At 33.4% G+C, this 1,153,433-nt stretch overlaps 6 protein-coding genes, 1 long non-coding RNA gene and 3 other non-coding genes across 21 annotated transcripts; 4 read left to right on the forward strand and 6 right to left on the reverse strand.

Annotated features, from left to right (window-relative positions):
- Window positions 1-14,970: 14,970 nt before the first annotated feature.
- On the reverse strand, window positions 14,971-158,192 carry LOC118198154 (uncharacterized). 7 transcript variants are annotated; one of them, XM_085811387.1, is made up of 3 exons: window positions 158,112-158,192; window positions 154,395-154,491; window positions 14,971-22,309 (listed from the first exon to the last, which is right to left on the reverse strand). In XM_085811387.1, exon 3 carries the CDS (start codon window positions 22,143-22,145, stop codon window positions 18,720-18,722), a length of 3,426 nt encoding a protein of 1,141 aa, XP_085667513.1. In that variant the 5' UTR covers window positions 22,146-22,309; window positions 154,395-154,491; window positions 158,112-158,192; the 3' UTR covers window positions 14,971-18,719. The 7 variants fall into 7 exon arrangements, 5 of the variants coding, with proteins under 5 accessions (XP_085667513.1, XP_085667511.1, XP_085667514.1 ...); XM_085811385.1 differs by lacking the exon at window positions 158,112-158,192 and adding an exon at window positions 157,827-157,978; XM_085811388.1 differs by lacking the exon at window positions 158,112-158,192 and adding an exon at window positions 156,425-156,441.
- On the reverse strand, window positions 55,513-55,989 carry LOC146998630 (protein GVQW3-like). The gene has a single exon (XM_085810237.1). The coding sequence runs from the start codon at window positions 55,987-55,989 to the stop codon at window positions 55,513-55,515; it is 477 nt and encodes a 158-aa protein (XP_085666363.1).
- An 18,093-nt stretch (window positions 158,193-176,285) lies between the features above and the next one.
- Window positions 176,286-177,859, forward strand: LOC146998631 (THAP domain-containing protein 2-like). Its single transcript, XM_085810238.1, has 2 exons — window positions 176,286-176,878; window positions 177,650-177,859. The coding sequence occupies exons 1-2, from the start codon at window positions 176,726-176,728 to the stop codon at window positions 177,857-177,859; spliced, it is 363 nt and encodes a 120-aa protein (XP_085666364.1). The 5' UTR covers window positions 176,286-176,725.
- A 23,264-nt stretch (window positions 177,860-201,123) lies between these two features.
- MESR6 (misexpression suppressor of ras 6) lies at window positions 201,124-893,177 on the forward strand. Of its 3 annotated transcripts, XM_085811390.1 has the most exons (9): window positions 201,789-201,848; window positions 210,566-210,624; window positions 213,484-213,629; window positions 241,043-241,192; window positions 611,224-611,354; window positions 615,044-615,231; window positions 731,771-731,871; window positions 886,506-886,709; window positions 892,727-893,177. In XM_085811390.1, the coding sequence occupies exons 3-9, from the start codon at window positions 213,544-213,546 to the stop codon at window positions 893,040-893,042; spliced, it is 1,176 nt and encodes a 391-aa protein (XP_085667516.1). In that variant the 5' UTR covers window positions 201,789-201,848; window positions 210,566-210,624; window positions 213,484-213,543; the 3' UTR covers window positions 893,043-893,177. The 3 variants fall into 3 exon arrangements, with proteins under 3 accessions (XP_085667517.1, XP_085667515.1, XP_085667516.1); XM_085811391.1 differs by lacking the exon at window positions 210,566-210,624 and having other exon boundaries at window positions 201,124-201,848; window positions 886,506-886,635; window positions 892,727-892,891; XM_085811389.1 differs by lacking the exon at window positions 210,566-210,624 and having other exon boundaries at window positions 201,146-201,848.
- Window positions 357,992-669,606, reverse strand: LOC118188542 (uncharacterized). Of its 4 annotated transcripts, XR_015039640.1 has the most exons (5): window positions 668,912-669,606; window positions 475,595-475,704; window positions 474,517-474,624; window positions 448,666-448,840; window positions 434,248-434,491 (listed from the first exon to the last, which is right to left on the reverse strand). It is a non-coding gene; the product is annotated as an uncharacterized LOC118188542 (long non-coding RNA). The 4 variants fall into 4 exon arrangements; XR_015039641.1 differs by lacking the exons at window positions 434,248-434,491; window positions 448,666-448,840 and adding an exon at window positions 357,992-358,641; XR_015039639.1 differs by lacking the exon at window positions 448,666-448,840 and having other exon boundaries at window positions 668,912-669,594.
- A 19,803-nt stretch (window positions 893,178-912,980) lies between the features above and the next one.
- TRNAL-UAA (transfer RNA leucine (anticodon UAA)) lies at window positions 912,981-913,064 on the reverse strand. Its single transcript has one exon. It is a non-coding gene; the product is annotated as a tRNA-Leu (tRNA).
- Window positions 913,065-928,005: 14,941 nt separating this feature from the next.
- Window positions 928,006-937,712, reverse strand: LOC118194588 (uncharacterized). The gene is made up of 3 exons (XM_035365762.2): window positions 937,415-937,712; window positions 932,486-932,558; window positions 928,006-928,751 (listed from the first exon to the last, which is right to left on the reverse strand). Exons 2-3 carry the CDS (start codon window positions 932,547-932,549, stop codon window positions 928,444-928,446), a joined length of 372 nt encoding a protein of 123 aa, XP_035221653.1. The 5' UTR covers window positions 932,550-932,558; window positions 937,415-937,712; the 3' UTR covers window positions 928,006-928,443.
- A 15,948-nt stretch (window positions 937,713-953,660) lies between these two features.
- TRNAL-UAA (transfer RNA leucine (anticodon UAA)) lies at window positions 953,661-953,744 on the forward strand. The gene has a single exon. It is a non-coding gene; the product is annotated as a tRNA-Leu (tRNA).
- Window positions 953,745-969,302: 15,558 nt separating this feature from the next.
- TRNAL-UAA (transfer RNA leucine (anticodon UAA)) lies at window positions 969,303-969,386 on the forward strand. Its single transcript has one exon. It is a non-coding gene; the product is annotated as a tRNA-Leu (tRNA).
- Window positions 969,387-982,221: 12,835 nt separating this feature from the next.
- Window positions 982,222-991,035, reverse strand: ETHR (ecdysis triggering hormone receptor). The gene is made up of 2 exons (XM_085811392.1): window positions 990,529-991,035; window positions 982,222-986,108 (listed from the first exon to the last, which is right to left on the reverse strand). Exons 1-2 carry the CDS (start codon window positions 990,990-990,992, stop codon window positions 985,748-985,750), a joined length of 825 nt encoding a protein of 274 aa, XP_085667518.1. The 5' UTR covers window positions 990,993-991,035; the 3' UTR covers window positions 982,222-985,747.
- Between the last annotated feature and the right edge of the window lie 162,398 nt (window positions 991,036-1,153,433).

The raw sequence follows: 1,153,433 nt of genomic DNA on the forward strand, positions 1-1,153,433 counted from the left end.
ACTGTGCAGCATACATTGCTGCATATGGGCCTCCACAGCCGGAGGCCGAAGCATATCCCTGCACTGACAGCATGTCATAGTCAGCTACATCTGTAATGGAATAAGAAACATCGGAATTGGACATTTAAAGAATGGAAGAAAGCTGCATGATCCGACGAATTACATTTTCTGCTCCATCACATCAACGGGCGTATACTAATACGCCGATTTCCAAACGAAACTCTGGCTACCGGATGCACAATTGGACGGAGACAAGCCGGTGGCAGAGGTATTATGGTGTGGGCAATGTGTTCATGGAGCTCATTAGCGCCCATAATCTCCATAGAACAATCCTTGATGTCTGTGCACTACGTGAACAGTGTTGCAGACCAGGTTCACCCATTCATAACAGTATTTCTGCCAGGGGACTGTGTTTACCAACAGGATAGTGCACAATGTCATAAGGTTCGAATTGTGAGGGAGTGGTTCAAGGAACATTCCAGTGACTTTCAAGTCCCTCGTTACGCCCTCTTTGATGGCCTGGATACAGCCATAGTGCTGTTCTTTCATGACCTTTTTCAGTCGGAGAAAGAGGAAGAGGTCTGAAGGAGCGACAGCTGGGCTGTGCTTGAAAAACTCAGAAAACGATTGTTCAGCAATTGCTGGATTGTGGACGCTCCATAATGAAAATCCACCGAGCCATAGCGCCATTGCTGGATTGTGGACGCTCCATAATGAAAATCCACCGAGCCATAGCGCCATTGCTGTCAGGGACTTTCTGACCAAAAATGGCATCACACAGCTTTCCCAGCCACCCTACAGCCCAGATGTTGTTCCTTTAGACTTCTTTCTGTTCCCCGACTGAAAAGGGTCATGAAAGGACGGCATCACGGCTCGGTCCAGGCCAATCAAGACAGTGTAACGAGGAAGCCAAAAAGCATTCCATTTCCTGAGTTTCAGGGAGCGTTCAGTGATTGGCAGAGTTGCTGGGAACGCCGTGTTGATGCAGAAGGTGCATATTTTGGAAACTATTAAGTCGATGTGTCAAAATTGTGACTAATTAAAAAAAAATTTAAAAAAAAAAAAAAATCAGTCCTACTACTTTTCGAACAAACCCTGCATATATAAATAACACACACACATCGTGCCCAAGTTTTTGCAGCAGTTGTTTGTAGACTTATACTTCCAATTGCAGAAATGTTTTAAATGGCGTAAATATAAAACAATTTTTTTAATTAAGAAATCTAATTTTTTATTGAGCCTATGATTATATTTAGAAAATTTTTATGCTCATTACATAAAGTAAGACAAGAAGTTTGATTCTAATTTCAAAAAGGAGCAGACTGAGTTGTTTAATTTAAAAATTTAAGATGACTTCCAACTTGACTTGAGAGGTCGGTTAATAAATAAATCAGAATAATTCGGGATTGATTTCCTCCCTTTCAAACTCATTCAATGATATTCTTTTGTACTTCACTAGCGTGCAACCTTCTTTGATTTATAATTTTGTTACAACTCGTATACTGAAGGAATTTACACACAAGTAATTTTTAAATTTTCAAATAAGTTATGTAATTATTAAAAAATCATACAAAAAATCATTATACTGGAAATAAGTTTTATTTAATGCAAATAATGTTTAGTTGTCTATGTGCCAATACTGAAACCTGCCAGCAGTGGCGTAAATAGGGTTTGTGGGCTCCTATGCAAAAAAAAATATTTCTGGGTCCCACATCCCATAATTTGCAGGACTCCATAAAAAAAGAGGGCAGAAAGGAATCGATGGCTTTACACTAATGACTTTGGGCGTGGCTGAGTTAATTAAGAAAGAATCATATGTTTATAGATAGGAAAACGAATGATAGATTTTTTAGTCCAAGGGGGTCTTTGTCCCTGGGGGACAATTGTTTTCGTTTTGTGATTTTGCATTGAATCACTCTGAATGTACGTTTCACTTTTCAAAACGTTGCCACCGAATATTATCGCCCTGTGTTATATTTGAAGAAATTAAATAATGAAGAATCTGCATAAATGTAGGTATGTGTTTCTCGCATTGTGATAAAACAACGGTATATAGAGCCATCAAATTTTGAATGACGTAATCCTACCTGCGAATATGGGCAACTGGAAGCCCAAATTTGAAATTTGGAAGTTGTTTTATTATCGATTTCATATTTTGTAAAACTTTAACGAATTTTTGATTAACAAACTAAAGGATTTCAAAGCGAGCAATGGCAACGTTGTACAGCGTGCGAGACTGTGTATCTTAAATTCTAAAGATATACTCAATTTAAAATTATTTTCCGTTATTGCTCTTCAACGGAATTTTATGGTTTAAGTGCGAAAAACATGATATTTACTAAACAAAGATAACACACAAAATGTTGAAAAAAATGCCCCTTTGGACGTAATTTAAAATCCGAAACCTTTCAGATTTTTTTTGGAGGGGGGAGGCAGCAAACTTTCGAAATGTAAGTCCCTCTCTTTTCTGTTTCTCTATTTTTAGGTCAAAAAAGAATGAAAACTGAAGCCTCATTCCTGGCATCAGTTGCTTTTTAATCCAGCTTTGCTGCTTTGAGAGATCAGATTTTCCTTTCATCAAGCATGTATCGGGAAAAAATAAATAATTCTATACAGAAAAGAAGCATGTCATGTAAAATACAGAATTAAAATGATGTATGTGAAATATAGGACTATATTCTTATACTATATAAATATAGGGCTTTTATAAAAACTTTTATATGAATTTTGCACCAATCTAAGGTTTCGTCATAATAATTACTATTATTTAACATTTTAAAAAAATGAATAAATGACTGATTACATTATAGACTAGCGGAAAAACAGCATAACAGGAAACATGCAAAAAGAAATTGTTAATTTTAGACCATAATTTATTTAGCTCACAAATATGAAATATTAAAAATTTACAATAGATAAATAAGTAGATAAAAATAAATATAAAGAAAATCTGAAACCTTTCAGATTTTATATTACGCTCAAAGGGTCATTTTTTTCATTTGCACACACACGTAGCACTTAGGCTAAAAATATTTAAAAACAGCATATCTTTAGAATTTCTGATAGACAGGCTCGCACGCTGGAGAAAATAAATGATTTTTTCGTACAGTGTTGCCACTGCTCGCTTTGAAATCATTGAGTTTGTTAATCAAAAATTCATGGAAGTTTTACAAACAATACAAAAACAGGCAATAAAAGAAGTTCGGACTTCAAGGTGCCAATGCTCTGGTGGAGGATTACGTTATTTAATATTTCATAGCTCTAGGTACCGTCGTTTCTTCACCATGCGAGAAACATACATACATTCATGCAAATTCTTCAATGTGTAATTTATTTAAATGTAATACAGGGCGATAATATTTGATGGCAACAATATGAAAAGTGAAACAGTCATTCGTAGTGAACAGACACAAAATGCCATTTCAAGATTCATAGCCCTTCAGGCTAATAAAACCTTTTTGAAAGTAAAAAATATATTATCTAACCGTAAAACAAATATTTCTATCCCACGCAAAATTATTTGATTACACATATTTTATAAAAACATATTTCTTAAAGTTTTCCCTCTCTGTCCATTTAATTCCTCCACATCCCAAATTTTCTTCTTCCCATCAGCTCTAATTTTTTGATAATAAAGTAGTGCAGTCAAAAGTCGTTAATCCGGACTTCGGCGATTCCGGATTATAGATCAGTTTAAATCTGGTAAGATGGCATGCAGAAATTATAAAATTAAAAATATGAAACAATAATTTATGAAATAAAGAACAATTATAATTTAAAGGGTATCAAAATTTACAAAAAAAAGCTTAATATTTGTTTACTTTATTAAACATTTCTTTCAATGCAAGTTCTTTAAGTTGCTTCGTTTTTTATGTGATAATACTTTCCCTTTAATTCTATAAACAGACATAATTTCTTGTTCAGTTACAAAGTTCCGCTGTTAAAGTCCTATAATTGCTGTGTCGAGAATACCGACTAATTTGTCAATCGAAATTTTTTCGTTTTCAATAACCTCTGTGTCACTTTCTTCTTTATCGGAAGTGAATTATAATGACGAGGAATTTGATTTAAATCATATCAAAGACGGAGTACATCGAGATGAAATACTACATTTAGTAAGGAATTATAAGCCAAATGAAATAAAAACATCTGCCCTGAAGATAAGGATAGTGCTGACAGATCAACTTTCAATCCATTGCGCACCGTGGCGTTCCCCCCCCTTGCATAGCACCATGAAATTGATAAACAGATTTCGGAATGGTAGATAAACAAAGGATATGCCTTTATCCCTTTTTTGCAGCAATTCCACTTTTTGTTTAATGGACTTCGAAACATACTTTCGCTTTGTAGATCCTTTACATATTAGTTAATATATATCAGAAATTCTATTTGACATAATCGAAAGTTCAAGCTTACTTTTATAAAATTGGTCTAACAGTGCAAAAAATAATAAGCCGGATCCAATTCGAAGATTAAAAATCAACGCGATCTGCAACATTAACTGAATTAGATAATTCTAGCTTAGCTTATACCGTCCGTTATACATTAAATGCGCATTCATAAACGTATTTTGCGCATGTGCACACGCATATTCGCAGCCGTAAAGGTCTTACGCGCATACATCAACGCGACGCATGCGCAGAAAGTTTGTAGCTTTGAGGTCCGGATTATGGGTGTCCGAATTAACGACTTTTGACTGTACCATGACTCACAAATGCCCGTGCATTAATGGTATAATTGGAAAGCCCATCTGGCTACCATGGAGAAGTCCAGAGTTCAAATCCCGGCAGTGACATTGCTGATTTTTCGTACTGCGTGCTTCGACAAACTTAATAATGCCATAATGTGACTGATAAGTCAGCATAAATAAATATTAAAAAAAATCTTTCTTTATTAAAATTTGCATGTTGCTAGTTTCATTTCTGCCACATCATCTATTAAATTTATTTATACAATTCATTCCCCCACTTTTTTTAACCATCTGAACTTCGGTACATAGCAGTAACAAGCTTGAGCAAAATTAAAAAATAGCAGATGGAAATTAAACCCTTTTATGCATTTTGAGTGACTGACACCATGAAAAACCATGATTGCTTGATGCAGGTTAAATATCAAACGAAGGGGTTGGCTGCATGTTCTCTTCATATGTAACTGAATATGAGCCAGTTTTTCTTAGAAAATTTTCTTTGATGGCATCCCTCCCCTTAGGAATATAGCCCTATGACAAAATCCATAGGGAGATGTAAAGTCTGCCAGGAGGGTCGGGCTGCGTCCCTCATATCATAGCCCTTGTGTGCTTGCTTTTTCATATTCAAATAATCTTTTTTTTTAGTTTTTTACTTATTTATTTGACAGATCATTAGGTGACTATTCGCATAGCATCACGACGTATCAGCCTAAGGGAAGAAATGCTTTCTTAGAGGATTTTCGAAGGGAGACTGGCTCCCTTGTTACACATTAGGAAATCACAAAAACTTCTAAGAAGCCAGCTCGATTGGCAGAAATATACCAATATAAGGCCAAGTAAGAAAAGTAGCTGAAAGTTCTTAATTGCATCCTGTGTTCGATTCTAATAGTGTCTTGCTGTTCCCATTTCCCATTTTCAACTTCACACTTTTAAGATTATATATGTTGCACATCTCCCTATTTTCCTTGCCTCACGAAAATGCCTACAGAATTAAAATTATATGGCAAGAGCTTTGACCATATCGCGAATCTGTATATATAGGGTAATTCTAAATTGTTTTTACAAATTAAGAGGGGTGACAGTACTCATCCACATGAACAATAATTACCATGGAACATTGGGTCGCATTCCACTCTGAAAGGCATAAAAGAATGTTAGCATTCAAATCTGAACTTAAACAGTGTTGGGAGAGCGAATGAACAAAACCAAAAGTTGCGCAATCAGTTTAGTGAAAAACTCACAGAGAGTGTGCAAAACGGGTAAAACCTAAAACTTGGTGTTCAAGTGTTAATTCGAGCTCAGACTTTGATGGAAAAACTCTCATATGCACATCTTTGGTTTGCAAAGTCTCAACCTCGCAAACGAATGCAACAATTTAATTATCTAATTAAGGGCTGAATATTATATTATGACCACAAAATCTTAGTTTATGTTATTTATCATTTAATACTTTATGGCTTAAAAGTGCATGCTCATAAGGATCTCAATTGTCTTGTGAAACATATAGTCTTCCTTGATAGCTTCAGTAAAATGTTATGTGTGAAGGTGTTTTAAATTTTAAAATTGTACAACTTTAGTTGTGCTAAAACTAATTAAATAAAATGTAAGATTTGAAAATAGTCAAGCTAGCTGGTTTTGATTCAACCTGAAATTCTTAGAATACACGCATTTTCAAATAGAGTACTTAGAACAGAGAAATTAGTTTACTGTTTGGAGATGCTTTTAATTTATGGATCTGGGTAATGATTGAATTTTACTACTTTAAAAAAAAATTTAACCTTTCAGAATAGTTTTGTAGTCATAATTTATGGAAATGAAATAAAATGTTTCCATTTATTTTTATAGTATTTGCATTTCTTTCTGAAAATAATTGTTATAAATTTTCATTATTTTCAAATATCCAATTTTGATTTCATATTATTAACCATGCAGCCAATCAATTATTAAATGAAATTCAACTAATGCTAATTTCTTATAACTTATATATGCAGAATAATGCAGGCCATATATGCAGAACTTCTACAGCTATTAAAATATTGCATAAATATGAATTGTTCAATTAAAAAAACATCTTCTGTCTATTAAAACCTAAAATGCCTATCTAAGATTTCTCTAATATTTTAAAGGGATAACCATCATCTTGCTTCTCAGACAGGCACACTGGTAATATTACTGCAGTCAATATTCGTTATAACGACTATTCCATAAAAACCATAGTAGATACCCGTACCGACTTGCTATGGTTTTTATGGTTTATCTACTACCCGTACTGACTATTTCAGTACAAAAAGGCCCCAATGGCATATTAAAACTTTTTGCTATAATGGCCACACATCATAACATTCTTTTACTGTCAGATGTAAGACGTCTTAACAAGCTTCATCAGCATTAAAATTATAAAAATATATTCCCCTCGATTGCTAATTACCTTATCATGTCGAACAAGATTTCAATATCATTAAAATCTTACGTTTACATTAGGCAAAAAACTTGCAATTTTCTTAAAATTAAATGTACACTGGCTTCCAAAAATTAAGAAAAAACCATAAAAAATAGCTATAACCTGTTCAAAAATAAGTCAATCCATATAAAATTTGAATACTTTGTCAAATAAGAATTGCTGAATAAAACTGCAATATGCAGATCAGTGGTGCTGTAATTGAAATAAGTCATCTGCAAGAAACATAAAATTGAATATTTCAGAACAATCCTGAAAATTTTGCTGTGATAAGTAATCTAGGACAGCCAATTTGTAACAATGATCTCCAGGCATAATTTGGCCGAAGAACTGTAATGGAAAGCTAATGGGAGACTGGAAGCAGGGCAAAGGCAGACAGATGTCTAAAATGTGGGTCCTTCTGCCATTCATAAACTTTAGCAACAATTTCCAACCACAAATTTAAGGTTCAGCCTAGAATGGCCAACCACTACTAGGAGCCCTGATGACCGAGATTTGTTATGTGCACAAAGGAACAGAATCTCAATTCCGACCCTTCCTTATTGGAGGCACTGGAAGGTTTGTGTCAACATCAACTGCATGTAGAAAGCTTCACGAAAGTTTGTACACAAGGCAATCAGCCAATTGTATGCCACTCATGTTATGTCATAGAAGGAAACATTTGAGGTGGGCATGTCAACTGGACAGCTAACATTGGGGGGTTCTTATCTTTACATATGAGTCCAGGTTTAGCCTCCAAAGCAATAGTAGGCATATGTATATGATATGGAGAGTATACTGAACCTGTTATTATCCACCATTCATGCAAGAGGTGCATACGGAGGAGGCAGTGTCTGTGTTTGAGGTGGTATCTCTAGGTGGACACACAGACCTCCATGTCTTTCCATGTGGAACCGTGAACGCTCAGTTCTATAGAGATGACATACTTGATGCTTGTGTACACCCTTTTCTCAGGGCTACCAAACTGAGACAATCGATTTGTTTATTTTATAAATATGCTAATTTCTGTAACATTCATGACAACACTAGACCGCACAGGGCTCATCAGTGCATGGAGCGGCCAGCTTGATCACTGGACCTGAATCTTAACGAGCATGTTCGAGATGCTTTAGGAAAACATAGAGCTGCTCTCAATCCTCTCCAGACCCTTGTCATGCTTCCAGCTGCTTTTGCAAGAGCAATGGCTCTCCCTTCCTATGGAACTGTGCTTAATTGACAGCATCACACATTGCTGTATCTGTTGCATTGCTTATAGGCCATAACAAACTGAGACATCCGATTTGTTCACTTTATGCATATGCTAATTTCTATAAACATCATGATTGTCTGGTAATTTCTTTTCAAATTATTTTACATCTTGCTATGAGTTATGTACTGTGGGCCAGTATCATTAAATTCTACACGTAACTTTTTGAGTATTTGTCATTTTTCCTTAATGATAACCAGTTTGTCATTAAAAGCCTACATTTGAAATTATGTAAGATTTCTAGGGAAAAATGTATTTTAGATGTAAAAGTCAACATATTTCACAACCATTAAATAGATGAAAGTAACACATCCAATTATGAAATCCTATTGAGGATGAAAATTGGTTGCAATGTTGCCAAACTTGCACGAAGCATTCTGTCAGGAGTTTAAAGAAACAGATTGTTTTCTATTTAGTATTCAACAGATAACAAGTTAAAGATATAGCATATAAAACAACTTATATTGCTTATCATCATTTTTCCTATTGCATCATCATTAATTCTCAAAATACTCCACTCATGTTGTTCCCTAGATGGTAGATTCCAAATATTAATTTTTTTGTTTGCTTTTCAAAATGCAAGGGAAAAACAAAAATAGCAATTCACTTATACCTTTCTTTACAAAAATTAAACTGGCTGACCGAGTATTAAATACATTTTATGTAAAACTAAAGATTTTATGCTTGTGTTGTGACGTCGTGCTTATCCATGATTAACACCAAGACACAATTTTTGGTAATAGTGTTCTACACCTGCTTTGTTTTACAAGTCTTCCATTCGTTTTTTCCCCCCAGGGCAAGGGCAAAGTTTTTCAAATATTCTGGTTATTTGAATGCTGGATCATTGGGCTTTTACTGTATTTCATTTTCTTATCAGTAAAAATGTTTAGACCCATTTATATATACAGCGAAAGAGAAATTGCAAGCAATAAACTTTATCATCAGTAACAAAACATATGTACTTGTAAAAATAACATTATCTGCAATCCCAGCCAAATACTGATAAACAAGGCAGTGAAATTATACTGAAATATATACACAGCTGAACTATTTTTAATTCAGTTTTAGTATAAAATATATTAGTGCTTAATTGGATACTTTAAATTACAAGTTCTTTGGCTAATTTCATTCTTTAATTTTCTTACACTTCTATACCGAGAAAATCTAAGCAGGGTTGGAAAACTTTCACTTATCAAAATACTTTTAAATATGTCCAAAATAAAGTTAATAATTAACATGCATAGTATTTGTGTAGATAAACTTGATAATGTACAATGTATTGAAGTAAACAACATTAAATACAAATATTAACAGATTAAACATTGCTTGAATCTTCATATAAAAATCCAACATATGTCTACAGTAGACACAGAAAAATTGTATCATATGACATTTAACCACTTGCGCTAAAAAGACGTGCCAGGCACGTCAAGATGCTTTCGTTTCAAACCGCGAGCTATGTGAACACCACTTCGATAGGCATTTATCGCAAAAATGAAAATAACGTGATGCACATGTCGCCTAACAACGAGATTGTTTATTTCTCGAGTTACAGCTCTGGATTGCACTCGCAGACGTAAATGAGACACTTTACCGCTTGTTATATTCTAGCGCACGGCACCGCAACCGTGAAGTTTAGTCATAGCACAAGTGGTTAATAAGATTAATAAAATGTAATAAGAAAAATTATTCTGAAAGATCAATGGAGGTGGGGGAATAGAATTTGCTCAAATTTTATTAATTCAATAAATTTCAAGTATTGCTGGGAAACATTTTCCTTAATAAAAGGCCAAAAATTTAAAACTGGGAGATATGATGAAAAATTGGGAGAGTTGCACATATATATAGTGGTGGCAAAAATTATGGACACTTTTGGAAATTTTTATGTTTTTGAACTTTGTATGCTTATAGAAAATGTTACGTTTCGCAAAATGCAAACTTGTATATATCATTTTAAAGAGAATTTATTACTGAATTCAATACAAAACACAAAATTCAATTATTTGCAATACAAAAAAAGTTATATGTACTTTAATATAAATAAAAGACACAGTTATAATGTCTAGCTTTCCTGACCAATCACTGTTCTTGTTCTGAGAACCAATCAAATGTTAGTAACTGCCAGTAGAAGCTGACATCATGTTTACACTTGAAACAATTCATTATTTTGCTTTGTTCTGTAGAAGAACAAAAAGGATAGAAGGACAAAAACCTGTTTCTTATACACTGCAATTACAAGTAGGAATTTTTGTAAAAATTTTTAATATTTAGTCAAGAAGCAATGACATCAAATAAAAAAGTAGATTGGACACCTAGAAAGAGATTTAATATTATTGTGTTACGAGAAAGTGGTCTTTCCTATGCTGAAATTGCAAGCCAGGTGGGTGGTTCAGTGACTACACCTGGAGTCCGAAAGTTTTGTTTACGATATCAGGAGACAAATTCAATAAAAAACAAAGAAGGAAAAGGCCGAAAAAGGTGACCACATCTATTGATGACAGAAGAATAAAAAGACTATGTCTCCAAGATAGAAAAATGTCATCAGCGACCATCAGAAGTGCTCTGAATGATGCTGGTGTTTCTGTCAGTTCAAGAACAATCAGAAGAAAATTAACAGATGTTGGACTGAGAGGTAGAATTCCACAAAAAAAAAGCCTTATCTTAATTTTCAGCAACGGAAAAAAAAGACTATAGTGGGCAAAGGAACACATTAATTGGACAGATGATCAGTGGTCACAAGTTATATGGAGTGATGAAACTAAGATATCGTTATTCGGTAGTGATGGGCGAAAATACGTAAGATGTAGAATAGGAGAAGAACTACATCCTGACTACATTCAAGCAACTGTGAAGAACCCAGTTAGTGTTATGATTTGGTCATGCATGGCAGCAGATGGTATTGGTTGCCTTCATGTCATCGATGAGACACTGAATGCCAGAAAATACATTGACACTATTCTAGAACCAAATCTTCTACCTTCCATCAGAGATCTCTCTCCCAACAATGCTTCATTTATTTTACAGCAGGATTCTGCTCCTTGCCACACGTCCAAAATATCGAAAGAGTGGTTTCATACAAAGAGCATTAAATTGTTGTCATGGCCAGGAAACAGTCCTGACCTCAATCCTATCGAAAATTTGTGGCACCGTTTGAAAACTCTTGTCCGAATGAGGCGTCCATCAAATAAAAGGGAACTAATTGAGGCTATAATTGTTTCCTATCATCATGTAATAACGAAAGAAGAGCTTAAAACTCTTGCCAGCTCAATGAAACGTCGATGTGAAGCTGTAATCAAAAATAAAGGGTACCCTACCAAGTATTGATAACTCACTGCAATCATCACTATCTAATGTATATTGATAACTATTATCGTTTAACTTTTTTTGTATTGCAAATAATTGAATTTTGTGTTGAATTCAGTAATAAACTCTCTTTAAAATGATATATACAAGTTTGCGTTTTGTGCAACGTAAGGTTTTCTATAAGCATACAAATTTCAAAAACATAAAAATTTCCAAAACTGTCCACAATTTTGGCCACCACTCTGTATATGTGTGTGTGTGTGTTAAACTGAATGACACAATGCCCAATATTGGTTTAGTAGCTGATTTAGCCATCCAATAGTTTGAATAAACAGGCTAACCTTCAAGTGTGTTTTAATGATTTTTTCATGTACAGTCAAAAGTTGTTAATCCGGACTCGTCGGGACTTCGGCGAATCCGGATTATAGATCATCAGTTTAAATCTGGTAAGATGGCATGCAGAAATTATAAAATTAAAAATATGAAATCATAATTTATGAAATAAAGAACAATTATGATCTAAAAGGTATCAAAATTTACAAAAAAAAAAAAAAAAAAAAAAAAAAAAAAGCTCAATATTTATTTGTTTACTTCATTAAATATTTCTTTCAACGCGTGCATGAGTAAAGCATACATTACGCATAGTCAAAACTAGAAAATTGCAACCAGAAAACTATTTGATGTGTATTCGTGATATTTATAATGAATTTGATTTAAATCATATAAAATACAGAGTACATAGAGATGAAATACTACATTTAGTAATGAACTATAAGGCGAATAAAATAAAAATATCGGCTAAAACTCCATAAGCCAGGTAAGTTCGTGCCAAACTATTTTGGTTTTCAAAATTTGGCGCACTAAATGAAAGCACTAAAATGTGATTTTTAAACGTAAACAGAATAGTAACTTTTAAGTTTTGCAGTAGTGAAACACCGTTATTTTATGTGAACAGAATAGTAAAATGAAATGATAAAATACTAGATGAGTAAAACAACGTCCAACAGTAAAAGCATAGTCTTATATATATGTAATTCATCATAAAATAGTAGAATGCACAATTCTTGTAAATAATTATTAAGTAAATAAATGTATACACTTATCAGATCAGAGCACTGCGAAGTCAGTTTTAAACGTAAACAGAATAGCAAATTATGCGTATTCAGCATCATAAACTAACTAAAATATTCAAGTTACTATCGTCTTGGAATTCAACACACTAAACAATTTTCGTTGAAAGCTTTAAATATTCCACATCTTTCGATTGCCACATGCAAGAAACAAAACTTAAAAAAAAAAAAAAAAAAAAATTAACTAAATAAAATTAAATGAAAACATTCATAAATTATAAACTTCATTTCATATGAAATCCAACATTCTCCCACAGCTTAACCTTCTGCAAATATTTATATAAATAAAATATTAAACATATATATAACAATAATATTAAACAGTAAAACTTTTAAAAACAAACAGTATTTCAAAATTAAATTTTAAAAAAATCTGGCTACACTAAATTCACGGTCTTACAGTTACCGAAATAAAGCTCTAGGTTTGCCACAAGAAAATTTACAGCCGGAAACCACAACCAAATTTAAAATTCTCGCCAGGCTTGGCACTCACCCCGATTATGGAATTTTAACCAAAACATCTGCTCTGAAGATATGGATAGTGCTGGCAGATCAACTTCCAGTTCATTGCGTGTGGCGACGTTACCCTTGCCCGCAGAGCAGCATGAAATTGATAAACAGATTTCGGAATGGTTAGAAAAACAAAGGATATGCCTTTATCTATTTTTTGCGACGATTCCACTTTTAGTTTAATAGACTTCAAAACATACTTTCGCTTTGTAGATCCTTTTTAGATATTAATAAATATATATCGGAAATTCTATTTGACATAATCGAAAGTTCAAGCTTACTTTTACAAAATTGCTCTAACAGTCTGTAAAAAATAATAAGCCGGATCCAATTCGAAGATTAAGGAACAACGCAATCTGCAACATTAACTGACTCAGAAAATTTTAGCTTAGCCTATACCGTCCGTTATACATTAAACGCGCATGCGCACACGCATTTTCGCAGCTGTAAAGGTGTTACTCGACGCATGCGCAGAAAGTTTGTAGCTTTGAGGTCCAGATTATGGGGGTCCGAATTAACGACTTTTGACTGTATTTATTTGTTTACTTTATTAAACATTTCTTTCAATATAAGTTGTTTAAGTTGCTTTGTTTTATGGGATAATACTTTCTCTTTAATTCTAAAAACAGACATAATTTCTTGTTTAGTTACAAAGTCCGCTGTTCAAGTCCTATAATTGCTGTGTCGAGAATACCGACTAATTTTCAATCGAAATTTTTTCGTTTTCAATAACCTCTGTGTCACTTTCTTCTTTATCGGAAGCAAATTATAATGACGAGGAATTTGATTTAAATCATATCAAAGACGGAGTACATCGAGATGAAATACTACATTTAGTAAGGAATTATAAGCCAAATAAAATAAAAACAGCTGCCCTGAAAATAAGGATAGTGCTGACAGATCAACTTCCAATTCATTGCACACCGTGGCATCCCCCCCCCAGCAGAGCAGCGTGAAATTGATAAAACAGATTTCGGAATGGTTTCAGAAACGAAGGATATGCCTTTATCCATTCTTTGCAGCAATTCCACTTTTTGTTTAATGGACTTCTAAACATACTTTCGCTTTGTAGATCCTTTACATATTAGTAAATACATATCGGAAATTCTATTTGACATAATCGAAAGTTCAAGCTTACTTTTATAAAATTGCTCTAACAGTCTGCAAAAAATAATAAGCCGGATCCAAGTCGAAGATTAAGGAACAACGCAATCTGCAACATTAACTGAATTAGATAATTTTAGTTTAGCTAATACCGTATACATTAAACGCACATTCGTAAACGTATTATGCACATGCATATTCGCAGCCATAAAGGTCTTAGGTGCATGCGTCAATGTGACACATGCGCAGAAAGTTTGTAGCTTTGAGGTCCGGATTATGGGTGTCCGAATTAACGACTTTTGACTGTATAACATAAATACACGACAGCTTCTCTTTGAGAGTCTTTCATGAAGATATTCCTCTTCTTTAGCCTATAGCCTGCATGTATTTTGTCCTAGATTAAATAAACAAATGAAACAGTCATTTAATGGTAGCATCCTTCACAATCATTCAAAGTTGAATGCTTGAAGTACACTTAAATATTTATGATTCTTTAACTGGTCCCATTATAATAAACTTTTTTTCCAAAGAATAGTTTTCAGACACTTTATTTCCAAAGATTATCTTATTTATCAATCTTAATTTAAAATCAGCACATAAAATAAAAACAACAAGCAAAGTGATAGCAAATATGTGCCCCATTACTCTGATCTGTGGTTTTGTGTTAAATATAATGGCTGATGCAATTTGTACAGAGGAATGTCCAGGAAGATGATGTATGCAATAACACTGAAATTACATTCATAAGCTACGTACCATATTTACTCAAAAACAAGACCCTCCTTAAATTCCTAGAAAAAAATTAAGAACTACATATACAGATGAATATTTATTTCATTATGCAGAATTCTGAAAAACAGAATCTTAACTTTCCCTCTTCCTTCAGAATTCCCTTAGAACAATGGTACAATTAGATTAGACCCAAAGACATTGCTACTCATTTACAGACTCACCACATAATATGGAAACAAAAAGTCTTATTGGTTTTGGTCTAATAAAAGTGCTCGTCATTAGAGGGTAGGAGGAGATCTGCTGCATGCATAAACTCTGTAACTGCCACAGTGATCCAAGAAGTAAGGTACTATCCACGGAACCATAACTGATTTAATTAATCATTCGTGGTTTCACCTTAATACGGCATATACTTGGACATGCACGGCTTAATCTTTGAGACAAGCATATGACTACTAGTAGGATCAACTGAGTAGCTTTTTTATGTTCATAAAACATTCAAGCTGCACGCAACTCAAAGCCACCAGTGATAGCGCACATCTTGGAAATGCGCTGGAAGCCGCGGTTCAACTGACAGCTCCCTCTTTTATTTCTCACGCATGGAATCTTATCTCATGCTTTCAGTAGCAGTATTTGTTTTAGGCAGTATAGTAGCATAGTAAATACAGACTTAAATTGAAATTTCTCAACTAGATGTGGTTAACATAATTAGTGAGAGTTATCTAGAATATCATAAATGTGGTTATTTCCTATGTGGTTTACTGAGTATTTAAAAAGTGTAATTATTCTGTATAATATAATTAAAATTCTTTCCCTCATTCCATAGTTTCATTTATCAAAACTCCCAATTATAAGATCCTAACAAATTTCAAAATATAAGAAAAAAGGGGGGTTATTTTTGAGTAAACACAGTATAATTACTTAAATCAACAAATTAATCTAGAAATTATACTTCTAAAAATCTGTTTTAGATCTAAAATTTCATAAGTACTGCAAAGAAATAGAGCCTGATTAACATCTAGAACAAGGTCCAGACCTAATATCTCAGAATTTAGGGAACCTAAAATAATCACGTCTTACAAAATCTTGTTCTCCCAAAACAAGGAAAACGAATACTAGGGGGGGTGGAACACTTGCACCTATGGTTCCAGATTATCTTAACCAGGCTCTGATCAGAATTTATGATATTTTTTAAGACTGCTGAAATTCATATTATGGATATAAATTTTACTATCAGAAGTTGGTTATGATTCTATATAATGAAGCATGAGAAACTTTTAGATTTCATACTTAAAAAATAAAATGAAATTTCAGTATTTTACCTCAGTAAAATAGCTTTTTCTTTTGGGTTCAAATTTCCAAAGAACCATGTCAGCTATACATGCTTTATAATTTATCTTACATGCATTAAAATTAATAAGCTAAATTAATGGTGGTGTTGAGAAAGAGATAATTATTAAATATGTAATAAATGCAATAAAACATATATTTTTATGTATTTTAAATTAAATGTACAATGCAATACATATGAAAAATATATGTACAGCGAAAAATGTTTCAATTAAGCTGCAATATAAGTGAATCTTCTTTGTTTCTAAGTCACTACCTTATCATTATGACATTAAAGAATTTAGAAATGATGAACTCAAATGGCAAAGAGGAAGAAACAGAACAAATCATATCACAGTCATTTTCTCATTAACTGGGCCTGTCTAAAAGAAAATGTTAAGTTTGTTTATCGTACAGTGATGGAGAAATTATCATCACAAATCCAAACTGCCCACAAAATAAAAGCATGGCATCTCAGCAGTACTAGCAGATGATGTCTTAGTTTTTTTTTTTTTATTGCTTTTATCTGTAAATTTACATTTTGTACACAAAATAATTTAAGACATCCTACGAGCATGGTGGAAGGGGAGAAAACTACCTTAGCCTTTGACCCAAGTTCAAATCCTGGACACAGCTATTTATAAGGTGATTCCTGGTGGGCCTCTGTTCCTTGGGAGATTCTCCTTCAAAATTTGGAAAGTTAAGCAAGTTTGTACTGTCACCCTGTCAAAAGTCTACACCAATGGCAGATGTAACACTTGCACTCTTAGCCACTCTAAAATTTGTGGATTTGATCCGATATCACAGAAAGACAAGTCACAAGTCATATAATTTAATTGTATGTAATCCATAATGTGTAAATGCTGCACGATAAAAAATAAATAATAATAATAAAAAGATTGACTTACTGATTTTTTATGCAAGTTTGAACTGATGGCATTCTTCAAGTTGTATTATAAATATTGTTCTTTAACGTCATTTATAACTTAATTTCTTCACAAATGTTTATTATGCCATTACTAACAATGTGTTCATTTTGCTCCAAATATTGATTTAATTTACATAATTAAATGAATTTACTTCTAGCTTAAACTCCTAAAAATACAGGTAAATTGTTAATAGTATTTTTCTATTTATCTTTATATATATATATATATATATATATATATACAGTTATTCCTGTGTCAGTTCTCCTCAAACTGTGGGCAATGCTCCTGGTACTACCCAGTTAATTAGGAGCTGACTGTATACTTCTGCCATCTGTAGTTGCAAATGAAGCCAATAAAAGCAACAGAATGAAAAAATTTTGGAGTACAATTTTATGGTCTGTTTACAATTGCACATTTAAATAAATGCAGCATACAATCCACCTTTAGTTTCTGAGAAATATGTATCACCCACAAATTACAAGTACTTAGAATGAATCTAAATTGAATTAAATAGCAACTATTAATTAGATTAAAACCATAAAATTAATGCAAAGATATTTTATAATGGTAACAGGAATCTGCACACTACAACTTTACAGTAAAAACAACCAACATAACATTTTTATTCTACTATGAAATTATAAATTCTATTATGGGCAAGTATATTTAACGCTTCATCATTTTAACATGCTCAATATGGAATAACAACATTACACAATCAGAAATACCATAAATGAGTATGAAAAGTTTTGGCTAAAAATAAAAAATGAACAAAAACTTTTTCTGACTTGGTAAAATTACCAATTATCATTTCTTAATTAGATTTAACAGATACCAATTTCCTGAATGATAATCACCAAATTTTTAAATAAATATATTTAAAATCACAGAAAAGCTTAAAAAACAATTTGCTGCATTTCTATTTACCAATTCTTTGGTTAACCTTCTTTGCATTTTAGGAAATACTCATTGAAAGTTCAAAAGCACATTCCTTCCACTTAAAAATATTTAAATTTGAGACAAAGTACAAAGAAATTTAGAAAAAACAGTTTCAGAGGACTTATTCACAAAGTTGCATTGTGTCAAATTCAAAGACAAACACACAATTATATTTACACAGAACAGTCACAATGATGGATTAACATTACAGATGAAAAATCATTTGCACTGCCAAGTATTTGAATACCCAGCTGAAATGCCAGATTGAAAAATATTTGATATAATAAAAAAATGAATTTTCATTAGCTTGAATGTGATAATTTGTCATGATTTTTTGAATGCATTTTATAATTTACAAAGCAATTTTATCAATGCTTCTATCTTTTTTCCTAAGCTCTTCTTTGAAAGTTTGGTTAGTGTCAGTACCCTGAACCAGTTCATATGACGATTTTAGGCACTTCTCACATTTCTCAGTTTGTGTTCCGGAGGTGATATCATTTCCACATTCTTTGCATTTTTTTATATTTTCTTCTCCACTTTTTGTTGTCCTTTTTTCTTTTTTATTATCTTCTGAAAGTAAACTGTCTTTTTCAAAATTAGGACCTTTAAGCCTTTTGGAAGCATTTGTGCTACCATCAGCTGCACGCTTGGCTGCACCACTATGAACTAGATACACATGATTTTCAAACAACCTATACAGATTAAAGGTGGCAGAACAAACAGTACATTTATATGAAAGGTGAGCAGGTTTTAATGTAATTTTATGCACTTGGTTCATATGGCTAACCAGTTTACTTGCATAGACTCTTCCACAAATTGTACAACAGCCAGCATCTTTACCTTTATTTGCTAATTCTTGCATGTTAGAAGTTACAAGGCCATGAGCACCCAAAAGATGGCGCTCCAGACCTTGGTCTGTAAAAAAACGCCACTGGCACTTTTGACAATTTAATGGAGGTCTACTAATTAACATTTTTGGATGAATTTTTACTTTATGAATGAGTTGCATATGCGTACGTAGCTGTTCAAGGTCTTTTATGTACCCATCACATATTTCACACACTACCAAGCTACTAGACTGCAAGGATGAATTACCTGAGGGTGTGGATGGCTTGATAAGAGGAACAGGATATGGGCCTTGCAGTTTAGGTAGTGGAGTTATGGTGATATCAGGAATATTCTTGGGAGAAGTTTGTTGATGCAGTCCACTTCCAAATAAAGTATTAAAAAATGGTGATGGCGGTGTAGGTAATTTCTTTTGTCCGCTGTTAACAAGAGTTGATGAGAAAGGAAATTGTGAAGGTGAAGTGACTAAGTGACTGTTTCCTAGAACGGGCATTATTTGTCCACTGGAATTCACAACTTGGAAAAAATGATTAGGAGGAGGCATATGCATAGGAGGAGGAGGCATCGAAGCACCAAGTTGAGATAGATTGCTGGAGTGAGCAGGTCGTAAGTTCATTCCAGGCATTTGCATAGGCGGCATCATCTGATTCTGTATTGGCATATTATCTGTTAAAGGAGATGTTGCGCTAGGCCTATAAGAAGGTAGATGATTGGGAATTAATGGTGAATGACTAATATTAGATGAAAACTGATTCATATGCTGAAGTGAATCAGAAATAGTATCTACTTTCTTGGGACGTCCCCTACCCCTCTGCATTGAGCTCAGAGATTTTTCATATGCTTTAACAACAGCTACAGTAATAGGTTTAGGTGTAAGGGCTGGGTATTCAAAGTCTTTCGGTGGAGCTTGATTTACGCCGTTATCAAAGAATCTTTGACATTTTGTTAAATGAGTGTTCAATTTTACTTTAGAATTGCTTTCGAAAGAACAGTATGGACATTCAAAGAATAGAACAGGAGGTTGAATGCGACCTGTTTTCTTATGTATGGTTAGCATGTGGTCCAACATTCCTTTAGGGTCACGACTGACAACTTCACAAAAATTACACTGATATTCTCTACGTGCAGTAATGTGTGGTACTAATAAATGTCCTTCCATTACTATAGATGATTCAGTACTAAAACCACATGTTTTACATGCTTTAAAAGGAAAAGAATATACACTGTTTGCTTTTTTTGCTTCAGCATAATGATTTTCATGCAGCACAAGTTCTTCTTCAAGTTGAGGAAGCTTGCCTTCTCTTTTAATTTGCCTCTTCTTTATTCTTGTCATGTCCCGGTGAAACCACTCATTAACACGACTCAAACCTATTCCAATGAGAAGCTCTCCTGCAGCTGTGTGAAAGAAATCCTTAGTTTCAGTTTTAGATTCTTTCTCTTTAGGAGGAAATGTATCTGGTTCTTTTAAAAGATAAGGGGCTACTAAGGAAGGGCTTTCAATGAGAGCTTCTGTACTTCGGAGAGTAAAATCGCCTTTGACAGATATATATTTACCAATTGTTACCATATCTGTAAAAACGTCTGGAAAACCAGTTTCTTCTTTGGAAATTTCTGTATATACAAAACTGTCAGAAGGATCACTAGTTAATCTATCATGTGAATTACCCACATGGTCATCCTTATTTTCTTTTGTACAGCTTCTAAAGTGGTCAGGTTTTTGAGTTAAAAAATGTGAAGACTTTGTCAATGGAATATCTTCCATTTGTGCATAAGAATGTATGCGATCTTTGTCAAATCCAATTGAATTTAAGTGCTCATTCAATTTTTCAAGTGGATTAGAATTGGTAAAATTGTTCTCATTACACTCAATTGGCTTTAAACTATCAGGTGGGTAATTGAAATTAGGTAAATTGAAATCCATAGGTTTATTAGTAATATTTTCAACCAAACTTGTATTTGTAATTGAAGGAGATGGTGAGTGAACTGATGTATGCTTAAAAGGCTGCTCTGGTTGAGTCAAAGGAAAATTATATGGATGTGGATATTCTTTTGAACTGTTTCTCTCTACATCTTTTATTTGACTTTCTAAATCACAAACTTTGGGAAGAAATGAAAAGTTTAATGGTTGCTTTACAGATGATTTAGCTATACCTTCATGATCCTTAACTCTAGTAACATCAGGTGACAAGATTTGAGTTTCTTTTCCTGAAAGAGTGAGTGTACTATTTATATCATTTAGCCCTTCCTTCTGACTTAAAATGGATGGTTCGCTTGAACTAATCCGTGCGCTTTCAGTTTCATTTTTACATTCAGTTTCATTAATCAAATGTGTTGTATCTTCCAATTCAAGGCCTTTATTATTTATATCACTTTTTTTACTTTGAACAGAAAAATTAACAGTACTAATTTCACTCATTGAGCAAGGTATTTCACAAGAATTGAGAGATTTAATTTCTGATTCCACTTTATCACCAAACTTGAATGAAGACTGTTCTTTTGAAGAAGGTGACATTTCACATGCATTTATTTCACTAGATTGTTCAACTACAGTTTTTACTTCACCTTCAGGTGAAGGAGAACTACATTTTACATCCTTTGATAAGGAGCATATTTCTCTCTGACATGATTCACTCAGCAATCCATTTTCTTTTGTCCTAGACCTTGTAACTTCCTTGAAAAATGGTACTGGCAAACCAGGAAAGCTATCTGAAGTGGAATCAGAAACAGAATTGTTATTACTTTGAGTTGCATCCTTGCCTTTAGGTAAATTTTCATTGTTATGTTCTGCCACTTCGGCTTCAGGGTTGGTTTCAACTTCTTTAGAAAGATGAGGTTCTATTAGTTTGTTGACAGAACTAAGCAATGCACTAACAGCATCTTTCTGTTTATCAGGAGAATTTTCTGCTACTTCTCCATTAATCACAGAATCCATCTTAAACACAAATTTTCAGAAATAAATTCAATTACTTTTCAATTTTAGAAATTCTGTATAGTATATTTAATGATAATTAACTTATATACATATTGATCTTTTATGCACTAGTATCATTGCAATGCTTCTAAAATTATTTTCCATCCATATCACAAAGATTTGACCTGAAAAGAAATAAAATCATTTAAACTGAGGCATCTACAACTCAGACTTCACACATCATAAAATTTTAAGTGGAAAATGAATAAATAAATAAATAAAAATACTAATATTTCGAACAATTGAAATGCTACTGGAAACTGAAATAGGGGTGAACCCTCTTATGGCTACCACCTCAGAAGGCGACTAATTTTGCTAAGGACAATGTCACTGATGATTATATTCTTCTCTACTCCATCCAGACCATTTAAAATATATTAAGGGAACCAACAAAATGTCTAATTTTGGTATCACACTGAAATATTTTTTGTACTAAATATATGCATGAAAAATAAAAAGAGAAATTTGGTAATAACCTCTTAATTAAAGATATAAGATAAATCTTTTAAAAAGAAAAAAAAAAATCATCACATATTTCCCATGAAATACATCCATTATGTGTTAATGCCATGAAGATATTTTTCATTTTGTCACATTTTCCTGGAATTCTACATTTATAAATCTTGCCTTTAAATCCATCTAAACTTTCTGAGATGCTAGGTCTAGTATCCTACCAATTCTGTAAGAGCAAAGCAAAAAAACTAGATTTTTGAAAAATTTAAGTTCAGAAACAAGATAAAACTAACAAAGTTAAATACTCTGACAGAAGTACATGGGAAAATACTCTTATAATGAAAAACTAAAATTATTTTAAAATAATTACAGTAGCTTCTTTGTTATATCTACAGAGTATTTCAGAAACAGTGCTTTACAGCACTTATTATTTTGGTTATTTTTCAAAATCATTTCAACATTATTTCTTAAATATAATTATAACATTTTATCAATGCTATGTTTGTAAAAAAAAAAAAAAAAAAAAAAAAAAAAACTCCATATAAAAAAAAAAATTGTGTATACAAATTGATCTTGAAATCGCCAAATTTAGTACTGGATATTAAAAGAACTCATATTTCAAAAAAGGGAAGAGTTTTTCTGATGTACTATTTTATAAACTCTTCATTCACAAAAAAGAAATAATTTCAAAATGTTTATGTTTCAACTGAGCCAGCGCCTCGAGCCTAAATCTCAAGGTATTGACCATTTATATTACGCTGTAGTCTTGAATGTACCTTAACCCATCAAATATTATATATTTGTTGGAATGTACTACAGTTGTAATAGAAATCCTTCCAAAATCACGCATGCATCAAAGCATTTACACACTTACCAAAGCATCTCCAAAAAATATTCTTACAAAATGTTAATTCAATTTTAAAATGGTAATTGTAAAAAAAGAGATGAAAATGTTAACCAAATAAAGTTAAGGACGTGTTTTTTTTATTTTATTTTGGCCAAAATTAAGAACGTTTGAGGAACAAAAATACTCTTATTAAAAAAAAAACACCTTAAGGACTTCAAAGTACTTTTAAGGACTATTATAGCAAAACAGCAGCTGATATTTCAATTAGTTCCATACAGGTTCAATAGGATATGTATCAGTAGAACAGGTAAGCCAAAAAATGCTTGTTGGACATGGCAAACTTACTCCTCATCTAACCCATGGCTTTTTGTGAACAGGCATTATTTTGCAGAAATATTGCAGCTGGAATCTTTCCCAGGAATGAGAATACAATTTTATACACATACTGTTAGGATATTAATGTTCTACACACCACCACCAGAGGAGATCAACTATGACAAGTCATGACTTCCCAGATCTGAACCCATTCATGCCTATATGGATTTATCACTCAAATGTGAAGGAACTATGTAACTTAATTTGACAGAGTCCCTTAGCTTCTGAGGTATGGAAAAGGCCTCCAACGTACGTACAAGTAAACTCGATGCTATATGTTGCTCATCAAAAGTTTGTAGAATTTCACATTGCTCTGTGCTGGTACTGCTGCAAACAGAACAGTTAATATTACAAACAGCACAAATAAATAGTTCTGAGATCAGATTTGCTCCTGAAAAGCATGTGATCTTTTGTGATTTTAATTGTTGAAAACAATGTTTCAACCTTTCCCCCCCAAAAAAAAAATTGTTTTGTAAGATGCTCTTCCAAGAGGTGGAAATTTGTTTCCATCAACTAAATATCGGAAGTTCCTATGTGATACACTGGATTTTGTCATTTTGAAGTTCCAAAATTTTTAGCTCCAGTTCTGTTCTTGCTTGAATAAACTCTGCAATACATGCTCAGTGAATTAATACTTCCTTCCCTCTATCATGTAAAGCCATTCAACGATATAAAATAATTCAGGCAGCTGCAGATAAAACCAGAATGAATAGTGATGAACTGGCAACAACAAGATACTATTTAAATTCCAAAGGATTGGGCAAGCTATAGCATTCTGTACAATCTGCAGAATGCTAACATTCTTTTAAGAGAATGAATTTAAAATTTGCTATCATAACCTTAATTATCACCATATTAAAAAGACATTCAACAGTCTTTTTTGAAAATTGAAAGTAGGTAAAAAATTAATTTGTAAAGAATTAAATAGAAAATATTAGCTCCAATATTATAGCCCATAAATATATTTCATATTTTAGACTTGTTTTTAGTTCACTTATCAAGAGGTAATGTGGTTATTTTAATCTAGTAATTTAAATTAAAAAAGAAGCTCTAAAGCTTTTTTGTTCTCATATGATATTGCAATTTACTAGCAGCAGACTGAATTTTGAAAACATTCTTACGATACTTGGAAATTTTGCTTTAGATGTAAATAACAATTTAATTACTTCTCCGTATTTTTCAATATAGCTCTGAATTTTCATTAGTTTTCTAACAATACAATTAATGCAACATTTTTTCACTTCTTTCCTTTTGAAAAGTACAAAGCAAAACTCCCCCCAGAGACATTGAAAATGACACACATAAAACAGCAATAAATATATGGCGTTTGTTACAATTCGGGGGGGGGGGGGAAGCAGTATTATGCAGTAGCAGTATTGTTAGCTTATGTTCAAATGTAACATTTATGCTAATCTACTTACAAAAGTAGTCAAGCTTTGTACATAAGGCTTAAAAATGGATTCTTTAATAAGCCCCTGAGATGCGATTTATAAAATACATTTTCAATAACATAAAACATTTAGTAAGATAAGTTTACCAATCTTCCATCTCACAGGAAGTTGGGAATTGAGTGATCTGATTGCGTCTTTTTTCAGGAGGATTTGCAGAGAATCACATTGCATGTACCTCCCAAATCTGGAACACTGAATGATCTTCAAAAATGCATAAACACTGTTGTCAACTCCATTATACAAGATAACTGTATATCATATCATGTGGTTGGAGCTTGTTTCCCATATAACAGGTGAGATGCACATGGAATACTTGTGAATTCAAATCAACACCATCAAAACTTAATGATTTCATGAAATTATGATCCCTTCCCCCCCAAAAAAAAATAGCACTTTTTTCAAATCAGCATAGTTTTAATCCAATTCTGAATACAAAATAACAAACAAGACAACCAGTACAAATTAAAAGTATTATTTTAAACTTATGTTAATTTTTTTAAATTAAAGTGGATCCTATGTCAACAGCATTTATATTTTAAACATTAAATACACAATAAATACTCTAAATCACCTAAGATATCCACTTATAAAAATGACAGTATTTCCAAGAGCACAAAGAAACACTTGTAATTGACTTCACTTTTAGACAATAACCACCGCAACAGAAGACCAAAATGAACTACAGATATATATAGTAGACTTGGAGAGTGTTCCATGTTAGGAATTATAAAACATTTCAAAAAGGAAAATTAATTTAATAATTTATATTAATTATTCAGAAATTCAAAATTTATCCCTATTTTTCAAAGACCTTTAGCATTAATAATCATGGAGTAACACACAGACCTGTAGATTATTAAGTGAACAATGATAATTACCTCACTTTCAGATCAAAGGGACTAAACATAGTGCTTGCATAGAAGTTCACATTTTTGCATGAACTTTGATGTGACAAGCCAAAGAATACCTCCAAAGGAAGACAACCGCTGAGATTGCTGCAACAGATCATCATAATAAAATTTTCTGCTGCTTCAATAGAAGCGAAAACTTATTCTGAAGAAGCCTGATCAAATGCATATAAGGTACAAAATATTGAGATATATCAAATAAGATTCGAAGGTCTTGAACTCTCGAAAGCATTATGCTATGTTCATTAAGTGTAATAAACTATCTAATACAGAGGTGATTAAATTTGAACGTGCCTTTACTGGCTGAGAATCAGGATGGGTATTTTTATGTGTTTGAGCAGTTCAAAACATTAGGTGGGGTTGCCTAGAATAAGGGAATCACACCAGCTGGCTTGTTCTGCGCTTTATTTAGTAGCCCTTATGACGAATGAGAGGAGTGTGCCCATCTCTACTGAGCAAACCCTAATTATTAAGTTCCTCATCCATGTAAACGTGAAACCAATCAAACTTTACCACAGACTGCAGTTCAGGGAAGCTACCCTTTCATGGTCAAAAGTGAAGGTTTGGTGCAACAAATTCAAGCAAGGCCGTTAACATGTTATGAATCAAGGTTATCCCCATCATCCTCGCACCAGTGTGACTAATGAAAACATTGCACAAATCTGCGAGTTTATTAAACGGGAGCTAAGCTGCACAGTGTTTCAAATTTCAGAACTTGGTGTCAGCTATGGCAGTGTCCAATTAGTCATCAGAAAGCAGTTGGGCTTCAGAAAAATCTTAGCTCGTTGGGTGCCAAAGTTGCTGAATGATGATAAAAAGCTGCATGAGTTTCCATTTCTCAACTGTTTCAAACTCGTTTTGAAGAAAACAGAGAAGCTTTCTGAATAAAATTGCCACCTGTGACGAGACATGGGTCGATCATTACACTCCTCAACAAATTCGTGCAAGCATAGATTGGATAAGGAAAGGCAAAAGAAACCCTGTGAAAGCCAAGACTCGAATGTCTGTGGGAAAAGTGTTGGCCACGATTTTTAGGGATTGGAGGGAGGTGTTAATTGGTGGATTTCTTACATGGACAACAGACCAAGCAACCTACTACTGCAGTCTCTTGGATCAAGTTAGTCTTAGTATCAATGCAAAAGATGAGACTGTCCTATCTGTGAAGTGTTGATCCTCCATGACAGCGGCAGACCTCACAAAACTGGTGTAACGCAGCAAAAACTGATAGAAATGCTTGATCATCCACTTTACAGCCTAGACTTATTGCAATGCAGTTTTCACGTGTTTGTACACCTCAAAGTACTTGAAGACAAGCAATTTGAGACCAAAGATTAAATGGAAACATTCATGTACAACAGGTTAGACACCCATCCAACGTCATTCTACAAAAATGGAGTGAAAAAAATTATCCAAATGTCGGGGAAAACGCGTCATAAAAAAGAGGGCATTAATTAAAAAATAATTTGAAGAAATATAGAAGTTTCCTATAAAATACATTCTGTTTGAACAAAACACTCATATAAATATTTGATTCATTCTCATATATGATAAAAAAAATTTTAATAAAAGTTCAAAATCCAGAACCATAAAGACTAGCGATTCCAGAAATTATTGGGTCAGTCCATAAATTCGTGCGCACTTTTTGGTAAATTTTTAAGTAATACAGTCAAAAGTCGTTAATCCGGACTCGTTGGGACTTCGGCAATTCCGGATTATCGATTTTTCCAGATTATAGATCATCAGTTTAAATCTGGTAAGATGGCATGCAGAAATTATAAAATTAAAAATATGAAACCGTAATTTATGAAATAAAGAACAATTATGATCTAAAGGGCATCAAAATTTACAAAAAAAAAAAAAAAAAAAAAAAAAAAAAAAAAAAAGCTTAATATTTATTTGTTTACTTTATTAAACATTTCTTTCAATGTAAGTTGTTTAAGTTGCTTCATTTTATGTGATAATACTTTCTCTTTAATTCTATAAACAGACATAATTTCTTGTTCAGTTACAAACTTCAACTGTTCAAGTCCTATAATTGCTGTGTCGAGAATACCGACTAATCTGTCAATTGAAATTTTTTTCGTTTTCAATAACCTCTGTGTCACTTTCTTCTTTATCGGAAGCAAATTATAATGACAAGGAATTTGATTTAAATCATATCAAAGACGGAGTACATCGAGATGAAATACTACATTTAGTAAGTAATTATAAGCGAAATAAAATAAAAACATGTGCCCTGAAGATAAGGATAGTGCTGACAGATTAACTTCCAATTCATTGCGCGTTTCGGCGTTCCCCCCCCCAGGCCGCAGAGCAGCGTGAAATTGATAAACAGATTTCGGAATGGTTTGAGAAATGAAGGATATGCCTTTATCCATTTTTTGTTTAATGGACTTCTAAACATACTTTCGCTTTGTAGATCCTTTACATATTAGTAAATACATATCGGAAATTCTATTTGAAATAATCGAAAGTTCAAGCTTACTTTTATAAAATTGCTATAACAGTCTGCAAAAAATAATAAGCCGGATCCAATTCGAAAATTAAGGAACAACGCAATCTGCAACATTAACTGAATTAGATAATTTTAGTTTAGCTTATACCGTTCGTTATACATTAAACGCGCAAGCGTAAACGTATTACGCACATGCATATTCGCAGCGGTAAAAGTCTTACGTGCATGCGTCAACGCGACGCACGCGCAGAAAGTTTGTAGCTTTGAGGTCCGGATTATGGGTGTCCGAATGAATGACTTTTGACTGTATAAAAAAACATAATTTAACATTTTAATCAATTGTATATTTTCCTCTATCTACAATGTCTTGCTATCTTACAGGCAGCTTTTTTCTGTAGAAAGACTCTGGTTTTGATGCAAAAACTTGAAAGTTCATTGTGTTACATCCTGTTTAGAATTTGATTTTTTTTCCAGTAAAAAATTTTGTAAGGCCATGAAAGAAAATCACTTAGGGCAATATCTGGGTAGTAAGCAGGATGTGGCAAACGCTCCCAATTAAATTCACTAATTTTTTGCAGCGTTGTTTCAGCCGTATGCTGTCTAGCGTTATGACGAAACATCTTGATATTCACCAATTGTGGATGTTTTCTGATCGATTCTGAGTTTAGACAGTAAAGTTGTTCACTATATACTTCTGAATTTATGGTTTGATTTGGTTCTAAGAGTTCAAAATGTCCTGAACGAGGTTCATCATCAATGCTGCTTTTTCCAACCTAATGTTTTAAGCCATTTTTGGGCAGTCCTTACACTAATAGTGCGTTCACCATGTACACTATTAATTTTTATTGCTGCAAATCTGACAGATTCACCACACGGAAATAAAAAAATGTAGCACAGTACGTTTGTACTGATCATCTATATTCATCTTCTATGGGTACTAAAATGCATTCGATATTTACGAAATTTGGTGATGAACTGAATATGTTAGTCAAACGATGACAAGTTTCAACATTCAAAATTGTATCATTTTAGTAAATGCATCATAGTAAATTCACGCATACTCTTAATGCGCACAAACTTATGGAATGACCCGATAGATCATTTTAAATCTAGTAAATTGAGATGTAGAAACTATAAAATTAAAAATATGAAATAATGTACCATTCATGACTTTAAGGGAATCAGTTTTTACACTCAATATTTGCTTGTTTGTCTCATTACACATTTCTTTCAATGCAAGCTGTTTCATTTTTTGTGCTACAACTTTCCCTTTAATTTTATAGAGACATAATTTGTTCAGCTAGAAAGTTCCACTGCTTAAGTCCTGTAATTTGCATGCCCACAATTCCCACTAATCTTCAACTGAATTGCTTTTTTCTAAACACCCTCTTTGTCACTTTCTTCATTATCAGTAGTGATATTTCCATGTTTTCATTTTGCAGATTCTGCGGTTCCAGAATTAGAAACTCTTTTTGACATACCTGAAAATTCAAACTTTAATTTTGACAAAATATCTGTAAGAATAACAGCCTGCACAAAAATAATAAGCTGAATTATATTAGAAAACTCAGAAAGAAGAGTGCAATTTCCCGTGCTATCTGAACTTCAATTACACAAATCTAATTCTTTCTCCCTGCTATGCCATAAAAAGAAAAATAATATGAGCAACATCTCATTTCCAACAAATATGTTTTGGGGCTTCACTTATTGTTTAGACTACAAGGATGAATGCTAACTCTCTCCAACCACTCAAGGGCTAAAAATGTAATCATGGCCAATTCCAATCAACGTACTGTCATTGGCCATGGTGCAATTCTCGAGCCAGCAAGTATTAGAAAGTGACATGCAGTAATAATCTTTAGTTAGTTGGGAGAGAAAATGCTGTTATGTATGCTTGTCTGTTCTTGAGAGTTATATTCCACATTCCTAGAATCTGTAAGGGGGGAGAACAATATAATAATACTCTCACTGACAGTGCAGTTTACCAGTGTGCAGCTGCTATTGTACTTTTTTATATTTTTATCTGTACTTTTGCCCTACATAATTCAAAAGTAAAATCACAAAATTTTTTAGCAGCATTTTTTTTAGAATTCCAAATTTAATGTTAAGTGTTGCCATTAATTTCTTATAATCTTTACTCAATTGATTATACCAAATTTTAAGTTTTTTTAGTATCATGACTTACACAACTTTTTTTTAAAATTTATTATTATCTTTTTAACTCTACTCATTAAACATCACTTTCTTTATACTTATACTTACAAACCTACGACAGTCCAAAACCAGGAGAATTCTCACAATATTTTTTAATGATAAAAATACATAGAACAAAAATCTATATTTTTCACAATTAATTATTTTTAAATAGTATTTAGATAATGTCTGAAAGTTTAGTTACTAATTCTTCAGTGCAAGAAGTTCCAATGGTCGAGGATTCTAAATAAATATTTCTTTAAAGATAACCAACATGCACATACATATTTCAAACATTTTCTTATGTCAGTATTTATGCAGTTATGTTAGAACTGTTTCATTTCTTTCACACCCTTTTAGAACTCTTTGCAAGATAATAAATATCAATAATGTGTTCATTGATACTTACTGGCAAAGAAGCTGCTCCTTTTTCAGTTACTAAATTTAAGGTGATAGGATGTGCACCTCATAATTTGAAAATCTGAATTTTTCTAAAATATCTGCAATAAGAGTCTTCAAACCTACCATTACTGGTGCATTGTTGATAATTGCTAAGCAATTACTCAAAGAAATTCCATTTTTCTTTTAAAGTTTTAATAATCAGCTGCCTATTTGAAAGCCTGTCAAAACTCCTAAAGTAGGAACAGAAAGTTAACTACACTCAATTTCTGAAAACTCTGGATTAAGAAAAGAAACAATAATTGTTTCACAGTTTTGTATCGGTATTATTGCTTTCATCTGTAGAGAGACAGAATTGAGCTATTTTAGTGCAATCAATAACTGAAGATTTATTTTGCATACCCATTCTTTTAACAACTGCAGCTGGTTTTGTACTTGAGCATTTCTTATGAATTTCACTATTGGGAAACATTTTTCTAAATAAAGCTGTAGCATTATTTGAAATATTCAGTGGCAGGTTGTACTCCAGTAAAAAGTCAGAGAACAGGCATTCTGCAATAATAAATTTTTGGGCCTTTATTTCCCCAGAATTTAATTTTTCGTATTTTCAATACAACAGATGTTGTCCTTTTGTGTATACACATATAATCGCAGTGACAAATGGTGACTAATGAAAATGTATTACATTTCCTTAATGAAATAATAGAAGGAAAGTCATCTGTGTATAATTTTTGAAAAGTACATGAATATTTTACCTTTATCACAGACATAACTAAGATAAAAGATCATAATTTTTTAAAATATTTCTTGAAAGCATGTGAAACTCACAGCACTCTGTAGTGAGACAAAATAATAACCTATATCTTATGCTTATTGGCTAATATATCCCAGATGGCCTGGAGAACTTTAACGTTTTCAATACATATGCTCTCATACACAGCACAAGTGTACCATGATGCCTCACTGATGAAACTATAGCTTTCTTTTACAAGTAATCTACAGGAAAGACCAAGCAGTTTTAGAAGCCCAAAATCACTTTTTTTTTTTATCATATAATGAAGAATTAAGCCAAGCTACATAAAAATCACGAGAAATTTTAAGAATAAGAGTAAGTCAGGAGAAATATGTTTAATCAGATTCACAGGAGTATGGTCAGAATTCAGGAGTGTTCCACCTAAATCAGAAGATTTGGCAATTCTGCTAAAATCCAACAGTAAAATTATAAGTATTTAAAAACAGCATAGATTTAGAATTCCTGATATTGCCATATTTATTCTATATTTGCTATATTATTTTTAAAAACAACACATGACGATTGCAACGTTCTTTTATTTGAAACGTGATACGGACAAAAAAGTGAGGATTGAGACCAATAACACTTCAGGTGCTAATCCCCCCCTTGACTGTTTGGAGGTCTGGATACTAGATTATTCCAGATATTGGATGTCCAGACTTTGAGCTTTGCACAGCATTAAGAAACAATTTCCCCTTGAAAGCCCTTTTTCAACAGATAACATGCAAATGCTAAAACTTCCATGTTACATGCTTAAAAAATGCCTTTCTCTTTTTGATGTACAATTAATTCAATAAAAACGATCATTAGTTTGAATCTTGAAAAATTTCTATGTTAAGATATTTGACCCCGTCCAAATATATATATCCCCAAATGTAGAAAATGCAAATGAAATCTAAAACAAAATGAAAAAATGAAACAAAGAAGTTTTACCAAAATTTTCATTTTGCTTCTTAGCTAAAATTACTTTTAAAAGGATTACAGTATACAGGAGGAAATTTTTTATTCAAATTAATTGCTGTGATCAGGGACAAAAAGTACAGTGAATCTCTCGAAGATGATTTCACTAGTTTTAGATGATTTGGATCTTTTGTAAAGATGGTCGCCTTACAGAAGTGAATAGCGATGTCTACATTCTCAAAAATGCTGTAATTTTTAGAAATGTTTACATGAAAAGGGTTCACTGTACTTATTCTAATGTGTGTTATTCTAGAAACAATAATACATTAAGTTGATTTCAAAGTAAGTGTGTGTGTATAAGCAAACATACATACAAGGTGGGCATAAAACAAACTTCTTTAATGTATGAACCGTAGAGAAAAGTGCAATTCCAATTAGTTTTTCTTCCTTTCCTCTCTTATGCTGTCACTAGTCCTCTACAATGCCCTTCGTTGCAAATGTTTTATTTGCACTGGTAATTTTCACCATATATGTACTGTTCAAGGCCATTTATGGGTTTTCAATGACTGATCAATTTGAGCAAGAAAAATGTGGGTGTTGCTATTTGACAATTTTGAAAACTTTTTTTTTTTTTTTTGTGACAGCTTTATTGCTTCAAACCATCACAATCTCAAGTGCATACCTTCAAATAACAATATCTGAAATTTAATTTTGATTGGTTGAGCAGATACAGCATTCGACAATATATCGGAGAAGTACTTTATGACCACCGATATATGTGTATATATAATATATTCCGGCATATAATGTTAACTTTTAATGCAAAATATAGATTGAAATTTACGGGTGTGTGTTATGCATCAGAAATAAAAATGATACATTTAGAAATGAGGAAAAGATGAGCATACAAAAATTATATTTTAACATGTACCTAAATGTGGTTTATTTAAAAGAAATGACATTCCTTATGTACTTTAATAATTTCCTAGTCTGATAACATGAACAGTGCATCACATTCTTCTCCTTTTCTATCTTCAGGCACATCACTGACTTCTGTTTCATTTTTGCCATCAGTGTTATTCTGATTCATAAATAAATAATCAGCTTCCATTCAATCTAGATTGTTAGATACACTATACTTTCTTATGACTTTTAAATTATTTCAAGTTTAATTTCATTCCACACCTTTATTATCTACCCACACAATATTTTTAGACTGGCATAACGTATTTGGCCTTTTTTTCCTTTCTTGCGTTCAATGTTCACTTCAAATGACTACAGAAGGAGAAAATATCTAACTGCTGATTTCACGATTTCATTCGGATCGGGTTGGAAGAGCATCGTTACCTCAAATAATAGCCCCCTTTTCTCCAAACACTAGAATAACATTCTTGTGCACACCTGCACTGAATACAAAGCACCCTCTTTACACAATTATTTATTCCTCAAACACATATTGTTCCCCTTATCACTTAGTCAATTCCGTATACCAATGTTCGAAAGGCAAGGAAAAATCTTCGAATGAATGACTTCAAAAGTTAAGAGCATTGCACATGTATCTTTCATGTTTATTCATAAAGAAAAGGGTGCATATTACAAGATGAATATACCTAAAAACTAAAAAATGTTGGTTGAAATCAGGTGCATGTTACACGCTGGAATATGCGTTATAATTGTAAAATAAAACTGCAGGGCTCTGAAAAAATGTTTATTATCTAACATTTTAATTTTTGGATGAAGTTATTTAGTTCCGTAGCCAGCAATCATTAATGTAATCATGCCAGAAAAAAATTTAATGTAATACACAAATTTTAAATAAGAAATAACAACTACAGAAGTTTGCATTATAAAAATATATACCAAAAAGACAGTAGTTTATTAGATTTTTGACAAGTAGAAAATTTTACGCTAATATCTAGCATTTCTGATGACTAACAACTAATCAGGGTCTGTATTCGGAATGACATGAAGTATAATACTACTAAAGAATAAGAGGGGAAGAATACACAATTCCCCCAAAGCCATGCCCAAAAAATCTTCTTTCCAAATGGCCTTGACTAGCTGCAGTTAGCTAAATATCTTAACAATACATCCCATGAGAAAGCCTACAATAATTCCACTAGTTAAGTGATAATTTCGCTATTTTTCTCATATGCATTGGCTGAATTTGCAAGCTCCTTTTCTCCCCAGTGCCATTAATTCTAATTTTCCCCAGGTATCAAAATTGGTTTGTTTTGTTTTATTTGATTATTACAAAGCATACTAAGGCTATCTGCTTATGAGGAAGGATGCCTTCGTGAAGAGCTTTCTAAGGGAAACTGGCTCACATTCATTTTATGCAAGGGAAAATCATGAAAACAATTGCTCAAGTGGGATGGAAACCCAAGTCAAACTACCATTATTCAACATCTTTAACGATCAGCCACTGCTGTGCTACTAGAAATTGGACAAGGTTGTTCTTTCAGTATGTAAGTCATATCCTTCTAAACCAGGAGACTATTTTCATATGCTCAACTACACAAACTGCAGTAACCGGTGGTACGCAAAAGGAAAATAGGTGGTATGCCAAGAAACAAGTATTTTTAACTATTAAATTCAAAAAATAAATACTCCAACATCCTGTATAAGTTTTTCTCTAACACTCACAAATTTATACATGAGCTTTGTTCAATGTCAATAGCCACTCATATACTTTAGCAAAACTATCCATTTTTAATTTCAAAAATATTCGGTTAATCTTTGGATTATGGTAACTTGGGGATTTTTTGGCGACCAACCCTGCTACAGCAACCTGCTAGTTTTGTTTTGGACGCCATTTTGTTTTCACGAAATAAAGGTTTTTTTTTTTTTTTTTTTTTTTTAACTCAACATTTTTTCCAACAATCTGCTAGTCGAATTACGCGTATATCATGACTTTTATGGAACAAAAATGCTTAATCATGACGAAGATTAGGTGCAAAATTGGGAGAATGTGCAGAATCGCCCACTGCTTGCCGCGTTTTTAAGAACTGCACATACACGGTATCATCAATGTACACGTCGACCTATTTTCACTTTAAAAAAAAAAATCCCAGAATTGCACAAAAATGGCATTGCACACACTCTTGACTTTATCCATGTACACAGCTAAAGTCCTAGCTACTAACCTTTATTGCCTTACCAAAATGTTGCCAAACTACCTGTTACCATATTCCAAAGATTAGCCAAATATTCTTTTAGCCATAGATATACAAAATTTGTCATAAATGATATTTTTGAAAGGAGTACTAGAAAAGGAATGTTGTATTTAACCTTTTGAGGCCGGGGCTTTGGTGGCAGTAAAAGCTACCAAAGGACGGGGAATCTTGAACCGAATGCTTTCCCCCTTTAAGAAATCACCTCCTATTTGCAACAAAATTATATCGAAAATATAATGAAATTTATTTATCTTTTGGGTTTACTTGGAATGTTGATGAAATGGACCCTCAATCTCACTGTGTTGTTTGTGGTGAACTACTATCTAATCAAAGTATGAACCCATCATTTCTTAAAAGACATCTTGAATCTAAGCATGCTAATTTAAAGGATAAATCTGAAGAATATTTTAAGAAGAAATTATCAGAGTTCAAAAATAGTAAGCAAGTAAGGAAAAGTTTTGTTACTTCCAAGTGAAAAAGCTCTGGAAGCTAGTTACCTAGTAAGCCCAGGAATTGCTAAAACTGGGAAGGCTCATACTCTTGGACAAAACCTTATATATTACCAGTAGCTAATAATATCATTTAACATTATTCAATGAAAAAGCAGCTAATGAACTTATTAATATTCCTATATCAAATGATACAGTAAGTTGACGAATTCATGAAATGGCAAATTCCATAAAAGAGACACTTATTTAAAAAATAAAACACAGTGAGTATTTCACATTGCAATTGGATGAAAATACTGATATAATGAACTTTATTCAATATGTTCAAAATGTTTGCATACATTTCAAAGACGATAAACGAATTGCCAAAGAGCATTTATTTTGTGAATCTCTTCATGATAGAGCAATTGCAAATGAAATTTTCAGAAATTTTCAAAGTAATTGACAATTTTATGTCAAAGTATGCTATTCCTTGAAATAAGTGCATTGCTTTATGCAGCTATGAAGCTCGGGCTTGAAAAGGAAAACATTCTGGTGTTATTTCTCAAATAAAGAAAGTCGAACGTAAAACTAAATTTACTCGCTGATCCATTCATCGTGAAGCTTTAGTAAACAAAACAATCCCCAAAACCTGAAAATCGTTTTGAATCAAGCTGAGAAAACTGCAAATTCTATTAAAAGTGAAACTTTAAATTCAAGGACATTTGCAGTTTTATGCCAAGACATGGGCAGTGAACATGAAACGCTTATGTTAAATTCCAAAGTAAGATGGTTATCCAGAGAGAGTTTTAAATTGTCTTTTTGAGCTTCGATCAGAATTTAAATTTTCCTCTGTGATTCAAAAGTTTAATTGCAAAAATGTTTATTTAGTGATTTATGGTTGGCATGTTTAGCATATATAGCTGATATTTTTGGAAAGTTAATGAATTAAATTTAGGATTACGAGGACAAAGTGTTAAATTGTTTACCATTAAGAGATGGAATAAATTCAATGATTTAAAAAAAAAAAAAAAAAACACCCTCGAGCTAATAATCAAGCAATTGAATAATGATATTTTAAGCTTTTCACCAGATTTAGAGAATTTTCTAACAGAAGAATTAGCATCCAACATTAAAAATATTTGTTCTTCATTGATAAATAATTTTAACATATATTTTCCCCAAGGATTATGAAAAAGAAAATTGGATTAGAAATCCATTTTTTTTCAAATGTACCTGAAATTTTATCTCATGAAGGAAAGGAATAATTGATAGAAATTTTTTGTGATCGAACTCTAAATGAAGATTTCAAAAATAACACACTTGTTAAATTTTGGGTAAACCCAAAAAAGAATTTAAAGGCATTTTAAATAATGGTATTAAAATTTTATTGCCTTTTTGCACTACTTATTTGTGTGAACAAGGATTTTCAACAACAAGGAGGGACAATCTTATATTTGAAAAATAAATACAGAACAAAATTAAAAGTGGATCCTAATTTATGGTTAAAACTAAGTGAACACTATACATAAAAAAATTGATCTCTCTTAAACAGGCCCAAAATTTGCCCTACATTAAATTTTAGAATTAAAGTATAACTTAAATTTTGATAATTAAAATGGTTACCAATTTTTAATCTATTTTTTAATGTGTGCATATTTAATAGGTTGTGTAAATGACAAAATACTTTTTTTTTAAATATTTCTATTGAGAACCTGAAAAATAAAGGTAAATAAAAGGTAGTGATGGTACTAAAGTTTTTCAGTTTTTGTTTAGATGGTGTGTGATTGTTAAAAGGTGAACTGCTGATCTAAAGAATAAACCTCTAATTAAAAGCAGTAGATCGCATATTATATAACTTTCCCTTCAGGAAAAAGGCCACTGAAGAGTAGTATTGAGATATAATTTAAACAAAATAAATTGGTGTATGCATATATTTTTATAAAACTTCTCTGGCTGATCATCCCGCGATTTCCATGGGCGACTCAAATGTAGCAAAATTTGCTCATCCCGCGAGCATATGTTTCTCTTCCTTTATTGAGGAGTGCATCCCGTTTAACCACTGAAATAAATTATATACAGTATTAGGCATTTAGTTTACGTTTTGGCCAACAGATATCATTAGTTATCCACTAAATTGCTGCATTTGAAGGCGCTCAAACTTCACTTTTTCCGCTTTTTTCTTACAGAAATGGCTACTAGGAAATGTTCAGCGATTATCTTGATTATTTAATTGAATTATTAATTAGATTTATTGAATCTGGTGCAAAGACTGTGAAGTTGGACTTTGCCTTGATCCCCGTTTTGAACTTTATCATACTAAATTGCATTTCTAAGGTATTTTTCCCTCAGCGCTTTATATTTTCTTAAATTTTATACATTTTACTTTTTTATATTATGCAATAAATAGAAATTACCTGTAATTTGACTGAAATTTATTTAAAAAAAGATTGTTTTTTGTGATAACATCTGAAATTGGTTTTTCTGGCAACTTAGTTTCTCATGATAAAAATCTATATAGAAAAATATTTTCTAGAAAGAAAAAGTGCATTTATCAATTCTCCAATATATATAGATTTAAAATAGGGGAGAAAAAAAAAAAAAAAAAAAAACGCAATTTTGGTCTACAAATTGAGCAGTCAGAGGGTTAATCTTTTCCTAGGTAATTAGAATTACAAAATGTGCTACTTTTCACCATATAAAACTTTGATTGCAATCAGCATTAAAAAAAAAATCAACTGATTAAAACCATGAACACTTTCACCCTATATAACAAAAAAAATTTCCAGTTTGTATCATTCATACAGGTTTAGTTTTATGAAAGCAGAGTATTAAAAAAATTATTTAATACAGTTAATTTTTTTTAAATTTCATTTAGTCTTTTATATGTGCTAATTGTATGATTCTATATCCCATCACATTTTAAGAATGTTAAATAAATGGTTCGGTGGCCAAGTATACAAAGAATCATTAACACATGGAGCATCATAACAAAAAATTATATAATATGAGACCTACTACCTTTAGTTAAATGCTGCTACTAAAACTGGTTGTTTTAATCATTTCTTTTTCTCACTATTTATTGCACCTTCTGAATACGAAAGCTACTGAAATTTAAATTTAATAGAATCATTTTAAGTATTCTTAATTATTTACATTTATTTTCATATTTAAAAAACTGCTTTTGCGACATCTAAAAAATAAATAACTAAAAATGGCAGATAGCTACTAAATATATTCCCAAACAAATAACATTTAGATCTTTTTAGACTATAGTTAATTTGTATTCATTTGGATACTTACGGTTCACGTAGACAAAAAAAAATTCTGCCTTTTACGTATCATTAAAACCATTACTTCATTCAATTTTGTATAGAATTTGTTTCTTCTAATATGGGGCTAAATCTACCTGTATGTCATGGTATTTAAACTAGAACAGTGGCCTGATATGCTAATAAATTTGTGCACTTGGATACAATTGACATTTATATAATGAATTTTCTTCCTACTTTTGAAAATAATTGCAAAAAAAAAAATTGACACCTAAAATACATGACAGATAAAATAATATTACACATAACTATAAAAGTCTCAATATAATTCCCACTCACCCGTAACACAAATATACAATCAGCTTTGGAAAAAAAGGGGGGGGAATGCAGTACTGAGCATAAAAGTACTCAAACTCATTCTGTTTAAATTGCAAAACTGTTGGAATCATGCAACAATTAAACATTTATCAAGAAATCGTTTTCTTATCACATAAAAAATATATCTCCTTCTCCATACTGTTTTTATTGCATTTCCCTCTTCTCCATTAATTATAAAAACTGCCTCATAAACTTCTCTCCAAAAATTCAACTTTCCTGTGATTTTTCTCATATCTGTATAGATATTTCTCTCATAAATTAATTTTGTTGTTTTATACTTAAAGACTTTTTCTAGATTTCTTTTAAAATGTCCTTTTAAAATGATTTCTCTTCAACACATTTTCAACATAAAAGTTTTTGGCAACAACGTATTTACATGCTATCTCCAAAACTCAGCATTATGCAAAAAACACAATTAACTTAATGCAAACTTATGAAAAAGCTAACTGTGCAGAAATTACACAAAACATATAATTTGTGAGACATTTTTTTCACATTATCATAATTTAATATCAATAAAACAAAATTTGATGCATTTAAATTAACCAGGGAAATAAATCGTTTGAAAAAATGTATACACGCACACACTTTTAAATTCGGTGACATAATCTGCAACACCGCACTTTCAGATTTCAAATAATTCTAGAAGTAAAATTTGATATAGTTACAGTTTTCGGGGAAAAGGAATAACAGAAGTAAATAAAGTGAATCATAACAGAACCTGAAATTTCAATAATTTTGATAGTTTTCTGCATCATGCAAGTCTCATAAAATTTTAATTTTTCATAAAATTATACAAACAAGTCATGGGATTTAAAATCAATCAAAGACTATTTTTTTACATTTTGAGAATAAGGACAGAAAGAGATGTTTTTAAACCGAACTATCCAAACATGATAGTGCTTGAAAAAATTAGTATATATACAGCATCTAAATAAATTACCTTTGTTTCACATTTTATACAATGTAAAAACTGTACCAAATCTGACATTTTTTTATCATTATAATAACTAGTACTAATTAAAAAGCTTTTGCTCAGGACTAATGATTCTTCATTTATTAACAGTAGTAGGCCTAATTCGAAAGTGTAAAACTTTCCTTTAACAACGGAAGTTTTTTAAAACTAAATTATGTCTTCCGCCCCCTTTTTTTTCCAATATTAGCTCCGATTAGAAAAGAAATAATACTTTCATAACATAATCTCAAAGCATTCATTTCGCTAAAAGGAGACTTACTGATTACTAAAAGGAGACATAATTATACCTGCACCGATTATGTCGGGAACACATTTATAAGATTTATAATCAGTTAATTTCATAGTCTTCGCGATATATATTGTTAAATAAATATATTAATCACACAGGCCTAAATTATAATTCAATACAATACAAAAACAACGTGTATTGACACTGATCTTACACATATTAATCAAATACGAAGAATGAAACAAATCCAATTATTATACCTGCACAACTATTTTTTGATTGATTAAATACAGCAATTATATCATCGTTGCATGAGAACAGTGCAAGTATGGATATGACAATTCACTACTTGCTGATTGCAAGCTTCTCATTCAGATGTGTTATTTACATTAAACATAATACCATAATATGTAAGAACAGCATTTCGAAATAATTCTTACAGAACAATACCTAAAGTTGTACATTTTTTTTAGTATATAACACCGGCAAAATGGATAGAATGTGAACGCTATCACTCAATTTGGCGAGTGAATTTTACCGTTAGGCAACCCACCTTTTATCATCACAGCTACATACAAACAGCGGGTTTTTTGAAATACATAGTGTAAACACACATCACACAATAACGGTTACAACACCTATGTATAACCTTAAATCTTACACATTATGAGATCTACAATTCAATATTTACAACGTGATGCCTTGAGCACAAATCATTTTTCATACAAGCAGATGATTATTAACAATTTCACCAATATGGCGTCTCAAAGCATCACGTGACCATCCAATTTTTACCCTGCTATACCGCTAGATAAAAGACGAATAGCTTTTTAGAATTAAAGTCACATGATGCAGTAACAATAGTTACCCAATCAGCATCTTCATTATAATATTCATCATTTACAATAATTTCACAGAAAAAATTATTAATTTTAAAATTAAAAATTAATAAAATATTTGACTTCGAAGTTACGTTTAAACCACATTTTAATTCCGAAAATGATTTACATGAATAATTTATTTATTTTATATTATTTATTTATTTGTTATTTATTTACATTTTATTACATTCGCTCATTTTATTTTATTTATTTATTTATATTTCTTTTTACGCAATCATATGAATTATATGAATTTAAAATAAAATGTAACATATGAAGAATCACATTACAAATTCACAGAAATATGTGTTCAAGGGCACACATAAAGGAAAGAGGTTAAATTCTTCTTTCTGAAAATTTCTATATATTTTTTCTTTCGTACAAAAATGTATACAAAAACATCATTTCTCATAATAAGCAAGCAAACAGTTACATCAATTCCTGAAATATTTTTAGCTTGATAAGCTTCACAAGATATTTGGGAAGGGGGCCACCACCTTCCAAATTTACACTTTTCAGTGGCGTAGCTAGGATGGGGCAAGGAGGAGCTCTCCCGGGCGCAGCATCCAGGGGCGCCAAACTGATGTTACGAAATTTTAGAATGAAACTTTTTTCATTCTTGGCACACAGAAAGGGGCGCAAGATCTTCAGCTGCCCCCGGGCGCTGAAGAACCAAGCTACGCGTCTGACTCTTTTTATCGGTTTAATGTTGACTTTCCAAATTAATGAATTTTAGCCTTTACTACACAACTTAGCTGTTTCGCTAACATAGCAAGTTTAAGATAAATTCAACGTAAAGCGAATATTTTAGAGAACTTTTTTTGGGGGGGAGGGGGGTGACACGAGAATACACGAAACGTTAGAAGTAAGGATGGATTGAGAAATGAAAGAGAAGGTATTTAAAATTTTGAGGTACTGTATATTTTGATGACAGTGAATGAAAACGATAAAAGTTAAATAACAAGTTATAAAAAGGAACAGTTTAACAAAAGTTATTACTCTAATATTCAATAAATTTTGGTGATTTTTAAAAATATACAATAGCATCGCACTAGCGCTATCACATGGTATCATAGATTCTAATCTGTATTTTTAGCTAAATCTAGTTATTTTATCAATGACTTGAGTTCGAATCTCATATAAGACATAAATATTTTCTGTAACAATCTTTCAGAAGAGTGACACTTAAAATCTGTCAAGTCGAAAGTCCTTTCGAGAGGATGGTGGCAAATGAAAAGATATACGACGTACTCAAAGAGTCCATTCCCGAGCTGCTCTTGTTCAGAACTCTGATGGAGCTCATCAGGATGAATAACCCTCTTGTACTTTTCTATAATTAATAATAATCCTACTTACATTTAAACAAGCAAGTATTTTTAATATCCATTGAAACTCATATTTAGAATAAAATTCGATCGCCCACTTTATATTTAATATAATCATAATTTTTTAGTACAATACATGCAATCAATTCATTTTATTCAAAATTTCAGTTTCATCTATGAAAAATCTATGTCTGACTGTGGAAGCAAATTTTTTTGAGGTCAGCAAAGTAATTTAGCGACGATATGGTTAATTTTAGTAAACAGACATAATACTAAATAAATACATTTTGTAAAACTTAAGGTTATTTTTACTTTAAAATTTTAAATTTTCAACTTTTGAACACAACTTAATATCAGTTTTTAGATGAAAGAACAGATGATGTACATTGAGTATTTTAGAGCCTCATTCACTGAGCTAAAAAAAAGATTAAAATCACTATTTTAATGACTGAGCAAAATAACTGGAAACACGTCGAAAAGTTTACCTTAAAAATAGAAACCACCAGTGGAAGGGAAAAAAAAAAAAAAAAGAGTTTCTAATCTTGGGAAGGATTCAGAGAAAGCTGAGGAAATGGGAATTAATATTTTAACTATTAAAAAAAATATGAGAGGGTGCCTTTATGAAGAAATGCTCTTTGTATGGATAAGCGTTTTCAGAGATTTGTCTCTTATCTATAATACACATAAATAACATAATGAAAAATGTGCATTCAATCTTTTTCTGCGGAATCGAACTCCCCCCCCCCCAAAAAAGAAAGAAAGGAACCGTCTGCGTTCAGTGGATTTATTCGCCTGACTAATATTTATTAAGTACGGAGAATGTCGACTTTCACCGGTGAATGTCAACATTCCCATGGTCGCTTGGTGTATGTCCGAAATATTTTCCAAATACTCTTATTTCTGACTTACACCGGTTAATCTCGACATTCACCATGTACTAATGGTGAATGTTGAACATATAAGAATATTATATTCTTCTCCGTAATTCAGTCGGGAAAAAACGCACTTGAGACTTAAAATAAGAACTTAAGACATAAGAACTTAAAACACACATAGTACAAATTCAGAAGTTAAACAACAAAAATCAGCGTTATACCTACAAAATTTTCACAGGACTAGTTTCGATGGTTTTACCGAACCATCATCTTCAGCTGCAAAACCGCAAATGAACAAGATAGGAAATAATGATTAGATAAGATAAGAAAGCCTGGACAAGAATAAGCAAGTGGCGCCATCTGTTGGCGAAACCAGAACTAAAACATAATTTCTCTAAAAGCCGAAGGCAAATTTGGATTGGAATTAGGATCGTTAACTAGAACAGGAAGATTTTTATGAATGTGAAATGCCTCTAGAAAATCCAGTTCTCCAATGGAAGATGTTTTTTGAATAATTTTGGCAGCAGAAAAATTGAAAGTGTGATTTTCGGACCAACAATGTTGAGCAACAGAAGACTTCTGTGTTTCCTTTTTTCTAACATATGCCTCATGTTCTTTGACGCGAAATTTTAAGGCTCTCCTAGTTTGGCCAATGTAAATTAAACCACACTGGCAAGGAATCCTATAAATACCCCAGGAATTCATATCCGGAATGGGGTCCTTGAGTATAGAAGTTGGAATTTTATTGATGGGAGAATAAACAACCCGAAAGTTAAATTTCTGCAAAATATGTGCAACTTTATAGCTAATTGATGGAAAGAAGGGAATGACAACAGAATTTTTATAACCTCCTAAAACAAGAGTGTGCCTTTTAGTGTGTTGAGATGAGAATTTTTTAACTGCTTGATTAATAATGTTGGGTAGAAAGCCCCTGTCAATAGCTATTGCTTTTAAATAATTTAGTTCTTCATCAAGGGCTAGTTTGGAGGAGCAAACTTGAAGAGCACGGAAAACATAGGAATAAAATGAAGCTAATTTTTGTTTAGTCGGATGACATGATTTAAAGTGTGGTGGAAGGCAAACCGATGAAGGTTTACGGTAAACTGTAGTACTGAAGTTGGATGTGTTACGTGTGACCAGAATGTCGAGAAACGGAAGAGAATTGCAAGTCTCAAGTTAAAAAGTGAACTGAATAGCAGGATCAATAGAATTCATTGTTGAAAGAACTTTATTTAAATCATCTTTATTACCTTCAAACAGGGTAAAAGTATTGTCTACGTAGCGGAACCACGCCGGGAAGTTTAAAGTTTCAAACAATTTTGATTCATAATAATGCATGTAGATATCAGCCAGGATGGGACTGAGGGGGCTTCCCATGGCTAATCCCTCAGTTTGCTTGTAATATTTATTTTGGAAAACAAAATGTGTTTGTTTCAAACAGAGTTGAGTGAGAGAAATGAGCTCATCAATTTCGATGCAAGAGAAATGAAATTCGCGAAGTCTGGTTTCTAGACATCTTAATGCACCCTCCACTGGGACATTGGTGAATAATGATTTTACATCAAAAGAAACCATGAGTAAATTACTAGGAGAAATGTTTTTAACCTTTTTTACAAACTCTATTGAAATTTTTATGGTGTAAATGTTATTGTCTAATAGAGTGGAAAATCTAGAAACTAAATATTTAGCTAAAGGATACGAGGCAGTACCTAAATTTGATACAATAGGGCGGAAAGGAATACCACTTTTATGAATTTTGGGAAGAGCATATAATCTGGCACAATTCGCAACAGATGGGATAAGCGAATGTTTTAAGTTGCTTGAAATGATTTGCGAAGATTTGATCGCAGTTTTTATTTTGGATAAGTCCGAAGGTGAAGGATTTTTAGGGATCGGATTATATGGTCCTTCGTTTAAGAGTTTAGTGACACCATCGATGTAAGTGTTCTTATCCATGACGACTATCTGGCCACCTTTGTCGGCCTTTGAAATGATAATATCCGGGTTAGAATGAATTTCGCGCATTGTAGCTCTTTCTCTCGCAGTTAGATTTGGTTTCAAAGGTTTATTATTGAATTTCACATTATGAGCGATAAGATGCCTAATCATTTCTTTCTGTGAATCTGAAACTTTACTGAACTTGAAAGCTTTTTCGATAGGAGCCAAAATCTTTGGAATCGAGGGTTTACAGGTTTGTGAGAAGTTAAAATTATATTTTAGAATTCTCTCTTGTTCTTCTGAAAGACTAACATTAGAAATATTAACTATTGGCTTGATGTGTACAATGGGAAGATTTTTTGAACTACTTGAACTGGAAAACTGTAAAAGAAGTTTTTCGAATTTAACTGCAAGGGTGTTTTTATGACGGTTAACTGCATTCTCCGTTCTAGACCAAGACTTTTGTTCAAGGGCAGTGAATTTTGGATATGATTTAGCGAGTTCCAGATGAAGCTTATAGAGTTCATGTTCAATTTTGGACAATTGTTGACGTGTATCCCTTATCACGGACCGAAGTAAGGCAAGCTTGCAATTTAACAGAATTCTTGAAACGCGACTTGAAGGTTTTTGATTAGATTTGATTTGAATAAAATTGGGGATCAATTTTTTACATTTACATTTAAGTAAAAAGTCAAGATGATTCAGGAATTTTTGCCGTTTCAGGCGTAATTTAGTGAAACGATTAACGGATGAAGGCATGATAAACAATGCAGAAAATCAAACTAAATTAACTGAGCAATAATAAAGTACACACAAAACAGCAGAAAAATGCCGTCACTGAAATGAATAGAAAACAAAACGTTTGTAAGCAAAATGCATGAAATCAGACAAGCAAAGCACAATATCCAAATGTACAAAACATAATCATAACTTGAAAATTGCAAAAATGTACTCACCGAAACTCCTACAATCACAAAATGGCGGCCACACCACGTGCAAAAAAGAAAAATAATTTTGAATGTACTATGTGTCTTAACACATAGTACATTCAAAATGAGAAAGGAAAATAATAGAAGTTAAAAACTTACTAAATTATGTGATTCAAATCTTATTTATTGCAACAACTTTATTATGACACTTTGAATTGCACAAGAGGCCCTTGCTTTTACAACTGTATTTATTTGTGGAACATTTCCTTTTGTAATGACAGCGTGAACATATACTCCTCTCTTTTCGACCGACACCAGAGCATACCTGTGATTGTCGACATACACCGGTGAGGGTCCGAATGTACAAGAATGTAATGCATTATTCGATCTTTCACCTACGTATTTGGTGAATGTTGACATTCTCCGGTGAAAGGTCGACATTCTCCAATTTCGGTCTTTCACGGTAACACATCTACCAAATGGATAACGGGCGAATTTAACAGTACATACAATGTAAAGAACAACGATATGCACTAGAATTATGATTACATGAGGCTTTGATTAACACAAACGTAATACAGTTTCTCTTATATAATTCATGATAATTCTGCCGTAAATGCCGAATTCACAGAAAATCCATACAAAATTTCTCATAGAAGTTATCAAATTGCAATTGAAATAGTACTTTAGCATTATTACGAAGCACGAAGACATTTTGGCAACAAGGTGATTGCTGCAGCCCCCCCCCAAAAAAAATAAAATCAGAAACGACTGTAAAAGAATATATTATGTTAATAACTGAAGCGAAATTTTGTGCCGAGCAACGTAATATATTCTTCTTAAAACAACTTAATTAGAATATTACTAAAACTGTTCATAATCATTACTGTGATTTAGTAATATAACTTAAATGCATCCAGTGGAGTCTTTCCAAAAAATAAATAAACAAACAAAATAAAATATTTGGCTATTACATTGTGTAATGCAACCACGTCATTTACCATTCAAGTTGTTTAGTGTTGCTGTTACGTAAGATCTTTAATATAGTTTCCACGATGCTTGACAAATAGTGAACTTACAAAGTGATGCAATTCGACGCGAAATAAAGTGTACTTTAACGTTCAAATCATCTAATCAATTAAAAAATATTCAAATCATAATTTAAAAAATGAGCGACTAATGTAACTAACGTGAATCATAATAATTTAAATCTTTATTTTATTTGTAATAATATACCTAATTCATAAGATTTAATGCATTTTAATTTATCATACTGTAGTTACTCGAAAATCAAATTCCCTCAAATAAAAGATTCGGATTTTAGGAAAAAAATTAAGAAATTAAAATGTCAATATTTGGTAGCATCAGGGTTTTAATTAGAATTTATATGAACTTAGATTATAACGAAAGGCAAGCTACAATATTTTACTACGGTACAGGGGGAAAAATTACGAAAAACTAGTTACCATATAAGGTATTTCTCCCGCCTTCTTAGTATTCCTTCGTAGCGTAGTGGTCAGCACGCTCGGCGCGCATTCGAGAGGTCAGTGGTTCGAGTCCCGGCGCAGGCATTGCTCATTTTTCATCTCTTCTGCTTTGAAATAACCTAATGTCTCTACAGTGGAGCCCAAACTAAAAAAGGTGGTGAATGATGATTCTTCACGAATAGGATTTGGCGATTGGGTCCCCTAAAATTCCAGTCGCCCTTTAAAAGGGGGAGTATATATACGGTATTTATCCCACTTTCTTAGCATGCCTTCGTAGTATAGTGGTCAGCACGTTCGACGCGAATTCGAGAGGTCCGTGGTTAAAGTCCCGGCGGGGGCATTGCTCATTTTTCATCTTTCCTGCTTTCAAAAATACCTAATGTCTCTACAACCATTTATTTTCAGGCATGCCAGCGACCAATACAGTAAATTTAGGATTAAACTAAAGACGTTCGAATAGACATGGTTGTAAAAATTAGCGGTAGCTATGCAGTTTATATATACGATAATTACCTACATGGTTTATTTTATATCTAAACAGTAACTATCCTACACAGTACCATAATTAAATTCCTTTCTCTCACTGTGTAATCTCCCTTATTAAAATACCCAATTATAAGAACCTCCCAAACTTTAGAATAAAAGTATAGGGAAAAAAAATCCTATATGTAATTTTATGAAGAGGTAGATCTGGATATTATGTTAGGTAGCGCAGGCTGATGGTTATCTAGACTTTCGGTTTCGGGTTCAAATACCGGGTAAAGGATGGATGTATCTGACAGAGTGTCTTTACGGCACGCAGGCACTTAAAATCTGTCGAAATGAAAATCTTTATGATAGAATGATGATAGAGGAGCATAAAATTTTTGAATTCCATCCTTCGAGGGCGTATAGATAAAAAGGAATGGAACTTTGACAGAAAACTCTTGCATGCTTTGCTTAATTCAGTTAATTAATCCTATGGACATTTACAATATCAATGTCGTTAATAAAACATGTGTTTAATATTACGTACCACAGTACAGAATCTCTCTTAATTCTGTATACCGTTAAATGTAAATAAAAAATTTTAATTATTAAGGAATACATTTATCGCCTTCGTCTGTTTAGCAAACACAGAGTAATTATATTTGAAAGATAAATTAAAATTCTTATGCTTTACCGAAAGGTAACACTCAGACAACTGGGTTTTGCGAAGGTTGCATAGAATATAAATCCAATTGCCACCGATTACTTTAATCGAGCATTATTAACAGCAATTATCTATCACACTCTAAAATACAGCAAATGCTATCGAAAAATCCCGCGTGATTGTTATAAAAAAGTAAATGCTTCATAACAGTTCACTGGTGGTCAGAATTATGAGAATTTTCACATTTGGGTGATTACCTCCAGATAGACAAATTTTAATGAAACTTGGTACGGACATAGGTGGAAATAATACAAAAAACACACAGTACTCAGGGTACATACGGCATAATCGTGCGTAAAGCCCGTCAGCGCAAGATAGTCCAAAAGAAGCGTTGCAAAATCGAACAAAATAGGAAGCTAATAAAAGGTATGCTTTATTCAAGTCATACAGCACTTACAACATGACTTCATACTGGAAATGGGGCAGTTTATGAGACCCTGTGGCAGTCAGTCTCCCTCCTGCAGTTCTTGGAGGGTTCTGGGAGGACAAAGGATAATTGCAGTTGCCCTCACAACAGTGTCTCAGACATATTCTGTAGGATTTAGGTCTGGATGCTTGGCTGGGCATTCTCTATGGTTAATACCTTCATTTTCCAGTATAAGGTATTTCTCACTTTTTCCTAGCGTGCCTTCGTGGCGTAGTGGTCAGCACACTGAGCCGGTATTTCAGAGGTCCGTGGTTCGATTCCCGGCGAAGGCGATCGCTAATTTTTCATCTTTCTGGCTTTTCCAACTAACCTAATGTCTCTACAGTGGCGCCCGAACTAAAAGGGTGTTGGATGAGGTTTCTCCACACCCGGGATTTGGCGATTGGGTTCCCTGAAAACCCCAGTCGTCCTTTAAAAAGAGGAGTATATAAGGTATTTCTCCCACTTCCCTAGCGTGCCTTCGTGGTGTAACGGTAGCCCGCTGGGCCGGTATTCCAGAGGTCCGTGATTCGATTCCCGGCGAAGGCGGTTGCTAAGTTTTCATCTTGCTTGCTTCCAAAAAAATCCTAATGCCTCTACACCAAAAATTCCTCCACCAAAAGAGCTCACGTGGACAAGAGTTGTCATCCATAAAAATGGCCAGCTGCACTCATGAAATGACGAATATAGGGCTCTAAGTTTAGTTTGGTTTGCGTGAATATGACAAAGCCTAGAGGGCTATCCAACTCCCAGTGGAACGGTGTTTGCGACACCAGGATGCCTGGGCCAACGCCCTACCCCTTGTAGAATGAGTTGGTAGCTTAGACAATGACAATGGTTAATCAAAAAGGATATAAATCTCATAATAATTTTTTTAATTAAACATTAACTTAATGTAAGTAGGATAATTTCCAATTAGTACATTAATGACAGTAGTTAAAGATATATTAATATTTCAGATTATGAAGCTGGAGGGCTATCCACCTAAGGGAAGGGATTCCTCGTGGAGCACTTTCTATGGGAACTGGCTCGTATACACGTTATACATGGAAAAAACCACGAAAATGCCCATGCAGACTGCAGACAGTCCGTTCGTGGAATTCCAACCTTCACAGAGGTTTAAGATCTATAGAATGGTGCAGAGAACAGCGATTTCAGACAAAGCGTTAGTGAGGTAAAGGTTCTCTCCGAGCATACATCCCGGCGGAAAATTAGCTTAATTACTTATTCTCGACGTTTTCGGAGATGCAGTTGGCTCAACTTGCGTTTTTCATGTCTCGAAAGCGCGACTTAGGATATGTATTAGATTTATATATAGCATTGTTTTAATATAGGTATTTTGACACCAAATCAGACCTTTTTCTGAAATTACATGCCATTTTTTCCCCATAATCAGATTCTACAACTCAAATTATGCCAAACTGCCATGTTTTGTAAAAATCGCACGAGTAGTTTTTAAAGAATTATCTTTCAAAATTTTACCTCCTCAAAGTTAATTGAATTTGGTATATATTCATTAATATCTCTTTTTTTATTAAACTTATTTAATTCTTCCTTTCACATTTCGAAATTTAGGTTCATTCCAAATAAAATTCGCCCCCTTTTTTTTATTATTTCTAAAATTTGTATTTTAAATCATTTTTATAAATTTTTCAAAAAAATTATAACCTATAAAATTTTTAACATCATCTTAGAGTAGATGTAATTCTACGCAAACCTGCAAAAAATTAGAGTATTTATTCAACATTTTCTAAGATATACATGAATTTACATATTGGCGCGTTTTGAAATTTGGCATATTTGTTAAAAGGGATGTTTACGCACTTTGTTAAAATTATTTGAATGCATGAAATATGACTTTTTTCCCGTTCGTCTACAATGAAAAAAAAAAAAAAAAAAAAAGGAAAGGAAAATAGGTTGCTATAAATCAGTGCTCCGCAACCTTTTCTCACCTGCGACGCACAAAAAATCTTTCTGGAATTTCGTGGCACACCAAAGAGTTCCGAGTTATCAAAGAAGTGCCGAAAAAATTCAAATGCTGACACACTTACAATCACACACACAACCACACAACAGTGAAATATATAAAAACATTTAAAATAGACATTATTAAGGAAAAAAAATTGTCATTGTGTATTAAATACATGATAAAAAATTGCAAAATGTCAAATACATGTATTTGATTGCGGCACACCTATATCCTACTCATGGCACACCAGTGTGCCGCGGCACACTGGTTGCGGAGCACTGCTATAAATTAAGGAGTTCGTCAAGTGAGTTATAATGGGGTAAAGGGGTAAAAAAAAAAAAAAAAAAAAAAAAAAAGAGCCAAGATAAAGTTTTGAATTTGTCGGTATATTTCGCACCAAATTTTACAAAATGTAATATTTAGGTATAATTTGAGTCGTAGAATCGAAATATGGAAAAAAAAATTGGTATGTCATTTCAGAAAAAGTCCAATTTTGTGTCAAAGTACCTATCTTAAAACAATGCTATATATCATAGGTGTCTAAAGTGCGGCCCCAAATCTTTAAAATGCAGTCAAACGCAAATTACGAAAGTATTTAAATTTACACATTTTTATTAAAAAAGTAAATGTTTGAATTTGATTCATATATGATCCATTCGTTGGAATTTATTTTAAAATAAAACTTTAAATAAAAACATCTTAGTACTTCATGATGTATTTATTAACTGCAAAGGGTTACAGCTGAAAACAATCTCCGCAAAAACATCGCGAACGAATACGTCGCAGAGAAAACAACGCAAGGAGAAAATATCGTGGTACAAAACATCGTGGAAGAAAACATAGCAGTTCTAAAATATCGTGGTACAAAAAATCGTGGTCGAAAATACAGCGGTTCAAAAACTTCGCAGTTTAAAAACATCGTCGTCGAAAATATCGTGGTAAAAAGTAAAGTACCTACAAACCATCGCATGACAATAACACAGCATACACGCGTTTTTCAAATCGCATAGTGACATATTATGTAACTGATTTTCGTCATAACTAACGAATCGACCTCCAAAAAATTGATTGCACGCCATACATGAAAATGTTAATGACACTTTAAGAATAAACGGAAAAAAAAACAATATGTAATTTTCATTAATCATTAACAAGCAATTTTTATAGAGTAACCTCATGTCGTCATTTGTATTCCTTTTTCTAAGCTTTTTTTAGATAATTTTTTATGAAAAAATTGGATTTATGAAAAAATTTATTATTAAAAATTATTTTATAAAAAAATTTATGAAAAAGATTAATTTATTAATGACCTTTGTTAATTATTTATGCAATTTGCTTATGTAAATTTAAATTCTATTAAGCTTTTTATGTCGCATTCATTTTCTATTCAATTTTAATTTTTAAAGTTTCCTGCTTTAATTCGTTGAAATACATGATATAGAAGTAAAAGAATCTCCCTTTACTTCTTGCGCTCTGTGATCTTTATATGAACATGCATTTACAACTTTCAAAACGTGAAAACGCATGTGTATGATGTTATCGTCATTCGACGATTTGTAGATGCTTTATTTTTTACCACGATATTTTTAGCAACGATGTTTTTAAACTGCGAAGTTTTTGAGGCGCTTTATTTTCGACTACGATGTTTTATACCGCGATGTTTTAGGAACTGCGACGTTTTCCCCCACGACTTTTTCTCCGCGACGTTTTTGGCGGACACCACTGCAAAGTGACATTCAACTGAAAGAAAAAACTTGAAAATGTTTCTTTACTGGAGTTTAATAAAGGTTACCTACCCCGCGATAAATATCCTAATTTTCACAATCATGTTTTATTAATGTCTTCAGATTTTGGCAGTACCTATATTTGTGAACAATTATTTTCAAAAATGAAGCATACAGAAAACAAAAATAGTGCAAAGATCACTGACAAACATCTTGGAAATGCATTAAAAATTGCAATGTCGTCTATTGAACCCGATATCGATTTGCTTGTTCAACAAAAGCAAATTCATCAATCTCATTAATTTAAATTTTTCCATCTTTATGAAAACTAAATTATGAAAAACTAAATTTAAACTTTATGAAAATTAAATTAAACGAAACTTTTACAAATTGATAATAAATATGTACCAACACATATCTAATTCAAATTAAAAAAATTAATAATGAAAAGAAGTTAATTTCTTTTAAGAAAACAACATAGAGCTAATTTTGACCTGAGTTTGTTAAAAAATATTGTATGTGTGGCAACGCAAATTTTTTTCCTTTGCAATGCGGCCCTCAAACGGTCATAGTTTAGACACCCATGCTATATATAAATGTAATATATATCCTAAGTCGCGCTTTCGAGATACGAAAAAAACAATTTGAATTTCGTCAATCGGCCCAGTAGAACGAGAGATATAGAACTGTCCCCCCCTTGTTTTGCGCAGTGTACATACAAGGGGTGATCAAATGAAAAGGTACGAAACGACACGATGGGTACAAATGTAGACTTTATTCAAAATATACATCATAGGCCTGAGCACAACGATCCCGCTGAGGAACAAGCCGCAGGATTCCTTGTTCCCAAAATTCCTGTGGCCGTGACGAGACCCAGTCCTTCACAGCGTCCTTGAGTACGCCGTCCGAGTTGAAGCGCTCTCCTTTCAGGTATTTCTTCAGTGGACCAAACACATGGAAATCGCATAGCGACATGTCCGGACTATAGGGCGGATGGTCCAACGTCTCCCACTTGAACTTGGCCAGTTTCATGTGTGTGACTCTGGAGACACGTGGACGCGCGTTATCATGGAGCAGAACCACTGCCTCCGTGAGCAGCCCCGGTTTTTTGTTCTTGATGGACCAACGTAGGCGTTTGGAGTGTCTTACAGTACACATCGGAGTTAATGGTTTTTCTGTGCTCGAGGAATTTCACAAGTAGAGGACCTTGAACGACGAAAAAGACGATGAGCAACACCTTGCCTGCTAACGGCACAGCTATGAACTTTTTAGGGGGGAGATGACGACGCATGCTTCCACTGCATGCTGTCCCGCTTTGTCTCTGACTCGTAGTGATGGCACCAGGTCTCATCAGCTGTGACGATCCGCTTCATGAAAGCGGGTGGTCTTCCTGATACCGAAACAGATGTTTCAGTGCTAGCCCCATACGTAGTTCCTTTTGCTGGTCGGTGAGCTGCTTCGGAACCCAAGTGGCACACACCCTCCGATATCGCAACCTGTCGTGAACAATTGTCCACACGGTTCCATAGCTAACATCCACATTCACCGCCAACATTCGCAATGTGACAGATCGATCACTTCTCACTAGGTCGTCGTCCACCTTGTCGATGAGATCGCTCGTGATGACAGTGTTTGCCTGGCCTGGTCTTGGGTCATCACCCACACTCTCACGGCTTGCACGAAAATGGGCACTCCATTTTCTGACAGACTTGTCAGAGACACATTTCTCCCCGTAAACTGTCATCTTCCGGCGATGAATAGCTGCCGGTTTCTCACCTTCCGCTGTCAGAAATCGGATAACACCTCGCTGCTCCTCAGTCTTCGAATTTTGCAACGCAAACGCCATCCTGTCCTCATACGGACTGCCGCATCATTTGGACGCCGCTTTTGATAAGAGACTCTGCTCTCTCCTGCGCAAGCGGGCGCTGCGCATGCTCGGATCCCAGTCAGAGACTCTAATCTCATTCCGAGATGTCCCGCTACGTTCTCCCATGGCGGAATACGCAAATATTTAATTGTTACGTTTTTACGTCGTTTCGTACCTTTTCATTTGATCACCCCTTGTTTTTGTATGTATATGTGTATATATATCAATGCATGTATATGTGTATATATTTTTTTATTTGCGTACATTTTTCTTTTGTGCTTAACATTTCATCATACGAAAATCGACATCAGAAAATTATGCGAATAATTCAATTTTGAATGACGCGGTTAAAGTAAGAATAAAAAATAAAATCCGTGTATTTAAGAAGCTTTTTTTATTCCGGGCGTTATCTACCGCAGTGGGTTTTTAATTGTGATGAGATGGCTCTCTTTCGGAAAAAAGATGACGAAGTTAACTTATTTTACGGCAGAGCAGACGGCTTGCCGGGCCACAAGTCAACGAAAGACTGTCTCACGCTGTTGTTTTGAGCAAATGCAGTGGCGATTTGAAAATTAAACCGCTGCTCGTTTCCACTTGAACAATCCACGAGCCTTCAAGAAGAAAAAAATTCAGAAGCGCATGCTAAATGTCACGTGAAGGTCGACAACAATGACGCAATTGGTCAGCCTGTAACAAATAGTATCTGCTTAAGATGAATTTGCTGCTATGTGCCTAGATTGCTATAGGCAACGCTCCCGCACATTCCCCCTCAGGCCTAGAAGATGTCCTCCTTGAAGAATTTAAATTCATCAAGATCTGTTTCCTACCTCCCAACACCACTCTTTAACTGCAGCCGATGGACCGGCAGCATATTTCAAAACGTTATTCAAGCATTGTTTTGAGGTAAGTGAAGAACCCAATTTGACTCTCAGAAAGTTTCGGAAAGACCATTAGTACATCGCTACCTTCTCCAAGATGATCGACAAGGTATGGAAAGAAGTTACCAAGAAAGCTCTTATTTCCGATCGAAGAAGCTTTGGTCAGACGGCACTCCTAGGGGTTTGAGGAAGTGTCTGTGGAGCCTGTAATCGACGAGACAGTATGTCTGGGCAAGATTATGAGGTTTGAGGTGGATAGCAACGACATCGATAAGCTAGTGGAAAAACATAACCAGAAGATGATCACCGAAGAGCTTATGGAGCTGCATTCTATGTTACAGCAAGAAACTGTGCAGCAGATTTCGTTAGCGGATGAGCATATAACAGATTAAGCAAAGCAACATCCGGGAAAATCAGGGGAATGCCGAAAGCATGGAAAATTGGTCGCATAGTACATTGAGAAGCACGACCCTAATAAGACAGTAACTATGCGCACTTCAAATGCATTTAACGATAATATTGTATCTCATTTTCGACAAATTTTGAAACGTAGGCAAAAACAAATATCTTTAGACAACTTTTTTTGTAAAAAAAGATTTATTGTAAATAATAAATTACATTATTATACATTTATTTGAGTATTTCTTTCGGAATGGAATGGAACGCATTACCTATTGTATACTGATTCCGATAGAAAAAAATGTTTCGCTTAAAAAGTTTTTTGCATCATGATTCTTAGAGATTGTAATCTTTTCTTCGAGTCGCTGATGGATACAGAGATTTTCTGAACACACACTGCGTATTTTGCAAAGGTATTTTCCCAAAAAGGTTTCCTACAGAGCAGGTGATATAAGAGCCACATCATCGGAATCGGGGAACACTGAAGATCCTCAACTAGGTTTTCTAAGAACTGCGATTGTACTTTTATATCTTTCTAAAAGCAGAAACGTAATTTTTAGATAGAACGAAAAAGAAATTAAATATCACTAATAATAAGCTAAATATTATAAGCTGATGTGTTATTTATACTGTTAAAATGTTTTTCAGACTGAAACAGTATTGTTGATTAATTACTATAGCAAATAATAAAAATCACAGATGCATGCAAAATTCACCCGGAAATCAATAAAGAATTTTTATTTACAAAAGTTCTGCTTCCAGTATGTCTACGGAATTCTTTTTTAAAGTTGAAAATTATTATATGAATGTATAATTTTCTTTATTTCTGTTTTTAATTTACATTTAAATCCCGTATAAAATTTTTCTGTATACTCTACTTTTTTGTTTGACTTGCTGCATTTTTTTTTTTTTTTTTTAATCTTATTCTAATTTTTAACGCATGCAAAAAACGTAATTTTAATTCTATTTCTAAACGGCATGCATCTCAATACTACTGTTATATGTAATGGAAAACTTGGATATCTTTTTTCACGTGATGAATTAAAAAAAGTGTAATTAAAAATTAGAAGCTTTTTATTTTATGAATCTTAATGACAAGTTAATTAATCTTCGATGTGCAGCAAATGAAACACGGATAATACTAATATAATTAATCTAAAATTTTGCATAGTGCAAATGAAGCAAAATAATAATTAATTCAAGAATTATGTTTTAAATAGAATTAAAGGCTGTATCTTCTACATAGAGATTGGTGGAAACAAAAAAAGAAAGTAATAAACTTTATAATCAAATTCTTCAGATTACAGTTTAACACTTTAAAACGCTCAGTGCATGTAAGATTTCAAAAGTATCGGAAAAGTCAGACGTGCGTGAAGGTTGCTCAGAATTATGTCTTACATTTCGCAAAGTATTACGTCTAACGGCGGTTTCATGTTGATGCAAGTGGACAACTTAGTCCATGATATAAATAGGCTCAGCCATTCATCAATCCTGATGAACAAATTCGGATACGTGAAAGACTAGAGGAACTTCATATTCAAGATGAGAAACTTAAAAGTGTAATTAGTTGACGAAACCAGTCCGTGGCCTCGAATGATGCATCAGAAATCGACTTTCTCGCCCAAAAGCTCGTGATGGTGCGGAAGCAAACCATGTAAATACGGGGTAAGTGTAGCAATTCAGGCAATGATAAGTCTTACTAGTTATGTTAAAAGCAATAATATTAATAGCGTAAGAATGTTAACTTTGTAAATATTGATCCTGATGGATTTAGAACAGCAACTAAAACGCTAAGCAGTTAAGCAATGATAAAATTAAAACTCCGGTTGAAACCAAAAACAAATTTGACGTTAAGACACAATAACACGCCGAATAAATACTAATTCAGAAGTCAAACCACAAAAATCAGCGTTATACCTACAAAATTTTCACAGGACTAGTTTCGATGGTTTTACAGAACCACCATCTTCAGCAGCAAAACCGCAAATGAACCAGATAGGAAATAATGATTAGATAAGATAAGAAAGCCTGGACAAGAATAAGCAAGTGGCGCCATCTGTTGGTGAAACCAGAACTAAAACATAATTTCTTTAAAGGCCGAAGGCAAATTTGGATTGGAATTAGGATCGTTAACTAGAACAGAAAGATTTTTATGAATGTGAAATGCCTCTAGAAAATCCTGTTCTCCAATGGAAGATGTTTTTTGAATAATTTTGGCAGCAGAAAAACTGAAAGTGTGGTTTTCGGAACAACAATGTTGAGCAACAGAAGACTTCTGTGTTTCCTTTTTTCTAACATGTGCCTCATGTTCCTTGACGCGAAATTTTAAGGCTCTCTTAGTTTGGCCAATGTAAATTAAACCACACTGGCAAGGAATCCTATAAATACCCCAGGAATTCATATCCGGAATGGGGTCCTTGAGTATGGAACTCGGAATTTTATTGATGGGAGAATAAACAACCCGAAAGTTAAATTTCTGCAAAATATGTGCAACTTTATAGCTAATTGATGGAAAGAAGGGAATGACAACAGAATTTTTATAATCTCCTAAAATAAGAGTGTGGCTTTTAGTGTGTTGAGATGAGAATTTTTTAACTGCTTGATTAATAATGTTGGGTAGAAAGCCCCTGTCAATAGCTATTGCTTTTAAATAATTTAGTTCTTCATCAAGGGCTAGTTTGGAGGAGCAAACTTGAAGAGCACGGAAAACATAGGAATAAAATGATCATTTTATTCCTATGTTTTCCGTTTCAGGCGTAATTTAGTGAAACGATTAACGGATGAGGGCATGATAAACAATGCAGAAAATCAAACTAAATTAACTAAGCAATAATAAAGCACACACAAAACAGCAGAAAAATCCTTCACTGAAATGAATAGAAAACAAAACGTTTGTAAGCAAAATGCATGAAATCATACAAGCAAAGCACAATATCCAAATATACAAAACATAAACATAACTTGAAAATTGCAAAAAAGTACTTACCGAAACTCATGCAATCACAAAATGGCGGCCACACCACGTGTTTTAGGAGGTTATAAAAATTCTGTTGTCATTCCCTTCTTTCCATCAATTAGCTATAAAGTTGCACATATTTTGCAGAAATTTAACTTTCGGGTTGTTTATTCTCCCATCAATAAAATTCCGAGTTCCATACTTAAGGACCCTATTCCGGATATGAATTCCTGGGGTATTTATAGGATTCCTTGCCGGTGTGGTTTAATTTACATTGGCCAAACTAAGAGAGCCTTAAAATTTCGAGTCAAGGAACATGAGGCATATGTTAGAAAAAAGGAAACACAGAAGTCTTCTGTTGCTCAACATTGTTGGTCCGAAAACCACACTTTCAGTTTTTCTGCTGCCAAAATTATTCAAAAAACATCTTCCATTGGAGAACAGGATTTTCTAGAGGCATTTCACATTCATAAAAATCTTTCTGTTCTAGTTAACGATCCTAATTCCAATCCAAATTTGCCTTCGGCCTTTAAAGAAATTATGTTTTAGTTCTGGTTTCACTAACAGATGGCGCCACTTGCTTATTCTTGTCCAGGCTTTCTTATCTTATCTAATCATTATTTCCTATCTGGTTCATTTGCGGTTTTGCTGCTGAAGATGGTGGTTCTGTAAAACCATCGAAACTAGTCCTGTGAAAATTTTGTAAATATAACGCTGATTTTTGTTGTTTGACTTCTGAATTAGTAAATTTGACGTTATTTCTGATAAAAGTAATTCTGTGAATGATATAGCAAGTGCAAGCCCAGTCATGCAAGCTCAGGAATTTATCCCGTAATGGTGAACCCCTCCTCTAAAATTTGAAGATTTTCTTAATTAATTAGCCCAAACCTAAATTTGTTGAAAAGTTAAATGGCGAATATCTAAAAACTTTACCCCATTCCGATGATGATCACAAGATCTTGCGCGCCCTTTCGCAAAGTATGCGAAGCCTATCAGAGTGGTATTTAGATGCTGACACCTTCACAGCCGTGAAAGCACAGAGTGATGGTAGATTTTCCATCAGCAAAATAATCCAGCTCACAAAGAGAAGGCTCCTATGCCCTATATATGGTGCAAGTGGTTAAAAAAGAGATGACGGATAGTATTTACGACTTGCATACTCTCACGTACTTCGCAATCTCGATTGAGAAGTACATTTCGAAGAATAAGGTGCCGTACTGTCATAACTGCCAGAAGTGGCACCATTCTTCGAAAAACTGCTACGTCCAGCCGAGATGCGTCAAATGTTTCTTAAATCACATAACATCAAATTGTCAAAGAAAAGTGCAGCAACTGCCTCAGGTCACATCCTGCAAGTTACACGGGTTGTTATAAAATCCCTAAAAACAAGCATTCTACCATAAAAAAAAAAGACAGCTCCATGAACGCTAGAAATTTCTTACGTCCAAATGACCAAAAATCAGGCCAATAATTCTAAATTGAAACCCGTCGAAAACCTCCCACAGCCGGCAGAGATAGCACAAACAATTACTGATAATTTTTCTGATGATAATGTGTCTAAAAGTGCAACTACAATTAAGAAAAATGTTACAGAAAATTTAACTGATAGTTCACGTATGTCAGAAGTTTTAAGCATTTTAAAATTTACCAAGAATATCAATGGAATGTTTGGAAGGAACACCACTGCATTAATCTTAAATCCTTCTTAAAAAATATAAACAGCAGATTGAAACTGCCGATAATGTTGTTATTGAAATATATATTTTCTTATTATTTGAAGTAACTAAAAATATGTCTAAATAATTTTTACTCTCCGGCGTATTTGCAAAGCGTTATTTAGTAAATTAGATTATTTTACATTACGGAATCAGATTTATTTTACATAATTTGTCTCCCTGCCCCTTAGTTTCGACTATCTCTTCTAAAAGTATGGCATCTGTAAAGAGGGCCCCGCCCACTTACCAGTGCCTGAATTGCTATATTTATACTCTCTACCCTCAGCTAATCCTGACACTCCAGACACCAACTGGCCCAGAAGTCAGGCATCCAACTCCGAAGTTATTCATCTGAATGCTGACCGTCGAACATAAAGCTCACCTCATCGCCTCACTCTTCGAATTACTTGCTATTAATTGCTTTAATACTTCACATGTTTTTACATAGAATTGCTAGCTTCTCAGCCATCTCTTCACCTCGGCTTCTACATATCAGTAACTTATTTTTGAATTGTTGTACTATGTTATTCCCAGATTGCATTTCTCCTGTCAATGCGCGCTAGAAAAAGGTATGTTTTACAAACCAACATGCTGTACCTCAGGATAATGTTACAAAGCCTAGAAGCTTGCATCAGTGACCCTCAGTTATCTGACCCTGTAAGATTTTAAAATACAGTTTCAGTGAAAAGTTTAGGCTGCAATTATGAAATCATTCATAACCCTCTGTTCCATGCGAAAGAAACAAATAATAACAATGAATTACGACCACTTATTCCAGAGAGTTCAAGTATTTTACATGAACTGCTTGATGCACCAATGTTAGACCATCTCGGAAGAAGAAAAATAGTGAACAGAGGAAGGGAAGCTGTTTATTTTCCACAGCTACTAAAGTTAGTAACGCAACATGTCAAGTCCTGTAGCATTTGCCAGTTAATTAAAAATATTAATTATAGCCCGACCGCACACCAAACTAGCATAAAAGTTACATTCCCTACTGAAATAGTAGGAAATGGCCTATTAGTTCTTCTCTGATGTAGTGAAAAATATAACCTTAGATATCTATACGATCGCATATCATTTTTAGAAGTGGGTAGAAAGAATTTCTTTCAGAACGGCGAAAATTGTAGTTAATTCAGGTTTTCTATCAGAAGGGCGAAATTGTAGTTAATTCATTTTAAAATAAATTTATATCAAAATACGGTAATACAATTGAGATAATTTCAGACAATGGTAAGCAATTCGTAAGTCAAATTTTTGAGGAAATGAGTACGGACTTGACATAAAACATAGATGTGTGAATGAATTAGCCAATGCGTTAAAATCCGCCAAATATGATACCACGGTTATGATAGAGACTTAATATTCTTTGGGAGAAAGATGATTACGGCCCGCGATAAACTTTTTTTGTTGTTCTTGTTGAAAAGTGGTCTGCAGAATTCAAATTGGCAGACATTCAGAAATTAGTAGTTGAGGCAACAAGTAATTCGGATACAGTCTGTGCAAAACAAAAATTTTATTATGATAAAAAAAAGGCGGGAGATTGATTTTAAGGTGGGAAATAAAGTTCTGAAAACAAAGCATTCTTTTTCCTATGCACCTGACGAAAGAGTGGGGAAACTGTGTAATAAGTTTGAAGGCCCCTTTTAATTGAGAAAATCTGAGAAACGGTGGTGTATTTAAAAAAAAACAAAACGCTGAAACGTAAAAGAAAATATGCACCAGGTGAAGAGATACTATGAACGGACTCACATGCCACTAATGCCGGGAACTGCCTGGCTTGAGCACTGAACGGCAATCCAGGAATGCAGCTGATCCAGCGTCGGCGTCCAAATTACAAAATCCGCAAGAAAAAGGAAAGGATTCCGAGAATGAAAAAGAAGAGAAAAGGTAAAGGTTTATGATGCTTCAATAAGAAAACTACAGAGGATGGGGGACAAGAAGAGAACAAGGTGTATGGGATCGAGAAAAAGTTCCAAGATTCCTCTTATATCGCGACCACTCGAGTCGCATTTTCGAGACATGAAAAACGCAAGTTAAATTTCAACAATCGGCCCAGCAGAACAAGAGATATAGAAGTTGCTCAGTCACAAATTCACTAAATGGACCAATATTTTGCAATAATGGAAAGAAGTCACAAAAAGACATTTGCTAGGACGCCCTCCGCAGAACTATTAAGCAGCTTTAAGAGTAAAAGTTTCGAATCACTGTAGACAAATATTGTATAAAACGAAATATTTTATCTTCATAGGAAATGGATCCCGCTCATCCAAGCCAAAAAGGAGAGCTTATTTAAACAGTGGTCAGAGATACTCAAGATGCATTCTGAATCAATGTAATATGTTCATGGAATGAGTGATGTGCTCAGATTCAGTTTATAAGTTGATTGCCATCGAACCTCTTCTTGGACAAACATAATATCGCAATAGAGGGCAAGATTTATAATGGTAGTACAATTTTGATTTCAGTCACAACATCTCATAATAATTACAATGCATCGAGCTTTTCTCATTCATGTACTCAAAAGATTAGATTTACTAAATTTTTAAATTGCATAATCATGCAATAAACTGTTCCTATTTGTTTCCTAATTTGTTTTTCCTATTTGTCTGTACATTCAGCAGTTATGCTATTACGCGAGTACACTCGGTTTCATATCATTCCTTTTAGATAACTGGGTAGCAAGAATACGCTATCATTAGTTTGTGATTAAAACGCTACAAAACGCTGCAAGCAACCTATGATGTTACCTAATTTGAAGATTCGCTGGGAAATCATGGCAAGGACAGATTTGTTTTTCATGTTTTCTGCTCCAGGACAGAAAAAAAGCCGAAGTTTCTGTTGTGTCGTCTGAACTAAAATGTAGTGGTAACGTACCATGTAGTTGCCATCAAATTTAACGTACTATGTAGCTTCTCCCCGGGGGGGTGTCGACGTAAAGAACTCTGCGAAGCTACTGGCTAGGATCTGTACCTAGGCAGTCTCGGCCACGGGGGTATAAAATGTATGAACTTGGTGGTTCTAAAGGCCCCAGGAAAGGTCACTTATTGGCCGGCACGGGGGATCTGGCCCGTCCTGAGAGGTGCGGCTCTAGTAGTACGGGGGGTAGCGCCCTATGGTTCGCTGGGTAATGTCCCACTGCGACGCGCAGCCCGAGCGACTGGTAGGTAGCAAATTAACGACCAGTGCCCCTAGTGATACCAAGGGTGCGTCTCGCCTTCCAAGGGGCGAGAGCGGAGGTTGAACCTTCGTGCCTCATTCTGAGGGGGCGGGGACCTGCATATGCGGTTATGTCTCGCGCGCAGGGCAGCCCAAATTGTTGTTGTACCATGTAGCTGCCATCTCGAGATCAATTCGTTCATTTCTGCGAACAATGTTTCAGCATCACTTTTTATGTGTTTTCTATCTTGTTGAGCAAGAAAATGGATAACATTAAAGAGCCGCGTGTGAAAATTATATTTTTTTATAAACGGGTAAAACTGGCACACGAAAAATTTCGCTTTAACAACCACTATAGTTAAAAATGCTTTATGACAAAATGTAAGAACGAAGGAGCAGGAGAAATGTGATATCGTTGAATGACGAACAGAAGAAATATGTCAAAAAATTTTCAAAGTACATGGATGGGGGAAGGAATCATCCAAAATCTTTTTTTTTTTTTTTTTTTCTGAGTCAATATTGGTGATAAAACTCGTATTTCTGTACACAACTCTGCATACACAGCATCTTTCTATACCATTACTGCATGTTCTCCTATACCACTAAAGTCGACTTACTAGTCGTTCGAGGTCTTTAACCATAAGGTCACTGGTAATAAAGTAAAACGTGCAATTTAAATGAATCCTATCGATAAAGTAACTGAACTTCAAAATCAAGGAACCTTAACACAGAATCACTGCTAACCAGATTCTCAAACAAACGAAAACTAGCAAACTAGTAACTTCGTATATAGCGACCTGATTTTTGTGATTTCTGGTAACCAAGAAACTGTTTTACTAAAAACTCAAATCTCCATCTAAAATCGAATTATGAAGTTTTCCAAACTGGCGATCAAATATAACGGTTTCATTCTTCGGCCATTTAGATAGAGAGGAACGGTTCGTAAACTGTCAATTTTGCCTTCACAGGGATTCAAATCATGGATCTTCTAGCTGCTAGCCGGTGTGCTACCACTTACACAATGAAAATACGTACGGGCGAATGCTATAATTCCTTACATTCTCGTCACTTAAAGGGCGAATAGAGCAAAACACGAGAGCTATTCGACTAAATCCAAGTGTTGACGAATTATTTTCCTCCACATTTTACGTAGTTCAGGCCACACGACAGAGACTTCAGTTTTTCTTTGCCCTGGAGCAGAAAACGTAAAAACTAATTCTGTCCTTGGCATGATTCCCCAGCGAATCTTCCAATTACATAGCAACAGTGTTCAAGGCAAACAACACCAGACAATAACAGAGAAATATCACTAGGAGAAGCTGATGTTGCCAAACCTTTCGCCTAAATTTAAATTCGCGTTTAAAACGTACTTCATTTAGATATTCTGCTGCAGCAGACGACACATAAAAAACGCAGGTTTTCTGCTTTCAAAGCAAACAAAATTACCCAGATCAAAATAAATAATTCATTATTATTCCTACTTCCTTTTGAACGACGATCCCCGGAATTTCCGGGTATCGAAGTTCAAAAATCCCCGGAATTCCGGGGTTTCCCCGGAGCACAAACACCCCTGCGAATCTGAAACTAGATGGAATGTCAGAGCAAAAGCAGTTAGTGTTACTGTTGTTACTGTCGATAGGCTGGAAGAATAAGTAGAAATATTAGAAAAAATAGCAGAGGTCAGTTCTACGACAAGTGACACCAGAAATGAAGCTACAATTTTACTGCACAATACACTGAATTTTAATTTCATAACTTAAGTCCATTTTTAGCATGAACACTAATCGTGTGCAGCTCAGATTACAAGATCCTAAAATGAATTTTAGAGGAGCGTTGCATGATCTTGAATCACTAGCGAATGAACCTGCAGAAATTAGAGACTAGATTCCTGAAGAGGTAATAGAAAAAGCTAAATCTCTTTGCGAAAAATGGAGTAATGAATGATGGACAATTCGTGTTAGAAGACGCCGAAAAATGCCCGGAGAATTGGCTAGAGATGTTGGCCTTTCCGCAGAAAGTGAAATGTTTCCTATTATGAAAAGCATTCCTGATCATCTGCAGCATGAAATAAGTACACGATTTACATGACTAATTGATCTTAATTCCAAATTTGGATATTTATTGGACGTTGAAAATTTATTAAACAAAGATAATGTTGATAACGACCTTGAAAAGAATTGCAAAAACTTGAGTGAATTTTATAATACAGATTTTAATGAAACAGAACTCTATGTGGAAAATGTGACTGCAAGATGTGATTCTGCAAAAAAAAAAAAAAAAAAAAAAAAAAAAAAAAAAAAAAAATTGAACCTAAAACTCCATTAGAGCTTTTTTCCTTTATACAACCGCCGCCCAAACCGGTATAGTACTGAGAGGAAACTACATTGATAGCGAACACCCCAGATTCGAATTCCGGAGAGCGTAATGGCAAACCGCACATTGAGTTGCTCAATGTTAACGAATTTCGCTTACTGCGCATGCTCAGTGGTGTACCGTTGGCGTGGGAGGAAATACTGGCGACTAAGGGGGGGGCGCGAACATAGCAACTCTATACAAGCCTGTTCGTGATGTAAGTCTTATCGACTACTTACAATTGAAAAAAAGCTACGGAAATTTTTTTGTGCTTATTGCATTTCCTTCTGTTTCATTGTATTTTGGTTTATTTTGTTCATAAACATTACGCTTAATATCAGTTTATAATAATTTCTTTGAATTTAATTCAATAATTTAAACTGGATTTATTCCTTAATTTTTTTAAGTATGTACGAATGAAACGTATGGCAAATACTCGATTGTTTTTATTCTTCAGAAGTATAATTAATGAACATTCAGCTAAAATATCTTATAATGTTTCCAGTTTTGTAATCCTTCTTAAATTAATTTGCGTAGATTACAATCGATACTTATACTCTATGTAATAAAGTAACTTACAACCTAACAAATTTTAAAACCCCGAACTGCTTACGTCCAGATAACAGAATATCAACCTTATACCGTATTTATCTTCTTTTCAAATTGCGCCAAATTCTCTGCTGGGAATGCGCAGTATGCGAAATTCGTTTAACATTGTTCAAATGAATGTGCGGTCTGCCATTACGCTTCCGGAGAAGGCACGTATGTTTGTAAATGTATACTGTCTGTGCGACATGGTAGCACTCTAAATATGCGGGGAACCGAAAGCAAAGGACATCTATGTAAAGAAGGAAAGGCTCCATAGACGTAATGTAAATCAGTTTGTCTTCTACGCCGCTGGGGAAAAGGGGAAATTCGCCAAGGGATTTGGCGACGGAACCTATTGGCAAGAATTTCCCCCTCCGTGATGTACTGGACCTGGCCGACATTTTCTTCCTCCTCGACGTTTAAAGGAAATTGAGGAACACGGGTTAAGACAACACCCCCCCCCCCAGGGAGTGCTGGTTACGATGAACAAGAAAATTAGGTGAAGTTTCACTTTCACTGGCTGTTGAACTTGCATTATCTATATCGCAGTTTGATGTCTGATTTTATATCCTTCAATATGGAGGAAAAAATAATGGAGTCACACAGCTTTAAACTCTTGATAAAAGTGACCGTCGAACCTATTCGAACTTCGACATCGGCTTCGAACTTTGGCGTTTTTTAACGACAGATATTTCACGCATACGCAGCTGTTTCCCTTTTCGTTCAAAGGGAGCCCACTCCTGCTGCTGCAAAGTTTTCCTTCTTAACAATACATATTCTTTGCTTGAGAATTGGACTTCAGATATTTCTTGCTATTTTAGTACCAACTGCTAGCTGTGAACGCTCGTTCAGCAAATTAAAGTTAATTTTGGCGTATCTACGATCAACGATGGGACAAGATCACCTAAGTGACCTAGCATTTTCAAATATGGAAAGAGAACAATTTGAAATAATCGACTTTGATAGTAATCATCAAAGGTAAGAAAAATGTAAACATAGTAGTTAATTGTATTAATGTATTATATTATTACTAATAAACATATCTACTTATATGTAAGGCAAACTTTTTCACTGTTTAAAAACTATATTTTTTTAAAAAATTATATAAATATGCAAAATATGTACTATCTTTTTAACTAATTCTAGATGAACGTATGTCTGATTTTTCCATTGACACAGACACATTTCCGAAGCCAACCCTAGGTTTTTTTTTTTTTTTTTTTTTTTTTTTGGGAGGGGGTCTCAGATTTAAAGCCTGAGTCTGTTATACCAAAAAAATGTATAGCATTTTCTAGAAGTGTAGTTAGGTAATACATATTGTAATATATTTGTTAATGCAGAAGTGATCTGGCAACCACGATGAGAGAAAACAGCAACGTGGTTAGCTAGCGGCCATTATGGTGTTTTTGATTGCGTGCGGAGAGGTGCACGTATGCGATGGCAAGAGTGTCCATCCGAACAGGAATAAAGCTACAGTCCATTAAATCTTAGTGTTTGTGTTTCATGAGTACTTTTATTTTCGAATATATTGTGGTCCGTCGAGCCGGAGGAAGATTAGTGCCTGAGGATAAAGTGCTGGTTAAAAAGCTTAAAGGTGTAAATTGATAAAAAAAGTGTGATATGTTACTTCGCATTCGACAAGATAATTAAACATTAGTGTGTGATTGGACTTAGAAATTTCGGTTTCATTTGGATTACCTCAAACGGAGGTAAGTGAATTTCCTCATATATGTTCGGTATTATTAATTAACGTTAATTATGGAAGCAGTTTTAATTAAGAAAAGAATTTTAAAGTATAACAATAGCAACTTCAGATTTCGAAAAATATACTTGTGATGAATTTCAGTTACAACTTTTTGAAAATAAATGTGCAAAATTTAATAATGAGTGTTCTGTGATTTTTGATAAATTATTTGTAGTAGTAGATGAAAAAGAGTTTGACAAATATGTAACTGAACAGCAAACTGTTCAAGAGAGCATTGATACTTTGTGGGTTAAGGTTAAACGACAAAATTTAGTGCTAAAGATGCAAGTAATGTAAAGATTGAAAATACCAGTGCACAAGGTATGAAATTACCTAAATTAAACTAGCCGTCGTTTAGTGGAAATATTCAAGATTGGTTAAGCTTTCGGGATCTTTTCATTTCAAGCATTCATAATAATAATGTATTATCGGATTCCCAAAAGCTTTCGTATTTGAAGTTATCGCTTCATGGCGAAGCAGCTATAATTATTCAATCAGTCACAATTTGTGACAATAACTATAAAATTGCTTGGGATTTTTTAGAAGAGAGATACTATAATAAACGTGATCAGGTTTTCGCTCAGATAAAGCGTTTCATGTCAATTTCCCCATACAAAATGAAAGCCCGTCTTTTATTTTGAAATTAGTGGACACAGTGAATGAAAGTGTAAGGTCTCTGGAAATATCTAGACCAAAAAATAGAGGGATTCGCAGAAACATTTCTTGCATATATTTTGCTGCAAAAATTGGATGTTTCCACTCGTCTTTGGTGGGAAAGTGATTCAAAAACAAGTGACTTACCTAAATTGAGCTATCTATCTGAGCTTATTACATTTCTAAAAAAATCATGCTAGAACTTTGCAGTCGTCAAAGTCATCTAATGTGTTTAATGCGAAAAAGGGTCAACCTATTCAAAAGGTGACTGCCTTGGTGTCAAATGTTAAATGTCAAGATTTTAGATGTATTTGTTGTAAAAGTAACAATTTTCACAAGTTGTATAAATGTAATTCTTTCTTGAAAATGACTGTAAGTGAACGTCTTGAATTTGTTAAGAAACATAAATTATGCTTTAATTGCTTGGGTTTTAATCCGACTCATTCTGCAAAGAACTGTCGTTCAGAGTTCAGCTGTTCAAAATGCATGAAAAAAAATAGTTTACTGCATTTTCCCAACCAGGACATTTCGCATTCACCTGCTACCATAGCGAGTTGTGTGGGGAGGGAGGAAGCACCGACAATTAATTCTGACCCTCCTTTAGTAGACAACTCGAATCTAAACCCTGACGCCAGATGTTTTGAAATGTCATCTAATTGCAATCAAATAAACAATTCGGAATTTATTGGTTCGTCTGTAACTGCTTCACAAGTGATTTCGAAGGAGGTATTACTATCTACTGCTATTATTTATGTTAAAGATTCTTTCGGGAATTTTATTGCTTGTCGGGCTTTACTTGACTGCGGAAGTCAGTGTTCGTGTTTCACCTATGATTTCGCTAATAGGCTTGGAATAAAAGAAAGTAAAATTAACATATCAATTTCATGTTTAATTCGAAAAGCTCTATCGGTAAAATCCAAGCTTACTGCTGTGATATCAAACAAGCGTGATTACCACAGAGCTCTTGAATTCTTTGTTGTACCTAAAATTAATGATTTAGTACCAGTGAATTATTTTAATTTTTCATTTTCACAGCTTTCGCAAAAGATCAAACTAGCGGATCCTCATTTTAACAAACCCCAGAAAATAGACGCTATGTTAGGTGCAGAATGCTTTTCTGATCAAATTCATCCACGGAATTCTAATTTAACTCTTCAAAATTCTGTATTTGGATACATTGCTACCGGTGTACAAGTTGGTTCAAATTCTGGCAATACGATTCAGTGCGGATTTATGAGAGTCGAAGAAGACTTAAATTCACTAATCAAGACTTTTTGGGAAATTGAGGGTGTTACAGAATCTCTCAAAATAAAAAATAAAGAAGTAGAATGTGAGGAGCATTTTGTGAAAACCCATCAGAGGGATATTAAGGGTAGATATGTAGTGACTCTACCATTAAGGCAAGATGTTCATTTGGGTGATTCTTCGCAATTAGCCACCCAACGGTTAAATAATTTGGGGAAGAGACTAGACAAAACTCCTGACATGTCCAGGATGTATTGTGAGTTCATGAGTGAATATGAAGCGTTAGGGCATATGCAAAAAATGCAGAGTGTGACGGAAATTCCTAAATACATAATGCCTCATCGTGGTGATTATAAGGCAGAGAGCAGTACAACTAAGTTAGGAGTGGTATTCGACGTATCGGCTCCTTCATCGTCTGGTTTTTCATTAAACGACTGTTTGATGAATGGAGGTATAGTTTAAGATGACCTGTTTTCTATCTTGCCACGATTTAGAAAACACAAGGTGGCTTTCACTACTGATATATGTAAAATGTATCGGCAGATTCGTATAGATCCTGAGCAACGTAAACTTCAATGCATACTTTGGAAAAATACGTTGAATGATGCACTAAACTTTATCAATTACTTACGGTAACATATGAAACAAAATCAGCGCCTTTTTTAGCAACAAGAGTGTTGAAGCAGTTAGCCTTAGATGAAAAGGATAAGCATCCATCGGCTTCTAAAACGACACTCAACGATTTTTATGTTGATGACATTTTGTCTGGTGCAGAAGATGTCACCTCTGCTGTAGAATTGCAGCGGCAGTTAATAGCCATGCTACAATCTGCGAAAATGGAATTGCACAAGTAGTGCTCAAACGAAAAAATTCTTTTAGAACAAGTTTCATTCGAAAAACAAGAGTATCGTTTTGGAGAATCTTCACAAAGCAACGTAAAGACTCGGGGTTTAAGATGGAATCCAGAAGAAGACTCTAATACTTTTACTGTGTCTAGTTCGTCAAAAATCTGTACAAAACGCACGGTTTTGGCAGATATTGCTAAACTGTTTGATCCTTTAGGTTTCCTGTAATCATGCGTGCTAAGATATTCCTGCAAAGGCTGTGGCTTTTACATCTAGAGTGGGATGATCCACTTCCTTTCAAAGAGCGACAAGAATGGGACACATTTCAAAAGGCCCTACCAGAATTGAAACAAATCAAAGTCCCTCGTTACGCTCGTTTCTTTAATTAATATAGAATCAATTAAAGAAACTGAGCTCCACTGTTTTGTTGATGCTTCAAAGTTTGGATGTGGTGGAGTAATTTACTTGCGCTGTGTCTCTAAAACTGGCGCAATTAAAGTGACTTTACTTTGCAGCAAATCTCGAGTATCGCCTATCAAAGTAATAACTATTCCTCGTTTGGAGTTGTGTGCTGCAGAGCTCCTTTCCAAACTTGTGTGTAAGGTAATAACATCTTTGAGTTTATCTTTTGACAACGTTATTCTGTACACAGATTCAAGAATTGTGTTAGCCTGAATTGCTACATCTCCTCATCTTCTAAAAGTGTTTGTGTCAAATACAGTAGCTCGTATCCAAGAGCTAACTAAGGATTTCTGCTGGCAACATGTCAGAACCGCAGACAATCCCGCTGACCTAATTTCTCGCGGTCTGAGCCCGGAAATTATTGTTGACAACTCTTTGTGGTTTCAAGGACCAAATTTTCTGCATCAACTGGTCATTAATTATAATAGTGTTAAAAATAACTTTGAAAATTCAAATGAGAACTATGTGCTCGAACTGAAACTTATTTCTAATGTAAATTTGACAGTAACTGTTAAAAATTCTCTTTTGGATTATGTTTTAGTATTACTAATTGTTATGCTAAGTTAATTAATGTTTTTGCTTATGTTTCAAGATTTATAAGAAATTGTAGATCCAAGGAAAAACAAGTAGGTCATCTGACAGTAGATGAGGTTTCGTTAAGCGAAAATAAATTACTTTCCTTAGTCCAATATCAAAGTTTTCCTGAAGAATTCAAGAACTTAAGTAAGAAAAGGGAAGTATGTAAAAATAGTCTGTTAAAATTTTTATGTCCCTTTTTAGATGAATCTCAAGTTATTAGAGTAGGTGGTAGACTGCAGGAAGTTAACTTGCCTTTCAACACCAAGCACCCTGCTGTCCTGCCAAAAAATCATAAACTGACTCATTTAATTATGTTATACTACCATATTCGAAACTTTCATACTGGAGCACAAGCGCTCTTGCATAGTGTTAGACAAAAATTTTGGCCCATAAGTGGACGTAATCTTGCTAGAAAGAGAGTAAGAGAATGTGTTACGTGTGCTAAGGTAAAACCAGTATTGCTGGATTGGGATTGGGAAATTTACCATTAGAGAGACTAAATCTATCCTTTCCCTTTAACCATACTGGTGTTGACTTTTGTGGCCCTTTTGGTATAAAGTACACAACTCAGAAAAAGAGCGTAGTGCACAAGATTTATGTTGCAATTTTTGTTTGCCTCTTGACTCGTGCAGTCCACTTCGAGATCGTTTCAAACTTGTCTACAGAATCATTTATTTCTGCTTTGAAGCGATTTATTTCTAGAAGGGGTAAATGCGCAACCTTATTTAGCGATAACGCTCGAAATTTTGTTGGGGCTAGCAATGAATTGAAGCGACTCTACAATTTGTTGAAATACCCTGATGAATTCTTAACCAAATATCTGACATCTGAAAGAATTCATTGGAAGTTTATCCCTCCCAGGGCTCCTCACTTTGGAGGTATCTGGGAGGCAGGTGTTAAGTCGTTTAAGTTTTATCTTAAGCGTGCAGTTGGGAGATTGATTTTTACATTCGAGGAGTTTCTTACAATTTTGAACCAGATTGAAGGAATTTTAAATTCACGTCCAATATCCCCTTTGTCAAATGACACCAATGATTTAGAAGCTCTCACACCCGCACACTTTCTAGTCGGGCGACCTTTAATATCAAAAACAGAGCCTGATTTAACTGATTTTTCTGATAGTTCTTTAAAGCGCTGGCAGCGCACTACTAAAGTAACGCAATATTTGTGGCAAATGATTGATGGCAAAATGATTACATCAGTCATTTACAGCAACGATTTAAGTGGTATTTCTCTAAGGATAACGTTAAAAAGGGCACTATAGTTTTAGTAAAGGAAGACAACATGCCCATTTCGACTTGGTTACTGAGTAAAATAGAAGAGGTAATTTATGGTAAGGATAAAAAGGTTAGAGTTTGTATTGTAAGAACCAAGTCAGGTTTTTTAAAAAGACCAATAACTAAATTAGCTGTAATACCAGTAGATGTTACATAATTTCATGTATATTTCCTGAGTTCAAAAATTGTTATATATATGCATTGTATTTTAATTTAGATGTGGTGCATTTCATGTTCTGTGATTAATTATGTTTATTGCTTTTGTTCATGTGTATCAATTTAAATTTTGTAATATATGATTTGGACTATATGGTGATTTAAAACTGTTTAATTTTGGTCATTGTTAACTATGTAACAAATGCCCAACCGGGCGGTATGTTAATGCAGAAATGATCTGGCAACCACGATGAGAGAAAACAGCAACGTGGTTAGCTAGCGGCCATTATGGTGTTTGATTGCGTGCGGGGAGGTGTACGTATGCGATGGCAAGAGTGTCCATCTAAACAGGAATAAAGCTACAGTCCATTAAATCTTAGTGTTTGTGTTTCATGAGTACTTTTATTTTCGAATAATATTATAGAGTATTTTAAGGCAGATACTGCCTTTTATTATTTGTATTATATCATTATTATGAATATATTGTATATATTATATTATTCTGTGTTTTTCGGAGGAATGGGGGCACCAAAGAGGTATCGTGCCTCGGGCGTCAGTCATGCTTGCTCTTCGCCGCCGCCCCCCCCCCCAAAAAACCTACTCAAACACATTTTTATGAGAAAGAGACAACAGAATGTCAAATTATTAGCAATATTCAACTTTGATTTATTCGTGGTTTTTTTGCCCGCATTTTTATAAATCTTTCATAGACCGAAAACAATTTTACCATTTCCAGTAGTAAAAACAATGAATACACTCAAAAACGTTATGATAAGCACCTGGAAAAGGTATAAGTTATCTCTAACCCGGTTTCTATGCAATAAACACGGATGGAGGTACCATGTACCATTAAATTAGTCGACTTTCCAATGTGAATCTTTTACTAAATTCAGTTCTCATTGTTATTAGATATCTTGCTTTTCATCAAAAGATTTTTGTTTATGAAGATTTGTTTCTGTCTGAAGTGCATTTAAATACACTTGATGTAAAATATTTTTGGGATATGCATTTTAATTGTATGCAAGAAAGAATAAGCCTAACCAGCTAGCTATACGGAAAAGAGCTAATAATTTTAAACCTAAACAGAAACTGGGTGTAACTGCTAAGCTAGAGAAAGAAGAATCAGTTCATAAATTTGCTATGGAGTTGGCACTGACTGTTGTCTGAAAACTGTTCGCAACTCCAAGAACTGGGGGAAAAAAAATTAAGAAATCTGCATGCGTCTGGAACACTGGAACCGTGACAAATACTAGGGAGTGGTGTGAAAAACTTGACGCTTGCTTGATCCAATGGATCTCTCAAAAACAAGCAGAAAGCACTTCTACCTTAGGCCTAACTGTGCATGAAAAAAAGCACTGTTTTTTTTTTACAATTCTTTACACGTGGAGGACTCACTGAATGCACTTTCAGGCTGGTTCACACGCTTTAAGAAACACTAAGGCATTTGAGAAATGTGTTTGAAAGACGAAAAAAGCAAATTATTCAACAGCAGAATTTTTGTATTGAAGAATCTCATGATAACATGAAAAAAGAACTGAATGCCTTGGTCAAATTTTCATTGACGAAGAGATGAGTATCTTCTGGAAATACCTCTCAAATGAAACATTAACAATGCAACCGGAAATAGAAAATCCACGCTTTAAACTATCTAAGGCCCAGATTAACAATGAAGTTGCGATTTTTAGTTTAAAGAGTTTTGAAAATAAAATCTTTGTTTTTAATAATTTTCAGTCGTCTGTTCAGATGCAGACTGAAATTTTTACAAACCGATTCCATAAGAAATTCGTCTTACAAGTAAGCGAGAACTGAATAAAATGTATCTGCCAAAATGAGGAAGGAAAAAAAAAGTTTTAATTGACAGTGCACTATGACATCTATTGAATTACGTCCTGACGATGAGAGAGATTGTTATGAAGTTTTCTATCCAGTGTGGCTTCATTAATCTAGCCCATAGATCGAAGTATCTTACCAGCAATGAGACGCATTTGTAGTAAAAATCTTCTGTGGGTTCTACTCCAGAAAAAATAATTTTTTGGAAAAAATGAACGATTTTAAATGCTGTAACCATACTGCTAAATTGTGGAATAAAGTTAAAATTTCAGTTCAAATTCAGAACTCGAAAAATCTGGTCCCTGCTATCACAATCGTGCCAAAATATTTTTTCACCTGACGCAAAAAGGTAAACGCGCACCTCTGTAATTACCGTAAGAAAGCCGGAAGGTCAGAATGTACTAAGAAATTACACGACATAGTATAATATAACTTGGCTGTATATCTGTATAATTTTATATTCATTTACGGTAGCTATTTAAAATGCCATAGCTCTCATAACAATACTTAATCACTGCGTTATATAGGGAGGTCACTTTAAAGTTTTTGAAATACGTGCAGACGTAAGCGACAGAAAAAAAAAATATCCGTTCAGATTTGAAAATACGAATTATTTTAGCCTTGCAGACGATTCTTCATTGGCCAGTTGCAAGCAATTTACTGCAGAATAAATATTAGGCAGAAGGAAAAATGGAATTGATGGGAGTAGGGAAAAAATGACAGTTCTGGTTCAGGGAGCGGGAGTTGAGGGAGCTCCCGAGACAGGCTGGTCAGCCGTGGAAGGGAGGCTTATCTGAAAATGGAGACAGGGAGCCTTTTCGACCTGCTAATGTTACAGAAAAAAAGACGTCTGCTTAGGTTGTATTAATTTGGTGATTTAGACATTTAGTAGTTATATGATAATGTGTAAACTTGCTTATTTATATTGAATTCTTAAAAACATATATCAAGTAGGTGTTTTAAGTGACTGATACAGTTATTTTCTTGAAACAGATATTAGTATATAATAAAATGTTTCCTTAACAGTATAACTTCTTTGGAAAATAATTATTTTCTTACTTGCATTTACCCGAAGATTGAATGCCTATAATACTCCTACATATAATGGCATTCATACAGACAGTAAATTTTAAACCAAATTATAAGTTTAGTAAAATACAAATCATATTGAATACTATTTCTTAATTTGGTGATTCAGACATTTAGTAGCGATATGATAATTTGTTAACTTACTTACTTATATTGAGTTCTTAAAAACATATATGAAGTAGGTGTATTAAGTGGCTGATACAATTATTTTCTTTAAACAGAAATTACTATATAAAAAAATGTTTACTACACTATAACTCTTTGGAAGATAATTATTTTCTTACTTGTATTTATCCTATGACTGAATATCTGCGAAACTGCCACCTGTCATCACAATTATATTTTACTGATTTACCGGAGATGATTTCCTTCGTTAATAAATTTTTAGCCTTTTTGTTTTTTCTTCGTATTCCAACTGTTTTACTACATATATGATGATTATTTCCTAGGTACCTTTAACGATGATTATTTCTGAATTTAATGATTGAGTGATCCTATTCACTCAGAATTTTACCTTATTTCTTAAATCTTCTCTTCATATCAGATATACTTTCCATAATCTTAATTACATTACTCATTTTTATTATTAAATTAATTTTACCCAGAATTTTCTTTATACTTGTTCGCCATACTTTCAACTCATCTATTATATTTTACGAGTGTAATTACTAAAACACGCGTTTTTACGTGTTATATTATTCAATGTTAGATGTAATTTTTAACTTTTTTCGCTCTTTTTAACGTTAGTGATCTTCAACATAGTCATAACATAATACCTATATTTTCTGATCATATACTTGTATTTAATTTTAGATGTAACATTTCTAGCTTGTTTTGTACATTTTAACCTTCACACTATTTAATATACTCTAATTTTTAACCATTTTATGTTTTCACATTATGTACATGACTTTTACTTGAATTCTCTCATTCATTTTAACCTCCATAATTTCCAATATAGTCCAAATTTCAACATAATTCCTATATTTACACATCATATACCAGACTTTTATTTAATTTTAGTTGTAAATTTTAACCTCTTTTCTATATTTTAACGTTTTTAGTTTCCAACATACTAAGAATTTTAACTAATTTGTTATATTTTCACAAGACTTTAATTTAATTTGTAACGACTTTCATACGTTTTAACATTCCTAATTTCAAACAGGTTTTTTTTTTAGCTTAATTCCTCTATTTTCTTACCATGTATATGAATTTTATTTAATTTTAGATGTAATTTTTAACTTGTTTCGTACATTTTAAACCTTTGTAATTTTTAAAGTATTCTAATTTTGAACTTGTTTATTACATTTTCCTACCATATACACTGACTTATTTAATTCTAAATGTAAATTTTAACTCTTTTTATCGTTTTCAGTTTCCAAAATACACTGGTGTGCAAAAATTAAGGACGAAAAATTAGCATATCAGCTGAACGAAGAGGCAGAGCGAACAGAAAGACCAATCAGGAGATTAAGTAAGGTGATGTACGGTAGCACATGCGCAGATAAGCAAGATGTAATGGGGGAGTGTCTGAGTAGTATAAAGCATGTTGTCGGTGTAAGATCATTATTTCTGGCAAAGAGATTGCACGCCGTATAGCAGTTAAAATCACACCGAGTTGCTGCCTCAGCGAGAAATGGCGAATAATCAATCTGTTAGACATCAGGATGTTTTTACCCGAGGTCGAATCATTGGGAAGTTGGAGGAAGGCCGCAGTGTGACAAGTGTGGCTGCAGAGTTCGGAATTGCTCACAGCATCGTTTCACGACTTAGGAGACAATTTCAAACTACAGGAACAGCTATCCGGGGGTTTAGTAGTGGTCGTCCACGAGGAACCACACCCGCAGATGACCGGTATATTGCCTTACAGGCCAGAAGAAACAGGCGGCAGACAGCGGGAGAAATCGCTAGACACACGAACAGGCGACTGGATGACCGATATCGCGTTTTACCGGGGCCATAAGTCTGCACGGTGGTGGTCTGTTTGCACGACGCCCTGTACGGTGTGTACCTCTAACGCCTGCCCATCGGAGAAGGCGTTCTCTCTGGTGCCGGGAACACCGGAATTAGAGAGACAATGAATAGGGACGAGTACTCTTTACAGATGAGAGCAGATTCAGTCTGAGTAGCGATTCTCATCGCATACTCATCTGGAGAGAGCGGGGAAGCCGCAATCATCCCTCGAACATCATTGAAAGGGACAGGTATGACGGTGTTCTCGTTTGGGGAGGCATCATGGTAGGTAGTCGTACAGACCTTCACATCTTCGACGCAGGTTCAGTCAACGGGACCCGTTATTGTAACGAGATTCTTCTTCCATATGTGCGTCTTTTTAGAGGCGCTATGGGTCCGCAGTTCCTTTTCATGGACGACAATGCACTATGTCATCCATGAAAACACCATGTCATCCCCATTACGCACAGTAGCTGCCGAACAGCTCTTAGAGAGTGAGGATGTTGAACGTATGGATTGGCCGGCACGATCTCCGGATCTCAATTCCATCGAGCATGTATGGGATTTTTTAGGCAGACTCTTGGCAGCTCGTACCTTACCACCAGTATCGATTCCGGAGCTTCGATTGGCGCTGGAAGACGAATGAGCAGCAATGCCTCAACAACTCATTGACACCCTCATTCTCAGCATGGGCAGACGCTGTGAAACCTACCTAGCAGTCAGGGAAGATCATATCCCCTATTAAAGACCGGATGTTTCTTGCTGGACACCCATCACAGGGATGTTTCGGCCTTCAGTCGCATTGCGCTCCATGCTACTTTTTCAATAAAGCTTCTTTCCATCCCTCTGATTTCTCTTTTAGTAAGTGTTGCTTATGTCCTTACGTATTGGGGATCTTACGGTATTAAATGTGTTGATTTGGAAAGCTTTTGTACAAAGTTATATTGAAAAAACCGTCTCGTCCTTAATTTTTGCACACCAGTGTACTAAGAATTTTAACTAATTTGTTATATTTTCACAAGACTTTCATTTAATTTGTAACAACTTTCATAAGTTTTAACATTCCTAATTTCAAACAGGCTCTTTTTAGCTTAATTCCTCTATTTTCTTACTATGTATATGAGCTTTATTTAATTTTAAATCTTATTTTCAACTTGTTTCGTATATTTTATACCTTCGTAATTTTTAAAGTACTCTTAATTTTGAACTTGTTTATTACATTTTCCTACCATACCAATGAACTTTAGTTAGTTTTAGATGTAATTTTTATACTTTTCTGATACTAGTTCTCTTTCTAGTTTCCAACATACTCTAAAGTTTAACTCTGTTTTATAATTTTTGATTATAATTGCGCTTTTGATTTTACTATTTCAGCTAAATTAACATGCTTAAATTTCTTAAACATAGAGATACCAATTCAGAAGTCAAACAACAAAAATCAGCGTTATATTTACAAAATTACTGTGAAAATTTTGTAAATATAACGCTGATTTTTGTTGTTTGACTTCTGAATTAGTATTTATTCGGCGTGTTATTGTGTCTTAATCATGGAGATAGTTTTCAATTAAGCATTTTATTTTACAGCCTTTAACTGTTATTCATATCCAATTCGTTGAATAGCCCTTACTTAGTCCACATTTTAGTACTATTTTTAATTTGCCAATTCTACAGTTTATCATTCTGTAGTACCCTTACCATGACTTATCCTGCTATTTTACTTTATTATTAACTTCATTCGCATTTTCAAACTTTATAATTTCCTGCATATTCTGGTATTTCCTTTTAATTCTTAATACCCTTTATATCTAAATATATGTTTTTAAGCTCTTCAATGTTACCAATGTTCAGTTTTGAATCTTGATTCTCATTAAGCTATTTTGATAGATTCCGAATTTTTAGAACAAAATCTCAACTTTCATCCATAATTTTAGAACCATATTCATTCTTTCATGTACTCATACAAAATTTTTTCTTATTATTTTGAACTCTCAGTACCTTTTAATTCAGTAATTTGTACTAATTGTATGCATTCTACATCACTTTAAATGTCTCGACTAATTTACATTTTCACTTTACTACCTTTTCCTACACTAAATACGGATATTTCTGCCTTCATGAACGAATTTCATGTGAAATTGACGAAATTTGACGTTACATACACAAAAGAAATTTCTAAGATAAACATTTCCAGTATCGAATAAGAGATGAATGACCATCGGATTTTACCCATTGTTTACAGTTTCATCTCTTAAAAGTTTGTTTTACTGATAGGCGTTTATTTCTAACGCATAGTGTTAACACCTTTTTTTAACTTAGTCCAGTTCCAACTTAATTCACTAGACAATTTCATATTGTTACGAATTTGGTATTTAAATAGCTAATGTTAGTTGAATTGTAAATTAAATGGTTTTATTTTCCGCGCAGTGCAGCGCGTGACGAATATTAAAAGAAAGCTAAGCCGGAAAATTGAAAATACAAGAGCACGTGCATTTAACATTAAATAAATAAATATCTCTTTTTGATTTCGAGAAAGTTCCAGAAAGTTCTCGCGCGGGATTTAAAAATCTTATAAAAAGGAGGAAAACCTCTCAATTCAGTCTCATAGTTCGTACGTAACCTGCAGATACATAAAGAACTAAAAATAAGACCCATAGCTGATCAAATTCTCACCACGAGCCACAATTTCTATGCTAAAATAGAACTTTCTCAATACGAACATATCCGTAATCTGATAAATTATGATCCTACTATAGAAATTGCAGCAAAACGCCCAAGAGGCATCTTCCATAACAGCAAATGGTGAAATGTGTATATATTGTACATAGTACTATTATCTTTATTTTATCTGCATTGTATCATTTTACCAGTGTCTTTGAAACTTTATACACTAATGGACATGATCCGTGTACTTGGATCTTCAAAGCACTGATCTTATATTTGTCATTTTCGTAATCTTCTTATTGTTATATCAGAGACTTTGTAATATTGTGGATTTATGCACATGATCCGTGCACCTGGATCTTCAAAGCTCTGATTATTTATTGCTAGTGTAAAATGTTTTTCACCATTTGCTACTTCGATCAAATACCGCCGTCCCTATATGTACATAGTGTATAGTTTCAGTAACTCATGTGCCTCAGTGTTGTACAAGAACTTTAGTGTTTAATTTCTCAGACCAAGACTTCACTGAATTGTGATATCTACTATTTCAAGATGCATTGGCTGTGGACAGTTCACGGGAGGGTGACCCCCACGTGACTACCACTGTCCAATCTGTGTTGTACAGCAAGGATGAATTTGAATATTTTGTTTAGCTAATCTGTTGACCACCCACGTGACAGGCTCCTGCCAATCATCTCCCTCCACTCCACCTACATTTCACAAAATTTGACAAGTTTCGCCTAGTTGGCGCGACGTAAATCGCCTTAATTAAAAACTTAAGTACCAACGCCTTAGGGCAATTTACCAACAGAGACGGTTAAAGTAGCGGTTGGCTACTAATTGCCGCCTAGCCATTGACTCGATTTCGATTTCAATTCAGTCAGTCAGTGATTTTAGTTAGCTTGTTGTTGTTTTAAGAGTTTGTTTAGAAAACTGCTCTTGTTGATTGTAGCGAATTCGCGGATTAGCTTTCTTTAGTTGTGTTGAGTTAAGTTCTATTGAACGTTTGAGTAGTTGAAAGATAACTACTGTGAGATATCGTAATACTGCATGATAATTTGAGGAAATTTAAGCATATTTGTTGCGATAATAATAAATTTTGTTCATTTTTCATCGGACTTGTGCTTTCATTTCGTGCCGAATCCGTACGCACGCAACAATTTTTGGTGTCAGGAGTGGGGTTTTGAATGCCAATTGCAAGAGCGATGGAAGAACAATTCAGGCAAATGATGACTGCATTTACTGCTTTCCAAGAAAAGATGGAAGGGGCCGTTAACTCCGTTAAGGAAGAAATGAAATTGGGCCAGGAATCCGTTAAGGAAGAAATGAAAGCGACACAGGAACAGATGAAATTGGGCCAGGAATCCGTTAAGGAAGAATTGGAAGCGGGACAAGAAGAAATGAAAGAAAAGATGGAAGCTAGTCAGGAAAAAATGGAAGAATCCGTTAGAAGAGAGATAAAATCTGTTAAAGAGGAAATGGAAGTAGGTCAAAAGGAATTGAAGAGAGAAATTACTTGCATAATAGAAAACAAGTTCGAAGCTATGGAAGGAAGAATAGATACAGTTGAAGACAAAGTTGGAGAAATTCAAGAAAGAGTTTCTGCGGTAGAGCAACAAATTGAACAAAGAGTTTCTGCCGTCCAACAACAAATTCAGGAAAGGGTTTCTGCTGCTGTTGCCAAAGAAGTTGACACTTTAAAGAAGAGCATAGCGACAGAATGAAGCAATTCTGAGGGTTTTAAATTCTTACCTATGCCTGCTCGTCCCTCTATGAAACTATCTACATATGATGGGAAGACCTCCTGGCAAGTGTATAGGACACAATTTTCTATCGTTTCGGATGCGAATGGATGGGATTCCCAAACTAAGGCCTGTCATCTCGCCGCTTCTCTGAGAGCAGACGCAGCGGATATCCTGCAGACGCTTCCAGAAAACCAAAGACTTGACTTCGAAGCTTTATCCGGCGCATTGGAGCTGCGCTTTGGCGAGAAATGTTTAAAAGACTACAGCAGGCTTCAGTTAAAATCCCGTCAACACAAGCCCACTGAATCACTCCAGGACCTCGCCACAGATGTTGAAAGGCTGTCCCACTTCGCCTTTACGGGGAAAATCCTGTCCCTGCAGTACATTATCGATGGCATCCGGGATCCCGAAATACAGAAGGCTCTACGAATGGCGGATGTTAAAGATTTGAAAAGCGAGGCAGCCCAGCAAGCCACTCGTCGAGGCCGCCACCCAGTCAGAGCTGCTCAAGTTCAGGAGCCAGGGGATCAAGTCACCGCTCGTCTAGACGATTTAACTAGACAACTGAACGCCTTGAAACGGAATAATGATTGGTGATAAGAAACCGACCGTAAAGTGCTGGAACTGCGGTGCTCAAGGACACATACGACGAAACTGCAGAATACCTCAGGGTACGGATGTTAAGACCGCTCCTAACAAACAGCAGGGAAACTAATTAGTGGCCATCTCGCGGGGCGGAGGTTGCCAGATAATGAAAAGCCCCAGTTTAAAGCGCTTCCGATTTCTGCAGTGAGAGGCGGCAGTAATGGACTTTTCATAATAGGACATATTAATGGAGTTCCCTGCAATATGACGATAGATACAGGAGCCAACGTTACCATCATCCGAAAAGATGTGGCTCAACAATTGGGAAAAAAATCTGGACGCCGCCCTGCGTTACACTCCAGACTGTGTCCGGTGAGAAGATCGGCATCGACGGAAAAGTAAACGTTAACATCACGTTTGGAAGTGCCACTTACCATCACACGGCCTATGTAGCAGAGATCACTGATTCTTGCATACTCGGTTTGGACTTTCTAAGGAAATACAATTTTTCCTTAGACTTTAAAAATAACGAATTGCATTCTACATCTGAGGACATAGCCCTATTCGGAATTAAGGATGGAGTGAAATCTATCCACAAAATTATAGTTCAAGATGATATCACAATACCCGCAAGAACCGAGTTTTTACTTTCTGGATCCATAGTCGAAAATAGAAATTTCCGCTACGGCATCATAGAATATCCCAATAGCTGTAATAGTCCGAAAGGAGTACTAGTAGCCTCAACACTCGTCGACTTATCTAAAACGGTTATTCCGGTGAGAGTCGCCAATGTAACTGAGAAGGCGAGAGATGTTAAGAAAGGTGAAGTGGTTGCTGCATGTACTCCAGTAACCAGCCTTGAAAGAAACAGTAACATCCCAGAATACATGTCTTCAGAAAGCATTACATCGGAGTTATTGCAGAATGCGCAATTAAACGATGAAGAGAAGAATGCTGCCGATCGCGTCATTAAAGATCTTCAAGTTGTTTTCTCCCGCTCGTCTTCTGACGTGGGTCGAACTAGTTTGACACAACATAGAATTGATACCGGCGATCATCCCCCGATCAAGAAACATCCAAGACGTCTACATTTGCTAAACAGGAAGAGGTACGAACACTTTTAAAGCATATGGAAGAAGGCGATGTCATCCAGCCTTCAGCAAGTCCATGGGCATCTCCCATCGTCCTAGTCAGAAAGAAAGACGGTTCAACAAGATTTTGCGTCGACTATCGGCGGTTGAATGAGGTTACGAAGAAAGACAGTTACCCTCTTCCTAGAATTGACGACATTCTAGACACTCTTTCTGTAAGCAAGTGGTTCTCAACACTTGATTTAAAGAGTGGGTATTGGCAGGTAGAAATACAGCCTGAAGACCGAGAAAAGACGGCATTTACTACGGGACAAGGGTTTTGGCAATTCAAGATGATGCCGTTTGGACTGTGTAATGCGCCGGCAACATTCGAACGTCTTATGGAGACTGTTTTGAAAGGCCTTTCCTACGAAGCCTGCCTGATATACCTGGACGACATCATCATCGTCGGAAAGAGTTTTGAAAAACATTTAGAAAATCTTAGGAAGGTGCTTCAGAAACTGAAAGAAGCCAATCTGAAGCTGAGTCCCGCTAAATGCAAATTGTTCCGAAAGGAAGTGACTTACCTGGGACATGTCATCTCTGCAGAAGGTGTACGCACGGATCCTGAAAGGGTATCAGCGGTTAAATCCTGGAAACGTCCCGAAAATGTCCATCAGCTGAGAAGCTTCCTAGGGCTTTGCACCTACTATAGGAGATTCGTGAAGGACTTTTCTTCCATCGCAAGCTGACAGAGAGCAAGCAAAAGTTCTTGTGGACAAAAGAATGCGAGGATGCATTTAACAAATTAAAGGAAGCTTTAACATCTGCTCCAATCCTGACGTATCCTCAGCTCGACAGACCATTTATTCTCGACACGGACGCGAGCAATGAAAGTGTCGGTGCGGTTTTGTCCCAAGAAATAGACGGCCAAGAACGTGTAGTGGCGTACTGGAGCAAGTGCCTGTCTAAACCGGAGAGGAATTACTGTGTCACCAGGAAAGAGTTGCTCGCCATAGTCAAAGCTGTAGAACATTTCCATCATTATCTATACGGCAGAAAATTCCTCCTCCGCACGGACCACGCCTCATATGCCTGGCTTTTAAATTTCAAGAATCCTGAGGGTCAAATAGCCAGATGGATACAGACTCCAAGAATATGACATCACTATCTGTCATCGTAAGAGATCATCACACGGGAACGCCGACCGCCCTGTCTAGACGACCTTGCCCAGAAAGCTGCCGATATTGTTACAGGGTGGAAGCGAGATACGAGCTGTTGACTCCGGTCGCAAGACAAATTACAACATCAACATCGGCTGATCGAGACCCGTGGAGTGATGATGAAGTCAGGAAAGACCAGCTGGAAGACCGCGACATTAAACCCATGATTGATTTAATGGAGTCATCAAACAGAAAACCTACCTGGCAAGATATTTCTATCTGTAGTCCTACAACAAAACAATACTGGGCACTCTGGGATTCACTTCACATTCGAAACGGCGTCTTATACCGGAAATTCGAATTGGATGATGGGAAGACGTTCCGATGGCAACTGATACTTCCAAGATCCCGGATTCCTGATGTTCTTAAAGAACTACATAACAGCCCTACAGGAGGTCACTTTGGAATTATGAAGACCTTACAGAGAGTTCGTGAGCGCTTTTACTGGAATAATACAAAGGATGACGTGCAAAAGTGGTGCCGATCTTGCGATGCCTGTGCAGGTCGGAAAGGACCGAGGAAACGCAGCCGAGGCCAGCTGCAACGTTACAACGTAGGTGCGCCGTTTGAACGTATCGCCTTTGCCATCTTGGGACCTCTGCCACGAAATGCTGATGGCAACAAACACATACTCGTTGTCATTGATTACTTCACCAAGTGACCTGAAGCGTATCCTATTCCTGATCAAGAGGCTGTCACAGTAGCTAAGGAGATGATACAGCACTGGATTTCCAGGTTCGGAGTGCTTCTTCAGTTACATTCCGATCAGGGAAGGACTTTTACCTCGGTAGTAATCAAAGAACTATGCAAACTACTCGGCATTGACAAAACGCAAACGACGCCATTACATCCCCAGTCGGACGGCATGGTAGAGAGGTTCAATCGAACCATCCTTAATAACCTCTCATTAGTGGTTTCCAGAAACCAGCAGGACTGGGACAAGAAATTATCGCTGTTTTTACTGGCTTACCGCAGTGCTGTTCACGAGACTACCGCTATTCCCCCATCACAGATGCTCTTCGGTCGTGACCTTCGTCTGCCTTGTGATCTATCGTTTGGTCGCCCTCCGGATGCTCCTTCATCGTCTGAGAGATATATTCAAGATCTCCAGGCCGGGTTTGAAGTGATGCACAACTTTGCACGAGAGCGAGTCAACTTGGCGACGGAGAAGATGAAGACCTGATACGACACAAGAGCTACTGAACATCAATTCCACGAAGGAGACAAGGCGTGGTTGTGGAATCCGACTCGACGGAACGGATTCTGTCCGAAATTTCAATCACCTTGGGATGGTCCGTACACAGTCCTAAACAGGCTGAATGACGTCGTGGTTCGGATCCGTAAGTCTTCGAACTCTAAACCTAAAGTCGTCCATTACGACAGGTTAGCTCATTATTATGGCCATAGTGCCTAGTATAAATAATTGTAAATTGTGTAAGACCATGGTCCTTTTTTTTTTCTAAATGTGTATTTGATTTTATTTGTATTTAGTATTTGATAGCATTTGATTTGTATTTAGTATTTGATAGCATTTATTGTTCATGTTTTTTTTGTTTTGTTATTGTAATCTAATGCTTATTATTGCATTTATACCATACTTGTAAAATTGGCTTCCTGTCCAGGGATTGTACTGCCCGGGACGTGCAAACATTGGGAAGGGGGCAGTGTTACGAATCTGGTATTTAAATAGCTAATGTTAGTTGAATTGTAAATTAAATGATTTTACTTCCCGCGCAGTGCAGCGCGTGACGAATATTAAAAGAAAGCTATGCCGGAAAATTGAAAATACAAGAGCACGTGCATTAAACATTAAATAAATAAATATCTCTTTTTGATTTCCAGAAAGTTCTCGCGCGCGATTTAAAAATCTTATAAAAAGGAGGAAAACCTCTCAATTCAGTCATAATATGACGCGTTCTGAGTTATAATATGTTAAAAATATTGTTCTTACGATGTAAGAATTGTTAAAATTTTTGTGTCTATAAATAAGTCATTGATTTGCGTCCTTTTATAGGACACTACTCGATAGTTCTGATGAAGAGGACTACCGAAGCGAGCGTTCGTCCAAAACCAACAAGACCTATCATTGAAGAAAGAGAATTTCATCCTTATGGCCAAAGAAAAGAAAAGTAAAGCGAAAAAGGCGAAAACTATGTCAGATACGGAAAGCGAACAACCAAGTAAGAAGAAAGATGTTAAACCTGGTAAGGAAAAAGGAGACATTCAAACACCGAATGAAAAAGCTACTGATAAACAGACACCAGAAGATTTATCAATGGGAAATGATGAGACATCCCAAAATTCAAGTCATGTTCTGAAGAAGAAATCCGGGACCAGATTGCGAAATTTGGATTTGACGTAATTTGCAATTACTTTCATAAAAGAACTAAGGGTGAGATGGATGTAGAGACATTCACGAAAAATTTTTATTCAGGGCAGATAACTGAAAGAGGAACAGACAGCCGGGAATAAGAATGGATTTCTCCTAAGAAAACCGCGAAAGTATCAGAAAACGAAGCTCCAATGGAAGTTACGACGGGAGCAGCTAAGTGAAGTAGAAGGTATGGAAGAAGAAGGAGGAGCCGAAAAAGAGGAAACTCCACCCCCAATAGTTTTCCAGCAAAGCGAAGTGGATTGGACTAAAATTCATGAAATCCTTATCAATACCTGCAGTGAAGAATTCGAAGCCGATATGAAAATGAAACTACTATATGTTAATTTAAAGTCAGTAGACGATTACAGAAAAGCAACTCTGGTTTTGCAGAAAAGAAATATACCATTTCATACTTTCCAGTTATTCAGCGAAAAACCTATTAAGGTTGTTCTTAAGGGCCTCCCATCGACGATGAAGAAATAATCCAGGCAGATCTAGAGAGAAGGAAATTCCCGATAAGTAAAGTCAAGCAGTTTTCCAGACGAAGAGTAGACGCTATCGAGAAACTTCCGATTTTCCTGTTGGAGCTGAAGAAAACGAAGGAAGGACGTGCAATTCATGGACTCAACAATATGTTAAGTGTTAATGTCAAGATCGAGAAGTTTGCCCCGAAAAAACGAATAATTCAATGCTATAGATGTCAAGAATATGGACATTCGCAACATCTTTGCTAAAATCCTGAGCGATGCTGCAAGTGTGGACAGCACCATAGAAGTAAAGAATGCCCTCTAAAGCCAGAAGAAAAACCTAAGTGCATCTTCTGCTTACTACCGCATGCAAGTTCATACGGGGTTGCCCCGTGTACAAGAAACGATATGAAGCAAAGAAGCAGCAGGCGAAGCCAGCAGCTAAGATCCCTACGCCGGCAGATTTTCCGAAATTCATCGAAACAGAGAAAGACAGCAGTAAAGCCCAGATGAAACCTCACTACATTGATAGTGTAAAGAAAAATTTGGAAAACCCACCCACAGAGTACAAGGATATCATAAACTGGATCCAAGATCCTAAAATAAAAAAATTTCTGAACAGTATGGTTGAGCACGTTGAGAAGATCCGCGCTGCAAAAACCACGGCTGAGAAGTTTACTGCCGGGTTCAAAGCAGCCATGACACTGATGAGATTTGCTGAAAGTGAAGAGTAATCACCAGCTTAGAAGCATTTGAGGGAATTTCATTATGTTTACGATTTCTTTTCACTTTTTCAACACACAGGTTCCCGTTTACAGCAACAGAGCTCGGGGTCAGTACTTGGGTGGGTGACCACCCACGTGACTGGCCTCGACGTATCATCTTTCTTCAACTAGTGAAGATATATCACAGCTTGTACGGCGGCCAGATGCTTGAACCCTCCTTCTCCAAAGTCTTACTTGACCAACTCACGTGCATTAGCACATGTTCCTGCTTCACCTTTGTCGGTGCGGTGTAAATCACCTTAATTTTTAATTCTTCCCAACGCCTTAGGGCATATCTCCAACAGAGACGGTTATAAAGTAGCAGAGGCTACTAAATGCCGCCAAACCATTCTTTCGATTTCGATTTCAATTCAGTCAGTCAGTGATTTTAGTTAGCTTGCTGTTGTTTTAAGAGTTCGTTTAGAAAACTGCTCTTGTTGATTGTAGCGAATTCGAGGATTAGCTTTCTTTAGCTGTTTTGAATTAAGTTCTATTGAACGTTTGAGTAGTTAAATGATAACTACTGTGAGATATTGTAATACTGCACGATAATTTACGGAAATTTAAGAATATTTGTTGTAATAATAATAAATTTTGTTCATTTTTCATCGGACTAGTGCATTCATTTCGTGACGAACCCGTACGCACGCAACAATATATAGACTACTTTTTATTTCTTAGACTAAAATGTTCTTTTCGCAAATGTCAGTTTGCATTGATTTATTTATCAATTTATTTTCTTATGAACGAAATCTTGGGAAGCACTGTCATACCTTTACACAACATATATCATTACCAATATACCTATATTTACAGAAGGAACCAAAGAGAGAAAGAGTAAGAAACATTTTACCCAAATCTCCACTATAATTTCAAATAATTTAACCACCTTCATCACAAATACAGAAATTTCTTCGTACAATACTAATCATAGCAGTTAAATCATTACTAATACACATTTAAAAAGGAATAACTCATTTTCAGTAAAAAATTACACCAAAATAAGTATTACGTTTTCTTATAATTGTACACTGCTAAAAAAAAAAAAGAAATGGGACAGTGCCTCCTGTTCTACTGGGCCGATTGACAAAATTCAAACTGCGTTTTTCATGTCTCGAATGCGCGACTTAGGATATATATTAGATATATATATAGCGCTACTCTAACATAGGTATTATGACACAAAATCGGACTTTTTCTGAAATAACATACCATTTTTTTTCCATATTTCGATTCTACGACTCAAATTATACCAGAATACCAAGTTTCGTAAAAATCGTACGAGTAGTTTTCAAAATATAAGCTCTCAAAATTTTAGCTCCTCAATGTTAATTGAATTTCGCAAATATTTATTAATATCTCTTTTTTATTAAACTTTTTTGATTTTTTCTCTCACATTTCGAAATTTAGGTTCATTCCAAATAAAATTTACCCATTTTTTGTGTTTTATTTTTAAATTTTTTTTTAAAATAATTTTTATAAATTTTTTGAAAAAAATTTTGAATTATAACCTTTAAAATTTTTATCATCATCTTAAAGTAGGTGTATTTTTAAGCATATCTGCAAAAAATTAGACTTTTTTATTCAGAATTTTCTAAGATATACACGAATTTACATATTTTCGCGTTTTGAAATTTGGCATCTTTGTTTTTAGCGATAATAATGCCAAATGTGGTCTATGTATTTTTGTTACAGTGAATTGCCACAGCTATTTTTAACCTTAAATTTCAAGTAAAATTTTACGGAGAATTAATTATATAACATTTTTTCCCTCAATGATGCGTAATAAATATTTATTAATAATATATGAAAAGCTATTTTTTTAAAATTATAGATGATATTCAAATTTTTAACTATTTTTTTTAATTTCTCTCTATCTTTAAAAAAAAAAAAAAATTAATTAAAAAAAAAAAAAAATAAGAGTAAATTTTTGTAAGAGTTAATTTTTACCTTCGGCGTTTTATCGTCTGCTACCTCACTTCGTTTAAATCAAATTGTCTAAAACTGAGAATTTTCGTTTGATATTTATTTGAATTTTATGACATTAACTGCATAACTTATTTCTAAACAAACTGTTGCTTTTGAAGTGGCTGAAAGAGCGGCTGATACTAGCATCCATATTTTTAAAGCACAGTATATTTTTATAAAAACATAAGATTTAGAATAATCATTTTTATAAAAGTCAAATTATGATATAAACATGCAACCCTCTAGAGACTCAATTAATGGAAGTTCAATGGCTATGCAGAAATGATCTGCAGCTACTTAATGGCTGGATAAGTCAGCAGATGCTGTGGACAAGTAAGAATAATTATATAAACGACACCCAACATTCTGGATTCAATTAATAACGAGGATACGATGTTTATTAAATGAATTTAAGAAGTTTTAAAACATAAAAAATCAACTCATTTTTTTTATCCTAAAATGTATTTTTGTGCGTAGCGTAGTTTCATTATATCCTTAAAATTCTAATTTAGAATGTACTTGTCAAGAACTGAATCCTAATCATCAGTAATATAATATATAATTATTACGGTTATTAATAAATCCTTCTTATAAAGTACTTGCAAATATTTCAAAAAACTTTCTGTCTGAATGCAAATACTTTTCTGTTCAAATATTTTTAATTTTATATTAATCAAGATTCACACGATATTATTTATTTGCACTTCAATTCTTACTGTCAGTTCTAGTAGAAGTTACAAATCAATTATATTTAATTAAGAATTGGATTGGATTATTTAATTATGGCAAAGCACACGAGGGCTATCTGCCTAAAGGGAGGGATGCCTTCGTGGAGGACTTTCTAAGGGAAACTGGCTCGTATACACGTTACACATCGGGAAAACCACGAAAACACCCATGCAACCAGGCCGTTCGCGGGATTCGAACCTCGGACCGAACTACCAGTGATCAGCGTCTTTACCGCTCGGCCGTTCGTGGGCCTTTATGAAATGGAAGGCGATGACTTTATTTAAAATGATTGTCAGAAATACCAAAATGTTTCGAAAAGTTGGATACTTTTCAATATACTTTCAGAATGCTTAAAGAAAAAGAGAAGAAAAATAAATTTTTTCGTAAAATTTAGTATTCGTATTTTTTTAAATTGAAAACTTTTCAATCTTATATTTGATTCTTGCGATTTCAAAAATAAAATATTTGACTAAAATATGAATAACATTTTAAGAAACCAAATGTAGGATAAAATTGTGTAAAGCAATGGGCACAACGATAAAACTGTTTAAAGCAGTGTATGCAAGTCATCCTAAGTTAAAATGTCGGTTATATATCTCTCTTATTTATATATATCTTTTCTGAACGGAACATTGAAAGGCGTGTAAAACTGTGCTTTACTGTATTTTCTCTTTTAATATAGTATGCAGTTTTCAAACTCATCGTAGTCTGGGTTACAAAGTATTCTTCCGAAAGAAACGCAGTTCAAATAAATAAAATCAAATTCTGGAAAATTGACATTAATAAATATATTTAAAATGCTCAGTTCGAAGGAATAAATAGAAAATTTTAAAACAATTATCTGAAGAGAAAATGCAACACAAACAATTAAAATAAAAGTATAAAAATTTAAAAATTACCTAAAATAACGAACGAACTATGACGAAAAATATATATAAAGAAAACTATTTGAAAAAAAAAAAAAATAAACGCTGCACCTTTATTTACGCAGTTCGAATAGGTAAATAGAAATTTTTAAAACAGTTATTTGAAGAAAAAAAAAAAAAACGTGCAACTTAAACAATTAAAATGAAATTCGAAAAAGAAAAAATTACTTAAAATAATAAGTAAGTTAAAAATATAATATAAAGAATATTATTTGGAAATTTTGCATCTAATGGTTCTGTGAGACTAAAGGTGCATCCAAGAGATAATAAGAGGTTTTGTTAACAATAACAACATTTATTTACAAGAAAATATACGAAAATTTCAATCAATTAGAGATATATTATTAGGCATCTCTGCCTTCCACGTCTTACACCTTTAGTATCCTGCCTGCAACTGACTATTAGGACGAACGCAGCGCCCTCTAGTCAGAATGACTTCGTAAATACGTAATAGGAAAAAAGGAACGATGGTGACTTTTTTTCCTCTCACGGGAAAGGAAACTAGGTTGCCATATATTAAGAAGTTCGCCAAGTGAAGTATTCTTGGCGCAAACTGACAAAAAAGTGCCAACATAAATTTGTGAATTTCTCCGTAAATTTCGCTCCAAATTTTACAAAATTTCATATTTAAGCGTAATTTGAGTCGTAGAATCGAAATATGTAAAAAAATTGGTATGTTATTTCAGAAAAAGTCCGATTTTGTATCAAAATACCTATGTTAGAATAGTGCTATATATAAATCTAACATATATCCTAAGTCTCGCTTTCGAGACATGAAGAACGCAATTTAAATTTTGTCAATCGGCCCAGTAGATCGGAAGAGATAGGACTGTCCCACCTTTTTTTTTTTTTTTTTTTTTTTTTTTTTTTTTGAGCAGTGTACAGTGCTCAAAAAAAAAAAGGGGGGGACAGTCCTATCTCTCCCGATCTACTGGGCCGATTGACAAAATTCAAATTGCGTTCTTCATGTCTCCAAAGCGCGACTTAGGATATATATTAGATTTATATATAGCACTATTCTAACATAGGTATTTTGATACAAAATCGGACTTTTTCTGAAATAACATACCAATTTTTTTACATATTTCGATTCTACGACTCAAATTACGCTTAAATATGAAATTTTGTAAAATTTGGAGCGAAATTTACGGAGAAATTCACAAATTTATGTTGGCACTTTTTTGTCAGTTTGCGCCAAGAATACTTCACTTGGCGAACTTCTTAATATATGGCAACCTAGTTTCCTTTCCCGTGAGAGGAAAAAAAGTCACCATCGTTCCTTTTTTCCAAATAATATTCTTTATATTATATTTTTAATTATACCTTATTATTTTAAGAAATTTTTTCTTTTTCGAATTTCATTTTAATTGTTTAAGTTTTTTTGTTTTTTTTATTTTTCGATTAACTGTTTTAATTTTTTTTTTCAAATAGTTTTCTTTATATATATATTTCGTCATAGTTATTATTTTAGGTCATTTTTAAATTTTTATACTTTTATTTTAATTGTTTGTGTTGCACTGTCTCTTCAGATAATTGTTTTAAAATTTTCTATTTATTCCTTCGAACTGAGCATTTTAAATATATTTATTAATATCAATTTTCCAGAATTTGATTTTATTTATTTGAACTGCGTTTCTTTCGAAAGAATACTTTGTAACCCAGACTACGATGCGTTTGAAAGCTGCATACTATATTAAAAGAGAAAATACAGTAAAGCACAGTTTTACACGCCTTTCACAGTTCGGTTCAGAAAAAATATATATAAATAAGAGAGATGTATAACCGACATTTTAACTTAGGATGACTTGCATACACTGCTTTAAACAGTTTTATCGTTGTGCCCATTGCTTTACACAATTTTATCCTACATTTGGTTTCTTAAAATGTTATTCATATTTTAGTCAAATATTTTATTTTTGAAATCGCAAGAATCAAATATCATAAGATTGAAAAGTTTTCAATTTAAAAAAATACGAATACTAAATTTTACGAAAAAATTTATTTTTCTTCTCTTTTTCTTTAAGCATTCTGAAAGTATATTGAAAAGTATCCAACTTTTCGAAACATTTTGGTATTTCTGACAATCATTTTAAATAAAGTTATCGCCTTCCATTTCATAAAGGTCCACAAACGGCCGAGCGGTAAAGTTGCTGAACACTGGTAGTTCACTCCGGGGTTCGAACCCCGGTAAACGGGCTGGTTGCATGGGCGTTTTCGTGGATTTTCTCATGTGTACCGCGTATGACAGCTGGTTTCCCTTAGAAAGTTCTTCACGAAGTATTTCGTCAGAGCCTTTATCAGTCTTTAGAGGCTAAACATTTTGAAGGTATGAGATGAAAGGAAAGACTGGTTTCATCAAAAGTTTTTGGTTTATTTTATTATGACAAAGCACACTACGGCTATCTGCCTAAGGGGAGGGATGCCTTCCTGTAGGACTTTCTAAGGGAAACTGGCTCGCATACACGTTACACGTGGGGAAAACCACGAAAACGCCCATGCAGCCAGCCCGTTCGCGGGATTTGAACCTCGAACCGAACTACCAGTGTTCAGCGACTTTACCGTTCGGCCGCTGTTTCATCAGGAAGGGGAAAAAAAAACATCTTTAGGTGACATCCACATACATCACTGGATAAACTCCTGAATCTTCAAATAATTCGACTGAGAAAATCATGGGATTCACCATTTATGATACGATATGATGTTCTATAACGTAATTTACACAACCATATAGTTTAAAACCAGTCGCTCTTCACTTTAATCTGCAATGATATCGTTTTGTCTTTTCTGTTAACACAAGCTCAATTGATGGTATTTGCTGGTGTACACGTCCAAGTGTTTTCTCTTTGAATTTCCTAAATTCTTTGAAGTATCCTGAAACTACATTCGAAAGCGTCCAACTTTTTGAACATCTTGGTATGTCTGACAGAATTTCCCTGCAAATTTTTGCTTACTTTTCTCCCTAATTTTCTTCTTTCCTTCTACAGTTATTTTCAGTGCTCACACAAGAAAATTAAGATTTTTCGACTGCTAGACTTCCATACATTTTGCATTCTTGTCAATTTTTTAAAATATCAATTATATGAATTGCGTTTCAGCTAAAGACAGCTTTTCATCTTCTAGTCATTTCAGCTATAAATAAAGTTTAAAGCGAAGTTCAAAGGATAAATATTTTAATTAAAAGATTTTTGCTAAATGACAAAGAAATAAAACAGTCCAGCAGGGTTTATTCTGTACCACCGAGTGACCCGATTCTTATATCGGCTGAAACAATCTAAATCATACTAAAAATCATGTTTTTTTTTATACAGTCTATAACGCGAGAGAAAAATTAGCTTCTTAAAACATTCTTTCTAAGAGTATTAATATAAAAGATTATATTTATATATATATTTTTAAAGCTGGGACTTGAACCAAACTGTCAAACTTTTAAAGTTTAATTTACATGGTGGTTATAATTAAAGTTTCAATTTAAAATGGTCATAAACGGAAAACTACCGGACCAAATGTTATCAAACTTGGGAATCGTGTAAAGGAGGTTATGGGAATTTATTTTCCGCGGAAAAAAAAAGAGTTCAAAAACTCACCACCAGGGGGAAAATGGCGCTGTATACAATATTGTTAAATGAAATAAGACATGAAGTCATCTGTTTAAAATGTGTTTAATAGTTTCTGAAACGTGTTACAAAGCATGTTCAATGTAGCGTCCAGCATTTTCCGAAAACAAGTTAAATCATGTTACTGCATTCTCAACAGCAGCTCTTAGCATATCAGGTTTGGTTTTGGTTTGGTTTATTAGATTACGGCAAAGCACTCGAGGGCTATCTGCTTTAAGGGAGGGATGCCTTCGTGAAGGACCTTTTAAGGGAAACTGGCTCGTATACACGTTACACATAGCATATCAGGAGGAATGTTATCAGTGTATCATATTTTTCATTTCTGCCAAATTGTTTAGATTATCACCATAAACAGTGCTTTTGAGATAACCTCAAAGGCACTGTTTATGACAAAAGTCACAGAGGTTGAAGTCTGGTGGGAAGAGGGGAAGTGTTGGCCTATAAGACGTTCATTCGTGAAATGTTGCCTAAGTAACTATGCGACACTCTTGAAGTGGTGCCCAGCTCTGCATAAAAATCGTAGTATCTAAAATGCCACGTTACTGCAGTTCATGTATCACGAAACATTTTAATATTGGCTCTAAGTGAGCTGCAATCGCAGTGGTCCAGCTGTCGACTGCTCTTCAGAAAAAAATGGTTCTGTTATAAAACTAGCTGTCATTCAACAGTAAACGGTGTGAAATGACTGTTATGCAATCGAATGCAGTAGGAGAATGCAATGGAACTAGATAGATAACATGAGAGATTTCTTTGGCCCAAATGGATTAAAAGCGTTTTGAATCAGTATCTTCATGTTTTAGTGCCGAATTCAGGCTTAAAAAATTACAAATTAGCGATCTGTAAGAAAACGATTTCCAGATTGTACGCACTTATGAGAGTGATTTGCGATCTCACATTTTCTAATCGCTAATTCGTGGTTTTCACGGACGAAATTCTCACTTACAGGGATGGCGCACTCGACATTTATCGAATTTAACGTCTTTAAATGGTAATTTCTTAAGGGTATACAACATATTAAACCCGTTTAACAAAAGATTAAGTTAGATTCCGACCCATATTTCGTTTAACAATATTGCACATATACAGCGCCATTTCCCCCCTGGTGGTGAGGTTTCGAACTTCCTTTTTTTCGCGGAAAATAAATTCCCATGACCTCCTTTACATGATTTCCAAGTTTGATAACATTTGATCCAGTAGTTTTCCTTTTATGACCGTTTCAATGTGGAACTTTAATTATAACCACTCTGTATATTATTAAATTTTAATTTGAAGTTATGCGTTATATGTATACCATGCGTAAAATTTTCGCTTTTATGGAAAAATAAAAAATCGAAGCAAATATACTTAGTATAATGGACCAAAACTGAAAACATTTTCCCTCCCTCCGAAAATAAAATATTGAAATTTCGAACTTGAATTTATTGGGTTATCGAAATATTTAATTTGACTTATCTTCTAAGTCCTAATTCCGACAACAATTCCGTCAAAAATTCCGAATTACTTAAGCTAAAGTAAAAGATTTAGTATATAATCACTGTATGTTAATAAAGTAATCAGAGTGTAATAAAAATAGATTACAGAATTTACGCTGATGTAACTTTTTGTCTCACTGCACAACATGTAATGGAAGAGAAGGTTTGTAAAGATCTGTTTTTGACATGCCTCTAAAAGTAGATGTCATATTAATTTTGTCTCTTCAATGTCAAAATCTTTCCTTTGAGAGGCAACTTTAGTTTTTGGGAAAGAAAAAAAATCACAAGAAGACAAATTTGAAGAACATGCAGGACGATTGAGTACACATACTTATTTTCGGAACATAAGCGGTTCTCCGACTGGTTATTGAATAATGAAAAGATGTATTGTCATGCAATACAAAACATTTGGAATACGTTTTCTGGCTGAATAACGTAAGATTAAAAGTCATCTGCTTAATTCACATCCATTTACAAGTCAACTACTCGGGCAATTGCAGAATCGTTTTGATCCTGAGCTTGTAAGACAAACCTAATATCACTGGATTTAAACACTTCTTTAATCTTCCGAGAACGTTCCTTCTTTAGCTGATATTCCAAGAATATTAAGTGAATACAATTATTGCCAAAGAAATTGAATATTCATTTGCACTACGGCTTGGTAGTTTACTACAGAGTTAACAAAACTTAAATTCTGCTTTTCGTGTGTAAGAACACAATATTTTAAATATTTACAAATAAAATATTAAATTGGAGATTTAATTGGAGCCTCATCAGTTGCCTAGCATTTAAAAAAAAAAAAGATTGTTAAATACTAATTGTTTGCTGCTCAGTCTAACCCAGGCTGCATGGTTGGTTTTCGTAGTTTTTAGGTTCTCTTTACAAAGATTCTCTATGAAAGCATCTTAATCAAATAACTCCCATGTTCTTTCTGTGTTCCAATAACCAACTATCCTAATTTAAGCGCGATTTCCAAGTGAAGTTACTAGTAAAATCCGAATACTCATTAAAAATCATGTAGCTAGCCAATCGGGAGTAACATGAAAGATACGGCGCCAATAATTGAAATGTTGTTACGGTACGCTGTTTCTTAACTTAGATGGTCATTCCTTAATTAACTAGCCCACCAACGGCCGAGCGGTAAAGACGCTGAACACTGGTAGTTCAGTCCGAGGTTCGAATCCCGCGAACGGGCTGGCCGCATGGGCGGTTTCGTGGTTTTCCCCATGTGTAACGTGTATACGAGCCAGTTTCCCTTAGAAAGTCCTCCACGAAGGCATCCCTCCCTTTAGGCAGATAGCCCTCGTGTGCTTTGCCATAATTAAATAATCCAATCCAATCCTTAATTAAATATAATTGATTTGTAAATTCTACTAGAACTGACGGTAAGAATTGAAGTGGAAATAAGTAATATGGTGTGCAATCTCGATTAATATAAAATTAAAAATATTTGCATAAAAAAATGTTTGCATTCAGACAGAAAGTTTTTTGAAATATTTGCAATTACTTTATAAGAAGGATTTATTAATAACCGTAATAATTATATATTATATTACTGATGATTAGGATTCAGTTCTTGACAATTACATTCTAAATTAGAATTTTAAGGATATAATGAAAATACGCTACGCACAAAAATACATTTTAGGAAAAAAAATATGTTTTAAAACTTCTTAAATTCATTTAGTAAACATCGTATCCTCGTTGTTTATTGAATCCAGAATGTTGGTGTCGTTTATATAATTATTCTTACTTGTCCACAGAATCTGCTGACTTATCCAGCCATTAAGTAGCTGCAGATCATTTCTACATAACCATTGAACTTCCATTAATTCAGTCTCTAGACGGTTGTATGTTTATATCATAATTTGACTTTTATAAAAAACGATTATTCTAAAAATTATGTTTCTATAAAAATATATTGTGCTTTAAAAATATGGATAATAGTATCAGCCGCTCTTTCAGCCACTTCAAAAGCAACATTTTGTTTAGAAATAAGTTATGCAGTTAATGTCATAAAATTCAAATAAACATCAAACGAAAATTCTCAGTTTTAGACAATTCGATTTAAACGAAGTAAAGTAGCAGACGATAAAACGCCGAAGGTAAAAATTTACTCTTACAAAAACTTACTCTTAATTTTTTTATTTATTTATAAAATTTAATTTATTATAAAAATTAAAAATTTCAATAATATCATCTATAATTTAAAAAATAGCCTTTCATATAGTATTAATAAATATTTATTACGCATCATTGAGGGAAAAAATGTCATATAATTAATTCTTCGTAAAATTTTGCTTGAAGTTTAAGGTTAAAAATAGCTGTGGCAATTCAGTGTAACAAAAATCCATAGACCACATTTGGCGTTATTATCGCTCAAAAAAAAGGTGCCAAATTTCAAAACGCGAAATTATGTAAATTCGTGTATATCTTAAAAAATTTTGAATAAAAAAGTCTAATTTTTTGCAGATATGCTTAAAAATACACCTACTTTAAGATGATGGTAAAAATTTTATAGGTTATAACTCAAAATTTGTTTCGAAAAATCTATAGAAATTATATAAAAATAGAAATTTTAAAAATAAAACACAAAAAACGGGTAAATTTTATTTGGAATGAACCTAAATTTTGAAATGTGAAAGGAAAAATAATAAAAGTTTAATTAAAAAAAATAGATATTAATAAATATTTGCCAAATTCAATTAACACTGAGGAGCTAAAATTTTGAGAGCTAATATTTACGATTTTTACAAAACTTGGTATTCTGGCATAATTTGAGTCGTAGAATCGAAATATGTAAAAAAATTGGTATGTTATTTCAGAAAAAGTCCGATTTTGTGTTAAAATACCTATGTTAGAATAATGCTATATATAAATCTAATATATATCCTAAGTCGCGCTTTCGAGACATGAAAAACGCAGTTTGAATTTTGTCAATCGGCCCAGTAGAACGGGAGATATAGCACTGTCCCATTTTTTTTTTTTTTTTTTTTGAGCAGTGTACATATATGTTTGCATTACAGGAACTTTCTATGCATTTTCGAGAACTGTAATTTGCTAAATACTACGTTTTTCTAAGAGAAAAACTCCAAAGACCATCTAAATCATTCATCTTTTCCTGCAGTATTCCCACAGTACACAATAACTATCTTAGAACTATTTTCTCAATATTAAGAACTAAATATGAAATAAGCATTTTTCACTATAGAATATTTAAGGTTTTACACAAATCAGGATATATCTTTACTGATTTAAGTTATTTACCCAGAATTCCCAACAAATGTTTACAAAATGTGCGATAGAAAACAATATATTTACCTAAAAATGAGTCTTAATACATTTTTATTAGTGGGAAAAACCTGAAGTTCACTTTATATACCCTTGTTAGTATACACAGAAAGGTCATGAACTTTTCTGTAGTATAATTAGCACTCTACATACACTTAATATTAATTTAAATAATTTTAATTAACTTTCAACTAGGACTTTAAAAAGAAAAGAATATTTATGCGATACATTACACTGTAAAATAAAAGTTCGCTCTTTACAGGCAAAAGTTTTGTAAAGTTACAGAAATCAAAAAGTTACAGAAGAATTTCCTGTAATGGTAAGAGGTTGAAAGAAAACTGTAGCGGTAACAGCAGATTTGCTTGTAACATTACAGATAATGTTTCAGTAGCCGCGCGGAAGAATCACGTGACTGACTGGAAATTAGCCAATCAGGAGAAAAGTGTTTGAAAGCTAGTTGCAGAAAAAAACATGGCTGAATGCATGTTGGTTGTATAGCGCAGGTAAGTAAGAAAATGTTTACAATTACTACTTGAAATATTTTTTGTTCATTTTATGCAGATTATTCTCATGCACTTTGCACTGTTATATGTAGTGAGTAAGTATTTAAACGTTTAAGCTTTGCGATTAATTAATATCAGTGTTCGTAATGTCTAATGAGTTGAAAGAGTGCAAAATATTTATTCCAAATGCAGATCTAATAGTAGTATTTTGTCATTGTGCATCCGATAAATTACGCCTTCAACTGCCCTTATTATTATTTAAAACTAATTATTCCAAAATTTAATCACTGTTTGTGGTATATAATTGAAATGGTAATGTGGTTGTTGAAAACAAAACTAATCATTTTAGCGTTCTTTTCCAATCGTCTGACCAAAGAACGTTTGACATCTTTTTCCCGGCAGGCCTTGCGAGAAACGTTTATATAAACATTTAGAATTCTGAATGTATTGTATATATTTTTTTGCTTACTAGGTTTAGTTTATTCTTTTTCTAGGATTATCTAATTAGTTATACCTGGTTTATAATTCAGTCTAATATGTTTATGTACGAGTGTGTTATGAAGTAAAATTACAAAAACTTGAACAACGCGGTCGAGAATCTCGTTTATTCCTTTAGTGTAATAATATTTTTTTCAGTGGTATTAATTTCTTACGAAAATATTATAATTCCAAAATGAAGTAATTATATTGATTAAAAATATGCCGTATCATACTTTTCGTAATGTTTTGTTTTACTAACTAGATGCAACTTAATTATTCCATATATTTTAATATACCAATATCAACAGGGGAAAAATGGAAATGACCTAAAATATTTTTCTAACAATTCGTTAAACTAATTATAAAACAAAACTAAAATTTTGTGCATTATTTCCAAAAATATCATTTCATTAATATTTTATAAATGACAACATATATTATATTGTATAGATAACTATCATTGCATACTTATAAGTTTTTAAACATTTAATGTAGAATTTATGTTGATTTTATTTTGCCCAGTTTTAATACAGTTTTGAAGTATGATAGTCTTGTTACTAGGATAGCATGAATCTGCTAATACAAGTTTAATACATTTCTTGACAAATGTTTCTCTTATTCATGTAATATAATATATAAATCATAAAATAAGTTTTCTTAAAAATAAATTATTATTGTTTATTGGAATTTAAAACAATTCTGTATCTGTATGTTGTATTAAAAATAAAATAATAATGAATTTTTAATGAAGCATTGATTTTAGCATTAACAATATATATATATATACACATGAATAAATGGAAATGCAAGCTACTTTTCCTTACAAAACCGCCTATGAATATATACTTTCCTTTAGGCTGATAGCCTTTGCATGCTTTGCCATATTCTATCAATCCAAATGATGCAAATATGCAGAAAATTTTACTTTCTTTGAAAGTTAATACCGGAAATAAAATTCAGTGCATTTGTAAACTACATTAGTTCTCTTGTACTATTCGGTTTCGAGGGCCGTAAAAAATCGCCAAACTATTGTTGATGCCAATGCTGCCAAAAATAATTGCGGCAACCCTAATAATTGCGGCAAGAAAGGAAGTATAATAGTAGATAACAATCTATGATTGATGTTTTAATTTATATGAAAGGGTTAAAATTTAATATTATAGTTTTTATTTTTTAATTTATATGAAAAAGGCTAAACATGACGGAATGGAAGCATAAGAGTAAATAACTATTTCAGATCATTATTATAATTTATATAAAAATTGCTAAACATAACTGAATGGATGCCTGCATCGCTGTTTCGCTACCGACTTTTCGCTAAAGCATAATTTCATTTCGTTGGTTGTTCAAACGTAATTTTCTATAATGAATGACGCCTTTTCTTTGAAAATATTCTCGGTAAAGTGCAGAATCGTCCACTTATTTGTTTGCCGCTTTTTACAAGGGTAAAAACAATTGGATTTTTGTCAATTTTCTTTTACTTTTTAAGTGAAAATAAGTCGATGTGTACATAAATAAAATCAAGGGTGTGCGCAGTGCCATTTTTGTGCAATTCTGGGATTATTTTTTAAAGTGAAAATAAGTCGATGTGCACATGGATACCGAGTATGTGCAATTCTTAAAAACGCGTCAAACAGTGGATGATTCTGCACTTTACCCAAAATTCTATTGCCGACTTTTCCTCATGGGCAATTCCCAAATTGTTAAATCCTTAGGATATTAAAAAAGGATTTAAAAATTAACCTAGTATTTCAATGGCTTCTGAAGAAATATAGAACTATATAAACTTACGCAATCTGAAATCAGCGCGTACACTAGATTTGGCGCGCTGTTAAATGGGCGCGTTTGCTAGATTTGGCGCTTTTGCTCATACATTTTCGCTGCAATTTTTTACGGTCCTCAAAACGGAATAGTACCGTTCTCTTATAGCTTGGCATTTAATTGCCCAATGATTTACTAGTCCAAACTAAGGCAGAATTCAGATATCGTTCAAATAAAAGAAAATTAATAAGGTCTGATTTTTAGACCTATATATGAAGATTTATTTTTTTAAATATTATTTTAAGTCAACCAAATTAATTTCAAATTTAAGTAAGTATTCATGCCTTTCAGTAGCATTATTTTTGATATCTTAAATTAAATAACTGAATGCAATATTTCTTGTTAATAAAAGAAAAGCAATGTTATGAAAGACTAGCGAAGCAGATTTGCAAGTTCTAATTACGAAAGGTCCCATGCTTTAAGGGGTCATTTTTAAAAATACTTAATTAAAAAAAAATATTTAACGTGAAACTTCCAAACTTCACACATGTGGAATATTAATTCTATATATTTTATCTCATTCTTATTTTATTAATTAATTTCATAGCATTTTGTGTGACACTAGTAGTAATTATTAATTAAATTTTATGCTGTTTCAGATCTATGTTTTGATTTTGTTATTAATTACGTTAGTTTACATAAGATTTAAAATTATGTAAGGTACAAAAACCTTCTGCATCTATTAATATATGCTGAAGTGAATGAAATTATGCCAGTGAAATTTTTTAAAATCAAAAACAAATTTCTGTGGAAAATTAAAGTTATAAATTCTAAATGCAAACAAAGGAGTGAATTTGAAAGTTATCAAATAAGCCAAAGTGTTGGTCATTTTTTCAGTTTTGCAGAAGAATTTTTATACTTTGCAGAATGGGAATATGATGTTTGGTTTTGTTAGTATTAATTATTACAACTGAATTATTGCAACTTACATTGCAACACGTAATTTAGCTTAAAATTTATTTGAACTTAATTTTCTAATTTATTTTGATCATGTATATTTCATGTGTCATAAGTCTTTGAAATGAACTTAATTCTATTTATTTACACAATTTTTTTAAAGAAGAAAAAGTCACATTTGTTTTGCTTAGTTGCACACGAAGATACATGTTTATATATTATAGTATGAAAATCAAGGGGTAAATTAAGCAATCAATTTAATTTTGAAGGATGTGATTACAATAAGATCCTAACCAATCAAAAATATTCATGAATGAACTACTGGTAACTATCATAGTATTATTATTTAAAAGAAACCTACATTCCAATAAGAACGCTTAGTAACATAACCATTTAAGTTATCTAATAAAAGTAATTTTCATTCCTACTTCCCTATACATTGAATTTCACTCTTAGTATTGCCCATTGCTACTCCCTAGACCTCAAAGCATTTAATGCATCTGGAACTGCAATTTGTGTCTTTTTCTACAGCATGCAAGTTATCACCGTACTGCCACGAGCAATGATCTTCAGAATTATCGTATTGCGTTGCATATTCCACCCCATCCAGCTTTAGAACCAGATTCTGAAAATTAAAAAAATATTTACATAATTTTCCCCCTTTTAATGCATTCAGAAAATGAATATTCCAAGAATTTAAAATGGATTTATCAATATAATGATTGTTTTCGTCATACTAACAAAGGCAAACTTTTGCACACTTAAGGCCCCGTTGAATCTTTCTCTTCTAACTGTTGAATATTATGTCAGCCTAATACAAACAATGATCTATGATAGTGAAAGCAAATACCAACTGCCATTCACTGTGCAATTTTGCCATATCAGCTGAATGTTTACCCTAGCAAGCATCGGACCACAACCTTCTCTAATTATTTATGTATGATCTGAGGCCTAAGGATTTGCAAGAACAACAATGAGACTGACAGAAGTTCAAATTATAAAGAAGAAATGAGATAACTTATTAGATGTTGCAATTATGTGTATTCTTATTGAAATAGAGATTTCTTTTAAATAAATAATATTGTGATAGTAGTAGTTTATCCATGATTACTTTTCATTTGTTATATTCCTACTGTGACTGTGTCCTTTGGAAATTAAATTATTCCTTTAATTTTTCCCTCTTAATTTTCGGAAGATAAAATTAGTAAAAATAAGTGGGAATATGGCATCAAGAGCATTAGATATCCCCATTTTCTTGAAGCTGTTCACTATTATTGTTTCATCAATGATAGGCCATGCATCCAAAATCCACTAGCAAATCAGTTAGTAAGATGAAAATGACCACTATGCGGACAAAACATTTAGGGTAACTTGTTTTGTGAGCGCCTTAAGGAAGACAAACATTACCTAAATCTTTAAAACATATTCAGAATCCTGTGCTAAAAGAAAGCTAGGGGGAAAATGTTGTCCGAGTCCCAGTGATTCCTTTGGACGAATATGTAATATTGTTTTAGAAATTTAAGGTAATAAATATAATATTTTTCGAATGCTAAAACAGTTCGAGAAATTTATTCAAGTTCTGAATTCTGAATATAAGTATACTGTATATTATATTTAATAACTATGGTGGCTTCATTTATGAAAATATTTGAATATTGGCTGTTTTTGTACAATGAACCTTCTCTAAGCTACGTGATTCCTGAAAATTTTGATCTTTAAATGATAGTGGGCATCCTAGCGAAGTTATGTTTACTAATTAGTTATTTTATGAGGGATGCTGATTAAATTTAAAAAGTGATTGACTGAGGTAGCTTGTCGTAATGAGATGGTTCACTGTAATCCAATTTTTTAAAGAATTTAAGCTGTTCTTAATTAATTAAGATATTATAAAGAAATATGATTAAAAGTGTTATATAAGCACATGTTTAAAACATCTATTAAAATAATTTTTATAAGCTTTTTAAGAGCATGATTATGATTTTAAAAGAAATGTTTTTTTCTTTATTTAGGAGACATGGTTTACAAAGAGGAGAAAAACCATTCATTTTTTCCAAGCAGTCGAAACAAATTTTTATGAAATGTTTATTAAATTATGTTATTTTTTAATTAATTCTTTTTTTCAGGTTTTATGTAAAGTTTATGAATTAAGTAATAAATTATTTTTACTTCTGTATTTTAATTAGCATATTATTTGCTTCACAGTGTTTCACAATAAAATTATAAATTCAATAAACTTCTTAATTAACATGCTGTAATATAGAGAGAGCATAAAGTTTGTTTTCTGTTGTCACATGTTTATTTCACAATTTTGTATGCGAATCTCGAAATTCATAATATCTAGGAATACTTTTTTAGTATCACTTTCGAAATGGTAAATATTAAGCTTAGATTTATTACATATTATATTTGTAAAAAATTATAGGTAAAATTAAAATGCATTAAATTTTAAGCTAAACTGAAGTATTAATTTTAGAAATAAATTTCTTAAAGGCATAATTGTATTAAGAATTTTAAGGGAAACAAGGCTTTAAAAATTAAGGTCAGTTGGCAAAGTTTTATGCTTATTCAAAAAGCATGACATTAGGTTTTTAACGAAAGACTTCTATCTGTTAATGCAAAGGAAATTATTTGAAGGTAAGTAAAAAGTTATGCATTATTTCAAACAATAGCAGACTGTTGACAAACACTGAGTGCAGATAAGAATAAAAAAATTAGTTAGACGTTGTAATTCAAGCGTATGAACAAAATTTGAATTCCTTGTAGTAACAAAATGAAGTTCATTGCTATGTTGAATTCTTTAATTTACTGAAAATGTCATTTTTTAGAAGGAGAGAATATATTTTTGAAATATGAAGAACAGCTGTTCTGAGTTCTTCATAGAAATATTTCACAAAATGTCTTTTACTGTAATAATATGATCATATCAACATGCAACACGTTTACTCATATAAGTTAAATCTAAAGCAACATGTGTCTATTTTAGCTAAAATTACTAAAAAGAAAGTTCTAGAACATATCTTATTAACTGACACTAACATGCAAATAAAACATACTATTTTTTTCAGCTATTTTACAGGGCAAATATAAGGAGTAGCATATCAATTTGAACTTTTAAATTAATCAAAATGATAATATGAAAGGCCTTTCAATAATATCAGACATAAGTTTCTCTTCATAAAACAAAAATACTCTGCAACAGACTAATGTTACTTTTTGAAAAAAAGAACATTGCTGTTGAAAGCACATCTTTTAAATTAATGCTATTCTGAGGTCAAATTGACTAATTTAAAAAGCCATACTATTATGCTTCACTTGCATATATCTGTATAATGATATACACATGAAGATATTGTTTTACTCAAAACATCTTGATTTCAATATATTTTATTATAATAAGCGTCATTTTAGACAAAAAAAAATCTACTACTTTTATAAACATATCCTTTAGTATTATCTATGAAAAATATATTCTACACACATAATTACTTAATGGGATATTAGGAGGAAATAATCTGAAACCTTTACAGATACAACCATTGGAATTTTACGTAAGAAAAGTATCTTCTACTCGCATAATAACTTGCTATAATAATACAAGTAAATAACCTGTAACGGTTACAGATATATCTGTTGAGATTTTACATGAGAAAAACGTGTTCTTTCTACATAATTATTTGCTGTAATATTACACGCAAATAATCTGTAACCATTACAGATATATCGTTTGGGATTTTACATGAGAAAAACATGTTCTTTTTACATAATTATTTGCTGTAATATTACACGCAAATAATCTGTAACCATTACAGATATATCGTTTGGAAATTTACATGAGAAAAATATGTTCTACTTACATAACTATATGCTGTGATATTACAAGAAAAAGATCTGTAACCATTACAGGCAAAACTCTTGTAATGTTACAAAGAAAACACCTGTTTCTGTTACTCAAATAACCCATGGCATCCCAGTTTCCATGAGTTTTCTTAGTAACTTTACAGATTTTTTTTTTACAGTGTATTAAATTACTCCCACGCGTTGTTAAGGAATATGCAATTAAATATTGATGTACAAACTAAGAAAATTCCACTTAGGAACAGTAAAACTTTGCCAATACTTAAATGAAATATAAAATCTTGTAATGCATTAATATAAACCCTGAGTAACAAATCATTTCCTATAAGCAGTATACGGTAAAAAAAGAGTATTCTTATAATTTATTAAAACTTAAGAATTACGATTAAGGTAAAGAAATATTAATTTAAAACATAATAAGAAACAGTTGACAGCTAAATAAAGATACATTTCAATATAAATAAAACATTTTTTATTAAAATACATACTTACTAAAATATTTTTCTTACAAATTTGCTATTCGATCACGTAAAGGTGACAATGAAATAGTCTTTAAAAAGTCGTCATTATCATAAATACTCGTACAACAGCTAACGTCCTTATAAAGTTTTTGAGCAAGTCTTTTAAAGTTCATTGACAATATAGCTTTGTCAGTATTATTCATAGCTTTTTCCTGAGTCGTCTCCATTATACAGGGGTAGCGACGTTGACAAGTATTCCTCGTAAATAACATTGTTAACTTTCTGCATGCATTGCTCCCTAGTTAAATGTTCCAACTGCTGGCATTTTGATTGCCATTTTCTTATCTCATGCGGTAACACATGTTGAAATAGGGTAGTTTGGATAGTCTGTGTTATTTCACTGTATAAATCTAAAAGTTTATCGGTTTGATATGACTCTAATTAAAAGAATCTGCTACGAGGCGGAAACCACCGTAGGGACTTTTAAAAATTTCTTGAAGAACACATTGCGCGTTTGCAGAAAACACCGCCAACTGATTATTGGCTATGAAGGATGCTTCCGAATACTTGAAATTAAAGTTTGGTAATTTTTTCATGAAATCATACCACGTCTCAGGAGTCATACTCACACCCTTAACACATCCATAGTTGAAATTATTCGTTTCTGCAAAGTTTTGTATAAGAATCCAAACATTATTATTTCTACTTACAACGATGGAAAGACAAGACATCCGCTTCCAATAATTGATCACTTCATCATGATTTCGTGATGACTGGTAATGACGACTCAGCCAGTCGTCCTGGAGTATCTCGAGCACCTCATCTTCTAAACATTGTTTCTTACACGGAAAAGTTTTTATTCATGCACGGTATAGGGATTATGTTGTCATAATAACCAAAGTCCATTTCATCAGAAGAACGCTTCACTTGCAGAGATATAATTTTTCTAAACGTCAAACTTATTCGAATAGTCTTCACTCCGGGCTGGGATGGGATACTGTGTTTCCAGACTACATTAGTGGGGGGTTTCATCACTAGAAGCGATCCATGTTCCAGACTCAGAATGTGAGTCATATACGAGGCACGTCCAGAAAGTAAGTTCCGTTTCAATTTATCTCCGCTGCAGCTCTGCGATCGCAGTTCCGCACATGCGCAGTAGACGCTCTGTATCAAGGAGAAGAAACGCGCCCCGTTTGGAGATCGCTGTCAGTCATGTACGCTTTGTTGTGCTTGTTTACAATGTCAATGTTGATTGAAAATCCCGCCGCTTGTGAAATCAGATCTGCGATTCGTTTTCTGAATGCGGGAAAAGTGAAACCTAGTGAAATTTATCGGCAAATTTGCGATGTTTACGGACCAAAAGCGATGAGTGATTCAATGGTGAGAAGATGAGTCCGAAAGTTCAATGACGGACGTCGTGATGTGCACGATGAAGAACGAAGTGGGCGTCCATCTTTGGTTACAGAAGAACTGGTTCACGCGATTGATGACAAGATCCATGAAAACCGAAGGTTTACAATTAGTGCTCTCGCTATGGAATTTCCCCAAATTTTACGATCACTAATGCATGAAATTGTTACCGAAAAACTGAAATTTCGTAAACTTTGCAAGATTCTTACTGAGCAACACAAAACAAAACGGATGGGTAGTGCACTTCAGTTTTTGACCCGTTATGCTGAAAGCGGCGAAGAATTTCTGACACAGATAGTCACAGGAGATGAAACTTGGGTTTCTTACGACACCCCTGAAAGTAAGCGGCAATCAATGGGATGGAGGCACACTTCATCCCCAGCAAAGGTTAAGCCGAAGCAAATCTTGAAACCTCGAAAACTGATGTGCACAGTGTTCTGGGACTGGAAAGGCATCTTACTCATTGATTTCTTACCGCGTGGTCAAACAATCAGAGCAGATGTTTATTGCGAGACACTTCGGAAACTGCACCGCGCAATACAGAATAAGCGCCGAGGATTGCTGTCAAAAGGTGTTGTTTTTCTTCACGACAACGCACGACCACACACTGCAAATGTGACGAAAAACCTCCTACAGGGATTTGGCTGGGATGTGTTTGACCATCCTCCGTACAGCCCTGACCTCGCTCCTAGCGACTTTCATCTGTTCTTACATCTTAAGTCTTTCCTTGGCGGTCAACACTTGAACAATGACGACGAGCTGAAAGAAACTGTTTCCAACTGGTAGCAGACACAGGCGGCAAATTTCTATGAAGAAGGTATACAAAAACTTGTGCCACGCTATGACAAATGCCTGCAATATTTCGGCAGTTATGTGGAAAAGTAGTTTAAGAGTTTTTGAATTTTGTGCAATAAATAACTTTTCTGTAGCTGTACACAATTTACTTTTATTACCAAACGGAACTTACTTTCTGGACGTACATTGTAATTTTCTCTTGTATAATGCATCACTCGCGTCGCACCGTAACTCAGTGTGGGAATGCAGTTGAAAGGATCTAGGGAGCTTTCATCATCTCTGTGCGCGGATATCTTGGCATCTCCGTCAGGGTATTTGTTGAGCAGAACGTAATTATATTTTTCGTGGGTGAGGGCTTCCACTTCACTTTTAATTTGGTGCAACATAGGATGTCCCCGAAAAATTGTAGGTAAGTCCATCTTCATCCCAATATATTGGTGGCCGTAAATATTCAGTTTCACAGGTTGGAAAGGATACGTACAGAGTTCCTCAAAAATAGAATTTGCCTTTTCTTTACTATGAAAATCTTTGAAATAGGATAGTATTAACTGATCATCAAATATTTCGGTCATCGCGAGAATTGTAAGAGTTAAGAATGACTGCTTTGAAGTACAATTCGTCAAGATTTGCAATGAAATGAGAAATCTACTGAGATCGAATATTTCTAAACTTATTTATATAATCATTTACTGAAAAATAAGGATCATTTGATACATTCTTTTAATCGGTAATCGCCTTTATTTATTCCGATAACATCATGTTTTCCAGAATGATGTCGATATATCGAACCTTGTCATGATGAATCATCTAAGGATAAACAAATAGGGTAGCCCGTATCACCCATAAGTTGGTAAATCATCGATTAGGGAAGTAAGGCTTCTTAAAATGGGATGTGCACACATCCTATTTTAACAGGTTCTCATTTTACAGTATGTGCAAGTCATATACACAAATTAAATGCATAACAATTTTAAATTATACAAATTAAAGTTCATAATGAAATTCAGTCTCAGTCTATTCATTAAAATATACCCGGGTCAAATACTTTTGCACTGCAGTTCTCAGATGCATTCCTGTTTTGCATATCACAGTCTGAAGATTCCGTTCTTTCAGACTTTTCGTCCACAGTAAAATCTAAAACAGTTTGTTCACCACTCTGTAGTTCATTCGCAGCATGCGTATAGTTCACCTCGGTATCATTAGCAGATGGTACATGCTTATTTACCTATATTTCCTGAAAACCAGTTCCGATGTCTGCACCAGGGTCATGAATAGAATCCAATCCTTTACAAGCAGAAGTATCCGGGTTTGGAATCAAGTCCTTGTCTGCAAAACCTGCACTATGAGGCACACACATAGTTTGCAAAGTGGATGAATATTCTTGCAATACTGGAGCACACTGCTTAAGCTGCACATCAACTTCTGTCATCTCTGCATCACATGCATTTTCAGATGGTTCAATACTCGCGAACTGCGACTTCATAACTTCACTATCAGTTTTTACGAACTTAACAATCACATTTTCACTTTCTTCCACTTCAGGCACTTAAGAATCAAAATCTACTTTCCCGTCTCTTATTTCTTCATGTTTTCATTGTTTTCCTTTAATCCCGTTAGATGTTTCATCCATCAATTCCTGATCTTTCTCAGGCAGTCCATTAGCTACTTCCTTCATCTCGTCATCCTTTGATTCCTCAGATGTCACTTCTCTCATTTCCACATCGTCTTTTATGGCTCTAGTTTCTTCTGTAAGCTCCCCTTTCACCTGTCGGAGTTGCTCTCGCACCGTTTCTAGGCCGACATTTATTTCTTCTCGTCGGGTTTTCTTCTCTTCCAGTCCGGCTTTCATCTCTTTCAGTTCAGTTTTGATCTCAGCTGCCATCTCTTTATATCCAGCTTTTATCTCATCATATCCGGCTTTTATCTCAGCCAATCCGGCTTTCATCTCTTTCAGTCCGGTTTTGATCTCAGCTGCCATCTCTTTATATCCAGCTTTTATCTCATCATATCCGGCTTTCATTTCAGCTCTCATCTCGGCTAAAAAGTCCATCAAAATCTTCGCTTCTTCCGCCATGCCTTTCCTCTGCAGGCGAATTACTAGCATTCACTCGCAAATCCCACTTCTGACACCAATTGTTGCGTTTTTTTATATTTTTCTGACACCAGTTGTTACGTTATTTTCTCCTTCACGTTCGTACGGGGTTCGTAGATTTGGAATGAATAACGACGACACTTTATGAAGTATCGAAACACACTTTATTTGACAGTATTGTCAGGACAGCTCCAAAACACGTTTTACAATCGTCGAAGATCTACTATAAACACCTTGACACGATCAGCGACACAGCCTTCAGGTTATCATGCTATCATGGTGGAGACAGCTTCCTGCAAAGCAGCCGAGTCTGCTTTCCGGAGTACAGCTCCCGACTCTGCTTAATCGTTCTCGGAACTCCACATACTCTCGAGACTTTCCACGCTACAACTCGCGATGCACTCGACGACACACAGAGCACAGCTCCTGACTCTTCGGTTCAGTCGTTCCCGGAGCTCAACACGCTCTCTCGACGATGCACTAACCGCAATACACTAAGAGACTCCTTCGGTGAACTCGACGACCCACTCGGCACTCGCTGCCCGGCTGTCAACTCGATGGACTCCGCATGGATAGACTCGCTGGACGAGACACCAACTAACTCCTAACTAACTATCTCGCCCTCTCGACGAGGCACACCCTCTGAGACACACTAACTAACTGCAGACCAGCAGGGTTTATATAGCTTTCGGCTTGTGTTCCGGTACATTCTGGGCTAAACTGGTAAGAATTCATTCCAGAAGGTTCTCCAACCATCCATAGTATATCGCCAACTTTGTTGCCAAATATGGCAACCCTGCCTTCCTTGCTATTTTATGGCAACCCTAAAACTGCTTTGCGGAGAAGCCAAATTACCGCGCCTGTACATTTCGTAACAATATTAAGAAAATAGTTCTAAGATAGTTATTGTGTACTGTGGGAATACTGCAGGAAAAGATGAATGATTTAGATGGTCTTTGGAGTTTTTCTCTTAGAAAAACGTAGTATTTAGCAAATTACAGTTCTTGAAAATGCATAGAAAGTTCCTGTAATGCAAACATATATGTACAATTATAAGAAAACGTAATACTTATTTTGGTGTCATTTTTTACTGAAAATGAGTTATTCCTTTTTAAATGTGTATTAGTAATGAATATTTAACTGCTATGATGAGTATTGCACAAAGAAATTTCTGTATTTGTGATGAAGAAGGTTAAATTATTTGAAATTATAGTGGAGATTTGGGTAAAATGTCTCTTACTCTTTCTCTCTTTGGTTCCTTCTGTAAATATAGGTATATTGGTAATGATATATGTTGTGTAAAGGTATGACAGTGCTTCCCAAGATTTCCTTCATAAGAAAATAAATTGGTAAATAAATCAATGCAAACTGACATTTGCGAAAAGAACATTTTTGTCTAAGAAATTAAAAAATAGTCTATATATGAAATTGTCTAGTGAATTAAGTTGGAACTGGACTAAGTTAAAAAAATGTGTTAACACTATGCGTTAGAAATAAATACCTATCAATAAAACAAACTTTCAAGAATTGGAATTGTAAGCGATGGGTAAAATCCGATGGTCATTCATCTCTTATTCGATACTGGAAATGTTTATCTTAGAAATTTCTTTTGTATATGTAACGTCAAATTTCGTCAATTTCACATGAAATTCGTTCATGAAGGCAGAAATATCCGAATTTAGTGTAGGAAAATGTAATAAAGTGAAAATGTAAATTAGTCGAGACATTTAAAGTGATGTAGAATGCATACAATTAGTACAAATTACTGAATTAAAAGGTACTGAGAGTTCAAAATAATAAGAAAAAATTTTGTATGAGTACATGAAAGAATGAATATGGTTCTAAAATTATGGATGAAAGTTGAGATTTTGTTCTAAAAATTCGGAATCTATCAAAATAGCTTAAAAAGAATCAAGATTCAAAACTGAACATTGGTAACACTGAAGAGCTTAAAAACATATATTTAGATATAAAGGGTATTAAGAATTAAAAGGAAATACCAGAAAATGCAGGAAATTATAAAGTTTGAAAATGCGAATGAAGTTAATAATAAAGTAAAATAGCAGGATACGTCATGGTAAGAGTACCACAGAATGATAAATTGTAGAATTGGCAAATTAAAAATAGTACTATAAAATATGGACTAAGTAAGGCCTATTCAACGAATCGGATATGAATAACAGTTAAAGGCTCTTTAACTGTTATTCATCGCTTAATTGAAAATAAAATGCTTAATTCAAATCTATCTCTATGTTTAAGAAACTTAAGCATGTTAATTTAGCTGAAATAGTAAAAAAGTGCAATTTTAATCAAAAATTATTATACAAACTTTAGAGTATGTTGGAAACTAGAAAGAAAACTAGTATCAGAAAAGTATAAAAATTACATTTAAATTAACTAAAGTTGATGCGTATGGTAGGAAAATGTAATAAACAAGTTCAAAATTAGAGTACTTTAAAAATTACGAAGGTATAAAATATACGAAACAAGTTGAAAATAAGATCTAAAATTAAATGAAGCTCATATACATGGTAAGAAAATAGAGGAATTAAGCTAAAAAGAGCCTGTTTGAAATTAGGAATGTTAAAACGTATGAAAGTCGTTACAAATTAAATGAAAGTCTTGTGAAAATATAACAATTAGTTAAAATTCTTAGTATGTTGGAAACTAAAAACGATAAAAAACAGGAAAGGAGTTAAAATTTACATTTAGAATGAAATAAGTCAGGCATATGGTAGGAAATGTAATAAGCAAGTTCAAAATTAGAATAGTTTAAAAATTACAAAGGTTTAAAATGTACGAAACAAGTTAAAAATTATATCTAAAATTTAATAAAATTTATATACATGGTAAGAAAATAGAGGAATTAAGCTAAAAAGACCCTGTTTGAAATTAGGAATGTTAAAATGTATAAAAGTCGTTACAAATTAAATGAAAGTCTTGTGAAAATATAACAAATTAGTTAAAATTCTTAGTATGTTGGAAACTAAAAATGTTAAAATATAGAAAAAACACCTAAAATTAAATAAAAGTCAGGTAGATGATGTGAAAATATAGCAATTATGTTAAAATTAGGACTATATTGGAAATTATGCAGGCTAAAATGTATGAGATAAATCAAGTAAAAGTCATGTACATAATGTGAAAATATAGCAAATTAGTTAAAATTCAAAGTATATTAGAAATTAATAACGTTAAAAAATAGAAAAGAGGTTAAAATTTACACCTAAAATTGAATAAAAGATGGGTATATGATGTGAAAATATAGGAATTATGTTAAAATTTGGACTATATTGGAAATTATGGAGGTTAAAATGAATGAGAGAATTCAAGTAAAAGTCATGTATATAGTGTGAAAACATAAAATGGTTAAAAATTAGAGTATATTAAATAGTGTGAAGGTTAAAATGTACAAAACAAGCTAGAAATGTTACATCTAAAATTAAATACTAGTCAAGTATATGATCAGAAAATACAGGTATTATGTTAAAACACAGACTATGTTGAAGATCACTAACGTTAAAAAGAACGAAAAAAGTTAAAAATTACAGCTAACATTGAATAATATAACACATAAAAACGCTTGTTTTAGTAATTACTCTCGTAAAATATAACAGATAAGTTGAAAGTATGGCTAACAAGTATAAAGAAAATTCTGGGTAAAATTAATTTAATAATAAAAATGAGTAATGTAATTAAGATTATGGAAAGTATATCTGATATAAAGAGAAGTTTTAAGAAATAAGGTAAAATTCTGATTGAATAGGATCACTCAATCATTAAACTCAGAAATAATCATCGTTAAGTGTACCTAGGAAATAATCATCATATATGTAGTAAACATTGTATTATATAGTAATTTCTGTTTAAATAAAATAATTGTATCAGTCGCTTAATACACCTACTTCATATATGTTTTTAAGAACTCAATATAAGTAAGTAAGTTAACAAATTATCATATTACTACTAAATGTCTGAATCACCAAATTAAGAAATAGTGTTCAATATGATTTGTATTTTAATAAACTTATAATTTGGTTTAAAATTTACTGTCTGTATGAATCCCATTATATGTAGCAGTATTATAGGCATTCAATCTTCAGGTAAATGCAAGTAAGAAAATAATTATTTTCCAAAGAAGTTATACTGTTAAGGAAACATTTCATTATATACTAATATCTGTTTCAAGAAAATAACTGTATCAGTCACCTAAAACACCTACTTGATATATGTTTTTAAGAATTCAATATAAATAAGCAAGTGACGAAATTCAACATTATCATATAACTACTAAATGTTTAAATCACCAAATTAATAAAACCTAAGCAGACGTCTTTATTTCTGTAACATAGCAGCTGGATAAGGCTCCCTGTCTCCATTTTCAGATAAGCCTTCCTTCCACGGTTGACCAACCTTTCTCGGGAGCTCCCTCAACTCCCTGAGCCAGAACTGTCATTTTTTTCCTACTGATGGGAGAACATTAGCAGGCTATGATTTTCTATGATTTTAAAGTGGGATTAAATTAGAAATAATGCAGTCAACATCTACAGTTAGCATTTGGAAATTAAAGTTCGTCTCGTGCTACTGTATTCAGATTTCGCAGAGGTTTCAACTCGCGCCCATAATGGTGAAAAGAAAACGTGCCATGAAAAAAGTAATATACACTGCAAAAAAAGGGGGGCAATTCTATATGTCCCGTTCTACTGGGCTGATTGACGAAATTCAACTTGCGTTTTTCATGTCTCAAAAGCGCGACTTAGGATATGTATTAGATGTGTTGTAATATAGGTATTTTGACACAAACTCGGACTTTTTCTGAAATAACATACCATTTTTTTTCCATATTTCAATTCTACGACTCAAATTTCGCCAAACTACCAAGTTTCATAAAAGTCGCACGAGTAGTTTTTAAAAAATTAGCTCACAGAATTTTAGCTCCTCAATGTTAATTGAGTTTGGTATATATTTATTAATCTCTCTTTTTTTATTAAACTTATTTGATTCTTCCTTTCACATTTCGAAATTCAGGTTCATTCCAAATAAAATTCATCCATTTTTTATGATTTATTTTTAAAATTTGTATTTTTAAATAATTTTTATGAATTTTTCAAAAAAGAATTTTGAATTATAATCTGTACCATTTTTACCATCATCTTAAAGAAGACTTATTTCTAAGCATACTTGCAAAAAAATGACAAATTTTTATTCAAAATTTTCGAAGATATACATGAATTTATATATTGGCACATTTTGAAATTTGGCATATTTGTTGAAAGCTATAAAACATCAAGTGTGGTTTAGACACTTTGCTAAAATTATTTCAAAGTAAGAACGATGTGCCTTTTTTCCGCTCATGAACAATGTAAAAAGATAGCAACAGGGTGCTTTTTTTTCCCGCTTCTGCATAATAGAAGGGAAAGGAAAATTGGTTGCCATAATATTAAGAAGTTTGCCAAGTGAATTATTCTTGGCGGAAACTGAAAAAAATTGTGCCAATATAAATTTTTGAATTTTTCCGTAAATTTCACACCAAATTTTACAAAATTTAATATGTAGGCATGATTTAAGTCGTAGAATCGAAATATGGAAAATAAATTGGTATGTCATTTCAGAAAAAGTCCGACTTTGTGTCAAAATACCTATATTAGAATAATGCTATATATAAATATAATGCATATCCTAAGTTGAGCTTTCGAGACATGTAAAATGCAATTTGAATTTTGTGAACGGGAGGTATAGAACTGTTTTTTTTGGGGGGGGCAGTGTGCATCGTTTTCTTCAGAAGTACTGGATCAATCAAAGCCATCGTGCAGTCACAGCTAACTGGTACACCTCTAAGTATCTTCCAGAACTTCTTTAAGAAGTGAATGTTAGAGGACTCATGCTCCACCATGAAAATGCATCTTCTTATTTATGAAGACTCATAGTTGAGTTTCTAGAACAAAAAACATATTAAAGTTATAGAACAACCACCCTATTCATCCGATCTAGCTATGTGTGACTTTTGGCTATTTTTTAATCTAAAAAAGATCTAACGTGGACGTTGTTTTCATTCTAAAGATGAGATTCATGAGGTTATAAATGCACTTTTTCATCGATTCCAAAAAATGAATGGCTTGAGGCATTTAATCTTTGGAAAATTTTGCCTACAGATCGCCACTGATGCTGGAAGAGACTACTTTTGAGTATTCCTAAATTTGTTAACTTTAAAAACCTATATGTATCTCAAAATTTTCAGAGTGACCCTCTTATTTCACAGTACATCAACATCAAATGGAAAATATTCATCTTCTGAAGTAGGCAATGATAGAAGAATGGGCTATTTTTCTGCCAAACTTATCAAAAACCTCTCATGAAATATAAGCAGATGGTATTCACCCAAAGCTCAATCTATCAATCTTACAATAGAAAAGACCCCCCCCCAAATAAATGTGGAAAAATGATTGAGGAAACTATTATAAATTGTAAATAAAACAACATTTACTAATTTTAACATGCGTCCACAAGAGTGAAAATTACTTTTTAACCAACAGCCCCTAAAAACATCATACATTGTTTCTGTTTTTAGCTGAACTTTGCCCCAATCGGAAATATGGCTTTTTGACACTTAAAATGTTTTTACAGTACACCCCATTTCCACTTAGTGCATGAAAAAATGCTTTAAATTTTATAAAGCTTCCCAAGTCTTGTGAAAGCTCAGCACTATCTCTGGTTCACTTTTTATTTTTCATACTTCTAGTAGAATCTAAATGAACACTAACAGGAGTAAGCTTATTACAACAATATTATTGGAAATTATGTTGATAATGCTGAGCTGAAGCTATGCCACAGTGTTACTGCACTACTGAGTTGTTACATTTATGCCCCAAAATAATGTAATGCAAATAATAACTACACACTTTAATTCAAATTTCCTTTTGTTTCAAGATCATCCATGTAGAAATACTGTTCTGAGAACATGATTTGCAAATAATTAATTACGTAAAATGATGATTCAGAGATAACTGATGCATAAATTATGTTGTTTATAAAGAACTATAATTGGGACCGAAAATAACAAATATATTGGAAATAAATGTTCTACTATATTAATGTTAGGAGCAATAACATCCCATACAGAACATTATTTTTCACTTTCATAATAATAATAAAAATGTTGTCTCTGTGATGGCAACCAGTGCTATGAAGCCATTTGTGAGTAAACTTTCTGTTGTGCATGTTATTTTGGTTTCCATTATCAATTTAGTATGGCATTAGATTCTTGCTGTTACCAGTACCCAGGTTTCTTTTATAAAAAATTTCAACCTAGAAGAAAACCAAGCTCATTTGGCACAAAAATGTTCTGAGTACCAGCTGCACGTATATGATAGATATATTGATTAAAAAGAACAGACTAAAGTGAAAATGTTTTTTTTTTTTTTTTTTTTTTTTTTTTTTTGACATTCTGATGTGTTTTACATCATACAATTATATTTTTGGTAAAAATATATATCAGGGTGACCCTTGGCGAAAACTGGCGATTGGCCAGCAAAGTACACTTTCAAAATGGCTGCTACACAAAACCAAAATAACGAGTCAAAGAATTGCACAAACTTGGTGTCCATGTACACATCGATCTATTTTCATTTAAAAACAAAATCAGAGAATTGCACAAACTCGGCATTGCAAACTCCCTTGACTTTGTCCATGTACACATCAATCTATTCTCACTTAAAAAAACAGGAGAGTGATGACATCATATAATGTTAAAACAAAGTTACTCATCAACCAAAATTGAACAAAATTTCTAGCCAATCAAAGCTCAATAAACTGCATTTCAAATCACACTATGAAATAACATAACAAAGGAAAAACATGTTATAGCATATATATGCACTACAAAAAGGAAATATCAACATATCATATTTAGAAATTTTTGTGTCTTCAGTCTGTGGCACACAAAATCCCTTAACAGCATCCAAAAGCTTTCTAAAATTATCTCAAACAGAATATGCATACTGCCCTCACAACATAAATACACAAAAATAAGAGTTAAAAAAGATCCTCCGTTGTGCCATACTGTCAGTGGCATTTCTTGCATGACCCTTTCTTGTGACAAATCCATTGAAAGCCATCTGAACGATCTTTACGTTCGACCATACGCATTTCCTTCGTACAAATAGGACACTTAAAATAACTACTAAGTAAAACTTCATTTGCACACCAGTCAATTAATCCTTTCCCCCCCCCCTCTTTTGTTCCAAATCGTACAGAAACTTCACATTAATCTCATCACATAAAGCCTTATGGTGTACAGCCCAAAATAAGGAATGTGCTTCCTAACTGACATCCAACGCAGAAATAAGCCCTTACAAATATTTTCCCATCAGTCAAATTCATCGCTATCACACAATCAATAATGTCATAATAGGGTTTCCATAGCATTCAACTACTCAAGTTACTATACATGAAACAACAATATGGCGATAATCCAAGGGCCACCCTAAAATATAGACTAACCATATTTTGGTATAAAAAATAAACTGGTAGATTAAAAGCATAATGATAAGTAATCATATGAAGATATAAATCTATAGACATAGATTCATAGTCATTAGATGTTTACTTATCAGTACAGACATAATTTAATTTTGCAGCAATATGCAAATTTTATCCAGAAGCAGATATATAAAGTTGAGGAACACCTCATCAGAATTATAGGGGCCATCATGCTAAGACAGAGTGTATGACTCCTATATTAATTTAATTACTAGAGGTCCCTCGCAACAGACGACCCTTGTGAATGCAACTTACACAATCCCATAAATCTGCCAATCTAAATGCATCAAAGGATATGGAATATATTTTACAAAACCATCTGTTTTTTCAATTTTCTATATTATCAATTAAACGCTTTTTTGACAAAAATTATTTTAGACACATTTTAATTATATTTTAACTTGTAATTTCTTACTGTGTCATTTAATATATAAATATTAAATCTGGTATAACAAAAAATTATATACATATACACAGTATAAGGGCATCAGGACTTGAAGAATTTATGGGCTTAAAAGAGCAAAAATTTACAAAAAAGGGGGCTCAATATTTCTTTGGTATTCACTTAGTAATATTAAAAAAAGGGGGGATATTGTTTAGACATTGTGGCAGGAGTCATTTCTCAAGCTGCCGTGTGGTCATACTTCTGCAATGATGAAAGCAAAAAATTAATAAATAATGATTTGCCAGACTGGCATCAGAGATATAAATTATTCAGTACGAGTAAAATAAACAATGTTTCAATGTAGAATATTTCAATTTGAGATGTATGCCAAGGAAAAAAAAGGCAGCTACTGAGCCAAATTATTAATAGTACAGATTTGTGCTAATAAATTATTGCTTCTGCAATATGGAGGCATTTTATTTAGCACCGAAGTGAAATCAAGAATTGGGACTCTCCACACGCTACATCATGAAAAAACACCAAATATGCAAGTGTAAAGTATACAAAAATAATTTTTTTCCCTTAAAAAAAAAAGTTGCTAATGATTCAGAGGTTTAGATTTCAGACTTTCTACTATGTAGATATATACAATATAATTATGAAAATAAATCACTATTCATAAGGATACAAATTTTTTTTAAAAAAATGAATTTAAATACGTTCTTAAATATTTACTATGAAAAATGTAAACAAAACAAATTAATAAAACTAGTTTTACAAACCTTAGACTAAAAATACAGAAATGAATAATATCAAAAAGCTGAAATGTTGAAAATAAATTGATGAGACAATTTTGAATTATTTTAAACCTATAATCTTTAGGAGATAAAAGTTTTATTCTAAAATCATAATCACATTTTGTTATACTACTACAATTCATTTCCATAGCATAGTGATTCTCAACCTTATTTTCATCATGGTATGCTTTTAACTATTTAAAAATTTAATGGGACACTAAAAGTAAGATAAATTTAAAAGAATTGGTTAATTGATTCATGTACATATATCTTTTAAAAATAGCATACAATAATAACTTTCAATAAAATATTAAATAAAACTGCATTAAAAAGTAAACAAAATAGTTACTTAATGGTAAATTACATTTAATGCAAAATTTGATACTGGTGTTCTTTGATACCTTCATTTATATTTCAGAAGGGTCATTTATATTCTTATGCTTTATCTTCTATTATTATTATTATTATTATTATTATTATTATTATTATTTAAATTTCAACAATTTATCAGTTGAGATTAAAATATATTCTTTTGGTCCTTGCATTAATGTCATTAAAAATACCAACAGTATCAGATAAGCTAATTAGTTTAGCATACCATATCATATTTTGTCAAATATGACAAATATGCCAAAATAACAAAATCATAATTATACTGTTAAAAAAATAACATTATTTTACTTCTTAATTTAAAGGCATGAGATAAAACTAATCCTCTGGACAACCACCTAACTTCTGTGTGCAGTAGTGTCTTGTGATTTGTATTTACACTGCCTGGAATAATTGAGTAAACAGGCGACTTTTCAAAGGTCTTGATTTTATATGATTAATAATTTTAACATATTATTCCAGCAATACTTTCAACTGTGATGGTAACTGTTTTGTAATGAGTGTTTCCCAATGCAAAAAATAATGGGCAACTAATATATCCATGTTATGTTCATTTACAAAAAAAAATGTGCTATAAATTCAGTTATAGCCAGAGCACCATTTGTACAAATTCCATAAAATTTTAGTTTCTTGTAAATATAAATTGCTTTAATTGAAAATGTGTCTTTTGTTTCTAAATCAAATAATTCCCGATAACTTAAATATTAATTTTATGTGAATGAATCAAATGAATGTAGTTAAGTGAATTTTCCTGTAATATCAGTTATTTCATCAATCTGTAGAGCAAAATTTGAATTTGCTAGTGCTTCAACAGTATTTTCTTCAATATTTCAGGACACACCTATACTTCTAAAATAAATTGTGTCATTTGAAACTGGTATTTTACAAATATCAAGTTTTGCTAATACACTGATCATTCATTTTAAAATTTTATGACAAGTAGGTAATATGATTTCTTCATTTTCTGCCAAATTATGAGGTTTTAATTTAAGAGCAATTAATTCAGCAACTTCATAAGAAGCTATCTCATCTTTTTCAGGCATGCTAAATTGCTTTTTAAAAACCATTACTTGTTTAGATAATAATTTTTGAAAATCAGATAATGATTTTTGAAAATAGCTTTGGTCTTTTGATGTAAGCAAAGGGTGATTAGTCACAAAGTGACACTGGTGTTTCCTTGGAACCACAGCAGCATTTGACAGTTTACAATCCACATCACACACTCAGAAACAGTTTGATGATTTTCAGTTGTAGAATTAAATCTAAATTTTAAATTGTCATTGTACCTGTGATGAACATTGTTTGGCAGAAGAAACACCTTTACCTGTACTGGGTTCGAGCTGATAGCCTGATAGCTAACATCATCCTTACATTCATTAAGCTTCCCCCCCCCCATTTATCCATTTTAGGAGGTCCTTTGAAAATAAAAATAATTTTTGCAAAAAATTTATTAAAAATGACATTTTTTGCATATTCATTATATTTGACTATAAAATATTGTGATATTGCACATGTGAAAGCGAATATATAAGTTATAACCTAACCTTATGCCTATATCAAGCTGGCGACCTTTTTTTTTTTTTTTTTTTTTTTTTGTAATAGACTAAATTAGTATACCAATCATGTCAGTGAACGTTAACAATGAGAGAGAAGAAATGAGAGTGGAACATATCTTTTTCTTCCTTCTATGCATATACTACACATTTTGAAATTTCTTCTTAATGCATAGTGTTCACTGACATGGCCAGTATTGCTTTGCTTGGGTTAAATCCATAACTGTAACAGTCATACACATTTGAAATTTGCTGTTTTGGCACATTCAGGATTTTAAGTTCTGTTTTTCATTAAAACACCGAGTCTGAGATGCATTGAAACTTGCTCAGACAATCTCAGCTATGATGCTAGAACCAACTGAACTACTTGTGTGATTTCCCTTATGCATGGGTATTCGCAGTAGCATATCCTAACATTTAAGTGAAGGAAAACATACATGCACCACATTAAAAAAAAAAAAAAAAAAATTGCATTGCAAGAGAACAGTCACATTATATATAAGCACACACAAAATAATTTTTATTGTATGCATTTGTAAAATATAGCGGCACACCAAGAATGCTGTGGCAGCAGTACACTAAAGTATTATGGCACAATGGTTGAGAATCGCTGCCACAAGACATCATCATTTTAAACCTCCTTTTTTTTGGGGGGGGGGGTTGATTTAAACATTATAACAAGACAAATTTTTATACATTAAATTTCTGAAACAATTATAAACTTTTAAGAAGATGTTAAATAAGTTTATGAGAAGTATTAATTTCATTTAATTCAATTGGCACTTGACAAATATGTGAGTTATAAATTTTAATAAAGAAGCAATCATCCTATTGTATATAGGTCTGTTCCTTCTCCTCCTCTTTTTTCTTTATGTTGTGAATCACTGCTATGAAAATGGCCTGTTTTCTTAATCTCCTAAGTGGCTAAGAATGCTTGGCCCTGAAAATCTTAAGCTCCTCCAAATTCCATGATGTTTTTTCTATAATAATTCTAAAATGCACCCCCTCCCTCACTTTGTACTTTGACTCTTTTTCTTCTAATATACATCCTCCTTTCAATGTCTGGACATAGATATTTCAAGATAATGCCTGCATACTTAAAGGTATCATGATAAATATTTTGGTACTTACGTATTAACGCAACCAGGCCAAATTTTGAATAAATCGCCAAATTTGGCGACCCTAATTACGGCAACCCTACGTGTTATACATAGTTTTGTAAAAAGAATTTATTTGTAAAAAGAAAAAATAACACTGGGCGTGTACTACCACAGCAATGGGTTTTTGGCGGAATTTGCCTAGAAAAGAAAGAAACTTTTTTGGTTACTGTACCTAACAGAAGTGGCGTTACCCTCATGGAAAAAATTTGCGAAAATATCAAGGAAGGAAGCATCATTTATTCGGATTGCTGGAAAGGATACAATACAAGTGAGTTCGAAAATGCTGGATTTCTGCATGGAACTGTTAATCACAAATATAACTTTGTGGATCCCAATACGGGCGTTCACACACAACATGTAGAGCGCATGTGGGGCTCAGCCAAATGGCGCAACAAAAAACAGAGAGGAACAGCCCGTCATCATCTTGACTCATACCTTATCAAATTTATATGGCGCCAAGCTCAAGCTGTTAATGGCGAAGTGCTAAAAGCACTTCAATCAGTGCTAAAAGCAATAGCCAAAAGATTTCCGCCGAAAAAATAATTCTGCAACTTATTCAAATTCGAAACCGGAAGGGTTTAATTGCTATTTTATACTTTAAAACAAAATAATATAAAAAATTGTATTAAAAATTATCTGTAATTAATAAATGTACATTTTCTTTCTATTCATACTTTTTTACTCAAACTTACAAATCGCGCAAACCTGGTTGCGATAATACGTAAGTACCAATATTTTTGAATGTATATATATGGCTTGGCTGTATAGAGGGTTAAAACACAATGTTAACATCATATTTATTTTCTTGCATGCCAGGAAAATAAGATACATTTTCAATAATAACACTTATGCCTATGGAAATAGAAATTCATTTCATTGTTCATTTTACTTGAAACAGGTTGTGTTGTTACATAAATAAAAAATAATTTCATCATTAATTGTTGTGAAAAAAATGTGTTTTGCAATTGTAAAATATTTGTTGAATAATACAAAAACGTAAAAGAAAAACATACTTCAACTGTGTTTCAGTATTTGTACTTTTTTTTTTTTTTTGGCCATTAAAAAAAAGGGGGGGAGAGAGAGAGAGAGAAATAACTAGTTACCCACTAGGAAATTGTATTCCTAGCTAGTCAAATAAGTTTACATGATGAAATATAATGCAGCATAATAATGAGGATAAAATTATAATACTGACCAATGAACCTCAGTTGTAAAGCAGACAGATGCTGATATTCATAGATTTTTTTTTTTTTTTTTTTTTTTTTTAAATAATGTTAAAAGGTTAAAATCAAATTTTGTTAGAGATGATTCTAGCAGCTTTTAACTACATTTCTTTCATTTAGTAAGTAACATTTGGAAAAGATCTATGAAAAATTTAGTAAACAGTTATTTTATAAAGCATATTTTAGTGTTTTGTTATAAGTAAAATAAATTAAGTATCTTATTTCAAGGAGAGTTTTATATTTGGGAATATGGCTTTTACTAAAGCATCCAAACGTGAGGTGCAAATACTTTTTCCCCTCTTCCCCATGATGACAGCTATACTTACCAACTGGCAATTCAGAAATAGCTTTTCTGTTTCTTTTGTTGGAATTTAAGCTTAACATTGTCAACTGAGCTGCTCCTATAAAATGACTCCAAAACTTTGACAAAGAAGTTGGTAGGTGGTAACTTGACATTGTTATATTAGTACATTCCATAACCATTGACAGTCTGTTTGCCTAAACCAGCAGACTAACCAAACTGCCTATAACTAGCACCATTTTGCCTATAGTACTTGTGAGCTAAATCATAAGAACGGATATTTAAAACCAATATCCAAGAATTAATTTTAAATGATTTGGTATAAATTAAATTTCTAAATAATTTATACCAAATGTCACCTTAGAAATGCCATCGTGATACAGAAACAGCAATGAAAGATACTGTTGGAAATCAGATAACGGAGCATATAGCACTGCGAATGAAATCAATATCAAGAATGTAATGCTTTTTCAATTATCAAAAACAATGGGTACTTGGGTACATTCCTATTGACGATGAAAATTGATAGAAATCCTACCAAGCTTGTGCTAATCATTCTGGTAGAAGTTTGGGGGGCGAGCAGGACACTGATCTTTATTTAGATAATCAGTATATATAAATTCAAGTTCATAAAAACTAAATATGAATTCAAGGCTTTGAGATGATCAAATTCATTAAAACATGCACCCAGGCCCGTGTCAAGCCTGATTGGTGCCATCGTGCAAATCTTTAGCACGTGCCTTTATGTAGTGACAATATTAATGGGACATTGCTTACGGTTAAACATTTAAAATGAAGCATTATTAACATAATAATATGAAAAACCAAAAGAATTACATTTTATCTTTTGTATAAATATGCAAACATTTTGTGCTTTGTTAAAACCCACACTCAAACAAATTTATTGAAGAATTATACATAGATTTATGTTATAAGCCCTCTAACCGGTATAGTGGTTAGCGTTGCTGATTGCCGTGCTGAAGAGCCCGGGTTCAAATCCTGCAGAAGACATATATTATAATGTATACTGTCCGTGCAATAATAATAATGTATAATGTATACTGTCCGTTTGTAAATGTATACTGTCCGTGCAGCATGGAGGAACTCTAAATATGCGAAGCGAAAGTCCTCTCGAAAGGTTGTGGTAGGGAAAGAGGGCTGGAGAACGCTCGGACTCATTCCACACCAGGGTGCTCTCCATCAAAATTGGGGGTGAAACTGAGCTAAATCTCACTGTCATCTGTAAGGTTCTCAAGGCCGTTGCCAACGATAGGTGTACATTGAGCTCCTTGCCACGAGGAATTTTGCGAGCTTCGGCTGATTATAGGTCAGACATGTAAGCATTAATCAACAACAACATGTTATAAAAACGTCACACTGCAAGGGAAGTGAAAAAATATATTCAGTGCATTGGATACCAAATATATTGCTGAACACTTTTATCTTAAAATTAAAAACGAATTAATATACATATCTAATGATTTTGAACTGAATAAATTGTTGTTCACAGTATAGTTTACAACAAGGTTCAAACTGTGATTACAACAAGGCACAAAAAAATGCTCTAGGGCTGATATCTAGGGATATATCCAAAATTCTTTTCTGCACACCACTATGTTGTTGACAACAATATAGCATCGTTTCAACCGGCGATACTACATTTCCTCCAAAAGTTTGCTAAGTTGCAATTCATGTACAGTCAAAAGTTTTTAATCCGGACTCATCAGGACTTCAACGATTCCGAATTATCAGTTTTTCCGGATTATAGATCATCAATTTAAATCTGGTACGATAGCATGCAGAAATTATAAAATTAAAAATATGAAACCCTAATTTATGAAATAAAGAGCAATTATAATGATTAAAAAAAAAGTATTACTAAAGGGTATCAAAATTTACAAAAAAGAAGCTTAATATTTATTTGTTGGCTTTATTAAACATTTCTTTTAACTTGTGCATGCATAAACCATACATTACGCATAGTCCAAATTAAAAATTGCAACCAGAAAACTATTTAATGTGTATTTGTGATATTTATAATGACGAGGAATTTGATTTAAATCATATCAAAGACGGAGTACATCGAGATGAAATACTACATTTAGTATGGAATTATAAGCCGAATAAAATAAAAACATCTGCCCTGAAGATCAACAAACAAACGTGCTGACAGATCAACTTCCAGTTCATTGCGTGCCACTACGTCCCATCCCCACAGAGCAGCGTGGAATTGATAAACAGATTTCGGAATGGTTAGAGAAACAAAGGATATGCCTTTATCCATTTTTTTCAGCAATTCCACTTTTTGTTTGATGGACATCGAAACATGCTTTCGCTTTGTAGATCCTTTGGCAGCTCCAGAATCGGAAATTCTTTTTGACATAATCGAAAGTTCAAATTTTATAAAATTGCTCTAACAGTCTGCAAAAAATAATAAAATAATAAGCTGGATCCAATTAGAAGATTAAGGAACAACGCAATCTGCAACATTAACTGAAATAGATAATTTTAGCTTAGCTTATACCGTCCATTACACATTAAACACGCATGCATAAAGGTATGCACATGTGTAATGCGTTTACGCATGCGCAGAAAGTTTGTAGCTTTGAGGTCCGGATTATAGATCATTTCGGATTATGGACGTCCGGATTAAAGACTTTTGATTGTATAAGATTTATACTATTTATATCGCTTTGATATTTATCAGTTAATGTTTTTTGCAGTTTTTGACATAAGTTGAGCTGATCTTGTAAATATATGTAAACAAAATTACTTACTGCCGATGCTTACGTAAGTGTACAGGGACGCAATATACGCGTTCTACATATTGCTTAGTCCTTATTTTGTGTTTACTGTTGCAATCATAGTAATCTGTGCAACATTTATCTCTTTTGTGATTTTTTGTTTTGGTGATTGCTTGTTGTTATTGTTATTCTACATAAAAAAAGATAAGTGCAGTTACATATTATGTTAAACTTAGGTTAGCTTTTTAATTCAGAAACATGATGATTTGAGCATAATTACTCGAAAAATAATTTTTTTACGCTTTTAAAGTTTCTTAGATGTATCAACTGGCGTAGAATAAATATATTGAAGAAAATGAGGATGGAAGTGATTATAAATGTTTAATTCATATGATAATGATTCTCATGAAGTGATATAGATTCCGAAAACGAAAGTAAGAATGACATAAATTGCTTTATGGGAAAAAAATTATATGGAACGATAAAAGAAATGAAGATTTTGCCCAGCGAAAAAGCACACAAAAACGAAAATGCACTGTGCAGAATATGAAAAATATTCATATGTGGAACACTTTGTACAAAGTTTTGCTAGCATTTGTTGTTGTGTTTTTTCTTGGTGTCTATAGTGATAATAAAGAATTGATGCTGCATAACAACAGAGCTAAAGTATCGACACAGAGATAAAGTATTTTTAATATAATATATAAATTTCTATTCCTTTAAGAAATTTTATTTCATAAAAGATTTGCAGAAATTAAAAATTTTAATAAGCATATTTTTTCATGTTTGATCCTAAAATTTACTATTGGCACAGTTTTTTTTTCAAAAACCCCAAATCAAGTCTTTTGGACATAGTGCGCGCATTCGTATAACTCATATGAGCGTGCGCTTGCGGGTTAACATAATATGGTGTTTGGTGTATTTAATTATGCCAAAGCACACTAGGGCTATCTGCCTAAGGGGAGGGATGCCTTCGTGGAGGACTTTCTAAGGGAAACTGACTCATATACACATTACACATGGGGAAAACCACGAAAACACCCATGCAGCCAGCCCGTTCGCGGGATTCGAACCTCGGACCGAACTACCAGTGTTCAGCGACTTTACCGCTCGGCCGCTGGTGGGCCTTAACATAATATGTAACCACACTTACCTTTATTTTATGTAGAAAAACAATAATGACAAGCAATCACAAAAAAAGATGAATGTTGCACAAATTACTACAATTACAACAACAGACACAAAATAAGGATTAAGCAATTTGTCGAATGCGTCTACCCTTACATATGCATCGGCATCAAGTATTTTCACGTTGAAATAAGACAGAAGAGAATACCGCTGACGATTGCTGTTTCAGGACTCTTGCCCTCGAAGAAGACGAACTCTTGCTCTAGTCATAATTTTCGGTCAAGCCAGACAGTGTGCTAGGAGGAAGGGCGCACAGACCTGGCAAGCTCGAGGCTGCCTAAACAGAGTTAAACAAATTGCCTTAAAGGCAATCCAAGAGGCCACTGGCCTATCGACCGAGCCGACAAGCTAAGTCTGAATCAACAGGAATACTCAGCAACTCGCATTCCACGTTCCTGTTCTGGAGGGATTGTAAAAACATTTGCCATCAACAGGGGCTCCAACCTCGGACAGCAGAACGAAATCACTTAAACACTGTCAGATAGATTGGACCACTAATCTGGCCTGCTAACGCTATGTCATGGTATACAGATGTTGGCTTTAGGCGCCCCCAGGGGAAAACCAAGGAAGGATATGAATATGTAGTTTTGAGGCTCCAGGCGCACACTGGAAACTTCAAGCAGTTTAAAGGGTCGCTGAATTCGTCAGCTCGACTGACGGGGGTGTTTCGTCCCGAGCAACCATGACTATGTTACTATATAGCTCTACTGCAACCAACAGAACGGACAAGACAGTACCATACGGTCCCTGTCGAGCCTGAAACAGCAATCGTCAGTGATGACTGCACTCCTGTGGAGACATTTTAAATACCCGTGGCCGAGACTGCCTAGGTACAGATCCTAATCAGTAGCTTCCCAGGTTTTACTTGAGTCGACCATCGGAGGGGCGATCAAATAAAAGAAGAATTTTCATGTTCATACAGTCAGCAAGATGAAATGCTTGTTTTAATGATTGCCCGCCACCTTTTTGACTGAGAGCCATCGTGGGCTTCACGACCATGCACCTATTGTCGACGTGAGCCTGCATGCACCAAACATTCATCTAATGGCATAAACATGCACCTAGTGACATTTAAAATGGCATCAAACAATTAACTTATTTCATTCATTATAAAAACTAAACTGGTTTACCAAAGATTAATCTTGGTTACATTTAATTCAGCAGACTTTTTTTATTGTGTGGTAACATCAGATTACCCATTACTGACACTAAATCAGCCTGTCTGGCAATAACTTTTGTTTGTCAAAGAAAAAAGACTAGTATGTAATCACAAAATAACATTAACAAAGTTGTTTCTTTAAATGTAATATATTGAAACAGTGCTTCTTGATGTGTTCTGTATTTTAACATTAACAATCATAATTTTTTTTTTTTTTTTTTTTTTTTTTTTAAATTTTGAATCTTTTGAAGATAATTTGGCTATCCCTTCCAACGATTCACCTTACTTTTTTTTTTTACCCTTGTCCCCCTCTTCTGTTTCTATGATACAGAAATGGACTTTATATTAAAATTTATGTCTGCTATATGACATTACCAAAATACCTTACAATCTTTAACAGTCATTTATCATATTTAAAATGCATTGCATCTATGAGGTATTACAATACAAATTCCAAAATCCAGACATCCATAATCCGGAATGATCTAACATCTGGACCTCAGAGCCACAAACTTTTTTTTTTTTTTTTACTGCTTTACGCATGTGCATTTCCGCATTTTTTCCTTCCGTAATAAAACATGCGGAGATTTTCACTTAAAAATTCCACTTCTTAATTTCACTTAAGCACTAAATAAAATACCTCGTTATGAAAAAACAATCATGTAAGGATAAATTTGTGGGATTAATAATTTGGCTCCGTAGCTGAGTGTCTGTTTGGCATTACGTCTCAAACTGAAACATTCACCTATTTTATATCCCTCTCGCCAATCAGGCAAGTCATTATTTATTATATTTTGTTTTCATCATCACATGTTTATCAATACATGAAAGCTTCAGTAATAACTCATGCAATGATGTCTAAACTTTTTTTATATTAGTAATTGAATAACAAGAGTATGGCAACCTTTTATGCTAACATTATGCTTGGCGATGATCATAGACTTTTAAATGCTCTAAGAAATGTTGACGAGAAAAAATTCAAAAAAAAATATTTTTTTTCATATGCTAAAAATAGATTTTGTTAATGAAACTCAAAAGATTACATTTAGTGCTATTTTGATTAAGAATAACTGATATGTTATTCACCATAAATACAGAAGTGGCGGCATTTGGATGGCAGAATTTAGGAAAGACAAAATTTTTGGAATTTGGGGAAGCACCGAGCGGCAAAATTAAGGGATGAGAAATTTTTATGATTTAGGAAAAGCACTGGGATCCTTTGTACTTTGGCCATGAAAATTTAGAACTTAGGAAAGCACTTTGTAGCAGAATTTAGGACCCGTAGACACTGCACCAGGCGATGTTGAGCGCCGGCCCTAGACAAAGTGGCCCTATATGTGGGAGTTTATTTATTCAGATCTGGGATTAGTTTTAAGCATGTGCAAGAAATAAACGTAAGTATAGTAAATAACTAATACAATTCAGGCTTAATTCAGTACGCAATAGGAGCAAGACAAAATTTAGTGAAACAACTTGGATTTCGTTGCCAATCTTCTGATACACAGCCAATAATGTATAACGTATGCTATTAAGCTAGAATAAAATTATCTTTACTGATTCTAAGGCATTTTAATTAATGTAGCAGACTGCGCTGCTCCCGGATCTTCTACTGTTATTATTACGGCAATTTTATAAAAACTAAGCATGAATTTTCTATTATGTCGGAAAGAGTTTGCAATTCTGGAGTTGCCAAATGTTCTATAAAGCAAAACCATGTTTCGATGCCCATTAAACAAAAAGTGGAAATGCTGCAAAAACTGGATATAGGCATATCCATCTCAAAATTGTGTGAGGAATATGGCACTGGAAAGTCCACTGTATATGACACAAGAAAAAAGCAAAAAGGAATTTTTTGAATTTTTTGTGGGAGCATCTTAAACAATTTACATTGAAAGAAATGTTTAATAAAGTAAACACATAAATATTGAGCTTTTTTTTTTTTTTTTTTTTGTGTGTGTGTGTGTAAATTTTGATACCCTTTAGATCATAATGGTTCTTTATTTCATAAATTAAATTTCATATTTTTAATTGTATAATTTTTGCATGCCATCTTACCAGATTTAAACTGATGATCTATTATCTGGAAAAATCCCAAATTCGGAATCGCCAAAGTCCCGATGAGTCCGGATTTCGGACTTTGTACTGCATTAAGACACTCATTTACATAAGAAAGATTATAAATTCTATTTCAGACAGCTTGAAGATTAACAGTTGCATCTAGGAAATGTGAAAATTCTTTAATTTTGAAGAAATGAACCTTGCTTATGTTCATACACTTCTTTTTTTCTGTGTTGATATTAGAACAAAAATCCTTTAATAAAAAGAAAAAATTAGAAATATCAATGAACAAGAAAGCTAGATTTTAGATCAATATTTCACATATATTTAGAAATCAATAAATATTCTGAAATATGTATGTGAAAAAGAAAATAAAGGAGAAAATATTTCTCACTTCATGACAGGTACTTTGAATTGTCATCAAGCAGCATAATTTAATGTCAGTTACAGATAAACATGATATTACAACACACTTCTAATATCTGTGCTTTCATTTGATGTAACCGTGGGAAAACAATGGCAATAAAACGTGAAAAATTGTGATAAGAGGATATCATTCAAAAAGGAACATAGTTCAAGGGCTGTAGAACTGCACTGTAATTGTACTCAGATTCATTTAGAGCTGGCCAAGAGAATTAAAATATTTTAAATGAGGAAAAGAACAGCTGGATATGGACAACCCAAGAGTAATAGATTTAAGCAATTACCTGTGGAAATATTGTACCAATAGTGCTCTAAAATAGAGCTTCTAGTAAAATTGAAGGAAAAGCCTTTTTACAAAGCAAAGAGAGGAAGTGGCTCAAATACTTACATAGCAGTGGCTATTAGATGAACTGAACAGAAACATTTACAAATGGTTTACTGTAAGAGCTGCAAAAGACATGTGGTTCAGAATTCTACAGGCACAACTGGAATAACTCTGGCAGGGTCTTTTCTAATTTGTGGTAGCCAGCTTTCACAGTACAGTTAATGGGATAATACTCAAGTACTAAAATATATAGTTCTAATTTTAAAATAAAATGATTAATCATTACGGATTTTTGATAAAAGTGTTAATATTCAGTGCTTAAATTGTGCAGGAGCCCACCTGCACAATTTTTAACATAAATTACTTACTTCTCAATACTTCTCAATTTTTAACATAAATTACAATTCTAGCCAGAGCGCTAAATAAGATGAGCTCCGGTACTTCTTTTTATAAAACTGAGCCACGATTTTAAGGGGAAAAAATTAGAACTCCCATCATTTTAGTTTAACAATAAGCAGATCTCGCAATACTCTATTTCCCTAGAAACACGAACTCATGAGAACATGAGACATTCAAGTAAAGTCCCCTCACTCACATGAAGAAACCTTTCCTTTTAAGAAGGGCAATAAATCTGCAGGAGTTTGTTTAGGAACGTGTAAATTTCTCACCATACCATCATATCTAGTGTATTGTTGTCGATGGTTACAGTTAGTTATCTTCACAGGAAGGAAAATTTGTGTTCTTAAATGTGCATTAAGTGACAGCGTGTACAATAAGAGTGAAATACGGAGATAAATTGCTCAAGCATGTCCTATACATCATCTTCCCACAGTATCCACTAATGTAACCAAATACACCAGGAGGGGGGGGAGCAAAAAGTGTAACCAGCAACTTTACATTCATCCTTAAGAGTCAGATTCAGGACTCATTTAACTCCTGACACACATATGCTTAATGGCTATAAATACACTGGTGTGCAAAAATTAAGGACGAAGTCAAAAAATTAGCATATCAGCTGAACGAAGAGGCAGAGCGGACAGAAAGACCAATCAGGAGATTAAGTAAGGTGATGTATGGTAGGTAGCACATGTGCAGATATGCAAGTAGACATAATGGGGGAGTGTCTGAGTAGTATAAAGCATGTTGTCGGTGTAAGATCATTATTTCTGTCAAAGAGATTGCATGCCATATACCAGTTAAAATCACACCGAGTTGCTGCCTCAGCGAGAAATGACGAATAATCAATCTGTTAGAAGACATCTGGATGCTTTTACCCGAGGTCGAATCATTGGGAAGTTGGAGGAAGGCCGCAGTGTGACAAGTGTGGCTGCAGAGTTCGGAATTGCTCACAGCATTGTTTCACGACTTTGGAGACAATTTCAAACTACAGGAACAGCTATCCGGGGGTTTAGTAGTGGTCGTCCACGATCTCTATGATTGGCCGGCACGATCTCCGGATCTCAATCCCATCGAGCATGTATGGGATTTTCTAGGCAGACGCTTGGCAGCTCGCACCTTACCACCAGTAACGATTCCGGAGCTTCGATTGGCACTGCAAGACGAATGGGCAGCAACGCGTCAACAACTCATTGACACCCTCATTCTCAGCATGGGCAGACGCTGTGAAACCTGCCTAGCAGTCAGGGGAGATCATATCCCCTATTAAAGACCGGATGTTTCTTGCTGGACACCCATCACAGGGATGTTTCGGCCTTCAGTCGCATTGCGCTCCATGCTACTTTTTCAATAAAGCTTTATTTTAACCCTCTGATTTCTCTTTTAGTAAGTGTTGCTTACATTACTCATGTCCTTACGTATTGGGGATCTTACGGTATTAAATGTGTTGATTTGGAAAGCTTTTGTACAAAGTTATATTGAAAAAAACCGTCTCGTCCTTAATTTTTGCACACCAGTGTATATCAGCAGAGAGCTGCGGTCAAACAGAACGTTCTTTCTCACCAAGATTTCCCTCATTTTATGTTTCCATCCACTCACACCCTCATTCTGTTTCGTCCTGTTTTTAGCATTATCTGAATTTTCATTAACTATAAGTATATTTAATTTTTGTAATGTAAAAAGAACTTTTCTCCCTATGATCAGAGCTAAAATTGGGCCGGAGCCCACTGGTCCCGGTTGCAGTGCTTCTTAGTTTTTGTAATAAATCATAATTCGAGCCGGAATGAACCGAAGCCCTAAATAAGAAGGCTGTGGCACTTTTATGTAACTGAATAATGATTTCAGTAGAAATTTTATCTCGAAAATTTTATTTTTAGCAATAAAATTATATTAAAAAATCGCTTATTAAATTTATCTCTTTACATTTAATTTAATTTTAATTATGTAATTACTTTAATCTTTAATTATTGCAATAAATAATAATTAATTATCTAATAATTATCAATTAAACCATAATTAATTAATTACATACTCATTGATTAAATAATTTATACACATTAATTAAATAGCTGTTAATTAATTTGATAATAATTAACCATTTAATTTTAAAATTATTAATGACTTTAATAGTCATTTTATTTACTCTTGTTCCTCTTTGCTGACGGTCTTCCTTAGGGCTCCAGTACTTCTAATTTTAGAAATTAAGCCCTGGTAACTAAATTCTAAATTAACACTTGTATGCATAATTATCATTTAAGAAAATACAGCCACTCACTATTATGTATATAAAAATTAGATATTTCTTTAAATCTTTGCAGTCAAGTTTTGCCCACTTAGCATTAATTACAACTATCGATATAACAAGCATAAGATTATAAATAAGGATACTTTTTTTATAGATCTAAAAAATATACATAACCCTGAATATGTATTAAGTGCATTAATCCATTTTAGCAGTATAAGTATATAAATTTCATCTACCTTGCATTACTTAAAGATAATACCCCCCCCCCCCAATTTGAGATCACTCTCTGTAATGCTCAAATAGTCAAGTGTTTAAAACTGCTCTAACATTCAGAAATAGTTTTAGTTTCTTCAAAGTTAAAAAAATTTGAACTGTTGGCAGCATATGTATTTTTAATTTTAAATTTGTCCACCATATAAAATGCAGAATTATTAAATGATGAAGAATACGTATGTATGTGTGTCTATTCCTTGCATTTTAGAAAAACAGTTGCACCTAGAGATACCAGATTTTGAATCCTTGTATTACCATCAATATCAAAGCCTGAATTTTTTCATTTCAATTTTTTTTATTTATTTATTTTATGTTTTGTGCAAACTTAATGGCATTTTGATTAAAAAAATCAGTGATTTGAAAGGAATCTTTTGTCACTCAACAAAGCTTTATGCTTCAAATTTAATCAGAACACTCTGTAGTCTAAAAGAAATGTTTCCATTGCTGAATATAAAATAGTTTTCATTTCATACTACAATGTGTTGCTATTTGTGAAAGTGTAAGTTTTAACTTTCTTTCAAACTGAATGTGTCTTTTACTCATTAACACACTAAGCAATTTAAAAGCAATAAACATAATTCTTCCTCTGTACTGTTATTAATTACTAGCTGGATTCATTAAAATCATTACATATTTTTTCTTTTTTTATAATAACTATTTTAGGTGGCTAGTTTGCACAAAAAGGCAATTATCTATGTAAACTGATATTTTCTCTCCACGGGAAAATTTATCTGTCTATTGATCATAATCTGAAAATCAGCAATCTAAAAAAAAAACATTCACTATATTTATTCTAAAAGTGTATGAATCTAAAAGTTTGTTTTGAAATAACTAATTAACCTTTCTTTTTTGTCTTTTTAATTAAAAAACAATTTGTTTATCACTTTTAAAACATAATACATAATGAACCTTATTATTGTACCAGCTATGAAAGTAGCCAGTATTTTTTAGAACACAAATAAACAACACTACACTTAATAATATTACAGTAGAACCTCATTTAGCAAAGGTAATTGGGATATTAGATGAAAACTCAGTAGAAACTGATTTTTAAATCATGCCCATTTATTTTTCAACACAATTTTCTGACACTGTTTATTTGAAATTCTAAAATTAAATACAAAAGTTAGGATTAATGTTTTATCAAATGCTTTTTACTACTAAATAAAGTTTGTTTCCTTCAATTAAATAAATAATCTATTCAAAATCTTATTTTGTAAACAAAAATTTTCAGGAAAAGACTGAAATGGATATACGTGAAAATTTGTTGCAAACTGTGAAATTTTTCAAATTTTTAATTACATTTATGTATACATTTTAAATTGTTAGCCTTTTTTTCTATGACAGCCTTACAACTCCAAAACTGGAGTTGCCAGCTGTCACACGATTATGACAGTTTTTGATCAACCAAAGATCCTTAGGAGAGCATCAGGACATTGCTCTAAGCCAAAGAGTTTTGCTCAAGATTTTAAGTAAAACTGCTGAAAAATGGTAGTTGGACCTTGGTTGAAATCTTCTGTATTTTCCTCCACATACTATAATGCAAATACATGACAACTTTCCTTAAAAATTCCTTCACAAAGGCATTTTCCCCTCTAGTAAGATAGCTCCTATGTGCTCTGTCATAATCAAAATCATCCCAAACCAAAACTTTAGCATAGATAGTTTTTACATTTTCACTTCATCATCAACATCAACTTCAGTATCACCAGTTGTTACCATTTCTAAGAATTATACCACAGATAATTTCTTTGTCATTCAGAAGCTGAAAATTTGTTTCACTCTTTTCTATATTTATTCATTCCAAAAAGTCATTCTTTTATTCTTTGAAATGCATCTACTTATTTATTGTTAGTCAACACTACTTTCATCTTTAACGTATGCAGTAATGCAGAATAATGAGGCCATTAAACAATCCATCAATGATAAGAAAAGCTAAAATATCAATCACTGATAAAAGTATTCATCCATATTACTCATCTTTACTGTACCCTTTCTAATGTAACATTTCCCTAATAATTTCTTTAAATTTATTGTTGCCTCTGTTAATACAGATATTGGTTGATAGAGACCAGTTAATGGAGGTTCTACTGCACTTTTTATAACAATCTTTCTCTAACACAGGCATGTGAAATTCATGGGCTTGATGTGGTCAACATTTTACAGACCTCAGTTTATCTTGAGAAAATAACAAAAATATGTATAGTATATTAATAAAAACTGAAATTCCACCAAATATTGAGATCTGCATGTAATCTCATTCGCTAAAAAGGACTCTTGAGACTCTTTTCACAAAAATATTTTCTTAACCAACATTGTTGAGAAAGTGCTAACTCATTCGCAGATGGAATTAACTTTTTTTTGTGGACTGGAACATACATATCATATACATTCACTACATTTACATGTTACATGCATTTACTACATTCACATGTCATTTGCATTCACTACATGCTACAAGTTTCATGAAAGTATAAGTAAGTATCAGTATTAACTAAAAATGAAAGCTTACAATTACATCAACAATTAAGTATTAACAATGACATGAAACTGTAATAAAACTGTGAGAAATTATTTTTTGAAATACCAAATGCATACTTTTACTCATAAAGAAGTGGGAAAAGCTCTGATAAGGCAGAATACGAAGAAATCCCGTCAGTTTACTTAACTAAAGCTCTAAACTATATAAACAAATTAAAACATTTTAGGTTATAATTTAATAATTAAGAAGATGGCTCATTTATGACATTTAGCTCAAATTATTTTAGATAAAGAAATGATTAATCTAAGGCAGATTTCATTGGATGAACATGATAATAAGTTTTTTTGCAGTTCTATATAAAATCTATAATGCACAGCTTTTATGACTTTACAAAAAATATCTGCTTTCCAAATTTTAAATTTCATTTGCTTTTATACATTTGAAAGGTAAGATTTTTTTTTTTTTTTTTTTTCTTAATTTTTTCCTTTACATTATTTCTTATTTATCTTTAAAATTAATTTGTAAATTTATTAATATAACATTTCTAATAAACCAATATACAGCACTTCTTTCTCTTCAACTATTTCCAAGAGCCTTTCATAAGCTGAATCTACTCCTTGCAGTCCTTTTAGATGACCATTTCCACAGAAGATAGAAATCATATAGAAGTCGGAATGGTCATCTTAGTAAAGGTTCATTATTTATACAGATAAAACCAATTCAATATTGCACAGCATAAGCATGTGGATTTACACTATGAAAAACTAATATGTACTTTATAGATATATATAATTTTGAATTAAGTATAATGTGATGTAAGGATCTTAAGTTTTACTAACGTTTATTTTATTTTAAATCTTTACTATCACTTCTTATTTTCTACTTCCGGCCAAAATTATAAGCGTGAAGGATTTTATGCAAAGTTGTCTGGCGAACGCCAAGTATTTAAGTGTGGCCTTTTTGCCAAGCAGGAGAGAGGAAGCAGTTAGTCGAAGCAGGCCGCTTACCTTAGAAGTTACGCAGTTGCTATTTGCCTTCCAGGCCAGAGGTTTTAATCCTCTTGATAAATTAAACGTATTGTAGTGTTCACAGTCTCTGTGCTACATTTGATTGTAGGAGGAAGTGTGGCACACGTAGACAGAAACACATACGTGTTTGGTGTTCTTTTACAACACATGTCAGAGAGCACGGGGAGAGATAATTAAAATAGTCATGAATGAAATAAGAATGTTAAGAGAAGTATATTCTATATGTTAATTGCAATGTCATTCTGTAACATTTCATTAAACTAGTTTTCCTTCCAGATCTCTGGAAGGAACCAGAATTGAATAAAGCTCCTGTTTAGATGCAGTACAGATGAAAAAAAAAAAAAAAAAAGATTGTTGTATATCCTGGGAGCTGCTATTGTAACAAATTTCTTTCTTTTAAATTTTCTAGTTTCTAGCTAAGTTATGATTGTAAAAGGTTGGCCTCGCGTTAGTTTTTAGAGCTAAAAGTTTTCAACAAGGTCGTTTTAGACCTCAGTTTCAAACAAATTAACTCTGGCGGGAAGTATGTAAGGATCTTAAGTTTTACTAACGTTTATTTTATTTTAAATCTTTACTATCACTTCTTATTTTCTACTTCCGGCCAGAATTATAAGTGTGAAGGATTTTATGCAAAGTTGTCTGGCGAACGCCAAGTATTTAAGTGTGGCCTTTTTGCCAAGCAGGAGAGAGGAAGCAGTGAGTTCGAAGCAGGCCGCTTACCTTAGAAGTTACGCAGTTGCTATTTGCCTTCCAGGCCAGAGGTTTTAATCCTCTTGATAAATTAAACGTATTGTAGTGTTCACAGTCTCTGTGCTACATACGCTTCCTGTTATTATAAGGCCAATCTTATTCTAAAGTTAAATTAGAGTTTAGTTTTATTTTTATACCTTTTACGTTAGACCCCGAGTGGAGGGTCATTGTATTCCGAAGTACGGAAGTCATTGTATATAAAGAAAAATAAAGGGTCTTGTATACCCTTCGTCTGTATCCTGTCTACTTACTACAATTAGTGAACATAGCTTTAGTAAGCTCTCTGTTCCTAGTCAGGTCATTGTATGTTTCCGAAGAAGGTTAGAAGAAACATTGAACCTGATAGTGGCGCCCAACGAAGAATAACCATGGCCGAATTTCAAGAAGAACCTGTGATGCCTGCAGAAACGGCTCAGAATCCAGAAATGCCAGCTGCCGCTCTGGAAGGATTTGGGTACATCGTCCAGACCATGCGCGCTTCGATGAAACCAGAAGCAACGTTTAATGGAAACTCACAGGTAACCAGTTTTTTGGAAAAATTGGATGACCACTTCATGCTCTACCCCGTGCACGAGTTTCAAAAAGTTACCTTAGCTACCAGCGCTTTGAGGGGCCAAGCGCTTAACTGGTTCAAATGTATCGGCAGAAGTCTCTTGGGTCAAGCAGGAAGTCCCACCTATACTTACGAAAATTTCAAGACTGCCCTACTAAAAGCCTTCCCTGTTGTAAGGGATCGTGCGAAATTAGAAACAGAACTTTTCAGTATATATCAACAAAGAATGGAAAACCTCTCGAGCTTTATTTTAAGAAAAATTCACGTTTTCAAGCTCTTGTATGGAAACCGTCCGGATCCTGAAATAATTCAAGTGATTTTCCCGAGGTTACTACCCCAAGTGCAAGACTTTATTGAATTACGAAATCCGACTACACTGGAAAAGTTATTTGAGCTAGCAATGCAGTTTGAAAGTAGAAGAACGGCGGACGTCGAAAGAAGACGCCAATATGAACAGCGAAACCAATTTGGTACGCCAAGACTACAGCAAACTCAAGCACATGGCTACGGAGAAAAAGCGAATCAGTGGGCAAGGAAACCCGAGCATTCAAAAACAGCCGGCGAACGTCGACAGTTCAATAGCAACCCAGGAAAAAAGTCTCAAGGCCAGTGGAGAAAGAAGGAAAGCACCGAAAGGAAAAATAATTTAAACTAAAACGGATTTCTGCTGACGAGAGGGTGCGGAAATCTGAAGGCCACGAAAACCTCTCTTCCTACAAGTTAAATACAGTAATGGTGAAAAATTTAACTCTTCCGAAGATTGAAGTCTTGGTAAATAATATCCCGGCCACCGCACTCCTGGATACCGGCGCGCAGTGTTCCTGTGTGGCAGAAGTCTTTTTTAGAAAGTATTTTCGCAAATACCGCATATATAATGTGGATAATACAACAGTATTACCGGCGCAAGGAGAACAATGTAAGTGCGTAGGTAAAGTACCTTTGTACATCCGTATCAAGGACGAACAAGTAAAGGTGATGTTTTTTATAGTAAAGAATTTGCAAGCAAATTTAATCCTAGGAATAGACTTTCTTTCAGACGCACAAGCTACACTGGATTTCAATGCAGCGTCCCTTAAGCTGACGATGAAACCAGTGCGTGTAGAAAAGGTTGAACCGCCAAGGTTAAATCTTGACCACCTGCCTAATGACGAGCAAGATAGAATCCGACAAGTGGTAAGTGAATTTGCTTCCTTATTTAGTGATATTCCAGGATTTACTCAGGTTACTAACCATAGTATTGACACCGGAGATGCATTGCCGGTTCGTCAAAAACCATACCGGTATGATAAGAATAAGGAAAAAATTATAGAATGGCATATTACCGATATGCTACGTAAAAAGATCATAACGCCTATCTCAAGTAGTTATGCTAGTCCGGTGGTTTTATGTAAGAAAAATAATGATTATCCTTTGGAGCATCCAAAAAGGTGGAGATTCGCTATTGATTACCGTAAATTAAATTCCATAACGAAATATCCGGTATATCCGTTACCGATCATAGAAGAAATTTTAAGGAACATAAAATCAACCAAATTTATGACGACTTTAGACTTAACGACTGGTTATTTTCAAATAGGGGTGAGGCCTGAGGACGTGCCTAAGACTGCTTTTATAACCAAGTCTGGCACTTATGCATTTTTGCGTATGCCGTTTGGCCTTTCAGGGGCCCCGGCAACATTTCAGCGATGCATGGACATTGTGTTAAGACCTGTTCTTGGAAAGTCCACATTTATCTATTTAGACGATATCATTATTACTAGTGATAATCTCGACCAACATATACAGGATTTAAGACAGGTGTTTTCTTTATTAAATGAGGCCGGTCTAAAAGTTAATGTCGAAAAGTGCAAATTTGCAGCCCCTGAATTAAAATATTTAGGTTACAAAATACCGCAAGAAGGGATCGAGACAGATGAATCAAAAATAATCGCTGTACAAAAGTATCCGACTCCAAACACTGCAAAGAAGCTCTCTTCTTTTCTAGGACTTTGTTCATATTATAGGTCCTTTATAAAAGATTTTGCGGCTATCGCTGAGCCATTGTTAAAATTAAAAAGGAAAAAGGCAAGATTCTCGTGGACGGCTGAAGCCAATAGTGCTTTAGAAAAATTAAAACAAGCATTAACGCAAGCCCCTGTGTTGAAATTTCCTGAAAAGGATGAAAATTTAGAAATTTCAGCGGATGCTTCGGATTATGCGGTAGGAGCGGTACTTTCGCAAAATCAGCAGCCCGTGGCATTTTTTAGCCGAACTTTAAATCAAACACAAAGAAACTATTCCGCGACCGAGAGAGAGGCACTTGCAGTTCTGTTAGCAGTGCAAAAGTTCCGAGTCTATTTTGGAAAGGCGCCGATAACAGTATATTCTGATCATGCGGCGGTAACTAGATTGTACTCTGGGAAAAATTTATCCCCAAGGTTAATAAGATGGGCACTCAAGCTGCAAGAATATAATCTGGTAATCAAGCATACCCCCGGAAAGGAAAATATCGTAGCAGATGCCCTATCACGAATTAAATTAGACGAACAGGGTAATACCGTAAAAGTTGCAATGCTGACAGCGTGTACAATAAATTCCCGAGAAACTGTAATAACTGAACTGGGTAAGGATCCTGAGTTTGGAAGTATTTATGAGTATTTGAAGGATCCTGAAAATTTTAGCCACCAAGATATTGTGGCGATAAGAAATAGGGCGGCCCATTACGAACTAATAGATGGTCTATTATTCTACACAAAAACTACGAATTCCAACAACGAATTTCGACCTGTTATCCCAGCTAGTCTTAGATTAAATATCCTGCAAGAGCTCCATGACAGCCCTTTAGCTTCTCATGCTGGTATTCGAAAAACTATCCAACGCGTACGCGAGGCAGTCTACTTTCCTGAACTGCAAAAGTTAACAAGGGCGTATGTCCAGTCCTGCCCAACATGTCAAGCCATTAATTATATTAATTTCCGCCCAGCCGGGTTTCTAAATAGTATTAAATCCGAATTTCCAAATGAAATAATCGGCATCGATTTATTGGGCCCTTTCCCAAAAAGTCAGTTAAACAAAAGTCGTTATCTCCTTGTTATGGTTGATCATTTTTGTAAATGGACCGAAATTGTTCCCTTAAAACGAGCCTCAGCGAAATTAGTTACTGATTCTATTTTAAATAAATATATTTTAAAATACGGGGCGCCCCTAAAAGTTATATCGGATAATGGTCCTCAATTTGTAAGTAATATATTTGAAGACATGTGCCAAAAACTGGGCATACGTCATTTAAAAATGGTCCCGTATCGGCCGCAATCAAATATAGCGGAACGGGTCAACAGAAATATAGTGAAAATTATCCGTAGTTATGTTAAAAATTTTCATAAAAGCTGGGATAACTATGTCAATGAATTTGCTTTCGCCCTTAGGACCGCAAAACATGATACAACAGGCAAAACTCCTGCTGAGTTATTTCTAGGCAGAAAGGTTATAACACCGTTAGATAAACTATTTTATGTGCAACAAAGAGCCCCAGAATTTAAAATGGGTGATATAGAAAAACTAATAAAAGAAGCAAAAAAGAATACGGAAGTAGCACAAAGAAAACAAAAATTGTATTATGACTTGAAACGACGGGGAGTAACTTATAAAGTAGGGGATGAAGTACTAAAAATTAAGCATTCACTTTCTTCAGCACCAGACGATAAAACTGCCAAATTTTTTCCACGCTTTGAAGGACCATATGTTATAGAAAAAATAACTCACGCTGTTGTAGTGTTAAAGGCAAGAAATGGTGAAACCTGTTCCGAAAATATTGATCAAATTAAACCCTACTTCGATCGTAATAAAATGATAATCTTTTCAGATCTTTTGCAGGATCCGGTACGGCAGACACCGCAGGTACAAGTTGCAGAGGTGGGAAAACGACAAGTACAAGGGCAAGCAAATGAGAGACAGAAGCAAGTGAAAAGAAAATTGCCCCGCGGAAAAACTGAAGGTAAAAAGAAAAAGAAGCCGTTCCACCGTCCAGAAAACAGAGTGCACGAACACCCCCAGAATGAAGAAGGGAGAAGGACGACGTATGTGGAAAGGACCGGGAGAAAGGACGGCAACTATAACCCGGCTGTGAAACGGAAGATTGACTCATCCGACAGAACTCTCCGCAGCAAAAGTCGCCGAACTGCGGAAGGGCCATCAGCGGCGGAGGAAAAAGTACAAGAAAAATTTGAACGGCCAACAACGAGGTCCAAGCAGGATCACGACAGAAGTTTCCCGGTTCCACCAAGACCAGCTGCCTTCAAACGGCCAAGACCACAAGCAGAGCACAAAAGGAAGGTGTTCAAGGGTGGCCGTAGTGGTGAAAAACGGAAGCTTCCAGAGGAAAGCACTGAAGGGCGAGCCCGTACAAGAAGGAGGATCAACCAAGCTACGGTCTGCAGCACCTTTAAAGACTAGGCCCAGAAAAGGATGTCTGAATATTACTAAGATAAGTAAAATTTTATGTTACTTTACAAACTTAAGTTAATCTTTCATTCTTACTGCAAGTGGCAGATTTCAAGAAGTTTTACCTCATGCGAGGTCTACCTTTATCGCCAAAAGGGCGAGAAATGAGTTGTGACCGATTTTCTTATTATGTTTTTCAATTACTCGCGCGTAAAACTAAAGTTGATGTATAATAGCGTTGTATAAAGACTTAAATATTGTAAAAAGTTATTGTATAAATTTTATTTAAAACATTCTAACAAGAAAGAAGTTTTAGTCTGAAAGACTTTTTGAAATGTAGTATTATTTCAATGTAGAAAGAATTGGCACTTGCTTTGAAAAGAATAGAAGTTAACAATGTACTACTAATGTATGTTTTCAAATGTGTAAAATTAACGGCATGTTGATATGTTCTTGTATACATGTGAACTGTTATTTTGAATGTTAAGAAATACCGTGATATGGTAAAAGTGAAAGTAATGTTAAAAATTTGTTATTCGTGTGACTGTAAAGATTAAATCATGGTGAATATGTGTTAAAGGTTGAATGATGTAGTTAGGCTCTCTGACGCTACACTTTAGAGTTAGCCACTTTCAAAATAGTACCTCAGGGTTTAGAGTTGAAAGTAGGGTGTGTTAAGAGGTCTCGTATGTTGAATTTTAACACGTTAGTGTTTTGATTGTAGGAGGAAGTGTGGCACACGTAGACAGAAACACATACGTGTTTGGTGTTCTTTTACAACACATGTCAGAGAGCACGGGGAGAGATAATTAAAATAGTCATGAATGAAATAAGAATGTTAAGAGAAGTATATTCTATATGTTAATTGCAATGTCATTCTGTAACATTTCATTAAACTAGTTTTCCTTCCAGATCTCTGGAAGGAACCAGAATTGAATAAAGCTCCTGTTTAGATGCAGTACAGATGAAAAAAAAAAAAAAAAAGATTGTTGTATATCCTGGGAGCTGCTATTGTAACAAATTTCTTTCTTTTAAATTTTCTAGTTTCTAGCTAAGTTATGATTGTAAAAGGTTGGCCTCGCGTTAGTTTTTAGAGCTAAAAGTTTTCAACAAGGTCGTTTTAGACCTCAGTTTCAAACAAATTAACTCTGGCGGGAAGTATGTAAGGATCTTAAGTTTTACTAACGTTTATTTTATTTTAAATCTTTACTATCACTTCTTATTTTCTACTTCCGGCCAGAATTATAAGTGTGAAGGATTTTATGCAAAGTTGTCTGGCGAACGCCAAGTATTTAAGTGTGGCCTTTTTGCCAAGCAGGAGAGAGGAAGCAGTGAGTTCGAAGCAGGCCGCTTACCTTAGAAGTTACGCAGTTGCTATTTGCCTCCCAGGCCAGAGGTTTTAATCCTCTTGATAAATTAAACGTATTGTAGTGTTCACAGTCTCTGTGCTACATACGCTTCCTGTTATTATAAGGCCAATCTTATTCTAAAGTTAAATTAGAGTTTAGTTTTATTTTTATACCTTTTACGTTAGACCCCGAGTGGAGGGTCATTGTATTCCGAAGTACGGAAGTCATTGTATATAAAGAAAAATAAAGGGTCTTGTATACCCTTCGTCTGTATCCTGTCTACTTACTACAATTAGTGAACATAGCTTTAGTAAGCTCTCTGTTCCTAGTCAGGTCATTGTATGTTTCCGAAGAAGGTTAGAAGAAACATTGAACCTGATAGTGATACAAAATATATAATGAACTAGTAATCTTTTTCCACTCAAAACTTCTAAAATCTGAAAAATTAGGATCCTGGCAGTTAAATTATTTTTCAAAATGTTATTTGAAAAAAAAAAAAAAAAAAGGTGGGACACAAAAACAAAACACAGGGCACAACTTTATCTGGGCAAAAAAAGAGGACTGGGAAAAGACCAAATGTTATGCAGGAACCTTAATATTTTTAATTTTAACTGTTAGGTGACGGGTTTCATTCAAGCAACAGGTTGAATTAAATTTAATTTATGGATTTTCACAGAATTATCCCATTATTTGCCTAACCCTGACAAGAATCAATGGTCAAAGCGATATGCTGGCAAAGTAAGCAACCTGGAATTTTATGAAAATAGTCTTACCTGGCAACCCACAAATAGTTCCATGGACATTATGCCATCATGGAATTCAGCTTTTGAAATTCAACAGTCTTCTTTGTGGCTACTCCTCACCAAATGTCCTTACAGCTTTTACTGAATTCGTAAATTTTTCTATTTTTTTTTTTTAAAGTTAAAACAGGTTAATGTGTACATGGAAGAAGAGCAAGAAAGTAGTTTATTAACTATTCTTGGGCGATTGTGATAATAGTTTTTCCAAATTTGTGCAATTTTCTGATGTTTTTTAAAGTAAAAACAGATTTATGTGTACATGGAAGAAGAGTGGGAAAGTAATTTATCAGTTGTTCTTAGGTGATTGTGATAATATAATAGCTTTTTCTGAATTTATGCAATTCTTGACATTTTTTAGCAACAATATCTTTTTCTGAATTTGTGCAATTCTCCGATTTTTTGTTTTAAGTTAAAACAATTCAATCTGTATATGGGAGAGGAGCAGAGAAAAAAGTGTTTTATTATGAATCCTTCTTGCACTTTTAATTCAGTTAATTTATTACTGTTTTATGTAATTTTCAGTTTTTCTTTATGGATGTTTCTTTCATGTTACTTCAGTGTTTCATCATAGATGAGTCTTGCATTTTTAATTTGTTGCAATTTTCTGTATTTCTCAGTACATCACCTTCTTTTAAAAATAGCAAAAGTTTTCGACATCTCAGGTTAGTGAAAAATTAGTTGCCAAAGATTGGCAACTTGTTGCCAATCACTGTGTATTACATTTCCTCAGAAATATCATATTTTGCCCAACAGCAGAGAATGCAAATTCCATGAAATTATATTTCTTAAATGATCAAAATTAGAGCCTGAAGCTGAAATTGTACAACTCCCAGATTTTTTTTAAAGTGGAAGCAGATCACTGTGTAAAATTAGTTGCCAAAGATTGGCAACTTTGGCAGGAAAGTTGTGCGGTTAATTAAGAGTACCATTTTTACCTTAAAAACCTTCTGAAAACACTTATGCACTGTTGGCATAGGATACTTTATTTGCATCAGTGTGCAATAAAGAGGAAGGTTAGGAAATCATCACAAAAACATAGCTTTTGATCCCAGTCCTAGATCATTGCAAATACTATCTCAGTGTTAAAATATAACCATTCTCATCCTTTTCCGTAATATATATTCTTTTAAACTGCATACATAGATTTGTGCATATAATTAAATGTCTTAACATTAATCTGGTATTATTTCTTCCTGGCTGTCTACATAGTTCTTATGTCTTTAAAATTATAGGATATGAAGAATTAATTATTCCTTTTGATTATCTGCATCCTCTATCCCCTAAAAAATGTTCACAAAGTAAGATCAAACAAACCCAAACAGGCAACCCATGATGTTGCCAAAGAGAATTTATATCGAAATCCAGGTGATAATATTCTATCTAAATCTATTTTTGATTCTAAGCTCTAAATATCAACAGTCTACTGAAATAGAACACAAACATTTATTACAGTTACAAATTTGGACATAGATTCCTGTGTGTGTGTGTGTGATTATGGCAAAGCCTTGAGGGCTATCTGCCTAAGGGAAGGGATGCCTTCGTGGAGGACTATCTAAGGGAAACTGGCTCGTATACACGTTACACATGGGGAAAAACACGAAAACGCCCATGCAGCCAGCCCGTTCGCGGGATTCGAACCTCGGACTGAACTACCAGTGTTCAGCGACTTCACCGCTCGGCCGCTGGTGGGCCAGACATAGATCCCTAGCTCCAAGGATGGTATTTAAAACTTCTATAGATCCTGATAATTCTAAAGGAGAAGCAGGACATTTGTCAGCTCTCTTTTAATGCTCTAATGCAATTGAATGAATACAACAGTGCTACTGCTGCCAATTGGCAAAGTGAAACTCTTGGAGCTCATACACCAGATACGGTTGCAAAAGTAGCAGCAGAGCTCATATTTCCACTTTTAAATCTGAACAATAATTTTTCTGATTAGATTGCTAGTTTTTGCATTAAGACTGTTTTTTTTTTTTTTTTTTTTAATTTTTGTGATTAATCATAATGGGACTATGAGTGTTCTGGTTGATAAAAATAAAAGTATTACATTTCCTCAGAAATATCATATTTTGCCCAACAGCAGAGAATGCAAATTCCATGAAATTATATTTCTTAAATGATCAAAATTAGAGCCTGAAGCTGAAATTGTACAACTCCCAGATTTTTTTTAAAGTGGAAGCAGATCACTGTGTACATGGAAAGAACAACAGCATGTGAATTGCAAAATTTGTGCAATTCTTTGATGTTTTTTAAAGCAAAAATAGATGACTGTATACATAAGAACAACCAACAATCTGCACGCATGCACACACACACACCAAAAAGTAAATAAATAAATAAGTATTTTTTTAAAAGAGTAAATGTTTTTATTACAGATTTTTTTTTGCCTTTTTTAATTTTAATGATTCTTTGTACTTTTATTGAACTCTGCCACCATTTTCAAAATGGCTATTGCCTTATGTGTATTACCTTGGGAAAAATTAATCACCAATGATGACATTTTGCAGTAGAATGCAGATAGTTAGAAAATACCGAACAAACCATAAACACCGGGTGAGTGAATTTTGCTCTGTTTCACATTCTGTTGCTTAAAATAAATAAAACTACTGAGATTAAAAATACACTAAGCATATACTCTTATATCTCACAGTTTAGAATCATACATATGATTCTCACAGTATGTAAATCTTTAGAAATATGCTGGTATATCACAGCTTTACATAAACATTTATCAGGCATTAAATTAAAAAATATAATATACCTCAGGATATTAGCTTTATTTTTCTTCTTCCTGCATAGATATGGCTAAAATGATAGTGGCATTGACTTGTATGGTCTTTCTTCAGAATTTTCAAAACCTAAAATACAGAACAAAGTTTACATTAAAATAATACGTATAAAATGGTACTTATATAATATCCCACCAACCTTGAAACTATTGTCAAGCAAAGCGGTTTACCACCATTTATGAATATTTGTGGGTAAAAACACACTCATAATATTTACACTTTCAATTAATGTAATTCTAAAGGATTTTTGATAAGCTATGTTTTGTTTTTATGAACAAGTACATAAACTAACTCTTATTGCTGGTTATCCTTGCAATTTGAAAAAGAAAAAAAAAAAAAAAAAAAAGATTAAAATTTGGGACCTGAATTTCTACAGAATAAGCAGTAGGCAGTAGATTATCTTTAAAATTATGGGATCCTATCATCCCCCCCCCGAAAATGTGGATATGATATGGCCAACAAAAGAATAATAGATAAAAACAATTACCATAAAAAAATCTGCAGTCATAGCTCTGTCTAAACAGAGCTTCCGGTAAAATGAAGGCAATTCTACCCTTATTACTCCTACTAACAAAATAATAGAAATCGCTAAAAGCTTTTTTTACAAAGTGCAAAAACAAAGAGAGTCAAATACTGAGTGTTTATTAAACGAAAAGGCATCAATCAGTTCCTTCAGAACTCTGCTGGAATGACTGCCTGTAACTTTGACAAGATTTCTACCAACTTTCACAGTCAATGAGATAATACATAAATATCTTAAAATTAAGTAATTACATGAAATATGTTTATACTCATTACATTAAATCTGTAAATTCATTAGACAAAAGCTTAAATAACTCAAAATGAGATAGCAATAGCAATTAAGCTCAAGAAAAAGGCCTTAGATTATGTAATTTATAACTGATGATATAATTATGCAATTGTAAAGACAGCAGTAACAATTAAGCAGGATAAAAAATTTAATTCAAATAAAATTTCATAAAAAATATTAGAAAATGTTATTTATAACAACTGGTGAGAATAGAGCATGGTTGACTGATAAGATGAGATTTCAAAGAATTACTTTTTCTTATTACTACACATGGTTCAACTATATGGAGTTCATAGTGTTAATTATAACAAGTCTATTTTCACAAACTTTTCATCAACTTTCTGCATTAGGTTATCATTAATGATGAACAGTCATCTATTTTGTCCCTTACCATTATATTATATCTAAGTTTTCCTCAAATTTGAAGAAGTGTACTGTTTGAAATTGTGAAAGAAAATTTAAATTATCAGAAATTGTGCTCACATTGACAATCAGAAATGTTTATGAAATCAGGCAGCAGATTTCTATGAAGATAAATTTCAGAAAGTGGTTGTATAATATGATAAATGCCTTTAAGTAAGTGGAAATTATGCTGAAAAGTAAATTAAGACCCAGGCTTTCATATAAAAATAAAATTCTTAAAAACTGTTCTTGTTTTTATTAAATAACAGAATGGTTATTTACTTCAAAAAGAAGCAGCATATAATTCTTACTACAAATAATATCTAATACTCAAATTAATAAAAAAGATGGAGTTTGTTATTTTCCTGCTTCCTTTGTCACAGCATACATTACTAAAAATAACATACAATATTCAAAATAATAGAAAAGAGTTTGTTATTTTCCTGTTTCCTTTGCTATGGAGATCCTGTTAGTTATTTTAAATTTAATTCCTTACCTTATAAAGAGGAAGATTTTCATGCTGATTAATTTAATTTTATGTGATGATGTAAGTATTTTTTAGATATCAAAATAATTTATGTTTCATACTGTTGAGTAAAACTTTCTATCACATACAAAAATTCTAGAGTAGAATAATACAAAATTAATATTTCTATACTCACACAAAGTTTTAAATAATAAATCTGATTAAAAAATAGAATTCAAACACTGGTCATAAAAATCTTTAAAGAAATCAAATAAAATTTAATAATAACAACATTTTATTTTGATCACTGCACACTACCTTACCTTTAGCTATACTGCATGCTGCTAAAAATACATACCTAGAAATTTAAAATTAATTATTTCCCAAGATTTAAAATGTTTGCTTATAGCACAAAAATAGAATAAATTTAAACCTAAAATAATATCAACAGATTATGTGCATCAAATATTTCTTCTCCATGGTGAAACAAATAGAACTTTCATAGTTAGCTCAGTGTGTAATAGTTGAATGAACCAATCAATTGGCTCAACTAGTAATGAGCCAATCCAAATACAGTAGAATTTTCATGAGAGTTCACTCTCTATGAAATACTGATTCACTCTCTATGAAATACTGATTCTGTAGGTAACAGTATTTCTTGTAACACAGACATTAGATCAAACATCACCTTCTTAATGTAATAATATTTATCTTGTTCATAATATTGTCCACATAAATTACAAGTCTATCCCCATCATACATTAATAATCTTGTATCTTTAATATTTTTAATAAATGCATGATTTTAAAATTATTCTCAAAATTATACTGTTTGTAAATAAAAACACAACCTTTCTACTGATTTCCAAACATTACTTTATTATTAAGATGAACAAACCTGTCAGTCATTAGAAATAACACAGGTAATATCAAAATGATAACATAATAACTGATAGCTGATAGCATTTAGCTGATAGCTAAATGATAACTGATAGCATGCTGATGCAAACTGATAACATACTCTCTGAGATAAACTCTGAGACCAAATTTCCACATTATTTAAATGTTTATAAGCATATTTTTTTTACAAGCAAAAACTTATTAACATAATAACCACAATGTAAACATAGAAAAGTACACAAAGATACAATAAAAATATAACTAATTAGTAGCTCAGATGTTTCATATCATATGTTGCATAATTTCTGTTTTGCACGCGCTTTGTAACTGAACGTTTTTGTACCCTATTCATATTACTTTCTACACAAGTAATTTCTCATATGTAGTATTTATTGTTTATCAACGTCTTAGTTCTTTCATTGTAGTTACATTTGTTATTTAACGTCCCCCCCCTTTTTTTAAGGAGGGAGGTTATATGAAACAAAAAAAAAAAAAAATAGTAATCTAGATATTATTAAAAACAGGTTTAATAAACAGAATGAAAATTTAATCCTAACTTAACAGTATATGTATATTTCCTGCAATTTGTACAGAAAGTTTCTTTAAAAATTTGTGATTAGTTTCTTTAACTAAGAACAGTGCTTTTAGTGAGCTTTCCCAATAATGTATTAATGCTTGAAAGGAAATGTTTTTATCGCAGCCAAACCAATACAAAGGAAGACTGGCCAATACAAATGACAACATTCATGTTTGCATAAATTATTGACGGACAGACTGAAATTTTGAGCGATCAGTGATATCAACGGAAACCCATTTTAAGAAATACCTAGGAAAATGTGTTTTGATCCCAGAAGTGATGAAATATTTGCTAAAATATCGGCTACAGCTTACTGATTTCACAGACTGAAACTTCGGTCGCCATGGCAAAGTATTAGTATTGCCAATCTCGAAGTAAAAAATATGACAAGACTAAAGAACTTATTTCGTTGTCTCCGTCAAAGCTTTCTTAACGAAGAATGTCCACGTTTGTTTGTTACACATTATGTATGTTACACATTACATATTATTTCTTGGAGATTAAACATAGCGGTCTAAAACGAAAGACTCCTACTCTTGGGCTCCTACTGAGAGTTATCGTTTAGAGATCTCCAGGGTTCCAGAAATAAGGGGCGCGCTGAGGCGTATTTCCAAACCCTACCCCACTTTTCGAATTTTTGACGTCATGGAAAAATCGACTAGTTTCGCCTGGATGGTAATTCTTGAGCATGCGCTGAAGGGCGAGAAGTAATGTAAACAGAAGTTTGGCTTGCGTTTGTAAACAGTATTAAAGGATATAGTTTCAAAGTGCATTCGTTTATGTACTTGCATAATTTGACTGTTGCTGTAATAAGAAAACTTCATTCAGATAAAATTTATTTTAATATTATTATCTGGTTATAGGATTATACCAAATGCTGAATACTGTAGATACTATTGTAATCTTCACATAACCTTTCACATTGGATTTTTCCTTATCATTGTAAAATATATTACATTATAAAGATTAAATCAAAGCAAATTACTTTGTTAGAGTAATTAGAGATATGAATGTTCTAACTGGGTTCCCTTTTTATGACTTATTATTTATTTCCGCTTTGAAAACACATTTATATATAACAAATATTTATCTCTGCTGAAAATTTTTTGTTTGTTTAAACTAATAATGTAATAAAAACAATTGTAAATTGTTAATAATGTAATAAAAACTCACTAATCTAGTGCTTCGTAGATCTATGGAAATTTCCTGTTATGTTTTTACCACCAATCCTCGAATTCCATATCACAGATTATGTTCTTACTGCATTTATATAATATTAACAAGACATAGTGCACAATAAAAATTAGGCTTTATTTAGGAACTTCGCGCACACTGCCCGACAGCCTGCCTGTTTCGCTCTGCTCGCTACTCGTAAGAAACTTCTCCTCTAGGGTTGCCACACTTATCGGAGGGCGCAAGGCGCGCTCCTTATCGCCATCACCACAGAGTTTCCCCCCAGTTCCTTTAATGGCTATTCAAAGGAACGACATAGGTTATGAAATTATTTCAGAGTATCCGTGCTGTCGGGTACTTTTTTTTATGATTACAAAATTAAAATATAAAATTAGAAAAGATCAAAATGAAATTCAATATATAACAAGGTATTGACACATATAATAAACATGAAATAACAAGAAATATGTTAAGATATGAATTTAAAAAAATGTTTTAAATTGTTATGTAAGAAGCAAGTTTCTTAGGGAAGTGAACATGTCTTCCCGATCTGGTGACAGTTTGTGTCTTAGAGAGTTCGTTTGCAGATTTATTCTGCTGAACTGTCTTTAAGTCTTTATTTGTTTTCAGTTCAGGCAAATTAGAGTCCGAAAGCAAATAGGCTGATTTCACACGGTCTATAGACACAGTAGATTTCAGACCGTTAACATCAATTGTGAAAGTTTTGTTCGTTCTAGAAAGAACTTTATGCGGACCTGTATATGGTTGGCACAGAGGTGGCTTTACTCGATCGACACGTAAGTATACATGCGTACACGACTTTAAGGTAGCACTTACGTAACATTTTTCTTGGCAATGTGCAGATGTTGCTATTGGATTCAATTGTTGCATTCTATGCCTAAGATTCGTGATAAATTGTGTGTCATACGGAGATATCTTAGATGACGTTATCATATCACTAGGCAGCTTGAGAGTTGTGCCGTACACCAGTTCAGCACAAGATGACTGTAGATCTTCCTTTACGGCTGTCCGAATACCAAGCATAACAACTGGTAGTGTTTCAGTCCAGTTATTGGTCTCGTGAGCCTTGAGAGAAGATTTTAAATGTCGATGAAATCGTTCAACAATGCCGTTTGACATTGGATGATAGGCTGTTGTTGTGATTCTGTTCGTACCCAAAATGCGCGTGAATTCTGCAAAAAGTGCGGATCTCATTTGAGAACCTTGGTCTGTTGTTATGATCGATGGGCAGCCAAAACGAGATATCCAACAGTTGAAGATGGCTCTGCAAATGGTTTCCGTTTTCATATCCGGGATGGGTATGGCTTCAGGCCATCTGGAGAATCTATCTATTAGAGTCAAAAGGTACACGTTGCCTTCTGATGGAGGTAACGGTCCGACGATATCCATATGGATTTCTGAAAAACGTGCATCAGGAAGAGAGAATGTGCCCAGTGGTGCTTTAGTATGCCTAGTAATTTTCGATTTTTGGCAAGATTCACAGGATTTCACCCAATTTTTGATATGACGTTTCATATCGGGCCATACATAACGAGAACAAATAAGCTTCGTAGTAGCTGCAATTCCTGGATGTGACAGATTATGCAGATGATTAAAGATGAGTCTGCGAAAGGAATTCGGAACAAATGGACGAGGAATGTCTGTTGATATGTCACACAGAATATTACCATCAGAATATTGGCCCGGTTTAAATTCCAGTTTCAAAGATGATCTGTTGTTTTTGAGAAGGTCTTGTACCTCCGGATCATGCCGTTGAGCTTCCGAAAATTTTTTAAAATCCAAAAATGGAGATTTTGTTATGGAATCAATTTCGATTCTTGAAAGAGCGTCAGCAACGACGTTTTTTGAACCTTGCACATGCCTAATATCAGTAGAGTACTGAGAAATAAAATCTAAATGTCGCAATTGTCGAGGTGAACATTTATGAGGGTTCTGTTTAAAAGCGTATATTAACGGTTTTTGATCCGTATAAATTATAAAATTTCTGCCCTCTAACATGTGTCGGAATTTCTTAATTGCAGAATAAATTGAAAATAATTCCCTATCGTACGCGGACCATTTCTGTTGACTTTTATTGAGTTTCATAGAGAAAAATGCTATAGGTTCCCATGTTTGTTGAGACAATTGCATAAGTGTGCCGCCTATTGCGACGTCTGAGGCATCTACCCAGATACTAAGCTGGGCTCCGGGAATAGGGTGTCTCAAAAGGGTAGCCTGAGCAATGGCATTTTTGGCAGCAATAAAGGCTTGTTCAGCATTCTCGTTCCAATTTAATTGTGGGGATGTATCCTGAACACGAGAACGAGATTTCTTTTTATTAATATAGCCTTCTAACAATTTTATTAAAGGAGAAAGAATATGTGCTGCTTTAGGTATGAAACATCTATAAAAGTTAAACATGCCTAAAAATCGGCGAAGCTGAGTGAGAGTGGTAGGTTGAGGAAAATCTAAAATACATTTGACTTTGTCAGGAAGAGGTTCAATTCCGTTTTCACTAAGGTGAAAACCTAAGAAATCAATAGATGTTTGACCAAAGGTGCATTTTGAAACATTTATGCAAAGTCCATATTTCTGAAGTTTGGAAAATAAAGCTTTCAAATGCCTGCAATGTTCCTCAGAATCTTTAGAGGCTATGAGCAAGTCATCGACAAAAGCGTAAACGCCTTCTAAATCCCGCGTGACTTCATCTATAAAACGTTGAAAAGTCGCAGATGCATTGCATAAGCCGAATTGCATACGGATACTTTCGAATAAACCGAATGGTGTGCATATGGCGGTTTTGTGGATGTCGGCTGGGTTAATTGGTATTTGATGGTATGCCTTAATCAGGTCGACATGACTAAAAATTTTAGTACCGTGCAATGCAGCAGTAAAATCGGCTAAACATGGAATAGGGTATTTGTCTTTTATTGTTTGAGCGTTCAATGCTCGATAATCTCCTACAGGTCTCCATTCCAGACTTCCCTTTTTTGGAACCATGTGAAGTGGGGATGCATAATTGCTGCTCGAAGGTCTCAAATGCCCCAATTGCATCATAGTTTGAAATTCTTGTTTTGCTATTTTTAAGCGATCTGGAGCTAACCGACGAGGTTTTGCAACCACAGGTGGACCTTTAGTTATGATATAATGAACGGTGTTGTGTTTAACAGGTTGGTTAGGATCTGGTAATCTAGTAACTGAAGGAAATTCTTTTAAAATTTTGTGATATGGTGTATCATTAAATACAGTTTTTACTGAATAAATGCTTGCATTTTTCACGCAACCGACGGTTTTAAAATGCGTTTTTAAATCTTTGAGACATTTGTTTCTGAGATCAGGCACCAATTCAAAGAAATGGAGAAAATCTGCTCCAAGAATGGGTGTACTAACATTTGCTATAAGAAAAGTCCATGTAAACTGTCGTCTTAATTTGAAATCCAAAGAAAGTGTTTTTTGACCATAAACATGAATAGTAGAAGAATTAGCAGCGAAAAGTGTTTGTTGGGACGAATTCCGTTTTTGAGAATTATTTGCTGGAAGTAAGGACACGTCAGAGCCGGTATCGACCAAGAATGAAAGGTTTGTTCTACGGTCACGAACGAACAGGCGACGTGAAACTTGAGGCAAAGAATAAGTCGCCTCTATTCTTTGCTGGTTTCGTTTCCCTGCCATGAACAAGGTTTTGTACATTTGTCATCTCTACACTTTTTCCTAAAACGTCTATGATACCAGCAAACAGAATAATCTCTCCTTTTGGAATTGCTTCTTTCCTTATTGCGATCTCCGCGATTTGGCGAGCGACCACGAGAAAGAGAAATGCGATCAATACGTTTGTTTAATTTTTCTATTTGTTTAAATAATTTATCCTCAAGAGACTGGTCGACTGTGCGAGAAACGGCACAAGTCCCTGGGGTTGGATTTACTTCTAAAATTCTGTCGGCAATTTCTGCAGCTTTATCTACAGTTAAATTGGACACCGCTGCCAAAATAGACTGAACAGTCGAAGGCAAACATTGAAGGAATAATTCTAACATTAAGTTATCAGGAACATTTAAAGATTCTGCTCGACGTTTCATATTTCTAAGCAAATCGGAAGGTTTTCGAGAACCTAATTCTTCTCCAGATAATAATTGGCGAATTTCTTGCTGAGAAGATTCTCCTGAACGATTTATTAACTCAGTTTTGAGCTTTGTATATGGATCAATAGGGTCTGGTTTCATAAGTAAATCCCGTACTATTGATGCAGTATCTGGAGGAAGATGAGCAACTATATAATTATATTTAGTAATGGATTCTGTGATAGGTTTGGGGGTGGCAAGAGCAAAGGTACTTTCACACATAATAAACCATAAAGATGGGTCTGATCGGTTATAAACCGGAATTTGGACGGCATGAACATCAGACATTGTGCAAGGTTTTTAAGCCAAAATAAAAGCAAAAATTTTAACTAAAGAAAATGAAAATAAATGATAAGTAGAAAACAGAATTATAAAATGATCTATAATTACTACTCATCTGTGATCCGGAGGACGAAAACCGATGTAATCCATTACTTCTGGTTTGGAGATCTTGAGTGATGGCTTGTAGTCAAAACCGAAAGTGCTTGAGAACTGTTCATACGATTTAACACAGTCCGGGTTACCATTATGGAAATTTCCTGTTATGTTTTTACCACCAATCCTCGAATTCCATATCACAGATTATGTTCTTACTGCATTTATATAATATTAACAAGACATAGTGCACAATAAAAATTAAGCTTTATTTAGGAACTTCGCGCACACTGCCCGACAGCCTGCCTGTTTCGCTCTGCTCGCTACTCGTAAGAAACTTCTCCTCTAGGGTTGCCACACTTATCGGAGGGCGCAATGCGCGCTCCTTATCGCCATCACCACAGATCAATATGACAATAAATTCAAAATGTTTTGAAAACAATTCTTTAATCTTTAGTTTGTAGTAGATGAAGTTAAATGGCACAGAGAAAAGATATTTCAATAAAAAAGTTCTCTATGTTAATTCAATAGCAAAATTATTTCTATTTCAGTGAGAAATCCGCTTTCAATGTTTATACGATGGAAAAATGTAACATAAGCCTTTTGGAAGTTTTAAATATAAGGTAAAGGTTTACTATACAATTTTACGAGAGATACTCAACAATTTAGTTTCATTCCTTTTAAATTTGCATATTCTTTTCCAATAGGTAACTAAAATTTTTGGCAAGTTAGAGACTTAACACACAGTATTCCGTCACTTAAAATATCAATTAATTGTTCTTTTTCATTTAGAGATACATTGGAATTGAAAATACCAAAGGAAAAATGGGTCACGGATCCAATCTAATTCCTTATTTGGAAATTTTTCAAAAAGTTTTCTGTCAATTTTATTATACGTTGTTTTAAACAAGAAATCTGTATTATTTTCTCTAGTAAATTCTGAAAACATGTTTCTGTTGTTTTTGTTCAATTCTTGCCAAAGTATTAGGCTTAGTTTTAAAAGCTTCAATATTGGTGCTCAGTATTAAAATGTTTAGTTTTTTAGAAAATGTCTGTTATGAAACTAAGTTTTCTTAACTAATCATTATTAATGAATGAACTTGCTGATGTATGTTTCTTTTCTTCCAAAAATATGTAAACTGGGTAAAATCCTAGTATATGGTGCAGCCTGCATGTTCCTAAAACGTACTCGCCGTACCCCCTGCTGTGACAATGCTGAATCACTATTGGCTGACCGACTTGCTACGTAAAAAACGTCACTTGTTTGCTCACGTGACAAGCCGATTGCATGGATTCTGAACTGTTGTGAAAGTGTAATTTGTAGTTTGCTGTATAAGGCGTAATAAATTTTGTATGCATATACAATTCTGAATTAATAATAAACCGCTAAAAGGTACAGCTGGTAAAGAATATAGAACACAAACCTTTTCAGACATAACGCTTGAAGTATTTTATTTGGACGGCATAAGATATGTTTACTAGACAAATTTCGGCAAACAAAATATATAATTATGCAAAAAAATTTCGTTACCGGAGCATAAAAGTATTTATTATTGTACTTTAGATTTTCAAATATCATGGCATGAAGGGATTTTTTATTTATTTTTTAATAAAACAAGATTGGTTTTGTATTTTTGAAAATTTTTGACAGAAGAACAGTTTAATCTTTTAATATTTCATTGGTATGTTAATATTTTCTGGAACTAAAATTAAAAAATGGAGGACTGTTAATATTTGCAGTAATAACCGATATTCTGAAAAAGAATATTGTTTTAGATAATTTAAAAATATAGAGCAACTTCTGATGATGTCTGTCTTTTAAAAAGGTACAAAATGGCAAACTAGAACACTACTTTGTCATTGTCACAAGTAATGTATCAAAAAACATTGTTTCAGTTTTGGATGTGGGTATTCAGTTACATACTAATTTATGTGAATCGTAGGAAAAAAATAAGCATTCAAAAACTTGGAAACGGTCATTATGATATTTCTAGGCAAAGTTTGGCATGGTGAATTAATAATTTCAAAAAGTTGTGTAGTGGATTTGTCATTCGGAAAGCACTTTGCAAGGTTGGAATGTGCTCAGAATGTCATGGTATGCCTTGAATAATAAGAATTACCAGCAAGGGTCAGAATTCAATAGAGCCAGGATTGTTGCCTATAGAGTGTGTGGATTATCGTTCTGTGATATCGCCCGTTGCACTAGTCGACATCCAACCACTGTTAAGCGAATATGGCATGTATGGAATGCTGCGGATTATACTGAACGGCATGCAGGATCTCATTGCCGTCCCATGATTAATATCCGAAAGGACAGGCATATTGTGAGGTCAGCCCTCCAAATTTACAACCACATCACAGACCATTAGTCAGAAAATGGGCATATTTGCAGCATGCCCAGTATCTGCTCGTACGGTGTGTCAACGTTTGCATCAGCATGGACTATCAGCACAGTGTCCATTACTTTAGCTTTCCTTAACAATGCAGCACAGAGAAAGATGGCTACTGTGGTGTTTCCAACAACAAAGCTGGATATAGGAGGGGTACAATGTCGTCTTTTCAGAAGAGTCCCGTTTCTGTGTGCATTATTTTGGTGATCGTATAAGTGTATGGAGGCTCCAAGGAGACCGCACATCTCCTGGTTGCATTCAGTATCAGCATAAGAACCCTAATGTGATGGTATAGGCAGCCACTGAGCACATGGCACACACATCTTTAGTTCGGATCGATGGTAATTTGAATGCCAGATCTGTACATTTGTGACATCTTACATCCAGGGGTTGTGCCCTATCTTTGAGGCCTGCCAAATGCAATCTTCCAACAGTATAATTCAAGACCGCATGTTGCACATTGTGTGCTGACCTTCCTCGGTATGCAGTGCATTTGATTGCTGTCCTGGCCTGTACGGTCTCCAGATCTGTCACCCATTGGAAATACCTGCTCGTGGTTTGCTGAGGACTGGCCTAGCAACCCTCTCCATCTAATACGATTGATGAAGTGTGGCATGGACTTGAATCAGAATGGAATGAGATGCCGATTTCTGTCATTCAAGTGAAATTCTACTCAGTACCTAACTGGATAAGGGCCATTTTTAGCTGCCAGGTGGAGCAGTTGTTTCGACTGATTTCGCACCCTTGTAAACCCCCAAGCTGCTTACAAATTTAATCATTTTATCTTCATGCCATACTATTTATGCACAACAAATATTTTTTTATTTGCTTTCCTTCATGCTATAGCAATTTTAATGGCTATTAGTGTATTATTGATTACCTGTTATCTAAGAGACTTCAAGAGTAAGTACTTTATATAGTTTATAAAACTATTGCATATTTCTGTATAAAAAATTATTGATGCAGGATAGATAGCGCCTAAAGACTTCATGCAGCCATCAATGGAGTTGACAACACATTCATATTAGATGATTTTCTTTTATACTTTTCCCAACCACCAGTAGATTGCAAATAAAAAACAAAGTGACTTACAATTACAACATAGCCAAACTGTCCTGAAGTAAACATTAACAATATATACAAAGCCAAAATAATTATATTCGCATAATATGTGCATGACACTTTGTTACTAATAAATATCAGAGTGTCTTGGATCAAATTAATATTTGAATATATATTAATTAGGGATATCTTTGAAGATATAATTAATAGCATCATTACAACAAGGTAAAGTATAGTAAAACCACCCACTACTAGACAGTTACAGGATTACTATATATGTGTACAGTGGTTCTCTGCTTCGAAATCAGGAACTCTCTATTTAATGGGGTATATCTGATAATGTGAAGTGTGCATTGCTGGAGGCTCGACTTACATTATCATCATGTTGGGAAAATATTTTGCATCATGACATAATTTATGTGCATGATAAGATACATAAAACTGTTTTGAGTGATATCAGCTGTAAATTTAGAAAGACACTTGGTACACTCCCTTATTAAAGTGGCTTTTCCATAGGTCTTAGGCATTGTTTAAGATTACATAAAGCAGTCAAGTTGATTCATGATGAATTTCTAACTCTATCTCAGATTTTATTATACTTATGAAAGCTACAGATCGTGTTTAATAAAAAAACACCAGAAATAATCACTGTCTTATTGACTAGCCATTTAGTCGCTTTCATACCATTTGCCATTGTGCATAATGATATAAAACTAATGCCTTAGTAGCATTGCTCAGTCAACATCATGATATTCATGAAATTTTCTAAGGGATAAATCAAACAAAAATGTAAGCAAAAGTCTTCTAAAAGATTATCTTCCCTAGAAAATACCAGCCAGATTTAAGACAAAAATATAGCATGTCTTCTGAGAAGAAAATAATTACTTACAAAATCATGTTTCTAACACTAATAAAGCACCTAATTATATATTAAAATTTCAAAAGATCTACACAATTGATATTCAACTAAGTCTTGTATATCTATTATTTGGCTTCATAAAGTAATATGTTGTCTAAAATGAAGTAGTCATATCAAAACAATATATTTTTCTTAATGATGGTTATATAAAATTTCTTAATAGAATGGTTTTTCTGAGTAAATGAATTAGAGTTTAAAACAATAAATATAATAGTGCTATAATAAAGCTTCGTAGGACTAAGGCTGGATTTCCTGCTAATTTGTAATTTAGATTTTTTTTCTGCTTTGTGAAACTTTTCTCTTCTTCATAACATCATGCTTTTAATGTACCTTTAAAAGCTAATTAATTAATTTTGACAAGTATTTTGCTTGAAAGATGCTCTCATGGAAGCTACTAAATGATATTTGTCTCATACCTGCTTTTCTGAATAGAAAATACATGAAAGACCAAGCCAGCCATGACCTGCTTGAGATCAGTGTACAAATGTTTTGTGTCTTTAAATATGAAGCTAGGTTAAGTGATGTATGTTTAGTAAAACTCTTAATCTTTATAATAAAATATATCATAAATATATTATACCTACATAAATATGTATCACAGAACATTTGCTTAGATACAGCTAGGATAATTTCTCTTGTTAATGTTATTTTGCACAGATTTTTTAATCAAAATTGTCTCTAAAGTAATGTGCTATAGATTTGTTTTGAGATTTAGAATGATGTCAGACAAAACTGGACAAACTTTATATTTTCCTAGATCCAAATTTTCCAACTTAATGGAAATAATACTTATTCATCACATGAAGTAAAATTCTGAGAAGGAAAAAAAAAAAACTTATGAAAGTATTTTAATGAACAATTAATAACAAACAGCAATACCGGTTTCTAGGAAATGATGATTTAAGTGAAAGAAATATTAATTAGAAAATATGCAAACTGACATTTAACATGTATGTTACAAAAGTGCATAAAAGATAAGTTAAGTAAAATGTGTTTCATCAAAGAGTAAAATTTTCTATTAATGATTTACTATGAATAAATTATTAGTAGTTATGTGTACATTTGAGAAAGAGTATGAAAATCATCAGTACAGCGAATATGTTCTACTGATATTATCACTTAACGCAGTTACCATTTGACTGTTAATAGACAAAAATATAAAAATTTCCTCAATTTATTTGCAGAATGACTGTGGATGAATCTAAACAACATAGGAACATTTCTTTAGATCAGGGGTTTTCAACCATGGTATACAAAGAAGCAAAGTATTTTTAACTATTAAATTAAAAAAATTAAAACCCAACATCCTGATTAAGTTTTTTTTTCTAACACTCGTAAATTTATGTGATTTGAGCTTTGTTCAGGAGTGGTGGTGATATTAAAGGTTTTCAATTTTTGTTTAGATGGTACGCGTTAGTCAAAAGGTTGAGAACCATTGCTTTAGATTAAATATTAGAAGAAAATGATAATTGCAGTTTGTCTAATTTGTAGATTTCCACAATGATTTAATATTTTGGGGGGTTAACATTAATATAAATAACTGTTGTAATCTTAAAACACTGATGGCCCTTAAAAGCATAACATTATTGAAGACGGGAGATAAAGCCATATTTATTATACAAATAAATTTTAATACATGGTTTAACTGTACATGTGTAAGCAAATCAGTTAGACTTAAAGTACATGGTTTAAAAAACAGTTAAACTTGGAGTATACCACCTCGTACAGCCATTGCATGAAGATAAACAGATACTGGATGTGCACCTAGAATATGTGAGAAAAGTAGATTTCAGTTATTACCAGTTTTCAGCTGATGTAGCCATGGGTAGACTGTGGTACGTTAGTTTTTTTATAATCATAGGCCTGATATATTCACTGGATAACAGATCTGATGAAATCATAGATCAAGGGATTAATAGATCAATAAAAAAAAATGGTGGGAATTTAGGATTTGTTCTCTGTTATGTGCCATACATTCCTTGTTGATGACTAGTTCTAGACAACCTCTAAAGATAGACAGCAGTGAGCTTCGAAAACCTCAGAGTAATAATAAATGATTCATCAGATTTTAAAAACACTGCCTTTTCATAAATGGTATACATACAATAATCAATTTTTGGAAATGAACTAGAAACTAAAAAATTACCTCGCATGCTACATACATTTTATGAACATTGATCACATAGCACACTTCCAAATGGCTATTGATTTCACATTTTTTCTATGTCTTGCTGCCCATTGCACTCATACAGGTTGCCCTGCCACCGATGAGCATTAAACGTGAAGGCAACTGGAATGTAATGGACCATACGATTACACTTGGTTTCAGACCTGTATGGGCATGCATAATGCATGACATAATGCATTTAACGTGAAATTAGCATTAAACGTGAAGCAACTGCAAGCATTAAACGTGAAGGCAACTGGAATGTAATGGACCATATGATTACACTTGGTTTCAGACCTGTATGGAGATGCATAATGCATGACATAACGTGGCATTTTTTTGATGCAGACCATGAATGTGATCCTTGATGGTGTTGATGTATTAAGATTCATCTGGAAAAAATTCATTTATATTATTTATCCTTCTATTTGCAAAGTTTTATGCACAACTATAGCTGTAGTCACTTATAATGTTCTAACGAGGGTTTGGTTAGGTTACTTGAGCATGGCAAAGCATCTAAGGGCTGCTAATTTTTTCTACTAAAGTTAGCTGAAACAATGGTCACTTTAAAAAAAAAACTACTTTAAATTTTTGCTATGTAGCACTTACTTAGCTCTGAACTGAAGAATAATATAACTGTAAAAGCCATACATACAGATTATGTTATCTTAATCAATGAGTCAAACTAGTGAGTTCATTCACCAGCTCAGGTAGGAAAACCAGATCAAGTAGGATAGTGCTTTTTTTTTTTTTTTAACATAATTAAATATAAAGTACAAAGCATATGTGCTTTAAAAATGATAATTCAAATTGTGACAAAGGTATCTATTTATTATTAATACATGTCAGATTTTTAGAGGTAGTTATTTCCCAGCAATGATGTCTGTGCGTTTTCTTTGGTGGTAAAATAAAAATCTCATAGATTGAAATAATAATCATTCTAAAAGCATATTGCAATAGTAAAGTTCTGATATATGCAAATAAATCATTATGTGGAAGAAAGAAAATTGGTTTGAGGGAAGCACAGCTTATTAATTTTTGTTCATCACAGTTCACAAAGTGTATAACTTACTCAAAATAATTCTAAAATGATGAATTTTGGTACTTTCTAATTTTCTGAACCTCACCAGAATGCTGTGAAAAAGTATTGATGGTCTAAACCATGATGCAAAGAAAAATTTATGTGGCTACACATGTCACTAAAATCATTTATATCACAACCCAAGTATACACATAGCATTCTCCCATACAGCACTTCTCCAGATATTTTCACCAGTGTGGTTGCAGATTATGATCCCTCCTATGGGAATTTCAGTACTTCAGCATTCGGGTGGAACACATACCACAGTTTCTGTTGTCTCTGGTAAAATCTTTGGCGATGTTGCTTTCTGCATGCATACAACATAAAAGGCTTCACATGCCTCTCTTTCCTTTCTCATTTTAGGATTCTGGTGCCAAAATTTTGCAATTTTCTGTTTTTTTTTTTTTTTTTTTTTTATTAAAAAGATTTATAGGGCAAACAACGGTGAAAAAAAGCCTAGAATTGTGCGTGTCTTGTATTGAAGAAGAAAAATGTAAAACAATAGGTGGTGGTGGATGCATCGTTGAAATAAATTTAAAGATATGCAAACAAACATCCCTCTCCTAACTCGCCAACAAGTTTGCAAATGCTCTTCAAAGTTGCCAATGAGTTCATGACTTACCACATCTGTGGTAAGAATGTAAATTCCATATATTTTATGGTTGTTGTTAAAGATGGAATTAAACACAGGAATTTTAATTTAATAACTTATATTATTATATTTGTTTCCCTTAATGGGAGAGCAAACATAAATATTGGTGCAAAATGTAGTTTAAAATATTAATGGTAAATTTAAAATACATTCAAAATGCAATTTGTCACACTAGATCATCACCATCTTCAAAAAAAGAAAAAAAAAAAAAAAAAAAAAAAAAAAGGTAATGAAGTAGAAATAGATAATGGAAATGACACTGTGTATTTTAAAATATAAATGAAAATTTAGGATAATCCAAGCAATGTTTATGTGTCTAAAAAGTATATTCCTTACTACCTAATGCATACTAAAAGTTACTGATAAAATTAACTGACAAGTTACTTTTAAAACAAGAATATTAAGAGCGATTCAAAGGTTATATTTAATTTAATGGACAGTAGGCAATGTAGGCATATATATTTTGCTGTAAATTGACTGGCAAATGTTATTCAGTAAAGGCAAAGATCTCACGTGTGCTTTCTCTATATAACTACTTTGATCTAGTCCATCATTAACAATATTTTTCCTGGGATTCCATCTCAGAGTGAAAACTGAGATAAATTTAGGTGTATAATTGTAAACTTTCTAATCTTGTTCTTAAAAATGTGGTTGTATCACGATAAAAGATTAATAAACTATGTTAAATATTGTTTTTCCAACATTTCATTAGCAAAATGCTATATGGATATAACCCTCTCAAGCAAATAACCCATTTTCCTTCCTTTGTAATGATCCGGTATTTCTCAAGTGTGTATTGCATAAAGTGAAAATAAAGTGAAAATATATATTAACATATGAATTAATTCAGTTGTACATAAAATCACCTCTGACTTAACTGATTTTTTTAAAGGATTAAAACATAACCGCTCTAATCCGAACACGTATGGCTGAGTACGAGAAGCTTTACCACGTGACAAAACAAATGACGTCAAAAGCTCTATGTTACGTCTAAATTCTAACCAATAGCAGCGAAGCAGCTCTCACAGCAGGAGGTACAGCGAGTACGTTTTAGGCAAGGTCCGTAGAAAGAAAAGGTTAGCTCACTTAGAGTAAACAAACGAAAAGCCAGCGACTCGTTCGGCTGTGACGTCACTGAAGTTCACTGTAGCATCTCCTAATAGTAGTTTCGTATTTACTTTTGAAAATATTTTCTGTTTTACATCGAAAAAGTAAAAATTCGAATATTTGGAGTCGAAACTTAACTACCTAAAATATTCTTTACTGTGTAGAATAAGTCTTAATTACGAAAAGTTCTCTCAGTAATTTATTGTTTCACCGAAAGTCTTTCAAACTTCCTTACAGAATTTGCTATTCAAGGTTCAGCTGTTTATACCGTTACTCATTTTAGCTTCAACAGACTGAAAACCCACATTTCACAAGAACTGGAAAATACGTAGTGATGTTTAAATTTTGCAATAGAAGAAGTTCAAATTAAGAACATTTATTCTATAAAGCTGTAGAAACTTGACCCTAATGTTTGGAATCTAATTTGGCTGAAATTTAAATTTATTTTAATTTGCTAAAGCCTACTTTGGGTCCATTTGTTTCTGCAGTACTTGTTTTATTTAGAAATCTTAGTTTACTTGTGGATTTTTTTTTTTCAGATTAACTCGCATAAGCTTTTCCTGTAATATATGATTAATTTTAATAGATAAAAAAGAAATTGCAAAAAATTATAAGTCACTAGATTCTAAAGCATGTTTGTAATTTCTTGATGTAAAGCAGCAACAAGAAACATGGACAAATGAACTATTCAAGCTATAACTGAATGGAAGTGTAATACTTAATCAGCATACTTTTAAATTCAGCAGCTGCATTATGTAATTCTATATAAAAATTGAGACTACATTTAATCCTTTGAATTTTACTTTTTAGCAAGCATAAAAAATAAAATTTTCCAAAAGTATTCAGATAGAAGATGTTAACTTTTTATATTAAAAATATAAGTAAAAGATATTAAAAGAATATTTGCATATCCTCTATTATTTTTTTGTTATTAATACTGTATATTTAGAATTTTATCTTTTAGGTTTCTATATTTATTTCACTTATGTATTATTTAATGTATAAAAATAATAACGAAATGAAGCGTGTAGTCATTTTCTGAATTGTTATCCTCATTTTTTATTTCAGGGAAGTAAATCCTAGATATTAATAGGACTAAATGCTGTATGTGTTTGTTTTGGTATTAAAAAAGACATTTTTTATATAATAACTTAAATATTACATTTCATTTAACATATTCAGTTTATCCATTTTATGAATAAGAAAAATTAGAGTTTATCAGTTTAGTTGGGGACAAATATTATTCATACACAGATAAATGCACTCATTAAAACATTATGCAATTTATATTAACATCATTTGACTGTCATTGTACTTTCTGTGAACACATGGAAAAAGGGTGGATGTTTATTTAGTATGATGACCTGTATACAATATCACCACAGACATAATGATAACATTTGTAGATACCAACAAATATATTTTGCACATTTTGCTGGTAAATTTATATAATTAAATGCAAAAGTCAAAATTGGTACTAAATTTTAAACACTACATTCAACAAAATCTTAGTAAATATGGATCTTAATTTTATAAATGAAATATATCATGATGCACTGTATAGTCAAGGAATGCATATTTTAAAACTATAATAAATAAAATATTTGCTTAAGTCACATTATTCATTCATAATACAAATCATCACAAAGTATAAATACAGATGGAAAATGAAATTTTATATTTTACAAGAATTTTGGCATATTTGTTTTTTAAACTTTTCTATATTCTTAAATTATACATTTAGTCCTTCTTATTACTTACATGTATCCTGTGTATTACTGATATTTTAATTCTGGTATGTACCTTATTAACAGTTTAAGCATAATAATACAACTTAATTTGCTTGCCAACTGAATTGTGGACTTCTAATATGTTGTTGTCTGTACTCTGCAATGTTGTTAGTCCTTCTTATTACTTACATGTATCCCGTGTATCACTCATATTTTATTTCTGGTATGTACCTTATTAACAGTACAATAGGCTCAAATTCTAAGTAATTGACGAGGCCCATCAGCTGAACACTGGTGGTTTGACTTCAATTCCTGGAGAATGGGCTGGTTGCATGGCAGTTTTTCCATGTGTAACAAAAGTTAGTTAATGCAGTGAGTTACATACACATTATTTAAAACTATTTAAGCATATTTGGTACTGTGTGTATTTTATGTAATATTATTTATATCTATCTCTACTCTACATATTTTTATTTACATTCAGTTTAACAACACTCAAGTATAGCTACATAGTCTACATGTTACTGTGTACTTTGATTATTATAAAATGAGAAAGGTCTAAACACAAAGAATTATGACTACCTGATACTATACTAATGGTACACAATGTTTACAATTACTTTTTTTAAACACTCAGTGCATTTATGTACATAGCATCACTTGCATTTAATATATTCAAACTGAAGTGTAAAGTTTCTGTACATGTAATAATGATATTTATAATATTACAAATTGCATTAGTATATTGCTGTTTGTACATATATAGTAATGCTATATATTAATGCTATTTGCACTTACAAGCAATGCATAATGTAACATGCTTGCACATAAGAGTACTGAAGGAATTGTATCAGATATTTTCTTATTTATTGTACATAATCGTACATACGGTATTTTATGTATGGAGTGTTATTACATATACTGTATTTGTAAGTATGTGCAACATCTCACCAATGCCCACTGTGGCCCAGCATTTAACTTGCTAACACTGGTAGGTCAACCCAGGTTCATATCCTGATGAATGGGCTGGCTGCATTTGAGTTTTCATGTTTTTCTTCACGTGTTATAGGGATAAAAGGCAATTTCTCTTAAAAAGGAATACACAAAGGCCTCCATTCCCTCGATGGACACCCTTGTATGCATCAGGGAAAAACATGCAGATTACTAAAACTATGTATCTTTAATAGATTTGTACTTATACACCCGTGAACTCGCTGTATTTTGTGAATTTTGATTTTAGCCGTAGATGCATTTATAACCAGTGTAATTTCAATCAATGCGATACTGTATCTTTAGTATCGCATTAACTAGTCGCATTAATTAGTTGCATTAACTTGTGATCTAGTCAAATTGTAATAAGCTAACATAGATTTAAATTTCCCTGTTATTCATGATATAGTGTTTTCTTTATTATGCATTTCTAAGCTTATGGTATTTTTGTTTACATTGGATTACTGAAAGTGTATGTGATATTATATAATTATATGCTATGTAATACTGTATTCCTTGCAGTATATGACATGTTTTGATGCTTTTTACCTCCATAAAAACTCTGATCGTAAAATCTAAAATGATATGCATAAAAACTAGGACTTGTATGCCCATGTAACTTTTTTTTTAAATAATTCATTAGCTGCTGTCTGGTCTGCCACTTCAGACCCTGGTCATGGCTTCCATGGAGATATATGTATCACTAAACATTTCTGTTCAACATTATGCAGCCATAGCTGGGAGTTGCTTCAGTAATAAAAATGTTGTTACTTGATGAGTAATGGTTTATATTTATATGCATTTGTCACAATTCACAACAATATTGAAGACCGCTGGCATTTAAATATACCTAATACAATGCATAAAAGTTCTACATATATTAATGAATCAATTAATTTAAGTAACCCGAAAATTCAAAATGAACTTATATCACCACTATTTAAACATTAAATCAAATCAAAACACACTATAAGTTTCTATACCTATGAAATGATACATTTTGCTGATTATTTTTTATTTTGCCTGCATTATTGGTGCATAATGCAATCGCGCAGTGTGTACCAACCATTATACTATATAAATTTAATTATATTTGAGAACGAAAAAAAAAAAAAAAAAGAACTAATGAGTTTCCACAGTCGATCATAAGCTTACGTTCAGCTTAATGCGGAAATCTCTGTTGGTCTGAGGAGAGAGAACTTCAGTGACGTCACAGCCAATAGACGGCGAGAACGCATTTTCGTTTGTTTACCCCAAGTAAGGCTACTATAAAGGGGAGCTGAATCATCATCCATTTTGAAGCTAACTTGTTGGTATTCGCTATTGGATTAGCACTGATTTCTTGACATATTTGTGGATCGATTTCGACCTAATTTTCAGAAAAATGGGTGGTTGTGCTGCACCAAATTGTTCGAATCAGTCTAAAAATAACTTTAGGATGTTTCGTTTCCCTAGAAATGAAGAAAGACGAAGAAAATGGATAGTTAATTCTCGTCGAGATCAATGGATCCCGGGCCCAGGAGCGTATCTTTGTGAAGTAAGTTCAGCTTCGTATTTTTCCATAGAATGTTAGAAAAATTACTCTTCTTGGTACTTTAAAATATTTATTTTCATTTAACTGTCACTTATTGACGATCAACTGATTTTATAAGTACAAAATCAACTGCGGAATGTGTATGTGTTTGTGCAGTAAAATATCGTTGTTTCTTTTGTTATCGTGGAAAGTTTATACCGTTTGTAAAATTTGTATCATACATTTCATGTAAACTTTGTGCTCAGTTAGAAATGTGATGTGCCTTTTTCTTTTCTTTAATTTTACTGTACGATTGGTGATTTAAAGTAGCATTCTATGTTTTGATTCTGATGTATTGTCGCCAAATCGGATAGTTGGCGCCAATGTTAAAAACCGGATGGTATGATCCAAATAATAAATGATTTTGTTTTTTCTTTATAGTAAGATAAATATATTCTGTATTTTTAGACATTTTTAAGAAGTTAAATATTAATTTAAATATTCGATGAATCGTTTTGATCCCATTATTATCCTTTATTGTAGTAGTAAATCTTAATGTTGTATTTTTAACTATAGGTACTTTAAATTTATTTTTAGTGTGTAAGCAGGAAATATGTTTTAAGTAGTTTTACAAACATGATTACTTTTTAAAAATTTTGTTCTATTTTCATAAAAAAATTTAAATTTATCAGAAAATTACATTCTTAAATTATTATAATATATGTAACTGTAATTTAATACTAGTGCTTTTGATTTTAATGTTAAATTTCATGCATGCTTTTGTTAAATATGCAGGTACATTTTGAAGAAAATCAATTTGAATGCTCTAGGCAAGATGGGCGTAAAAAACTCAAGCCCAATGCTGTGCCAACACTTTTCACTGTGCCTAATCCCCCACAACTGTTGACCCCACAGCGTCTAAAAGGCATTGGTTTACCAAAGCACCGTTCAGTTACATCCAATTTTTGTAATGTATGTGTTTTTTATTTTTATGGTTTTTCATAAAAAAATATGTTTTTATTACATTGACACTATTCAGAACCAAAACTTCTACCTTCCATCAGAGATCTCTTTCCCAACAATGCTTCGTTTATTTTTCAGCAGGATTCTGCTCCTTGCCACACGGCCAAAATATCAAAAGAGTGGCTTCGTACAAAGAGCATTAAATTGTTGCCATGGCCAGAAAATAGTCCTGACCTCAATCCTATCGAAAATTTGTGGCACAGTTTGAAAACTCTTGTCCGAATGAGGCGCCCATCAAATAAAAGGGAACTAATTGAGGCTATAATTGTTTCCTGGTATCATGTAATAACGAAAAAAGAGCTTAAAACTCTATTTAGCTCAATGAAACGTCGATGTGAAGCTGTAATCAAAAATAAAGGGTACCCTACTAAGTACTGATAACTCACTGCAATCATCACTATCTAATGTATATCGATAACTATTATTGTTTAACTTTTTTTGCATTGCAAATAATTGAATTTTGTGTTTAGTATTGAATTCAGGAATAAATTCTCTTAAAAATGATATATACAAGTTTGCCTTTTGTGAAACGTAACGTTTTCTATATGCATACAAAGTTCAAAAACATAAAAATTTCCAAAAGTGTCCAGTGAGGGATGAAACTAAGATATCGTTATTTAGCCTCATTTTGCAATGAAATACCATCTATTTGTAAAGGCTCTGATGTAAGTTGATAACTAATGTATAATTAAATTACTTCCTTATATGCATTTAAAATGTTCTATAAAGTAATTTTTTGGTAAAAGGAATGTAATTAATTTCATCAATAGTTGCAAATTCTCTATGTAAATTTCAGTTTTGTTTGCAAAAACAACCTTTAGATTCATCTTGCAACCAAATTATAATTAATTTTAATTAATTTCATCAGCATTTGTGAAGGCTGTGATATAAGTTGATAATTTGTGTTATTAAATTGCTCATGATTATGGAGATAATCGATCCCTTGAAAAGCTGGAAATAAATTTTAAAAATCTATTTTTAAGTGAAATAAATTTTAAATATTAGAAAATAAAACAAAAATAATCTAGAAAATGCTGAAAACAATAGAGTCAAATTTAAAAACCCACCACAGTATAGGAAAAGAGACCTGGAACTTGCATTTTTATTTTGTGGATTTATTATCTGTTTAAGTTTGACATTTAATCCAAAGGGGCTTTGTCCCTGAAGGACTATTGTTTTCGTTTTGTATTGAAACACTATAAACGGCTGCATCACTTTTCAAATTGTTGCCACCAAATATTATCACCCTGTACTATATTTAAAGAAATTATATAGTGAAGAATCTGCATAAATGCATGTATGTTTTTTGCATTCTGATAAAACAACGGTACCTAGAGCTGTTTCTAAAATTAAAAAATATATTAACGTAATATTTACTTATGTTTAAGAAGTATGAATGCTATGAACAGTCCAATGTATTTATGCTTTTTTATAAGTTGAGTTACTTTGAAAATGGTAATGATTATTTGTATTTATTTTTATCCGATCAGAGTTTATAATTTCTTTCACTTCCACATATTTCATATATTATAATTTCTTTTAGGTTCATTTGCCACAACCTTCAGCTTCATATTTTGGAGAAATAAATTTTGCTGCCGAAGTATCTGATGTAAATTGCCATTTTGCACTTCTAAAAAATTTTAATAGTTTTTTAACATCTATTCGTAAACTGTACTATGTTTTTTTAAATGTTTCCATCTTCATAATCATGCACTTTATTTCATTTCACTAGTGGTTGCAAATGTGTACATTACAGTACATCTCAGGTGTGTTTGCAACAACATTTAGCATTACCTTCTGATTAAATAACAGCTGCTAGTAAAGAATCTATTCTATGTTTTCATTTGAGCAGCTATTAAATGTCATATGTTTTACATATATTAATGAATTTTTATACGATTTCTGAAATATGAAATTGTTTGTCTTATGGTTGCTAAACAGCTGTACTATATCTGGCTGTTGTGCTATGGAATTATTTTTGAATTTTGAGTGTTAACAATTTATTATCTATTTATGAATTATAAAATGTTATGTAAAATAATTATTTCTTAAAATGAATGTGGTTTATATTATCTGTATTTCTAAATTTCTTATATATATATTTCAGGTTTGTTTGCAAGAACAAGCTTCAACTTCATCTTGTGATAACATGCCATCTATTTGTGAAGGATCTCATGTAAGATAATTAGTGTATTATTAAATTGCTTGCTTATAGAAAATGTTTCTATTAACTTTTTTTGGGGGGGGGTAAAAGGAATGTAATTAATTTCATCAGCATTTACAAATTCTTTGTGTACATTTCAGGTTTGTTTGCAAAAACAGCCTTTAGCCTCATTTTGCAATGAAATACCATCTATTTGTGAAGGCTCTGATGTAAGTTGATAACTAATGTATAATTAAATTACTTCCTTATATGCATTTAAAATGTTCTATAAAGTAATTTTTTGGTAAAAGGAATGTAATTAATTTCATCAATAGTTGCAAATTCTCTATGTAAATTTCAGTTTTGTTTGCAAAAACAACCTTTAGATTCATCTTGCAACCAAATTATAATTAATTTTAATTAATTTCATCAGCATTTGTGAAGGCTGTGATATAAGTTGATAATTTGTGTTATTAAATTGCTCATGATTATGGAGATAATCGATCCCTTGAAAAGCTGGAAATAAATTTTAAAAATCTATTTTTAAGTGAAATAAATTTTAAATATTAGAAAATAAAACAAAAATAATCTAGAAAATGCTGAAAACAATAGAGTCAAATTTAAAAACCCACCACAGTATAGGAAAAGAGACCTGGAACTTGCATTTTTATTTTGTGGATTTATTATCTGTTTAAGTTTGACATTTAATCCAAAGGGGCTTTGTCCCTGAAGGACTATTGTTTTCGTTTTGTATTGAAACACTATAAACGGCTGCATCACTTTTCAAATTGTTGCCACCAAATATTATCACCCTGTACTATATTTAAAGAAATTATATAGTGAAGAATCTGCATAAATGCATGTATGTTTTTTGCATTCTGATAAAACAACGGTACCTAGAGCCATCAAATTTTGAATGACTTAATTCTACTGTGAATATGGACATCTGGAAGACCGAATTTGAAATTCGGAATTTGTTTTAATATATATTTTATATGTTGTAAAACTTTAACGAATTTTTGATTAACAAACTTGAGGATTTCAAAGCGAGCAATGGCAATGTTGTACAGAAAAGACACTTTTATCTCCAGCGTGTGAGACAATGAATCGGGAATTCTGAAGATATGTTCATTTTAAAATTATCTTGCAATATTGCTGTTGAACTGAATTTTATAGTTTAAGTGTGAAAAACTTGATATTTAATAAATAAAGGTAAAACACAAAATGTTAAAAAAAGGCCCCTTTGGGTGTAATTTAAAATCTGAAACCTTTCAGATCTTTTTTGTTTGTTTGTTGTGTTCCCCCCCTTCTTTGATGATTATTCATATAGATTTTTTCTTTATTCCAGGATGTTCTTTTAAGGAATTTTATAAAACAGCAGACTGAATTGATCTCGCTTCTGCAATGCCAGAACAAAATATTACTGAAAGAACTTACAGCAACCAAAAAAAAAAAAAAAAAATGAAATTAATGTTTTAAAAAAATGGCATAGCACTGAAATTCAACTTCATCACCTTCAAGTACAGCATGAGGAATTGCTGAAAGGAGTGAAAACATTTCTTTCAGATGAACAAATAGCAATGTTGAAAATTCCTCGTAGAAGCATTGCAAAATGGTCTAATGAGGGAATAATAAAAGGCCTCAAAGTTAGATTTGCCTTGGGCAAGCATGGTTATAATTACTTGCACAGAATAGGTTTTCCGTGCCTTCATACAGCACTTTAAATAAAAGACTTCAAGGTCTTGAAATGAATTTTGGAGTCATCAGTGAGATGATTGAACCTTTGAAAATTAAAGGAGAAAAAATGAATGCTAGTGATAAAGACTGTATTTTATCATTGGATGAAATGGAGATTTCTGGCAATCCTGATTTTGATATTTCAAAACGTAAATTTATGTAAATGTACATTAGGAAATCAAAAGGGTGCAGGAAATCACTATTTAGTTATTTTACTAAGAGGTTTGAAGCTGAAATGGAAGCAAGTGGTTGCCCATGAGATAACTGGACATGTAACAGGATGCCAGCTGAAACAACTTGTTGTCAATGTTATCGAAGCTGTCAATTCTGTTGGATTTAATGTTGTTGGTATTGTTAGCGATATGGCAGCAGTAAATAGAAGCCTGTGGAATTCTTTGGGAATATCTGTTTCTCGAAGCCAAACAAATAATTTCACTACTGAAATTAAGGGCAAAATTATTTATGTATTTGCAGATGTGCCACATCTTTTAAAAAATCTCTGGTCTGCAACTCTTAATCATAGTATAAAACTGCCCAGTTATGTTTGCAATAAAGAAAATTTGGTTACTTTGCATGTATCTGCAAGATTTATAAAAGATATCTGGATTACTGAAACAAACCAAAATTGTGGTTTGAGAACTATGCATCATCTCAGCAAAGAAGACCTCTTCCCCTCACATTTTGATAAAATGAATGTTGCTTCTGCTGTGAGGTTTTTTCCAATTAAAACAGCTGTGGGATTGGAGAAGGCAGTAGCTTTAAAAGAGATAAGCCCTAATGCTCTTACAACAGCATGGTGGATAAGATTTATATGTCAGTGGTTTCAAATGCTATCCTCTAGATGTAGAAAGAACTCAATTTCTGTGACAAATAAAAGCAAAAAAATTGAGTTACTTTTTGAATTTATTAATGTTATACAGCTTATAGAAATTGGTAAAGGGTGGAAACCATTGCATACTGGTTTGATTCTTTCTGCTTTATCAGCCATACAGTTAGCAGAGGCATGTTTTCTGAATGATTTTCAGTTTATTTTGACGAGCAGATTGACACAAGATGCTCTAGAAAATGTATTTTCTCAGATACACAGAAAAGCTGGTTTGAGGCCAAGTGCTTTGCAAGCTGTGAAAGCATTAAAGCTTATCTGTTTATCTCAGTTTATATCTGACATTAAGAATTCCAGTTATGCTACTGATTCAGATATTTACTTATTAAACTATGTTAAGATGAATTTGAATTTCTGAAGGAGAAAAAAGCTTTAGAGCCTGTTACCATACCAGAAGTTTCTGATGTATCTCTACAGAATCTCACCCTTAGTGAGGAAAATAACGTCTGTTATATTGCAGGAGCTGCAATATATTCTGTTTTGAAAAATGCTTGTAATTCATGCTCACAGTTTCTCTTAGTTTGTGAGCAAAATACTCCTTCCATTGATGAAAATAAGCAGTACATAATTAATTTTGCAAATTTAGGTGGGCTTAAATGTCCTTCTCCAGAAATTTTTAAATTGTGCCTTCTGTGTGAAAAAATAATTCAAAATTTTCGAGATGAAATAATACATGGAAATGTAACTATGGATGTGGAATTTGTTAATATGATTTGTAAGAAAGCAGGCGAGGTAAATATTCCCTCCTGTTGCAATATCAAAACAAAGATAATAAAATATTATTTGACTGCCCGTGGAATTGGTCTCAAGAAGCTTCTTCAAAATAAAAGGCAGCAGCGGCAAAGTTTTGCATTTCCTGCTTTTAAAAGGAAGAAAGTAAACTAGAATCTAATCAAGAGTTTAAGAAGTTTTTGCTGTTCAATTCTGTCTGTAAAAAAGTAGAGTAGTTGTCACTGAAAAATTGCTGTTTGTCTCTTCGAATAATAATTAGGCCCACCAACAGCTGAATGGTTAAAGTTACTGAATGCTGGGAGTTCCATCTTCTGTTCTATTTCCGAACAGGCTGGCTGCATGATTGGTTTTTTTGTGGTTTTTCCCCATGTGTAATGTGAATACAAGCCAGTTCTCCTTAGAAAGTCCTCTACAATAGAAGATCTCATAGTCAGCTAAATCGGATTTACTTTTGTGTGACCTTAAATGAGGCATCAATTGTGAATCTGTTTTGGCATGTTATTAGGAATTTTAAATGAAACATTTATTGCTGTTGTGAAAGAATGATCAACTGATGTTTACCTTACTAATCAATGTCTTATAGTATTGTAATGGCTTGCAGGATTTTTCATAATGGGATGTTGCATATGTTTTACTCTTCTTTTTTACCAAATAAATAGAGTATGTTCCTAATCAGACATTTCTTCTTTTGTACCAGGGTTATATAGTATGATGTGATAATTTGGATTTGTTTATAGAATACATAACAGTATTTTTTGACATTCTAATAGAACCAGTGTATTTTATTTATTTACTTATTGCTTTAAAACAGATTTTGAATCAAGGCTTACTTCCCACCCCCTTTGGGTATGCACTTAAAACATGTTTAAGCTATATTTATAATATATCAATGAGATACAGTGGATGGACAAAAATATGGAAACACCTTGTGAAATGCATGTTTGAAAAGAAAGATTGATTTTAATGAAATGTAGGTGGTGCTGGCGTTTTTGACTACTGACGCCACCTATACAACTTCGTAAATGTGCTAAACAGTTCAGTTGTTGTCGGAGTACTGTTATGTGAGGTTGTCATTGCATTATGTCAGAGTTAACAGACTTCGAACGTGGGCAAATTGTTGGAGCACGTATGGTAGGTGCTTCCGTAAGCAAGGTAGCCGAGGTGTTTAGTGTTTCAAGAGGTACTGTATCGAAGATTTATTCTGCATATTTGAAAAGCGGAAAAACATCATCTGCTAAATCACAGGGCGGACGAAAGTGTGTCCTGAGTGATCGTGACAGACGATCATTAAGGGCAATTGTGACGAAAAATAAGAAGACCACAGCTGCAAAAGTTACTGCTGAAATGAATGTTGTGTTACCGAACCCTGTGAGTACCAAAACAATTAGAAGGGAGCTTCATAAACAGGGAATTGCTGGCCGTACTGCAATTAAGAAGCCACTCATCAGTGACGCTAATGCCCGTAACAGGAAAAGGTGGTGTTTAAGTCATAAAGCCTGGACTATAGAGCAGTGGAAGCGAGTAATATGGTCTGACGAGTCTTCTTTCACATTGTTTCCCACTTCTAGCCGAGTTTACGTCTGGAGAACGCCATCTCAAGCCTATAATACAGACTGTTTGTTGCCAAGAGTGAAACATGGCGGGGGTTCTGTTCTGGTTTGGGCAGCCATATCGTGGTTCTCTGCTAGCCCCAAATGAACTGTGTCAGGGCACATGACTGCCAAGACTTATGTGAACATTTTGGCCGATCAAGTTCATCCCATGGTACAAACTTTGTTCCCTGATGGTGATGGTGTCTTCCAAGACGACAAAGCCCCTGTTCACACAGCTCACATTGTCCAGGTCTGGTTTTCTGAGCACGAGGATGAGTTGTCCCATCTCCCCTGGCCACCACAGTCACCAGACCTGAATATTATCGAACTTTTGTGGTCTTAGGTTAGCTCCTTTAATGGAAAAAGAACAAAATAAAAATGATATACCTTGAAAACAAGAATACTATGTGAATAGTGTTGGCTAAAATTTATTCAGATGGTTTTTTGCATTTATTCAAACATCTCCGCATATAAATGAGAATTAATTATATTATATTAGTTTTAAAAGTAAAACTAATATAATATCATTCTATATAAAGCTGTTTGATGTATAATGGAAAAAATTCAATTACTGCAGTATGTTTTAATAAAATTTGAATATAATAGACTGAATTGCACTACATTAGACCAAAAAGCAAAACATTTTTATTTATTTATCTTTATTTTCACTATATGTGTTTGTCATATGTTTGTTACTAGAGGACTTATTTTATAGATTTGAAGCTAAAGAATATTTTTATGTTTTTACTTATGCAAATTAATTAATAAAAAGAACTGTGATTTAAGTATTGTCTTTGCTGTGATATAGATTGAATCTTATTATGTTATGGAATTATCATTTAAATATTCAGATATGTGTAATATTAAGAGCATATGTATGTAAGTATAATTTTCCAAGTATAATAAAAAGTAACCATCAACAACAAATAAACTTATAAGTAAATAGTATCTGTAAATTCTGTATGTAAAGGTATTATTTTTATTTTTATTTATTTGTGTGTGTATTATTTTAATATTGTTTATAGCTAAATAAAGAACAAAATAACAAAAAAAAAAAAAAAAAAAAAAAAATTTTAATGGAATTTTTTACTCTATTAAATCTATGAATCCCACAGTCATCTGAGCATTGAAGTAATTTTTATAGCATTCTGCACTTCATTCTAAAAGCATTATAATTTAAAGGTGTATATCTTGAATCAGTATTTAAAATCATAAAGTGTTTAGCAGCTTTTTCTGGAAACACACACAAAATAACATTTTTAACAAATTTGCTACAGTAATAGACGTTTGATTCCATGTGAGCAAAATTCAAATAACATATTAAAAATAAAAAACAAAAATTAAAGATTAAACCTTATCCTAAATTAATGGAGGTTGAGGGATTTCCCTCAACCATATTAAGAATGTGGTTGAGGGAAAGCTCTTGTCAAAAAATACATTTTGAGATAAATAACATTATGCGTGTATTTAAAAGAAAAAATTGAAAATTCAATAAAGGAATTCAAAAAAGAAAGCATTTTTAACTAAAAATACAAATTTGAAATATGATATGTGAAAATGTTTTAGAAACTTTTAAAATAACTTGAATCATACGAGAAATTTGGCAATTAAAAAAAAAAAAAAAAAAAAATATGAGAAAGAATCTGTACTGCAGACAAAAGAAGGGGAAAAAGCCACACATCTTTATAGGAGTGCAGAAAAAAGCTGAAATTCGGATTCGCTAGAATGTTAAATTTTAGCGGACAGCGCTAAAGAGCCAAAGTTGCCGCTCCACACCTAAATTGCAACCCTAAAGCTTAGATTCAAAATGGCTGACGAGTCAGCCTGTATCTCTAGTAGCTCTAACCCCAAGTGAGCTAACCTTTTCTTTCTACGGACCTTGCGTTTTAGGAACATGCATGCAGCCTTGGCGCGACTTTGAAAATTATTGCCAACACCAAAAATGATCCAAAGAACGTCTATATACAGTGTCTCAAAAAAGTGATGGGACTCTTGTGCTTTACAAAAGGAAACTGCAATAAAATAAATTTAAAAAACATGTAAAATTTTTTGTGGGTGTGTTTCATACTTAAATTTAGTAACAATTATTACATAACATACATTTTCTCAAAATATTAAAATATTAATTTAATAAAAATACAATTGTTTAGAACGGAGCAGAAAATGGCTCACTTAAGTGATGGGACACTACGTACTATGCAACAAAAATCGTCTGAAGTAAGCAATAAAAATATCTTTTGGGGTATTTATTTTTACTCAAAAACAATTGCCAATAATTTATAAAATCGTCTGCAGTATTTCTCTCCAGTTTGTTTTGGAATTTTTGTGTTTTTTAGCCTTGTGCAGCCATGAATGCTAAACGAAAAGAAACTTTGCCTGGAATTTGAAAATTAGTTATTAATTTGCATATTGAACGTGGAAAATCTATTAGAGAAACTACTGAAACAGTTAACTTCAGTCATTCAACTGTTTTCAATATCATTAAACGATATAAAAAGAATCATATGATTCAGGATAAAAGAAGACCTGGCCGACCATCAAAGCTATCCAATCGAATAAAGCGAATTATCGTTCGAAATATTTTTATAAAATCCAAGAATGAGTGCTCCTAAAGTTGCTGCTGATTTACAAGCATTATATGGAGTAATTGTTAATTCTGAGACTATTAGAAGAGTAATTCGATCTACTGGATATCACGGTAGAGCAGCCAGGAAAAAATTCTTCGTAAGTGAAAAGAATAGAAAACTCAGACTGGCTTTCGCAAAATCCAACATAAATAAGAATTCTGATTACTGGAATGAAGTTATATTTGCTGATGAGAGTAAATTTAATATATTTGGTTCTGACGGTAGAATCTTGGTGTGGAGAAAACCCAGAGAAGAATTTCGCAAACAGAACTTGGTGCCAACAGTAAAACATGGTGGAGGAGGAGTTATGGTATCGTGCTGTATGTCGTCCGCTGGAGTTGGTAATCTTGTGTTTATTGACAGTATAATGGATCAGTACAAGTATATTGACATTTTAAATCAAAATTTGAAATCTTCAGCACGAAAATTGAACCTTCATAACGATTTTAAATTCTACCAGGACAATGACCCCAAGCACAGTGCTTTGAACGTTAGACTCTGGCTGCTGTATAACTGTCCTGAAATAATAAAAACACCCCCACAATCTCCACAATTAAATCCCATAGAGAATATTTGGCAAGAATTGGAATCGAGAATTCGCAAACACACCATTTCTTCAAAACAACAATTAAAATCGGTGCTTCAAGAAGAATGGGGTAAAATCACTCCAGAAATCACAAAAATATTAGTCGAATCCATCCCAAGAAGATTAAATCATGTTTTAAAAGTAAAAGGAAATCCAACAAAATATTAAAACCTTTTAAAAAGTAAAATTTTTGAATAAATATTTGATGGAAAAGTGTCCCATCACTTAAATGAGCCATTTTCTGCCCCGTTCTAAACAATTGTATTTTTATTAAATTAATATTTTAATATTTTGAGAAAATTTATGTTATGTAATAATTGTTACTAAATTTAAGTATGAAACACACCCACAAAAATTTTACATGTTTTTTAAATTTATTTTATTGCAGTTTCCTTTTGTAAAGCACAAGTGTCCCGTCACTTTTTTGAGGCACTGTATATATTATACACACATAGTATGTGTATATACACACATAGTATACATATTAAATACATAGTAGTATATATATTATATACATAGTATATACTACGTTTAACTACATATTTTCTTTGAATGACCCGTTAACTACTCATCGTATATGTCCCGTTTTTACTGCTCATCATAAAGTCGCCAAAAGTAGTCAAATTCCGTGTGCACCGGATACTGGGATTAAACCGTAAACTGTATTTCTCAAATCGAAAATATGATTCAGTATTTTTCTTTGTGAAAGCCAACTGTGGTAATAATGTCTCGTACACAGAACTTATCTCATTACGTCGTATTAAAAAGAGACAACTGTTTAGGATCTTGCCTTTTAATGTAATTAATTGCAGTAATAACCCTGCAATATCTTGTGCAATTCTTCACAATGATGTAATATTATATGGGGAGCAATTTTTATTACTAACCCTCTTAGTCTTTTATAATTACCTGTTAATGCTGCAGCATAATCAGCACAAACTGCGATATAGTGTGTCTAGGCAAGATTATTCGTTTCAAACTATCTGTTCATAATTTCAAACATTTTCTCTCCAGTTGCTTTTCCTTCCCAAATATTATAACATAAAAAATATTCTACTGCATCGTATTCAAAAACGTATCTCAGATAAACGATGAATTGAGACATTTTAGTAATGTCGGTAGTTTCATCAAGTTGTATAGTAAAGACAGGATTTTGTATTCTATAGTGTTGGATATGATAGAAATTTGGTGAGATACGGTATCTTTTGATAATGCTATTGTTTTTAAATCATTACTACATTTTTCTGCGTGCATAAATGATGTTATTTTAATTCCTGAAGGAAGAAGGAGCGATTCTCCAATTGTATAAAGTTTTAAATTTTTTGCTAAATATGAAACTTTTAAGGATGCCTGTAAAGCCTTCTCAGGAACTGTTGTATATTTTTTCAAAAATACATTTTAATTTTTCATGCTCTCAGCTCATTCCTTAAAAAAAATTCTTCAGGTTTATTTACTAAATCTTTATGTTTAGTTTCTGAGCTACTTTTCTGTTTCGCCGGTGCAAATCTCACCAAGCAGACTTTGTTGGCTACAATATCTAAATGAAAAATGTTAACAAACGTTAGTTCTAAGAATTTTTATTTTGAAGGCATAAACATTTTAATATGGTTTAAAATTTTATAAAAAGCCAATAAATTTGCAAAAAGACATTGAGAATTTACTATGCTTTCATGATTCAACATCCTGATTCGCCGGTTCGTATCATGTGACCTCATCTCACGTAAACTACATTACAAAAATCTAATTCTCTCAACAATTATATATGTTACGGTTAAACACCGAAATCTGGAGAATGTCGACTTTCACCGGTGAATGTCAACATTCACATAGTCACTTGGTGTATGTCCGAAATATTTTCCAAATACTCTGTAACAGACCTATTTAAGTGTAACTGAACTATTTTATTCACGCCATGAACTCATGAACTGTAACCGAACTATTTTATTTAAACGCCATCTCGTGGCGATAGGAAAAAACGTCAGTCGACCTCCAGCCGCCATGATGATAGATTGCTATGTTATGTTATTCTCAATGTTTGATGTTCCATTTCGTTTATGTTTCATTTTTATATATATTCCTTTTGTTTGTAACCGTTCCTGTGTGCTCTGTTAATAAATCCTTTTAAAGCTAGCCGGCATTAGTGTCTATTGAGGAACGGCTACATCACATTGGCGCCCAACTAAATTTGAATCCAAAATGGAGCAACAAAATGTTTAGAATTTCTGTTTGGCTTTAACAAGCTCTTACTCCCGAATTTAACTTTTAGTTGCTGGATATCGTCTCAGTTTCTTTTCAGGTGTGGACTACTGGTCAAATATTCTGGAAACCAATTCTGGAATTAAAATTGTCATACCGTGCTGCTAGCACATCGAATCATCAACTGGACAATTTCAACGGAAAAGATAAGTTTCGTTTACATTATCATTTAATCTGAGTTTAAAGTTCTTTTAAACTGATTATTTATTATAAGCTGCTTCTTAAAGCAAATGTAAATTCTTTACTGAAATCTCATTTATTGATACTACATAAGAGTATTAAACGAAAGCAAACAGCTTTCTGTTAACCAAACGTTATTTCTTGAATTGTAATTTGTTATTTTAAAATGTTAATTCACATAGTAAATTAGTTTGTGAATAATATTGTTTCACTGAATACATGTTTTGATGTTAAAGTTTGAATATATTCATGGACGTTGTTCATTAGAATTTATTAGTTTCGCTTCTGCATACAGCAGCAGATGTTTTCCCCCCGCGGAAATGTTTAGACTAGCGATGATTTATGATGTGTCTACGTCAAATCTTTTATTATTTTTATTTCCTTTGAGTGCTGTTGTTCCTTATTAAATGTTTTATTCTACATAAAATAAAATATTGTACTTGTTGATTTATCTTTCGACGAACATTTTGAGAAAATGATTATAGTGTAATACTTTAAGAAAATACGATTGTTTTCCTTTAATGAATGCATGTCTTGAAAATATTTCTTGAAGCGAAAGAAAATAATTATGAATAAAATCGAATGACTATTTAAATAAAGTAAAAGAGTTACTAAGTGTGTGTTGCTTAATCAGCTTAATATTTTGTTAAGATTAAGATTTCGAAGAATTCAGCTTAAATATAAAAGCTTATGGTAAGACATTTATGTATGTTTTGCTAAGTAGTAAACAATTTTTGAGCAATTTATTATATGTTATTTTCTTGATACAAGTTGAATTTATGAGTGCATTTTATGATATTTTTACGACTCCGAAATAATAAACTTTGTGAGTAGTATTGTTTACATTTATAAATACTATTTAATAGTGGTATATTAAATGTACGAGTAACATTGTTTACATTCATACATGCTGTTTAATAGAGGTATATACATTTTACTTAAAGGTATAATTATTAATTCTAAAATACTGTATTGTGAATAAAATCGAAATAACAACAAATTCAACTTCATCTTTTCCCTCCCCCCTGACCTCTCATATAATTATGGCTTACCTTGCCAAAGCACGAAAAGAGGATTTAAAAACTCTCGCTGCAGAACTGGGTTTCACTGTAAACGACACTATGCGAGTAATAGATCTTAAAGATCTTATTGTCAATTCTGACACTTATGATGAGGCTTTTACCAGGAATCTTCTGGAAACTTTAATCGAAACTAGACAACAAAAACAACGTGAAAGCAACGATCTGGAGACACGTCAAAGAAAAGAACAAGAAATTTTATTTGAATTGGAACGTTTAAAATTAAACCTGGCAGCTGCTCGCTCAAACCCTAACTATGCCGCCTTTGCTTCAAATGCAGCTATTGGAACAAATATTCAACACCTAATCCCTAAATTTACAGGAACTTCTGACATTGCAACCTACCTGCAAATTTTTGAAAGACAATGTGAAAAAGTTAATATAAAACAAATAGATTACATCACTCATCTCCTACCTCTTCTGCCTATAGACATTTCGCAAATTATTTTAAGAGAACCAAAAGACAAATTAGAAGATTATTCTTACATCAAGAAGATTCTGCTACAAAGATTCAAATTAAATGCTGAATCATTTCGAATTAAACTTACTACACACCAAAAACACCCTGGGTCTTTATGGAAAGATTTTACTTACGAATTAAACAATTATCTCGAAGAGTGGCTCCATAGTCTCGATGTTACAGACTTTGAATCACTCAAAGACTTGGTCCTGACAGATCAGCTTAAAAGAAGAGTCAGTAGTGACGTTAAGGAGCATTTTATTGATACTTGGGGAAAAATAAAGAGTTCATCTGAATTAGTACAGAAATTGGATGATTATGAAGCTGTACGTGTTAAAAATACGAACTATAAAACTCAACTTCCTGGCAGGCGGAACTATTCTTACAAACCGACTAATCCATCCAAACACAAAGTAGAAAATCGAACAAGTGACATACAGGGAACTCATAAAACCTTTTCAAATCGTGTTCAGCAACAAACAAAGGAAAAGCGACCTCCTTTAACATGCTATGGGTGCGGAAAAACTGGTTTTATCAAGTCTAAATGTCCAGATTGTAACCCCCCAAAGACTTCAAATTCATCAAATTTTGGCACTATCCAAATCCGATCCTGTTTATCTTCCACTCGGACTGCTGTATTTCCAATTAGTATTGGTGGTGTTTCCGGTACAGCTTTTGCCGACACTGGTGCTAGTCACTCAATTGCAAGTGAATCCCTCTATCATATTCTGCAAAAACAAGATGCAGTATTTGAAAAGACAACACTACAGGTGTCTTTCGCTGATGGTTTGGTATCTGAAAAAGAGGTACTTCGCACCGAACAAATCATTCTTCTCGAAGGCAGAGAGTTCAAAACTCCGCTCCTTGTGTTGCCTGATGCCAAAAATAACTCGACTCTGTTAGGAACTGACTTTCTTCAAAAAGCTAAAATTGTTTTAAATCTTGCTGAAAATAAGTGGAACTTTTCTGATGAACCTCGAAGAAAATATAGCTTCGTGAAACCTCATCAATCCCAAGTACTGGAAGAAACCCCAGTTGTTGTAAACAACTGCCGACTACGAGAAAATGAAGGACAGCAATTAACTACAGCCCAACGGCTTGCAACTGATGCATTGCTTAACAAATATCACACTGTCTTCAAAGTAGGGGGAGAAGCCACTAATCAAAAGCCATCTGGTTTACTTCAAATTCCAGTCTATGCTCAACGTTTTGAGACCTTGTCAATTGATCTTTTCGGTCCCCTTCCTGAAACACCGTCTGGTGAAAAATGGATTTTTATTGTGCAGAACTGTGCTACGAAGTGGACAGAACTATTTGCTTTAAAGGAAGCCACGGCCAGAGAATGTGCCACTATTCTTTTGGAGGAAGTTGCCCTTCGATTTGGGTTACCCAAGAAAATAATAAGTGATAATGGTACCCAGTTTACTAGTGCTGTTATGCAACAACTATGCTATATCTTGAACATTGATCAAAGTCTTACTCCTGTCTATCACCCACAATCTAACCCAGTTGAAAGGAAGAATAGAGATCTGAAACCACGTTTAGCAATACTTGTTGGTAACGACCATCAGTCATGGAAGGATAAACTGCCAGTAATAAGGTTTGCTTTGAATACAGTCAAATGTGATTCAACTGGACATTCTGCTGCTTTTCTTCAATTTGCACGAGAGTTACGAACCTTAGATGATGTAAAGCATGATATAAAAGCCGTAATTGAGAACGATAATTTTGTTCCCGAAATTACTCCATATTTGAAACGGTTTGCAAGAAATGTACAACAGGTACGAGAAAGAGTCGAAATGCATCAAGATAAGCAGAAACGATATGCTGACAATAACCGAAGAGAAACACCGAAATTCGTTCCTGGAGATAAAGTTTGGGTCACCCTCCATCCAATCAGCAAAGGTCCACTGAAGAAAACTGCTAAATTCATGCCCAAGAGAGATGGTCCTTATGTGATAGTGACTACAAGATCTCCAACCACTTATGATATTGCCGATCCTTATGAACCAGACAAAATTCTCGGCAAGTATCATGTTTCAGCCTTGAATCCATATCAAGATCGAAATAAGTGTGGTGATCCACGGTTTGAAAATGGTTTCTGAATCAGAAGAGATTCGTGCACTAACCTAGTGCTTCGCATTAGAGAGTAAAGAACATCTATGATATAAAAATATACTTTTATTTACACAGCGAAAACGCGCAGCAACATTATTAACGAAAGCTCATTCTCCTAATAACATACTTCTTTTTACACTCCGCTTGCGCATGCGCAATGACAATTACCAAAGGAGCTTGGCAGATACTGCCATCTGTTGGATAAACTATTCGCTACAATAAGTTTCAAAACTCAGCTCGTGTAACTCCAGTGGTTCCCTTAAAGAAAAGAGGACGCCCGAAACGTGTAATACCACCCGAATCTGCACCTGTTGCACAAGGTGCAGGTGACGCTAAATTTCCTGCTTGTCAAACTGGAGCCCATTCATCTGATTCTCCTCCCGCTGCACAAAGTAGACAAAGGTCAGTTCCTGACTTCTTGCCGAGACGTCTACGAAGTCAGAGGGGGAGGATGTAACAGACCTATTTAAGTGTAACTGAACTATTTTATTCACGCCATGAACTCATGAACTGTAACCGAACTATTTTATTTAAACGCCATCTCGTGGCGATATGAAAAAACGTCAGTCGACCTCCAGCCGCCATGATGATAGGTTACTATGTTATGTTATTCTCAATGTTTGATGTTCCATTTCGTTTATGTTTCATTTTTATATATATTTCTTTTGTTTGTAACCGTTCCTGTGTGCTCTGTTAATAAATCCTTTTAAAGCTAGCCGGCATTAGTGTCTATTGAGGAACGGCTACATCACAACTCTTATTTCTGGCTTACATCGGTGAATGTCAACATTCCCCATGTACTAATGGTGAATGTTGAACATATAAGAATATTATTTTTCCTTCTCCGTAATTCATTCGTGAAAAAATGCACTTGAGACTCAGAATAAGAATATAAGAACTTAAAACACACAGTACATTCAAAATGAGAAAGGAAAATAATAGAAGTTATAAACTTACCAAATTATGTGATTCAAATCTTATTTATTGCAACAACTTAAACTGTTATGACACTTTGAATTGCACAAGAGGCCCTTGTTTTTACAACTGCATTTATTTGTGGAACACTTCCTTTTGGAATGGCAGCATGTACATATACTCCTCTCTTTTCGACTTACACCAGAGCATATCTGTGATTGTCGACATACACCGGTGAGGGTCCGAATGTAAAGAAATATTCGATCTTTCACTGACGTATTTGGTGAATGTTGACATTCTCCGGTGAAAGTCGACATTCTCCGATTTCGGTCTTTCACGGTAACATATACATTAATTTCAACTTAAATCTTAATTTGGATTACAAGTTTAAATGCTAGAATTATTTCAATTTGTACAAATAGCTTACTCAGAAATTATGTAAAACCGCAGTGCTTTACTTCACTAATGCATTCTCATTAGAATTGATGAATTTAACCCTTGATTTTTCCTTTTCTATATTTTCACCTTTGGGTGAGCGATGTGATTGCATTCTAATTGACCTAATTACTGCGAATGCTCTTAACTATCTTGTAAAAATTCTATGTAATCGTATGCCAGTATTGAAAGAAACAATCAATCTGATAAGAAATGGATGTGACTTGTTTTGAAAATGAGGCGTAAAAGGTAACCAGCGAAGATATTCTGTTTGGCATCAGTTGTATCATTGTTGTCGACTTTATCGTTTGTGTTGGCTAAACAGAAAAGTACCGTTTGTTTTTAAATGGGTTTTTAATTTCACAGGTTTCATGCCTTCCATGTGCCAAGTTTTCACTGCATTTAACACACAATGGATATTCATTTGCCATTGATAATGCAACATGTAAAACATTGTATAAAATAAACTCTTCATAAATAGTTTTCTCTTTATTTGATGTTGGTCCATCCATCCCGTTTCTCTTGTGAACATTGGGTATCTATTTTGGGCCATTTAACCATCATGAACAAAATTGCAACTAAAACAAAATTTGTTTTATTATCCTTCGAGACACTACTGAATTTTCCAATACTTAGGAAATGTGCTTATTTGACAACAAATTTGATTATAAATAAGAAACATAGTTTATAAATGATGCGTATTGCAATTACAAATTGCATGCAAGATACTACTAAGATAGCCAATAAAACCAAATCTTAGCTGTGCGTATGCAATTGTTTTGAAATTCGATTCGAGCTGTTTAGAAATCATCAAGCATAGCACACAAATCAAGTGGAAAGCAATAAAACATGGAAATGTTTAATTTAAAGTTCCTGACAAATGTTAAAAAACATCCAAAATTATCTGCAAATTCCGTATATCTTTCATTTGTCAAATAAATTTCTTTGAATTTGGTGACCCACCACAAATTTGTTCATGACTCCCAGGTTTAAATTTTGTAAAAATCAATACAAATTATCAATTGCATTTTGAAAAAAAAAAAAAAAAAAAAAAAAAAAAAAAAAAGAATGATTTCAGACTTGTCTTCAACAGAACAGCATGCAATAGAGTATTTTCAAAATTACGGGAAAGTACGACTTATGTGAAAATGGATAAACATTGGCTGTCTTATGTGAAAGTGAATTACGGTTTAATATGTTATGTCCTTAGCTTGTGTATTTTGATTATCTAAATAAATACAGAATGATCCGTTTTTTTAAGCTTCTGCTGGAATAACTGCTAGAATATCTATCCCATTTCAGATGAACAGAAAGCAAGTGTTGTATTCTTATTCAACAATTACAGTACTCTCGCATAATACTTACAAGGAATGAGTTAGGTTATTTAACTAAAGTGCAATCAATTTTATTCCTTATTTACATGAATGATGTAACACACAATGCTGTGCAGGCTGGTGACCTAGTGATGATGACTCTTAATGCATCTCTGCATTCAGGCATACACTCCTTACAAGACTATAACCATGCACTAGAATCTTAGCTTCAGCAGATACATTTTGCTGTGCTATACAATCTCTGTTGGTCCTAAATTCTAAAAACTTTTCCACTCCTAAATTCCAAAAATTTTGCTACTTGATATTTCTGTAAATTCCAAGATTTTCCACACCTGCCATAACCAAACTGGCTATGGCCTCAGTTATCAAATGTTCTAACAAAGTCAAATATTGCAACGTTATTATAGACCAGATTTTCTTAAACTCTGGATCGCAACCCCCATCTATAGCAGCGGGTCGCAAAAAATTTTAGTTTTGGTATTTCGTAAACTTAATATAATTTTACAACTACCCAATATTTTTACACGATGTATCTGAAAATATAAAAAGATAAGACAATACAGACAAAGAGAAAAACAATGTTTCAATGCATTCTTTTTATAATATAAATGTTCATTTTACTTGCTTTGCAGGTGACGCTGTCATTTAGTCTGTTACTTAAAATTTTCACATTGTTTTATGTCTTAAAATGAGAAATTAAGATAATGACCTAAAACTGCAATATTATCGTACAGTACAAGTGAAAAAATTGACAGTTTCACTCACACCCGTGTCGGATTTTCGCAATGCTTTTCAAAAATATTTTGGGTCCCACAAAATTTTCATAAATATTTTGGGGTCGTGAAAAAAAATATATGATAAAAAAGGGTCACGACTGAAAAAAAGTTTAAGAAGCCCTGTTTTAGACCATCAGTTTCTTGACGCCAACTGATTTTTTTTGCCTGTTTTGTTTCTCAGCCGAATTATGTTTCTGTGGGAATTTTTCTATATTTTTACTGCTTCAGCTGAATGGAAAAACATGCTAAAATGTTTCAAATAACTATTAGGGAAAGAGGATCAAATACCCCACATTATTATTATCTCTATTTATCTCCTGTTTTAATTCTGAGTTGAATTATGTTTTTTTATAGAATTTTTCTGTATTTTTACTGTTTCAGCTGAATGGAAAAACACGCTAAAATGTTTCAAATGACTATTAGGGGAAGAGGATTAAATACCCAACATTATTATTATCTCTATTTATCTCCTGTTTCAATTCTGAGTTGAATTACGTTTTTTGATAGAATTTTTCCATATTACATATTTCAGTTCAACAAAAAATCAACTTTTAAAATATTGAGGAAAAGCATGTATTAAAATGTTTCAAAATGAAAATGTGAGATAAATGAATATATAAATTAGTTTTTTCTAGGAGTGTAGGAGTTTTTATATATATATAAAGAAATTTAGAACCAACTTTTCACAAAGACTGAAAAATTGAAGTTCAAATGATCTTCATAAAATCCTATAAATGTAGAATAAGAATACTTTAAAATGTAAAAATTAACACGTTGACTGCAGTGCACATTTTACGTGATTTGACCCATGACGCCAACTCGACATTTTTATTATGCGATATATATTATGTTGAAATATTATCTGCAGAACATAATGTTATATATAATCGTGCTTAATGCATTTTTCATGCTGGGAGTCACCGGCAAGCCCCAAAAATCTGTAGATTATTTTTGCGATTTGTAATTAAAATTTTTACGATTTATTATTCTTCAAATCCTTATAGTAACAATGGTACTATTTAAAAATTTATCAATATCGATATTTATTCTAATTATGTATTTTACTATTGGTCGCATTGCCAGTGGCACCCACGGCGCTGTAGCCAAGTCAAGTGTTGGTCACCAGTGACCCCCCACGTCAGTCAACATGTTAAAATAAACCATTACAAGAAAAACCAAAAAATAGTATAAAAAAACAAGAAAGGCGGGGAATCCAACCAACCTCAACATAATATCGTCATATTGTATTTCTTTGTCTGTGAGTTGTGCTGGGGTTAACTGTTTTAAATCCAGAACAGGTGGGTGAGAAACAGAATCTACTTCTATTCGGGACAGTGTGTCAGCAATGACATTTACCCTACCTTTAACATAGTTCATATCAGTGGAAAATTGTGTGATAGAGTAGTATATCCGAAATTACCTGATAGATTAGTATACTGCCAAAAGTTCGTAGTCATATGTAGACCAATTCCGTTGACTCTTGTTTGATTTTAAAGAAAGAAATGCTAGTAGCAACGTCACATGCATCGGTCCAAAGACTGAGTTGAGCACCAGGAATTGGATGTCTTAAAAGGGTAGCTTCTTTAAGAGCTTCTTTAGCTACTAGAAAGGACTTTTCGGCTTCCTCAGGCGACTGGAGAGGATTTTCAGTTTTTAGTTTTTTTTTTAGTTCGACAGAATGATTGCTTTTTCTTAGAATGACCTTTGATGAACTTAATTAAGGGGGACAACATGTGCACAGTATTTGGCACAAATCTACGATAAAAATTGAATAGGCCAAGAAATCTGCAAAGTTGTGTTAGTTGTTGGTCTGGGAAATTTAGAAATTACATCAACTCGATCTGGAATATGAGAAATACCTTTCTTAGAGATTGTAAATCCTAAGAACCTAGGATTCTAAATCCTTTAACTCAATATACACTACACTTTGAGGATTTGTTTGATAAACCATAATTATCTAATCTTATAAAGAGAGCTCGTAGAATGTTCAAGAGATGTTCGTTGCTTTTTGAGGTAATGAAAATATCATCAATAAATGCATATACACAGTTTAAACGTCGCGTCACCTCATCGATAAACCGCAGTGGCTAATCGCACCGACGGTGCGAATAGCTAACAGGCTATTCACATCACCTACATATGCGCATGCGCACAATCAGCCCACATACCAGCGTTTTACGCCGATTTCCGTAAGGCAGGCTGTAGTGAGAGCAAAGATTGTTAACCCTAAGTCAGCAATAGAAAGGGTTGTTAATAGTTCACCAGCAAGAGAATAATTTGCAAGTAATAATTATCAGTTGCAAAGACGAGGTCAATTTATATACATGATAATGTTCAGAAAATGATTAGATAAAATAGGGATTTAATGATGGTTCTAACTGCAAGCGTAGACGAGTAATTAGTTAAAAAATCTTTAGTGTATTGACAAAAAAGCTACAGAAATTACTTAAACTCTTTTATTTAACAGAGGAATTTTTATGCAAACTTAGACCTTATTCTTATAGCATAAGACTATCAGAATTTATTATTCAATTAGAAAACTCACTGAAAATGATAATATTCTTATATATTCATCACTTTTTCAGTATCCACACAGGTTTATAGGTTCAAATGCCATATTTCAAAATCAAAGTTATTTATGAAATAAAACCATACAAAATATGATAAATCATTTGTGTGTACAAATTTTTAAATCAAAATCTCTTACATTTAATTATTTCTGTCTTTTAAATTACATCCAATTATTTATTTCAATTTAATTGATTAATGTGTTTGTACTAATATTTCAAAGTTCTTTGAAGCACTTTTTGTGTTCTGAAAATGTCAAGTGTTTCCATAAAAAAATAAGCAGGCATACAGAATAATTAATTTAATAGTTGATATAATCGCTTTTAACTTATTTTATGTCTAAATTTTCTACACAGAAATTCTCTGTCTAATTTTTAGTATCTTTTATCGGACGAAATTTTTCAAAGAGGAATGAATTAAAGTCTTGATTGCGCAAAACACATCTTTAAAGCTAAATGTATTCTAAGAAGTACAAAAAATGTAAACAAGATTCCCTCCCCCCAAAATCAGTCATTTAAACTATTCAAACCGTTCAGGAAAAGGATAAACATTGCGAGCATAAAAAATCTGCCCTTGTTTATATATACTTTAATAAAAGGAAATGTGTTCCTTCTTTTAATAAAATAGGAACCCATTTTCCTTTGTAAACTTTTGAAAGTCGCCAACGTTTAAAAAATGATAATTTACGCCAAGGTAGAAACCCGCCTTCACTAGAACAGTTCGCGTACGTAGAATCCGTTCCTTTCGATTGGGTTCTATTGACGTATCTGACAACTCAATGCGCATGCGTGGTTAATGTTGGAGCGAATAGCTTAAACGGCAAACCGGTGGTGCGAATAGCATCGGCCTCGATAAACCTTTGAAAAGTGCCTGATGCATGGGACAAACCGAATTGGATAAGGAGACACTTTAAAAGTCAAAATAGTGTACAGAGAGCCGTTTTATGACATCCTCCGGAGCAATCGGAATTTGATAAAATGCTTTGACTAAATCTGCATGGGAGAAGATGTTGTACTCATGGAGTTCACTAGTGAAATCAATAATACTAGAGATTGGATACTTGTCCTTTTATTTGCTTATAATTTGTCCACCCAAGGAATATGCTTTGTCCAACACGGAAGCAAAAGCAGTAACAGTTCATTCTTCAGTTTTGTAAATAAGCATAATTGTTGAGAAACAATATCCTGAAATATCTTTGCTGAGAAAATTCGAAAAAGCATTATCTGGTACATAACTATTCTCAAATTTTCATGACATAAAATTAAAACTATTTCTTGAAAAACTCTTCTATTACACAAACCAAATGTTATTAAACCATACCTTCTGATTTTGGATTTATGTATCTATGTCTCTGCAAATGTTTGTTCAACTAGCATACCTGGTGGTCGAGATCCAAACTATTAAAGCTGTCTCTTCATTGAATATGTTCTGTAACTCGAATGGCAACGACAAGTGAAAACTGAATTCTCTAATGCGGGAACTTTAATGTCATGAATGGAAAAAAGCAGAAGACAATTTTACCTGTTGTTATCGTGGAAGATCATAATGACGTAAGTTTTAGCGGTACCATAATCATTTGTTTATATTTTAATTTGGGAAAAGCTAGTCATGTTGAGCGTTATGCTTATTTAATCATTGATTTTTTAAAATCATAATTCACTTGTTCTATCATCTCTGACAGTTCACCTATTCTGATATCTGATGTGGTTAACTCTTACTCAACTTATCTCTTATTCAATATCTATATTTTTTGTTACTTTTTTTTGATTTGTCATCACAAAATTCAAAAATTTTGGTTGAGTGCTTAATTAATTACTTAACTATAATTCTGACTATAATTCCTACTATGTGCGTTGTAGCAGTGTGGTTATTCTGAAGTTGAACTGCGGTGCTTAACCACCAGGGTGCCTGGGCGCCATAGCCCTACCCCTCATCGAATAACATGATAAAAGTTTCGAATTATGAGAAATGTAACTGAATGTGCTAAATAATTAAATGAGCAAGAGTTTAAATTCATAATTGCTAATAGTTAAATACATATTTTTTCCTTAAGTACCTAATTACTAATCCATACATAATTAACTATTTTTTAACAACTATTTCAGAGAAGAATACATGTACACACAAGAGAAACAAAATACGAAGTGCGACGCCTTAGTGCCACTAGTAAAAAAAAAAAAAAAAAAAAAAAAAGAACAATATACAATAAAGAATTTGAGCAACAATTTGCATAACACATATACAAAATTACACATTACTAACATTTAGGATCGCCCTTGGGCGCTTACTGAAATTGGGGTCCCTAGTATCATAACAATAGTTAACAACCACAGGATTATCCAGAAGTTCCTGTTTATCATAAAATGCCCCAGATAGGCGGCAATAAAAATCACAAAGATCCTCTATTCTTAGCTCTTTACGAATTTGGCTATTCCGAATGTACCAGGGGGCATTACATATCATGCGCAATACCCCGTTTTGGGCAGCTTGTAACTGCCTTCTCAAACTTTTGCACGAGTATGCCCAGACGGGGCATGCATAACTAAGAATTGGACGCAACATGGTTTTGTAAATGAGCAACTTATTATCAATAGATAGAACACTGTTTCGAGCAATTAAGGGGAAGAGTGAAGCTTTACTAGCTCGAAACTTCCTGAGAATATGTGTAACGTGTGGGTTCCATGTAAGAGATTTACTGAGGTCCACACCATACATTTGCAGGTGAGTCGGGAAATTCTTCTTAGTAGTAAACAGTATGGCATGTGTCTTGTCGACATTCACTTTGACTTTCCATTTGGTCAGCCAAGTCTCTAGCGAGTGGATGTGGTGTTGTAGCTGTTGTATTGCTGAACTAACAAATGCACTTGGTTATTCTGACTATGTTTGTTTAAGCAGAAAATGTTCTTGTGCAATGCCAAACTCAGAATCATATTTCCAGTATCAGCAGACCTTGATGGCTATGCTGAAGTATGAATACCTATTTGATATTTATTATTGTAATGTTTACTTTATCATAAAAAATGTTTGGGTAATAGGGGTAGAGTAGACTTTAAGCTACCCCTTGTATTATGGCGAAGTTGCTGTTTGATTTATCGCCAAGTTGTTTCATTTATGGTAGCCTGAGTAGTTGAATGTTATGGAAACCCTATTGTGACGTAATCGGGTGCATGATTCTGGGAAATGTTGAATCATGGGATGTTTTGTAAGCGTTTTTGTGGTGTGTGTTGGTTTGATTCTTTAGACGGTAGAATGGTCGAATGTAGTAAGATTAATTTGAAGTTTCTGTACGAATTGGAGAGAAAGGGGAAAAGAGCTTTGACTTGCGTGTAAATGAAGGTTTACTTAGTAGCCATTATAAGTGTCCTGTATGTAGGAAGGATATGCATCTAGTTGAACGTAAAAACCGTTTAGATGGATTTGAAGGAGTTTGTAGGAAGAAAGGTTCAGATGGTCACTATGTGAAGCATTCGATCAGAAAGAGTACCTGGTTTGAAAAATGTCATTTGAGTATGAATGATATTTTGATTTTTACGTGGCTCTGGGTGTACAAAGCGAATTCGAAAAACATGGTAAGTGAATTTGCTTTTGGTAGTGCTTAAATGTATAACATGTTGTTCCTTTCTTATGTTATTTTATTGAGATTATGTATTTTTTGTTTGCCTATATTGTAGAATTCGGTGCTCCTTTGACTTTTTAAGTGAAAATATATCGATGTGTACATGGACAAAGTAAAGGGAGTGCGCAATGCAAGTTTGTGCAATTCTGGGATTTTTTTTAAGTGAAAATAGGTTGATGTGTACATGGATAAATTTAAAAGAGTGCGCAATGCCATTTTTGTGCATTTTTTTAAAGTGAAAAATAGGTCGACGTGTACATGGATAAAGTCAAAGGAGTGCGCAATGCCATTTTTGTGCAATACGGGGATTTTTTTTAAGTGAAAATAAGTTGATGTGTACATGGATACCGAGTTTGTGCAATTGTTTGTCTTGTTATTTTGGCTTTGTGTAGCCACTTCGCAAGCCAAAATAATGAGTCAAAGAATTGCACAAAATCGGTATCCATGTACCGCCAAAAATTGCCAAGGGGTACCCTAAACTATACTTTTACTGGGTAATAGTATATTTACGGGTACCCCTTGGTGAAAATTGATGATTTTTGGCGGTACATGGATACTGAGTTTGTCAAATTCTTTCTTGTGTTATTTTGGCTTTGTGTCACTGCATACAAAGACAAAATAACAAGTCAAAGAATTGCACAAATTCGGGGTAAAAGTTTACAATTGGATGCCCTGTGTTTTTTGGCGATTCTTTTTTGACGCCAAGATTGGTGCCAGGAAGGCAAAATTTCAAGATGGCTGCTACATAAAACCAAAATAAGAAGTCAAAGAACTGCACAAACTCTGTGTTCATGTACACATCAATCTGTTTTCACTTAAAAAAACATCCTAGAATTACACAAACCAGGCATTGCACAATGCCTTAAATTGTTCATGTACACAACAATCTGTTTTCATTTAAATAAAATCAGGAAGCTAAAACAAAGTTAAAACTGTCATGGTAACCAGAAGTGAGGTTTCATTGCCAAAATTTTTAAAAAATTTTCGCTAATCAAAGGGGCACCCGATGCTACACTAGAGCCAAATATCCATGTACACATTGACCTATTTTCACTTAAAACAACATCTCAGAATTGCACAAACTAGGCATTGTGCACTCCCTTGACTTTATCCATGTACACGTCGACTTATTTTCACTTAAAAAAACATCAGAGAATTGCACAAATTTGGCATTGTGCACCCTTATGACTTTGTCCATGTATATATTGATAAATTTTCACTTAAAAAGTGAAAGGAGCAGCCAACTCTAGGTAAAAGTGTATTTACGGAACATTCAACTACTCAGTTTACCATAAATGAAACAAGAACTTCGCGATAATAGAAGGGGTACCCTTCAGTCTTCTGTAACCAGCATTTTACATTACAATTATCAAACATTTTGTAAAAATAGATATGACATACATTGAAGTCATTCTGATTTACAATCAGTAAATAAAAATGCTAATATCTTGCAATCAATTGCTTGATATCTGTGAGGAGGGGGGAGTAGGCAAAAAATTTTTAAAATGAAAGTAAAAGCTTTTTGAAAGATTCACAAAAATTTTTACGAGAGATTTCTCTCGTGTTAAAAATTCACAAAGCAATGTGTTTAATTAATTAAATGAGTATTAACACAGGGTTTGCCCATCTTATTGATTTCAACATCATTGCAACATCATTGAAGCAGGCTGTATCATATAGAATAAAAAGGTGAATGTCTGCAGTTTTGAATCTGAAAATGAGAACTAGCTGCTTGATTTTTAGGAAAATTAAACTGTGGCAGTCTTGCATTAAAAATAACAGTTTGAATTTACTGAAGACCTCAGATTGGGTAAAGTCATATGATAAAAACTTTGCAGTAGTTATTATCATTTTATCACAAGACTAACTGGATTTATTGGATTACATGCTCCTTCACTACATGGCCAGTCCAGTCTCAGAATAGGTCCAGGGGTTCAACCCTTTTCCCTGCACCTTGGAGAGAACTGGCACCAGTCGCCATATGGCAACGCTGGTCGTCTGTTTCCTACCTACCAGTCTCTTGAGCTGCCCGTTGCAAAGGGACATTACCCAACAAATCTGGGCTATCAGAACCAACTGCTCTAGGACATGCTAGACCTATGGGCCAGCCAATAAGTTGATTTTCTAGGGTCTCCAGAACCACTAGGTTCATAATTTGTATACCGTCATGGCTGAGACTGCCTAGGTACAGATGCTAGACAGTAGCTTCGCAGAGTTCTCTACGTTGACCACCCCTAGGGAATCTACAAGACTAAGAACATTCAAGATTTCAGAAATTGCAAGTTACATTTTAATACTCTGGTTATTTCATTCTCAATTAGCATCAGACTTATCTGTGCATTTGCAAAGGGAGTGCAGAGTTACAATTGGATGTGAAACACAAAAGAAGAAAAAAAAATGTTAAACAGAATTTATGAGCTATACCTACCTAAAGAAAAATTTCTGGTGCTTTCCTGTTAAAACCGTATCATGCATTTTTGGCATCATATCATTATTTGGTTGATCTTTACAATATGGTAACTGGTAGTTTGGCGACATTTTGGAGGCGATAAAGGTTACTACCTGGGACTTTGGTAATAATGTGAGCAGTACTCAGTTCCGATTACGCATTATTTTGCGTGAGGGAAATGAGAGATCATGGGATATGTCATGTGATATTAATGGACGAATTTCGGTTCTTTAATCGGAAAAGGGGGGAAATCGGGGAAAAAATGTGGAAATTTTGTATTTCGCTTTATTCTGTGTTGTGTGAAACAGTATTGTTTAATTTTTGGATCCCATGGCCCTAACTAAAGTGAATTCGAAATGGGTATTTAGGCATTGTGATAAAGAGAAGTTTGCTTTTTATTTAGCGGAGGAAGTATGGAGGAAAAATTCGCAGAAAAAATCTTTCAATAATTTTATTGAATGAATTAGAAAAGTGTATCCTCCACGTAATCAAGATTCTGAAGAAGATTAGGTAAGTTAGTATTTTTAATTATTTGAGGATATTATTTTTATGCATTGTTCTAAATGTAAGGTGGAAAGGAATTTGGTATTATTGGGAAAATTGTTATTAGCAATGATTTAGTTTAAAGTAATTAGGATTGTAAGGTAATTTTTATTAATTTAATGTATGTGCTCATTTATATTTTAAGTAGTGTTTTTGAATTTAATTATATTTTAATGAAATGATAGTTATTTTATGAATTTTATGTTTGTAGGAATTTGGTATACGTTTAAGTTGAAATAAACGTGCATGGAAATAATTTAAATATTTGATACTAAGTATTTGTAATGCTTGCGGTATGAATTCGTTGGTGACGTGTATAATGTAATAGATGATTTAGAGGTAAAAGTTTTTGGATATTTTATTTATTTTATATGTGGAAATGTTCATATTTGTAAAGGGTAAATACATTTTCGCGATCAGGTAATTTCATATATGTTCTTTTTACCGGGTTTAAAGATTGAGAAAATTGTCATGTATTTTTGTGAAATTTTTCTAATTTATGAGAAAAAAGCAGTGTACATGGATATAGTGAAGAGTGTGCGCAATGCCATTTTTGTGCAATTCTGGGATGTTTTTTTAAGTAAAAATAAGTCGCCGTGTACATGGTTTATGTGTATGTGTTATTTTGAAAAACGCGTAAGGAGTACGGTATTGTGCACTTTTTCCCAATTTTGCAGTGAATATTTGTCATGATTAAGCAGTTTTGTTTGATGAAATTTCTAGCATAAGTGTAATTCGGCTACTAGATTGTTGGGAGAAGTGTTCAGTAGATAAAAAGAAAAGAAACATGTCTTTACTTCGTGAAGACAAAATGGCGGTGGGGAAAAAAAAATAGAGGGTTGCTGTAGGAGAGTTGGTTGCCAAATTTTCGCCAAAAAATCGCCAAGTTACCATAATGTAAAGATCAACCCATTATTTCTTTTCTCGTGCATATGGTGTGATACTAGATAAACAAAACAGTTAAAAGCAGTAACAAGGTTCATTCTGTAATTTCATGACAAAATCCTCCTAAAACCTATTATGAGGAAATAACACAACATATATTATTTGGTTTCGTGAATAGATTTTCATCAATTTCCAAAATTATGTTATATCCATTGATTTTAATGTTAGGCTGAGATAGCGAGAAACTGGCGTATGTCTCTTTTATTTAATTATTCCTATCAACCACTCATTGCAATTAATTTGAAGCAAACTTTCGTTCACAAAACTCAAGAGATGTTAACTTTTACTCCATAACTAAATGAATTATATGACAGCAAGGAAAAAAAATGCACGATCCAACTAATCATGTTTGCATTCAGACATCTATTTCTTCCCAGCATAAGCAAAGGTTACATAGATATTCCAGCGTTGAGTTTTAATTCCATGAGGTGACTATTCACACACAGTTATTCTTTGCGTAGAACATTTCTTTCTTAAAGAAACAAGATAGCTGCTGCTTCATCTGTTTCCTAATTCTCCCAAAAAACTTACTAAGATGTTTAGGTGGTTATTTGAATATGGCAGAAAACATGGGGGCTCTCTGCTAACAGGATAGATGCCTTTGCAGAGGGCTTTCTGAGAGAAAAAATTCATATTCATGTATTCATGGTTACACATGAAGATCCCCCCCCCCCAAAAAAAAAAAAATCATCCAAATCCGTTAGCTTGGGTTTGAACCTAGGATGAACTACCAACATTCAGTTGCCTTAATCACTGGATCACTGGTAGAACCTGATTAGATAAAAAATATTTTTATTCAAGTGATGGTTATAAGGAAATTATTGCCAGGAATGAAGCCGACCCAAATTGGTAATACCTCACATGAAAGAAATAAGCTGAAACAAAAAAAGCACCAAGTACTGTGGCTTTAAAATAGTAGTGCAAAAATTTTAACACTTCACATATGTTCCATAATTATGAAATCTTTTCTTGAAACCATGTATATTTGTGAGCAATATTTTTTTTTTTTTTTTTTTTTTTAATATGGAGCAGACAAAATGTAGAATAACAAGTATTTCATTTTAGCATCTTGAATAAGCTTTTCACAGTAACTATCATGTCTGTCAAACTAGGTATTTATTTATTGGAGAAGTCAGACAACAAGAATCAGCATAATATTTGTAAATTTACAAAAAATTATGCTGATTCTTGTTGTTTGACTTCTCCAACAATCATTATTCAGCATGTTATTTTAGCCTAAATTATAGGTATGCATTTGTATTAAAAAATGTCTTGGTGTTCATGTTGAAGTTGATATTACAACTTATCATGCTATCATGTCTGTTAAACTAGGTATACATTTGTAACAGTAGCTATCATGTTTGTTAAACTAGGTATATAATTGTAACAGTAGCTGTCATGTCTGTCAAACTAGGTATGCATTTGTATTAAAAAATGTCTTAGTGTTCATGCTGAAGTTGATATTGCAACTTATCAGGCTAAGCAATGCTATGCTTGCTTGAAAATGTCTTACAAATACATTTTAACTAGATAAAGCATGTAATTGTTGTGCTAACAGTTGGGCCACTTGTCAGCTGCTAAAGTTGGTGTTGAATAATCTGTTTCATTCTTCCCCCCCCCCTGAATTGTAGATTATGACCCTGTGTTGAAGATATTTTTTCTGTTTCATAAAAAGCTTTAAAATTGCATTACTCTGTTTATTTGATTGTATATATTTATTTGTTACATTAAGTATAATATAATTATATATAATTATTAGGTATTATTAAAAATTTATATTTTTTGTATTAAATTAACATTATTATTTCATTTTTGTATTATTTTAAATCTATTTTTTCTGTCCTTTGTTTTTCTGAGAGAAACATTGAGAAAACATTGATCATTAGAAATGGCAGTTACATGCATAATGGGTTGCATAATGGGTTACAGTGCTAAAAGATGGGGCAAACCTTGGTCTACCTGCTAATTGGTGTCTGGTATCAACTTTGAAGGGGACATTAGTAATTGTCGTTGCCCTTTGCTCAGTGTACACAACCTTGGCTAGAAGATATGATCTTGCAACAATAGTTTTTTTTATCCATATAGATCTTAACTGATGGTAGATTTTCTTACAATCTTAATGCATAGAGGATGTTTATGCAATTTTAGAACTAATTCAGGGCCATTAAATTAATGTTTAATATGTAAAAAGTATTTTTTAAAATATTCAGTCTGATAGCCTTTTTCCAGATTATTAGTTTGTATTGTGACTTCCATAATAGAAAGGGCTTTTCATAAATTTGATTTCCATTTCTCTTTCACTACTTTCCAGAGTCCATCAATCATGGTGGGCTTGTGTTTAAAAACAGCTCTTTTTGAGAGACCAAAGGTCCATGGGTGAAACATTGGGGGAACTTCAAAGGAATATGTTGGCAAGGTGTAATGCAATACCTACATCAGTTTTCATTTTTTCAAGGAATGTAGTAATACTTTTTGAAGTACAACTTGTTGCTCTGTCTTGAAAATGTTTCACTGTGATAAAGAAATTGAATTTCTTCTGTAAGTATTGTGCATAAAAATTTCTTTTGATAATACATTGAGTTGATTAACAATTTCCCCCCTCTTTTCTTATTTTTAATTTCCCATGTAAGAGAATAAGTGATATTCATAAACCCCTAAATTTCTTTGCATTAACAGAACCAAATTTTTATATTTTTTCTCTTTGTTTTCAATAGCATATAGATCTTTTGTTGCAGCCATTTAGGTAAACCTGTGCTTCATCAAGTGTCAGAATGTATGTATTTCCATTTATTTCCTGTTAAATAGTACTTTTCATACATGGTTTCATAAATTGTTCAATGTTGTGCCATCTTGCTTGGCAAAAGTTGGCTAACATTATATTTTTTAACTTTTTATAGTTGTAAATCTTGGCCTAATATTTTATTTATTGTTACTAAAGATGTATTTAAAGATTTTTGCAATTGATTTCTGAGTTGGCGAATTTAACATTAGGAACAGTATTCTTTTTTCAGATATTCATTTGAAGCCTTCTTTCCATGTAGAAGTAATGATTGATAATTTTTCCCTTTCCAATTAATGGTATTTTGATATTATTGCAAACATCTTGGTGCAGTTTGGAAAATTTTTTGAAGACAAAAAGTGATAATTTCAAATTAGAGAGAGTTATTTATTTTATAGCATACATATTATTAGGTACATATTTTAATTTTAATTTGATATTTATCTTGGAAAGCAATATATAAAACTACTTAAAAAAGTGGTATCTCTTCCATGTAACTAATTCAGTTTACCACAGTCTTATTGGCCATTTCTAACTTTTCTAAGCAAAATTTCACATTAATGAATTCTTTACTCCAGCAGTATATAAATCTGATTGCTGTAGTAAATGGTAGACTACTATTCTTGAATCAATTCCGCTTTGATTACAGATGTGTTCGTAACACTTTTTCATGTTGCATTTCGAAAAAGGTCGTTTTCCAAAATACATCATCAAACATGAATCTGAACGTTTCTGCCTTTGCAGCAAAATGTTATATTCCTGCAAAAAATTTACAGAACTTTCTTCATTTGCAGGTAAATCCCACAAGAATGTATTTCAAAATTCGGCTGAAAACCAAAAGTATCGCTATTTACGTTTAGAGCTTCTAATGCAACTAAAACAGCATGTATAAAAATGCTTATTCAAACTTACAGTTATCGATATAGTTACCCAAAGAATTGTTATGTGCATGGTTGCTACAGTTTGGCGACTCCTGCCAAGGTGGTTGCGATAATACCAAAGTACCCAATTAATAATGTTGCTTATTTTGCACTTAAAAAGTTTAATACCATGTGTTTCACAATGTTTTTGTATTATTGAATTGGAATATTTCTCATCAGAAAGGGCAACAACATATCCTTCAATCCACATCTTGTTTACATGAGACATTTTGACAGAAGAATTTATTTAAACATAGTAGATAATATTTCTCATTTCAAATAATGAACCGTTGCCTGAAATTTCTACTCCGAAATATTTGCTTTTTTAAAATTCTTTGTTAAGATCATTCCCAAAATATGTAAACATGAAAGATCCAATAGATTGCATACTTCTGAGTGTAGGGTTAATTTGTCTTTAAGGGTTATTTGGTCTTTAAGATTTGACCATATTGATAAAGCAAAATTACATTCTTTATCCATTGGTGTGATTTAATGTGAACTGTCACACTGCAACTCTTGATGTCATCAGTTGATGGGCATTATAATTTTGGCATATTGTGGACTCAGTTTTGTATTTTGCTGAATAAGTTACTTAGAAGTACTTAATTGTATAATTTTATATGGTACTATCATTAAAATTTTGTTACTATTGAGAATTCTTGTGACGTATTTATGAAGTAAATATGTTAATCTGTCACTCATTGTCCTGATGGTGGGATTTGTGTGATAATTTATTATCAATAAAATTTGTGTATTAAAAGTACTTGTACATATCTGAAACGTTAACTACTGTTGTTAAAACATACTTATAACAGTATCTGAAAATGTACCTTTTTGGTACTTTGTACAAAAGTGAGGTCAAAATGTGCTGAATCTGAAAGTTAGACTAATATGTATCTGGCCAACAGGCAATCTCACACTGTCCTGTATGAAAGTGGAGCAACAGAGGCCTCAAAGCCGTATCACATCTAAAGGAATTCAAATCTCAGAATTTAATGACACCTTGTCATAGTTGTGTCAAACATTTATAATGTTCAACATCATTTGATATTTATTACCTGTACCTTTAACTCCAGTTTTAAAATTCATCAGCATATTATGTTGAGGAATTGCCACTTTGTTTCTTTTGTAAGCTTTTCATTCTCTTCTTTTTTCAGATTCATTTTCTGAAAACAAAGTAGTTTTATCAAATTATAAAAATATTTCATTTTGCTATGTAAAAGTTTTCAGTACTTTTTGTTATGCAGAAATATATTGATGTGTGTGTGTATACACACGTATACATATGTATGTACATACAATACATGCATACATAAACACTTCTTAATCCAGTCCCGATAACAGGAAAGTATCAAGTTTTTGTTATTAAGTGTTTGGGTTAATCTTTGAATTATGGTAACTTGGCGATTTTTTGGCGAAAATTTGGCGACCAACCCTGCTACAGCAACCTGCTAGTTTTGGACGCCATTTTGTTTTCACGAAGTAAAGGCATGTTTTTTTTTCCTTCTTCTTTTTTCTTTTTACTCAACATTTTTTCCAGCAATCTGCTAGCCGAATTACGCTTATGCTAGAACTTTTATGGAACAAAAGTGCTTAATCATGATGAAGATTAGGTGCGAAATTGGGAGAAAGTGCAGAATCGCCTACTGCTTGCCGTGTTTTTAAGAATTGCACATACACGTTATCCATGTACACGTCAACCTATTTTCACTTAAAAAAAAAAATCCCAGAATTGCACAAAAATTGAATTGCGCACACTCTTGACTTTATCCATGTACACTGCTAAAGTCCTAGCTAGTATCCTTTATCGCCTTACCAAGATGTCGCCAAACTACCTGTTACCATATTCCAAAGATTAGCCAGTGTTTGTTTAATATGTGTAACTGTAAAATATTTACTTCGTGTATAACCAGATATATATCTTAAATTGTAGGTCCTTTATCATATTTATCGAGCAATAGGCTCTAAACGCCTCCCATTCAGTGATGGCACCATGATTCATTTTGATTCTCATCCTGATCTGATGATCTCCAAAACTCTGAACGCAGAAAAAATATATGAGAAAGATCATGTTTTCAAGTATGTATATTTATTTTTAGCATTTTCAAAGTTTCACAATTAATGTTCTGTTTTTAACTTTAGAGTTATATTTATTTTCTTTGGATAGTAAATTTGATCTTCTTTGCAAAGATTTGAGAGAAATCAAATATCTCCTAAACTGAATCTTAAGTTTACAATTAATTTTATTACAAATCAAACAATTAATTTGGTAATTAAACATATTTAAAATAATGTCTTTTTATGTTGTTGTTATTGTTTTATTGGTGAAACTAAGTATTTTTTTGTGAAAATTTTGGTGAAATGTTTACTCAGCGTACATTGTCATAAATATATGTATTGTAGTATTAACACCTATAAGAACACATGTTCATTATAATGCAAAGGTACACATGCATTTTGACTGTGTATGCATTTTTAATGTTGTTTACCTATTTTACTATTTAAAAAACATTGTAAGGCAATAAGAAATTAAAGAACATTTAAATTAACAAAGATTATTAAACTTGATTGATAATAAATGTATATCAATACTTTTACAAAAGCAGAAAACTTTTTGTTACCAAACATTGACATTTTATATACTGATGTAATGTTAAGTTCACAAACTCCCTCAGTTCCTTTGCTCAACCAGTGTTGCCAAAATCAGAGCGTAAAAATGCTCATCGGTCAAACTGACCGATGTGCATTTATAGCTGTTAATTCCAAGCGAGAAACTAATTCTTTTGTTATTTTTAATTAATTTTTGACATTATAATCTTAATTTGAGTTTTAAGCTATAAATAATGCAAAAGTACGTGTGCAAATTTTTTGAATCTGTATAACAACACTGCTTACTTCATCCCCTTTAATCTTCATTTTACTATTCACACAGCGGTTTTATTTGACTGCAAGATCTTAGTCTGAAAATTTTTAAATCTAATAGCTGGTGATGGTAGAATTTTAAAAATATATTGTTGCTTATCTGATATGTTGATATGTTAGACGTCCCATGTATAAATCAATTAAAGTGAAAATTAATTTCATGGTACTTCTGACTTCACAGCAACTGTAAAATGTATTAAATGCAACTATTTGCTACCAAAGTTCTAGTAGTATATGATTATAAGACTTTTATATGTAATATCTGTTGTAAATCCAAAAACCATATAATATGTATGCAGAACATAACTCTTACCTTTCTTTGAGCTCCTATTTATTCATTTCCAGAAATATTTTCCACAGTGTTGTTATTATAGCTTCTCTTCTGAAAAATACTGACATGAATTACATGACATAAATAGCTGTGAAATGTGTGAAACCCTACACAAATTTAAAACACAGTAGGCTATTTTCATTTTATTATTCATATTATTGCCTGTCTCTGCAAGAAGTTAGCTATTTTTAGCACATAATTGTTTTCTTTGCAATAAAATATTTTAAATGAAGTTTAAATAGTACTAATACTTAGGCAATAACATTGATTTTTCTCATGATTATTGAATTTGTATTTTGTATAAAGGTTGTTTTGCTGGTTTACATTTGGTCACATTTGCTGCAAAATGCTAGTTTACATTTTTCAAGGAAGATGGCAATTTTTAAAATTAAATAGTACATCTAAGAATAAAAGTAAATCATGTATTTGGGATATAAAATTATGAAAAAAAAAAAAAATGCCCCAAATCAGCTTTTACTACTAAATAATGGCTATTATGTAAAAACGATTAGTATAATGTGTATACTAATCATTTTTACACAATAGCCATTAATATTATACTTTATACAATATATAAGCAATACTATAAATTATATTTGTGTATATTTTTATTTTATTTTATTCAAGACACTTTTTAAAGTATTTGGAATTCATAGCACTGAAGGAGAGATTAATTTCTCAAATGAATACTCCATTGTATTTATATCATCTATGCTTAAAATTGATTAATCTTGTTAAATTTTTCTATAAGAAACATATTGTCATGGAAAATTTAAAATTAGAAAGAAATTAATTTAAATTGGTATGGCCCTTCAGCATGGCAGTCAGCGATGCAACCACTATATCAGCTGAGCATCTAATTTGATTTTTATCAAGTATCTATCACCTTAACATTTTTATTATATACAGAGCATTTTAACTTCTGTCGTGACTTTCAGAAGTTATAGGGCATACTGTCGCTCTAAAATATTTTTGGATTCATATGAATATATGAACTATTTTATCTTATTATTCATGCAAATATAGATTTCTTTGTTACAGGGTTGTAAAATAGAATTTCATATAAATGTTGCAAAAAATCAGTCTTATGAGTATTAGGAAAATTTTTATCATAAAATGAAAGATATCCCTGAATTCCATGTATAAGTAACATGATGATGAGAAATTTTCTAAATTTTATGTTTGTCTTAATAAATTGTCATTAAATTGAGATGAAATAAATATTAAAAAACTGTCCTTTCATTTAATATAATTAGTATTTAATTATCACGGGCAATTTCAAGAGTTAATTTTTTAACATGTCGTCGCGGCGCGCAATGAACTGGAAGTTGATCTGTCAGCACTATCCTTATCTTCAGGGCAGACGTTTTTATTTTATTCCGCTTATAATTCCGTGCTAAATGTAGTATTTCATCTCGACGTACTCCGTCTTTAATATGATTTAAATCAAATTCCACGTCATTATAAATATCATGAATACACATCAAATGGTTTTCTGGTTGCAATTTTCTAATTTCGACTATGCGTAATGTACGCTTTACGCATGCGTGCGTTGAAAATGTTTAATAAAGTAAACAAATAGATATTAAGCTTTTTTTTGTAAATTGTGATACCCTTTAGATCATAATTGCTCTTTATTTCATAAATTGTGGTTTCATATTTTTAATTTTATAATTTTTGCATGCCATCTTACCAAATTTAAGCTGATGATCTATAATCCGGAATCGAAGTCCCGATGAGTCCGGATTAAAGACTTTTGACTGTACTGCTTTATTAGGGCAGTTCTGTTTGACATATAAAAATATATTACCCTATCACCTTTGAAGTAATATTTATCAGAAAATATTCAGTTGTTCCAGTGTACCTGATATTCCTGGAAACATTGGAAGAAGGCTTCTTTTGCTACTTGATGTTAACTGGAAACATTGACCTCCTTGAATTATCTTGAAAAGAAGTAACAACAGGTTCAGAAGGAAAGGAATCTTGCAAATAAAGTAGTTGTGGCAGAATTGAAATCTTTGATCAAAGAAATGCTACTGTCTGGTCGATAACCAGTCCTGAAAATGTGACATTGTGGCTTAAGGTAGAAAAATGCCTTAAATTTGCTTGCATTACAGCATGAACTCCATTCTTCTGGATGATGTTGTTTCAAACATTCTTCTGTAGAAAGTACGTAGATGCCATCTAATGGGTATATTCAATTACTGCAAGTTTCACCCATATGGCAGCTTTTCCATGAACATTTTGAACAGTGGCGTACAGAGAAATATTGGCTCATAAATTTAATTTGTTCCTGAAAATAGTTTGTCATCTAATATATTCATAGACTGAAACAATTTTTCCCATAGGAATTACTATAAAAAGGAATTAATCCATGCTTGGGTTCCAAATGATTGCTTAGAAAAGAGTTCTTTGTATTTATATTTGCAACGCAAAATGAGTGGAATTCAGTAAATCTGACATATACACTGTATTTACATATATACAATATTTAACACAATCATAAACATGAAAAATAGGAAGATGAATTAAATTTTACTATATCTTCATGAAAGAAAGTTGATGATGTAAGTAGAAAGTGGTTAAGAAGCCAAAAGAGCAAAATGTTATTGTTGGACAGAAAAATTATATTCCATAAAAATTTCAGATGACTGCTGTCTTACTGTTTTTTTCCCTTGCTTTTCGTTTTCTCTTAGCATTGCTTATTTCTACTCAAGAATCGCTGAGCTTTTGTCCCATTAAAAATTTATCCACCATAAATGGTTTCTGTCTATGATTTAAAATGTTCCTAAAGCAAAACAGCACTGCCATTGCAAATATTTATGTTGTGGCTTACTACTGTTTCATAAGGGTGAAAATGTTTTATGAACTTTTGCATCTTACCCCATTTTACACAAATTTTGAAGATCAAATAACTAGGAATGTCTTCTCTTCCATCATCTTATTAAGACATTTCCTCCACTGCATTGGAGTACCATTCGTTGTTGGCTTACTTGTCTGTATCTTGAGATATTGTTCATCATCGAAAGACATTTGTCAGTAGAAAAATTGATTTGTTCAATGTCTAAGGCGTTTGTAAACCAAAGTTCCACTGTTTAGTTAAGACTTAAAATATATTTCTGAACATGATGTTAGTTGTCATAATTTTCACTTTATGAAATCTACTCTTAAATAGATTAATTGGTACTTTTGTGTTTCGCTGGCGCAAATCTTGCCAGGCAGACTATTGATGACAACGTACAGTATACACATAAAAAATGTTAGTTCTAAGAATTTTTTATTTTGAAGGGTTAACAAATGTAAGAATTTTTTATTTTCAAGGGATAAACATTTTAATATTGTTTAAAATTTTGTAAAAAGACATTAAGAATTTACTATGTTTTCATGGTACAACATCCTGATTCGCCGGTTCATATCACGTGACCCCAAATGATTTCATCTCGCGTAAACTACGCTACAAAAGTCTAATTCTCTCAATAATTATCTTCATTAATTTCAAGTTAAATCTTAATATGGAATACAAGTTTAAATGTAAGAATTATTTCAATTCATATGAATAGCTTACTCAGAAACTATGAAATCACAGTGCTTTACTTCGCTAGTGCATTCGCATTATAATTGATGAATTTAACCCTTGATTTTGCCTTTTCTATACTTTTGCCTTCGGGTGAGCTGTGTGATTGCATTCCCATCGACTTAATTACCGCGAATGACCTTAGGGCATAAAATTTAACTATCTGTGTAAAAATTCTATGTAATTGTATGCTAGTATTGAAAGAAACAATCAATCTGATAAGAAGTGGCTGCGATTTGTTTTGAAAATGAGGTGTAAAAGATAACCAGTGAGGATATTGAATTTGGCATCCGTTAAACCATTTTTTGCGATTTTATTGCCTGCGCCGGCAAAATGGAAAAGTACTGATTAATTTTGTATTAGATGATATGTTTATTTATTTTGAATTTAAATTAGGACAATATTAAATTTATATTAAAAGGCATTTAAGTTATCTTATTCTCCTCGCCTATTCACAGAATTTATATATTTTTCAAAAAGAATTTCTCTGTTGTAGTCACAGTATGTATAATTTGGCATTGAATTTTATCTCTAAAAATTCTGTTTTGCTTTTAAGGGCTGCAAGTATAAAGAGAAAATTTTTATTCAAATTCTTTGATAGAATTGCATATAAAATTTCATAAAAGGTAATTTTTTTCTTCATAATTTTCTTCATGGTTGATTATTTCTATTAGTCTTTTTTATATTTATAAACAAAATATGGAATAATGTTTATATACATAATGTAGAATTCAAACACTTAATTTCATACATTGTGTACAAGAGGATTATTCTTATGTTTTTAATCTTTTCAGTACACTTTTTTAAAATCGACTACATTGTTTTTGAAATATATGTATTGTCTTTTGGTTTAATTTTAATTGTCATATGAATTTTTTCTGGGGGGGAAAATCTGTATGTTTTAACAAAGGTTTTTTTTTTTTTTTTTTTTGTGTGTGTGTGTGTGTGATATTTGTTTATTGTTATTTTTTTCCTTTGATACTTCTTTAAGATTGTTACTGAAGTTGCTGTTTTCATCTTTATAAGATGCTTTTCAACATGCACTTTTATTTATTTTACAAGTTAAAAATATGGATATCTTCTTAAAAAGATTTTATTTTATATTCATGTTTTTTTCTTTGTGTGTTGTTTTTCATGTTTTTTTTGTTCAAGAAACCTAATTATTCTTTTTAATTTTCTAATTCATTCCAAAATTATTTTCGTTTTAGAGATGCATATAAATGAAGCCTGCTAATTTATAGGAGGGTTCACTAATATTTACCATCTCTGTGATCGTGTTAAAAACGATGCCAATTTGCGGAAGCAAAATGAAGAAATAAGATGGAATGCGTAGTCCAGTTTTCTAAATTCAACTCTGAAAAAAGTATATTTGAATATAAATCTTGGGTTTTCATCCGCAGAGAACCCGTTGGCGCCATTGCATTTTTACTCGCCAAGCTCGCAGTTCATCGATGATGAGCCGAGCCGTAAACGTGATATTTTGTAAATGTGATTTTTAGTGCATGTAAATTCAAGTTAGCAGATAAAACAATATATTAAGCATATGGTAGTAAAAATTCACAGATAATAAGCATGTAGATGTAAAACTAACCGGTTAAACGTGATGTACGAAAATAAATTTGTATTAAATTCAAGTTAGCACAGAAAAGAATATATTACAGTCAAAAGTCGTTAATTCGGACACAAATAATCCGGACCTCAAAGCTAAAAACTTTCTGCGCATGCGATGCGTTGACACATGCGCAAAGGCGTTTATGCTTGCGCATAAGACCTTTACGACTGCGCATATGCGTGTGCACAAGCGCAGAATACGTTTTCGCGTGTGCGTTTAATGTATAACGGATGGTATAAGCTAAAATTATCTAATTATCTATTTCAGTTAATGTTGATGATTGCGTTGTTCCTTAATCTTCGAATTGGATGCGCTTATTATTTTTTGCAGACTGTAAGAACAATTTTATAAAAGTAAACTTGAACTTTCGATTATGTCAAATAGAAATTCCGATGCTGGAGCTCCCAAAGGATCTACAAAACGAAAGTATGTTTTGATGTTCGTCACACAAAAAGTGGAATTGCTGCAAAAAATGGATAAAGACATGAAGAAGGTGACAGAGAGGTTAATGGAAATGAAAAAATTTTGATTGACAAGTTAGTCGGTATTCTCGGCACAGCAATTACGGGACTTGAACAGCGGAACTTTGTAACTGAACAAGAAATTATGTCTGTTTATAGAATTAAAGAGAAAGTATTATCACATAAAACGAAGCAACTTAAATAATTTACATTGAAAGAAATGTTTAATAAAGTAAACAAATAAATATTAAGCTTTTTTTTTGTAAATTTTGATACCCTTTAGATCATAATTGTTCTTTATTTCATAAATTATGGTTTCATATTTTTAATTTTAGAATTTCTGCATGCCATCTTACGAGATTTAAACTGATGATCTATAATCCGGAAAAATCAATAATCCGGAATCGCCGAAGTCCCGATGAGTCCGGATTAACGACTTTTGACTGTATTAAGCATAAGACAATATATAAGTATTTATAATGGAAATAAAAATTCATTAAAAATATAAATTAGTATTAATATACTGAAATTAACCGGTTAAACGTGATATATGAAAAAAATTGTCTTAAATTCCAGTTAACACAGAAAACAATATATTCCTTACACCAGCAGTGGTTTGCTAATTTTGATGACCATGGTGATGCATCAAACTATTCTCTCATCTTAAATAATCAATAATATATTTTTATTTCAATTTAATCATCTATTTATGTCACACCTGCCATCCACTGAAAGGTTATTGTTAGAAAAGCATTAACAATATATTATCTTGTTAAAATTTTATGCCATAAAAATTGATTTATTCTCAGAATTTTAGATGACAATAACCAATAATAAAAATAAAAGCATTACTTAATTATTTAAAATGCACATGCACATTTTTGTGGTCTACGAAAACAAATTATTTTGGACGTTGGAAACCTCATGGTTCTTAGAGCTGTTAATAATTAAGAACACAACGTGAACAACCGTGTTACAAATTAGCATTCACCCCTCCTTTTATCCCAAACTGAGAACCGGCATCTATCTACGAAAATATTTCTATCTATTCGTTGTTAAAAAATTCAGAAAAAATAATAATAAATAAGAGAAGAATAATATAAATCTGAAAATGTGAACAACGACAGTGATAATTCAACAATATAAATGCAAGAGGAATGGTTGCATACTTCGAACAAGCGAATAGGATATATCTGATGGGTTACCAGGTTTGAACTACTATCGCCAAAGTTGGCGATGTTTACATTTACCGGGTTCTCTGCGGAAGTGCTTCCTAAATCTTTAATGTACTTCTCCACCTCAATACATTAAGTTTGTAGAGTGAATATGTGTTTTCAATAAAGATTTTAGAAAGTACATTTTCTTATTTTCATTACTTTTAATACAAAATTTCTCAAAGATATTTTTATTATTAAGATTGTGTGTATACTGTTTCTTCTTACATTCAAATGTGCTTACTTTTTTTGACAGTGTTTTGTTCATTATATGGAAGACAATACAGTATAAAGTCTGAGATCTGAAATCATTGTGACTTCGATGATTCCGGATTTTGAAAATTTCCAGATTGTACATCATCAGTTTGAATCCAGTAAGGGGACATGCAGACAAACAATATTTAGACTTATTGAAGTCAGAAAGAAAAATGCTACCCCCACATCTGAAATGTGTTTCTATATTATCATTATCAAGTTGTGTTTTCTATATTATCATTTAATCTCAAACAATTTCAGAAATATATAGCCCTGGTACTGTGTATTAATTTGTTGAAATGTCCTGATTAAGAGTCCAAGATCTGGAATCTTCGGAACCTCGGAGATTCCGAATTTTTTTTAAATCATCAATTTGAATTTAACAAGATGATGTGTATACATGGCAACATTGGGGCTTCACTTATTGTTCAAGTTAAATAGAAAAATACTAACCTCTCACAACCACTAAAGGGTCGAAACTGTGATCCTGGCCAATATTAATACGATGTCAATCAATGTGTTGTCATTGGCCACATTGCCACTTCCCTAGCCTGCAGATGTTTAAAAGTGTCATGCAGGAATCTTACTTAGTCCGACTAAATTTTGCACTTTTAGCACAGCTGCTTCCTTTTGTTGAGTATTATGTTAGCCATTCTTAGACTCTGTAAGTGGGTAGAGGTGTTTTTTTATAGTATTTATTCTGAAAATCTGGATATTTTATCATTCCGAATATTAAAGAAATATATTTTCAGTTAAACCATGTTCAAGGCAGATTAAATTCTTGAAATGTAATTTACAAATATGTTATAAACTTAGTGCAACACAGCATACATCCATGTTTCACAATACCAAGTTATGAAGGGGTGAAATCCATATATTAAGGATGTAAATGACACAATTTGCACACACACACTCGAACACACACATGCATATACAAATTCACTCTTTATATATATATAAATATATAAAAAAAAAAGAGTCTGGCTCATCAGTTGCTTTCACATCATGCATTCAGCCCACATGCAATTTGAGCCACTGTTGTAGTGTATATAGTTGTCTGCACCCATAATAATTTGAAACTCCGTGTATAAACCAATCCTTCCTTAATAAGCTTTTTGAGTTGAAAAATATAAGAGAAAAATGCATGTAACATGAAAGTTTTGTGAGTTTTGTCTCACTGTTTTATTATTGCATAATCTTCTGGAATTAAGCAATTAAAATATCTGATTTGGATGAAACAAACTGATTTATGTAATTATTACTTTGCAAAATCATAGTATTAACCTCCTCCAAAATTAACTTCTACATTGCTATCTTGCAATTGTATAAGTTTCGCAGCCACAAATAGGCTTATTTTTTTGCTTTCCTAACTTTGACATTTTAACATATTTTAAAAACTGCAAAATGGAATCCTTGTATTCATGGGTATGAAATGCAGGCTATCATGTTCAATATGTATAGTGGTGGTTCCAACTGCCACTATACATACTGAACAGAATAGTGAAATAGTGGTGCCAACTGCCACATTAGTAGGACCAGGTTTGCGTCCACATAAGACAAAGATGTTTGTAAATGTATAGTGTCTTTATGGTATTTAAAATACTATCAGACAAAAATTCGTAATAAGTTATTGCTATTGAGATGACTAGAAAACCCTTTGATTTTGTTGTCTAAGGTATTCTTTATTATAATTGTGGAGTTTATTATAATTGTTATTATAATTGCCATCTGGTAAGGTACCCAAAAGCCTTGGCTATGGACAGGTATGTTCCTCCTCTTCTCCATGAGGAAGGAATTCATGGACCTTATTGAGAACTCTCTCAATAAAACGTATTATTTTATATAAATAATAGTATTATCTCAATAAAAGTATGATTTTATATAAAACTAAATTGTATTGTTTATTGAATATAATATTTTAGAAAATTGTCATCCATGTTTAGAGTTAGTGTCCAACTGCATGTGAATGCTGTTCTGCTGCTCTTGATTTCCTTTTTGAAATATAAGAGACAAATATTTTTCAATCAGTATTCTTGTTTATTTTATTCTATTGTCAAGTAATTCCATTTTGTGGTAACTGAGAATAGGCCATACAAGTGAAAGTTTTTTAAAACTTTGTCTGCTAAAAGTGGACTTATGAGTGGAGCAGATTTTTAGGTTTGTTAACCGAGAATGAACAAATAATTGCAAAGGATTAAAAAAAATTATTGGAATTTTCAGGATTATACGGTATTTAGCGTAGTCTCTCTATATTTTTTTAAACTGAGAAAAAAAGTGTCAAGAATATATATATATTTTTTTTAAGTACACATTACTTTTTAAAATTTTATTATTATTATTATTGTAGTCGCTTATGATATGTTGAACATTTTCTTGATTTACTCTTCTGGGGGGAAAAGGGGGGGGAAGGAGCAACCACCAAAAATAAATCATTAAAAATGCAAATGGTTAAATTTTCAAGGCCAGTCAGTGAGTGTTAACTTTGGTCATTTCTGCTGCGGAATTAGCGTCGTATAAAACAGGGAACAATTACCTACAGTTTACATTTGTCGTTGTCGGTGCTGGAGTTCCCCGGAGCATCAACCAATAATGCCGTTATGACACTGTCAAAGACTTTATAGACAATTGCACGACTTCGAACGTGATCGCATAGTAGGGATGCGTGAAACAGGCTGGTCATACCGAGCAATATGCCGCTATGTACACTGTGCAGACACGACTGTGTAAAACTGTAGGCATCAATGGTTGCTGCAAAGGTATTAATTGGCAGAATCAAGGCGAAGGTGCACGAATGTGAGATGCACAACAGGTCTGAACTGCCTGAACGCCATCATAGTTTGTTAGAGTGTACAGTGTAAAGCCTCATAGCACCTGGGGCACCTTCCATCGTCTCATGGTGTTTGCTGAAGCGAGGTCGCGTTATAGCAACCTTTAAGGATCCGTTCAGACGCGATTTTTGTTTTCATAAGGTTTTGTGGTTTAAGGCATAAAATCATAAAGTTCAGTCACACCTGTTTGACAGAATTTAAACTGTAATTAATCAGGGAAAAGAAAATTATGCATGCGTAGATGTGTAGCTGACTCGGGGTAACTCTCGTCAATGTTTGCTTTGCTGTGATTGGTCGGCTCTTATACCAGGTTGTCATAAACCAGAAAGGCAACATTTAGACAAAATCCGGAAACCGTTTTTTGTGATGTAGCAAAGATTGGGTATGCACCTTATGATTTAAAACCGTTCATTTGAAGGAAGCGTTAGATATCTGCTTTTAACCCTACAACATTTTCAGAGTCATCTGGAGTGATGTCGTAGTCGATCATCAGTGTCGCAGTGGATTACGTGATGCCAACCGGCTGCAGCCTATCGCATAATGTTCATAGCCGATCGCATAGTTCCGTTTTCATGGAGCAGATGACTGTTGTGTCCATATATGAAGGAGCCAGTGCCAGTGGTGCTAGTCTGCTCTTGTTTTACAAGGGCACGTTGTTATTACTCCTGGTATGATGATGCGGGATGCTATCTCTTACAACAGCAGGCCTACCCTATTCATCCTGCACACAACTTTAACACTAGAACCGCGGAGCTTGTCAATTTGACCCAAACCGATGGTTAATTTGTCACTACGCGAAAAGTATTGATTGGAAAACAAATTCCTTCCATGACTTTTAATAATTTAAGGTAAACAATAATTTACCGAATTTGAAACTGAGTAACATAAATAAATTTCTGATTATTAACACTTATACATAGAACCGCGGAGCGGGCCAATTTGACCCGTAAGAAATGTTTATGCCTAAATGATGAAAAACAGATGCATTTTCTCGGAAGTAAATGTAAAGTATATCTGCTTCATCCTCTAATTCCTAAAATGGACTGCACCAGGAAAGGAAATTGTGTGGTTTCCAGTCAAGGTTCGAAACATGAACTGCATCCGAATACAGTAGAAAATTGTAACGAATATTTCGAAAGACTTTTTGAAGTTGCTTTTATTCTATATTTAGTATAAGAATAGATAGATTTTATTCTATATTTAGTATAAGGATAGATGTCTTGAGAAGTGTTCAACACTCTTCAGGAAACTTTGGAATATTTACAACAGTTACCTGAAAATGATTTAGAAGATGATGATAATGATGACAGTGTTTTGATTTGAGTAGCAAGGATCAATACCTGCCTGCTAATGAAGAAAATTTGAATTCAGATGAAGAAAATGAAAGTTATGATGACTCTGGCAGTGCCCTAACAATCGCTGGACCTTCTCATCGGAATAATGATGATAATTTATCAGATAAAAAAAAGAAAAAGAAAAAAGTTTAAGAAAAGACTGCATACACTCAAGGAAATCCGAAAAGAAATCAGCAGTAACATTAAAGGTTGGAAATCATGAAGTTGGCAAAGATGGAGCAGTTTGGAAATGTCGTACAATTAGGAACAAATTATAAAGGAAGAAAAGTAAAATATTTTGAAGGAAGTTCGGGGCCCAAGACCGCATGATAAACTCAGTATTATACACAACAGTCCGCCAAGTGCCTGGAGACTTTTTATAGATGAAGGGAAATTGAAGCATATAAAGAAATACATTGAAGATGAAGCTCATCGACAGATTCTTGAAAATGAATGGCATATAACAGTAAATGAATGCGTTCATAGCAATTTTATATGAACGTGGTATATATTGCATAAAAGGACTTAAACTGGAATTTGAATTTGGAATCAAGCTCTGGTTAACTGAAGATATTGACTCAAAGTATCTAATAATTTTCCGTATCTTGGAAAAGATAATCAAAGTCCATCCAATGTTTCTCCTTCTGAACATATAGTACTGCGACTATTAAGTCCATATGAAAACAAAAATAAAAATGTCACTGCAGATAACTTTTTCACAACACTGAAGCTTACAGAGGCATTGAAATCCAAAACCACTACGCTTGTGGAACTGTAAAACGCTGAAGAAGAGAAGTACCAGTATTTGTAAAAGTGTCAAAATCTGCATTGCCTGCGACTACTGTACTAACACATAAAGACACCAGTCTAACTGTTTATCAAGGATAAAACGATAAAAACGTTTTGTATCTAAGTAGTCTTTATCCAACCGTAGAAATTATAGATAGTCACAAAAAATTAACTGATACAATTGCTTACTACAACGCAACTAAATTCGGTGTGGACGCGATTGACCAAATGGCAGTGAAGTATATTGTCAAATCTGCTTCACATAGGTGGCCGGTGCAGGTTTCTTATAATATTTTAGACCTTGGTTGCTATCAATGCCTGGGTTTTATACAAAGCTGCATCTGGAAAATCTATCAGTAGATGGCAATTCATTCAAGACTTAGTTGAAGGACTGAGAGAAAAGTTTGTTCTCTCCTGACAAACAAACAAACAAACAACAACAACAACAAAAAAAAAAAAAAAAAAAGGTGGCATATGGGTCTATAGCAGACCACTACAAACGAGGGAAAACCACAAGTTAGGCGTAAACCAGCCTGATGCCACAGTTCAAAATAAGAAAATGAAACCTACGATATTTATTCAAAAGGCAAGCACCCGTTTATGATAAATGTACAAAACTTATTACAAAATTGTGTGCATAATGCGTACAATAAATTGTATTTTTAAAAATCTGTAAAACTAATAAGTAACTCGTAAAAGTTTTATTTTTTTCTCTAAAATTATGTCTAAATTTATTTAAATGATATCAGTTTTTCCATCAAAATTAGATAAATTATGTTTTATTTTGTTTAAAAGACATGTTATTACACATGTTATTAATAAAACTTTAAATAATATTATTTTCTAAAAATTTAGGTGTAATATCCTTTGATTTATAAAAAATATGTAACGTAAATTCTGAGAAATGTAACTGAGAAATTGTTACATAAAAATAAAATGTTTTAGTTAATTAAAGTATTCACTTGTGCATATTTTTAGGTGTTTTCCATCTAGGGTCAAAGTGACCCGCACCGCTGTTCTTGGTATATCGAAAGCATTGCGGTTATAGCAAAGAATATGTATTGTCCGGTCTAGACATAGACGTTCGTTGGTTATAGTGGTAACAAGTGAACGATATGTTGATGGCATCCTGCGGTCGTCTGCGTAACCCTTCTTGGCATGCTATTCTGGAGCCATTTTCCACTAGGATAATGCTGTACTCTATACGGTTCGCATATCTGTAGACTGTCTCCCAGCTACTGATACACTTCCTTCGCCAGCAAGGTCATCAGACCTTTCGCCAGTCGACGTGCATGGGATATGGTAGGCCGCCAGATTCGAGCATCTCAAAATACTGGAGATCTGGAGCAACAGTTGAGGAATGCCTGGCAGAACATGTATTGCAGGATGAGATTAGGAATCTTTATCACTCCTTACAACAACGTCTACAAATATGCATCGCTGCCGATGGGGGTTCACCAATTACTCATTTAAATATTCAATGCGCAACTACTAGCCACTGGTGGGTTCTATGGCCTTGACTTTTTATTTCATATCATTACCTGTGTATGGACTTTACTCATATTTAATTTCAATAAAAACAGTCACTTTCTTAATCGTATGTTTTTTTTTTTTTTTTTTTCAAAAAGAGAGAAAATAAGCAATGCATTTGAGATTAAAATTTAGAATCTCATAAATAGTGTGTGCTGTCAAGGGTGCATGTGTGCTATACGTATTTGCAAGACCATCAAGGCAATGTCGAAATATGAATTTAAACATTTTATTTCATTTATTTATTTATTTTTAATTGATACGGCATTTTGCTGATTTCATTAGATAAATACCGCTCTATACGTTACTTGCAAAGCCTGCGAAAGCTAAATAAACATATTTATACTAAATAACAGAGCATTAAATAAAATAAATTTTTACCTAAGGCATCTTAAGTCTGTTGTAGATGAGAAACAGAATAATAGGCAACTTGATTAAAAATATTTGACGCGTTATTGTTTAAAAAAGGATCAGACTTTGTAAGCTGTATAAAATACATCGGCTAAAAAAATTCTTTTTTGTTGGAAGTGAAACAGTAAATGGGTATAGAATACTATATTTACTCTAAATTAAAAATTTGTGCTTCCTCATGAGAAACATAATCTAAGAAAAAGAAATAACTTATTTGGCTAATTTATTTCATCAGAAGAGCAGAAGTTAACTGCGATCATGTAATTATAATCGAAAGAAAACCAGTTTTATGGCTTCTGAACTGTTAGAGAAGAACTCCCCCCCTTTTTTTTTGCTCTCATCATTTTGCATATTTAGCGATTGATCTAATAATTTCATGTCATCTAATATCATACGTACTGGTAGTAGTTAAATCATTAAAGTCAAACCTATGTCATCATGGATGATGATACAGAATTTTCTCAAGGGCTACCTAATGAGATAAAGCACTGAAATTAAATTTAATTTGTTACTGCTTCTTTAAAACTTCATTAGCTCTGGTTTTTCTATAATTGTAGGTCAATAAATAATCAGGCAATGAATATTGTACAAAGAGGAAAATTTGCATCTTTAATTCGCGCTACCTGTAAGATACTGCCCTGTAAGGCAAATAGTTGTAACCACATTTATTAATATGAGCATGAAGTACATCTCTGTTTAAGGCAAATAGTCGTAACCATTGTACGTGCGCTTGTGGTAGAAGATGGAAGTAGCAAGATTTGAATAATATGTAATCTTGTTCCTGGATGTAAAAAGAATATATCCCACAGCATTTCATTGGCCATTGCAACATGATTTGGTCAAAAACAAATTATTTATGGAGTCTCTCGAATCTTAATTCTGAGGGTTCGTGCATTCCAAGTGACTCAAATTATATATATACTTAAAGAGAGTAACGTATCCTTGGTCTTGAGGCTCCCATAAAAGCCCAAGCTACTCTTCCATTTCATAAATCTACCTCTGTCTATAATCTATAACCTTAAGTCTTTTCCTGGATAAAGAGTAGACAAAATGGTTTCGAGAAGGATTGGCCAAACGATCAAGGTATCCTCAAGCTGCAGCTATACCAGGAATGGCCAAACTTCAAGACGATGGGAGCTGCATGATAGATTTTATGAAAGTTCGAGAGCCGCAAGTCCAAATTTATATCGTTTTAAAAATAATGAGGCAGCTTTTGAATATAAAGAAACTTTTGAAGTAAATTAATGAATATGTGGTTAACATGATTACATATTAATATGAATAAATACATCTTATGTCTACTATTTTGTGTTTATCATGTTAAGTCCCAAGTAGATAAAAATTTGTAACTCTTGCAGTGGGCAACTAAGTGTTCTTTCTTAAGCGTAGAGAAACCAAATATTTTCTTCTGATTTCCTTTATACCTGTTCGATTATAATTATTTTTCTTTTATTTCGATAGAAGTAAAATGAATAGGAAACATATTCGTTGGTCTATAGTTACATAAAAAATGTTATCTGAGTAAATTACCAATTATTATTCAAAAGGAAATTGAGTGTTTTTTTTTTTTTTTTTTTTTTAATTCATGAGCAGTCCGATTAGAAAGGATAAATTAAATGATACACGTCAACGCTCATTGCAGAAAAACTGTTATTCGAGAAAGAATATTTATTTAAAAACAAGCTATTACATTATGTTGTTCAGGCTTTGGCTTAAAAAGTAAATTTGTTTCTTCATACAATTAATATAATGACCAACATACTGAGATCATTCGGATCTTTAGAATCTAACCTAAGAAACAGTTAAACATTCCCCCCTCAAAAAAAAAAAAAAAAAAAAAAAAAAAAAAAAAAAAAAAAAAAAACACTTTAGAATAACTACTTTTACTGAATTCACCACCCCTCGAAAAAAATATATGTATATATGATTGCAATTTCAGTGGTATTTGAATAATTAGTATCTCTCTCTCTCTCTCACAAGATTGCAATTTCAGTGGCGTTTGAATTATCAGTATCTCTCATAACGGCCCTGACTGATACAGTATTTCAGCATGACATCCAGCGGAATCTTCCAGAATTTTTTAGTACACATATCTGAAAACTACTCTCAAATGTGAATGAATCACTAATGAAGCAGCGGTAAAACTACTGGGAGACAAGCACCACAGGCATAAGCCTGTATGATTTCCAACCAAAAGTTAACCACAATTTAAATAGCAGCTCTTCACACCTCACACAGTATCTGATAGAGCATGGCCCATATTTGCCCTATCTTCACAGATTTCGCCTAAGAGACAGTGACAATGTATTTGTGGCAGTACTGGTGACCCAGATCACTATCTGTTTGACTGCTCGCGCACAGGAAATTCACGTTTAAAAACACCAACTGAAATCAATATGCCGGCATGGTTCAAAAACACAAGAATAAATATGCGCTCAGCCGCATTAGAGACTGCACTACCATTGCTAAAAGCACTTCTTTCCTTACCTTCTTTCCTTAAACACCGTCCCCTCAGCAGCCCGCTCCGTACATATATTAATTTACTTAATGTCTTTTTTTTTGTTGTTTTTTGTTTTTGCTATTTTTAATTATATTTAATATTATGATTAATCCGGAACTCATTTAATGTATTCCACAATTTGTAATGTATTTGATCATCTTTACATCTGTACCTGATTATTATAGCACATCCTTAATATAACTGTATGCCTAACATAATAAATAGTGAATGGTGATAATAGTGAAAAGTGTTACTCTTAGTCTCAGCAGTCCCCGCCATGCACCTTCTTTCCATGTTCTGGTCCTTATTTCAATGTTTCTCGTTTCTTGGCCAATCCCCGGAGGACACAGTACATCTCCCCCAAGCTCTTTATTTATATTTATTCATGTATTTAGTTTGAATTCCATCGACGGGATCCAACAGGCTGAAAAGCACCTGACCCATTGGGCCAGCTGTTCCGTCGATGGTGAAACGAAAGAAAGTAATTAGTACACTGCGCATCATTGAAAATTCTCGAAACTATCTCTCGAATCGTCCCAATAATTTTGGACATAGATAATGAAGTTCAGGCGCATCACTGAAAATTCTGGAAGCTGTCTCTCGAATCGTCCCGATAAGTTTGGACATAGATAACGAAGTTCATGCGCAGCATTGAAAATTCTGGAAACTACCTCTGGAATTGTTTTGATAATTTTGGACATAGATAACAAAGTTTATGTGCATCATTCAACATTCTCGAAAGCACCTCTTGAATCGTTACCATAATTCTGGCATACATAACCTATTGCTAATAAATCTAGTAGCTCATGCCGGGCTATATAAACGCTACATCGAGCACATATTCCACTGCCTACCAGCCGAACTCTTCAAACTCTAACTTATGTAATTATCATGAAACTCTATCTTATATAATAATTCCTTGGTAATCATAGGCAGAGATGATAATTGATTTTATAAATGGTTGTGTATGCTGAAACATTTGGAGTCGTGCAAAGAATCACTGATTTGACAATTCAAATTTTAGTCAAAATGTTTAATTCCCATTTTATCAAATATTGTTATTCCACATACAGATCTTTCTCCTTAATCATCAAATCTTCATATCAATAACGTTGTATCAAGCAATGAGAGATCAACAGAACACAAACAAACGTCTCTCTTCTCCAAAGTTTCGGTCAAAGTCAGCATATTGATAATGGTCAAATCTCTTTAGCTTGTTTAGCTCTTTAGCTTTTTCGATTTATTGTATGATGACCTTCTTTCTTTCTACCTCGCATTAGGTTAGAGGCATTTTGCTGCACAAGGTTAGAGTCGCCGGTAATTATCGCACTAGGTTAGAGGCAGTTTGCTGCGCGGCCACATATCTAAAAATGTTCACTCCTTAGTATTGCCGCTCTGCAACTGCACCGGTTGCTCCGACTCCGATGCATTACATTTAATTACACTTTTAATCTATTGATATTTTTTGTCTTCATAATTTTCGATCATCATACACGTCTGGCACGTCCTTCATCAAAGCTTAGTAACCAAAGGAAAAGTTGAACAACGATCCACTGCTTAATCACTACAAACTTCAGGCAATAATATGAAATTTTGCTCCCGTAAAAGTTTATTTTTAATGTCTAATCTTTTATTTTCTACAGTATCCTCCTACAGATTCCATTTCAAACTCCGAGGTTTATTTTCTGTACACAGGTTAGGGATCGACTGGTGTGAATTTCCGGAACCGACCATTTTTGGGAGGAGACCCGGGGTTCTTCCAAACCACTGGCTGGACTTGTGTCCTGCCAGCTTCGATTTGTTTGGTATATAATCAGACTTTACAGGACTAGAACCATAGGTCCATCCTATGGTAGGTGCGGGCTTGGTAGGGACCGTACTGGTACTGTCGTGTCCGTTGCCTTCGCTGTGGGGACGCTCTCATGTAGATTTAAGCGCTGTGCCGGGGGGGGACGGCTCCCCGCGCAGCCCTCAGTGTGATGGATTGTGGCAGTGAACACGAGAAGTCCCTGCGCGCTGTTCGGTGGGTTGGCGCCCCGCCGGTACAGTCAACTAAGGAAGGCCTCTGCATCATGTTAAGGTCGCTCTGGAAGTAGCCAGGTAATGTTGCCCGAATTAGAGTTAATGTACACAGGTTAGGTAACCCAATGGAACGTTGAACTATGTAACCGTTAGACTGACAATAATTTATTTTAAACTTTCTTCTGAATTATTTTACTTAGAAATTCAAGACGAGACGATAAGTCATTTGACTTCCGTTGCGGGTCCACCAGTTAGAATATGTTGGATCCGTACACCTGTCTGACAAGAGCTTATAGGGTTCCTCACTCCTTTTGTTTAAGGTTAACGTCGAGGAACCTTATGAACTATGTAGCGATTTATCGCTTAGTTCAAACAACTAAAGACGTAGACTCCAGAAGGCTTAAATACCCTTTATTTCACTCAAATAAGAATAACAGTCGGCCTCTTCTCGGGCTTATAAGAAGCCTCTACTCGGCCTTTAACTCAGAACAATAAATAAAAAACTAAACTTTAATTAACTAAACGAAACTTAGCCGAAGCTAAACACAATTATCTAACGTAGTTTGTCTTTTAATTTAAACTAGCCGGCTAATCAAAAGGCACGTAATAATACGCCGAGCGTAACAGCTTCAAGAATGACTTAGCCCGAAAGCAAACACGCGTTACTTAAGGATTCCTAGTCACTCTCTATCGAAGTAAGTTGAACCTTCCTTAAATACTTCTTCTAGCTCATTTGTATTCAACGCGATTCTAAAAACTCATTCTGGTACGGAGTTGTAAGTGGAAACAAGAATTGATAGGAAAGGGCTTTGAAATTAAAATAACTGTTATAAAATTAAAATATACCTTACAAGCTTAGAAACTAAACTGATGTGCAGACGTCTGCCATGTTACAAAAGGCTTCCACAACGAACATCTGTGCCTGCCCATAGAAATATGAAGAGTTACGCATTCATGTTATATCTGCATTTGCGAAATAAATTCATTATAGTAGTGACAGATATGTTTTCATTCTGTAACATTAGTTTTGATTTGCAATGTATTTACAAAACAAAAACAAAATAAAACAGTTAGGTTGAAGAGTTCGACTGAATAAAAGTAATACAACGAATAGCAAATCTTCCAGGTGAATTACAAGTGTTGTAGACAATGGGATCACACAGGAATGTAAGCAGGTACAGTAGACTCCCGATTATCCGCGGGCTGATTATCCGCGCCTGTCGCACAAAGTTTTTTTTTTCAAGCGTAAAGTAAAGAAAATGTTCACAAAACTGAGCGAAACCTTAAATTTGCTAACATCGTGCTTATTTATAGCAAAAATATCCCGGGCCTTCTCGGAACCTTCCCCTCTGTAACGATGACACTGCAAGGATGAGTAAGTGATTTCTTACTTATCCTTGCAGTGCCCTCTCCACCGCCCTCTCTCGTCTTAATCTTACTGACACGTCCACTTCCTCCCACTCGCTATTGTTAGTTTAAGCCTGATAGTGTTTGCGAACCGGTTGGAGTTAATTTCTTATCTTTTATTGTGTTTAGTGCGTGTGCCTTTTGGTATTGTGTTTTTCGTTACCGATTTAAAATGTCAGGAAAACGAAAGAAGGTTGTGTTGACGATTGCGCAGAAACTAGAATTAATTTCCAAAGTAGCAAACGGTGCTACAAGGCAGCAGACGGAAACAACAGTGCGTGACATTCTAAAGCAAAAAGACCAATTGGTGAACTTTGCATCAATGTCGGACAGTGCTTCCGCAATGAAAACGCGAAAAACTATGAAGGGTTCTACCTTTGATGAGCTAGACACGGCATTGACAGAGTGGTTAGGTCAAGTTCGAAAAGAGGGTACTCCTGTAAATGGTCCTATCATTGCGGCGAAGGCAAAAACCTTTTTTGAGTTGTTATTCCTGAAAGGCAATTTTGATGCATCTTCTGGCTGGTTGACTGGGCCCACCAGCGGTCGAGCGGTAAAGTCGCTGAACACGGTAGTTCGGTCCGAGGTTCGAATCCCGCCAACGGGCTGGCTGCATGGGCGTTTTCGTGGTTTTCCCCATGTGTAACGTGTATACTAGCTAGTTTCCCTTAGAAAGTCCTCCACGAAGGCATCTCTCCTCTTAGGCAGATAGCCCTCGAGGCTTTACCATAATCACACACAGGCTGGTTGACTCGTTTTAAGCAGCGATGTTTAATTAGAGAAATTGGACTTCATGGGGAGAAACTTAGTGGTGATCAACAAGCAGCTGACGATTTCCACCATGAATTCCACCATGAAGAATTTGTTTTAAAAGAAGAGCTTTTGAACAAATTTACAATGCCGACGAATCGGAACTTTTGTGGAAATGTCTTCCCACTCGCACTTTAGCATTTGAAAGTGAACGCAAAGCGGCGGGTCATAAAAGCAGCAAGGAAAGGATCACTATCATGTCTTGCAGTAACGCTACCGGTGGACATAAACTTAGACTTGTTGTCATTGGAAAGTGAAAAAAACCGAGATCTTTTAAAGGCACAAGGATAGAAAATTTGCCCGTTGATTACTTTAACCCCCCCCCCCAAAAAAAAAAGATGGATGAACCGAAACATTTTTCAAGAATTTTTCGAAAAAATATTTGTTCTTCAAGTGAGTAAACATCTTAACTCGAAAAAACTGCCTGAAAAAGCTGTGCTGTTGATCGACAACGCACCTTCTCACCCAGCAACAAGCGTGCTAAAGTCTTCTGATGGACATATGTTTGCAAAGTTTCTCCCACCCCCCAAACGTTACTGCACTAATCCAACCCATGGACCAAGGAGTCATTGCAACAATGAAGAGAACATACCGAACAAGCTGCTAATGACAAAAATTGAAGAAGGTTATGATCTGAAAGAGTACTACACAATCTTGGACAGCATCTACGGTATTGCATCTACATGGTACTCAGTGAAACCGTCAACTCTCATAAAATCACGGAGAAAACTTATGCCTAATGTTGAAGCCAACAACAATCTAAGCCCTTTGAGTTGTGAAGAAGAGAATGAAGATGTAGACACGCCCACGGCAACTCTTGCCGATATGGTGAAAACAGTTCCGGATGGTGAGAACGTCGATGCTGAAAACATTAACGAGTGGTTGGAGTGGGATGTCAACGAACCTGGCTTCGAACGCTTGACAAATGACTAAATTGTGAAGAAAGCAAGGGGAGAGACCGAGAATGGAGGACAGCGAAGTGAAGACGAAGAAGAGCCCATTGTGCAGATGCGGAAAACTCACGAAGCGGCTTTGCAACAAGTCGACGGACTGCTGAGCTATTTGGAAGAACAAGACGACGCGGAGTTGGCTGAGAAACTTATGCTACGAAAAATGCAATCTCGGATCAAGAGAAAACGCTTCCAAAGCAAGAAGCAAACACAAATGACTGATTTCTTCAAAAAGGTGTAGTTTTACGGTTATGCTTTTGTAATTACATAATACATTACAGTATTAAAACAGTACATATGTATTAATTTTTCTGTGTATCCTTGACGCCTTTCGTAAGTATACAAAGCACGTTTCTGTTTTCATTAACAAAATGCATTTTAGGTTAGTTTTGAGTGATATACTAAAATATTAAGCGTTAGTTAAACATTTCCTGCTGTTTATTTTACGTTTTATTGCACATAAAACGATTTTTCAAAGTTCGAATGACTGTTTTCTCTACCCGTTTTTAGCTTTTTTCAGATTATCCGCGATTTTTGTTATCCGCGGCGGCCGCGCCATCCAATTTCGCGGAAAATGAAATCTATCGAATTTTTAGATACATAACATCATAAATTAAATTAGCGATGAATAAAAAAACGTGGCACTGCATGATTTCTACTTCAAATTCCATTTGTATTAAAAAATTAAACTATATTTATTCAAAACAAGTTGAGTTTCAGATGCCAAAGCATTGCAAGTAGCCACAGTTAAGCTATCGGAGAGCCGCAGTTTGGCCGTATCTGAGCTATACCATAGGCATGGCCAAATCAGGGCTCACAAGCAGCATGCTATTCCTTGGCTCCTCTCATGTGACTTTCTAATACTAAGAACTAGTTTCATTTTTTAAACTTAATTATATTTTGAAACAGAAATCATGCAGCAACACACTGTTTCATCAGTTTATAATTTAATTTAAATAATATCATATATGCATAATTAATTTAATCGATTTCAAACTCTCCGTTATGTCCTAACTACCACAGTAACAAACAAAATGGCAAAAAATACCGTTTCTGCGTGTAACTGCAATAGCCGCATTACTCTGATGCAGCCACGTTAACATAGCTGTAAGGTAACATAGCCAGTGGGCTAATGCGAATGATAAATATAGGTGATTTATAGAATAATTTATTATATATATTTTTTAATTTTATTTTACGCAGTTTCTCCTTACAGTTTTACATAATTCCTCTGTTTTTCAACAGAGTCAACAACAATCCAGAGTCACGAAAATTTTGCTATTTCTCGTAGAGCACTATATTTATTTAATTCTCGGATTGCTTGGGTGATCGTAAAATAATCCTCTTTCAGAGTGTAATAAAGTCTTGTTTGGAATGTGTCCAGATCCCTACGTAATGTAATTATGCTTAATGTGGCTCTTTAAAAAATTCAGCTGCGGCTCTCGAACTTTTTTGAATTCTGTTATCGGCTTCTCTTGTCACAAAGTTTGGCCATACCAGCCTGCCTAGAATGTACATAAAATGTAAAAATTGTTGAAGACTTCTCACTCGCAAACGATAACTTTTACCAAACTAGTTGTAGTAGGTTTGAATTTCGAGACTGTGCATGTACTTGCACTCAAACACATTAAGGCAGATGATTTTCCATAGATGTTAATGCGCAAGCTGCTGTTTCTGCAGTAACACAACATTCTTATTGAAGATGAACAAGTCACTGTTAAATTTGAAATGAGACAAAAAATAAATCTCAGAAGAGCATAAATTTTAAATAAAAGTTTATCGATTTTGAGGGCGTTTAGGCATTTGATATGTGGCCGCCCTTTTCAGGAGGAAAATTTTTTTGCAGACACTAAATTTGTAGGAAAATGAGTAGGCTGAGCAAAGAGGTAACGAATATAGCGACTTCTGTTAAAGAAAGCAGTAACGAAACTTGAGAAAGCTAAGCTATTAGATATTACTTACAAAGTTAAGAGTTTAATTTCAGTCCTTTCCAGCACTTTCAAAATTTTAATATATTAGTATTTTTTCGCTTATATCAAATGTTTTTATTGGCAGATGGGGCTGTTTTCACTTTTTTCCTTTATGCTTTTATAATTTTATAAATTTGATTCTTATCTCTCTCTCTCTTTTTTTTTTTTTTTTTTTTTTTTTTTTTACCATTTCAAAAATTTTTCTTCTGAGGAAGAGGAAGCTATGTCGGATGGTGCTTGAATTGGATAGAGTTTTTATTCAAAATCTACGCCAGTTTAAGGCTTACTTGTTTACTTAATTTTATAGTATGGCTAAGTCTATATCACACTGTACAACTAGGACTTTTATTGACGAAGCAAAATGTTTATATTGTTGTTGCTTTTCCTCCTCATTCTGACGAAGTCAGAGAAGGTCCGAAAGACTCTTGGCTGTAAGAAAGTCGAGCAGAAGAAGGGAATTGGTATAAATGTCTTCCCTAAAGAGGTCCAAACAGACCAAAATATGTTCGGTAGAAGCGTGACGTTCTTGGCATAAAGTGCACGTGGAAAAGATTTTTATGCCTTTATGTGACCTTTATGTGCCTTTTGTTGTGTGTGGTTAGCATGTCCTACTATGGCAATGGAAGCTCCATGGTTGGAATGCTGGGCAGAGCGTAGTTTGGTTTTCATGTTTCCTGCCTCCAAAAAATATAAAAGTAATATCTGTAGTGGAATCGGAGCTAAAATGTGATAGCTTTTAATTCGTCACTTTCTGAATTTGGTCGACTGGATTTCGTGTGTCTCTTACTTCCCTTTTTAAGAAAGAAGAAAGCAAAGAATGATCACAATCCCGTGTGCGTACTCCTGCAATGTAAGTGGTTAATACACTCAACTAGCGCTGGAAGATCCGTGGCTCGAATTCTGATAAAGACACCATTTATTTTTCTTGTTTCTCGTTCCAAAAACGCAAACAGTCTCTGTAAGATGAGAGTCAAACTTAGAAATAGCGAATTTAAGCTCAAAATACACTCATGGACAAAAAAATTAGCGCACCAAGAAGGAGTCGTCAAAATGAAACGAAATTTTACACACGTAATGACTACTTTGATATAAGTAAATGATAAGAAAATCAAAGAAAAAGGATAATTTATTTCAGAGAAAAAGGCAAAAGAACGGAGGAGTTAATACTCCGTTGGACCCCTTCTAGCGCGAATGCACAATGTGATACGATCGAGCATTAAGTCATACAAGTTCTGTATGATGTCTTGAGACATTTCGTTCCATATTTGCTGTAACCTTGCCCCTAGTTCTTTCAAACTCGTGGGATGCCCAATTCGTTGTCCCAAATGATCCCAGATATGCTCGATTGGAGACAAATCTGGGGATCGGGCAGGCCATGGAAGGGTAGTAACATTGCGGAGACTGTCTTGTGACACCCTTGCCGCATGAGACCGAGCATTGTCTTGTTGGAAAATGGCTCCTGGGAGTCATTACATGAGTGGCAACACATGTGGTTGCAGGATTTCATGAACATACCGTTGGGCTGTCATGGTGCCACGGAACAATACGTAGGGGTGACCGTGTATTGTAGGCAATGGCACCCCATACCATTACACCAGCTGTGGGAGCGATGTGTCGCTGTACAACAAAGGCAGGATTGAGGCGTTCACCACGGGCTCTTTACACACGAACACGATTGTCATTACTGCCGAGATTGAATCTGGATTCGCCGCTAAAGACGACCTGGTTCCATTCAGCTGCAGTCCAGTTTCCTCGTACTCGACACCACTCCAAACGGAGGCGTCGATAGGTAGGCATCAAGGGCAGCACACGTAATGGGCGCCGAAATACCAACTGTCTTTCAGCCAGGCGCCTTCGTATGGTTCGAGAAGACACGGGAGCCCCTAGTGAAGGTGCTACCTGGATGGCGGCCGATGAAGCAGTTGGCTGTACGCGTGCATTTCTTACGATGTGGCGGTCTTCTCGACAACTGGTCTGTCGAGGGCGTCCTGCGCCTGGTCTTCGTGTACATGACATCTCTCGGGTCCACTGGTCCCAACACCTCCTCACAACACAATCAAAGCGGCCTAATTGACGTACTACTTGCCTAGCTGACCACCCAGCTTCCATCATCCCGACGATTCTCCCTCTCTCAAACTGCGACAACTGCTCATATTGTCTTCGAACACGGCGTAATGGCATGTCAACCTCAGCTCTTCCTTTGTAAATGATTCAACACACTCAAACAGGTTTTGGCTACCTGTTTTATACTCCATAGAGTACGATGTTCAAGACCCTCTACCGGCTATGCGTAATGCGCAATCACGCTGCATTTCTAATCATTTGCATATCTCCCCGACATGTAACTTTCTTGCAAGTTTCGTTACTATCCCGCAATTATTTCTTGGTGCGCTAATTTTTTTGTCCATTAGTGTAACATGTTTTTCTAACTAACATTATTTTATGTATTTAGTAAGTAAAAAGTATCAGTTATTATCAACCCTAAAATAAGTTTTATGTGAGAAACTTTTATCAGAACAGTGCTTTTCTTCATAGAGTATCCCTCTGTTATTACTCTTATTCTTTATTACAGTTCTTTGAGTATCGAAAATTGGATCATGCCAGCCTTATACGCCGGACATTTTTCTACTGTTGTGTGGATGAAACCAGAATGGGCGACTCAAATAACAAATGGTACTCATCACTTCAAAATTGGACATCATAAATCTTCCAAGGACATCAAGTAAGCTTTTCATATGAAAATCGTTTGCATGAATCCGTTTAATTGAAAGAATAAATGTATATATATTGTGACTGTTACTGTAATAGCTACCATGTAATTTCATGGCAAAGGAGGGGAGGAAGAAAGTGTTTATAAGGATTATAGCTTTATATGGGAGATTTTCGCGCTTTCTTATTTGTATTCATTCTTTCACTCTATTGTTTTATACAAAGCCTGTCCCATCAAAATAAATGCCGTATAATCGAACAAAGGAATTCCAACGTTACTGTCATTCTTTATGGCAATGGAACATATAATCCTCGTCGCAGTTACCTAAATGTTATCAAGTTCACAGTTTCTGCCCAAGAGTAATGTCCTTTAAGGAGAGTTTTAAGTTTGGGTAATAAAACGAATTATAAGAGAACCAAATAAAGATTGTACGGTATGGGAAATCTTTGTGATATATATATATATATATATATGTAGAATTCTCTTTTAAATCAGAGCATGAGAGCTCACACGTAGCATTTTAAATATGCTTTTATTTAACGATAAGAAATAAAAATAATAAAGATAAACTAAGTAAAGATTAATTGTTGAATGATAATGATGCACAATCACAGACAGTCCTTCACACAGAGTTCCTCCGGCGTTGATAGAATACATTAGTAGACAGCTAGTTTTAAATAATATGATCATCTAAAGTCATAACAGCTAAAGGTGAAAAATCAAAAGAAGAATCAAGACTCTAGGCGGCTCGCATCCACGTTTGGAAGCTATCTACTGCTGTCTGGAATGCTCCGCGCTGCGCTGTACTGCGATGACGTCATTGCTGGCAATTCTAATTCAGCATTGGGCGTTGATGATTCCCACAGCTTCGGCCAGCCTGAAGAGGCATCGTTCTCGATGTCTGTTGAGTGGACATCACTATCATGTACCTGCAAAGATAATAATAACAATAATAATAAAATAAAATTAATAAAAAATAGAAAAAAGAGTATCAGGTCCTTAGGTTTTGAGCTGATACAAACATCAAATCAATTTGACCATGGCTTCATATGGTCAGCCGCAGTAGATGTCAAATTCGATCCTTTATGGCATCCTACTTTTTCGACTTCATATCTGTCATTTGATCTAACAGCTATGATTTTATACGGTCCATGAAACTTTGGTCGTAGTTTCAAGCCAGTCCCATATTGAGTTCTCTGGATAGCTACCAAGTCGCCAATCTTGTACATTTTCGGTTTCTTACGTTTTTTGTTAAATTGCTTACGGTTTTCTTCTTGTATCTTCAAAATGTTGTTTTTAGCATCTTCTCTCATTTCATCACGTTCTTGCATCAATTGCTTTAGATATTCTTCATTCAATATTTCACTAATTCTCAAATCTTCCTTATGCTTCATTTTCGTGCCTATGAGAAGCTCAAACGGTGAATATTTCGTACTTCTCGTAGTTGTACTGTTGATGATTCTCTGTACATCTGGAACATACTTAAACCATTTCGTTGAATCCTCATGTGATAATTTCGACAAAACAGGAATCAAAATTCTATGAATTCGCTCAATCTGTCCGTTACCTCTTGGAATACCAGTAGTAATTTTGACATGTTCTATTCCTTCTTCAATACAATAGGCTAAGAATTCTTTCGATGTAAAGGCACTACCTCGATCTGAAATGATTCTGGCTGGATTTCCAAATACAGTCTGTTGTTGCTTCAATTTTGAAATAACTTCTTGCGTAGTTGGTGATTTCACTGGATAGAACCGAGTAAATTTCGTAAAAGCATCGACAACAGTTAGAATATGTTGGTATCTCTTGTTCGTTGATGGAAGAGGTCCAATAAAGTCGATATGGTACGTACTCAAAGGAACGTTTTCTTTCGGTACAGGATGAAGAAATCCTGCTTTTCCTTGCTTCTTGTTGTACAGTATACATTCTATACAGTTAGCAATTACCTTTTCAACTTTACATTTCAATCTGGGAATATAGAATTCTTGCTCTACAGCATTCACAGTCTTATCTACAGCAAAGTGACCTTTTTTATGTATCTTCTGTATGATTTCGTTCTGTAAGGATTCTGGCACTACTAGCAGATCTTTACCATTTTCAAATTTATACAAAATATCATTTCTCAGGAAGAATCCATTTTCTTCTCCCTTCTCAACTAAATTCTTGATCAGTTTCACATGTTCATCTTCATTCTGTTGTTGTGCTAACCGAATCTTCTCAGTTACATCGGATGTGTGTGATGTTAAAATTAAAGCATTTCTACTTAGAGCATCAGCATGTTTCATTTGGCTTCCTGAACAATGTACAATTTCGTAATCGAATTCTTCAATAAACATTGCCCATCTCGCAATTTTGGGAGTTAAATCTTTATCTAAAGTTTTCTGAGAAGCACTACAATCAGTTACAATTTTGAATTTAGTCCCTAACAAATAGTTTCGAAATTTCTTTAGAGCTTCTATTACTGCAAGGGCTTCTAATTCATAACTACAGAGTTTCTCTTGCTGCGGGGAAGTCTTCTTACTCATATACTGGATTGGGTGATAATTACCATCGTCAGACAATTGGTGTAATACCGCACCAAAGCCTTGACTACTAGCATCAATATGAAGTTCTAATGGATATCCTTGCCTAAATATGTGTAGAACAGGTGCTCGAGAGAGAATTTCTTTTAATCTGCAAAAAGCTTCCTGTTGTTCGGAATCGAACTTAAAACCAATACCTTTTCTAAGTAAGTCACTAAGAGGTTTAGCTATTTTAGCATAATGAGGAATGAATTTACGAAAATAACCTGTTAGTTCTAAAAAGGTTCGTAGTTGTTTACAATTACGCGGTTGTGGAAAGTTTCGAACAGCAACAGTTTTGGAAGGTGATGGTCGAATAGTTCCGTTTTCAATTACGTGTCATAAAAATTCAATTTTACGTTTTAAGAATTGACACTTTTTGAAATTTATTTGTAATCCGTATTCCGAAGCAGTTTTGAATACTCTTTCTAATTTGTCTAAACATTCAACTTCATCATTAGCCGGTATGACTATATCATCCATATAAATAATTAGTACACCTTCATTTAGCAAGTCACGAAATACTGAATAAATATACCTTTGAAAAACATTTGGACTAATACATAAACCAAAAGGAGCTTTAAGAAATTCATAAATACCATTGTGTGTTACAAACGCGGTATATTTGGTGAAATTTTCCTCTATGTCTACATGGAAAAAGCCATTTTTCAAATCTAGTGTCGTGAAGACTTTTGACTGTTCTAAACGATCAAGTATTTCCGGAATTAAAGGCAGTGGAAATTTGTCTTTAATAATCTTCTTATATAATTTCCGATCGTCGATGCATAATCTTTTAGAATTATCACGCTTGTTACACAAAACAATAGGGACCGCATAGTTAGAGTTGCTAGGCGTTATTATTTTTTCTTTTAGCCATTCCTTAATTTGATCGTCAACAATTTTTTGTTCCGCGAAAGACATGTATCTTCTATTTTGACAGACAGGAATTTCATCGCATAAATTTATTTGCATCATGAAGTCAGATTGTCTATTTTTCCGAGGCTGGTACGAATTAATTAAATTACACAGTCTTTCTTTATGTTCTGCATTTGAAATGTGCGATAAATCAATCTCGTTGACAGAAATAGCATTCACCAGATGTGAAAGGTAATTAATTTCCGAACGACTTCCGCTTTCGGGGTTTTTGTTTACATTAACAGAGACGCCAGACGACTGAGAAAGATCATAAACATTCTTCAATGACACAGCAATATTCAAATTTCGCATAACGCAACGAACGTTAGAATTTCGAGATGACTCAGCAGTTACCAAGCTTACATTACTTTTATTCCGATGAGAAATTATTTGAAGGCCATTCTCGGTAAAAGAGAAGTTAAACTGATTCAATACATCCAAACCTAATACAATTTGATTACATAACGACTTAACAACATAAATTTTCGTACGAAGTGAAAAACTATCAATTGAAATATCAGAAATAAAAAAGCCGATGGGGTACGTTTGCTTTGATTCAATTCCGTTTAATGTGATATCGCTACAATTTAAACTAGGAGAACCAATCTGCTTGTGTAACTCCACGCTGCATATCGTCACATCTGAACCAGTGTCAACTAGACTATCAACTAAATGATTATTTATTTCTATAGTCTTCATAATTCTATCCTTATCAAAAATTCGTTGTAATAAAGCATGTTTCTCGGGGGTCTGCTCTGGACAGTCATTTGATTTATGCTCAAAAGTTTTACATTTAATACATTTTATACCCTTCGATTTGTTTACACAATGCGATGCTCGATGCCCAAATTCCTGGCAATTAAAACATTTGACCTTATCAACGTTAGATTGATTTCGGTTTGATGACGCAAGCTTACTTCTAACTTTAACTTAAGTGTCTACTTTCGGTTTCGGATTTTTAAACTTATCATTGTCCGATCTCATTCTATCATAAATTTTAAGCCTTTGTTTAAATTCAGTTATTGTTTCGCAACCATACAGTATAGTTTTCCTAACCACAGAATCGGAAATACCATCAATAACATATTTAATTAATGAAGCATCTTCAATGTTACCTCGCGAACACATTTCTTTCATTTTCAAAAAATACTCATCTAATGATTCATTAGGCATTAATTTACGTTTACATAACATTTCATGCAACTCAGCAGAATTAAAAGCTTTACCATATTCAGATTTCAAAGGCTTTTTTAACGTACACCAATCATTAACTTTAGGTTCACTCTGAATAAATAGTTTCGCTTTACCTTTTAATGCTTTTTTAGCAAAAACTAATTTATGCAAATCACTCAATTTCAAAGAATTTATAACATCTTCAAATTCATCAATCCATTTATCAACATTTTCATATGCATTACCATGCAACATTTCATATGCATAACAATACTTTCAATATCCTTATATAAAACTAATATGAGGTTTAAAATGATCTTGAATTGGAAGCTGCATACTGTTATTTACTTGAGACTCATTAAAACCAGGATTGTCTCTTTGATTACCATCAAGCAACACTTCAGAAATTTTGTTAACAGTTTCATCTTCAATATCACTATTTTCTTCATGCAAAATATTTTCAAATAATACAGATAAATCACATAGGAAAGAGACAATTCGGGTTACGACTTCCGATTTTGAACCTTCTGAATTTATACATAGTACATTGCAAACTTTAATTAACTCATTCAAAGTAAAACTATTCTGCACTGTATCTATTTTTTTTATTAAATTCTTCAGAATCTGGTTTAAATATAAAACCAGAAAATTCACGTAATCTTTTCCGGTTATTTCGATCTCCATCAGTATTAAAACTGAGCTTATGCAAACTTTTGATTTCAGAACTTTTACTGTTCTTTAAGGGGACTCATACACCTTAAACCCCTCATGATCTTCGAATATGTGACTGTTGCAAGAATTAGAATATTTTATTTATTTTAAAAGCAATTGCTTCCAACTTTTTACAGCTGACTACATAATATGGCTGATTTGGAAACTAGTAACCAGAAAGTTTGTGTTGCCACAAATATTTTTGTAATTTAATCCTCTTTGTGACAAAATATTTCGCCGTGTTTCCACCTTACGCGCATGATATTTTAAAAATGGCTAATGGTAAATACTTGAGATTTGATGGAATTCTTTATATGGGCACTATTTTCTAACTGAACCAACAATCTGATGAATATTTTAATATTGAAAAATTTTATGGGCGAAAACATTAAAAAATGTTTTAATAAAATACATTTTATAAACTCAACTCAAAATAAAATAAGAATTTAACATGAAATTTTTAGAATTTTAGGTTCACAGTAGTTTCCAAATGTTATAAAAGCTATATATTAAATATAGAATCAAATTATGAAACAGAATGTTGTAAACTGTGCGCGCAAGTTGGAAACATGACGAGAAATGTTGTCACAAAGCGGATTAAATTATAAAAATATTTGTGGCAACGCAAACTTTTTGATGACTATTTCAGAAAGCAGCTATATTATGTAGTCAGCTGTAAAAAGTTGGTAGTAATTGCTTTTAAAATAAATAAGTTATCCCAACTCTCGCAACAGTCACCTATTCGAACATCTTATTGGTTTTAAGGTGTATGAGTCCCCTTAAAGCTGCTTCCAATTCTGGAATTTCTACTAACTTCATATTGGAAAGAAAGTTTTGTACTCACCCGACAGATGATCGTCTTCAATAAGGGTAATCCACGCTTTATACGAGTAATCCAATAAAATCGAATAACTTGTGAAAACAGTTCACTCGGTTAGTTCAATGCACAGTTCGTAATGTCACTCGCACACTTTCGAGTTCGAGACAGCAAAGTTGGTCGCCATTTTCTGTAGAATTCTCTTTTAAATCAGAGCATGGGAGCTCACACGTAGCATTTTAAATATGCTTTTATTTAACGATAAGAAATAAAAATAATAAACTAAGTAAAGATTAATTGTTGAATGGTTCATGTAATGATGCACAATCACAGACAGTCCTTCACACAGAGTTCCTCCGGCGTTGATAGAATACATTAGTACACAGCTAGTTTTAAATAATATGATCATCTAAAGTCATACCAGCTAAAGGTGAAAAATCAAAAGAAGAATCAAGACTCCAGACGGCTCGCATCCACGTCTGGAAGCTATCTACTGCTGTCTGGAATGCTTCGCGCTGCGCTGTACTGCGATGACGTCATTGCTGGCAATTCTAGTTCAGCATTGGGCGTTGATGATTCCCATATATATATATATATATATATATATTTGAGGCAAAAAATTCTCTCGTAGATAATGATATGTTACTTGAAGCATTGTCAGAGTGAAGGAACTGTGTGTTATCGGCTTTGCAATGGGTGCCTACTATTGTTTTTGTCAAGCGGTCGATTTCCTGATACTGTAATTATTGGTTTAGGAAGATTTGAAAGCAAAATTTACAGATATACGAGCACTTGCAGATACAAAGCTATTTTTTTCACTTTCGTCAAGGTCTTTTTTCTTTAAAATTGTGCCATTTTTTCATCCAGCTCGATAAGATGTTCGACCGTTTGTCGTTTTTCTTCTGGTACGGTGAGAAATTTTTTTACTAAACTCCATAAAAAATTAGAAACTAATGATAAAAATAGCCGCTGGCAAGAATACAGAAAACCTTTCCCTCTTTTACTGTTTTACTGGCGATTTTTCATAAACTTTGCTTGTAAGGTGCTAACTCAGCCTTTCGCTTTTGGGAAATGGAAAGATAATCTCGAAGCAAGTTTAAGGCACACTATACAGCTTTTATGATACTGTTGGAGCATTTTGCGAAGCAGATCACTCGAAAATTCATATTTGGCGATGAGTTTCAGTTCTAATAGGGCCTGTGAACAGTTTGACATTTTGTACACAAATGAGAGGGGCAAAAAATTTGTTTGTTCTTATAGCGCCTCTAAGCTGCGGCTTGCACAGAACAACGAGAAAAAACTTTTAATTCTAAATAAGAGAAGAATATTTCTCCTGGAGGTAAATCACGATAAAGGAGACAGTTTACGTCATACAGATTAATCGCTTCTTTTTTGGAAGATTTTCGAAAAATTTATTTTTTTTTTTTTCCAGATGTTTCACACGTATTTTTTTAAATAAATGAAATAACATCTGGAGTGCTAAATTTAAGTCTATATAGGGCATTTCTCCGTAAGTCCAGCCCATATGATGTATATTCAGAGATACGCTTGAAAACGTTAGTGGCGTTTTCTTATCGAAATCTTCAAAAGTGCATTGGGTGTTGCAAGTCCCATTTGCTACGATACGTTTGATCATCTATGGAGAAAAGATGTAAGTTCTGTAATAACAAACTGTCCTGAAGTATGCTGGAAATCTTCGAAGTCAATAACAACAGGTATGTTCATTCGTTGACTGTCCTTATCGTAACCAGTTGTAATTTATTATTATTACTATTTGTTCCTTCGCATAGAACAGAAAGTTATAAACGATTTCATTATTTCCAGCTCTGCTTCCAATCCTCGTTATGCCGTAATGTTCAAAGTGATCGGGATGTTTCAAATAAGCTTAGATACTTTTTAAATTATGAGTCTGCTTGGTGTTCTGAAATAGTTTCTCGTGAATTTAAATTTTTTGAAGTTAATATGGCACATTTTAATTCTTTCCTCTCATCATCTAGCTTGATTTTTATGGGGCATCCTCCACAACAATTTCTTTCCCTGAAGCATGTTTAATTTTTAAATTGTAACTTAAGAAGCAATCTAATGAGACTGTGTGTTAATATTTCCCCCAAAATACAGACGTACAGTGGCCACATGATTTGTATATGCGATAATTGAGCCAAAATAAACTCGAAAATTTTGAACGGCCCAAAGACTGCTAATCTTTCTCTGGGTAACAGTACAGTTTCTTTGCATTGGACCAAGTGCTTTGCTAAAATATACTACTGGCTGTCCATTTTGCATAAGCACGGTTTCTATCGCGAATTCGGATCATTTGCGACGATTTCCAGTTTACCGCCTCCTTCAGTAAATTTTAAGAGAGGTGCTTGGATTAATGCTGCTTTACGGGTACTTGGATTAAGGCTGCTTTACGGGTACTTGGATTAATGCTGCTTTAAATTTTTCAAAAGCCGTGTTTACTTCTACCAAATAAGTGAATCTAGTATTTTGCAATTCTAAATTTAATAAGGGTTCTTCCATGTGAACAAAATCTTTAATAAAAGTGCTATGACAGGACCATAAGCCCAAAAATGATGTTAATTTTTTCGCCTTGTCAGATAGTACGTAATTTTTGATAACCGCATTTTCAGAATTTTCCATTTCTGTTCTGCACTTAAATATCTTATAACCCAGGTATCGAAGTTCTTTGGTCGTGAATTTACATTTTGCCGTATTCACTTTTAAACCTGCATCTTTTAGAAGAGAAGAAACTTTGTGCAAATCTCGAATGCTTTTATCAATTGTCTCACTTATGACTATTATGCCATCTAAATAGATTAATGTTAATTTTCACTGGCTGATTGAAACGTTGCGTGGGTCCGCATAGTCCAACCGGCTTTCGATGGAAGGCATAAACCCAGATTTGGCAATAAATGCAGTTTTTGGTACGCTCTTCACTTTCACATATGTCTGAAAATATCCAGACGTGAGGTTTTTTTGTAGATTTAATTTTTGGTATTATTTTTTCAATAATACCTAAATGACTGCATCAAGGGACTGCTTAGGGATAAACAGGGTATAGTTATACTATTTCGTTTTTTGTAATCAATAGCAAATCGCCATGCTTTAAAATTGCTGAATGAGATACTATTTTTTCCCTCATAGTATTACAGAGGACGACGAATTAAGGGGATTATAATTTTGTTCTTTAGTGTGTTCTCAATATGCTTTCCTATGTTATCCTTTTTTAATTTGTCGTAGCCGTAGGATTTTCTTCTGCAAGAAGTGTTATTTTCAGTTTCAATCGAGTGAAAGTGGAAACCCAGATAAACCTCTGATTTAGTAATAAATGGATTTTTCGGCTCCTCCTCCGATTTCGTACCTGAAAATATCAAGAAGTGATATGTAGCATGTTCATTTATTTTGTAGATTTAATTTTCCTTATTATTTCTTCAGTTATTGGTAATGAATAAGCCGGATATTTTGCTACTGTTTAGTTTTCTGTAATCGATAGCGAATTGCAGGCTTAAATTCTATCCCGGCAAATTTAAATTCTATTCGCGGGCCGGATAGAACCTTATGACGGGCCGGTGTTTTCCCGCTGGCCGTGCTTGCCCATTCTTGCTCCAGGTCTAATAACAATAACCCTGTCTAAGACTATAAGCCTGTCCAATAACCCTCTTTAAGACATGCACATGGAGAAAACTACGAAAGCGCCCATACATGCGCTTTCGTAGTTTCGTAGATTTTAACCATCATTCACCGGGATTCTAACCACGGATCGAGTTACGAGCCTTCAGCGACTTTATCGCTCAACCGCTGGCGGGTCTTGCCTTGCCAATGGAAAACTCAAGAAATACAATAAACCGTCGCGAAACGCGGAACTTTCGGAACGCGATTTTGTGTATACGCGCTATTTTAATTGTCTCTAATTTGCTCGAAGAGAAAATTTCAGTTATACGGGGTACAGGCATATTTACATCGAGTCGCTCAACCGGTATAGTGGTTAGCGTCGCTGACTCCTGTGGCGAAGGCCAGGGTTCGAATCTCGGCTTTGTTATACCTTACTTTTCAATTGTATTTTTATGTGCATGTAACTTTACTTATTGCTGTCATATTGTCGTCGTAATATATTTTAAAATTATATCTTTGAGTGTCACACTTATGGACTCCTGAACTCTCCGGCAATACTGGTGTTTACTTTTTTGTACGGAATACTCCGCACTGCCTCACATCTTGGTCTTACGTCGTTCAGCCACGGTCGTAGTTGCTTGTCTGTTTCTCGGTCACACTTTATTTTGTACCATCACCTTTTTCGTTCAACATTGTTTGAATTATGTAATAATATAGATGATATGCCAAAATCACTTTAGAAACCACATGCATTCGAAAATCCGCCACAGTTCGACAAGGGTAGCGCTTCGCGCGCGGGAACCTTTCTACAAATGCAAATGCATATTTGCCTGAACCGAGAAGGCATGGAAGTTTGTAAATGTATAGTGTCGGTGCGGCATGGCGGCACTCTAAATATGTGGCGAGCCGAAAGTCCTCTCGTGTGGTTTGGTGGAAGGGGAGAGATATGGGAGACTCCCGGACCCGTCCACCCGAGGTGCTCTCCGTCAAAATTTGGGAGTGGGATTGATCCAAATCGCACTTCACTTGTCAGGTGCTCAAGGCTGTTGTCAACGACATGCTTAATCTTGCGCTCCTTGCCACAAGGAATTTCGTGAGCTTGGGAGCATAAGCAACAACATATTTACATCTTTGATAATAAAACACTAGGCGAAAGAAAGAACGAAACTCACATGAGAACAAGTAAATTCATCAACAATGAATACTTGTTGAAATTATTAACTAGATCAAGCTAATTTTCAACCATGCACATTTTTAACAAAATTACGCAAACTCTCACTTTTGCGTAATTATTGAAGCTATTTGATATAAATTTAATATTTCAATAAAGTAATGATAAATCTGAATATACATAATATCTTGAAACTGAATGTGTAAACTAGACTAAACAAAATTCAGCCACGCAATTCTTTGATAAAGATATTAAATAATAATGGTGCTTCACATTTGGTTTTTGGACAGTTTTTTTAAATTTATTCTCCCCCCCCCCCTCAAAAAAAAAGTACTATATATTGAAGACATTATTACTTCAGTTTTTTTACATTCCATGCAATATATAATAAAATGAAACCATGAAAAATGTACAGAACGTTTTTTTAGTAACTTTGAATGAAAAACATTGAATTTATAAGGTTATGCATAAAGTTCTTTATATGAAAGTATAAACCAACGACAAAAGTTGACCGGGATATTGGGATATTTAATTTCAAAATTTGCAGATTTTAATGTCATTTTCAGCTTGCCGCGAAGGATCAGTTAATCAAGTTACAATAATTCGAGGAAATAAATGAAGTGAAGGGAAAAAATATAATTAAATACTTCCTACAAAGAAGTCGTGTGGTGTCCTCATCAGATTTTTTTTTATGTTTATGAAAAATATTGTTCAATGCTACATAGCGAGGAATGTGTTCAAATCCATGTTCCTTTTGAATACAGGCCAACAAAATTTTATAAAATAGTATTAAAGCAGATACAAAGGAAAGGTTTTGCAACTAGAGGTCGAATGACATAATCACTGAATAACAGCTCTTTCTGAAAAGTTGTTTTTACTCTTTTCGACAGAAAAACAAGATTTTTTTTAGGAGTTAATCTAGTATATCTGGAAATTGAAGATGAGCCATAATTCGTGAAAAGTTTTTTTTAACAAATATCGTACATTACAATAGTACTTTGCAGATATGTTACTTTTTAAACTCTTAGTTCTATTTTATGCCATTAGATGGCAGCAGTGCCGTGACATTCAAATCGACAAAGCTTTGGATAGATTTACTTATCCCACGTTCAAATTAAAATTGTAAGGAAGTGACAGCTATCCATAATGCAATAGAGCAGTAATATAATTGGACAGAATTATGGTCTCTGATCTTCGCACGGCAGCATCCTGTATTCTGTTATCCATTTATTACATACGTAAGCCGTTCAGAGAGAAATATAGATTTTATTTATACAATGAAAATAGTTTAACACGAAATTGAGGGGACTGAAATATTTTTTCGAGTTAAAAAATATTAAAAAAAAAAATTAAGTTTATTAGAGTACATTTTATTTACATAGATATGTATATATGCATGTATTAATTTAGAAGTCAAAGAACACAAATCAGCGTTATATTTTCAAATTTACACAGTGAAAATTTGAAAATATAACACTGATTTTTGTTGTTTATTTAGAAGTCTTAATTGTATCCTAATTGTATCTTATCGTGTTATTGTATCTTAATATGCATGTATTTATTTAGTAAAAATCAATGAAACAAAAACATCCACAAGAATTTAATGAAATTTAATAAATACAAAAGTTTTAAGTTTTTTGGAAAAAAAAAAAAAAAAAAAAAAAACATTGAGTTTTGGGAAAATAATTTGATATTTTTCTTTGCATTGTCTTTTTTTAGCAACAAATTTATAACAAATTGTTCAATGTTGTCCATTTTGTTATTCATTTTGAGTCTAGATAACTGCACATACTTTTTATGGTGTTCCTCATTTCGGATGACGTGGGAACAGGAGCTGCATTAGTCATTACATTTTCGTCGTCGGAATTTGCATTAATGATAATTTTTTAGCTTTGAACAAACTCCAAAATGTCTTTGTCCTGCCATAATTGGTGGCTGTACACACATTATCATCAACTACTGCAGCAAATTCTTCCGATAATACAGTAGGACAGTCCACTGATACAGACACTTTCGCAAACATTCCATTAAGTGTCGGCCCAGTTTTAATTCGGCTCCTTCTCCATTTCTTTTGTTGCCAAATAATCTGATACTTTTGAGAATCGTACATGACGGAAATGATTTTCATTTGTCCTTGGAGTCACTGAATTCCATGCAGACTGCAACATACGAACCAAACTCACTAAATTTTACTCACACTGCGATATACTCGTCACCGAATTCCAAAGCCAACTGATGAAAGATGAGATGTTTGTGTGGCGTTTGTAGGGGTGGTAGGTGAACGTAGCTTAGATAAACAAAACTGGCTAGTGTCACAGGCTATTCGGAGGGTATTTCAAAGCAAAGTTAGCCTCCTTTCTACGAAACATGTGAAAACCACCTCTCTTTCATTTCACACCCCGCTTAAATCTCGCCTGCGAGGCCAGTGTTTTCTGTATTTTGTTCATTTCCAGAAAGGATATCTTTTCGAGTTAAGAGAAACAAAATGCATGAAAATACATAGCAGTTTGTCGGGACCGTTGCATTATTTCGTGTTAACCGATATTTCGTCTTAAGCGTTTTCGCGTTAAACGTATTTCACTGTATTTAAATTCATCTGTTGCCAGTTTATTTATTTATTGCTTCTTTCCTTTTGTTTTTCCTGTTAATATGATGCTGATATAGGAGCGATGTTTAGATGATGTTACATAGCAAGCGCTTAACATTTAAATTTACTCATTTTTTACCCTTTTCTCCCCCACGTCCATGAGAGAGACATTTTAATGCATAATTACGAAATCCAAAGAAGAAAATGAAAAAACTTCTACATATAATTTATGACGTAGTTAAAACATACGATGTTTAATGCATCTGCAAAGTAAAAGAAGCATTTCTTTCTTTTTATTTTTATTTAATTTTTTTAAGATCGTATGTATGATTAAATGAGCGTACTACCAAAGGAATATACTAGATAAAATAAATGAATAAAAAATATAAAGTAAGTTTTTATTTAAAATTCGCCCACCAGCGGCCGAGCGGTAAAGTCGCTGAACGCTGGTAGTTCGGTCCGAGGTTCGAATCCCACGAACGGGCTGGCTGCATGGGCGTTTTCGTGGTTTTCCCCATGTGTAACGTGTATACGAGTCAGTTTCCCTTAGAAAGTCCCCCACGAAGGCATCCCTCCTCTTAGGCATATAGCCCTAGTGTGCTTTGCCATAATTAAATATACCAATTTTATTTAAAATTCGTAAAGTAACTAATGAACTAAAAGAAGAAACTATTTTATCGTATTGTGTAATAGGAACAATAGATTAAATAATTCTCTTTAACATATTTCATCTACAGTTTTATATAACCAACATATTGAAAAGTAGTTTACGTCTAACGAAAATGCTGCAGATACACATTTCACTAATTTTGTTAACTACTTTGGGTGAAAGGTGGCTGCTTCAACCTACAGTGAACAGCATTTCTAACCTCACAATCCTCAATGAGATTAATAGCATCATTTCTAAACTGCATAACAGAAAAGCACCGGGACATGACAAAATTTCTAACAATATACTCAAAAATCTACTCAAGAAGCACATTTCCAAGCTCTTCGAAATTCTGAATGCTTGTTTATTCCTGAATTGTTTTCCGGTGTGGAAGTATGCCAGTATTATTTTAATTCCCAAGCCGAGGAGGGATCATACACAAGTAGAAAATTATAGGGTGATAAGTTTACTTCCGTCGCTCGGAAAACTTTTCGTACGTATTCTTTACACCCGATTAAACCCAGTACTCAGTTCACTGCCTAATCAGTAATTTGGATTTCGTTGTTCACTATACTGTCCTCTAACCCTATACTGTCTGGGCGGCTGTATATGCAGTATTTTTCAAATGCAAATATAGGTCTTGCTTCAGTACTTCCTTCTGAAATTATTGCACGAAATTAATGCTTTGCGAAAGTTGAATGTTTCAACGAAACCTTTTTCAAGTCAAAATGGCTTAAATTTAAGAAGCAATTATAATTAATTTACGTAGAAAAGACATTGAATGTTATTTTTTTTATCGAATTATACCAGTTGAAATCTAGGATGATAATAAAAGCAGTAGTAACGTGTTAAATAACAGAGAACATAAAGCGACGTAGTTTCGCCTTTCGAAATCGAAAACAGAGTGAACAAACCGAAAGGTGTGAAGGTAGTGGCATTGATGATGACACGCTGAGCCATCGGAGATTCGGTAATATGAGATACAGGCTTACGCTGTAGAAGGAAGATAATAAAGATCATTAATCATTGTCTTATGATCATTTATACCTATTAGATAAATTTGCAAGCTTGCCTGGCTAAATATCGAAAGTCTGGCTTTTCTGTATAGTTTTTCGTAGGGATGGGAACATCTGGCAAAAATTGCCTTAAACATATTGCCATAATGATAATTAATTACACTTTTCCTGTAATTATTGCATAAAACGAACGCTGAATCCTGCTTTCGCTTTTTACTTTTTTTGTAAAACTGAAAATCTGGTTCGGATTTCTTTCATTAGTTGAGTAATTTTTGTCTTTCGTAAAAACAAAGTGATGTAAACTGCAAGCTTAAACCTAATTAACTACCTTTTTGCCCTTGCTTAAGGGGTTAGATAAATAATCCCAAAATCGATTTTTATGACTTTATATTAAAATTCGAGTTTCTACCAGCACTTTAAAGCAAACTCCGTGTGAAAATACGCCCTAGAACTAAAGCTATGTTAAAAAATAGTTCTAAGCTTTAGCCATTTAACTGGAAGTTAGGAATTTCTTTGGAAATTACTAAACTGTTAACTTCCAGAACTATACATAAATTGCTTCTATATACGATTTTTAACAAATATATTGTTGCCACATGTTAAGAAAGTTTGATTATTAATCTATTTATATTTTTACTCAATTTAAGAAAGTAATATGCTAACAAAATGCTAAATGTTATTTCATTTTCAATTAAGATTTCATAAAAATGTGATTTTCCTGCCTGCACACGTGATTTCTTTGCGCTGGTTAATTACAGCTGACGAATAGTTTAAATAATGTACCTGTATAAAATGATATTTTATTGTGCTTTTGACTTAACGTTTAGATCGGTAATTAAAAATTTGAAATCATATGAAAATTTTGAAGTATCACTTTTCATTCAATTAAAATTACCGTGATTAAGAATACTCTTTGCACATGTAATTCTGCATACAAACTTATATATTTTTATAAAGAAAATAACGTGACTTTACAAGATTTGAAAGAAATTATGATAATGTTTTTAAAGTTTTCTCAAGACTATAATTTTCCTTCTTGTGCGCATGATTTTCCTGAAATGATCAGAATTTTAAGAAATGTTGACTAATTCTGTAAACCTAACGGAATGTAAAAGCACCAACTTTTTTCTTCTCTCCTGAAAATTTTAGAAATTGCTCTTAATTTAAATAAATAAATAAATAAAAAAATAATAATAATAATAAAAAGAAAATCTGAAAGCTTTTCAGATTTTGTATTACACCCAAACAGCGTTTTTTTAACGTTCTGTTTGTTACTTTTATTTATTAAATATCATGTTCTTGGCACTTAAAAAAACATAAAGTTCAGTTGAACAGCAATGTCACAAAATATTTAAAAACATCGAAACAGCATATCTTTAGGATTTCCGATACACAGTCTAGCCGCGCTGGACATAAAAGTTTTTTTTTTTTTTTTTTTTTCCCGTACAGTGTTGCCATGGCTGGCTTTGAAATCGTTGAGTTTGTTAGTAAAAAATTCGTTAAAGTTTTATAAAATTTGAAAAAGGTAAAGAAACAAATTCAAAATTCGGGCTTCCAAGTGTTCATGTTCGGTTGGAGGACTACATTATTCAAAACTGGATGGCTCAAGGTACCGATAATAACTAAAAGATTTATTAAAATGATTGTTTTGTTTAACTTAGTCGTCTTGTAGTACAATTAAATAAATACTAGCCACCGCTTCTGAGTTTTCAAATAAATTCAAATATTTCAATAAATACAACTCACAAGCTAACTATCCACTATTAATACTCAACTACAAGCTAAATAGGATTATAATCATGCACCATAAGAAATGCAAGCCGCCCAGACGGTGTAGTGGTTAGGGAAGCCTACTGCGGTACCGAAGGGTCCAGGTTTGAATCCCGGAGAAGGCATGGATATTTGTAAATTTATAGTATCTTCCGTGGCATTGCGGGCTATCTAAATATACGGCGAACCGAAAGTCGTCTCGTGTGGTTTGATCATGGAGGACTTCCTACCTCCATGGGTTTGGGACATGGAGGTAAGAAAGGAAGGAGTGGCCAACCGGCACTAGAAGTGAAGCACTGCTTCGAAACTTCGGTCACCAGATGGGGTGTTCTTTGTTTACATTCAGAAGCTCGCTTGACAGTGATCTGATAGTATTTCGACGCACGACAGTTCCACACAAATCGAAAAAGGGACACTTTCACATGAAAGAAACATTCAAAGTGTGATAGATAATAGCAATTTGTATAGTTTAGTGACATTTACGCAAAAATCACATCTTGGTTATTTTTCGATAACTAACAATAGCGATTTTGATTTTGAATTTATTTCATAAAATTCTAAGCTGTTGAACTACAAAAATATAAATTTTAACAAAAATGTTATGCTTAAAGAATGAAAAATACCTTATGGTACCTTTAAAATTATATACGTCTTTCGGTACCCTTGATAGAGTATTCGCTACTTTTATTTTATGTTCCAAACGCCAAAATGTTTTAAATAAAATAAATTTTTTTCACATCCATATATTATTGTAACATGTACCTTTTAAAATTTTTAAGAGGAGAGGCTTTACTGTTGCTCATTTTAAACTCATCATTTTAATTTTATATATCTGAAAAATAATCCCTTTGGGCTTACACGTTTTACTTATTTGGGTTAATTAAAAATAAAATATAGTGAATGCACAGAAATTAAAGATTTGCACATACCGGAAATGAAAAATATGAAATATGTATGGGTATTTATGCATGTGCTTGCAAAAAGCATGTATCTGCCTTTAACAAAATGCATAAATATTCATTAAATTATTTATAAATGTATTTGAAATGAAGAATTTATTCATTTATAAACAACTGTGAAAAAATCTAATTATTAAATGTATTTAATTTATAATGATTATAAATGTTATCTAAATATATAATAACCTTAATATTGAATTGTAAACATAAATTGAAATCCTGTTGACAAATACGTTATAAAACTATTTAAGCAAGAATTGTTCGTATTGGAAAGCAATCTGTTAAAAGGTATTGTAAAGCAAATGCTATGAGATGCGCACTTGAGAAAGTAATAAAGAGTTTTGGAATATGTATTGTTGAAATTAATGGTAAAAAAATCTGATAAGTATAATTAAAAGAATTATTCCCCTTACATTTTATAATAACTCAGTTACAAGTTTTAAATAATACTTTAAAAAAAAATAGTTATTTTATTCCCTTTCAGAAATGTTCAGAGAAAGTCAAGTACTATTTAAAGTATTTCGCTAATTCTCTAATTTAAAATGAACCGAACAGAGCATTAATTATTTTTTCATTTAAAAGATGCCTCAGAAGCCAAAAAATCATGTCATATTTAAGAAAGTATTTTAGGAAGAAGATCTATAAATAAATAGAGAAGAAATAATGCATAATTTTAATATTAATAATACAATAAACTTTGATCTTAATTTTTGTACCTTAACCGAATAAAATCGAATTACTTTAATTTTTTTTTCTAATATAATTAACGAAAACTTGTGAAAATATTTCATTCAAATGAAACCATTCTGAGAAAACTGTTCTGCGAAAAGTATAGCATTTAGTTCCCTTCAGAATGAAATGTTGTTTAAAAATATGTTGTTTTCATATACTTAGAACTCTGAAGTATTGTAGAAAAAGAAAATATATACAATTATATGTATATTTACGACGTAATTACAAAATATTTACATCCGATCGCGTCAAAACCCATTGAACTTAATGGTAAATGACCCAATGTTTTGGTCACCACGTAGGGATCGCCGGTGCTTCAGAGCAGGGTATGGGAGAAACTTGTTTAGGGCTACTCTATCTTACTTCCTACCTCCATGCTTTGGGATGTAGGGGAGAGGGCTTGGAGACCTTCGGACATCTCCTCCCCCCGGGGTGCTGTTCCTCAAAACTGAGGTGGAAGTAGAAGTCCAACCTCTTTGAGGCTCTGATAACCATTCTTGCATGAAAAACGTGAACTAACAACATAAGAAATACGAAAATTTTTCTCATCAAATATACAAGTTGGATAGATATACATTTCAGGCTACTCAACTGGCTGATTGCCACTGTATTCACTCAAACTGCAGATTCGCTTGCTTTTAAACTTTATCTAATTTGCATTCTGGTGAGAGTTGCGAGAAGAAAAGAAGGCAGAGCTATGAATTAATATAAAAATAACGTGTGAACAAATAAATAAACCTTATACAAAGTAGATGTTCATAAAATAGGCGCTACCTACCTATTATGCGTTGTTAAATTTATCCATGCATATTTATGGGGAATCCTAAATGATAATCTAGATTTGCGGAAAATCTTGTTTTTTTTTTTTTTTTTTTTTTTTTTTTTTTTTTTTTTTTACGTGTGTGTGGGGAGAAGGGTTTTCATTTCCGGATGATCGAGGTTCAGTTCTTATCGTCTTGCTCTTACCTGTATTCCCCATCTGCGAACATTTTCTACGGAGGGGTTATTCGAAGATCATTTAAGAAGAAACAGTGAAAGTGGCGAAGCTCTTCCTACAAAATAACTCAATCAGGACGAGTCTATATCAAAATAATAGCAATGAAAAAATGCATTGCAAAAATGCTGTTAACTGGTTTAGCGGATTTAAAACCGTGAAAACGACAGATGTTTAGACAACGCGGAAATTTCCGATCTCAGAAAAACTAGTGTTCTAAAAGATTAAAGCAGCGTTTAGTGGCAGATTACGTCGTATGCTTCGGTCACGTGTTTCCTCTACGGCCCGAAAGTTCGTGGGCTCTTTCATGTGTGCTGGCCCCTCAAGGTGTAAGTTGGTGTATTAAGGGGTACCAAATGGGGAATAAGTCAAAAAAAAGTACGAGGGGCCCCTGGGGAAAAAAAAAAAAAAAAGAAAAAGAAAAGGCGGTTCAACGATCTGTGAGCAGGTGGGGGCCCTCCGCCGTTAGATTGCTCCGTGAAGCAGCAGACGTGGCTTGAAATTCCCCCGGACCTCCCAAATGCGTTTACTAATCTTTAACTATTATTAATTATATTCCCTTTCGCCGCCACTAATAATGCTGAGTGGACTTAGTGATTATTTTTATATATTCTATGTAATATAATGGGTAAAATAAAAACATCCCCCCTATTTGCTTTGTTTTTCGTTTTTTTCATTTAAATTTTCTTAAATTTATCTTGGCCAAAAGCATGGCTTAAAGACATTTTATATTGTGTTTGCAGGATTGCGTGAATTTAATTTTACAATTGTACTTCTGTTATTCAACAAAGACGATTAGAATTCAATACATTGCGGAACTGAAAATGTGATAGATATTGTAAGCCAGAATCCAGTCACAGTCCTAATCATTTTAAGTCAAATCAATAATTTAAATCCTTTCTCAATAGCACCAAATCAGGTAAAACATTTACTAAAGATCTTTCAATCAAATTTAATAACATAGAAAAAGACTGGCATTTTCCATTGATTTTAAAAGTCCTCAATATAAATATCAAGTAAAGCTTTGTTCAGGAAGGCAGAAAATATTTTTTCCCTACATGCAAATATGTGAAAACCGAAATTTCCCGCTTTGTTTAAAATGAACGGCGGTACCTTGCTCTGTCAATCTTATTGCACACGAAACAAAAAGGCAGAGGTTCTCGAATTATGATTTGTTGATCAAGTATGATTTACCGAATATTATCAAACATAAACATCTGAGATATAATTTATTATCGAGGTTTCTCCGAATTTAGCATTTTTCATTTTCTTTGAATCTTCAAGGAATTTCCGTTGTTTTGAAGATTCCGTCATATAATACTAAGTTATTTCAAAACGCCGTATTTCTTAAAATACCGCATATAAAAAGCACATGTTTACCTGAAATGAAGCAAAAATATTTCAAATTTTAGTCGCAAGGCTATAAGCGTTCGGTATGTGTTTTTCTTGGTGCGCGACACGCGTCCAAGTAGTGCTGGAATTCTGGCACGTGTATTAAAAATATTTCCCGCCAAAGCACTTGTGATGTGGTTCTGGACCTTTTCTAATGATGCTAGCAGATGTGTTTTCTTCCAAATAAAGGATGTCGAGGGAGGAAATAGCGAAAAAGAATGACATATATATCCGAAATCAACATTTTATTCAATTTGATTTATATTGTCGGAAAAAAGAGATCAAAAGTGTTATGCACCAGGAAGACTGGCGCGGAGTGGAATTGGACCTTTTTAGATTTATTTCGAATTACACAGAAAGGATAGGATTACATCGCAGCTGTGATGCTTTCGAACGTGTGGAATGAGATATAGTACGTGACCTTTGATAAAAGGCCACGTTCTCAAAGGCCACGTATAGTATCGCTTAGCTACAAATGTCGCTCACGTAGAGGTGTACTAAAATTTTTAGTACAAAGGGATTTGAATCCCGAAGGACTATTAGTTTCGTTTTGGCATTTTGCGTCGGACGGATAAATGTCGGTTCACTTTTCAAACTGTTGCCATAAAATGTTAGAGTCCTGCATTATATTTGAAGAAATTAAATAATGAAAATCTGCATAAATGTATGTATATTTCTCACATTGTCATAAAATAACGGTACATAGAGTCATCGAATTTTGAATAACGTAATCCTCCAACGAATATGAGCATGTGGAAGACCAAATTTGAAATTTGAAATTTGTTTTATGATCGATTTCCTATTTTTTAAAACTTTGACGAATTTTTGATTAACAAACTCAAGGATTTCAAAGCGAGCAATGGCAACGTTGTGCAGAAAAAACATTTTTATCTCCAGCGCGTGAGTCTCTGTATCGGAAATTCTAAAGATATGCTCGTTTTAAAACTATTTTGCGATATTGCTGTTGCACTGGATCTTATGGTTTAAGTGCGAGGAACATGATATTTAATAAAGAAAGGTAACACACAAAATGTTAAAAAACGCCCCTTTGGACGTAATTTAAAATCTGAAACATTTCAGATTTTTTTTTTTTTTTTGGTTTCTTCCTTTCCTGCTGTGTACACCACACTGCAATACACGCATTGATTTCGGATATGTGTGTTGTCTTTTTTCGTTACGTCTTTCCCAAGCACCTATGTTGTTGGCCGCAGAATATCAAGCTTGCGGCTGACGTGATAAAAGGCTGCGTATGAAATGTTTCGTTTGAAAAATTTGGCCATCCGGGGACTACTGGATGTTTACAAGTTCTTAAACTATCGATACCATCTCAGATTGCGTTGGTTGCTTGATGGATATGCTATCATACTGACTTCAAAATACATATTGGAAAATGACTATGCATAAACACTTTGAATATTCTGAAACACAAAATGCTTTTGGCTGTAAACCCGCCATTTTCAAAATAGAATTCATATTTGCTACGGGACGTTTCGCCAGAAAGTTTGCATGCGCTAATTTAAATGTTTTCTCTCATTATATGGTTATCACGAATATGTTGGATCCATAATTTTGATTTGAAGACCCGATGGATCATTTGTAATATCCCCGTGAAGTGCTAATATACTTCTCGTTTCAGACTTTTGAACACATTTGGAAACGGTAAATGTTATCAGGTCTTTGGAATTCTGGGAAAATAATTTTATAATTCTTATTTTGCTGCTGCTAATGATATTAATAATAATGCTCCGTCTTTTAAAGCGCGGTGAAAATTGCTATATTCCCACACGACTAGCAGGTTCAACACTAGCAATAAAATGTTTTCATTCTTTCGTGATTGCCATTCTGTCATTGACACTTCATTCATGGAAAAATTCTTTTTGACTTAAATGGACGTTAGCCCAGAAGGGCTACTAATTTCAATTTCGGCATTTTGCGTTGAAAACTTTAAATGTCCTTCACTTTTCAAATTGTTGCCACCAAATATTAGAGCCCTGCATCATATTTCAAGAAATTAATCAATGAAGAATCTGCATGAATGTATGTATACACTGACTACCAATAAGTATTTGGACACCTATGCAAATGACGATATCTGCGGTCCTAAGGTACGTCACGGACTCCGCCGGTATATATCGTGTAGGAAACAGCATCGGCTTTAGTCGCATGCAAGATGCCTCGCAGTTCGGAGCCCTCTGATTTCGAGAAAGGTATAATTATCGGGTATCACAAATGTGGCCGATCCTTAAGGGACATATCTAGCGATCTGAAGTACCCAAAATCGACAGTGGCCTATGTGATTAATAAGTGGAAGGTAAGCGGTGATTGTCGGAATGTACCCCGAGTCGGCAGACCAAGGAAATTGGGAGACAGAGACCGACGAGTGCTGTCCAGAGAAATTAGGAAGAACCGCACCCAACCGATGGCCCTCATCCGCGAGGAGTTTAAACAGGCATCCGGGAGTATCGTTTCAATGAATACCATCCGTAAGGAAGCACATCTGCTTGGTTTTCATGGTCGTGCTGCTGCCCATAAGCCTTTGATCACAAAGTCCAACCGCGCTGCTCGGTTAATGCAGTGCAAAGCACATCGAAATTGGACCGTAGATCAGTGGAAACGGGTTCTTTGGAGTGGCGAATCAAGGTTCACCCTTTACCGTTCGGATGGCAGGGTCTGGGTTTGGAGAACGTCTCCTGCCAGAATGCATTGTGCCAACAGTCAAGTTCGGCGGAGGTGGAATTATGGTCTGGGGGTGTTTCTCCTGGTATGGGCTGGGACCCTTGGTCCCCATTCATGGTAAGCTCAACTCCGATGACTACCGCACTATTTTGGATGACAATGTACTTCCTACGTTGTGGCAGTTTTACGGGTTGGACCCTTGTTACTTTCAGGACGACAATGCCAGTTGTCATGTTTCGACGTTAACTAAGGCTTGGTATGGTGCCAATAGAGTTCATCGAATGGACTGGCCTGCCCAGAGTCCAGACCTGAACCCTACGAGAACCTCTGGGACGAGTTGCATCGCCGAATTCAGAGGTGCACTACCCGTGCAAAATCGGTGAAGGAACTTCTATGTCTTCTCCAAGCCGAGTGGAAGAAAATACCACTAGCTGTCATACAAAGACTTAAGGAAAGTATGCCCCGGAGGGTCCACGCTGTAATTACCTCTCGTGGAGGCTCTACCAACTATTGATTTTGAAAAAAGTTAGTTTTTCTTTTCTATCACAGGTGTCCAAATACTTATTGTTAGTCAGTGTACGTTTCTTGCACTGTGAAAAAACAACGGTACCTACAGACATCAAATTTTGAATAACGTAGTCCTCCACTCGAATATGGGCGCCTGGAACTTCAAATTTGGAACTTGTTTTATTATCTATTTCATACTTTGTAAAACCTTTAACGAATTTTAATGTTAAAAAATGATGAATTTTTGAAACAAACTGAACGATTTCAAAGCGAACAATGGCAACATTGTAAGGGAAAAAAAAAGGATTGTCTCCAGTGCGCGAGACTGTGAGTAGTAAGCGGGGGTACTCGGGCGGCGGAAGTGACGTCACAGAAAAGGGGCGTGGGCAGTATCCAGAGGGGCCTGGAACCGGAGACACCAGCGCTACCTTGTATCACGTGATGGAATGACATCATCAAACATTCGTTTTTATTCTGTGGCAAAGTTTTTATTTTTGTAGCAACAACCCTATTTTTTCAAAGTTTTATTTTTGTGGCAAAGACGATATTCTTTATGCTTGTGGCAACGGTCGCTTAAACCACGTGACGTTAACTATTTTCCTTATTTACCAATTTTTTCCTTTATTATTTTAGTTATTTAATCTTTTTTATTCATTATTTTTTAATTATGTTTCATTATTTAATTATGAATCATCCTTTTTAATTATTTAATCCGTCATTATTTTTAACTAGTTTTAATTGATTCCATTATATTTTAATCCATTTTAATGAATTTTAAAATAAACACCACCGCCGGGATTCGAACTCGCTATTTCTGGGATGGGAGTCTAGCGCTTTACCGCTCGGCTACCCGGTCCACTTATCAGACTTGTTATTTGAAACTCTATTTGGCCCATTGATGACATAAAGCTGAAAGTCTGCGCATGCGCTTTGACATGAAAACCGCGTCACATATTTCTTTTTACACGACGGCTAGGATTTCTTTTGGCTTCTTAATCATTACTTTATTCATTGCTGTTTTAAATGTAAGATTTTCCCACAGTTTAATTTTTTTTATTATTAAGATATTTTTAATTGTTTTCATTTTTCATCTCATTCTTACTTTTTTTAAAGTTATTAGTTAATTTATTAATTTTTATTTCATTTTTTTCCCTTTCCCAAACAGAAATCTTATTTTTAACTTTCGCAAATTAACGTTTACTTCCACAAAAGTGAATTTAAATTTTCTATTTACTTTTTATCTTGCAAAGTTTATTTTTTTATATTTAATTTTCTTTTTGGTTTTACAAAAGTAATATTTATTTTTACGAATTCAATTTTTCCTTTTCACTTTTTTATTTTGCAAAAGTTTTTTTTTTTTTTTTCCCCAAAATTTTTTCCTTTTCGTATTTTTACTTTACTTTATTTTAATTTTTTGTTTAACTTTCTTTTTGGTTTTACAAAAGTAATATTTTTATTTACGAATTGAATTTTTTCTTTTCACTTTTTTATTTTGCAAAAGTTTTTTTTTTTTCCAAAATTTATTCTTCTTCGTATTTTTACTTTACTTTATTTTAATTTTTTGTTTAAACTTTTTTTTTGGTTTTACAAAAGTAATATTTATTTTTACAAATTAAATTTTCCTTTCCGCTTTTTACTTTTAAAAAAAGGTGTTACTACATTTTTAACTTAATTTTTTTTTACATTTTTATTTTACCCTTAACTTTTTCCCTTGTTTTAAATACAATACGATGTTACATTTCCATTTCTCCAAAAGTAAACTTACCTACATTTCTCTGTCTTTGAAATTTTAAGCTGGAATTTACATGCATATAACTTCAATAGATAATATTTTCTGTAACATTAAGCTAATATACACAATGCTCTTTCTATATAGTTTAACTGGAATACTACATTTCTTATTTTTTTACTACTAAGTTGGAGATACTCAGAACTTTTCCTTCTAATGCATTGTACTAACTATTAATGACTGTATTAAATTTTTGGCCAATTATACAAAACGTTTTTGATTCCCTTTTACACGTCTTACTTTTATTCAAAGGATTCACCAAACTATGTCTGACAAATGTAATTTTTACACTTTCCATCTACACATTTTCCCTTGTTTTAACTTATAAAACATATTCATGCTGTATTTCTGATTCCTTTTTCCCATAATAAATACAGACTTACACATGTTTCTTTATTGTAAGACTTACTAACTTTAAACAAATCTTATAAGGAGCAATAAATTTTCATGGTATGAAGCCCACTCAAACCAATGCAGGGAGCATTTCTACCCAGTTAAGTTTAGATATGTACCAATAGTACTTCATTTCTTCTTATTTTACTCTACAGACATATATACATATATATTCAGAACACTCCCTTTTATTCAGTAAGATTCATATATACTACTAACACAAATTTTGCTAACTCTTTGAAATATTTTACAAAAATATCTTGTATTTTCTTTCACACATCCTACTTAAATCACCAAACATACACTCAACCTTGATTTTTCCTTCATGTGAAAACGTCACTCGGATTCTTAATACGATTCCACCATTTACCGCAGATTTTTATAAACACTACTCTATTTGAACTTATCACAGCCTAACTCTCTTAACAAGGTGCAGAAGATTGAATTATATTTTAACTACAGAGAAGAATAGCCACATTGTAACGTATTATTTTAAATTTGAATTATAGTCACATTTTGTGAAGGAGAACTTAAAGTCTATAATGCACATGGAATTAATATTCAGCCATGGAAATGAAACTTTATCGCCTTTCTCCCAATTTGAAATATAAAAATTTGTTAACTTGGAATATTTTTAACGTATTCTTTTAACTGAACTGTACTCTTAAGAAAAATGCAGTATGGAATGCTTAGAACACTCAGGGCCACAGTTTCTCATTTCCCCACGCATTGACCAAAATATACATGTACTTTAAAATCAGTTAAACAAATTCAAATGTTAGTATTCAAAGAGGAATATTTCACAAATTAGATGAAAAAGAGGTACACAATGAACTTGAGTGATAAATACAGAAGAGCATGTAAGGTTCGAGAAAAAGATGTATTCGTGGAGAACTTTTTAAGATGAACTTGCTCTATTTTTGCACATGGGTTACATTTTGCATTTCAGATTAAGGAAACATTCAAGATAATTCCTGTATAACTAGGGATTTTCACATGTTAGTAATGTAATTTATTAGAACAGTCGCAGACATATAGGACAACTATGCCATTTCTACGGAAAACAGTTTTCCCAAGCCAGACTTTAACAGTGAAATATAAAATGGAATAAGAAAATGTCCTATTTCCAACAAAATTAGTATTTGAGTATGCAAAAACATGAACAAGAAATGAATGTTTTTCTGAAAATGTTCCGAATGGGATAAGTCAGGAGACTAGTTTCATGAACAGAGCATGAAAAATAATGATGAATTTTTAATTTTATTTTGTTTTTAGTACATTTACTTATGCTAAAATCTTCCATTTGGTTGACTGTACTTTACATTTAGACGCAAGTTGATAAATCAGAGTGATTTTGTGTTTTAAAGCTTCAGATTCAGAAATATTACAACTTCAGAAATAATACAACTCAAAAGCAAAGAGATTAAAATGACAAGAGAATATACTGTAAGCAAGCACGTGATAAATGACTTTTTTGGGCCGATTTTCATGAATTCATAGTTCGGTAGCAAAGTTTTAATGCACTCTATATGAACTATTTTTTTCAAATATCACTGTTTTCCATTTACATAGACGTTAAGGAAACATTTCATGTTAATTTACCTTTATTCATGAGATTTATCTACGTATTTACTAAATTTTTGCATTTTGTTTATAACTATGCCATTTCTAAGTCAAAAGGACATAAGAGAACATTTGTTTCTTGAAAATGTCCATATTTTTTACCCAACTGTTATTTCTTTCATAGCTTTGAAGTAACCTATTAAACACATAGTTATCCTATATTGACCAGACAGCCGTTGGTCTTGCCAATGTCTGAGGGAAGTCTCAAAGCTAGAGAATTTAAGTAATATTTTACCAGTACGGAGAACTTCTTACGTCGTTTTTGATGATAATTGACCGAATTTAGTAGTTCATTACTAACCTAGGAGCCTTTAACTATTTTTTTTATTCGAAAAAAACACACAGAAATTATCATCAAGATTTTCCATATATTGTACTACTTTTCATGCCATTACATTTCCAATGAAATTTGATTCATTGTCAGATAGTTAAATGTTTGTTATTTTTTCGCATACGAATGCATTTCGTGTCTCACATACGCTCATTACATATGATTTAACAAAATTGCAAACAAGTTGGAAGTTAAATGAATATTTCCTGAAATACTGTACGTTTCATTCCGGAAAGTTTACATGAGAATTTTCATTTTGAAACCTCTAATGTTTCTTTTTCTGCATTCAATGTAAATTTTGAGTATAAAATTTTCAGTTGTGACGGAAGTTATTTGTGGGTGGTTGTGATGTGTTCGTGTTTTCATAAACCGTTTTTTGTGAAGTACCTTTTGAAACTTTGAATATTACGGCCACTGCAAATCATTTAATTTTTCAAATATTTTTCTTATTTATCTTTTACAAGTCCTTGTAAAGATTTGAGAACAAACTTTTATTAAATAGTTATATGGTATGATTTAATAACTTTTTACACGTTTGGAAGATTTAACTTCAACAACACTACCACACCGAATCAGAAATTAAGAAAAGAAATGGAATTTTTTATCTTAGTATACTACAGGAATAGATTAATTTTCTCTAGCACTGATGTATTCGAATGTAGTAGATAATGAAGACTTTTAACACAGATCATACAGACTTTGAATATTTTCTCTAAGTCACCAAAAATTGCATTGTCATAGATTTTTCTCATAAAGTCTATTTCTTTCTTAAAAGAAGTTTATATACTAATTTCATTAGATACATATCTAAAAATATCTCACATTCATAAGAAAATCAGCGCCTGTTTCTTTACCAAATTTGTACTTTATGACTTCATTCTACTGAAACGAAAACATTCATAACTTATTGCGAAGAAAAATTTTATACTTTTTGATTAATTTTCATACCACAGTATTATCTTTGAAAATTTTTTTCCTAGTCCACTGCTAATATATTGCTAATTTTCGTACGTGACAAAAAAAAAAAAAAAAAAAAAAAAAAAAAAAAAAAAAAAAAAACTCAGTTTAGAAACTTTTCTACTTAAAACCTTGTATTGCTGAACCGGGGCCATGCTTTCATTTTTATCACATATCATGCGAATATTTTAAAAAAAGCATATTTTTTCCTTCTGTTAGCACAATTTTAACCAACATTTTACTATTACAGAAACTTCTTTAGTAAAATCTCAAGTGTTAAATTGAACGTTTCATTACTAATTTTGAAGATTCTGGATATATCATACTTAAAAGTTCATAACCGATTAGCAAAATAATTTATATATGTACTTCGTTGTGCTCTTGGTTAATTTTTAAATCGTTGTTCAACTATAACACTTGATTTCTAGTGAAGTATCGAAATGATTACTTACTTTCCGCTTTATCCAAGGAATTTCGTAGACACACGTGTTCAGAAAATTTTTCTAACTTACCAGTATCATTACCGAAATAGAAAACATGCAAAATTTTCCTAAAAATTTATATATTTGTTTTTTACAAACATTTACACGAATACCCACATTTAATTATTTAATGTGTATTTTCCTATATCAGAACTAAAATTTCGAACGAAAATTTTTAACTAATGTTATGTTCCGTAAAATTTTTGTATTTGTGATGTCATCTTTTTTTCGCAAACGTTTTCAGAGTGTGCTCTCGGTAGTCTTTTAGACATTTTGAAACTGTTTTCTCTTTGCTATTGGAAACTATTTTGTCTTTGCTGTTGGTATATGGCTATGAATTCTCGGTACTTTCTTGGTTTACCTTCAACTTATGAAATATTTAAATACTTAAAAATATATTTGTAGATCGTTTATGTTGACACTTGTGATAGATTTCCTGGATTAAATTTTTTTTGGAAAATGTGTTTTATTTTAATCATGTGAATGAAACTGATGTTTTCTTAAAATTTTATTATTCAGAGAATTAGTCAATTATGAAAGAATGTCTGATTTGTCCTCTTTTTAGTCAACATTCATATGAACTTCAGTATTCCAAATCTCTCACGTAACTGTAATTTTTCCTATTGGTAGTAAGAAGACGAATGGAATACATGCAGGTTATGTAGACATAAGGTAAAAATCTGGAAGTTGAGAAATTCTTCATATCTAGGCAATTCAGTAGAATGTGAAAATATTCATCCTATTCGAAGCTTATTTTTGGAATTACATAGCATATAAAGTGTAAATTTAATAAAAAGAGATATAAGGAAAATCAAGTACTCTGCAAAATCTGAACGATAATTATTCAAAACTAGTTATATGGCGGTTTTTCATAAAAAGTGGTTCCTGCGGAGGAAACACGCCAGCAGTCTCCTAAAACTTTAAGTGAGCACCTGATATTTGCTCTTACAAAAGTAAAGTAGAATTGTAAATTCTACGTAAGAGCGAAGATCAAACGCCCACTTAGAGTTTTTGGAGACTGCTGGCGTGTTTCCTCCGCAGGAACCACATTTTATGAAAAACCGCCATATAACTAGTTTTGCATAATTATCGTTCAGATGTCAACATAACCTGCATGTATTCCATTCGTCTTCCTACTACCAATAGGAAAAATTACAGTTACGTGAGAGATTTGGAATACTGAAGTTCATATGAATGTTGACTAAAAAGAGGACAAATCAGACATTCTTTCATAATTGACCAATTCTCTGAATAATAAAATTTTAAGAAAACATCAGTTTCATTCACGTGAATAAAATAAAATACATTAAAAAAAAATTAATCCAGGAAATCTATCACAAGTGTCAGCATAGACGATCTACAAATATATTTTTAAGTATTTAAATATTTCATAAGTTGAAGATAAACCAAGAAAGTATCGAGAATTCATAGGCATATACCAACAGCAAAGACAAAATAGTTTCCAATAGCAAAGAGAAAACAGTTTCAAAATGTCTAAAAGACTACCGAGAGCACACTCTGAAAACGTTTGCGAAAAAAAGATGACATCACAAATACAAAAATTTTACGGAACATAACATTAGTTAAAAATTTTCGTTCGAAATTTTAGTTCTGATATAGGAAAATACACATTAAATAATTAAATGTGGGTATTCGTGTAAATGTTTGTAAAAAACAAATATATAAATTTTTAGGAAAATTTTGCATGTTTTCTATTTCGGTAATGATACTGGTAAGTTAGAAAAATTTTCTGAACACGTGTGTCTACGAAATTCCTTGGAAAAAGCGGAAAGTAAGTAATCATTTCGATACTTCACTAGAAATCAAGTGTTATAGTTGAACAACGATTTAAAAATTAACCAAGAGCACAACGAAGTACATATATAAATTATTTTGCTAATCGGTTATGAACTTTTAAGTATGATATATCCAGAATCTTCAAAATTAGTAATGAAACGTTCAATTTAACACTTGAGATTTTACTAAAGAAGTTTCTGTAATAGTAAAATGTTGGTTAAAATTGTGCTAACAGAAGGAAAAAATATGCTTTTTTTAAAATATTCGCATGATATGTGATAAAAATGAAAGCATGGCCCCGGTTCAGCAATACAAGGTTTTAAGTAGAAAAGTTTCTAAACTGAGGTTTTTTTTTTTTTTTTTTTTTTTTTTTTTTTGTCACGTACGAAAATTAGCAATATATTAGCAGTGGACTAAAAAAAAATTTTCAAAGATAATACTATGGTATGAAAATTAATCAAAAAGTATAAAATTTTTCTTCGCAATAAGTTATGAATGTTTTCGTTTCAGTAGAATGAAGTCATAAAGTACAAATTTGGTAAAGAAACAGGCGCTGATTTTCTTATGAATGTGAGATATTTTTAGATATGTATCTAATGAAATTAGTATATAAACTTCTTTTAAGAAAGAAATAGACTTTACGAGAAAAATCTATGACAATGCAATTTTTGGTGACTTAGAGAAAATATTCAAAGTCTGTATGATCTGTGTTAAAAGTCTCCATTATCTACTACATTCGAATACATCAGTGCTAGAGAAAATTAATCTATTCCTGTAGTATACTAAGATAAAAAATTCCATTTCTTTTCTTAATTTCTGATTCGGTGTGGTAGTGTTGTTGAAGTTAAATCTTCCAAACGTGTAAAAAGTTATTAAATCATACCATATAACTATTTAATAAAAGTTTGTTCTCAAATCTTTACAAGGACTTGTAAAAGATAAATAAGAAAAATATTTGAAAAATTAAATGATTTGCAGTGGCCGTAATATTCAAAGTTTCAAAAGGTACTTCACAAAAAAACGGTTTATGAAAACACGAACACATCACAACCACCCACAAATAACTTCCGTCACAACTGAAAATTTTATACTCAAAATTTACATTGAATGCAGAAAAAGAAACATTAGAGGTTTCAAAATGAAAATTCTCATGTAAACTTTCCGGAATGAAATCTACAGTATTTCAGGAAATATTCATTTAACTTCCAACTTGTTTGCAATTTTGTTAAATCATATGTAATGAGCGTATGTGAGACACAAAATGCATTCGTATGCGAAAAAATAACAAACATTTAACTATCTGACAATGAATCAAATTTCATTGGAAATGTAATGGCCTGAAAAGTAGTACAATATATGGAAAATCTTGATGATAATTTCTGTGTGTTTTTTTCGAATAAAAAAAATAGTTAAAGGCTCCTAGGTTAGTAATGAACTACTAAATTCAGTCAATTTTCATCAAAAACGCCGTAAGAAGTTCTCCGTACTGGTAAAATATTACTTAAATTCTCTCTAGCTTTGAGACTTCCCTCAGACATTGGCAAGACCAACGGCTGTCTGGTCAATATAGGATAACTATGTGTTTAATAGGTTACTTCAAAGCTATGAAAGAAATAACAGTTGGGTAAAAAATATGGACATTTTCAAGAAACAAATGTTCTCTTATGTCCTTTTGACATTATAGTTATAAACAAAATGCAAAAATTTAGTAAATACGTAGATAAATCTCATGAATAAAGGCAAATTAACATGAAATGTTTCCTTAACGTCTATGTAAATGGAAAACAGTGATATTTGAAAAAAATAGTTCATATAGAGTGCATTAAAACTTTGCTACCGATCTATGAATTCATGAAAATCGGCCCAAAAAAGTCATTTATCACGTGCTTGCCTACAGTATATTCTCTTGTCATTTTAATCTCTTTGCTTTTGAGTTGTATTATTTCTGAAGTTGTAATATTTCTGAATCTGAAGCTTTAAAACACAAAATCACTCTGATTTATCAACTTGCGTCTAAATGTAAAGTACAGTCAACCAAATGGAAGATTTTAGCATAAGTAAATGTACTAAAAACAAAATAAAATTAAAAATTCATCATTATTTTTCATGCTCTGTTCATGAAACTAGTCTCCTGACTTATCCCATTCGGAACATTTTCAGAAAAATATTCATTTCTTGTTCATGTTTTTGCATACTCTAATACTAATTTTGTTGGAAGTAGGACATTTTCTTATTCCATTTTATATTTCACTGTTAAAGTCTGGCTTGGGAAAACTGTTTTCCGTAGAAATGGCATAGTTGTCCTATATGTCTGCGACTGTTCTAATAAATTACATTACTAACATGTGAAAATCCCTAGTTATACAGGAATTATCTTGAATGTTTCCTTAATCTGAAATGCAAAATGTAACCCATGTGCAAGAATAGAGCAAGTTCATCTTAAAAGGTTCTCCACGAATACATCTTTTTCTCGGACTTTACATGCTCTTCTGTATTTATCACTCATGTTCATTGTGTACCTCTCTTTTATCTAATTTGTGAAGTATTCTTCTTTGAATACTAACATTTGAGTTTGTTTAACTGATTTTAAAGTATATGTATATTTTGGTCAATGCGTGGGGGAAATGAGGAACTGTGGCACTGAGTGTTCTAAACATTCCATACTGCATTTTTCTTTAGAGTACATTTCAGTTAAAAGCGAAATGTGTTTCGTACTTTGTAAAAATTTTATTTACTTATTATGTGGCATGCTCATGATAAACAAAAATGTTATACATGTGCGCTGGACTGCGTGGTTCCATTGTTTAATTAAAATAATCCTTTTAAAAAAAGTGTGGTCTTTCTTATGACATATTCAAAATGCGTTAAAATTTTTTAAAGTTGGTGACTATAGTAGATCATTATATGGACTTTCTGTCATTATTACCTATTTTGTATAATTATTTGTGTGTAATTTTATTTATTATCTATGAGAAGTTATATGTCAAAAAGCTGTAAAAGTTCATTATTAAGCAATGTCAGTTTGAAATTTCTATCTTAAAATTATTTGTGTTAGGTCTTTTATGTTAATTACTATGTTAGATCATTATTTGGAACTCTACTCAATATTTCGTGTAATGTATCATAACTATGTAGGAGTCATTTGTCAGGTATGATAAATTAAATTTCGTTCTCAAAAGCCTGTAAGAGTTCTGTGCTAAAAAAATTATTGACAATGTGAAATATGGGTATTTTTCAGTTAAATTACAATGAATACGTTAAAAATATTCCAAGTTAACAAATTTTTATATTTCAAATTGGGAGATAGGCGATAAAATTTCATTTCCATGGCTGAATATTAATTCCATGTGCATTATAGACTTTAAGTTCTCCTTCACAAAATGTGACTATAATTCAAATTTAAAATAATACGTTACAATGTGGCAATTCTTCTCTGTAGTTAAAATATAATTCAATCTTCTGCACCTTGTTAAGAGAGTTAGGCTGTGAGAAGAGTAGTGTTTATAAAAATCTGCGGTAAATGGTGGAATCGTATTAAGAATCCGAGTGACGTTTTCACATGAAGGAAAAATCAAGGTTGAGTGTATGTTTGGTGATTTAAGTAGGATGTGTGAAAGAAAATACAAGATATTTTTGTAAAATATTTCAAAGAGTTAGCAAAATTTGTGTTAGTAGTATATATGAATCTTACTGAATAAAAGGGAGTGTTCTGAATATATATGTATATATGTCTGTAGAGTAAAATAAGAAGAAATGAAGTACTATTGGTACATATCTAAACTTAACTGGGTAGAAATGCTCCCTGCATTGGTTTGAGTGGGCTTCATACCATGAAAATTTATTGCTCCTTATAAGATTTGTTTAAAGTTAGTAAGTCTTACAATAAAGAAACATGTGTAAGTCTGTATTTATTATGGGGAAAAGGAATCAGAAATACAGCATGAATATGTTTTATAAGTTAAAATAAGGGAAAATGTGTAGATGGAAAGTGTAAAAATTACATTTGTCAGACATAGTTTGGTGAATCCTTTGAATAAAAGTAAGACGTGTAAAAGGGAATCAAAAACGTTTTGTATAATTGGCCAAAAATTTAATACAGTCATTAATAGTTAGTACAATGCATTAGAAGGAAAAGTTCTGAGTATCTCCAACTTAGTAAAAAAATAAGAAATGTAGTATTCCAGTTAAACTATATAGAAAGAGCATTGTGTATATTAGCTTAATGTTACAGAAAATATTATCTATTGAAGTTATATGCATGTAAATTCCAGCTTAAAATTTCAAAGACAGAGAAATGTAGGTAAGTTTACTTTTGGAGAAATGGAAATGTAACATCGTATTGTATTTAAAACAAGGGAAAAAGTTAAGGGTAAAATAAAAATGTAAAAAAAAATTAAGTTAAAAATGTAGTAACACCTTTTTTTAAAAGTAAAAAGCGGAAAGGAAAATTTAATTTGTAAAAATAAATATTACTTTTGTAAAACCAAAAAAAAAGTTTAAACAAAAAATTAAAATAAAGTAAAGTAAAAATACGAAGAAGAATAAATTTTGGAAAAAAAAAAACTTTTGCAAAATAAAAAAGTGAAAAGAAAAAATTCAATTCGTAAATAAAAATATTACTTTTGTAAAACCAAAAAGAAAGTTAAACAAAAAATTAAAATAAAGTAAAGTAAAAATACGAAAAGGAAAAAATTTTGGGGAAAAAAAAAAAAAAAACTTTTGCAAAATAAAAAAGTGAAAAGGAAAAATTGAATTCGTAAAAATAAATATTACTTTTGTAAAACCAAAAAGAAAATTAAATATAAAAAAATAAACTTTGCAAGATAAAAAGTAAATAGAAAATTTAAATTCACTTTTGTGGAAGTAAACGTTAATTTGCGAAAGTTAAAAATAAGATTTCTGTTTGGGAAAGGGAAAAAAATGAAATAAAAATTAATAAATTAACTAATAACTTTAAAAAAAGTAAGAATGAGATGAAAAATGAAAACAATTAAAAATATCTTAATAATAAAAAAAATTAAACTGTGGGAAAATCTTACTTTTAAAACAGCAATGAATAAAGTAATAATTAAGAAGCCAAAAGAAATCCTAGCCGTCGTGTAAAAAGAAATGTGTGACGCGGTTTTCATGTCAAAGCGCATGCGCAGACTTTCAGCTTTATGCCATCAATGGGCCAAATAGAGTTTCAAATAACAAGTCTGATAAGTGGACCGGGTAGCCGAGCGGTAAAGCGCTAGACTCCCATCCCAGAAATAGCGAGTTCGAATCCCGGCGGTGGTGTTTATTTTAAAATTCATTAAAATGGATTAAAATATAATGGAATCAATTAAAACTAGTTAAAAATAATGTCGGATTAAATAATTAAAAAGGATGATTCATAATTAAATAATGAAACATAATTAAAAAAATAATGAATAAAAAAGATTAAATAACTAAAATAATAAAAGAAAAAAATTGGTAAATAAGGAAAATAGTTAACGTCACGTGGTTTAAGCGACCGTTGCCACAAGCATAAAAAATATCGTCGTTGCCACAAAAATAAAACTTTGAAAAAATAGGGTTGTTGCCACAAAAATAAAAACTTTGAAAACATAAAATCTTTGCCACAGAATAAAAACGAAAGTTTGATGATGTCATTCCATCATCACGCCCCTTTTCTGTGACGTCACTTCCGCCGCCCGAGTACCCCCGCTTACTACTACTGTGTATCAAAAATTCTAAATATATGCTGTTTTGCTGTTTTTAAATATGTGATATTGCTGTTGAATTTAATGTTATGATTTAAGTGCGAAGACTATGATATTTAATAAGCAAAGATAACACGCAAAAGGATAAAAAAAAACGCCCCTTTGGGCGCAATATAAAATCTTAAAGCTTTCAGTTGTTTTAAGTGCAAAGGCCGTTAGCTCAGAAGGGCTATTAATTTCGTTTTGGCATTTTGCATCGAAAACTTTAAAAGTCTGAATCAATTTTCAAATTGTTGCCACCAAATATTATCACCCTGTATTATATTTAAAGAAATTAAATAATGAAGAATTAGCTTAAATATATGTATGTTTCTCGCACTGTGATAAAACAACGGTACCTAGAGGTATCCAATTTTGAATAACGTACGTGACCCGATTAAAGGCATCTGAAAGGCCAAATTTGGAATTTGTTTTATTATATATTTCATATTTCCTGAAGCATTTATGAGTTTTTGATTAAGAAACTCAACGATTTTAAAGCGAGCAATGGCAACGCTGTATTGGGGGGGCATTTTTTTCTCCAACGCGCGAGACTTGTATCGGAAATTCTGAAGATCTGCTCATTTTAAAATTATTTTGAGACATTGCTGTTGAACTGAATTTTATGGTTTAAGTGCGGAGAACGTGATATTTAATAAATAAAGGTAACACACAAAACGTCAAAGAAAAGCCCCTTTAGAGCGTAATATAAAATCTGAATGCTTTCAGTTTTTTTTTTTTTTTTTTTTTTTAATACGTTTTGTAACTGAAATAGCAGTAGTTCGTTTCCAGTCTTGAAAAGTGTATTTCGTCAGTGGTGTCAAAGTCAGATAACATGCGGGTCAACATGATCTGAAAGTAGTTGACGGGCCGCAGTAGTCGTAGCAACAACAGCAATAATAATAAAGTAAAATAGAATAAAATAATAATAATTATTAATAAAACAAATTTTTTTAACTAAATTTAAAAAATGACTGCACTATTGTAAAAACACATATATAAATGACGGAAAATGTTTTTCTAAATTTTACCTGTTTCCTGCCTTAAATCTAAAGGTTGGCATCTATAAGAAATTTCTGTTGATCATAGTTTGTATTACAAACACACTGGCAGTTAAATGCTAAAGTTTTCAGATTGACATTTATTCAAATTAATTGTAACATTTGGAGTTCCACCCTTTTATCTAGCAACTAAGTGTGGAGGAACCTAATGAACAGCTAAGCGAATAATCGCTTTAGTTCAGGAACAGAGAGGTAAACTCAAGAAGGATTAATTACCATTTATTTCTCAAAGTAAGAGTTAAACAGTCGGACCCTTTGTCAGAGTGTACAGCAAATCTTCCACTAGGGCTTGAACTCAAAATAATAAGACTTAACTAAAGAGATATAGCCGAAGCTATCAAGATTTCTAAGTAGTTGGCCCCTAAATATCGAATAAGCTAGCGAAGCTATTAAGGGCCTGTAATACGGCCGAGCGTAGTAACAGCTCATCAGAGAGAGAGAGAGAAAGACGTAGCCAAAAGGCGAACGCGCTCTAGTCAGAAACTCTGAGGCTCTCTCTCGAAGTCAATGGAACTTCAACTTAAATACTGATCCTTCTCATTTGCATTAAACGCGATTCTAAAAACACATTCTGGTAGGAAATTGTAAACTGAAACTAAGAAGGATAGGAAAGTAGCTTTAACTAAAGATAACTGTTAAAAACTTAGGATAAACTTTAGAACAAATTAAAGTAACGGCTAAATAACTTGTTTTTAATTTGAACTAAAAATAAATATGTAAAACTTCCCAAGAGGGACAAAACTTGAGTATAAATAATGACAACCTATTGTCGTTCTTTTATTTATTACATTTTTCTACGACGCACACAGAAAAAATGCATATTTGTGTCTAAATAATTTCTTACTGCACCTTCAGTCACAGTACTTCTTGTCGTGTCGATTTTCATAGTTTGAAGGAAAATGACTAGAGAGTATCTTCATTATGAAGATATATCTAGTCATTTTTCTTCAAACTTCATACTTCAAACTTGTAATAATTAATTATAGAGAGTATTTTCATTACGAAGATGCTCATCGGCAGTGTGGTTCTTTTCGTGGACTTGTTAATTTTCAACCACGGAAAGAAAAACTGTTGAGATGTAAATCTACTCCCAAACAAAGCGTTTGCTCTTCCTGCAAAAATTTGAAATAACTGTGGATATTTATCTTTGGACAAGTACTAATAAAGCAAATCATCTAAATACAAGTTACTAATAAAGTAATAAACAAAGTAACAAGTTAACCAAATCCGTATATTCAAATCTTTGAATAAAATTTATAGTACAGTTAATGAATATTTAATTAACTCCATTTGTAGATTTTCTGAAATGTTAAAAACACATTCGTTTCTGATAATGAAAATAATGTAAAATTTTAATAAAGTCTTAAACTTTTTCTTCAAATTATTAACATAATAATGCTAATCAATTTACAGGAAATATATCTGAAAGCCTCATGAGGCAGTTTGAGACCACTTCACTACGTTATTTTGATGTATTGTTAAGTCTCGTGCCTCACTACGCTACAAATGCGAAAGAGATGTGGTTGATAAGAAACAGGTGTAGCTTTTGCTCTTACAAGTGGTCTCCCGGTTTTACTAATTTGTGAAGGCGCAAAAATAATTTGTAAAATCGAAAATTTGTCTAAAGAATTCTTTAGAAAAAGGCAATACACGTTTTGAACCAAAGCAGCAGTAGTAAAAAATAGTTTATAAATGAGAGGATTTATAAGAATGCGAGTCTGCTGTTTATGTTGTCTCAAGGATGTTTGAAGTAATTTTACCTGATTAGTTTTTCAGATTTGTCTTAGAAACAAGGCTCATTTCGAGAATACTTAAATGATCCAAATCATAGTTCAACTAATTACCATTAAATAACCATTCGTATAAACTACGTTTAACTTTTAAGTTGCATCAAAGATTTGGAAAGTTAGGAGTTCTTGGATTCCTATTTTATTTGTTCTATGTGATCTGCAGCAACTGTCGACTTTTCTCATATATTGATTATAATACTTCAGTGTGTGCATTCAGCCTTACACAACACGTATATATATGGTATGGTAATCAACTTCATCCCAAATTCGGTGTATCGTGTCGCTGATGACCTGTTGGCCACGCGTTTTATGATCGCAAATTTCCTAGGTAGACGTGAGCAGTAATGGTAGGTAAACAGTCTTTAACAAACTCTCAAAGAAAGAAATTGCACCGTCTAATATCTGACGTAAGGGAAGGCCAAAGGATATAGTCTTCATCTGCAACACGTTCGAATTAGCATTGAGGGAAAAAAAAAAAAAAAAAAAAAAAGTTGGAAAGAATTTTTACATTACTGTGAAAACGGGGAAGAGCTCTGCTTATTTTTAGGGTATCTGCCGGATTCACGCTGATAGGAATAAAACTAAAACGGAGACCACAGAAAGGAATGTGGCCTCACGGCCCTTCGTTGTGTGTAAAAAGTAAACTGATAGATAATACTGCGTGAAAACTTTGGGCAGTTGGCTGCTTCTATGCGGTGTGCCAGTATAAAGTGAGAAATAAATTTGTCATTTAACTTTAAATTGCACCATTCTTTTGTCTGTGCCTTCATACAAACCTGTTCGTATGTTTATCTTTCTATGCGTTGTCTCTCATCTATTTTATAAGAAAATAAAACGTCGCACGTTTAAATTCTGTGTTATTGTTAAACGTTCATCGTGACCATTTACAAAAGGTAATGTACCATACTCATCAATTAATTAAAATCAAAGGACTACCTTTTTTTCTCTGAAATAGGAAGGCTGAATTTATTTGTCGGATATGAAAGAAAATAAAATTTGTAATTGCCTTCCCGCTGGTGAAATGTAATTTTCAATTTAAATGTTTTCGGTTTTGAACTGCGAAAAATTTTCTTCTGTTGTTGCTTGCGTCCTTTCTTTTCTTCCTTTTTTTTTTAACCCTTAAGGGGCGGTATCCCAAAAGGACTGTTAGTCTCAAAACGGCATTTTATTGTGTTTCATTATAAACGGCGAATCACTTTTTAAAGCGTTGCCACCAAATATTATCGCCCTGTATTATATATAAAGAAATTGAATAATGAATAATCTTCTTGAATGTATGTGTTTCTCGTATGGTGAAAAAGCGACGGTACCTAGAGCCATCCAATTCTGAATAACGTAATCTTCCACCCGAACATGGGCAGCTGGAAGCCCGAATTTGAAATTTGTTTTATTATCTATTTCATATTTTGTGAAATGTAACGAATTTCTGTTTAACAGGCTTGACGATTTCAAAGTGAGCACGTAATATTTTTATCTCCAGCGCGTGAGTCTGCCTATCGGAAATTCTAAAGACATTCTGTTTTTAACTATTTCGTGATGCTGTCCGTTGAATTGAATTTTATGTGCTTTGGGTGCGAAGAACATGATATTTAATAAATAAAAGTAACACACAAAAAGTTGAAAAAACTCTCCTTTAGGCGTAATATAAAATATGCACCAGCATTTTAGGTTATAATACAAAGAACAGAGCTATTTATTTTCTGATTTCCACAGATACGCCATGAATGTTTCTCGTGCTGATGCTGCCGAGCAAGAGTTATATTTTCACGAATCTTTCATACGTGCAACATAAGTTGACCGCAGACGGATAAAGATTTCCATTTGCAATGCGAGCTGTTTTTACTGAGTATATAAACAGCGTCTCATCTTAGGATTATGTTACTACGCGAGAACTTGTTGCAATAAGTAAATTCACTCCTTTTGAAAATAATGCTTTAAAATTAACTCGCTGTGTAAAATCAACATGCAGTTGACAAAACCTACGCAATTTTGTACGTGTTTGAAAGAGATTTTATTTTCAAAGCCTGAAGCTAATATCTTACTTTGCGTTATTGATAAATTAAGGTTATGAATAAGAAGCCAGACTGATTTGAGACAGTGTTTGATGGGACTGAAAATGAAGCTAAACTAATATTCATATAGAATAATAGATCCAGTGAACATTTCTGTTGAACAAGTTGTAGCCCAGTGAGAAATTATGATTACATAAGGGAATCCTCTACCGCAAAATGCATAAGAATCGCTAAATTCTTTATGGTACGAAAACAGTTTTTAATTAGTGTAATTTGAAGAAGTAACGATAATAAATGAATTATAATAATATCAGATAAAAACTTTTTAGAGTACGGCAAAACGTACAAGGGTACCTGCCTAAGAGAAGATATGCCTTCATAGAGAACTTTCTGAGAGAAACTGGTTCGTAATTATGTTACACATGGGGAAAACCAAGGTCAGTAGGTTAACAAGGTATTCCCAGTAGTGACATCACTTACATACAAAAGCGAGAGAAACGGAGACACAAAGGAAGTAGGAAGAAGTTGCTTTTTTCGCAGACTAGGAGTCAATGATGTCATACAAGAGCAAATCTTATAGTATAGTTACTTGGGGATAACCATGAAAACGCCTATGTGACCAGCTCCTTGTCCGGGATTCGAAGCTGAATCGGCCTACTACTATTTAGCGGTTTTACTCACTTAATGGCCTACCATTGAGCCTTAATGGCCTACCATTACTCACTTAATGGCCTACCATTGATGGGCCTACCATTGAGAACTTTATTAACCAGCTTGATTATTAATACTATTGCTCTAATAATTATAACTCATGTATATTTACAAGTTAACTCGTCTCTGACCACATAAACTTTGTTAACCTTCGCACATATGCATACTAGTCGGAGGCTTTCTATTTCTTCATTTGTAACCATTAATTTTAACTATAATTCTAATCATCATTTTTTTGTCACATAAGAGCTTGCGTCGTCTTTAGAAACCATTGGCTCTATAATATCTTCAGAAACTGATATTTAAGCCCAAAATCGTCTGCTTCCATTTTTTATTTATTTTTTTGGGGGGGGGATTTTTGCTTGCTCATGAAGATTCATATCAGGTTTTTACAGTTCTTTTAGAAACATTCCTTTTACGAATACATTATGAATGGTTTTTTTATCGAGATCTTCTTTCACAGCATGGCTAAAAGGCGCGAAACGTCTTTATTGCTAATGCTGTTACTCATGTTGTTGTGTCTGTGATGAAAACTATCGAAATAATGCCGTGGACGAAGGTGAGAGCCCTGGCAATTTGCATAATATTATCATAAGGCACTTAACTCATATAACTCTGCCGTTTAATTTTTCTATCGCTTCGTTAATTTTTATTTTAAGTTATTAATGCACTTTTGGTGTTCAGATAATGATCTGATAGACTTTTCCTCTTTAAGTTATTTAAAAAATTTCTTGTCAATCTGATTAAAAAGAGTGAATGAATGATTACAGTAATCAATAGCATACACTGGGTGCAGAAATGAATCACATTTCTCTAATTCAGTAATGCTAGGCAAGTAACATTAACAGTAAAAAAAACCTGCACTTAATGGGAGCCAACAATAATATGAATTCTTCTTCTACGAAACCTGTGCTCAAGTTACTTAAGGTTTTATAAATGGAATTATCCAACATCAATTCTTTTTTAAACAGTAAGCCGCAGCTGTAATCTCAGCTGCGTCTGATAAGCTGATAAATGACGTCGATGTACCTAACAATTAACGTTTGATCAGTGATCCATGACTGTGATTTATCCCCTGTGGTCTGGTGGATAAGACTGTTGAACACAACTAACGGATAAATAGCCACGGAAATTCATAAAGTATTATGAGAAATGAGTCAAATGAATCTTTTAACTTGAAAATAATGTAGATTACATACCAATGTAACCTACGTTATTTTCAAAAATTGCATGATTTATTTGACTGCAAAAGCTGCTGAAATTTCTTTTTGAAAGCACATCCGAACAGTACAGAATTAAAATTTTTATTCAAGAGATAATCTAAAATATTTTCAGTTTGCTTTCCAGTTACATTTGCTGTGTGGCAGTTTTTAGATTGCAGTTGCGAAGGAAGTTAAGCAAACTGTAAAATAAAGGTTACAATGTTTTTAACATTATTAATTTCTAGAACTCTAAATGTTTTCTCACGGAAACTCAAAATTTTGTCGATCACCATTTTGGAAATGCTACGCTAGCTATTCTTCTTATTAAAAAAAATTACTTGATAAAGTTCAGGTAAAGTGTAAATATTATGTTCTTTTTTGTCGTTTGCTATATAGAGTCTCTGAGTATTCTTTGCTAACGTACAGTTCAGATTCTACGTCGAAGACGAAGTAGCGAATTCTCGCTATGTCTTGAAGAATAAAGATTGCAGAAGAAAGGTTTAAATAACCTTTTTATTTAAACATAAAAAGGTAAAACAGATGAAACAGATAGTACAACAGATACAGATGAAACAGATAGTATAGATAGTAAAACAGATGCTCGCACTTCGTGCTCACATTTCACCACCACTTGTGGCTATTTAAATTAACGGAAACTAAGAATGCTAATTCGCATTAAATTTTGAGATAACTAAGGATTGGCTTCTTAGTTTAACTAAGGCTAAATCCTAAGGCTAAATCGACTGCACACAAAAGCCGAGCCGAGAAATATCAGTATAAACTGAAAAGTGTCGAATACCGGCTAGAGAGCTAAATTAAGACACGCAGTATAAACATCGGAGCTAAATCCGCTACTACTCTCTTTGAACTCTTGAAACGCAGCTTAAATACTGATCCTGAAACACATTTAAATTTGAATACTACGTCATACAAATATACATTCCGGCAGGAAACTGAAATCAGGAGGGAAAGGAAATAAAAATAAAAATAATTGTTTAGAATAATATAAATCTTTACAGCTGCAACATCTTTATTATCGCCTACTTCATTCTGGCTTCGTATAGATTCTGAAGTAAGTTGGCTGATTAAAGTATTATCTTAGGCTTGATTTTTTGACCAGATTTATTTTCCTGTATGAATTATTTGATTCTTCTTAGATCAATGGATTCAAACCCATTCGAAACGAGTTTTTACAGAGAAGACAAGTCAGCAAAACCAACGTTTTTTCAAGCCACGGTAAAGGGCGAGTTTCCATGGATCAATCGAACAGTTTAAAAATTTTTCTTCTAGGAATTTTTATCTTAGGCTTGATTTTCGACGGAATTTGTTTTCTTGTATGAATTATTTAATTCTTCTTAGATTAATGGATTCAAACCCATTCGAAACAAGTTCTTACAGAGAAGACAAATGATAAAGCAGTAAAGCCAACGTTTTTTCAAGCCACGTTAAATGGTGAAGTTCCATGGATCATTCGAACAGTTTAAAAAATTTCCTTGCCAGAGATATATTAAAAAGGTATGCCGCAAGGTTTTCATCATCCATTCTCACAAAACATCAAAAAACTTAACTGTCTCCTCTCAGATGGAAGGAAGGTGTTCTCATAGTAACTTTTGCTGTTCCTGTGGACATGTTCTCTCTTTTATCTGACCCGAAAACACAAAAGGCAGATACTTAACAGTATTTTATCAAAATGGTATCCATCTTCGAAAATGTAAGGTTTAGATCTTAGAAGTTTTGTGCTGCAAGTAAATGTTACACATATAGTTTTCGTTCACTAGTAGGTAAGACCGCTGATCAGTGAAACTGCATGGGCATTTTGAGACTTTGTAATAAGGGTTTTTTTTTAAAATTTATTATTATTATTATTTTTTTTTTTTTTACGAAACCCTCTAGCCATGCGCCACTGAAGTGTTGCCCAGTCTGTTGATAGTCCTAGGCTACTGACATCCATTTTACACTACTAGCTTTCAAAGACTTTACCAGTCGGCCGCTTTTCGGCTATAGGAAATATACTTCAGTAGAGAATTTTTTTGAAAATTAGTAAATCATGTGGCAGTCACATATGATAAAGCAGAAACCCAGACGTAGTTGGATGTGTTCAGTGGTTTTAACCTCTTGAGCATTTAATTCATGCCCTGGCAAACGGCCCGGGAGCAATGACTTTATTTCTTAAAATAAGTTTTTTTTTGGTTGTTTCTTTTGATGCTTCATTAGGTAAAATGAATGTGAATTTAAAGTACGTTTTTATTGTATCAGTTTGTTAGCTCTTTTATAACCTGTACTTTTTGTTCAAATCAAGAAAACATTTCGTAGATCGTACCTTGTTTATAGATAGTTCAGTAGAAATTGGTAACACATCGAGTTGAGTTACAACTTGAGATCAAACTTCAATCTGCAGTGTGGTACTGAATTAAGAAAATAGCAGAGTCATAAAGGATTCTGTAAATTTTACTTTGTTAGACAAGTTCGACAAACTTGCGGATTTTGCTCGAAAAATATTGGCTATATTTGTATTAACTCACACACGTGAACAATCATTTTCTATTATGAACTTCAATAAAAACGTTTCACATTCAAGCATCACCGATGATCATTTCTAGGAATCTCCACTACAAGATTAATACTTGAAATTTATGGAATGGTGCAAGATTAAAACAACATAGTCCTTTTCATCAAATTGTTGATTGTTATAAATTTATTTATTTTTATGTTAGAATTCATTTTCCCTGAAAATAACAATTAGTATCAAAATATATAATTTAATTTCTGTGCCACGATGTTATTTTAGCTTTTTTAGCCCAAAGGGACGTTAGCACACAAGGGGCTGTTAATCTCGAAACGGCAATTTGTGTTGAATCACTTAAATGTTATTACTATCTTAACAAATCACTTTTCAAATTGTTGCCATCAAATAGTATCGCCCTGTGTTATATTTAAATAAATCAAATAATGAAGAATCTGCATAAATGTATGTGTGTTTCTCGCATTGTGAAAAAAACAACTGTACCTAGAGACATCAAATTTTGAATAATGTGATCTTCCACTGAATATGGGCATCTGGAAGCCCTAATTTTGAATTTGTTTTATGATCTATTTCATATTTTATAACACTTTAACGAATTTTTGATAAAGAAACTCAACGATTTCAAAGCGAGCGATGGCAACACTGTACGGAGAAAAAAACTTTTTATGTCCAGCGCGCGATACTGTGTATCGTAAATTATAAAGATATGCTCATTTCAAAATTATTTTGCGATATTGCCGTTGAATTGAATTTTATGGTTTTAGTGTGAAGAATATGATATTTAATAAATAAAGGAAACTCATTTGGGGGGGAAACGCTCATTTGGTTGTAATGTAAAATCTGAAATCTTTGAGTTTTTTTTTTTTTTTTTTTTTTTTTTTTTTTTTAAAGTTTTATTTGGCCTTATTTTTTTTTTTTTTGCTACGAGGTTTAATCACTTCATAATTCATGTAGATTTGAGGGGCAAGCAGTTTTACTATAAAGTTAGAAAATTAGCATATAGCCCGTATGCGAGAGTTGTGATTTCAAGTAGAGACTGCCTGCCTTGGAACTTTCATCTTGGCGAATAACCACTGCCTTACATTAGATTGAATATCTAATGATAAGATAAAATTGGTTTGATAAGTTCGATTTTCTAATTGCCGTTAGCAGTTTTTTCGGTGAATCTTTTAGCCTGTGTTGGAATAAATGAGACAGTACTTGTATATTGTTTATAGAACAGTTTTAAGGAAACTTATATCTGACTGAACCAGATCAGAGTGACTGGTACTTTCGGGTCGTGTCAGTTTAGTTTAACTAATCCCAATTTGGTTTGGCTTATGTGATTACGGCAAAGCCTCGAGAGCTATCTGCCTAATCGAAGGGATGCCTTCGTGGAGGACCCTTCTAAGGAAAATTGGCTCGTATAGCTTTACGAGCTAAAATATGTTACACCTGGGGGGGGGACACGAAAACGCCCGTGCAGCCAGCACCTTCGCGGGATTTGAACCTCGGACCGAACTATCTGTGTTCAGCGACTTTGCCGCTGGGCGCCCAAGTGGTGAAGTAGAATAAATTTAAAATTAACATATATATCTATATCTCTTTGTTTTAAAAATTTCATTATTGTAATGGAGATAACTCACCCGCGGAACTCACGAAACACAAATTTAACTTGTAAAGAGCTAACTGAGATTAGTTAAGCCCGAGATAAGTGTTAAAAATTGACAGGTCTGTGGCATGTTTATCTCATATTGATTATTTTAAATTCTTACAGATGTACTGGAAGTCCATCGAAATATCTGAAATATCTTTCTTAGCATTAAAATTTCAACAGTCTGCGAACAATTTTTGAGGAATGCTTCATACAATTTTTTTTTTTTTTTTTTTCCTGCTAACTGACGGCAACAAACGGAACATATGTTATATCGTCACCATGTAGCTTAGCTGAAAAGATTATAACAGCACTCATATTTTTGAGTAAAATATTCTAGTCTTCATTTTACTTTAGCTTTGCATTTAATTCGATAAGGTTTTAAATAACTTCCAGTATCTTGAATAAATGAGAAACGTTCTGCTTCATTTAAAGCATTTTAACTTCTGTTTGTCGTAAATTTTAGCCCAAATGCGCGTTACCCCATAAGGCCTATTAATCTCGAAATAGAATTTTGCGTCGAATCGCGTTCCGTTATGAATATTGAAATTTTCATACAAATTATTATCATTAAATTTTTATTAAATTCATAGTTCAAAAAATTTCTACACTTGTTAATTTAAACATTTTGTATCTGATTAAAATTTGTAATTTTTAGTGCAAATTTTATTTATATTATCAATAAGAAACGTTATTGGTTGTTTATTGCGTTCGTTTGTAAAACGATTCTTACATTTTTCCATTCTCCAGATTTTAAATTGCTGATTTATTTCATATTGAAAACAAAAATTACTTATTCTTCATATAACATGCTTTTTTTGACTATGACTATGACTTTAATTTTCATTTTGTGATTTACTTTTCATTTGAATTTAAGCAGCGTGCTTTTAAAATTTCGACCTATCAGGATTGAGCTGATCAAAGCACGATTTGAGTTAATTCCAATTTAATCTTTTCCCTAAAATTAATTTTCTTAGTTGCGCATTGTTATCTCGGAAAGAAAATAATTTTCTTTTGCAGTTGTCGAGATGCGAACCCTATGAAGAATATGTCCTGGGAAATGTAAAATCGATTAGCTTTTCTTTTTATTCGAATTTAGTTTTTACGCATCTTTGATTTATCTAATAATTAAAATTCATTTATTTATTTTTGTTTTGAATTTAAATCTTTTTCCACAGAATTTTGTTTTTAAATTTTTTCACTTATGTTAATTGTATTTACTTATGTCATAAGCTTTTAGTGAATGGTTTCATAATATGTTTGTCCCAGATGTCCAAAATTATTTAAGTGAAAAGGGATTGCTTTTTAAAACTCTTCTATTAATTAATAATGCACCTGGTCATCCTGAAGATTTACAACATGAAAATGTAGTTGTTTACCAAAGAATATAACTTCTTTATTACAGCCGTTAGATCAAAAAATAATTTCAACTTTTAAGGCATTGTATATCAAGCTAATCTTCAGGTATATTTTAGAACAAATGGAGAATGAGAATCTCTTACTCTTACAGATGCTTAGAAAAAATTTACAATCTTAAATTGGTGTATTTAATTATGGCAAAGCACACGAGGGCTATCTGCTTAAGGGGGAGGGATGCCTTCGTGGAGGACTTTCTAAGGGAAACTGGCTCGTATACACGTTGGACATGGGGAAAACCACGAAAACGCCCATGCAGCCAGCCCGTTCGCGGGATTCGAACCTCGGACCGAACTACCAGTGTTCAGTGACTTTACCGCTCGGCCGCTGATGGGCCTCAATCTTAGATTGTGTTAAGCATGTTGGACTGTCATATACTCCGATTAAATCAACACTCAACGCCTGCTAGAAAGCAATATGGCCGGACGCTGCTAAAGATGAGAATGATTAGATTACCATTACAGCATGAATATTCTCAGATCACTAAATTGGCCAAACAATACGAGGAGAAGTTTTTGAGGATTTAACTCAGGCAGATATTGAAGAAATAACGGTTGATGAAGGAACTAAATGAGGATGAGTTAGTTAACATGATTCATGAAAAAATTAAACATGATGGAGACACTGATTCTGATGAACAGCAATTTAAACTAGTTGCGTTCACAGCAAGAGTCATCAGCGTAGGACTTGAATTGGGAAAAAAAAATACGTACTCATTTTTTACAAGATGACACGAATATTGAACGAGCTATCCGATTCCAATGGAATCTTAGTAAGTGCTTAAATCAATATGAGGTAAATAAATCAATATCACAAAGATTTAAGAAAAAAAAAAACCTAGCCAATTGTTAATTACGGATTTCACTACAAAGTCTTGTCGATCTGAGATCTTCCCTTATTCCTCAACCATTGAAGCAGAATCTTATCAAGAACGCTCAACTGATGAAAGTGACATTATACCAATCAAGAAGAAAAGACTAAGTTCATGAAAGTGATGACAGTGATTAAACTTATAATAATTATTTTGAATGATCTTATATTTTCTTAATTTAAAATTAAGTTAAATATGTACTTCTATTAGCTACATATATTTGTTATTTTATGAACGAAGTATAACTTTATTTATTTTAAGATGTCTTACTTTTGTTTTTGTTAATAAATAACTAAATTATGCACATTTAATGTGTTTTCCTTTTTACACGGTTTTACATAGCAAAATCCAAGATTTCGATTTACACGGTTTTGTACGGAACCTATCTTCCGTGTAAATCGAGTGATAGGTATATATAAGGGCGAGTCAAATGAAAGTGAGCCAACCCCTCCTCAGCAAGAATGGTTCGGTCCATCATCTGCGGCGCATGCGCGTAGCACAGAGACAGCCTTCATTTACGAAAGTGGCGCGAAAGTGTGAGGTTAAAGTTCTTTAAGGCGCTCACTGGGTTTAGCTCTTTAAGGCGTACTTTAGTTCTTTAAGGCGTACACTGGGTTGAAGACGGTAGCGTGACATAATGGACACTCCAAAAGAGGAACAGCGTGGTGTGGTCAGGTTTTTGACAGCTGAAGGTGTTTCCCAACATGAAATTAGTCGCCGTATGACTGCTGTGTACGGTGAACATTGCATCGCATTGGCCACTGTGAAGCGTTGGAGCAAACGGTTCAGAGAAGGACGTGAAAGTTGCAAAGACGATCCAAGACCGGGCCAAAGCCACCTTGCAATCACCCCCGACACAATTGCACAGGTTGATGAGCTGATTAGACAAGAACGGAGGATAAGCATCGATGAACTGGCAGAGCGTGTGAACATCAGTCACGGTTCGGTTTACACTATAATTCATGATCATCTCGGTTATCGGCTTTTGTGTGCTCAATGGATGCCCAAGATTTTGAACGACCGCCAGAAGACGGAGAGGTTCGGCGCTGCTTTGACTCATCTCATCCGGTATCAAATGAGGGTGACGACTTCTTGTCTGCAATTGTGACCGGAGACGAATCATGGTGCCACCACTACGAACCTGAAACACGCCGGCAAAGCTTACAGTGGAAACATTTGAATTCACCACCCCCGAAGAAAGCAGAGGCTGTCATTTCCTCGGGAAAGGTGCTATTGACTTTTTTTTCGATTGTCAGGGGCCATTACTGATTGAATTTGCTAAACGTGGAGAGACTATCAATAGTTCGCGATATTGTGCAACGCTGGATCGGCTGCGTGTCGCAATCAAGAACAAGCGACCTGGAAGATTGACGAATGGTGTGATCTTGCTACACGACAATGCTCGTCCCCACGTCGCTGATGTGGTTAAGACACAACTGGCAAAGTTCAAGTGGGACACGCTGAAACATCCTCCATACAGCCAAGATTTGTCGCCATGCGACTTTCACATTTTCGGGAAACTGAAAAAACATCTCAAGGGTACCAGATTCGTGTCGGACGACGCCGTGAAGGAGTCGGTTACAGACTTTTTGAATCGACAGCCCAAGGAGTTTTATGAGACGGGGATCACGCGGCTCATTTGTCAATGGGATAAATGTCTCAATGTTCATGGAGACTACCTTTAAATAAAGTACTCTGTTTGTCATATATTCGCATTGACTCACTTTCATTTGACTCGCCCTTGTATATATACACTCCATCCTATTACATATATATGTCATAATTTCGAAGCACTGTCGCGATGACTGAGTGGCACGGCGAGAAGAAGGAGTTGATACCAAACTAGATTTAACCAGTTAACATCTTTATTTGCAGATACACTAGAATAATTCCTTGTAGACAAGATACTGTGTAATCAAAGCAATTACGATAATTTCTAATATGCACAGGGTAAAAAGATGCGGCATCATTTCAGGCAGGGAAGTATAGGCGGCGCAGAGTTGTTTGTATGACAGAAGTCAGGAAAAAAGAAAGCTTAGTGCTCGTGACTCAGTATTTATACTTCGTAGGTGCAGAAAGTATTCTAAGCTATGATTGGTCAATATTAGTTTTAGTTACCTTTTTCAAGCATCGTTATGTAATTTGGAATGATCTCGAATTTGGGAGAACAAATGAATTTAGGGGGAAAGCATATAATCTAGAATTTTTAATTTTGAGGTTGCGCATTATTTTTAAAGCAGCTATTGTTTTTTTTATATCTTATATAAAGCAGCTATTGTATTTTGTTTTTATCTTACTTATATATATATATATATATTGTTACGAAATGTACAGGCGCGGTAAGATGGCTTCCCCGCAAAGCAGTTTAAGGGTTGCCATAAAATGGCAAGGGAAGGCAGAATTGCCACATTTGGCGAGAAATCGCCCATTTGGCGACAAAATTGGCGATATACCATGCACGGATGGAGAACCTTCTGGAACGAATTCTTACCGGTTTAGCCCAGAATATTCTCGAACACAAGCCGAAAGCTATATAAACCCTGGTGGTCTGCAGTCAGTTAGTGTGTGCCTCGTCTAGTGAGCTGATAGTCATTCAGCAAGTGTCTCGAAGTCTAGCGCCGAGGTGGTCGTCGAGTGCATCAAGAGAGTCTTTTAGTGTATCGCGAGTTAGTGTATCGTCGAGTGCATTGCGAGTTGTAGCGTGGAGAGTCTAGAGAATACGCGGAGTTCCGAGAACGACCAAGCAGAGTCGGGAGCTGTACTCTGGTGCTTTGTAGTGAAGCTGTCTCCACCGTGATAGCTTGATAACCTGAAGGCTGTGTCGCTGATCGTGTTAGCGTGTTTATAGTAGATCTTCGACGGCTGTAAAACGTGACTTTGGAGCTGTCCTGATCGGTATTGGCTAAATAAAGTGTGTTTCGATACTTTATCAAGTGTCGTCGTTGTAACAATATATACCAACATATTAGCCAAAATCAAAGCAGGTTTAAATATTATATTCAGTCTAATAAAGGAGAAATAAATTAGTACAAAAGTTCTGTAAAACTGGAAGAAGTACTAAAAGAACCACTGTTAAGCAACATAAGTAAATGCAATTAACATAAGTGAAAAAACTTAAAAACAAAATTCTGTGGAAAAAGATATAAATTCAAAACAAAAATAATACATATATATGTAACGAAAGCACAAATTTTGAAAGCACTGTATTGAGAGTTAGTTCCACGCACTTTTTCTGAAGAATTTGCAAAATGAAGTAAGTACCATATTTGGATACTCGATGATATCTAACTTTAAGACGATGAAATTGCAGCTACTTTTCCCATTGGAGTGTTAGGCAGCAGGTGCACAAAATGACATGATATAAAATGAATGATTTGGAGCTTGGCGGTGGCGTAACAGATGAGTAGCGAAGAAACTTGGCACGGCAAACATGTCCGGATTCAAGATGACTTTATTATTGAGGAAAGAAAGTCGGGATTCGCAATATTTGGTTAACATACGGACGAGCGTCTTATGCGCTCTAGTACATTTTTGTTAGATCAGCACATATTCCTTGAACAAAGAAGTTAGCCGCAAAGCTTCTGGCCAGGAGGAAAGCTTAAGCGAAAATGACGCATCAGTTCATAGAAAGAAGGGAGAGAGTCAGTTTTTACTTATGGTTTACAATTCGGTGATTGGTCATTAAGCATCTTCATTAAGGGTTACATAAGATGGCATGATTAATTTGAATGACGCAGTTTAGACTTAAGCGCTATTTTTAGGACAGATAGATGAGGTTCCCAAATGGGAAAAAAAAAAAAAAAAAAAAAAAAAAAATGAGGTTATAGCGAATTTAAAAGTTTGCTTTCATATTTTTTTATCTCATATATATATGTGTGTGTGTGTGTAAGAAAATTAGGAATATGTAAAGGATTAAATTAGCAACGTAAATTTCGCTTCTCAATTCAAAAAATAATAGCCCCGCTTTGCACTGCGTCATTTCTAGATTAATCCATGTCATATGACTCTTACATAATTCTGTTGATGTTAACTAACTCCCAATGAACTAAAACTCAAGCAACCAATAGTAATTTTACAGCAATATTAACTATCCAATCAAAATGCATTGAGAACCAAAACTAACTCATACTTTGAATTAAGATTTTACCCTGAACATAACGCACTTGCTTTCTACGCTTTCGTGTAGCTGGACTGCAGTCTGTCTGCTCCTTCTATCTTATTGCAAATTTATTTAAAATGTAAACCTTTTGGAATTGGCACATTTAATGTGCCAACTTGATTGTAGCCACAACATGTTTGCTGAAATAAAGACTGAAGATTTAATCTGCCTTCGCCTCCAATTTCCTATTCATTATGGATCAACACTTCTACGCCGCCAAAATTCTGCTCGCCATTGCTTCTGAGTTTTAATCTATTACACACACACATATATATCTATATATATATACGTATATATACATATATACACTAGCTGAAGTACCCGAGTTGCCCGAGCTTTTCGCAGTGAGAAGAGGCTTCGTTTAGAGGGACAGCGGTGGTTTTCCGAAATCTCATGTAGACATTGATTTTCCTTTTATTTGGTCCCTGGTGAATTGTGCAAAATTTTACTAAGCTCGAATACAACTGTAGATTTTACTTAAATATGTTTTGCATTTGTCTGCTCCGAACGTAAACAAACAAATTCTCCATGACGACTCTTGAGCAAATCACGTATAACTGCTATGTGAAAAATATATTATTTCCAAGTTAATGGTGTTTTTAAGTTAAAACCTGTGTTGCACACAGCCCTGGTGGATCGATGTTACGTAATAGTATGATAAGGGATCTTTTATTTAAAGTGAGCTTGTGTGGCGGTGTTCCTAGAAGCTCAAGAGCATTTAAAAATTCTGTCATGCAAAGCACGGCTTGCTTGCTCTGTATTCATTACTAAGTAGAGGGCGGAAATGTGACAAAGTTCTCGAGAAGCATTTCCTGGATAAGCTTTATATAATTATGAATTAGTATCGATCCGTCGATCGATTATTTGAAGAGGTGAATTTTGCTTTGTTATCCTTTAATCTTGTCCTTATGCCCAAGGGATAGTAGTTCGCGATGCTGACTGCCGTACCGAAGGGCCCGGGTTCGATTCCCGGAGAAGGTATGAGTAAATGCATAGTGTCTGTGCCGGAAGTCCTCTCGAGAGATTGGTGCTAGAGGAAGAGAGGTGGGAGACACTCGGACCCGTCCCCCCGGCGTGCTCTTCATCAAAATAAGGGGCGGCATTGGGTAAAATCGTATTGTGACCCATATGGTGCTCAAGGCTGTTGTCAACGAACGATAGGCACAATCTTTCTTCCTTGTCACGTTGAATTTCGTGGGTTTGCTCTCTGATGTTACTATCCATCGGGTGGGATAAGTCACAAACAAACAAAATGAAATGAAGTTTTGTTCTGTTTTATCTGTTTAATATCATATTTATCTTTTTGGTTTTATATTATGTTTTATGATCGAGTTTTTATGATTTGCATTGCTTATGAAATTGCGCACAGAGCACTGTCATTACGTGCATAGATGCTTTTTTTTTTTTTTTTTTAAACAACAGTCATCTATAGTACAGAACATATCGATCATTTTACATTAATTCTTATCAGGGAAATTGTTTGGGTTTACGAACATTTTGGTTGACGAACGGCTTTCAGAAACGAACCAAATTCGTGAATCGAGATTTCACTTTATATGAGTTTTTATAACATATGCAGATTTAAAATACAATCCCATTTGATATTTTTTAAAAGGTAGCTATTTCCAAACGCCCAGTGTTTGATTATGTTATATTGAATCGAAGATATATGTGCGTGTTTAGTTTAACTTCTAAGAAAAGTTTAGTTGTTTCTTTTATTATATCTGGGGAATAAAAAATACAGGAGTTTGTAGACTTTGCCCTTCTTCCCGCTTTTCTTTTTTTTAATCTGCATTTTCTGTTTTCAAGAGGAACATCTATCCTCTTGTTTTGACAGCAACCGATGGTGGTAACCTCTCTTCCAGAATGTTAACTTCAGCCTTCAGTGCAGACACCTGATGGAAACCTCGTATTAACCCTTGCGCTCCATCTGTCGTTTTATCCTATGTGAGATTCATTCTGGAAGGAAATGGTAGGGAAAAAAAAAGCACCCCTCGGAACTTTTTTGGGGTGAATGTTTCAAAAAAATACATTTGACTCGCATCCCCACAGAGGTGCTTGTCTCGTTTATTTGTGCGGCAACAACCCTTTCCATGGGACTTTCGTTTTTTAATCTCTTCCCCTTTCTTTTACCCGTTGTTATGTTCTTTCCCAGCAGGGTGAATGAGAAGGCTCCGTTAGGGATGGTTCCTGTGCTCCCGGAGAAAAAAACAGGGTTGAAAAACCTTGTGTTTTTGAATGATGTTAAGGGTCGAAGCCCTGGCGTTGAACTCTTTCGTACGTTCTTGGACAGTGCTCCCCGACTTCCTCTCGCTTTTCCGTCATGCCTGCATTCAGCAGTCTAGGAAGCTGAATTTGGTTTTTCAGCTGACTTAGAATCTTGTGGTTTAGGGTACTATTTTATAACAGCGATGTTCGCTAAGCGCGATGAATTATCAGATCAAGATAGCGATGCTGAATCTTTTAATATCGGCATACAAATCAGACAAAAAATCAAAAAGATTCCTAATTTGATAATGCTTGTACATCATCTTCAATTTGTACGAGGTGGTTTGCAGAAGATAGACAAACTCTCTTTACTTTAGACAAAATGATTTGCTTTGTGATAACTAGGCTTAGCAATTATAAATTGAACTGAAAGAAAATGTATGTGATCCTTTACATTTGGTTTGACTAACAGCAGTTAATGATCATCAGTTAATGATACTATAATCAGTTAATGATACTTTCTCCCTCTTTCCAGCATGCCTTCACGATGTAACGGTAGCGCACTCGACGCGTGTTGGAGTGGTCCAGATTGTGAAGGCATTGCTCATTTTTCACGTCTCCAACATCAAAAATCCTCATTTTTTACGTCTCCAGTATCAAAATCAAAAGTACTGAAGACTTTACAATACATTTATTGAGAAATCTTAATGTCTATGTCTAAAGCTGTAGGTGGGTATTCTGTAAACTTCAAGTCTAAGGGAAATTTTATGGACTAAAGTGCTACTTGAATCTCAGTTTAGACTTTTAATGTTTAAATTTTTTCTTTAATTATTATTTAATTTTCTTAGTTCTTTTTTTAGTGATATTGTGCTTTATTTATTTATTTATGATGTTAGTTCTATGACTTATTTATGTAAACTTCGTAGTATATACTTTGTGGAAAACTCATGGTAAACTCTTGGAATAAGCTCAGCCCCTAAAAAACGGCAGAGCTTGATCTTTCTTAAAATTATTTTTTCTTTGAACGCATATAATGCCCCCGTGCACACGAAGCTAAAATTAATTAAATGATCCATGCATTAATAAAATAAACAGACACAGAGAACGGCAGTCTAGACTTTACGAAGACAGATTATTTCACTGGCCAAGTTACGCCTAGCTTTTTAAAATCGTTCTGCGGACATAATCGAGGGCTGTCAAAAATAGGACAGAAAAATATAAAATATTCCATATCATGAGGTATTTTTTTCAAACTTTAACGTAAGCTATTTGATCTTAGATTGAAACGAAACATGTAACTTTCAAATTGACGGTGGCCAGATAAAAACTGAGGTATTTTAAAATTTTTTAAAAAAGACTCGGAATGTGTTCTACGGTTAGGAAAAGTAAAAAATATTTTGGTCGGCTCAGCATTACAGGATGAAGTGTATCTTCATTTCAGTTAGATAAATGCTCGTTATGTTAAAAAAACTTTAGCATCTTCCGCTAAGAAATCAGCTCTTTCATTGCTATAACTGCCGTGATGACCACACACATATGCATTCTCCTATCTAGTGAATTGCCAGCTAAAAGAATTTCGATGACAGTTTGTTTCTGCTCGTAATACTGGTCAGAGGTGGAGAGAAGAAAGGGAATCGGGACATGTAACTATCTTGAGGATGCTGTCGCATTATTCTTAATCAACCTGATGGCAAGATAAATGCAGAGAAGTTGTGCTTGGAAAACTGCGCATTCATTTTGAATACGGTGCTTCAAATAGCGAACCTCAGATTGGTCTCAAAGAAGAATTAATGCCACGCCAACTTTATTGTTCATTTTACTACTACCTGTAAAACAAATAACATGGAAACATTTTTCAGCAGTCTCTTCAAAGAAATTTATGGACTGTAAAGCTGTTGGATGAGGAACTTCGCAAAAGGTTACATTTTTATTTGTGCTTTCTTAAAAAATATCATTTCACGATGCTTCGAAAATATTCTTCTTCTACTCAGTTTCGAAATTAGTAGTCAAAATCGATTCGCGCTTGACTAGCAGGCAGGATAAATCAATAACAGACTTTTGCTGCTGAGAGTAGTGTATATGGTTCTTCCTACTTGTTTATTAAACAAGGACTTAATCAGAAGCGCAGGATTTAATATCTGCATTGTTGATCATTCAGATGATCAACCATCCAGAGCAATGGTAATCTTACACATTTTCTTGACCGTCTTTGGAAGCCATGGACTGTCATTTCCATCAGCTGTTATTAACACTGTAAGCGTTTCTCAAGCAGTTTTGTGATGTTTAACGCAAAATTTATTTGTGTTACGTTGCGTGACAGTTTACATTTTTGGTTTTTACGCGGTATTTGAACTCAACATTAAGGAACTAGAAAAAACATCACTCATACTGCGTTGAAGGTACTAAACCTTTTCCACTTGAGTACCTTTCCTCTTCCCTGATACGTGAGTCCCAAACGTAATGGTACAATATTGTCACACAGAGCGTAAGAATTTCATTCTGATTACTTCTCAGACAAGCCTCGTATTTTTATTTGATGCGGAAGAATAACCTCATTAGATGCAGTATGGGAAAGGAAGCTTTGATTTTCAAAGCAATTTGAGTAGGCATACGAACGGCATAAATATTGATTCATTGTTAGAAGCATCAATACACGTTGCGAAGAAGCTAGAAAATGTTAAAAGCATCTGGTAAATTGTTGTGCAAAATTTTTGAATATGTAATTAAAGTTTTAGAAAAATGAAATTCTTTCACTTTTAAATAATAAATATTTTTAATAAATTTAATTCTTTTACTTGTACGAAGTAAAGGAAGTATTGTAATTCGGAAAAATTTCGGGTATCATGCTTCAACGAAAATATCCATTTTGACCGCTCCTCAATCCATTCGAAAGGTGTTTTTATGTGGTATTTGTACGTATAAACAGAATAAAGGACTGTAAAACAGACTGTAAAATGGATTCAGAAGAGTTTCGTTTTCTCGTGACGTTTGTACGTACGTGTGTAAATATGTATCTCCATAACTCAAAACCGAGTAGACTTAGAACGCTGAAATTTTGTATATGGGACTACTATAGTTATGTAGTTGTGCACCTCCCTTTCTGCTTGCAATCGGTCGTTGAATTATGTTCTATGTTCCGATTAAGGTTTTTATGTTTTGAGTTAATCTACACGCAATATTTGTAGAATTATCAACGATGAGCAAATGTAAACTTTCATTTTTGTGCATCAAAAAATCTGTCTTCCTGCCTGCTGGCCGAAATGCTTGTTTTTGCGTAGAAACTCTAATTTTAATTGTAAAAAAATTTGTTTAATTGTTTTTGGTCGTATTTAGTGTTTTATGTCTTTCTGTATTTTTCAATTTTTAATGAAGATGTTTTGAGTTTTTATGCATTTTTTGCCTTGACGCGAAATGAGATCTGAATTGATGGAATGAGAAATATATCGCCAATTAATTTTGGGGAAATAAGTTTAAATGAAATGCAGCAAAAAATGTGTATAATTTAGTAGACCGTATAAGGAAGCCATGTGGTGTCGACATCAGATATTTGTAAATAAGTGAAACGAACTGTTTTAGGTAAATAACCATTTGGCTTAATCTACCTTTCATCTAATAAGAAAAATGCGCAAAATTGCCTATCCCACGTTTAGACATAATCGCTAGATCATTTCTTCAGTTTTTCTTGGTTGTGCATAAATTGGATTATTGTCAGCAAAATAACAAACGACGTGTCAGTGACGAAAAGCTTTGAGCAACCTAGGTAACCATAAGATTAACAATTCTTGCCGTTGTCGCCTGTTATATTTTTTCCAAACTAAGTTTTAAAATTTTGCTTTGAGAAGGGGGTGATTATTGTTCGCTATGAAGAAATTTAAAAAGTTTCCAATTTTTTTTTAACTGAAGCTAATAATTTGAACCTTGTATTTCTTCTTACTAAATAATGGAGAAATGTTCTTCGATTAGTAGATTTGTACGGACTCAAATTATATAAAATCTTAAATTCTGACTCCATAAAAATAGTCAGACAACTTATTGCCCTGTCCTAATCCTTCAGAAAAGTTATACCAAGTCAGGAGAAGATTTAAAACAAATCCTTTTATTGAATCTTTAACGTTTTGCAAAGTATGCTTAATAAGAGTATCGTTTAGTTTAAATATCACGCTGAATAACAATGAAACACAAAGTCCAACATTAAGAATCAGCCAATCATTAAGAATCAGAATTAAAAATTTCTTTCAGTTTCCATAGTTTTTTAACTACCTTCTTCAACTGCTAAGTGCAAATGAACCAAATAAAGGGTGAAGAAACATGAGATAAGGATAAAGTACGATAAGAAAAGTTGGACAGAAGTTAAGCTATTGGCGTCATCTATTGATGGGGAAAAAAAAAAAAAAAAAATTCTTAAAGGCTAAGGTAAAATTGAATTGCAATTGGGGTCATTAACTAGAACAGAAGTGTTTTTTTCGGGGGGGGGGGGGTAATTAGCTAACAGATACGAAGCAATGCCTAAATTTGATACAATACGGCGGAAAGGACTACCACTTTTATGAATTTTGGGAAGAGCATATAAGATGGCACAATTCGCAACAGATGGGATAAGCGATCGTTTTAAGTGAGTCGGAAGGATTTGTGAAGATTTGCACTTACCACTTATCCTTATCTTATCTTTCTTCACCCTTTATTCGGTTCATTTGCACTTAGCAGCAGCTGAAGAAGGTTAAAAAAGTATGGAAACTAGTACTGCAAAAAAATTTTTAAAAATTTACTCTGATTCTTAATATTAGACTTTGTTTTTGAAGAATACCGTTGTGAATTTAATATAGCACCAACGTTTAATTTCACACTTAAATATTTTAAAATGTGAAAATTCCTTACTTCCTTAATTATTAAACAACTGCTGATTTAAATCTTGGCTCAGACCCTCGACTCACGCGAGCAAAACACGGCTGTAAAAACAAAGGTTTTAGCATATATTAAAGCCGATTCAAGTCAAATCAGAAGCTGAGCGAAAACTATTAGTGGGACGGTCAGTGATCGCTGCCAGAAGCTCTCTCCTAATTAAAAAAATTCTGTTATGCCTTTTTCACTAATTTGCATCTTAGTGAAATGTAGATAAGTTTCATTGGCTTCTTTTAGTAGCCGACGAAACTGGAAGTGATAGTGCACAGAAAATAATAAGATAATTGAACATAACATCCTGCAAATGTAGAAATTCAGACTTCTCATGTTCGTAAAATTCTTCTAATTCTTCTCACCAATTCAAATTTGAATTTTTACTGTGCACTGAACATTAGTGGTTTAAATGATTTTTAACACCTTGATTGCCATATGCATCACTGATAATTCACAGCGGCTTTCGCTACTTTTCGGAACCGTGTGTATCGAAATGTGATTCACAGGTTTTTGTATTGTTTGAAGTTATGTGAGTCACCGGTCCTTCACAAATACACAGATTTATGCGGCTAAAATTATTACTCAAAAGAAAGTTGTTCCGCAAAAACTTGCTCTGTATTCTCGATTTCCGACTTCTGGAAGGTTTTTTTCCATATATTTTTATTTGATTTTTAATGTATAATATTAATGCAGGAACTTTTAAGTAATTATTGTTTATGTGGAAATAAAATTAAGAATTGAATTGATTTTTAGGATAAATGATACGAGAAAACGCTACAATTACAAAATAGCCCCGAAAAGTATTTTCCCGATTTTGCTGTGGCAGTCAATGTGTTCATTTTACTTTTTCACCCAGGATATGCATTTCGAATGAGTTTCCAGTGCAAAGCTTGATGCACTTTTCCGGGTTATTTCTGCTGCACATGCAAGGGAATTTCAACAGCTTTTCCATTTACTTATTAAATGAGCTGTATATCTATTTTTTAACCATGGTGCAATATAGAATTAATATTGTAGGAACTATCTTCAAGTATTGGAATTTTACAGCTTCATATTCATAGCACTGCAGATTCTCACTAGCATTAATATAATTATCTTTGTAAAGGTCATTTTCAGAAGTCATTTTTTTTTTATAAACCTTGCTGCAATCTTTCAGTCTTTATTATTATGCATATTTTCAAGTGAAGATTTAGGAAGTAGAGTGTACTCTCGATTATCCGGATGCAGACTATCCGTTCATGGGGCGTGCCCACGTTGCGCATTTACGCTATGCGCGAAAATGTGTAAAACACAAATACGCAAACACGCGCAAGTCCGAGCATGTTCTAAAAATTGCTGAGCTGCGTTTTTAGGTTTAGATTTTTTTTTTTTTTTTTTTTTTTTAGTCCAAAGGGATTTTAGTCCCGAAGGACTATTGCTTTCGTTTTGGCATTTTGCGTCGGACTCATAAACGTCGGTTCACTTTTCAAACTGTTGCCACAAAATGTTAGAGTCCTGCATTATATTTGAAGAAATTAAATAATGAAAAATCTGCATAAATGATTGTCTATTTCTCGCATTGTGATAAAACAATGGTACATAGAGCCATCGAATTTTGAATGACGAAATCCTACTGCGAATATGGGCATCTGAAATCCCAAATTTGGAATTTGTTTTATTATAGATTTTATATTTTGTAAAATTTTAACGAATTTTTGATTTACAAACTCAATGCTTTAAAAGCGAGAAATGGCAACGTTATATAGAAAAAAAAAATACTTTTATCTCCAGCTCGCGAGACTGTGTATATCGGAAATTCTAAAGATATGCTTAATTTAACATTATTCTGCGATATTGCTCTTGAACTGAATTTTATGGTTTAAGTGCAAAGAACATGATATTTCATAAATAAAGGTAACACTCAAAACGTTAAAAAAACGCCCCTTTGGACGTAATTTAAAATCTGAAAAATTTCAGATTTTTATGTCTATTTTCATATTTCGTATTTTTTTTTTTTTTTTTTTTTTTTTTTTTTTTTTTTTTTGTACGATTACCTCATGCAATTTATTCTCCATGTGCATAGTTAAAGGCATCATCTCGGTTGATGATTGGAATTTTTTTAGTCCAAAGGTGCAGTTTGCCCTTTAAAATTAATTTCATTTTGGCATTTTGCGTCGATTCACGATAAGCGTTGTTTCACTTTTTAGACTACTGCCACCTAATATTATGTATGATATTTAAAGAAATTAAATAATGAAGAATCTGCATAAATATATATATGTTTTTCGCACTATGATAAAACAACGATACCTAGAGCCATCAGAATTTGAATAACGTAATCTTCCATAGAATATGGATATGTGGAAGCCCTAATTTGAATTTGAAATTTGTAACACTTAAACGAATTTTTGATTAACAAACAAAACGATTTCAAAGCGAGCCATGGCCACACTGTACGGAGGGAGAGCGGAATTATCTCCAGCGCGCGAGACTGTGTATCGGAAATTCTAAAGATATGCTCATTATAAAATTATTTTGCGATATTGCTGTTGAACTGAATTTTATAGTTTAAGGGGCAAGAACATGATATTTAATAAGCAACGGTAACACACAAAATGTTATAATTTTTTATACATAATTTAAAATCTAAATTCTTTAAGTTTTTTTTTGTTTGTTTGTTTGCTTCGTATGTATTTTTAAGCATATTTTTTCTCCTGATTCTTTTAAAAATTTATTTAAAATTTCGGAACTAAAAAATGAATAAAGAACGCGCTATAAATTCTAAGCGTAAGAAATTTGTATGCCAGTAAACCAAATAACTGAAGTTGCACGCCAAAATATTGAAAATGTAAAATTCTTCGAAACTGTCGATCGAGAAAACATCAAAGAATGGTTCGATGGCGATTCGTCTGAGACAGACTTTTCAGTGCTTGTGTAATACGGATATCGTTTCAAATGTTACAAGAACAGAAAAATGGAGTGTAATACTAAAAATAAAAACGAAGAAGACACTGACGATTACATTAGTCTCGAGACAGCAATGACTTTTTTTTTTTGGAAACTCTGTTGACTGTCGACTGAAGGCTATTCAGATATAATGATAAAATAGCACTTCGAAAAATGTGCAGTGAACTTTGATAATAATTTAGACAATTTGACAATAAGTTAAAAATACTTAGTTTCAAAAACGAATTACTAATTTTTTAAGAAACACAACACATATAATATGCATAAAAATCGTCGTTTGGATTATAATTGTTTTTAAATTATCCGTGACCTGGTTTTCCGGTATTAGCACGAATGATCAAGAGTACATTACGATTATTTTTTAAAAAACAATTGAATGAAATTAGAGAAATTCGACAAGTATTTGTTAAAGGCACAAAACATTTTCTAACTCAAGATGTTTAGGAACAAATATATTTCTGTGTGTAATATATAGGAGATTACTGATATTTAAAATTTTCGTGCAGTTGCAGAAACGGACAGGATAAGCTGCATTTTAATATTATTTAAATCCCAATCAAGGACAATCAAGGAAAATTTTTAACTGTTCATATCTCTTAGAATTAAGCATTTTTTTTGTTTAATTTAAATTATTTCTCCCTCTACAGCCACTCTATTTTTGCATTGAGAATTTTAAGTTATAGTCTTTTAAATTAAAGTAATAATAAAAATTAATTGATAAGGTAATTTATTAATCTGGGTTAAGTAATTATTAGTCCAAAGGGGCTTTGTCCCTGAGGGACTATTGTTTTCATTTTGCAATTTTGCGTCGAATCACTCTGAATGTCCATTTCACTTTTCCAACTGTTGCCACTAAATATTATCGCTCTGTATTATATTTAAAGAAATTAAATAATGAAGAATCTGCATAAATGTATGTATGTTTCTCGCTTTGTGATGAAACAACGGCACCTAGAGCCATGACGTAATCCTACTGCGAATATGGGCATCGATTTCATATTTTGTAAAACTTTAACGAATTTTTGATTATCAAACTCAAGGATTTCAAAGCGAGCCATGGCAACGTTGTGCAGAAAAACATTTTTATCTCCAGCGCGTGAGACTGTATCGGAAGTTCTAAAGATATGCTCAGTTTAAAATTATTTTTGCGACGTTGCTCTTGAACTGAATTTTATGGTTTAAGGGCGAAGAAAATGATATTTAATTAATAAAAATAACACATAAAATGTTAAAAAACGCCCATTTGGACGTAATTTAGAATCTGAAAACTTTCAGATTTTCTTTTTTTTTCCTTTAAATTTATGTAAATCAAATGAGCCGAATAAAAATATATGTTGAAGAATATTATGGATTTAGTGAGTTTTTTGTGATTTATGTAACACTACATAGTGCATTTAATAAATTTTAGGGCTAATTTTTTAAAGAAATTCCAGGAAACTTGCAAACTATAATTGACAGCATTTATTCTGTGACCTCTCAACTTGCTTTTTTTTTAAAGTAGCACCTGCTTTTGAGCAGTATTTTCTATGCAATTAATCGTTTGCTTTGATCCAGTCAGTATATGCTGTCAGATTCCAAAGCTGAGCAACTGATTTGATATAGACGGTAGATATTAATCCCGATTATGTGACTGGAGATAAAACTTGGTGTTACGCTTATGATCTCGAGGCAAAGCAGCAATCATCTGCTTGCACTAGAGGAGATTCAGCGGAGTAAGGACCGTGCACGTGAAAGTTTTTGAATAGAAAATTGAAATTTACGAGGAATGATCGATGGTGGGTTTCGTATTTTTTAAAGATGTAATGGACAGACTTCTGAAGAGAATTCAGCTCCATAGGCCAGAAAAAGTTCGAAGATATAACTGGTTTCTGCTGCATGACAGTGAGCCGTCATAGAATTTCATCTTCGTCAAGCTGTTCCTAGTAAAGAAAAGTATCATAATTCTTAGCCAGCTTCCCTTATTCACAAAATTTGGCACCTGCAGACTACTTTCTCTTCGCTGAAGCGATTACGTTATACACTGGATCGTGTTACTCGTAAGCGTAAGGAAAATAGTGATATAACTATACAAACAACTGAAGATGAGGTATGTTGATAACACTGCATCAAGAAAATTAAATGAAAAATGTAAGGTGTAGCAGTGAAATAATTAATACCAGATCTAATATCACATTTAGTCTATTTTTATATCTAAATTTGGATGACAATAATAGGTGAGAATGTTGCTGATATATGTTGAATTTCGAAATAGAAGTTCATTTTGGCTAATTCTGGAAAGTCAAATTTTATGTTTCTCCAAAATTATTTTATGAAATTCCCTTAAATCTACTTCATTATAGGGTCGATAAAAATAAACTGAGCGTGACATGTATGTAAGGTAACATACAATACCAAAGAAATTTGAGTGGAAAATGTATCTGATTTATTTCTCGATCTTGCAAAAGAATTCTCTCCATTTTCCCTCTGCGGACTGTTGAAGAAAATTACTTAAAATAAGAAATTTCCCATGCAGCTGATTCTAAATATCACACATTCAGTTTTCCTATCATCTTTTTTGTAGTGTCATAGACCTTCAGGTATGCCAAATGTAATAGCTTGTGGAGATAAAGAGTCTGTTTATTTATAACAACGGGACCATTATAATTTAGTTTTTTATTTCAAATTATTTAATATAGATATTAATTCTTTTGAGTGCTTATGGGAAAAATTTTAAAGTTTGCCTCGTGCATGACGTGATAAAAAATAGCGTGTATCACAAAGGCTTTTCTTTTAGTTTCTTTTGTTTTGTTCTAGCTGAAAGACTTTAATCTAGCATTAAGCCTTGTCAGGAATGAATTCATGAAATAAATTCATTTTTTCCCTTGACGATAATTGTTAAATTCACCGTCAAATAATGAAAGCATTTTTTTAATCCTTTATTATTTGGTGAGTTTATTTCTAACTGTATCATTTTGAAGAGATGTTTAATTTTTCGTGCAAGTGCATAAGAAAGGAATTAAGAGAATTAGGAAATGTGTAAATATGTAAACAAATACACAGTTGGCTTTAAACATTATAAGAGAAGACTGCTTCTGCCTGCTTTGAATTTCTTCATAAAAAACTGCAAGAAAAGCAATTTTTGCATATTTTTAAGACGATTTTGCTTTGTTATAAAACAAAATGTATGCTTAGAAATTACTTTTCTAACTGCAACTATAATTTTGAAAATATAAATTATCGTCTGCTATTTGACAGATTTGTTTTCACGCAAAATGTCGCTTTTAAAGACGCAATGGAAGAGACTATGTGTATGTTCTTTCGGAAGAAAATGATTCGTACCTAGTTGTTAAAAAACGTTGTGAAAGCCAAAGGTTTTCGATATCTGAAGCTACGATAGGTAATGTTGTCAACAACAAAGGAAAATAACGTCAAAATTTAGCTTCAAGTAAAAAAATGGTTCCAAACACGTATCCAAGGAAAAAAAAAAAAAAAAAAAGAATGTTTCGAAATTTGCAAAATTAAGATCTTGAATGTTAAAAGAAAATCCTCCAAGTCAAAGGACCAGTTGCAAAACCATTAAAATGTTCAGTGTCAATTGCAAACAAAGTGATGAATGCTGATTTGAATTTTAAAAAGGCGAAAAAACATAATGTGCATCGTCTTTCTCCACGGCATATCACCGAACTCAGAACGCGCTGAAAAATATTTTATGAGATATATTTATCCGGACAAAAATGGAAAATTGCTGTCATAATAGACGAATCTTGAATGTACTTAAATGACTGCAATAAAAAGAGATGCATTTATTATCATCAAAGAAGAGAAAAAAAATCTTTTAAAACTTGGTTCAAAGAATCTAAAGAAAGTTTTTCTAAGAGATTTATGATGCTTTCTGCTTTTTTATATAACGGAAAATTAAAAATAAAGAGAGTGGAAAAAAAACGTTAACATCAACTCCACGTATTATCAAAAGCACATTTTCTACTCAATTTTCAAATATGAGATACCTTCTCTTCATGCACAGTGTGATCAATGAGTACAACTGCTTCAAGAGAAAAGCAAGCACCGACAGGTCAAAATCTGCTGTTAATTTCCTGGAAAAAAAAAAGGGGGGGAAGAAGAAGCGGGTATTAAGGCCATAACCCTTCATCCATATACCTACTAAATCTCCTGATCTATCTGCAATGCATTTTTGTGCTTTTGGGCTTTAAAGAGGTTTGTCCAAACGTCGACCTACAACCTCCTCAGACTTTGAAAAGGTTTTCGAGAGCAATGCTATAAAATACCTCTTCCGATACTATAAAAGGCTCCATTGTCTTTGAAATTACGATGTATAAAGAAAGCGAAGAATAAGGGTTATCAAATTGAAGATTTACAACACAAAAATTTTAGGTAACTTATTTCTGTAATTACAGTGAATATCGTCTAAAAATATGCGAAAAAGCCTCTGTATATGTAGTGTATTCTTAAAAAGTAGTATGTTACTATTTCCAGACACGAAGTTTGTGCAATAAATTATTTAAACAGGTTTATATATTATGTTTCGTTTATTGCCACACAGGCATCGCATTCTTAGATAGAAATAAAATCACATTTATCATCTGACACATTTTAGCCATCATGTGTATATGCTGTGACATCACGAATATAGTTGTCATTGACTTAAACTAAAAGATTTTGAAATTTTGAGTAGTGAGTCATATTTTCATACATGTTTATAATATGTAAGATTTTTCATTCAAAAACGGGAAGATTTATATTGTATCTGTGTAATAAAATAGAAGAAACGTATGATTTATATTCTTACAATTTTATATTAACGCAATAAAATATACATCCAGTGTATTTTGAAATCAAAACTCCTTCAAAATATCTGACTACAGATGCTATGATTGCAAAACATGTAAATTCGACAAATTATTTTGTGAGTGAAAATTATATTACAATCAGTTTAAAATAGTAGATATTCTTAGAAAGCTTCCGTTAGAGCCAGCTTTGATCAGAACAAATTAAGTGTAATGCTATCTGAATTTTCCTCCTCACGCCGTGATAAATAAAAAGGTCTTAAGAAAAAAATCTGCAAGGAAACAAAATTGAATTTATGCATGAAATACTTTAAATATAAACAATTTGAAAAGAAATACATATTTTTGGAGAAATATTGTATCGCACATATAATATGCTGTTTTTCTTCCTTTCTAAACATCATATACGTCTTATATAGCTCTTTAAAAATAAAATTTTGAAAATAAATAAACCAATAAAATAAGGTAAACACACAAGACATAAAAAAATCTGAAAGCTTTCAGATTCCATATTACGTGCAAAGGGGCGTTGTTTTCATTTATATACACCTACACGTTTCGAGAGCATTCGGGTGCTAACGCCACTTTGGTCTAAAAATATTTAAAAACAGTTTCCGATAGACAATCTCGCTCGCTAGACATAAAATTGTTTTTTCCCGTACAGTGTTGCCATTGCTCGCTTTGAAATTGCTGAGTTTTTAAATCAAAAATTCGTTAAAGTTTTACAAAATATTAAAAACAAAATAAAACAAATTCAAAATTCGGGCTTCCAGGTGTCCATATTCGGATGGAGGACTACGTTATTCAAAATTGGGTGGCTCTAGGTACCGTTGTTTTTTTCCAATGCGAAAACATGCATACATTCATGCAAATTCTTTATTTAATTTCTTTAAATATAATACAGGGTTATAATATTTGGTGGCAACAATTCGAACAGTGATTCAGATGTTTATAGTGATTCAACGCAAAATCCTGTTTTGAGACCCTTCTGGGCTAATAATATTTTTAAAAATGTTAATGTATCTATCCTGTATCTGTTATTGTTGCATTAAAAGAAAAATTTTTAACTTAACTTTACGTCAAGGTTTGTTTGTTACTGAGGTCTTTTAGTTACCTTTCTTGTAAAATATCTTCAATATATCTAATTCTTATACACGCGGCAATCTTACATACAAGTTCATGCACATTTTTAAAAATGAAGGATTATATCATATCGATGGATGTATCATGTGTCCTATACTGTGTAATATTTGCTCCGTTCATAAAACACTCTTATATAGTATATAACCACGAATATGGTGCAAGTCCATATAGGTGAAAGTAAAATAATTAACTAAAATCCTCTTAATTTTCAATACTGTTCCTTCTCGCTTCACTTTCCTTCGGAACTCCCTTGGAATGATTTCGGAAAATCAAGCAGTCTCTCTGAAACATTCAAATAGTATTCGATTTAAATAAATTAATTAAATTTCGCGTGTTTGAATTTAAGGAAAGTTCTGACTTTATGCGGTATATGAACATTCTTAGTGATTTGTCTGTTAAAGTGAAATGAATTCAGAGGTTTAGTGGCATTGCATTTCAATCGTTGTTTCATAGTATTTTATTGAATTGTTTCCAATAATTACAGTGGGATGAATAAGTCTTCAATGAAAGCAATATACTGTAGAATATATTTGGTTAGGATAGATTTCCGAATTTCAATGTTTCTAATGTTTTGAAAAATTCATTTCATTCCTAAATTTGCTCTACTCTCTTGGAAATGTTTTACCCCGAGTTAGTGGTTTTATTTAATTTGAATTTTTCGAAGTCTAAATAATTTTTTTTTTAATAATTCCTTTCAACTAACTGGAATTACTATTAAGTTATCAGTTCTTTAGCATAGTTTAGCATAGTTGCCAATCCTTTTCTGTTACTTCTGGCTCACGAGTAGTCGAATGAATAAGGTAATTAAACACTGGTAGTTTGACTCAGGTTCATATTCCCGAAGACTGGTAGTATGGACCCTTTCGAGTTTTCCTACGGTCTTCTTCATAGTTTTCCCCAGTGTTTTGTCTACTTTTGGTCCACGAGTAGCCGAACGGATAAGAAAGTTGAACACTGGTAATCTGATCTTGTGTCAAATTCTGGTGAACGAATGGTAACATGGGTGTCTGTTTTCTCTGCTTATGTTTTGCCTCGGCTTTCTTCGTGGTATTCTTCAGTGTTTTATCCACTTTTAGCTTACGGGTAGCTGAGGGAGTAATAAAGCTGAATACTGGTAGTTTGACCCAGAAAATAGATATTAACATGAATATTTTCCTGGTTTTCAACGTGTGTAATAGGACTTCAAGCCAGTTCAGCTTAGAAAATCCTCCGCAAAGGATGCGATCTTCCGCAAAGGTTCCTCATGCGCGATTTGCCGTAATTAGTTAAACAAATTATAAACTTTTCCCCGTTTACGCTTTTCTTTCATGTCGTCTCTAGAATCTTTAACTGTCTTGTAGATCTTGTAAATATTGTCATTTGTTTTAGCCCAGAAGAGCTATTACTCTTAGAACGGCATTTTGCTTTGAATCGCTTAAATGCGATGTATCACTTTTCAAATTACTGTCACCAAATATTATCGCCCTCTACTATATTTAAAGAAAAACTGAATAATGAAGAATCTGCATCAATGGGTGTATGTTTCTCACAATTTGAAAAAACGACGTGCTCAGAGCCATCAAATTTTGAATAACTTAGTACTCCACCCGAACATGGGCACCCGGAAGCCCGAATTTGAAATTTAGAATTTGTTTTATTGTCTATTTCATATTTTGTAAGTATTTAACGAATTTTTGATTAAAAAAGTCATCAGTTTCGAAGCGAACAGTGGCAACTCTGAGGGAATAAAACATTTTTATCTCCAGCCCTCGACACTGTTTATCAGAAATTCTAAACATATGTTGCCTTTTAAATATTTTTAGCCCAAAATGGCCTTCTCTCAAATGCTCTTGAAATGTGCATGTGTCTGTAAATTAAAAAAAAAAAAAGTCTGTTTGGTCGTGATATAAAATCTGAAAGCTTTCAGATTTTATAATTATTTATTTACGTTTTCTCTTTCTTTATTTTTGGTTGCTTAGGTTGTATATAAATCTTGTCTTGTTTTCCACCTACAATGCCCTGCCAGAGAAGTTTTTAGTAGAGCGTTTTCTACCTTCTAGCCACATCGCTGTTTAAAACCCATTCTCACGATAAACTTGATATTGTTGCGTGCCTGCTAATGCTCGCCGGTGACTTTAAATAAGGGTCAACTCTGTTAGTTATTTCTGTACAGCTTCCGCTAGTTCTTAGTTAGTTATCATTAGATTAGTTTCTTATTTTCTGTCTCAAGTTAAAGCCCAAGAGGAGACTTTTTGTAAGCACGGGAGGAGCCAACTATAAATACTCTTTAGTAAAACAAAAGGGTAATTTAACCCTTCTTTGGACTTGCTCTTACAGCCTTAGAAGAAGCCATTAGTCTTCATTAGTCATTAGAACTTCAGAAATAAAAATTGAAAAGAAAAATAAATAAATAAATAAAAGGAAACTTGTATTTATACCACTCTTGAGTAAAATATCATCTTTTCAGTCATCACAGATGAATTCATGGACAAGGTATAGTGGTTTCCCCTTTTCCACCGCTAGTCTTCTTTCATTGTAAAGCAAACGACAGTCTCTGATAATTTTGTAGGGATTTTAAACTGTTATTGAAAGGTAAAAGACGAATTCTATATGTAGAATTTTACTAACGAGCTTCCGATGATTTTCATTCAGAAATTATTAAAAATTTGAAATCGGGACAATCGGACAGTAATTTTACGGGGAATAAATTTACTTGGTGTTCCAGATGCAGTATTAGTGTCACAACCAGTAAAACTTGATTTTTTAAAAAAATTGTTATGAAAATGTTGTTTTACCTATGATTGACGTTGCAACGAAATTCCAGCTGGAGTAGCTAACAAATCAAAACATTGTTTTAATTTGTAATGAATTAATGAATTTAAGCATAGCATAGAAATAGCTACTTTCTGGTTTTCTGCAATATATTTTTTATTCTTTTCTCCCCCGCCAGTGGTCGGCACTAGCCTTATAGGCGTTGGGCACTACTAAAGGCGGAAGCGGTGGTCACTTTATTATAGAGGCACCTAATAGGTCGGTCACCGTTGCATTCTATGAAGCCACAGACAATTTAATTCATGTCTTCTCCGGGATTCGAACCTGGGCCCTTCGATACGGCAGTCGGAGTCACTAACCACTTTCCCTTCTGGACGGCGTATTTTTGATTTTGATCTGAGTATTATAATGACGAAGATCTTGGAATTTTTAATAAGTCCTGTAAAACTGTAGTTAGGGAAAAAAGCTGTGATACTAATTGTATAAAGAAATGCTATATTGAGTGACGAGAAATAAAAAGTGATACTTTAAATTTTATAGGCCCAAGTTCAAGATACTTATTAGTTATATACGTAGTTGTAATTAGTTCATCTGAGACACTTTTATAGATAATGAAAGTAATTTTTTTATTGAATGTAAATCTGCAGTATATAAAATAGTAATTTTCCTTATATGTGAAAAAACTACAATGAAAAAATGTTCGTACTTTATATCGTTGACCTGAATTTTTTTTTTTTTTTAATCTAAAATATATTTTAGGCGTTAAACAAGAAAAAAGGATGTTTTTTCCTCACCCCCTTTTTTTTTAACCTGTAATTTAAAACGTCAACTTTCCGTACAAAAAATGCAAGGCAAAGATATGAATGCATTTTTAAATTTTAAATTTTCCCGCTAATTTACGCTTCTCGAAATATTCCTAAATTAATGGATATGCATTTTTTTACTTCATCCATTAATGCGCGAATACATATACGCACTCATACAAATTCTCTCCTCTATTAGATCTTGAAAAATTATTTTTTTATGTAATGGACTTAAGTTCCCATGGCAACTGCTGCTCGCCCACTCTACAATAATTGGCGGATCGCTCCCGCGGGGCGTGTCTTGAAAAAAGACCTAGCGACATTTTTTCCCTCTTTTTTCTCCCCCCCCCCAAAGCCGAGACGCCTTCGAATCAATACACTTGGTAGTGGTTTTAAATTTCGAGTGGGAGTTGGAATTGTGGGTCCGCCTCTAACCCTTCCGGCTTCAACCACCTCACGTGCATTTTAAAGCAGTTTATTAAAAAACCACGCCTCTGCTTTTTGTCTCTCTTACGCCCGTGCCTACTCTCTATTCCTTTCCAACCCTTTTGGGAAGAAAAAATAAGAGAGGGAATGCAAAAGATAACCATATTTTTTTTCGCTTTAATTAGGGATGCTGCCGCAGCTGGTGCTGCTTAAGTATTTCCAAGATATTTTTTCTCCTTCCATTCTGAAAAGAGTTTTGCTTCTTTGCCAGAGGAAGATGTATGTCTTTTAATTTTTTTCTTTAACTAATTCATTCTTTTATTTGTTTATTTATTTATTTTTTTCGCGTCTAATTCTTCGTTTGATTCTTTCGCTCGCCTGCGCTTTTCATCGGAGTGGTTCTAGAATCTCTCAACTCTTCTCTGTGTTCCTCGCCGCATCTTTTTTCCTCCGAGATGAATTTTCTCTCTCCCGGATGTTCAGTGTTCCAAGTAATGGATGGCGCTATTAGGGAAGAGCATTATCTTCTAAATGTGGGAGGTATATATCGATGCCATGATAATGCTATTTGACTTCTATCAATATTATGTGTACACACACGCAAACACATACATAGAGAGAGAAAGAAAGGGTAAGAGCAAATGTAAGTGCGGGAGAAAAAATTTTTATGAATATTAAATTATGATTAAAAGCATACCTAAGCATATTATGCTGTTATAAGCAGATCATAAGTTAGTGTAATCTGGTGGGAGAGGGTGGAGTACGAATTGCAAAGAATAACATTCTATTCAAGCGAAAAAATTCTTGTAAATGTGTTAAAGTGAAAAATTGTTCGTATGTTTGTTATTGAATCATACTAATGTTAAATAATAGATTTATTCGAAATTATATTGTAAGTAATGGGTTTGATTAGGCAAGTAAGGAATGGGCTTGATAGGACCGTAGTTCATTAAATTTTGAAATTTTAGGACGAATCTTCCAGAAAACTTGAAAGACAGCTACTTATCGAAAAGTTCTTAATAACAAAAGCCAGTGTCATCATTCACAACGCCTCATCATAAAGGTTCCGGTAATTTTATGCAAGCTGTCCACTGTTTGAAAGGACAGACCTTCATAGGAATGCCACAGCAAGAAAATGCCCACATACGAAAATCAGTCTATAACTTGTCAAAAGCAAACTTCGTAAAGGTGCTGGCACTTTTATCTCGGGGCATTATTATTCAAGTAAGATTTTAGTTTTCTGTTTTGGTTAGCAGAGATTGGCAAATTCTTTTTGCATAGTGGTGTCCCTACGGTGAATGTGTCCATTATAAAAAAATGTTGCCTTTTACAGTTTAGAAATTATCTTTGTAAATGCGCAGCCACCTTTATGAAAGTTTCTCTTTTTTCGAGCAGTGCCGACTTACTTGAATGCACTGTTACTCTTATGTGGGGCATTATGAAGACATTTCTAAAAATCAGTTCTGCATGTGTTTCTTATTTCCACATGTGTTTCATACATTTACAGAATCACGAGTTACAAGTAAAATATGAATCACATGACATCAAGTCGTATGAAGCCATGCTTTCATGAAAAGAAATAAACTTCAGAGTTACTGTAATATCATAGGCAATCATGAAAATCAGGACTGCGAAGTTGAAGGCAGGAAAATCTCTATCTCTGAACTAAAATACAAAAGAAAAAGCTATTTACGATATCAAATTCATCAAAGAAACGTCATTAATACACTATCGTCTCGCACAACTCCCGAGAACTCGTTTCCAGGAGGCGAACATTTATTTCCCTGTGCAAAAAATCTCATTGTGCAGTGCACGCTCCCTTTTTATGCTCGCGGGAAAATGGAGTGTACACTTCCGACTTTCTTACATTAAGGGCATTGGCTGGAAGGAACATTCCTGAAACATCCTTCACGTTGTCTGGCTTTAAACGACGTGTGAAAAATCTAAGTTTGTTAGTCCGCATGCATGTAGAGCACATTAAAATTCGTTGTCTTTACAGGACATCCCAGCAGGATAAGCTTTTGGGAAAGGGGTGGTGTTCTTCGAAACAATTTGCTTCCATCAAGCAGGGTATATATCATTCTATATGTGGTCTCAATCATACACATAAACAACAATATAATGCACCAGAGTCCTCCTGCTTCACAACCTTGAGGCGACAATATAAATTCTATTCTATTAAGCTTCTGACATCGCTAACATGTAAAAAGACTTTTAGTAATTTTTGTCACTCGGGCTTGTGAGAGCAAGCCTTGGAGTGTTCTCTTAACAAACCCAGCTTTTGTTCCTGACCACCGGCGAACAGTTGCGGTTGCATCTTTTAGACTATTGATGGGACGCATATAAGCATTCTGTTCCGCGCCACGCGCATAAGGAAAAATCCATGCTTGTGTTTGGACATATTTTCCGATGACATCATTTTCTTTGGCGCAATGACGTTTAAGACGGAATTTTTACGGTTTTGTTTTCAATGAATGACATGCATGAGTAATACGGAAGCGTGAAAATTATCGTTTGTTTCTTTGAAACGAAAAAAATTTAGCTGCAGCGTTTTTCAAATGGCTTCCTGTTTCATGGAATTATAAAATTACAAAATCTTTCAAAGATGCTGTTAATATCTGAAGCACTCTTAAGCGCTTAGATTATATAAATAGCCGAGTTCATGAATTTAGTGCAAAACCCGAAATACGGCGATCTCGATCCAATTATAAAGGCATTGTGTGCTACTAAGTATATTATTATTATTGCAATTTTGCTGTATTCTGTTCCTTTCTCATCGCAGAAAATATTTCCTTTGAAAATGTTATGTTATTTCCATGTTAATGTCCATGTCATTTCTAATAATCTGTTGCCTTGAATGAAAGAAAAAAAGGGCATTCCGTATTGTCGCTGAATTTAATACACGTGTGTAAGAAAAGAAATTTCCTTTTCTGACAAACACTATTATGCAAAATCGTAAAAAATGTTCCACTTTAAGAAATGGGCAGTGTTCATAAAGTAATATTATTCAATGTAATATACGTATCTCTATTTCTCTGTTCCAAACCTATATTAGTCTAACTTCAAAAATAAATTTTTCGTTTTCAGACTGATTACAAATATTGTGAATTACTGTGTACTATGCTAGCTGCCAACGTCGTTTTTGCTATTTCCGAAAACTAACTTGTCTCGTGCTCTCGGAGATTGCATCTGCAGAGAATGGATATATAATGAACATGAAATAGTGAATTAATAATCACAGCACTTTTAATGTAAAGGGCTTTAAATTACGAATATCTTTATTAAAAATATTTGAACTTAATATTAATACACATTTACGGAGTTAGCACAAGAAGAAATAATATTTTTTCTCTCTAGGGAGGGAAGAACACTACATTTTTTATATTAAATTCGCCACACTACAGTGTTCTAAGAAGTGTAATCGCATAGCATCAAAAATACAACTCACATAATAATCTTTTCGGTACGCATATTTCACAAGTGCACATCAGCGTAGCCACTCAGGGAGGGGTTTCGAAAAATGGACCAATGGGCTTCTATTGCTCTTAGGACGCTAAATCTTCGTGCATGTGAGCATATGTTGTTTATGTTTTAATTTTGCATTTGTTTCCCAGTTATAAATGTACGGCGTAATAGTAGAAAATCTCGTAGTACTTTCGTTTTAAGTGTTTAATTAATTGCTGACATTTCACTTTCGCGATTTTTATCACGCATTATTATTTGGATTGATGGTCACGGCATATTATGGCTCTTTACATGAAGAAAATGACTCAGACTCACGCTACAATTAGCCTCGAATATTAAGCATTTACTAACACCTGTGGTTTAACAGAATTCAAGTGATTAGTTTTTTTTTTAATTGAGCTAAGAAGGACTGAAAGTGTTTGCTGAGTATTTCTTGTGTAGACAGTATATTTAAGAGTGAGCAGTTTTTAAATGTGAAATTTAACACACTAAATAAATACAAATGCAAATTAGTGAAGTTCACTTTGAATAAAATTCTGCATTGGCTGCTACTATAGAACATCTTTTTCATGTAGATTGCAATAAAAAGGTGCTGACTTCTATTTACATATATAATTGGTGTAAATATTTTTCTCATGTGCATAGTTTTATGTAAAGATAGCGTTTGGGATCAGATGTTCATCACATATTTCTTTCTTCATCTTATTTACCTTTTATTAAGTAATATTTCAGATGGATATTTTTGGAGTGTCCAATATGTGTTTGTATTTATTTCAAATTTTTTCAACCAGATAGTGAAATCTTCACAATTGTTTATATTTGATCTAAATTCGCAATGAAGACTTTCAGAAGAAATCGACGTTGCTTTAATTATTTTGTACAGAAAATTGCGTGGCAAAGTATTTTCAACCCTCTTGCTTAAATCTTAAAGCACGCGAAAGGTCATGTGACGTGACAGAAATATTACTGTAGGCCCATTGGTCCAGCCTAGAAGCCACTCCCTCGGTGGCTACACAGATGTGCACTTGTGAAATATGCTTTCGGTACTGCTCTGCTATCAAAATGTAAACAGGGGGTATGGAGGTGTACCCTCGAGCCCAAGCAAAGTCAAGGCGTTCTTAAGCGTAGAGCATGGACTTTGTAAGAGATAGACTAACCCAGTGGGCGGGGCGCGCGTCACCCACATGTCCGCAAGAAAGGCTAGGGACGATCTGGTTTATTTTAACTCTGAAACCTATGGCGTTTGTATCATATAATTGTTTTTAATTATTATTAAATATGATACGTTGTATAAGTGATGAGGTTATGAATGTCACAGTTTTTTCAAATAAAATTTAATATATTTCTTTAAGGCACTTTTTACTGCATTTTGCGCATTCTTTTCACGCGTAATTCTTGTATAAACATCTTTACTTTGGTAAAACAGTAAAAACTCTAAACACAAAATTTATGAACTTACTTTTGAGTAGAAATTAAATAAAATTAAATACAATTGATATTACGTGATGCTTTGAAATAAGTAAGGTAAAATTACTATTAAAATGATATATATATATATATATATATTTAATTTAATGAACACTTTCAGGCAGTGATTTTCAAAACTATAATAACATTACAAAACGATCATTTCTTTGATTATATCAGCGCTAAATTATTAACATTAAAGTGGATTATTATTTTAGTAATTTATAAAATTTGGAGCATAAAATTTTTTGAGTGTAATGAAGGGAAAGAAAAAGTAAAATAAAATCTAGAAGCACTCAGATTTTATATTACGCTCAAAGGGACGTTTTTTAACGCTTTGTGTGTTACCTCTATTTATTGAATATCATGCTCTTCGCACGTAAAACACACAAAATTTAATTAAACAGCAGTATCACAAAATATTTGAAAACAGCATATCTTTAGAATTTCCGCGCTGGAGATAAAAATGTTATTTTTCTTAGAGTGTTGCCATTGCTCGCTTTGAACTCGTTGAGTTTCTTAATCAAAAATTCGTTAATGGTTTACAATTAAATTGATTAAAACAAATTCGAAATTCGACCGTTCGGTTAGAGGATTACGTTATTCAAAATTTGATGGCTCTAAATACCGTCATTTTTTCACAGTGCGAGAAACATACATGTACTCATGCAGATTATTCATTATTAAATTTCTTTAAATATAAAGCAAGGCGATAATATTTGGCGGCAACAATTTGCAAAGTAAAACGGCCGTTTGTAATGAAGCAGCGCAAAATACCGTATCGAAACTAATAGCCTTTCTGGGCTACCGCCCCTTTGGGCTAATAAATTAAATTCGCAGTAAATAAAAAAATCTTATGCAGAACTAGAATTAAATTTAAAAAGATAATCACTATAAAATGTTAGCACAATCAATTATTACTGTTTACAATTTTGATATTAGAATTAAATGTATAAAAATTATTAAGGTGTTAAAAGTGTTTATCACTATGATGTATTGTAAAATATAATTGAAATAAAACTCCTTTATAAAAAATATGCTATAATATTCACCTATAATCTTAAAAAAGCAACACAGAATTTTAGGAAAAAACTTTAGGTATTTTAGTATTTTTTACTTATTTACACCAATAAAAATTATAAGAGAAAATTCTTTGTTTGAAATTTTCGATTAGTTCAGATTTAAAATATTATTTTCTAAAAGAATTAGTTACAAATTTCCTTACAGCATAGGAAAAGCTAAAAAAATAGCTAGGCCTGAAAGCGTGCAACAGCTTTACAATTATTTGGAACGTTACTTATGCTTGATAAATATGCTAAATTTTTAAAAATCAATTTCAGTTTCAAAAATAAAAAATATCTAAAAATTATAATTTGTGAAATGAGGCGCTACCAACTTTTTCTTGACAATTATACACACTTCAATAGCCAACCATTGTATGTTTCTGCAAGTCGTCCCTACTCCTTCGGGTGTGATCAAGGTGATAGCCGGGAATGCGTCAGAAGCAGGGATAAATAGAAGGGCTAGGTCATTCCTTTGTTCGACTCCTCGCCGACGCGAGCCTTATGAAAGGGGTTAACTGGAAGTAATCTGATGTGTCTGTGTTGCACCTGCTCTGATTTTGCGCGTTTAAAACTATAGTTTCATTCAGTTGCGAGACGATTTTCTGGAGGTTGCATATCCCAAATTTTGTTTTCTAATAATGCAAATATTTAATAATTTGTATATATATATACAAATTATTAAATATTTGCATATATATATATATATAGAGAGAGAGTTTTAGTCAGTTTTCTTTTAAATTCTATATTTAAAGTATCCTTTATGTAATATGGCTTCTTCTGCTGTAGCAACGTGCCGTAACACTTATAGAAATACGAAAGGAAGAGATATTGTAGTTCATGCTTTCCCAGAGAACAATTTGCTTTTGTCGAAATAATGGATACATAAATGTCGAAGACAGGATTCTATTAATGTGAAAAACGCAAGAATTTGCGGCCAACATTTTCTGTGCAGTGATTATGAAGATGACATGAGAAATCGCTTGCTTGGATTGCCGCAAAAGAAACTGTTGAAATACAATACTGTGCAGTAAGTAAATTTAACGTGTGCAGTAAACGAAATAATACCAAGAAATCGAAGACATTTGAAAAGAAAACTAATGCTGAGTGCTTTTGAAAGACTACACGAATTAAGCCCAAAGAAAATTTATTTTGAGACCGAGAACGAAATTGAAGCTGACAATAATAAATCAAATGTGAATGATTTTGAAATAAAATTCACAAGTGATAATTCCCTAAGTGACAATATCCCTGAATGACCTAAGTCTAAAGATAAACAAGAATGTATTGATGATTTGAAGAACAAAATAATATCCTTAGAAAATTGTAGTCAAATATTGAAAAATAGAGAAGAGAAAAATTTTATAGAATGTTTGCTCAGCGACAAAGAAGGTGGACAACATCTAAAAAGAAAAATTTGTAACGGAAATTCAGAAATTAAAATCCCAAACAGCGAAATTTAGGAAAAAACAGCACATATCGAAGAATTTGGAAAAACGTCTAAAGCATATTTTTACAAAGACGCAGATTAACGCATTGCTAGAAAAGAAGGAAAAAATCAGGTGGACTAGTAAAGATATTTCACGTTGCATTGTCATAAGAGCTCTGTAGAATACGTTTCTTAAATAGAAATGCATATGTTTTTTCCCAAAGAAAAGCAACCCAAAAGGCAATAAAGTGGATTGCTTCGAATGTGGTAGCCAATAAATAATATTTCAACAACTTGTAGTTGCATTGTGACTGTACAAGTAAGCATATGTAATATGTTTTGATTTGAAGTATTTCTAGATGACATTTTAATCCCTCTTATTGACTGGGTACGGCTTCTGATTAAAGCATATTTCATTTGAAATATGCTTTAATAGCGTAAAGCATATTTCAAATGAGAACTAATTTAAGTTATTGTTAAAGTTATTTTTATTGTATCCTGTGTTCTTATTGATTCGATTTTGTGCTAGCTTAGCATTCTAGATGAAATATAATAGTATAACATTAAACTGATTGGCTTAAGAAAACCTGCCTCCTTAAACCCCACTTTTGAAAAATTAAATAATTTGTTTAGGTACTGTGAGTAAAGTTGTTTTGTCTAAATTAAGATAACAATCTTACATGCATTTATTTAAATGTAATATTGATGTAAGCCTAAGTTACAAAATTATTTAAAAAAATATATGTTATTATATTGAATCGGGCGAAAAATATGCCGATGTAAAATTTACAGTTAGGCTGAAACTCAAACTTAGATTAGCAGAAATTTTGAAAACTATGCGAATTTAAGGTTGTTTTTTGATTAATTTTAAATAGCTGTTATTATAGTTATCTTAGAAGCAGTAGTACAGTTCTCTTAGTTAACATGCAGATAAAGAAATGATTAGAAATAAACAGACATTTAACGAAAAAATCCCTGCAAATTAAAAAAAAAAAAAAAGGAACTTTATGCTAAGAGTAGCGCATTTTATCTGTTATTTTAAAATTGAGTAAGTACTATTAAATTTTTTAATGTTCAGTGTAAAATGAATACTGCAGTAACATTGTCTCTTCTAAATTATAGCTATCTTTCCCACACAGCTCATTTTAAACGCTGGTTCTTCAAATTTAAAACGCTAGTTTCTATGCAGTCAATTGAATCTCCGCGCTCAGTGTCATCATGGCTACGTCATCACTCCCCACTGCCTGTTTCAGGGGGAAAAGCTCTATGAGCTAGCCCTTCTCTTTTAAGTCTTGGTCAGAAGAAGGAGAAAGGCCATTTGGGTTGGTCTATTTCTTATAAGGTCCATGGCGTAAAAGAAATGATGTCATCAGAAGCCGTACCCAGTCAATAAGAGGGATTTTTCCTATGTGTGTGGTGCGGTACAGAATGCTTATATGCTGACAGGACATGACTGTCTACAGAATCATTTACTTCGCATTGGACTAGCTGATTCGCCGTTGTGTGTTTTATGTGATAGTGGACGGCCAATGACGGCGGAACATTTGGACAAGTATGAAGCACTGACAATTTTTTTTTTTTTTTTTTTTTTTTTTTTTTTTTGTAGATTTCAGCGCTATTGGCAAGCAAGGAACTTAATGGCCTAACGGCCAATGTAACTGGCATTTGACAAATAAATAAAAATAAATAAATAAATTTTATTTTCGGTTCCTGGTCTGGATTCGATTTTGTACTCGAATGGTCAGATACGTAGTGACCACCTTAGTAACCTCTGATTTGCATCAAAATGAGAATTTAGCGATGTGACAAGTCGATCATCTGTGTGGATTACAAAAAACCGACCATCGAGGTAAAACATCAAATTTTTTTAGAACGTATATTACGACCGCACACTCTCGTTCAATCGTGCTGTATGTTCTCTCCGCGGTACCTACTAAGATAAAGCTGTAAGGTATTTTCTCTTTTCTTTCCGCATGCTTTCGTTGTGTAAATGGAAGTATGCTCGACGCATATTCGGGAAGGTCCGGTATTCGAATCCCGACTCGGGTTCAAATTCCAGAGAAGGTATAGATGTTTGTAAATGTATATTGTCGATGCGCCATGGCGATTCTCTAAATATGCGGCGAGAGGAAAGTCCTCTTGTGTGGTTTGGTGGAAGCCCCTCGGACGCGTCCCCTTCCGGGGTGCTATCCATCAATATTGGGGCGGAACTGAGCTAAATTGCACTGTCACCTGAAAGGTGCTTAAGGCTGCTGCCAACGACAGGCGTACTCTAGCGCTCCTTGCTAGATCTACGTAAACTAGTGTTCCTTGCTAATTTCGTGGGCTTGGGCTGACTATGTCAGACAAATGAGCATAAGCAGCAACAACAACAACAAACACATGGAGCACTGGTTGTTAATTCATTAATTTCTCTTTTAAATCTGTGAATCCTCTCACAGTTTTTGTTCCAGAAAATCACTTCCTTCTTAGCCTTTTCGTGCTAAGTGTTTGTTAGGGAAGCGGTTATTCTTCGAGTAATCTTTCACATAACGGTAGTATTAGTTGACAAGGCCTAGAAACGTGACGCAATTGTGCCTATGTCGTGGGGGCTCGTGCACACGTCACGCATGGAGGAAACGGCGAAAACTCTTCTGCAGCTAGCCCGTTCGTCTGGGCTCGAACCCATATCGAACTACCAATATTCAGTAGTTTTAAACACTCGGTCATTGCTGGGAACTTGGAGAGAAGGACCTGCTTAAAATATGAAACTCTTACTAAGTTAGAGAAGGTAAAATGATTCAACTTCCCACATACATACGTATCTATGCAGACATCTCTGCGCTAATTCCTCTCTCTCACAGCTAGTAAGTATATCACGTCGAACCTAGTGATTATATCAAGCTATAACAATGGTAATCGGATTGCAAAAATCCCGGAGAGTAGTCATATACACAAAGAGTATCCTTGGCGAATCTTCTTAAGAAAAGTCACGTGGGATTAAATTTGGAAACCTGGTGGCCACCACATTAACGCATTATCTCCTCTTTTTGTGCATTTTATCCATTTTTGTTGTAAATTTTGGTTGAGATGCTCTCGCTGAGTATTCATTGTCTAAATTTTGACCTTGAATACTCTTGTAAATTAACTCAATAGTGATTTTTGTGTTAATAAGATGTAAAACTGGTTGAGAGAATTCATCACCGTTTTCATTTTCAATTATAACACTAATTAGCTTTTCTATTCTAAGAAAATTATTTCTTTAAGGCATGGCTGTTCGCCATATTATTAAAGTTACACACATGCAGCGTTTGTCGAAAACGCATGGAAAAAAAAGTTCACACGTTTGTACAGTTATTAGTTTATTTTGAAGCAGAAGACATGACGACGAAAGTATGCAGAGAAGAGGAAGAAAATTCCTTATACACTTCCTCTTTCAAAGGGCGACTGGGCTTAGGGAACACAGTTGCCAAATCCTGGTGATGACGAGCTATTGTCCACCACCTTTTATTTTACGCGACACTTATTCAGTGTTCAGATTTTTTTGAGGCAGAAACGTGAAAAATATGCGATGCCCTCGCGGGAACTCGAACCTTAGACCTCTTGAATACGCGTCATGTATGCTTCCAGTTATATCACGAAGACATACGGAAAGGAGGGAGAATTATGTGTTTACTCTCTTTCAACGCTTTAAAATTTGGTATCATTTATGTAGTTTATCTGTTATGAATTCTCAAAATATTTCACAGAATCCTGTCCTGAATATCCCTCTTTATTATGTAAAATCCTATACACAACCTTAAGTTATTATAAATGGAAGGGATGCACTTTTATTTCATATTCAAAATTAGACTAAATTCAACAGGATATTCGCATTTGTTAATTTTGCCTAATTTTGAAAAGCCCTTAGTACGCAAAATTTTCGAAGGACAATGTAAATGTAAAATCTTTACTGTTTCTACAAGAATCAGCATTACTCTTGATTCGCTTACAGTTTTTGATCTCGCATTACTAGTGGACATATATCTACTGTACATTAAGTCCTTGGTAATCAAAAATAATTTATGCCTAAAATACACTCATGTCCATAAATTAAGGATAATGCAAAATCAGGCAAAGGAAGAGTTAGAAGCAAAACAATTTGACTTATTCGTAAAGCTTATTTATTAAACAAAAGGTAAAGAGCAAAAAAAGATGCTATATGTTTGATATTATTAAAAAAAATTAGCGACTTTTTCTCCATGTAGCAAATTACAAAAAAAAAAAAAAAAAAAAAAAAAAAAAAATTACAAAAAACCAATATTACATGTTTGGCATGATTGTTAATACATTGTATGTCTTCCAGATGATGCAATACAGTCCGTACAACGCCTAGGCATGCTGAGTATCAAATTATCGATCAGATCTTGGGAGATATTACACCACTCAAAAAGCAATGCTCTCCGAAGTTCCGGTAGACATGTAGGAGGAGGTTGACGGGTTGCAACTCTTCGGCCAAGCATGTCCCACACGTGCTCTACTGGATTCAAGTCCGGTGAGAATGCTGGCCAGTCCATACGGGTGATATCCTCCGATTGAAGGCATTCGCTTACGATGTTTGCACGGTGAGGACGGGCGTTGTCATCCATAAACACAAATTGTGCGCCCGTGGCGCCCCGAAATAAACGTACATGTTGTTTCATAATGACATCCCGATAGATTTGGCTTGTCATGGTTCCAATCTGAACATGCAGGTCAGTTCTGGAACCCAGAATAATTCCACCCCAAACCAGCACTCCTGCGCCACCGTAACGGTGTCGTTCAATGATGTTTTCTTGGTGGTAACGGGTACCTGCCCTGCTAAAAATGCCCCATAGAAACCAGTAAAACTTTTTATGGAAACCCATAAGATCTTATGGGTTTTTATTGACTGTTACTGGTTTCTGTTGGTCTCTGTGGGGTTTTTTTTTTACTGGTTTCAAAATGACCCATAGAAACCAGTAAAACTTTCTACTGGTACCTATAGAATTTTTGATGGTCTCTACTGACTTTTACTGGTTTCTACTGATCTCTGTGGGTTTTTCTTACTGGTATCAATTGACAACCATACAACCAACATCAATGGCAGAACTTTGTACTGGTTTGTATAGGTTTATATTGACTTTTACTGGTTTTCTTACTGGTATTAATATAATAATAAATTTTCTGCTGGTTGATATGGGTTTATGCTATTTTTTTATCTGACGTTAATAGACTTCTTTCAAAGAATAAAATTAACAGAATGAAAATATGATCTTTTTAAGACCATCAGAGTAACCTGGAAACGCAGGTGGTCGTTTTAGAGAGGGTTTTTACTAAATATGCTTATTTATTTGATTTAATTTTTTGCGGAAACAATAACAGTAATCATATACACCACACACAACGAGGTCTCTCTAAGGCGACTAGCCGCAAATAAAAATTCATCGTTGCAAGTGGTCGCCTTAGAGAGGTGATTCTCAATACCAATATATACTCACGTTCTCAGAGATACGTTTATCTTTTAGAGGTGGTCGTCTTAGGGAGATTGCATCTACGGAATGGATCTCTCTAAGGCGACCAGACACACTTGCAGAATTTTCTTTGTGAATGGTCGCCTTACAGAGGGAATATTCAATACCAAAGTATACTTATGTTTTCAGAAATACTGGTTTCTTTCAGAGGCGGTCGTCTTAGGGAGGTGGTTTTTGCTACGAGTTGGTTCTCTGAATGCACACACATAAGCACTTACATTTCTGCTATTACAAAAAAACACCGGTATCAACCAACATCTCTTTAACGCGAACAAGTTCATTCACAATCGCAAAACTTATCTCCCTGTTAATGCTGACGTGAGAAAAAAAATTCCCTTCCCTCCCCCACTCTCAGAAGTTTCCCAAACAAGCAATATGGCGCCGCGCTAGGTATTGTTGTGCGATGGTGGTGTTATTTTCTTCGTGGTTGTAGTAATGCAATATATTATTTACTAGGATTTACTGTATTACAAATTTTACTATGTTTTACTGTTTAGAAATTAGTAATAAATAATAAAATACCAGCACTGACTATGAATATACTACTAAAGCCATGCACGTGTAATCGTGTCTAATGTTTGAGAGAACGTTGCTGATAACTGACTAGTTGTGAAATGGAGATTCTGTGCGTGAAATTGATTTTCCATCTTTACTTTTAACCTGAAAAACAATGTGCTTAAAGACTGAAAAGTGATAATTTCAGACTTGATAATTTGGTTCAGTGTGCAGATGCAGAAATATAGTTTTTGCATTCTACTGAAACTGTATTTTGGAAAATTTATTTTTTTGATTACAGTTTAGAAATACTTTTTTAAAGCTTGTTCATGTAGATGCTTTATCATTTGAATATTATGTACTAATAAATTTGAGCATACCTTACTTAAAAATGATCTTGCATGATTCAATTTTTCAACTAATGTGATGTGGCCGTAAAAAAAGAATGTTTTTCTTTTATGTTTTAAAAAATGTACTAATTATATTTCGCGAGCAAAAAAGGTAAGTTTTATTAATGAAATAAACATTGAAATATTTAATGTGTTTATTACTTATTGAATGAGGTAGACTAGACATACAAGCTTAAGGAATCTTTTTTTTTTCCACTACTAAAATTATGTGAAAATTTAGATGATCATAGTAGCTTACATTGTTTTTTCTTTTTGGTCTATTTTTCTTTACAAGTATGAGACTAGAACCACATTTTTACATTAAATATTTGGTGCCATTTTGTTAAAACATATATAATCATATTTATGCATACTTTAATTTTCATTATTATTAGTTTGATGAAGAAAATTTCAAATGTGTTTTTCATAAATTGCTTTTGAAATAGAAATAGATTTGTGAATAAGATTTATGTAATATTAAATGTACTAGTCTTGGGAGTATAAAAAGTGAATTATTTATTTGAAAAAAATTACATTAAGTTGAAACCTCATATAGTGGTTATTTTCTTAAATGACCACCTTTGATAATGGCACATTTGTCAGGACAATAATTAAATAACAGGACTTAAAAAATCATTCATAGTTTTGTCAGGCTACAGGAAACTGGCATTATCTCGAACTGTGGAGTTGATTATTTTAGGAATGTTTTGCTGTATAATGCTACTTCGGTGTAGTAATTTTTACGTGGGTATGAATTTTGCAGAAGTAATTGAAAGTTTTTACGAGACAATTAAAACAAAAGCTTTTCGGATCATGAGTCTTATAAGGGCACTGTTATAGTATTGCTTTCAAATATAGTTAGAGTAATATTTAAACATTATTTTCGGAAGCACTTCTACAGAGAATCCGGTTGTTCTCTGCGGATGAAAACCCATATAAATAAATCTCTGTACAGCCTTATACAAATGCAGTTAAAATTACTGTCATTACAATTAAGCGAATATAGCTACATTTGTTTACAAAAAGTTATTGCTAAATACTGCACTATATAAATTTCATTTGGCATTGTAATTTCAGAAAATGCTCAGTATGAGGTATTTTTATATTATATAATCTACTGTCAAAAACAATAGCTACTTTTTCAGTACTTTAAATTTTACTATTTAGAATTTTTATGGTTCAAAATAATATTTCTATACATTTTCTAAAGTATTCTTTCTACAATAGAAATCTAAATAACTTACACCTAAAACACAGGCTCAAATTTTTTCCAATAATGCATCGCTTTAATTAAATTTGTTCCTTTGAGATGATATATGAAAAACCTTGTGTAATAATAAATTATTAATATGTATAGGTAAATGGTATTTTTATATATTTTTTCGGGTAAAGTGCAGAATCGCCCACTTATTTATTTGGCACTTTTTACAAAAATAAAAGGAATTGGATTTTTGTCAATTTTCTTTTGACTTTGTAAGTGAAAATAGGTCGATGTCTACATGAATAAAGTCAAAGAAGTGCACGATGGCATTTTTGTGCGATTCTGGGATGTTTTTTTAAGTGAAAATAGGCCGATGTGTACGTGGATACCGAGTATGTGCAATTCTTAAAAACACTCCAAGCAGTGGGCGATTCTACACTTTCCCCATTTTTCTATAGGAATTTAGTTTCATTAAATTAGTTATTTAGTATAATTATGTGTATATGAGTATATTCATACTTATTCACATAGATGGAATTTTTACAGTACGGAAGTTGATCTTTTTTACATCAAGAACTACATATAGTATAAATACCCATTATGTTATAGATTTTATTTATATAAAATCTGTGGAAGATTATATAGCACTAAAAGTGAGATACGGAATAAAACATTATACGCTATGAGATATTTCCTTAATTCCCGAACTGTGCGTTGAGAATTGGTATTTGTTGAAACTTGTAATTTTTTTTTAATTTGTTTTGTTACAATATAATATTTTGTATTTTGGGTATTTTTAAGTTTATTATATGTTATCTTCATGTTTCATTTATCTTTTGAGAGATACAGGTAACATTCAAAGTATTGTAATAAGGGATCGACACAGTGTTTGTATATTATTATTTCTTCACTACATTATATTCTAGGATTCATCCTTTCTTCCACGCAAAACATCTATGTGTATGTGTGTCATAATAAGCTGCAGGGTGTTACTATCATTGGTAAGCGAGCTTTAAGGGGATAGCAAGTATGCTAAATTTAAACTCTATGTTAAGTTTCTAATTTGCAAGTCCCATATTCTTTTTGCTTGCTTGTTAATAAGGTTTCTCTTCCTGAAAATTTGGGTTTCTTCTAGTTTTGTTTTTTAATTTTAGTGCATTGTAGGTAACTTAAAATTTAAGCAAATGCTAGAAAGTACCATCCTTTGGCAATGCATTTCTCATTAGGTATCACATTGTTAAACAAGCTGATGTGATTAAATACAATTGTTTAATTTTCCAATTAAAGAACTGAAATACAAATATATGCAGTACTATATGTATATATTTATAATGAAATCAATAATATATATGCAATCAAAGTAATGATTCGCAACCATCAAATGAAATGATATTATATATATATGTAATAGATTCTGTAGTCGAATACAAGCAGCTGAATCCGTAATGAACAGCAAGAATTTTGATGGCTTAGAGATGTTGAAACTCCAATCCACAATGAATAAGAAATTTGGCAGTCGAGGTAGATTTAATTCAACTTTTCTTTCAGGAAATATGTTGCAGCCACAAACAAGTTGGCACATTATTTATGCCTATTCCAAAAATTAACATTTTTGATAAATGTGTAGTAAGAAACAAGGAGCAGACAGACTGCAATCCAGCTAGGCCAAAGCGTAAAAAGCAAATGCGTTATGTTAAGGGTGAAAGCTTAATTCAGACCGAGTTAATTTTGGTTCTCGATGCATTTTTACTCGTATTTGATAGTTAATACTGCTGTAAAATTACTATTGGCTGTTTGAGTTTTAGTTTCTTTTACAACGTCAAATTATGTAAGAGTCATATGACATGAATTAATCTCGAAATGATGCAGTGCAGAAAGATTACTGTTTTTAGAATAGAGAAGGAAAATTAATTTTACGCTGCTAATTTAATCTTTTGCATATTCCTTATTTTTCTTACACATATATATGTACATATATCATTCGATGGTTGTGAATCATGACTTTGGTTATTATCTTTCTATTCATTTTATTTTCAGAATTATATAAAGGTAGTTTAAAATTTTGTAAAGAGAATTTATACAAATATTTTGTAATTTGTTTATAGATATTGACGTGCATTAAGAAGGACAGGGGCTCGTAGGCTTTTAGATATTTTAAAAATTCTATTTATTCGCATTGAGTTTTATTTAAAATTACTTTACATGCTTTCTCCGCCATTCAGTTCTGTACATTTCATCAGTGCTAATTATGTACTTCTGCTGGTTTATGTTTTTATGGAATTTTGATTTACAGTTCTATTTTTGTGTATTGTTTTTTATAGGGTTTCTGTATATGGATACCCATTTCTATGTACGATTTTATGTATGGATACTTCACTATGGTATAATGCTATTGGTTCTGTTTATGGGTTTTTGTTTACTGTGTTGTGCAGCGATTTTTCCAAGAGGTACCTTTATTGGTCAAGAGGTTATTGGTTTCTACGGGGATTTTTGTGTAGTGGTTTTTACAGGATTTGGCGTATGGGTGCCTGTATAGGTGTACATGCTTTTGTTTACTGGTTTTTACAAGGCATAGACCTACGGAATATCCATTTTTTTAATGGAAATTTGGCCAATGGATATGCATATAAAGTGCTGATTTTTGGCTATGGGTTTTTACTGGGATTTTGTTTATAGTGCCTACAGTCCTACAGGTTTCTACAGAGATTTGGCCTACTCGTATCCTTACAGTCGTACGGGTTTCTGTTTACGGGTTTTTTTATGGGTATTTGGCCTACAGGTACCCGTACAGCCGTGCAGGTTTCTTTCTATGGGTTTTTACGGGTATTTGGCCTATGGGTACCCGTACAAGGTTTCTTTTTATGGGTTTTTACGGGTATTCGGCCTAGGGGTACCCGTGCAAACGTACGGGTTTCTTTTTATGGGTTTTTACAGGTATTTGGCCTACGGGTACCCGTACAACCGTATGGGTTTCTTTCTATGGGTTTTTACGGGGATTTGGCCTACGGGTACCCGCAGAGCTGTACGGGTACCCGTAGGCCAATTCCCCGTAAAAAAATTTTATGTGTTTCTACAGGGCATTTTTAGCAGGGTGGAGCTCTCCATATGAAAGTCCGGCGAGAATCAGACTGCAAGCTAAACCTGGACTCGTCGGAAAACATCACACAAGCCCATTGTAGCGGTGTCCCCAATGCGTGCTCTCTACTCCAGGCTAACCGCAGGCGACAGTGAGTTGCAGTAAGTGGAACGCTTCTGACAGGTCTACGAGCATATAGACCAATCTGCCCTAAGCGTCTGTACACGGTCTGCCTTGAAATTGTCGTACCAGTGGCTGAAGAGAGCTGACGAGACAGATCTGAGGCTGTGCTCCGCCTGTTTCTTTTGGCAGTAACTGCCAAATACCGGTCGGCATTCGGCGTTGTAACTCTGGGGCGACCTGTGCTGTAACGTCTACTCACATTACCATCATCTTGGGATCGTTGCCAAAGCCTGGAGAGACACTCTGGGCAATTCCAAGTTCGTCTGATACTTCCAGTTGGGTACGCCCACATTCCAAACGGCCGATAATTCTACCACGTAAAAAATCTTCCAAATGCGTCCTTTGTGTCATAACTATTCGGTTATTGCACTGGAATGCTTATAAAGCGCCTGCGAACAATTTTACTTCTTTGCCTGTATTCCTTATGTATCACTCTCTTACACTCTCGTCGTTGTGACGTACCATCGGTGTCATCTGGTTACTTCCTGAAATTTGCATATGATTCTTGAAGATGTGTGTAGTGATTTTACAGGTGATATATTTATTTTAGAGTTCGATTTCCGCGTGACTCCGAATTATCCTTAATTTATGGACATGAGTGTAGAATCAAGAAATTAAAGGTGCTCTTATATTGTGCCTCGGCTTTTTAAGATGAGGCATTGTGTCCGACAGTACTTGACTAGCAGCTTGGGAATCAGTAAAGAAAGCCACATTTTTCTTCAACCTCGTATTTAAAGTCCCAGAAGCAGAAATCTCGCTAATAAAATTCACTTAAAAATCTTCAGTAGCTTAAAGAAGAGTTAGAAAACTCCTGCACTTGAATTTCACACTTTAGCGATTGCAGGTGCATCAGTACAAATACAAAGCTATTCCAGAAATGGCTATCTTTCATAAATGGCAATTGCCATCGCAAAAAGGTTTCACCTCTATTTCAGAATTTTTTTTTTCTTTTTATACAGAAGGGAAGGCTCAGTATTTGCCCTAGCAACTTTTATCTCTAACAAGTGTGTGATGACTGCCTGTAAAAATGAGATGCATCAAGTTCAGTACTGATCATCATCTGGGCAACTTATAAGAACGAATTACGTGTTTAACCAGTTGACAAGATGTTTGTAGTTATTGCTGTAGTGATAATTTCTCCTGAGTGGTTTTTCGCTTCAAATTAAAGCTGCCCTGTTTCGTTGATCAGACAAAATTTCGACACCGGTTTGCAATTCTATTGATTGTATCGGAGTGGATTTTGATGCTCTTGTAATTCAAATGAAGAGTTCAATTTTGGATAACATCGATAAATAAAATACTGTCAGAAGCTATACCAAAGGTTCAGACTCATAATCAGTAGCAGATCTTGCAAAGTCATTAGATTATTTTAAAGAAGAAATGAAAAATGATGTGCAATGCCATTGCCAGGACTCGAACCTAGTCCTCTAGAAATACATGCCGATGAGTTACCGTTACACCACAAAGGCATACAGAAGGGAGGGAGAAAATACAGGGGTGTTATGCCCCCCTGGAAAAGTCATAAAATCAAATCGATTAGGTGGATGGGGGGCTGCGCCTCTTTCTGTACAGGGGTGTTATAATTAACCCTTTGGCCTATAACCACGAGTCTGACTCGTGTTAAAGAATTTGTGCCATTAACAAAATCCACGAGTCTGACTTGTGGTAAAGAATTTGTGTCATAAACAAAAGCCACGAGTCTGACTCGTGGTGAGGAATTTGTGCATAAAATTCCGCGTATTATTATTAGAACAAGCGAATGGAGTTATTCTACATCGAATATTTTTCCTTTGATTGTAACATCAGTATTTTTTTTTTTTCAGTTATTTCTGACGAAACTGGATGATCTGTTATTTCAGTTCCCTGTAAAGCTTCGTTACGTTCACATATTTCAAATATAATTTCGTATAAAAAATTAAAAATCTCTTATACCCATCATGCCAAATTCTTATATCCATCATACCAAACTCTAATGCCATCATGCAATTATTTTTATCAACTGATCAATTGATTATGATTACACCCTAGACGTCTTAAAATAACTATTTGTACCTAAACATCGTTTATTATTTCAAAATTCCTTTCGTTACACTGAAATATATATGTCCTGAAAAGTATACATTTTACGCCAGTTCGGGTACACGGCTGAATGTCACGGCACGCGACCGACTTTCTTTTCTAGTGTAGCTTGCGCAATTGGCAGATATCGTGAAGGCCAAGGGGTTAAAGTAACCCTATTCAGACCCCTCTAGAATCTATTCTAGTTATTGAATTTTGATGAAATTTGGTATCCATGTTATATGGACCATGGGAAAACGATTTCTGCAATAAAAAAATATATATAGAAACTCAAGATTCAAAAATAAAAGCCATCAAGAATTTCCCACCTCCCAACACCGCCAAGAAACTTTCTTCTTTCCTTGGGGTATGTTCTTATTATCGGTCATTCATAAAAGATTTTGCTAATATTGTTGAACCCTTGTTAGTAATTAAAAGAAAGAAAAGTAAATTCACGTGGACAGCAGAAGCAAATACCGCATTTGAAAGGTTAAAAGAAGCGCTCATCAATGCCCCTGTTTTGAAATTCCCGGAGGGGTACGAAAACCTGGAAATTGCAGCAGATGCGTCAGACTCTGCTGTGGGTGCGGTTCTCATGCAAAATGGCCATCCTTTGGCATTTTTTAGTAAAACTTTGAACCCTACACAAAGGAATTATACAGCTACAGAGAGAGAAACATTAGCCGTATAATGGCTGTACACAAATTTCGAGTTTATTTCGGCAAAGCGCCAGTAACAGTCTTTTCGGTTCATGCGGCTGTTGGTAGACTTTACTCGGGGAAAAACCTAACGCCCAGGTTGATAAGATGGGCTTTAAAACTTCAAGAATATAATCTCATAATTAAATATAAACCGGGTAAGGAAAACAATGTAGCTGACGCACTTTCTCGTATAAAACTGGACGATGAAGGAAATGAACTCAAATGCGCTGTGTTGACTTCAAAAATTTTAGATTCTAGAGAAACAATTATTGCTGAATTGAAAGCTGATCCTGGATTTGGAAGTATCTATGCATATTTGAAAGACCCCGAAAACTTTGAGCACACAGATATCGATGCGATAAGAAATAGAGCAGAAAACTATGAAATAATAGATAATTTATTATTTTATACGAAAACAACAAACGAAAATCTCGAGTACAAATCAGTCATCCCAGCCTCGCTTCGATTAAGCATTTTGAAGGAATTGCACGACGCGAAAACAGCGGGTCATTTAGGGGTCAGAAAGACTTTAAAAAGGATACGCGAGGCGGTATATTTCCCGCAATTATACAAAATAGTAACTGCGTATGTCAGGTCCTGCAATGAATGTCAGTTAATAAATGATATTAATTACAGCCCGGCCGGGTACTTAAATAGCATTTGCGCTACATTTCCGAATGAAATTTTAGGCATAGATCTTCTTGGTCTTTTCCCCCAGAGTGAAATAAAAATCGTTTTCTTTTAGTAATTGTAGATCATTTTTCAAAATGGACAGAAATTGTTCCACTTAAACGCGCGTCAGCCAAAACAGTCACAGATGCATTCTTACACAGATACATTCTAAAATACGGTGCACCGATAAAATCATTAGCGATAACGGTAAACAATTCGTTAGCCAAATATTTGAAAATATTTGCACTGGCCTTGGCATACGCCATATCAAAATGGTTCCGTATAGACCACAGGCAAACATAGCAGAAAGAGTTAATAAAAATATTGTAAAAATAATTCGAAGTTATGTTAGCACACATCACAAGCGCTGGGATGGCTACATAAATGAGTTAGCTTATGCTTTAAGAACTGCAAATCACGATACTACGGGAAAAACTCCAGCAGAATTATTTTTAGGACGGAAGTTTATTACGCCATTAGATAAATTATTCTTTGTGCAACAAAGAGAATTTAAACAAAAAGATGTGCAAAAACTTATTGACCAGGCGTTGAAAGCTCGGATAGGGCAAGAAATAGACAAAAATTATACTATGGTAGAAAACGCCGTGAAGCAGTTTTTAAAGTTGGGGATAACGTGTTGAAGCGGAAATTTTCTTTATCAAGTGCCCCAGACAGTTTTACTGCAAAGTTAGTTTGTGAGCGTCAAGAGCTCGCATCTGTAATTTCTAAAGTTGAATAAAAAGGGATTTAAACCCTTCTCAAGACTTTATATACTTTCCAGTTCATAGCAGTCACCACTATTGTTGCGTGCAGGTTGGAAGCGCGCAATATTACACACTTAGAAATTATATGTTAGCCAAAAATGTATATTTATAAATAGAAAAATACAAATTTAACATACTCATAACATTAATGCAGTAGAATACTTAAAAGGCTATCAAATTTTATTTATAATTAACATTTTTAGTTTTTATCTATTTCAAAAGAAAAAAAATAACAAATCTTTTAATCACATCATATCTAATTTGCTGTAGCAGTTTAATATAGTCAGACGTTCATTTTCATTAAAGGTAAATGTGTAGGCAGAACTAGGAAATAATTGTCAGGACAAATTTTGCTATTTCATATACTTGGAATTATAATTTTTGCGCCTGACTTTCTTGAACGCCTGATTTTATCTGCGAACAAGTACTGTTATTGCAGTTATCTTATTTTTCTTATCTTTTTAAATTAAATTCAGCTGATTGCTTTTTCAGCACGCGGATTTCTCGCTATAATGTTAATTCAGGAATACGTATTTTTTATCAAAACATTCTTTCCCTAAGCGAGCGTTCATTGCTACTTCTGCCGCCATTAATTTTTGGTGTTAACACCTGATTGCTCCTTTTTTACCACGTGACCCAAAGGCATCCGCAGACATACGGATAGAAGTTGAACATTGTTGAACTCCATCCGTACGTCATCCGTCACCGCACATCGACCGGATTGCAGATGCCAATCAAAGTGAAGTCGCTCGCTAATTGGAGAAACGCATACGCACTGCAACACATACGTAGCAGTGGAAACGGGCCTTTAGGCCCGTTTTAGTTAAGGCCCGTTTATTAGTGGATTTGTTAGCATGAATAATCGGCAGTAGTGTTATCAATTACATATCGTAACTTTTTCGTCCGACAGACCAGTAAAACATGTTTTATTATTAATTTCTATAAACCTTAGAAAGATTATGGAAACTTAATATTTTTTAATATACGTTATTAAAATCTGTCATTTATGTTATTGTTTGATGGGTTAGACTGCTCAACTAATCGACCCTGAAATTTCCTAGTTTCACCCCAAAATTGGTTTCGGAGGGGGGGGGAAGTTTGAAAGCTTTCAGATTTTGTATTACGTCCAAACGTGTGTTTTAATATAATGGGTGCTAAAAATATTTTAAAACATCATATATTTAGATAGACATATTTCTGATAGACAGTCTTGAGGCGCTGGAGATAAAAATGTTTTATTCTCTACAGTGTTGCCACTGCTCGCTTTGAAATTGCTGCGTTTTTGTATCAGAAATTCGTTAAAGTTTTACAAAATATGAAATAGACAATAAAACAAATTCCGACTTCTATGTGCCTACGTTAGGGTGGTTATTCAAAATTTGATGTCTCGTACCGTTGTTACTAGCACCGTTGTTTTTTCACAGTGCAAGAAACATACATCCATTGAAGTAGATTCTTTATTTTTTAGTTTCTCGAAATATAATACAGGGCGATAATATTTGGTGGCAACAAGTTGAAAAGTGATTTGGACATTTAAAGTGATTCGACTCAAAATGGCCCATTTGAGCTAAAATAAATAATAATAATAAAACCACTTCAATGTGTGTTCTCTACGTGTCTAGCCAGTTTTTCTAAAAACGTTTTCTACAGATTTCTCTTTCGAAAAATGACAATCTTGAAAGCAGATTGAATCTTAATTTTCACTTCGTTGGAGAATTTCGTCACAAGATTTGAAAAGAATGAAATATATTTTAACTAGTTTGCTCGTAATGAGTTTTCTTCAAAACAACTGTAGTGGCTTATTTCCTAAAGACGCAATTATAGATGCAGTATGCTTCCAATTAAAAAATGTCAAAAAAAAAATTATGGCGTAGAATTTTATGAAATAAATTTTGCATGGCGAGGCGATGGGTTGTGTGCATGATAAAATATAACTTTTCATCTAACCAAATTTCTAATTAATGAAATATTCATTGTAATTCATTAAGTAGTCCTTATTTTTAAGTGCAGAATATAAATTGTAATATTATTACTCACTTAGTAGATCATGGTACCGACTTAAACAGGGAATTCCTTGATTTTGAAGGGATTCGTTCACATTTTAACAAACTTTAGCAAAATAAAATACACATGTGAATTTAGTTATATCCCAAGACTGAAACACGAATTCGGTCAACACCAATATGTTATCTCAGAACAGTGCAACCATACTCCTGTTTTACTAATGCATTCTTCATCAGGAATGTGATAGAACACCTAAAGGCTGTCTAAGGCTTGTTGTCCCCCATGCCCCGTCGGCATACTTTTCTTACTTCTACCTACGCCACTGACAGTAATCCCAGACCCTCTCTTACTCCTTCAAAGAAAGGGAATTTTAAGTATTAACGTATTCCAGACCAGGAGAAAGAATAGCAGTTTACTGGACGCCTACACATCAGGAAATTGCCATATGTCAAAATGTCATATCCTTGGTGATTAACAATTTTGATTTCAAGAATTTAAAGTAGAGAAGGACTATTTCAGTGAAAAACTGCACTTATTTTTTACTAATTTTTACTTGCACTTATTACATAATGGTCTTAAATTTCGCAATGTAATTTTTGATAGGTTTTGCGCAGAATTTTCAGTAAATATACGAAAAATTATCTAGTACGGAAGCATCTTATGGGTCCACTCTCAAGTTTGGCCATCCGTCAACTGCCTCCTAAACCGGTTGTGTCTGCACATTTGATGTAGAAGCTGCTCAAAGTGAAATGAATGACGCTCAACTGAAGCAAGACTGAAAAGGCATCGTGAAAATTCATCAAAAATCAAGATACTGTGAAATATTTTCTTTGATTGCTTTAGTAATATGCATCATGAATTTCTAATAACTGGCAATAGAGTTGGTTGAGTATTTTGTGGCGTTTACATGATGCAGTACACAAAAAGCAGCCTTAACTATGGCGAGATAAGGATTTTCCCTCTTGTTAGAGGCCGTATCATTCATTCGAAACATTTCGAGAGAGCAACTGTTTGGTGCAATTTTTCTGCTTTATGACATACTTAAGAACCATTCACCACTACCTCATTGTGGACTTATTATGTAAACAGGAAACTGGATCACCATGAAGGCCGTATCACACATTCAGAACATTTGGGAAGAGCTGTTTACTCCATATTTTCTGCTTTCTTGCCTGATAGAAAACAGCCAAACACCTCGGATCACTTTGGAATTACCATGTAAAGGGAAACTGGTTCTCCATTACAAACACAGACAGAAGAAAGAGAAGTCCCATTCAATTTCTTTAGTTCATTGTTAATTGGGTGAAAACGTACAATTTAGAACTTTCTAAGGATAGCAGGAAAAAATTACGCGTCTTTCTTGGTATGCTTAAGCCGATAGAAAATTGTTTGAAACATTGTTCATCCGAAACAAACGAACATGTGATAGCATCCAAATGCACCTGTTCAAAAGTTCTTATTCGCGAGTGCAAACTTCAAGTTCACTTAATATGGTACCGCTTGACTTAATTCCACAGTTCAACTGTAGAGTCATTAGGTTGTTTCGAAGCAGGAGACATGAAAAATGAGCAATGCCATCAACGAGACTGGAACCTAGACCTCTCGAATATGAGCCGAGTGCGCTGCCGTTACACCACGAAGGCATGAACGAAAAACTTGCCGTTTCATGGATCGCTATATTGGGACGATTGATGCAATGAAAGAAAATTCGCTGCGAATACTGAAGGTTTCCTGAAAACGAAAAATAAAAATTTGTTTCGAGGGCTGAAGGGAGGGGAGGAAGTCGTTAGCATAAGTGGTATTGCAGTCGGATGAGGGATTGGAATAAATATTGATCAATAAACTAAAATCTTGTGTTTTATATAATCTTTCTCGATACATTTTTATCATAGTTTTTTTTTAATTCACTATTACGGGTTATTATAATATCATACAGTTTTAGCTGTCACAATATGCTGTTTTAGCTGGATAGCTATTTTTCCTCTATGAGAAAAATGGGGATGGGCATAACATGTCATTGTGTGAAAGATGTTCGCCAGCTACTGCCCTCTATGTGAAAAATGGTGATGTGCATAATATGTCACTGTGTTAAAGGTGCAAGACATTAAAGTAAAAAACTCTTCCCCCCCCGAAGTTCCATTATTGTTATCTAATGGGCAAAATTACACCTTTAGCTTTCTTCCTTCAGGACTGAGTATCAGACGCGAAGTGCAGGAATTGTAAATGAAAAAAAGAATCTTAATTTTTTATAACTATAGTTTAATTAAATTCTGTTTAATTAGTTCTGAAAAAAAGATTAATGTAATGGCTAGAGATTTCACACAGCGCACTGGTGATTTTTTAAGAAAGCTAAATTGCCAACGTAAAACGGTTCATAAAAAAGTCCAAAAGTTCCGATAAATTGGGCGATTTAAAGATTCCAATAATGGAGAGTCCTGAAGAATTAAAAAAAGGCAGGAAAAAGAAAGAAGAAATTCTTGCGGTTGATGGCGGCAGTTTGACACGTCGTGTCTGTACTAAGAGTAATTAATTATTTTCTTCTCCAAAACAGAAGATTTAAAGGAATCATTTTTTTCTGTTTTGATTTCGTTCAGTATTAAATGCAGTAATATTTTAGTTTGTAGGATTTAATGTTGTCCGACAGGTACAAATATGGAATATGAAGTGATATTTCATGTATAATTAACATTTCGATTTCGCTTTGCCACTAGGAATAATTTATAATCATATCAGTGTTATGATTAGTTTTTTAATTTTTTAAAATATGCATACTGTATTTTAGGTAATATAAACCATTAGCAAAAAAGAAGCCTTACTATCTGGAGCCGAAGCATTAGATACACACGATTTTGGTAATTTATAATCCAATAGAAATGCTATCAGACAAAGTTCTGAGCATATCATTCGGAAGTAATCGGAAACATTCGGCATTTGCTTCGGGGCCAGCATCATTATCGCTGAATGTTATGTAGCAAAAGTTTGTAGAAGAAAGTAAAAACATTCATAGTCTTATGATATTCCTTTCACCTGCTGAACACACAGTTTAAAATTAGGCAAAAAAGTTACTTTATTTTGTCTTAGGTTTTGAATAAAGCTATCAATTCTAACACCTTTTACAGGTATTTTTTTTTTTTTTTAAAGTAGAGATAAATATGAAGGCTTAAGATTTCTTATAATTCTTTTCAACTCTTATATCTAGATATTTGTTGTACTTTCGTGTGGCTAACCACGAGAGGACGGAGCTTTCGCGTTTTATGTCTATTCCTTTTCTTGGCGCATTGTTCACTTTAGATTTAGATATAATGCAATGACATAGAGAAGAATGTTCTTGTGTAAGCAAAAGGGATGAAAATAATTTTAAATAAAATTTTCATGGCATGGATTCAAGCCCACTTACTGGCAGCAATCGTTACACATTAACAATCGTTTTGTAACAAACAATTAGAATCGTTACAAAACACCGCAGTTGCTTTCAGTAGGAGGAGCGGTTATGAGAGTTTGTTGTTCTTTCGGTTCATTCTGTTGCCTTGTTCTGCTTTTATGTTTCTTTCTCCGCTTCCTCAATTTTTTTCACACCGATGTAATATAGGCATGGTAGAAAATACAACTACAATCAGCGTTAAACTTCCGAAGTTTACCAATAAATACATTTAAAGGCGATGACGTATTTGAAATTTATAGTGTTTTGGCTCAATGCGAATCTGCTGTACATAACAGTGTAAGATGTAGACAAATTTAATTACCTCAAATTCTCATTATCAGACACAGCTCTAGTGTCAATTAAAGGCTTACCATTAATCGCCGAATATTACGCCAAGGCAGTAAATATTCTGAAAAAAAGATTTGGGAAAAGAAATTTTAATAAACGCCCCTATGAACTGTTTGCTGAATTTAAAGCCATAGAGAAGAATGGATATCAAAGTGTTACATGGCCTATATGATAGTTTAGAAATTGAAATTAGAAATCTGGATTCCTTTAACGTTCATTGGAATTCTTACAGCTATTTGTTGTGCTCACTGTTAATGAGAATACTTCCTAGTGAATTATTATATATTATGTATTATTATTATAGTTTAATCGATCGTTAACTTAACAGAAACCAAAGTGACCAACATTTTGGAATTTCCAAAGAGAGCAGACGAAAGTTAGGAGCCTTTTCCAAACGTCGCCAACTTAAATATAAAACGAACAACAAATGTCAATAAAAATATCACACTGCCTTCAAAAATAAACATTTTGTTACCATCAATATATCAAGAGGTGACTGTACAATTTGCGGGAAATTGGGAAATGAATCATTGAAGCCTTCTACTTATGTTTGCGCAATACCAATTCGAAAAATGAAAGAAACTAAAAATGGCTGGATCTTGGATCTTGTACCTTGCTGGTACAAGGAGCCTATAACGCACAGAGTGTTTTCACTCGCATAGTGAGGAAGGCCATTGGTATGTTAATAGTGAAGAAGCGTAAGTCGCGAAGCCCTTAGGCATGGAGTGGAGAGTTGAAATGGCTGGCAGATGCTACTTATGATTTCCCAGTACTATTAGGATGCCCACACCTTAGGACCGAAAACGGAAAAGCGAAAAGAATAATGACTAGGGTACACCCCAATAATTGATTCCAAACAACATCAACAATTTTCAAAATGCTTCAAAACGCCAAACATACTGAGCTCAGCCCATGAACTTTATTTATGAGCTTTTGACTTTGGAGTGAAAGATGTGAGCTCAGTACAGATTTACCTGTAACAAATATCCTCACATAATCATACATTACAATATATTAGCAAAATCAAATCCCATATGTTTATATACCTACATAAAAACGCAAAAATTACAGTACAACGATCTCCAAAATGTCAACTCTATTATATTTATGTAATCCAATATTGTAATGAGTGTACTCAACAATTTGTGTTATATTATGTAACTTTTCCTAATTTTATGTTAGTATCCTCTTATGTATAAATGTAACAACTCCGACGTAAAACTTCAGTGTTCCTTAGGAGAAAAAGAGTAAAGTCTATTCCAGTTGGTTAGTGTATTGGGACAATACCTGCTCGATTCTGTATTGAAATCTCTGGTGCTCCATGCACTTTTACCTTTTTACCTGTTTATTATTTCTGAAGGCTGATACGTCACCCCGTTGCAACTCGGATATGTACTGTATTCATTAAGGCATACTACGAATTTTACACGATAGTGAATTGGAAAATAAAGGGAAAATAAAAATGAGTTTAAAACAGGCACAGTGATGGCGTTGATTTTGGAAAGAGGTAACAAAAATAAAGTTTATTTGCAAACCGAAAATGTTATAAGTCAGAACGGAAAGAAAAAGGAAAGAATTTTCTCATATAGCAAGCAAGCATCATGACAAAAGTATCACAACGATTGAGATTAAATGTTATAGAAGAAGGAAAACTTCAGATTTACACCTTTGGCTCTAACTGAGTCTATTGTTTCAGGGGTAGCCAAACTTCACTACGATAGGAGTCGCATGGTAAACTTCATGAAAGCTCGTGTGCCACATCTGGATTTTCCAAGAGCCACAAATCCATATTTAAATTGCTTCAAAAATAAGGAAACATATCAAAGAAATAAATGATGATTTCATATTTTTAAGCAAGTAATATGGTTGCATAAAAATGCGAAACATTATTTCTCCTGCTTTGTATTCAGAAACGTATGTCCCATCGAATTATGAGTGAGTGAGTGAGTGCACCGCTATGATGGCTTCCGACCACGGACATGAACCAAACGGAATTATGATTGAATTATGTTGTTTTTATCTTCCGGTTAAGGTTTTTATGCCTTTAGTAAATCTGTATGCAATATTTTTAGAATTATCAACAATTTCAAAGTTGTTTAAGTGCCGCTAAGCCTTTATTTTGATGGCGGCCATTGATTGTTTACATTTGAAACAGCAGACTAGTGGATTTGTTGCCAATCTAGAGAAACTTAGCTTCGCAACGACAAAGATAACGCCTTCATTTATTATTGCGAATTAAATCATGCTTAATCCTTTCTGGAATTTTTTCGAGGAAATAAGTGTTTAAGATTTACTTCGTAATTTTTAATATAGATATTTTGAGTTTTTATGTATTTTTTGCCTTCTCGCGAAGTGAGAACTGAATTAATTGAATGAGAAATACTCAATCGTCTGTAAAAAACTTTTTTGTTTTGTTTTGTTTTGTTTTGTTTGCTTAATTTCTTTTATACATCATTCTAGCTTTATTCTAGTATTTGAATAGAACATGTGGCAACGATTAGATAATTCTATTCGTTAAATGATGTAAGTTTTGTGCATTATGAGTTATAATATGAACGAAATATAATACTGTTAAGTGAATCTAGCGCCAGAGTGTCGCTATGATAAACAAATACTAGAGTGAATTTTAAAGAATGTATTTATTCTATTGTGGTTTATGCGCTGTCGGCGAAGTAGATTTAATTCAATCCAATAAGTTTAAATGAAATGCAAGAAAAAATGCTTATAATTTAATATTCCGTACAAGGAAGTCATGTGGTGTACACATCAGATTTTTCTTAAATGTTAACTCTACATTGTGTTTTAGAAAAAACTAAAGCAAGTGATACGGGACACAGCACACAGCAAAAAAAAATATTATTTAAGAAATAAAAATTTTTTTAGAATAAGTTATTAACTTTGCTAGGCTTTTGCATGAAAATTAATAATTTTATTTTTCCACACCCTTAACTTGAGAGCCACTGAGATCAAATCTAACTTTAAAGGATTGAATTAATTCACTAGATGCGAACTGGATTATAAGATTTTTTTCCTAAGGTTGAGATATTTGAAGCCTCATATTTCTCGAATCTTCAGAAAGATTTTAAATTCTAAATCTCGAATCTTAGAATTATTTTCATCATTCGAATCTTTTGAACACTAACCTAAAAAATCGAAGTAATCAGTACTCTGCTCACCATTGGAAATTTCGAAACTATATCTTGAATTTTTTCAGTAATTCTGGAGTTGTTGCTTTGGTCACATATTTCATCTGTATACTAGTCGAACTCTCCAGCAGTGGATGTTGAATCTTGGTTTTCAAACACAGCCAAATCAAAATTAATGATGCTGAAAGAAAAGGTACTAATGACTACTGTAATAAGTTATTTCACAAATACAGGTGTAAAATTAAAGTTTAGTTCTCCAAATTTCTACGGACATGCACAAATTTTCGTTGTGAAAGCATCTAGCACGGCAGAAGTCTACACGATTGTTTAGTTTCTGAGTTCCTGCTACAGAGATAGATGTACTTATCCACCCTATTCTAACTGTTCACTTAGTCTCATAAAGACAGTACTTAGTTTTCCTCTTGCCTTTTAAAGTTCTAAGTAAAATAACACCAATTAAATAGTTTAAAATAAATCTTCTTTATTAAATGTCAGACTAACGGTTACATAGCCTATGTATAAAAAATAAATTTACTCAGCTTGTGTGAACTTCAGCAACAACAATTCAAATAAAATTATGATTATAATTACGAGACAAAGTGACAAAACAAGACATATGGAAGCTTTGATAGAGGCTGTCCCTAACAGTTATGGCTAGCAAATTAAAGACAAATTTAGTAACACAATTGCTAAACGAAATAATAGCGAGACGTCAACTGTAGCTGCCAGAGTATTTCTGGTAAGAACTCTGTGCTTAATAAGTGAACTAATCTGAATATTGATAGGACCGGACGGAAGTAGAAATGAAAATAAAAGCAAATTAAATAAGACAACAGGTTAATAAACATAAATCTTTCCACATGCGATAATATAGCTTAATCATTCGCCTAACCGCTGCTTTACTTGCTGCAAGTCATGATGAGAAGTGAGAATAGAATCTTCTCCTTCAAGTACCTCCAAGAAATAAATTACAAGAATGTTTGAAGAAAAAAGCTCTAAAGTAGAGAAAGCTGGTTGCTGATAAATCAAACTTTTCCTGTAACGTCAAAGTCCACGTGAGCCTTTTATTAATAATAACCTCTAGAAACCTTACATTTTTTACACGGTTCACATTTGCTCCAAATTAGCAGAGATTCTTCAATGCTATTTTCCGAATCTTGGGCCTCCTTACCAGTAGGAGCTTGTAGAGTCCAGGTGGGTTAATTTCTATCTGTATACTGGAGTAGCAGGAAACTACACAGGAGAAGAGTTCACGTACCCTTTATTAACTCTTTAAAATTTACGATGCGTCAACTTGACGCTAACAAATTTCGCCTCTACTTGGGCGGTAACTGAAATTCAGACAATTGAAACTAAAGTTGAAATATTAACAAGTGATAAAATTAGTCTACAGGGCTCAGCGAGATATCCGAACTTGAACCCCCTTCTAAGCTAGAGGCAGCAAAGCAATGCAATTAAGCCACTTGAATCAGCAGTGAGCAAACATACCTACGGCAGAGACGGCAGCTAGAGCCTAGCTAGAGCCTAACTCTCTCTTTCTCCTACCGAAACTTGGCTTTTAGCTACTTCCTTCAAAATAGAAAATTTGCATTCGTTCACCCGCGCTACAACATTTAACTATTCTGGCACTGACAATTAGGGGAATAAAGGCTTATAGGAATAAAACTTTAAATTATTACTTAAAATAAATATAAATCCCTACAAGCTTTTAGTCATATATACTAGATTCTCCACCAGTCCTCAACATCTAAAACAAAATCCTGGCGTTAGGAGAGCATGTTACTCATTCGGTCTTATCCTTTTTATACTCAGAACTCTCTCAGTCTATCTGCTTATGCAACTCAGATTGTTTTCTTCTTCAATTGCAGTGCCGTAATTATCATTCTTTATACTGTAATAATGTTTCAAAATGTAAAAATAACAGTTTTAAATGCAATAATGCTTGAAAATGTTAAAATAGCCCGGCGTTATTTATTGCATGTCTTTTCAAGCGTTTTGGCTGCAAGAGGAAATTTTTTAAGACGTTATTTACTCCCTAGAATCTTTCAACGCCTCCTTTGAATTGTCTGTCTGCAAATTTCCGAATCAATTCGCACTTTAATTGCAACCAAACATTGCTCTGAGTATGACATGTGTAATTAAGATTACCTTGTACATGCGTTGTAACAAGAGCTTTACACGTAGATTTGATGCCTGACTTAACAACGGAAGATTTTCTTCTGTATATGTCGGCTAAGATTATTAGAAGGTTTTTGAGAAAGATGTACAAAGGAATATTTACTTGAAATTAAAAATATAAGCCTTGTTCGGAGAGTTAATGCCGTTACAAATCTTTTGAAAGAATTTATAGTATATGAAGAAAGGATGAGATGGAAAGGTAAGGACTTGCACTGTCCTTTTAGCTGATGGAAACCATCTTCTTCATCCTGTGCTATTATTGTTATCTTTAGAAGTTACTTGAACTGTAAATACTGGACACAGTGAAAAATTATGAACAATGAATTATGTGAACATATAAACTTTTAGAACTAAAAACATTTCTCCTTTAAGATGACTTCAGTATTCAATTTAAATTAGTGCTATTTTAGTCTGACCCTTTGATGAACCATGAGTTCATCGAGGGGGAGGATGTTGCAGTTTGATGTAGCTGGCTATGTGAGGGCGCAGCCTTTTCATTTTTTTTTTTTTTTCTTGCCGCATTTTGGATTTTTATTTAATATATGATGGCAACGACAAAGAAAAAATAAATGTTCTAGTGTAAGCAAACGGATTGTAAATAGTTGTAAATAAAATTTTCTCTGTGGTAAAATGGTAAAAGAATTCCAAGTGTACCCATGGATTTCTTGACGAAAAGGTAAGCAAAAATAATGTTTCCAAATATTGTTAGATATTGAAATGAAAATTCAATAAATAGAACAACATACAAATGCAAAAGTTATGCAGCAAAGTTAAACTCAATTTATTTGAACTCTTCACTTTGTTTGAACGTATTTAAGGGGTAATCAACAGGTAAATCGCATCTGTTTCAAATTACAAAAGTATTTTTAAACATTCATTTTTTTACCTTCAATTTAAGTATTAACCAATGTTTTACCTTCGTTCCTTAATGTATTGATCTCATTCATTCTTCTTTCGTCCACCAGCGACCGAGCGGTAAAGACGCTGAACACTAGTATTTCAGTCCGAGGTTCGAATCCCGCGAACGGCTGGCTGCATGGGTGTTTTCGAGGTTTTCCCCATGTGTAACGTGTATACGAGCCAGTTTCCCTTAGAAAGTCCTCCACGAAGGCATTCCTCTAGGCAGATAGCCCTCGTGTGCTTTGCCATAATTTATTAATCCAATCCAATCCATTCTTCTTTCGGATTTCTACGTACAAATTAACCTTTTTATACGGAGGAAAAGAAAGGGATTCACTGTTTTGTCCGTAAGAAAAAGGACTCTTTTTCTGAACATAAAAGATGATGGAATATTGTTTCTTCATAGATTTTGCGCTCAAATCTCTTACATTTGCCATTGCTGAAACTTCGTGATGATCATGCCTAATCTTCGAACTGGTAACTATTAGCCAGTTTTTTAATGTTGGGATTTTTTAGATTTTCATAATGTGTTTTCATGTCTGATACTGATAAACAGGTTTTTTTTCCACCCGAGATTATTAATTTTTATATAAATAATCTCTTTTACTCTCGTTTTCAAAAGCTCATCGAATTTTTTTCCTTAATCTTTTTGATTACCATTGTTCATGAATATTCGTCTTAGTAGAAAGTATACAATATTTAAGATTAATACCAAAATTAGAGATTTTGGTGATCGTCTTAATAAATGTATTTGGTAGCCTTTGTCGGACTAGAGAGTGATTGTCTTAGAGAAAAATATTATAAGTGCCAATATCTGTGTTTATACATGTTCTCAGCTATATGAATCACTTTTAAAGATGATTGTTTACGGAAAGGATTTAGGTCTGTTTCCGCGATTCCTGTTTCCGCGTTTTTAAAAAATCTTCCTCTTTGCGCGAAATCGGGGAGTACAGTTCTCCTCCCAAAGTTCCTCAGGGGATGTCAGGATGAGTCATTAAGAAGAGTTGGGCAGTTCCTTTGTGAATAAATTAGTCATCGTCTTGACACTGTTATAGACTGAAGACGTGTTTTAGTTTAGGCTCCTCTCGAAATCTTTAGTTTCATTCCACTTTAAAATCTTTAATATTAGCGGTTATTTTTCGTATCTAAATCAGTATGGATGTTTTAGAGATTATTGAAACTATAAGGAAAAAGCCTTTAGCCCTTTACAAAGGTTATCAATATCGAATTCGGAATAGAAATAAGGAAAATGTAGTTTATTGGATTTGCATAAATGATTTGCATAAAAAGCTTTTCTCTCAAATTTATACTATCTATGTTGATATTGGAAGTACCTATAACGAGATTAATGTTGTTCCTGTGTTGCTTTGCTTACTTCCTGATAAGCGAAAGCAGACTTATGAGAGATTATTTCGTTTAATTAAAAAACATATTTCTGATTGGGATCCTAAAGAAATTGTGATGGATTTTGAAATTGCAGTTATAATTTCGCTGAAAAATATTTTTCCTTCCTTAAATATAAGAGGTTGCAATTTCCACTTAAATCAGTGTCTTTGGAGAAAGATTCAAGACTTGGGACTTGTTAACGAATATAGGCATAATGAAGAAATTAGAACTCATCTCAAAATGTGCGTGTCCCTTGCATACATACCCGCGGAATGTGTCGATGATGGTTGGCTGTGCATACAAGAAAGTTCACCTCGTAATGCAAGATTAGAGGCATTTTATGATTACTTTGTTGAACAATGGCTTGAAAATGACGTCGTAACTATACAGATGTGGAATTGCAATGAGAAATTGCACAGGACAAATAATATTGTTGAAGGATGGCATCATAAAGTTAATTCTGTTATTAGGAAAATCCATCTTAAAACTCTAGAACTGATAAAATTTTTGAAAAACGAAGCTAAAGAAAGTGATTATTTTATAGCTCGTCGTTATGCAAATTTAGAAGGGAAAAAAAGGAAAACAAGTGTAGTCAAAAAAGAGGAAAGAATCCAACGTATTATGCAAGAATTTTACTCATCATAAAATATAAGAAAGTGCTTATTATCTCTTTCTTATCTACAAAAATTCGATTAAAAAATATGAAAATTTTCTAAAAATAACTTAATAATAATTTAAAAAAAAGGGGGGGAAGTGACTAACATCACACAACTTTTAAACACGCCAGTATTTTTACTAACAGTCCTAAGCCTGGAAAAGTGTGAAGGAAAGTTGAATTTTCTCTGTTATTAAATTGATAATTTTAGTTATAAGGTATTTTCTGCCTCCTTTCCGCATGCCTTCCTGATTAATTGGAAGCATACTCGGGTGTGTATTCGAGAGGTCCAGGGTTCGAGACTCGGGGAGGGCACTGCATATTTTTCACGTTTGCTGCATTGATTAAACCTAATAACGTCACACTATAATCAAATTTATTACATTTTTTAATCGTAGCATGCATTTTAAGGGATTATAAGAGATTTCGAAAGCACGAATTTTAAGGGATTATCAGAATATCGCAATATTTGACGAATACTGAATTCTCCACTTTTTAAATATCTATCGTCAGAGTAAACTAAAGTCGTTTGATATTTGCCTTAAAGAAGCTGATTGTACTTACTCTTCAGTTACAAATGTTGAACCAGTGTTTCCGAAGTTTTTAATATTGCCACCATACGAATAAATTAAATTGCGAATCGCATTTACAGTTGGAATTGAAAGTGACTCACAAAGTACAGTTTCTCTTAAAAAAGAAGCTTGATGAATAGGAGATTTAGAAAAAGAGCATTAATAATTAGCAATTTCATTATATACAAATACAGATGTGTATATAAAAATAAATGATTTAAAACATACTCTTTAACTATTTATATTTACTGTCAATAATTACTAACAAGTATATACATATAAATAATTATTTTAAATTAGTATGATAAATATATACAATCACTGCTGAATCGTGTGCTATGCTTCTGGAATTTCTGAATTAAATCTTTGAAACTAACAAATTTACCTTTGACAATTGATATTCCGATGAATGCAAGTAAAGCAAGTCCATTCAATCGAGATTCAGATGCTATATGATTCAGATGATGTACTTCTGAATTATGACTTAGACAATTTACAGCTAGGAGAAAGAAGCTTCTTTTGGCTAGGACAGAGCTCTCTCAGAAGCTGACTTGATATTCGAGGTATATTTTCTTCTCATCTGCCTTTCTTTTCGCAACGAATATATATTCTGAGATTTTATTATAATTCACCTTTATCCAGAATTTCGGAAGAATAACTGTTTTTACTTTAGGAAACGATCTTTTAGTTCATTGCCAAAATCATCGCAGAGCATGAACATCTCTCCCCTTTTAAATACAGTACTCCATTTATGCAAAGATATACAAAGACTCCGTAAATATCTTTCGATTATTTCTTTTAAAAATTCTTTTTTTAAATCTAAAAAAATTTTGCTTTCCTACATTTCGGAAGAGGCCAACGCCCAGTCGGCCCCCCATTATGGAACCCCTTTGGAAGGGGGGTAATGAAGACTGATGATTTCGCGCAAACAGGAATCGCGCAAACAGGAAGACACCTACGGAAAGTGGTCGCCATTGAGGGTGTCTTCCTGTTTCCGCGAAATCATCAATCTTCATTACTCCCCTTCCCAAAGGAGTTACATAGTGGGGGGATGACTGGACATTGGCTTCTCCCGAAATGTAGGATAGCAAAACATTTTTAGATTTAAAAAAAAAAAAAAAAAAAAAAAAAAAAAAAAAAAAAAAAATCAAAATAAATACTCGAAAAATATTTACGATATCAGCTATTTGCATGAAGGAAGCTAATACTGTATTTAAAAAGAAAGATAGAGATGTTCAAACACTGAGATGATTTTTGGCAATGAACTAAAAAAATCGTTTTTTAAAGTAAAAAATAATATTCTTCCGAAATTCTACATAAAGGTGAGTTACAATAAAATCTTTCAGAATAAATATTCTTTCTAAAACAAAGTTCTAAAATGATGTTCTTTCTTCTAAAACGACTTCTGCTTTGGTCTTGATTGCGCCTTTGCAACTTTTAATTCTTTTACTTATACAAGTCCAGTAAACTACGTATTTCTATACCGAATTCGATATTGATAACCTTTATAAAGAGCTAATGGTTTTTTTCCTTTTAGTTGCAATAATGTCTAAAACATCCGTATTGATGAACATAAGATGTGACAATAACATTTAAATAACATTTCTAATATTGTAGCAGAATTACAAACAGAATGGAACTAAAGATTTTGAGAGGAGCCTAAAATAAGACACATCTTCAATCTAACGAAGACTAGCTTATTCACAAAGAAGCTGCGACACATCTCCCGATGAGCTGTGGGATGAGGACTGCACTGTCCGATTTCGCGAGAACAGGAAAAATTTTGGAAAACGCGGAAAGAGGAGTCGCGGAAACAGAACTAATTCGCAATTGAGAGGGTTCACCGAATTTCTTTTTAATCTGGTGATAGATCGGTAGACAACTAGATTTGCATTTTATCTTTTAGCTAATTATACTCTGGTTTTAGTAAGAGCCTAGGTTACTTTTCTCGTACAAAATTCATTGATGAGATAAACTTTCATTCATTCACGGCATATGAATGCTGTCGTGACTTGTCTACATCACCCGAAGAACTTACGTCCTCCGATGTGCTGAGCTTAGGGCGCGCCCTGTTTTGGTCGCCTGGGGCCTTCTCCTCGACTTCCATTAATCTACTCTGCGAACAAGAGGGTGTCAACACCGTCCATTTTCTCTCAGGTGTGGATTCGAGAATTTCCCTTCCTCCCTGTTGATGACACGAAGTAGTTATTACAAGGCGTATTATCATAGACAAGATTTTCATTTTCTGATTGGCTTTTTATTTTATTATTATTCCTTTTTTCAAGTAGCTGGTGTGACAATCGAGACGCCCATCTGGGTTTGTCTGCGTCTGTGATGGCTTGAAGGGCCTGAATACTGCATGGGAAACCTATCACCTCAGAAATGCCACCGGAAATAAGCCATTAGCGTGGATAATTTTTTTTTTTTTTTTTTGTTTAAATTTAAAGCAATAATCTGGGTGTTGAAAAATATGTCTTAAAAACCCAAGTACGCATTGTTTTCGATTCATGGTCATTCTTGATTCATCAGTCGATGAGCAGAACCTGCGCACGAATTGGAAAATATGTAAAGTAAAATGTAAAAGAATACGAGAAGAAAATGTATAACACGGAAAAAAGCGCCGTGACTAATAGAGAAATTATCGAGTGAGTTCTGAATGACATTTTATTTATTTATTTATTTTTTTTTTTTTGTTTCATATGTTTCATCATCTTCTTCCCCCAATATTTCATTCCAGTCTCTTTAATCAAAGAACTCAAATTTGCTCAATAAATTTAAATCTTATTACTTCTAGAATTTCTGTTAAAAAAGCGAAGTCTCTCTCATCCTTTTTTTTTTTTTTTTTTTCTTTCTTTCTAAATTTTGTTTTTAGTGAAGGCTTTAAAAATGTCAATATTTGCATATTATACCCAACCTCTAAGCGAACTTAAGATCATACAAAAATGTCCATCAAATCAATTTTATGATGAATGGTTTTGATCCTGTATATCTGTAAATGGAGTTGATTCTTGACAAAGCAAATGTTAAGGGTGCAGATCGATCAGGCCTTTCGCATTATTTCGCGTATTCTTTTATTTGTTCAACAAAATCTACGCTATTGATAGATAGTCTTAATGGCAGTTAAGGCAGCATTAGATTCTAACAGGACCAGTCAGAATACCAATGTCATATGTATCCAAGATAGTCCTTTATATCCCTTATCTAGATGTGAGTCTATAACTTTTTTTTAATTTAGACTCAATTAATGCCGTTATGGCTTCTGCAGGGCGGACGTCATACTGCAAAGGCTTTTCCCGGCCAGTAGTCCTTAGTAGTGTAAAAAAAAAGTCTTAATGGCAGTTGCATATTTCGTGCGTTATACGTATTAGCACAGCTTAAATTGCGCCGGCTTCGGTAATTCTCAGTTTTTGGGATAAATCATAATTCTAGCCGGAGCTCACCGGAGCCCTAAATGAGCAGGCTCCGGCGCTTCTTTCATGTAACTGAACAGCAATTTCAGTAGAAACTTGATCTCGAAAAGTTTATTTTTTTCAATAAAATTGTATTGCAAATCGCTTATTACAGTTTAATTTATCTCTTTACATTTTATTTAATTACTTTAATCTTTAATAATTTAACCATTTTAACAATAATTAATTAACTTTTATTTAATTAAATAATAACTGAGAGATATTAATTAAACAATAATTAATTAATGTGGTCATAATTAACTATTTAATTTTTAAAAATTATTAATAATTTTAATAGTCATTTTAGTTATTTATATACTTATGTCCCTCTTTGCTGACGGTCTTCCATAGAACTCCGGCACTTCTAATTTTAGAAATTAAGTGCTGCGCATTAGATGATGTATTTATACTGTAAAGTAAGTTAAGAGAAGCTGTTTCTAAGAAAATCATGAAAACCGAAATTTTATTTACATAATTGTGTTATGTTGTAATTACTCCGACCCCGTCCAACAACCTACTAGAGGAGTCCTTGAAATTAGAAGCCCTCAGAATGTCAGAGGCCAAAAGAATTTCTTCAAGAAATCCTTCATTGTAAGATCCAAGCAATCCAGAATACGATGATGGTGGAATACGTAAATCTTCAGTATTTGCAGGTAGGAAAAATCTTTTGGCCCAACTGAGAAAGAACCATTTCAGATGCCGATTCACAATTAAGTTTCTAACCATTTATTTTCGAAGACTGTGTTTTAGAATTGCGAAGCTTTCTTCCTTGCTTCGTTTTCCCTCACGACATTTTGTACGACGACATTTTAGTCTTGCGCTGTTTTCTCCGCGATGTTTTCGGTGGAGACTTCGAACATTGCATCTCAAAGGTTTATTTTACCATTAAAGTGATAATGAGTTTAGAAAGAAATCGCCAACACTTAGTAGAATTTTATTCTTATTTATTTATTTATTTTTTATTTTTGATATATTTCATGGGCATTTTTTTAACTTTAATTTTCTGTTTCAAAACTTTTTTATGCTTTTTGAAAAACATAAAAATTTATTTTAAACTTTTTGTTATTCATGTAATTTCCCCTTATTTTAAGATTAGTTATCTCAGGAATGATGTTAGTGGAAGATTCATTCATCCATGATATCAGATGTAGTCCCTTGTTTACGACTGTTGGATTATTGTTTTAGACTTTATGATACCTCGACACCTGCACGCATTTCTTTGGAACTCCGTCTCGAATTTAACAGCTACGAACTCTTTTGCATAACAGCATGCGATCGGATTAATGCTTACAGTGTAAAGGAGTAAGGATGCTAACATTTAAATGCACGAACTGACATCAACAGGGTTGAAATACAACAGGTTTGCTATATGTATTTCAACCATTCTTTATGGCTCAGTTTGTTTTTAACAGGACTTTGGTGTCGGTAGGGAAAATGACCGATTCCTGGAATTTTAAACTTAAGACTCCGACTCCCTCATATATATGTAAGCATATACACATATGTTACATTTTTTTTAATAAAAAAGTAATAGATGCTACAGAAAAAAAGATGATGCCATTTTAGATTATTTATATTAATCAGCATTTATTATGAATTGGAGGAACTGACATCGAACGATTAATTTCGGCAAGATCTTGTTGGATAGAAGACCATAGATCCGATTTGATAAATTTCAGAGCTTAATAGTCTTTTCACACTAACTCGAGTAGTAGGAAGAGCTGTTAGGGCTACTTCTTTTAACTTTTCAGGATGGGTTTGTATAAGTTCTAAAAGAGGTGTCTCGCAAGAGCGATTTTATTCGTCTATTTCTTCAAGGGGCTGTGTAGAAATCTTCTTTGCATTTTTTCATTTTTGTATCTAAAAGCTCTTGGTTCTTTACTTTCATTCGCTTTGCCGTAGCCTTTTCAATATTACCCAAATATTTCTCAAAATCGAATTTATTATTGTAAGGGATGATAGAGACTCGGTTGCGGTGTCTGCAGTCTGACTGTCTTAATTTGAATACTCCATTTGTTCTGAGGATAACTTCATACTTAGTAAAAGTTCGTAGATGGCATTCTTTGCCTTTTTAATTTGTTTGCCATCCAATAATATTCGGTGTTTTGGATCTACATATATTGAACCCAGCAAAATCTCGTTGTCCAGCAAGCAAACTAGTTTCTTTTTTCTTCATTGAGGAAATGATTTCTTCTGCAATAAGCCTTCTCGCAGAAACAAGCCTCCTGTTAATTCTTCAGATTGTGGCTTTTTTATAGCTATAAGAAAATAGAAAGAAGAAGATTAGAGTAGATAGAAAGAAGAGTTTCCAATTCTGCAAGATCATTTCACAGTCTTTCTGTTAATAGAGCATCAGCTTATCTACATCTTCTACAAAAATTCTTAATTCTAACAACCTTTTTATCATCAAATATGTACTTCCCCATCGCGTTGCTTTATCAATAAGTGCTCCTTTTCCTGCTCACCTCCTCAGAATGGCATCCATTTTAGGAGTTCTTTCTGCTATTGCTGCTTGCTTAATTTACCAATGAGATTTATAACTAAATGAAGTAACTAAATTAATCAATTTAATGAATAATGGCAAATATCACATCCCTCATTTATTTATTAATATGTCAATAAAATAGAAAATAACTAAATATTTAGTAATGTATATAGTCCATAAATAAAGTTAATAACTCCATTTGTCATTATTATTTTTTTTTTCATTTAACTTTCATTTCAAATTCGAACTGTCCAACAAAAACTAAAGTCGGAGTCGACCTGTTTTTAGGGACTTCAACTAAGACTTTTTTTACCCCAAAATCTGCCTAATTCCGATTCCAACTCCATTACTCCACAGCCCTGTGTTAAGAAAGAATACACTGCAATTATTCTGCTTTCTCAGTCTTAATGATCAATCAACAAAGTCAATTCGAATCATTATGCATTACAGAATTGATTTTCTAGTGAGTTTGGTAATCTTTAAAGAGCCGAGCAGGTGATGAAATTCTGTTTCCGCATTAAAATATGAATGCAATATAGATGTTCTACATTTCATTTCCTAAATTGAAATCCTTTTCTCTCTCTCTTTTATAATCACATCTAATGTATTTAATAGTTATGTATCACAATCGAATAAAAATGATTTGGTAGTCGGCATATGCCAGGCGATATCTTCGGAACAAAGAAGCTCTTTGCGAAAGTAACCCAAAAATATGCCACAAATTGGAGACGGGGAGGGGGGGTTGTGGAAGACCTTTGCGGAAGAAGCGTTTGCCACCTGACTCTCCCTCCCACATTTTTTCGGCCTGTCCACCCTCTGAATCAGGTGTTTTCTATGGGTGGAGAGCGGATGTGGGATCGACCTATATTTCTAAATCTTGCATTTTTATTATTTAACGCAATCATCTCACAGGAAGCTGTGAATCATTTCAAGATTCTGTACTTTAGCGCCTCAGAGTTAAAAAACAGAGTGATTCAAAATGGTTGACCTGATTTCACATATGCATGATTTCCTATCTAGTAGTCGTTATTAATTTTATATATATCAAATGGAGAAGGATGTAAAGAACTAAGACATTCATCCTCTCTGCTTTTGCGGTGTAATATATAGCACATGTTCGGTTCCGAATTTGCAGCCGGACAAGAAAATATGGTCTGTTTTCCGATCATAAATCTTCAAAAGAAGTCTCCCGTTTTTATATAGAATGCCACCACTGTGTTCATAAGAAGTGTCTGAGGAATGCTTCGTTTAGGTCTGTGGCAGTGGATCGATGGTTTAGCTTTCCATGGTTGGGCTTTTAGGTTATAAGGTTTCTACTCTTTTGCATTAAACAATTATTTATAATTTAATTATTCAGTCTTTACTACAACTTCTCTCTTCTGTTTTCTTACCAGAAATGTAAATGAGTTAAAAAGTATTTAAGCTGAGGTTTTTAGCTTGTAAGACAGAGTATGTTTCTGCCTCTGGAGACTACATTACTCATTTTCGCCAACTCTGATAAAATTGTAATTATTCGACTTCGCGCTATAGCTGCCATCATTAACACCGGTGAGAAGTTCTGAGCCAATTTAGATTTACATTAAAATGTGTAGTCTTTGATTACTAGGTTAAGTTTTAAATTTTGTATTTGACTCTTACTATAGTTCCATCGCCATAAGTGGTGGCTGGTATTGTGAGCACAAGAAGAACGTTTATGTTTTGAAGTCTGTTAAATAAAAAGGTTTATTTTAAACCTTTTCAAGACTTTGCAGTTTCCTTCAGACGCTGCAGTTCATTCTAGGTCTTTAGGAGATTGGAACTAGCGTATGCTTGCTACCAAAGAAAGCCAAATTCTATAAGGTCATGGATTTTTACACCATTGACTTTTTCAGTTGTGGTTGTAATGATGCAGTAGTTCGTGCCATCTTTGAACATAACCTCTTAATGATGTCAAAAATTATTTTTTTATTAAGAGTAAAGAGTTAACATTGCTCATCACATACATTTGGGAATCCTTTTTTGTCAGATTTTTATAGCTATTAGCTTTCTAATCTTCATAGAGTTCTTTAGTACATTAGAAAAATCAACAATTCTGTAATGCTTTGGTACTCCAAAGTGAATGTTGGCACAATTACGTTTAAGTTAAGGAAGATTATAGTCTTCTATAAATGCATCCTAGCCGAGTGGTTCTTAAATTTTTTTTTTTTTTTTCATTACAGTTAGTCTTGACTAAAAATTTAACATACGCTCAAAATAAAATTTCTTAAAATACAAGCTGTTAAAAGATGCTATTACTATTTGCAAATTACTATTTTTTTATTTACTGGAACACATAATTTTAATAAAATTGTTTTAAACGGGACAAAACCGTTCTAAAAGATCTGCTTTAACATCTTTTACTGCTTTAACATCGTATTTTATTGACAATTATTCTATTAAATATAAGAAAAGAAATTAGCTTTATTTAAAAATGCAAAAAGAAAGTTTATCGTTTAAATTCTTTTAAAATATTCAAATTTAAAAGTAAGAGAAAATATTAAACTCGAGCATAATTTTTTAAATCAAAATCTTTAATTCTTATACAGTAACTAACATATTATGAATCCTTAATTTTTTCAATAACATGTTTTGTGTCTACATACTAGGAGATAGCATTCTGTTGTTTGATTATCCAACTGAAACTCTTAAAGTTAGGTCTGCTTTCAAGTTTCTTTTGTTGCAGTATTTTATATCAGTATCAATGTTGCAGTATATTTAAGTACATTAAGGAAGAAAAAACATTTTCGAGTATGTTTGTTGAGAAAGCGTAAACGTGATGGCACGTTTAGTGGTTTGACTAATTTTGTTATTCTAATTCTGTGACTAATTCTGTAAAACTTCAAAATCTTTTAAATACATTTTCTTGAAAATGGAATTCAGAGTTTCATAGCAAAGCAGTTCGTTTCATTCTTTCGAAAGAACTTCGAACTGGAATCTTTCTCTCATAGTCTTGTATCCGGAATTCTTTTTATAAATTCTTTGAAAAATATTCCCCCCAAAATTTGATCAAGCCGGGTGGCTTGACGGGTAACTCATATATTATCTATCATATATACGACAACATATTGTAGTTTATACTTTGCTGAGTTACAAAGACATAAAATTCAATAGTTTGGTATTTTTACAAAACTCAAGACAAGATAAAAAAATTCGGTACACAGCGGAAATAGAATTTGTGCAGCTGAAACATGTTTGAACTTGCGCAGTTTTTATTCTCTTACAGAGATACAAATAGCTCTTTCGTTTTCCAAGGAGTTTGGTTTACTGATGTTTGGATGGCAGGAGTTTGGCTCCTGCAACTCTACACGAGATAAAAGAAAGAATGTCGGTGAGAACATTAATTTCAATTAGTTAATTCAAATGTTTACCGCTAATAACACTTGCGGTGGGCAAATTAATGTCAGTTAGTTAATTCAAATGTTTACCGCTAATAACACTTGACGAAGTTTTAATAGTGATCTATAAATATAACTTACTATCTGTATAAAGTTTTTGAGATCTTCCAATTTTTTAACTGATTCTAAATGAAATTTCATGCGCTTTCATATTTACAGAAGGTAAAGAAGGAAACTTTTTTTTTTATTTAGGTTTTATTTCAGCTTCCTCTCAGTTACAAATTTCTAGTAAATTCATTTTCGGGCGTTCACGTTTCGTATGAAAACATTCTTTTAATAAAAATGTTTTTATTGAATGTAAAGAGCGTAGTATCCGAAAACTTTTTGCGTAAGAAATTTTTCATTCAGTGTAATATTATTTAAACATACGTGCTGATATTTCTGTTAAATCCTAAGCGAAGAAGACTTATCATCCGTAGGCCGAAAGATATTTCGATTATCATCATAATGACCAGAAGCAGCTGTAAGGATCTTAAGTTTTACTAACGTTTATTTTATTTTAAATCTTTACTATCACTTCTTATTTTCTACTTCCGGCCAGAATTATAAGCGTGAAGGAGTTTATGCAAAGTTGTCTGGCGAACGCCAAGTATTTAAGTGTGGCCTTTTTGCCAAGCAGAAGAGAGGAAGCCGTGAGTTCGAAGCAGGCCGCTTACCTTAGAAGTTACGCAGTTGCTACTTTGCCTTCCAGGCCAGAGGTTTTAATCCTCTTGATAAATTAAACGTATTGTAGTGTTCACAGTCTCTGTGCTACATACGCTTCCTGTTATTATAAGGCCAATCTTATTCTAAAGTTAAATTAGAGTTTAGTTTTATTTTGATATCTTTTAAGTTAGACCCCGAATGGAGGGTCATTGTATTCCGAAGTACGGAAGTCATTGTATAGAAAGAAAAAAATAAAGGGTTTTGTATACCCTTCGTCTGTATCCTGTCTACTTACTACAATTAGTGAACATAGCTTTAGTAAGCTCTCTGTTCTAGTCAGGTCATTGTATGTTTCCGAAGAAGGTTAGAAGAAACATTGAACCTGATAGTGGCGCCCGACGAAGAATAACCATGGCCGAGTTTCAAGAAGAACCTGTGCTGCCTGCAGAAACAGCTCAGAATCCAGAAATGCCAGCTGCCGCCCTGGAAGGATTTGGGTACATTGTCCAGACCATGCGCGCTTCGATGAAACCAGAAGCAACGTTTAATGGAAACTCACAGGTAACCAGTTTTTTGGAAAAATTGGATGACCACTTCATGCTCTACCCCGTGCACGAGTTTCAAAATGTTACCTTAGCTACCAGCGCTTTGAGGGGCCAAGCGCTTAACTGGTTCAAATGTATCGGCAGAAGTCTCTTGGGTCAAGCAGGAAGTCCCACCTATACCTACGAAAATTTCAAGACTGCCCTACTAAAAGCCTTCCCTGTTGTAAGGGATCGTGCGAAATTAGAAACAGAACTTTTCAGTATATATCAACAAAGAATGGAAAACCTCTCGAGTTTTATTTTAAGAAAAATTCACGTTTTCAAGCTCTTGTATGGAAACCGTCCGGATCCTGAAATAATTCAAGTGATTTTGCCGAGGTTACTACCCCAAGTGCAAGACTTTATTGAATTGAGAAATCCGACTACACTGGAAAAATTATTTGAGCTAGCAATCCAGTTTGAAAGTAGAAGAACGGCGGACGTCGAAAGAAGACGCCAATATCAACAGCGAAACCAATTTGGTACGCCAAGACTACAGCAAACTCAAGCACATGGCTACGGAGAAAAAGCGAATCAGTGGGCAAGGAAACCCGAGCATTCAAAAACAGCCGGCGAACGTCGACAGTTCAATAGCAACCCAGGAAAAAAGTCTCAAGGCCAGTGGAGAAAGAAGGAAAGCACCGAAAGGAAAAATAATTTAAACTAAAACGGATTTCTGCTGACGAGAGGGTGCGGAAATCCGAAGGCCACGAAAACCCCTCTTCCTACAAGTTAAATACAGTAATGGTGAAAAATTTAACTCTTCCGAAGATTGAAGTCTTGGTAAATAATATCCCGGCCACCGCACTCCTGGATACCGGCGCGCAGTGTTCCTGTGTGGCAGAAGTCTTTTTTAGAAAGTATTTTCGCAAATACCGCATATATAATGCGGATAATACAACAATATTAGCGGCGCAAGGAGAACAATGTAAGTGCGTAGGTAAAGTACCTTTGTACATCCGTATCAAGGACGAACAAGTAAAGGTGATGTTTTTTATAGTAAAGAATTTGCAAGCACACTTAATACTAGGAATAGACTTTCTTTCAGACGCACAAGCTACACTGGATTTTAATGAAGCGTCTCTTAAGCTGACGATGAAACCAGTGCGTGTAGAAAAGGTTGAACCGCCAAGGTTAAATCTCGACCACTTGCCTAATGACGAGCAAGATAGAATCCGACAAGTGGTAAGTGAATTTGCTTCCTTATTTAGTGATATTCCAGGATTTACCCAGGTTACTAACCATAGTATTGACACCGGAGATGCATTGCCGGTTCGTCAAAAACCATACCGGTATGATAAGAATAAGGAAAAAATTATAGAATGGCATATTACCGATATGCTACGTAAAAAGATCGTAACGCCTATCTCAAGTAGTTATGCTAGTCCGGTGGTTTTATGTAAGAAAAATAATGATTATCCTTTGGAGCATCCAAAAAGGTGGAGATTCGCTATTGATTACCGTAAATTAAATTCCATAACGAAATATCCGGTATATCCGTTACCGATTATAGAAGAAATTTTAAGGAACATAAAATCAACCAAATTTATGACGACTTTAGACTTAACGACTGGTTATTTTCAAATAGGGGTGAGGCCTGAGGACGTGCCTAAGACTGCTTTTATAACCAAACTCCAAACACGGCTAACTTTTTAACTCCAAACACGGCAAAGAAGCTCTCTTCTTTTCTAGGACTTTGTTCATATTATAGGTCCTTTATAAAAGATTTTGCGGCTATCGCTGAGCCATTGTTAAAATTAAAAAGGAAAAAGGCAAGATTCTCGTGGACGGCTGAAGCCAATAGTGCTTTAGAAAAATTAAAACAAGCATTAACGCAAGCCCCTGTGTTGAAATTTCCTGAAAAGGATGAAAATTTAGAAATTTCAGCGGATGCTTCGGATTATGCGGTAGGAGCGGTACTTTCGCAAAATCAGCAGCCAGTGGCATTTTTTAGCCGAACTTTAAATCAAACACAAAGAAACTATTCCGCGACCGAGAGAGAGGCACTTGCAGTTCTGTTAGCAGTGCAAAAGTTCCGAGTCTATTTTGGAAAGGCGCCGATAACAGTATATTCTGATCATGCGGCGGTAACTAGATTGTACTCTGGGAAAAATTTATCCCCAAGGTTAATAAGATGGGCACTCAAGCTGCAAGAATATAATCTGGTAATCAAGCATACCCCCGGAAAGGAAAATATCGTAGCAGATGCCCTGTCACGAATTAAATTAGACGAACAGGGTAATACCGTAAAAGTTGCAATGCTGACAGCGTGTACAATAAATTCCCGAGAAACTGTAATAACCGAACTGGGTAAGGATCCTGAGTTTGGAAGTATTTATGAGTATTTGAAGGATCCTGAAAATTTTAGCCACCAAGATATTGTGGCGATAAGAAATAGGGCGGCCCATTACGAACTAATAGATGGTCTATTATTTTATACAAAAACTACGAATTCCAACAACGAATTTCGACCTGTTATCCCAGCTAGTCTTAGATTAAATATCCTGCAAGAGCTCCATGACAGCCCTTTAGCTTCTCATGCTGGTATTCGAAAAACTACTCAACGCGTACGCGAGGCAGTCTACTTTCCTGAACTGCAAAAGTTAACAAGGGCGTATGTCCAGTCCTGCCCAACATGTCAAGCCGTTAATTATATTAATTCCCGCCCGGCCGGGTTTCTAAATAGTATTAAATCCGAATTTCCAAATGAAATAATCGGCATCGATTTATTGGGCCCTTTCCCAAAAAGTCAGTTAAACAAAAGTCGCTATCTCCTTGTTATAGTTGATCATTTTAGTAAATGGACCGAAATTGTTCCCTTAAAACGAGCCTCCGCGAAATTAGTTACCGATTCTATTTTAAATAAATATATTTTAAAATACGGGGCGCCCCTAAAAGTTATATCGGATAATGGTCCTCAATTTGTAAGTAATATATTTGAAGACATGTGCCAAAAACTGGGCATACGTCATTTAAAAATGGTCCCGTATCGGCCGCAATCAAATATAGCGGAACGGGTCAACAGAAATATAGTGAAAATTATCCGTAGTTATGTTAAAAATTTTCATAAAAGCTGGGATAACTATGTCAATGAATTTGCTTTCGCCCTTAGGACCGCAAAACATGATACAACGGGCAAAACTCCTGCTGAGTTATTTCTAGGCAGAAAGGTTATAACACCGTTAGATAAACTATTTTATGTGCAACAAAGAGCCCCAGAATTTAAAATGGGTGATATAGAAAAACTAATAAAAGAAGCAAAAAAGAATACGGAAGTAGCACAAAGAAAACAAAAATTGTATTATGACTTGAAACGACGGGGAGTAACTTATAAAGTAGGGGATGAAGTACTAAAAATTAAGCATTCACTTTCTTCAGCACCAGAAGATAAAACTGCCAAATTTTTTCCACGCTTTGAAGGACCATATGTTATAGAAAAAATAACTCACGCTGTTGTAGTGTTAAAGGCAAGAAATGGTGAAACCTGTTCCGCAAACATTGATCAAATCAAGCCCTACTTCGATCGTAATAAAATGCAAATCTTTTCAGATCTTTTGCAGGATCCGGTACGGCAGACACCGCAGGTACAAGTTCCAGAGGTGGGAAAACGACAGGTACAAGGGCAAGCCAATGAGAGACAGAAGCAAGTGAAAAGAAAATTGCCCCGCGGAAAAACTGAAGGTAAAAAGAAAAAGAAGCCGTTCCACCGTCCAAAAAACAGAGTTCACGAACACCCCCAGAATGAAGAAGGGAGAAGGACGACGTATGTGGAAAAGACCGGGAGAAAGGACGGCAACTATAACCCGGCTGTGAAACGGAAGATTGACTCATCCGACAGAACTCTCCGCAGCAAAAGTCGCCGAACTGCGGAAGGGCCATCAGCGGCGGAGGAAAAAGTACAAGAAAAATTTGAACGGCCAACAACGAGGTCCAAGCAGGATCACGACAGAAGTTTCCCGGTTCCACCAAGACCAGCTGCCTTCAAACGGCCAAGACCACAAGCAGAGCACAAAAGGAAGATGTTCAAGGGTGGCCGTAGTGGTGAAAAACGGAAGCTTCCAGAGGAAAGCACTTAAGGGCGAGCCCGTACAAGAAGGAGGATCAACCAAGCTACGGTCTGCAGCACCTTTAAAGACTAGGCCCAGAAAAGGATGTCTGAATATTACAAAGATAAGTAAAATTTTATGTTACTTTACAAACTTAAGTTAATCTTTCATTCTTACTGCAAGTGGCAGATTTCAAGAAGTTTTACCTCATGCGAGGTCTACCTTTATCGCCAAAAGGGCGAGAAATGAGTTGTGACCGATTTTCTTATTCTGTTTTTCAATTACTCGCGCGTAAAACTAAAGTTGATGTATAATAGCGTTGTATAAAGACTTAAATATTGTAAAAAGTTATTGTATAAATTTTATTTAAAACATTCTAACAAGAAAGAAGTTTTAGTCTGAAAGACTTTTTGAAATGTAGTATTATTTCAATGTAGAAAGAATTGGCACTTGCTTTGAAAAGAATAGAAGTTAACAATGTACTACTAATGTATGTTTTCAAATGTGTAAAATTAACGGCATCTTGATATGTTCTTGTATACATGTGAACTGTTATTTTGAATGTTTAGAAATACCGTGATATGGTAAAAGTGAAAGTAATGTTAAAAATTTGTTATTCGTGTGACTGTAAAGATTAAATCATGGTGAATATGTGTTAAAGGTTGAATGATGTAGTTAGGCTCTCTGACGCTACACTTTAGAGTTAGCCACTTTCAGAATAGTACCTCAGGGTCTAGAGTTGAAATTAGGGTGTGTTAAGAGGTCTCGTATGTTGAATTTTAACACGTTAGTGTTTTGATTGTAGGAGGAAGTGTTGAACACATAGACAGAAACATATTCGTGTTTGGTGTTTTTACAACACATGTCAGAGAGCACGGGGAGAGATAATTAAAATAGTCATGAATGAAATAAGAATGTTAACAAAAGTATATTCTATATGTTATTTGCAATGTCATTCTGTAACATTTCATTAAACTAGTTTTCCTTCCAGATCTCTGGAAGGAACCAGAATTGAATAAAGCTCCTGTTTAGATGCAGTACAGATGAAAAAGAAAAAAGATTGTTGTATATTCCGGGAGCTGCTATTGTAACAAATTTCTTTCTTTTAAAATTTTCTAGTTTCTAGCTAAGTTATGATTGTAAAAGGTTGGCCTCGCGTTAGTTTCTAGAGCTAAAAGTTTTCAACAAGGTCGTTTTAGACCTCAGTTTCAAACTAATTAACTCTGGCGGGAAGTATGTAAGGATCTTAAGTTTTACTAACGTTTATTTTATTTTAAATCTTTACTATCACTTCTTATTTTCTACTTCCGGCCAGAATTATAAGCGTGAAGGAGTTTATGCAAAGTTGTCTGGCGAACGCCAAGTATTTAAGTGTGGCCTTTTTGCCAAGCAGAAGAGAGGAAGCCGTGAGTTCGAAGCAGGCCGCTTACCTTAGAAGTTACGCAGTTGCTACTTTGCCTTCCAGGCCAGAGGTTTTAATCCTCTTGATAAATTAAACGTATTGTAGTGTTCACAGTCTCTGTGCTACATACACTTCCTGTTATTATAAGGCCAATCTTATTCTAAAGTTAAATTAGAGTTTAGTTTTATTTTGATATCTTTTAAGTTAGACCCCGAGTGGAGGGTCATTGTATTATGAAGTACGGAAGTCATTGTATAGAAAGAAAAAAATAAAGGGTTTTGTATACCCTTCGTCTGTATCCTGTCTACTTACTACAATTAGTGAACATAGTTTTAGTAAGCTCTCTGTTCTAGTCAGGTCATTGTATGTTTCCGAAGAAGGTTAGAAGAAACATTGAACCTGATACAGCTTCACTTTGATTTCGTATTCTTCGTCTTTTAGCAAACAGTATTTATTTAATTGGTTATTTATCTATCTTGACCCATTTAAGAAAAGTTTCCTTTTTAGAAAGAAAAGGGACAAAATTTCAAACTTCTTTCTTTGTAGACCGGAAAAAATCCAAAACAAATTACAAGGAAATATGTTATTGCGAACTCTTAGTGTTGCCAGTTGTAGTAACTGTTTGTCAGTAAAGCATATATATGTCTTGTTGAGTTTTAAACTTTATTTGCACAGCAACCACCATTCGTTTCTTTGCATCTATGCTCAAAGGTTTTGAGTATAAATCTTATTATAAAAAACAACAGGGAATTTATTACCAGAGCTATGCGTATTCTTCTTTCCAGAAATTGCTCAAATCGGTCTTTCGTAATCCCAAACACATTACTTGATTGAATCCTAAAATGCGCTGTCTCAAGATTTGCCAAATGCTCAAAAAGCAAATTACAATTTATCTTTGCTGCATCTATTCAAGCCAGTTTTATAGGAATGTAAGTATTCATGGATATGATAGATATAACAAAACCTAGTTGTCGCTTGCCGAGATCTTTCAAGAAAGAAGCCATATCTCTCTCTAACTGACCGCAAATCAATTGAAGCACAAATAGGCTAAGCCATAAATAAAGGATTAAATAAACAAACTGTGAGAAAAAATAGAGGAAACTAAACGATCGCATCCCTGTATGCTGCTGGCCGTCTATTCCTTTCTCCGTGATCTTCTATTTTGTGGAATGAACCCTTTCCACAAATGCATTGACCTTCCTCCCTTTAACCCTCGAAACGTTCGATGAACTTTTGAGGCTCCGGAAAGGATGCTCTGCACCCCATGGGAAAGGATTGGGGCAGAAATGTCGAGAGGGATAATATAAGGGGCATTTTCACTATAGGAATGGAGGTACTATTTTCGAATTGCGATTTCAGTATAAACTGGTCTCTTGTTTGAAGAAAAGTCATCTTCCAAAGAAGACTCCATCTTGTTATTAGTACAGATTAGTTAAGTAAAAACTAATCATCAGGTAATATTTTTTTCGAGGCTTGTTTTTCTTTCTGTCGTTTTAGATTTGTCCATTTGAGTACGATTCTTCTGAATTACGACTTCAGTTTGAAGGGCCCAGTGGGAAAGAGGCCTATGGCACATGTCTACCGATTTAAAAATTTTTTGCGCAATGAGGCAGCTCGTTGTGGAAAAAAAAATCGCCTGTTAATTTAATAACACTGCAGAAAATAGAAGAATGCTATATTCCTTTTTCCTGTAAAATCACGATTCTGTGGCACGTGGCTCTTGTCCATTTAGTCCTTCATTTTAAATCTTATTTAGATTTCGTGAACAAAGTTCCAGCTTGCTGTTATGAGATACTGTGTTATGATGGATACTGAAGGCAAGGTTCGTTATAGGTATAACAATGCTTCCTTATCCGCGGGCAAATTATTTCAGATTCTAGAGCCCTTATTCTGGGCTAGCTGGATTCGTTTATTTAGTTTAGGCAAAAAATCTTAAGGATATCTGTCTAATATAGATTCCCGTTTTGACTGATAATGCAACAACATATAGAATCCGACGGTCCATATATCACTTTTCCAACTACCTAACTCTCGAGAGGACTTTCGAATAGAAAGATTTTAATTGGTTTCATTTTCCCTGTTACCGTAGCCACAAATGTCCATACCCTATCCGGTGCTCGAGTCCGGGTTTAATAATACGTACACCCCATGTCTGCTAATTATCATCTCTGATGGCTTTACCACTGTAAAGGAAACCCGAATAATATTGACATGTATATTTGTATAACATATATATGTACGAAAATGTTAGCTGCTTAACTACATAGAATAAAGCATCATAAGTATAAAATAAAGTAATCATAAACCAGTTTTTAACTTTACATTGTAGAGGGTGTCTAGAAGTCTTGTTATCCGGAAGTTCTGTGTATAGACATGCATTTCATGTCTGTTTGACTAACACTGGTTGATTATCTCATTTAGCAGTGCGTTACAGCTTAACATTGTTGCGATGCAACATGATGCGACGCCATAATCCTGTGCGAAATTTTACGAAGCTTCTACGTCGACCAAATGCTTTCCTAACATTTACTTTCGACTCTTCAGATGTCTGATAGTTTAGTTGCGGTACATGTTCTTTAATGATACCTGATATGGTATCATGTCATAGTGAGAAATCGGGACTACTGGTAGAACAATCACTATAACAACATTCTGCCTAGAACGTTGAAGCGATATAAAAAGGCAGATACAAGTGACAATTTTTTATTCGGAAATCGCGTTTACTGGTTGTTTTTCGCGTTGGAGATCATGTTGTGCCTTCGTAGGAGAGTAAGTTTCAGAAATGGATTGCGGATTATCATTCCGCGCAACTGCTCCTCACGTTGGTCGATATCCAACAATTGTTGAGAGAATGAGAATGAATCCGAATTTGCAATCGATGAATTCAGAAGGGCTACTACTAGTGACGTGCAGGCATGTCATCAACTTCTGCCTACTGCTGCCCCTTGACTTGTCTGCATCGCTTTTAGGGTTCGTACAGCTACCTTTAAGTTAAGCAATTAGGTATGTGTCCAGTTTCCTAACCCAAGGCGAAAGTATCTGCCCGTACGAAGTTTACAATCCATGGATTGTTAACATGGTACACATTGTTTCGTTTTCTCTTGATGCTACTGTACAGGAATCAGTGCATACAATATTGCGATCAACGAAGTACATGGATCTTCTAAAAAAAAACATAGGTAGTTTTGAAGAAGATTTGGCAGAATGAAGAAATAATAGAAAATTTTCTTCTGGAGAATTGATGTAGAGTTATGATGAATGTAGAACAATATCTGTTAACATTGGTAAATACCAGGCATCCCATTTCATCGTAAACTGAATTGAACTGGACGCTCATCGATGCATGAATGGCGTGAATTGGTATTTTTCTGATGAATTCCGCCTTTTGCGTACCGCATTATGATAGTGTGTGTGTGTGAAGTAAGAGAACGTTGGAAGTTTGCTTTCTTCATCGTCATATCGACTCAGGCCCTGGATTAGAAATATAGAGTGCCACTAGATAGACATATTGTTCAGCTTTACTTTGCGTGACCAGAATGATAAGCCACCATTGCATTACTGAGATTTTAATGCTTGTATTTGTGCCATATCTTCGGGACGTTCGTCGGCCCATCTTTCAACAGGAAAGGGCGAGATGACATGCTGTCCTGTTTCCTGAATACACAAAATGTTCGACTCCTGCTTTGGCCAGCGTGTTCTCGAGATCTTTTACCAACTGTGATCAAGAGTTTCCGAAAGATTGGCATGGCAACATCTTCTAGTCTGTACTGCCGATGATCTCATAATAATTTCATGCCGTTGATCTCATACCGATGATCTGCCAATGATTTCATGATAAACCGCATGCCGTAATATTCAGTATCCACAGCTGCCATCTGAAGTCTATTCGACGTCATGTTTATCCGTATAACAACTGCTATTGTTGCCAGATTCGGATGCTCGGAGTACTAATTTCTGTATGTTTTGTATCTCCAAATTACCTAAAATGTTAATTATTTATCTTTCCATTATAATATATTTGTAAAATGAATGTAATTTTTTGAGGTGCTTCCTTTCATAATGTATAATTTAATCATGTGACCTTACACTTGTTCATTTTCATTTCAAGCAATAAGTTCTTGTACTGTCAGGCTCTTCTAACATCGTTATTACCATGTTTTTTGAATCGATAGTGAAAATGCGTGATGTAAAAAACAGCACCGTATGCAATAATTTTTATTCCAAACAGCAACATGTTTCTGCAGAAACACATAAAACGCTTATGTGAGCTTCCGATTAAAATGTAAATAAGGTAGCCTAGACACAATTTTTCCAATTAAAAATTAGTGCCAAAAGAACTGGATTCTGCATTATGGCAATGCACTTGCTTCCAGTTTAGTGGAAAATAAGTGAAATATTTGCCATCCTAAAAACATGGCAATTCTCCTTTATGTCCCTTAATCGTTAGATATAGATGTACATGACTCTTCTTTCCTTTTCGTAGGAAAAAAAAAAAAAAAAAAAGGGAAAAGATTTAGCACCATAAAGTCCAGGAAATATCGCTGGTCATTCTGAATGCTCTTACAAAAAATGACTGTTATGTGTTTCTAATCGTAAGAAAAGAACTGAAACCGATGTTTATATTTCAATGAAAGCTATTTCGAAGATATTGGAAGGGAATAAGATATCAAGTGCGTTGAACAAATTTTCATAAGGAAATTTCACGAACTTTTAGATAGCGTCTAGTACTTCCTTTCTCTTGTGCGTATGAAAATATGATATTTTTTCATGCGTACGGAAATAATTGTGGCCTGGCGACCCAGACGGTATAGTGGTTAGGGGAGTCTACTGCGATACCGAAGGATCCGGATTCGAATCCCGGAGAAGAGATGGATGTTTGTAAATGAACAGTGTCTTTGCCGCATGGGAGCGCTCTAAATGTATGGCGAGCCGAAAGTCCTCTCATGTGGTTTGGTGGTAAGGAAGAGGGGTGGGAGATCCTCTGATTCCCCCGCCCACACACAAGGGTTGCTCTCTCTTAAAATTGAGGTGGAAATGGAAGTCCAACCTCCTCTCTGGCAACCATTCTTCTCTGAAATATATGGACAAGACAACAATAACAACAAATTGTGGCCTGTTCTCGCGTGCTGCGTGTTTAAAAACGATGTGTACTAAAAAACGATTGTTTCTTTATTTTTCAAAATTGTTTGGGCGGCGTAAAAGCGCCATTAACCCGTATATTGAATCTTCGGATACGGAGATTAAGTTCGGATTAACTTCAAGCTGTTGGTCAGAGTTAGTATAATTTTTAGCATTCTTAATTTATATAAATAAAATTTTTCATCAAAGCATCAAATATTTTTCAAATGTTTTCTCAAATCTTAAAGTTGTGAGAGAAGTACATTATTAGAATTTTTTGAATAGGACATTCTCCCTCGCATTTTATGCATATAGCAACAGTCAATTCTACTTTTGTTCATCATATGTGTGACTTCTTGCACGATTGGGCTAGAATTAACATTTATTTTAGGTGTATAAAAATATTAATTTTAGTGCTTAAAACATTTACTTTAGTGTTTAAAACATTTATTTTAGTATTTAAAGCATTTATTTTAGGTGTCTGTTCTATAAAGTGATAAATATAATAATAAACGTCCCATCATTAGAAATTGTTGCCTATAACTTTCACCATTAAAATTGGCCTTGATAACCTTTCGAAATAACTTTTCCAATTTAAGAAATTTCTTGTCATATTTTTTTTTATTTATTAAGTATGAAGCACTTAAATTCTTTTAAGTTACGGAATGAGAGTTTCTTGTTTTCTGTATACTATTGCTATTATAAAAATATCAAATATTTAATAAACGAAACTTAAGGATAGATTACTGGATCAAGAGTCTCTCTTATGATGACTCTTCACTCATTATTATAGGGCTTCAGACATTAAGTCTCATAATGAAAGAAATTCATTTACAGTTATGTCACATCTTTCCAAGAAGTAGCAGTATATCTCTACATACAAAAAATATGAACTACAGTAGATATCCACAGTGCGTTTAGACATAAAACAATGATATTCTGTTTAAAACTATTCATAATGTGATATATACATGCATATATTCATTATGAGATTCAACCAGAAAGAATCGTATTTAATTATTTTAATATTAAAATAAAATATCAGTGTAAAAAGAGGAAATTGTCACAAAAATTAAGCAGGACAATTATTGTAATACTATTTTTTTTTTTTTGCATGATTAATCGGAATAATTACTAATGTTTGTAACTGAAATATAAAATAAATTTTTGTTTAAAACTCCTTAAATAATTAATGAACTAAAAGTTAAAAAAATTATCTTTTGAGGTTGTAGAGACATTAGGTATTTTTGGAAGCAGTCAAGATAAAAAATTAGCAACCGGCCTTCGCCGGGAATCGAACCGCGGACCTCTGGAATACGATCCCAGTGTGCAGACCACCACACCATGAAGGCATCCCAAGAAGGCGGGAGAAATACCTTATAATATAAGGTCACTCTGAAACTTTTGAAATACAGCTAAAGCAGGGATAATCAACCTGGTCCAGTGGGCGATTTAAGCTTTCACTGGTGGGCGGTAGAGGTTTATGTGTAATAATGAAGATCACGAAAGATCGAAACATATTCACACATACATGAATGTATACCTATATTCATGTATTATGTATGTATACCTATATAAAATATATGTAAAAGTTCAGTTCTCTACTTGACCTTTGCTCCTCGCGCAGTGTATTCCTGTTTCCAATACATTTATGCGGCTTTGTCACTTCTGTTAGGTGTTATTCTGTGCTTGCTGTGTTATTCTGTGCTTATTCTGAGGAACATAGCATCGCGTTTAAATTTATGCGTTGTGGAGTAGTCCTCAATCATAAAAATTCGTTCTGCTCTTGGAAAGACTTAGCTGCGTCTTGCATCAAACAAACGGTTTTTAAAGCGAACAGCGTAAAATCCAATTGAAATTTCAAGTGACATATAACAGTACGTAGGTGTCATCCATTGAAACAATTTACCATTAATATGCTTTATAGAATTTCAACAGCTTTTGAAAGCTTGACATGTGCGGCTTTTGGATCACCATGTAATTCATAAGGATTTCACTGAGGCATTAGAAGAAAATATCTTAACTTATACCGCATTTTTGAAATTAATCGCGCATTTTCATGCCGATAAAACTTTCTGTGAAGGTGATTCAAACCTCTGTCATCTATTTACTTTATACACTTGACGACGTAGAATTAGTTTGAAGAAAACGTCTAATGATAAAACGAGTTAAGTCTTGGCCCGAATGATGTCTGAAATGTTAACGGAAGCAAAGAAAATAGGTCATGTTTTGATTCCGAGTCACTTTTGACCCTGATTTTTTTGTTTCAATATGCATGGCAAATGATTCTATGCAACTATGTGACTATGGTGAAACATATGTGTTCACCAATTTAATCTTGAGAATAGACAGGAAAGCATGTCTCGGGAATGGGCTTCTTCTCGTTTAAGCAAAATATATTGGGTGCCATCATCAACCAACTGGCCACAATTTTCTGTAATTCCAACTGGCTTGCAACGAGATTTATTATCTTCAATTTGGAACGAAAATTATAAGGTATTTCCTCCAGCTTTCCAGCATGCCTTCTTAATGTAACGGTAGCACACTTGGCCTGTAATCGAGAAGTCCAGGTTCAAATCCGGGCGAGAGCATTGCACATTTTTCACCGTACCCAGCATGAAAACATCTTAATAACTTAATAGTGGTAAAAGGTGGTGGACGGTAATTCGTCATCGCCAGGACTTGGCGATTGGGTCCCCTAATTCTCAGTTGCCCTTTTAAAAGGAGGAATATATAAGGTATTTTCTTCCTCTTTCCAGCTCTTGTAACGATAACACTCTCGGCGCGTGTTCGACAGGTCCAGACTCGAGCTCTGGTGAAGGCATTGCATGTTTTCCACCATATCCAGCATAAAAACATCTTAATGATTCTACAAATTCATAAGCGAGTATTATGCACAGCCAATAACAAAACTGTGCTCTGAAATAAACATTAAACGAAGACAGGAATTCCAAAGGAAATTTTCTACATCTATAAAAACGCACCGTCATCTATCGCTGCCAACGACACGCTCTAATATAATTGCTAGAAAATATTAGTTTAAGCATCATCCATTATATTAGCCATAATTTGCTTCAACAGACTTTTTCTTGTTTAAAAACGCAAAGAAAGACTTTGGCGGGTTGCAGTGTTGATAATAATGTCTGTTTTTTCGAAAATGATAAATGCTTATTTTTCTATTTTTCAACCAGGCATCAATTGCACCACAGAATGTGCTTTGGCATGAGAAAGGGTTATAATGAAAAAGGAAAAAAATAGATAACAATTTAACTTCCCTAGCGTTGTTTCTTATATCACATTGTACGAAATTCTTTATTGCTGTTTGGGACTTGTTTCTCCAATTAAAACGTAAATGAAATTTTTATCAGAAGCATATTGCACTTGATAAAAATTTTGCTGCGGCTTAGCTGCGAAAATTCGGATAACCGTTCTTTGATACGCTGATAAAATAATTCAGAAAATATTAATGGTTGTTCTCACTAAATTGGATCTGGGGCTGATATAACTGAAAACTGAGAAGGATAAGTACTGTTAAAATGAAAAATGATAATAATAATAATGATGATGAAAAAAGTTATATTAAAAAAATCAGAAAGTATTTCAGATTTTATGTTACGCACAAAAGAGCGTTATTTTCATTTACACATACATGTATGTTTCGAGAGCATTTGTGCTGAAAAATATTTAAAAACAGCGTGTGTTTAGAATTTCCGATAGACAGTCGTGCCGGCTGGAGGTAAACATATTTTATTCCGCACAATGTATTGCTACTGCTTGCTTTGAAATCGTTGATTTTCCTAATCGAAAATTCGTTAACGTTTAAATAATATGAGACAGATAATAAAAAAAATTCGAAATTCAAGATTCGGGCTTCCATATTCGGGTGGAGGGCTACGTTATTCAAAATTTAATGGCTCTAAGTGTGGTTGTTTTTTCACAATGCGATAAACATACGAACATGCGATTCATGTAGATTCTTCATTATTTAATTTTTTAAATATAATACAGGGTGGTACTATTTGGTGGCAACAATTTGAAATGTGACCCGTTTATAGTGATTCGACGCAAAAGGCCGTTTCGAGACTAATAGTCTTTCTGGGCTAACGCCCCTTTGGGCTTAAAAAAAAAGGGGGGAATTAACGAATCAGGTGAATTCTGCAAGATTTAAAAATTTCATACTTTTTCGTGAATACTTAACAGTGAAAATTCGATTTTGCGAACTTGAAGAAATGTGCTTTAAACATGACAATTGAGTATTTCTCTATAGACCTGACAATAATTTAGAACAGCGATATAAAAATAAAAATTTGAAGAATATTTGAGCTTTTTTTTTTTTTTTTTTTTTTTTTTTTTTTTTTTTTTTTTTTCCCTATATTTGTGCGATCTTTTGAAGATCTGTTATAGCTACTAAATGTTCTATGTTTTCATTCCCCTCCCGCAGTCTTAGCAAGCTAGAATGAATGTAATTGACATCTCTCCATCCTTTCTTATTGGTAATTAATTAAAAGCGATTTAAATCTACTTTAACTGCGTTTTACGATTACTTTTACGATTAAATTGCGTTACGATTTAACTGCGTTGAAATGAATGCAACGCAGTTATTATTATGAAAAGTTATGTGAAATTGTCATATTGTATATGTATTTAATGTACTATATGTCCATATGCATTAAATACGTTATGTTGTTTTCTTAAGGGGAAGTATTTTGTCTAGGATACTCAATAATAATTCAACAGTTATGGTTATTTGATGAGCTGAAACATTTGGAATATAGTTAAGTCTCTTCTACAAAGGCCCATCTGTGGCCGAGGGGTTAAAGATCGCTTAATATTAGTTCGTCCCGGGTTCTAACCGAGGCAAACGGGTTGACTGCATGGCTGGCTTCGTGGTTTCTTCCATGTATAATTCTGAACAGAAACCAATTTCTTTAAAAAGTCCTCCACAAACGTATGCTTTTTCTAAGGAGATGACCCATGTGTGCATTGACATATTCAAGTAACCAAACCTTTCTATAAGGATTCCACTTATGTCTTTGCCTGAGATTTCGTGGGGTAGGTCCGCATATGTTCTTGCTGTTAAAGTTTTACAATTCACATGTCTAAAACTCAAAGGTCTTGTAAATCGGGCTTATAATATTTAACCGCAGCATGCGTAATACGGTTTCTGTCGCCTTTGCTTTTAAAGAAAGATTGACATAGGAAATATTATTTTCAAGCATTCTATTACCATGTTTTTGAAAGCATTTTATCTCCATAGTAAATCTACATAAATTAAGATAAATTATGTGCAGTTCAGGGCGGCTTTTGCTCAAAATAACTCCACACATTTTTGCTTTTCGTTAATCCATGATGTGTTCCCATACAAACTGCAATCAGTTCATTAGCGTTTCCATAAAACTGCGGTGTCAGCTTCTTTGTCCTCGAGAGCCAATTTAAATTGTGCCTTGGGGCGAGGCGCACAATACATTACATTTAGCAAATATTTAAAAGTATGTCCTTAGATAATAAACACCCGTTTGTTTTTAAAGCTCTTGTGATATTAATTTCAAATAATCTTTCTGTGAAGGTAGTCCTAAGGCGATTAGAAGTATGAAGGTACACAAAATTCGGAAATTGGTTAATAAACTTATTCGAAATAATAAATTTATTAACATAGCTGCTCGTCACTACATTTGGCCATCATTCCCACTCTTTATGAATTATTTGCAGGAAAACAAATATTTGCTTCTAAATCGAATGAATTCTCATTTTGTTTTCAACATGTTATATTTACAGATGAGATGTGGGAGTTTAAGGGACTGTGTAGATAGTCAAAACAGAAAAAATTTAGAGATGAAAAATTCCTCTCATGATCATGAAATCTTGTAGCGTAAGAAGATTAATGACTAGCCTGTAATATGGCTGACAAAAATGCTGATCACTTTTTTTTAGTGGGTAGAATGTTAGTTTTGTAACCAGGTTTGTTTAGATGATTGCTGTTCTAATGCTGCTTCATCTAAGTTTATTCAAAAGAAGCAAATATTAGTATGGTTGCGTCCGTACGGGTTCGTAATAGATTGAATGCATGCAAGTTTGATGATAGGTTAATAAAAATTTATTTTATCAAAATAAACACTTCAGAGTTCTGGTATTGTCCGCAGAAATACTCGTACAGGAGTTCACAGTATCACAGAGTACAATCAGTAGTTACACATCAAACTACTAAGAACGTTAAAAACAACGCAATGCAAAAGCGTCTAAAGAGGAAGTTATCTCGGATATCTCAGTTCGCGCGGAACTAACAACTTGCAACAACAATAACTAAGCAACTGAGATAAATGCTTTCTCTCTTCGGCCTTAAATAGTTTGTAACCGGCCTCCGAGATATTTCTAGTACTTTCTGCTTCTCGAAATTACTGGAAAGCAATACGAAAGTGGACGGTTACAGCCAACATAACGGTCAATTATATTTATTCAATTTCAATACATGTTCTGGTGATACAGGGATCGGCCGAATGTCGCGAAATTTTGCGACTTTTAGCGATTTCTCACCAAATTACCGAGATACCCATTTAATCAATCTTAAGTGCACTTGCCTTTGTAGTCTTACTATTTCCGGCATAGCTTCTCTTTATATTTTTCATATTACAAAAGAAATACAACAATTTTACTTATATTTCTACTAAAATTAACTTTCTAAGTACAAAATTCGTAACAGTATGAAGTAAATAAGAAGAGAATTGAGTGAGAGAATTAGTAATTACCTACGCTGTTTTTTTTAAGCATGTAATCATATCTTTCGGCTTGCCTCTTTTCAGATTGTGGTAGGTAGGCAGTAACTTTCTATGATTTGTTTGAGTCTTCGACCACTTTCGTTTGAGGAAGTAATTTAGTTATTAATTGACGCCAGAAATACTGGCGAAACATTTTTGCAATTTTTAGTTTCTTGCTTATACGAATCTAGTTCGGCATGAGCACTTTATTTTATTGTGAAGTTTTGAGCAGCAAATTTGATATTCAAGTTTTTTCTGTTGAATAACGGATCCTCAGGTAAAAACTCGCCCTGAACATGGAGAGCGAGCAGCAAGTCTGAGACAAACTGGTAACTAAACTTACGCGTAACTTGTTCACGCAAAGCGTTGTCAGAATATTATGGTTTTGACCTTAAATAAATATACTCTGAAATCTGAACAATTAAATGTCAGCACTAAAGAGGATATAAGAAACATTCGGCGATAAACTTTGTGAGGGTGTGATTTGTATTTAATCATATTTCTGTGCTTATTTATGTGTAATATTTCAAGTATTTTCATTCAAATGTATATAACTATAAAGCATGGCTTATGTTTTACGGAGGCTGTTCGCACATTTTTCAAACGACTTTTATTGTAGTTGCAGAAATGTTTTACTTAAAATTTTTATGTTTTAAATATTCTATTTGATAACTCTTATTCTTCATTATCTTTCTACACCGTAATTTCGAAGACAATAAAGCCTTTCATAGTATTTAAAGAGGTATTTTATTCCATTGCTTCCGAACAGCCTTCCAGACGTCTAAGGAGGTTGTAGGTTGACGTTTGGACAATTCGCTTTTTAAAAGTCTGAAAACGCAAAAATTTATTGGCGACGGATCAGGAGATTTAATACGGATCTGAGTGAAGAGTATGGCTTTGATACCCGTTTCTTCTTCCATTTTTTCCAAGAAATTAACAGTAGATTTTGACGTGTGATTTTGACGCCTGCTTTGTATCGATGCATTTCTACTGATTTATTACACTGCGTGTAAAGAGAAGGTGCTTTATATTTGAAAACTAGGTATAAAATATGTTTTTGATAATATGTGGAGTTGATCCTAATATTTTTCTTCACTCTCTTTATTTTTAATTTTCCGTTATATGAAAACTCAGCAAAAATCATAAATCCCTTAATGTTTTAAGTTTTTTTCCTTCTCTTTGATGAGAATAAATGGATCTCTTTTTATTGAAGTCATTTAAGTACACTTAAGATTAATCTGTTGTGACAACACTTTTCTGTTTTTGTCCGGATAAGTGTTTGTCAAAAATAACTCTGCAGCGCATTCTGCGTTCGGCGATATGTCATGGAACAAGACGATGCATATTATTTTTTTCCTCCTTTTCAAGATTCAAATTAGCATTAAACATTTTATTTACGGTTAACAATGAACATTTTAATGATTTTGCCACTGTCCTTTGACTTTTCGGATTTTCCTTTAACATTAAATATCTTACTTTTGCAACATTCCAAAATTTCGTTTTCGCCTTGGATACGTATTTGAAACAGTGTTTCCACCTGAAGCTAAATTTTGACAACGTGACCTATCTTATCTTTAGATATCGAAAAATCGTGCCTTTCATAACATTTTTTAATAACTAGATATGAATAATTTTCATAGGAAAAAGCACAAACAATAGCCTTCCATCCATTTCTTCTTTAAAACGACATTTTGCATGAAAACAAAATTCTGAAGTAGCAGGCGATAATTTAGACTTTCAAAAATATAGTTGCATTCAAAAGAATATTTTTCCAAGCGGAAGATTTTTTTTAGCCCAAAGTCCTGTAGGGCTATTAATTTCGTTTTGGCATTTTGCGTCGAAAACTTTGAATGTCAGTTTCATTTTTCAAAATGTTGCCAGCGAATATTAGACCCTGTTTAATATTTAAAGAAATTAAATAATGAAGAATTTGCATAAATGTATGTATGTTTTTCGCATTGTGATAAAACGACGGTACCATCAAATTTTGAGTAACGTACATTTCCACCCGGATATGACCGTCTGGAAGCCCAAATTTGGAATTTGTTTTATTATCTGTTTTATATTTTGTAAAACTTAAAAAAATTTTTGATTAACAAACCCAGAACACTATACGGAGGGGAGGGGGGAAACAACATTTTTATATCTAGCGCGCGAGACTGTATGTCGGAAATTCTAAAGATATGCTCATTTCAAAATTATTTTGCGATATTGCAGTCGAACTGAATTTTATGGTTTAAGTGCGAATGACATGATATTTATTAAATAAAGCTAACACACAAAATATTAAGAAAGCGCCCCTTTGGATGTAATTTTAAATCTGAAACCTTTAAGATTTTTTTTTCCCAGCAAAACCGTCTAAAAATGTACGAACTGTCTCTGTACACGGGAAATACTCATGAAATGCAAAATAAATTGAAATGTGCATAAGTGTGAAGCATAAACTATGTTTTAATTTGAAAAATACATCGAACCCACAGTTTCGGACAATTTTAGTCATCTCTTGAAGATGATCGTCTTACCGAAACTGCCAGTCAATGATGGCGATTATCTATTTGTGTGATGGATTTATCGAATGCAGAGCTTTTAGAATTCGCTAAAGAAAAAATGTTAAAGAATAGTATGTCGGTTTATTAATAACGTTGTGTATCTAAGTTGCGAATTCTTTACGAGGTAAGTAACGAATTTTGTAGCAAAAAGATCTTTTATAATACTATAAATAACTATTTTGTACTTAGTTTATTAAATTACTCCTAAGTAAATAATGTTTTAAATTGTGAGAAACAAATTCTTGAAGTAAAACAGGAATAAATATATAAACTTAAATAAGACTGTAAATTGTAAATTTTGTTTAAAAATTTAAAAAACACTCAATACTTATTAAAGTATTTATCTATCAAAGTATTTTAGTTGCTTCAAGGATAGGCCACCAGCGACATCTTGAACTACGCATTCAAGAAAGGAGAAATGTTTAAATCTAAGTTTACTCATTTCCGATTTTTGATTTGTTTTACAGAGAGAGAGGGTTATAAATGCATTGGAATGTCAGTTTTGAAATCAGTCGATATCAATAGCACGAAAAATAAAATCTGTAAGTTTTCAGATTTTATATTACGCCCAAAGTGGGTTTTTTACTTTACTTACACATACACGTTTAGAGAGCATTTCGACTAACGCCCATTTGGGTTAAAAATATTTAAAGATTGCATATCTTTAGAATTTCCGATAGACAGTCTCGCGCGCTAGAGATAAAAATGTTTGATTCCGTACAGTGTTGCCATAGCTCTCTTTGAAATCGTTGAATTTGTTAAATAAAAATTTGTTAACGTTTTACAAAATTTCAAATAGGGAATAAACAAATTCTAAATTCAAAATTCGAGCTTTCATATTCGTATGGAGGACTACTTTATTCAAATTTTGACGTCTCTCTGTACCGTTGTTTTCTCACAATTCGAGAAATATACATACATTCATGTAGATTCTTCACTATTCAATTTCTTTAAAATATAATGCAGAGTGATAATATTTGGTGGCAGCAATTTGAAAAGTGATTCAACGCAAAATGCCATTTTGAGACTAATATCCCTTATGAGCTAACCCCCTTTGTGCAAATAAATATGAACTGTTTTTGCCTGATTTCAGCATTTATTTATTATGCAATATTAGCTGCTACTCAGGCAAGGAATAAAAACATTAGTATAAGCAGTATAAAAATTGCATAAATCAATTAACAATGCTGTTTCATAGTCCAAAGTAAACGTATGTGATAAATTACTCTGAATGCTGAATAAACAGCTTCCTTTGCTTTACTGTATTCAGTTTAACAAAGAAACAAATTAAACTAATTTAACTATTAACTGCTTTGTTCCAAGAAGATAATTATAAAAATTATGAACCGGAAATATAACTGTTTGATTTCTGTAGTACTTGAACGGCTGATTTTGAAATTGCATATTTCGGTGGTTTCCGTTCTGCATATATTTGATTAGCTTCTTTTTGGTATCAAAGCGATCGTCTTAAGGAATACTACTTTTATTATTAATACCGACATATGTTCTAAGAAATGTCCATTTTCAAAGTCGCTTCTCTAGGGAAAGGGCTCGTTTAGGGTAGAGAATGTTGTTCATTATGTACTAAGAAGTTAAATTTCTGTCAGACTTGTCATCGTCTCAAACTAATCGTTTGCGATCAGTTTTCCATTCGAATATAGTCTTGATTTTTAGTTTACTGGTGCTTTCAAATTGCGAAGATCTTGTATATTTCCTTCCAGTAAGTCATAAGGTGGAATTTATGCTTTTCTTTTGATTACGAAACAAATTAGAATATTTAATTTTGACATTGTAATTAAATGCCAGGAGTGCTTCTATTGCTTCTGTTCATCTTGCATTGTCAAAGTTTCTTAATTATATTTTTTTTCATAAAATTTGCATTACTTTATCTTCAGATTAAATTCTTTGCCTTTTTTTTTAAACCAAATTTTTTGATGATGCATTGAATTTTATTACTTTGATGAAATTTGATATTACCCTTATTGTCACTTTCATGGGGGAATTTTTCAACGAGTATTTTAAAGAAGTCTTCTTCAATTTAGAATTATATTCATTTGGCATTTTTGGTTGATTCAGTTTTGCCGCCACTAGCGACTAATAATTCTTATCAACATACATAACTATGTACATACGCATATCAGCTTCATTCCATGAGTTGTGTGGATCTTTTTTAGTCGTACTTCCTTGCCCGATTCTGAGAATTACTTTAAAACGGCATTCATCTTTTGCTAGCCGAGTTTGCTACCGCGTCTAGAAAAGTTTTAGCTAAAGCTTGTTAGGAATTTGCTTTATGAATTTCCGGCATTAATTACTTTAAATTATATTTTGTGTTAACTTAAATCGTAAATACCATAAAAACTGAGATTGTTTGTAAGCATAAGCCTTGCAGATTTTTAATATGAAGTTGTAAGGATTTTATTTTATTTCGATAATTGTTATTTTTATTTATGAATAAACCTTTCCTTTACCCTCTTATTTTCCCATCTACGTTTTCCTACAAGAATGAGTTTTCAGTATTATGCTTAATGTAAATATGGTAAAAACTGGTATTTAAGCTGAAGTCTGGGTGACTTCAGTAGGAGAGCGTGTTCTGCCTTTCGACCACGTTGTAGCTATTAGTTAAAGCTTGCTATTCTACGGCCGTACTTAATATGCGCCTGTTAGTACACTCCGGTTATCCTTAATTAAGGGCCAACTCTGCGAATTTGACTCCGCGCTGCCTCGGCTGATCAAATTTATCTAGCACTCGTTTAATTTTATGTTTTCTATTTTGAGCTAAAGCTCAAGTGGAGGCTTCATCTACACCATAGAGGGACCCTCTATAAATATATTTTGAGTTAAAATAAAAAGGGTATTTTAACCCTTCTCTGGAATCGTTATTTACGCATAAGGGCTCAGCGAATGGTCGCTAGATAGTTCTTCAGTATTCTAGCTTCCAAGGAATCTATCTGTTTTAGCTAAGATACTACAAAGTTTTAATGAAAAGGTTGTTCAAACCTTTTCCTGTATTGGAATCTATTAACTCGAAGGGGCTATATGTCGCCTGACATCTCACAAGGAACCAAGTTTGGTTTGTTAAATTGGTCACTCTCGATAGTTTCAATATTTTAGCGATTTCATTTCGGTAAAATACTTTTTTCTCGGTATTCTTTCCTTTTTCATAGCTTCTCAGGACTACTGTTCCTTCTAATAGCCTTTTCAAACATAACTGGGGTCCTGAGTAGGAACAAGGAGTTTACTCAAAACTATGTTCGTGCGAGTGTAGAACAGACAGTATAAATGCAAAGGGTTAAAATTATCCTTTATTTCTCACAGCGTACAGCTGATCCTGCACTTCGGGATACAAAGACCAGCACTGAAACCAAGGAGGGTTGAAGATGTCCAAACGCCCATCTTCAACCCTCCTTGGACTTTGGAAAGTTGCTCGAGAGCGATGGAATAAAATACCTTTTCCGATACTACGAAAGGCTTGATTGTCTTGAAAATTACGAAGTAGAAAGACGGTGAGCAATAAGAGATATCAAATAAAACATTTAAAACAAAATTTTAGGCAAAATATTTCTGTAATTACAATGGAAATCGTCTAAACAATGTGCAAACATCCTCTGTAGAAAACTGTACGTACGTCAGGTAAAGGTAACAATATTTTTAAGATATTTCTGTTTTGCTTACAAAATTGTGAAAAACGTAAAGGTTATCAAGACTTGATCAAAATTGCGTTTATGAGATCTCAGTAAAAAATAAGAAAAATCGAACTCATTAGAAGTCTGCGAGAAGATTTCAATTTTTTTACTTACTGAAGAAAATGAAGAGTATCTATATATATAAAGAAGGATGTATGTGTGTTTGTTCGCGATTAACGTAGTCACTACTATAGCTATCGTCACCAAACTTTCTACAGTTCTTTTTTGGATCCTAGAAAAAGTCGATGTCCACCACTTAAAAAAAAATAAAATAAAAAAAAAAATAAATAAATAAAAAAATAAAAATATAATAAAATCAGAGATATTAATTAAAAACTCTGAAAACGATAATTTTCGCCCTCATTTTACGTAGTGGCAGCAGTCTCACGCTGGAGATAAAAAAAACGGTGGCTACAGCGGAAGTGGTTAGAGCAGACACATACGATTTAGTGGTCAGAGCGGACACTTCGAAATTCGTTGTGGTTAGAGCGGACACATCTTTTCCGCTCTAACCACAACGAATTATCCATCTTAGAACAAATAAAAGGTGCAGATAAATAAGTAAATAAATACTTTTAAAAATCACAAATATAATTTGAAACAGTATTTTAAGTGGAAAATCTCTTTCGAGTGGGACAACTTTATTTTTACCGAAGTTTTCTATTTTTGCACCTGCTTACAAGGATAAATACATTTTTGCCAATCAAATTTAATTATTTATATTTGAATTGTTATGATATTATAGTGCGAATGCATTTTAAACATAGCGAAATGTAATAAAAATAAAAACTTTTAGAGAAATATTTAAAAATTAATAGTATAATGAAGGGTGTGAAAAAATTTTAGTATGTCTGGAAAACTGTATTGGATTTTGTGGAAAACTGCATTTTAGAATCAAATAAATATTAGAACAGGTGCAGTTGTCATAAAATTAATTAGTTTGATTAATGTAAGTAAAAATAAATACTAGAAGTAAAATATACGAAACAGATACAAGTAAATAAAAGAAAAATAAATACAAGTAAATAAATATTAACTAACCTTTGTTATAAAGGCATAAATATCATTTACTATTGGATTGAGTCCAACCTAGTTACAAAACTTTCAGTTACCTAGTTACAAAACAAAAGATTTTAGACATTTTTCTAAATTGTTTGATGTTCCGAATTCTTTTAGAATGTTTTCAATTCTTTCATCCAATTTTACATATGCTTTTTTCCTTTTTATTCCAGGGTCGCCTAATTCTCCGGCTTTCAAATTAAAAGACAATTTTTTTGTTTCTTCTTTCAGTATTTTAACTAATAAGTGCACATTAGGCTGCTTTCTGCCAGCGGTTGCATTTAATTTGGAATTCCACCCTTCAGCAGAATTATTTGTCCTATGATGTTGTTCATATGCATTCCATATGCATTCCATACTTTAATGGGCATATTTGGATTGTCCATCCACTGCTCGACAAAATAATCAATGGATGTGGTACGTTTGTCAATGCTAAAAGATTTTCCCCATAAAATGCTCTAAGCATCATCTATGTGTTCTGTTGGCAAGTAAGCTAATGCAGAAATCATTCTGAAGACATTTCTTATATCTTCATTTTCTTTATGTTCCTTTACTAGACCCATTTCTTGTATCTTACGCCACAAACATTGATTAAAATTAAAGTTACAACCAGAAATAGTTGAACTGGGAAATTCTAACATAAGCTATTGATGCTTGCGGCTTCAAAATCCAATTTTGTAATCTCCGGCTTCTCCTTAGGGCACCAACATTTCACTCCCTGAAACATTGCAATGTAAGTTTCTTGTCTCTTCAGGTTCTCTTATCAGGTTCTTGATTGAACTTTTGGATTTTATTACTATGATTTAGTATAAATTCCAGTACCTCTGAGTTATATGACTTGAATGTTGCTCGAACAGCACAATACTTTGCTTTGGACAAAACATTTAGTACTGCATTATGGAACATAAAATATGTTCATTTACACTTAAATTTGGACTCTAGAGATCAGACTTGATTCTTTCATGACTATATACTTCATTTCAATAGCGTGCAGATTCTGAATGGGGTGCTGATCCTTACTGTTCATTTACTTGGGTTTTTCTATTATATATGACTGACATTTATCTATGATCTTCTACTTTAAACGTTTTGCATTTATTGTTACCATGTTTGTTACTGTAGGCGGCTGTCAATTCCTGTCTTAACTATTCTGGAAAATTTTACTATAATAACTTCAGATGCATTTCTTCAACGTATGCAATATATCCAAATAACTCTGTATATTGTACAAATGTAAACTTTGAAATCTGACTTTGACATTTTAGTGCCCGAGTGATATGTTTTGGCCCCGACCTAAGGTTGTGGCCAGTAGATAGTAGATGGGTTTATCTCTGAGTAACGTATTCCGTTTGTTGCCCTTAGGCTAACTTAGGTCGGAAGTTGCTCAGTAGGTCAGTGTTGTCTCTTATCAGGCAGAAATGCAGAAAGCGCTGGATAAATGTTGGTCTCAGTTTCTGAGTTCCTTAAGTCGACGTGTGTTGTATATATTTGAGCAAATTGTTTCGGACAACTTTTAAATGCTCCATCTAAGAAAAAAGTCTCCATTTTACAAAAGATACCTAGATTCTTCTCCTCCAAATGCTAAAATCCTGTTATCTTGGTCAGTTTTAAAGTCTAAACGAAGAAAGGTTTTTTTTCCTCCATTAAAAAACATAAGTGTATCGTTTGCAAACTGACTGTCGTCGGCATTTTAGAGATTTTGGGTAGTTCCCAAAGCCTTTCTCCTCTTCTTACATAAAACAGTCTTGGAACTGGAGTATATCGGCGTTTTAATAACGAAATCATAATCTTTGATATAATCCTGAAAGTTCTTCTTGAAATATCTGGGGAACGGGAACCAATGTTTCTTCTTGGACTCTTTTTCTGTAAGTCTCTAACTTTCTTTTAACTTCAAACTCAGCAATGTTGGGCACGCAGGAATGTTTAGTTTCCGTCAGTACTTCGTATTGAAAATTTGTCTTTACATTTCCTTTACAACGATGTGTCTTTTCTTTCTTTTTACATTTATTTTTTCGATGAAAACGGTGTGGGTAATCATCTACAACTAAACATTCTTTTTCTTTTTTTGTAGAGAGTAATTTTGAAATGGCTATGGTTTCTATCACAGATTTTCTCGACGCTATAAAACGACATACACACTTCATAAGGATCAAACATCTACTGAGAAATTGAGAAAAACCTTTTCTCTTAAAAGTATCGGCTTTTCTCTACAGCAAGTGCAAAGCTCGAAAGCACAACAGATGACATGTGACTGGGGAAACAACGCAATAGGTGCAAAAATGTCCGCTCTGCCCGCTCAGCTACTCTCACGTGTCCGCTGTAGCCACTGTCCGCTCTGACCACGTAACCAAAAAAAAAAAAAAAAAAAAAAAAAAAAAAACTGCTTTACTTTGAGAAGTGTTGCCACTGTTCGCTTTCAAATCGTAGAGTCTGTTAGTAAAAAAATTCTCTAAGTTTTACAATGAAATAAAAATAGCTATACCAAACATTAAATACATTATTTCCGATTTCCAAAATTCCTGAGTAGCCATTTCGACTATTCCCATCTTCGTACGACTTTAATCAACCGAGATATTAATTAAAAACTCTGAAAACACTCATTTTCGCACTGCTTTTTTCCGAGTGGCAACAGTCTCAGGTGTTGGAGATAAAAATGCTTTATTTCGAAAAGTGTTGCTACTGCTTGCTTTCAAACCGTAGAGTTTGTTAATCAAAAATTTGTAAGTTTTGCAAAATCTGCATATATGTATATAAAGAAGAATGCCTGTCTGTGTGTTTGTTTGTGTTATTGATTTCTGATCAAGTATGATAATTTTTTTGCCGCATTAATCGACTAAAATTGAATATAGGTGAAATATTTTATGGAACTTGAGCATTTTACAATCATTTGATTAGAAAGACGAAAATATTAAAAATTGCGTGCCATTGTTGCTGATATAATCAGAGAGAATTAGTTTATGCTCTTGAAATTATTTATGTGGTTCCATATCGCATCAGACTGAAAATTTATGACTATGAATCGTATTTTTTTTGCATCGCTATTAGAGAAGGATTACAGCGGTATCGTTCTCTCTGTTGTTAGATTCATTACTCTCAGTCTAACTTAACTGGCATCGGGTATTTCCGCTAGTACAATATATAGAGAGCGGCAGATATTTCAAGGATATTCGCTGCTAATTCATTTATGGTAGCTCCTAAAGGGTGTTCTAAGTAGCCAGTAAGCTATTAATTTAGAGTAAATAGAAGAAGTGTGCGTTTTGAAAATTTCTTGTATATTTTTAACCGCGAAAGGAAAATAATATTTTCATGCGCGTAATGGTTTTATCATCGTGACTATCTGAAACCAGAATTTGAAAGAACTTCACCTTTTCGTTTGTTTTTCCTCGCATCTAGCTCTTAAAAGGAGTAGCATACTTTACAGGTTACCAACTTCATTTTTTAAGAAACATTTTGTGCAGTGGAAATCCAGTTAACAGAATTAATTGGGTTATAGCTCATTTGTATATTTGTAAAATCTGGAGAATTAAGGTGTACTTTTTTTTTTTTTGTAAATCTTCATATTTATTTATTGTAAAGTTTTTTCTTTTATCGTGTTATATTTCATCAAAGATACGGTTGAAGAAAAAATAAAATGCTTTGATTTCCGTAAATTAAAGTAAGAAATGCGCTTATTGCTACAAAACTGCGAATTTTTTTTTTTTTTTTTTTTTTTTTTTTTTTTTTTTTTTTTTTTTTTTTTTTTAATTTGCGTAGACGAGTATACCAAAAGAAAGTAGATGATTCCATACCATAAGGCCAAAATCCTTGGGCGGAGCTGTAAATCAGGTAACACTACTCCCTATTTGTTGAGTTTATTTTCAGAAAAGAGCACTTGTGTGTAAAGAAAAGTGCTTTGAAAAGTGTATAACGAAGCAGTGTCTTACAAAGTGGATTAAAGAACAGTATCACTATATTTAACACTTGTTTTTCGTTGTTATCTGTATCCTGCTTATTTATCGAATATTGTACACCAATCTACATGTCATATACATTCATCTAAATTAATGCAATACTTTCTAAAAAAAGTAGTACTTTACTTTATATTGCATTTAAGATCTTTTACCGAGACCTGTTTGTTTTTTATTGCGTGAAAACAGGCTAAAATCATGTTCTATCGAAATAAGAAGTGTTGCCATCTCATGTGCCTGAAAAATATACCTCTCATATTACCTGATAAAAAGAGATCTTTTAACTGACCAATTATCAGTCTGATGATGCAAGCTTGCCACCTACGATGGCATGGTATCAATAAATAAGGAGTATTATCAATCTTCCTTATCCTGATCTTCGATATAATTAAATATACTATTAAAATCTGTTCGCGTCTGTCGAGAAAGTTTCGTGACAAAAAATTATTTACGAATTGGTTATTGCTTGGAAAGAATTAGTTGATTTTATTCATACTGAAACGTTTTTGTGCATTTTCTTTTCAGGTTTACATAGAACTTATCAATTTTGCTTTGGCCGCAGCCCTTTGCCTGAGCATGTTTTTATTTCCTGGTTTCGGAACAAAATATTTTTTAGCATTTGCTTGTTGCTTGGAAGGAATGAAATGATTTCATTTTTACGAGTACTGAAATGCTTTTATACATTTTCCTTAAAGGCGTTCTTTGGCCACAGCTCGCTAGTCTATACTATTAAAAATCTGTGCACGTCTATCTATTTGTATGTTTGTTTGTAATATCATCTCTTCCGGAACGACGGAGAGTTGAGATTCGAGAGAGGTACTTCCGAATTCCAAAAATTCGTGGGAAGCTATTTCGACCATTCTTATCTTCGTACGATTTTATCAGCCCAGATGTTAATTAAAAGCCCTGAAAACGTTACTTTGGTAATAAAACATTTATTTACAAATTGGTTGTTTGTAAATCCTTTTATAATGATCCTTTTTCTCACGAAACAACAATTTACTTTATATGTTTGTACATTTAGCTACTTTATAAGGCATTTTTCCCGCCTTCTTGGTATACCTTCGTGGTGTGGTGGTCTGCACGATGGGCGCGTATTCCAGAGGTCCGTGGTTCGATTTCCGGCGAAGGCGTTGCATAATTTTCATCTTTCCGGCTTCCAAAAAATACCTAGTGTCTCTACAACTTGCGCATTTTCAGTTTTCATCAGCGCTCACTGAAGGAGTGGATTATGTGAGCATCTACCTGGGATAGGAGAAATGCGTTAATTTTGGAATGCAACATAGAATTCATATTGCATAGAACTGACACCCTCTTTGCCCGCACAGGATTGACAGGGCAGCTCAAAACGGTGTCTGTCCTATATAGGTACCATAAAAATAATAATTAGGGCAAATTATTTCCACCTTGATTACATGCTGCTGTTAATTAAAAATCTGTGTCTACATTGTGCAGTGTTCATTGTGCAGTGTTCAGTGTCGATCGTACGCCTGTGACAACTGTGTAAAGGCTAAAAATTTGCATTAATCCTGTTGCGCATTATTGCATCACTTCTTTTATTTTATCGTGTGCCGCTATTGTGTCGGTTCTGCGCAGTGTGTATTCTACGAATGTAATCCGTCAACTATAAACATGCAATCAATTGAGACTGGGTTAAATATTTTATTTAAACCATTGTCTGTATGACTTATATATGCTGTTTTTCCTGTGTTTATTATTGCGTGGATGTTTAAAAGCATATAATATAAATTAGTTTTTACTTCCTTGTACGAAGTAAAAAGGAAGTATTGTAATCGCGAAAAACGTCAGGCATCATATTTCAACAAAAATATCCATTTTGACCGCTATCGAATGCATTTTAATGATATTCTTGCGTAACATCTGTACGTAAGGACAAAATAAAAGACTCTTTTCCCCCAAAAAAAATTATAAAACTGATTTAAAATGAATTCTGAAGAGAAATTTTCGTTGCGTCTGTGCGTATGTACGTATCTCGCATAACTCAAAAACGAGTAGCCTCAGAACATTGAAATTTTTTATATAGGATTGCTATAGCATGTAGATGTGCACCTCGTAATTTGGTTGCAATCGGCTGCACCAAAAGTATATAAATATATGCACTCGTATATATCCATTCTGTTACTCGACTCAATAATCTCAGTTTTTTTATTCTTATATGTTTGTAAATTTTGCTTTAAAAATGATTGAATTATGTTGTTCTTATCTTCCGGTTAAGGTTTTTATGCCTTTGGTAAATCTGTATGCAATATTTTTAGAATTATCAACAATTTAGAAGCTGTTTAAGGGCCGTTAAGGCTAGTAATTTTTTCCATGGCGGCCATTGCTTGTTTACATTTGAAACAGCAGAATAGTAGATTTGTTGCCAATCTAGAGAAAGTAAGCTTCGCAATAACAAAGATAACGCTTTCTTATGTTATTGCGAGTTAAATCATGCTTAATCCATTCTGGAATTCATTCGAAGAAATAAGTAAGTGTTTAAGATTTACTTTATGATTTTCAATACAGATATTTTGAGTTTTTATGTATTTTTGCCTTATCGCGGAGTGAAAACTGAATTAATTGAAGGAGAAATACTGAATCGTCTGTGAAAAACTTTTGTTGATGTTGCTGTTTGCTTAATTTCTTTTATACATCGTTTTAGATTTATTACAGTATTTGAATATGTGGCAACGATTAGATAATTCTTAAGATGATATAAATTTTGTGCATTATGAGTTAAAAAATGAATGAAATTTAACGCTGTTAAGCGAACCTAGCGCCAGAGTGTCGCTATGGTAAACAAATATAGTGAATTTTAAAGAGTGCATTTATTCTATTGTGGTTTATGCGCTAATGACGAAATAAATTTAATTCAATCCAATAAGTTTAAATGAAATGCAAGAAAAAAATGCGTATAAATTAATATTCCGTACAAGGAAGTCATGTGGTGTACACATCAGATTTTTTAACACTTTACTTTAAATTTCTAAATTTCAGGTTATAATAAACAGGGCGGATTTATAACGATGTGTCAGTAAAGTAAAGGTCATCGCCCACAGAAGCGTTCTGTGAGGACACGAAGGTTCAAATTTAACGGGAGCATTGCATTTTTTCAACATATTTTCTTAAGTGTTCTGCTTTTCTATGTCAAAATTTCAATATTTTATTGCTTAATGGAAATTTTAACACTGAAAATTAGTTTAGATATTAACTTTCCCTAGGAACGTTGTTTACTGCTATTCAAATGAACTGTTAACTAATGAACTGAGCTAAGAAAACAAGAAAATAAATGTTATTATAATATTAATTTTGTTAATAATGGTGCATTCTGAAGGCTATGAGAGAAGACTCAAAGAAAAGCATATTTTTTCTTTATTTCTAAAATGTTAGGTAGCAGTTTATCTGGTGTATAAATTAACTTTTCATAATTAAAAATTTTATTTAGTTATCTATGCTATTAAAAATCTATGCGTGTTTGTATGTTTGTTCGTTTGTTTGGAACATCATACGCTCCATAACGGCAGGGAGTTGCGTTTCGAGAGAGATACCCCGGATTCCAAAAGTTTGTGGGAAGCCATTTCCACCATCCTCATCTTCGTACGACTTTAATCAGCCGAGGTATTAATTAAAAACTCTGAAAACCCTCATTTTTGCATTCTTTTTTCCGAGTGGCAACAGTCTCGCGCGTTGGAGATAAAAATGCTTTATTTCGAAAAGTATTGCCACTGCTCGCTTTCAAATTGTAGAGTTTGTTAATCAAAAATTTGTAGGTTTTACAAAATATGAAATAAAAATAGCACTGCCAAACATTAACACATATTATTATTATATGAGGTAATATTCTAACGTGGAAGAAAGCACGCGGCGGAATGTGACGTCATTGTATGTCGAAAAGTTTTCTTTAATGCAAGCATTTTTAATAAATGGCTGCTATTGGCATTTTTTAAATTTCCGGTTAGGATTATTGACACGATATGTTATTGCCTCGTTAATTCATTTATTGATATTGATCTATCTTATTTCTGGCCTCAACCTCCAAGGGCCGTTACCAGTATAATGAAAATTACAACCATTATACATTTGCTAGGTTTAGAATTAATAAAGATATACATTAGTACATTAGCACACAGGGGCGAAAGTCAAACAAAATGAAAGTTTATGAGTTTGTGAAGTCTGTACGAAGGATGTTCTGCGTCTTGCGCTGTGCTGGCGTGAGGGCAGTTAGAGGACAGTCATGTGATCTTGAGAAGATGCCTATTTGGTCAGCTTCGAAGTAAGCAAAGTTCATTAAAAAATCTTAATTAAGCTAGAAAATTGCTTAATTTGATATAAATTTTTGTATTTTGCTTTAAAACATTGTCCATAGGAAAAATGACTTATGAGAACCAATGCAGTGCAGTTAGAGCTTGAAGCATAAAATCATAAAATAAACTAAGTCCAAAACAGGTAAAATCTTAAGTAAATAAAACTATTTACAGACTTACAAGTTGAAGAATGATATATACAGAATGAGGATGAGTTGAAATAATAAGTTGCAGTAGTGGAATTGTAGTAAATTAAACTAGAATTCCAAGTCAATACTCGTAAAATAATCGAAAGCGGCTATGCGTACTTCGATTTTACCCATCATTGATTTCGCAGCTCTGAATTTTTGAAGGAATTCTTTCGCTTTATTAATGTGTACTTTAATGCATAAAAAGATAGAAGTTTCATTTTCAGTATTTGAATTATTTTTTGTCCAAGCTGATTTATTTGCATTATTTGGTAGCGTGGGGAAGTCAGCGGCTTTAAGTTGGAATTTATTGCTTTCTTCTGCTTCTTTTTTGGCTTTCGCTGCAGCGATGGCTTTTTGTATATTATTTGGATGTTTAACACAACCCTTATAAATCGAGACGTGATTTTCTTCACAAAGGGCATAGCAAGCAGGTTTATTATCCTCTTTCATTTGGGTACAGGTATAAGTTTCATGAGGTATAGCGCATTTCATGCACCTCGCTGAATAATGAAATAGCTCCCGTGTATGCCCATATCTTTGACATTTGTGGCATTGCACGGGGCCTTTTCTGGATTTATATGGGGTGATAAAGACATCTAATCCAGTCAGTTTCGTTATGTCATAAACTTTTTTGCCTTCAATATCTCGTTTGCATTCAACTTGAAAAAATGGTAATTTAAGAATATTTCTATCTCTTACAGTAGTAAGCTGACGAACTTTAAGAACAGGAATACGTTTTTGTTGAATTTCTTGTTTAATTATTTTAATTACCACTTTTAGTGAATTTTCATTATTAGCTTTAAAGCTGTGATATTGTATCCCACGCTCTTGTAGGAGGCTAATGATAAATCTGAAGTGATCAGGATCATAGACTCGGATAGTTAAGCTTTCACCTTTCATGTTTCCTAAATAATGAGTGATACCATTATAAGGTATTTCTCCCACTTTCCTAGCGTCTTTCGTGGTGTAACGGTTCCAGAGGTCCGTGGTTCGATTCCCGGTGAAGGCGGTTGCATATTTTTCATCTTTTCTGGCTTCCAAAAAATCCTAATTTCTCTACAGTGGCGCCCGAGCTAAAAGGGTTGTGGATGATGATTCTCCACACCCAGGATTTGGCGACTAGGTCCCCTAAAACCCTAGTCGCCCTTTAAAAAGAGGAGTATATAAGGTATTTCTCCCACTTTCCTAGCGTCCTTCGTGGTGTAGTGGTTCAGCACGCTGGGAAGGTATTCCAGAGGTCCGTGGTTCGACTCCCGGCGAAGGCAGTTGTTAATTTTTCATCTCTTCGGCCTCCTAAAATATCCTAATGACTCTACACCATTACTTTCAATTTCTTCCTTAAGTGCATCCCAATCCCCGGTGAAATCATCGAGAACAGTTGGGAGAATGTGTTGGCTTTTTATTTGAGGATTCTGATTCACAGAAATTTCCTCGTCCATTTGATCATCATCACTAAGATTAGCAAATTTTTTCGACTGAGTTGGTTCATTTTGATTCTCGTCCGATGGACGTTTAACTAAGTTACGAGGGGAAACAAATCGTTCGCTGTCAGTTAGGGTGCGTTTTTTCTTGTTAGTAACTTTAGAAGTGGAAGGAACATTTTTATCAACCTTTTAATGCAAACTGTTTTCTTTTGTTGTTTGTGTTAAGTTTGATTTCTTTTTGAGATCCTCAATCAAAAGTAGAGTATTATCAATTTCTTTCTGCACCTCTTGCCAATATTCGGCGCGGCGTCTTTTATCATCTTCGGGACCTTTACTGTCCTTAAATTTGGCCGTCTCAGCAAAAAAAAAACCTTCTGATATTTAATTCACTAAGTTTTCTTTCAAGTGACTCAATGGTTGGGATAGGGACAGAATTTAAATCTGTCTTATCCTTGTCCATGATGTCTACCGTCGTCGTCTTAAACCAAGCAAATGTTAGATGGCATAATTAGCAGTATACTCATCAGCTTTCAAGTTGAACAGGTCCATATCGTAAGAAAAGCAATCAACAAAATAGCGGAGCAAAGAAAATATCAATATTCAAATTCAAACTAATTGAATTGAACTAACTGACTGTTATTGATATTGAGAAATTTTTTATATTATATTAAATTTAAATCATGACGTCATACGTATACGTATTAACCTGAAATGTCAAAAGTTTTTGTTCCTTGGCTTGGCAACAAAAAAATTATTTACGAATTGGTTTGTTGCTTGAAAAGAATGAACTGATTTCATTCATATTGAAATGTTTTGATACATTTTTTTCCTGTTGTACATTGAAGTGATAAATTTTACTTTGACCTCAGCCCGCGTATCTGGCGTGCCTGCCCGCTAGTATTGTTTATTATTTAAAACGTTGTTTATTTGTATGAAAAAGAAAAATAAGTGCATTATTGTTTGGATTCTTGCAATAAATCCCATTGTAATAAAAAATACAATGGCTGCTTAAGAACTAGTGTTAACCCTTTGTTTCGTTTCCTCTGAAACGTTAAAATACGGATATTGGTGCCTACGTTTTGTATTGTTGTGCATAACTAATTGCAAGAACAGCTCTTTTTCCCTTTCTTGAAACTCACTAATGCTAGCAGTGTATAACGTAATAACTTAGTGTTTTTCTTCTGTAGGATCTTCTGAAGAACGAATTTCTTCATAATATCATTTAGAGCTTCTCATTTTGTTTAGATAATTTTAACATTATCAGCTCCTTAATTAATAACATATCGAGTCTTGCATTTTTATTAGTGTGTAATTTTGCAGTCATCAATAGCTTTACATATATCCACCGCTATTGTGAATTTCCAGTTGCAGGCAAAAACTTCGTGGGCGAAAAACGTCGCGAAGAAAATAACACAAGCCGAAACGATGGTCGTACAAAACATCGGGGGAGAAATCATTGCAGTTCTAAACCGTTATCTTCGAAAATAAAACTATTCAAAAAACACTGTTGTCGAAAATATCGTGATAAAAAAAGCACCTACAAATCATGGCATGGTAACATCACAAACATGTGTTTTTCAGGTTTCAAAAGTTGCAAATGCATATTTGCATAATGAATTGTGAGCTCAAGGAATAAAGAATATTCTTACTCTTATATTTCATATTTTTAAATAAACTAATACATGCTTGTTGGAAAAGTAGGAAGGAAACTGAAGCAATCGAAAATTGAAAATGAGTGGAAAACTGGTGGGAAAATTACCAAGGAAACTTAAAATTTTGTTGGAAATTTTAAATATGAGAACTTTTTAATTTTTTATTAAAAAACTATTATTGAAAAAATTACACATTAACATTATAAAAGCGATTAACTAATTAATGATATATATTAATAATTATATAAGTTTAAAATCCTATAAATTGCTATAAGCAGCATTAGTTTTCTACTCATTTCCAAATTTTGAAAGTTTGAATTTCCTTCTTACCTTTTCAGCAAAAATTTATTAGTTAATTCAAATGTATGAAATATAAAGGTAAAACTATTACTCATTTCTTTTTGCTTTCAAAGATCACTAGGGGGATATGCATTTACAACTTTTAAAGCCTAAAAAATACGTATCTGCGATATTACTGTCATGCGACGTAGTAGGTTTGTAGGTGCTTTATTTTTTACCATGATATTTTCGGCAAAGATGATTTTAAGTTTTTAAACCGTTTAATTTTTAACCACGATAATTAACCACGATGTTTTCTCCTTGCTTCCCTTTTCTCCCATAATGTTTTGTATGAAGGCGTTTTCGGCCTGTGTTGTTTTCTCCGCGACATTTTCATCGCAATGTTTTCGGCGGGCACAGAATTTCCAGTATGAAATATGAAAAGATGGCTGAGATGACTAAATGAGAAAAAATTAATGCTACAAATGGTCTTGCAAATGTAGTTTTAAAAGCCTAATAGTAAGCTGCTTTCCATCAGAATCAGCATAAACTAGTAAGATTTTCATAAATTTCGATGATTTTCAAAAATATACCTCACTCATATCTGCTGAATATCATCCAATCATGTTTTGGATGGGTTAGAACTGCAATGATCTGGTTGAGAGCTTTCTCCAATGATTATTCTGATTGAACAGAAGAATAGGAAATAAAGTTTAAATTTAAATTTTATTCATGTTTTTGTTTATATGTCTGTATTATTTAGTAGCATCTAAATGCATTCTTTATTTTGATTTTTTTTAATATTTTAAAATACTTTTTTTCACTTATCTTCTTGAAGTTGTTGGGAGTGTAGTAGTGGTAGTGAAGTAGTAGAAGAGTAGTAGTGTGAAAATCGATACTTTCAAAAATTTTGGCAGAAAATTATTTGTAAATTTTTGTTTCTGAGCCTTTAACTGGGTTGAGTTGCTTTGAAGTTCTAGGGAGATATGGAAACTTTTAAACAAATTATGTTACAAAATTTGAAGTTAGACATTTAAACTCCATTTCCTTTTTTACCATACAAACGCGATTTGGGATTCATTTTCTTCTTCAAAGTAGTTATCCAGTTATGCATTATAAATATTGTACATGTTCCTCCACAAAGAAAATCCAGTGCTTTATAAAAGGCCTCGAAAAAGAAAATGTGAAATGTATTCCGTAAATAAGCTTTTAATTTCAAACCAGTCGCAAAATTTACACGGCAGTCCAAAGAAGTAAGACCTCTTGTAAGGTATTTCTCCCACCTTCTTAGCATGCCTTCGTAGTGTAGTGGTTAGCCCGCTCAGCACGTATTCAAGAGGCCCGTGGTTCGAGTCCCGGGGAAGGCGTTACTCATTTTTCACATCTCTTGCTTCGAAATAACCTGATGTCTCTACACAGTTTTTGTTTGATATGTTTAGCTGGGCCTGAAACTGAATCAATGAGAAGTGGCTTCTGTTAGGAATTTATATAGACTTCATGATATTAAGGATTCCAGCTCGTCCACATTGCAAAGGACTCAAAGAATATTCACATTTTGTATAAGCGAGAAATTTGAATTCTACAAAGAATGTCTGCTGATGTAATCTGTTAACATGCATTATCTAGATGAAAGCCTTATGTTATGCCGAAAATATTGTAGCCCTCTATCAATATTCCAGGGTACCGTCATTGTACCCTTTATGCATATTAAAGAAGGTAGGTTGTCGGTATTGAGGAGACATAAAGAAATGTCTCTACATTCACTAGCTGTATGACGTTCAATAGTGACCGAAGGACTACTCCAGTTGACAAGTTGTATCTATATTCTTAACGAATCATCTTCATTTTTGTGAAATAATCAAACTGAAGTGTTATGTTTAACAATGAACCTCTCGTTTCTTCAGATAGTTCTGATGCGATAATTATTTTACATTATTAATTTTTTAGTCATTTACGAAAGTGGTTTGATAGTAATAACAATCTCTGCGAAGAACGACTTGACATAAACCTCCCTCAATCCAACAAAGAGAAATTGTTTGCCTCGATATTAGGGCATACAAAAGTTTCTGTATGTGCCTCAGAAAACTGCAGATTGTAAATTTTGAAGTCGTTATCGCATTTGTCAATCCGTATGACGTTCGTCTTGACGCTCCAGCGCTGATGTACCTCAGAATGTAGCCTCTGTATATCCTCAGAATATTGCAAAATCTGGATTCGGGGTCGTTTTTATGTGATTTGGATGTATCGCTTTATGTGTCATTCGCCATGTTGCTCCACTGTTAATGCGACGAGTCACATTTCCTTTCCTTAACTATTGCCTCAAAATTCGACTCACAATCATTGTAACTTACTAACTTAAATAACACATATCTTTGCATAAAGAAAATAAATATTTTCTTTTTTACAAATGAAAGGTCCTTGTCTTCCAAAATCTTCGATTTTCCAATGATGATGGTCCATTTGTCGTTTTAGTTTTGGATTGGGAAGTAACTACTTTATAACAGGACATCACATTCCTACACACGTCGTCTTGCTTTCAAACTTCCTTCAAAGTCTGAATCATGTACTAATTAATTTGTAATTTCTTTTACTGTGGCTAAACTTTTAATCAAAAAAAAGTGTGGCAAATTTGTGTTCATTTTCAGAATCGCTACTTTCATATTTCAATTGAAGTATTTATTTATTTATTTTATTTTGTTTTATTCTTCCAACTCTTGAAGGTCTTCGTTCATAAGGGTGCAATAATTTTTTCGTAAATCCTGCAAGAATTCCGTGGAAATCGGGCAAAACCGTACGCCTAGTAATCGTTACTCCTTCTCATACCATTACTCTTGCATTACCGAAAACGTCATGTTCCATAATGTTCGAAGGAAGATTTCACGTTCCTGTCTCCCTCCAGTTGTAAATAGATTTAGAATTAGATGTTAAACTCAACCTTGACTTATCAGTGAAGCGAACATTAGACTGTTTATGTTCATTCCAATCCTAATGTTTTCTGCACCAATTAAAGCGATTCTTCTTTTGTTGCGAAGACTTTGAAAAACATATCCGTGGATTTTTGGCGTGTACATCATTTTCATTAAGCCATCTGTATATAATTTGCTGCGTAACAAGAGTTCCAGTTGCGGCTGCAAGCTCTGTACTTAACTGCCGAGCAGTAGACTTCCTGTTACGACTTGCAGGTATTGTCAGATAGCAATCATGAGGAGCAGTTGTTATTCGATATGATCTTGTCCAGGTTTTCTTGCAACAGCCCCAGAATTCTGAAATTGTTTCTGTAGCACAGAGACTGGCTGTCTTATTTCGCACCTTACTGCTTTCATGATTGTCTGCTCTGCATTTAGCGGCCGATGATTCACAACTACGCAGATTCTTCCAAATCATACCTCGGAACCATAACAAACCTTTTGAGTTCTTACCCACTGAAATCAAACGATTTGTTACAGAAATTTCCCCAGATCTTCATTTTGTAAAGCACTTGATTCAGAGTCAGATTAACTCCTCGATTCGTACATCAGAAATCGTTTGATCTGTGAACGTTGAATTGGATAATGCTAATTAGGCTCATCTTTCACGCGTTTTCTGAAAAAAAAAGGGGGGGGGAATTATGTTGATTGAATATTTCATGAAATACCATCGTTTTTGTGTATGGAAAAATAAATTTGAACATGAGTGTATATTTTGTTATATCCTTCTATATAGGCACTTATTTTATATAAACCAAGTGCTATAAATGGCTAATATGAAATTAATCGTAGAGGATATCTATCCTGATATCTATATTTTATACTCTAAGGTGAACACAGAGCTTATTTATTATCTTTGTGATGATGAGCTTAGTTATTATCTTTTATGTGATGATGAGCTTAGTTCTTCTCTTTTATGTGATGATGAGCTTAGTTCTTATCTTTTATGTGATGATGAGCTTAGTTATTATCTTTTATGTGATTTTATGTGATGCTCTCATTTACATTCTGATAGCGCATAAATGAAAAAATTATCCAGCGTTTAACAGTTGTTTATAGTTTGGTATACATAACATTCAGATATATAATGATACTAAATAGTTTTAGTTCAGAACTTCTGCTTGAGATGAATCGACTTTATTTATTTACTGTTTTGCCATATATCATCTGTTTCTTCCTCTTACTGCTTTTATTATGTTTAATTGTCGTTTTTACTATTCCTTCAGAAGAAAAAGGATTAGAAAATAAAATAGGAAGCCATTTATTTTTTAATAAAATATCCAAAAAGTTAGCAGCCCACCAGCGGCCGAGCATCACTGAACGCTGGTCGTTCCGACCTGCGTTTGAATCCAGGCGAATGGGTTGGCTGCATGAGCGTTTTCGTAGTTTTCCCTATATGGAACGTATATACGAGCCAGGTTTTCTTAGAAAGCCCTCCACGAAGCCATCCCTTCCCTTAGGCAGATAGCCCTAGTGCGCTTTGCCATAGTAAGCTAAATCAAATCAACTAACATGTGGAGTTGGTATAAAGAATTAACCACCATATTCGTGAATTAAAATAAAACAACTATATAGTTGCGATAGTCTGTTCTGATGCCAAATGCGGGCAATAAAATATTCTGCATTTTAGTGTAATTAAAATTTTAATGACCAGTTTATTCACTTCTGTTATTTTTTTTAAACTAAGGCTTCTAAAATATCCGTATGAAATATATTAATTAAATTATATTCGCCACTCGTATATGCCTTTTTATATTAAAGTCAGTTTTAATTCAACTACAGTGGTGCTGATGCAAATTTTTCCAGATGACAGTGAACCAGTATTAACTTGAAATGTGATTTTCATCAGACAAGATAATATACATTTCTATAATTGTACGGATATTCCACAGGAAAAACATTCTGCTACAAAGTTAGTACATAATTTTTTGATGCAAGTTGTATGGAGAGGACTTTCTGGTTTATAAAAGTACAATAATTAACGTTAGATTTGATAGTCTGAAAATGTTCATTTTGTTCAATTGAACAAAAATCATTTGCTAATTCAAAATAATTCAAATCATTACCCCAACCATTTGAGGTAATTGTTTTGCTGAGATTCGAATATATCTGCAGTATGATAGGTTTATAATAGGTTTAGCATATTTTTAAGGTTCGGTGAAGGGGACCCTAATCAGTGTTATCTTAGTGTAATCCAGTTTTCTCAGATATCGGGATTAGTTTCAAAAAAATTTAGCTAAAACTTAAGAAGAGAGAATAATAAAAAATCATTAAAAATTAATTAAAGAAAAAATAATGCAGCACATTTTTTTTTTCTATCTTATCTCATTTTAGAGTTGCAGTGATTAAGCGTGAAAAGAAATGGTGGGTTCAAAAGGGAAGAAATTCTTTTTACTGGTGCTTAGATCTAACTTTTGGCTTTATTTTTTGTAAAATGATTTTAAAACGGAATTTTGAATTAATTTTAAAAATTAGAATTTATGTTGAACCATTCACTTATTTAACAAAATGTTTTCCCTAGTGACACTGTTTGTTACAGTAACTTCAACTCATAAAAAGGTTTGAACAACCTTTCTGTTAAAGCTTTTAACTTAGCAAGTGCGCGATTTGCTTATAGAGCAATCCCCGATGCTTGCAGGATTTAAACTAATTTAAAATTTGAAGTAATTTTACGCCAGAAATCCACAGAGCAAAAGACTAACGCCCGTCTAAAGTAATTGACAGAGCTTGGCGAAAAAATATAACAACGGTCACCGTCGCTGCCAGAGCTGTGTCTAACTTTCACGAACTCTCTTCTCAGTCTTATTTATATCCTGGTGTGAGCTGAAAAAATAGATGTGCAATACAGATAAAATAATAAGATAATGGGTTAAGTTACATAAGCCTTACAAATTCTTTTACAAAGGTTGTTAGCACTTTTTTTTTTTTTTTTTTGAAAATTTTGCTTTTTTATAAAAGCAAATCGTCTGCTTGGAAATATTTTTTAACTGCAGCTATATTTTTGAAAGTATAAAATATCGCCTGCTACTTGAAGTTTTTGTTTTCATGCAAAATGGCGTTTTTAAAGAAAGAATGGATGGAAGGTTATGTTTTGTGTTCTTTCCGAAGAAAATTATTTGTATCTAGTTATTCAAAAACTGTGAATATATATGCTGTGAAAAATATGCTAAATGAAAGGGCAGTTTCAAGGTCATTAAAATGCTCAGTCAACTGTAAACAATGTGATTAATGCTGATATGAATTTTAAAATAGCGAAAAAACATAATGTGCAGAATTTTTCTCCACAAAATATCGCCTAGCGCAGAACGTGCTCCAAATGTTTTATAAGAAATAACATATTGTCACAAAAATGAAATTTGGGTGTATTTAAATGACTGCAATAAAAAGAGATCCATTTATTACCATAAAAGAGAAGGAAAAAGTCATGGTTCAAAGAATCTGAAAAAAGTTTTTCAAAGGGATTGACTGTTGCTGGCTTTTCATATAAAGGCATATTAAAAATAAAGAGAATAGAGAAAACCGTTAAGATCAACTCTACATATTCTCAGGAATATATTTTATACCCAATTTTCTAATATTTTCTTTACCTACAGAGCCATCAATCAGTAGAATTGCATCAAGATAAAGGAAGCAGCTATACATCAAAGTCTACTGTTAATTTCCTGGAGAAAATGGAACAAGAAACATCTATCAAGGCCACACCTTTTACTCCTCTCCCTATTAAATGTCCTTATGTATCATGCAAGGATTTTTGCACTTTTAAAAAGGGAATTGTCCAAACGTCGACCTACAACCCTGCTTGGACTTCAGAAAGCTGTTCAGGTAAACTGGGATAAAATATCTCTTCCAATACTACAAAAGGCTCCATTATCTTGGAAATTATGATGCAGAAAGATGATGAAGAATAAGATTTATCAAAGAGAACATTTAAAACACAATTGGGGGTTAAATATTTCTTTAAACGCAATGAAAATCGTCTAAAAATGTGCGAACACCCTTTGTATGGGTGCAGCGATTTTATAAAAAATATTTTCTCTTGCAAAAAAAGTAAGATCAAGTACCTAACTATAACCCTTTGAAAAGCAAATCATCATAAACACGCTTTGGGTTTAAAAAATAAGTACGGGTATGATTCATTCAAACTATGTGATAACTTATCCAACCAAGGCAAAATAATTTTAAGAAATAATGTGATTTCTGGATACATTATTATTACCTTAATTATTACTTATTCTTATTCCGTTACATGAAAAAATACCCTATTTATGTTTTCTGATTATAAATTGCTTCACAAAAAGGCTGATTGAATCTTTTTGCCTGTTATTTTGTTCTTTAGAATCTGCCAGGCATTCAAAACTATTAAAAGAGCAAGTAGATTTTTCCAAATGGCAAGGAAAAATTATATTAATTTAAAACGTGATTGTCATCATAATATGCAATTTTACGGTTCTTCGAAACATTGCACTATTAATGCTAAGTGATAATCATATCGAATGTAACTTTTGATGCACTGGTATGGGTTTATAAAAACGCCTTTAATTTTGAAAAAGTACTTTTTATGCGGGAGTGGGAAGGAGTAGTGCTTTTTATTTTTATTTTTCACTTTTGAAGCTATAAAATAGTATTTTCTTGTCTTTAGATTTATTAGCTCAATGAAAAATACAATAGGAGAGAAATTTTTCAATAATTTTTTTCATTCGGACATAGCTACATCTATAGTATGCCTTAAATGAATGTCTTTTTTCCTGTTGCATTTCACTGCAAATTAACGCGTGTGGAAAAATGCAGAATTGCATTATACGATTGTTTTCGTAAAAATAAAATTTCCTTTCTAGTTTGAGCCCAAAGATATGATGATAGGCGCATGTGAATTGTTGAGTCGTCTGTAGTTTATTATTGACTTTTCTTTGTGCGTGAAATCTGAATTCCATCCAATTGTTTTGACACCATCAACAATCCCCTTGCTCTTTATAATCTGCGCTTTGGAGATGACGCTGATAATTAATTATGATTCCTTTGAGTTCTCTGTTAACTTCCGTATTTCGTAATTCTTTATTCTCGCTTACTGTGATTAGACTTTACACCGGCGCGAGACGGCTTCCGCCCAAGACTGAGCCGCACGGAATTGAAATGCCATCTCGGCAAATTAAATAATTGGTTGGCAAATTTAAGCGATAAATTTTTAGGTTTAACCAACAATACTATGTAATTTTATTCTGTTTTTACATTATACAAATATATTCAATCAATAAAGTTTTAATAAAAATCTAAGCGCTTGATTTTTACTTCCTTGTACGAAGTAAAGGAAGTATTGTAATCGTGATAATTTTTGAGTATCATATTTCAACGGACATATCCATTTTGACCTCTCTCCATGTAATTTAACGATGGTTTTGCGTGACATCTGTACCTAAAGACAGAATAAAGGAATCTTTTTCCCAAAACAGGTTTAAAAATGTATTTAAAGTAAATTCAAAAGAGATTTTTTCGTGAAGTCTGTTCGTATGTATGTCCCATAACTCAAAAGCGAGTAGCCTCGGAACGTTGAAATTTTATATATATTTTAATCTGTTTTTAACTGTTTTCCTATTTTTCTATATTTTTCAATTTTTAATAAAGATAGTTTGAGGTTTTATGCATTTTTGCCTTGTTGCAAAGTGAGAACTGAATTAATTGAACGAGAAATATATCTCTAATAAAATTGGAGGAAATAAGTTTAAATGAATTGCAGGAAAAAACGCGTATAATTTAATAATCCGTACAAGAAAGTCATGTGGTGTGCACATCGGATTTTTTAAAATTAGATTTTATATGTTTGCAACTTTTTTTTTCCAAATTAATGCTAAATGTTGGATAAATGTTAATAATTTCTGATGAATTCTTATATTCGCTTAACGCGATTTCGCTTAGTGCACAGTAGTGAACAGGTTAATTAATAATGTTTGTGAGATTTTCTATTGCAAAACAAACAAACAAAATTTTCTAAACAATCTATTAATACATATAGAATAGAAACAGTATGCATATTTATAACATATTCCATGCATGCCGTATATAAACTTCATTGTCATCGCACTAGCGACATCGGTGTTACAAAATTCAAATTGAATATTCTTATCACTTAATAATAATATGTAATACTCAGAGGTATAATATGTAATACTCAGAGGAGCTATTTTTTTCCCACATATAATAATTGCTTCACTAAAACTCTTTCAAATAATCAATAAATAAATATTAATTTTTTGGAAGTTGTATGAGGAACCTTAAAATCGAAAAATTAAAAAGTTAAAATTTATTTTAAAATTTTTTCCATTTTGCGGACTTTTGGATCCATATGCGGACTTTTGGATCAATTGTAATTATTTCTAACGCACGATTTCGCTTAGCGCGTCTTCATTGACGGGTTAATTACCCAAGCTTTCTCTTTTACTGAATAAATAATTAAAAATGGTTAAAATTAAAAGTCTTGCAAAAGGTATGTGTTTAAAATGATGTTATAACATGGTTTAGAGTTTTGGTTTCGAAGGAAATAACTTTTTTAAAAAACGAGAGGGCAAAAATTTATAAATTTATCAAATTAAACTTGTATGATGAATGTAGAATCCAAGGGTTAAAAGAATTTTCCATTCCTCGGAATTTCATCAAATTTCTTTACAAATTACTTTATAAGCAAAAGGTACAATTTGTTTCCTCCGTCTTTTGCTTTTAGTTGAAAGCTCTTGTATTCTAAATGGATATTTTTGCGAAGAAAAGGCCTCAGCGTGGGAGGTAGAATTCTTTTCTTACATCTTTGTCGGACATTTGTTCCTTGAACAGAAAATTACATAGGCAGTTAGCGGAGGTTTTCGATCTCATGCAAGCGTCGTCCGTTTGTTGCCCTCTCTCATCTCAGCTGGGATCCACTTTGGGATTAACGAACTCCGCATCCTTCCACCTGCCCCCGAGGGTGGCTGGGGGCCCTCTCACCCTTATAACCAGGGCCCAGAATAGGAGATGAGTGGTATGTAAAATCCCCTCTTTGGCCGTCGTGGGAAAAGGCCCGTCTTACTCCTTGAGTACGACAAAGAAATGCGAAGAACCGCTTCGAGTCAAACTTTGGAGTTTGTTTCACGTACTGCCTTTCCTAAAAAAGGGTAGAGGAAAGGGGGAAAAACTTAGCCTTTTTTTTGTTTTTGTTGTTTTTTTGGAAGTGTCGTTTCCCACGTAGAACGAGTAAAGGGTTTCATTTAAGTTTTTTACTCCCTTTAGAAAGGAGAGGAGGCAAAAGATTTGAAAAGAGGTAAAAGTTTGAAATTTTTACGAGAAGCATAGATTTTTATCGTTGAATACTTGAAGCTCTTTTAGCTCCGTTTGAGAAGTACCTTTCAGTGTCGGTATATAGAGATGGACAGAAATCTGAATACTAATTTATACAACATATTTTTTCAAATTAAGTGAAAGGGATACGTATGTTCTGTCCGAAAAGTGTGAGTTTTAATTTTAGTACCGCATCAACTTCTCAAGATAGTAAACATTTTGTAATATTGAGATCATATGTAGATCCTTTTAACAAATTGTTTACAAACCCTTGTTGCGTCTTCCAACAGCTGTTAAGAAGAGATTAACAAAGCGAAAATCTCGACGGTAGATACCCACTGGTGTTAATCAGGTAGGCGAAATTGTTTAACATTTCAAAAAAATCTGGTTTTTTGATGAAATGCATAAATGAAATTCATGACAGTAAATTGTGTCTGTGGCTAGGTTTTGTGAGACCCTTGATTCATGTTGCCTTTGAGACATTGACTCAATAAGAGCCGAAATTAATATTTATTTTTAAATCCACTTTTCCAAGTAACTGAAAAAAAATGGTTGTAGGAAGTTTGCTTTTCACCAATGGATAAGATCTGAATATTGATAACTGATGATTTGAGGTCTTCATGTTTTATCTGTAAATACGAAATAGCTCATTCAAAAACTTTCGGAAGGAATGCTCTCCTTAGGCTGATATTCTGAAGTTTCTTTTCCTGTAATCGGCTAACCAACCGATTAACCAGCTAATCTAACAATAAATTTGTTCATTATATAAAAGTAAACGCTTATACTACTTACCATCTTAGATTTTCTTGTTAGAAAGTCTCTCAAGCCGGACCTTGAAAAACTTTCTTTTCTCAGTGGAATAACTTTTGAAATCTTCATCTGTTCTTACAGAACAAAAAATAATTTCCGTCATTTTTTTTCTGTCAGAATTTGGTTAATAAATTCATGCTTTATTAATTGTATCTGTATTTTGGCATTGTTTACCTACAAAAATGGCTTATAGAAGCGTTTATCTTTCAAGCCTTCATCTCAAGCTGATGTTTTTGCAACAAGAGATGGACGCGATACGTGAAGGAAGATTCAAGTTAATATCGTGATGAATGATTTTGAAACGTAGTTTGTCGAGATACTTTTAATCCATTTCTCTTATTTCTCGAGCGAAGCATTCTTTTTAAGAGTCATTTAATGAAAACTTTTATTTTTATGTTTATTATGCATTTATTTCAAAGGAAGATTTTTATTACTTTTTTTCAAAGAATTAAGATCCGAATCTTTTAATTTGCTCCGTTTTGTGGCTATAAAATACGAATGGCCTTCTGGAAAACACATTCATCTACAACATAATAAACATAATTTTAACACATTCATCTACAACATAACTTCTCAATAGGGGCACTATTGACCCACTGAATACCGATAAAATTTTAAATTAGTCAGTGATGATTAGAGGGTCGATAATCGAACATGTACTGGCCGTTGATCGACATAATCTTGATCTTGTTGATTATAAAAAAAGAATTTATTACCATTGTAATATCCTAGCTAAATTAGAAATCCTTGAGAGCTAGAATGTTGAAGAACTATGTATCGACTATTCGCCGAGTTCTTGTAAGTCAGAAGTCCAAAGAAGGATTAAATTTATCCTTTATTCCAACTCTAAATAAGTTAATATATGGCCCCCTTCTCGGGTTTACAATAAGCCTCTTTTGGGGCTTTAACTCAAGATAGAAAATAAAGAACTTATCTAAGACTAACTAAAACAAACCAGCTGAATCTACACTGGATTAACTGATAGAGTTGGCCCTAATTTAAGATCACTGGTGTATAATAGCAGGCACGTAACAATACGGCCGAATAAAAACACTAAGACTAGCAGCAACAACGTAGCCGAAAAGCAGAACTCGCTCACCTACGCTCTTTTAGTGAAGTGACTCAGACTTCAGCTTTAATGCTCGTTTCTACCTCATTTTCATAATTCATAATCCTGAAAACTCATTCTGGCAGCGAGACGTAGGTGGAGAAGGGGAAGGTAAAGGAAAGGCTTGTACCAAAATAAAAATAGCTATTAGAAAGGTAAAATAAACCCTACACCGTGATAGAATTTTTCGTTGAAGTTGACAACCTATGGCCACACAGTTAAATTTTAAAGACATACATTCTACTTGGGTGACAAATATTCAGTGTTCAGCGGCGCAGGAAACAAACTGCAATGAAGAGATATTAATTTCATTGAAACTAGAAAGACTGTCTTCAATTTTACTCTTTAGAAGTAATTATTTTATTATGATGCAAGAAACGTTGATTGCATTACAGGAGGGTGTTCAACCACATCGGTACGCCAAATTGACGAATTTTAAAGTCATCCGAAATTAATGTCCCCAAATAAAAGTTGTTACCAAACCAACATTATTGATTTCCCCCTCTTTTTCCTTACTAAAATCCAGCTTTTGTCGAGTCAATGATTTACTTCGGGAAGAAAGAAGTTCTATATTTTTGAGCGAGATGGTTTAAGAATTAAGTTTAGCAATATTACACCAAGTATTTTAAAATATTACACTTATACATTCGATTTTAATTACAATCGAAGTTTTGTGCAGTTGGAATCCCTGATTTTGTTTCTGAAACGTGCTTATATTTTTAAAATAATAATAATTTTTAAAAAATCTGAAATGTTTCAGATTTTATATTATGCTCAAATGGGCGTTATTTTAACGTTTTGTGTGTTACCTTTATTTATTAAATATCCTATTCTTTGCACTTAAACCACATAAAATTCAATTTAACAGAATGTCACAAAATATTTAAAAAAAGCATATCTTTAGAACTTCCGATAGACAAACTCGCGCGCTGGAGATAAAAATGTTATTTCCCATATTGCGTTGCCACTGCTTGCTTTGAAATCGTTGAATTTGTTAACCAAAAATTTTTTAAAGGTTTACAAAATATGAAACTAATAAAACAAATTCGAAATTCAATTATTCGGGAGGCGAAAAATTCAAAATTCTAAACATTCCGGGTACCCTTGTTGGTGTGGATGATTACGTTATTCAAAATTTGGTGTCTGTAGGTGCCGTTGCCTTTTTACAATGCGAGAAACATACATGCATTCATGCAGATTCTTTATTATTTAATTCATTTAAATAAATACAGAGTGATAATATTTGGTGGCAACAATTTGTAAAGTGATTCAGACTCTCATAGTGATTCAACGCAAAATACCGTTTTAAGAGTAATAGCGCTTCTGGGTTAACGCCGTTTTGGGTTAAAAATAATAATAAAACATAAATCTAATAAACCAATTTTTTCCCGAAACTTTTGTTCATATTCTTAGTTTAATTGTTATCTGTTAGTTATTTATATGCAGTTATTTGTATTATGATTATGTTGTTTGCTTTGCTATCGAAAAAATTGTGAGGGGGGAGTTAGCGAAGAAAATCATTCTTTCAAATGAGTTTGCTGTTAGAAGTCCAAAATTACATTTTTAACAAAAAAGTATTTTAAAAGCAATAAAAGATGTCAACACTCATTACCTTCCGCCTAGATAAAAACATTTTCCTGTTCAATTCTTTATTGTTAATTATTACTATCTTCAGTTCTCACAATAATTCCTGTTACGGAATTTCAGATGCATCTGAATGTGCATTATGTAACGGTATCATAAAATTTCTTTCCTAAGCATAAGTTTCGTGATTTTAGCATCTCAGGAAATGTCTGTAAGGATAACTCTAGAACTTGAGCTAATTATAATATAATACTTAACTGTTGCTTATTTCTTCCTAATTATCGAGATTTAAATCTGTAATCGTTGTTTTTTATCGTTTAAGCAATTATTTTCTTTCTTCTTTCTTTTTCTGTATTTATATAAATATACACTGCGCTGTAGTATAACGTACGAGGGTTACTCTGAAGTTTCTGAGATACACACAGATTTTTAAAGTTATACTTACGAAATTTTGGGAGTGTTAAAAGTAGTCTCCTCCAGCATCAACGCGTTTCAAAACATGGTATGTACAAAACATGGAACATCAAAACATGGTATGTACGTTTCATAACCAGTTATGATTTTAGAAATAAGGCGAGGGAAACCGTCTTTAAGTAATTTTGTTAAGTTTTTCTTTACTGATTCTGACACGATTCTCTTTTTGGTGTTCTGTTAAATTATGGGGAACGCAACTGCAAATTAGTTTTTTTTATATGCAATTCTTCATGAATAATTTTATGTATGGCAGTATGTATGTTAAGTTCCTTCTGTATCATTTGGTAGGTGCACGATTATCATGGATTAATATTTTCCGTATGACAAGCACATTATCCAGGATTACTGCTGACAACGGCCTTCCTGTGTGTTTTTCATCCTGAAGAGAGTTGCGACTTCTGTGAAATTCTGTAAACTATTTGAATACATTGGTGCGAAATGAATCTTCGTTTCTAAATGTTAACTGTAGACGTTGAACGCTTTTTTCTTGATTTACTCCCTCTTTTAAAATCATAGAAAATCACAGCGCGATAATATTCTTGCGTCCAGATGTCACATCCTCTTGCCCAGTGGGGTTTTTCCTTTTGCATAACATTTATTCTGCGCTAAAGTACTGCCAGTGAGATGAATTTTTAAAAATTCGAAAATGAGTAAAAGATGATATAAGAACTAGAAAACGCGAAAAGAAAAATGATAAGTAGAAATAAAAGCTGAAACAATGAACATGTTAAAATGTTCATTGTTTCACCCCTCTTATTTTATTTTATTTTTAATTAGAAAGAAATGGCCATTAAAACTCTTCTGGAACCTGTTGTATGTTTTCACATAAAACTTACTCAAAGCTAATGTGAGAAAGAAAAAGCATTAAAAAAAAAGTATAAGAAGAAATAAAAGGTTGAACAATGAACGTGTTAAAAAGATTTTCTTTAATTTTTTTTTAATTAGAAGAAATGGAAGAACTCTTCTCGAGCCTGTCGTATATTTTCACATAACAAGGAGTATTTCTACTATTCTTAATCTTAGCATAAAAAGCTGGACTCTTATTAGATACATGAGTTCTGGTATTTAAAGTTCGCTGTCCAATCAATAAGATTCTTCTACCGAGGAGACAGTTGAAAAACACTAAGAACATTTTGTTGTGAGACAAAGATACTTAAATCAAAATTCTAACTTTCTAATTTGAAATAGTTCCTTAAGTCTTCATTTTACTTTGTTTATGCCGTCCAACCAGGTTAGTGTTTAGCGACGCTGACTGTCGGGTCGAAGGGCACAGGTTCGAATGCCGGAGAAGGCATGGATTTTTGTAAATGTATAGTACCTGTGGGGCATGCGGAGAGCCAAAAGTCCTCTCGAGAGGTTGTGGTAGGGAAAGAGGGATGGGGGAAGACGGACCCGTCCCCTCCCTGGAATGCTCTGCATGAGAATTGGCGATGGAACTGAGCAACGTCGTAGTGTCACCTGTATGGTGCTCAAGGCTCTTGCCAACGACAGGCGCAAATTTGCCACGATGAATTTCGTGAGTTTATTCTGATGTTACGGTCAGACAAGTGAGATTAGTCGCAACAAGAAGAACGCAACGCATTGTTTATTTCCGCTTATCCTCTTAAAACTAGTAACTGTTCATCATAAATAGCTCTGAATTGCGACATTTCAAAATTAATCCTACTGTTATGATTCTTACGTAATGCTAAATGCTATTGACACGGATAATTACATAACGCATCAGACAATGATAATCGTACATTCTTGAACTGAAACCTTTAATTATGTGTATATTGGAGAAAAGTAAATATTTAAAATATATGAATGCTGGGTGCACTTGCTATGGAAAATCATTATTTCGTTATAAAAGCATACCTACCTCATGTTATTTTTGATAATGATAACAAAAAAACCAATAACTTATTGTTTAATTGATTAGTTTAGATGTTTATTTTAGCACTCCTTGGTATTAAAAAATTCTTTCGAATTTTGTTTTTATTTACGAAACCATTAGGGAAATTACATGGAACCCCAAGGTACAGTTTATAGCTTATGTGTAGAATACAATTTGTAGTAACATGTACAGCATTGAAATGAAAGTGAATATTATTGATGTTCATCATCGAATGGAGGTCAATATCTTATAGGAAAGTATTTCAAAATAGGTGAGTTATGAAGCCCTAAGATAACTGTACTGAAGTTTTCGAATTTAAATATAAGTTTTATAGAATTCAAAAAAGCTCTGCTTCCCCCTCACAAAACTGCTTTTGTTTTGGCCTTCGTTCAAACATCGATTTCATGTTAATCGGTAAGTCTTGAAATTCTCATTAATAACAATAATAATTATCATTGCACCGCGACATCGCAGGTGTTCAATCAAGAAAGATTGTGTCATTAATCAAGAATCTTCTACAGTAGGCAACCGTACAACAATAAAACTCGAACTCGCAGAAAGACATTGACCAAAGCGAAAATAATTGTACAGTTATAACAATAGTGAAAAGGACCTTCCAAAGCGCACTCCAGTTATTGCAGATTAATTTGAAATATTCTTGAATAATGTAAGTAGTGAAAGCTTGTAAAAGCATCGCACTACGTGATTTTCGGTATGTTGTGGTTCGTATTTCAAATCATTTACTTTATGTAGCTTAATGTAGCCTTTCAAATTTGTGCCTCGATGAATAATAAACAGAGGCGATAAATATTGAAAAAATATAGTGCTTTATGTTGAGCCAGTATGGTTTAATATGCATTGCTATGACAAAGAGAGCCCTGAAATTTAATTCTGAATATCATGATACTTATATTCGGGAGTAAAAAAGCTCACAAATCTTTTATTGCCCGATACTGTTGGTCAAACAATCATGTTTTTCTTTTTTCTTCAGCCGAAATTATTTAGAAAACGTCTTTCATTAGCGAACTAGATTTTCTGCAGACATTATACATCCATAAAATTATTTCAGTTCTTATTAATGACCTCAGCTCTAACCCTTCTCAATGTAGCTTTTCAAATATTCGTTTCTTAGTTGCTTTTCATCCAGTTTTCACCAGATGGCAGTTGGGGCTTTATTTGATGTCATTGTTATTTTTTAGCCTTACGAACTAAGACCTTCCAAATTACTGCTTTCATCGTCAGAACGGTGTCTTTTAAATTTTTTATAAAAATATTTTTTAAAATTATATATTATTATTATTATTATTATTATTATTATTATTATATATTTTTATAATTATAACTGAGGAAATTTTTAACTTTTACAAACAATTGTTCTAACTATATTTCTTCATCAACAATTTTCCAACTGTTTTCTCAATTTCATAACAATACTGGTAGCATTTTCGATCGCCACTTTTCAACGTTCAAGAGTTTTAATTAGAATTTCCAGTTCTTTTCTAGATTTCATTGATGTTTGCATTTCAACACTTTCTTCTTATCCTTTCATTGTCAGTTTCTGCATTCTTTTAACGCTTTCTATAACAACGTAGTCAATTTTTACACATATTCTCGCCAGTTGAGATACATTCTAAAAATGGATCTTCCTAACTTCCCTCACTGATGTTTGAAATATTAGCTATAGATTGCAGTTTCTCCAAACTTCTTATATGTAAAAACCACATTTTTTAACTATGTCAAGTTAACTGTGTTATGTTATCACAGTTAACTTAACACAATTAACTGTGATATACATGGCCCTAGAAGAGTTAACAGTTTTTAACTGTGATATACATGGCCCTAGAAGAGTTATCGAAATAGTTATCCGCTATGAAATTCCTCCTTCTTCTTCCACAAAATTGAATTCTGTTTATTAGTTTTGAAGATCTTTCATGTAATGACATTTAAAAGCTTTTACGGCCCTGGCCTAAAAACTCAATATTAGAAGTTATAGGAACAGACACTAATATTTTTCGGATAAAGATCGGACATGTATGTACTGCACAGTTATCTAATTATTAAAGATAATTTTTCATTTTCCAGTTTGCTGTCCCATTTCAAAGGAAAATCAGCAAAAATACTTCTTATTATCAACAAGTTCTTGTCCTGTAGTAAGGTAAATTTTTGACTTCTTTCAAACATCGAAGTTTTCTTTTATCAGTTATCAGTGCTATCTTCTTAATTGTTGGGTCTATATATTGCACGTTAATAAATCATTAATTCCTTCCTTCACTTTTTTAAACCATCTGCTGCTTCACTTTTAAACATTAATGTGTATTCTGCTGATGTTCTACACGCAGTCCAGTTTCATCTGCATTATAAATTTCATGTGGTTTGTAATCATTTAACAGAAAAGATAAAGCGTCATTTATCTAGTTGTTATCTGCTGCATGATGATCTGCCTCCTCCTTCTTACATTGCAGTTTAGGAAGAAAAATGTTATATTTCTCTCTTTCTAGCTTACCAGCCATCTGTCAGTCGACAGAAAATTCTTTAGCGAAATCATTTAGCGAATTTCAATGCTTTTATAAGGAAAAGAGCCCCGGATATAAGAGTGTCATGGATTGAAACAATTTTTTAGAAATGCACGTTCAGTATCTTTTCAGTATTAGCCCAAAGGAACGTTAGCTCGGGCTATTTATTTCGTTTTAGGATTTTGCGTTGGTTTGTAGATACATTAGGTTATTTCAATGCAAGAGAGATGAAAAATGAGCAATGCCCTCGCCGGGACTCGAACCAAAGACCTCTCGAATTCGCGTCGAGCGTGCTGACTACTACACCACGAAGGCATGCTAAGAAAGCGGGAGAAATACCTTATAGATTCACTATTTAAATTATTGCCACCAAATGTTATAGCCCTATATTATATTTAAAGAAATTAAATAATGAAGAATCTGCATGAATGTATGTGTGTTTCTCGCATTGTGAAAAAAACGAAGGTACCAAGAAAGGAAAGAGTCACCAAATTTTGAATAACTTAGTCCTCCACATGAACATGGGCACCTGGAAGTCCGAATTTGAAAGTTGCTTTATTATTTATTTTATATTTTGTAAAACTTTACCGAATTTTTGATTAGCAAACGAACTGGTTTATTTGATTGTGACAAAGCACTTAAATGCACTACAAAGGGAAGGGATGCCTTCCATATACATGCTACGCATGGGGAAAGCTACGAAAGCGATCACGAAGCCGGTATCCGAATTACCAGTGTTTAGAGACTGTATCTTTCGGTGGTTGGTGGGTTCGGTTTCTGTATATCCGAAGTGGGATAGAAAATTTTAGCAGTCGGAAAAGCGAAACAATTTTACGTTTATAGAAATGTTGTTAGCAAATCAAAACCAAATGTTACGTGATGCTTCGCGGAAAATAATAATGGAACGTGAAAAGCTAAGATATTAGAATTTTAAAAGCCTTGAAAAATTGTCATTTACTAAAGAAGAAAAATTTTTGTTAATTTGCACAAAAGAAATCCAATTTACGTTACATTTGTTTTCCCTTTGCTCCGCTCATTCTTTCCATATTAAAGTCGTTTCATTCTTCCGACTGCTGAAATTTTCTTCCCCCGTTTCTGAAATATAGAGACCTATGTCTGATTATTCTCGAAACAGATTTTAAAATCTACCCCAACATGAGGTTGCTTTTGTGTCCAGCCAAACGTGCTGCCGACTAAACGTCTTTTCGGTTAAATGTCCTGTCGACTAAATGTCCTGTCGGCTGAATGTCTCTGTCGGCTAAGTGCCCTTGTCGGCTTAATGTCCGTGTCGGTTACATGTCCTTGTGACTAAATGTCCCTGTCAACTAAGGTCTCCTGTTGACAGGGATAGTCTGACCTTAGTTGACTGATTGTCTCTTTCGGCTAAATGTCCTGTCGGCTAAGTGTCCGAAACCATATTAGAATATGACAAAGCACACAGAGTTATCTGCCAATGGGGAAAAGATGCCTTCGTGGAGGACCTTTCTAAGGAAAATAGCTTCATATTCACGTTACACATTGCTTGATTACACTTACTTGGATTGGTTATATATGCAGACTACGAACTATGTAGCAAGCCTATTCGCCTGTGATCGTACTCAGATTGACCTCCCTGTTTCAGCGTTCCTAACACTTGGGTGCTATTTGGGGGGCCTGTATGTTTAAGAATAAAGAAAATTTGCTAACTCTCTCTTTTCAAATCACTGATTTGTTTTTCACTCGAATTAAAACTTTTTCAGTAGTGCAAAGATTCTTTTTCATTTCTCTCCTGCCCCAATCAGTAGTCTTTAGTTACTGTTAAAACTAGTAAGAAGACAAGTCGGAATCGAGACAAATTTTGGAAACCAGAAGAAAATGCTTGATTTTCTGTCTGAGAAATGAATGTTCAAAAGCTTAAATCTGTGTGTTAAAGGAACGTATTTTTCTATACACAACACAAGAACAACAACAAATATTTATTTATTTTTATGTTAAATAAATATTTAAATTGTAAAATGCGATATCATTTAATTTATTTGAAGCATTTATTTGAAAGAAGAATTGCTTTTTCACAAATAAAAAATGCTATGAGTGCTATTGTGGCTCTTTATAAATCTACCTGCGATTCTTCAGATTTCCCAATTTTTAACATGCAAATTCTACTGACCTAAAGTTTGATCACCTGTGGTACATAAATTTCACTTTGTTTACCTGTTGAACCTTTGTGGGGAAAACGTGTTACTTTTTGTGCCCTTTTCGTGCATTAGTGGAGCCTTGCTAGACAACACTGAACTAGAATTTCGAAATTATTTTTCACTTGTTTATTTATTTATTTATTTATTTATTATTATTATTATTATTATACTAATGTGCTACACAGTTTCCGTGATACCACCATTTAGTGAGATTAAAGTCTTTCGAACTTTTTCTGAGACTTTTCCCGCGCGTATCGAAAATAAATGGGATCATTGCCCGCCTCCGCCTGCCTTCGCGCTTTCACCAAACCTGCGAATTATTCTTTCACGTAACCCTCGAAGCGTGACGGACGTGACCACCAGAAGCAACTTCTTGCAGCACGAGTGCTGCCCTCCGGCCCATTTCCAAGGAGTTGTTGATCGTGGATACCCCTCTCCGCGCCGCTTACGGTAGCAAACGAACGCAAGCAAAGTAGTCACGTGAAGCCACTTTCAGTGAACTTCACGATTTGGAAAGCGTTCAACGACCGTTCGATCTTTCACTGTGACACCAGTTTCGGATCGTATCTGCTTAATACTTCTTTATTTATGTCCGTTTTCTTCTTTATTCGTCCATATCTATGGGTTGTATCGCTTTCTATTTATGTACCTATCCATACCTATCTATTTTAGTTATCTATATTTCTATTTATAGCTCTATATCTTCCCTAACTCGATTCATCTTCTTCTCCCGGCTATTTATCCTTTCTCAATATTCATTTATTAGTTTATTACTATAATGTAGTCTTCTGTTAGTAGCTTTTTGTTACGCAAATGCTTTGGTGGGATTCAAATTGTACATGCTTCTATTATGTTGCCAAAATAAATTTTAAATAAAAAAGATTATTAAAGGCTAAATTGCTTCCAAATGTCTAACAATTAACTGTTCTGCATAACCCAACTCATATTACATAGTATCCCTTTTTCTAAACATAATTGATATACCTTGCTTTTAGTACACAGCGGCAGTTTTGCTCAGAAGGGCTATTAATTTCGTTTTGGCATTTTGCGTTGAAAACTTTAAATGACCGTTTCACTTTTCAGAATGTTGCCACCAAATATTATCCCCCTGTATTATATTTAAAGATATTAAATATTGAAGAATATGCATAAATGTATGTATGTTTCTCGCACTGTGAAAAAACAGTCGTGCCTAGAGTCATCCAGTTTTGAATAACGTAGTCCTTCACTCGAATATGGACATCTGGAAGCCCAAATTTGGAATTTGTTTTATTATCTGGAATTTGTTTTATTATTTAACGAATTTTTGATTCACAAACTCAACGATTTCAAAGCGAGCAATAGCAATACTGTACGGGGATGGAGAAAAAAAATGTACCTCCAGCGTGCGAGACTGTGTATCGGAAATTCTAAAGATATGCTCTTTTTAAACTATTTTGTGATATTGTTGTTGAATTAAGTTTATGGTTTAAGTGCGAAGAACATGATATTTAATAAATTAAGGTAACACACAAAATGTTAAAAAAACGCTCCCTTGGGTGTAGTATAAAATCTAAAAGCTTTCAGACTTTTGTTATTATTATTTTTCCCACTAAACGAGTCACTTTTACTAATGCAATTTATCAAAAAAAATTTTTAATATATCACTTTTATCGTATAATAAGTAATGCTATCCCACTATGCAGTTCTAACGCAGTACAATTTTTAAACGAATTTTCTGGTGACTTTTTCGCGCATTATTTTCATAACTGTAGTAAAAAATGTTTGCATTTTTCATCTTTACATTGTTAGCATGATTAATATTCTTTTCTAATTGTTTCTTATTTCATTTCGCATTTCTTTCCAAATAACAGGTAAGATACTATTAAAGGTTTTTTTTTTACCTCTCTATTTTTTCGTTGACATCCATAGGAATGAAAATTAAATTAAGTAACACGTGAAACTAGTGTTTAGGACTGGCAACACTAGAGGTTGGTTGAGCCAGCTGCTCAACAACCTAAGGAGTTGTTGAGCAGCTGTGCGCTGTTGTCCTTTTCACGATTTACTATAACTGATCTGAATTTTCTATTAACATCTAGTGTTACGGTGAGAAAGTTGGAGCCCAAGTTATAGGAACAAAGTTTACTTTGACATTTCAGTGTTGTTCTGGTACTCATCGAATGTATCATTCGCTCTTGCCACATACCTATATGGCGCAAAGTTTGATTGCGTTCTTATAACTTTATATTAATATGACATTGCTGGTTGTAATGGACAGAATTTTATATTTTCAGTTTCACTGTAAACTGTATGTTTAGAAACAAATAAACGTTTATTTGAATTTTATCTTTGTGTGTTATTGAAGTTCATTGTATATAGTTTAACTAGTTTTCAAACAGTAATTATTCTTCTATACTAGATAAGGTCATGCTGTGTAAAGAAAGCGCTAAATTAAACCATTAACTGTTTAGGAGTAACCAACTGTACCTTGAACTCAAGAAATGGAAGTGTTAAGCAAAGAGAAAAGAAAACAAAAATGCTAAGTGAAACGTAAATATTAGGCTTGCAGTTCGTTGAATTCTGAAAAACATTAATTTTTTAAGTGACATTAGCGCCACGTTTTAATTTTTCATTTCCATTTTCGCCGACAGGTAGAACTATGCTCATATGCACTTTGCTTCTCCCGTTAACTACCGCATAAAATGGCTGTCGCTTCTTGCTGCTGGAAAAAAGCTGTGGCAATTTTGCTATTCTTGAGGAAGTTAAGTGCATTATCGGTAACTTTAACCCCCTCCCCAAACTCCATGTTTAGATTGAGTTACTAATACAATGCATAAGATCATTCCTAATAAAATAACTGGCAGACTTAACCCAGGAATAGTGTGACCGGTTTCATCCGCTGAGGAGATTTGCTGTCATTTTTTATATGCATTGTGCTTATAATTTAAAATATTTCGCTTTTTTACTTTCTTTAATGGTGTATCATCTTAATGAAAGCTTATGAAAAGAGAGATTAAAATATGTAATGCTACAAATTTAGATGATAAATGCTGTTTAAATATAAGTATCCATGAATAGATCCTAAACGCCGTGCCTATCAGAGTAATAATAGTATTTTTAATATACGTATATCGCTATAACTCATATTTTCCTCAGGCTTTCAAAGAAAGTAAATATTCATTCAGAAACAAGTATATTGTGAATCCAGAGAGCTATAGGCCTGTTAGCCTACTTCCATGTGCTGGCAAATTCTGTGAAAAGACCTTACTAAACAGACTAGCGAAACATATCTGTAAAACTCCCGGATAAGCAATGTGGCTTCCGAAAAGGGCTCTTGATAACAATACAGTTTGAACGCATAGTTGACTTTGTTAGCGCTTCGATTTTAACAAAAAAGTGTTGCTGCGCTCATACTAGACGTGGCGGAAGCTTTGGATTGAGGGACTTATTTAACCCCTTGACCTACACGATATTCTAAACAAGAAAGTCGGTCGCGCGCCGTGCCATTGAACTGTTCAACAGTGTACCCAAACTGGCGCAAAATGTATATCAGTTTAACGAAAGAAATTGTGAAATAATAAACGATGTTTAGGTACAAATAGTAATATTAAAACGTCTAGGGTGTAATCATAATCAATTGATCAGTTGAGAAATAATTTATTATTTCAAAGTAGATAATGAATGAATAACAATTATAAATAAATACTTAGTTAATTTAATGAAAATTAGTAGTCTTCAACTGTATGGTATCTTTCAAAACAATGAGGTACATGTAACGCAACGCGACAGTTTTTACATTCCCACGTAGTTTCGCACCTTTTCCTATGTTTCGTACGTACTTTGCATGCTCTTCTTGGATGTTTTTTCAATGGCTAGGGATCTATGTTTCGGAAAGTGACCCCAGTGGTGCGCCCTGTAGCCTAGTCGGTATATCCCCGTTCGATAATGGTTCTTGTTTCTTATAATTTTGTAATGGCACGGTTTGTAATAATCTTTCAGCTATTCAAAGTCTGTAATCAGTGTAATTCTGTTTCTTTGCCATACTGTTTTTGTTGTATAGAATGTATGAATTCAAAAGTGCCATATCGCACCTATAAAAAAAGATTTTTCGATACCCCTTCAAGAATTTTCTCATAACAGAGAAACTCGCTAATAATTGATCCTGGCGATCAATACCAATCATTCCCACGTTATAATCTATAATATATTTTGGCTTGAAAATAGGGCTTGGATGACTTTCGTTTTGCGCAATCATTTCTGCACTTTCGTGCTTTGTTGAAAGAATATGGACTTTTCGTTTGTCCTTCCACTTCAACGCGAGTATGCCATTGCAACTTCTTATTATACAGTCTCCTTTTCTTAATTTTTTGCTTTAACAAAATCTCGCGGCATATTTTTTTCTTTTGCAACGTACTGTCCCAAGAACGTTTGTTCCATTTCTAACCAAAGTTAGAAGCAATTTAGGCGAAGAACACCAATTATCTATATGTAAGGTATATCCTTTATCTAATATTGATAGCAATAACTCCATCACAACAGTTTCGGATGCATTGTACTCAAGATTTGTCTTATCGTTTCCTGAATATATTTTAAAATTATAGCAGTAACCCGATGTTGACTCGCAGAGTTTATGAAATTTAATTCCAAACCTCGTCCTTTTTGAAGGATTGAATTGTTTAAAATACATACGTCCCTTAAATTTCATCAGTGATTCATTGATCGCAATATGTTCTTCCATTACATATACTTCTTTAAATTTTTCATTAAAATAGTTTGTCGCAGGTGTCACTTTACGAAACTTATCCCTGTTGTCAGTCGCATCGTTATTTGCAAAGTGGAGAAACCTAGTGATTTGTAAAAATCTTCTTAGTGGCATGCATTTTCGGAATATGGGTGTTTCAATAACGGCTCTTTTACACCAGTTCATTTGGATTTTTGTTTTCTTTACTTGAGCCATTATGATGCATAATGGAAAGCATATTTTAATTTCATTGCGATCTACTGGCATCCAAGTTTCATCGATAATCCTGCTTGTATGTGTATAGATTTTTATTTTTTCTGCTTACCGATTCGTTTCCTGAACAATAATATTCCAAAACACATTATCGAATATTATATTTAAAAAAGTCTAACTCTTTTTTACTTCCACATAATTGGTCTTGAATTGCTGCTGTTATGCCAGGATTTTATGTATACTTTCAAATTTTTGGCTTGTTATTTTTTTTTTTCCAAAACCATTGCGCTGATAATTGCTGATAAGTGCTTTCTTCATCATCGGAATCATCTTCAATTATTAATCTTCGTGCACGTTTTCTTACAGGAAACATAATATCACTGTCCTCACTATCATATTGAACAGGATCTATCGAATCAGAATCGGCAATAGTTCCACACTGCTTTCCACCACTTCTTTCCATTAGATTTCCTTCTTCTTGGCATGATGGGTATAAGAGTCTTTTAATTTTTGATACGAAATTATGTTTGAAACGTGTGAACGTAACGAAGCTTTACGGGGAACTAAAGTAACAAATCATCCAGTTTCGTCAGAACTGAAAAAAAAAAAAAAAAAAAAAAAAAAAAAAAAAAAAAATACTGACGTTACAATCAAAGGAAAAATATTCGATGTAGAATAACTCCAATCACTTGTTCTAATAATAATACGCGGCATTTTATGAAAAAATTCCTCACCACGAGTTAGACTCGTAGCTTTTGTTTTTGACACAAATTCTTTACCACGAGTCAGACTCGTGGCTTTTGTTTATGGCAAAATTCTTTACCACGAGTTGACTCGTGGTTATAGGCCAAAGGGTTAAAAGTTAATTCATTTCGACCTGGAAAGGGAGCTGATTCTCATCATCTATGCATTTCTACTTAACAGATCTTTCACAATCAAACAACGAACTGTAACCACTTAGAAAGATAATTCATGCTGGTATCCCACAAGAGTCAATTCTTAGCCTTATTTCATGCCTTTCTTACATCTACGATTTTTCAGGATTTAGAGATAGTATAAATTATCGGCTGGCTTGCTATTTGAACGACACCAAAATTTTATTTAAATCTTGAAGCCAAGAACACGCAAAAGGAAGAATACAAGATAAAATTTCTGACGTGGAAGCATAATGTGAGAGATGAAAGATTAATATCAGCGCAGAAAAATCAAAAGTGCTTATGATTCGTAAATGCAGGCAGACGGATACTATTATAGCAAATATCAGATATTTTGGCAAAAATGTACCTTCGGTAAGAGAGGCGAAGTACCTTGGTGTAAAATTTACCCACAATTTCTCTCAGCAGAACCATTTTAAGGAGGCTGTTGCTAAAGCATGTGGCGTGGCGTAATTTTCAAACTTAAGCCTGCTTTCTTGCCTATAATTCGAAATAAGGTCTTAACCACAAAAAGCATTTTTACAGGTAAAAAACTTGATGCGTTTCAAAACAAACTGCTGCGAATGATTATCAACGCCCCGTGATTTGTCAGAAACTGACAGATTCATAAAGAACTTAAAATCCTTAATATCCATGACCAAATCCTGAAAACAAGTCACAATCTTTTTGAAAAAATGCGAAATTCAAAGTATTCGCACATAAGAAATTTTTAGATTATGATCCATTCCAACCTTAGAAAATGCTGCAAAAAGACCCAGATTAAAATGGTCAAGTTGCAAAATTAAAAATAACAAGTTGTGTATTCTGTTCTGTCCTTATTAGAATTATTCTGTATCTGTATCTACATAATTTTATTAGTTCACCTGGTAAAGCAGGTACAGGCTTTACTTATTTCTGCCAAAGCAGAATAAGAGACTTTGAGTATGGATAATGTGAAACTACATTTTTCTGTGATTTGCATGCCTAGAAAAGTAGGTTTATAAACTTTCCTGTAGAGTTCCTGACATAACACGGCTTATAGCCTTTGTCACCTTTTACTGTAAATAATTCATCATTATCCTACATCCTTAACTTTGTGTTATATCTTCAGTTATCTGTATAATTGCAACGTGCATTCCACTTGGGTTAATAAATTGATCCTCAATGACCTCATGAAAACTGTATCTGTTCCTCGTGTCATTCAAATTTTTCGCCACTCCAACAGCTTATTCATTGATGATGTCGAAGAAAACTTCTGCTTCGTGTCACCAGATGAAGGGGTTGGGTTGGGTTATTCAATTATGGCAAAGCACACGAGGGCTATCAGCCTAAAGGGAGGGATGCCTTCGTGGAGGACTTTCCAAGGGAAACTGGCTCGTATACACGTTACACATGGGGAAAACCACGAAAACGCCCATGTAGCCAGCCCGTTCGCGGGATTCGAACCTCGAACCGAACTACCAGTGTTCAGCCGCTGGTGGGCCATCCACCAGATGAAGGCATAAGGACACTATTCCTTACCTCATACGCTCGTTATTTTATATGTTACCATCGCCTTAGGGCAAAGCCCCAAGGGGCAAATGGTACTTAACAGGTGCATCCTCATTTTTCAGAGGCTTCAAAATAATTTACTTAGGGTTACTGGTTCATTCTACTACATCAGAAATGTACACCGTACAAAGATCTGAAGCTGCCTACTGTTCGTGAATTTATCAAAGATCAAAATGAAAAATTTACTATAAAGTAAGTTTAAATACCTCACTTAACTTTGCAGATAATTTCATAATATATCTACATAATATGTAATTAAGTAATTGTAGCACTATGTAATTGTAGAAGAAAATTTATACGGGAGATCTTATGCGACTCGCATTCTTCTCAACTGTGTGCAGATAAGCATTCTTTTCCCCTATGTATTTTATGCCATTGTTCTATGTTTATTATTATGCTAGGTTTTAGTGCAATTTTTTAGGGTTCTTGTGTCTCCTTAAGCACAAGTCCCTATACATATATTCTCATCAAGTTTCTGTCCATTTATCCAGCAATTTATTTTGGATTTAGTGATCTTTGTCCAACTAGCAAAATGATTTGTACAGGTGCCATACTCTATAATGAGTTAAGAAATTTATGTTTTTCAACACTTTCGAAACTCAGGCTTTTCGGACAATTTTCCTGTATTATTATTATTTTTTTTAGTCCAAAGGGATTTGAATCCCGAAGGACTATTAGTTTCGTTTTGGCATTTTGCGTCGGACTCATAAATGTCGGTTCACTTTTCAAACTGTTGCCACAAAATGTTAGAGTCCTGCATTATATTTGAAGAAATTAAATAATGAAAAATCTGCATAAATGTATGTATATTTCTCGTATTGTGATAAAACAACGGTACATAGAGTCATCGAATTTTGAATAACGTAATCCTCCAACGAATATGAGCATGTGGAAGACCAAATTTGAAATTTGAAATTTGTTTTATGATCGATTTCCTATTTTTTAAAACTTTGACGAATTTTTGATTAACAAACTCAAGGATTTCAAAGCGAGCAATGGCAACGTTGTGCAGAAAAAACATTTTTATCTCCAGCACGTGAGTCTCTGTATCGGAAATTCTAAAGATATGCTCGTTTTAAAACTATTTTGCGATATTGCTGTTGCACTGGATCTTATGGTTTAAGTGCGAGGAACATGATATTTAATAAAGAAAGGTAACACACAAAATGTTAAAAAACGCCCCTTTGGACGTAATTTAAAATCTGAAACATTTCAGATTTTGTCTTTTTATTTTTTATTTATTTATTTATTATTTTTCCATAGGCAGAGTGTCTTCCATTCTTTCACCAACCATCAGTTACACTCCTCTTCTGGGAATAACAGAAGCATAATTTAGTTACGCTAGAGAAAATGCTAATAACGGCAGTCTAACAAATAATCTTAGTATCCAATTCCGGCTTTGTAAAACATATTTTGCTCTTTAAAGAACAGAGATCTATATCTGCTCGCCATCGTTATCCATAAAGTTTTATTCAAAATCTATGCTACTTTTAGACTGATTTTCGCCTAATTTTAAATTTTACATGGGCATGTTTCTCTTCGAACTAATTTTAAAATGTTAAGCATTTTAAAAATACCAAAAAGAAAATTCGGTGGCGTATATCATTATTAATATTACAGTTAACGTGCCAAAAATAAATCTGCGTTACAACAAACTGTGCGTCAGAAGGGGCTTAAAATATGTGCCATTTGAAAGATGCTGATCTTTTCCGAATGTTTACTTACAATTGAGCAAAATTCTGAGATAACTAATATTAATATACCTGCTTCGGAGAAATCACGGAGAATTGCAGTTTGAAAATACAATAACATAGTTGGATACTGCAGGGTAACGTAGTTGGATACTACACAAAATGGTCTTCTTAAGCTGGCTAAATATTGTAAATGGCGCGTTTTTAACGTCAGCTAGCAAAATGGCTGAAGTCGGAATAATCTGTGACAGACCTTGCGATAAGACAACTGCCAAAAGTACTAATATTAAAACATTCAGAACCCCTGACTTAAATATTCTAACATATAATTTGGATTCTAGTTTGGACTAGGGAAAGAAGTTACAGTAAAGGCTTAAATCATAATTAATTGGTTAATTCACATAATATCCTGACACGTTGAATGTTTACTAGAATGTGCTTTTGATCACTTGCATGCCATCGTGTTTGAAATGATTTTACTATTGAAATATTGAAGCATTGAATAAATGTTTCACGATCATTTACATGTTGTAACATTTTAAGTGTTTCGCTATAGCTTTTCCGAAGTTTAATATAAAATTCAATTACACTTATACCATTTTTTTCGCAGAGGTATCTTTCTTATCCGCCACGATAAAATGTGGCACTTGCTTCTTCTTGCTGTGATTAAATATTAATGGTCATGGCTTACCAGCTGGATTTCCAAACGGGTAATTATACTACAAGGTTCACCCTTCCCATCCTTAGGCAGATAGCCCTAGTGTGCTTTGCCATAATTAAATACACCACACCACACCTTACCCTTCTCATCTAGAAATCTTTGAGCGCATGACGTCATTGGCTGATAGTCTGGTCCAAACAAGTACTGCCTTGGAGAATTGAATGTAATTGTCTCCTCGTTTCTCTCACTCCTGTAAGTGAAATGACGTCTTCAAACTCCAGCGCTGAGAAGAGCCTAATGTTGTCTGTCTACTGACTTTGGTTCCAGACACATCGAATCGCCTTCATAAAACTTCGCTGTAACTATGACAATGGTCTTAACGAAACTCAGGATGTCTATACCTCATTTTTTCAGTTAACCAGACTGGGGAAGATAACCGCTCTAGAAGCATGAGAGATATTGTTTTTGTCATGTTAGATTGACATCGTCCGATGCTGGACTGGTGGAAGGCACATATGTATAAAAAATATGAAGAGTGCTATTTATCACTGTTTGAATCAATGGGACAGTCTTAAAACTTTTCAATCAGCTAATTTTTGCTTTAATATTAATTAAGGCCTTTTTGCCTGAAAGTGGAGTTCCTCTTGCTATGAAACTTTTCATTAACTGATGTAGTAGGACGCGAAGGAAGAATCGTCATTACTTTATATTGGAATAATTTCTGTGCATTCCTCGGACTCGGAAAATTATTGATCAAATGACATCAAATAGCATATAAAAACCTAAAAATTATTGTATAGAAAAAACTAGAATATGTGTATACTGACTGTACAGCTTTCATAAAATTGAAATGACGTAGTTATGTTAGTTTCATTTAACCAGGATTGAGAAAGTGAATATAGCATCCAGCTGGACGCTTTATTCACCTAAGACATTAGAAAGCTAAAGAGGTATTGGTGGTAGCATGTTAGGTTGATTTCGTTAGGTACTGGCTTGGTAGAGGCTACTACAGTCAAAAGTCTTTTATCCGGACTCGTCGGGACTTCGGCGATTCCGGATTATCGATTTTTCCGGATTATAGATCATCAGTTCAAATCTCGTAAGATGGCATGCAGAAATTCTAAAATAAAAAATATGAAACCGTAATTTATAAAATAAAGAACAATTATGATCTAAAGGGTATCAAAATTTACAAAAAAAAAAAAAAAAAAAAAAAAAAAAAGCTTAACATTTATTTGTTTACTTTATTAAACATTTCTTTCAATGTAAGTTGTTTAAGTTGTTTCGTTTTATGTGATAATACTTTCTCTTTAATTCTATAAACAGACATAATTTCTTGTTCAGTTACAAAGTTCCGCTGTTCAAGTCCCGTTAATTGCTGTGCCGAGAATACCGACTAACTTGTCAATCGAAATTTTTTCGTTTTCACTAACCTCTCTGTCACATTCTTCATGTCTTTATCCATTTTTTGCAGCAATTTCACTTTTTGTTTGTTGGACATCGAAAATTACTTTCGTTTTGTAGATCCTTTGGAAGTTCCAGCTTCGGAAATTCTATTTGACATAATCGAAAGTTCAAGTTTACTTTTATAAAATTGCTCTTACAGTCTGCAAAAAATAACAAGCGGGATCCAATTCGAAGATTAAGGAACAACGCAATCATTAACATTAACTGAAATAGATAATTAGATAATTTTAGCTTACACCGTCCGTTATACATTAAACGCGCAGGCGAAAACGCATTCTGCACTTGCGCACACGTATATGCGCAAAAGTCAAGGTCTTACGCGCACGCGTAAAACGCCTGTGCGCATGTGCCAACGCGGCGCATGCGCAGAAAGTTTTTAGCTTTGAGGTCCGGATTATGGGTGTCCGAATTAACGACTTTTGACTGTATAGAATTATGCGTAAAGAAAAGATGAAAAGTGCCTTTAGACGAATTAAGTAGGCAGCAGGTTCACTAGCATCTACTCGTTTTATATCTGTCTGCTTCCTTGTTGAAGATTATGTGTCCTGGTTGGTGTGAAACTTGAAATATGCCAATAGCTTTAAATTTCTCGGGAAATTTGCATTCTCCCTTGCAGCTGCGCAGTGCTGAATATGTTTAAAGTACAACGCTGTGTAGTCCCACAGCAGAAGCCAAGAATGTGTGTGTGAGAAGACTGTGTGTCTCCCGATGTCCTGTATCGATGTGGCCATTAGCGGTAATTCTCTTCAAGCATGGTGCGATGATTTGATATGTGTAATCATGACATACAAAAGTTCAACGCTGTGTAGTGCCACTGCAGAAGCCAAGAATGTGTGTGTGAGAAGACTGTGTGTCCTCTCTATGTCCTGGTTATCGATGTGGCCAGTAGCGGTAATTCTCTTCAGCGTGGTGCGATGATCTGATATATGTAATCCTAACATTAAAAAAAAAAAAAAAAAAAAAAAAAAAAAACTGTGGAAGATTCTAATGGAAATAAGAATCTAGCCCAGTGTCCCAGACAGCATTTATATGAGGTATCATATGGAATTGTTGCAACCAAGTGTCTACCGACATACGAGTCAAGTTAGGCACCCGTTATCTCTCTTTCATCTTCTCCATGTTTATTCCTCACATGTCATTGACATATCCTGTTCATCGATTTTTGTTAACCTCAAGGAAAGTATCCGTTAAAGTTTATGTTTAATTTATAACACGTATATAGCATGTATGCTAGTACCCAAAATATATATAGTATAGCACGTGTGCTTTACCAAAATAGCACGTATGCTATTTTGGTAAAGAACCAAATCTCACACTAAGCCAAAACTTTCAACGTCACCCCAGATTAAAATACAACAAAAGGCTTAGTTTCATATTTTTTATGGTGTTGTCCTTTGTTGGGTGTTAGAATATATTGCAAATTTCTGCTCTTTAAAATTAAAAGTTGGACGCTATATTCACTGTAAAATTGGAAAACTTCTTCGGATTTCTTTCAGTTAATAATTATAGATACTAATGTAGAATGTTTTAAAAAAAAAGACAAATGGTATAAAATGAACATTTAGAAAGCACAGCAAATCAACGCCCTAGGGCAAGACATTTGCGAGCCACAATAGCATGGTACTGCAGACAATGTACTCAACGATTAGGTATTCGCAGTATGTACACATTCTGTAAGCGCTTCTGCTTTACGCACACCTTACTATGTCTCATATGTTTCTTCTGTGTGCAATATTTGCATTTATGTGCTCTACGTGTTTCCATATGTATTCTATGTGTCATGATATGCATTCTGGTGTGTGTTTTGATGTCTTTATGTTACGTAATTACGAGTATGTTTTTATGCTTTTACGTTTAATTTTGTATATCTATGTGTTTCAGCTTATAGGAGTGTTTTAATGCTGTCCTTTATATTCTTTTTAAGTTACTTTGTGTTATTAACAACGTCCTATGTAAAAACTACTTGACATCTAGCCCCTGTATGGCCATGTAAACTCCCGGTGCAGCCTTACGGGGCTCCAGCGAGTTGCTTCTTCGAGATAGTGGAGGACGTGGGACATATGCCTGTTTACCTATGTTATACGCCAGGCGTCCCCGTCCTCCGTCACCTGTCACCTGTCTTTCTCTCTTCCATTATTGCTGTTATTCTTATTAGATAACCTGCTCAGCATGCATTCTTTGTTAATGAGATGCTGCCTTGATTTAATAATATGCGACCTTCCAATGTAAAATGTTTCACACCCTTATGCTAAAAATAGGAGAAAAGCCAAGCCATGAAAGAAGTGCAAGAAAAACAACTGAACACTGCACTTTGCTTGTCTAGCTGATGTTTATTTGCCGAGTAAAGTAGCATAATCACGAAGGAATTTTTTTATGCGCTTTCTTTTGCTGTTTCATATAATAAATGTAAATAAAATATGCTTCGATGAGCTTCACCTGTAGACAGAAATTACTATCAGCCTCAAGAAAAGTTTCTTCATACCACCTTGAAACACACGGAGGCGAACTGCGAAACTGCTGCTGAATCACATCATCGTCTCTTGGTTCTTGTGCGCTAGAGTTTAAAAAAATAATAATTAAATAAATAACTTACAGGATATTAATTCATTAAACTTTTTTAGATGGCGAATATAACGATTATTCTATACCAAATGAATACTTAAAAATATCTGATATGCACACCACATGACTTTCTTGTAAGGCCTACTAAATTATACACATTTTTGCTGCATTTCATTTAAACCTATTTCATCGAATTTTATTAGAGATATATTTCTCATTCAATCAATTCAGTTCTCACTTCGCGGCACGGCAAAAATACATAAAAACTCAAACAAAAATTATCGTTAACGCGTCAATTTAATTCAGTTTTTAGTATGGTAGGTATGCGTCAGAAAATGCTAAAACACTTTTGTTTGTACTTACCAGTAAACAAACTACTTTGTACAAAATCATACGAAGCAAAAATCTATACCATTAAAATCTATGTAGAATTCTATCTTCATTCGAAATTGTAAAATACAGAAAAACATAAAACACCAAGTATAGTTAAAAACTCTTTTTTTTTTTTTTTTCCAATTCAAAGTAAAGTTTCTACAAGAAGTTTGGCCAACGGACTCGCAGACGAAATTTTCCGTGCACAAAATGGTTGCCTAGTTGGACCTAGCGCCACATTAAACTGGTGATAATTATGTAATTATTGTATACAAAGTAACTAAAGGCGTAACAACCTTAACCAGAACATAACAACAACATAATTCAATCACTTTTAAAGCAAAAACTGCACAGCTTACTAACATATGAGAACAATAACAAAACAAAAACAAAAAAAACCACTCACTGAGCCGCCTAAGAGGTGGTACACAACCACCCTCTTAGGCGTTATATATATATTTCCCTCTTAAACGTATATATATAAATATATATTATATATATATATATATATATATATATATATATATATATATATACAGTTGACGCGGCAAAAAAAGGGAGGTGCACAACTAGATGTTATAGCAATCCCATATACAAAATTGCAACGTTCTACGGCTAATAGTTATGCGAGATGCATACATATCTAAATACAGACGTCATGAAAAAAAAATCCCTTCTGAATTCATTTTACAATCAGTTTTGAAAAAAAGAGTCTTTTTTTCTGTCCGTGCGCACAAATTACACGCTCGAATCTGAATTTTCGAATCTGAATAGATTCGAGAACCCTCAAAATGTATATTTTCGTTGAAATATGATACCTGAAAATTTTCGCGATTACAGTACTACCTTTACTTTGTACTAGGAAGTAAAAAGGGGGAAGTAAGTAAGTAGTGCCGTAGATTTTGTTCCATACATATCATTTTTTTTACTTTTAATGTTATCATCTGCTTTATTTAAATAAGTATTTAATTTGTGCTTAAAAATAAACATAAAATATAATGAGATACTGATGTTTCAATTTTTAATATACCCTTATATAAAATTAGCTTATACACTCATGTCCATAAATTAAGGATAATGCAAAATCATGCAAAGGAAGAGTTAGAAGCAAAACAAATTTGACTTATTTATAAAGCTTATATATTAAACAAAAGGTAAAGAGCAAAAAAAGATGCTATATGTTTGATATTATTAAAAAAAATTAATGATTTTTTCTCCGTGGAGCAAATTACAAAAAAAAAAAAAAAAAAAAAAAAAAAAAAAACCTATTTACAAAAAACCAATGTAACATGGTTGGTATGATTGTTAATACATTGTATGTCTCCCAGACGATGCAATACAGTCCGTACAACGCCTAGGCATGCTGAGTATCAAATTATCGATCAGATCTTGGGGGATATTACACCACTCAAAAAGCAATGCTCTCCGAAGTTCCGGTAGACATGTAGGAGGAGGTTGACGGGCTGCAACTCGTCGGCCAAGCATGTCCCACACGTGCTCTACTGGATTCAAGTCCGGTGAGAATGCTGGCCAGTCCATACGGGTGATATCCTCCGATTGAAGGCATTCGCTTACGATGTTTGCACGGTGAGGACGGGCGTTGTCATGCATAAACACAAATTGTGCGCCCATGGCACCTTGAAACAAACGTGCATGTTATTCCAGAATGACGTCCCGATAGATTTGGCTTGTCATGGTTCCAATCTGAACATGCAGGTCAGTTCTGGAACCCATAATAATTCCACTCCAAACGAGCACTCTTGCACCACCGTAACGGTGTCGTTCATTCATGTTTTCTTGGTAGTAACGGGTACCTGGAGCTCTCCATATGAAAGTCCGGCGAGAATCAGACTGCAAGCTAAAACTGGACTTGTCGGAAAGCATCACACACGACCATTGTTGCGGTGTCCACAATACATGCTCTCTACTCCAGGCTAACCGCAGGCGACAGTGAGTTGCAGTGAGTGGAACGCATCTGACAGGTCTACGAGCATATAGACCAATCTGCCCTAAGCGTCTGTCCGATAACTTCAAGAATAATCAAGTTATCCGGAATCTACAAATTATTCTAAAGAATGCTGTCACTGAAATGGCAAAAGTAAGAGAAACGCGATAAAATAAACCTCATAATCAGGCAAAATTTGGTCGAGTGGATAAGACCACTGAACATCGGTAGTTCGATTTGAATCGGTATGCCTTTTTACATGCCTTTTTTCATGCGTAGCGTGAATGCGAGCTAGTTTGTCTTAAAAAATCTTCTGCAAAGACATCCCTTTCTTAGTTGATAATCTTAGCATGCTTTATTTTTCTTAAATCAACTCACGAACTAGGCAAAAGCGAATGATTCTGTGTTGTTATGCTAACGAAAGAAGAGAGCGGGTATGGCTTTGTAAAATTTCGAAGACAAAAATGGAATATAAGAAACACATATCGAACTCATTTCCTAGATACGCTTCTCTAAAGCAAGTATCTGGTAATGTATAAAAAATATTTCATGAAGTTATGTGATCAAAAGAAACCTCTTCTTCTTTCTCTCTCCTTTCTAACACAAGAGCTATTTGCTGAGAAGGCAATCGCCACCAGTTAAAAGTTACGAAGAGCATTTTTAAGACATTTTTTAAAGTATTACTTGCGGCTAAACCCGCCAGATGAGCGGGCTGCAACCAAAGCAAAATTTGTAAGTTCTATGTACCCCTGAAAAGCAAATGTATGAAAACATTTCAATATGAAAGAAATGAGTTCATTTTTTCCTAGTAACAACTAATTCGTAAATACTTTTTTATTTCCAAACCAGGAAACAAAAACTTTTGGCACTTCAGTTTAATACGTATGACGTCATGATTTAAATTTAATGCAGTGTAAAAACTTTTTGTCAATATTCAGTAAAGGAATTAACGTGACAATAATATATCGTGTCACTTACACTAAACTGAAAGAAACAAGTTGGAACAGCAGCTATTTATTTAAAATGCTGACATTAACGAACAATTTTCGACATACAGTGATGACGTCACATGTAATTGTGTGCTTTCTTCAACTTCAGCATATGACCTTATGTAATAATAATATGTTTAATGTTTGGCAATGTTTTTTTTAATTCATATTTTGAAAAACTTATAAATTTTTGTTTAAGTGAGCAGTAGCAACACTTTTCGAAATGAAGCAATTTTATCTCCAAAGCGCGAGACTGTATCCACTCGAAAAAATGAATGCGAAAATTGGTGCTTTCAGAGTTTTTAGTTCATGTCTCTACTGATTAAAGTCATATGAAGATGAGAATGATCGAAATGGCTTCCCAGGAATCTTCGGAATCCAGGGAGGGGGGTACCTTTCTGGGAAAGCAATTCTCCGCCGTTCCGGAGGAGACAATGCCGCAAACAGATGTGCGCAGATTTTAATAGTATAGATTTTAGCTGAATATGAACTTGTACAAACTAGTTCACTGGTAAGTACAAACAAAAGTTTTAGCATTTTCTGACGCATACCTTTAGTATTAATAATTGAATTAAAGCGCAATACATTGACAATTTAAGAATAATTTTTATTAGGTTGTAAGGTATATTGATGTGCCAGATTTCTAATACACAATTACATCATTAGTGCAATTAATGATAGCCATTTATAACTCCATGAACTTTCCAGTTGTAGCTATTTTTCATTAGTCTTAGTAATGAGTTTGCTGTGCTTTAACTAATTTTATAATTATCGTTTCTATTTTTTTTTTTTTTTTTTTTAATATAGGCTCCTAATATGATCCCCCCCCCACACCACTTGCTTCCGTAAAGCACTTTCCTTCCCAAATGTAAAAGGAAGGTGTTAATCTGTAATTTATATAAAATAGATAAGAGGTTCTCGTCTAGTATGTGCTGTTATATCTGGGAAGTACATCTGTTGGACATCCTGTCATTTTTGTCCCACTTTCGCATCTGTTGAGCTGGAAAGCTGCGTTTTCATAGCCTCCGGTGGAGCTATGAAAGGACGAAGATATCGGCAGAATACCACACCGAAAATAATAGTCTATTTTCATCCGAAGTTTGTGTAATTGCCACGAATGTGGGTTTCTGAACTAGAAATGGGGAAGAAACTAATTATGGGGTTTCCGGACAAAGATTTTAATTACTTACAAATACAGCGATCTTTTGTTTTACGGTGCAAATGCGTTCCGAACGGTGATGTGGTAAATCGAATCAGTGTGAAACGAATTCATTTACATCGCATCCACAAATGTCAGTACCCGCCTTCTACTTTCGCAACCGTTGGTCATAGACATGTATTTTCAGTACAGAAATGTTTTAAATGACGCAAATGTTTAAGGTTTGACACTTTCAAATGTAAAGGAATTTTTTGTAAAATTCTGTAACAAAATTTTTATAATTTTTTTTTATTATGTATTTTGTAAAGGCAGAAGAGAAACACGCCAAGGGAAACATAAAATTAATCACACAAATCGATTTCGAGGGCAAACAGGTACAAATCCCTCATCATCAGGAACAAAGATAGTCTTGCAGTTGTCTTAGCTCCTGATGATGAGGGACCTTTATCTGTTTTCCCTCGAAATCGATTGAAATCTTGACTTAACGCAAGGTTGTTTTGTTAATAATTTTATTGTATCTTGTATCTTTAAAAAGTTAAACTTTTTTTTTCCTTTAATTTTATAAAAATTTCGGAATGTAATATTTTATACCTCCTTCCAGTTTGTATACTTATACGTAGAAAGTTTTGTACTCGTGATTAAAAATAAAGCACAAAATTGGATTGGTACGACAAAAACTGACTGAGATATCTAAATTCAAAATTTGCGATTTTTGAGGCTATGTTCAATTTACATTGAAAAGGGGGTCGACTGATAAATAAATTAGGTAAAATCGAGGTTGATTTTCCCCCTAAAACGTCATTCATACTGTTTTGTGATTTACTAGTGTCTTTAATTTATAATTTTGTTACATTTGGTATGCCGCAAGAATTTTCACATAAGTCATTTACCTGTTTTCAAAGTCAAAAATTTATATTATTATTATACAATTAATTATATAATAAGTTATTAATATTTTCATGAAGTTTTTAGAATCGTAATCTGATAATCATACAAAAAATTCATTAAACTACAAATATTTTTCATTTTTAATAAATGCAAATCATATCAGTTGGCGATGTCAGTGTTTTCTAGAATACGACTTCTATAAGATTTTGTAAATAAGATCTCGATTTTGAACAAATAAATTGCATTGATTAATAATATTCACAACAATCTGTCACGTAATCTCTTAAAACCAGAAGCTTTTTTACATTTTACTTACGTACATATACTTCACTCTTCAATTTATGCAAGGTCCCTAAATACGTATAAAATACCTGATGTTTAATATTAAATATCTAGGTCGATTTTTTTGTCGTACAGGAGTCAAATTTTTTGTTTTTTTATGCTTTATAACAAGTACAGAATTTTCCTAAATATAAGTGTAGGAAAAGGAGAAACGTTTAAAAAGTTAAATTTATAGTTTTTTACAAAACTGATTTCTGTAAATTTAAAAATGCCAAAACATGAATATTTGCGTCATTTGAAATTTTTGTTCCCCTAATGGCACATTGTGAACAATTACAAATGTAACCCAGTCCGTTAATCTATACAAGGCGAGATGTAGTGGTTTCTTTATTATGGATGCACCTAACAGGTGGGCCACCATCGCCTTTCCTATGAAGGGGACGGACAGTTACAGCCATGCCTTCTCCGGGATTCGAACCCAGGCCCTTCGGCTGCTCTGACCACTGTACCGACTGGGCGGCTTTGAAATATTTATTAAATCGAAGTTATATGTTTACGACCAACGGTTGCGAAAAGACAGGTCAGGTATGGATACTTTTGGTCGGGTAAGAATTTTGGTATAAAGTAAAAGGTGAATATATTAATTTATTTAATTACATGGTCTCAATATGACTAAATTTAATAAAAATATTTATTTTCATGTTAAATTAAGAAAGGAATTGATAATGAAAAAGAGAAAAAAAAACCTGCGATCTAAAATTTTCAAATCTGTAATTTATAAAAACGCCTAAAACGCCTAATTTATATAAAACGCCTATATAATCTGTAATTTATATAAAACTCCATGATTAAAATGTTTAAAAAATTAATATAAAAATTTCCGAAGTATAAAAAGTTACACAAATTTACCAGTTAAAATTTCTTTTATTTTCTTTCTGTGAGGCATAAAATTGGTTAAAAGAACAACAATATAATTATTTCGTTAGTAAAAATTAAGGAATTTTAAAATTTATTTTAAAAGGCCTAAAAGAGGTTATTTCTTTGCTATCGCTGCTAAGATTAAAAATTTTAATTTTAATTGAGAATATATAAATGATTAGATTATCTCCTAGGAAATGTGATGAAAATTTAGATAGTTAATTTTCATATTTTAAATATACTTTTCTTTAAATGATTGTAATAAATTTTAAAATTTTTATTAACTCAGCATTTATTTAATTAAAAATTCCAGTTTAATTAATCGTATTTTCCAGTTTTGATATACTAAATTTTCTTCGCATTTTCTAGGAGATAATCTAGATATATAAATGTAATCATCTATAATCTATAATATATAAATGTAATCATATATTTATATTCCAATCTAATAATATAATCTAATAATATCAATCCACTGCCATATATATATATATATATATTCCAATCATATATATATATTCTTTAAAAAATAGTAGTAGTATATACTATATATATATAGTGCAGTATATCTATATAAATGTGTGTGTGTGTGTAATCTTTTTATTATGTATTAATCTATAAAACCAAGGAAACTCTTTCACTTTCTTATCCATTTGTGTAACACATTCAGTTTCTTCCAACAGCTTTTATTTTGCATTGACAACTTGGCACAAGAGACTAACTAGTATTGCCTGACGCAAGAAGCTAGTATTTGGCTAGGCGTCATGTCTTTCTTTTAATTTAAAATAAGAGATGTGTGACTAACCCTTTCTTTCAAACCTTTAAATGAACTATTAATTTTTCAATAGAGTATTTACTATTTCGGGGTCACTTTAAAGAACCTAGTAAGGTTTCAAGTTTGAAATAATGTAAGAATAACCAGAAACTGAGACACCAGAGACGAAATCAGTGAATATCGTTCACAAAATGGCACTTATCTACTGTCTGGATGCAGAGCCTTCATTTGCTAGAAGAAAATCGCAAAATCTGAGAAACTCAGCAAAATTAAGTATGCCTGTATATCCGCACAAAGATCATGTGATGTGTCTTTCATAATGTTAATATTTTACATTTGCCACTGCCACAAATTTTGGATTGGAATTTTTTATTCAGTATTCATTGCTTGTAAAAGCAATGACGTCTTAGAAACATAATATAACTTTTTCGACAAATTTTGTATAAGCTAGATAGGTTTCTTTTCGAATAATATTTTTGCCCTTTGTATAATCTTTGTTACGCTTGCGGAACCCAATACCATTGATGTCTCAGGAAAAACCTTTAGCTATATAAAAATTAGTCTATTTGTCACTGTTTATTATTCTATTCATTGCTATCTAAATTTACTTATCTCTTTTTATTAGTCTATTGAACACTATTTATTATCGTTTTTCATTAGTATTTATCTTATTCGTCACTATTTATTATTTTTTCACAGTATTTATTTTATCGATTATTATATGTTATTTATATAAGTATTTTTTTTATTCATCGTTATTTATTATTTTTTCATCAATATTTATTTATTAAACTCTATTCACTAGCCTATTCATCATTCTTTATTACCTTTCTGATCAGTATTTATTTTATCCATCACTATTTATTATTTTCATGGGTATTTATTTTATACATCACTATTTATTATTTTTTCATTAGTATTTGTTTTATTCATCTCTATTTATTAGTCTATTCATCCCTGTTTATTACTTTTTCATTCGTATTTATTTTATTTTTCATTATTTATTAGTCTATTCATTCCTGTCTGTTAGTATATTTATCTCTGTTTCTCGGGAAACATTAGGTTTTAAGAAAACCCTACGGTATCCTATGGTTGGTTGAGAAATGCTAATAGAAATTTCAAATATACCTTTCAGTTTAACTCTCTTCTTGATTATACAATGATTTTTTTTTTTTTTTTTTTCCCTGAGGAAGGCGGGAACAAGAATTTTGAAAAATCTATCACTCTACCACCAGGAATGGAGTCCGAGATCTTCCAGTTCCCAGCTGCAGTTGCTAGCGATTACACCACATAGACACGTGGGAGAAATGTTTTTAATCCTTACGTCCTCTCCCCCTCCATTCCGCAGCGTTGAAGGAGACGCTGTTGATGCTCAGTTGACCAGAATAAAGTAGTATCGAGTTATCATCCATTGGTATTATTTCGGCAGTCACTATAGAGCTATTACGGTTTGGAACAAGGATTCTTTAGCTATGCCTTTCCCGGGAATTGAAGGCGAAATCTTGCAAACTGGCAGCTAAATATGTTGAGTAGAGCACTACAAGGTCTGAAGCGAACAATCTTTAAACCCTTCATAGCTGAAATTATTAAATTCTGATATTAGGCTTTAGCTAAACGTTAAATGATGCAAATTTTGTAACTGCTCACAAAATAGCAGGTAAAATACTTTCTAATGCGAATTCTGCTCCAGTAACTGTAGTGAAACCCTATTTACTATAAGTTATGTTCTATAAGTTCCTATGGGTTCCAGTGGATTAATTGAACTTCCTGAGTTCCAGTAGTTTTACTGAACTATCCGGGTTTTAGCAGTTTAATTGAACTTTCCGTATTTTGGTTGTTCAACGCTAGGAATTAATTAATACTCATATCTGCGGGTTCCAATTATTTAACTTTTTGGGATTCCTTAGTCTAGCTGAAATTTATGGATTTCGGCCGTTCAGTGCTAGGACCTGTCTGAGTTACAGGCATTTAACTGAACTTTCTGGGTTTCCGGGATTTGGCGCTAGATTTAACTGAACTATCCTAGTTTATTTCGTGATTTAACTGAACTATCCGAGTTCGAATAGTTTTTTTTTAACTCTGTAGGTTTCGATCTTTCAGTACTAGGAAATAATCATTTTAAATTTTGGTAATTAAACTTTCTGAATCGAACAATTTAATTGCACTATCTAGCTTGCAGTAGTCTAGCTCATGTTTCCGAGTTTCGATAGATCAACGCTATGAATTAACTAGCGGTCAAAATCTCTGATTCCGGTAGTTTAACTTTATAAATTGTAGTTGTTTAGTTTAACTATCAGTGTCCCAGATTGAACTCTCTGAATTTCGTCAGATCAAAGCTAGAAATAAACCATATTTCAAATCTTCGGGCTCTTGTAATTTATATTTTTAGTGTTCCAGTAATTTAAAGGAACTTCTGGATTACAGTAATTTAACTGGTATTACTCTGCTTCTGAGGTTCAACCTTAGGAATTAATGATTTTTCATATCTCTGAATTCCAAAAGCTTAAATGAACTTTCTGGGTTACAGTAATTTAACTTGTATTTCTAGATTTGGATCATTCAACTCAAAGAATTAATCACCTTTCAAAATCTCTATTCAAACTTCAAAATTCCAAAGAGGTGGAACTGATCATTTTTTCAGAATTTCCTATTGGTCAGTCGTCGCTGCCTTTTAAAATTTGAAACTGGAAAGATAGTATTTTAAATTTTAACGAGAGCTAACTTAACATTTCTTTCTTAATGTTATTTTTAATTGTAGTATAGCCACTCACACATCAAGAAGTGGTAACCTAGCTGGGTGCTTATTGACTAGACCTGCTTTAGATATTTCTTGGGAATATGCCAGAATTTCTCTCCTCTACGACATTAAACGATCGATGAAGTTTCGCCAAATGCAGAAGCAAAAAAACAAGAAAAAAAGATATAAAATTTTAAAAATAAACTCTTTTTTTTCCGAGGGGGGATAAAATTTAGCACTCTCTAGCAAGCCTGACGTCACCGCTGAACTGCAGCGCTGCCATTGGTTCACTACACCAGCGGAGGAGAGGAGGACTGTCCTCAGTTATTACAGGTGCGTTTCCATAGCAACGGCATCCTTGTCGTCTTCCTCTTTTTCTCTCGTTTCTGCTCTGTTTCTTTCGTTTCTCCACCCATTCGGCTAGTAATAAATACCGCGCGCTGAGAAAGTCCCCCTCCCAACCACTGCAGTTTTTTTCCTTTTTCTCCCCCTACTTTTTTGTCGTCATATTTATTTCATATTGCAGTAAATCGCGATATAGGATGCTGTAGATTCTGCACTTTTCCATTCTGTCATAGAAAGAAGATGAGTAGAAACTACAACACTCGATTCGTTTTGACGTGAGCTTGCGAGAACTAAGTAAAGAAATATCGATCTTTTTTAAAAAGGCTGTAGTGATGATTTTAGCATTCCACTGGCCATTTTCCTTCCTATCGATTGAAAAATCAAAAGACTCTTTACCGAAAGACTCTTTACCCCCCCTCAGGTAAAGAGTCTTTCGAACATGTGTAGCACATAGTAGAGCCGTTTCTTGAAAATATGGTCGTAATATTGGCCATTTTTAGGGTGGGAGAGGAGGTGCGGGGAGGAGACAAGATGAATAGAATAAAAAATATTGAAATTATATATATATATATATGTGTGTGTGTGTGTGTGTGTGTGTGTGTGTGTGTGTAAATGAAAACACGTGTAATTGAAATTTTAATTAGTTATTTTATGTACATTTCTAAACGAAGAATTTTAATGTTATCATAATAATTTTAGTTCATATGAAATATTATCTTAATTTAAATTATGACATTTAGTATAAATGATCTTTAATTCAGCTTAAATTATGCATAAATAATTTTCCTTTTTTGCAGGGTTTAATATCGATACAGATTTTGAATTTTTCATAAGGAACTAACTCTCAAATATGTCCTGTTAAAGTATGCTTTAGCAAATAGCGTAGGGATAAAGCAACTGATGCCAGAAAACTTTTTGATCATCAGATTTCGTAGTCTATTTTATCTTTCCAAGCGACCCATCTTTATTTCACTGGATGGCTTCGAACCCCGTCTCTCCATTCTGCGAAATGCCACTTCTTTCGTTTTCGTATCGTATATTCCCTCGTATCCCAATATACAGCTCCAAATGCTACCGGAAAAACTACATGACTTTCGAAGAAACTATTCAAAAAAAAAAAAAAAAAAAAAAAAAAAAAAAAAAAAAACCTGAAAGTTGTGTTACCTTTATTTATTAAATATCATGTTCCTCGCACTTAAAACATAAAATTCCATCCAACAGCAATATCGCAAAATAATTTTTTAAGTTTTGGGAAGAAGGTGGGGAAATGATATAAGTAACGGTGAAAGGGTTGCCTGGGGCAAAAAAGAGTTGAGATCCCCTGTCTAGGGCAATAAGACCTTAAAACTATGCATTTTAGGGGATTAGCTATGTACTGCAAGTATGTATAATTAAAGTCTCTATAAAATACAGGGGCTCTAAAAAATCTGTAATTGCATTAAATTAAAAAATTATTCATTTTCAATCATTAAAATTATTAAGTTTCAATTATTAAAATAATTGAATTCTTATTATGATTAAATATATTAATAAGTTATAATAATACATTAACAAGTTTCAATTATTAAAAATAATTAAAATAATTGAAACTTATTAATGTATTATTACTGATAGTATGCATCTAATCATAATAAGAAGCAACCATTCAATTAAAATGCCTGTGCCATTTTTAGATCATAAAAATATTAATATCATGTAATATTTTGTAGCTACGTAGTATCAGTATGTTTTGTGTATATTAAAATGCATATATGTATAAAGTATAATTTTGAGGGTTCAAACATTTTAATATGAAGTGACTTTTTTTAATATTTTTTCTATTAAATGCAATATTTTTCTTTATTTCAAATACTTATGTATTAAATTCAATATTTTTTTGCCTTCATAATGACCACTTGCATTTTAACTCTTAACTTGTATTTGAGCTGTTGGGCCAATGTAATTGAGTTGTGTTTGAGCTTATATTTGAGCTGTGTTAATGAACTTCATATTAGTCACTTGTATTTTAGCTTTATAATGGCCAGTTGTATTTGAGCTGCTTGTATTTGAGCTGTTAAATTACTCTGAAAAACACTGATGCTTTGCCTCGAGCTCTGTACCTGGCATAATATCGAAGCTTAGCTGCTTTTACCTTGTATCGTACAGAAATGTTTTAAAAGCCTGCGAAATCGCGCATACAGAATTTTTACCCCTTTCTCTTTAGAAACTTTCTCCAGAACAGAGAAGAATCTAGTCTAATGATTTCCTTTTACGAAAATGTTACATTACGTTACGCTATCACTGCATTAATCCAGCTTGTCAACTATAAAACTGCCAGTACTGAAGTTGTTGCCAATTTTCTGAGAGAAAATCTTTAATCTATCTAATTGGCGAACTGCTGATTTTGATAGTTATTGCCTATATTTTGTTGGGAGGATCTTTAATTTATCTTTCAAAACTCCGTTTTCTTTTACATCATTGTCAAAACTGAGCTATTAAATATATATATATTACTTTTTAACAATTTGTGTCTTTATTTCATTCTTAAAGATGCACGTATGTGATATAATAAATTATATGCTGAATTAATAATCGCTATTAGTGCTCTTGAACTGAAAGTATTATTATTTATTTATTATCTCATTTACTTTATTAGTTTATGCCGTATATTGTGTAATTGAGCATAGAATAATCGTTAATCCTAAAACTTATGATGAGTTCTGAAATTTTTGAGGTTTTATTTTTTGAAAGAAAGTTTTATTTAGTAGATTAGAAAGCACTCAGTTTTTAGTTAGTAGATTCGTTTTTCAACTTAAGGTATTTCTCCCGTCTTCTTAGCGTGCCTTCGTAGTGTAGTGGTCAGCACGCTCAATGAGTATTCCAGAGGTCCGTGGTTCGAGTCTCGGCGTAATTAACACCACATGCAATTATTAGCCCAAAGGAGAGTTAGCCCAGAAGGGCTGTTAATCTCGAAACAACATTTTGTATTGGTTCACTATAAAAGGCGTATCACTTTTTTAATGGTTGCCACCAAATATTATCGCCCTCTATTAATGAAGAAATTAAATAATGAATCATCTGCATGAATTTAGGCATGTTTCTCGCTCTATGAGAAAATGTCGGTACCTAGAGTAATTTAATTTTGAATAACGTAATCCTCTACCCGAACATGGACACCTGGACGCCCGAATTTTGAATTTCGAATTTGTTTTATTATTTATTTCATATTTTGTAAAACTTTATGAATTTTCGATTAACAAACTTAACGATTTGAAAGCGAGCATTGGCAACGCTGTGCGAAAAAAAAAAAAAAAAAAAAAAAAACATTTTTATCTCCAACGCTCGAGACTGTCTATCGGAAATTCTAAAGATATGCTGTTTTTAAATATTATGTGATATTGCTGTTGAACTGAATTTTATGTCATTTAAGTGCGAAGAACATGATATTTAATAAGTAAATGCAATACACAAACGTTAAAAAAAAAAAAAACTCCCTTTGGGAGTAATACAAAATCTGAAACCTTTCAGATTTTCTCGATTTTTTTTTTTTTTTAACCCTAAATTTATCTTATTCGTTATAACTTGAGAATAGAACGAGTAACGGAAGGGATGAAAAAAAAAAATCTGAAGTTATTGCAAAATGTGAGAAAAAAATTATGCTCATAATATATTTAATAGTAGGAAATACTTTAAATGCATTTTAAGAAACAAATTACATAGATAAAACGCTAAGACAAAACTGAAAAGTTCAAAATGCGATATATAATCCACATATACCTGTAAGTATAAGTGACAGAACCTAGGCGAACAGGCTGGCTGCATGACTGTTTTCGTGTTTTTCTGAGTATGTAATGCAAAACGAGTTGTTTTCCGTTAGAGAATCCTCCGCGAAGGCATCCATCTCCTTATGCAGGTAGCCCTCGTCTGCTTTGCCATATTTAAATAACCTAACCTAAATTGTAAGTGTAAAATGAAAATCACTTGGATGTTCATTGTACATTTTGCGTGCATTTATTTACCTAATATTCGTGCATCGTGAATGTCTTATGAATTTTATTACATTGTAAAAGTTTAATGATGAATGAAGAAGATAATTTGTAGAGACATTAGGTTATTTCGAAGCAGGAAACATGAAAAATGAGCAATGTCCTCGCCGGACTCGAACCACTGACCTCTCGAATGCGCACGAAGGCATGCTAAGAAGGCGGGAGAAATACCTTATATATCTCCCCTTTTAAAGGGCGACTGTAGATTAGGGGACCCAATCGCCAAATCCTCATCATCACCACCTTTTTTTTGTTCGGGCGCCACTGTAGAGACGTCAGGTTATTTGGAAGCAGGAGATATAAAAATGAGCAATGCCTTTGCCGGGACTCGAACCACGGACCTCTCGAATACGCGTCGAATGTGCTGACCACTACTCCACGAAGGCGGGAGAAGGTAATAATAAATATAGTTTTTTTTTAAAAAAAAAGCATATTAAAGCGCAGCTATTATTACAAACAGTTGGGCCACCAGTGGCCGAGTGGACCGCTGAATACTGAAAGTTTAATCCGCATTCGATACAGGGTGAACAGATTAGCTACACGTTGCCTGAACATGTTAGTTTTCGTAGTTTTCCTCATATGGAACGTGAATACGATCCACGAACCAGTTTCCCTTAGAAAGTCCTTCACGAAGGCAATCCTTTCCCTAGACAAACAGCCCTTTGTGTCCTTGCCATATTCATTTAACCTCTTCTATTACACGCTGTTATTAAACGCGGTTTTTTTTTTTTTCCTCCAGTCTTTCCAAAATGGTCTGGCAAATTCATTGGCCTTTGTCTGAAGTATTTGTCAAGATATTTGCTGGTTACGGCTTCTTTGAATGGCGAATCCTTTCAGTGCTTCTTCAACACCCCTATATTCCACATTTCTCAGCATTTTATTTACGTTTAAATTTCTTCCATAAGCAAAAGTTATACAGTTTCATTTTTTTCCCTCCCTTCTCATGCGGTCGTGCTGGATTTTTGTATTAACTGTATTTCTGGTATATATCGATTCGACTGCATCTATTTGTATTTTTCGAATAATATTCATAACTATATTCAATGTCTAAGCTTTACGTCTACATCTCGCTGTGAGGATAAACTTTTGACGCAGAAGCAGGTGGCAGAGTCAAAGAATATGACAGAATTTTACTGGAAAAAATGGAACTAGAAGATAAATTCATCACCTGTTCGAATCATTAGGTTTTTTTGAAGCAGTAGATGTGCAAAATGTGCAATGGGCCTTGCCGGGACTCGAGAACACAATCATTTTTCCCAAGAAATTGCTCAAAAACAAAAATTCGATAACCTTTTAAAGAATAGCTAGTGTCTCGCAAAAGAATTAAAGAATGCAAAATCAACTATTGTTAGGATAGATCTTGGAGAACATTTATACTTAAACAAAATAAACCATAAAGATAAAAAAAATTTCATTCCCTAAGAATTTGCGGAGACAGTAATGAAGATTATAAATATGAACAAAGATAGAATTGGAATTCGGCACGGAGACTCAGATTTTGGACTTTATATGTTTTTCTTATATATATATATAATTTTTTTTCTGGACAGTCCCATTTTTTGATCATACGGGCGGCTTCTGCCGGCTGCGAGGATCGGCGCTGTGCCCTTTTTAATGATAATGATTTACTACTTCTTCCTTAATAACGAAAATTTCAAAATTGCCGCCTTGAAGTGTTCTATCTGATGGCTCAGTCAAAGAATTTCAGCGGAATGAGAGAACCCGTTCACCCTTTTTTTTTTTTTTTTTTTGGTTCAGTGGTCATGTGCACTATGTGCTGTCCTAATTTACGCTTATTGTATATAAATTCTTCAAGAGGTCGATATAACACCTGTCTCGCATAACTTCTGTTTAGAGCATAGAGAAAAGTGTCGGAGAAGGTAAAAGAAAAATAACGTAAGATATTTTCCTTTACGGGTGGAATGCGGATTCTAATTAATATCCTAAACATAGGTGATTTTAACTGTTAATAATTTTTTTTTTTTTTTTTTTTTTTTTTTTTTTTTTTTTTTTTTTGTTAAAACTGCAGAAATTCTGGAAAAAATATGAAAAACGTTTTAATCAAAGATGTCCATACCGTTCATGATATACTATTTTTACATTATTTAGAAGTTCGTTATCACAGTATAATACAGCATTAAATGTATAAGAAAATGGCGGGACAATATTCAGCGATTCGTTATAACGGGGTTGGACATTCGTATGTCAGTTTGGTGTTCTGTTACAATACTGTATGTTTATACTGTACTTTTGTATTGATACGATGCTGTGTTTTACAATCTACTAAAGAACACTCCGCAAATTATGTAAGTAAATAACAATTTATTGGATTACTTAATTTGTGGTGTACATATCCTTTCTGGAAAATTTTCTAGGCGCCCATAGCAGAAATTGTTTTATTGACTTGTAGAGGCATTCGGTATTTTTGGGAGAAGCAGGCAAGATGAAAAATGAGCAACCGCCTTCGCCGGGAATCGAACTACGGACCTCTGGAATACCGCCCTAGCGTGCAGAACCACTACACCACGAAGGCACGCTAGGAAGGCGAGAGAAATACCTTATATACTTCAGAAGAAGGGTTGCCGAAGCATTACAGAGTTTCAACTTCTACCTTCCACCCTAGATATGAAGGAGAGCACGTCGGGAGGTGATATTACTGTCAGACAAGTGAGATAAATCACAACAAAAACACATTTAAAATATCCATGCTTTCTCTGAGATTCAAACCTAGACCCTTCGGTACGGTAGTCAGGGTCACTAATCACTATCTTTTATTGGGAAACGGTTTCCCCCATGTGTAACGTGGATATGAGCTAGTTTCTGTAAAGTTCACCACGAAAGCATCCCTCCCCTTAGATAGCCTTCGCGTTTTTTGCCATAATAAAATAAACCTAAACCTTTTGTCATTCCGAGTTCTAAGCAATTAATTCTCAATCATGTGTCTCCATGAATTTTCTTCACGAAGGCTGTAGAGACATTAGGTCTTTTCGAAGCAGGAGAGATGAAAAATGAGCAACGCCTTCGCCGGGACTCGAAGCACAGGCCTCTCGAATATGCGCCGAGTGTGCTACCGTTACACCACAAAGGTATGCTAAGAAGGTGGGAGAAATACCTTATATACTCCACTTTTTAAAGGGCGACTGGATATTAGGGGACCCAATCGCCAAATCCTGGGGGTGGAGAATCATCATCCACCACCCTTTTATTTCGTGCGCCAATGTAGAGACATTAGGTTAATTGTAAGCAGGAAAGATGAAAAATGAGCAATGCCCTCGCCGGGACTCGAACCACAGACCTCTCGAATACGCGCCGAACGTGCTGACCACTACACCACGAAGGCATGCTTAGAAGGCGGGAAAAATATCTTATAAGGCATGAAATTTTGTGGATTCGACATATTAAGGCTTAGTCAATATTTTTACAACGTAGCTGAGCAAGAGCGAATTATTCGCACCGAAATTTTTTTGTCTTCGTATATTATTCGTCTAATCTGCTGTATCTATTATAATGCTGTCTTCATGCTTCTCTTTGGGTAATGCTAAATGGAAATGATAAAAACTAAATACTGTGATAAAAAAATTTTTCATATGATTTTTAAGACTTCATAAATATTTAAAATTGCATTTTTTTCTGTATAAATAACCTAGGAATTTGACAATTTACTGGTCCTCTTTAAATTGTACCCTGAAATTTGTAATTCTATCATACCTTCCTTTTTTTGTTAATCATAAACTGTATCGGATAGTAGTAATCCCGATCATTAAATAATGAAGAATTTGTGCGTATGTATTGCATGGATGGATGTTCCTCGCATTGCGCAAAAACTGTGACACCTAGAGCCACGCAGTGTTGAATACACATAGTTCTTCACCACAGCATGTGCTTTTTTGAAGTCCAAATTTTGAATTACGAGTTTTTTAAAATTTATTTATTTTATATTTTGTGCCAATTTAATGAGATTTTATTTGATAAATTCAGTGATTTAAAAACAGTGTACTGCCACTGCTTATAATGAAGCATTTTTATTCTAATCGCTAATCCGCTGCCGTTCTGCAGTGTAAGCCTTTCAAATTTAATTTGTCTGTTACTAGTTAACAAACTGGATGATTTAAAAACAATAAGTTATTTACGTAGTTCTTTATATGTACTTTTTTATTTTTAAATCTGATTGATTTAAATAAAAATTACTTTAATGAGATACATTCCGCAATAGAAGAAGAGGAAGAATGACCTTGTGGGGTTCCACCCTTTTATTTAACAGCTAAATGTGTAGGAACCTCCTGAACAGTTAGTGAGTAATCAGTTCAGGAACAGAGTTAGTTCAGGAACAGAGTCGTAAACTCAAGAAGGGTTAATTACCCTTTATTATTCAAAATAAGAGTTTAACAGTTGGCTCTTTTCTCAAAGCGCACAGCAAAGCCTCCACTTGGACTTGAACTCAATAAGAAATAAGACTAAAGAGATATAACAGAAGCTATCAAAATTCCAAACAGTTGGCTCCTAAATATCGAATAAGCTAGCGAAGCTATCAAGGGCCTGTAATACGGCCGAGAGTCGTAACAGCTTAGAGAAAGACGTATCCAAAAGTCAGAAAACGCTAGTCAGAAACTCTGAGGCTTTCTATCGAAGTCTTACTCATTTGCATTAAGCGCAATTCTAAAAACACATTCTGGTAGGAAATTGTAAGCTGAAATTAGGAAGGACAGGAAAGTAGCTTTAACTAAAATTAACTGTTAGAAACTTAGGATAAACCTAACAAAACTTGTTTGTTTACATTCGCCATACATAAGTCACGTGATCTCTGAGGTCATCTACATTGCTTGTTTACATTAGCTATATGTAAGTTACGTGATGTCTGAGGTCATCTGCATAGTTTGGTTACATTAAGCTATACATAAGTTACGTGATCTCTGAAGACATTGGAATGTATCTCATTGTCTTGCCTGGCCGCACTCGTGTAATAATTTATACACAAATTCTTTAGTATTCGTGACGTGTAGTCATCCAGTCTATCCTATATCTGGTAATAATATCGTTTTAATCTTCTTGATAATTTCGTGTTTCTTTGAGAAAGATTCGCGTGGCTTCGCTCCAATGGTAGAAAGAAAAAAAATGGAATTTTACTACAGAAATAATACTTATGTTTATTACTACAGAACGACCATCGTGTCGCCTCTCATCAAATTCTTTAATAAAACCAAAAGTAGAATAAAATGGCACAGCTGATATCGAAGTTGTCAGTATAAATTGAAAATTGCAATAAAATAACCAAAAATAACAAATAATTGAGCAGTTCAGAAAGATAGAAATAAGCTGAGCCATATTTCATATTCCGTATTTAATTGTTAAACGATGTGATACGTTTGTGCGTTAAAACACAAAATGCTTAAAAACAAGTTTATTAATTTCCAGCCTTTTTGAAGCATATTTAAAAGTACTTATCACATTAAAGAAATTGTACAATGAGCTGCTTTAATGCAGTTCATTGTATAATTTCTGTTGCGTCTAAAGTCTGAAATCATTCATCTGAAATGATTCCAGTCTATCATTAGAGTAGAACGACTTACTAAATTAATGTAATAAAAATGCAATACTTTTGACAGTTGATACTTCTAAGATCTCGGATCCCGGACGCCCTTAAAGAACTATATAGCATCCCTACAGGAGGCCGCTTCGGAATAATCAAGACCTTGTAGAGAATTCGAGAGCGCTGCTATTGGAGTAACGCAAAGGATGACGTGCAAAAGTGGTGCCGATCTTGCGATGCTTGTGTGGGTCGGCAAGGACCGAGAAAACGCAGCAGAGGGAAGCTACAACTACGAGGAAGTGTAGGAGCACCTTTTGAACGTATCGCCTTTGAGGTCCTGAGACCTCTGCCACGAACTGCTGCTGGCAACAGATACATCCTCGTTGTCATTACTTCACCAAGTGACATGAAACGTATCTTATTCCTGATCAAGAGGCTGTCACGGTAGCAGAGGTAGTGTTACAGGATTGATTTCCAGGTTAGGAATGCCTCTTCAAGAACATTCCGATCAAAGAAGAAATTTTGCATCGTCTGTAATTAAACAATTATGCAAGCTACCCGCATTGACGAAACACAAACGACACCTTTGCATCCCCAATCAGACGGCATGGTAGAGAGATTTAATCGAAGCATCCTTAATAACCTCTCGTTGGTGTTTTCCAGAAACCAACAGGACTGGGACAAGAAGTTACCTCTGATTTTTACTGGCTTACCGCAGTGCTGTGCACGAGATTACCGGCTATTCCCCATCTCAGATGCTCTTCGGTTGTCACCTTCGTCTACCTTATGATCTCTTGTTTGGTAGCCCTCCACATGCGCCTTCATCGCCTGAGGAATACATCCAAGATCTCCAGGCCTGCTTTGAAGTGATGCACAGTTTTGCACGAGAGCGAGTCAACTTGGCGACGGTGAAGATGAAGACCCGATACGACACGAGAGCTACTGGACATCGATTCAACGAAGGAGACAAGGTGTGGTTGTGGAATCCGATTCGACGAAAAGGACTATTCTAAACTAGTTTAAAACCCTAGGATGGTCCATACACAGTACTAAACAGGCTGAACGACGTCGTAGGCAATCCACCAGTCTACTATACCTACGTAGGATCCGTAAGTCATCGAATTCTCACCCCAAAGTCGTTCATTACGACAAGCTAGCCTTTTACTATGGCCATAGTACGTAGTATATATATTGTAAATAGTATAAGACTATAGTTCTATTTACTTCTAAACCTATAAATTTATGCATTCATTAATTGATTTAGTATTTGATTTAAGTTATTTATTGCAATTATTGGTTATGTTGTTTGTTATTCTAATGTAATGTTTATTATTGCATTGATACCTTATTTGTTAGTTTGGCTTTCTGTCCAGGGATTGTACTGCCCGGGGCGTGCAGTCCTTGGAAAGGGGGCAGTGTTACGAATTTTGTATTTAGATAATATTAGTAGAATTTGAATTAAAATCGTTGTGTTTCCCCGTGCGTTGCAGGGCGAGTCAAATTTTAAGAGAAAGCTACGCCCGAAAAGTAAAAACACAGGAGCACGTGCATTTAACATTGAATAAATGGATATCTTGGTAATTTGTATTGAAATTTAATAAATGTAATTGAGTACTATGTTGGCTGTAACCGTAATTACATCCTCTTAGTGCTTTGCAGAAATCTTGAGAAGCAGAAATTACTAGAAAGTTCTCACGACCGATTGAAAGCTTTAAAAAGTTGCTTAGTTACAGTTATTGCGAGTTGTAGTTCCGCGAGAACTGAGATAAATCGGAGTTAGCTTTCTTTTTAGATAACGCTTTGCACTGCGTTGTATTTTGATGTATTTAGTAGTTTAAAGTTTAACTACTGATTATACTGCCTACGAATATCTCTGCGGAAAATTCCAGTGCTCTGTTATATTTCTTTTGATAAGAATAACTTTTATTAACATTTTATCGGACTTGGAAATTCAATCTATTACTAATCCGTACGCAAGCAAAAAATATGCTATGTTGCTTTAACATAGCAATATATGTATAAATTTTGATATAAATAGATTACATAATTTAATGTAAATAGAAAAGTTAAATTTTTTTAACTTTTTCTGTTGAATTGTATATGGCGTAAGTGCGAAGAAAATGATGCTTAATAATAGAGCTGAAACGAAATGGGTTTGTAAGAGTGGCTGAGGGCGGACTGATGGATTGCCAGCGAGAGATTACAAAAAGCTTCTCAACCACTTTTGGGCCCTTTTTAAAATCTGAAACCTTTCAGTTTTTTTTTTTTTTTTTTTTTCCAATGTGCCGTTAGACCAGAAATGCTATTAGTCTCAAAATTGCATTTTGCGTGCAACCACTAAAAGCAAAAACACTTTTTTTTTTTTTTCGTTGAATCACTTTTCAAATTTTTGCCACTAATTATATTTGCCCTGTATTATATTTAAAGAAATTAAATAATGAAGAATCTGCATGAATGTATGTATCTTTCTCCCATTTTGAAAAAGCAAGGGTAGCTAGAGCCATCAAATTTTGAATAAGGTAGTCCTCTTTCTAAACACGGGCACCTGGAAGCCGGAATTTGTTTTATTATCTATTTCATATTTTGTAAAACTTTAACGAATTTCTGATTAAAAAATCAACGATTTCAAAGCGAGCAATGGCAACACTCTACGGGGGAAAAAAAAAAAAAAAAAATATCTGCAGCGCGCGCAATTGTGTATCGGAAATTCTAAAGATATGCTGTTTTTAAATTCCAAATGCTTTCGAAACGCAATGTGCGTAAATGAAAAAGAGGGAGAGGGGAAAAAAGAAACGCTTCCTTTGGGCGTAATATAAAATCTAATAGCCTTCAGATTATGTATTTATTAGCCTACAATAGGGCATTTTCTTTTCAGGTGTACATAGAGCTTATAAATTTTGTTTTGGATGCAGCTTGCCGTGCATTAAATTCGAAATATGCTCATGTTTAGTGGAGGATTACGTTATTCAAAATTGGATAACTCTATGTACCTCTGTTTTCTCAGAATGCGAGGAATACCCATATGCAGATGCAGATTCTTCATTATCTAATTTCTTTAAAAATAAAACAGGGTCATATTATTTGGTGGCAACACGCTGAAAAAAATTCGCCGTTTATAGTGAACTGTTGCAAAATCCCATTTCGAAACTAATAACCCTTCTGGGCTAAGGCCCATTTGGGCTAAAAAATAGAAAAATGTATCCCAACACTTGACAATGCGTAGGCAATTCTATACATATCCTACTGTACTGCTTTTAAAATTTTTGTGATTTTGCTGTTGAATTGTATATTTCGCAATTTCAAAGAAAATAATGCTTAATAATAAAGCTAAAAACGCAAAAAGAAGTGGGCTAGTGGGAATGAGTGTAGTAGCAGAGATTGCGAGCCTTCCGAGAGCGCAAAGAAAACTTTAACAAATCCTTTGGGCGATTGTTTAGAATCTGAAACTTTTTTTTTTTTTTTTTTTTTAATTTAAAGTTTTTATTTTTATGTACTTTTTTTAAGCGTCTATAAATAACATACATGTAAGACATTGTATGTAACCTCTTACTAAACTGTCGTTGAATTCTTAACAAATTAACTGAGAAGTTATTATAAAGCAAAAAGAAACGCCAAAACATTAATCGAATCTTTCTGTTCTCTAAAAATTCTTGTATAAGTTAAAATATCGGGCAAAAAATAACTAGAACCTTAGCCTAAGGTAATTACGTATTTCTAATTATAATGTCTGACAACTGTAAAATAATTTTATTTTAATTTATTTATGTATGAAGCTATTTGGGGAAATTTGATAACAGGCTTAGAAATCTGCTCAAAAATAATATAAAATTCGATATTTGTACTGAAACAAAAAATTTGATAAATTTTTTTGCTCGGTGTTTTTAGTTACCCGTCCAGCGTGTAAATTTCCTATTTCTAAATCTTACAATTGTATTAAAAAAAGCACAATGAGTATCCATTTTTAAAAATAAATTTTAAATACTTTTATACTTTACTTTATTACATTGTGTGTACTCCAACTGCGCGAATGAAACCCCGCCTCGTCTTGGTATAGTCCAACTGCGCGAATCAAAATTTCTTCCCCCCTTTGTCTACAGGGTTACAATTTCACTTTTCGAAGCCAATTGTAGCCAAGAGGAAAATAAAAATAAAGAAATGGAATTACATATCACAAGAACAAGTAAAGAATATCTAACAAACAGGCTAATTACTTGAATAACAGTAATAAATGCGAGAGCTAACAAAGAAAATAAAAGGTATTGGTAAACATACATATTAGCATTACAAACCATTCGTCGCAAATACTTTCACATTTTTAAGATGACTATTTTATTGTTTCTAAATTGCATTAACGAAGGCATTCCTCCCCTTAGGCAGATAGCCCTCGAGGCTTTGTCGTAATTAAATAACCTAAATTGCATTATTATTATTTTTTTTAACCCAAAGCGACAGTTTTCCCAAATGAGATATTAATTTTGATTTGGCATTTTGCGTTGATTCACTATAAACAGCGTTTCACGTTTCGAATTGTTGCCACCCATTACATCATATTTATAGAAATTAAATAATGAAGAATCTGCACGAATATATGCATGTTTCTCGCATTGTGATAAAACAACGGTACTTATAGTAATCAAATTTTGAATAACGTAGTCTTCCATTCGAATATGGGCATCTGAAAGCCCGAATTTGGAATTTGTTTTATTATCTATTTCATATTTTGTAAAACTTTAACGAAACGAATCTTTGATTAAAATCCTTAACGATTTCAGAACGACCAATGGTAACACTGTACGAGAGGGAGGTATATATATATATTTCTCGCGCGGGAGAGTGTGTATCAGAAATTCTAAAGATATGCTCATTTTAAAATTATTTTTTCGACATTGCTGTTGAGCTGAATTTAATTTTTTAAGTGCAAAGAACATTATATTTAATAAATAAAGGTAACACAGATAACTTTCAGATTTTTTTTATTTATTATTTATTTATTTATTTTAATGTTTTTCTGCTTTCTGCTTAAGTTTAACGAAGAGTTACAATTTTGAAATACAAGGCTATTATGATACAAGAAAATTTAAAATAGTCTGCTCTAAAAGTTGCTGTCACGATTGCTACGGTTTAAATATTTCAAGTAATTTATTTTTAAGCTATTAATTTCCCACAAGTTTAATCTTCTCGATTTGCATTGCATTTTTAATATCTGCACTGATCCATACCAAACTATTCTTTACTTGGAAATTGCTAGTTCAAATTTGTGCCGCTAGGTGGAGCGACATGCATAATATTCGAGTTGCTTTTCGCATTCTTGGAAATAGGAGAGTCGCAGAAAGACGTACGCGCAAGCTAGTGATGAGAAGATTTATTTTATTTTACTCTTTCTTTGTTTCCTGTTTCGCTCATTAATTTTTGTCTCTCACGAATGTTATAGGTATGTTTTGAACATGAACATTAAAAGCAAGCAATCGGTAATAACATAGAATCAGCTCAAGATTTATTGAATAAATTCCGAAAACGGTATCTCAAAATCACAGTTACACTGAGCACAGTTAAAAATACACAGGAAAGAGGAATAAGCCATATTATAAGAGAAATATATTATTAAAAAACTGCCTGTATTTTTATCCTGTTTAATCTGGAGAATAATTTCAATTGGTTATGCAATTTAAATCCGTATACAAAACGAAGAAAACACACTGTAATTAACAGAAGAAAGACTTAAAGAAGACGAACGTAAATTATAATTGGTTTAAGATGTCTCTTCTAATATTATTTTCTTCTCAGAGCCGTGTTTAAGCATTTTTTGAGGCGAAGAAGTAAATTTGCATCCCTATATACAATCAAATTAAGTGTATCTCTTGAATTTATATTCAACAAAGTTAACCGTACTAATCCTATCATAACTCTTATAGTATTTGTAATTATAACATCATGTACTCAAAAAATTAATATGTGTTAATATATAAATTAATATTCAAAAATTTATAATTTCTGGATAAAAATATTTTGAAAGTTCTAGTTTGGTGAATAGCAAGTAACACTGAAATAATGTAAAAAATATTGCATCAATATTTAAGCTTTTTGGAATATAATTTTTCTTGCTTTTAACGAAGTAAATTCAATAGTATTTGGGAGGGGGATCTATTAGTCTCGAAACGGCATTTTGCATCATTAAAAGCGTTGTATCACTTTTGTTGTTGTTGCCACCAAATATTATCACCTTGCGTCACATATAAGGAAATTAAATAATTGAGAATCTTCATGAATGCATGCATGTTTCACTTTTTCACTAGTTTGAAGTTGGATATTAAAAGTTATCTCCTATACGTTTTGATACCTTGATTTTGGATGTAAGGTTAAAAGATCTCTCATTTCTATATTTGAGGTATATAGAGAAATATTTTTCTTAAAAGGCGATTCTTTTTATCAATTGATTTTTGACAATGTGATTTATGAATTTTTTTTTTTTAACTTCTCTTCGTATTCTGTTGTTATATTCATTTTTAAAGCTAATTTTTCACATTTTTCAGGAATATTTTCTCCCATTTTCGGTAAATAGAGATGGTCTTTCTATTATTTTTGTTTGTTAAACTGAATATGGGAAAGATTAAAAAAAGAGATATCTTCGTGGAGGACTTTCTGAGGGAAATCGGAAATTTCTGATGGAAAACATTTGTGTTGTATTGTAACATCAGAACACCCGTGTTGGATGAAAGAAAAGATGGGTTGTCTTTTAAAATGTTTATTTTGAAAACTTAATAAGGAATTCTTGATTAAATATTAAAATAATTGAATCATTTCAGCCATAATTCATTCAAAGGCCGCTCACGCGGCGACGACGCTAAAATGCGTTTGCTTTCACTCGTCTACAGCATGAAAAGGTTTTTTAGCCAAAGCCCTCTCCTCGTTTTGTTAAAAACCTGGAAAGCGAATAATTAGTCCCTTATGTCCGGAAACCGCACTAGGTGGGTTTCCGTTGCACCTTTCTTCCAAAGGTCTGCTGTCCATTCTATCCCTGAGAAATAGATAGGTTCTCATTAAGCACCTGGAAGTCCGAGGGTGCATATGTCTGAACGTCACGGTATGGAGAAAATAACGAAAACCCCCTCGCAGCCAACCCATTCGGGACCAAAGACCAAGAAAGGGTTCTATTACGGGGCTCTTAGGCATGTAGCCTTTATCCCCACATCGTCAAAGAATTATCTTTATCACCGAAAGAGGGTTCCGCAAAGAGGTAAATTTAGTGCCAAAATGTTAATTTAACAAAAAGAGTGAAAAAAGGTAAAAAGACTGAAGGACTTAATTTAGTAATTTTGGTGTCGAATAAGGGGCAGAATTAATTTGGAGGGGTTACATCATGAATTTTGAAAAGCATCTATGTTTCCTTGATCAATGGTCATGTGGTGTTTAACAACACGAGAGCGAAAACACTCGCGAAAAACTTCGGGTCTGGGGGAGGGGAGCCAACCCATTCGCTGGTATTTGATGTCAGGTTAATCTCTCTATTATGCCTGCAGTTACTATGTACTGTTAAAAATTTTGATTGCAAGCTTTTGTTTTTTAAATTTAAATTTTCTTTTAATACTAAATTCCGCGAAAACAAGCATAATTTTTAAATTGATTTCTTTAAGCGACTGTTAAATACAACCTATTATTTTATCATATAATTTCTTATATAATTTTGAACTTTATATAAATATAAAGTAATAGGAGAAAAATGTAATAAAAATATAAAAATCTGAAAGCTTTCAGATTTTAATTTACGTCCAGAGGGGCGTTTCCTAACGTATTGTGCGTTACCTTTATTTATCGAATATCATGTTCTTCGCACTTAAACCATAAAATTCAGTTCAATAGCAAAATCACAAAATAATTTTAAAATCGGCATATCTTTAGAATTTCCGATACAGAGTCTCACGCGCTGGAGATAAAAATGCCCCCCCCCCTTTCAATACAGTTTTGCCACTGCTCGCTTTGAAATCGTTGAGTTTGTTAATCAGAAATTCTGTGATCTACTTTTTAACCATTAACTGGTCTGGTTCCTCTTCCCCCTCTTTTTTTTAAAGAGAGATTATTATTATTTTTAAGGCAACCGTTCTGGTTCAAAAGGCCCATTTTGGCTTAAAATGTCAACTCCCCCCTCTTAATTTAACATTTTTAAAGGCTACGTTCTCGTCTATCAAAAACGACTTTTCTTTCCTTGATTAGAAGTAGAGACATACCAATTTTTCTAACAGAGGACAAACCGGAAGTTACTGTCTGCCACACCGGAAGTCAGACTTTAAAAGGCAAATTAAAGATGAAGTTTTACCCTTTTCCTGTGTTATTAGTCCAAAGGCATTTGAATCCCGAAGGACTATTAGTTTCGTTTTGGCATTTTGCGTCGGACTCATAAATGTCGGTCCACTTTTCAAACTGTTGCCACAAAATGTTAGAGTCCTGCATTATATTTGAAGAAATTAAATAATGAAAAATCTGCGTAAATGTATGTATATTTCTCGTATTGTGATAAAACAACGGTACATAGAGTCATCGAATTGCGAATAACGTAATCCTCCAACGAATATGAGCATGTGGAAGACCAAATTTGAAATTTGAAATTTGTTTTATGATCGATTTCCTATTTTTTAAAACTTTGACGAATTTTTGATTAACAAACTCAAGGATTTCAAAGCGAGCAATGGCAACGTTGTGCAGAAAAAACATTTTTATCTCCAGCGCGTGAGTCTCTGTATCGGAAATTCTAAAGATATGCTCGTTTTAAAACTATTTTGCCATATTGCTGTTGCACTGGATCTTATGGTTTAAGTGCGAGGAACATGATATTTAATAAAGAAAGGTAACACACAAAATGTTAAAAAACGCCCCTTTGGACGTAATTTAAAATCTGAAACATTTCAGATTTTGTTTTTTGTTTTTTTAATTCAATAATTTTAAGCATTTCAACATGTCTGGAGTATTTTTATTACGAGTTTCTCATTTTCGTTTAGCAGCATGCGAATGGTTGTGTATATATGCCGTGTAAGGTTAATCTGGAAACTTTTAAATGCGCTTTTTGATTTTATATAATCATTTATGTTTACAGCAATCATAATAACTTTAAAAGTTCCTTATAGAATCATTTGAGTTTTTTCACACAGAGTTTGTGCATCATTATGCATGCTGTAGAGTAGGAATTAAAAAATTAGCAATATAGCATTTAAATTATAATTTTTCTTTCAATAGTGTAATTTGTTTTAAAATTTTCGAGTGTTGACTAACATATTTGGCTATATATTACTATATTTTCGTATTACTAGAATATTTTCCTATTATTCTACTTCACTGTGTGCTTATAGTTAATATACTCGTATATAACATGAGCCGCCCAGCCGTCGTGGTTAGCGTCGCTGACTGCTATGCCGAAGGGCCCGGTTTCGAATCCCGGAGAAGGCATGGATATTTGTAAATATATAGTGTCGGTGCAGCATGGTGGCACTCTAAATATGCGGCGAGCCGAAAGTCCTTTCGTGTAGTTTGGTGGAAGGGGAGCCGGTATAGTAGCGATCTCTTGTAGTTTGGTGGAAGGACCCGTCTCCCCGCCCGGGGTGCTCTCGATCAAAATTGGGGGCGAAACTAAGCAAAATCACACTGTCGCCTGAATGATGCTCAAGGCTGTTGCAGGCGTAGTCTAGTGCTCCTTGCGACGAGGATTTTCGTGGATTCCACGAGGATTTGTGGGCTTAACTGACTACGTCAGACAAGTGAGCATAAGCACCAACAACATATAAAGTCAAAAATATGTTTTTATCATCGTTATTTTCTTGTCCGTGATGGCTGATGTTTTTGCTAATTTCAATTTAAAATTTTCAGTTTTGTGCAAAAATTTCACAAAATAAGGATTTTTCCATCAATTTTGCATAGTGATTATATTTAATTGCGAGTGCAATGCGATAATAAAATAAAAAAGCTCATAAATTCAAATATAACTGACATTTCGAAAAATGCTGGTTGGACAACTCTATATATTTGACAAGAAGTGGCAAGAAAGCACTAGTATCAGAGATAGCATTTGTTCTTTCTACACCAAAAATTCGCGTGACTGGTTACGAGTTAAAAAATACGATACAGTAATTTCATTTATTTGTGTCACCTTGACAAATCTTTATGAACTTGGAAACGTGGAGTGTTTGTGTCATTCACTGCTAAATGTTGTACTTCTTTCATTAAAAGGATCTGTTTTTAAAATGCAAAAATTCGAGCATGCCAGCGTCGTTGCTAAGCCACTGGCCTGCTACTTTGAGAAAAACGTGACTAGTTTTATGCTTGCTTTCTTTATAGTAAAATTGTGAATTTACTTGGCGCGAGAGAATTCATTTGGCATATGTTTTTCCTCTACACTTTTTGGTATATTAAAATCATTTTAGTAAAAATTACATATACATTTTTAATAATTTTCCCATAATACGTTAATTAGTTACACGCAAAAACTTTTCACTTTAGAACTAGCATATTAAATTATTTTTTATCTTTTGTAGAGACATTAAGTATTTTTAGAAGCAGGCAAAATGAAAAATGAGCAACGCTTTCGCTGGCAATCGGACCGCCGACCTCTGGAATACGCGCCCGGCGTGCAGACCACTACACCACGAAAGCACGCTAAGAAGGCGGGAAAATACCTTATACTTTCTTTGATTTTTTATGGGAGGTGGCAACTATATCTTGGTTTTAAATTACGGTTTTAGTCTGGGAGAATATGTTCTTTGTACATAACGTGGTAACGTTATAGCGTTAAACCAAATTTAGAATGGAATTCTTTTTCGCGAAGGACGACTTTATACTCTAGAGGTACTTTTAAAGTGAAATGCATTCTGACGTATAACTGAAACGATTCGAATTTAATGCTTATGGTAAAGACTTCTGTATTTTTATATCTGTCTACCAGCACATTATAGAAATCTAAATATACTTTTTTAAAATATACGTTTATAAAGACACTGAGATTATTTACATATTTTTGAATGATCTTAATAAAATAATTTAAGAATCTTGAAAGTTTCGAAAGCATTGTTTTGAAAGATTGAAGAAGAAAAATGATTGCTTAGGTTTCGATGAAAAGAATTATAGAAATCTGAAGGGTTCCGAAAGATTTATTGTTCATCATTTTGAATCCAAATTATCGTTTATTTTAGAAAACAACACATGGAAATAATGTCTTTCATTGAAGGTTGTAATTTTCCTATTTACCGGAAAAAAATGCTTTTATTCTTTAATAATAACAAATAAATAAACGCAGTGAAAATCACGGAATTAATATTTCTGTAAGCAAAATAAGTAATATTACTCGTGATAAATGGAAAAATCACAGGGCATTCCTTTTATATGGAGGTGGGGGGAGATAATCGAAGTAATTACGTAATAATTATTTCACAAATAAAATTTCTGACCTGAAAAAACAACTACACTAAATCAAAGGACAATCACAATGTCTTTAAATATTGTTACGAATTTTGTATATATGTAAATAATTTTAGTGAGATTATATGTGAAATTGTAGTATTTTTTGTATAATGTATTATAAAATACTTGGAAAAAGCGAACTTTAGCGGGAAAATAAGATTACAGGAGCAAGTCTATTTAACTCTGAGTAAATGGCTATCTCGCAAAATTCGCGAGATATCGCCAAACTGGCGACGGTTTCGGCAAATAATTTTTGTCGCCAAAATTGGCGATAAATCGACAAAAGTCGCCGAACTTGACGACCGTATGGCGACATTTGGGTCCGGTCCCTGTATAACTGTAATTGGTATCGTGTTTGAATAACTGTAATTGATCCATATATGTAATTGGTATCGTGTTTGAATAACTGTAATTGATCCATATATGTAATTGGTATCGTGTTTGAATAACTGTAATTGATCCATATACGTATCCGGCCCTTCCAGTAATTTCGAGAAATGGAGATATAAAGATTTCTCGGCAGCCGGGGTAAAACCCAGAGAGAGCAGTTTTTCAGTTCAGAATTGACTAGGAGAAGTATTGGGATATCTCCGTGTGAGCTTCGCTCTTTAGATGCACAGTGCATTGCGTTGTGTTTAACGTTTTTAATACTTTGAAGTGTAATTACTGATTGTTCTCTACGATACTGACAACAGCCCTACGGGTATTTTTCTGAAAAGTTCCAGAAAAGGAACTTTACAATTCCAGAACTGTAAAGTGTTCCTTTTGGTAAAATAAATTAAAGCTATCATCAATTCTTAAGCATTCAGTTTATTACGAGCCCGTTTGCACGCAACAGTATATATCTTTATATGTGTATATATATATATATACAGAGAGAGAGAGATTTAGAATAATTTTGAAGTCTCAAAAGCTGAAATGCCATCGTCTGTTTGCAGCTTAGGCGTTTTGCTGAACGCAGAGCATGTTGTAAAACCTTTGATCAACGTTATTTAGTCGTTAACAAATGAATTACAATGAGTCCACCATGCGCGTCCGATCATTGCAAGTTGGAATTTCGATTTCCCCCCCCCCTTCTTCCGTTATTTATCTTATGTTTTCGGCGAACTTAATAAAATTTTTTTCAAAAGATTTGCGGTTTAAAACTAATGTGTTGTCACTTGGCAAAGCGCAATGTATTTATTTGTCTTTCTAAATTAATCAGCATAATCAGTAGTTTAAAGAATGTAAGTTTCCACTGCTTGAAATATTATATTTTTTTCTTATATACCCAGGGTATTGCCATTCGGCAAAGTGTAACATATTTAATTTATCTTTCAAATATGATTAGTCTCTAAACTGATTAACAAACTAAATGCTTAAAAGAGACAAACGTAGTCCTTCATCTGTGTAGACAAACGTATTCCTTCATCTGTGTAGACAAACGTAGTCCTTCATCTGTGTTGTTAATAATTACTTCTAGCTAGGGTCATTGAAATCGTTATCTATATTTACTTTTTTGTAATAATTATTTTAGACAGCTTATAAGGTATTTCTCCCGCCTTCTTAGCATGCCTTCGCAGTGTAGTGGTGTGCACGCTGGGCGCATATTGCAGAGGTCTGGGGCTGGATCCCCGGCGAGGGCGTTGCTCATTTCTCCTGCTTCCAAAATTACCTAATGACTCTACAGTGGCGCCCGAACTAAATGGGGGGGTGATGATTCTCCACACCCAGGATTTGGCGATTGGGTTCCCTAAAAACCCCAGTCGCCCTTTTAAAGGGGGAGTATATTAAATATTTCTCCCGCCTTCTTAGCATGCCTTCGTAGTGTAGTGGTTTGCACGCTGAGCGCGTAGTGGTTTGCACGCTGAGCGCCTATTCCAGAGGTCCGTCGTTCGATTCTCGGCGAAGGCATTACTAATTTTTTCATCACTCCTGCTTTAAAAATAGCCTAATGACTACAAGCTAATGTATTAAAAGTATGAAATTTTGAAAATATTTCTTATTTAAAAAAAATTGAATATTTTAGACTAAAAGAAAATAACTAATTAACGTGCAATACACAGATTTACGTAAGTATTTCTTCTGTGCGATGAAAACAAAACGTCAAAACCGCACTCTTTCACGCTTCTGAATGCTGGAGAAAGTCCAAAATATTTACCTCTCATTTAAAAACGTAAACAGTCAGTTTACAATTCTTCTCCTTCCTCTTCTTTTCACTATTTTTTAAAGCAAACTAGATATCGAAAACTGGTTCTTTCGAAAGAAAAAGAAAACTGAAAGGAGCAAGCAAATGCGGAAACCAAACTTCTGCACACAGCGCATTTAAAATTTCTTCAACTTCACGCAAGAATGACCGTTTCGTCAACAAACGAGGGGTCACCGAACCTCCTCCCTCTGCTACCCCCGAGCGATGCCATCCACCTACCTCCTCCCCCTTCCACAGGCGTTCTCTCGACAATAGGAACGCGCGCGCGTTCATGTCAACCCTTTTTGACGCTCGCTTCTGCCAGCGTAACACTATCCTGGGTCATAGGGGGAGGGTTGTTACACTCTCGTGCGTTGATACCGTCGAAAAGCACCCACACCGAGTTGCAATGGGTTCGACACACTTTGTACTCGCTTGCTGAGGTCGCACTGCATGAATTTTGAGTTACACAAACGAAACGGTTCGAAACACAAGAACTTAATGACCTGATTCGAAAGCAAATTGTAAATATAAACACGGGTAGGAACGTCACGTTTGACGTCATTCCTCGTACGAAATATTCCCAAACGTCGCGTTATCTCTTACTGCAGAGAAGCTGTTGCTGATAGAATCAGATCCGCTAAAGCTTTCCGATTTTATATTACGCCCAAAGAGGTGTTTTTTAACGTTTTTTGTTTTACCTTTATTTATTAAATATCATGTTCTTAGCACTTAAACCATACAATTCAACAGTAATATCATAAAATAATTTTAAAAAAGCATTCATTTTTTTTAATACAGAGTTGCTATTGTTCGCTTTGAAATCGTTGAATTTGTTAATCAAAAATTCGTTCAAGTTTTATAAAATATGAAACAGATAATAAAACAAATAGGTAATAAACTAAATTCCAAATTTGGGCTTCCAGACGCCCCTATTAGAGCGGACGACTATGTTATTCAAAATTTGATGTCTTTATGTACCGTTGTTTTTTTTTTTTTTTTTATGTCTCTGTGTTTTGTCTTTATTTATTGATGTCTTTATTCTGTCTTTATTTATTTGTTTGATGCCTCTATGTACTTTTTTTTAATGTCTGTATTTTGTCTCTATTATTTGGTTTTTTGATGTCTCTATTTATCTAATTTGATGTCTCTATGTACAACATAAATACATTCATGCAGATTGTTCATTATTTAATTCCTTTAAATATAATGCAGGGCTCTAATATTTAATGGCAACAATTTGAAAAGTGAAACGCTGTTTATAGTGAACCAACGCAAAATGCCAAAACTAAATTAATAACCTTTCTGGGTCAATGGCCCTTTTGAGCTAAAAAGTTTGTTAAAAACTTTTAAAAAATTGTTTTTTTTTTAATCTCAAATATCACAAAAGAAATCTGAAAGGATTCAAATTTTAATATCTCATCAGCGGTTTTCTTAAGGTTTTTATGTTTTCGATAACCTTGCAGTTTACCATTGTGTTCTTGGACTCACTGCTGCTAACACAACTTTTTTTTTCCCCTTTTACCCTTATTAAACACTGCTTGTTTCAGACTTAACGCCACATAGAACTAACAGCAAAATCACAAAATGTTTAAAAGTAGTATGTGTTTAGAATTTCCGATGCATTTTTAAACGTTAACATTCATTAAAGTCATTTCTCGGTTTATCATATCAATGTTAATTTTTATTGCTAAGCTAACGTATACAACTTTTTGTCTTCTCAACTTTATGCATTAAACATCACTTTCTTAGCATTTGCACCACATTATACTGAACACCACAATCACAAAGTAATTAAAAGCTGTTTATCTTTAGGATTCTCCACTGAGTGTTAAGTGTTCCCATACATTTTTTATATTCCGCTGTATTATTTGTTTTTAAATAATACATGGCCATACATTCCCAAAAGTATACTCCTACAAAAGCAAAACCTTCCTCCTCTAACTGGTTCCTCTCTTTCGTCTATGAGGTGTACAGAGCTGCTAGTGCAGTTTTTCCCTCAGTGTCGTAAAATATTGCGGGTATGTACGCGTAACAGATCTCTGAATGCAACTGTGTCGTTACTCAGTGTTTTACGATTTTATTGATAGTATAGCCGACCAGGTATTTAAGTCTGATAATTTAACAATTTGGATACTATGGCCTACCAGATAATTAAAACCTTGTTTGTAAATGATTAATTGTTATATCCCTTATTGACCAAGACAAGTAGTTTATTGTTCTAGTATTAGTTATATCGTCATAAATTATGTTAAAATTTCCAAACGTACGCCGCAAGGATTGACTGAATAAATTTTTATTTTCATTTTAATTTGTACTTTATGATGATAGTGAAATAATTGCTAAAACCCATGACTGGCAAACAGGTTAAAATAACTCTGCGATTAGCTTTAAAGTTAAATTTAATTACTCACCACAGAAGTTATAATGTTCATGAATTTTCTTCTAATCCGGGAGCCTAAACCGTAAACATAAACGAAATATGCCACAGCATGCTAGTATTACTTATAAATTTGCATAGCATCAGTAGAATCTATGTGCTAATTAATGTAAAGGCTGGCAATAGGGCAGTAACTTTTAAGGTTTGCAGGCTGCTTAGGAGGAAATGAGAGGTCCGAAAACTGATTACGTGGAGAAGAATTCATTTCTCATATCCTTTGATTGCAATATTTCGATTTTATTGGTTCCTATAACCCCCTCCTCTCCATTTGGAAACTCTTTTAGTTAAAGACAGAAAAAAGGCTTCAGCAAGGTACACATTCCAGGAGTGTAACACCGTAATTGAGTAGATAGGTAAACTCTTCACAAAAGGGAGACAGTTCTATATCTCCCATTCTACCGGACCGATTGATGAAATTTAATTTGCGTTTTTCATGTCTCGAGAGCGTGACTTAGGATGTATATTAGATTTGTATGTAGTATTGTTCTAACGTAGGCACTGTAACACAAAATCGGATTTTTTTTAATGACATAGCGAGTTTTTTTCAATATTTCGATTCTACGACTGAAATTGTGCCGAAATATTAAATTTTGTAAAATTCGATGAGAAACTAACCGAGAAATTTAAAAATTTATCTTGGCGCACTTTTTTGAGTTTGTACCAAGAAAATTCGCTTGGCGATATTCTTAATTTACCGTAACCTATTTTCTTTTCCCTTTCGTTGTGCATGAGCGAAAAAAAACGTTCATCATTCAATTTTCAAATAATTTTAACAGAATGTAAACCACATTTGACGTTATTATCGCTTATGACAAATATGCCAAATTTCAAACAGATCTGCACTTATATATAAATTCACGTATATCATGGGAAATTTTGAATAAAAAGCAAATATTTTGTAGGTATGCCTAGAAATACACCTACTCTAAGGTGATAGTAAACATTTTATAGATTATAATTCAAAATGTTTTTCGAAAAATTTATATTAAAAAAAAATTTTAAATAAATCAGAAAATATCTGCGAATTTTATTTGGATTGAACTTAAATTTCGAACCGTGAAAGAAGGAATCAAGAAAGCTTAATAAAAAAGAGATTTGAAGAGCTATTGTTAAACGTTTCTCGTGTGATTTTTACAAAATTCTTACCCTTAGGCTCTACATGGAAACAGAGTTGCCCCGTGAAGGTCTTTTTAAGAGAAACTAGCTCGTATCTATGTTACACATGGGGAAAACCACAGAAACGCCCATGCAACCACCCCGTTCGCCGAGACTCGAACCCCGGAACGAACTACCAGTGTTCTAAGATACCTAGGTTAGAACAATAGTATATATAAATGTAATATATCTCTAAAGAAAAATGAATTCGAGGTGCAAAGATTTTCTTTGGTATAAGCAAAATACATTGTTTTTCCAGACACATCGCAAAGAATAACACTTCTTTATAAAGAAGGACTGGTTTCTATATAAAGAAGAATTCTTTATAAATATGCATGGGTTGAAGCTGTTGCACATGGCGCTTCGACGAAGCACCGCGTGCAGCAGATTTTACAAACTTGCTTTAACGACGATGTGATGAATAAGCATCGGTGAAGTAAAATATTAATTTATTTTTTAAGAATTATAATTCTACATTAATTCAGATAACATTCCTCGTCTAGTTCTCCTAAAAACTAACAAATACTGGACATGGCGATGACGGAAATTAGTTAAGCAGTGTCATTGTCATCGGTAGCGTCAGTGAAATGATTATTCTTAATCGTCGCCGGAATAAACGAACGGTCCTCCTTGTGTTTTAAGTGACTGACAGCTAGCTATCATATAACCAAAATTTTGTGTTTAATTTAATTCGTTATTTCCTTTACCATCCTTGATCTTCTCTAATGAATACTTTCACGTGTGAATGAGTGATGTTTCTTCAATACTGTATAATGTATTTCTCCCGCTTCCTAGCATGCTTTCGTAATGTAGTGGTCTGCACGCTGGGCGTGTAAAACTAATGTCTCTACACTGGCGCCCGAACTAAAAGGGTGGTGAATGAAGATTCTCCACACCCAGGATTTGGCGATTCGGTCCCCTAAAAACCCTAGTCGCCCTTTAAAAGGGGGAGTATAAGGTATTTCTCTCGCCTTCCTAGTATACCTTCGTAGTGTAGTGGATTGCACGCTGGCCACGTATTCCAGAGGTGCGTGGTTCGATTCTCGGCGAGGGCGTTGCTCATTTTTCATCTCTTTTTCTTGCAATTAACCTAATGTCTCTACAAGTGTTACAAAATTCTGAGTAAGTACGCAAAATTTTCTAACTTTTCTTATACAGCGCAACTTTAACGGTTAATATTCTTGGTACTAAAATTTTTCATAAAATTTTCTAAATTACCATTAAATAAATTATGTTATTGTTTTACCAGTTAGAGAAAATTAAAAATCTATTTTTCTAACTTTCTTCTATTTTTCTAATGTGTAGTGAAAAATGATAACCTATTGTTTTAGTTAATTTTTATTTGATTCTTCACCATATGTTTCCAAAAGAAAAAATACGCTGCGAAATAAAAGTACTTTTTTAAAGTTTGATTTATAAAAATGCCAGCAGTTATGACTATAGGACTGTCATTGTACCTTAGATAAAAAGATTTGTGGGACTATTTCTTGCCCGTTAAGGAAAATTCGCAGACTTCCGCTGCTTGGGATTTATACTAATAAGTTTGCAAAAAATTTTTCCATCCCAGACTTGCATTAATATTTCAGGATTTTAATTATGCATACAATAAACGAAGCAATAACACAAATAATTGGTAGGTAACTAAAAAAATTATATTACACATTTCTGTTTATTATTTTGCACATTTCTGTTTATTATTAGTCCAAAGGGATTTGAATCCCGAAGGACTATTAGTTTCGTTTTGGCATTTTGCGTCGGACTCATAAATGTCGGTTCACTTTTCAAACTGTTGCCACAAAATGTTAGAGTCCTGCATTATATTTGAAGAAATTAAATAATGAAAAATCTGCATAAATGTATGTATATTTCTCGTATTGTGATAAAACAACGGTACATAGAGTCATCGAATTTTGAATAACGTAATCCTCCAACGAATATGAGCATGTGGAAGACCAAATTTGAAATTTGAAATTTGTTTTATGATCGATTTCCTATTTTTTAAAACTTTGACGAATTTTTGATTAACAAACTCAAGGATTTCAAAGCGAGCAATGGCAACGTTGTGCAGAAAAAACATTTTTATCTCCAGCGCGTGAGTCTCTGTATCGGAAATTCTAAAGATATGCTCGTTTTAAAACTATTTTGCGATATTGCTGTTGCACTGGATCTTATGGTTTAAGTGCGAGGAACATGATATTTAATAAAGAAAGGTAACACACAAAATGTTAAAAAACGCCCCTTTGGACGTAATTTAAAATCTGAAACATTTCAGATTTTTTTTTTTTTTTTTTTATTTTTATTTGCATTTATATATCGATCAGATTTGGGAAACGTATTCGACATTACTGTTTTAGATTAAGATATTAAGATTACCATTTAATTGGACGTTGTTCTCATATAGTACATGCAGGTTACTCAGACACACATACATACACAGATATCCGTTATAAATGAACATATTTAAAAAAAATCTGGTGTGGACGCCACTTCCTTATACGGTCTTATACGACAAATTATACACAGTTTTTGCTGCAATTTTATGTAATATGCATATTTTGTTATAAAAACTTGGCATGTGACAGAGTCGTGTATGTTTTAAAGATTAAGTCCCAGTTGGATCACTTTGACTATCCTTATTGAATATTTATAACTTTTCCGTTTTGAAAACACTGAAATCACTGAAAGCATTGATATTTATTATTAAAGCTAATTCTTGGCATTTTATTCTTCGTCCTTTAATAAAGATTTTGCTGAAATAAAATTTGCTGTAGAAAATGTAGTTCTTTTAATTCAGTATAATGCGTTATAATATGCAAATCAATATATTTTTGGAAAAATTAATTGTTGTACATACCTGATTTAATTTTTTTGTAAAGTTTGCAGCCAAAACAACTGTCATTTTCGCCTACTTCTTCATGTAAACACGCCAAAGTGACGTATATCTGCAGTTATTTAATTGGATCTGAAAGAGAGAAGTGTAAAAATTTTATGTTTGATGCATATTGTTACGAACTTTGTACATAGATAGATGATGTTAGTGCAGTTATATGTGAAATTAATGTATTTTGCTGTGTAATGTAACACGGGAAATCGCGAGAGAGAAAGTATGTCGGAAAAGTAAGAATATAGCGACAAATCTGTTTTACATTAAGTAAATGAGTATCTCGGTAATTTGGCGAAATACCGCCAAGCTGGCAAAGCTTTTGGCGAATAATTTTTATCGCCAAATTTAACGACAAGTCGCCAACGTGGCGACCATATAGCGAGATTTGGGTCTGGTCCCTCTATCACCGTAATAGGTATTGTAATTGAATAACTGTAATTGATCACTACATTAGCTTTAACTGTGATTCAGTGAACTAGTGCCTTCTAGTAATTTCGAGAAGCCGAAAGTACTGCAAATATCTTGGCGGCCGGCTGAAAATTATGTTAGGCCGGAGAGAGAATCTGCTCTCAGTTATTGTTGTTAGATGTTAGCTAAGCCTGAGTTCCGAGTACTATCTTTGGTTTAGCTTTGCCCTTTAGCTGCGCTTTGCACTGCGTTGTGTTTAACGTTCATAGTAGTTTGAAGTGTAACTCCTGACTGTACTCTGTGATATTGTGAAGAGCTGTATGGCTCTTTTTGTGGAAAGCTTCAGATCTGTGAAATGTTTCATTTGATAAAATAAATTTAACCAAACTATCATCGTAGCTGTACGCATTCAGTATATTACGAATCCGTACGTACGCAACAATATAAATTTGTATTCTGTTATCTCATTTTTAACACAATTTCAAGATTTGGAAATTTGCCTAATAGTGAATTTTAGCTGAATTAAGTAAATCTGTTTTAAGTACGAATAAATTAACATGTAAAACGGAACCAGATGTTTTATTACAGCATTACTGCCAACAAATAGTGATTATTCAAACAGTGATTTTGTATGTCTTACCGTCCAAACGAACCGCTTCTGGTGAGGACATCCCTCTGTTTCTGCACAGTAAGTATGTAACTTCCATTTGTATTTACTTCAGATTTCAGAGATCGGAACTTGATACTTATCTATGAAATATATGGGAAATAAATATAAAACATGACTTTTACAAATACGAATAAACATAAAATAGGAGTTAATACAAAAAATATAAAATATTAGCTAATACATACAAAAATTATGGACTAATTTTCTAAGCTAGTTGCTCAAAGAACGTAAAAAACGAAATACTTTTTTGAAAAAATCCACGATTCTTTTATACACATGAAAAAATATATATAATATAAAAAAATAAATATATATATATATATATATAATAATAATAATAGTTAAAGGCCTAAAATCCATATACAACCTTTATTTCCACAATCCTCGGTCATTATCATATACTAAACGTTTTAAATGATGTAAATAATCATGATTTGCACTAATTTTTTTAAAAAATGGATTTTATAAAAATTATAAAATTTAAAACTTTTTTGTAGTCTCTCGATCCCTACACTTATGTTTACTTAAAGTTTATATTTACTATAAAAAACAAAACGCGTAAAGTTTCACGACAACCTACATAGCAAAAGCAATGTCCGTCTCTTAACCTGTAAACATCAGGAAATCTTTTTCTAAACTGAAATTTCATTTTTAATGAAGTACAACAGCAAATGTTTAGGTGTTTAGTTCGTGTGCGACCACTAAATATGAACTCAACTTCTAAAATTAAATATCTTGATAAATTGGTTCCAGCCGAAAACATCGCGGAGAAAACAACGCAAGGCGAAAACGTCGTGATACAAAACATCGTGGGAGAAAACATCGCAAAGAGAAAACATCGCAGTTCTAAAACATCGTGATACAAAATATCATCGTCCAAAATAAAGCGGTTCAAAAATTTCGCAGTTTAAAAACATCGTCGTCGAAAATATCGTGGTAAAAAATAAAGTATCTACAAATCATCGCATGACGATAACATCGCAGACATGTTTTTTTCAGGCTTTAATAATTGTAAATGGATATTTCCATAATGATTTGTGAGCGCAAGATGGAAAGAAGGACATTCTTTACTTTCATATTTTTTATTAACTAATAAATTTTTGCTGAAAAAGTAAGAAGGAAATTTAAGCATAGAAAATTAAGGCAATTTATAGCACTTAATATAATTTTAAACTGACATAGTTAACTAACAAAGGTCATTAATAAATCATTTTTTATAAAGTTTGTACTGGTAATTTTTCATTAAAAGTATAATCTAAAAATGTTTAGAAAAAGGAAGCTACGTAACTGCATGAACTTATCTATAAAAAATTGCTAATTATGAGATTATTTTCTTCACTTTTGTCAATCTAATACTCTTAATGAAAATTATTTCTTCTTCTGCTTCAGTTTATTCTTAAGTATTAAGTTTCCTTCTTACTTTTTTAGCAAGAATTGATTAGTTAATAAAAAATACGAAAGTAAAAATTATCTTTCTTTCCATCTCGCGCTCACAAATCATTATGGGAATATCCATTTACAATTATTAAAGCCTGAAAAAAGCAGGTTTGCGATGTTATCGTCCTGCGATGATTTGTTGATACATTATTTTTTGTCGCGATATTTTCGACGACGATGTTTTTAAACTGCGAAGTTTTTGAACCGCTTTATTTTCGACGACGATATTTTGTACCACGACGTTTTAGAACTGCGATGCTTTCTCCCACGATGTTTTGTAGCACGACGTTTTCATCTTGCGTTGTTTTCTCTGCGACGTTTTCTCCCGCGATGATTTTGCCGCGATGTTATCGGCGGACACCCGTGAAACGTATTAATCACTATTTACATCCGGGAATTTGTTTTCCTGGTATTACCGCAACCATTTTAGTAGAAGTCGCCAAACTCTGGCAACCATGCCCACAACAATGTTTGAGGTAAACATATCCATTGTAAGCTGCAATCCGAAAATTCACCGAATCACCTTTTTTCTTCTCTAAAAAATCGTCAAACTACCCGAGGTGATTCCGCTAATACGTAAGTACCGTTTTCCTTATTCACAGCAGTTTATAGAATTTGAGTTCTAGAATACGATATGGGTACAATAATATAATACACAACATCACATGTGACAATACATTACGCATACTTGCATATACCGTATCAAGCGAGAGGGGAAACACGCCAAAGTAAGGCATAAAATTAGGCAAAACAACAACTTGTCTTTGGCGTAGATTTTTAATTAAGACTTTATCAATGTATAGGTTGCTTTTCATCAGGAGCAAAGAAATCTGTAGGTTTCTTTACTCCTGGTGAAGAGAGAGCTGTACTTATTTGCCCTCGAAATCGATAGCGTCTTAATTAAAATGTACGCCAAAGTTAAAATTTTTGCTTTGCCTATTTTATTGTATATCGTACATTTATTGCGTATAGCACTGGTCTCAGACTCAAATTACACGCGCGCCGAAGGCACGATTTGAAAACGGATCGGAATGAATTTTAACAAAATAAAGTGTTTTAACTAAATTAAAAATTTTATTTACTAAATATTTATTAAAACATGAACAAACAATAATAATACTGATGCAAAAAATTCTAATTCATACTTATTTTCTTCATGAAATCTAAATGTCTTCAGAAATTTTAGAAAGTTTCTGGTATTTACGCCTTATAATTCAAATGTACTGGCAGCTAAATATTAAATTATCAGACTGACATTTATTTAAAGTTATAATGTATAAGTTAACCACTAAATAACATATTTTAAATTTAAAATAATTGAATTACAAAAGCTTCCCAAATGGGCTAAAACTTTAGATAAATAATGGCAACGTTATTAATTCTCTTTCTCTCGACACATACAGAAAAAAAATATATATACAAATTTGTATGTAAATAGTTATAAACTTCTTTTTTCTTACTACAATTCTTCCTGCTGCAACATCTCATGGCGTTTCGATTTTGATAAAGATTGTAAGCCTTGGAGAAGAATTATTATAAACTGTCTCCATCCCAAATTGGATGCTCAACGCTCAATAGTTCTTTTCTTAGACTAGAAATTTTCAATTGTGGAAAAAACTGTTCATATATAAATGCTCTCCCAAACAAGACGATAATTCTTATTTCAAAATTTCGTCTTAATGTCCTTTTGATATGTCCGACTAAAAATCAATTAAATCTGTATCTTTAAATCTTTTAATATTTATATCACAGTGTAAATTTCATTTGCAAATTCTCTGGGGCGTTACTCACGTTCGTTTTTGGAAGTAAAAATAATGTAAATTTGGACTCCAAATCATTAAAAGCTTAAACTTTTCCTACAAATTTTTCTCATAGTAATTAAAGTCATAATAATTTAATAATAATGTCATAATAATAACAAGTTATTATGACTTTAGGCAATATTGCAAAGATATTGTGTCTTCTCTTTGTATAGTAAGCTATTTTGTTATTTCAGTCGGCGCTGGTTAGGTGTCAACTTCGTCCTGAGATACTGGTTGTTATTCCTCCATTAGCTACTTTTTGCGGTGAATATAAATTTTTTCAACCATCTCAAAATATCACACACACACACAAAAAAAAGGGGGGACTCTCCACCGACTATACACTAGGGAAGCGAGTTCTTAGGGCACAGTCCACATTATATCGAATAAAAATTATCAATATTCTTTTCGTTGCTATCCTCCCTATTTTTTATATATTCTTATCGTAGAACGCTAGACATATTTCTATTAAAAACACCCAGGAACGTATTTCAAATGTTGCCCAGGGCGAGGGTTTGGCGCGTAGCTGCAGCTATTTGCCTCTGTGAATCGATACACCGATCCAAGTCAGATTAATACATGGAAGAGGACGGAAGCCAAGTCTAATTCAAGCTGTATGTATGCGCCAATCCGGGCTCTTTGCATCTATGCAACGATCCAGGCTAGACTAATACCTTAAAAAGGATGGAGGGCTGACCTAATTCAAGCTGTATCTGTCCATCAATCCAAGCTAGACTAGTGCCTTGAAAGGGATGAAGGGCAGATCTAATTCATGCTGCACCTAAGCAACCATCCAGGCTAGACTAGTACCTTGAAGAGGATGAAGGGCAGATCTAATTCATGCTGCATCTAAGCACCCATCGAGTCTAGACTAGTATATTGAAAAGAATGAAAGGCAGATCTAATTCAAGCTAATCATCGATCCTAGTTTTCTGCATCTGTACATTGATATGGCTAAGGCATTACTTGAAAAGAGGTGGAGGTCAGATCTAATTCAAGTAATGTTCTAAAATTTGGTTGGCCTTGTCCATATTCTTCCTGATCAGCTTATTGTATTTTTGCTGAAGTTTCACTGGTCAAAATTAAAAAAAGACAGTTGAGTCTGCAGTTGAAGCAGAAATCAACTGCAGAGTATATATACGTGTAGCAACAATTAGAAATAAAGAACAAAAATTTAAATGCTCAAAAAGTTAAAAAACAAAATGTTCACAAGCTTTTGCAGGAGCATTGTTCAGCAGCATTTTCAGGAGTTCAACAAATGTTCAGCAGCTTTTGCAGGAGCTCAACGCATATGAGTATGCGTTCAGCCCTTCAGGAATACTACCACTTAGTGCAGTTGAATTGAAGTATATTGTGACCTTTCATTAAACATGAGTTCGCCAAAGTGACTGCAATAAGAAAACGTCTAATTATTATGGAATAAGAAAACGTCTAATTATTACTGAAAATGGGGACGAGGGATGTATGAATCTGTGACTATGTTCAAAAAAGGTTTCCGTGAGGGGTTTATGTCTGTTGCAAGTTTGTCCTATAGTAGGTAACTAAAAATAAGAAAAGCAGAAGAATTAATAAATTCATCATGCTATCAGGGAAACGCTTTGTGTCCTATAATTACTGGAGAAATAGCATTTTTCTCCCATTAGTGACTCTCAAAGAGTAAAACTGTCCCAAGGAAAAAACAACCTGTCATATTTTGAAACTACCATTCCCTTCCTTAAAATAATGAAAACCGGGACTGGTATTGCATGTTATATATTTTCATCCTATTCTTGAAAAATCTCATGCTGTTTTACTTATGTGCTTCAGATTTGATGAAAAGAGATCTTTTTAAACGCAAAACCGACCACGATTGATGGACACTGAAAAGCACTTGCGCAAGAATGAAAAACCTCTGGACAGTATCAACTCCTAGTACAGGTGACATAGGCAACAACCTAGGATGCCTATTTTCTGAGGACGCTAGTTAAGCTGTCCTTCCAAGCGGCAAATAAATAAAAGTACGCTTTGCTTAGAATTATTAAAATAATTTAATTTGAACGGTACCCCAACTGTACTGATCGTCTACGTCTAGGGTCACAAAAGTCAAAAGTGCTGGAATTGGCTCTGCTTCTTGGATCTTAAAATAAGCTCTTCTTTCATAGAAAACATAATTAAGATTTATAATCTGGGGGGGGGATCTGAAAGGCTTCGGATTTTAACTTACTTCCAAAGGGGCGTTTTTTTAACATTTTGTGTGTTACCTTTATTTATTAAATATCATGTTCTTCTTACTTAAACCATAAAATTCAGTTCAATAACAATATCACAAAATATTCTTAAATTTTGAGAATATCTTTAGAATTTCCGATACACAGTCTCGCGCGCTGGAGATAAAAATGTTTTTTCAGTACAATGTTGCCATTGCTCGCTTTGAAATCGTTGAGTGTTTTAATCAAAAATTCGTTAAAGTTTTACAAAATATGAAATCGATAATAAAACAAATTCCGAATTTCAAATTTGGTTTTCCAGATGCCAGATATTCGCAGGAGGGTTACGCTATTCAAAACTGGATGGCTCGTTGTTTTATGAGAACGCGACAAACATACATACATTGATGCAGATTCTTCATTATTTAATTTCTTTAACTATAATACAGGGCGATAATATTTGGTGGCAACAATTTGAAAAGTGAAACAACGCTTGTAGTGAATCAAAGCAAAAAGCCAAAACGAAATTAATAGTCCTTCTGGTCAAATTGCCCCTTTGGACTTAAAAAAAAAAACATAAGATTCAACTTTTAGATAATAATTATTCTCATTTTTAAACATTAATTAAAAGACTCCCGAAATCGTTCAAAATTGTGTTAACACCTTCTGTAATTGTTGGAATGTGAAGATTAGATGCTGTTAATGGGAATTATTACGTAATACATGACGACGCTTTCTTTTTAAGAAATTATGAGATGATTTGTAGCATTAGAATTAAAATAAAATTTAAGGTTTGGCAGTTTGTGCTTTGTCCGGGCACTCCAACCGAAAACCACTTTCCCTTGAGCAGCTACACCTTTGACTGGGTTTGAATTTTTAACAGAATCCAACCCACACATCTAACCCGAGGGGCCATCCATCTCCTGCATCTTCGTCCTTTTCTCACGCGTGAGGAGAGAACACAAAAACATCGTGCTCGGATTCTGGTGGGGCGTTTTCAACAACGAGGCAGCGCTCACTTATTCCTGTACCCCTTCCAAAAACCGGATTTCGTAAGCCGAAGAATGGAAGAGCAGCATGTCCTTGAAGAAGTCGCGAAGAGTAATAACATGGAAAGGGTTCAAGAAAAGGAGGCGGGAATCTTCTGGCCTTGGGGCGAAGCGAACTGGTTGGCCCTCGTGGACTCGGTAACCCTTTCCCGCCATTGCGGGTCGTTGCCGCTTTTAAAGAGAGGCTCACCTGTTGAGCGCGTTCCCGGCGGCCCCCAGAGTTCGGTCATTCGCCCCCGGGGCCCCCGCGGCAGGGGCGAAAAAGACGAGTCCTCCCTCCTATTAATATTCGTCTCCGTGAATAATAGGTTGACGCTGTGAAATAGTCGTGCGCATGCGTTAGTTGGCTTTTTTCTCCCCCACTCGTGGAGATCATGTTACAGGAGCAAATGAATGAATTCGAAATAGCATTACATAAGTTGTGGTTGAGAAATAAGGTTAAAGATAGCTATTGTCTCCGAGGCATTTTGTTAATGACTGAACAATGGTCACAGCAAAACTGAACCCAATTCTAATTTTACACGGTAGATAGGTTCCCGAACAAACAAAAGTGCAGTGTGATAAATCGAAAATAAATTCTATGTGCGCAAAACCTGGCGTAAATAACTGATTTCAAATAAGTCGTAGGAAAAATTTTCATTAAAATATTTGTATGATTTTTATTCATTTAAATGTATACAGCATAATCCGCTTAAAAAGTTTTCTTAAAAAAAAAAAAAAAAAAAAACTGAAAGTTTTCAGATTTTATACTCCGCCCAAAGGGACATTTTTTAACGTTTTATTTATTATCTTTATTTATTAAATATCATGTTCTTTGCATTTAAACCATAAACTTCAATTCAACAGCAATATCACAAAATAATTTTAAAATGAACGTATCTTTAGAATTTCCGTCTCACACACTAGAGATTTTTTTTTTTTTTTTTTTTATCCCTCCCGTAGTGTTGCCATTGCTCGCTTTGAAGTCGTTGAGTTTGTTAATCAAAAAGAAAATATGAAATTCGTAATGAAACAAATTCCAAATTCCAAATTAGGGCTTCCAGATGCCCATATTCGGTGGAAGATTACGTTATTCAAAATTTGATGGCTCTAGATACCGTTGTTTTATCACAGTACGAGAAATATACATACATTTATGCAGATTCCTTATTATTTAATTTCTTTAAATATAATGCAGGGCTCTAATATTTGGTGGCAAAAAAATTGAAAAGTGAACCGACATTTATAGTGAACCAACGCAAGATACCAGAACGAAATTAATAGACTTTGGGATAAAAAAAAAAAAAGGAAAGAAATCTAAAACGGGAAAACTTTTTAAGGGAGAACATTTTTTTTTTTTTTTTTGCAAGGTGTTAGCATATTACTAAATTTATGAATTTAACAATTAATTTCAAATTAAAACCGTTTACTTTTAAAATCATTAAATTTTACGAATCATACGAAATTTGCCGAAAATAAAATTCAATACGATTTTTAAAACTTAAATATTTTAATTTCAACTAGATTATTTTAGAACTTAATTCATTACATTTTATTTAAATTTGCCAAATGGAACAAAAATGTTTCTATTTTTAATAACTTTTTTTACGTGTTTTCCATCAAATCTCGCATTGATTACTTAATTTTGAAAAAAATAACTATGGAGTACTTCAAAAGTGGACAATAATATTTTAAAAAAGGTAGAAAATGTGGACAAGTACCTTACCCGAAAATTTAACGCTACTTTTTTCAGCGTAAAATTTTTCGTCGGAGAAAATTTAACATTGTCGAAATAAAAATTATTAGGGAATTTGTGAAATAAATTTCTAAAACGGGAATTTTTAAATTTGTTTTATTAGCCAGAAAGGCTATTAGTCTCGAAATGGCATTTTGCGTCGGTTTACTGTAAACGGCGAATAACTTTTCAAACTATTGCCACCAAATATTAGCGTCTTGTTATTTCCAAAGAAAGTAAATAATGAAGAATCTGCATGTATGTATGTATGTTACTCGCATTGTGAAAAAACGGCGGTACCTAAAGCCTTCATGAAATTTTGAATAACGTAATCCTCCACCCGAACAAGGGCGCGTGGAAGCCCGCATTTTGAATTTCGAGTTTCTTTAATTATCTATATTATATTTTGTAAAACTTTAACGAATTTTTGATTAACAAACTCGACAATTTCAAAGCGAGCAATGGCAATACTCTACGGAAAAAAAGATTTTTATCTCCAGCGCACGAGACTATCTATCGGATATTCCAAACGTAGGTTTAAAAAAAAAAAAAAAAAAAAAAAAAAAAAAAAAATATATATATATATATATATATATATATATATATTTAGCCCAAATGCTCTCAAAACGTGTATGTGTATGTAAATGGGGGGGGGACCGCTCCTTTAGACGTAAGATAAAATCTGAAAGCTCTCAATCCCGCCCCCATCCTGGTAATAGAATTCAATTAGATAATTTAAAAATACGATCGTCCTAACAACTTAGATCAAAATAAAGCGTGTTTTCGCTCTCTAAGGCACTTTAAATTAAAATTTCCCTAAATTAAAGTTGATGTAAAAACAGAACTAATGTACTCAGCTGTATCATTAAAGCTTCTTTACAGTCGGAGAATTCTCGAAATAATTAAAGCTGTCTGAAAGTGTAAAAACCGTTGTAACTTTTGTTCAGATATTGTAAACAGATAGATTAAATTGTGATTTGCGAATTTACAGCTTAAATTTATGTCAAAGCTCTTTCGAGCACACTTTTATTTTGTTTTGTTTTGTTCCTTTAACTAATTTTGTCCGATTTCGGGAAATTCATATTGTCTTCTCTTCGTAGTAAATATTAGTCCTTCCTAACAGAATGTTTAATTTGGTTTATGTGATTACGGCAATGCTTCGAGGGCTATCTGCCTAAGAAAAGGGAGGCTTTCGCGGAGGACTTTTTAAAGGAACTTGGAATACACGTTACATATGGAAAAAACCACTAAAATGCCCATGCAGTTAGCCTGTCTAGAGGATTCGAACCTCGGACCGAACTACCAGTGTTCAGCGATTTTACCCCTGGCTGGAGAATGAAGTGAAATTTCACAGCACTTCTCGCAGTTGGCCCTTTAATAATTGTTCTTGTACTGAAGGGTGGTCTAATTTTCTTATTAAAGTTACTTTCGAAATGGAAACTGTTTTTCTGAATTGAGTTTTAATACCATTAAGTAGAAAGATCTTAGTTTTATAAATAGGCAGCAGTAGTAGTTATTATTTCTATTTATTTAGTAGTAAAATTCCCTCTGATGTATTAGAATGTAATCTGGAATTTTCAAGATGCAAGATTTTTATTCTTCCCCTATTTTTCTTTTATTCCTTTTCTTTTCATTTTCTCTCTTTTTTTAATATATTAGCACTTTTGGGTCTGAGTAGATAACGAATGCTGTCTTTCGTGTGATTACGCAAATGAAAGGGCGAAAAAAAATTAAATTGGCTAAATTTCTCTCTCTGAAGGATTGATTATTTTTTTCACTTCAAATAACATGAGCGACGAAGTGCCCAGAATGCATCTCTTCGGAAAACACGTGATGAGTTCCTGCAATTTTTTCTTTTCTTTTTCCCAATTTCGGATACTTGCATATTTTACGGAATGCGATAAAACGACCCTTTGATTCATACTGATGAATAGCACAGGTAGACTTCACGGAAAAAGGAAAAAAAAGAGAAAAAGAAGATTGGGGAGAGAGGATCCCCACCGTCAGCTTCCAATCCATCCTACGTTCGCTCATTAGAAGGGTTCATTAGTTCCGTTTCTCATCTGAGGAGCCGAGCAGGGGGGGGGGGAAGAAGGAAGAATATGGGTGGTGTGAGAGGCTCGCTTCTTCATTACCACATTCTCCATGAAAGGCAGATTTTTATCTCGCTTTAGTTCTCTATCTACCTCTTTCTTTTATTATCATAATTTTTTATTCAAATAGCTGAACAGAGTTTAAAAAAAAAAGAAAAAAGAAACGCCCACCTTTTTAGAAAATTAACATATTTCAGGGGTTGTTCGATTTTTCCGTTACGGGGGTTGGTTCTCGCGAAAGCGTGGTGGACGAATTGGAGATCGTTGGGAACCACCTTTCGTCCCTTGATGGACAACCGCGTCTTTCCTACCCCCCTGGAGTTTTTCGTCGTTCTTTCACCCCACCGGGACGTCCCCTTTTCTCCTTTTTGGGGTGAACAGTGGTGCAGTTCGTTCCTCTTTCGCTGAAGGGGTGAACGGTCGTGATGCAGCCTAAATAATGCTGAGTTTCTAAGCTCTTTTTTTTTAAAAGGTTCCTCGTTTTATACAGTTTCCTTTCGCACGTAATGCATTTCCGGGTCAGTTACTAGAAGGGTCAGCGCCTTAGGCTCTGATCCTTTTAAAAGGGGCCTACCGTTGATAAAATTTGAATAAACAAAAGAACTAATATTTCTCGATCTGAATTTCAATGAGCTCAAAGTCCTTAGACCGTTTTATCACGTTTTTCAAAATACACACGCAGTATTATGTTGTCTTTTTTTTTTAAATATACATCTAGTGTTGTTTTGCATTTAGAATCACCAATTGTCTTTCTTTTTTAAAATAAAAACAATACGAATTTTTGTCGCCCAATACTGTTATATTCTGAAATGTACATTCAAATTTCTTCCAGCGTTTGATGTTGTTTATTAAGTATAAACCGTAGAGTTTTTAAACTATAGATAAATTCTCGGGAATACCTTAAGCGTAAGCAAAAAAATGGAAAATTGATTCCAAACTTAAAAACGCAGTAGAAAAGTGAACTTTTCTAAAAAAAAAAAAAAAAAGGGGGGGGGGGCGAACAATACCTGAATTCTGGACTAAATCTAATTTATTAACCAGATGAAAAATATTGTATTCTGTTAACTTGTAAGATAAGCAAACAGAGCCTTATTTACACACTTAGGTCAGATAAGAGCACTTGTCCTGGGCCTCCACTTTCAGAAGACCTTTCCAGATCCTTGTATAGTATTTAAAATATTTCAGATTTTACGTGCCTTCTTTAGTCCTGGGTTTTATGAAATTAGAATCAGGAAAACAATTTTAAGAATTCTTAAAAGTTTTCTCTGTGTCTGTCCCCTCACAGCTTCTTCCATCCACCCTCTATCGCCTTTTCCTAGAGTTAAGGCAGATAAAAAAAAAAAAAAAAAAGTGTGTTATGAGTTGAACTATTAGCCTAACCTAACTTTTAAAAAGGGGGGGAAGAAAAAGAAAGCCCTCTTTTAAAATAATTTATAATTAATAATTTGGAATCATAAAAAGAAGCATACAATTTTTTTTTTTTTTTTAACTAATTATAAATGAAAAAATGTAGACTTATACAGCTAAGGTATTTCGGGAAATACTTTAGAATTAATTTAACTTATGTCCAATGATATCCGCTAAATAGTTCTCAACGTTTTTTTACTGTATGCACACCTTTCACCACTGCTAGACGACTATCCCTTTTTTTCGAAAAATGCGTACAGATTTATTTAAATTTAGAACAATTTTCAATATGTTTTATAAATTAAACAAGGGAATGTACAGAAAATGTTGATAAATACCAAAACTTGAATAAAACTATAAGTTTTTATACTCATAAATTAAAACTAAATACTTGAGCGGTGAAGTATAACTTTGACCACACCTCTTCCTGAAACTGTTAAGTTCTCTCCTACTTGAGAATCCCTGCACTAGTTGAAGAAAATTAGGGGGGGGGGACAAGGAGATCCAGCTTTGTAAATCTGTGTCACTGTAAGCAATCATACGTGGAGTAAATTATCTTTTATGCAGAAAATAACTGTTAAATTTGCAAGATATCTCCTTTAAAAATTTCCGAAACCAGTCGAATATTTTCTATTGTAAATAAACATGGCAGCAAAAGGGAAATACAATGCAACATACTCATCAAATCTGCATAACTGATAATTTTGTAGCTGAAAAACAAATACTGTTCGTTTATTTTTTAGACGATTTTCTTTTGCTATAAAACAAATTGTCTGCTTAGAAATTACCTTTTCTAATTGCAGCTATATTTTTGAAAGTATAAATTACCGTCTGCGGCTTGACAGTTTTCTTTACACTGCAAAATAGCGCTCTTAAAGAACCAATGGAAATTGAAGGCTATGTTTGTGCTAGCTATTAAAAACCTTTGCGAAAGCCATAGTTTTTTAATATCTAAAACCATAATTTTTCGATATCCTATCTATATCAATAGATAATATTATCAACAAGAAAAGAAAAATATCAAATTTTGGCTTTAAGTGGAAAAATTGTTCCAAATACATATCCAAGTACGAAACGGAATGTTTCGAATGTTGCAAAGGTTAGGATCTTGATTCTTAAACAAAGTCCTCTAAGTCAAATGACAGTTGCAAAATGATTTAAAATGCTCACAGTAACCTGTAAACGAAGGGATTAATGCAGATTTGAATCTTAAAAAGAGTAAAAAACATAATGTGCATCTTCTTTCTCCACGATATGTCGCCGAAAGCAGAATGCTTTGTGAGAAACATTTATCCGGATAAAAATAGAAAAAGATTGTCACAATACACAAATCGTGGGTGTATTTAAATGATTGCAATAAAAAGAGATCCATTTACTATCATCAAAGTAGAGGGAAAAAAATCTCAAAACATGGTTCAAAGAATCTAAAAAAAGTTTTTCAAAAGGGATTTATGATTGCTGCTGGTTTTTCATGTAACGGTAAATTAAAAATAAAGAGAGTGCAGAAAAATGTTAAGATCAACTCCACATATTATCGAAAATATATTTTATAACCTTTTCAAATATAAAATGCCTTTATATTACACGCAGTGTGATCAATTAGTAGAACTGTATCGAGACAAAGCGGCAGCGACACGTCAAAATCCACTGTTAATTTCCTGAGGAGGGAAAAAATGGAACGAGTATCAAGGCCATTCTTAACTCATGTCCCTACTAAATATCCTGTTGCATCGCCCATGAATGTTTGCGCTTTTGGACTTTTAAAAAAACGGGTTGTCCAGGCGTCGACCTACAAACCTTCTTGGACTTTGGAAAACTGTTAAAGGAGAGTTGGGTAAAATACCTCTTTGGATACTATAAAAGGCTTTATTGTATTAGAAATTACCGTGTAGATGGATACTGAAGAATAAGAGTTATCAAATAGAACATTTAAAACACAAAAATTTTAGATGGAATATTTCTGTAAATACAATGGAATTAGTCTAAAAAGTGTGCGAACAGCTCTGTATATGCATTGATATGGAATGTTAGGGAAAAAAATTAATTACATTAACATTGTAATTGTTCATGAAACTGCGAATTAGATTCATTACTAAAAATTACGATGATAATAATTAACAAGCACATACCTTCCATTTAAATCGTTTTGTTTACACTAATAAGCATGATAAATAATTTAATAATTTTATGTTGTACGAAATGATTGCAGCTCTGAAATTAACGGTTTGGCACATCGCCGGAACTGCTGCTTCGGTTCCGGGTTTTAAGTTTAGAAAAGGTTTCAGTGAATTTACATGAAATTTTTCTTGCATTGTTTTTTTACTTTTCTTTCGTATATTTAGGACTACTGAATGATTTAATTTTAAATTTCCATAATTTTCGTTTCATGTATATTGAGCACCGTTTTCATTCAGATTACTTTGTTTTTCGGTGAATTTTATTTCTAACACATTAAAAAAAAAAAAAAAAAAAAAAAGAGACTGAAAGGTTTTAGATTTTAAATTACGTCCAAAGGGGCGTTTTTTTAAAGCTTTCTGTGTTACCTTTATTTATTAAATATCATGTTCATTGCCCTTAAAACCATAAAATTCAGTTCAGTAGCAAAGTCGAAAAATAATTTTAAAATGAGCATATCGTTAGAATTTCCGATACACAGTTCCGCGCTCTGGAGATGAAAAGCTTTTTTTCTTTTTTACCCTGTAGAGTGTTGCCATTGCTCGCTTTGAAATCTTTGAGTTTGTAACTCAAAAATTCGTTAAAGTTTTACAAAGTATGAAATAGGTAACAAAACAAATTCCAAATTTCACATTTGGTCTTCCACATGCCCATATTCGTAGGAGGATTGCGTCATTCAAAATTGGATGGCTCTAGATAAATTTATGCAGATTTTTCAATATTTAATTTCTTCAAATAAAATGCAGGACTCCAACATTTGGTGAAACAGTTTGAAAAGTGAAACGGAAATTTATAGTGATTCAACGCAAAATCGCAAAACGAAAACAATAGTCCTTCAGGGACAAAGCTCCTTTGGACTAATAATTCAAAGAAATAATTAATAATCATTATCTCAGTTTACTGAAATGCACAGAACCTTACGAAGAAAATTTTCAGTACAAAATTTAAGGTGAAGAGCACAGGCAATGGTGAATTTAGTAAATAATAAATTTTTATAATTTCTGTTTATATTTTGCAATCAATAGTACGAAACTGATCGATGATTATTTAAATATTCATTTGCGACAGCATCATGTTGAATTTTATTGTATATTATATTATCAATAAATTTTTTGAGAAATGCAGAGCAAAGTTTTTCTCGAGAAATGAAGAAATCCAGAATTATATATTTAATTAAAAAATAAAAAAGTTTTATGTGATTTACGTATGTGTTTATTAACTGGATTTTATAAGTTGTTACTTTTTTAATCATTTCCTGCCGCTTCATTTCGAACGAATTAGGTTTAGAACAATTCCTCCTCCCTAAAATGTATTATATTAACTATTAAGTAAACCATTTTTTATTACGTATGTGTTTATTAACTGGATTTTATAAGTTGTTACTTTTTCAATCATTTCCTGCCGCTTCATTTCGAACGAATTAGGTTTAGAACAATTCCTCCTCCCTAAAATGTATTATATTAACTATTAAGTAAACCATTTTTTTACTAAGATCGGTTTACAAAACTTTTTTTAGTCCAAAAGGACAATTTGCCCAGAAGGACTATTAATTTCGTTTTGGCATTTTGCGTCGATTCACGATAAGCGTTGTTTCACTTTTCAAACTGTTGCCACCCAATATTATCGCCCTGTATTATAGTTAAAGAAATTAAATAATGAAGAATCTGCATCAATGTATGTATGTTTGTCGCGTTCTGATAAAATAATAGTACTTAGAGCCATCAAAATTTGAATGAGGTAATCTTTCATAGAATATAGGCATGTGGAAGCCCTAATTTAAATTTGAAATTTGTTTTATTATCAATTTCATATTTTGTAAGACTAACGAATTTTTTATTAACAAACTAAGCGATTTCAAAGCGAGCAATGGCTACACTGTACGGGAGGGGGGGAAATTGTTTTTAGCGCACGAGACTCTATATCGGAAATTCTAAGGATATGCTCATTTGAAAATTATTTTTCGATATTGCTGTTGAACTGAATTTTATGGTTTGAGTACGTAGAACATGATATTTGATAAATAAAGGTAACGCACAAAACGGTAAAAAAACGCCCCTTTGGACGTAATTTAAAATCTCAAACCTTTCAGTTTTTTTAATTAGCAACATTTTGTATATTTATTTATTAAATATCACTTTCTTTGAGCAAAACCACAAAACGTTTAAAAAGGACATATCTTTAGAATTTCCGACGGGCCGTCACGCGTGCTGGAGATAAAAATGTTGTATTCCGTACAGTGTTGCCAATGCTCGTTTTGAAATCGTTGAGTTGTTAATCAAAAATTCATTATAAAGTTTTACAAACTAGGAAATAGATAATAAAACAAATTCAAAATTCAGAATTCGGACCAGGTGTCCCTATTCGGGTGAAAGATTACGTTATTCAAAATTTAATGGGTGTAAGTATTTTTTTTTTTTTTTTCCAGAATGCGAAAAATATATATACATTTATGCAGATTCTTCATTATTTATTTTCTTTAATACAGGGCGATAATATTTGGTGGCAACAATTTAAAAAGCGACTCGCCATTTATAGTGAAACGGTACAAAATGCCGTTTTGAGACTAATAGCCCTTCTGGGGCACCGCCCCTTTGGGCTAATAATGAAGTATATTATGAAAATAATTACTGTCGATTTTATTCCATTAAAGGAATATATATATATATATATATTACGAAAAGAGCTTGGTTTTTGATGTAATACTTTTAATATTAATTGCAGCACTATTTCCATTATTTAAATGTTATTTATAAAGAAAGAAACTTTTAATGCATTTATTTAAAAATTCGAATTTGTTACATGTATTAATTTTCTGACATTTATTAAGACATATATTTAGTTTGTGAATACATATATTATTTTTAGGAATACGTGAAATTATTATTAAAAATATTATAAGAGTTATGGTATGATTTTATGTACCCATCTTTACTAAATGTAGATTAGTACAGATGCAGTTAATTTTATTGTATCTAGGGCCGCGCATTGACTTTGCCTCGAGCGAAAAAATACTTAGGCAAGGCTTCGAACAACGTTGCCAACCCTAAATTGACAGTGAACCTTGATTATTTTGTAAATATTCCGGAAACCTATTTGAATGGTGTTAAGGCCAGATACGCTCCAGAAACAGTGGTTTTGCTGCAGGACAAAGACCAGCTTTACGTATACTCCTGCTGTGGCATTGACAGTACTAAATAGATATCGATGAGATAGCTCTAGAATACTCTTCGTAAAACCATGACTTTGCTGCATGTGATTTATGTATATTTTCAACGCGAAAAGCACCGTACGTCAAGTCAAATGGTAACTCTTCTGAGAACTGGTAGCGTGGATGAGAAATGCCGTGGTAAAATAACCAATTTGGCGTAATACTAGGACATAGAAAAATGGCGAAAATTATGAACCAGTGATCTTGAAAGTGTTCCGCAAAATTTTGTGTTCCATAAAATTGCTAAGGGTGCTACACAAGACAAAATCGAAACTCGAAAGAATTTTGGAGCGCCATCTGGGGAAGGGAAGGGGTGAATGAAAAAAAAAATTAGTAAAATAAAACGTAGGTGCTTAAAATAGTTAATTAAATAATATTTTATTGGTATTGTTAAAGTTGAATTAAATTATTATGAAGTAATAATTTTCTTTCATTGGCTACATGAATTGATTGCAATATTGATATATTTTCAGTGTTTTTCCAACATTTATTTTGTCAAGGATGGCCGCCCCTAAAAAAAGCATTTATGCCGAATGAAATCTGAAAACTTTTGCTGTGAGTGGTACAAAATAAAAATGAAAACCAAAAATACCATTAACATATCCAGGGGGGTCATAAAAATGTTCTCTTTGTATAAACCCCCAGCGGCATATTTGCTCAACCAATCTGAATGAAATTTCAGATCTTGTTATTTGAAGGTATGCGCTCGCTGCTCTCACAATAGAGCTCTCACCGTTACGGTTACAGTGAAAAAAAAAGTTTAAAATTTTCGACCAGAACACACACGTTTTCTCTGCGCAAACTGATCAGCATACTGAAAAACCATTGTATTTGGAACTATAAAACGTATGAACGAAAATTGACGGTGTAAAATATTTGCAAAGAAGAGCATTTCAAAGGACCAATGAATGACACAAAAGAGGAGAAGGGGGAAAAAAAAAGTTTTATTGGAATTACAAGTTTTCAAAGTGTGCAACGTTTCAAGATAGTTGTCTCCCGTCACTTTGCAGTTTTGGGTCACCGAGATCCCCCGACCTCACATCGATGGATTTCTGGTTCTGGGGCTACTTGAAATCTAAGGTGTACACTTCAAATCCACGAGGTTTGAGATTTGTCAGAATTGAAATATTCCATAAAATATAAAATAAAAAAAAGTTGCACAGATTTCTCCTACAGTGTTACTTTCGTCATTGCCATCAGCAATTTCCCGCATGCAATGCCTTTTCGTCTGGGCTCATCGGCAGCCGAGTGGTAAAATCGCTGAATACTGGTAGTTCCGACTTGGGTTCGAATCCAGGCGAACGGGGCGGCTGCATGGGGGTTTTGTGGTTTTTTATATATAAGCCAATTTTCCTTAGAAAATCCCCACGAAGGCATCCCTCCCCATAGGCAGATAGCTCTAGTGTGCTTTGCCATACTTAATTAAGCCAGCCCTTTTTTTATTAATAATATACTAATGATTAGTTTATGACTGATAAGAAGCAGTTTATTACTGAATGCAATATTATGATTAGCTTATTACTGAATGCAATATTATGATTAGCTTATTACTGAATGCAATATTGTGATTAGTTTTTACTTAATAGTTTATTACTGAATGCAATATTATGATTAGTTTATTACTAAATGCAATATTATGATTATTTTATTATCGAATGCAATATTAGAATTAGTTTATTAGTGAATAGTTTATTACTGATTAATTTATTACTGAATGCAATATTATGATTAGCTAATTACTGAATAGTTTATTACTGATTAATTTATTATTGAATGCAATATTAGGATTAGTTTATTACTGAATGCAATATTATTATTAGTTTATTGCTGAATAGTGTATTACTGATAAGTTTAATACTGAATGCTATATTATGATTAGTTTATTATTGAATGCAATATTAGGATTAGTTTATTACTGAATGCAGTATTATCATTAGTTTATTAAGGAATAGTGTATTACTGATTAGTTTAATACTGAATGCTATATTATGATTAGTTTAATACTGAATGCTATATTATAATTAGTTTATTACTGAATGCAATATTATGATTAGTTTATTACTGAATGTAGAACAAGTATTGCACTTGCAGTGTAATTTAATTTAATCAAAATTGGAAAGAAACTGGAAGACCTTGATGTCCTTTGAGACTGAGTTGGCGCTGAAAGCTCCGGTGAAGACGAAGGGGAGGAAAGAGGGTCATTTATATTAACAGCTCCCCTCTTGTCGCGTTGTTCAGCGTCTACTCCTGTGTCTGTCTGGAAATCGAAAGTTAAGGTTGTCGCCTTCTTTTTACTGTAAAAGATTTAAAATAGGAAAGCAATCCTGACTGCTTAGTATTATTTATATTATTTGCAGATATTCAAAACACCTTGCAAATGTGCTGTATGTGCCATTTTAAAATTAAGTGCCAAAGCCTGTATCAGCCTAACAGAAAAGCTTTTTTTTTAAACAGCAACTTAAAAGAAAAAAAAAAGTTTTTTCTTTGTTTTATTGGAATATTCGTGAATATTTCTTTTGGATTCAATAGCAGGTTTTTTTCAAAAATTAATTACTCACTAGCGAGTAAACCTGCCAGACGAGCGGGCTGCAACGAAAGCAAAATTTATAAGTTCTGTGTACACCTGAAAAGCAAATCTATAAAATTTCAATATCCATGAAATCAGCTTGCCAAACCAGGAAACAAAAACCTTGGACTCTTCAAGTTAATATATATATACGTATGACGTCATGATTTAAATTGAATGTAATATAACAAATTTTCTCTGCATCAATAAAAGAATTAACGTCGCAGTAACATACTGTGTCAGTTATCCTAATCCGAAATAAAAATGTTGCCAACAGCAGATATTTATTTCAGATGCAGACCTTAATGAAAAATTGTCGACATCATGGACTTTATAAGAAATAGACCAACCCAAATGGCTTTTCTCCCTCGTCTGAGGTGTTCCCGGCTGTCACCTTGATCACATCCAGAGAAGTAGGGACGACTTGCAGAAATTTAACAGTGGTTGCCTATTGCAGCGTGTATAATTGTCAAGAAAATGATATTTTAAATCTGAACTAATAGAAAATTTCAAACAAGCAATTTTCTCTTGCAATTTTTATGCTTTTTATTGGTGTAAATAAAAGTAAAAAATACTAAAATATTTAAAAACGAAGTTTTGAAAGTTTTGTTTAAAATTCTAAATTGTGCTGCTTTTTTTAAATTATAGATGAGTATTATAGCATAATTTCTACAAAGGAATTTTATTTCAATTATATTTCATAATACATCATAGTGATAAACACTTTTGACTCCTTAAAAATTTTTATGCATTTAATTCTAATATTAAAATTGTATTTAACCGTAATAATTGATTTCGCTTGTATTTTATAGTGATTATTTTTTTAAGTTTATTTTTAGTTCTGCATAAGATTTTTTTTATTTACTGTTAATTTAATTTATTAATCCAAAGGCCTAGAAAGGCTGTTAGTTTCGAAGTGGCATTTTGCACTGTTTTACTGTAAATGTCCGTGTCTCCTTGCATATTGTTGTTATCAAATATTATCGCCCTGTATTATATTTAAAGAAATTAAATAATGAAGAATCTGCATGAATACATGTATGTTTCTAACACTGTGACAAAAACGACAGTATCTAGAGCCTTCAAATTTTGAATAATGTAATCCTCCACCCGAACATGGGCATCTGGACAGCCGAATTTCGAATTTGTTTTAATCTATTTCATATTTTGTAAGAATTTAACGAATTTTTGATTAGCAAACTCAACGAGTACAGAGCGAGCACTGTACGGAAAATAACAGTTTTATCTCCAGTGCGGAAATTCTAAAGATATGCTGCTTTCAAATGTATGTGGTTTACGGGCAAAAAACATGATATTTAATAACTATAGGTAACACACAAAACATTAAAAAAAGGTTCCTTTTGGGCGTAATATAAAATCTGAGTGCTTCTAGATTTTATTTTACTTTTTCTTTTCCCTTCATTACACACAGAACATTTTATGCTCCGAATTTTATAAATTACTAAAATAAATATTCCACTTTAAGGTTGATAAGTTAATGATGATATAATCAAATAAATGATTGTTTTGTAATGTTATTATAGTTTTGAAAATCACTGCCTGAAAATGGCAATTATTAAATTAAATGAGATCTTGTTTAATTTTACCTTATTTATTTCAAAGCATCACGTACTATCAATCTTATTTAATTTTACGTTATTTGTACGCAAAATTCAGTTCATAAATTTTGTGCTTAGAGTTTTTTCCGTTTTACCAAAGTAAAGATGTTTGTACAAGAATTACGCGGGAAAAAAATGCGCGCAATTCAGTAAAAAATGCTTTAATGAGATATATTAAATCCTATTTGGAAAAATCTGTGGCTTTCATAATCTCATCACTATACAACGTATCACATTTAATAATTAAAAACAGTTTTGTGATACAAACGCCATAGGTTTCAGTGTTAAAGTAAACGAGATTGTCCCTACTCTTTCTTGCGGACATGTCGGTGACGCGCGCTTCGCCCACTGGGTTAGTCTATCTCTTATAAGGTCCATGGTCGACATACAGTGACGTCACAATATGACCTAATATGTTTGTTTGGCAATGCTATTTTTATTTCATATTTTGAAAAGTCACAAATTAATAACAAACTCTACGATCTGAAAGCGAGTAGTGGCAACACTTTTGGAAATAAAGCAGATTTTTATCTCCAGCGTGCGAGACTGTTGCCACTCCGAAAAATTAGTGTTTTGAGAGTTTTTAATTAATATCTCGACTTAAACCACTTATGACATTTATACCATCGTCTGAACGGAGCCTTGGGTTACCTGCGTCTTGTTAAGTGCATACCCATCTATATCATTAATAACAGTTCTTAACTGAATTTATATTTATAACAGTTATTATATTAATGTAGTATATTAATAGCATTTGTAACAACAAATAATTGCATTTTATATCGTTGATTTTATATACTATATTCGGATGCGTTGTCTGTTTTACAAACGATTTCCAATCCTGATTGTTACAGTATTCTTATTAATTAGAAGTGACTTGTAGATTTTGAGTGAAAATTATAATTTTATTTACATTGTATCAAGTCCCACTTAAACTACATTAGATAGTACCCAGCATGTTTATTTAGATTTAACCTTCAATAAAATGAAAATTGTATAATTTGTAATATTAAGAGCAGTAATGTCCGCTTCGTCGAGACCTGTCTGACAACAAAGAATATTCTACTGAATCACCAAATTGACCTAGAAACTGATTTTAAAAACTATACAAAATTATACAAAAAGTGGCATAGAAAATTAAAATGGCAGGAAGACTGAATTTTGAAAGGTATATGGAAAGATTTTATCATAAATGGAGCTTTTGACGTGGATTGGATTTTATCAAATTTTGAGAGGGCAAGAAGTCTGTCAAGAAAGATTATGATATCAATAAATTCGATCAACAGCGGGAATTCTACTTTAGTGTGAATGTGCGTTTTGACAGCCTAATTAGTTATCGGGTCAGTTGTGGTCAGCTATGCGGTCTGCTCCCCACAAACAAACCGTATGTGTAATGAAAGAATTAATGCTACTGAAGTGACTTAAAAAAGTCAGAATCTTTGAAATGACGCCTCATGTCTTGTACTTATTTATTTTCAAAAATTTATGACCAATTTATAAAACGGTTTGGCACCAATTCGTATAAAATATAATACAATCTTTACACCAAATTTGATTAGCAAGTAAAAAAAAGTCGCTTCCGTACACCATAGGTGATAATTTAGGTTGCATTATTTTCAATTATCGGACACTAGGATGAAAATAGATATTTTGAATTTGGTTTTGTTTCATATTCTAAATATAAATTTTAAAAAAATTTAGAAGAATCCATTAATAAGCCATCAATACATCAATTATCAAATGATGCTATTGGTAAATAACCAAATAATCTCTCCTAAATGGCAGTAAGCAAGCTTCTAAATGGCTCTTCAAGCGGGCAGTAGACCACAATGGTTTGGCTACTGCCAGCTTGAAGCACTTCGAAGCCTTTTCAGCTAAGGCACGATAATCGAATGTAAGCTTTCTATTGTTCGTGGATAGTGCAATCGATTTCTAAGCTATTCTTTACCCCGAGAGTTCTGTTGAGAAAAACGTAGAGCCTGAGATTTTGTATAAGATATTAAGTTCATGTTGGGCGACAAAACCTCAAATCCGATTCGACAATGATTCTTTCTCATAGCAGCCATTTTATGTAGTACAACAGCTTTTGACAAGGCTTTTAGCAAAGTCTCATGAGGTTACTGTCTATCCTAAGTGACTCATGTCTATCCTAAGTGCCTTTATGTCTCCATCCGCTTAATGTTTAGGTGGCAAGTGTATTCGGCATGCCGTCATGGCGAAATGGACTCAGTTTAATGTAGGTCTGTAGCCTTCCTAAATGTGCCCAGATATTGACCCAAAATATTATCAAGCATTATATTATGTGATATGCAGAAAATCATACATTCACTATCATCTCAATCAAATATTTCAAAGAAACTGTAACGGCAAAGATTTCTTGCATATTTGGGATAGCATTCCTTATGCTGGGTACACAGAACTTTGAGCGCTAACAAATGAAAAATCTCGGTAATAAAAAATACAGCAACTATATTCTAAACCTTTCTATGTCTATACCTTTATGTAGTTCGAGAGGAGAAATATTTATACTTAATTATATTCCAGATGATAAAAATGTATAAATATCGATTATCGGAATTCTTCCGTGTTCTTCTCAATTTGGATAATGAAAGCTGCATTTTTTATTATTAACATTACAAATAGAGCATGGGTGTCTAACTTATCGTTTGAGGGCCGCAGTGCAAAGGGGGAAAAAATTGCAGGGCCGCCCAAAAAAAAAAAAAAAAAAAAAAAAAGCGGGTCCACACATACAATATTTTTTAACAAATTGAAATAAAAACAATTTAGCTCTATATTGTTTTATTAAAATAAATTAACTTCTTTTTATTATTAATTTTTTATTTTAATTAAATATGTATAGATTATTATTGGTAGGGTACGAACTGCGAGAAATTTGATCGAAGATCCCCTCCCCGTCTTATCTAATCCACGAACTGCGCGACGTTTCCTGTGCCCTCTTTTTTTACCAAGAAGATTGAGTGCTGCAAAAAGTCATTTATCGCCATTATTTTACATTATACATTTTGTTGAGACTGCAAGCCTCTATTTTAGTTTATCAATATTTTAAAAATTGTGCATACAAAACAAATATTAATTTAAAGTCTGGCGTTTGCTAAAGTAAAAATGGATTTCTTTTGTACTCATTTTAAAGTTTTATGATGCTTAAAAGAATAATGAGCCAGATCTTTTTTATTCTCTGTAAGAATTAAAATCTTTCCATTAGCGACTAAAATCTACAGCTTGGAAAGATTTTAATCCTATATATATATATCTCAGTTTTGAAAAATAAAATTTCTAAATTAATGATATACACAAAACTGATACATAATCAACCTATCAAATATCGGATTTGCAGCGCATCTTAATTAAGTTTCTTGTCTAAATAAATATTAACAAATCATCTTAGATAGCAGAATGGTTTTAACTTTCAAATTTACCATTTTAACAACAAGCAAGTTAACAGTTCTAATTTAATTAAAGCAATTCTCTTCATGAAATCCAAAAATTGGTTTTCTTAAGTGGTTCTAAATTCACGCTATTATTATTGCAATATATTGTCGTATTAAGCTTTCCATTTTTAGTCATTGAAGTTTTTTAGCTATTTATGGTTTATTATTTATGGTTATTTTAAGTTTATTTAACTGTCTTATAAATTCCATATTTTAATACTAGAAACGTTTAAATATTTATTCTGTTTTCCAGTTACTCTACCTGATGTACTTTGGCATACATTTAATTTCTAATGCACATTTAATTAATAAACTGATAATTATGAGCGTCTGCAGAATTTTCATGATTATAAAAAAAATCGAACTCCCTTATATTCATATCTTGGGATTTTCAGTTCCCTTTTAATCCATTCCTTTTTCACACATTGTTGTACTGTATTCAAGTTTCATATGTATGTTATTATAATAATTAAAATTTATTTACAATTTATACGTCAGAGTTCCAAACGCTTACTAATGTTGTTATAATAGATTTCATGCTAAGCTTTTTTTTAATTTAACTATTAATTTCTGCAAACATTTACATGATTACTTTAATTAACAAAAAATATTTCTAGCACACTTTGATACGGAATAATCTTTTGCACACCAGTGAGCTATACTAAATTTTCCAGTCTAGTTCAGACATCATGACTGTTGTTGATGTCATTTATAAAAAATACAATTGGTATGCTTTATAATTATTTAACTTATGATATTATTATAATATTCCTTGCTGTAATATTGTAATTAATGATAGATGTTTGTAATACTAATATGTATGTTTACTAATATCTTTTATTTTCTTTGTTAGCTCTCGCATTTATTACTGTTATTCAAGTAATTAGCCTGCTTGTTAAATATTCGTTACTTGTTCTTGTGATATGTAATTCTATTTCTTTATTTTTATTTTTATTTTCCTCTTGGCTACTATTGGCTTCGAAAAGTAAAATTGTAACCCTGTAGGCAACGGGGGGGGGAGGGAAGAAATTTTGATTCGCGCAGTTGGATTATACCAGGACGAGGGGGAATTTTCATTCGCGCAGTTGGAGTACACCCTTATTATTAATTATTAAGTTTCGTTTCATTTAGTTTGATTTTACAAAGATGGAAAAAATTCAAAATTAATAAAATGGATGAATATGCTTTTGTTGAACAAGCAAATCGATATCGGATTCAGTAGAAGAGGTTATAATTCTTAATTGCATTTTCAAAATGTTTTTCAGTGATCTTTGTCCTATTTTTTGTGTTTTGTATGCTTCATTCTTGAAAGTAATTGTTCACAACTATATGTACTACCGAAAGCTGAGGACATTAATAAAGCATGATTGTGAAAATTAGGATGTTTATCGCGGGGTAGGTAATCTTTATAAAACTATAGTAAAGAAACATTTTCAAATTTTTCTTGTTGAATGTCACTTTGCAGTTACATACTAAGACGTTTTTATTTAAATTTTTATTTTAAAATAAATTCCAATGAATCGATTATATATGAATCAAATTCAAACATTTACTTTTTTAATAAAAATGTGTAAATTTAAATACTTTCATAATTTGCTTTTGGGCCGCATTTTAAAGACTTTTGGGCCGCACTTTAGACACTCACGAGTTAGAGCCTCGAGCCCTAATTATAGTAAAATCAAGATGCAGCATTTAAAAGGTATATAAAAAAAAGTTTTCAAACTACGTAGTGAATTCGGAAACTAAGTACCGTTTTATTCTAGCGCCGTCGCAGCGCTGTGGTAGGCGTCTCGCGCATGCGCACTAGTCTTTCTTGTTGACTGACTTTCAATTGTCGCCATTTTGGTTGCTCTATGTTGTGTTTTCAGTTTGCTGTGCACATTCAAAATGTTTAAGACAATTAGTTCTCCCGCTGACTGTGAGATTCGTGCCGTGATTAAATTTTTGAACGCGAGGAATGTTAAACCGGCAGAAATTTATCGTCAAGTGACAGAAGTTCACGGTGAATACGTGATAAGTGATGGAATGGTGAGAAAGTGGGTAAGAATATTTAATGCAGGTCGAACAAATGTCCACGCCGAGGCTCGGAGTGGTCGGCCTTCTGTTGTCACCGATGATTTGGTAAGGAAAGTTGAAACAATTCATGAGAACAGACGCTTCACAATGACAACTCTTTCAGAGGCATTTCCACAAATTTCACGTACTGTTTTGTTCGAAATTGTGTCTGACCGCTTGAATTATCGCAAACTGTGTTCCCGATGGGTTCCAAAAATGCTCACTGATGTTCACAAAACAAAGCGACTTGGTAGTGCCCTGACATTTCTCACGCGGTACAGTGATGAGGAAGAAAACATTTTAAACCAAATTGTGACAGGTGATGAAACTTGGGTGTGTCATTTCACACCAGAATCGAAACAACAATCGATGGAGTGGAGACACACTCATTCTCCGAAAAAACAAAAGTTCAAAGTGACAATGTCATCACAAAAAATCATGTGCACTGTCTTCTGGGATAGGAAATGCGTTTGGCTTACTGAATTTCTTCCCAGAGGTGAAACCATTAATGCGGCACGATATTGTGAGACTTTAACAAAACTAAGGCGTGCCATTCACAAACGAAGAGGAATGCTCAGTAAAGGAATTGTGTTGCTCCATGACAATGCTCGGCCCCATACTGCTGGTGTCACTCAATCGTTAATTCGACAGCTTCATTGGGAGCAGTTCGATCACCCGCCGTACAGCCCGGACTTGGCGCCGTCCGACTATCACTTGTTCCTGCACATGAAGCGCGAGCTTGGTGGCAAGCGCTTTGGATCTGACGATGACACAAAAAATGCTGTGGAGTCGTGGTTATCGGAACTGGCGGGAAGTTTCTTTGACGATGGTATGCAAAACCTGGTCACCCGCTATGACAAGTGTTTGATCATTGGCGGAAACTTTGTTGAAAAATAGTATAAGACATGTATTTTCATGTAAAAATAAAATTGGATTCGAAAAAATTGTTTTACTTTTCTTTTTTTTTTTTTTTTTTTTTCCAAAACGGTACTTAGTTTCCGAATACGCCTCGTATTTTGTTAAAATTAATAAAAACTCTTCATTATTTCACATTTTAAATTGAAATAACCTGAATGCCGTTTTTCTCCTCTTAAAATTCTTTTTATATTTAGATTTCTTCCTCTTTCTTTTTTAACTCAGTGGTAGCTATGTGGCTTTTAACTCAGAAATAAGTATCTTTCGTTATAGTGCCGTTCTCCCATTTTATAGGATTTTAATGACATTTACATTATCTTCTCTCCTTCGGCAAGTATATTTTAAGGAAAGCTAAAAATAAAATGGAAATAAAAACGTACACACTTTGAGCACTTTTTGAAGAGAGAGCACGACTTGTAGTAACGATACATATTCTTGGCACGCGGCTTGAAAATTCCATGTACCCTTTCTTTCATTCGCGTAATTTTTTTCCGTCCTTTGAAAGCTCCCACGCTGTTCTTGATTCTTCTTTCTTCTTCCTTCCTTTCTTTCCTTTTTCTATCCGACTTTCCTTTTCGTTCGTTCCTTAACCGCCCCTTATTTGTGCAAAGTATTTAAATGGCGCGCCGCCCAGCCTTTCCTGCAGCCTACGGGGTCATCTATTCTTTTAGCCTGGATTGAAAGATGATGTTCATCTTCTCCGCCCCCCCACCGTCATTTTTTTTCCCCAATTTATTTTTCTTTTCCCTCCTTCCCTGTTAAAAACGAAGATGGACAGTCAAACTTTCGAAGTCCAAGAACCTTGAAAATAAATCAAGATTCAAAAAATCATTTTTGTGCTCTTTTTCGTCGTTTGAATCTTTCGAATACCAGTCTGGAAATGCGTTAAACGTTTTAACTCTAAATGTTAGATAATTTAGTGTTTTTTTAATTGACGTTTAATAGGCGCATTTATATAAAAAAAATAAAGCAAATTTTCCAGTTTTGGTGTGCGTGGCGCATCGATATCACCACGTAGCGGCCTTGAATGAGATATTCATAGTTATCTGTAGAGAAGTTTATAAAGAATTTTTTCTCCGTCCTTTTCGCGTGCCTTCGTGACTAATTGGAAAGCACGTTCGGCTAGCAATCGGGAGGTCCGAGTTCGAATTACGGCGAAATCATTTCTCATTCTTCACGTCTTTTCAAGTGACGCCCAAACTTAAAAGGCGCCCGATAATTCATTGCCATTAGAATTTAGTTATTGGCTCTCTTCCTCCCTAGTCACTCTCTAAGTGGGAAGAGCATATAATATTGCTACAAATTGTGTATATATATGATTAATTTTAATTTTAAAAGCAGGCGTTGTGAAAAATGAGCAATGCCGTCGCCGGGACTCGAATATGTCTCCAGTGTGCTAACCGTTACACCACGAAAGTATGCTGGAAGGTGGGAGAAAACACCTTACACTATAACTAGTACTCTAATTGACTAACTGGTGTTGGTCTCTATATGTAACCTTTATATGTAACTTTATCTGTATATGCCTTCCAGTAGTTTCGATAAATGGGAGGTACTAAAGAATTCTCGGCAACCGGGGGAGGACTATATAATCCCGAGGAGAGCATCAGTTCTCAGGTTTTAGTTCAGAGTTAATTTCGGGAAATTGAAATCATTGCGAGCTTCGCTGTTTAGATGACCTTTGCATTGCGTTGTGTTTAACGTTATTAGTAATTTAAAGTGGTAAATACTGACTGTACTCTGTCATACCGAGAAGAGCTGAACGAGTATTTTTGTGGTAAGTTCCACAACTGTAAAGTGTTTCTTTTGCGAAAATTTTGAGTTTTCTTTAATTTATCTTAGATTTTTTGTGCATTCAAACTATTACGAACGCGTACACACGCAGCAGCATTTTCTCTTTCCCTACCACGTATCTTCGTGATGTAATTGGAAAACACTTCCGGCTACCAGGAATCGGAAGGTATTGGAGTTCGAATCCCGGCGAGGACATTGCACATTTTTCACGTGTCTTGTTCCGAAATACCTAATGACTCAGCAAAACATTCTATGCGTAGTGTTTATCTATGTTGACTCTTGAAATAATTCTTCTTTCGTTTTCTTCTTTACTTTCATTTAAAAGGATTATGGAATAATATAAGAAATCTGAATTATTACACAAATATATTTCGTCAATTTACATTCGTATAATGAACCTGAAGATTCAAGACTTTCATTATGTATTTCATTTATTAAATTCTGTTAGTCTGTTTTTTGTAAATATGTGTACGTTTTTAAAAGCTTATTCTTAAAGTTTTCCATGAAAGAAAGATTTCAAATTTTGCTTTAATTAAAAACTTTTAATATTAAGAATTTTCCCCCTATCCCTTTATTCTTTTTCTTATTGTTCCCACATGAAGGCTTTCGAGAGCTTCGAGATTCGAAAGTTTGCAGAGATTTCAGAACCTTTTAGAATTCGCGTTTGGATATGGAAAACTTAAGGATTCGTCTCACCTTTTTAGAAATTTTACAGTCCATCTAAATCAAGGCCATGTCTTGAGGGGGGGGGGAATCTGAAAGGTTTCAGATTTTAAATTACGTCTAAAAGGGCGTTTTTGTAACATTTTGTGTGTTACCTTATTTATTAAATATCATGGTCTTTGCACTTCAACCATAAAATTGAGTTCAATAGCAATGTCGCAAAATAATTTTATGTTGCCATTGCTCGCTTTGAAATCCTTGAGTTTGTTACTCAAAAATTCGTTAAAGTTTTACAAAATATGAAATAGATAACAAAACAAACTCCAAATTTCAAATTTGGTCTTCCACATGCCCATATTCGTAGAGGATTACGTCATTCAAAATTCGATGTCTCTATGTACCGTTGTTTTATCACAATGCGAGAAATATACATACATTTATGCAGACTCTTCATTATTTAATTTCTTCAAATATAATGCAGGACTCTAACATTTGGTGGCAACAGTTTGAAAAGTGATTCACCGTTTATAGAGATTCAACGCAAATCGCAAAACGAAAACAATATTCCTTCATGGAAAAAGCCCCTTTGGATTAAAAAAAGTGAGTCTCCGTGGGGAGCGAATAATTTCAAAAATCAGCGGGCTCTTAGGAGCATTGAATGCGTTGATGGAATAAATCATATTAAAATTTTTAACTGAATCTTTCTTTAATTAATTAATTTGGGCTTATTAAACATCTCTGTATCGAAAAAGAGAGCTTTTCTTTGCTTTTTGTCTACAGTTGATCCATTCGACACTTTAATTAGGCTTATAAAAATAATAGAATTGTGTTAAGAAATCAAATAATACACAATTGGAGATTACCTATTACTTTGATTTAATAAATTTATACTCCAAAAAATGAAACAAGCCTTCTTTCAATTTTGTTTATCAATCATCTAAATGTTTTTAGGTTGGTTTGTTGGCTGACTTTTAATGGCACAAAACCTGGAAGGTTATTATGCGCCAGATGAATGGTGAAAATACTTTTAGGTGACGGAAACAAAAAAAAAATAATAATAAACTCTAAAGCTTTCAGCTTTTATATTGCGCCCGAAGGAGCGTATTTTTACTTCTTTGTGCGAAATATAGGAAGTATTACAATCGCAAAAAATTTCGTTTGTCATATTTCAACAAAAATATCCAATTCAACCACTGTCGAAACCATCTGAACGATGTTTTTGCGTGACATTTGTACGTACTGACAGAGTAAAACACTGTTTTTACCAAAAAGGATTTTTTTCTTGACAATATTGAAATGTGTATATGGGACTGCTATAACATGTACTTGTGCACCTCCCTTTTCCTTTGCAACCGGCTCCACCAATCATATATATATATATTTCCACTTTGTTACCCGGCTCGGTACCCTCACATTTTTAATTCGTGAAAGTTGGTAAATTGTGCATTTTTTGCTTTAAAAGTGATTGAATTGTGGGGTGTTCGGTTAAAGATTTTATGCATTTTTGTTAATCTGCATGCAATATTTCAAGAATTATTAACAATTTAAAAGTGTAATTGGAGAGCTAAGTCTAACGAACCGCCATTTGTTTACATTTGAATCTTAGTAGAATAGTGAATTGAGTCAGTTTCTGCACTTTCAATGTCTTTTTGCAGAGTGGGACCAAAAGTAAAATTTCGATTTTGTGCACCGAAAATTCCGCCTTCTTTGCCTGCTGGCCGAATTGCTTGTTTTTGTGTGGAAACTTCAATTTTAATTGTAAAAATTGCTTTTTTTTAATTGTTTTAACTGTATTTGGTGTTTTGTATTTTTACACATTTTAAAATTTTTAATGGAGATATTTCAAGTTTTTATGTATTTTTGCTTTGCCGCGAACTGAGAACCGAATGAATTGAATGAGAAATATGTTTCTAATGAAATTCGAGGAAATAAGTTTAAATGAAATACAGCAAAAATTGTGTATTACTTAATAGGCCATACAAGGAAGCCACGTGGTGTCCACATCTGACACAGCTAATGTCTTTTTGGGATAAAAATATATATAAACAGCATATCTTTAGAATTTTCGACAGACTCTTCTGCTGGAGATTAAAATGTTTTTTTTTTTTTTTTTTTTTTTTTTTTCCGTACAGTCTTGCCATTGCTCGCTTTGAAATCGTGCAGTTTGTTAATCAAAAGTTCGTTAAAGTTTTACAAAATATGAAATAGATAATGAAACAAAATCAAAATTCGTGCTTCCACGTGCTCATATTCGAGTGGAGGACTACGTTATTCAAAATTTGATGGCTCTAGGTACCATTGTTTTTTCATAAAGCGAGAAAAATACATACATTCACGCAGATTCTTTATTATTTAATTTCTTCAAATAAAATACAGGGGGATAATATTTGGTAGCAAAAATTTGAAAAGCGACAAAACGCTGTTATTGCTTCAACGCAAATTGCTGTTTCGAGGTAAATAGGCTTTCTGGGCTAACACCCCTTTGGGCTAAAATTTCTTATCGAATGTAATAAAGTATTGCAACTTTGTGTTTTCAAAGTTAAAACGCAGAAGTTAAAACGCAGAAACTCCTTAAAGATACGCGAGCTTAAAAGCAGCATCTTTGTAATAAATATAAATTCTGAACATTTTTCCCCTTAATCTCAAATACTTTTGAAATTTAAATTTAAATGGAGAACTTTAAAAACGATTTGCACTGACTTAAAATAAAAATCATGAGAAAGAGTACTTGACTGGGGGGGGAGATGTGGAGAATGCATGTATTTTTATTGGTTGTATGAAAGAAAGTTTTGCAAAATTCCTGTATGTTTTTTACCCGGTAATGCATCAGTGTGTTCTAGAAATACTGTTTTAATATTGTTTGAATATTACATGTGTTTCGATTTTTTTTAATGGAATGCATAATTTTGAACTGTTAATTTTAAACAAAAGCTTTGTTTAAAAGCTTTGTTTTAACAAAAGCTTTGTTTAAAACGCTTTCTGCTTCTAGTAAATAATAATAAGAAAATATTACTATCACGCAAAATAAAATATTTATCTCTTACATTAAAATTAATGAATTAATTAGCGTGTAGTGCATAATTAATTAGTCCGTGAGGTTCTTTCATATTTCCCCATCTTGTTACGTAAATATTTTTCGATGAAGCGGCTGTTCATGACACGCTAATAAGAAGCAGGGAAAAAAAGGGTTAAAAAAAACCCTCTAAATTTCCCAGTTCCAATTTTTTAAATCGTACTAATTAATTTTTACTTAAAAGCTGAGTTAAAGAAGATTCAAAATAGGAAATCCAGATTCTAAGTTACTCTTTTTGAGAATTAAAAAATATATATATATATGTGTGTGTGTGTGTGTGTGTGTGTGCAAATTTGTCTGTAATGAATAAACTGTCAAAATTTACTGTTTGTCTCTTTTTTTTTTATTTCATCCTAAATTTCAGTTTTTAAAAGTACAAATACCTGTCTAGCTTAATAAGCCTGCGAATACCGATTGGCGCATTCTCAGGTAGTCAGATTTTTTTTTACTTTTATTGTGTTGTGATTTTAAGCAATTATCTGTTAGTGTTTTGAAACGGAAACAGTTTTCGAGAAGGTAAGAAAAATTATTTTATTTTCTTATAGGAAGTATTGTAATCGCGAAAAATTCCGAATATCATACTTCAACGAAAATATCCATTTCGACCGCTGTCGAATGCAATTTAACGATGTTTCCGAGTGACATCTGTACGTAAGGACGGAATAAAAAACCTTTGTCCCAAAACGGATTGTAAAATGGTTTTAAAATGGATCCGGAAAAGATTTTTTCGTGGCGTCTGTACGTACGTTCGTACGTACGTAGTATGTATCTCGGATAACTCATACTCAATTTAGTACTCTGCTCGGCGAGCTCAGGTTTTTTTTATTTATTCATTTAATTTTTATTCTTCTATTTAGGTAAATTGTGCATTTTTTGCCTTTAAAAATGATTAAATTATACTGCTCTTTTGTTCCGGTTAAGGTTTTTGTACCTTTAGTTAATCTGCATGCAATAATTTTAGAATTATCAACAATTTAAAAGTTGTTCATGTGCGGCTAAGCCTAACCGAGCAGCGATATTTGTTTACATTTGGAACTTAGAAGAATAGTGAATTAAGTCAGTTTCTGCACTTTCAGTGCCTTTTTGCCGAATGGGACCAAAGCAAACTTTTAGTTTTGTGCACCGAAAAGTCTGCCTTGTTGCCTGCTGGCCGAACTAGTTTTTATGTATTTTTGCCTTGCTTCGAAGTGACAACTGAATTAATTGAATAAGAAATATATCTGCAATGAAATTCAAGGAAATAAGTTTTAATGATATTTAGCATAAGTTGTATATATTTTAATAGGCCGTAGAAAGAAGTCATGTGGCGTCCACATCAGATTTTTTAGTGTTTACGTAATAACTCATTTACATCAAAAATTACTTGAGAAAAAAGTCATTTAAAAAATATTTCGGGCCAACAACGTATATCCGAAATAAATAAAGTGGACACAATTTCCCATAACTCATGGTATGTTTTCATAAAAAATAGGAACGGCTAATGTCTTCTCTCAAGAAAAAGTAACTATTTAATTTCTAATTTTTAAAGAAACTCTTATGTTTTTTACCCCCCAAAAGGACTTTAGTCTCGAAACGGCATTTTGCTTTGAAACACTTAAATGCGTTGTATCACTTTTCAGATTGTTGCCACCAGATATTGTCCTGTATTATATTTAAAGAAATTGTATAATAAAGAATCTGCATGAATGTATATATGTTTCTCGCATTGTAAAAAAGCGATGGTTTCAAACGAAGCATTAAATTTTGAATAACGGTGTCCTCCAGCCGAATATGTGCAGCCGGAAGCCTGGATTTTTAATTTCGAATTTTACATTTGATATTTTGTGAAATTTTAATGAATTTTTATTAACAGACTCAACGAATTGAAAGGGAGCGGTAGCAACAGTGTACGGAATAACGCATTTTTAGGGCACTACGGTCTGTCGGAAATTTTAAAGATACGCTTTGCTATAAAATATTTTGTGATTTTGCTGTTGAACTGAATTTTATATAAGTGCGAATAACATGATATTTAATAAATACAGTTAACAAGCAAATCGTTAATAATAAAAGACGAAAAAAAGTTTTGCAAGCTATCAGAAACATAAAAAGAAGCTATCAGAAATCTCGCTATACGGGGGGGGGGACGAAACGCCCCTTTGGGAGTAATATCAAATCAGAAAACTTTCAGATTTTATTTTTTTATTGATAATAATTTTGTATTAAGCAAGGCTTAAAATGGAGAAAAAAAATGTAATATTAGAAAACAATCATAGTCTATGTTTCAATATTTAGTACAAGATTTATGTAAATAAGTGTCAAAAATACAAGCGTCCGAAAGCAAATGTGAATCATTGAAATTCCACCATTTTAAATCTAGGGTAAAAAGTCTAGTAAGGTAAGTTGACAGTGTTTACATTCATTGAACGCAATACCTTATATCTCTACGTTTCTGTCGGAAAAGAAAAGCCTAATTATCGATTTGTTAATCATATATTTTCGACAATTAATAGATACAGTACGTTGTTTTCAAAATGCCTATTTTTGAAATTAGAGTGAATAATTAATAGGTAGAACACTCTCAGAATCATGCCTAACATTACCCTCAGAATTTGACGAATTGCTGAGACAATAATTCATGTCATTTGCAGAAGCTTCTAGATTCTTTTAGTTATAGTTATTTTAGTTTAGTGATACTTATTTCAATTATAAGGAATAAATTTAAGGAATTATTTTTAAAAAAAATCTGAAAGCTTTCAGATTTTACATTACGCCCAAAGAGATGTTATTTTAACGTTTTATGTGTTACCTCTATTTATTAAATATCGTGTTCTTCACAGTTAAACCATAAAATTCAATTCAACAGCTATAACGCAAAATAATTTTAAACTGAGTATATCTTAAGATTTTCCGATACACAGTCTCGCGCGCTGGAGAAAATTTTTTTTTTTCCCCGGTACAGTGTTGCCATTGCTCGCTTTGAAATCTTTGAGTTTGTTGATAAAAATTTCTTTAAATTTTACAAAATATGTAATAGATAATGAAACAAATTCGAAACTCAAAATTCGGGCTTCCAGGTGTCCATATTCGGGTGAAGGACTACGTTAATCAAATTTGGATGGTTCTGGGTACCGTGGTTTTATCACAATGCGTGAATTATACATAAATTTATACAGATTCTTCGTAATTTAATTTCTTTAAACATAATGCAGGGCTGTAATATTTGCTGGCAACAATTTGAAAAGTTTATAGTTATTAAACATTTACAGTGAACCAATGCAAAATGCCGAAACGAAATTTATACCCCTTTTGGGCTAACGCCCTTTAGGCTAAAAATAGAAAAGCGTATGGCAACACTTAACACTGCATTGGGAATCAAAAACATATGCTATGCTGCTTTTAAATTTTTTGAAATTGTTCTTTTGAATTGTATATGGCGTACGTGCAAAGAAAATGGGGCTTAATGTGCACACCGCCAGACTGCGAGCTCAGCGAGAGAGTAAAAACACTTAACAAATCCTTTTGAGCGATTGTTAAAACTCTTTCAGATTTTCCCCTCATTTGTGTATTAGTTTCATGTAAACTTTGCGGAGAGGGCTACCCTTATTGAATACGGCAAAATAACTTTGACGATAACTTGAAGAATTTCATACATCTATCAACACGTGATCAATTTCTTAAAAAAAAAAAAAAAAAAAAAAAAAAAAAAGTTAAGGGGGACTCAGCTTCAGTACTTTTCGAAACCCCAAAGATTGAGTGAAATTTCTTACTAAACAATAATAGCAGAGAAGGATAAAAGGCAGAAAAATATTTTTCCCATGACGTTGCCGGGCAAATCACTGAATTCTAAGTTTTCGAGTTCCGGTTGCCAGTGGACCGGAAGTCTTTTGTTTCGGGATGCCGTCGGCATTTTGGAAAGTCGTCGTTGGCAAATGGGTGTGAGTTATTTTACCGCCCTCGGCCCCAAGGCAAACATGCTGCGGAAATGAATAAATGCATCGCTTTATCGGTCGAAGGAGAATTGCATCTGCAGCGTACAAAGAGAACTTTTAAATATTCCAAATAGTCACGTGATACAGGTGGGAAAAATAACGTCTGCGAGAACCCATTCACGCACCAGAATTTATTTTCGAGTGTCAGGAAAAGTCAACGAGTAAAGTTCGAAAGAGTTTTTGAGTTTGATTCACGATTGATGCTTTGTTTGCTGCAGAACTCGCACTGGAAACCACAACCCATCCGGATATCCAAACTTTCGGATGATTGGGATTGTTTTTCTTTTAGTACACAAAATAAGGTTTCACTGAATGAGAGAGTTTACTTCTTAGTTTATCGCTTCAGCAAAAGTTATTGCCATTAAAATTCTAAAATATTTTTTTGCTAGGAATACTATGTTTCGACAAATTTGATCAGTGGAATTATTTTTATACGATTTCATTTCTTTGCTGTTTGAGTCAAAACAAGAAACTTCCCTTCCTATTCCTGCAATTTTTCATATGCACGAACTGATGACAAAAAAAAACAATATTTTAGAATTTTTTTTTTTTATTATTTATTTCGAGATCAGGTTTTTTTTTTGTTGCTGTTGTTAATCTTACTTGTCTGAGAAGGGTTAGTATAAGCTTACCACATTCATCGTCGGAAAGAGCCTTATGACAGCTCGACTTTAGCTCAATTCCTCCCCCAATTTTGAAAGCAGTGCCTCAGAAGGGGGGGCGTGTCCAAAGTCTCCCACCCCTCTTTTCCTACCAACAACCTCACGAGAAGACTTTCGACTCGCCGCATATGTAGAGTACCCCATGCCGCACAGACACTATACATTTACAAACATCCATGCCTTCTCCGAAATTCGAACTCAGTCCATCAGTACGGCAGCCGGAGTCTCTAACCACTATCACGGTTGGGCGGCTCAGATTTTTTTTTATTTATTTAGTAAATTTTGACATATTCCTTACTCAATAATCATACTAACTAGCAGAGCTTCTATCTTTACACTATTGAATAAATAAGAAAATTATCCAAAATTATTGTTTAAAAAAAAGTAGTGCGCAAAAAAAGTAGTTTGTTTTAAAATGTTTATAATTCCGTAGTATTCTGTCATTCGACTTGTAGAGACATTAGGGTATTTGGAAGCAAGAGAGATTGAAAAATGAGCAAGCGCCTTTGCCGGAAATCGAACGACGGACCTCTGGAATACCGGCCCAGTGTGCAGAACCACTACACTAGGAAGGCGGGAGAAGTATCTTATAAACTTTTGGTTAGAAGTTTAAAAAAAAAAAAAAAAAACTGAAAGTTTTCAGATTTTAACGACTACCCAAAAGAGTTTCTTAAGATTTTAATACGCTCTCGCTGAACTCGCAGTCTACCAGGCTGGCTGTTACACTCACTCCTCGACTGTTAGTTTCGTTTAGGTATTTTGCGTTGGTTCATAAAAGCGTTGTTTCACTTTTCAAATTGTTGCCACCAAATGTTATCGCCCTGTCTTATATTTAAAGAAATTAAATAATGAAGAATCTGTATAAATGTATGTATGCTTCTCGCATTGCGATAAAACAATGGTACCTAGAGCCATCAAAATTTGATGTCTCCACCCGAATATGGGCATCTCAAAGCACAAATTTGAAATTTGGAATTTGTTCTATTATCAATTTCATATTTTGTAAAATTTTAACGAATTCTTCATTGGCAAACTAAACGATTTCAAAGCGAGTAATGGCAACGTAGTACAGAAAAAACATTTTTATCTCCAGCGCGCGAGACTGTATTGGAAATTCCAAAGCTATGCTCATTTATAAATTATTTTGCTATATTGCTCTTGAACTGAATTTTAGGGTTTAAGTGCAAAGAACATAATATTTAATAAATAAAAGTAACGCACAAAACGTTAAAAAAACACCCCTTTGGACGTAATTCAAAATCAGAACTAAGTATTTAAACTAAGTGAAAGCTAAATATTTAGTTTAGAGCCTTCATGTTTAAAATGTCAGGTGATCAAGCCAGACTCTTTATTTAAAGTGTGCAGATTAATAATAAAAAGGAGATCTTCGTTAATTTTTATTATTAGACCATTTGAGCGTTAGCGCAAAAGGCCTATTAGTCCCGAATGTCATTTTGCATTTAATCACTATAAACGCCAGTATCATTTTTCAAAGTGTTCCCAACAAATATTATCGCCCTCTATTATATTTAAAGAAACTAAATAATGAAGAATCTGCATGAATGTATGTATGTTTCTCGCATTGTGGAAAAACAACTGTACCTAGATCCATGAAATTTTCAATAACATAGTCCTCCACCAGAACATGGGCACCTGGAAGCCGGAATTTCGAATTTGTTTTATTGTCTTTTTCATAATTTGCAAAACATTAACGAACTTTTGATTAAAAAGTTCAACAGTTCAAAAGCGAACAGTGGCAACACTATACGGAATAAAACATTTTATCTCCAGCGCGCAAGGCTGTCTATCAGATATTCTAAAGATAAGCTGTTTTTAAATATATTTAGCCCAAAGTGGCGTTAGCGGAAATGCTCTCGAAACGTGTGTGTATGTGTAAAGGGGGGCCTTTGAATGTAATATAAAATTTGAAAGCTTTCAGATTTTTCTAATTCTTTTTTTTTTTTTTTTTTTTTTTTTTTACTTTGACTTTGAATTGCACGTTTTATTGGTTCTGATATAGATGCAGTCTTGCTGCGTCGAGAAAGCTTTGCATGTAAATCAAATTATTCAACTTATAAGGTATGTCTCCAACTTTCCTAGCTTGCCTTCGTGGTGTAGTGGTTCTGCACACTGGGCCGGTATTCCAGAGGTCCGTGGTTCGATTCCCGGATAAAGCGTTACTAATTTTTCAATCTCTCTTGCTTCCAGATATACCTAATATCTTTACATTGACGCCCGAACTAAAAGAGTGTTGGATGAGGTTTCTCCACACCCAGGATTTGGCGGTTGGGTCCCCTGAAAACCCCAGTCGCCCTTTAAAAAGCGGAGTATATAAGGTTGTACATTGGTTTCGTACATTTCTTTTGATACAGATTACTGAATATTTTAAGATTCTTTCTTTTTTCCTGAGATAGAGCCTGGATACTATCAGATTCAATATTTTCAATAAATAAATGTGCTGAATTCTAATATGCGTTTAATTTAATTTCGATAGCACGTATCGGAGTATATAAGGTATTTCTCCCACTTTCCTAGCGTGCCTTCGTGGTGTAGTGGTTCTACACACTGGGCCGGTATTCCAGAGGTCCGTGGTTCGATTCGCGGCGAAGGCGTTGCTAATTTTTCATCTCTCTGGCTTCGAAAAATAATCCTAATGTCTTTACAAACTATGAAATCATTTTTCAACAACGAATAATCTTTTTCTTCCAACAAATTTGTTACGTCGATTGGCCGAAAAATTCATCGATATTGCCAGAAAATCAGAAATTATGTTAAAAATCTCATATAAATTTTATTTACAGTAATTGCCGGCTCTATTCGAGCAGTAAAATCCCGAGATAGGTAGATAATCAGAGAACAGTTTAAAAACGATGGTAATGTTTCGACCGTAGCAACAGTCACTATAAGCGAGTTAAATAAAAGCTTATATGAGCACAGTTTGTTTTAGAAAATTTTACAAAGTCGCTTAATATTTTTTTTTTTTTTTTTCCATTCTACTTTTGAAAGAGAGTGAAAGATATAAAGAAATCTGTACAAAGACAGGAAAAATAGCTTGATGTAATGGCATTATAACTTTAACAATCGAGAACCGACAGTGCGCCTCCTGTTTCAAATTGTTGCATATCTTTTGAAACAATTATTATCTTTCTATCATTTTTGTTTTGAAAGAAGATGAAGAATTTTATTGTAATCTATGAAACTATCAAAAGTTTGTAACCGATACATTTTTAGATTCTGAAATTTTAAAATCATGGACTTCAAATAGACAAACAAAAATCGGGCGTTTTCAAAAAATTCGCCAAAAAGTTTTAAAAAAAGTGCCAAAATTTGCATTTAAATTTTATTTAAAAGACTGTTTGCCGCTCTATTCGTTGGTACAAGCAGTAAATTTCTGAGATTTTAGTTTGCTCATTAAACAAAGACTTAACTACAATAACTAATGTCTTAACTACAATAGAATGTCATCGACAAAAAGTGTACGTAAAATTAAATTCGATAACCTATCGGGGAATAGTTAAAAATCGATAATAAAATTTCCACGATAACGACAAACACCATGAGGGAGCTAAATAAAAGCTTATATAAAGAACACTCTTTTCGAATATTGCGGAGGATCAAGGCGAATTCTGTGTTTCTAACGTTACTGTAGAAGTAAATATAGCAAGCAGTTAATTAAAAAAAGTCTAATGTGGACACCATACGACTTCCTTGTATAGCCTATTAAATTATACGCATCTGTTATTTGCATTTCATTTGAACTTATTTCCTCTCACCAGCGGCCGAGCGGTAAAGACGCTGAACACTGGTAGTTCGGTCCGAGGTTCGAATCCCGCGAACGGGCTGGTTGCATGGGCATTTTCGTGGCTTTCCCCGTGTGTAACGTACATGTGAGCCAGTTTCCCTTAGAAAGTCCTCCACGAAGGCATCACTCCCGTTAGGCAGATAGCCCTCGTGTGCTTTGCCATAAATGAATAATCCAATACATTGAACTTATTTCCTCGAATTTCATTAGAGCTATGTTTATCATTCAATTACTTCAGTTCTCAGTTCGCGGGAAGGCAAAAATACATAAAAACTCAAAATATCTTCATAAAAAAAATTGAAAAATACAGAAAAACGTAAAACATGAAATACAGTTAAACACAGTTAAAAAAATTTACAATTAAAATTATAGTTTCTTCCCCCCCCAAAAAAAAAGCAATTCGGCCAGCGGGCAGGAAGGCAGATTTTTCAGCGCGCAAAACTGAAAGTTTACTATTGGTCCCACTTGGCAAAAAGACACTGAAGTTGGTGCAGAAACTGACTTAATTCACTTTTCTACTAAGAGTTTCAAATGCAATCATGTGGCAGTCTCGTTAGGTTTAGTGGCACTTAAACAACTTTTAAATTGTTGATAATTCTACAACTATTGCATGCAAATTGATTAAAGAAATAAAAACCTAAATCGGAACAAAGAATTATAGTACAATCACTAAGCAAAAAATGCACAAGTCATCAACGTATAAGAATAAAAGAACTGAACTCACTGAGCTTGGTAACAGAGTGGGTGCATATATATATATATATATATAATAAATATGTAAGAAAAATAAAGAATATTTAAAGAATTAAATAAGCAGCGTAAATTAATTTCCCTTCCCTATTCTAAAAACAGTAATCTCTCTCTACACTGCGTCATTTCTATATTAATCCATGTCATATGACTCTTACGTAATTCTTTGATGTAAATGGAACTGAAGCTCAAGCAGCCAATAGTAATTTTATAGCAATATTAACTATACAATCAAAATGAATTGAGAACCAAAACTAACTCAGTCTGAATTAAGATTTCACCCTGAACATAACGCATTTGCTTTCTACGCCTTGGTCTAGCTGGACTGCAGTCTGTTTGCTTCTTCTATCTTACTGCAAATTTATCTAAAATGTAAACTCTTCGGTATAGGCACAATTAATTTGCCAACTTGATTGTGGCCGCAACATGTTTGCTAAAATAAAAAATGAAGATTTAATCTGCCTTCGCCTCCAAGTTCCTATTCATTATGGATCAATACTTCTACGCGATCAAAATTCCCGCTGATCATTACTTCTGAGATTGATTTTATCGCATATATATATATATATATATATTATAATTCATATAAATTTATAATAATAAAAATTTGCGTATACTATCTCCAAGTAGCACAAATTCAATTTAAAATTATGAATGAAAAAATTTTTAGTCAGAATTTAAATTAGTATTTTAAATAGTAATTTCAACTTTTTGTTTAAAATTTGCTAAGAAATATCTTAAACCGCAAAAACACCAAAACCAAAAGTATAAAAACTGAAAAAGTAGTTATTGTCATTGATCGCAGTTTATTCGACTTATCAAGGGAATAAACCAATCTACCATCAATTAACAACAACTAAATTAAGAGAGTGTTTCATCTTACTTCCAAGTAAGCGTCAAATTATTTGCTAGATTCAAACCATAAGTCAAAATCCAAAAAAAAGACATTAGTCCATTTAACCCAAGAATCTTGTTAAACAAAATAGCAAATAATCTTAAAATTAAAGTTTCTATTAAGAACACTATTAATCTGAACGAGATGCATACTTTAGAAGACATATCCCCTACACTCTCATTTCATTTTCAAAAATAGAAGTACACATATTAGAACATTAAAAGTTAATTCAAAATCATAAGAAGATCAAAAATTATACAACCTTAAAATTAAAATTTAAAACATGTAAATAATTACAAATTTTAAAAATCAAACCGGTAAGTTATAATTAACAAATGTGCCTTCAAAATTTTAAGACCAAATGGCTGGAAATTCAGGTATTAAGCGATGGAAGTAAAAGAGTTGTCGTGAAGTGTAGTTTTCCATTTAAGAAATTTAGCCTAAATTGGCGAGAAAATTAGAATTCTTCTTGGAGATAATACATAGAGGCTATTACTAAAATAGCGCTAAAAGCTGCTATTAGTTAGAATATAAATTCAAAATAAAGCAATTAAAAGTAAATTAGAAAGCCTATAACTTGCGCTAAAGCTGCAAAGTAATAAATTACTAATTCATATCAATTTATAATAAGGAAACTTTCCATATACCATCTCGAAGGAATACAAATTCAATTTAAAATTATAAAGGAAAAAAATTTTTAGTCGAAATTTAAATTAGTATTTTAAATAGTAATTTCAACTTCTTGTTTAAAATTTGCTAAGAAATATCTTAAATCGCAAAAGCACCAAAACCAAAAGTAAAGTCTAAAAATTGAAAAAGTAGTTATTGTCATTGATCGCTGATTAATCGACTTAGAAAGGGAATAAACCAATCTATCATCAATTAACAACAACTAAATTAAGAGAGTGTTTCATCTTACTTCCAGGTAAGCATCAAATTATTTGCTAGATTCAAACCATAAGTCAAAATTTATATATATATAAATTTTGACTTTTGGAGCGGCCGATTGCAACGAGAAAGGGAGGTGCACAAGTACATGTTATTGCAGTCCCATATACATAGTTTTCAACATTGAGGCTACTCATTTTTGAATTAAGCGAAATACATACATACGTTCGTACATACTGACGTCACGAAAAAAATCTCTTTTGAATCCATTTTAAATACGTTTTATATTACAACCAGTTTTGGGGAAGAGAGTTTTTTATTCTGTCCGTACGTACAGATGCCACGCAAAACATCGTTTAAATGGATTTGAAAGCGGTCAAAATGGATATTTTCTTTGAAACATGATACCCAAAATTTTCGCGATAACATTACTTCTCTTACTTCGTACAAGGACGTTTTAGTCGGTCAAATCTATATTTTCAAGAGACTTATAGTATAGTGTAAATTCGCTAGCTCTATTTGTAGATTTTTTAGCGCGCCACTTGCGTTCGTAGTGAGAGTGAAAATAATATAAAATTAGACTCAATCATTAAAATCACAAGCTCTTTTTCAAATTCTTGTTCGTAATAATGAATGCCATAACGATGTTAATTAATTTACGGCAAATGTATTCACGCGCGGCGTAAAAGTGCCATTTTGACAGACCACTGATGAACTTTCTATTTCGCTTTTCATTAAAAGATAAGGTTTGTATAGTTAAAAATGAAATACATATTAACAGCTAGGACACCAGCTGCGAAAGAATTTGTAATCATATTTCGAAAAGAAAATTGCGCAAAGTCATCGCTCAAAATGAAGTGTCGGAGGGAATAAATATAGAAAACACCGAATCAAGTTTTGGGGTTTTGGGTGGTGAAGAAATTGTTTTCGCCATATAAATTACAGTAATGAGCGTGATGCTGAGATTGACGATGAAATGGATACAGGTAAAAGGAAAATTAGTCATGCTGGAGCCTTAAGCTGAGCCTTTATTTACTATAACGTCCTCATACTTCACCTATGAAATTTTTGTTGATCAAAAGTCACGTGATCGCAATGCGCCTGGCAGAATTATATATTTGCCATAAAAAAGGAAGTAGCAGCTCGGTAAATTGGCGAGATATCACTATGGTTTGTCGCCAAACTTTGTGAAAAATCGTCAAAAGTCGCCACTTTTAGTATTTAGCTACATTTTGGTCCGATCCTTGTACAACTGCGATAGGTATTGTATTTAAATAAGTGTAATTGATCCTGTATGTAACTGTATCTGTTCCTCATATGCCTTCCAGTAATTTCGAGAAGTGGAAGTGGATATTTCTTGGCGGGTGGGTGGAACTATGTAAGATCGGAGAGAACGTTATTTCTGAGTTGTTTCGTTCAGAGTACTAATATATCTCCGTGTTAGCCTCACTTTTGAGATGCGTTTTACATTGCATAGTGTTTAACGTTGTTAGTAGTTTGAAGTGTAACTTTTGATTGTACTCTGTGATGCTGTGAAAAGCTGTACGTGTATTTTTTGGTAAAGTTCCAGATCTGTGAAGTATTTCTTTTGGTAAAATAATAATAATAATAATCGGTTCTGTGTGCATTCGATGTATTACGAACTTGAACGCACGCAATACTAATAATAATGTCTCAAAAAATATACATAAGAGACTTGACAAAGACAAAATCTTCCCGTTTTCTTAAATTTTGATAAATCTGTTTTATTCCAATTTTTTTTACGTGAATATTTTCGCCGTGAAATAAAATCTTGCATGGATTATTTGTTTAATTTAATGTATATATATATATGTAATGAAACTGTAATTCGGTGACACGACATGAATGATTTGATTGAGAATGCAGCACAAACTTGCATTAAAATTTTCGGTGAAACAGGACATTTTCCATGATTCACTGTGAACACAGAATAACAAACCTCTGTAGATTCCTTCATAATTAGAACTGGCCGAAGAATGTAATCACAGAACACTTTTGGAGGCACTGAAATAAGAACACTGAGACGTAGATACGTAGAAAAAACTAATTGCGTAGATACTTAGACGCTTGATGCTTAGTGCGTCCGTTCATCCATTTTGAAGAAGAAGCAGTCGAGCCGGATTAAATTCTTTTTTTTTTCTTTTATTATTATTATTATTTAAATTAACATTTTGCGGCCACAATTCACTTGACACTCTACTCCTGCCTATTAAAGAACATTTACAATTTTTATATTATTGCCATAGAAGCGAATGTAGCAGCACGCATATGATTGCAGAAAGGCGTCTGGCCAAGAGGAAAGCACAATAATTTACTCTCATTTTTGCGCCGAATCACTTTTAAAATAACGCGTATAACATATTTTTATAATGCATTAACGCTTATAATGCTTCAAAATAACATGCTGCCGAATGTTTGCGTTTGGAAGACAATCGTTTGTAATACTTGTATGATATATACACGACTGTATCATATGTACTCGTATATGTGAGAGAATCGCACCAGAGGGTTTATATAAACTCTCTGGTACACCATTAAAATCCGAATCCTGGCAGAGTTTTTTTTTTTTTTTTTTTAATATTATGCTGTGTTTTCTATACAGTACATATCATTGTATACAGACTTTATGCGTAATTATAATGTGATAATGGAATTAAAATATCAAAACTTTTAGAACTCCGGATGTCGATTAACTCACTTAATTCATTATCCAATGTACGAATAAAAGTGATTTAACAGAACTTGTAACATCACATAACTGAAGTTTCTGCATTCTGAGGTGACACTCGTCCGATCCTTTCATATAAATGTCCTAAATTTTAAGTCAAATTCATAATTGAGAAACTCCCGATATTAAGTCCTGAAATTCAATAACGAAAGCGGGAAAAGATGACAGCTGCTAAAAATGGCATTGCTGAAAATTTAATTCTCATAAGGGAATAAATGCATGTTTATTTAAGTATGGATATGCTAATCAAAATAAAATGTTCAAAACATAATTTATGATAATATAGTGTATTCTCTAATTCACTTCCCACTGACAGCGTGTTATTCTTAACCAAAATAACTTGTATACTGTATGAATACACGTTATTTTCCTATGGGAGATACATTGCAACGAGTTGTGCTTTCTACTCAAAATTAGAATCTTCGATGAGTAATTTATAGATGTAAAAATATATGCCGTAGGACTTGATAGCCTTTTTGTCGGGTAAAGGATCTGATTTTGCATCCTGTAAATCTTCTAGCTTTTGTGACTGTTTATTCGGTCATAGGAAAAAGGTTAGCAAGAACTCTTGGTGAAGGACTATTTACTTGATCAAGAACCCTTGCTTTCGCTTACCATTCTGGAAACTAAATGTTGTTTAATTTCTAAAAATATATCGTGTATAACTGTTGAAAGTTTTCGACGTAAATTAAGTCTAAAATATTTCAAACTATCTATGCTATTAAAATCTGTGTGCCTCTGTCTGTTTGTATATTTGTGCCATTATCTCCTCCGGAACGGCGGAGAGTTGAGTTTCGAGAGAGGCAACTCCCCCCCCCCCCCATTTCCAAAAATTCGTGGGAAGCCATGTCGACCATTCTCGTCTTCGTACGACTTTCATAGATAGATAGACAGCCGAATTATTAATTAAAAACTCTGAAAACACTAATTTCGCCCTCATTTTTCCGAGTGGCAACAGTCTCGCACGCTCGAGATAAAAATCTGCTTTATTTCGAGAAGTGTTGCCTCTGTTCGCCTTCAAATCGTAGAGTTTGTTAATCAAAAATTTGTAATTTTTGAAAAATATGAAATAAAATTAGCATTGCCAAGCATTAAATATATTATTATTACATCAGGTCATTTCCTGACGTTGAAGAAAGTGCGCGATTGCATGTGATGTCACTGTATGTCGAAAATTTTTCGCTAATGTCAACATTTTACATAAATAGCTGGCTGTTGGCAACTTTTTTGTTTCAGATTAGGTTGATTGATACGATATATTATTTCTACGTTAATTCTTTAATTGATATTGAGAAAAATGTGTTATATTACAATAAATTTAAATCATGACGTCATACGTATACGTATTAACCTAAAATATAAAAAGTTTTTTTTTTTTTTAACTCGTTCCGCCCTTAGGCACTACACGGAAAGGGAGGGATGCCCCGTGGAGGTCTTTTTAAAGGAAACTGGCTCGTATCCACGTTACACATGGGGAAAACCACTAAAACGCCCATGCAGCCAGCCCATTCGCCAGGACTCGAACCCGGGATCGAATTACCAGTGTTCAACGGCTTTAACCGCTCAGCCACTGGTTGGCTGTTTTCTGGTTTGGCAACAAAAAATTATTTACGAAATTGTTGTGGTGCTGGAGAAGAATGAACTGACTTCATTCGTAATGAAATATTTTTATGTATTTTCTTAGGCGCACATAGAACTCATAAATTTATCTTTGGTCGCAGCTAGCAACTTTGTATACAATACATTAAACTAATAGTTCATTTTATTTTCAGTTTTTCAATACATAGAACTTATAAATATTGCGTTTGCGGTAACCGTAATATTACATGAAGGACACTGGAGTCTTTTTGTAAGTATTGTTACCCTTCTATTTCTTATGGTTGACGTCATGATATACGATTGCGCAATAAAAGTATAAAGCAAGAATCTAACTATATTACCTATAAATAATTCGTGATTCACTCGTATGTATGCTACGATCAAGAAGTATCTCGGAATCGACTGATTCTTTTTTGATCAGCATTAACAGCTCTACAAAATATTATTAACAGAATAATTCTTCTTAATAAAACTTTATTAAAGTTTAAAGTTGTTTGCAATAATACTGAATCTAATATTTTTATTTATAACTTTTTATATAGCTGATTCATGGTGCTTGTCGCTATGGACAAAAATTTGTCATCGATTCTTAAACTAGTTGCTGATAAGGCTATCGAGTTCGAATTTTGTACACCCACTATTTATGGATGACAATACAATGTGGTGATTGTTTCAAAATTCGATTTAGATTTTTTAAGATTTAATCCTTTTTATAAAAATAAAAAAAATGTTTTTATGAAATAATATTTTATTTAAAATTTATAATATAATTAATGAACTTAAAGGAAAAAAATAATTTTTCATGTAGTTTCATGAGAACGAGAAATTAAATGCGTATCTTTATAAAATTCATTTACAATTTTATATGGCAATTAAAATAAAAGTGTGGGCGACTAAATAACGAAATTTAGTCATAGAATTGCATTATAGAAAGCCCTTACAGTTATTTTTATAAATGTATCAAGGATACCCCACGCTTTTATTACTGGTGATATAAAATTGTAAGTGAATTATTAAACAAAGTCATTTAATTTCTTGTTTTCGCAAACTTGTATAATCAATTATATTTTTCCCCTTCCATTTCATTAATTATTCCATGAGTTTTAAGTACCTGCTATTTTGTAATTTTTTTAAACGAATGTTGCTTCTATTGGACGTGAACATACCTAAATTTTTATTTAATTTAAATTTTGATTCAAAATGCTTAAAAGTTAAATTAAATTTTTAAATTAGAATTCGAAAGATGCGAATGACGTAAAAAAATGACAGATTCATATTTTTGCACACTAGTCTTTTTCAAGATTCGTGGAACTCTAACATTCCAGTGTCCGATCCCGAAAAGTATTTTTTTAGAGCAAGTAGCTATCGTGTGTTTTGCTATAATAAATTAATCGACTAACATTTATGTCTATTAAGAATAAGCCAAAATATAAAGCCACAGCTACAACAACAAAAAATTTGCATTGAAGTGTTGTAATTAAATTTGTCATTGCTGCTATACATACCATCTTAATGTAATTTTTCTTAGATATTATATATCTCTTTCTTAAAATCAAAACTGTTCTCCTGGTGTTCAGATTATCATAGTTAGTTATTCATAAGCTGGACTGTAAACAAAAACAAAAATGGCGAACGTTACGTGATCTGACTTTACGTGAAATTACATCTGTTTTTTTAAAGGGGAAGAGGAACCACCTGCTTTGGTCAGTTTTTTTTTTTTTTTTTTCGATTGGTATTAGATTACGATAACTTAATATACATGATTCGGACACCGATAATGAATCAACAGCCTTATTTTTTTAAGTTAGTTTTATTCTTTACTTCCGATAAAAATAAATCAGAAGCGTTATCATCTCAAAATTGTCTTCTATTCTGCAGACGCCGATTTGTCTGGTGCATGTTTGGAATACGTATTGTTTTTTGCTCACGATAAGTGATGATGGTAGTTGTCTTCCATACCCCCCTCTGCACACACTTGATAAGCTTTGTTGGTCTTCGGGTGAGGTGGTGGACGTTGCCTACTAAAATGAGGCCTTGGAGTGTTTGTTTTACGAAGACAAACCAGATGGTTTTCTTCTGAAATATTGCCGAAAAATATGGCAGACGGTCATTTGCGAAGTGTCTAAGTTTCACAGTTTTAATATGAATTATTATGTGTATGCATGCATGTAATAGTAGTGAGTAGATTATTAATTAGTGTTTATTCTATTAATTAGTAGAGAAACACCTGGTTTTATTCCGTTAGGCAGATAGCATGCTTTGGCTAGTTCTACATATATAGTATATAGTTTTGAGGAATTCGGCATTTATCCAATCGATTGGCGCCATTTTTCAAATCATATTTTTGAGCTTTATGACTCTTTGCGTTTTGATTTGGTAGTTCTTGTATTATTTTAAAATTTTCCATTTATTATTAAGTTGCAATTTGACCAATAATACTATGGCCTAATTTATAATTTCAATGGGTTTTATTAAAACTGTTCATGCAGTTTTACTACCCTCTTTTTTTCCTTTAAGAATGCGAAGTAATTTTGGAAATTTGATGAATTTAAAATGTGCAGGAATTTAATTCAAATATGTCTGCTAATACAGTAAGTAGTCTTTCGATTATCTGACGTCCGATTATCCAAAATAGCAGTATAAATTTGTTATTACTAAGTCACTCGCGTGGCCAGCAACCTAAAATATTTGTTATAAAAATAGAAAAATTATATATGTATCTAAACATAAAGTAAGAAATTTAGAACTAATATTTCGCAAAGACCAGAAATTGAAATTCATAATTTGAGCAGTGGCAACAGTTTTCGAAATAAAGCAGATTTTTGTCTCTAGCGTGCGGGACTATTGCGACTGGGGAAAATGGCAGCAAAAATTAGCGTTTTCAGGTTTTTTAATTACTATCTCGGCTGATCAAAATCGTATGAAAATGAGAATGTTCGAAATAGCTTCCCAAGAATTTTTGGAATTCAAGGGGGGGGGGGTACCTTTTTCGAAACTGAACTCCCCGCCGTTCCGGAGGAGATAAAGTCGCAAACAAACAGGCAGAAGCGCACAGATTTTTAATAGTAGAGATTGTGTAACCCTGGTATCTTTAAAAATAAATGAGTTAATACCTACAAAAATAAACAAATAAAATTAGTAAAATTCTGTCATCCTCAAAAATAAATGAGTTAATAAATACAAAAATAAACAAATAAAATTAGTAAAATTCCATCCTCAAAAATGCATCAGTTAATAAATACAAAAATAAACAATTAAAATTAGTAAAATTCTGCCATCCTCAAAAATGTATCAGTTAATAAATACAAAATAAACAATTAAAATTAGTAAAATTCTGCCATCCTTCAAAATAAATGAGTTAATAAATACAAAAATAAACAAATAAAATTAGTAAAATTCTGCCATCCTTCAAAATAAATGAGTTAATAAATACAAAAATAAACAAATAAAATTAGTAAAATTCCATCCTCAAAAATGCATCAGTTAATAAATACAAAAATAAACAATTAAAATTAGTAAAATTCTGCCATCCTCAAAAATGTATCAGTTAATAAATACAAAATAAACAATTAAAATTAGTAAAATTCTGCCATCCTTCAAAATAAATGAGTTAATAAATACAAAAATAAACAAATAAAATTAGTAAAATTCTACCATCCTAAAAAATGTATCAGTTAGCAAATACAAAAATAAACAATTAAAATTAGTAAAATTCTGCCATCCTAAAAAATAACTGAGTTAATAAATACGAAAATAAAAAAAGATAAAGGCAATCAAATTTAAGACAAAAGAGTATGTTAAAAAATAAGAATCTGAAAGCTTTCAGGTTTTACATTACGCCCTACGGGGCGTCTTTTTAACATTTTGTGTGATAGATACCTTTGTTTATGAAATATCATGTTCTTCGCACTTAAATCATAAAAATTAATCAACAGCAATATCGCAAAATAATTTTAAAATGTGCATATCTTTAGAAATTCTACAACACAGTCTCGCGCGCTGGAGATAAAAATGCCTTTTTCCCGAAATCGCTGAATTTGTTAATCAAAAGTTCGTTAAAGTGTAACAAAATATGAAATCGATAATGAAACAAATTCCAAACTCCAATTAGGGCTTCCAGATGCCCATATTCGCTGGAAGATTACGTTATTCAAAACTGGATGGCTCTAGGTACCTGGTTTTATCACAGTGCGAGAAACATGCATACATTTATGCAGATTCTTCATAATTTAATTTCTTTAAATATAATACAGGATTCTAATACTGGTGGCAACAATCTGAAAAGTGATACGCCTTTTCTAGTAATTCAACGCAAAATCCCAAAGCGAAATTAATAGCTCATTTGGGCTAATCAATAAAATGTATAAATAACTGGTAATGGCAGAAGAAAATAAATATATGAATAATATATTTTAAACAAATACGTAAATAAAATAGATAAATTTAAGAAAGCATTAATTTATATCCGATTATGTACATTTTATGTGGAAAAATTTAATTATTATTTCAATATAATTTATTTCATGAAAACAAATCTTCATGTTATTTTACGTAACAATAACAACACAAACAAAAGCTAATTAATTATTTTAGACACTTAGTTGTGCAGTTAGTAACAAAAAATTCTTCCGAATATTCATTCTGACTTACAGAATATATAAAGGAATTCTATAGGAGCTATATTGATTTATATTTCCTTGTTTATCATGAAATTTAATTGAAATATAGTATTTGTTCTGTGCTACATTTTTCGTATTAGCAACAAAAAAAAATTTTTTTTTTTCGCGGGAACGTATCCTACAATTATGATGCCATATTTTATGGAGTTTTCCCAGCAATCTATGACTTAAAATTCACTAAAGAGAGTTTTTTTAAGTAATTTAATCCCCCCCTACAAAAAAACCATCTTGCTAATTAAGTTTATCGAATTCTGCAACAGAATTGAAGTCACGGTATAAGAGAAAAAGGATTGAAAGAATTTCGCTTACTTGCTGCTGTTGTATGCAATCCGACTTACGTCATTCTGCGGCCGTCGAAAGCCCCGAAAGAGCCCGCAAACGGCATGTCCCTCCGACTGTCTCTTCAAGGGGGTACATTTGGGGCTTGGAAGGAGAGACAACAGGTTTGCAAGGTTAGGGCGTCTTCAATTTTTCTGCGTTTGTCTTCTCCTTTCGTCGGGGGCCCGGGTTCAGAGAACTCGGCGAGGGCCTCAAAGGGGACCTCGTTCAAGGTCAACTTCTGAGGCCCGTGGGAGGATTTCACATGTGCCATCGCAACCGGTAAAGGAAATTGGGAATCTTAAACTTTTCTGAACGCAAAATCCAAGTACAACTAATTCTGTTTTTACACGAGTTTTATTAAACACAAATTCAAAATAAATGTTTCATTCTCTTTTTTCGCATGCCTTTTTATTTTAACACGAGCTTGACAAATTAATCTCTGAGTTTTTTTTTTTTTTTTTTTTTTTTTTTTTTTTTTTTTTTTTGAGGTGGGGAGAAATTCTAAGAAAAAGAATTTTTATTTGTGGCACAACACTATATGCACGCACATAAGATACTCCGTAAAACGAACATTCCAACATGTTTTCTGCAAACTGAATCATGAAACACTAATAATCATTGTCGTATGGTAGAAATTCCCGTTTATCGATTGTATCAATCAATTGTTGGAAAAGAGTCAACTGAATTACAACAGCAACTCTGAATCCATGTTGGAAAGCGGCTTGTGTATAAAGCAAACATCCCATCATTCCTAAATACGGGAGGCTGAGTGATAAAGTCGCTGAACTCTCGTAATTCGGTCCGGGGTTCGAATCTTGGCGAACGGGCTAGCTGCACGGGCGTTTTCATGGCTTTCCCCATGTGTAACGTCTATACGAGCGAGCTTCCCTAAGAAAGTCCTCCACGATGCCATCCCTCCTCTTAGGCAGATAGCTCTTGAGTGCTTTGTAATAGTCAAATAAACCAAACCAAACCATCCCTAATACCTAAGTTTTCCAACATCATTACAGCTATACATACAGTTGGTGAAAGAAGTTTCGATGATCCATCGTTTCAAGATATTGATGGATTTTTAGTTAAAAACTCCCTAAGCGAAAATGAAATGTTAGACGTAGTCATTGGGACTCCTAATCCCCAGAACATAGTCATAACGAATAAAATGGTTCAATTCTAAATGAGGATAAATAAAAGCAGGTCTGAAACAGGCCAGAAAATTGGATAATCATTTTGTCAAATATGAACCTAATGAGAAACGCCCTGGGAAGTTTCAACGTGAACTGAAAGTTGTTGACAGTTTCTGATAGAAAATTATATAGCGGCCTAACGAAAATACAGGCAGGAAGAAGACGATTTCTAAAACATTTGTGTACGTATGTATATTAAGCCTTTGTGTAATTCCCTTGGACACGTCCCCAACAGGGTGCCTTCCATCAAACTTGGGTGCGGAACTGAGCAAAAGTAGTATTGTCACCTGTATGGTGCTCAATTCTGTTGAAGGCAATCTTGCACTTCTTGCCGCGATGGATTTTATGGGCTTGTTATAAAGTTACTATCAGACAAGTGAGATAAGTCACAACACAACAACAAATTGTGTAATATTCTTACATTAGTTTTATATGCATTGATACTTCTAAATTCCCGGTAAAGTTTTATAACAATCATTTTGTAAATATGTTCTTTTTTAACACGTCGGGGAATTAGTTTCATGTTTGAAAATTACCGTGTTTACTCGTATAATAGTTGCCCTTGCGTAATAGTCGCACCCCCGTTTTGAAGCGAAAAAAATCTCCAAAAGTGTACAATATTGTGTACTAAATTTCCTCGCATAACACCAAGGCTTTCACAATGAAAAATTGGCAAAAAAAAAGGTCGACTGTTATGCGAGTAAGTACGGTATTAGTGATTCATTTAAATACAAGTTTTATACATAATTTTTTTTTTCGAGTATAAGAATTCATTAAGCATGCGAAGAAGCCGAAATGCGATCATACTCAAATTAGTGCGGTTTTTTTTTTTTTTTTTTTTTTTTTTTTTTTTTGGTGGGGAGGGGATTATTGCCCTTAATAAGGCAACTTCTTTCTGGAAATCAGCGGTAATTTACTTGCTTTTTTTTTATGTATGTACTGCTCTTCCTTATTTTTATACATGTACTATTCTTTTTCTGTCTATTTAAACACTACCATTATAAATTTTAAACTTCTTTCAAGTTTATTACGAGTTTTTAATAGTTTTAAAACAGTCTTCTTAGGTATTAACATTTCCTACTAGAGTAGATCTACTCTAGTTTCAATTTGAAATAATTTTGCATTGCCTTTCCTAGGAGATAATCATAAATATAAAATTAATATACAGGGTGTTTCATAGATCATAAGACAAACTTGGTGGTGAAGCGTACTATAACATGCATTTTTTGTATAGGAATGTAGGGTCTAAAGTGACGGGTTAAGGCAGGAACGCAAAAAAACGACACGAGAGGAAAATGTGTTTATGTAGAAAATTCAACGCAAAGTGCTTCTTTGCAGCAATACAGTATTCACAATAAATGTTCAAAAAAGGGAACAGTAATAGGAACTACAGCTGTGATTGGCTGGCAATGCAGCGGTAGAAGGCGGTATTGAGCCGGACAAACCACGATCCGATGCATAAGAGGATCATTCGCAACTCTTGATGTCGAGCGTGAACTGTGAGGTTATGCACAGGGAAAAAGCTGACATGCATCTCATGTATGGTGCTGCTAATGGGAACGGCAGAGCAGCGCTACGGTTGTACCAGAACCGGTTTCCGAACAGGCGTATGCTGAAGCACACAATTTTCGAGAGGTTGCATTGGTCTCTGTGTGAAAACGGGTCATTTAAAGCCACCTCTGACACTAGGAGTGGAAGAAGAAGTGCACGACAACCTCGCATTGAAGAATCCATCTTGAACATTGTGCATGAATCACCTCAGACAAGTACAAGAGCTATTGCACGTCGTCTGCAGCTGAGTCATTCCACCGTTTGGGGAGTATTGCATGAAAATGGTTTGCAACCATACCATTCGCAGAGAGTCCAAGCCTTGCAAGAGACATATTACCCTCTTCGAGTTCATTTTTGTCATTGGTTCTTGCAACAGTGTGCGGCGCAGGTGGATTTCCCGTCGGATGTTCTATTCACGGATGAAGCAACTTTCTCACAGGACGGCATCTTCAATAGCCACAACATGCACGTGTGGGCAACTCATAATCCACATGGCACACGTCCACATGCATTCCAAACCCGCTTCTCCGTGAATGTGTGGGCGGGTATTGTTAACGAGTACTCCATAGGCCCATACTTCTTACTTGCACGTACAAATTGCTTATGTTATCATATTTTTCTGCAAGAGGTGTTACCGGAATTGTTGCAGTGTGTTCTGGCTGCCGTTCGTGATCGCACGTGGTTCCAGCATGATGGTGCACCAGTCCATAACCACGTGCGGGTCCGCAATTACTTGGATGGCACATTTCAGGGCCGATGGATTGGCCGTGGTGGACCCATTCGATGGCCACCCCGTTCGCCAGATTGATTTAGCTTGGTTTCTTTTATGGGGCCATCTGAAGAGCATCATTAACGAGACTCCCGCTGACTCACTGGAGGACCTCGTTGCACGACTATCCATTGCGGTTGCAAGCGTGCCCGAAATACCTGTTGTTTTTCAAAATGTTCGTGAATCCCATCTACGTTACCAAGCATGTATTACTGCTGGTGGTGGCAATTTTAAACATTTATTGTGAATACATTATTGCTGCAAAGAAGCGCTTTGCGTTGATTTTGTACATAAACACTTTTTCCTCTCGTGTCTTTCCCCCCCCGTTCCTGCCTTAACACGCCACTTTAGACCCTACGTACCTGTAAAAAACGCATGTTTTAGTACGCTCCACTCCACCACCCCTCCAAGTTTGTCCCATGATCTATGAAACACCCTGTATTATATATACACACTAATAAGCAAAACTTAAGCAACTCTTCTAGTCCGGGCCATATTTCCACAAAAAATCAACTAGGAGACGTGAATTCATACTACAGAGGCACAATGCAGTACTTAAAGAAAAGTACAGCAGCATAAAAATGAATAGGAAGCATACCGTACGGAACGAATAGAAAAGGCTGCATTGATGAAATGACGTTCGTACAAAAACATTGTCTGACCAAATGGGAGAACAAAAGTCCAAAGAGCCTTAGTAAGAAATATGACTTCCTCTAACTGCAATGATCGCGTTGCACAGTCTGTCGATACTCAACACCAGATTATCTGACAGTGACAGTGCTTGGGGTAAGAGTTCCGTTCCCATTTTTCAAGATAAATCAGTTTCAGCTGTTTGGCGTTCTCCGAAGTGTAAGACTGTACCGCCAGTCATCTTCCGAAAGTATCCAATACATGTTCAGTGGAATTTAAATCAAGGAAGCACGCTGGCCAATCCATTCTGTGGATATCTTTACTTTTCAGGAGCTCATCAACAGCATAAGTCCTGTTTGGCCTTGCTTTATCATTTATAAAAACAAACTGAGGATTAATGGCACCCCAGAAAAGACGCACGTGGGGGAAGATAACTTCATCAAATTAATAATCTTCGGTAAATGATTCTTTGGTCGAAAGTGGAGAGTTTTCTTTCTGTCCGTTCATCATCATGTTTCCCCATACACGCAAGCCAGGATCACCGCATTTGTCTCTTTTCCTGATGTTAGTTTCCTGATGTTTGTCCCTACGTCTCTTCATATCAACAAACGCCTAGAATCGTGCGTCAGATTGAACAGACTCTCATCGGCAAAGAAGACGTGACTCCACTGATGAGGTGTCCAGTCTTTGCGTTCTCTTACACCACTGCAAACGGTGCCGCCGATGAACTGCTACAATGGTATGCAGCGTCTGAGATGGTAGGATAATAGGCCACCTTAATGAAGCCGTCTGGCTACAGTAAACGGGGACATCTGTTGCCCGACTGCCACGCACAACTCTGAGCACTCTTGCCCACTGTCTAGTTTCGATCTCTTTTTGCGTGCAGTGCGATATATCGGTCATCTGTCACCGTTGTTTTCCTTGGCCGACCATCACCGACTTTTATTACAGCTGCACCTGTCGTCTGGAAAGCTGTCAAAGCTTGTGAAACAGCACTTTTATCATTAACTTGTAGGGTGTTCCTTATTTTGTAAAACAAGTTTATTTTAAGTTTGATACTTTAGCTGAACTTCTCAACTTCCCTTCGCATTCTGTCGCCAGGATGTAAATTTATAAGGATTTAAAGTTAAGTGAAGTGCTTATTTAAATGGGTGAATCTCTGATATTATTCACATTGTGTTTCGCTAGCCACGCGTGTGTTTCGTTGTTGTTTCGCTGTTGGTGAATTTCTGAGATTATTCAGAGTGTGTTTCACTAGCCACGCGTGCGTTTCGTTGTTGTTTCGCTGTTACGTTAGTAAGCCTCTTGGCCATATCGGATTAATCATCACCCGGTTAGGTTTTCGTGAGTTCACTTGTTAGGCGTAACTTAAGTGCTGTCTAGCACTATTTATTTTAGGTTTGACTTAAATTATATTCTACGTTTTAGTTTCACGGCAAGTTTGTAACGCGCGAAGACTGTGCCTTTCTGTTAACTGCTTTAAAGGGTTATTTTTCACCCTTCTTCTTGAGTCAGTAGTTTTCTTCACGCCTGTGCAAGAAATCGCCAGATGATTTTATTTAGGCTCGGCTCTAGTTTATGTGGAACGAGAGAGAAAAACTCTATAAACTCATAGACAGCAGATATCAAACTACGTGTCTCCTTAAGTTTGCCAATCATTCAACCACGCATAAAGGAGTCCTGGTGTTTTCTTGTAATCATACTGCACGCGCATTCTCACTTTCACTTCCAAAAGAATGCCCTGAGATGCGCTTTCCTTTCTTCTTTAGAAGTTAGTTGCCTTGTCTTATGGGATTTCCTTTGAAAATTCAGGGAATCTTAATTCCGGTTTTAAGATTCTAGGACTCACGTTCAAAGAATTTCGGGAATAAATTTAGAATCGTTGATTGTTTATGTTTGTGTAGCTAAAAACTAAATCCGTTATATAAATTTAAAAAAAGGAAAGATAAAAAGAACAGTAAGTATACTAATACAATTAAATGTGTCAAAGAGTAAAAAAGCAAAACTGATTTTTTTTTTTTTAACTAAAGAAAAGTATTTTTTCCTGTCGTAAAAAATTGCTTATCAGCTGCTGCTTAAAAACATCAAAGTGTCAGTACTTTTGTCATTAATATTAAATTTTAATTTTAGTAATGAAAATCATGACTGCAGAAAATTCTCGTTCTAAAAAAGTCAAATACAGATTCTACATTTTCTGATAATATGGCTTAAAGTTTCTTTCTTGATTTTTTTTGTGATTCTTTGAGAATTTGCTAAGCTTCGTTGCATTGGGTGGGGGGAAGCTTAAGAAAACACAGCTAGTTTTAAAAAATTCTAAAATGCCATCTATTAATGCATTTCTTATCAGCCTTGTTTTAAAAGATGGCGAAGAGTTTGTTTCATAGCGTTTGAAATTTTAAAATCTTTATAACGGGTACAATTTTTGTACATTAGGATTTCGACATCCCATTAAAAAGTATAATATTACCTACTAGCTGCTACGAGGCCAGCCTTCGTCTGGTTTTTAAATGTACCAGAAAAATGCCTAAAGGGAACACCAAACGTTAAATTTAAAAACTGCACAGAATTTTACTCTGCAGAACAACTTTATCAAAAAAAAAAAAAAAAAAAAAATACAATGAAATAATCAATATCCCTTAACGCAATTATTAATTATCCTAATAAATAAATTAACCAACTTCCCGTTGCAAAATCTTAAGAATTCAAATGGTATAAAGGAAGTTAAGAACTTTGTTTCCTAAAAAAATCACGCGAAACTTTTATATAATTAAAATTATATATAATTAATACATAATATAAAATAAATTACAATGAAATAAGCAATAAATCTCAGATTTTCAAGAGAAAACAGTCAGCAGTCCAGTATCCAAAGCAATAAATGAAAAATTGTTGCTAAAACCACATTTCTAAAACAATGAAACTATTATCAGAAAGCAATAACCAATCAAAATTGGGCTTTGTGGATGACATAATTCAAAATATACAAACCTCTTTGCCAGCAGCTAATAAAGAGAGAGGGGAAGGAAATTCTTTCTGTTGTGCCTCGCGAGACACACGCACGTCAGAATAAGAAGATTGCGATGTGCGTGTATAATTAATGATATTTTATCTCATATAACATCTCATTTTATCTCATGAGATATGAGATATTTTATCTCATATCTCATATAAGGGAAACACCCTTTCTTTACCTACAGTGCCATCAATCAGTAGAACTGCATCGATGCAGAGCAACCAGCCACACGTCAAAAGTCAGTGTTAAGTTCATGGAAAAATTAAGATTTACTTCATACAATAAGAAACTTGTATCAAGGCCATACATACCCTTCACTCACCACTTACGAATCGAGTACTAAATCACCACTTACAAATCGAGGAAAGTCCAGACATCGACCTACAACCCTTCTTGGACTTCGGAAAGCTGTTCAAGAAGAATGGGATAAAATACTTCTTACTATTCTATTAAAGACATGATTGTCTTGCAAATTACGATGTAGAACGATAGTGAAGAATAAGGTTATCAATCAGAGCATTTAAATCACAAAAATTTTAGGTAAAATATTTCTGTAAATACAATGAAAATCGTGTAAAAAATGTGCGAACTGCCTCTTTAAAACGATCTTGTTTTCCCCTGCCATTGAATTCTTCCATTAAAAAAAAAAAAAAAAAAACTGATTTGTACGCTACATGACTTCCTTGTACGGAATATTATACGCATTTTTTTTTTTTTTTTTTCTTTTCATTTCGTTTAAACTTATTGGATTGAATTAGTCGACTTCGTCGATAGTGCATAAACCACAATGGAATAAATGCACTCTTTAAAATTCACTATAGTATTTGTTTACCATAGCGACACTCTGGCGCTAGCTTCACTTAACAGCGTTTGATTTTGTTCATATTATAACTCAGAATGTACAAAATTTATATCATTTGAAGAATTATCTAATCGTTACCACATGTTCTATTCAAATGCTATAATAAATCTAGAACGATGTATAAAAGAAATTAAGTAAAAAACAAAAAAAAGGAACAGTTTTTCACAGACTATTCAGTATTTATCATTCAATTAATTCAGTTGTCACTTCGCGACAAGGCAAAAATACATAAAAACTCAAAATATCTGTATTGAAAATTATGAAGTATGGAAATTGAGGAAACACAATTGGAAAAATGATACCAATCAACTGGTTCAATGCATGATTGGCACAAAGCGTTTCTAAAAATATCTGGTGTGGACACCACGTGACTTTCTTGTACAGTCTACTAAATCATGCACATTTTTTTTTTTTTTCTGCATTTCATTTAAACTTATTTTCCCGAATTTCATGAGAGATATATTTCTCATTCAATGAATTCAGTTCTCACTTCGCGGCAAGGAAAAAATGCATAAAAACTCAAAACATCTTCTTTAAAATTTCTAAAATACAAAAAAAATCTAAAATAGCAAATAGAATTTAAAACCATTAAAAAATAATATTTACAATTAAAATTAGAATTTAAATTAGCTAAAATCACGCAGAAAAACAGTTTTTTTCAGCTAAAAAAAACACTTAAGTTGGTGCAGAAACTGACCTAATTCACTATGCTACTAAATTTCAAATGTAAACAAACAGCGGCTTCGTTAGGCTCAGTGGAACTTAAACAACTTTTAAATTCTTGATCATTCTGCAACTACTGCATGCAGATTCCGGTTTAGGCATAAAACCTTAACCGGAACATAAGAAAAATATAATTCAATCACTTTCAAAGCAAAAAGTGCACAATTTACCAATGCGTAAGTAATCAAAAAACTTAGCTCACCTAGCCGGATAACAATTTGAGCGTTCTGAGGCTACTCGCTTTGAGTTATGCGACATACATACATACGTACGTACGAAAGCACGTATGTCACGGAAAAAAATTCTTATGAATCCATTTTTACATTTCGCAATACTTTTTGGAAAAAAGAGTCCACTATTCTGCCATACGTACAGATGTCACACATAAACATCGTTCGAATGGAATCGAGAGCGGTCAGAATGGATAGTTTCGTTGAAATGTAATACCCAATTTTTTCGCGATTGCAATGTAGAGGCATTAGGTTATTTTTGAAACAAGAGAGATGAAAAGTTAGCAACGCCTTAGCCGGGAATCGAACCGCGGACCTGTGAATACGCGCCCAGTGTGCAGACCACCACACCACGAAGGCATGCGAAGAAGGCGTGAGAAATACCGTATATACTCCCCCTTTTAAAGGGCGATGGGGAATTTTAGGGGACCCAATCGCCAAATCCTGGGAGAATCATCATGGACCACCCTTTTAGTTCGGGCGCCACTGTAGACTCATATGGTATTTTTTGGAACCAAAAAGAGGAAAAATGAGCAACGCCCTCGCCGGGAATCGAACCACGGACCTCTGGATACGCGCCCAGCATGCAGACCACTACACCACGAAGGCACGCTAAGACGGCCTGAGAAATACTTTATAACAATATTCCTTTACTTCGTAAAATGTAGTAAGAAATTTAAAAAGTATGTGGCATCTATGAACCACAGTAAGAAAGAGCAATAAGATAAGTATGCGATTAATTTCATATGTGTTTTTGCTAAAGAAATTTAACCCCCTCTCTTTCATCAGGCGTTATGCAGATGTGGAATATGCATATACTTATACATAGGATTATTTATGCACATTCATCAAATTTATGTCTAAAAATGGAGATTAATTGTTTCACGTAACATCTGCACATATGAATAAATCATGAAGAACCGATCTGCTAAAGGCGCCATTCATGTGATTAGAATAATCAGATTTTTATGAATATAGCATGATCGTTAAGCATAATCAGTAAATAATTCATTCGCATTCAGCTGCTTACATATTTTGCGGTAATATTTTAAACCACACGGGAAAAAAAATTGTTTCTCTTTATTCGCATAACATATATTTATGTTCTCTACATGTAAATGCAGTATAGACCCTTAAACAATGCAGCTTTTGAACTGTGGAATGAACTGATGAATTTTTTCCCTTTGAATACCACTGTGATCAAAGTGCAGGGAATGGTTCTTTTAAAATAAGACGCATGCAAGAAATCGTCTGCAAAGTTTTCTCAGTTCTTCCAACTTTTTTCAACCATTTGGCAACAGTATGCATTATATTTCATTTTATCGTTTGAAAATAAATTCTTATTTAATAAGTAGAGTTTTTACTTTGGCAATTTTCCAAAATGGTGAATGTTTAATGGAAAAAAGAGCATTAATTAAATTCTGATTTCGCAACGGAATCTCACTTCAAAGTACCTGAAATGTTGAGGAAAGATTTTGAGTGGTATAAAGAAGAAGAGAGTTCGACGAAGATGAAACACGGTGGACAATTTACTTCAGTTAAGATTTGGTGCTTAGAATAATTATAGATATTATTGAATCATTCTACCACCTGGCTAAATTGTTAATAAAGAATATTATTTGATAGTTTTTAGGACGTTTGCTCCGTAGAAAACGTCTTAAACTCTGACGGATAACCCGTGAATTTTTCACGACGATAATGCACTCACTACCTGCTCGTAGAGTTACTTGCTTGTGAATTTTGGGTAAAATTTTCAACAATTTTCCGCAAGTTCGATGTTACCAATACAGTAACGTTTCTATTTTATTGCTTAAATTTACAGCTGCTTCTTCATTATTTTGAATCCATTATTTCAATAATAGAAAACTCGCCACGAATTATGAAGGAATTTAACTGAAAGAGTTTAGTGCTCTTCGAAAAGTGATCTACAGTGTCTCAAAAAAGTGATGGGACACTTGTGCTTTACAAAAGGAAACTGCAATAAAATAAATTTAAAGAACATGTAAAATTTTTTGTGGGTGTGTTTCATACTTAAATTTAGTAACAATTATTACTTAACATACATTTTCTCAAAATATAAAAATATTAATTTAATAAAAATACAATTGTTTAAAACGGAGCAGAAAATGGCTCACTTAAGTGATGGGACACTACGTACTATGCAACAAAAATCGTCTGAAGTAAGCAATTAAAATATCTTTTGGGGTATTTATTTTTACTCAAAAGCAATTGGCAATAATTTATAAAATCGTCTGCAGTATTTCTCTGCAGTTTGTTTTGGAATTTTTGTGTTTTTTAGCTCTGTGCAGCCATGAATGCTAAACGAAAAGAAACTTTGCCTGGAATTCGAAAATTAGTTATTAATTTGCATATTGAACGTGGAAAATCTATTAGAGAAACTACTGAAACAGTTAACTTCAGTCATTCAACAGTTTTCAATATCATTAAAAGATATATAAAGAATCATATGTTTCAGGATAAAAGAAGACCTGGCTGACCATCAAAGCTATCCAATGGAATAAAGCGAATTATCGTTCGAAATATTTAAAAAAATTCAAGAATGAGTGCTCCTAAAGTTGCTGCTGATTTACAAGCATTATATGGAGTAATTGTTAATTCTGAGACTATTAGAAGAGTAATTCGATCTACTGGATATCACGGTAGAGAGCCAGGAAAAAATTCTTCGTAATTGAAAAGAATAGAAAACTCAGACTGGCTTTCGCAAAATCCAACATAAATAAGAATTCTGATTACTGGAATGAAGTTATATTTGCTGATGAGAGTAAATTTAGTATATTTGGTTCTGACGGTAGAATCTTGGTGTGGAGAAAACCCAGGGAAGAATTTCGTAAACAGAACTTGGTGCCAACAGTAAAACATGGAGGAGGAGGAGTTATGGTATGGGGGTATATGTCGTCCGCTGGAGTTGGTAATCTTGTTTTTATTGACAGTATAATGGATCAGTACAAGTATATTGACATTTTAAATCAAAATTTGAAATCTTCAGCACGAAAATTGAACCTTCATAACGATTTTAAATTCTACCAGGACAATGACCCCAAGCACAGTGCTTTGAACGTTAGACTTTGGCTGCTGTATAACTGTCCTGAAATAATAAAAACACCCCACAAGCTCCACAATTAAATCCCATAGAGAACATTTGGCAAGAATTGGAATCAAGAATTCGCAAACCCACCATTTCTTCAAAACAACAATTAAAATCGGTGCTTCAAGAAGAATGGGGTAAAATCACTCCAGAAATCACAAAAAAATTAGTCGAATATATCCCAAGAAGATTAAATCATGTTTTAAAAGTAAAAGGAAATCCAACAAAATATTAAAACCTTTTAAAAAGTAAAATTTTTGGATAAATATTTGATGGAAAAGTAAGTGTCCCATCACTTAAGTGAGCCATTTTCTGCTCCGTTCTAAATAATTGTATTTTTATTAAATTAATATTTTAATATTTTGAGAAAATGTATGTTATGTAATAATTGTTACTAAATTTAAGTATGAAACACACCCACAAAAAATTTTACATGTTTTTTTAAATTTATTTTATTGCAGTTTCCTTTTGTAAAGCACAAGTGTCCCATCACTTTTTTGAGACACTGTATATATAAAGTTAATATTGAATAGAAATTTCTTCGTATTTTACCAACATTTATATCTGAAAGTCTAAATATGTGACATATACAGTTTATTAGCCCATCTGTAAAATGTAAGATATTTATCTTTCAATTTTAATTAACAAAGTCGGTTCTACGAAAGCAATGTGTTGCAGTCGCTGGAAATGAAATATCTTTATCTTCCACGAGCCGGCGTACTATCGTTCAATAAAGCCTCGGTTACTTTCAGCTTTAATTTGGAAGGTATTGAGCAACAAACTAAGCGATTTCAAAGCAATAAACATATTTCTTAATACTTTTATTATTATTATTATTATTATTATTATTATTATTATTATTATTATTATTATTATTATTATTATTATTATTATTATTATTATTATTATTATTATTATTATTATTATTATTATTATTATTAGTGAAATGTCTAATTAGGAATATTATAAATTTTTAAGAAATTACTCTAAATCATGTTTTTTATGATAAGTATTTTAGGCGCCAGACCGCGCGAAATATGTGAGATACAAATTTAGGCTATTTTTAAAGAGCTGAGAGGATTGTTTTAAAGAATTAACATAGCGAATATAAAAATATGTATGGGAACCATTAACACTTCATAAGGAAATGCAAAATATATGCTGTTCGAAACGTTTTAAATATTTTGTGACTGTTGAATTGAATTTTATATTGCGTAAGTGCGAAAAGCGTGATATTTGATAAATTATGTAACTCTAAAAAGGAAAAAAAAAAATCCTCACTCTTAGGTAAAAACCTTGTTTGGTCCTCTGCATTCTAATGAAAAAAACAAACACAGTTTAGCTTCTTAGGGTTACTGTAGACTTTGAAATGACCAATTTTATGCAAAATTGCATTTTAATTTTATTGATTTATTTGACAAAATATGTTTATGGCTTTATAAAACAAGTTTGTTTTCAGATTTGTATTAGTTAGAAGAAAAGATTATATTTTCTCCCTCCTTTCCGCATGCCTTCGAGGTGTAACCGGTAGCACATTTGGCGCGTATTTGAGAGGTCCATATTCGAGCCTGGGCGAGGGCATTGCACATTTTTTATTTCTCCTGTTTAAAATAACCTAATGTTTCTAAAACTGGCGCCCGAACTAAAAGGCTGAGGAACTATAATTCGTCATCACCAGGATTTGGCGATTGGGTGACCCCTAATCCTCAGTCCCCTTTACAAGAGCGAGTTATATACATTATTCTCTCCTTTCCGCATGCTTTCGTGATGTATTTGGAAGCATATTCGAAAGATCCAGGGTTCGAGTCCCGGCTAGAGCATTGCACATTTTTCAGCTCTCCGGTTCCCCCCCCCCACCACCAAAAAAAAAAAAAAAAAAAGAACTAATGACTCTACAAGGTATTGAAGTTAGGAGAAATGGACGTTAACTTTTAATTCCAGAAGGTGGCCCTTTTAAATGTCTGAAAATCTGTTAGAAACGAATTTAAAGAGGAAATGTTTAAAATTATATTTTTATTAAACTTTTGAGGTAATAATAATAACTTAGAAAATAAATGTAATCGGTTATAGATATATCGGACGCACGTTCAAAAGCTAAGTTCTATGCTTCAAGACAAAAAGTACGTAGAACTTTAACTAGCGTTTTTATTGATAAGCTGCAGAATTTCTCTAGGATTACAATTCCAAGCAAATACCAATGGTTTGCAAAATATGCAGATTGCAAAAACTGCAGCAATACTCCATCGTTGTTCAAATTCATAGCAACGATGCATGATTAGTGCCGCGTCAACTCCGGCGAGTGGTGCAAATTTCAAAAGTTCAAAGGACGGCCAAGAAGATAACGAACATGATTATTTATTACGATTGTTTATCATCAAAATCTATAACTGAAATGTTTATACGAGAAAACACGGGACGCAAGCAAAAGCCACGAATATATCCTGTGAAACATCACCCTGAAATCACACATTCTTGTTGCTCAGTAAGCCCTAAATTTATGGCCATAATCGCTGTTATAGCGTTCAACTTTCTTGAAATTGGTTTACACATTGGAGCATTTTTCAGAGCCGCAAAGTTTACGTTAAGTTATCTGAATATGTAAAAGCAAACGAGGGCTATATGCCCAAGCGGAGGATTGCCTTCGTGGAGGACTTTCTATGAGAAACTGGCTCGCTTTCGCGTTACACATGTAGAAAAGCCAAGAAGACCAAGAAACAATGCTGCAAACCCATCTCTCTTATTAGCGGTCTTAAAAATACACGACGGCATAAACGCACCACTTCGCCATTGGTGGGATTAAGAGGTAGGAATTAACAAATCCAGATGGCCTTCGCTGCTTGATGTAAAAATTGCAAGGGGGAGCAAGAAATAGATTAGGGAGAAAAGAAAGTATACCTATGAAGTGCAAATATTTTCTCCCTCCTCCTTATCGCGTTCTTTCGGGGTGTAATTGGAAAGCATGTCCGGCTAGCAGTCGGAAGGTCTGGAGTTCGATGACCGGCGAGGCATTGCACATTTTCCACGTTTCATGTTTCAAAATAAAATACCGAATATTGTCTTTACAAAGTGCATAATCAATATCTGAGGGGAGTTTTAAGTATATTTGTCGATGTATTTAGTGTAAATACAATAATTTGAGCTTAAAATGCATATTTCCCCAAATTGATTTCCCTCTGCTTCTAAAATGATAGCTCAAAACGTTATTATCCCATTTGTCCGAAACATCGCATGCTTTATATTGTTTTATAGAGCGTGTACTAAAAGAAATTCGATCGTGTGAGCTCTTTTCTAGCAATAGCCTTCTTTTTCAGTATATTTTTGCAACTCTACCGGATATTAATTCAATATTTTTCAGTTACAAAATGGCAACTCTGTCGGAAATTTATTAAAGATACGTGTAAATATTTTTTGATCATCTTTAAAATTTCTGTTTAGGGTAATATCTTTTAAATAATAGTACAAGCAGTAGAATAATAGTACAAGTTTATTGTAGTGGTTCTGTTTCTGAAATAAATCTGGATGTTTTTCATGTCGCACTTTTGAAAGTTTTGAAAAATTTCCCTTATGTTCTATATTTAATTAACATTTTTCTAAACTTATAATATATAGCGTGATTATTGCATTTGTATATATATATATATAATATAAAGATATGTAACTATAAATTATAATTTAAATTAGCAATTCTCCTTAATTCCTCTTTTTAATTTGGGTCCTCTCTATTCTAAAAATAGTAAGAACTTTTTTCCAGACTACGTCATTTCTAGATCAATCCGTACATATCACTTAATAATGCTAATGACGCAGCTAATTCGGAACTTAAACCGAAACTTTCTCTTAATAAGCTGCCATACTGGATAGTTGCGCGCTTTGCTTCTCTGTTGTTGCTAAGACTCTGCTTGATGCTTTTCTTCCTGTCGCAACAATATCTAAAAATGTATCTGTTCCAGGCACAATTAGTGTGCCTAGTGAGTTGTGGTCGCAAAATATTTAACTACAATAAAAGAAATAGGATTTTTAAATCTGCTACGACTGCATCTTACTGCGTCTATGTGACTTTCAAGTTTCTTCTTCATTGCGGAGTTACTATGTGTGCTTCAACAGCTCTGTGCATCATTCGTAAATCATTACATACATACAAATACATTATATATATGTATTTATAAAAAAACTCAAAAGGCAGTTAACAAGGCTTTCTTAAAAGATTCCTAAAACAAAGTTTAAAAACTAAGGGGCGATCTGCGCAATTGCTGCAGGTTCGAAAATAATAAAATTTTTTAAAAGAAAAGGAAGCAGCTGGTGCTTATATGCAAGTTTACAATTATATGTATTTATGTGTATAAAGTGTTTCGAACATATTCGAATACTTTAAATAAGTCTCTAATAACTTCTCGCGTGACAGTCTAAAAAGTACTTATTTTACTGGCGAGTACCTATAAATACTAGCGATTTTTCGTTGATGAAATCCTAAAAAAATTATTCAGCCAAATGAAGAGAGAGAAAGAATACAACTATTAATTTTAGGCAATCTGTTGATTTCCGAATTTGATTCTCGCCCTGTAAATTAACACGGTTTTTTTTAAAGAGGGGGGGGCGAATATTGCATCTAATATTTTATTGGGAATTCTAAATATATGCCATTTTTTAACATTTTGTGATTTTGTCGTTGAATTTTATATGGCATAGTGCGAAGAATATGTTATTTAATAAATAAACTTAAACGCACACACACACACACAAAATAATAATCTGAAAGCCTTATATTACGTTCAAAACTGGTATTTTATTACGTCCAAACGGGCGTTTTTTCCATTTACAGACATATACACGTTTCGAGAGCATTTGGGCTAACGCCACATTGTGCTAAAATATTTAAAAATAGCATATCATTAGAATTTCCGATAGACAGACTAAAGATAAAAGTGTTTTATTCCCTACACTGTTGCCACTGCTCGCTTTGAAACTGTTGAGTTTTTAATCAAAAATTCGTTAAAGTTTTACAAAATGTGAAATAGGCTACAAAACAAATTCCAAATTCCGACTTTCAGGTGCCGCTGTTTGGATGGAGGACCACGTTATTCAAAATTTGATGACTTTAGGTACCGTCGTTTTTTCACAATGCGAGAAACATACATACATTCATGTAGATTCTTCATTACTTAGTTTCTTTAGATATGGTACAGGGTGATAATATTTGGTGGAAACAATTTAAAAAGTGATTCAGACTATGATGTTGCGTGGCCCCAACTTGTCCGCAACAGTAGTAGTGACTGCTATGAACTGTAAATTATACAAACTCGTAAGAAGGGTTTAAATCCCTTTTTATTTCACTTTAGAAATCACAGTTGCGTTCAGTTGACGCTTACCAACTACGCCGACCCGGCGGTTAAACCAAATAGAAAAGTACAACTAAAAATAAATGACACGATGAATAAGTAACGAAGTCACTATCTACGAGGCTCTATAATCGTAACTAACTTAACCGCGTTCTAAGATACAGCTGAGATTCAGCAAACTTACTGTTTAAGAAGTTGAAAGATTCAACGAACTGCCGAAATAGGCACAAAGGCCGAAACGCGCGGTTCTTAAATTTCTACCTATCAACCTTCACGCTCGCGATTCAAGAAGCACACTTACAATCTCCTTTCCCTTCTATTTAAACTCAATTTACTTCTGCTAAAATTTGAATACTCTGCGCGTTCTACTAAAATTTACATACTCTGCACGGTAAAAAAAAAGTTCGCTCTTTACAGGCAAAAGTTTTGTAGAGTTACAGAAATCAAAAAGTTACAGAAGAATTTCCTGTAATGGTAACAGGTTGAAAGCAAACTGTAGCGGTAACAGCTGATTTGCTTGTAAAATTACAGACAATGTTTCAGTAGCCGCGCGGAAGAATCACGTGACTGACTGGAAATTAGCCAATCAGGAGAAAAGTGTTTGAAAGCTAGTTGCAGAAAAAAACATGGCTGAATGCATGTTGGTTGTATAGCGCAGGTAAGTAAGAAAATGTTTACAATTACTGCTTGAAATATTTTTTGTTCATTTTATGCAGATTATTCTCATGCACTTTGCACTGTTTGTTATATGTAGTGAGTAAGTATTTAAACGTTTAAGCTTTGCAATTAATTAATATCAGTGTTCGTAATGTCTAATGAGTTGAAAGAGTGCAAAATATTTATTCCAAATGCAGATCTAATAGTAGTATTTTGTCATTGTGCATCCGATAAATTACGCCTTAAATTGCCCGTATTATTATTTAAAACTAATTATTCCAAAATTTAATCACTGTTTGTGGTATATAATTGAAATGGTAATGTGGTTGTTGAAAACAAAACTAATCATTTTAATTAAGTTTTTAAACATTTAATGTAGAATTTATGTTGATTTTATTTTGCCCAGTTTTAATACAGTTTTGAAGTATGATAGTCTTGTTACTAGGATAGCATGAATCTGCTAATACAGGTTTAATACATTTCTTGACAAATGTTTCTCTTATTCATGTAATATAATATATAAATCATAATATAAGTTTTCTTAAAAATAAATTATTATTGTTTATTGGAATTTAAAACAATTCTGTATCTGTATGTTGTATTAAAAATAAAATAATAATGAATTTTTAATGAAGCATTGATTTTAGCATTAACAATGTAAATATATATATATATATACACACATGAATAAATGGAAATGCAAGCTACTTTTCCTTACAAAATCGCCCATGAATATATACTTCCCTTCAGGCTGATAGCCTTTGCATGCTTTGCCATATTCTATCAATCCAAATGATGCAAATATGCAGAAAATTTTACTTTCTTTGAAAGTTAATACCGGAAATAAAATTCAGTGCATTTGTAAACTACATTAGTTCTCTTATAGCTTGGCATTTAATTGCCCAATGATTTACTAGTCCAAACTAAGGCAGAATTCCGATATCGTTCAAATAAAAGAAAATTAATAAGGTCTGATTTTTAGACGTATATATGAAGATTTATTTTTTTAAATATTATTTTAAGTCAACCAAATTAATTTCAAATTTAAGTAAGTATTCATGCCTTTCAGTAGCATTATTTTTGATATCTTAAATTAAATAACTGAATGCAATATTTCTTGTTAATAAAAGAAAGGCAATGTTATGAAAGACCTAGCGAAGTGGATTTGCAAGTTCTAATTACGAAAGGTCCCATGCTTTAAGGGGTCATTTTTAAAAATACTTAATAAAAAAAAATATTTAACGTAAAACTTCTAAACTTCACACATGTGGAATATTAATTCTATATATTTTATCTCATTCTTATTTTATTAATTAATTTCATAGCATTTTGTGTGACACTAGTAGTAATTATTAATTAAATTTTATGCTGTTTCTGATCTATGTTTTGATTTTGTTATTAATTACGTTAGTTTACATAAGATTTAAAATTATGTAAGGTACAAAAACCTTCTGCATCTATTAATATATGCTGAAATGAATGAAATTATGCCAGTGAAATTTTTTAAAATCAAAAACAAATTTCTGTGGAAAATTAAAGTTATAAATTCTAAATGCAAACAAAGGAGTGAATTTAAAAGTTATCAAATAAGCCAAAGTGTTGGTCATTTTTTCAGTTTTGCAGAAGAATTTTTATACTTTGCAGAATGGGAATATGATGTTTGGTTTTGTTAGTATTAATTATTGCAACTGAATTATTGCAACTTACATTGCAACACGTAATTTAGCTTAAAATTTATTTGAACTTAATTTTCTAATTTATTTTGATCATGTATATTTCATATGTCATAAGTCTTTGAAATGAACTTAATTCTATTTATTTACACAATTTTTTTAAAGAAGAAAAAGTCACATTTGGTTTGCTTAGTTGCACACGAAGATACATACCTATATATATAGAGAGAGAGAGGGAGAAAGAGGAGTTATGTTTACTTGCAGACTTTTTTCTTCCTTTTTACTAATATTATAGTATGAAAATCAAAGTATGAAAATCAAGGGGAAATTAAGCAATCAATTTAATTTTGAAGGATGTGATTACAATAAGATCATAACCAATCAAAAATATTCATGAATGAACTACTGGCAACTATCATAGTATTACTATTTAAAAGAAACCTACATTCCAATAAGAACGCTTAGTAACATAACCATTTAAATTATCTGATAAAAGTAATTTTCATTCCTACTTCCCTATACCTTGAATTTCACTCTTAGTATTGCCCACTGCTACTCCCTAGACCTCAAAGCATTTAATGCATCTGGAACTGCAATTTGTGTCTTCTTCTACAGCATGCAAGTTATCACCGTTTAGTTTGTACTGCCACGAGCAATGATCTTCAGAATTATGCATTATGCATTTCGTTGCATATTCCACCCCACCCAGCTTTAGAACCAGATTCTGAAAATTAAAAAAATATTTACATAATTTTCCCCCTTTTAATGCATTCAGAAAATGAATATCCCAAGATTTTAAAATGGATTTATCAACATAATGATTGTTTTCGTCATACTAACAAAGGCAAACTTTTGCACACTTAAGGCCCCGTTGAATCTTTCTCTTCTAACTGTTGAATATTATGTCAGCCTAATACAAACAATGATCTATGATAGTGAAAGCAAATACCAACTGCCATTCACTGTGCAATTTTGCCATATCAGCTGAATGTTCACCCTAGCAAGCATCGGACCACAACCTTCTCTAATTATTTATGTATGATCTGAGGCCTAAGGATTTGCAAGAACAACAATGAGAATGACAGAAGTTCAAATTATAAAGAAGAAATGAGATAACTTATTAGATGTTGCATTTATGTGTATTCTTATTGAAATAGAGGTTTCTTTTAAATAAATAATATTATGATAGTAGTAGTTTATCCATGATTACTTTTCATTTGTTATATTCCTACTGTGAATGTGTCCTTTGGAAATTAAATTATTCGTTTAATTTTTCCCTCTTAATTTTTGGAAGATAAAATTAGTAAAAATAAGTGGGAATATGGCATCAAGAGCATTAGATATCCCCATTTTCTTGAAGCTGTTCACTATTATTGTTTCATCAATAGGCCATGCACCCAAAATCCACTAACAAATCAGTTAGTAAGATGAAAATGACCACTATGCGGACAAAACATTTAGGGTAACTTGTTTTGTGAGCGCCTTAAGGAAGACAAACATTACCTAAATCTTTAAAACATATTCAGAATCCTGTGCTAAAAGAAAGCTAGGGGGAAAATGTTGTCCGAGTCCCAATGATTCCTTTGGACGAATATGTAATATTGTTTTAGAAATTTAAGGTAATAAATATAATATTTTTCGAATGCTAAAACAGTTCGAGAAATTTATTCAAGTTCTGAATTCTGAATATAAGTATACTGTATATTATATTTAATAACTATGGTGGCTTCATTTATGAAAATATTTGAATATTGGCTGTTTTTGTACAATGAACCTTCTCTAAGCTAGCTATACCTGATTCCTGAAAATTTTGATCTTTAAATGATAGTGGGCATCCTAGAGAAGTTATGTTTACTAATTAGTTATTTTATGAGGAATGCGGGTTAAATTTAAAAAGTGATTGACTGAGGTAGCTTGTCGTAATGAGACGGTTCACTGTAATCCAATTTTTTAAAGAATTTAAGCTGTTAATTAATTAAGATATTATAAAGAAATATGATTAAAAGTGTTATATAAGCACATGTATAAAACATCTATTAAAATAATTTTTATAAGCTTTTTAAGAGCATGATTATGATTTTAAAAGAAATGTTTTTTTCTTTATTTAGGAGACATGGTTTACAAAGAGAAAACCATTCATTTTTTACAAGCAGTCGAAACGAATTTTTATGAAATGTTTATTAGATTATATTATGTTATTTTTTAATTAATTCTTTTTTTCAGGTTTTATGTAAAGTTTATGAATTAAGTAATAAATTATTTTTACTTCTGTATTTTAATTAGCATATTATTTGCTTCATAGTGTTTCACAATAAAATTATAAATTCAATAAACTTCTTAATTAACATGCTGTAATATAGAGAGAGCATAAAGTTTGTTTTCTGTTGTCACATGTTTATTTTACAATTTTGTATGCGAATCTCGAAATTTATAATAACTAGGAATACTTTTTAGTATCACTTTCGAAATGGTAAATATTAAGCTTAGATTTATTACATATTATGTTTGTAAAAAATTATAGGTAAAATTAAAATGCATTAAATTTTAAGCTAAACTGAAGTATTAATTTTAGAAATAAATTTCTTAAAGGCATAATTGTATTAAGAATTTTAAGGGAAACAAGGCTTTAAAAATTAAGGTCAGTTGGCAAAGTTTTATGCTTATTCAAAAAGCATGACATTAGGTTTTTAATGAAAGACTTCTATCTGTTAATTGAAAGGAAATTATTTGAAGTTAAGTAAAAAAGTTATGCATTATTTCAAACAATAGCAGACTGTTGGCAAACACTGAGTGCAGATAAGAATAAAAAAATTAGTTAGACATTGTAATTCAAGCGTATGAACAAAATTTGAATTCCTTGTAGTAACAAAATGAAGTTCATTGCTATGTTGACTTCTTTAATTTACTGAAAATGTCATTTTTTAGAAGGAGAGAATATATTTTTGAAATATGAAGAACAGCTGTTCTGAGTTCTTCATAGAAATATTTCACAAAATGTCTTTTACTGTAATAATATGATCATATCAACATGCAACACGTTTACTCATATAAGTTAAATCTAAAGCATCATGTGTCTATTTTAGCTAAAATTACTAAAAAGAAAGTTCTAGAACATATCTTATTAACTGACACTAAAACATGCAAATAAAACATACTATTTTTTTCAGCTATTTTACAGGGCAAATATAAGGAGTAGCATATCAATTTGAACTTTTAAATTAATCAAAATGATAATATGAAAGGCCTTTCAATAATATCAGACATAAGTTTCTCTTAATAAAACAAAAATACTCTGCAACAGACTAATGTTACTTTTTTTGAAAAAGAACATTGCTGTTGAAAGCACATCTTTTAAATTAATGCTATTCTGAGGTCAAATTGACTAATTTAAAAAGCCAAACTATTATGCTTCTCTTGCATATATCTGTATAATGATATACACATGCAGATATTGTTTTACTCAAAACATCTTGATTTCAGTATATTTTATTATAATAAGCATCATTTTAGACAAAAAAATCTATTACTTTTATAGACATATCCTTTAGTATTATCTATGAAAAATATATTCTACACACATAATTACTTAATGGGATATTAGAAGGAAATAATCTGAAACCTTTACAGATACAACCATTGGAATTTTACGTAACAAAAGTATCTTCTACTCACATAATAACTTGCTATAATAATACAAGCAAATAACATGTAACCATTACAGATATATCGTTTGGGATTTTACATGAGAAAAACATGTTCTTTTTACATAATTATTTGCTGTAATATTACACGCAAATAATCTGTAACCATTACAGATATATCGTTTGGGATTTTACATGAGAAAAACATATTCTTTTTACATAATTATTTGCTGTAATATTACACGCAAATAATCTGTAACCATTACAGATATATCGTTTGGGAATTTACACGAGAAAAATATGTTCTACTTACATAACTATATGCTGTGATATTACAAGAAAAAGATCTGTAACCATTACAGGCAAAACTCTTGTAATGTTACAAAGAAAACACCTGTTTCTGTTACTCAAATAACCCATGGCATCCCAGTTTCCATGAGTTTTCTTAGTAACCTTACAGATTTTTTTTTTACAGTGTGGCATTGGCAATTCTAGGGGAAAGTAAAGGCTTGACAGGAAGAATAGCTTAAACTTAAAATAAATGTTAGTTAAAATAAATATAAACCCTACAAGACATTTAAAGTGATTCAATGCAAAATGCCGTATGGAGACTAATAGCACTTCTCGGCTAACGTCCATTTGGGCTTAAAAAAAAAAGTCGACTTTTCGAAAAACAAAACTTAGCAAACTCTAAATTTTCAATATTCAAAACGGAACTTGCTAATTCAACTTTCTGATCTTTAATGATTAGAGCTCTTTTTTTTTTAATTTCCAGATAAGTTTGCCTTTTTTAAGCAGTATTTTGGTTCGCAAAGTCACTTTTTTAACCAGATAAAAAGTTAGGTCTGAACTTCCTCGGTCGGGGGTTAAAGAACCCTTTTCCATCCGAATGTTCGAAGGGCAACGAACCCAGTGGGGTGCGATGGTCGCGCAACAATAGCTAAAAAACCGTTCTCGTGCCATATGGAAGGGTTATGAACCCCCAACCAAAATGACGTCACAGTCAGCGCAGATGCAAAGCAAGCTTTGAGAAACCCTTTTGTTGGTGTCCCTGTCACCCCTTTCCGAACTGTGAAGGAGATGCAGAATACGGGGCAATGGAACAGGAAACCGAACCGCTTGGAACATCCAACATTGAGCAGTTTCCGGCGGCTTCTTAAAGGTTTGGTTATACTTGCATGCAAGAGTTATGCATCCGCAATGGGAGGAGTCTGGTTTGCTGTGTGTCATTCGGGGAAGGGGGCGAATTCATACAGTCAGTTTTCAATTTACCTGTGTTTAAGGTTTGAGTCAACTCGAGAGGACGCCCTTTCTTATCTAAAAGTCACTGTTAATTCAAGGGAAGTTAAAAAACACAGGGAAAAGATATAGCTCATTTTATAATGATTAGGATAATACTATTAATAATTTCTCTATATTTTCAAGTAGCTCAACTTGGCGAATAAGCTCATTTAGTTTCGAAAATTACGCCAGTATTCAAAACAACGGGCAGTATTCAGCTGATCAGTATTCAACTCACTTATAAATAACAGGAAAATAAACATCAATAGAAGAGAAGAATCTAAGTGGCATTAAAGAATAGCATTACAAGAGATGCTTTTAAAAATTAAATTTTACCATCAAGTGGTTAACCTCATTTAGTTAAGGAAATTAAATCAGTAATAAAAAAGAATACACTATGAATTTTGGAAGCGTGAACATGATTAGGAGCGAAGAAACCGGCATTAAACACAATATTTACAAGAGAACTTGAAAAATACTGTTAACAATTTCACTGTAGCTTCAAGTACTTTAATCTGGCGATTAAATTCATTCAGTTATGTAAATGAAATCAGCATTCAAAACAAATAAACACACTAATAAGGGAAGAACGAACATCATTAGGCCTGATGAAACTAAGGAGCATTAAAGCACACTTAACAGAACTTGAAAAATACTGTTAAGAATTCACCTTGTAGTGGCCAAGGTTTTACCTGAGAAATAATTATTTTTTATTTCAAGTATTTTATATTTTTTGCGTGTGTTTAATTATATCACAAAATTAAATTTAACATTTTGTTAATATTCATATTTTTCTTTTATGCTGAATAGCAACAAGTAGTTCATATTTTAACAAACATGTATATACGTAAAAAAGCAAATTTAAAGTTAAAATAATTAAAAAAATGTGCAAACATATAAAAGATTTAATTTTCGAACTAATCTACAATATTATTTAAATTCAGATAGCATAAGTAAATCAAGTGCAAAACCAAACCATGAAAATAAATTCACCAATTTAGGAAATTAAAATTTATCTAAATTTTTTTTTTTTTTTTTAAATGCATAAGTAAATGACTGTTCAGCAGGCAGGAGACAGACTTATCAAGAGGAAGTTGCCTCCAAACCTAACTCTTCAATCATTCAATTCGTGTTTCGTCATTCATGCATGCAAGGGTAAAAGTCAAAACCAAAAGTAAATACATAGTGAAGAATGTCCAAAAAGAAATACCAATAAAGTGGTACCTTTAGAAATTAAATATTAAAAGTCTAAAAGGAAAATACCAATAATGAAGTTTTTGAGAAATAAGCAATGTAAAGTCTAGTATTAAATTAAATTAAAAAAAAATAATTAAATTAAAAAAAAAATTTCCAGAAAAATTAATTTAGAAACCAATTCATTTTACAAACCCTTGTCTACAGAAACCTCCCCGAACACGAATATGCATATCAATAAAAAGAAACTAAAAAGGAACTATATAAACCAACAAGAAACTAAAAAGAACTAATTCATAATTTATAAAAAACAAATATATACTTAAAAATATAATTTCATAAAAAATACTTAAAAAATATTTAAAGCAAGTAAATAGTAAGTTTTAATTCTAACTTACCTACCATATTAGCGTTGGGGTCTGCTAAAGTATTTCCAAAGTGATATAAGTGTGTTCTGCAAATTATATAGATGGCACTTATGTAAGTAAAGTTGAGTGCCAAGCTGCTATCTTTGTTTTATTAAAATTTTGTAAACTTTAATATTTAAATAATATAAATCTAGAAAAAATTAAATATTCTAAAAGTATGTAATTTAAGTTTTAATTTTAACTGATTAACTATTTATGGTAGGGAGTTAAGTAGCTGAGCCAATCAAGAGATGTAAGTTTGCTTTGCAAATATTATAAAAAGAATACTAATTGAAGTAAATGTGAATTAATAAATGTAAACTTGTTTGTAATGTGAAATGTGTGCTCTGTTGCAAAATTGTGTAAATATTGCAAATAATAACGTTAAGTGAAAAAATTTTTTTTGTGAAAAATGCAAATTAAAAAGTAATTATAAAGTAATAATTAAAAAGTAATTAAGTAAAACTGAAATGTTTTAAAATTAAAAAAAAAAGATTACAGTAAAATTTAAAATTTAAATTTAAAAAAGTCTTAAAATGTCTTAAAAAATTCTTTAAAAAATCCCCAAATTTTTTTAATACACAATTTTGCAACAGAACACACATTTCACATTACAAGTTCTCGCACTGTGATAAAACGATGGTACCTAGAACCATCAAATTTTCAATAACGTACGTCTCCAACCTAATATGGGCATCTGGAAGCCCAAATTTGGAATTTGTTTTATTATCTATTTCATATTTTGTAAAGCATTTAACGAATTTTTGTTTAAGAAACTCAACGATTTCAAAGCGATCAATAGCAACACTGTACGGGAGGGAGGTAAAAATTATTTCCAGCGCCACGAGACTGTGTATCGAAAATTTTAAAGATATGCTCTTTTAAATATTTTGCGATGTTGATTTTGAATTAAATTTTATGGTTTAAGAGCGAAGAATATGATAGTTAATAAATTAAGGTAACACACAAAACGTTAAGAAAACGGCCCTTTTGGCGTAATATAAAATCTGAATGCTTTCAGATTTTTTTTTTACTAATACTTGTATACCTTTTTTATTTCGTTTCAAAATATTTGGAGAGACGATAAGCAGTAATAATGCAAAATCGAATAATTACAAAGTTATCAGAGCTGGCAGAATTAACGTAACATGAAGCGAGAGTGAGAAACACGCTATTCGAAAAAATATAACGAGCCAGTTTCTCTAAGAAAGGCCTCCACAAGGGCATCCCTCCCCTTAGGCAGATAGCCCTAGTGAGCTTTGCCATAACCAAATAAATTAAAGGAAGGAAAATGATGAAATTAAAGAAAAAATATGAATGATTTTTTTTTTTTTTTTTTTAAAGTTGTAGTGCATTTTTACTATATGTTCCTATAAATCATTGAGAATATATTTTATTTCTGATATAGGCGATAACCCAAGAGTTTGAAATTTTGTAGTTGACATTGTGAATCGTTTAAGTGGTATTAGAAACGTGTTATATTCATCTCACTTGTGACATATAAAATATTATAGAAAATTCTTTTTGTTTTGTTTTCTCCCCAATTATTCATTTAAGTTACATAGTAATGTGCCCTTATAATATGGAAGTAACTTCTGATCCTTACCTGCATCGACAAAAGTCGCCAAGAAAAAGTCGCCAAGAAAAAGTCGCCAAGAAAAAGCAATAACATTTCGACGAGTTGTTGAAATATTTACGATTCAGCGACTTTTAAGGCAAAGTAAACGTAGTAGAATTTCTCTTTTCGCAAAATGTCCTCTGAACATCTGTTTAAACGACTTTATTGATTAATTTCTTATTTATTTGCGAATCGTGTTTTAAAGTGATCAGAGCAGTGAGACTTTTACACACTACCCTTTTAAATTTTATTTTGTGGAACATATATTAAAGTCCTGTATTCATTTTAATTCTTCTATTTTAATAAAAAAAAATGATCAAAGGGTTAACTTTGCCGGAATTTTTAATTGCTTTCTGATTTTGCTTGGTTTACTAATTTAAATCTCTTAAAATTTTCCTTTTTTTAATTTTAATTTTAAATACTGAGGTTTATTATTATTATTATTATTATTATTTTAAGCCCAGAGTAGCAATCTGCCCAGAAGGGCTACTAATGTCGTTTTGGCATTTTGCGTTGATTCACTATAAATGGCGAATCACTTTTTAAATTTATGCCAGCAAATATTATCTCCATGTATTATATTTAAAAAAATTAAATAGTGAAGGATCTGCATGAATGTTTCTCGCATTGTGATAAAACAACGGTATCTACAGCTATCCAGTATTGAATAACGTATGTCTCCACCCGAATATGGGCATGTGGAAGCCCAAATTTTGGAAACTGAAATTTGTTTTATTATCTATTTCATATTTTGTAAAGCATTGAGGTTTTTGATTAAGAAACTCAACGATTTCAAAGCGAGCAATGGCAACACTGTACCGGGGGGGGATTATCTCCAGCGCGAGTCTGTGTATCGGAAATTCTAAATAAATTCTCTTTTAAATATTTTGTGATATTGCTGTTGAACTGAATTTTATGGTTTAATTGCGAAGAACATGATATTTCATAAATAAAGCTAACACACAAAGCATTAAAGAAACTCCTCTTTGGGCGTAATATAAAATCTGAAAGCTTTCAGATTTTTTTTAATGATTCTTTAAATTTATGCATTGAAATAACTATCACTAAACTAAAAGAACTATAACTAAAAGAATTTAGAAGCTTCTGCAAATGACATGAGTTATTGTCTCAGCAATTCGTCAAATTCTGAGGGTAATGTTAGGCATGATTCTGAGAGTGTTCTACCTATTAATTATTCACTCTAATTTCAAAAATAGGCATTTTGAAAACAACGTACTGTATCTATTAATTGTCGAAAATATATGATTAACAAATCGATAATTAGGCTTTTCTTTTCCGACAGAAACGTAGAGATATAAGGTATTGCGTTCAATGAATGTAAACACTGTCAACTTACCTTACTAGACTTTTTACCCTAGATTTAAAATGGTGGAATTTCAATGATTCACATTTGCTTTCGGACGCTTGTATTTTTGACACTTATTTACATAAATCTTGTACTAAATATTGAAACATAGACTATGATTGTTTTCTAATATTACATTTTTTTTCTCCATTTTAAGCCTTGCTTAATACAAAATTAATATCAATAAAAAATAAAATCTGAAAGTTTTCTGATTTGATATTACCCCCAAAGGAGCGTTTTTTTCATTTACAGACCGATAACAGGTTTCGAGAACATTTGGGCTAAAAATATTTAAAAACAGCATATCTTTAGAATTTCCGATAGTCTTTCGCTTTGGAGAAATGTTTCATTCCCTATTGTATTGCCACTGCTCTCTTTGAAATTGTTAAGTTTTTTAATCAAATATTCGTTAATGTTTTACAAAATATAAAATGAACAGTAAAAAAATTCAAAATTTTAAATTCGGGCTTCCAAATGCTCATGTTCGGATGGAGGACTATGTTTTCAAAATTTGAGGACTCTAGTACCATTGTTTTGTCACAGTGCGGGAAACATACATGCATCCGTACAGAATCTTCATTATTTAGTTTCTTTAAAGATAATACAGGGCGATAATGTTTGTGGCACCAGTTTGAAAAGTGATACATCTCATTTAAATGATATAAAGGAAAATGCCGTTTCGAGACTAACAGCCTTTCCAGTCTAACGCCCCCTTTGGGCTAATAATAATAATTTGTTCAAAATGTGTTAATCAGTAATTCGCATAATTCAAAATGTTGAGATGTTTTGAGAAGCGATGTTATGAAAATGCATCTCAAGAATTATCGTCTGCATTCGGAATTATTGCCTGTTTATCAAAATATATTATAGCAATTCCGTATTTGAAGTGATCATGGCATGCCTCTGCAAATCAACGAGAAATTCTGTTAGAAAATTATTTTTCATTTTAAACATGGTAAAAGGATTCAAAATATCCAGAAGATTCCTTTATGTAAAGCACTAAAAGTATATACATAATCTCTCTCTCTCTCTCTCTCTCTCTCTCTATATATATATTATTACGAAATGTACAGGCGCAGTAAAATGGCTTCCCCGCAAAGCAGTTTTAGGATTGCCATAAAATGGCAAAGGAGGGCAGCGTTGCCACATTTGGCGACATTTGGCGACAAAATTGGCGATATAACATGGACGGTTGGAGAACCTTCTGGAACGAATTCTTACCGGTTTAGCCCAGAATGTTCCGAACACAAGCCGAAATCTGTATAAACCCTGCTGGTCCGCAGTCAGTTAGTGAGTGTGTGCTCCGTCTAGCAAGCTAATAGTCAGTCATTGAGCGAGTGTCTCGAAGTCTAGCACCGAGTTGGTCGGCGAGTGAATGGAGAGAGCCTTTTAGTGCATCGCGAATTTGTGCATCGTCGAGTTTTGTCTTAGACTGTGCTGAGTCGAGATCTCTGCTCTTGTGTATCGTCGAGTGCATCACGTGGAGAGTCTCGAGAGTACGTGGAGTTCCGAGAACGACCAAGCAGAGTTGGGAGCTGTACTCGAGTGCTTTGCAGTGAAGCTGTCTCCACCGTTATTGCCTCACAGTGTGAAGGCTGCGTCGCTGAACGTGTCAGCGTGTTTAGTGTAGATTTTCGAAGACTGTAAGTGTTATTGGAGCTGTGCTAATTAATATTGGCTAAATAAAGTGTGTTTCGATACTTCATCAAGTGTCGTCATTATTCACTCCAAATCCACACGAACCCCGTACGAACGTGGAGGAAGAGAAAAACTTAATATATATATATCCACTCTGTTACTCTCGGTGAGCTCAGTTCTTTATTCTTATATGTTTGTAAATTCGGCCTTTTTGGCTTTAAAAATGATTGAATTTTGTGGATATTATCTTCCGGTCAAGGTTTTTATGCCTCTAGTTAACCTGCATGTTATAGTTGTAGAATTATCAACAATTTAAAAACTGTTTAAGTACGGACAAGCCTAATTATTTTTTGCCGTAGCAGCCATATTTGTTTACATTTGAATCTTAGAGAATACTGGATTTGTTACCAATCTAGAGAAACTAAGTTTCGCAACAACAAACTAACATCTTTTATTATTGCGAGTTAAACTATATTTATTCCATTCTGGAATCATCATTTAAGTTATTAAATTATCCCATATATTGACTCAGCATAGCGTCCACAACAAAATAATCGCTATCGACGAAGTAGATTTAATTCAATTTAGTCAGTTTAAATGAAATGCAGGGGAAAATGCATATAATTTAATATTCCGTACAAGGAAGTCATGTGATGTACACATCTGATTTTTTCCTATCTTCTGACTTTTCTATCTTCTATCTTTTGACTTCTCTGACTGGCAACACAAAAAACGGCCAAAACTTCAATAAATGATAAGCGTAATAGCGAAGGGAAAAAAGGAAACATTCATTTGATTTATGTTTGTAAGTTTGAATACTAGATATTAGATTCCCTGTATTTGACGTAATTGAGAAATTTATAATTAATCTGTCTTTAAATTCTATTGAATATTTATTGAAAATGATATATTGTTTATATGACGTAAAATTACTTGTGGGCAATGTCATTAGATTAAATTTATTATTCGATTCGGAGACCTTCGCCATGTTTTTACTCATTCTATGATCTAATTAAAGACACATAAATTTCTTTAAAAGCCTTTCTATGCTAAAAGGCAAATAGTAATCTGAACCAGCATTTTTTTATATTAAGTTAACATCCCATTAATTAACAAAGTAGTTAGAGCACTAATTACTTTATTATGAAGAGCTAATTGCGTCTTGTTGGTTTCTTATTTTATCTTAAGGGGAAAAAAATGCATGTAGAGCAGTTTTATTCATTAGCCTTGTTAGGCAAAATATATCATTTTATATTTAAAATTATTAAAATTTTTAAGCGAATTTCTTAGTGTTTTTTTTTATTTATTATATATATATATATAAAAAGTAAGCTTTTTTGTTTGTTTGTTTGTAAAAGCAAAATAAGAGGAACTTTATTATTTTTGTGCATCGTTTATGATGTTAAGTGAATTTCTTATTGACTATTAAAGATGATTAAGCCTTACAAAGCAAAAGGAAAGGAATTTTAATTATTGTTCTTTACTACTATTTTTCGTAATGTTTTAGGATACCTTTAAATTTATTCATCAGTTTTTATTATGTGATATTGTATTCTGATTTAAAAAACTCAAGCATTCTTTCCAAGAGTTGTGCTAAATATTGGGAATACAGAAACAGGCGGCAGATACTGAGCTTTAATCGGGTGTTAGAGTATATCAAAATAGTTAACTGGTGTCAAGAATTCAGCCATTCTGAATAAGGTGCTTCACCGAACTTAGAATGTAGACTTACTCAACAAAGAGATAGCTGAGCTCGGTTGTCATATTTACTTCTAGCACATTGTTACGAATTTTCTACATATGTAAATAATTTTAATGAAATTATATGTAAAATTATAATATCTGTTGTGTAATGTAACTTGAAAGACCTCGAAAAAGCGAAGCTGTATCGGGAAAATAAGATTTCAAGGCCAAGTCTATTTACCTTTGAGGTAAATGGCTATCTTGCCAATTTAGCGAGATACGGCCAAGCTGGCGATGGTTTGGACGACTAATTTTTATCTCCAAATTTGGCGAGAAATCTCCAAAGTCGTGAAAATTTACGACCATTTAGCGACATTTTTTTCGAGTAATTTGAAGGTAATTTCAGGTGTTTTAGTAATTTGAAGTTTGGCGATTTCTCGCCAAGTTTAGCGACAAACATTAGTCGATAAAACCGTTGCCAGCAGGGAGATATCTTGCATAGCTTGTCTCTCTAGTAGATGCACTCTGCATTTCGTCATGTTTAACTTTCTTAGTAGTTTGAAGTGGTAACTACTAACTGTGCTCTTCTATACCGAGAAGAGCTGTACGAGTACTTTTGTGCAAAGTTCCAGAACTGTAAGGTGTTTTTTTTTTGGGGGGGGGGGGGTTAAGAAGGAATATCAAGCTATTATCGGTTCTGTGTGCATTCAATCTATTACGAACTTCTACATACGTAGCAGTATTTAACATTGTGTATTGTTAGAAATCCTAGAAGTTTTCGTTGAGTTTTTATAATAGCTTTGCCAATAATTCTAATTCTTTAACATCCTGGAGGCAGGACTGAATAAACCGTTAAGCGATGTAAGCACGTGCTTAGGGCTTCAAGAAAGGGGCCACCACAAAAAAGGTTTTTAGGTATTCAGAAAGATGGCACCAAAAATTTTTCTACTGCCGATTTTACTGTGAAATGCATGGTGCAGTTAAACCAAAACCGAAAGAGAAAAGAATTGAGAAAAAAAAGGCTGGCGTAAATGTATGAAATGTATGTCGGATCACCAAAATCTTTTGAGTGCTTAGGTTGTCTAAAAGTCTTAATCCGGCCTTGCATGGAGAATGTATTTGTTTTCACTAATAACCAGAGTAAAAATCGAGATTTTTTTCTGCTCAAATCGGATCAATTTTAAGAAAATACAAACAACAGAGAATGAAACATTCTAGGATATGCACCTATGATTGAAAAATCTAAATAAAAATTTGTCAATAAAAAATAAGAGAATTAAAAAGTTTTTGATAACTCAACTGAAGATATCGTATTATTAAGGAGTTGCTAGTATTTCTCACTAATGTATTTATTACTGTCTCCAAACCGGTATAGTGTTTAGCGTCGCTGACTGCCGCGCCGAAGGGCCCGGGTGCATATAAGCATTCTGTACCGTGCCACGCGCATAGGGAAAATCCGTACTTGTAATTGGACATACTCTCCGATGATATCAATTTCTCTTAGCGAATGACGTTTAGGCGGGGTTCTTACCGTGGTGGTGTTTTTTTTTCCCCCTTTTTCCGTTGAATGACGCGCATAAGTGACACGAAAGCGTTTTTTTTTTTTTTTTTTTTTTTTTTTTTTTTTTTTTTTTTTTTAAGCGAAACATTAGCTGCAGCGTTCTGTCTGCCCGTGGCCTCCTGTTTCATAGGATAATAAATAATAAAATTATAAAATCTTTCAAAGATGCTGTTAATATCGGAAGCAATCTTAAGCACTTAGATTTTATATATTGCTGATTTCATGTATTTAGTGCAAAAACCAAAACACGACAATCTCGTTTGAACTGCAAAGGCTAGTAAGTATATTATTATTATCGCAATTTTGTTGCATTCTGTTCCTTTCACATTGCAGAAAATATTTCCTTTGCAAATGTTATGTTATTTCCATGTTAAAGTTCATATCTTTCATATTTCTAATATTCTGTTGGCTTAAATGAAAGAAACAAGTGCATTCATTATTGTCGCTGAATTTAACACCCGTGTATAAGAAAAGAAACTTCCTTCTCTGACAAACGCTATTTTTATGCAAAGTTGTAAAAGATGTTACACATTAAAAAATGGGCAATATCCATAAAGTAATATTTACTATTTAAAATACGTATCTCTGTTTCTCTGTTCCAAATCAATTATATTAGTCTAACTTCAAAAATAAATTTTACTTTTTCAGACTGATTATAAATATTGTGAATTTGCTGTGTACTGTGTTAGCTCCCAGCATCGTTTTTGCTATTTCCGAAAACTGATTAGTCTCATGGTTTTGGAGATTGCATCTGCAGAGAACATCAAATAGTGATATAGTGCAGATATAGTGAACATGAAATAATAAATTAATAATCACAACAGCTTAAATAGGAAGGATTTTAAATTAAGAATACATTTATTAGAAATCTCTTCAATTAATACACATTTACGGAGCTAGCATATGAAGAAAAAATACTTTTTCTCTCGGGGGGGGGGAATGCTACATTTTTTATGTTAAGTTCACCACACTACAGTGTTGTAAGAAGTGTAATCGCATAGCATGAAAAATATAACGCACGTAATAATCTTTTCGGTACTGCTATCAAAATGTAAACAAACAGTATGGAGGTGTACCATTAAGCCCAAGCAAAGTCAAGGCGTTCTTAAGCATAGAAGAAATGATGTCATCGGAAGCGAAATCCAATCGCGACGAGAGATTTTTTCCCCATGTGCGTGGCGCGCTACAGAATGCTCATATGCGGCCCGGGTTCGAATCCCAGAGAAGGCATGGGTGTTTGTAAATGTATAATGTCTGTGCGGCATGTTGGCATTCTAAATATGCGGCGAGCCGAAAGTCCTCTCGAAATGTTGGTGGTAGTGGAAGAGGGGTGGGAGACTCTCGGACCCGTCCCTACAAGTGGTGCTCCCATCAAATTTTGAATATCGTAGTCCTTCACCCGAACATGGGCACTTGGAAGCCCGATTTTGAAATTTGGAATTTGTTTTATTATTTATTTCAAATATTGAAAACTTTAAGGAATTTTTGATTAAAAAAACTCAACTATTTCAAAGCGAGCAATGGCAACACCGTACGGGGGGGGAAAAAACATTTTTATCTCCAACGCGCCAGACTATGTATCGGAAATTCTAAAGATATGCTGTTTTCAAATATTTTTGGATATTGCTGTCGAATTGAATTTTATGTCGTTTAAGTGCGAAGAACATGATATTTAATAAATAAAGGTAACACACAAATTTAAAAAGAACTCTCCTTTGGATGTAATATAAAATCTGAAAGTTCTCAGATTTTCTTTTCTTTCTTTATTATTTTTATTCCATATCCCTTTTTTTATTCACTGTAAAATTCTGAAGAGAAAATTTTGATTTACTCAATGCACGTTATTTGTTAATTTAATACCAAATATAGCTTATAACTTGAAAAATTGGTGAACGTTGAGAATGTCTCTTCGTCAAATCCGTAAAGCTATCGTTAAAGATCATTTGCCATGCCTTGCAGTAAGGCTGACGGTTCAATATTTACTCCTTTTCTTAAAGCTAAATTTTGATTGACTATTGATATTATTAAACATGATTATTATTTTGTATTAATAATTTATATAGTTCTCAAAATTTAAGTGTTAGAGGCAATAAGAAGCTTCTTCGTCACATCCTTTTTGGGGGCCCGCATATGCTTGTAGAAATTCTAAAATATTGATGTTTCCCTTGGTTCATTTGAATGGCAATCAGCTTCGCAGAAGACAAGTGTGGGCGAAGAAAATTAAGGGGGAAACGTGCGTGTGCAACGGCCGTGTGAGATGGTAGTCAACGACCGTTCCGTGACTTCGTTTTAAATAAGTAAATAAATAGTAACAACAACAATAACAAAAATTTTTCTTCGTAGCTGTACGAGGTACAAACTGGAAGTCTCTGCCTTGAATTCAAAACACGCGCGTTAATGGCCTGTCAATATAATTCATCGTGACGTGACTGATCATCGGCGTGACCACTCTTCCATAATTCATAGTTCTACGAGTTCATAGTTCCATAATTCATAGTACTCATAGTTCACTTCAGTTTCGACTGCAATCCGCGACGCTTCGGCACCGTGTTCGTTCATCGTCTTAATAATATTAACATGCACAGTCTCGGTTTGGAAATTTATTTTGTGTCATAGAATAAATAGCTGATGCCAGTTCAAAATATTAAACACTGTACAAAATGCTCCAAACAATGTATCAAAAATAGTAAGACGTAAGAGGGCGTTAAGTGATGGCGAATTGGATAAGATTCTTCTGCAAAGGAATGATTCATCTGGATGTAGTTATCTATAACTTCTTTGAAACGTAACTATCGAATGCAATTTAACGATGTTTTTCCGTGATATCTGTACGTAAGGACAGAATAAAAGACTCGTTTCCTCCAAAAAAAAAAATTATAAAACTGCTTTAAAATTAATTCTGAAGAGAATTTTTCGTGGCGTCTGTACGAACGTATGTATACGTACGTATCTCGCATAACTCCAAAACGAGTAGCCTTAGAACGTTGAAATTTTGCATATAGGACTGCTATAACATGTAGATGTGCTCTTCGTATTTTGGTTGCAATCGGCCGCACCAAACGTATATAAATATATTTATATATACAGTGGTGGCCAAAATTGTGGACACTTTTGGAAATTTTTATGTTTTTGAACTTTGTATGCTTATATAAAATGTTACGTTTCGCAAAATGCAAACTTGTATATATCATTTTAAAGAGAATTTATTACTGAATTCAATACAACACAAAATTCAATTATTTGCGATACAAAAAAGTTATATGTACTTTAACATAAATAAAAAACACAGTTATGAAGTGGTTTGTAATGTCTAGCTTTCCTGGCCGATCACTGTTCTTGTTCTGAGAACCAATCAAATGTTAGTAACTACCAGTAGAAGCTGACATCATGTTTACACTTGAAACAATTCATTATTTTGCTTTGTTCTGTAGAAGGAGGACCTGTTTCTTATACACTGCAATTACAAGTAGGAATTTTTGTAAAAATTTTTAATATTTAGTCAAGAAGCAATGACATCAAATAAAAGAGTAGATTGGACACCTAGAAAGAGATGTAATATTATTGTGTTACAAGAAAGTGATCTTTTCTATGTTGAAATTGCAAGACAGGTGGGTGGTTCAGTGACTACATCTGGAGTCCGAAAGTTTTGTTTACTATATTAGGAGACAAATTCAATAAAAAACAAAGAAGGAAAAGGCCGAAAAAGGTGCACCACATCTATTGATGACAGAAGAATAAAAAGACTATGTCTCCAAGATAGAAAAATGTCATCAGCGACCATCAGAAGTGATCTGAATGACGCTGGTGTTTCTGTCAGTTCAAGAACAATCAGAAGAAGATTAACAGATGTTGGACTAAGAGGTAGAATTCCACGAAAAAAGCCTTATCTTAATTTTCAGCAACGAAAAAAAGACTACAGTTTGCAAAGGAACACATTAATTGGACAGATGATCAGTGGTCACATATGGAGTGATGAAACTAAGATATCATTATTCGGTAGTGATGGGCGAAAATATGTAAGACGTAGAATAGGAGAAGAGCTACATCCTGACTGCATTCAAGCAACTGTGAAGAACCCAGTTAGTGTTATGATTTGGTCATGCATGTCAGCAGATGGTATTGGTCTCCTTTATGTCATCGATGGGACACTGAATGCCAGAAAATACATTGACACTATTCTAGAACCAAAACTTCTACCTTCCATCAGAGATCTCTTTCCCAACAATGCTTCGTTTATTTTTCAGCAGGATTCTGCTCCTTTCCACACGGCCAAAATATCCAAAGAGTGGTTTCGTACAAAGAGCATTAAATTGTTGTCATGGCCAGGAAACAGTCCTGACCTCAATCCTATCGAAAATTTGTGGCACCATTTGAAAACGCTTGTTCGAATGAGGCGCCCATCAAATAAAAGAGAACTAATTGAGGCTGTAATTGTTTCCTGGCATCATGTAATAACAAAAGAAGAGCTTAAAACTCTTGTCAGCTCAATGAAACGTCGATGTGAAGCTGTAATCAAAAATAAAGGATAAGTAGTGATAACTAACTGCAATCATCACTATCTAATGTATATCGATAACTATTATCGTTTAACTTTTTTTGTATTGCAAATAATTGAATTTTGTGTTTTGTATTGAATTCAGTAATAAATTCTCTTTAAAATGATATATACAAGTTTTCATTTTGTGAAACGTAACGTTAAATACGTTAAAAACGTTCTATAAGCATACAAAGTTCAAAAACATAAAAATTTCCAAAAGTGTCCACAATTTTGGCCACCACTGTATATCCACTCTGTTACCCGGCTTAGTGATCTCAGTTTCTTTACTCTTATATGTTTCTAAATTGTACATTTTTTGCTTTAAAAATGATTGTATTATGTTGTTTTTATCTTCCGGTTAAGGTTTTTATGCCTTTAGTAAATCTGTATGCAATATTTTTAGAATTATCAACAATTTTAAAGTTGTTTAAGTGCCGCTAAGCCTTATTTTTATGGCGGCCATTGATTGTTTACATTTGAAACAGCAGACTAGCGGATTTGTTGCCAATCTAGAGAAACTTAGCTTCGCAACGACAAAGATAACGCAATCATTTATTATTGCCAATCATATCATGCTTAATTCTTTCTGGAATTTTTTCGAGGAAATAAGCATTTGAGATTTACTTCGTAATTTTTAATGTAGATATTTTGAGTTTTTATGTATTTTTGCCTTCTCGCGAAGTGAGAACTGAATTAATTGAATGAGAAATACTCAATCGTCTGTGAAAAACTGTTTCTTTTTTGTTTTATTTGCTTAATTTCTTTTATACATCATTCTAGCTTTATTATAGTATTTGAATAGAACATGTGGCAACGATTAGATAATTCTACTCTTTAAATGATATAAATTTTGTGCAATATGAGTTATAGTATGAATATGAACGAAATATAATACTGTTAAGTGAATCTAGCGCCAGAGTGTCGCTATGGTAAATAAATACTAAAGTGAATTTTAAAGAATGCATTTATTCTGTTGTGATTTATGCACTGTCGGCGAAGTAGATTTAATTCAATACAATAAATTTAAATGAAATGCAAGAAAAAAAAATGCGTGTAATTTAATATTCCGTACAAGGAAGTCATGTGGTGTACACATCAGATTTTTTTAATATAATGTTTAAACGATTTTTCGCACGTATCTTCGTTTAATGATCAAACTAAAATCTCAGAAATTGACTGCTTGCCTTACTAAATAGAGCCCCCCAAAAATCTTTAATTTAAATTTGTGTGACATTTTTAGCGTCTGTTTTTAATATTTCAGCAATTTTTCGAAAATCGCTTGATATTTTTTGGCTGTTTGACGTATATGGCTTTAAAATTTCAATATAAAAAAATGGACCGGTTAAAAAACTTTTCATGAATTAGAAAGCAAATTCTTTGGCCTCCTTTTAAAAATATCTGATGTAGACACCACATAACTTCCTTGCATGTCCTATTAAATTATATACTACATCTTTTGCTGAATTTAATTTAAACTCATTTCCTCGACATTATTATTCGTATTCAATGAGTTCAGTTCTCATTTTACGCCAAGGCCTAAAATACATAAAAACTCGATGCATCTTCATTAAAAATTTTAAAATACACAAAACTATATAAAACGCCAAATAAAAGTTTAAAACGGTTTTAAAATAATTTACAATTAAAGTTCGAGTTTCTACTCTAAAACCAAGCAATTCGGCTAGCGGGCAAGAAGACAGATTTTTCTGTGAAACAATTGAAAGTTTACTTTGGTCCCCTCGGCAAAAAGACGATGAAGTTGTTGCACAAACTGACTTAATTCAATATTCTACATAGAGTCTCAAATGTAAACAAATGGCAGCCTCGTTAGGCTTATCACCACTTTTAAATTGTTGATAGTACTGCAACTATTGCATACAGATTAACTAAAGGTATGAAAAACCTTAACCGGAACATACGAACAACATAATTCAATTCCTTTTAAAGCAAAAAATGCACAATTTACCAACATATAAGCATAAAAACACTGAGCTCATTTTGCCGGGTAACAGGGTGGGTACGGTCGACAGCAATTATAAAAAGGAGGTACACAATTACATTTTATAACAGTCGCATATAAGTTCAACGTTCCAAGGCTTCTCTTTTTTTATTATGCGAGATACATACATACGTACGAGACGTTCTGAAAATATTTTAAATTCATTTTACAATCCGTTTTGAAAAAAAAAAAAAAAGCGACTTTTTAATTTGTCATTTCGGTCATGAGAAAGCAAACTACGCGTATGTAATAAAAGCCTATATTAAGGATTGGATATGAAGGAATGAAAGGAAATTATACAGAACTTATAACAAGGTATTAAAAAGTAGACTGTATACTTTCTGCAGTACGTTTGATCTGAAGTTGAGACAGAAGGCTGCGATTCTTTTTCCTGCTCCACTTCCTTGTATATTTTTAATCGGATAATAATTTCCTCGGAAACTCCTTGTTAGCTTTTATGTGGTAATGAAAATCACTATATGGATACTCAGTATTCTTTCAGATTTAATTATTCTTCTGATATCTGTAACGAATTTCTCGATAGCCAAACTGGCAATGGTTTTGGCGACTAATTGTCGCAAGATTTGGTGACCTGATATTTTGGTTCGTTTCTTGTGTAACTGCAACTTTTCCGATTCCTATGTAACTGTAACTATGTAGAGACATTAGGTATTATTTTGGAAGCAGGAAAGATAAAAAATGATCAACGCCTTTGCCGGGAATCGAACTACGGACCTCTGGATACGCGCGCAGCGTGCAGACCATTACACCATGAAGGCGCGCTAAGAAGGCGGGAGAAATACCTTACATACTTCCCCTTTTAAAGGGCGACTGGGGTTTTTAGGGAATCCAACTGCCAAATCCTGGGTGTGGAGAATCATCATCAACCATTTTTTTAGTTGGGGTTCCACTATAGAGATATTAGGTATTTTTTAAAAGCATGAAAGATAAAAAATGAGCAACGCCCTTGCCGGGAATCGAACCACGGACCCATGGAATATGCGTCCAGCGTGCAGACCACTAGATTACGAAGGCATGCTAAGAAAGCGGGAGAAATACCTTATAACTATACCTGGCTCTATGTAACTCTAACTGTATATGTCTTCCAGAAATTGCGAGAAATCAAAAGTATTGGAAATTTATCGCCGGACGGGAGAAAACTGCAGAGTGTCTATAAATTAATCATCGGATAACAAAATTAATTTGAAATGTAATTTTACGGAGCAAGAGGAAATAACTTAGATCGATATAATCTTTAATTCAAGGAATTTTGTTTGTTTAATTTTGAGGAATGGCAACAGAGAACTTGTTTGTTTACAGACAAAATGGCGCCATGCATTTGGAAAGGAACGTGCGATTTCTAGTTATGGGAAACAAAAGCTTCAAGGCGATTCCGAGATGAATATAATAAACCTCCACTAAAGAAACAATCCATTGAAAGATGGTTGAAAAATGCACAATTTACCAACATATAATAATAAAAAAGTACCGGGCATGTTTGCTTAAAGAAGATACAGGTAGGCCAAACATCAGTGACGAAAATGTTTTTACTGTTTAAGGTGTGCTTGTATGCAGTCCCAGCATTTTTCGTGTCAGCATGCAAACAGGAATATCCAGGTCGACTGTTAGAAAAGGTGTTTGTGAACGTATAATGTTCGTGTTTGTATGTGTTCGTGTTTGTCACGTGTATTAACGTGTTTGTGACTGCGTATAATTTGCAGATCTATCAACAAATCAAACCTAATAATGGAGTTATTCGTAAAAGAATTTTCTATAGACATTCTTGACTGTATCAGTAATGATGATCAGTTTCTTCAGAAAATCGTATTCTGTGATGAAGCAACATTTCTTGTTTGAGGAGACGTTAATCTACATAACTGCAGGATTTGGGTGTCATAAAAACCGCATTTTGTAATAGAAATTGAGCGAGGTAGTCTTAAAATTATAACGTTTGATGCACACTAACTCATAAGAAAGTGATTGATCCCTTCTTTTCTGGGAGTCGTGAATTAATTCGGATGATTACTTCGATATGCTGAGATTGTTTTCGGTAGCGCAGTTAGAAGAAATGCAGCCAAACTTTTTTTTATTATTATTTTCCCAGCAGGATGGGACCCCTTGTCATTGGGGTACATATAAACGTATTTCTTGATGAAACACTCACATGGTTGTTAGATTGGTAGAGGAGGACCGCTTTCATACCCACCCCATCCTCTGAATGTCACACCACTCGACTAACTTTTTTCTGGGGATACCTGAATAAATGAGTTTATGCTGCAGAGATTAGCAGCATCGAAGAATTGTTTTTTTATGTGCCGGGCGGTTTACTTAATAGCAATTAGCTTAGCCTTGCGCCACTATAAGGACCTGGAGTGGTGGCCATTTCATTATGGAAGCGCCTAATAGGTGACCACCTTTGCCTCCTATGAATGGACAGACAGTTACAACCATGCCTTCTCCGTAATTCGAGCCCGGGTCCATTACTACGGCAGTCAGCGTCACTAACCACTACCCCGGGTGGGCGGCGAAATTAAAAAATAAATAAATAAATAAATAAAAAGTGCTATTACCATAGAAGCAGCTATTGTGATTCCACAAATGTTTAGAAAACTCTGAAGCGAAATCGAGAACAGATTTTTTATTCTTCGAGCATTTACGGGTGCTCATGTTAAAGTGTAATAGTATAAAATTCTTTTCAATCTTTTTCCCCTATTTTTCGTTCTGTATTATTTAAAAAATAGCTTTATCCGGTGAATAAATTACACACACCCTCTATATAAGACCTCTGTACGAACACTCAACATCTGTTAAGAGTTTACTTAAGATTATTGAAAGATTACTATTCGGGCTGTAATACTTCTTTGACGAAATGAAGCAACTCCAATGATGGAACACAGCAATAACTTTTATTTAACACTCAAAAAAATGGCGACATACAAACAAGAAGAGAAAACATATTCTAACATTTAAAAATAAATTACATTCTTCGTGCGAGAGTCGCACGAGGCACTCGAGTCTGGTTTCAAATATTGCCATTCACAAATACCTTAATGTTCATCTATTTAAATTATTTAAACTACAAGATTTTAATATTTTTGAAATCTGTTACAACCTCTCCCCCAACGAAGAGACTTTTACCGAAGGGAAAAGTTCTGTAAATTTCGAAAGTTTATAAGCTCGGCTTGCTCAGTTGCTTAAAGAGAAAAGATAACTTCTCTCATAAGTTTCCAAATTTTCAGCCCGAAAATTTTAAGTTTTAAACAAATATTTTTACACCACATTTAAATAGGAAGAAAATGGACAGAGTTCAAATTAGTCTTCTTTTTTTTTCTTGACGGCGCCTAGATCTCTTCCATGGTGGACCAGTTCCTCGGCTATAATTCACAGCAAAGCCTTTCCTCAGTTCATCTGTGCCTTTCGGATAATATTCATTTGTCATTTGCTTTCGACAATTGTTTTTTTCGTCTATTAGTAGCGGCTTTGACATTAAATCAAAAGCCGAAAGATGATGATAACGCTGCATTGCAAAATGATTCTCAATATTAATTTCTTTATCGTTTTTCAAATTTTCGTGAACTTCTTCCACGCTTAATTCCGGTGATTTAACTTCCTCTTCAAATACATCTCTGGATGCTTTATTTTCTTTCTTCATCGGTTCCAAGATCTGCTCTTCCGCTATTTTTCTTTTCTTTTGAGCTCTAGTAGAGACGGCATTAACCTGGTGAGGATGCCTATTAGGTTTCTTTCTTTGTTTATTCAACAGTGCAAAAGTTCGATTGCCTAATAAATACCTTCCCTTGTCGAGTTCATTTCTAATAATGGCAGCCTTAGTTATTACTCGTCCAAGATCGCAATGTAGTTCGATCTCAGCCAATGGTAAACAGGTTGGATTCAAATCTAATGGCTGTTGCACCCACACATTTTCACCTGTCAGCATTTCCGGCATGATGTATTTGCGACAAACTATATCAATACTAGCACCTGAATCCCTTAATATAGGAATTTTATGACCATTTACGTAACCCATACTAGTATAAGGTAATAGAAATTTATCCTCTGCTTTTGCACTAATTCTTTTAAGATTAGCAGGAGATTCAGTACTATTCTTAAGTTTTGGACATTGGGGTCTTAAATGTTGATAGGACCCACACTGATAGCATTGTGGCGTTTTTCGTTTTTCATATTTATCATCTGGACGTGGACTTCTAGGTCTATGAAACCAGCTTTGCGAATTAAATCCTGATGACAATTTTTTTTCAGTTTTATTTTTATTATCTGAACTCAATTTACCTTGAGTTAGTGCATTGTATCTTTCTTTCTGCCGATCCACTACAGGCCTCTTTTGAAAGTTTCCGCAAACGTTTTCATAGGCATCAAGTTTTTCAGCTAATTTTTTCGATGAAATCATCTCTACCCATTCATCAAGAAAATGATCTCGAATTTCAGGAGGAACTCGACATTTAAGTTGGTCAAGCACCATCAAATCTAGCAACTGATCAAAAGTCTTAACTCCTAGACCAGTCACCCATTCTTTGCAATAATTTTCTATTTCATAATTGAAATCCACCCATGTGGATTCGGTACTTTTTTGATGTTTCATAAATTTCTGCCTAAACTTTTCCGGGCTTAATTTAAACCGTCTTAACAATAAATTTTTCACGTGTTCATAGTCTTTAGCTTTATCGGAGGGCTCTCTAGCTATTAACTGGGTTACTTCGTAAGGAAGTAGTCCTAGTAAATGAGATACAAATTCTTCTTTATCAATTTTAGCCCATTCTGCTTGCCTTTCAAACAATAGCAAATATAGACTGATATCTCCTTTCTTGTCATCGAATTTCTGAATAAGGTGACGCAGCTCCGTTTTCGGCCGGATCTGTCCGGTATTTTGAGACTTTGTCTCTGCTTCAAGTCTTAATCTCTCTAATTCATACTGTTCGTTTCTTCTCCGCTCTTCTGCTTCTTCCTGTCTCCTACGTTCTTCTCTTTCCTCCCTCTCTTTCCGTTCTTCTCTTTCCTCCCTCTCTTTCCTTTCTTCTCTTTCCCTTTCCTCCCTCTCTTTCCGTTCTTCTATTATTGTGTCTAAAACTCCTTTGACGAAGACTTCATCATAATCTCTACTTTCAACAATTTTCTGTTTTAAATCAACTATTTTCAAATCTGCAGTCACATGAACTCCCAGTTCAGCTGCGAGATTTTGCAAATCTTCCTTACGAGCTCTTCCTAAGTAAGACATTGTTTTTATGTTTAAAATTAACGAACACTGTGTTCCTATATTTCCTCAAAATAGCTCAAAAATGAAATATTTAAATTATATGAACTTCATTCTCTCTACCACATTAATTGTGATTAAAATAAGAATAATAACATAGAGCAATATATATATCTACCGTATGGACAACTAAAATGAATATTAAATATAATATCAAATACGGTAATAAAATAAGACAATTTATTATTAACAGGAAGTAATAATCTGGTATCACTAATATTGCGTTCAGTGATGAACTAATAAAATAAAGCAATTCTATATGAACAGGAAGTAATAATCTGGTATCACTAATATTATGTTCAGTGATGAACTAATAAAATAAAGCAATTCTTTATGAACAGGAAGTAATAATCTGGTATCACTAATATTATGTTCAGTGATGAACTAATAAAATAAAAATACGCTCGATTATTCGATCTCGGTCGGTGCCTCCAAAATAATTAAGACTGTAATACTTCTTTGACGAAACGAAGCAACTCCAATGATGGAACACAGCAATAACTTTTATTTAACACTCAAAAAAATGGCGACATACAAACAAGAAGAGAAAACATATTCTAACATTTAAAAATAAATTACATTCATCCTGCGAGAGTCGCACGAGGCACTCGAGTCTGGTTTCAAATACTGCCATTCACAAATACCTTAAATTTCATCTATTTAAATTATTTAAACTACAAGATTTTAATATTTTTTAAATCTGTTACAGGGCTAGCGCATTTGAGGCCTTTTTATGTTGTCTTATGTTTAACGTTGTTAATAGCTTGAAGTGGTAACTACTGGTTGTGCTGGATCATATTAAAAAGATCTTTAAGAGTACTTTTGCGAAAATGTCCAGAATTGTAAAGTGTTTCGTTTGGGAAAAATAAATTTTATGAAGATATCATCGGTTCAGAGCACATTCAATCCACTACAAACGCGTGCGTACATAACACTACGTAAAACAGAAACGTACCAGCTACTGAGCTAGTGATAGAGCTCAATCTTACAATGCATGCTTTGCCATAGTTAGTCTAGATCAACTAACAATTAATCTTGCTCAATTAATTTCTATGATTTGCGTTTATTTTTTTGTCTTTTTCATTTTCTTCATTTCTGGAGATTTGCATGAAGGAGATACCGTCAACGAAATTTCGTTTCCCACTTTTGATTCTCCCGATCATTCTGTGAAAGCTATGAGTGTCTGAGGCGCTAGACCGCTGACGCATTGTTCGCTAATGAGCAGTGAGTTTCCACTGGGAGGGTTAATTACCGAGTAATTAGAACACCCACCCGTTTCGAAAATGTGTGTAGCTGCCAAGGTCGCCGACTCCTCCCTCCCGACGCGCGCTTTGGATGACGTCCAAGTCATTCGTGTGATTGTCTTCATAGGGTTCAAAATATGCCGTGATCATTGTCTTTGCCTGCAGAGGAAGTTCAGAACTTGTTGCTTCTGGGGCAAAAATGAGGTTACTTGCACTAGTACCGAATATTTACTAATTTTTCATGATTATCTTAAATTTAATAACATGCATCTGAGTTAATGACATGATTGATATAAATTCGTATCGGGTTATTTTGAAAATCTGGAAGTTTTTCGGGTACATAGAATTATTTTAGGGTACAAACACGACTTGTTCTGTGATTGTTTTAAAATAATGTATTGTAAACGAAAAAAGAATGAAATGGTTTATTATTCTTTACTTATTTTATCATTTTCAAAATCTACCCATGCTTTTGATTTTACTGTTATTTTACAAATCTCTTTTACAATCTCAATATGTTATATTTTCACCATACTCTATAATGTAAGACGTTCAAAGATTAAGTGTTCATGAAACAGAGAGCTTTCTCGTTCGACTTTAAAGAAATAATTTCTCTAAAGCTTCAAAGGAAGCAAAATTCTACCAGCATACAGTAACTACCACACGGTTTTTTAACCAGAGAATTAAGTTTTGGTATAATGTCATTTCAGTTTATATGGCAAAACACGTGATTGAAAAAATTAATTAATCGATCTTGTTTAGTTATAACAAAAATCTGATGTGGATACCACATGATTTCCTTGCATGACATACTAAATTATACACATTTTTGCTGCATTTCATTTAAACTTATTTCCTCGAATTTCATTAAAGATATATTTCTCAATTAATTCAGCTCTCACTTGGCGGCAAGGTAAATATACGTAATACTTAAAACATCTTCATTAAAAATTGTAAAATACAGGAAAAACATAAAACACCAAATACAGTTAAAACAGTTAAAAAAAAAATTTCACAATTAAAATTAGAATTTCTACGCAGAAAACAAGCAGTTTGGTCAGCGGACAAGAATGCAGATTTTTCGGTGCACAAAACTGAAAGTTTACTTTTGGTCTCACTCGACAAAAAGACACTGAAAGTGCAGAAACTGATTTAGTTCCCTATTCTGCTTAAGTTTCAAATGTAAACAAATATGGCCGTTATGGTAAACAAAAATTAGGCTTAGCCGCACTTAAACAACTTTATAATTGTTGATAATTCTACAACTATTGCATGTAAATTAACAAAGGCATAAAAACATTAACTTTAGCATGAGAACAACCGGAGCTTTAAAAGTAAATCGCTTTTACAGCAGAAAATGCACAATTTACCAATATATGAGAATAAAAAACTTAGCTCAGCCAGGTGTGTGAGTATATAGTATATATATAGTATATATACTCACACATCTGATATGCACTTTTGATGCAGTCGATTGCTTTTTGGTGCAACCAAAAAGGGAGGTGCACAACTACATACTATAGCACTCCCATACACAAAATATCAACGTTCTGAGGCTAGTCATTTTTAAGTTATGCGAGATACTTACCATATGTACGTACAAACGTCACGTAAAAATCTCTACTGAATCCCTTTAAATCCATTTTTTCAATCCGTTTTGAGAAAAAAGAGTCCTTTACTCTGTTTTACGTACAGATGTCACACAAAAACGTCGTTTAAATGGATTCGAAAGCGGTCGAAATGGATATTTTCGTTGAACTATGATACCCGAAATTTTTCGCGATTACAATACTTCCTTTACTTCGTACAAGGAAGTAATAACAATTTTGCTTAGTTGAATTTTTTTTTAATTGAAATTTGTTTTATTTGCATTAAGAACCTTTTAAGTTTTATTGCAAAGAATTATAGAGGCTTATTTTATGCAGTATCAGCTAAGCTTATTTATCACTCCCTTTTAAGTGAGTATCTTATTGAATATGAAGTCAGTCTTATTAACATGTTGTAAAAGGCATGTGTAATTTAATTTTCACTGAGCAAACTGGAAGAGAAACACGGCAATGTAAAATTCAAAATTAGACCTCCTTCCTAAAAAAAGCAACTTTAATTTAGCATGGATTTTAAATGAAATCGATTTCGAGGGCGATCAGGAACAGTTCCAGTTTCGAGGGCGATCAATTGCTCCTGAAGATGAAGGACCTGTGTCTGAGCGCCCTCGAAATCGATTTTATCCAAACTCTACCCCCAATATAAGGTTGCTTTTTCTGGGCCTAATTTTAAGTACCGTAATGGTCAGGAATAGAAAATATATCTTTAAGAAAATTTTAAAAAAATAATTGGATATTTTTAATTATCACAAAATTTAGTATGGAATTATAAATGCAAAGTTTCTTCTATTTATATTCCAATAGAAGTCCATGACTTCAATTAACTGAGGGGGGTGACTATTTTGGATAAGTCATGATAACTACTTTAGGCAAATAAAAAAAGAAATATGTATCCAGTGTTTTTGAAACAAGAACATGTATTACACCGCATTTCCATATCTATATAACAACATACTTCTTATTTAAAACAATGACTGATCTATTCATTCCACCCCCTCTGTTATTTCTATCTTTGATTGTAGAACAGGATCCATTAAACTGTGAAACAAATAATGCAAACACGAATGTGTAGCCCAGAAACCACTGTTTTCAATTTTTTGAAATTCTGTTCCTGGGACATTGTTCACGCGATGAATGGAATGATAAGCTGTTGTACATTTTCAGATACAATGGTAAAAATTCACTTGTAAAGCTGAAATGTTTGAAAGCTTTTAAAATTAACGCATTTTAGTGCACCTATCTTTATTTACATTTTACTTGATAACCTGAGAAAGCTTTTAACCTTTTTCCTTGGCTAATAGAAACATTATGTTTTAGTAAGTAAGAAACTAATAGCCTAAGGGCAATAATATCGATAGCTTATAGAGACGTTAAGAGTCGTAGCCTGCAGAACTTTCAGTTTGTTGATTGAATGCAGTGTTCGATGCATAGCAAGGACAGACTGGGTGAGCGCTTTTAGTTAGTTACAAATTGCTTGTTATCTCAACTGGGTGAATGTTCCCTATTGTTGCACTTGATTGAGACTAAATAATGATAGAAAAAATGTATAGTCAAGGATAGTTATTCGCTGAATTGTATAACCGCTATATTGTACGCCATTGTATCCCCAAAGAGCGCTCAATATACATTCCCTTGGCATAGATCTCTCTGTACTTATGTTCAGTGTATTTACATCGCTGAGATGGTTAGGAGCGTAAGAAGATTATATTCTAGAGGACACCCACTTACCTTGTTGCCACCCTCTATTTAACTAATATGGTTAAATATGTTTTAGTCTTCCCTCGATGCTGCTTAATTCAGATGACAGCCTTTGCTACGTTAAAAGCGATTTCTAAAATTTACTTGCGTTTCATGGATGTCTCGCCCAAAATTTAAGCTCTTGACTGAGCCCAAGCTTTGCTGTAGTTTCACGGCAGCAATAAAAAAAAAAGTATTGAATTGGCATGATTAGTCTCTAAAGCAGAGACATTCCACAGCAAGCTTTAAATGCCTTGTTTTTTAACGCATTACTTTATGAAAAGGGCAAAAGCATTGTGGTTTTATGCTAAGATCTTTTATGAATCGAATCTTTTCTTTGTGGGGAGAATTTGCAATGCCTTATTCTCCGAATAACTCGCTCCTTCCTGTCCATTCCGTCCTATCCCTCGGCGACGGTGATGCCATGGTCTCTCCGTTGCCCTGGCAACGGACCGCTAGTTAATGAGCGAGGAGATTTGCCGATGCGTTCCACCTGATACAGATGGGGGAAGGGAGGGAGGAGGGATGAGCGAAATAATATATTCCGATTTTTCCAGTCTGGGAAAAGTGCGGCTGCGGCCTTGCTCTCCCTCTTTTTACTCCAGGTCGCTAACTCTTTTGCTTGGCATGAATTCTTCCTTTACGTCTCCTTTTTCCTTTTGCAAAATAGATCCCCGGGGCTGGAAGTGCGTCGGTTATTTCCATGGAGGGAGGAAGTTAGTTTCTTACCTCCATGGTTGTTTCGTGCCTCGACCACAAAACTTCTTTTTATCCCCTCCTAACTCACAGCATGTGTAAAGGGTGGATAAGATTACGAGAATGTTATATGATGTTTGAACAGTTTAATATTCAAGATAAGAGAGAAGAAGTCTATGTGTCCTTATAAATCATTCGACGTGCGGTTATTTTAGCCATTTTATCTGACGATTCTCGATTGACATTGTTAGTGGTATTTGAAATTGGTGAAATTGTATTAACGGCAATAAATTGCTGTTGAGGTATGCGAAATGATGATATTTCTTTATTGTAGTATTCCATTCACGAATTGCGATAATAAAAAGGTTACAATTTTAATTTATTAATCCTGGAGCCTATTTTCCCGCGGCTGCTGGGCGGTAGACTAGTCGCTTGAGGAAGAGAAGTTTAACTGCGAGGATGCATTCTCCGTGCCAGAATTATTGGCGAATCAGTATCCAAAAAGAGCGATTGAATGCTTGAAAGATCTCTACATCTTTTCTATCTGTAAGCAATATCAATCGCCGAATGTTCCTCATGCTTGTTCATTTGAAACGTTTTGAGATTTATGAAGCTATTTTGCACAGAAATGGCTTGAAAACTAAAATCGGAAAGATCAGTCAAAAAAAAAAAAAAAAAAAAAAAAAAAAAAAATCTGAAAGCTCTTAGATTTTACATTTTTTTAACGTTTTGTATGTTACCTTTATTTATTAAATATCATATTCTTTGCACTTAAACCGTAAAATTCAGTTCAACAACAATATCGCAAAATAATTTTTAAATGAGCATATCTTTAGAATTTCCGATACACAGTCTCGTGGCGCTGGAGATAAAACTCCCCCCCCCCCGCCTCCCGTACAGTGTCGCCATTCCGCGTTTTGAAATCGTTGAGTTTCTTAATCAAAAATTATTCAGTGTCTGATGAAATATGAAATAGATAGTAAAAGAAGTTCCAAATTCCAAATTAGGGCTTCCAGATGCCCGTATTCGCTGGACGATTACGTTATTCAAAATTGGATGACTCTAGGTACCGTTGTTTTATCCCAGTGCGAGAAACATACGTACATTTATGTAGATTCTTCTTTATTTAATTTCTTTAAATATAAAACATGGCTATAATAGTTGGTGGCAACAGTTTGAAAATTGAATCAACGCAAAAAGTGAATCGACGCAAAATGCCATAATGAAATTAATAGCCCTTCTGGGCTAACTCCCTTTGGGCTAAGAAGATCCAGAATTAAAGACTAGGAGTAAAAGATAAACGAAATTGTTCGGAACACCGTCCAGATGATCGTGATTGGATGTTTCGATGTTTTATTTAGCTTGTTACAGACATTATAAATGAATTTATAACGTCCGTAACAAGTTAAATAAAACAGGGATACTTCCCCCATCTTACAAAGTGTTAAAAATTGATTTGACTGCAGAGTAAATTTCAGTCTTGGAACGCTGCTGTAGTAAATATCATATTTGCATAATTTTCTTCAAATCCAAATTGCTCCTCGTTAGAAGACGCAAAAAGACAAAGAACTAAAGATTAAATTATTTAGATTATATCTAAGCTAACTAAGGGAAAGAATGCCTTTCCGAAGGACTTTGCTGACATGTTGGACAAATCCTGAAAACTTCCATACAAACAAGCTCATTTTTCGACACTTAAACTGGGTCGAATAACTAGTATTCAGCTATTTTTTTCCCTCGGATGCTGGTGGACGAAAGCACTAAGAACCTTAAATTATTTGGTCAGAAATACACCAAGTCTCCGTTTTGTTGATTATTTGCGAACTAAATTTAATTTCAAACTCGCTTGGACACACGAATCGCAATTGTTGCAGATATAGCCAAAGGAATTCCAATCAGGAAAAAACTTCTGCGAAAAGTTCTTGTCTCGATCTGTTTACAAAAATCAAACTTTACCTTGCTGTTGTTCGTAACTTTTCACTTATGACTGTACTATTTGATGTGCTATTTCAGATAAGAATTTCTAAAAGCTGTGAATCTTTGAAAATAAGCCTCTTTAGATTTTTACTAATGCCGTTTGGTACCAAAGATCTGAAGTTAGAGATTATTCACAGCACAAATACCAACTTTTTCTGTAATGTATTTTTATACGGACGTTGACAACTGTTTTAACAAGTAGGAATGTTAAAACTGTATACGTAGATAGGAATAACGAGAAAGGAATTCGAATGAAACCCACTGATTGGCTGTAAACCAAGAAAATCTAAATGTTAAGTGTTGAATGTTAAATCTAAATGTTAAATGTTAAGTATCTGATTGGCTGTAAACCAAGAAAATCTAAATGTTAAGTGTTGAGGGTAATAGGCAAAGGCTTTAATCTCCTTTTTGGCCATTATGTAAATAACTTGCTTTGGATTAAAACAAATAAATCAAAATACAAAAATTATTGTCTGAAAATATATTATTCTTTGGAAATTATGTTATTATATTATTCTTCGGCTGAAACTCAATGAAATAGAAAATGGTAAGAATAACAGTCAAAGGTCTTTACTTACTCAAGATTAAATTATTTATGTTTGGGTCTTAAAGAAACTAAATGGCTGTTTGTTAATAAAAAGGAAGTAGGCAGAGCTTAAATAAATTTATTATAACTTTAAATAAATTTACAATTAAATGCAGAATATACAAATCTTCAAAGCTTACAAAACATTCGGACTCATCATCGGTAGACGGTTTAAAATAAGCTCAATATAAAATACTCGCTTAAATACTTATTTAAAAATTAAATTTGAAAGTTAACGCCTGCTTTAGTAAGAGAATAATTAATAAAATGGGAAGAAATTTGATTATCTATAGGAACTCGTGTAAGTAAAATAGTTTATATTTTAAGTAGTCTATTTCTGTATAGATATTTTGTATTATATTAATTTGATTGGTTTTTTGTTGCTAATAACATTTTTGATAATAACATTTTGATTGTATGCCAATTAATTAGTTTAACAGTAGTAAATTTTAATTCTCTTCATTTATCAAACAGTAATTTTATTGTATTAAATAATCCATGCGTAAAAAAAATATATGTATCTTGTTGACTTGTGTTAGTTTTATTAAGTGTTAAGCGAGAAGGGTATATATGAAATTTCTCAACGTATCCAAAATTATTGAAAATAATAATATCGTCTATGTACCTGTAGTTATTAGCAAGTAGATTTTAATGAACATTGTCCAAGGACTTCTAAAATTAACATTCTTTGGTAAAAAGTATAAATTGCAGACTTGCGCAGAGAAATTAGTGCCCATAAGGATCCCATTGATTTGTTTAAAAATAATGTCGCTAAATTACAGTTGAGAAAAAGCCGCAGTGGGGGAAATCTTTAGTCTTTTGCTCACTCGTAAACATTTCTGGAAATAAATCTGGAAGAATTAGTAAACTATTGTAAATTTCTTTTAAAGCAAGAGTAATTTAGAAGTTTTCAAAGTCACAGCAATTAATTTTTTGAATTTCGAGATTTTTAATTGCTGAAATAGCAGAAAGTTTATTGTTGATTATCCTAACAGAAATTGTGATCTTGATTAGCTGAACTAAAAATAACAGAACAAAATTTTTAAAGCTGGATCCCAAATAAGCAGTCAAAATTTTTCTTATAACTTTTGATACCGGTCGGTATAAATCTGAATCTAAGTGGTTTCCTATGGAATTCGGAAAGATGTATTACAGTCAGGTGGAACAGAAATTTAAATTTGAAACTTTTAGATGCAAGGCTTTTAGTTTAGTGACGATGGAAGCTCCTTCTTTATCTGTTTTTTTTAGTAGGTAATACGCTGATGAAGTTCAGTTTCAATTATTTGGCTCTGAAACTGTTTTCATAGGATACTTTTTCTACTTACTTGCACTCCAGTTTAAATTTGCTGTCAATTTTAGTTTATTTATTCTGTTCTTAATTTTTTTAAAACCTCTTCTTTCTCTAAGAATGCATTATTAGGAAAACTGAGTTTATATGCTGTTTTAATTATAAACTCATTCAGATTATTTTCAGTACTGTTGAGGATATAGTTCTTGTTGATGTTTTGTATTAGTCTGAATTTCGTTCCACGTTTCATTAGTTCTTTTAATTATAGGTCATTGATTATGCCCAAATTTGTCTGTGCTTATGGCAATTGTCGACATAAAGAAGATATTCTGGTTAATATTGTTACGAAAGTCCAGCCGCGGTAGGATCGCTTCCCCGCACAGCAGGTTTAGGATTGCCATATTTGGCGAGAAATCACCCATTTGGCAAAAAAATTGGCTTTTGCCATAGACGGATGAAGAACCTTCTGGAACGAATTCTTACTGGTTTAGCCCAGAATGTTCTCGAACGCAAACCAAAAGTTATCTAAACCTTGCTGGTACGCGGCGAGTCAGTTGATAGTCAGTCAGTGCTCAGCCTAGTCGAGTGAGTTAAGAATCAGTGAGCGAGTATCTCGTAGTCTATTGCCGAGCTGGTCGTCGATTGCATCAAGAAAGTGTATCGCGAGGGAGTGCATCGTCGAGTTTTATCTGAGGGTGTGTTGAGCTCCGAGAACGACCGAACCGAGTCGACAGCTGTAATATGGTGTATCGCCGAGTGCTTCGGGAGTTGTAGCTTGGAGAGTCTCGAGAGTACGTAGAGTTCCGAGAACGACGGAGCAGAGTCGGGAACTGTATTCTAGTGTATCGTCGAGTGCGTCGCGAGTTGTAGCTTGGAGAGTCTCGAGAGTATGTAGAGTTCCGAGAACGACGGAGCATAGTCGGGAGCTGTACTCTGGTGCTTTGCCGTGAAGCTGTCTTCACTGTTATAGCCTGAAGGTTATGTCGCTGATTGTTTCAGCGTGTTTATAGTGGTTTTTCGACGACTGTAAACCTGATTTTGAAGCTGTCTTAAATAATGCTGGCTAATAAAGTGTGTTTCGATACCTCATCAAGTGTCGTCGTTATTCACTCCAAATATACGAACCCGTACGTAACGTGAAGAAAAACGTAACAGTATATATAGTAACGAATATGGAAAGGAGTAATAAAGTACATAGTATAATTATTAATTATATAATATACACTGAAGTGACAAAAGTCGTGGGATAGCAATATGCAAATATACAGATGGCAGTAGTATCGCGTAGAAAATGTATAAATGCGAAGTGCTTTGGCAGGGCTTTCATTTGTGTTCAAGTTATTCATGTGAAGAGGCTTTGACGTGATTATGGCCGCACGATGAGAATTAACAGACTTTGAACGCGGAATGGTAGTTGGAGCTAGACGCATGGGTCATTCCATTTCGAATATCGTTAGAGAATTCAACATTCCGAGATCCACAGTGTCAAGAGTGTGCCGAGAGTATCTAATTTCAGGCATAACATTCCACCATGGACAGCGCAGTGGCCGACCACCTGCACTTAACGACCGAGACCAGTGACGTGTCCGATAGGACAGTGCGGCGAAATTTGTCTTGAAATTTGAAATTTTCCAGCAGAAGACCGACTCGAGTGCCTTTACTGACAGCATGACATCGCCTGCAGCGACTCTCGTGTGGTCGTGAGCATATCGGTTGGTCCCTAAACGAATGGAAAACCGTGGCTTGGTCAGATGAGTCACGATTTCAGTTGGTAAGAGCTGATGGTAGGGTTCGAGTGTGGCGCAGACCCCACGAAGCCATGGACCCAAGTTGTCAACAAGGCACTGTTCAAGCTGGTGGTGGTTCCATAATGGTCTGGGCTGTTTTTACATGGTATGGACTCGGTCCTCTGGTGCAATTGAACCGATCATTGACTGGAAATGGATAACTTCAGCTACTTGGAGATCACTTACAGCCATTCATGGACTTCACGTACTCAAACAACGATGGGATTTTTATGGATGACAATGCACCATGTCACCGGGCCACAATTGTTCGCGATTGGTTAGAAGAACATTCTGGACAATTCCAGCGAATGATCTGGCCATCTAGATCGCCCGACATGAATCCCATCGAACATTTATGGGACATCATCGAGAGGTCAGTTCATGCCCAAAACCCTGCACCGTCAACACTTTCACAATTATGGACGTCTATAGAGGCAGCATGGCTCAATATTCCTGCAGGGTACTTCCAACGACTTGTTGAGTCCATGCCACGTCGAATTGCTGCACTTCGCCAGGCAAAAGGAGGACCGATAAAATATTAGGAGGTATCCCATGACTTTTGTCACTTCAATGTATATAGTGAGGATATAGTATAACTATTGCTATTTTTTATATATAGTAAGACATATAACATTGTGAATGCTATTATAGGTATATTATTATTATATGTGTATTATAATATATGATAACTATTATATAACTATTATGTAATAATAATATACCTATTATTATCATGGGGATAAGAAAAGAAGGAGTGGCCAAACCGGCATTAGAAGTGAAGCACCGCTCTAAAGCTTCGGTCACCAGATGGGGTGTTTTTTGTTTACATTCAGAAGCCCGCTTGACAGCTCTCTGATAGTATTTCGACACACGACAGTTCCATACAAATCGAAAAACGGGACACTTCGGCATGAAAGAAAAATTCCTAGTGTGATGGATAATAGCAATTTGTGTAGTTTAGTGACATTTACGCAAAAATCACATCTTGGTTACTTATCGTTAACTTACAACAGCGATTTTGATTATGAATTTGTTTTATAAAATTCTAAGCTGTTGAAGTACAAAAATATAGATTTTAGCAAAAATGTTATGCTTAAAGAATGAAAAATACCTCACCGTACCTTTAAAATTGTATACATCTTTCGATACCCTTGATATAGTAATCGCTACTTTTATTTTATGTTGCAAACGCCAAAATGTTTTAAATAATTTTTTTTTTTTCACATCCACATATTATTGTAACATGTACGTTTTTAAAATTAGTGTAAATTACTCTACTCGAAAAATATAGTGAATGCACAGAAATTAAAGATTTCCACATGCCGAAAATGACAAATATTAAATATGTATGGGTATTTATGCATGTGCTTCCAAAAAGCATGTATCTGCCTTTAACAAACTACGTAAATATTTATTATATTATTTATAAATGTATTTGAAATGAAGGATTTATTCATTCATAAACAACTGTGAAAGTTATTGTGAAGAAATCTAATTATTAAATGTATCTAAATTTATAATGATTATAAATATTATCTAAATATATAATAATCTTAACATTGAATTGTAAACATAAATTGACATCCTGTTGACAAATACGTTATAAAACTATTTAAGCAAGAATTGTTCGTACTGGAAAGCAATCTGTTAAAAGGTATTGTAAAGCAATTTCTATGAGATGCGTATTTAAGAAAGTAATAAAGAAGAGTTTTGTTTTGGAATATGTATTGTTGAAATTAAGGGTAAAAAAATCTAATAAGTATAATTAAAAGAATTATTCCCCTTATATTTTATAATAAGTCAGTTACGAGTTTTAAATAATATTAAAAAAATAATCCTTACTTTATTCCCTTTAAGAAATATTCAGAAAAAGTTAAGAACTATTTAAAGAATTTCGCTATTAAATTGAAAGGTGCTCTAATTTGAAATGGACCAAATAGAGCGTTAATTATAAACTGACTTATAGTTTTCGATTTAAAAGGTGCCTTAGAAGCTAAAAAATCATATCATATTTGAGAAAGTATTTTAGGAAGAAGCTCAATGAATAGAAAAGAAATAATGCGTAATTTTAATAATACAATAAATTTTTATCTTAATTTTTGTAATCCTTAACCGAATCAAATCGAATTATACCTTAAATTTTTTTTCTAATGCAATTAACGAAAACTTGTGAAAATATTTCAAATTAAACCATTCTGAGCAAACTGTTCTGTGAAAAGTATAGCATTTAATTCCGTCCAGAATGAATATAATAATGTAAATATAATAATAATGAATATAATAATAATATGAAAAGTATAGCGTTTAATTCCGTTCAGAATTCTTTTCATATACTTAAGACTCTGGAGTATTGTAGAAAAAGAAAATATATACATTTATATGCATATTTACGACATAATTACAAAATATTTACATCCGATCGTGTCAAAACCCATTGAACTCAATGGTAAATGATCCAATGTTTTGGTCACCATGTAGGGATCGCCAGTACTTCAAAGCAGGGTATGGGTAAACTGGTTTAGGGCCACTCCATCTAACTTCCTACCTCCATGTTTATTATATAATACACATATATTAAGGAATGTAGAAAAAATAATATAATAAGGAATAATAGTATAGGTATTTGTAAGTATTATAGTATTATAATTAAGTATAATATATATTTAATAAGGAATATAATATAATTATTGTTATATAGTATACAAGTAAGAAATGTAATATTATAAATATTATTATAATATAGATATAATTACAAAACAGTTTTTTTTTTAAAGCAATACAATTATGCCTAGTATTTTCGCGCATTAAGCTGCTAAAAATTATCAGTAAAGACAAGTATGAAATTTAGAACCAATTTTTCACAAAGGCCAGAACTTGAAATTCATAAGTAAAAATTTCATAAAATCCTATGAATGTAAAAGAGAATTTAAGAAATGTTAAAACTGAAATACTTCAAACGAGTTATACCCTGATTTTAAAAAAAAATCAATGAAATTTAAAGAATATAAAAGAAGAGGAATTCAAACAACTTCAATGCTACTTCGTCAGAAGTGTATAATAAAAGTAAGGAAAATACCTAGGAGCAATATAATTAAAGAATACTAGTGTAATTATTAATTATATATAGTGATGAACATAGTATAAATATTGATATTGTTTATATATAGTAAGAAATATGACATTGCAAATATTATTGTATAATATACATATAATAATAATATAACTATTATTGTATAATGCCTATATAATAAAGAATGTAGAAACGAATAATATAATAAGGAATAATAATACAGCTATTTGTAAAGTATGATAGTAGAATTATTAAATATAAAATGTATATAGTAAGGAATACAGTATAATTATTGTTATATATGCTATATAGATATAAGTTAAAATATATAATGTTATAAATATTATTATATAATACTGGTGCGTACATGCGGGTTGGTAATGGGTTGAATGCCTACAGAACCGATGATAGCGTGATAAAATTCATTTTCCCAAAAGAAACATTATACAGTTCTGGAACGTTCCACAAAAGCACTCGTGTAGCTTTTCTCAGTGTCACACAGTACAATCACTAGTCGTCACTTTAAACTAGTAATAACGCTAAACACACCGCAATGCAAAACGCATCCAAAGAGCGAAGCTACCAGGGAGATCTCTCAATATTCTGAAGTCAGCTCTGAACTGAAACTGGGAACTAATGCTGTCTGCGGTTATATATAGTTTCTCCCCGGCTGCCGAGAATTCTCTAGTACCTTCCATTCCTTAAAACTACTGGAAGGCATACACGGTTAAAGTTACATATAAGGGCCGGGTACGGTTAATTTATGCATATAAGGATCAATTAAAATTATTCAGTTGCACTACCAATTACAGTTATACAGGTGACGGAGAACGGGGGCACCTGGCGTCAACCAGAGGGAAGCAGGTGCATGCCCCTCGTCCTCCACTATCCAGAGCTTGTAGAAGAATTTAAGGATTTAGGTGAGAAACATGCCCTACAGGGGCTTGGTCGCTGTACAATGGCTACAGATTTGGGAACAGAGAGTGCAAGAAACGTATTGCAATGCCGTAATATAAAACAGAGAACATGAACCATAAATGTAGTACAATGAATAAGTATTGCAATATAAAAGTACATAAGAAGTAAATACGTAATAAAGTAAAATAATAATGCAATGAAAAGGGGGCAGCTCAGCGAAAGAAAGTGACCTGCCAGATGAAAACCTCACAGATGTCCTGTCCAAGGGCTGCGATCGTGATGCTAGTCTGACATATCGTATGCACAGTCATACGATTTTGTGTAATAAAGCGTCTGTGTGTGTCCACATTACTGAAGCACTGACGTTAGTGAGAGGGCATTGACAGACGTAGTGGTCTGGGGAGCCTTCTGTTCCATAGACGCTGGTATTAGTTTTGAAAATGCCAAAGCGAAGGAAATAAACAGGAAACGGTCCGTGACCCAGGACAAAGTTGGTGATTTCTGGGACGGACATCTTTGAAAGTTAACTTTTGGAAAGAAATCGATGTACGTCTCCCGATATCTCGTAAGTCCCATTCCTGTTGCCATTTCAGGGTGGCTTTCTGAAGCAGCTCCTTTTTCAAGTAAGAAGGAGATAGATGCCAGAATATTAATTTCCTCTGCGTTTAGGTTGCTACTTGCTTCTTTGGCAAGTTTGTCGTTTTTTTTTTTTTTTTTTCCCTAACAGACCTGTCTGTGCTCTAACCTACACCAGTTGTACGGGCTTTGCTTTGCAAAAGATGCTGTATGTTGAAAATGAGTGGAGAGGAGTGGTTATGATTTAAGACTCCCAGAAGAGTAGACATGCTGTGTGAGTAAATAGTGATGAAAGGAAAGGGTGAAGCAGAGCGTATTCAATAGCCGCTGTTGTGGCTAATGCTTCTGCCTGGAAAACGCTGTTCAGGATTGTTATATAACCCTTCTCAGTGTGAATTGAATGTGCGCCTTTGAAAAGTACGAAGGCTCTGCCTACTCCATCGGAGGTCTTAGAGCCATCTGTAAGGATGATAAGGCCTGCTCCTTGTATGTGTTGATGGTGTCAATTATTGTTGATCTCAACATGTCTGCCCAAGCCCTTAAGCTGGGCGCTTGATTACAGTTATACAGGTGACGGAGGGCGGGAACACCCAGTGACTAACAAAGGTAAGCAGGTTATGTCCACTCCCTCCACTATCTTAAACTGGCAGCTCCCGAGACCCACGAGGCCTGTCTCGGGAATGCATTTGCTTCTCTGTGAGGTCGCGTGAACAAACTGGGGCCTATGTTACATGAATACGTTAGCTGCGTGAATATATAAGCATTAGCTGTTAGAATGCATTGGTGGCCATAATTCTTACATACACCAAATGCTAATAATAATACTAATAATTCTTAAATAAATCAAATTCTTGCAGTACTACATTAAATATAATCTGTCAATTAGATACATTAATACATTGGTACATGATTAAGTAACATGAATACATTGGTTATGTACTTGAAAGCTTGAATACAATAAGACGAATACATTAAACCTGTTTACATTCATTACTTGCGTTATTTGAGCACATACATGCGTTGATAATAGATACAAGGTTGTTTTCACATGAGTACTGTTTATACACTTGAATACTAGTTATGTACTTGAATACTTGATTGAAGTAGAGACACTTGACTAGTTTGTAGAGACATTAGGTACTTTTGGAAGCAGGCAAGATGAAAAATTAGCAACGCCTTCGCCGGAAATCGAACCGCGGACCTATCAATTACACGCTGAGCGTCCACACCCACTACACTACGAAGGCTAGCTAAGAAGGCGGGAGAAATACTTTAGAAGTTGATTACATTACCCTATATACATTCATTATATGAGTACTTGAGTTCGGTTGTTGACATTTGTATATATATATATGTAAAATATAAAAAATACGATGGCTTTGCTCTATGCAAACACGCAACCTTTAATTAACTTTCCGTAATTTAGGATTTTCCCCCTTGACCAGTACCTTCCAGAATTCTCTAGTCTGTTACGTAACCACTTGTATAAATAACGAGCTCGCGCCATTTTGCGACGCGGAAGAAGCTTCTTCTCCGCTTGCGCTAGGAACTTCACTGCTGCTTATGCCATTTTTCCTTTGTTAGAAAGTTATGACGCAGAAAGCATAAATTTCAAATTTCATCGTACTTAGTTTAAATCATTATGGAATATGTAATTTGGAGAAGTTAATCTGAAATCTACCATTCGAATAGAATAAAGATGTGTAATTAAAAGATAAATCATTTTTGTGTCATCATTGGATTCAGCCTTACCACTCTGCTACAGAAATGCCTTCCGTATCATCATCATATATATATATATGCTTTTTATGAATAGAAAATGTTTATTAAATACAATAATTCTTGGATATATAAAGTACCTATGTATCATAGTTTACACTGAATACATAAAATCATATAGCTAGAATACATTATATATATTATTGCTTGAATACTTTATATATGTTATTGCTTGAATACTTAATTAATTACCTATTTTTTTACTGCTGCAATTCTGGCACTAATGGCACTCGTTACCACTGTCTCTGGCTGTAGAAAATATCATACATGTCCTCGTACAGGCTCTACAGAAGCGTTTCAGGAAGAAAATTGACAGAGATTTTACTTAGTTCGTGGCCAGTCCTGATGACATTAGCAGGTTAATGATGTTATAGATTCTATGTCGTAGGGCTGGAGTTCTCAATATAAACCATCTGAATGGATCGATATTGGTGGAAGCCCATTCTGGTATGGAACCTTTCGGTTACTGGACATTCCGTGACGTAATGGTCAAGGCTTCTTTGTGCTCTGCAGATGCAAAAGTCCGAGTTCGTGATGGCTCGGGTGAAGAAATACTCAGGCATTGGGCCATGTTCGTTAATATACCTTGTAAGCTGTGAGGCAGAGTAAAGTCTATTTATGCAGACTTTTTGGATTACAATTATACAGGTTACGGAGGACGGGGACGCCTGGCGTCTAACATAGGTAAACAGGCGTGTGTCTCACGCCCTGCCCTATCTAGAGGCAACAACTCCCTGGAGCCCCAAGAGGCTGTAGGAAGCAGACCAAATGGCACCAAGTCTGGCATTTTTTGACGATTTCTCGCCATATTTGGTGATAAAAAGTAGTCGCAAAGCTATCACCACCTGGGCGATCACCAGCTTTGCGAACTATCACCAGTTTGACAGACAATCATTTACCTCAATGTTAAATAGACTCGCTCCTGTAACCTTATTTTTCTGGCAGAGCTTCGCTTTTTCATGCATTTCATTTTACATTATACAAAAGATACTAAAATTTCGCATATGATTTCACTAACATTATTTACTTATATGCAAAATTCGTAGTAATATATACAATACATATATATATATATATATAATATGTAAGGAATACAGAAAGGAGCAATATATAGAGAAGAATAACGTTACAAATATTAATTATATATAGTAAGGAATATAACATAATATTGTTATATTCTTTATGTAGCAAGGAATATAATATTTTAAATATTATTACATAACATACATATGAATGTCAACATACATATGTATTGTCAATTTATATACATATAAAAAGGAATAATAATGTAGGTCCTGTATATTATTTATAATAGTATAGCTATTAGGAAAGAATAGTATTTTCTTTTTTTTTTTTTTTTCCTGACATCAGTTGTTACGTTATTTTCTTCCTTCACGTTCGTACGGGGTTTGTAGATTTGGAGTGAATAACGACGACACTTGGTGAAGTATCGAAACACACTTTATGTACCAATATTAATCAGATAGCTCCAATATCACTTTTACAATCGTCGAACTGTTATAAACAAGCTGACACGTTCAACGACACAGCCTTCACACTGTCAGGCAATAACGGTGGAGACAGCTTCACTGCAAATCACCCGAGTACAGCTCCCAACTCTGCTTGGTCGTTCTCGGAACTCCACGTACTCTCGAGACTCTCCACGCGATGCACTCGACGATACACCCGAGTATAGATCTCGACTCAGCACGGTCTAAGACAAAACTCGAAGATGCACTAATTCGCGATGCACTAAAAGGCTCTCTCGATGCACTCGACTACCAACTCGGCGCTAGACTTCGAGACACTCGCTCAATGACTGACTATCAGCTCCCTAAACGAGGCACACACACTAACTGACTGCGGACCAGCAGGGTTTATATAGCTTTCGGCTTGTGGTCGAGAACATTCTGAGCTAAACCGGTAAAAATTCGTTCCAGAAAGTTCTCCATCCGTCCATGGTATATCGCCAATTTTGTCGCCAAATGTGCGATTTCCCGCCAAGTGGGGCAATTCTGAAACTGCTTTGCGGGGAAGACATCTTACCGCGTCTGTACATTTCTTAACAATATTGTTAGTTATACTAGCATAGCAATTAGTAAGAAATAATAATAAAACTTTTATTTCTTAATATATTTATTACCTTTAATATATCTGGCCTGGGTCGAGATATTGATTACTTTCTTCATAATTTCAGTGCATTGGAAAGAAAAATTGAACTCCATATCGTCAACCGAAAAAATAATTTTAAAGGAAAAAAATCAGCGTATTTTTTTTAAAACTGATTTTAAGCAGTGATAATAGAGCAAGAGTACTTAAATATAACCACGGTAATCAGCAAATTAGCGCAAGAAAATAAGAAATTATGCTTTTGATATATTTTTAATTAATGATGCGCAGAGGAGGTAAGCAAACTTTTGCTTCAGAAAAAAAAAAAAAAAAAAATTAATTTGCAAGGTTTTTCTGGTTACTTGAAGTCAGTTATCTAATTAAGCTTTCTGTTTTTTCAGATGTTGTGATTTAACTGCGAAAACTGAAAACAGAAGACGGTATCCACTAGGTATTTACGGAAAACTAGTTTTTTATTCTAGTCATATGAATTTTAGATTTAATGACTTTTAATTAGTGAAAAATGCTAGTTGAGTAAATTAGATTCTAGTTAGGGGATAATTATGAAAAGTAAATTAATAAATTTTAGAGTGGTTTCCGTTTTCGCATAATCTCTTAAAGTTTAATTAAACAATAATTTACGAAAAGTGATATAATATATATTTAACACCAATTTTCCAGAAATAAATGGTCGAAACACCTTTTCCTAGTTACGAGTTAATTATTAGACGAAAAATAATTGTTTAAAAAAATCAAATTTCATGCAGGCTTTTTAAGCCCAGACGGACATTAATTTCATTTTTTTTTTTTTTTTTTTTTTTTTTGCATTGAAAACTTTAAAAGGCTGTATCACTTTTCAAATCGTTGCCACAACAACGGTAACGATAAAACAACGGTACCTAGAGCCATCCAATTTTGAATAATGTACGTTTTTACCCGAATAGGGACATCTGGAAGCCCAAATTTGGATTTTTTTAATTATTTATTTCAAGTTTTGTAAAGCATTGATGACTTTTTGATTAAGAAACGCAACGATTTCAAAGCGAGCAATGGCAACACTGTACGGAGAAAAAACATTTTTATGTCCGCGCAGGACTGTGTATCGGAAATTCTAAAGATATGCTCTTTTTAAATTATTTTTTAGTATTGTTGTTAAATTGAATTTAACAGTTTAAGTGCGAAGAACATGATATTCAATAAATAAAGTTAACATATAAAATGTTAAATAAACGCCTTTTTGTGCGTAATATAAAATCTGTTAGCTTTCAAAATTTCTTTAAGTGCATTGCAGGTTAAATAAAAAAAAAAAAATTCTTTTATTATTTTTAGTAGTTTTTTAATTGTCAAAAATCTTGCATTGCCTGAGTTTGTAGCAACAGGTTTTATGAGATTAAAATGAAGTATCTTTTGATTAGCAAGTAACGTTTTGATTTGAGATATTTTAAACAATTAAAAAAACTGTTGGTCATATTTTAAATTTCATAACAAAGTTAAGTAAAAGTAATTTATTTAAGAAACTGTTAATTATATTTTTATTAATTTTTAACCCAAAGGTGAGCTGGCTCAGAAATGTTATTAGTCTGCAAACGGCATTTTGCGACGAATCGCTAAAAGCGTTGAATCACTTTTCAAATCGCCAAATGTCATCGTTCTGCGTTATATTTAAAGAAATTGAATAATGAAGAATCTGCAGGAATGTATGCATGTTTCTCGTATTATGAAAAAAAAAAAAAAAAAAAAAAAACAATGCTACCTACAGCATCGAATTTTGAATAATGTAATCCTCCACCCGAATACTGGCACGTTGGAAGCCCGGATAATGTATTTCGAATTTGTTTTATTATCTATTTCATACTTTGTAAAATTTTAACGAATTTGGGATTAAAAAAGTCAACGATTTCAAAGCGAGCGTTCGCAACACTGTTCGGAAAGCATTTTTATCTGCAGCGCGCGAAACTGTCCGTCGAAAATTCTAAAATATGCTGTTTTTAAATATTTTTAGTCCAAATGCTCTCGCAACGTGTATAATATGAAATCTAAAAGCTTTCAGATGTTTTATTTTTTGCTTTGTTGTTTAATTTAAGAACTTATTGTTTAGCAGTGGCATCAAATCTTGTTTTTAAATAAGCAAGGACAAACTCAAGTTGAGACTGTCAAAAAGTTTACATGTTTACGTCGTGGTGGGCACTATAATTTTAAGAAAAAAGACGCACACGTAAATACAAAAGTAACAGAACGGAAAAAAGGTAGCACCATAATGTAATGATAGAAATTAGTTTTGAAAATCAGTAAGAAGGAATTCTCCTCAGCTTCTTGTAGAGTTATTAGAGGAAATGGATCTCCCATTTTTGCTAAAAGTGTTAGAAGACTTCTCTAAGAGATTGCAACGCTAAAAAAAAGCCGCGGTCGTCAGTAAAAATAAATAAATAAATAAATTTCTAAGCTAAAAAAAATGGTCTTTATCACACAAACAGATTATAGAGCAAGAACAGGCAAGTATTCTGTTTTCTGATGAATCGAACTTTCACGTAAGCTTTGTTTTGCACCTGTTTCACACACAAAAAAAAAAATCTTCCAAACATGTTTCACACAAAAAGAATCCTCCAAACATGTCCAAAATGTTTGAGGTTACAAATTAGTCTCGCGAAAAAGAAAATTTTTTCTTTAGCTTTTTTTAGATGTTTGGTACACTATGTGAGATGAAGAATAGGTGATGAATGCAACAGAGAGAATGGGAAAACATGAAAGAGGTGGTATTATGATCTGGGAATGCGTGGCAGTCAGTGATGTTTGCAAAATAATGCACACTGGATTTCGTCAATCGGCGATGAACGGGAGATGCAGGAACTTTCTCTTTTTTTTCTTTTCGCAGTGTACATTTGTGAAGGTAGTACGAATAACCAAATAAATATAAATCAATGTTATATATATCAATGTTCAATTTTTTTTTTTCAAATTATTCCATGAAACAAATATGCACTGCGTCAAATTTCAGCGAAATAACGCAACATGCTCAAATCGGCAACTTTAATGTAGGGGATTCTTCATAATAATATTCATGTTTTAGAATGGCTGTTCGCAGATCGCAGAGTCCTAAGATCTTAATCTGGTAGAATAACTGTAAATCTTTTAGAGCGAAAGCTATACCATCTTTGAGGGGCAGGAAAAGGCAATTAACTTTTCAGCAAAACTCTTGTTTTATTTACTATATCAGGTGTTACAATGAAATTATTTGCGACAATTACACATATTTTGTCCAACACGCGTGGGAAAAAAATGACCACTTCTGGTGATTAGTGTTAGTGACCACCGCCCACAGAACACATCCCTACAAATCACTCTCTGTGGTACTCATGGAGACAGTTTTCTTTTTCAAGCAGAGTGCAACTTTGCAGGTGCTGCACTCCCACACTGTTCTTACAGGCTTTTCTTGGTGCTGCAGAGTGCACATCGTCGTGATGTTGTCTTCGATGGCTGAAACTTATTTTCTTGAAGACGAATTACTGCATCAACTACTGGCTTATATTGGCTTATGTTTGTTGATTGTCATCTAGTGAGCTACAAGGGAACTTCAGAAACAGTCAGTTTTGAAAACCATTCACACGAGTGAGTAAGATATTCAATAGAAAAGGTGGTTACTATAGGTAACCACCGCCTTTCAAAGAGTTAATAACGTCCAATTTTCCATAAAAATACTCTTAAACAAGTTTGGAGTGGCATAAACGGGGAAGGTAGGTAGTATCCCGAGCAGAGTTGCTGCTTTCAGCAAGGTCTTCTTAAACTAATAATATTGATAATAATATAAGTAATAATAATATTGATATTTTAGGATAGCTGCCACAGTCCTCAGATCTTAATCTGGTCAAACAGCTGTGAATCTTTTAAAGCGAAAGCTATACCAATGCTTAATAACATCCAATTTTCCTTAAAAATACTCTTTAACAAGTTTGGAATGACAGAAATATGGATGAGTATTGTAAGCTAGTGGCTAGTATGCCGAACAGAATTGCTGCTTTAATTAAAGCTAAAGTTGAAAAAATTAAATATTAAAATTGTTAATAAATATTGCATATATTCAGTGATGTAAAGGTTGGTTTTTATTTATCTCAGAATTAGTATTTAAAAATAAATTCAGATTGTAGGGTGCCTAATACTTTTGTATAAGTTTGTATATTTTTGCTCAGAATTATTCCAAAATTAAATCAAAATTATAGGGTGTTAAGTACTTTTGTCTAAGGCTGTATATTTCTACTCAGAAGTGTTTCAAAATAAATTCAAAGTTATATAGGGTGCCTAATACTTCTGGGCAAGTCTTTCAGAGGAAGCAAAATCGCCAAAACCAAAAAATTGCTATCAAATCAATATTTGAATACTTCTGAACAAAAGAAGAATGATTTAATACACTTCCATTTCTCAAAGTTCTGCAGTTGTCAACGAAGTATATTAAGATTTATACTAAGCAGTGAAGATCCCCTATCTGTTTCTTTTAAAAATTATTTCGTCCTAAATATTGTAAGAGTTCATACGATATTAGACAGTAATTCTTTGAAAGTGGATCTGTTATAGTCGCAAACTGGACTCCGAGTTCTTTTTCTAACTCATTCACCTGAGGGCTCAAACGAACTTCGAAAAAGAGAAATACAGCTATTGAACTTGTTCTACGGTCCTCTACGTTGGGGCCCGGAGGAAGGAGTCCGTTCCACAGCTGCCATACATCGAGCAGATGGTTAACAACTATTGGAATACACCCCCAAATGTATTCATTTTCCATGTCCCCCTCCCTTCATGGGAACCCGTCGTCTTTTCTCCGTTGCGAAAGAGTTACCGAAGAAGAAGAGTTAAGAGAGAGTGAAAGGGGAAGTGACTCATGGGATACGCCTGAAAGGTGGGAAGAATGCTCGCACCGGAAGTGATGTGGAAAAAAAAAATTCAAAACCATTATCCTTTCCTTCTCCGTTAGGTTGGGGATAAAGAGTTTATTAGAAAGTTTGTTTAGTTATTGGCCACTTACGGAGAAACTTTCACTGGGAAGAATATGGATTTCGTTCTTTGTTTCTCATCTTGCCATAAATTAATATAAGCAAAACTGACCCCATTTGTTTTAGCTTGACCCGATTTTTTTCGGTGCCAGTCTAGAACTTGACAATTTTAAAAATATTATTTAATGGATATATTATTTATAAAAATATTATTTATTGATATATATATCAACTTCCAACGAAAATATGTTTTTTCGTCATCAGCTCATTTTAGACTATAGTCAGCTCGATGGGAAGATACATGTTCAAACAATAGTCAAACTATGTTTTCCGACCCACTTTTGTCCTGTTCTATGTTAAAATGTTTCTAAACATAAGAAATATATCTCTTAGATTAGTTATTTCGATAAACAAAAAACGAAATAGAATTACACATTTTAAAAACATTTAAAGCAATGCTTGTTTTAAAAACATAAAAAATCTTTTAAGAGATATAAAAGACACATTAAGTTTAATGAAACCCGAAATGTAATGCTGGTGCAGAAAATTGTTTAGCACGTGCTGTCCTCTAATAAAAAATATGCGTTTAAATATGTAATAGGTTCTATTTTAGACCCTTAAGTCAATAATTATATTTCCATTACAATATATATGATGCAACAGCAAAACAGTTACATATTCAAAAGCTATAACATTCTAAAAAATTTGATTAATTAGACGTTTCCACGGCCAACTTCCTGAAATAGTTCTTATAAAATAAGCATGTCCATTATTTATTGCATCTAATGGATTGTAATGAAAATTTAATGGATTGTAATGGAAATTATTTATGTATTTTAATGGACTATAAATGGAATTTTATTTTAATTCTTCATTGCACAAGTGTTAAAATATTAGCATTTTGGTGCTTGTAAATTAATTAATTTTCACTCCTTCTGTAAAGTCAAAATAAAATTTCCAGTGTTACTTTGATGGTAACGCTATTTTAACTTATTTCACAATGCCGTGTATCAAAAAGAGTTGAAAAGTTCCGGAAGATTTATGACCTGTGTCAAGTTGACCCCTTTTTAGTAGAACATCTGCGCAGAGTTTGATTGATTCGTTGCGAGACGCAAGTAATTTACAGCATCTGGATCCTAACCTAGGGTCAATTTATAGTAACTGCGACTTTCGATGCAATAAGTTTGTGGTGATTCTTGCTTTAATGACTTTGCCCACCCAGACTTTAATTGGACGAACACCGTCCCGTTTGCAATATATATGTCGAGTTTGCGTAAAACGTTTTAAAGTATGGCAATCTTTGTAACGCCTAATTGGCTGGCTAGATACGATGAATGTATTTTGTTATCGTCTGCAGAATGTATGAATAAAAAAGACTTATTATGGGCAATCGCAGCTAGAAGGACGTCTTTTTTTATATTTTGTTTATTAATTCTTTCTAGGTTTGTGCAGTGCAGGGATAGAAATAAAGACCAGATTGTTTGAGTGTTCAATAATTAAAAATTGAGCAGCTGTTCTTAAAAGCAATTTTGCTTGCTGTCTCGTTAAAAAAAAAAAAAAAATGCTAATACCATCGAGAAAATAATTTGGGGTTAGACTTTATTACGCTAAGTATGTTCTTTGCTTAGATGAATTAATATAATTAGATATATGAAATTATATTTAATTTCCCGAATTAATTTCTTGCAAATGGTGTATTGTCTTCCAACACATTGCTTTGAGACAGAGATATGATTTTCATTTCTTTTTTTCCCCCCAAAAAAAAATTTGGAAAAGAGAAAAATCAGTAAAAATACACGAAACTTCTCTGAAATGATAAGTATATTTTTAGCCCAAAGGGGCAATTTGCCCAGAAGGGGCTATTAATTTCGTTTTGGCATTTTGCGTTGATTCACGGTAATTTATCACTTTTCAAGTTGTTGGCATCAAATATTAGAGCCCTATATTATTATTCATCTATTATGACAACATTTTCCCATTTTTAATAAATAATAATAATAATTAATTTCCATAATTGTTTCTCATAGAGAATTCTGCTGCATGTTCTGCTTTCGACGATATGTCGTGGAGAAAAACAAGGCACATTGCGCTTTTTCGCCTTTTTATGATTTAAATCAGCATTAATCACTTTGTTTACAGTTGACACTGAGCATTTTAATGATTATGCAATTATCTTTTGACTTCAAAGATTTTCTTTTAACATTAATATTCTTACGTTTGCAATATTCGAAACATTCCGTTTTTTTCCTGGGATAGTTATTTTGAACAATTTTTCTCCTTGAATCCAAACTCTGACGTTTTTTGTTCTTTTCTTATTGAGAATTTTATCTACCGTTACTTTAAAAACCATGGCGGAAAAACCATGGCTTTCACAGCATTTTTTAATAATAAATGCGAACAATTTGCTTCGGAAAGAGCACAAACATAGCCTTCCGTCCACTGCTTCTTTAAAAGCGCCATTTCCCATGAAATCAAAATTGTCAAATAGCAGATGATAATTTACACGTTAAAAATATAGTTGCAATTAAAACAATTTTTCCGAGTAGGCGATTTTATATAGCAAAGCAAAGTCCTAAAAAATGTGCGAACGGCCTATATATTCAGTATATTTCATTTGATTCGATTTCACACTAATTTTGTAGAATTCCTTATCAATCTTTTAGACTTTTTTTGAAACATCGAAAAATATCTCTTCTAGAAGAGACCTATTCTGTAATTATCATATACACTCACGTACACTACTGTAATTTTTTGCAGGTATGCTTAAAAATACGTCTACTTTAAGATGATGGTAAAAATTTGATAGATTACAATTCAAACTTTTTTTAGAAAAATTTATAAAAATTATTTTAAAATACAAATTTTAAAAATAAATCATAAAAAATGGGTGAATTTTATTTGGAAGGAACCTGAATTTCGAAATGTGAAAGGAAGAATGAAATATGTTTAATAAAAAAGAGAGATTTATAAATATATACCAAACTCAATTAACAAAGAGGAGGTAAAATTCTGAGAGCTAATTGTTTAAAAACTACTCGTGTGATTTTTACAAAACTTGGTAGTTTGGCGTAATTTGAGTCGTGTAATTGAGATACGAGAAAAAAACTGGCATGTTATTTCAGAAAAAGTCCGATTCTTGTGCCAAAATACCTATATTAGAACAATGCTATATAGAAATCTAATACATATTCTAAGTTGCGCTTTCGAGACATGAAAAACGGAAGTTGAATTTCGTAAATCGGCGCAGTAGAACGGGAGATATAGAACTGTCCTTTTTTTTTTTTTTTTTTTTTTTTTTTTTTTTTTTTTTTCCTGCAGTGTAACTTTTTCAATTAAAGTTGTAAAGTCTGTGTCTCTTTGGGAACATAAACTTTTAAAAGGACTATTAAAAAATTATCTTCTAGCCTTGTGAAACAAAACAGAAATCAGAAGAAGGGTGTATAGGACCATTTTATTCAAACATAAAATTAACAAATGACCTAACTTGGATTATAAGAAGCCGAACACTTCTGGCTTAACAGAATAACGTAGGAACTAGTTATTTCAAGGAGTATTAGATTAGCCTAACGGCTCCCAGAATACTTTAACGGAAAGGAAGAGCTCTGGTTTTTAAGTAAACCGGGAAGACAAAGCTTAATGGCTAGAATACTCAACGCCGCTAACGTAAGTCGCTAGCAATCACAGCACAACGTGGCCTGGAGTAGGCAAACACGCTCTAAAACTAACTTTCGAAACTCTTGCTTAAATAATACTTTATTCTACCTTAATCTAAATAAACGCTCGCTATCTCATTTACATTCTGGTATAAAAAGCGCGGGTGAAAAGAGAGTAATAGAAAAGTGCTATTTTAAAATGAACTATTAGTTAGAAATAAATAGATAAATATCACAAGGTAAACAAATATGAAAATTGTTGAGCAAGTTGTTTGTAAAGTCTCTATTCTGAGATTTCGGGACTGTAGAAATAACTCACGTGTAGGTACTTATTTGCAGCTGATAGAAAAGCTTTGTGAGTCCAACTTCAAAAACAAATTTCAGGATGTGGAACAAAGTTGGTAAGGTTACGAATGACAAGCTCGTAATCAAGCTCAAAACCTGAATTTCCCCCCAATTCTCAAAACTGACTTAAGCCACTAGGAAAAACTCCGAGAAGCTCAATTGTTGATGCAACTCAGCTTTTCCTTCAACAGGCAAATTACAAAAAGACAACGAAGACTGCTCGAAAATCAACTCCCCGCTGAAATATATATGGGAGAAAACACGTGGAGAGAAAGACACGACGAAGGCACACGGGCTCTTGGAAATTTATCATCCGAAACATTTTGAAAGGCATCTGGAAGGGATGCGAAATGGAAAGACGTCGAGGAAGACTACTCCATCGTCCATCTTCATCATCAGGAGAGAATTATAGCTGGCGCGGTTCTTCCTTGCTCTCTCGATTAAAGATGAAGCGGACGGAAAAGCAACAGTTGTGTTCTCGAACAATTTTACAGTTCGCCATTAGTGAACTCGACCGTGGATAGTTCTGCGCATGGTCGAGCTTGATGTTGAAAGAGGAGATTTATTATTCTGATATGTTAATTAGAATTAATAAAGTTATCGTTATCGTAAAACCGTAAGTGTAGAACATCTGTGCAGTTAAGTATTGCAAGTTAAATCTCTAGAGAAGGAATACTCTGGCCATTTGTGTTGGAAGAACCGTTGAAGTAACTTTCATATTTGCATAAAGATTTATGGCATCATTTGCGTGTATAATTTTTCAGTAATAATTGTCAAAGCCTTTTTTAAGTAGGGTACAAATTGATTTACTAATATTAAATACGTTAAAAAGATATAATAAATAAATAAATCGGAAAGGGCTCAGATTTTAAAGGTCGCCCAAAAGGATTTGTTAAGGTTTTCCAACGGTTTCGCTGAGGTCGTAGTCTACCAGTCTGCTGTTGTACTCACACCTGCTAACTTTTTTTTTTTTTTTTTTTTTTTTTTGTCTGTCTTTTTAGCTTTATTATTAAGCTTTGTCATTATTCTTCGCATTTGCGCCGTATATAAAGTTCAACTGCTTTGGGTTACTTTTTTTATTATTTATTTTATTTTTATTTTATTATATATATATATAATTTATTCGTTAAATAATATTTACTATGGCTTTGCTTTTCACGAACACGCAACCTTTAATAATTAACTTTCTGCAATTTAGAATCTTCCCCCTAGACCAGTACCTTCTAGAATTTCCTAGCCTATTACGTAACCTCTACTATAAATAACGAATGCGCGCCATTTTGCGTCAAAATTGGCGCATAAAAATCAATGCTAGCAAGTCACAACTTTTAATTCTTATCAAAACTAAGAAAAACATTGCTTTTAAAGATCTCTACCTTTTTCAGGAAGCTGTTCCTTTGGTCACAAAGGCCAAATATTTAAAAATTATTTTGAACCAAACACTTACATGGTCTAATCACATTAATAGTGTCAAGAGCAAAGCCACGGGCATAATATGCAGATTTCTCTCGGTCACTGGAAAATATTCAAATCTTAGATTGCGTACCAAAAAACATATACTATATACCACTTGCATTCGACCGATACTTTGTTATGCTGCTCCTGCTTGGAACACGGTCACTCAAACTCAACTGCATCAATTACAAGTAGTGCAAAACAAATTTCTGCGCATTATTACTGATTCACACTACCTTATCCGCAATAAACTTTTACACAGAGACTTAAAACTTGAGACGATTCCAGATTACATCAGAAGATCTAATGAAAAATTCTTCAACAGAGCTGTGCAATGTGACTTTGTTAATTACTCCCAAGTCTTTAATTGTGAAATTCTCTTCGAAGATAGAAGCGTCAGACCACTTGCAGCTCACACCTTCATGGGAGCAGACGACAACATTTTCACACTTAGCTCCTCAATTGGAGCTGTTTATACTTCCAATGCATCTGATTTTGATTGAAGTTCTTCTGTAGCTTGAATATTATTCTTGGAGATTGATAAAACAAATTCTGTGAGAGTTTTCGCATTGTGATGATATAGTAGTGTTGTAAATAGGTTGCTTAGGTTGTTGTTGAATTGCTGTAGTGTATTGCGTTGAATAGTTGTATTTAAATTGTGTTGTATAGTTGTTTTGTATTTTTTTGTATTTAGCACTATTGATTGAGCTTGCTTAATTGTATTTGAATTTTTCATTGGAACTATTGCTGTAGTGTATCTTCTCATATTGTTATCATTGATTTGCATTGTCTTGGTACTGCTTGAAAGCTATGATCGCTCGTCACGTTTTGCGAACCTGTCCGATTGGATTGTCTTGTTCCTTTTGGTACTTCTCTTCTTTCCATTTTCTCCGTTTTCTCATCTGAGATTTTCTCCACGTCCCGATTTCTTTTTGTCAAGTGCCCTTGGGCTTTAATTCTGGAACCGGCAACATTGCTCATCGCAATAGCTCGGTCAATTTTGCTTCAGAAGCTTTCCTCTCTCTGTGCCTTTAGGGTCTACGCTACTGCGCTTGCTCTCTTTGTTAGAATAAGTTATGATGCATTAAAGTTCAAATACTGTTATTTAGTAACGAATAAATGATCTACAGTGATAATTGAATAAAAGCTTTGGAATAAAGATTTACCATTAAAAACTAAATCAACTTGCCTCTTCATTTGGATTAGCCTTACCACTCTGCAAAAACCATGCCTGAACTTTGATGCCGAAATATCACACACATATATATAATGTCAATTCCCCCCCCTCAGTTTGTTATATCAATGTACAGCTTTCTTAGTGAGATGGCTTGCAAAACTTTTTGTCTTTTTATTATTAACGTTTTGTGTGTTAAATTTATTAATTAAATATAATGTTCTTCGCACTTACGCCACATAAATTTCAGTTGAATAACAAAATAATAATAATAATACAAAGGTTAAAAACAGCATATCATTAGAATTTCCGACAGACAGTCTTGCGCGCTGGAAATAACAATGTTTTAATCCATACAGTGTTGCCACTTCTCGCTTTCAAATACCCGAATATGGACACCTAAGAGCCCGAATTTTGAATTTGTTTTAATGTGTATTTCATATTTTGTAAAACTTTAACGAATTTTTAATTAACAAACTCAGTGATTTCAAAGCGAGCAACGGCAACACTGTACGAAAAAAAAAAAAAAAAAATTACCTCCAGCGCACGAGATTGCGTATCGGAGATTCTAAAGATAAGCTGTTAGCCCAAATGCTCTCGAAACGTGTAAACGTATGTAAATGGGGAAAAAAAAAAAAAAAAAAAAAAAAAACCGCCCTTTTGGGCATAACATAAAATCTGAAAGCTTTCTTTTCTTTTTTTTTTTTTTTTTTTTTTTTTTTAAACCCAAAAGGGGTTATCAGTTTTGACATGAGATTTTTGTGTTGGTTCACTATAAACGGCTTTGTAGTGCTGTGGTCTGCACGCTGGGCGCGTATTCCAGAGGTCCGTGGTCGATTCCCGGCGAGGACGTTGCTTATTTTTCGTCACTCCTGCTATAAAAATATCGTAATTTCTCTACAGTGGCGCCCGAACTAAAAGAGTGGTGGATGATAATTCTCCACACCCAGGATTTGGCGATTGGGTTTCCTAAAAACTTCAGTCGTCTTTTAAAAGGGGTAGCATATAAGGTATTTCTCTCGCCTTCTTAGCATGCCTTTGTAATGCAGTGGTCTGCACGCTAGGCGCGTATACCAGAGGTCCGTGGTTCGATTCCCGGCAAGGGTGTTGCTAATTTTTCATCACTCCTGCGATAAAAATATCTGAATGTCTCTACAAAATAATGAAGAATTTGGATGTGTGTACGTATGTATGTTGTGAAAAAACGACGGTACCTAGAACCATCCAATACTGAATAACGTAGTCCTCCTCCCGAACATATGCACCTGAAAGCTCGAATTTTGAATATTAAATTGGTTTTATTATTGTGATTTTATAAAAATTTAATATATCTCCCGCGCGTGAGACTATTGCCATTCGGTAAAATGTAAGATATTTGTCTTTCAACTTTAATTACCAAAATCGGCCCTATGAAAGCATTGTGTTGCCGCGGGCGGTTATAAAATACTTTTATCTTCCACGCAACAACGTGTTGCCATTCAGTAAAGCCTAAGCCTCCTTCATACTTAATCTGGAAGGTTAATGAGTCATAAACTGAGTAGTTATCCTAAACCCATTAATACATTTCAAAAAGCAATAAATACAGTTTTTAAAGAATACGTTTTCCTATTTTTTAATGCAATTGATTTAAATAAACATGCACAGTACAACTCCAGTTATCCAAACTCCGACTATCCGAATCGTTTTCAGAATTTAAGAAAAAAATTAGACGGATGCCACTGCTTGAAAACGAAGATGGAAGTTCTTCAAGAAAATCAATCAAGATAGGAACAAACAAAAATTTAGAAGATGTCGCTTTCAAGGGGTTTTTGCAGCCACGTTCAACGAGAAACCTAGTATTCGATTCTTTATGAAAAAGCTGAGATCCTAGCTCAGAAGCTTAGCTTTTCATGCTTTAGAGCACGTAACGGCTGACTAAGAAATTTTTAGTTCGGGCCCGGTGTCCGTCAAACAGCTTACTTAGACCGAGGTGTTCAGAAAGCAATGACTTTCAGCACTTGTAAGTAATGTACAGTACGCTATATAACATGTACGTAAAAGTGTTGCCTTTTCATTTGAATTTATTAAAACCTCTTTTTCTTTAAAAATAGTTTTTTTTTTTTTTTTTTTTTTTCCCCCTATTTTCAACATACCGTACATACAGTAATTAATTAAAGTGTACGTAAATCCTTTCTTCGGAAAAAAAATCCAGTCATCCGAATTTTTGATTATCCGAATGGAGTCCGGTCCCAATTGATTGGAATAATTGGAGATCTACTGCATTCAAATCATGAGGTGTCTAATTAGAAACGTTCAATATTTTTATGAAGTTACATTAGCTGGACTCATTAAAATCTATATTTTCCCTTTTTAATGATAACTGCTTTAAGCGGCTGGCTATCCGAGCGGCTAGTTTTTAAAGAAATAAGATAGCGAATATAAAAGTATGTATGGGAACCTCTGACACTCTATCAGGAACTGTAAAGATATGCTGTTTTTAAATAATTTGTGATTTTGCTGTTGAATTGAATTGTATATGACGTTAGAGTGCGAAGAACGTGATACTTAATAAAGTTAGCACGTAAAAAGTTAATAATAAGAAGACAAAAAAAAAAAGTTTCAAAAACCATCTTACTAAGAAAACTGAACACTGATACGATAAACTTAGAAAAGACTGCAAAAAATATATAAATGTATGTCAATACTTAAACTTCTTCGGCAATTCTGGAAATTTTATACATGCGCTTTTAAATTTTTTTTTAAATTTTAATTTTTAAAAGCATTTAAAATGAATTATTGTTAGCGTATTTTTAAAAGTTTTTTTTACAAATTTTGTCAGTTTTCTGTTGACTGTAATGTCACGTAAGTGCGAAGAAAACGATGCTTAGTAATCGACTGTGCCACCGCGCGTTGCCTAACATGGTTCAGAGATCTTTAATGAAAGTTTTAGGAGTGTTCGATCACTGTCTGCTGGTGCAAGCTCTATCATCACTCGTTGCGCTAGGTCAAAAAAATCCTTTTATTTTTCTAGTCTTGATTTCCTGTAACCGTAATGATTTATTTGACGTATAATTTTTTTTTTCCAGTTAATGCGGGTTTGTTTTGTTTTGTTTTGTTTTGTTTCGTTTGTTTGTTTGTTTTGTTTTGTTTAAATTATCTCTAGAGGTACTTTTAGTCTCGATCCTCACATTCGTGTCCGTATCACTTTTCAAAGAAAAGGATCTTCCTACTAGATGTTATCGCAATGTATTATTTTTAAAGAAGTAATAGAGCGAATATATATAAAAAAAAGCACGACAACTTTTAACTCACTGTCGGAAATTCTAAACATAGCTCTTCTTAAATATTTTATGATTTTGCAAATGAGTTTTATATGACGTTTAATGCGAGGAAAGTGATACTAAAGTTAAAAAGAAATGAACTTGTGAATAAAGTACTGTTGCAAATTTTGAGTCAGCAGTCGTCTGTGGTCTCGGAACGAATTAATCCATTTTACATTCATTTCAATGGAGAAAACCGTTTTGGTATACGAACATTTCGCCTGCTGAACAGCCTCAGGAGCAAGAATTCGTAAACCGAAATTTCGGTATATCCAGAAAGCACGATATGTGTATTTGACTACTGAATATGTTTTGAAACTTGAGCCCCATTAGTGTCCGAATGGTTCGAATCAATGAATACTGGTAGTTCAAGCCGGGTTCGAATTCAGGCGAATGGGCAGGCTGCGTAGCTGGTTTTCGGTTTTCAGTTTTTTTTTTTTTTTTTTTTCTAGTTTTACTTTAAATGTCTTTCACTAAGGCATCCCTTACTTTAGGCAAATAGCCCTTGTATATTTTGAAATATTCAAATAGTCCAATTTTGCCTAATGTTTGTGATTCCACAAAAATTTTTTCATCATGGTATGAAGCGAATCATACAAAATTCATATTTACATTACTTGCAAAATCTGGCCCACAATGATCTGATTAGCGTTTTCGGTTTTCGTATTTTGGGGCGTCAATCCATATCCTGGAGATGGCTTGGCTGTTTGGAAGTGTATAGTTTCTTTACGTGATGGGATACTTAAAATACACGGCGAGCCGAACGTTTTCTCGAGTGGTTTGTTAGCAGGAAAAGAGAGGTGAGATAGAGACTTGGACCATAAACCGCAAGGGATTCTCTTTCAAAATTGGGACGGAAGTGGACAAAGTTGTATTCTCATCTATAAGGTGCCTAGGGCTCATTCGAATTGCAGGCGCAATCCTGCACTCCTCTCCATGGTAAAATTCATGAACTTGTTACTGTCACACAAGTCAGATAAGTCACTACATAAAAATAAATCCGAGAATATTTACAGAATGTGAGACATTCTTTTCGGGCATATCCGAAGCGGAACTTTGCCTTGAAATGCAAAACTGTTGTGTACTTTCCGGGACATCGGTCAGACGCCTGATCAGTAGTCGCTTTCAAGAAGGATTTTCTAAGGCAAATTAGCTCGTATCCAAGTCTTAGTACCTCGGCATTTCTTAGACAAAAGCCACGTTTTCGTTTCGCTTTCCAGATTAGTAACGGATATCCCGTCAAGGGGGTGTCGAGTCTTTCCTTGATCACTTTCCGGCCATCGCCGGAAATAATAATCATAATAATATCACGAAAAATAATCATAATAAATATCACGAATAATCATAATAAATATCACGAATAATAGTGTCCGGGAGACACTATTATTCGTTCTCAAGAGAAACAGGAAGTTCCCTAGTATAAACCTGATGTTTGTCACAGCACTCAGCCCGTTCGCTGGGATTCAAACTACCAGTGTTCAGCTGACTTATCCATTAGGCCACTGGTGGGCACACATTAATATTCACTGTGAAAGTAAAATGTTTCGATGATTCGTTTTATTGCAGTGGAATTGAGCTGAATTCGCGGTTTCTCAAATTATACCTGCACACCTGAATTTAAGATAAATTTGGATCTGAACAATTTTAGATAAATTTGGATCTGAGATCTGGATTTCGAAAACAGATTTCTTAATAATATGGAAAGGAGTGATAAATATTGATATTCTCTCTTTGAATAGTTGTTGCTTAATTGATTTGAATATTTTTGACTGCGCTTTCGTTTTGGGAAAGAATAAATGCTTTGTTTGTATTAGCGGGAGTTCGAAGAACTGTCGTGTCAGTGGATGCTCATCGTCGTTTCTTTCTCGTTTCAGGGTCACCTGTACAGAGTCGTACTTCGTGAGTGAACTTGCTTGGTGCCCCGCGGAGGAACTGGAGAGCGCTCGTGACGTCACGCTTGAGGTCTGTACCCTGAGGGAGCCTCAGGACGAACTCACCTCCGCAGGTAAGGAAAAACCATCTCCGAGTTTCGAACTTTTGCTTTTCCTGAAGGAAAGGAGATAACCCAGTGTTTTGATTTGGAAAATTTCACTGAAACATTTTGAAATTAATTAATGCATTTCGTTTTATGACGAATATAAAAGTAATATACTAGTATCAATGAATTTGTTTCTGATATTCCTTGATTTAGTAATTTTGAAGTTAATTTTGATAATCCTTGATTTACTTATTCTAAAATGAATCCTGATAGTCCTTGATTTATTGATTCTGAAATTCTATATTATGAATGTATTCCGGATATACCTTGATTTAGTGATTTTGGAATTCTAAATTTGTTTCTAAAATTCTTTGATTTAGTGATTTATTGATTCTGAAGTTTTCAAATATCTATTACACATGGAATGATTACAGTTGATACTTGAACAGCATTGTGTTTACTTTTAAGTGGCGAAAATCCCCTTACTTTCTGAGAAAACGTGGCGACTATAGGTGACGTGAATCCTAATTTGTTTAGAATCCGAATCTTAAAATGTGCCCGAATCTGTAGAAATTCGAATCGCTCGGAGAGTTCATTTTATCTGATATAAAAGTTTTTAATTAAAATAAAGTTTGAAACCTAGGTTTTTCTGAGAGAAATTTAAGAACACATTAAAAAAATAAGCCTTTATATTTTTAAGAAACTAAATATGAAAGGCATGATTGAAACTTTTGACTTTTGACGTTCATCTTCTCAGTGTAATTCGGCCAAAAAAATTGAGAAAGAATTCATGCAGAGTGATTCAAAATATCTGGCAGAAATGTAAAGGCAGATAGAAGGGACCAAAATAAGCATATTTTGTAATGGAATGTATGTGCGGAATAGCCCGTTGAAGTGATACGGGATTCTGTTTGTTGTGGCCTGTCCCACCCAGTCGACCGCAATGTTAAATTAAGTCCATGAACTCCAGGAAGAACGAGTCCAGGACAAGAGAGTAGTTGGCTCCTCAGGCAACCCATGCAACACAAGATATGGGCTTGGGTCAAGTTGCATTTCGGGCAAAAGGGATAGACTTTAATGCCAGACACAAAACGAAGAACGCGCAGCTGACCAATGCGCCGCTTACCTAGAGCCGTTTGTTCAGATCCATTGCTAGCCTCTGTTAGGGAGCGCCAGGGCGGTTACCAACGTACCACTCATGCGTGTGGAGCCTTTCTCCAAGAGGTGTTGATTTCTAACTTGACCCTCAAAGCAAGTTCCGAGAAAGAAAGACGGCCACCATCAGGAGAATACGGGGTGTTGTTTAGCAGTAGATAAAAGTGCTTTGCTGGCGTAAATTGTCGTTTCTCGTGCGGATTTCGAGCGGTATACGTCGTTACACGAACTCAGAGCTCGCCGATATGCATTCCATAAATAGGATTTGAAACGGTAACGGAGCAATGGCTCAAAGGAGGTACTCGAGAATTCTTCTCTGTACCTCCTTTGAGAAATTGCTTCATCGTCATCCGCAGCCACACAGATGAAATACATGTTGACGAGATTTGCATTCATATATCAAAGCACACTAAATAATAATAATAATAATAATAATAATAATAATAATAATAATAAACTGCATATTTATTTAATAGAAAATGCGCTTATGAGTGAAGCCACGTAGCTTAAATTCGCGTTGTTCAAATATAAATCCAGTTTTGTTACCAACGATAAACGTTTTCTATTTCTCCCGTAATCATCGACGAAATCTTAGAATTTAATAGTAAAAAAATTATCTCAGGTTAATCTAGCTCAAATTATTTTTTTGTTTAAAACTTGAATTTTATGTTAAACCCACTAAAGATTGGGCGCATAGCAGCGCTAAATACTGGTAGTTCGACCCGTTTTTGAATCCCCGTAAACGGACTGTCTGCCCTAAATACCTAAATTTTTCCCATGTACCCCCTAAATACCTAAATAATTACCACCTAAATAAAAGTCCTCTGGAAAAGGAACCTCTGTTCTCAAGTAGCTTTAATGTAATTTACCGTTAATTAATAAATCCAATCTTATATGAGCTATTTGTTCTTTCTTTTAATTTCTTTTCACTACTGCAGTACAGTTTTTGTAAACAGTTTCCGAACAAATCCGTAGCTTATACCCCTAATCGGAAGCATTATTTTCTTCGCATAGTATTTTGATGTGGAGTGTTTATGCGCAAAGTTAGCCGTATGGAACCTCTTCACCCACAAGGCAGAAATTATTTTTATAAAATTCTTTGCCCTTGAAGTCATTAAGTTTTTTTGAGAAGGGACGCAAAAATGCGCAGTGGCCTCGCCGGGAATCGAACTCTGAATCTTCCGATTGCTAACCAGACGTGCTTTCCAAGTACATTACTAAGGCACGTGGTGAGGGGGGAGAAAAAAATCTTAACACTTTACTTAATGAAGATATGTAATTATATAAATAAGCATAAGATAGACATAGAGGTTCCTTGGATCGTACCTTACTGCCTGGATAATTGGGGCAATTCTAGAACTAATACACGCAGCAGAGCTCCGATCCTTTTATTGTACCCCTTTATTGAACCTTTTATTGTACAAGCGCTTTTATTGTACCAAAACCAATCGGACCTTGTGTCCGTACTATGTAGTGACTCTGTATAATTTTGGGCTGGTCGCTCGGGCTTGTCCCTGCGACATATCTTTCAAGTGTCTGCCTTATCGACTGTCGATTGTAGGTTACACGCCTATCGTGCTCGTAAAGAGTGACGGGGAATCAGTTTCGATTCCTGAGAGGGAGGTCTGAGAAACGGCTGCCACATCCAAGGAAGGCAGCCAGCCTCGCAAATTACCCACTGCCAGGTTGGGGAGGTGGTGACGAAATATAACAGAGTGAGTACATTCTAAATCCTTTAAAGAGGATCAATTGGAGGGCAAGTCTGGTGCCAGCAGCCGAGGTAATTCCAGTTTCAATAGTGTATATTAAAGTTGCTGATGTTAAAAAGCTGGTAAATGGATCTCAGTTTCACTCTGGTAACAACAGGAGACATGGTACCTATAAAAGCACGATTTCGATTCGATTTCAAGGGTGGTATTATTACATTGCTGTGCTTAAGGATACAAGTATGTAAGCTTTATGTCACATTTTATGTTGGAGCTATTCTGGTTCCCTAAAAAGAGAATTTAGCATTATTTTAGTCATCGCACTTTAAACTCGAGCATTCACACTAGAAAGTTAAAAAATGATTTTCCATAGTATAAAATGTTTGTGTGAAATACTTTTGTCACTCCTTTGTTCGAAGTCTCCTGTCAATAATTCATTTCCTTATAAGGTATTTACTGCCTCTTTCCAATATGCCTTTGTGGTGTAACGGTAGCACACTCGAGATGTCCAGGTTCGAGTTCCGGCGAGGGCATTGCTTATTTTTCTTGCCTCCCGTATAAAAAAAATCCCAATTACTCTTCAAGTGGCGCCCGAACTAAAAGGTGGTGGATGATGATTTTTCACCCCCAGGCGATTGGGCCCCCTAACCCCCAGTCGCCCTTTAAAAGGGGGGAGTACAAGGTATTTTCTCCCTCTTTTCTGCATGCCTTCGGGTGTGACGGTAGCACACTCGGCGCGTGTTCGAGAGGTCCAGGCTCGAGTCATGGCGAGGGCTTTGCTAATTTTTCATGTCTCCAGCTTCAAAGAACCTAATGACTCTACATCCTAAATGCTCATCAATCCTTTCTTTTCAGATGTTCTTCAAAAAGCTGCCCTAAGCCCCGATGTCAAGAATGGTCTTGATGGTCGACCCTATTTGCTGGATATCGACTTGGACTTCTATTCTACAAGAAATCCTTTCCTGAGCTTATTTAACGAAGAGCAATTTAGTATTCTACGACAGCTGTATCATTATCAACATCCAGAACAGCTCACCGAAGCGGTCAGTTATTTTTAATCTTATGCATGCTACCTTGTCTTTTTATTTCCAAAGCAGTTGTCATATGTCTTGTAAGAACAATCCTATATTATTATCTTAAATAAAAAAAATAGAAGGCACTGATTACTGCCTGGATTAATCAGTTATAAAACGAGAAAGACATCCACTATACGTCATAAAAAACATAAATAAAGCCTCTGGAGACAGCCGTTTTCCAAGAAAAAATCATATTGTTGCGTTATTTTTCTCTCCTCTTCACGCTTGTACATATGGGGTTCGTGCGGATTTGGAGTGAATAATGACAACGGCACTTGATAAAGTATCAAAACACACTTTATTGGCCAGTATTCTCAGGACAGCTCCAAAATCTCGTTTACGGTCGTCGAACTATTATAAACACGCTGACACGATCAGCAACATAGCCTTCACATTATCAGGCTATTACTGGTAAAGAGAGCTTGACTGCAAAGCACCAGAGTAGAACTCCCGATTCTGCTCGGTCGTTCTCGGAACTCCACGTTCTCTCGAGACTCTCCACGCTACAACTGGCGATGTACTCGACGATACACAAGAGAGTACAGCTCTCGATTCCTCCATTCAGTCGTTCTCGGAGCTCAACACATTCTCTCTACGATGCACTAACCGCGATACATTAAGAGACTCTTTCGGTGCACTCGACGACCAACTCGGCACTCACTGACTGACTATCAACTCAATGGACTCTCTAACTCCACACTCGCACTGACTGACTAACAAACTCTGCTTACCAGCAGAGTTTATATAGCTTTTGGCTTGTGTTCGAGAACATTCTGTGCTAAACCGGTAAGAATTCGTTCCAGAAGGTTCTCCATTCGTCCATGGCATATCGCCAATTTTGTCGCCACATCGGCGGTTTCTCGCCAAATGTGGCAACGCTATCTTCCCTTTCAATTTTCTGGCAATCCTAAACCTGTTTTGTGGGGAAGCTATCTTACCGCGACTGGACATTTCTTAACAATATACAAGAACCTATAAATCATTTACAAGATTTGCACTATGGTATTCTTTTTGTCCCACTCGATGGAAAACACCCTGTATTTTAAAAGATTTATTTGCTAAAATTTTCTCTAGTAAAGACCCTTTCTATGATCAAACAACCATGATGAAGTAAGAATGTTTATTTAGGATTTTGAAAAATTTCGTTGCTAGTGTTTCCTGCGCCGGAATTTGGTTCTGCCTAATGTATCAAATTTATAAGCTGGCTGGCTTTTACGGTTAAAACTCAAGCATAAGAAGACTAGCTCTCCAGAGAGGTAATAAAATACACCCGATTTGTCCGAAATGTAACAATGAGCAGGCTTCTCCGGCACATATTCTTAGGTATCTGGGTTGTCCTACGACGACCTGGTTAGGTTTCCTATGCTAGTCTATGACTTTTTGAAGGTGAATAATCTCGTGGATCTCGTCTAGCAGAACCTGTATTTGAGGATTAGCAACAACAACAAGCTTTATTTTATCGAGAGAAGGCCGCATTTAATGTACAGTCACAAAGCTGAATAAATTCTTTACCAGCGTGTTCTCCACGGAAATTGATTCCAGTCATATATTGGGTATTATGATTATTCTTCATCAACGTGCGTTTAAATTTATCAACGAGAATACTAACGGTCCCTTTGTTACAAACTAAAATCAGAACTTTAATGATATTTGAATTCAAAATCAGGAAAATCTTTAGGAATGGCTTTTAAGCTGAGATGCTTTTCAGGCTGCGGAAAAAAATCGTGTAGGTATAGTTCGACCGTCTGTAGCGCAACCCTGGTTGGCATTCTGCCAAAACACATAGACTCGTCCAAAAGGGGCGGTATTACTTGCTGCGACGTGAAAGATCTTCTCGTCTCCGGAAAGAGCTATGCTGGAGGGAAAGAAAGTCTCCATCCTTCCACCCTATTTTGAGAATAATTCGGTCCGAATGGCGCATGCGTGTTTGCGCTCATGGTGGCGGATGAGGCGGTCGAACTATATTTCTTAGTTTTGAGACCCCATAAAGTGCAGATTATCTGGGAATCATCGTATCATCGTAAATTTCGATGAATTATAATATTGATCAGTGAGTGCTCATCACCGCTAAAGATACCTGTTATTTGGCATGATGGAGTCTCACTATTTGATATCTTTCAATTTACAATATCTTATTTACATATTGTAAATTAAATTATATAAATTTCTATATTTCTAATATGTTTTTCATATTGTAAATCATTATTATCTTATCTAATTTACAACTTGGATGCTCAAGTTAATGTATTTAGTTTAAAAATTTCAACAAAATGTCTGCCTCAAGTCAAACTGTATATTTAGATGCAATGAGCAAATTAGAAGGTGATTGATGCACTATCTGTAATAAAACTATTAGAAGTGATATTTCTAATATTGTGATTAACTTTGAAATCGTCTTACAAGAATAAAGTATGTTTTCAATATAAAAATATACTTCAGCCATGTCATGACGTGATGACCACGCATGCGCTGTTTAGCCGAACGGCCTGCAACGCCTCTCTCTCATGAGACTTACTAGAGAAGAGTGGTTAGTTAGTAGGGAGTAGCGAAGTAACGAAGGAAACGTGATGTATGTCAGCTTGGATGCAAACTACGCAGTTATACTTGTGTGTTAATCGTTTGTACTTATTATTTTTATTTGTGTGTTAATAAAGTTTTGTGGCGTTAAAATGGCTGTTTTATACAATGCCCACATTACGATACGTCTACGGTAGGAATTACATACATATCCAGAATCTACACGCCCAAGAAGAAGGATATGACAAGCCATATAAAATTTTATTGTTCAGGTAAGATTGTGTGATTCATTAAATTATTCATATAAGATTTTAAAATCGTTAAAATTCATTCCAAACCAAAAACCACTATAAAAATTAGAAAAATCAGAAAGGCCTCAACTCTATCCATACATACGTACATACTTGTACAAATAGCTGGGAATATCGGGACAGCTTTTAAGGTGTCTTGAGAAAAAATCTTCAAAATATAATCTATTTCGATCAGAGAGACATTTTCCTCTAGACGACTGGCAACGCAAGAAATGGTCAAATTGCATTCGACTTCAGAAAACGGTAAGTGGCAGCAGTGAAAACAAAATTCTTTTGATTTGCATTTGTAGAATAGAATGCTAGATATTAGATTCCCTAGAATAGATTTGTTTTGGTACTGCTAATTAATCATTTTTAAACACTGCTGAATATTTATTGAATTTGATTTGTTGCTGAACCGATTTCATTAGATTTAAATTTATTCTTGGATTTTGAAATTACCGCCATTTTTATACACAAGCAGTACAAGTACGTGGTGTGACTTAGGGATTTTCTCAGATAAAGATGGGGGGGGGGGAATTAAACTTCTGTGTCTACAAAACCTACAAGCAACCATGTCAACTGAATTTAAGATGTCACGTTTCTGCAAGTATGTCTTTTGAATTATTCAGCTGGATGCCTCACACAGTGTTAGAAGTGTGTCGGATACAAGATCCCAAATACTATATTTAGAAGGTCAAAATATTTATAATGAGCTCCTTTAATGTGTATAGGTTTGTTTTTGTCTATTTTTCTTTTTGAACTTATAATAATAGAAAGCTTTGTGTGAAAAATGAGGGATTACATCCGGAATTATCATGCATTTTTTTTTTTTTTTTTAAATTTTTTTATTTATTTATTTGAGTATGATTTGAAAGCTGCAGGAACTTTACAACGTCTCTTTCGGTAGTGCTAAATAAAAAATTAGGAACACCATGAATAATCTGAGTAACTGCAGTCTTAATTAAACAGATGTTTTTTCCCCTATTTAGAAGGGGAAAAAGAGGATCTGCATTAATACTTATTCATAATTAAAACACCATCTTTTTCTCATAATTTATGGTAATAAATAATTAAAATTTTTAAAGATTAAAATATACACCTAAGCATTTTAATATGCCGCCCAGATGGTATAGTGGTTAGGGAAGCCGATTGCGATCCAAAGGGCACGGTTCGAATCCCGGAGAAGGCATGTTTGTACATGTCCGACCCCTTCATAGAATGCAAAGGTGGCCCACCTGTTAGATGCCTCCATAATAAATTGACCACCCCTTTTGGCTTTAGTAGGGGCCAAAGTCTTCAATGATTTGTGCCTACCATTGAATAATAATAATAATAATATTTGTTTAAAGAGGAGAGAAATGATGGTTAATCTAATTTTGGCTGTACTCCAACTGCGCTAATGAAAATCCCCCCCCCCCGGATTGAGCTATAGTCCAATTTCGCCAATCAAAACTTCTTCCCCCTGCTGCCTACTGGGTTACAATTTAACTTTTCGAAGCCAATTGTAGCCAAGAGGAAAATAAAAATAAATAAATAGAATTACATATCACAAAAACAAGTAAAAAATATCTATCAAGCAGGCTAATTACTTGAATAACAGTAATAAATGCGAGAGCTAACAAGGAAAATAAAAGGTATTGGTAAACATACATATTAGCATTACAAACATCTTTCATTTATGATAATAATATCACAAATTAAATAATTATAAAGCATACAAATTATATTTTTAATAAATAACATCAATAATAGTCAAGATGTCTGAACTAGACTGGAAAATTTAATAGAGTGCAAAAAATTATTCCATATCAAAGTGTGTTAAAGTGTGCTAGAAATATTTTTCGTTAATTAAAGCAATCATGTAAATGTTTTCAGAAATTAATCGTTAAATTAAAAAAAAAAGCTTAGCATGAAATCTATTCTAACAACATTACTATGCGTTTGGATCACTGACGTATAAATTGTAAATAAATTTAAATTATTATGCTAAGAAGTTTTTCTAAAATTTATCTAGAAGAAAAGAATTAGATAAACAGTACTGCAAATGAATATAATCAATCAGGCCTCTCAATAAATAAAAGCTTATTTTTTAAACCAAAAACTAAAAATTAGGATGCAAAAGTTTGTGTAATATACTTGGAAATATCTGAACATATAATTAGTTAGAAACATACAATTAAATTAATAACAAGCTAATTAACAGTAACATTAAGCTTAATTTCATTCAATCTAAAACAAGCAATCGATCAGGAGCTCCGCGTAACTGAAGTTTTAATGCTATTTTACGTAGATTTGCGTATAAAATAAAAGTTGCACTTGTGAAACAAGTGAATAATGTACTGATAGTCAACAGGAATTAAAATACAGTGGTTAAAAATATAACTACTTGTCAGAAGGTATGCAAAGTTGCCATGGCTAGAGAAATTGAATGATTATAGAAAACTCATAAAGCGTTACAGTGTGAAAAGAAAATTCTGGAATAAACAGGTTAAGAAAATTAGATGGAGAAATAATCCTTAATTTATTGATATCCGTATAAACTCTATGCTTTTGGAAAAATGTTACATATAATTTGCACCGAGGTATCAATCACCGAAACTGAGTTAATTTCTTTCCTTATTTTTTCTTATTAGAGGGATTTGTAACAAGATAGGCTAAGGTAAAGGTGAAAATTTTTGCAATATTTTTAAAGAATAAATTAAAAAAGTATTTTTACTTCATGAACTGAAATTTTTACGCTACATTTTTATACAGTAAATAAGTACAAAAAAAGAAAGAGCTGGGGTATCACTGGGACTAGAAACTCGGGTCGAACTACCAATGTTTTTTGACTTTTCCACAAGACCTTTTGAAATTAGGCTGAACAATATGTTAAAGAAAATAGAAGATACTGCACACGTAAAAACAAAAGTGGGCTGAATTAGAGATTTACATGTTTGGTGAATGAGTTAAACTTACCTGTATGCCATTATGAAATATTAGGAATGTAGCATAAAAGCATGAGTGAAGAAGGCGATGGCAATCTAAATCATTGTAGTCTAAATGTATATCATTATCAGTATTTTCTATTAATTTCAATACTGCTCAAAAATTATAAATGAATTATATTATAAATCACATGAACTCGTTGCATTATAAATTACAACAGTTAGAAATATTATTAGCGTGATTTAGCGACCATCTTTGTTAACAAATAATTTCAAGTAATTAATTTTACAAATAATTCAGCCTGAAACTAGGTTGGAAAATAAGCTACATGCTGAAGATTAAGCTTTGCCAAGGTGTTAGAAACATCTTCTGTTAACTAGAGTTGTGATGCAAGAATTTGTAAAAATTATCATTTAAATATATATTGGCATAAATACAATACAAAGTATATAAATTCTACATACATGAAAACTTGAGTACAGTGCAACAATATGTGAAAAAAGAATGGATTAAAAGGGAACTGAAATCCCCAGGATATGAATATAAGGGAGTTTATTATTTATTTTTATTTATATATATATATTTTTTGGTTAATTATGAAAATTCTGCTGACGCTCATAATTATTAATTTATTAATTAAATGTGTATTAGAAATTAAATGTATGCCAAAGTACATCAGGGGGAAAACAGAATAAATATTTAAACGTTTCTAGTATTAAAATATGGAATTTGTCACAAAGTTAAATAACCTTAAAATAACTTCAATGATTAAAAATGTCAAGCTTAATACGGGAATATATTGCAATAATATTAGTGTGAATTTAGAACGACTTAAGAAGTCCAATTTTTAGATTTAATAAAGATAATTTTTATAATTAAATTAGAACTGTTTACCTAAAATGGTAAATCTGAAAGTTAAAACCATTCTGCTATCTAAGAAGTTTTGTTAATATTTATTTAGACAAGAAACTTTTTTAAGGTGAGCTACAAATCCGATATTTGATACGTTGATTATGTATCAGTTTTGCGTATGTCATTAATCTATCAATTTTACTATTTAAAACTGATATATATATATCAGCGACTAAAATCTACAACTTGGAAAGTTTTTAATTCTTACAGAGAATAAAAAAGATCTGGCTCATCGTTCCTCCTTTAAGCATCATAAAACTTTAAAATGAGTGTAAAAGAAATTTATACACGCCAGACTTTAAATTAATATTTGTTTTCCATGCACAATGTTTAGAATATTGATAAACGAAAATAAAGGCTTGCAGTCTCAATAGAATGTCCCATTAATGGCGATAAACGACTTTTTGTAGCACCCAATCTTCTTGGAAATAAATGGGGGACAGGAAACGGCGCGCATTTCGTGGATTAGAAAAGAGGGGGATGGGGATTTTCGATTAAATTTGGCGCAGTTCGTACCCTACCCTAATTTTAACTCCCTTTCCTTTTTTAGTTTCTGTTTTGCATGTAGAAGTTTTGCTATTTATTTGGCCATCTTTTGATGTACTCTGTTAGCTTAAGTACAACTGACAATTTCATAATGGCTTCCATTCTTTCATTGTAGAAAAGGAAGATGATGAATTATCATAAATATGATCCAAGGATTGTTTAAGTTCTTTGGAATTAATACTTTTTTCGGTCAAAAATTTAATCATAGAACAACACTTAAAAATTTCAAACCAATCTGGTGCAGCACTTCATTCAGTAAAGGTAATCACATGATTTCTCTACGAAACTTGCACACTATTGATTTACTCTTAGTATTGCTACTACCTGTATTCAAGAAGAATTTATTGACAAAAAAATATTTGTACATGAAAACCGAAACTATGACAGTCTACGTATACATAATCTGAAAAAAATATAAATCTTGGTCATTTGCATCTTAAACTTGGACAAAAATCTTAATATGCCTTTTACTTTTGAGAGTGAATTTGCGTCTATTGCTTTTCCTTTCTTTTTGAGAGTTATTCCCGGATTTTCAAGTTGCAGCAACCTACATTAATCACCAAACATATTACAATTCTCCACTTGCTTTATTATCTCTTTTCCATCTCTTTTATGTTTCAATACGCACGTCTCTCTTTTCTTTGCTAACTGCACCTAAATTTTCAGTAAAGAAGTCCAAATGTATTCAAAGCATGGACTTTAATAATATATGGGTATCCTGAAGCTTTGAATTTTTGTGGCATGTTACTATCAACACGAGTAAAAGCATTTTCGAGGTCTTTTTATCGTTCCCAAGGAACTTAATAATCACACTTTGGTACGAAATTCAAGCCTTCTTTTCTGCTTCAAGTCACTGAAAATAACTTATTTTCATCTGATAAGAATCCTTTAGTGTCTGGTCATACCTTTCTCTGATTTTGCTTTTGATGGGTTAAGAACTTTCTTGAAGTGTTTATAAAGCGTTTTGTGCAGATGTTTATAGCGCCTTAGCAAACTGTTCTGTATAAAGAGATGGCATCAGTGCTTTTATGTCTATATAAGCCTCTTATGCAAAATAGTCTGGTCTAGAAGGTTCTCATTTCAGCCAGTATTTTCACTCCCAGTGTTATTTTTCTTTCCCACCGTCCCTTTCTTAAAGGAGGTATGGGAAATTACGACGTCCTCCCTGTTGCTTGAGTGTATAATCTGCCCAAAATATAATATAATAAAGTAATTATGTCTTGCTGTGTTATTGCATTCGATAACTCTGGGAACAACATAACTGTACGAGAAACCTGAAATCTCACGGAACTAAACTATTGCTCATTAATTGGTTAAGAGCATTAGTAAGATAAGTATCTGTTATGACATATTACTGAACCTCCCGTGCACATTATAAGAGGTTATCATGTAAAGTATTTTCTCCCTCCTTATCGCGTGCTTTCGTGATATAATTTGAAGAACATACGGCTAACAAATGGGAGGTCTAGAGTTCGAATCTCGACGAGGACATTGCACTTGAGGGTCGAATTATGGTTACAGCTAATATAGTCATCAATTACATTTATTCAATTACAATACCTCTTACGGTGATACACGGAACAGACCAAAATGTCGCTAAATGGTAGCCAAATTTGGCGACAAAAAATAGTCGTAAAACCTTTGCCATCTTGGCGATATCTCTAAATAATCGAGATACACATTTACTCAATGTTAAATGGACTTGTCTCTGTATTCTTACTTTTCCGGCATAGCTTGTCTCTCTAGATATTTCATATTACATTACACAGGAAAATACAAAAATTTCACATATAATTACACTAAACTCAGCTGCCTGTGTACAAAATTCGTATCAGTGTATATACTGTAAAGAAGGTAGAAGTGTTAAAGTAGCTTTCGAACGTTTTAAAATGAATCATATGCACTGAGAACTCTTCGTTTTTTCGTGTTATCTACTCTCAATCACTTGAAAGAAATATTTTAAAATTCTTCTACGAAAAGTAAAATATTATCAAGTGTAATATCTGGAGGGATGGAGAGACAATAACTTGTTTTTGCCCTAAGGCAAAACGAAGTTATTGGCAGTGAACAATCTTTTGATTGTCTTCTGAATCACAAAAGATGTTTGCTTGTTAGTGTAACAACGTGAATTTAAAAATAATACTGTATTTCTTAATTATATCTTGCAAGAAATCTCATGAATATTTATGTCATTAGTTTAATTACAAAAGCCATTTTCATGGCAATATATTTATTACGCATCATTGCTGAAGAATTTCTTGTTATATTCGATAAGTTATCGTCTGCTTCAAAAATAAAATTGATCAATAATGACAAAATTCTGTACTAATGTTTACATTATAATCAACTATCTTTCTCAATAATAATATTTTATACTAACAGTAGCGTATAAAAGGATTAATAAGTGTTTTGAGTGTAACTTATTTAGTATTTAAATTCTGTTTCAAAAATTATGAAAGATTTTCCTCAAAACATAAATTTTACAATTTTTTGAAAATTTAAAATTTAATCAGATATTTAAAAAGTCCACATTAAATCCTTGGACGCTGAAAAAGAAAGCTGATAAAAGTGCAGAAAATATTTATTTTCCAACTCATTTAATACCCCAGTTGGCCATCCATTTTTACTTCCTTGTACGAAGTAAAAAGGAAGTGTTGTAATCGCGAAAAGTTTCAGGCAGCATATTTCAACGAAAATATCCATTTTGACCGCTATCGAATGCAATTTAACGATGTTTTTGCGTGATATCTGTACGTAAGGACAGAATAAAATACACCTTTCCTTCAAAAAAATTATAAAACTGCTTTAAAATTAATTCTGAAGAGAATTTTTCGTGGCGTCTGTACGAATATATGTACGTATCTCGCATAACTCAAAAACGAGTAGCCTGAGAACGTTGAAATTTTGTATATAGGACTGCTATAACGTGTAGATGTGCACCTCGTATTTTGGTTGCAATCGGCCGCACCAAACGTATATAAATATATTTATATACATATCCACTCTGTTACCCGGCTCAGTGATCTCAGTTTCTTTACTCTTATATGTTTGTAAATTGTACATTTTTTGCTTTAAAAATGATTGTATTATGTTGTTTTTATCTTCCGGTTAAGGTTTTTATGCCTTTAGTAAATTTGTATGCAATATTTTTAGAATTATCAACAATTTTAAAGTTGTGTAAGTGCCGCTAAGCCTTTTTTCTATGGCGGCCATTGATGTTTACGTTTGAAACAGGAGACTAGTGGATTTGTTGCCAATCTAGAGAAACTTAGCTTCGCAACAACAAAGATAACGCATTCATTTATTATTGCCAACTAAATCATGCTTAATTCTTTCTGGAATTTTTTCGAGGAAATAAGTGTTTAAGATTTACTTGGTAATTTTTAATATAGATATTTTGAGTTTTTATGTATTTCTGCCTTCTCGCGAAGTGAGAACTGAATTAATTAAATGAGAAATACTCAATCGTCTGTAAATGAGAAATACTCAATCGTCTGTGAAAAACTGTTTCTTTTTTGTTTTGTTTGCTTAATATCTTTTATACATCATTCTAGCTTTATTATAGTATTTGAATAGAACATGTGCAACGATTAGATAATTCTATTTTTAAATGATATAAATTTTGTGCATTATGAGTTATAATATGAACGAAATAGATAAGTTAACTGTTATAGATAACAGTTAACTTAGTTTCCGTTATATAATTATTATATAAGTTAACTGTTATATAATTATTAATACTGTTAAGTGAATCTAGCGCCAGAGTGTCGCTATGGTAAACAAATACTAGAGTGAATTTTAAAAGAATGCATTTATTCTATTGTGGTTTAGGCGCTGTTGGCGAAGTAGATTTAATTCAATCCAATAAGTTTAAATGAAATGCAAGAAAAAATGTGTATAATTTAATATTCCGTACAAGGAAGTCATGTGGTGTACACATCAGATTTTTTTTTACTCATTTCGATCAATTTAGCACTGAATGGGCTCACCAATGTCCGAGTGGTTAAGACCGCTGAATGCTGGTAGTTCAACCTGGCTTGGGTTAGACCCAAGCCAGCGGGCTGGCTGCATAGTTGGTTACCGTAGTTTTTTCCCGTGAGTAACGTAAGAACAAACCAGTTTTCCTCTGAAAGTCCTCCATGAAGGCATCCCTCACCTTAGGCAGAAAGCTGTCATGGCTTTACCATATTCTGATAATTTAACCTAACGTAGCACTGTCAGAAACTTGTTAAACATTTTGAAGGTTTCTTTCTCGACGTGCTTTTTGATTTTAGATTTGTTTCAAATTCGTGAGCAAGCGATCCTGTGAAATAATTCTATAGACTTGAATAGTATAGTCTTTTCTTTATTAATTAGGCGCGGAAATCTCCATTTGGCAATAATTGTTGAGGAAATTATTATCATTGAAATGTTTGTCTTGTCATTTTTAAATGCTTTTTTTTTTCAACATTTGGTTATAAATTTATGATTTTATGTTCTATATCTTGAATTTCTTAAAGATTAATTCTTAAACTAGTAAGTTATTCGTAATTACTTAGTTTAAAATGGTTTTAAACGTTAAATTGAAATCAAAATTCGGGGATAAGAATGATATTTTTTTTAAAAAAATTAAATATCCTTTTCAACGTTTTCGAAATTTAATCGTAAAGTCTTCGTGGTTAAATTTAAATTTTCAACTGCAATTTAAATTTTTTCAAATTCATTTTGTATCAATATTATTCCATTCTTGCTTCATCACTTTCTCAGTTATAGTGTATTTTCTCCCTCCGTCCAGCATTCCTTCGTGATGTAACGGTAGCACACTCGGCGCGTATTTGAGAGGTCCAGGCTCGAGTCCTGGCGAGGGCATTTCTCATTTTTTATGTCTCCTGCTTCAAAAGAAACCTATTGACGCTACAGGGTGCCGGAACTAAAAGGTGATTCATCACCACCAGGATTTGTAGAGTTTGTCCCGTAATTCCCAGTCGTCTTTCAAGAGGGCGAGTATATAATTTATTTTTTCCCTCCTTCCAGCATGCCTTTGGGGTGTAACTGTAGCACACTCGGCCGTATTCGGAAGGTCCATATTCGCAAGGGCTCATTTTGCATGTCCCCTGCCCTAATGACTCTACGCAGTTTAACCTTTGATTAAATTCTTTCTTTCCTTATTCCTCCCCTTACTGCCAGATTTTCGTAGTCTCCAGGATAGGATTTTAGGAGAATTTATGAAGTATTATTATGTGAAATGCATGTATTTAATTCAGTTGCCTTAAAAATCATCAGCGAAATTTATAATTTTTGATATGCATATTATCATCAGCATGACAGGCTTCTTAGTGATATTCAGTTTCTGTCCATATTCTGGCTAGAGCGTCTTGGGTAACGTCTTTTTATAATGTCTTTTGTTACGTCTTATGTAATGCCTAGTCGTAATATCTTACGCAATGTTTTGTAGTAACATCTTGTGTAACGTCTTATTGTAAATTCTTCTATAACTTCTCGTCTTGTTGTTGTAATATCTTGGTCTAAAGTCTTGTATAACGACTGCAGATACTTATGCGGTTTTTTCCATGGGGTAGTTAAGATTATCATTTCTTTTACTGTCACTTTATATTTCACAAATCCTCAAAGGTAGAATACTTGTGGAGTAAAATCAGGATTTCTTGCGGGCCATGGAATAATTCTATATCTGCCAATCTATCGTTCTGGAAATCGTCGATTTAATGATTCATTTTACCCTCGACTGGTAGAGGGGTGATGATTCATCTTGGTGGAAGATCTTGAATTCCGCGTCTTCCATTTACATTTGTTCGATCAAGGGGAACAAAAATGTTCTGTAGCATTTCGAAATAAGCGTCTAGCAACAGATTTAACTATTTTACATTAGTTCATACGAAGGAAATAGCTTCGGCTTACGAACATGATGACCAACGGCTTTCAGGAATGACTTCAATCCATAAGTCGAGGTTTCCTTTATAGTGATATCCCAATGTAACGCGATAAGTGGGACCGACGGAAAATTCTTCATCCGGGGTTTAACTTTGCCCTTGGTCTCATTTTAATGACATATGATCAAGGGCTTAAGAATACGCTTGTTTAAAGAGAAAAGAAATTTATAAGAAAAAAAAGTAATTTTCATACATATAAATAATAAATGCGCTATATAAAGCGGGGTTATTTCAATGCCAGTGGCTTCATATATTTGAACCAATTAGTTGAGGACTTAAATTCTTTCTTTTCCTCATTTTATATGTAAAGTGGAAAAAAAAAAAGAAATAAACGGTAGGACACTCTCATGGCAGGCACCCTGATATAAAGGTGCCAGCACCTTTACGGGATCCTCAGGATGCGCTCCAGAGATTGTATTAAGTCCTGAAATAATTTATTGCAGTGGTTAAATAAGGTACTAATTATCTGTTAGTTTCAGTTCTTCTTTCTGTTTCATTATGTTCTTTGAATTTTTTCTGTATTTTTTTTTTTTTTTTTTTTCCCCGCCTTGTTTTTTTCCGCCTTGTCCATTTTCCAGCCTGCGAGTAAAGCAAAAATAGCTAACGCCAGGATAGCATAATCAAGAGCTTAGTATATTTCATTTGATTTATAATATGCTGTATTTAGTTTTATGCATTTTGTTTGGATCTGGATATCCTGTGTGAATGTTTTTCATTAATTTAAAGTCTGCTCTTAGCTTTTTCTGCGCCAAAGAAGAAAACAATGACTGTGTGTATAACCATGTAACAACTGCATAATCTGTAAACAGTGTTATGACTTAACTGCAGTGTTTAGAACAAGGGGGGGGAGTTTTGGAGCTTTAGCACAGATATTTACGTTATTATGCGATTACATATTTACATATTTTTATTAGATATTTAGATATTACATATCTATATTAGCCACTCTTCATTATATTTAAAGTAATTAAATAATGAAGATTCTGCGTGATTGTGTGTATGTTTCTCGCATTGTGAAAAACGACGGTACCTAGAGCCATCAAATTTTGAATAACGTAGTCCTCCACCCGAACATGGGCACCTGGAAGCCCGAATTTTGAATTTCGAATCTCTTTTATTATCTATTTCATATTTTGTAAAACTTTGACGAATTTTTGATTTAAATAAACAGCAATTTCAAAGTGAGGCAACACTGCACCGAATGAAATATTTTTATTCCCAGGGAACGAGATAGTGTATTGGAAATTCTAAAGATATATATATATATATATAAAGCCCCCTTGGGCGTAATATAAAATCTGTAAGCTTTCAGATTTTTATTTCTTTATTTGTAATAGTGGTATATGTGTTCTTAATATAAAATTTTAAAAGCTTGTAATAAAGCTATTTGATTTAAAATAAGTCTTTTGTTTTTTTAAGAGGTTAAATTCAATTTTACTTCATTTAAAACCAGTCTCTAACTGAAAGACGTGTTTAATTAATAACCTCGGCAATTTAAAAGAAATGAGTTTTTGCTGCTCGAAATAAAATAATTTTATCTTTCGTGCGCCATCGTGTCGTCATTCGACAAGCGTAAGATATTTCAGTTTCCTTTCAAATTTAATCTGCTATTGATTAAGAGCAAAGCAATTTTAATAAGGGGTTGCGCATCTCTTGATTATTAGTTACTAGTTGGGCCCATGAAATAGCATTAGTTGAACTCCTTAAAATCATTATAATACACTTTCTTTTTTATAATAGCTATTTCAGGCAACTTCCCTAAAGCGGTTTATCTTTAAAAAACTCTAATACTGTGAATTTCAACATCAAATGTAAAACAATAATCCATATATTATTGTGGTTTTATTAGTTTCTTGCATTTATTTGATAGACATTTCATACGTAGTTATGTTCAGTTGATTGAACTCAAACTTGCTTCTGAAAATTGCCTAAAAAATTGCTATATTACATTAAATTTAAATCGTGCCGTCATACGTATTAACGTGAAGTGTCAATGTTTTTGCTTCCCGGTTTGGCAACAAAAAATTATTTAGAAATTGGTTGTTGCTGGGAAAGAATGACCTGATTTTATTTAATGAAATGTTTTCATTCATTTTCTTTTGAGGTGTACATAGAACTTATAAATTTTGTTTTGGCTGCAGCTCGCTCATCTCGCGGGCTTGCCCGTTAGTGTTATTTAGTACTGTCATCACAGCTTTGTCAACAATGGATACATTATGCATGGAAGTGGTGTTGCAACTTTGAAAAATAGCACAAAGCAGTGTTTCTCAAGCGTTTTTCAAATGAAGACCACTTTTATAAATCAGCACTTTCTGTACGCTTCCTTATGTCTTTTTCGAAAGCATGTGTTGCTACCAGATGCTTAAATTTTTAAAGTACAGTTATTTAAAATTTATTAGTCCAAAGGGGCTTTGTCCCTGAGGGACTATTGTTTTCGTTTTGTGTCGAATCACTTTGAATGTCCGTTTCACTTTTCAAACTGTTGCCACCAAATATTATCGCTTTGTATTATATTTGAAGAAATTAAGTAATGAAGAATCTGCATAAAGGTATGTATGTTTCTCGCACTGTGATAAAACAACGGTACTAGAGCCATCCAGTTTTGAAACTGCGAATATGGACAACTGGAAACCCAAATTTGAAATTTGTTTTATTATCCATTTCATATTTTGTAAAACTTTAACAAATTTTTGATTAAAAAAACTCAACGATTTTAAAGGGAGCAATCGCAACGTTGTACTGAAAAAACATTTTTGTCTCCAGCGCGTGAGACTGTGTGTCGGAAATTCTAAAGATATGCTAATTTAAGAATATTTTGTGATGTTGCTGTTGAACTAAATTTCATGGTAAGTGCGCAGAACATGATATTTAATAAATAAAGGTAACACACAAAACGTTAAAAAAACGACCATTTGGACTTAATTTAAAATCTAAAACCTTGCAGTTTTCAGGTGTTTTTTTTTTTTTTTTTTTTTTTTTTGTCCAAAGGGGCTTTGTTCCTGAAGGACTATTGTTTTCGTTTTGCGATTTTGCGTCGGACTCATAAACGTCGGTTCACTTTTCAAACTGTTGCCACAAAATGTTAGAGTCCTGCATTATATTTGAAGAAATTAAATAATGAAAAATCTGCATAAATGATTGTCTATTTCTCGCATTGTGATAAAACAATGGTACATAGAGCCATCGAATTTTGAATGACGAAATCCTACTGCGAATATGGGCATCTGAAATCCCAAATTTGGAATTTGTTTTATTATAGATTTTATATTTTGTAAAACTTTAACGAATTTTTGATTTACAAACTCAATGCTTTAAAAGCGAGAAATGGCAACGTTATATAGAAAAAAAATACTTTTTATCTCCAGCTCGCGAGACTGTGTATATCGGAAATTCTAAAGATATGCTTAATTTAACATTATTTTGCGATATTGCTCTTGAACTGAATTTTATGGTTTAAGTGCAAAGAACATGATATTTAATAAATAAGGGTAACACTCAAAACGTTAAAAAAACGCCCCTTTGGACGTAATTTAAAATCTGAAACATTTCAGTTTTTTTTTTTTTTTTTTAAACCTTGGAATTCTTTTGTTGATGTTACTGAAACGGACTGGTGCAAAATTGGAAAGTAACGCACGTTGCCTAAAATATGAGGTTACTAAGCCCGTCAAACCCGGTTGCATTACTGAAAACTTAAATCGCAGATTAAATATTAATACTCAAAATCTTCCCAGTGGCTGATTTATTTGATTTTAAATTGGTATTAATCAATTAAGTTCACAGTTAAAAGTTACATTTGTTTTCATTGAAGTCTGTTCATTATTCAAGTCTTTTACAATTTTGATAACCTTTATTTGATCAACTAAAAATAAATGTTAAAACTCACATTAATGAGATGAGATTTGTCTGCTGATTTTTACACAGCTAGTAAGCTGTGTAATTATCCTGAGATCTATGCTGGTAAGCTTAAGTCTGAGATCGCCACATACATCAAGTCGATTTCTGTCCTTTGTTTTTATTTGAGTTAGTGATGAAAACCCTTTCTCACTCATATGTGTAGAAACAAAATAAACTATAATTTTTAAAGCACTATTGTACATACAGTTCACTGTATTCTGCTTTCACTGATAACGAGGTCCGGAAATTAACGTACATTTTGCTTGAAATCTGATTTTAAGTCCGGTATCATTATAGAGTCTAATCAACTGTTTTCGGTCATTAGATGGCAGTTTGTTATTTTTTAAATTGTAATGTAAAGATGCAGAGACATTAGGTATTTTTGGAAGCAGATAAGATGAGAAATTAACAACCGCCTTCGCCGGGAATCGAACCACGGACCTGTAGAATACCGGCCCAGCGTGCAGAACCACTACACCAGGAACGCATGCTAGGAAGGCGGGAGAAATACCTTATAAAGGATCGAGACTCGTGAAAATTTGTTATGTTTATGACATAGAAAATTAATTTCAAGCCTTGGGGGTTCGAGATGCGAATATATATCAGTGCATAATTCTTTTCCAATAATAATATAATTTTCTACTAAAAAAGATTTTGATGTTAAAGAGGGTGAAATTTTCTGTCTGCCCTGTTTTACACAACTAAACTACAAATCAATGTTCCTCTGTCAAACCCTTTCAATCTCTCATGAGCACTAAGAGTAGTCAAAAAATTGCTTTTTAAATAGAGATTTAATTAATTACTTCCTTGTGCGAAGTAAAGTAAGTAATGTAATCGCGAAATATTTCGGGTATCATATTTCAATGAAAATATCCATTTTAACCGCTCTCGACTCCATTTGAACGATGTTTTTGCGTGAAACCTGCCAGAATAAAGGACTCTTTTTCCCCAAAATAGATTGAAAATAGAAGAAGAGGGGTTTTTTTTATGACATCTATGCGTACGTACCTATGTATGTACCTTTTGCATAACTCAAAAACGAGTAGCGTCCGAAAGTTGAAATTTTGTATATGGGACTGCTATAACATGTAGTTGTGCACCTCCCTTTTTGTTTGCGATCGGCCACACCGAAAGTATATATACCCATTCTATTACCCGGCTCGGTGAGCTCAGTTTCTTTATTCTTATATGTTGGTAAATTGTCCACTTTTTACTTTAAAAGTGATTGAATTATTTTGTCCTTATGTTCCGATTAACGTGCAACAGTTGTAGAATTATCAACAATTAAGTGCTACTAAGCCTAACGAAACCTCCAATTGTTTGCACTTGAAACTCCTAGTAGAATAGTGAATTAAGTCAGTTTCTGCACCTTCAGTGTTTTTGTTATGTATTAATCGTTTTATTTTAAGTTTATGTTTTGCTTATTATTTCAGTTTTGATCTGAAATTGAAGTTCTTTTTTTTTTTTTTTCTTTTTTTTTTTTTTAAAGTTGGTTGTAAGTTTAAACTGTAACTTTTGTAAACTTTAAATTTAGGTTTGGTTGCTTTAAAAATTTTCTTGAGTTGAAGTTGTTTAATTTTAATTTGAGCTTAGGGACTTAAGATTTTTGGTTTTTGTATCTTGTTGTTTTGACCCTTAAGGTTGTTTAACTTTTAACTTTAATTATTTTAAAGCCTTATTACTGCACTTTTGGTGTGTTAAATTTTTTCTTAACTTAAGGTAACTTAATTTTTATTCCCTCTTTCTATTAAAGTTAAACGAATACATATTTTCTGACTGGCGATAGGAAAAATCTATTGTAATTGTAATTCAATATGGATAATAAGTGTGTATACTTTAATTGCTGCTGAAGAAACAATTTATATAGTTCTGACATTTTTTTATGAATTATATTGTTGTGTAATTAGTAGTTTCATTTTTAATTTTCCAAAGTCATTTTGTGTTAACTTGGTTCTGAAAATTTTCAGCCCTTGCCGTTGGCTTGGAATTCATTCTCGGAATCCCTTATCAGAGGATTTACTGCACCCCAAAAATTCTTTCGCTCAAGCGAAAAACCATATGTGCGGGTGACGTGTTGGATGGATACACCATATGGAGTTTTCCGAAAAGAGGACCCTGTTTTGCTGGACAGGCGAGCAAGGAAAGGTTCTACAGCGTATTTTATGGAGAGGGAAATATTCGTTATGTAGGAAGATCTACTTGGTCGACTGGGACCTCGAGCGAGGCTAGTTTATTCCCTCCCTTGTTTTCGTCTGCGGAGCTTGTTGACACATTTGGTGTGGCCTTGGAAGCTGAAATATGAATGGCGATAACTGGCTCTTCTGGTAGTCGGGAAACCCCTTCCCGTGAAGATTTCTCTGTTTGGGTTGCTGGATTTGGCTTCCTGTTGATCACCTTCTACGCCAAATTTTCAAAAAACGCGCCAGCTATTAAAGTGGATGCGCGGTGTTTTCAGGGGCACGCTACCTTTTGAAGGGACCAAGGAGATTTTTTTCGTATGACTTCTAAGATGCAGAGCGGAGACCAGTAGTCGGTATTCCTGAGAAGATGAAAGATTAAACAACCTACCGAAAAGGAAGGTTTGGTGGCACCAGACTTGCAGAATGGCCAGCGTTTTGGGGATGACCGGAGTCCTGCCGGTTGGAAGTGGCTGTGGGGTGGAGAGCCTGGCCTCCGAAAGTGTTGCACATTATTAATTCTAAATTGTTTTTCTTTTACAGAAACCTTTACCGACGAAATTGTTATTTCCAATTCGCGTCGCCTGTATCAAGTACCCAAAATGTTGTTTGATGCCTCCGAAAGGTGAAATTGTTAAATTTGTAAGTAGGTATGTCATTTCAGTTGTTTCTTCAGATTTAAGGCTAACCTGCCACCACCCTTGTTAAAATGTAAATTTTTCATACTATTTGCTCATTAATAAACGTTAGATTTGATTTTACCTTCTTAGCCTGGTAATTATTGAAGTTAATTCCTTACACTGGACCTTAGTCATAGAATGGGTTTAGCCTACACAACGCAAAATTCCTGAAATTTAGAATTGTTTGCATATTTTTTTTTTTATGTTACACTATGATAACTACTTATCTCCTATGTTATGTGATTGATATAATATTGGTTGAAATGTTCTGTTATGTTACCCATATACATACAGTTACCTACCACATAATCTGGTATGAACATTGATAATAGTAATTACACAGAAATGATGTTCAGTAGTAAATAATACGTATGAATTTATATTATGCAATAATGATATAACATTTTTTTTGCCGAGTGGTACCAAAGCTTTGTGCCCCGAAAATCTGCCTTCTCGCCAGCAGGCCGAATTGCTTGTTTTTACGTAGAAACTCTAATTTGAATCGTAAAAAAATTTTCTTAGACTGTTTTAACTGTATTTGTTGTTTTATGGTTTTCTGTATTTTGCAATTTTTTATAAGATGTTTTGAGTTTTTATGTATTTTTGTTTTGCCGCTACGTGAGAACTGAATTAATTTAATGAGACATGTGTCTCTTAAGTTGTAGGAACTAGAAATTCTAGGAAATAATTTTAAATGAAATTCAGCCAAAAAATTAATTTAGCAAAAAAATATTATTGTACAAGGAAGCCATGTGGTGTCCACATCAGATTTTTTAGTTTAGAGAATCGAACTGAAAGATAAGCCATTGTACACACACAATTATCAACAAGAAATGATGCAAAATCTTAACTTTGTTTACAAAAAACATTAAATTTTTTCAAATTTATGAGACCACAAGGGCAGGATTACTTGTGGTCCACGGACCCTACGTTGAAAGAAACTTGCATAAAGAGTTTCACGAAATAATATTCAGCGAATAAATAGGGTGTAACAAAATGTGAAAACAATGATAAGCAATTCACAGTAATACTCCTTGCGTTGTGGAAGAAATCAAATGCAATCTTCTTCATATTCTGGCTTGACCATGCTTTCTGTATTTCGTAATATTCGGGTAAAATGCAGTAGAAAATCGTTGTCCCGTGGGTAGCGTGCAATGCCATTGGTATCGTAGAAGATAATGAGCACTATTTAGATTTCGATCGCAGAATTTCATTCGTTTATGAAGAATTTGGAGACTTTCGCTGGGCAGTCTACTGTTTCGTTTCAAGGTCATGCTGTGTTATTCATATCTCATTGTCTTTAATATAGTCCTCAGAAAAACTGTGCTTCTTTCAACAGCAACAGTCATCCAGCGGATGAGAGAACGTGGAACATGTCCTGCGTGATTCACTTCGCAGTCTTAAGTAGTTTTCTAGCCCTCTAACCAGCAAGGCCGTATATACGACTTGGAATATTTTTTGTGATAGCTGTAAGAACGTATATATACATGCACATTAAAATATGTCAAAGAAATAAAGGCAATATAATAAAAGTACACAAATCCAGGTATAAAATACCAGGAGAATTTTAACATTAAAATCAAGAAAATAATTTTTTCTCATAGTAGTTTTGCGAAATGTGTGCTTTCTTAGCGAAATCCCTGGCCAGTCAGAGGGCTAGAGCAGGGGTGGTTAACTTTTTTATACTTACCCTTCACTATAGGTAGTAACATTTCCTCACCGCCCAGCGTGTTCCATAGTAATTTTATTAAGGGCAACTGCGAAGTAACTTTTTTCAGTGAATGTTTAGTAAAAAATATATAGTTAAATTTATCCGTTCATTCATACGTTTGCATATGTTTATAGGGATGAAGCCGCATACATATGTGAAAACGGAATAGCGTTACGCGCGGGAGGAGAGCTCAAGTAGAGAACTAAATTTCACGTGTGTATATATCTTTACATTCATCTATATGTGAGCGTGTTTCGATCTTCATTATCGGACAAAAAACTCTACCGCCCATCGTGAGAGCTTAAATCGCGGCTGGGACGAGGTTGACTATCCCTGACCTAGAGATATGCCAGTTTCCTTTTCATTACCTATTCAGCCTTCTACATTCTACACTATCAACGTTGTAAAATCCTTTTTCTTACATATATCTATCTATTAATATTATTAATTAATTACTTATATCTATCTATTAATATTAATAAGTAAAAAATAGAGAAAAATTTAAAGATATTTACGTGGTTTACTTCAGAACAACTTATTTATACTGACTTTTCTTCTTACCTGGAACCAATCTTCTATCCCTCCCCCTCCTCGGAACTTTTGTTTGGATATTGAAATGGAATTGAGTTTATGTGGTACATGGATTGCGATGAAATACAATCGCAGATCAGATCTATCTATGTTCCAAAGGTTACATTTGCATGTGTTTTTAATAATTTAAGCTATTTATCAGTGAGTCCAAAATAGTCATTTCCATTTTCTTTTAGCCTATTTTTCTTCATTGTGTTATTCTTTAGAAGTGTGTACTTATTTTACAGTAAACATAAGTGATTACAGAATGGTGTGTAAGACTAGTGGATCGAGTGATTGTAAGTGGACTGGGAAATAAATCTGTTCGGTAGATGATTTCATATATATAAGTTTATTAAAAAATTACATCAATTAAAATTAACGTTACATTAAAAGGTTGCATTGAAGTTGCTAAACTATCGAAAAAGGACATTCAAACAATAAATTACACAAATACGCAGAAACAAGAACAAAAAAATTGCAAACAGTTCTGAGTATAGTTTTGCCATTTGTAAAGAAATTTGTAAATGGCCAACAGCTTGATGTTGAGAGTACTCCTCAACAGAATACTAAAAGTGGAAACTTAGCTGAGTTAAAATGCTAAACGGAAATATTTAACAGTAGCACAATAAATTTATATATATGTAACAGAAACAAGTTTTAGAGAACTACTTATATAGGAACACTAAGACATAGAAACGCAGAAATATTGCTGGCACCACATGTAGATGGCATATTGAAGAGATTCCATACTGAAGAGGAAGAATTTTGATTGCGGAGAATGCTAATCATCCACAATGAATAGGAAACTTGGCAGTCGAGGCAAGTTAAATTACATTTTTATTTGAATTCACATTTGTGGCCACAGTTTACTTGGCACTCTAAACGTACCTCTTCAAGAATATTTACATTTTTGATATTATTGCGGTAGAAAGATAGCACAGCGAAATTGCATTCAAGCAGAACAGAGGTTCAAGCTAAAAAGTACGCCATTTATCCAATATGGGAGATCGCCAAGAGGAAGGTTTTGGTTTAAGTCAGAAAGGTTTTTATTTCTCAAAATCTTGAGTTTAGGTTTCGAATAAGCTACTTCATGAACTTTGCGCAAACTCTGTGGCATAGATTAATCAAAAAATGGCGCAGTCCAGAAAAATCATTAATTTTTTAGAATAAACAGGAAATATTCAAATTAAAAATGATGAATTAAGAGACTATTACTAAATTAAATTGCAGAACTAATACATTTGTTTTTATTATGTGTGTGTGTGATGTACCAGCTTTTATCCGGAAATAAATAGATTGGTGAAGAATCATAGATGTAGTCGTAGCTTAAATTATCAGACGATAAGTTTAAAAAACAGGATCCATTTATTATTGGTCAGGAGAAATAGCAGTTACAAAAATCATATCTCCGGAGTAAATAAAAAAGAATTACTAATAACTTTTTGTATGAAGTTTACTGCATCGTTACATTAAAGAAAAAGACCCCGATATTCCTTTGCGAGTCCTTTTATAGCCTCTGGAAAGGCGGAGCTTCCAAGAAATGACATCAGCCTCGTCAGCCATTCCAGTTCGCTTTAAATAACTCTAGAACATTTTATAACTGTACGTGTAGAAAAGGCGGGAAAAACAACTTGACTACGGGGCTGTGGATTTAATTCTACGTACTTTCAAATAAGAAACCGTCGCCATTAAAAATGAAAAGAACATACAGTTAGAATTTGATGTGTATTCTTGACTATGGAAGTTTATTATTACATATATATATATATATATATATAACGCTCTCTTGCTTTCAAATATCTTACGTCTAGTTAAAAGAAAGGATGAATCTATACTAGCTGTCCATCAAATTTGGTCGTGATCAAGGCTTAATAAATTCACCTGCAGCCCTCAACTTTAGAATGAAATCGTAAAACTGGGACTGAAATAATACTTTTAAATAAAACTGCATAGCACATTTATTAATACAAGATTATATTATTTTGCAACATTTTATTTAGCAGATAATAAAATTTGTATACTTGTAAGTACTGCATAGTTTTTCCCTGAAAAGATAAAAATAAATGAAAAACAGGTGAGGAGGAAAATCCTCGTGTAAAAATTAATGAAGAGGAATTTTTACAGCCTGTCTGGTCAAGAAAGTTTAGGCTCTACTAATAAATATTAAATGGATTTGAAGATTAACATTAAATTAACTAAAATTAAGTGGATTAAAAACAAAATAAGAAAACACTTTTATTTGCCCTCGAAGAATAGAGCTTAAAAACTTACCTTTTTTTTATCCTCCGTTCCATGTGTTGTTGTTATCAAGTTACTTACTTTGCATTTGTTTTGCTATATCATTTAATTTCAATGATAGGTTTTGATTTAGTCGTCTTTCATTTGTTTTATTATTTTATTTATTTTTAGCCCCAAAGAGTTACTAGTCTCGAAAATGATTTTGCGTTGGTTCATTTTAAATATCGTTCCTTGTAAATGTGGTGTTGAATTTTTCGTTCGAGTCTGCTGCCATTCGACAAAAGGCAAGATATATATGTTTCAAATTTAATCTGTCAGTTATTGATTAACAGAGTAAGCTAGCCAAAACCCTTAAATGCAGTTCTTAGGTATATTATTTTTTCCTTTTGCATCGGGTTCATTTAAATAAAAATGCATTTAATTCACTATGTATCTAATTAAAAATATACAATAGTTTTACAGAATTATGTCACATACATTTCCACTTTTCAAATATACAGAAGATATATAACGTTAATCTAAATGTATATTCATCTAGTATCCTATAATTTGTTTCGTTATTCCAACTAGTTATTCCCAGAAGGGCTGTTAATCTCGAAACGGCATTTTGAGTTGAATCACTAAAAAAATTGTTGCCACCAAATATTCGCCGTGTATAATATTTAAAGAAATTAAATATTGAAGAATCTTCATGAATGTATGTGTGTTTCTCGTATTGTGATAAAACAGCGGTACCTAGAGCCATCAAATTTCGAACAACGTAGTGCTGAATTCGAATATGAGCACCTGAAAGTTTGGAGTTTGGAATTTTTTTATTATCTATTTCATAGTTTGTAAAACTTCAACGAATTTTTGATTAACAAACTCAACGATTTCAAATCGAGCAATGGCAACACTGTACGGAAAAAAAAATCATTTTTATCTTCAGCGCGTGAGACTGTCCATCGGAAATTGTAAAGACATGCTGGTTTTAAATCTTTTTGGCCCAAAGGGACATTAGCTCAAATGCTCTCGAAACGTGCATGTGCATGTAAATGAAAAAAGCGCCCTTTTCGGCCTGATTTAATATTTATTTTTTTCTCATTTAATTGATTCTGCTGTCTATAAGGCTGTCGAGCTTCTACGTTTAGAAATTAAATAATGATCGTTGCATAACTGTTAATAACCGTTAAAGTGGATATGTGTGTGTGTGTGTGTGATTATGGTAAAGCCTCGAGGGCTATCTGCCTAAGGGGAGGGATGCCTTCGTGGAGGACTTTCTAAGGGAAACTGGCTCGTATACACGTTACACATGGGGAAAACCACGAAAACGCCCATGCAGCCAGCCCGTTCGCGGGATTCGAACCTCGGACCGAACTACCAGTGTTCAGCGACTTTACCGCTCGGCCGCTGGTGGGCCGTTAAAGTGGATATACAAATGCATTTTGATATCGATATTCATACAATGAAATCTCTCTACGACGACCCCACACGGTCTAGACAATTTGTGTTCTATGGAGGTGGTTACCTTAGAGAACATGATTATTTGTGATTCCATTATTTAATTATGTTCTCAGAAATACTTGTTTCTTTCAAAGTTTATCGTCACTATGGATGTGTTTGCTTAACAAAGTTATATTTTAACTAACGAAAATAATTATCGTGGATTTCCTGGGGGGAAGGTGTTATCCGAAATGCTGCACCTCAGTAAGTTCGGATAAATTGGGTTACGTATTGACAAGCAAATAGTTTATCTTATCAGTGATGATAATACAAAACTGTTTTCAAATTCCTGAATATAGATTTTCTTTTTTGTTTTATTGTTTATTTGTCTTTCTTTGTTTCGGATCTGTGGGTTCCCTTTTTTTTAATAGTCCGGATTAACACTAGCATAACTGAGCATTCATTCAACCATAACTAAGTACTCTTGATGCATTCTGTAGATAAGTAAAGACATTAATTCATTGTAAGGTCACTGATACAGTTAGTAATTACACATTTGAGTAAATGCTCTTTATTCCAACAATTATTTTAATCCCTGAAAAGCAAATACCTCCGAAGTGCACGTAATGATCGTTAAGAATGCAACCTTCTAAACGATAAATGGCGCGTGTTTAATGAACTTGAAATTTGGATTAGAATCGTGTGATGTCTCCTTGTGCGTTTCTGCTTGAAGGCTTTATTTCTGTGTCTCCGCTACTGTAATTTTCCAGAACCCCAGTGTTTCCCGAGAAATAGTGAACAATTGCATGTGGATGTATTTTTGAGTCCTTTTTACTTCCTTGTACTAAATATAAAGGAAGTATTGTAATCGCGAAAAATTTCGGGTATCATATTTCAACGAAAATATCCATTTTGACTGCTATCAAATACAATTTAACGATGTTTTTGCGTGACATCTGCCCGTAAAGACAGAATAAAAGACTCTTCCCCCCCCAAAAAAAAAAATTATAAAACTCATTTAAAATGAATTCTGAAAGGAATTTTTCGTAGCGTCTATGCGTAACTCAAAAAACTCGCATAACTCAAAAACGAGTAATCTCAGAACCTTGAAATTTTGTATGTAGGACTCCTATAACATGTAGATGTGCACCTCGTATTTTGATTTTGGTTGCAATCGGCCGTACCGAAAGTATATAAATATATGTATATATATATATATATATATATATATCCACTCTGTTACTCGGCTCAGTGATCTCAGTTTCTTTATTCTTATATGTTTGTAAATTGTGCATTTTTTGCTTTAAAAATGATTGAATTATGTTGTTCTTATCTTCCGGTTAAGGTTTTTATGCCTTTAGTAAATCTGCATGCAATATCTGTAGAATTAGCAGCAATTTAAAAATTGTTTAGGTGCGGCTAAGCCTAAGTACTTTTACCATGGCGGCCATATTTGGTTACATTTGAAACTTAGCAGAATAGTAAACTAAATCAGCTTCTGCACCTTTAGTGTCTTTTTGACCAAAATAAACTTTCAGTTTTGTGCACCAAAAAACCTGCCTTCTTGCCCGCGGGCCGAACTGCTTGTTTTTGGGTAGAAACTCTAATTTTAATTGTATTTTTTAATTGTTTTTGCTGTATTTGATGTTTTGTGTTTTTCTATATTTTTAAACTTTTAATGAAGATATTTTGAGGTTTTATGTATTTCTGCCTTGCCGCAAAGTAAGAACTGAATTAATTTAATGATAAATATATCTCTATTGAAATTCGAGGAAATAAGTTTAAATGAACTTCAGCGAAAAATGCGTATAACTTCATAGGCCTTACAAGTCATGTGGTGTCCGCATCACATTTTTCTTGTTGGCAGTATTGAAATTAACAGATGCGTATTAGAAGTGGAAGAAATAGAAAATCAGCTATAATGCATCTTCTATAGCTTATTCATCTTTGCTTTCTTTATAATTTCTTTAGCTTTTTTCCTACTTAAGATTTATTCAAAAAGTTCCTTTAACTGACGAATCAGATGTCAATGGAATTTATCATGTTCATCGAAATCTTCCCATTTTAGTTGACAAATCTAATGCCAAGCATCATTGCCCTTTCTTTTCAAGCGGTATTTCAAGATTATTTTTTCCCACTTATTGTTAGATTTATGGCATAAAATGTCGTTGTGGTTTTTATCATTCATCAAAGTCAATGTCTTCAACTGTATTTGCTCTCGATTTTCTTATTTAATTGATCCAGCTAAACTCGGTTCTGCTGCCTTCAGTATAAGATGCCAAAACACAGCAATGTTAAATAATGAAGAAAATCTGAATTTGAGTGTATATGAATTTTAAGCTAGAAGTTAATAATACTTCATCAAAATAACTAGTTTGTACTGTTGTGTGGAAAGCAATGAAATAGCAAAAAAGTGATAATTAATTTTAAAAAATGCATAAATGCTATAAGGGAAACTTCAGTCGATATTTTATTTTATTTTCAGTTATATTATTTAATAATATAAGCGATATTTCTTCTTCTTGTTATTTTTGCTTCAAATACAAGGTATTTCATTGTTTATTTCTTTATTCGGTTTTTATACACAATCTGCAATTTTTGACAGTAAATCTTACATGATATACATATAATCCAACCTATCATTTTTAAATATACTAATAAAGAATTACAGAATATATAAATAGCATTAAAAAAGCACTAAACCTGCTATATAAAAGTACCTGCAACATTACATTTTAGTAGCTTCGTCTGGAATTCAGTTGGCTTTCCGTGTAGATAGAATTTTCACAATATTCCTATGCATAACATATATACCTACCAGTTTTCAGTAGAAAATCCTTTTTGAAGACAGCTGTTCATCTCCAAAGAATGCTAGGTACGTATGGTTAACTAAAATCATTTACTAAATTTTAAACTTCATTTACTGTAAGAAATAAACACCAAAGCCAGATGCGATAAATTTGGTCATTTTCAAAGCTCTTATCTCTAAGAACTACTTTATTGACTACTTAGCTATCGATCCAGCAGCGTGTTTTAAAAATCATTGATGTCTCAGCAATAGCATTAGAATAATTCAAAACATTTTAAAATTAATTGTTAATGTTTTAGAATCAGTATTTTTCTCACGAATTCATGATATAGTAGATCAAGTGATGTCAAGTTATGAATTTATTTTATTCACGTACGTATTTTTAAATACATTATTTATTTACTTCAATGTATTTCCAAAACCGGAAGGAAAAGTTAAGCCTAGGCTTGTTGACTGACCATGGGTTAACTCTATATTTGTTAAGTGCTTTGCAAACGATATTTTATTTGAAAAGAAGCTGATTAATTGTGCCATTTTACCAATTATTACATAAAAATAACTGAATTCCACTTTTGCTAAAGAAAATCAACCTAAGTTTAGATAATTCAAATAAGTTTTTAAAATTTCCAGGTAAGAAAGAACAGATTTGAAAAAAGCGAAGTTAGAAGCAAGTCTTATAATATTTTCCTTACTTCCATCTGGACATGGAACCATTTTTGATTAAAAAAAGAAAAACTGCTTAAAGAAATTACCATTCTTTAGCTGAGTCTATAATATACGGTTTTAAGAAATGTCTTTTATATGGTACAACAGTATGTAAGCCTAAAAAAATCATCATTTAACTGTGTTATAAATTCTAAGAATGAGATACATTAATAAAAATGAAAGAATTGCATAATTATTAATTACAATATTATACCATTAGTGTACTTCTTATTGTTTATATTTTATAATCAGCGGTGTACTTCGTACAAGAATTTAAAAACATTATCATTTAGATATGTTATAAGGAGAAATTATTAAAAATGAAATCATGATAAAAATTATGTGTCCTAATCAAAAGTTAGTTTGCTTAATTTTAAGTTTAAATACGTATACTGTTTTTAAATCATTGAATTCTTCACATTCTGTGCTTTTAAATTCAAAAAGTAAGTAAAGAATCTTTTGTCTCAAGATTGCCAACATATCTGAAATTGGTAACTTAATATCTTAACTGCTAAACAAACTTAAATATCTTCTTCTGCAAGTTTAGCAGTATTGTGAGAAATGTCACTGATTAATATTGAAAGTAATATAATGAAGGTAACTTATAAATTGTTAACACGATGGAAAAAAATGGAAAGACTGATTACAGACATTTCTAATGCCAAACATCTATTTTCACATATTACATATTTTATTACCGCTGAGTGTGACAGTGTTTCTGATATTTTTGAGCTTGTTGAAATAAGTTGAAATATATTTCCTATACCTAAACAATAACATACATTGAAATTAATTTATCTTCACTTTAAAACAATAATCAATCAGTAATAATTGAAAGGAACACTGGAAGAAAATTTATTATGACATATAAACGATTATTTTGTGTCGAAATATATAATAGGTGGATATATCAAATATTTAGCTGGATATACAAACATGTCTGTATACAGGATCGGCTCCATGTATGAGCACTATCCAAAGCTCAGATATAATTCCAATTCGAATTATCAATATGTTTTCCATCTATCTAGAACATATTCATAATTTTCCATGTGCTCAATTTTAAAAATTAGTATAATATATATATATATATATATATATATATATATATATATCCATTTTGAATTATCAATATCTGTATTGATAGCGTGAGGGGCCTGAAATGTTGGAGCATGTATATTTATCAATCAAGTGTATTATGCACCACATAAATTAGATGTATTGTAAACTACGTCATTTATAGAGTTTATTATTATTAAGGCGGACACTAGCCATTTTTAGGCTTTCGCCGCTACAAAGGCCAGAAGCTGTGGTCAATTTGTTATGGAGGCAACTAATAAACGGCCACCGTTACCTCTTTGAAGGCACAGACAATTTACATCCATGCCTTCTCAGGGATTCGAACCCGGGCCCTTTGGTATCGCAGTAGGCTCTTACCATACCGTCTGGTCGGCTTTGTAGAGGTTATTAAAATAGTTATTCAATAATGAGGTACATAATATATAAAGCTAATTATGTCTTTTATTACCTATAATAATTAGTTTAAATATTCATTAAAATTTTCTTTTAGATTTATCATTAATTATAGCAATTAAATGTATTGTAAATTATATCAGTTAGATGTAACATTAAAAAAGAAAAAAAAAGACATAAATTATCAAGAACTATGTATATTTTTTTAAAATTATCTACTTTGTTAAGGCACTAGAATTATCCATTTGAAAGATAAAAATGTTACTCCACTTCGAATTTCAATGCTCCGAAAACTAGACTATTTCCCAAGTGGATGTTAACTTAGACGTGTTAAATTCTTTGAAACGTTGCCGCTTATCTAACTGCAAAGATAATATATATACCTTGGTACTACTGTTTTTTTTTCTTTGGTAACGTAGCAGACCGAAGAAAAACTGAAGCCTTGCTGTAGCTCTTTCTAACGTCAATAACATAAAGGTACAAGTAGTCAAAGAAGTACGTATTGGTTAAAAACTGCTCATTCAGTCTTTTAATTTGAAAGGTGTATCATTGAATGGTAAATGATTGAAATTTATTGCCTATCCACATGGATATTAATATTCGTGTAGAGTAACGTAAGATGTGGCTACGCTCGCGTTCTAACGTCTAAAACGCAGTTTTTTAAGGGGGTTTACTAAATCCATAATTAAATTACGTAAAAATAAATACCAAATAAAGATACCCCCTTTTCGAGTGGATAACTACGTTATTCAGAATTTGATGTCTCTAGGTACTGCTGTTTTTTCACCACGCGGGAAACACACACATTCAGGCAGATTCTTCATTATTGAATTTCTTTAAATATAATGGAGGATTCTAATATTTGCTGGCAATAATTTGAATAGTGAAACGCCGTTTTTTGATGGATGACGCATAATGCCACAATGAAATTAATAGCCCTTTTTGAGAAAATTGCCCTTTGAAGCTAAAAAAAAGTGTAAACAATACGCGAGGTTTGTTTAATACCATTAATGAAAATCCAGTGTAAATAAACTGATTGCATAAAATTCTAATCAAAATCTTAAATCAAAGTTTTCTGTTGCATTTATTCCTTTCAAAGCATTTGTTATTTTACAAATTTATAATGATAACTAAATCCGTATCCGTACATCAGATTCCAACATATAGGTATATTTATATACATATATCAGATTCCAGCATAAAGAAAAAATATATTAAATTCAAGAATAAAATGGTGGTTTAAATATGTTTATTGATTAAAATTATTTCTTGTCATTTTCTGGCGGCAGATGTATGTGAAAAGGAATTAAATTACTTTCTTTGCCTAAAGTATTTTTGTTATCTGGCATTTTAATGATGATATGCTTGCTCTTTTTGGCACAATGTAGAGTTAGTTAATGGAATAATGTATAGTTAGAATAGCTTTCATTTTGGCAAATTTAAAGCATTAAATGTGAATTTGTAAATGTATTTAAGAAGTTAAAAATTATTTCGAAACCGAGACTAGAAAACTTACGCTTATGTTACAAATATAAATCCGGTGAAGGTGTTTCGAAATGACGCCGTTCGAACCGTGTTTGATCAAAATAAATTATGTTAAATACGAATTAATAATGTATGAATCAAAATCGTACGAAACAATCCATATGGGCATGTCTTAATTCACAAATAATTTTGGAAGTCTGACTGTTAACTGTTTCGATAAGAATGAGAAATGTATTATCTGCTGCTTGAAATTTTAATTTTAAATCAAGGAACTTTAGTAGTTCTCAAAATAAAGCTTAGTTGCGAAGTAAAAAAATGATTATTAAAATAAGAATTATCATTTCCACATCCAAAAATTAGTTGCTTTAATTATGTGATACTATTGTTTTTTCCAAATGTTCACTATAACAGTAGACATTGCTGATGAGTAAACAAACTACTTCTATTGCCTAATAAGCGTCAGACTTTAGCTTTCATATTTAGTTTATTTATTTTTTTATTTAGTTTGAACGTGAGATGCTCTTTCTTTTTAAAATTTTGCCTGTTTTGTGCAGTTTTACCGGTGTTTTCTGAGTCATAAGATTTATCGGATATTCATCTTATTTCAAACAAGAATAACTTACAAATATTAGCTAAAGCAATAGTTTATTTCTTCTTTAACTATTATATAATTTGAGCAAGAAAAGAGGATATTAAGAAATTTACTGTTGAAACTTTCAATTGATATCAATTAATTTAAACACTTGCATCCTCAAGATTTTAGAATTTAATATAAAATAAATGAGAAATTTAACTGGTATTATTAAGCATTCCCGCGTGAATAAAATATAAATTTCGTGAACACTTTTCGGATATATTATATCTTATTCATGAAAATGATTACTAATTAATTTAAAATGCAGTTGATATATATCTATTTTCCCCATAAATGATGTTGGCGCGCAAGTATGCGCGTGGTATCCGCCATATAAACTTTAACAGTTCTTAAGTCCTGATGCTGGAATTAATTTAACAAAATAATCCTTCGGTAAAACCTGGTGCTGGAATCTACGTAAATGCTGGCAAAATATTGAAATTAAACTTAATGGAATCCATTTTGTAAGTTTTACAAAATGTGAAATAAAAATAGCATTACCAAACTTTAAATATATTATTCCGGATTCCAAAAATTCGTGGCAAGCCATTTCGACCATTCTCATCTTCGTATACGACTTTAATCAGCCGAGATATTAATTAAAAACTCTGAAAATGCTAATTTTCCTACTCATTTTTCCGAGTGGCTACAGTCTCGCGCGCTTGAGATCTGCTTTATTTCGAAAAGTGTTTTTGTAAATTTTACAAAATATTAAATAAAAGTAGCGATTTCATGTGACGGCATTGTATGTCGAAAATGTTTCGTTAATGTCAGCATTTTAAATAAATAGCTGCCATTAGCAACTAATTTGTTTCAGGTTAGGATAACTGACACGGTATGATATTGAAAAAAGTTGTTATGTTACACTAAATTTAAATCATGACGTCATACGTATACATATTAGCCTGAAGTGTCAAAAGGTTTCGTTTACTGATTTGGCAACAAAAACATTATTTACGAATTGGTTGTTGCTTGGAAAGAATGAATTAATTTTATTCATACTGAAATGATTTTATGCAATTTTTTTTCAGGTGTACATAGAACTTATAAATTTTGCCTTGGACACAACCCGCTAATCCATATATAACAATCAAAGGTTAATAAATTTTTGCCCGGAACTTTAAATTATGCATATACATTTAGAAATCTATTACTAAAAATAATCGACATGAATGAGTAATATAATATACTAGTTTTATGGACTCAGCAACTAAAACAATCGAGCTTAACTTCTGAATTGGTGAAATCGTGCTTTAAAATCTTTTACAGTTTTTTAAAGGCACAAAATCGAAAATGTATATAAATGTATATGACACTGAATCTCAGGTTATTTGATGCACATTTAAAAAACATGCAGCTGTAAGATAATTCTGCATGATAATTCTTATATTAAATTATAAGTTAAAATAAATAAATGATTTAATTTTTATTTTTCAGAAGTCCCTCCCCCCTGACGTTTATAATACGAATTTGATATGATCATTAAATTCGAATTCGAATACGTAGATTTTCAACCACTTCATATATCAAGCAATTTCGTATTCAGTACCGCATTTCAGCCATTTTACATTTTTATGAACGTTTCGCCAATATTTATATTTAAATAGTAAAAAATTAAATTAGTACTGAAAAGTAACTTTATTATTTATACAAAATAATATTCATTAAAAATAACTTTATGAATGTTGTTTCGTAAAACTTGATATTTATCATTTAAAAGTTTTAAATATATATGAATTTGCACGCTATTAAGACGAGGGAAAAAATTATGGACTAAAAGAATTTCTTGGCTAATTTAATACTTTTTAGTAATAAGTTAATTTTTCTCTTCATTCCTTTTTCCTTTTTGACTTCACTTTCGTTCCAGATATAGCCATGTTTTAATATAGAATTTTCACTATTAATAGCAAAACTAAAGAAAAATGTTGTCTATCTGAACATATACAAAGAGTCAACCCCCCCAAATAATTAACAAAATGTAATGTATGTTCAAATAATTATAACCCGACAACTTTTAACTGCATACAGTTACACCTTTCTCATTATTTCAAATTAATCATTTAGTGAATTCTCATGCCATTACTATGTCTCTGTACAATAGCGTTTTATGGCGAAAGATAAATTTTGCTTAGTCTGAATATAAACAATTTAGAATAAAAGAATCTTTAGTTCTAAAGAATAAAATATAATGGACTACTTGGCTCTCACTTTTACCACCAGATTTTGGCTTCATACTGTGAATTTTTTCTTATTACTGGAAATTAATCTTATTGAGGTCTCGTTATATTATAGCTCAATCTCTGTAAAAGGGTGTTACAACGAAGGACAAATTTCGCCTAAATTGAATATAAACAGAACAGGAACTCGCTAGATCTTAAACATAAAATATAATGGACTAGTACTTGCAATTAACCAAATTTTGACTCATTAGAATATATATAAAGCTAAACAAAAAACAAAACAAAAAAACTCTATTTCTTAACAATGAAATATAATGGGCATTAAAATGCAATTAACCAAATTTTGGCTAAATTGATATGCAAAAGGAAACAATAAAATATAAGGAACTTTAAAATGCTTCATAGTTACGATCAACTAAATTTTGACTGAATACTATTTGTTATTATTATTATTATTTTTTATATCAGATGTTAATCACTTTCTGAATCCTCACTCTATTACGGTCTGCCTCTATTAGGCGAATATATATATAATTTTTTTTTTTTAAATTCTTGGTACCTTGGAAAGAAGAGAATTCCGCGACTAAGATGGCAAATAATGAAGGCGACGAAAAAACAAAACAATCCCTCCCCCCAAAAAAAAGCAAGAAGAAAGGAAAAGAAAAGAAAATCCGAAAGTAATTATATTTTATTACATCGCATTAGAGAGTTTACGTTAAGGTTTTCTGCTGTCAATAAGCATCGCAGGTTACCAGTCTGCTCTTGAACTCACTCCAGCTAACACAATTTTTTCTTGTTTTTTCAGCTTTATTATTAAGCGTAGCTTTCTTCGCACTTATGCCACATACAATTCAACAGCAAAACCACGAAATTTTTAAAAGCAGCGTATGTTTAGAATTTCTGATACAGTGTTAATTGTTGGCATACATTTTTTCTTTATTTCAGTCTTTTTTCAGTTCATCATGTCAAAAATCAATTTTTTTAGTAAGGTGGCTAACATTTTTTTTTTTTTTTTAATTTTTTTTTATTTTTATTTTTTATTATTAACTTTTTGTATGTTGAACATTATTTACGAAATATCACGTTCCTTGCACTTACAACACATTGAATTCAACATCAAAATCACAAAATATTCAAAAACAGCATACCTTTAGAATTCCCAATAGAGAGAATTCCAAACAGTTTTGTGTATATGTTGCCATACATTTTTTTATACTCGCTATATTATTTCCATAAAAGCTAGAAATAATTATAAAAACTATAAAATTATTTCAACGAGTTCGGCTGCGTAATTTCATAAAAATATTTGATATTTCTAATTAGAACGATTTTAATACATTTTATTAAACCAACCATTTTAAAAAGAAAAAAATATTAAGAAGTCTTTATGGCCTTTTAAATCGGTTTATTATTATTATTATTATTATTATTATTATTATTATTCAGTAACCTTCCAGGTTAAATTTGAAAGTTAAATATCTTAGGCTTCACTGAATGGCAACAAGCTGGCGCCTAAAAGACAAAAATGTTTTACTTCCAGCAGTGGCAACACACTGCTTTCAAACAGCTCAGTTTGTTAATTAAAATTGAAAGTTAAATATCTCACATTTTTCCGAATGGCAACAGTCTCGCGTAATGGAGATAAAAAAAGTTATTTTATTTCGAAGAGTGTTGCTACCGCTTGCTTTCAAATCGCTGAGATCGTTATCAAAAATTCAAAATTTGGCGGCTGTACATGCCGTTTGGTTTTTCCAGTGCTTGGAACTTACATACTGATTCTTGATAACTTTAATTTCTTCAAAAATAATACATGGCGATAACATTTGGTAACAACAGGACCGAATATTGCAATCAGAAGCCCGGCGTCATGCTGAACCACCAACAGACAGCTCCTTCTTCTACGGAGGCTATAGTTAGTGGCATAGTGGTATATAGTCTCTCTACACCCCACACTTCGATGCTGATGGTAGCGTCGCTATGGTTGCATTTATAGCGTACATCATTATGCGCTGCCGCATTAGCTATGCAGAAATATGCACTGTGGTAGGGTCGCATCCATGAGGAGTGCGTGAAACGGGGGAGGGGGAGAAATTACTCAGTGTCTGTCTCGTCTCATATGCTCACGGTGGCGGCGTTTATTATTTGGTGCAGGCAGACGTTTTTGGCAACACGCTGGATTCACAAGAACTAATTTATATTATAATTATGATGAAACTAATTTTGAACTAAGTCTACATATCGTTGGTTCTGAAGCATTTATTATACCTAAACGTGATATGTTAAAAAAATGGACATGTTTACGGATTTATAAACATACAGTTCTTGTTTTAGCATGGAACAAAAAAAAAAAAATAAAAAAAAAATAAATAAATAAATAAATAAAATAAATAAATAAATAAATAAAAAATAAAAAAATAAAAAATTGTGTATTTACCAGATAAATATTCTAGACCTCTATCAATATCTTAAAAATTCGTGACGAAAATACAGTAGTATTAAAGGTTTTTGACATTAAAAACATCCATAGTCTTTCTAATATTGTGGGGGGTTTTACATTACATTATCAGGGCAATTAAAACCCACGCAAGTTAACCAATATAGCTACTACATTTAGGTTGCTAAGTAAGATCTTTATTTTCCATGCGGTCTAGCAAATAGAAATTCTCAGAATCTGTTTCATGAGCGTGGTGTTTGTCCTTAATATACCTAGCGACATGAAAACAATAAATAAGGCTCTTTAGAATTTATATCTTTATTTTTTAATAATATGATTACTTTATATAATTTATAATACATTTAACAGATAAATAAACGTAATTCTTATCTCTGGTTTATTTTTAACAGTATAACTAACTAATATAATTTATAATACACTTAACTGAGAATATCTAACTCATCATTTTTTAGAATATTTAGAACATTATTATAATTAATGAAAGACAATGATGTCACATATTACCTACTTCGGTACTAAATAATCCTCCTCACTTTTTTACTTCCTTATACATGCTAAATAATTTACCCTATTATTAAATTTAGTGATTTATAACCAATTTTTAATAAACAGCATTTTAAAGCAATATGCAGTCTCCTTCGTATCTTCATTTTTTTTATATAAAACATAACTAATTAATTAATTGTTCAGAGGAAAGATATATTACATAATTTAATTAATAAAATTTAAAATGTACGTAACTGCTATTTTTTATAAACAACTGCGCTATTAGTTAAATTACAACGTCATACGTTATATAATTTGGCGACAAAATAATCGTTTGTTTACTTGCTAGCTACATTTCTTTCATTCCGTTTCCTTAATTCTTGAAGTTATGCTTTTAGGTGTAATGCTGTTTATTGCAAATTTCACTGAACTTGTGTATAAAAATACTATGCTTAAAGATATCAGGATAATTAATAAATTGTAGAAATAATTATTTGACAGTCATTAGTAATAGTATTAATGGAAATACTTTTTTGTTCTAATAAGAAGATAGTTTGTTTTTTTATGCATATCCTTTTCATCGAATCAATTGAGCAATTCTTTAATTCGAGTCGAGTGAGTATAAGATAGATTATATCCTCGCTAAAGACTCGAAAATGACCATTTTTAATAATCAATATCACAATGACTTAAGTGGAACAAGTTGATGGCTTATAAAATACAAATAAGTCGATCTTTATAACAGAGTATGGGCACTTAAAATATTCATACGTTTTAAGATTTTATTTAATATAATTTATAATTAACATACATAAACATCAAAGTATAATTATCGAACTTTTTGGAAAAAAAATATAAGGTTTCTTAAAAATATCTGTTATACACCTGGACTTCTGCAGAACTGAATTCGAATATCCCTGGAATAAAATAAACACTTGCTCCTGGAATCCAAATTTGAATTCTGAAAATTTCTCGGGTCTATTAAATCAATTATATAATAATAATAGAATAATAATAATAATAAAACTCTTACGTCATATTGAAACTTTTTAATTGAAGAAAAATTCGAAATTTGCATTTAATAAAAAGCAAAATTCAAGAATACAACTTTTATAAATACATTTATATTTATTAAAAGTATACAAAGGAATTTAGTAAATTAAATAAACATGATTAAAATTTTTGAATCTTTTAATTCATTTTCTCAGCATAACGTGAAAAAAATACTCAAGTAACAATTCAGACTTTTTACATTCTTCTACAGTCCTTTTAAATTAAAGCCAATGTAGACAGGAGAGGATTATTTCAGGAGTCAACACACAAGGGAGTGAAACACTAAACATAGAACACTAATTTCTCTCCAAAAAATTAAGTGTGGTCGTCATGAGGTGATGCTGGTGATCGAGTTAAAGTATATTCCAGATAAATCCAATTAAAAATATCCCACTATATGCCTGGTTTAAAAGCTTTAACTTAAAATGTTTTACAGTTTGTTCGATTAATATTCGAAAATAAACAAAGAGGGAAGATTCAAAATTTTTAATTTCAAATTATTTTTAAGAATCGTGGGATTCTAGGATTCGAAAGCTACATCCCTAATTTTAATTGTTGATTTTAGCTTTAAGTAGATATGTAGTTCTAGCGCTTTCATGAGAAAACGTTATATTCTTCAACTGAAGAATCTTCGAAAAGTCGTGCGTACTGACAATTTTGCAATGCATTAGTTACCCGATTAATTATAAATTTTTGTTTCAATTTTACAAATGCAATATTATCGAGATTTATAAGATGGCAACACACCAACTTTCACCTCATTCCATAAAACCAATCTCGAGGGGCGAAATGAAAACAGATATCTTTTATCTAAAATTCCAGATCTTTGCTTGAAAGGTACATGCAGTAAATTAATAAATACTAAAAATGAGACCTGTATATATATTTTTTAATTCTCCTGAACGACATTTTAAGTTTTAACTAAAAAAATAATTAATAAGTTATAATTTTACAGTTAGATAAACTGTAAAATTAATTAATAATTTATAATTTTACAGTTAGATGTGACTGATTTCGATGCGAATGAGTTCTTTTTGATTCTGACATTGCAAAAGTCTTCGGTTAAGTTAGATTATTTGAATACAGCAAAACTCTTTATGGGGAAGGAAGCCGTCGTGAAGAACTTTCTAAGGAAACTTGGCTCGTATTCACGTTACACATGGCAAAAAACCACGAAAAACAGCCATGCAGCCAGCTATCGAGTCTCTGAGTCAAATACTTTACGGATAATTATTTAGTTAAATATACGTTTATATACTACTGTTATATTACGTAAGAAAGGGATTCATACTCTTTATGTGCCAATAATCTGTTGGAGCACCGTTCCTGAACTGTGACGCTTATGTGTTCCATATTGTTGGTTTTCGGAAAGCTAAAATTTTGAGGATACGTACATAAGCTTTATTAAAGAAAAACATCACTTTCCTTGTCCCTACCCCCCTCAAAAACGTTCGCCATATCCTGCTGTAAAGTTGTAAGTGTATTCGGTGAAAGAACTGATCAAGCTGAACAAAATTACAGCGTTGTTTCCTTCTAAAAAAGAGCCCTCCCTCGTACTTATATCTCACTGTAAACTTACAGCTATAGTAAATATCTGAAAAACATACACCATTCACTTTTGATTTCATCTCAGCAAAATAAATACACAAGCTTACTAAATATTTCAGTCGATATATAAGGACTAGCTGATAGCCTTTATCAGATGAGCAGGCTGTGGCCAAAGCAAAATTTTATAAGTTCAATGAACACCTGAAAAGAAAATGCATAAAAACATTTCAACATGAAAGAAATCATTTCTTACTTTCCAAGCAACAACGAATTCGTCAACAGCATCTGTTTATTTAAAATGCTGACATTAACGAAAACTTTCGACATCATGGACCTCATAAGAAATAGACTAACCCAAACGGGTTTTCTCCCTCGTCTGAGGCATTGCCGGCTGTCACCTTGATCACATTCGGAAGAATAGGGACGACCTGCAGAAATTTAACATTGGTTGCCTATTGCAGCGTGTATAATTGTCAAGAAAAAGCTGGTTCTAACGCCTCATTTCACAAATTAGAATTTCTACATATCTTTATTTTTGAAATTGACATTGATTTTTAAAAATTTAGCATATTTATCAAGCATAATTAACGTTCCAAATAATTATAAAGCTATTGCATGCTTTCAGGACTGCATATTTTTTTAGCTTTTCCTATGCTGTAAGGAAATTTGTAACTACTTCTTTCAGAAAATAATATTTTAAATCTGAACTAATAGGAAATTTCAAACAAGCAATTTTCTCTTGCAATTTTTATGCTTTTTATTGGTGTAAATAAGTAAAAAATACCAAAATATTTAAAAACGAATTTTTGAAAGTTTTGTTTAAAATTCTAAATCGTGCTGCTTTTTAAAAATTATAGATGAGTATAATAGCACAATTTCTATAAAGGAGTTTTATTTCAATTATATTTCATAATACATCATAGTGATAAACACTTTTGACTCCTTAAAAATTTTATACATTTGATTCTAATATTAAAATTGTATTTAACCGTAATAATTAATTTTGCTTGTATTTTATAGTGATTATTTTTTTAATTTATTTTTAGTTCTGCATAAGATCTTTTTTTATTTACGGTAAATTGAATTTATTAGCCCAAAGGAACGGTAGCCTAGAAAGGCTGTTGGTTTCGAAGCGGCATTTTGCGCTGTTTTACTATAAATGTCCGTGTTTCCTTGCAAATTGTTGTTACCAAATATTATCGCCCTGTATTATATGTAAAGAAACTAAATAATGAAGAATCTGCATGAATACATGTATGTTTCTTGCACTGTGACAAAAACGACGGTATCTAGAGCCATCAAATTTTGAATAATGTAATCCTCCACCCGAACATAGGCATCTGGACGGCCGAATTTCGAATTTGTTTTAATCTATTTCATATTTTTAACGAATTTTTGATTAACAAACTCAACGAGTTCAGGGCGAGCACAGTACGAAAAAAAGTTTTATCTGCAGTGCGGAAATTCTAAAGATATGCTGTTTTCAAATGTATGTGGTTTACGGGCGAAGAACATGATATTCAATAAATATAGGTAGCACACAAAACTTTAAAAAAAGAGTGCTTCTACATTTTATTTTATCTTTTTTTCCCCTTCATTACGCTCAGAAAATTTTATGCTCTGAATTTACTTTATTTTTACGCGAAATTAAGTTCATAAATTTTGTGCTTAGAGTTTTTACCGTTTTACCAGAGTAAAGATGTTTGTACAAGAATTACGCGTGGAAAAAAATGCGCAAAATGCAGTAAAAAGTGCTTTAATGAGATATATTAAATCCTATTTGGAAAAAACTGTGGCTTTCATAATCTCATCACTATACAACGTATCACATTTAATAATTAAAAAGAGTTATGTGATACAAACGCCATAGGTTTCAGTGTTAAAATAAACCAGATCGTCCCTACTCTTTCTTGGCGACATGTCGGTGACGCGCGCCCCGCCCACTGGGTTAGTCTATCTCTTATAAGGTCCATGTTCGACATACAGTGACGTCACATGAAATTGTGTGCTTTCTTCAACATGACTTTATATAGAAATAATATATTTAATGTTTGGCAATGCCACTTTTATTTCATATTTTGTAAAAACTACATATTTTTTATTAACAAACTCTGCGATGTGAAAGCGAGCAGTGGCAACACTTTTCGAAATAAAGCAGATTTTTATCTCCAACATATCAGACTGTTGCTACTCGAAAAAAAAAAAAAAAAAAAAAAAAAAAAAAATGAGGGAGAAAATTAGCGTTTTCAGAGTTTATAATTAATATCTCGGCTGACTAAAGTCCTACGAAAATGAAAATGGTCGAAATGGCTTCCCATCGTTCCGGAGGAGATAATGTCACAAACAAACAAACATACGAGCACAGATTTTTAATAGTAGAGATAAGTTCCACAGTTACCACCATTCGCCCCTCCCTTGGTGATAAAATAAATAAATAAATTATTGATAGATAAAGGTAGCCCCTGAATTTTGGAAAATCAATAAATGTTTCTTCTAGATAACGTGAGATTATATCATTCCAATACTATGCAAGTTTACGTATACGAAAATGTGTGCTTCTTTAGCTCAAATGTAGCTCCGCGTGTAACATTTTTTCGTTTTCATCTATTTTTTTAAACCCGAAAAATTCTGTAATGTAATAACTCCTTCCAGTATTTGATTAAATATTATAGTCTTGTCTGCAATAATAGAAAAGTGATTGATTGTTTAGAAGGTTCGGGTTAGATTTCAGTGACATGCATACACCATCGAGTGTATTAAGTAAAGTATATGATATGGAACTGCCATGATAAGAGAAGGTGGGAAAGGTATGGCAATTCTTCTTATTGAGAAGAAGAAGTCTTGACAGCAAATTGATTATGAAAAGGTCAAAAATCTTCTTTCACTTTATCACGGATGAAATCTTGTCGATTGTGTATTCTGTATTCCTTCACATTAGTCACCTCGAACTGCGCGTGCGCGAACAAACCATCTGTTCCATATAACTCAAGAATTTTACAGACAGCAGGTTGATTTCTGCAATTTTTGACAGAATCTTGGACTATCGATTTTAGATTTCCGAATGCATGTTTTCCCTGATATGTTGAGAATAACCGGGTCGTTGAATCCACTGTAACGGAATCCGATTAGTACAGAATCTTAACTGAATACCTATAGTTTTTTCCGCGTTCGATCCTTAGAGGAAAAGGTTGGTTAGAGGGATATTTTCGTGATAAATGCAACCAGTCTTTCTTAATAAGCCTGCCATGCCAGCAAACTCTTATACAGTCCATGTATAGGAAGGACCAGAAATTTGCTGTAACTATAAGAAGAGGGTGTCATTGAAAACTGTAAAAGTGTGCCCTCCAAAATATGCTGTGCATAAATCTTAAACTGCCATGATTGGACTGTGCCAAGTAACTAAAGCTTACACTTAGACTTTGCCTTCGATTTCGGTTTCTGTATTGGAACGGGTGATTTCGTGGTATTTATCGTGTGTAATGTATTCCTACATCTATTCTATCCGTAGTCTTCTTTTGAGTTAGTTTTCATACATAAATTATTCCCATATGTGATTCTTTCGAGTTATTTCCCACATTGGCGAATCTGTTGGTTGTATGGGATTGCTTGTGTTTTATAATGTGGATACAAGCTAATTTGCCTCCAAAAATATTCCATTAAGGCATTTGTTCCCATAGGCAGAAAGCCTTCGAGTTGCTTTCCCTTAATCAAGGGCTTTCCACAGAGCCAACCTAATCTAACCATTCCAGTGTGTAATGTCAGTATTAGCCAGATATCCTTAAGACAATCCTAGGCAGTTAATTCTCAAACCCTTTATCGTAATTATTTAACAAATCATAAGAAAGTTCTACACTGTAGCATCCTTTTTAAGGAAGCTGTCGTGGATGAAGTTAGTGAAATTTCAGAAAGCTTCAAAGCTGAGATGTTTATTTAAGTTTTAAATCTGAAATTGCTTTTATCGCAAAAGTAAAATCTTCATTTCTGTGCATTTTACTCTTGTTATTATTTGAACCAAAATGTGGTGACTATTTATTATTGAAACCATATAGTAAACCGACTTCTCGTATAATTTTTTTTTTCAATGGCGGGCACTATGCCAGCATCGGCAACTCCTAAGGCCGGTCCCTTTATTATGGGGGCACCCAATAGGTGGACCACCTTTGCCTCCCATGAAGGCACAGACAAATTACATCCATGCCTTCTCTGGAATTCGAAACCGGGCCCTTCGGTATCGCAGTCAGAGTCCCCTAACCACTATACCGTCTGGGCGGCACTTCTCGTGTAAATATCAAACCGTATAGAATAGCAAACCGACCATATCCCAAACTGTACAGAATTTATATTGTAGTTGCTTATATTGTATTATATGCCAAACTGTACAGAACTTATATTGTAGTTGCTTAAATTGTACGGTTTGCTAGTCTACAATATAAGCAACCTTAACAATTACTGCTAATTTATAAGTGCCCTGTTTTTTGGTGGTCATTCATTGTTAGCAACTTCTTCTATTTAGTCAACTAGTTCGTCTTGCAACTGTTCTTTTATTTACCGAAAGCATACAGATAAAGATATATATATATATATGAATTTTGGAACATATATATGATATGGTATATATATGAATTTTTCGTAGCTATTTTATTTTTTATTTTTTTATTTATTTTGTCATTTATTTAAAAAATAAAAAACTACGGGAATACTTTTCTAAAAATTGCATTATTACTTTGTGGTTAAATTAATCCACAGTTAAAAAACATTTCGGAAGGAGAGAGGAAAAGGAACTACTGTTAACCTGTTTTCCCCCCTCTCTTTGCCCTCAGCTTTTTTTAATTGCCTTCCCCCTCCAAAGACAAGTAACCGGTTTTCAATTTTTTTTTTTTTTTTTTTGCTTATATTATTCCTCTGAAAAGCAGAGGTACGTTTCATTGTTGAGAAGAGTTTTATGAAAAAAATTTTGATGAGCTTTCCAAAAATTAATGCGAACTATCCATATCACAACAAAGACCTGCTGTGAAATATTAAAATTCAATACTAAAAGTAGAGTTATATTTGCTACCAATGAAGACAGGTTATCATTCGTCTCTGAAATGCAAACCGTATTAATGGTAGTCATAATGTTAAAATCTGTATAATGCTGCTTACTTCCAAAAATAAGGTGGAAAAAAATATCGTTGCATAGTAGATCATCTTCCTTTGCAATAACTTCTTGTATTTGTATTTAACTGGTTTTCAGGAAAAGCTGTTTATTTAAATCTTTCTTTGGGGTGTGTATATATATATATATATTTACAATATATATCTTTGAATTTCATTTTATTGTGTATAATTTTATCTAACTCAAACGATATTTTTATCTCTATAAATTCTGAATTTACAGAGACTGATAAATTAGGATGCACTGTAAATTTAAAGGTAGAGAGAAATGAAGATAAACTTTCAATTTAAAAGACACTTGCTAACTTTAAAAATTAGGTAAAATTTAACCTTGGATTTAACTTCGAATTATTCCTTGAAAAAGATAGACCAGCCTTAGAATCTCTCGAAATTCATACAGTGCTTGTTTAAAATGCAGTAAACCAATTCAAGGTTGAATAATTTTAATAGCTGGATTAGAACTTTTCAAAAATTCTTATGCTTTAAAATTACTTTTATTGATCTGTCAGAAAGCATAATATATTATGTGGCATTGGATGGGTCAACTTCAGCTTTTAGCGTTATTGTATCAAAAGTGCTTATCATCATCACATAACATCATCACAATCATAAATTTTATACAGATTCATGCTCACATTCGTAACTCATCAGCGAATTCAGTCTGATTTTAAAATAATACTAATGACACTGTATGGGAAAATTAATGTACAGTAAATGGGTTCATTTTATTAAAAAAGAACTGTTTCATCGAATTTTTGAATCTGCATTTCAATAAATTTCCCCGATATTTAAAAAGCTTATCGAAGTATATTGAAATTCAAAATTATAGCATGAACAAAAGTACACAGAAATTAGTTTACATATTTCTGCAACACTATAATTAACTTGTATTGGATGCAGTATAAAATATGTTACCGCCCCCCCCCCCGAAAAAAAAAAGAAAAACCATCGTTCAATTCGTTCTTGTTCTTTAGAAATTTTCTTTTCACAAAAACAATAAAAAATGTTCAAAAATACCAAATACTTCTCAAAATCCAATCCAACCAAATTAATTAATAAACAATCTACCTGATTGTGCTGTCAAAGAATCAAATGTAGTTGCAGCGATATTTTATTTTCAAAAATCGCCTTGTACTGTTAGTTCAGTTACATCTATACAGCTAGGTTAGATTATTTATCTTGGCAAATGAGTCCGAAGTAGCAAGATTTCGTATATGACATTCTAAAGGAAAACGACTTGGCGTCACATTATATATGAGGAAATCAACAAAAACAAAGCAATGAACGAACTATCAGAATTCAACGATCTTGTAAATATATGTGTAACATCAAAATTATGTTTTATAAAATAATTTGTTTTTAAAATAATGCTACAAATTCGTTTTAAATCGGTTTTAGGGATTAACTCTTTTATAGCCTTAAATTGCCGAACATTCTTTATTTTATAGCTGTAACAAAATAATTGTTTTGTATTTTATTGAAGATAACATGGTAATTCAAAAAACGATGCAACATACCTTCGGGCACAAAGTGCTCATATTACTCTTTCATTCTTTTGTCAGTTTTAATGAGTATCGTAAGTTTGCCCAGAAGTCTGTTTTAGTCAGTATTCTTGATACGAAAGTCTATCTAGTGAATTGGTTTCTAGAAACATGATCCAAAGTGCAGAAAAGTTTCAAACGTCCACCACTTTAAATCACATTATTACCGCAAAGGGGCTCAGAAGGTCTATTAGTCTCGGATTTTGCGCTGAATCACTATTCAAACTGTTGCCACCAAATATTATCGACCTGTATTATTTTTAAAGAAATTAAATAAAGGACAATGTATATGAATGTAGTTATGTTTCTCACTTTGCGAAAAACCGACGGAACCTAGGGCCACCATATTTTGAATAACATACTCCTTCACCCGAATATGGGCATTTAGAAGCCCAAATTTGGAATTTCGAATTTGTTTTATTACCAATTTCATATTCTATAAATCTCTAACGAGTTTTTGATTAAAAGAAACTTAACGATTTCAAAGCGAGCAGTGGCAACACTGTAAGGAATAAAGCATTTTTATCTCCAGTGTACCAGACTGTGTATCGGGAATTCTAAATATATGCTGCTTTTAAATATTTTTAGCCCAAAAGTGGGTTAGCTCTCGAAACGTGTATGTATATGTAACTGGGGGAAAAAAAAAAAAAAAAAAAAAAAGCTCGTTTGGGCGTAATATAAAATCTGAAATATGTCAGATTTTTTTTTTCTTTCTTTCTTTTTTTTTTTTTTTTTTTTTTTTTTTATTTTCCCTATCGGTTTTTCTTTCTTTTTTTAAATTTATTTTTTAACTGGATTTATAAAGATATTTATAGTATTTCCATTGCAGCTATTAGAAGCTTTAAGAGCAGGTTTACAGAAAAATTAATTCTGAAATTCAGCGGAATGAAATTATTAGAGTTTGATTACCATGTAGACAATGTTTACATGTTAAATAGTGCCTATGCATAAATGTATGAAAAAATTAGATAGATGAGTTTACCTTTGAGAATCACAATAAACTACGTGTTGAGATTAGTTGTATTGAATGTTTCATGATCATTTAAAGTCTGTTAAACATTTTCTGGCATTTCCCGTATAGCAATGTTACCATTAAAGAATTGCATAATATTGTGGCCTTTTGCTGTTGCTTTTTCGCATCATTTGGAAACAACATAACTAGTTTTCTAGTCACTGAACCCGCGAGTCGATGGGAGTTACACTTGTGACTGTATTATGCAATAACTATTATTGTAGTGACGGAACTGGCTGACCGCATGGGTATTTTGTGGTTTTCTTCGTGCCTAAAGTAAACACGAGCCACTTCCTCAAGGCATGTTTTCCAGGAAGGCATTCTTCTCCTGTAGCTTAATAACTTTTGCACGGTTTGCTGTCAATAATCGCTTTTTCGTTTTTTCGAAACTGTAATGGTATCTTGAAATGTGTTTTTATTTTTCAAGTGAATTTGAATTTGGCACTGTAGCTAACTAAATTTTCACACTAAAGTTTTCTTTTAAAATTTTTAAACTGATTCTTTCGAAATTAGTTATTTTTATTTTGCAGTGAACTCTAAATCAATCTTCGATTGCTTTGAATACTATTTTATTTAGAGTAATTCATTTATTACATGTATTTACTGTTTTAATAGACCGTAAACAAGATACTTTTATGAACAAGATACTTTTAATGTTTCTGACAAATCGCGATCAATTCTTAACTGAATTTTTGGATTAGTGGCATTTAATGGTAATATACAGCACGAATTATTTAATAATTTTATTTTATTTTATATTTTCATTTTTTCCCCATGAAATGTTTTTTGATTAACTCTATATAATTCTGAACATCTCTTTTTATACGAAGAATTAAGCCGACCGAGTTTTAAGAGGGTGAGACAGTAGTTTATGTCAGGAGTTTTTCAAGCTTTAAAACTTCGCAACACATAAATGAGATTTACAGCTACATATACCAAAGGGCGTTATTTTACATTCATTTAAATCGTTTATGTAAGAATTATACCACCAAAAATAATGTAATATACCACTAGTAGTATATGTATCATAGTATGAGAAACCCTAGTTTATGCTGTACCTAGCATAGATTAACAAAATTAATTACCGTAGTGCACAAATAGCTTATTGATTTTGTGTTAATGAGTTTATTTAGAACTTCAGCCTACTTCGAATGAGAAAAAAGGACAATAGTTACTCTTATAACAGCTTTAGTCAAACAATGTCATTTTTCTTTTTAAACGAATGGCAAACCTTAATTTGATTCAATATCTCCAGTCATTTTTCATTATTACTTGTCATTTTTTGTCGAATTTTGATTAGTTGACGATTGTCTTATAAAAGGAGAAGTTTTCTTCTCGGGAATAATATCCGATTTCAATAAAATAAAAATATTTTGTGTCCTCCTTCTTTTTTTTTTTTTAATGCGATTTAAAATGATTCGACGATTCATACGTCTTGTAAACGATGCAGTTTTCAGGATTTTTGAGAAGTTTAAAGAAGTATTGAACAATGCTATTCGCTGACGAAATATTTTTTGTACGAAAGTGGAATATTTTTAAAGTTGTTTTTAAATCCGAGTGTGCGAGAAACGTTGAATACGAGAATAGACACATCTCTCGTTTTATTGCAATTCATGGATGTTGGCTCTTCTTATGATTCAACAGCTTACAATCCAATATTCAGTCAGTCAGCGCCATCTTTTTAACCGTATTTACTCATTTCAATTATTTGATTTGCTTCAAACCAAATATTCCCCTCTCCCTCCCGTTAAAGACACTGAAATTAGAGATTCATTCTAGAATCGATGACGTCTTATATTCGAAGAAATACAGCATGTTAATTAAATAAATTTTTGATTCCCGGAATGCTCCCTCCAGTAATATTACCTTGAAATCAAAGTTCTTAATATGCGTAAAACTACCTCGAAGTGTTAAATGAAAGGAAGGATCTCCTACCCATTTTCATGGAAAAACTTAGCAAACAAGCCACTGATGCACTGAAAGCCGAAACAAACCAGGCAAATTCTTACATCAAATGAAAACGTAAAGTTTTTCAGAAAATTAACAATACCATTACAGCAAATTCTTAATAGTAAAAAGAAGTTTAAAAGGGTCTTGCAATGAACAGCAATGTGTTTAACGTAGCATTAGTTAAGACACAATAACACGCCGAATAAATACCAATTCAGAAGTCAAACAACAAAAATCAGCGTTATATTTACAAAATTTTCACAGGACTAGTTTCGATCATTAATCATTATTTCCTATCTGGTTCATTTGCGGTTTTGCAGCTGAAGATGGTGGTTCGGTAAAACCATCGAAACTAGTCCTGTGAAAATTTTGTAAATACAACGCTGATTTTTGTTGTTTGACTTCTGAATTAGTAGCATTAGTTGTACACTGAAATAGGCTAAGTTTCTTTTTCATTATTTTTTCAAGTGATTAAGTATGTATTGATCCTATAATAAAAAAAAAATAATATTCTTCCCTCTCACAAAATTACTTAAATTAAACAATTGTACAGACAGTTCAGCTGTAATTATCTAAATTGTCGTTTAAGTCTAATTTTTCATAAATTGTCTGTCTAGAAATGTGGTTTTATGATGACAATTAGCTATAAATCATGTGTTCTAAACTACGATTTACTCATAATCATTACAAAGAGTTCATCTGCAGGTTTCATTCTCTTTGTACATTGCATTATATTATTTATTTATTTTTTTAATTTAAACAAAGTTTTGTAATGATCGGCATTCTTTAAATTTGCTTTGCTCGGTGGGAAGGGCGGGAAAGGGAAAAAATGCCTGAATCATTGTTAGTTACAAATATATCATGTTCATAACGTTCTGTACTTTTTAAATTACATGCTGAAACCGAAAATCATTCTGTAGAAGCACCACAGTATAAAATTACGGACAGAAGTTCTTTATTTGCATTACTTTTCATTGATGCTTGGATCATATTTGTAGTTGTTATTTTAACCAACATATTGTTGTTTTGGAAAATAATCTGCATGGGAAATTATAAATAATAAAATGAAATTGCCGGTGAATAATCAGTTATGTAAAAATCGTTCCAAAACTATGTGCCTGAAATGACAGAATAATTAAAAGTTTCACAGAGTGGGAGAGGAAAAAATTAGCTAATGAGTAAATTATATTAAAATGTCACACAAATAAGTACTGACACTATTAATAAAGATTTGCCATACTTTTTTTTTAAAGTTGATAGGAGTAAAATTTACAGGTACTAGGGCCAAGATTATCGGAAAACGAATTCTTTGAAATCGGAAAACTGCAAATAATGAAGAAAGTTTTAAATCTCAGTTTCGTTATATAACTTGTTTGCGATTTTATGTTTGTGAAAGAATATTAATTGCACTAACAGAGTTTCCTTCCGTTAATGGATTTTATTGCAGTGATAATCGGTGCTGTCACTTTTAAATAAAATTTTGAATACTATTATTTATATTCACATTTTTTATTTAAATTTTATGCAGACTTACTGGAAATATAAATCTTTTCGATTTCACTTTAGCATAATTAATATTTTGAATATTATTATTATATATATATATATATTATTTACATGTTATGTAAACCTACTAGAAATATAAACCGTTTTGATTTCACTTCAATATAAATAATATGCATATTCATGGAATTCTTTGGCCTTATGTATGATGAAAAATTGAATTATTTGTTGTTTTCATCTAGTCTGAATTTATATTATAAATTCAATTAACTACCACGTAAATTCTTAGATTTTATAAATTTAAGAAATTAATGTAAAGGTATAAAATTATTATGATAATTATTCAGAATAGTTCGCATATTTTGCATGTGTTGAAAGAAATGCGAGAATTTCGGAAGTTAACTGGAATAAATTTATTTTTTCATTTGTATGGATAATATTTTCTTAAACTTTATAATTTGTGCTTTGCATTTATTATATCTAAATTTTATCTTGCATTTTCAGAATAAAGAGATTTTTCGATAATAAAGATCTTTATTTTTCTAATAACTTATTTTAAAATGTACAGTCTAATGAAAATCAGTTTCTAATAATGTTTCACTAATTAATCAAACGACAGTCTTCCATTAAGAGGAACAAACCAAACTAAACAAAACAAACAAGTAATTTGAAAATTATTTCATGACTAAGTAACACTTTAAGACTGTATATAAATTCTTAGTAACAATTACATATACTGATGGAAATTTTAGAATCTAGGAGTAAAAATTGCACCAACAAAATATTCGCTATAGTTTCACAACAGTTTAATGTAGCAAAAACTGACAATTTTTGAAAGAGAAACTTCAATTAGACTCATTATCAAACAGCCATGAAATAAAATTATCACTTGGCGGGAAATACAGAAAGTATTTCATATGCTAAAATAAACTTGTTTCAGAAATTATCTCAGTTACATCATATGCATTTATTTTGTTGTATTTGAATTTTTTTTATGTCTTTCGAAAGTGAAGTCATGGAGGATATATTTTTAACACGCAAATCATGTACATACAATAGAATACACATAAATTATATATTGGTTACAGAAAAGTATAAATAGATTTGTTGGAAACTTCTACTTATATTATTTATCTGTAAAATTAAAAAAAAATTTTTCTTTCAAATGCATTTCTTTTCAGTATATCGATATATGCAATCTAAAACCAAAAGTTAAAGCCCTTGCTAAGGTCTGAAAATGAGCGTTCGATCATATTTGAAGAATCCATTTACTTATGCGCTAATGTTTTGACGAATTAGCTTCATTTAGAATATGTAAGTTATTCTTCAATTAATGAAGATCAAATGTTACAACAAACAGTTCTGTGAACTGGAATTTCTAATAGCCTTTACGAAAAATGAAAATCCTTCACTTAAAGAAACTTCTGAAAGAACAGCTTTTAAAACTTATGATATAATTAAAACTTTATTAAAACTTGGTTCCTAAATTGCTTAAAAATATCCAATTTTGTATTTTTTAATTTCCATACAGATCTGGCATGCACTTTGGCAAATTGGTCATGCATAGAGCATCGATATATACAAGCTAAACCAAAAGTAAAAGCTCTTGATAAATTTGAAAATGAACATTCGTTCAAATTTGAAATATCCATCGTCATACTTTCTAATTTTTTTTTAGAATTCGACGAATTAATTAAATTCAAAATATATATTTTGTGGATTTTAGTTATTACAATAGATATTTATATCATTAGATATCAGTAGATCACATTTTATTAATACAACGTTTATAAGTATAATGAAAAAGAAATATGTCAGAAAGAAGAAAAATCGTCGCTTACCTGAAAACGGAAGTAGCGTCGGTGACAATGCCAATTCTTCGAGAGCATGGTATGAAGTTCCTACCCGCTGCTTACACAGTAAGAACTCCATACCTCGCTAACGAGGAACAACAACAATAACGCTTCTTCGAATCACCACCAGTACTGGTAAGAGTAGTCACATCGTCCGACTTCGGCCGCTTTCCCGCCAAAACGGCGAATCGGGCTGCCTCTTCTTGTCGCTAAGGGAACAACAACAATAACCCTTTCTCCTCACAAATATTATTCCCAATCCGATGATTCTGATTACGATTCCTTCTTTCGCATGCGATATTCCTCCGAATGCCGTTGAAATACGAAGATTTTGGACGAGCAGTAGCAGACGTACGTGTGGTAGCAAAGGGTGAAAAAAACAAATGGCGAACCGGCGGGAAGACTGTTCAGAAACGAGTTGGGAGAGAACCAAAAAAAAGGAGGGGACAAAAAAAATCGCCGAGCTCCGGAATCGTTGCTGGTATCCGGGGCTGGGGACACAGCCATCCACTCTAACTCTCCGAGCCAACACCCAGTTTTTCGTGTCGCAGCTTCTTGAATGATGGCAGATGCTGTCCATCTATTGGTGGTAGCGGGGTCCTAGGCTCCGCCTCTGCCTTCCGCTGTGTGGCTGGAGTCGCATTGCGACAACCAATCGGCGGGAACCAACTTTGCGTCACGTGATGCTGGCTGCTCTGGCGAAGGTGAGCGCTCCGGGAGATTGAGCCATTTTATTGGGAACCGTGTACGACGTGGGAACTGTTCCAGTTGGCCGGGGTTCCGACTGAAACGAGCAATGAGTTGAACGAAGTGGTTTTGAAGATCTGAGATTGAATATTCGTTTTTACCAAATAGGCGTCTAGTAACTGCTTTCAAATGCCATTCGGTGCTCGAGATGGGGAAACTACCGCGGAGTATTTTCTTTTCCAACATCCAAAATAAATCAATTCCTAGAAAATAAATAAATAAATAAATGTTTGTATACAACATAATTAACATTTTAAAAGATTAGTGTTTTTAAAGTTGTGATCCGCGGAAGTGTTAGTGAACTATCAGAAGAAGTATATAATTTCTATGAAGGAAAAATGCTTAATCTACTAACTACATTTTTAAGCTTTTTAAGAAGCAAAGCAATTTTATTGTCCGATGGGAACAGAAACATGAAGTTTAAATGTCTGTAAGATTTTCGTCTGCTGAAAATTTTGTCTCTAGAATTAGGGAATAGAAAAGGAATTCACAGCGGTCGTAGCATTTATTCGAATACGAAATAGATTAAAAAGTGGATTTGTAACTACTGATTTCTAAAAATTACGGATAATATTCCCACCTTCTTTCCTTATAGTTTTTGCAAAGCAAGATTATATCTATCATTATATATGACCCAGAGCAACTTTTGTATTGGTATGCTAATTTTTCACATATTCGTAATTTGTTTTCTTTTAAAGCTTGGGAGGTAAAGTTTGTAAATTTTATGAGATTTTTCAAGTGAAGTATTTCCAGCTGGTGCCCAGGCTTCTAGGATTATTAAATGCTATCAAATAAAAAAAATGCACTTTTGAATTACATTAAAAAAAAAAAAAAAAAAAAAAAACTACCGAGAGGGCCTGCATGGATCGAATATTATTACAGAAAACGTAATATTATATGTATAAAATAAAAGTAACATTTTAAATATAAATTTACTACAATTAAATAAAAATTTTCGAGCATACAAAAATTGCATTAGAAAACCATTTTAAAAAATAATAATTTAATTCTGTTATAAGCGTTTCGTCAAAAATTTCACTTCATTTGTCTTTGCCTACAACACGTAAAGGCTAATGTAACAAAAGTCTTTTAAGGAGGACATTTTGATGAAAGTAGTTCGTGTTTATATTTCACTTCCCCCTTTCGCTTGAGTTTGAACCAGAGTCGTACCACCAGTGTTCAGCAGTCTTAACTGCGTAGCTACTTCTACGTTTGGCTTTATTCAAGAGACTTGGCGGAGAGAGAAAATTCAGAGGCATGCAATGTTTGAGAAAAACTACATTTGGCTGTTTGCCGCTACTTTCGAAGAGGTGTTACAAATAATTCTGATTACAAACACTTAAAATTCTTAACTATTTGCAGGAATTTTTTTTTTTTTTTTTTTTTAGCTATTCCTATATTCTTTGTCACATGTGATTGAAAATACATTCGTAAAATCATTAGCATTTAATTCATTCTTTTTTTTTTTTTTTTTTTTCGTCTCAGTTTGTTATCATTGTGAATGCCTATTATTATTATTGATAAAGTTTTAAAGGAAATTTTTCTCACTCTCTTGCTACAGTGGTTTTGTATCCTAGACATTATTTTAGTTTCTAAATTATGTTATGATGTAGACAAACTGAAATATCGTTATTTAAAATATTAAAATTTTGCTAAAGCAAAATACAGAACACAGTTTTACAAAAAATATTCTTTTCTTTTGACCCTTCTAATGTTTTCATTTTGCTTTATAAAGAGCTATCATAACACTTTCGTATAGGCCAGAGGTAAGGATTTCTGTTCTCATGTTTTAATTAGCAAATGTACTCAACTCTGCTTATAGTGAATCTCTGCGCACTCGCATATTCCGTTCACTCTTAACCAGATTTCTTTAAAACCGAAAAATACGTTTATGTATGTAGTTCGGGAATAGACATTTAGATTCATTATAACCGAATGTTCACCATAACCGAATTCACTTTATCCGCTGATGATTAATAGTATCTGTTGTCTAGTGTTCCTTGTCGTGTAGCGTTTTACTCTCTATCCACTGGTCTCCACCATGCTTCTGCGCATGGGCCAAAAAAATAACCCCCTTTCCAAGGACAGACAAATTTGTTAAGAGGTACTTTTCGGTTATCAGCACTAGATTCAGAAATATAAATATGTATACATGTAATATATGGGAGTATGTGTTCATATACATATGTGTTCATATATATATGTATATAAGCTATAAAAAATACGATAGCTGCTTTAAAAATAATTGGCGACCTCAAAATTAACATTCTAAATTTGATGATCTCTCCCTGAATTCACCTGCTTTCCCAAATTCGAGATTTTTCTACGTTATATAACGTTACTGGAAAAGGGCAACTAAAACTAATATTAACCAATCATAGCTTGTCTCTCGAATTTCACCTACGTTGATATAAATACCTCTGGCGAGCTAATTACGTCACTTCCGCTAGCTCTCATCTTGCTAATACCTCCTCGCTTTGCTATCCCGTCTAAAGTGCCTGTGTCTTAAATTTTAAGAATCGGTGTAAATAGCAATTTCTCATATTTCATTATGATTAAATCATAAAAATGTATCGATTTCATTATGATTGGATAAATATCTACGGAGATGATTTGATATGCGTAGAAATAAAGACTAGAAATTCTTCAAGTTCATGTTTTGTCATCTTCATCTGTAAGTCTTCACCATAAGCCACAACGACTGCAAGCTGATTGCTCTTCTATGCTTCAAAAATATTACGCATATATATTATATATATGTGCACATATATATCCACATACCTACGTACACACATGCATACATACATATATTTCTGAATCTGGTCCCGATAAAGGAAGGGTACCCTCCAAGATGCTTCGCTCTGTCTCATGTTTTAAGATCTTGCTACATCTCATTTTTAATATCGTTTTTTAAACTCCCCCCCCCCCAAAAAAAAGTCTGAACGCTTTCAGATTTTATATTAAGCCCAAGGGGGCGTTTTTTTTTTTTTTTTTTTTTTTTTTTTTTTTTGAAATTTACACACACATATACGTTTCGATAACATTTGGACTAATGTCCCTGTCCCTTTGGGCTAAAAACATTTAAAAACAGCAAATCCTTAGAATTTCCAATAGATAGTCTCACGCGCTGGAGATAATTTTTTTTTTTTTTTTCCTCTTACACTACTCGCTTTAAAACCGTTGAGTTTGTTAATCGAAAATTCGTCAAAGTTTTAGAAAATATAAAATAGACAATAAAACGAATTTCCCGAATTCGGGCCTTCCAGGTGCTCACATTCGGATGGAGACGTACTTTATTCAAAATTGGATGGCTCTAAGCACTGTTCTTTTTCACGATGCTAGAAACATACATACATTCATGCAGACTCTTCATTATTTAGCTTTTTTTAAATATAATACACAGTGATAATATTTGGTGGCAAAAATTTGAAAAGTGATTCAGCCTTTTACAGCGATTCAACGCAAAATGCCGCATCGAGACTAGTAGCCCTTCTGGGCTAACACCCTTTTGGGCTAAAAAAATCAGAACTTCTCCGTTAAAAAAAATAAAGAATGTCAGTGTTTATATTGGAGGACAGATGTTAGAAATATTCCTTTCTCTTCTAAAATGGGAATGAAACATTCATGGCACACTCGCAACTGTAGATTTGAGATCAGTGGGTAGACTGTAAACTAGTCGTATGTAGTTTCAGCAATAATTGCGAAAGCCTCTTATGCAAACTCCTGCTATTACCAAATTATACTCAAATGTCAAACGCGTATTGTACGAACTTCCAAATGATGTTAGATGAAGGTTACAGTTGTGGTTACTCATTGTAACATAGTAAAAATTTCAGTGTAGTAAAATAAATTTAAAAAAAAAGGGGGGAAATGAATATAAGTAAAAAACATTCAACAGGTACTGAGATATCAGTTATAAATGATTCCTGGATGGATTGTGTTAGATTTAGTACAGTGATTGGAAGGGGAAATCATGGGAAGAGTTTGAAATGTCAACTATACACTGTTTTTAAACAAAACTAGCCCTAAATACTTCAATAACAAATTCAGCTCTAAAATTTATCAGATATAAAGTTATTATGTTCTTTTATGCGTAACAGAAACTACGTCGTAATGATGTAAATTGAGAAGTGTCAAAGCGAAAGGTATAAACTGAAAGGTATCAAAGGAAATTCTGTACATTTAAATGTGTTAAAAGTAATCGTTTTAGTTGAAAAGTATCCATATATATTAAAAATTGTGTTTTTCTTAAATAAAACATAAATAAGGGTTGCACTGAATCCGGCTCTGATGACGTAAAAGTAATGGAATATTAAAGAGAAAATTTGGGATGGAGATGCGGAATATGTGTTTTAGAAATATTTTTAGCCGAAAGGGACGTCAGCCCAAAAAAGGATCTCGAAACGGCATTTTGCGTCGAATCACTTTAATGGGATGTACCAACTTTTAAAATTATTGCCACCAAATATTATCGCCCTGTTTATATTTAAAATGGTAATATATATATATACTGTAAAGATAAGCTACAGAAATACTATGTGTTCTTTCTTTAAATTCCGACAAACAAAATATAAAAATAAAGCTTAGATATGAGAGAGAAGAAATTTAATGTATATGTTTATTACGCTGTTACAAGATTTTTCAAAGAATCAGAGGTTTATGGACTTAAAAACGTTCAAATCGTTTTTTGGGGTTCCTAATATTTAGTAATCATCCTGTTGTTTTTAAATTTAAAACTTAAAAGTAAAGGGTTAATTGTTGAGCAGCGTAACTACCAAGAGCATAAAAAGAAATAACTTACAAATTTTTACAATGCTGTGTGTGAATTCGACGTCTTACACTTTCATGCAATAAATATACACTTAAATAAAACAACTTCATTACTTACACCCAAACAATACAATTACATCTTTAGAATTCTAGCTCTCGTCGTTGCTAGTTTCATGAAGGCATTCGTTAAAAAATAAACAGTATTGCAATTTATTCGCAGACGATTTCTTAAATATTTTAATATTCCTATATCTCTAATATATTTATTAAGAAAATCTTGTGTTTTCCGTTCTGGGAGAACTGATTTAAGAAGCAACTTCTTTAACTTGTTGCATATAATGTATCGCAATTCCAACAATTTTCAGGATTGTAGAATTTAGAAGTCTTAACAGGTATATTCAGATTCTAAGACATATTAATAATCATGTATATAACGACTGACATTGTTGGTTAATTAGTACTTTATTGATCAGGCAGTACGGGCTATATCAACTGAAATCCACGTGATCTCTTCTGAAATTTATGATCATGTGAGTAAGACAGCTCGCATCGTAACGCATATTGATAGCTTGATAGGCAGACGATAAGAGATCAGTCTATCAATTTAAGCTTAAAAGAATTTTCATCTTTAAAAGCTAAAAGACTAAAATGCACTTTTACAATAAATCGAGCCTCTTTGTGTCTTGCTAATTCGCACAGTCAACAGATGATGTCGCACTTCTTTTTCTTATGAGATCCGCACCCAGTGCTTTAAGACTTTCCGCTTATTCGGTGACCCCCCTTATCTTTATGCCCTTAGGAACTTAAGAAATATAGTCTGGTAAAGGCCTCAACAGGCCGCATGCCTTTTACACGAATGAGGATCTGTGATCTGTGCTAATTCGCACAATACTTTTATATAGCGTCCGTACCTGGGCAACTGCGGTTCTACTTGATCTAGAGAACTTTGAGTTTCAATTATTTTTTTGTAAATATTTTTGCATTATATCTATGTTTTATTGTTAAAAAATAATTTACATAGAATTACATCATCAAATGAGTATCCCCAAAATTCAATTTCACGCCAGTAGAGGGCGGAAGTATTAATCTCAGAATCTCATCCTGTGCACATTCCTTTATTTTATCACTCTTAAGACATTTTCCTTTCGTCCATTAATCCAAATATGAGCTCTTCAAAGTTAATTAAGTTTTGTATATATTATTTATTAATACCTCTTTTTTTTATTAAACTTACTTGATTCCTTTTTCCACAATTCGAAATTTATGTTCATTACAAATAAAACTAGCAGCTATTTTCTGTTTTGTATTTTTTAGTAATTTGTATAAATTTTTTGAAAAAATTTTTAATTACAACCTATCAAAATTTTACCATCATCTGAAAGTAGATGCATTTTAAAGGGAGACCTGCAAAAAATTAGAGTTTTTTTATTCAAAATTTGTAATGATATACGTGAATTTATATATTGACGCGTTTTAAAATATGACATGTTTGTTATAAGCGATAATAACGCCAAATGTGCTTTACGCACTTTGTTAAAATTACCTGAAAGTATGAAAACGATGCCCTTTTATTCTCCACTCGTGCACAGTGAAAACGGGGAAAGAAAAATAGGTTGATTTAAATTAAGAATTTCGTCAAGCGAATTATTCTTGGCGCAAATTGAAAAAAGTGCGCCAAACTAAATTTTTTAAATGTCTCGATCAGTTTCTCACCAAATTTTACAAAATTTAATATTTGAGTCGTAGAATCGAAAATACGGGAAAAAAAATCGGCATGCTATTTCCGAAAAAAATCCGATTTTGTGTCAAAATACCTATGTTAAAACAATGCGATATATAAATCCAATATATATCCTAAATCATCGAAACATGAAAAGCGCAAGCTGGATTTCGTTATGCGGCCCAGTAGAACGGAAGATACAGAACAGCCCCCCGCCTTTTTGGGGTGCAAGGTGGATAGTGAAAGACCCTACGGCACCATTATGATGGACTGGTAAATATATTTTAATGTCGAAAGCCAGTAACAAAAAAGAAGTTCCAAATTCGCATAATTATTTGGATTTTCATTTAGGGTTTCGTAGGCTTGATTTCTCTACTGAGACTTCTTTAAGGTTCCAGTAATAGCCCATAAAATTATGCGCTGAAACTAGCATACCGGCTGATCCTATGCCCATTATTTAAAGTTAATAGAAATAGAATTTTAATAGGAAAAAAAAAAAAAAAAAAAAAAAAAAAAAACGGAAAAGGCTCAGATTTTAACGATCGCCCAAAAGGGTCTGTTAAGGTTTTTCAACGTTCTCGCTGAGGTCACAATATACCAATCTGCTGTTGCACTCACTTCCGCTAACCCGTTTCTTTTGGCTTTTTAGCTTTGTTATTAAGCATCATTTTCTTCGCACTTAAGCCATATACAGTTCAACAGGGATGTTGCAGAAAATTTAAAAGCAGCATGCGTGTACGCCACAGAAAATTCAGTTGAATAGCAAAATCACAAAATATTTAAAAACAGCATATCTAGAATTTACGGTGTACAGTTTTGCGGCTGAAAATAATAATGTTTTAATTCGTACAATGTTGCTTTCAAGTCTTCGAGTTTGTTAAAAATTCATTGAATTTTCGCAAAATATCAAATAAAAATTTCAAAACCCGAAATTCAGGATTTCAGGTGCACATGTTTGTGCGGAGGATTACGTTATTCAAAATTTGATAACCCTTTTTTTAATTGTAGGTACCGTCGTTTTTTCAAAGGGCCAGAAATGTACATACATTCATGCAGTTTCTTCATTATTTAATTTCTTTAAATGTAATGTAGGGCGATATATTTCGTGGCAACAGTTTGAAAAGTGATTCAGGCATTTAAAGTGATACGCCGCCAAATCTCGTTTCGCGACTTAATAAAATAAAATTTTTGAACGCATAATTTTTTAAACTTCCAGAAGTAGTAAAACTATATAAAAGTTCGTTCTCTGAGTAGCAAAGAATAAGACTTCTTGCGCAGAAAAATTTAATGAGCGACAATTTGATACCTACTGAACTGTTAAAAATTATAATTTTCTGACGGGAAAACTTCTTATTGGGGTTCTTAACTGTGTATATATTTAGAGCTTAAAACAAGCCTAATGTTGCATTAATGTTCTCCTTATTAAGTTCAGTATATGTGAGGCAAAAACAAGCGCATGTAATAATTGAAAGATGTTATCAGAGATAATGCGAAAATGGCGAAGTGTAAATAAAGTTTTTATTATTCACTTTAAAATAATGATACGCCATCAAACCTTCGTTAATGGAAGCTTTATTTTTATCGAAAATTACTCATTGATGGAGAGTTTTTTGAATTCTGTGGCCCTCGAAATCGAAGACCTCAAATTTAGAGAACATTCGCTGACAACGGATGAAAGACTTGATCTGTAAGTATCCGCTAACAGGTGACTAGACTGTATATTAAGTTATTTCTTTAAATTGTCACTTAATATGCAGATTAAAAATATTTCATTGTGTTTAACTTTATTGAACATCTAAATAAGAGAAGGCGGGAGACAAAGGAGGAAAAACACTATTTGAAAAAACAATTCTTAACATTTAGAATGTATAATTAAATATTATTTTCAATCTTAATCGAAAACATAAATCTAAAGATAATTTAAATCTATAAATTGAATAAATGTATTGTATTTGTGTATCTATAAATTGAAATAATCTATTAATAACTGGGATTTAATTTATCGCAAAATGTTACTGCTTTGCAAAAAGAGTATGTAAATGTTGTGTCATATAATTATTTATGACGTATTTCCCCCACTATTTGAGTGTTAAAACTGCTAAACATTTTTCTTCAGTCTCTCTTAGCCAGAAATAGCAAAGGCAGTTTTTCTTATTTTTAAAGCAAAAAGATATAAAAAATAATGAAAATTATTAATATTAAAATTATTTTTTAGAATAATTTCGGTTATCGCACACTTTCTAAGAAACAATAAAACATTATAAGGTTGCTGTAACGAATTAGAAAAAAACCTTGCCAATCAATTTGGTCCGGATTAGTAAAGAAATTGTATAAGATTCAGTAAATGTAAATTTGTAAGAAGGAAATTATTCTTTGTTTTCTCTTATCAGTAGTTTCTTTAAACGACTTTTAGCAGTAAAAGTAGATTGCAATCAAACTTTTTCTGCTGAAATATCTTCATAGAATATACTGCTTTTCAAATACATAACACTTTCACCTTCTTCTTTTAACGAGTAAGGTTTAAATAATAATGATAATAATGATGACGAAATATATAAAAAAAAAAAAAAAATAGAACTACTGGTTTAAGTAAAAGTTTCCCAGAACTTGAATGTATACATTATCAGATTGTTTATTTAAAATGTGTCGCTCAAAACGGCCAAGTTTTTTTAATTGTAGGAAAGCTTTTATTACGTCGTTATTTGATCGTAGGTTAACGCTACTTGGAGACTTGCGCGCTTATTTAATAAAGAATACACATAATTATTAAAGACGTAGTAATGTATTTAAACCTTTAAGAGACTATAATAAAAAATAATAATTATTATTAAAAAAAACCTGAATCTTTAACAACAGATTAAATTCTTTAATGCTTATTCTCAACATTTGTGGTCATGAAGTGGTTTAACACTAAAAAACAAGTGGTCTTGGTTTTGAATCTGTGCTAAATTTGAGTGTGGAATAATTTAATCAGGCGAAAATTATAGCATAACTGTAATAATGTGAATGTTCTACCGTAACTACGATCTGGCATAAATGAATACTCGTAGATCTCTAGTTACTTTTAGAGGGTATTTTCTCTCCTTCCCTCGTTTGAAAGTTTCCAGAACAGTCCGCCGGGGCCTCTTGGCAATCGGAGGGGGAGCAACATTCCCGTAGAGGGCCCCTTCGTTGCCCCCTCTGTCCCTCAACATGTCAACGATTTCTCAACCTCCGCATGACCTCCAACCATTCCTCCGAATACTCACTCTTTTTCCAAAGGGCCCAAAGTGTTCCATCGCAGAGTATTCCCTTAGAAATAAGGACAGACTGTTTCCACACTAAGAGTTCCTTTCCGGGATTCGAGCAGGCTTTCATTAGTTATTTACTCCCAGGAATTAAAGGATTTACCGGACCTTTCCCTGGAATATGAAAAATTGCCTTCAGTTCGCTTTTTAATACTACAGTGACATGTAATAAATCAGTGCCAAATGAAACCAAAAATAATCAGTTTATTTTGGCCGGTTAATTAATTGATTATGACAAAACATGCACGGTCTGTATGCCTTAAAGAGGAATGCCTTTTAGAGGACCTCCTAAAGGAAATTTTTATTCACATTACGTATGGGAAAGGGGGAACACCATGTTGCAAAAACTCTTTTGCCGGGAACCGAGCTCTAGATCAATTAGCAGTGTTCAGCGGTCTTATCCACTCAGCTACTAGTGGGTCCGTTGCTATAGGTCATCGTCACCAGCAAGGCCCGATGCTAGGCTTTTCGGCGTCCGGTGCAAATTCTACTTCTCGGTTTCTTCCTAAATTCTTAAACTTATGTCGCCCCTAAATTCTGCCGCCCTGTGCGACTGCACCTGTTGCACGGATCTAGCGGCCCTGTTACCAGCAAACGAACGGTAACATCGCTGAACACCGATCGTTCGACGTATTCTGACGAATGAGCTGGTTGCGTGGGATTTTCCTTGCTTTTTCCCGTGGGTAACAAGAATACGAGCTGGTTTCCCTTGAAAAGTCTTTCACATCTTTGTGGATATTACATATTTTTTTTAGGCAGATAGCAGTCGCTAGGCTATAGAATCATTAGAGGATTTTTTTTTTAAATTTTATTATTTATTATTTAAATGTTGGAGAAGTGAAAAAGGAGCAAAGGCCCGCCGGGACTCTAACCTAAACCTCTCGAATACAAGCCGAGTGTCCTACCGTTACACCACGTAGGCATGCAGAAAGGAGTGAGAAAATACTTTATGAGGTTATCAAACAATAAACACAATTTAAAACATTTTAAATACAGTTTCAGAATAAAAATGATACAAAGCTTCATTTTTTGTTCAGTTATTTCTCCTCAAAAATGATTTATATTTTTATTATTAACTCAACGCAATTTTTTGGGGGAAGAAGTACATTTTACAGTATTATAACTAGCATTCTCAGGTCACGTTAAATGCAGAATAGGTGCCCTCCAACCACCCCTATGGCTTTCTAAAGGTAATTCACACAACGTTAAAAAAACGCTCCTTTGAACGTAATTTAAAATCTAAAACCTTTCAGATTTTTTTTTAGTCCAAAGGGGCTTTGTTTTTATTATTTATTTCATATTTTCTAAAGCTTTAATGAATTTTTGATTCATTAAAGTCAACGATTTTAAATCAATTTTAAATCAATTACTCAACGATTTTAAATCAATTTTAAATCAATTACTCAACGATTTTAAATCGAGCAGTGGGAACACTATAGTGAAAAAGATACCGTATTTATTCACGTAATATCGCAGTTTTTTTTTTTTTTTTTTTTCCAATTTTTCTTGGTGAAAGTCCAGGTGCGACTCTTATGCGGAGAAATCTGCTTCAAAATAGTGTACACTTTTCACGTTTTTTTCTGCTTCAAAACGGGGGTGCGACTACTACGCGAGTAAATACGGTACTTTTATCTCAAGCCCGCGAGACTGTCTATCGAAAATTCTAAAGATATGAGGTTTCATTTTATTGTTGAATTGAATTTTATGGGACATAAGTGAAAAGAACGTGATATTTAATAAATAAACTTAACACGCAAAACGTTAATAATAAAAAAAGACAAAAAATATTTTGTAAGCCATTTTACAAAGATAACTGGACATTGATATAATGAACTGAGAAAAAAATATGAAATATGTATTCCGATATTTAACACTGCTTTGATAATTCTAATATTTTTTTTTTTTTTTTTTTTTTTTTTTTTTCTGTTGAATGGTATATGACATAAGCGCGAAGAAAATGATCTTAATTAACAATAAAGCTGAAAAGGGGGAGAAGTGAGTGGAAGAGCAGAATGGTGGACAGCGAGGTTAGCGAAAGCGTAACAAACTTTGCAAACCCATTAAACCATTAAAATCTAAGACAAACTCTCATTTTTGGGGGAAGGGGATTATAGAGTGTTTAATTTTTACTATGCAAACATAAAGCAACTAAGGTTATAATGTTTATTCCTGGGAGCTTGCAAAATTTCTGTGAAACTTCACAGGAAATCTCGAGAGCGAGGAGAGATTGCTTCGGGATTAACCCTTTCGATCCTGTTTTGATTATACGACGCGAGACGAATCAACGAGCTGTGACGGCCGCATACTGCCAGAGGACAGCGATTGACATACAAGTTCTGAAGGATTTTGTAATAGAATAGAACCACTCATATCTATGTTACTGCTACTCGATAAAAATGAAAGGTAAATAAGGAAACCGCATGCACTGTGCACATCTTATTGAATTCAAAGTGGGCAGCACGTACAGCACGAAGTCAAGCGATTTTATTCTTTAACTCATTAATGAATGCCATATTTATCTTGATTAAAACAATCACAGATAATTTATATTTATGTTTAATTATTTAAATTCCATTTATAACTTTATCTTTTGTGTATGCATATGCTTGCAGTTCTTTGTTTCATATACCCAAGTAATTAAATAAGCGGCAATTAGATATATACAGGGTGTCTCAAAAAATGTATTCACACTTTAACTGTCGTTACCCAAGTAGCACACGACGCTGCAAACTGGTCGGAGAGTTTGCAAAGTGGCCGTGGTAACTTTTACGACGTCTTTACAACATTACGAAGACGCAAAATATTTTCCGTTGCATCTTGGCAATTTGTCGACGTTGCTGAAACGTCATAATATGACCATTTTTAGACGTGGTCGTTTTTTTTTTTTTTTTTTTTTTTTTTCTTTAAGTTTGTCAGCATTACTTTTAGAATGAAAAGAGACTAAATCTTCTGCCCTTTCAAGAATCTGAAGTCCGCATAAAATTTACTTTCCAATGTTTCTTTACTTTATTTCATCTAAATATATTAATCTAAGGTAGATTCATCTAATGAAATGAAAATTTAATCTAAATACTTTTGATTTATTAAATTTAATTAGTACTAAAAATACGTCCTAAATAATTGTTTAAAATTTTGTTAAAATAATTAATACTTAAAATTTTTTTTGTAAATGTTATAGCAAAATATTTGGAAATGAAACTAACCTATAAGTTATTAAGTTATACATTTTATATAGTTTAAAATTTATATTTCCGAAATCAATACAAATCACATGTTAGCAATTATTTCACTACTGAAATATGACTTTATTTCTTATTTTTGAAGTAAGAACGAATTTATGACTGTCCAATATATATAACGGAAAACTCATCGACAGTCAGGAGAAGCAGACATGTACATTATTTACTGGATGCTTAATATAAACGAACATCTGGAGATTTTTGCGCTTTGGCTAGCTACCAAATTCAAACAAGGAACTGCGCAATTAATTCAGATTCTAGCAGTTCTTTAAAGTAATTTGGTTAAGATGCCATCTGTAAGGCGTTTGAAAAGACTGACTACATGTTTGAAATTGGAACAAGCAATGACTGATATAAATAATATTGCTTATATTAAAAGTAAATGTAATGCACTGTCAATCAAAGAACGCATTGTGAATCTTCTGATTGTTCTGTATCTACTTACTTCAACTACCTTCAGCGAGTGAATTCCATTACTGTGAGCTCCTGTTTGGAAGCCTCTGAATTGAGAAGAAATCATCGTGAGAATGCTGAATTTGTGCTTATTTTGTGAGTGAATATCTGCTCTACAAGAAATGCTACAATGCTAATCGTGAATCTAGTGTTCGTGAAATAGTATCTCTGTGGTCTGTGGAATAAAGTATTCGTGAAATAGTGTTTCTATGGTTCGTAAATAGTGTTTCTGTGGAAATAGTGTCTTTCTCCACTCACTGTGGTTCCAACGGTGCAATATTTGGATACCCTTATAAGCTTTGTGCTTTGGTTATAACGTCCTAAGTGCTATATCGCATATCATTCATATTAATCGATTATTGTGTTCATATTGAAAAGTTGACTCTCAGAATTAATTCACATAAAACCAAAAATAACATACAACGGTAAGCCACTTTCCGGTTTTGCTGAGAATGCAATCAATAGAGAAGCAACAACAATTCAAGCTGTTATGGTATGTTCATTATTTTCAAAATACAAAGAAATTATTGGACTGGTACCAGTACTTAATATGACTGTTGAAGATGAATTAGATGTATGTATAATATAAGCAATTAATTAATTATTAAAATTAATAATAATGTACATTCTATAGAATATTGTCTTTTGTACAGTATGCAGAAAGGGTTAATGATTTTAAACAGTGTATGAAATGTATGATCGAAAAATTAGTATTAAGGAAACATTAGCATTTCTATGAAATATTATAATCTATAATTATGTGATATTTAATTGTGTAACATTAAAAAACACTAAATATTTTTTATTGATTGCAATTTGCAGTTTTATTACTTTCGTTTGGTATCTATTCTTCCAAACACTGTGTAATTCGCGTTTTTTTAAATATTGCCGTTATGTATGTTTATTAGATTATCTCAATAAATGAATGTTGGAAATTAGGTTTTATTTTTTAATTAAATTTAAGTATATTCTATTTTCTTCGCTTGCTTTTTATGTACTTGTGATAACAAAGAAATTCATAATAAATAGAAACAAAAAGTTTCATCGTCTGCTATTTAACGAAGAGCTTACTTTAAAGTACTTAGCTTACTATCGTATACTATATTATTTAAATTATTTCTGTACAGTAACAAAAGGAAAGTTATTGATTATAAAAAGTGCATGAAATAATCACTGTAATCTACTACTATTCTAAAATGTGGAAACTAAAAATAAGTAAATACTTAACATATGATTGAAAGAAATAGTGTTAAGAAACATCAACATTACTAGTAAATACTGCAATCTATAATTATTGCACTTTTAATTGCTTACTATTTAAAAGACACAAATATTTTTTTATTAATTGGAAATTTTAGTTCTGCTACCTTCCTTCTGCTATTTATACTTTCAAACACTACGTGTTCATGTTTTTTCTTAAATAGTGCTGTCATGTATGTTGTTTGTTAGGTTATTATTTCATTTTAGATATGACTATGGGAAGTTATTAGATTTAGGTATATTTTTTATCACATTTATTAACTACTTTATATTGTCTTTCATTTGCATAGCGTGGAGTTATAGAAGTTAATGGTTACATTTTTTACTGTGAAACGCGAATAAATTTATACTTGAGTTCAGGTAAAATACCGATTATGTTACCTTAAGAACCGTTTCGTAATTTATCATGACCAGGGCAATTTTCAATGTCTCTGAGATTTAATAGAAATAAATGTGATAATGCTGTTATCAGAAACGCTCTTTTTTTTTTTTTTTTTTTTTTTTTTTTTTTGTAATGTTATGTATTTATAATAACAACTTTCATAATTACTCTCACTTAAGGAAAAAAAAATATCTTAAATAATCATAACTGAGAATTTAAGTTATTTAAAAAATATAGTTTAAAGTACTGAAAATAATTAAGGCGATTATTAATTATGCATATTTAGTCTAAAGAGAAAATTTGTATTATCTTCTGGTTTTCAGGAAATGATAAAATATTTAAACTTTAGATAAATACAAGGAATACAAAATTTTAAAAAAGAAGAATAATATATTAATTATTAAGCTTATTTTTCTGCATAAATTACTATGTAAAACAAGGACATAATAACGACATTTTCACAACTGTTGCAAAAAGGTGGAATTTTGCGATATGGATAAGGTGGAATTTAGGCGTCTTTAAGACGTCGTGATACGATGCTTTCACAACCAAAATATCACCTGCGAAAGACGCAATAACGACGTCTATGCGACAAAAACCTCATCTGCAAAGACGTAATAAAGAATCTTTGCAACGGTTGCAAAACAGTGGAGTTTCGCGGACATCTGGGCTTCTTAAAGTCGACATATTGCAACGTTTTTGAAAGACATCCACGACCTGTTTCTAACGTTGCTGTGCTACTTGGATAACATGCTGCCTTTTTGAGTTGCAGTTGTAATTAATTTATCACAGCATGGCAGGAAATCAACTTAACTTAGAAGAGAAGAAGTTTGTCTTAAAATGTTACTGGAAGACTGAAAACGCGATTGAAATGCAAAGACGATATAGAACGAATTACGCAAAACCACCACCAACGCGCCGGACTATTGCCCACATCAGAGATAAGTTTGAAACAGATGGAACCGTCCCGAACGTCAACAAGAAACGTTCTGGACGACAGCGGACATCCATGAGCCCTGGAAAAGAAGAGCAGGTGCAGGAAACACTCCTTCGATCAGTACAGAAATCTCTTCGACAAACTGCTCAGGAAACTCACATCTCAAAAGATAGCGTCTATCGCATTATGGAGCGTCTGCAATGGAAATGCTACATTCCAACACTAATCCATGCTATCAACGAAGATGATACTGACCGGAGAGTTCAATTCTGTGAATGGTACCTGACAAAATGCGTAGAAGATGCAGGGTTTTTTACAAAAATTTGTGTGGAGCGATGAGGCATCCTTTAAATTAAATGGCGCCATAATTGCACGTACTGGAGTTCTGTAAATCCTCACATAACACTTGAACATCATGTAAACTTACCAGAAGGAGTGAGGTTGGAATATTCGCATTGGCAATCATAAGACCATTTGTTTAACGGAACTGTCACTGTTGAGACTTACCTCAACTTGCCTCAGGAGTTTGTCGGTCTACAAATTCCAGAGATGTTTGGTGATGACCACGAGATTTACTTTCAGCAAGATGGAGCACCTCCCCACTACCATCGCGATGTATGAGCTTACCTCGATGCAGCTTTTCCAGACACATAAACTGGACGAAGGGGTACCACTGAATACCCTGCGCGTTCCCCAGACCACACGCTCATGGACTTCTTTTCGTGGGGATATCTTAAAGACAGAGTTTATCGCACCAAACCAAGAAAAATTGATGCATTGAAATTGGAAATTGAAAGACAATATCACGATGTTCCTAATGACCTGTTTCGTGACGTTTGCGAATCCCTTGGTGCGCTTTATCAGCGTTCTCTGGACAATGATGGTCATCAATTTGAACATTCACGAACATGATTCCTTTATTATATTTGTGTTCTGTATTCGAAAGCCCTTCCATTTCACTTACGATTATGAAATAAAGTTTTTCTCGTCTTTCGAAGTGTGAGTACATTTTTTGAGAAACCTTGTATATGCGCGTACATTCAAGCGTCGATAGTACATCCTTCTCCAGATTAACTAAAACGGTGTTTTAAGCGAAGTGACTCCTAAAGTGGAGTACAGGAAAATTAAATAATCTCTAAGATTTTTCTCATTGATCTCAAAATTTAATCTAGAGAAAGAAAGAAACATTTTAGTTGCTTATGAGTCATTTTTTACTTTGTTTTAAAATATCTGCGGATTCCACTTCGGTTAACAATATATAAAAAAATAAATATAAAAATAAATAAATAAATAAAAATCTGAAAACTTTCAAATTTTATATTACTCCTAGAAAGGGCGTTTTTTTAACGTTTTATGTGTTACCTTTATTTATTAAATATCACGTTCTTCGCACTTAAACCACATAAAATTCAATTCGACAGTATTTATCACAAAATATTTAAAAACGGCATATCTTAAGAATTTCCGGTACACAGTCTATTGCGCTGGAGATAAAAAAAAATTTTTTTCTTTCCTTTCCCCGTACAGTGTTGCCAGTGCTCGCTTTGAAATCGTTGAGTTTGTTAATGAAAAATTCGTTAAAGTTTTACAAAATATGAAATAGATAATAAAACAAATTCCAAGTTTGGGCTTCCAGATACCTATATTCGGGTGGAAACGTACGTTCTTCAAAATTGGATGGCTCTAAGTACCGTTGTTTTATCACAGTGCGAGAAACATGCATACATTCATGCAAATTCTTCATTATTTAATTTCTTTAAATATAATACAGGGCGATAATATTTAGTGGCAACAATTTGAAAAGTGAATCGGACATTTATAGTGAACCAACGCAAAATGCCAAAATGAAACTATTAGTTCTCCAGGGCAATTTGCCCCTTTGAACTAAAAATAAAGATAATTAAAAATTACTGAACATCTTTCTTAATTTTTGCCAATGAACTTAATGTCTAATCTAATTACTAAAAATTCGGTGGGGGGGGGAGGAAAACTCCGTAATTTGGCAAAGAAAATTCCAATATTTTGTTAGATCCAGTATTAAAGATTCCCCAAAATAAGTAGTATTTCGTTAGACAGAATTAGATTTTATTCTTTAAATTCTTTAAAATGTAGCCATCATATTAGAGTCGTCTGGATACCAACAAAATGCGTGCGAGCAAAGGGAGAATCAAAGAACCTGTTTAAAAAGTAAATGATTTTATTAAAGAAGGAAAATAGTAATGTATTAAATATAAGAACGAAAAAAAAGAATAACAGGTATGGATTGTTGAATAAAAATGACAGATATGGACTAAGTTATAAACACGAGTAAGAGATAAATTGAGACTTTTGAGAAATCTTAAATCTCTTGTCAAAGACTTAACCAAGGGATGGCTTGAAGAGTATATAGTGAATATGCTCAGCTTTCTTGTATGGTGCTGCCAGAGTACACGAGGTATATCCTGACAAAACACATGTTTATGGAGTAGTGACGTCCAGCATGAAGTTGTCCAGGAACCCCTTCATTTACAGAAGATGTGCATTATCACAGCGGCGCATCATCGAGCCAATTTTGTTTTACATTACTGTCACCAGTGAAGTGTACCAGGCACTGTTTCGTGAATTTGTGGACCAATTTGATGAGGAGGAGCTGATACTTAGCTGGTACCAGCAAGATGGTGCAACATGCTACATGTCTATAGCGAATATGACTGCGATGGAATCATTTTTCCAGACTCGATGCCCCTTGACTTGTTTCTTATGGGGTCGCCTGAATGGTAATGCGTACAAGCGCAAACCACGCACTATCAAGTAGTTACTTCAGAACATCCGCCGTGAAATCCAGGCAGTGACGCCCAATACTCTGGCAGCAGCATACACAAACACGCAGCGCCATGTTGAACTGTCTGTATATGTCTGGCAGATCATTCATGTTATAAGGTATTTTCTCCCTCCTTTCTGCATGCCTTCGTGGTGTAACGGTTAGCACGCTCGGCGCGTATTTGAGAGGTCCAGGTTCAAGGGCACTGCACATTTTTCACATTTTCTGCTTCAAAATAACCTAATGACTGTACAATGTAAAAATCTGGTTTCGTTTCTTCTTGTTATAAAACTTTTATCACACTTTTTCCGGGGCAACTTTTGAGTAAGACACCCCTGTATAAAATTGCTTTACTTTCAATACAAAATTTATCATTCCATGAAAATTCAAAACCCTTTGGCTTTATTAAAGCTAACACACAGAGGGATACTCGACTATTTAACAAATTGGAAAATTTCTCTTTCCTTCTCATCCTTCTAAATCTTCGTGCATAATAGTTAATTACTGAATTTCCCTTGTACTAATTTGTTGTAATGTATTTCAGTTTAAAAGTTTTAGATATTATCTTATATTGTTACTAGCTGCTGCGCTGCCAGCCTTCGTTTGGCTTTTAAATGTACCGTAAAAATGCCTAAAGTAAGCACCATTAAATTTAAAAACTGCGCAGAATTTTACTGTGCAGAACAACTTTATCAACAACAACAAAAGACACAAATTTCAATAAAAATGTATTAAATATAGAAAAAAAATTACAATGAAATAAGCAATATGCCTTAACACAAATATTAATTATCCTAATAAATAAGTTAACCAACTTACCGTTGCCTTCTCTCGACAAACGTCCAATATCCAAGAGAATATTATATTAAATATAAATATTATATTAAATATAAGTATTTATTAAATATAAAAAAAATATTTTATTAAATATAAAAACCGCACAGAATTATCGCCCTCATTTTTCCAAGTGGCAACAATGCTGATTTTCAACAGTCAGCAGTCCAGTATACAAAGCATTGAATGAAAAACTGTTGCCAAAACCACATTTCTAAAAGAATGAAACTATTCAAAATGATACGATTTCATCAAAAAAGATAAAATAAAAAAAATCTGATTCGAATTTTGAAAGAAATCGCTTAAGTGCACTAGCTCTTGTCTAGATGCACCTGTGTACCAAATTTCGTAGCCCTGGGTCTATTAGCTTACGCGCAGCACAAACGAAAGACACACAGACAGACTCTTTCTTTTATTATATGTAGAGATTAACAAACAGCTGAAACCACAATGTAATTGGAAATATTTAAAAGAATTTTGTTTCCTGCAGATCTTCAGGTTAGTTTATTGCTTTTACGGACTGAGGCTTCAACCGAAAACTTGAAAAGTCAGTATTAGTAAATAATAACAGCATTTAAGAGATCAATTTATTCCCTCAAATTATTCGATTATGGTTTCTATTTGAATTTTAAATTTCGTTGATACGTATCACATTAAAAAAATTAAAATATTAAATATTAAAATTATGTTTTGCCATTTTAATAACTATTTTTATTAATAACAGCGAGATTTCTAAACTAAAACGGATTGAGGTGAATCCCCTATTTTCTGATTATGTAGTCAATCATTTAGTTATTCCAACTAATTTCTGGCTTGCAAAATATTTTATTTTATTTCTCGAGATATCTTCATTTTATTAACCGTTACAATATTTCAAGTGTTTAATAAATAAGAAAAAGCCCAAACTTTGTAATACATTTAAATCGAAGATACCAGTCTCAATTATATTGAAAAACAATATTTTTTAGCAATAAATGCCATCTATGCTCATAATAATTTGGATGATCTATTTTAAATGTCATTAATTAACAAATAAAATAATTATAACCCAAAGGTTAGTTTATTGATTTATTGTTTAGGAAATGTTTAAAGTTCCAAAGATATGACTGAAATAAAATAATAATAACTTTAAAAAAATTGCAAAACAATCATCATAAATATTTAATCATTCATTTAATGATAAAGTATAAATTTAAATAAATATTTATATGAAAATATTTTCACTTAGCTTAAGCATACGTGATGGTTCAGAGGTCATGCATGAGGAAGTCGTTAAGCTTTATACACTCGGATGAGTTAAATCTAAATGAGTTAATTCTTCTTTTTAATGTTATGACAGGATTTACTGTATTAGCGTAGATATTTTTGTATTCACCAAACAATCCTAGATTAAAGTAGTTATGAAATGAGACATGTGTTGTGAAAGTGACATATAGTTTTATCTTAAAATCTGCCAGTGGCGACTACGGAATTTCTTAAAGAAGCTTATCATAAATTTCAAATATATCTACCTCCAAAAGGAAATGCTTTTCTGATGAATGGAGTTATAATATGGGCACAGTTGTGAAATTTATTTCGAGAAAATTTGTTGAATATTGAGCATGGATAAATTGTAATTTTAATTCCCTGAAGCAGTAAGTAGCATTTGCTAAAATTATAATATTAGATTAGATAAGGTGCTTCAAAAAGACTACAGGATTAAATATCTCTTGTGAATAGTTATGTCCTAAAGCCATGATATCGTTCTATAAATCATATGACCCACCAGTGGCCGTGCGGTAAAGACGCTGAACACTGATAGTTCGGTCCGGGGCTCGAATCCCGGTGAACGGGCTGGCTGCATGTTCGCTTTCGTGGCTTTCTTTATGTGTAACGTGTTTACGAGCTTGTTTCCCTTAGAAAGTACTCCATGAAGCTAGGCAGTTACCCCTCGAGAGCTTTGCCATAAATAAACTAAAGCGAATCATATAAAATGATCCTTCAGACTATATAATTGTGGTCATGTGATACTTTTTTTAAATACATAAATCATTTTCATCTTAATTCCAAAAGAAAACATATGAGCAAGTAAAATATTTTTTATGTTTTAAACAGAAATTCTGTCATAGTTCATTTCAGTTCTTTTGTATCTTTTATTCCTACTCAAACAAAGGAAGGAGGGGAGAGATCTAATTACTCATGGCATCACTGATAATAATGTTAAAAGATTTCATACAAATGTTGTTGTAGACAGCTACACATGTTAAATTTCCGAATGCAAGTTCGCCCATCAGCGGCCGAACAGCTAAAGTCGCTGAATGCTGGTGGTTCAATCCGTGTTCGAATCCCATTGTATAGCCTGCCCACAAAGGTATTTTAATGATTTTTTTTTAATGCATAGCGTTAATATAAGTCAATGAGCCTTGCAACGGCCCAGCGGTAAAGTCGCTGAACACTGGTATTTCGGTATGAGGTTCGAATTCCGCGAACGGGCTGGCTGCATGGGCGTTTTCGTGGTTTTCTCTATGTGTAATGTGTATACGAGCCATTAGAAAGCTATCCGCGAAGGCATTACTCCTCTTATGCGAGTTAGCCTTCGTGTGTTTTCGCATAATTTAATAAACCAAACCAAACCGTTTTTTTGCCTTAAAAACATTCATGAAAATCTTACCTAATTTATATACGCAGACTAAATTTTAAAATTATTAAGATAATTAATTCTTTACGTTTTCTTGTAAAAATGCTTGCAAAAATTTTTGCTTGATAAAGTTAAAAGACTTTAAAAGCAATTTTTTTTTTCAAAGAAGGGTAATTCAGGTCATTAATTTATCATTATGTTTAAACATCTTTAGCATATCTAACTCATGTAGATAATCTTACGTACCAACCTTTATTTTCTGGCAAATCATCTTACTAAGTATATTACCGTCGTACATGTGAAACCATCTTATATTCGAATGTATGCAATATCTTAGTTATACATTAAATTAAATCTTAAAAAAACTATCAGCAAGAAAGGAAACGATTTATTTAGGGATGGTTGTTTTTAAGATATCCCTCATTTTTAGACAGTATCCAATTCTGTCTTCTTCATGTTGGTTATTTCTAAATGTTGTTTCTGTGCAAATAATACCATGCCCGATCAACTTCGAGCTATCAGTTTATGCTCATTTTTGCTATCAGTAATTAATATGTTCGAAGAGTTAATCCATTCTTTTCTATGATTACTCGTCTTGGTAGTAGTACAAATGCTTTTAATCCATGTCTACTTTAAAAATGGTATAAGTAATGCAACTATCATCTATGGACGTGTCCTGTGTGCTTCTACCAGAATTTCTAATGTTTCTTTCGGATATGTTGCCAACCGAAACATCTCTTCTGCGATCATCTGACCTCTCAAGTCAAAAACTTGCGTAGGCAGTGAAACTGGCATTGGAATACAAGAAGGGCGAAGAAAGAAAATGTAAAAGAATTCAACCAGCAGCTAGCTACCCTTCCTTAGAGCCTCTTCTCGCGAGGCAATTTTTTTTTTTTTTTTTTAAACTCTCTGCTTCGAATGTCGTCGTCCTTGACTATAAGCACTGGAGTAGGAGCGAGAGAGAAGCATCCCAACTGCAGGGCCTCTTCATTCGGGGCCACCTGTACGTACCCTTGCCCTTGAACTTGGCGCCTCTGCGTCTTCTTTCGAGCATCCCTTGATCAGTGCCCCTCTCTCAAGCCTTTCGATGGTGCTCGCTCGCCTTTTCGGAAAGATTTGCGCGAAACCTATACCTTCTCGAAGCCTGAAGCATCGTTGTTACGTCATTTGTTTCAACCGTAGCCATTCTTCTGGTTATCACATTAGGTTTAAAAGAAAGTTTTTGGAAACTACTGATTAAAGAGATTATTTTAATGGATTTTTGCTCTTGCCTATGAGAAATTTTGCCTCTTCTAATACTTGTTTGTGTCTCTCGGTCTCGTTAGTTAATTTTTTAAAATATGCAAATTTAAAGGAGTTAAACCCTTTCTGAAAATTAGAATCGGAATCATCAACTAAAACTGAGAAATTTTTGGTGAATATGGAAAATTTTTAAGGGAATCTTATTCAAATTTTAAATTTATGGATCATTTTAATACATGAAAAACTAGGAGAATGCTGAAGACAGGACAGAGTATTACTAACTTCACAACGTGACGAATTTCGTGTTTTATTAGCCGAAAGGGGCAATTTTCCCAAAAAGGCTGTTTTGGCATTTTGCGTCGTCCACTGTGAAACGGCGTTTCACTCTTCAAATTGTTGCCACCAATTATTAGAGCCCTGCATTACAATGAAGATTCTGCATGTATATATCTATGTTTCTCGCAATGAAAAGACAACGGTACCTAGAGGCATCCCATTTTGAATAACGTAGTCCTCCACTCGAATATGGACATTTGGAAGCCCAAATTTGAAATGTTTCATTATCTGTTTCACATTTTGTAAAACTTTCACGAATTTTTGATTAACAAACTCAACGATTTCAAAGCGAGCAATGGCTACGCTGTACGAGGGGAGGGGAGAAATCATCTCCTGTGCGAGAGACCTTTTTTTTTTTTTTTTTTTTCTGTAAAATGTTGCCACTGCTCATTTTGAAATCGTTGAGTTCCTTAATGAAAAATTCTTTAAAGTTTTACAAAATGTGGAATTGATAATAAAGAAAATTTGAAATTCAAACTTCGGGCTTCCAGTGCCGATGTTCCGATGCAGGATTACTTAATTCAAAATTTGATGGCTGTACGTACCGTGGTTTTTTCACAATGCGAAAAACATACGTACATTCATGCACATTCTTCACTATTTAAATACTTTAATTATAGTACAGAGCGATAATATTTGGTGGCAACATTCTGAATAGTGATTCAGAATTTTACAGTAATTCAGCTCAAAATTCCGTTTCGAGACTAATAGCCTTTCTGGAGTAACGCTGCTTCGGACTAAAAAAAAAAAGATTTCGTGTGTAAGAAAAACAAAAAATCAATCGAGGTTATTAGTTGAAAAATTAGTAATAAATAAGCTTTAATCTAAGAGTAGATATTTTTGTAGATGAGAAAAAAATTTAATATTTTCAATTCAAATATGTCACTGCGGGATACAAGCAGAAAAAAAAAATAAATCACGTAAGGGTTTTTTTTTTTTTTTAAAGATCTAATGGTGGGCACTTGTCTGCTCTGCATGAGCCACTCCTAACCCCAGAAGTGATGGGTGTTTTGTTGTGGGGTGGGCGGTTATAGCCATGCTTTCTCTGGAATTCGAACTCGGCCCCTTTGGTAGCGCAGTAGGCTCTCCTAACCACTATACCGTCTGGGCGGTTCACATGGTGTAAATACTGCCATACACTTTTATGAGGCAGTACGCGTAATGGTCTGCGGATATTGTTTTCAGTTACATTTTAGTCCTACAAAGACAAAAGTACTATATGTAAATTTGGGTTTTTTTTCTTTTTTAAATTCTGGCTTACTTGACATGGAATTCTAAACCTTCTTTTTATGTGTCATTAAACATAATAAATGCGACAAAACTGGAAATTTTGACGGGTTGACCCTTTAGTCAACTTTTTTAATAATTTTACCATTCTATAAAAATATTTGCCGCTGTACGAGAAAATGTATCAACAGATACTACTGCTCTTGACAAACTGGTGTTTTGAAATTCACGTTCATTTAATGGGATATTAAAAATATATTTTAATTTAAAGTATTTGTAAGCGGTCTTTCTACATGTACAAGTATCATTCGTTTAAGCTACAGGCGTTTCTACAGCTTCGTCTGTGGAACACTGGCAAAATGATATAGCATTAAAAATTAAAAATTAAAAATTGTCTACCTAATTAGAGATGCACATTGTTTCCTCTATATGACTTTAATGAAGTCCGAAATCTTGAATTATTTTATGCAAAATGCATTTCTGGAAAGGGGAGGGTAACCATCATGCAAAAAATTTTCTCTTTTATTAATTAATCGATATAAAGAGGGATTGATTCTATTTATCTTTACTATTGTGTTAAGAAAGAGAAAATACACATGATAGAGATTATTATACACTTTACTATCATAACTCATTTGTGTATTCATATTATCCATATTTAACCATTTTATAATATCGTCTCATATCACTTAATAATTTGGGGGGAAGGCATTTACGTGGTTGGGTAGTCTCGGATCGTCGATTTTACGTTTCGTTTTCCCCTCACCCCACTCTTGTTAGCATTCATGAGATGCGCTCCCTGATGTTTAACCCTTGCTTTCGATTGGTGATCTAAGGGGTTCGCTTGGCTGACCAGCACCAATGGAGTTATTCTTTTCCTTTCCTTTATGAGTATTTTCCTGACCAATCCTTATCTCTCAAAGTCAGTGTCCGCTATTTTATTCCTGTATTACTGTCATAATACATCAGAAAATTCATTTTGCAAACATATGTAATTGGCGATGAGTCAAAACCTCTTCGCAAAAGAATGAGATTTTTTTTTTCCCCCTTCTGTGCCTTATGTTTTTCCATATCAGAGTTTTCTTGAAATATAAGCATAATTTCCTAGCTCAAGGATTTATAAAGATCCTTATTCTAGGATTAATTTATTTTTCCTAGCATAAAGATTAATTTGATACTGAGTTATATTGGGGATTAATTTTGTATAGCGTAAGCATTAATTTTTTATTTACGCTTCCTAGCTTAAAGATTTATAAAGATTTCCAAACCTTCTCCTGGAAAATATTTTAAACTGAGATTTTAATCCTTTCCGTAACTTAATGGGTTGCGAACAACAAATCAGTCAATAATATATTCTGTGTTGATTATTACAACTTCTTCTCAACGTTCAACAAGCTGTTCATTGCCTCGAGGGTAGAAATCACAATCTTGTGTTGTTGTTGTTGCTTGTTGTTACTTATCCTAACTGGTTTGACATTAGGCTAGACCAGATCCATGAGTCCAAGAACCGTCAATGAATCGAAAACAGAAGTTGCTGTTTTCAATAGGTTCTATTTTCCAAGTCCCAAACAGGTGAGAAGATATTCAATTCATTTGGATTCTAATGATTTATTGCGAGAGAACAATACGGTTTTAGTAGGGGACACTCTGCTATCTATCAAATCTTATATTTTGGACAAACAGTCAGAGACTCATATAACTTAAAACCCGCTAATCACACGGCGGCAGTGTTTTTTAACCTGGCAAAACCATCGTCTTTGAATAGCTTAACCAATTTTGAGACGTCCTAAAAGAATGCATTTCACAAATCTCTCGAGCAGGTTCCTGTGAGCGAAAAGCAGGTGGTGTCGACAGTGCTCTTTTTTTCTCAACTTAACTCTTTGTTTTAATGACATGAAAAGAACAAAAAGTACATCAGCATATAAAAAGATTAAACACAATATTGTAGAGCTAATTCTCTGTCGAATAACATAAAACGCATTGCCGAAACATTTTATTTCTGACGCAAAATGTTCACTTAAAAAATGCCAGGACTTATGAGCCAACTCAACAGTATAAAACTATTGTTGGTCTTCACATGAGAAACCAGATCATTCAATATAAAAGTCTACCATTGTACCATTCCAAAGAGCTTTTTAATAAGGCTAAAGTCTTACTCTTCGATATTAGAAATAAAATTTGTGGAAACACCTTACAATTTTATATGAACATTTACATTAAACTTAATATGTTCTATGTGTCAATGAACAGCAACCATGTTTAGATCTGACATAATGGACGATTGTAGATTTCACATTATTTCACGATTATTTTGACTCTTTTTCTGGCTTCCAAAAATTTCTTTTCGCCATTTTATTTATCGGTTTTAACAAAGGCTCTCAGCATTTTCTCCGCAGATGTGGCAAGCTTTGTGTATATTTTCAGCAGATATTGGTTTTGTAGTTTAAATGGCGAAATTCTTTCGGTAGTGTTGCCAACGAAAATAGAAATTGGTAAAATTTCGTTATTCATTTTATCGGAAGAGCAATAACTTCCTCAAAGTAATTTTACCGAATGTAAAATTACTTTTTTGGAAGTAAGTTCTTTATTTTTACTTTTCTGTACGTTATTTTTGTGAAGATGAAATTATTTCCTGAAACATTTTCTTTCTTTCTAGCATGATGGTGGTTTACATGCAAACAAATTTTACTAATAAATTTAGTTTTAATTCTACGATTTAAAAAACACTCCAGAAAGCAGCGATGTTACTAAACTAAGATTTTCAGCTTGCTTCGAAAGAAAAATTTTTCGAAATCTCATATATTTTTAACATATAGAAATATTTCAGGTTTATTGTGTTATTCGTCAAGAACTTAGAAAATAATAGGATAACAGTGGACATTTTAGAGAAAAGGATTACGGCATACATAATTTGATACTTAAATTGATTTTTCTATTGCCATTTACAACCGAACAAAAAAGATAATTCCATGTTATTAGACCTCAAAACCGTACCATTTGTGCTTAAAAAGTGAAGCTGAGAAAATATTACATTGAACGTATATAAGATAATGGGCGAGTAATTCTGTTCGTTGACCGAAATTTTTAAATAATTTATGTCGCAGCTAATTTAAATTATTTTACGATTTGCAACAGTCAAGAATGTGTTACTAGTTCGAGTTTCTGATTTATCCTAGCTATAGCAATTTTTGTGACGCGGCTTTGAACAGGATTAGATCTGAATTATAAATCGCAATCCTTTCCGAATTTCCCATCAAAATGCAGATCCCATCGAATTCATTAATAAAGTTTTTACCAGATAAATCGTTTGTTTCATTATCGTGACGTAATCGTGCTTTCATTTTCATTTATTTTAATCTCTTCTTGTCATAGCTTTTTAGTCCAACAACTCCTCTCCCCCTTTTTTTAATTCCTGGAATTTTGACTCCTGATGTTTCTCCCAAAACTTTTCTTCCTTAACATTCCAATTTTTAAAAGGGAAGAGGGCAGTGGAATTTAATTCGCGGGTTTTATTGCCTTTACAGTAGATGTTTTCTTGGGCTTTTTGAACAGGTATCATTCATTTTAATCTTCAGGAATAATTCTGTTAAATATTCCTTTTCCCCTTGTTCTTTAAGGATAATTTTAAAAAGTATTTCGTAGGGTTATTTCAACAAATGATATTCTAACTGAAGTAGTTTATGCTAATCTCACCATGTTGTAAATTATGATTAACTTATAAGTTTTAATGTTAATTATCTTATCAGTTTGCATGCGCTTTCACTCCTGTTTTCGTCAGCTCGCACCAAATGCAAATCAAATAATGTGTATAAGCATAGAGTTCTTCAGTTTGAGAGAGACTTCGGCTGCCATCGCTGAACGGTTACTTTGTTTTACGCCTCTCTGTTGCTTGATCCATTTATTGGCTTTAGCTCCGGCAGACCACATCTGCTTCGCGAATACTTAGAGCCTGAGCAAGGCTTACGTCGGCAAGTGTTACTTTGTACTACATATTTTAATTTTCAGGAAAACGTCTGTTTTGCATTTCCCCCAAACTACAGTGCTAGTTTCTGTTATTTTACTAATTTTGCTTAATGTCTTAATTAATAATTAATTTTGTTAATGTTAATTTAATGAGATAGACGTGTTAACAAATAGGTAAACCTTCACTATAAGTCTGTAATTACTGTATTAGAAGAAAAGAAAGAGCGACAAATCTTCTGACTTTCTTTATGGCTCTAGTAGGTTTTTATTTTAAAGTAAGTGAGTAAGTAATTTTGCTTAATGGGTTAATTAGTAAGTAATTTTGTTAATGTTAGTTTAAGTCTGTATAATTACTGTTCTTAGAAAATAAGAAAGAGCGACAAATCTTCTGACTTTCTTTATAGCTCTAGTGGGTTTTCATTTTAAAGTAAATGAATAACTAATTTTGCTCAATGGGTTAACTAATAATTAATTTTGTTAATGTTAATTTAATGAGCTTGGCGTGTTAATAAATAGGTAAACCTTCACTATAAGTCTGTAACTACTGTATCAGAAGATAAGAAAGAACGACAAATCTTCTGACTTTATGTATGGTTCTAGTAGGTTAACATTTTAAAGTAGGGTAGAGCGTGCATGCTGAATTTTATATTTGTGCACAAAAGCTCCAGTTTTATTCCAGAAAAACTAAATTAGGATTAGAAGTAAACTGCAAGATTTGGCAATCAATTTTTAGTTAACTCTCAGCTAATTTAGTTTAAAATTGGCAAATCAGCATTCATACCAATCCTTAAACATTCATAGCAATGCAAAAAGGGGGAAAATATATTTTATCAGCGATATGTACCTAATGAGAAAGAGCCTTTGTCACAATGAGCACTGCACGTACTTTCTGCTACCTAGCAAAGTTCTGCAGTTAGATCAAGAATTGTTCGTTGTGCCACAGTTAAGATGAGCGCTATCATCTACCAGTTCTCTCCCCCCTTTTTTGTTCATAGGTAATAGTGTCTCGGTTTTACTTTCATTTGTCCCATTCTATTTTATCCTTTTGATTATTTATTAATTCATTTAATTTGGCATTGTTGTTATTTCTTTTGCTATTAATTAAGATGAGTTTACCGCCTTTAATTGCCAAACATAATGTAGAAAAAAAAGGAATTCTAGTTTGACTGAAGCCATTTACAGCCAGTTTGTTTCATTTGAGCAAACATTCTTCGCGGAGGGTCCACTGAAAGTGTTTGTATTGTATGATTAGTGGGTAAGAAAGAAAAGAATAGGCTATAAAACTCATAAGTGACAAAAACAAGCAAAAAAAAAAAAAAAAAGAATAGGCCACTTTGTAGGCGATCAAAATAAATGAAAAAAAAAATAGATATTACAGCTGATAAAAGCCAAAACAAATAAAAAGAACGGGCTTCATAATTTGCCGTCAGAAAACAAATAAAAGGATCAGACTTGACACCTGCTAAGTGACCCAAATAAAACAAAACAGATTTCAGTACTTCTAGCTAGGCAAAAGCAGTTAAAGTAATACCTTTCTCATTTTGTTAGGTAATAAAAAAAATTAAAGAGTAAACTTCATAGTTTACAGGGTATTTAAAGCCAGAAAAAAAAAGAGCAATAGGCGACTGAAGTAAGTAAATAAATCAACAGAATCAGTTTTACCATTTTTACTCAAAAAAATGTTATTAAAACTGGATTATACCTGCAATTTAACTATTTCTGGTAATATCTTGAGATGTAGATGTTACAAAATTTACACAGAAATTTATGGAGATTTGAAAATTATTTCAAGGACTTTTTCGGGATAAAATTACTTCAAGGATTCATTTAGGATGAAATTATTTCAACAACTGCTTGAGGATAAAACGAATGAGAAAGGATTTCTCCCCCTCCCCTTGCTTTCGACTAATAAATAAGACTTGACTTCATTACAGAAAAATATTTAGCGATTCTTATGGATTTTTGTGGCGCTGATATCAATTGCGATCGCATCGAGCTTTATTTTGTTACAGAACCTGGCATTAATGCTGTTGTTTACGTCAAAAATAAGTTTGACTACCTTACTCTGAAACTCCGATATGTTCTGTTTCTTAGTTAGCTCTTCATGAAGACATCTCTCTCCCCAGAGAGTTAGACTTCGTGTGCTTTACTATATATAAAATAATCTGGCCTAATCTAAGCAGTAAGTCTAAGATTCTTGAAGGTTTTAAAGTGTAATACAATTTCAGAAAATGGAGGTTACTTTGAAAAAACGCTTTAAGACAATCTTATTTCTTAACAGAAATGGAATTAATGCACTTCAGGGATACTCGCTTATGCTATGTGCATAGCAGGTTTATAGAAAATAGGAGATATCTATTTAAAAAAAGGAATTAAAAATTTATAATTTACGAAATACATTCATGGCATGTTTGTGAAGAACTGAAAGTGATAACGATGCTTTGATAGCTTTTGATACCCAAAATTCAATTGTATTTTGTGGTAATAGCACAAATCACAAATAATAGTATGCCTGAAATAATTGAATTTAAAAGCAAGTTATTAAGTACAGAAATTAAAATGTGTAGCAGCAGCTATCTCTACGTATAATATTGTCTTTGTTGTTGCGAAGTTTAGTTTCCCTAGATTGGCAACAAGGAAAAAACGTAAATAAAAAGTTCGTTTTAATGTTGTAACCCTAACGTCTTCTTTTATTTTTGTGAATCAAAATATGCTTAATACATTCTGGAACTGAACATTTTAGTTATTAAATTATCCCATGTATTAACTGAGCATAACATCCACAACAAGTGTAACTCCTTGATCTTGAGTATATCTCCTAAAAACGTTCAGGTCCTCTTCAAAACTAAAGTATCCTGAAAACTTTATGAAAATATCATAGCTAAAAGGCGAAGGATTCCGCTAAGCACAATTTTCAAATTTAGTGGCTCTCAACAATGTCCTAGCGGCTAAAGACTGCTGATTTCTGATAACGCGTCCTGTATTCGAACCCAGGCGAATGGGCTGGCCGCATGTTTATTTTCCGTGGTTTTCCCCATATGTACCGTGAATACGAGCCATTTCCCTTAGAAAGTCCTCCACGAAGGGAAACCTCCCCTCCCTAGACAGATAGCTCTCAAGTAGTTTGATACTACCAAACCAAAACCAAATTTAATTAAGAAAGACATCTTTCTTGGTCCTCAAATTAGGAAACCAATAAGTGATCTTGCGTTGAAAGTAATGCTTAGTATGTCTAAATCAAATATCCCATGGATGTTTCAAAAATCGGATTTCCCCAGGCAGAAAATTATTGGTAACTATATTAAGTGAGTTTCTGAAAAACTTACAACATTATTCTTGCAAATGCTACAAATATGTTTTCTAGACTTCAGTTCCCTTCCCCCTAGACAATTAAGAGATGTAAGTGAAAAGTTTAAGGAATTTTTGTCACGATACATACATAGCGGAAGCACGTGATATAAAAGAAACTGTAGCATCCAAATACTGGCTGGCTAATATTGCTAACTAAAAAGAATTGCACCAGAGGCAATATATGAAGACAATTTTTTCTGTAATCACATTCTAACGTAATTATTATAAATTGTAACGATTTATATGTAATTAAAAATAAATAAAAAGTTTATTACTTAAAGAAAATGCTAGATATTGAATTTCAGCAGTTGGAATCGAAACGAATATTAAAAATATTGAGTAAAGTTCAGTGTAACAAAATATATGTTAAGTTTTATTGTGCACAGGAATTTTAGCAGAAGCTGATGTAATATTTTACGATGTAAGCTAGAGGTCTTGATCGAAGTAACTTCTACAGTATACCTACTTTCTGCTCCAATCCATTCATTTCTGATTGTTAGATAATGGGGGTGAGGGGGGATAGCAGTCTGAAGATTAATTGAATGTTGTGCATGTAACACTTGTAAAACTAGTTGATACCGTATGTTCACGTTTTTTATTGCTGAAAATGGTAGTTAGAGGGGGAAGAGAAAGGGGTTGTCGGATGTGGCAGGTGATGTCTTGATTTCTCCGATGCGATTACATTTTGTTCATTAAAACCGTTCTTCAAGTTCGTCATAATTAAAAGAAAAATTTACGATACAGAACTGAAACGATTTTTGAACATAGTTAACTTCACAAAGATAAAGATGCTTCACAAAGTAACTTATTACCTTCACATTTCCTAGTAAATTATTCCAGAAAAAATATAGGCTGATTTGTGTGGTAATATACGAGTATTTTGTACATTTATGGATCTTGAAGATTCCAATCTATATTTTCCAAAACCCATAGGTCTTATACCATAGGTCTTCAGTCATCCACTTTATTATTATTATTATTATTATTATTATTATTATAACGTGCTCCGCCAAAATTTTCCAAAAGAACTCTTAGGCCGTAGCTCTTCAGTCACCCATTATTATTATTACGAGCTCCGCCAAAGCCTTCCCAAACAACTCTTATGCCATAGGTCTTCAGTCACCATTATTATTATTTTTATTACGCGCTCCACCAAAACTTTCCAAAAGAAGAACTCGTATGCCATACGTTTTCAGTCATCCAATTTTATTACTATTATTAGGTGCTCCGCCAAAATTTTCTAAAAGATGAAATCTTGTGTTATAGGTCTTCAGTCACCTATTATTATTATTATCATTATTATTGCATACTCCGCCAAAACCTTCCAAAAAATCTTAAGCCATAAGTCACTCATCATTATGATTAACCCAAAGGGCGCTACCCAAGAAAGGTTATTAATTTCGTTTGGCATTTTGCGTTGGTTCACTATAAAAGTATGAATCACTTTTCAAATTGTTGCCACCAAATATTAGAGCACTGCATTATATTTAAAGAAATTAAATAATTCAGAATTTGCATAAATGTATTTATGTTATTACCAAACTCAACTATTTCAAAGCATTTCAAACATTAACATCACGTACATAGTCAAGCATGGATATTTTACGCGCCAGGTTTCTTTACATTTCTTACTGGTATTATGTTGGTAGCGTAGCAATGCAAAGACGTTACAATGTCCTAACGGCATTTTGAGTCGAATGACTTTGAATGTCTGTATAACTTTTCAAATCCCGGTTTCAATAACCCGTAAAAAAACGCCCCTTTGGGCATAATATAAAATCTTAAACCTTTCAGATTTTTATTATTATGTCACTCGTTAACTGGTTTGAAACAACAATTTATAATAAATAAAAAGTAATCGCTTTTAAGAGTTGAAAGAATTTTTAAAAATCAGTTTCGCTGAAATCGTAATAGATATAAATGAAGTATTACGCAAATTAAAAAAATATACGTATGCCTAAAGAGGCGTTTTTTTAACGTTTTGTGTGTTACCTTTATTTATTCAATATCATGTTCTTCGCACTTAAGCTATAAAATTCAGTTCAAGAACAATATCCTAAAATAACTTTAAAATGAGCCTATCTTTAGAATTTCCAATATACAGCCTCGGGCGCTGGAGATAAAAATGTTTTTTTTTTTTTTTTTTTTTTTTTTTTTTTTTTTTTTTTTTCCCCGTACAGTGTTGCCATAGCTCGCTTTGAAATCGTTGAGTTTGTTAATCAAAAATTCGTTAAAGTTTTACAAAATTTTAAATATATCATGAAACAAATTCGAAATTCAAAATTCGTGCTTCCAAGTGCCCATATTCGGTTGGAGGACTACATCATTCAAAATTTGATGGCTCTAGGTACCGTTGTTTTATCACAATGCGAGAAACATACATACATTTATGCAGATTCTTCATTATTTAATATCTTTAAATATAATGCAGGGCTCTAATATTTGTTGGCTACAATTTAAAAAGTGAATCAACATTTATATTGAACCAATGCAAAATGACAAAACAAAATTAATTGTCCTTCTTTTTTTTTTTTTTTTTTTCCTATTTCCCATTAGTGAAAATTGATATGTAAACAGTTAATTCCCAATGAAAGCAAATTTTTGAAAGAAGAAGGCGAAAAATTTGTGAAGTACTGAAATCTTTTTTGTAGCTGAATTGGTAAAGCAACTACAAACAAAAACATGCTCTGGGTTCGAGTCCAACCGACGCACAAATCTGTACCAAATCGCAATATATCTTCCTCGAGGCGATATGAGTCGTGCCCAACCGCTTCTGGGAGCAATGTATATCACGTCTGCTCTCCGACGGTGTAAAACATAATATCGGAAGTGCTCATTTCGCGAAGGTATTTATTTATCATCGTTAATGCGATCAATAATTAAATCTCCTCCGCTTTTGTAGGGGGCGCTGCCGCATTCTCCAACATGTACATCTCTCGAGGAGAAAGTGCGCGCGCACCCACGAACAAGGGACTTCGAGAAGAAATAATGCATAACTACAAAACCGTTGAATCCAAATGAAAAATCGAACATTGATTATACATTTTTCAGTGCTGGTTCTTTGTGCGGACGGTTTTGCATTGTTTTCTTTTGCTGTGTTCTCGGCGATCGTCTGAGAAAAGAACGCAGTTGGGGATATGACGGTTCATGACGATGAAAAATAGAAAAGTACTGCAGTTCGAAATGGAAATTGGAAAAATTTAACACGTTTTTTGCCGTTTCGTTATCAGTTCAGTTAAAATTAATTTATTTCTTAACGTTAAATTTAACTACTTTTTATCTTTTAAATTTTTATTTTTATTCAACAGGGGAACAAAAAAACTATTAGACTATTTTATACATGCCAATAATTAATCCTTAACCTGAGTACGTAACATATGGTATTGCAAATTTTTATTAATTACATTAATGATGCAAATGTTTATAAAAATGATCGATTCGATATGTTACGTAACATTATAAACACCATTGTTAAGTACTTTGTTGCTATCATTCAGAAGTGCTTTGTTTTTAAATAATTAATTTTTAAACACATAAATAATTTATCGCTGTAATTCGAAAAACAAAAGCAAAATAAAAATAAAACTTAATAGTTCAGAAGGGAGGTTTATTCTCGAAACGCTATTTTGTTTCGAAACACTTAAATGCTTTGTCTCACTTTTCAAAGTATTGCCACCAAATATTATCGTCCAGTATTATGTTTACAGAAATTAAATAATGAAGAATCTCCATGAATGTGCGGTACCTAGAAGCAATGAAATTTTGAATAACGTAGACCTCTACTCGAGCATGGATACTTGGAAGCGCGAATTTTGAATTTCGAATTCAATTAACTTTCTCATATTTTGTAAAACTTTAACAATTTTTGATTAACAAATTTACAAACTCTACGATTCGAGCGGTTGTAACACTGTACAAAATAAAACATTTTTATCTCCAGCGCGCGAGACTGTCTATCGGAAACTCTAATAATATGCTGATTTTAAACATTTTGTGATTTTGCTGTTGAATCGAATTTTGTGTGGCGTGAAGAACGTGAGAATTGATAAAGTAAATACACAAAATTTTAATAATAAAAGACCAAAAAAAAATGTTTTGTAAAGCTATATTAGTAAGAAAACTGAACGTTTATGTGATCAACTGAGAAAAGTTGGGGGGGGGGAAGAAAAATATATACCAATAATCTAACGCTGCATCGAGAATTCTAAACGCATACCGCTTTTAAAACTTTTGTAATTTTGATGTTGAATTGTATATGGCGTAAGTGCGAAGAAAATGGTGCTTAATAATAAAGCTGAAATGACAAAAAAAAAAGGGGGGGGTTAGTGAAGGTGAGTACAACAGCCAGACTGGTGGACTGCGAGCTCAGCTAACAAACCCTTTTGTGTGAGTGTTGAAATTTGAAAACTCTCAGACTTTAAAAAAAATTTAAATACAGTGTAAATATAGCTGATACACTCTGTATTAGTGCTTTAAATAATGTGGATATAGTATAGTAAGCTGTGCAGGTTAGTATGCAGTGTACCGGATTCTCTGTATTAAATCAAATATGAAAATTCCAGATTTGATCATAAAGCTTAGAAATGAAAACTGTTAGAGACAAAGCTCCCATGTAAGAAACAACGAATACGAGTTCAAAGAGTGGTACGAAATTACAAATCTATTAAAATTCTATTTTCAAAAGCACTTAAAGAATACTGAGCGGTATGCAATGTTCGATACTTTCATAAAATATATTAGACAGTCGAACAATTTAGTATTTCATTGTCTGAACGATTTTCGATATTATAGGTAAAGCTGTAAGAAGGGGGGAAAAGGTAGCAAAGGGGGAGGGGAATTTGATCCAGTGGGAACCTCAAATCACGAACGTCTCTTACGTCACGAACAGATACTTCACTAAGAAATTATCCGAATAAAAAACTCCTCGGCTGACAAACGGTTTACGAACACTTTTTCAGAAATTAATAATAGTTAACATTCAGGGATTTTTGGAAACACAATTTTAATATTTTACAGTTTATAACTCCCATTAGCGAAGCCCGGATGTAAGTGACTTATAGGGCAATGAATTTGAGCTGGAGGGAATTGTGGCTAAATTGTGTTGCAAGCAGACTTTTAGAGGATTTTTATCTCTTAGGATATTTTTCTGTTGTTAGCCAAAATGGCGTTAGCCAGGAACGGCTATTAGTCTCAAAACGGGATTTTGCGTTGAACCAATTTTCAAATTGTTGCCACCAAATATTATCACCCTGTGTTATATTTAAAGAAACCAAATAATGAAGAATCTACGTGATGTGTGTACGTCTGTGGCACGGTGAAAAAACAGCGACACTTAGAAGCATCAAATTTTGAATAATGTAGCCCTCCACCTGAATATGAGCACCTAGAAGATGGAATTTGGAGTTTGTTTTATTGTCTATTTCATATTTTGCAAAACGTTACCGAACTTTTGATTAAAAAAACTCAACAGTTTCAAAGCAAGCAGTGGAGCACTGTAAGGGAAAAAATTTTTTATCTCCAGCGCGAGAGACTGTCTATCGGAAAATCTAAAGATATGCTGTTTTTAAATATTTTCAGCCCGAAGTGGCGTTAGCCCAAATGCTCTCGAAACGCGTTTGTCGTGTGTGTGGAAAGGAAAAAAACGCCCGTTTGGGTGTTATATAAAATCTGAAAACTTTCTTTAACGAAAAACTACAACTGAACTATAAAAGTAAGCACAAGAAGAAAGAACGACAAGAACTACAGAAGTGACAACAAAAGGTGACTGTGGAAGGAGTATTTTCAGAAGAGGAAGAAAAAAAAAGTATATTAGCTCTCTAATCGGCGAAATTTGTGTAAAATGGGGAAAGATGTACATATCGATATCGCCTTGGTAAGGCAGTAGCAAGGCGATATCGATACGTAAAAGCTTTGCACTAATAGACTGTAACTGTGAACACTAATAGACTGTAACTGTGAACACTAATAGACTGTAATTTGAAATGCTTTTGCTACAGTTAGCTATAGCATAACCATTTTCAATTTCAATGTCATGTCTCACTTTAGAAACATTTTAAAACGCAGGTATCAACAAATCACATCTGACAAATTTTGAATAAAAATGGGCTCAGCGAGTCTCAAGTAAAATCGAGTGGAGCTTAAAGAGATAAAAGAAGGTGCCCCCTAAAGACAGTTATGTGATTCTTTATGGAAGAGAATTTCACATCCAAATAATCATATCTTCCTTTATAATTTTCCTCTTATGCCGTCCCCTTCGTACAGGTACAGTAAAATTAAGTTTTCGTCTTTTTAATTTGCTTTTTTTTAAGTTATAAACTTACGCCTAAAGTACTATTGTGAAATTTAAATAAGCAATAACCTGTGGTTGAGGGAAGGAATTAAACAATTTTGCAATCATTCCAGCGGGGAAAGTAGTTTTGTCTTACGAACATTTCGGATGACGAACGGCCTTCAAGGATCAATTAAGTTCGGGAACCAAGATTTCACTGTGTTTTCTTCCGAAGAAAAGCCAGCAATGGCAGTTTTCGCAGAAGAAGGTTCTAAAGAGAAAGAAAACTTCTAATGAAATTTCTGATGATAATTCTTTTTACCGAAGGAAGTAAATTTTATATATTCTAATGCTGGTGACATAGTGCAAAAGGAGAAATGAAAAGACTCACGTGAGGTTTTGGAAATGAATGGCACTTTTCGAGATGCAAAAAGTGGTTTTCACTGATTCAACTACTCTCTTGTCAATAAGAAAATAACAGGAAGATCTGCTGTATTGCTCACAAAAAAATTATGCAAGAGAACAAACTAGCTTATCTTTTAAGTAATTTTTTAGTATTTTTTTATGTCTTTGCATATAAGTTTTATGTAAGTATTTTTACAAAATTAAAATGCAGAATTTAGCTGAATCAATGAAATCTTTTCAGATATTGTTCAGTTCTTATTTTAAAAAAATTTCTTGTAATTTGTTATTTCTTTTCAGTAAAGCCGCTCAGTTTTTCTCCAACTCACTTTTGCTCTTAACTGTTTGTTTTGGTTTATTTCATTATGACTCGAGAGCTATCTGCCTAAGAGAAGGACTGCCTTCGTAGTGGACTTTCTAAGGTGAACTGACTGGCATACACATGGTGAAACACGGTGAAAACTACGACAATGCACATGCAGCCCGCCGTTTCGCCGGGATTAGAATTCCAGACCAAACTACCAGTGTTCAACGACTTTACCGCTCGCCCCCCTGGTGGGTCGTTTTATTCTTAAAGCTATGCGCAGTATTCATATTAAGCATGGACGAACGGGCTGGCTTCGTGGTCGTTTTCGTGGTTTTTTCCCACGTGTAACATTAAAATACGAGCCAGTTTCCCTTAGAAAGTCCTCCACGAAGGCATCCCTTCCCTTAGGCAGATAGTCCTCGAGGCTTTGCAGTAATCATATAAACTAAACGTAAACGATATTAAACGTGGGAAAAATTGCAGCAACCTCATTTAGCCAACTCGTCCGGCGGGAACCGAACTTGGGTTAAACTACCAGCGTTCAGCGGCTTTATCCATTTGATTGCTGTGGATTGGGATTTTAAAGGAGACCAGGAAAATGCCAGTAGAAAGAAATGAATTCTGACACTGTTCAAACTGAAATCGAAAAGGGGGGGGCAGATTTTTAGAATTTAGTTTAAAACTTTACTACTTCAAATCTGGGGCACACTGAAGACTTTAACTGAGATGGATACCATTTTCCAGAATGAATCTACTCAGTCTGAATATTTTTCAGTATTTTCCTAAACTAAATGGAAAGTAAAAATAAAACAGGAAACTTGAGGAAACGTAAAAATGAAATAAGAAAAAGGAAACAATTTGCTTACTAAATTTTATTGTAATACTTTTTTCTGCATGGCTCGTTTGCGTCCGATTTGTGCGGCGATGGCACACGTCCCGCTTGCTATCAAACAGGTTTGAGAAAAAGGAGGAAAAAAAGTTATCTAAACACAGATTAGAGGTACGTGGGGTGTGGTAGTTAGAACGCGTGAGTTTTTCTTTTTCCTTTTTTTTTTTTCTTTCTTTCTTTTTTCTCATTTTTTCCTTATTTTTTTCTCTTTTTATTTCGTACAGGGAAAAAAAAAAAAAAAAAAAAAAAAAAAAAAAACCGGTTTACTGTCCTACGTTCTTGAAAAGTTGCCAGAAACGCCACACATTTCTTACATGTTTCTGCGCTGTTTTCGCGCTGAAATGCGTGAATTTAAACCTGCCAATAAAAACAGTTGCTACGGGTCTTAAGCTTAAACCTTTTAGAGGAAAATTAGCTGGAAACATTTTATGAACCATTTTAATTTCGTATGTTATAGATCCATCACTTAAGAAATAGAAGTCTAGAAGCCATTGCGAAGAACTGCTAACGACTCATCAAATGCTTAAAATCTCCAGACACTGGTAAGTTTTTCCTGTAGTATTTTTCAGCGAACTGGTCTCATTGCGTGAAATTCTAAAATGTCATTTAATTCCACAACGCAAAAACGAAGCGCTTTCGTTCCCAGTTTTGCATTATTTACAGAAAAGAAATGTGTTTGCAAAAGGGATTCCTTAACATAAATTTGATTTGTGATATGCTTAATTTACAACTATTATCTATGCACGTATTTCTGAAGGATCTTTCGAAGCAATTTTCAGCTTTAGCGGGACACATACACAAATAATGTTAACAATTTACATTTCATTGTGTTAGGTGCTTCAAATTAAACTGTAGATTTACTTTATTACAAAGAATTCCATTAACTCTTTACGTAAACTGAAGAATATATTTCTCTAAAAACTTTTATTTGTCTCACTTAAGAGCCCGAATTTTTGGGCTTATTCGAAAGATATTAGCTCAAACGCAATAAAGTAAAAAGAAGATAGAACTTCAATTAATATCTTCTGATCTTCCTTTGAGACGTTATACCTAGATAGGCCTAAAACTCTTATCGTCCTATTACAGGCCTCGGAAACCTAGTGACCCATTTCATAATTTCAAGTGACCCACCTGAGTGCCGAAAATAAAGGATAATAAATTATAAAACATAAACATGAAACAAGCATTTGAAAAATGCATAAAAAATAAACCGAAAATAAAAAATAACGATGACATTTTTCTTTGGTTACAAATTTGCAGTAACGAATATGCATTTTTGTTTTTAATAAATAAAAATTTTAACTTAATTTCAAGGAGAAATAGGTATGCCACTTCAGAAAAAGTCTGATTTTGTGTTAAAATACCTATGTTAGAACAATTGCTGTACATAAATCTAACATATATCCTATGTCGCGCTTTCGAGACATGAAAAACGCAAATTAAATCTCTTCAATTGGCCCAGTAGAACGGGAGGTATAGAACTCCCCTTTGTGTTTGTGTGTGTTCAGAGTGCATACATGGTTGAAATTAAATGCACATGTAAGAGGTAGTGATTTCCAACTGTTGGGAGAAATAAATGCTCTTTCCAACCACAAAATGACCTTCAATGCACGATCTCCTATGGCCTTTTTAACCAAACAGTTTTACTAAGCATGCAATATTCTTGATTTTAAAACATGCTAGTGGCAGTTAATAGAAATATTATCCTCCTCTGTCTTCGGAATACTCTACTAATCGAATGGGTCGTATCTGGGATGGTTATGCTGCCTGCGAAATCCATTACGGCTGTGGGATTAAGTTACCAGACAATGGTATCATTTGTGGTTATGTTCCGTGTGATCTTTTTTACAGCTGTACATTGCTTGGATCATCGTGAATATTTTATGCATTTTCTGCTGTCCATTTAACCCTTTGACTACTACAGGGACATATATGCCCCGCTAAAAGTTTAAAAATGACTGCTGGGTCGAAGATTGCTAAGAATCTTCTGACTGTCCGAGATCATCTTCCAATAGTTGGAAAATCAAGACGCCGCTGTGCTCGTTGTATACAAATGAACATGGAGGAAAGAACAAATACGAGTTGCCCAATGTGTAATGTTGGGTTATGCAAAGAATGCTTTCCCTGTACCATAAGATGTAAATCTATTTCATATAATAAAGTTTTCCAAAATAAAGTAGGTGTGCTTATAGTAGTAAGTCGATTGCTACGAATGGGACATATATCCAGCCTTTGGCTTGAAAACCGTTTGTTCAAAAAAATCCCAAATGCTAAATTTATGGCATTTATGGCATATTTTGTTCACTTAAAAAGAAAATGGTGCAATTTTTTTAACATTTGTAGTCAAAGGGTTAAAGCGGGAGAAGAAAAGTCACGGACGTTTGCAAATCTATAGTGTCTTTGAGGCATGGGAACATTCTAAATATATGGCGAGCCGAAAGTTCTCTCATGTGGATTAGTCGTAGGGTAAGACTCTCGGACCCCTCTTTTGTGGTACTGTCCCTCAAAACTGCAGCGAAACTGGGCAAAGTCATATTGTCACCTGTAGGGTGTCCAAGGTTCTTGCCAATGACAGGCATAGTCTTGTCTTCCTTGCCACGATAAATATCGTTCAGATGCCAAACGAAATTAATCACAATACAGCAATGAAAATATTTAGTGCTTAATAAGTAGTGAATCATACTGAAAACTCAGATATATCTGTTTTTACAGCATATAGTTCGATATTATTTCGTATAATGATAAACTTTACCAAAGTATTGTAGCATAATTTGAAGGTTTTGTTTTGAGGAGGAGAGTGTAATCTAATTTCATATTTTATGTTAAAAGTATTTCTCTATCATATAAAGTCACGACAACTCTCAAATGTTTAGCCAGATTCAGTTACCAGGATATAATATCACTATCTTTCAAGCCATTGGTTAAGATCGTACAGAATAGAGAACAGCGTATTAAAATTTAAAAAATAATAATAATTAAAAAATATGTGAATGCTTTCAAGATTTTATATTACCCCCAAAAGAGCGTTTCTTTAACGTTTTGTGTGTTAACTTTATTCATTAAATATCACGTTCTTCGCACTTAAACAACATAAAATTCAATTCTACCAGAGCATTACCAAATATTTAAAAACAGCAAATCTTTAGAATTTTCTATGGACAGTCTTGCGCGCTGGAGATAATTTTTTTTTCTCCCGTACAATGTTGCTATTGCTCGCTTTAAAATCATTGAGTTTGTTAATTTAATAATTCTACAAAATATGAACATGATAAATAGTATATTATAGATAATGAAACAAATTCGAAATTCAAAATTTGGGCCTCTAAGTGCCCATGTTCGGCTGCAGAATTACTTTATTCAAAATTTGATAGCTCTAGGTACTGTCGTTTTTTAAATATAATACAAGATCCTTGTCTTATATTTAAATCTGGGCTGACGCTCCTTGGGGCTAAAAATCTGAAAGCTTTCAGATTTTATATTACGCTGGAAAATGCGTTTCTTTGATTTACATATACGTACGAGAGAATTTTTGCTAACGCCCCTCTGTGCTAAAGATATTTCAATACAGCATATCTTTAGAATTTAGTCAGTCTTGCGCGCTGGAGATAAAAATATTTTATTCCTCACAGTCTGTTGCCAGACCTCGCTTTGAAATCATCGAGTTTCTTAATAAAAATTCTTTAAAGTTTAAATATATGAAATAGATAATAAAACAAATTCGAAGTTAAGGATTCGGGCTTCCATGTGTCCATATTCAGATGGAGGACAACGTTATTCAAAATTTGATGGCTCTAGGTACCGTTGTTTTTTCCAAACGCGAGAAACATACATACATTCAAGCAGATTCTTCATTATTTAATTTCTTTAAATATAAAACAGGGTGATAATATTGGGTGGCAACAATTTGAAAAGTTACGCAGCCGTTTATAGCGATTCGACGCAAAATGCCGGTTAGGGAATAATAGTGCGTTTAGGTTAGCGCCCGTTTGGGCAAGTTATTAATATTTAAAATGAATAGCACTAAAATATAAATAGGGAATTAAGAATTTCTTTTTCTAATCTGTGTATGATTTGAGAGGTCCTATAATGATTGATTAAACAATTGTTTAAATTTTTTAGGAGTAATCAGCACATTAAAATTAGATCCAATGAGAAGATAGCTCGAAAGTTGTCGTAAAATCGATGATACAGAACTAACAAATGAGAGTTTAATGGAGCTGCAATAGCTGATGAAGATAGATGAAACTGAAAACGAATGACTCCATTGTAATGAAAACACTTCTGGGAAGAATCAGACAAAATAAACAAATAAATAAATGGAATGAAAGCATTGAACCAGATATTTGTTTGTTTTGAAGATAGAAAGGTTCTCATGCTGCAGAATTTGGTGATGCGTCTGCTGCAGCTAGAAAAACATTTCCACGCTCTATTGACTGTAGCCGAGGCAAACTCTCCTCACATTAATTCTTTTGCAGCAGGGGGGAGCAGAGTTACAACTACCATAACAGTTAGGAGAAAAATTATAATAATTTTAATTTCAAAACTACCTGCACACAATTCGTACGAATTTTTTCTTCTTTAATCTTAAAATGTGTGCGCGGCTGTTTGTCTGTTTGTACCATCATCTCCTGCGAGGAGTTGAGTTTCGAGAGCGGTATCCCCCACCTACAATTCCAAAAATTCGTGGAAAGCCATTTCGACCATTCTCATCTCTGTGCGATTTTAATCAGCCGAGATATTAATTAAAAACTGAAAACGTTAATATTCGCACTCATTTTCCCGAGTGGCAACAGTCTCGCGCGCTGGAGATAAAAATGCTTTGTTTCGAAAAGTGTTGCCACTGCTCGCTTGCAAATTGTAGAATGTGTTAATCGAAAATTTATAAGTTTTCCAACATATGAAATTAAAATAGCGTTTCCAAACATTAAACATATTATTATTATGTAAGGTCATATTCTGACGTTGAAGAAAGCACGCGATGGCATGTGACGTCATTGTATGTCGGAAATTTTTCGTAAATGTTAGCATTTTAAATAAATAGTTGCTGTTCGCAGCTTTTTTGTTTCAGGTTAGGATAACTGAGAACGATATATTATTACCACGATAATTCTTTCATTGATATTGAGACAAAAATGTTACATTACGTTAAATTTAAATCATGACATTTAAATCATTACTTATTAACTTGAAGTGTCCAAAGTTTTTGTTTCCTGACTTTGGAAGCAAAAAATTATTTACGGATTGGTTGTTGCTTGGAAAGATTCATTCCTATTGAAATGTTTTTATATCTTTTCTTTTCAGGTGTACACAGAACTTATAAATTTTGCTTTGGCCGCAGCTCGCTCACCTAGCGGGCCGCCTGCTAGTTTATGCTATATAATTTCTTTACAAGCAGAAAAATTATTATGAAATATTTGTGCATTTTTTAATACTTCACTAGTACTTCGATTTGCAGTCCTCCTTCAATCTAAGTAATTTGATATTTTGTTGGTCTTCCTTAAATGCAACATTAGACGTTGCTATTCTGTCATTTAATACTTTTTTTTACTTCAAATAATGTAAGTAAATGATCAAAAAGAGAAATGGGAAATAAGCTGGCCCAGGAATCGAATGTAATCTTTTCCATTTTTTTGTTTCTTATCTAATATCAGTCTACCAATATCGAGTGGTAAAAAGCAACGAACGATGGTAGTACGATCAGCATTAAAATCCGAGAGAATAAGCTGACTGTACAGGCATTTTCATGTTTTCTCCATATGCAGCATGAATAGGAGCCAATTTTTCTTAAAACGTCCTCCACGAGGCATTCCTTTTTCAAGGTAGATAGCTAGCTCTCTGTGCTTGATGCTTTGCATAATCAACAATAAAAAAAAAAAAAAAAAAAAAAAAAAAAAAAAAAAAAAATCCTCTAATAAATACATAACAAATATCTTCTGTTAAAACCAAATGTTTGTTGATTTTTTTTAAAACTGTTTTTATTCTTCACATTTTCAAATGTGTGACTGCTCATATAATGCAAGCGATTTAACGTTTAAAAAAAAAACCAAAAATATAATCCATATTAAAACATTTAATTAAAATCTGAAAGGTTTCAGATTTAAAAATTACGTCCAAAATGGCGTTTTTTTAACATTTCGTGTGTTACTTTTTTTTTATTATTATTAAATATCATGCTCTTCGCACTTAAACTATAAAATTCAGTTCAAGAGCAACATCAGAAAATAATTTAAAAATGAGCATATCTTTAGAATTTCCGATACGCAGTCTAAAAATGTTTTATCTGTACAACGCTGCCATTGCTCGCTTTAAAATCCTTGAGTTAGTTAAAGTTTTACAAAATATGAAATGGATAGTAAAACAATTTCCAAATTTCAAACTTGAGCTTTCAGATGCCCATATTCGTAGGAGGATTACGTTATTGAAAATTGCATGGCTCTAGGTACCGTTGTTTTATTACAATGCGAGATTTTATGCAGATTCATTTATGCAGATTCTTCATTATTTAATTTCTTCAAATGTAATACAGGGTGGTAATATTTGGTGGCAACAGTTTGAAAAATGATACAGCCATTTATAGTGTTTCAACGCAAAATCGCAAAACGAAAACAATAGTCCCTCAGGGACAAAGCCCGTTTGGACTAATAATTCTGAAAAACCAGCAGAATGACGTTGAAATAAAAGTGTGCTACATTTGTATTTGGAGATGTAACGCAGTTGAATTTCCAAACTAAGGTATTTTTGATTAAAGTAGAAATCAGTTGCGGAATTGTATTAGGAGTTGGACAAAGATGTATACTCTATTGTAACTGAAAATTTAATGTGAAATTTGCATTTTCGCAAAGTTCTCGCAAAGTGTTTACATGATGGGGATTTCCTGGAAACCGTTTCATTTACGTGGTGTTTTCTCACAGAGATTCATTATCAATTCTGCAAAGTAGATGCTGTTTTAACCGATTTCACCTTAACTGACCTTTTGCTTGAACTGTTCCACATTTTTCATAGTTCTTCTCCATCAAAATTCCGGTGAAATTCAGGAGAAAATAGTTCACTTCTCTTAGCGATAAGATCTTGCATCATTCAGAAAGACATCCTTTAAGTAAATTTAAATAAAATCATTGCTAATCATGATTTTGAAAGCTCTCGAATATACGCTTTAAGTTAATCATTGTTTATCTGTATACTCTAACATCATAGTCATTCCGTATAATTATTTATTTATTTATTTATTTTTTAAGTTCCTGTTGCTTGTAGGAAGTTAAAGGAAGTATTGTAATCGTGTAAAATTTCGAGTATCATAGTTCAACGAATATATTATTTTAACCGCTCTAGAAACCGTTTGAACGATGTTTTTGCGTGACGTCTCTACGTATGCACAAAATAAAGGACTGTGTTTGCGAAAAAGGATCGTAAAATGGATTCAGAATAGATGTTTTACTTGACGTCTGTATGTACGTATCGTAGGTACGTACATATCTATGTATGTATCTCGCATAACGCAAGTATGAGTAGCCGTAGAATGTTGAAATTTTGTATATGGGACTGCTATAAAATGTAATTGTCCACCGTCCATTTTCGTTGCAATGGGCTGCACCAATCATATGTAAATATTTATTTATATTCCTACTCTGGTACCTGGTTCGGTGAGCTTAGATTTTTTTATTTTATGTTGATAAACTGTGCACTTTTTGCTTTAAAAAGTGATTGAATTATGTGGTTTTTTTATGTTCCGGTTACCTTTTTTATATCTTTAGTTAATCTGTATGCAATACTTATAGAATAATCAACAATTTAAAAGTTGAAGTGGTCAGTTAAGCCTAATGAACCGCCATTTGTTTGCATTTGAAACTCAGTAGAATAGTGAATTAAGTCAGTTTCTGCATAGTCAGTGTCTTTTTGCCGAGTGGAACCAAAAGTAAACTTTCAGTTTTATTTACCGAAAAAAATCTGCCTTCTTGCCCGCTCGCCGAATAACTTGTTTTTGCGTAGAAACTCTAATTTTAATTGTAAAAATGTTTTTTTTAACTGTTTAACTGTATTAGGCGTTTTATAATTTTCAGTATTTTCTGTATTCAATTTTTAATTATGATGTTTTGAGTTTCTATGTATTTTTGTTTTGACGCGAAGTGAAAACTGAATTAAATGAATGAGAAATATATCTCTAATAAAATTCGAGGAAATAAGTTTAAATGAAATGCAGCAAATAATTTAATAGGCCATACAAGGAAGACATGTGGTGTCCGCATCAGATTACTTTAATTTATGTTACTCTGAGATGATGATCTAAAACAAACGGAAAAAAACCGTATTAATTATTAAATTGATGTACGAGATTAATGAAGGGCAAACGATTTTTCGGTGATTTTTTAAAAAAACGTGCTTTTTGAGTTTTAAAAAAACGTGCTTTTTGAGTTATGTCAGATGAAATACATCATGCGCAAAAAAAAAAAAAAAAAAAAAAAAAAAAAACTATATTTTTCCAAATCATGTTAAATAAAAACTGGAAAAAAAAAACTCTATATAAAAACAGAAAGGGACTTTAAGCATTTCATTGCATTTATAAAGTGACATATGCGCGACCCCCCCCCAAAAAAAAAAAAAATTAAAAATGGAATAAACGTGGATATTTTGTACAGTGAACCCTCCTGTAACCGTGATTACAGATAATTTTGTGGTCTTCTTCGGAGCGATCGTTTTTAGAGAGGAGTTATTGAATATTGATATTTATTTAGGTTCTTAAAAATACTGGTCGTTTGCGGAGGTGTTCATCTTAAGAAGGTAATCGTCGCGAGAGGGTTGCGTGATATCTAACTTCAAAGTTAAAAGTAGCAGTTTGAAAATACTGTTTAGTAAATTTGAAGCGTCATCTGTTCGAATGCTTTTGCTTTCAAAAATGCTGTTATATATAACAAAATCCCCGTGCTTTGATAAAGTTATCTTATTAAAGTAACGGAATTTTTCTTATTACCTCTTTTTCGGTTGAAAATTAACCAAAACTTAATTAACTTGCCAGCCATCACAAGTCGTGAAGATGATCTTATCAATCTGCTTATTGGCCACTTTGTGATTGAAATTATACTGTTTACACAGATTGATAAGTTATTTTATTCGATAAACTCAGAGATTTTGTTGATTTATCAGCTCTTTGGAGGCTCGAAACTAACCAAATGCCATGCAGCTGGAGGATCACCCCCTACAAGTTTATCCGAACTGGCGTTGGCGCACAGCCATTTCGGATAACCTTTTTTGGGGAGGAGAGAGTAATCAATGATAATTATTTTCGGATATGATAGGTATAAATAAAGGAATCTAAAAATGTTAAATAAACATTTATATATATTACAAAACATCTGCATGTCTGTATTGCTATATACATATGATTACCGTAAATAAATATGTGATCAGTATAGCTCAATACTTTTGATAAAAGAATAAAAAAGTACCTTACAGTAAGATATTAATTGTCCAGACATCGCATAATTAATACATCTCCCTCAGGCAGTTTGAACGCTGCCTTCTGCTAGTAGATTTTCATTGAATTTATGAATCAACTTGATGGTCACAAATTGCAAAATAGCCGCTTTCCAAAAGCATAGCGCTAAATATATAATTCTCTTGAAAGCATCCAATTGTTTTTTTTTTTTTAAGACACTAATTTCGAAGAACTTTTGACCCTCAGGATCTGTTTATGTAACGGCAGCTAACTTTTTCTGGTGGGCAGAATATTCGGTACGAAAATTGCTACTATCAGCGAGGGCATTTTGCAAGAATATATGCAAATACCGAGAAAGACTCTGCCTGGCAACTGTTGGGGAATTTTTCAACATTTTTTGCCATACCGATGTGTTTACCACGAATCAAGCTATGCATTTATTTTTATACATTCTAGAAAAATGCATGTTTTTTGAGATATTCACATTTTCCAAGGTTTTGTCGAGAGCGAATTATCCTGGTGTTATTTATCAAGAAAATGCTTTCAAAATGTTGTGATACTGTCGATATTGCATGGGATACCGTCGATATTGAATGGTTGTCTACTGGAAAATTTCCTCATCTAATGGAAATACTTCACTTGGTATAACTAACAAAAAAAAAAAAAAAAAAAAAAAATCGTTTTTAGAATGTATTGGAATCTCTGATACTTCCTGTTTGGTGCTTACGAAACGTCTAGGTAATTCTCTTCATTTAACATCAGTTTTAATTAACGGGATTCAGTCAGTGAATACAGATATTTGAAGTAATTTCCTGAGCAAAGATTTATTTCAGAATTTGCTATTTCTGCATGCAATGTACTGAAATCAGTTGTTAACATCTAAAACATCAGTGGAACGGTGGGAAAAGTTAGTTCAGAAAGGCGGGAGATGACTTGTGTTTCCGATTGAACGCTTCAGCGTTATTTTTCAATACAATTTCGACCAAAAGAACTTCGGTCTAAGGGAAGTTTTACTGTAATTTTAAATGTTAATAAAATTGAAATTTAATAGCAATATTAATTAAATTAACATTAATAATTAAAAAAATTCCTATTTGCCTATTTCATAAATGAATGAAAAGCGGTGCATTTTTTGTAACACATTTCAAATTTTGTTATTCTTTTGGAATTGCTTTTGTATCGTAAGAATTTTTGTAACAATTTCAACTTAATTTCGCCTAACTTTTTTATATTCTGTATGAAAAGATTTTAAGAAGTTGTTACTTATTTTAACAGTATCATTAATTAAATATTTTTCACTGAATATTCTTTACACGTTCACATCTTCGTTTCAGGAGTTTATTCGGAACTTTTCTTAGCAGATGCGTTAAAACTTAAATTTAATTTCATCTATTTATTTTAATAAAAAATGTACTGTATTCTACAATTAGGAATTCACTGAGTCTTGATTTCAGTTTCATAAAATTTATCTGAGTTCATTATTTAAATTATAGAAAACTGAAGTACTTTTGCTGTTTAAAATTTATATTCTTGGTGTTTAATAGTTTCAGGTTATTCTCATTTCCGATGACAAACTGCCTTTAGGTATGAACTGAATTTGTGAACTGAAGTTATAGCGTATATGTTAAAATGACACAAAAGCAGACTTTTTCGAAAATATTTTCCCATATTTCGATTCTACGGTTCAAATTATCCCTAAATATAAAATTTTGCGAAATATGGTGAGGAAGTTACTGACAAATTTGAAAATTTGTCTTGACACAATTTTATCAGTTTGCGCCAAGCACTTGGTGAAATTCTTAATTTATGGTAACCTATTTTTCTTTCTCTTTCATTGTACAACGGTACCTAGAGACATCAAAATTTGAATAACGTTATCTTCCATAGAATATGGGCATGTGGAAGCCCTAATTTGAATTTGAAATTTGTTTTATTATCGATTTCATATTTTGTAACACTTCAACGAATTTTTGATTAAAAAACTAAACGATATCAAAGCGAGCAATGGCAACACTGTACGGGGAAAAAAAAAAAAAAATATCTCCACCGCACGAGACTCTGTATTGGAAATTCTAAAAATATGCTCATTTGAAAACTAATTTGCGATATTGCTGTTGAACTGAATTTTATAGTTTGAGTAAGTAAAACATGATATTTAATAAATAAAGGTAACACACAAAACGTAAAAAAAAAAAAAAAAAAAAAAAAAAAGCCTCTTGGGACGTAATTTAAAATCTGAAACCTTTCAGTTTTTTTTTTTAAACAAATCTTTTTTTTAACAATGGTTGGGATTTTTATCTTCGCATAAATACCGAACTCAGTAAAAATTTTTTATCATGTTTTACATTATGAAAAAGTAAATTTACTTATTATTTTTAACTTTTCCTATTGAGTTTATATAATTTTATTCCTGGTAGCTGAATACACTACTCTCACTTTCTTTCAAATAAAACGTTACTTAATTTTATTTATTTAACTATTTTTGTCTCCGAATCAAAACTAGTGCAAAATTACTTGAAAATTAAACACAATTATTAAGATCTGAACATACAGGATATAAAGACGCTGTTCGCCCATTTCTCAGACGTTTTTGCCTTGCTATAAAAAAATCGTCTGCTTGGAAATTCTTTTTTTAAACTGCGACTATATTTTTGAAAATATGAATAATTCTTTACTTGACAATTTTGTTTTCATGCAAAACGGCGCTTTTAAAAAAAGTAGTGGATGGAAGCTATGTTTATGCTCTTTCCGAAGAAAATGATTCGTATTTAGCGATTAAAAAACTCTCTGAAAGCCATAATTTTTCGATAGCTGAAGCTACGATAGGTAATATTGTCAACAAGAAAGTTAAAAAATTTCAAAGTTTGGCTTCGTAAGGAAAAATTATTAAAAATACTTATCCAAGGAAAAAAGGAATGTTTCGAATGCTGCAGATATGAGATTTTTAATAGTAAAAAGAAAATCTGTCAAGTCAAAGGACAGTTGCAAACGCCTTACAATGCTCTGTCAGTTATTAACAAAGTCGTTAATGCGGATCTGAATTATAAAAAGGCGAAAAAACAAAATATGCATCGTCTTTTTCCAGGACATAGCGCCGAACGCAGAACGCGCTGCAGAATTCTTTATGAGAAACATACATTTGGACAAAAATGGAGAAATATTACTGCAATAGATAAACCTTGGGTGTATTTAAGTGACTGGAATTAAAAAAAGGTTCATTTGTTATCATCAAAGAGGAAAAAAAACTCTTAAACCATGTTTCAAAGAATCTAAAGTAAGTTCTTGAAAGGGATTTATGATTGTTGCTGGTTCTTCATATAACGGCAAATTAAAAATAAATTAAAAAATCTTCTTAAAATAAGGTAATGGAGGAATATATTAAGCTCAACTCGACATGTTATCAGGATCATATTTTATACCCAATTTTCAAATATGAAATGCCTGCTCTTTACCCACAGTGCCATCAACGAATAGAAATGCATCAAGACAAAGCAAGCAGCTTCACGTCAAAATCCAATCGTTAATTTCCTGTAAAAAATAGAACAAAAAATAGGTATTAAGGCTATAGCCTTCACTCATATCGCTGCTAAATCTTTTGATGTATCACGAATGGATTTTTGCCACTCTGAACTTTTAAAAAAGAGACTGACCAAACGTCGACAACAACCCTTCCTGGACTTTGGAAAGCTGTTCAAGAGGAATGCGATAAAGCACCTCTTCCGATACTACGGGTGTAGAAAGGTAGGGAAGAATAAGGGTTACGAAACAGAGTGTTTAAGACACACAAGTTTTAGGTAAAATATTTCTGAATATACAATGAAAATCGTCTAAGAAATGTACGAACAACCTTTTTGTGGTTACGTCATAATGACCACATATTTTTACATTTGTCCACATTTTAAAATGTCTAGGGTAATAAACGTTATGTCACTGGGCGTTAGCAGTAACTGAAAAAGAAGTTACATCACACGGCTGTTAATTTAAAACTTCTCGAGACCCAAAGTTACACGTCATTCTAAATACTCATTTGTTATTTAATTTGAGAGAAAAATTTTAAAATAAATGTTTGAAAGTGGAGTAATTTTACAATTTAAAAAACTAGCCAAACCGTTTCTGGTATTTTTTCCACGCAATTCTTATAATAGATTTTCTGATAGTTATAATAGTTCTAATAATAGTTTCTGATAGTCTTATAATAGTTTTTTTTTTTTCCTTTTTCATGATCAGGTAACCTTGATTATACTGAGCTAATTAAATTAAAACAATTACTGAACCTCTACCGTCTTAAAAAGTTGAAACTAGTGTACTGTATAGTCAGTATTAGTACTTAGCAATTTATTTAACTAAGAGTTAACAGCTTACTTAGATGATAAAATCGTGAAGAAATTCAATGTGAATTAGCTTCTCAGTGCATTAATTAATTTTTAATTATAATTTTTATTATTCATTTTTAACATAATGAGAGAAATCTTGCCTTTAAATTGGAATAATGACAAATTTCATTTACTTTTTCCAATCAAACTTTTATTTAAATGCAACATACTTAAAATCAGCCTTAGATGAGTGTTTATTTTATAGAAAACTCTAGCAGTAAATCCCCATTACTTTTTTTCGAAGTAAACCTTTATTTTAATGTAAAATTAGGCAAAAGTAATTTAGGGTAGGAATTAATTTTCATTGAAAATTTAATTATAATTCTTTTCGATGCAGTAAAATCAATTCAAAGTTCATTTTTTTGCCTAAATTTACATTTGATATAGGGCGATACACCTTTATTTCCTCGATCTTGTCCAAAATATATGCATCGAAAGTGAGAATTATATATCTATGAAGTTTATGAATAGAATATTTTATAATTTTTTGCAAATTAATTATCTGATCTTTTGGCATTCAAATATTTTAACAATTCGATGAAAGCAAAGGGGCAGTTTGTATAAAAGGGCTATTAATTTCGTTTTGGCATTTTGCGTCGTCCACCATGAAACGGCGTTTTACTTTCAATTGTTGTCACCCGATTTTAAAGTCCTGCATTATATTTAAATAAACTGATTAATGAAGAATCCGCATGAATGTGTGTATATTTCTCGCATTGTGAAAAAAGAACGGTACCTAGAGGCATCCAATTTTGAATAACGTAGCCCTCCATTCGAAAATGGGCATCTGGAAGACCAAATTTGGAATTTGTTTTATAATATATTTAATATTTCGCCAAATATTACAACATTTTTGATTAACAGATTCAAAGATCTCAACACGAGCAATGGCAACACTGTACGAAAAGAAAGGAAAAAATATCCGTTTTATCTCCAGGGGGCGAGACTGTGTTTCGGAAATTCTAAAGATACGCTCTTTTAAATATTTTGTGATATTGCTGTTGAATTGAATTTTATGTTTTAAGTGCGGAGAACATGATATATAATAAATAAAAGTAACACATAGAACGTTAAAAAACGCCCCTTTGGGCGTAATATAAAATCACAAAGCTTTCAGATTTTTTAGTCCAAAGGGGCAATTTGCCTAGAAGGACTATTAATTTCGTTTTGGCAGTTTTCGTTAATTCACTATAAATGTCAGTTTACTTTTCAAATGGTTGCCACCAAATATTATCGCCCTGTATTATATTTAAAGAAATTAAATAATGAAGAACTTGCATAAATGTATGTACGTTTCTCGCATTGTGATAAAACAGCGGTACCTAGAGCCATCCAATTTTGAATAACGTAATCCTCCTGCGAATATGGTAATCTGAAATTCAAAATTTGAAATTTCGAAACCGATTTCATATTTTCTAAAACTTTAAGAAATTTTTGATTAACAAACTCAAGGATTTCAAAGCGAGCAGTGGCAACGTTATACAGAAAAAAAATTTTTATCTCCAGCGCGTGAGACTGTGTATCGGAAATTCGACAGATTTGCTCATTTTAAAATTATTTTGCGATATGTCTATTGAAATTAATTTTATGGTTTAAGTGCGAAGAACGTGCTATTTAATAATAAATAAAGGTAATACACAAAATGTAAAAAATAAATAAATAAATAAATAAATTTAAAAAAAAATAAATAAATAACCGCGCCTCTTTGGACGTAATTTAAAATCTGAAACCTTTCAGTTTTTTTTTTTTTTTTTTTAATCGTTTTACTTACTTATTTTGATACGAGGCATCCCATTTTTACTTTTATTTCTTTCCTTATTTTGCTGCTTAAATCGCAAGAATCTAGTAGTTCTAGTTATTAATGTATTAATAAATCTCCTATAAAAATATAACACTAGATTTTTTAATAATATGCAAAAAAATGAAGATAATATTAATATAAGATAAACTAAGATAATATTTAATGGTCCAAAAGGACTGTTAGTCTCGAAAGACAGTTTTACTTTGATTCACTTTAAATGTCGTCCTCTCGGTCACCTCTGTCTGTGTCACTTTTTATTCGAGTCTGTTGCCATTCGTCAAAATTTAAAATTTTTATCTTCTAAATTTAATGTCTGTTGTTGATTAACAAACTAGTTTTGAATCTGCTTGGTTTAAGTAAAAATGCATTAAATTCATGATATATCTTATCGAGTTACGTTACATATTTGTTTACTTTTCAAATGTACAGAAGATATATAACGTTTCCTATGTTAGTCTTAATGAATATTTATTGCACCCTGTAAAATGTTTCTTCTATTCCGCCTGGGCTATCTCTGTTGATAATCTCTGCTGAGAAATTATGTAAAACTTTAAAAAAGCCCTTTTGGGCAACAACCGTTTAAAATCTGATTTAGGCTTTCAATTTTTTTCTTCTTTTTTTTTTATTTTTTAACTGCTTTAAATGCTAATTTTCAATGTTTCAACAGTATTTAGAGAAAACTGGATAAATTATGAACATAAATCACTGCCTTTCTTTCGAAAAATGAATCAAAGAAAAATAGTGATTGTTAAACTTTATATAATACATGAGCTGCTCATTTGCAATATACATTAAATTAGACGTTCGTTAGTTTTGCATGTTTTTCTAGGGCAGATTACATTGTCTGCTTTCTACACTTTTCTTTTAATTTTAATTTTTTATAAGTGTGCATTACCTTAATTATTAATTTTTTAGTTTTCAAGTTTGCATTATCTTAATTATTAATTATTTTTATTTTCAAGTGTGTATTATCTTAATTACTAATTTTTCAATTTTCAAGTGTGCATTATATTAATTATTAAACTTTCAATTTTCAAATGTGCATTATCTTAATTAATAACTTTTCAATTTTCAAGTTTGCATTATCTTAATTATTAATTTTTCAATTTTCAAGTGTGCATTCTCTTAATTACTAATTTTTCAAATTTTCAAATGTGCATTCTCTTAATTGCTAATTTTTCAATTTTCAAGTGTGCTTTATCTTAAGTATTAAATTTTCAATTTTCAAATGTGCATTATCTTAATTATTAACTGACCCACCAGCAGCCCAGCGGTAAAGTCATTAAATGCTGGGAGTTCGGTACGGGGTTCGAATCCCGATGAACGAGCTGGCTGCATGGAAGTTTTCGTGGCTTTACTCATGTGTAATGTCTATACTCGCCACTTTCTCTTCTAAAGTCCCCCACGAAAGCATTCCTCCCCTTATGCAGAGAGCCCTCGAGTGTTTTGCCTTAATAAAATAAAGCTTAATTATTTATTTTTCAATTTTCAAATGGGCAGTATCTGAATTATTAGTTTTTATTTTTATTTTTAAGTATGTATTATGTAGCTTTTCTACAGGATAGTATTCCACAAAGTGCATATTTCAATTATTTAAAGGACTGGTAGTTCGGTCCGAGGTTCGAATCCCGCGAACGGGCTGGCTGCATGGGCGTTTTCGTGGTTTTCCCCATGTGTAACGTATATACGAGCCAGTTTCCCTTAGAAAGTCCTCCACGAAGGCATCCCTCCCCTTAGGCAGATAGCCCTCGTGTGCTTTGCCGTAATTAAATACACCTACACCTACCTACAATTATTTAAAGGCTTTTTTTTTAGAATGAAATCTCTTCTTATAAATACTTTTCCGATAATAAAATTATATATATATTTTTAAGAGCTTTACATTCTTCTATCTTTATTAGCTTTTTATGATTTTTAAACATATTTGATACGTTATTAGACAGATGAATTTCTGTATTCTAATTTTTAATTAACATCGTTATTAATTAATATGGTTGTTATTAATAATATCAATAAGGAATTAATTAAATTTATTTCGTCGAGTTGCTAAAGTATATTATTTAATTTCATAATAATAATAATAATAATAATAATTTTCTATTGTATTTTAATATACAAAAAGCATGTTTATTTTTTATCAAATAATATTTAGAGAACAATAAAAAGGATATAAATGCGTGTTTAAAACGAAATTTTTAAAAGTTAATAAATTATTAATTTAAATTCAGCAAAATCTTTAAAAATTATCATAGAGTCGAAATAAATATTAAATTTCAGACCATATATATATTTCTTATAAATTAAAGGAATATATAGATATATAAAAATCCCATTTACAGGGTTTTCAAAAATTATGTTTTTATATTCTACAATTGACTAGTATCGGCCACAGACTATACGAGGAAAATAAGTTCCAATCCTGTTAATTTTTCATAAATTATTCTATTCAAATTTTCTTTTGTTTCATTATTTGTGATATTTATATGCATATTTCCTATGCATTTATGTGCAAGCTATTTGGTTCTGTATTTTCTTGAAAGTTTTTTTTTTTAATAATTCTTTGTTAATGACTTTGATTTGTTCGATTCTCCACTGAATATTTTCAGTAATTTCATTTGATTGGTATGATTGATTAAAGGTAGATGCAACGTCGATTAGCCATTTTACTATTATTTCAAAAACTGGAAAATAAATAACATTTGAGTATACATTTTTTTAAAATACCTTTCTTGAGGAAATAAAGTACTGAATCATGCAATAAAATGCATGCAATAATATTAAACTACTGCAAAATAATGCATTCAGAGAGTATATTCTCTGAATACATTATTTCAGTAGATATATAGTGTATGCTAATAAGTAGTAGTAATCTATAGTATATGTTAATAAGTAGATATGTTCCATAATATATGCTAAAAAGTAGATATATACTAGATATGTTAATGAGTAGATAAAAAATATGTTTTATACTTGTATTTATTATCTTTCTTTTCGCCATTTAAATATCTAATTACACAGTTCAAGCGCTGCAACTATAGTTAAACAATTGCTGACTATACAATCGACAATCAAAACAGTTTTCATTTTTAAACAGTCCTTGCATTATCACCAATTAAATGTTCTTGCTATTCTAATCATTCTAATTACACGACTGTTTCTATTATTCTAACTATACTTATTTCCCAATTTATTTCAGTTTGGTTAGGCAACCAGTTTTGTGATTGACAATTACGAAGCAGGCATATTAATCATTTAAGTGCCACTGTCCCCTGCTGCATTTAAAAAAGAAAATAAATAAAAAATCTCAAAGCTTTCAGATTTTATTATATTTTATATTTTGCCGAAACGGGCTTTCCCCTCCCCCTCCCCCCAATTGAGAAACGCATACACGTTTGCAGAGCATTTGGGCTAAAGCCACTTCCGGCTAAAAATATTTAAAAACAATATATTTTTAGAATTTCCGATAGATAGTCTCGCACGCTGGACATAAGAATAATTTATTCCCTATAGTGGTGCCACTGCTTCCTTTGAAATTGTTGAGTTTTTTTAATCAAAAATTCGTTAAAGCTTTACAAAATATGAAATAGACAATAAAACAAATTCCGAATTCGGCTTTCCAGATGCTCTTGTTCGGGTGGAGGTCTACGTTATTCAAAAGATGATGACCCTAGGTACTGTTGTTTTTCATAATGTGAGAAACATACACACTTTATATAAATTTTTCACTATTTAGTTTCTTTAAATATAATACTGGGCGATAAATTTCAACAATGTGGCAACAATGTGAAAAGTGACACAGCGCTTTTAGTGATTCAACGCAAAATCAAGTTTCGAGACTAAGAGCCTTTTTCGGCTAACGCCTCTTTGGGCTAATAAATAAATATTTTCAGATTTTATTTAATAATTTGTTTATTTAAATTAGTGATAAAGTGGGAATGCTTTTTCTAAATAGTTTATTTAAGCGTAAAGCTAATACAGTATTTATTGTTCATTGTAAATAAATGCCTTTTGGGCATTTCTGTTTCTTCTCAATTCATCGACGCGGAAATCACAGAAATTAAAATGTAATTTATTTAAATATGCAGAAAAAGTTTTTAGTAATTGCTTATAGTAATCTAGAAATTAGAGTTCTTCAATGTAAATGACTCCAATATTGATTTACATTGATATTCAATGTAAGTAATTTTGTCCATTCAAAAAATTGTTTCAGCTGGATTTGGGAGTTCCAAAATTGGAATATTTCAAAAAGAGAAGTTATGTGGAAGTTATTTTTCTCATAATAATCATATATTTTTTATTCTAATTAACTAGGGATGTAGCAAACGTTTAAAAATAGCAAAATTTTAACTGCAAATAATAAAATTATAAGTGAAACTAAATTTAGAGAGTGAATGTGTAGACATAGTTAAATTTCTTGCTGCATTCTTTATTCAAATGCATTTTGTACTTAGAAGTGATTATTTGGTAAATTTATTGATTAGTTAATAATGATTAATCAATTCCTAACACATTAATTAATAATATAAGAAAATGTTGAATCAACTGAATTGCAAGAAATGAATACGGTTTGGTTTCTATGTTTTTTTTCTTTTTTACTATAATCCATAGAACTGTATAATTTCTATAACTATTTACTTATAATGAGCGTTAGAGGTTTTAAAAATATGAGAAAACATTTTATAGATCATGTAAAGGGCTGCAAAGTTTTATAGCAACTGAAGATATTGGTACAATATATAATATGCAAATACTGACTGAAAGAACTTCTCTCATATTTCTTATTTACAAAATATCTGTCATTTACAATTATCTACGTGAAACTCTTTAGAGAATTCTTACGATCTTTAAACCATATTTTATAATAATTTAATTTTTCTTTTACAAATATGTTGCCACCATTTTTTGTCTGTTTTCTTGTTGAGTATCTAATTATTTACTCTTAAATTACATTGAATGTGACTAATCTTAAAAAAAAAAAAAAAAAAAAAAAAAAAAAAAAAAAAAAAATTGTTTAGCATTTTCTTGTGGAAATTTTAAAACGCTCGTGAATATCGAAGAATGTTATTTACGTTAAGAATGTTATTTTAACTCCAAAAATGTTTTTTATATAGTAGCTTTAGTAGAAAAACGAAAACAGCAATTCATACTGATATTTTATAAAAGAAATTTTTTCTGCATATTCGTTTTTAATTAAAACTTAATCAATTATTCAAAAATTTTAATTGTTAGGTACGACAATTTTTTTCTTGTTTTTCATACTTCATGCAGTTATTATTTTCTGATAAAAAGAGCTATAATTTGCTTTAATTTCAATATATTTAATCAAAGCATTAATTAATTGATAATTTTAAGTAAATGCTTTGTTGAAAAGATGGTAAAGCAAGCTGCCATTACATGAAACCTTGTTTTTTCTGATTAATTAAATTAAAATTGAAACATAATAACAAACAACATAATAATTAAATATGATTGGACGGCTTATATTTCTTTAATTTTCTGTCAGACACAACAATTATTTTTCTATGAAAGTGGCATCTGACGACTCGGGTTTGTTCAAATTTTCTTTTAAATAAATTATTAATGTTTTAATTCATAAATTAAAAAAAGTCAGAATCATCCGACACAAACAATTTTTTAGTACTTAGATTGTTAATTTTTACTTAGATTATGTTTTCTTGTTGTGAATTCCATAAACCTCACAAAACTTATGCAGTGAGACTGAATTAAAACTTTCAAACCCGTGGGATCAAACATCATTTATTTATTTGTGATTCTGAATTAAATTTTTAATTGTTTAAATAACATGCATTTCTAAAACAGTAATTCTGCTCCTTAGTAGAAAGAAAAAAAAAAAAAAAAATGATGTCCATTTTAGAAGTTTCTGTTAGAAATTAATGTAATTTTGACAAGCTTTTGATTCATATATGTAGCAAGTATACATATTTTATTTTTGATTAAAAAACAATTGTTTTTAAAGGCATGCAGTTACTTAGCTTTAATGAACTTTGTCACATTACTTCTTGAGAATGGATGTTACTTAGAAAGCAATAGTGGAAGAACCCACACTGATCGTTTTCGTACCAAGGTGCAGAATTACAATTAACCCTTTTATATGAGGATAAGTCTTTGAAATGGGGCCCATGCCTAGAGGCTGATCAAGGACTGATTGTGAGGAATGCTGTTAGTGAACTTACTATTATTTTCTCTTGCAGGCTTTACAGGAAGCAACATCCAGAAGACGAGAGCAACTGTCCGACTTGGAATCTATCTTCAACAGTGTGAGGGATGGAGTGCCTCTTCCACCTTCTCAACGGTAACGTAACTAACCCATTCACGTAAACATTTGTAATAGTAAACTGGCAACGTGTTTGATAGATGGATTTTACCCCTTTGCGGCTAGTCGAGGGACGCGTCGGATGGCCATCCGTTAATCCATCTGCAGAAATTGTCAGTGGACAGTTAGGAGTACACATTCTGGCCATACGTCCATCCATAACGCACCGCCTCGTATCTCAACACAACTTGCGCGACGCGCTCTTCTTGTATATTTGATAGAAAACGGTTGTATATATCAGGGACACGCGTCATCTTCCAGAGCCCTCTGTCGGAAGAGGACGGAGGCGCAGCTCTCGTCCTTGCGCGAGGAAACGGTTCCCATTCTATGCGCAGTTCTGTCGGTGTCGAATGAGGGAAATAGGATAATATTTGTGGATTAGAATCGTACGCAGCGTTTTGTCGCGTGTTTTTATTTAACAAAAATTACGCTTTTTTTGCTATTTTGTTGGCAGCCTATCTTATCATCTTCTTTTAAAAGGTTCTGCAGGAAATGTAAGTGGTATGTAAGATGTTATAATATCTATAATCATCGGATTAGGAAAATGATGAAATCAAATTTTAATGGATTTAATGGTAGGATGAATTGGTTTTAAACGGATCTGATTCAAAAGAATACGCTTTATCTTACTTATTACTGGTACGCAACCATTTTGGACAACCCATGGTAGCAACATTCTGCAGTTAAAGGTAGAAGTAATGTTTATTTCTGCCTTTAAATGACTCCTTCGTTTACGAATATATCGGAATAATTTATCCTCTGTTTGAGGCATGACACATTCATCGAACGTTTAAAAGTTATGCAAGCATACTCAACACTAGTAATTGCTATCACAGATCGATGTCACTGTCGTTGTTACTCTTTTCCATATCATCTGCTTCATCTTTTGATTGTACCTAGGCATCCTTTACGTCTTGATGTGTTATACAAAATAATAATAATAATAATAATAATAATAATAATAATAATAATAATAATAATAAATAAATAAAAAACCACCATCCTCTTAATATATGTTTCCCGTTTTCTCGAATATTATCAACAACAGAAGCTGGCCATAAGAATATTTCCTCTTGGACTGACATAAACTCGCTTGAGATTTACGGTAAAGTTTCTTGAAAAGCCTGTGAGCCGAATTTCGAAAGTTTATCCGCTATTATGTGATATTGTGTATTGTTATCAGGCATTTATCATGAACACGAACGTGGCAGTGTTGCCGTTGTACGAGACACAATAATTTAACTATCACGGGGCGTGGTAAATAGCCAGTTTTCAAACTTGAACTATTCGGCATTCCAATACAATATTTATCTTATGAATATTTTTTCGAAACTGAAATAATAACACCTTTTCGACAAGCTAAGAAACTGCTGTTTGCATTAGGAAATGAAATTATTACGATAGCAGTCTAGCAGAGCTACAAAAAATTGGGCGGAAAATTGCAGTCTCATTACGGAAATCCTAATTTTAAAACAGAGGAAGGTAAGATCTTTCTAAATTGGCAGGGGCAAGGTATAATTAATTTCATTAATTATTCCTATTATTATTAATTATTCCATTTATTTCAGAAGGGAAAACTGGGAATAAGGTTGTCGAAACGGGATTTTGCGTTGCATCTCTGTAAAAGTCTGAATCACTTTTAAAATTGTTGCCACCAAATATTATCACCATGCATTATTTTAAAAGAAATTAAATAAAAGAGAATGTGCATGGATTTAGGTATATTTCTCGTACTGTGTTAAAACGATGGTACCTAGAGTCATCAAGTTTTGAATAACGTAACAGTCCACCCAAACGTGGACACCTGGACGATCGAATTTAGAATTTGTTTTATTATCTATTTCACATTTTATAAAACTTTAAAGAATTTTTTATTAACAGACTCCATGATTTCAAAGCGAGCAATGGCAACACTGTACGGAAAAAAAAACATTTTTGTCTCCAGCGTAGGAGACGAAATTTGTGCGTCTTTTCGAATACGAGAGTTTCGAAATTCTAAATATATACTGTTTTTAAATATTTTTTGATATTGGTGCTGAATTGAATTTTATGTGGTTTAAGTGCGAAGACCATGATATTTAATAAATAAAAGTAACACATAAAACATTAAAAAAAAAAAAAGGCCTCTTTGAGCGTAATATAAAATCTCAAAGCTTTCAGATTTTATTTTATTTTATTTATTTTTTTAATTTTTGCATTTTATAATTTATTTTTATCACGAAAATTTACGGAATTCAGTAAAATATCTTACAACATTAACTTGGGTTTTTAAACCTGAAATTATTTTACTCGAATGCTATATGTGTAGTGAGACTACCATTAATTTAAAAACATAGAAATTGTTCAAATTATCAAAAGAATTCCAGAAATGATTTCTTCTTAGTTAAAACTTTTGAAACATCCGTTGTCGTTAATTGACCGACACGCTGTATCATCATCAGCTTTTGTTAACTAATCGACATGCATGCAAGTGCAGTGAACTTTAAATAAATTTGAATGAATTTTACATTTGAAATTAGTTCACAAATTTTGAGAATAACCTGATATATACTGCAGGCAAATATAAAATAGATTTTGAATGAATCCCACAAGAAATACAAAATTCATTCTAATGAAAGGAAAATTCATTAGAACTTTTATTTATCAAAACGATAGATTTTGGGTATGTTGAATTAGAGACGTATTCTATGCTGATATTTCTTATCTTAAATTTTGGCATCATTATTATCAGTAATATATACATATGTTTAACTAAATCATACTATTCATCGGTTGTAACTTATCAGTGCTGCCAGATTAATTGTGCGAATTAAAAAAATATAAGTGGGAAAAACTAATCATTTACTTTTTGTTTTCACACTGTAGAGGAAATTTTGTACCAACAGGATGTTGCAATCTCCATGTTATGTGATTTTTTATTTATCTTCCAAATTATAGAAGTACATTGGTTATGAGTGTAACAAAATGATCCATTCAGAACAATTTATAGTTTAAAATAAATTTCAATTCCTTTAGATGGCAATGGATTTATTTTATTATTTATATCATAACTCAAATAAATATCATAAAAATAATTAATATCATATAATTAAAGTAGTAATTAAAGTAGTATAATTAAAGTAGTTTCTACTGCTATATATTATGTATTATGCTTAAAACATTTCTCTTTATGATACATTATTTTGAATAAAACACAAACCATCTAATAAGTTTAAAATTCATTTGGAGTATTTAAAATTTACTTAAAAATTATGCAGAAAACCAATTTTAGTTTGGCATGGATTTTGAATAAAACTTTATCTAGCGTAAGTATATTGTAACACTCAATCGATTTCGAGGGCAGGTAAAGGTCCCTCCTCATCAGGAGAAAGAAATACTTGGAAAGAAGAAAATAAAGGGGAAGGAGTCTCAGAAACACGTGGTCTTTATCAGCACTGCACGTGGTTATAACTGGATTTTTAATCAGAGTTGCACTGGCCGCCTACTTTTACTGAGCCAGGCTATCTGATCAAGCATAAAGGACAAGAAAAATTCGCGAAGTTAAAAATAGGGAGCGAGGGGCAAATGCACCTTCACGCTCAAAATCTGAACTTCAAAGAGTTCATTTTCACTTCAAAATGAACTTTTTGCGTGAAGGTGCATTTGCCCCTCGCTCCCAATTTTAACTTCGCGAATTTTTCTTGTCCTTTATGCTTGATCAGATAGCCTGGCTCAGTAAAAGTAGGCGGCCAGTGCAACTCTGATTAAAAATCCAGTTACAACCACGTGCAGTGCTGATAAAGACCACGTGTTTCTGAGACTCCTTCCCCTTTATTTTCTTCCTTCCAGGTACTTCTTTCTTCTGATGAGGAGGGACCTTTAGCTGCCCTCGAAATCGATTGAGTGTTACAATATACTTGCGCTAAATACAAGGTTGTTTTTACGATTTTGATTGTCACATTAGCGTTTTTCTCTTCTAGTCTAAAACTTTATCTATTTCGAGGGCAATTCAACAAAGGTCCCTTTCCTTCAGAAAAACTGAGGAGTAAACTTTTCTTGCTTCTGAAGCACAGAAACTGTAATTTAATCGTCTTCGAAGTCTGTAGAATTTTACTCCAAATCCCCTGTGTCAGAACAAGGTTGCTTTTTTTTGCATAATTTTACTTTTTACGCTGTAAAAATTTAAAATTAAGCTGGATTATTTTTCTTCTATTTAGTAGAGCCTTATCATTTATAGGCATCTTTCGTTTTTAAATATATTTTATTAAATAGGAAGTAAGTGGCAACGGTGATTAATTTTTCTTTTTTAAAGCGAAGCGAAATATTACTAATTTTCTGTAAGATGACTGTAACTTTTTGGGCAGTTTTTATCTCCTTTGGAAGAGGTCGTCTAAAAGAAGCGAAAAAATAATGATGGCGATTACAGATTTTACATAATGAATTTAATTTACTTCAAATTTTGGAAGTCTATTGTTGCAAAAGTAGTATATCTAGCTTTAATAATATTCTTACATTAATAAAATCACGAATTATTACAAAATAGTGATTATTCTTGCAAAAATGAATAAATAAATAACAAATTTACTTATTCTTAAGTAAATTATCTATACTATTAAAAATCTGTGCTCGTCTGTCTATTTATTCGATTGTTTCTAACATTATCTCCTCCACAACGGCGGGGAGTTGAATTTCGAGAGAGGTACTCCCGGATTCCAAAAATTCATGTGAAGCCATTTCGACCATCCTCATCTTCGTACGACTTTAATTAGCGGAGATATTAATTAAAAACTTAAAAAACGTTAATTTTCTCCTTCATTTTTCCAAGTGGCAACTGTCTCGAACTCTGGAAATAAAAATCTGCTTCATTTCGAGAAGTGTTGCCATTACTCACTTTCAAATCGCAGAGATTGTTGATAAAAAATGTATAAGTTTTACGAAATATGGAATAAAAATAACATTGTTCCCGATTCCAAAAATTCGTGAGAAGCCATTTCGACTGTTCCCATCTTCGTACGACTTTAGTCAACCGAGATATTAATTAAAAACTCTCAAAACATTAATTTTCGCATTCATTTTTTCGAGTGGCAACAGTCTTGCTCTTTGGAGATAAAAATGCTTTATTTCGAAAAGTGTTGCCACTGCTCTCTTTCGAAATGTAGAATTTGTTAACAAAAAATTTGTATGGTTTGTAAAATATGAAATAAAAATAACAATTTCAAACATGAAACATATTATTATTATATCAGGTCATATTCTGCGGTTGAAGAAAGCACGCGATTGCATGTCACATCACTGTATGTCGAAAATTGTTCGTTAATGTCAGCATTTTAAATAAATAGCTGCTGTTGACAACTTTTTTATTCATGTTAGTGTAATTGACAGGATTTATTAGTGCCGCTTTAATTATTTTATTAATATTGAGAAAATGTTGTTATATTACATTAAATTTAAATCATGACGCCATAGGTATTAACCTGAAGTGTCAAAAGTTTTTGTTTCCTAGTTTGGCAATTAAAAATTATTTACAAATTGGTTTGTTGCTTAGAAAGAATGAATTAATTTCTTTCATACTGAAATGTTCTCATACATTTGCATTTCAGGAGTAGCATAGAACTTACAAATTTTGTTTGGATGCAGCCTGCTAGAAATATTTTGAAATGCGGAGGAGATATCCATCATATAAGACAAAAGCAGAGCTAAATAAAATTTTAAGTTGTAAATTTTATTTAGTACTTTCAAGAACCCTCATTAGTTATTAAAATAATCATTCACCTTTCTTTTTCCCAAATTTAAAACTTTCATTTTTTATTTAGAAACATTTTAATTTAAGGTTATTCATTCAAGATTTGCATAGTTTTATTTTAAAAAAATCATGCATAGATACTTTGTAATCAGTCGAACCGATGGAGATAATATCAGAACAGAAAATAAAAATGAACAGCTTTGGGCGCCATTTCAGCAATGATTGATTACACAATACCATCTGCTCATACAGGAAACGAAACAGTTAGTTTAAATAGCAAAGAAATGTGATAAATCATTTAAAGAAAGCTGTTTTGTAATCTGTAGAAACCTACGTGATAAATTACACAACGCTTGATAGATAACACTCGTGTGCTTTACTTTATTCAAACAGATAAGTAAACAAACCATGTTGAGTTAATGGTTAACTTCGTTTCTCCATGAAAATTTTTGATTGATTTTGATTTCATTCCATGAAATTTTATTTTGCTGCTGCAATAAGAACCAGAAACGTAATTCGTTGATTTATGTAGTTCTTAAAATTTCTGTAATTTGATAAATGAAATTAAAGATTTTGATGGTCGGTCTACTGCAAATTTGGGGAATGCGGCACAAAGTCGACAGCTTCTCTGCACGACGCGGCAGATCAAAAATCGGTTTTGATCCTACAGTGTTGGATTTCAAAACAATGTAGTTTGTATTTTGTATTTACTTTCCTTTAAGTTATACTTATAATTTTACAATACTTATTACTTTTATTTTTTGGCCACTAATAATTGTTGTTAGTTTGGTTTCATGAGAGTGGCAGCAGGGCAATTCATAGAATTTGAAAAATATGTTTCTGTAGTTAGTTAGGCTTATTGGAGATTAATTGTATGTTATATACCTGAGCGATATTTTATTAAATAAATGAATACTTTAGAATATAGTAGTCTCTTTAGAGTCCTTGATACGCTGGTAGCGTAATAGTTTGACGCGTAAGCGAACATTTTAATGGTACCCTCGGCGGGACATAAGAGACGTTAGTTTGGAATTCTAAAGTATAAAATGGAAGCTAAAGAAGCTATTAAACTTGAAAAGAAGATTCACAGAGCTGCTTTTACAATAGCCTTTAATGTTTTAGAAGAAATTTTAAAGAAAAGTGAGATAAATTCTTCTGAATTACAGTCGGAGCTTAATGTTTTTGTTTCGAAAGTTCAACGTTTGGAAGATACGCACGTACGTTATCTTAGCACACTGTCCGGAAACGAAATTGAAACAGAATTCGATGTTATTGAAGAGTATCGTGACAAGACCGTTAGAATCGAAACTAAAGTGAAAGATATTCTTCAGAATCTACAAAATGTAGGCACTTCAAATTTAATTTTGAATGAATCTGTTAATGAGAATGTATGTAAACGTACATTTAAACTTCCAAAGCTTGAATTACGAAAATTTGATGGTGAAATTAAGGAAGGGTTATTTTTTTGGAGTCAGTTTAAAAAAATTGAGAAAGATACTATGATTTCTGATAGTGATAAATTTCAATATTTTTTACAAGCGATTGTTGAGGGTTCGCGTGCAAGGAAGGTTATAGAAAGTTTTCCTCCAACATCTGCTAATTATCCCAAGGCCATAGAATGTTTGAAGGCTCGTTTTGGTCGAAATGACTTGCAAGTGGAAGTTTATGTGAGAGAATTGTTGAAATTGGTCCTGAGAAATGCAAATTCTAGTAATTCCTGTAATAACTTATGTGCATTATATGATATTTGGAACAACAAATTCGGGCTCTGGAAACCCTTGGTGTCATTACAGATAAAAGTGCTGCATTACTTTATCCTTTAGTTGAATCTTGCTTGCCTGAGGATTTTTTAAGAGCCCATCAAAGAAGTGCAAATATTGACCATGGTCCAGACCCAAAATGTAGACTGGACAGTTTATTAAAATTTTTGAAATAGAAGTAGAATCCGAAGAACGCATAAGTTTAACTATGGCTGGTTTTGGTTTGAAGAACGAAGTGATCTGTGCGATTAAATCTATTAAAACTGTTCAACGGCAGAAAGTTTGTTGAGCGCTGATTCTCCCGCTAAGAAGTGCGTGTTTTGCTGCGGAAAACAGGATTCATTTAATTGTTTTAAGGCTCAAAAAATGCCATTTTCAGAGAAGCAAAAACTCTTAAAAGATAAAGGGCACTGCTTTCGCTGTTTAAAGGCTGGTCACTGTGCAAATAAATGCAGGAGTTCTGTTAAATGTGCAATTTGCCATAAAAATCACAGCGTAATTATGTGTTTAGAATTGCTTAAAAATAAAACAAATGTTAAGAAACCTATGTTAAACAGCAATGAAAAAGAAACTAGCAAGGAAGAAAGTTCTGTAAATATTTCTAACGTTAGCAGCACACCACAAGTACTTTTGCAAACCCTGAAAGTAAAAATAATTGGAAATAATTGTACACTTTGTGTTCGAGCTTTATATGACACAGGATCGCAAAAATCGTACTTAAGGAAGGATTTAATTTCTACTCTAGGCCTGATACCTTCTAGACAACAGATTTTGAGCCACACCCTTTTTGGAGGAGAACGAACACCTGAAAATGTGCATAATGTCTACAAAATTAAGCTAAAGAGTTTAGACGATAATTTTACTTGTACTTTTGATATTTATGAGCAAGATACAATTTGTGATGCTGTACCTTCTGCCTTAAATGGGCCATGGATTAAAGAGCTCCAATCTATGAATATACAATTTTATGACACTGAAGATTCATCAGGGCCTTTTGATCTTTTAATTGGTGCTGATGTAACTGGTCGACTTTTCACCGACAGAAAAAGAGTACTTTCTAGTGGTATTGTAGCCATAGAAACTTACCTGGGCTGGACATTGATCGGTAAAACATCAGTAAATGCTGAAAGGGAAGATACGGCGATGACGGTTGTAACAATGTTTGCGAAAGATGCCTATATTCCTGACCTATTTTCCTTAGACAGCTTAGGAATATCGGATACAGTCGAAGTAAAATCACGAAAGGAAAAGGAATTTATCACGAAGAAATATTTTCAAGAGAGACTAAGAATCAAGGATGATGGGCGGTACGAAGTTGCCTTACCGTGGAAAGATAATCATTTGCCTCTCCTCACCAACAAAGATATAGCGATAAGAAGACTTGAAGTCTTAACAAAAAGTCTGAATTCAGAAAAATTATTTGATACCTATGATGACGTCTGGATGAAACAATGGACTGAATTGGGAATAATAGATGATGTCACAGATGCGCATTCACATCTTCCTGGGATCCAGAATCCAGCTAATTTGCTTTCTCGAGGATGCTCCGCTAGACAACTGTTTTCAATCAAATGGTGGGAGGGATCCACTTGGTTATTAGAATCATCATCATCTAACTGGCCTGTTACAGAACAAAATATTGATGAGCATTCTATAGCTAAGGAAAAGAGAAAAACAAAATCTGATGACCACTCTTCTATCTGTTCTCCAAGTTACTAAAACACTTACATTACAGATCAAGTTGGCACAATTATTATTTTTCAAGCTATGACAAAGTGATACGGTTGATTACTTGCATAAAAAGATTTATTTTTAATTATCTAAATGCAAATTCTTCGCGAATTATTGTCGAGTTTTCTTTGGGTGAACTGACAAAATATAAAGTCAGGAAAAAGAAATTGCTCCTTTTCGTTCGGTAAATTCTTGTTTGAAAAATTACTCATATGATGAAAGTCAAAGACTAGACTTATAGACTTTATAAATGTTTGGACTTTAATTCAGTTCTTTTATGTTTTTCCATTTAAGTTTTCCTTTAATATTTCTAATAGGTTAAGTTGTTTCCGCACAACTTAAGGAGGTGGGAGGATGTTGGATTTTAAAACAATGTAGTTTGTATTTTGCATTTACTTTCCTTTAAATTATGCTTATAATTTTACAATACTTATTACTTTTACTTTTTGGCCACTAATAATTGTTGTTAGTTTGGTTTCATGAGAGTGGCAGCAGGGCAATTCATAGAATTTGAAAAATATGTTTCTGTAGTTAGTTAGGCTTATTGGAGATTAATTGTATGTTATATACCTGAGTGATGTTTTATTAAATAAATGCATACTTTAGGATATAGTATTCTCTTTAGAGTCCTTGATACGCTGGTAGCGTAATAGTTTGTCGTGTAAGCGAACATACGGTAGTGTTATGCCCTAAAAATGATTATTTTATTACAAATTCTAACTGTTTTAGTTCTTAACCATCCGTAATTCTAGTCTTGTCTATAGCAGCAGTCACCGGTGGTCCGTGAAAACATTTTGATGGTCCGCAGAAAAATTAGGACATTATTTATATCTTTATGAAGATTCAGTTAAAAAAATGACGAGTAACAAAACCTATTATGGAATATGGATTATACTTTTTTTAAAATTTTAGGTACTGCTTTTAGCGAAATTCCTTCTGAATTTAGCGACTCTTCAGCTGCTTTTGCAGGTGTATCTAGCGACATTTGAAAGTGATAGTTGGCATCCATAGATATGTTGCTGTTAATAATAATAGCGCGAAGTGGAATTCTCTTTCCTTTCGAATTACAAACATTATTGTAGTCGTTAGTAATACGGTTTTTCTCTGTGTTAATAGGCATCTTCATGGATTTTTATGAGAACCATCTGCATTCTTGTTTATAATTCCATCAGTAGAAGTTTCCGCTTTCGTTTTGTCTAACTGTTGATCGATAGCGCCATTGCTGAGTAAGCTATGATTATTATGTTTACAGTAATTAAAAACTGGCGGCATAATACTGTCAGTTTATTGATACTGCTTTGGGTTTGCCGGTTTGTTCTTGCTTTTCGTGAAGTTCCTTTTCAGTGATACAGAAATGTGAAGCCTTCTGTACAAGACGGTAAGATTTTTGTACGTTTCATGTAATTTTTCAATGTGAATGAAATATGTGTAGTTTGCTGATTATTATTGTATAAATGTATTTACCTTTTTTAAATTCATATTAGTGGTCCGTCAATTATAAATTTATATATGTAGTGGTCCGTGAAGTTCTAAGGGTTGACGAGCGCTGGTCTATAGTATGAAACAATTGATTGAATGTCGGTGTCGATTCCACGACGTGTCTATGATATGCCGATGTCTACCCTACGCAGTGTCGGTCGTGTGTCTATGGTGATTTCGTATATGTGACAAATGTGCATTAATCCTATTCGTCATTGCTGCATTGTAGACTCATTTAGTTATATTGATGTTGGAACGCGAAAAATGTGCAGTGCCCTCGGCGGGATTCTTATCCCAGACCTCCCGAATATCACGTGTGCTACCAATTACACCACGAAGGCATCCGGAAAGAAGGGAGAAAATACCCTATATGTTCACCAAAGGGCGACTGAGAATGAGAGAACCCAATTGTCAAACCCTGGTGGTGTAAAAGTGTGTAAATCGTCCGCCACCTTTTAGTTCGGGCGCCACTGTACAGTCATTAGGTTATACTGATGCTGGAGCGTGAAAAATATGCAGTGCTCTCTCTGGGACTCGAACGCCGAGCCTCACGAATGCGCATCAAGTGTGCTCTCAGTTATACCACGAAGGCATGCGGAAAGGAAAGAGAAAAATACCGTATAACATCATTATCGAAATCTCTGCTTTATCTTGTCAAACCTATGCCGGTAACTAGTGCCGATTCTAAACTATAACCGGCAGCAACGGGAAGTCCCTTATAATCGGCAAGTCTCCAGTCTCTCGTAGCCGTAGGTCTCCTATAAGTTTCTCATAAGTTCCCTATAAATTTTTCAATGCGAAGTCTTTCATAACCGGCCAGCAATGGAAATTCGCCGATTGCTGCTAAGAGATTTTTCTGTATTTAGGTCAAATTGATGAATACTAAAACGTATTTAATTTAGAATATATATTGTTTGAAAATTTTTCTTAACATTTGCAGCAATTTTGTAACTGAAGAAAGATGTTCCGATGCCATACATAACGTAATTAATAGAAAATTATTTAATTAGTTTCTAAGCTATTTTACTTTTCTTAACATTTTCATTACATATTTTTCTTAAATTTATTCATTTTTAATCGCAAATTCTTTTTTAAGGTATTAGAGTGTAATCTGAACTCTTAGGATTTCAATATTTTCTTAAGCTTTTGTGAAATTTGTGATTGAACTCCCGGATGTAGCAAATGAGCTTTGCATTTCCGTCGAATTTCATGTACAATGTAATTAGTGTTATTTTATGCAGTTATTTCAAACTTCCAACTGTATAAAAATCGCATATAACGAGCTTTGAAGATATTTATATTTTTCAAGTTTTTTACCGGACTTTCTGCAACTTATTTAATATATTACTTATTTAATACTTATTGAAATATGTTTGTACACTGAAAAATTGCTAACCTTTAAATCCATCTTTTTAGTTTACTACATTGACGAAAAGCATCTTTTTGGCTATTATTCTTTTATCGCTACCGTCACCGTTCTCTATTTTATAAACCAGTGGTTCTCAACGTTTTTTGTTCTATACATACTTTTCGCTTTGCTACACGATCTTTCTTCGCCCCTCTTCACCAAAACTCGAAAAATTCAAATACATTTATTATTTAATTTAGATTATTTTTAATGTGTTTTATAAATACAAAAGAAAAAAAAATCTGAAAGGTTTCAGATTTTAAATTACGTCCTGGCTTTTTTTTTAACGTTTTGTGTGTTACCTTTATTTATTAAATATCATGTTCTTTGCACTTAAACCATAAAATTCAGTTCAACAGCAATGTCGCAAAATAACTTTAAAATGAGCCTATCTTTAGAATTTTCGATACACAGTTTCGCGCGCTGAAGATAAAATGTCCCCCCCCCCGTAGAGTGTTGCCATTGCTCGCTTCTAAATGGTTGAGTTTGTTAATCAAAAATTCGTTAAAGTTTTACAAAATAGGAAATCGATAATAAAACAAATTCCAAATTTAAAATTTTTGCTTCCACATGGCCACATGCCCATATTACATTACTACTACTATATTGTTGCGTGCGTACGGGTTCGTTATGAAATGAATGCACAAGTCCGATGAAAAATGAACAAAAAAAAATTTATTATTATCACAACAAAAATGCTTAAATTTTCTCAAATTATCATGCAGTATTACAATATCTCACAGTAGTTATCTTTTAACTACTCAAATGTCCAATAGAACGCAATTAAAAACAGCTAAAGAACGCTAATCCGCGAATTCGCTACAATCAACAAGAGCAGTTTTCTAAACAACAACAAACTAAGCAACTACTACAAACTGAGATGTTTTCCTCCTTTTATAAGATTTTAAAATCACGCGCTAGAATTTTCCAGTACTTTCTCGAAATCAAAAAGAGATATTTATTTATTTAAAGCACGCGCTCTTGTATTTTTAATTTTCCGGCTTAGCTTTCTTTTAATATTCGTCACGCGCTGCACTGCGCGAGAAATAAAACCAATTAATTTATAATTGAGCTAATATTAGCTTTTTAAATACCAAATTCGTAACACTGCCCCCTTCCCAAGGACTGCACGTCCCGGGCAGTACAATCCCTGGACAGGAAGCTAAACTTACAACTGTGGCATGAATGCATTAATAAGCATTACATTACAGTAATAAACAACATGAACAATAAATGCAATAAATAAAACATATCAAATGCTATCAAATACTAAATACAAAACAAATACTAAATACAAATCAAATACTAAATACAAATCAAATACTAAATGCAAATCAAATACTAAATACAAATCAAATCAAATACACATTTATAAACAAAAAGGACCATGGTCTTATACTATTTACAATTATTTACATTATGTACTATGGCCATAGTAACGAGCTAACCTGTCGTAAGAGTTCGAAGACTCACGGATCCGAACCACGACATCATTCGTGTTCAGCACTGTATATGGACCATCCGAAGGTGACTGTAATTTAGGTGACAGACCTTTTCGTTGAATCGGGTTCCACAACCACACCTTGTCTCCTTTGTTGGATCTATGTCTAGTAGCTCTTGTGTCGCATCTGGTCTTCATTTTCTCCGTCGCCAAGTTGACTCGCTTTCGTGCAGAACGGTGCATCCCCTCAAACCGGGCCTGGGCGTCTTGGATGTGTTCCTCAGGCGATGAAGGCGCATCCGTATGGCGATCAAACACGTGGTCACAAGGCAGACGAAGGTCTCGACCGGAGAGCATCTGAGATGGAGAATAGCTGGTAGTCTGGTGTTTCTTTTCGACCCTAGCATGATTTCGGCTGTTTCTCGAGCTGGTTCTTTCGGACAAAGCGTCGGCATTTCCAGGTGAGGATCCCTTCTTAGGATGGATAGTCATGTCTTCAGATGCTGAAAGCAGTTTGTTGTTTTTGAAGTCTAAGGAAAAATTGTATTTCCTTAAAAAGTCCAATCCGAGTATGCATGGATCTGTGATATCCGCCACATAAGCCGTGTGATGGTAGGCGGCATTTCCAAACGTGATGTTTACGTTTAACTTCCCAGTTATGTCGATCTTATCACCAGACGCAGTCTGAAGGGTAACACAGGATGGCGTCCAAATAAGTTTATCTTTAAACTGTTCAGCTAAATCTTTCCTAATGATGGTAACATTAGCTCCTGTGTCAATGATCATATCGCAAGGAACTCCACCGATATTCCCATTAATGGACATTCCGTTACTGTTGCCACTCACTGTATAAATTTTAAGCGCTTTAAAACAAGGTTTTTCATTATCTGACAACCTCCGTTCCTCGATATGGTCACTAATTTGTTTACTGCGTCGTTGCTGGGAAATGGTCTTATTTTCCGTACCTCGGGATGTTCTGCAATTTCTTCGTATGTGGCCTTCAACTCCGCAGTTCCAGCATTTTAGAATTAGTTTCTTTTCACATATGTTCCGTCTCAAGCCACTGACTTGTCTGGTAAAATCATCTGCTTTATATTCCGTACCCTGGGGTGCTCTGCAATTCCGTCTTAGGTGACCTTCACTACCACATCTCCAACACCTTAGAGCCACTTTCTTCTCCCTCCTACTCCGTATCAAAGCGTCGACTTGTCTGGCTAAATCATCTAAACTAGCCATCAGTTGATCCACTGGCTCATGGACTCGCACAGCTCTAACTGGGTAGCGATCTCTACTAGTTGCTTGCTGGGCTGCCTCGAACTTCATGGCGTACAACAGAGCGCTTTTCATGTCCTTTACATCTGCCATTCGAAGAGCTTTCTGTATTTCAGGATCTCGGATGCCGTCGATGAAATATTGCAGCGACAGGATTTCTCTTGTTTCTGTCGGGCACTCCGAAAAGGCGAGGTGGGACAGCCTTTCAACATCCGTGGCGAGCTCCTGAAGTGTTTCGGTAGGCTTCTGTTGACGAGATTTTAATTGGAGCCTGCTGTAGTCTTTTAAACACTTCTCCCCAAAGCGCAACTCCAAGGCGCCGGACAGAGCTTCGAAATCTAACCTTTTGTTTTCGGGAAGAGTCTGAAGGATATCCGCTGCGTCGGCTCTTAGAGAAGCGGCGAGATGACAGGCCTTAGCTTGGGAATCCCATCCATTCGCATCCGCCACGATAGAAAATTGTGTCTTATACACCTGCCAGGAGGTCTTCCCAACATACGTGGATAGCTTCAGAGGTGGACGAGCAGGCATTGGTAAGAATTTAAAATCATCACTCCTGCTCCCTGCCGACGTTACGAATTTCTTTAAAGTATCCATTTCTTTGGCAACTGCAGAAACTCTCTCATCAATTTGTTGTTCGATTTGGTGTTGGACGGCACAAACTCTTCCTTCAATTCGTTCCTCCACAGCAGAAACTCTCCCTTCTATATGTTCTTTTACAGAAGAAACTCTTTCTTCTATTTCTTCTTTCACCGAAGAAACTCTTTCTTCAATATGATCTTTTACGGAAGAAACTTTTTCTTCAATATGTCCAACTTTATTGCGTCAATTCTGCCTTCCATAGCTTCAAATTTATTTTCTATTATGCAAGTAATTTCTCTTTTCATTTCTTCTTGACCAGCTTGAACGGCTTTCATTTCGTCCTTAACGGATTCCTGGCCCAATTTCATTTCTTCCTTAACGGATTCCTGGCCCAATTTCATTTCTTCCTTAACGGATTCCTGGCCCAATTTCATTTCCTCTTTAATTTCTTCTTTAAATGAGGCAAAGGCTGATATTAACTGCCTTAATTGCTCTTCCATCGCTCTTGTTATTGGCATTCAAACCCCACTCCTGACACCAAAATTTGTTGCGTGCGTACGGGTTCGTTATGAAATGAATGCACAAGTCCGATGAAAAATGAACAAAAAAAAATTTATTATTATCACAACAAAAATGCTTAAATTTTCTCAAATTATCATGCAGTATTACAATATCTCACAGTAGTTATCTCTTAACTACTCAAATGTCCAATAGAACGCAATTAAAAACAGCTAAAGAACGCTAATCCGCGAATTCGCTACAATCAACAAGAGCAGTTTTCTAAACAACAACAAACTAAGCAACTACTACAAACTGAGATGTTTTCCTCCTTTTATAAGATTTTAAAATCACGCGCTAGAATTTTCCAGTACTTTCTCGAAATCAAAAAGAGATATTTATTTATTTAAAGCACGCGCTCTTGTATTTTTAATTTTCCGGCTTAGCTTTCTTTTAATATTCGTCACGCGCTGCACTGCGCGAGAAATAAAACCAATTAATTTATAATTGAGCTAATATTAGCTTTTTAAATACCAAATTCGTAACAATATATATATATATATACACATAGTAGGATTACGTCATTCAAAATTGGATGGCTCTATGTACCGTTGTTTTATCACAATGCGAGAAACATACATACATTCATGCAGATTCTTCATTATTTAATTTCTTTAAATATAATACAGGGCGATAACATTTGGTGGCATCAGTTTGAAAAGTGATACGCCGTTTATAGTGATTCGACGCGAAATCGTAAAACGAAAACAATAGTCCTTCAGGGACAAAGCCCCTTTGAACTAAAAAGTGTGTAAAAAATTTGATAAATACCAAAACTTGAATAAAAGTAGTTTTTTATAGACATAAACTAAAACCAAATACCGTACAGATAAATAAAATGCTGACCAAATTCCGCCCTGGTTAAGAAACCCCTGTTCTAAACAAAATCCTATGGGAGACAGGTGTAGAACTCAATTCTTGGAAAAGCAAAAACACACAATAAACCTGTCTTAGGAGATTCTACTGGGTCATGCACTGAACCAAAGAACCATTGATACCACTGAATAAAAGACAAAGAGCTTGAATCGGCTCTTTGATTGAGCTGTAAGAGATCACTCTGTTCAAGGCTGTGCTTATTCATAATTGTAAATGCTTATTTTAGATGGGAATGTGTAATTAGTGTGGTGGGTTAAAACCTTGGTTTTTATGCTAAGCAATTTTTTGTGTAAAATTATAACCGTAATGGGAAACTGAAAAAGAAATTTAGTAAGTGTACGTAATAATAATTGTAATTAACTGCCATCACATAATTTTTTAAAAATTAAACTGATTACATCTTTTGAGGAATGTGACAACACTAATCAGTCTTTCCGTGTGATATATCAATAAATATTTGAGTTACTGTTTGAGATGGTCGATTTTTTTTTTCTTTTGTAGTCTGGGAAAAGTCGTTTGGCATATAATAAATCACCGGATATAGCAAACCAAATTTTCCTTCTCTTACAGTCGTTACAGCGAGGTTCATTTGTATACTATATAAGTAATAATGACAAACTTTTATGTTGCCTTATTGAAATATATTTGTCAACTGGAAATAAATACCTGATGCGGACAGGACACAACATGATTTCCTTGTACAGCCTACTAAATTATATACATTTTTTTGCTGCATTTCATTTAAACGTTTTCCTCGAATTTCATTACAGATTTATTTCTCATTTAATTAATTCAGTTCTCATTTCGCACAAAGGCAAAAATGCATAAAACTGAAAACGTCTTCATTAAAAATTGCGAAATGCAGAAAAACATAAAATAACAAATGCAGTTAAAAACAGCAAAATGATTTTTTTACAATTAAAAATTACAGCATTCTACGGAGAAACAAGCAAGTAGGCCAGCAGGCAGGAAGACAGATTTTTTGGTGCATAAAACTGAAAGCTTACTTTTGGTCCCACTCGGCAAAAAGACACTGAATTTGGTGCATCACCTGAAGTAATTCACTTTCCTACTAAGAGTATCAAATGTAAGCAAATGGCGGCCTCGTTAGGCTTAGCCGCCATTTAAACTTGTAAGTTGTTGGTAATTCATAAAATTATTGCACGCAGATTAACTAAAGGCGTACAAAACGTAACTGGAATATACATAATTCTTTCACTTTTAAAGCAAAAAACTCGAAATTTACCAACATATAAGAACACAAAAACTGAGATGACCGAGCCGGGTAACAGAGGTATATATATATATATGTGAGTGTGTGTGTGTGTGTCTGCGTGTATGTGTGTATGTATAGATAGAAAAATAGATAGATAGATAGAGATGCAGCTAGATAGATGTTTTTATAAACGTTTGGTGCGTCTGTTTGCAACTAAAAAAGAGAGATACACAGCTGCATGTTACAGCAGCCCCATATACAAAATTTCAAAGTTCTAAGGCTACTCGATTTTGAGTTATTCGAAAAACATACGTACGTACGTACACACGTCACGAAGTAATCTCTTCTGAATTTCTTTGAAATCCCTTTATAATTACTTACCTTTTTACTTCTAAATCCATTTTAAATTCATTTCACAATCCATTTTGGGAAAAAGAGCCCTTTATTCTGTTCTTACTTACAGATGTAATGCAAAAGCATCTTTCAAATGGAATCGAAAGCTGTCAAAATGGATATTTTTGTTGAAATACGATACCCGAAAATTTTGCGCTTACAATACTACCTTTACTCCGTATAAGGAAGTACAAACTCGCTTTTTTTTATTCACACTTCTCATTTGGAAAACAAGGAAACTGTTGTAGTGATAAAAACCGCACCATTTAATTTAATAGCGGCAAAAATGCACCGTGGCAAATATGCAGGTAAATATTCTGTAGAAAATGGTTTGATGCGTGTTGTCCTGTAATGAAAGATTATAAACAATTCAATTTCCTATTCGGAACAACTAACAGAAAAAAGATGGATTGTGATATACGAATTTATTCGAATATCAAGTTATTGACGCTTGCCAATAATTATTTAAAAATATTTGACGATTTTTTTTTATTAATCGATTATTTGTTTTTAAATCAATCATGTATCTCTATTCCGCAGCTGCTAATTTGAGAGCCATTTTGTCTGTTACGCGGAACGGATTGTAAACGCAATAACAATTTATTACCGTCTTTTATGTGCTCAGAAAAACTGTTACTTAATTGCTATACTTTAACAATGAATTACCTTTTGGCTTCTGGGAAAAGTCGTTTGGCGTTGAAAAAGAACCCGCCTTTGTTGATAGAAAATTAATGATCTCGTGCGCTCTTCGTAATATTTACGCCATTTTGATATCAAGTGGTAATAAATACGAATGTGATTCAACGACTGCAAGTATTTTGCTGTATATGAAACGTAAGTATATGTGATTTCTATTACTTTGTATTAAGTTTTTTTACAGTGCTTAAGCATGGGAATATTGTTCTATAATATAACGTTGCTTAAATTAATTCGCTTAAAGCATTTTTATAGGTTCTTTGTTATCTACTTAAATGAAAAAATTATTAATATTACTTGGATGTAATAAAAACATTTTAATGTTTCTGTACTTTTAATTAGATATTTTCGAACTGAAAAACAGGATCGTAATTGTTAATAAAACTAACCGTGCGTTCGTCAGACGATCATTTCATAGCTTAACAAATTTGGCTATCTCTCTTTCTTCTTAATAATATTGACGATAAAAATTCAGACATAGGGAAATAAAACACGAAAATGCCTCATTGTAAAGGCCAAATATTTATTACTCTTTCTCTGTTTCCCTGTGAAAACTAAAGTTTATTATCTTACGAGAAATGAAATGAAACTATGTTTAAAACTGCTTTTATTTTCACTGGCGAGATGAGTTGAGAAAATTAACACAATTTCCGTGGCCTGGGATTTACACTAAAAATTTTGTGATCGAGAATTTATATTAACATTTCACGTTTCGAGAGAAGAATCTTGTGCAACAAAGGGGCGAAAAAAGAAAAAATATCTGAAAGGTTTCAGTTTTTAACGGTCTCCCAAAAGGATTTGCTAAGGTTTTTTACTTTCTTTCTGAGCTCACAGCCTATCCGCCTACTGTTACTCTCACTCCCTCTAACCCCCCTTTTTCCTTTTTAGCTTTATTATTAAGCATCGTTTTCGTTGCACTTACGCTATATACAATTCAACTGCAAAATTACAAAAATTTTAAAAACAGCATAGCAGTTTAAGTTTAAAATTCCCCATGGAGCGTTAAATGCTGGTATACAATTTTCTGTTTTTAGCGTGAAGGGGCGTTAGCCCGTAGGGGCTATTACTCTCAAAACGGCATTTTGCGTTGAATCACTAAAAGCGTTGTATCACTTTCCAAATTGCTGCCACCCAATATTATCGCCCTGTATTATATTTAAAGAAATTAAATAATAAAGAATATGCATGAATTTATGTACATTTCTCGCATTGTGAAAAAAATGGTCACCCGAATATGGGCACCCGGAAGCTCGAATTTTTAGTTTCTAATTTATTTTATTAATTATTTCATATTTTGCAAAACTTCGATGAACTTTTGATTAACAAACTCAGCACTTTCAAAGCGAGCGGTTGCAATACTGTAAGGAATAAAACATTTTTATCTCCAGCGCACGACTCTTTATTGGAAATTCTAAAAATAGGCTGTTTTTATGTATTTTTAGCCCAACCGGGCGTTAACCCAAATGCTCTCGAAATGTGTACGTGTGTGTAAATGAAAACGAAAACGCTCCTTTGGGCGTAATATAAAATCTGAAAGCTTTCAGAATTTTTTTAATTTATTTTTTATATTAAATTTGGCAATCTAAATGTTTCATATGTCATTGAGACTAATAAAAATAGATCGCTATACAAAGAAACACCATATTGTTACGAATTTTGTATTTATGTAAATAATTTTAGTGAAATTATATGCAAATTGTAGAATCTCTTGTGTAATGTGACATGAAGTAAGCATTGCCGAGAAAATAGGGTTACAGGGCCTCTATTTTCTCGGCAACATAATATAGTCCTTTTAACATTGATGTAAATGGCTGTCTCACCAAATTGCGAGATAGCGCCGAGCTGGCGATGATTTTGGCAGCTAAATTTTGTCGCCAAATTTGGTGAGAAATCTCTAAATGTCGTTACGCTTGCCTACTATTTGGCGACATTTCGGTCCGATTCCTTTGTAAATGGAACTGATCCGATCCCTGTGTGACTGCACCTCTATCCGACTCTATGTAACTCTAACTGCGTATGCTTTCTAGCAATTTCGTGAAATCGAAGGTACTAGAAATTTCTGGATGGACGGGAAAAAACTGTGTTAGACCGGAGAGATTATGAGTTAATAGTTTAGCTCAGAATAATGAGAGATCACCGTGCGAGCTTACGCTTTTCAAGCTTTTAGCATTACCCTGTATTCAACGTTCTTAGTAGTTTGAACTGGTAATGACTGATTGTGCTTGTCGTATTAAGAGCTCTACAAGTATTTTTTGCGGGGAAAGTCCCAAAACTGTGAAGTGTTTTCGAAAAAATAAATTCCATCAAGTTTTCATCCATTCTGTATGCATTCAGTCCATTACTAATCTTTATACATGTAACTATTATCACTGTTAAAATACGTTCATTGCAAGTGAATCTCGCCAAGCTTGAACTGCAAAATGCCGATAAGATATGGTGACATAACAACGACATAGACTCGAAATAATGTGTTTATAACAGGATGGTACCACATGCCACACAGCAAGACAAACCATGGATTTGGTAACGTTTTCCTGCTCATGTGATTTCCAGAAATGCTGATGTTCACTGGGCGCGCAGATCATGCGCCATGACGCCATGCGATTTTTACCTTTCAGGTTTTCTAAAGTCTCGTACTGTGCTAATAACCATACATAATTTCTGAATTGGAAACAGAAATCTAACAAATTATTGCCAAAACTGAACCAAATGACGAGGGAAAAGTTTCCGAAAATTGGATCATCATGAGCAGGGTGCGCCGGCACAACTGTGGCAACCACTCGCCCACATCATATTCCATGCACTTCCATCTCAACACGTCTACTTTATAGATCAATAATAATTGCCCAGTTAAATAATAATTTACTGCACTTAAATTTAAAATTAAATCCGGTGTACAAGATGTACCTCCATTTATAGCGAAAACAATGAACGCCAAAACCCAATGTTATCATAAAACTGCTTACAAATACGCAAATTTTGACCCCCCAAAACCTAATTGCTGATAGCTTATTCCTGATCGGAAGCTTTACAGATTTAACGTAACGATTAAATTTTTTTACATCCTTGTACGAAGTAAAAGAAGTATTGTAATCGCGAAAAATTCCGGGTACCATATTTCAACGACAATATCCATTTTGACCAATACCCAGTGTAATTTAACGATATTTTTGCCTGACATCTGTATGTAAAGACATAATACAGGACTCTTTTCCCCCCAAACGAATTAGAAAACTGCTTTAAAATATATTCAGAAGAGATTTTTTAGTGGCGTTTGAACGTACGTACGTATCTATGTATGTATCTCGCATATCTCAAAAACGAGTAGTCTGAGAACTTTGAAATTTTATATATAGGACTGCTATAACTTGTAGTTATGCGCCTCCCTTTCTAGTTACAATCGAGCCATAAAATGTATATATATATATATCCACTCTGTTACTCGGCTCAGTGAGCTCAGTTTTTTTATTCTTTTATGTTGGTAAATTGTGCATTTTTTGCTTTAAAAGCATTGAATTAGGTTGTTCTTATCTTCCGGTTAAGGTTTTTATGCTTTTAATTAATCTGCATGCAATAGTTCTAGAATTACCAACACTATAAAAGTTGTTTATGTGAGACTAAGTCTAATAGACCAGTCATATTTGCTTACATTTGAAACTTAGCAGAATAGTGAATTAAATCTTTCTGCACCTTCGTGTCTTTTTGCCGAGTGGGACCAAAAGGAAACTTTCAGTTTTGTGCGCCGAAAAATCCGCCTCCTTGCCCGCTGGCCGAATTGCTTGTTTTTGCGGAGGAACTGTAAGTTTAATTGTAAAACTTGATCTTTTAATTGTTTTAACTTTATTTGGTGTGCCGCGAAATGAGAACTGCATTAATTGAATGAGAAATATATCTCTAATGAAATTCGAGGAAATGAGTTTAAATGAAATGCAGGTAAAATGCGTATAATTTAATATTCCGTACAAGGAAGTCATGGGGTGTACACATCAGATTTTTCTAAAATTTAATTATAAGTATTCCACGAAAGACATTTGTAAATACATAGTATCCCAAGGAATGGAAAGACTCGCTTATTAGACATTTGCAATATCAAAAATATCTCTGTTTTTCATTTTGTTCTTCTTATTATCATCATTATCATAACTACTGTGATTATTATATTTTAATTGGGCGTGTCAATCGCATTATAATCGAGGATTAGTAAAGAAAAGGAAAATGGCCTTGTCATTGATGTAAGCGTCGTGAATAATATTCATTCATTGGGCATTCTGAGAACTGTATGGTGTGATTTATTACTATTTGCAATTCAATACACTCTCTACGTGGAGAACACAGAATGCGAGAAGTATTCTGTGTTCTCCACGTAGAGAGTGAGGCACGTACAGGGGATTTAGATTCTTAGAAGGGTGTGCCTTTAAAAAACACGATTTAAGTAGGGATTAACAGTTTTATAGTCAAGCAATAAATTATAGTTTAGGAGAGTTTTATGATTGCTTTGAGTTTAATGTAAATAAATATTGTAATCGCAAAAACTCCATCCAAAGTAATTCGGCTTTTTCTTTTCCCTCTGAAAGTTCGAAAGACTTCATATTGAATCGTGATTCGTCAATTCCAGTGCCACAAACCAAATAAATAAATTAATAAATAAATAAAGTAAACACACAAAGCGTTGAAAGACGTCCGAAAGCTTTCAGATTTTATATTACGTCAAAAGGGACATGTTTTTTTTATTTACGTTTATTTTTTTATTTATTTACACACGTATACACGTTTCGAGAGCATTTGGGTTAACGTCCTTTTGGGCTAAAAAAATTTTAAAAATGCTTATCTTTGGAATTTCTGATAGACAGTCTCGCGCGCTGGAGATAAAGTGTTTTATTCCACACAGGATTGCCACTGCTAGCTTTGAAATCATTGAGAGTTTTATCAAAAATTCGTTAAAATTTAACAAACTATGAAATAAATAATAAAACAAATTCGAAATTCAAAATTTGGGCTTCCATGTGCCCATATTCGGGTGGAGGACCACGTTATTCAAAATTTGATGGATCTAGGTACTGTTGTTTTTTTCATAGTGCGAGAAACATTCATGCATTCATGCAGATTCTTCATTATTTAATTTCTTTAAATATAATATATGGCGATAATATTGGATGGCAACAATTTGAAAAGTGATTCAACGCTTAAAATCACTTTTCAAATTGCGTGATGGGACAAGAAAAATAAATTTTTTTCGAGTGTCATTATCGATCAAAGCAAATAGATTCATAAGGTAGACTCATCAGTAGTCAAGCAGCAAAATCCTAACATTGGTGGTTCAATCTAGGTTCGTATCCTAGCAAACTGACTAAAAGCATGAGAGTTTTTGAATTTACCACTAAGTGACGTTAATACGAGCCAATTCCCTTAAAACGTTATCTACAAAGGCATCCCTTCCTTTAGGCAGATAGTCTTTGCGGGCTTAAAATTCTTAAAAGATGCAATTCGTAATCGACTGTTGTCTATTTTCTCCCTCCTCCCAGCCTGCCTTCGTCGTGTATTCGAGAGATCGAGGTTCGAATTCCGGCGAGAGCATTGCTAATTTTTTATGTCTTCTGCTTCAAAATAACTATTGAATCTACAATGGCGCTTAAACTAAAAAGCGGTGGACGATAATTCATCACCACCAGATTTGGCGATTGGGTCCCCTAATCTCCAGTCGCTCAAAAGAGAGAGTATATAAGGTATTTTCTCCCTCCGTCCAGCATGCCTTAGTGGTTTAGCGGTAGCACACTCGGCGCGTGATCGAGAGGCCTGAGTTCGAGTCCTGGCAAGGACTCATTTTTAATGTGTCTTGCTTGAAAATAAACTAATGACTCTGCAGATGTTTCAAATTAGATCGCATATAGAGGCAAAAGATATTTTTCAGTTTCTTTTTTCGATCGAAATAGTGCGTTATCTGCCGATATTTTTGTTATCTTTTACGTGAGTAATTGTGAACACATTTCTGTATGGAAGGAATATTGTACCTAGTAATATATTCCAGGATATTGCAATCCAAGGTAATTTCACATGAGTCCTTTCACATCAAATAGTCATTTTATATGTTGCTATACTAAAGAAGCGAATTTAGAATTCTCAGAAACCGTATCTCCGTAAAAATAATTCTCGAAATGTTGCGTCCTGGGTCAGGAGGATTATTCCTCATTCATTACGCGAAAACCGTTTCTTTTCGCAAGCAGGAGCAGATGTTTCCATGCGGTGCAATTCTTTCCGCTACCGGTCAGTATTCATTTATTCATCTCTGAAGGGTTTTAATTAAAGAGAAGGATGTGTTTGTTCCGGTTATCGTGTCCTTCTCTTCCCCTTTTCGTTTTATTTTGCATTTATTTTGTGACGGCAAGCCGAGTGAGAAAAACGTTGAATGATCAAATTCATGTATCATCTCGGATCCCGTCGTTATTCCACTTTTAAGGTAATGTGATTATCTTCAAGAGTTACAAGAAGGATTTGTTACGTTAAAAATTATACATACGTAGGAAAGTAAAGATCTTTTGAGTAGCTGAGGAGACCGCGAGGTAAGTTATTTTCACCGTCAAATTTTAAACGTAATTGACCCTTGGTTAAAGTGCTTAGATGTCTCAAAATGGGAGGCATAGCCCCATGTTTCATTGCAGTGTCCCGCTTTAGGAATTGTAACAAAAAGTGTCCATCGTTTTGTAAATATTTCCGAGTTTTCAAAATATAATTTACTTTTTTTTAAAGCCCAAGGGGCAATTTGTTCAGAAGGGCTATTAATTTCGTTTTGACATTTTGCGTTGGTTCACTATAAATGGCGTTTCACTTTACAAATTGTTGCCGCCAAATATTAGAGCCCTGCATTATATGTAAAGAATTAAATAATGAAGAATCTGCATGAATGTATACATGTTTCTCGCACTGTGAGAAAACAGTGATACCTACAGACATCAAATTTTGAATAACGTACTGTTCCATTCGATGTTCCATTCGAATATGGGTATATGGAAGCCCAAATTTGGAATTTGTTTTATTATCTATTTCCTATTTTGTAAAATTTTAAAGATTCACAAATTCAACGATTTCAAAGCGAGCAATAGTAACACCACAACACATAACGATGTCCAAATGGTCGTAGTACACGTGCAAGATAAAGTTAGATTCGCTGTCCTGTACCCAAACCCGAACCTCAGTACCGGTCATGTATTCGACGCCATTTTTTTAGTCTGAAATACGATGAAGAATGTACAACGGTCTTGGCTGGAAACTTCAATATCCATTTGGATCCTTCGGAAGGAAGGCAATTTGCCGAAGAACTTCAATACATGAATATCGAGTTGCGGACGGATCCCAAACTCGATTACCAGAGGATATACGTTAATCGACGGAATCTTTTCAAATCAAAGCATGACAACGGGTGTGTATACGAGTCCGTATAGTTAGCATTTTCTGTATATGAAGGAATAGAAGAGTTAAGAATCAATTAAACTTAAAAGGCTGTAGTGAAGAAAGCATGTCATTGGATACCACTTCTAATGGTAATCGGTATTGTATAATAAAAAATAAAAAAACACCACCCGTTTGGACGTAATTGTAAAATCTGAAACTTTTCATATTTTTTTTCAAATGCGCCCCTACGGCCAGAAAGATATTTCTGTGGGATTAAATATATATTCTATGATTAAATAATTGTGCTTTTAAAATACATATTTTAAGAGCTCTCGAGGGGCATACAAATATGAGCTATAAAATAATTTCTGGGTTTCTATGCCAGTTGTATTTCCTATTTTTAAAATGCACAAAGAAAATTTAATTTATCTGAAGAATTTTAAATGGATCAGCGTTAAAAAATATTGTAAAATAGAAACACTGTGAAGAAAATCTGTGAGTATATTGTATCTGTGATATATATTTGAAGCTGTGAATAAAACAATGTGAATATTTTGATTAAAAATATGTTATTTGGCAATAAGTTATTCGATGAAATATTGCGTATAGCAAGATAGGAAATATCGGAGAAATTAAACAGCTTTTTCGAACATGTAACTAAAACGGAGCGAAATAGAAAGAGATTTATCTCATAATCAGAATAATCGTGTTTCCTTAGAATGTGTAGCATTAATAACTGAATTGGCAACAGTTACAGCAAAACACAAAGTAGCACATAACAAATACAACCAATTATGTTTTTACATTATTAGATACGATAGGTTCCCAAGTAATTATTTCTGAATATAAATTAATTCCGGATGTAAAAAATAGCAAAAATAATCTTAAAAAAAATCTGAAAGATTTCTGATTTTAAATTACGTCCAAAGGGGCGTTTTTTTAACGTTTTGTGTGTTACCTTTATATATTGAATATTATGTTCTTTGGACTTAAACCATAAAATTTAGTTCAACAGCAATGTCTCAAAGTAGTTTTAAATTGAGCAATCTTTAGAATCTTTAGAATTCTGATCTAATTCTAAAGATTTAGTTTTTCTAAAGATTTAGTTAGAGATTCTAAAGATTAAAAGAAATACAATAGAAAGAGATTTATCTCATAATCAGAATAAACATGTTTCCTTAGAATGTGTAGCATTAGTAACTGAATTGGCAACAGCTACAGCAAACCACAAAGTAGCCCATAACAAATACAACCAATTATGTTTTTACATGATAGATATGATAGGTTTCCTAGTAATTATTACTGAATATAAATTAATTCCGGATGTAAAAAAATAGCAAAAATAACCTTAAAAATATCTGAAAGGTTTCTGATTTTAAATTACGTCCAAAGGGGCGTTTTTTTAACGTTTTGTGTGCTACCTTTATTTATTGAATATTATGTTCTTTGGACTTAAACCATAAAATTTAATTCAACAGCAATGTCTCAAAATAGTTTTAAATTGAGCAATCTTTAGAATTCCGATATAATTCTAAAGATTTAGTTTTTCTAAAGATTTAGTTAGAGATTCTAAAGAGTTAAAGATTTAGTTTGAGAGAGTTTAAATTCTTAAGATTTAGTTAGAGAGATTCTAAAGAAGAGATAAGAGTTTAGTAGAGATTTGAAAGATTTAATTAGAGATAGTTTAAATCTTTAGAATTTCCGATACACAGTTCCGCGCGTTGAAGATAAAAATGTTTTTTTTTTTTTTTTTTTTCCCGTAAAGTGTTGCCATTGCTCTCTTTTTTTTTTTAAGTCGTTGAGTTTGTTAATCAAAAATTCGTTAAGTTTTACAAAATATGAAATCAATAATAAAGCAAATTCCAAATTTCAAATTTGGGCTTTCAGATGCCCATATTCGCAGCAGGATTACGTCATTCAAAACTGGATGGCTCTAGATACCGGTCTTTTATCACAATGCGAGAAACATCCGATGATCGCCCAAAAGTATTTGTTAAGGTTTTTTACGCTCTCGCTGAATTCGCAGTTTACCACTCTACTGTTGAATTCACCCCTGTAACACCCCTTTTTTTTTTTTTTGTCTTTTTAGCTTTGTTATTAAGCATCGTTTTCTTCGCATTTACGCTATATACAATTCAATAATCAAATTACAAAAATTTTTGAAGCAGCGTCGCAGCTTATGTTTAGAATACCCGATGCAGTGTTAAATGTTGGCATGCATTTTTCTATTTTTTCCAGTCTTAGTTTTTTATATCAATGTTCAGTTTTCTTACTAAGAGGGCTTACGAAACTTTTTTTTTTATTATTAACATTTGCGTGTTTATTTTATTTATTAAATATCACATTCTTCGCACTTACGCGACGTAAAATTCGATTGAACAGCAAAATCACAAAATGTTTAAAAACAGCATGTGTTTAGAATTTTTGATAGACAGACTCGCGCGCTGGAGATAAAAATGTTTTATTTCGTAGCCACTGCTCGCTTCGAATCGTTAAATCTGTTAATCAAAAATTCATTAAAGTTTTACAAAATATGAAATAAGTAATTAAAAAATATAAAACGTCATTATATTAAATTACTGAATATTTTTAATTAGACAGATCATGAATTAAATGCATTTTGATTAATTAAATGCATCCGAATCAAAAGTAAGTAACGAATATTAAGAACTGCATCTATTGCTTTAAAACAGTTTAGTTTGTTAATCCATAATACACAGATTCAAGTTGAAAGATAAAGTAACATTTTGCCTAATGGCAGCAGACTCGGAGGAAAAGTGAAAAAAGTAAAATCTGGTTTCGACACTAATAGCCTTTTTGGGCCAGAAACATCTGAACGTATTCGTTTTAAGCTTATTATTTTTTTTAAATATAATTCATATGTAATAATGTGTGATGAAAATGCATTTTTTTAAGTAAATTTGCATTTGATGTACATTTGTATTTGCAATTTGTATTTTTGCAATGTAAATTTGCACTAGAAATGAAAAAAATTCCTTATGAACGAAAAAAGAAACTCTCTTTTATCGACAACAAGCTTTACTCATTTTCACTCTCTGACAATAAACGGTGCATAGAAAGTTGTGGACATCGTCATCTTCTAAATGAAATTATTTTTGTAACCTTTTGAGCGAAATCCGCACGAGCTTTGTCCGGTATTAATGTTGTACCGGTACGAATTCATTTATCAATCATGTTTTGGTTAGACCATTGTATAATGCCTTGTGAGAAGGTGTAAACAGCTTCAGTTCACGTTGAAAATTCCCGGCGCTTTCCATATCAATTCCATATTCCTTCTGTTTTATTTTTCAAATCACAACTGGGTTGTGGAAAAAGGCGATAAAAATTGAATAGCTTTACTTGAAATCCTCTGATTTTTTTCCCCCAAAAAGTTTACAAGTGTGTTCCTTTTGAAATCTTCAGTTAGAGTTCGATCACAATGCATTTCTAACAATTGTTCTTTTTGTTCACGAGATAAAAATGCAGGTACATTTGAAAAAATAATGGATTTCCAATCCCATTTTCTTTTTCATAATCCTCGGAAAATTCATATTGAAATTATTTATCAACGAAAAACAATGATTTTTAATGTCGGATGCTAAATCTTCTTTCATTTTCAAATTATTTTCGTTTAGGAAACATTCTAAAAGTGGTAAAAAGCTTAAAATATTATTATCCAATTTTTTGAATACTGTCTCGAGTTTTTTAATCATTCCATTTATTTTATCTCTAACGATAAACAAATTAACACTTTGTTCTTGCAATCTTAAATTTAATTCATTTAACTTTCCAAAAATATCAACTTAATATGCTAACCGTGACAGCCATAATTCACTAAATAAACATTTCTGCTATTAAAATTTTGAATCATAGAGAAAAATTGGAATTTATCTTTGAAGTTCAAAAAGACGATTTAAAACTTTGCCTCTGGATAACCACCTTACTTCGGAATGTAACAAAAGCGTTTTATGTTCACTACTCGCCTCTTGACCGTCTATTATTCAAGAATCGTAAATATTCTTGAATTTAAAGCTCGGGTTTTAATAAAATTAACAATTTTCACAGCTTGATTCAAAATGATTTTCTGATTTTTTGGAATTGGTTTGGCTGTTAAAGCCTCACGAAGAATGGAGCACTGAGTAAATTTAGTTTCAGTTGCGACTTCTTTATTTGAGAAATAACTCCGGAATGTTTTCCTGTTAAATCCCGAGCTCCGCCACTGCCCTGCTAAAAATGCCCCGTAGAAACCCATAAAATTTTTTTACGGGGAATTGGCCTACGGGTACCCATACTGCTCTGTGGGTATTCGTAGGCCAAATCCCCGTAAAAACCCACAGACAGAAACCCGTACAACTGTACAGGTATCCGTAGGCCAAATCCCCGTAAAAACCCATAGAAAGAAACCCGTACATCTGTACAGTACCCGTAGGTCAAATACCCATAAAAACCCATAGAAAAAACCTGCACAGCTGTACGGGTACCCGCTGACCAAATACCCGTAAAAAAACCTGTAAACAGGAACCCGTACAACTGTACGGATACGAGTAGGTCAAATCTCTATAGAAACCTGTAGAACTGTAGACACTATAAACGAAATCTCAGTAAAAACCCATAGCAAGAAATCAGAACTTTATGCATATCCATTAACCAAATCTCCATTAAAATAAATGGATATTCCGTAGGTCTATGCCTCGTAAAAACCAGTAGACAAAAACACGTACACCTATACAGGCATCCATAGGCCAAATCCTGTAAAAACCACTACACAAAAATCCACAGACCAATAAAGATACCTCTTGGAAAAATCGCTGCACAAAACAGTACACAAAAACCCATAAACAAAACCAATAGAATTATATCATAGTGGAGTAACCATACATAGAATCGTACATAGAACGGATATCCATATGCAGAATCCCTATAAAAAGAATACACAAAAATAGAATTGTAGATTAAATTTTCATAAAAACATAAACCAGCAGAAGTACATAATTAGCACTGATGAAATGTACAGAACTAAATGGCAGAGAAAGCATGTAGAGTAATTTTAAATAAAATTCAATGCGCATAAATAGAATTTTTAAAATATCTAAAAGCCTACAAGCCCCTGTCCTTCTCAATGCATGTCAATATCTATAAACATATTACAAAATATTTGTATAAATTCTCTTTACAAAATTTTAAACTACCTTTATATAATTTTGAAAATAAAATGAATAAAACGATAATAATCAAAGTCATGATTCACAACCATCGAATGATATATGTACATATATATATATGTAAGAAAAATTAAGAATATGCAAAAGATTAAATTAGTAGCGTAAAATTAATTTTCCTTCTCTATTCTAAAAATAGTAATCTCTCTGCACTGCATCATTTCGAGATTAATTCATGTCATATGAGATAATTTTATGTTGTAAAAGGAACTAAAACTCAAACAGTTAATAATAATTTTACAGCAGTATTAATTATCAAATAAAAATGCATCGAGAACCAAAATTAACTCGGTCTGAATTAAGATTTCACCCTTAATATAACGCATTTGCTTTCGACGCTTTGGCCTAGCTGGATTGCAGTCTGTCTGCTCCTTGTTTCTTACTACACATTTATCAAAAATGTTAATTTTTGGAATAGGCATAAATGTGCCAACTTGTTTGTGGCTGCAGCATACTTGCTGAAAGAAAAGTTAAATTCACCTTGACTGCCAAATTTTTTATTCATTGTGGATTGGAGTTTCAACATCTCTAAGCCATCAAAATTCTTGCTGTTCATTACGGATTCAGCTGCTTGTATTCGACTACAGAATCTATTACATATATATACATATCATTTGATGGTTGCGAATCATTACTTTGACTGTGGATATATATTATTGATTTGATTATAAATGTATACATATAGTACTGTATCTCATCGCATATATTTGTATTTCAGTTCTTTAATTGGGAAATTAAACAATGGTATTTAATCACATCAGCTTGTTTAACAATTTGATACCTAATGGTGTGTTGGTGTATTTAATTATGGCAAAGCACACGAGGGCTATCTGCCTAAGAGGAGGGATGCCTTCGTGGAGGACTTTCTAAGGGAAACTGGCTCGTATACACGTTACACATGGGGAAAACCACGAAAACGCCCATGCAGCCAGCCCGTTCGCGGGATTCGAACCTCAGACCGAACTACCAGTGTTCAGCAACGTTACCGCTCGGCCGCTGGTGGGCCCCTGATACCTAATGAGAAATGTATTGCCAAGGGATGGTACTTTCTAGGATCTGCTTAAATTTTAAGTTACCTAAAATATAATAAACTTAATAATACCCAAAATATAATAAATTATATTGTAACAAAACGAACTTTAAAAAATTTACAAGTCTCAACAAATACCAATTCTCAACGCACAGTTCGGGAATTTAAAGAAATATCTCATAGCGTATAATATTTTATTTCGTATCTCACTTTTAGTGCTATATAATCTTCCATAGATTTTACATAAAAAAATCTATAACATAATGGGTATTTATACTATATGTAGTTCTTGATGTAAAAAAGATTAACTTTCGTACTGTAAAAATTCCATTTATGTGAAGAAGTATGAATATACTCATATACATATAATTATAAGTGTCTATTTATTAAACAACTAATTTAATGAAACTAAATTCCTATAGAAAAATGGGGAAAGTGTAGAATCGTCCACTGCTTGGGGCGTTTTTAAGAATTGCACATACTCGGTATCCATGTACACATTGACCTATTTTCACTTAAAAAAAAAAATCCCAGATTGCACAAAAATGGCATTGCGCACTCCTTTGACTTTATCAATGTACACATCGACCTATTTTCACTTAAAAAGTGAAAAGAAAATTGACAAAAGTCCAATTACAAAAGTTACTGTTGTAAAAAGCGCCAAACAAACGCCCAAATAAATAAGTTGGCGATTCTGCACTTTACCCGAAAAAAGATATAAAAATACCATTTACCTGTGTATATTAATAATTTATTATTACAAAAGATTTTTCATATATCATCTCAAAGGAACATAAATTTAATTAAAGCGATGATTTATTGGAATAAATTTGAGTTAGTGTTTTAGGTATAAGTTATTTAGATTTCTATTGTAGAAAGAATACTTTAGAAAACGTATAGAAATATTATTTTGAACCATAAAAGTTCTAAATAGTAAAATTTACAGTACTGAAAAGGTAGCTATTGTTTTTGACAGTAGATTATATAATATAAAAATACCTCATGCTGAGCATTTTCTGTATTTACAATGCCGAATGAAATTTATATAGTGCAGTATTTAGCAATATAAATAAATCTTCTGTACAGCCTTATACAAATGCAGTTAAAATTACTGTCATTGCAATTAAGTGGATATAGCACATATAGTTAGTTACATTTGTTTTATTTACGTTAATATCTATACAAACAAATAAATTTAGTGCAGAAAATTGTAACTACCATTTCCGCAGTATAACTAATGAAAGAAAATAATGTTTAAATATTACTCTAACTATATTTGAAAGCAATGCTAAAACAGTGCCCTTACAAGACTCATGATCTGAAAAGATTTGGTTTTAATTGTAAAAACTTTCAATTACTTCTGCAAAATTCATACCCACGTAAAAATTACTACACCTAAATCAATTGATTATACAGTGAAACTTTCCTAAAACAATCAACTCCACAATTCCAGATAATGCCAGTTTCCTATAGCCTAACAAAACTATGAGTGATTTTAAGTACTGCTATTTAATTATGTTTCTGACAAATGTATCCCTGTCATTTAAGAAAATAACCTCTATATGAGATTTCACTTAATGCAATTTTTTCAAATAAATAATTCACTTTTTATACTCCCAAAACTGTACATTTAATATTACATAAATCTTATTCAAAAATCGATTTCTACTTCACAACCAATTTATGAAAAATGCATTTGCAATTTTCTTCATCAAACTAATAATAATGAAAATTGAAGTATGCATAAAAATGATTATATGTGTTTTAACAAAATAGCACAAAATATTTAATGTAAAAATGTGGTTCTAATCTCATACTTGTAAAGAAATATAGACGAAAAGAAAAAACAATGTAAGCTACTATGATGATCTAAATTTTCACATAATTTTAGTAGTGAAAAAAAGATTCCTTAAGCTTGTATGTCTTGTCTACCCCATTCAATATGTAATAAACACATTCAATATTTCAATGTTTACTTCATTAATAAAACGTACCTTTTTTGCTCGCGAAATATAATTAGTACATTTTTTAAGACATAAAAAAACATTCTTGTTGCTCAGCCATATCACATTAGTCGAAAAATTGAAAATTGAATCATGCAAGATCATTTTTAACAGTTTGAGTTCGGCGAAGCGCTATCGCGCTTCACTTGTCGTATGCCAAAAATACGGCGCAGCGCGATAGCGCTTCTCTTGTTTTGTATCGAGAATGCGAAGACGCTGCTGTTGGTTAGTATACTTTACGAAATTATTGAGAGCAGTTGTAGTGATATCAGTAGCAGTTGTTTTATAGAAATTGGAAATTGTTTTCATTTTTTTACCAAATGTTATACTGATAATTACGAAATAACCCATGTCAAGTCCTGATTCATTTGAAAGTAACTATGTTATGAGAAGTGATAATGAAAAGTATAGTAATGACCTTAAAAGTGATAGTGGAAGTGACATCATCATTCGTTCTAAGAGATTACGAGTTATTAGTGATAGCAGTGATGATGATGAAGTAACTGCAAGTACCTCCGATGACGATATTATTGATGATTTTTACACGTAGATACAATTTTTTAGAACGAATCGAATACTTTTTCTGAAGTACCTGGACCAAAGCCTGCCCCTCCTCCTGATGCGAAACCAATTGAATATTTCAATATTTTTTTTTCAATTTTCAACAATTTTTTTTTTCAATTTTCAATAATTTTTTTCAAGTATACTAACCAACAGCAGCGTCTTCGCATTCTCGATTCAAAACAAGAGAAGCGCTATCGCGCTGAGCCGTATTTTTGACATACGACAAGTGAAGCGCTATCGCGCTTCGCCGGACTCAAACGGTTAAGTAAGGTATGCTCAAATTTATTAGTACATAATATTCAAATGATAAATCAAATCTACATGAACAAGCTTTAAAAAGTATTTCTAAACTGTAATAAAAAAAAATTCCAAAATACAGTTTCAGTAGAATGCAAAAACTATATTTCTGCATCTGATCTAAACACACTGAACCAAATTATGAAGTCCGAAATTATCACTTTTCAGTCTTTAAGCACATTGCTTTTCAGGATGAAAGTAAAGATGGAAACTCAATTTCACGCACAGAAAGACACGATTACACGTGCATGGCTATAGTGGTATTTGCTTTCGTATTCATAGTCAGTGCTGGTATTTTATTATTTATTACTAATTTCTAAACAGTAAAACATAATAAAATTTGTAATACAGTAAATCATAGTAAATTATATATTGCATTACTACATCCACGAAGAAAATAACACCACCATCGCACAACAACAACTAGAACGGCGCCATATTGCTTGTTTTTGTTTTGGGGAAACTTCTGAGAGTAGGGGAGAGAGCATGGGAGGGAGGGGGAATTTTTTTCCTCGCGTCAACGTTAACACGGAGAAAAGTTTTGCGATTGTGAATGAACTTGGTCGCGTTAAAGAGATGTTGGTTGATACCGGTGTTTATTTGTAATACCAGAAATGTAAGTGCTTATGTGTGTGTATTCAGAGAACCAACTCGTAGCAAAAACCACCTCCCTAAGACGAACGCCTCTGAAAGAGACCAGTATTTCTGAAAACATAGGTATATTTTGGTATTGAAAATTACCTCTGTAAGGCGACCATTCACAAAGAAAATTCTGCAAGTGGGCCTGGTCGCCATAGAGATATTCATTTCGTAGATGCAATCTCCCTAAGACGACCACTTCTAAAAGATAAACGTATTTCTGAGAACGTGAGTATATATTAGTATTGAACATCACCTCTCTAAGGCGACCACTTGCAAAAATGAATTTTTATGTGCTGCTGGTCGCCTTAGAGAGACCTCGCTGTGTGTGGTGTATATGATTACTGTTATTGTTTCCGAAAAAAAAATTAATCAAATAAATAAGCATATTTAGTAAAAACCCTCTCTAAAACGACCACCTGCGTTTCCAGGTTTTTCTGATGGTCTTACAGAGATCATATTTTCATTCTGTTAATTTTATTGTTTACAAAGAGTCTATTGACGTCAGATAGAAAAATAGCATAAACCCACATAAACCAACAGAAGATTTATTATTATATTGATATCAGTTAGAAAACTAGTAGAAGTCGATATAAACCAATACAAACCAGTAAAAAGTTCTGACATTGATGTTGGTTGTATGGGTGTCAATTGATACCAGTAAGAAAAACCCACAGAGATCAATAGAAACCAGTAAAAGTCAGTAGAGACCATCAAAAATTCTATAGGTACCAGTAGAAAGTTTTACTGGTTTATATGGGTCATTTTGAAACCAGTAAGAAAAACCCACAAAGACCAACAGAAACCAGTAATAGTCAATAGAAACCCATAAAATCTTATGGGTACCCATAAAAAGTTTTACTGGTTTCTATGGGGCATTTTTTTTCTAAGGGGCATTTTTAGCAGTGCATTGCTGTATGCATGCATACAGCAATGCACTTATTCCAAGGAATATCATTCTCAGACATAAAACTGTAATTTACTTTTCATTTCAAAAATTTCATTTGCAGTTGCTCTATCTTTCCAAAATAAATACTCTTCGGCAATTCGTTTATCTTCTTCGAAACGTGTAAACGAATAATTGAACACAGTTCGTTATATCAGTATTTTCATCGAATTGCAATGCGAAATACTCACTGCGTTTTATTTTTCGAATAAGTGTCTATTTTATAGAATTCGCCATTTCATGCATTCTTTTACTTACTGTATAACGGAACATTATTATGTTCACTAGCCGCTTTTTCTTTGAATAATGTTAAAACGATATCTTGAGCTGCTGATAATATAAGGTTTTCTTCAACAGTGTAAGCCGGCCCAGTGTTGGCAATTCTTGGGCTTACGAGGTAACTAGTTTCCAAACCTTTTTCGCTTGAAGAAACAAAACCTTTAATTACTTGTTTACTATTTTTGAACTCCGATAATTTCCATTTAAAATATTCTTCGGATTTATCCTTTAAATTGGCATGCTTAGGTTAAAGATGTCTTTTAAGAAACGATGGTTTCGTACTTTGGTTGGATATTAGCCCACTGCAAACAACACATTGAGGTTGAGCATCCATTCCAAGTAAACCGAAATGGTAATTAACTTTCATTACATTTTCTATAAACAATTTTCTTTTATTTTCAATATTTTTAGTGCTAGTAGATTGTCCTAGATCCATCACCTGTAAATCATCACTTTCCGCTTAGTCAATTTTAGATATTTTTCCATTTTTAAAATCTAGGTTTTTTTTTATTATTTTTCACAATTATCTAAATGCACAATTATGTTACGACTTCTTCAGAAACAAACGACGATATTCTCAAATCGCGTAGAATTTACCTGAAGGGTCAAATTTTTGTTTCTTGGTTTGGCAGCAAAAGAAATTTCTTTACGAATTGGTGTTTCGTTGGAAAGAATGAACTGATTTCATTCATACTGAAATATATTTATTCATTTTCTTTTCTGCTATACATAAAACATATAAATTTTCCTTTGGCCGCAGCCCGCTCATCTGGCAGGATTTGCCCACAAGTTATTATTATCTAGTGGAAGTACCCGATGCCAGTTAAGTTATCCTGAGAACAATGCATCTAACAACAGAGAGAACGATACTGCTGTAATTCTTCTCTAATAACGATGCAAGAAATACGATTCATAGTCAGACATTTCTCAGTCTGATGCCTATTGAAATCCACATAAAAATTTCGATAGAAAAATAAGCTAATTCTCTCTCATTATATCAGCAACAATGGTACGCAGTTTATAATGATTTTCGTCTTTCTAAAAAAATGGTCGTAAAGGCTCAAGTTCGTTCCAATATTTCACCTATATTCAATTTTAGTCGATTCAATGTGGCAAAATAATTATCATAATTGATCAGAAATCAATAACGGGAACAAACAAACATTCTTCTTTATATGTAGATTTTGTAAAACTTAACCAATTTTTGATTACCAAACTCTACGATTTGAAAGCCAGCAGTAGCAACAATTTTCGAAATAAAGCATTTTTATCTCCAACGCGCGAGACTGTTGCCACTCGGAAAAATGAGGGCGAAAATGAACGTTTTTTCGAGTTTTCAATTAATATCTCTGATTTTCCAGAACCCAGAAAAGAATTGTAGAAGGTTTGGGTGACGATAGCTATAGTAGTGACTGAGTTATTAGAGGATAAACAATCATACTTCCTTCTTTATATATATAGACTAATATATCAGAAAAATGTTTCCGAGTTTCGCGATAAGTTGAAAATATCTCAGACAAGCAAAAAGAATGGGGAAAAAGTTAAGAAAAATTGGGTATAGCTTAAATGCTAAAATCTATGTAGATAGTATAAACCTTCTAGTATGAGATTGCCTTGTATAAGAGTGCTGTCATCTTTCCGACTTGTTCGTAAACTAAGGCAAACTAACCTTTATGAGAGTGCCGGAACTCTTATATTGAAGTACCATTTCCAAGGTTTAGACTGTGGAGCTCAAGTCCGCTAAGATCGCGTACGAATGGGAAATGAAAGGGAGGAAATTGATTTCACCAGCAATATTTGGAAAAGTTATAAAAAAATTGAGATTTCCAGCATGAGGCTGCATCGGATAGCGAACAGAATACATCAGATCAAGAAAGTTAAGAACTCATTAATGTTCTCATTAGTATTTTGACTAAATGAAGCAAACAGCAGCGTTAATTATCCCATTTAATGGTTTCTGTTTAATTCTTATAGTTATCAAAATCAATCTCCCCACCACAATTTCATTCTGTAATTAATCTCCCTCGTTGTATAAGGTATTTCTCCCGCCTTCCTAGTGTGCCTTCGTGGTGTAGTGGTTCTGCACACTGGGTCGATATTCCAGAGGTCCGTGGTTCGATTACCGGCGAAGGCGTTTGCATATTTTTCATCTCTCCTGCTTGTAAAAAATCCTAATGACTCTACAGTGGCGCCCGATCTAAAAGGGTGTTAGATGATGATTCTCCTCACCCAGGGCTTAATTTCTAAAATTAGAAGTGCCGAAGCCCTATGAAAGCTCATCAGCAAAGAGGAACAAGAATAAATAAATAAATAAAATGACTATCAGACTCATTAATAGTTTCGATGGTTTTATCGAACTACCATCCTCAGCTGCAAAACCAAAAACTCCAGTCGCCCTTTAAAAGGGGGAGTATGTAAGGTAGTTCTCCCGCCTTTCTATCGTGCTTTCGTGGTTCACACGCTACTGGTTCTACACGCTGGGCCGGTATTCCAGAGGTCCGTGGTTCGATTTCCGGCGAGGGCGATTGCTAGTTTTTCATCTCTCCGACCTCCAAAAAATGCTTAATATCTCTACAGTTAAACAATCTCATCCAGCAAAAATGAACTGGGAGGACAAAACTGGGCAAAAATGAACTGGGGAACTTTTTGCCAAGGAAAAAAAAAAAATATTCCTTGGAAAATCTGTTTCATAAATCTGACATTTCTTCTATTATTCTTTTTGAATAGATTCTTTTATAGCCCTACTTCTTGGGGGAAGTTCCAAAAAATATTTATATCTATTACAAATACTTTTAAATGTGTAATTTTAATAATAACATGTACTATGCAGTGTTTCTCATCTTACGGAATAGTGATTTGAATACTGATAAATTGATAGTTCATGCTGCAAACACATAACGTAGGTGCTGATAAATGACCTATAATAATTGTAAATATATTATTACCTCTTTTGATTGTGTTTTTCTTGTTTATTTTCTCTTATCTTTTCTTAATAACCATTTTTACTTCCTTGTACGAAGTAAAAAGGAAGTATTGTAATCGCGAAAAGTTTGAGGCAGCATATTTCAACGAAAATATCCATTTTGACCACTATGGAATGCAATTTAAAGATGTTTTTGCGTGATATCTGTACGTAAGGACAGAATAAAAGACTCGTTTCCTCCCAAAAAAATTATGAAACTGCTTTAAAATGAATTCTGAAGAGAATTTTTCGTGGCGTCTGTACGAACGTATGTACGTACGTATCTCGCATAACTCAGAAACGAGTAGCCTCAGAACATTGAAATTTTGTATATAGGACTGTAAGGTTTTTATGCCTTTAGTAAATCTGTGTGCAAAGTTGTTTAAATGCCGCTAAGCCTTTTCTTTTGACGGCGGCCATTGATTGTTTACATTTGAAACAGCAGACTAGTGGATTTGTTGCCAATCTAGAGTAACTTAGTTTCGCAACAACAAAGATAACGCCTTCATTTATTATTGCCAATTAAATCATGCTTAATCCTTTCTGAAATATCTATATTAAAATTTATAAATATCTATATTAAAATTTACTTCGTAATTTTTAATATAGATATTTTGAGTTTTTATGTATTTTTGCCTTCTCGCGAAGTGAGAACTGAATTAATTGAATGAGAAATACTCAATCGTTTGTGAAAAACTTTTTTGTTTTGTTTTGTTTTGTTTTGTTTGCTTAATTTCTTTTATACATCATTCTAGCTTTATTATAGTATTTGAATAGAACATGTGGCAACGACTAGATAATTCTATTCTTTAAATGATATAAATTTTGTGCATTATGAGTTATAATATGAACGAAATATAATACTGTTAAGTGAATCTAGCGCCAGAATGTCGTTATGGTAAACAAATACTAAGTGAATTTTAAAGAATGCATTTATTCTGTTGTGGTTTATGCGTTGTCGGCGAAGTAGATTTAATTCAATCCAATAAGTTTAAATGAAATGCAAGAAAAAATGCGTATAATTTAATATTCCGTACAAGGAAGTCATCTGGTGTACACATCAGATTTTTTACTTCCTTGTACGAAGTAAAGGAAGTATTACAATTTCGAAAAATTTCGGATATCATATTTCAACAGAAATATCTGTGACCGTTTCCGAATATGTGTGGGCGAATTTTTTGCTTGGCATTTGTACGTGCGGACAGTATAAAAGACTATTTTTTACAAAGCGAATTGTGAAATGAATTTAAAGTGGATTCAAAGGACTTTTTCGGTAATGTACGTACGTTAGATACGTACGTAGATTTCCGTTTCTATTTATTATATTGTTCAATGTTAGATGTAATTTTTAACTTTTTTCGCTCTTTTTAACGTTAGTGATCTTCAACCTGTTCTGTATTTTAACTTATTTCATGTATTTTCTGATCATACAAATGACCTTCACTTGATTTTAGATGTAACATTTTTAGCTTGTTTTATACATTTTAACCTTCATAATATTTAATGTACTCAAATTTTTAACTCATTTTCGCACTATATACATGACTTTTAATTTTTTACTTTCGTACCTTTTAACCTTCGTAATTTCCAAACATATCCTTAATTTTAGCTTAATTCCTCTATTTCCTGACCATATATATGAACTTTATTTAATTTTAGATGATATTTTTCACGTGTTTCGTACATTTTTAACCTTCATAATTTTTAGTGTACTCTAATTTTAAACTTATATATTACATTTTCCTACCATATACCTAACTTTTATTTAATTTTAGATGTATATTTTAACTTCTTTTATATTTTTTAATGTTTCTAGTTTCCAACATACTCTGAATTTAACTAATTTGCTATATTTTCACACTATGTACATGACTTTCATTTAATTTTTGACTACTTTCGTCCGTTTTAACCTTCGTAATTTCAAACAAGTTTAGCTTAATTCCTCGATTTTCTTACCATATATATGGGCTTTATTTAATTTTAGATGGTATTTTTAGCTTGTTTCGTACAATTCAAACCTTCGTAATTTTCAAAGTACTCTAATTTTGGACTTGTTTATTACATTTTCTTATCAAATACCTGAACTTATTAATTTTAGATGTAATTTTAATACTTTTCTGACACTTTTTTTTCTTCCCAATTTCCAACAAACTCTAAATTTTACCTTTTTTTTTAAATTTTTAAATTTTTATTTTTTATTTAATTTTTGTTTTTATAATTTTCGATTCTAATCAGGCAATCAGGAATTTGATTTTACTATTTCAGCTAAATTTACATGTTTAAATATCTTAGAGACAGTTTACAATTAAGCATTTTATTTTACAACCGATAACTATTATTTACATCCAATGCGTTGAATAGCCCCTTACTTAGTCTATATTTTACACTACTATTTTAATTTTCCAATTCTACAATTTATCATCGTGCAGTATTCTTACCATGACTAATTCGATTTACGTTATTATTAACTTCATTCAAATTTTCAAACTTTAACATTTTCTGCATATTCTGATATTTCCTTAAAGTTTTTACATCATTTTTTTTAATATGGATGCATTTTTTTAAACTCTTCAGTGTTACCAATGTTCGATTTTGAATCTCGATTCTCATTAACTTAGTTTGATAGATTCCACATTTTTAGAATGAATTCACTACATTCATGCATAATTTTAGAACCTTATTCACAGTTTCATGTGCTCATACAGAAATCTTTCTTATTGTTTTGAACGTTTCATACCTTTTAATTCGGTATATTTTGCTAATTCACTGCATTCTACGCCACCTTAAATGTCCCGACTATGCAAATTTTCACTTTATCACCTTTTTTCTTTTTGCACCATGTACCATTTCTGCCTTCATGGGCAATTTTCAAGTGAAATTAGCGATTATTTACGTTACATGTATAAAAGAAATTCCTAAGATAAACATTTCCAGTATCGAATTAGATGTGAATGACCATCGATTTTACCCATTGGTTATCATTTCACCTCTTGAAATTATGTTTAATCCATATAATTTTATTTCTAGCGCATAATGTTAACACATTTCTTCGACCCTAGTTCAGTTCCAACTAAATTTCCCTAGATACACATATAGTTTATTTTTTAATTTCTTATACTAGGATTTTCTTTCGTGAGTGTCAGTTTTCATTAATTTATCTACCAATTTATTCTCTTATGAACGAAATCTTGTGAAAGACTACCATACCTTTACACAACATATATCATTACCAATATACATATAGTTACAGAAAGAACCAAAGAAAGAAACAGTAAGAGACACTTTACCCAAATCTCAGCTATATTTTCGAATATAATATTTTAACGTTCATCCATCTCAAATGCAGAAATTTCTTCATCAAAATACTAATTGTATCAGTTAAATATTCTTTACTAATATTTATTTAATGAGGACTAACTCCTTTTCAATAAAAAATTATACCCAAATAATTATTCCATTTTTCTATAATTGTACATATAAGTTTGCATTATAAGAACTTTCTATACATTTTCGAGACTGTAAGTTAACTAATGTTGCTACATATTACCTTTTACCAAGAGAAAAACTCTAAAAGCTATCAAAATCATTCACCTTTTCCTGCAGTATTTCGTTAGTGCAGAATAACTATCTTAGAACTATTTTCTTAATTTTAAGAATTAAATACGAAGTAAGCATTTTGCACTATAGAATATTTACTGTTTTATCCAAAATGAGGATAGAACCTTTACCAAATTTAAACTTTTTTATCCAGAATTCCAACAAATTTTGGAAAATGTGCTATAGAAAGCAACTTATTTACCTAAAAATGAGTTTTAACAGATTCTTATCGGCTTCAGATTTACTATCAGGGGGAAAAACCTGAAGTTCACTTTATCTAGTCTTATCACTATGCACATAAAAACCAGGAATCATTGTGTAGTACAATCAGCATTTTAGATAATTTAACACGGATTTAAATAATTTTAATTAACTTTCCATTAGGATTTTTAAACGATAAACATATTTATGTACATAGTATTAGATTAGTCACAAACATTATTGGGGGAAAAATGCAATTAAATATCAAAGACCCACATACTCACTAAGAAAGTCCCACACACTAGGAATAGTAAATCTTTATGCATGTTTAAATGAAATGTGAAATCCTGTAAAGGATTAGTATAAAACCGGAGTAACAAATTATTTCCTATAAGCAATATACGGTTAAAAAGAAGATTCCTATGATAACTTATCAACCCTTAAGAAGGAAGAGTAAGGTAATGAAAAAATGTTTTTAGGAATTTTCCTTCATTTTCTAAATCTACCCGTTTATATGAAAGAGAAAATTCATTGAAACTCTCACTTTTTTCCTATGAAGACATACCCATATCCCCTAACAGACGAAAAACGCAGCATTACATTTTCCCATAGATTCAGCTTTAGACTTGCTTTCATCGGAAAAAAAAAAAATGATTTTATTTAAAAGATAGGATATCGTCTACTATTAGACGCTGAAACAATCACGATCAGATCTATATTTATCACTCGGTGGTTTAGTTTCAAACCAAATTTTGATATTTTTTAATAATACATGCAACGATTTTCATCTCCGAGGTTAAAATTTTCACGTCTGCAACAGATATTTTAGTGGTTTTCATACTCATATTGTGTAAAAGACTACTAGTTTTAACTATTTTAATTTATATTATTGGGAAATAAAGTGATTATTTTCAGAAAATCTTTCAATCTTTCAGAACCATATTTTAGCACTCTGAAACTTTTGAATAAAACACTTTCTACTATAATGACAACCAGATATTACATTTTCTTTTACAAAAACATGAAATGTTTTTCTAATTCCTCTTCTAGAAATATTAATAAATTCTGCTATAGAAAGAAGATTCAATTCCTATTATTACTCTGTACACTATTTGCAAAGAAAACAGACACTCTAGATGATACCATAGCATCATATCACCCATATATTTTTAAAACTTTAGAACAATTTCAGTAAGGCAAATTATCTATTTTCGAACACGGATATATTTCTGAAAGAAATGCCTAACATACCACTCTTTCACTTCTAAACCATTTAAATAAAACCAACCAATTAATAAAATATTTAAATTTTCAATATAGTACAGTTATTTAATTGATGAAATACTAAATTTTGAAAATATTAAGAGTAAAAACATCCCTATTTCAGAATTTAGGAAGCGATCTTTAATAATGAGAGTGAACATATACTGAAATTCATGCTAGCTTTTTATCGTTTCATACCAAACATTTCACTATTTCGTAGATTCTAAGAACATAGCCCAATCGTTTTCAAAGAATATATATCATTTCACATTAATTAGAGAGTACCATACGAGTCTAATTGCAGATGCTTACTGAATGACACTAAAACTTTCAAAGAAAAAAAATCAAATATTTTTCATCTTTCATGAGAATTTGTGAATAGTGATGATATCTCATAAGAGCTTGAAGACTTAGTGCGATGAAACAGTATCAAAAATAGAAAACTGTTTCCAAAATCTCAATTCCCATAGAAAATTTTAGATACACTGGTGTGCAAAAATTAAGGACGAGACGGTTTTTTCAATATAACTTTGTACAAAAGCTTTCCAAATCAACACAATTAATACCGTAAGATCCCCAATACGTAAGAACATGAGTAATGTAAGCAACACTTACTAAAAGAGAAATCAAAGGGATAAAAAGAAGCTTTATTGAAAAAGTAGCATGGAGCGCAATGCGACTGAAGGCCGAAACATCCCTGTGATGGGTGTCCAGCAAGAAACATCCGGTCTTTAATAGGGGATATGATCTTCCCTGACTGCTAAGCATGTTTCACAGCGTCTGCCCATGCTGAGAATGAGGGTGTCAATGAGTTGTCGAGGCATTGTGCCCATTCGTCTTGCAGCGCCAATCGAAGCTCCAGAATCGTTACTAGTGGTAAGGTACAAGCTGCCAAGCGTCTGCCAAGAAAATCCCATACATGCTCGATGGGATTGAGATCCGGAGATCGTGCCGGCCAATCCATACGTTCAATATCCTCACTCTCTAAGAACTGTTCGGCAGCTACTGTGCGATGACATGGTGCATTGTCGTCCATGAAAAGGAACTGCGGACCCATAGCGCCTCTAAAAAGACACACGTATGGAAGAAGAATCTCGTTACAATAACGGGTCCCGTTGACTGAACCTGCGTCAAAGATGTGAAGGTCTGTACGACTACCAAGCATGATGCCTCCCCAAACGAGAACACCGCCACCTCCATACCTGTCCCTTTCAATGATGTTCGAGGGATGATTGCGGATTCCCCGCTCTCTCCAGATGAGTATGCGATGAGAATCGCTACTCAGACTGAATCTGCTCTCATCTGTAAAGAGTACTCGTCCCCATTCATTGTCTCTCCAATTCCGGTGTTCCCGGCACCACAGAGAACGCCTTCTCCGATGGGCAGGCGTTAGAGGTACACACCGTACAGGGCGTCGTGCAAACAGACCACCACCGTGCAGTCTTCTGGCCACGGTAAAACGCGATATCGGTCGTCCAGTCGCCTGTGTCGTGTGTCTAACGATTTCTCCCGCTGTCTGCCGCCTGTTTCTTCTGGCCTGTAAGGCAATATACCGGTCATCTGCCGGGTGTGGTTCCTCGTGGATGACCACTACTAAACCCCCGGATAGCTATTGTAGTTTGAAATTGTCTCCAAAGTCGTGAAACGATGCTGTGATCAATTCCGAACTCTGCAGCCACACTTGTCACACTGCGGCCTTCCTCCAACTTCCCAATGATTCGACCTCGGGTAAAAGCATCCAGATGTCGTCTAACAGATTGATTAACTAACAGATTGATTATTCGCCATTTCTCGCTGAGGCAGCAACTCGGTGTGATTTTAACTGCTATACGGCGTGCAATCTCTTTGCCAGAAATACTGATCTTACACCGATAACATACTTTATACTACTCAGAAACTCCCCCATTACGTCTACCTGCATATCTGCGCATGTGCTACCGTACATCACCTTACTTAATCTTCTGATTGGTCTTTCTGTCCGCTCTGCCTCTTTGTTCAGCTGATATGTTAATTTTTGCACACCAGTGTATTCTTATGCAAAGTTATATCACTTCAGTCGAACTTGAAAACCAACCATGTATGTATCACATGATTTGATACATTTCTGGTATTTTTTCCGAAAATAGAAGTTTATATTTTTCATACGCAAACTGTTACAACGAATCAACGACATTTTATACCCATATTACTTAGCAATTTTTACTGCACAAAACTATTTTAAGTGCCATATTCGAAGCTCAACACCCATAAATTTCACATAGTCACACAGTGCAAACTAGAAGAATGCTGGATAATCTATATTACATACAGAACGTAGACTACAATGCTCAAGGATCTACTTAATACATTAAACTGTTCAAAAAATTAATCGCATTTTATATAATTCTATGCATATTTCATATATTAAGCACATTTCACGTTTTTTAGAAATGTAGCATCACGTTTTCCAAGACAATGATTCCAAGATCCAATCTTATAAAAATGATTCATCTAAGGTAAGGTGGGGTAGTTTTATTATCTTAAATCGGTAAACAAGCGATTAGGGAAGCGAGGCCTTGTTAAATTAGGATATGTACATATAGTAGTATTGGTAGTTTAACAGGCTGTCACTTTCCTAATCGCTTGTTTTTTGGAGCAGTGTACATTCATGCACATTCTTCATTATTTATTTTTTTTAAAGCAATATAGGGTGAAAATATATCATGGCAACAGTTTGAAAATGGATTTAAAGTGATACGCCACCAAACTCCGTTTCGAGACTAACCCCCTTTTGGGCTAAAAATGAAAATGAAAATTATAATTATTATAAAAATAGACGTAATTGAATGGACTTCATTTTTCTCTTCTTCATCAATGGCTTCCCTGATGCTGAACTTGTGACGACAATTTAGACAAAGTCTGTCTTATAATTAATTGTCTTAAGACGAATACAAGTATCTGAATTTTCCATAGTTAAGCTGCTCCTGCTCTTACTTAAAATAAATTTCATGTGTGAAAGTATTTGCTCGCATATATAAATTGAACCAAATGCGGACAAAATGCCAAAGCCAATTTTTTTCGCTATTAAATTCATTCTTAAGCACTGAACAAGAGCTACATTTGAGAGTGAAATAAGAGAATTGAGATAGCGTCTTTAATATTGCCAGATGTCTGTCAAGGAATCGCGGATCGTCGTTGCCAAATTTAACGATTTCTTCTTGAAATTATGTTAAAATTTTTATTTTTTTTTAAATTGCGTTTCACTAATACAGCTTTCGAATAAGAAAAATATTATTATTTGTTTTCAGTTCATTTTTTTATGTATTCTTCAAGTGTTCGTTTCATATTTATTAGTCCAAAGACGCAATTTGCCCTGAAGGACTATTAATTTCGTTTTGACATTTTGAGTTGGTTCACTATAAATGTAGGTTCACTTTTCAAATTGTTTCCACCAAATATTATCGCCCTCTGTTATATTTAAAGAAATTAAATAATGAAGAATCTCCAAAAATGTACGTATTTTTCTCGCATTGGAATAAAACAACGGTACGTAGATCCATCTAATTTTGAATAACGTAATCTTGTATCGAATATGGTCATCTGCAAGCCCGAATTTGGAATTCGTTTTATTGTCGATTTCATATTTTGTTATACTTTAACGAATTTTTGATTAACAAACTCAACGATTTTAAAGCGAGCCAATGAAACAATGTGCGAATTTTTTTTTTTTTTTTAATTTTTTTTTTTTTATCTCCAGCGCGGGAGACTGTGTATCGGAAATTCTAAAGGAGGGGGGTATGCTCATTTTCAAATTATATTGCTCTTGAATTGAATTTTATGGTTTAAGTACGAAGAACATGATATTTAATAAATAAGGGCAACACAGAAAATGTTAAAAAAAATGCCACTTTGGATGTAATTTAAAATCTGAAACCTTTCAGATTTGTTTTAATTTAATTTAATTTATTTATTTATCTTTGGCTAAAGTTGTTTATTTGCATGTGGTTATCGGCAATACCAGCGTAATATCCGAAACTGTAGTATATCGCATCTTGCTGTAATCATGAATACTGTATTCATTTCAAAGTTTTTCTGTTCAATGCGGAACCGCAGGCAAATAACAGGAATTGTGCGATCCTGCATAATATCCCAAACTGTGGTGGTAAATCGAGTCTTATGCTAATAGAGGATACTGATTTCTTGTTAACTGGGGTGCAATTCTGCGCTTAGGATTCTGATTTTTGCTGTGACCTTCCGAGTACCATTAATAAGGTTGTTCAAAAAGTGCACTCTGAACGCTCTAGAGTATTAAGTGTCATCCAGTTACACGGAATGTAGTCCTTTAGTCGCTTCCCTTTATAATGAAGTCACATCATATTGCGAGTACATTTTATATGCGGAAACGTCTGGGTTAAACAAGATAATTAATTAGGACCCCTGCTGTTTGTTGTCTGCAACCATTAATGATGGGATTGCCGAAGATAAATGTGCGAATTCCGTTAAACATTTCTGGGGCGTTTCAAGGTTTTCATCTCTCATCTTCCTTATCCTCACGTGTCAGAAGACAGTTGGAGGCAGGCGTAATCTAGAAGAATGTGAATAAAAAAGGGGGGAGAATAACTTTTTTAAAGTTTAAACTAATTTTTGGGTATCATATTTCCTTTTACAGTCATTTATGCATCATCTGTATATTCAGTGACGTACCACAGTATACTTTAATTTTTACTTGTTTATATCGCGAAAATAAAGGAAGTATTGTAATTGTGAAAAATGTCGGGTGTCATATTTCAACGAAAATATCCATTTTGACTGCTCTCGAATCCATCTGAACGATGGTTTTTCGTGACATCTGTACGTATGGGCAGATTAAAGGACTCTGTTTCCCAAAACGGGTTTTAAAATGGATTCAGAGGACATTTTTTTTCGTGACGTTTGTACAAAAGTACGTACGCACGTATATATGTATGTATGTATATGTGTCACATACGTCAAAAACGATTAACCGCGGAGCGTTAAAAATTTTGTATATGGGACTGTATATGTATATACTAGAAAGCCCGGCGGTCATACGAAATGACCGCTGTTTTAGATATCATATATTATAATTAAAATGATTTGTGCAAAGGTGTTTGTTAATTCAAACTGAATTACCCAGGGCAGGCGGCGAGGACGCCCCTTTGCTTACTGCCTCACGGTGTTTCCCCCTTCTACATGCTTAATTGTTTAAAGTAGAGTGCAATGAAGGAAACCACTGGTGGTACATTTCTTATGAGCATCTTCTTCATAAAGGTGATTTAAATAATAAAATATTAATTCACATGTCAAAGATCTCTTTGTACACAACATTTCTTGTGTAGATCTTTCCATCATTTTTAAACTCGTCTTGAGAGGACCATCCATTATTTTTAATTTTACGTCCGTTCTTTCACGAACTCCCTGAACAGTTAACATAAAGTTGACCGTGTCCAAATGCAGGCTCAGGTAAAAAAAGCCAACGCGCTTAAGTGTTTGGCCCTGAGACTTATTGATGGTCATAGCAAAGGCAAGTTTTACAGGAAATTGTCTACGTCTCAACTGAAACGGCACCCCCGTGCCGTGGCAACTTCACCCCATTGACTAGTACAGTTACGCAAGCAACCAATAAACTATCGGCGACAAACAGACACTTAAGCATCATATAATAAAGATATTTATTTATTTCATTTTATTTGTTTTTTCATCGTTGCCGGTTTTTGCCGGTTGCATATTTCCGAATTCTATTATATATAGATGTTAAATTTATTTATTAAATGTCAAATGCACGTGCTCTTGTATTTTTAATTTTTCCGGTTTAGCTTTCTCATAATATTCGTCGCGCGCTGCACTGCATGAGGAATAAAACAACTTACATTTACGCAAGCAACCAATAAACTATCGGCGACAAACACTTAAGCCGCTTATTTATATATATATGCAATCATAATTAAAGCTGAATGCTCCTATTATAATTCCTATATTTCTTTAAGTAAAAGTAGAAATAAGTCTATGTTTTCTTAAGAAAGTAGAAATTCTTTAAGTAAAATTAAGAAAGCCAATAAAGTAAAAGAAATACAATTTTAAGGTGTGAATAAATTCCAATGTACAAATTCGTAATTTTTAAGTAATATTTAAAAGCAATATAAAAATTTAAAGTTTTTGAAAAAAATTAAAAAGTCTCAGAAAAAAAAAAATTAAAGGAGTTGAAACAGTAAAAGGAAAATCGGCAGACGGAAAAATTGATTTACAAGCCATGGCTAATAGCACTGGATTATACACTCTCTCTTTGTGTATAAAAATATTCACGTTTTGGTGATATCAAATTAAAAACAGTAATAATAATTTTCGACAAATAACCAAATAACAAAATCTAACTTTGAACGCCGTCTCCCGGTTCCTATATTTATATTCGGGAAAGTTTTATACGCGTTATGAAAAATAAAAATATAAAAAATTTAACTTCCGTACGGCAAAAACTGGCCGCCATATTTGATTTCAAAATTTGCAGTTTTTGATGTCATTTTCAACTCGCCTTGAGGTATCGGTTAATTAAATTAGAATAATTCACGGAGATAACTATAAATGAATTGCAACAAAAATTGTGTATAATTTAATAGGCCGTACAAGGATGTCATGTGGTGTCCAGATCAGATTTATTTTTGAAAGCATCGTTCTTTGATGCCATTTACAATTTCATTCCAGGTCTTAATGACACCTATTCTTCCGTTATTTACCGTGTATTTTGTTTCTGCTGTTCAGTGTATTTTCTTTTGAACAATTATCTAATTTACATAAACAAATGAATTTACTCTCCAGATTAAACTTTTTAAAGCATATGTATATTACTAAGTACTTTTCTGTGAAATATAATGAGGGTTTTATCACCTTCCGGTGGTTGTTTTTTTATTTTATTTTATTTTTTAACTCTCGCATTAACCATGATTTCGAGTTAACTGTGACTGGTGTTCCCGACACTACCTCGATTAATCGAGAATTGACAGTATTTATTAAAAACTTAATTTAAAAGATACCCAAAGCGCTGTAAAAAGCAGAAAGCAGTTACAATATAATGTGCTTAATTCGGGAATTACTGAATTCGAGCATTTTTCATGGATTCTGCCATTTTTCATGAAATGGCCACATTCAATTTCCTACATTATCATATTCCTAAAATTTCATATTTCAAATTTATGAATGAGGTCGAGCAAACTTCTGTTAAAAGGAAAATTCTTTGTTCAGGAAGTTTTCTTTTCCCTGCCCTCTTCCCCCTTTTATTAAATGTAGGTAATAATTCTGAAATAAAAATATTCACTTTGCATTTCAAAAAGACAGGGAAATTTTCTCAGTAGGTTCCATACTGCTGAAATTGTAGTTGATAATGTCAAGAGTATGGTCGTTGAAGTTGTAGTCATTTCCAACGTTGTTATCATACAAGACGTTAAATTTTTCTTCTTCTCCTTCAAAAGATTTTAACACATAACTCCCCCACCCCTCAATGTAATATTTTGACTCTCTCTTTAGCTATTTTCAAAGGTAAAATTTCATATTCAGTGTCTACTGTTTTATTCAAGTAACCTAAATGGCAGTACTATCTAACCTTCAAAATTTAGTGTAATAAATTATGTTATGCTATCTGAATATGGCAAAGCCGTGAGGGTTACCTGCCTAAAAGGAGGGATGCCTTCGTGGATCACTTTATGAGGGAAACTGGCATGTATTCACGTCATCCATAGGTCAAACCAAACATACAGTCAGCCTATTCGCCTGGGTTTGAACCTAAGCCAGGTCGAACTGCCAGTATTTAGCGTCTTAACTACTCGGCCACTGGTAGGGCATGTAGTGTAATAAAAAAAGTTTAAAGAAAGATATTCAAATGGTAAGTATGTTAAATCGCATTCGACTTTATAGAATTTCACATAAGTGTTACTATTAAAAGTGACAACTTTCGTGGAGGACTTTTTAAGCTATTATTTGTGTTATGTGTTCATGTGTTTGTACAAATTAAATGTTAAAAAAAAAAAAAAAAGAAAGAAAGAAAGAAAGACACACCTTACTCATTTATTCGGAAGCCGATAAATTAAAAATGCAATTTTTTAAGAATGCCTTAGATGTGGTAATGAAGTGACTGTGTTTTTCGTCTTGTAAAAGTAAATATATTTTATGCCTAACAAATTTGTAATATTTTGATGTTAAGTTAATTTTGGTTTAAAAAAAAATTTAAAGGTAAACATCATTTCAGTTGACAGGATTTCGAATATCTATATAATCATCAAAATAAAAATTCCGAACATTCATGAAATACATGCAGTTTTTTATGTATCATTTTGCGCTTATAATTCCCCCTTCTCCTTGAAAAGATTATAACACATATCGTAATAGAAACATTTTGAAATGATAGCATTACGTAGAAAGAATGTTACTTTTTAAGAGGATGTTATACGAACATATGTCGGAAATAACATCCCTGCAAAATATATCTCTGGTAACTTTCCTTAGCAATTGCCTTTTTTTATGCTACCACCAATGGCTAAGTGGTGAAATCATTGAACTCTGGTAATTCAACCTGTGTTGAAATCCCGGAGAAAGAGCTCGACGAACGGACGTTTTTGTGAATTTTCTCATGTGTGATATGGTATATGAGACAATTTCCCTACTCCTCTATTCTTCTTTCCCAAAGACATCCCTTACCTTAGACATATAGCCGTTACGTGCTTAGTCTAATTAAATAATTCAAGGCGTTTTTTATACTTTGTAGCGAAAAGTAATGAACTGTTATAATCATTTAACGAATTCATTAATTAAAATGTGGAAAATATTACTTCTTAATAAAAATACGTATTTAACAAGGATGATATTTTTTTTTCATACATTAATAAATGATAGCATTCTTTAATTTCTCATTAATCATGTGTTATATACACTGCACGAAAAAAAAAAAGATGTAGTTTTATATCTCCTAATTCTACTGGGCCGATTAATGAAATTTAGCGTTTTTCATGTCTCGAAAGCCCGAGTTAGGATATATATATTAAATTTATATATAGCAATGTTCTAACGTAGGTGTTTTGACACAAAAACAGTTTTTTTTTTTTTTTTTTTTTTTTTTTTTTTTTTTGAAATAACATATCGAATTTTTCCATTCTTCAACTTTACTACACAAATTATGCCTAAATATGAAATTTTGTAAAATTTGGTGATGAACTTACCGAGAAATCCAAAAATTTATTTTAATTCACTTGGCGAAATTCTTAATTTATGGTAACCTACTTTCCTTTCCTTTTCATTGTGTACGAACGGAAAAAAAGGACCTTCGTTCATTCATTCAAAAAATATTCTTTCTATTGTAGTTTTGATCATAATTGTTATTTTTAGATCTGTGAAGCACTTCTGGTGTAATTATTGCTTAAATCAAAGATGTCAAATTTCAAAACGCATCAGTTTGTAAATTCATTTATACCTTGGGGGGGGGGGAACTTATTTTTCGCAGGTATGCTTAGAGATACATCTATTTTAAGATAATGATAACAATTTTATAGGCTACATAGAACTCAAAACCTTTTTGAAAAATTTACAAAAATTACTAAAAGATATGAATTTAAAAATAAATCAGAAAATATTTAGAAATTTTTGTTTGGACTGAACCTAAATTTCGAATTGTGAAAGAAGCAATAAAGTAAAATTAATAATAAAAATGAGGTATTAAAAATATATCCATAATTCAATTAACATTAAGAAGCTAAAATTTTGAGAGCTAAGTTTTTAAAAACTACTCGTGCGATTTTTATAAACTTGGCGTTTCGGCTTAATTTGAGTCGCCGAATCAAAATATGGAAAAAAAAATCGATATACCATTTCAGAAAAGTCCGATTTATGTCAAAATACGTATGTGAGAACAATGCTATAAATAAGTCTAATATATATTCTAAATTGCGCTTTTGAGACATGAAAAAGGCAAGTTATATTACGTCAATGGGCCCAGTAGAACGGGACTCCTTTTTCTGTGCAGAATGCATGTTAAAAACATTCATTTTAAAGTTTTTTTTTTTTTTCTTTTAAGAAACTGCTAAAGATATGATACCAGTGTTCTTTGTTATCATTCTATTGGCCATACATAAATTCACTAAATATATATATATGTTACCGTGAAAGACCGAAATTGGTGAATGTCAACTTTCACCGGAGAATGTCAACATTCGCCACATACGTCGGTGAAAGATCGAATATTGCATTACATTCTTGTACATTCGGACCCTCACCGGTGTATGTCGACAATCACAGATATGCTCTGGTGTAGGTAGAAAAGAGAGAAGTCGACAATTCAGACTGCCATAATAGTTTAAGTTGTTGCAATAAATAAGATTTGAATCACATAATTTAGTAAGTTTTTTATTATTATTATTTTATTTTCTCATTTACGTACTGTATAATTCAGTAAGTTTTTAACTTCTATTATTTTCCTTTCTTATTTTGAATGTACTGTGTGTTTTAAGTTCTTATATTCTTAAGTTCAAGTCTCAAGTGCGTTTTTTCGCGACTGACTTACGGAGAAGAAAATATAATATTCTTATATGTTCAACATTCACCATTAGTACATGGTGAATGTCGACATTGACCGGTGTAAGTTAGAAATAAGAGTATTCGGAAAATATTTCGGACATACATCAAGCGACTACGTGAACGTTGACATTCACCGGTGAGAGTCGACATTCTCCAAATTTCGGTGTTTCACCGTAACATATATATATAATATTAAATTAGTCTTTTATTAAACATGCAGCTCCTAAGAATAAATTATATAAATCAAACATGCAGCAGCATGATTCTATACGATAAACATTGCCAGCATAATATTTTTTCTAATATGTATGTGATATAATTTCCTAAATTTAACGGATAATTTAACGTATCTGATAATCAACTGTAATTGTGCTCCCATATCATGTGATGGCTAATTCTATCCATTCTGAAATTTTTTTGTAAAATAGTACCAATTTATTTCATCTTATGTAAAGAATTCATGAAGGTGCAAAGCTACGCTTATTATAAAAAGGTTATAAAATTTGTAACAATTTTCTATAATATCTCTTAAAGTTATTAAAAATGCAATATTAATCTATCTAGTGTACTTATTTTTTAATTTTCTGTAAAATATCCTTTAAAAGCTGTTGAGTATTTAAAGCAATTATAAAATCAATAAAATTATCTTTTGAATGAGTTAAATTTTCATTTTCGAATAAGAATTTTTTAATTTAAATTTTGAAAAGTTTTATGACATGAAGAGAAAAAGCGAATAAAAACTTTCGAAAATAATGGTAATTTTTTTTTCTTATATACATTTCAATGTCATTTGGATTAAAAAAAATATTTAAAAAAATCTGAAAGCTTTCAGATTTTATATTACGCCCAAAGGGCAGTTTTTTCTTTTTTTCGTTTACACACACATACATGTTTCGAGAGTATTTTCACTAATGTCCTTTTGGGTTTAAAAATATTTGAAAACAGCATGTCTTTAGAATTTCCTATAGACAGTCACTTGCGCTTGAGATAAAAAATGTTTTTTCCCGTACAATGTCACCACTGCTGCCTTTGAAATCACTGAGTTTGTTAATCAAAAATTCGTTAAAGTTTGACAAAATATGAAATAGACATTAAAGCAAATTCCAAATTCGATTTTCCATGTGACCGTATTCGTTTAGAGGACTACGTTATTCAAAGTGTAATGGCTCTAGGTACTGATGTTTTGTCACAGTGCGAGAAACATCCATACATTCATGCAGATTCTTCATTACTAAATTTCTTTAAATGTAATACAGGGCGATAATATTTGGCGGCAACAACCCGAAAAGTGAAATGGACATTTATTGTGAACCGACGCAAAATGCCGTTTCGAGACTAATAGATTTTTTAGACTAACGCCTCTTTAGGCTAATAAAAATAAATACACTTTAAATACGAGTAATAGCTAAATTTAATTAAAATTAAAAATCCATTTCTTTTATCATAAGAATAGGTCATAAGTACCTATTCATTATAACTAAAACGAGTAATTTCATGAATTAAACTTTATAATTAGCAATATAAATTTAATCTTTTAACTAATTTTATGATTTAAATTAATTTTAGGCTTTTAAAAAATTTATTTTTTTGCATTGTATAAACAATACTGCACAAAAAAATTTGCACAAAATACTCATAAATTTAGAATTTAGAAACGTTAAGGGGGAAAAAAAATCATTCCAAAATAATTCAACATTTACGAATAAAAAGCGTTTGTTTTTGCTCTTCTGTGTCCCATATAGTGCATCAGAATCTAAAATTTCGATCTAATTAAAATTTAAAAGCATTGCTGATTTTTATCAATTATTATTCTATAGAATCTTTACCAGAATATCATCATTTATAGAATTTGTATACGACTTTGCAAATCAGTTTTTCTATAGAATTTTGTTCAGCGAAAGCTTTATAAAATTGCTTTAGAATTTTGTAAAAAAGCATTTCTAGACATGATTAATTACAAAATTTTATAGGAATTTCTATAGAGCTAATATATAACAGTTTCTATAAAAAATATAACAGATTCTATAAAAAAATTTTCATAGCAGGCTGATTTTTAATGCTTTTTTCCGTTGCATCTTTCATGCAAAATTGTTTCTTTCCTCCAAATTCTACGCTTTTCGTATCTTGCTTCCCTTCCTTATGCTGTTTGAAACTCGGGTTCCATCTACGACTCCACTAGCATCGTCGCTGGCAAGATAAATGACCGTCTGAAGTGAGAAATAGTATGGATACACCTGCTTATGGATAGGGCACTAGCAGGTGGGGGCCTATAAGGGCCAGCCGAAGGGTGCCATTTAATCGTGGCATCACCTGCCACGCCCCGAAATCGTCTTGTTCTTAAATCTCTTTTTCCCCTCTTTCCTGGAGGAGGCTTTGCGAAACCGTTTACTTTTCACAAATGCTGAGATCGTTCTAAATTAGGTTCTGTAATTATAAAAGTACCCGAGGCAAAGGAAAACTACGTAACGATCTCATTCGAACTCCATTTTTTGACAAAATGTTTCTAATCGGTCATCGTTTTGACTGGGCAATTTGCCTTTTTAAGCCGTCCCACCATTTTCTTTGCCGAGGCTACTTGTTGCGGACGTAAAAAGTTCGTTTGTAATCCGTCTTCTGACGACATCGCAATGATTGATATATTTAATATCATAATAACTGCAACAAGGATAACTTTTTTCCAATATGTTAAGTAAGCTTATACACGGAATGTTTAACTTCTGTTACAGTGTTGCCAAGCTGTGTTCTTTGCGTAACTCAAACTCAGCAACTTAAACTAAGCCGCAGTTTAAATGTTTTAGTTGTTTTCGATATCATTTGATTGAGACAATTTTCTTGTTTCCTCCGAAAGTAATAGCTGAAAAGTATGTTACATAGCAATTGCAGCAAAAGTGTAAAACTGAAAATATGACCGTTTTGATTTAATTTCCTATTAAAGAAGAGAGAAAATGTACTTCTAAGTTGTTGAATCATTTGGGATTTTTCGATATCAGGAAACCGAAGAAATCCGCAGTGACATCGTTAGTATTCGAACAACGCCCCCCCCCGGTGGACGTACTATCCAACCGCACCACGAAGACGAGTGGTAAAGTGGGAGAAAATACTTTATAAAGTAACACTAATAAAAACTGTACTCGTCAAATAGAACTGTATTACTTTAACCTCAGACTGGTTTCTATTTCACCAAGAATTCGTTTTCCATTTTTTAGCACAACATCAGTTTTCTTTTCTTGGCCACCACCAAATAGATGTGTTGAGATACATAACATGCTTCTCGCTATCTTTATAACAGAACAGACTCAACGGGCTTGTGGAACAATGACGAAATACATAAAATACTCCTCGATGTAACGAAATAATACGAATGCTTCGCATGTTTTGTTGCCTATTGTACAAACTGATAACTGTAAATTTATTTAGATTATATATTTTAAAATTTCATGATCCCTTAAGTTGTCTAACTCAGAGTCACATGTAGTCTTTTAACAAGTCTGCATACTGTTCTGAAGTAAAGATTAAAAAATTATTATTAAAATTCGAAAAACTTTGTGGCCACAAGTTTCATATGACTCATAACGGCAGTTAAAAAATAATGAAGTTTTCTAAAGCATTTGTTGAAATACAGTATCTTTGGTAATTGTGCAGTTCTCAATTCTATTCTTCGTGGAAACCTCTAAAACTGTGAATAGTCTTCTGTGACTACGCAGTTCTTTTAATACAAGTCTTCATGCAACATTCAAAACTGTTAACAATTGCCGGTGATGTACTGCATCTTCACTATCATAGCTCATACTTCCTGATTCGGATCTAAATGGCGGTCATTCCTTACGGCGAATATCATCGTTTTGCTGGAAGTGATCCATATGCGATATTGTCCACAAGGTTAAGTCCTACGCTGGCAACGCTCCTGAAGACTATAGTCATGATAGCAATGATTTTGTGTGAGTACCTTTATGCAAAATGCACTCCAAAATGTGCGATGCATCTGTTTTTAAAAAGAACTACGAACTTCTGTTTCATGCTATTTCAACGTTCGGAAAAGGAAAAATTATTACTACACTGGGATAGGGCTCAGCCCAGGCTTCCCAAGATAATTGAACATGGTAATGGTGGTCCTACGTGCCACTGTCATAACAATTTCTCTTTCCGATATTGCGTATGAGGTGGAGCTAACCTTTTTAAATCTGAGATTAATATTGTTGGTAAACATCACTTAAACCACAAAGAACGGATTCATCTATTAAGAAAAAATTCTCATTGATGCTGAATTTATTACCGATGGCAACTTCTTTTTGCCTAAGAGCTGTGGGAATTAATGGGACATATACCACATATCGTTACCTAATATAGAATATGGAATTTAAGGGAGGGATTATTAAGTTTGCGTAACCACAGATGATACTTTCATTCAAAGAACGAACTGCCCTCTCACTAAGCCTTCTATTATAGTATATTCCGCGTAGCTTTCTGAAATGTTAAAGTGAATTCGGGTGTTATCACCGGTGCTTGGCTGGACATTCAAACCGACCCTCTTTCCAATATTCTGGCTATTAGAAAATGTATCATTGTTATCTTTTGAGGTCGAGGTAAAGACGTAGATGGCTATGAAGCCTTTAAGCTTGCGCAACATGTTTCACGCTCAGTATGCATCAATGGCAATTATTTATTTCCACCTGGACAAATGCTTTTCTGCCATGAAAGTCAGTGATCTCTTTTTGGTTTCTCTAACCAGCGTAAATCGCTAAATAAATGAAGAAACACATATATGCCAACAACAAACGCATGGCTCTGTATCACAAAAAATACATATTTTGCATGCCAAAATTGTATATTCAAAACATGACAGGAAATACCGAATGCTTAATCATTTACGTTTTAAATCTGGGTGGTTTATCAAACTTGATTAACTCTCATGTTGGCATAATACTAAGCATCGATGTAAGAATACTTGTTACAACTGCCAGCTTGCGCTGCAGATTGCTAGAAATTATTAACTACTGCTGATTACTAGGAGTTATTAACTACTACAGGTTGCTAGGAATTATTAACTGCTACAGATTACTAGAAATTACTAACTGCTCCTGATTACTAGGAATTAGTAACTGCTTCAGATTACTAGATATTATTAACTGCTGCTGTTTACTAAAAATGATTAACTGCTGCTGATTACTAGGATTTATTAATTGTTTTAGATTACTAAGTATCATTAACTGCTGCTGTGTACCAGAAATTATTAACTGCTGCTGATTTCTAGGAATTACTGGTTGCTGATTTACTAGGAATTATTAACTGCTGCTGCTTACTAGAAATTATTAACTACTGCTGATTGCTAGGATTTATTAACTGTTTTAGATTACTTGGTATTATTAACTGCTGCTGTTTACCAGAAATTATTAACTGCTGCTGATTTCTAGGAATTATTGATTGCTGCAGATTGCTAGGAATTATTAACTACTGCTGATTACTAGGAATCATTAACTGCTGCAGATTACTACAAATTATCAATTTTTCTACGTTCAGTATTTTTAACGTAGATGAATCTAAAAATTTAATAACGTACTCAGTGCAGATGCATGTTGACTAAATATATATGCCCTTTCTGATGGCTATGCATAATGAGGAAAATCTTTGCTAGACTTCCTGAAATTTAAAGAATTGAGGGGCTTTGTGAGATTAAGAAAATTTATTTTTTACTACGTTGTTCGTTGTCTTTGTTGTTTTATTTGTCTTTCTGCTGTTCCGTTAAGGTGAAAACTATGCTCAACTCATATATTAAGTGAATTTAACCCTTTTTCATCTCTATTTCAATCCCGAAAGTTCCATACTTTCATATAGACTTGTTATGTATACTTAGCATTGTCACTCCATTCGGAGAAAGGACTTCAATATGAATGCAAGAACAGGCCTTGGATTAAAAGCTGTTTGGTGTTTGTTCTCATCGAAATATTTTCTCCCGCCTCTTTAGACAATTCCTCCACCCTAGAAGCGGATGTGCTTTTTGTTCTTCTTGACGAGAAAGATCTATTTCCGTTCGAAACCCTTTCAACCCTGCGGCAGGGTGAATGAAAACTCGGCATTTGCATAATCACTTGACAAACACAACAGGAAATGCTCTCGCTGTTCTATGTTCAGTTTGTTACTTTGTTTTTTACCTTTCCCACTCAAAATCCGAACACGTGTTCTTTCAATACTAGTGGGGGGTTCTGCACATTAAATTTCTTCGGACGTTATCGATTGTTATACGGAGTTCTTTAACAAACAAGAAGACGCCTGCGGTCTTCTTTTTATCTTTGCCGGATGGCTGACTTTTTTTATTCGAAATTGTTGGTGATCATTTAACAGCATCAGTGGATCGGTAGTTTGCTTGGATGAGTCCCACATGGACAACAGGTCTCTTGGAAAGGAACTGTATCGTGGGAAAGAAAAACTTGAAGCTTGTTTCTGGTTGGTGGACATAGCATTGGATGGGAGGTGACATTATTCTTTGTGACAAGAGTAGCGAATTGCTGACCATTCTCTTGAAAGAAGGGTCGTGGCATGAAGTGAATCCAAAACTTATAAATAAATTGCGATGGGTGGGGGGAAAATGAGTTGGTGCTACGAAAATTAGCGAAATAATTAGTCATTGAACCTGAGGAATATATACATGGAACGATTTCTGTTTATCCTATTGCTTTCAAAATTAATATCTTCACGATTTAGGTTAAAATAACACACTGAACAAATATTAATTTAGAAGTCAAACAACAAAAATCAGCTTTATATTTGCAAATATAACGCTGATTTTTGTTGATTGACTTCTAAATTCATATCTTCATGGTTGTTTTCGTTGGAATCCATAGGATAACTTTTCTGTTTGATTAAAAAACAGTAATTAAATAAGACTAAAAGGAGAAGTAGCATGAAAAATTTGCGCATTTAGTTACAATCAACCAATTAAAAAGGAATTTTGCTATAAAACAAATAATTTGAACAGATCATTATGTTTTCTCAGGCTATGTAAAAGTTATACCTGTAAGTAAGTGTGTAAGTTTAGGAAGAATTTCCACCATACCTATTGTACTCTGTAAAATAATGATACTATTTTGCTGGTCATTTGTTTAGTTGCATGTTTGAAATATTGTAAAAGTTACTACACAAATGTAGCAAGTTGATAAATATGGTTAAAATATGACTTCCCATCGCCTGGATGTATATGGTGTTTTCACAAGCCTTCAGTGTGTAAAAGAGCATAATGTCTGTGAAATGGAATAAGGCCAAGTAAATCAAAGTGAGGTACTCTTCCGTAACTTTCTGAGCTAATTTGCTGCTTACTAACTGATAGCTATTGTATCAAAATGGCACATCATCTTCAGAAGATATTTTCAAAATTAATTTTTTTTTTTTTTTTTTTTTTTTTTTTTTTTTCAGTAGCAACTAAATTCTTAACTGATATTGACTTATCTCGAGAGAATTACCACTTTACGGACCAGGTCCACCTCTCCATCTAGACCTCTAAAGTTCTGATCTTAACTTCCATGTCCAGGGATCTCCGAAGTTGCCCTTATAATTTCCGGCAAACCTGTTTTTCTCGCGTAAAAGTAAAGAATGTTTTCATTCTAGACCTTGAAATAATACTACGCTTAGGGACTTAGACTGCTTAAAGCAGATTCCGCTTAGTGTTCTACAAAAATCAACTTTTGAATAAGAATAAATTACAACATAGTTTTTATTAATTTAACAAGAATATTAATTATTGTTATAAAATCTTATTATTCTTGTCTCTTCATTTCTTGTTAATTTACCAAGAATATTTATTCTTGCTCTTAAATTCTTCTTAATCGAACAAGAATATGAACAGATGTAAAGTGCAACTAAAACTGTATTAATTCCATGTGTTGGGGATGGGAAAATAACTGTACAAATTATATGCTAAAACGTTGCAGAATTTGCAGCTGCTCGAAAATATAAGATTTTTAAATTGCTTAGCAAAACATATTAACTTCATGTTCAAAAAGAACTTCATTTCCATTTAAACTACGCTGTGAGCTAAAAATGTTTTATTCCGTAGAGTGTTGCCACTGATCGGCTTGAAATCATTAAGTTCGTTCATCAAAAATTCGTTACTGTTTTACAAAATATGAAATAGGTTATAAAACAAATTCAGAATTTAAAATTCGGGTTTCCAGGTGCCCATGTTCGGGTGGAAGACTACGTTATTCAAAATTTGATACCTCTAGGTCCGTCGTTTTATTACATTGCGAGAAACATACATACATACATGCAGATTCGTCATTATTTAATTTCATTAAATATCATACAGGACAATAAAATTTGAAAAATGATGCAACGCATTTAAGTGTTTCGATGCAAAACGCTGTTTCTGGTGTAATACCCCAATCAGGACTAACGCCCCTTTTTGGGCTAAAAAGATAAAATTTTTAGTAAAATAAATTAAACCAGAGATTTCATACAAAAAAATTCAATGCTTCAGCCTCTAAACCGACCGCTCAATGAATTTAAACTATCAAAACTTATACATAGATGAAAAGCGCATGTGAATATGAAATTCAAAAATGAGGCAAAATTTAAGCTTAAACTGGCAGGCTGCCGCCAAAGCAATATTTGCAAGCTCTGTGCACCCTGATAAGCAAATGCATAAAAGACATTTCAATATGAATGAAATCAGTTCATTCTTTCCAAGCAATAACCAAGTCGTAATTTTTTTATTGCCAAAAGAGGAAACAAAAACCTTTGACACTTTAGGTTAAGACGTATGACGTCATGATTTAAATTTAATGTAACATTAACAAAATTTTCGCAATATCAATACAAAAATGAACATGGCTATAACATATCGTGTCAATTATATTAACCCGAAGCAAAAGAGTTGCCAACAGCAGCTATTGATGTAAACTACTGACATTAACGAACAATTATAGATATATAATGACGTTACATGCAGTCACCTGCTTTCTTCAGTGCCAGAATATGACCTTATTACTAATAATAAGGTCATATTCTGGCACTGAATAAGTTTGGCAATGCTGTTTTTAGTCCAAAGGGGCAATTTGCTCCCTGAAAGACTATTAATTTCGTTTTGGCATTTTGCGTCGGAAACTTTAAAAGGCTGTATCACTTTTCAGATCGTTGCCACCATATATTATCGCCCTGTCTTATATTTAAAGAAATTAAATATAATGAAGAATCTGCATAAATGTGTGTATGTTTCTCGCACTGGGATAAAACAACAGTACCTAGAGCCATCAAAATTTGAATAACGTAATCTTCCATAGAATATTTGAATGTGGAAGCCCTAATTTGAATTTGAAATTTGTTTTATTGTCAATTTCAGATTTTGTAATACTTAAATGAATTTTTTATTTTGTATTTTATAAAACTTACAAATTTTTGATTAACGAATTCTAAGATTTGAAAGATAGCAGTGGGAACGCTTTTCGAAATAAAGCAGATTTTTATTTCCAGCTCGCAAGACTGAAGCCACGCGGGAAAATGAGTGCGAAAATGAGTGTTTTCAGAGTTTTTTAATTAATACCTTGGCTAATTAAAATCGTACGAAGATGAGAATGGTCGAAGTGGTTTTTCTCAAATTTTTGGAATCGGGAATAATATATTTAATTTTTGGCTATGCTATTTTTATATCATATTTTGTAAAACTTAGAAATTTTTCATTAAGAAACACTAGGATTTGAAAGCGAGCAGTGGCAACGCTTTTCGAAACAAAACAGATTTCATCTCCAGCGTGCCAGACTGTTGCCACTCGGAAAAATGGGGGCGAAAACTAGCGTTTTCAGAGTTTTTAATTAATATCTCGGCTAATTAAAGTCGTATAATGATTAGAATAGTCGAAATTGCTTCCTACGAAATTTTGGAATACGGGGAGAGGTCGACTCCTCGCCTTGCGGAGGAGATAATGCCGCAAACAAAGAAACAAACATATACGTGCACATATATTAATAGTATAGAGTTTACGTAACCAACGTTATCTAAAATTAACTTTTGCTTAACTTTAGAATATTGAGGCTAATTTACTGAATCATATACGCATATGAGCCACCACTTTCTTAATTTTTATTTTTTATTAGCCTAAAAAGGGTGTCGGTTATAGTCGGTAAATATTATAAATGTCGGCTTACTTAGATGGCTGATTCACTTTTCAAATTGTTGCCATCAAATATTATTTTTTTCCAAACTAATTATTTTCTGAAATTTACTCGTCGGGATGCGGCACTATTCAACATAAAATTTCTCGCGTATTTTAAGAAAAATATGAAGCATAGTTTGAAGTAAGTTTTCACATGTTTGTAAAGGCTATATCCTTTTATTATTTTCGCGTATTTTTTTCTTTTGATATTTAGAGAAACGAAAAAGGTAGACTAAATCGACGTATAACCTAAAGTTTTTCTCAAACTTGCCTTCAAAAATAGCTAATAGTAACTACATGTTATATACTTCGCATCAGGAAACATTTTAACATCCCCATCATGTAAAAATCAATCCAGCTTTGAAACATAAGAATCATAAATAATGATGTATTAAACGAAATATATTGAAATTAAATCCAAAAGTAAGCAACGTAGCACGGAGTAGCAACGCATCAACAATTTTAATAAGTAATTTTATTTTAACGAAGATATCGATCACCGACTTAGTATTTTATTCATTTTACGGATCAATGCTAAATGTAACTTTAGACAAAAACAAAAAACAAACAAAAAAAAAAAAAAAAAACTTAGACTGGCATAGATTCCACATAAAACTCTTGGAAGTTGGTTGGAAATCAACCGAGAAAAGAACTTTTTTCAAAAAGCAAAAAACGTCCGTAAAAATACCCAGAATTTTTTGCTGTTTGATGAAGAGGGACTCATGGCAATCCCTGTCGAAGCTGGTAGAGTATGTGAAATCTACGCTAGTTTGCGACTATTTTATTATTATATATATTATATCACAAGTATTTGGAAAAAAAGGAAAACTTATAAGTTAGGGAAATTTTAGATTTTTCAAAATTACATGTGAAATTGTGGTACTTTTTGTATAATGTAACATGAAATGCTTGAAAGAGACAATGCTCTGCCGGAAAAATAAAAATGCAGGGGCAAGTCTAATGAACGTTGAGGTAAAATGGCTATCTCCCTAAATTTGCAAGATATCACCAAGCTGGCGATAATCGCAACTAATTTTTATCGCCATATTCGGCAACAAATTGTCTAAAGTCGCCAAACTTGACCACCATTTAGTGACATTTTTGTCTGCTCCCGTAAAACTGTAATGGGTATTGTAACTGAATATACTGTAGCCAGGCCTCTTATATGCCTGGCTACAGTATATTCAATTATGGTATATGTAATTATATATTCGCTACATGTAACTGAAGTCAGGCCTCATGCAGGTAATTGTATATACTGTAGCCAGGACTCTTATATGCCTGCCTACAGTATATTTAATTACACTATATGTATTTATATATTCGCTATATGTAACTGTAGCCGGGCCTCATGCAGGTAATTGTATATACTGAAGCCAGGCCTCATGCAGATAATTATATATACTATAGCCAGGCCTCTTATATGCCTTCCAGTAATTTCGAGAAGCGAAAGATACTAGAAATTTCTCGGCGGCCAGGGGATAACTATATAAGATTGGACAGAGCATGAGCTCTCAGTTTTTCTCAGTTGCTAACTCAAAGCTGAATTCGGAATACTGAGATATCCGTGAGAACTTCGCCATTTAGTTGCGCTTTGCGTTGCGTTGTGTTTAACATTCTTTGTAGTTTGAAGTGTAACTGCTTTTTGTGCTTTGTGACGCTAAGAAGGACACTTTTTTTTTTTTTTTTTTTTTTGTGTGTGTGTGTGTGAAAAGTTCCAGAACTGTACACAGAGTACTTGATGAAATTTATTTTACCGAAAGAACTGTGTTTCTTTTTGTAAAATAAATTTTATTAATTATTTGATTTTTGTGCATTTAATCCATTACGAACCCATCCGTACGAAACAATATCATAAAAGAAGAAGGTTCTGTCGATGTCGAGGTAACAGCACTGGATCTTTTTGAAATCTTTCGTGGTGTTCAAGGTTTCCAAAATATAAATGAAGAAATGTGGTTAAATGGCTTCAGTAAAATAAGAATGCTAAATGCTAGAAATTTATCAGATAGTATATTCTGGATCAAGTGACTAAGAGAAGGTAATAAAAATGGGAAGAAGAAAGATTAACATGAGTTCTCAAGTAAATATGTGATAAGGATAGGTATTTTCTCCCTCCTTCCAGCATGCCTCCGTGTTGTACCGGTAACACACTCGACGCGTATTCCAGAGGTGCAGGTTTGAGTCCCTGCGAGTGATGACTCTACAGTGTATATAACAAACCCTCTCCAGAAGAGAAAAATACCTAAATTTTACTTTTATTTCAGTTAAATTTGTTTTTAACCAATAATATCTGTTGTCTAAAACCTCTAACGACTTGTGCTTTTATTGTATTGTAGGGTTATTTTTAGATTATGCATATGTTTCTAATATCCTTATATATCTGTTCATTAATTATCACGAATAATCTGGAATTTTACATATAAAATCACAGCTGAATATTCTACAAAAATACAGAAAACATCTGAAGCCTCTAAACAATTTTCAATTAATTTACATTTCGTAATTCTTTATAGAAACAATTCGGACATAAATAGATTCTGATAGAAAGCAACCCTCACGTGATTTTGTCACTCATTTAATATAACTCCTTTGAAAAGTATAGCGCAATTTTATCATTTTTTTTATGTAATATTTGCTATATGTAGCATTATTAGTCCAAAGGAATTTGAATCCCGAAGGACTATTAGTTTCGTTTTGGCATTTTGCGTCGGACGGATAAATGTCGGTTCACTTTTCAAACTGTTGCCATAAAATGTTAGAGTCCTGCATTATATTTGAAGAAATTAAATAATGAAAATCTGCGTAAATGTATGTATATTTCTCACATTGTCATAAAATAACGGTACATAGAGTCATCGAATTTTGAATAACGTAATCCTCCAACGAATATGAGCATGTGGAAGACCAAATTTGAAATTTGAAATTTGTTTTATGATCGATTTCCTATTTTTTAAAACTTTGACGAATTTTTGATTAACAAACTCAAGGATTTCAAAGCGAGCAATGGCAACGTTGTGCAGAAAAAACATTTTTATCTCCAGCGCGTGAGTCTCTGTATCGGAAAGTCTAAAGATATGCTCGTTTTAAAACTATTTTGCGATATTGCTGTTGCACTGGATCTTATGGTTTAAGTGCGAGGAACATGATATTTAATAAAGAAAAGTAACACACAAAATGTTAAAAAACGCCCCTTTGGACGTAATTTAAAATCTGAAACATTACAGATTTTTTTTTTTTTTTTTTTTTTATCAATTTCCAGATTTTGAATGGGTAAGTTTCCTTCTTACTTTTTCAGGAAATATTTAGTAGGTAATACGAAGATAAGAAATATAGAGGTAAAAGTTTTTCCTATTTCTTCTTGTGCTCACAAATAATTAGGTGAAAATTCGCTTCGAATTATTATAATCAAAAAAGTCATGTCTGCAATGTTGTCATCACGCAACAATTTGTAAATGGTTTATTTTTTACCGGGATTTTTTGTACGATGATATTTTAAAACTGCGAAGATTTTGTATCGCTTTATTTTCTACAGCGATATCACTATGTTTTAGAACTGCGATGTGTTATCTCTGCTTTATTTTCTCTGACGCTGTTTTGTATGACGACGTTTTTCTAATTGCTTTGTTTTTTCCGCGATGGTTTCCGCGCGGGCAACACATTTGCTTAAGTTCTTCATGTGTTGTCTTCGTTATTTGTATCTGCTGATTATTTAGGTAAATAAAGAATGATGTGTCATTATTTAAATAAAGAGCCATCTGTTCCTTCAAAATTCTGCTGCAATCATTAGCGCAAGTTTGGCGGCATCTCAGCCAACTTTACTGTCGACGAGAGCCAACTTTCGGTGTTGACAAAAGTACGTGAATACTAAACAGTTCAAAGTAAAGAGAGTGAAAAGGGGAGATTATTATTTCAACAGTTAAAACCGATAAACACTAACATGGAACGCGAAATTCTGTTCCGAAATTTAAGAGTTGCATTCATTGCCGCTTTGAAATAAGATCAGTGATCCATTTTCACTGAAGTTGCACAGAATTAATTAATTTCTTTTCCTTCTTATCGCTTGGGTTCGTAGTGTAATTTATTGGAAGCAAGTCGGGAGGCCCGGAGTTCGAATCCCTGCTAGAGCACCGTATATTTTTCACAATGCCTGCTCCGAAATAAAAAGCCTAATGGTGTCTATAAGTATCGACTTGAAACGTTTCGTAATTTCTTTTTGTTCGATTTATGGATTCATATGCGAAGAAATCGCAAGGATTCGAATTTTCAATCTTTTTAAGCTTTTAAATATTTAGCTCGGTCAAACGTTGCTACGGTCAAAAGTTTTAAAAATCTTAGATTTTTTTAAAGTATTCCATAGCGATAGTTTTTCAAAATTTGATTTAGATGTTTTTTAATTTAATGTTGGAACAATTTTGGAACTTTTTGGAATTTGATTTAATGTTGGAACAATGTTTTCGTTTAACGAAAAAATTTAAAATCCTAGAATTTTACTTGAAGTTAATTGAAGAGTTGAAGCCCGGTGGCGCAGTGGCTAACGCATCGCGAAGCAGCACCACAGGTCCGGGCTCGATCCCCGGGCGGAGCAAGGTCGACTCAGTCTTTCATCCTTTGGTTTCCATCACTTGAGTCGATAAAATGAGTACCAAGTTCGCTTGAGGACTAAATTCTGGGGGTCTTGCGACAAGCTCACCACTTGTTCAGAGTATATGTTTACGGACCCTGGGACCCACGATCAAGAAAGCAGATTTCGGGGCACTGCAGGCATTGGCCCACTAGGGCTGTTACGCCACTGAGTTTTGTTTTAGTTTTGAGTTTAATTGAAGAGTTGAAAAAATATAAAAATGGTAAGATTTAAAAAAAAAAAAAAAAAAAAAAAAAAAAAAAAAAAAAAATTGTCGTCTGAGTTTGGACTCAGAATTCAGTTTAACACCTAAAATAAATTAAGTAGTTATGACAGATCTATTAGTTTGAGAATGAAACTGGTCTTTCGAAAGTTTTGAATTTAAAACGTTTAATCAATTTTTAGGTTACATTCAAAAGATTTAAATGGCGGAAAACCGCTAAGATTCGAATTTTTGAATTTCAAAACTTTTTCAGGATTTGTAGAATTCAGGTTTCCAATCCCTGTTTTAATATTTGAAGAGATTTACTTATCCCCAAATGCTGAGATATAACATTCTACCCCCTTCCTGAATTTTTACGGAAAGCCGCCTTATCCTTTTTAAAGAAACAGCTTGTCGCACCTCGGGGAAAGTGTTCCATTCACGCAACCACTTTTTCCGACTTCCTCTAACCCGTTTTTCAGAACTCTCGCCTCCTTTGGGTTCAGCCACCGCAGAGCCCACTTTTCTCACTGCCACACATTCTGAGGCACCTTTTCGGTACTCATTTTTTTTACATATGTACTTTTTCCTCCCCCCCTCCAAAAAAAAGTACAGGAGGTCGTAAAACTTTACCTTTGCACCCTTTCCGTACATAAACGAAGGTCGCATCCGAATCCCTGTCTGATTTTGCATCATTTAATCGTAATCTTTTTTCATGACTTCAAACCTCCGTCTCTCATTGGTCGAGGCGAATTTAAAAAAAAAAATGCCGCTGTGTCATTTTTCACTCGCTGCTGTTTTTCTTCATCGAAAACTGCTGATATTTTGAAAATGGGAGGGAGGGTGAAGAATTTTAGGGTCAGAAGGTTATACTGCTCTTCAAGTAAACTCTGAATGCGGGGTTTTAGGGGTCAAGGTTACGTAAGTTGTGAATGAAAAGGCCGGATGTTCCGTCTTAGGATTAAAGAATGATGTGGAAGTGGATGCGGAGCATTTCAAATCGATCCATCCATCTCAACTAGCTTTACAGCGAGACTGAGAAAGGAAAGCCATTGCTTCCTTAAAATTCAGTGTTTAAATTGCAAAGAAAAGGAAAATTCCTTAATTGCCAGAGAAGTTTCAGCATGCATTTATAGAAGAAAGTTGTGAGGGGGCCTATAAAAATTATATTATGTGATAATCACTTTATTTCAGTTATTTGAAATTAAGATTTTTGTTATAATTATTGTTTTCAGTTCACGGTTTCACGTTCTGCTGAAACAGAGACTGTTGCCACTTAAGAAAAATATCTGTTACAAGCCTCTTGCGCAAGCGAACCAATGGAATAAAAAAGCAGCTGTGTCTTGAATTTTTAAGTCTTTTCATTTCAATACGCAAGTCTCTATGTAGCGTAAATTTGCGATGAAATAATATAATAGATACCCCTCCCCCTCGTTATTTGGCTTTGCTGTTTTAAATAGTTTATTTTAAACATAAAATCTAGGCTTTGTGTGTTTGGTTCCAAGAGGACTTATTGTTAAACTAATAGACCTATCGTAAACTATTTAGCTTATAATTCTTTCAGGCTGTAAGATATCTATTAAAATTAACTGATTATTTAATGCTACGTGTCTTTACTGTTACTTCTCCCTTTCTGTTTTCCTGCCAGAGTGCTAATTTTAGTTCTCACGTATTTAAATAAAGTAGAAGGAGAGAGTATTTAAAATTAGGTTTTATACTGCTTAGACAGAGCGTGTTCCGCCTGTTAAAGGCCACGTTACTTGCTGAAATTCTATGATAGCATTCTATCTTAGGCGTTGCTTTATTCTTGCCAAAAATGTTTGTCACGCCGGCGTAGGTAACTTGCGTGTTAATCATAACTTAAGATTTAGCTTAGTTTTAATTTGAAATTCTTTACTTTTTGAGTTTCATAAATGCTGGCTGATTTTGTAAGCACAAAAAGTGCCTTCTGTTCAGCTATTTGAGTTTTGAATAAAAGGATCTTTTACACCTTACATTCTGTTGCTTGGTTATGAAAATCAAATGATAGTTTCTTTTTAATCTTATAATTTTTATGTATTTTCATTTTTAATATATTTTATTAATTTTTTAAAATTTTAATCGTAAATTGTATGAGGTATTAAATTCTAATCTGAAATCTTCAGGTCGCAGTTCTTTTTTTCCTTATAGGCATCTCTATGATTTTCTGAAAATATATCCAAATACTATATCCAAGTGGGGGGGGAACCCTCGAAAAGAGAATATTTGTATTTGATATTGCATTTTTTCGCTTTTGACTTATTACTTTATAGAGTCATTAGGTTATTTTGAAGTAGGAGACATGAAAAATGTGCAATGCCCTCACCGAGACTCGAACCTGGACCTCTCGAATACGCGCCGAGTGTGCTAACCGTTACACCGCAAAGGTATGCAGGAAGAAGGGAGAAAATAACTTATAACTTATTTGCCATGAAAAGCACTTTTGTTTTTACACAGCAGACAGATTATCGAAAAGATTATTTAAAAATTACAAAGCATGTGAAAAAAAATAGAAGACTGTTTCCGGATATAAAATCCAATACAAGATAAATTTTTTACAAGCGTATCATTGTCAAATTTTGAATTAAATCTTACTTTCGTTTTCAATTTCTTTAATAATATTTTTTTTTTTTTTTTTTTTTTTTTTTTTACAAAATTGTAAAAAGCACATGAAAACGTATAAAATAAATTATAAATTGTAAAGACCTCGTCAATAATCATACGCTACAGATATAAGAATACGAAAACTATACTTTCACAACCCCCACCCAAAAAAATTAATATATCCTTATACATTTTATTCTATAATTACACTTTTCCGGCATATTGTTTTATTTGAAATGAAGTGATGTCATATTTTTTACAGTAAGTAGTAATCAAACCATTTATATCATGATTTTATAAGGTAGTTTCTCCCTCCTTTCAGCATGCCTTTTTGGTGCAATAGTTGGCACACTCGGCGTGTATTCGAGAGGTCCAGGTTCGAATCCCGGCGTGGGCATTGCTCATATTGCACATCTCCTGCTTTTTTTTTTTTTTTTTAACTTGATGACTTCTCAGTTTACTTTCATTTATATCATGATAATATTGATTGCCCAGCAGGGTTATTAATTTCGTTTTGGCATTTTGTGTAAAATCACTGTAAACGGCATTTCGCTTTTCAAATTGTTGCCACCAAATGGCAGAGCTCTGCATTATATTTAAAGAAATTAAATAATGAAGAATCTGCATGAATGTGTGGATGTTTCTCGCACTATGAAAAAACGACGGTACCTAGAGACATCCAATTTTGAATAATTGTCCTTGACTCGAATATGGCATCTAGAAACCCTAATTTGGAATTTAGAGTTTGTTTTATTTTCTGTTTTTTATTTCGTAAAACTTTAACCAATTTTTGATTAACAAACTCAACGATTTCGAAGCGAACAGTGACAACACTGTACCCCCCCCCAAAAAAAAATTATCTCCAGCGCTCGAGACTGTCTTTCGGAAATTCTAAATATACGCTCTTTTTTAAGCTATTTTGTGATATTGATGTTGAACTGAAATTTATGATTTAAGTGCGAAGAACATGATATTTAATAAATAAAGGCAACATCCAAAACGTTAAAAAACGCCCTTTAAGCGTAATATAAAATCTGAAAGCCTTCAGATTCCACCCCCACTAGTAATCAAATCATTTATATCACTTTTTCATATTCATCATCAGTTTAATTTTCGCGTAACTGCGCTTGTGCCTGTACATTAATTAAAGTTTTGATAATCAAAAAACATATTGCTTTTGTAGATAAAACAGAAAGAAATTTTATTTTTATTTATTTTAAGAAATTTAATTGCTTTTGTACGATTTTAAAACAAAAAATCTTATTAGTAGTAGCTTGTATTTTCACGATTTAGTGTTCGAAATGTGCATTTCAGAATCAAATGTGTCAATTTTTTTTAATTGCGATTCTAAATTAAAAGGAATGTGCCTTTTGAACTCACAGAAATTTTTCAATAATTAAATTCAGATGGAACTTAAAGTCTTATGCTGCGAGATTGCGGTAAATGCAATGAAAAAAACAGCTGGATTTTTTTCTCTAACTTCTCTTTACTTAAGATTATATGAAAACATTTGTCTATGTGAAAACAAAATTGGTACATTTTATATTTCACTTGCACATAGCCTATTTACACATAGTGTATAATGATCGCTTTTACAAAGCTCTGTGTCCTTTTAATTTTAAAATATCCAAGCAAAGGTTTTTCTTTTCCTACCTCCCCCCAATTTAAATTTTAAACTCAGACCTAAGTTTGAAATCATTTTTGCAGAAAACAAAGAGAAATTCATCCTTTCCTCATAGATCTTAACAGCTCTACTGAAGAATCAGAATCATCATGCTTCTGGATTAACTTGCCCGAAAGCTCTCTTACTAAGATTCTCGTAATTTAATTTACTTTATTTATATTCGGATGGAAAAGATAAAACTATGGAAACGCAGGTAAGACTCAACACAAGGGGGGGGGGGAAATCATGCTAATTAAAACAAACTTTACAGGTGTAGAAACCTTAGAATGGAAATTTACTAAAATTCTGTGAGAAATAATTTTACTTCAAACCGAAGATTCAAGCCCTTTGTAGAAGATTAACTAACATTTATTTACCCTTTTGCTTGTTATTATTTGCTACAGATATAATGAAGAGTATTTAAGCTATGAATGCAAGACTCGGGCAAAAGGTTTACTTTTATATTAAGATCAATCCACGTTCATGATGTGCGGGAAGAAGGGGGAATATAGAAAATCCAATGCATTCTTTTCAAATTTATTTATTTTCTAAAGGTTTGCTTTTTCATTCATAATACATCGTTGACGACGTACTGAAAAACTAATCGAGCCTCAATTCCCTCACATTTTAGTACATGCCTGAAATAATAATACACTATTCAACGAAATGTAAGAATTGCAAATTGGTTGGTACAATTATCGATGAAACTAATAATATTTTTATTGTGGTAATTAATGAGATGCTGAGAGGAGGAAAAAATTACTGTTTCTATCAGAACAATTATGTTATCTTCGTTACCAGCTGCGGCATCATTTACTACACCTGAAAAAAAAATTACGAAAAATTCTTCTCCGTATTTTTCAGACTGTTGCTCCATCTTCCATTAACTGTTCAAAACGGAATAGAACTTCTATAACAAACGCAAAGTCAACTAAGTGCAAAGATTATTATTCAAACAGCAACAATTTTCCACACACCAAAGATCACTCGTTGCCTTGCTTCTTCAGTGTCTTGTAGAGAAATTAGAATTTTTCCGAAGCATGAAAGATGATAAACGAGCAACGTCTTCGCAGGGAATTGAACCATGCACCTCTGGAATACGCGCCCAGCGTGCAGACCACCACATTACGAAGGCATGCTAAGAAGGCGGGAGAAATATCTTATGCTATAACAAACGCAAAGTCGATTGAATGCAAAGATTATTACTCTAACAGAACAATTTTCTACACATCAAATGTAACTAGTAGCCTTGTTTCTTCAGTGTCTGAAAACTGAATAGTGCCAATTATCTTCTCCCGTCTTGATTATTTCACAAATGGGAAAAGGTCGAACAGTGTCTCCTACCGACAGTGTGTTAATAATGCAGTATACGCTCATGTCCATAAATTAAGGATAATGCAAAATCAGGCAAAGGAAGAGTTAGAAGTAAAACAAATTTGACTTATTTGTAAAGCTTATTTATTAAACAAAAGGTAAGAGCAAAAAAAGATGCTATATGTTTGATATTATTAAAAAAATTAGCGATTTTTTCTCCCTGGAGCAAATTACAAAAAAAAAAAAAAAAAAAAAAAAAAAAAAAACCCTATTTACATAAAACCAATATTACATGGTTGGTATGATTGTTAATACATTGTATGTCTCCCAGACGATGCAATACAGCCCGTACTACGCCTAGGCATGCTGAGTATCAAATTATCGATCTGATCTTGGGGGATATTACACCCCTCAAAAAGCAATGCTCTCCGAAGTTCCGGTAGCCGTGTAGGAGGAGGTTGACGGGCTGCAGCTCGTCGGCCAAGCATGTCCCACACGTGCTCTACTGGATTCAAGTACGGTGAGAATGCTGGCCAGTCCATACGGATGATATCCTCCGATTGAAGGCATTCACTTACGATATTTGCACGGTGAGGACGGGCGTTGTCATCCATAAATACAAATTGTGCGCCCATGGCGCCCCGAAACAAACATACATGTTGTTCCAGAATGACGTCCCGATAGATTTGGCTTGTCATGGTTCCAATTTGAACATGCAGGTCAGTTCTGGAACCCAGAATAATTCCATCCCAAACGGGCACTCCTGGACCACCGTAACGGTGTCGTTCAATGATGTTTTCTTAGTGGTAACGGGTACCTGGAGCTCTCCATATGAAAGTCCGGCGAGAATCAGACTGCAAGCTAAACCTGGACTCGTCGGAAAATATCACACAAGCCCACTGTTGCGGTGTCCACAATGCATGCTCTCTACTCCAGGCTAACCGCAGGCGACAGTGAGTTGCAGTAAGTGGAACGCATCTGACAGGTCTACGAGCATATAGACCAATCTGCTCTAAGCGTCTGTACACGGTCTGCCTTGAAATTGTCGTACCAGTGGCTGAAGAGAGCTGACGAGACAGGTCTGAGGCTATGCTCCGCCTGTTTCTTTTGGCAGTAACTGCCAAATACCGGTCCTCATTCGGCGTTGTAACTCTGGGGCGACCTGTGCTGTAACGTCTACTCACATGACCATCATTTTGGAATCGTTGCCAAAGCCTGGAGGTGAAACTCTGGGCAATTCCAAGTTCGTTTGATACTTCCAGTTGGGTACGCCCACATTCCAAACGGCCGATAATTCTACCACGTAAAAAATCATCCAAATGCGTCCTTTGTGTCATAACTATTCGGTTATTGCACTGAAATGCTTATAAAGCGCCTGCGAACAATTTTACTTCTTTGCCTGTATTCCTTATATATCACTCTCTTACACTCTCATCATTGTGACGTACCATCGGTGTCATCTGGTTACTTCCTGAAATTTGCATATGATTCTTGAAGATGTGTGTAGTGATTTTACAGGTGATATATTTATTTTAGAGTTCGATTTCGGCGTGACTCTGAATTATCCTTAATTTATGGACATGAGTGTATTTTAAAACAGGAATATTGTTGATTTGGTGATTTTTCATTTCTTACCACGTAGATTCTTACCAGTATCAACAATGGCATATTTTTACTCATAGGCTAACTTTAAATTTGAGTAACAGTGAACATCAAACATAAGGTATGACAAGAAAGCTCGGTCAGTCTGTTTATAAAAAAGAAATTCTTGCCTAAATTAAAGAAAATTATGTCCCTTCGAAGTCTGTCGTTTGCAGTTCACTTTTGAAAACGAGCAGATATCCCGAAATCTACGCGCATAGCCTTCTTTCAGTATCGCATAAAAAATTTCAGTATCGCAAGAAATTAATTTCTGAAAGACTTCAAAATCGTCTAATTACTGGAGCACTATTTCTGTATATTTCTAAAGCCTTTCATCGTGTATGTCTTGAGGGGCTACCCTACAAACTAATCACTCCGGATTTACCAGATTACATCATTCACATCCTCAGTTTCTATCTCAAGGATAGATGTTTTTTTGCTCGCTACAACAGTTACTACTCTACACGCAGGCAAATATTTGCAAGCGTCCCACAGAGCTTGTTAATAGGTCCAGTATTATTTTTCATGTATGCGAAAGATAGCTGGCACAACACTAGGTATGTATACTGATAACACAGCTATCAGGACTAAAAATGCATCCCTGAATTCAATTGTTCAGTCCTCACAATAATACATACAAGCACTGGAGTCCTGGATCCAGAATTGGGAAGTTACCATCAACATGGATAAATCAGAAACTATTCCTGTTTACAAGAAAAAGGAACTTGAATCTGAATTAAAACATTAGTATGTATAATGTAGTAATCCTTTGGGCCAAGTAAGTCAAATTTGGCATTATTTTAGATCAGGGACTCACTTGAAGCCCCTATATTACACATATTACTTCCGGGTTAAGTTCCGGGTTACTCCTGGAACTCAGTTTTATTTGTAACCAATAAGTTACTTAAGTGTGAAACCATACTGTGACTCGTCATTACATATGCTGGTTGTGTCTGGGGTTATGCAAGTAAAATGAATATTCACAAACTTCAGTTACTCTAAAAAACCACACAAGGACAAATAATTATCAATAGATGGTTCATTAGGAACAGTACTATTCATGATGGGTATGATATCAAAAACATAGCCAAATTTATTTCTAAAATCGCACGAAAAGTATTGAAAAAGTTAATAATGAATCAATTCCTCAACTTGACAATTATTATCACGAAACTACCAACAGAAAAAGACCTGGAGCGATGCTTCTACATTTACACTAACTCTATTTTCTTCCTCCGTTTTGAACAGGAAAACATTGGTTTAATGGCTAGAACATAGAACTGCGGAGCAACAGGTCGGCAGTTCGAATTCAGCTTTCAAATTTTATTAAAATTTTCACTTATTTGATTTGAAAAAAATTATATTTTTGATCGCTGCATTAATTATTTATTTTCCCAATGGCTCCTTGTTATTTATCCCCAGCCCGTTCATTTTTATTTAGGATATCTTTATTTATTTCTCCAAAATTAGTATGGCTCTGAACTTAGTGTCCTTCCTCTGTAACCTTCCCTCTAATCTAGTGTATTTTGTATTCTAAAACCCTACTCTCAGCTAATAGGAAATTCCTGTATTTGATTTCACAGCTTACATCACCACAGCTTCTCTCATCTATTATGTGAAGCGATTTCTCTCGACGGCCTCCTATCTCCATCATTAGCTTTTCTTAGGACTTAAATGACGTAGAAGGCGTTTCTTCACCATCAGCAATAAATGTTTATTTCTGTGCTATCGTTTCAATTATTATAGCTGTAAGAAGAATGGTGTTGCTTTATAATTGCTTAACATAGGATGGGACAGAAGTCCTGGCGCCTAAACCATGTGGCTTGACCACTTAGGTCATTTATGTGTAAGTTTTGCTAATGAAATGTTATCAAACCCTTTGATTGCTAACTACTCTATGTTGAATCACTTCGCATGAGCGGTTTGCAACTGCAGAATGACTTAAAAATAAACGAGATTTAATTTTTTGTCGTTGCTAAGCAACGACGAGGTACGAGTTTTCTGCGAATGTTGAACATATACGATAAAAATAATTTCCGAACATACACATGAGACGGCAATAAATAGCCATAGACTTCGCCCAGCGCGCATTTGTCTACACCAATGTCCATAGTCTACACCGATGGCTTGCGTTGGACCTACATATGCGTCAACAGGATCGATGGTTTTTGTTCGACACATACATGTGCCCATAGGAGTCAAAGGATTAATTTAATTCTTTCCTTCCTGCCTCTTTTCGCTAGGAGATTCGCTGATTCCGGGAATCATGAAGGTTTAGACTAACTAACAGTTTTATGTAATGTGTAGAATTTTAGGAATAGGAATGTGAGAGTTTGAGACTGCTTCCGCTAGTCCCATTCCCATTCTTTAACGTAAGCTTCATAGAGATAACTTAAGAATCGCGCATCTCTCTCAAAATTTTGATAACTATCGTGCATGCTAAAGGACACTTTCAATGGTGTTAGGACAACAAAATTCTGATACTGCATAATGTAAAATGCATTTATTCAACCTTTGTCCGCATTCATTCTCTTTTTGTGCGCAGGAATTCATTTCACTCTCTTTTTGTGAACAGGAAATCCTTCGCAGGCGTCTAATCCGGAATGCCTTAGTAGTCTGGCAGCAATCTATGCCATACCTCCATGATAGTGTTTGGGACAGCTGACTTCACTTCACTACCACGGATTATTGATGTATACCAGAGCACTTTGCTAGCCCAGTGTTTCGAATACTGTATGGCAAATCAGGCAATGTATTGTAATGTCAAAGAAATGTTCCGCACTACGCAGTTAGTGACAAGTTGGTTTGAAGAGCATCAAAATGAGCTTGAATATTTTCCATGCACTACACAATCTTCAGCACAATTTTCTGAAACTCTATAGACCCTCTCTCTAGAGGACAGAATTAGAATATGTTGTTATCTTCCACCATTACAAGGAGAACTAACGAGGTTACATTCATACGACCGCACAGCATAAAAGTTCATAGAATCATAACTTCACTCTACACATTCATAAGGCTGCATAGAACCGACATTACGTAGCCACTATGTAGGACCGACACGGCGTAGAAGCGACACGACACTGGTACAGAATCGATACTAATTACCGGATACGATTACGACACAGTAACAATAGGTATTTTGATAGTGATTTAATAATGAGGTTTAAATGCACATTTATCACATTGACAGAATGTAACAGAAAGTTAACAATGACATTGCGTGGGGTTGTCATCGGCATAGCTTCGTTGCGGTGCAGGAACGACGCCAATATACAGCGAATGAAACTGCATAATGTAGCTAAGCTAAGGATTGTAATTTGAACAGTGCATGATCAAGAGGGAAATAATTTGACTAAATTATTATTTTTAGGGTGCTTGCACTGGATGGATACCGGTACAGGACCGACACCAGCGCAGAATCGAAACCGGCTTTTTGAGATGCCTTGTCAATTCTGAGCAGACAGAGAGGATGTCGGCTCTCTGCAGTGTTGGTTCTGTGTCCGCTTTCTTAGGGGACTCAGTACCCTAAGTTTGTCGAAAAACGATGAAAATAACGATTTCCTAATTATTTCCTAAAAACATTGTTCAATATCATTGCTACGCTGAGAAGTTTTGAAGCAATCTGACAATAATAAATGGTATAAAAAGTACTTTAATCATTTTGACAGCTCTTTAAATGCCACGCCCACCCGAGTGTTTACTTTCTTTTAATTCTTATTTTATATATTTATTTCTTAATTATAAGCGCAGAAGAAGAGGTGCGCGATTAACTGTGACTGTAGCTATCGGCAAACTTTGTTTACATGTGGCGTGCAGTTTGAATAAATATTTCCTTTCATTTTTCGTTACTGAAATTGCAATCTGTTTTGACTTGTGGATTTTTTTTCTCTTACTCAGAATATATATTTGTTTATATTAATCAGCTAAATTTTGATATGCCTCGACAGAAACGTAAGAATTTGCGAGCGATGGAAATGAGTAGAAAACGGTGGCGTAAAAACAGTGATGAAGTTGCTGACTGCAGCGGTTCGGAAAATTATATTGGAGGCAATATAGGCTACAGAAATTATCTGTTGTAGAAAAGAATGAAGCATCTGATGCCGAACATTTTGTTATTGTGGGTTTTAGGCAAATTAATAAGCTATTCAGTTTTGTAAAGTGTACTGATTGTGAAAAACAGACATTAAAGCTTGAACTTGGATGTAAATTAGGATTTTCTTATGATTTGAATTTGATTTGTGTATCATGTGAGAAAAAAAAAATGTACCGTAAACTCTTGCAGGAAGACAGCTGACGCTGGGAATGACGTAAATGTGCGTGTAACGCAAGCTTTTTCTCATATAGGAAAAGGCTATGCAGCCATCGAAAAAGTTTGTATCCTACCCCTTTCATCGAGGACATACACCAAATATGTAAAGACGTTTAAATTATGCATATTCCATCGCATCACAAAATATATTTGCGGAAGTTCGTAAGGAAGTGAAAACTGCACATTTAAATATCTCGCCAAACTCTACAGAAAATGTCGATATAGGTGTTTCCTTTGATGGAACGTGGCTAACGCGTGGACATTCATCACTCATGGGAGTAGGATGTGTAATTGATATCCTCACAGGTTACGTGATCGATTTTGAAGTAATGAGCAAAATGTGCCGTCAGTGTTCATTAGCAAAGAAGGAATTCGAGGAATCCAGTGCAGAATTTAAAATATGGTATGATGGCCATAAAAGTGAGTGTGATTTAAATCACACGGGATCATCTGGTTCAATGAATTTGGAGGCTGCGTTGATTCTCTGGAAACGATCCGTATCGTTAGGATTTCGATACTGATGGTGACTGCAAAACTTTTAATTACTTATGTGTAAAAAGGTTTATGGTTCTGATGTTGAAATAAGAAAGGAAGAATGCATAAACCATGTCAATAAAAGATTAGGAACAGGATTGAGAACTGTTGTAAAAGACTGGCGTGCGCGAGGCGTTACGTTAGGAGGGAAGTCTTATGGTAGCTTGAAAGAAGCAACGATTAAAAAGCTGACTAGGTATTACCAAAACGCTATTCTGCGACATAAGGGGGATGTGAATGCTATGAAAACAGCAATATATGCGAAGCTCTTTCATAGCATTTCCACACATAAGATACCTCAAATACAAAATGTCCTACAGGGGCAAATTCTTGGTGCTTTTACCAGTCAGCAATAGCTAAAGGTGAAATTCCAGACAAGCATAAGTTGAAAATTGGAACACCAAAATGAGACATATCTTCCAAAAATTCTTCCAATTTATCAGAAACTTGCTTCAAATGAACTACTAGAAGGATCCGTAGGTTGCAGAACGCAAAATGCTAACGAAAGTTTACATAGTATGATTTGGGCCAAGTGTCCAAAAGAAATATTTGTCCATAAATTGCGTGTGAAACTTTCTGTAACAGAAGCAATTTGTGAATTGAACAAAGGAACAGTACGCACTATGAAAGAAGTGCAAAAAGTTTTAGAAGTGTTTATGGGATATGCAACAAAAAAACTTGCGACTATTTTTAGATAGTCGCAAATTTTCCTTTAGAAAGAGACGAAAAAATGACAGTAGCCAGCTTGCTCGTAAATTAGTTAAAATGGCAATACGTAGACGAGACAGAGTAGCTAAAAAAAGGGAAGGAGTCACATATGGTGCTGGACAGTTTTGAACAAAATGATTCTGTAAATGCTTATTCTGTGCTTATTAAAATTTAAAATAATTTAAATGCTGTATTGAAACTGCTCCGTTTATTTAAATTTAAAAAGTTGAAATAAACAATCACTTTTATTATTGTAGTTAGGAAATGTATTATTAGTAATATTACAATTGATTCATATATTAAAATTGCTTTGAGTATGTGATAATGAATGAAAACTGATAAAGGAAAGTAGTAGTTACATTTTATGATTTTTCATGGGGTATTTCTGGTCAGGTAAGGTTTTAAATAAAAGCTTATAATTATTGTTTATATTACACAATGGAATTGCAATAAGTTTAGCTTTAGAAATATATGTACTGACATTAAATATAAAAAATATTTAAAAAATTCGAAAGGTTTTTATAACCATATTAAGACTTTACATTTACTGCGTTTTCTCAGTTTCCACTTATTCAATAAATACTTTTACTTAAATTCCTAAAACTTTGACAAATGTGCACCAAACTGAATGGTTATTATGAATAATGTAACAGAATCAAGGATGGATTTTGCAATATTTTTTTTGGGGGGGGGAATACTACGACTAAAAATGTAATGGAAAACATGTTTTTTTTTTTTTTTTTTTTTTCTTTTCTTTTTTTTTTTCGGTTTTTTATGTATGTAGATGCATTTTATTTCTTTTCTTGAAAACTAATTCATTAATTGCAAAATCGATCCTTGAAGTTTTAAAGAACATTCTAATAAATGTTTTAAAAATTTTGGGAGCAGAAACATTGAAAACTGAAGAAGAAAAATATTTAAATTTTTCAAAAATTAATTGAAATTTTTTAAAAAAATTATCACCAATTTTTTTTCTTTTTTAAAATCAATATGTTTAATAACAACATTTAAGAATATTCATAAAAATTAAATGAAAGTTCTTAATTAAGAAAATTCATTCAAAAGGTACCGAGTCCCCTTAACCTTCAGTGGTGTTAGGACAGCAAACAGCTAACTTAACTAACTCTTCTTTCACTAGAGAAAGGGCTAAAAATTCCTTTTAATACTGGACGAGACTCGTATTTTAGTTACATCGCTGCGGTATTGGGCTCCAAAATTTGATCTACATAGTTTTAATAAAATATTATGCAGGCATCTCAAGTTCGTTGTCCAGTTTCTATACTTGTGCTATAATTGCTTATCTGGCAGTAATCTAAAAGTCGAAAATTTTTATATTATTGGTTTTTATAATCACGCATGGCTTATGACTTTAAATTTGTGGCTTTACATTTCTGTGAATTTAAAATTATATTTCAGTGGATTTATTTAACCATCTATTAATGGTTTGATTAGAAGTTAGGTTTTGAATTGATTTATATAATTGTCTAGGCAGTCACTTTACCTAATATCATCACATAAAGATAAAAATGTGATTTAACCAAAAATGTTATCATCACATAATGATAAAAATGTATAAGTAATATCTATTGTTGCCAACCTATAAAATTAAATCTTTAATCGTGTAGTAAAATTATAATTCAATTCCAGTTTATAAGTTCCAACGTTTGTTTCTATAAAGTATTTCGTTTTTGAACTGACAACTGCACAAACGGAAGAATATTAAAATAGCAAAAGCTTATATAACCATTTTAAGCAAATTTAAATAAATGTACGTAGAATTTTGCAATCTATATATTACCATAAAATTTCATCTTATCCATTAAATTTTATTTTCAGTGCATAAGAATAAGATTTAGAATTTGTGTAAACATATTAATAAAGTGTTAAATTTATTTCTGACACCAATAATATAAAATAAGTACTTGATGCAGATTACTATTAAGGAGGAAAAATGGCTTACTTGTCTAATTTTGATTCTTTTGTACTTTTATTCGCTAATTTCATTGTATAATTTTATGCTCTGTTACTGACACCTTAACGTCTTGGTAGAAAAACTATCCGTGCGGAATCCTAAACGAAGATCGAAAGTTAAAGAATGTTTTGATTCTTTGAAGAACAATTCACTTCCATGGTATCGAAGGTAAATGAAAGACATTGTCGACTGGCAAAAACATCCATTTATAGCAGTCAGTATTTTATCGCTACCTAAAAAGCCTCTTTTAATTGTTAAAAAGAATAAATGATTATTTATTTTACTTTTGTTTATCTGAATAAATGTTTCGAATTAATTTTTCTGTCATTTTTAATCTTATTGTAGAAAATAAATTAGCGTTAACGGAGCACTATTTATAAAAAAATTGTTCTTATGCTAATGATAAAATTATGTCAAAAGCTCCCAGTTAATTAGCACAAATATTATTTGGCCTTCTTCCAATGGAATTCTGGAAGCGTTATCATGTCGTCTGTGAGAAATTTTTTGCAAACATCATGATGGAGGTATCGTTCTCCGTCTTTCGCGGGCACACACGGCGACCGTTATAACTCCATCTGTCCGTACTCGGACATCGAACTTTCTGCGTATCGCAAAGAAAAAAAAAAAAAAAAAAAAAAAAAAAAATAGTCCCGTACCCCTATCCTCACATAAATAAGAAAAAAAGAAACAAAATACCCAGAGCTCCGCTACCTTCTGCCTGCTGTTTCCTGCTTTTAAAAACTGCATAACGAAGCTGTAATAGAAGTTCCTTTCCCCCCTTCCTTTCCGTTTCGGTTTTTTAACGCAATCCTTTCATTTCAGTTCATAACCCTTTCCGTGGGATCGACGCAAGCGATTTTTTTGCGTAGTCATCTGCTTTTTTTCCTCAACACTGTCCCCTGCAGTCACATATAACCGTTCGCCAGGGGTGAAAAAAAGCAGAGCCCCAGAATCCTAGGTCGTTCAACTGCCTGGGCCATATGGGAAAGAGTTGCTGGAAGCAACCCTTCGCGCACCCTCTTCCTTTCATTCTTTAAAAAAATCTGTCTTCCTCTTGCCCTTGGATGGTCCCCCCCCCCTCTTGCAGCATATAAAACAAATAACTCTATCTTTAAATTTATTTTAGGGCCTGGACTGTTTCGAATGCCTTAGGTTTCATATTAAATCTTATCCTAGAAGTATGAGAGGAGATAATTTAATTTATTATGGATGACTTAGCTTTTATTTATCAATGAAAAAACAAAAGCACTAATATAGGTAACTGAGCACTTATAGTTTGTCTTGTTTCCAGGCAACATGATTTCAGATTGTTGCGCGAAGTTGGGTTACAGCTTGGAAATATACATTTCTAGAATAACATATCCAGCAATAAAACAAGTCAATTTAACAAAGTAAATAAAAATAATGGCAAAGAAATTTTACGGTCTAATAAAATTGAGTATTAACACGAAGATGCGGGGTCAAAAAACGTGTGGGAGGGAAGCGCCTTCAAACAACAAGTGTTGGAAAGTGACTATTCAATCTGTGGCGGGATCCAAAAATGCATATTTTATAATACTTGTTGTCAAACTATTTTTATTTATATTTGCATTGTAATTGCAAATTATTTCTCAATGTAATATTTCTCAAGGAAAAGAAATTCAGCGACATATAGGGGTCAGTTGAGCTATCGAGCATTCGAGAAATTCCCAGAAGCGGCTGGGTGGACATAGGTATGCCTTGTCACCCTATACCGATAGTTCAAATTTGGGTAAAAACGTTATTCATAAATGCAGGATTAAGACACACACACACACATAAAGAGTAAACTCATTGGAATAAAAAGATTTAATGCACCTCCAAAGAAAAATAATCAAAAGATAAACTGAAGTCAGAAACCATCATGAAGGCAGCGGCACCATCTGGATAAAATTGCTTTCTCCAAGTTATTAAAAATCGTAATGGTGTGAGCACCTTTATGATGAAGATTTCGTCAAGATATCATAAAGCTGCTCTGACGTAAAGGTACTTGCAATGTAACAAAAGTTCCTGTATTCAGATTTTAAACTGTACTTCTGTCATTCTATATGCCAGGACATGCTTAGCAAATAGTGGCCAAATACTGTAAATAAGACGGAACCTTCTTGGTATGGATTCCGCAAAACAGAAGCAGTTATAAATATGCTGTAACATAAAGGTACCAGCATTTTAACAAAAGTTCCTTTCTTCAAGTTATAAACTGAACTTCCCTCATTCTTTATGCCAGGATCTCCTTGGTAAATAGTGGCCATCTTGTATAAAGAATCTGGAACCTTTTTGATGTGGATTCCTTAAGACAGAAACAATCCTAAGGATGCTCTGATATAAAGTTACCAGCACTTTGACGAAAGTGGTTTCCTACTTGTTGTAAAAAGAATTTTATGAGAGTTCTGGTATCTTTATGCCAGTCACTGACTGTTGACTAAAATTATTTACTCACTCACATGTAACATGTAACTCACATGTGTGGGGTGCAGGGATTTTGATGAAGATTGAGTTCTTCATGGTATAAATAGAACATTATGATGATGCCAAATGTATTTGAATTTTAACGCTGGGACACTGTTCTTGTGTCTTGGCGAACAATGGGTAACTTGCTAAAAAAAAGTTCCGGCACCTGAAAGTTGGTTGCGCCTGTCAGGCCACTCACATCCGGCCCTGACTATTGGCAGCGACACATTTTTACAAAGGTCTTAACAACTGTAAAAAGTTGGTTGTTTGGAATTAATAGTGGTATAAGAGCATGTATTAGCTGGAAAACGAAAGTAAAAAATATATATTAAATTGAGAAAGCTGTGATAAAGTAATAAATTAATTAATGTTCGATAGTATCTTTCCATTAGTAAAGAGCAACAGAGTAACAAATATATTTAGTATGGAACTCCAATTCAAATTCTATTAAAGCAGCATAATCATCTGTGTGCAAAGGTATAATTTCACAGGAAAACCGTTATAACTCCATAACGTAAAAACCCAGTAAAAAGCATAAAATTTAATAGCAGGAAATTATTTTTAAAATATATTTTATGTACTAAAACTCTTACTTACTTAATATATTTTATTATTATTATTATATAATTATACTTAAGATATATATATTATTATACAGAGGATCTTTACACACTTTTAGAATGATTTCGGCGCAGTTTAATTAATGTTTAAAATGCAAAGAATGTTTTTTTTAAACTCTTGATCTGATAGCCTTTTTTCATGGACTGTAAATGCATCGTGATTTCTATGACAGAAAGACTTCTTGTAAAATTTCCAGGAATATTGATTTCCATTCCTTTTCCAATACTTTCTAGAGTCTATCAATCGTGCTGGATTTTGGCTAGAAAGAGCCCTTTTCAAGATACTAAAGGCACAATAGTGACCTATATTAGTGCCTATATTAGTACCTTAGGTGAAACGTCGGAGGACTTGGCAGGAATCTCAGGACTGCACGGAAAAGGTTTATACGGAAAATCTTTTCAGTTTTCAATTTTTCAAGGCGTCAGTGGCACGTTTCGAAACATGAGCTGTTGCTTTGTTTTGATGGAGTGTCATTCTTTTCTGGATAAAATTGTCACTGGGACAAAGAAATAGAATTTCTTTTGTAAATATCGGATAAAGTATTTTCTCTTGACAGTGTATTGAGTAGATTTTAACATTTTCCCCCACTCTTTTTATTTTTAATTTCCCATAGTAAGAGAATCTTACTGAAACTTTTCTTTGCATTGACAGAACAAAGTTTGCACATTTTTTTTCTCTTCGCTTAAGACAGTAAAGACTTTTTTTTTTTTTTTTTTTTTTTGTGCAGTCATTTAGGTAAATTCATGCTTCATCAAGGGCAACAATGTGTTTGCATTTATCTTCTAAATAGTTTAATACAGATGAGTTCTACAAATTATTCTGTGCTGAATCATATGCCTCGGCAAACGCTGGTAAACACAAACACTATGTTTTTTTTTTTTTTTTTTTTGCTTTTTAAAGGTATAAATCGCAGTTTATTATTTTATTTATTGTTGTTATAAATGTATTTAAATACTTTTTAATTTATTTCTTTGTCGACGGATTTTCTCTTGTTACTAATGATTTAACTTTAGAAATATTTGAAACAATACGTACATTTTTCGAGTATCCTTTTGGAGTCTTCTTTGTTGTTGTTAATGCTCACTTGTCTGACCTATAGTCAATCCAAGCCCACGAAATTCCTCGTGGCAAGGAGTGCAAGTTTACGCCTGTCGTTGGCAACAACTTTGACCACCTTATAGGTGATAGCGTGATTAACTCAGTTCCGCCCCCCAATTTTGATGGAGAGCAAATTGGGGGGACAGGTCCGAGGGCTCCCACTTCTCTCCCCCTACTACCAACCTCTCGAGAAGACTTTCGGCTCGCTGCATATTTAGTGTGCCTCCATGCCGCACAGACATTATACATTTACAAACAACCATGCCTTTTCCTGGATTCGAATCCGGGCTCTTCGGCACGACGCTAACCACTATACCGGTTGGGCGGCGAGTCCTCTTTTCATGTGGAAATAATGATGACGATTTTCTCTTTCCGAATAATAATGCTGCTATTTTTCACTCACGAATTTTAATACCAATCGTTTTACAACGCTTTTTAATTGTGAATTAGGAATACTTTTGTTCAGAAAGCGGAAAAAAAGATAACCGTCAATCCATAGCTTGTTTACATTCGACATTTTGAAAGAAGAATAAAATGAAAAGAAGCTGACGATATTTCGCATATCAAATACTAAGCTGTTGCCAGAAATTTTTATACCAAAACATTCGCTTTTTTAAAAAAATTCTTTCTCGAAATCTTCCAGAAATGTGTATTATACTGTCTGTAATTACAATGATATACATTATTCCAATACTGAAATGGCTGAAAATGTTTTTTGAAATTCCGTGTTAGATGTGATGTCTTTATTCTACGTAAATACTCAATTTTCCTTTGGAGGAAATTTCATTTTCGGTATAATGTAGGCGTTATTAAAGCACGTGGTTAGTTTTAAATCCACACTTTGTATTATAGCGAGTAAACAGTGTATTAAATCTGAGAAATATAATTTAATATTTACGAGAGAATATAATTTAATATTAAGATTTATATATTTTAATATTTATAATTTAATATTGAGAAATAAAATTTACGAGCATTAAAATGCCATTATTGCAGTTTCGACATAAAGAACTACAGTTTTCCTTTCTTTACAACAAAATTGCATGTCAGCTTAAAGTGCAATGAGCGGTAAAATTCAACCTCTTTTACAGAAGTTTCATAATTTTTTCTAAAATTTTTCATTTGACCAAAGCAGAAATCTACATTTTTTAGTTATTTTTTTTTTTTTAAATCAGTATAGATTTAAGACTTGTAGGGAAGCAAGAGACAGGAAAAATGTGCAGTGCCCTTGCCGGGACTCGAACCTTGGACCTCTTGATACGCGCCGAGCATGTTGACCACGAAGGGATGCTAAGAAGGCGGGAGAAATATCTTATAGACTAACTGCATATTTTTGAAGTATTCTCTGTATAAAAACAGCTGTATAGTCTTGACTGTCATTAGGATCAGTAATCAAAATTGAATTAGAATAAATTCATATCTAAATTTGGACTAAGATCAGTAATTAAAATTGATTAAAATTCAAGTTTTCATCATTAATAAAAATTTCCAGGATCAAAATTAAATAAAAATTGAAATTGGAATCACTAATCATAATCGGTCAAAATTTCAGTTTTGATCACTGATCAGAATCGACGGAATAATTATCACTAATCAGAACTGATTAGAATTAAGGTCACTAACTTCGATAAGCCTGGGTAGAATACAAAATCTAACTGGTGGAAGTACCAAAAGCAAGCAGGGGATTAAAAGTTAACGTCAAAGGAAAGATTTCTATTTATAACTTTGCAGTTTTTTTCAGAGAAAAATGGTACTAATTGAGCAAAATTACTTTTAATGCAGATTTTTTTTTTTCGAAATTATAGAATAAAAACATCGGAAAAAATGTTGGAAACCATTAAATATTTTATTAATTATGTGACCACGTTTTATTCATTTATGAATAAATAAATTCTGGGTACATTTCAGAACTTTTTTTTTCTTTCAGTAATATGTGCTACGTGTAAAATCATTGACGCAGAGATAATTCTTTTAAATCAATGAATTTAGATCTAAATTATAAAAGTCTGACTTCGAGAATTTAGAACTGTTGATGTTACTGCCCTATATTTTGCTTATCACATACAATTACTCCTCTTTTTTTATTCTAAGGCTTACTTTTGTATATGTATAAACATCTCTAAAACTTATCTGTGCCTTGTAAGACTTAAAATATGGTAATTGGTAGTCAGCTTAAGGAATTTTGACTAAATATTCTGCGGAATAGAATCCTGAACTATGTTTTACTGTACTGTTACAAACCCTGTATAGGTCCTTCAAGCGACTGCTAGAAAAAGGCATAAACGAGAAAAAGATGTAACTAAAATTTCATTTTTAAGAATGTGATACTCGCATGCTTCTTCCCCACGTGTAACTTTCCCCCTAATTTTTTCCGTATATGATTTAGAAACTTCAAATTTATAATAACAATGTGAAACTTATGCACAAAGTAAAAATAATGTTATTAAAAGTGATAAGTCTTTTAAAATACATAATATAATAATAATAGTTCGTCTTTATGTGTGCATTTTAATGCGTTATATTTATCATTTAAGCCGTCTTTTTAGAAATAGTATACACAATGCAATTTTTCCCTCTCGATTTTTCAAACGGTAAAATTAATCGGAGAAAAGGAGAAATACCCGAGCTTTTTTCCCCCTGTCTAGAATTTTAATGCTATTATTCTGTAATGACTTTTGCTAAAACATTAATTAGGATGCTCTTAATAAACTATATTCTACATATATGTTTTTGCCTGCGAACAGGTTCGTAATGGATTGAATGCACACAGAATCGATGATAGTGTGATACAATTTATTTTACCCAAATAAACACGTCACAATTCTAGGACTTGCATAAGAAATACTTGTACATCTCTTCCCAGAATCACAGAACTCAATCAGCAGATACACTTCAAACTACTAAGAACATTAAACACAATGCAATGCAAAGCGCATCTAAAAAGCGAAGCTCTCACGTATATCTCACTTCGGCTCTGAAGTGAGAACAATAACATTGTTTTCTCCCGGCCGCCGAGAAATCTCTGGTAAATTCCATTTCTTAAAATTACTAGAAGCCATGTACGGTTAAAGTTACATCTAAGGGTCACACAGTCATAGTTGCTTATAGTGATCAATTACCTTAATTCAATTGCAATACCCATTACAATTATACAGTGACCGGACCAAAATGTCGCCAAATGGTCGTCAACTTTAGCAACGTTTCGTTATTTCTCGCCGAGAAATATAATTGCCGAAACCATTCCCAGGTTGGCGATATCTCGCCAATTTAGCGAGATATATTTGTTCAATGTTAAATAGATTTGCCCCTGTACCTCTTCCTTTTCTGACAAGCTTCGCTTCCTTAGATTTTCATGTTACATTATAAATAAAAATTCAACGGTTTCACATATAATTACACTAAAATTATTTATATATGCACAAAATTCATAGCAATGTATATGCACGTATGCATGCTAATACTATGCCACACACACACACAAATAAACACATCCACATACATATATGTGTATATATATGTGTGTGTAAGATATAAAATATGAAAGAGAATCACTAACAAATTGCTAAATTAACTTCACAGCAGCGCTCCTAATTCCTAATTTTTATTTGGCTATGTCCTCTTCAAAGGATCTGTTCTGCGTCATTATTTCATCTGCAATCTCTAGGGGTTTTGTCCAATCACCTTTCAAAACTGAAACAAAGGAACCGAGTTTATAAATACCCCAGCTGCTGAATACTCAGTCACTATTCTTCCCTGGTGTCGCTTCGCAAGCACGTAATTAATCGCTTTGCTGCTTTCTTCTATTGCTTAAAGATATGATACGCATATATAAAATTACGGGGCGCATTCATAGTGTTGTAAAAATCAATATATATCCTAAGAAATTGATGATATGTGACTGAAGATATGTATCAAGAATGGCCGGGAATAAATTACGTGTTGAACTCGTACACGTAATTATCACACTCGTTGTCTACAAGTTCATCATGCCACCTCCTCAACAGTATCAAGCTATCTTATAGCATCAAATTATCTACAGATAAATCGTTACACATGTGTCTATGTAAGATACAAAATGCGTAAATCAAAATTTGCAATAGTCCCTTAACTCTCTATTTCAATTTGGCCATTTCCCCTTTCCATATTGAAAATCATAACTGCTCATAACAAATTGCTCTACACTGCGATATTTCAAAACTAATGCGTTAAGATTTTTGTGTAGCGTTCATGACGCAGATGCTTACCTGCTTTAGCCAATGACGAATTTTAATTTGGGTACAAAAAGTTATTATCAACCAACGAGACAAATATGAACTAAAATTAAATCACTCTACATTAAACATTTACTTTAGATGTGCCACATATTTGCTGTTGTTTGTTGTCCTGCCAACGTGTCATCGCTTACCTCTCTTTCTCCAGCCATATTGTCATAAGGATGTAAAAAGGCACAAATTCGATCCAAAGCGGGCGCGCAGATTACGCCCATTACCCTTTGTATACGAGGTTCAGAGCGGGTTGATAAACGTTCTAAATAAAATATCTTCAATCGATCTGACAGCTGCTATTATCTTTATGAACCAGCACAGCTTTATGTTCAGGTTATCAACTTGTAAATCATCCTACATATACTGATGTCTGACAGGATTCATGCTTGGAGAAAACCGCTGCTTTGGCAGCTCGAAGCGAATCAACAGCCAAACTTATTGCTCGAACTTAAATACTAATTCATAACACTTCTACAAGGCTTTTGAAAAACGTAGCTAAAGAATTGTTTCCTTAAGTAATGATTCTACCTTGAATAATAAATACGTCCATAACACAGCCTTATTTCTTGTTTTGCACAGACTTCCCGCCCCCTACGATCGCAATAACCTCCTGAAATGCAGTTTTGCACAAACATGGCATCGTACATATATATTTTAATGCTGTAAAACAGTCAGTTACTTCCCTGCTGACGAATTTTGTCTTCAGTGTATTCTTGCAACACAGTTCAACTTTCAATTTGAATCACACAGTTCAAAATAAAGTAAACTTTATTTCAACAGAAAATAAATTCAGAGAGAACATTAGCTCTTAGAAATTTCTTGAACTCATGCAAACTCGTTAACATTATCTTTGCTGACAGATGCTTAAACAGCAGTTTGCTCAGTGCCTTATCATCCTGCCATAGCAGCAGCGTATAAATAGTCTGAAATAAAACTTAAGATGCCATTTCTCACAGCTTGGATACCGTTGAAGAAGAGTTTGGAAACAAAAAGAAAAAAATTCAGTGACCGTGCCACGCTGTTTCGATACCGAGGAAGTAGAGTCTGAAAACACGGAATAAATATAAGGCACGATACCACACAGTATGGATATAGCTTAAATAGCTTCTCGGAGTGAGTCTACACGTCAGAATATTAAATGCCTGCTATCATGGTACTATGTGGCATACAATCAATCTCTCTTCATTCAATTGATCTCTCTTCATCCCAAACTCAGTTCTCAAAATCTTCTCAGCAGATTTCTGAGTGCTGAACTTTGGGAGATCCACTGTTTTTCCACGCCATTACTTTCTTGTTTCGTTTCTGGGTCAAAGTCGCGAAACACGTTTCATCTCCCATCGGCTGTGAATTACAGTTTTTATTGGAGTTTATTTATAAAGAACAATTTTCAAGAACATTCGATCTGGTGTTGCTTCATTTATGCTGTTAACATTTCCGAGAAAAATAATCACTCTTCCTTTTCCTTTACATATTCCTCGCCTTTGGCCCACACTTCAATAGTCATATGCGCATTGCGGCTTGGTCTGTGTTCGTCTTCAAGCTACGCTTTGCCCTATCTAGACATGGTAGCCCACCTTTTGACGGTGAAATAGGCAGCACCTGCCATTGTTATGTATTCCAATCATGATGATTTATGTTCCAGCCATCTGGAACACATAACACCAAGCCTAATGTGGAACACCATGGCTAATATATGGCCATGGTAATAATAAGGTTAACGTGGCTAATGTGGTTATCAAGAGATTCTGTGTTAGGTGTCCGCAGCCATGTGTTCATCAGCATCTGTCAATGATATACCTTCATTTGTAAAGAACTCAATCACTGAACCATTTCATGTTAACAGAAATCAGTGACTGGCAACATTCAATAGCCTTAGCAAAAATCAAATAATAACATCCGCTATGAGTGCCTTTCTTTTCATGTTTCTAAAGAAAAATGTAGTAATTTCACCATCCCACCAGTATTACGACATAAGCTTGGACATAACTGAACTTTCTAAACACTGAAGCCAAGAGAATATGAAGCTCCGACTCGTCGAATGTTAACAAGCGGTGATTCCAGGTATTATCAGACTTATCAAGTTTGAATAAGTATACTTATTTATAAGACTCATTTTGAAGTCTTATCGAACTTTAAACCGGAGGAAGCTCCTTAAGTCTTGTCTAGATAAAACTCTCAGATAGAATCTGGACAAATCTTTTGGACCTTAATTTAGATAATACGCCACTCAGACGGGAAAGTGCTTAGTGACTCTGACGTCCGTAATGAAGAGACCAGGTTCGAATCCCGGAGAAGGCATGAATGTAATTCGTTCGTCCTTTCATAAGAGGCAACGGTGGTCCACCTATTAGGTGCCGCCATAATACAGTGGCCACCAATTTCGACCTTAGTAATAGCCAACGCCTGTAAACTACATTGATAAGAGCCCACCATTAGGAGTTAAAAAAAAATAGCTAGAACGTTTAGCTCTCGTATTTATGAGGATTAAGAATCTTAATCTGGACATTAAGCGTCACAAAGTAATCATTAATACTAGCTTAAAGATAATATTAAACTTTCTGTACCAAAAACTCGATGAAATCGTATTATCGCAGTTAATGAGTTAACGAACAACAAGTCCAAAACCTTCATAGATATAAAAGCTAGATCGTTCAAAAATTACATTTTAATGTTTAAGAACACAATATTAAAATACCTGCAGCATACCTAACATACAGTTTACAAATTACAGGTCGTTTTACAAACTCCAGCTTTCTATTTTATAAACTAGTTTGTATTCTTCACTCATTTATTGCAAATCATTTCATAGTTTCAAGATCTGAAACCTTATGTTATGCATGATGGTTAGGGCGTTTCATTTTGTAAGGCAAAAATAAAATGTAAAATATTTGCAGACTTTGCTTACTCTCCGAGTCAGTGATGTAAGAGATATATATACCGAATTTCATGAAGCTTGGGTAATGTTTAGAGGTTGCTCACTTAATCAGTTTTGTGAAAGTGGGCAAAAAATACAATTTTTCAGTGTTAATTACTTTTATTGGGAATACTAGAAATCACAAATTTAAAATAATATTTAAACTAGACTCTAAGATTAGTAGGTAGTATGATAGGCAAAGCGTGTTATATTAATCAACTTTGAACGATGCAAATTCCTTCTTTTGTTCTCTTTTCTGCGATGCTCGACTGAGCAAGAATTGTTTTTGTTGTTCGTCCCTGACCGATTCGTTAGACTTTTTTATCAGAGCAATTCCTCTTTTTGCCGTATCATCGATCACATGGTTTCTTAGTTTAGTTTCGTTTCACATGGTTTCTTAGAGAATCGCTGCAATATTCTCTCACGATATGGGTCCCAAACAATTCAAAGAGCGTTTTTGTTTTATTAGTAGCGAAATGGCTCAGGTCTTTACCTTCAAAAACTCGTTTGGTTTCTAAATGTAGTCGTATTTTCCTTATCAGCCTGATTGTAATTATGTTCACCCATAAAAGCCAATCCTACATTTGTTTCTGAAAGATACCAAAGGTGTCTCTTAGCAACTACGAGAGCACTTTTTTTGACGTCTGCATTTACGTAAGTCATCTGGGTCATTTGGAGCCCATGGACTTAAACAACTGCCTCATGCCAAAAGCTAACATATATGAGGCTGACAAAATATGCAATTTGTTTCATTCCTTTCATGCTTGTTGAGAAATGTTCAACTGTTCAGTGAAGAGGGCAATTTTAAGTGTATATATATTGCCTTTGCCATCCACCCTGCTTGATGTAGCAGAATCCTTGAGATCCTGAAACTGGAGTGGTTTAGAGACTGAACCCCTAGGTACAGGAATGAGAGTTGTAATAATTCTTTGTAGACTTCTGTATCTAACTGTCTTATTTCCTTTTAATTACCAAATTGTCTTCTAACTGTTTTATTGTCTTTTAATTGTCTCATTGTCTTCTAACTGCTTTACTGTCTTCTAATTGTCTGACTGTCTTCTAACTGTCTTATTATCTTCTAATAGTCTCATTGTCTTCTAACTCTTTTATTGTCTTCTGTCTTATTGTCATCTAATAGTCCTGTTGTCTTCTAATTGTCTTATCGTCTTCTAATTGTCTCATTGTCTTTTAACTGTCTTATTGTCTTCTAATTGTCTCATTGTCTTCTAACTGTCTTATTGTCTTCTAATAGTCTCATTGTCTTCTAACTGAATTATTGTCTTCTAATAGTCTCATTGTCTTCTAACTACCTTATTGTCTCATTGTCTTCTGTCTTACTGTCTCATTGTCTTCTAATTGTCTTATTGTTTTCAGCTATAGCTTTGTAATGTTTATTCTTATATGAATCATTTTTGTCTTCTTTCGTACTATTAGCTCTTATTTTCGAGATGAAAAATCTTCTCTACTCCACTCATTGACGAACTCGTACGATCTTCTGCTTGTAACCTAAGAAATTCTTTATCTTCTTGTGATACGCTAGTCATGTCCATTACATTTTGCTAGGAAATGTCAAATTACTCGACGAGATTACCTTTCCAAATATGCCGGTTCACATTTGCTTTATCCGTGTTTCTCGATTTGCCTTTACTCAGATTTTGGTATTCTTTGTGCAGCTTCTGTTGTAGAGACATTAGGATTTTTTGGAAGCCAGAGAGAGGAAAAATTAGCAACCGCCTTCGCCGGGAATCAAACCACGGGCCTCTGGAATACCGGCCCAGCGTGCAGAACCACTACACCACGAAGGACGCTAGGAAAGTGGGAGAAATACCTTATACTGTATACCATCACAGATATTCCCCTCCATCATAACAGGGATATTTTATTTCCTCCATACTTCATCAGTTTAGTACTGGTAGATTTAACAACACCCGAAAGTGTTTCTTTTATTTTCTTGTAATGGTAAATAAAAATTGAAAGTACTCGTTCTTTGAAGGGAGCCAACTCCTAAAACCTCACCACTAAGCACTTTTTGTAGCAGCCAAATTCCTCTGTTGGTTCCCATTTTAAACTTCAATTACCTACAAAAGATGAAAGAAACACACGAGAAAGTACAAAAGTAGAACAAGGCATATCAATATTAGAAATTTCAATAGTTTGAGATAAAAGTCATCACTGTTTGCAACCTCTAAATATTATCCACTTTTCGTGAAATTTGGCATATACACTCTATCTCAAAAGTTTATAGACTCAGCTATATTATATGTTTTAGAAAAATGGAAAGAAACATAAACACCAAACAAAAATCTGCTTATTTACGTCACATTCAACATTCATTCTACACTCATGTCCATAAATTAAGGATAATTCGGAGTCACGCGGAAATCGAACTCTAAAATAAATATATCACCTGTAAAATCACTACACACATCTTCAAGAATCATATGCACATTTCAGGAAGTAACCAGATGACACCGATGGTACGTCACAATGATGAGAGTGTAAGAGAGTGATATATAAGGAATACAGGCAAAGAAGTAAAATTATTCGCAGGCGCTTTATAAGCATTTCAGTGCAATAACCGAATAGTTATTGTCTTCTAAAAGGACGCATTTGGATGATTTTTTACGCGGTTGAATTATCGGCCGTCTGGAATGTGGGCGTACCCAACTGGAAGTATCAGACGAACTTGGAATTGCCCAGAGTGTCATCTCCAGGCTTTGGCAACGATTCAAAGATGAAGGTAATGTGAGTAGACATTACAGCACAGGTCGCCCCAGAGTTACAACGCCGAATGAGGACCGGTATTTGGCAGTTACTGCCAAAAGAAACAGGCGGAGCACAGCCTCAGACCTGTCTCGTCAGCTCTCTTCAGCGACTGGTACGACAATTTCAAGGCAGACCGTGTACAGACGCTTAGAGCAGATTGGTCTATATGCTCGTAGACCTGTCAGATGCGTTCCACTTACTGCAACTCACTGTCGCTTGCGGTTAGCCTGGAGTAGAGAGCATGCATTGTGGACACCGCAACAGTGGGCTTGTGTGATATTTTCCGACGAGTCCAGGTTTAGCTTGCAGTCTGATTCTCGCCGGACTTTCATATGGAGAGCTCCAGGTACCCGTTACCACCAAGAAAACATCATTGAACGCCACCGTTACGGTGGTGCAGGAGTGCTCGTTTGGGGTGGAATTATTCTGGGTTCCAGAACTGACCTGCATGTTCAAATTGGAACCATGACAAGCCAAATCTATCGGGACGTCATTCTGGAACAACATGTGCGTTTGTTTCGGGGCGCCATGGGCGCACAATTTGTGTTTATTGATGACAACGCCCGTCCTCACCGTGCAAACATCGTAAGCGAATGCCTTCAATCGGAGGATATCACCCGTATGGACTGGCCAGCATTCTCACCGGACTTGAATCCAGTAAAGCACGTGTGGGACATGCTTGGCCGACGAGTTGCAGCCCGTCAACCTCCTCCTAAATGTCTACCGGAACTTCAGAGAGCATTGCTTTTTGAGTGGCGTAATATGCCCCAAGATCAGATCGATAATTTGATACTCAGCATGCCTAGGCGTTGTACGGACTGTATTGCATCGTCTGGGAGGCATACAATGTATTAACAATCATACCAACCATGTAATATAGTTTTTTTTTCTTGTAATTTGCTCCAGGGAGAAAAAATCGCTAATTTTTTTAATAATATCAAACATATAGCATCTTTTTTTGCTCTTTACTTTTGTTTAATAAATAAGCTTTACAAATAAGTCAAATTTGTTTTGCTTCTAACTCTTCCTTTGCCTGATTTTGCATTATCCTTAATTTATGGACATGAGTGTAGTGTATATTCAACTAAAATAGCAACTCATATTTTAGAAAAATAAGAACACAGAAGAATATGCGTCCCAAAAGTTTATAGAATATTAACATTTTAACAACTTGTGATCAATTTCAAATTCTTTAATACCGCATACTCGCCCCATTACTTCGTATGACCCCGAATACACGTTTCTCCGTCGAGAGAACTAAGTTTTGTAATAACTCTGATTCCACATTGTACCATGGCTGCTTTTAAGGCATTCACGGAAGAAAACTGCCTTCCATTCTCGTAAACTCTCTGAGACATAATACCTAACACATTCTTGATCAGGTTAAAATAGGGGTTCATTGGTAGCCAGTCAAGAACAGTGAGGTTTTCCATGTTTAAGTAATTTTTTGTAGTATCAGAGGTATGAATGGGAGCATTGTCATGCTGGTACACCCAATTCTGTCCTCCAGTGTTTTCTGCAAGTGGCATAAGATGGTCTATCAGTGTTTCTATGTACTTAGACGAATCTTGCCGACCATCTAGAAAGGTGAAACCCACTTGGTCGTGGAAACCGAAAGCTGCCCACTCCTTAACGGATACAGATACACCTCCACTCTTCCTACTGAAATAGCTTCTAGGCTCTTTTCGAAATTTATGCCAGTAATATGAATACCCTTCAGGACCACCTAGCTTCCATTTTTTTTTTCAATCACTGAAAATTACAGAGATCTATTTGTCACCATATGCCATGTGGTTACAGACCATTGCAATCTCATTCGTTTATAAAGCTTTGAGAACGGTAATGATCGAGACATTTTTACGTGAATCATGTAACCAGATTCCTTGATTCGCCTATGAACAGTGTTTGGCGATATTTTCAATCCACAAGCCCTTGTCATTTGGCGAACCGTCCTTTGTATGTGTTGAAGCTATTCTTTGTATTTGCTTATCGCTGCAACAGTTCGTCACTCGGGGTCTTCCCGAACATGGTTTTGGTTGATGTGCGTCTTACGAGACATTACACGATAAATCATGCTTACAGATCCATTCTAAAATTTTAAAATTTCTTTAACGTATCTATCGTGCAATTTAAAGGTCATCAAGAAAGTTTCAAATTCCATTTAAGAAGTTTCAGTTGAAATCCTATTAACGTTAGCATCAGAAAGTTGCGTATCTTTAGGCATACTTAAACGCAGTTCAAATGATCATTTTTCTTTCTTAAATTGGAGGTTTAAATGAGAGCATTATCATATAAAAGGCTCAAGTTCCCCATAGGGATTGTTGCTAACCAATTTGCATAAAATTACATTTGTCTATAAACTTCTGGGACACGGTTTTGTTTTTTTCTATTTTTATTTTTTCTAAAAGGCAAATTGATATTTTTGTTAAATATTTACTCAAACGCAAGGCACATGTGTTTTTAATAAATATATTGTAATTGAGTAATTTTACACAGGGACAGGGACAGGAAAAAGTGGACGGAGCACCATAACTTCGTCAGTGACTTTTACAGGTGTTGCTCCGCCGCACTACTGTACCCCGCTGGGCTTTTAGTTGGCCCGCATCGGATGCTAGCCTACCAAGACATTTACACAGTAATTTTACATTAATATTAGACTTACGTATTGAATATACAATTACAAAGACATAGTATACAATTATTGCAAAGAAATTAACCTATTAACAAAAGTTGGATTATGGCAGATTGAAATAACATAATTACTTCGAACATACATACAAACTTTCATTGTACATTGTACTTCATACAAACAATATATTTACATTAGTATATCTAGTTACATCGAAACTTTCTTAAACATGTAATTTACTTGAGTCTATAACCTTTTGGGACGGAGTGTATATGTTTTACATTATTGAGCCTCGTGGCATAAGCAAAGTCATGCGAAAATCACTTCTTTCGAAAAATGAAACGCCCTAATGATGATGCTTAAAATGAAAATTTCAAATGAAAACTAAAAAATACCCTTCCTTTGTTATTTTTTAATTTTCATTTCAAAAATATTTTAACTTGACGTTATTAAGTGTATCTCCTGCCTTCTTAGCATGCCTTCGTAGTGTAGTGTTTCAGCACGTTGGGCGCGTATTCCAGAGGTCCGTGGCTCCATTCCCGGCGAGGGCTTTGCTCATTTTTCATCTTTTCTGCTTCCAATTAACCTAATGTCTCTACAACGTTAACAGATATCATACATTTCAGTTTAGTCAGTAAAACAGCCTTAGACTGTTGTAGAATAAGTTTTATCGAATTCGAGTGCGATCATACACAAGTCCCTCTTCTTCAGGAGCAAAAAACTTTTGCGAAGCTGAAAGGAACAACAATCGCATTGATACAAAGACCAACAGAGAAAAGCAAAAACAAACGTAATGCCGTCTATCGAGAAAAATAGTAATGTAACGGGAAATGTTTTTTAGTTATAATTTTAATCAAATATGCAGCAATTTAAGTTTACTTTTTGTTTGATTTTGAATTTTACACTGTGTATCTATCTTCTATTCAGACATCATGCATGCTCGGGACTGGCCTTATTTTCTTAACCTTTATTTTTTGTTAATTAGGTGCAACTGAGAAATTTGCTAAATTTGGTTAATTGTTTAGACAAAAATCAGTGGCTTTTTGTGTAAAAATGATTTAATGAATGTATGGTTGTTTTAAATTTGATCAACACCAGAATTGAACTTATTATTATTATTATTATTAAAACAATTTTTTCAGGAGCATTTGAAATGATTCGATATTTCCCAGCGGAATTATTTAACTTATTTTATGTCTATAAGCTCTCTATAAAACTTTTAGGAGCATTAGCAACATAAAATTTGAAATTAATATAGGAATGTTGCGTTTTTTATTATTTAAAAAAAATCTGAAAGCTTTCGGGCCTTATATTACGCTCAAATGTGCATTTTTGTTTTCATTTACACACACATACACGTTTCGAGAGCATATGGACTAATGTTCCTTTGCGCAAAAAAATATTCAAAAACAGCACATCTTTAGAATTTCCGATACAGTCTCCCGCGCTGGAGATAATTTTTTTTTCCGTGCGTTTGCTGGTTTTGAAATCGTTGAATTTGTTATTAAAAAAATTGTTAATTCTGTAATACAAAATTCGTTTACAAAATATGAAGTAGACTAAAAAACAAATTCGAAATTCCAGATTCGGGCTTTCAGGTGCTCATATTCGGGTGGAGGACTACGTTATTCAAATTTGATGGCTCTAGGCATCGTTGTTTTTTTCACAGTGCGGGAAACATGCGTACATTCATGCACATTCTTCATTATTTAATTGTAGTACAGGTCGACAATGTTTGATGGCAACAATTTGAAAAGTGGGTACTATTCGGTTTCGAGGGCCGTAAAAAATCGCCAAACTATTGTTGATGCCAATGCTGCCAAAAATAATTGCGGCAACCCTAATAATTGCGGCAAGAAAAGAAGTATAATAGTAAATAACTATCTAAGATTGATGTTTTAATTTACATTAAAGGTAAGGCTAAACATGACTGAATGGAAGCAAAAGAGTAAATAACTATTTCAGATCATTATTATAATTTATATAAAAACTGCTAAACATAACTGAATGGATACCTGCATCGCTATTACGCTACCGACTTATCGCTAAAGCATAATTTCATATCTTTGGTTGTTCAAACGTAATTTTCTATAATGAATGATGCCTTTTCTTTGAAAATATTCTTGGTAAAGTGCAGAATCGCTCACTTATTTGTTCGCCGCTTTTTACAAGGGTAAAAACAATTGGATTTTTGTCAATTTTCTTTTACCTTTTAAGTGAAAATAGTTCGATGAGTACATAGATAAAGTCAAGGTATGTGCACTGTCATTTTTGTGCAATTCTAGGATTTTTTTTTAGGTGAAAATAGGTCGATGTGCACAATAGGTGTCAAGCTGTGGATGATTCTGCACTTTACCCAAAATTCTATTGCCGACTTTTCGTCATGGGCAATTCCCAAATTGTTAAATCCGTAGGATATCAAAAAAAGATTTAAAATGAAAAAAGGATTTAAAAATTAAACTAATATTTCAGTGGCGTCTTCAGAAATATAGAACTATATAAACTTACGCAATCTGAAATCAGCGCGTACGCTAGATTTGGCGCGCTGTTAAATGGGCGCGTTTGCTAGATTTGGCGCTTTTGCGAATACATTTTCGCTGCAATTTTTTTACGGCCATCAAAACAGAAGAGTACCGAAAAGTGATGTGTTAGCATAAATTTAGGTATATTGCATATGAACTCGAAAGTTTCATATCGAGTTTCATATGAAACTTCGAGTTATGTTTCCTTCGAGTTTCATATGACTTATATGAAACTCGAAAGGCATACGAAACGAACGTGCGCCAAGATATATATTGGCGAGAGAAAGTAAAGTTCGGTGCAATGCAATATATTTGACTTTCACCTTGGCTACGTGCAGTGTATTCGATTTTCACCCTAGCTACTTATATTACGGCTAAAGGTCTAATTCAGTTAGTACTTTCTCTTTTCAGGTACGGTGTCAAAGTATGTTCTTGTTTTTTCTTATTGCCTAAATAGGTATGCTTGAAGATGTATGACTTATATTTGTATGTAAGTTATTTCCTTTTCGATAATTCAGTGTTTTAATGTCTGTGAAGATTTTTACTTTTTGTTATGCTTAAGTTAAGCAAAATTCTCCTATTTTATTAAATAAAGATTTCGTAGTTAATTTTTTGACTTATGATTCTTTAATGAAAACTGCGCCTGAGGAAACTTATTCATTACGCCTTCAATGCTAATTCACAAACCAACAAAAGATTATGAGACTGAGGAGGGTCTATTTTAAAATAATAATGTCTATTTAATTATTAATAATGTCTATTTTAAAAGAATCAGTTTGTATAGAAAAGTTAACAGATGAAAATTACTCAGTGTGGAAATTTAAAATAGAACAACTTCTAATAAAAGAAGGTTTAGATGATGTTGTATTCGAAGAAAAACCGGGAACTGTTACTGATATTTCGTTAAAGAATGATCGTAAAGCTAAAGCTTTAATATGCCTAAACATTTCGGATTCGCAAATTATCCATGTTTTGCATAGTAAATCTGCAAAAGAAGTTTGGCAGAAGTTAAAATGTGTCCATGAACGTGTAAATTTAACAAACAAGTTATTTCTTCTTAGAAAACTATATTCCATTAGATATAATGAAAGTTCTAAAATGCAGAAACATATCAAAGGAGTACTAGAATTGGCTGAAAAGCTGCGTAGTATAGGTGAAGAAATTAAAGAAAATAACTTAATAGCAATATTACTATGTTCTTTACCAAATTCATACAACTGCTTAATAACTGCAATAGAAAGTAAATCGGAAGCTGAATTGTCGCTAGAATATGTTAAAAACAAACTAATAGATGAGTATTGTAGACGTGTGGAAACTAAGAAAGTTCAAAAATACGATTCAGTTGCTTTAAAAAGTAAAAGCGAAAATAAATCAAAGTATGTTACACGATATTGTACTTATTGTAAGAGAAATAACCATACGATAAATGACTGTTTTCATTTAAAACGCAACGCTAGAACTTCCCCGAAAACAGATGTAAATAACAGTAAATTAAGAAATTATTCTCAAAATTATAAAAGTAATGCATGCCAAATAGCAAATACGCAAAGTGTAGAAAACATAACAAAACTTAAAGAAAATAAGTATCTTAAAAGTATTGAAACTGAAAATTCGCAGATTCAGTTTAATCAAGTTCTAAAAGTGGAAAATAAACATGAAAACACGCAAACGCAAGAATGGGTTATCGATTCAGGAGCCTCAACTCATATGACGAGTGATAAGAATTTTTTCTCTCAGTTAAATGACTCTAATAAACAAATAGTAACTGTAGCCAATGGTGCTAAATTAAATTCTTATGGTATTGGTGAAGGCTATTTTAAAGTTCAAAACTTAAAGGGTCAGGTTACACAAATAAAATTAGAAAATGTATTGTATGTACCAGGTTTAGATAGTAATTTACTTTCTGTTCAATCTGTTACGAATAAAGGTTGCATTGTTACATTTGATGGTAATAAGTGTTACATAAAGCGTAACAATATACTCGTAGCCGACGGCAACGCTCAGCAAGGTTTATATAAATTGACCATAAACACAGTTGACGGGAAAGCATACTTAGCTAATGATGTTTCATGTTCTAATACGAACTGTATACTAAAATGGCATCAAAGATTAGGCCACAGAAATATAGATGCCATAAAAACACTTGAGAAAAATGATTTGGCAGAAGGCATTAAACTTGGCAAGTGCACTCATAGTGTGGAATGTTCGTAAGTACATTCCACACTCATAGTGTGGAATGTACGATAAGAGTTTGCTTAGCATGGGCAGCGTACGTATAATAATGCGAAGGTAAATCAACTAGATGTTAAAACAGCTTTTTTGTATGGCAACTTAAATAAAGAAATATATATGGTGCAACCAGCAGGATTCGTGGTTCCGGAAGAAAGACATAAAGTTTGTAAATTACAGAAGTCGATTTATGGTCTCAAACAAGCAGCTAGGTGCTGGAACGCAGGAATTGAAAATACATTGAAGAATCTTGGGTTCAGTCAAAGCAAAGCAGATCGGTGTCTTTTCACAAAAAATATGGAATGGTTCGTGATAAAAGAATTAATTTAATAGTGTATGTTGATGACATCCTAATAAGTTCTACAGAAGAAGGACTAATTCTTCAAACAATTAATGATTTAAAGAAACGTTACCAAATAACGCATCTTGGTGAAGCTAAATATTCCTTAGGCATGGAAATAAATCACAAGGAAGATGGAAGTTATCTCTTATCACAGAAAAATAAAATAAATCAACTTGTCAAGCAATTTCAACTTGAAGAAGCGAAACCCGCTAGCACACCAATGAAAACAAACTATTATAACCTAAACAAGGAAGAAAATCTCCTAACTTCAAATGATAAATTTCGCCAAGCTATTGGAAGTCTTTTGTATATATCGTCTATCACAAGACCAGATATCACAGCTTCAACTCACATACTCAGCAGAAGGTGTAATAATCCACGTCAAAAGGACTGGAATGCTGTTAAAAGAATCATTAGATACTTAAACACGGCAAAGAATCTATACTTACAAATTTTGTCGAGTGAAGAACCTAATATTACAGTTTATTCAGATGCTGATTGGGGACAAGATATTGAAGGTAGAAAATGTACATCAGGAAGTGTTATTTTATTAGGGAAAAACTGTATTTCGTGGTTTTCAAGAAAACAAACTTTTGTTTCTTTATCCTCATCAGAAGCTGAATAAGTTGCACTATCGCAAGCTACACAAGAACTATTATGGCTATTAAAATTAACAGAAGATTTCAATCTACCACAAACTCTGCCGATAAAGGTATTTGAAGATAATCAGTCTACTATAAGACTTGTAGAATCTGAAAAATTCAGTTCGCGCACAAAACATATTGATACTAAAGTTCATCATATACGCGACTTGAATAACAAAGGAATAGTAAAACTTGCTTATCTTTCAACAAAGCAAATGGTTGCTGATGTTATGACTAAACCAATTCCTAAAGCTAAATTTCAGTTTTGCAGGAATGAATTGCAATTGGTATGAGTTTCATTAGCAAAACAGGGGCAATGTTAGCATAAATTTAGATATTTTGCATAATGAAACTCGAAAACCATACGAAACGAACGTGCGCCAAGATATATAGTGGCGAGAGAAATTAAAGTTCGGTGCAATGCAGTATATTTGACTTTCACCTTGGCTACGTACAGTGTATTCGAATTTCACCCTAGCTACTTATGTCACGGCCAAAGGTCTAATTCAGTTAGTACTTTCTCTTTTCAGGTAAGGTGTCAAAGTATGTTCCTTTTTTTTCTTATTGCCTAAATAGGTATGCTTGAAGCTGTATGACTTATATTTGAATGTAAGTTATCTCCTTTTCGATAATTCAGTGTTTTAATGTCTGTGAAGATTATTACTTTTTGTTATGCTTAAGCAAAATTCGCCTATTTTATTAAATAAAGATTTCGTAGTTAATTTTTTGACTTATGATTCATTAATGAAAACTGCGCCTGAGGAAACTTACTCAGTGCTAATGCACAAACCAACATGATGAAACGCTTTTAGTGATTCAACGCAAAATACCGTTTCGAGATTAATAGCCCATCTAGGCTAAATCCTTCAGGAACATAAGAAATAATTTGAAATTTAGAAGGAGAATTATTTACCTTGTTTTATTTCCTTAAATTCTTTCTAAGAATCATCAGGAATACTAACATCATAAAATTTTAAATGAGTGTAGGAATATTGTGTCTTTAATATTTTTTTTACTTTGAAAACTCACAGTACTTTGAAAAGCATAATATAATAATATATCTTTTTGATATGTTGTGTTTGTCTTCTAAAATTGTATACACCACATATTTTTCCCCTTCGGTTTTCAAGCGGTGAAAGTAGTAGTTAATACGTGAGTATACATAGTACTATACAACTCGTATTATAATAAAAGTAAATTATAAAATATGTATCTATTTGCTTATTTTTCCCTCTTCGTGATTATATTATGACATTAGAAATATCTTTTAGACAGTGTTTACGAAAATTTCGCGTCATCTTTCGTTATGTTTCCCTAAATTTATGATTCTGACCAGTAGTTGCATTGCATGAAACGTAAGTGTCGTTATATACCTTGAATGCGGCCAGTTACTAGGTGATGGTCAGTTTGTCAGTGTTTCTGTTCGACTTTTCAAATTACAGCTATATGCTTAACTAAGTGTGATCTTAGTTAAGAGTGATTTAAAAGAAATAAATGAGATTTATAATAATTTAAATTTTTATTTGGTATTTACCGAAACGTCTAACTTATGTATAACATGCGTTTTGATGTACAATTATTCTGACAAATTTTATGATAATTTATTATAGTATTTATAAAAATGTTTCTATTGCCATCGTATCTGGTCACACTAAGTAATCCTATTTGAGTACAAAATCATTTAGCTTCATTTTCTCCCCCCCCATCCCGGATATTCAGTGTTATTTAATATTTTAATTGTAAATTTTGATTGCTTAATAATGCTGATTTCTTGAATTACTTTGTAATTTTCACCGTTAAATATATTACTGCTTAAAATCATTTTATTCCTTATATCACAAATGCAGCGATAAAACATTTGCATAGAGTACAGAAAGGAAAAATTTCTTTTTTCTCGAAGCTTGCGAAACCCATTCTCTTCCGATATTGGGATGGGGAGGCCCTTTCCCTTTGATAGGAATAAACAGACGGGCACGTACAAAGCATTTCCCTTTCACTTTTTCTTGTACCCCCTTCCTGTACCAATGACCGATATACGTTGGAATTCTGCAGATTCCCCTTTCCACCCCTTTTTTCGCGCAGTAAGCCGTTCGCTTTCCCCTTTTTCAGTTTTTATTGAAGGGGGGAAGGTATCCCTCACCCTTCTAGGTCTATGACCGCGAAAAAAGGAAGCTTTTTTACCCTTTCCCGTGTACCTCACCTTTTGTTGTTTTTCGAACTTTTACCAATCGAACTCTTTAAAAAAATTCTCCAATTGAATTTTCTTTTGTAATTAGGTATGGGAACGAAAGGGTCCAGTGAGAGAAAAAATTCGCTGTGTTCCAAGGGGTAGAAGGTGGATGACCTAAAAGAAGAAAGTTGCAGGATGTTTTTTTTTTTAAGCTTCCGTTTCTCTTTTCTCCTTTTTTTTTTTTTTTTTTTTTTTTTTTTCACTTTTCCTACCCGATGGGATAGTTTTCTTAATTTTATTCCTTCATCTAGAGTTACTTTAGATGGGGCAACTCTTGTAGAAGTTTATTTTCTATTAGTCTTTAGCCATGGAAAGGATACTTACACGTAGAAGGTAAGACTGAACATTCTTTTAATTTTTATTAGTGGATTAAAAAAAAAAAAAAAAAGAAATGAATGTAAACGCTGAGAAAAGATACCAAAGTTTCAATGTGGTGTTACATTTTTAACGTTAGAAGTAAATCTACACGCACAGCCCTCTCGAAGACAGTCTTGAAATACAAAAACTCGTTCTAAACTTTTTTTTTTAAATCGTTAATTTAATGTGAGCGTTCCATTAGTTATTGATTTAAAATCAGTCCACCTGATTTTAATTATTGATGTCAAGATGTAGCATTTCCGATAAGAAATTTTTAAAGAATCAAATTAATTATTTCGAGATTGTTAATTCAATTTTAATTTTATTGGTCAATATAAATAAGTGAAAAAGTTTTAAAAATGAATAATAAAAACTGCAAATTTTTTAGTTGCCATTCCTAATGTGCAACATATTTTATGTTAATTAACCAATTATTATGATTTAAATCTCCTTTTCCGTAGTCCTCACCAGAAAGCAGTATGAGTATTTAAATCGAGTCTTTGATTGTCTTCCTGTTAGGGCGTTTGGCAGCGTCATACTGTTTAGCTCTGCCAGTGAATATCCCGGCTTTAGCCACTTCGCTAGCCAACGTTAAAACGCGTCATTAAACTATCGAGCGAAGTAGATCCCTTTGTGTAATCTCCAACTAAACTACGTTTAATAAACTACGTTTATGCTATTTTAAATACTCGCAAGTGGCCGTGTTTTAATTGTAAACACAAATGTTCCCTTCTGTTTAATTTCAAAAGATAAATAAAAAGGTTATTCTTTTCAAAAGGCTTCTTAAGAGTTTGTCGCAAAATTTCAAAGGGAGTGAAAATTGACTTTTCTGTTTAATAGGTTAATAATAATAATATGAAACTTAGGTTTGATAAAACGGCAACAAACAAACTCCCTTTCCTTAGCTTTGCTTGAAATATCTTGGGTGTTATTCGTAATGAAGTCTTCGTGATATATATCGTAACTTCTTGGACATTGTTCGTAACGGAAATGGAAGCAGCGAGCAACTTGTTTGATGTTAGAATTAATATGTTGATTTTTCACTGTCTTACGCATCCATTTTAGAAATTAAAAATGTTTAAGTCGTTTAGTTTTTTGTAACTTACGTTACGTTCCGTAACAGTAGGGTTGCCATACGAACCGTATATACAGAGATGTCACCATATTTCACTACTTCAGCCCCGTATTACTATTTGTTTCGTTTTTGCCTCGTTTCCTCCCTTTACTTGTAGAGTCATTAATTTTTTTTGAAGCAGCAGACGTGAAAAATGTGCAGCGCCCTCGCCGGGATTCGAATCTGGACCTTTCGAATACGCGTCGAGTGTGCTAACGTTACACCACGATGGCATGCAGGAAGGAGGGAGAAAATACCTTATAAACTGGTTGAATGGGAAGAAATAGAACGTACTATTATATAGTTACAGCTAAGAAACTTCGATATTGGCACACTGAGGTTCTATTCAACCAGATTGTATATCCAAAAATTATTTAGAGAAAAATCATACCAACCAAAATTGCGAAGTAAATATGAAATTTAATATGGAAGAAAAATAGCTGAACTTATTTGCAGATACAAAATGTATCGATAAAAATCACGTATATAAAGCTATGCGAATACGTTTGCCATTCCTGATCTCGGTGCAAATATGGAGAAAATATTTTCCCTAATGTCAGCTCGGACTAAAGAAACGAGTTGGTGGCTATAGCTGAAACATTTATCATTATAATTTTAAAATGGCTTGCGTCTAATTTTATAATTATGTAAAAGACGAAAATAATTAATAAAATGAAATAAACTTTAAAATATGACTGGGCCTTGCATCTTCTTTATTATTCTACGTGACATTATTTAAACTTTATAGATTTTTTATCGCAGTAAAATAACTACGCGCATGCGCATTTTTCACGTTTTGTTTATTTAGCACTTAACGTTTCGTATCAATGCTTGGCAGTTATGGTAACCCTACCTATCAAGACATTTTACAATCCAGAGCCAAACTCATAAGTGTCGCCAGTTCACAAGTTATATGAGCTTCTATTTATCATACGTGTGATTTGACAAGTTGATAGTTCTCAGAGATGTTCCAGACATTCTATAAGATTTTTAAAAAATTCTGTCACATATATTATTTTGTATAATTAATGAATTTGTATTAGTCTTATATTTTGTATCATTATTTATCTATTATTTTTACCTTTTATACTTATTTATTTATCTTTTAATTTAAAACAGCATTATTTATTAATTTATCCTTTAAGTTAAACAGAGCATTGCTAAATTAATTGATCGATTTAAAAACAGATTTTGTACTTCTTAAAAATTTATATTTGTTTTTAAATTTTAATAATACCTTTAACTGATGCAATTTGTATAACATATATTTCTTTTGATTTATAATATATCTAACTGGCAATATTTAGAAAAATTCACACCATTACTGTAATTAATAAAAGATGTTTATGACGTCATAAATTAGCATCTCGGTGTACAAAATAATCGTTTGCAAACTGCTTAAACATCTAATATGCTTTATTTACCCCTTTTGTATAGGACAGATTAGAGACATGTGATTAATAAGAATATTTTAAATTTACCATCCGAAGGCCTGACTATTGTTGCCATCCGAACGAGGCAAAAGATTCTTAATTTGTCTCATCCATTCGGTTTGAAAAATTGCCAGTTTTCGGAAGCTTTGCCATTGGATACGGAATAAGATTCCCATTTTATTTATTTTTCTAAATAAAAGTGTTATTGAAAGATTTAAAAGCAATATACGTACACCTTTCTTTTCTTTTTGTAATTTACAAAAATGTTTTACATATTTTTATAACTTTATAAATTATATATATCTCTAACTTTATGTATTAACACATGCAGTTTTATAAATTGTATATTTTGCATCTTAACATGATACATATCTTTATTTTTTATTTAATGTAATTCATAACTCATATGATTTGTAATATACACTTTTATGTATTCCAGTAATGATGCCAATTGTTGTCAAAATGTACCCAATCTTTAATTTTGTAAGCATAACCGTAAATAATAAAAATTGTGTATTACAAATCTCGATACAATATAATCGTTTGCTGTCTACCTAATACCGATTTTTATTTATTTATTTATTAAGTTTTTGTAGTTAATGACAAGTTCTGTTAGCTAAAATATTAAAAATTTGAAATCAGTAATTTTAAAATTTTATTAGTTTTACCATTTCGCTGGGTTAAAATTTATTTAATACAATATGTAGTTCTGATAGAGAAAAAGAATCGTAACCCATAAATCGCTCGCGAATATCTTTTAGACGCTGTTATAAACGCCGCATTTCACGCAGATGAGATCTCTTTGTCTTTTTTTTTTTTTTTTTTTTTTACTTCATTCGCTTGAGGGCAACTATATTAAGACTGCTGTAAACGAGAGAAAGAGGAAGAGGGGCGGGGAGCCGCTTGTTTTGGTAATAGCCTCCCAATGACACGCATTTGGCCCTTCGCCCCACAAAATTGGTCCTAATGGTTCTCGAAGGTGATACTTTTAATACCTCGTTTACTATTAATAGATCATTTTCTGCGACTGAAGACATCTGGAAGAGATTTTTTCGTTCCATCCAGGCGCACGTACTGGGTGAAGTAGCTGCCATCATTAGAATACGTTAAAAAAAGTCTTTTTTTATTATGCGATGGTATCTTCTTGGGGGCGCTTAATAACGGCTTATATTCACAAGATTGATATTGCATGGAATAGATGCACGGGGTCAACACTTCATAGCGACAACAAAACATAGGATCGAAGCCGTTTTTTGAGCTGCGGTGCCGATCGTGTGCCGATAAAGATGCTGTAGATCCTATGCAATATCTTTCCTGTGCCACATTCTTCTTAATAACTCGTGCCGCCCAACCACTTGCTGACTGCCGTGGCGAAGGGCCCGGGTTTGAATTCCAGAGAAGACATGGATGTTTGTAAATGTATAGTGTTGTCCGTGCGGCATGGGGGGCACTCTAAATATGCGGCGAGCCGAAAGCTCTCGAGAGAGATTGGTGGTAGGGGAAGAGGGGGGAGACCCTCGGACACGTTCCCCGACGTGCTCTCCATCAAAATTGGGGGGGGGGGAATGAGCTAAATCGCACTGTCACCTGTAAGGTGCTCAAGGCACTTGCCAACGACAGAAGTAAACTTGCGCTCCTTGCCACGAGAAATTTCGTGTATATAGAGTAGACCAGCGGTTCTCAACCTCTTGACTGACGTGTACTATCTAAACAAAAACTGAAAATCTGTAGTACCACAAATCTGTAGTCACTACAAAGTACTACTACCACCAGCACTCTTGAACAAAGCTCAGATCGCATACATTTACGATTGTTAGAGAAAAAAAACTCAATCGGAATGATGGGGCTTTTTAATTTTTGAATTTACTAGTTAAAAATACTTTGCTTCTTTGCGTACCTCCTAAATTTCTCTTGCGAACCACCGGTTGAGAACCCCTGGACTAGACTCGTGTGTATAGAATAGACTATACATACGAGTACTATAGTGTATAGTCTATTTGAGAAGTCTATAAACCCATGGTCTGTAAAACATCCGGATCTTACTTCTTAGCCTTCATTCTGTGGGGCTGTGTAAATGAAAAAATTGGTAATCGTGATTATCTCAAGGAAAGAATCACATTAAACAACATTAGGCGTTACAGCTGAACTAGACATGCGACATGCTATACATGTCGCATGCTAGACATGCGAAACGGAATATCATTATGGTATCTACCGTGCTGTTAACGGTGCGCGCACTTTCACATACTTCATTCTTTGCAGAAACCTCATGGAACTCCCCATTCGTTCTCTGGGATCCTCCGCTATTACATATCAAGGGAAATGTTGGTGAGGTTAGAGTAGATTATCTGAATATGGCAAAGCACACAAGGGCTGTCTATCTAAGGGAAGGGATTGCTTCGTGGAGGACTTTCAAAGAGACACTAGCTTCTATTCACGTTCCACATGGGGAAAAGGAAATGCCAAAACGAAATTAATAGCTCCTTTAGGCTAGGGGGGGGCGGGAAAGAAAACCTCTTGAGTGTCGTTTCTGATCTGAATTTTTTCAGATTTCACATTTCACTTATTTTAATTTATTTTATTTTATCTGATTGTTTATTAAAAAGTAGTTGTGTTTCCTGTGAATTAGGTACCAGAGGATCATTTCAAGATCTAACCTAGATAAATACTGAATTTAGAGTCCTGAAAGCTGAGCAGAAAATTAAAAGAGTGACACTCAGGACAGGCTATGTGATGTAGTAATAATCATTCAAATTCATTACAATTCTAGCAATCCTTTTCTAATCAGCACTAATGCTGGATACCAGTAAAACTAATCTTATCAATGTTTTGAGTTAAATTTTGATTCGAATGCTGAAAAACGCGCGAAGATTCGGAATTCCGAATCTCAAATGTTTTTCAATATCTATGGGATTCGAGAATTCGAATTTCCCAGTTTCTAGTATATTTGATATCAACAGGACATAAATGCAACCCAGACGGTATAGTGGTTAGGCGGAGCCTACTGCGGTGCCGAAGGGTCTGAGTTCGAATCCCGGAGAAGGCATGAGTGTTTGTAAATGTATAATGTCTTTGCGGCATGGGGGAGGGCACTCTGAATATGTGGCGAGCCAAAAGTCCTCTCGTGTGGTTTGGTGGTAGGGGCACTTGGGCCGGCCCTGGGGCTGTTCGCCCTCAAAATTGTGATGGAAGTAGAAGTCCAACCTCCTTGAGGCTCTGGCAAACATTTTTCCGTAAAATGCATAGATAAGACAACAACAATAGGACACAAACTGCGAAATTAATGTACTTTCTATTCGAGGACATTTAGTTTGAATGCAGTTTAGTGATATTTTTAATATGAAAATACAGCAGAGGTGAAAGTACTGCTAAACCATCGAACATTTAAACGCATATACTTATTCCCGAAATTTATTACATTGTATTAAAAGCATAGTTGAACTGAACATTCATAGGCATCTACGACTTCAGCTGGTAATTTACCGGTAATAATAATAAAAGTGCCGGTAATCTATTACATGCGATGAAAACACCTTTAACCTTTGAACATTCATAAGCTATAATAGTGCCGATAATTTATTACATGTAATGAAAATATCGTTAACCTTTGAACATTTATAGGCATATATTAATACCGGTAATTTATTACAGTAATGAAAGCACCGTTAATTATTGAACATTCATAAAGCATTAAATGTAAATAATATATCGTGAAGCATCGAATATTCATAGTTGTGCCGGAAATGCATTACATGCATTTTACATTGTTTTTTAAGACTTCTGCAAAGGGAAAGAGGTTTACTGTAAGATTAAAATTAAATTAAATTATTACCAATTATGCCGAAACTTCTAATGACTTTTTACTCACCAGTATTTTGAGAGAATAAAGCTTTGTGGTGAGTATGACTGTAAGTCTGCGTTCAGAGGTGGTAAAAATGTCATAACTGTTTTAAGCCGAGCTTCGTTGCTTCAGACTTTGCTCCGTCGCAAAAACTGGTGTTGGAGTTTTGGCATAAAGTTTGATGCCAACTTGGTATAAGAGTCGACCAATCACAGCGAACGCGCGAGATCTATTGAGCGGGAAAGCTGTAGACACATCCACGATGCGCAAATTTAGTTTTTGAGATTGACTATGGCTTAGACCCTGTCTGGTAGATGTGAATGGAACTCCCTAATTTTATACCTTATGACTATGCCTCAATGATATTTATACCACCGTCTAAACGGAACTTAAAGTGTCAGAGATGTTTGTAGGCGTTATGTATCTATTGTCAGGCCTCTCCTCATCCACCTGGTGAAATCTTTTGAAACATGACTTTACAGACTAAAGGTGGTTAAAATCGTTCTTTTATGGTATAAGATGAGAACTGTTAACTCACTGAACTGATCCTTTCCTTTTCTGTGAACCACAGCTCACAAAAAATAACCTTGATGAATAAGATCGGAAACGGAGAGTGAACTAAGAATGTTCTATGAGGATTGATTGAAGAGTGGAAAAAATCAAACGAGCAGTGGGATCGAAAGAATGGATTCAGTCGAACTGTTCAATCCCTAGACCGATTTCTTTCAACTGCAGTTTTGACATTCCATAAGTCCGTCTTTCTACACAGAATTGTGAATAAAATTCTGGAATAACTTGTCGTGAGCATAGTCAATTAAGTCAGTTTGTGCACCAACTTCAGTGTCTTTTTGCCGAGTGGGTTCAAAAGTTTGCGCACCGAAAAATCTGTCTTTCCGCCTAATTTTAATTAGTTTAAACTTTAATTTTAATTGTAAAATTTGTTTTTTTAAATGGCTTTTAACTCTCTTTGGTGTTTTAGGTTTTTTTTTTTTTTTTTTTTTTTTTTTGTATTTTACAGTTTTTAATAAAGATGTTTTGAGTTTTTATGTATTTTACCCTTGCCGCGAAGTGAGAACTGAATTGATGGACTGACAAATTCATTTTTAATGGAATTCGAGGAAATGAGTTTAAATGAAATGCAACAATAAATGCGTATAATTGAACAGGCCGTACAAAGAAGTCATGAGGTGTCCAGATCAGATATTTTTTATTCCAGGTATATTCGTTTTAGTTGAGATATGCCTAGCGGATCCAGTCTGAGGTTGTTCATTCTGAAATTAATGAACTTGCTTTAGAATCTGTAGATACACTGCATTAAAGACAGCTAAAACTATATTTTAATTCTTCCTCCCTTCCCTCAAGCCAAAAGAAAATTCCTGAGTCCGCCTTAATTTGAAAAATAAAATGAAATTTTCTGACCGTTAATCTTTATTTGGACTTTAGACCACAATAGCTACTGCACGATAAAATGCTATACATTTTACTTGCGTATATATTTTAAGACACATAATGTAATCAAAGTTGAGACACAGGGCCTTCAAACCTGGGATGGAAATGAGAAACATATGTTGCGTCACATGACAGTTTGTTGGATTTTCGTGACCCAACGTGTGGTACATGCTGCACTTTAAGTGTTAAATTAAACTGACTTAGTTAAACAACAGAGAGAGAATGTGGTTACAAATTAAAAAAGAATGAAATTAAGCTGGACGGAAATTGCGTAATATCTAGATAAATTGTCGGGTTTCGGGCATGAAATCTGTATAATAATTTTCTCACTTGCTCTGTAAATTTGAAATTCAATCCTTGCAACATCTGCGCGAGGTACAATTTAAACCGTTAAGGGGCAGATGTTTCACTAAGATTAAAAACGCACCTGCCTATCTACGATGCCAACAAGTGAAACTTCCACAGTTCTTTGAAAAGTCCGATTAACTAGCCATTCATTTTGCGCTTGAAAATGTGTTTATTGTAAAGGAGAGTGGTTTAACAAATATATGTTTTAATTTGTTTCATCTTTCTTGGAAAGCCTGAATACAATTAAGTACTTTCTACGAATAAGTAACTTTTTAAGGTCATTGGCTGTTGATACAAAATCTTAAATCACTTATACAGAATCTGTACTATTAAAAGCTGTGCGCGTCTTACTGTTTGTTTGTGACATCATTTCCTCCGGAACAGTGGGTGGTTGAGTTTTGAGAGAGGTACCCCCCCCCCCGGATTCTGAAAACTCGTGGGAAGCCATTTCGACCATTTTCATCTTCTTACGACTTCAGTCAGCCGAAATATTAATTAAAACTCGAGAAACGTTAATTTTTGCCCTCATTTTCCCGAGTGGCAACAGTCTCGTACGATTGAGATAAAGATCTGCTTTATTTCGAAAAGTATTGCGACTGCTTGCTTTTAAATCGTACAGTTTGTTAATAAAAAATTTGTAAGTTTTACAAAATATGAAAGCTGTCAAACATTAAATATATTATTATTACAGTGGAACCTCGAGATATGAGTTTAATTCGTTCCAGCATTAAGCTCGTATAGCGAATTTCTCCTATCTAGGTAGGGGGAAAAAAAAAAAAAAAAAAAAAAAATAATAATAATAATCCATTGAAAATAATGGAAAGAGTTAATCCGTTCCGCACCTCCAAATATATCAACATAAAAATCAATTTTTCTAATAAATAACACTGGTAAATATCATAACTGTAATTTACCTTTATGATAGCTTCCGACATCGAATCGCCTTTTAACTGCTTCTCGTTAATTCACACAAACAACATCTTCTAGGAGTTTGAGACGGTGCTTAGAAGTAGCGGTAACTCCTTTGGCCACATCAAGTTTCATAATTTCTTCTTTCTTCTTCAGAATAGTGCAGGTCGTTGATGTCGAACGGCCGTAAGCCTTCGCCATTTCCGTCACTCTTACACCACGCGCATGTTTATCTATGATTTCTTTCTTAATTTCAACGGCCATGGCTTCCTTATTTTTCTTTGCAGCACTATCTGAGGGAGTAATCTTCTTGGAAGGCATCGTGAAATAATTATTTTCATCTTATATGTTAAAAACAATTAACTCACAAACGCACAAAACACGTAGAGCAAAGAACACTGAGTGATCTGACGAGGGGATTCTCCGAGTTCGAGCCAGACCGGGAAACGCTACAAGCATACCAACAATACTCGTTACTCGCGTCAGTGCTCGTATTTAGAATCACTAAAACGTTCACTTCCTTGTATCACTGAAACGAATTGGACTGATTGATCAGATACTGACGAGAGCATTCAAAAGCTACCGGCGTAAGGGAAGAGGAATTTTCGTGGAGGAACCTTTTAGAGAGCTGGTATTCTTGTTACACACAAGAAAATCTACAAAAACTGCCGTGCAGCTAACCTGTTCGCCTATTCGCGAGGTTGAACTAGCGCTTATCAGGGATTTTTAGCGCTGCACCGCTGGTAGACCTCTCGCTTTAAAAGGCAGCTTGATTTAGTTTATTATGGCAAAGTACATATGGTTATCTGCTAAGGGGAAAGATGCCTTCGTGGAGTACCTTCTATGGGTAACTGGCTCGTATACCCATAACACGTGAGGTAAAGCACGAAGCGGCTGGTGGGCCCCGTTTGGAATTAATTTAATCTTAACCCGTTTGGACTTTTTACACCACTAACTGTATTGAAACAGTCCGTATGTGAGTGATCTTTGCAAAAAACGTTGACTAAATCTTAAAATAGAATTAAAAAAAAAGAGAGAGAGAGCAGTGTGGAAATTAGATAAAACAGAAAAGATAAATTATTTCATTGAAAATCATCATTAATTACATGATGCTTTTATGAATGCAAGAAATCACCTCGCTTACTTCCAATTTTATCAGTTTCGAGAAAGACTAATTATCGTGATTTGATTACGTTAATTTCATGTTAAAGCTGACCTTCGATATTAATGACAAGGTGAAAGATTATATCGCAAGAAAATCAAAAACCTTTTTTCTATAGGAAGTGCAAAACTTTTTTTCGGGTATCGCTTCAGATAGGTCAAAACGATTCTTTAAAGAACATGGGCCATTCTAGGGTTAAAAAGCAGTTTTCTCAGCTGTTCTCATCTCAAGAGCAGTAACAGCTGCTAGGGTGGAGAGAAACAAGAACGATTTCCGGATATTTCTGACTTACTCAATAATCGTCGCTGCTGCCCACTCATCAGCGAATGAGTTGACCTAGTGGGATGACGCAGATGTTGATATCATTTGAGGAAATATTGCGAAACTATCTCTTCCCCCCCTTTTTTTTTTCTTTTTTTAACTTGCAGGGAATAATAATAAGTGAAATAATAAATGCAAAATGTTTAGGAAGATGTTATAAACTTCGAAAGGGATATAGAATGAATTCCTATTATTGAGACTAGATTGAATTATTTGAGTATGGCAAAGCACAAGAGGCCTATTTGTCTAAAAGAAAAGATACCTTCGTGAAGAAATTTTTAAGGGAAAACTCATTCGATTTCACGTTGCACATGGGATAAACTACGAAAACCAATCATGCAGCTTGCGCATCCAAGTCTGCGTTTAGTGGACTTAGTCCCTCAGTTATTATTAGGGCTATTTTTCAAAAACGGAAAAAGTATTTATTCCTGACATATTTGAAAGCTGTTACGTGTTTAAAAAAAGGAAGAACACTCTATAAATAATGAAAGAAGGAACAAGCATCATTAGAAACGAAAAAAATTAATTCATCAATGACGTTACGAAAAAAAATTTTGAACAGAAGATTAAAGGCTTTTTACGAACAATTTACTTTTAATGGATGATCTACAAATTTAGATGTTTCAGGGCACTTAATTAAACTACGTATCTTCTGTAGACAAAAACTGCTCCAAATTCAAAAAAAGTATGTTAACTCCGCTGTTATTTCATGCAATTTTATTTTCCGCTTTGTATTTCCTGTAGACAGTTTTGTTTTATACTGATGGTATGTAACAGTACTTGCTTCGCAATAAACAATTTTTTAAGGAAAAAAATCTGATTAACTCGCATCCGGTTAATCTACAGTTAATTGAAATTCCGTTTTAAATTAACTGTTTTAAATTAATTCCGTTCCGTTAATATAAATTTTATTTTATATTCAAACTGACATATTTTTTTATTTTGATACGTTGCCTGCCATATTAGTTGTTTCAGTTTAAGAAATTAACCAGTTCGAAGGAACACCTTTTTTTTTTTTTTTTTTTTATTGTAAAATGGTGGAAAATAAGATGTTAGAGAAGAACAATCCTCTGACCCTAAAAACCAAACTGGCGCTGTAATAAGTAATGACGTTATAACCGTGTTCGCATGTTCATCTCCTTCCTCCAATTGTTCCGCCCCGATTGCTGTAATGGGGGTTCTTTCGAATACGTGACTTGGTCCGAGAATGTTATTCGATCATCGATTCTTTTTTTCTTCAGGTAAAAGCTTCACGTAGAGCATCCCGTGTTCCAGTAATGTATTATTCGTCGACGAACTTGTATCGGTCGGCTGTCGCTCGTGTTCGAGAATGACAATTCGATTGGAGTAGCAATTCTTGTCCCTTTTGCTCTTCCAATCATTGCTTCATCGATTGATTTTATGCGGAGCGTAACTGAAGGCCTGTTTCGCATTCTTAAAACTTGACGGACCTGCCCTGACCACTGCCAACAGTTTCAGAAGATCATAGAAAACTAGGCCACATAAATATTCGAAAAGAAGGGAGTCCTAAGGTTTCCCTAAGGTATTGATTCAGACGTTTACAATCGAGCCTCAATATATCAAATCTCAAAGGAAACGCAGGAACAAATTCCGAAAGGATTCGATTCGTGCTACTCTCTCTCAGAAATATTTATTATATTATCTCCTAATATAAATTTAGTAGAATGTATCAAAATGAGGGAACCCATAAGTAGGAAGTTAAATTCCGAAAATTGTTTTTTAATATTTAAAGGAACTTGAATGTAAATCATGAAAAAAACATTATATATATATATATATATTAATATATGTTTATGTATATATATACATATTTGAAAGCTGTTACGTGTTTAAAAAAAGGAAGAACACTCTATAAATAATGAAAAAAGCATCATTAGAAATTATCAAAATGAGGGAACCCATAAGTAGGAAGTTAAATTCCGAAAATTGTTTTTTAATATTTAAAGGAACTTGAATGTAAATCATGAAAAAAACATTATATATATATATATATATATATATATATATATTAATATATATATATATACATATTTGAAAGCTGTTACGTGTTTAAAAAAAGGAAGAACACTCTATAAATAATGAAAAAAGCATCATTAGAAATTATCAAAATGAGGGAACCCATAAGTAGGAAGTTAAATTCCGAAAATTGTTTTTTAATATTTAAAGGAACTTGAATGTAAATCATGATTATATATATATTATATATATATATATATATATCACCTATAATTCTTTTATATTATAAAATAAGAAAGAAATTTAGAACTAATATTTCACAAAGACTCGAAATTGAAATTCATATTTAATAAATTTCAAATAATCATATAAATGCAAGAAAGTTTAAAGTGTTAAAACCGAAATATTTCAAAACCTATAAGCATTATAAGTGATAAACGTTGTAGAAACATTAATTTTTTGTATACGGTAGACGTGAAAAATGAGCAATGCCCTCGCCGGGACTCGAAGCACGGACCTCTCGAATACGTGCCAAGCGTGTTGACCACTACACCACGAAGGTTTGCTAAGAATGCGGCAGAAATACATTATAAAATTATCATCCGAAAAGCAAACATTCGACAACAGGATGTTTCCGAGCGTTATAAGCGCCATTGATACACAGATTCGATGCTAAAGTAACGATGTGTTTTAAAAAAATAAATTTTAAGCGTTATATCCGTTGTAAAAATAAGTTTTAAGCGTTATTTATGTTATAAAAATAAATTATAAAGTTTACAAGCGTTATAAAAATAACGTGTATACGTAATACGCGTCACTGATAAAATTTAAATAAATACAGAAATTTGCAGCAATATTAATTCTATGACTCAAGGATGGCCAACTTCTGTCGACTTTTGATTTAAAAAATGATCTACTATAATAGTGTAGATACAGTGTAATAGCCTCTCTGATCCTAAAAATTCGGAAAAAAAAAAAAAAAAAAAAAAAAAAGAAAGGCTTAGGATAGAAGGTATTAATTTTTTACAACTTTAAATCAAAAATACATATAGAATAAATGATGTGAAACACATATTAATCAAATTAATGAAATATTATACTTGGTTACACCACGGAGGCATGCAGAAATGAGGGAGAAAATACCTTATACAGTGAATAATTCGTTAATAAATCCTATACCATTAATCAGCAATTTCAGAGGATTCTAAGACAGTACGCAGTGTGTCAACAGCTTGTTTTACTTTTTTAATCGTCACGTTTTTATAACATTCTCATAATTCTGTTTTATCATCGATGTAAATGTGGATTGTAATCCGCATCTCTTAATCTCCTGCACGTTGTAACTCATGTGTCCAGTTCCTGAAAATCTTTCTTTTAAAAATTGATCACTTGAAATGTAATTTACACGACGACCAAATAATAATAGCTGAACAATTTCACTTTTTTTCGATAGGTGTAACTGAGTCCAACTTGTCCTCTGCATTTTAGCTTGGAAAGACCATATCCGGCAGTTTCCCGACTCCATAAATGCACATGCTGAGGGGAATGACTTCCTAATACTTACTTAATAAATCTTCCATGTTAGAAAAGATATTTGAACGAAAATTTTGACATTTAAACTTCTAGGGCGTAGTCAAATGCCTCCTTTGCCTAAGTTTTCAAGGACTGTTATTTCTCCGTGTTATTCGTGTACGCTGCTGTGCTAGCATGTTCGCCGTCGCCTAGCTGGTATAGTGGTTGGTAACGCTGACTACTGCACCGATTTCCCTGTGTTCGAATCTTAGAGAAGATATGGATGTTTGTAAGCGTATAGTGTCTGTGCGGCAAGGGACACCGAAAGTGCTGGCACGAGGGTGGGGGTAGAGTAAGAAGAGTGGGAGACCGCCTACCGGGTGCTAAAACTTAACCGTCAGCTAGGTTTGTAGAGACATTAGGTTATTTCGACGCACGAGACATGAAAAATGTGCAATGCTTTCTCCGGAAATCGAATCTCGAACCTCTCGAATACACCGAATGTGCTGACCATTACACTACGAAGGCATGCTAAGAAGGCTGGAGAACCTTATAGATTTAGCAATACCGCAACCACCTTTGGTACTACAGAGGTCACCGACAGACTCGTTAAGTTCTGGAAGTCTGTGGTTATATTGGTAGTGTTTCCGGTACTACAGATGTACTGGCTTAGCCTCTACCTGTTCTTTTCCTGAAGTTATATTCTTCTGTGAGCCTTTACAGATTGGGTTGTTTGATTTTTCTCTCTTTATCCCTTCTTTTCTTTAATTGAAATTCTTCCAAGAAGATAGCTAGCTGTTCTGTGACTGGTCATCATTGTATTTTGTTTAACGCACACAAACTCACCCGGGGCTTACAAAAATAAATTAAACATTCTATACATTAATATAACAAACAAGCCCACCAGCGGTCGAGTGGTAATGTCGCTGAACACTGGCAATTCCGACCCAGTGTTTGATTCCAGGCGAATGGCTTGGCTGCATGGGCGTTTTCGGTGTTTTCCCCACGTGTAGCGTGTATACGAACCAGTTTACCCTGGAAAGTCCTCCACAAAGGCGTTCCTCCTCTTAGGCAGATAGTGCTTCCGTGCTTTGCCATAATTAAATAAGCCAAACCTAAAACTAACAAAATCAGAGAATAGCAGTCTATACTTCGCAAAAACAATGAGTTCATCAGCCAGGTCACATCTAACTTTTTTAAATCATTCTTCAAGCGTAATCAAAGACAATCAAAAGTAGCAACAGGGGAAAAATTAAGTATTCCACATCGTAGAGGTGATTTCTTCGAACAACCTAATAAGTTGCATGATTTCAGATTTAAGCAGAGCATATAATTTGCCGCGATTAAATAAAAATTCGGCTACTTTAATATTTGTAAAGAAAAGAGACTCGCAGTATAATCTGTGATTAATTTTAGAAATAAAGATTTTTTTTTGGATGTGCTGAGCATTACAAGGTGAATTGTATTTTTTTATTCCACTTATATGAAAGCTTTTTGTGATAGAAATACTTCAATAGCTTTTAACATCAGCTCTGGCATTTTCATCGATTCCATATTTATCACGAACATAAGCAAGATAAATATCAGTTTCTCTGTTTCTAAGAGTGAGCTGAGAGCGAAGAGAGTTTTGATTACCAGTTTATAAAGAGAATTAGAACAAATCAGATACTTTGAAGATCATCTTTGATCGTTATTATTGTACTGGAAGTTGAAAATCGGACAAAATTCTTTACACGGAGCTTTTTGAAACGTCCATAAACGTAAAAAGAACACCCTAACTGGCATAAGACCTAGAACGGACAAGCTCTCACACTACTGGAGACTCACTATCCTGTCTATTCAGTCGAAAGCAATAGATATTCAAATATTAGCACATTGCTCTGACACAAAATCGAAAATTCGAGGCAGCGAGAGTGTCAAATTGAATGATTCAACATAAACAAGTTCGAGATATCGACAAATGTAAGAAAGTATTTCAACACTTCGAATTTTAGATTTCTGCAAAAAGTAAATTTAACATTTTATATAGTTCTTTCTTTGCTAAATTATCAGTTAATAAAATATTTATCCTGTTTAGAAAGTTGGAAAAAAAAAAAAAGAATTATTGAATTTTCGATTAAAACACTCAACAATTTCAAAGCGAGCAGTGGCAACACTGTACCAAAAAAAATTATCTCCAGCGCGCGAGACTGTCTATCGGAAATTTTAAAGATATGCTCATTTTAAAATTACTTGCGATATTGCTGTTGAACTCAATTTTGTGGTTTAAGTGCGAAGAACACGATGTTTAATAAATAAAGGTAAAATGTAAAAAAAAAAAAAAAAAAAAAAAAAAAAAACGCCCCTTTGGACGTAATTTAAAATTTGAAGATTTTCTTTTTAACTTTTTATTTTTATTTATTTTTTCCATCCTTTGGCTCGATAAAATGAGTACCGAGTTCGCTTGGGGTATAAATACTGGGGGTCCTCCGACAAGCTGACCACTTGTTTAGGGCATATATTTATGCACCCCCGGGCCCACGGTCAAGAAAGCAGATTTCGGGGCACTGCAGGCATTGGACCGTTAGGGCTGTAACGCCACTGAGTTTAGTTCTTAGGTTTTATTTATTTTTTCCTGTCGCTCCAAGAACTAGTTTTTTTTTTTTTTTTTTTTAACTAATTTCTGTTTAGTATAGCTTTCCCATATACCTGTTGTGATATTTTTTTCCCTTTTTCGTCGATGCCATTAGTCACAGAAACGCATTCAAGGTTTCCTAATGGCTTTTCCCAGGCAAATACCAATTATTCGCTTGGATCAGCGGAAACAGAAGAAAAATTCAATTGTCTGCGATGTTTTATTCTTTACCTTTTGTCTGCACTAGTTTTTCCCAGAAATTTTAGCATTCCTATTTATTTTCTAAAATGACAGTTTATGGAGACCCATACGCATATACTTGCCACTTTTCTTTACAATCCTCTCAAAAACAAAAAACAAAAAAAAAAAAAAAAAAAAAAAAAAAAAGGGGGGGGACGAAAAACACAGCCTCAGAATAAAATAATATAATGTACAACAAAAAAAATCTGAATTCTTTCAGATTTTATATTACACCCAAAGGGCGTTTTTTTCATTTACACATACATACAAGTTTCAAGTACATTTGAGCTAACGCCATTCTGAGCTAAAAGTATTTAAAAACAGCATACCTTTATCATTTCCGATAGACAAACTCGCGCGCTGGAGATTAAAATGTTTTATTCTCTATAGTGTTGCCACAGCTGGCTTTGAAATTGTAAGTTTTTTAATCAAAAATTCGTTCAATGTTAATTAATAGGAAATAGGAAATAAAATAAATTAAAAATTGCTATTTCAGGCTTCCAGGTGCCCATGTTTAGGTGGAAGACTATGTTATTCAAAACTGAATGGCTCTAGGTATCGTCGTTTTTTCACAATGCGAAAAACATACACACATTCATGCAGATTCTTCATTATTTAGTTTCTTTAAATCTAGTACAAGGCGATAATATTTGGTGGCAACAATTTGAAAAGTGATATAGTCGTTTATAATGAATAGACGCAAAATGCCGTTTCGAGATTAATAGCCCTTCTGGGCTAACACCTCTTTGACCTAATAAATGTGCATAATTATTAACAATTAATTAACATTAATGAATTAATTAATAATTGAAAATGGTGCGTAAAGTTATGTGACAAAGTTAAAACACTCTTTAAACTTTTTTTTTTCTATTTTGCTAGAATAACTTGGGTTGATTCAGTTTAAATTGCGTCTAATGTAAATGCGTTGTTTCCCTTGTTATTCGTGACTGCCATTCGGTAAACTGTAAAATATTTATTTTTAAAATTTAATCTATCTGCCAATGATTAGCAAACTGAGCTACTTAGAAGTAATAGACGGAGTTCTTAAGGATATATTTTTTAAATTTTTGAATTTGACTGATTAAAATAAAAATGCATTTAATTCACGATATATCTAACTGAAAACATTAAATATTTTAACAGAATTACTATATATTTTTTCACTTTTCAAACACATAGAAGATATTTTATAGCTTTCCCTAAATGTATATTCATTTAGTATCCTATAAAATATTTCGTTGTTCCATGTGAGTCATCTCTATTGATAATTTCTACTGATAAACCATATTAAACTTAACCATATTAAACTAAGAAACCTTTTGAGTGACCATTAAAATATGAACTTTTTCAGATGTCCTCTTCCCTCGCCTGTGAGTTTGTAAACCGTTATTTTAAATATAAAAAATGTTTCCTCAAAGCTGCTGTGAAAAAAATTTTAATACCATGTTATTGTTATGGATAAAATCCTTTCTGTTACAAATAAAAATCAGAAACTCATTATATTCTGTCGACGATGTATAAGTTTTTTATTTACCATATTATATTAAATACAAGATCTATATTCTGTATTATTCTATAAATACTTTCTGCATTATCTTCTTTCAAATTCTGTTTTCTGAGCTGATTAAAAATAGATAATGCGTTTCATGTTTCGAATATCAGATTTGTATTTTTCATTAAAATATTTGTTAAAAAAATTTATTCGATAAGCATTTGGAAAAAATATTCAAAATATTTTATATGTATGAGGTTATTTTTTATATGTAAAGGAAGTGTGCACTCTTATGTGTATAGTGTAGCAAAGAAGTGTACATTGTTGCTAACAAAATGTTAAAATACGTATACTATTTGTTGTAGTATGTTCTTACAGTAGCTTTCTCTGGCGTCCGAACTTCGTGCACCCTTTCATTTCGGTGTCCATGCAGTGGCCGATCATCCTTTTGCCGATTCATTCCAAGCCCCTCCCTAGAGTTCGTGCCACTTGCAGATCCGCCCTCTTTTCACAACTCTCTCCGCACGCCATCCGCGCATCACCCTTTCCTTTCAATTTCCGGGAGACGGTTGCCCGGGTAACGGGATGAGGACGAGCCACGCCCTCTGTGTCTCTTTCTTTCTCTTGGTTGCCATGGAAACGTATGGAATTTGCAGAAGTAGCTCGGAGAACAAATTTCGAGGTGATTAGTGATTTATAATTTTTTTTTTTTTTCACTTTTTCACTTTTTTCTTATGCTTTTTAATAGCAGGCGTCGTACCTGTGGTTTTTCCTTTCAAAAAATTCCTTCTGTATTTAAAAAAGAGTACCATTCCCCCTTCCCCCGCTTGATTGAAAAAAAAATTAAAACTTTATTACGTAACTCTGAGTTTTAATATCATAACGTGCAAAAAGGACGTTGGTATATAGCTTCACTGTACACCTGTTTTCACACGAAACTTTTTTATACAAATCTGTTTAATACGAATTCAAAATAAATATTTTATTCTCTTTTTACATGTGTCACTTTGATTTAATACAAGCGAAGGCCAACCCATTTTCCAAGTGTTTTTAGCCCAAATGGCATTAGCTAAAAACGGAATTTTGCGTTGAATCAGACGTAAAAGCCTGAATTACATTTCAAATTGTTGCCACCAAATTTTCTCTCTCTGTGTTACATTTAAAGAAATTAAATAATAAAGAATCTGCATGAACGTATGTATGTTTTTCGCATTGTGAAAAATTAACGGTTCCTAGAACCAAAAAATTTTAAATAACGTAGCCCACCACCCGAATATGAGCACCTAGAAGCCCAAATTAGGAATTTCTAATTTGTTTTATTGTCTATTTCATATTTTGTAAAACTTTAACAAATTTTCGATTAACAAACTGAACGATTTCAAAGCGAACAGTGGCAACACCGTACGGAATAAGACATTTTCATCTCCAGCACGTGAGACTGTCTATCGGACATTCTGAAGATATGCTGTTTTTAAATATTTTCAGACCAAAGTGGCGTCAGCCTCAATGCTCTCAAAATCCATATCTTCTCTCTCTCTCTCTCTCTCTCTATATATATATATATATACCAGCGAACAATGTTTACCCCTGAAAAGCAAATGTATGAAGACATTTTCAGTATGAATAAATTTAGTTCATTGTTTCCAAGCAATTAACTCTCTAAGTAAATAATTTTTTGATTGCCGAACGAGGAAACAAAAAATTTTGACGCTCGAGTTTAATAGGTATGAGTAAAATTTAATGCGATATAACAATATTTTATCAATATTAGTAAAAGAATTAACGTGTCAATAATATATCGCGTCAATTATACTAACCTGAAACAAAAAAGTCGCCAATAGCAGTTGTTTATTTAAAATGCTGAAATTAACGAACAATTTTGAACATACAGTGACGTAACATGCCATCGCGTGCTTTCTTTAACGGCAGAATATGACCTGATATAATAATAATATGATTAAAGTTTGACAATGCTATTTTTATTTCATATTTTGCAAAAATTACAATATTTTGATTTACGAACTCTACGATTTGCATGCGAGCAGTAATCTTTATTTATCTTTAGTAATCTTTAGTTTTTATGTCCAACGCGCGAGACTGCTGCCACTCTGAAAGATCAGTGTGAAAATTAGTGTTTTCAGAGTTTTTAATTAATATCTCGGCTGATTAAAGGCGTCCGAATATGGAAACAGTCGAAATGGCTTCCCAAGAATTTTTGGAATCGAAAATAATATATTTAATGTTTGGCAATGCTTTTTTTATTTCATATTTTGTAAAGCTTAGAAAATTTTTATTAACAAACTCTACGATTTGAAAGCGAGCAGTGGCAACACTTCTCGAAATAAAGCAGATTTTTATCTCCAGCTTGTGAGACTGTTTTCACTCGGAAAAATGAGGAAGAAAATTAGCGTTTCCAAAGTTTTTAATTAATATCCCAGCTGATAAAAGTCGTACGAATATGCGAATGGTCGAAATGGCTTCCCACAGATTTTTCGCACGAACAAGCAGACAGCCGCGCACAGATTTTAATAGCATAGCTTCTGTAAACGTCTGTAGATGGGGAGGGGAAATAAATAAAACATAAAGTCTGAAAAGTTTCAGTTTTTTTTGGGGGGGGTCAAATTTGTGTCACAGAAGTATACGCACGCACGTAATGTATTTCATAAACCGAACATTCCAAGACGTTTTCGACAAACTGAATGGTGAAAAACCCCATCATCGGCGTGTTAAAAGAATTCTCAATTTAGGATTGTGTCAACCAAGTTGGACTGTTAGTCGAATTAAAAACTTTTAAAACCGGCTTCTTTGAATACGTTTTGGAAAACTGTTTGGCCACAGTATGTAAAAAGCAAAGATCGCATCATCTCTAATACGACTGAATTTCCCAACGTTATTACAATGGCTCTCGCAAGTGGTGGAGAAGAATTCGATGATCGATCGTCTGAAGATATTGATGAATTGTTGTTTTACAAAGTCATAAGCAAAGATGAAATTAAGTTTGTCCTTGAGACTCCTAATTCCACAGAACGTAGTGATGCTGAAGAAAGTGATCCAGTTGTAATTACAGATTTAATAAATGAAGGTCTACAACTAGCCAGAAAACCGGGTATCATTTCCTGAAACACGGCCTTAATGAGGAAAACCCTGGAAGTTTCAACATGAACTGGAATTTTTGAAAACTTCTTCCAGAAAGTTATATAACGGCCTAATTAAAATACACTGACAACATTTAATAGCTAATTCGTTCATAAAATCAGTGAAACATGGTCACCAGAGGAAACTCATGGTGATTTTGCCCAAGAGGTCTCAGAATTCCATTAATAAAGGAAGAAGACAATGTCCGCAGCATTCCTAGTGATAGCAAGCAGTGATGTTTCCAGTCGTACGTAAACATATGTCCCGTTTACTGTCAGAAAGAACAAAATCTTATGTGCAAATCTCCAACGCGTTAGACTGTTGCCACTCGAAAAATGAGTGCAAAAATGAGTGTTTTTAGAGTTTTTAATTAATATCTCGGCTGATTAAAGCCATACGAAGTTGGGAATAATCGAAATGGCTTTCCATTTCCACAACTTTTGGAATTAGGAATAATGTATTTAATGTTTGGCAGTGCTATTTTTATTTGTTATAAAACTTGGAAATTTTTTATTAACAAACTGCACGATTTGCAAGCGAAAATAAAGCAGATTTTTATCTCCAGCGTGCGAGACTGTTGCGACTCGGAAAAATGAGGGCAAAATTTCTGCGTTTTTAATTAATATCTCTGATTTAAGGTTTTTTTTTTTTTTTTTTTTTAATGAACGTCGATCTAGTCAGGACGTCAGTAGTGACTGAGTTAATCGCGAACAAACACACAGACATTCTTTTTTATATATAGAGATTATTATGTATTATTTGTGTGCTTATTACTGAATAAACATTTGCAGTATTCTAAAATATTAATTTATTTGACAACTAAACATCTATTTACAGCACTTTGATGATTTCATGAAATAATTTAGAATTATATGATGCTTGTTTAACTCATTTGCTAAAACTTTACACGTTCTATTATCAACGCTTTGGCAATGTCAAAGATGTAACTTTGTATTGGAACAATAATTAAAATTTCCGTAGTTTAAGAAGTATTCATAGGGACAAGCCCCTTCTGATTCAGATCAATTTCCTATGATACAGCTAAATAAATAGCTTCAGTTCTCGATCATTCCGGATGCAACTGAATAGTTTAAGTTTTATGACAATTTATTGCTACAGCGTTATTTATCATGTGACTCGGTTATTATGATTTGAATTTATTATGTAACCATGCATTTACTATATTGGCTTTTAAAGTTATGAAAAAAGTATTTTTTTTCTTTTGAGCTTGAAACATCTAGTATTGTTAGCGAGCATAAACTAACTAGACATCAACAGACACTCTAAGGACTTAGCCTAAAGTCTCAAGCATGGAGAAAGAGTGTAAAGGATCTTTTAACTCAATATTTTCACAGATGGCACCGACTCGTTTGGCTTAACTTTTGGTTTAATTCGAAAGGTAACAAGTAACTTAAAACAGAATACAATTAAGTTAGCCTACTGGCTTTTCACTAGTGACTTAATATATAGGCAGGCTATGACTCATAAAAGTCGGCGTAAACAAGCTTAATGGTTAGCAGCGTTCAACGCCGCAGAATTCTAATCGCTAATAAATCAAAGATATCAACGTGGCCTTCAGGCAGGCAGAACACGATCTCTCTTTCTAAATTCACATTAAATTCTTTCTACATCATTAGAATACACATAAGTTACCTCGTTTGCATTCGTCCACCGAAAAGTCTGCCTTCTTGCCCGTTGGCCGAATAGCTTGTTTTTGCGTAGAAACTGTAATTTTAACTGTAAAAATTGTTTTTTTTTTTTAACTGTTTTCACTGTATTTGGTGTTTTATGTTTTTCTGTATGTTACAATTTTTAATGAAAGTGTTTTGAGTTTTTATGTATTTCTGGTTTGCCGCGAAGTGAGAACTGAATTAATTGAATGAGAAATATATCTCGAATGAAATTCGAGGAAATAAGCAATTTAAATGAAATGTAGCAAAAATATGCGTATAATTTAATAGGCTGTAGAAGGAAGTCATATGGTCACCACATCAATTTTTTTTATTATAATCAGTATTAATATCTTTTGGGAGATGTCACAATGCTAATCACGCTTTCTACGGGGTTTCGTCAAATCAATATTTACTCTATTTTGTGGGTTAATCTGCTTTTTCGCATCAGATTGGATATAGCAAAACAAATTTTCGGTCTCCTGAAATTAGTTATATCAGGGTTAGACAGTAATTCCATTTATCTCAGATTCAATCAAGTTCAAAAGTAAAGATATGTTATTGCCAATGACATGACAGCAGATTTTAATCATATTTTCTGCTCTATAGAAATAAGTATTTTACCACTTTAACAAAATAAATAATTTCGAAACAAACTGCAGATTATTTCCAACAAGAGTTACTTAATGCCATTAATACAGTTGATAAATGGTGTTCTAACCGAAATAGGATATGCTTTCTACAGAATTTCCTTTTGACCTTTTCAATCATATCTATCTATCTATCTATCTATCTATCATTATATATATATATATATATATATAGATAGATAGATATAGATATAGATAGATAGATAGATGGAAATATAGATATACAATAAGAAAACTTTCCATATATCATCTCCAAGGAACACAAAGTCAGTTTAAAACCATGAATGAAAAAAACTTTTATTCAGAATTTAAATTAGTATTTTAAATAGTAATTTCAATCTCCTTGTTCAAAACGATAAAATGTCTAAGAAAAATCTTTAATTGCAAAAATACCTATTATGAATTATTGGATTATTACTTTGCAGCTTTAGCGCAAGTCATAGGCTTTTTAATTAAATTTTAATTACTTTATTTTTAATTTATGTGTATATTAAAGACATAACGTAAGAAATTTAAAGCTAATATTTCGCAAAGGCCAAAAATGAAATTCATAATTAAAAAAATTCAAGTAATTGCAACAAAGAATAAAAAAAAATTAAAACCAAAACACAACAGAACAAACAGAATTATCTGTTTAAAGTTAAGTATTTTGTTTTTTCACTTTCGGTTTCAATTTAATAAAACATAATTCTCTTTTTATAAAACAGAATTCTCTTCTTTTAAGGATTTTCTAATTATTCATATTAGAATTTATTTTGTTTTTTTCCTTGCTTTGGGAAAGGGCCAGAATTTTCAGGTGAACTATTATAATTAAAATACATTTAAATGGTTCATCGGCTAATTCTGGATACAGGAAAGTAGGGATTTTTGTAGTAGAGAGAAATGAATTGATTTCAACGTTCCTCCTCCCTGATGAAGTAAGGTTAAGGTTGATTGAATTCCTTTTCTGTTTTCGTTCTTTTTTCTTTAAATTTTCATTAATTTTTTTAAATGGGGTTTTGCTTGTTTAAATTGGTTTAATTTTTTTTACATTCTTCGCTGCAATTATTTGAAATTTTTTAATTATGAATTTTGTTTTTGGCCTTTGTGAAGTATTACTTCTAAATTTCTTACTTTATGTATTTAATGATAATTTTATTCTGCAGCTTAGTGCACGAAAATACTAGGCATGTTTATATTTGTTTTTCAAAAGAATTGTTTTGTAAATATATATATGTGTGTGTGTAAGATATAACAAAGTATGATAGCTGTTCTAAAAAAAAAAATATATGGCGACCTCAATTAACATTCTAAATTTGGTGATCTCCCCCTGGGTTCATCTTTTCTTCCAGGTTCCAGATTTTCTGTGTTACGTAACGTTTTAATGCAGATGCCTCTTGTCCAATCAAATTAATTGTAAACCAAAACTCGGAACTGAAACTTTCCCACTCCCCACTGCCTTCCTCTGAAGTGCTATGACACCTTTTCGCGTAAGCTGCCCTGCTGGAAAGACTTTTCATCCGTGCTGTTGCCGCTTATTTGCTTAAGATGAGGTCGTACTTTAAAATGTAACTTAGTGTTTTCAAATATAATTAGGAAACATCTTCTCTGCAAAAGGATGGTTTGATATACGTAAAAAATAAAGATTATGGTTCTTCAAGATCCGTTGTGCTAAATGCCCTTTTCCACTCGCCCACTTTCAAGCCACTACGGTCTTCTTAGCCATCTACGCAGTATCGTAAGCTGACAAGTTCCAGTGTCTTTATCTACCCATTTTAAAATCATTATATATTTATAAAAAGTCGACAGGATAAGTAAGAAAAATAAATAATATGTAAAAGATTAAATTAGCAACGTAAATTTCCTTTCTCAATTCTAAAATTAGTAACCTCTCTTTGCACTGCGTCATTTCCAGAAAGTTCTAATTCTGATGATGTAAATGGAACTGAAACCCAAAATTTAACCAATCACAGTTTAGCTGCACTTTATGCACCTATCTTGTATAAATAGTTATTAACTGCGTAGTTTCTCTCTCTCTTTCACCTGCGTGCTGACAGCTTGTCGCTCAGCCTGTGCTAGCTATTCGTCAGTATATAAAATGTAATTGCATATCTAAAAGTATGGGGCGTGTTTAGCACCCCTTAGTCTTCTACAATTATGTATTAAGAAATTCAGGCTGAAGTGCAGAATCGCCCACTTATTTGTTTGGCGTTTATTTGGCGCTTTTTATAAGAGTAAGAAGAATTGGATTTTTGTCAATTTTCTTTGACTTTTTAAGTGAAAATAGGTCGATGTGTACATGGATACCGAATATGTGCAATTCTTAAAAACGCGCCAAGCAGTGGGCGATTCCGCACTTTCTCCGAAAATCGTCATTCAAGAATAAATGATGTTTAACTATCAAGCTGGTCGTGCTTCTACAAATTCCATGCGATCATCGACTACGCCGTAATGTCCAGTCATCTACACAGCAGTTTTCCGGTCACGACTAAAAGTGAATTGTTTTTCATCTTCCGCCAAAAAGTACGATTATTACATATATATATTGTTACGAAATTTGCACATAAATAGATAATTTTAGTGCAATTTTATGTGAAATTGTTGTATTTTTCTGTGTAATATAACATATCTAAAAGAGGCTAGCTATGACGGAAAAGTAAGAATACAGAGACAAGTGCATTTAACATTGAGTAAATGGGTATCTCGGTAACTTGGCGGGAAATCGCCAAACCTGTCGACCTGTTTGGCGACATTTGGCTCCGGTTCCTGTATCACCATAATAGTGTTGTAACTGAATAAATGTAATTGACCTCAATGTTAGTTGTAACCGTATTGCAAACCTCATATTACTTTCCACTAATTTCGAGAATACGGTCAATACGGTATAGCAAAAAGTACTAGAAATACTTCGGCAGTCGGTTAAAAAACTGTATAAAGTTGGAGAGAGCATCTGCTCTGAGTTGTTTAGTTACTGTCGTTTGCGAGTTGTTAGTTCAACGTAAAACTGAGATATCTCCGGGTTAGTTTTCTCTGTAGGTGCGCACGGACCTGTGTGCATTCAATGTTATTACAAAGCCGTACGCATGCAACAATATATATATATATATATATGTATGTAATGAAACTGTGGTTGGATGACAAGACATGAAAGATTTGACTATGAATGCGGCACAAACTTGCATTAAAAGTTTCGGTGAAACAGGGCTTTTCCCATGATTCACTGTGAACACAGAATAACAAACCCATGTAGATTTTTTCATAATTAGAACTATCCGAAGAATGTAATGACAGAACACTTTTGGAGGCACTGAAATAAGAACACTGAGACAGAAATACTAGTTGCATAGATATTTGAAGCTTAGAGCGTCCATCTATTTTGAAGAATAAGCGGTCGAGCCGGATTAAATTCCTTTTATTTATTTTAATTCACTTGTGGCCACAATTCACTTGGCACTCTACTCGTGCCTATTAAAGAACATTTTCAATTTTGATGTTATACCCATAGAAGCGAAAGTAGCAGCACACACATAATTGCTGAAAGACGTCTGACCAAGAGGAGAGCGCAAGCAAAAGTGACGCATCAGTTCATAGAAAGAAAGGAGGGAGTCAGTTTTTAGTTTTGGTTTACAATTTGGTGATTGGTCAAGAGGCATCTGTATTAAGGGTTACGTAAGATCGCATGATTAATTTGAATGACGCAGTTTAGACTTACAGTGCTGTTTTTAGGACAGATAGATGAAGTTCCCAAATGAAATAGAAAATAAAAGAGGTTATAGTGAATTAAATTTAGAAGTTTGCTTTCATATTTTTTATCTTACACACATATATATACACATTTCGTTTTGCTTCAGTAACTGACTCTGAGGCCGCTGAGGCAAAAAAAAAAAAAAAAAAAAAAAAAAAAAAAAATTCCATACATTGCTACAACAGTTAATTTTCATTACAATTATTATACTTATGCAGAAAAGTATAGTAAAAATAGTGCACTTTTATTCGTGAAAAAATATTTCAGCTCTCTGATATGCAATCATTTTTTTATTAAACAAAATTAATTATTTTCAATGCTCGCCTCTAGCAGATTAGTGTATTGGGGCAATACCTGTTCGATTCTGTAGTGAAGCCTTGTATGCCTCATGCACTGTTAACTCTTCACCTGTTTAGGGTGCATAAAATTAGATCAGAACTTTAAAAGACTATTTGTGAATTATCATTATGTCTTGTTGCAATTATCATTATGTCTTGTTTAAAAGACTATTTGTGAATTATCATTATCTCTTGTGAATGAAATTATTTTACAACAAATTTTCCTCTTTCAGCATTTTCATTTTGAACAGCTTATCTTAAATTTGAAATTTTCTGTTCTATACGTTAAATTTCTAGGTGATTAAAGCTGAAATAGTTTCAGGAGTTAAAATTAAATCCGTATAAGATCAGCTTGCAATTTTTTTAAACTTATGATATTCATACTTTTTAGCCAGAGTCGTAGCTAGGGTTTTCAGTGCCCAGGGACAACTGAAGATTTCGCGCCCCCTACTGCTTGCCAAGGATGGAAAACATTTAATTCTAAAATGACGTAACATCAGTTTGGCGCCCCTTGGATTCTGCGCCCGGGGACAGATGCCCCCCTCTAGCTACGCCTCTGTTTTTAGCCCAAAGGGCGTTAGCACAGAAAGCTATTAATTTCAAAACGGCATTTTTCGTCGATTCACTTTTCAAACTGTTGCCATCAAATATTGTCGCCATGTATTATATTTAAAGAAACTAAATAATGAAGAATCTGCATGAATGTGTGTATGTTTTTCGCATTGTGAAAAAACGACGATACCTAGAGCCATTCAGTTTTGAATAACATAGTCTTCCACCTAAACATGGGCACCTGGAAGCCTGAAATAGCAATTTTTAATTTATTTTATTTCCTATTTCCTATTTATTAACATTGAACGAATTTTTGATTAAAAAACTTACAATTTCAAAGCCAGCTGTGGCAACACTATAGAGAATAAAACATTTTAATCTCCAGCGCGCGAGTTTGTCTATCGGAAATGCTAAAGGTATGCTGTTTTTAAATACTTTTAGCTCAGAATGGCGTGGAAAGGAACGCTAGGAAGGCGGGAGAAATACCTTTTAAACTCTTCTAGTAAATAACTTGCATTGTAACTTAGTACTGTAATTTGAAAACTTCACATTGCAATTTTTTTCTCATTATATAACTTGGCGACGTGTTTACCAGAATAAAAAACTGCGCTCATTAATTACTGTCAACAGGAATATTTGGTATCTGAAATACCAGCTTATAAATATTGATTTTCTAGTTTTTTTTATCAATTGTAAAGCTAATAAGCTACTAGCCTATTTCTTCAATTTGTATTTTATTTCCTTTATTTTTCGATACGATAAGTTTCTTTGAGTTGGAATGGCAAGTTTGCTTGAATAATAAAATATCTATATTTCTTAGGAATTAAATTAAAATTTTTAAGGGTAAATTAATGTATTTCAAATTATTTGAACTTTTATGTGCCTACTTTAAATAAAAACCGACTTTTACGATGCCGTATGTTACGCAAATCTGCTGCAGACTTATGTTGAATCGGCGATCATCTGTAAACCGTCTATAAACGGCTGTCTAGGAGTCTAGACAGCCGTCGCCTTACATGGATTCTGAAACAAATTAAAGTTTAAACAAAATGCTACAATAAAAATGTGCGAAAAAACATCGAAATTGTTCCTAAAGGATTTACACTCTTTGCTTCAAATAGATCATACATATAAAGATATTCCAATAATGTAAGCGGGAGGTAAACCGATTTTATCTCTATAAGTAGCCAGTTTATACGCGCGATTAAAATTTCTAATATCTCTGGAATGTTACCTTAAATAAAAAGAATTATAAGTTTTAAAAATATATATATGTGAAAGACATCGGACTTTAACGATCGCCGAAAAGGATTTTTGTTAGGGTATTTTACGCTATCGCTGAGCTCGCAGTCTACAAGTGTCCGGCTGCACTCATGCCTGCTAGCTTTAAAAAAACGTTTCTTTTGTGTCTTTTCATTATTAACGTTTTGTGTGTTAACTTTATTTATTAGATATCACGTTCTTCGCACTTACATCACATAAACTTCAATTCAACAGCCAAGTCACAAAATATTTAAAAATAACATAGCTTTAGAATTTCCGACAGACAGTCTCGCGCGGAGATAAAAATATTTTATTTCGTACAGTTGTTACCACTGCTCGCTCTCAAATCATTCTGTCAGTCAAAAATTCATGAAATTTTACAATATAGGAAATAAAAATAAATTTTAAAGCTTTCAGATTTTATATTACGACCAGAGGGGCAATTTTCTCATCTACACACACATTCACATTTTGAGCCTTTATAGGCTAGCGCTCTTTTGGGTTAAAAATTCGAAATTCAAAATTCGAGCTTTCTGGTGCACATGTTCGGATGGAGGACAATGGTATTCGAAAGTTAATGGCTCTAGGTACAGTCGTTTCTTCACAATGCGAGAAATATACATGCAGATTCTTCGTTATTTAATTCCTTTAAAATTAATAAAGGACGATAGTATTTGGTGGCAAAAATTTGAAAAGTGATTCGCCTAATTTATAGTGGACGATGCAAAATGCCCTTTTGAGACGAACAGCCCATTCTTGCTAATGCTCTTTTGGGTTAAAAACAAACATGTATTTCAAATTCAAAAACAATTGATATAAAATATGCTAAATAAGTACATATATATAATAATCATATTGTTGCGTGTGTACGGGTTCGTAATAAATTGAATGCGCAAGTCCGATTAAAAGTGAATAAAATTTATTCTTATTGCAACAAATGAAAACAAAACGCTTAAATTTTTTTAGAGATTTTCGTACAATATCCCAATATCTTACAGTAGTTATCTTTTAAATTACTAAAACGTTCAACAGAACTTAAGTCAAAACAGAGAAAACTAATGCGATTTCACCGCGAACAACTGAATCGAGATGTTTTCCTCCAGCTTTTATAAGCTTTTTATGTGCACGAGAATATTCTGAAATTTTCTCAATTTTTCTGGATACCAAAAGAGTATAATTAGGAGATATCTATTTATTAAATATTAAATGTGCCTGCTCCAGTATTTTAATCTTTCCCTTCAAATAAATCTCGTCCTGCATTGCTGCACGGGATTATAAAACAATTTTAATATCAATTCTATTAAAAAAATAGTAAACTAAATAAATACAAAATCCGTAACAATATTATTGAATAAATGAATCACTGTTAATGAGAAGAGTGTGTTTTTATTTTTCACTGAAAATATTTTGAAATCTTTGAATGAAACCGGACATTGCGGCTTCATTTCCTATATCATACTGACTTTTCTCACGGTGCTTTTTTTTTTTTTTTTTTTCCATCTCAGGTACCGCCAAAAGCCAGTTTTGCGCAAACACGGCACCTTAAGCTCCGTTCAGACGGTGGTATAAATATCATAGAGGCTTAGCCATAAGCCTAAAATGCGGAAACTCCGCTCACACCTGCGAGACAGGGTATAAGCCGTAGCCATTCAGAGAAGTTAAATTTGCGCATGCGTGGATCTGGCTACAGCTTTTCAACTTTTCCCTTTCAGGTTTCGCCCGTTCGCTCCGATTGGTAGACTCTTATACCAAATTGGCTTAAAGTTGGAAATTTCGAACTTTATCCCAAAACCCCTAAACCAGTTTTTGTGACGTAGCAAGGTCTGGTTACCCAGCAACGAAGCACGGCTTAAACCAGTTATGACATTTATACCCTCGTCTGAGTGGAGCCTTATATGTGCTATTTATCTCTTAACTGTATCGAAAAGTAAGTTAAGTCCTTGCTTTCGAATTTCATCTTCAGAGTGCACCGTCGCAAGATAATTAAATAAAGTTTTCTTTTGCAGAAGTAAATTTATTCAATCTTTTCCTTTGAAAAGGCTTTGAATCCATCCGAGTCGGTCGATAATTTTTAAACAGTTTGGCAAGCTGATAGGTGCTTTTCAAAGATGATCATATCTATAGGAACTGCTTAGTGTTCTTCCTCTCAAAGCATTTTTGGTCTGGCACTATAGCATTTCTGGTTCAAGTATAAAACCATAATTTTCTAAGTGCAATTTTAATGAAAGTACTGGAATATTTCTCTTCGTTCGTATAAGCTACTCTGATGTCCCGGCTCGCAGTTTAGGAACATCTACTTTGCAGTATCACATATATCTTCCAAAGATCACGTATTATATATCTCTAAAGAGCACACGTATACCACACCACACATATCACACATAATATTTCCAAAGACCACGATGAAAAGAATCATCGTGGTCTTCTTGGAAGGATACAGTTTTTTTTTTTTTTTCCCAATGGCGGCCAAAGACGTTGGCCATTGTTAAAGCCAGAAGCGGTGGTCACTTTATTATGGAAGCACCTAATAGGTGGCCCACCTTTATCTGCTATGAGGGGATTACAAATACACCCATGCCTTCCCAGGAATTCCAACCTGGGCTCTTTGGTATTGCAGTCGGCTCCCCTAACCACTATACCGTATGACGGCTGGAAGCGTGCAGTAGAAAGCAGGAATCTTGAGACTTTAGAAAATATTCCGTAAGAGGTTAGAGAAGGAGCTGCTTGAAACGAGGGAAAGAAAATACCCACACTCGGACTCGAATTCGGGACTTTTGGATTGCCAGGCTGGTTCAATACTTCACAAGCCCACAGGGAAACAATGTCTTAACTTTTTGCTTTCTTCGCGATGTAAAGAGGAGAAGGAATTACATCTTTTGCTTTTCATGCTGCTTTTTCTTCTTTTAATAATATGAATGACTCTGAAGCGCTGTTTCAAATCAGTGGACCGATAGAAAGACTTAGAAAATCCACTGATGAGAGTGTGCAGTGATTCTTGCCTATTCTAAAACCATGACGATAAACATCATTGAGAATAAAGCAAATAAATGGGATGAGATTTTCTTCATATGCCCAGTGAGAGTATCTAGAAACTAATGTGTAGCTAATAATATTTGAGGAAGCAACTCATCAATACATTAAAGTTCCCGAAATACTTTCCTAAACATCTGCACAAGATCCCAGACTGCATAAATACTGTGAAGTGACTGCAGCCTGCAGGTAAATCCGAAATCAGAAAATCAGACAACAGAAAAAGATATGTTTGATAATCTTCAAGTTTTGCATGGGTACGCTAGAAGAAAAACTTGATGTTTATGTAAAAGGTGCATGTATTATAATGATCAAACATAGTAATGTGACTTCAGATACTGAGCTATTTGTTTCTCGAAAAATCGATCAGTATACTTTTCAAAGACAGAATCTAATTATTAAGATGCGTGCAGCTGATATGAAATTTTTGTTAACAGACCGCTGTGTTGTTGTTGTTCTCATGTCCGTATTACATGGAAGAATGGTTGCCAGAGCCTACTTCAAAGAGAGGTTCGACTTCTATTTTCCGCCCCCAATTTTGGGAGAGAGCACCTTGGGGGATGGTTCGGGGGTATCCCATCCCTCTCCCCTTCCAAAAAACCACACGAGAGGACTTTTGGATGGCCACATATTTAGAGTGCCCCCAAGCGGCACGGATACTATACATTTACAAACATCCATGTCTTCTCCGGGATTCGAGCCCGGACCCTTTGGTACCGCAGTAGGCTTCCCTTGCCATTGTACCGTCTGGACCATAGTGAAGATAGTTAATTTTATAAAGTTAAAAGCGAGCAATTTCTAATTACTTTCAATCTTATTATACATGGATACAGAAACAGAGTATACAAAAATTTAAATGCTGCCGAGAAAGGCTGGCTTTCTATGAGAAATAAGCTTGCGCTGTTTTCTTTTTTTTTTTTTTTTTTTCCTTTAAATTTTTTGACAGCACATGGAGATTTTTGACAGCAAGTGCGGATAGATTGACTAGTTCAGACGAGTGACAGCAAGTGTGGACAGATTTGCTAGATGAAAAATGGTTTTTCTCGGTTGAAAAAAAGTGTTGAAGTTAAACACATAGCATTCCTTATAGTGTTTTTTACAAAATAAGAGCTTTGAGAAAGGAATACCGGTTTCCAATAAATCTGTCATCCAGCATCTGCTATTCTTTCTGTCTTTGAAATATTTCGTGAAATATATATATGTATATAAATATCATGCATTTATTGTCCTCTACGCATTATCTTTGTCTTTAGTATACGTTTTTGTGAAAATATACAGCACGGTTTCGTAGTTTCGAAAGGAAATTTCGTAGTTTCAGGGGGGAGGGAAATGTGGTCAGCCTTTTATTTACCTGTTAAGTATTTAGTTAGATTCTGAATATTGTTGTTGCGTTTGTACGTGTTCGTTGATTAGGAGTAATTGACGACGACACTTGATGAGGAATGAAAACACAATTTATTAGCCAGTTTTACTCAAGAACAGTTCCAAAAACACGTTAACTGTCCTCGAAAAACTACGATAAACACGCTGAAACAATCAGCCACACGGCCTTAAGGCTATAATGGTGAAGACAACTTCATGGAAAAGCACTAGATTCGGTTCGGAACTCAACGTACTCTCGAGACTCTCCACGCTACAACTCGCGATTACACTCGATAGATACAACCATGCACCAACTGGAAGATACACTCGATAGATTCAACCATGCACCAACTCTCGATACTCTACTACTCCGCGTACATACTTAGGGTTTATATAGCTTTTGGCCTGACTTCGAGATCATTCTGGGTCAAACCGATAAAAATTCATTTCAGAATGTTCTCCACCCGTCTATGGCATATCGCCAATTTTGTCGCCAAATGGGTGATTTCTCGCCAAATCTGGCAACCCTGTATTTCCTTGACATTTTCTGGCAACCGTAAACTCGCCTTGCGGGCAAGCTATCTTACCGCGGCTGGGCATTTCGTAGTAATATGTTCACGCCATTGTACGAATTCAGGTATACTTTAGAACACCTAGGCATTTTCTAGAATGTCCAAAACAGGCCCGTAATGTATGAGAAGATTAAACATTTAACACACTGTCTAGGCATTCTGTAGAATGCCAAATAACAAACCTACAAAGTATGAAATACATTTCCGTCTTATATACAAAGCCCAGGAAAGGTGTATTATAATCCGCGCAGTGTTGGCAGTTGTAATGAGTGTGAGAGAGGATAATTTCTACCGACTTCAAACTTCTGAAAAATTTTTAAATGACTAATATATAAGATCACAGTTCATTTTATGTTCTAACAACTTACTTAGAATTGCAGATATTTCTGACTACGAAATTCCTGTTTGGTTAGTTGCTCAATTCAGTAGAAGTGACCAAGGATTCGTCAAGTGTATGTGTAAAATAAAGTGCCGAAACATGAAATGGCTTTGTGTGAAAAAAGTGATGAAATGATTCAAAGTGTCATTCAAGCTTACCATGTTGCAACAATTAAGTTCATTTTAATTTCTTACCTTTTATATGAAAATTTTGTTTTCTTTAATAAGGAAGGCATACATTTTGTTTCGTAGAAATCTCATATTTCCTTATGTATTTTGAATAAAAACTTTTAACGGCACTCTTTCATTACTTTCTCAAAATAACTGCAGGTGTTTCATAGTTTGCTGGAAACAAATATAAAAAGTACTTTTATTTAAGTTTTGGTATCTGCCGACACATTATATACATTTTCTTGTTTAATTTATGAAATGCATTTAAAAAGTAATCTAAATTTAAATAAATGTAAATGCATTTTCGAGTTTTGGAAAGTGTGTGTGTATCGGGGGAAGGAGAATAATTGTCTAGCAGTGGCGAAAGGTTTGCATGGGGGAGAAAAACTACTGTTCTAGAGAAACTCAGTAGCAGATTAAGAGTTCCGGCTTAGAGTAAGAAGTTTTCCTTCTTTTTCTTTAATGGAAGACTTTTTTCTTCAATGGAAGGAAAAACTCTTTCCTTCTTCTTTCTTTAATGGAAGAATTTTTTCTTCAATGGAAGGAAAAACTTTTTATCCTTCTTTTTCCTTTAATGGAAAACTTTTTTCTTCAATGGAAGGAAAAACTCTTTCCTTCTTCTTTCTTTAATGGAAGACATTCATCTTTAATGGAAGTTAAAACTTTTTTCCTTCTTTTTTCTTTAATGGAAAGAAAAAGATCTCCAAGCCTGAAATCTGACTGAATGAATCAGGAGACAAGATTCCTTTTTAATCGAAAGTACGTTTAAGCTACGTTATTTTCTACTGCGAAACATATGAAAACTATCACCACAGAAAAGATAACAGAACCTTTCGAGATAAATATAAGCTACACATTCAGAAAAACAACAGAATACGACACATTTATCGTTTTTATTCTTCCGAAGCCAAACCTAGGACGAACTATCGTTCGTACTGTTCGTTGTATTATCCTCTTGACAAAAAAAAAAAAAAAAAAAAAAAAAAAAAAAAAAAAAAAATCTTTAACGAGCTTATCGCTGATTGTGACCCATTTGATTCATAAGACTTTCCTCGAAAATGTGTCTCCTTGAGAAGGGCATTTCGTTTAGTAAAGACTAAATCTGGAAGACTTTCATCTAAGCCAAAAGATGTCGGAAGTTAATTTGAAGATAAGCAGACACCCTTGTGTCTCAAAACGTTTGATTATTTGCATCTTCAGACTTTCAAGTTTAGGAGATTTGTTCAACAACAATTGAGAATCTTTTCATTCCTCCCTGATTTTTGAAGAAATTCATAAAAAAAAATATATATATATATATATATATTTTTTTAAAACTTTTTTTTAGACTCTTTACGATGATTTATGTTCTTCGTTTGATTTGTAGCTCATCATAACTATTCTAAATGAGATATAATATTACGATTATAAAGTAAGATTCTTTCAATAACTTTCCTATGAAATATTTTTATAATAAATGTATTTTTTTATATACGGTTAAAACTTTCCCAAATAACTGAACAGATGTTTAAACATTTTTAGCCAAAAAAGGCGTTAGCCTGAATGGGCTATTAATCTCGAAACGAGGTTTTACGTCGCCCACTATAAGTGGCTGTAAAACTTTTCAAATTGTTGCCACCAATTATTATCGCTCTGTATTATTTTTAAAAAATTAAATAGTGAAGAATCTGCATGTATGTGTTTATGTTCCTCGCATTGCGAAAGAAACTACGGTACTTAGAGCTATCAGATTTTGAACAACGTTGTCCTCCACCCTAATATGTGCACCCCGAAGCCCGAATTTTGAATTTCAAATTTTATATTTCCCATTTTGTAAAAATTTAATGAATTTTTAATTAACAAACTCAATGATTTGAAAGTGAGCAGTAGCAGCACTATGCGGTATAAAACAATTTTTCTTCCAGCCCGCGAGACTTTTTATTGGAAATTCTAAAGATATGCTGATTTTAAATACTTTAGTTTTCTGTTGAATGGAATTTTATGTGGCGTAAACGCTAAGGAAGCAGTATTTAATAAATAAAGTAAATAAAGTGAACGTACAGAGAACGTTAATAGTAAAAAGACCAAAAAAAAAAAAAAAAAAAGTTTTACAAGTTATTTTACTAAGAAAACTCAACACTGATATTATGAACTATAAGTTATAAAAAATCGTAAAATGATATGCCAACACTTAACACTGCATCAGGAATTCTAAATATATGCTGCTATTTCAGAAGTCAAACAACAAAAATCAGCGTTAATTTACAAAATTTTCACAGGACTAGTTTCGATGGTTTTACCGAACCATCATCTTTAGCTGCAAAACCGCAAATGAACAAGATAGGAAATCATTATTTCCTATCTTGTTCATTTGCGGTTTTGCAGCTAAAGATGATGGTTCGGTAAAACCATCGAAACTAACCTACCAGTCTCCTGTTGCATTCACTTTTGCTAACCCCTTTCTTTTTGTCTTTTAAGCTTTATTATTAAGTATCATTTTCTTAGCTTTAACGCCGCACACAGTTCAACAGTAAAATTACAAACATTTAAAAAACAACATAGCAGCATATTAAGACACAATAACACGCCGAACAAATACTAATTCAGAAGTCAAACAACAAAAATCAGCGTTAATTTACAAAATTTTCACAGGACTAGTTTCGATGGTTTTACCGAACCATCATCTTTAGCTGCAAAACCGCAAATGAACAAGATAGGAAATAATGATTTCCTATCTTGTTCATTTGCGGTTTTGAAAGGTTCATTTGCGGTTCATTTGCGGTTTCACATTCATTTGCGGAAATAATGATTTCCTATCTTGTTCATTTGCGGTTTTGCAGCTAAAGATGATGGTTCGGTAAAACCATCGAAACTAGTCCTGTGAAAATTTTGTAAATTAACGCTGATTTTTGTTGTTTGACTTCTGAATTAGTATTTGTTCGGCGTGTTATTGTGTCTTAATATGCTGCTATGTTGTTTTTTAAATGTTTGTAATTTTACTGTTGAACTGTGTGCGGCGTTAAAGCTAAGAAAATGATACTTAATAATAAAGCTTAAAAGACAAAAAGAAAGGGGTTAGCAAAAGTGAATGCAACAGGAGACTGGTAGGTTGCCAGCTCAGCGCGAGTGTAAATAATCCTTAACAAATCCTTGTGAGCGACAGCTAGAATCTGAATCATTTCAGATTTAGATATATATATATATATATTTATTTTTTAATAAAAATTTGAGGGGGAGAACAAGTCTAGATAGAGGAAATCTATATACATATATAAAGAAGAAAGTTTGTGTGTTTGTCCTGTAATAACTCAGCCACTGCTATAGCTATCATCACCTAATTATCTACAATTCTTTTATGGGTTTTGGAAATGATCGACGACCACTTTTTTCTAAAAACGAATTAGCTAAAATCAGAGATATAATTAAAAATTCGGAAAGCGATCATTTTTGCCTTCCTTTTTTCCGAGTGACAACTGTCTCGCAAGCTGGAGATGAAAATCTGCTTTATTTCGAAAGTTGTTGCCACTTCTGTCTTTCAAATCATAGAGTTTCTTAATAGAAAATTTCTAAGATTTACAATAAAATACAAATAGCATTTCCAAAGATTAAATACATTACTCCCGATTCCAAAAATTGACGGGAAGCCGTTTCGACTGCGTACGACTTTAATCAGCCGAGATGTTAATTAAAAATTGCGAAACATTAATTTTCACATTCATTTTTCCGAGTGGCAAGAGTGTCGCGCGCTAGAGATGAAAATGCTTTATTTGGAAGAGTGTTGTTACTGCTCGGTTTCAAATCGTAGAGTTTGTTAATCAAAAATTTGTAAGTTTTACAAAATCTCCCTATATATAGAAGAATGACTGTTTGTGTGTTAGTTCACGCTATTAATTTCTGATCCATTATGATCCATTTTTTGCCACATTGAATGGACTAAAATTGAATATAGGTGAAATACTGGATGAAACTTGAGCTGTTACGACAATTTGATTAGAAAGACGAAAATCATTAAAAACTGCGTTCCTGATATAATGAGAAAAAATGAGTTTATTTTTCTATCGAAAGTTTTTATGTGGGTTCCACATCGCAGCAGTCTGAAAAATGTATGAGTACGAATCGTACATTTTTGCATGATTATTAGAGAAGGATTACAGCGGTATCGTTCTCTCTGCTGTTAGATGCTTTATTCTCAATCTAATTGGACTGCCATCGGGTACTTCCGCTAGTATAATATAAATTTAAGTACTCTCGTTTAATTGATTTCTTCAACGTTTGAAGTTTGTTTTTAGGAAATGCTAATGTGTCAGAAATGTTTTATTTTATAACTACCCAACTGTACACCCTAAATTGCGATGTATTAAGTCATTTACCGTGTGTGAACTTCATGTGAAAATGTCAGATATTAACTAATGTTGTAAAGACCGTGCAAATCTCAATTATGAGGGTTCCCCTTTTCAAAAGGCTCTAAAGTCATTATTTAATTTTTCAGAAATCATAAACATGTCCTACGTGGTTAGATAAAGTGTCTTCGAAAGTTCAGTTGAAATGGATTCCCACTTCATAAATACACTAGCTCCACAAATGGGCTCTTATCTTATCTTCCTATATTATTTTACCATTTTTCTAAAAAAAAAAGGGGGGGAGAGAAACCAGCGACGTTTGATCTAATAAATCGACTACTTCTTTTTATTTTTTTGCCCTTCTGCTCTATTGTAATAAATTACGTCGGTTTTTTCCCTCCTCCCCCTTTTTTTTTTCCTTATTCGATTTTAATCTCCATGAGAGAAAGTACGTGATGCCTCTTTTATTAGATGAATCACCCCACATACCTTCGAACAAATCTTAGGTGTCTGATCAGATATCAAAATAATCTTCCTCCGATTCAGATGGGCTTGTAATGCTTAGACTGTTCTTTTGTGAAGATTTAGGTTGCCATTTATTTGACAGATCGATATAAAGTAATCGTATCGACATTAAGTTATAACGTCTTGGTATAAAGTAATGATATCGATTGTAAATGTATGGATATTTTATGGTAAAGTATGGTTTAAAAAAACTTACAGTAAAAGTGCAATTTAAAAACGTCCCGCTATTTAGCATTAAAATTTTAAAACGTTTGAAATGTATGCATTAAATGTTAGAAAATATAAAAATCATAAGGTCTAAAGGAATAAAAATCGGATCTTGATGTGATACAGTTAAACCTTTGAAATCATTGTAAAAATCAAAGAGTTATGATGGGCTTACTGTTTAAAGTATTAATCTTCTAGTAATTATTTTTAGTTAATTTTAATTTTAATTTTTTATTAAAATGTAGATCATAAAGATCTTCTATTTAAAATGAGCGGTACAAAATGACATAGACAAGTAACAGGAAAAAATAATTCTGAATAATTTTATCGTAAATTACTGCCACTAATGACTTGAACATTTATTGAATGAGAGAAAGATTTAATCATTGACGACACTGTGCATTTATTTATTCAATCACTTGCTACTTGGGAAAATATTAAGGGATAATATTTTCTATTTTGCAGGACATAAAATCCGCGAACTGAAAATCTAGAATTCCCCTCTCCCCCCGAAGTGTTTTGAAAGAAGTGAAAAATAAAAATAAATTAGTTGCTAAACAATAAAATAATAACTAAATACAAAAATCTGATATGGACACCACATAACTTGTTCGATGCGCCAGTATTTGAATATGGTCAGTAAAGTGCAGTAAGGTGTTTAAGTCCAATTTGCAGCTCGCTTTTGGACAGCTCAAAGGAGGTAAGTCAAAATTAAAGCTTCAGTTTAAACCTTTTTAAAAAGTATAAAACTTTCATAAAACCAGATATAAAATTGTTCGAATTCGTATAACTTCTAAGAATTTTTCAAGCACTTTTAATTAAATCAACCAAATTAAAAAGGGCAAAAGTATTATTATTATTAAAAATTGCATTTATTACTATTAAATCGCTTAGCTTATTAATCAGGTTAAGACTGATTAAATTTAAAAGTAAAATGAAATATCTTACGTTTTGCGGAATGGCAACACACTGGCGCATGGGAGATAAAAGTATTTCGCGTTGTAGTTGCACATTGCTTTTAGCTCGCTGAGTTTGTTAATCAGAAATTCATTAAATTCGCGCAGAAAAATGAAATAATAATAATAATTTCGAAATTCAAAATTCGGGCGTGGATGAAAGCTGGCATTAGAAGGATGGAAAAGAAGAGTAACTTTATGTCGATAACGCAAGAAATCCAATATTGATGAGGCCTGCTATATACACAGGCTGTTCGCACATTTTTTATCCGATTTTGCTTTGCTATAAAAAATTCTTCTGCTTGAAGATTTTTTTTAACTGCAATTAAATTTTTGAAAGTATAAATTATTGTTTGCTATTTGACAGTTTTGTTTTTATGTAAAATGGCGCTTTTAAAGAAGCGATAAATGGAAGTATATGTTTGTGCTCTTTCCGAAGAAAATTATTAGTATCTAATTATTCAAAACACGGTGAAAGCCATGGTTTTTCGGTTGTAGAGACACTAGATATTCTTTTGGAAGCATGCAAGATGAAAAGTGAGCAATCGCCTTCGCCGGGAATCGAACCACGGACCTCTGGAATACCGGCCCAGCGTGCAGAACTACTACACCATGAAGGCACGTTAGAAAAGCGCGAGAAAACCTTATATACTCCCCTTTTTAAAGGACGACTGGTGTTTTTAGGGGACCCAATTACTAAATCCTGGGTGTGGACAATCCTCATCACACACCCTTTTAGTTCGGGCGCCACTATAGAGACATTAGGATTTTTTGGAAGCCGGAGATATGAAAAATTAGCAAACGCCTTCGCCGGGAATCGAGCCACGAACCTCTGGAATACCGGCCCAACGTGCAGAACCACGAAGGCACGCAAAAAGGCGGGAGAAATACCTTTTATGGTATCTAAAGCTACCATAGATAACATCTTTTACAAGAAAGGAAACAGGAGGCAAAGAAAGAAAGAAAACAAATGCCAAAGAAAGAAAAAGGAAACAAACGTCAAAGAAAGAAAGGAAACAAATGACAAAGAAAGAAAACGGAAGCAAACGTCAAAGAAAGAAAGGAAACAAATGGCAAAGAAAGAAAAAGGAAACAAATGCCAAAGTTGGGCTTCAAGTGGAAATATTGTTCCAAATGTTTCGAATGTTGCAAAGGTAAGATCTTTAATGTTAAAAAACCTCTGCCAAGTTAAAGGATAGCTGCAAAATCATTAAAATGCTCAGTGTGAACTGTAAGCAAAGTTGTAAATGCTGATTTGAATCTTAAAAAGGGGGAAATACGTAATATGCGGCGTCTCTACGACATATCGCCGAATGCAGAACTCGCTGCAGAATTCTTTATGAGAAACATTTACTAGGATACTCGTAAAAATGGAAAACTCGCTACACTAGATGAATCTTGGTTGTATTTAAATAACTGCTATAAACAGATATGCATTTATTATTATGGAAAAGGAGAAAATATTCTTAGAACACGGTTCAACGAATCTAAAGAAAGTTTTTCAAAAGGATATATGATTGTACTTGGTTTTTCATATTACGGCAAATTAAAATTAAAGAGAGTGGAGAAAAGTGTTAAGATCAATTCCATATATTATCAGAAATAGATTTTATACCCAATTTTCAAATATGAAGTACCTATTGTTCGCACACAGAGCCATCAATCAATAGAACTGCATGAAGGCAAAGCAAGTAACCACGCGTCAAAATCCACTGTTAATTTCTGGTAAAGTGAAACAGCAAACGTGCATCAAAGCCATACCCATCACTCATATCCTTACTAAATCTCTTGATGAACGGATTTTCATGATTTTGGACTTTTAAAAAGCGAATTGCCCAAACGTCGACCTAAAACCCTCCTTGGACTTCGGAAAGCTCTTCAAAAGGAACGAGATGAAATACCTCTTTCGATAAGTTTTATTGTCTTAGAAATTACGGTGCAGAAAGATAGTGAAAAATAAGGGTTATGAAACAAAACATTTAAAACACAAAATGTTTAGGTAAAATATTTCAGTAAATTAATGAAAATCGTTTAAAAAAAGTGTGTGAACAACCTCTGTATTTTTAATTAACTAACTATTTAATTTTTAAAAATTATTTAGCTCATTGAAAAGTTAATTATCGCGAAGATTACCTTAAAAGATTTCAAATTTAATAATGTAGTTATCTGAAAATAATCAGTCGAGATTTTTAATTTGAATGTCAATCAATTCAAGTGAATATTTTTTATAACTGAGTTTGGCTACAAAAAATATGAAAGAAGATTTAGTCTTTGCTTGCTTCAGTAATAGTGTTATCACAAAAAGGCTATGCATGTAGGTGCAATAACATCGTTAATCTTGGCATTAAAATTCCTGAATGCAGAATCTCGAATTTTATATTTCAAACATTTGTTTCTATTTTTCGTACTATTTTCATCCAATATTTTAAGATGAATCATGGGTCTTCTGCTTCTTTTTCAGACTGGAAGATGTGAAGGCCTTGTTGTCTACTTTCCCAGACCAACGGCCGCCCGACCCTACTCTCCTCAACGATGCTGGATGCACGTGTGATGACTGCGACCTGCCGCATCACGTTTCCACTCACGACCAGGTGCGCCATCTAGTGGAAGTAAGCCGAGGTTTTCTCGCTTCTCTTCCCAAGCCCGCTCTAGTCACTATCGCAAGGTAAAAATAACCGGGAGTTATTACGTCACTTTATAATATAAGGTAGTGGTATCTAAATGGGCTTCTGGGAGTTATAAGCATATGGACACTTAGAAATGACTTACTTATTGAAAGAATAAAAGCTTGAAAATCTCAGGTACTGGGCACAATTAATTGGAACCTACTTATCCCTTTGTGAAAAAGTTCTAAACGTATTAAAAGTACCATAGATGTTTATTAAATTATGCTTATGGATTCAAATAAAGGAAATAATTGCCTTAGGCTCTGCATATAGAATAATTAAAAAAACAGCCGAGGAGAAATTCGAATAATTTGGCTCGTACTTTGTGCCAAATTATTCGAATTTCTCCTCGGCTGTTTTTTTTAATTATTCTATTTGTTTTAATATTTGGACAGGAGGGGGAGCGATAATTTGACTTTGATAATTTCGCCAGGTTAAAGAAGGTGTAAAAATTTTTTAATTTATAATTTTTAAATTTAAAACTTAAATAGTACATAGACAAAAATAGTAAGCTCCTAAAGAAAATGACTGATATGATTACCCATAATGTTTTTACGATGCGTTTGTGTAAATCTGAGGGGGGAAGGAAAAAAAAAGAGTCTATGACTGAATAATAGACAATGGCTTGATTTATTTAATTATGGCAAAGCATTCGAAGGCTATCTTGCCTAAGAGAAGTAATGCCTTCGCGGAGGACTTTCTAAGGGAAATTGGCTCGTATCCACATTACACATGGAGAAAACGCCTAACAACTAGCCCATTCGCTTAGGATTGAACCCAGGATGAATTACCAGTGTTCAGCGATTCTACCGCTCAGCCGCTGTTGGGTGTAATGTTCAGCGAGTCAGCAGCTTAGTTAGAGTTTTTAGCGGCCGGGGCGACCCCTAAGTTTTCCGCTCTTCTCGATACCGAGCAAATAACTAAAATGTCAGAATGACATCTAGGGAAATAAATTAAAATTCTGTGTTTATTTTTGAAGTAAAACTTTAACTCCAGCGTTTTAAAATTATTGTTTTACCCTCCCTCTTTTTTTCCCCTTTTTTGCCCCACAAAAAAGCGCACATTTGAAGGTTTAAAATATTTTTTAAAAATGAATTTATTTAGAAAACTTGTCTCAGAACTCTTGCAGCAATTCCAAGAAGTATATTACACTATTTGGAACTGTGTTCTTGAGACTATAACTTAGAAAAAACTGCACGAGTTCAAGAGTTATGTTAGACGGCATAAAACTAATGTAATTTGTTATCTTTGATAGGTTGTGTCTTTGACGTCCTTTTCTCTAGCAATAACGGAGGTAAAACTCTGAACGAGGAATTCTTCCTCATTAATGTCACCTTGACCATAATGTAGTTGATATTCATATTTTACATTCACAAACTTCGCCAGGTTAAAGTAGGTGTAAAAGAAAAGTATGCCGCACTTGAAATCTCCTACTGATGTCTTTGAATACTATATTTGGGGCAAAAAATATTTTACTTCGCAGTTTAAGTCCATATGGAAATTCAGAATCACATTATTCTCCACCTGCTTCGATGCACATGTACATATGACTTATCCATGTAAAATAATTTTTCAAATGTAAAATGCCGCACTCCTCTAGTTACGCCGTAGCCTGCATATAACTAGTTACTCTTCCTATAACTTAATATATATATTATACATTCAAATACACGATGAGACTGGGAATCCATATATGTATTAGAATAGTATGGGAAATAGCATGAGAGCTCATGGGAGTGTCCCTTTTGTCTGGTGACGAAGGTCGCAACACGAAGATGAGCAAAGATATGATATCATCTTAGCAGACGTGTTGAATCACATTTGCGTTTGAAGAATGCTGACGTAGACTAATGCGAGACAACCTCCCTCCCTCTCTTTTTTTGTTTTGTTTATTATTTGCGTTTATTTATTTTTGTTTTTACTTTTTGCATCTATTGCATTTGAGTATGTTTTTCCGCGATAAGTATATTTCGGATTTATTTGTCTAAAAGTACTATATTTCCATTCAATTTAGCATGTGAGTATTTTTGAGACATTAAATTTTGTGAAATTTTATTAATTAAAGTAAATTCCCAGTAATGTTTTGCCAATATGTTCATGTCACTGAAAAATGAAGATCTGCAATATTCTTTATGCATAATTTTCTAAATTTAAATATATGTAATAACCATGGTGAAATCCTTTAAGCTAAAAAAATATAAATAAGGCAGTTGTTAAGTCAAAAATATATTTATGGCAGAATTATTTTGATATTACTTTACGAAAATACTGAATTCTTTGTACATTAATGTCGGTAGATATCATTTTATTAGAAAAATGTCGAACATGGACCTTATAAGAGATAGACTAACCCAGTGGGCGGGACGCGCGTCACCGACATGTCGGCAAGAAAGAGTAGGGACGGTCTGGTTTACTTTAACACTGAAACCTATGGCGTTTGTATCACATAACTCTTTTTAATTATTAAATGTGATACGTTGTATAGTGATGAGACTATAAAATCCACAGTTTTTTCCAAATACGATTTTATATATCTCATTAAAGCACTTTTTACTGCATATCGCGCCATTTTTTTCAAGCGTAGTTCTTGTACAAACATCTTTTCTTTAGTAAAACGGTAAAAACTCTTAAGCACAAAAATTTATGAACTTAATTTTGCGTAAAAATAAACTAAAATTAAATAAGATTGATAGTACGTGATGCTTTGAAATAAATAAGGTAAAATTAAACAAGATCTGATAATTTTTTTTTTTTAATTTAATGAACATTTTCAGGCAGTGATTTTCCAAACTATAATAACATTACAAAACGATCATATTTATTTGATTATATGATCATTAAATTATTAACATTAAAGTGGATTAGTTATTTTAATAATTCATAAATTTCGGAGCGTAATGAAGGGAAAGAAAAAAGATAAAATAAAATCTAGAAGTACTCAGATTTTATATTACGCCCAAAAGGAACATTTTTTTAAAGTTTTGTGTATATGTGTTTGTATAATATAGGTAACCCTATATTTATCGAATATCCTGTTCTTCGCCCGTAAACCACATACATTTGAAAACAGCATATCTTTAGAATTTCAGCACTGGACATAAAACAGTTATTTTTCGTACAGTGCTTACTCTGAACTCGTTGAATTTGTTAATCAAAAATTCGTTAAAGTTTTACAAAATATGAAATAGATTAAAACAAATTCGAAATTCGGCCGTCCAGATGCCCATGTTCGGGTGGAGGATTACATTATTCAAAATTTGATGGCTCTAGATACTCTTGTTTTTGTCACAGTGCGACAGACGTACATGTATTCACACAGATTCTTCATTATTTAATTTCTTTAAATATAATACAGGGCGATAATATTTGGTAACAACAATTTGCAAGGAGACACGGACATTTATAGTAAAACAGCGCAAAATGCTGCTTCGAAACTAGCAGCTTTTTAGGCTACCGCCGCTTTGGGCTAATAAATTAAATTAACAGTAAATAAAAAAAAACTTTTACAAAACTAAAATTAAAAAAATAATCACTATAAAATACAAGCAAAATTAATTATTACGGTTAAATACAATTTTAATATTAGAATTAAATGTATAAAAAATTTTAAGGAGTCAAAAATGTTTATCACTATGATGTATTATGAAATATAATTGAACTAAAATTCCTTTATAGAAACTGTGCTATAATACTCATGTATAATTTTAAAAAAGCAGCCGAATTTAGAATTTTAAACAAAACTTTCAAAAATTCATTTTTAAATATTTTAGTGTTTTTTACTTATTTACACGAATAAAAGGCATAAAAATTGCAAGAGAAAATTGCTTGTTTGAAATTTTCTAATAGTTCAGATATAAAATATTATTTTCTAAAAGAAGTAGTTACAAATTACCTTACAGCATAAGAAAAGCTAAAGGAATATCCAGCCCTGAAAGCGTGCAATAGCTTTATAATTATTTGGAACGTTAATTATGCTTGATAAATATGCTAAATTTTTAAAAATCAATCTCAATTTCAAAAATTAAAATATGGAGAAATTCTAATTTGTGAAATGTGGCGCTACAACCAGCTTTTTCTTGACAATTATACACGCTGCAATAGGCAACCAGTGTTAAATTTCTGCAAGTCTTCCCTACTCCTCCGGATGCGATCAAGGTGACAGCCGGCAACGCCTCAGACGAGGGAGAAAACCCGTTTGGGTTAGTCTATTTCTTATAAGGTCCATGGTCAGAATCCACTGACGTATGCAGGTTCTATTTATATAACTGATTAAAAAAAAGAACTGAATTCATTTATCTTTTCTGATGCACGTTGAATCTGACGAACCACATTCTGAAAAACCACAATTCTATTTCTTGACATCACATTTTATTTACATAAAACATTCAAAAGGAAAAAATTAATATTTAAATACATTTTCTTGTAGAGCCTCTCTTTTTCTATTATGGCTGTACGAATCAATTTATCCGTCCATCACACGGATTCGAAAACGAACTATCTACTGTTTACAAAAATTAATAAAAAAAACAAAGTTTTAATTCCTCTCACTAATGGAACCTCTGGCGCCCTCTAGCAAGGAAAAGACACTTTAGATGAACATTTAACTCATTTTGACCGCTCTCTATTCCATTTGAACGCTGTTTTTGCGTAACATCTGTACGTACAGATAGAATAAAGGACTCTCTTTCCCAAAACGGATTGTGAAATGGACTTAAAATGGATTCAAGGGAGATTTTTTTCGTGACGTCTGTACGTACGTACGTATGTATGTATCCCGCTTATCTCCAAAACATGTAGCTTCAGAACATTGAAACTTTGTATATGGTACTGCTATACCGTGTAGATGTGTACCTCCCTTTTTGGTTTCAATCGGCTGCACCAAAAGTATGTAAATATACGCATATATATATCTATTCTCTTACTCGGCTCGGTGAGCTAAATTTTTTTATTCTTAAAAGTTGGAAATTGTTAATTTTGGCTCTAAAAGTGAATGAATTATATTGTTCTTATCCGGTTAAAGTTTTTACGCCTTTAATTAATCTGCATGCAATAATTGTAGAATTATCAACTATTAAAAGTTGCTTAAGTTTCGCTAAGCTTAACAACGTCGCCATTTGTTTACATTTGAAACTTATATATTATATAGCATAGTGAATTAAGTCAGTTTCTACACCAACTTCAGTGTCTTTTTGCCGAGTGTTGCCAAAAGTTTTGTGCATCCAAAGATCTGTCTTTCTACCTAATTTTAAATAATTTAAACTTCATTTTAATTGTGAAAATTTTTAAAAATTTTGGTATTTTGGGTTTTTCTGTATTTTTCAATTTTTAATGAAGATGTTTTGAGTCTTTATATATATATTCCCCTTGCATCGAAGGGAGACCTGACTTGATTGATTGAGAAATATATCTCTAATAAAATTCGGGGAAATAAGTTTAAATGAAATGCAGCGAAAATGTGCATAATTTTAACCCTATTCTCGAAATTGACTATATATGTAATTTCGTTCATTTACTACGCAGCTAATAAAATCTATCATAATTCTCACGAAAATGCACTACATGATTAATTCCATAACGTACTACTACTTGATTTATTCCATAACATAGTGTAATAACACGTCTAGCGTGTTGGGAATAATGATGTTTAACGCATTAAACAGCTTTCCTCCCATAAGCCTTATATTTTTGCTCTCCTAATGAGAGTATGCTCCGACATGTGAATCAGATATGGCAAAATGAAACTACAAATATTCACCAAAACTTCCAATTTACTGATTATTTAGAATAAAATCTCGTTCGCTTCATTTAATGAAATTATTTACTTCATTTTACAAGCATTCATACTTGCGTTTCTTGTACAGTGCCAAACAATACAAGCAATTAAAAGAAAACGAGTGTGATAGAAAATCTCCAAAATAGCCGAAGGTATTCTGCCCGCACATTTTCAATATTTACCCTAAATTTACATGAGAAATTTCTCAAGAAGCTCCTTTACTACTATTTTATGTATTTTCAGGTCCAGCCGGGATGACTATTGCCCGCCTGAAGATGTGGACTTCATTCAAGCCGAGATCTTGAAGATGCTGGAAGAAATCTATGGCGAACTCGACGTCCATCAGGATTACGACATGGATGCCTCCGAAGAGGAAGTCCCTCCGCTTGTTCGAAGAGTTTGTTCCTCCGAAGAGGAAGTTCCTACTCTCGTCGATCCAGAATCTATGAATCCTCAGATCCACCCGCAAAAGCCAGAGAGCTCTTCAGGTCTTGAGAATCAGCGAACGCCTGAAATCCTTGATGCACCAGAAGACTCTGGCGATTCACTTGCAAAATAATTCTTTTCTAGAATGCTCAACAACACATGATTTACATGAACGAATCGCTTACGCTTCAGCAGACTAATGTAATTTGCAAAGATTTGCCAAACCTAATTGTATACGGAGTTATTAAACTTCAATGATTCTTCCTGGCTTTCTCCTCATTTTTTGTTATGTTTTACAATATTCTTGTAATAATTCTTGCTATCTGTTTCTGAATGATGCAATATGGTGCAATTTCTGAATATGTACAGAACGTTCTGAATTCGAAATGAATATCTGGGCAGGCAAAATTATGTTAAGACTGAATCCAAGTATACATCTGATGGTTATGCACTACATCATTGCTGATCCATCATTACATTGGGCTATAGGAACCTTCAATAAAAATACCTTAATTTTTGTAAATTATTTACAAACACTAAAATAAACGACATCGTAATCGGTTCTTCGTGATTATTATTCTTTCGACAATACAACTGTCGACAAATTATACAAAGAATAATGTTTTTGGTGACTTTGCAATATTTTTTTTTTTACAGAAAAAATCCTCTGATGATTTTCTTGTATTTTACGGTGCTAATTTCGATTATGAAGTTACAATTTCTTCATCTCTCCATATACTTCTTTTATTGGTATAGCGTAACTTTCCTTTCACGCTATTATTTTGTATCAAATATCAAATTGGCTACTTCCGTCAAAGGCATTAGGAATTAAATTCTAAAATTCTTGTTTTATAAGAAGAGCGTTTTATACATAAACACTCCTTTGTACTTGTGCCAGCACTCTTATGGAGGCAATCTGTTATTCGAAAAGGTGAAATCTTCATAAGGGGGCCGGCATAAAGATATAGGTACCCTTATTAAGATCAGCTTCTAACTTCGAAATGCTCAAGCGAAACTATAACTAACTATCAGTTAATGAGAGAAGTTTCTAACTTGACAAAAGCTATTACTATTCAACAGATCTTGTTTTGTGACGTTGTATTCGTTTATGTAAGAGTGAAATTAAACTGCTCTTGCCATTTTCATTGTGGCTTTCGAATAAAATTAGCACTTGCTTTTAGTGATTCTAAAATTTGATTAGTTTCGAACAAAATGAAATGCTCCAACGTTATACGTAAAGTTCTGAATGTAGATTCTTGACAACGCGTCTTATGTAACTTCCGAAAAATGGATGCCCAAAATATGTATTTAATACGATTTTAGAATCAAAATTTCTTCAAAAAATTTAATCAGATATAGCATGTTTATTTCAATTTCAAATTCTAAGATTTTCTCTCTCTTTTTTTTTTTTTTTTTTAGCTTGAAAGGGGCAATTGCCCAGAAGGGCTATTAATTTCGTTTTGTCATTTTGCGTTGGTTCACACTTATAAACGGCATTTCACTTTTCAAATTGTTGCCACCAAATATTAGAGCCCTACATTATATTTAAAGAAATTAAGTAATGAAGAATCTGCATGAATGTATGTATGTTTCTCGCACTGTGAAAAAACACATTAAATTTTGAGTAACGTAATCCTCCATTCGAATATGGACATCTGGAAGCCAAAATTTAGAATTTGTTTTATTATCTATTTCATATTTTGTAAAACTTGGACGAATTTTTGATTAACAAACTCAAAGATATCAAAGCTAGCAATGGCAACACTATACTGGAGGGGGAATAATTATCTCCAGTACGCGAAACTGTGTATCGGAAATTCTAAAAATATGCTCATTTTAAATTATTTTGTGATGTTGCTGTTGAAATGAATTTTATGGTTTAAGTGCGAAGAAAATGATATTTAATAAATAAAGGTAACACACAAAACATTAAAAAAACCCATTTTTTTTGGACGTAATATAAAATCTGAAGGTTTTTCAGTTTTTTTTAGTCTTTTATTTACTAATTTATTTTATTAGACGATTTATTATTTTTTCTTTTATTTCTTTTTAAAATCTGGATATTTTTTAGAATTTAATTCAGATTAAAATGTTTTCTCAAAAGTCGAAGTCTGAACCGTGCTTAAATTAAGAAATCTTATAAAGCCTTAAAATCGGGATTTATAGAGGGGTAAATCGGAATTCTGTAAGCTGTATTAAATAAAATCACGCAAAAATTTTTGTGCTGTTAATCCGAAAATTGAATTATTATCACGGCATTTGTCTAACTATAAATGTTTTTTGTCTCACTTGGTTTTCGCTCATATTCTCCAACTCCCAGCATTTTCTGTGAACATAAAGCGGAAGATTTCGCGTGAGTATTTTGGGGGAAGGGGGTCATCACTTATCTCTTCGCCTGAGAGTGTTGAATGATGGGTCCCTTGAGGAGAGGGGCACACCCTGTTGAGCAACAACATTTAGGAAATGACACCATTCATTCTATATCTGTTTCATCGATGATCACAAATCATGTGCACTGTTGACTTTTTTGTGTTTCCGAAAAACGAACGAATTAAAAAGCTAACTGTCAGTTACTTGATTGAAAATTACACGAGGGAAAACCTCTCTTCTGGAACGAAATAATTCCTACTTAGAGGCCTAGTTAATACTTAAGGAAAGATTAAAAATATATTAATTTGAGAAATTAAAAAATTCATCTCTGTCAGGACTCTCGGAAATTGCGATAACGGAAATAGCGTTCAAATGCAGAAATCAAAGCAAAAGGGGAAAATTTTAAAAAAGATTATAAATAAGATTGAAGTATAATCGAAATTTTAATTCATGAAAGTACTTCGTACTGTAGAATTTTAAAGTTACTACTAGGGGGAAGCCTTCCAGATGAGCGGGCTGCAGCCAAAGCAAAATTTGTAAGTTCTATTTACCCCTGAAAAGCAAATGTATGGAAACATTTGAATATGAAATAAATTAGTTCATTCTTTCCAAACAACAACCAATTCGTAAATATTTTTTTTTATTCTCGAACCAGGAAACAAAAACTTTTGGCACTTCGGGTTAATACGTATGACGTCATGATTTAAATTAAATGTAATATAACAACGTTTTCTCAATATTAATAAAAGAATTATTGTGGCAAGAATATATCGTGTCAATTATACTAACCTGAAATAAAAAGTTGCCAACAGCAGCTATATAATAATAATAATATGTTTAATGTTTGGCAATGTTATTTTTATTTCATATTTTGTAGAACTTATAAAATTTTTAATTAACAGTCTCTACGATTTGAAAACGAGCAGCAGTAGCAACATATTTCGAAATGAAGTGTTTTTATCTCCAACTTGCGAGATTGTTGCCACTCGGAAAAATGAGTGTTATTGATGTTTTTAATTGATATCTCGGCTGATTAAAGTCTTACGAAGATGAGAGCAGTCGAAATGGTTTCCACGAATTTTTACAATCGGGAATAATATATTTAATGTTTAGCAACGCTATTTTTATTTCATATTTTGTAAAACTTAGAAAATTTTTATTAACAAATTCTACGATTTGAAAGCGAGCAGTGGCAACACTTCGCGAAATAAAGCAGATTTTTATCTTCAGCGTGCGAGACTTGCCACTCGGAAAAATGAAGGCGAACATTAGTGTTTTCAGAGTTTTTAATTAATATCTCGGCTGGTTAAAGTCGAACGAAGGCGAGGATGACCGTGATGGCTTCCACGAATTTTTCGAATCCGGGAGTATCTCTCTCGAAATTCAACTTCCCGCCGTTCCGAAGAGATAATACCACAAACAAACAAACCGGCGATAAGATTATAATACTACTATTAATGTAAATTTAATTTTGCATAATGTTCACTATGAAAATGAAAACAACTATATCTTTATTTTAGTTGTATGTAACGACGTATAACCGAAATTATGCAACGTATGAACGAAAGATTTTAGTATTAGAACGAATTGGAATGAATCGAAAGTGAGACGAAATTTATTCTATATCTGTAGGGAAAGAAGCTGTAAATCTCGATGTCAATTTCTAGACTTCTTATTATTAAGAGGAATTGAAATTGTTTAATTATTTTATTAAAAAACACATTTTTAATTAAATATAATATAATTTTACTTACCAAATTCGCGTTCAATGCAAAACAAGTTATCCCGAAAAAAGTCATTTCCATAATCTTCCTCATTGCATAACAGCCTGACTGAATTTTTACGTAATAAAAATAATTGTAACCGCAATTTTACATGGTATATGCTTATCGCAACAAAAGTCCTCGTTATCACCTTCATCATTACTGTCACTACATTCTTGTCATTTGTCTTCTGAAGATGAAGCTACTACAATTAGGCAAATTTTCGAATTTTATTTTAGGGAGTTTGCTTCTTATAATTATAGCTCTTATAAATTATAAAAGCAAGTTAAAAATATTTTCATTTGCATTGTTCTCGATGACTTTTTTCTGGAATGTATTCACGTTATATTTTAAAATTTTTATTTCGCAATACACAAGCTTGCTTTGTCCAGGAGATGATATTTTGTTTCTCATTCGCATATAAAAGATTTGTGCATTGCTGTTGGATATAATATCGGGGATATTATATTCATCCGCCGTATGTATGCATGGACCCTTCACAATGCACCGATATCGCAGCAACCATGAATCCAAGAAGGAAAATGGTACTGTCAGAGGATTTTGTCATCACAGAACAGCATTGTTTAGTACAAGTTGACACACAGGCCCCGAATTAAAGAATTCTATTTTCCAGGTGGAACTATCTGCATGCTGCAGTCTGCTATGCACTCATCATGCACAAATGCCACGATTTGTACTGATTCGGGGTCTAGCCTTCTGGCCTAATTGGGTGATTGTAGCAGAAATCCATCTGTGCATGCCATTCGCTGCCTAATTTTCCGAATTTCTTTTTCTAAGCATCCTATTCTACAGGGTCATTCTAAATTCTTTTCACAAATTAAAAGGGATGCATATATAAATGCAACAAGTTCCAAATCAGATCTACTTATATAATAGTCATCAATATTTACCACAGGAGTGGGAAAAGTTTGAATTTCCAGTATTTCGATTAAAATAATGTTTTTTGCATTGCAATGTAATGATCTTGAAACAGTCCATTGATAACATTTTAGTACTTATTTGTTTAAGGAAAGAATTCTAATAGCGCATATGTAACAACTTTTTAACATCCTAAGAAAATCTGGAACAGTGGCTTTTTTTTTTTTTTTTTCCTATGAAAACGCAACACAAAAAATAATTGGACATCTTTAAGAGTATATACAGGACAAAAATCAGAAACCATCGCATTTTAAATCTGAATTGAAGTCTAGATCAGGGGTTCCCAACCGGTGGTACGCAAAAGAAGTAAAGTATTTTTAACTATTAAATTCAAAAATTAAAACCCCAACATCCTGATTGAGTGTTTTCTCTAACACTCGTAAATTTATGCGTGGTGGTAGTAGTACTTTGTAGTGGTGGTACTATAAAGAATAGATTTTCAATGAGATGAGCAATAATTACCATAGAACATAGAGTCGCATTCCACTCTGATAGGCAGAAAAGAGGAATCTTAAAATTGCAATTTGAACTTACAACAGTGTTTTTAGAGCGAATGAACGGGACCAAAAGTTGCGCAATCAATTTAGTGAAAAACTCACAGAGTGCAGAAAACGGATAAAACCGAAAACCTGGCATTCGAGTGTTCATTGGAGCTCAGACTTTGACGGCAAACACTCGAATGCGCATCTTTGGTTCGCAATGTCTCAACCTCGCAAACGATTGCAATAAGTTAATAATCTAATCAAGGGCTATATATTATCAACCGGCTCCAACTCAAGGTAGGTTTGATACCACCTTTTCTTAAGGTAGCAGTTTTTTTCCCCCTTCGCCATCTTCTATCCTGTCCTCCTGTACTTATCGTGCTGCGCTCATTCTACTTGAAACGCCCTTCTATGGAAGACGACGTTCTGACAGCCGGAACACAGCGTGAACTTTTCATTCTAATCTCGGCATACAGCGAAAGTTGGAGTTTTTCACTAAACTGATTGCGCAACTTTTGGTCTCCTTCCTTCGCTCTCCCAACACTGTTGTAAGTTCAGGTTGGAATTCTAATATTAATCTTTTTTGCCTCTCAGAGTGGAATGCGTCCCTGTGTTCTATGGTATATATTGCTCATCTGGATGAATACTATCACTCCTCTTAATCTGTAAAAACAATTTAGAATTCACCCCGTATGTTGGGTTCAAACCCACGAGGGAATCATTGGCAATGAACTAGCTGAAAGGGTAGAGAAGCAGGTAGCAAACAATATCTGTGATGAAGAGATTATAAAAGCTGTTTCTCAGCTGTTGAAGAGACCACAGATCTTTTCTCCCTACGTTACACCTTAAGCAGACTCCTCAGGAGTTCATATTCTGAAAGTGCCAGGAGACATAGCCCACAGCCATCAGGTAACCATTTTTTCTATTGGAAGCTTGTCGGCTAAGTATAGCGGGCATCCCCAAAATCGGATTCATCCATGTAATACTGATATTCCAAATTGTAAATTTTCACCTTTTACTGCTTTTTTAAACAATTCTGTCGATACAATTAAATTCTTTTATTTTTTTTTTTTTACCGCAAGTATAGCACTTCTGTGTTTTTTACTTTATTCAAAAGCTACTATGAGTCGCCTCGATATTTCACCCCTGAAGATTCACTGCACTTAAACTAAAGTCCCTAACCGATTACAAGGTTTATCCAAAGTATGTCTTCTCCTCTTCCCATCTGCAACCATCTAGACCAGCGATTCTCAACCTTTTGACTAACGCGTACCAAGTAAACAAAAATTGAAAACCTATAGTACCACCACTACAAAGTACTACTACCACCACGCATAAATTTACGAGTGTTAGAGAAAACACTCAATCAGGATGTTGGGGTTTTAATTTTTGAATTTAATAGTTAAAAATACTTTACTTCTTTTGCGTACCACCGGTTGGGAACCCCTGATCTAGACTTCAATTTGGATTTAAAATGCGATGGTTTCTGATTTTTGTCCTGTATATACACAATTATTTTTTGTGTTGCGTTTTCATAGAAAAAAAAAAAAAAGAAAAAAAAAAGCAACTGTTCCAGATTTTCTTAGGATGTTAAATAGTTGTTACATATGCGCTATTAGAATTCTTTCCTTAAACAAATAAGTACTAAAATGTTATCAATGGACTGTTTCAAGATCATTACATTGCAATGCAAAAAACATTATTTTAATCGAAATACTGGAAATTCAAACTTTTCCCACTCCTGTGGTAAATATTGATGACTATTATATAAGCAGATCTGATTTGGAACTTGTTGCATTTATATATGCAATCAAAAGTACACACACACACACACATACACACACACACACATATATATATATATATATAAATTCACGGTAAATAATACACACAACACACATATTATTTGTTGTGAATTGCGTTTTCGTTAAGCAAATTAGATGGAAAATAGTGTATTGAGTATTATTTTTTATATTTTGATGTGCGTTGCTTGAATTTATGTAAATGCTTCATAAGAAAAAAATGCAATTTTTTAGAAATTTGTAGAATTTTTAGCCCAAAGGGCGTTATCCCAAAAGGGCTGTTAATTTCGTTTTGGTATTTTGCGTTGAAAACTTTAAATGTCGGTTCACATTTAAAATGGTTGCCACAAAATATTATCGCCCTGTATTATATTTGAAGAAATTAAATAATTAAGGATATGCTTAAATGTATGCATGTTTCTCGCATTGTGATAAAATAACGGTACCTAGCGCCATCCAATTTTGAGGAACGTACGTGTCCTCCTGAATATGGGCACCTGGAAGTTCAAATTTGAAATTTTGTTTTACTATCTATTTCATGTTTTGTAAAGCATTTATGAGTTTTTGAATAACAAACTCAAGGATTTCAAAGCGAGCTGTGGCAACACTGTACGGGGCAAAAAACATTTTTATCTACAGCGTGCGAGACCGCGTGTTTCGGAAATTCTAAAGAATACTCGTTTTAAATTATTTTGCGATTGCGATATTGCTGTTGAATTCAGTTTTATGGTTTAAGTGCGAAGAACATATTTAATAAATAAAAGTAACGCACAAAACGTTAAAAAATGCCCCTTTGGATGTATTATAAATCTTAAAACTTTCAGATATTTTATTTATACTTCCTATGAAGCGAAAAACAATTTAGATCTATGCCTTCGCCGGGATTGGAACCCTGGCCCCTCGGTACAGCAGTCAGATTCACTAACCACTTTCCCGTCTGGATGGGGGGGCTGTAGAAAATTGTTGTTGGTAATTTTTTTTTTTTTTTTTCTTCATGAAAATGTAAAATAGAAAGGACATTGCAATTCTGCCCAATTATTGACAAGTCAGATTTTAACATCCGCATTTTATGCAAGAAATAAATAGGTGCAAATAGTAGATTTTTTAACTCATTTTATGTTTTCTTTTCTTCCAAACGTCATTATTACCAATATATTTCCTATATATTTGTAAAGACGATGATTTAGGCTGTCATTCTTTTGATATTAAAGCTACTGTGAGAAGAAATAAATTTTCGAATTTAAATTCTTCAAAAATAAGGAAATAATATATATATATATTTAAAAAAGGAGAGAGAGAGAGAGAGAAAGGAAAGAAAAGAAAAGAAAAGAAAAAGAACAGAAAAAGAAAAGAAAAAAAAAAAAAAAAAAGGAGAAAAAAGGGGAAAAAAAAAAAGAAAGAAAATCTGAAATGTTTCAGATTTTAAATTATGTTCAAAAGGGGCTTTTTTTTTTTTTTAACATTTTGTGTGTTACTTTTATTTATTAAAATCATGTTCTTCGCACTTAAACCATAAAATTCAGTTCAACAGCCATATCAAAAATAATTTTAAAATGAGCATACCTTTAGAATTTCCGATACACAGGTTCCGTGCGCTAAAGATTTTTTTTTTTTTTTTCCCCCCCGTAGAGTGTTGCTATTGCTCGCTTTTAAATTGTTGAGTTTGTTACTCAAAAATTCGTTAAAAATTTACAAAATATGATATCGATAATAAAACAAATTCCAAATTTCAAATTTCGGCTTTCAGATGCCCATATTCGCAGTAGGATTATGTCATTCAAAATTGGATGTCTTTATGTAACGTTGTTTTATCACAATGCGAGAAACTTACATACATTAATGCAGATTCATCATTATTTAATTTCTTCAAATATAATACAGGGCGATAAAATTTGGTGGCAACGGTTTGGAAAGTGAGACGGACATTCAGAGTGATTCGACGCAAAATCACAAAACGAAAATAATAGTCCCTCAAAGACAAAGCCCGTTTGGACTAATAATATCCTCGTGAGAATTTTTAAGCTTCATGCTTTTTAAAAGAAATTCTACTATACAGTAAGAATTTCGAAAGAATGTACTCAAGAAAAAGGTGTCTGAATTCATCAGCACTTGCCCAGTCTTCCATTATATTTGCTGCCTGTACAGTCCAGGCACTCCATTTAAATAACAGAATAATCCATAATAAAATCTATTATATACCTTCTTCCCCCTTCTTCGCATTATCTCCCATCATATCTTTGTGAACAAGGTTGCATGTGATTCTTCAGACTTCCATCAATCCTCCGCGTCAGGGTTCGGCCCCTTTCGGGTGGGTCAGCTGTTGCTTAGGTTGAAGTGCATTTAATGATGAATATGCGACTTGCGGGCAAACGCATGCATTTCCCAGACCATTGCATTTTACCATTTTTTCTCCCAAAGGAGGCTTTCGAATCTAGTAGGTGCTATGAGGAGGGGAAGTCTTAGTGAGAAGTATTAAGTGTATTATTTGAGTTTTAAATCAAAGTTGATGAAAACAGTGTGAAGTAAAATCCATCCTTACATGTTTTTCTTTCAAGGTATAGACTACTTTGTTTTAGTATAAAAGCAAACTTTTCTAAGCGTTTTTTCCTAAATGTGAATGCAAAATAATGATTCTGTACTTAACGCTACGAAGGAAAATAATTAAAAACAATGAAATTTAAGAATAGTATTTCACGAATATTAAACAGATGCATATAGTAAGTGAATGTAAAGTAAATAGATATCTAAAGAATTGTTAAATGTCCAAGAAATTAAATTACATTTTAAAAATTTTCAGTTTTACTCTAACATCTTATTCTTAAGTGATACTGCCAAAAGTTAGAAATATATAATAGTTCTTGCAAAGTTCAATATATCAAATCAATTTGTTTTACAACAGATACTTTGTATTATTACTGAGAGCTTCGTTCGTTACAATTAATTCGCTTACTGCAAGTTAATCGTTACATGCAGTTCAGTTAAATGCATAGTCGTTAATTACTTCTTACCTCAAATTCTTATTACTTCTTATGGATGACAATTGCAATTTTATTTTATTTTGTTTTATGCAACTGTGCTGCAGTATAGGCCTAAATTAAAACATATAAAAAAAATCTGAAAGCTTTCAGATTTTATATTACGCCCAAAGGGGCGTTTTTTAGCCAAAGGGACAAGTTGCCCTGAAGAACTACTAATTTCGTTTTGGCATTTTGCGTTGGTTCTCTATAAATGTCGGTTCACTTTTCAAATCATTGTCACCTAATATTATCCCTATGTATTACTTTTAAAGAATCTGCATGAATGTATATATGTTTTTCGCACTGTGATAAAACAACGGTACCTAGAGCCCTCAACTTTTGAATAATATACGTTTCCACACGAATATGGGCATCTGGAAGCCCAAAATTGGAATTTAGAATTTTTTTTGTTATCTAGTTCATATTTTGGATTACATCCATCCGATGGTGCTAATTTCTCCCCAATGGCGATGCCGTATTCCAAGATGATCGATCTCCTGTTCACTCAGCTCAATTTGAGGGGTCTAAGACTGGTTTCCTGAGCATGAGGGTGAACATTTACATCTACCATGGTCATCACAGTCACCAGATATCAATATTATTGAGCCTTTATGGGCTACTTTGGAGAGAAATCTTCATGAGCGTTATCCACCGTCATCACCGTTAGTTGAACTTACTAAAGTTTTACAGGAAGAATGGTGAAAGATTACCTTGCAAATCATACAAGACCTCTATTTATCCATTACGAGAAGACTGTAAGCTGTTCGAATGCCAATGGTTTTCCTACACCGTGATGATCAAAGCAGTATGTTTTTATTTAGGTGTTTCCACATTTCTGTCCAACCCCTGCATATATATGTAGGATGTAGTTGTATTTACGAACTATAGGAACAGTCCTATTGATGACAACGGTAATGACATTTAATAATTTAATGACGAAAACACACGAACATAAATAACACATGAAAAGAAATAAGAAGAAAAAAGGTCTGCCCATGGCATCATCAAAACAGAATAACATCATAATTAAGCGAAATCACATCATAAAAAGAATTCAGAGCTCTTTTTTTTTTTTTTTTCTTCAAATTTCATCATTATTTCCGCCTAGCGTCTCGTCTGCCGAAATTATTTATTATCTCCTTTGACAAAAATAGTTAGAATTCTATTAAAATGAAATACCTTATTAACATATTTTTTAAGTTGGAATCTCGAACTTATATAAAATAGAAACATTAAAAAGGTCTAAATAAAAGGGAATATGCAATCAGTAAACTAAGTAATTATCGTTACTGACCGGAAATCAGTTGATTTTCAAGGGAAGCAAACTAATTTCCGATCAATTAACAATAATGAATAAATGCGAAAGTGTTTCGTCTTTTTCTCAAATAAGCATTAAGCCAAAAAAGTTTTTTAGAAAGATGAATTTAAATTATTCAAATTGCTAATTAAAATTCTGCAAGCAATTTGATATACTGTCAAGTTTTAAAATCAATTTTAAAATCGGTATATAATTCTTATAAGAGTTAATTTTATTTTTGTAACAGCGAGTTTTATTTTCTTGAGAAAATTGTCCCCCGACACTTTCACCTTTAATCATATTAACACAATGCGAACTTTTTAAAATCAATAAAAAACAATGAAACGAGGAAGACTAGGTGAATAAAAAATATATTCACTTAAGACTAAAAGGAAATGTTAAGAATGTAAGAAAGGAAATTTACCTAATATACGTTAAAGGTACCACTTTAATGGTATTTCTTTTTGGACATTCTTCACTATGTATTTACTTTTGGTTTTGACTTTTACCCTTGCCTGCATGAATGACGAAACACGAATTGAATGATTGTAGAGTTAGGTTTGAAGGCAACTTCCGTTTGATAAGTTTGCTTCTGCCTGCTCAACAGTCATTCACTTATGCATTTTTTAAAAAATTTTTTTAGATTAATTTTAATTTGCTAAATTGGTGAATTTATTTTCATGGTTTGGTTTTGCACTTGATTGTCTTATGCTATCTGAATTTAAATGATATTGTAGATTAGTTCGAAAATTAAATCTTTTATATGTTTGCACATTTTTTAATTATTTTATCTTTAAATTTGCTTTTTACGTATATACATGTTTGTTAAAATTTAAATTTCATTCCTTGCAGCAATGGCACAAAGAATTAATTAAATTTGTATTTAAATTCAATTTATTCTTTTGAAACAATTTTGTTTGTACTTAGCAGCTTTAGCGCTAATTACCTGGTTTGTTTCTATTTTTTTATTATAAATTTTAAATACAACTTCTTTTTAAAAACAAATTCCAATAGTTTTGTTTTCTTTTTAATTAACTCTATTTTTAAACTCGCTCTCTAATAATTTAGTTTAATTAATTTAAATACTTTAATACAATAGTTCAATTTTAATTAATTTTAGTGAATTAATTAGCAATAACATTTAAATTCCTAGTTTTTTTAAAATTTTCCCGTCCAAAAAATGAGTTAAGAATTTTTACTTTAAAAATTCACTGTATTGTAGGTTCTTTACTTTTATAATGGCTCGTATCAATCACATAAATTTCCACAAATGTCATTCTAGCAAATGACTTACCTGTAAAGTTAGCAAACTGCCTTTTAATATCACAGCCACTAAACAACTCCCCTATTGAAAAACATATAATTGCATTTATCTTATCACTTGTAACGCATGAAATCTTAAATATGTTGGACAAACCAAAAATAGTCTTAATATTAGAATTAACAACCACAGAGCACACATTAAAAAATTCGCAACTACTAATTTTAACTCACTTAATACAGCTGAATTAGAACATTTTCAAATACATGATTTCAAAAAAATTAATATTCAAATTTTGGATATTGTGCCTGAATACAAAGATAGATTATTTCAAGAGTCACTCTACATGCTTAAATTAAAAATACTTTACCCTTATGGACTCAATACATTCAACCCAAACATTAAACTAAATTCTGAAATTCCAACTTACAGCCATTTTAAATTATTCAGTAAAAAAACATTACGAGGAACCAGAGCAGGTAATAAACAAAAAAATAAATTTTTTTCAACAATAGATACAAAAAAGTTAAACGATAATAATTACTTTCTTACGATTAATAATTACTTTCTTACTGATAATTTCACTAAAAATATAATTACTTGGTTGCATACTTGTAAACACAATTTCTTAAAATTACTTTTAAAATTTGTTAAACAGCATTTTACATGGCACAATATTATCAAAGACCTTATTATTGACTTTTGCAATTATAAATTCTCTACAAATAACAAATACAATAAATATTATTGCAAAATCAATTTCCTTCATCCAAACAATGATCATATTCAGTTTAGCAAAATTTTCAGAAATAGTCAACAACTTTTTCCAACTACTAAAGTACAAATCTCACCAGCTCCTCAAGTATCAAATACCTCTTAGTAAACTGCTAATTAACCACCATGAATTAGCTTCTACAGCCCATGATACTGCAAAGAGCTTCAATACAAAGATTACCTAGATAAATTTCATAAACATATTACAGGCAATTTAGCAATAGTTCAAAACGAACTTTTAAAAAATTTAATGGAAAAAGGTACCAAATTTAGACCAGTACTAAAAATTAACAAACATCACACATTTAAAAGTTTCGTAAAAAATCTAGACGAATTTATAGTTAAAACTAGTTACAAATTAAATATTCCAAATTCTACCTTTATGGCTTGGAAACATGAAGTTTTAGAAGAATTCAAGCAAAGAATTCGAAGGATTGAATTTAAATGCGATTTACCGCGAAAAATTCTCATTCCTCTATTACAAGATTTGAAACAAAAGTTCGTAATAACCAAAATTGACAAAACCAATAATAATTTTAGCATAATATGAAAATATTTTTATGTCTCATTAATTAATACTGAACTGAATAATGCCATTACTTACAAACTCACCAATATACAAGAAATGTTACTGCAAAAAAGCTAAAAGCATTTCATAAGAAACTGCAAATTTCACAACCATCTAACTACAATAGATTAGCAAATCTATATACTCTCCCAAAATTTCATAAATCACCACGCAAATTTTAGATTTATTGCTAATGGTACAAATAATTATAAAAAGAATATAGATTATATATTTGCAATTAAACTTAAAAAAATCTGTAATTTAATCCAACAACTCGTTAACAAACTGCACAACTATAGTTGGATTATTTACAATAATGCTCCAGTTCTCAGCAGATTTAAAAGTTTAGAAACCAAGAACATTAACTGCTATGACTTTGAAAACCTTTATACTTCTCTACCATTAGAAGAAATTTTTACTAGTTTAATGCAACTCCCACAAGTTTTTCCTGACATACTTGACATCCTTTGTATTGAAAGATGGAATACTTATCTGAATTGTGCATTATTTAATAACTACATTAAATTCAATAATAAAATCTTTCAGCAAGTGAAAGGAATTCCTATGGGAGCAAACAGTTCTACACAATTATGTAACCTATATCTTTTTACTTATGATTATCAATTCCAACTAAGTTTAGATAAGAATGAATTAAAGCTATTTGCACATACATTTAGATACATAGATGATGTTATAACTTTCAATAATAATTCTGCTTTTGAGCAATTCAAAATTTACCCAAATAGTTTAACACTTAATAAAACGAATACGAATCAAGATACTATTGAATTCCTAGACCTGCTAATTATTAAACACATCAAAATTAAATTATATGATAAAAGAAGGAATTTCCATTTTCATACTATTAAGCTAATTAATTGGAACTCTAATATCTCTAGAAAAGTAATAGAAAACACGTTTCATAACCAAATAATCAGAATAAAAAATATATGTATTGAAATAGAAGATTTAAAGGAAGAAATAATAAAGCTAATTAATGTTCAAGTTGATAACCAAGTACCACCAAAATTTATTAATTTATATATTAAAAAGGCAGGCATTAACTTTACTTTATAATTTTTTGGCTCTTTATGGTATAATAACATTACTTTAAACCTTAGCTGGAGGGTAATGGAGGATATAGAAGAGTAAAGGAATTATCTTGTAAATTTTTACTGTAAACAAATTTGTAAATATGTATATTTAATCAATACTGGATTCTTTCCTTTTACTAATAAAAGGCCAACTCTTTTCAAAAGTCTCAATTATAAGATTTTAATCTTCTTCTAATTTTCCATACTTTAGCCAGTATTTAGTAAAGTTTTGATATACCAGTTGGAATCAAGTTTATTAAAACTTTCAATAATTTCTTTCTTTAAATTTAGCTTTTAATAAACATTTTTTAAGGAATTCAATTTAATAAATAAAAAATTTTTAGAAATTCATTTCAAAATTTAAATTTTACTTAAAAAATTTGGGAAATTTTTTTTAAGACATTTTGAAATTTTTTTAAATTTAAATTTTACTTTAAAACATTTTTAAATTTTAAACATTTTAGTTTTACTTAATTACTCTTTAATTATTACTTTTTAATTTGCAATTTTCACTAAAAAATAATTTTTCACTTTTATTTTATTATTACTGTTTACACTTTTATTTTAGTATTACAGTTTTTATTTGCATTATTTACACAATTTTACAAAACACATTTAACTTTACAAACAGTTTACATTTATTAATTCACAATAACCACTTAACTCTACTTTACTTCAATTAGAGTACTTTCTTTTATGATTTTTGCAGAGCAAACTTACATCTCTTGATTGGCTCAGCTACTAAACTCCCTACCATAAATAGTTGGTCAGTTAAAATTAAAACTTGAATTACATACTTTTAGGATATTCTTTGATTTTTTATAGATTTATTTAAATATTTTAATATTAAAGTTTACAAAATTTTTAATAAAACAATGATTTCAGCTTGGCACTCAACTTACATAAGCGCCATCTATATGATTTGCAGAACACACATCACTCAGGAAATACTTTTACAGACCCCTAGCGCTATATGGTAGGTAAGTTAGAATTAAAACTTACTATTTACTTGCTTTTAAGTATTTTTTATGTGGTATTTAAGTATTTTCTAGATATGTAATTATATTTTTTAGTATTTATTTGTTTTTTTATAAATTATGAATTAGTTCTTTTTAGTTTCTTATTGGTTTATATAAATTATGTCTAGTTCCTTTTTAGTTTCTTTTTGATTGATATGCATATTCGTATCGGGGAGGTTTCTGTAGACAAGGGTTTCTAAAATGCATTGGTTTCTAAATTAATTTTTCTGAAAAATTTAATTAAAAAAATTTTTTTTAATTAATTTAATACTAGACTTTACATTGCTTAATTCTCAAAATACTTCATTATTGGTATTTTCCTTTTAGACCTTTATTTTAATTGCTAATTTATTAAGGTACCACTTTAATGGTATTTCTTTTTGGACATTCTTCACTATGTATTTACTTCTGGTTTTGACTTTTACCCTTGCTTGCATGAATGACGAAACACGAATTGAATGATTGTAGAGTTAGGTTTGGAGGCAACTTCCCCTTGATAAGTCTGTTTCCTGCCTGCTCAACAGTCATTCACTTATGCATTTAAAAAAAAAAAAAAAAAAAGATTAATTTTAATTTGCTAAATTGGTGAATTTATTTTCATGGTTTGGTTTTGCACTTGATTTACTTATGCTATCTGAATTTAAATGATATTGTCGATTAGTTCGAAAATTAAATTTATATGTTTGCACATATTTTATTTATTTTAACTTTAAATTTGCTTTTTAAGTATATACATGTTTGTTAAAATTTATATAAATATATGTAATGTATTTCGGAGTAGGAATTTTGATGTCGTAGAAGTGTTGATCCATAATGGCTAGGAAGTTGAAGGCGAATGCAGATTAAATCTTCAGTTTTATTTTCAGCAACATTTTGCGGCTACACACAAGTCGGCACATTAAATGTACATGTTTCCAAAGGGCTTACATTTTTGATAACTTTGTAGCAAGAAAACAGCAGCAGACAGACAGCAGTCTAGCTAGGCCAAAGCGTGGAAACCAAGTGCGTTATGTTCAGGATGAAATCTCAAGAGAGTTAGTTTTGGTTCTCAAAGCATTTTGATTGGACAGTTAATATTGCTCTAAAATTACTATTGGCTGGTTGAGTTTTAGTTCCATTTACATCATCATAATTACGTAAGAACGCAGTGCAGAGAGGGGTTACTATTTTTAGAATAGAAAAAGGAAATTAGTTTACGTTGCTAATTTAATCTTTAACATATTCTTTATTTTTCTTACACACACATATATATAAGTTTGACATTTTAAAAGAAATTCTGCAGCTTTTTAAAATTGATATTCTTTTCAGTTGCGTTTTCATTTTATTTAACCATAAAGATTTCTATTATCATCTGGCGAAAGTAGATGTTACTTTTTGTTTATCAGAAGAGACGAAATATTTGTATGACTTTTTTGTTTTGACTTTTTCATTAATAAAACCCAGTTTGAGGTAATTGATCGTAATCTGTAGTAAACACAGTTTCCAGAATTAATTCCAGAAGTTTAAGTTAATTTTCTCTTCTTGTCCTATATGAAAATATGGGTGAAAGACAGTTGGTGCATGCTTTAAACAGAAATCAAATATCACCATAAAACATTTTTTAAACATCATTAGAGTAAATTATAGAACATAATTATGTATATTGGACTTTTCGAATTTGCATCTAATGTTACGATCTCATAATGCACTGGAGCACTAGTTACTTTTGATTCGTAAATTCACATATGCATGACAACCAAATGGGGAAAAAAAAAAAAAAAAAAAAAAAAAAAAACAGTTGTAAGCAAATTTGTGTAAAAGCAAGCCTACACTGACAATTTTTAACTCTCAAAAGTTCTTTCTAACTTTCATGTAGCCCCTGTTTCCCAACGTGGGTCCCACGCCCCACAAGGGTCAATGCGACTGTTAAGGGGGGCAATTCGAAAATGGACTCATGCAGAGAAAGCTGTACTGGGAAAAGCCGTACTATAGGGGAGAATTTAATCAAGACTGTTCTAGAAAAAGATGACAAAGACGTTAAGTTTATGCCTCTAAATAACAATACTGTTTGCAGAAGATAGATTAAATGAGTGAGGATATTGAAATACAACTTGTTGATAAGCTGAAAACAAGAAAAGTTTCGGTGCAAATGGATGAACCAACTTTGAGAGACAGTGAGGCCGCACTTGTTACTTGTGTAAGATATATTCATAAAGGGGATTTTGCCGAAGAAATGTTATGTAAATCATTAGAAAGCACCACTACCTCCAAAGATATTTATAGCTAAAAAATATAATACATCTTGTACTGCAGATGGTGCTCCTAATATGATAGTTGAAAAATAAAGGAAAGCACGGAATAAGGAAAAGGGTTGCTTAAAATTGATAAAAGATGAGAATCCAGAAAGGCTTCTTGTGCATTGTGTTATTCGTAGAGAAAACCTGGTAGCTAAAACCAGTTCGCCTGTTCTAAATGAAGTACTAAATTTAGTCATAAAGTGTATCAATGCTATTAAAGCTAGGGCCAAATGTGAACGTCTTTTCAAGTTATTTTATGAAGAACAAAATGAAGACTATATGAGACTTTTACTTCACACTGAAGTAAGAAGGCTGTCGAAAGGGAACTGCTTGGAAAGATTTATGGAATTATTTGATACTCTTAGTTATTTTTTAAGCGACAAACCTGAAATGAAAAATCCGTTAACGGAGGATAACAAGGCAATTGTGAGTTATTTAACTGATATCTTTGAAAAATTAAATATATTAAATAAACAACTTCAAGGGGCAAATAAAACTTATGATGCAAAAGGAAGATATTTGGTTTCATTATCTTTGTTGAATTATGTCAGGCATATACTATTTACCACAAAAAGTTTGAAAAGTCTCATTGGCTCCAAAAATGTCACGCGACTACCGCTATACTTGTTATTGTCGATCATCTGAAAATTTTATCGGCTGATTTAAAAGATTTTATAACTTAAAACAAATTGATTTTCCAACTTGGATGATGCAGCCAATGCTAGTGGATTTGGCTGACATTTCAAATATGCAGTAAAAAGAAGAACTCGCAGAAATGCAAAATGATGAGTGAATTAAAACTTTATTTAATATAAAAGGAGCGATGACATAGCTTTGTGAGGAAACCAGAATAACGTATCCAAATGCAACAAAATTTGCAACAGAACTATTGTTACCGTTTCCATCTTCATATTTTACTGAATGCGGATTTAGTGCCATAAATGGTTTCCTGCTATTAAAAGAAAAAAAAAAAAAAAAAAAGTTGGATATAATGAAACCGGGAGACTTGAGACTCAAGTTATCTAAATTGGAATCTGACATAAAAATTCTTTGCAGCAAGTATCAAGCGCAAGGAACTCGCTAAATTTAAAAAATAAAAATTACTAATACTTAAAATAAAAAACTTTCACTACAATGAGTTTTTTCTTGAATTTCAGTTCTCCATGTTTTAAAAGTTCACTTACTGTGTTTGCTCATAAAATTTCGTAGTCATTTCTTACTAATAGCTATCATTCAAGTTTCTTTCGTGAAAATTTCAGTTTTTAAATATTAAAAATTATGTATGTGCTAGGGGGAGCTTAAAAGTTTTAGAGAGGATTATGTGGGGCATAGCACAAAAAAGGTTGGGACACACTGATCTAGACTTTTTATGTGATTTAACTGTAACTTTCTAATTTTCAAAATGAAACTGTCAGGAGTGGGGTTCGAACCCACGCTCTCTTTCGAGAACCAGAGCTTAAATCTGGCGCCTTAGACCGCTCGGCCATCCTGACAACAATATACTCTAAAGAACTATCGAAGTAAACCCAAAACTGTAGTGCTGCCATCTTTAGGTTGAATTTAAAACCATAAAATAAGTAGCAAATTGTGTTTTATGTAGAATCCTAACATTATATTTGTGTATGTATACAAAATATACATCCGAAATTATCTCATCTAACGGGATCGTAGCCAGCTCCGAACGTGTTAGAGGGAAAGTGTTTTTCTTCGTTTAATTCCTTGAACTTCAGTCACGCAGGGTAAACTGCATTCAGATTCTAACTTCTGTGAAAAATTAAAAATAATTTAATTTGGTATTTTTATAACATTGCTAATAATAAAATATTAATCGCTTGGGGTATAAGAGTGTTTTCTTCATTCCTATGATATCCACGATATCGTTCTTATAATATTGTAAATGAAAATTCTATTATTGGCACAAGTAAACATATTTTACAATTCAAGTAACAGACGAATTTCGTTTACACTAATAAATTCTGTCCACATACAATATGTAGCAAAATTATAAATTAAAAGCACTAATAAATCCTAATTGAATAAGGTATTTCTTAATTTTAAATGATTTCGTTAAAATTTTATAAATACGTTGAAATTTTTGACCAAGATGGATATACTTCGAGCATGAGCAAAAAGCTTTCATTTGAAATTTTCGTCAAGTTGTGCTGCCATCTACCGGCGCTATGGTAAATGCAAAATGTAAAATGTAAGGTAATTTTAACACCCTTATATTTTTCAAAAGACTAGTTTTTTTTAAACCACTTTATAACATTCTTTTAAATACCCGGAAAATTATTTTCCTGTGAGCATTCTTTATTTCCTCCATGAAATAAAATGATCGAAATGTTCGAACAACAGCAAAAGTGAAAGACAAATTTATATTGCTTTTGCAATAAATAGTAATTAATTAAATTACGGATTTAAAACTAAATTAATGCTGTTAAATGATTCATACAGTCAATAATCAAGAATATAAATTAAATGTAAAATTTGAAAATACATTTTTCTTCTAATAACAATTAAACATTCCGAACATTGTTAGCATTTTGATGATGAATAAGGATGGCATGATCGTATGTATTGGTGGCCAGAGTAGATAGCAGAATAGCCAAAATATTTTCTATGCCGAGAACGCCCTCTTGCATCACGCCACAAAATTAACATTTAGGATTTCTCAAACTACACAACGACACATCACTAAAATAACACCGCAAACCAACGATAGGGCAAAACAACGACCTAGAGTTTATCTTAAAAAAATAATAATACAAAAATTAATCTGCAGACTTTATATTACTTCCAAATGGGTGTTTTTTTTTATCATTTACGGGCGTTTGGGCTAACGCCATATTGAATTAAAAATATTTAAAAGAAGCTTTTCTTTAGAATTTCCGATACACAGTCTCGCGCGCTGGAGATAAAAATGTTTCATTCCCTATAGTGTTGCCACTGCTCGCTCTGAAACTGTTGATTTTTGATCAAAATTCCTGAAAATTTTGCAAATTGTGAAATAGAAAATAAAACAAATTCCAAATTAAATTTCCAATTAAAACAAATTCCAAATTAAATTTAAGTTTATTTTTATAGAAAAATATAAAGGCCGAAGGGTAACTAAATAATTTTGAAATGATTTAAAAATATAATTTTTGAAGCATACATATTGTATATAGAAAACGGAGGAACATATAAAAAGTTAGATGTCGTGATTTTATAGATTTGAAGCCTTGAAATTTCAGCATGTCCAAATGTGAGTATTTGTGTTTAGGTATGATAAGGTCGCATAGACAAACTTTGTCTGGTTTCGATAAGGGGAACTGGATTTGGAATGCAGTGGTGCCTCCTCCATGCCAGAGGAGAAAACCTGTTGCAACAAGATCACATTGTTAATTATTCTGGTTTCACCCTTCACGTTCGACCCAGTGGTTTCAGGGATAAAATTTCTTTCACCGGGGTCGGATTGTGGTCGCCTTTTTATTGCTTATCAGAGGAGAATTCCCTCTCCCCCCAAAGGGGATTCAGCGGAGAAGTAAGCTACATCGGGGCCCGGTCAAGTTTTTGAAGAGAGAAGGGAAGGTGATTTTCAGGAGAGCATCGACAGCTTGGACCCTCCTGCTAGGGCTTCGATTAATTCTGCACGCATTAACTGTGCTTTTCGGGTTTGCTGTTCACCTAGCACATGCCTGTTGTAAAAATTTAAACTTTACCTGCTGTTAAATTTAAACTGCTGGACTGAGTGTACTGGACTGAGTCCCAGATCGTTATTAACCGTGCCTGTTAAAATTACGTTTTTCATTAAAGCTCATAATGTTGTTTATAACTCGAGATGGAAATTCTTTTCAACCCTGCATTACAATAGGAGCTTTGGGTAGAGGGTTTGGCCATTACACCGCAATAAATTCTTAAGGATTTAGTATATATCTACGACCTTGGAAAAATGAAAGTCGGGTATACTATACATTGAATGCATTTTAACTAAATAAAAGCACACACAGTACGGGAAAAAAAAAGAAAGAAAGAAAGAAAGAAAAATAGGGACAGTTCTAAATCTACCGTTTTGGGCCGATTGACGAAATTCAACTTGCGTTTTTTCATGTCCTGAAAGCGCGACTTAGGATATGTGTTAGATTTATATATAGCATTGTTCAAATATAGTTATTTTGACACAAAATCGGACTTTTCTGAGAACACATGCCAATTTTTTTCCATGTTTCGATTCTACGACGCAAATTATGCCAAATTGCGAAGTTTTGTAAAAATCGCACGAATAGTTTAAAAAAAATATAGTCTCAAATTTTAGCTCCTCAATATAATTGAATTTGATATATATTGTTGCGTGCCTACGGGTTCGTTACGAAATGAATGCACAAGTCCGATGAAAAATGATCAAAAATTTATTATTATCACAACAAATATGCTTAAATTTCCTAAAATATTCATGCAGTATTGCAGTATCTCACAGTAGTTATCTTTTAACTACTCAAACGTTCAAGAGAACTTAACTCAAAACAGCTAGAGAAAGCTAATCCGCGAATTCGCAACAAGAGCAGTTTTCTAAACAAACTCTGAAAACAACAACAAACTAAGTAACTACCGCGAACTGAGAGGTTTTCCTCCTTTTATAAGATTTTAAAATCGCGCGCGAGAATTTTCTAGTACTTTCTCGAAATCAAAAAGAGATATTTATTAAATGTTAAATGCACGCGCTCTTGTATTTTCAATTTTCCGGGTTAGCTTTCTTTTAATATTCGTCACGCGCTGCACTGCGCGGGAAATAAAACCATTTAATTTACAATTCGACTAACATAAGCTATTTAAATACCAAATCCGTAACACTTCCCCCTTCCCAAGGACTTCACGTCCCGGGCAGTACAATGCCTGGACAGGAAGTCAAACTTACAACTGTGGCATAAATGCAATAATAAGTATTACATTACAATAATAAACAACATGAACAATAAATGCAATAAATAAAACAAATCAAATGCTATGAAATAGAAATCAAATACTAAATACACATTTAGAAACAAAAAGGACCCTGGTCTTACACTATTTACAATTATTTACATTACGTACTATGGCCATAGTAATGAGCTAACCTGTCGTAATGAACGACTTTAGGCTTAGAGTTCGAAGACTTACGGATCCGAACCCCAACGTCATTCAGCCTGTTTAGGACTGTGTACGGACCATCCCATGGTGACTGTAATTTCGGACAAAGTCCTTTCCGTCGAGTCGGATTCCACAACCACACCTTGTCTCCCTTGTGGAATTGATGTTCAGTAGCTCTTGTGTCGTATCGGGTCTTCATCTTCTCCGTCGCCAAGTTGACTCGCTCTCGAGCAAAGTTGTGCATCACTTCAAACCGGGTTTGGAGATCTTGAATACATTACTCAGACGATGAAGGAGCATCCGGAGGGCGACCAAACAAGAGATCACAAGGCAGACGAAGGTCACGACCGAAGAGCATCTGTGATGGGGAATAGCCGGTAGTCTCGTGGACAGCACTGCGGTAAGCCAGTAAAAACAGTGGTAATTTCTTGTCCCAGTCCTGCTGGTTTCTGGAAACCACTAATGAGAGGTTATTAAGGATGGTTCGATTGAACCTCTCTACCATGCCGTCCGACTGGGGATGTAATGGCGTCGTTTGGGTTTTGTCAATGCCGAGTAGTTTGCATAGTTCTTTGATTACTACCGAGGTAAAATTCCTTCCCTGATCGGAATGTAACTGAAGAGGCACTCTGAACCTGGAAATCCAGTGCTGTATCATCACCTCAGATACTGTAACAGCCTCTTGATCAGGAATAGGATACGCTTCAGGCCACTTGGTGAAGTAATCAATGACTACGAGTATGTATTTGTTGCCATCAGCAGTTCGTGGCAGAGGTCCCAAGATGTCAAAGGTGATACGTTTGAACGGCGCACCTACGTTGTAACGTTGCATCTTGCCTCTGTCCTTTCCAACCTGCACAGGCATCGCATGATCGGCACCACTTTTGTACGTCATTCTTTGCATTATTTCAGTAAAAGCGCTCAAGAACTCTCTGCAAGGTCTTCATTATTCCAAAGTGGCCTCCTGTAGGGCTGCTATGTAGTTCTTTATGGACATCAGGAATGCGGGATCTTGGAAGTATCAGTTGCCATCGAAACGTCTTTCCATCATCCGATTCGAATTTCCGGTATAAGACGCCGTTTCGAATGTGAAGTGAATCCCAGAGTGCCCAGTATTGTTTTGTTGTAGGACTACAGATAGAAATGTCGTGCCAGGTAGGTTTTCTGTTTGATGACTCCATTAAATCAATTATGGGTTTAATGTGAAGGTCTTCCAGCTGGTCTCTGCTGACTTCATCATCACTCCACGGGTCTCGATCAGCCGATGTTGATGTTGTAATTGGTCTTGCGACCGGAGTCAGCAGCTCGTATTTCGCTTCCACCCTGCAACAATATCGCCAGCTTTCTGGGCAAGGTCGTCTAGATAGGGCGTCGGTTTTCCCGTGTGATGACTCCTTACGATGACGGATAGTGATGTCATAGTCTTGGAGTCTTTGTATCCACCTGGCTATTTGACCCTCCAGATTTTTGAAATTTAAAAGCCAGGCCAATCAGGCATGGTCCGTGCGGAGGAGGAATTTTCTGCCGTATAGATAATAATGGAAATGTTCTACAGCTTTGACTATGGCGAGCAACTCTTTCCTGGTGACACAAATTCCTCACCGGTTTAGACAGGCACTTACTTGCTCCAGTACGCCACTACACGTTCTTGGCCGTCTATTTCTTGGGACAAAACAGCACCGACACTTTCATTGCTCGCGTCTGTGTCGAGAATAAATGGTCTGTCGAGCTGAGGATACGTTAGGATCGGAGCTGATGCTAAAGCCTCCTTTAAGTTGTTAAATGCATCCTCGCATTCTTTTGTCCCCAAGAACTTTCGCTTGCTCTCTGTCAGCTCGTGAAGGGATCTTGCGATGGAAGCAAAGTCCTTCACGAATCTCCTATAGTAGTTGCAAAGCCCTAGAAAGCTTCTAAACTGATGGACATTTTCGGGACGTTTCCAGGATTTAACAGCTGATACCTTTTCAGGATCCGTGCGCACACCTTCTGCAGAAATGACATGTCCTAGGTAAGTCACTTCCTTTAAGAACAATTTGCATTTAGCGGGACTCAGCTTCAGATTGGCTTCTTTCAGTTTCTGAAGCACCTTCCTAAGATTTTCTAGATGTTCTTTAAAACTCTTTCCGACGATGATGATGTCGTCCAGGTATATCAGACAGGCTTCGTAGGAAAGGCCTTTCAAAACAGTCTGCATGAGGCGTTCAAATGTTGCCGGCGCATTACACAGTCCAAACGGCATCACCTTGAATTGCCAAAGCTCTTGTCCCGTAGTAAATGCCGTCTTTTCTCAGTCATCAGGATGTATTTCTACCAGCCAATACCCGCTCTTTAAATCAAGTGTTGAGAACCACTTGCTTCCAGAGAGAGTGTCTAGAATGTCGGCAATTCTAGGAAGAGGGTAACTGTCATTCTTCGTAAGCTCATTCAACCGGCGATAGTCGACGCAAAATCTTGTTGAGCCGTCTTTCTTTCTGACGAGAACGATGGGAGATGCCCATGGACTCGCTGAAGGCTCGATGACATCGCCTTCTTCCACATCTTTTAACAGTGTTCGCACTTCTTCCTGTTTAGCAAACGGTAGACGTCTTGGATGTTGCTTGATCGGGGGATGATCGCCGGTATCTATTCTATGTTGTGTCAAACTAGTTCGACCCACGTCAGAAGACGAGCGGGAGAAAACAACTGGAAGATCTTTAAGGACGCGATCGGCAGCATTTCTCTCTTTAGCGTTTAATTGTGCATTCTGCAATAACTCCGATGTAATGCTCTCTGAGGACACGGATTCTGGGATGTTACTCTTTCTTTTAGCGCTGGTTACCGGAGTACGTGTTGCAACCACTTCACCTTTCTTAATAACTCTCGACTTCTCAGTTACATTGGCGACTCTCACCGGGATAACCGTTCTGGATAGGTCGACGAGTGTTGAGGCTACTAGTACTCCTTTTGGGCTATTACAGTTATCGGGATATTCTATGATGCGGTAGCGAAAATTTCTATTTTCGGCTATGGATCCAGGAAGGAAAAACTGGGTTCTTGCGGGTATTGTGATATCATCTTGAGCTATAATTTTGTGGATAGATTTCACTCCATAATTAATTCCGAAAAGGGCTATGTCCTCAGATGTAGAATGCTATTCGTTATTTTTGAAGTCCAAGGAAAAATTGTATTTCCTTAGAAAGTCCAATCCGAGTATGCAAGAATCAGTGATCTCTGCTACATATGCCGTGTGATGGTAAGCGGCACCTCCAAACGTGATGTTAACGTTTACTTTTACATCGATGTCAATCTTCTCACCGGACACAGTCTGTAGGGTAACGCATGGTGGCGTCCACATAAGTTTGCTTTCCAGTTGCTGACCAAATATTTTCGGATGATGGTAACGTTGGCTCCTGTATCTATAGTCATATTGCAGGGAACTCCATTAATATATCCTATTATCAAAAGTCCATTACTGCCGCCTCTCACTGCAGAAATCTGAAGCGCTTTAAACTAGGGATTTTCATTAACTGGCAACCTCCGCCCCGCGAGATGGCCACTAATTAGTTTCCTTGCTGTTTGTTCGGAGCGGTCTTAACATCCGTACCCTGGGGTCTTCTGCAGTTTCGTCGTATGTGTCCTTGAGCACCGCAGTTTCAGCACTTAACGGTCGGTTTCTTCTCACAAATATTCCGTCTCAAGGCGTTCAGTTGTCTAGTTAAATCGTCTAGACGAGCGGTGACTTGATCCCCTGGCTCCTGGACTTGAGCAGCTTTGACTGGGTGGCGGTCTCGACGAGTGGCTTGCTGGGCTGCCTCGAATTTCATGGCGTACACTAAAGCGCTTTTAAAATCTTTAACACCCGCCATTCGCAGTGCTTTCTGTATTTCAGGGTTCCGGATTCTGTATTTCAGGGTCAGGGTTCTGTAATCCCGGATGTCATCGATGAAATATTGCAGCGACAGGATTTCCCTCGTTTCTCTCGGGCACTCCGTAAAGGCGAGATGGGACAGCCTTTCAACATCCGTGGCGAGTTCCTGGAGTGATTCGGTGGGCTTGTGTTGACGGGATTTTAATTGAAGCCTGCTGTAGTCTTTTAAACATTTCTCGCCAAAGCGCAGCTCCAATGCGCCGGATAGAGCTTCGAAGTCTAGTCTTTGGTTTTCGGGAAGCGTCTGCAGGATATCCGCTGCGTTTGCTTTCAGAGAAGCGGCGAGATGACAGGCCTTAGTGTGGGAACCCCATCCATTTGCATCCTCCACGATAGAAAATTGTGTCTTATACACCTGCCAGGAGGTCTTCCCATCATATGTCGATAGCTTGAGAGAGGGATGAGCAGGCATGGGTAGAAATTTAAAACCTTCTGGATTGCTCCCTGCCGTCGCTACGAATTTCTTTAAATCATCAACTTCTTTGGTGACCGCAGAAACTCTATCATTAATTTGTTGTTCCACGGCAGAAACTCTCTCTTCTATGTCTTCTTTTCCCGAAGAAACCTTTTCTTCAATGTTTCCAATTTTATTTTCAACTGTGTCCATTCTGCCTTCCATAACCTCGAATTTGTTTTCTATTACGCTGGTAATTTCTCTTTTCATCTCTTCATGTCTTGCTTCAATCTTTTCCTGTCTGCTTCAATCTTTTCCTGTCCTGCTTCAATCTTTTCCTGATTGGATTTCATCTCTTCTTTCATTTCTTCTTTAAACGAGGCAAAGGCTGATATCAACTGCCTTAATTGCTCTTCCATCGCTCTTGTTATTGGCATTCAAACCCCACTCCTGACAACAAAAATTGTTGCGTGCGTACGGGTTCGATACGAAATAAATGCACTAGTCCGATGACAAATAAACAAAAATTTATTATTATCACGACAAATATGCTTAAATTTCCTAAAATATTCGTGCAGTATTACAATATCTCACAGTAGTTATCTTTTAACTACTCAAACGTTCAAGAGAACTTAACTCAAAACACATAGAGAAAGCTAATCCGCGAATTCGCAACAAGAGCAGTTTTCTAAACAAACTCTGAAAATAACAACAAACTAAGTAACTACCACGAACTGAGAGGTTTCCTCCTTTTATAAGATTTTAAAATCGCTCGCGAGAATTTTCTAGTACTTTCTCGAAATCAAAAAGAGATATTTATTAAATGTTACATGCACGCGCTCTTGTATTTTCAATTTTCCGGCTTAGCTTTCTTTTAATATTCGTCACGCGCTGCACTGCGCGGGAAATAAAACCATTTAATTTACAATTCGACTAACATAAGCTATTTAAATACCAAATCCGTAATAATATTTATTAATATCACTTTTTTATTATACTTATTTCATTCTTCCTTTCACATTTCGAAAATTACATTCATTCCAAATAAAATTCGCCCATTTTTTATGATTTATTTTTAAAATTTGCATTTTTAAATAATTTTTAGAAATTTTTCGAAAAACATTTTGAATTATAACCTATAAAATTTTTTTGCATCATCTTAAAATAAATGCGTTTCTAAGTACACCTGCCAAAAAATAGAGTTTTTTATTCAAAATTTCCTTGGATATACGTGAATTTACATATTGGCGCGTTTTGAAATTTGGCATGTTTGTTATAAGCGGTAATAGTGCCAAATGTGGTTTACGGATTTTGTTTAAATTATTTGAAATAATGAACGATGACTTTTTTCCGCTGGTTTACAATGAAAAAAAAGGGAAAAAAAATAGGTTTCTATAAATTAAGAAGTTCTCCAAGTGAATTATTTTTGGCACAAACTGAAAACAATGTGGTAACATAAATTTTAAAATTTTTTCGTAAATTTCTCATCAAATTTTACAAAATTTAATATTTAGACATAATTTAAGCCGTAGAATCGAAATATGGAAAAAATTGGCGTGTCATTTCAGAAAAAGTCCGATTTTGTGTCAAAATACTTAACACACATATATTAGAACACTGCTATATAAATCTAATATATATCCTAAGTTAAAATTTCGAGACATGAAAAACGCAATCTGAATTTCGTCAATCGGGCCAGTAGAACGGAAGATACCTGTCCCTGTTTTTTTTTTTTTTTCGCAGTGTACAATTAGATTGTTCATGTAATAGTTTTGATTTACTTTTTCACATAAACATACATATTAGCAAGTGTATTTACATTTATACACTATGTATATTTAGTATATATTTATATTGTCTTTTAGTTACACCAGCTTGTTAATTAAACTTCAAGATATGCCTTATTATTATTTTTTCTTTATATATATATATATATATATATATATACAACACAGCCCGGATAAGAAGTTTTCTCAAAAGTCTTTTCTTCAAAAAGTCTAATTTTTAAAATTAAAAATAAACTCAAAAAGAGAATACTTATTTTTGTGAAATTTTACTAATAAATTTTAAATATATGCATTGTAGAGCCATTAGGTTGTTTTAAAGCAGAATGTATGAAAAATGAGAAATGCCCTCTCCGGGACTCGAACCTGGACCTCTCGAATTCGCGCCGAGTACCACTACACCACGATAGACATGCTGGAAGGAGGGAAAAAATACCTTATAGTACATTAAATTTTTATTCTACCACCTTTTCCTTCGAAGATAAAAAAGTATTTTAAATTTCATTCTATTAACTCTAGGTATCGATATATTTTCCGATGCAAAATCTCTGTTCATGTGACCAATAACGAAAGTTCTTAAAATTTCACGTGGTTTTCGGTTGGTATGGATCAGAAGCTCTCTAACTTCTTAAATTTTGTGCCACATAAATAAGAATAAAGCATAAAAATACTATCATCTGCCAATCTATGTACTAAAAGCCATTTTGCATTCATTTAAATATTTTGAGTTAAAAATTTTACCACAAAAGTAATATAATGTACCATTAGCGGTACATGTACAATAGTTTGAGAAATCCTGTTAGAGACAATGCAATTTGGGCAGTATTTTAGCCCAGAAAATTTCTTTACGTATCTAAATATGTATCTGTGTGTGTTAAGGTACTTTGTCTACATACAGAATGTTCCAAAATTTTGGAAGTTTTAAAAATCGTACCATATTAACAAATTAAAACATCAGATTGAAGTTTGAACACAAAATACTTCAAAATATGCAATTTTTTTCCTGCACAAGATACATTTTAGTTCAAATTTTCACGGAAAAATGGCGCTTTACAATTAATAGCGCGAAAACGAGCAAATTTAAATCTTTAAAAGAAGGTCTGCAACTCATCATGAAATGCTGCATTATTAATATTATTGCAAATGTTCACAAATACAAATGCATAATATACAAATGCATAATATTATATAATCATAATCCCCCCCGCTTTTCCCGTATATGATACGACAATCGCCTTCTTTTGGTGAAACTTTAAACTAAATTTTATCTTAAAGAATGACCAAAAATTCTATAAGCCTTCTATTAACTGCAGGCGATATAAAAATATTAACGTACTCTCATTTCCCTTTTAACATGATTTAGCAAAAGCATTTCACATGATTCCATTATATCTCTAAGGATACAATTAAAAAACAAACTTTGTTAATTCTGCTTCATAAAGTTAGGAAATATTTCTTTTATAATAGTTTTTCACTCCTTTTTCGTTCAACGAAAAAAGTGTCTCAGAATGTACAGGCAAAACCATTATCCTAAAGGCATTCCATTGTATTCTATTATTTACTGCTGTTTGGCTATAATGTTCCATTGTGATTTCGGAACAATCTGCTTCTTCGGAAAAACATGCTTGAATAAATTTTTACAATGAAGGATTTTGAATAGTTTCTTACGCTTTTCATAAAGATGAAATGTAAAATACTTTCTAAATATAAGTTACATGAGCTAGCAGACATGCATATTTTTTAAATGTTGGGTATTAGTAATGGAATGATGAACCCTCCTCATCTTAAAAATGTGCAAATACGCAAGCTGGCCTTTTAAAACTGTGCTTTAAAAAGCACAAAAATGTAGCCATTCTATCTTAAACAAGGTTCTTAGTAAAATTTTGTTATCGTTTCTTCAGAGCATTCTAATGCTGCCATTCCGGCAAAATATAACTCTTACCATCTGCAAAAGTTATTTTAATTGTAAATTTATAGAACTTGAAAGCTCGTCATTAGTTTTATTAAATGGAAAAGACGAATTCATTTTACTTCTGACGAATAAAATGCCGCTTAATGTTGTGTTCTGAAATGCAGAGAATCATTTTATCTGCTATTAACGCCCTTCATTGGCTGAGTAGTTAAGATCGCTGAATACTAGTAGTTTGATCCGGACTCGATTTTAGGCGAATGGATTTGCTGTATGGATGATTTTCGTGATTTTTTCTATGTGTAGACAGTTTTATTTAGAAAATCTTATCCGAATGTGCCTCTCAGGCAGAGAACCTTTGTGTGTTTTCTCATGTTGAAATAACCTAACCTATCTGTTATTAGTGTTCTTTTGCCTAAGTGTAAATGTCAAAGGCATTTATGACACTGAATTTGAAAAGTTGATACTGACTCGTGGTGGTCGATGAAATTTCAAAGAGCGTCAGTGATGATCGCGAGGTGGATATGGAAAAGAATACGAATGGGCAGTTGATCAGCATAATGAAGATTCCATTCAGTGCAAAATTTATTTATACTGTAAAGTCGAAAATTAATTAGCTATTGCTCTAAAGCTATATCATGTATTAAAGAAAAAATCATATAAAATGAATCTTCTTCTAAGGTTGAGTTTGTCAGGTATAAGGCATCTCCGCTAAATAACATTTTGTGCCAAACGCACCAAACCCAGTGTCTCCTAGCTCCATCTACTTGGGCCGCCTAGTTTGTTTATAAAATCTGACAGTCCCTTAATAGAGCTCAGGGTTAGCTCTTTAGTACTGAGAACACCTAAAGTAGTTAACGTTAGGAGAAGTTCATTTTCAGTAGCGTCTTCCTCTGTTAAACGTTTTTCAGGATGCCCCTTGATGAGTACAGCTATCTTGACCTCTGCTTCATCCTTTGAGATTGCCTTTTTTAGTTCTGGAGCAAGGTTTATTTATTTTTTTTTTCTCCGGACATTCTCTTTTTGATTTTCGTTTTATCTAGAGAAACAGTCATGTTTTAATAGCTTCCTGTCCTTCTCCAGATGTTGAGTAACTTGAAAGTAGAGGCCATTTCTACCTCGTTTGATGAAGGATTCATTTTTGTTCCTTCGATTGATTTCTTTTGGGTTTTCTTGTTTTGAGAAGAAAGGTCTACCTCAGAGGTTTTGCATGCAAAAGCAGAATTTCTAGTTATAATTTCATTTTCAGCCATATATAAACTAGAAAAGAAAGTACAGGATAAAAAAGGTCCACCCTTTATTGCCTGTTGCTGGGTTAAGACAAGAGGCTCCGTTAAGACACTACAACCGCAGTGTCATTCACCTTAGGTACGGATCGCATAGCACCACGGTTACGAAAAGGGTTCGCGGCTTCTTGTTTATTCTTCGGAGCTATTGTGACAGATAATACAGCACATCCTGCTATCCATCACTTGCCGATGTGCCTAGTAGCCACTCAAACCCCAGGAAATAAATATAAAAGAAAAATACATAAAAAATATAATATTTTTGTAAGGCTGCATTATATTAATCTAACCAGTAATTAGGATTTAGATCTAATTACTGGTTAGATTAATATAATGCAATTCCGTTTTCGTACCAGAACGCAAATCACGTTAATTGTATTTAAGTTGAGGTTGTTAGATTACCAGATAAAGTCTTAATAATGCCATATTCAAACTCCAGGAAATTGAGGACTGTTGCAGGAAATGGTGAATCTGTATAAATGGCTCAAAGTCTAAGCTCCTATTGGTAAGGAGACGTAAGATTCGGATCATAGCATTGAACAACCTCTACTTATTAGGGAAATTTGTGAATCATGTAAATACTGTAAGTTATCTGTGGGGTTATCATTAACCAAAGACTCACATCAATTTATCGTGTTAAGCACGTTATAGGAAAAGCCTGTGGTAACACCAATTAGCTTTCTGTGCTCCTTGGAAATTACTCTGAACTGTCTCTCAACAAGAAGAATAGGACATACCCTATGCATTATGAGGCGAATTTTATGCTATGCATCTGCAGCTTGGGCGTCAGCCTCAAAGACGGACTTCCACAAACTTCAGTTAGTACAGAATAAGATTTTGAAAAGAAAAAATGTAAATGCACATTACCCTATTACAAACAAACTGATCCATGATAATCATATTCCATATAGTGGACCACATTATGAAACATAATCAGTATTTCTTCAAAACTGGACTTGTGATGCTGCAAATTTTTCAGAAGTTCTTTGGTACCAAATCATTCCTGAAGACAATTTGATGGGATCATTTGCTACTCACATGTTTAGAGATCATAACTTTGTCACATACTAGCTTTGACTACCAACGTCAACTTGTTGTTTTTCCTCTTTTTTTTTTTTTTTTTTTTTTTTTTTTCGCTGAGTTATTTTTGTCTAGTCGCTTCCGTGAGATTGGCACACATGCAGTAGAGGAGATAATGGTCTCCTCAATTTTACCTCACTTCCTAGAGTTTCACCTGCTAGCTCATCAAAGCCAAATGCCCTCACTGACTTAATTTTCTTATCTAGCTTATTAAGACCTTTTTTGGAGCCACATAAGCAGCTTCATAATCAGTACTGTAAGATAGAGCGTGTAAGATGAACGTGGCTCATGAAGCCACGTTGCTAGGTTTTGCCAGCTCAGATAAGATTGTAGTCTTCGGCTTTGCATTGTAATTGCCCACATTTTAATTGATATGCTGGTGTGAATTTTTGAGCCAACTTTGCTTTAAATCAATTGTTTAACCTTTGGTTACTGGACTTAGTTTTAATCTTGAAACTGATTCCTACTTTAAATTACATTGCCGCCACAAGTGGTTGGCTGAATTGTCAAGCACGAGACGTGCATTTATGTTCTTGTTCTCATTTAATAAAACGATTTCTTTTAAAATCTTTTTAAGAATTTGCGATTCCTTTCAAACTAAGAGATAATTCACTCCAAGTCTATTATGCGAGTCTGGACTTAGTTTATGTTACCAAAGTAAACCAAAATTTTTAGAGCTTTTAGAACCAAACCTTTTAGTACTTTTTAAAAATATATAATTTTTGTATGCAAAAATTGCAATTTAAAAAACAAAACGCTGAACTTAAGGAAACACAGCCAAGCAAAAATACGAAGAACGCAAAGCTTCCTCAAAAGACATATTGCTATATACAAGCGACTTGTAAATTTTAAAAGAAATTTTTAGTGCAGCTTAGTTATTTGCCATACATATAAACACATAAAACTTTTTAACTTGTTTTTCAAATTGAAACTTTAATTTGATTACCATAAAAAACTGATGAAAGGAATAAGTTCACAAAAAACTTTTACCTTTATTTTATATCTTTATTTCACAAATTATAACTAAACATTTCTGTCAGCGCAAAAACGAGCTATTTAACAGCAATACTCTTAATAATTTACACAAATGTTAGAAATAAAATATGTATAAATTTTACTGATGCATCTCTTTAATAAAAACGAAGATTAAACTTTGCGAATAATTAACTTTCAAATGGATATGCCATCGTTGTATTTGTCCTTTTTATATTTAAGACTTCGTTTATTTTATAAACAGATTTTTCTTTTTCTTTCCAGATGCATAGGCAAAATAAAATTAAAAAGTTCATTAATTCTTCTCCTATCGGTCTCTTTAAGAGGGAAACCGACATGATATGTGACATGATCAAATACCGAATTTCCATTATCTTACATATAACATTCCTGTTACTGCGCAAAAACCAAAACTAGGCAACATCCTGCTGGTTGTTCGAGCAACTCTGGTTGATCAGTTGCTGCTGAGATATACTCTTTCTTTTCGAAGTGACTGACTGTGAAATGCTTTGCAAAGGCATCAGCGCTTCTCTGTTGACCACCATCTCGACATCGCAGCAGAGTCTCCAAAGCACTAGGAAGGAACCAATCACGACAACTACGCTGGCCACTAAGAGACCAAGTAATGTTCCTGCAGTAAATCTCTGAGGTCGCATCAAGTTGCTCGAGAAGTTTTTCTTGAAGTTGCTGGAAGGGTCTTCGTGCCGATGGCCTTCATAATCTAGGAAAGGAAGAAATAAAAGTCAGTTGTTTTATAAATGTAGAAAATTCCTGAGACCGTAAACTAGTACAGTTGTGAATATTATGGTTATTGTGAATTGCAAAATTGCAAAGTATTTTCTTTTTGCCAAAAAGAAAAAAATTAAGAACGTTTGATTCAGCGAAAAGTAAGAAAGATGAATTAGATCTAGAAAGATGCATTTTATCTCCCACTTGAGTACGCTAAAAGGGCCAAGATATAATCTTTTACAAAAAATACAGTTAATGACTGGAACGTTGTTGTTGTTGCTACGTATGCTCACTTGTCTGACTTAGTCAGCCCATGCCCACGAAATTCCTCATGGCAAGAAGCGCTAGATTACGCCTGCCGTTGGCAACACCCTTGAGCACCTTTCAGGTGACTGTGCAATTAAGCTCTTTTGCCCCCAATTTTGATGGAGACTATCCCAAGGGAAATGGTCCGAAGGTCTCTCACTCCTCTCCCCTTCCATCAAACCACACGAGAGGACTTTCGACTCGCCGCATATTTAGAGTGCCGCCATGCCGCACCGACGCTATACATTTACAAATATTCTTGGCTTCTCCGGGATTCGAACCCGGGCCCTTCGTAACGGCAGTCAGCGACGCTAACAACTATACCGGTTGGGCGGAACTGTAACTCTTTTATAAGAGAATGTATTCTTTATATCTAATATGATGATCAAATAAGCAAACAGATGGCCCTGAAAAATTGTGAACGTAAACGAAGATCTGTTCGTACTGGGAAGAAAAGAACTGGTAGTTCCGTCGAAGTTCGAATCTCGGCGAAAGGGCTGGATGCATGGGTGTTTTCATGACTGTCTTCATATGTAACGTGGCTCCATGTTTCATGGCTCCATGAGCCAGTTTTCCTTAGAACCTCCTCCACGAAGGCATTTCTCCTCTTAGGCAGATAGCCCTCGTGTGTTTTGCCATAATTAAATAAGCCAAGCCAAACTGGCAAAAGAAAGCCGGCATCGTTTTTTCACAATACTAAATGTTTGGCGAGTTATGCAGAAAAACTGATGAATTCTTTTTCGCTCAGGTTTGGAACAAAGAAGCAGTCATGGCAAAAATTGTTAATCATGTGCATGAGGGATCGATTATTTATTCAAATTGTTGACGAGCATATGAAACACAGAAACTGAAGAAAGCAGCTTATAAACATTTTATTGTGAACCATAAATTCCATTGTGTTGATCCATTATTGAGATTGATTGATTTTAAACTGTTAAAAAAAATCGCCTAATTGCACTATCTCAGTTGAGTTAATACATAAGTACCAAACAATCTTAGGATGCCATTTTTTCATTTTTACTTTCAGCTAAACGCTTTTTCCCTTTCGAATTTGATATTGTTACGGATTTTGTATTTAGTTAGCTATTTTTAGTAGAATAATAATTAAAATTGTTTTATATGCTCGTGCAATGCAGCACGAGACATATTTTAAGAGAAAATTACGCCGGAAAAGTAAAAATACAGGAGCAAGCGCATTTAACATTTAATAAATAGATATCTCGTAATTTTTATTTAAATTTAATAAATGTAATTGACTACTGTGTTAACTGTAACCGTAATTTTACTCTTTTGCTTTACAGAAATCTCGAGAAGCATAAATTACCAGAACTTTCTCTTGTCCGATTAAAAAAGCCGTTGAGAAACATCTCAGTTCAGTTGTTTAATCAGTTGTTGTTGATTGTAGCGAATTCTCGGTGAGATCGGATTAGCTGTCTCTGTGTTTTGGATTGCGTTCTGTTTAACAATTTAGTAGTTTAAAATATAACTACTGCGGGATATAATGATATTATACGAATATCTTTGAGGAAAAAGCCAGCGTTTAAGCGTTTTGTTATATTTCTTGTGATAAGAATAAATTTTATTAACTGTTTATCGGACTTGTGCATTCAATCTATTACGAACCCGTACGCACGCAACAATATATTAAAAATACCTTTTTTTAAGTGCAATAATTTCGATTTTTACACAGGTATACAGTTTCTTGATACGAATATTTTTTCTTAAAAATTGTATTTATGTACTATATGATATGTACTATATTCTAGATATTTTATGAGCCATTTCTAAAATAAATATATTATTCTGAATTTCAGTCAAAACAAAAAAGTATTAGCCGATTATATTGAAAATAAGAGAGGATTATTGAATAACGATTATATTGAAAATGATTATCTCAAAATGTTAACGAGAAAATTTAAATAGAAAATCGTTTTCATCAAGAGCGAACGACTTTCTGTATACCTTCCTGACAGATGCCCTTGATCTTGATAAATCCTCTATATTTTTTTATTACTGATGAGCTTGCTCATAACACAACCTTGCACGAAAGCAAAAGATTATAAGCGATCATTATTCTGAGTTTGTACGAATAAAAGTCGTTTGTTACCAATAAATGTTTTAGTAATTGCATTTACTTGCGAAACTGCTAGTTCAGCTTCAAATTTCATAAAAACGACAACTCATTTGAAATCCCGATAAAGCAGTTACAGCTGTTTCGGAGTAAGAATTTAAAATTAGATTTTATATGCTCTGGTGATAAACGGGAAAATTTGCACTTTATAATCTCATTAAAACGCTTTTTACTTCCTTGTACGAAATAAAGGATCCTTGTACGAAAAATTTTGGGTACCACATTTCAGCGAAATTATCAATTTTTAACTCTTTCTAACAGATGTGAACGATATGTTTGCGTGACATCTGTACGTACGGACAGAATAAAGGACAGATGTAGGTACGGACTAAATATTTTTCCCCAAATGAATTGACAAATGAGTTTAAAATGGAATCAGAAGAGATTTTTTTCCATGACGTCTGTATATATCTCGCTTAACTCAAAAACGAGTGTCCTCAGAACGTTGAAATTTTGTATATGGAGTTGCTATAACATGAGTTGTGTATCTCTCGTTTTCGTTGCAATCGGCCGTACTAAATATACCCACTCTGTTATCCGGCTCGGTAAGCTGTTTTTTTATTCTTATATGTTGGTAAATGCTGCATTTTTTTTTTTGCTTTAAAAGCGATTACATTATGTTGTTCTTTATCCCTTTAGTTAATCTGCATGCAATAGTTGTAGAATTATCAACAATTTAAAAATTATTTAAGTGCTAATAAGCTTAAAGAAGCCAATATTTGCTTACATTTGAAACTTTTAACAGAACAGTAAATTAACTCAGTTTCTGCAGCTTCCGTTCTTTTTGCCGAGTGGCACCAAAAGTAAACTTTCAGTTCTGTGCCCAGAAAATTCTGCTTTCTCACCTGCTACCCGAATAGCTTCTTTTTGCGTTTGTGTAGAAACTCTAATTTTAATTGTAAATTTTTTTTTAAACTCTTTTAACTGTATTTGGTGTTTTATATATGTCTGTATTTTACAATCTTTAATGAAGATGTTTTGGATTTTTACGTATTTGCCTTGCCGCAAAGAGGTAGCTGAATTAATTGAATGAAATATCTCTAACGGAATTCGAGGTAATATGTTTAAATGAAACGCAGCAAAAATTGGTAAAAATTGGTATACGCCGTACAAGGAAGTCATCAGATTTTTTTTTCTTTTTTGCTTATTAACAAAATCTAATGAATTCACGGAAAAGTTTTGTGTTAAAAATAAACAAGATATAAAGTGAAAACGAATTTTTCTGTCTAAATAAAGTGCTGAATGGCAGTCATTGGTTTCTGATGGGAAAAGTAAAATTGAATACTTACCTGACTCACGAGAAAAGGCATTTCTATAAAGTACAAACAGGATCAGCAACTCCAGTGTTTTCATGCTGTACACCTGCAACCAAATTCAACAATGACAAAGCACGAAATCTTATATTAAAAGAATAAACACCCAGAATGATAACAAATTCTCACAAAAATACACTAGTCCATATTGAATTCATAAAATTCATTGATACAAAACTTAAAACAAAAATTTCACTGAACATTGAAGAACATTTTTCGTTTTTAGGTAGTCATTAAAATAGAAATGTGTAGTCTATCGTATATCGTCAGCTGGAACTTACTGTAACAATATAACATGTGTGTGTCCTTATAGAACTTTCTGTTTTCTTGGAAACGAACCCCAGTATCTACGGTATGGCTGGTGAAAGTGGAAAAAAAAAAAAAAAAAAAAAAACTCGTTAAGGACACCCCCTTTGGCGGCGTTTCCGTTGATTTGTCTTGCAACAGTAAAAAACGTGACGTAGAAACGTAAATACGAAATTCTTGAAAAAAATTTTAATATCTCATTCCAGTTAACACGTAGTTAATTTTTTTAAATTTCTATTGCCGCGAAAGATCAAAGCTCTTAGGAACTTGGCCTTAGCAGATAGAATACAGATAAGACATAGATCAAATACAGAGACAAGTTAAGTTATTAGAATATACAAAACATACGAGAACTATATCGCTTGGAAAGGAGTGAAGGGCTGGCTTTCTGAGGAAAGCTAACTCATTTTCACTTTACGTATGGAGAAAGCGCAAAAACTCAACTCGTTCTCCTGGTATAGAACACAGGTCCAACATCTAGCAATCTTAATCACTCAGTCACTGGGGAACAATACGCAGACAGCAACAAAATTTGACAAAATAAGAGCAAAATGTTTAAATTGTGTAAATGCAACGTTTAAATTGTGAAAATAACACAAGTAGAACCTTAAATACCTGCGATTTTTTGCAAGCCTGACGATTTTTAAAAAATCATATTTTCAAAGCCCTAAACGCGCGCGATTTTTCTCAAGGTTTCTAGAAGTCACTGCAACAATAAATACGGCTCGGAGGCTCAGAATGAGTCAGCACGTTTCGGAAGTTGGCATTGCTCCGTAATAACGGCCACATTCTGACTACTCTCTCGTTCTCCTCCGTGAGTATTACATTACGTATTTGCATGTTATAGTAGTCCCATATACAAAATTTCAACGTTCTACGGCTACTCGTTCTTGAGTTATGCGAGATACATACATACGTACGTACGTACGAACGTCAAGAAAAACAATCTCTTCTGAAACCATTTTAAGTGCATTTCACAATGTTTTTTTTGTTAAAAACAGTCCTTTATTCTATACGTACATACAGATGACACGCAAAAACATCGTTCAAATGATTTCGAGAATGGTTGAAATGGATATGTTCGTTGAAATATGATACCCGAAATTTTTTGTGATTACAATAATCCTTTTACTTCTCACAAGGAGTAATAAGGTACCACTTATTATAATCATTTCACAAAACCTTAAGTGAATTGCTCAAAGAAGAATATGAAGCTCAGATGATGAACAGATATATCTTTATTCGCACGAAACAGATAAAGCGAATCACTCAAAGAAGAATATGAAGCTCAGAAGATAAACAGATGTATCTTTCTTCATACGAAATTAGCAGATGAAGCGAATTGCTCAAAGAAGAATATGAAGCTCAGGTGATGAACAGATGTATCTTTCTTCACACGAAAATAACAGATGATTGCAGAAACATCGCAAATTTCGTAAAGCGAAATAAAATTAATTTCCACACGTTTCGGCAGCGAAAAAGTCATTAAACTAGTTACAGATAATTTACAGTACTCTTATTTCTGAAGAAGAAACTATTCCAAAGCATTTACTGCCAGAAAATTCTCTGTACTCAAAATCAAGCAGTAAAAGGTAAATTTGATGATTCCATAATCAAATTGTCTGTTTCTTTTTTATTGAACTCTCCCGATCTAAAGAAGGAAAATCTTAGCCTAAATAACATCTTCAGTTATGATGTGCTTATCGAACCATTCCAAAAGAAAACAAATGTCCGACCCAGGGCTATAAATGCAGTAGTTCGAATGCACCCAAGATAGAAGTTTTAATGAGCAAATATTGAAAAAAATCACAGGAGTTCCAAATGTTATCCGAGGTTATTGTGAATATCAAAAGAGGTTATCAGAAACTGTAAGACCAATAAAAATCCAGCCTTAGTATAACTAAAGAAAATTTCGCTGTTATCACCAATTCAAAAACTGCTGAACATTCCAAACCTGAAAGTACCAACTACAGTGAAATGCTGAAAAAGAATTTAGAAACTTGTAAAAATGGTTCTAACACAATATTTGAAATTTTTCATGACCTCATGAAATTCTTTGAAAATATAATCATGTTAAATCATCACCCAACTCAAGAATGTTGAAATTCCTGCAGAAAAATTAATTATAGGTTTTTCAAGCTATCTAGATTCTGTTATCCTTTTCGGAACCAGAAGGCCCCACCAGCGGCCAAGCTGTTAACCGTTAACTGTAACTGTTAATGTTCCAGCTGAACACTTGTAGTTCGGTCACAGGTTCGAATCAGCGAACGGGCTGGCTGCATGGGCGTTTCCGTGGTTTTCCCCGTATGTTACGTGTATACGAGCCATTTCCCTTAGAAAGTCGATGGCATCCCTTCCTTTAGGCAGATAGCCCTCGGGGCTTTGCTGTGATTAAATAAACCCAACCAACCGGAACCAGAAGATTAATCTCCCATCTTAATACGTCAAGGAACAACTGAGTTATAGAGCGCCAGGTTGCACGCTACGCAAAATAGTGAGTTCGGGCATCGCTCATGAAGACTGGACTTATATGAAGCAGCTTTTTTCTTTTTCCCAATTACATATACCACAGGTCTAAGAGTCACCGTGGGTTCTACGTTTTATTACTTCTGATTACCATAGGTGCTACGAGAATTATGGGAGGAAAGGTTTCAAAAAAGCCGCAGTCTCTACTAATGAATTCCGATCTTCGAGGATGTGTCAGTTCAGAAAGCCTGCGGTTCAAACAGAGTTAGCTGAATTGCGTTTTAACTTAAAGAGTTGTGTTTTGCTAATTTGTGCAATTTTCTTACTTTATGAAAGGAATACCTCTGCTCATTTTCTGCAAAATTCATTCAAGGACATATTGTTACAAATAATTTTCAATTAATATTTAAATATTTAAAATTTCGAAAATATAAATTTAGGGGAGATGAAAACATGAGTGAAGGAATACGTGAAGTACTTAAGTAATCACACAATGTAAGAGAAGTCACCCAACCGACATAATGGTTAATAACTGACTGAAGGCCGTACTGAAGGACCCGGATTCGAACCCCGCAGAAGGAATGAATGTTTGTGAATGTATAGTGTCTGTGCGGCATGGGACATTCTAAGCAGAACGGAAAGTCCTCTCGAGAGGTTGATAGTAGCGGGATAAGGATGGGAGGACCTCGGACCCGTGCCCCGGGGGGGTGCTCTTCTTCAAAATTGGGGACGGAACCTAGCAAAGTCGTATTTTCACCTGTATTGGTGCTCAAGCCAACGACAGGCGCAATATTGTCTCCTTGCCACCATGAATTTCGTGAGCTTGCTTTGAAATCAGACAAGAGAGATCTCCCCATGGACTCGCTAATAACTGAAAGCTTTCCTAAAACACTGTCTTTGTTTCTGACTTGGAATGTAGTCGATGCATGTTAGGCTTAGTCCTCCAGATTGTAGGAAGCACAATCCAGATTGTAGATTGTGATTTTGAGTACAGAGAATTTATTAAGTTCTGTAGAGACATTAAGTTATTTTGATGTCAGGAAACTGAAGAAATGGGCAATGCCCTCTCCGGGACTCGAACTCGGGCCTCTCGAATACGCGCCGAGTGTGCTGACCATTACACCACAAGAGCATTCTAAGAAGGCGGGAGAAATACCTTATAGTTCTCATAATCCTATTTATATCTTTTGCAAATAAGGATTTGCGAAAGAATGTTATCGCTCGTACTTCATTCAGTCTTTATAGGATTCTGCGTATTAGGCTTAGTTAAAAATTCTTCGAAGAGAAACAGCCATCCAAAGTACATTTTAAAAGCTTTGTTTACATTACCAGCACAACATTAGGTTATATTTATCAATAAATATTTAAATTGCGGGACATGTAAGAATTCCATATTTATCTTATTCATATTATATAAATAATTTCCATGTATGACATGAACATAATTTATAAATCCGTTTCGGCGAATGTAAATTATTTCATATGCAGGCTGAAATGGCATTTTGATGACATTTCACAAAGATAAAACCGCCGTGCAATATGACATACACGATGTGATAAATTGAGGGTTTGGTTGGCTATGGCTGTGTAGCCTAAGAGGAGGGATGCCTTCGTGGGGGACTTTCTAAGGGAAATTAGCTTTTATACACCTTACGCATGGAGAAAATCACGTAAACGCCCATGCAGCCAGCCCATTCGCCTAGAATCGAACCCAGAACCGAACTATCAGTGTTCAGCAGTTTTACCTCTCGGCCGCTGGTGGACAAGATAAATTAAGGGAATTAAGCCCATAACTAAATAATAACAAAAGATAAAGTGAATTAAAATACAAAATACCATTCTTTGAGGTGAAATTAAATAAATATTGTTCTTTTATCTAAAAACTTAAGAATAAGCAATAAATTAACTTAAAAAGAAATACTATCTCATATTAGAGAAAACATATTACTTTTCCCTTACAATCATTTAATGAAACATTGTTGAAAGTACGTAGAAAATTTAATAGAAATCAACGTGAATATTAATTGAGATATATTTTTAATTGAAATAACAGAGGCAGTTAAGTAAACACAACATGAAATAACATATTGTAGATATTAATCCAGGAAAATGGAAATTAAAAATTCATCTTACTTTTTGGTTAACTGTGTTGCTAAAATCTGCTGCCACACACTGAACAATTCACAGAATATAACAAAGGAAACACTATATAAGTATAGAACATTCTTCTTTATAGAAAAGAATATTATCTCCTCAGAAGGGAGAGAATTAAAAACAGGACTTGGTTTCGAATTTTGCGGAGAAAAGCAATCAGAGTCTGCTCTCGTGTTGCGACAGATGTAGACTTATTTTTTGAAAGAATCTTTTCTCGCCGCGTCGCTAGACTGTGCATACGTATTCTTTGCGCTTAACTAGCGGTACTTTATTGCTGTTGCGCCTAAAGAAAAAGTGTGATTGTTTCCTTGGATTGTCTACGATTTCGTTGTTTCGTCAGTCAGCACGTGTATTAAATTGACGATAAAGAAAACGGAATAACAGCGATTGTGGGCAAGGATATAAAATGTGTTGTTGAAGTGAGAAAGGATTGGGATTCTATGCATGTTTTCTTGGCAAATAAAAACAAAACAAAACCAAATAAAATTAGCTCTTGAGGTAATTGTAAGAGAATTAACCTTAGATTATGAAGCTTGCGATGTTTTTATAAATTTGTTTAAACACACCCAAATAAGTGTGCGAAATTTTTAAGAAGAGCTAACTGTGTGTAGAAAAGAATTCATAGAATTATAAGAGTTATTCACTAGCTGTTATTTTAACAGAAATAAAATAATTAGGGATTGGTTACACTTGTAAAATACATTCTGCCACGACTAGCTATGATTTAACGATTTTAACGAGTCCAACTAGAATCAATTCATGGGTAAATTATTAATAATGGTACTGATTTTGTGCGTATGTAAATACTTTTAGTGGAAGTATATGTAAAATTGTAGTACTTTTTGGTATGATGTAACATGAAAAATCTAAAGAAGCGAAGATTTGCGGGAAATGTAAGAATACAGGAGGAAGTCTATTTAACATTGAGCAATCTGGTTAATTTGGCAAGATATCGCCAAGCTGGCAATGTTTTTGGCGATTGTTTATTGTCACCAAACTTGGCGAGAAATTGCCAAAAGTCGCCGAACTTGGCGATCTTTTGGTACGGTCCCTGTATTGTAACTGAATAACTATATTTGATCCTCTTCACTGTAACCGTATCCTGCCTTCCAGTAATTTCGAGAAGCAGAATTCGCCTTTTAAAAGAGCTTTTCATTCTGTTGTGTTTAACGTTCCTATTAGTTTAAAGTGTAACTACTCATTGTACTCTGTGATACTGCAAAGAGTTTTACGAGTATTTCTGTAGAACGTTCCAGAACTGCAATGACCTTCTTTTAGTAAAATTAAGTTATCAACCCATCATCGGTTCTGTGTGGATTCAATGTAGTACGAACTCGTATGCACTCAACAAAAATAAAGACGGTCTAAGTTTATTGCTTTTAAATCACTTCATTTGTAAATCACTAATAGACAAATTAAATTTAAAAGAAAAATTAAATCTCTTTCGCTTTGTCGAATGATAAAAATAACGCAAATATATTTTATTTTGAAGCAGCGTATTTCTTTTAAATTGCTGACTTTCTTTATTATATTTGAGTACTGATTTGAAAATCGAAGCCGTTAAAAAAATTCTTTTCCAAAATTGCTCACGGTTTTTTTTTATAATATATATTATCGAAGCACTGTAATTTCAGTTAAAATTCAAGAACTCATCATTAAAGCTGATACTCTTCTTTTGTAAAGAATTAGAGCCATCGTAATACGTTCCATCGTCATTTTCAAGCGAAGGAAAATTTAAATATTCTTCACGAACATCCCACTGCCCGTTTTGACACATGAGTTTAGCTATTCGCAACAGAGTAGAGAGGGCTACTTCTAGAAATTTCAGAATACCATGTGTTCTCATATACTGGGTGGTCATAAAAATTTCCCCGATACCCTAGTTGCTTATCCACTCAGCCAATCGAATTGAAATTCTGGATATTGTTATTTGAGGGTATGCGCTCGAGATTGGGATGATTAAAAACAAATAATCAATTAGGGTAACTCCCTCACTGTAAATCCTCCCCCACTGTAACCTTTCGGTTACAGTGAAAAATTTCAATATTTTCGAAACGGGATACCCACTTTTTCCTGCGTAGATTGATCAGAGCATTGAAAAAACATAAATGGTGGTGGAACGGTACACTTAATGATGAAAACTGCCGGCGCAAAATATTTGCCAAAACAGCATTCTGAAGGGCCAATGATAACACAAGGAAGGACAGGCGAAAAAAGAAATATTGAAATTACAGGTTTTTAATAACAATGACGAACGAAACATCGCAGGATAAATATGTATAATTTCACTTTTTAAGGTATCTTAAAATTTTGAACTATCTCGTGGATTGGATCACATCTTAGATTTCAAATAAAATCAGAACCAGAAATCCACCGAAGTGAGGTCAGGGAATAACGGTTGCAAAGTTAGCGAAGATACTCTATCTTGATACTTTGTGCACGCTGAAAACTTTTGTAATTCCGATAAGTTTTTTTTTTTTTTTTTTTTTTTTTTTTTTTTTTTTTTTACCTTCTCCTCTGCTATATTGTCTTTGATCCATTACAACGCTCTTCTTTGCAAAAGCTTTACGTTTGTATTGTTCGAACATCATATATATCTCAGGTCTCTGATCAATTTGCGGGGAAGGTAAAAAAAGAAGTGGTGGATGTTGCCATTCTAAAATTTGAATTTTTCTCTGTAACCGTAACCGTGAAAGCTCTATTATGTCGAATCATCAGTCTCTAGCTCACACTTTCAAATAACAATTTTTTAAATTTTACTTCGATTGGCTGAGGAGCTAGGCCACTAGGGTTGTTCTTTTGTGATCATCGCGTATATTTGAAAGACAAACATTTTACAAATATTTTAACGAGTGGGAAGCTATTGCTTTCAAATCGTTGAATCTGTTAATAAAAGTTCATTAAGTTTGTACAAAATATAAAATAAATAAATAACAAATTGATAAATAAAATCTGAAATTTTAATATCACTCCCAAAGTGGCGTTTTTTTTAAAGTTTGGTGTGTTAGCTTTATTTATTAAATTACGTGTTCTTCGCATTTAAACCACATAAAATTCAATTCAAGAACAGTATCACTAAATATTTAAAAGCATCATATATTTAGAATTTCCGATAGAGAGTCTCGCACGCTGGAGGTAAAAATATTATTTTCCGTACAATGTTACCATTGCTTGCTTTGAAATCGTTGAGTCTGTTAATCAAAAATTTGTTAAATTTTACAAAATATGAAATATATAATAAATAAAAGAAATAGATAATGAACTCCAAATTAGGGCTTCCAGATGCCCATACTCGGTGGAGGATTACGTTATTCATAATTTGATGGCTCTAAGTACCGTTGTTTCTTCACAATGCGAGAAACACACGTACATTCATGTAGATTCTTCATTACTTAATTTCTTTAAATATAATACAGCGCAATAACATTTGGTGGCTACAATTTAAGAAGTGATTCGAAGCAAAACGCCGTTTCGAGACTACGCCCCTTTGGGCTAAAAAGTAATGTATCAAAATTTTCGTATGCTTTCAAAATTATACTCCCAAAAGTTCATATATTAGATGTATAGCAAATGGCCAGATGCAGACGCAGATGCAGATTTACATATTTAGTCAAATATCTTGAAACTGTAATCAGTTTATTCAAAGGAATCATGCGCGTAAGCAGGAAATAACTTTTTTTTTTTTTACGAAATCTTAATTAGAAAAGAAAATTACTTTGAACTATAAGCACATTTCTTTCTTAAAATTAATAGATATATAGGTTAATTATATGTTTGTTATAAAACTCTGTACAGAAATATTTATGTATAGCTCCAAGGATTTAAAGTGAGGAATTTGCTGAAATGCAACGCAAACAAATAATTGTTTCTTTAAATGGCATACGTTTAGAATTATTTTTTACCATAATTGTGGTTGTACAGCCAATTCTTACATGGGATTTGGTTTAAAATACTTACAAGAAATCAAATTTAATAAAAAATCCACAAAAAATCAATTTTTGAATTATTTAAAGGTATCTGACCCTTCAAGTACTGTAAATATATGTTTGGTGGACTTCATAAAAACATAAAGGAAACTGCATTTTAAATATTATTCGATATATTGCAGCACACATTTCTGTCTTTGATGAATAATGCTTAGATAAGTTTAAAGACGGTAGATTATTTTTTAATCATAACTTTTCCCTCCATTTTTTTTAAAATTCAAAATAAAAAGTTATGAAAAAAATAAATAAAATCTGAACTAGAAAAATATTATTTGTTATTTCTTTCAATTATTAATAAATTTCAAACGCGGACTTTATCAGACGATTTTAAATAGTCAGCATCTTAATATCATTTCAAATATTCTTATACGATAGGCAAAAAGTACTCAGACGACTTATTTTAATAGTAAATTGATAATTAGCGTACAACTGGATATGGAGCTCTTCAGTGAAAATAAAGTTACTTGCCAAAACTTCCCATTTTCACAAAAATAAAGGTCTACTAGCTGCCCAGAGGTAAAGCGCTAAACACTGATAGTTCGGCCGGGGTTCGAATTTCTGCGTTGTGTGTGTGTGTGATTAAGGCAAAGCCTCGAGGGCTATCTGCCTAAGATGAGGGATGCCTTCGTGGAGGACTTTCTAAGGGAAACTGGCCCGTATACACGTTACACATGGGGAAAACCACGAAAACGCCCATGCAGCCAGCCCGTTCGTGGGATTCGAACCTCGGACCGAACTACCAGTGTTCAGCGACTTTACCGCTCGGCCGCTGGTGGGCCTCGAATTTCTGCGAACGGGCTAGCTGTGTTTTCGTGTTTTTCCCTCGTGTATAACGTGTAAACGAGCCAGTTTCCCATACAAAGTCGTTTACAAAGGCATCCCTCACTTTAAGCAGACTGCCTTCCAGTGCTTCGCCATAATCAAACAAAATCAAATCAATATCCACCCAGATAAAGTAACCAGTTACTTCAATAGCAATATCGTAACCAAACTGAGAGACTGAACACGAATGCGTTTACTCATGAATTTACGTGACGTTAAATAAATAAATAAATAAAAATACAAATTAATTAATTAATCGGAAAAGAAATTAGATTTATTCTGTAGTTCAACGATCTTGAAATTGTGTTCTCAACACCGGGATTCCTTGGAATTCCTGTAAGGAGGTCCGCCAGTCAAAATAAAAATTCGAAGAAATTTTTTAATGCTACGCGGAAAGATAATTCTAAAGGTAAAAAATAATGAATTAAAAACATTTTTAGTTTTTGTTGTTGTTACCTAAAATAAGAGGAACTAGGTATGTTTTGTGACTAAAATTGTATTGGAATAACAACTTTCTTTTCTATTCTTCGACGCATTTTCAGTTCTTTTCTAACATTTACTTTTCCAAGGTGGCCAAAGATTCCAAAAAGAAAAGTTAAAGTTTTAGGGTTTCCTGAAACAACGAAGTTTGAAGGCCATTGCAATAAATCGTTATATTTTCCCCTAACAACAGATTTCATTGCTAGTAAAATAACGTTTGAGAAAAACGGAAAAAAAAAAAAAAAAAAAAAAAACATAATTTTGAATCGAATAAAAATGTAAAACTCAGTAGTTGCAGAAGTATGTAAAAGCAGTTGTAGAACTAACTCCGTGCAATAATTAAGTAAGAATTCAGAAAAGCGAAAAAGTTAAAATCAAGTGCGAATAAAATTAAAAGATTCTAATATTGTAATTTTTTCTGAATATGTATTGTGAAAATTTACTCCGCATGGAACTTTGATGTTTAAAAACAACATAACTGAAGAGGCACAGAACAATAAAAAATGGAATTATTATGTGCATAGATCAGTCAAAAAGTAACGTAGCTTGTAAAGTATTTTTAGCTCGGTACTAGTCAGTCCTAGAGAAAAGAAATTTCGTCGGTAGGAGCAGTTCTCCTTTGGTATATTGAAAGCATCATTAACTATATGATCCATTTACTTTACTGCACTACAGCCATCTTTGTTTCTCGCCTCGTTGAACTATTGTCTATTGTTTTGGGCTCCTGGGTCAGACTCTATCCCAATATAGCAGCATAATCTTTTTTCGAATATTGTAGGCATATCGTAAGAGATGGCAAAAGATGAAGAAGAAAGGTGATAGCAATTAGTTGGTGAAATCGGAAGAATGGCAATTATGGATTCTAGAATATGTAGCATGGCATATCTATGTGAAGTATTCCAGAGAAATTATAGTGAAGTTCATAGCAGCAGATGAGAAGAAATTTGCAGTGCGAGACGAGTGGGATTTAATATAACTTTCGAAGCGTAGCATCTTTGTTTCTATGACACAAATACAAGTCTGTTCCATCGATTTTGCTCTCAGGGTCGAAATGAAACAGTCAAGTTTCATCGCAAGGGATGACTCTATAAAAATCATTATGGGCATTCCCAAGAGAAATAATGAAGAAGATACATGTTTTTTCTGATTTCCTCATGTCCCTTGACAACAGACGTGGAACCAGTCGTTTCCAAACGCAACTTTAAAGAACGTACACTTTCTTTCTGATTTGAATCATGTCTCTTGTCAACAGCCGTGGAACCAGTCATTCCCAACAGTAACTTTAAAGAAGGAATGCTTTCTTTCTGATTTGCCTGATGTCTCTATCAACAGCCGTGGAGCCAGTTCATTCCCATCAGTAACTTTGAAGAAGATACACATTCTTTCTGTTTTGCATTATGTTCCCTGCCAACACCCGTGGAACCAGTCAGCATAAATTTTTGTATATCCCAATCGTTGGATTAGCGTTTACACAGACACTTTTGCTGTACTTGTATCTGTGTCATGGTGAAGCACATGCTATTTCAAATGAGTTCCTCGATAGATGATGCATGTGCACTGGTTGTGATGGTTGACGGTTTAGCCTCGGCGAACGGAGTAGCTACATTCTCTTGAGGAGGGGTTCGATTGGATCTCCGGAACCGACCATTTGTTGGAGACCCAAGGTCTAGTCTGACCCTTCTGAGAGAAGGATTAGTTACAGGGCCGTAATGGGCAATATATAGCCTTTCTCTAATCTAATTTGACATAGGCCTTCTTGTGGCTCCGCTGGCAACCAGCTTCTCCTGGGTTACGTTCGGATGACCAGCTCCGAGGGTCGACTGGGACTGGGAAACCCAGCGTACTGGCTAGATCAGTATCTAGACAGATTGAATTTATGGGGTAAAATCAATAATCTTCACAGTGACAAGAACCATCGTTTATACGTGATAAATCAACCTTGGCAGGAACCATATGGTACTGTCTTGTCAGCCCCTTGGTTGTGGGGACCAATATCAAAGGTTGTCTTTAGGGTTTGGCTTCCCTTGATCAAGGCTAGGGGAGGATCGCTGTTTGACAAGTACATGTGCTTCAGTTGTTTTTTAGGTGGATGCTTGCTGTCGACCATTGAATTTGGGTTTTTAATTCCTAGACTTGTGAAACAATTATTGTCCTCCACGGTTGACCAGGGGAGTTATGCTCACTTGAAGGACTTCTAGGGTTTGGGGCAATTAACCGTATAAAGGCAGCCTTGATCAATTGTAGGCATGGGTGCCCCTTCTTCCTAGTGCACGGTCTGTCCTCGGTCATACAGGTCACTCCATTAATCATTACAACAAAACTTGCCCAATCATCACACCGAAACCTCTGAAATCATCAGTACACATTACTTTGATTCATTGTATAATCCCCATAGAATGGCAACAAGAGACCATCGAATGAGCAGCTGTTACGCCTGAAAGACTTTCAGCTTCATTTGTTCATTTAGTGGTTTGTATAAAAAATATTCTTTAAATACAAAATTTTGATGTAGTGGTGATACAAATGCTACAGAGAATTTTTACACTTTTACAAAGAATGTTGAATTTAACAGAGAGTTTTCTGTGAAGCACGACATTTTATTACAGGTATAACATAAATGTTAAGAAGGATATTGACACTGTAAAATGTTTCAGAAATTAAAACACTAATATAGAAATTTTACAAAGAGTGGCGCAAAGTTTGTGCGCTGTTACTGAATACTTTTGACATAAGTTCTGAGATTCTGAGAACATTTTACAAATTTGAGAAAGTATTTCGCAAATTCCGAGAAATGTAAACGATTTAGAGAAATTATTTAACAAAATCAAATAACGTTACAAAAATAAAAATGAAACTAATAATAAACAAAATAATAAACAAATAAAGTAATAAACTAATAAAATAAGAATACAAATAATGAAAAAATATTACAAAGTGTAATGATTAAGATTACAAGCCACTTTTGTGACTGTTATTCTTAGAATATACATTAATAACATTAATAGCTAAAAACTGTAAATAAAAATGAGAATTATACTGCTTGAAATTGTCGCTGTTTATAATAATATAGTTCATTAGAGTCTGAAGCTTCTAGCGAAGAGATTTACTCCCGAGAATCTGCTGAAATCTCTTCAGGAGCATTTCTTGTCGTATAGGGCCGAAAATGTAGATCTTTGGTTATTTGATACTGAAACAAATATTGGTCTAATGTACCTGGTAAGCCACAAATGCAGTTATCTGTGTTACATAGACATTATTAAGACCCCCCCAAAACAAAATCAATGATATGTTAGAAGATAAGTTACTGCACTATTTGTAGAAATTAATTTACGTGAGGGGGGTGGGTAAGAAAGTAAATGTTAATCTTCCAGTGCATAGACTGGCAACAGCTTCCGGCGAATAAGTGTTGCCGAGTTATCTCCTTATTTGGTAGAGGAATTCGAATACTGCATGTAGGCTTAGTAGTGGCTCACGCTGATCATTGATGGTGGCTTATTTGCCCCAACAAGAAATAAAAAATTAGCCATAGTTAGGTTGTAATATCTACTTGTTTATCTTTTGTGTGTGACAGCTGAAGTACACTGCGAAAAAAAAGGGGGGGGGACAGTTCTATATCTCCCGTTCTACTGGGCATATTGGCAAAATTCGAATTGCGTTTTTCATCTCTCGAAAGCGCGACTTGGGATACGTATTAGATTTATATATAGCATTGTTCAAATATAGATATTTTGTCACAAAATCGGACTTTTTCTGAAATGACGTGACAATTTTTTTCCATATTTCGATAGTACGAGTCAAATTAAGCCAAACTGCGAAGTTTTATGAAAATCGCACGAATAGTTTTTAAAAAATTCGGTCTCAAATTTTAGCTTCTTAATATTAATTAAATTTGATATATATTTATTAATATCTCATTTTTATTCTACTTATTTCATTCTTCCTTTCACATTTCGAAATTTAAGTTCATTCCAAATAAAATTCACCCATTTCTTATGATTTATTTTTAAAATTTGTATTTTTAAATAATTTGTATAAATTTTTCAAAAAAAATTTAAATTATAATCCATAAAATCTTTACCAGCACCTTAAAGTAAACGTATTTCTAGGCATACCTGCAAAAAATTACAGTTTTTATTCAAAATTTCCGAAGACATACATGAATTTATATATTGGCTCCTTTTGAAATTTGGCATATTTCTTGAAAGCGATAAAACATAAGATGTAGTTTAGATACTTTGCTAAAATTATTTGAAAGTAGGAACGATATGACTTTTTTTCCGCTCATGCGCAGTGTTAAAAGGTACGAACGAGGTGCTTTTTTTCCATTCCGGCATAATGGAAGGGAAAGGAAAATTGGTTTCCATATATTAAGAAGTTCGCCAAGCGAATTATTCTTGGCGCAAACTGAAAAAATTGTGCAAGATAAATTTTTGAATTTCTCCATAAATTGCGCACCAAATTTTACAAAATTTAATATCTAGGCAGAATTTGAAACGTAGAATCGAAATATGGAAAAAAATTGGTGTGTTATTTCATAAAAGTCCAATTTTGTGTAAAAATACCTATGTTAGAACAATGCTATATATAAATCTAATATAAGTCGCGCTTTCGAAACATGAAAACCGCAATTAACATAGGAGAAGGGTAGAAAGCACCATTTATTAAAACTCTTTAATATTCGCAATGCGTCGACTTGACGCTAACAAACTACGCCTCGCTTAGGCGGTAACTCAACTAACAAGAACTGAACTAAAAATTCAAGTGTGTTAACAAATAGTAGAATTATTCTCCAGGGCTCAGATAGTCCTGTTACCTAAAACTGCGTTGAAGTCTAATGGCAGCAAAGTAATAGCTGTTACGACAGTTAGAAATTCGACAGTTTAGATTATTATTTTGATTATTATATAGGTGCTCTACGATGTCAGGCTAATGTGGTTTTCGTTGTTAGTTACTAGAAGGTGCAAAATTGCTTCCTAGATTTACAATAACTGTGGTCTGTAGGGATAATAGCTGACTGAGAAACAACGATGGTCGGGGAAATGAAAGAAAAAGGCTGGGTAAGAGAGTATATATGTATATAATATGTAAAATATAAAATATCTATCTTTAAAATAACAAATTAATAATAGCCCTTTAACTTCCGTTTTCATTCTAAAAATAACAGAGCAATAATTTTTGTAACTAAACTTACTGCAGTTCTGATGCGTACTTGTCGATGAAATCTGAACCCAACATCTGGACGCTAATCTATCATGTGATCTTAAATGCAATTCGGTATGAAAGGTAATTGCGTCGCAACTTCCCCCTCTCTTCGCTCTTCTTTTCGCTGTATTGCCTTGTCGCTAGCCACGCAGAGTTTACTTTCCCAATGTCGTCCATGGATTAAGAAATGTAAGCTGTATAAAATTTGGGGGTGCATAGCGCACCATAGTGAGGATGTACATTACCAAAGAATAAAATTACGTGTGGCATTTTCCGCCAGGTCTGTCTTCCGAGTGTCATCTTTCTAACAACTCAATTAAGCTTCACCAATGCCAAATCCGTTGCAATTTACTTTCACCAAGTCATCTTATTACATATATATATATATATATTTGCTAATGCCGACTGCAATAAAAATGCGAGGTGCATAGTTATATTTAACCTATATATAAAATTTCAGTGTTTTACAGCTAAACATTTTTGAGTTACGAGAGATATATGCATACAAACATATATACATATGTACATATGTGCAGATATCATAAAAATCCCTTAAATTCGTTTCACAATCCCTTTTGAATCCACTTCGTCTTGCATTTAACATTTTTTTTAAAAAAAGGGTTCTTTATCCTGTCCGTAAGCGCAGAGGTCAAGAAAAAAAAAAAAAAATCTTTAAAGTAGATTTGGGAACAGTCAAAATGGCTGATTGATAAAACCGTTGAATGTTGGTAGTCTAACCCGGGTTCGGGGTGCATGGTTGGTTTTCGTTTTCTAAGCAAAACTATTTACCCCAAGGGTTAGAAAGTCCTCCACAAAGGCATTCCTTTCCTTAGGCAACAGCTAGTGTAATCATAGTACATTGCCATATTCAATTACATTTCCATATTGAAATAACCTAACCTAACGTAATCTCATGAGATAAAATTACAAATTTTCGTGTATTAAACTGCGTAATTACTCTGTTTAGAATTTGAATTTATATCAGTATTACGCAAACATTAAAAAACTTTGAGCATTAACATGAATTTGTTTCTTAATTGATTAAGGATTATTTGGTTTCATTACATTTCTTAGTTTATAAAACATGGACTTTTACTTCCATCACGTTAAACATCGACTTTTACTTTCCTCATGTTGTTCGAACCACCTTTAACTTAGCCATAACTGCGATGTCCTTTATCTCGCAATGCTCGTGATTTCTGCATTTTTGCTCACCGAAGTTGTTCTTAGAAGTGCTCCAATAATTCTTTTCAAACTGGCTCATTACAAAAAATGGAATAAGAGCAGTCAGTTATTTTCATTTCTAAGAGCCATAACTCACGTTCTATCTTTACATGTACGCTGATTAGATTGTGACGTCACATTTGCAATCTAGTACGTACTTAACTGCAGTTACCTCTGCATTTTACCTCTGAATGCTATGATTACGTAAATTATTTGCAGGCACTGTTCTGTTTTATCATTTACTGCTTTAAAGTATACACAAGATTATGATAAAAACTTTTAATTTTTAACACATTGAAGAAGGTATTATTGTTTCCATTATGGAAATTGTGGCTTGACAAGACAGACATTTTTTCTACTTCCTGAGTGTAATATTTGTTGCAAGTTTGTTGAGTCACAGATACAGTAGAAAAAATTGCACAGCTATGATTTGAATAATTAAGGTTTTCCTAAATTAAATTAGTGCACAAATGTCCAAGTATTTAGAATACTTAATTTTTGATGGAATAGTGTTCGACTAAATTTTGTTCGTTTTAGCCCCTCACTTTTACCATTGCTGTTTTAAATGGTTCGTTTGAAATGTATGGTTTTATGTTCCGGTATCGGATTTCAGAGGATTAATTGCTGTATTAACAGTTTTGCTTAAACTACATTAACTGTAAATTAACTATTAGCATAAAATATATTAACTGTTGAACTAGATATATTGATTATTAAACTATATTAATTATATTAACGGTTTAACTTCAATTATATTAACAATTTAGCATTAAACTCTATTAAATTTTATTAACTGTTTAGCTTAAACTATATTAACTATTATATTAACTATGTGTTTAACTTAAATTATACTAACTGTTTAGCTTAAACTGTTTCGTTCATTGTTATGAACTCTTTAGCTTAAACTGTTTACTTAATTGTTATTTTAACGATTTAGGTATTGTAACTGTTTAACTTAAAAACTGTTTCAGATGTTAAATTGGAATCTGAATAGAAGAGCAGATTTTAACTTTTTTAAACATTTATAATTTTTTTTTCTTTTGAAATTTGTAACTTGTCTTTTTACTTTCTTCTACGAAGTGTAGGAAGTATTGTAATCGCGAAAAATTTCGGGTATCATATTTCAATGAAAATATCCATTTCAACCGCTTTTGAAACCATTTGAACGATGACTTTGTGCGACATCTGGATTTACGGACAGAAAAAAGAATTGTTTTTTCCAAAAAGGATTGTAAACCGGATTTAAACTGTTAAACTGTTTTGGTTGCAATCGGCAGCACCAGTCGTACATAAATATATGCATATATATATATATATTCATATATATGTACATATATTCCTTCTGTGTAAACCGGCTCGGTGAGCTTAGTATTTTTATTCTCATATGTTGATAAGTTGTGAATTTTTTGCTCTAAAAGTGATTGCAATAATGTGGTTTATATGTTCCTGTTAAGGTTTTTGTGCCTTTAGTTAATCTACCTGCAATAGCAGTAGAATTATGAACAATTTAAAAGTTGTTTAAGTAGGCTAAGCCTAATTTTTTTACAATAGCAGCCATATTTGTTTACATACGAAACATAGCAGAATAGTGAATTAAGTTAATTTTTGCACTTTCAGTGCCGTTTTGCCGAGTGGGACCAACAATAAATTTTTAGTTTTGTGCACCGAAAAATCTGTTTTCTTGCCCGCTGCTCGACTTGCTTGTTTCTTCGTAGAAACTCTAATTTTAATCTTAAAATTTTTTAAATTGTATTTGGTGTTTTATTTTTTTTTCTGTATTTTACAGTTTTTTATGAAGATGTTTTGAGTTTTTATGTATTTTTGCCTTGCCGGGAAGTGAGAACTGGATGAGAAATATATTTGTAATGAAATTCGAGGAAATGGTTTAAATGAAATACAACAACAGCGTGCATAATTTAATAGGACATACAAGGAAGTCATGTGGTGCCCACATCAGATTTTTTAAGATGTCGGACTAAACCTGAAGGTCTTAGATTATATATATATATTACTTACGTTTGCGTTTTCTTCTCTCAAAACAATATCGTCAATATTTTTTGTTTATGATGTATTTATTGATTGATGGGTCATGCTAATTATATGGCTATCAGTGTTTGCATTAGAAGGAGAAAATGTAAATATAAATACTAATCATGTAAACAAAGAATGTATATTTAGGAATTAAATGAACTATTGTTTAAAATATGTATATTTTCCTTCTCTTGTGTTTTCCCTGCGTTTTCAGCTGTTACTTTATTGTAAGAATATATTATGCAATACATAGAACAAAATATATATATTAAGCTACGCAGTATGTTATGTCTGAATTAATGACGTTTGCAATAGCATAGGTTGTTAGTAATTAATTAATTTTTTATAGATTCAAAATTTATTTGCAATTTTTTACATCTCTGCAGTAGTCACGATGTTGGTCGAAGATCAGCTAAATACCGTAAAGAAGGATAATAATTGCCTGACAAAGGTAAACAAATGACAAGGTAAGCATGGGTAATAATTCTTCGCCTAAATATTTTAATATGCAAGATAGAAATTTACTAAACTCAGTGGCATAAAGCCCTAGTGGGCCAAGGCCAGCAGTGCCCCGAAATCTGATTTCTTAAATGTGGGCCTGGGGTGCGTAAGCATATGCCTTGAACAAGTACTCATCTTGCCGCAGAAGTTTACTATTTTTATCAATAAATATTTTAAACTGTCTTCATTACAGTATTTTATTAGCCCAAAAAAGGCTATTAGTTTCGAAATGGGCTTTTGCGTCGAATTCCTACAAGTGCGTCGTTTCACTTTTCATTCGAGTCTGTTGCCCTTCGGGCAAATGTAAGATATTTATATTTCAGCCTAAATATGTCTGTTTTGGATTAACAAATTAAATAAGCTGATTGAAAGACTCAGATGCAGTTCTTATTAACATTCGTTTTTAACTTTTGAATCGGTTACATTCAAACAATAAAAACCCATTTAATTAACGATCTATCTAATTAAAAATATTCAATATTTTCATAGAATGACGTTATATATCTTTTATTATTCCTTTCATAGTTTGTAAAACTTTTCTGAATTTTGATTAACAACCTCAACTATTTCAAAGCGAGCAATGGCAACACTATGCGAGGAAAAAAACATTTTTATCTCCAGCCATGAAGTTCTAAAGATACGCTGTTTTTAAATATTTTGTGATTTTTGCCGATGAATTGAATTTTACATCGGTTAAGTGCGAGGAACATAATATTTCATAAATAAAGGTAACACACGAAACGTTAAAAATAAAAAGATTTATAAGCCATATTAATAAGAAACAAGAAAACTGAACACTGAGCATTGATATGATAAACTTAGAAAATACTGGGAAAAAAAAAAAAAAAAAAAAAAAAAAAATGTATGCTAACACTTAACATTGCATCGGGAATTCTACACATATGTTGCTTTTAAAATTGTTGTCTTTCTGTTGAATTATATACGGCATAAGTGTGAAGAAAACGACGCTTAATAATAAACTTGGGGAAAAAAAAAAAAAAAAAAAAAAAAAAAAAAAAAAAAACACTTTTAAAGTTATATCTGCAACTAGTAGTTATCATGATTAGTAAAGGTATAAGTATAATAATGCAATAATACTTTCCAATTTTTCTAAAAATAAGTAATTATATATTTTTATTAAGCTACTTGTTCAGCTGTGAGGTACACCAGTATTGTACCCTTTGCCCTTTTCTCAAAGGATAGCAGAGTAATAAAAAATTAATGCAAATCAATCTTAGATTAGCTTTCCAGATAAAAGATTAAATTATTAAAATTAGATTTATTAGAATATTTCGTTTTTTTTGGGGGGGGGAGGAACAAGTTATGCTTGTGTACTACTGAGCATGCGTGTGTAGTACTGAGCACGTGACTTCACGACTTCATGTTTGCTTCGCATTCACATAAATAGAAAATTCCTTTTCACAGAGTTTTAATTAATTTTATGTGTTTGCTTGGGTAAAATCTTAGAACTTTGATTTTGATAATATGTGAATAAGTATGAAATCTTGAGCTGTTGTTAATAATAACGACGGATTTTTAAATCAGAGCTGTGGATGGGGACCTGAATTAATTATTTATATCCTTAAATGTAATTTCTATATTTCTGGGCTACTACTTCCATTGTTTCTTAAAATTCCAATGAAGTCCTCCGATATGTCCTTTTAATAGGCGTCCCACGCTTGACCAAAACAGGCTAAAAAGTCTAAAAAACTATTTTTACTCTTTAGTAGAGTATATAACTAAAACCGCATAACTTACAAAGTTCCCTTTTATAAATATTTTATTTTGAACACATATTTTCTAGTTTCGCTATTCATCCAATTTTTTCAGTTCCGTTCTCTTTGGTTACAGGAGACAGTTTTCTATTCGAGTTCTACATGAAGAGTATTTTATTTTGCATTTTAAAACTCAGCTGAAACCAATAGATGGCAGCACTAGAATTTTAGAAATAGTTCATAGAATTCACCTGAGAAGTTGTCGTCAGGATGGCCGAGCGGTCTAAGGCGCCAGGTTTAAGCTCTGGTTCTCGAAAGAGAGCGTGGGTTCGAACCCCACTTCTGACATATGGTGTTTCTTTTGTATCTTTAAAAGTGCGGAACCGTGAACGAATGCACTATCACACGCCAAGTAAATAATTTTTTAAGAGCTTCTGCCGGATAAAAATTACAACAACGATTATATTTATATATTTTAAAAATTTTATCCGTGTATTAAATTCTAGATTAGCAAGGATTTAAATATCGTATCGGTGGCGAGTGCCCGAAATGGGAACTGGTTTAAGAAGGGGGGGAAAAACAACCTGCAGCACCTTTAGTGAATTAAACCGTGGTGAAAAAAGCGGGATGTACTTGATCTTTCAATTCTAACAGCCATAAAAAACTACTGTGATTTTGATAGTTTTAGGGGCCGATGCTTATTTCGATCTGAAAGCTTCTCAAAGAAAATTTAGGTTCAGTACATTTAGATAAACGACTTGCGACAACAGTTATCTCAAGAATATTTCGAAAGTGAGAAGAACATCTTATTTTGAAAAATTTCAGGTACTTAATTTTCCTATTATATCATGTTTAAATTTATTTTACTGATATTTTTATTTGCAGTAAACTTTATTCTGTTTTAATTTATATTGCGTTATTTTTCAATATTTCAGATATTAATTTTTCCATGATAAATTCTCAAATTCTTTCAGTTATGTTCCGGTTAAGGTTTTTATGCCTTTAATTAATTTGCATGCAGTAGTTCTTAATAAATGTGTCTCTTTAACATTTCTTTAGTGTCGAAATGAAAATTAATAACTACGAGCACTCCATGTTTTTTGGTGCAGTTTTGTATTAAGTATTATATCGATCTCCGTGCGGTTACCTGGAAAACATGAGAGTTTTAATGGTACTTATTTAAGTACTTATTTAAGTAAAATGTGCTGTAATTCGAAATAATTTAACTCGTATTTGTACAAAAGTATGGGGGCGGGGTTCTTTTCTTTTTTTTTTAGCTGGCTTTGCTCAAAGCATTCTGTAGCTCGATTTATCAGCTGATATTCCACCAAATTTGGTAGGAAGACTAATGATGACCCGGGAAGAACGATTCCGTAAAAAATAGTTCCAAAAGTTACTGATAGCAGAAAGTGTGGCGCTGTAGTCTTCTACACAGCTGAGAATTATACAAATGAATAATAAAGAAGAAATTTCGGTGTGAAATTACTTTAATACAGCAAATAAACTACCCCAAAGAGTTACAGCGATAATAGTTCAGTAGTTCAGTGTACCATATTATTTTATTCAGCTATATACCTTCCTCGATGAGGGCACAGACCTCTTTCCAATGTGATTCTTCTCGTGGATCACATATTCCATCTTGTACACAACATCTCCACGGTCGAAAGTAACAGGTCACTAGGAATGCTTCCGATTGTCCTTTAAAGTAGTTAAGGTCGGGTCCACACACATAATATGCTGACTAGTTTCATCACTGTGGAATGATAAAACTAGTCAGTATATCATATGATACCTTTTCACGGTAATTGTACAGTTCTGTAAGTGCAATATTCTTAAAAAAAAATGGTCCGATGAGGAAATCTGCTGTTGAAACCACTATAAACAGTGACTCTTTATGAATCTAATGAGTTTTCTTGAACTGCAGGGGATTATTCGGAAGCCCAGATTAAAAATGTATGAGTGTTAACAGCATATGGGGCTCATCTCTCCAAGGCCAAGCATCGTCGACTTCCATACTGGCAAAAAATGTCAGAGTAAATGCTGCGCATTTATCATAATAATTGTGTTTTAATTTCTGCAAGGGGCTTATCTTGTATGTGTAAAAGTGGAGAACTTTTACACATTTACCTTGCAGTCGAAAGATTTAAATCCAGTTATTGCTCTACTCCTCGGCAATGCTACTGCCAACAGTGGTCCCGTGGGTGCCGTTAACGATAGCAGTCGCGACATCAGTAACTGTCTGTTTTGGCACTGGGTTCGGCCGACTTCCAGACCGATCTGCTAAGGATACAGATTCTCCAAATTTTGAATCATGCCTTTCAATGCTTTAATTAATAAAGGGTCTTTAGTTTGCTCATCTCAAGAATAGAGGGGCTACGTTCGATTGATGAAGAGAAAGCAACTTCACAAATAAAGCACGCTGAGCTACAGTGAGACTCCTGATGAACTCAGATAACATTCGGAATCTTCTTCGATGTTTTCCCCTTCTCTTTAGAGACTGAATACTGCTGCTGTTTGCGAAACCGTGCATTTGCATTTTAAAATTTTAACCTGCCTTTGACGTGAAGCTGCGTAGACTACAACAGCGCCAAATATTCTCCTATCGGTAACTTTCGGAACTAATTTTTTAATTGAATCTTTTTTCCCATGTCCTTATTAGTTCCCCTTGCCAAATTTAGCGGCATTTCAACTGATAGATCGAGCTGCAGATGGCTCTGATAAGTGTCATTTTAAAAATAAGCACCTTATAAATGGATTGTTGGAATCGCAGATTGGCGAAAATGAAATTATGCTATTGAAAATTTATAATGAGCAATTCATTAAAAAGAAGAACATTTTTAATGAATTGTACTCGGATATCGATATTCTTATTACTGATGAAGTCTTACAAGAATTAGATAAATTCCTCTGAAGAACATAATGAAAAATTTATTTATCATAAAGTGAAAGTAAGCAATTGTTTAAAATCATAAGAAGGGAAGTAAATTAGTTCACCAACCATTGGTTATTCAGTTAATGTTCTTATAACTGTTAAAACGAATTTACCGTCAATTTATGGGTGGAGTTTTATAATGCATTTGAAAACGTAAATGATTTAAATCGAGTATTTACAAAAATAGAAATATTCTATTAGCTGGCCCGGCTGTCAGCTGTGTTGCTGGATTTAGTTTAGCGTAATCAAATTATAATTATTTATTGACTTCACTTATTAAAAGAAAGATTTGGTCATTAGTAATTAACAGTCATGTGAATAAGTTGTTAAACGTAGAAGCTGTGAAGCATATTTCGAATGCAAAAGGTTTATGAAAGTTGTACGAGGATTTAGAAGTAAACTTAGATTCATTAAAAGTAACGAGTGGTAGCTATGGATACTTTACTCGTACCCATTATTTTAAAACTGTTACCTGCAGAATTAACATAACCTTTAATAAGACTCGTAAGTTGAGTGACAATATCGAGATATCAGTAGTGGTATTTATAAAGCATGAGCTTTATAAAGCAGTAGAATTTATAAAGCATAAGCTGAAGTGTTGTGAATCAACGCTGTTCGTAAGTTACAATAAATGCGTTCGTGAGTAACCCTAAATGCGTTGCCCTTAGGTATACAAGAATTATTTTGAATATTTACCTAATCCTTTGAAGGCCAAAGCGACCGAGATGGCCTTTCATTCAAACGACTACAATCGCCCAAAACGACCCAGATTGCAATGTCGTTTTCTTCCCTCCCCTAAGCTATGCAACAGCAGGGGCAGTTTTTTCAAATGCATTGTATCAGTTTGTAAGGATCTTAAGTTTTACTAACGTTTATTTTATTTTAAATCTTTACTATCACTTCTTATTTTCTACTTCCGGCCAGAATTATAAGCGTGAAGGTTTTTATGCAAAGTTTGTCTGGCGAACGCCAAGTATTTAAGTTGTGGCCTTTTGCCAAGCAAGAGAGAGAGGAAGCAGTGAGTCAAAGCAGGCCGCTTACCTCAGAAGTTACTTAGTTGCTGTTTGCCTTCCAGGCCAGAGGTTTTAATCCTCTTGATAAATTCAAACGTATTGTAGTGTTCACAGTCTCTGTACTACATACGCTTCCTGTTATTATAAGGCCAATCTTCCACGTTTATTATTCTAAAGTTAAATTAGAGTTTAGTTTTATTTTTATACTTTTACGTTAGACCCCGAGTAGCGGGTCAGTGTATTCCGAAGTACGGAAGTTATTGTATATAGAGAAAAATAAAGGGTTTTGTATACCCTTCGTCTGTATCCTGTCTACTTACCACAATTAGTGAACATAGCTTTAGTGAGCTCTCTGTTCCGAGTCAGGTCCTTGTATGTTCCCGAAGAAGGTTAGAAGGAACATTGAACCTGATAGTGGCGCCCGACGAAGAAGAATAACCATGGCCGAGTTTCAAGAAGAGCCTGTGCTGCCTGCAGAAGCGGCTCAGAATCCAGAAATGCCAGCTGCCGCCCTGGAAGGATTTGGTTACATCGTCCAGACCATGCGCGCTTCGATGAAACCAGAAGCAACATTTAACGGAAACTCACCGGTAACCAGTTTTTTGGAAAAATTGGATGACCACTTCATGCTCTACCCCGTGCACGAGTTTCAAAAAGTTACCTTAGCTACCAGCGCTTTGAGGGGCCAAGCGCTTAACTGGTTCAAATGTATAGGCAGAAGTCTCTTGGGTCAAGCAGGAAGTCCAACCTATACTTACGAAAATTTCAAGACTGCCCTACTAAAAGCCTTCCCTGTTGTAAGGGATCGTGCGAAATTAGAAACGGAACTTTTCAGTATATATCAACAAAGAATCGAAAACCTCTCGAGCTTTATTTCAAGAAAAATTCACGTGTTCAAGCTCTTGTATGGAAACCGTCCGGATCCTGAAATAATTCAAGTGATTTTGCCGAGGTTACTGCCCCAAGTGCAAGACTTTATTGAATTAAGAAATCCGACTACACTGGGAAAGTTATTTGAGCTAGCAATCCAGTTTGAAAGTAGAAGAACGGCGGACGTCGAAAGAAGACGCCAATATCAACAGCGAAACCAATTTGGTACGCCAAGACTACAGCAAACTCAAGCATACGGCTACGGAGAAAAAGCGAATCAGTGGGCAAGGAAACCCGAGCATTCAAAAACAGCCGGCGAACGTCGACAGTTCAATAGCAACCCAGGAAAAAAGTCTCAAGGCCAGGGGAAAAAGAACGAAAGCACGGAAAGGAAAAATAATTTAAACTAAAACGGATTTCTGCTGACGTGAGGGTGCGGAAATCCGAAGGCCACGAAAACCCCTCTTCCTACAAGTTAAATACAGTAATGGTGAAAAATTTGACTCTTCCGAAGATTGAAGTCTTGGTGAATAATATCCCAGCCACCGCACTCCTGGATACCGGCGCGCAGTGTTCCTGTATGGCAGAAGAGTTTTTTAGGAAATATTTTTGCAAATACCGCATATATAATGCGGATAATACGACAGTGTTAGCGGCGCAAGGAGAAAAATGTAAGTGCGTAGGTAAAGTACCTTTGTATATCCGTATCAAGGACGAACAAGTGAAGGTGATGTTTTTTAAAGTAAAGAATCTGCAAGCACATTTAATCTTAGGAATAGATTTCCTTTCAGACGCACAAGCAACACTGGATTTTAATGAAGCGTCCCTTAAGCTGACAATGAAACCAGTTCGTACTGAAAACGCTGAACCGCCGATGTTAAAACTTGACCACCTGCCTAATGACGAGCAAGATAGAATCCGACAAGTGGTAAGTGAATTTGCTTCGTTATTTAGTGATATTCCAGGATTTACTCAGGTTACTAACCATAGTATTGACACCGGAGATGCAATGCCAGTTCGCCAAAAACCATACCGGTATGATAAGAATAAGGAAAAAATTATAGAATGGCATATTACCAATATGCTACGTAAAAAGATCATAACGCCCATCTCAAGTAGTTGTGCTAGCCCGGTGGTTTTATGTAAGAAAAATAATGACTATCCTTTGGAGCATCCAAAAAGGTGGAGATTCGCTATTGATTACCGTAAATTAAATTCCATAACGAAATATCCGGTATATCCGTTACCGATCATAGAAGAAATTTTAAGGAACATAAAATCAACCAAATTTATGACGACTTTAGACTTAACTGGTTATTTTCAAATAGGGGTGAGGCCTGAGGACGTGCCTAAGACTGCTTTTATAACCAAGTCTGGCACTTATGCATTTTTGCGTATGCCGTTTGGCCTTTCAGGGGCCCCGGCAACATTTCAGCGATGCATGGACATTGTGTTAAGACCTGTTCTTGGAAAGTCCACATTTATCTATTTAGACGATATCATTATTACTAGTGATAATCTCGACCAACATGTACAGGATTTAAGACAGGTGTTTTCTTTATTAAATGAGGCCGGTCTAAAAGTTAATGTCGAAAAATGCAAATTTGCAGCCCCTGAATTAAAATATTTAGGTTACAAAATATCTCAAAAAGGGATCGAGACAGATGAATCAAAAATAATCGCTGTACAAAAGTATCCGACTCCAAACACGGCAAAGAAGCTCTCTTCTTTTCTAGGACTTTGTTCATATTATAGGTCCTTTATAAAAGATTTTGCGGCTATCGCTGAGCCATTGTTAAAATTAAAAAGGAAAAAGGCAAGATTCTCGTGGACGGACGAAGCCAATAGTGCTTTCGAAAAATTAAAACAAGCATTAACGCAAGCCCCTGTGTTGAAATTTCCTGAAAAGGATGAGAATTTAGAAATTTCAGCGGATGCTTCGGATTATGCGGTGGGAGCGGTACTTTCGCAAAATCAGCAGCCCGTGGCATTTTTTAGCCGAACTTTAAATCAAACACAAAGAAACTATTCCGCGACCGAGAGAGAGGCACTTGCAGTTCTGTTAGCAGTGCAAAAGTTCCGAGTCTATTTTGGAAAGGCGCCGCTAAGAGTATACTCTGATCATGCGGCGGTAACTAGATTGTACTCAGGGAAAAATTTATCCCCAAGGTTAATGAGATGGGCACTCAAGCTGCAAGAATATAATCTGGTAATCAAGCATACCCCTGGAAAGGAAAATATCGTAGCAGATGCCCTATCAAGGATTAAAATAGACGAACAGGGTAATACCGTAAAAGTTGCAATGCTTACAGCGTGTACAATAAATTCCCGAGAAACTGTAATAACAGAACTGGGTAAGGATCCTGAGTTTGGAAGTATTTATGAGCATTTGAAGGATCCTGAAAATTTTAGCCACCAAGATATTGTGGCGATAAGAAATAGGGCGGCCCATTACGAACTAATAGATGGTCTATTATTCTACACAAAAACTACGAATTCCAACATCGAATTTCGACCTGTTATCCCAGCTAGTCTTAGATTAAATATCCTGCAAGAGCTCCATGACAGCCCTTTAGCTTCTCATGCTGGTATTCGAAAAACTATCCAACGCGTACGCGAGGCAGTCTACTTTCCTGAACTGCAAAAGTTAACAAGGGCGTATGTCCAGTCCTGCCCAACATGTCAAGCCGTTAATTATATTAATTTCCGCCCGGCCGGGTTTCTAAATAGTATTAAATCCGAATTTCCAAATGAAATAATTGGCATCGATTTATTGGGCCCTTTCCCAAAAAGTCAGTTGAATAAAAGTCGCTATCTCCTTGTTATGGTTGATCATTTTAGTAAATGGACCGAAATTGTTCCCTTAAAACGAGCCTCCGCGAAATTAGTTACTGATTCTATTTTAAATAAATATATTTTAAAATACGGGGCGCCCCTAAAAGTTATATCGGATAATGGTCCTCAATTTGTAAGTAATATATTTGAAGACATGTGCCAAAAACTGGGCATACGTCATTTAAAAATGGTCCCGTATCGGCCGCAATCAAATATAGCGGAACGGGTCAATAGAAATATAGTGAAAATTATCCGTAGTTATGTTAAAAATTTTCATAAAAGCTGGGATAACTATGTCAATGAATTTGCTTTCGCCCTTAGGACCGCAAAACATGATACAACGGGCAAAACTCCTGCTGAGTTATTTCTAGGCAGAAAGATTATAACACCGTTAGATAAATTATTTTATGTGCAACAAAGAGCCCCAGAATTTAAAATGGGTGATATAGAAAAACTAATAAAAGAAGCAAAAAAGAATACGGAAGTAGCACAAAGAAAACAGAAGCTATAATATGATTTGAAACGACGGGGAGTAATTTATAAAGTAGGGGATGAAGTTTTAAAAATTAAGCATTCACTTTCTTCAGCACCAGAAGATAAAACTGCCAAATTTTTTCCACGATTTGAAGGACCATATGTTATAGAAAAAATAACTCACGCTGTTGTAGTGTTAAAAGCCAGAAATGGTGAAACCTGTTCCGCAAACATTGATCAAATCAAGCCCTACTTCGATCGTAATAAAATGCAAATCTTTTCAGATCTTTTGCAGGATCCGGCACGGCAGACACCGCAGGTACAAGCTCCAGAGGTGGAAAAACGACAAGTACAAGGGCAAGCCAATGAGAGACAGAAGCAAGTGAAAAGAAAATTGCCCCGCGGAAAAATTGAAGGTAACAAGAAAAAGAAGCCGTTCCACCGTCCAGAAAAGAGAGTTCACGGACACCCCCAGAATGAAGAAGGGAGAAGGACGACGTATGTGAAGAGAACCAGGAGAAATGACGGCAACTATAACCCGGCTTTAAAACGGAAGATCTACTCATCCGACAGAACTCTCCGCAGCAAAAGTCGCCGAACTGCGGAAGGGCCATCAGCGGCGGAGGAAAAGTTACAAGGAAAATTTGAACGGCCAACAACGAGGTCCAAGCAGGAACACGACAGAAGTTTCTCGGTTCCGCCAAGACCAGCTGCCATCAAACGGCCAAGACCACAAGCAGAGGAGAAAAAGAAGGTATTCAAGGGTGGCCGAACTGGTGAAAAAAGGAAGCTTCCAGAGGAAAGCACTGAAAGGCGAGCCCGTACAAGAAGGAGGATAAATGAAACTACTATCTGCAGTACCTTTAAAGACTGGGCCCAGAAAAGGATGTCCGAATAATACAAAGATAAGTAAAATTTTATGTTACTTTGCAAACTTAAGTTAATCTTTCATTCTTACTGCAAGTGGCAGATTTCAAGAAGTTTTACCTCATGCGAGGTCTACCTTTATCGCCAAAAGGGCGAGAAATGAGTTGTGACCGATTTTCTTATTATGTTTTTCAATTACTCGCGCGTAAAACTAAAGTTGATGTATAATAGCGTTGTGTAAAGACTTAAATATTGTAAAAAGTTATTGTATAAATTTTATTTAAAACATTCTAGCAAGAGAGAAGTTTTAGTCTGAAAGACTTTTTGAAATGTATTATTTCAATGTAGAAAGAATTGGCACTTGCTTTGAAAAGAATAGAAGTTAACAAGGTACTACTAATGTATGTTTTCAAATGTGTAAAATTAACAGCATGTTGACATGTTCTTATATACAATGTGAACTGTTATTTAAAATGTTAAGAAATACCGTGATATGGTAAAAGTGAAAGTAATGTTAAAAATTTGTTATTCGTGTGACTGTAAAGACTAAATCATGGCGAATATGTGTTAAAGGTTGAATGATGTAGTTAGGCTCTCAGACGCTACACTTTAGAGTTAGCCACTTTTAGAATAGTACCTCAGGCTTTAGAGTTGAAATTAGGGTGTGTTAAGAGGTCTCGTTATGTTGAATTTTAACACGTTAGTGTTTTGATTGTAGGAGGAAGTGTGGCACACGTAGACAGAAACACATTCGTGTTTGGTGTTCTTTTACAACACATGTCAGAGAGCACGGGGAGAGATAATTAAAATAGTCATGAATGAAATAAGAATGTTAAGAGAAGTATAATTGTATATGTTACTATGCCATTTCATTGTGTAACATTTCATTAAACTAGTTTTCCTTCCAGATCTCTGGAAGGAACCAGAATTGAATAAAACCTCCTGTTTAGATGCAGTACAGATGAAAAAAAATTGTTGTATATCCTGGGAGCTGCTATTGTAACAAATTTCTTTCTTTTAAATTTCTAGTTTCTAGCGAAGTATGTTTGTAAAAGATTGGCCTCGCGTTAGATTCTAGAGCTAAAAGTTTTCAACAAGGTCGTTTTAGACCTCAGTTTCAAACTAATTAACTCTGGCGGGAAGTATGTAAGGATCTTAAGTTTTACTAACGTTTATTTTATTTTAAATCTTTACTATCACTTCTTATTTTCTACTTCCGGCCAGAATTATAAGCGTGAAGGTTTTTATGCAAAGTTTGTCTGGCGAACGCCAAGTATTTAAGTTGTGGCCTTTTGCCAAGCAAGAGAGAGAGGAAGCAGTGAGTCAAAGCAGGCCGCTTACCTCAGAAGTTACTTAGTTGCTGTTTGCCTTCCAGGCCAGAGGTTTTAATCCTCTTGATAAATTCAAACGTATTGTAGTGTTCACAGTCTCTGTACTACATACGCTTCCTGTTATTATAAGGCCAATCTTCCACGTTTATTATTCTAAAGTTAAATTAGAGTTTAGTTTTATTTTATACTTTTACGTTAGACCCCGAGTAGCGGGTCAGTGTATTCCGAAGTACGGAAGTTATTGTATATAGAGAAAAATAAAGGGTTTTGTATACCCTTCGTCTGTATCCTGTCTACTTAACACAATTAGTGAACATAGCTTTAGTAAGCTCTCTGTTCCGAGTCAGGTATTTGTATGTTCCCAAAGAAGGTTAGATGGAACATTGACCCTGATAAGTTTACTGCATACAGCTTGTCCTAAAAGGCAAATGGACGCTTCTTTGTTAGAAAGTAAAAAGGATTTTATTTGAAACCTCATATCTCTTTGTGTGTTAATGGATGTGAAGGAGAGGAAGCAGACGAGATGTTTAATGGATGGGACGGGCATTTCGGTATTTTAAGCGTACAGGTTAGTGAAGGCTTCGCTTTTTAAGAGCTTTAAAGAGCTGTTCCCACTGGGGTTTATCTGAGCTAACGGAGACCATTGACGTAGCTGACCCATCTCTAAAAACATTTTTTTCCATAGGGCAGCAAGTTGAAAAATCTGAACTGCAGGCATACTGTAGCTAGTCGACACATGGAACGGACTCCGTTACCTCAGATAAACCCCAGTGCATACTTCCCTTAAGAGTTAAACTGAAATGAAGAACATAGCTATATGTAACGAGAATAGTGCAAGTTTGCCTTAGAATGTTATCTACGAATGCGTCGTTTCTTTGTCCTTTATATGCTTTAATTAGGTTTATTCGTTCGGTTTCGATTTATTTGATTATTGTAAAACACATTAGCGCGATCTAGCCTAAGGGGAGTTAGACTTTCGCTGAGGCTTTTTAAGGGAAATTAGCTCGTATACACTTTACACGCGGTGAAAATCACGAAAATACCCATGCAGCACCCGCTCACCTGGAATCGAACCCAGGTCGGAGCTGCCAGTATTCAGCGACCTTATCGCTTGGCCGCTGGTGGGCCCAGGTTCACTTCTATCCTAGTTTTTTCGGAATTTATGAAGTATTTTTGTTTGAATATTAAATTCTGAATTTATTTAGTTGACTTTAAAGTACATATGCATTTTGATCAATGTATGGAAAATGAGGATCACTAACACCGAATGATTCCAAGCAATCAGATTGTATTGCTTCTTCATCCTTTGTTCTGAAGCATACAGCTGGTTAAAAGAGAAAAAGTATTTAGTACCGTGGTGGAATTAATCTCATTTATTTATTATGTATGATGGTAACAAGAAATAAAATGCCATATATGTGCGATTCTAATTCCATAGGCTAACATTTTTCTCGCCCGATGTGCAATTTAACTGTCTATCTCACGAGTAAAATTGATGGAACACTCGCCATTTTTTTTTTTTTTTTTTTTTTTTTGAAAGTGAGATGAATGATATTATACCTACTGAGAGCCAAAACACTTAAGACCTATTTGTATTAATATATGAAGATGTTATATATGATTTAATATGTTTCATTAAATTTGTTTTGTTTCAAGATAACTTGTGACCTGCCCAAGATAAAAAACCACATATATGTTCGAATAATTGTATGATACCAAAGGGCCCGCCATTAAAAAAAAAAAAAAAAAAAAAAGATGAAGTCTTATTAAAACGTGTGAATTTTTTTTTAAGTTGCCTACTGTGCTAGATCATTATATGGAGTTTAATATTACCTGTTATGTACGATCATTTATCCTATCATTATATCAGTATTACCTGTTATGTATGATTTTACATGCTACGTTTAATATCCATGATAAATAAAATGTCAAATGTTCTCAAATAGCTGAAAATGTGCAATGCTAAGTAAAGTAATGCCAATTTAAAATACGTACCTTCAGTTAGAATGGATGTGTTAAAATATTATGTTTTATTTATTTATTTATTACGTGCTGCGCCCTTAGGCACTACACGGAAAGGGAGGGATGCCCCGTGGAGGTCTTTTTAAGGGAAACTGGCTCGTATCCACGTTACACATGGGGAAAACTTCGCCCATGCAGCCAGCCCGTTCGCCGGGACTCGAATCCCGGAACGAACTACCAGTGTTCAGCGGCTTTTACCGCTCGGCCGCTGGTGGGCCAAAATATTGTGTTGGATCATTATTTGGAATTCATGTCAGTAGTTCCTGTTATGTGTGATGCTTATGCAAAATTTTATTTGCTAAGTATGATGCAAAAGATGATAAGCTTTCATTTCTGTGGTTGAAGATTAAAGGCCCGTTTCCACTACTGCGTATGCGTTGCGGTGCGTATGCGTTTCTCCAATCAGCGAGTGAATTCACTTTGATTGACATCTGCAATCCGGTCGGTGTGCGGTGACGGATGACATACGGATGGAGTTCAACAATGTTCGACTTCTATCCGTATGTCTGCGGTTGCGTTGGGGTCACGTGGTGAAAAAGGAGCAATCAGGCAAAGAATCTGTAAGGAGATTCAAAGAGGTGCAGTGACTAAAAATTAATGGCGGCAGAAGTAGCGATGAACGCTCGCTAATAGGGAAAGAATGTTTTGCTAAAAAATACTTATTTCTGAATTAACATTATAGCGAGAAATCTGCGTGCTGAAAATGACAGCAATCAGCTGAATTTAGTTTAAAATGATAAGAAAAACAAGATAACTGCAACTACAGTACTTGTTCGTTCAAGAAAATCAGCGGCAAAAATTATCATTCCAAGTCCATGAAATAGCAAAATTTGTTCTGATAATCATTTTTTAGTTCTGCATACTCATTTAGCTTTAATGAAAATGAATGTCTGACTATATCAAACTGCTATAGCAAATTAGATATGATTAAAAGATTTGCTATTTTTTTCTTTTGAAACAGGTAAAAACTAAAAACGTTAATTATAAATTAAATTTGATAGCCTTTTAAATACTCCAGTTCATTGAAGAGTATGTTAAATTTGTATTTCCCTTTATAAATATATCTTTTTGGATAACATATATTTGTAAACACATGAAATATATTTTTAGCAGCCCGTTTAACTTCAATCGGAACGCCACTTTAAAAGATAATGATTTTTCCAAAAAATGTACTAGAAGCTGAAGAACAAACTCTGGTGAATTTTTCAGACAATAGCAAAGTGAAATAGGACCAAAAAACTTAAGTTTTAAGAATTGATTTACTTGATGATATATATAACCCAAAATATGCATGCGACTTACGTGTAATCCTAGCATAGTGGTAAAGCTGATGGTAACGATGTCTACCTTTTGGAGTCGTGAGTTCGAATCCCATACGCTTTTTGCACCATGTCTGCAACTTTCTTACCTTTTTATTCCAATTTGATCTATATTCGTGTTTTATAATTTATTTCTATTATTATATGCATTAAATATATTGTTTTATTTATGCTATTATTTATTTAAATTTTTCTCGCAAAAAAGTTTGAAAATTATATAATACTAATTTAAAGCATATCCTGTACATATATATTTGAATTTAACAAACATTCTCTATTCGTAAAAAGCAAATTTAAAGTTAATTAAATTTAAATGAAATTTAATGCAAACAAAGAAATGATTAATTATTGCTGTGCAAGTATCAAAATCCATGAATAAATATATAATTCCAAAAATTTATTAATCCTTAAAAAATTTATAAAAATGCATAAGTGAATAATGGGATAGATTATTAATCCTAAAAAATTATAAAAATGCATAAGTGAATAATAGGATAGATTATTAATCCTAAAAAATTTATAAAAATGCATAAATGAATAATAGGATAGATTTAATCCTAAAAAACTTATAAAAATGCATAAGTGAATAATAGGATAAATAAATTTTTGGAATTATATATTTATTCATGGATTTTGATACTTGCACTTGATTTACATATGCTCTCAGAATTTAAATGATATTGTATATTAGTTCGCAGCAATAATTAATCCTTTATTTGTTTGCATAAATTTCATTTAAATTTAATTAACTTTTAATTTTTACGAATAGAAAATGTTTGTTAAATTCAAATTTCATTCCTTGCAGCAATGGCGCAAGAGAATTATTTAAATTTAATTTATTTTGAAACCCTGCAGATATATATATATATATATTTTCGTTTCACTTTTATGTGAATGTATATACATGTGCTCAGACTTTGGGATGTTTACGACTCTAAACTTTCATTCCAATTAACATGAGACAGTATTAATGCCCTAAACATTTTTTTAACAAAAAATTACTATAATAATTGCTTTTAAATTCAGTCCTCTCCTGAAGAAGCGCAGGAATTAATTAATTAAATATTTCCATTTTCTTTACGTAATGTGTGTATATATAAAGAGAAAAATCTTATTTTTATAACTTCTTGTATAAAAAGAGATATGAATTAAAAATGTTTAAATTAAAAATAATATTTTATGGATTATGTATAAAATATAACTGCCCATAGTGCATTTTAAAACAAACGAGATTTCTAATAAATTATCCAGCTATGACCCTGAAGTCAGCGGTATACAAGCATAGCAAATTTTGCTTAAATATTGTGAACCTTTCCTTACAGTTGCTCTGTACTTTTAAAGTACCAACTATTTTTTAATCCCTTTAACTTTTTTATTTTATGTTATTTATTTGTTTACTTTTTCACTAACAGTACATTTTAGTTTTAATAATATATATATTATTTCATAATATTTAAGGCTTCTAGAAACACAAAATTTTTTAAAAAATTTATTTCAGCTTCTATGGAATTCGTGATGTTCATAATATGCATTATAACCTTACTTATCTAAAATTCTATATCAAATCCAAAACAAACAATACTCGCTTAAGCGGGAAAAATTCAGATGTTCAGCGTCGTAACTCGCGAACTGCTTGCGCCAAAATATTACAGTGACACCTAGCGGCGGAAAATGAAAATATTTTGCGCATACGCAGCAGTGGAAACGCTTGTACGGATGCCGTAGGCGTGTCTTCAATTGACGCAACGCGTTCGTACGCAGTAGTGGAAACGAGCCTTAATTCTATATGTATTTGAGATTTTGTTTCAGACTTCAAAAATCTGATTATAATTCACAGTTATATATTATATTACAGCGTGTATATTCTTCCGCGTAGTTAAAAGTAATTCAATTTGTATATACCTCGTTAAGAAAGTTAAGGCTGTGTTAAGTTTGAATATAATAATGATTATGAGGCTGTGTGATAGATTTTGGCATCATGTTAAGAATCCGTATGATGCGTTCACAAGACAAAAATCTAGTTTTCGAATATATTTAGTGGTTTAAGGTAGGACGTGTACAAGATAATCTAAGAAATTTTTGTAAAGTGTTTCAATGAGTTAATCTTTGGTGATTATTAAAATATAAATTACAATTCTATACAGCACACAATTTGTGACTTATTTTATATTTTTTAATTCTACCAATAGAGGACAGCACTAAAATCTTGGAGTGACTTTATTGAGTCCAATTATATGACTGTCGTCAGGATGGCCGAGCGGTCTAAGGCGCCAGATTTAAGCTCTGGTTCTCGAAAGAGAGCGTGGGTTCGAACCCCACTCCTGACAAAGGATGATTCTTCTTTTAACTTTAAAAAGAAGTTAGTGTTGTGTCTTGCATGTGCTGTCAGCAGGCAATTTTTTTTTCTCATCCGGTTATCATGTTTATATGAATGTATGAATTAACACGCAATAGTACTCCAATGCGTTATGAAATGATGGTATTAGGCAGAAATTAAAAAATTCCAGTATATATAATTCTACTTTCTAATTTAATAATGTCTGAAAAATGTTTTATGGAGATGTTTGATTTCTATATAAAGAATATACATCAACTGGCTTTCACCCATGTTTTAATACGGGAGAGAAAGGGAAGAGGAGAGAATTACCTTGAAATCTGAAAATTTCAGATCACGATGTAATATCTCAAATCGGATTTTATTAATTAAATAAAAACATGAAAGGCTTCAGATTATAAATTACCTCCCAAAGGGGCGTTTTTCTAACGTTTTGTGTATTATCTTTATTTATTAAATATCATGTTCTTGGCACTTAAACCATAAAATTCAGTTCAACAGCAATATCGCAAAATAATTTTTAAATAAACATATCTTTAGATATGTATTGCGTGTAGAATTTCCGATACACAATCTCGCACGCTGGAACTTAAAAAAAAAAAAAAAAAAAAAAAAAAAAAAAAAAAAAAAAATGTTTAAATCGTTGAATTTGTTGTTGTTGAGGGCTCTAATATTTGGTTGCGACAATTTGAAAGAAAAGCCGACATTTCAACGCAAAATGCCAAAACGAAATTAATAGTCCTTCTGGGCAAATTGCCCCTTTGGACGAATAATAAAACAAATTCCAAATTTGGGCTTCCAGATGCTCGTATTCGGGTGGAGACGTACGTTATTCAAAGTTTGATGGCTCTTGGTACCGTTGTTTTATCACAATGCGAGATATATTCATATATTTATGCAGATTCTTCATTATATAATTTATTTAAATGTATTACAGGGCTCTAATATTGGGTGGCAGCAATTTAAAAAGTGATTCGCCGTTTATAGTCAATCAACGCAAAACACCAAAAGGAAATTAATAGCCCTTCTGAGCAAATTGCCCCCTTTGCAGCTAAAAAAATTGAAATAATTTAAATTACTATTTTTAAATTAATATGCTTTTAATTACTGTTGTATTTACAAATAATTAATTATTTTTTATATAATGGCAAAATTCTTACTGAACGTAGTTTTCAAATATTATCGTATATGTATAGGTGCTTATTTAAACTTTAATTTTGGTAGCTTAAAAATGGCGCTAAAGCGGCTGATTAAGTAAATATGAATTTTAATTTAATATGTAATATGAATTTTAATTTAATATGTAATATGAATTTTAATTTTTCTCAAATTTTACTTTTGGTGAATAATTTCCTCTTAATAGGCAACTGTTTTTTTTTTTAAATTTCAATGTACATAATGTAAAGTTCTATAGTTTTTTAATTGTCATTTTGGCAATATGTAATGTTTTATTCTTTTTTTCGAAGTGTTTCGAAAATGTGTACGGAAAATTCTGGTACATTTGAGATTCGAGTTTTCGGTTTTATATGAATTTTAGAGTCTTTAATAAAATTTTGATGAAATCGTTTTATGATTTTTGATTACGAATGGACCAGGAGAACGAAACATATTTTCGAAACATATTAATCGACTTTTATGAAGCTTTAATTCATTTTCTCCTGATGAGTTCTGAACTGGAGTTTTAATAAAAGGAAATTAATTTATTTGTATAATTTTGTATCTTTTCTGTTTCGTATTTTTATTTTTCGAGACTGTTCCACTATAAATTATCTCTTTAATTAGATTAGTTTTGATATTGTATTAAACCTCTTATACACGGTTGCAATTATTACATTATAGAGGAATTGACTTGTTTTATTCCAATTTACTAATTAATTTAGATGCTTTGAGTTTATATATATATATATATGTAAGTATATATATTCATAATATGCTTATGAGTTCCATTGCATTTTATTTATGATACAAAAGTTTATTTACCTGAGAAATAAATTCGACATATTATATTTTGTAAGAAATGTACTACATTAGTATAAAATATCAATTTTTACAAAATGTTAAAAAGTTTTACTATTTTTTAAATGATTTAAAGAAAAAATTACTTCGTATGAAATGAAGTAAACTGCCTCAATAAGATTGAATTTGTTGAAAAAACTATTATTAAGTCGCTGGCAGTCTTCCAGCTTTGTAAATCGGTTTTTGGATAATTGCGTTCTTTTTCTATTTTTAATACGCCTCTCTGCAGTTTATTTTTTTAAGATTTTGAGTTAAAATGGCTAATCTAGTTTTCTGGGTTAGGATTCGGAGGATTCACAAATGAACAAATATTTCCGATGATTAATTTAGTGAGTGTCTGTGGACAATGAAAATATAAAATCTATTTCCCTCGAGTATGTGCTGCCATCTGTTGTTCACGTGGGAAGTGGAAAATACGCTTGATTATAATACTACTACCAAGTTAAATTGTGGAAAATAGTTTTGGAAAAAGTACGGAATTTCGAATTTTTAAATCTGATTCATAAAATACGCATGAAGGACTTTTGAAACTAACTTCAATAACGTTAGTCAAATAAAGTACATTAAATTTTATACACATATTCGAAACTTTTTAAATATCTTTCACAATAATTGTGGAAGTTTTCAAATTATGGGAAACTTCCGTAATTAAAAAGTGTTTGAACAGACAGCGACTGAAATCCCGGTCTGGAAATGAGATACAGGTTTGATAAGTCCAGGGCTGACATTTAGACCTTTCGCCGTTCAGTGCAATCTCTCCCATTGTTAAATTATTTGGCTGTAGTATAGAATTGGGTGCCCCTTCGATTGGTGACAAATTTTGTTCAGTTTTGGTGATGAAACCCCATTTCTGGTTACCATAATAATTTTAACTTGATTTTAGCTTCTTGATTTTTTTTTAAGTGGAAATAGATCGATGTATACATGGACAAAGTCAAGGCAGTGCGCAATGTGAGTTTGAGCAATTCTCTGCTGTTGTTTCAAGTGAAAATAGATCGATGTGTACATGGACATCGAACATGTGCAATTTTTTGATTTCTTATTTTGGTTTTGTGAGCGGCCATCTTGAAATTGTGCCTTCTTGGCGTCTGTCTTGGCGACAAAAAAGAATCGCCAAAAAACTAGGGGCACCCATATGTAAACTTTTACCAATTATTTAGCCCGATACTGCCCATACTTGCAAAATTATATCACCCGCCTCTTAAAAAAATTGTGTAGCAGCTCGAGCGCTGGATCTGAAGAAACCATTCTGCATAACAGTGAGGTACATGGTACTGTGGTTTTTGCCAAACAGGTGCTTTCTGAAATGTACCATAGAGTGTTTTTTTTTTAATAATTAAATATGAAATTATTAATGAAAATTACTATCTTTGACGTTAATCATTAGTATAAAGTAAAATGGAAATTTTAATTTTATTTTAAAATCTAATCTCTGTTCTTATAATAATTTTTTCCTTGCATTTATCTGTATGCAGTTAGTTTTGAAAGTAGATCTGAATTCAGATGCGAAATTGCTTTGTAAAATCAAATTTCCATATGCTACTCCTGCAGCCGCTGTGTCCATCTCACTACTTAGTCCTTCAGATTTTGGAAATTAAATAGCCAGCATAATGATGTAAGTCCTGTACGCAGCAGAAATTTAAAGCCAAAATGAGTGTGTTGAAAATGGATGACAGTTCTATTGCTAATATGTAAATGTAAATCTTTTATTCGTTTTATCTATAATTCCGTTACCCTTTTTCTTTGTAAGTGTTAGTAAAATGTACATAAATATTATGTAAAAGTATCGCTTTATAGTAATAATAATTGAAAAAACACTTTTTTTTTGCCCTATAAGAAATTTACCTTTCTTCATCTTTGCTACTTGGCCCTCTGACCCCAAAATTATTACAATCTGGCCCTTTCTAAAAAACATTTTCCAATCTCAGATTAAAGGTTGGAGCAGTTACAAAAAGTTTCATTTAGTTATTTTATGTTCAATGGTCTGTTTTTTCAGTCAAGTGAGTAAGCACCAGCGTCTTCAATCATGAAGCGAGGAAGAACATTCATTTGTCCTGCAACATATTTCAACATGGCTTTATTCACGATTTCCGTGAAGTGACGATATTTGCAGAATATCTAAAGCTAAGTTCTCCGCTTATAATTTCTATTTCTCTGCATGACTTTCATTTATTAGCCCTTCACGCGCAAGAGACTAACGCTCCGTTCAAACGATGGTATAAATATCACTGATTTAAGCCAAGCTTCGCTGCTAGGTAACCAAACTTTGCTACACCGCAAAACGTAGAGGCGTAGGCATAAAGTTCCAAGTTTCGCGGGCATAAAGTTCCAAGTTTTCAACTTTATGGTGACTTGGTATAAGAGTCCACCAATCAGAGCGGACCAATCAGCGGGAAAGCTGTAGACACATCTACGCATGCGCAAATCTAGCTTTTCTAATTGGCTACGGCTTATACCCTATCTCGCAGGTGTGAACGAAACTTCCGCATTTTGTGCCTTATGATTATGCCTCTTTGACATTTATACCATCGTCTGTACGAAGCCTAATATTCTACACTGCCTCATCTAAGCACCAGCTGCTTTGATTCTTGAATGCTTCTACTGCCCTCGGAACCTAGATTACTGCCACAATCACCACTCTCAGGACTTCTGCGTTGTTGACACCCCTTGTTCTCTTCTGTTCGCATTCTATGCAGCCTTCACTTTTATGGCGTACATGAGAGCACTCTTCAGATCTTTGTCAGCGATCCAGATTACCTATTTCACATCACTTATCGTCCACAAAATTTAATGGCGCTCACAAAATCCAAATGACGTCCATAAAATACTGGAGATTCGGTCGATCTTTTCCCACCGCAAATCAGAAATTCTGACTGGGTTAATTTTTCAGCGTCAATCACTAGTTTTGAAAGGATCTCTCTTGTTTTTTGTTTCCGTTTTAAGATACAGATGGTGATAATTTTTTAGAAATGTTTCCCCAAATAACCGTTCTAAACCCTTAATTAAAGCCCCTGCATCTGTTCGATTTTCATCCAACAGCTTCTATCAGATATCAACAGTCTTTTCTGGTAAAGAAGGAGCCATAATTAAGGTTTTTTCAATGGAATGCCACTGATTTGCTTGCATAATAAATTCAGATTGAGTTTTGTATGCATTCCGCGACAATTTTCCATCATACTGCGAAAATTTGATGACGGAACATGATGACTGGGATACTGTTTATAGCAAGATGAGCTAGAGCGACAACCACAGAAACATCAGCCGAAATGTTGCTTACCAATGAAGCTTTTTCAGAAATTTGTTTCCTAATATTTGCATTCCTCTGACAAGCCTTTCGTTAAAGTACAGATTTCTTCAACGACGTTGCCAATTTTTTCATTTACATTTTATAATGCTTCTTCAAATTTTTCGTTTACAGCGGCTGCTGTCTCATTCATAGTACTCACAATTTCTCTTTTAGCAGTGGCAATGCTTTCTTTCATTTCAGCAGCTGTAAGATATTTATTTAAACAAACCAATTGTTTTTAAGTTCAGAATCTATGCTGTTATTTCTTCCTTTTCGTTTTCCAGCCAGAATAAAAATATTAGCTCGCGAGTATTTAATGAGGTAGAAACAGATTAAGATAAAGAGGTAAAATAAGGAGATTAAGATAAAGAGGTAAAAAGTGAACTAGCCATATTACTAGTTCACCTTTTACAACAACAGTTTGTCTTTGGCTTTGCTTTCTTCTTGCCGAGCCGATAGTGTTTGTCACGCTTGTGCAGATTAAGAGCCAACTTGCGCTTTACTTATTTCTATATACCCTTTGCGTAATTTAAGTTTTAGTTTAAATTTGAATTCCATACTTTTGAGTATACGTTTAAGTTTAATGCAAAAAATATGAAACTGGGCCCCAAATCATGAAAAATCTTGAACTTTTCTCCAAATTCTCGTGATAATTAGCGTGAAAATAATGCTAATTAATTTACGAAAAAATTATTCGCGGGCCTCTTAAAATTGCTTCAGGTCACATGCGGACCGTAGACCTTCAGTCTGAGACTACAGTGTGCTGGTACTTCTTGTAGTGCAACTGATTTTAGTATGTAAATTTCTGTACTCTGTAAATTTTAGTCTAATGCTTTCTTTATGGTTTCTCTATAAATTTTTGTGAATTCTGTTGTTGTGACGTTTTCTTCTGCAGGTTTCACAAGCAAACAGTGAACTCACAAAAATGTGGAAACTTTAATTGCGCTTTCATATTGTAAGGATTTTATTTTATCCTAACCAATTATTTTTTGCTTTACTTTCCTTTTCCTCCTGATTTCAGTTTCCTGTCGGAGTGTCAATTTTAAATGACTTATTATGCTAATCTATACTTGTTTCAGAAGCAGTATTTAAGCTGCGTTTTAAGAGTTCGAGGAGTAGTAACGGAGTTAATTCCGATGTTTATGCTGCGTGTTTGAAATTAGCTTTCTAGCCGGTGTTAGGCACCTTTCAGTTGATATTGATATTTCTAGGTTCGGCTTTGCTGTGTGCAGTCAATTTACCGTTTAGTTAAGCTAAGGACCCAGTCGTTATCCATTCAAATTTATTAATGTTTTGTTACATTCTTATTTTTCTATTAATTTAAGTTAGCCACACGTGGTGGTGAATTGTGATCATCAAATGCTTGCATCTGTTTATTTTAGTTCGAATAAAAAGGTTATTTAAACCTTCTTCTGCAGTATTTATTATTCGAAGACATAGCGAGCATTCTCTACTTCGTCTTCTTGGTACAGTCCACGTTGTATGCTACCAAAAAGAACATGGAGACTCTCTAATATTTGGAATGGTGTGTAAAGCTCTTGAAATATGCAAAAATATTTTACATTTGACATTTTTTCATACACTTTTATTGCAGATAAAATGATTAATATATTTTCTGTGCGCAATTTAACATATCGAGATCGGTGAGAATATTTTTTGAAGTATATTCTGAAGCTAGTCGCATCTCAAAGAAGTCGACAGCTCTTAAGATAAATTAGCTAAACCGTTTAAGATAAATTATTCTAAAATCACAATTCGTAAAGTTTCTTATTTATTGTCATTATCGGGATGAATTTAATCATTCAAATGGGTCACATTTTATTCTTCTGTAAGGATTTAACTAAAATTTATTGCTTGCCATACATAATGTATGAGAATACTTTCAAACTGATATCTGTGATAAATGCTAACTGTCTGAAGAGTTAAAAATGCTTGGTTTCAAAACAGTTTCAAATAATGATCAATTCCGGGTATAAATATTATGAGAAAACTGGTTCATGAACTAATCTACAGCTTTATCTGTATGCTGAAAAAATATTTCTTTAAATTTATTACATTTTACTTAGAGATTTTATATTTTTTTAAGTATATTATATTTAAATTATAACTTAGGTCAATTACTAATATTTGTAAATACTTATTTTTTGTATTATATAATTCATTGTTTAATTTTTGAATCAATTGAAGTTAGAATTTTAAAGGCAGCACAAATAAAACACAGCGTTTCAATGTATTTCCTTCAAGGCCCTTGTGTGCCTATGTAATTCAATAACATTTGTTTAAGTTACGTCGCCTGCCCAGCCCTCCCGTCCCTTGGCCTTGGTGAGTAGATAGAAGATTTCCTTCTCTAGAAAGACACGCAATAACAGCTTAAGAATAATAGTAGGCTGTTATCTTCATGGAGGTACAGAGACAAAGAAATGTGGGAGAACGTAAAGAATTATGGCATCCCTTCATGCTAGCTTTTCTTGTAAGTAGTTAGCATGAGAAACTAGTAAGTACAAAGCCTGGCGACGTACACTTGATTTTTCACGTTTCTTGTTTCTATAAACCTAATAATCTCTGCAGGGTTTTCTTCAAAATGAAGTTTGAAAAGAATTTAAAAAAAAAACTTTTTTTTTCCTACTTTTGGTGGCTTTATGTTAATAGATTGTAATTATATCGCTCTGGGAAAATATTCTGCTTCTTTTTTGAGACGTACATATAATTGTTTTTGATATCTTTAGTAGATATGTCGAAACCTATTTGGTAACATTGTTGTAATTTATTTCCCCCCCCCCCGACAATAATGAAAGTGATGATGATACTTATGATTGCAGATGAGGCAAGCTAACATTGGGCTTGAAGTGTCTATTTTAAGGGAAAAGACTGAAGACATCCATTATGGAGCGTTTTACTAATGTATTACGTATAAGTATGTATTATAAGGTATTTCTCTCACCTTCGTGGTGTTCTGCACGTTGGGCACGTATTCCAGAGGTCTGCAGTTCGATTCCCGGCAAAGGTGATGCTAATTTTTCATCTTTCCTGCTTCCAAAAAAATACCTAATGTCTCAACAGTGGCTCTCGATGGATGATGATTCTCCACACCCGGGATTTGGCCATTGGGTCCTCTAAAAACCCTTGTAGCCCTTTAAAAGAGGGGGGTAAGTATATAAGGTATTTCTCCCGCCTTCTTGGCATGCCTTTGTGGTGTGGTGGTCTGCACGTTGGGCGCGTATTCCAGAGGTCCGTGGTTCGATTCCCGGCGATGGCGTTGCTAATTTTTCATCTTTCCTGCTTCCAAAAAAAATACTTAATGTCTCTACAGTATACATCGTTTCCCTCATAACTACTTGCCGTTAATTGAAATTTTCGTGCAATTTTTCCAAAACATACGTATAACTATATACTGTGCCCACGAAAGTATTTCCTGACTCTTAGTTTTGAAAGCGTTGGCCGTACACATATACTTACAGCTACAAAAATGTTTTAAATGACTCACAAATTCATATTTTGATATTTTTTAATTTAAAGATATCGATTTCGTAAATATCGCTAAATCTAATTTTTTATATATTCTTCTAGTTCCCATACTTATATTTAAGAAAATTTTGTACTTATTATGAAAAATGTGACACCGAAAGTTTGGCACATGTACGACAAAAATTGACCGAGATATGTAAGTTCAAAATTTACAATATTGATGTCATTTTGAATTTTTATTGAAGGGTCGGTTAATAAATAAATTAGAATAATTCGAGGGCAATTACAGTAAGACCCCGCTTAACGCTGTTTCGTTTAGCGCTGTTTCGGTTTAGCGCTCTTTTATTTCAACCCGGGGATTCTCCGAAATTGTGCGCAGCGCTAGGTTTCCAAATAACATATCCGAAACAGTGTAGTTGTGTTTCTTGCTTGGTGGACGCATTTTTATCATTTGAAACAACATTTGTTGACATTATTGTAAGTTTGTATAATACTATAACGATTAATACAGTGACAAATATTATGATCTTTAGTTTTTATCATGGGTGATAATAAAAAACAAGAAAAGAAAGCAACCAGAAAAAGCATTTCACTGGAAACTCAAATGCTAGTGATTAGAAGATTAGATTCTGGTGAACGTCAATCTCAAATTAGTGCTGCATTGAATTTGGCAACTTCAACAATAAGGACAATTTTTAAGAATAAAGAAAAAATACTGTCATTGGCAACTGCAACTACGTCAAGCTCTGCAACTAGAATTACCCGTTCTAGAAATAACATTATAGAGGAAGTGGAAAAACGACTCTCTATATGGATTGACTACGAAATTGAAAGCAATATGCCATTAAGCCAATCTATCATAATGCCTTCTTCACAAAAAGGCAGAAAATTGGAAACCCAGAATAGACTGAATGATCTGACTGAAAATTTTATTTGTTTTTAAAAGTATATTCGTTTATATTTTTTTTTATTTTTGTAAGAAATAAATGTTTGATTTTATTTTTATTAAAAAAAATTATTCAATTTAATACCTAACCATTTTTTATCCGTCTTCCCCTAACCCCATTATTTACATGTTAAGATAGCCTCGCTTAGCGCTGTTTCGCATTACGCTCTACTTTGATGGAACGTATCATCCGCGTTAAGCGGGGTCTTACTGTATTTTCCCTTAAATGATATTCAATGATATTATTTTATGAATACTAATATTTTAATTTTTAGCCTAAAGGGGTGGTAGCCCAGAGGGTCTATTAGTCTCAAAACGACATTTTGGGGAGTTTCGCTATAAACTGCGAATCACATTTAAACTGTTGCCACCAAATATTATCGCCCTGTATTATATTTAAAGAAACTAAATAAAGAAGAATCTGCATGAATGTAGGTATGTTTCTCGCATAGTAAAAAAAAAAAAAAAAAAAAAAAAAAAAAAACCGTACCTAGAGCCATCAAATTTTGAATAACTTAAGCCTCCATCCCAACATACGCACATGGGCGCCCAACTTTTGAATTATGAATTTGTTTCATTGTGTATTTCACATTTCGTAAAACTTTAACGAATTTTAGATTGACAAATCCAACGATTTCAAAGCAAGCAATGACAACGCTGAACGGGAGGGGGGGGGGTACATTTTTATCTCCAGCGCATGCGACTTTCTACCAGAAATTCGTCAGATATGCTGTTTTAAATATTTTGTGATACTGGGGTTGAACGGAATTTTATGTGGTTTAAGCGCGTAGAACATGATATTTTATAAATGAAGGTAACACACGAAATGTTAAAGAAAACGCCTTTTTGGGTGTAATATGAAATCTGGAAGCTTTCAGATTTTTTAGCCCAAAGGGGTAATTTGCTCAGAAGGGCTATTAATTTCATTTTGGCATTTTGCGTTGATTCACTACAAGCGTTGTTTTACTTTTCAAATTGTTGCCACTAAATATTAGACACTGTATTATATTTAAAGAAATTAAATAATGAAGAATCTACATAAATGTACATATGTTTCTCGCATTGTGATAAAACAACGGTACCTAGAGCCATCAAAATTTGAAAATTTGAATAACATGATCCTCCTGCGAATATGGGCATTTGGAAGCCCTAATTTGGAATTTGAAATTGTTTTATTATCGATTGCATATTTTGTAACACTTCAACGAATTTTTGATTAACAAACTTAACGATTTCAAAGCGAGCAATGACAATATTGTATAGGTGGGGGGGGGGATAATCGGAAATTTTAAAGATATATCTATTTTAATATTATTGTGCGATATTGCTGCTGAATTGAATTTTATGGATTAAGTGTGAAGAACGCGATATTTAATAAATAAAGGCAGCACAGGAAACGTTAAAAAAACGCCTCTTTGAGTGTAATATGAAATCTGAAAGCTTTCAGACTTTTTTTACTTATTTTTATTTTTAATTTTGTTTCATTTTTATTCCGAAAGAAATTTTACACAAGAAATCTAAACACAAGAAGTCTAAAAAGAAGTCTATTTTACACAAGAAGTCTAAAAATATATTACTAATATTCTCATGAAGTTTCATTATTTTTTAGTCACATCTGGTAATCGCAAAAAATTCGTTAAAATACAAATATTTTAAAATTTTAGTTAAAACGAATAACATTGCATTTTGGTTCTTGTTCGATAAACATCGAACAAGAACGTTCCAATACCTGCTTATGTTTTCTGGAACACGAATTCTGTAGGATTATTGAATAAAAGCTCCATTTTGAAAACAAATTGTATTGATGGATACAAGTATTTTTACTATAATCTGCATAGAAATGTTCGTCATGCAATCACTTAACATCAGAAACATTTTTCTAAACGACATTTTATTTTTAGCTACGTACAAATGCAAACATTTCGCTCTTCAATTTGTGTCCGACCCCCCGAATATGCTCCCCGATTTTAATATAAAATATATCGAACAATTTTCATCATATTGGAGTCGAAACTTTTGTGTTTTATTTTTCATAACGAGTACGAAATTTTCCTAAATAGTAGTGTAGAGACTACAGGAACGTCTAGAACACGATTCTTTAAGTTATTCAAAATACTTTTGTGACTGGAAGTATATGTGTCATGCACATACTCGGTAAGGGGATGCTACCGACCAAGCCTTCCGGAAGAAAAGTTTAACCAACAACTTATAGCTGAAAGGAGAGAGGAGAAAATCTGGCAACGAAAAGAAGAAACGTGCTTGATGCGAGAAGGACGGCATGCTCGTGAGAAAAAATTTGAAATTAGTTTGGCTGTATTCCGAGAGTAGAGTTTGTCTTTCTTTCTTTCTTTTTTTTTTTTTTTTTTTTTTTTGTTAAGAACTGAGAGCTGCAATGTATTACTTGTGCGTTTGATGTAAATGTGAATAAAAGCAATATTTTGTGAAAAGTTAATGTGTATTTACAAAATTTAAAAATATAGCTCATGTTATTCTTAAAACTGCATAAGTGTCCCAGTTTATTTCCTGCAAATAGAGTCGACTAATAACATTCATAAATGGATGAAAAACGAACCGACAAAGATGAAAAGATCAAAGGATCAATATATGACAATATGTTTGCGTTTAACAATTGCGAAAATAAAGGCCAGTTAAAGACTTTTGTGTACATGATGTATAATAGAGATATACTGTAGTGCATAAGTATATATTAGACATATATTATACAAAGTTTTACTGATGTAATCATATATAGGTATGTACAATTTTTACCTGAAAACTCACCTACTCATTTCAATTGTCTCACCCTCCCATGCATACGGCTGTGTATTAACGTAGTCTTCAAGAACACTATTTTTTAAATTTTAATACACCCAGTTATAGGTCAGTCATTTATAGTTTATAATTTTAATAGAGAAGATCATGAAAGTGTTAATGCTGTAAATTGTACCTAAGGTTGAATAGACGTAAATGAGGACATTTTCTTGATCTATTGAAGGAAACAGTGTTACATCAGCTGTGAAAATATTGCGCAGTCTTCCTCAAGTAATTTTGTGTTTTAAAGAAAAATTCTACATATAACAACAACAGCAATAATAAACACACTTTTGACAACAATTCAACAATATTCATTTATTTATACACGAGCACCATAAATTGGCCGACATTTATAGAACTTTACAAAAAAGAGAACGGCCAGCGCAAAATGCTTCATAAGCTCCAAAGTCTTACAATTCATAAAAGAAAAAATTTTTTTCTTTTATAATTTCTCAGAAAAAAACATCGAACAAGAATGTATAAGTAGCAAACACATACTATAAATATATCTTGGGAAAACATCATTTCACTGGATTGGGTTATGAATTCACAAGAAAAAGCACCAAGAAGTACAAGTAGTTCCAGTACGTTATTTTCACATTACGGGAGCCTTTTTCTATTCTTTCTCTTTCTAAAAAAGAAAACATTCGAAGGTTCGTTTGCAGTACCTTTTAAAAACTTTATGCGCGAGGGAAAAAAATGGTTGTGAGATTCGTAATAGCTATTCTTCGAATATTATGTAATTATATACACAATTCCATTTTCATGCAGTACTGTATTATTGTAGTCAACAGGCTCAGAGATTTGATATCAGTTTTATGCAATGCTTCTAATCATTTTGAATATTACTTGAACTTGGTGGTAACAGGAAAATATGCATTCAAAGAGATCGAGTTTTTGTAAGAAAAGTTCTCCACGAAAGCATCTTTTCTACCACAAAGGGAAGAATAAAATAAATGGTTACTATATAACTAAATGAATATTATTAACGTTAATGTTACGTATACTATAACTTATAAGCTTTATATTGGTTAACCCACTATTTTATTATTTTATCTGTTTTATGATTTCTATTTCAGTCAGCTATAACCGGAATGAAAGTTAGCTACGTATATGTATGAACATACTTTTTGAAAGTTAAGGCGAGAGCTTTGGCAGTGAAGCTGAACTTAATGCAAACGTTGTTTAAATCTTCTTCCGAGCTGGAGTTGTTTTGATAGATGGGGCGATAAGTGTCAGAAGTAAATTTAGGAAGTATTGGTTTACTTATCATGTTAATGCAATTTTTAAATGAAATTTACATTTATGAGTCAATAAGATTCTGGAAATGTACTCAACACAGTTATTTCAAGATTATCATTTAACTGGGCAATACATTTATATATCATATTATACACCGATTTTTTTCCCATTCATGTAAAAGTAGAAAAAATTGCACGAAATCAAATTTTTGAGAGCATTGATAAGCTGTTTAAGAAGATTTAAACTTCGGTAAAAGATTTTTGTTTGGATTACGGAATAGTATCGATTTGTAGCATTTTTTTAAAGAAATTCGTACAAAAAGTATTATAAAAATTATTTAAATATAAAAATATTTTAAAAATTATACTAGAAATTAAGAAAATAATGGGAATAAATCTGAAATTCGCGAATTTACTCGATTTTTGTGGTAAAATATAATATTTGCACAATCTTAGAATGTCCTCTAAAATTAGTGACGATAATTTGCACAGCGATGAAGTTACTGTCCTAATTAATATTATAAAGTTACATAATTCGCGACAGGAAAGAATATGAAAGCAAGGTTTTCACCACCAAAAAGCAAATATGTCGCATACAAATAATGTTTACCGCAGCAAGAAAACATTTGTTGTTATCTTCTGAACGAAACATACATATTTCTACCTCGTGCATTCATGCCTCTATGGTAAGTAACAGATCTAAAAGCAGCAATTTTTGCTCTAGTAATATCTTTGTTTTTTAAATAAACCAGAAAGCCATTGAAACAATAAATCAGCAAATTTGACTTTCCAGGACGGCATTATTTCTACTTCTTTTGAAATTTCATATTTTATCCTGCAGATTTGCAGTTGCTTATGAACTGGACTGAATAAAACTGAATTTTTTAAATTTGATGGTAGCTTCGTACTGTAATTTGGAAAATAATTTGATAGCCGAACGAGAATAATTTGTGGGTAAAATAGTTTCGGTTTAGATAACGGTTCTTCACTTAACAAGTCCCTACTTATATGTTTGCATGTCCATGGTAAAACTTCTCCCATGTTTCATAAAATGCATTAATAATATTTTCCCATTAAGTTTATATTAAGTCTCTCTTTGGACTATTTTTTGGATGCCTGAAAAAGCGAGATGAGTAGAGAAGAATGATAAGTCCTTAATCGCTTTTATACTACATTGCTAAATGTGACATTTTTATCGTGAACTTGAAATTTTCCCTGTCGACACAAGCACCGTTGCGTTTTGTATGCAATAAACTTTATTTGTGGTGTAAAAGACATCATCAGAAGATTACTGGAAAGCCGAGCTGTTTCTTGTTATTCACTTATAATAATTTTCTGAGACAGCGATTCACCTGTAAGTGTCAAGCCATAAGAGTTAAATGAAAGAAATCCCTTCTGGAAATATTTACAGCACCCATTATTACACGATACAAGCCAATCAAGTTTCTTCATCAACATTCAGAAATATTATGGAAATATGATGTTAAGAACTAAAAGATGCACCATAATGATCCACTCAGCTCCGAAGTAGGCAGTCAGATAAATGTGTAATCTTTCATAGTTTGTTTCATTTAGTTGAGATGCTGCCAATCAGCTGAGATTTTTAATTGCATCATTAGGAACAATTCGAAACAGACATCACATAATGTAACAGGTGAAAGAAGTGTTTCATAAATGACAGCTTTTCATTGACAGTTTCGGTTATATGGATTTCACAAGATTGATAAATGACGTAATCATTGTTGAAGTTCTTAAACAGATAAATGGTTAGTTTAATAATATGACATGAAAGACATGCAATCAGACAATCAAAGTTTATTTCTAATTCCTTTTGCAATAAGTTTCTTTTACAGTATCTATAATTTTCCTAGAAAATACTTAAATATGGTTAATAGGGAAAATGTATGGACCCTGAAGCACTTTTTCGTCAGGAGGTTATATGTAAGATGGCGAATCGCAAGTACTTCAGCAAAGCAGAACTGCAAGTACTCCAGCAACATATACGACTACGTGATACTTACAATGTACTGCAAAGTTCCTTTTCATGCCATCTTTAGATTTAGATTCAGGTGTTCTCTTTTATTATAACCACATCATTCAAATATTGAGGAATGAATGATATCAGTTATAAAAAATCTGCCATAAGATAACTCGCATAACGGAGCAGTTGAATAATCCACGACTTAGCGACCACTTATGATGGATGCTCTGAAATTATGTATATGATGATGAATCTGTTGGAATGCTATGAATTGGGATTATTTCAATAGCACTAAATCCTGATAGGTGCTATTGGATGCAACGGTCTATACCTTGCTGTCTTCCTCGATGTTACGATAAGTTGCACCATGACACTCGTTCTGTAAAACCGCTTCTGATTTTCCTTCAGAAGAATACTTTTTCAGTAGTTGGAAACTTGAGACAACAACTAAGAAGGGTTGAAATCATATCATTCACGAAAATTGTTGTCCTCGCAGTTGCTCTTTTTAATACTTGAATCAAAATCCACGGCATTAAATGGGCCTGGTTAGGAAAATCCCGAAATAGCTATGAAATTGCACAAAGACGACTGGAATGGAAGGAACCTACACGTGTTGTGGCCTGGGATTCTTTCCTGTTGCCCGGAAGAGGGAATAGGTACTGTGCGCAGCCACAACCTGGCTTTTGTTGTCTTTCTTAACACTTCCACTGGTGGTGGCTGTGCTGGAAGTCGTCGTACCCTTGGTGACCTGACGCGTAAGAAGCCGGCTCCTTACGCGCGAGCAGCGCAGTAGCCTGATGACGGAGCTTCGAAATTTGGAGGAGATTACATTATAAAGGATGGGGTTGAGGGCAGAATTCATGTAGAGCAAGAGTCTGCAGAAGTAAAGGAGGTTATAATAAGTCTCCATGCCCAAGGACTCTACGCTTTCTGAAGAAGTGAGGATTATCCAGACAGTGAAGACCCTGTAAACAGTTTAAATGAATTTATTAGTTACACAAATGATTTTATAAAAATTATTTTCATTGCGAGTTTCAGAATTGTAAACCACACTGTGAGTCAAACCTCGTTTTAACAGCGTCTCCTGAGAGTCTTGACAAAAGTAATTTTAAAAGCAGGGCGATGGTGTTACCTAATAGGCAGGGAAATCATCTAACTACAAAGCTATGCGGAATGAAAAAATAAAAAGTTCTGGGCTGAAGAAAAGGCAGTTTAAAATAAATATCAACACTCAATTTGTAATGCAAAATATTCAATTAATAACATTTAACATAATTAATATAATTAAAATACAAGTAAATTATAATATTATTTTAAAAAATTGTTTACATAGTTTTATATTTAACATACATCGTAATAACTAATATAATTAAATTTAAATAACAGTATTGATCTTAAAATTATCCACATCTTTACTATGTAAAAGACAGGACAGAAATTTGAATTAATTAATTAAATAATAATAACTTGGATTCCTTATTTAAAGATATCTGTGGTACAGAAGTGTTTTATTTTGATTTAAAAAGTTAAGAAATCTCTTAAAGTTATTATCACGTTTAAAATATCCTTTAGTAGATCGAACGTTAAACTCAAAAATCTTCTTACTGCACCTAAAATATACAATATGTCAATTTTAAGTACTACATTTTTCTTTGATGTTCCATGATGTATTCGTAACGTCAAAAACTTCTCTGGTTAATTGTCTTTAAATCAAAGACTATAGTAAAGGAAAATGAATTATTTCCTGCCTTTCTGAACCGTATGAACTATAGAAAGGTAAATAAAGAGGATTAAAGCTACACTAGCTAAAGTAGGTATCCTTTCAGTTCCTTTCAGTTAGTGGTTCAACTAACGTTAAATTAATACAGCTAAACTATTCGGATATGGTTAAAAGATGAGTAATTGATTAAAATGTGCGATGCAGACAAATATTATGTTACATTTTATGTAAATAGGTTCACTCTCATCATTAATGTTTATACGTGGCATGATAGACACCTGTGGTACACTCAGAATGTGACACGGTGCTACTTTGGTAGACTCAGAATTTGGCGATTTTTCTTTGGCGAGTAATACAACTTATGGTAAACCCATTGCTGGATAAGTTATTTATGGTAACCGATACTTTGTTGTCATTTTATTAAAAAATAATGAGTTTTATTATGCATAACTTCCGTGTTTTAAATATTATTTATGACTTCTAAATATTAAAAATCAATTTAATTTTACATTTTTATTTGAAATAAAAATTTTGTTGTTTATAATATTTTATATAATTTTATGTTGTTGATGATGTAATCAATGACGTCACCTTACTTAAAAAGTAATTGGTTTTATTAATATCTATAAATTTAATCTAATGTTTTAAACATTATTTATGGCTGTTAAATATTAAAATACAATTTAATTTTGCATTTGTTTTAAAAATGATTTTATTATGAATGATTATTTAAATAATTTTAATTCTATGCGTGATGTAATCAGCTCCCTGATTGGTTACTGAATATTTGTGCATTACCGCGCCATTTTAAAATTTTATTATTCATCTCTTCGAATTCGTCAGATTTCAAATGGAATGGATATCTCTGTTTTGAAGATGAATGTTGTTATTGGTAATTACCAAGAATTATTGGTATCGGAATAAAAAAATTGCCTTTTGAGACCTTATTTTGGCCAACCTGTCTTTCCTAATCAAAGATTTATTTATAAATTGTTAATAGCGTCAGAGGAAACTTATTTAAAATTTTTGGAGGAAACCTCGCTAATTGCCTCTTCAATGAAGTGCGAGATATGTGGATAACAGATGAAGATGGTTAAAAGAGCCGATTCAATTATGATTTCGATTTTTTTGTGGTACTTATCAATAAACAAGAGGTTAAATTACTCAAAAAAATGTAAGTACATATTTTTCTTTTATTTTATAATTGTATACTTCAATTTTTGTTAAAAAATTAATACACTATTTTCAAAAATTGCTGAGATAATTATTGTCACATATGTTTTAATGTTAATTATATTTTATATAACGTATTTTAAAGTATTTGAATTTAATAATATTCTAATTCTTTTAAATGTTGGTAGGATGGTTTTTAATTCGATATTCAATTTCAGTAATATTTTAATCTAATTAAACGTTAGCACAATGTTTTTATAGAGGTGTTTTTATTCTCTTTTTTGCTATATGAAAGTAATAATAGCCTTACTTAGTATTTTATACTCATAGTAAATGTATTTATTTACACTTGCCTGCCATCTTAAAAAACGACATTTTCAACAAAAAATTAATCCATTACTTTTAACGATATTTATTTTTTTTAAGTTTCGAATACTTTACTATGCGTAAAAACAGCGTTTTTCAAAATGGCTGAAGATTGTAAAAATCACGCCAACAATTGCGCCAACGTAAATCGCCAAAAATCCGTGCAACCGTCTACCAAAGTAGCACCTGTGACACTATATAAACATATATTAATAACCGATTTAGAAAAACTTTTTTCTTCTGAACTGTACTTGATCCATAGTGCTATACCGTGTTTTTTAATCCTCCAAAACTTACTACTTGTGTGCAGGACATCAGATCTTATATCTAAAATGGAACGGGTTTGTCAGATATTTCAGCGACATTCCTTGTTGCAGCGTCTGCAAGTTCGTTACCTTTTTTGCCGAGTAGTTCGATCCGGGTTCGAAACCCGGCGAATGGGCTGGATGCATGGGAGGTTTCGTAGTTTTCCCTATGGGTAACATGAATACGAGCCAGCCAGTTTTCTTTAGGAAGTTCTTCATGAAGGCATCCCTCCCTTAGGTTGATAGCCCTCGCGTGTTTTGCTGTAAACCAACCAAACCTTTGTTGCCGAAATATTTATCTTCACTACGATTAAGAATATCATATTGTTACGAATTTTGTATTTAGTTAGATATTTTTAGTAGAATTGTAATTAAAATTGTTTTATTTCCCCGTGCAATGCAGGGCGTGATAAATTTTAAGAGAAAGCTACGCCGAAAAAGTAAAAATATAAGAACACGTGCTTTTAGCATTGAATAGATGGATATCTCTTTAATTTGGATTGAAATTGAATAAATGTAATTGATTACTGTGTTAACTGTAACCGTAATTCCATCCCCCTGTTGGTTTCCAGAAAACCCGAAAAGCAAAGAAATTACTAGAATTCTCTCGCGACCGACTGAAAGCTTTAAAAAGCCGGAGAGAGACATCTCAGCTTAGTTGCTTAGTTACTGTTAATGCGATTTGTTTAGTTCCGCGTAAACAGTTATATCTGAATTAGCTTTCTCTTTTTCTATGAACTGCGTTGTATTTTATTTTAACTTTTTTTTGGTAGTTTAAAGTATAACTACTTTGGTTGGACAGAAAACCAGCTTAATTATCTCCTCCAAGTTGCTTTCACCAAAGAAGTGACCTTCTTTTATCAAAGAAAGGGAGTATTAAGTATAAATTATTTTTGTCGATTTAATAAGACCCTTGTTGTGATATGTTTATAATATTCTTGCTACATTTAGGCATATATTAATCATTACACATACAATGGAACCTCGAGATACGAGTTTATTTCGTTCCAGCATTAAGCTCGTATAGCGAATTTCTTGTATTTAGAAACAAACTTCCTTACTGAAAAAAAAAATGGAACTCTGGTTAATCCGTTCTGCACCCCAAAACATCTCATTACCATCTTATCTTCAGTCAACGTACCTGGTGTTTTCCGGAGAAGGTCCAAGTACAGATTCTTAATCTTAGCGCAAATGATAGCTTCTGACAACGAATCGCCTTTTAACTGCTTCTCGTTAATCCACTAAAACAACAGCTTCTGGGAGTTTTGGACGGTGCTTGGAAGTAACGGAAACTCCTTTGGCTACATCAAGTTTCTTAATTTCTTCCGTCTTCTTCAGAATAGTGCAGATAATCGATGTCGAACGGCCGCAAGGCTTTGCCAATTCCATCATTCTTGCACCACGCCTTATGTTTACCTATGATTTCTTTCTTAATTTCAATGGCCACAGTTTCCTTCTTTTTCTTTGCAGTGCTATCTGAGGCAACAATCTTCTTGGGAGGCATTGTGAAATAATTATTTTCACATTAAATGTAAAAAACAATTAACTCCCGAGCGCACAAACACGTAGATCAAAGAATACTGAGTGATCTGACGAGGAGTTCCTCGAGTCCAGCCGGACGGGGAAACACGCTATGCATATCAACAGCCTGGCTCGTTGCTCGTTACTCGAGTCAATGCTAGTATTTAGAGACGGATGTTTCGCTCATACTTTCCTCGTATCTCGAATTTCTCGTATATAGAGGTGCTCGTATCTCAAGGTTTCACTGTATAAAAATTATCACATATTAACTCAGCGATCATTCAAAATGTCATGATGTACCTGAAGGGCAGAAGGCAGATGAAGAAACTCAGGACAACAGCAATCAGCATGAAGACGACCTGTTTGCGGGCTCTCATCTGGTTTTCTTCGCTGGAGGATCCTAGCATCCTTTGGCCCAGCATGAGATGCTTGGCAATATAGCAGTATACAACCAGAAGGATGAGGAAGGGCACCAGAAACAAAAAGCCGATCACACTCAGGTAGTAGAACTGTTGCCAGCGCTTGTTGACCATTTGTAAGCAGACAGGGACCATTGAGCCGTCGATGTATTCTGCCATGTGGTAGTTGACGGTCAAGAGTACGGGACTGGTGAGAAGAGCTGCCACTAACCAGATGATCACGATGATGGCCACCGCCCTCATCTGCGTGCAAGTGTAGCCTGCCTTCAATGGTTGGCAAATGGCATAATAACGCTCGAAGCTGATGGCTAGAATGGTAAGGATGGAGCCGTGAGCCGCTAGCATCTCCACGTACGGGACTGCTTTGCCTGTAAAATAAATTTCTTTAAGTATATCAATACATAAATATTGCCAAAGTATCAAATTTTATTGAATTATGGTGTATAAAGATTTGTAACTCAAACTGGAAGAAAAACACACCAATTTAAAGTTTAAAATCAGACAAAAAAGCGACGTTCGTTTGGCGTAGAATTTGGATAAAAATCTATCGGTTTCGAAAGCAATCACTTTCCTTCAATAGCAAAATGTTTTCTGAAAATAGTAGGAGTGAAAACCCATTTTATATCGAAAGTATTGGGCAGAGCAAAACGGAAACGAACGTAGCTACATCTGCCGGGGAATTTTCATTGCTATTTTCCTCACCAGTTGTCATTTACATTTGCATTTTTTTTTGCTACATCTATTGTTTTGGATATAAAAAAGGATTGTCCCCATTCACTTTTTTTGACAAATAAATAAATAAATAATAAGTAATAAAGATAAATAATGAATAATAAGCTTTCAACTTTCAGATTTTATATTACGCTCAAACAGGTGTTTTTTTCATTTACAAACACATAAACATTTTGAGTGCACTTGGGCCAACGCCATTATGAGCTAAAAATATTCAAAAACTGCATATCTTAGAATTTCCTATAGACAGTCTCGCGCGCTGAAGATAAAATGTTTTTTTTTTTTTTTTTTTTCCTACAGTGTTCCCACTGCTCGCTTTTAAATTGTTGAATTTTTAATCAATTCACTACACTTTTAAAAAATATGAAATACACCCAATAAAACACATTCCAAGTTCTGTCTTCCAGGTACCTATGTTCGGTTAGAGGACTACGTTATTCAGAATTTGATGGCTCTAGGTACCGTCGTTTTTTTACAATCCGAGAAACATACATACATTCATGAGATTCTTAGTTTCTTTATATATAATACAGGGTGATAATATTTTGTGGCAACAGTTTGAAAAGTGATTCAGCGGTCTCAGTGATTCATCGTAAAATGCTGTTTCGAGACTAATAGCCCTTCTGGGCTAAAAGTTATTGGTTTTGAAAAAAGGGGATCTCTGTCTGATCGTCCTTGAAATCAATACAGTTTTATTCAAAATCTACGCCAAACAAAGGTAGCATTTATGCCAAATTTTAAAAGTTTATAAATTATATAGGCCATATAAACAATAACGGGAACAATTAAACTACTATAATAAGCTTTTCTGCTTCCGTCCCCAGGAACATAGCATTGACATTATTTGAATAACAGCTCTTAAAAAAAAGATTGACACAAAATGTTTATGGGCATTCTTTCTTATATTTCAACAAAAGCATAGACGTCAAATAACAAAAATCAGCCTTATATTTTAAAATTTTCACAGGACTAGTTTCGATGGTTTTACCGAACCGTCATCCTCAGCTGCAAAAGCGCAAATGAAAGAGGTATAGTGATTAGATAAGATAAGAAAGAATGGACAGGAGTTAAGCTACTGTCGCCATCTATTGATGAAACGAGAACTAAAACATAATTTCCTTAAAGGCTGAAGACAAAGATGGATTGGAATTAGAGTCGTTCACTAGAACAGAAAGAATTTTTTGATTGTGAAACGCCTCTAGAAAATCTAATTCACCAATGGAAGATGTTTTTTGAATAATTTTGGCTGCAGAAAAGTTGAAAGTGTGATTTTCGGACCAATAATGCTGAGCAACAGAAGACCTCTGTGTTTCCTTTTTTCTAACATATGCCTCATGTTACTTAGCGCAAAATTTTAAGATGGCACCAGTAGCTTAACTCCTGCCCATTCTTTCTTATCTTATCTTATCTAGTCAATATATCTCGTTCATTTGCGCTTTTGCAGCTGAGGATGATGGTTCGGTAAAACCATCGAAACTAGTCCTGTGAAAATTTGAAAATATAAGGCTGATTTTTTTTGTTTGACTTCTAAATTAATACTTGTTCGGCATGTTATTGTATCTTAAACACAATTAACACGTGAAATAATTTTAAAAGAAAAAATATTTATTATTATTTTTTAACTTAAACACGAATAAGTTGTATCATTCAACAGTTCTAAATAAAATAATAAAAAATTCTAAATGCCATTCCTAAATGCCTAAATTCCTCAATTTCTAAATGCCAGCTGGCCGAGTGCTTTCCTACTATTCGCTATGTAGAAAAGCTTGCAGAGTCATTAGAATTTTTGATACAGGAGACGTGAAAACTGTGCAGTGCTCTCGCCGGGACTCGGACCTGGACCTCTCGAAAACGCGCCGAGTGTGCTACCGTGACACAGCGAAGGCACGTTGAAAGGATGGAGAAAATACCTTACATACTCTCCCTTTTAAAAGGCGACTGGGTATTAGGAAACTCAATCGTCAGATCCTGATAGTGACGAATTATCGGCTACTACCTTTCAGTTCGGGTGCCACTCTAAATTCCTTAATTTATTTCGAATGTCAGAAAGATGAAAAATGAGCAATCCCCTCCCCGAGACTCGAACCTGGATCTCTCGCATACGCGTCGAGGTTCCAATCACACAACGAAGGCATGCAAAAAGGAAAGAGAAAATATAAGCTTTTCGATTTCTTTTAGACCATCTGTATGAGAATCATGTCTATAATTTTTATATTAATTTAATGTTACCGTCTTCAGTTTTAGAGCAAAAGAATAAACTTATACAGAGGAATTTCAGAACTATTTTATTAGCTACTTCTAACAATTCGTAACGTGCAAAAAAGACAAAGTGATTTTGTAATTGTTAAGAAACTCCCTTAAGTCCCCCACGGACCATGCAACAAGATGTGATATTCGAATCAGTATTCCCCCGCATTCTTTTATTTTCTGAGGATAAATAATTAGGAAGCGACAGTGATTTATGACACTCGTACCTTGGGGACGGAAGCTTCGATTGATATTTGACTTTTATGAATTCATCTTCATCTTTTCACGACAATACAAGAGACAGAGAAAAAGTTCAAATGGAGCAACGGACATCATTTTGATTGTCGCAGAAAGAAATAGCTAATCCATTGCTTGTTAGAGGTTAAGGAACCTTATTTTAATGCCATAAAGCTCTGAAATACTGTAAAATAGGTTTCTGAAATTGTTGTGCAAATAAAGGATTCTGTTGCAATGAGTGAATTTGCGCAAACCCCTCTACTCAACAAAGACCGAAAGTGGATTTCGGATGCAATAGTGAGATCCTGAATGACCTTCACTTTCGCGATGATTAATATTCACAGTGCAAATAAATCTTCTTCATATATATGAGATGTTGTTTTGTATTGTAGAGACATTAGGTTATTTTGATGCTGGAGACGTAAAAAATGAGCAATGCCGTCGGCGGCAGTCGAACCTCGGATTTGTCGAACACGCGCCAGTGTGCTGACCACTACACCACGAAGGCACGCTCAGAAGGCGGGAGAAATACCTTACATACTCTCCCTTTTAAAGAGCGACTGGGGATAAGGGGATTCAATCGCCAAATCCTGGTGATGGAGAATCATTGTCCACCACCTTTTTAGTTCAGGCGCCACTGTAGAGACATTGGGCTATTTTGATGCTGGAGACGTGAAAAAATGAGCAATGCCCTCGCCAGAACTCGAACCTCGGACCTCTCGAAAAACGCGCCGGGTGTGCTGAACACTATACCACGAAGGCATGCTAAGAAGGCGGGAAAAATACCTTAGTATAATAATTAAATACTAATAAGAACTCTCTCTAAAAAGGGACGAATGCTCATAGTTCCAAACGATTTTGATTTTCAGTGGAGATTGCCGTTTACATTAGAATAATATCAGTGATAATTTGTCATTGATTTCCATAATGAATTTACCAAGTCCTAAGTTCTGGGAGAATATTAAAGAAAAATACTCCCTTTCACCGGCGTTAGGAACTTTTTCTTCCCAAGGCGGGCACTTGCCTATAACGGCATTGGTCACTCCTAAGGCCTCCACTATTCATTTCGTAAATTCATTCATTCACATAGCCTATTGATCACATAACCTGTTCATATTTTCCGAGAACTCTGGTGCCCGGAAAATATCTGACAAAATTCTAAAGGGTGTCAGAGGGCATTAAAATGAGATTTTCTTCTGGTCATAGCATGCGAGTCCAGAAATGTAGAGTTTAAGTGCTGGTGATAATGTGAAAGATAATCGAAAGATATAACAAAGGAAATTTAACAAGCTGTTTAATGAGCGCTGTTTTACAGCAGATATTCAAACGAGCGACAGCCAACAGAAACACAATATAGGTTCATAGATGACAGTACCTTTCTGAAAAATCCATTCATATCCCTAACATCGTCATCAGTAACTCAGAATTTGACGACATCTTATTCGGAGTCAGCAAGGGCATCATAAGCGGTGTTTTTCAAATACTTCCCCTCAGTAAATCCAAACATGTCAAATCTGGTAACCGTTGTCGCCAACAAATATGTACACCTCGACCTATCCAATGGTTTGCATGTGTACTCCAAGTAACTCCTGACATGAGTGCTAAAGTGCCAAAGCACCAAAGTTGGAAACAGATTTTGCTTCGAAAAGACGCAGAGGCGTCATTCAACAATTCCAACAATGTCTCTTGGAAGAAAATTGAGTACTTGAGCCCATCCAGGTCAAGAGAAAATAGTATGTACTGTCAAATCAAATGATTTTGCACAAGACTATCGAATTCAGTTATCGGAAATCTTCTCTGATATGCATGTGGTCTTGTTGCATGCTGATCTTCATTCTCAAGCATCTGCGTTGTGACCATTAAACTGTCCTTCTCGTGTAAATGTAGCTTCGTCTGCGCGTATGTGAAGAAATCCGGCTGTAGTGCAGCCCGTTGCAGGTTCATTTGGGTCAACTCTGCACCTAGAGGATAGTCTTCCACTGTCAGTGTTCTTACTCTCTGTAAGTGAAACGTGTGAATCTTCATGGAAAATCTCCTATATGCGTGAACGCTTCAGGCATAGGTTAAGGAAACAGCTCTCGGGCTGGTGGAAGGATTGAATTCCCAGCTACACGAGTTTCCTTCCTTCTAGAAGTTTTAGTAGTTCTAGTCCGGCCCACATCCCATCTGACAGCAGATTATGGCGTTGCACACGCTCAAATGTTTGTTGATTCGGCAGTCATCTCCTCGAGAATCGTTCCCTGTACAGTCCTTGAGCGACTAGTCCGTTTTCTCTCGCTGTCTTGTAACATCAGATGAATATCTGCAAGCTTATAAAGCAAACCATGCTGTTGTAAATCGTAGCGGTTAAATGATGACTTTATTCCCAGATCTCACCGACTGCTATAACCGGCGATATGTATTGGTGCCTAAACGCGGTCCTTTTGAGAAAAAATTTTGCGACAAAACTGCATAAATTTTGTCAGATATTTGCCGAGCACTCTGAATAAGCACTCTTCGTGCGGCGCTTATATTAAAAGAGTACGTGAACTGATAACTCCAATATCAAAAGACTATGAGATAAGAAAACGAAAGATTTACGTTAATGATCTAGTTGTATGGGGAACACATTAAAGCAATTATCATAACAGATATAAAGGTATGACGAATCTTTAACGATTACTTTACCACGAAAATAAATCAAACGTATACGACTATCATGCTATAATGTAAGAAGATCAAATTTATGAATCAAAATTTCGCAACTAGTGTTTCATACATAAAAGAATTTGTTCCTTACCATAAAAATTAGAAATAAATTTCTTGCATAAAATACTACCGAAATTAGGTACTTTGGTGGTAATAATATATATCTGATAGTCTCGGTTTGATTAGGGATGGTTATTTTTGAAAATAACATATAATTATGTGCTAATATTTATTTATTTTCTCAGAAATAGTGATCATTTTCAGAGATGGTCGTAGAATTGCAACTGATAAAACGGCTCCAATTGCAAGTGAATGAATTCCAGTTGACGAACGCCCACCAGCGGCCGAGCGGTAAAGTCGCTGAACACTGGTAGTTCGGTCCGAGGTTCGAATCCCGAGAATGGGCTGGCTGGATGGGCCGTTTCGTGGTTTTCACCATGTGTAACGTGTATACGAGCCAGTTTCCCTTAGAAAGTCCTCCCCGAAGGCATCACTCCCCTTGGGCAGATAGCCCTAGTGTGCTTTGCCATAATTAAATACACACCAATACACCAGTTGACGAACTGTTTGCAACAGTAGATAGTCTTTGCTTTATAAGAAAGGATTCTCTAAGGATTCCGTAATAAACTGCTTCCAAATTTATGCAAATTGACTGGACTAATTAGTTTAACTAACCAGAGTTTTAGATGAACTAGCTTCCTCCTGCCAGAAACTTCCTTTGATGTGCTTTGAGCTTTAGATTTTTATGAATGTTTTTTTCCAAGGAAGCACTTATTTTTTTAATCTGTGTAGTCATTTTTATCATGAAGACTAGAAAAGGGATAATGATCTAAGGGATAAAGTTGACTTGTTAGACCACAAATAACCAACTTCCAAAAAGGAGTCAACGGAATGCTGCTTTTAAGTTAAACGTTGCTTAACCCTTCTTATGCAAGATTTTTAAAGAATAGTGAAGATGTCACTTAGAAATCAAAACAAAATTGAAATGCAAACATGAAATGGATCAGGACAGAAAAGTAAGTAAGAGTAAGATATTGGCTTCTCTGCTCCGCGAGACTTAACTGCACTACAGGTTCCCTCACCTCTCAGAACCAGGCACAGAGGTTCAACTTCCGCCCTCTCACCTTGAAGAGACAGACGCACCGCCTGGGACACGTCGCCCAGACGGCACTGGTCGTCGATTTGCTACCTATCAGACGCTGGGGATGCCTGTCACAGTGGGACATTACCCTGCGAATCCGAGGGCACTACCCCCGGGCTACTAGAGCCACACCGCTCTAGGACTGGCCAGATCGCCGGGCCGGCCAATAAGTGACTTTTCCGGGGTCTTGAGAACCACCAAGTTCATAAATTTTATATTCCCTTGGCCGATAACTTCTCAGAGTTCTCTACGTCGACCGCCGGGGGGTGTGGACATATCGGAAAAGTAACATGCCTCAACTAAATCATAAAAGTAAAAACCTGTGATTTTTTTAACTTTTTCTTCTTAAGGTCGCAGGCATAAGGGTACTTACACCTTAATAAAAGTGTGTGTGTGTGTGTATTTCCAAGTTAGAAACTGATCTGTATAAAGGTATCAGAACCATTATTAGGTTGCAAATTCATTCCTTCTGATATCCATAAAGGCGCCTGCACCTTCTGCATAAAAGTACTGGTACCATTATTAGGTTGCAAAATCGTTCTTTTTGATCTACATAAAGGTAGCGGCAACTTTATTAGATGACAAAATCGTTCCTTCTGATCTGTATAAAGGTAGCGGCAGCATTATTAGGTTGCAATCTATGCCTGTGTTAGGCATAGATATTTAGCATAAAAACTTTATCGATTTCGAGGGCGAACAAAGTCCCTCTTCATCAGGAGCAAAGAAATCTGCAACTGAAAAGCAAAGTCAAGAACGTATTTATGTCAAGGATAAAAAGATTCAGAAACGCTTATGTGGATCCTTACTGTACCAAGCATTTCATAATTATCTAAATGTTTATTAATGATAGACTGATACCGAGACTACATACATCAGTAATAATATACACTTACATCTTATTTTATGGGGTTCCCTTATTTGCGTCTGGGTGTTAATAGAGCCACAGGTACACTGCGGGGGAGGAAGGGAAGGGACAGTTCTATATCTCCCGTTCTACTGGGCCGATTGACGAAATTCAACTTGCGTTTTTCATGTTTCGAAAGCGCGACTTAGGATATGTATTAGATTTATATATAGCATTGTTCTAATATAGCTATTTTGACACAACGGACTTTTTCTGAAATGACATGCGAATTTGTTTTCATATTTCGGTTCTACGACTCAAATTATGCCTAACTGCCAAGTTTCGTAAAAATCGCACGGGTAGTATTTAAAAAATTAGCTCTCAAAGTTTTAGTTCCTCAATGTTAATTGAGTTTGATATATATTTATGAATATCTCCTTTTTAATTAAACGTATTTGAGTCCTTCTTCCATATTTAGAAATTTAAATCCATTCTAAATAAAATTTGTCTATTTTGTATGATTTATTTTTAAAATAATTTTTATAAATTAGAAGAAGGCATGGATGTTTGTAAATGTATAGTATTAGTGCGGCATGGCGGCACTCTAAATATGCAGCGAGCCAAAAGTCCTCTCATGTGGTTTGGTGGAAAGGTAGAGGGGTAGGAGACTCTCGGACCCGTCCCCCCTACTCGGGATGTTCTCCATCAAAATAGGGGCGGAACTGAGTAAAATCGCACTGTTACTTGCAAGGTGTTCAAGGCTCTTGCCAACAACAGGCGTATCTTGCGCGTTCCTTGCCACGAGGAACTTCGTGGGCTTGGGCTGATGCTACTGTCAGACAAGTGAGCATAAATAACAACAACGAAGAAAATGAGACTTTAATAAAGTATGCACCATTTCCCAAGTATTATTATTATTATTTTCATGCTCCCCCCCTAAGGGACTACGTGGAAGGGAGGAATGCATTCGTGGAGAACTTTCTAATTGAAACGGGCTCGTATTAACACGTTACATGAAAACGGCTATGCAGCCAGCCCGTTCGTGAGATTCGAACCTCGGACCGAGCTACCCGTGTTTAGGGACTTTACCACTCGGCACTGCTGGACACATTTGCTAAGTAATCATTTAATTCCCCCCTCCCATACTGTTATAATACATTCCGCTTTCTTTTTCTTAGATCTTCCGTTGTTCTTTCATAGTCAGTTTACTTTCTTCCAACATACTTATCCGCTAGCAAAAAAATATTCGTAATAAAGTCACTACAAACGTAAAGAGGCTGATTCGAAACTTTTCTTTGTTCGAAGGTAAAAGCTCTTTGTAACTGTAAAAACTGTAAACTTCTTTTTTTTGGTTGTTTACTTGTATCAACACTAAGCCCAGTATGTATTTAATGGCTGTGTTCCAGCTTCTTTCTCAGACTGTTTCGAAATAGAGCGAAATCTATCTGCATTTAAAAGTTCAGATCAAAGAGAAATATCCTGTTCTTAATCCTCCTGATGGGGTGTCAGAAACGTAACGGAATGGGAAAGAACAATAAAGAAGAGTGAGAAGAAAGGAAACAAAGAAAAGAAAAATGTGTTCTATTTTTTTTTTTTGAATGAACTTCTAGGTGTAGCAATAGTAAAGCGATGCATTTTTTTTTCTTGCGTAACTCGACGTTTTTCAAGTAAACTTTCGATTCTGTTGACGGCGAAGAATCATATTTCTTTTCATCGCTTTTGGCCCAAATCCAATTTATCAGAAAATCTGGCGTGTGAGACATAGTTTTTATGTTAGTATTTATGTCAGGGGGAACGAAATTTGATTCCTAGTATTACGATTAAACGAGTAAGATCTAAAAAGCTCACAGATCAAATTGACATCAACTCATTAACTTTTAGTTGTTGATTGATTGAATTACGGAAAAAAGGCTCAAGCGATTTAATAGAAAAATTAATACAAAACAATGATAGATCATACAAAATATTCGAACTAATAACATTTTTAACTAACTTAAAGCTGTTGGTGAGGGCACTAATTTTCGGGATTTTGAGGTACAGCATTTTGGAAGGAATCTGGGGACACCTTTCGAGTTGCCAGATGGCAACCAAATATCAGCCTTGAAAATCTCATTTGCAATTTAAAGTTATGTGGTTTATTAAGCTTTCAGTCTGCAGAGTATCAAACAAACCTTAAAAAAAAGGCATTGTTAAGGCAGTGCTGAAGAGATGCCTTCGTAACCTCATCATAAAGATGATAGCATCTTAAGTACCAAAGATGCGGCAACGAAGGCATCGTTAAGGCTGTAGGGATGCCTTCGTAATTTCGTTATCATAAAGGTGTGAGCACCTTTAGTAGAAAACATATTTTTGGGGCAAAAAAGGCATCGCCAAGACGGTGTTGAAGGCAAGCCTACATAGCTCTGTCATAAAGTTGCTAGCACATTTATAACCAAAGATACCTCTGGCGCAGCAATGGCATTCCTAACGCGGCGTTGAAGGAATAATTTTACAGCCTAATATTGGTATCCGTACCTTTATGCAGTTCAGAAGGAACTATTTTGCAACCTAATAATGGTGCCGCTTCCTTTATGCAGATCAGAAGGAACGATTTTGTAACCTGATAATGGTGCCGGTGCACTTATTAAGAAGGTGTATCTGCCTTTATGGAGATCAGAAGGAATGATTCTGCAACTTGATAAGGGTGCGGTACCATTATACAGATCAGAAGGAATGATTTTGCAATCTAATAATGGTGCCGATACCTTTATAAAGATCAATTTCTCACTTGGAAAAAAAATCTTTTATTAAGGATAAGTACCCTTATGCCTGCGATCTTAAGAGGAAAAAGTTAGAAAAATTACAGGTCTTAAAAAAAAAAAGACAGGATTTTTTTTTCTTTTTTTCCTCTCTTTCTCTTTATTTCTCTTTCTTCTTTTTTCTTTTTTAATAGTTTAAATAGCTGGCAAAGTTACAACGTTAAATGGGCCTGCATCTGTTGAGATAAAAAGGATTTGCTCTAGGGTCTATTACAATCATTTTCATTCATTTCATTATTCTTTAGAGCTTTGAGTGACGAAAAGTGATCACATTTCTTTCCAGATCAACAACAAAGGAAAAAAAAACCCGCTGGAAACTAAAGGGGGTTTCTTTAAGAGTGCCAAGTAAAAATATTCTTTGACGTAAATAGATACATTGTAAATAGTACTTCAACAATACTTCACTTTCATGTTTTTTAAGTACAGCTTCAATTATCCGGACTCATTGGGACTACGGCTCATTCTGATAATAGGAAAAAATGAATAAATAGCTTGCATTTTTTTCTTAGGCAAAATATGCATTCATTTAAAAAAAGATAAAGAAATTTTGTTTTTGCACTTATTCATATTTTACCAACAAAGATCACATGATTGAAAAGAATAAAATATTACTAATACCATCAAATAAAACGCAAAACTCACGGATTTCAGGAAATCTGATGATGAAATTATCTTTTAATTGCACTTTAGATTCTAAAACAAATAGCAGTCTCCTCGAGAATAAAATATTAAAAAGAATAAAATGCTTTCATTTTCATGTTAAAAAGCTAAAATATTAAATTTTATTGAATTGTTTTTATATATCGATATATTTTGCTTCCATGTTTAAAAAATAATAAAATATTATTTATATTAAATAGGTTGTAAAACATACTAATTTCGCAAAACTGAATGACTCGCAAAACTGAATTAACCCAATGAAGTGTTAGCTCAGAATGACTGTTAGTCTCGAAACAGGATTTTACGCTGAATTACTACAAAAGGCTGAATCACTTTTTAAATTGTTGCCACCAAATATAATCGCTCTGTATTATTTGAAATGGAATTAAGTAAAGGAGAATGTGCATGAATGTAGGTATGTTTCTTGCATTGGGAAAATATGACAGTACGTAGAGCCATCCAATTTTGAATCACATAATCCTCCACCTGAACATGAGAACCTCGAAATTTGAATTTCGAATTTGTTTTATTATCTATTTCACATTCTGTAAAACTTTAACGAATTTTTGATTAACAAACTCAACCATTTTAAAGCGAACACTGGCAACACTGTACGGAAAAAAAAAAAAAAAAAAAAAAAAATTATCTCTAGCGCGCGAGACTGTGTATTGGAAATTCTAAAGATAAGCTGTTTTTAGATATTTTGTTATATTGTTGTTGAATTGAATTTTATGCAGTTCTAGAGCGAAGAACATGATATTTAATAAATAAAGGTTATACACATAAAGTTAAAAAAACGCCTTTTTGGGAGTAATATAAAATATGAAAGCTTTCAGATTTATTATTAATTTTATTATCTATTTATGTATGTTTAAACATAGGTAAAATTCTCCTCGAGAAGAAATTAAAAAAATCATTTAAATGTATCAAAAGCCAATAGGAAGTAACTGATTAGAGTTACGTAGAATCTAATAATATATAAATTTCTTATGTAGAGAGAACAGATATAATTTAGTCCAATGTTTCTTTTGTTTCAAGAAAAGTCCTTGTTATAGCTAAACAATAACTGTTAGAGTAATCAAAGAGCAGTAATTCTACATACGGTACATAACTATTTCGCTGTTGATGTTAATACACAGTTAAACCATAAGTTGCAAACCGTTAAACCTTTCATGTTAACCACATCCCTAAGATGGCAGGCAAATCCTGTGATTTAACCCCTCCTTTGAAAACATAAATGAAGTACAAAAAGTCACTTCTCTAAGGTGACCATCTCCACAAGAGACCGCATATATCTGAAAGCGTAATTGGTCGCCATAGAGAGGGTTTATTGCATTTGCTTAATAGTATGTAGCGACATGTTATTGATATGTAATGAGATTGAAATAATTGTATTTAATTTAAACAAAAAAAGCATGCGACGCATATTCAATTTAAGGTTTATTAGAACTATATGTAACACTATTTTATCTTTCTGTGATAAATGCTCAGAAACGCGAAGATAAATTGAAAGCAAGCTTAAATTTAATTGATTTTAAAGAGAAATACAGATCTGGATAACTGCTGTTCAAAATATCAAGAATCAGGATAACTGGAGTTCTCCTGAGCCCAGAAACTTAAGATAATAACAAAGTACACAAGACATTAGTTATTCAGTGAATATCAGTCACAAAACACATGAATCCACATTTGGTTATGATCAGAAAAACATAAGTGTTACTTAAAGGACTGAATACTTAATTCATTTAGCTTGCCTGTTAGTTAACTGATTTTAGTAAAATATGCAAGGACTGTTTGTTTTAGGAGGATGCACCAAGCAAAACCGGCTTGCATTCATATTACTTACAGAAGAACACATAAAAGCCACCCAAGCGGGATAGTGGTTAGTGACTCTGACTGCCGTGTTGAACGGTCTGGGTTTGAATCCCGGAGAAGGCATAGATATTTGTAAATGTACAGTGTCTGTGCGACATGGGGTACTCTAGATATGAGGCGAGCCGAAAGTCCTCTCGAAAGGTTGGTGGTAGGGAAAGAGGGGTGGAAGACCCTCCAGCCCGTCCTCCGATGTGCTCTCTTAAAAAATTGGGGGGGGGGAGAGACTGAGCAAAGTCGTACCGTCACCTGTATGGTGTTCAAGGCACACGACAGGTGCAGTCTTGCACCTCCTTGCTACGCTAAATTTCGTGGGCTTGTTTTGCTGTTACTGTCGACAAGTGAGATAAGTCACAACAACAACAATAGAAACCATAAAAGGCCACGCAGGCTCCCAGTTCATTAAAATTTGAACCTTGGCCGAAATGCCACTGGTGGCCTCAGTACGTATAGGACTCAATAAACTTCTGTAGAGCTTCCATTTGTATAGATAACTTTTTATTAGGCTCTTTTTACTCATAAATGGTCAAGTAAATTGTATGTATATTGAGACTAAGAACCACATTAATGCAAGATAAGTGCAAAACATAAAAGTTTACGAAGACGAACCTAAATGTATAGAATTAGAGAGATCCTTTTACATAAGAACCCTTTCACAAGTCCTTTACTCTTCGCCACGTACACTACCAAAAAAAAAAAAAAAAATCGTATGAGATTAAAAACATTGAGTTCAATTACTGATGACAGAAAAAACTGCAAAAATAAAAGAAATTTAAAAAGAACATTTCGCTTGACATTAACAAAGAGTCCGGTACTGATCACTGAACAAAATTGCAGAAAGAAAAGAAAGTTTTCCCGGTCTTGAGCCGAATTCGACCATTCAGCCTCAATCAACCCAATGTGGAACTCATCCATTTGGATTGAGACTAAAAAAGAAACTGGTTGAGGCATTTATGCCACTCAAAGAAAGACATGGTTAAAAATTGCGAAGCAGCTAACGTTTCACGCATTTGTTCATACCTAACTTTGTCACCGCACCGGAGATCTGCGGATGGAGGCGGTGAACCTCAGGAGACCGCTAAGACATTTCTCTCACGCGCTCAGTAGGGGATGATGTGAAGCAGATTTTCAAAAATGGATGATGCCTGGAGGAAGAGGATTGATTTATAACCGTCGACGTATCCGCTTCTTCGCGGAATTTCTCCCAAACGACACTTTATCTTATTTCCCATGATGCATTATTTTTCGAGTCTCAAAACTGAGAACTGTGCCACCGATTGGCGAAGAGCTTTCATTCGAATTCTTTCCGATTTCACAGAATCGTCAGACTGGATAGACTATCTGGTTGCAGGTGGGTCAATAGATCTTTAATTAGACGAGGCAGCATTAATATAAAGCTTTTGTTTGTCCGCTACTTTAGAAATGAAATCTACGTTATGCAAACAATATTTTACGCAATGTTATGAAATGTTAAGAAATATAAATCTTCGACTTATTAATATTGCAAGAGTCACCAAATTTTGTATAAGTTAGTCTTCCACCCAAACATGGACATCTGGAGGCACGAATTTACAATTTCGAATTTATTTTAATGTTTGTTTCATATTTTCAAAACTTAACGAATTTTTTAGTATGAAACTTAACAATTTCCAAGCGAGCAGTGGCAATACTTTAGGGAATGAAATATTTTTATCTCCAGAGCGCGAGACTGTCTATCGGAAATTCTATGTTTTTAAACATTTTAGCCCAATATAGGATTGGATTGGATTATTTGATTATGGCAAAGCACACGAGGGCTATCTGCCTAAAGGAAGGGATGCCTTCGTGGAGGACTTTCTGAGGGAAACTGGCTCGTATACACGTTACACATGGGAAAACCACGAAAACGTCCATGCAGCCAGCCCGTTCGCGAGATTCGAACCTCAGACCGAACTACCAGTGTTCAGCGTCTTTACCGTTCGGCCGCTGGTGGGCCTTAGCCCAATGTAGAGTTAGCCCAAATGCTCTCGAAATGTGTCTGTAAAAAAAAAAAAAAAAAAAAAAAACCGCCCATTTGCTCGTAATATAGAATCTTTTCAGATTTTCTTTCTTACTTTTTTTTAATGTGTTTTATGAATTTAAAACCAGGTTGTTTCTATGTCAGAAATACTGTATAAAACACGATCTTGACTTCCACAATAGCAAATAGCAATAAAAGACGTTTAAAACAGTGCAGAAATGTTTTGGTCCCTAGACTTTCATTTACATTAGATTTTACGTGATGAGCTGCTATTATTACCAATTATTACCGTTTTTTTATTACGATTGCTTGAATATTTTAATCTTCTATTGTTAAAGCATAATGTTCTGGATGACATCATTTCTATGAAGCAGAGTTCGTTAATTATTTCCCGTTATTGAACATACATTTTGTCAACTGCTATCTAAATATATTAAATTAAAATTTTTAAACATTTGTAAGAGACCCATTAACGAAATAATTTGAATTAGTGAATTACGCTTTTAAAAGTAATTTTGAAAATAAAAAAGAGCTCTCTATCTTGCAGAATTGGCCCGCAAAAGACTATAAAATTTACATGACTTAAATTTACTTTCACTCAAAGGAAAGAGAACTTAGGTTTTATACATCGCATTAAGAACTGAATTTTATTAGATAAAAGATTTTGCAATTCAGCATTTCTGCAAATGGAAATCTGAAACCTGCGTTTTTAAATTAACGATTTTCTGACTTCGAAAGCTCTTTTTAGAGAATGTTGTTGGAAAATATCATTAGATTTCTTTTAGGAATATTTGTTTATGTTCTCCAAATTTTAATCAAGGATATCTAGATAAAATTGGATTTAAAATGGTTTTCTAATTGACTTTGTGTTTTATGGTATTCATAAAAAATGTAAATTTTTAATACACAGGTGTGCAACATTAAAGGACGAGGCGTGGTTTCGAGCGCAGCGTCATGCAGAAGTGTTTCACATCGACCTAAATTATACCATAAGATCCCCAAGCTGTGAAAATATGGAAGAAGTGACCAAAACCATCCAAACAAGAAATAAAAATAGCGAAAAAGGCACTTTATTGAAATGATAGCTTCGAGCATAATTAGAAAGAACACAGTAATGCTCATGCGTCAGTAGCCTTAGAGAAAAAATACAGTCAGTATGATCACCTCTGACTGCTATAGAGAAATCATACTGTTCTCTATCGCAGTCATACAAATCAAACTGTTGAAGCATCGCAGATTGAGACTTACCGAGGATGTCTCAATCCGCGATGCTTCAACAGTTTGTCTAGTTCCACCTTTTTATCTAACAGCTAAATATGTAATCGCTTATCTGTTCACGAGTTCGGGAACAGAGACTTAAAACTCAAGAAGAGTTAATTACCCTTTATTATTCAAAATAAAAATTGAACAGTCGGCTCAATTCTTAAAGAATACAGGAAAGCCTCCACTTAGGCTTGAACTCAATAAGAAATAAGACATAACTAATGCTTAACTAAAAAGATATAGCCGAGGATATCAAAATTCTAAGTAGTTGGCCCCTAAATATCGAATAAGCTAGCAAGCTATCAAGGGCCTGCGTAGTAACGTAGCCAAAAGGCGAACGCGCGTTAGTCAGAAATTTTGAGTCTCTCTAACGAAGTCAATGGAACTTCGACTTAAATACGGCTCTTACTCATTTGCATCAAACGAGATTCTAAAAACACATTCTAGTAGGAAACTGTAAGCTGAAATTAGGTAGGACAGGAAAGTAACTTTAACTAAAGATAGCTGTTAAAAACTTAGAATAAACCTTACAAGTTCATTGTCAAAGAGCTGTTGAAGCATCGCTGTCCATTCTTCTTGCAACGCCAATTTCAGCTGCAGAATCGTTGGTGACAGCATGTCACGTCCTGCCAAGCGTCTCCTGAGAAGATCCCACATATATTTGATGCAGTTTAGCTCCGGCGATCTTACAAGTCAATCCAAGCATTGAATATTTTTACTTTCCAAGATGTAGCGTTTTCGTCCATGAAGAGGAAGTTTGAACCCACAGTTATTCTAAGAAGACCTACATCAGGCAAGAAGCATTAGGCATCAGGGCATTAGAGGGCACCAGTAACTGAACTTCCTTGGGAGTACGACTATCAGGTATGATACCAACTCGACGCCACTCCTTAGTATCCTGTTTTTGTGCTTCCGGCACCACAGAAACCGGCGTCTCCGAAGAGCAGGCGTTAATGGCATGCACTGTTAAAATCACAGCCAAACACAGATCATGCAAGTCTTTCCCTTATTTGGCACTTACCTAAATATGTGATGTAGTCTACCGTGTAATTAAATTCCGTCTTCTTGGATATTTACCTTAAACAAAGCATCTGAAAGCATAATCATCTGGAGTTCCATTTTGATTTTAAAAGCAACAGCATACCGAGGACGATAGACTCACGTTCCCCTTTTTTTCTTACCAATAATCTCTCGAAAGGAATTCGAATCGACAGAATTTAAGTGCTGCATTCTTCAAAGGGACTATCGACACAAATATCGATACCTTGTCTGATATCCTGAATACTTGTTCAACTTGGTGTGAAGATAGTTTTATTCTCTAAATCCTCCCGGGGGTCAACGTAGAGTACTCTGCGAAGCTACTGGCTAGGATCTGTACCTAGCCAGTCTCGGCCACAGGGGTATAATAATTACGAACTTGGCGGTTCCCGACGATCCGTCGAGTGAGGCTCATCTCCACTCTTCACAAGTCTGGTGGCGTAAATCCCCGTAACTAGGGCATCAGTAGCCAAATAGCGCCTGGGCCATTAAGCGTCCAGTCACCGTTGTCTTTGGTATTCCGTGTACCGCTGGAGAGAGGGGTAGTAGTACGGAAGGGTAGCATCTAAATGACCAGTCAAAGCTCCAGGCAATCAGCCCACCCCATCGTGGTCTCTGATTACTGGGACGGAGGTCTTGGTTGACCAGTTTAGCGGTGGTCCTGCTCTGCAGGTGGAGATATTTATGAAGCTGTTGTTCCCTGTGATGCGGGCACCGGGACCTCTGGAGTGAGTAAGACCATCTACAAGGTGGCTTTTTGCTGGCATGCCGGCCCCGTGCCTAATATCGGGGGATTGAGTTGGGTTTTCTAGCCGTGTAGTGTCATTTAGTTGACGAGGCGCGTATACAATTAGTTGACGAGTCATTTAGTTGATAAGACGCGTTACCGTTATCCTCTAAATGAAATACTGCTTGGAATGAACCATTTAACGATGAAAAAAATGCACCTTTAATACATTAAAATGTTTACAAGCTACAAAACCTTTTAAATTGCTTCACTAATAGGGGCGTTTTCACCCAAGCTTAATGTGACCCAAAGAGAACTCATCTCCTCAGTTAAATTGGTCGACTTTATAGTTGTGACTGGTTGGTGCCGCTCCAAGTAACTCCAGGTCTTGGCCTAAGAGTTTAAAACTGAAACCTTTCAACTTTGGGCCACAAGCCTTATGCTATGGTTTGTAACATGGCGTCAGACACTAACAACGAAGGCCTGCTTTTGACATTTATGAAATTTATGTAATTACTTGTAACAAAATGCTTCTTATGTCATTTGCGATATTTAGAAACTGTGGTAAGAAAATTCTCTTATATTATGCTACTTCAGCATCAATAAATGAGTTCTAAATTGTGGTAGCTCTTGCCAAGTCTGCATAAAAAAATTCTTTCATTTAAATTTCAAATTATCATATGATAATGCATATCAGTATGAAACATGCAGAAATTTAAAAACAACAGGCTTAGCAATTTTTAAATTTCTATTTAACATTTTAAATTAGCATAACTTAGAGTGTTTTAGCTACTCGATAATTGGTCCATCATTTAAGAAACTCTGAAAACGTTAATTTTCGCACTCATTTTTCCGAGTGGCAGCAGTCTCACCCGCTGAGATATAAATTTGCTTTATTTCGAAAAGTGTTGCCACTGCACGCATGTTACGTTATTGTATGTCGAAAAGTTTTGGTTAATACCAGTATTTTAAGTAAATAGCTCCTGCTGACGACGTTTTTGTTTCAGGTTAGGATAACTGATACTTTTATTGATACTGAGAGAAAAAAAATGCTATATTACATTAAATTTAAATCATGACGTCATACATATACGTGTTAACCTGATGTATCAAGATCTTTTGTTTCCTGGTTTGGCAACGAAAAAATTGTTTACGAATTGGTTGTTGCATTTTTTAGCCGCAGCTCGCTCGTTTGGCGGGCTTACCCGCTAAAAAAAGATGTTTGTAATACCATTTAAGATTGTAATGGAACTCTTTTGTACTCGATTGCAGAACAATCGAGTACAAACATGCCACTTAACAAAGAATTTTCACGTATTTAGCATTAAGTAAACAGAAAAATATAAGTAAAAAGCAGAAACAATATAAACAGTAAATACAAAGTAAACAAATTTTTGAGAAAAAGGCTTTAGTAAATTTTACGCAACAAAACAGGAAAACACGAAAAAGTGTTTTAGAAGCCTTGTATCGTCCCACATCTATTTCTATCAAATATAGGAGTTCCTTATGTACTATTCGTTTACTTCTCAGTGTACTACATCATACGAGATTTAAAGAAATGCTGTTTTCGAAATACATATTTCTTGTCAAAAGTTAAACTGTGAGAAATTGTTTTTTAAAAGAAGGTTTTCAAAACGCAGAAAATTCTATTTCGCACTTGAGAAGTTTCGATTTATTGAATTTTTCAGCATCTCTGAAACTGCAGCGATATTTCTTAGCGTTTTGTATGGTAGAATTCTTAGAATATACGGTAGAATATTTTTACAAATCTTTTTCTTAGTCTTTTCCATATTAAGCTCCTTTCCTTATTATAGTTCAGCATTCTTTTCCTTTAGCGTTGGATTTTTTTTCTTTTAGATTTTGATCCACATAGACGAAGCCACAGATAAAATCTGCATATTTTTGTTATCTTTTTCCTTAAATAACCGATATGTGGTTGTATAATATTCAAAAATTCTTGTAGCTTCTTTGTCAGCAGATAAGTATTTAGGGAAAAAATATATTCAATTAGATTTAATTCAACTTTTTAACAATATTAGCCCCATACACGGTCAGCCGTCTAAAATAATTATTATAAAAAAGAAAATATATATACAGTGGAATCTTGGATAAAGAACGCTGTGGATCACGAAAAAGGGTTTTAAACGAAAAATGTCTTTGATGACGAACGATGTGTCGAGATACGAACAAGTAAGCTCACTACCAGTGATACTCCAACATGCAAAAGGTCACGTGACATATGAGTTCCATGAAAAATGACGTCATAACCAAAAAAGTCTGCTTATAAACCTTACAAGGTGAAAAGACGACAAATTGGTAAGTTGCTGTATTGCTTTCGGGTGTTGTACGTGTCCTCTCTGCCAGCAGATTCTCTTGCTTTCATTTAAATTTGGTTACGATTTGTTCTTTGTAATATAAATAATTAAATAAAATACCAAAGAAGGATAATCATAGAAGCGAAATGAAAAGTTAATGACCAGAATCATGACAGAGGGGATGAAAAAAATTATGGGCAAATTCGAGTCACTAATTGCTGTTCAGTATGGCAAAATCAGCGATCTGCATTATTCTAAGCTGATGTGACAAGAGAATTGACAGACAGTTCAAATGTAGGGAACAAAGATCACAGGCAATTGAAAAATGAGGAGAAATTGCCACTCATTTGGATTCTTGAGCAAATGTTAACTGGTAACAATATTTGCAAAAACGTCATTTATGAAACTTAAAAGTGACTTCAAGGTAGTTGGTGAAAAATTCCCCGGTTACGATTGCTGGTACTGATACTTTCAAAGCTAGTAGACGGTGATTTCAGAAGTGTAAGAAAATGGCGTAGAGACATTAGGAGTTTTTGGAAGGAAGAGAGATTGAAATATTAGCAAACGTCATTGGCAAACATCTTCTCCGAGAATCGAAACAGGGACCTCTGGAATACCGGCCCAGCATGCAGAACCACTACACCACGAAGGCACGTTAGGAAAGCGAGAGAAATACCTTATAAGGGAACAAAGATCACAGACAGTTGAAAATTGAGGAGACATTGCCAAAGTGACTGCAAGGTACCAAATCAAGATTACTTGATGAAAATTCCATGGTTACAATTGCTCGTACTGTTATTTTTAAAGTTAGTAGACGGTGATTTCAGAAGTGTAAGAAGAGATGTGCATATATATTTACACATGAAGGAGCTGCGCGTATGAACCGAAAAGCTGAGGGGGAATTTGTGCAGGATTTTAGTGACTATGTAAAAGCTGAGAGGTTTCTTCGGTAAAGAGAATATACATCACTCAAGAGAAGGTAGCGTTACCTGGATACAAGTCAATGAATGATAGTCTAAAATTTTTGCTGCACGAAAAAACAAATGCACTCTTAAAGCCAAAGCGATACTTCTGTGTCATTCGGAGAATCTGAGGGTGTTTAAAAAATAGTCTGATTAAAATTACGTTGCCCGTGCCCGTCGTGTGGAGGGTTAAGTGAAAGGCCTGGGTGACTAAGCAATTTTTATCGGGTGGATTCATTAAGGTTTTGCCTCAGGTGTGGATAAATATTTACGAGAAAACGTCCGTCATTGAAGTGCCTCCTTGTGACAAACAATGCACTTTATCCCACTTCAAGCTTTGTCGACGAGTTTGAAGAAGAGTTAGATTTCATTACGGTGAAATTCATGCCTTCTAACACGACTTCTTTAATACAGCCCACCGATCAGCAAGTTATTTCAGATTTCAAAAAGCTCTACTCAAAAGCATTTTTCAGAAATGTTTTTAGGTAATCCCTGACACGGAATCAACATTCAGAGACTTCTGGAAACATACTTTTAATATTTTCCATTGTCGAAGTCCTGTACACAAGGAGGCAGCAATTGACTGACAGGAAAATGAATTCGGCTCAGAGAAAATGGTGGCCAGATTGTGTTTCAGGAAAAGACTTTGAGTGCCGTGACATTGACAAAGTTTTTGCTATTGATGATAATATACCTTCAGGCAAAAGCTTGAAAACTTGGGCTTGGAAGTTAACAAGGAAGATGTGGAAGAGTTGCAAGATAACCGCAGAAATGAACTCAGCACATAGAAAAACTGAAACAGTTTTGTGGCAGCAGTTGGCGGTTGTGGAACAAGTAGTTTTAGGAAAAGAATGAAGGGAGAATGTTCTTAATTGCTTGATACACAAAACTTATGTAAAATAGGATAACGTTAAAAGTTTCATAAACAGTGAGAACCTGACAACAGTGATAACCTGATGAACCAGTAGCAAACCGTAGCATAAATATTTGCAATGACAATGCCATCTCTTGCTTTAGGAATATAAAAAAATGCAAGCTGAAATAAATCACGTTACATACATTTTTTATGAGACAAAAGTCCAGACATTCTCAAGTAGGGAATATCGGTGTTAAGGGGGAGAACTTCCAAGCCAGTAACTACCTTATATATTTACGGAAAAGGAATCCCTTTCAATTGTTTTGCACCTTTCACTTCTTCACCTCTTTCCCATATGCTGTCAAATTTCTTCGCACAGGATACGGTAAAATGTCTCCTGCTTTTCTTTAATATTAGTATGGATAGGTTTGCGGTTTTTATATGGTTAATCTTGTGTAAATGTGTACATGTTAATATTTTATATGTATTAGCATTAATGCATTTCATTGGTTTTATATTACGAGCTTAAGTACAACGTAATCTAAAAAATCATTTCAGTTGCGGAACGAATTTACCAATTTTACATTAATTGCTTAGGAAAAACATTCTTTAGACTTACGGAACATTTCGGATGACGAGCTATCTTCAGGAACCATTTAAGCTTTTGAGCCAATGCTTCACTGTATACCGATTTTAATAAGTCCATTTAATGAGTCCCTAACGGGTGCAACTAGTGGTTGACAAAAAGATTTAAAATAAAATCCGAAAACTTCATATTTTATATTACCACTAAACGGGAGTTCGTTTTATTAATTTACAGACTCTTATACGTTTTGAGAGCATCTGGGTTAACACCACTTTGGGCTAAAATATTTAAAAACAACATATCTTTATAATTTCGGATAGGCAATTTCGCGCTCTGGAGATAAAAATATTTTATTCCGCAGTGTGTTGCCACTGTTGCTTTGAAATAGTTGAGTTTCTTAATCAAAAACTCATCAAAACTTTAAATATCTCAAATAGGTAATAAAAGAAACGCGAAATTCAAGATTCGGGCTTCCAGGTGCTCATATTCGGATGGAGGACTATGTTATTTAAGATTGCATGGCTCTAGGTATCACTGTTTTTTCACAATGCGAGAAACATACGTACATTCATGAGATTCTTCATTATTTAATTTCTTTAAATATAATAAAAAACGGTGATATTTGGTGGCAACAATTTCAAAAGTGATAGTTTATAATGATTCGAAGCAAAATGCTGTTTTGAGACTAATAGCCCTTCTGGGCTAACGTCCCTTGGACGTAAAAACAATAGTGGTAAAGAACAGCATTTATTTCTTAGTTTCTTATTCAGATGCAAACATTAAATTTAAAAGAGAAATTATACATCTTTTTCTTTGAGAAATGGTGTATTGGTGTATTAGATTACGGTAAAGCACTCGAGGGCTATCTGCCTTAAGGGAAGGATGCCTTCGTGGAGGACTTTTTAAGGGAAACTGGCTCGTATACACGTTACACATGGGGAAAACCACGAAAACACCCATGCAGCCAGCCCGTTCGCGGGATTCGAACCTCGGACCGAACTACCAGTGTTCAGCGACGTTACCGCTCGGCCGCTGGTGGGCCCTTTGAGAAATGGCAACACACTTTTTGAGCATGGTGGAAGATAAAAGTATTTTATATCGTGTAGTGGCAGTACATTTCTTTTAAATCTCTGAGTTTTCTGATTAAATTTGAAATGTAAATAAATATGTTTGGCTTTGCATAGTAGAGACACACTGTTTTCAAATCTCTGAATTTATTGATCAAATTTCATTAGATTCGTACAAAACATAAAATAATTATAAAACAAATTCGAAATTCAAAATTCGGGCTTCGAGAAGAACATGTTTGAATGGAGGACTATATATGTGTTGAAAATGTGGTGGCTCTAAGTGTTGTTCGTCTTCCACAATACGGTGCACAATACATGCAGATTTTTCAGTATGGATAGTAGAGAATATTACACCCTTACGGACGCTGTTAAAAATATTGTTGCATGCGTACGTGTTCGTAGTGGATTGAATTTACACAGAACCGAAGAGAGCCTGATAAGATTTATTTCACCAAAAGAAACACTTTACAGTTCTGGAACTCTTCACAAAATTTCTCGTACAGCTATTCTCAGTATGACAGAGCACAATCAGTAGTTACACTTCAAACTACTAAGAACGTTAAACACTACGCAATGCAAAGCGCATTTAAAGAGCGAAGCTCGCACGGAGGTATCTCAGTACTTCGAACTCACACTGAACTAAACAACTGAGAACTGATGCTCTCTTTGGGATTACACAGTTTTAGTTCGGCTGCCGAGAAATCTCTGGTACTTTCCGTATTTCGAAATTACTGGAAGGCATATACGATTAAAATTACATGTAAGGCCCGGATACGGTTACAGTTACACATAGGGATCAATTACAGACCGGAGCAAAATGTCTGTACAGGGTCGCCAAGTTTGGTGACTTTTGGCTATTTTTGTCCAATTTTGGCAACAAAAATGAATCACCAAAACCATCGCCAGCTTGGCGATTTCTCGCCAATTAAGTGAGATAGCCATTTCTTCAATGCTAAAAAGACGTGCCTCTGTAACTTTACATTTCCGGCAAAGCTTCGTTCTTCAGACTTTCATATTACATTATACAGAATTCATAATAATGCAATCAATATTTTCATCCATTGTCTTCAAAATTGTGGTTCCAGTTAATAATGTTAATAATAATTGTGGTTCCAGCGAATATGTGTAATTTTACTGCCGATTGGATCTTGTTTACAAGCAGTTTTTAATATTTATAGAGTAATGTGTGGTCCATTATAATGACAGATTGCAACGGAAATATATGATACGTTTCATGCTCCAAGTCGCAGATAAATGAAAGAATGCATAGATCTTTGAAATGATCTCAAAACGAATATCCAGGGGACGTACTATACTAAAATGATTATACTTATGATGGAACACAATATTTGGGAAAAACTAGCATGTTATTACAAAAGAATACATGGAAATTGATTGATGATGCTTGCAACGAACATTTCAGCCTACTTTGGCTGCTCTCCAAAGCGGAACCCTCATCAAAGAACTCAGGCATTAAGAAATTGGATAACGCTAATGGATTTGTTTTAAAACAACAGAAGACCACAAGGCCTCATTTGTGGATAAGCAAAGCTTATTTTTTTATCAATAAACTCAAAGATTCTTTCATTATGCATCCAGGTACATACTCAGAATTCAAAAGCCATATCTCTGTGCAAATCGATAATTGGGGGGGGGGGATCCAGGTAAAAAATTTCCATGTATCATACGAATGCTCCAGTTTGTTACGTGACGCTGCAAACGATATCGAACCACATGAAGTTATGTATAACTGGAAGATTCTAGTTTTAACTATGGTATTACAAAATAACTTAATGAACTTCGAGAGGCAGATGAACATTTCATTCCCCTCAGAAATAAGTAATTTCGCTTAAATAACTGTCGTAATGATTAAATGCTACGGATTAGTACCTTCTTCTCTAAACAAAATAGGAGAAAAATAAATATGAAGCGAAATATCACATTAATTTGGGTAACATATTTAGACCCCGAGGATTTGAATTAAAATTAATTTTTACTAGTAATTTTTTAAGTATTTTTTGTTTCTAGTAATTTTTTAAATCTACATTTGAAATTTCTTTCTATTATAAATGATAGTCTTCTGTTAAGAAACATTTGCAAGAATTTCGCTGTTTTCCCATTTTCTTTTCAATCAGCTGCAAAATTGCTCGGATTTTTGAGGCGTTGTATTTTCAGCTTAACTTTTAAAATCAGTTCACGTTTTAATATCATTTTAAAATAATTCAATTTTTTTTTAAAAATTAGTCCACATTTTGCCAAATTATTTCCCACCCCATCGCTAAAACGTTCCTTAAGCTATATCTAAATGTAAAAATCAGTATAAAAACATTACTCCATGCCCTCATCCTTCTATTGTTGCGTACGTACGGGTTCGTAGTAGATTGAATGACACAGATCCGATGATAAGCTAATAACATTTATTTTATCAACATAAACATTTCAGAATTAGGGAATTTTCCACTGAAATACTCGTACAGGTGTTTACAGTATCACAAAGTACTATCAGTAGTTACGCAGTCACGCTTCAAATTGCTAAGAACGCTAGACACAACGTAATGCAAAGTGCACTTAAAGAGAAAGCTAAATCGATTATCTCAGTTCACGCGGACCTAACAACTTGCAACAACAATAAAGTGCAGCAGCTGCTCTCTCTTCGGCTTTAAATAGTTTCCAACCGGCCGTCGAGATATATCTAATACTTTCTGCCTCTCGAAATTACTAGAAAGCAATACGAGTGCAGAATGAACTGGTCTGCATAAGTCTTGTTGTAATGTATTTTCTCCCGCTGAATAGCACGCCTTCGTGTGTAAATGGATAGAACGTCCCTCCAGCAATCGGGAGGCCTGGATTTCGACTCCCGACGAGGGCACTGCATATCTTTCACGTCTTCTGCATTAATATAAAATGATTGTACATTATCAAATGCAAAAGTAGAAGTACCGTATATTTATTTAAGGTTTTTAAAAACAGTTTATCAATAACCCTACGAAATGACATTCGGTCGACAATTTCACCAGCACCTTTATGCATGTGCTACATAATTGTTTAGGTCTTCAACCCTGTTCCACAGGTCTTAGCAGTCTTAATGATTTTTATGTCTTAAGCCTTTGGTAATAATAATGACCAGAGAATCTCCTTTATATAACGAAGTATAAATGGTATAAGCCGAACTTGCTACCAGACATTGCTACTCACAGAAACTAGTATAGGGATTTTGTCTAAGTGGTCTAATTGTTCAACTTCATGCCAACCTGGTAAAACAAAACAACCGACTAACCACAGAGAAGGAAAGGAGACTCGATATTAGGTCGACGATTTCGTTGAGTCATCTGCACATTAATGCATCTGCATATAGGTGGGGGTAGAAGGTAGTGTGGGTAGAAGATCGTAGGCTGGTAGTAGCCCTTTAAATTACTTAATCCGACAGCTACATTTTATCTCTTTCCTACCCAATTTTCCATGCAAACTACCGAAATCAGCAACGTGAGTGCTTGTTAGTGTATAAGGGATTTCTCCCGCCTTCTTAGCATGCCTTCGTAGAATAATGATCAGCACACTCGGCGCCTATTCGAGAGGTCCGAGGTTCGAATCTCGGGCAGGACATTGCTAATTTTTCATGTCTCCTGCTTCAAAAAATATCCTAATGTCTCTTAGAAGTGTATACGTGCATATAACTATATGCATAACTATACTAACTGTCACCCTAAGCTGAAGAACACTAGATATACTACAAAGCATAAGCATCTTCCGTATCATTTCTAACACCTTTAATTTAGAAATTAAACAAATTAAATACAAATAATTGCTGCGACAAAATTACTGTTCAGAAAACAGAGCATGGAAAAGAATTTTCTTGCTTAAATTTTTATTTAAAAATGAAACAGCATATACGTCAACTATTTGATGACCAACAGATCCCGTTTTTGGTACATTTTGCAAAACTGCAAATTTCCAGTAACCTATCTATCTGGGGGGGGGGATCGCTTCCCGGCCAATAATAGAGGCACCGGAAAAGAGCATCACACAAGTATCATCGCAGCTTGCGACGGCACTACTACCTTGCAGTGGCAAGATATTGTTGCGTTCTACGGGTTCGTGGATTTGGAGCGATTGGCGAAAACACTTCGTGAAGAATCAAAGCACAACTTATTCGCCAGTATTACACTGGAAAGTTCCAAACACGTGTTTACAGTCGTCGAAACACTACGACAAACATGCTGAAAAATCAGCAACACAGCCTTCAGGCTATAACGAGAGCCTGAAGGCTGTGTTGTGAAGAGAGCTTCACGGTAAAGCACTAAAGTATAGCTCCGGACTCGGTCGATCGTTCTCTAGCTAGTCTCTGAAATCAAGACACTACTAGTGAACTCAACTTATATTCGATACTCTCCTACTTCCAGTGCGGGCAGGGTATATATAGCTTTTAACTTGCCTTCGAGAACATTCTCAGGAAAACAGGTAAGAATTTGTTAGAGAATATTTTCGCTCCGTCTATGGCATATCGCCACTTTTGTCGCCAAATGGGTGATTTCGCTCCAAATCTGGCAACCCTAAACTAGCTTTGTGGGGAAGCTATCTTTCCGCAGCTGGGTTTTCGTAATAATACATTAAAAAGATATTTTTGGCTCCGTGGTTAAAAGTATTCGCCCATCTCTCATTTAAAACCTGTTCCACAGGTGTGAAGAGCGTTAATGATTTTTGCGCCTTTGGACTGCGTTAACAATGACGATTATACCATCATGTGAATGCTTCCTGGAATATAACGAAAAGCTAATATCGCAGATTTGAATTAAGTTTCTTATGAAATATTAACAACCTATATGCAAATTAAATGTTATTTTAACTCATAAATGGTAAAACTTGAATGGGATTTAGGCAATTAGCATTTGTGTACTTTGCCGTAATTAAATAATCCGAGTTCTTCCTTTTCAGCCAAAAGGAACTAAAAGTTCTAACGATTGTCTTCCAACATTTTGTCCTTTGAAAATGACATCTATAACGTACGTCAAAAGAAAACAAAAATATATATTTTTTTCTTTTTTACGACATCTGTTATCCGATATGTCGATGAAAGAACTAGTGCACAAGTTTCTTTCTCAAAATCAGATGAAATCGATCATTTTTGAGAAAAAGAAAGAAATGAGAAATTTGCCATTGTGTTTGAAGAGTATTGCGGAGGAAAAGAGGGAACATCATGAAAGATGGCTCTCTGAACTAGATCAACTAAATCGTTAAGCAAATTTTTTTCGTTGGTTAGAAATGAATTATGCTTCTCATGCATTTTCTTTACAGTTGGCTTAAGCTGAACTTTTGCCATTTTTAAGTTGAACTTAATCTATGCATTCGACATTAAACAATGCGTCGATAAATATAAAAAAAATGTATGTCCTATATCTTATATCTTAGAAAAAAGCAAATGGCAGAAACTTAAATTAAGAGCTGTTGCTGCTTGTATAGTTGTTACTACTTATGTTATAATTCTGGAAAATGAATGATAAACATATATCTTGAGAATTTCCGATAGACAGTCTGGAGATACAAACATTTAATTTCTTATGGTGTTGCCACTGCTTGCTTTGAAATTGTTAATTTTTTTAATCAAAAACTTGTTTTATAAAATTAAAATAAAGTTTTATAAAATGTGTGTGTGTGATTATGGCAAAGCCTCGAGGGCTATCTGCCTAAGGGGAGGGATGCCTTCGTGGAGGACTTTCTAAGGGAAACTGGCTCGTATACACGTTACACATGGGGAAAACCACGAAAACGCCCATGCAGCCAGCCCGTTCGCGGGATTCGAACCTCGGACCGAACTACCAGTGTTCAGCGACTTTGCCGCTCGGCCGCTGGTGGGCCTATAAAATGTGAAATAGATAAATAAGCAAATTCCAAATTTGTGCTTCCAAGGGCCCATATTAATGTGGAGGACTACGATATTCAACATTTGATGATTCTAGGTACCGGTGTTTTTCCAAAACGCGAGAAACATACATATACTCATATAGATTTTTCATTATTTTGATTATTAACATAATTCAGTCATTTTTATAGCAAAAAAATGCACAATTTACCATCATATAAGAATAAAAAAAATTCGAGCTCATCGAGCCGAGTAACAGATTGGGTATATATATAAATTCTTTTAGTGCTGCCGATTATAACCAAAGAAAGAGGTGCACTACTGCATGTTATAGCAGTTCTATATACAAAATTTCAGTGTTCTGAGGCTACTCGCTTTTAAGTTACGAGAGATAAATAGACATACGCACATACATACAGACGTCACGAAAAAAATCTCTTCTGAATCTATTTTAAATCTATTTCACAAACCGTTTTGTGAAAAAGAGTCCCGTATTCTGTCTACACGTACAAATGTATGCAAAAACATCGTTGAAATGATATCGAGAGCGGTCAAAATGGATATTTTCATTGAATTAGGACACCCGAATTTTTTCGCGATTAGAATACTTCCTTCACTTCGTACAAGGAAGAAAACGTTTATACTGATCCACACATTTTACGACACACACTTAGAAATGCTCGTCACTTTATCTATTAACATCAGAAACCATTTTTTAAATTGAAAATACATATTTATGTGAGTAGCAGGAGCGCGACAACTCAACACAACTAACGGCATTGCAGTGAGACGAAGAATGGACGATGGAAGTGAAAGAGAATGGTCCTGTTTTCGGCTAAGAGGTATTAATAGATGGCGAAGCTGTTAACTTCTCAATTATAACTCTTTTTTCATTTGTAAATACTCATCACTGTATCTCCATCAATACCTAAATAAATACTTAGTTACCTAAATGTGTGTCTTCAGCGTAGAAATCCCCTAGACGCCGAGTTTACATTTATTTACTTACCAATGCTAACATTTTGCTCTTCAAATTATGTTCGACCCCTGAATACCATCTTACACTTGTTTCTGTCAACTTTTGACTTACAGGAGTCACGCTTTTGTGTTTTATTTATTTATTTACTTATTTAGTTTTAGCGTAAGTATAATTTTTTCTTAAATTTAAGTACCGGATTAACCTACAGAAAGTTAAAAATTGTAATTTTTACGAAAGTGATCTTTTTTAATCCCAAAAGGGCGTTAGCCTTAACGGGTATTATTCTTGAAACAGGACACTTCACATTTTGTAAAACTTGAATGAATTTTTGGTTAACGCATTCAACGATTTGAAAGGAAACATTAACAGTACTTTAGGGAATGAAATACTTTTATCGCTAGACTGTGTGTTGGAAATTCTAAAGATATTCTGCTTTTAAATATTTTATGATTTTGCTGATGAATTGAATTTTACATGGTGTAAGTGAGAAAAACTTGATATTTAATAAATACAGTTAACACACAGAAAACGTAATAACTGAAAACATTAAAAGTTTCGCAAGCCATTCCTACTAAGAAAACTGAACACTGATAGGGTGAATTGAGAAAAGACTGAAAAAAATAGAAAAATGTATGCCAACAGTTAACACTGCATCGGGAACTCTAAACATATGCTACTATGTCACTTTTAAAATTTTTGTAATTTTGCTGTTGAATGGTATATGAAAGTAAATGCGAAGAAAATGGTGCATAATAATAAACATAGCAGAAATAAGTGCTACAGCAGACTGATGGATTGCGAGCTCGTCGAGAGCTTAAAAAACCTTAACAAATCGTTTTGGGTGATCGTTGAAATCTGAACCTTTTCATAATTTTTTTCATAGTTTTTTACATTAGCAACAACAATAATATCATTCTTTCAAAAAGTGAAGAGACTGGTTTTTTTATTTCTAAATTTTTAACAGACCGAACCCATTTTTCTGGATATATAGCAACTTAAATCGTTCATTTTTACCACTCTTCTGAAAACTCCTGAAGCATTACGTTGGTTTATCCTTTTGAGTAATAAATGTCTCAAGTTTTCCTTAGAATGTCCTTCCCGAAGTCATCTTTTTCCTTAGAGACAGATAGAGCCTACTAGCGGGCGAGCGGTAAAGTCGCTGAACACTGGTAGTTCGGTCCAAGGTTCGAATCCTGGCAAACGGGCTGGCTGCTTGGGCGTTTTCATGGTTTTTCCGATGTTTAACGTGTATACGAGCCCATTTCCATAGAAAATACTCCACGAAGGCACCCTTCCCCTTAGGCAGATAGCCTTCGTGAGCTTTGCCGCAATCATGTAGATCAAACCAAAGTTTAGGCAGAGAGCTCTTGTATGGTTTTACTCTATTCAATTAAACAAAAGAAGCATACTCTATTGGAAAAAATATTGCTACTTTTAAATTTAAGTAAGTTATAAATAACCATGCTGTCTTAATTTTATTATTATACTGTTTAATATTTTATAGAGCCAAATAGTGCACCTTTAAAAAATATAAATTAAAAAATATATTCATATATCGTAACATGTTCTAATCGAATCTGCTTATTATTTGAGAAAATAATAAGCACATTCGATTAAAATTTGTTAGAAAAACTAAATATATTTTCCCTACCATTGAATTAAAATTAAAATGAAAACTTCCTAAAGAATTCAGGGGACCTGAAATACAACTATTTTTTCCATACTGGTTCTCGCAATATTTTTCATTAAATGAAAAAGAACTCTTAGTCAATGTATTTCATAGACGTTTTCGCGGAATATATATTTAGTAAATAAATGGTACTGAAAATGGAATGCTTCGTTTATGATCTGAAGGAAACATAAAGGAAGCAACTGAATTTTCAGTTCCAGTCTCTTCTCTCTCTCTCTGGAATTCTAAGCACTTGGAAATTAAGAAGTTTTCCTACATACTAATGCTACGCTTTTTGTTCTGTTTTTAAAACGGGTTCTGTTTTCAGAATTTCTGAGAAAAGGGACTATATAAATTGTGTTCTTTATGTTTTCATTTATCTGTTTGTGAAATAGAAATCACATTTCATTAAAAAATATCCTCTTCATCAAAATCTGTGCTATAAAAATCTATCTGTTTGTTTTTTATGACATCATCTCTTCCGGAACGATGAATAGTTGAGTTTCGAAAGAGGTACCCCCGGATTTTAAAAAGTCGAGTAAAGCCATTTCGTTCTCATCTTCGTACGACTTTAATCAGCCGAAAAATTAATTAAAATTCCCGAAAACGCTAATTTTTTCACTCACTTTTCCGAGTGGCAACAGTCTCGGGAGCCACTGGAGACAAAAATGCTTTATTTCGAAAAGCGTTGCCACTGCTCGCTTTCAAATCGTAGAGTTTGTTAATAAAAAATTTCTAAGTTTTACAAAGTATGAAATCGACATTATGCATGTCGAAAATGTTTCGTTAAAGTCAGCATTCTAAATAAATAGCTGCTGCTGGCAACGTTTTTGCTTCTCTTTTGACAAAATCTCCTAAAAAGCATTGCCACTTAAAAGGAAATATTTGTTGCAAGCCGCGTGCACAAATCATCTGTGAAAATAAATGTACAGCTACGCCTTGTATAATTCTTTTCTGTATTAGTAAGTGCACAAGTCTTCCGCTGGCCTTAATTTACAATGAATCGATACCATAAAGATGTTTCTTTTCCTGCCCTTTGATATTTTGCATCAGTGTTTTTTAAATATAAGACATTATATTCTATATCTCTAATTTCTTTATGAGACTAATTCTTATAGCAGTAGACTTACCGTAACTGATCATCTTAAAATTACTTCAAGTATTAAAATAAAATCTACATACCAAAATCAGATTTCAGCTTTTTAATGTTATGAGTACTTCACGTTTTGAAGCGGTCGCCTCATAAGCTTTTGTATGCTTAAAATTCTGCATTTTGAAAACTAGGTAATTAAGTTTGCTAAATTTCACGACTAAGGCCGATAGCTGTTTTAATTTCCATAAATTCTTAATTTATGGTTTTACATAAGCCATATTGGCGGTCTTTAAACTCGCCAAATACTTTACCAAGTTAAAATGTAAGGGTAATGAGTTCATTGGATAATGAATGACAGCAGAGATAATTTTATGGATGGCAAAAGATTTGAAATTAAAATTTGGCACTTAAATATTAATGCCAAATTGCGCCAAGGTGCTTGCTTTAGATGAAAAGTTACTTTGTACAGACATTGCCAAGGTGCTTGCTTTAGCTGAAAAGTTACTTTGTACAGACATTGCCAAGGTGCTTGCTTTAGATGAAAAGTTACTTTGTACAGACATTAGGTTATTTCAAAGCAGGAGATGGGGAAAATATGCAGCGCCTTTGCCGGGACTCGAACCACGAACCCCTCGAATACGTGCCGAGCGTGCAGGCCATAACACCAGGAAGGCATGCTCAGAAGGTGGTAGAAATACCTTATACACTCCACCTTTTAAAGGGCGACTGGGGATTAGGGGACCAAGTTGTTAAATCCTGGTTGTGGAGAATCATCATCAACCACCTTTTTTATTTCGGGCGCCACTGTTGAGACATTAGGTTACTTCGAAGCAGGACACATGCAAAATGTGCAGCGCCTTCGTCGAGAGTCGAGCCTCGGACCTCTCGAATACGCGCTGAGCGTGCTGATCATTACACCACAAAGGCATGCTAAGAAGGCGGGAAAAATACCTTATAACTTATCGAGTGCTAGTTGGTGGTTTTTGGGCATTTTTTATAGAAAGTTTTCCAAACTATTGATATTTATCGTAAGTCGGTAAACATTATCAAATAATGTTTACCGACTTATATGTTTACCGATATGAAAAGAAAATGTACTTCAGCAACTTAAAATATAAATTTGAACTTTTATATAAAGATTATGTGATACATTAAAAAGAACATATTCTTTTTCAAATCTTTCTATAATTTTGTTTTGTGCTATTCTCCTCCACTTCTCTCCAAGTACACAGAGATCTGTTTTAGTTTAAAAAATCATCACAGAATTGCGAAGACTTCGCTTCATGCAATCTTCGGCAACAGCGGCTATCGAGGCTATTTCCTCGTTGTTCGTTTTAGAACATTTTCAGCAAAATTCTGTATTCTTGCAGAAATTTTCCAGCAGTTTATACCACTGCTGGCAAATTCCACAAGCTCATATTTTGAAATTAATTTTAAGGCAAAAAATATCATAATTAGTTTATAAAACTATTGGAATTTGGAATAGAACGAAAAAGAATACGAACGAAAATGGCGGCAATGCTTGACTGAAGGATTGTTATGAGAATGGTTGCTAGAAGAATGGTTATGCGCATGGTTGCCAGAGTTTTCCACATTCTGAAAATTTGGCGATTTCTGCCAAGGTAATTGCGTTAATACGTAAGTATCTAAAATTTTATCTCTCACTCATCTATAATAATTTCAGTTAAAAATAAAACATAAAGCTATAATTTTAATGAAATTTAATCGCTACATCAATATATAGAAAGTTTTTCAGTACTGCCAGAATAACATGTAGACGACTGTAATGCATACAATTTTGTAATTGCTACACAATTTTGTAATTATCAGGATGTTTCATTTTTGATGCTGACGGTAATATGTAAATAGGGGAATAAAAAAGAGAACTTTTAAAGCTAATGCATATAATATATGATATTAGATACTGCTTTGATTATGGATACTTATAATATATATTTGAAATATTTAAAAAATGTAAAGATTAATAATACTTCTAAGAATAAAGTTGAGTCTGCTTTTAAATCGTTCTTTGAGGCACTAATAAGTAATATCAGTTTATACTGCGAAGTAAAACTTAAAATTTAATGTTGCATTAATTTGAAGATGTTTCTCTTCGGATCGTAGATTCAATTTGCTAAGGAGAATGGAAACAATAACAAGAAGTGTTATAAAAAAAAAAAAAAAAAAAACTGATTGAAATTCTGATTCAGAATGCGAACCGAATCGACTGAAATAAAACAGCAAGCTTCATCATTTAGCTTAAAGAAAAGCTTCGACTGTAAAACGTAATAAAAATGCAGGGTGAAAAACCTACACTACCAGATTACAAACGAGAAGACTCTCTCTTAACTATTATAGGTGTTTCTTTCTAAATAACTAAAGCTCCTAACTTGTACAAAATTAGTTACTTTACAGAGCTGCATCTCATTCACTATCAAGTGACACAGGAAGTCATTACTTTATATTTTTCTCAGTTAAAAGAAAGTTACAAGTTATCTTAAAAATGTGTCAAATCTAATATTTGAATAAAGCCAACGCAAGCGAGGAATATTCCATACCGGCTCTCGTACTCTTGAACTTTAACAAAATATTTACTTAACAACCCAAATAACTTTATTCTAGTATTTAATCTACAGATGGACAAGCAGGTTGTTCACGTGAACACAGAAAGGACAGCGTGTCAACATAAAGCAAAATTCTTAATATAATTAAAAGAGATTGCGAACTTCGCTAATGAGTTTTGTTGAAGTCATTTAGAAAATAATTTTTTTACCTTTCCCAGTTGATAAGTAAATAATGTGTAAAACTCGATGAGTAATAGTCTAGAGAAATAAATAATAGAAATGGTCAAAAGATTTCTGGTCGAACTCTACAGTATTTGTTAACTTTACTATAATTTCAAGACACTGCAGCCGATATTAAATAAATTATCTCACCGGCGAACTAATTTTAAGATTTTGTTTTGGTAGAATTCTGTTGTGTGCTGCATAAAAATGTCTAATGCCCTCTTTTTTACGTCAGTTTTAACCTGGAAACTTAACGCTTTCAGTAGTTATAAGAATGTTGACCGTAGGGCAAAGATTTCCCATTTATAGTCGTCCAAATTCTGCTTCAAGAAATGCCAACGCGAACAAGTTTAGTCTGGTTTATGTTTGTTCAATTAAGGCAAAGCGCTGGGTGACTAACTCCGTAAGGGGTGGGATGCCTTCATGGAGGACTTTCTAAGGGAAACTGGATCGTATACACGTTATACGTGGGGAAAAACACGAAAACGCCCATGCAGACAGCCCGTTCGCCGGAATTCGAGCCCCGGACCGAACTATCAGAGTTCAGCGACTTTTACTAGACAAACGGAGAAACAGGATATTGTGCCGTTGTAGCTCACTTTGATAGAGTCTACTAAGACGCTTTCTCATCGTTGTATGCTGCAACCATTCAGATGCATTATAGTATCATGATGTGGTATACCACAGTACCGGTTATGTCCATATTTAAAGAAAGAGGCTTTACAAAAGAAGCATAGTTTAATATTGCTATTCGAAGATTCATGTATGTAATACATTCTTCATTGCGAGTAGAAAGGAAATACGCAAATATTAGAACCCATACTTAAATATTCGCGATTCAGTATATAGAGTTTGGTTTTCTTTGGCAGATTAAACTATTATCAAACTTCTAACAGATGTAGAGCGAATTATTACTGGTCTGCATTAACAACGGAGACTTAAAAAGGTTTAAAACTATCTTTTTATTAAATCAAAACGTGCTTATAAATCAACCATCACTAGTGGCGATGTAACTTAAAATAACAGTCAAATGGAAATTAAAATGTGGTCAATGACTACGCGAAGTTGGCACAAAACTTCTCACCGGCATAGTAGTTAAATGTCGGTAGCTATAACGCAAAGTCAAAAAATTACAATCTTATCAGAGGTAGCGGAACCTAATAAAGTGCTCTCGAGAGGCAGAAACACGCGCTTTCTTTCTATTCCCAAATCTCCATTTAATTACTATCTAACCTCGGTAACATTCTGATGAGAAAACGGAAAGGAGATGACAGTAAAGATCTAAAAAAAAAAAAAAAAAACCGTTTGAGCAAAATAATAGTAATCCTAATAGTATATATACAGTTGGTATCGCTTTCGTATTTAATATTTTCACTGCAGCATTCAGTTTTAAGGGGACATTTAATTTTATTTAATTATCATTGACAAATCGCATATATTTGACACCGTGGTTAATTCTAAAGTTTTTCATGGTGGCCAACTGATTTTCTACAGTTGTCTAGACTCATAGGGAATTCTGGCGCTTGTCTCTTATAATGTTTGTCTTACATATATGTAAACAAAATCATAACTAATCTGATTATCTAAGCTAACTAAGAATGAAGCTGTAATTAATTTTGTAGAAAGGTCTTTGATTTTAAGAAGTAAATATACATAACAAGTATGCATAAGAAAGAGTATAAGAAGGTCATCTGTGAACTTGCTGAGATTCGGATCTTGCAAACTACAAACAGTATTGTCTGGAAATTGTAACCATTTACACTAAGACAGACCCACGGGAATACGATGATTCCGAACAAGCTGATAGTATTTGATAATCAATCAGTAAGAACTATTTACTATCTAAAATCGGCAGAATTAAGTATTTATTTTTGAGATTTGATTTAAACATACTGCCATTAAATTCACGACACTCAAACGGTGTATTCTTTGCAGTATTGTGGGCCTTTAGGCAAACTAGCGTACTGGTTTTGCGTACTGAAAAATCTGCCTTCCTGCCCGTTGGTCGAATTATTTGTTTTGCGTAGAAACTCTAATTTTGTTTATAAAAATTGCTTTTTTAAATGTTTTTAACTGCATTTAATTTGATTAGATTTGTCACAGTTATTTTGATGTTATTAAACAATGGGAAGAAATAGCTGTCAGAAATGTCAATGCAGTTAATAGAAACATAACAAGTAATATAAAAAAATAAAGTCAATTTCTTGTTTAAAGACTAGAGTTAAAAATAACTAAATTATAATTAAAAACGTTAATTAATAAATTTTTTTTTAACATCAAGTGTGATCCACTACAAGTTTAAAACATGTATTTGAACTACAGTGGATGAATAAAAAGTATTTTATTAACGATTGAAAATTTGAACAACATATAGGGAGAGTGTGAGCTAATAGTAGGAATTTAAAAATATATAATTTTACAGAATTTTAATAAGAAATAAATGCTAAAATAAATTGTTAATATTGAATCGAATGCAGTTTTACTCAAGATTTGTTCACAAACATTTCACATTTCTAGTGTTTCTGGAAATTACCTTATAAGGTTTTCTCCCACATTCTTGGCATGCCTTCGTGGTGTGGTGGTCTGCACGCTGGGCGCGTATTCCAGAGGTCTGCGGTTCGATTCCTGGCGAAGGCGTTTGTTCGTTTTTCATCTTTCCGGCTTCCAAAAAACCTAATGCCTCTACAATCTGATCGATGTTACATCCTTAGTATTAACACGAAGAGCACTTTTCTCATCTCATCAGCAAAGGAGAATCCTTGATAGGTTTTATCATTAGTTCTTGAAACATTTCAGTTAGGAAGTTTCCAACATGTTTTGTCTGGATGTGCTTGGTAATAGAATTATCTGTGTCATCAAACTCAGCAAATTGAATATCCATCTATGTTCATCCAAGTTTCAAAGTCCTCCCAATTAATGTTAGCCTATCTTTTCTAAGACGCGATTCACGACATGTTTTCAGCAAACGCAAATTATCAAGGATTTTAGTTTTTCTCTTTTATTTGTTTGCATTTACAAGTAAACTTTTCTGTGTTGTGGAGGATTTTACTCCTCTCATGAATCAAATATATTTTATAATTCTATTTAATCCTTAATCAGTCAGTTGAAATTAAGACATGTTGTTTTTCTGTAGTAATGTATTATCATATATGAGGCTGAAAATACGTGAGGCTAGTCTGGATAAAAATTACTCTATGCTGCGCAACTGTCAATCAGAAAAAGAATACTATTCTTCAGTTCGTAATTCTGCTTCAAAACTCATTCGTTAGAAACTACTGACGTCATCCACACATTTTATAACATTTTATAATGCATAGGCACGCTGGACATTTGCATGGGGGCCCCAGAAGCATACACACCCCAAATTATTTATATTTAATTTAATTTCCATTTCGCAAATGATTATCAGTGTAATAAGTACTTAACAGTCAGCTCCCAAATTTAAGAGGGTATTTCTAAAGCTAATTACTTCATAATGCCAAAGTGTAATAGATGCACTTCGGAAAATTTGGCCGATTGAGGAAATTCAGCTTGCGTTTTTCATGTCTCGAAAACGCGACTTAAGACATGCATTAGATTTATACGTAGCATTGTTCTAATATAGGAATTTTGAGACAAAATCAGACCTTTTTCTGAAATGACACGCCAATTTTTTCCGTATTTCGATTCTACGACTTAAATTATGCCAAATTGCCAAAGTTCTATGAAAATCGCACCAGTAATTTTTAAAAAATTATCTGTCAAAATTTTAGCTCCTCGATCTTAATTGAATTTGGTATACGTTTATTAATTTCTCTTGTTTTAATTAAACTTATTTCCTTCTTACATTCACGTTTCGAAATTTAGATTCATTCCAAATGAAATTCGTTCATTTTTCATGATTTATTTTTAAAATTTGTATTTTCAAATACTTTTTATAAATTTTTCGAAATAATTTGGAATTAAAATCTATAAATGTTTTACATCATCTTAAAGTAGATGCATTTCTAAGCATACTGCAAGAAATTAGACTTTTTTATTCAAAATTTCCGAAGATATATGGGAATTTATACATAGGCGCGTTTTGAAATTTGGCATATTTGTTTGAGAGCGATAATAACATCAAATGTGGTTTACACACTTTGTTAAAATTATTGAAAGTAAGAACGATGTGACCTTTTTTCCGTCCATTCACAATGTAAAAAGGTAGGAACAATGTACCTTTTTTCCGTTCCTGCACAATGAAAGAGAAAGGGAAATAGGTTGCCATATATTAAGAAGGTTGCCAAGTGAATTATTCTTGGCACACACTGAAAAACTACCGCCAAGGTAAATTTTTGAATTTCTCCGTAAATTTCGCACCAAATTTTACAAAATTTAATATTTAGGCATAATTTGATTCGTATAATCGAAATGTGGAGAAAAAACGGCATGTCATTTCAGAAAAAAGTCCAATTTTGTGTCAAAATACCTATAAGAGGCGTACCTACAATCAATTCCATATTTTAAAAAGGAGTAATTATTTCAGTTCAGTGGTGTAATAGGCATTTACAGTCAACTACCTGTAATTAATATTATTGATCCATTACACTAATACGTTGTAATTGGCAGGGGTGTACCGTAGGTACTTACGCTTAAATTCCAGTTTATCAGGGTAAGATCGAGAACGGCGTCCACAACTCAATGGTTATGCGGAGGCAGTTGAAAATTTGAGGAATAAACCACCTTTTTAATTCAGAGAAAAACAGTACTGTAGAGTCATTAGGTATTTTTGAAGAAGGTGAAGTGAAAATTGTGCAATGTCATAGCCAGGACTCGAACCTGGACCCCTCGAACACGCGCCGAGTAGTCTTCCAATTACAACACGGAGGCATGCGCCAAAGAAGAGGTGTGTGTGTGTATTTAATTATGGCAAAGCACACGAGGGCTATCTGCCTAAAGGGAGGGATGCCTTTCGTGGAGGACTTTCTAAGGGAAACTGGCTCGTATACACGTTACACATGGGGAAAACCACGAAAACGCCCATGCTGCCAGCCCGTTCGCGGGATTCGAACCTCAGACCGAACTACCAGTGTTCAGCGTCTTTACCGCTCGGCCGCTGGTGGGCGCCAAAGAAGAGAGGAAATACCTTGCAGCATTAACAAGTTCCCTGTATTTTCAAGTAGTTTAATTTAGAAAATGAGTTAATTTGTTAATGTTAAATCAGTATTCAAGGCGAACAGATTAGACTATAAATAGCGTAAGAATAGACACCGGTTAGAAATGAAGAAATTAAGTTATTAATGGCTACGAGATCATCTGTTTTGTTACTGCTAACCTCGCCTTTTCTTCACCTTTGCATTTGCCGTAGACAGTTTTGTTTTACGATCATTTTTCTCAAAGTAATTTTTTTGCATTCATCAATAAACAAACATTTTCTAGGACTTAATCCAGTTAATAGTTTTAAGTTGACTGTATTTATTGTTTTATTTGTGATTTTTTTGTGTGTGCTATTTGAAAGAAAATTTTACTGAAAAAGCAACCATCCTTAAATTAATTCGTATAAATGGGGTTTCAGTTCAAGCTCCTCCCTTTCTTTTCAAATGAAAAAGTAATATGACATGTGTCGTCCTCCCACATTAAGATTTAAAACTTTTGGTATTTTTTGCTAAATTACCAGTGAGCATTCCCGAAGTATTTTACGGCTCTTCATGTTTAAATGAACCGACTGAAAAATGCTTTTAGTGATTTCTCAAATGCACGCCTTTGCATACTGTCAATTATTTTGAGCCCCTTGGAAAAAAAAAATAAATAAAAAAAAAAAAAAAAAAATTAAATTAAAGTCGTTCTTTTACAGTTTGGTACAAAAACTTTCTTATCTTTTTTTAAAAATCTCTCACGTACAATCTCCCGGCTTTCATCTTAATTGGCGAAGGAAAGTAGTAGTAGATGGAAGTGCCGGCCAGATCTGACGAACAAATTTTTCGGAAGCAACGAGTTCCAATATACCTCCGAAGAGTCGTAAATCCGGATCGTAAATGTCCCATTTTTGCTTTTTCGACATCAGGGAGTCAATGGCTTCTTAGTATGCCGGACCAAAAGGGCGAAATAGCTTCGTGGAACTGTTTTGTTTACGCTCACAAGCCCTGACCAAAGGTTGCGAGGAATGGATGGATCCGGCATGTGTGCTGGGGGAAGGGGAAGGGATACAAGGACGTCTTTCAGGATATGCGAGGTGTTTACGTTCCATATTTAAGCGGAATTGGAGTTGTGTAACATCAGCGAGTAAAATTCTGCAGATGTGCCGTTACCAGAAGGTTCTAGTTTTTTCATGACGCAGAACGATGTTTGCTGTGATATGCAATCCTTCATCTTATTCACTACTAACGACATACAATTATCTTTTATTTGTAATAAACAGTCTATAGGTTCTTTATATCAAATTAATTAGTTAGTTAAAGCCTGGTGCCCGTATTGTGTCACAAAGCCCAATTTGTGTTCCCGTTAAAAATGCAATATTTTCAACTGAATTAAAAAATGGCGGGATAAACTACTTGCATTAATATTCATAAATGTAAATAGTAACATCCTGTTCTTATTCTCAGGGCAAGTTTCGAAAAATGCAGTTCAATTTTAACCACTAGTTTTCCAAACCTAAATGGAAATGACAAAGTACATCTGGCATATTTTGCTTTTTGAGTTCAATTAAATAAGTATTAATAGGAATACAGTATTAACGGGGATCGGAAAATAAGCGTAAAACCAGTGCCAAAAGTGGTTTTAGAAATTCGGAGTCGAAAAATGCAACTTAGAAGATATGCCTCTTTCTCGAGGTCGGTAGAGATCGACGATGAAGTTCTGCAAACCCAGGAGGAACAAAAACCCATCTATTCAGGAACTAGCCAGGAATGAAGGACACTGTATTTTAGATTAAAAAATAACTTTATTCGTCTTAATTTTGAAAAGTAATAGAAATACAGAAAACTGCATTATTTACATGTCACTCCATAAATTGTTTAGTCCAGGAATCAACAATCTTTAAACATCTGTCCACATTTGCTTATTTGTTGATGGCAAAATTTTCTAATTATCTATCGCTGCCTCTGTAAGTATCTTTAGCGCAACTGTGGACTAAGTTTTATGGTAAGCAGCTTGGAAATGTGTACTTAAATTCATCTTTCTGCTTATGTTTTATACAGGGTGTAACAGAACTGATAGTCATAACGTTAAAAAGTGGTAGATTATGGCAAAAGTTACCATTTTGATATTACAAGGTGCGGTGGAAATTGACAACACATTTGTATTGTACATTTGACATACGAAGACCACACGTTAAGATTTAAAACTAATTTGTAACTAAGTGTATCTTTATATATTCTAGTTAATATTTAATGTATTTTCTCCCTTCTTTTCGCAAGCCTTCGTGGTGTAATTGGAAGAATACTCGACGCGTATTCGAGAGGTCTGTGGTTCGAGTCTCAGTGAGGGCATTGCATATTTTTCACCTCTCCTGCTTTTAAAAAAAAAAAAAAAAAAAAAAAAAAAAAAAAAAAAAAACCCTAATGACTAGTAATACTAGTCAACCAGTGTGAGTGCTTTATAATTTACCTTTCGAATTTTTATTTAAGCCCGCCATATGAGAGAGCTAAGGCCAAAGCAATATTTATAAATTCTGTGTACTTAAAAACTGAAAAAAAAAAAAAAAAAAAAAAAAAAAAAATGAAAGGTTTCAGATTTTAAATTACGTCCAAAGGGACTTTTTCATCATTTTGAGTGTTACCTTTTATTTATCAAATATTATGTTCTACGTACTCAAACCATAAAATTCAAACAGCAATATCGCAAAATAATTTTAAAATCAGCATATCTTTAGAATTTCCGATAAATAGTCTCGCGCGCTAGAGATAAAAAAAAAAAAAAAAAAATTCGGTATAGTGTTGCTATTGCTCGCTTTAAAATCGTTTAGTAGTTTTTTTAATCAAAAATTCGTTGAAGTGTTACAAAATATGAAATCGATAATAAAACAAATTTCAAATTCAAATTAGGGCTTCCACATGCCCATATTTTATGAAAGATTACGTTATTCAGATTTTGATGGCTTTAGGTACCGTTGTTTCATCAGAGTGCGACAAACATACATACATTCATGCAGATTCTTTATTATTTAATTTCTTTAAATATGATACAGGGTAATAATATTTGGTGGCAACAATTTAAAAATGGATTCGCCGTTTATAGTTTTCAACGCAAAATGCCAAAACGAAATTAATAGTCCTTCAAGGCAAATTTCTCGTTTGAACTAAAAATGAACTATTAACTTGATGTACTATGTACAAAATTGCTACCTGCTAACAAAGCAAAATTTATGAGTTCTGCGGGTTCCCGAAAAGAAAATGCATAAAAACAGTTCAGTATGCATGAAGTCAGTTCATTCTTTCCAAGCAATAATCAATTCCTAATAATTTTTTTGTTGCCGAACTAAGAAACGATAACTTAGGACACTTTAACGTAATACATATACGTATGAAGTTATGATACAAATTTGATGTAATATAACGTTTTTTTAATATCAATAAAAAATTAATGTAGCAATAACATATCGTGTCAGTTATCTTCATCTGAAACAACTAAGTTGCCAACAGCAGCTATTTATTTAAAATGCTGATATTAACGAAAAACGTTCGACATAAACCGTGTGCTTTCGTCAATGTCAGAACATGATCTTATATAATAATAATATGTTTAGAGTTTGGTAATGTTATTTTTATTTCCTATTTTATAAAACTTGCGAATTTTTTATTAACAATCTCTACGATTTGAAAGCGAGCAGTGGTAACACTTTTTGAAATAAAGCAAAGTTTTATCTCCAGCTTGCGAGACTGTTGCCACTCGGAGAAATGAGGGCAAAATTAGCGTTTTAAGGTTTTTTAATTAATATCTTCGCTAATTAAATTCTTATGAAGGTGTATGTGAGATTATGGCAAAGCCTCGAGGGCTATCTGCCTAAAGGGAAGGAGGCCTTCGTGGAGGACTTTCTAAGAGAATCTGGCTCGTATACACGTTACACATGGGGAAAACCACGAAACCGCTCATGCAGCCAGCCTGCTCGCGCGGGATTCGAACCTCGGATCGAACTACCAGTGTTCAGCGACTTAACCGCTCTGCCACTGGGGGACCCGCTTATTTTTACTATTAGGTCATTTAATGTGATCCCACTGTTACAGCAGAAAGTTATAAAATCGCTAAAGTGAAGTTATAAAATGTGTGGATGACGTCAATAGAGTCTTTTCTAGGAACTTCGGACAATTTCCCGACGTTACTATTTCCAATAATCGTAGCGACCCTTCAGTATACTCGTAGTATACTGATTTATATTTTATTGTAATGTAAAAGTTTCACTTACGGATATAATTAAATAATATAAATTTAAAGGGTTTTATTGTTTGATTATATACACTCCATTTAGGATGCATTGATTTTTAATGGGGAAATGCTTTTATGGTGGTACGTATATTTTTATTTCATATTTATGTGATGCAAAATTTGAAAATTTTGAGAACCCCTGGTATAGATAATACTAAAGTTATTGTTGTTTTTTTTAATAATGATAATAATGAATGCATATGTATGCCAAAACAGGAAAATTTCGATTATTGTTTTATGACATTTAGTTCCTATCCTTTTTCCGCTTGCGATCGGTTTCCCAATTTCGTGAGCATCATACGAGAGTGACGGAGTTTTCATTTATCTAAAGCATCTCCGTGCAATTAATCTTTCAACGACGGAAGAGAAGAAATAACTTCTCCGATAAATCTGGAGAGTTAGGTTAGAGTTAGACGTCGCTCATCTTTTTTAAGTAGAATATTCCTAGATAACGCATGATGAAATATTCTCATTTACTTTGCACTGAAAATATTCTTGGGAGCACACTCAGCTGACTTATAAGAAAAAGATTTTAAGTCCTTTTTTCAAGCATTTCTCGAAAAACGATTTCAATTTTTAATCTACGCCATTCTTTCGTACAACTCGTTTGGAATCGATTACTTACTTTGAATCAAAGCACACGCTTGAAGAGTCATAGCAATCCCTTCTTTGGAGGACTTTATAGAGTCTTACTCTTTTAGGAAGCATACGCACAGTCGAGACTCTGGAATGGTGACAAGAGACTTATCGCTATGTCCAGGAAACAAACAGTAAAGGTAAGAATTGAGAAAAAGTCCCTTTTATTAAGAACTCAAAATTATTAAACAGAAGGCACTGCTTGGGCGTACAAAACCAGCCAGCATTTATGGCGTAACATATTCTGTATTACATGTTTTTGTAACTGTTTAAATCTTCTCGAATTAAAATTTTATGAGATACTCTTAAACTATGCTGAAACATTGTTTTTCCGATACATTCTGTATATGTACACTGCTAAAAAAAAAAAAAAAAAAAGGACAGTTCTATACCTCCCTTTCTACTGGGGCGATTGATGAAATTCAAATCGCGTTTTTTGTGTCTCGAAAGCGCGACTTAGGATATATATTAGATTGATGTATAGTATTGTTCTAACATAGCTATTTTAACACAAAATGAGATTTTTTCTGAAATAACATACTAATTCTTATTCATATTTCGATTCTACGACTCAAATTATTCCTAAATATTAAATTTTGTAAAATTTGGTGTGAAATTTACGGAGAAACTCAAAAATTTATTTTGGCGCATTTTTTTAAAATTGCGCCAAGAATAATTCACTTGCTATATATATATATATAGACTATTAAAATTTCCAAGACACTTTGTCTAAATTTTAAAAAATTTTTGTAGCGAAAAAGTTTCAATTGTCTGTTTCGGCGAAACGCGTAATGGAGTTAGCTTGATTCGACGTTCAAATAAATTAAATTTCCCTTGAAAAGCCAGTTTGGAAGTCGAGTTGGGCTAATTTACCATTTTCCGCTTACTTTTTTTATCTGATTCTGTTTTCTTTAATGTTTTACATGTTTAATGGTTTGATTTTCATATGTATTAATTTCTTAAAACGTGTTGAACTTTTTGGAGCAGCAGCTCTTGGTAACTTTTAGGCGAGCTTACTACAATTTATATATATATATATATATATATATATATATATATAATACATATTCTAAGTCGCGCTTTCGAGACATGTAAAACGCAAGTTGAATTTTGTCAATCGGCCCAGTAAAACAGGAGATAGAGAACTGTCTCATTTTTTTTTTCGCAGTGTACAGTTAAACTGATAAATAAGCCTAATCGAAAGAATTTCCTATTTTCTATGATTAGCTGCCAAAGAACATAGGCAGGTATCTGTCAATCCTTAAATTAAAAAAAAAAAAAAAAAAAGAACAAAGATACATAGAATGGAATATAATTGTATAGCAGAGATTTTTGTTTTTATGTGCAGTGATTTTTAATCAGCTAGTAGACGAACAAGTTTTCCAGCACCGAAGAATTTTCTCGAATTAAAACCTTCCACATGAGCATGTCTTCCTTGTGTGCTGAAATCCTGGTACAACTCATGTGCGTATCATTTATTTGGATTTAATATTTCCTAGCTAAATCACATGCACATGGACAAAGATATGTATCATTTGTCCACACTGATGTATAAAATAAGAATCATCGGATCAGGTATTTTCTTCGAATCAATGAATATAATAATAATCGCTGAATACTGTAGTCGTTTTCGAATGTGAACGGAGGTAAGCGTAGATCCTCGAAGCCGCCTTAAACAGTGTTGCGCATTTTTCATCAGAATCAGATTTATATTATGATACCTGACTTCTGATAATAGCTTGCGGTGATTTATTTTAAATCACTAGCGACTTGATTTTCAGGCGTTGAGTGCTTCTAGCCGTTTGACTTGTTTCCGCCGATTTTTACGAGTCAGAGCCTTCCTGAACATTAAATTATCCTGTGATCCGTTAGCCTAATTTAAATACATTTTATCTGAAGTTCAACGTTGAACGTTCAACCCTGTTTGAGTTGAGTAACAAGTGTTGGCTTAGTGTAAGCGGAAGTGGGGCAATCTGTGCAAACATAATTGATTGAATAAAGGGTTCTTTACACCCTTCATCTGACTTTCTGCCATCATGGGAATAATTCCTCATACAGTCCTTTAGAGTTCTTTAGTTTAAGTTACCAAAAAAGAATGAGACTTTACAAGCTTTAAGAATTTGGCCGAATGTTTCTACAGTTTTCTCCTGTTTGCTGTTAATAGATAGAAATCTGTCTTTCCTTAGTCTTAGTATCGATAAGCCGTGGTCGGACATCTTCTCAGAGATTTACCACTTTTCTTTCCTTGGAACGCTTTTGAATATTATTATGTCGCAGCTAATCAGGAGAAGCTTTTTGCTGATCTCCAAGCTAAGTTCTGAGGCAGTGGTTTAGCCGTCACAAGCTGTTTGGCATATCGCATTTGATCAGCAAGTAGGAAACTGATTAAGAGCTTGGTGGCACGTTTTAATTGCCCGTTTCATAAACTTCTGCTGCACCATGTCCGAACACAATTGCTTTCCTCTACAAAACAACAGAATGATTGTAATATTTTGACATTTCCATGGGTTTTTTTTTTTTTCAATCGCAGATATGAATAGTAGCCGAAGTGATTGGATTACTGTACAATATTTTAAAGAGACAGTCAGTGCTATTATTTTAGCATTCTTTTGGTAAAATTACTCTACCAAAAATTCTATAACAGATAGTGAACCATTAATGATTCTTAAATATAATTTAGCAAACAATGAATTTAAGAACATTATAGCAATTTAATAGGAAACATTGAATTTAATTATACTTTTAATCACAAACTATTATTCTAGAATAAAGGTTACACAATGTAAACAAAACTTACTAATGTGACCACAGTATTTTCTTGCAATTATATTAAATCCAGTCCATTGCTGAATATCCAGTCTTCCTAATAAGTTGTTAATATTTATATTCTCCTTGAGTTTGGCAACAGTTATAAATGAATGAAAATCTATTTTTCGTTATTTATCGAGTCACTGTATATTTACACGAAATAATTGCTACAATTCAATAATCTCAAAAACAGTTTTTTTTCCTTAAACCATCAATTAGAATTAAACAGAAGAGAACTGTCCAACCGGGATAGTGGTTAGCGACGCTGACTGCCGTACCGAAAGCCCGGGTTCGAAACCCGGAGAAAGCATAGATGTTTGTAAATGTATAGTATCTGTACGGCATGGGGGGCACGCTGAATATGCAGCGAGCCGAAAATCCTCCTTAGAGGTTGCTGGTAGGGAAAGAGGAGTGGGAGACCCCTCTTCCCCTACCAGCAACCTCGAACCCGCTCCCCATCAAAATTGGTGGCGGAACTGAGCAGAGTAGTACTGTCAAATGTATGGTAATCAAGATTCTTGCCAACGACAGGAGCAATCCTTGCCATGATGAATTTCGTGGGCTTGTTCTGATGTTACTGTCAGACAAGTAAGATAAATCACAACAACAACAAACAGAAGAGAAACAAAATTGTAAAATTTAAAATTAGGCAAAAACTGAGGCTTGTTTGACCTATGATTTTTAATTAAATTATATCAGTTTCGAGAGCCGTCAGATATTCTCGAAATCGATAGAGTTTCATTCACAATTTATGCAAAACTAAGGTATTTTATTTGCCTAATTTTCAATTACATCGACCAGAGTTTAGTAATATGATTATTCGTTCTGAATAAATTTTAAACTGATGATGTGTCCCGCAAGAAACTTTTAATAGTTTATTACTAATCTTTCATCATTTAAGCGCCGAAATGTATCGCAGCTAACCAATTTCTCTTCGATAATCGGCAGGCGCGAAATCTTATCAAACCGTTGTCCGGAGCAAATATATGCGTCTAGTTACCAGTTCCCATTTTGATTCATGGTTGACGATTTGATCGAATAGCATGGAAATAATCAATTTGCAGTTCCTATACACAAAAGGGAAATGCATTTGGCTTCCCAGCACCAATCTATTCTTCCATCCTGGGCCACATTGTTATCAGTATCAGCTGGCAGTAAGCTTTTCATATGGATATTCCCAGAGATTGAAACGCCACCTATCGGGTATCATTCGAAATAGACATCAAGAACCATCCATCAGCGGGTGTCTTTTCCTTCTGGACTGCTGTTTCCGAGCCTTTAAGAGGATGATTTCTCCTTTTCGATCATATCTTAGTCTCGAGCTCCTTCACCCTCGGTGCCGCCCACTCTTCATTTTCCTTAAAAACCAGAATGGGCTTCTCTCGAGCCAGAAGGCTGTGCGAGAAGAGAAGAGTTTCCGGAAACTGCCAGAGACAAAATTGTCCTTGAGCAAAGTTCATTAGGCTCAACACTTTTAAAGAAAGAGTTTTCCCATTATACATGAATTTCTGGTTACATGTTTCCCCTTTGTATTTGGTAAACTTTGTTCTAGAATTTCATGCATTTTGCCCTTATTGCTGGCAGAGGCTAGTCTCATATATTATACAACACAGCGCTCTAAGGCAAGTGTCTTTCTTTCAAATATCGAAAATTGTTTGAAAAAATATGATTCACCAAGCCAACGTGAACTGTGTACGCACACGATATTTGCGGTGGAGGAAACCTTTCGTTAAAACCCGATATCTTTCCATACACATTAACTGAACAATGGAAAAACTGGAGCTATTCTAGCTAATATGCATATTTTAATTAATAAATGTTAGTTAACTTGCGTGAGTATATAAGGTATTTATCCCATCTTCTTAGCATGCCTTCGTGTTCTAGTGATCAGCACGCTCGACGCATATTCGAGCAGTCCGTAGTTCGAGTGCCGACGAAGGCATAGCTCATTTTTCATCTCTCCTGCTTTAAAAAAAATACCTAATGTCTCTATAAGTACTTTATAATTTTCTTACTAAATTTTCATCTTAACTCCCCGAACCTCGGGTTTTGACTCATAGAATCCCGGGCTTCCGCGAATCACAGTTTGATGGTCACTGCTCTATAGTATGTGAAAACTAAAAGGTAATTTTTATATTTCAAAACTCTTCTCACTTATAATGCAATTTATTTTCCACTGATAATTTTGCACCTTCTCACTTATTCTTCGCACTTAATAATGCACCTTCTCACTTATAATTTTGCAATTTATTTTAATAAACTTTATATTTGGAGTACATGATTACATAAATAAAGCATACAGAAACAGATAGAGCTCGGAGAGAGAATGAAATAGACGGGGGGGGGCGCAAAAGAGAAACAGACAGGAAAACAGCTGAGATTGGAAGCTTTTGTGTTCAAGGAAAAAATTCTTTAACCATCATTATATTACAGAGAAACCTGCCCTCTGGTCTGCGATTGAACACGAGATCTTTGAAAAACCGGCTTGATGTGCTCCGCGACCGCAGCACATTAGAAGAATATTTTAATTCTTTACAGTGTAGTTGTAGGGAAAAAGTGAATCGTGTAGAAGCCAGGAAAATAACTCTTTCCTAAACAATAATGTTATTTCAAATGGCCGGATACTTGGAGTTTAAAACATTTGCGTGGAAAGGCCAATATCGATTGGTAATATTATCAGGTTCAATGTTCCGTCTTACTTTCTTTGGGAACATGCAAGGACCTGCCTCGGAACAGAGAGCTTACTAAAGCTATGTTCAATAACTGTGGGAAGTAGACAGGATACACAAGAAGGGTATACAAAACCCTTTATTTTTCTCTCTTTACAATAATTCCGTACTTCGGAATACAAAGACCCACTACTTGTGGTCTGAACGTAAGAATATAAAAATATTAACTAAACTCTAACTTAACTTTGGAATAATAAACAAGGGCCTACGTGGAAGATTGGCCGTATATTAATAGGAAGCCGTATGTAGTACAGAGAACTGTTAATACTACAATACGTTTAAAATTATCAAGAGGATTAAACCTCTGGCCTGGAAGGCAACCAGTAACTGAGTAAAACTTCTAAGGTAAGCGGTCTGCTTCGACTAAATCCTTCCTCTCTCTCGCTTGGCAAAAAGCCACAACTTAAGTACTTGGCGTTCGCCAGACAAATTTTGCATAAATAAGTTAACGCTTATAATTCTGGCCGGAAGAAGAAAATAAGAAGTGATAGTAAAGATTTAAAATAAAATAAACGTTAGTAAAACTTAAGATCCTTACATACTTCCCGCCAGAGTTAATTAGTTTGAAACTGAGGTTTAGACATTGTTGAAAACTTTTAGCTCTAGAATCTAACGCGAGGCCAATCTTTTACAAATATTTCTCACTAGAAACTAGAAATTTAAAAAAAAAAGAAATTTAATTCAGAAGTCAAACAACAAAAATTAGCGTTAATTTACAAAATTTTCACAGGACTAGTTTCGATGGTTTTACCGAACCATCATCTTCAGCTGCAAAACCGCAAATGAACAAGATAGGAAATAATGTTTAGGTAAGATAAGAAAGCCTGGACAAGAATAAGCAAGTGGCGCCATCTGTTGGCGAAACCAAAACTAAAACATAATTTCTCCAAAAGCCGAAGGCAAATTTGGATTGGAATTAGGATCGTTAACTAGAACAGAAAAATTTTTATGAATGTGAAATGCCTCTAGAAAATCCAGTTCTCTAATGGAAGATGTTTTTTGAATAATTTTGGCAGCAGAAAAATTGAAAGTGTGATTTTCGGACCAACAATGTTGAGCAACAGAAGACTTCTGTGTTTCCTTTTTTCTAACATATGCCTCATGTTCTTTGACGCGAAATTTTAAGGCTCTCTTAGTTTGGCCAATGTAAATTAAACCGCACTGGCAAGGAATCCTATAAATACCCCAGGAATTCATATCCGGAATGGGGTCCTTGAGTATAGAAGTTGGAATTTTATTGATGGGAGAGTAAACAACCCGAAAGTTAAATTTCTGCAAAATATGTGCAACTTTATAGCTAATTGATGGAAAGAAGGGAATGACAACAGAATTTTTATAATCTCCTAAAATAAGAGTGTGGCTTTTAGTGTGTTGAGATGAGAATTTTTTAACTGCTTGATTAATAATGTTGGGTGAAAAGCCCCTGTCAATAGCTATTGCTTTTAAATAATTTAGTTCTTCATCAAGGGCTAGTTTGGAGGAGCAAATTTGAAGAGCACGGAAAATATAGGAATAAAATGAAGCTAACTTTTGTTTAGTCGGATGACATGATTTAAAGTGTGGTGGAAGGCAAACCGATGAAGGTTTACGGTAAACTGTAGTACTGAAGTTGGATGTGTTACGTGTGACCAGAATGTCGAGAAACGGAAGAGAATTGCAAGTCTTAAGTTCAAAAGTGAACTGAATAGCAGGATCAATAGAATTCATTGTTGAAAGAACTCTATTTAAATCATCTTTATTACCTTCAAACAGGGTAAAAGTATCGTCTACGTAGCGGAACCATGCCGGGAAGTTTAAAGTTTCAAACAATTTTGATTCATAATAATGCATGTAGATATCAGCCAGGATGGGACTGAGGGGGCTTCCCATGGCTAATCCCTCAGTTTGCTTGTAATATTTATTTTGGAAAACAAAATGTGTTTGTTTCAAACAGAGTTGAGTGAGAGAAATTAGCTCATCAATTTCGATGCAAGAGAAATGAAATTCGCGAAGTCTGGTTTCTAGACATCTTAATGCACCCTCCACTGGGACATTGGTGAATAATGATTTTACATCAAAAGAAACCATGAGTAAATTAAGAGGAGAAATGTTTTTAACCTTTTTTACAAACTCTATTGAATTTTTTATGGTGTAAATGTTATTGTCTAATAGATTGGAAAATCTAGAAACTAAATATTTAGCTAATGGATACGAGGCAGTACCTAAATTTGATACAATAGGGCGGAAAGGAATACCACTTTTATGAATTTCGGGAAGAGCATATAATCTGGCACAATTCGCAACAGATGGGATAAGCGAATGTTTTAAGTTGCTTGAAATGATTTGCGAAGATTTGATCGCAGTTTTTATTTTGGATAAGTCCGAAGGTGAAGGATCGTTAGGGATCGGATTATATGGTCCTTCGTTTAAGAGTTTAGTGACACCATCGATGTAAGTGTTCTTATCCATGACGACTATCTGGCCACCTTTGTCGGCCTTTGAAATGACAATATCCGGGTTAGAATGAATCTCGCGCATTGTAGCTCTTTCTCTCGCAGTTAGATTTGGTTTCAAAGGTTTATTATTGAATTTCACATTATGAGCGATAAGATGCCTAATCATTTCCTTCTGTGAATCTGAAACTTTACTGAACTTGAAAGCTTTTTCGATAGGAGCCAAAGTCTCGATAGAAGTCTCGATCGAAGTTTTCGATAGAAGTCTAATTCAGATTCACAGAAAGAAATGATTAGGCATCTTATCGCTCATAATGTGAAATTCAATAATAAACCTTTGAAACCAAATCTAACTGCGAGAGAAAGAGCTACAATGCGCGAGATTCATTTTAACCCGGATATTGTCATTTCAAAGGCCGACAAAGGTGGCCAGATAGTCGTCATGGATAAGAACACTTACATCGATGGTGTCACTAAACTCTTAAACGAAGGACCATATAATCCGATCCCTAAAGATCCTTCACCTTCGGACTTATCCAAAATAAAAACTGCGATCAAATCTTCGCAAATCATTTCAAGCAACTTAAAACATTCGCTTATCCCATTTGTTGCGAATTGTGCCAGATTATATGCTCTTCCCAAAATTCATAAAAGTGGTATTCCTTTCCGCCCTATTGTATCAAATTTAGGTACTGCCTCGTATCCATTAGCTAAATATTTAGTTTCTAGATTTTCCAATCTATTAGGCAATAACATTCACACCATAAAAAATTCAATAGAGTTTGTAAAAAAGGTTAAAAACATTTCTCCTCGTAATTTACTCATGATTTCTTTTGATGTAAAATCATTATTCACCAATGTCCCAGTGGAGGGTGCATTAAGATGTCTAGAAACCAGACTTCGCGAATTTCATTTCTCTTGCATCGAAATTGATGAGCTAATTTTTCTCACTCAACTCTGTTTGAAACAAACACATTTTGTTTTCCAAAATAAATATTACAAGCAAACTGAGGGATTAGCCATGGGAAGCCCCCTCAGTCCCATCCTGGCTGATATCTACATGCATTATTATGAATCAAAATTGTTTGAAACTTTAAACTTCCCGGCATGGTTCCGCTACGTAGACGATACTTTTACCCTGTTTGAAGGTAATAAAGATGATTTAAATAGAGTTCTTTCAACAATGAATTCTATTGATCCTGCTATTCAGTTCACTTTTGAACTTGAGACTTGCAATTCTCTTCCGTTTCTCGACATTCTGGTCACACGTAACACATCCAACTTCAGTACTACAGTTTACCGTAAACCTTCATCGGTTTGCCTTCCACCACACTTTAAATCATGTCATCCGACTAAACAAAAGTTAGCTTCATTTTATTCCTATATTTTCCGTGCTCTTCAAGTTTGCTCCTCCAAACTAGCCCTTGATGAAGAACTAAATTATTTAAAAGCAATAGCTATTGACAGGGGCTTTTCACCCAACATTATTAATCAAGCAGTTAAAAAATTCTCATCTCAACACACTAAAAGCCACACTCTTATTTTAGGAGATTATAAAAATTCTGTTGTCATTCCCTTCTTTCCATCAATTAGCTATAAAGTTGCACATATTTTGCAGAAATTTAACTTTCGGGTTGTTTACTCTCCCATCAATAAAATTCCAACTTCTATACTCAAGGACCCCATTCCGGATATGAATTCTTGGGGTATTTATAGGATTCCTTGCCAGTGCGGTTTAATTTACATTGGCCAAATAAGAGAGCCTTAAAATTTCGCGTCAAAGAACATGAGGCATATGTTAGAAAAAAGGAAACACAGAAGTCTTCTGTTGCTCAACATTGTTGTTCCGAAAATCACACTTTCAATTTTTCTGCTGCCAAAATTATTCAAAAAACATCTTCCATTGGAGAACTGGATTTTCTAGAGGCATTTCACATTCATAAAAATCTTTCTATTCTAGTTAACGATCCTAATTCCAATCCAAATTTGCCTTCGGCTTTTAGTAGTTCTGGTTTCGCCAACAGATGGCGCCACTTGCTTATTCTTGTCCAGGCTTTCTTATCTTATCTAAACATTATTTCCTATCTTGTTCATTTGCGGTTTTGCAGCTGAAGATGATGGTTCGGTAAAACCATCGAAACTAGTCCTGTGAAAATTTTGTAAATTAACGCTGATTTTTGTTGTTTGACTTCTGAATTAGTATTTATTCGGCGTGTTATTGTGTCTTAAAAAAGAAATTTGTTTTTACAATAGCAGCTCCAAGGGACACGCAATTTTTCATCTGTACTGCATCTAAACAGGAGGTTTTATTCAAATCTGGTTCCTTCCAGAGATCTGGAAGGAAAACTAGTTTAATGAAATGTTACACAATGAAATGGCAAGTAACATGCATATTTATATTTCTCTTAACATTCTTATTTCATTCATGACTATTTTAATTATCTCTCCCCGTGCTCTCTGACATGTGTTGTAAAAGAACACCAAACACGAATGTGTTTATGTATACGTGTTCAACACTTCCTCCTACAATCAAAACACTAACGTGTTAAAATTCAACATACCAAGACCTCGTAACACACCCTAACTTCAACTCTAAACCCTGAGGTACTATTCTGAAAGTGGCTAACTCTGAAGTGTAGCGTCAGAGAGCCTAACTACATTCATTCAACCTTTAACACATATTCACCATGATTTGGTCTTTTTACAGTCACACGAATAAAAAAAAAAATTAACATTACTTTCACTTTTACCATATCACGGTATTTCTTAACATTTAAAATAACAGTTCACATTGTATATAAGAACATATTAACATGCCGTTAATTTTACGTATTTGAAAACATACATTAGTAGTACATTGTTAACTTCTATTCTTTTCAAAGCAAGTGCCACTTCTTCTACATTGAAATACTACATTTCAAAAAGTCTTTCAGACTAAAACTTCTTTCTTGCCAGAATGTTTTAAATAAAATTTATACAATAACTTTTACAATATTTAAGTCTTTACACATCGCTATTATACATCAACTTTAGTTTTACGCGCGAGTAATTGAAAAACATAATACCAAAATCGGTAACAACTCATTTCTCGCCCTTTTGGCGATAAAGGTAGACCTCGCATGAGGTAAAACTTCTTGAAATCTGCCACTTGCAGTAAGAATGAAAGATTAACTTAAGTTTGCAAAGTAACATAAAATTTTACTTATCTTTGTGATATTCGGACATTCTTTTCTGAGCCCAGTCCTGGAAGGTAGCGCAGATTCTCGTTTGATATATCCTCCTTCTTGTGCGGGCTCGCCCTTCAGTGCCTTCCTCTAGAAGCTTTCTTTTTTCTCCAGTTCGGTCACCCTTGAATACCTTCTTTTTCGCCTCTGCCTGTGGTCTTGGCCGTTTGATGGCAGCTGGTCTTAGCGGAACCGGGAAACTTCTTTCGCGTTCCTGCTTGGACCTCGTTGCTGGCCGTTCAAATTTTCCTTGTAACTTTTCCTCCGCCGCTGGTGGCCCTTCCGCAGTTCGGCGACATTTGCTGCGGAGAGTCCTGTCGGATGTCTATTGACCCGTTCCGTTTTAGAGCCGGGTTATAGTTGCCGTCATTTCTCCTGGCTCTCTTTGCATACGTCGTCCTTCTCCCTTTTTCATTCTGGCGGTGTTCGTGAGCTCTCTTTTCTGGACGGTGGAACGGCTTCTTTTTCTTGTTACCTTTAATTTTCCCGCGGGGAAACTTTCTTTTTACTTGCTCCTGCCTCTTAATGGCTTGCCCTTGTACTTGTCGTTGTTCCACCTCTGGAGCTTGTGCCTGCCGTGTCTGTCGTGCCGGATCCTGCAAAAGATCTGTAAATATTTGCATTTTATTACGATCGAAGTAGGGTTTGATTTGATCAATGTTTGCGGGACAGGTTTCACCATTCCTGGCTTTTAACACTACTACAGCGTGAGTTATTTTTTCTATGACATATGGTCCTTCAAATCGTGGAAAAAATTTGGCAGTTTTATCTTCTGGTGCTGAAGAAAGTGAATGCTTAATTTTTAATACTTCATCCCCTACTTTATATGTTACTCCCCATCGTTTCAAGTCATAATACAGCTTTTGTTTTCTCTGTGCTACTTCAGTATTCTTTTTTGCTTCTTTAATTAGTTTTTCTATATCACCCATTTTAAATTCTGGGGCTCTTTGTTGCACATAAAATAATTTATCTAACGGCGTTATAATCTTTCTGTCTAAAAATAACTCAGCAGGAGTTTTGCCCGTTGTATCATGTTTTGCGGTCCTAAGGGCGAAAGCAAATTCATTGACATAGTTATCCCAGCTTTTATGGAAATTTTTAACATAACTACGGATAATTTTCACTATATTTCTATTGACCCGTTCCGCTATATTTGATTGCGGCCGATACGGGACCGTTTTTAAATGACGTATGCCCAGTTTTTGGCACATGTCTTCAAATACATTACTTACAAATTGAGGACCATTATCCGATATAACTTTTAGGGGCGCCCCGTATTTTAAAATATATTTATTTAAAATAGAATCAGTAACTAATTTCGCGGAGGCTCGTTTTAAGGGAACAATTTCGGTCCACTTACTAAAATGATCAACCATAACAAGGAGATAGCGACTTTTATTTAACTGACTTTTTGGGAAAGGGCCCAATAAATCGATGCCAATTATTTCATTTGGAAATTCGGATTTAATACTATTTAGAAACCCGGCCGGGAGGAAATTAATATAATTAACTGCTTGACATGTTGGGCAGGATTGGACATACGCCCTTGTTAACTTTTGCAGTTCAGGAAAGTAGACTGCCTCGCGTACGCGTTGGATAGTTTTTCGAATACCAGCATGAGAAGCTAAAGGGCTGTCATGGAGCTCCTGCAGGATATTTAATCTAAGACTAGCTGGGATAACAGGTCGAAATTCGTTGTTGGAATTCGTAGTTTTTGTATAAAATAATAGACCATCTATTAGTTCGTAATGGGCCGCCCTATTTCTTATCGCCACAATATCTTGGTGGCTAAACTTTTCAGGATCCTTTAAATACTCATAAATGCTTCCAAACTCAGGATCCTTACCCAGTTCGGTTATTACAGTTTCTCGGGAATTTATTGTACATGCTGTGAGCATTGCCACCTTTACAGTATTACCTTCTTCATCTATTTTAATTCTGGATAGGGCATCTGCTACGATATTTGCCTTTCCGGGGGTATGCTTGATTACCAGATTATATTCTTGTAGCTTGAGTGCCCATCTTATTAACCTTGGGGATGAGCTTTTCCCTGAGTACAATCTAGTTACCTCCGCATGATCAGAGTACACTGTTATTGGCGCCTTTCCAAAACAGACTCGGAACTTTTGCACTGCTAACAGAACTGCAAGTGCCTCTCTCTCGGTCGCGGAATAGTTTCTTTGTGTTTGATTTAAAGTTCGGCTAAAAAATGCCACGGGCTGCTGATTTTGCGAAAGTACCGCTCCTACCGCATAATCCGAAGCATCCGCTGAAATTTCTAAATTTTCATCCTTTTCAGGAAATTTCAACACAGGGGCTTGCGTTAATGCTTGTTTTAATTTTTCGAAAGCACTATTGGCTTCGTCCGTCCACGAGAATCTTGCCTTTTTCCTTTTTAATTTTAACAATGGTTCAGCAATAGCTGCAAAATCTTTTATAAAGGACCTATAATATGAACAAAGTCCTAGAAAAGAAGTGAGCTTCTTCGCCGTGTTTGGAGTCGGATACTTTTCTACAGCGATTATTTTTGATTCGTCTGTCTCGATTCCTTTCTGAGATATTTTGTAACCCAAATATTTTAATTCAGGGGCTGCAAATTTGCACTTTTCGACATTAACTTTTCGACCGGCCTCATTTAATAAAGAAAACACCTGTCTTAAATCCTGTACATGTTGGTCGAGATTATCACTAGTATTAATGATATCGTCTAAATAGATAAATGTGGACTTTCCAAGAACAGGCCTTAACACAATGTCCATACATCGCTGAAATGTTGCCGGTGCCCCTGAAAGGCCAAACGGCATACGCAGAAATGCATAAGCGCCAGACTTGGTTATAAAAACAGTCTTAGGGACGTCCTCAGGCCTAATCCCTATTTGAAAATAACCAGTCGTTAAGTCTAAAGTCGTCATATATTTGGTGGATGTTATGTTCCTTAGAATTTCTTCAATAATAGGTAACGGATAAAAGGGGGAGTATATAAGATATTTTCTCCCTCCTTTCGGCATGCCTTCGTAGTGTAGCAGTTAGCACACTCGGCGCATATTCGAGAGCTCCAGGTTCGAGTCCCGGCGAGGGCATTGCTTACTTTTCATGTCTCCTGCTTCCAAATAACCTATTGTCTCTACAATACACATACGTGTATCTTGAAATATATCCAAGAAATTAAGGCAATATATTAAATGTGTATAAATCCATGTGTAATATCCTAGTTAAATTAGAAGTCCTGGAGGGCTAGAATATTGAAGAACGGTGTAGCGACTTATCGCAGAATTCTATTCAGCAAAACGTCCATAGAAGGGCTAATTTTAGCCTTTATTCCAACTCAAATCAGGATAATTGATAGATAGCCCCTTCTCGGGCTTCCAATAAGCTTCCACTTGTGCTTTAACTCGAGAGAGAAAATAAGAAACTAATCTAATATTAACTCAAATAAAGCCAGCCGAAATTGCACAAAATTAACTAACAGAGTTGGCCCTCATTTGAGAGCACCGGCGAATACTAGCAAACACGTAAGAATACGGCCGAATAGTGCTAAGATTAGACCCTTAGCAACAACGTGGCCAGAAGGCAGAACACGCTCTGCTAACGCTTCCTAGGCTTAGCTCTCCTAGTGAAGTGAAACGAGACCCAGACACTTTTTTCTACCTCGTTTCCATAAAACGTAATCCTAAAAACTCATTCTGACAGGAAGACGTAGGTGGAAAATGAGAAGGTAAAGGAAAGGGCTTGTTCCAGAATAAAAATAACTATTAGGAAATTTAAATAAACCCCACACATGTATAAAGCATCAGGGGCCTTTTAGCATCAAAATCAAGAAAATATTACTTTTTCTGTTTAGGGAAATTTGGGATTAATTAGTGAAATTCCATGCCGGTCACAGGGTTAAAGGGCATACAGAGAATGTCTGCAATTCTTTACAAGATATACCTTATTCTGAGTGCTTACAATCACTGTGAGAAGAAGAGAGAGCATTGACTTTCATTTCGCTTAGGTTCCCAAGTGAATGGGAAGAGAAAGATATGATTCATCCTCTTTAGAAACAGTGCTTCTCTTTCCTTTTTATTGTTCCATTTTTCGCGACATCACCCGAGGATGTATCAGAAACGTCGGAGAATGGTTGACGACTTTATGGACTTGTTCCAAAATGAAGCGTAAAACCACAGTCTCGTGTTACATCGATAGTAATAGCTCCATTAGCTGCCCGACTTGCCAGAACAGCTTCGAAAAGGAGGGTTATCGTTCTGCACGGAACAAAATCGCTTGTGCATAATAACAGATTATCGCCATAAACAGACCACGGGATAGTGTTTTTCGCAGGCGAGGACTGTGAGTGCCCTCTGGGGCAAAAGAGTGAACATTAATTTCATTAGAAGGGAGAATTTTATGTTGGGCAATAATGTGCTGATAATAACAGCCGTGTTTGATTTTTGAACACTGGTTATGAAGCTTTTACTTGAATGAACTTTGGATATGGCTCATCGATTTAGTTACATTTTTCATCGATTTAGTTATACTCATGGTTTGTTTATTTCTCTGAGTCAGAAATAGCAACGCACGTATGAGCTTCCCGAAGGCAGATGAATAAGTACTTTCTTAGAAATAAATTAAAATATATTTAAAATGATTTTTTTAAAATAAAGTAATAATGTTGCAAGAATTCGATGAGATAAATCGCTCCTTTATTATACGTATATAGTTTGCAGTAGTAAAATGTAACTTTTATAAATGTAAAGTTATAGTTTTTTTTATTTGGAACTGATAGAGAATTCTTACTGAAATGTAATGAATCTCAAAAGTAAGATACATTACTTATGTATAAACAATATTCAAATTTTTCAGGTACGTGTGATCTTTTCAATTGGAGTAATGTATTCTATTTCTTCCTCATAACAAACTTTTATTTATTTCGGAAGATTACAGATTAATATTGTTGCAATACATTTGTAAAGTAATCAGTTTTTCTTTAAAGTTGAGGATGTGAAAAACGCGCAATGCACTCACAGGTACTGGAATCTGGACTTGTCGAATAAGCTACCGTTATACCACGAAGGCATGCAGAAAGAAGGAGGTAGAAAATACCTTATACATTTATGGTGCTGTGACTCGATACTGGAATGTTAGTGGAGCTGGAAATCTTCAAACATGCCCCCACGTGACTATAAAAAAATTAGCATCCTAAAAATTATTCATCAGTGACTGTTATGCTGTGATTTACGATATAATGAATCATTTTTCACACGCCGAAGTCTTATTTCTGGTTCATTGTGGCTGTATACTGAAAAATCACACTTTTATATTATTATAACTAAGCCTCTTAATATGATTGTAATATGGATGAAACCCACGAATTAATCTTGACCAATAGGGAAGGGTTTTGTACCAGTCGTCGAGGAAAACCTAGGCATCCTACAGATGACATAATTCCATCGAATTGGCTAATTTGGCTAATGACCACCTACCCATACAGTGATTTGGAGTATCAACTTGCATAGAGATCTAACATATCATTAGCAAATAAATACTAGAATCTGTAATTTATACAATAATTGCGATAAACTTCAGTGATATAACAATCGTAGACACATGATTTGGCCTTTACCTTTAATATATTTTTTAATCAAGCGCTTTCCCTTCCTCTTTTATAATTTTTTCTTCTTCTTCCTCCTTTTTTCCTTATTTTTAATATATATATATACAGTGGCTCCCAAAAGAGTTCGTACACTTATGATTTTCATTGAAATAAGGCTGTATCCATTGATTAAAAGTAAACTTCATGAATGAGATTTTAATAATAAGATTTATAATCTATTCGTAACAAAATTCTATGAAATATTTTTTAAATATAGCGAAACTTTATTTTTAAGAAATTAATAATCAAAAAATGACAAACATTTGATCTCCAAAAAGTCTTCGTACATTTCAAAAAAAAAAAAAAAAAAAAAAATCTTGACATATTAGTAAATATTTTTATTTTTCGTTAAATTAATATTTGGTAGGACATTCTTTAGCATCCGCAACAACTTTTAAGCATCTGAGAATCGATTTCAATAGTTTTTTTTTTTTTTTTTTTTTTTTTTTTTGTAATTTCTGTATCAATGTTCATCCATTCTTCCATCATGACTGTTTTGAGTTCGCTTTTCGTTTTGATGTCGTGTTTTCGTACTCTAACCTCCAGTTCTTTCCATATGTGTTGTATGGGGTTTAAATCTGGCGACTGAGGTGGTGTCTTTAAAATCTGTGGACAATTATAGAGATACCATAGGCGAACGTTGAGAGCCTTATGTTTAGGATCGTTATCATGATTAGAAATAAAGTTGTTTCCAATATTCAAATTTTGGGCTGATAATTTTAAATTGTCTCTTAAACTATTTAAATAAAGAGAATGATTCATTATGCCATCAATAAATACCAAATTACCTAGTCCAGATGCTGCCATGCACCCCCACACAGGAACACCTCCACCGCCATGCTTAGCTATTCCAACTAAGTTCTTAAAATGAAATTCCTCATTTTTTCTTCTCCATACAGTTATTCGACCATCGGAACCCAACGTGTTAAATTTGCATTCGTCAGCAAATAGGACATTATTCCAATACGTTTCGGGTGTATTTATCATTGATTTTGCGAATGAAAGCCTAAGCTTTCTGTTTTTCTCACTAACAAAAAATTTCTTACGGGCAGAACGCCCATGTAATCCAGCTTCTCTGAGAACTCGTCGGACAGTTTGAGGTGAAACTAAAGTACAAAACTTTGCATTAAATTCTGCAGAAACTTTTACAGCACTCAAACGTGGGTTTTTCACAAATAATTTTCTAATAATAAATCTCTGATCACGTTTAATTAACTTTCTCGGTCGACCTTTTCTTACCTTGTTTTCAATCCGATTTTCTTCTTTAAAAAGCTTTATCACATACTGCACTGTAGAATGGGATAAATTAACTAATTTAGCGATATTTCTAATTGATTTACCACTATTATGGTGAAAAATTATCAATTTTCGAATGCTGTTTGTAATTTCTTTACGACTGCGACCCATTTTTCAATAATAAATAGAATATTATGAATTAAACAATAAAAAATTAAAGCAAACGATTTTTTAAATGCCACCACAATGCAAAAATTAAAAAAAGCGGCAAACAATAATTCTAATTTTGATTTAATCCAAAAATATTTCAGTGTACGAAGACTTTTCTGAGATAAAATGTTTGTAATTTTTTGATTATTAATTTCTTAAAAATAAAGTTTCGCTATATTTAAAAAATATTTTATGTAATTTGGTTACGAATAGATTATAGATCTTATTATTAAAATCTCATTCAGAAATTTTACTTCTAATTAATCGATAGAGCCTTATTTCAATGAAAATCATCAGTATACGAACACTTTTAGGAGCCACTGTATATATAATTGTTTCAAAAGAATAAATAGTAAAGTTAAATTAAATTTAAATAACTCTCTTTTGCCATTGCTCTAAGGCATGAAATTTGAATTAAACAAACATTCTCTATTCGTAAAAAGCGAATTAAAAGTTAATGAAATTTAATTGCAAACAAATAAATTATTAATTATTGCTGAGAAAAGATACTTGCATTTGATTTACATATGCTCTCAGAATCTAAATTATAGTGTAAATTAGTTCGCTGCAATAGTTAATCATTTATTTGTTTGCAATTAAATTTCATTAACTTTTAATTTGTTTTTTACGAAGAATGCTTGTTAAATTCAAATTAATTCCTTTCCCGAGTGACTGGAGATATCAAGATTCGACTGTATTTAAAATTTACAATATTTAGTTTGTTAACAAGAACACTTAATATTCCAAGAATAAATATTGCTTATTTTCTTGATTGAGATATTAAAAGCAAATCGAAGTAAATGATTAAAATTTTTCTAGTAAAGCTTCTTTCTTATGATAACGAATAATGTAATTAAAGTGAGAAAAAATGAAAGTGGCTACATAAAATCAATAAATATTCAATTTACGATTCACAAACAAATATAAACAGAGGTGCAATAGCAACCGCTAACTGAAATGGAATAAAATAACTCACTTGAAAGAAAATTCTTTTGCTATTTACAACAGACGATCGAGAAGAAAACAGCGCAACTGACTTCTTTTCTTTCCATGCTGAAAAATACCATTGAAAGGCCATCGTAATTTACGAGCTCAGCTCCTATTTGTAACTGTCAAGAGTCGATCAGTTGTTATTAAGTTGGCGCTTTTTATTTTTTAAAAGAATAAAGGGGAAAAATCTATATATTTCTAAAAATACCAAAAGTTTCTCATCTTTTGCTTAAAGTGTAGGTCAAAAGGGTTTCACGAATCAGAGCGTTTGCCTTTCACATGTATTGATTTTCGAAGACATCAAAGCTTAAAGGAAAAAAATAAATATTCAATATAATTAGATTATTTGCAAAGTATTTGAATGAATTATATATATATATTACTTTTATTGTCATTTATTTACATTAAATTTCGGAGTTCATATTAGGACGCTGAAAATATCTTTTAGTGTTTAGTATTTTTCTTAAAATATACCTATTTAAGGTATAACTGTAAGAAAAATTATTATTCGAATATACAAACCTGATGATCAATGCAATCAAAATTCCTAAACATATAGGATTGTTATGGTGTTTGTATTTATCATCTAGTTGTTCTATTATGTCGATTGGAATGATAGATTCTTTTTACATCAGAGTCATCCTTTGATCAATATTTAAATGAAATTAATTAGGAACCGGGGAAAAATAATTAGAAAATAAAGCATTTAAAATATACTTTTGAGTCCAAATGACAAGTAGAATTTTCTCACCGTTTCTTAACCAAAACAATTATCTGAACCAAGATATGTAATATAGCGTATAGCTTTTATTAACTATAATAATGGCTCAATTTATAAAAATTAACAATTCTATTACATTATGATTTATATCAAGCATATGTATTATAATGTAGCAGTTTTACGCTATATTTAAAAAAAAAAAGATGGAAATTATTATGATTTATACTTATTACATTTAAAGCTATGTGTATTACAAATCTCAGCAATTTACTGAAAATAAAACGAAGATATGCGATGTATGTTTATTGCATTAAAAGTTGCTCAATTCATTCAATAACTACAGTTATAACATGAAAGGTAAATTGAAAATCATGATAGATAAATTGAAGATCATATTTTAAGTTCAGTGGTGGCATTCTGAGAACTGGCTATCTGTCAATGCCAGATCACCTACACATTAACTTAAAAATCTTAAATCTTGGAATGTCAATACTTGCCAGGCAGCGTGAATGATAAATGACCTACTACATAGGTAATGTAACTATAACACCTAATAGGTGAGCCGTAATATAACAGCTTAAAAAATTCAAAAATGTCTCCAAGGAGATATTTCTAATAGGTATTCAACCTATTAAGATGTCGCACTGAACCTTTTTAAATGAAACTTCAGAAACAAGAACCCGCTTCTGAAACACTTTTGGCACTCGGATAAGTATTCTTATAGAAAGGTTTACATAAAAAAGATGGAAATTATTAAGATTTTCACTTACTACATTTATAAGCAGGCTCGTTACAAATCTGAGCAATTAACTGAAAATAAAGATATGAGATGTATATTTACTGCTTTAAAATTTGCTCGATTCATTCAGCAACTACAGTTATAATATGAAAGATAAATTGAAGATCATATTTTAAGATCAATGGCGATATTCTGAGTACTTGCTATCTGTGATTGTCAAGCCACTTGGAAATTAAATTAAAAAATATTAAATCTCTTCGAATGTCAATACTTGCTATACTGCATAAATGATAAATGATCTACTATACACACGTAATGTAAATATAACGCAACGTAACGTAACAGATTAAGAAATTCGCAAAATTCTCCAAGGAAATGTTTCTAACATGAACACTTATTGAGCTGTTGCTAATTGAGACTTTCTAATTGAAACTTCAGAAGCAAGATCCCGCTTCTGAAACACTTCTGCCACTTGGATCAGTATTCTTATAGAAAGGTTTACGCAATACGAAAGTATATGACAGCCAAAAAGAAGAAAAAATATCTAAAATATCACATTTCTCTAATTATAATCAAATGAGCTAAAAGAATTACAGACATTAACAGTGTTAATCGTTGGCTGCCTGTAAAATCTTTCGCAGTTCTTTTCTTCTAAGTCTATATAAATTTCTCAATATCACGTAGAGCAAATTTATATTTTTATTGACACTAGCCCTAAATTTATATGTTCTGTATAGTATTAAATTACGTAAGAAATAAAATTATTTTAAAAGTCAAATTTCCAACCATCACTAAGCGCTGATAATCAAATTTGATCTCTCTTTGAAATCTAAAAGATAAAAAATAGAATTTCTAATGAGCATTAAGCGCTAATAATCGAACTTCATCTCTCTTTGAAAGTTGGCTAACCGTACTACTATTTTTACAAGAAATGGCAACCACATTTTGTTTTACTATGATGCTACTTATAACCTTCATACAGCTCTGTTTCATGCGAGAATTTAATTCATGTACAATTCTTGATAGAGCAAACTGTCGCATTTCAGATTTTGCTTACTTTCCTAATGCAATCTTTCGCAAATGCATAATAATTTTCTGTGAAGAATGAGTATTCGTCTATAAACAGTTAGTTATTTGTCGTTTAACTGCATGTTTTTATCTTCTGAAAGCAAACAAATATCGGTTAGCCTAAAAGAAATTCATATTTTATCAAAAAGAATGAAAAAGTGTTTGTTTTGTTAAGAACCATTTAGTACCATTTTAATACAGGACTAGTTTCGATGGTTTTACAGAACCACCATCCTCAGCTGCAAAACCGCAAATGAACGAGATAGGATATATGATTAGATAAGATATGGAAAACAATAAGAAAGTGGCGCCCTCTGTTGATGAAACCAAAACTAAAACATAATTTCTTTAAAATGCCGAAGGCAAAGATGGATTGGAATTAGGATCGTTAACTAGAACAGAAAGATTTTTTTGAATGTGAAATGCCTCTAGAAAATCCAGTTCTCCAATGGAAGATGTTTTTTGAATAATTTGGGCAGCAGAAAAATTGAAAGTGTGATTTCGGAACAACAATGTTGAGCAACAGAAGACTTCTGTGTTTCCTTTTTTCTAACGTATGCCTCATGTTCCTTGCCGAGAAATTTTAAGGCTCTCTTAGTTTGGCCAATGTAAATTAAACCATACTGGCAAGGAATCCTATAAATACCCCAGGAATTCATATCCGGAATGGGGTCCTTGAGTATGGAACTCGAAATTTTATTGATGGGAGAATAAACGACCCGAAAGTTAAATTTCTTCAAAATATGTGTAACTTTATAGCTAATTGATAGAATAAAGGGAATGACAACAGTATTTTTATAATCTCATAAAACAAGAGTGTGTTTTTTAGTGCGTTGAGATGAGAATGTTTTAACTGCTTGATTAATAATGTTGTGTGAAAAGCTCTTGTCAATAGCTATTGCTTTTAAATAATTTAGTTCTTCATCAAGGGATGGTTTGGAGGAGCAAACTTGAAGAGCACGGAAAACATAGGAATAAAATGAAGCTAACTTTTGTTTAGTCGGATGACATGATTTAAAGTGTGGTGGAAGGCAAACTGATGAAGGTTCACGGTAAACCGTAGTACTGAAGTTGGATGTGTTACGTGTGACCAGAATGTCGAGAAACGGAAGAGAATTGCAAGTCTCAAGTTTAAAAGTGAACTGAATAGCAGGATCAATAGAATTTATTGTTGAAAGAGCTTTCATTCATTCATCTCGTTCATTTGCGGTTTTGCAGCTGAGGATGGTGGTTCGGTAAAACCATCGAAACTAGTACTGTGAAAATTTTGAAAATATAATGCTGATTTTTGTTGTTTGACTTCTGAATCTTCTTGATGAGCTAATTTCTCTCACTCAACTCTGATTGAAACAAACACATTTTGTTTTCCACAATAAATATTACAAGCAAACTGAGGGATTAGGCATGGGGAGCCCCTCAGTCTCATCCTAACTGATATCTACATGCATTATTATGAATCAAAATTATTTGAAACTTTAAACTTCCCGGCATGGTCCGCTACGTAGACGATACTTTTGAAAGTAATAAAGATGATTTAAATAAAGTTCTTTCAAGAATGAATTCCATTGATCCTGCTATTCAGTTAACCTTTGAACTTGAGACTTGCAATTTTTTCCCGTTTCTCGACATTTTGGTCACATGTAACACATCCAACTTCAGTACTACGGTTTACCGTGAACCTTCATCAGTTTGCCTTCCACCACACTTCAAATCATGTCATCCGACTAAACAAAAGTTAGCTTCATTTTATTCCTATGTTTTCCGTGCTCTTTAAGTTTGCTCTTCCAAACTAGCCCTTGATGAAGAACTAAATTATTTAAAAGCAATAGCTATTGACAGGGGCTTTTCACCCAACATTATTAATCAAGCAGTTAAAAAATTCTCATCTCAACACACTAAAAGCCACACTCTTATTTTAGGAGATTATAAAAATTCTGTTGTCATTCCCTTCTTTCCATCAATTAGCTATAAAGTTGCACATATTTTGCAGAAATTTAACTTTCGGGTTGTTTACTCTCCCATCAATAAAATTCCAACTTCTATACTCAAGGACCCCATTCCGGATATGAATTCTTGGGGTATTTATAGGATTCCTTGCCAGTGCGGTTTAATTTACATTGGCCAAACTAAGAGAGCCTTAAAATTTCGCGTCAAAGAACATGAGGCATATGTTAGAAAAAAGGAAACACAGAAGTCTTCTGTTGCTCAACATTGTTGGTCCGAAAATCACACTTTCAATTTTTCTGCTGCCAAAATTATTCAAAAAACATCTTCCATTAGAGAACTGGATTTTCTAGAGGCATTTCACATTCATAAAAATCTTTCTATTCTAGTTAACGATCCTAATTCCAATCCATCTTTGCCTTCGGCCTTTAAAGAAATAAGGTTTTAGTTCTAGTTTCATCAACAGAGGGCGCTACTTGATTATTCTTGTCCAGGCTTTCTTATCTTATCTATTAATTATTTCCTATCTTGTTCATTTGCGGTTTTACAGCTCAGGATGGTGGTTCGATAAAACCATCGAAACTAGTCCTGTGAACATTTTGAAAATATAACGCTGATTTTTGTTGTTTGACTTCTGAATTAGTATTTGTTCGGCGTGTTATTGTGTCTTAATAATAGAACACTAATTATATTGGAAAAATGTTTTTTGAGCTTGAATATACAAAGACAAATTTTTTACAGGTAACACCAGGTGTCCAACAGAGGTAAGCAGGTGACTGTCCCACGCCTTACCCTATCTAGACAAAGCAACTCCATAGGGCCGCAAGAGGCTGCCCCGGGTATTTATTAAGAGATCTTGAAGAAAAGCATAATCAGACAAGGGCTTATGATTCTTCATGATACAATACTTTACTTAGCTGTGCATATGTTAGAGGATGTGGTAAAAAACAATAATACAACATTAATATAACACATATGCAACATGAAACCAAGAATAAACTAATAAATAGAAATACTCAGAATGAATACTTAAAATCACTCATAAACTGCTCAGGTCGTGCTCGCTGTACTGGTGTTGATGATGACTGCAAAGGGCGAAAACATCGCGGACGAAAACGTCACGGAGAAAACAACGCAGGCGTAAACGTCGCGGTCCAAAATATCGTGGGAGAAAAGAAAGCAAAGAGGAAATATTGCAGTTCTAAAACATCGTGGTACAAAATATTGTGGTCGAAAATAAAGCGGTTCACAAACTTCGCAGTTTAAAAACATCGTCGTCGAAAATATCACGCTAAAAAATAAAGTACCTACAAAACATCGCATCGCAATAATATCGCGCACATGCGTTTTCAGGATTTAAAAGTTGCAAATGCATTTTGGCATAATGATTTGTGAGTGCAAAAAGGAAAGAGGGATTCTTTTACTTCTATATTTCATATTTTTAATGAACTAATAAATTTTTCCTGAAAAAATAAGAAGGACACTTAAGCATTTAAAAATTGAAAGTTAGTAGAGAATTAATGCAACTTATAGAACTTAATAGAATTTTAAATTTACATAGTTAATCAAAAAAGATCATTAATAAATTAAAATTTTTTATAATATTTTATTGATAATTTTTTATGAAAATTGCAGTCTAAAAATGTTTAGGAAAAGAAAGATAAATAACTGCATGATGTTACCTGTATAAAAATTGCTTAATTAATGATCAAATTATTTTTTTCCACATTTGTTAATCTGATGTTGTTTTAGTGAAAATTATGTTTTGTTTTGTTTTCGATTATTCTTAAAGTGTCGTTAACATTTTCATGTATAGCGTGCAATAAATTTTTTGGATGTCGATTTGTTAGTTATGACGAAAGTCAGTTACATAATATGTCAGTGTAGGATTTGATAAACTCCTGTGTGCGATGTTATCGTCATGCGATGATTTGTAAGTACTTTATTTTTTTACCACGATATTTTCGATGATGTTTTTTAAACTGCGAAGTTCTTAAACAGCTTTATTTTCGATCACGATATTCTGGTCCACGATGTTTTTGAACTGCGAAGTTTTCTCTTTGCTTTCTTTTCTCCCACCATGTTTTGTACCACGATGTTTTCGCCTTGCGTTGTTTTCTCCTCGACGTTTTCGTCCGCCATGATTTCGGCTTCAACCCTGAAAAGACGAATGTTAGATTCGGGTGAGAAAAATTTGCCAATGGAAAGCACTGGGCTGAAACGGGTACTGAGATGGGAACAGTTATTACACACCCATGTACTCAAGGATTCCATATACTGTAATATAAGCATAGGGAGCATGGGCTGCTAGGCCAAAGACAGCCTAGCTGCATAGCGCTGTTTTAGAACACGATATGAGGAAAACCCTGCTTTGGCTTTCGACTGAACCAGATGAACATGGCTCTGATATGTTGGCCATGAAGGACAACTTCTTGTGGGATATAACAAGGACCGAGATTTTGTTCCTTCCCTTCCAATGAGTTTGGGAGAACTTTAACAACGATTATAACAACTGCTGAGTCTGTTGACATGACCATACTGAGATATGGTTTGGAAGAACTTGACTATTGCATTGATATTTGTGATGTTACAAAAGTGTTATCACAGAATATTTGTAACTTAGTCTTGTAAACTTCAAGACTTATTTTTCCAACAGTTTAAATATTCCTGCCGTGCAAGTAAAACTCTTGTTTCCGTAAAACTGTGAAAATGTCTATTTCATTCAGGCTAAACCTTTGCTTCAGGCACAGAATTGAGAAAGAAACCGTAATGCTGAAACACGCTGCATTAAATATTAAGCAGTGACGCAGGATGTTGTGTTAGAGTTAAAACGTAGGCAGGTTAGTAAAAACGAATTCATATAGCTGGCTCTAGCAGCAGCTTAGGCAATCAGGTATGGTTTCTGTTTACCAATCATCCATTTTGGAAAAGCAATTCGGTTTGAGAGAATGGATAGCGTAGCCGCACTATTCGGTATTGTGGTTAATAGCATCGCTATAATAGCGTTGAATCCGAGTTCAAATCTCGGAGAAAGCATGGGTATTTGTGTTTGTCTCCTCTTTTTTCGGTTGTAGTATCGGTGCACATTCAGCGGTGTATCATGGGAAACATCGGTAATTAGACACTTAAATATCCATTGTCCTAGATCAACGCTTAACGAGCAATTTTACAGCTGTTAGAAAAAAAAAACAACTTGAACGTAATATGTATTTATATGAATTTGAGAAATTAGATATAATGAAATATTTCAAAACCTAATTGAAAATGCGCCTATAACGAGATGATGAAATGGCGCCAATATTAACGAGAAACGAATACTGTAAGCGTAATTTAACATTCAAAGCATGAAAAGTTCATTATAGATGGAGAAAAAGCTCTTCGCAAACACCGCTTAGTTTAGCAAATTCGTTAAAATGATTGTTTTTAAGCGTGCTATCTTTCCGGCGGCTTGAAATTTAAGCAAAATTGACTTTTTAATCTATCTTGCAGGCTGAGCTTTCAGCACCTGCATATTTAAGATAATTTTCTGTTGGTAAATGATAACTATAAGCTACGGTTTGAAATAAACCCCATTTTAAATAATGTAAACCTAGAAACATGATTTAGTACGTAATTTATAAACACGATTTCAATAATATAAAACATAACGAACACATTAAACGCATTATATTTCAATATTTCTTTTTAAATAAATAACTTTCAAGCATTTATTACATTGAAAGGAATATAGAAATCTTTTTCAACAAACGCATGTTTTGGAACTAGTATATTAAGCAAATTATTTTTCATCAATTCTTTTCCATTAGAGGGCATTTAGCCGACTCAGGCTTGACCACTACTAACGCCGGAGGTGGTGGCCACTTTATTGTGGAGGCACCTAATAAGTGGGCCATCGTGCCCTCCTATAAAAGGACAGATAATTACAGCCGTGCCTTCTTCGGGATTCTAACCCAGCCCCTTCGGTATCGGAGAGTAGGCTCCTCTAACCGCTATACCGTCTGAGCGGCATTTTTCCTCATTTATTTACCCTAATTGAGGCAACCATTAATATAACAAATACCAGATACATTTTTTAACTCTTTGCAAATGTCCAAATAAAGATTATCGCCTTTGTATAAAACTGAAAGTTTTCTATTCATAATTATCTGATTGGAAAGAACCAGCTATTTACATTTGTTAGCCGACCAGGCAGGAAAGTGATTAGTGACTCTCATTGCCGTATCGAAGGGCCCGGGTTCGAATCCCGGAAAGAACAGGGACGTATTTTTCCGTCCCTTCATAGGGAGTAACGGCGGCCCATCTATTAGGTGTCTCCATAATAAAGTGACCCCCGCTTTCAGCCTTAGTAATGGCCAACGTCTCTGGACCGCTTGGACCCGCCATTTGGAGAAAAAAATCTGAAAGCGTTCAGATTTCATATTACGCCCAAAGGAGCATTTCTTTTAATACTTTGTGTATTATCTTTATTTATTAAAATCATTAGCATTTAAAGCAAAAAATTCAATTCAACAGCAATATCGCAAAATAATTTCAAAAGAGCATATCTTTAGAATTTCCTATAAACTGTCTCGCGCGCTGGAGTTAAAAATGGTTTTTTTTTCGTACAGTGTCGCCATTGATCACTACGAAATTGATAATAAAGCAAATTCCAAATTTCAAATTGGGCCTTCAGGATGCCCATATTCGAGTGGAGGCCTACGTTATTCAAAACTTGATGTCTCCATGTACCGTTGTTTTATGACAGTGCGAGAAACATACATACATTCATGCAGATTCTTCATTATTTAATTTTTTTAATTATAACACAGGGCTCCAATATTTGGTGGCAACAATGTGAAAAGTGAAACGCCGTTTATAGTAAACTAACGCAAAATGCCAAAACGAAATTAATAACTCGGCTGTGCAAACTTCCTTCCCCTTTGGGCTAAAAAAACTTTTTTTAAAAGTTGTTCTCAGACTTACCTTTGATGGCGTAGTAAATTAATTTTTTGTTGATCAAACTTTCCAATAATTAAAGACATAACGCAGCTTAATCATAGAGCATGTTTATCAATAAAAAGTATTATTTATTGTTCTATGACAATTGCTGCAAAAATTTCATGAACACATTAAATATTTACAAAATGTTTTAGCCTTCAGTGGAAAGAATATCATGGCAGGGTTATTTTCCTCAACCCCGAGTGATTCTACACTCTGCTGAGTGAAAGGTAATCACATAGGTCCAGTAAGAAGTCAAATATCAGAAACCATCTATCTGCCTCACCTTAACTTCTACAAACATCTATTTCCTATCGAACGAAAAAGAAGTTTTTCTCTACCAATAGTCCAACCAATGAAATAGTGGCAGTCCACCCTTCATGGTCCATTGGGAGCAAATAACCGGAAAGGAAAGCAACTCAACTCAGAAGCCTTCCATTTCGATAGCAAGGCAATAAAGAATTGACGCCAACCCTTTAACAAGATGAAATAATACTCGAACAATCTCGATGGTAGAAACATGAATAAACTAAACAGGAAAAGTCTTCGGGGAGAATAACTGCGATTTCTCTTTCTCCCACCAAAGATGTCGCTTTTGACATTTCATTATTATTATTATTATTATGGATGTTTTTTATTCGACGCTTTGGCATTATTGTCACAGTGGTTTATAAACTGCATAATACAAATAATTCAAATAATTATAAAATTGCTTATCAAAGATATTGTTTTTACTGTTTCGAATGACGGACACTTACAACTTACCAAAGATAAATACTGTATAGAAATGAAAAACGTGAAAAAATTCTTTGTTAACACAAAAGAGCTATTAGTCTCGAAACAGGATCTTGTGTTGAATCACTTAAATGCGATATATCAAATTGTTGCCACCAAATATTATCGCCCTGTATTATATTTAAAGAAACTAAAGAATGAAGGATCTGCATGAATGTGTGTATGTTTCTCGCATTGCGAAAAAGCAATGGCATCTATAGCCGTCAAATTTTGAATAACGTAGTCCTCCATCCGAATATGGGCACCTGAAAGACCGAACTGGGAATTTGTTCTGTTGTCTATTTCATATTTTGTAGAACTTTAAAGAACGTTTGATTAACAAACTTAACGATTTCAAAGCGAGCACTGGCGACATTGTACGGAAAAAAAAAAAAAAAAAAAAAAAAAAAAAAAATTTTTCCAGTGCGCGAGATTGTCTGTCCGAAATTCTAAAGATATGTTGCTTTTAAATATTTTGTGATATTGCTGTTGAATTGAATTTTATGTGGTTCACGTGCGAAGAACATGGTATTTAATAAATAAAGGTAACACACAAAAATTTTAAAAAACGCCCTTATGGAGGTAATATAAAATCTAAAAGCTTTCAGATTTATTATTATTATTGCCTATTCATGTATGCTCAAATATAAGTGCAATTCTCATCAAGAAGAAATTAATAAATTATTTAAATGTATCAAAAGCTAATCCTCCACCCGAATACGGGCACCTGGAAGACCGAATTTGGAATTTGTTTTGTTGTCTAATTCATATTTTCTAGAACTTAAACGAACTTTTGATTAACAAGCTCGACGATTTTAAAACGAGTATGTTTGTAAAGAGTTCAATGAGTACTTTGTACAATTTTCTTAGTGTATCCTTTTTTGAAACGGCCGGATTTATTTCGGTAAGACTTAGATGTTTTAACTGAGACCCTCCGGCAACTGTAATTTTCAAAATGTATAGACGGGAGAGTGTCCGAGAATAAGTTAAATAAGCCAGGTTAAATACACAAGAGTGCATTAAAAAATTTGGAAATAAACAGCCGTAGCTCGTTACTTTATTTTATGGTGCAAACGTATTATTTAATAGCGATAAGAAATTATTATGACAAATGGCAGTGGAAATTCGCATTATGTGATTATCTTCCGCATTATTAAATTCCTTCAAAATGCATTCCACGATCGGTTAACTATACTTTTCACTGCTCCTGCTCTCATGCTTATTGCTCATGCTATTTCTTCTCTTTTTCATCTAATGCGGTAACTCTTTCGTGAGCAAATTTTAGTGACTAATTTTATTCTTTAAAATTTTGTTACACACTAAACTCGAATAGTTCGAGCATTATATTTTAACGTTTCTCGTTAAAAGCAATATAATAATATCCAATAAACATTTAGAGACATTAGGAGTTTTTAGAAACAGGAGTGATGAAAAATGAGCAACGCCTTCGCCGGGAATCGAACCACGGACCTCCGGAATACGCGCCCAGCGTGCTGACCACTACACTACGAAGGTGGGTGAAATACTTTATATACTCCACCTTTTAAAGGACGACTGGGCTTTAGGGGACCCAGTCGTCAAATCCTGGGTAGGGAGAATCATCATCCACCACCCTCTTTAGTTCGGGCGCCAGTGTAGAGACATTAGGCATTTTTTTAAAGCATGGAACTTAAAAAATGAGCAGGAATCGAACCACGCACTTCTCGAATACTCGCCGATCGTGCTGACCACTACACTACGAAGGCGGGAGGAATACCTGATAAACATACCTATGAAATATTTCATTTTAAAACTATGTTGCTTAATCATCGTACCACTGTTATCGTTTAAAAGTTCCGAATTTTCATAAACACTATTACAGTTGAAGGGCTTACAGACTTTAATTTCCTAATCGTTATTTTTAATTTTGAAACCTTTTCCTACATTTTCTTGTTTCCCACCTACAGTTCCCTTTAAAAATGAATCATGGGAAGTTTCATTCATTTCCGTAGAAGAGCTAAGAAGTTCTCAGTAGAGCGTGTTTTGCCTTCTGGCCACGTCTTTGCTCCCTAAGCCAATCTTCCTACGTTAGGCCGTACTCTTACGCACATGTTAGTATTCGCAGGTGAGATTTAAATAAAGGCTATCTCGGTTAGTTATTTTTGTACAGCTTCGGCTAAAGTTTAGCTACTTAGAATTAGTTTAGTTTCTTACTTTTACCCCAGATGGAGGCTTTCGTGTAATCTTGCGAGGGTCCGACTGTAAATATTCCTAAGTTAAAATAAAAGGGTAATTTAATTGTTCTTTGGACTTGATTCGTGTGGTTTGCAGAAGATCAGCGAGTAGTCACCACAATCTTCTCAAGTTTCTAATTGCTAAGGGTATTCAATTTAACTAGATCCCTATAGAGCTATTACCATTACATTATATACAAAATGCTTCTTATGATATCGTTCACTGCCTCGTAATTAAAACTGTGAAAATGATTAATTAGACGTTAATTAAGACTTATTTGTCTGATGAAGTTCGTGAAATTAAATCAGATGGTGGTTTATTTGAAAAAAATAATACAAACCAGCTGAAACAATTTAAAAAATCCATGGAAGACTTAAGCAATTTTATGTGATTAAATCGAACAATTATACTGTTACGTGCGTAGGGGTACGTAGTGGGCTGAATGCACACATAATCGATGATAGCTTGATAAAATTTATTTTTCCAAAAGAAACATTTTTCTGTTTTAAATCTTTTCACTAAAATACTCATACAGCTCTTCACATTAAAACACAGCACAATCAATAGTTAACACTGCTAACTATTAAGAACATTGAAAACAACGCAATGTAAAAGCGAAGCTCGCACGAAGATTTCTCAATACTCCGAGCTCAACTCTGAACTAAAAATTGAGGACTATGTGCTGTTCCGTCTTATATAGTTTTCCCCGGCCGCCGAGAAATTTCTAGTACCTTCGATTTCTCGAAATTTTTGGAAGGCGTATATAGTTACAGTTACATATAGTTCTAAATACAGTTACAGTTACATACAGGGCCGGATACACTTACATTTATACAGAGATCGGACCAAAATGTCGTCAAGTGTGGTGACATTTGGCGATTTTATGTTAAAGCTGGCGACAACAATTCACCAAAACTATCGCCAGCTTGGCGCCATCTCAAAAACCATTTACCTCAACGTTAAAAGAACCTGCTCCTGTAATCTTACTTTTCCAGCGGAGCTTCGCTGAGCCATTTCGTGTTATATTATACAACAGATACTACGATTTTATATACAATTTCATTAAAATTATTTACATATATACAAAATTCGCAACACTGCTTTTTCATTCGAATTCTGTTTGAGGCATTTATGAAAGAAATATTATTATTGTTAAATTCCTACATGCGGCTGCAGGAAAGAATTAATACTATAATCTCTAATTCAATATATTTTTAATTATACGCTTTTCAAGAAAATCCAGTAAATATTTGAAACGTAATGTAAACTAAGATCGTTTTATAATTAATAATCTGCTGTTAATGTAAAATTCTTTTGAAAAAACGAGAGAAGCAACAACCACACTTACAGGGAATTCAACGTTTTTAAAACGGTCTCTTCCGATGATGTTGGAGTAATTAATGATTAATTAATTAACGATATTTTTGAGATTTAATTTTGTATTTTTTTATTAATTCTGTGGATCCTCACTTTGGTCTTTTTTGGAGAACTCGTCTTAGAGATGATGTTGATAAATACCAATGTTCACTGGGATCCCCTTTCGTAAGTGGTCACCCTGAAACAGTCAATTATATTTATTTTTATTTTACAGAGCTTATTAACTTCTGAATTTCTTCTTCTCAATTTTTTAAAGCTTATTAACGTCTTAATTTCTTCTTAATTTTCTTTTACATGGCTGAATAATTTTCCTGATAAATTCTTTTATATTTTTCCAGCGCTTCGGTAAGTGAAATGTTTATTCATAGCAGACTCGTTAGCGTTAAGTAAATAATTATTCCACAAAATGCAAACGGAAATTAATACTAATTAAATGTACTGCTTAATTAATGTTACTACCACTCAGATGTCTTCCTATGGGTAGTACCAAATACAAGTTAAGAGCCACTAGAATGTTCGAAAATGCATCAGCGGGCTCAATACAGTTCTCTTATCTCCGCGTCACCTATCTGAGAACTGAAGTGAAATACGACCCTTTACTGGCGGGAAAAAGAAACCAAAGCTATTCGTCTTCAGACAGGCACAATTAGGAGCATCATTAATTACTCGCAGGTTAACAAGGAAGGAGGAACATTAATCGTAACCGTAATGAGCCCTGGTTGCAAGATTATCTTCTCCAGTTATAGCGGAGCGACAACCTCTAAGATTTGCTCAAAATAGGGCGGCTCCAGTGACTGTGAGGACCAAAACAAACTTCCTATGCATTATATATACATGTAGGATAATAACAGTTATTACTATTTTCCTACATATATAATGCACGTCGCAGTTCAGATTTGAGATCAGTTTGTCAGGGTCCTTTGCGAATAAAAGCATAAGCAGAATTAAGCAAAATTAATAAGCTTCTGAAGTATGTGTACAAAACTGCACACTACTGTACAATAGTTACCGCTTCATATAACCGTTTCAAAGATCTGTAGTGGTTGTATGAAATTGTGAATAATGCCTATTGCTGTCTGCACACGAAATGTTAAAAAGCATGGCTACGAGCTTCATTTGCTTAAATATTGATCATAGACATGTATCGCCAAATGTGTGTGTGTATTTAATTATGGCAAAGCACACTAGGGCTATCTGCCTGAGGGATGCCTTCGTGGAGGACTTTCTAAGGGAAACGGGCTCGTATACACGTTACACATGGGGAAAACCACGAAAACACCCATGCAGCCAGCCCGTTCGCGGGATTCGAACCTCGGACCGAACTACCAGTGTTCAGCGACTTTACCGCTCGGCCGCTGGTGGGCCCATGTATCGCCAAAAAACAATGGTTTTGAAAATAAAACAGTCTTTTAGAAAAACAATCACAGTATAAGAAAATATCGCATCCCCCCTTGTACGCGTAATTCACAACTGTACATCAGTATCGCACTGAAGGAAGAGTTTCAAAAATGAACCAATGAGCTTTTATAGCACTTGTGAGGCTGAATCTTTGAAACTGTACACATAAGAACATGTTGTTGTTTAAGTTATTTTTTTTTGCATTTGTTTCGCAGTTATAAATGTATGGTGTATAAAAGTTGTTATCATTTTAGTAGAAAATCTGGTAGTGCTTCTGGTACAAATTTATTTCTGGTAATCTGGTATAAGTTTATTTATTTGTCAACATTTCAATTTCGTGAAACCTACTACGCACTGGAATATTTGGATTAATGTTCGCGGCATATTATTGCTCTTTTTATCGAGAAAATGACTCAGGCTACAATTAGCCTCGAATATTATGCATTTACTAACAATTGTAGATTAAGAGAATTTAAATGCAAAATTGTTTTATTGAGCTGAGAATAACTGGAAGTATGACAATGAATCTAGTATTTTATTATCTGCTTGCTTGCATTCCTTTGATTTTGAAAGTCTAAGCTTCAAAATATATATTGTAAACGAAATGATTATACCTATTGTTATTAACATTAAAAAACGTATATGAATAAATTAATTACATTCATTGTGAATAAGATAAATTCATTCTGTTTGAAGAATATTTCAAGAGCGAACAGTTATTAATGGGAAATTTAACACAATAAATGCGTAGGAATTCAAATTACAAAAATTCAGTTTGAATAAAACTGCGCATTGGTTATAATTATAGAACATCCTTTCATATAGAATGCAATAAAAATGCTAAGATTTTTACTATTTACATATATAATTATGCTTATATTTGATTTAATTTCGCACTGAAAATTTTCATAAGAACTGCACGATGTATTGATTATTTTGTACAGGAAACTGCGTGGCAGAACATTTTCAACCATCTTCCTTAAAACGCTGCAAAGGTCATGTGAAATGACAGAAATGTTACCGGAAGCCCATTGGTCCATTATAGAAGCCACTCCCTCGGTGGCAATACAGATGTGCACTTCAGAAATATGCCGCCCCGTCCATGCCGTTGAAATGTAAGTGTACATCCAGCTAATATGGTGAAGATTTGATGTTGAAGAGTGCAGTTAAAGTTTCCTGTTTCGTGCTCTGTAATGAGGCTTTGCAGCATCGTCTGAGGAGGCTTTACAACTCTGAGGCTGCAAGGTATTTCTCCCACTTCCTAGCGTGCCTTAGCGGTGTAGTGGTTCTGCACGCTGTGCAGGTATTCCAGAGATCCGTGGTTTGATTCCCAGCGAAGGCGTCGCTAATTTTTCATCTCTCCGGCTTCCAAATATATATCTCATGTCTCTACAGAACTAAAAGTGTTGAATGATAATTCTCCTCACCCAAGATTTGGCGATTGGGTCCCTAAAAACCCCACTCGCCCTTTAAAAACCCCACCCGCCTTCCTAGCGTGCCTTCGGGTTGTAGTGGTTCTGCACGCTGGGCCGATATTCCAGAGGTCCGTGGTCCTATTCCGGAGAAGGCGATTGCTCATTTTTCATCTTGCCTGCTTCTAAAAAATACCTAATGTCTCTACGAGGCTACGATGGTTCTGTACATATAAAATGCAAAAATTTTTTTTTGTGTTTCCTCTAGAACTAAAAGATCAAAGAGTAAAATCTTCATTATTTTTTAACGTATTAAGTCTAAAGAATTCTATACCTTAATGTACAAAATTAGCGGTGGAGTTCGAAAAAGTATCAATTTGCGAGGTGTGATTTTATTTAAAATTTTATTTTGTCTAAAAGTGATAAATATAATATAAAATATAAAATATAAAATAAATTGCGATTGAAAACACCAGATTACAGTCTAACACTTCAAATAATTTGCTATACAGTTTCGAAAAGTTAAAAAAAGTATTTACATACAAAAAAGGAAAGATTTTAAGTTAAAAATATTACAATCTTACCTTGATATGGAGATTTCAGTTCAATACCCATGTAAGGTATATTTTAATTTTAAAACAATTATTTTAATTTCGAAGCCTTTTCCTACCAATTCTTGTTTCCAATTACAACTCCCTACCAGAATGAGTTTTTAGAATCGTGTTGAATGCAAATGAGTTAGAAGAAGTATTTAAGGAAGGTTCAACTTACTTCGAGTAAGAGACCTAGGAACCCTGAGTAGCGCGTATTTGCCTTCGAGCTAAGTCACTCTTGAAGCTGTTACGCTCGGCCGAATATTACGTGCTTTTTGATATTCGTTGGCTATTTAATTTAAGGACCAATACGTTAGATAATTGTGCTTAGCTTCGGCTAAGTCTCGTTTAGTTAATTATAGTTTAGTTTCTTATTTCTTATTTTGAGTTAAAGACCGAGTAGAGGCTTCCTGTAAGCCTCTAGAAGGGGCCGACTGTTATTCTCATTTGAGTGGAAGAAAGGGTATTTTAAGCCTTCTCGAGTCTACGTCTTTAGTTGTTTGAACTTAGCCATAAGCCGCTACATAGCACTAGGTTCCTGGACGTTTGTCTTATACAAAAGGCCCGCGGATCCCTACACCCGAAGCAATTTTAAGCTGGGCAATTGCAATCAGCCGTCTAATTGAAAAATGTGTTGCCTGGAAATCAAGATATAAACACAAAAACCGATATTTAAAACAAGCCGTTCAAAATAGCACCGTCATATGATTAAAAAAGTTACTATTATATTATTTCACCATTAATTAATATTAGATGAAGATAAGAGTCTTTATTTAATAGTAAAAGTCTTAATTATTCAAGACGTAGTACTGTACTTATTTCTCCGGATTTCGAAGCACGAAGGTAGCAATGAATATTTTCCTGAAATTGCAAGACTTTTTACTTTGCTAGGACATGAAATTCGCGAATTAAAAATAACAACTTTTTCAAAGGAAGTGTTTAATAACATCTCTTTTAGGTTATAATTATTGATAAAATTTCGCGTATATTTGAAATCGTAAGAATACATTCCAATTTACCTGACTAAACTGATATGAAATGACTAAATTAAATTAATGCAGGAACATAATCACATTCTCCTCTTTCAGTTACAGCAAAAGCGATCACGTGATATTCTGATCACGTAAACGGCAGTAATCCTGTCTTGTTACGTGGCAGTTTTTATATTAAATGACATAACCCTCCTTCATCATGGGGAAAAAGAAGGACTGAGCGCATAGCGTGCAGGACCACGACGGCTTGTGAAGTATAAATGAGGAATCATAACTATTCCAAACTGAATTAGAATTATATTCTTGCCATTTATAATAGTTAGTAGAACCAAAAATAGATTTCTCTTTTCGAAACTTAGAAATGGTTACGTCTCATTTAAATGTGTTTGCAGGCTGTAAGGAAGTTATGCCTAACTAAAAAAGTTGAAGAAAATCGTTATTTGCAAGCAGGAAGCCAAGTAAGATTTGCATTACTTAGCGGCAGATTTCGGCTTTTTTTACGTTACCACGCAAATTTAAAGCTAATAATAAACAGGCTTAAAAGTCCAGGAACGCATTTCTGGCGTTTAAAGTAATGTTTTTCAAATATTATTTTAGTGAGAACGGCATGTAAAATTCTCTCTACATGTCAGCTTAACTAAAAAAAAGAAAGAAAAGAAAGAGAGCATTTTGAGCGAAAGGGAGATTTTATTTAAGGATGTCGTCTTCGAGAATAAAAGCATATATTTTTAGCAGACGCTGAAAAATTTCCTGACGTTTTTGGAAATACTATGATCAGAAACATTAGACAAGGGGATAAAGTCTCAATATTTGGTTCTGCTTAAAATTGGGCAAAAATACAATTATATACTGACGTAGGTTTAGAATAAAGCTCTATAAATTTTGAGGGGGATCGCGCACAGACTCCTCTTCTTTAGAAGAAAGGGGGGAAAATTTTTGCTTAAGAGGGGACAGTGGACGATGATTTTAGCAAAAATCGACCAAAAATTAGGGGAAACAAATTCACATGTACATTGCACAGTTTTAACTATATCGTCTAAAGAAACTGTTTGTATGTAAAATTATTTTTAAAGAGGTTATAAGCATCTGAATATGCTTGTTTACCTTTTTTTAGTGACATTTAAAGGCACATTTAAATGGCAGAAAAAGGTAAAAAAAACATTCGAGAAATGTTATTTTACGTTATTTTAATTTCCGCGTCTAATACTTTTTACTTTTAGTAAGATATGAATGTGAAATATTTGAAGACTGCAGTTATGCAAGTTTGTTTCACTGTTTTTCCACGGATACTCGACACAGATATAATAAATGCCCAATAGGTGTGATGTCATGATTTTTTTTTTCAACCCACCATTAACAAAAATAAGAAACTTAATATCATTCAATGATGAAAGCAAAATTAACTAATTAATTAAAATTGGATGTTTTATCCAAAATACTGCCAGTGTATCAAAAAGTAGCTAGTAAGCAAGATGCATATCTGGAAAAACACAAAAATTTAACGAGAATTTACGTACATAGCGTCATTTGGAAGAACTGCCCCAAGGAAACATTTGTATCGAAAAATAGACTCAAAATAGCTATTACTATAGCAATTAGTGATTTTAATTTTGGATGTTTAAATAGTTTAGGTACGGAGCAGGAAGACATAAATTCATGTTCAATATCTATTGGACAAAGGCGAGATAAATGTGGTATACCAAAGCGGAAACAGGTGTTGCACCTGATACAAGAAAATAAGAAATACCCCCATCCCCGAGAAAAGAAAAAAAAAAAAAAACTGCGTAAAGTAGCTAAACATAATGAAAATGTAAATAAGGAAGGGGGAACATATAGTTTTTAAAGTGATTCTTAGTTTTTTTAAAAAAAATATTTAGTTGAACTTACTGAAAGTATTCCAGCAAATTTCGAAAATAATATAAGCATTTCTTACCATTCCACAATTTTACTAGTAGAAAAAATATTTATGCATGCGTAAAACAATATTAAATTATTTTATACTAAATAAAATCCTGTATTAGGATATGCTGAGAAATACGTATTAAAGTAAGTGAAAAAATAGTCTTAAAATATATTTTTTTCATAATGAAATTTTCGTGATTAATACATCTTTAAAATGCTCCATGCACTTACGTTCAAAATGATTGCAATCCGTAATTTGGATTCTTGTTTATACATGTAGCAAAACTTAGTATGCATTTTTGAATGAAAATTCATAAAGGGATAAAAGTCCATTAAAGTGCAGGAAAGTGCGAAATTTTGGCCATAATTTAAGTGTATTGTAAAAGAAATATGAATTAAAAATTAACATTTTATGCAATTCCCTAATTGATACCAAATTGTGTTTGTAATGTATTTTCAATAAAAAAAAAGCAGAAGTAAGAAGAAATAATAAAATAAATAAAGCGCATGGGACATTTAAAAAAATTAAATTGCTATGAGCCAGAAATTTTTTCAAAGACATTTGATATAATTATAGTAAAATATATAAAAGCATGCAAATTTTCTTATCTCTATGACAGTAATTCTTAAAAAATATTTGACCGTTCACTGTCCCCTTAAACACTTATAATTTTCCCAAAGTTATAAACATTATTTCTTTTTCTAAATTAATCCTTAAATAAGAGTTTGCCATTAATTTGTATAAAATGAAATATATTATATAACTTAGTATATTATACTAAAACATTAAAATATTCTTTGGTAAAAAAAGCACTCGAACAAGAATATTACTGTTAATTTTATAAGTGATTTTTCTCCATCGTTACCCCCTGTTTTCGTGATGTAATTGGAAGCATGATCGGCTGGCAATCGGTACGTCCTGAACTCGAATCCTAGCAAAAGCATTGCTGATTTTTTGCATCTTGAATCCTGCTTCGAAATGGATTTAATGACTATAAGTGACGCCGGAATTAAAATATGATAGACAATATTTGTCACCACCTTGATATGGCGACTGGACTCTCATCTTCCCTGTCCCCATATAAGGGGGGAGGGGAATGTGAGGAATCTCCCTCGTGCCTTCTTGATATAACTGGAAGCACGTTTAGCCCCAGCTAATAGTCGAAAGCTTCAGAATTCGTATCCCAGCAAACGTAACGTATCGCAGAATTTCTTGTGTTCTGCTCCAAAACAAACCTAATGATTGTACAATTTTTTACAAAATTATAAACGAAATATCCAAACAAACTACTTGCTCGTTTAATATTCTTTAATACGAAACAACCACACGACTTTACTTGTACAAAGACCTTTTTAATAGTGGTAGAATAGTGAATCCTTTTCTGATTTTGTGTTATATCACAATCATAATCGTTATTCATAAATTTACAAATCTGCTCAGCAAAGGAAAAAAAAATCTAAATTGAAAAACTGAAGTACGAAGAATTTTATGAAAAATGCAAAATTCCCAAAATTTTAACTTTCAGCTTTAAGAAGGACGAATAATCACTAAGAAGTATTTTAGCATCTTTTTAAAAGCGGAGGAATATAATCTTGAAATATGGTCGCAAAAATGGAAATACAGGTTTTGCTCCTAAAAATAAGCTCTTTTCCTGAATATTTCCACGGCTTTATTTATTCAAATATTCCAACTGCACTTCCTCGATGATGGTCTTTGCTTAGATATTTTGACAGATCTGAAAGAAGTGCGGATGTAAATATTCCTCAAAATATGTTCAATGTTTTCTAATGTGGCCAAAATATTTCGTAAGTTATTATAGTTGACTAATAACTTGCATTTGAATGTTACCATGGTTATCGTGCTCTTATTAATGTATTCAATTCATAATTGCCATAATTTTATATACCTTCATTCGCCGTGACTGTCCGACTAGAAATCTGAGGGTATAGCAAGGCAGCTCTAATTATTTGCTATTGAATTCAATTCCATACGTCAGATAAACTCACTATAAAGTATTTTCGTCATTTTATCCATAGGTAATATAACTAACTATGAAACATTTTTTTAGTAAAACGTAAAAATTGAAACAATAGTGTGGGTTTTAAAGGATGTGGAAAGTGTTTCTTTTTCCCTATTTTTGGCCCATTAAAGGCCAAATATATAAGCCAAAAAAGGGCTTGACGGTGCTCTCCTTTGATATTCGACCGAGGGTTCTCTTACTTTATAAGGTATTTTCTTCCTCCTTCCAACATGTTTTCGTGGTGTAAGGCATGCTGAAATCCAGATTCGAATCCCGGCGAGGGTATTGCACATTTTGACGTCCCCAGCACTAAAAAGGACTAATGACTCTACAGTGGCGCCCGAACTGAAAGGCGGTGGACAATAATTCGTCACCACCAGGATTTTGCGATTGGGACTCCCAAGCATCACGCTGGTCACGTGCCGGTTGTTGACTCCAATTCTCGTTTCGACTTCTACGCGCGTGCCACAATGAGGAAGGGGGGCGGCTAAACGCTCTTTTCATTGAGATAATCTCGCTTGATGGCATCTCTCTTGTTCCCAGGGATCCTCTTATCTAGCTTTTAATGTCTTCTTTTACTTTCTTTAGCGAGTGCATTTTCTTATTTATTTCAATTCTTATTAACGAAGATGAGGAGGTAATTGCATTTAATTGCAAAGGTACTTCGTAATCAAAACGGCTTGGTCCTAATTCCAACCCCAGTCGCCTTTTAAAAGGGGAAGTATATAAGGTGTTTTCTCCCTCCTTTCAGCATGTCTTCGTGGTGTAACGGTATAGCACACTCTAGAGGTCCACGTTCGAGTCCGGTAGACGGCATTGCTCATTTTTCATGTACTCCTGCTTCAAAATAACCTAATGACTCTACAACGCATTTTTTGCAGATCTACTTTTATATTTCAAGGTTTCATTGCTCTTTTATTAACACTTAAAACGAATTATGGGAGCTATTTGTAATGCAACTAATGCTACTGCGAACTAGATATAGTCAAAGTAGAAAGCGTTCTCGATAATAAGAAAGCTTTTATGAATTTTTGACTTTTTGTTTATTTATGCTTATGATGTTTATTTAAAAAGACTTTTTATAATGTAAATAATATTAATTATTACAATGGATAAATTAAATAAATTTTTGTCAGAGATTCCTTGAACCGTCGAGCTTCTTCAATAGAGGACAGCAATGAAGGAGGCGCACTATCAGACTCTTTCCAATAGATATCATTATTTGAAAGAAATATTTTCTGCATTTTATAATTTATTACCTCGGTAGTGAAGGACACTTTTGGGAGAAAAGCTGTAGTTTGCTGGCTTTGTTTTCATTGAATATATTGAGCACTTAAAAGTCAGTGAAAAGTTTTATTTACATTTCGCGGGAGAAACTACTTGAGCACAGATATTTCTCGAACGGAGCTAGCAATGAGGTTAGTATAAGTCGTATTCTACAAGGCATAACAAAAATTAATCTTTTTAGAACAAAAAATTATAATTAAAATAAAAAAATCTGAAATGTTTCAGATTTTAAATTACGTCCAAAGGGGCGTTTTTTTTAACGTTTTGTGTGTTACATTTATTTATTAAATATCGCATTCTTCGCACTCAAACCATAAAATTCAGTTCAACAACAATATCGCAAAATAGTTTTTAAATGAGCATATTTTTAGAATTTCCGATACAGAGAATCGCGCGCTGGAGATCAAAATGCTTATTCTGTACAGCGTTGCCATGGCTCGTTTTGAAATCCTTGAGTTTGTTAATCAAAAATTCGTTAAGGTTTTGCAAAATAGGCTAAGAACAAGCGTAGTGCAACTACAAAATGAAAAATAGACCTCAATCTCAGATGGTGAACGCAGTAATGCTGAAGTTGCATGGGGAAAACGCATTTACTATCTCCGTTTCATAATATGATCATGTTCGTTCTAAAGATATTGATTGCGTAAGGCGATAAAAACAATTTTAAAAAATAGTCTTTTATACTTTGATCTTTTTAAATCAAATATTAAAAAATTTCAAACCATGCTTATCAGATTAAACTAAAACTATACAAATGCAATATTACAGAACATTGTCTGAAAATATTTTCTCATATATCTAACAGAAAGCCAAGAAAATATTCGATGTCTGAAATGTCGAAAATTCTCTCAATGTGTCAAGATATCTCGAGATATCACCGCTTGTGCAGCAGGTTCTCCATACCTATTCTTTCATTCGAAACGTTCGAATGATCGAAAAATAATAAATCTCAGGACTCTGTCTACAAGAGGGTTGAATAACCGTCTCATCTATGACAGCAGAATAAATACGTTCGATACAGCCCTCTTTTGACTGTCAGGATTTATTCGAATACACTTTTGAAGGATGTTGTTCTTTCGCTGTCTTTCAGGAAGGCATCGAATTTTGAGATATTCTTTTTTTCAGACGAAGTTCGATGCCCCGTCAAAATCCATCATACCTTCCAGCCTTCTTCCTCTTCAAATACTTTCATTGGCAGTTTTAAGTAAACACGTGACATAAAAAAATTCAACAAGACTCATCTATGTCAGTGATATAGTACATGAATTTATAAAAGGAATGGTTGAAGGATTACGAAACTGCAAGAGCCTAGTCGAAACTTTTTGAAGTAACATTTCGGAATAAATTAAAGAAGCTTCATGCTAAGAGTAAAAATATTACGTCAGATTTAAAGTTATGATTTATAACACTGCTTAAAGATAAATTTATACTTTTACTGATTTAATGTAACTCTAAACTTTTAGGTTTAGAATCTATTAATCAATCACAATTTGAACATAATTTTAATTCTAAATTGTCCCATTTGATTTACATCTCGCTATTCCTGGACAGATATATGCGATTAATAAATTTATTAAGTACTATTTAAATTGGGCGAACTGTTCGCCCAATTTTTAGATGATTTTGCTTTGCTATAAAAATCGTCTGCTTGTAATTTTTTTAAACTGTAATTACTATAATTTGGAAAATATAAATTATCGTCTGCTACTTAACAGTTTTATTTTCAAGCAAAAACTTTTAAAGGAGCGATGGATGGAAAGCTATGTCTGCGCTCTTTCCAAAAATATTATTCGTATATAATTATTACAAAACGCTGTAAAAGACATGGTTTTTCGATATCTAAAGCTAAAATAGGCAATATTGTCAACAAGAAACGAAAACAAGTCAAAGTTTGGCATCAAGTGAAAAAATTGTTTCAAATACAAATCCAAGGAAAAAATGGAATGCTTCGAATGTTGCAAAGACTTCGAATGCTATAAGAAAAGGGCAGTTGTAAAATCATTAAAATGTTGCGTACACTGTAAACAAAGTGGTTAATGCTGATTTGAATCTTGAAAAGGCAAAACACACTGTGCATTGTCTTCCTCAACGCATATCGCCAAACGCATAACTTGCTGCAGAATTCCTTATGAGAAATATTTATCTGGACAAAACTCGAAAAATGTTGTCACAATAAATGAATGCTGGATGTACGCTGCGGGGGAAAAAATTGTTTCATATCTTCCGTTCTACTGGGACGTGGGGCGATTGACAAAATTCAAATTGCGTTTTCATATCTCGAAAGCGCGACTTAGGATATATATTAGATTTAAATACAGCATTGTTCTAACAAACGTATTTTGACACAAAATCGGACTTTTTCTGAAATAACATACCAGTTTTGTTTTCCATATTTCGATTCTACGACTCAAATTATGCCTAGATATTAAATTTTGTAAAATCTATGTCATTTAAAAAAAATTAAAATTTTGTAAAATTTGATGCGAAATCTACGAAGAAATTGAAAAATTTATCTTGGCGCAATTCTTGATATATGACAACCAATTTTCCTTTCTCTTCCATTATGCCGAAGCAGAAAAAATGGCAGCCCGTTCCTATACCTTTTTACATAGTGCATAAGCAGGTGTTGGTGTATTTAATTATGGCAAAGCACGCTAGGGCTATCTGCCTAAAGGGAGTGATGCCTTCGTGGAGGACTTTCTAAGGGAAACTGGCTCGTATACACGTTACACATGGGGAAAACCACGAAAACGCCCATGCAGTCAGCCCGTTCGCCCGATTCGAACCTCGGACCGAACTACCAGTGTTCAGCGACTTTACCGCTCGGCCACTGGTGGGCCCAATGCATAAGCAGAAAAAAGTCACAGCGTTCTAACTTTCAAATAATTTTAGCAAAGTGTCTAAACCACATTTGATGTTTTATCGCTGTCAACAAATATGTCAAATTTCAAAACGCGCCAATATATAAATTCCCTTATATCTGCGGAAATTTTGAATAAAAAACTGTACGTTTTTGCAGGTATGCATAGAAATACGTCTACTTTAAGATGATAGTAAAAATATTATAGATTATAGTTCAAAATTTGTTTTGAAAACATTTATAAAAATTATTTAAAAATACAAAGTTTAAAAATAAATCATAAAAAATGGGCAAATTTTATTTGGAATGAATGTAATTTTCGAAATGTGAAAGGAAGAATGAAATAAGTATAATAAAAAAGAGATATTAATAAATATATATCAAATTCAATTAATATTGAGGAGCTAAAATTTGAGACCGAATTTTTTAAAAACTATTCGTGTGGTTTTTTACAAAACTTCGCAGTTTGGCATAATTTGAGTCGTAGAATCGAAACATGGAAAAAAATTGGCATGTGTTTTCAGAAAAAGTCCAATTTTGTGCCAAAATACCTATATTAGAACAGTGCTATATATAAATTTAATACATATCCTAAGTCGCGCTTGCGAGACATGAAAAACGCAAGTTGAATTTCGTCAATCGGCCCAGTAGAACGGGAGATATAGAAATGTCTCATTTTTTCCTACAGTGTACGTCATTGAATGCAGTAAGAATAATCTATTTTTTGTTATCAAAATGGAGGAAAAAATTTTTAAAAATTGTTCAAAGAATTTAAAGAACGTTTTTTCAAAGGGATTTATGGTTGTTCTTGGCTTTTCATATAACGGCAAATTAAAAATAAAGAAAGTAGATAAAAATGATAACATCAACTCCGCATATTATCAGGACTATATTTTGTTCCCAATTTTTAACTATGAAATACCTTCTCTTTATCCACAGTGCCATTAATCCATAGAACTGCATCAAGACAAAGCAAGCATTCACACGGCTAAGTCCACGCTTAATTTCCTAGAAAAGAAAATGGAACAAGAAACGGGTTATCAAAGCCATACCTTTCACTCACACCCCTGCTAAATCTCCTCATAGAGTTTTGCGTTTTTGGACTTTGGAAAAAACGATTTGTCTAAACTTCGACCGACAGTCCTTAGATTTTGGAAATCTGTTCAAGGGAAACAGATAAAAACATGTCTTGGACATTACGGTATAGAAAGATAATTAATAAGGTTTATCGCAGAAATGTTTTGTAAAATATTGCTGTAAATACAACAAAAATCGTCTAAGAAATGTACGAACAGCTTTAGTATTCTCTCAAAACTTTAGAAAGATATGGTAATAAGCTCAAATCATATTTGTTAATGTGCTTAAATGTGGTAAAACACATTAAAGCAATCTGCTTAACAGACGATTTTCTATACCTGAACTTCAAATTTATATAAATAAGTATATAAAGTATTCAGATCTATATATAATACAGAAAAAGTATTAAATATAAAGTTTTGGTCGCTAAAGGTAACAAAATTTGCTAGTGTTTCGAAATTTTGTTATGTGTATATTTGTAAGACAGTATAAAAGAAATTTTCCAGATAATTAATGAAGCTGTTATAAATAAAATTTAAAGTACAGAAAAGTTGCTGTACTTAATTTTTGCTTTGAAGCTCACACAATCTTGTTTTACTATTTACCAAAAAAATTTACTTTAGTGAAACAGAACAGCGTAAGCACATTTACAGTGTTAGTTAAAAGGCAAAAATAAATTACGTAAAGTTTAAAATTTTTACTATGTAAATGTTCAGCTTTTCTTCGAGAAGAAATGATATTTCTCAAAATTAAACCGAAATTCAAAACTTTTTTTATAAAATTGAACGCTTTATTATTTAAAATTGAACGCTTTATTATTTAAAATTGAACGCTTTATTATTTAAAATGGAACGCTTTTATTTCACTTTAATAATTAACTTTAAACAAAAATAATTAAATGCAAGTATTAATTGCAGAAGTTAAATGCTTCTTATTATGGAAACGTATTTTAACATGACATTCCTGAAAAGAATGAATATGAGCCTCGCGTATTTTTGAGCGAATAATTTTATAATTTAATTATTTTCCATTAAAAAGGATAAACTAAATATATTTATTCAAGTAATTTACTTAAATTACTTGAATAAATATATTTAATAATACTTCTACTTTATTAAACGAATTCTAACATAGTAGAGAATAATATTTTGTTATTCGCTTTGTGTTCAAAAGGTTGAATTTTTCTTTTGTAAATGACCACCAGTTAATTAATAAGTGTATCGTGAATTATATTATACGGTGAAATATGCTATATATGTTATTTTATAGGGTGAATTTTCAAATATTAATATGTTAATAGTGGTTAAACTGTGTTTCTAGTATTTACGAATTTTTCAAAATTACAAGTTAAAATTAAAAATTAGGCATACCCTATTTTGGCATGTATTTTGAATTTAATTCTACCGATTTAGAGGGTATTAGACACAGATCCCTCTTTAAGAACAAAAAAAAAAAAAAAAAAAAAAAAAAAAATTTCTGGTGTGTTTTTATTCCAGTTCGATTACAACTTGAAAACCCAAAGCACTTCTAGTGATTCTTCTGAAAACATATAGGATTCGACAAAAATGTCATCGAATTGATACTTCTCAGACATCCTGACTGGGAAAAGACCTAAGTGCATCCAAAGCAGAAAGAAACTAAAAAAGAAAGAATAAAGTTCAAATACTTAATTACATCGATTAGTCATAACCTTTCAGTTTTAATTAAGTGAGAGAATTTTGTATTTATTGGATGGCAACAACACATTAGATAAAAATCTTAAAGTTGTTTAGAATACTAGTTAACTTTGGATGCGTAAATGAATTAATGACACATTTTCAAAGCTAATTAGCCCATTGAAAATTAATTTTGATGTTAAGAATTAGCCCATTAAAAACTAATTTTTATGTTGACAATTAAATGAAGCATGCAAAATCTTTATTAAGGAATTGAAGCGTAGCAAGTCTTTTCAGCTTTTTCAAAAAGTAAACCCTTGAAAAGATTACGGAAGAACAGAAATAATCTAGTATGTCATTAATACCTTGCTCGAAAGAGCTCAAATAAATACAAAAAATCTGAATTTTTGAAAAACAAATTAAAAGTGTGTTACATATATGTATAATAGATCCCTTGTTAATTTTATCAAATAGATTGAAATCATTAAGTATTTGGCAAACAAGTTTATTTATGTAACTGACTTTTATAATTGTTTATATGTTTTAGTATATCGGTCCTCATGACTGTTTTTATTCTTTTGTATCTTTAATTGCTTGGTTACTAAGAGGAATTCAATTAAAATGGAAGTTTAAAAAAACCATTTAACATGTGAGCATGGCGTTATTCATTTTAATTAGCTACACATTTATTTCCTAAAAATTAATAATATATTTCGATAATAAATTATATTTTGCACCAAACTTAACTAAGGCTGTTCGCACATTTTTTAGACGATTTTCATTGTATTTACAGAAATGTTTTACCTAAATATTTTGTGATTTAAACATTCCATTTAATAACTCTTATTCTTCACTATCTTTCTACAGCGTAATTTCAAAGGCAATGAAACTTGGTTTAGTAATGAAAAGGTATTTTATCCAACTCCTCTTGAACAGCTCTCCAAAGTTAAAGGACGGCTGTAGGTTTGACGTGTGGACAATCCACTTTTTGAAAGGTCCAAAAGCGCAAAATTCCGTAGTGGTACATCATGAGATTTAGTAGGGATATGAGGATATAGCCTTGAAACACGTTTGTTCTATTTTTTCCAGGAAATGAACAGCTGATTTTGACTTTCGGTTGCTATCTTTGTCTTGACGAAGTTCTACTGATTGATGGCACTGTCTTTAGAGAGAAGATATTTCAAATTTGAAATTTGGTATAAAAGAGTATGTACCTGATAATTTGTGGCATTAATCTTAACCGTTTTCTGCACTCTCTTTAATTTTGATTTGTCGTTATAGCAAAAACCAGCAACAATCATAAATTCCTAAATCCCTTTGAAAAATTTCTTTGAACCAAGTTCTAAGATTTTTTCTTCTCTTTGATGACAATAAATGTATCTCCTTTTATTGCAGTCATTTAACTACAAACAAGATTCGTCTAGTGTGATAATATTTTTCCATTTTTGGCGGAATAATTGTTTCCCATGAAGAATTTTGCAGGGCTTTCTGCTTTCGTCTGTATGTCATGGAAAAAGAAGATGAACATTACATTTTTTTCTCCTTTTTAAGATTGAAATCAGCAATAATCACTTTAAGACACAGTAACATGCCGAATAAGTACTAATTCAGAAGTCAAACAACAAAAATCAGCGTTAATTTTTAAAATTTTTACAGGACTAGTTTCGATGGTTTTACCGAACCACCATCGTCAGCTGCAAAACCGCCTAAACCTCAGCGGTTTTGCGCTGAGGATGGTGGTTCGGTAAAACCATCGAAACTAGTCCTGTGAAAATTTTAAAAATTAACGCTGATTTTTGTTGTTTGACTTCTGAATTAATAATCACTTTGTTTACAGTTGACACTGAGCATTGCAATGATTATGCAGCTGTCCTTTGACTTCAAAGATTTTCATTTAACATTAAAGTTATTACCTTTGCAACATTCAAAACATTCCGCTTTTTCCTCGGATATGTATTTTGAACAACTTTCTCCTTGAAGCCTGACTTTGATATTTTTTTTTCTTATTGGCAATATTATCTAACTTTGTTTTGGATATAGAAAAATCATGATTCCACACATTTTTTAATAATTAAATGCGAATAATTTTCTTCAGAAAGAGCATAAACACAGCCTTCCGTTCATTACTTCTTTAAAAGCGCTCTTTTGCAGGAAAACAGAATTATGAAATAGCAGACGATAGTTTACACTTTGAAAAATATCACTGCAATTTTATAAAAAATTTCTCATACAGGCGATTTTTTTATAACAAACCAACGTCAAACGCACATTTTTATAACAAATAAAAATGTGCAAGCCTCTGTAGATATTGCGCAAACGTTTATTTTCTTTTTAAATGACTCAGTCTTTTACCAAGTTCAACTTCATTGAACAAGTGTTTTCCTTTTCAAAAATTGAATTTCATTAGATGCATTCTTTCAAACTCTTCTTGTACGTTGGCTCAGGTAAAGAAAGCTTAAAGAGTAGGAAAAGCTTCCACTGCTTTAAGAATTTCAGGTATTTTCGTATCACTATGAGTTTTGCGGCATTCACCAGCTTCTCTTCTGTTTCCCATCTGGAACAGTTATCATTAGTGCATCACCTTCAAGTAATTAGGAAGGAGGGCCAAGTTTGTTCATTGCCGATATTTGCTTACAATGTTTACCACAACTATTAAAACCTGAAAAGTCCTCTATTAATTCAACGTTCTTATGCTGAAATGGTCCAAAATCTCAGCTGAGTATGTGTTTATAGCCTGATTTTTGACTTCATCCTCATCATTCATTAAATACAAAGCAAAGGGTTGTAAATATTGTGTATATAATCTTCCAGTTTATGAGAAAAATTTGTATTTTGTGCATTATATCTTGTCTCCAGGACTCACTTAGGCATTTCTGTCCTTGCATCGCTACTTGTAGCAGCCAAATGAAGACAGCCGGTATACAACTTGCAGATTTGCAAGCTGGACGCGGCGACAACGGCGAACGGAACGGAATGATATGGTCCGTTTTATGGTATACGTCGATGACTTTCATTTCTGCAATGTAGAATGTAGCTGTTATTATATTTTGTTAAACAATTAGCAGTACTTATCCTTAATCTGAAAACCCGATTCTTTAGTATTTAGATGTCAGATTAGGGCTATACCGTCACAGTTGTTATTCTTTTTTTTTCCTGTCCAAGACTAAATATTGTAGCAAAGTGAATATGAGATCTGGAGAATTGAAAATAGATTGAAATAGAGTAAAATGAAGCAGAAAATATAAATAATGATTACAACAGTTCGTAAAGATGCAAAGAATAAATTATTGAATGCTAGAATCGGAATATTTCAAAAAATTTCTCTCGCCATATCTGTACACTCTGAAAAAAAACTATATTAAAATTTACTCACTATATTAAAATTATTTACTCACTATATTAAAATTATTTGAAAGAATGAACGATGCACTTATTTTCGCATTCATGCGAAAGGATAGGGAAAGGAAACAAATTACCATAAATTAAGAATTCATTAAGCGAATCATTAGTGGCGTAAACTAAAAAAAGTGCGCCAAGATAAATTTTTTAATTTCTCGGTAAGTTTCATATCAAAATTTGAAGAATTTTATATTTTGGTATAATTAAAGCTATCGAATCGAAATAGGGAAAAATATCAGTATTTCATTTCCGAAAAAATCCGCTTTTATGTCAAAATACTTATGTTAGAAAATGTTACGTTATATAAGTGTAATATATATCCTAAGTCACGGTTTCGAGACATGAAAAATAGAAATTAAATTTTGTCAAACGGAGCAGTTGAACGGGAGTTATAGTACTGTCTTTTTTTTATGCAAAGTGTACCAGTCTTATATGCATTTGCCTCAAAATTCAGTAAAATGTGTTAACAAGTTCGAATGCGTTATTATTCAGGTGACAGGTTCTGAAGGAGAACCATGTACTTAGTTTTTATTCTTTTGATCATCACCTCAGAGCTTAATCAGCATTAAAACACAGAAGAAACTCATTGCAAGCACTATAAGACTATGCAGCAACCTTTATAGTATGCTATTTAGCAGGTTACCATATTATTGGAATCGATTTCGAAGCTTCAAGAAGACGTGGCCAGTGTAATGTCTTAGAGGCATAGGAAGTTTGAAAGTGAAAAGCCAAAACTCCTTTCTGGAGAATGGTGAAAGGCTTACTCTTGGGCTTCGTGATTCGAATTATTCGTGATCAAAAGGAGCTTGAAGCTAGGCAAAATTGTTTTTTCACTCGCCATATTCATAGCAATGTCAACAGCAGGCGTATTATCCCTTTATGTATGGTTACAAATAAAGTCATTCAGGTGGTTGTATGTGAGGACAAAATGATAAATACTAACAAAGAAGATCACGTAATTTGCATGATAACGACGACAAACATATAAATACAAGATCCATTTTCAGGTAACGTCCTTGCATCGCAATTGATTTAATTTATAATCTGCGTTGTCGTTTATGCAGGCTCATTTATACAGAGAAATGAATTGTGCTTTCCCCTATATTTGAATCACGAATCTTCTTCTTATCCGCTGGGCATACCAAGCACTTATACCATAAGAACATGTACAGTAAAAAATAGATAACTTCTTATACTATCCCTTATTTAAAAGCGAATTGAGAGAAAGGGTATGAGATCCAGCCGACCAAATGACTGGTAATGAGTTTTCCTATCCCCATTTTAGTTCAGTTTCTACAATAAAGACTTTTTTTTTTGTATTTTCTTGGAGCCTGAAAATGTCAAAAATCAGTTGTACTTTCATCGGCATTCAAACCACGAATCTTTCATTTAATAAACTGTTTCTCGTTCACTTGGATCATGACAACAAGCACAGAAGAATACGATATCTTTTTATAAGTTCATCTAAATTATGAACAGAATTCACTGATTCTAGCATTCGATAATTTCTCATATGAGAAAAATTTCATTTAACCTTAATAAATTAAATTTTGAGCAAATCAATCGCTTTTCAAATTTATGAATGAGCTTTCACAAAACATTTTATAAAAATGTTTTTAAAGCAGAGAGACATTTTTTACCATTTTGTAAAAATGTTTTTAAAGAAGTTAATATACTCTCTTCAAATATTTCACATCAGGCCCACCAGTGGCGAGCGGTAAAAGTCGCTGAACACTGGTAATCGCTGGTAGTTCAGTCCGTGGCTAGATCAGCGAATGGACTGGCTGCATGAGCGTTTTCCTGGTTTTTCCCATGTGTAACGTGAATACTAGGTTCACCAGCGACCGAGTAATAAAATCTCTTAAAGCTGGTAGTTTGGCCCTATGTTCGAATCCCGTGAACGGGCTGGCTGCATGGGCGTTTCCATGGTTTTCTCCATGTGTAACGTGTTAATACGAGTCAGTTTCTCTTAAAAAGTCTTCCACAAAGGCATCCCCCCTTCCGCTTAGTGCCTTAGGGCAGAACACTTAAATAATAGTAATAATTGCAACGTAAATACCAGCCATTTTCCCTTAAAAAGACCTTCACGGAGCGTCCCTCAGTTTCCATATAGTGAAAAATGGCGAATTACTAACAAATAAAAATAATATTTCGAATCGCATCAGAAATTTTTAAAAGAACATTAATGTTTATATTTAACCAAATTTTCTATTTTCATAAAACTTCTACGCATAATTTAGACAATTCAACAATGCTTGCCTTTACAAAATTCAAAAGTTAAAGTTTATATATGTATATATTATTCTAGTGATCGTTTACAAAAGTACGCTATCACGAAGTAAAGTTACAATTGTTTACTGTACGTTTTATTTAAAGAAAAATAAATTGAATTTGAATCGTTTTCTTTCATCCTGAAGAAATCTTTTCACTTTTTAGACTTAGGAAATTAATCAAAAGATAAATATGCAGACAGGAAATGGCAACAAAACTTTTTTTAAGCTTTTCCCTAGTAAATAAATATAATCATTTTTCGCATTGTTTTGGACGTACTTTTGATGGAAGCAGGCGGTTTTGATGCGATGTAGCGGAAGTTTTGAATTAACGAATATTTCTTGGCATCCTTGTTATTTTCCCATAATAAATCACAACTGGTTTTAGTATTGCTGTACCTTGAAAACAATAGGTGAATATCATTTGGCTATGATTAATGAAGTAATATTGAAGTAAAGGCCCACCGCTAGTTGTGTAGATAAGCCGGGTGAACATACTGGCAGTCCGTCTCAGGTAAAATTCAAAATTAATTGGGATTCAAAATTATTTATTATTTATACTAGCTGCTTTTCATTGCTAAACTTCGGTCTGCCATACGTTGATCTGGTGAGTTATGCATGTCATTCAAGCCGATAGCTTCTAAAATATAGACAGAAAATTATCTAATTAATATGTTTTTAAATATTCTTGCTTTAACAGTGGGCAAAAGCTTTTTTTATAACTTGTAAAAATTTCTGAAATTTATAATCGTTCCCTTTCTGCATTAAAGTCTTAAGAAGAGAATAATCAAACATATCATAATAAAATTAAGCAAATCAACTATTAAAATGAAATGGTGGAAAATGCATATAAATTTATAAAACTGAATTTTTTTTAAATGGCATAGAATATTTTATTGCAAAAAACTTTAAATGCTTGCCATTTAGAGTTGGAAACTCTATTTGGTTGTTCGACCCGAAAATTTATAAAACGGAAATTTTTTTTTAAAAAAAATTGCATAGAATATTTTATCGCAAATAATTTTAAATGCTCGACATTTAGAGTCGGGAGCTCTATTTGATTGTTCGACCCCGATTTGAAAGCAGACAAAGGATGTGGCTGCATGGTGGGGTCTCTTAGGTTTTCCCATTTGTAACGTGAATACGACGCAGTTTTCCTTAGAGATTCCTCTACGAAAGCCTCCCTACCCTCAGGTGGATACCCCTTGTGTTTTTCCATATTCAAATAACGTAGCATAATCCAACCTTAAATTCTGTTGTTTAGAAATGGGGAAAAGAAAAGCTGATAATACGATAAAATGAATACTAAATACAAAATTCTAAGATTTTTATATTCTACCTTTAAAAAAATAAAGAAAGAAGTGTGTGTATGAGACGTAAGAATTTTTCTGTCATGCCAAAAGACATATTTAGTAAAATTATTTCCATTTCAAATAATTCCTTCTTATTACGGGTGGAATAAATAATAAAATAAATAAATAAGCTCAATATTAGAGAAATCCATACAGGAAAAAAAAAAAAAAAAAAAAAAAAAAAAAAAACCTCACCGTTGGGAGTATATTGGCGCCATATCCTCGAAATTATATTCCCGATGAAAATCACACGAGGTCCAAGGAAAAACGAAAGCTATCTCTTCTGCTTAAGTCATACCGCAGCACATTTAAAACAGTTTAGTAAGTAGCTTAACTAATGTTTTTTATCACTCCTAGTTTAAAGGAGAAGAACTTGATCTAAATTTCAAAGTATTATAACAGGTTCGTTTTTCAGGGGCTGGAATTTAAAAATAACAGACGTGAAATGATCATAACATACAGCGATTTTTGAAAAAAAAAATCCCCAAATCAGCAAATTATGCATGAATTTGATATAGAAGCTTTGTTTTTGGCTATGTTCAATAGTACAAGCGGAAAACATTTGAGGTTTTTAATGTGTTCGTTAAGAGAAAATATAAAGGAAATATAGACAAAAAATCCTTGTAACATTAAGTAAAAAAAACTTAATCGAATTTCGTAAACGTCACTTTGAGATTCGCACGTTTAACATATATTCCAATTTTCGTAGTTCTCGGACTATTCAACTCGGCGTTATGTAACAAAATTTCATAATCACAGGTTATTCATTAGATAATAAGAGGGATAAAAATTTTCGTGGAAATATCACAAATGAACATCAAAATTATTCTGTTGATTGAATATTCATAAAAAAGTTAGTGGCAACTTCGGGTGGTCATTTCCCTGCTTTCGGCTGAAATCCTTTTAAGCTGTCATTAGTTGGTCATAAAGAGACTGAATGTTAGTTACATCAATACGATTAATTAATGCGATTGATAGCTACAAATATATGTAGAAGATTAATTAAAATATATACTTGGAAAATTAAACTTTAAAATCGCTGAAAAATTTCATGTGACTCTTAACCAACTTTTTTCATTGACCGTGAGAATAAAATCGCTGTGGAATTGACGTTTCACGTCAGTACTTCGGAGGCTCAAACATAAAAACCCCATCATAAAGGTATCAGTACCTTTATTCACCAAGATTACTCTTGGCGCAAACTGAAAAAAAATTGTGCCAAGATAAATTTTTGAATTTCTCTGTAAATTTCGCCCCAAATTTTACAAAATTTAATATTAAAGCAATAATTAATATTAAAGCATTTTACAAAATTATTGAATCGTAGAATCGGAGTATGGAAAAAAAATTGGTATGTTATTTCAGAAAACGTCCGATTGTGTGTCAGAATACCTATGTTAGAATAGTGCTATATATAAATCTAATATATATCCTAAGTCGCGCTTTCGAGACATGAAAAACGCAATTTGAATTTTGTCAATCGTCAAAGTAGAATGGGAGATATAGAACTGTCCTTTTTTTTTTTCCCCCGCAGTGTACATGTGGGCGTGTACCAAAACAACTGTCACCCATAAGTTTCCTCTCCCTGGAGTAGAGACTTTTAAAAAAGTTCCTCCCCCCCACCAAAACAGAAACCCCTGTATTCACAAAGGTACTGGCACATTTTCAAGCATACTTATGAAGAATTCTGATTTGGCAAACACTAGAAAATCTGTATATGAATGCTGGCACTACGAAGACATTCTTGTAACAGGTTGGAGGTGAAAGTTTCAGTTTTCTGATGCATTGATTTCCCTCAGACTTAGAGATGGGTTGGCTTATGACTAGGCAGCAAGCTTGTACGAGAAATAATTGGTTATGCGTTATGACAGATGTTTTAATCGGGACTGTATCTGTGTAGGAAAATAGCATTAAAAGTATCTAACTTTTGTATACATTAAAACACTTTTCGTCTTCCTCTTCCTTTTTATTTCAAATCTTTTCGGAAGTTAAATTAAAATTTCACTGCATTCATAAATAATTCAGATGGCGGAAAAATTTGAATCCTTAAGAACTTATGCGTTTCAGTGCAATATAACTGATGTAATTGAATAAATTTGCAATATTAAGTGAACCAAATCTTTGATTGTTGCTACCTAGGAGAGATTTTATGTCGTATTTTTACGGCCCATTTTGCTTCTTCTTATTATTTGCATCTTAAATCTCGATTTTATTTAGATGTATTGTAATACCAGGTACGGGAAAAAAGGGTTCAGTTACACTGAAATCAGATCTTTCAGAAACGGTTTTATAATAAAAGCTAAAAGCATCATAAACTGATGTCCCTGCAATGTAAAAAACTGTATCCATAACTGAAATACAGCTTTTTATGAGAAATGTAAAATGATTTTTAAATCAATAAGCATTCAAAAAAGGTGAACCTCCATGAACTGGCAATGTCTTCTGCGAGAATAAACGATAGGATTTCAGGACATCTTCGTGAAGAATATTTTATGTGAAATGGATTAAATGCGCCTTTCTTTAATTCAGTCAGTCATAAAAATTATATGCATGCGTTTTTTATTGCGTACGATTTACGGATGGTGGAGAACAAATGTATTATTCTGGTGCACGGACGAATGACAGCAGCATGATAGAGACCAACTGAGCGTAACAACTGCCGATGGCAAAAACAGTACTAAAACACAGTCTCGCGCGCTGAAGATATTTTTTTTTCCCCGTGCAGTGTTGCCATGTCTCGCTTTGAAATCGTTGAGTTTGTTAATCAAAAATTGTTTACTGTTTGGAAAAATATGAAATAGATAATAAAACAAACTCCAAATTAGGGCTTCTAGATGCCCGCATTCGGGTGGGAAATGTACGTTTTTCAAAATCGAATGTCTCTAGGTGCCGTTAGTTTTTCACATTGCGAGAAACACACATACATTCATGCAGATTCTTCGCTATTTCATTTCTTTAAATATAATACAGGGTGATAATATTTGGTAGCAACAATATGAAAAGTGATACAAAGAATTTAAGCGTTTCGACGCAAAACGCTCTTTCGAGACTATATTTCATATGAGACCAACGTAACGTTTGAGTTAAAAAAATAGTAGTTGCATTCAGGAAAAGCTGCAGGGCGAAAAATATAGGGAAAGGAAGAGCAATTACAATCGCTATACCAGTTACTCTTGCCACAATATGTACTGAAAACGAATATCATTATTACAACTACTGCTATTTATAATCATTTTTAGAAACAAATTTTCAGAGATTACTTTAATACCGATTAAACATGGATATCAAGAAGATATATTAAAAAGGATGGCTTTGCTCAAGAAACACGTAAGCAGAACTGAGTAAAGAATGGCCAACTTATTGGAAGGCTTTACTTTAGCGGGCTGTCATATCCAGCTTGCTCAGAGGCTTTGCTCTACATACACACTAGGACTGTGGAGCAGAAGAAATTATGCTATCATTTCCAGCTCGAACATCCTTCGTGGAACATTAAGAAAAAGAAATATGTGGATCAGGAGTGGTTGAGATCAGTCACAGGCGCAAGTTCCTACTCGAGGACAGAGCGCCCATAGTTAGTACTTTCATCCTAGACGCAGTACAGTTTCTAAATTGTTAGTTTTCTAGTACGTTTGCCACGAGCTCTAGTACTTTCTTTCTTATGAGTAATAACATTAAAAACAACACGAGGGAGTAGGACTCTCTTTATACCTCGCACCGACTGCAGTATCAGATGATATTGGACAAGCCAAATTAACTGAACAAAATTTGAAAGGTTTCAGATTTTAACGGTTACCCAAAAGGGTTTGTTAAGGTTTTTACGCTCTCGCTGAGCTCGCAGTCTGCAAGTCTGTTGTAACACTCATTAATACTAACCCACGTTTTTTGGCTTTTTAGCTTTAATATTAAGCATCATTTTCTTCCCACTTACAATATACACAATTCAGCAGCAAAATTACAAAAATTTCAAAAGCAGCATAGCAGAATACGTTTGAAATTCCCGATTCATTGTTAAGTGTTGGCATAATTTTTTTCCAGTCTTTCAATAGTTCACCACATCAATGCTAGGTTTCCTTACTAAGATAGCTTTACAAAAGTGTTTTTGATGTCTATTTTAATGAACGTTTCGTGTGTTTACTCTATTTATTAAAAACCACGTCCCTGGCGCTTACGCCACAAATTCGATTCAACAGCAAAATATTTAAAAAGAGCATATCTTCAGAATTTCTAACAGACAGTTTCGCGGGCTGGAGATAAAAACGTTTTATTATTCCGTATGGTGTTGCCACTGCTTTCTTTGAAATCGTTCAGTTTGTTAATAAAACATTTGTCAAAGAATAAAGCAAAATATATGAAATAAATAATAAAACAAATTCAAAATTTGGGTTCCAAGTGCCCATATTCGGGTGGAGGACTACGTTATTCAAAATTTGATGGTTTTTAGGTACCATTGTTATTTCCCAGTGTGAGAATCATTCATACATTCATGCAAATTCATCATTACTTAATTCCTTTAAATATAATACAGGACAATAATATTTGCTGGCAACAATTTTGAAAAGTGAAAAAGGCAGGTATAGTGAACAACCAAAGCAAAATGCCGCTTTGACACTAATAGCCCTTCTGGATTAACGCCCATTTGGACTAAAATTTACTATATGTTAACAGTTAATTGATTTAATAAAATCAATTATTAAACAGCACGTTATTAGCCCAAGGGAGCATTAGCTCAGAAGGGCTATTAGTCTCAAAACGGCATTTTTGGCGTTTCACTATAAACGGTGAATCACTTTTTAAATTGTTGCCACCAAATATTTCAACCTGTAGTATATTTAAAGAAATTAAATAATGAAGAATCTGCATGAATGTATGTATGTTTCTCGTATTGTGAAAAAACAACGACCTTAATAGGACCCGAACATGGGCACCTGGATTTTGGATTTTGAATTTGTTTTATTAGCTATTTTGTAAAACTTTAACTAATTTTTGATTAACAATTTCAACAATTTCAAAGTGATACTGTACAGAATAAAGCAGTATTTTTTTAAAAAGAATTTTTAAAACAAAGAATTTCTTTCTGGTTTTCAACTTTTTTTGTCTGATTATAATTGCCAACTGATTTTGATAGAAGGGAATTGAATACAAAATAAGAAACTCCAGATTTTATACTAATGTACAAAAACCTCTTACTAAAAATAAAGAATAAAGTAAGTCATTTGAAAAATTGAACAGAAATTTTTCTTTTATTTTTAATTCTTGCGGCCCATTCTGCGTAGAATAAAATAAAAGATAAAAATTAGCTTGTGGAAAGATTAAAATTCGAAATTCGAATTTAGTTTAAATAGGCTGGAAACTTAATAATTAATAAGCGTGTATTAATAACCGTGTATTATGTTTTAAATGGGATGTAAATTTATAAAGCATTTTCTCCCTCCTTTCTGCATACCTTCGTGGTGTAACGGTAGCACACTCGACGCGTATTCAAGAGGTCCAGGTTCGAGTCCTGGAGTGGACATTCCACATTTATTCATGTAGTCCTGCTTCAAAATAACCTAATGACTCTCAAAACTAACTAAGGTTGGGGAGAATAAAAAAAATCGCCCCAGTAAACGTTACGATTAACAAACGGAGACTTAAACCTTTTTTCACGAAATTCCTTTTTAACAGAACTGAATAACAGATAGGTTTCATTACTTCTAATCAAAGTGTAAATTATGAACGCTCTTCTTTAAAATTTGATGGGCATCATCAGTGAAGAGTTTTTTCCAATGCCATCTCTTCTGTGGGTTTGTTAGTACATTTCTCTCTTTCTCCAATGGTCATTTCATTCTTAAAATAGCATTGCTACGGCGTAAAATTGCAGATGTGGCAGTACTTGACTTCGTTCCTTTGACGACTAGCGAGCAGAGTTTAGTTCGGAATTATTTAAACCTGCTATGCACATAATATTATTTAAAATAAAAAGATAACATCTTTTTAAAATTATAACTACATTTAAAAAAAAAAAAAAAAACCCTATTTTCTGCAGCATAAACGACATTTAGAGAGCCAAAGAGTCGTATGGGGCTTACCATGGTCTAGCCGTATCTGATGCAAACATTATGTTTTAATAGAAAATTTTTCAATTATCACAAGTTTTATTTTTGATGCTTATACTAATGTGTTGGTAGCAATATTAGGTAGGTGTTCTTGAAGTGTCTTTTATTAATTGAATTAAGCAAATATATGTAAGCAGCAATTCTTACGGAACATTACTATAAAGAGCACATTGCTTTTTAAGATTTTTTTCTGGAACAGAAGGTACTTGTATTATATATAAAACAAATAAAAGATTTTAAGCCACAATAATTAGCAACAATTTTGTTTCGAACTTATTCTTGATAGGGGTTCTGAGTCTCAGATTTATCTGCTTCTGAGCATGAGACTCAGACTTATGGGGACCATTAGAGATTCGGAAGAATGGAATATGAAAAATCAACAGTGATCTCATCAGGATTTGAACCACGGATATTTCATTTTCCTTCTGGTTATCCTAACCACTAACGCCTTGAGATCACTTACGAGGGAATGCGATAAATCCTTACATTCTCCCAAACTTAAAGGGCGACCGTGGAGACGGGTAGAATTCAGGTGGCGATGAGTTATCATCTACTTTATTTTAATTTCGGTGCTACTATAAAGAAGCTTAGAGGTTTCGAAGAAACATCGTATGAAAAAACTACTGTACCCTTGCCGGGAATTGAATCCCGCGAACTGGACGTGTTAACCGTAGCTAATTAGCATAAGAGAAAGCATGGGAAAAATGGGAAAATTTCTTGGAGTTTGAAAGAAAAAGTAGGAATAACAATGTATATAATTAGCTCAAAAAAGAAACTATAGAAGACGTGCTAAATTATAATTAGCTAGACAGAATCCTTACAGGGGCAAAAAAGAGAAAAGAAACTAATTAAAAAAAACAAAAGACCAGTTTGGGGTTAAAAATTTATCGGAGATCTGCGGAGCAAAAATTAACCACAAAATGTATCGTTGCCAGTCGTCTGTCTCCATTCTAAAAGGGATCGAATGTAAAACAAATGCAGCTACTATAAAAAAACGATAGTTATTACCTCTTACCCCTCTAACACCTCTCCACCCCTCTAGAAAAAAATAAGGTCATCAAGGATCGACACATGAAATGACATCACCATCACTTCTTCAGTTAACTGTTCATTTCGAAGCATCTCCATAATCGAATCAGTGAAGAGAAACGAATGATTTTTCTGATTGGAAAACCATTTTCGACAAGAAGCGGAACACCTACCCCCTCCAATCACTCTCGACTTGTTGCCATTTTCGTGCGGCAACCCATCATTTCCTGGACTCTTTTGCTTCTTGTGGAAGAGATAATGCTCCTCCTCCTAGTCGGGGGAGGACAGTCATCTTCCTTTCCTCCTCCTCTTTGAAAAGATCGAAAACCCGCTTTTAAAGTAAATGAGAAAATTCGCATTGCCTTTGAATTAACATTATCAGATCAATGCATTATTTATTATTCCGTTTTGCTGTTTCCATCATTACGGAGATGGAGTAGATAGTTGATGTCGAAGCGACCTATTTTTCCTTTCTATTTCATGTCGAGTCAAATTTCTTTTTTGGTCTTATTTCTTTAGGTTTAATTCTGCTTGAATACCCTTCCGTTGTTTGTTTGTTATAAAAAGAATGAAGCAGTATAGTTGCTTAGTATTTTAGCTGATTGAGAAACCCTAATTAAATTAGTTTTCAAATGAATTAAAAAAAGATCACTCTCGTATGTAAATTTTTGCTATGTTAGTGTTGCGAAATGCCCAGCGGTTGAGCAGTGGGGTTGCCAGAAAGTGGAGGAAGAGGCCAGGTTGCCAGATTTGCAGCGAAATCGACCATTTGGTGATGTTTTGCGACAAAATTGGCGCTATGCCATAGACGGAGCGAGAACATTCTAGAACGCGTTCTTAGTTGTTTCTAGGGAATATTCTGGAAGGTAGATTAAAGCTATATATATCCGTATGGCGAGAAATTAGTGACTTGAGTTCAGAGGTTAGCTTGAGAGCGATCGACCGAGTCGGGAGCTGTACTTTAGTGCTTTGCCATGAAGCTGTCTTCACCGTTATAGCCTGAAGGGTGTGTTGCTGATTGTTTCAGCGTGTTTGTCGTAGTTTTTCGACGAGTGTGAACGCGTCTTTGGAACTGCTCTGCGCAATAGTGCTTACTGTCGAATAAACTGTGTTTTGATTCCTTATGAAGTGTTATCATCAATTATTCCAAATCCACGAACTCGCAGAACGCAAGTTACTCTTATGGAATGGCATGTCTTATATACTGGAAAATTGTAAACGTTTTTCTCTCATTAACGACGTAATTAAATGACGTGAGTGTTTTCTTAATCACTAAGCTCTTAATGCGTGATGCATTCGTCATTTTTTTGTTCATCAGAACCATTTGAAAGAGGTTTTGCTTGCCTTAAATTTTTGCTAAATGAAAACAAACACGCTGATCAGAAATTAAAAATTAATTTAAAATTCAATTGTAGACTTAGTAGGTTTCATTGAAACATTCTGTTCATTTCGATGAAATCTGACTCAGACATTTCGAATGAACGGAATCTCTCCTCTTCAAAAGGCAGATGGTCTCTGTCACTATTTCGATGCAAACATGTAGCTCAGAAAAATAAAAATAACAGGAAAAAAAAAACTTTTCAAGCCAGTGTTTTAAGTTAACAGTTTATACCTCAGAAGAAATACATCTGCTATTGCTAACATAAAAAATTGTATGTTTACCAGGTTGAAGTAACTCGTAATGAAATATTCTAGCCTTATTATGTTATCGCCATTACATGCGTAAACCTTCACAAATAAAACTCAACTGAATCAGTAACTTTTTCATCTCCCAGGATTCACAAAAATTCAAACTATAAATCAGGAAAAGTTATCCATAGTTACTTGAGGGGAATGACACTAAAACCAAATATTTAACAAAGCAAACCGCAAATACGGTGGAACTTCGGATCATGAACAGTTTAGTTCCTAAACAAATCATTTGAACAAAACAAGCATCGGGTTGCGAAAGATGTCTCGAGTTACAAACACTCAAATTGGTAACATGAGATTTTCAAGTGTACTTTGAGGTAACCTGGGCTACATAATTAACTTTCAGAAGCTTCTGGAAGCATCATTTGAATATTTTCCATTGCTAAACTATCAATAACAGCAAGTCACTCATAGAACCATGTATTCCCGGAGAAAATTATCTCCATATTGTGCTATGGGCAGAGAGTTGAGGACTCTTATAGAGACTTTGTGGCTTGTGTTATAGGAAGACTTTGAGCATTTTTTTATATATGATATTCTATCTATAGGCAAAAATATGGGCTAGATAAATAACGATGAAGCCATGGAGAAGTTACTAAAGGATCATTAAAATGAGCTCATCGTGAAAGAACTACAGAAACTTCAGAAGCTGCAACAAAAGGCGATTTTGAAATAAATGTCTTCAGAAGAAAAGGAAGAAAGTAAAATGACCCTGACTTCATGAAATTTGTGCAAAAGAGGTTAAATGCAAAGTTTTTATGTAAAGATTTTACCATGATAAAGCGATAACATGCACGGCTTGAGAATAATGCTTTGTCTCACATTTTAAGACATAGGAAAGAGCAAATGGCATTGTACAAAATTTGAGTGAAACGGGATTGTAGTGAGTCTCAAGTAGAAACGAGTGGCCTTTACTAACAAAAAAAAAAAAAAAAAAAAAAAAAAAAAGATAAGGTGCTCCAGAAAGTCAGTTACCTGATGGAGATGTATAAATAACAGCCAAAGCAATGCTGAAAGATATGCCTCTCCCAATACTCCACTGACGAGACACCAAAACTGCAATGAAGTAAGCAAGAATTAAAAAAGACTACTGCGGTTGCCTAGAAGATTTTGCGAACTTTGAAAATTGATTTCTTACATCGTAGGAACCTGCCAAAAACTGTTATACTTTTAGCATGCAAATGCATACTATGCAACTATGCAAAAGGTAATTCTGTATTATTCAATTATTGTATGCATATATTATTAATATTATTATTATGTACAACTTTCTACACATGATTATTACCTGTTAACTTATGTACTAACTGATATTTCTATAAATCTTGGCCGAGAATGGCAGAATTCCACCCGAACTGAGGTGCCTTTCCGGCCAGTTTAAGTCCACGGAGTAGCCCAGCGAGGTTAGAAGTGGCTGTCCTCAAACCCCCTGGTACGTGTTGTTTTTTTCAACGGTTAGTAAAGCCTGGTCATAATTTACGTACATGCGGGAACACATAGCTTACAGCATATCTGTATCTTTTATTATGGAAGGGAATTTTTCATTTGAACAATAACCTCTTCCTCATCATTTTTCACTTATGCAATCCATTCTCTTTTACACAGGTATAGTAAAATTAAATGAAGTTTTTGTTTCTGTTATCTGTTTAATATTGTGTTTATCTTTTTTGTTTAATATTTAATGATTTACATTGCTTTGGGATTATAAACATATACACAAAATACTGTTGTAAAATTTAAATAAAAAACCACGGGAAAAAACCCGTGGCCAGTTTTAGGCTTGAAACTGGTCACGTCTACGGGCGAGCCATCTCTACCATGTTAGTACTCCGACCATCCAAGACTGCCCACTTTGCGGCTTAAATAAAGAAATGGATACGACCCACATCGGGAGGTATCCAGGGAGGTACCCAGGGCTTCATCGGGAGGGTGGAGCCTTTCTGATGGAGAGCTCGGAGCGCTACAGGTCCCCAAATGATGAGCTATTCACTTTTATAGTTTTTACATCGCATGTTCTGTTTTATTTTGCATTTTATCTGCCATATCCTGGGCTGTACACGTTGTATGAGATGGCAGTGGGACTCTGAGGAAACAAAAGCACGAGCCTGGCAGTTCCTCGAGCCGATGGCACCAGTAGTTCGGTGCTGGGTAATGCTCTGGGTGACGGGCAGCCTGCGTAGTACTGATAGCACCATTATTGACGATCAGTCAGATTTCCAGGCGAATAGGTTACTCCTCAGAAGTAGCTCCAAGAACAGAAGAAGGAGTGGCCTGGCTCGAAAGTGCGGTAAGAGAGAAATTAAGAAGTTTGTATGAACCTGGTGTAGGGCCCGAGTACTCAGCAAGTGAGTTTGCAAGCGTCTGCCAAGCGATTTCTGGTTTTCAGCTAGGACTCCAACCCGTGTAGGAACACGTATATAGTTTGTCGTTTGTTGTTATTCTTTGCCCCTGAAAATTATAAAAATAAATAAATAAATAAATAAATAAAAACCTCTAAATGAGCAATCGTCTGTAGTCTAGGAACGAATTAATCCATTTTACATTAATTTCTATGGGGCATATTGTTTTGGTTTACGAACACTTTGGTTCATGTATAACTTTGAAGAATTAAATTCGTGAACCGAACTCCATAAAATTAACACAGATCTCAGAAAATTAGCATATCACTTATAAGTACAACAAAAGCACAGCTAATACGCGATGCAGAGGAAAGACTCGTTCGATCACTACGTCAATAATTACTAAATATTGCCCATGCAGGTCAACTAAATAATTGCCATATACCTTTTTTAAATTTAACCTAATATATATTTTGTGAACGCAGACGAGAAAATAAATAAGACAGAAAATAATTAACGTAAAAATATCTGGTTATTGAAATAAAACTCTAAGATAAAGGGAAATAAAAAAAGGTAGGGTCTGTAACCTTAGATAATCCATAACACAACAAAGAGTTCTTAATATTTCCATACATTGCTAATAAAGATGAACTGCTTGTTGGTATTAGAAACAACCAACGATTTTTTAACTCTCTCGGAATACTTAATATTCAACACAAGAATTCAGACAGCAATGACGAAAGTATCGATTCCGCTTCATCATTTCTAACAGGCCATATAGGACAAAAACAATTAATATCTGGTGGTATAATAGTGTTAGTTGCCAGATTCAGGAATTGCATATGTAGCGTGGCAACTGAGGGCACAGAAGCTCTAAACAAGAATCGAAGGCATTGTAAAATCGAAGGGAATATCGAAGGAACGAAATATCGAAAGGGAAGTACTTTCATTACCGTCCCTGCTACATAAACGGAAAATTTCTCTGACGTCACATCTCAGCGGGATGGCAAGTAAGAGACTTAAAATTTCAACAAAAACCTTATATATTCATTGCTGAATAAAATTCAAACTCAGGAAATGAATTTGAGTTATAGAAGTTCCGGCTCTTATTTCGGGATTTCTCTTTTTTACACAAAAAATGGAGAGTAACAATATATTGAAAAATTATTTTAAAAATATCATTGCTGCTTAAATAGGATTTATATATATATATATATATTCTTACATCGTAGGAACCTGCCAAAAACTGTTATACTTTTAGAATGCAAATGCATACTATGCAACTATGCAAAAGGTAATTCTGTATTATTCAATTATTGTATACATATATTATTAATATTATTATTATGTACAACTTTCTACACGTGATTATTACCTGTTAACTTATGTACTAACTGATATTTCTATAAATCTTGGCGAGAATGGTAGAATTCCACCCGAACTGAGGTGCCTTTCCGGCCAGTTTAAGTCCACGGAGTAGCCCAGCTATATTATATTCTTTATATATATATATATATATATATAAAGAATATAATATATATATATATATATATATTATATTCTTTATATATATTATATTCTTTATATATATTATATTCTTTATATATATTTATATATATTTTCTTTATATATCCGTGGACTTAAACTGGCCGGAAAGGCACCTCAGATCGGGTGGAATTCTGCCATATATATATATATATATAAAGAATCGCAATTTTCATGTTACTAAGACATTTTATTAGCACAAAAGGGCTATTAATTTCGTTTTTGGCATTTTGCTTTGAATCATTAGAAACGGTGTGTCACTTTTCCAATTGTTGCCACCAAATATTATCGCCCTGTATTATGTTTAAAGAAATTAAATAATGAAGAATCTCCATAACTGATTGTATTTTTCTCGCATTGTGATAAAACCAAGGTACCTAGCGCCATCCAATTTTGAATAACGCAATCCTTCACCGACTATTGGCATCTGGAAGCCCTAATTTGAAATTTGGACATATCTCATGTGAATACGGCATGACTTCCTTTTAGGGCCTATTAAATTATACACATTTTTCGTTGCACTTCATTTAAACTTATTTCATCGAACTTGTTTAGAGGTATGTTTCTAGTTTAATTAATGCAGTTTCGGCAATCATAAAATTATTAATTATATTATAAATAATTAATATTAATCGCGGCAAAACATAAAACTGAGTGTACATTTTCATACACTCAGTTACATAAAAACTCATCTTCATTAAAAATTGTAAAAACAAAAAAAATCTAAAACACCATATACAGTTGAAAACAGTTAAAAAGCAATTTTTACAATTAAAGTTAAGGTTTCTAATCAAAAACAAGGCCATTCGACCAGCGGGCAGGAAGACAAAATTTTCCTTGCACAAAAATGAAAGTTAATATTTAGTCACACTGTGCAAAAAAAACACCAAATTTGGTGCAGTAACCGACTTAATTTTTAACCGACACTGTTTTATTAAAAGTTTCAAATGTAAACAAGCCTCGTCACGCTTAGCAGGGTTACTCAAACTGCTAAATTATTGATAATTTTAAAATTATTGCATGTAGACTAACTAGAAGCATGCAAACCTTAACCAGAATAAAAGAACAAAATAATTCAATCGCTTTTTTTAAAGCAGAAAAAAAAAATGCGCAAATTGCCAACACATAAGAAAAAAAAATCTGAGTTTATTGAGCCAGGTAACAGAGGAGCAATATATATATATATAGATAGATACATAGATATATGTTTTGTGCGATCCATTACGACGAAACGGGAGGTGCACAACTACATTTTATAGCAGTTCCATATAGAAAGTTTTAACGTTCTGAGGCTACTTGTTTTTGAGTTATGCGAGGATACACACATACGTACTTACAGACCTCACGGAAAAAGAAAACTCTTCTGAATCCATTTTAAATCGTTTTACAATCCGTTTTGGTGAAAAGACTCCTTTATTTTGACCGTACGTACAGATGTCATGCAAAACCATCCTTCAAATGAATTCGAGAGCGGAGAAAGTGGGTACTTTCGTTGAAATATGATATCCGAAATTTTCGGCAATTACAATACTTCCTTTACCTCGTACAAGGAAGTAAAAAAGAGGCAACGATTTTACGTATTTATTTAGGTTCATGGAGTTTATTTTTATGAGATCAGATAGTTTTGCCCATAATATCTTGCATCACGCAGGAAAGCGTATTGTCGCAAGCTACGGGATCGTTGTTCTTTTTTAAATAATAAATAAAGATAAGCAGAAAGAAATGATCAATTGATTATTAAAGTAAGCACAATAAGTAACACATCTGAATAACTAGCTGGAAATATCTGAAGGTTAAAACAGTTTATGAAGCAATTTTTCCTTAGCACACGAAATAAATAGTAAAAGTTCTTCAAACCTCTCTCAGTGTAACCCTAACTCTTAATTCAGCTAACCGCTGAATGTCACGTCTGATTTACAAGTGAACTCCTGGACACTCAGTTATTTTACAGACATCAGCTACCTTGAGAAGCTCTTTCAGGTAGTCACAGTGTGAGGAGTGACCCCTAGCCAAAGAAATTTTAAGATTAAGAACGACAGCTTTACCAAAGCAGGAGTAGCTCCACCAGGCAGCAGAGGAAAAACAATACACGAAGTTTACTTTACAGGGGCTATCCATTCAGTGATAATAGCTTTTCGCACGAAATAGCTGTTGAACCGCTGTCCAAGGTCGAAGATGACGTTTGTCAAGAGTTGAAACTTCTGAGACATATTTTACCGTCGTATCGACGTAAATCAAATCCCTGCAAATAGATTAATTAATCGATTATTTATTTTGAATAAAACATTCCTCAAAAATCTGAGTTCAAATTAACCCGAAAAGTTCTGTCAAAGAGCGAATTCAATAAATTCGCTGTTTTTCTACCATTTTCCTCTATTTTCTGTACAACGGTGATTTGGCGACGAGAATTTTCCCATCCGATATATCTGCTGAAAATGGCCTCAATACAAACAAAAAGGATAGACATTTTGTTTTTAACACTGGCAACAGTAGTGCAGTTTAAAAAAAAAAAAAAAAGACTTTTGACATAGGCTGGCAGTTCTTTTAGTATAATCTGTGATTTGGTTCAGATATGCTGTGTTTTTGTAGCTACGTTTGTTTCCGTGTTCATCGTAGGAATTGGGAAAGTGAAAGCGTTTTCTACAAAAATTAGTCGTCTAGTAATGTGTGATGGTTTTCTATCTCTTAAGCTCTTCTCGGAATTTCGATCCTTTGGAAAGAGAAAAAGTGAGAGAACTCTTTTTTCTGAATTTTAGAACTTTTGACCTTATGAATTTTAAACTTTAGAAGTTTTCGAACGTTTTTAAAATGAAAAATTTAGTTATAATTTTTCAACAATATCTGCGCAATAATTAAACTGGTTTACATTAGACCTCTGGAAGCTTTCCTACGCTACATGCACGTTCTGTGCTGTAGCTTATTAACCCGTATTTATACTCTGTAGCATGGGCTTTGGCAATTTCTTGAAGAATGTATCGTGGGGCTTCGAAAATGGATTTTCATAAAGCTTTCAGAAAGTCGCCAAGTTGGCGAGAAGTAGTTAAATATCATCAAAACCATCTTCGAAAGAAACTATCTATATCTCGCGTTCTAATTGAACTATATATTATTTACAGTTCCGACATTATTGAATTCAGAATTTAGAGAACTTCAATTCTATGTAACAAATAAACACTTATATACAAAAGGCATATTCCCAAAAATTAGAGTAAACACGAAATAAACCAAAAGACTATCAAGTAAAAAACAATAAATAAATAAAATAAATAATTAAGCAGGACAAAACATTTTGACATTAAAGAAAAACAAAAATACAAACAAAAAACTTTCAAATATTTACAAATATTTGTATTAATTGCCAAACAGCAGAGAAAACGTTAGCTTTTCTATTTTCCTTTATATACATCTATAAGCAAAGTAGATATCTTTTATAAATACACAAAATTATTCAAAAGAACGTGTATTAATTCATTGAATAATATTTTACTGAACGCGAATGCCAAATCGAAATAGGACTAAACCAAAAAGAATATCAGCATGTTCCATTAGGTTCCAGGAATACTTTGTAATCGATTACTGAGGGAAGGGAGATCTAAGGAGAAGGGGTCAAAAAGTCGTTCTGGGACATTGCGAATGCATATTTATTGCACGCAGAAAGCGAGCACATAAATAATTTAAGCCATAAGCCTTGGATCACGACTTAACAGAAGAGATGTTTCCGTGGCGAAAAACCATTTATGGTTTTTGTTGATATTCATTCTAGTCAATAAGAGATAAAATAAATTTTATAAAGTTCCTTTTTTATTTTCTCAAGAATGCAACTTTTAAAATAAATCATCACTAAAGGTCAATATTTCATAGACCTTTTAAACTACGTCCATTTGGTAGAAGGTATAGAAATAACGGTAAAATTGCTTCGTATATGTCAAAGTTGACCAACTAGGTCGATTGAAATATATTAATTGATTCCGATTTATTCACATATTGTAATTTCAGAATATCATCTTAATCTTTTTTTTTCGCATTCTAGTCGATCGCAATGCACTAAATGAGAATAAAAAGAATGTAGAATAAAAACTAGCACACACTTTTCACGAAAAACAAATGACCTAACCAAATCATCTGAGCACTTTAGAACAGCGGTCGCCAACCAGTGGTCCATGGACCACAGTTGGTCCGTGATAACGTTTTGCTGGTCCGCAGAAAAATTGGGACATTACTTATATTTTTATGAAGATTTAGTTTAAGAAATGACGACTAACAAAACTTATTATGGAATATGAATTATACATTTTAAAAATTTTAGCTACTACTTTTAGCGAAATTCCTTGTGAATTTAGCGATTTTTCAGCCACTTTTGCCTGTGTATCTAGCGGCATTTGAAAGTGAGAGTTGGCATCCATGGATATGCTGCTGTTATCAATATTAGCGCGAACTGGAATTCTCTTTCCTTTTGAATTACAAACATATGCTATTGTAGTCGCTAATAACACTACAGTTTTTCTCCGTATTAATAGGTAACTTGATTAATTTTTATGGATGGAGCTTGATACAATTATAAACAAGAACGCAGATAGTTCATCCGCATTCTTGTTTATAATTGCATCATTAGAAGTTTCCGTTTTTGTTTTGTTTAACTGTTGATCGATGGGGCCATTGCTGAGTAAGCGATAATTATTATGTTTACAAAAATTAGAAACCTGGCGGCAAAACACTATCAGTTTATTGATATTGCTTTACGTTTACCAATTTGTTCTTGCTTTTTGCTGAGTTCCTTTTCAGTGATTTGGAAATGTGAAGCTTTCTCTACAAGAAGGTAAGATGTTTGTACTTTTCATGTAATTTTATCAATGTGAACGAAATATGCGTAGTTTGCTGAATATTATTGTATTAATATATTTACTTTTTTTTTGTAATTCATATTAGTGGTCCGAAAAATATAAATTTATATATGTAGTGGTCCGTGAAGTTATAAGGGTTGACGACCGCTGCTTTAGAATATTCTTTAGAATATCAAAACATGTTACAAATAAACTGAATTAAAATCTAACGATTTGCACTAAAATCGCTTTTTCATATTGAAATGTTTCCATTATTTTCCTACTTCACTTAGCTATTTTCTCAAATTTAACACACACACACCACTGTAAAATGTGGTTTTCAAAAGAATATTAATTTCTTCAATATTTGGAAGTAATTCAACCTTTAAGATAATTACACAACTTTCTGCTACTGGAAACCAAAGAAATTATTCAAAGAAAGCGAACGAACAAATAAAATCCACATGTCTCCCGCGCGTCTAATATAATATATGCGCATCGTTTGATGAATGCGCTTAAATTATACAGATGCGCTGAGTAGCAATTTGTGTTATATCTCGAATCACACGCTGGCAATCAGTTACTTGACTCCCAAGCGTTAGCTTTCACACAGTTTATTAGGCTTCTGAGCATTTTCAGAACGCGATTTTCTTGCGCAGCCTGCGAGAAATGAGTTCCTTTCGCGGAAAGGGGTGTTAGAGAAACAAAAATGGAGCTTCCACGAAATGGAAATTTTGGAAGGTGTATTTGCATTGCATACAACATACGTTGTTCTTTTCTTCAGAGACGAAACTTGAATGAGCGTTCTTATTCAAATGCTGTCTTCTCAGACGCAAAATGCACTCGGAAATGTCTTGTGGAAGATGGGATCTCTTTCTTATATGGGGAAAGAAATAGCTTACATGAATAGAATTTTCTTTTTTCTGGATATATTACAGAAAATAGAAGTATGCGCTTTTATAATGCAGAATTCATTGTTTCGGTACATATGTTTTGTTTTCTTTATTAGCCCCAAAAGCACATTAGTTCCGTAAAGCATATTAATCTCTAAAGGGCCTTTTGCGTTGAATCACTATAACCGGCGTTTCATTTTTTAAATTGCTGCCGTAGAATATTAGAGCCCTGTATTACATTTAAAAAAATTAAATAATGAAGAATGTGCATGAATGTATGCATGTTTCTCGCCCAGTGAAAAAACAACGATACTTAGAGCCATTAAATTTTGAATGATGTGGTCCTCTACCCGAACATGGGCACCCGGAAGCCCGAATTTTAAATTTCAGGTAATTTTAAATTTTAAAGGTATGGAGTTCAAATCCCGGTGAAGACATCGTTGTTTCCTGCACCGAAAAAAACATAATGATTTTTTTAACGAACCACGCATCCAGCTTGTTCGAGGATATTCGAACACGGATCCAACTACCAATATTCAGCGGGTTTAACTATTCGTCATTGGTGGAGGCCTTGCCGGTGAATACAACTGAAACATTATAGAGTCATTAGGTTATTGTGAAGCTGGGAACATGAAAATGAGCAATGCCCTCGCCGCGACTCGACGTTGTACCTATCAAATACGCGTCGAGTGTGCTAAGCGTTATACGAAAAAGGCAAGCTGAAAGGAGGGAGAAAATACCTTATATACCAGCCTTTTACATGGCGACTGGGGATTAGCGGACGCACATCCACATAAGAGACATGAAAAATGAGCCATGCCATCTCCGGGATTCCAACCAGGACCTTTCGAATATGCGTGGAGTGTGCTACCGTTACATCACGAATGCATGCCGAAAGGAGGCAAGAAAATAAAAGTGCTTTCTTTCAATTATGCAGTAACGAATTTATTTCAGTGCATTAAGGAACACAGTATTTTTTGATGAAATTCTTAGCAAAAGAATTTTTGAAATTACACCAAAAAAAAAAAAAAAAAAAAAAAAAAAAATAGTGCCAAAAGTACATACTATACAACAGTCTAGGACTTTGATGTTTTAATTTTGACCACAAGACTGTTCTGTAATTCTGTTTTAGTTATAAAGTGCATTAAAAATATAACAAAAGAACGATTCAACAGTCGAAACTCTAGAGCAGAATTAGGAGAAGCTGTGAGAATTACGATCCTTCAACTTTGCATTTTATGACTCGCTTCTCTTCAAAATTCAAACCAAAGACAACTCAACAATGTATTACAACTCAGACTGGATCAAAGCCACAGCGGGACAGCGCACCCCTGCACAAACATAAAAGAGGATTTAAACCGAGGAAAGCGACTTTTACAGTCGATTTGAAGAATCGGGGAGAAATCCTCTCGTGATGTGCTTTCCTTTAATAGCGCGATCGAAGAAAGGATCATCTGAGGGCTATATTTGGCAGCGACGAAACGTCGCCTGTAGTTGACATTCAATGGGCATTTGCTGTACGCGCTGGACCACGAAAGAAGGAATCCCAAGGTAGCTAATGGAGTTCCATGCGGTTAAATTTTGGGTGAAGCTTCTATATGACTGAAGTGGGAGCTAAATAAGTGTTCTTTTCAATATGTATATATTGTAGATGGTTGCATATTTGACGTTGCATTATATTAACTGAATGTATGCATTTATGTATTTACCATCCATTGTATATGTCACCAATATCAAGTTAATCATACAATATAGAAAGTACGAAAATATGCTGAATATCCTTATATGTTCGCTAATATCAGAAACATTAAGCTTTATTTTCTTTTCTAGTTTCTGTACGAGGTACGCAATACATGCGTAATAAATATTTCTTTAATTAAATGAAATAACGCTGTAAATAAATGTTCATGAAAATTATCATTTAGATGTATTCTAACTTAAATGTACTCAAAATGATGTCAATTTGATAAGCTATTAAAGCTAAGGTTATAAGGTATTTTCTCCCTCCTTTCTGCATGCCTTCGTGGTGTAACGGTAGCACACTCCGAGCGATTTCTAGGTGTCCGAGTTCGAGTCCCGGCGTGAACGATGCTCATTTTTCATGCCTTCCGCTTCCAAAAAAAGGAGAAAAAAAACTAATGGCTTTACAAGGTCATCCTTATGGTCTTTGGTTACCAGGTGACTGCTACGCGAGTCGATGTAGCAGATTATCAGATGTAAAACTTATAAAATTTAAATTAACCATACAGCCTATCAGTGCCGCTGATCTGTAGGTCGAAGGATATTTGTAGGCAACCCGTATGTTATGATTTGTAGGCAACCCGTATGTTATGATTTGTAGGCAACCCGTATGTTAGTGTAACGTAAGCTTCCACAAATTTGGGAAAGACTCTGCTGCGAATGTTTTTAACTTGGGAACTTGACAATAAAGTAATCTTTGTCATTTGTGTAAAAAACCAGAGGAAAGTTTTTAATTTTAGATTTAATCCTGTAATTTCTGAGTTAGATACTTGCTCTCCTATTTATTATTTCGCTCGCCTCTATAAATTCGTAAATTTTACTAATAAACCTTCCGGTTCAACAGCCGTGATTAAATTTTAATCTTAGTGGAATATTTATTTATATTAAAATTTATATACTTAACGAAGATTGCATGTAAAGCTTGCAAGGGTTTATTTATTTATTTGACTAATACTTAATTTTGAGTTAAAGAAACTTTCCTGTCGCTCTTGTTTCCCCCACACTTTCCATGCCAGAATGTAAATTATATAGCGCGCGTTTATTCAAATTAAGAGAGAGAGAACTGCTGTTAAGTTTCGCAAGTTGATTTTAGAGTGTATTCTGCCTGTTGGAGGCCACGTTGTTATCATGACTAAATAACGATTTGATTCTGTGGCGTTGAGTGTTTCTAGCCATGTCTCGCCGGCTTCTACGAACCAGAGACTTCCTGCTCGTTTACTTTATCCTGTAAGCCGTTAAGCTAGTTTAATTACATTTTAAGTTCAACATTACTTGTTTAAGTTAAACCAGAAGTGCTGGTTTATGTAAACTCAAGTGGGGTCGGCTTTTAATTCTTTGTAGAATTGATTGAATAAAAGAGCTATTTACACCCTTCTTCTGACTCTGTCTGCCTATTGGTTAGAGACACGAGAATAATCACTCTACAGTTTTTCTAAAGCTCCTGAGTTTATGTTAGCCAGGAATGCAAGACTCAATAAGCTTAATGACAAAATGTTAAGAGTCAAAAGTTTAAGTGGTAAAATTTTAAGTAACAAAATTTTCACTTCGATACAGAATTTCACCCAGCTCGCGAGACTCTGTATCGAAAATTCTAAAGATATGCTCATTTTAAAGTTAATTTGCGATATTTCTGTTGAACTGAATTTAAAGTTTGAGTATGTAGAACATGACATTTAATAAATAAAGATAACACCCAAAACGTTAAAATTAAAAAAAAAAAAAAAAACCGCTCCTTTGGATGTAATTTAAAGTCTGAAACCTTTCAGACTTTTTGTCCCCCCCTTTTTCAGTCTTTTCTCAGTTCATCATTTTAATGTTTAGTTTCCTTTCTGAGAGGCTTTACATAACGAAGCGTTTGGAAGATATATACATCTACATAGAAGACAGCATCTTTGTGAGTAATACTTAATCAGTCGGAAACCTTAAATGCGAGCAACAAAAGTAATCGCTCGAGATGAAGTGCTTGAGTTAGTTGCAGAATGAGATGTCTGCGACATTCTGTTTTGTCATTTTGTAATAATTTCGCTCCCGAGTATATTATTCATATGTGCAGAGTTTACCTTTGACTCACTTGTAACCATTTTCAATGTTTCTTTGCCAACATCTATATTCCTACCTCACTGAATTCACGTGGCGGCCATTGCATTAAAAGTCGTAAATGTTTTCGGCGGTGTTAAATGAAATTATCACTTTTTTTACTCCTGTGTTATATGAAATTGATCTGGTAAAATCTATTTTGTATTTTCTATTTGAATTTAATTTTGTATTTATTCTGGATTTAATCAAGTTATGATTATGTTATGAAACTTAATGTAACGGTAGGATTGACGCCATCTAGTTAGATTCCGTGCCAACGTGTGTGTTTGGTACTAGATGGTAACCCGTTGGCAGAAAAGGACTAAAAATTATTTATTGAATTTTGATAAAAATACTGTAAATATTGTATGGCGAAATATGTGTGCACGAAAATTTAAACAAAATCGGCTCAGTATGAGAAGAACATACATTAACTTAACCCAAACAAATAAATAAATAAATGAAAAAAAAAAGTGTTTTTTAAATCTAATTAATTAATTTAAAAATAACACCCAAAATGTTAAAAAAAAAAAAAAAAAAAAAAAAAAAAAAAAAACGCTCCTTATCGTACGTAATTGGACGTAATTTAAAGTATGAAATCTTTCAGACTTTTTGTCCCCCCCTTTTCAGTCTTTTCTCTTTTATTATTAAAATTTTGTGTGCTTAATTTAGTTATTAGATATCATATTCTTGGCTCTAACGCCACATAAAATTCGATTTAACTTAAAAATCACAAAATATTAAAGAATAGCAAATCTTTTAGATTTTTTGATAGACAGTCTCGCGCGCTGGAGATAAAAAAATGTTTTATTTCGTGCAGCGTATGCTTCAAACACATAGCAGGCGAAGAGCATAAACTACTAATTCCATTTCACAGTTTCCGATACCCTCAGTGACATAATGCTTTAGGTCTTTGAACTAAAGGATTTTTTCCTTATTATTCCTTTTTTCAAAATCGAGGAAGCACCAAACACAAGCAAGAATTTTAGAATGACATTCCACATGAGTCATGATTTCTCATGAATCCTGGTCTCAAAATTGTTTTACAGATTTAGTTTCTTTTACAAGTTTTCCTTTTATAACGCTATTGCAGGTTTGCAGTTTTCTTTGCATTTTCTCCCCTTCTTTTATTTTAGGAAATGAAGAATAGATTTTAGAATAGAATACTTCTTTGCCATTTGAGTTTTTTGAAACATTTTTCATTATTTCAACTTAAAAATAAGGGAAGAAGGGCTTCATATTATGCTTCATATGCAATTTTGCAAACATGTTTTTGTCTAACCTAATGAAGGAATTTTAAATTTATCCTTCTAATCACATATTCAATTATACATATGTGATTAGAAGGATAATTTTGATCCATGAGTAATGACAACTGTAAGTTCTGACAACTGCATTATTGAGAAAGAATAAAAATATGCGAGAAATACCATGTTACCGAAATGGTAGAACTGAATTTCTCCTCCTTTGTTCAATACTAATAAAAATTTGTTTTTACCAATCCAAAGTAATTAAAAATGTCCGATGACAGTTGCCTGCCTGCACTTTTCTTTTGACTTCTCTCTTTGCGATAAATGAAATCCTTTCATAAAAGTGGCTGAAACACCAAAATTTGAATATTTTAATTATTTTTTATTGTTAGCTTTAACAGGAAAATTAAAGTGAAAAAGACAAAAAATAAATAGACAAAAATAAAAATAAAAATAAATAACTAAAAAATAATGATAAAAAGATAGAAAAGATAGATAAGATAAAAATATAAAAAGAAAGCAAGAAAAGGGTTAAAAAAAAGGAAAATGTTTGCTTTCTTTTGAAGTTCCTGCAGGGGAAGGAAGAACAACCATTCAATTTAGTTAAAGTTCTAGGACAGAAATTACTAATTTTTATTATACTTTAAAAATCTTTTAGATTGTGCAATTTAATGGTTTAAATGCTTTCTGCTAAAAACATCAATTCGGGCCGGGAGCTACTTAAGTTATAAAACGTGTTCATTCTTAGTGACTAAAAGAATTAAACTGAAAAAATTCAGTTAACGAAATGGCGCAAGAGTTTCCTTGTTGAGATCTATTATTTTCCAGATCGTGGTACAATTAACATAGTTAATTAATAAAATGTTTCCAGTACTACCAATGAATGTAATATAATATAAAATAAGAATATAAAATGTAAAACGCTGTCATACCAATTAAAAAAAATACACTTATGATTTATTTTTAGTATACAGACAGTAACGATTAAAAATTAATAAAATAAATCCTTTGTGTTTATTTTATGTTTATTGTTCACGATGTTACTATTCAACGTAAGTTACATCATAACATATGGCATTACAAACATTTTATATAATCAAATTAATGTTGCTCATGTTTGTAGACATTATCAGTTAGGAATATTGTAAATTACATCAATTATATGCGTAATAAATCACATCAATGAGATGTATCTTAAATTATATCAAAGAAATTTACTATTACATACTTCAAATCAGCATATGAATTACTTAAAGCTACCCTTTTTTTTTTTTTTTTTTGACATTGCTCTCTCTGTTGAGCAAAACACAGTTTTAAAATGAAATATAGATTAAGAAACTTATAATGTTCCTAACCACATCGTCTATGCTAAACGCAGAGGAATCTACTAAACTGTGCAGCGACTTATCGCTGAGTTCAAGTATATAACGACAAAGTCCAGAGAAGAATACTGTTACGAAATTGCCCAGTCGTGGTAAGATAGCTTCCCCGCAAAGCCGGTTTAAGATTGCCAGAAAATGGCAAAGGAAGGCAGGGTTGCCATATGTGGCGAGAAATCGCCCATTTGACGACATTTGGAGACGAAGTTGGCGATATACCATAGACGGATGGAGAACCCTGTGGAATTCTTAACAAGGCTCAGAATGTCCTCAAACGCAGTTATATAACGCTATATAAACCCTGCCTGCACGCGGATTAGCAGTCAGTCAGTGCCTAGTCTAATGAGTCGATCGCAAGTCTAGTGAGAGTGTCTCGTAGTCTAGCGAGTTGATCGTCAGTCTAGTCTCGAGTGGGTCGTCGGCTGCATCGCGAGTTGGTGCGTCGAGAGTGTGCGTCGTTGAGGCTATCGAGTGTATCATCTAGTGCTTCGCGTCGCGAGCTGTAGCGTGGAGAGTTTCGAGAATACGTAGAGTTCCGAGAACGGAGTCGGGAGCTGTACTCTGGTGCTTTGCCGTAAAGCTCTCTTGACCGTTAAAGCCTGATAGCTATGCTGCTGATTGTTTCAGTGTGCTTGCCGTTTCGACGACTGTAAACTTGTTTTTGGAGCTGTCCTGAGCAATACTAGCTAATAAACTGTGTTTACATTCTTCATCAAGTGTTGTCGTTAATATCTCCAAATCCACGAGGCCCCTTCTCGGGCTTACAGGAAAGCCTCCACTCGGGCTTTAAAGCAAGATATAAAAATAAGAAACTAATCTAATACTAAACTAAACTGAGCCGAAGCTAGACGCAATTACCTAATGTAGTAGACCCTTAATTAAATTAGCCGACGATTATCAACAGGCACGTACAATACGGCCGAGCGTAGTTGGCTTAATAACGAAGTAGCCTGGCGACAAACACACGCCACTAAGCTCTCCTACTGAAGTAAGCTAAACCTTCCTTAAATACTCCTTCTACCCCATTTACAGACAAACGCGATACTATACACTCATTTTGGTAGGGAGTTGTAAGTGGGAAACAAGAACTGAAAGGAAAGGATTTCAGAATTTAAAATAAGTGTTATCAAATTAAAATAAACCTTACAACCTTATACCCCGTTGAAGGACAGCGCACGATAAAATATTTTGTCATCAGGAAATCAGGCTTTGTAATTTACAGAGGCCACACAGATGATAAATATTCCGGTAACGTAACATAACGTGATGGAAAATGGGAAGACTAAGCTAGATTCCCTTTTATTATAAAAAGTTAGATTTTATTTTCTAGAACCCGTCCTAACATAGTGTTGAAAAACACTTTCTTAAATTTCAAGTTTTTATTTAAAAGGTTTACAAGCAAAAGTGCAATATTTAACGCGTGTTCTAGTTTTCAAGAAATAATACACACCCTCCATGAAAAAATTGCAGAAAAAATTTCAACCAATCTCAACTTTCCTTTAAAAACTATTGAACCCAAATCTGAGACCTCCCATATTGCATTTGATTCAAATAGAAAAATTGAAAAGAAACGGTTGAAAACTCATTTCTAATAAAGCCTTTTGAATGCGTCACAGCAGAAAAGGGAAAACTTTCCCGCGCCCCAAACGACTTTTGCATCTCTCCGAAACTTCGAATAATCCCGGGATAACATTGGATACGGAAAGATTTAACGTCGACACATGCCTAGATTACAAAGTTTCTTCAGAAGCTTTATCTTTTGAGAAATTTGTAACAAAAGAGAAAAGAAGCCAAAAGTTTTTTTTGGAACACGAACGTGCCATTCCATAACTGACACAAGAGCCTGAGTTGTGACCTCACGTGAAAAGAAGAGAAGATTTTAGATATAACCGCCCCCCCTTCCAAAGCATCTGATCATCATGTTATCATAGGATGCGCTGAAAGTTCTGTCTTTTGAAAGAACTTGAATTCAGATGTTTGGGGATTACGGTGAAAGAAAAGCAAATTTGGAACTTCCGAACATCAAGACAGGTTGAAAATGACACCCTTTCCTTGTCATGCTTGATTACGTTTACCTAAAAGTTAATTACAGTTTTAATTAACCAGACTCTTGCTTTTTATTTTATTTTATTTTATTTTTTTATTTTCTCAAATGTGTTCTAAAAAGAATAGTTTTCGTATGAAAATTAATTAGCTCTAGAAATTTGTTGCTTTAATATATTTTTTCTGATTTTAAAGAATTTTTGAAATTTGAAAAGGTAATGTAGCCACCACATGACTTTCTTATACGGCATATTAAATTATATATATATATATATATATATATATATATATATTGCTGCACTTTATTTAAACGTATTTCCTCGAATTTCATTAGAGATATATTTCTCATTCAGTCAATTTGTAATTCTCACTTCGCGGCAAGGCAAAAATACATAAAAATTCAAAACACCTCCATTAAAAATTGTAAAATACAGAAAAATCTAAAGCACCAAATACATTAAAAAAAATTGCAATTAAAATTAGAGTTTGTACTCAAAAACAAGCAGAGCAGGAAGACAAATTTTCGGCGAACAGAATTCAAAGTCAAATTTTGGTCTTACTAGACAAAAAGACTTTGAAATTGGTGCACCAACAAACTTTGTTCGCTATTATGCTAAGAGTTTCAAATGTAAACAAATGGCAGCCTCATTAGGCCTAGCGCTACTTAAACGTTTAAACTATCGATAATTCTACAACTATTGCTTGCAGATTGCGTGAAGGCATAAAAACTTTAATCGGAACATAAGAACATCATAATTCAATCACTTTTAACATGTAGTTTTTTAAAAAATTAGCTTCCAGAATTTTAGCTCCTCAGTGTTAATTGAATTTTGTATATATTTATTAATAACTCAGTTTTTATTATACTTACTTAATTCCTTCTTTCACACTTCGAAATGTAGGTTCAGTCTAAATAAATTTCGCAGATATTTCCTGATTTGTTTTTCAAATTTGTATTTTTTAGGAATTTTCATAAATTTTTGAAAAGCATTTTTGAATTACAACCTATAACATTTATATCATCACCTTAAAGTAGATGTATTTCTGGACATATCTGCAAAAAATTAGAGTTTTTTATTCGAAATTTTCAAATATATATGTGAATTTATATATTGGAGTCTTTTGAAATTTGGCATATTTGTTATAAGCGATAATAACGGCAAATGTGTTTACGCCCTTTGTTAGAATTATTTGAAAGATGCACCCCTTTTTCCGCTCCTGCGCAGTGAAAAGAAAGGAAAATAGGTTACCATAAATTAAAAATTTCGTCAAGTGAGTTATTCTTGGAGCAAACTGTAAAAAGTACGCTAAGAGGAATTTTTCAATTTCTCCGTTAAGTTTCTCACTAAATTTTACAAAATTTAATATTTGAGTATAATTTCAGTCGCAAAATCGAAATATGGAGAAAAATCGGTAAGTCATTTTAGAAAAAGTCCAATTTTGTGTCAAAACACGTATGTCAGAACAATGATGTATATAAACCTAATATATATCCTAAGCCGTCACGCTTTCAAGACATGAAAAACACAAACTAAATTTCGTCAACTGGCCCAGTAGAAAGAGAGGTATAGAACTGTTTATTTATTATTTTTTTTCAGAGTGTACGCATGTTACTTTTAGATCTCTCAACCTATCAGTCTGATACGCAATGCATTATTACAGTTTCAAAGAGAAGCTAAAGATCGAAGCCCAGTGAATGGCAACAGCCCTCGGAATAAGCAATTTGTTATACCGCGTGGAGGATAAATGCTGTGATAACATAATGTAATGGTTCACGGACCACTGGTGGTCCGTGATAACTTTTTGCTGGTCCTCAAAATTGGGACATTATAGTTCGACCGTCTCAAGCGCAACCCTGGTTGGCATTCTGCCAAAACACATAGACTTGTCCAAAAGAGCCGGTATTAATTGCAGCGACGTGAAAGGTCTTTTCTTCTCCGGAAAGAGCTATACTGGAGGGAAAGAAAATCCCCATCCTTCCACCCTATTTTGGAAATAATTCGGTCCGAATGGTGCATGCGTATTTGCGCTCATGATCGCGGATGAGGCAGTCGAACTATATTTATATTTTTATGAAGATTCATTTTAAAACATGACGAGTAACAAAACCTATTATGGAATATGGACTATACTTTTTAAATTTTAGCTACTGCTTTTAGCGAAATTCCTTCTGAATTTAGCGACTTTTTAGCTACTTTTGCATGTGTACCTAGCGACATTCGAAAGTGAGAGTTGGCATCCATGGATATGCTACTGTTATCAATACTAGAGCGAACTGGAATTCTCTTTCCTTTTGAATTACAAACAAATGCTAGTGTAATAATTAATAAAACAGTTTTTCTCCGTGTCAATAGGCAGCTTGATCGATTTTTATGGATGGAACTTAATGGAATTATAAACAAGAATAAGGAATGGAATAACATCTGCATTCTTGTTTATAATTGTATCACCGGAAGTTTCCGTTTTTGTTTAACTGTTGATCGATGGCACCATTGCTGAGTAAGCGATGATTATTATGTTTACAATAATTAAAAATTGGCGGTATAACACTATCAGTTTATTGATATTGTTTTGCGTTTGCCAATTTGTTCTTGTTTTTCGCGGAGTTCTTTTTTAAGTGATATGGAAATGTGAAGCTTTCTCTACAAGAAGGTAAGGTTTTTGTACTTTTATGTAATTTTTCAATGTGAACTAAATATGTGTAGTTTGCTGATTATTACTCTATAAATGTGTTTACTTTTTTTTTGTAATTCATATTAGTGGTCTGCCAAATATAAAATTATTTTTGTAGTGGTCCATGAAGTTCTAAGGGTTGACGACCGCTATCTAGAATACAGAAAATTTAGACTACTAACGTTTTTATCATCGATATAAAATTTTAAGTATTATCACTATTTTGCTGTATAGATATGTAATTTATAAAAAAAGTAAATTTTAAATTTTCAGAAAATTAAAAATTGTATTGACATGTTTGTACAGCGAAGTTACAGTCCACATAAATAATCGTCAAGCTTATATATATTTATCACATAAGAATTCTAAATGTAAATATTTATCCAGGAAACAGATGTTTATGCACATTGCCATAACGTCTATCAATAAGAAACTATTCAGAGAAAACCCCTTATATTTACCCACTGCAAGGTTTATATTTCCTGGTTTCGATCGGCATTTCAGAGTCAGAATTTAACAACATTGTTGATACGGAATATAGCTTAAACAAACACTTGGTATCCACTCAAATATTATACAGAATGCATTTATACTTTAATATATTAAAAGGACTGCTTTATTTGCCTGTTTATGTCAACTCCCCCTGTAGCCACATTCTATCTCAAATGACAAGAATGTCAAACAGATTTAACTGCATGAATGAAACAAATTTTCAGCTTTTCAATTCCCCCGCGTAGCAGACCTACTTACGAGAAGGGAGTAATGGGACCCCATTACTTGTCCAAAAGAGAGACGAGCATTAAAAATGTCCAACTAGAAATTCATCCATTTTGGGTCACATTTCACAACCACTTTCCAATACTGTGACTTACGCGTTTCGAACAACAATCATTTCGTGAGAGAAAATAATAATTAAAAAAAAAATTCCTATCTTGGTACGCAGATTTTTCCAATTCAACGCCTGAAATGTTTTTGAGTTATGCAGTTGCGATGCATCTATCAGTTTAAGAGTAAATCCCGCAGTAATAAAGGATAAAAAATACACTTTTTTTCCTGCAAAATGAGCTGTTCAATATGGATAAGCCAAATAGCAGGAATAAAATTGCTGTGATCTTAATTTAACTAATTTATTAATTAAAACGTAGCTGCGCAATGACTATATTTAAATCACTTGCGCAGTAAACTTGCAATAAATATAAATATTTCCTTCGAGTGCCAATATTTTTTATTTTGTAAGGACGTGAAATCCTCGAAAAGAAAAACATAAACATTTTCGAGCGAGAGTTAAAATAATACGAAAAAAAAGATTGTTATAGATAATGAGGCAATTAGAATGGGCGTAATTTTTATAAGTTTACAGGTCTAATTTCGAAGGTTAGTGTATAGAACTTCTTCTTCAGCTGCAGGAGTAAAAATGACGAAGCAGAAACCTGTTTTCACAGAATAACAAAACAAACCAGAAAATTCAAGAAAATCCCCCCCCCCCAAAAAAAGATATAAAGTTACTGGTCTTAACTATTGACAAAAAATGAAAACAGTTTTGAAATAATTTCCTTAAAAGCTGAAGATTACGACGGGTTAGAATTTGGATCATTGAATAGAACTGAAGGAATTTTATGAATGTGAATTACCTCTAGAAAAATGAATTCGTCAGTGAAAGATGTTTTCTGAGCAATTTTGACTTTGAAAAATTGAAAATGTGATTTTTTAACCAAAATGTGTTCGGCAATAGAGGTTTTATGTATTCCCTTTTACTTAACCTATGCATCATCTTCTTTGGTGTAAAAATTTTAAGGCTGTCTTAGTTTGACCAATATTTACATTATTTTCAGCTTTTAAAGAAATTATTTCATAGTTGTTTTCACTTTTTTTTATAGATGACACCAAAAGTTTTATTTCTTTCCTTAATGGAACTTTCCACGAAATTTCTAGTCTACTGTTATCGCGTGAACACAGGCTTCTTCTTCGTCATTTTCACTCCTACAGCTGAAGAAGTTGGTTCTGTTTTCAAATCCTCGAAAGTAGTCCGGCAAATTAATGAAAATTTTGCTGATTAAAGCATCTTAGATATTTTTGAGTGTTAATAATAACAATAACAGAAATAATAATTATGACTGACTAATTATTAATAGTACATTAATTATTATTACTGTTGCTGCTATTATTATATATCAGATTAATTATTATTATTATATAAAAATAATAATTAGTGAGTCCTCAGATTGTAAAATGTAAAGTAGTAATTCATTTCTATTTGGTGGTGCAGTTCTTTCATTTTGATGTTAGAAATATCTTTAATGGCATTTCTCAGTTAGAACTCTTCAGAGCCGTCGATGAGAAACGGAATCCTTGTTTACTGAAATTATATTACATGCAAATGAATATATTTTAATTTTTATGATAGAAATCATAAGATTCGAAAATTTCTTTAAGAATTTCGCAAGGATAAAAATTTTACTAAGAAAAACTATTTGTAATGCAAAATTCTGATTTGCTTACCCTCAAAAATGAATGTAACATAAAGAAACTGTGAAGCCACAATGGATTATGCTGTTTTCATAAACATTTAGAAATCTAAAATATAAATCTTCTTTTTCTGCTGAGTAATAATTTTTCACTGTTGACAATGTGATCAACCAAACTGCGGAATTGTCTGCAATGTTTCTTTTTGTTTCGGAATTAATTCAAAAAGAAAAAATGACGGCATCCATAAAAAATGTTTAGATCTCAGAAAGTTTCGTTTCCAGCTAGAAAGCTTAAGAATTTTAGATGGCAAACTTAAGGGTTTGAAACAATAATTCTTAAGCGCCATTTTTGTTTTATGGCAGATTTATTTCCTACTTTTACAGAAAAGAGTAACGAGTTTTTAAATTGCGAACTGCTCATTTTCTCAAATTACACAAATAAAAATCATTGATGGAATTTCTTCTATCAGTATATGAATTTGCTTTGAGATGTCTTTTTTGCCCACTTTAATACAGCCGTAAAATATCTCTTTGAATTGGAATTAAATCTACAGACTCTTATTTTTTATGGGAAGTGTATTTTGTCGCAAAATTTACTTCGATTTTGTAAACCGTGAGCATGACAAGAACATTCTCCCAACCATTTATAAAAGAATGCAAATTGATGGCATATTTAAGAAAGGTAGTTAGTTATTTGATGAAATTTTCAACATTTTACAAGTTGAAAATTAGTGTCTTAATTTCACAAGTATTTTAGTGTAAAAGAAAAGTTGAATTAGTGTATTGGTAATAATGAAATTTTCAATTTTCACACAAACAAAAAAAAAAAAAAAAAAAAAAAAAAAGGAAACAATGTGGAAAGCATATTATATTTTTTAATGCATCCCTTACAGTAAGACGTTTTTGCACCTAGTCAAATCACTCCTGTAAGAAATGGTTTCAGAAAGTATTCTTAACGCCCTGTACAAAGGCAACAGTTGCTATGTGGAGGCCAGAAAGTCGCAAGTTGCTCTATATTGATTATAGAGAATAATAATCTACATATAATAAAAGAAAAGAGTCTGTGTGTCTTTCGTTCGTGGTGCGCGTAAGCTAATAGACCCAGGTGCATCTAGACAAAAGCCAGTGCAACTCGAAGCGAGTTTTTTCAAAATTCGAATCAGATTTTTATTTTTTATTTTATCGCATCATTTTGAATAGTTTCATTTTTTTAGAAATGTGATTTTGGCAAAAGGTTTTCATTCAATTGTATACTGGACTGCTGACTGTTGAAAATCAGCACTGTTGCCACTTGGAAAAATGGGGGCGATGTGCAGTTTTTAAATTTAATGTGTCTTGGATACTGGACGTTTGTCTAAGAGAGGGCAACGGGAAGTTGGTTAATATATTTTTTAGGATAATTAATATTTGTATTAACATATATTGCTTATTTCATTGTAATTTTGTTATATGTAATTGATTTGTTTTAATTTATGGTGTTTTTTTATGAAGTTGTTCTGCAGAGTAAAATTCTGCGCAGTTTTTAAATTTAACGTTTGGTGTTCCCTTCAAGAATTTTTCCGGTAGATTTAAAAGCCAGACGAAAGCTGGCCGCGTAGCTGTTAGTAATAATAATATTAATAATAAAATCTGAAAGGTTTCAGATTTAACGGTCACCCAAAAAGGGCTTACTAAGGTTTTTTACGCTCTTGCTAAACTCGCAGTTTACTAGTCTGCTGACAATTCAATAGCAAAATTACAAAAATTTTAAAAGCAGTATAACAGTATACGTTTAGAATTATTCTCGATGCAGTGTTAAGTTTGGCATACATTTTTCTGTTCCACCCAGTCCTCTTTTAGTTCATCATATCGACGTTCAGAGTTCTTGCTAAGATAGCTTTACAAAAACTTTTTTTTTTGCCTTTTTATTATTAACGTTTTTGTTCTTTACTTATTAAATATCCCATTCTTGGCGTTTACGCCGTATCTAAATAGTGATTCTCGCACGGAGATCTCTCAGCACTGCGGAGACAACTCTAAACCCAAAACTGAGAATTGATGCTGTTCCTGGTCTTATGTAATTTTGCGTGGCCGCCGAGAAATTTCCAGTACCTTGCATTTCTGTAAATTACTGCAAGGCATATACGGTTACAGTTATATATCTAGGGATCACCTTTTGAGGTATTTCATTACCTTTTGAGATATTCCATGTTACATTATTCAGAGATGCTACTATTTTACATATAATTTCACTAAAATTATTTACATATACACAAAATATACATATATGTACATATACATATGTATATGTTTTTATATATATGTCCACTGCGCAAAAAAGAAAAAAAGGGGACAGTTCTATATCTCCCGTTCTACAGGGCCGATTGACAAAATTCAAATTGCGTTTTTCATGTCTCGAAAGCGCGACTTAGGATATATATAAGATTTATATATAGCATCGTTCTAACATAAGTATTTTGACACAAAATCGGACTTTCTGAAATAACATACCAATTTTTTTCCATATTTCGATTCTAAGACCCAAATTATGCCTAGATATTAAATTTTGTAAAATGTGGTGAGAAATTTATGGAGAAATTCACAAATTCATTTTGGCACAATTTTTTTTTCAGTTTGCGCCAAGAATAATTCACTTGGCGAACCTCTTAATATGTGGCAACCAATTTTCCTTTCCCTTCTATTATGCTGCAGCGGAAAAAAAAGCACCTCTTTCCAACCTTTTTTCATTGTGCATGAGCGGGAAAAAAGTCACATCATTTCTACTTCCAAATAATTTTAGTCAAATGCCTAAACCACATTGCCAAGTGCCTAAAACAGTTTGCGCCAGGAATAATTCCCTTGGCGAACCTCTTAATATGTGGCAACCAATTTTCCTTTCCTTTCCATTATGCTGCAGCGGAAAAAAAAAGCACCTCTTTCCAAACATTTTACATTGTGCATGAGCGGGAAAAAAGTCACATCATTTCTACTTCCAAATAATTTTAGTCAAGTGCCTAAACCACATTTGATGTTTTATCGCTTTCAACAAATATGCCAAATTTCAAAACGCGCCAATATATAAATTCACGTATATCTTTGGAAATTTTGAATAAAAAACTGTAATTTTTTGCAGGTATGCTTTAAAATTTGTCTACAAAGATGATATTAAAAAATAAATCATAAAAAATGGGTGAATTTTATTTGGAATGAACCTAAATTTCGTATTATGAAAGGAAGAATCAAATAAGTTTAATAAAAAAAGAGAGATTAATAAATATATACCAAACTCAATTAACATCGAGGAGGTAAATTTTTGAGAGCTAATTTGTTAAAAACTACTCGTGCGATTTTTACAAAACTTGGTAGTTTGGCGTAATTTGAGTCGTAGAATCGAAATATGGAAAAATGTTTGGTATGTTATTTCAGAAAATGTCCGATTTTTGTGTCAAAATACCTATATTAGAACGATGCTATACATAAATCTAATGCATATCCTAAGTTGCGCTTTCGAGGCATGAAAAACGCAAGTTGAATTTCGTCAATCGGTCCAGTAGAACAGGACAGATAGAACTATCCCATCTTTTTTTTCGCGGTGTACATATTTACTTACATATATATGTATATAAAATACTTGAACTTTATTCGAATTAAAACCGAATAATTTTTTAATGAGATAAAAAAGTAGACTTTCTTTATCTGAATCTTAATTAAAATTAAAGCAGGCACAATTATGAAATTAATGGCATTAAACTATTTACTAACAGAAAGCCATAGTTAAATCCTACCTTATTATTCTCCATTTAGGTAAGCGCTCAATAATAAAATGGGACTTACCTGAAAAAGAAAAGAGAATCAACATACAGTATGAATATTTCAATAAACAATTGTACGCAAACTTCATCTACATGTGTATTGAATTAAGATATATGGACTTTGACTGTTAAAATCAACCATGGAAAAATTTCAAGAATGTTATATGACAATATAATTAATGTCTCATATAATACAGAAGTTCGACGCATTTTTAGACGATTTGCATTATGTTTATAGAAACATTTTACCTAAAAGTTTTTTGTTTTAAATATTCCACTTTGCAACCTTTATTCTTCACTATCTTTCTACATCGAAATTTCCAAGACAATAAAGCTTTTTTAATCCCATTTACTTCACCTTTACTACGTAACACCCTACTACATACTTCACCTTTACTTCGTACAAGGTACTAAAAAGAGAAAAGTGTTTACTTAACAATTCAGATTACTGTTAAAATTCGGGTTGTGTACATAAATAAAGTGCTGTCCCAATGACAGAGCTCGAAGATGTTTTGGATGTTTGATGGCGGAAATTTCCACCTCGAAGATGATGCCCGCTTTGGAAGACCATCTTTTTTAAACAAGGACCTAAACAAGGACCTGTTTAATAAGCTGCTGATGAAAATTCAATATACAAGTACAAAGTATTTTCTTCCTCCTTTCTGCATGCCTTCGTGGTGTAACGGTACACCACACTCGCCGCGTATTCGAGAGGTCCAGGTTCGAGTCCCCGCGAGGGCATTGCTCATATTTCGTGTTTCCTTTTGCTAAATAACCTAATGTCTCTACACAGGAAGAATACTGGGTATGTGATACGTTGCGATGTATGCGTGCTTCATACATATCAACGGTATTTACAAATCTATACTTTTAACTGCGCAGAATATGCTTGCTCATGTTTTTGCATGTAATTCTTTGCTCAAAAGAAATAAAGAAGCTACTGTTTTTGAAACGGTTAATTCCTGAAAAGGAGAAGTGAATACGTAACAATGATGCTAAAAAATATGATCGTGGGATAAAGGCACCTTGAAGCATTGAGAGAAGGGTTCTGCATCCCAAAAATGTAATGCTTAAGCGTGTATGGTGAAATTATTAAGGAGTTAACTTTTGCCACCATCTCAGACAAATGATTTCGGAAAATTACTTGTAGGATTTTCCTTATTTTGTATAACAAATTTATTTTAAGTTTTTCTGTTCTAAACTTCTCAACTTCCCCTCACATTCTCACGCCAGGATGCAAAGTTAAAGTTAAGTGAAGTGCTATTTAAACGTGTGATTATATATATGAGTTTATTCAGAGCGTATTTCGCTAGCCAAGTGCACGTTTCGTTGTTATTTCACGGTCACGCTAGTAAGCCTCTTGGCCTTATCAGTTTAGTATCACACCGGTTAGATTTCTGCGAGTCCACCTCTTAGGCGTAAATTGAAGTGCGTTCTTGCACTCTTTATTTTTCAGATTTGTATAATAGCCTACGTTTAGTTACCCCCGCAAGTGAACGGTGTTTTTGTAATGCACCAAGTCCGTGCCTTTCTGTTAAATTAGTTTGAATTAATTAAAGGGTTATTTTCCACCCTTTCTTCTGTGTTGGTAGTTTATTCACGCCTGCGCGAGAATTCGCCAGGTTCATTATAGAATATAATTTAGTTTATGGGGAATTCCAGGGATAGGTCTTACATACTGTTCCAAAATGGCAATTTTAAAAGCAGAAATTGAAGCAAAGTGGCCAGAACTGACAAATGATAATGCTGGGTCCTATATTTCGTTGAATATCAAACAAAGACTAACTAAATACTGTGTACCTATATTCATCAGATCTTTTTCGCTCAGAGTTTCACTTTATCAGGTGAACTCAAAGTGCACTGAACGGTCTAGAGTTCGCTTTTTTTGGAGACTATCAATAACTTCTAAGCTGCTGCAGAGATGACAAAAATTGATAGAACAGACCTACTAATGTGATTTTTTAAATTGACTTCAGTTTTTTAATGACTATTATTTATTGGCTTTTATTAATTTTCTATTATCACTTTATTATTTTATTGATTTATTTATTGACTTCAATTAAATTGTATTAAGTTTTTTAACTACTTCATTTGTATTTATCATGTATTAATTTATCATTTGTATTCATTTGTATATCATTTGTATTTCTTTATTCATTTGTATTTATCATGTATTAATTTATTAATTTTCTATTATTACTTTATTATTTTATTGATTTATTTATTGACTTCAATTAAATTTTATTATGTTTTTTAACTACTTCGTTCGTATTTATCATGTTGGCCACTAATCAAGCCGGAAGCGGTGGTTTCTTTATTATGGAGGCACCCAATAGGTGGGCCAATATTGCTTTCTATGAAAGGGCGGACAAATTACATCCAAGCCTTTCTCCGGGATTTGAACCCGGGACCTTCGGTACGTCAGTCAGAGTCACTAACCACTTTCTCAAATGGGGTGGCATAAAAACTTCATATAATTATAACGTATTTTTATTTCTTGAAAACCTAAAGGTTTCCTACGTAAATCTTGCAATTCTTTTCGAATGGGAGACAAACATTTTGTGTTTCGTTTTTAACAGTAAGTATAAACCTTTACGAAATATAACTATACAGATTCGAAAATGTGTAAACATTTAGATTTCGTAAATCTTGCAATATATCTTCTTTAATTAAAGAAAATGGCAAATCTTGAATATTTGCGACTCTAAATAATATAGTAATTGGAAGTATATGTGTACGAGCGATAGTGACTTTTATGACACCGTAATAAATACCATGGTTGATTAATGATCATTTTGGGCTGCTAAACAGCAAATTCTAGAACATTTATCTTTTAAATTTCCAAGCTGAACTGAATAAAATTTTGAGACCATTTATTAAAATAATTACGTCTATCACGCTGTTTGAAATAAATTTTTAAATCCTTTAATAGAATTAAGAAAAACTAAAGAATCACATATAATTTCAGCTTAAATGTTAAATTTTCCCTATCAAAACTAGAATTACGATGAGAAAAAAATGAAAACGAGTGTAACGTATTACAGTGTCGCTTTCAATTTTAAACAAAAACAACAACAACAACAAAAAAAAATATTAAAAAAGTTAAAAATGAAACCCACAATGATACTTTTAAATCTGACCTTGTTAATTCCACTTTCAACATAAATGATCCAGCTAATTCGAATTAATTTAAAATTTTTCACATTTCTGGGAATAAGGATATTGGAAAGAATTGAATTAAAGATCATTTTTATTGTTTTCAGCAGGTTCAACAATTTAAGAGAGAAATAAGATAGGTTTGAAAATTTCCTTTTTTAACTCTCTTCTTTTCTACTTGTCAGATAAGGCTCGCGAAAAGGGGCTACAACTAGAAGTGAATTAAAGGTTCCTTCCTCAGTAAAAAAGTAAGAAATTAAGAAAAAACGATTGAATGAAAGCATTAGCTACAACGTTAACTTTCTTCAGTGATATGTATTGGCGTTTTCTTCCAATTGCTTCCTGGATATAGTTCTATTCTGGGAACAAATGAACAATGGTGACCATCTATTCGGGTCCGACTCATTAAGTTCGAATAGCCAGTTTATCAGATGGGAATACCTACCTGATTTTACAATATTTTTTATGCACTCCTGATAGCGCGAGAAAATCGAAGGAGCTATAAATACCGTGTAATTATTGAATTTTTTATTAATTTTCGCAAATCAGATGTTAGTTTAGCTTTACGAAAATATAGCCATATTTAAAGAACAAGACGTATAATAAGAACAAGGCGTATTTAAGAAAAGGAGAGAATGTAACAAGACGTATATAATATATGGCGTTAGGTTATTCACATGCAGCAAAGCATATAAAGGAAATATGCTTAACAGCAGGATGCCTTCGTGGAGGACTTTCTAAGAAAAATTGGCTCAGTGAATACGAGCCAATTTTTCTAAAAAGTTAACTACGGAAAACTATGGAAACCGCCATGCAACAAACCCATTCGCCTAATCTCGGATCAGACTCCCAATATTCAGATGTTTAACCACTTGGCTACAGGAGGGGAATATATGGCGTTAGAAATCATTAACAGAAATTTAAATTTGAGCTGAGGAAAAATTTTCTTTCCTAAAAGCAAAATGGTTAAAGATTCGTGCATATGATATCATGGAGTTTAGAATTGGTGAAGTAAGTCTTCTTCGTATGCCCCGTACGATGAAAATGGAGTCATAAAACGTCACGGCCTCCTTATCATGGTCGCTGCCGTAAATGAACTTTGTTTACATTCTAATCGGCGTTGTATGTATGTTAACTTTTCACTAATTGAATGTTCATAAGTCTCCCGTTCTATTTTCAATGTTTAACATTCGCAGAAACTTAAATTTGATCTCAAGAAAAAATTTCATACCTAAAAGCAAAATGTTTAAAGATTCGTGCATATGATTCGTGCATATAGGTTAGAACTGGTGGAGTCAATCTTCTTCGTAATGTTCCGTGCAATGATAATGGAGCCGTGAAACGTCACGGTCTTATCATGACCGCTGCCATAAGCGAACTTTGTTTACATTCTAATCGCCGTTATTTACATGTTAATTATTTATCATTGAACGTTTATAAGCATCCCAGTCTAATTTTAATACTTAAGGTAAAAGATTTTTTACTTAGTATAAAGAAAAACCACTAGGATTGCAAATAACGTTTTCAAATTTATTAATATCTAAGTACATGGAAATGTGTAAATGGTAACTGTAACACAAATGTATACATTGTAATACCTGGAAGATTACCGAAAATTTCAATGGTATATTATGCAAATTATGCCAAAAAGCACTTTTATGAGCCTCGAACGATGACATTTGCTTACAAATTCAATGTAATTTTATTTAAACATGTGTTTCGTTGTCTTACACGCACGCTGTATGGCGGCCATGATAACACTGACGTCACGTTGCTAACATTTCCTTGGCTTCAGTCATGGACCTTATAAGAAATAGACTAACCTAGTGGGCGGGGCGCGCGTCACCGACATGTCCGCATGAAAGAGTAGGGACGATTTGGTTTACTTTAACACTGAAACCTATGGCGTTTGTACCACATAACTGTTTTTATATTATTAAATGTGATACGTTGTATAGTGATGAGATTATGAAAGTCACAGTTTTTTTCAAATAGGATTTAATAAATCTCATTAAAGCACTTTTTACTGCATTTCGCGCATTTTTTCCACGCGTAATTCTTGTAAAAACATCTTTACTTTACTAAAATGGTAAAAACTCTAAGCGCAAAATTTATGGACTTAATTTTGCGTACAAATAACGTAAAATTAAATAAGATTGATAGTACTTGATGCTTTGAAATAAATAAGGTAAAATTAAACAAGATCTGATAATATTTTTTTAAAATTTAATGACCATTTTTAGGCAGTGATTTTAAAAACTATAATAACATTAGAAAACAATCATTTATTTGATTATATCATCATTAACGGATTAAAGTGGAATATTTATTTTAGTAATTTATAAAATTCGGAGCATAAAATTTTCTGAGTGTAATGAAGGAAAAAAAAAGATAAAATAAAATCTAGACGAACTGAGATTTTATATTACGCCCAAAAGGAACCTTTTTTTAACGTTTTGTGTGGTACCTATATTTATTGAATATCATGTTCTTCGCCCGTAAACCACATATATTTGAAAACAGCATACCTTTAGAAATTTCCGCACTGGAGATAAAAATGTTATTTTCCGTACAGTGTTACGATTGCTTGCTTTGAACTCGTTGAGTTTATTAATCAAAAATTCGTTAAAGTTTTACAAAATATGAAATAGATTATAAGAAATTCGAAATTCGACCGTCCAGATGCCCATGTTCGGGGGGAGGATTACATTATTCAAAATTTGATGACTCTAGATTCCGTCGTTTTGTCACAGGGCGAGAAACTGTGACAAAATTGTATGCATGAATGCATGTATTCATGCAGATTCTTCATTATTTAATTTCTTTAAATAAAATACAGGGCGATAATATTTAATAACAACAATTTGCAAGGAGACACTGACATTTATAGTGAAATACCGCAAAATGCTGCTTCGAGCTAATAAAGTAAACAGTAAATAAAAAAATCTTATGCAGAACTAAAGATAAATTTAAAAAATAATCACTATAAAATACAAGCAAAATTAATTATTACTGTTAAATACAATTTTAATATTAAGTGTATAAAAATTAAGGAGTCAAAAGTGTTTATCACTATGATGTATTATGGAATTTGATTGAAATAAAATTCCTTTATAGAAATTGTGCTATAATACTCATCTATAATTTTAAAAAAGCAGCACAATTTAGAATTTTAAACAAAACTTTACAAAATTCGTTTTTAAATATTAGAGTATTTTTTACTTATTTACACCAATAAAAAGCATAAAAATTGCAAGAGAAAATTGCTTGTTTGAAATTTTCTATTAGTTCAGATTTAAAATGTTATTTTCTAAAAGAAGTAGTTACAAATTTCCTTACAGCATAGGAAAAGCTAAAAAAAATATGCAGCCCTGAGAGCATGCAATAGCTTTATAATTATGCTCGATAAATATGCTAAATTTTTAAAAATCAATCTCAGTTTCAAAAATAAAAATATGGAGAAATTCTAATTTGTGAAATGAGGCGCTACAACCAGCTTTTTCTTGACAATTATACACGCTGCAATAGGCAACCCCTATTAAATTCCTACAAGTCGTCCCTACTCCTCCGAATGTGATCAAGTTGACAGCCCGAAACGCGTCAGACGAGGGAGAAAACCCATTTGGGTTGGTCTATTTCTTATAAGGTCCATGCCTTCAGTTTTGTGACGTCATGCTTACTCTATCTATTTAACCTCCACGTTTGATATGAATGCTTAAACGAACTACATTCATTTCTCATGTTAGCGTTGCCAAAGAGAATTTAAATAATTAGATTACGTAAAATATTATACGTCAAGCATATGGATATCAGATTCAGACTTTTCAAATCATACTTAATTTACAGCATGTAAATTAAAGTAGTTTAAGAGAAACTTTTAAGAGGTAAAAATTAGTATATCAACAGAATCAAGTAGTTCGCAAATCCAATATCCTTTCATTGAAAAATTAAACAGAAAGTTGAAATCTAAAATTTTCAGATGTGAGAGTTCAGTTTAACAGTTTAATGGGTTTTCCATTAAAGTTACAGAGAATTAAAATTCCTTGATTCGGATGATTTTGTGATGAACGTGAAGATGTTGATGAAGCCAGAAGTAGTCTCCCTTAGCAGTCTTGAAGGGATGTCAACATCGAAAACTTTCGAATATTATTGCTGAAATATCGCCAGTTGTCTCTTCGAATGCTAGCTGACGAGCTTAACATTAGTTAAGACATTGTTGCGGTATTCTTGAATTATTATTGCGGTAAATCTTTAAATAAGAATAAAAAAATTATAAATTAAATTTTTATTTAAAATTCATAAAATAATTAATGAACTAAAAGGAGAAAATTAATTTATAATATTGTCTAATGGAAATAAGAATTTAAAAAATTGCTTTTATAAAATTCATTTCGATTATATATCATAAACAATAAAAGCGTGAGGGGCTATTGATAAATTGATAAAAATAATGGCTTTTGACAATGCAGTTTAGTTGTTTGATTTCGTTATTTAAGTGTCATTTTTATTATTTGTGATACATAATTATATATGCATATTGTAAATTAATTATTTAATTATTTTATTATTTTATGAATTAATTATTTTATGAAATTTAAATAACAGCTTATTTAATAAATTTGCTCTTCACTTTTTTAATTTTCATCTTTTCACTCTTAATAACACTTAAATTAATCAAATTAAATCAAGTTAGTTTAATTCCGAAATAATTTTTAAACAGTGAATAATCACCCTTTTATTTCGAATAATTTTGTTACTTCAAATGTTCTGAAAAACTTTGTAGTTTTGCTAAAACGTCATAAATTACTTTAAAAATCTCATATAAACTTCACTTTCATTTGAAACTTCATTTTATAAACTTCATTCATTGAATTTTTTTCCGCTCTATCCGATGGTGCAAACAATAATAGTTTGATAAATTTAGCTTCCTTCTCAAGCAAAGATACGTAGAAAAAATCATTTCAATATTAAATTTATCTAAATTAAAAAATTTAAAAAAATCTAAATTAGATTTAGGAACAAAAAAAGTCTCTTCACAACATTGTGTTGTCTATTTTTGAATATTAAAATTTTAAAGTCCCATAAAGAAGTGCGTGTACCATATTGCAATAAAATTAACAACCATTTTACAATAAAATTAAGAAAATCAACAATAATTTTAAAATCATAAGCATCAAATAGTCTAAAATTTTTGAAAATGTGCCAAAATTCAAAGATGCTGCTGCAATTTTCATTTAAAGATATTTGTTTTGCTCTATTCGATGGCAGCAACAATAAATTTCTGAGGTTTTTAGCAAGTTCATTAAGCGAAGATATATACTAAAATTGTCTAAAAACATCTAAATCAAATTTTGAAAGAATTGCCTTACCACGCTGCATGGCCATCTACAAAGCGTATCTGTACAAAATTTGAACTCGATACTTACTAGGAAGTAGGTTAAAAATAAGCGACAAACTTTTGACCATAGCGGCAAATACCATGAATGAACTAAATAAAAGTTTAAAACAAGATCGAAGATAAAATTTCAGCATTTTATAATTTAATCCAAATGCTAGATCTCAATCCTGATCTTTTGAAATAAATTTAACCCGATTAAACTTAGTGCTTAGTTTATGATTTTAAAAGAAACCAGCAGTCATCTTCTTGATTGCAGAAAGTTTACCATTATAACGCAATCTTCAATTTCAAAACTTTGAGTAAAGACCAAGTTCGCGACCTTTGAGTGGAAATTGATAATTCCCAAGAAACTTGTTCCTGAAGGATAATATGGATTCCATGTTTTATGAAGACGTTGTCGAGAGATTTATGAAGAAAATCCATTGTGTCAGGCCCGAAGAAGCTCGAGCAAATAACCACATTCGTTTGCACGGCAATGTGGCTTTATATAATTCTATTCTCCTGAAGCAGTTTTTAGCAAAGAAAAATGTCATTATTCTCAAGCAACCTTCTTATTCACCAGATTTGGCACCTACAGACCACTTTCTCTTTCCTATGTCTACAGACCACTTTGTCTTTCCTATGTGAAGTCGCATTTTAAAGGTCATTATTTTAACAGCTTTGAAGAGATTCAGAATACCACACCAAACGAAGTATTCCGAAAGATGAACTTCACAAATATCAAGAAGCTGTGGAAACGTGTCAAGTTTGCATAGACTTACAGCGTGTGAAGGCTAGTAGTAAGTGAGAAGATTGTCTTCTTTAAGGTTTCGCTTTTACGTATCTTTGTAGAGAAACTCTTAATTTTTCTTTACTTCTATACCATTAACGTTGCTGGCGCTACCATTTTCCCACTTACTCATAGAATTTATTAATTTATTAGGAACATAACTTATTTTCAAGAAGAAATTCTAAAATGCAATCTGTTGGGACAGAAATATATAAGCATATGATGAAGATTTGCATCTCATTCTCTTAGTTAAATGAGAGATGACTTTTAATAAGCGGTTAAGTTTGTAGAAACATTAAGTACTTTTTTGGAAGCAAGAGAGATGAAAAATAGCAACGCCATCGCCGGGAATCGAACGACTGACTTCTGGAATACCGGCCCAGCGTGCAGAACCATTACACCACGAGGGCACTCTAGGAATGAGGGAGAAATACCTTAATATACTCCCCTTTTTAAAGGGCGACTGTTTTTTTTAGGGGACCCAATCGCCAAATCCTGGGTGTGGAGAATCCTCATCCAACACCCACTGTAGAGATATTAGGCATTTTTTTGGAAGCAGGAGAGATGAAAAATAGCAATGTTTCGTCGGGAATCGAACCATGCACCTCTGGATACGCACTCAGCGTGCAGACCACCACACCAAGAAGGCGGGAGAAATACCTTATAAGTTGAGCTGCCTGATATTTATTCTAAGATGAAAAAATACTAAAGGGGGATAAGGTTTTCTATAGTTAATGGTTTCTACTATTAAAAGGTGAAGCGTAATTTTTTACTACTAAAATTTTGTTACAATTTTTATTACCTTTATTGAATAAGTGGAACACCCCTCCATAACTCGACAAGTTTTATTAGCTCGTTATTTTAATACAATCGCATTTTGGTTTGAAAATTAAAGTGATTACTGATGTTAGAAAAATACTTAGTCTTGTCATTTTTACATCACGTTACACTACAGCTGCATTTATCAACTACACAGCATTGCAAATCGCCAGCTTGAGAGCTAATAATATTCTCTGCGCCTACATTATTTGCCACTGCTAATGAAATATTTAAAAACAATTTACGTTGTTTTTGAATAGTTAGTATTTTATTTATTATATCTAAAATTATAGCAATGAAATATTGGATATTTATCGTTGGAGATAAATGAAATATTTAAAAACATCATACATCTTAATAATTTAGTCAAATATTTATAAAGTATTTATAAACTGATATTTTTGTGAGTATTTACGTCCTTAGCACAATTAAAAGGATGAGTTCTATAAAATAATAGTTTGTTTATATATACATACTGTGTATTTATTTCTCTGAGTGATACGATGTGCATTCCGTAAAGTAGCGAATCTTAAATTATACTCTGTAAAAACTTAGATACCCAGGAATTAAATGTTATTGGATTCACGATTGATTTTCTGTCTAAAATGTTATTTGTTACTTAATTCCATTATGAAAAAATCTGATGCGGACACCACATGACGTCTTTGCGCGGCCTATTAAATTATACGTATTTTTTGCTGCATTTCATTCAATCTTATTTCTTCGAATTTCATTAGAGATATATTTCTCATTCAACTAATGCAGTTCTCACTTGGCGGCAAGGCAAAAATCATAAAACCTCAAAATATCTTCATTAAAAATTGAAAAATATAGAAAAATATAAACCACCAAATACAGTTAAAAGAATTCAAAAAACAATTTTTACAATTAAAATTAGAGTTTCTATGCAAAAACAAGAAATTTGGCCAGCATGCGAGAATGCAGATTTTTCGGTGCACAAAAAGTTCTGAGGCAACTCATTTTTGAGTTATGCGAGAGACATGTATACATACGTAGAGACGTCACAAAAAATCTCTTCTGAATCCTTTTTAAATCCCTTTTGAAATCCGTTTTGGGAAAAAGAGTCCTTTATTCTGTCCTTATGTACAGATGAAAAACAAAAACATTGTTAAATTGCATTCGATAGCTGTCAAAATGGACATTTCCGTTGAAATAGGATACCCAAAATTTTTCGCGATTACAATATTTCCTTTACTTCTTACAAGGAAGTAAAAATTAATAAAAGTAACTTTTTAATGATAGGCGTCCGGCAAAAGGCATATGGTATGCAATTAAGTCCATGAACTCATTAAGTTTAAAATTCCCTGGCAGAATGTATTTACCACCAAGGCTCCTTGAATTAGCATTTAAACGGACTGCGTGATCTCGTACAAACACAACGCAACTGCCGCTGTTAGAGTAAGTTTGATAATAATCGTTCAAAACACCACGAAACCGCTTTAGTTTATACTGCTGTTTTCTTCTTTCTATATGCTTCGTTTATGAAGGTATTACTTCTAGATCATAATACAAAAGGAGACTAAAACAAACAGCTCTGTCTAGGTTAACGACATTTTCCATTTGCGAGGAGACGCTGACAAAAACATGAACTCGTAAAAAAAAATAATGGGGTGGGGAGAGAGGGAGAAAGAAAAAAAGAAAGCAAAAGTACTTTAGCTGTTATCTCGTCTCCACACACGTCTCTCAGCTTGTTGGGGAAAGGAAATTGAGACGGATTCCAAAATACCTTTTCGGAAGGAAAATATTTAAGTACGAATTCGGTCTCGCGAAAAACCATTATGTTAATTATCGGTGACAGATGCTATCAGTCTTTTGAAATGCCATCCAGAAAATGAATAATGTGCTTTAAAAAATGCTAAGAATTCGAAGGGAAAAATATACTAATTCATAATTACAAAGTGTGGAGATTGCACGACGTACGATTGGCTATTGCCAAATGATCTTCAGTAGCAGTTCTTTGACTTCAGAAATATCTTGACCGAATCCTTTCAGCATAGTTTTGCAAAATTACGTTTCGTTACTCAGTCATGATCCACACAATGATAAATAATGTAGGCAACATTGAAATTCCTCAAGCTATCGATTTCGGATACAGCCAATTCCCAGAGTGTTGCCATTCCACAAACCACAAGATTTTAGATTTATCTTTCAAAACTAATCCGTCTGTTATTGGTTAATAGAGGGAGGGTTTCGAAGGCAAGAAACTGACAGTTTAATCAAACGGCTTTTTAATTTTTCAGAAATGTAGTAAACTCCTGCTCATATTAATTAAACTGCATTTAATTAATACTATATGCGATTCGTAATTTTATGAACATTTTCACAACGTTATTTGTAATTAATAAATGAGGCTTCTAAAGAAGTACACTATTCTCAATCACATTGTCTTTGGGCTTCATATGTTTATTTTTAAGGGCGTTATTACTCATTCATATTTCTTCGCAATCCTTTTAAATTCATACTATTTGCACACACTCTCTTTATATCTTATTCAAATTTTCAATCGTTAATAAAATACGTTTTAGTCATCTACTATAAAACGGCATTTCACTTTTCAAATTGTTGCCACCAAATATTATCGCCCTGTTTTATATTTAAAGAAATTAATTAATGAAAAATCTGCATGAATGTATCTATGTTTCTCGCAATTTGGAAAAAAAAACGGTACCTAGAGACGTCAAACTTTGAATAACGTAGTCCTCCAGTCGAATGTAGGCATCGGAAGCCTAAATTCGGAAGCCTATTTGATATTTGTAAAACTTTAACGAATTTTCAATTAACAAACTCATCGATTTCAAAACCAGAAATGGCAACACTATTCGGGAAAAAGAACCATTTTTTTTATCTCCAGCACGTGACACAGTGTATCGGAAATTATAAAGGTATGTTCTTTTTAAATTATTTTGCGATATTGCTGTTGAATTGAATTTTATGGTTTAAGTGCGAAGAACAGGATATTTAATAAATAAAGATAGCGCACAAAACGTTAAAAAAAAACGCCCCTTTGGGCGTAATATAAAACCTCAAAGCTTTTAAATTTTATTTATTTATTTATTTTTTGGGGGGCGGAGATGATTTCGAACAAAAAAGCTCAGTGAATTTTGGAAAGAAGAAACGCTGCCGACAGGGCAAACTCAATGTCGTTTTGTTGTCTGCATTTTTTTCAAAACCGAAATAGGTTTTTATTTGCTGTCCAATCTGGAGGCTGGTCGAGGTAATTTAATTTATTTTTTCCTGACCTAATTATTTTCGGTGTCATTTATTCCCGATGTCGTTTACTTACACGCCGTTTCTTGCTTTGAAATGCAATTAAGCACTAACCAGATTTACTGTTACAAGAATACTAAAAAATAACTTTCTTTATACTATAATAATATGCGTTGTCGCAATAAAAGAATATCATGAAAAGAAAGTGCATAATTACTTACGATGCATAAAATGCAATATTCTTTTTTAAAACCATGGAACCATAATGCTCTATTTCCATACTCCTAGGCAGAAGCAATTAGCATGGTGCATTCTGTAATCATAAATTCACATGCAGATTTCTCAGTGACTTGCCATGGAACAAATTAAATGCTGTAAGACAGGGTTGCTTAAACTTTTAACAGTCGCGACCCCCTTTTATCACTGATACGTTTTTGCGACCCAATAATATTTACAAAAATTTTGAGGAACCTCGTAAGCATTGCGCAAATCTGACACACGCATGAGTGAAACTGTGAATTTTTTCACTTGTACTGTAATATACTATTGCAGTACAAGTAGTAACGTACGTAATAGTAGAAAATCGTTTCGTTTTATGAAAGAAAATCGTTTTATGAGTTTAAGTAATCGCTGACATTTCACTTTCGCGATTTTTATCACTCATTGATATTTGGATTGATGTTCATGGCATATTATCGCTCTTTACATCGAGAAAATTACTCAGGCTACAATTAGCCTCGAATATTATGCATTTACTAACAAATGTGGATTAAGAGAATTCATGTGTATAGTGTTTTTTTATTTTTTATTGAGCTGAGAAGGACTGGAAGTGTTACAATGAATCTAGTGTTTTTTTTATTTCAGTGCTTACGTTCTTTTGATTTTGAAAGTGCAAGATTCAGAATACATACTGTGTATGATCTGATTATATCCAGTGTTAAGATTAAAAGTTATGTTTGAATAAATTAAATATATTCGTTGTGAATAAAATAAATTCATTCTGTTTGATGAGTATTTCTTGTGCAGACAGTATATTTAAGAGTGAGCAGTTATTAAATGTGAAATTTAACACACTAAATGCAAATTAGTGAATTACGAATGCAAATTAGTGAAGTGAATGAATGAATAAAACTTTGAATAAAATTATGAATCGACTATTATTGTAGAACATCTTTTTCACATAGACTGAAGTGCTGACTTCTATTTACATATATAACTGGTGTAAATATTTTTCTCGTATGCATAGTTTTATGTAAAGATAGTATTTGGGCTCAGATGTGTATCACATATTTCTTTCGTCTTATTTATCACTTATTAAGAAATATTTCGCATGAATACTTTTGCGGAGTATCCAACATGTGTTTGTATTTATTTCAAATTCTTTCAAACAGGTAGTGAAATCTTCCCAATTGCTTAGATTTGATCTAACTTCGCAATGAAAATTTTCAGAAGAAATAGACGATGCTTTAATTATTTTGTAGAGAAAATTGCGTGGCAAAATATTTTCAAACATCTTGCTTAAATCTTAAAGTGTGCAAAAGGTCATGTGACATGACAGAAATATTACTGGATGCTCGTTGGTCCATAATAGAAGCCACTCCCTCGGTGGCTACACAGATGTGCACTTGTGAAATATGTGTTCTGCGCCCCCTTGAGCGTCGCGACCAACAGTTTAAGAAACCCTGCTGTAAGATATACCCACTTTTCTAGAAGATCAAGCCCAATTGCCTGTGTATGGAATGCGGAGTTACGGATGCTGCAGACTGGCATCTTAAGTTCCAGACATCCAGACATTCAAAACCGTAAAAAACAACCTTATATTTAGCGTAGGTATAATGAAACACTCAATCGATTTCGAGGGCAGCTAAAGGTCCCTCCTCATCAGGAGAAAGAAATACATAGAAAGAAGAAAATAGGAATCACAGAAACACGTGGTGCTTATCAGCACTGCATGTGGTTATAACTAGATTTTTAATCAGAGTTGCACTGGCCGCCTACTTTTACTGAGCCAGGCTGTCTGATCAAGCATAAAGAAATATTAGCGAAGTTAAAATAGGGAGCGAGGGGCAAATGCACATTACGCTCAAAATCTGAACTTCAATTAATGGAAAGCAACCACTGAACATCCAGACATGTTCGGTAGAATTAAATTGCAAAGTGTACGCTTGCATGTTGCACAGTCCATTCACATTATATTTTCTCTTTTCAAGTTAATCACCTTTCACAGGAAACAGATGATCTAGAAAATCATTGTTTATCAAGCGAAACTTGGACTCTACAGACAATATTATAAGGTATTTTCCCCACTTTTCCTAGCGTGCCTTCGTGGTGTAGTGGTTCTGCACGCTGGGCCAGTATTCCAGAGGTCCGTGGCTCGATTCCTGTCGAAAGCGTTCATCTCTCCGGCATCCAACAAAAAATCCTAATGTCTCTACAATATAAAGCTCAATTCTATTCAAAATGCATAGATTAGTGCGATAATTTTGTGTGGTATTTGATATTAAATAATTAATTATAATAATTTAAACCTTTAATATAGGGGAAAAAATAAAAATCTGAAAGCTTTCAGATTTTACATCAAGCCTAAAGGGGCGTTTTTTTAACGTTTTGAGTGTTTTGAGTGTGTAAAATGAATATATCTTTAGAATTTCCAATACCCAGTTTCGCGCCCTCGAAATAATGTTTTCTTTTTTCCCTACAGTGTTGTTATTGCTCGCTTTGAAACCGTTGAGTTTGTTAAGGTATCCGAACACGTTGAAAAGGACAATTTTGACAAAAAAATGGCAAGTTTTCTTTTATTCGTTCATTGGATAGATTGTTTATTTAGCTTTCCCAAACTGGTCTGATTTGTTTCTACGTCAATTAGAAACCGAGGTATTAAGAATTTCATAAAGATGCAAAAAACCGGAAATGAGCATTTTAAATCATCGAAATTGCGCATTCAAAGGGTAGAAAAGAGCCAGAAATAGACATGAACAATTTTTTCCCATTGGAACATAATATAAAAGCCTTTAAAGAGAGGGAATTAAAAGAATCTTGTCGGTAATCTGTGCAGCAACATTAAATTATTTTCAATAAAATGCAATATTTTTGTCATTTACATGTTCAAAGCATATGCCCTCGCTAGCATATGCGTTTGATTTGATTCGAAACACTACATATTGCAATTAGATTTATCTTATTCTTTGATTATGTTTAATAATATTCGAGTTAAAAGTATAGTAAAGGTAGATAAAAAAAATCGAGGTCGCATTTTCAAACGTAAGTGCGTAAGGAACAAATTTATGAAACGGGTTGCTAAATAAACTGAGAATAATGTTAATAAAGAAATTCCCATCCAGTGAACTAAAACTAAAATGTTGCTCATCAGCTGGAGATGTTTTTTAAAGTGATTTGTTACGTGAAAGATATTTATGTTTAAATAGTGTCACCAAATATGAACGGGTAAGTCATATTCAAAAGCGTCGTTCCAGAGTTAGAGAATTGAAGGAAAAATAAAAATATTGTTGCGTTTTTCTTTTCTGGTACCAGTTGTTACGTTATTTTGTTCCTTCAAGTTCGTACGGGATTTGGAGTGAATAACGACGACACTTGGTGAAGTATCGAAACACACTTTATTTAGCAATATTAATCAGGACAGTTCCAAAGTCAGGTTTTATAGTCGTCGGAGATCTACTATATACACTCGCTGGAACAATCAGCGACACAGCCTTCAAGTTATCAGGCTATAACGGTGGAGACAGCTTCACTGCAAAGCACCAGAGTACAGCTTCCGACTCTGTTCGGTCGTTCTCGGAACTGCACGTACTCTCGAGACTCTCCACGCTACAACTCGCGATGCACTCGACGACACACAGAGCACAGCTCCTGACTCTTCGGTTCGGTCGTTCCCGGAGCTCAACACGCTCTCTCGACAATGCACTAACCGCGATGCCCTACGAGACTCTTTCGGTGCACTCGACGACCCACTCGGCACTCGCTGCCCGGCTGTCAACTCGATCGACTCCGCAGGGATTGACTCGCTAGACGAGACACCAACTCGATACTAACTAACTGTCCGCGTACCAGCAGGGTTTATATAGCTTTTGGCTGGTGTTCGAGAACATTCTGGGCTAAACCGGTAAGAAATGGTTCGAGAAAATTCTCTATCCATGCACGGCATATCGCCAATTTTGTCGCCTAATGCCGCCGAATGGGCGATTTCTCGCCAAATGTGGCAACTCTGCCTTATCTTGCCATTTTATGGCAACCTTAAAACTGCTTTGCGGGGAAGCTATCTTACCTCTCCTGTACATTTTGTAACAAAGTCTTGATGGATAGGTCAACATCGCTCACTAACGGATGTCTTTATTGAAAAACTTCCGAATGGAGTTACGATTAGGAACAGTGAACGGAACGTACTGTAATAGCTCTAATTTTTCACGCTTTCTCTAGTGAAAAACTGTTTATGCATGGTCAGTGCCCAGATGGACCAGATAGTTTTTGTAAATATCAGTGAGCTGTATCATTTGGAAGAATATACAGAAACAAATCCAAAGGAGTTCCAAAAGATTTAATTAGCATTCTTAAGAGTGTATATATAAAACTATGTGAGCAGAAGCTATTATAAAAGTGCTTGTAAAAAATACAAAATGATAAGTTTATATATATATATTACATTTACACACTTTTTGGTCCGCCGATTGCAACCAAAAAAGGAGGTGCACATCTACAAATTATAACAGTCCCATATACAAAATTGCAACATTCTGAGGCTCCTCGTTTTTAAATTATGCGAGATACATACATATGTACGTACGTACAGACGTCATGAAGAAAATCTCTTCTGAATCTATTTTAAATCCACCTCACAATACGTTTTCGGGAAAAGAATCCTTCATTCTGTCCATAAGTAGAGATGTCACGCAAAAACATCATTCAAATTGAATCGAGAGCGGTCAAGACGGATATTTTTGTTGAAATACTATACCCGAAATTTTTCACGATTATAATACTTCTTTTACTTCGTATAAGGAAGTAAAAATGCAACGGTCTCAAAAACGTACCTACTGCGTAGGACAATTGTACTCATTTTATTTACGCTAAAGAGAAATCTAAGACAATAAGATAAGATAATACTTTCTTTTCTAAATTCCATCTTGAGGTAAAAGGTATGAGAAAAGGCAATGTATGGGTAAAGCAGAAAGCAATTTCTACTTAACAAATTCATTTTAAGCAACCCTTAAAACAATTTCGTCTGAGGTAATAAATTTCACACGACAAGGCAGAAACTTTTGCGCGGAAGAAAAATAATAACAGCAATAATAAAATGGATCGAATTTCGCGTCCCATAGAAGGAACTAAGCATAGAAAAAAGGCTCAAATTTTGTCGAAAGAGAGAAAACGTTCTTAACATCTGGTTTAACATGTTTTCCTTTCTTTCTTCCCTCTCCTTCTCCTGCTTTGTATGAGTACTTTGGTGCACACTAATAGTATATCAGTTTGTGATTTTTGACGTGAATTAAATTACGACAGCAGTAATTGATAAAGTTAACTGCAGTTCTCTAAAATTCGAATTCTTATTATATTTTAGGGTATAATTAATGTAAAGTTAATTTTTTCCTAAAATTATGCATTAATTATGCCTTAAGTAAATCAATTATGATTTTTTATATTATTAATGCATTAATTATCATTATTGACATAATTAATACATTAATTGTGAAAATTTTTTAACCCATTCTACAAGGTCCGCCATAAAGTAATTGGACTCTCGTATAAATAAAAGATTAAATATATCGTCTTTAAATTAATTGCCAGATGAATCTATACAATTTTTTCACCGTTTCTTCAGATCACCGAATGACTGTTTATAATCGTTGTGATTTACCGTTCACAAAATACGCGTAACATTTGTAGTTGAAGGGCTTGCTATCTTTGGTTCGTCTTCAAGGCTTTCACGCCCATACTTAGGTTGTACCACGCGTATACTTATATTCTTGATATCGATACATCACTATGTACTACTCGAATTCCCATTTATTCACCACAATTCCATCTCTAAGCTAATTTTGTTTGCGTTGCCTTATAAGGTTTTTTTTTTCCTCCTTTCCGCATGCCTTCCTGGCGTAATTGGAAGCTTAAATACAAGATTAAATAAAATAAAAGATTAAATAAAATAAAAGATTAAATAAAATAAAAGATTAAATCTATCTTCTAAATATGCGGCGAGCCGAGGGTCCTCTCAGAAAGTTGTGGTAGGGGAAGACAGGTAGGAGACCCTCAGGCCGAGTACGAGACGTGTATTGGAAAGTCCAGGGTTAAAGTTCCGGGGAGCGTAATGGCAGACCGCACATTGAGTTGAACAGTGTTAAGCGAATTTCGCTTACTGCGCATGCTTGATGGTGTACCTTTGGCGCGGGGAGAAATATTGTCGAATAAGCAACCCTACGCTAGCTTATTCGTGATCTCCATGGATGTCTATTGTGTTTGAGTGATGTTTACAACTGCAATGTTGTGGAGCTTTGCTTGTTAGTTATTTTAATTGCACTTGCTTATTTTTCTAATACATGTTTCATTTTAATTTGTCAATAACAGTGCATTTAATATTTGTTAACATATGTTCGTAATAATTCGTTATTTAGATGTAATTTGTTTACATGTCATAATTCAGTAATTGTAAACTGGAGTTTCTCGCTTAGTTTGTTAGCGTATATTCGCGCTTTTATTTTTTATTTCAAAGAATTTAATAACTAGCATTAAGGAATTGTAAAATTTCTTCAGTGTTATTTGCAAGCACTTTATTATATTCCTCAGTGTTTCTTTATGTAAGTACGAATGGAAACTTATGGTAAATCCTGAATTGTTTTTATTGCTTAAAAGTATAATGAATAAATTTTCAATTAATATATCCTAAATTTCAGTCTTTTTCTGAACGAAAATTTGTACAGTTCCAAAGGAATGTGCAGTATTTCAAAAGTATTATACTCGTATCTTACATTTTGAATGCAAACACTGCTTCACATTACTTCGCAATAATTTCAGCTTTTTAGTTCTTTGAGCAGTACAGAAAAAATAGTATTTTAACACAGTAATTAATTTAACATGAAGATTTAAACGCCAGATTTGTTTACAATCAGATGGCGGTACATCTACCATATACCGTATTTATCTTCTTTTCAAATCGCGCCAACATAGTAATTACGCTAAATTGTTTTCTAGGCATGCGCAGTATGTGACATTCGTTTAACACTGTTCAACTCAATGTGCGGTCTGCCATTACGCTTCCGGGGAGGATACTTCAAAATAACCTAATGACTCTATAGTCTTTTCTGTAAATGAAAATGATTCTGGCGTTTCGATATCCATATAACAAAATAACTAGCTTTAACAGGAGTTAAGATACTAATTCAGAAGTCAAACAAGATGTCAGTCTTTCTAAACATACATTTATTCTTTCATTTTTTAAATTTTATCATCTGATTTTTTTAATTTGTCCGGTTAGTTTTTGGACGCACCACCTTGTATTATGTAAACAGACGTTGTGTTCCTTTTATCCATTAAATAATTACAACACATTTTAACAGATTCTTAATTCCATTGGTAGTATTTGCTGTTGTTGTTACTGTTGTGACTAATGTCGGTTGTCTGATATCAGAGCAAGCACACGAAATTGATCCTGACGAGGAGGTAAGATTGCACCTGTCGTTGTCAAGACCCTTGGGCACCATACAGATAACAGTAGGACTTTGCTCAGCTCCGTCCCCAGTTTTGAAGAACAGCATCTTAGGGTACGGCCTGAGGGTCTCCTACCTGTCTTCCCCTACCACAACGTTTTGAGAGGACCCTCGGCTCGCCGCATATTTAGAATGTTCCCATGCCGCACATACACTCTCCATTTACAAAATTCCAAGCCTTCTCTGGGATTCGACCTCGGGCCTATCGGTATGGCAGTTAGGGTCACTAACCACTATTCCGGTTGGGTGACTGCCAATATTTACTCTTTATGTGCTAAGTCTTCACAATAAAATCATTTATCATGAAAGAAAGAAATTGCTAATTACCCAAATCGCAATTAATCGCTAATTACCCAAAATCCATGAATCACATGCTATCTTTAATTTATTACTCCTTTCAAGGCTGGCTGCACGATTGTTCCCATTCTCAAATAATGAAGTTAAAAAATGGGTCTGTTAATACGCAGGTATTTCCAAAATTATAGGAACTAAACTCTAGTTCAATTCCTAGAGCTTATAGGCAAATCTATCCACCTGAGACAAGTTTTGACATGTTTATGAACATATTCCGTGGAATATTGATTAGTCCGATTCAATTGTTTCACTGACACAAGCGCATTTTTGTAACACTGTTTATGCAAATATGGGCTTTACAATATTTTGTTAGTCTGGGATAGGACTTCGGCCCAGGTACTCATACAAAAAAAAAAAAAAAAAAAAAAAAAAAAAAAACACTTTGTGGGACGTTTGATTTTAATTGTTTGACCATAAGGACACAGAAAAAGTTCTTTCAGAATAGTTTAAGAAACCAGTTTTTCGTTGGGATAAGTGTAATCAATTAAATGGAGATTAGTTTGAAAACCTGCATTGTAATATTGATAAAAGTTAATGAAATTAAATAATTGCGCCAAAACTTTGCTTTGGAAACATCCCTTGCTTACTATAAATTTATTCTGTAATGTACAATTTTAGGCAAAATATATTTCAGTCCATATCGTTACTAGAAATGGCAACAAACTATTTAAGACCACATTCGGTTGCAAATTTTCTGTGGCAAAATGTTTTAAAATATCAGACTGTTTTTTAAACGAAAGATTTCTTTAAATGAAAATAAAAAAGTGAAAAATAATATTTTAACCTTGTTCAGAACAAGAAATTGTTTTCGAAAATCATATAATGCCTTTATCAAAAATTAAATTCAGTAGGAAATACAGACAAAAACAGGAAAATCTCCGAGAAACTTCATCATCCTGAATCCAAAACTAAAGAAATTCTGCTCAGAATTTCATATTCTTAAATTTTTATTTTTATTTAATTTTTTGAAGGCTTCTTGTACTTTAAATTTGAAAGTTAATTCGTATACAAATTTGAATAAAGTGGGAAATTCTATAAAAGTTTAGAATTTAACGGTCCCAAAAAGCAAGTTTAATATGGTTTCTCAATAGATTATTAACAGAGATGGCCAAAGTGGAATAGAGAAATATTTTATAGTGGTCTCAAATTGGAGGCCCGCATGGGGCACCCGAAGAGATTTTATGTGGCCCAAGAAGACATATCAATTATTAATTTGTTTAAAATCTTGCAATTTTAAACATAATTTTAGTAAAACTATTTACATATATATATATATATATATATATATATATTACCGGCAAAATATGAAACGTCGACATTCTAAAGAATGCCTAGGCATTGTATATAATGCCGGGCGTTTTTAAGAAAAGTATGAAATATGAGAATTATTACACCTTTTTCCTAGGCATTGTATATAAAACCTAGGCATTCTATAGAATGACAAATTTTTTTTAGACAAAGTATGAAAAAAAAAGGTTATGATAAGGATATTATTTAAAAGACGTTCTATTATTCAGAAGTTCTAATATGCGAATGTTATTTTGAAAAATTAATGAAATTGTGCCATTAAAAAACTTTTATTGAAAATATGTAAAAAAAAAAACATTATATCCTAGCCATTCAGCGGCCTGTAGTCCTGTGGTTCCTTCTTAGTATTCATTTTGGCTATTTTACATCTTTTATCAACTTCTGGTAGGTAGTTTAGTTTCGAAATGAATGGGAAATGTATTTCATATTTTGCCGGTTTGTGATCTGGCATTCTATAGAATGCCTAGGAAATGTGTGAAATATGAATGGTTTAATACATTGCCGCCTTGGTTTAGGTATTATATAGAATGCTTAGGAAATGTGTGAAATATGAATGGTTTAATACATTGCCACCTAGTTTTATGCATTCTATAGAACGCGGGATTTTAAACTTTGCCGGTAATATAAACAAATTTCGTAAAAATATGTATATACGTGTAAAATTACATTACTTTTAAATCGGGATTACATAGGAAATATTCGGATTTTATTCTGCCAAACAAACCTTTGTTCCCTTCTGAACCTTTGTTCTTCTTAAACGTTAGTAAAAATTAAAATCCTTACAACCGAATCGAAATGTCACCGAACTGTCGCTAAGTTTGGCGACAAAAATTAGTAGCCAAAAGCTTCGCACTTTGCCGAGAAAGCCATTTATTTAATATTAAATAGACTTACCCCTGTAGCCTTATTTTTCCGGCATATCTCTGTCTCTTCCAAGCATTTCACGTTACATAATACAATTTCACTAAAATTATTTACCTATGTACAAAATTCGTAACAATATACAATCTTAGATGATATCTTAAGAACCTTACATGACAAAGTGACTATACCAAATTTATACTTTCACTACAACTACCGCTTCTTGCGCCCATTTTCCATTACCGTTGAAATTCTTGTATTCAAAATATGTTATTAAATATAATATCCCAAAAAAGAAATGGCAGAATAAAATTCGAATATTTCCGATATTTCAGAAATATACTGATTTTCCTGCATCCTCGATTTACCTTCTATGAAGCACAATTACAATCTGTTGCTTCCAAATAAGCTCTTCAAGGACGTACAGACACACTCCTCATTTACGATCATACCGTCTGTCGTCATCACCGCTTAGAGGGAATTAGGGGACCTGACCATTTTCCGCTGCAATCGTTACCATAGTTAACGTTTGCAGCGGAATATGGTCAGAAGAACGGTAAACCAAAAGGGAAAGAAATGACTTAAAGTAATAAATACCCTATAGTAATGTCTTCTAAAGGATAAGTTTGTCTTATTAAGAAAACTTTCATGAACACGAGATCAAATATGAGACTAAATGATAGAATATTATCATTTCTAAGAATGAGAAAATTAAATTTATTGCGCGCCTTCTGCTATTAATTAATAGCGCACACAGGACGGTAATGGAAACGGGTGAAAACTAATTAGATCGTCCTCTTGCAGGGGCAGTGCAAAATGATTAATTTGAAATCCAACGATACTCATACGGCGCGTGTCGTCAAAGAGATATTTTTTTAATATTTTTAAATAAAATAAATAAAAATTATCCGTGAAGTTTGTTACCAAAAATCGAACCTAGTACTACAAGTGCGTACGTCTCACGTCACTGAAGTTGAATCATTATTCTTAAAATATTTCTACATAACAATTTATTTTAAAACTTTGCTCTCCTCTCTTATTTTCCATTTCTGGCCAGAATAAGCGAGAGTAATATCGTTTATGCAAATGAGGTTGCAAATTGTATAAGTATTTAAGATATAGCTTTTAGCGAAAAGAGAGAGAGAGAGAGACTTCTCGCTGCCTTACCACGCGCGTGCTGTTCAGTCAGTTAATGTTTGCCTTTAAAGCCAGAACTTAGTTCTCGCTGATATTTGAAAACCTATTGTAGTTTTTTGCATTCCGCTCACTACATGCGTAGTGTTAAAAGACCAATCTTCGCGTTACTACTCTGTGTAAAACATCTAAGTTTAGTTCTTATTTATTTAAGTTAGTTATTTCTTATTTTCTACGTTTTATACCTTAAGTGCTGGTCTCTGTATCCCGAAATGCGGGAACGGCTGTACACTGTGAGAAGTAAAGGGTAAATTTAAACCTTCTGAATCTTTGTTCTGTCTTCTACACGCGCACGAACATAGTTTTGAGTAAGCTCTCTGTTCCTACTCAGGACTCCCGTTATGTGTCCAAAGACAATTAGAAGGAACAACAGTCCTGACACGATCTCTGTAGAACTAATTGATACCGTTATTGAACAACAAGAA

The sequence above is a fragment of the Stegodyphus dumicola genome, chromosome 2 (assembly GCF_044657685.1).
Source record: "Stegodyphus dumicola isolate Sdum_Otavi_A_Nest chromosome 2, ASM4465768v1".
NCBI lineage: Eukaryota > Metazoa > Arthropoda > Arachnida > Araneae > Eresidae > Stegodyphus > Stegodyphus dumicola.

Coding starts and splice junctions, on each gene's coding strand:
- LOC118198154 (XM_085811387.1), bottom strand. CDS start 22,145: ATGGATTCTGTGATTAATGGAGAAGTAGCAGAAAATTCTCCTGATAAA.
- LOC146998630 (XM_085810237.1), bottom strand. CDS start 55,989: ATGGCGTTTGCGTTGCAAAATTCGAAGACTGAGGAGCAGCGAGGTGTT.
- LOC146998631 (XM_085810238.1), top strand. CDS start 176,726: ATGGGTGGTTGTGCTGCACCAAATTGTTCGAATCAGTCTAAAAATAAC. Junction 176,879..177,649: donor CAGGAGCGTATCTTTGTGAA/GTAAGTTCAGCT, acceptor TTAAATATGCAG/GTACATTTTGAAGAAAATCA.
- MESR6 (XM_085811389.1), top strand. CDS start 201,789: ATGAATGGAAAAAAGCAGAAGACAATTTTACCTGTTGTTATCGTGGAA. Junction 241,193..611,223: donor AAATCTTCCAAGGACATCAA/GTAAGCTTTTCA, acceptor TTCTCGTTTCAG/GGTCACCTGTACAGAGTCGT. Junction 886,710..892,726: donor GCTCTAGTCACTATCGCAAG/GTAAAAATAACC, acceptor ATGTATTTTCAG/GTCCAGCCGGGATGACTATT.
- LOC118194588 (XM_035365762.2), bottom strand. CDS start 932,549: ATGAAAACACTGGAGTTGCTGATCCTGTTTGTACTTTATAGAAATGCC. Junction 928,752..932,485: donor TGCCTTTTCTCGTGAGTCAG/GTAAGTATTCAA, acceptor TTCCTTTCCTAG/ATTATGAAGGCCATCGGCAC.
- ETHR (XM_085811392.1), bottom strand. CDS start 990,992: ATGCTAGCGGCTCACGGCTCCATCCTTACCATTCTAGCCATCAGCTTC. Junction 986,109..990,528: donor ATCTGCCTTCTGCCCTTCAG/GTACATCATGAC, acceptor AACTGTTTACAG/GGTCTTCACTGTCTGGATAA.